Raw genomic sequence first — 1048569 nt, 5'->3', positions numbered from 1 at the left:
TTAGCGTGGCCAATCCACCTAACCTGCACATCTTTGGGTCGTGGGGGTGAATCCTACGCAGACATGCGGAGAATGTGCAAACTCCACACAGACAGTGACCCAGGGCAGGGATTCGGACCCGGGTCCTCAGCACTGCAGTCCCGGTGCTAACCACTGCGCCACATGCCGCCCTCAGTAATTATTTTTATGAGGGAATTCGATTAGAAGAGGACAAATGGCAGGATTATGGGCAAAGAGAAGGGGAGTGAGATTAATTGGATCACTCTTTCAAAGTGTCGTGATAAGCACAATATCTGAATAGCCTACTTCTGTATCATTCCATTTCGGGTTGCCAGCTGTAATTACATGTAATCCTGGAAGTTTTATCACATGACTTGCCCACATCCCCCCAGCTATTATTTGGCCAGCATATCCGTCCTTATGACGCATGGCCTTTGACACAAATGAGAATGCAACAAGATTCATTACCCAATTGGACGATACTTGAATATCAGCCAAACAGCCGATGTTTTCCCCATTCTTAATGTTCCGGTAAAGAGAAATGTTCAAAGAAGGTGACAAACGAAACAATAATTTTTAGTCCCATGTTGATTTTTCTCCCGAGTATCACACAGGAGTGTCCTGGAGATTGATCTTCAATTCCTGGTGATTCCAGCCACTCATGCAGGTTTGGGAACCCTAGAAACTCTCCAATTGAAAGGACAAATAATGTAAAACAGAGGTTAGGGAATGGAAGAGTAGAGAGGGTGGAGACCGAGGGAGGGAGAAATAATATTAGGGGAGAGAAAGAGCTCCATAGGATCCCTACCGTGCAGAAGGAAGCCATTCGGCCCATCGAGTCTGCATTCACACTCTGAAAGAGCACTCTACCTAGGCCTACTCCCCAACCCTATCTCTGTAACCACACCTAACCTGCACATCTTTGGACACTGAGGGGCAATTTAGCACAGCCAATCCATCTAACCTGGACATCTTTGGACTGTGGGAGGAAACCTGAGCATCTGAAGAAAACCCATGCAGACATGGGGAGAACATGCAAACTCCTGACAGACAGTCATCCAAGGCTGGATTGAACCCTGGTCCCTGGCACTGTGAGGCAGCAGTGGTAATCTAATCACTGTGTCACTGTGCTACCCGAGCCCCAGGGACAAAGAGAGAGAGAGAGGTTTTCACTATTTACTGGTTTTAGTAAAATTTACAACAGGTGAACTGGATCCAGCTGAAGTTGGCTGAAAAGTATTGGTGCCAACCCAGCAACTGGGAGTCCCATCTGGACTTCTGATAATTCCAGTAGAATTGCACAGCATCACCAGTAGAATCCAGCTGAGGTCAGTTCAAAACCAGTTCCTGCCAGTTCAGACAAGTACAATCTTGAACTGGTCTTTCCTTCTGGGAAATGGTTTGCATCACAACCTGTTTCTCTGTGTTCATCAGGGTTCGTTCAAAGCTCAGGATTTCTTTTAGGTTTCTCCCCCCTGGATTCTTCATCTTTCTGCTGTGTTCTGGCACTTACCTCATATTTCAAATGTAAAATAAGTTAAAAGATCTGTCTTCTGTTAGGATACAGGACCAGGCCCCAACATTTGTTAGGATACTGGACGAGAGCTCCAAACATTTTTTATTTATTTCTAAAACTGAGAGGAAAGGATACTTCACTCCAGGAGCAATGATTCTGACCAATAGGTATTTTAAAACAAACTTTAATTTAAACCCAGAATTAACCACATTGACATAAAATAAATAGATTTACAATTATCAGTTAAACAATTCTTAAATAAAATGAAACACTTGAACTTACTATCTACACCTGCCACTAATTCCAATTAAGCAACCCAATACAGTTCAAATCCCACTTATAAATAAAGTTAACAAAACAGGTTACTCACTTAGTTGTATAGAGACTTTTGGGAGAGAGATCCTTTCAAGAGCAGATCCAGTACACCTCTGTCTTGTCAGACTCAAATCCTACAGCAACAGCAAAACCACAGACAGACCTGGCTCCTCCCATTAATCACCTGTATCTCCATGGCCTGCTTAGATAGGAATAAATACAATGCTGCTTAAATTATCTACACTCCAGGGAATCTCCAGCAATCAAACATGATTCCATTAGCCCTTTCTCTAAAACCAAGCAATTGGTTCGAATGAATTACTACCTCGCCTTTAACGACTCTTTAATTACAGCTGTAGCAGACATACTGCCTTGATGTATTTTAAACCAGTGTTTTTAATAACATTACTGCCACAAATGTAATATATAACAATTTCTACATTCATCACACTTCCTTTGGTTTGTTTCTGTCTTTCTGGTTCTGGTATTTTGTTGGCATCAGTAAAGCAATTAAAACTTGAATTAGCTTTGTTTCAAAACAAATGTATCCATTGTTTTCTTCAATTAGCTTTCATTGGCTGTCACAATTAACATAGAATCATTTGTTACATTGATGCATTTGGGACTCTTCATAACTTGAGGTGCTAGTGGAATTCTTGACATTAATAGTTTACCTGTAAATAAACACTACTGTGCTTATTTTTCCATGTTCAACTAAAACCTTTGAAAACTGCCTAAAGCAGACACATTAAGCATGCAGTTAAACCTGATCCACCGCTTCTATATTCTTACCTTTCCTCAGCTCATCTACAGCTTAAACAATTCAACATGCCTTTGGCTTCTTTAATAACAAGAATTTTTCATGGTTTATCTTTCTTGACAAAGATAATCCAATAAAGGTGTCATTGGCATTTCCTTGTTGCCTTTGTTCAATAGATGGAGCTTGGTAAAATCCAGGGACAGTGCCAGTCCAGTGCAGCTAGCTGGCAATTAATGAGCTGGATTTGCACCAGTAAGAAAAGTGTAGACTCAGAAATCCAGGGAAACAGAGTCTTGGGAGATGAGGTTGAAACCCTGGGAGGTGTGCAGTTGCAGAGAAACCTCACACTTTTCCACATTGTTTTTAATCTGCCACTACTTTGTCCACTCTCCTAACCTGTCCAAGTCCTTCTGCAGCCTTCCTGCTTCCTCAATTGGACCTGTCCCTCTATATATCTTTGTATCATCTGAAAACGTAGCAACTGTGCCCTCAGTTCCTTCTTCCAGATCATTAATGTATATCATGAATAATTGTGGTCCCAACCCTGACCCCTGTGCAACACCACTAGTCACTCGCTACCATCTTGAAAAAGACTCTTTTATTCTCACTGTCTGCCTTCTGTCAGTCAGCCAATCCTCTTTCCATGCCAGTACCTTGCCCCGAACACCATGAGTTCTTATCTTATTTAGTAACCTCCTGTACGGCACATTATCAAAGGCCCTCTGGAAATCCAAACAGATCATGTCTGCAAGTTCTCTTTGTCTAACTTCCTTGCTACCTCCTCAAATAATTGGAACAGATTTGTCAGGCATGTCGTCCCCTTGACGAAGCCGTGCTGACTCAGCCCTATTATATCATGCACTTCCAAGTTACCTGCAATCTCTTCCTTAATAACGGACTCTAACTTTTTCCAATGACCAAAGTTAGGCTAACCGGCCTATAACTTCCCGTCTTCTGCCTCCCCCCCCCCTTTTTAAACAGGGGTTTAATCAACATTAGCCATTTTCCAGTCCTCTGGGACTCTCCCTGACTCCGGTGATTCCTGAAAGTTCACCACCAATGCCTCCACAATCTCCTCAGCTATCTCGTTCAGAATCCTGGGTGTAGTCCATCCTTTCCTGGTGATTTATCCACCTTCAGACCTTTTCAGCTTCCCAGCACCTTCTCCTTAAGTGATGGCCACTAAACTCACTTCTGACCCCTGACTCTCAAGACGTTCTGGTATGCCACTGGTGTCTTCCACCGTGAAGACTGATTTAAAGTACCTATTCAGTTTCTCTGCCATTACTTCTCCAGCCTCATTTTCCAGTGGTTCAATATACATTATTGCCTCTCTCTTACCTTTTACATATTTAAAAAAAACTCTTGCAATCTTCTTTTATATTACTAGATAGCTGATACTCATACTTCATCTCCCCTCTTATTACATTTTTAGTTGCTCTCTGCTTGTTTTTAAAGACTTTCCAATCCTGTGGCTTCCCACTAATCCTCACCACATTGTATGCTTTTTCTTTTGTTTTATGCTGTCCTTGAGTTCCCTTGTCAGCCATGGATGCCTTGTCCTCCCCTTAGCATATTTCCTCCTCCTTGGGATGAATTTCTGTTGTGCCTTCCGAATAACTCCCAAAAGCTCCTGCCATTGCTATTCCACTGCCTTCCCTGCGAGACTCCCCTTCCAATCAATTCTAGCCAACTCCTCCTTCATGTCTTTTTAGTTACCTTTACTCATTTGTAATACTGTTATATCTGACTCTAGTTTCTCTCTCTCAAACTGCAGGGTGAATTCTACCATCTTATTGCCCCCTAAGGGTTCCTTCACCTTAAATTCCCTAATCAACCTTGCCTCATTACACACCATCAAATCACGAATTGCCTATTCCTTAGTGGATGACACCACAAGCTGCTCCAAAAAATCATCTCGTAGACATTCCACAAATTACAGGCGGCACAGTGGTGCAGTGGCTAGCACTGCTGCCTCACGGGGCTGAGGACCAGAGTTCAAACCCAACCCCAGGTCACTGTCCATGTGGAGTTTTCACATTCTCTCCGTGTCTACGTCGGACTCATCCCCATAACCCAAAGATGTGCAGGGTAGGTGGATTGGCCATATTAAATCGCCTTTTAATTGGGGAAAAAAAAGAATTGTATGCTTTAAATTTATTTTAAAAATACATTTCACAAATTCCTTTTCTTGGGATCCACTACCAACCTGATTTTCCCAGTCCACCTGTATATTGAAGTCCCCCATGATTATTGTAATATTACCTTTCTGATGTGCCTTTTCTGTCTCCTGATTTATTTTCTGCCCCACAACCTGATGTCTGATAGGGGCCTGTGCTTTTTCGGAGGTGCTTTTTAACCCTGGTAAGTGACTGGTAAGTAGTTTTTCTTTTCATTGTCTAATTTATTTATTTTTATTTTGAAATTGTAGTTGTATAAGTTTACCTAAGGTTTAAGACATGGCAGGAGATCCCAGACCCGTGTCATGCTCCTCGTGTGCGATGTGGGAGCTCAGGGACACGTCCACTGTCCCTGGCTCCTTCACATGCAAGAAGTGTGTTCAGTTGCAGCTCTTGTTAGACCGCTTGACGGCTCTGGAGCTGCGGATGGACTCACTTTGGAGCATCCGCGATGCTGAGGAGGTCGTGGATAGCACGTTTAGCGAGTTGGTCACACCGCAGGTGAAGCTTACTGAGGGAGATAGAAAATGGGTGACAAAAGGCAGAGCAAGAGTAGGAAGGCAGTGCAGGTGTCCCCTGCGGTCATCTCCCTGCAAAACAGATACCGCTTTGGATACTGTTGAGGGAGATGGCTCACAAGGGGAAGGCAGCAGCAGCCAGGTTCATGGCACCGTGGCTGGCTCTGCTGCACAGCAGGGCAGGAAGAAAAATGGCAGGGCTATAGTGATACGGGACTCGATCGTAAGGGGAATAGAAAGGCGGTTCTGTGGACGCAATCGAGACTCCAGGATGGTATGTTGCCTCCCTGGTGCAAGGGTCAAGGATGTCTCGGAGCGGCTGCAGGACATTCTGGGGGGGGGGGGGGGGGAGGGTGAACAGCCAGCTGTCGTGGTGCACATAGGCACCAACGATATAGGTAAAAAAACGGGATGAGGTCCTACAAGCGGTATTCAGGGAGTTAGGAGATAAACTAAAAAGTAGGACCTCAAAGGTAGTAATCTCAGGATTGCTACCAGTGCCACGAGCTGGTAAGAGTAGGAATGTCAGGATAGATAGGATGAATGCGTGGCTCGAGAGATGGTGCAAGAGGGAGGGATTCAAATTCCTGGGGCATTGGGACCGGTTCTGGAGGAGGTGGGACCAGTACAAACCGGACGGTCTGCACCTGGGCAGGACTGGAACCGATGTCCTGGGGGGGGTGTTTTCTAGAGCTGTTGGGGAGGGTTTAAACTAATGTGGCAGGGGGATGGGAACCGATGCAGGAAGTTGGAAGGTAGTAAAACAGGGACAGAAGCAAAAGGAAGTAAGGGGAAAAGTGCAAGGCAGAGAAGACATAGTCAAAAATCTAAAAGGGCGACAGTACAAGGTACAGTGACTGAGGGGAGCTCAGTGAATAGGCGCAGTAATACTAAAAGGAATAAAACTGGAGATGTTAAGATTCAAAACAGAGGTAAATAAACCAACATGAGTGTACTTTACCTGAATGCTCGTAATATTCGGAATAAAGTAAATGAGTTGATGGCACAAATCATCGTAAATGACTATGATTTAGTGGCCATTACTGAAACATGGTTAAAGGATGGTCACGACTGGGAGTTAAATATCCGAGGGTATCAAACTATTCGGAAGGACAGAGTGGATGGTAAGGGAGGTGGTGTTGCTCTGTTATTTAAGGATGACATCCGGGCAATAGTAAGGGATGACATCGGTGCTATGGAGGATAAGGTTGAATCCATTTGGGTGGAAATCAGGAATAGTAAGGCGAAAAAGTCACTGATCGGAGTAGTCTATCGGCCACCAAATTCTAACGTTATGGTGGGGCAGGCAATAAACAAAGAAATAACTGATGCATGTAGAAATGGTACAGCAGTTATCATGGGGGATTTTAATCTACATGTCGATTGGTTTAACCAGGTCGGTCAAGGCAACCTTGAGGAGGAGTTTATAGAATGTATCCGCGATAGTTTCCTAGAACAGTATGTAATGGAACCTACGAGGGAACAAGCGGTCCTAGATCTTGTCCTGTATAATGAGACAGGATTGATTCATGATCTCATAGTTAGGGATCCTCTCGGAAGGAGCGATCACAATATGGTGGAATTTAAAATACAGATGGAGGGTGAGAAAGTAAAATCAAATACTAGTGTTTTGTGTTTAAACAAAGGAGATTACAATGGGATGAGAGAAGAACTAGCTAAGGTAGACTGGGAGTAAAGACTTTATGGTGGAACAATTGAGGAACAGTGGAGAACCTTCCAAGCGATTTTTCACAGTGCTCAGCAAAGGTTTATACCAACAAAAAGGAAGGACGGTAGAAAGTGGGAAAATCGACCGTGGATATCTAAGGAAATAAGGGAGAGTATCAAATTGAAGGAAAAAGCATATAAAGTGGCAAAGATTGGTGGGAGACTAGAGGACTGGGAAATCTTTAGGGGGCAACAGAAAGCTACTAAAAAAGCTATAAAGAAGAGTAAGATAGAGTATGAGAGTAAACTTGCTCAGAATATAAAAACAGACAGTAAAAGCTTTTACAAATATATAAAACAAAAAAGAGTGGCTAAGGTAAATATTGGTCCTTTAGAGGATGAGAAGGGAGTTTTAATAATGGGAGATGAGGAAATGGCTGAGGAACTGAACAGGTTTTTTGGGTCGGTCTTCACAGTGGAAGACACAAATAAAATGCCAGCGACTGATAGAAATGAGGCTATGGCAGGTGAGGACCTTGAGAGGATTGTTATCACTAAGGAGGTAGTGATGGGCAGCTAATGGGGCGAAAGATAGACAAGTCTCCTGGCCCTGATGGGATGCATCCCAGAGTACTAAAAGAAATGGCTATGGAAATTGCAGATGCACTAATGATGATTTACCAAAATTCACTAGACTCTGAGGTGGTCCCGGTGGATTGGAAATTAGCAAATGTGACACCACTGTTTAAAAAAGGAGGTAGGCAGAGAGCAGGAAATTATAGGCCAGTGAGTTTAACTTCGGTAGTAGGGAAGATGCTGGAATCTATCATCAAGGTAGAAATAGCGAGGCATCTGGATAGAAATTGTCCCATTGGGCAGACGCAGCATGGGTTCATAAAGGGCAGGCCATGCCTAACTAATTTAGTGGAATTTTTTGAGGACATTACCAGTACAGTAGATAACGGGGAGCCAATGGATGTGGTATATCTGGATTTCCAGAAAGCCTTTGACAAGGTGCCACACAAAAGGTTGCTGCATAAGATAAAGATGCATGGCATTAAGGGTAAAGTAGTAGTATGGATAGAGGATTGGTTAATTAATAGAAAGCAAAGAGTGGGGATTAATGGGTGTTTCTCTGGTTGGCAATCAGTAGCTAGTGGTGTCCCTCAGGGATCCGTGTTGGGCCCACAATTGTTCACAATTTACATAGATGATTTGGAGTTGGGGACCAAGGGCAATGTGTCCAAGTTTGCAGATGACACTAAGATGAGTGGTAAAGCGAAAAGTGCAGAGGATACTGGAAGTCTGCAGAGGGATTTGGATAGGTTAAGTGAATGGGCTAGGGTCTGGCAGATGGAATACAATGTTGACAAATGTGAGGTTATCCATTTTAGTAGGAATAAAAGCAAACGGGATTATTATTTAAACGATAAAATATTAAAGCATGCCGCTGTGCAGAGAGACCTGGGTGTGCTAGTGCATGAGTCATAGAAAGTTGGTTTACAGGTGCAACAGGTGATTAAGAAGGCAAATGGAATTTTGTCCTTCATTGCTAGAGGGATGGAGTTTAAGACTAGGGAGGTTATGTTGCAATTGTATAAGGTGTTAGTGAGGCCACACCTGGAGTATTGTATTCAGTTTTGGTCTCCTTACTTGAGAAAGGACATACTGGCACTGGAGGGTGTGCAGAGGAGATTCACTAGGTTAATCCCAGAGCTGAAGGGGTTGGATTATGAGGAGAGGTTGAGTAGACTGGGACTGTACTCATTGGAATTTAGAAGGATGAGGGGGGATCTTATAGAAACATTAAAAATTATGAAGGGAATAGATAGGATAGATGCGGGCAGGTTGTTTCCACTGGCAGGTGAAAGCAGAACTAGGGGACATAGCCTCAAAATAAGGGGAAGTACATAGAACATAGAATGATACAGCGCAGTACAGGCCCTTCGGCCCTCGATGTTGCACCGACATGGAAAAAAACTAAAGGCCATCTAACCTACACTATGCCCTTATCATCCATATGCTTATCCAATAAACTTTTAAATGCCCTCAATGTTGGCGAGTTCACTACTGTTGCAGGTAGGGCATTCCACGGCCTCACCACTCTTTGCGTAAAAAACCCACCTCTGACCTCTGTCCTATATCTATTACCCCTCAACTTAAGGCTATGTCCCCTCGTGCTAGCCACCTCCATCCGCGGGGGAAGGCTCTTGCTGTCCACCCTATCTAACCCTCTGATCATTTTGTATGCCTCTATTAAGTCACCTCTTAACCTTCTTCTCTCTAACGAAAACAACCTCAAGTCCATCAGCCTTTCCTCATAAGATTTTCCCTCCATACCAGGCAACATCCTGGTAAATCTCCTCTGCACCCGTTCCAAAGCTTCCACGTCCTTCCTATAATGAGGCGACCAGAACTGTACGCAATACTCCAAATGCGGCCGTATTAGATTTTTGTACAACTGCAACATGACCTCATGGCTCCGGAACTCAATCCCTCTACCAATAAAGGCCAACACACCATAGGCCTTCTTCACAACCCTATCAACCTGGGTGGCAACTTTCAGGGACCTATGTACATGGACACCGAGATCCCTCTGCTCATCCACACTACCAAGAATTTTACCATCAGCCAAATATTCCGCATTCCTGTTATTCTTTCCAAAGTGAATCACCTCACACTTCTCCACATTAAACTCCATTTGCCACCTCTCAGCCCAGCCCAGCTCTGCAGCTTATCTATGTCCCTCTGTAACCTGCAACATCCTTCCGCACTGTCTACAACTCCACCGACTTTAGTGTCGTCTGCAAATTTACTCAAAGTAGATTTAGGACTGAGTTTAGGAGGAACTTCTTCACCCAAAGGGTTGTGAATCTATGGAATTCCTTGCCCAGTGAAGCAGTTGAGGCTCCTTCGTTGCATGTTTTTAAGGTAAAGATAGATAGTTTTTTGAAGAATAAAGGTATTAAGGGTTATGGTGTTCGGGCCGGAAAGTGGAGCTCAGTCCACAAAAGATCAGCCATGATCTCATTGAATGGCGGAGCAGGCTCGAGGGGCCAGATGGCCTACTCCTGCTCCTAGTTCTTATGTTCTTATAACTCCCATCAGGGTCCTTTTCCCTTTGCGATTCTTCACCTCTACCCACACAGATTTATTTCCTCGGGTGGATGTAGCTGTTACAAGGGGGCATAACTATAAGGTTCAGGGTGGGAGATATAGGAGGGATGTCCGAGGTAGGTTCTTTACTCAGAGAGTGGTTTGGGTGTGGAATGGACTGCCTGGTGTGATAGTGGAGTCAGTCACTTTAGGAACTTTCAAGCGGTTATTGGATAGTCACATGGAGCACACCAGAATGACAGGGAGTGGGAGAGCTTGATCTTGGTTTCGGACAATGCTCGGGACATCATCAAGGGCCCAAGGGCCTGTTCTGTGCTGTACTGTTCTATGTTCTATGTACACCTTCCGACCCAATATCGCTTCTTGCTATTGATTTAATTTAATTTCTTACTAACAAGGCAACCTCACCCTCTCTGCCCATCTGAATATACTTTTGATAAGACACATATCCTTGGATATTTAGATCCCAGCCCTGATCCCCTTGCAACCACGTCTCTGTGATGCTCACATCATGCCTGTCAATTTCAACGTGTGCTACAATCTCATATACTTTGTTTCATATATTGCCTGCATTTAGGTACAACATCCGCAGTCCTGCAATGTCACCACCTCCCCCCCCCCCCCCCCCCCCCCCCCCCGTCCTTCTCATAGTTGTCCCCTTACTGCTGTGCCTGAAAGTTAGATTCCTGCCACTTTCCATACTCTATGTTCTATTACTTGTTTGGAAACTTTACCAACCTCTCCTAAGCCCTCCCCACTTTAACTAGTTCAAAGTCCTCATCAGTAACCTGCACTCCTACTTTCTCCTTTAACTTTGATTTTCTAATTTTCCGTACAGTTGAACCCTCTCCCCCACTATTTAGTTTAAAGCCCTATCTACAGAGTTGGAGCAGGTTTAATGAAATTCAGAGGCTTGATCTTCAAATATGAAATGTTTCAAGTTCTTTGTGAGGGAGACAACGTTCAATGAGATTGGTTGACTTACAGTGCTTACTTATGTCTGGGTGAGTTGCTGAGGAATCCACAGGATTTGTCTTGATCCCATTTTCTATATATTGTACAGTGTAGTGTGTTGAACCAGTTTGCCTGTTAATTCACATGTACCTCATATTAACCCTGAATATTAGAGTATGGGATAGATACTGCAAACTGTTTTTATCTCTCTTACCTTGTATAGTAAAGGTGAATTTGTTTGTTTAAAACCTGTGGAATCTTGTGGCTTTATTTTCTTACCAAGTGTCTTGAATCTCAAACTTCGTCTACTTTAAACATACAATTATTGGTCCCTAATCAGATCGTACCAAAAACCTGGGGGCTTGGTCTAGAATCATAAGAATTTCAGGAATATGGGACGATAACAAGATTAACAGTGAACTTGAGATGAAAATAAAATACTTAACCAGTAACAGGATTAGAGGAGTCTAGAGAAATTGGGATGTAAATAGCTATATCAGAAACATTGTTAGCCAGATGATAGGGCAAAACAAATGGTAATGTCTAAAGACAAGGAATTTGGACAATAGAAATTGTCAGTAGAATCTACAGAGGGGAATATCAAAGGGATTGAAACAGTTTAACTGTTGCTGTCCTCATTGGAGAGGGAGGATAGTTTCCATCCAACAGCCCCAAAGGCCAGTTCCATCTGTAATTCAAGTCATGGAGGCCTGTTCTAGTGACCATCTAAAGCCACAGCAGATTGCAGACACTCTCCCCTAAAAGGTGCAGTTTCGTGCCTTCACTGATATAGCGAGAGATTTGTCCCAGATTTGGTCATCGAAGTGGTATTGTGTGGTAACTATGAACTAGATTTAATCTGTACAATTACTAAACTTGGATGTTGTTTGAAAAAAGGGGTTCTTCAGTGAGTTCGGGGAACATGAGTATATTTTGGGAATAACAGGTAACTTTAGATAAAATTGTGTGTTTAGTTATTCCTGTACTTAATTGTCATAGTGTATATTAATAATTTGTTGTGTGTTTTTTCTTTCTTTTTAATTTAATAAATACTCTTTATTAATTGTTCACATAATGACTGGACTGGTTCCTCACTGGGTTGTATATTATGAAATGAAATGAAATGAATGAAAATCACTTATTGTCACAAGTAGGCTTCAATGAAGTTACTGTGAAAAGCCCTGAGTCGCCACATTCCGGTGCCTGTTCGGGGAGTTCCTCACATTATTCCAAAATAATATACACCACTAAGGACTAGTGTTTCATGTTACTTTCGGGGTTTTGAGACACTCTCCTAGGTAACATCAGTGGGGTTCTTTTATTAAAATTTTTTTTCCAATTATGGGGCAATTTAGCGTGGCCAATCCACCTAACCTGCACATCTTTGGGTTGTGGGGTGAAACCCACGGAGACACGGGGTGAATGTGCAAACTCCACACGGACAGTGACCCAGGGCCTGGATTCGAACTCGGAACCCTCAGCACCGGAGTCCCAGTGCTAACCACTGCGCCGCATGACGCCCTCATCAGTGGGGTTCTTAACAGAAATTTGGGACTCTTGGCCAGGAATTTAATAAGCATAATTCCTTTTGGGTGGAAGGGATTTGTGAATTTTTAAACAGAACAAGAGTGAGGAATCATGGAACCAAGTGAGAACACGTTATTTAAAATAAGGAGACTATATTGCTGCTCTTGCTCTAGCCCACCTTATTTGCAAGTAGACAATACAACCTTAGCAAATTTTAAAGTTAACTTAATGAAATTAGCAGAGAAATTGGAATTAGGGTTATCTACATGGGCTAAGAAAGCTGGAGTAGTTGAAAGTTGAGCAACCCATTTGAATATACAAGCGGTATGTGATAGATGGAATACTTTGAGAAGTGGAGAAATTGATAAGCTAAAATTCAATTACAAAGAGAAACAGAAATAAAGAAATCAGATAGGCGAAAAAGAGTGATATTTCGAAACGGAATTGGAAATGTGCAAGTTAACAATGGTGGAAGGAAAAAAAGAGATAACATCAAATTGAAAGGCAGCGAGTTTCAGCTGGGGCCAGATTGCTGACTGAGGAAGAAAGTAATCCTAGACGTGAACCTAGTGGGGGCAATTTGTAGCTTTGTACAGGCACTTCCAAAATTTGCTGAAAGGGTGCCGAGGCATTTTTAATGCTTTTGAGAAAATTGCTAAACAGATCAAATGGTCACAAGATCTTTGGACATTGCTCTTACAAAGTAAACATGTTCGTCGGGCTAATGAAGTCTATGTGCCTTTGTCAGAGGAAAGATGGGGAATATGACATGGTGAAGAGAGTTATACTGAGTGCTTATGAGTTAGTACCAAAGGCTTACAGACAAAAGTTTCAAAATATAAGAAGACAGTCTGGACAGACTGATCTTTGAATTTGAAACGGTTAAATCAAGTAATTTAAATAGAAAATAGCAGAAACCTATGAAGCCCTTAGAGAAATAATTCTGTTGAAAGAATTTAAAGACTCGTTACCTCCAATGATGAGTACTCATGTGGAGGAACAAAGCGTTAAATGTGCAAGACACTAGGTGGAGTTTACTCATATGAGTTCATAGGTCAAAGTCTTTTTTCAACATTCTTTTACATTTGCGAAAGATATAAAATGGGAAAGTGTGAGACAGGACAGTCAAACAACAGATGGTTAAAAATGGCTCAACATTTCAAGGGGATTTCACCAAAAATAAAACAGAAAGTGCTGAGGAGATAAGAGGCATGAGGAAAGTTTGATGCTTTTAGTGTAATAAACTGGGTCACACCAAGTCAGTATGGTGGGAATTATATGGAAAGCCAGTTGGGATTACAAATCTTAAAATGGGAAAAGTGAAATCAGAGGCTGGAGAACAGTTAAAGCAGGAAGATTTTGTACAGCAAGTAAAGAAGCAAACAATAGGAAGACAAATATGTGCCCAATGGTACAGGGATAGAATGACTAGCATGTGGCTGATGTGTTTAAGATTTTGTGTGCAACGGTCAAGGATTTCCATGTGGACAGAGTAGAATGGGGAAGGTAATAAAATCATAAGAGATACAGGCGCAAGTCAATCCCGAATGTTGTGGATATTTGTTGCCCACAAGGGATAGTGAAGGAAGAGGTTCTGATCAGCAGCATTCATGATGAAAAAATAAAAATTCCTTTGCTAAAAATAAAATTAAGGAGTAGTTGAAGACCAGCGAAGTGGATGTAGGAATGGAAGGAACATTGTGCATTGCAGGGATTCACTTCATTCTTGGGACTGATATGGCAGAGTCACAGATAGTATTGATGCCCACTTTGGTTGAACAGCTGATAGAAAACCCAGACACAGTGAAATTATGAATAGACCCTCTGAAGTTTTTTCCTGATTGTGCAGTGATGAGATCACAGGTCCATCAGATGAGACAAAAGGGGGAGGAATTGAAAACACAGATTGGGACAGATGAGATCAGATGATCTGATATGATCTTTGGCCAGCTGAATCAAGATAAAACAGTCAAAAGGAAAGAGACAGATGCGTTTACTTCAAATAGATTGAAGGAATTCTAACAGGGCAATTTCAACTTCAAATAAATCTATCAGATAGCACAAGCAGGGAATGAAAGCCATGGCTCATAAGAAAGCACAAGCTTGTAGTTTAATGGCAGGGGAACCAGATAAGCAGGTGGTTTGATAATAATGAACAAGGAGAAGACGAAGGGTTATATTCGGACAGGGACTTCCCTAAAATTAATTTGGGTAATAAGGAAATCATAGAATCCCTGCAGTGCAGAGGAGGCCTCCAGCCCAACAAGTTTGCAGCGACCCTCTGAAAGAACATTCCACCCAAACCCACTTCCCTGCCCTATCCCAGTAATCCCTTAACCTAAACTACACATCCCTGGACACTAAGGGACATTTTAGCATGACCAATCAATCCACCTAACCTGCACATCTTTGGACTATGGGAGGAAACGCACACAGACAAGAGGAACATGTGCAAACCCCACACAGAGTCACCCAAGGCCAGAATTGAACCTGAGTTTTTGGCGCTGTGAGGCAGTAGTGCAAACCATTGTGCCAACCTGCCTTCCTAAGTCCTGAAAAATGTAAACAACTGGTTAAGAGCTGGAACAAAGAGTAAGAGTTGCATGTTCTACTTGTGTCTGCATGGGTTTTCTCCGGGTGCTCAGTTCCCTCACAGGCCAAAGATGTACAGATTAGGTCAATTGGCCATGCTAAATTGCTCCTTAGTGTCCATGGATGTGCAGGTTAGATTATAGGGAACTTAGGTAGAGTGCGGAGGTCAGTGCAAACTTGATGGGCCTAATGGGCTACTTCTACACTGTAGGGATTCTATGATTTTATAAATGTATTTGTGAGGATAAATTAGGTAGAACAAAGATAGCAATGCATAACGTAAATGTGGGTGACATAGTTCTGTTAAAACAACATCTAATTAGGTTATATAGTGTTAGGATATTTTGTGAGGGCCACGAAGAATCCAGCACGAGTTGAAGGATAGAAAGAAATAACATTTATTTACAATAACATATATATATATATATATATATATATATATATACAGCAGCAGCAACTTGCTGCTCATGCTCCTCTAGCTGGTTCCAAACTGGCCAGCTTTATTTATACAGGGAACCTGCTAATGATTTCTCCGCCTCCCTCATTGGGGAAGCTAATACTCCCAATGGATTGTGGGATTGCCATTAGTCCCCCGCCAATGGTAAGCAGGCAGGTTATAACATCCCTCCCCCCCCCAAAGTCCAAGGAATCCACTGAAGACCCTGGCGAAGGAGGGCGTCGGACTCATTTTGCCGCAGGCCGAACACTATTTGCACGAGGCGCTGAATCGGGCGGCGTGTAACGAGATGGAGAACGGCGCTTCCGTGATGAACGCGTAATGGTTGTACATCCATGGCCCGTGGGCATGAGGATTCCCCCTCTGAGGTGTCTTGTGTCTCCATCTCGGAGTCGGAGTCCGCTGCCTCCGTCATCTTGGCGTCTCTATCTCCACGCAGTTCTGTCACGACCTGCGCAGGCTTTGAGTGCGGCACCAGAGGAAGATTGTGAGGAATACTTCCCATTGTGTCTGGTCTCTGTGGCTGTAGAAATGAGCTCCGGGAGCGGGAATCTTTGGAAGGGATGGTCTTCTAGACCGAACATGGTCTACATGCTTGCGCTGGAGATGACCCTGGGCTTGCACCTGGTAAGAGATAGGGCCCGTTTGGCGAAAAATTATGCCAGGGACCCACTGGGCACCACCAGCAAAATTCCAAATGAACACTGGGTCACCTGGCGCAAACTGCCGAATCGGCCGATGCCGAGAAAAACCATGTCCCTGCCGTTCTTGTGTGCGCCGTACCTTTGCCCCAATGTCCGGGAAAACCATGCTAAGGCGGGTGCGAAGTCTCAAGCCCATTAGGAGTTCCGCGGGAGATACCCCAGTCACCACATGGGGGTGATCCTATATGAAAGCAAAAAACGAGCCAGTCTCGTGTCCATCGACCCGGAAGACTGCTTCTTTAGGCCTTGTTTGAATGTCTGCACTGCACGCTCCACCAACCCATTTGAAGCTGGGTGGTATGGGGCAGTGCGGATATGGCGTATGCCGTTCATCTTTATGAACCTTGCAAACTCCTCACTTGTGAACGGAGTGCCGTTGTCCGTGACCAGCATCTCGGGGAGATTATGCGTACTGAAAGACAAACGCATCTTCTCGATTGTTGCACAGGACGTTGTGCCTACCATCTTATGCACCTCTAACCATTTAGACTGGACATCGATTAATAGAAGGAACATGGATCCTTGAAAAGGGCCGGCGAAATCCACAGGCAAGCGCACCCACTGCCGACCTGGCCGTTTCCAGTGATGTAGATGCGCGGCCGGCGGAAGCTTCTGGTGCTCTTTGCAAATGGAGCAGTTTTGGGCCACCTTCTCAATGTCGGTGCCGAGGCCTGGCCACCAGACATAACTCCGGGCCAATATTTTCATTTTGGTCACACCTGGATGCCCATTGTGCAAGTCTCTCATTATCAGCTCCTGTCCTTTTTCCGGGACAATCACACGCGTCCCCCACAAAAGGATGCTGTCTTCCACACTGAATTCGGACAGCTTGGAGGAAATGCCCGCAACTCGCCTGGGAGCTGTCTATGCTGCCCTCCATACAGGACTATGTGCCGAACCTTTGACAGGACTGGCTCCGTCTGGGTCCACTCCCGGATCTGTGATGCCGTGACAGGCAAGGTGTCCATAAAATTTAGTGTTGCAACCACCTCACCAGTCATGGGGGTCGACATGGGGCTGGTCGATAAAAGCAATCGGCTCAGTGCGTCGGCATTCCCTATCTGGGTTCCTGGTTTGTGCTCCAGAGAATACTCGTATGCAGCGAGCAACAAAGCCCAGCGCTGGATCCGTGTGGAAGCAATGGACGGTATTGGCTTATCTTCTTGGAAAAGTCCCAGCAGAGGCTTATGATCAGTCACGATAATGAACTGGCGGCCATACACATACTGGTGGAAGCGTTTCACCGCAAAGACCATCGCCAGGCCCTCCTTCTTGATCTGCCTGTACTTCTTTTCCGCTGCAGTCAATGTGTGGGAGGCGAAATCTATCGGCCGCTCGGCCCCGTTCTCCATCTTGTGGGACAGGACGGCCCGAATACCATACGGGGTGCATCACATGTGACGAGCAAAGGCTTTCCAGGATCATAGTGGGTTAGTAACCCAGACAACGACAATTGTTTTCCCCCCCGGAAAGCGGTTTCTTGCAGCTGACCCCAAACCCAGGTGTGATTCTTCTTTAGCAGAAGGTGCCAGATTGGGGAGGAATGTCCCGTAATAGTTTACGAGGCTGAGTAAAGAACGAAGATGCAAAGTGTCAGTCGGGGCGGGGGCCTGTTGAATTGCGCGCACCTTCTCTGCAACGGGGTGCAAACCTTCGCGGTCCACCTGATAACCTAGGTAGACTACTTCCTTCGCCTGAAAGATGCACTTTGTGTGATGTAAACGGACTACGGCCGCCGGAAAGTGTCTAACGACAGCTTCCAAATTTTCCAAATGTTACTGCTCCGATGTCCCTGTAATCAAAACGTCGTCTAAGTAGACAGCGACACGCGGTAAACCTCTCAAAATGCCCTCCATGACGCATTGAAAAATAGCGCAGGCAGAGGATACCCCAAAGGGCAACCGTGTATATTCATACAGGCCCCGGTGTGTATTAATCGTTACATATGGCCGAGAGGCAGGGTCCAGCTCCAACTGTAGGTAGGCGTGACTCATATCTAATTTTATGAACGAGAGTCCGCCTGCAAGCTTCGCGTAGAGATCCTCTGTGCGAAGAGGCATTGGATATCGGTCAAGCCGTGAAGCCGTATTCACTGTAAGCTTATAGTCGCCGCACAAGCGAACTGTGGCATCTGGCTTCATTACAGGTACAATGGGTGCTGCCCAGTCAGCGAAACGGATGGGCCTGATAATACCCAAAGTCTCCAAATGAGTGAGCTCCCCTTCTACCTTCTCGAGCAAGGCGTAAGGCACCGGGCGCGCCTGGAAATAGCGCGGCGTGGCTCCTGGTTCGACTTGGATACGGGCTACATCCCCTTTTATTTTCCCCAAACCGGGTTGGAATACATCTGGGTATCGTCCTAGCACCTCAGTCAACCCTCCAGAAACTGTTTGGAGGATGTGCTGCCACTGCAGCTGCAAATGGCGCAACCAGTCCCGACCCAACAGGCTGGGCCCATGGCCGCGCACCACGATAAGTGGGAAACGCCCCTCCTAGCGTCCATAAACAACAGGGGACATCGTAGTTCCTGCAATGTCCAATGGTTCCCCCGTATAGGTGGCCAACCTGGCCTGTGTGTCGGTTAATGTAAGGGTCTGTATACCCTGCTTGATGCGGTCGAATGTCCTCTGGGCGATCATGGAGACCGCTGCGCCAGTGTCCAACTCCATCTCAAGCGGGTGACCATTGACCCGTACTGTGACCTTAATGGGTGCCACACGGGGAGCTGCCACACGGGGAGCTGCCACACAATGCAGCTGCAGGCAGTCGTCCTCCGTCTCCACGTCCTTGGGGGTAGTCGCCGCAGGTTCATCCAAATGGAAGGTATGGCCCCTGGGCTGGCCCCAGTTTCAGTCAGAACGACGGCGCATCTGGCGCACCCAGGACCGGCATCCGCGACGGGATCGGCGCCTACAAGTCTAACACAGACATGGCTCCTCATCCATTGGTTCTGGAGAAGGCTCCCTTCGGAGAGGAATGTCCGACGACCACTGGCGTAGATCCGGACGTCGCCTCACCCAAGGTACCGCAGGGGTACAGGGGGACGCTTTTGGACGGAAGGGGTTGCGCCCCAAGGCATGCACCTCCATTCCCTGTAGCTCCTGCACTCCTCGTTCTGCGCTCTCTCAGGATAATACTATTTGAATGGCCTGTTGAAAAGTCAATGTTGGCTCAGCTAACAATTTTCTCTGGGTGCCGCATTGTTAATACCGCAAACCAAACGGTCGCGTAACATTGCTGACAAGGTCTCACCATAGTCACAGTACTCCGCAATCCTGCGTAGCCTGGATAGAAAGCCGGCAAGGGATTCTCCTGGGGTCCTCTCAGCGGTATTAAACCGGTAACGTTGGACTATCGTGGATGGGGTTGGGTTAAAATTTTGGCCCACTAAATTCACAAGTTCATCAAACGTTTTGGTGCCTGGTGTAGCTGGATACGAAAGGCTCCTAATCACCCCAAACGTATGTGGGCTGCAGGTGAGCAATATGACCATCTGGCGCTCGTTTTCGGTGATGTTGTTTGCCGGGAAATAGTAACGCATCCGTTGTGCATACTGGTTCCAGCTTTCCAGCGCAGCATCTGCTGCTGACCTTTTGATTTTACCGTTCTGCCAGGAGATCTAGGAATGGTTGCCATCTCCTGAAAAACCCCTGCACTGACTCCTTTAGGGCAAATTTCACCTTCTCCAAATAATGAACCCCGCCATATCGTTGACCCAGGCCTCCACGCTTCGGGGCCTCGCATCCTTCCACTGAAGAAGAATCCTCAGCCGGGCTACTAGGGACACAAAGGCCAGAACACCGGCCTCTTTCGCCTCCTGCACTCCCATCTCCACTGCAACCCTAAATATTGCGAGTCCCCAGCCCGGATTGACCCTGGATCCTACCACCCTCAATACCGTCTTTGCTACACCCTTCCAAAATTCCCCGAGGGCTGGGCATGCCCAGAACATATGGGCATGATTTGCTGGGCCGCCAGAGCACCTAATACACCTGTCCTCACTCCCAAAGAACCGGCTCATCCTTGTCCAGGTCAGATGAGCCCTATGCAGCACCTTGAACTGTATGAGGCTAAGCCTCGCACAAGAAGAGGAGGAGTTCACCCTTTCCAGGGCATCCGCCCACGTCCCCTCCTCAATCTCCTCACCCAGCTCCTCCTCCCATTTACCTTTCAGCTCCTCTTTATTCAGATTTTTCAACAACAAATTTTATCCCAACAAAGAAAACAAAAAGAAAAAACAGAAACCCCGCCCCCCAATACAAAGCAATAAATTAACAACAAGAAAGAGTAATAAACATAGAACTGTAAGAACAAACTCCCATAACCGAACCAAAGTGCCCCCCCCCCCCCCCCCCAGGTTGCTGCTGAAATTGACCACCCTCTAACACTCCGCCAGGAAATCAAGAAAGGGCTGTCACCGCCAAAAGAACCCTTGCACCGACCCCCTCAGGGCAAACTTGACCCTCTCCAGTTTAATGAACCCAGCCATGTCACTAATCCAGGATTCCGTGCTCGGGGGCCTCGCGTCCCTCCACTGTAAAAGGATCCTGCTCCGGGCTACTAGGGACGCAAAGGTCAGGATCTCTGTGCAGATCTTTTGAGAGAGAACCTTTCAGGAGCAACCTGATTTTCCTTCTGTCTTGTTGGGCTCAAACTCTATGGCGAAACTGTGAAAACCACAGACAGACCTGGTTCCTCCCATTAATTACATAATCTGTATCCCATTAAGATGTCTCAGATTTTGTTTCAGGACTTCCGGTTACGGTGATGCAGAGCTAAGCCGCACGTTCGGTAGCTCCCGCTATTTTTGGTCTTTTGGGCTCTTTTAAGGGCCCGTAGCAGTACTGGTTGGACTTTTCCCCGTGTGGGAACACCTCCTCTAAGATTTTCTACCGGTGGATGGCCTGGACCAGGGACGGAGCAGTCAAAAAATCGGCTTTGGAGCAGAGAAAGGTGCGAGGCAGGAAAGGCAAGATGGCGGCGGGTGGGGAAGCAGCAGCGTGGCAGCAGTGGGCGCGGGAGCAGCAGGAGCTGCTTCAGCGTTCCTTCAGGGAGCTGAAGGCAGAGATCCTGGAACCGCTTAAGGCCTCCCTGGACAAGCTCATGGTGACCCAGACGGCTCAGGGTGCGGAGATCCGAGAGCTTCGGCAAAAGGCCTCGGAGAGCGAGGACGAACTCCTGGGCCTGGCAGTGAAGGTAGAGTTGCACGAGGCGCTCCACAAGAAGTGGTCAGCGAGGATGGAGGAGATGGAGAACTGCGCCCGTCGGAAGAACCTGCAGATTCTAGGCCTCCTAGAGGGGCTGGAAGGTTTGGATTTGGGGGCCTATGTGGCTATGATGCTGAACACGCTAATGGGTGTGAGGTCGTTCCAGGGACCCTTGGAGCTGGAGGGTGCCCATCGGGTGCTGCTGCGGAAACCCAAGCCAAACGAGCCGCCTCTGTTTTCACCGCTTCGTCGACCGTGAGTGTGTGCTGAGATGGGCGAAGAAGGAGAGGAGTAGTAAGTGGGAGAATGCGGAGATTAGGATCTACCAGGACTGGAGTGCGGAGGTGGCAAAGAGAAGGGCTGGTTTTAATTGGACGAAGGCAGTGCTCCACAAGAAGGGGGTCAAGTTTGGCCTGTTACAGCCGGCACGCCTCTGGGTCACTTATAAGGACCGCCAGCTCTACTTTGACTCTCCAGAGGAGGCCTGGGCTTTCGTCCAGGCAGAGAAGCTGGACTTGAACTGAGGACTGGGGGCTGGGGAACGGTGTACACAACCCGGAGCCTCTATCCTCCTTGGTATCCTTTAGCTTTTATCGGTTCTATTTGATGATGTCTTTTTGCTGTTCTGCTTTTTCGCTTTTTGGGACTGTTATCTGTTTACTTGGGCATTTTGTCACGTCTGTTTTTTTGTTTTTTTCTCACTGGTTGAGAGTTTGGGAGTGGTTCGCGGTCCTTTTGGGTCATGTGCCCATCTTTTCCCGCGTGTTGGGTCAGGGGGGCGGGGCTCGGGATGGCTTCTCTCCCGCGCTGGAGGAGCAATGGGCGGGGCCGGCACTGGGGGGGAGGGCACGGTGGTTGTGTTGAACTGGGGAGGGTCATTGGGGTGGCGGGAGCAGCAGGAGTCGGCTGCCTTACGGAAGTACAATGGAAGGGGTTACGCAGCTAGGGGGACCCTAGCTTGGGGGGAGGGGAGGTTTGGGGGGGGAATAGGGGGGGTACCGGGTTGCTGCTGGAATGGCTGAGAAGGAGCTGGAGCATGTAGAGGGGATCGGGATGGGGGTCTGTCGCTGTGGGGAACGGGCTGAGCGGGGGGCGCCGGCACGTGGCGGACTGAGGAAGGGTAATGGCTAGTCGACGGGGGAGGGGGGCAGGTAGCCCCCCTGATCCGACTGATAACCTGGAATGTGAGGGGCCTGAATGGGCCGGTCAAACGGGCCCGCGTGTTTGCGCACCTGAAGGGGCTGAAGGCGGGTGTGGCCATGCTTCAGGAGACGCACCTGAAGGTGGCGGACCAGGTTAGATTGAGGAAGGGATGGGTAGGCCAAGTGTTTCATTCGGGGCTGGATGCAAAAAATCGGGGGTTGGCGATCCTGGTGGGGAAGAGGGTGTCGTTTGAGGCGTTGAATGTGGTGGTAGACAGTGGCGGGAGGTATATGATGGTGAGCGGCAAGCTGCAGGGGGAGCGGGTGGTGCTAATCAATGTATACGCCCTGAATTGGGACGATGCAGGTTTCATGTGGCGTATGTTGGGCCGGATTCCAGATTTGGAGGCAGGGGGTCTGATAATGGGGGGGGGGTTTCAACACGCGCTGGATCCGCCACTGGATCGATCCAGATCCAGGACGGGTAGGAGGCCAGCGGCGGCTAAGGTGTTGAGGGGGTTTATGGACCAGATGGGAGGGGTGGCTCCATGGAGGTTTGCGAGGCCGAGGGCCAGGGAATTTTCATACTTCTCCCATGTGCATAAGGCCTATTCCCGTATTGATTTTTTTCATTGAGTAGGGCGCTGATTGCGAGGGTGGAGGATGCTGCGTATTTGGCAATAGCCATTTCTGACCATGCCCCGCAGTGGGTGGACCTTGGGTTGGGGGAGGAGAGAGACCAGCGCCCGCTTTGGCGCTTGGAGGTGGGGCTGCTGGCGGACGAGGAGGTGGGCGGGTGGGTTCGAGGATGTATCGAGAGATACCGCGGGGATAGGGGGGGGGGGGGTGCTGCCCAACCTCTGTGGGTATTATTGGGCTGCCAACGCAGCAATGGTGCGTAAGTGGGTAATGGACGGGGAGGGGGCAGCATGGAAGAGGATGGAGATGGAGTCCTGTGTGGGCACGAGCCTGGAGGCGCTGGTAACGGCGCCGCTGCTGCTCCCTCCAACGAGGTATACCACGAGCCCGGTGGTAGCGGGTACCCTCAAAATTTGGGGGCAATGGAGATGGCACAGGGGGGAGGTGGGGGCCTCGATGGGGTCCCCGATATGGGGGAACCACTGTTTTTTCCCGGGGAGAATTGATGGCGGATTCCTGAGTTGGCACAGGGCAGGGGTTAGGAGGTTGAGGGACCTGTTTGTAAACGGGAAGTTTGCGAGCCTGGGTGAGCTGGAAGGGAAGTTCGGGCTCCCCCCGGGGAACACCTTTAGGTACATGCAGGTGAGGACGTTTGTCAGGCGGCAGGTGGCGGAGTTCCCTCTGCTGCCGCCACATGGGGTTCAGGACAGAGTGCTCTCGGGGGGTGTGGGTTGGAGAGGGGAGGATCTCAGCAACGGACCAAGTGATGCAGGAGGTAGACGAGGCCTCGGTGGAGGAGCTGAAGGGTAAATGGGAGGAGGAGCTGGGTGAGGAGATTGGGGAGGAGACATGGGCGGACGCCCTAGGGAGGGTGAACTCCTCCTCTTCTTGTGCCTCATACAGTTTAAGGTGCTGCATAGGGCTCACATGACCGGGACAAGGATGAGCCGGTTTTTTTGTTTTGGGCTGAAGCGACATGTATATATGTTCTTTGCTAATGACGGGCTTTAATTTATTGCTTCTTTTTTGTATACATGGGGGGGATTTGTTCTTTCTGTTCTTAGTATTTTCTGTTGTTGATATTTTGTGCAAATTTGAATAAAAATTATTTTTTTAAAAAAGTGTTTCAGATTCCAAAATCTGCAGTAATTTGCTTTTATCTAAGATGTCCCATGACCTACTTAGCTAGGAATAAATACCACGGTAGCACAGCGGTTAGCATTTTGCTTCACAGCGACAGGGTCCCAGGTTCGATTCCCAGCTTGGGTCATTGTCTGTGTGGAGTCTGCACGTTCTCCCTGTGCCTGCGTGGGTTTCTTCTGGGTGCTCCGATTTCTTCCCACAAGTCCCGAAAGACGTGCTGTTAGGTAATTTGGACATTCTGAATGTGGTGACTAGGGGCTTTTCACAATAATTTCATTGCAGTGTTAATGTAAGCCTACTTGTGAGAATAAAAGATTATTATTATTATAAATTATCTACACCCCAGGGAACCTCCTTTCTATAAACAATATTCTATTAGCCATCTCTCTGCAAACAAGTAAATTATTAGAATCAATTATTTCCTCACTTTTACAATTCCTTAATCACAGCTTTACCAGACATAATGCCTGTATGTATTCTAAACTGGGGGTTTTAATAACATTACTACAACAAATATATATGTATTTAAAATTCAGAGTATCCAATTCTCACAGCACCAGGGACCCAGTTTTGATTTTGACCTCAGATGACCCTGTGGAGTTTACACATATTCTCCATGTCTGCATGGGTTTCCCCAGCTTCCTTCCACAGTCTAAAGATGTGCAGGTTAGGTGGATTGGCAATGCTAAATTATCCCTTGTGTCCAAAGATTAGATGAGGTTGCGTGGATAGCTTGGAGAATTGGGCCTAGGTCAGGTGCTGTTTCAGAGGGTCAGTACAGATGTGATGGACCGAATGGCCTCCTACTGCACTGTCTGGATTCTATGATAACTGCCTAACGTTTCTGGAAGAATTTTGAGATCGGAACACCAGGTTATTCCGATGGAACCTCATGCTACAACCAATTAATTTAAAAACCATTCATGCGACTGGAAGAGAGAACTCACTCCCTAACAACACAGTGGGTGTACCTACACCACATGGATTGTAGTGGCTCAAGAAGGCAGCGCACCACCACCTTCTCAAGCGCAATTAGGGATGGGCAATAAATGTTGGCCAAGTCAGCGACGCCCACATCCCATGAATTAAAAAAATCCAATAATACAATAAAATACAAAAAACATGAGCACCACCAGAGCATTCTAGAAATTATATCACTCAACACCTGGTGCAGCCGAATGAAAAATGGTGCAGCCTCTTTCAAATCAAGCACATATCAAAGAAAACACGAGAGGAATTCCCAAGTCAGCAACCCATATGAAACTCAGTCATCTGCGATATCCTATCCTATTCACTGCAGAACCTTCTTAGAGCAGAGTAAGAAGTCTTACAACACCAGGTTAAAGTCCAACAGGTTTGTTTCAAACACGAGCTTTCGGAGCACGGCTCCTTCTTCAGGTGAGCCGTGCTCCGAAAGCTCGTGTTTGAAACAAACCTGTTGGACTTTAACCTGGTGTTGTAAGACTTCTTACTGTGCTCACCCCAGTCCAACGCCGGCATCTCCACATCATTCTTAGAGCAGAACAGTCTTGGCAGTCACTTATTCATTCACCGTAACCTTACCAAGTACTCCAGATGGTGGACGTCCTCACCTGAAGAACAAACAAGATGGAAATGTAGTAATCTTGCAAGGCCTAGAGGAAAGAGAGAAGGGAATGGGATTGACTGGATTGTTCTACAGAGAACCAGCAGGGAACTAACTGGATGAATGGCCTCTTTCTGTGCCATAATTACATTATGAGATCAGCAAAGAACCAAATTGCAAAGCCAATTAATATAAAACAGAAAGTGCTGGAAATACTCAGCATAAAGTAAAAGCCCATGGAATTGGAGGAAGTGTGTTAGCATGAATTGAAAACTGTCTGTCATACAGAAAACAGAGAGTTGGAATAAATGGATCCTTTTCAGAGTGGTAGTGGAGTACCGCAGGGATCAGCTCTTATCCTGCAATTTACATTAATGACTTGGAGAAAGGAACAGAATGTAAGGTTTCCAAATTTGCCAATGATACGGAAATAGGTGGAAGGGCATGTTATGATGAGGATATAGTAACTCGGCAACGGGATATAGATTGGGTGACTGAGCAAAAATCTGGCAAATGGAGTTGTATGTGGGAAGTGTGAGGTCATGCACTTTGGTAGGAGGAATCAAAAGGCAGATTATTATCTAAATGGAGACAGACTGCAGGTGAGTGAAGTGAAGAGGGAACTGAAGTGTTGGCTAGTGTAGACTTGAGATGAACAGACACTCCCAACACTGATGAAGGTTCAACTCAATTTTATTAACTAACGTCTAACTAACACACGATGTCTGCGGGTCTAAATGATGCTAACTTAAACTAGAGACCTAAGCCTTGTCCGAACCAGTTGATTCTCTCAGCACGTGTTGTGAGCCTGTGCTGGGCTGGATGAGTTCTTGTTACACTCAGAGGCAGCACCCAGAATGAGCGGGAACCGTGGTACCCTCTGCCTTTATAGTGTGTGTATTCTAACTGGTGATTGGCTGCGGTATTTGTGCATGTTGATTGGTCCCTGTGTGTGTCCATCAGTGTGTGTCTGCACCATGATATACTGGTGTATATTATGACAGGAACTAGGTGTCCTAGTGCATTAATCACAAAAAGCTAGCAGGCAGGTCCAAAGAGTAGTTAAAAAGGCAGGCGGCATTTTGACCTTCATTGCAAAGGGATTGGAATTTAAAAATTGGGGAGGTTATGTTGCAAATGTACAGGGTGTTGGTGAGGTTTCATCTAGAATACGGCGTACAGTTTTGGTCCTCTTATCTAAAAAAGGATATCGTGACATTGGAGGCAGTCCAAAGGAGATTCACTTGGCTAGTTCCTGGGATGAGAGTGTTGATCTATCAGGAGAGACTAAATAGTCTAGGTCTGTATTCCTTGGAGTTTAGAAGAGTGGCACGGTAGCACAGTGGTTAGCACTGCGGCCTCACAGCGCCAGGGACCCAGGTTCAATTCCGACCTTGGGTGATTGTCTATGTGGAGTTTGCACTTTATGTGTGTCTGTGTGGGTTTCCTCCGAGTGCAGGGTAGGTGGATTGGCCAGGCTAAATTGTCCCTTAGTGTCCAAAAGGTTAGTTGGGGTTATGCGAATAGTGAAGGGGCCTAGGTAGGTGTGGTAATATGCCTGTAGATAATATTACATGTCCTCCCCCCAGCAGATGGTGTCAGATATAAGTCAGGTGACATCCGGCTATGGGCAGAAGGTTGTAAGACGTACATGAGGTCAGTTGCACATAAGGATAGTTCCAGGAGAGTTTAATGTAACTCTTTGATAACTTGGTCTGTATCTGAGTGTTAACTTACTACGTGTACATTAATAAATCCTAGTTCTGGCTAAGTCACCAGCAGTTCTGTTGATTCATTGTTAGACAAGATCACAGAACTCATGGTACCAGAGTGCAGAAGATTTGAGGGTAACTTCGGAAGAGTCAAAGTAAAATTTGGCTGAAGAACTAACCTGGTGAACTGCGACCATTGATGACTCAATGCAGTAAAAGACACTGAAGTTCGAGATGGAAGGTATAAAGGCACTCCGCCAGTTTCAGATATCGGGTAACGTAGATGAAAACTGACGTGTCCTCAAACAGTAGTTTAAGCTCTATGTATCGGCCCTTAGCCTGCAGGCACAGCCTGATGAAAGGTGAATTGCGTTGCCACTCATGGTGGCGGGTCCACAAGCAATTGAAATATATAATACTTTGGCTTTCGACAATGAGGAGGAGAGCAAGAGATACGATGAAGTCATTGGGTATTTTGATCAACACTGCTCCCCCGCAAAAGAATGAGACATTCAAGAGATACATGTTCCGTGCACGTGCCCGGAAACCTGCCGAATCTTTCAACGGTTTTGTCACTGACTTGAGGCTGAAGGCCCAGTCCTGTAATTTCAGTATCCTGAAATCTTCTATGCTCCAAAACCAAATTATGTTTGGTATATCAAATGATAAGCTATATGAGAGGTTGCCATGGGAAGATTTGGTACAGGAACAAGCAATAAAGATTTGTCATGCAAGTGGTTAGCTGCACAGCAAATCAGCACATTCAGCTCGAAGCATTTTGGCGGCAACATGGAGGAAGACGCCAGCGCCATTAGCACTATGATGCACATCATAAAGAAACATGGTCTCAATGCGGGTGGCCATTTTAAGCGGCCAACAGGAGCCAGCAGCTTGTGTCAGAAATGTGGCGATCGATATGATCTGCCGCATTGTCCGGCCTTTGGAAAAGTTTGTTCCAGGTGCGGCCGTGTTGGTCATTTCTCAAAACCGTTTTTTCTCATCCGACAGTGGAATAAATCAGATCAGTTGATGCAGTGGATGAGATGTCTCCGTACGACCAGTTCTTCATCGATCTCATCGCAACCAAGGACCAGAAGAGTCCGACCCATAAAGATGAAGATATAATCTCAAAAAATAATGACATTAGTGCAGACAAACCTGAAGCCATCAAAACCAGGTAGAAAACGTTAGTGTTTTTAAACGACTCATTGGTACAATGCAACCTCGACATATGAACGAGAGCCAACCTCCTCAGTTGGTCTGCTTTGCAGAGGCTGGGTGTGCAGCCAAAGTCGTTGATCGGCCGGGACTACCGGTACACTACGGTCCGAAAAAGAGGGAGACTTTCAGTGAAAGTGAACTTGAGCTTTGCGTGCACGACACAACGTACATGTTACCGTTTTATATTGTGGATATGAAAATTGAGTCCATTGTAGGAGCGGATGCATGTGAATCTCTGAATTTAGTTTTTTTAAAAGGGCAATTTAGCGTGGCCAATTCACCTACCCTGCACATCTTTGGGTTGAGGGGGTGAGACCCACACAGACACGGGGGCGGAATATGCAAACTCCACATGGACAGTGACACGGGGCCAGGATTGGTGCCATGAGGCAGCAGTGCTAACCATGTCGTCCTTTCCCTGAACTTAGTTGAGCGACTGTATGTCCCAGAAGACGGGTGCCAGCCGAATACTACAAACCCCTACAAGTTGTGATAGTGCAGTCATTTGATAAGGATTCAGCAGAAACCCAGGTGGAGGACGACAAATCAGACAAAGAGGCTAAAGAGCGTTCCAGACTTCTAGTTAACAGTCTTCAAAAAGGTGTATGTACTCAGTGGCATGATAAAGGAGCATGATGAGCCCATATTAAAGCATCTACATGATGTGAATGTTAAATGTTCAGAGCATGAAAAGCCGAGGAGCTTCACTCTGGAGTTTAAGTTCGAGACGAATGAGTATTTTACAAATGAGGTGATTACGTAAGTATACCATATGGAGTTGCGGCCTCACAAGCTTGAATCTTAATTCCCTGACGAGGTAGAAATCATGGGGTGCACAGACTGTAAGATTGACTGGAAGGAGGGCAAAAACGTCACATTGAAAGCAATGAAAACTATTCCTCATGAAGTTCCACAGCATGGACTGTTGAACAAGAGTTTGGCAGCAAAACTCGATACTGACTTTGAAATTGGCTGCCTTCTGCGCGAATGCATATTTTCGTGTGCAATATTGTATTTTACAGGAGACATCATTGCAGACAAGGCTGAATCCAATGATGAATACTACGGAGATATATATGGTGACTTCGAAGATGATGCGGAACGCAAATATGTGGAAGGTGAGCCAGATGAAGACGACTGTGAAATGTTCATAAATCTATTTTGCAGAAACAATGGCGAGCTTGATGAAGAGGCCTGAGAAGCGCTGCACCGGTGATTTGGCGGGAATGCCGAGGTGGTCACAAGGGATGCCCAGACCGCACAGGACACCGAGAAGCGGGAAAGGTCTGAGATGGTGCACTCCAAAATAAAATGTGATATCGCAGTAGCTGATATCTCGGAGGAACAGCTCTTCCACAAGCCAGTCACAGACGATATCGTACCGATCTTGGAGAAGGTTGCTCCAGAGGCACTTGATGAATCGTTTCAGGCCTCTGAAGTGGTTCCAATAGTCGACTCCCGGATCCTCGAGGCTATTCCACCGGAAGATGGAGGAGCTGATGACAATATCACTATGTAGCTCGTTGGATCACACATATATACTAGAGCAGGACCATCACCTGGATCGTCATACCAGAGAACATTTGTATCGTCATTTCCAGTGAGGAGGAGCCATTAATCGTTGTTCCAACAAGCCAAGAAGGGACAGCACCTGATGTTATAGTGACTTCCATCCAAGCACCAGAGAGCGAGGCTTTCCAACTTCCAGATGAGGGCGCAGATTGGGCATGGCTACACAATCCCATGGAGACACGCTGGCATCACAGGTCCCAACTGAGGATCCGCACACTTCCATGCACAGGATACAGACCAGCACTAAAACAGGGGTTGCCAAACCCAGACATAAAAAGGGAAGAATTTTTCAGATGATCATTAAAACAAAAAAGAGGAAGAGGCGAAGAATGGGAGAGCTAGCACATCCCAGTAACAAAAATAAAAGAGATGTTGATGTTGCGATTTCACAAGCCAGAGACAGAAGAAACAGAGAACATACAACGAAGCAGCAAAGAGCATCGTAGGAAGAAACAGAAAAAGAAGAAGCTGGTGAAGCACATAAGGCCATGAAGGAGACATGCTTTCAAAAGGCACAGTGTTCAAAGGATATGAAGCAAGAGACCGACCACAAACCAGTCTTTGAAAAGGCTGGAAATAGCCCAAGTGATCACGGGGGTGATCCTGTGAGGGAGGCACAATGAGCTGTGGGAAAGGGACAGATACTGACCAGGCATATTATGTTTATGGACACCCTAGTTAAATCTGTTTATAGTGTTTATACATGTTAAAAATGTATAAAGTGGACTTCCGGTTGCGGTGATGCGGAGCTAAGCCGCACGTTCGGCAGCTCCCGCTATTAAAGGACTTTCGGGCCTATTTCAGGGCCCCAAACGGCGCTGTTTCGACGATTCCCGGTGGGGGAAGGTGTTTGGAGGAACATTCCCCGAAATGTATGGTGCTTACCGGAGTGGGACAAAGGAAAAGGCTGCAGCAGCTCCCCAGGAAAAGCGGGGGAAGGAGGACAAAATGGCGGCCGGCGGAGCACCCGAGAACTGGTGGAAGTGGGGGCAGGAGCAGCAAGCTGCTCTTCTGCGCTGTTTTGCAGAGCTGAAGGCTGAGTTGCTGGACTCCCTGAATGCGACTACCAACAAGCTGCTTGAGACCCAGACAGCCCAGGGGGTGGCCATTCAGGAGTTGCAGCGGCAGGCCGATGAGCGGGAGGAGGAGGCTGTGGTCCTCGTGGGGAAAGTGGAGTTGCACGAGGCACTTCACAAAAAGTGGCAAGACCGCTTGGAGGAGCTGGATGTTCGCACGAGGCGAAAGAATTTGAGGATCCTGGGCCTGGCGGAGGGGCTGGAGGGGTTGGATCTTCCGTCTTATGTGACCACGATGTTGAGCTCGTTGATGGGAGCGGGGTCCTTCCATTTGCCCCTGGAGCTTGAGGGAGCCCGCAGAGTGCTGGCCAGGAGGCCTAAGGCAAATGAGCCCCCGAGGGCGGTGCTGGTGCGGTTCCATCGATTCAGCGACCGGGAGTGTGTGCTGCGCTGGGCCAAGAAAGAGAGGAGCAGCAAGTGGGAGAATTCGGTAGTGCAAATCTACCAGGACTGGAGTGCGGAGGTGGCTAAGCGGCGGGCCGGGTTTAACCAGACGAAGGCAGTGCTGCATGCCAAGCAGGTCAAATTTGGAATGCTGTAGCCTGCGCGTCTGTGGGTGACATATAAGGACCGGCACCACTACTTCGAGTCCCCGGAGGAGGCGTGGGCCTTTGTACAGGCGGAGAAGCTGGACTCGAACTAGGGTCTGGGGGCTGTGGGGTCCGGTGCACTATGGTCGTTGCTGTTTTTGCTGTTGCTGTTTTTGTAATTTTGACATGTGTTTTCTAGGCTGGTTTTTTGCTCTGTTTCCGGGTGGGTCTGTTGGGTATGGTTTTGGGTTATGTGGGGAATGTTGGGGGTTTGTTTTTTTATTTTCTCTTCTGCACAGGGCTGGGGGATGGGGTGGAGCTGGAAGTTGGGGAGCTGCGTCAGAAGGCTGGGGTGGGGCAGTGTGAAAGCGTGGGCTTTCCTCTGGTTTCCCGCACTGCGACCCGGGGGGGGGCGGAGCTGGCGGTGGGGGCGTGGCCTCTACTGTTTTTTCCCGCGCTGAAGCGGTGCCAAGGAGGTGTGGCAGGAGGGGGGATGACCCCATGTCGGGAGGGGCCGGGTTTTGGCGGGAGTTGCCGGGGTCAGCAGAAGTCAGCTGACTCACGGAAGTACCATGGAGGGTGCGTCGCGGCTAGGAGGGGTCCTAGCCTGGAAAGGGGGGGGGATACCGGGTTGCTGCTGGAATGGCCAGGTAGGAGCTGGTGTGGGCCGGGGGGGGGTAGAGGGGAGGCGGTATCGTCATGGGGGACGGGTCGGGCAGGGTGTGCTGTCCTGGGGCAAGCAGTTGATGAGCTATGGCTAGTCGGCGGGGGAGGGGGGCGGGGTGCCCTCTGATCCGGCTGATCACCTGGAACGTGAGGGGGCTGAATGGGCCCGTTAAGAGAGCTAGGGTATTTTCTCATTTGAAGGGGCTGAAGGCGGACGTGGCTATGCTCCAGGAGACCCACTTGAAGGTGGCGGACCAGGTTCGTCTGAGGAAGGGGTGGGTGGGGCAGGTTTTCCATTCAGGATTAGACGCGAAGAACCGGGGGGTGGCAATTCTGGTGGGGAAGAGGGTGGCGTTCGAGGTGGTGTCGGACAAGGAGGGCAGATATATTATGGTGAAGGGTAGGCTGCAGGGAGAGAAGGTGGTGCTGGTTAATGTGTATGCCCCGAATTGGGATGAGGCTTTATGAGGTGCATGTTGGGCCGCATTCCGGACCTGGAGGCAGGGGGCCTGATCATGGGGGGAGACTTTAACACAGTGCTGGATCCCGCACTGGACCGGTCCAGTTCAAGGATGGGTAGGAGGCCGGCGGCGGCCAAGGTGCTGAGGGGGTTTATGGACCAGATGGGAGGGGTGGATCCCTGGAGGTTTGGGAGGCCGAGGGCGCGGGAGTATTCCTTTTTCTCCCATGTACATAGGGTTTACTCCCGAATAGATTTTTTCGTCCTGAGCAGGGGATTGATCCCGAAGGTGCAGGATGCCGAGTATTCGGCCATAGCAATTTCAGACCATGCTCCGCACTGGGTCGATCTGGAGATGGGGGAGGCGCGGGACCAGCGCCCGCTGTGGCGCCTGGATGTGGGGATGCTGACTGATGAGGAGGTGTGTAGGAGTGTCCGGGGAAGTATTGAGGGGTATCTTGAGACCAACGACATGGGGGAGTTCCGGGTGGGGATGGTCTGGGAGGCTCTGAAAGCAGTGATCCGGGGGGAGCTGATTTCCATCCGGGCCCATAGGGAAAGGAGGGAGGGGAGGGAGAGGGAGAGACTGGTGGGGGAGCTCCTGGACATGGATAGGAGGTACGCGGAGGCCCCGGAGGAGGGGTTGCTGGGGGAACGGCGTAGTTTGCAGGCCAAGTTCGACTTGTTGACCACCAGAAAGGCGGAGACACAGTGGAGGAGGGCGCAAGGCGCGGTATATGAGTATGGGGAGAAGGCGAGCAGGATGTTGGCGCATCAGCTCCGTAGGCGAGATGCGGCTAGGGAAATTGGTGGAGTGACGGATAAGGGTGGGAATGTGGTGCAGAAGGGGGCAGAGGTGAACGGGGTCTTTAGGGACTTCTACGAGGAACTGTACTGGTCGGAGCCACCGGTGGGTGGGGTGGGGGGGGGGGATGGAGAGCTTCATGAACAGGCTACGTTTCCCAAAGGTGCAAGAGGAGCTGGTGGAGGGGCTGGGGGCGTCGATAGAGTTGGAGGAGCTAGTTAGGGGGATTGGTCAAATGCAGTCTGGGAAGCCGCCGGGGCCGGATGGGTTCCCGGTGGAATTTTATAAAAAGTATGCGGATCTGGTGGGCCCCCTGTTGGTGCGAGCCTTCAATGAGGCATGGGGGGGGGGGGGGGGCTTTTCCCCCGACGATGTCACGGGCGCTGATCTCTCTGATCCTGAAGCGGGATAAGGACCCCTTGCAGTGTGGATCATACAAGCCAATCTCGCTCCTCAATGTTGACGCTAAGTTGCTGGCGAAGATCCTGGCCACTAGGATAGAGGACTGTGTGCCAGGGGTGATACACGAGGATCAGACAGGATTTGTCAAGGGAAGACAGCTCAACACGAATGTGCGGAGATTGTTAAATGTTATTATGATGCCGGCGGTAGAGGGGGAGGCGGAGATAGTGGTGGCGCTGGATGCAGAGAAGGCGTTTGATAGAGTTGAGTGGGGGTACCTGTGAGAGGTGCTGGAGCGGTTCGGATTCGGGGAGGGGTTCATCAAATGGGTGAGGTTGCTCTATGAGGCCCCGATGGCGAGTGTAGTTACCAATGGAAGGAGATCAGAGTACTTCAGGCTCCACCGTGGGACCAGGCAGGGGTGCCCCCGTCCCCCTTGCTCTTTGCATTGGCGATAGAACCTTTGGCTTTGGCGCTGAGGGAGTTGGGGAGGTGGAGGGGCCTGGTGCGGGGTGGGGAAGAACATAGGGTATCGCTGTATGCGGACGACCTGCTGTTGTATGTGGCGGACCCAGAGGGGGGAATGCCGGGGGTGATGGAGCTGTTGGCTGAGTTTGGGAGCTTCTCGGGCTATAAGTTAAATCTAGGCAAGAGTGAGGTATTTGTGATACACCCGGGTGATCAGGAGGAGGGAATTGGGAGGCTCCCGTTTAAGAGGGCAGTGAAGAGTTTCAGATACCTGGGGGTGCAGGTGGCCAGGAGTTGGGGGACTCTCCATAAGCTTAATTTTACCAGGCTTGTGGAGCAGATGGAGGAGGAATTCAAAAGGTGGGACATGGTGCCGCTATCGCTGGCGGGTAGAATGCAGTCCGTCAAAATGACGGTTCTCCCGAGGTTCTTGTTCCTCTTTCAGTGTTTGCCCATCTTTATCCCTAGGGCCTTTTTTAGGAGGGTGACTAGCAGCATCATGAGCTTTGTTTGGGCGCATGGGACCCCGAGGGTGAAGAGGGTCTTCTTGGAGCGGGATAGAGATGGTGGGGAGTTGGCGTTACCCAATCTCTCGGGGTATTATTGGGCGGCCAATGTGTCGATGGTGTGCAGGTGGGTGATGGAGGGGGAGGGGGCAGCATGGAAATGGTTGGAGATGGCGTCCTGTGGAGGCACAAGCCTGGGGGCCCTGGTAACGGCGCCGTGGCAGCTCCCTCCTACGAGGTATACTACGAGTCCGGTAGTGGCGGCTACCCTCAAGATTTGGGGGCAGTGGAGGCAACATGGGGGGGAAGTGGGGGGCTCGATGGAGGCTCTGTTAAGGGGGAACCATTGGTTCGTCCCGAGGAACATTGATGGGGGGTTCCAGGGTTGGCACGGAGCGGGCATCAGACAGCTGAGGGACCTGTTCATTGATGGGAGGTTTGCGAGCCTGGGGGAGTTGGAGGAGAAATTTGGGCTCCCCCCGGGGAACATGTTCAGGTAATCTGCAGGTAAAGGCGTTTGCTAGGTGGCAGGTGGAGGGATTCCCTTTGCTTCACGCGAGGGGGGTGAGTGACAGGGTGCTTTCGGGGGTCTGGGTCGGAGATGGGAAGATATCTGATATCTACAAGGTAATGCAGGAGGTGGAGGAGGCATCAGTAGAGGAGCTAAAGGCTAAGTGGGAGGGGAAACTGGGGGAACAGATCGAAGATGGGACATGGGCTGATGCCCTGGAGAGGGTTTACTCTTCCTCCTCATGTGTGCGGCTTAGCCTCATCCAATTCAAGGTGCTACACCGGGCCCACATGTCCGGGTCTAGGATGAGTAGGTTCTTTGGGGGCGAAGACAGGTGTGTCAGGTGTTCGGGGAGTCCAGCGAACCATGCCCATATGTTCTGGGCAAAGGGGGGGGAGAGAAGGAGGGGGGAGAAAAGGAGGGGGGGAGAAAAGGGGGAAGGGAAAGGGGGGAGAAAAGGGGGAGAGGGGGAAAGGGGGGGAAGGGGGAAAGGGGGGGGAGGGGGAAAGGGGGGAGAAAAGGGAGGGGGAAAGGGGGGAGAAAGGGGGGAAGGGGAGGGGAAGGGGGGAAGGGAAGGGGGGACATTGACTATGTTTGCTTATTTAATTTTAATTTAATTTATTTTTAAGTTCTCTTGTTTACTGGGTTTGGGGGGTTGGGGGGTGTGATACATGCGTTGATACGGTCTTGGGGGTGTTACAGTTATTATGGTGTTTTAATATTGCTTTTCATTGTTTGTTATATTTTCTGTAAAAAATTCCAATAAAAATTATTTTAAAAAAAAAATTGTATAAAGTAAAGATAGTAAGCCTGTTTGTACACAAACATCAATACCTCCTAAGGAAAGGGTGATAAGCCTGGAGATTATATTACATGTTCTCAGCAGTGTGAACTCCCACCAGCAGGTTGCCATGTACTCAGCAGTGTGACCTCCCACCAGCAGGTGGCGTCGGATAGAAGTCCGGCTACGGACAGAAGGTTGCAAGGTGTACATGAGGACATTTGCACATGAGGGTAGTTCCAGGAGAGGCTGATGAAACTCTATGATAACTTGGTCTGCATCTGAGCATTACCTTACCACATGTTATTAATAAATCCTAGGTCTGGCTAAGTCACCAGCAGTTCTGTAGATTAATTGCTGGAGAAGATCACGGAATACAACAGTAGGATGCTCTTTCGGAGACTCGGTGCAGACTTGATGGGCTGAATGACCTCCTTCTGCACTGTAGGAATTCTATTGTTTTATCATGAGTGAGGGGTGACCTTATTCGAACATATTAGATCCTGACGGGGCTTGACAGGGTAGATGGTGAGATATTTTCACTGGCGAGAGTCTTGAAAAGGGGATATAGCTACAAGATAAAGAGCCAATCATTTAAAACTGAGGTACATAAAAAGTTCTTCTCGTGTAGGGTGGTGAATCTCTGGAGTTTCCTGCCCCGGTGGTGGAGGCTGAATCATTAGGAGTATTTAAAGTGGAGGTGGATAATTTGACAGATCAAGCAATGGGGAAATTACCCCAAAATATGAGTTGAGACCAGCATAGGTCAGCCATGATCATATTGAATGGTGGGGCAGACTTGAAGGGCCTGGTGGCCTACTTCTACTTCTATTTATTGTGTTCTTTTGTGTTCGGCATCTGTGGATTAAAAAACCGAGATCATGTTTCAAGTCTAACAATATGATTTAGGCACTAATGTAATTATTGCTGGATTTGTTGCTGATGTTTCAACAAATATAGTTTCACAAAACCACAAACCAACTGTGGATTGTTAACATTTTCCTTGTCCGGGGCCATTCAGTGCCTCTATCCACAATTACCAACAGTAACTGCGCCTGCCTAATACTGGCAATTCCCAGCGTTTCTCAAGAATAACTTTGCACACGCGCAGCTGCCAGAGCAGCGTTTAGGACACGCGCATGTGCGCTATCACATTCTGACAGGACTGTTAGGGGCGGGGCCTGAGGTACATATGCCACGTCTCTTCACGTGCATCGTCCTGTTCCTGGCCCCTCCTCTTCGGACCTTCCTTGCTCCCACACCCCTTCCGAGAAACTACCCATCTCCAGACCCAGCCTTTCTCCTGACGCCGCCCATGCCGGTCCTGTCCTCTCCAGGTATCGCCCATCCTGGACCCCGCCCATCTCTCCAGACCCCGCCCATCTCCCAGGCCACGCTCCCTCAGCCCTGTACCCTTTATAGCCACCCTTTGTACAGGCCCCGCACTCCCTATGACCCCGCCCCTGTCAGTTCCCACCCCTATTCTCAGACCCCGCCCTTTTGCAGCCCCCTTCTCCGAGGTATAATTCCTTGGCTTCGCCTGCCGAGGTTCCAAAACGTGCTCTCAGACCCCACCCCATTCTCTCAGATCCCGCCCCTCTCTAGACCCCGCCCCACTCAGACCCCGCCCCACTCTCCCAGACCCCGCCCCTCTCTCAGACCCCGCCTCACTCTCTCAGACCCCGCCCCACTCTCAGACCCCGCCCCTCTCCCACGGACAGCGCCCAGTCAGACCCCGCCCCACTCCCTCAGACCGCCCACGAAGGCCCCAACCCACTCAGACCCCGCCTCACTCTCTCAGACCCCGCCCCACTCTCAGACCCCGCCCCACTCCCACAGACAGCGCCCACTCAGACCCCGCCCCACTCCCTCAGACCGCCCACGAAGGCCCAACCCACTCAGACCCCGCCCCACTCCCTCAGACCGCCCACTAAGGCCCCAACCCACTCAGACCCCGCCCCACTCCCTCAGACCGCCCACTAAGTCCCCAACCCACTCAGACCCCGCCTCACTCTCAGACCCCGCCTCACTCTCAGACCCCGCCCCACTCGCACAGACAGCGCCCACTCAGACCCCGCCCCACTCCCTCAGACCGCCCACTAAGGCCCCAACCCACTCAGACCCCGCCCCACTCGCACAGACAGCGCCCACTCAGACCCCGCCCCACTCCCTCAGACCGCCCACTAAGGCCCCAACCCACTCAGACCCCGCCCCACTCGCTCAGACCGCCCACTAAGGCCCCAACCCACTCAGACCCCGCCTCACCCTATAGGACCCCGCCCTACTTACTCAGACCACGCCCTTCTCAGACCCCGCCCCACATTCAGACCCCGCCCCAGTCTCAGGACCCGGCACACTCAGACCCGCCCATTTCCAAACCCCGCCCCGCTCACCTACACCCCACTCTGCCGGAGCGCGCCCCCTCACTCAGACCCCGCCCACCCACAGACCCCGCCCCCTCAGCCGGCCCCCGTTCCAGTCTCGTTCTGGTTTGCTGTCGGTTGTGTGAGGGGCCGGAGTGGGACCGGATCCGGCGTCAAGCGGCAGGTAGGCGGCTTCACCCCTTCCCCCCCTGTCCTACCTCACCGGGAGCTGAGCCCGGACTCCCACTGGCTTTAAGGCGGCGGTGGGGAGCCTCCAGTCGGGGATCCCCGGCCTCTCTCGGTCTCCGCCCCCCCCCCCCCCCCCCCCCCCCGGGCTGTCGGCTGGAAGCGGCAGTTAATGTGAATACGATCGAGAGCCGAGGGGAAAACAGCGGCCACAATAAGAACATGATTCAAAATATTATGATGAATATTTACAACAATCAATGTAGCATTATTTGTAACTATCACTCATTAAAAAAAACTGCTTAATCTATAACATCAGCGATATTAATGATCAATAATCTGGACATCAATGATCAATGAAGTGAACCTTTTTGTTTCAAACGATTTGAAGGGTCACAAACTGACCGCTGCCAAACCCCACGGGGGACAATGGGAATGACCCCCCCACCCCCAGTTATTTATTTGCCCCCGGGGTTTATTGGGACGGGGAAATATTGCCAGGTAGTATTGCTGTGTGCTTGTGAATCCCTCAGTGGCTCTCCACACAGCGGATTCCAGCTGTTGCCTTCCTATGAGGGAGTTTGCAATTTGAGGAAAGATTTTTAGAAAATCGAATGCAAGAAAAATAAGCGTCAAGGTTAAAGAAAAGGCATATGTTGCCCAAAGAACTACTTTGTTCGGTGTGTTGAAGGGGTTGTTTAAATTGGTTCTTGGGATTAGGGTACGTAGAGTAAGAACAATGATCATGATGTTTATGTGTCTTATATCGGTTTAATTCTAATAATTGAGAGTTTTGGCATAAGAATAATATAGAAATTCCCACATCTAAGGATTTCTGGAGAAGCCAGAATTTGCATTGCAGCTTTTCAATTGCTAATGAATGAAGCACCACTGTTAATGGATTTATAGGGATGAAATGTCATAATCTTAATTTAATATTTGGTGAGTATTATTTTTATTGCTTTTTTTCAACATTATCTGCCTATGATTTAGAATGCATATTTTAACTGGGTGAATGGTGAAATGGAGTTTCACATGACCCAGAATTAGCATGTGGTACATATGTTCCAAATAAACGGTTTCACATAGCCAAACTTTACTGACTACCAAACTCATGAAGTTTAAAAAAAATTTGTATGGGTTTAGAGGTTTTTGTAGTATAAATGAAAATATATTGTGGACACTGCATGCAGAAAGCATCCATATTGTTGGGAGGTTTGTACAGGCAGTAAACTCTTTCCACAGTCAGCCAAAGTTGTAAAAAACAAAATTTAATATCATTTTTGGGAAATCATGCAAAGGTTAAAAATATGCATTGTGTCAAATTGTGATTCATCCTAGTTATGTTGTATGTAGCTGCTAATTGTGCTGACAGGAATTGATCTATCATCTGGGATTTGTTCAAGCAGTGCCGTTTGTACCTGGAGTTTAATAGATAGAAGCCTCTTGTTGTCTGTTAGTTAAGGGTCCAGGAATATCCCAGTTGGGTGCTGTCAGAGAGGGGATTTTATTATTTGCAAATGTGTTTTTATTCACTGATTGTGTGATGATTGAAGCTCTGCTTTGGGGGAATTAGTTGTTACTGAAATCGGGCCTAAGAGTTTCATTAGTGTCCATTGTAGGTCATGGTTTTAAGGAAATAGCTTGAATAAATAGGAGTTATATTTACACTGAGTACCTTTTTTTGATAACTGCTTTACTTGTTGGCTCAAAGATCTGAAATGAAATCCTTGTTTTGTACAAGGATGCATTAAATCACATTCCGTTCACATCAATCTAATTGTAACGAGAGAATCACCAACAGTGGCTTATCTTCCCACTTCTGCACTGTAACCTTGCCTCTGATTTCTTATCTGCATGCTGCCCCTTGGTGACACCATCTTGAAACACAATTACAGTTTTCACATTTGCGCTGATGACACTCAGCTCTGCCTCACCACCACCTCTCTTAACACCCTCCTCCGAAAACTGTTAGTTTGCTGATCTGACATCTGGTAATATTGGAAAGACTGGAGTCAAACCCTGCGCCAGTTCCATCCCTCTCCTTGTCTGAAGCTATGCTGTGATCCAGCCTGTTCAAAGAAGACTTTGTATCATGTTTGAGATGAGTTTTCAACAATTTATCCACACAATCACTCAGGCCGTCTATTTCACCTCCATGGTACTTCTACACTCTTACCTCAACTATTTAGCTGTGGAAACCCTCATCCATGCGTTCATTACCTCTAAGGTAGACTATTCAAATGCATTCTTGGCTGGCCTTCCATATTCTATCTGTAAACCTCAGGCCATTTAAAACAATGCTGACAATGCCCTGACTCACATCAAATGTCATTCACCCATCTGCCGTGTCCATTCGCTCCTGGTTAAACAAAGTGTCAATTTTAAAATTTTCATCCTTGTTTTCAACTTGCTCCATGACCCTGCCACACCCAACTTCTAATTTCCAGTCTCACAATCCTCAAATAGCTGTGCTCCTCTAATCCTGACCTCTCTTACATTCCCAATTATAACTGCTCCACCATTGGTGGCTGTGCCTGGCCTAAAGCACTGGAATGCCCTCACTACACCTCTAACTCACTTCCTCCTTTAAGATAACTCTGTAAGATCTACCTCTTTAACCATGCTTTTGGTCAGTCATCTCATCTAATGTCTCCTTGTGTGGGCTGGTCATATTTTGTTTCATAATGCTCTTGTGAATTGATGTGGGTTGCTGTATAAGTATAAGTTGTTGTCATATTGTCTCTGTTATGCATGAAGTGATTTCATTGGGGTGTACTTCAGATGTGCACCTATCAGTTTCTACACTCAATCCATGTATACAATGTAAAACATAAATTGCAAAATACCAGACAAGGGCTGGTTGGGCAAAATTGTAATCAGAAATCTGGTTTTGACTATGCAACGAGATGTAAATTTCACTCACCTATCTTTATTGGCTTTACATCCTGACGGCACTAATATGTAAAGCAATGCTGAGAACATTTCTTCATGCTACACTGAGTACCGGTTTGTAATGCCATAAACCTTCAATCCCTATATTCTTCAGTTTATCTTTAACTCTTGTACTGTGCTATCCTGCACTCTGGGTATTAAAAAGAAAAGCAAAGCATTGTTTAACCAGACTGTACACTGTATGCAACACATGAGCTGCAGCCAGAATTGATTTTAAACCAGTAATGTCAATTCTTCTGATAATAAAACAACACATTTAGTTCAAGAAGTCTTTCATATACATAGACATACAATTTACAGTACATCCCCCACCTCCACCCTAGCCTCTTGATTAAATTACTATTTTGTAATCTCATGCAAGATGTTTAGCTTTCTTTGAAAGTATGAGAAATATTTTATTCTCCTACAAGTTTTGTTGGGCCAGAGCACTGAATGATATTTAAAAATATAAATTTAAAGTTCCCAATTTTGTTTTCCAATTAAGGGGCAATTTAGTGTGGCCAATCCACCTACTCCGCACATCTTTGGGCTGTGGGGGTGAGACACGGGGAGTCATTGGGAGAATGTCTGTGTGGAGTTTGCACAGTGACCCTGGGCCAAAATCGAATCGGGTCCTTAGTGGCATGAGGCAGCAATGCTAACCATTGTGCCACCATGTCTCCCCCAGTGCGCTGAATGATTGACAGTGACATTTAGATTTATTGCCACGTGCAGCGAGGTACATTGAAATGCATTCTTCCATATACAGTCGAGGCAGATCGCTCTATACATAAAAACATAAAGCATACTATTAATACACAATGTAAATGCATAAACATAGACATTGGGTGATGCATATGGATTGTATATCTCCTAACAGTGCAGAAAATGTATTCTGTAATTTAATGTTGTGGCGTTGAGAAACAAAAGTCACCTGTGTGTCCCCACAGCAAAGGAGCAAAGATTTGTAACTTGGAGTGGAGGGTCTGGAACCCTTGATTTCAGAATGCAGTATGGTAATGCTCTGTATTCCCTGTTAATTCACCAACTGTCCTGCGATGACTATCTAATGGCTTTCACTTATACCAAACTTTTGTATCATAAACAGGATGATTTATATCATGGGAAAGTTAGATGGAAGGTGTAATAGAGCAAACATTGAGTTCTGAGGCAGAAGGGTTGAGGAAGAAAGCTTGAGAAGGCGTTGTAATCTCTGTTGGTTCTAAAGAAGCACATGTGTGAACAGAAGGCCAGAGGTGCTGAGACAGCCAGGAAAAAATCAGGCTGTGGAAAAGATCAGGTCAGCAACAATGTTGCTGTTGCTAATTTCTGGCTCCTTCAGTGGCAAAATCACAACCACAGAAACATGGGACCAACGTGAAGGAGCAGGGTTTGGTGTAGAGATGTCTGCAGTCAGCTCATCAATCTCAGTCTCCCAGAATGTGAAATGCAACAATAGCAATTTTAAAGAGGCCATTAAAAACTTTGGGTGCTGTTGTTGAGCATGAAAATAAATGTAGTAAAGTCTGACAAGTCACAGTCTAATGTAGGGATTTCTGTATTTAGAGTTGGGAGGATGACCGCTGTGTAAATTGTGTAATACATCGAGAAACCAGGAGAGAACTCTGGTTTTTACAGAGTTAAGTCAAGTACAATAATTTCCTTTGGCTTCTCTTAAATATTTAAAGTTTTTATCCTGAGGTACATCTCAAGTGCTCTTTCCTGTTGGGGTGTGTCAGTGTTCCTTCCTGTTGAGGTGTGCGTAGTGTTCTGTAATGTTGGCGTGTGTGTCGGTGGTTCTGTACTGTTGGGGTGTGTGTCAGTGTTCTGTAATTAAAAAAATTTTTTTTTTTTAGAGTACTCAATTTATTTTTTCCAATTGAGGAGCAATTTAGTGTGGCCAATCCACCTATCCTGCACATCTTTGGGTTGTGGGGGTGAAACCCACGCAAGCACTGGGAGAATGTGCAAACTCCACACACACAGTGACCCAGGGCCGGGATCGAACCTGGGACTTCGGCGGTGTGAGGCAACCGTGCCAATCAGTGTTCTGTCATGTTGGGGTGTGTGTCGGTATTCTGTCATGTTGGTGTGTGTGTCAGTGTTCTGTAATGTGTGTGTGTCGGTATTCTGTCATGTTGGTGTGTGTGTCAGTGTTCTGTAATGTTGGGGTATGTGTCGGCGTTCTGTAATGTTGGGGTATGTGTCGGTGTTCTGTAATGTGTGTGTGTTGGTATTCTGTCATGTTGGTGTGTGTGTCGGTATTCTGTCATGTTGGTGTGTGTGTTGGTATTCTGTCATGTTGGTGTGTGTGTCGGTGTTCTGTAATGTTGGGGTGTGTGTCTGTGTTCTGTAATGTTGGGGTGTGTGTCGGTGTTCTGTAATGTTGGGGTGTGTCGGTGTTCTGTAATGTTGGGGTGTGTCGGTGTTCTGTAATGTTGGGGTGTGTCGGTGTTCTGTCATGTTGGGGTGTGTGTCTGTGTTCTGTAATGTTGGGGTGTGTCGGTGTTCTGTAATGTGTGTGTGTCGGTATTCTGTCATGTCGGGGTGTGTGTCGGTGTTCTGTCATGTCGGGGTGTGTGTCGGTGTTCTGTCATGTCGGGGTGTGTGTGTCGGTGTTCTGTCATGTCGGGGTGTGTGTGTCAGTGTTCTGTCATTTTTTAATGTATTTTATTACAAACATGTATCAAAGAGGTTACAGTGAATAAACACCCTGGGAAACATAGTTCCCAACAGCCAACCATACAGTTTGTGCAGATTTTTCCCCTTTGCAATCCCCCCTCCCTCACAACCAACAGCCCCTCAATCTCGGTCACAAGCATCCTCAACCTTTCCTCAACCCCCCCCCCCCCGAAGAGCCCCTTGACTCATCCTTTATCTTGTCTAATCGCAGGAAGTTGTACAGGTCACCCAACCACGCTGCTACCCGGTGTTCTGTAATGTTGAGGTGTGTGTCAGTGTTCTGTCATGTTGGGGTGTGTGTCAGTGTTCTGTCATGTTGGGGTGTGTGTCGGTGTTCTGTAATGTTGGGGTGTGTGTCAGTGTTCTGTCATGTTGGGGTGTGTGTCGGTTTTCTGTCATGTTGGGGTGTGTGTCGGTGTTCTGTCATGTTGGGGTGTGTGTCGGTGTTCTGTAATGTTGGGGTGTGTCGGTGTTTTGTAATGTGTGTGTGTCGGTGTTCTGTAATATTGGTGTGTGTGTGTCGGTGTTCTGTAATGTTGGTGTGTGTGTGTCAGTACTCTGTAATGTTGGTGTGTGTATCGGTGTTCTCTAATGTTGGTGTGTATGTCGGTGTTCTGTAATATTGGTGTGTGTGTGTCGGTGTTCTGTAATGTTGGTGTGTGTGTGTCGGTGTTCTGTAATGTTGGTGTGTGTGTCGGTGTTCTGTAATGTTGGTGTGTGTGTGTCTCAGTACTCTGTAATGTTGGTGTGTGTATCGGTGTTCTCTAATGTTTGTGTCGGTGTTCTGTCATGTCGGGGTGTGTGTGTCGGTGTTCTGTCATGTCGGGGTGTGTGTGTCGGTGTTCTGTCATGTCGGGGTGTGTGTGTCGGTGTTCTGTCATGTCGGGGTGTGTGTGTCAGTGTTCTGTCATGTCGGGGTGTGTGTGTCCGTGTTCTGTCATGTCGGGGTGTGTGTGTCAGTGTTCTGTCATGTCGGGGTGTGTGTGTCAGTGATCTGTCATGTCGGGGTGTGTGTGTCAGTGTTCTGTCATGTCGGGGTGTGTGTGTCAGTGTTCTGTCATTTTTTAATGTATTTTGTTACAAACATGTATCAAAAGAGGTTACAGTGAATAAACACCCTGGGAAACATAGTTCCCAACAATCAACCATACAGTTTGTGCAGATTTTTCCCCCTTTGCAATCCCCCCTCCCTCACAACGAACAGCCCCTCAATCCCGGTCACAAGCATCCTCAACCTTTCCTCAACCCCCCCCCGAAGAGCCCCTTGACTCATCCTTTATCTTGTCTAATCGCAGGAAGTTGTACAGGTCACCCAACCACGCTGCTACCCCGGTGTTCTGTAATGTTGAGGTGTGTGTCAGTGTTCTGTAATGTTGGGGTGTGTGTCGGTGTTCTGTCATGTTGGGGTGTGTGTCGGTGTTCTGTAATGTTGGGGTGTGTGTCGGTGTTCTGTAATGTTGGGGTGTGTGTCGGTGTTCTGTCATGTTGGGGTGTGTCAGTGTTCTGTAATGTTGGGGTGTGTCAGTGTTCTGTCATGTTGGGGTGTGTCGGTGTTCTGTAATGTTGGGGTGTGTCAGTGTTCTGTAATGTTGGGGTGTGTCAGTGTTCTGTCATGTTGGGGTGTGTGTCGGTGTTCTGTAATGTTGGGGTGTGTGTCGGTGTTCTGTAATGTTGGGGTGTGTCGGCGGTCTGTCATGTTGGGGTGTGTGTCAGTGTTCTGTAATGTTGGGGTGTGTGTCGGTGTTCTGTAATGTTGGGGTGTGTCGGTGTTCTGTAATGTTGGGGTGTGTGTCGGTGTTCTGTAATGTGGTGTGTCAGTGTTCTGTAATGTTGGGGTGCGTATCGGTGTTCTGTAATGTTGGGGTATGTGTCGGTGTTCTGTAATGTTGGGGTGCATGTCGGTGTCCTGTAATGTTGGGGTGTGTGTCGGTGTTCTGTAATGTTGGGGTGCGAGTCGGTGTTCTGTAATGCCGTACGTGTCAGGATTCTTGTATTTGCGGGGTGCCTGTCGGAGTTCTGTCCTGTACATAGTGAAAACCTCAATAGTAATATGGTGACCTCGCTGCTGAAGCCCCTTCTCAGTACTTGCCCGTTTGACAAAATTTTAATTGTTATCAGAAATATGCTAGCTCTTGTAGTGAGAGCAATGGAAACTAACAGAGCCTCAAATCATAATCCACAATCTTGGTTATACTGTATACATTGTTGCAATAAGCTTTGCTCCCAAGTTGTAAATTTTAGAAACATCGATATAGGAAATAGGAGGAAGAGGAGAATATTTGGGTTTCGAGTCTGCTCCTCCATTCATTATGATCATGGCTGATCATCCAACTCAGTAACCTGTCCCGGCTTTCTCCCCATATCTTTTGATCCTTTTAGCCTTAAATGCGATATCTATCTCCTTCATGAAAATTTTTTGGCCTCAACTACTTTCTGTGGTAATGAATTCCACAGCTCACCACTTTCTGGGTGAAGAAATTTCTCCTCATCTCTGTCCTAAACCCTGTAACCTTAGTCTGTGACCACTGGTTCTGGATTCCTCCACCATCAGGAACATCCTTCCTGCATGTACCCTGTCTAGTCCTGTTAGAATTTTTTAGGTTTTTATGAGATGCCCCAGTCATTATTCTAAACTCCAGCTAATATAATCCTAACCGACTCAAATCTCTCCATATATGTCAGTCCCACCATCACAGGAATCAGTCTGGTAAACCTTCTCTGCACTCCCTCCATAACAAGAACATTCTTCTTCAAATAAGGAGACCAAAACTCCATATAATACTCCATGTGTGACCTCACCATTGCCCTGTATACCTGCAGCAACACATCCCTGCTTCTGTAGAATCCTCTCACTATGAAGACCAACATAACATTTCACTTCTTTACCACCTGCTGCACCTGCATGCTTGCCTTCAGCGACCGTTGTGCGAGGACACTAAGGTCTCGTTGCACATTCCCCCCCACTCAAATCATTCAGGTAATAATCTATCTTCCTGGTTTTGCAACCAAAGTAGATAACCTCACATTTATCCACATTATACTGCATCTGCCATTCATTTGTTCACTTGTCCAAAACACACCAAAGAATCTCTGCATCCTCCTCACAGCTCATCCTCCCACACAGCTTTGTGTCATCTGCAATTTGGAGATATTATTTTCAGTTTCCTCATCTAAATTATTAACATACATTGTGAATAGCTGGGGCCTAGCACTGCTCCCTGCGGTACCCCACTGGTCACTCTGTCTGCTATTTGGATAAAAATCCATTTATGTCTACTCTTTTTTGATTTGTCAAACATGATTTCCCTTTCGTAAACCCATGCTGAGTCTCTCTAATCCTGCCACTGTTTACCAAGTGCACTGCTATGAAATCTTTTTAAAAAAAATAATTTTTATTAAAGTTTTCCCAAAATATCAACAACAGAATGGAAAAAGAAACCCAGAGAATTAAATACAAAACAAAACAGAACACCCTAGCACCCTCCCCCCCCCTGTACATAAATAATAAATGAACACCCGTCCCGGTTGCTGCTGACCATTATCTACCGTTCTGCCAGGAAGTCTAGAAACGATTGCCACCGCCTAAAAAACTTCCCATCCACAAACAGGTCTCCCAGCCTTCTTATCCCTGCCCTGTGCCACCCCGTAAACCCTCCATCCATTCTCCCCGGGACAAACCGGTGGTTCCCTCGTATCGGGGTCCACACCGAGGCCCCCACTTCCCCTGTGCCGCCTCCATTGCCCCCAAATTCTGAGGGTAGCCGCCACCACCGGGCTCGTGGTGTACCTCGTTGGAGGGAGTGGCAGCGGCGCCGTTGCCAGAGCCTCCAGACTCGTACCCCCACAAGACGACGCCTCCAGCCTCTTCCATGCCGCCCCCACCCCCTCCATCACCCACTTGCGCACCATCACCGCATTAGCGGCCCAGTAGTACCCACAGAGGTTGGGCAGCGCCAGCCCCACCCCATCCCTGCTCCGCTCCAAGAACACCCTTCTCACTCTCGGAGTCCCTCGCGCCCACACAAACCCCGTGATGCTCCTGTTGACCCGCCGAAAGAAGGCCTTCGAGATAAGAATGCGGAGGCACTGGAACAGGAACAAAAACCTTGGGAGCACCGTCATCCTGACTGAGTGCATCCTACCAGCCAGGGACAGCGACAACGCATCCCACCTCTTAAACTACTCCTCCATCTGCTCCACCAACCTCGTGAAATTAAGTCTATGCAGGGCCCCCCAGCTCCTGGCCACCTGGACCCCCCAAGTATCTGAAGCTCCTATCCGCCCTTTTTAGTGGGAGCTCGCCAATCCCCCTCCCCTGGTCCCCTGGGTGAACCACGAACAGCTCGCTCTTCCCCCATGTTGAGCTTGTACCCTGAGAAATCCTTGAACTCCCTGAGAATCCTCATTACCTCTGGCATTCCCCCCACTGGGTCCGCCACATATAGCAGCAAGTCGTCCTCATAGAGCGACATCTTATGCTCCTCCCCACCCTGCATCAGCCCCCTCCATTTCCTCGACTCCCTCAGTGCCATAGCCAGGGGTTCAATCGCCAATGCAAAGAGCAGGGGGGACAAGGGGCACCCCTGCCTCGTCCCATGATGCAGCCGAAAGTACTCAGACCTCCTCTTGTTTGTGGCCACACTTGCCATCGGGGTCTTGTACAACAGCCTAACCCACCTGACGAACCCCTCCCCAAACCCGAACCTCTTCAGCACCTCCCACAAGTACCCCCACTCTACCCTATCGAAGGCCTTCTCAGCGTCCATCGCCGCCACTCTCTCAGCCTTCCCCTCCCTCGCCTGCATCATAATAAAGTTCAGAAGCCTCTGCACATTCGCGTTCAACTGCCTCCCCTTCACAAATCCCGTCTGGTCCTCGTGGATGACCTGCGGCACACAATCCTCAATTCTCATGGCTAAGACCTTCGCCAGCCCCTTGGCATCTACATTTAACAGCGAGATTGGCCTGTAAGACCCACACTGCAGGGGATCTTGTGTCCCGCTTCAAGATCAAGGAGATTAGTGCCCGGGACATTGTCGGGGGCAAAACCCCCCCCATCCCTTGCCTCATTGAAGGTCCTAACCAGCAACGGGCCCAACAGGTCCACATATTTTTTGTAAAACTCGACCGGGAAACCGTCAGGCCCCGGCGCCTTTCCCGCTTGCATGTTCCCTATCCCTTTGACCAGCTCCTCCAGCACAATCGGGGCCCCTAATCCCACCACCAGTCCCTCCTCCACCTTCGGGAACCTCAGTTGGTCCAGAAAGCGGCCCATCCCTCCCTCCTTCACCGGGGGCTCGGACCGATACAGTTCCTCATAAAATTCCCAAAAGACCCCATTGATGCCAACTCCACTTCGCACCACAGTCCCTCCCCTATTCTTAACTCCCCCGATCTCCCTAGCTGCGTCCCGCTTCCGAAGCTGATGCGCCAGCATCCGGTTTGCCTTTTCCCCGTATTCATAAATCGCCCCCTGGGCCTTCCTCCACTGGGCCTCCGCCTTCCTGGTGGTCAACAGGTCGGATTTGACCTGGAGGCTGCGCCTGTCCTTCAACAGTCCCTCCGGCACCTCCGTGTATCTCCTGTCTACCCTCACCATCTCCCCCATCAGCCTCTCCCTCTGTTCACTCTTCTCCTTGTGGGCCCTAATGGAGATCAGTTCTCCCCGAACCACCGCCTTCAGCGCCTCCCAGACCGTCCCCACTCGAACCTCCCCGTTATCGTTGGCCTCCAGGTATCGGTCTATGCTTCCTCGGACCCGCTCGCTCACCTCCTCATCCGCCAACAGCCCCACCTCCAAGCGCCACAACGGGCGCTGGTCCCTCTCCTCCCCAGCTCTTAGTCTACCCAATGCGGGGCGTGATCCGAAATGGCGATCCCTGAGTACTCGGTATCCTCTACTCTCGCAATCAGCGCCCTACTCATGACAAAGAAGTCGATCCGGGAATAGGCCTTATGAACGTGCGAGATCGGGCAGCACGGTGGCCTAGTGGTTAGCACAACAGCTGCCTCATGGCGCTGAGGTCCCAGGTTCGATCCCGGCTCTGGGTCACTGTCCGTGTGGAGTTTGCACATTCTCCCCGTGTCTGCGTGGGTTTCGCCCCCACAACCCAAAAAATGTGCAGAGTAGGTGGATTGGCCGCACTAAATTGCCCCTTTATTGGAAAAAATAATTGGGTAATCTAAATTTTTTTTAAAAAATGAACGTGCGAGAAGAATGAAAATTCCCTAGCCCCCGGCCTTGCAAATTTCCAAGGGTCCACCCCTCCCACATGGTCCATGAACCCCCTCAGCACTTTAGCCGTCCCCGGCCTCCTACCCGTCCTAGACCTGGAGCGATCCTGTGCCGGATCTAACACCGTGTTAAAATCCCCCCATTATTAGGCCCCCCACTTCCAAGTCCGGGATCCGACCCAACATATGCCGCATAAAGCCTGCATCGTCCCAGTTCGGGGTGTACACATTGACCAGCACCACCCTGTCCCCTTGCAGCTTACCACTCACCATTACGTACCTACCGCCATTGTCTGTCACAATGCACGATGCCTCGAACGACACCCTCTTTCCCACCAAGATCGCCACCCCCCTGATTTTTGGCATCCAGCCCTGAATGGAACACCTGGCTTACCCACCCCTTCCTCAATCTTACCTGGTCCGCCACCTTCAGGTATGTCTCCTGGAGCATTGCCACATCCGCCTTCAGCCCGTTCAGGTGCGCGAGCACCCAGGCCCGTTTAATCGGCCCATTCAGTCCCCTTATGATCCAGGTTATCAGCCGGATCAGGGGACTGCCTGCGCCCCTCCCCCATCGGCCAGCCACGCGCCCACTCCCCACGCCCGCTATGAAATCTTTTATAATGGACTCGAGCATTTTCCCCACTCCTGACATCAGAGTGACTGGTCTATCATTCCCTGCTTTTTTTTCTCTACCTCCCTTTTTAAATAGTGGAGTTACATTAGCTACCCTCCAATCTGTAGGAACTGTTCCAGAATGTATAGAAGATGACCACCAATGCATCCACTTTCTCTATGACTGTTTAAGTATTCTGGGATTTAGATTATCAGGCCCTGGTAATTTCTCAGCATTCAATACCATCAATATCCCCCAACACCATTTTCCTATTAATATTGATCTCCTTCAGTTCCTCCCTCTCACTAACCCCGTGTTCCCCAACATTTCTACTTTATTTGTGTTATCCTTTGTGAAGACAGAATCAAAGTATGTATTTAGTTGGTCAGTCATTTTTGTTCTCCATTATAAATTCCCGTTTCTGATTGTAAATTTTGTCTACAACAGTCTGTCATCACATACATAGAACATAGAACAGTACAGCACAGAACAGGCCCTTCGGCCCTCGATGTTGTGCCGAGCAATGATCACCCTACACAAACCCACGTATCCACCCTATACCCACAACCCAACAACTCCCCTCCTTAACCTTACTATTAGGACACTACGGGCAATTTAGCATGGCCAATCCACCTAACCCGCACATCTTTGGACTGTGGGAGGAAACCGGAGCACCCGGAGGAAACCCACGCACACACGGGGAGGACGTGCAGACTCCGCACAGACAGTGACCCAGCCGGGAATCGAACCTGGGACCCTGGAGCTGTGAAGCATTTATGCTAACCACCATGCTACCGTGCTGCCCCATACCTATGGAAGTTTTTGCAGTCCATTTTTATGTTTCCTGCAAGCTTACTCTTGTACTCTATTTTCCCCTTCTTAATCAGTGCCTTTGTCTTCCTTTGCTGAATTCTAAACTGCTGTCAACTCTCAGGCCTGTTGTTTATTCTGGTCAATTTGTATGCCTCTTGGATCTAATACTATCTCTTAATTTCCCTTGTAAGCTATGGTTTGGCCACCTTGCCCATTTTATTTTTACGCCAGACAGGAATGAACAATTGTTGCAGTTCACCCATGTGTCTTTGAATGTTTGCCATTGCCTATCCACCATCATCCCTTTAAGTAACGTTCCTCAATCCACCATTGCCAACTCGTGCTTCATACTGTTGTAGTTTCCTTTAATTAGTTTCAGGACCCTAGTCTCAGAATCAACTACATCACGCTCCATCTTGATGAAGTATTCTATCATATTATTGTCGTTCATCCCCAAGGGGTGTGGCGCAACTAGATCACTAATTATTCCTTTCTTATTACACAACACCCAGTCTAGAATAGTCATAGCACCACCCCATTTACATTCCAGGAATACCTCTTCTACGGTATTGGTACTAATTTGAATTGCCCAATCTATATGCAGATTAAAGTCACACATAATTACAGATGTTTTTTTTATCACGTGTGTCTAATTTTCTGTTTAATGCCAGTTGCAACATCACCACTACATTTTGGAAGTTTATATACAACCCCCACTAATGTTATTTACCCCTTGGTGTTTCTCAATTCAACCCACACAGATTCCACATCATCAGAGCTAACATCGTTCCTCGCTAATGTGTTAATTCCCTCTTTTACCAGCACTGCAACCCCACACCTTTTCCTTTTTGTCTGTCCTTCCTAAATACTGAATACTCCTGGCAGTTCAGTTCCCATCCCTGGTCACCCTACAGCCATGTCTTTTTAATCCTGACTATATCATATCCGTTTACATCTATTTGTGCAATTAATTAATTCACTTTATTGCAAATACTCTGCGCATTAAGGCACAAAGCCGTACACTTGTATTTTTAACATTACAGGCTAGATTCTCTGATTAGCGGTGCCAAAATCGCGTTTAGCGATCTGCCGGAGAATCCATTTTTACATTGGAATCGGGGGGGGGGGGTGCTGTTTTTCTGATGCTTCGCCCCTTCAAAAACGGTGGACTGGAAGAGTACGCCGCATGCTGTCGGGACAGACTCAGGACGTCACCTGAAGCCCTCCCCATATGCTCCGAGTCCCCGATGGCGTGGGGCGCGTGTCCGCTCACTTTTCGGGGACCTCGCGTGGCGGCTGTGGACTGTGTGAGCGGGCGAACCACTGGCAGGGGGAGCTTCGGCGGGGGACTGTTGGGGGGTGGTCCTGGGATGGCGAGGGCAGTTACAGGGGGGCAGTTTTTGACAGGCTGAGTCCGCGCGTGGCCGGCGCCATGTTGTATGGCGCGGTCGCTGCAGGACGTTCCGTGTGCATGCACGGCCACGGACCCGGCCATTCTGTGTCCATATCAGCAGGTAAAGCCTTTACATGACGTGGCTGCTCGCCCCCAGTGGGCGGAGCATTGGTGCAGGGGCGGCTCCGACTTTTTGGCCGCAAGACCAGACAGATCCTGCGGACATGGCCGCAGAATCTGAGAATCCAGCCCTACTTGTCCCGTTCCCCGTATTTTTCCATTGCGGTCCTGTTTAATTACGGCCCTTGATTTCTCTGCCTATCACTTTTCTTTCTCCCTTTTATGGCTTTTGTTCTTGTTTTTGTTTCCACCTCCTCTGACATCTTGCACAGGTTCCCATCTCCCTGCCATTTTAGTTTAAACCCTCCCCAACCCCTTCAGCAAATACTCCCCCTCGGACATCTATCCTGGTCCTGCCCATGTGTAACCCATCCAGTTTGTACTGGCCCCACATCCCCCAGAACTGATCCTAATGTCTCCGGACTCTGCACAGGGAATTGTCTGACAGCTCCTTTTAAATTAATTAAAAAACATTTTTTAGGGTACCCAATTGTTTTTTTTCCAATTTTTAAAAACATTTAGAGTACCCAATTCACTTTTCAAATTAAGGGGAAATTTAGCATGGCCAATCCACCTACCCGGCACATCTTTGGGTTGTGAGGGTGAAACCCTCGCAGACACGGGGAGAATGTGCAAACTCCACACAGACAGTGACCCGGGGCCAGAATCTCCTCAGCGGTGTAAGCAGCAGTACTAACCACTGTGCCGCACTGACTTTAGGATTATTGCCGTTTTAAGTACCTAAAGCAGCGATGATATGAAGCTGCTGTGGATGTCAACATTAGTATCTTTAAAAACATGTTCCGAGTTTGATATCCAGATAGAAAGCAAATGGGCCATGGTAGAGGAGGGGAGAGTAGAGGTCTGAATATGGTTGTGCTCTTCACATGTTTCTGGGCAAGTAATCCTGGTTGCGAGTTCAAATCCCACAGGGGCAGTTTTGTCAATTTGAAATCAGTTTGGAAAAAGATCTGGAAATAAAAAGCTGATATCAGTAAAAGTGACCACAGAGCTGTTGGGTTGACATAAACACCGAACTGGTTCACTAATGTCTTCACCTGATCCTACCTGCATATGACTCTAGTCCCATACCAACTCTTGACTGAGCTTATAAACCGTTGAATAAAATTGCTGCAATATTGCAGTGTTTCAGGAATTGTGAAAGAATTGCATATATATCATACCTTTCACAACCTCAGGATGTCCCACACACCTTACAGCCAATACAGTACTTTATGAAGTGTGATCACTGTTGCACTGCAGGAAATGTGGCAACTAGCTTTCACACAGCAAGATCCCACAAGCAGCAATGATAATGATCAGATCATCTAACTCAATTATGTTGATTGAGGGATAAATATTGGACAGAAGATTAGTGTTTCCCCTGCTCTTTTCGAAATCGTGCCCATGGGATCTTGAGTGGGTGTCTGAGAGGACAGGGTCTTAGTTTAGAACATCTCAACCAAAAGAAAGTACCTAATACAGTCGGAATGGCAGCCTTGATATTTTTGTTCAACTAGAGACTTTAGAACATAGAACAGTACAGCACAGAACAGGCCCTTCGGCCCTCAATGTTGTGCCGAGCCATGATCACCCTACTCAAACCCACATATCCACCCTATACCCGTAACCCAACAACCCCCCCCCTTAACCTTACTTTTATTAGGATACTACGGGCAATTTAGCATGGCCAATCCACCTAACCCGCACATCTTTGGACTGTGGGAGGAAACCGGAGCACCCGGAGGAAACCCACGCACACAGGGGGAGGACGTGCAGACTCCACACAGACAGTGACCCAGCCGGGAATTGAACCTGGGACCCTGGAGCTGTGAAGCATTTATGCTAACCACCATGCTACCCTGCTGCCCCTTTGTAGATCATTGATGCCCAGTCCTCAGAATGAATGAAAAACAAAAGAAAATCTTGTGTTGTCTAGATTTCTATTGATGTTTATTGTCCAAAACTAGCCTCTTGTAAAACTCACTTGCTTTGCTCCACTGAAAGCAGCCAGGAGGCCATTAGCCCCACACCCTGCAAATCCCTTCCTGAAGCCCTCTCTGCCTCTTTTCTCTTTCCTCCCTAAAGATCTATCTGGTTAACCAAGTGTCACCACCCTCCCTGACATTATCTCCTTTTGCTCTTCATCCATGTTTCTCTAATTTAGTTTCTATCTGTCCAATATTTATCCCTTGGGTCTGCCCGGTGGCACAGAGGTTAGCACTGCTGCCTACAGTGCCAGGGACCTGGGTCTGATTCCGAACTTGGGTCACTGTCTGTGTGGAGTTTGCACTTTCTCCCTGTATATGTGTGGGTTTCTTCCAGGTGCTCCGGTTTTCTTCCACAGTTCAAAGATGTGCAGGTTAGGTGGATTGGCTGTGCTAAATTGCCCCTTAGTGTCCAAAGGGTTAGGTGGGTTTGCTGCTTGTTGGGATCGGGTGGGATTGTGGCCCTGAGTGGGGTGCTCTTTCCAGGGGTTGGTACAGACTCGATGGGCCCCTTCTGCACTGTAAATTCTATGATCTATGAAACACCAGGTGATGAGTTTTGAAATTTTAAAAAATAAATTTAGAGTAACCAATTATTTTTTTTTACAATTAAGGGGCAGTTTAACATGGCCAATCCACCTATCCTTCGTATCTTTGGGTCGTGGGGGTGAAACCCATGCAAACACAGGGAGAATGTGCAAACTCTACATGGACAATGAACTGGGGCCACGATCAAACCTGGGTCCTCAGCAGATGAGTTTTGAAGTTAAAGGCACTAATTAAATGCAGTTTATAGTTTCAAGTCTTTCGTAATTGATTTTCTTGAATGTGTTTCATTGTGAGTTGATGCGAGTTTGATCAATCCGTCGAGTTTTCAGATACAGAATGAACAGGACTCCAGCTGGGGCCCAGCTTTGCTTAGATCGATAGACCTGCTCATTTTACTCCAAATGATGACCTTCTAAATAATAATAAAATATTTATTATTATTTATTTTACACATTTTACTAAAAATGGATGACCTTCTGCACTGTAACTAACCTATGGTTCCCCACTTAGGTTTAATTAAGGATGTTCAAAATGCAAGTGGAATTTCTCACTGTGGGGCTGAATGACACAGGCTCAGCGAGCTCTGTTCCTGTGAGGGGAGGAAGGGGAGAACACAATCTGTCAGGGAGTGAAAAAGTTAGTTCAACCTTCTGAATGGTTAAAGGTAACTGCTCAAGCTCCGAAATGAAGAATAACTGAGGACAAATGAAACAATCCCAGCATATCACACTTTTCAGGATTGTGAAAAAGTTTGATTTATTGCAATTCTCCCTTTCCCCATCTTTTTTCCACCCATTTCCCCTGAAGATGGTTGAATTTGCTGGAGCTGGATTTGCTGTATTGCTCTGTTACCTTGTCAAAACATTTTTTGTGTGAGACAATGTAGCAACTTTTCCCAGAAGATGGTTGAATTTGCTGGTGTTGGATTTGCTGAGTGTTGTACTGTTACCTTGCCAAAACATTTTTTGTGTGAGACAGTGTAGCAACTGTCAGCAATGATGGGCTGTGCGAGGCATGCTTGGCTGTATGAATATGTAAGAGGGTTGAACATTTAGCTACTGGTATATGATGTATCTGGTACACAACTGTAATGATGCTCTTAATTATTAGAGAACAAATAAACTTGCATTTACTTTGGATCACTTACATTCTCAGGACATTCCACAGTCAAGAAACATTTGAAGTGTAATACGATACTTCTTGTTGTTGCAATTCCTGTAAGAGGAGCAGTACTGCAGGCTTGGATTAGGAATGCTGTGATTAAACAGCCCTGGATAAAATCCAGGCTATAGTTTCCATGTTTATCTTGTGCTATTTTAAAAATCCTTTCATGTTTTATTGTTTCAGTCCATACAATCATTACACAATACAGGTACACACAATGTTGACACACATAATACAACTGGGCCAGATTTGCTGCAGGAATGAGTGACTCTAATAATGTCTTGGTGTTCTTCCACACTTCGGATTTAATTTTTTGTTGGTTGCTGAAAGTACGAGTTTATATTGTCACAGTGAGAGTAACAGGGCACCAGGGATCTGAGTGAACAGGACGCGCAACTGTGTCTTTCCTTAACCAAACAGTGAAATCAACTCAGGCCGTGAAGGAGTGAGTAAATTCAATGGACAAGTTCACTTTTGCCAATGAACTTAAGTTGGTGTTCTCAGCATCTTGAGGCTTCCATCAATGGGAACAGTTTCTCTTTACTGAGATCAGGGACAGCACACTGCTGCCTCGCGGCGCCGAGGACCCGGGCTCGATCCCTGCGCTGGGTCACTCACTGTCCATGTGGAATTTGCACATTCTCCCCGTGTCTGCGTGGGTCTCGCCCCCACAACCAAAGATGTACAGGGTAGGTGGATTGGCTACGCTAAAAATTAACAAAAAATAAATTTCAGAGATCTCTTCACCGCTCCAGCAACAATGAATAAAAAATGAAGAATAATCCTTTAAGTAGTAATGTTCTCTCTGAGCTCAGCAGCTATGCAGCAACCTGCAAGTTCCCACATAGATTGAACTTAAGTCGGCCAATTTAAGTCATTTTGCATGCATGATTGTGTAAAAAAAAGTTTAAAAGTCCTACGCACACTGGCTATGGACCAAGTGCTTGAAAAATGGGATTAGAATAGTTAGGTGCTTAATGGACAGCACAGATACGATGAGCTGAAGGGTCTCTTTCTATGCTGCAAAACTATGATTCTAAGTGTGTGTATAGACAGTGTAAAGCAAAAAGAATCAAGGGGATGTTGGTGGTGAGTATCCCTTTAAATAGTGCTTGAAATCAACATCAACAGTGGTTCCTTCCTATTAGCTGGCCACTGTTCATGAATGCTAACGGGCACTTCAATAGGCCATCAGCTCCTTAATGTGCCATTGAGCAGCCAGTCTTGTGTTGGATTCAACCCCTTTATCAAGGTGGCATCTTGTGTTGAATGTTAAAGCAGTGTTTCAGCCTAAGACCCTAATCCAGTGTTCTTCAAACGTTTTTTCCGGGGATCCATTTTTACCGACCTGCGCGGCCCACGCCGGCCGACCTGCGCGGCCCACGCCGGCCGACCTGCGCGGCCCACGCCGGCCGACCTGCGCGGCCCACGCCGGCCGACCTGCGCGGCCCACGCCGGCCGACCTGCGCGGCCCACGCTGGCCGACCTGCGCGGCCCACGCCGGCCGACCTGCGCGGCCCACGCCGGCCGACCTGCGCGACCCACTATTTTCTCTTACCTTGTTTGCTGCTGATAAAAATGGAGGAAATAGTTTTGGGTCCCTTTGGCCCTCGTACACGCTCCTCCAATGGAACCTGTTGGATGAAGGTGAAGCCTTCCGGTGTCAGAATGTATGGAGTCTCCATCTGTCCAAAGTTCTGCATTTTTTTCCTGTAAAATCTTATCAAATTAACCCCCCCCCCCGAACTTGTAAAAACAAAATGAATAAAATAAATGAACAAAATGAATAACCCCCCCCCCGAACTTGTAAAACAAAAAGCTGCGACCGTTAAAACAAAATAGCGACAGCACTGCACATAGTTTTGCGCATGCGCGCCAATGTTCGTGCGTGCACGCGCAACGGGGCTGAATTTTCTTTTTCATGTTTGCGGCCATTTTAAAGGCCACTTGCAGCCGGCGTTATTAAAAGCCAGCTGCTGCGCGGGGATTTGCGTGATTGGGAACGCCGCGAAGGACGGCTCCTCGACCCTCCCGACACCCGCTCGCGACCCACCCCTGGATCGCACGCCCGAATTTGAAGAATACTGCCCTAATCTGACTGACTCAGAGGATTTTTGCCGCCTGAAAGCAATGCTGAAAGTCGACCCATTACAGAATCGGAGAATTGTTACAGGGCAGAAGAAGGTTATTTATCCCACCGTGTCTGTACCGGCTCTCTGAATGAACAATTCCCCTAGTGCCATTCTCCTGCCTTTCTCCCCATAACCTTGGACGTTTTCTTTTCAGAAACAGTCAAAGTCCCTTTTGAATGTTTTCATTAAACCTGCCTCCACCACAGCCTCAGACAGCACATTCTAAATCCTAACTATTCTCTGCAAGAAAAGGTTTCCCCTCGTGTCGTTATTGATTTCTTTCCAATTTACTTCAATCTATGCCCCCTCGTTCTCGATCCTTTCACGAGTGGAAACAGTTTCTCCCTATCTAAAGCAGCATGGTAGCACAGTGGTTAGCATGGTTGCTTCACAGCGCCAGGGTCCCAGGTTCGATTCTTAGCTTGGGTCACTGACTGTGCGGAACTACACGTTCTCCCCTTGTCTGCGTGGGTTTTCTCTTGGTGCTCCGGTTTTCTCCCACAGTCCAAACATGTGCAGGTTAGGTGGACGGCCATGCTAAATTGCCCTTTGTGTCACAAAAAGAGGTTAGGTGGGGTTACTGGGTTCCGTGGATAGGGTGGTGGTGTGCGGCTTAAGTGGGGTGCTCTTCCCAAGGGCCGGTGCAGACTCAATGGGTCGAATGGCCTCCTTCTGCACTGTAAATTCTATATTCTATGTACTTTGTCCAGACCTCATGATTTTGAATACCTCTATCAAGTTTCTCCTCAGTCTTTTTTCCAAGGAAACTCCAACAAGTTAGTTAAACATGATTTTCCGTCAAGAAATCCACACTGGCTTTCTTCAATCAACCCTTATTCGTCTGTGTGACTACAGCATTAATTTTGTCCGGATTATTGTTTCTAGAAGTTTCCAGGCCACCCAACTGACTGGCATTTAGTTGCTGGGATTACCATTGCACCTTTTCTGAACAATCTCTCCAACTTGAATATATTCACTGCCCCGGCCTCCACTGCACTCTGGGGAAGATAATTCCAAAGACAAACAGTCTGAGAGAAGAAATTCCCGCTCATCTCCGTCTTAAATGGGAGACCCTTTATCGTGACTTGTAGACCCAACATGAAAGAAAAATCCTTTCAATGTCTACCCTGTCAGCCCACAGAATCAATAAAATCATCTGATTCTTCTAAACACTGATGAGTGCTGGCCCAAGCACTTAGGAAATTAAAACAGCCCTCAAGGACAGTGATTGAATTTGTTTTTGCAGGATGCGTGATGTCAGCTAAAATGGGCAATCAGGAGTTTAGGGAAGAATTGAAAATTTACACAATCACTTTTTGTAAATTCATTGAAGTAAACAAAATTTGTTTCTGCTAAATATTTCACAAGTAGAATTTTGATGTTGCATCCATTTGTAACCACAATTACTACCTTTCCTGTAACTGATTCAATTTGAAGGTGGAGTCATAAGGGAAGTACTTGTGGCTTTTGGCTGAGATATCTTTGTTTTAACTCTCAATGCTGAATGATGGGTGTGCACTTGAAAGTTCAATACTCTAAATGCTCGCGGAGCTTTTCAAATCTGGTTCAATATTTCATTATCTAGTTCTAGAGCTTCTAACGGTGCTGGTTACTACTGCTCAGCTTAGATTGGGACATGCAACCCAGGGCCTGACTGACTTCTCTGTTGGATATATAAAATCCCATGGCACTTTTCAAAGAAGAGCAAGTATTTTTGCCAACACTTAATCACTAGCATCTTGGAAATAAAGCAAATTACCAAGTGTCTTGTTCTGTTTGTGGGGCCTCGCTTTGAGCAAATTCTCTGCCACGACAACATCGCAATGAATATATTTCAAAAGCTCATCATTTTCTGTGAAGCATTTTGAGTTCATGAAAAATTCAAGTTCATTCTTTGCTATGGGTGAGACATGTTTAAGCAGGTGGAGAACAACGCTGGTCACTGCAAACATGGTAAACCATTAAAGAAAGGAGTGAAAGCCTTAGGTTCTGCCTCGTTGAGAAATGTGGGTGTTCAGAGATTCTGCATTCATGATGGGGACAAGGTAACATGGTGATGATATCACTGAACTAGTAATTCGGCAACTCAGCCTAATGCTTTGGGGACATGGGTTCAAATTCTACCATGGCAGCTGGTGGTATTTAAATTCAATTAATACGTTTTCAATTGAAAGCAAGTCTCAGTAATAATGACCATGAAAATGTCATCAATTATTGTCGATGATAGCCATGATGTGGAGATGCCGGCGTTGGACTGGGTGAGCACAGTAAGAAGTCTTGCAACACCAGGTTAAAGTCCAACAGGTTTGTTTCAAACAGTAGCTTTTGGAGCACTGCTCCTTCCTCAGGAACTGAGGTCAATTATTGTAGGCACCCATTTGGATGCATTGTCCTTCAGGGAAGGAAATCTTCCATCCTTAGCTAGGTATGGCCTCTATGTGACTCCAGATCCACACAATGTGATTGATTCTTGAAATGGCCTAGCAAGCCACTCCTGGCAAGAGCAATTGGGGGTGGCAAACAGCCACTGATGGAATAAAAAAAAATGAAAGGACAATTAAAACCAGAGAACCTGAACTTGCTTGTTTCTTTCAGAATTAAATGATTGCTGTGGAATCTAACTTCCCTGCTGTATCTGTGTTTTAAAAAATGTTTTTAGATTGTAGCTTCTCTATAATTTCTTCCTCTATTACAATGATATTTTTACTTTAAGCTTGAGAATTCATTAACTGATTCTAATTTTCACCATGCCCCTTCTCTTATCTATGTGTGGGCCATCATTGACCCAAAATTGAACTGAACCAGCCATATAAACATTGCAGCTCCAAGAGCAAGTCAGAGGCTGGGAATTCTGCAGAGTAATTCACCCCCTGACTCTCCAAAGCCTAACCACTACCTGCAAGACACAGGTGAGGAGTGTGATGGAATGTTCAAACTTTTGACTTGTGACTGGTGGACACTCGCTGCAGGATTCATAGCCTTTGACCTGTTCTTGTAGCCACAGTATTTATATGGCTGGTTCAATTCGGTTTTTGGTCAATGGTAACCTCCAGAATGTTGTTGGTGGGAGATTCAGCGATGGTAATGCCATTGGAGGTCAAGGCGCAATGATTGGATTCTCTCATTGGAGATGGTGATTACCTGGCACTTGTGTGGTGTGATTATTACTTTCCACTTGTCAGCCCAAGCCTGAATATTGTCCAAGTCTTGCTGCATTTGGACATGGACTGCTTCAGTATCTGAGGAGTCGTGAATAGTGCGAAACATTGTGCAATCATCAGCGAACATCCCCATTCTGACCATATGATGGAAGGAAGGTCATTGACAAAGCAGCTGGAGATGGTTTGGCGCAGGAGACTATCCTGAGGAACTCCTGGAACTGAGAGGATTGACCTCCAACCACCACAACCAACTTCCTTTATGCTAGATATGACTCCAATCAGCAGAGGGTTTTCCCCCTGATTAAAAAATTCTCTGACTCTTCCTTTCCTCAATTGTTTTTCTTTTGTAGTGGGTTTTGCATTGATCTCAACTACGGATTCCTATAATTTTCTGAATTATCAGTACTTTCCACTTGTAAATGCTTATTTTCCATGTTTTGTCCCCTGCGATGAACCCACTTTCTGCTCCAGGACTTTTGAAATGTCCTATTTCCTCAAACTAGATTGTCTTTCGGAACTCATCATACCTGCCTTGTTCATTGTGCATCTGCTTTAGCGCCTTGCCTTGAACTGATAACAGTATCCTCATCTTCTGAGCCGCCCCATTCATCAAATTATATTCCACCATTTATCTCGCTTCACAACATGATTCTACCACCAAACTAATTTGCCTAAACTCACCCCATTCGTTCTCTGGTGCAACTGCCTATTTCAAAAACCCTTGCTCATTTTCCAATGTTCAATACCTTTTGCACTGGCACCTTTTCATGGAATTGCAACAATGTATTAGCACTCATATCTTCCTACACCAGTGTCTAGGGCCCCAGATGTTTTCTTCTGTGAGTGATAACAGTTTACTTATAATTCAACTCTGTTATATGTCTTCATTGCTGTTGATGTATATTCCTGCAAGTTGTCATTAATGTCACTCATTGCTTTGGTCCTCTCTCTCATTCTCTCAATCACCTCTTTGTTTGGTCTCTTAAATTGCTCAAGATCCAATTCAATTTAACCTTCAGGCACTGTATCTCCTTTCTCTTAGGCACTCAGTTGCCCTGTTCTGTGAACATTGGATTCAGAAGCTTCAAACATTTTATATGCTCCATATGGACTAGATCTTTGCGGGTGCTTATTGTCATATAGTTCTACTGTACCCACCCACTTCCAAATATTTAATATATCATCTCTTCAAAGTTGCTCCTTTTTCCTTGATTAATGGCTTTCGGTTATTGAGATTACTCCAGTCGGCCTGTCCAAGTTTGTGTCCTTCCTCATCATGGGAAGTATAACTGGAAGTAAAGTTGATCAGAACTTCCTCAGCACCTACTGACTTTGCAAAAATTACAGATCACCTCACCGTCTATCCTTTTGTCTTTCGAGGTATCCTGGGGGGAGGGATGGAGGGTTCTTCATTCTTCTGAGTGAATTTATTGATTTTCAGCCCATCTGGCTTGTCTAAAATGTGCTTTTTCAGAATCCCAGTAACTCCCTCTGCACTTCAGGTCCCATCAAAGGATCTATCCCATCTCCCCATTGCCATGCTGGTCGTTTTGGAGCCAGTTAGACTCGAGAACTATCTTTTACTTTCTCATTGAGGACATTCAGTTGAACCTTTGGAAAATGCCTTTCCTGAACATCCTGAAAGCACACTGAATAAATAATTTGTGCCTGGCACAGTGTTTCATTGCTAAATGAAGATGCTTTTAGTGTTAACAATCTTAAAGTGCTCAAGAGTCTTGGGCTGATTTATGTAGATAGCTGCATTTGGAGAATTGTCATGCAATGACCCTGAAATTGTTTCCTGATTTCATTAATTGTGGCATTTTCCACTTTCACACTTAGTAGCATTGATTTACTGGATATGTGAAATGGAGAAAAGGAAAGATTTGCATCAGACATCTCAAAATGATTTACATTCAGTTAAGTCACTGTTGTAATGTAGGAAACCTGGCAGCCAATTGATGCACATCAAGCTCCCACACATAGCAATTTCATAATGATCAGCCACTACGTAATTTGTGATGTTGGCTGAGGGATAAATATTGGCCTATCACAGGGATAGGTTTCCTGCTCTTCTTCATAACCGTGCCATGCGATCTTTTATATCTACCCGGCGGGGCCATACTGGGTCTCGGTTCAACAACATATCCAAAAGGCAGCACCTCTGATAGTGGCAGCACTCCCTCAATACTGACAGTGTGATAGCGCGGCACTCCCTCAGTACTGACTCCCCTGACAGTGCAGCACTCCCTCAGCAGTGAGGGTACAGCACTCCCTCTGTACTGATAGTGTGACAGTGCGGCACTCCCTCAGTACTGACGTCTGACAGTGCGGCACCCTCTCAATACTGACCCTCTCAATACTGACCCTCGGACAGGCGGCACTCCCTCTGTACTGACCCTTTAACAGTGCGGCACTCCCTCCGTACTGACCCTCTGACAGTGCAGCACTCCCTCAGTGCTCACCCTCTGACAGTGCAGCATTCCCTCAATGCTGACCCTCTGACAGTGCAGCATTCCCTCAGTGCTGACCCTCTGACAGTGCAGCATTCCCTCAGTGCTGACCCTCTGACAGTGCAGCATTCCCTCAGTGCTGACCCTCTGACAGTGCAGCACTCCCTCAGTGCTGACCCTCTGACAGTGCAGCACTCCCTCAGTGCTGACCCTCTGACAGTGCAGCACTCCCTCAGTACTGATCCTCCGACAGTGCAGCCCTCCCTCACTGTTGACCTTCGGTCAGTGCAGCACTCACAGCATTGACCATCTGGCAGTGCAGCCCTCCCTCAGTGCTGACCCTCCGACAGTGCAGCATTCTCTCAGTATTTTTTAAAATATAGATTTAGAGTACCCAATTCATTTTTTCCAATTAAGGGTCAATTTAGCATGGCCAATCCACCTACCCTGCACATCTTTGGTTGTGGGGGTGAAACCCACGCAGACACGGAGAGAATGTGAAAACTCCACACGGACAGTGAGCCAGAGCCGGGATTGAACCTGGGACCTCGGCTCCATGAGGCAGCAATGCTACCACTGCGCTACTGTGCTGCCCTAGCATTCCCTCAGTACTGACCATCTGACAGTGCAGCACTCCCTCAGTGCTGACCCTCTGACAGTGCCGCACTCCCTCAGTACTGACTCTCTGACAGTGCAGCACTCCCTCAGTACTGACCCTCTGACAGTGCAGCACTCCCAGTGCTGACCGTCTGACAGTGCAGCACTCCCTCAGTGCTGACCATCTGACAGTGCAGCACTCCCTCAGTGCTGACCCTCTGACAGTGCCGCACTCCCTCAGTACTGACTCTCTGACAGTGCAGCACTCCCTCAGTGCTGACCCTCTGACAGTGCCGCACTCCCTCAGTACTGACTCTCTGACAGTGCAGCACTCCCTCAGTGCTGACCCTCCGTCAGTGCAGCATTCACTCTCTCCTGCCCCTCTGGCAGTGCAGCACTATATGAAGACTGCACTGAAGTGTCAGTCTGGGTTGAATGTGGGAAAAATATTTTGGAAGCATCCTGCAAGTGGAGCAAGAGTAAGTGGAGAATATAAGAGGAAGTTCAAATAAATGTGACGTGGAAGAGAACAAGGAGTGAAAGGCCTTTGAGGGAAATTGTGTGTGTACATGTCTTTCAACGTCCCCTCAACCCTGTTTCATCTGGTTTGCGTTTGAAAAATGGAATGGGACCATATTTGGGGGACAGAGTGCTGGAATCTTAGTGACTGAGTGTATTGGAATCGACAAAGGAGAAAGGAATTTTTTGAACAAGGAGAGAGATCGAGATCCTGTGTTGAGTGAAGGGATGCGCTATTTGAAAGCTAAGGAACGGCGTTTCACTTGCAACTGAGTGGTGATGAAGGAAGGGAAAGTATGTCATGAACTGTAATATATTTACAGTTTGCAGAAATTACCTTTCAGTAATCATGATATATGTATCAAGATAATCAGCCCAGCCTCTTGTGCCATTCCACACTTGTTGCTAGAGTTCTTATTTGTAGCAAGTTTAATATTGCTCTCCCAATATTGTACAGTGCCAATCAAAGGAAGCTTAGTTTTTTTTTAAAAGAACTTTCGAGTAAGTCAAGTCTCTGCAATGTGTACTTTCCCACTGTGGGGAGTTAAGAGAATCTTAGCACAGGGGAACACATGGTTTGAGATTGGAATGCCCATCATCCTCATACAGGTAATCCCCGATGCTCTTTCCCTTGTGCTTCCGTACACTGGAGTGCAAGAATAAAATCCCAAGAACTAAATTTACCCATATTTTCTGGGACAATTTTTATTTTTGCCTTGATAACATTTAAAAAAAATTGTCTTTGTGCAAATTGTAGAAATATTATTGCCTGTGAGAATCTACATTTTTTAATCTGGTACATTTGCTGCTCTATTTTTTAATTCCTGCTTCTGTTTCCTGTTTCATGTTCATTGACCATGTTTTAGCTTTCTGTACTTCCTCTAGCTTCTTCTGACTCAAAGACTTGCGGTATTTTTTTCGCAAAAATATTTGACAAAGTTTAATTTGCAACTTAAGGTGCTAATGTTACTAGACAGTTTTGGATGACTTGATGTGAAGTAGGCATTAGGTTGAGGAATTTCGAACCTCATTTGCTGCCAAAATTGATGTTGAAATATGACCAATTTTGCAAATATGTCTTGTATTCAGAATGTAATTGAAACCGTCATCTTTAAGTTAGATTTTAATCTATGATGCTATGAAATGTTGTCACCAATTTCACATTAAATACAATAAAATATTTTTAAAAAACAATTAGCTAGGAATTAAGGTGTCGGTACTTCATTGGCTGAAAGTTAATGCCATTTATTGTATAAATACTAAATGCCCAGAGTGAGATTGTATTAAATCTAGAATTGTCTTCCAAAAAATTCAGTGGAATACATTTCTGGATCTAACACTGATGATCGTTTATTGAATTTCCTTCATACTTTCAAATGTGACTGTTTGAAATGATTTCAGGGTTCTAATTTCATTCCACCCGCCATAAGGTCATCTGAAAGTCTGTCTATGTTTATCTATGGGCGGCCTGGTAGCTCAGTGGTTAGCACTGTTGTTTCACAGCGCCAGGGTCCCAGGTTCGATTCCCGGCTTGGGTCATTGTCTGTGTGGAGTCTGCACGTTCTCCCTGTGCCTGAGTGGATTTCCTCCGGGTGCTCTGCTTTTCTCCCACAAGTCCCAAAAAATATGCTGTTAGGTAATTTGGGCATTCTGAATTCTCCCTCTGTGTACCCGAACAGGTGCCAGAATGTGGCTTTTCACAGTAACTTCATTGCAGTGTTTGGCTACTTGTGACAATGAAGATTATTATTAACTGGCAACAAGTCTGCCCTTTCATGCCCTGTGCTCACAGACCTACACTGGCTCCCAGCCAAACAATGATTTGATTTTAAAATTCTCATATTTGTTTTTGAATCTCTATGTGCTCGTGTCTCACTATTTCTGTAATCTTCTCCATACCTACAACCCTCCCAAGAATATCAGTGCTCCTCTAATTTTGGCCTCTTGTGCATTCCCAATCATAATTGCACCACCATTGGTGGCCGTCCTTTCAGTTGCCTAGGCCCCAAGCTCTAGAATTCCCATTTGTTCCTCTCTGGCTCTCTACCGTGCTCTATTCACTTCTTGAAAGCTTCCTCCTTAACCACATTTTGGACATTTCTTGCCTGGGATCAAGCCTGGGATCTTGGCGCCGTGAGGCAGCAGGGCTAATCCACTGCACCACTGTGCTGCCCTGTCCTTTTCACAATTTACTCTCCCACCTGTCTTTGTGTCATCAGAAAATTAAACATCCAAATATTTGGTCCCTTTATCCAAGTGATTGTACATGGATTACAAATAGTTGAGGCCCCAGTACTGATCCCTGTGGCACTCATTAGAAACAGCTTGCCAAGCTAAAAATGACCCATTTATTCTTTATTCTGTTTCCTAATCCGCACATTTGAAATAAGAGCAGAAATAGGCCATTTGGCCCCTTGAGCTTGCTCTGCCATTCAATAAGATCACGGCTGTTTGTGTACTTAATTCAACATTTCCCATCTACCCCCCATGACCTTTGATTCCCTTGCCTGACAAGAATCTATCTTCTCTGCCGTAAAAATATTCAATGATACTGCTTCCACCGCCATCTGAGGCAGTGAGTTCAAAAGTCTCTCAACCTTCTGGGAGAAAAAATTCTGCTCAACTTGGTGCTATGAGGGTGAGTATTAATTTTAAAACAGTGTCTACCAGTTCTGGACTCGCCTACAAGAGGAAACATCCTTTCCATGTCCACATTGTCAAGACCGTTCAGGATCTTATATACTTCAATTAAGTCACCCCTCATACTTCTAAATTCCTGTGGAAACAAACCCAGTCTGTCCAACTTTTCCTCATAAGACAACCGCTCATTTCGGATATCAACAGGCTCCAATGTGTTTGTATCCTTCCTTAAATAAGGAGACCAAAACTGCACACAGTATTCAAGATGCAGTCTCACCAATGCCCTGTAGAGCTGAAGCATAACGTCCTGATGTTCAATTCCTCTCGTAATAAATTATAACATTCCATTAGCCTTTTGAAAAAATGTATTTTTATTCCGAAAAGATTTTCATTATAACAAAGTAACAACAATACAGCCAACCCCAATAAAACTACACTCATCCAAATCCCAGTCCATACCCCCCTTCAGCCGTCCATAAATAAAGCAAAACTTTAACAAAAAGACAAACTCCCTCCAACAGCCGCCAATAACCAGTTCCCTGAAAAAAGAGATAAAAGGCTGTCACCTTGAGTAGAACCCTTCCACTGATCCCCCCATGGTATACCTGATCTTCTCAAGGTACAAAAATTCCATCAGATCCCCCTACAAGGCCGAGGTCTTAAGTGACAATGGGGACCTCCACCCAAGCAGAACTTGCCTCTGGGCTATTAACGAGGTGAAGGCTATTAACCCGTCCAAACGGGCGAACCCATCTTCTTTCCCGTCTGCAGCATCGATGAATCCGATACTGCAAAAAATGGCCACCAATGGGCCTGGCTCCAACTGAATAACCAAAATCCCCAACATAGAGTCAAAAAAGGAGACCCAGAAGCTTACAAGCTTGGGGCAAGACCAAAACATGTATGCATGATTTACTGGCCCCCTGAGCACTGCTCATACCTATCCTCCACCTCTGAGAAGAATCAGTCCATATGCATCCTGGTCAGGTATGCCCCGTTACACCACCTTGAACTGGATCAAGCCTAACTAGCACATGAGGAGGTGAAGTTGACCATTTCCCCTTCGCCTCTTCCAACAAAGCCTGCACCATCAACAACATCTGCCATAAATATCTGAAATCTTCCTCTCCCCTAACTCAGCCAAGGACAGGACCCTGTCCAAGAACGGGGGCAACAGTGCCAGGGGTAATGAAAAAAGCTCCTTACGCAGCAAGTCAAGAACCTGCAAGTAACTGAATATGTTCCCTGTTGGGAGCTGAAACTTCTCTTTTAAAAAAAAACCTCCAAACCGATGAACCCACCTTCAAAAATTATGTCCCTGAAACTGTCCAATTCCTCCCTCTCCGTGCCCTGAATGATGAATCTAAGCCAGATGGCACAAACCTATGGTTCCTGCAAATCGGAGCCAACAGCGGCATGAAGCCTACAGGGGTCGCTGAGAGCAGCCCGGCTTCACCATCAGGTCCACAAAGTGTCGGGCATGATCCAAGTTAACATTACCAGGTCAAGAACAGCCTGAATCTGGTTGGCCCTGGAACAGCTGCTCTAAGAAATAGTCCTATAAACACTTTGTGAATGAATCTTCCAAGCTATCTTTGCCAAACTGATTTGTCCAAACTGTATATAGATTAAAATTACCCATCATTATTGCAGAACATTTCTTACAAACTCCCATTATTTCTTCCTAGAAACTCGTCCTACAGTGCAGGTACTTTTAGGAGGTCTGTAAACTACTCCCACAAGTGACTTCCTACAGATGCCATTTTTTATCATTACTCAAACTAATGCTACACCTTCAACTTTAGAGTTAAGGCCATCTTTCACTATTGCCCCAATGCCACATTAATTAACAGAGCTCACCCACAATATTTTCATGTCCTTCTGGGTTATCATGTACCCTTGAACGTTCAAGTCCTACCCTTAGTTATTCAGCAACCAAATCTCTGTAGTGGCCATCAAGTGATGCATATTTATTTCTATTTGAGCTGACAATTCTTCCATTTTTTTTACAAATGTTACGTGCATTCAGATGCAGAGCTTTAATTCTGTCTTTCTACCACTTCTGTAAACTCTAGGCCTTGTCTGCTGGTACGATTTGCCAATTCTGTCCCTTCCTGCCGCACGCTGGTTATCATGACTCATGTCACTACGTTGTACGATTTCCTTGCCCTTTCATTTGCAACATCACCTATCACTTGATCTCTCTCCCCACTGTTCAGTTTAAATGCCTCAATGCTGTCCTATTTATACAACTTGCCGTAACACCGGTCAGCAATGGTATAACTCCCACTTTCCCGAGTAATGGTGCCAGTGCCCCATGAATTGAAACTCATTTCTCCAACACCCCTGACAATACTGTTCCCGATTACCACTACATTCCTATTAACTCCCTCAACTTGAATGGCTTCCTGCAGCTTGATGCTGTGTGTGTGTTATCAGTTCACTCAACTACCATGGAACTCCTGCTCTCATTCATGCAAGCTGCAAGAACGTAAAATCAGCAAGGGCTGAAACTCCTCCACTTCTGGCTTCTTGATCCCCATACCTCCCTCATTTTCAGTCACACCCTCCTTTCCCTGACCAAATGTGAAGATGCTAGCCTAACCTGTGTGACAGCCTTCTGGAACAAAGTGTCCAGGTAACCTCCCCCTCCCTTTGGCGCGGGGGGGGGGGGGGGGGGGGGGCGCGGTGCTTTGGGTTGTTTGTTACTATTTTGTTGTTATGTATAAAATAAAATGGAAAATGTTGAATAAAAATACATTTTTCGAAAAAACTTTCCACCTCTCTCTGATGCATCACTGTGACCAAAGCTTGTCCTCCAGCTCATTAACTCTGAGCCAATGTTTCTTGAGCCTCAGAAACTTCAGCTCCCAGTTACTGCAACCCATCACTTGCCTGCTATCAATTTTGCATTTTAATTAATTGTTTATTGTTTATTTATTTTTAATTACTAAATTAATGCTGCTTCTCACCAACCTCTTATTTCACTAATTTAAACCTTTTTTAAAAATACAACTAATCACTTATAAGACAGCTAATTGAGGGTTATTTGAAAAAAAAACGTTTAATTTTTTTCTAATTTTCATAAGTTACTCACCAGCCAATAAACTTGCAACTTTCCTGTAATATTACTGTTAGAGTTATTTTCCTTACTTTTTTCAAAGCCAGCGCGCGGTGACTTCCAGCTACTGTTTTATAATCACTCATGTGAAGCATCTTCGGATGTTTCATAAATGTGCTTTCAAATATCAGTTGTTCAGTTTGTTTCAAATGCAGGAAATTGTTGGAAAACCACGCACAGAATACAATATCCAGCATCTGGAAGGAAATCACATTATTTTGTGTTGAGTGAAATCAAGATTCCTGTAGGTGTTCTGGTGATGCCCCTCTCCCATTTTGGGGAAAAAAAGGGAAGTGAGAGAAGAGATTGTTGTCGGGATTGTGCAGTCACATACTTGCACGTCATTCAGGGTCAAACTTTCAAAAATTGTGGTCAATAAGGAGAAGGCTCTGTTTTGTGTTGAACACTGCTGCATTCCTTTTGAAATCCTGTGGAGATTCCCAAGGCTCTGGTGCAGATGAACTTTTAGATATCATTTTCATCATTCATTTCTGAGTGGAACAACCTGAAGCAATGTGGTTGGAACCTTCATTCATTGCAAAGACAATTTAGCAGAAGTAATGCAGTTACAAATTTACAGACTTCCTGAATGTCGGGTCTCCATATGTAGAGAGCTGTGAACATTTCAATCTGTGCTTTATTTCCACTGCTAACGTGCTGAGCCCCTCCTGGACTCAGCCTTTCAGATAAATTACATTTTTAATTGCCCTTATCTTGATTACAATATTTGTCTTCACATTTATAACCAACAATAATTGTGGTTAAGATTAGTTACAGTTCTGATGGTGCTTCGGGGGTAATAGGGGAAGACCAAACGGGATTTGTGAAGAGACCTCATCTGATGTCCAATATTAGACGGCTCCTAAATGTGATAATGGTGTCAGCAGAGGGGCGCGAGGTCGAGGTGGTGGTGGCCATGGATGCAGAAAAAGACTTTGAAGGGGTACAATGGAAGTACCTGTGGGGTGTCCTGAGAAGGTTTGGGTTCGGTCAGGGATTCGTGGACTGTGTCTGGCTGCTATATCAGGCACTGGTGGCGAATGTAAGGACCAACTGGGTTCGATCAGAGTATTTTAGTCTGTGAAGGGGGACGAGGCAGGGGTGTCCACTCTCCCCACTACTGTTTGCACTGGCCATAGAGCCTTTGGGAATGGCACTTAGATCACCAAACATTTGGCGGGTGATAGGGAGGGGGGTTGGAGCATAGGGTCTTGCGCTATGTGGACGATTTGTTTTGTTACATAACAGACCCATTGGAGGGAATTGCAGGAATTATGGGGATATTGGAGGAATTTGGTCGGTTCTTGGGTTACAAATTAAATATGAGCAAGTGCGAGGTCTTCGTGATTCAGGTTAGGGGGCAGGAGAGGAGACCGAGGGAGATGCTGTTTAAAGTGGTGGGAAGGAGTTTTAGGTACCTGGGGATTCAGGTGGCAAGGGACTGGGGTCAGCTTGCTAAGTTAAATCTGGGCAGGGCGATAGGGAACTTCCACAAGTGGAACATGCTCCCGCTGTCATTGGTGGGGAGTGTACAGACTGTGAAGATGACAATCCTCCCGGGATTGCTGTTCGTATTTCAGTGTCTCCCAATCTTCATCCCTAAAGCATTTTTCAGGAAGCTGAACACTGAGAGTTTTATATGGACTGGGAAAGTTCCGTGGGTGAAGAAGGTCCTTCTGGAACCGGGGAGTGGGGAGGGGGGCTTGGCCCACCCGAACTTTATTCATTATTATTGGGCGGATAATATATCGATGGTTAGGAAGTGGGGAGGGGTCGGTGTGGGAGCGAGTGGAGGCAGCATCTTGTAAGAGCACGAGTCTGGAGGCTCTGTTAATGGCGCCCCTGCCGTTCTCGCCAGCCCGGTACTCCACAAGCCCAGTGGTAGTGGCAGCTCTGAGAGTGTGGGGGCAATGGAGGCAACACATGGGACTGGAGGAGGCGTCAGTGTGGTCACCGATCTGTGATAACCACCAGTTTGCTCCGGGGGGGCTGGATGGGGGCTTTAGGAGGTGGCAGCGTGCATGGATTGAGAGATTTGGGGATCTCTTCATTTTAAAAAGAATATATTTTTATTCTCCTTTTTCACATTTTCTCTCGAATTTACACCCACCAACAATAAACAATAATCAGTAACATATATGTCAATCCCCATATCAATAACAACGATCCAATCCTCCTACCAAACCCCAAACATTAGCCTGCATGTTCACACAAACAAATGGCAAAAAGGAATCCGGAATCACCCATAGTCACCATTAACACACACAGCCCCCCTCCCCACAACCCTCCCACCCACCCGCCCCAACTAATGTTCGATGTTATCCAGTCCTTGAAAGTTCAAAATGAAGAATGCCAATGAATTGTAGAACTCCTCCATCCTTCCTCTCAGTTCAAACTTAACCTTCTGAAGAGTCAAGAATTCCAGCAGGTCCCCCCGCCGCACCAGGGCACAGGGTGGAGAGGTTGATCTCCATCCTAGCAGGATCAGCCTTCGGGCGATCAACGAGGCGAAGGCGACACCATCTGCCTCCGCACCCGTTTCCAACCCTGGCTGGCCTGACACCCCGAATACGGCCTCCTGAGGGCCCGGGTCCAGTCTTACGTGCACCAAAGAGCCGAGATGATAACTGTGCCGCGACTACTTTGGAGATTACCCTTAAAAACCTCCTTCCAGTAATCCTCCAGCCTTTGGACAGGACCAGAACATATGAATGTGATTCGCCCCCCCCCCCCCCCCCCCCCCAAACAACGTTCACACGCATCTTCTACCCCAACAAAGAATCGGCTCATCCTCGCCCTCGCGAGGTGTGCTCTGTATACCACCTTCAGCTGTATCAGCCCCAACCTCGCGCACGTGGTGGAGGTGTTCACTCTGGAGCACCTCACATCAGAACCCCTCCTCCATACCCTCTCCCAACTCTTCCTCCCACTTTGCTTTGATCCCTTCCAGTGGTGCCTTCTCCTCTTTCAAAATAACTCTGTAAACTGCCGATACTACCCCCTTCTCCAGTCCCCCTTCTCCAGTCCCCCTTCTCCAGTCCCCCTTCTCCAGTCCCCCTGTCACCAGCACCTTCTCCAGCAATGTGGAGGCCGGCTCCACTGGGAAGCTCTGTATCTCCTTTCTGGCAAAATCTCGAACCTGCATGTATCTAAACATTTCCCTGCTCCAGCCCATACTTTACTTCCAGCTCCTTCAATTGTGCAAACCGACCCCCAAGAAACAAATCTTTTAGTGCCTTAATCCCCTTCTCCTCCCATTTCTGGAAATTTCCATCCCACTTCTCTGGCTCAAATCTGTGGTTCCCCCGAATCGGCATTTCCCTTGACCCTGCCCCCAACCCGAAGTGTTGGCGAAACTGCCTCCAAATTCTCAATGAAGCTATTATTATTGGACACACTGAGTATTTCCCCGGGGCTATCGGGAGCGGTGCTGTTGCTAGCGCCTTCAATCCTGACCCCCTGCACAAAGCTGATCTCTTTATTGAAGAGGGTTTCCGGAGCCTGGAGGAGCTAGAGGAGGAGTTTGAGTTGCCGAGTGGGAACGGGTTCGGTACCTGCAGGTATGGGGCTTTGCCCGGAGGCAGATTCCGTGCTTTCCTCGCCTCCCCCTAAGGGGACTACAGGATAAGGTGATGTCAAAAATAGGGTTGGGGAGGGTCTCGGAACTATATAAGGAATTGATGGACTGGGAAAGGGTCCCAATCGGGGAGGTGAAGAGGAAGTGGGAGGACGAGGTGGGGGGGGGGGGGGGGGGGGGGGGGGAGTTGGAAGTCGGACTATGGGAAAAGGCCTTGAGGGGAGTCAATTCATCCTCGCCGTGTGTCAGGCTTAGCCTGATCCAGTTCAAGGTAATCCATAGGGCTCATATGACTGTGGCCCGGATGAGTAGGTTTTTCGAGGAGGTGGAGGACAGATGTGGGCGGGCATGTCTGAAGCGGAGGGGATTTTGGCAGGGATTATCAGATGTCATGTCAGAGGACCTGGAAGGGAGGGTGACTCCGAGTCCAGAGATGGCAACATTTGGAGTGTCGGAAGATCCGGGTTGGGGGGGGGGGGAAGGAAGATAGGCCGATGTTTTGGCCTTTGCCTCCCTGGTGGCCGGAGACGGATTTTGCTGGAATGGAGGGACTCGGAGCCTCCAAAGTCAGGAGTGTGGGATAGTGACATGGCGGGGTTTCTCAGACTAGAAAAGTTAACGTTCCCCTTAAGGGGTTCAAATCAGGGGTTCGCTCAGAGGTGGCAGCCGTTCATCGATTTCTTTAAGGAAAACTAACAGGCAGCAGAAGGGGGTGGGGGGGGGGGGGCGAGACATGGTAGTGAAGAATACGGATAGGGAATCTAATATATGGGTAGTCAGGAGGTAGGGCGGGGGGGAAGTTGGGTATGTTACTGTGAGGTTGTTGCGTGTGTCGGACTGCTCGGTTGTTTAGAGTGTTAAAATGTTCAAATTACAAATGCTTCAATAAAATGTTTTCTAAAAAAAAATTAAGCTTGGGAGGAGGTGGCAGTATGTAGGAGGAGGTCGTGCAATAGGTAACTCCCGCCAGGATACTTGATTTGTTTACCCTTTTTGCCCACTTTCCCGGTTTTTTGGCAGACAATCTCTTCCTATAAGAAAGTAAGGAGGCCCTGGAGGAGAAGTATGTCAAAAAAGACCACAATTAAGAAGTTAGTGGCTGGAAATCCTTCACCTGACTAGGGAGGCTTTGTGTCGAGCCTCAGCAGGGAAGGTGGCAGCGGCAGATCAGGCAGTCGGCGCGGTCCCAATCACAGCAGATACGCTAACAGGGGTACTGGCCATTGAATTCAAAAAACAGATTGAGAAGCATTTCAAGAGGCAATGCAGGGCGATGCTCGACACTCTGCATAAGTCAGATTGAGGAGACGCTGGGTCCTGTTCGCGAGAAGTTGGAGAGGACTTTGGAGGCTGTAAAGAAACATGGCGAGGTGTTCAAAGGGGTGGAGGAGGCTTTGTCGCGGCACAGTGACCAAATCGCCTCAATGGTGGAGCAAAAAAAAAAATCAAGAATCTGAGGATGAAGGTAGATGACCTGGGGAATCGGTTGACAAGACAAAACCTCAGGGTCGTTGGGGTACAGGAGGGCTTGAATCCAACGGCCGGGCGAGCGAGCTACCAAAGGCGATGATAGCCAGATTCCACAGCTTCCATGAGAAGAAGCGGTTCCTGAAGTGGGCCAAGGAGACTTGTGCCCCAAGATGGGAAGGAAGCCATGTTAGACCATATCAGGATCTCCGTGCAAAGTTGGTGAAGAAGCAGGCGGTCTTTAATAAGGCCAAAGCGGCGTTTTTAAAGGGTGCGGTGAGGTTTGGAATGAGGTACCCAGCGAGGATGAGTGTTATTTTCGGTTGCTATTACTTTGATACTTTGGAGGAGACAGAAGCGTTTGTTACAGAGCACGGACTGGGGTCGAGTTAAACGGGCTCTGTGTGGACTTGTTATGTTTGTTTAAGAGAAGGGGATTTGGGGTAGTTTGTATTCTTAATTTTGTAGGTATTTGTTATATTGTTTTTTTGGGTTGGGATGGGGTTGTTTTGTACAGGTTGTACAGTGGTGGCTGATGACTCCCATCTTATTTGCGTTGGCGATTGAGCCCTTATCCAAAATGTTGAGGGCTTCAGGTAAGTGGAAGGGGATAAAGAGGGGTGGAGTGGAGCACAGACTATCCCGATATACTGATGATTTGTTGCTTCATGTCACGTACCCGGTCCCCACTATGGGTGATATAATGGAACTATTGAGCAGCTTTGGTTCATTTTCGGGCTCCGGTTAGCCAACTTTGAGGTGTTGGAGAGGGGTCCCAACTTGGGGTGTTGCTTTTTAGCTTGGCCAGCTCTAGCTACAGGTATTTGTGAGTCCGGTTGGGCCATGTTTCGGCACAGTTGCATAAATTGAATTTCACAATTTGGTGGACAAGGTTAAGTCCGATCTGCAAAAGTGGAACAACATTCCTCTGACCCTGGTGGCAAAGTCCAATCTATCAAAATGAATATTCTTATTAGGTGTTTGTTTTTATTTCAGTGTCTTCCCATTTTCGTCCCTGAAGCTTTTTTTTGGGGGAGGGTCAATAGGTTGATTTAATCTTTTATTTTGACGGGTAAGACTCGGAGGATCCGTAGAGTGGTTCTTCAAAGGGATTGCCAAATTTGCTTTATTATAATTGGGCAGCCAATGCTGAGAAGGTGCTGGGGTGCTGCAGTGACACAGATTCTGTATGGGGGCAGATAGAGGCATGTCATATAAGGGGTCTAGCCTGGGTGAAGCTTCCCTTCCGTTTTCTCCAACCAGGTACTCCTCGAACCTGGTGGTTGTAGCTACTTTTACGATATGTGGACAATTCAGGCAGCGTTTTAAGCTTGGAGCTGTGTTGAAGCTGGCCCCTATCTGTGCCAATCATTTATTGAAGTTGTTGAGATTGGATGCAACATTTGGGGTTTGGGAAGGGAAGGGGCTGAAGAGATTTGGGGATCTGTTTCTAGAGGGTTGGTTTGCCAGCTTGGAGGAATTGACGGCAAAGTTTGAGTTTGTTTGGGGGGGGGGGGGGAAGACAAATTTGTTCAGGTACTTCCAGATAAGAAATTTAGTGCTTTCCCAACATTTCCTGAGACACCGTGGGCATCTCTGTTGGAAAGGATACTTTCACTGGCATGATCAGAAGTGGGGAGCACATCTGGTATTTACGGGTGAATTATATCTGAGGATTCTGGTTTCGTGGATGGAGTGAAGGCGAAGTGGAAGAGGGAGCTGGGACCTATAGTAGATGATGAGGTGGGAAGTGAGGCCCTTCGCAGGGTGAACACCACGTCTTCATGTGCGAGGTTTGGCTGATCCAGCTTAAGGTGGCGCACCTGACAAAAACTCGATTGAGTGTTTTTTCCCCCTGAGGTACAAGACAGGTGCGAACGGTGTTTCAGCCAATCACACACACATGTTCTGATCTTGCGCCAAATTGGCAAGCTTTTGGGTCTCCCATGTTGATGATTCTGAATATTGAGTTGGAGCCTTGTACTTTGGCGGCCATTTTTGGGGTGTCGGACTCGCCAGGCTGCAAGTAGGAGTGAAGGCAGATGACCTTGCCTTCTCCTCGTTTATTGCCAGGAGGCAGGTTTGGCTGGAATGGAGGTTCTCTTCTCCGCCTAGCGCCTGGGTTTGGTTCGGGGACCCGAGAAGGTCAAATACACCGTCAGGGGTTGGTTAAGTGTTCTATCGGAGGTGACAGCCATTCATTTCCTACTTTAAGGAATTAATCAGACAGTTGCTGCGTAGGTGGTGTGTGGCGGGGGGGGGGGGGGGGGGGGGGGTCCTACGGTTGTTTTGTTTGCTTGGTTGGTTGTCGTTTTGTATCTTGGTGGATGGGTGGATATGGTTGTTTGGGGTTTATGTGAAGTGGGTATTATCTACTATGGGAAATTTGGCTTTTGATGTTAAATGTATTGTAAAAATAGGAAATCTTTAATGAAAACACTTTTTTAAAAAAAAACTTTTTAAAAAACTTGTTAAACTTGAAAATCTACCCTTGAGTACCTGCTGATACATCAGTGCCAGTTATATATGCCATGATGTGGAGATGCCAGAGTTGGACTGGGGTTAGCACAGTAAGAAGTCTTACAAAACTAGGTTAAGGTCCAACAGGTTTGTTTCAAATCACTAGCTTTCGGAGCACTGCTGAGGAAGGAGCAGTGTTGTAAGACTTCTTACTGAGTTATATATGCAGTGTTCCATCAGGTATTACACCGTTCATTTTAATACTACAATATGACAGAGTAGCTTTGAATTCTCTTTTGAATGTTTTGATTTGACTTTTAAAATCTATTTTCAAAGAAAATGTCAGATTATCCAAACTGAATGTTACAAAGCATGCACTGTGTTTAGGTAGAAGGATGCTTTGTTTATTCTTTCATTGGATGTGGGCTTCGCTGGCTAGTCCAGCATTTATTGCTCATCCCTAATTGCTCTTGAGAAGATGGTAATGAGCTGCCTTGGCAGCAGTCCCTGTGATGTACACAGTGCTAGGGAGTTCTAGGAGTTTGACCCAGTGACAGTTTAGGAACAGCAATATATTTCCAAGTCAGGATAGTGAGTGGCTTGGAGGGGAACCTCCAGGTGGTGCTGTTCCTATGTGTCTGCTGCCCTTGCCCTTCTGGGTGTTTGGAAGGTGCTGCCTAAGGAGCGTTGGTGAGTTGCTGCAGTGCATCTTGTAGATGGTACACACTGCTGCTACTGTGGGCCAGTGGTGGAGGGACTGAATGTTTAAATTTAAAGCAGGGCTGCTTTATCCTAGATGGTATGATGGGGTGAGTTAAAAAGGGATGGGTTGAGCCTCATTTGGAGGGTGAACACTGGCATAGTTGCTCAATGGCCAGTTTCTTTGTTGTAAATACTGGAATATTCTGCTGTTGGATTTTTTTCTCCCATGGGGGTGTCAGTGATACCTTATCACGGTTAAAAATGTTCTATCTTAACTAATTTGAGAAGTTCTAATCTACAAAATAAAATGGTAATGCTCCATTGTGGACATGCAATGCTGTTGTCCAGTATATTTTAAGGTGAGTGATGCCTGTGAAGGTTCAGGCTCTCTCTGGGCTACAGCACTGACTCGAATTACACTGATTCACTCTGGGGTACAGTGATTCATGCTGGGTTACAGGGCTGGCTCGAATTACACTGATTCACTCAGGGCTCGCTTGAGATACACTGATTCACTCTGGGATGCACTGGCTCTTGCTGGGTTACAGCGGCTTGCTCGGTTACACCAATTCATTCTGAGATAGAGAAGGATTTGCTCTGGGTTACAGGGGTTGACTCGCCCTGACAGGTGCTGACACTGGGTTGTAAAGTCTATAAGGAGTTGTGTTGGAGCTGCATTCTTCGATGTCCTGCCTGTCAACAGTGATATATCGCAATACAGTGCACAATTGTAGAATTCACTGTGTTGTCTCAGGATTTTAATTTAAATATAAAATTAGATTAGAAATTTGGTGGAAATATGGTGGCATGTAGCATGGAATGTTCAAATATCAGTTTAGAATGGAATTATAATCTTAGAATGATTTAGATTTTTATCTGGAGCTTTCCGTTGCCGACATGGAAAAAAACATTTTCAGAATTACTTTGATGAAAAATTAAGTCAATTTTCTTTTGTAACCCAGGGTTGTAAGTTACAGATGCTAGCGTGCCATTTGGGTTCTGGCTCTAATTCGGTGACTGTTCATGTCGGAACAGTCGAGCTGACGTTGAAGGGATGTGATTCTGATTCTGTCCATCTGTTTAATATTTCTTACAGGTATGAAAAATGAGTGTTGGACGCAAAAGGACGAAGCTGGTGGGAATTTTGATGATGGTAAACTTCTTCATTTATATAGTTGTAGAGATTTCACGGAGTGGCCACCAAGACACAAACTCTAGCAAAAAGATGATCATTTCTAACAGTGTATTTTGGAAGCCGCTTGTTCATATTAAACCGTACTGGAATCGAGAACAGCACAAACTCGACGAATTGTACAACCCTATTACTGCTGCTCTGCACAACAGAACCGTGATGGAGAACTTGAACATTACAACTATGTATACATGTGAACCTAACGCTCAGTTAAAGGATGAAATCAGTAATTTTGATTCTTTGCCGGACCGTTTCAAGGATTTTCTAACCTACCTGCGATGTAGGAGCTATCCCTTAATAATTGACCAACCAACCAAATGCCAGAATAAACCTGTACTGCTACTGGCTATAAAATCACTGGAATCTCACTTTGATAGAAGGCAGGCCATACGTCAGTCATGGGGGAATGAAGGAACTATAGGGAATAAGACAGTTGCTAGGATCTTTTTACTTGGGAAGTCATCTCCAGCAGATGATTTTCCTAACCTCTCAAATATGCTGAAGTTTGAGAGTAATCAGCACCGAGATATTCTTTTGTGGGATTACAGAGACACATTCTTTAATCTAACTTTGAAAGAAGTGTTGTTTCTGGAGTGGGTCAGTAAATCATGTTCTGATATTCAATACATTTTTAAAGGCGATGATGATGTCTTTGTAAACACAGTACAGATTATAGAATACTTGAACACGCTGGACAAGGACAAAGCCAAAGATCTGTTTATTGGTGATGTTATTACAAATGCAGGACCTCATCGAGAGAAGAAACTGAAATACTATGTTCCAGAGAGTATATTTGAAGGGGTGTATCCTCCCTATGCTGGTGGAGGTGGATTTCTTTATTCTGGATACTTGGCAAAGAGACTCCATAATGTATCATACCAAGTAGCACTCTATCCAATTGATGATGTGTATACTGGGATGTGCCTTAGAAAACTTGGCCTCGCTCCAGAAAAACACAAAGGTTTCAGGACTTTTGATATACTACAAAAAGATAGACATGTTACCTGTGCATATAAAAACTTAATATTAGTCCACAGCAGAAATCCTCAAGAAATGATAAGAATCTGGAGCAGGCTGCAGGATCCTAAACTGAAATGTTGATCTAAAATACAGGAAGAGGAAAAAGGTTAAGAGAATTGAGGCCCATTACCATTGGATGTAAAGGGTTGTCTTATTTTGCACACTTATTGATGTTACGATGCTAATAGGCTGTGTGAAGGTGTGTGTCCAAATCTGCCACCATGAACAAATCTGAAATCTGGGAGAAGCATAATAGGTCCAAAGGAATCTAAAATGCCCAGGAGGATTTGTTGAAGAGAATGCATCAATTCTGTTGGTCACTTATTTTTGTTCATCCTACTGAATTTGCAGAATGATTTCATGGACTCTGCAATTTGAACTCTGCCTCTGATGTAACAATCTTTCAAAAAGTCTAATTTCTATTCTCAATCAAAGGAAATCCTGGGCGATGATTATGGACAAAATTTTAAAAACGCTCTGGTGATAACGGCAACAGAGGAGGTCATTCAGAATGTTTAAGGGCAATAAGGTTACCAGTTGTTACCCTGTACAGTTAGCAGTGAGAACGATGCTGTCTCTTTAAATCATGTGTACACTGATAATTTGAGCTTCACTGTCAATCGTGTTTGATTATGTCGTGTTTGATTATGTTGTACTGTACATCATGAAGGGCGATATTTCATGTCTTCAGAGAAGAATGTAAATGGATTTTGTTTAATAAATCTAATTTCTGAATGGAAAGTTGATGCTATTTAAATTTTAAAGTGGGTGTCTTATGTAAATCCAGAGATTTTTTAAAAATTCTGGCATATACCAGATTATTTCCAATCTATTAAAGGTTGCTGAACATTCTCCAATATCTGTAAGCATGTGTGCTTCAAGTGTTTTATGTGAAAGAGTGTCTGCTGTTTAATTTATTCAGATCAAAACACCAAATTGTTTTTAAGATGGACAATGTATTATTTTGTCTGTAAAGTTCTTAAGTGTGACTTGTCTGTAAATAAACCTGATCAATATCATCCTTGGCATGATTCAAAATGTAACAAAATTCTCCAGTATGTACTTTTAAAATTTTCATGAGAGGGTTAGATAGCTCTTAACTGTACATAAAATGGGATATATGACTATTATTTGATGGCTGCATATGTATCATAGAGTCATAGAATCTTGAAGGTCCACAGCAGAGAAAAGACCCTTTTGCCCATTGTTTGCACCAATCAAAAATAACCACCTAACTATTCTAGTCTCATTTTCCAGCACTCCCACCACCCTCTGGGTGAAAATGTTGTTCCTCACATCCCCTCTAAACCTGCCACTTACCTTAAATCTATGTCCCCTGGTCATTGACCCCTCCACCAAGGGGAAAAAAATATTCCTGTTTATTCTATCTATGCCCTCATAATTTTATACATCTCATTCATGTCCCCCCTCAGTCTCCTCTGCTCCAAGGAAAACAACCAGTCTATCCAATATCTCTTCATAACTAACACTCTCCAGCCCTGGCAACATCCTGGTAAATCTCCTCTGCACCCTTTCCAGTGCTATCACATCCCACCTATAATGTGGATTCCAGAACTGCACACAATACTCTAGCTGTGGCCTAACCAATGTTTTTTATACAGTTCCAGCATAACCTCCCTGCTCTTAAACTCTATGCCTCGGCTAATAAAGGCAAGTATACCATATGCTTTCTTAACTACTGTTTCTACCTGTCCTGCTACCTTAAGGGACAGTGTACATGCGCATCAAGGTCCCCCTGATCCTTAGTGCTTCCCAGGGTCCTGCTGTTTATCATGTATTCTCTTGCCTTGTTTGTCCTACCCAAGTGCATCACCTCACACTTATCTGGGTTGAATTCCATTTGCTACTGAGCAGCTCATCTATATCCCCCTGTAATCGAAAGCTATGCTACTCACAATTTACCATCTACCAATTTTCATATCATCCACGAACTTACCGATCAATCCTCCTACATTCATGTCTAAATCACTAATGTAAACCATAAACAGCAAGGGCCCCAATACTGATCCCTGCAGACCCTGCTGAACATCAGCTTCTAGTCAGAAAAACGACCGTCGCCCTCTGCTTCCTGCCACGCAGCCAATTCTGGATCCTATTTCCTTGGATCCCATGGGCTCTTAGCCTTCAGTCTCCCATGTGGGACCTTATCAAAGCCTTGCTAGACCAAGTAGACTGCGCCAAATGCATTTCCCTCATTGATACACCTTTGAAAAATTCAGTCAAGTTGGTCAGACTTAACCTTCCCTTAATAAAATCATGCTGACTCCTAATTGATCCCAGCATCTCTAAATGCAGATTAATTTGGTGTCTCAGAATTGCTTCCAATAGTTTCCCCAGCACTGAGGTTAGATTGACTGGCCTGTAGATTCCTGGTTTATCTCTTCCTCCCTCCTTGAATAATGGTACCACATTGGCTATCCTCCAGTCCTCCGGCACCTCTCCTATGGCCAGAGATGAATTGAAAATTATTGCCAACGTCGCTGCTTTTTTCGTCCTTGCCTTACAAAGCTGCCTGGGATACATTTTATCCAGCACTGGAGATTTGACTACTTTTAAGCATGATAGAGCACTAAGAACCTCCTCTGTCTATGTTGATTTATTTCATTTTATCACAGTCCTTCTCCCTGATTTCACTAGTGAACACCGACAAAAAGTGGAACCCGACCTACGTCCTCCAGCTCCACAGACAAATTACCACTGTTGTCCTTAATGGGCCCTCCTCTTTCCCGAGTTATCCTTTTACCCTTAATATACTTGTAAAACGACGTAGAATTTTCCTTTATTTTACCTGCCAGTATCCTTTCACGTCCCCTTTTTTCTCTCCTAATTTCCTTTCTAAGTTCCCTTTTGCACATTCTATATGCTTCTGCTGTTTTGAGCCCTTGATATCCGCCTAAAGCCTCCCTTTTCCTGCTTATCCAATGCTGTATATCCCTTGATATCCAGGGTTCACTGGATTTGTTGGTCCCCCACTTTTTCTTGATTGGAATGTGTTGGCTCTGTACTCCCTGTACTTTTGAATGTGTCCCACTGTTCTGTCACAGATTTACCTAAAAGTGTGATCTCCCAGTCCATCTTGGCCAAACCATATCCGATCTTTTTAAAATCGGCCTTTCCCCAGTTTAGAACATTCTTTATCCATAACTATCTTGAATCTAATGGGGTTATGATCACTGTCTGCAAAATGGTTCCCCACTGATACTTCAACCACTTTCCCAGCTTTGTTATCTAAAGTTAAGCCCAGGACCACCCCCTCTCTTGTAGGACCTTCTGCGTATTGGCTTAAAACGTTTTCCTAGATGCATTTTAAGAATTCTGCTCCTTCTAAACCTTTTACACTATGACTACCCCAGTTAATGTTGGGGAAGTTGAAATCCCCAACTATTACTTTTACTCTTCTCTGAAATTTGCTGCGTATCTGCATTTCTATTTCTCTCAGACTGTTGGAGGGCATGTAGAGTATTCTCAGCAATGTAACTACTCCTTTTTGGTTTTTAATTTGGTTTTTAATGGCTTCATTTGAAGAGCCTTCTAAGATGTTGTCCCTCTTTACTGCTGTAATTTATTCCCTGAGCAAAATTGCAACCGCTCTCCTCCTCTTTTACCTCCTTCCTTGTCTTGCCTGAAGATCCTACATCCTGGAATATTGAGCTGCCAATCCTGCCTATTTTTCAACCATGTCTCAGTGGCATCAATAAAATCAATTGATAAGTTGGACTTTCTTCAAACAAGTCCATGATAGCAAAATTTATCATGTCCATTAATATTGCCATGAAAATACCTAATCTAACTTTCCACTAAAAAAAATTATTGTACTTTATCTCTTGCTGTGTGATTTGCTGGACCCATCTGTGTGGCATGTTATTACAAAAATGTTGCCCCCCCGCCCCCCCCCCCACTCCTGGGTTTTTCTCTCGGTATTTTATGTTTGGCTTGGGCAGATGTTGGTTATGAATATTTTGGGTGGGGAGAGGGGAAAAGTGCAAAAGAAATGATTAATTTTAAGATGCGTCATTTTTAATATGAAAATATATTTGAAGTTGTTAAACTTTTTAATGGGAATGTTGACCATTTAAAGAAATATGCAATTTCTAATTTCCATGAGTTGTAACATCGATATTCAATTTAAATCATTGATTTGCATCTCAAACATCACTCATTATGTACTGTGTATGTGTATATACATGTATTTTGCAAGAATAGACTTTAAAATGAATTGTATTTGTGTAATCTCATTGTATTCTGTATTTTACAGTCTGAAGTCAATTGCAGCATTTTAGTTCAAATTTGATTGTTCGACTGACAGGTGCCAATGTTTTGTGAACACTTAAATGCTTAGTTTAAAATGTACCAGTCCGTCTTTCATAGCACAGAACTGTATGTCATGTAAGGAAAAACATCACCACTTCTGCCTTTATAATAATCCACTTGCACTGAATCTATATAAAGAATTAATCACACCATGCAAAACAGAATGCACCCAATTGAAGGTAATCTGATTTTTTTTTTAGCAGTACCAGAGAGCCAGGAATAGAGTTAATCATAGCTGAGGGCAGTCCTGGGCTTTTGTAGGACAGTTACTGAGGTTTGGAAAAAAACTGGGTTGGCTAGCTGGAATTTAGCAGCATGAGGTTTACCTGGTACTAAGACAACAATGTATGTACTGCTTGGCTTTGTGCATCAGGGTGATGATGGCCATGTACCCAAAGTCCTTCTGTACGGTGAACTGGTTACTGGGTCAAGAGTTCCTGAGCATCCATTTCTCTGCTACGAGGATACCTGCAAGTGAGATATGAAAATGATGATATTGATAAGAGACAGTTGCTGACAGCCATGACCTCTGGAGGCTGGTTGTTTGGGAGGACATTGGAAGAGGTGAGCAGAAATGAAAATCTCCACTGACTGACAAGAGGCCTAGAGAAAACAGAGGCCAGTGAATCGTGCACCTTCTCAGCCACTGTCTACCACTGCAGTGAATGCGGCAGAGATTGTCATGGCAGAGTGGGGCATCAGGTGATGCTTGGCACAGAGTTGACCACCACGGTGTAAACCATCAATCATGAGACAAGGCTGAAGACTGAGTGGTCCTTTAATCTGGTTGAAAAGATTAATTTATGAGGACGGGTTGCACAGTCTAGGTTTGTACTCCCTCAAAATTAGACTGACTATAATTGAGCCTAAGGTTAAGATTGTTAAAGAATATGATGAGGTGGATAAAGTGAAACTATTTCCTCTGGTGGGAGAGTCCAAAACAAGGGGCAGCACCTTATCTTGAGAGTTAGACCATTCAGGGGTGATGTCAGGAAGCACTTCACATATTTGCTTGCTCCAACTTTAGAATAATTGGCTGGAACATGAAAGATTTTTTTATTCACCTCAAGTATTCTACCTCCTAGATCGCTTTGCTCTGGCCCTTCAGTAAAAGCATCCCACTTTTTGTTGGATTAGAGTGGTTCTAAATGCTCACTTAATCAAGGCTGACACACTATTGCAGTCCTGAGGGAACACTACACTGTAAGAGAAGCCGAGGACCTGCCTTTGCTTGGCTAGACATAGAAGATCCCATGGCACTAATTTGAAGAAGAGCAGAGCAGTTATGCTGTTGTCCGGCCAATATTTATCCCTCAATCAACAACACAAAAACATGATTATCTGATTATCATATAGTTATTTGTGGGAGTTTGTGCATATTGGCTGTTGAATTTCCTACAACAGCGACAACATTTCAGAAGTACTTCATTGTACAGCATTGTAAAATGCCTGGTGATCATGAAAAATGCTATATAAATGCACGTCTTTTACAATGAGAGAAACCTGCCTAATTATTTTGTTTCAAGAATTTGTGGAGTCAATTCTCAAAAAATCAAAGAAGAATCCAAGCCAAAGAATGAAAGTCTTATTCAGAGGGTAAGAAATACTATTGGAATGTTATAGCACAAGTAAATATTTAGTTGAGAGAATCAGACCTCATAAACATAAGAAACTGAGCCTAGAGATGCCACTGCCCTGAGACAGATACTGTTGATGGACCTGAATTGGTAACCACAACACCAGTGATAACAAGTTTGTAGTCCAAGATTGAGGAAACATTGAGAAATGCAGCAGGTATTTGCCACCTGCAGTGTCTCAACCACAAGGTTCCAATACGATCAAAGCTTGAAGATGATTCTGTGAGGCTGCATCATCTGCTCAATCCAAAGGTTGAAGCCTGGGGTTGCGTGAGAGAGGTATGGAACCCAAGTTCTTCACCGAGGATGGTGGGTAGTTGCTTCATGAGAGACTGAAAAAGGCAAGTAAGGGGGAGGGTGTGCATGGCATCCTAAACTTTGCTGGGTTAATGATAGCAGTAGCAGGTGTCACCTGCCCTTGGGATAGGGCTGCTGCCAAGGTAGGGAGGGAAGGGGAGTTGGCTTTTAACCATCAGTGGATGTGTCCGATTCGTGATATCAGCCAATAGTCAGCACTCCTAGGCCAGGTAGTGAGGAATTGGATTGTATGGTACCCTTGAGAAGAACAGATTTAGGTGATATTTAAGAGGATAGTCAAACCTATTTTTGAAAAATCCTATTGATCTGCCAGGTTTTCTCCACCTTTCACATTAAACTTGATTTTTTTTGGTGCTGTTACATGTGCTAAATGAGTAAAACAGTCTTGTAGAATCCTCCTTTGTGTGTGCTTTAGTTAGCTGCCCGGCCTTTAGAGCCACTGATACAAAGTATGAATGCATTGCCAAAAAGAATGCAAAGAGATTCTCAAGGTGGGTTTCACTCCACGTACACACATGGTAAGGTTTCTGTTGCCTTCAATCAATCAATGGGCATTTACAAGGTGTCACATTTTGCTTTCATTTCATGGTTATGATGATCTTATATTGCTCAGGAAATCCCCCAAAATTTCCATTATCATTAGAACAGATGTGTGGAATGTAGCACAGACTGAAGGTGCATACTGAACTGAAACTTAAGGTTCTACAGTTGCCATGGGACAGAATTTAAACTAAGATCTAAAAATATGCCCTTCAGTTGAATTGTTCTTAGAATTCCTAGAAATTGACGTAGGTCAGTTAAGGAGAAATATTTGTTCTTCAGTTGGAAAATAATACATTTTCCTTCTCAAAGGTGGGAGGGGTGGTTACTCATTGACCAAGATTAATCACATTTATCAGAAACAAACAGTTTGATAGAACTTAATTGAAGTGAAATTTAATTTCATTAATCACTTATCAGAATCAAAACAGTTTGATAAAACTTAATTGCTGTAATATCAGAATGTGGGGAAGTGTCTGAAAGAAGCTGACAGAAATGATGCCGCCCATCTCACAATACACATCACCAGTCACTCCATGCACTGGAATCAGGATATTTCGACCGACATATTGCTTGATATTGAAATCTCTCAACCCCTACCTCAACCGTCAAGGCCATTCCATCAGTCTATTCAACCACTTTCTGGGACAGCCTCCGTTAACTTTTAACAAGAATCAGTTAATACGTTTTACCCATTCTGCTGCTGCTCTTTCACCAAAACACCAAAGTATTTCCTTAACCTTCACTATCCTTTTCCTGCATATGTTTTTGAGGTAAGAGATAAGACTCTTGCTTGATATTGAAATCTCTCAACCCCTACACCAACCGCGGTTCGGTTTCAAGTTCCCACAATGTGCTGGCATTCCTTTGCGATCTGAAGAGTCAGGTAGCTGCCTGAACTGACCTGTGTAATGATTGCTCACAAACTCTGGATCACTAAATGAGATGGAGGAAGAGTTTAAGGAATCCAAGATGAGCTGAAGTTCTGTCCATTTCAAACTCCATTTGAAACTTACATTCTGAAGGGAGGTTCCTCTCTGATTTTGCCCTTTTGGACTATTTGTCTGACTGATTTACACAGTTACTTCAGACCCCAAGCAAATTTGGCGCCTTGTCTATTTCACAGTGTCAGTCAAAGTGATTGAGCTCCATTCCAACATTGCACTTTCCACAGTCAGCTGTAGATTGGTGGAAAGCACACCTGTGCGATAATGTTGTGGATTTACTTGTCACTGTCACCCCAGAGACATGAGTACAAAGTTCCAGGCCAACATTCCAATACAATACTGAGGGGATGCTGCACTCTCAAAGATGCCTTCTTTCGAATGAGACATTAGACCATCCTTTGCTAAAACTCTAATCTGTGCTTTCATCAATTTCAGCAGGGATTTCTCCAGTACATTTCCTGATGGCCCCTCCTCCACTCTTCCCAAAGTCCACTTAACCAGAACTGTTCCAGTGAAGTTCAACATAAGCTTGAGGAATAGCACCTCATATTTCAATTAGGCACTTTACAGCCTTCTGGACTCAACATTGAGATCGACCATTTCAGACCATAAGCTCTGCTCCATTTGGTTCCTTTTCTTTGCATGTTTTTTTTCTTTCAAGCAGCGGTGCCTGCTCTAGGCAAAGGTTTTGTTTCTTTTCTTGCCCCATCAGCATTTCCTTTGACTCTAACTCTTCTGTTGTTCAATCTCTCCCACCTTCTAGCCTAGCACAGACCTTTATCATCGTCCCACCCACACCTTTCTCAAAACTATTGTCTCGAACGTTTCCTAGTTCTGATAAAAATTCAGAGACCTGAAATGTTAACTCTTTTTCTCTCTTCACAGATGCTGATTGACCTGAGTATTTCCATGCATTTTCTATTTTTAAACAGGAGCTCAGTTGCTTGTGAACCCTTTCACACATAGGGTGCAATCTAATGGCCACGCTGCACCGTAAAAGCAGCTCACTGCAGCGCAGCTTGGCCGATGAAAGCCGGGCGACCCCGCTCCCAGGATCTACCCGGCCTGCCGTGCCTCATGAGATCCAACACGATCTCGCGAGACGTTGCGATGTAATCCCACCTATTGTGGGTGGGATCACTCTTTTGCAAATCTGCATATTAGAGCTAGGCAGCTAGCCTCACTCTAAAGTGCAGATTCCCGAGGAACCTGAGGCTTTTGGATTCATCCCCTTCGCCTCAGAAACCTCGGGTGTGTGCCATTCAGCACTGCTTTCTACAAACAGGGACTGGACAGAATGGCACTCGTGGGGGTCTCCCAGGTGATTGGTGGTCCCCACCTGCATGCCCTTTGGTTGTTGGGGGGGAGGGGGGGCGGACCCACGCATGGTGCGTTCGGGTGTGGGGGGAAGGTCGGGGATTGTTTCAGGGGCATTGGAGATGGGGTGTCATTTTAAAATAGCGGTCCCAAAATCTCGTTACACTGGGTCCAGAAGCACTGTACAAAATGGGGCTATGTGCAGCCTCGGCCATGCATTCCCCGTTCAGACACCGTATACACTGCGAGTCACATTGAATAGCCATTTGTTTCTCTGCACTGTGAGCGATGGGAAACACATGCTCGGGGACTCTGCTCCCTTTGTCTGATAGACTATATGCCCTTTGTCCATGCCAGACTTGTCTTCAAATATCTCAATGTTCTAACCGAACCCTAACCCAAGTCGTTATCTCCAGTCACGTAATCCAGGCCTCACCTGTTGCCCTCTGACACAGTGAATTCACTTCATGTTGAGCACAATCCTTGTTGGAACTATTTCTCCAATTGATTTGACAACCTCCATCTCCTATTTCAAAATCCAATTAAAAGTTTATCTCTTGACAGTTGCTTTAGAAGATAAAAAACATTAGATTACTTCTAGATTCCTGGTTATGACACAAAAGTAAACTAAAGATCAAGTAATTTTAGTCTTCCCATATGTTTAAGAAGTGTATATTTGGATCTTTTGGAAAAACATCTGTTTCACTGCCTGAGGGACCATGAGAAAGCAATGTGAGTATCACATGCCTGAAGTCAGAAACCTCATCATTGCTGACATGTAAACTGGCCTATTTCTCAGATTTAGCTTGTTTTTCCAAAGACTGCAAATTGAAATGCTCCACCCAAAAACATGGCGAGTTCAGCTGAGTCAAAAATAGTCTCATTCAAATCCTTTACTAGATTCTGAAATGACTGGATACATGGTTCCAATTTAAACTTCAGTTTTAAGTTAGTGGAGGTACCTTGCAAACAAGATATCTGTGACTTAAATAGGAAACAAACTATAATGTTTTTTAAATCTTGAAATAAACAATCTTAATTTCTAAAGCTTCTAAGATATTTTGGGCTTAATAGGGGCATAGAGTACAAGAGCAAGGAGGTTATGCTGAATTTACAAACTGGTTACAACTCAGCTGGAGTTCTGGGTGCCATACTATAGGAAGGATGTGAACGTGTTGGAAAAGCACAAGAATGCCATAGAGATCAGAAACTTCTGATATGAGGTTGGATTGGAGCAGGTGGGATTGTCCTCGGAAAGAAGAAGGCTAAGAGGAGATTTGATAGAAATACTCAAAATCATGAGGGGCTGGACAGGTAGATAGGGAGAAACTCACTCATAAAAAGGATCAAGAACAAGAGGGCCCAGATTTAAAGTGATTTGCAAAGGAAGCAAATGTGATGTGATAGAAAAAACTTTTTCACATGGGTGGTTGGGGTCTGGAATGCACTGTCTGGAAGTGTGGTGGAGGCAGATTCAAACAAGATTTTCAATTCACCATCATAACAAGTGTGTTCAAAGGACGGCATTTGACTTGTCAGTGAGAATGATGGTTAAATATCTTCAGCTACCCAATGCTCAAGTTTCAGAAAACATGAACACCTTAGACGAAGTACAGTATCTTGTATGTCTATTTTGTTCTAATCTGTAAATCCGCACCAACACGAGGGCAGACTGTTAATCCAACAAAGGTTTTTAGTTAGAACTAAAATTGTGAATTTGTTGTTGAATTCAATTTTATTTTACATTGATAACAGTTTGCTGTGGCCTTGTTCAGGGCGAGTCAGTTTTTAACCCTGGCTGGTTACGTGTAACTGCCGATGCCAAGGCCACTGATTTACAATGACTCAATAAATTAAATTCCGTTTTTAACCAAGTGGTATGCTGGGGTTTTTACTGGTGCTTTATCGATTAAACGAACAACTGCTTTTTATTCTGTAGAAGCCGTAAATCCTTGATATGGATTTTTTAAAAATTCCAGTTTCCATAATATCTAAAAATTAGTGCTAAACCTCAAATGCTAACGTGTCAACAAGACTCTGCTTTCCTTATTTGTTAGCTCATTTCTATCCATGGTCGTAGAGCCTTGTCTGGAATGTGGAGCAGCCCAATGGCTTCAATATCAGAGGGGCAGGAAAAGAAACAAAGAAAATCTGAAGGGATTAAAGGACAATTTTTTCCAAGATTAAGGTACTGTAAATTGTTGTGGCAGCTTTCCATGTGCGTGCGTGCATAGCAGATTGCACCATGCATTATTGGTCTGCTGACTGCAACCCTGTAAAGATGACTCTCCACTGATTAATTCTGAGTGTATACCTGATGATATTTTACTGTGTGCCTCACTGCTCACCATGTCAGAGAAAACTTGGCATCCTATCATTGGACTGTTTCAGAAGAACCATGCAGCATAACAATGAGGAGAAGATACATAACATGCTGCTGACTCACTTCAGGACATTTAGCTCCATTAAATATCCTGAGCGAGGTTCTCTAATCCTGCGGCAGAGTGTCCATGCCGTTGTAAACACTGTCGCATTTTGCAACGGCGTGAACGGGCTGCTGCCAGGACTAATTCTGGCCCCTACAGGGGGCCAACACGGCACTGGAGCGGTTCACGCCGCTCCAGCTGCTGATCCCGCCACGAACTGTGCGCCGGGGGATCCACGCATGCGCAGTGGTGCCGGCACCAACGCACGCATGTGCAGTGGCATCCTTCAACGCCCCGGCCCCGATGCAACATGGCTACAGGGGCTGGCGCGTAGGAAAGGAGGCCCCCAGCCAGAGAGGCCGGCCCGCCGATCGGTGGGCCGCGATCGTGGGGATTCGCCAGCCCGACCCAGGGCTGGGAGAATCCCGCCCCCTATATAAATGCAAGTTCCTAGAATAGAATCATAAAATACCCACAGTGAAGAAGGAGGACATTCGGCCCATCGAGTGCACCAATCCTCTGAAAGAGCTCCCGTACCAGGCCCACTTCCCCACCCTATGCCCCAAACCCCACCTAACCTTTGGACACTAAGGGGCATCTTAACATGGCCAAGCAAGGGCAGCACGGTGGCCTAGTGGTTAGCACAACCGCCTCACGGCGCTGAGGTCCCAGGTTCGATCCCGGCTCTGGGTCACTGTCCGTGTGGAGTTTGCACATTCTCCCCGTGTCTGCGTGGGTTTCGCCCCCACAACCCAAAAATGTGCAGAGTAGGTGGATTGGCCATGCTAAATTGCCCCTTAATTGGAAAAAATTATTGGCTAATCTAAATTTATAAAAAAAAACATGGCCAAGCCACCGAACTTGCACATCTTTGGACTGTGGGAGGAAATTGAAGCACCCGGAAGAAACCCACGCAGTCAAGGGGGAATGTACAGATGCCTCACGGAGGCTGCAATTGATCCCGAGTCGCTGGTGTTGTGAGGCAACAGTGCTAACCACCCATGGCTGGAATTGAACCTGGGTTCATGGCGCTGTGGTGCAACAGTGCGAATCACTGTGCTGCCAAGCTGTTGTTGATTAAAACCAGACTTTTGGTTGGATTGAAGTAACCCAAAATGGAACTCTGAACCATGGTCAATTAGGAATGTGCAATAAATGCGGACCGTAAATGCATAAAAATTGCTTCAATTAATTACACACTTAGACTAGTCATTCACAAGAAATAATGTGAGAGTGGAGTTGTACTGACGATAGCTCAGGTATCTATGACTGATGATATGAGCTCCTAACTATGGACCAGCTACCCTGAAGCCAGTTCCTGCCTTAAGGCTATTGATAATGCTATAACTGGGTGGCAGGGGAGAATGTGGAGAGACCATACAACAAACCTCAGTTTCTAATCCATGGTGATCAAGCTTGATGGACCTTGTATGTTTAATCCTCGCAGGAAAGATGCAATATTCAAGATATAGGGAAACAAAGGAACCTGCATGATTGACGAGATTTTGAATAAATTCGCTATTGTGGATGGGCCTCCTCCTCAGTACCTGCTCAATCCTGTCTGAGTACAAACCTTCAGGAGAGGGGGATTTAAAAAACTAACAGCAGCAATATCCAGTAAAATAAATACTGGATTGTTGATGTTTTATGTCATGTTGAAATACTGTACAAAGGTCGTATTCTATTTAAAAGCACTCCATGCTGCATGGTTGAAGTAAAGAAAGGACACACCTCACTTCATAATTTGCATGTGCTAAAACTGCCATTAGGGGTTACTCTAATGCTATAGTTAAATTACAGTCGTGTACAGATGTTGTGAGCCACAGGTCCGTTGGAAAAATAAATTTGAGCTGAACTAGTGAATTGACCTCTGCCTTGAATTGGAACCGGCAGTTGGTATTTCCTTGCTGCTGTAGTAAGAGGCTGCCATCTTATGGAACACTTCACTCACATCAACAAGGATTAGCTTCAGTCTTTCCTCCACTCCCTTGTGTACCTTACGAACAACCATATTTATATTTCTAATGTTTGCTGGAAACGTCTCCCTGGTGTTTTGTACAAAATATTTATTTTAAATTGATTAAACATATTATGTGGACCTTCAAGATTACCTTTTTGCAGCAAGCAAGATCTCATGAAGGGTAGTGAGATGAATAACCAGTTAGTCTTATTTAATGGTGTTTGAAGGAAGAATGCCAGTCAGGAAACTAGACATTTTAAACTTTGCAACCTGTTGATTTATTTCTAAGTTCATAATAAAACATGAAGAGTTACATTTTTCAGTTACATTTACAAAATTACAAGTGTTTTTTTTGTGAAATGGAAAATTTTATACTGGGAAATAAAAGGGGCGCGATCCAATGACCGTGCTGCGCCTGAAAAGCAGCATGGCCGATAAAAGCCAGGACGACCCCGCTCCCAGGATCTACCCGGCTCTCAATGCCTCGCGGGATCCCAGGGGATCGGAGGTTCCAAGCTGCATGCCCTTTGGCACCCTGCAGCAGCAGACTGGCACTGCCAGCTGGTGGGGGCAGTGGCAGGGTGCCAGGTTGGCACTGCCAATGTGCCAAGCTGGCATTTTTAAAGCAGATGTGTGATTAGGTCACGGAGTGCCTGCATGGATGTTGGGGGGATGTGGAGGAGATGGTGGTCGTGCGCCCCCCCCAGGTGCTTTCGGTCTGGGTGGGGAGGGGAGTTTGGGGATCGCTTTGGGGATCTCTCACTACACAGGAGTTCTGGCGAATAGAGCTCCCCAGTGTACAAATGGGGCTATGAGCGACCGCAGCAGCGCGCTCACTACTGAGGCTCCTTATACAACGCGAGTAGACACTGCGAGTGCCGGAAATACGGGGCTAAACCCGCCCACTATGGGACTTTGTTCCCATTTAGTTGAATCCAGCCCAAGCTGTGTTTCTCACTCTCTTCCTAATTGTGAAAATGTGAAAGTACCAAGAGCTGAATTCTGGTCCATGTTCCTCACCTTTTTCTCCTCTTCAATTTCACCTTCCACCCACCTTTTCCTTTTGTGCCTCTTTCCTGTAGTTATGTTCTTGGTCAAGATCAATATGTTTTTTAGACAAAATACAAAATCTCAGTTATTTCCTGAAAGAATGAAACCACACGTTCATGGTTTAAATAAAATAATTTTTAAAGCTATATTTTTTACAGTGGGATTGTCCTAAAAGAAGAGATTGAGGATATGGGGCCTCTATTCGCTAGAGTTTAGAAAAGTGAGAAGTAATTTCATTGAAACGTTCAAAATTCTTTACAGAGCTCGACAGGGTAAATGTGGAAGGATGTGGGGGAGGGCGGGATCTGGGGGGAGCAGAGGGGTCTAGAACCAGAGGACAAAACCTCAGAATAAGGGGCAGCTCATTTAGGACTGAGGCAAGGAAGAATGTCTTCCCTCAGAGAGTGGCGAATGTGATGTTCTCAGTTTTCTTTGTAAGGATGGCTTGCCACCCCAGTGCTCGGCGGGAGGGTCGAGGACCCTTGGCTGGGGATGGTGGGCCTTTGGTTAGAACAGGGTAGCCATGGGAGGGGGTGCTAGGGGGGCATCCGGGGGGTAACCGCTTGGGCACCACCATGTCAACCCCTGGATCGTGTTTACCCATTTCAGGGGCAACACTTGGCTTACCCGTCTGCCCTAATGACCACCCATAACCCCCACCAACTGCCAAGGCCCCTGGCTATGCAGCTGAAGGCGATTGCTAATAGGGAATTGGCAATCCTGTTTAAATGAGCACTTCACACAACCCAAGTGGATTCTCGTGGGTGGGCGGGCCATGTAGCATGTGGGGGTTATTGCCTCGCATCCCAATCAGACCGTGATGCCTGGACAGTGTACCTGAACACTGCGGGGGGCAACACCACACGTGCTGCAGCCAACACTTGAACGCCCGGGGGGAAAGGACATAGCTCTGGGGACTTGTCTACGGCCGGAATGTGGATGAGTGCCACAGGGACGGTCCAGGTTATGTTACGAGCGGGTGTCCGGGGTACAGGGTCTGGGGTGCAGTGGGCTGAGTGTTCCGGGCATGGGGGAGGAGGAGGGCAATCGATGGGGGAATGGAGGGTCCCGGAGTGGGAGCCACTGCTGTTTGTCAGTCCAACACCCTCTCCCAATGCTTTACAGATATTGAACGCTATGGCAGCAATGTTGCACGCGCAGATTGCCCTAGTGATGCTGGCGCTATGCTATGCGGCCAGACAATTGAGAAGGTGGAAGCAGCAGCACCATCAGCAGATGCTCGAGGCGGTGGCCCATGTGCCTGACCCCGTGGACTTGGCACCACATGGAGGGGGTGGACACCTGCTCCCGGTGGCCATCAAGGTCACTGCAGCTCTGAATCTTTATGCCTCGGGATCCTTCCAGGGCTCAAGCAGGGACCTGTGTGGCATTTGCAGGCCACAGCCTATAGGTGCATCTGATAGGTCACGGGTTTGCCCGGGCTGTAAACTACATCAACGTTGACATGGACCAAGCCCAAGAAGATGCCCAGGCAGCAGGTTTCTCTGCCATGGCCGGGCTGCCTCAGGTCTAGGAGGTCACATATGCCATGCAAGTTGGCCTGTGCTCAACGGTCCATCTGGGGATGCCCTACATTAACAGAAAGGGTTCCACTGCATCAACATACAGCTTGTGTGCGACCACCACATGAAGATCATGCAGGTGTGTGCAGGCTTCCCAGGGAGTGCCCACGACAGCTACATCCTGGGGCAGTTGGTCATCCCCGGCCTCTTCGGGAAGCACCCCAGGATGGGCAGCTGGCTCTTGGGGGATAAGGGATGTCCACTGAGGACCTGGCTAATGCTGCCAGTACGGAGGCCGGTGACCAAAGTGGAGACCCGGTACAGCGAGGCCCATGTGGCCCCCCGGGCTGTGATTGAGCAGCGCATCGGACTCCTCAAACTGCGGTTCTGATGCTTCGACTGCTATGGAGGTGCACTGCAGTACAACCCCCCGGAGGGCCGAATGCTTTGTGGTGGTCTGCTTTATCCTCTACAACCTGACACAGCAGCATGGCGACATGCTGGAGGTTGGTGATCAGTAACAGGTGGCCCCCTCCGAGAAGGAGGGGGAGGCTGAGGCAGAGGAGGGGGACAAGGATGATGAGGAGATGCCGGACTAGCAGAGGCTGGAGAACAAGGCCGGAGGCTGCAGGTGTGTGGCAGCGGTGAGGGACCAGCAATCCCAGAGGGCCAGGTAGGCCCTCGTACTCGCCCGATTCACTTAGGACGTGGTCTGGTCCATTATCACAACATTACCCACCCACCACCCCTATCTCCCACCCTCCCAGGGTCTGTGTCACATCACTCCAGGGTACGGGGACTGTGTTGGCAACGTCAACGGGTCACTGTTGAGGACAAGGTGGGGGAAGGCCTGGAGAGATGGGCCAAGGGTTTGGAGGCCGGCCCCCATTGCGGAAGATGCCATCAAACTGTTTTTGCATAAGGGTATTTAATAGAACATAGAACAGTACAGCAGAGAACAGGCCCTTCGGCCCTCGATGTTGTGCCGAGCAATGATCACCCTACTCAAACCCACGTATCCACCCTATACCCACAACCCAACAACTCCCCCCCCCTTAACCTTACTATTAGGACACTACGGGCAATTTAGCATGGCCAATCCACCTAACCCGCACATCTTTGGACTGTGGGAGGAAACCGGAGCACCCGGAGGAAACCCACGCACACACGGGGAGGACGTGCAGACTCCACACAGACAGTGACCCAGCCGGGAATCGAACCTGGGACCCTGGAGCTGTGAAGCATTTATGCTAACCACCATGCTACCGTGCTGCCCCTAATGTTTAATACAATTCCCCATTCTCCCAATGGTACCCCCCCCCCCCCACCCCCCCACCCCCCCCACCCACCCACCCACCCCTCCACCCCCTACCACTGCGGTCGCCTCCCTAGCACTGTTGACCTCGGTGCCAAGCATTGCCGGTGGCATCTCCAGCGCCCGTAGCCGCTGGGACTGCTCCAAGCGGCTATAGATCTGCCGGGTGATGCAGACATCTCCCTCTGAATGTCCCGGCCACTCCCTGACGTCTCCATCAGTTCTGGGTAACTCTGTTCCACGGGCTCAGCATCAGCCTGGGACCCAGCTGGGTCCCTGGATCCAGCAGACCTCCAACTGCTGTCTCGCCTGGAGGTTCCTGCCACCCCAGATGTACATCAGCAGCAGTGTGGTGCTCACCAGATTGTGCCCCAGACGCCCGACCACTAACATTTCCCACCGAGGTGTGTGTATCTGCGCTGGTGAAGGGTGGGATGACAGATGTGCTGCGACTATTATGGTGGCATCCTCGGAGTTCTCTTCCGAGGTGTTCTCCTCGGAGTCAGGAGAGGGTGCCGCCCGGAATGGGCCGGCGCCGTCAGTCAGCTGGAGAACCTATGGGATAATGGACATGTGGTCAGTGGGAGGGATGGGTCCGTCAGTCAGTAAGGCAAAACAAGTCACATTTGATAGGTCCGCCACGTGGAGCCCGGTGATTCCTCACCTCTGCGGCGTCCGCCAGCCTCCGCAAGGGTGACCGCTCTGTCCTCTGCCACACCGGACTCCTCCAGGGCACGCTCCTCAAAGGTAGTGAGGATTCTGATGTCTGGCACCCCACCGCCAGTCTGGACCCTCTCCCGGCAATTATGGGTGAGCTTTTCCTGAGGAGACACAGAGAGGGCATCGCGCAGCAATTCCTGTTCGTTACAGCACTTAGAAATCTTTCTGGAGAATCGTGCCATAAATTATTTGATTACCAACACTAAGGGCATTCAAATGGTCATTGGATAGACATATGGACAATAAGGGAATAGTGTAGATGGGCTCTAGAGTGGTTTCACAGGTCGGCGCAACATCGAGGGCCGAAGGGCCTGTACTGCGCTGTAATGTTCTATGTTCTATATCGCGTGGTGAATGTATTACAGCAACCATTCACCACTGTATTACATTACTGATGTGACCATCAATTCACTCGAGACACGATAGGAAGTAAACTGTGGCTTTAATAGATTTACAACTGAGCCTGCCTGCGACCAGAAGAACTGAGGGCAGACTCACAAGGCTGCAGCAATTTATACTTCCGGTAGTGGGAGGGGCCATGGGTGGAGCCATGGGCGGAGCCGAGGGTGGAGCCCTTTACAAGCTCCTCATCTGCCCCTGTGTTCACAGAGCAACGGCTCACAGACAGAGCCCTCAAGAACACAATGCTAGACAGTGTGAACGCAATACTATACAGTGTGAATTACATGATGTACATTCACCACAATTACATTGCATTGTACTATGTTGATGACCCTGTGGGCTCCACCCATGGACCATTGTACCACATTACACTGCACTGTATCATGTTGGCGCCCTTGTGGGCTCCGCCTGTGGCTCCGCCCCCTCAGGGGAGGTATATAGATCTGCTGCCCTGCAGGCAGCTCTCAGTGCAGAGCAGTCGCAGGCAGGCACAGTTCCAGCTGATTAAAACCACTGTTCACTTCAACTCTCCGTCTCATGTGAATTGATGGTCGCATCATATAGTCGTTCCTTTTTTCCTATCCTCACTTTCCTCAAAACGCAGCACTGACTTTCCCCTCATGCCAATACATTCCAGTTAATAAATTAAGCCATGACATCAATAATTTATTTGATGCTTTGCAAACATGTACATAATTATTAGAGGCCAAAATTCCACAGTTTAATTATATTTCCAGAATAGCGCACGTCTGCATCCTACTCAACGTTCCAAATCTATTATTAAACATGCCATTTTTGGAAGAATGCACATGCTATTTTTGCAGCATTGCTTTCTCTGTTTTTCAGTCCAAATTCTTGGGGCGCTTTTAACTTGTTTACGATTATAACAATCTTATACGGTTATAACAATCATGAGAAAACGAATGACAAAATTAGATTGTCAGGTCTGACCAATCTTTGTCTCCACTAATTTTACCTTTAGGAGCTCCAGGGAAAGGAGATTACCTCATTCTGCAACGTGGATCTTTTTGTAAGATTCCACCACCCAAGAAAATGTCAACTGATCTCATTCTCTGCCTTACATTAGTTGGCAACAATACCTCACAATTTCTACAACAGCACACGAGCCAGGATCCAGAGGAGTTTGACACATGTGGTTGCATCTTTCAGTTTAAAGGCAGAAAGAAGTAGGAATCAGCTGGTCACAAGCCATCCATCAACTTTAACAGCAACACTGAAACATAGAAAATACGAGCAGGAGACCATTCAGCCCTTCGAGCCAGCTCCGCCATTTGTTATGATCATGGCTGATCATCCAACACAAGAGCCTGTTCCTGCTTTCTCTCCATATCCTTTGATCCCTTCAGCTCCAAATGCTATATTTAACTCCTTTTTGAAAACATACAGGTCATGATCCACCGGCCATGTTGTGAACTCGCTTGAGTGAGGTGCGGCCAGTGAATACCATGAGAGCCCTCTCGCGGACTTCCTGGAGATTTTCATGACTCATGACCAAGTCCCGCGAGGTGTCGGAGTCAGGTTCCCGCGGGACCAAACGGTGCTTACCCAGTATCCTCCGTCCTCCCAGTGAGGCTGCAGCCAGGCACCATTCAGCACTGGTCCACACAAACATGGACCAGGCGGAAAGGCAGCCTGGGGTCTCCCGGACCACCCTGGGTGGTCAGGGTCTGCAGGTGATTCCCTGGCCCTCCCTCTGAAATGTGGGCATCTTGGCACTGCCCACCTGGCACCTTGGCACTGCCACCCTGGCACTGCTAAGCTGGCAGGAACACTGCCTGAGTGTCAGGGTGGGAGGCAGTGCAAGGATGCCCGGGTGCCAGGGTGGCACTGCCAAGGGTCAGTGGCCGAGGACAGCCATGCCCATGAAACAAAGGTGGTGGGGGTGTTTGAAGGTGGGGGGGGGGGGGGGGGGGGGGGGAGTCCAGGGCAGATAAGTAGGGGCTTCCAGGAGGTTGGGGTAGGTGACGAGTGGGGTCCTGGATGGGAGGAGGTGCTGTAAGGGGGCTTGAGGGAGTCTGAAGAGGGAGGCCCCGAGGGACCCCATAGTGGGGTGTCCTCACTTTGGGATTGTAGGGGAGTGCCCATGTGTGTGAAGGGTGACATTGCCCATGGGGGTGCAGGGAGGGGGGGGGGGGGGCTGTGGGGGGCCCCACAATCTCCCTTAGAGATCAGGGCACCCTTTCAAAATGGCAGCCTGATCTCTGAGTTCAGCTCCTCAGTGCTAAAAAACAAATTATAAGTGTGGCTTAAACCGGTGAGAAACTCCCCAGGGCCCAAAAAAATGACTAAGTGTCATTGAATAGCGGTGGGGAACTCGCCGGCAGAGTCTGCGGGAAACTCCCTGAAAAACATGCCACAAATAAACTTCAAAATTTTTCCTAAGAGTCGCACCCACAATGTTTTGGCCTCAACTACTTTCTGTGGTAATGAATTCCACAGCTCACTACTCTCTGGGTGAAGACATTTCTCCTCATCTGTCTTAAATAGTTTACCCTGTATCCTCAGTCCGTGACCCCTGGTTCTGGACACCCCCACCATCAGGAACATCCTTCATTAACCCTGTCAAGTCCTGGTCGAATTTTATAGATTTCTATGAGATCCCCCAGTCATTATTCTGAACTCCAATGAATGTAATCCGAACCAATTTGTTCTCTCCTCATATGACAGTCCCGCCATCACAGGAATCAGTCTGGTAAACCTGCCCTGTACTCCCTCCATAACAAGAACATCCTTCCTCCAATAAGGGGAGCAAAACTACACACAATACTCCAGGTGTGACCTCACCATGGCCCTGTATAGCTGCAGCAAGACATCCCTGCTTCTGTAGAATCCTCTCACTGTGAAGACCAATATAACATTTCACTTCTTTACCTACCACCTGCTGCACTTGCATTCTTGCCTTAGCGACCTGTCTACAAGGACACCCAGGCCTTGTTGCACATGCCCCTCTCTCAATCATTCAGGTAATAATCTCTATTACTGTTTTTGCTACCAAAGTGGATAACGTCGCATCCATCCACATTATACTGCATCTGCCATTCATTTGCCCACTCACTCAACTTGTCCAAATCATACCGAAGCATAGAACATAGAACAGTACAGCACAGTACAGGCCCCTCAGCCCACGATGTTGTGCCAACCATTTATCCTAATCCAAGATCAACCTAACCTACACTCCTTCAATTTACTGCTGTCCATGTGCTTGTCCAAGAGTTGCTTAAATGTTCCTAATAGGATCCCAAAGAAGGTCCTGCAAAAAACAAAATCTAGGGGGGGGGGCTAGCCCTCCCAAACCTACAATTCTACCACTGGGCGGCGACGGCCGAGGGAATAAGGGGATAGATCAAGGAGCCAGAAGCCGAGTGGGTGCGCGCGGAAGAGGCCTCCTGCATCTCTGCATCCTCCTCACAGTTCACCCTCCCACCCAGCTTTGTGTTATCTTCAAATGTGGTGATATTACATTTAGATCCCTCATCTAAATCATTAATATATACTGTGAATAGCTGGGGTCCAGCACGGATCCCTCTGTCAGTCAATCACTTTGTTGGTCAGTTACTCCATTGGTTAGTTACTCTGTTGGTCAATTACTGTAGTGGTCAGTTCCTCTGTCGGTCAGTTACTCTGTCAGTTACTCTGTTTGGTCAGTCATTTTTTCAGTCAGTTATTCCATCAGTCAGTTACACCAGGCATTGTCAAACTCAGGGGCGCGATCCGCGGGCGGGTCGCGGGCGGGTGTCGGGAGGGTTGCGGAGCCGTCCGTTGCAGCGTTCCTGATCACGCAAATCTGTGCACAACAGCCGCAGCAGCCGGCTGTTAAAAACGCCGGCTGCAAGCGGCCTTCAAAATGGCCGTAAACATGTAAAAAAATGCGGCCGCACTGTGCATGCATGCCAGATCATCGGTGTGCATGCGGGCCAAAGGTCGGGCACGCATGCGCAGTGCGGCCGCTTTTTTTTTTAGGGTCGCAGCTTTTTGTTTTACAAGTTCGGCCGGGGTTTATACATTTTATTTATTTATTTTATTCATTTAATTTTAAAAAAAATTAATTTTATTCATTTTATTTTTATTTTTTTACAAGTTCTGGGGGAGTTTATTTGATAAAATTTTACCGGAAAAAAAATGCAGAACTTTGGACAGATGGAGACTCCATACTTTCCGACACCGGAAGGCTTCACCTTCATCCAACAGGTTCCATTGGAGGAGCGTGTACGAGGGCCAAAGGGACCCAAAACCATTTCCTCCATTTTTGGCAGCAGCAAAAAAGGTAAGAGAAAATGGTGGGTCGCGCAGGTCTGCCGGTGTGGGTCGTGAAGGTCGGCCGGCGTGGGTCGCAAAGGTTGGCCGGGTTGGGTCCCGAAGGTTGGCCGGTTGGTCAAAATGGGACCCGGAAAAAAAGTTTGAAGAACACTGAGTTACACTGTTGGTCAATCACTCTTATGGTCAATTCCTCTGTCGGTCAGTTACTCTGTTGGTCAGTTACTCTGTCAGTCAATCACTTTGTTGGTCAGTTACTTTGTTGGTCAGTTACTTTGTGGGTTAGTTACTCTGTAGGCCAGTTATTCTTTCGGTCAGTTACTCTGTCAGTCAATCACTTTGTTGGTCAGTTACTCTGTCGATCAGTTACTCTGTTGGTCAATCACTTTTTAGGTCAGTTACTCTGTTGGTCAGTTACTCTGTTGGTCAATTAATCTGTCGGTCAGTTACTCTGTTGGTCAATTAATCTGTCGGTCAGTTACTCTGTTGGCCAATCACTGTTTCGGTCAGTTACTCTGTTGGTCAGTTACTCTGTCGGTCAGTTACTCTGTTGGTCAGTTACTCTGTCGGACAGTTACTCCCTCAGTAGGTTACTCTGTTGGTCAGTTACTCTGTCGGTCAGTTACTCTGTCAATAAGTTACTCTGCCGGTCAGTTACTGCTGGTCAGTTACTCTGTCAATCAGTTTCTCTGTCGATCAGTTATCTACTGGTCAGTTACTCCCTCAGTAGGTTACTCTGCCAGTCAGTTACTCTGTCGGTTAGTTACTCTCTTGGTCAGTTATTCTGTCAGCCAGTTACTCTGTAGGCCAGTTACTCTGTTGGTCAGTTACTCTGTCAGTCAATCACTTTGTCGGTCAGTTATTCTGTTGTTCAGTTACTCTGTCGGTCAGTTACTTTGTCAGTCAATTATTCTAGCGGTCAGTTCCTCTGTCGGTCAGTTAGTCAGTCGGTCAGTTACTCTCTAGGTCAGTTACTCTGTTAGTCAGTTACTCTGTCGGTCAGTTACACTGTTGGTCAATCAATTTATTGGTTAGTTACTCTGTTGGTCAGTTATTCTGTCAGTCAGTTACTCTGTTGGCCAATCACTTTTTCGGTCAGTTACTCTTGTTGGACAGTTACTCTTGTTGGTCAGTTAATCTGCTGGTCAGTTACTCTGTCAGTTAGTTATTCTTTTGGTCAGTTACTCTGTCAATCATTTACTCTGTCGGTCAATAAATTTATTGGTCGAGGGGAAGATTTCGGCAATATACCAGGTGGTGCAGGAGGAGGAGGAGGCCTCGGTGGAGGAGCTGAAAGGTAAGTGGGAGGAGGAGCTAGGGGAGGTGATCGAGCAGGGGACTTGGGCAGATGCCCTAGGGAGAGTCAACTCTTCCTCTTCATGTGCGAGGCTCAGCCTCATACAGTTCAAGGTGCTGCACAGGGCACACATGACCGGGACAAGGATGAGCTGGTTTTTTGGGGGTGAGGACAGGTGTGTTAGGTGCTCAGGGAGCCCAGCAAACCACACCCATATGTTCTGGGCATGCCCAGCGCTGGAGGAATTCTGGAAGGGCGTAGCGAGGACAGTGTCGAGGATGGTAGGGTCCAGGGTCAAACCGGGCTGGGGGTTCGCAATATTTGGGGTTGCAGGAGGCGCAAGAGGCCGGTATTCTGGCCTTTGCGTTCCTGGTAGCCCGGCTGTGGATTCTTCTTCAGTGGAAGGATGCGAGGTCCCCAAACGTTGAGGCCTGGATCAATGACATGGTGGGGTTTATCAAATTGGAAAGGGTGAAATTTGCTTTGAGGGGTTTTTCAAGCGGTGGCAACCGTTCCTAGACTTCCTGACAGAACGGTAGACAACGATCAGTGGCAGTAGCAACCCGGGGAGGGGGGGGGAGAGGGTTTTATTTCAGTTTAGTTTCTATATATTGAGTTTCCTTTACATTTTTTGCATTTTGTACTTTATATTTTTGTTGTTGATATTTTGTGAAAACTTTAATAAAAATTATTTTAAAATTTTTTAAAAATTTATTGGTCGACTTCCGGTGGCGTTCATGGAGTAGGAGGTCACTTATTTGGTAACCCTAGGATGTTGATTGTGGGATTCAATGATGGTAATGCCATTGAATGTCGAGGCAATGATGAGATCCTCTCGTGTAGGAGATGGTCATTGCCTGGCACTTGTGTGGCGCGAATGTAACTTGCCACTTGTGAGCCCAAGTCTGGATATTGTCCAGGTCTTGCTGCATTTGGACATGGACTGAAGAGTCGCGAAAGGTGCTAAAAATTGTGCAGTCATCCGCAAACATCCCCACTTCTGATCTTATGATGGAAGGAAGGCATGCGTTCGAGAAACTCAGGCCTGGAGCTCAATGGGGCAGCACGGTGGCAGAATGGGTTAGCCCTGTTGCCTCACGGCACTGAGGTCCCAGGTTCGATCCCGGCTCTGGGTCACTGTCCGTGTGCAGTTTTCACATTCTCCCCGTGTTTGCGTGGGTTTCACCCCCACAACCCAAAGATGTGCAGGTTAGGTGGATTGGCCACGTTAAATTGCCCCTTAATTGGAAAAAATGAATTGGATACTCTAAATTTATATTTTAAAAAAAGGACTGGAGCTCAACAGCTGGGATTTGGAACACCGGGGCAAGGCTAGCAACCTATACGGGGGGAACCCCTAGCTATAGCAGGCACGTCAACAACCCCAATTACTTATAGGCAGAAGCCTGTTAAGCTGCCATTAATAGTAGTACAGAGCCCCGGACCAAGTCTGCTGAGCCGTGATTGGCTACAAAGCCTCCGGCAGGACTGGCAACAGATCTTCCGGATGGGCACCGAGGTCTTTGGGAAGTATTCAGAAGTCTTCCAGCAGGGACTGGGAAAAATTAGGGGGCCGTGGCCAAGAAAAATGTAGCCCCTGAAGCCTAGCTAAAATACTCAGGACCCGCCTGGTCCATTATACGTTGCTGGCACAAGTTGGGAACAAACTCAGCTGATTGGAAGGCCTAGGCATCATCCGGCTGGTACGATTTACCGATTGGGAAGCGCCGAATTGTCCCAGTACTAAAACCTGACTGACAAAACCATACATCCGTGTGGAGAGTACAAGTTGACCGTAAACAAGGCTTCCCAACTGGACAGATACCCAATGCTGCTGATAGAAGTTAGCTGGGTGTCATTCCTTTACAAGCGATGATATTCGGTCAAATGCTGCTTTGATGTCAAGGACAGTCACCCTCTTCGCACCTCTGGCATTCGGCTCTTTTGTCCATGTTTGAACCAAGGCTGTAATGAGATCAGGAGCTGAGTGACCCTGGCAGAACCCAAACTGAATGTCCATGAGCAGGTTATTGCTGAGTAAGTGCCGCTTGACAGCACTGTTCATGACTCCTTCCACCACTTTGCTGATGATGGAAAGAAGATTGATAGGGTGATAATAAGCTGGATAGGGTTTTCCTATTTTTTCTGTACAGGACACACCTGGGCAATTTTCCACATTGCCGGGACGATGCTAGTGTTGTAGCTGTACTGGAACAGCTTAGTTAGGGGTACAGCTAGTTTTGGAGAACAAGCCTTCAGTACTATTGCCAGAATATTTTTTTTTTAAAAGTTTTTTATTTAACACAAATTTGTAACAGTTACAGAGAGAAAAATGGCCCTGTGCAAAGAGCCTTAACATAGTGAAAACGAACAGTGGGAAAGAATAAACATGTTAATAAGTGTTGAAGCCAAAGATCCTTCCATAAGGCACTTTCCCTGCCAGCTCTGTTTGCCCATGCCACACGTGTTCAACTAAACTAACGTGGCCCTAACCCTCCCCCCCCCCCCCCCCCCCCCCCCCCCCCCACCCACCCCGCCCCCCCCTGCCCCCCAAGGCCTGACCTGCCAGGTCAGCCCTGCGCTTGGCCCTAGCCCGCCCCGCCCCACCTCCGATCTCCCTGGTGCCCCCTGACCTACGCTAGCCACACTGACCCCTGCCCTTGTCGCCTACCTGTCTCCTGTCCCAGCGCTCAGGCCCTCCCCCCACACGCCAGGGACCCATTAACCTAATTGTATCCCACCGTGCCCTTTCAAGTCCCGTGACCAGCCCCTAGCCCATCCCCCTATCAGAGGCCCCGATCTCTCGCCAAAAGGTACCTAGCACAGGCCCCCCCCCCCCCCCCCCCCCCATTGCAATCCCCCCAAAAGACCCTAAACAGTGCGCCCTCCAGCCCCCACTCTCTGTCCAGGCTGAAAACAATCTTGGATAAAACATTACAGTACAGGATAGTTTAACAAATCGCCGCCACACAAAAGGTCTGAGAGCCCAAAGTCCTTTAGTTCCAGTCCAGCTTCTTCTTTTAGTAAAAGTCCTAATCAGAGCAATTTTGAGTTAACAGGCCGCCGCCACTTTACAGCACTGAAAGAACTAAGTGCCCATTAGTTCAAGTCCAGCTTCTTGTCTTTAATAAAGGTCCAAACCTGTTCTGGTGTCTCAAAATAGTAGTGGAGTTCCTCAAACGTAACCCAAAGCGTTGCAGGATATAGCATTCCAAACCTCACCTCCTTTTTGTAGAGGGCTGCCTTTACCTTGATGAATCCTGCACGCCTCTTGGCCAGCTCCGTTCCCAAGTCCTGGTAAATGCGCACCTCGCAGTTCTCCCATCTGCTGCTCCTCTCTGCCTTGGCCCATCGCAGCACATGTTCCCTGTCAGCAAGCCGGTGAAAGCGGACCACCAAGGCCCTCGGTCGGTTGCCCGTCCTGGGCTTCCTTGCGGGGGCTCTATGTGCCCCATCCAACTCCAGGGGTTGAGGGAAGGCCTCCGGTCCCATCAGCGCCTCAAGCATACCCGTCACGTATGCGCCCACATCTGACCCCTCGCAGCCCTCGGGGAGGCCAACGATTCGTAAATTCTGCCTCCTGGCTCTGTTCCCCAGCTCTTCAAGCTGCTCCTGCATCCTCCTCTGACGGGCGTCCAGCTCCTCCACCTCGTGCTCCAGCTCCGTTATCATGCCCGCCTGGCTGGAGAGCTTTGCCTCGACCTCCCTGAGCGCCTTCCCTTGGACCGTCTGTGTCTCGACCATTCCGTCCATCACCGCTCTCATCGGGTCCAGCGTGTCCCTCCTCAGCTCGGCGAAGCAGTTCTTGAAGAACTCCATCTGCTCCTCCCTTGGCCAGTGAGCCTCCGCTCCCCGGTCCCCGCCATCCGCCATGCTTGGCCGCCCGGCCTGGGGTTCCCGCTGCTCCCGCTTCGATCCTTGGCGCACCACTCGACCACTTCTGGTCCAGCTGCCCATACCCCGGAAAGGAAGCCTCTTCCCTATCGTCTCCTCCACCGATTCAGGCTGCCAGGTCCCAAAAAAGTCCGTTGACAAAGGTCCGTTTGCCCATCTCGGGCGGGAGCGATCCAACCTGCGACCTGCCTCCTCGAGGGCGCCACCGGAAGTTCCTATTGCCAGAATATTGTCAGGGCCCAAAGCCTTTGCAGTATGAGTGAATTGTATTGGCTGAAGACTGACATCTGTGATGCTGGGGACCTCCGGAGGAGACTGAGATGGATCATCTGCTCAGCACTTCTGGCTGAAGATTGTTGAGAATGCAGTGAATCTGTCGTCAGTCACTCTGTGGGTCAGTCACTCTGTGGGTCAGTCACTCTGTGGGTCAATCACTCCGTGGGTCAGTCACTCTGTGGGTCAGTCACTCTGTGGGTCAGTCACTCTGTGGGTCAATCACTCTGTGGGTCAATCACTCTGTGGGTCAGTCACTCTGTGGGTCAGTCACTCTGTGGGTCAATCACTCTGTGGGTCAGTCACTCTGTGGGTCAATCACTCTGTGGGTCAGTCACTCTGTGGGTCAGTCACTCTGTGGGTCAGTCACTCTGTGGGTCAATCACTCTGTGGGTCAGTCACTCTGTGGGTCAGTCACTCTGTGGGTCAATCACTCTGTGGGTCAGTCACTCTGTGGGTCAGTCACTCTGTCGGTCAGTCACTCTGTGGGTCAGCCACTCTGTGGGCCAGTCACTCTGTGGGTCAGTCACTCTGTGGGTCAGTCACTCTGTGGGTCAGTCACTCTGTGGGCCAGTCACTCTGTGGGTCAATCACTCTGTGGGTCAGTCACTCTGTGGGTCAGTCACTCTGTGGGTCAGTCACTCCGTGGGTCAGTCACTCCGTGGGCCAGTCACTCCGTGGGTCAGTCACTCTGTGGGTCAATCACTCTGTGGGTCAGTCACTCTGTGGGTCAGTCACTCTGTGGGTCAGCCACTCTGTGGGCCAGTCACTCTGTGGGTCAATCACTCTGTGGGCCAGTCACTCTGTGGGCCAGTCACTCTGTGGGCCAGTCACTCTGTCAGTCAGCCACTCTGCTGGACAGGGAGTAACTGTGGAGGGAAGTGAATGTTTATAACTTTACAGTGTAAAATTGAATCAGTTTTTAATGAAGGTTTACGTCTAGGAAAGTGACATGTCTGTTCTCACCACATGTAGCGACCTGCTGTTATGATGGACAAAAGGATTAATGTTATTCTTTTATTTGATCATCTTTTTAATATACTTTGTGATTTGTGTTTTATTGGTTGAACAGTTTGATCTTTTAGTTAAAAAGGGAGCTTTGGATCCTGTTTGGGCTGATCACTCTGGGCAACGTAGGAGGTTTCCAAATTATCTGTCTGGCCTCTTGCAGCACCCCCTGTTAAACAATAGGTTAATATTCTCATCTGGATTGGTTCCTGCTGACTGACCTCATCTATCAATGAGATCAATTATTTTATTGGAAAGCTATTAAGTAAGCCAATGTTAATTGCCCACCTGTGTCTAGCTCTTGGAGTAAAGTCTTATGTTTGGTTTCTCAAAGTGCTAGGATGAGCTGTTTGGTTCTTTTAAAGTTTAAGATGCTACTTGTGTTGTTTGTTATTTTTCACACAATTGCAGTTGATCCAGGAGTTGTTTGGACGGATGGTGTGGAAGGAACAAAAAATGAGAAAGTGAGTGTGGGGCATTGGAATTTTCTTTAAAAGCCTCGTGTTTTTTGTGTGTATGGAAAAAAAAAATGAAGTCTGAGACTTTTGACAGAAGGTATACATTTGTTTTCATCTAATCCTTACTGTGCAGAAGGAGGCCATTTGGCCCATTGAGTCTCCACCAACCCTTGAGGATTTTATAGAGTTATTTTGAGATTCTGTGTGCAATTCTGTTTCTTGAGCTTTGCCTTTGAATATCATGATGATTCAAAGATTTTGTTAATTGCTGGTTTTACTCTGTTTTCCATCTTTGAAAAAATTCCAAACAAAGTTATTCCTATTTAGAAATTTTAAAGAAGAAAACAAAATTGAAGACATGTTTTCATAAATATCCTCTGCCTTTCCCATTGTGTTAATTCCTTCACAACATCAGCTAACTGATATCCAGCTGTTAAAAATCACTTAAATGTGTGCTTCTCTAATATGTGTACAGTTTTATATAATCGGGTTGTAGTGAGCAAAGGCAGTAATAATGACTCTTGCCACTTGCCATTCGATTTGCCTCGCTTACCATTCGATTTGCCTCAACATTGATCTAAAATTGATCAACTCTATTTCCAGTTTGGAAGTGTTGATGAAATCTTGTGATTAATTAAAATATGGTGTCCATGTTTCCACCAGTGCATCAATGTTTGGGTGCAGTGAAAAGATCAATATTTAACCAGATTAAATCAAATCCGTGGTCTATTTGTTGTAAACTCTAGCCATTGACTTTCAAATATAGTTCAATCATGTTTGTTCAGAGCTGGTTACTTTTTTAAAAATGGATTCAATTGTCTTGTATAGCTGAGCAGTAAAGTTGCATTATCCTTGTGTTGAACCTAGTTTAGGCTATGCAATGCAGGATCTGGTTCAAGTGCCTGCTCTCTTCTGGTTCCATTTTATTTATCTAGTCCTAGCCGGAGTATCAGTTGTAACAGCTTTTCCTGCTTTGACCTCTGAGGATCTATCCTTTGCTCTTTCCATTCCTTACCTGCATTCTGCCACTTGTGGATATTATCCAAAGGCACAGTATTAGTTTCCTCAACACCCAGCATTATCTAACTATCATCTCTATTGTTGTGTGACTGCTTGAGTGGCATTCAGTTCTGGATGAGCAGAAATTATCTCCAGTTAAATATTGGGAAGACTGAAACCATTGTTTTTGGCCCATGCTCCAAACTCCACCTGTCTCCCTGGCAACCGCTGAAAGCGGTAACCTTTGTTCCAAGACTGGCTATTTCCACCTTGTCACCTTCACCTTGTCACAGCACATCTGCATCTGAACCCCTCGTCCATGTTGACTATTCTAACACAACTGACCAGCCTCCTACCTTCCACCCTTCTTGAACTTGATGCCATCCCGAACTGCTGCTAGAGTTCTGGCTTTCACAAGTCTCATTCGTCCATCACGCTTGGCTTGCTGACCGACATCGACTCCTGATTAAGCAATGCCATTCACCATGTTCCGGTTAATCTCCTCCAGCCCTACAAGATTTCTGCAATTGTCTAATTCTAGCTTCTCGAGCATCCCTATTTTTATCGCTCCACCATGGGTGACTTTGCCTTCAATTCCCTGGGTCCTAAAGGCGAGATTAGATTTAGATTCATTGTCTCGTGCACTGAGGCACAGTGAAAAGTATTGTTCTGTGTACAGTCCAGGCAGATTGTTCCATGCATGAAAAACATAGAACATATGATAAATACACAATGTAAATACAAAGACATCGGGTGAAGTTTACGGTGTATACAACAGTAGACTGGAATCGCTCCCCTCACCTCCCTATCTCCCTTTTTAAAAATGCTGCTTTTACAACTTGCCTCTGGTCACCGTCTTGAGGTCCCCTTCTATGGGAGGTGGGTGGAGGGGAGTGCCGAGAGAATGCTCTGCTGACGGACAACACACCAATTTCACTTTAGTTAAACAGTGCATTCTTTAATATTTGAAAGGAGGGAATATTGATAGTTTGGAATGACCTGATACTAATCAGCAATCTGATTTAAATATTCTAAACGGTATGAATTGGTTTGGAATCATCTAGGCCTGAAGTAGACAGTGTTGTTGAAAATTCTTCTGACATCATTCTGACGCCAGAATAAAATGGTGACATTTGGGTTGGGTAAGGTGGGATTTCCTTGAACTGCATCTGTGACTGTTGATTAATTGAACTAACTGTGATCGTCCGTTCTGGTGGACAGTATCTACCTGGAAGCAACAGCATGTTTTTATAATGTAGCAACGGCTGTACTGAAATGTATTCTTGGGACCATTAACTTGAACAGTAGAGATGTCTATGCTGAAACTGCTGAGGACATAAAATTTAAAAAATAGCACCAGCTGATTTCTGGTACAACTCTATTCTTGGTGTCTTTTAAAATGCTAATTTTGAAACCTGTTTTTTTTTTAAAGAAAAATTTGAATGATCAAACTGAAACATCAAGGCGGGGTAAGATTTCATTCAAATTTAGTTTTGAATAACCTCCCTGTTGGTGTTCGTTTTCTCCACAGGTGTTTAAAAAATAAAGTTGTTTCCTTCATTTCCGAGTCTTGCCAACAAAATTACAATGAAATCTTTAAAGGCATTCTTTTGAGCTGTAAATTATATTTTTAAGTGTTGCAGCAACCATCATCGATTGTAATAAGGCTTAATCTTTGGAACAAAAATCTGCGAATGTATTTGAATGTTCTTTATCCAGCTGAGTGGCAAGGCCCATTTATTTTCCAGCAGGTTTACAATTTGCAGAATTCCAACACACTACATAATCTGAAACTAATTTTCTGCTGCACTGTTCTCATTGGCCCGATAGAATCACAGAATTGTTACGGTGCAAAAGAAGGCCCATCGTGTCTGCACTGGATTGGTTTAAAATTCTCCAAACAGAATTTTATTGTTGTTCACTGAACCAATATTTGTTTTAGTAATGGCTGCAATTTGTGTGTGTTTCCTTTATCAGTCATCAGTTTGTCTTTTATGTTGTTTTTTAATTGGGAGAAAGAACGGGTGGATGGTTGCAGTTGATATTGTCCTGTGGGAACCTCCTGAAAATGTATTGTTGGTACAGTTCAGTGATGCTGCTAGCTGGATGCTTCTGGTGGTCAGAGTAACTTGACGACATTCGTGTGACTTGGGTGATATTCAAGGATCCTGATTGTCTGGAAGAGGTTCATTGCCTTTTCTGAGAATTTGGGGCCTAGGAAACATGGAACAAATTATTTATTGGCTTGCATCCACATTCCCAAGTTGGTTTCTATTTACTGCTTTTGTGTCATTGACTGAGCTGTGTGGGTTTTTGGCTGTCTTACTACATTACTATTCCAAATGACATGTCTCCAAATGCTTGTGGAGACGACTGCACTTCCTTCAGAACGGGAGTGATGGCTGCATTCGCTTTGCTAATTGTGGCTACATGTAGGGTGTAGACCCAATAAACACCTGTCTAGGATTTAGTCCTACCTTCAGGTCCATCGTTCATTTTCAAACCCTGGGTCGCAGACGTGTGTCGGTACGCAGGGCCATGTCACAGCATTCCTGATATGGGAAGAAGCGCTCAAAGCCACAACTGGCTTTTAAAAATTCTGACCACAACCAGCTTTCCGAATGCCAGCCGTTCTGCACATGCGTGCCCCCTCAGCATTGCGCAGGCCAGAACCCAGTGGGGTAGAATGCCTCCTCCCGATTGTCAGCATGCTGACGCAGGAGCAGATTTATTATTTTTTGAGTTTTCCTGCCTGGAGTGGTGGCAGAGAGCAGGTCACGCACCCTGTACGCTGATGTCACGTGTTCTGGGTGTGAGAGCGATTCCTTCATTTTGCAGCTGTCAGCAGTGTTGGTGTGAGCTTCAGGGCCTCTGATGAACAACCCATGAAGAAGAAGCTCAAAACAGAAACAAGCAGCTTAAAGATGATTTCCTGAGGTATGGGTTAATTGTGCCACTGCAAATCAGGATGCAAAAGGTCATGTGTGCAACATGTAAGGAAGCACTGGCAAATGGCAGTTTAAAGCCTTGAAAGATAGTTGACGACTAAGCATGGTGAGTTTGAGGACAAACCTCTTGACTTTTTTTTTTCAATGGATGCAGTGAGATCTTGCATCATCAGCTGAAGTCATTATCAGAAATGTAACATTGAATAACAAAGCGAGTGACATCATGAGGACCAAGAAGGCTCACACTGTCACATTAGAGGTAAGTGAAAATGGTGGGTCACAAAGGATGGCTGGTTGATAAAAATGGGTCACGGGCAAAAAAGTTTGGGAAAAGCACTATTTACATGACCTATCTGGAATTCTATGTTGTAACTGTTATTTGGAAGCAAACCTGGAGCAAGAGGTATATTCTCCATGGCAATGTACAGTTTAACCACTTGTTCAACTCTACATGGAATTGGAAGCTCAGCCACTTCTGTATATTATGCCCCTTGGCAAACCTTGTGTCATGGGGTTAGATTGGCTAGGGACCAATGATGTTTAAAGTAAATTTTGAGATTCAAGATGCTTACTAAGTGAATAAAGTCACAAGACTCCATGGGTTTTGAACAAAAGTAAACTTTGTAATTTTAGAAAGATTAAACAATTTGCAATATCTATCTTGTACTCTAACATTCATGGTACGTAGGAGGTCTATGGAATTACCAGGCGAAATAAGGTTTGACATGTACAGATGCAACCAAACCAGAATCCATGGATTTCTCAACAACCCACCCAGACACACTTGTGACATTGTGAGCCAACCCAATATCATATCTCCACATTTGAGGATCTCGTCTTAGAATTCTCTCTCTCAAATTTGTTCCCACTCAGATAGCTTCAACAATGACTCGCCTTGTGCAGCACGGTAGCATGGTGGTTAGCATAAATGCTTCACAGCTCCAGGGTCCCAGGTTCGATTCCCGGCTGGGTCACTGTCTGTGCAGAGTCTGCACGTCCTCCCCCTGTGTGCGCGGGTTTCCTCCGGGTGCTCCGGTTTCCTCCCACAGTCCAAAGATGTGCGGGTTAGGTGGATTGGTCATGCTAAATTGCCCGTAGTGTCCTAAAAAGTAAGGTTAAGGGGGGGGTTGTTGGGTTACGGGTATAGGGTGGATACGTGGGTTTGAGTAGGGTGATCATTGCTCGGCACAACATCGAGGGCCGAAGGGCCTGTTCTGTGCTGTACTGTTCTATGTTGTCGGGTTTCAATGTCTTCTTCTGAAATCCTTTTCCCCAGATCGTCCGAGTACACTTGAGCTTCACCTCCCAAGTACAATCTCAGATCTTTGGCCATGACAAGCAGAACACCACTTCTCCGAAGTTTTACCTTTGCCTCCACAAGACTGGAGCATGGAGTCACCAACCTGTGGCTGCCCTCTCTAATCATCCACATCTCTTTTGCCCACTTCACTTAAAATCTCCTCCTCCCTGCAGCTATCTGAAATTTAGAGTCTATTTCTCTGCTCTTTTCCTTTAACTGGACTTATTGGGATCAATGGCTGTCCCCTACAGGCTATCCCTTGCCTATTTTGAGATGACCCCCCCCAAATATCCTGATCCATGGGATACCTACTAAACAATGGTTCTCTATATACAGTCATCTGACCTACCTTTTTTGCGCTGTTCTGCTTTCTTGCCCAAGGCTGGTCCTGGGCCTGAAGAAGTTTAAAAAGTACTGCGACTGTGTGGGAGCCCCGAGGTTCTTCAGGAACTGGAATTTCTGATAGCTTAAACTAAGGTAACTGGGCTTCAGCACCACGATCTATTGCTGTTGAAAAGCAGATTGTGTGACCAGAAGTTTCCAACACCTAAGCAATGTTTTATGTTGGGTTATGCTATGGGCAGCACAGCACAGTGGTGGGCACAGTCGCTTCACAGCTCCAGGGTCCCAGATTCGATTCCCAGCTTGGGTCACTGTCTGTGTGGAGTCTGCACATCCTCCCCGTGTGTGCTTCCATTTAGAAATTGTGCTGGAAAACACTTTAGATTGAGATTAAAGATTAATTTTCGAACCTTAAAGGATGAAGAATGGTTTAATGAGCTTTGTCTGTTGGAGTAGCACTGCTCCATCTTGGTTTGCTGGGCTCATAGATTCTGAAGTACATAGCCTGGGGGAGGGGGAGAGGGGCATTAGACCCTGAATAAACTCATTCAAAGTTAACCTGTGGCTTAGCTTCACTGGCTAATTTGTGATGACTTGAGTTTTTTTGTGTTGCTAATGAAAATGTTAAATTAGAAAATAAATAAATGTCCTATTATCTCTAGACTAGTTCAGAAGGTATTAACATTTGACTGTTGCAGTTTGATTAACTTGAGCTACCTCTGCACAGCTACAGAAAATAGACATTCGTTCTCTTGTAGCCACTGATCAAAGTGCATTTGCTATGCTGCAGAAATCATTAGTGTAGGCAGTGTACTATGTTTGAAATCTAAATAATCTTCCGTTCTTTTACCTCTCTTCCCAAATGTGCAGATGGTTTATTGACTGCTGGAAATGTTCAGGGTGACCCAGAATGTGGGAAAACATGTGAATTCTGGAGCACAAGATTTCATCTTGACCCACAAATCAAATGAGTGGTGCAAAGCTGAAGATGTTTCCAATTCCTATTCCGATTCTTCACCTTGACTATTTTATGCTTTTGAAGAGCTGTCACATGATGGAGAAAACTGAGCTCCTCTCTCTCAATTACCCCAGAACTTCGCCAAAGAATGCGTGTCTGGTTTAATTGAACTATTACAGTTGGTAAATAGAAGCAGGTTGAGGTGAAAATCTGCATTTTCATCACAAAGAACCGGATGAAAATATCATTAGTAAGGCACCTATGGAAATTAGTCATGTGATATGAACGTCAATAAATAAATGTTGTGTGATACAAGCTTACTTCGCTGTTTTGAAACTTAGGCACGCAATCATATTTTTCTTTCAAAGATTAATCCTAAACACTCCAACCAAAATTTTCTCCTCCCAAATATTGCATGCATGATAAAATATCCCTTGATCCTGCACCTGTCTTTTTTAAAAGCTCCATGACTCATCATATTACGGAAGTCAGCAACATGGCTAAAATAAACTGTCACAATAATACGAAACTGACTTAGTGACATCTACCTACGACTTCAGGACACCAGAAACACATTGAACTGTTTGAAGAAGGCCTGGTTTTAAAAATAATTACAGGAAAAGACACTGATCAAAAAATGTCTGCCGCGATCTGATGCTGCAAAGTTGACCATCTCTGGAAAGTCTATATGAACTGCACTGCATGGAATTTCACATCTGGGAGTGTCAAGATCCACTTGAAACAAGAACACTTCTGAAAAGAAGGCATTAAAACATGCAAATTGCAGGACTTTGATCAGATACTCATCAGACTTTCAGAACCCTTGTGGAGGGCAAAATGGCCTAAAATCTTGTTGATTTAGATCACAATTTGGGGTTAACTTGGGGGCAGAATTCTGTCTGGGATTCTATCAAAGTGGGGAGGGCAAAAGGGAAAGAGAGGAGGGCGGTTGGGCAATGTTTCCCACAGGAAACCACACCATATCTTCCTGCCCCGACCTCCTTAATTATGCATTGAGGGGTTTGGCACCATACTTGGTGGTGGGATGGGCTTGATTGCATACACACAGCCCCCTCCCCCCTCCAATTTGGGTGCCATATTCAAATGGTGCCCGACTGACCCACCATTTGGATCTCCAGAACCATGCTGAAGCTGCAAGATGGATCTCCTCAATGACACTGAAGCTGGATGAACAGCATGATGGATGCTTGCCATGCCCCAGCCACTGGGGTGGGGGGGGGGGGGGGGGGGGGGGGGGTGGGGGGTGGGTAGAGTAGAGAGAGCAAGGGGAGGAGGAAAAAAGAGAGAGGGTTTTGGGTTGGGCCTTAACTTGTATCTCAGGATGCAAATCAATTTAAATCTGGCCATCAGAGTCTCCTGATTCACCATGGTGGGCACCAGCGGAAGACCCCACTGGAAATTCACACCATTCTAAAACCAAGGTTTCCTGCCAAATGTCCACCTGCCATTGAAGCCACTGGTGGGGGACATGGAGAATTCTTCAACAGTGACTGCAGGCAGTAGCTTTTTTTAAATTAAAACAGCCTGCAAGATTGATGCACTATTAATTACGACGAGACGAGAGTAGAGAGTAATCGAGGCTTTATTGCGCAGAGATGTGGAGCCTCCTGCAGCTGCTGCCGAAATGGCTGCAGCTCAGAGAGCCCACACATTTATACTCCGCCTACTGGGCGGAGCCAGCAGGCAGGGATCTACCCCCGTACCTGTAGTATAGGGGCCTTACCGTAATCCCCTCATATGCAGTATACACAATACAACAGTGGTGACTACCACATTCACCCCCTGTTAAAAACGAGTCCAGCAGGGGTGGTGGAAAACTATTTACAGACGGGTTAAGAAAATGTACAGGTTGTTTAAAAATTAAGAGTCTACAGATTTAGACTGTGGGCGCCTTGATCCGTCGTTGCGAGAGCCGCAGATATGGTGTTGATTCAGGTGTCGGCTCGGTCGTCGGTGACTCCGGGAGAGTGCCGGCCTCATCTTCAGCCATGGGTGGGAGCAAGAGGAGGGTGGATTGCCCTGGAACGGGGGCTGTGGTGGGGTGTGCTGGGGGGAGGGAGGGTGGTGCCGGGGCAGAGGGTGCGGTGTGTGGGGACCCAGCTGGTTGCGGAGGGATACTGTGTCTTGGCGGCCATCGGGGTACACTATGTAGGCGTACTGCGGGTTCGCATGGAGTAGCTGTACCCTCTCAACCAACGGGTCCGCCTTGTGGAGCCGCACGTGCTTGCGGAGGAGAACCGGCCCTGGAGCTGCCAGCCACGTTGGAAGCAAAACCCCAGAGGTGGACTTCCTAGGGAAGGCAAAGAGACGTTCATTGGGGTTTCGTGTCACAGTGCACAGGGGCGACCGAATGGAGTGAAGGGCATCGGGGAAGACCTCCTGCCAGCGGGAGGCCGGGAAATTTCTGGACCGTAGGGCCAGCTGGATGGCCTTCCAGACCGTCCCATTCTCCCGCTCCCCTGGGGTTGTAGCTGGTCATCCTGCTCGAGGCAATGCCCCTGTTGAGCAGGTACTGATGCAGCTCATCGCTCATAAATAAGGATCCTTGGCCGCTGTGGACGTAGGCGGGGAAACCGAACAGAGCGAAGATGGTGTTGAGGGCATTGATTACGCTGGCAGACGTCATGTCGGGGCATGGGATGGCGAAGGGGAATCTCGAGTACTCATCGACCACATTGAGAAAGAAGTGTTGTGGTCGGTGGAGGGGTGGAGCCCTTTGAAGTCCACGCTGAGGCGTTTAAAGGAGCGGGAGGCCTTCACCAGGCGCGCACGTTCTGGCCGGTAGAAGTGCGGTTTACACTCCGCACAGACCTGGCAGTCTCTGGTGATAGCCCTGACTTTCTCGATGGAGTAGGGCAGATTGCGGGCCTTTATGAAGACCCCTGGGTGACAGAGATCGTCGTGCAGGGTGCGGAGTCGGTCCACTTGTGCGCTGGCAAATGAACCTCTGGATAGGGCATCGGGGCGCACGTTGAGCTTACCGGGGCGATACAAAATCTCGTAAATGTAGGTGGAGAGCTTGATTTTCCTCCAAGATTTAATCATTTTTGATCTTACCCCGCTGTGTGTTGTTAAACATGAAGGCAACCGACCGTTGGTCAGTGAAGAGAGTGGATCTCCTGCCGGCCAGGTAATGCCGCACAGCTTCTATGATAGCTTGGGCCTCCTTTTTCACAGAGGAGTGCCGGATTTCGGAGGCACGGAGTGTGCGGGAAAAGAATGCCACAGGCCTGCCTGGTTGAGGGTGGTGGCCAGAGCGACGTCTGATGCATCGCTCTCGACTTAGAAGAGTAGCGTCTCGTTGACCGCATGCATCGTGGCCTAGGCAATGTCGGCCTTGATACAGTTGAAGGCCTGGTGAGCCTCGGCCGTTAGTGGAAACACGATGGAGTGAATGAGTGGGCGGGTCTTGTCCGCATAGTTAGGGACCCACTGGGCGTAGTACGAGAAGAACCCCAGGCATCGTTTGAGGGCCTTGGGGCAGTGGGGGAGGGGGAGTTCCATGAGGGGGCGCATGCGATCGGGGTCGGACTCTAGAACTCTGTTCTGGACCACATAGCCGAGGATGGCTAATCGGTCCGTGCTGAACACTCACTTCTCCTTGTTGTAGGTTAGGTTGAGGAGTTTGGCGGTGTGGAGAAATTTGGAAAGGTTAGCGTCGTGGTCCTGCTGGTCGTGGCCGCAGATGGTGACGTTATCCAGGTACGGGAAAGCGGCCCGCAGTCCATACCAGCCAACCATTCGATCCATCTCCCGTTGGAAGACCGAGACCCCATTGGTGATGCCTAAGGGAACCCTAAGGAAATGGTAAAGGCGGCCGTGAGCTTCAAACGCAGTGTATGGGCGGTCCACCTTTCGAATGGGGAGCTGGTGGTAGGCAGATTTCAGGTCCACTGTCGAGAAGACCCGGTACTGTGCAATCTGATTGACCATATCAGATATGCGAGGGAGGGGGTACGCGTCAAGCTGCGTGTACCGATTGATGGTCTGACTCTAGTCAACGACCATCCGGTTTTTCTCCCCAGTTTTCACCACTACCACTTGGGCTCTCCAGGGGCTGTTGCTGGCCTCGATAATACCTTCCTGCAGCAGCCGCTGGACTTCAGACCTGATGAAGGTCCTGTCCTGGGCACTGTACCGTCTACTGCTGGTGGTGACGGGTTTGCAATCCGTGGTGAAGTTCGCAAACCGGGATGGTGGGTCGACCTTAAGGGTTGTGAGGCCGCATACAGTAAGGGGTGGTACGGGACCGCCAAATTTCAAGGTCAGGCTCTGGAGGTTGCACTGGAAGTTCAGGCTGAGTAGCAAGGCAGCGCAGAGGTTGGGGAGGACGTAGAGGCGGAAGCCGCTGAACTCTGCGCCCTGGATGGTGAGGGTGGTGGTGCAGTACCCCCGGATCGCCACGGAGTGGGATCCGGAGGCCAGGGAGATTCTCTGGTTGGTGGGGTGGACCGTGAGGAGCAGCGCCTTACCGTATCGGGGTGGATGAAGCTCTGCTCCAGGTGTCCAGAAGGCAGGAAACCATCTGCCTGTCAACCTTCACTGTCGTCAACGAGGTTGTGCGGTCGTATCTGGTCAATCGTGATGGAGGCCAGACGTGGTTGGTCGGCGGCTGTTGCAGGCGATGAGCGGCCCGATGAGGTGTCCGATAACCAGGGGTCCTGAGACAGGGAAGATGGCGGCGCCCACGGGCCGCACATGTGGGTCGAGCAAGATGGTGGCGCCACGGGCAGCACATGGGAGGGGGGGGGGGAAGAGACAACAGCGGCGACTGAGCAGGCCTGGCACACAGCAGCAAAATGTCCTTTCTTACCGCAGGCCTTGCAGAGCGCGCTCCGTGCCGGGCAGCGTTGTCGGGGGTGTTTTGACTGTCCGCAGAAGTAGCACTTGGATCCCCTGGGGTTGCGTGGCTGCCGTGCGGCGCAGGCCTGGGGTTGGCTGGGGGAGGTCGCTGATGGGGTGTTCGCTGGCAGGGTCCACGATGTCCAGGAGGCGTGGGCTGCGTGGTCGGGGGCTATGTCTATATATTGCGTGAGGCGACTGTGAGCGAGAGCGCTAGTTTCTTGGTCGCCGCGAGGTCGAGGGTAGCCCCTTCTAAGAGTCGCTGGCGGATGTAGGCCGACCCTATGCCTGTAACGAACGCATCCCTAAGTAGCAGATCTGAGTGTTCAGCGGCCGAAATGGCCTGGCAATCGCAGTCTCTCACTAGGAGTTGTAGGGCATGCCAGAAATCTTCCACAGACTCACCGGGGAGTTGATGCCGCGTGGACAGGTAGTGCCTGGCGTAGATTTTGTTCGTCATCTGCGTGTAGTTCTCCTTCAGTAGCGCCATGGCCTCCGCGTATGTCGGCGCATCCCGGATGAGGGGTAAGATGTCTGAGCTCAGCCACATGTAAAGGATCTGGAGCTTCTGTGCCTCTGAGGGTGGGTCAGTCGCAGATCTGATGTATGCCTCAAAGCAAGCTAGCCAATGTGCGAAGGCCGACTTGGCGTTGTCTGCTTGAGGGTGCAGCTGTAGGCGATCAGGCTTGATGCGGAGATCCATCGTTTGAAAATCTCTGCGTAATAAATTGATGCACTATCAATTACGACTAGACGAGAGTAGAGCGTAATTGAGGCTTTATTACGCAGAGATGTGGAGCCTCCCGCAGCTGCTGCCGAAATAGCTGCAGCTCGGAGAACCCACACATTTATACTCCGCCTACTGGGCAGAGCCTGCAGGCAGGGATCTACCCCCGTACCTGTAGTATAGGGGCCTTCCCGTAATACCCTTGTATGCAGTATATACAATACAACAGTGGTGACTACCACAAAGACCATTTCAGTCCTTGCATTTATTGCACAATATTAAAGCTGCTGCTGAAAGATGTATATTAGATAGTTTTGTCTATTTGTAATTGTTCTCTAGGCATTCAAATTTGCCTAAAGAAGATGTAAATTTGAATATTGTCAAGGAAACAACAACTTAATACTGTGTAAAATGAAAAGTGCTGATTGGTTGACAGGCGCATGTGATAGAGGTGTTGCCATGGAGAATGTGCCAGTTGATAGTGACAATGTTAACTGCCAAACTTTGTTTAAAAATGTAAAGCAAGCAGCTTGACTTGGGTCAAGGCATTGCCCTGAGAAATTTTGTTTAACTGAAATAGGTGTAACATGTGCTTTCTGTCTACAAAGAGCAGGACCCTGTGTATTCATGTAGATAATTTCCGGTGTACACAAATTCCAACACTGATTAATCCATAAATTTACTGTAGTACAATATACAATGATTCTGGTCCTAGAGTTAGTTATTCATTCTAATTTTGGAGGGGCCAGTTTTGATGCTCTTTATATTGTGCTGGGCAAATGAATGTTCAGTATATTTGCTTACAGAAGAAATTGTTTTACACCTTGTAACTGGAAATATTTTACAGCCAATTTAAGTTCACTACTAATCTAAAGCCTGAATGTTTAAATACAGTTGGAGCAAAGCTGGCTCCAATGCAATAGCTTGTTCAGCTAGTATGTAATTTTCATAAACAAAACTTTGCTGCTTAATCACCATACTTGTGGAGTCATTCCAAGGAATTGTGACTTAGAACCATTGTGTGTTTCCCTTCTCCCTTTGCAGATGCAGAGGTCATTTGTGAATTATCTGATCCACCAAAAATCTATCCTGGAGGTAAGACCTTTTATTGAAGATGAGGTTCAGTGCAAGTCTCCAGAAATTACCAATAAAATGTATGTAGTTAGTGTCCATTTATTTCTGAATTTGGATGTTAGGAGTTGAATTGGCAGGTAATTGAATTAAATTCAGTAAATATAGTTACTGGTGGGCTAACATGTTAAAATAGGAAATCATAGATTGTCATAAAAACACAAATGGTTTCCTCATCCCTCCCTGCTTGGGACCTGTTGCTTCAATTCCACAATGTCTAACTGGTAATACCATCTGAAAATACCCCTCTATCTTTTATAATAATAATCTTTATTGTCACAAGTAAGCTTGATTCAAGAAGCAAACACCGCAATGAAGTTACTGTGAAAATTCCTAGTCGCCACATTCCTGCGCCGGTTCAGGAACACTGAGAATTCAGAATGTCCAATTCACCAAACAAGCACGTCTTTCGGGACTTGTGGGAGGAAACTGGAGTGCCCGGAAGACACCCCCACGCAGACACAAGGCGAACATGCAGACTCCGCACAGACAGTGACTTAAGCTGGGAATTGAACCTGGGACCCTGGCGCTTTGAAGCAACAGTGCTAACCTAACCACTGTGCTATCATGCTGCCACAGCTTCAGGGCTCCTGGGTGTGGTCACATCCAATAGGCAGCTCTTCAAAAATGGGCGGGAAAGCTAATGAACCCAATTTTTGTTTAAAGTAAAATCTGGGTATCTCGATCCTGGGGATTTGTAGAAATTGAAAATCCAGTGATATTGTAAAATGGGGCACCTTGGAAAACCTAAAGATGGGCACAATGAGAGTGAAGTTGCTGTTGAGCTGTGTTGCTTGTTTTGCCTTGGTGATGTGGAAGCTAATTTTAGACCAGGAACCATTTTTCTTGCCCAAATGTCACATCCATTTGAGAATGTGGGTGGTTGGTTTCCCATCACTCGGTTATATTAGACGGGATGCTGAGGCTATGGAATTAGAAATTCTTAAGATGCTCCCAGTGATGGGCTATAGTTCTGAAGGGAAATTAGTGAATCTGGGGCTCGAGTCATTAGACTAAAAGAAGGTAAGATGTTTAATAGAAATTGGAGTTGTTTTGATGCTGTTCGGTTGGAGTATTTCCACCAGTTAATAACTGGGGGCATTTGGGGGTGCTGTTTTTTTTTTGATAATCTGGTCGATTGTTGAGGGAAGCCCTGTCCTGGAAACAGGATCCATAATAATTTTAAAAAGGTAAGTTGATAAATATTTTGGAAGGAGTGTACTGACAGAATGACTGGGGAGAAAAAGAAAGTAGTTTGCTGTTTCAGGGTTGGCACTGGCTAAATGGTTTCCTATCAGATTTTGGTTCTGTTCCTTCACTTTTAAAATGCCAAAACTTCAAATGTACTTATATTTCCACAGGTTACTTATTTGAAATTTCTATTGGAGTGAAGTTTGAAGGTGGCAGTTTCAAGAAATTTGAAGGAATAGAGAAAAGAATTGCACGATCAATTGAAACTCTGGTGAGTCACTGACTACCTTCCTTTGAGTTGAGAGTTCAGTGAAAATTTAATTTAAAAACCTTTCTTTCTCTCCCAGATTAAACACCAGCTTTCAACATTTTCTCCTTCGCTTAAGAAGTTACTCCTTCGTGGAGTTCAGAGGTAAATTCCAAATTGTTTCCATATAATTGCTTGAAGTGTTTTGGGGGGGAGGGTGAAACTGTGTCCAGAGATTGTGAAGGGTGCTATACAAATGAAAGTCTTTACTGAGTAGCTAGGGTTCTAGCAAGGCTGTAAGTGTCATCAGATGCTGGTTCAAATTAAATTTCTCTCTTCTGATGGGGGTTTTATGATTTTGGAGTTGACAATTTAGTACAAACTGATTTGCATGTGTAAATTTTCATAAAGCAATTTGCAGCATGGGACATTGAACGACAGTCAATATTTAAAATGTGTTCTTGGTGAATACAAAGGCAGGTGTGTTATTCACCCTGCAGTGTTGTGTCTCAGTTTACCTTTGGTTCAAGGTCCCATTTTAAAAAGATGTTGAGGATGGGGTGGCGTTTCCCACTGAATTGAGCATTTTATGCTTGTCATTTGAACATGAATATTTAGAATATCAAATTAATCCTAATTCCATATACTCTACACCACATAATATCAACTTCAATTTGGTGGACTGAGCCAGAGATTACCTGTTGGAAGTGTTAAACTTTATTCCATTCTTTTTTTAAAAGATGAGCTTATTTCCTGTAATTCTTTTCTTATCCTTCACCCTCAGGATCGATGCCCCAGGTCTGCTCCTTATCTATTGGCTTTATTTCCAGGCTAGTGGAGAGGACATCTATATTCCACTTGAGTCTCAGATAAACCAACTATTGAAAAAGAATGTAGCTAATCTAAGACATGGAAAAGCCATATTGTTTTCAAAATCAGTTGAAGGTAAACTTGCTAGTATATGGGAAAAAACATTTATTTTTAAACCTCTGAAATATGGTTGATATTAATAATGTTTTACCGAAGGTGAGCTCCTAATTGATTTGAATTTCTAAGAGGTTGTTGACCACTTGAATCATTCTACTTATTTTGCAGATGTGGATGAGTGTTCCTCTGGGCTTTCAGTGTGTGGCCCTAAAGCCAATTGTTTCAATGCCTTTGGTTTCTATTCTTGTCAATGTACAGAGGGATTTGAAGACCATTCTCTCAATGCTTCAGGCACCAACTGTGTCGAGAATGTAAAATCAGGTATTTATGAATTGATGGATATGTGCAAGAATTAAAATGAGTTCCAGCTTGAGCTCGTTTAGCTTAAACACGAGCAAATTATTTCACTACTTGAAGCCAAATTTCATACAATTAATTGAAGACTACTTAACTATTGGTGTCCATGTTTCCCCATTAATTTGCATGGCAGTTTGAGCAGTATTTGTTTGTGAATCCCCAATGGAACCTTACAGGAGCCTGTTAATTGTTCCAAGTTCCCATTGTATTTTGTTTTCAAAGGCATTTTGATGTAGTTTAAATTATTTGCCCATAACAAATCTCCTCCAGTTTTAATTCTGAACAGTTGTAGAAACCTTTTTAAAGGCAGAATGTGTGCAAAGTGATGAGAATATTTATTATATTGGAAATCCTCTGGCAGGAAATTGAGAAGTCCATTCAAGAGGTTTTCCTGCAACAAGATACTTGTCCCCGACCATAAATATTTCAATTCTGGCTTCATCATAATCCTGAGAATTAGATCTGCCTTTCCAACTATTAGTTGGGGTTTAAAAGTTGCATCTTTGTCATTGATTGGCTTCAGGATGACTAACTTTTGTACTGTATCAAATATAAATTTTCCTGATTTTATTTGACGAAGTGATTCTTTGTGCCCTGTTCTGAATATTGGTTTAAAGCTGCAGAATTTTCTGCTTTGCTCGGGAATGCCACATTCTCTCTCATACAGTTGATCATCATTTCAGCAATGATATTGTCATGGAATTGTCTCTGAATCTGCAATTGTGCTATCACAACTGTCAAATCACACTTTACAACACAGGAAACGATCTTCATTTATTTTTATACCAGTTGTCCCTCTTATTCAAAGGGGAAGGTAGTAGAATTAAAATTTGTAGTTTGGATGTGATTACTATATTGAAACAGTGTGCCTTGAAAATCATTGTAGATATTTTTCTTCTTACAGAACCTGGCTTGGGGTCTTCACTTGGTTTTCATAAAATCCTAGCTGCTATTATCCTGTGTGTAGTTTTGATCCTGATAATAATCTTAACACTCCTTTTTGTGATGAATAAAAGACAAAATAAGAGAGACGTTGCTTGTATACAAAATTCAGATAGTTCACAGCAAGATGTCGACCTTCACTTACTTCGAGAAGCAATAAAGAGGAAATGATCATTCATTTTTACATCTTGTGAAAGCAAAAATAATTAATTTGAGCTACTTGAATATATGACTATTCAGCAATTTAATCACGAGTTCAACAGTATGCCAAAACTATTGACTGTGGTGATTTCATGTTTAGAATACAATGGGTTCGGATGGGAGAGTAATTGTCTCACTCATTGCTTTACTTTTTCTAACTTGAATATCTGCAGCATTTGAATTAAGGCTTGCAATGATAAGATTCTATATATGACAGTGGCATTTTAAATTGACATTCCTTTACATTGTAACAATCTGTTAAATATTTCAGTAGAAGTGACGGCTGATTTCATTGCTTGCATGCTCACCTACCCCAAAACACTACTTAACCACTGTATTTGCATCTTTATCAGCATTTTGTTCTTCAAATCTGATGCCCTACAGGGCATAATGAGAATTTTTGGGAGTTGGGGATTAATTGGGGGCTGTTGCTAGTATCCAGTGTTTGGGTGACTTGATGCAAGTAATGATCGGAGCTGGTCAAGGTCTGACCTAGCTGGTGAAGAACAGTGAGCAATCGGGAGAATAATATGTTGGTTCAACCTTTCAAATAAAATGTAGTCTTTACTTCACATTAAACTATTTGAAGCCATTTTCTTTCAAAGGTAGGAAATAAAGTTAGAATCATTATAAAAAATCTGTAAATTTAAATATACTGATCCATGTGATAATTTGAGACTTTGCAAGGCTATTTATATGTTCAAGGGTCCACTATCATTGGGTCCTCTTTACAAAGGTGAAGATCTCTAAATAAAGGAGATGTTTGTAATGTATTGTGTGTGGAAGTATTCCATTTATTCTGTCCTTGGCAAAGAGTTAATATTTCTGCGCTGAGTATATTTCCTGGGTTATGTGCAAATAGCACACATGTGGTAATTCCTCCTAAATGTTCATTTAAAATGCAGCCTCTGAAAGTGAAAATAAATGATGGTTCCTTTAAAATACTTGTGTGTTTTTCCTTTTAATTTATATGAGCCACGGCACCAAGTATTGTACCTGCAGGAAAAATGTTTTCCATTTTTACTTGATTATTCAAGTTCTGTAGAAAATGTATGTATTCATTAAAATAACTTATAATAATAATCTTTATTGTCACAAGTAGGCTTACATTAACACTGCAATGAAGTTACTGTGAAAACCCCTAGTTGCCATAGTCCCTCGCCTGTTTGGGTACACCGAAGGAGAATTCAGAATGTCCAAATTATCTAACAGCATGTCTTTCAGGACTTGTGGGAGGAAACCGGAGCATCCGGAGGAAACCCACGCAGACACAGGGAGAACGTGCCGACTCTGCACAGACAGTGACCCAAGCCGGGAATCGAACGTGGGACCCTGGAGCTGTGAAGCAGCCGTGCTACCCACTGCCTGTTCTGCCCACATTTGGAAATGAAAAGGCAATGGGTGGGATTCTCTGCCCTGCTGCACCAGTTTTCAGGTGTGCCACACCCCTGCCGGCAATGGGATTTCCCCATCCCGCCAGCCGGCCAATGGGGTTCCCCATTATGGATAGCCCCACGCCATTGGGAAATCTCTGGGTGTGGATGCACTGCCAGCACAATGGAGATTCCTGACAGCGGAGAATCCAGCCGATTGAATCTAAGCTTCTGTTGAACAAAGGCCTTGGATGAGAGATTCCCAAACAATGACGGTCATTTTGGTGGGAAAACTGGTGAGAATGCTGCTGGTTGCTCTGGCACGAAACCCATCACCATTCGCCCACAGTTGGTCATTTTATTGGAGCTTGGGGAGATTCTCACTGAATTCTCCCACACCTATATTCTTTCTGGACTGTGGAGCTGAAGACGTTGGTGAGCTCGGTCACGCGCTCCAGATCTCAAAAGACGTTGAAGGCCCCATCCCCCACAAACCAGCACTGATTCGCACTGGCCTCTGGTGGGGCCAGTGAATCCCAGGGGACTCCAGCCTCTAATCGGTTGCATATATTTAAATGCAAGTCTGGTTTACTCCCTGACCCAGATCGCGCTGGATGGGAGTATTACGCACACGCACACGCACACACACACTACCCAATCCCTGGGCTGCATGCGCCGGACTATCTAACAGTGTTGTTGTTTATGTTTCCCCCCACCTGCCCAGGAGAAGCTGCGCACAATCCCCGGGAGTGGGAGAAGACTAAGAGGGTCCACCAGACCTGCGGCCCCTCACCGTGCCCAAGCAGAGGACACTGGATGTGGTCGGCAGCCCTGAGGAAAGGGAGGTCGCCGACGCTGAGGTCGTTGTCAGGTGTGCAAGTGAGAACCCCTGCTTATTTGCGGATTCTCATGACACATTTGTGGACCCTCACTCCTCACCACCCCCCTCTCCATTCCGGAGACCCCCGACCCTAGCCAGAGCCATTGGCCCCCAGACAGCCGAGCAGCCCGAACACCAGCCCTCTGCCCGAGACTCGAGAGACCCCGGAGCTCGGGCCGGAGGAGAACACTGACTTCTCGTCACAGCTGTCTACTACACCCTCCACCATCCCAGAGACCATCACCTCAGTTGTCACATTAGTGAAGAGGCTCTTGGGACACTATTTTGTGCTCACCATACATCGCATCCGGTACATAAGGTGGAGGTAGGAGCAGAGAAGGGGCCGGACGGAAGGAGGGCAGCTCGGCCCCAGGAGCCAGCTGCCACCCAGATGGGTCACAGGCTCCTGGAACATCCAGTCCCACCCACAGTGGAGACGCATGCAGAGACCCAGGGACTACGGGAGGGGATGATGGCTGGCTTCCAGCACCTGCAGGAGCAGGGGGTGGTGCCGGTTATACGTGCCACCCAAGCCAACACCGCATGGGTGATGTCCGCGGTGGAGGCAATGGGGGTGACTGTGTCGGATATGGGTCAGCGTGTGCAAGGCCTGAGGCATTGTGCAGGTGGAGTCTGAGGCCCAGGACAGGACTGCTCTCTCACAGGCAGCCATGTCCCAGAGCCACCTGGATATCGCAGTTGCACACCTCAACGTGGCCCAGTCACAGCAGGCCATGGCTGAGAGCGTCGGCGGCATTGCCCAGGCACTGGCCGGCGTGGCACAGACTCAGACTATTGGCCTACCCCACCGCCTGTCTACCACCCACCCCATCCTGTCATTCTTTCAGTAAAATAAATGAATTTTTGTTTGAAAACATGAGGTCAATGTTAGAAATGGTCAATGAAAGGTTTTCTGTTCAACTTGTGTATCTGGCAGAGTTCTCACAGGCCTGACTCACTCCGAAGCTGTCTATTAATTAAGCTGAACTGATCTGCATTTGGGCCCAAGCAGATTTTTATCAATAAGTTAAGTTATCTGCAAAACAAAATCTGATTCTCCAAATTGTCATTTGCTGGGAAGTTTGTCTCTGCTTTTTGAAATTTGACTTGGTTAAGCTTCAGCCACCTCGTGTGAAATTCCTGAGGTTATATTCATATTACCTGGCCCTTTTTTTGATTGTTTAAAATATCAGGATTCTAGGGTTAATTTAGTCCGCTGTTCTTATCCTTACTCTAGATATTTTTTAAGGAGATGATTTCTTCAGCCATGCCTGTGGTTAAGTTGGGCATCATTCCTCTGTCCTGTGATGATTCTCTTGCACTAAACTGGATTCAGCAACTGTTTAACTTCAATGGAATTTTTAATTGATTTTCTGGGGGTGGGCATTGCTGGTAAGGCCAAAATTCATTGATTATCTACTCTGGCCTTGAGGGTGGTGGTGAGCTAATGTTGCCTTGAACTATTGCAGTCTGTGATGTAGGAGCACCAACAAGTGCTGTTAGCAAGGGAGGGCCAGGACCCAGCGACCATGAAAGAATGTGTGGTGATATGCATCACTGTATATGCACAAGGGGTTAATGTAAATACACTATGACTAAGTAACCACTAGAGGGAGCACCAGAGACGTCATGACACACACACATACAGCCAATGGGTTATTAGAACAGGACACAGCCAATGGGTAATCAGGACACCCAGAGGTGGCATTACTACAAGGGGGCACTTCACAACCCATATAAAAGGACAGGGCACACATGCTCTGTCTCTTTCCATAGGCAACACTTGGAGAATGGGACGGGGGCAGATCAGAAGTATCACACCCACCACGTGGCTTAGAGCAGACTGGCTAGTTAGACTGAGTTACCTCAACAAGATTAGCAGGAGAGTCGAACTCATAGAGAACTGTGCTAATCGTTCAATAAATCACATTGAACCTACTTCAAAGTCTGGAGTATCTTTTGGTCAAAGCTGCATCGAGTTGCAGCCTATGTTATCCCAGAGTACATAACACAACAGAATGGTGATATCATTCCAAGCCAGGATGGTGTGTGGCCAGGAGGGGAAATTCCAGCTGGTGGTGTTCCTCTGTATCTGCTGCCCTTGTCCTTCTAGGTGACAAGAGGTTTTGGGTTTGGAAGTTATTGTTGAAAGTGCCTTGGTGAGTTGCTTCAGTGCAACTTGCAGATGGTACACACTGCTGCCACTGTATGTCAGTGGTGGAAGGAGTGAATGTCTAGATTGAGCAGCTTGGTGTTTTTGGAGCTGCACTCATCCAGGCAAGAGGGGAATATTTCATCTCTCAATATTTCATCTTGTGCCTTGTAGATGATGGACAGTCGGGAAGAGTTAGTTGCCACAGGGTTCCCAGCCTCTGACCTGGTTAAACTTGCTGAAGATGGTTTTAACCATTTTCTACAGGAAGGATCGAAAACTAATATTTTTCCTTTCAAATCATTAAAAATTAATATTGTTTTCTTTTGAAAAGGGTCCTGGATAAAAGTATATAAAGAGGAATAAAGTGATAAATGTTGTCTTTCATTTTGTTGGAATGTCTGAACAATGAATAATACCCCTCACAGGTCTTGCACAACCCTTTCCTCTCTTTCTGAGCAGGAGGATGACATTAATAGACTGCCACTGCTGAGATTCATGCTCCCTAAATTCTGTTCACCCAGCACCATCTACTCATTGTCACTACATTACCTGTATATAACTCCCAGTCCAATTATGTGTTAATTTCTGATAATTTTTGTTTTGAATCTCTTCATAGCCTCACACCATCCTATCTTTGTAATTTCCTCCAGTCCCACAATTCTTGGATCTTCATTTACCCAACTCTGGCCTCTTCTGAATTTCCCCACTCCCTTCAAAGGTTGGTCAGTTATCTTTGCTCAGTAGCAATTTATGTCTGATTACGTCCCTATGAAGCATCATAAAATATTTTTAGAAGTGATATATATGAATGCAGATTGATTAATTTTGGCCTGTGTGCTTGTTTAGAAAGTTAAATTAAACTTGCGTTTCCTCTTTACCTGGATTATGCAAATTTTTTTAAAATCTGCAATTCATTAGCGATGGAAAACGTTCACTTCCCGTGATGTGCTCTCTAGGTTGGAATCTGAAACAGAGACCCTTGCTTAATCCCCTCTCCTTGTGCACCCCTCAATTGTTGGATCCTGTAGAATCCGATCTGGATTAGTGTAGTCGTTGGGGGGGATGAAACAGTGCATCCTCCAAGTTGTATATAAATCTGGAAAATGCACTTTATAAAAAAAATGTCTCATTCCATTTTAGTTACGTTGATATTTGGGATCAATGAGAAATTATTTTTCTCTTTGTATCTAATTCATTCTTTTTCCAATTAAGGGGTAATTTAGCATGGCCAAACCACCTGCCCTGCGCATCTTTGAAGTTGTGAGGGTGAGACCCATGCAGAGGCTGGGAGAATGTGCAAAATCCACATGGACAGTGACCCAGGACCTCGGCACTGTGAGGCAGCAGTGCTAACCACTGCACCACCCTGCCGCCCTAGAAAAACGAGTTCCCCGGTTTTAACAATGTTTCACCATTTGAGATTCTCAGTTTGAATTTTGTGAAAATATAGCTACATTTTTCCGCACCTGATACCATTTTGTTACTATATTAATGTAATTTCACTCAAATCTTTAGGTCTTTTTGGGAAAATGACAAACGGTTAAGATAGTGTTGAAAGAGCACAGGGATCTTTATTCTACGTTTTTCTATTTTCTAACCTTACAAAGCTGTTCTCTTGTTGATTGTATAAAACATTGGAAAATATTAAATTCCCTTGTAGTGTTACTGTTGAATTTGAATGTACCCATTTAAAAAAAAAAACAATTTTAATTTCTCATTTCAGAAATGGAGGGTCTTTTATCTGGAATTATTTTTTCAGTGAGCAGTTGTCACGTGACCATCAGAGGAAGTTCTGGTGAATTTTTTTCTCCTGCTTACCCCAACACCTATTATAAGTATATCTGGTGTAACTGGACCATTTCAGCAGTTCAACGGAAATGGATTGAGCTACAAATACATGGATTTATATCACAGGAGGATTGTAACCAGAATCGGGATAAAATTATCATCCAAGAGTCTGCACATGTGATCAGGCATGTGCTACAAGCCTGTCTCAACAAAACATGTCATGATATTGTTGTTCGTGCTTCGACACTGTACTTAATGTTCTTTTCTCAGGGAAATTTAAACAACTCTACTAGGCATTTCCATGTAAAGTATCAGGTGTATGAGGACAGCCAAGCTCCAGCTGAGACCGTACTGAGGTCACCTGCTTTCAAAAAATTTCAGTGCCATCCAACAGACAGTGTTGATACAGAGACTGTGGTTAATCAAACGCTGCACGGAGTTCAGTCCAAGAATTTGTTACATAGTGAAGCAACCAAACCCATTTTACAGGGTTACAGGAGAGAACAGAGTGAATCTAATTCTCTAGTTTTTACCCAATTGACAACCAGAACGAGCACCATGCACCAATCTGCTGCAGGAAGTGAAGACCTTTCCAATTCTGAGCACTCCAGAGTGCAAATACCTGCTAAACCCCATGTATCCAGCTTTGCAGGTATCCATCTGTGGAACATTCTATTCATACAACCACCGACCAGGTCCTATCAACCACCTCTATTTACCACTGTGGAGTTTACGAGACTATTTGGTCCCTTGAGGCCTTTAGTCCCTCGGCCTGATTTTCCAGATTTTTCATCTCTGAAATCAAACATAGATCCACAAATGTGCTTGGCTACTCCTGAATGTTTAAAGTCTCAAATGGAAGATAATGGGGACGTTCCAAGCACTGAAGGTATTCCAGAACAGTCAAGGTTTGAAAGAAATCTGGCTACTTGCCAGTGGCAAATCGGCAGCTATTCAGCAACTTCAGGTTTCTGGTTTTCTACAACCGCTTTTCGGGTGCAAGAAATCCCCGCACCACTTTCCATCCAAACTGACTTTCTCCGAAAACAGCAAGTTGAAAACTATTCCCCACACACAGTTGAACAGGGCTCTGCTTGTCGTCTAATTGCTGAATCTCAATCACAGATAGTCTACAAATCTGTAGCCCTTATTGAATCTGACCAAATGGAGTTTGGAGGGAGTTCTGCACATTCAGTCAGATTGACAGGCCTGTTAAAATTATTTGACTCTACTGAGGGGAGGAGGGAAATGCAAAGCATCAGCATCTTCTCCTTGAATGGGCTTTCCGGTTGGATAACCATTTGTGGCATAGCTGGAGATTATGAATGTGAAGATTTTGAGCATATAAAGACCCAACCATTAATGACCTCATTGCCATATGGATACATGCAGAGTAAAAGTAAACCCCATGTTCTATATGAGCCTGAAGGCCCAATGCAACCTGCCAATGATGAAATGAAAGAATCTGCCCTAAACTATTCTGACAGTTTTGATGTAATGTCAACACTGTTACTAACCCCTTCATTGAACAGTTACTTGTGGATGAAAATGAAAAGCCAGAATTCTTACACTGCTGAGGGCTTTACTCAAACATCAATTTATCAAACCCTTGAACCAGAACCACAACTGATTGTACCAACCCACGTTGACATGTCTTCAAAAGCAAATTCCAACATGATGACCATAAGCAAGTTCCTGATTTATGAAGTGGAATGGCAGACACCAAGTCTATGGATGTTCATGAGTTTTAACCCATCTCTTGATGCAGCCCAGCGTAGTGATGATGCTACAACAAATTTGATTGATGGGCCCCTCCTTCTTGATACTGAATATCCAATGGAGCCATCCGCAGGTTCACCGACTCTGACATGGACAACATTGGGACCAAAACCGCATGATGATATTGGTGAGTGTTTCCTTTAACAACAATGTAATTATTTGTTAACTTTTCAAATTCTAATGAGTCTGGTTTTTATTTAATGCTGTTTTGATAGGACCTTGAGATAGTTTAGAATGAACACTGGTCTAATCTGGATCTAACTAGACTGCACTATAAAAGTAGTAATTGTGTACAGCCTAATTCGAGCCAACACTCTGACATCTGAAATAAAAGCAGGAAATGCTCAAATCAAGAAGTATCTGTGGAAAGAGAAGCAAAAGTGATGTTTAAGGTCATAGTGATTCTTCATTAGGTCGAGTTTCCGGATTTTGCTTTTTTTGCTGACAGTTGACCCATGTTATTGTCAACTAAAACATTCCTAACCTCTTATAATAACCAGATCACTCTCCCTTGAAAAAGTTGTACAATATCTATTTCTTATCCCCCTTGTATTTTGTAAATTTGGACAATATCCTGGTAAGTGCTTTGTAATCGGCTTGTTGGCAAATTGAAGGTTCAACAACATCTCGTATAGATTCAATGGCCTCTTTCTTTTCAAAAGTAATTCTAAAAGAAACTACTTTATATCAAAGCATGACTTATGAGAAGACGTTTGGCAAATTTTATGTTTCGATGTGGAACTATGTATAATTTTCAACCCAAATGTATCCTTTTGGCTTTTGTGGCAATGACTTGCCTTTGTTTATGCTCTAAAGTTTTTGAAATGACTTGACAGTTGTTCCTTTGAATTTATACTTCAATTTGCCCTGATATCGATTAATATTCAGTCAACATTGTATTTATCTGAAATGATAGAAGTATATCAATCGAGGATAAAATGTAAAATTAGGCTTTGATCAATATTAAAACCTTTTTGCTTTCATTTCAAGTTTTGTACAAATGGTTTCTTGATTAGTATGCCTTGGGTGCCAAGAGTGACAAATGTCTGGTCACATTAGGTTTAGTTTTGTTATGCTAAAGTATAATGATTCAACCACTAAACCAATCCTGAACAAAGAACTTAGAGAGACCTACAAATGAAGTTAGTCCATTAAAGTTCATTATTTAGTAGACTTTGGTCTCTAGATTTACTGGCCGTGATTCACCGATATCGCTGCCAAGTGTTGACGCTGGCGGCAAAACCAGCGCGAGCGACACCAGCGTCAACGGGCCTCCAGGCCCAGTAATTTTCCTCTTCGGTGGCTAGAACGGCGTCTGAGTGCTGTGCGCTGCTCTGGCACCGAAGGCCAGCGCAGGTCCACGCATGCGCGCCACGGCCGTCTCGTGCCAGTGCATGCACATGGTTACCGTCTCCACGCCGGCCCCCGCGCAACATGGTGGAGCCCTACAGGGGCCTGGCACGGAGGAACATAGGCCACCCCCCGGCATAAGTGCACCCGCCAATTGGTAGCCCCTGATCGCAGGCCTGGCAACCGTGGGGGCCACCCCTGGAGTCAGCGTCTCCCCCCCCCCCCCCCCCCCCCCCAAAACCAGGACGGCCCCCACAGCCAGAATGCCAAGGTCCCGTTTCAATGACCCCTGACCAACCTGGTATTGGAGTGGCGTGGTGGGATTTTCGTTCTCCCTCTCTTCTCCCTCTCTTCTCCCTCTCTTCTCCCTCTCTTCTCCCTCTCTTCTCCCTCTCTTCTCCCTCTCTTCTCCCTCTCTTCTCCCTCTCTTCCCCCTCTCTTCCCCCTCTCTTCCCCCTCTCTTCCCCCTCTCTTCCCCCTCTCTTCCCCCTCTCTTCCCCCCCTCTTCCCCCCCTCTTCCCCCCCTCTTCCCCCCCTCTTCCCCCCCCTCTTCCCCCCCTCTTCCCCCCCTCTTCCCCCCCTCTTCCCCCCCTCTTCCCCCCCTCTTCCCCCCCTCTTCCCCCCTCTTCCCCCCTCTTCTCCCCCTCTCTCTCCCCCTCTTCCCCCCCTCTTCTCCCCTCTTCTCCCCCTCTTCTCCCCTCTTCTCCCCCTCTTCTCCCCCTCTTCTCCCCCTCTTCTCCCCCTCTTCTCCCCCTCTTCTCCCCCTCTTCTCCCCCTCTTCTCCCCCTCTTCTCCCCCTCTTCTCCCCTCTTCTCCCCCTCTTCTCCCCCTCTTCTCCCCCTCTTCTCCCCCTCTTCTCCCCCTCTTCTCCCCCTCTTCTCCCCCTCTTCTCCCCCTCTTCTCCCCCTCTTCTCCCCCTCTTCTCCCCCTCTTCTCCCCCTCTTCTCCCCCTCTTCTCCCCCTCTTCTCCTCCCCCCCCCCCCCCCCCCCCCCCCCCCAAAGCGCAGGCTCTGAGAATGCCGGCCACCGTGTTTTGAATCATTAGGTTTGGTGAACTTGCATAAAGACTGAGATAAGAAAGCAATTACCAAATAGGAAGACCATCCATGTAGGGTTAAAAGTGTTAATTTTTTTCTTCCCTTGTACATGCTTTAAATTTTTAAACACTAATGTTCTTAATAAAAATGCAGGTCATTTATTGGCGGTGTCTGCTGTAATGAAATTGGTAAATGTTGTCTACAAGAACTTTCAGTATCTGGAAAAGAAAGTTCTACAATCAGTGAAGGCCCTGGTAAGAGTTGAAACACACTTTCTATTGCTACCCAGATTTCTCTCTCTCTCTCTCTCTCTCTCTCAACTGTGGGATTAGGGAGAAAATAAAAATGTTCTTATAATTTTATGTAAATCATATATTTTGCTTTCATTAAACAGATAATGGACAATCTGGCATCATTTTCTCCTCCTCTTAAGAAAATCCTCATAGGAGATGCTAAAAGGTAAAAAAAATATTGTTTTTTTTCATTGTGACCAGAAATCTACGATGAGCGAGACTAAGTAATGGAGAGAAGGGAACCTGCAGAGGCATACTTCAAATGGAACAAGACTGAGTGCATGCCGATGTTGCCTTCTTTACAGCTTAAATGTGAACATATTTTTAAACAGTCCAACCAAATTTGTCTTTGCAGGAACAGTGGGTGAGATTCTCTCAGCCTGGGGCCGGGCCGGAGAATCGGCGCAAATCGGGCCACGCGCCCCGACGCCGGAACATGATTCTCCACAGATCGGAGAATTGGAGCGGCGCTGGTCGGCGCGGCGCTGGTCGAGCGGCCCCCAGCCGATTCCCGGCCCAGGATGGACCAAGTGGCCGTAACAAAAAATGGCCGGCACCGTCCATGTGTTGTCTTATCCAGCGGGACCTGTGTGGAAGGGTCCAGGGGCCTGGGGGAGGGGAGGGTCCAACCCTGGGGGGAGTCTGACCCCGGAGGTGGGGAGGGGGGGATCCCCCGCTGTGGCCTGGCCCGTGATCGGGGCCCACCGATCGGCGGGCCGGCCTCTCGGGCTGGGGACCTCCTTTCTTCCACGAGGGTCGCTCCAGTGCCATGCTGGCCCCCTGTAGGGGCCAGAATTGCTGATCCTGAGGCCGTGTTGACACCATCAAAGCCTCGGGATCAGAGAATCCCGCCCGTGTTTCAGTTTTTGAATGAAAGTAATGAATTGGCATTGAGGTCTGACCTTTTTAAATCTCTCTTTGGACAGATTTAGAAACAACTCCAGTTGCTAAGCCCTTCCGCTATGGTTAGAACGCCCGTTGTGCTGGGTATTTCTCCGAATTAGCGCGGAAAAAGGCTGTCCTGACTCATTTTCCAAATAGCGTCCCCAACGGGAACACGAATTGCACACAACTTAGTCTCCCAAATGGAGAATCCTGCCCCTTTTACCAAATCCGGCTTCTGGCGAGGAATAAAATATTCTTGTTGAGTAGAATATCAATGATATGTCAGCTAATGATTTTGTACATGAGCCTCCATTTGTAAAACCCATTTGCTCTAGGACCTTGATAGCTCAGTCGGTAGCGCATCAGACTATACAGAGGAAAAGTATGGCAGCCAACTTAATGGCACCACAGGTGGATCTGCTGCGCAAGAGTGGAGGGGGAAGAATGGAAGGGTTATAGTGGTAGGGGATTCAATTATTAGGGGAAGATGGGTGCTACTGTGGCCGTCAACGTGACTCTAGGATGGTGTATTCCCTCCTGGTACCAGGGTCTGGGATGTCACTGAATGTATGCAGGGCATCCTGAGGGGGAAGACTGAAAAGACAGTGGTACGTGTTGGTGCCAATGACATTGGTAGAAAGAGGGATGAGGTCTTGCATCAGGAATTCAGTGAGCTAGGCTGTAGACTAAAAAGCAGGGCCTCTCCAGTTATAATCTCTGGATTACTCCCAGTGTCACGCTCTAGCAAGTATAGAAATAGGAGATTGGAAACAGATGAATGCGTGGCTGAAGAGTTGGTGCAGGAGGGAGGGTTTTGGATTCCTGGACCGGTGGGACCTTAATGCCCAGAGTATTACAGGTAAAACAGATGAGTTGAGGGCAGGGGTTGACACGTGGAATTATGATATAGTAGACATCACGGAGATGTGGTTGAGAGCGGGGCAGGATTGGCAACTTAACATCCCGGGATACAGAATCTTCAGGAGGGACAGGGAAGGAGGCAAAAGAGGGGGGGGGGGCATTGCACTATTGGTTAAGGAGTTAATTACTGCAGTAAGGGGAGATGATATCTTGGGGGGTGGCGTTAAATGAAGCTTTGTGGCTAGAGTTTAGGAATAAAAAAGCGACAGCCACATTACAAGGTGTTTATTATCAACCCCCAGATAGTCAGCAGGAAATTGAGGAGCAAATGTGTGCGCAATTTGCAGAAGTGTGTAAAAATGATAATAGTGTAATTATAGTGGGTGATTTCAACTTTCCCAACATTAACTGGGATAGTCATTAAGAGCTTAGATGGAACAGAGTTTGTAAAATGTGTACAAGAGAGCTTAACATGTGGAGGGTCCAACAAGGGATGGTGCAGTGCTGGACCTAATTCTAGGGAATGAAGCCGGAAAGATGGTTGATGTGATTGTGGGGGGAGCATTTTAGTAACAGCGACCACAACATGGTGCAATCGTGTTGCAATACAAGTTTGTTATGGACAAGGAAATAGACAAATTGCAAAAAAAGGTCTTGGATTGGGCGAGAGCAGACTTTAGTAAAATAAGGCAGGATCTGACCACGGTAAATCTAATCCAATTGGTGCTAATGTATAAAAGCAAATTACTGCGGATGCTGGAATCTGAAACCAAAGAGAAAATGCTGGAAAATCTCAGCAGGTCTGGCAGCATCTGTAGGGAGAGAAAAGAGCTAACGTTTCAAGTCCATTTTGATAAAGAGTCATTGACTCTAAACATTAGCTCTTTTCTCTCCTGACAGATGCTGCCATATCTGCTGAGATTTTCCAGCATTTTCTCTTTCGTTGGTGCGAATGTAGAGTCCCCACCGAGCCTTTCCTGCTTCCTGTCTGGAAATGCTGCTGATCAGATATTGCCTGCCCCTGATCTGGTATAGCCTGTTGCTGTGTATTCTTACCTTTCACAAAAGTAAGTGATGCTCAATGTTGTAGACTCATCCATTATTAAAACAATTAAAGCAGTGATTGAGGGTCATGAAATTCAACTCTGGTGTAGTTTAAATATATTTTTTAAAATTCCATAAGTGCATTGGTCAAACTCCGTAAATCATTGGCTTACGGTATCTGTCAAAAAACATTCCGATTTTCTGGTCCCCCGGTGGTGGCAATGACCTACACTTCCTGCACTGGCAGGATCTGGCTCCCCCGGTGGTGGCAATGACCTACACTCCCCGCACTGGCAGGATCTGGCTCCCCCCGGTGGTGGCAGAGCTACACTCCCCGCACTGGCAGGATCTGGTTCCCCCCGGTGGTGGCAATGACCTACACTCCCCACACTGGCAGGATCTGGTCCCCCCGGAGGTGGCAATGACCTACACTCCCCGCACTGGCAGGATCTGGTCCCCCGGTGGTGGCAACGACCTACACTCCTCGCACTGGCAGGATCTGGTCCCCCGGTGGTGGCAACGACCTACACTCCTCGCACTGGCAGGATCTGGTCCCCCGGTGGTGGCAAAGCTACACTCCCCACACTGGCAGGATCTGGTCCCCCCCCGACCCCGGTGGTGGCAGAGCTACACTCCCCGCACTGGCAGGATCTGGTCCCCCCCGGTGGTGGCAACGACCTACACCCCCCGCACTGGCAGGATCTGGTCCCCCGGTGGTGGCAGAGCTACACTCCCCGCACTGGCAGGATCTGGTTCCCCCCCAGGTGGTGGCAATGACCTACACTCCCCACACTGGCAGGATCTGGTTCCTCGGTGGTGGCAAAGCTACACTCCCCACACTGGCAGGATCTGGTCCCCCCCCGACCCCGGTGGTGGCAGAGCTACACTCCCCGCACTGGCAGGATCTGGTTCCCCCCCGGTGGTGGCAACGACCTACACCCCCCGCACTGGCAGGATCTGGTCCCCCGGTGGTGGCAATGACCTACACTCCCCGCACTGGCAGGATCTGGTTCCCCCCGGTGGTGGCAGAGCTTCACTCCCCGCACTGGCAGGATCTGGTTCCTCGGTGGTGGCAATGACCTACACTCCCCGCACTGGCAGGATCTGGCCCCCCCCCTGGTGGTGGCAATGATCTACACTCCCCACACTGGCAGGATCTGGTCCCCCGCCCCCCCCCCCCCCCCCCCCCCCCACCCACCCCGGTGATGGCAGAGTTACACTCCCTGCACTGGCAGGATCTGGTTCCTCGGTGGTGGCAATGACCTACACTCCCCACACTGGCAGGATCTGGTCCCCCCCCCCCCCCCCCCCCCCCCCCCCCCCACCCACCCCGGTGATGGCAGAGTTACACTCCCTGCACTGGCAGGATCTGGTTCCTCGGTGGTGGCAATGACCTACACTCCCCGCACTGGCAGGATCTGGTTCCCCCCCCCCCCCCCCCCCCCTGGTGGTGGCAATGGCTACACTCCCCGCACTGGCAGGATCTGGTGCCTCGGTGGTGGCAATGAGCAACACTCCCCACCTCCCCACACTGGCAGGATCTGGTCCCCCGGTGGTGGCAATGACCTACACTCCCCGCACTGGCAGGACCTGGTTCCCCCCGGTGGTGGCAATGGCCACACTCCCCGCACTGGCAGGATCTGGTTCCCCCCGGTGGTGGCAATGACCTACACTCCCCACACTGGCAGGATCTGGTTCCCCCGGTGGTGGCAGAGCTACACTCCCCACACTGGCAGGATCTGGTTCCCCCCGGTGGTGGCAATGACCTACACTCCCCGCACTGGCAGGATCTGGTTCCCCCCGGTGGTGGCAATGACCTACACTCCCCACACTGGCAGGATCTGGTCCCCCCCCCCCCCCCCCCCCCCTGGTGGTGGCAATGACCTACACTCCCCACACTGGCAGGATCTGGTCCCCCCGGTGATGGCAATGACCTACACTCCTCGCACTGGCAGGATCTGGTCCCCCGGTGGTGGCAAAGCTACACTCCCCACACTGGCAGGATCTGGTCCCCCCCCACCCCGGTGGTGGCAGAGCTACACTCCCCGCACTGGCAGGATCTGGTCCCCCCCGGTGGTGGCAATGACCTACACCCCCCGCACTGGCAGGATCTGGTCCCCCGGTGGTGGCAGAGCTACACCCCCCGCACTGGCAGGATCTGGTTCCCCCCCAGGTGGTGGCAGAGCTACACTCCCCGCACTGGCAGGATCTGGTTCCCCCCCAGGTGGTGGCAGAGCTACACTCCCCGCACTGGCAGGATCTGGTTCCCCCCCAGGTGGTGGCAGAGCTACACTCCCCGCACTGGCAGGATCTGGTCCCCCCGGTGGTGGCAACGACCTACACTCCCCGCACTGGCAGGATCTGGTTCCCCCCGGTGGTGGCAGAGCTTCACTCCCCGCACTGGCAGGATCTGGTTCCTCGGTGGTGGCAATGACCTACACTCCCCACACTGGCAGGATCTGGTCCCCCCGGTGGTGGCAGAGCTTCACTCCCCGCACTGGCAGGATCTGGTTCCTCGGTGGTGGCAATGACCTACACTCCCCGCACTGGCAGGATCTGGCCCCCCCCCTGGTGGTGGCAATGATCTACACTCCCCACACTGGCAGGATCTGGTCCCCCCCCCCCCCCCCCCCCCCCCCCCCCCCCCACCCACCCCGGTGATGGCAGAGTTACACTCCCTGCACTGGCAGGATCTGGTTCCTCGGTGGTGGCAATGACCTACACTCCCCACACTGGCAGGATCTGGTTTCCCCCCCCCCCCCTGGTGGTGGCAATGGCTACACTCCCCGCACTGGCAGGATCTGGTTCCCCCCGGTGGTGGCAATGACCTACACTCCCCGCACTGGCAGGATCTGGTTCCCCCGGTGGTGGCAGAGCTACACTCCCCACACTGGCAGGATCTGGTTCCCCCCGGTGGTGGCAATGACCTACACTCCCCACACTGGCAGGATCTGGTCTCCCCCCCCCACCCACCCCGGTGATGGCAGAGCTTCACTCCCCGCACTGGCAGGATCTGGTCCCCCGGTGGTGGCAACGACCTACACCCCCCGCACTGGCAGGATCTGGTTCCTCGGTGGTGGCAATGACCTACACTCCCCGCACTGGCAGGATCTGGTTCCTCGGTGGTGGCAATGACCTACACTCCCCACACTGGCAGGATCTGGTCCCCCCCCCCCCCCCCCCCCCCCCCCGGTGGTGGCAATGACCTACACTCCCGCACTGGCAGGATCTGGTCCCCCCCCCCCCCCCCCCCTGGTGGTGGCAATGAGCTACACTCCCCGCACTGGCAGGATCTGGTCCCCCAGTGGTGGCAATGACCTACACTCCCGCACTGGCAGGATCTGGTTCCCCCCGGTGGTGGCAATGACCTACACTCCCGCACTGGCAGGATCTGGTTCCCCCCCGGTGGTGGCAATGACCTACACTCCCCACACTGGCAGGATCTGGTCCTCCCCCCCCCCCCCCACCCACCCCGGTGATGGCAGAGCTTCACTCCCCGCACTGGCAGGATCTGGTTCCTCGGTGGTGGCAATGACCTACACTCCCCGCACTGGCAGGATCTGGCCCCCCCCCTGGTGGTGGCAATGATCTACACTCCCCACACTGGCAGGATCTGGTCCCCCCCCCACCCACCCCGGTGATGGCAGAGTTACACTCCCTGCACTGGCAGGATCTGGTTCCTCGGTGGTGGCAATGACCTACACTCCCCGCACTGGCAGGATCTGGTTTTCTTCCCCCCCCCCCCCCCCCCCCCCCCCCCCCCGGTGGTGGCAATGGCTACACTCCCCGCACTGGCAGGATCTGGTGCCTCGGTGGTGGCAATGAGCAACACTCCCCACACTGGCAGGATCTGGTTCCCCCCCGGTGGTGGCAATGACCTACACTCCCCACACTGGCAGGACCTGGTTCCCCCCGGTGGTGGCAATGGCCACACTCCCCGCACTGGCAGGATCTGGTTCCCCCCGGTGGTGGCAATGACCTACACTCCCCACACTGGCAGGATCTGGTTCCCCCGGTGGTGGCAGAGCTACACTCCCCACACTGGCAGGATCTGGTTCCCCCCCGGTGGTGGCAATGACCTACACTCCCCACACTGGCAGGATCTGGTTCCCCCCGGTGGTGGCAATGACCTACACTCCCCACACTGGCAGGATCTGGCTCCCCCGGTGGTGGCAGTGACCTACACTCCCGCACTGGCAGGATCTGGTTCCTCGGTGGTGGCAATGACCTACACTCCCGCACTGGCAGGATCTGGGCCCCCCCCCCTGGTGGTGGCAATGACCTACACTCCCGCACTGGCAGGATCTGGTTCCTCGGTGGTGGCAGTGACCTACACTCCCCGCACTGGCAGGATCTGGTTCCTCGGTGGTGGCAATGACCTACACTCCCCACACTGGCAGGATCTGGTGTTCCCCCCCCCCCCCCCCCCCCCCCCTCCCGGTGGTGGCAATGACCTACACTCCCGCACTGGCAGGATCTGGTTTCTCCCCCCCCCCCCCCGGTGGTGGCAATGAGCTACACTCCCCACACTGGCAGGATCTGGTTCCCCCCAGTGGTGGCAATGACCTACACTCCCCGAACTGGCAGGATCTTGTTCCCCCCGGTGGTGGCAACGACCTACACTCCCTGCACTGGCAGGATCTGGTCCCCCGGTGGTGGCAGAGCTACATCCCCACACTGGCAGGATCTGGTACCCCCGGTGGTGGCAATGACCTACACTCCCCACACTGGCAGGATCTGGTTCCCCCCGGTGGTGGCAATGGCCTACACTCCCCACACTGGCAGGATCTGGTTCCCCCGGTGGTGGCAATGACCTGCACTCCCCACACTGGCAGGATCTGGTTCCCCCCCCGGTGGTGGCAATGACCTACACTCCCCGAACTGGCAGCACCTGGTCCCCCGGTGGTGGCAATGGCCACACTCCTTGTGCCAGTGGCGACCAGTTGCGAGTCTCCTCTGGCAGGAGTACTTGGTCTCTAGAATGGAGAATCCAGCCCCTGATGTTGCCAGTCAGCAGCAGGAGGAAGCTGCCAGTAATGCAAATACTGACAGGTTGAGAGGTCCTCGTAGCTCAGGGAGACCTCCAATTGCTGCTGGTTAAGTGAGTGAGTGTACTTTTACCATGTAGCCTAATTACCAGGGTTACTCACTCTTGCTTTCTCGATTACCAACATCAATATGCAACAGTCATTTAAAAACTGCTCTTCAAAGAAATTGGTTCACTTCCAGACAATTGCCCCACATCTTATCTATTCAGGATTAGCCTAAATAGGTCCATTTGGGCTGCATCCTGTAGTAATAATTTCAGTAGACCTGGAATCTAGAAGATTATTTATGCACAAAGCAGGCACGATATTCCATTGTATCCTGCAGCTGGAATGGAAGTGCAGATGTGAATTACTTGAACTAAAAGCATAAATATATGAAGTGATTTCCATAAAGCTGAGAACAAAACTAAGTTATACATCAAGGGATAGGCACTGATGACCTCCATCAGTCAATGAAGCCATCGCAACCACATTGATGGGTCTTAAAGTATTAACTTAGTATGTGACCAGGTTTATCATTTCACCAGCCATGTGAAGATAATTTGCAGTTTGTATAGTAACTGTTCCTTGTTGCAGGATCAATTCTTCAGGTCTTGCCTTTGAATATCAGCTGTACTTTGGTCAGAATGGAGAGAACATCTACCACACTCTGCAGATTCAGATGAATAAGTTGTTGAATAAGTTGTTGAACAATCGGTGACTCTCCTGAGAAATGGAGAAGTCTATTTGGTTTCAATTTCAGTCCAAGGTATTTTAAGTATTTCTATTTCTATGTTTAAATGTTGAATGGTTAAAAGGATTCCTCTTGAAATGTTATGAAGTGATGCACTAATGTATTACTTTGCATTGTGAAATCTATTTCTGCTTCCGAGTCAAAAGGGTCAAATCCTGCTATACCCGGTAAAGGCCTCAAATGTGACCCTTGGTCGATATAAATTTAATAGGCACTCTCTAAGTCTCACTGAAATTCAGATTTTTCACCATGTACTTTTACAAAGTGAAGGAATTTGTTTTCTGTTTTAAAATCATTACTTTTGTCTTCTCTTTTATTTTTATGCCGCATTATTTGAAAACGCTGATGCAGCTTTTTAAAGTTGTTTTCAAATTGCCACAAACAATACACCTAATCAGAAGGATTGAGACGGCCAAATGTCAGAGCACTATGTCATACTTGTACCAAGACTGGGATTGAGTGGTATGGGTGTACAGCTCACTTCTACCTGGGTTAGTATCACTGACTATGGATATAACACCGTCTACGATTTGTTATGATCATTGAACATATTGCCTGGAGAGCATAGTCCAATGAAATCCCCCTGGTAGGAAGTAGGAAGATGACAGTTTAGAGTAAAAATGATTAACCATTTTTCAGTCCTTTTCAGATGAATCGTGGTGAAGATCTGAGACATAGTGGCGTAAAAAATAAAACTCATCCTGTCGAAGTGACATTGCAATGTGATTTCTGAAATGTCAGTCATGTTTTTGAATCCACGTGACTCAGAAATTGGATCAACTCCAATAAATACAGCACAACATTGCTTATTGGGAAAATCTAGTTGAAGGCTACAGTTGATGAACCCAGCCATGTAAATAAGTTTGTAACATTATCAATAGGAATTCATTGAATGTATTTCAAACTAGTAAGGTTTGCATACTCCTGCCATTTGTAGATACAAGAAGCAATTGCTCACTTTGCTTCATATCAGTGTTAATGTTTAGACAGTGACACTAAATAAAACCAAGCAACTTCCAAGCCTCCAGCCTGTACTATCTCGAAGGACAAGGGACACCGCCATCTGCAAGTTCCCCTCCAAGCCACTTGTCATCGCCTGCTGAGAAAATGGTGGAGGCTCCTGCTGCATGTGTGGCTGCTCTACTCGCTGCTGAGATGCTGACACCCTTGGGCCCCACCAGGATGTGGGAGCGGAGCTGGCCAGAGGTGTTCTACTCTAGATGGCAGCAGTTCATTCCGTTCTTTAGGGTGTTGGTCACCGTCCACATGTTTTTTTTTGCGGGGGAGGTGTGTTCTGGTTACGATGTTTGCTTTTTTGGGGGTGGGGTTAGGAGGGAGAATAAGTTTGGAATTGTATTTTGCTCTGTGTTTTGGTTTTACTGGGTAGAATGAGAAATTTTCTCTCTATGTATAACCCACTAAAAAAATATTCATTGGTAAAATAATTTTGTAATGTCACCACTGATCATAGAATCCCGACAGTGCAGAAGGAGGCCATTCGGCCCATCGAGTCTGCACTGACCTTTCGAAAGACCACCCTGCCCTAGGCCCAATCCCTCGCCCTTTTACTGCAACCCCACCTTAAGGGACAATTTAGCATGGCCAATCCACCTAACCTGCACATCTTTGGACTAATTGTGATTTTGATGTGAATGTTTTATTAAGTCCAGGTACAGCATCTCCCAAAATTGGCAACTCTGGGACAGAGGCTATGCTGGATTTTGGGCAGGGGGTTGTTTGGGCCATGGATGGTTTGGCTCAAGTCTGGTTGGTTGGGGTAAAGGGTTGGTCAGAGTGTGGGAATAGACTGGTGCACAGGCAGTGATAACTAGTCAGATGCCAAACCACACCATGCGGCGCCTAGCTGAATTGTCCAAGTAAGTTATTTTACAGTATTAAAATTGATGCATGGCGCATTCTAAAAATTTTGAGCTTTTGGATGACTCACATTTTTTGCCAGATTTAAGACACTACACTAAAACCGTGTGGGTGGCAGCCTCCTTGCATCTCGTGATGATGGTTTACACAGTGGTGGTCATCTATGTATTAAGCATTGTCTGATGTGATTCAGGAGCCCCCACTCTTAATGGGGGGGGTTCTACTGCATTTGTTGCAGAGCAAGACAATGGGCTTTGAAAGCGCACAGTTCGCTGGCTTCTGTTTTCTCTGAGCCTCTTCTCGGTCAACAGAGCTTTCTGTTTCTGCTCATCTCGTACCCTCCCAGTCAGCCTCCAGCGGTCACAGCCATCAGCAACTGTCTCCAGGGACCTGGGTTCGATTCTGACTTTGGGTAACTGTCTGTGTTTGCACTTTCTCCCGGTGTCTGTGTGGATTTCCTCCCGGGTGCTCCGGTTTCCTCCCAAAGATGTGCAGGTTAGGTGGATTCGCCACGCTGAATTGCCCCTTGGGGTGGGAGATTGGGCCTAGGTAGGATGTTCTTTCGAAGTGTCGGGCAGATTCAATGGGTCGAATGGCCTCTCTGCGCTGTCGGGATTCTATGATTGTAGATTTTTCAGTTCTGAAACCACTGGGATTCAGGGTAGCTGTGATTCAGCCAGGATCTGCAGTCTGATCAGAGTAACATGGCCAAATACTTAATGATGTCCAGAGCTTCCTTGGTGACTGTTCTCCCTGGAAGTCAACTCATCTTTCCAACTGTTGCAGTCGATGATGGCATTCCCTGCCTTTGATTTCAATGGGGCTGTTTTATTTGCTGATGGACCTGTTGCCTTTTTGATCCCTTCATTCCCTGTGTTGAGAGCATCTGGATAGTTTGGCAGATATATACCCAGTAGCCACTGAGCAGTATGTTGGACGTTACTTTGTGCAGCTCCTACTGTATTCGCTTTATCTCTCTTGTAATTAATGTGAGGCAAGTGCTTGGCTTCAATGACCATCACAGTGATATTGGCATCATTGGTGTGACCTCTGTGTTTAAATTCCAAGAGAACGCTTTTTAATCAATGTTAAAATTAGCTTTTTTTGGGGAGTGGTTTAAACATGGTGAAATACTCCTGCTTCTCTCTGCCACTGTTATCTCCCTATTATTTGCAAATCCTCAGTATTTTTACTCTTGCAGATGTTGACGAGTGTAAATCTGAAATTGGAGCATGTGGCAAGGTAGCAAAATGTCTTAATACTATTGGCTCATATTTCTGCCAGTGTGAAAATGGACTTGAGAATCGTTCAATGAGAAACAGTCAAGCTTGTATTGATCCAGTGGAATTAGGTAAGTATATACTATTTATTCTGTTCTAAGATTTAAAATGCATCTTGCCATTGTACTTAAATAACAACGCTATAAAAATGCAAGGTTTTTTTGGATTTTTGCACAAATTAATAAGTGCAGATGGCACATGATGGATTGTGGTCGGAATGTCCACCGGCATCTCCTGAAAATAAAATATTTAACTTTGAAAGGTAGTTTGAGGCTAGTAATGGCACATTCTACTCCATCCAAGCAATCCCTTTCCTTCGTTTGCCTAGCTCAGAAAAGAATTCACAGGAGCAAGATTGTGCCTAATGTAATAATAATAATCGTTATTGCCACAAGTAGGCTTACATTAACACTGCAAAGAAGTTACTGTGAAAATCCCCCAGTTGCCACACTCCGCCTGTTCAGGTACACACCGGGAGAATTCAGAATGTCCAATTCACATAACAAGTGTTGCCTTTTTTACCTACTGTAAATATGGCAATCAATGAGATTGCCTTCTTTCTTTGGATATCGATATTATATTGCTCAGAGTCACCAGGTATCAAATGATATCCCCACAAGGTTCAACTGGATATTGATTAAAGAGCCAAACACCAATTAGTTAGTTCAAGATTGAGGGTACTTTATTTACACACAATTATCTTCAAACATAAACGCTACTAGTTAAACTACACCTATCAACTATGACAACCTGTGCTTAACTCCAGGCACACAGCTTAGGTCAGATGAACCGTGGCCGTGTCGAATCTGGGTCTATCGGGTCTGTAGAAGTAACTGCTGCTCAGCTGGGCTCATCCGTCTGGTAGTGGGTGTTGAACTTGAACTTGCTTCTGGTGGTGCCGCAATTGGAAGTAGACGTTGCCGGAGCGCCCAGGTCCAAGAGAGGCCGTACACATGGTGGTCTCTCTCTTTAACCTTGGGGGTTTTCGCGCTCTCTTGGGCGGTCCTTCAGTTTGGACCCTATTAATTGGGTAATTCTTGATCGCTGTACAATTTGAACCAAAAAAGGGGTGGGTGCCTTGATGGCCGGGCGGTCCTAAGGGGTTGTTGACCCCTTTAATTAGAATTGTGTGTGTGACTGTGCCTGAAGCAGTTTGAATTTCTGTGGTCCTACCTCTGCTGATTCCAATGCCCAGGACCATCTGGTCTTGCCTGCAATACCCTTTCTCTCTGGCAACCCATCCCAATTCAATTGGTAAACCTTATCTGCTTATTTTTCTCCAATAATTGGAGGAAAGAATAAACTGAAGAGAGATTCATGAGGACATTTACAATTTAGAAAGTTTACAGAAAAGGAACACTTTTCAAACTGTTAAATTGTAGAAAATATTACAATTAATCTTTAGCTTTAATGTAGAGAATACTGGAATTCTGATAGCTAGGACCCTTTTAGATACATCACACTCAATAGCTCTAAATATTCTCAACAAAAAGTAACTAATGTTTGGTCACGTACCTATCCTCTTGGATAAGAAAAATTGTTTCTTTTTAAATTTTAAGTATCTTACTCTATAGTAACATGAAGCAATGCAGAATCAAACTGTTTTTGGATGAAGTGGATTTAGAGGGATTTTTTTTCTCCTTCCAGATTCTGGCTTTTGGTCTTCATTTGGCTTACAGGAAATCCTGATTGGTTCTGCTATATGTGCATTCCTGCTCATAGCAATAATATTGACTCTTTGCTTTGTGCTGTTTAAAAGATCACATAAAAAGTACTTCAGAACTTGTGACTCGAATTCAGGTGGCTTCGGTGGCTTCTCTGTAAGAACTCTATCATCATCAGAAGAAGAAGAATCTGAAAGTGAGGAATTGCTGTTCATTAAACCTCGCAAGAGTTCCAGCTATGTATCATTCACAAAATTTCAGCCAATACCCGAAGAACCAAATGAACGAGAAATTCATTCCGAGGAGAGGAGTAAGTTTCCTGCAGTGAAAATCCGGCCTGCTATAGAAATGATTCATTTATGAATGGCCAGAGTCCAATTTGGAAAGAATAATTGGCCCATGATGCTGTATTGCCATTTATTTTTTAGTTGATGAATTTGTTTTGTTACACTCTTCCCAATAATTCTGCAGAATGACATTAATTGAAAATGTAAATAACAATAAAAATGTTTTAGACATCATGTTTGAACACTATCCACGATAAATCATGTTGGACATTTTAAGTACTTTCCATTCTTAGATGGCGAGAATGCCCAGGGCATTGTTCTTTTTAAAGGTTTCCTGCTTCTCTTACCCCACTCCCCCCACCCTCCCAACCCCCAATTGTAAACACCACTTATTCGACAACATTGGTTATGGTTAATATAGAACATTTGCTGTGACATTAAAAATGTGTGGCTGCAGAAAAGATTCATGCAATCACAGTCATTCCCACTTTTCTGTAATCTCCTTCGAACCCTTCCTGTGCCTCCCTGAAGGTGCAGCTCCTCAATGTTGGCGGAGTTAAAACTCTAATTTCCCTCCTCGGGCCTTGTATATTAGAATTTTCTTAGTTATCTCATATTGGTTGTGGTTCAGAACAGGTACTAATGAAACAACCACTGGATGAATGTAAATTTCTCTCTTTTTCCAGAATGATTTTGATCGGCAGCTCCAAAGTGCATTCACCTGCTTGTCCATGTTGCATTTGATGGTGTTTTGTCATTAGTACATGTTCTATAGTGCAATAAGAAATTCTAGCACTCTTAATTAGTGAAGATATTTGCTGTCATTATTTTATTGTAAAAACTAATATAATTTCAAAAATTATATTCATGGGATATAGACATTGCTGCCTAGAGTAACATTTAGTGCCCTTGAGAAGGTGGTGGTGAGCTGCTGCCTCGAACCGCTGCAGTCATTTAGTGTAGGTACATCAACAGTGCAATTAGGAAAGGAGTTTCAGGATTTTGACCCAGTACCGTTAAGGAACAGAGATAGATTTCCAAATCCGGATGCTGTGTGGCTTGGAGGCGAACTTGCAGATTGTTGTGTTCCCATGAACCTGCTGCCCTAGACCTATGTAGTAGAGACCATGGATTTGGAAAGTGCTGTCAAACCAACCTTTGGTGAGTTGCTGCAGTACACATGGCTTTTACTTTACGTCAGTGGTGGAGGGACTGAATGTTTAAAGCGGTGGATAGTGTGCCAGTCAAGCAGGCTGCATTGTCCTGATGTTGTTGAGCTTCCTTCATCCAGGCAAATGGAGTATGCCATCACATTCCTGACCTGTTCCTTGTAGATGGTTAACAGGCTTTGTCTCAGAGCACTGGAGAAGTAATAGCAACATGCCTTCACCAGATCCTCCAAATCTGGTGGCAAGAAAGGTGTTCCAACAGCAGCACCCTCCCCTTTTATTTTCTTCATTTTTACAGGATGTGGGCATCACTGGTTAGGCCAACCCATCCATATTTGACCTTTAGAAGGTGGTGATTTGCCGCCTTAAACTGCTGCAGCCCCTGAGGTGTAGGTACTCCCACTGTGCTGTTAGGGAGGGAGTTCCTGGATTTTGATACAGTGACAGTGAAGGAACGGCCACTATATTTCCAAGTCAGGGTGGTGAGTGACTGGGAGGGGAATCTGCAGGTGGTGGGGTTCCCGGGTATCTGCTGGCCTTGTCCTTCTAGATGGTCGTGGTCTTGGGTTTAGAAGGTGCTGTCTAAGGAGCCTTGGTGAGTTACCGTACATTTAGTGATGGTACACACGGCTGCCACTGTTCGTTGGTGGTGGAGGGATTGAATGTTTGTGGAAGGAGTAGCAATCAAGCGGGTTGCTTTATCCTCCATAGTTTTAAAAAAAATAAATTGCGTCCAATTATTTTTTTTTCCCAATTAAGGGGCAATTTAGCATGGCCAATTCCCCTACCCTGCACATACTTTTGGGTTGTGGGGGTGAGACTGTTGTGCAAATGTTACACAGACAGTGGCCCGGGGCTGGGATTGAACCCGGGTCCTCGCTGCTGTGAGACCACTGTGCCACTGTGCTGCCCCCATTTGTCCTGGAGAGTGAGTGTTATTGGAGCTGCACTCAATGCAAGTGGAGACCCTTTTTATACTCTTGACTTGTGCCTTGTAGGTGGTGGACAGGCTTTGGGGAGTCAGCAGGTGAGTTACTTGCTGTAGGATTCCGAGCCTTTGATCGGCTCTGGTAGCCAATATGTCCAACATCAAATAAAAGCAAAATACTGCAGATACTGGTAATCTGAAATAAAAACAGAAAATGCTGTATAAACCTAGCAGATCTGGCAGCATCTGTGGAGAGAGAAACGGTTAACATTTTGAGTGCAATGTGACTCTTCTACAGAACAGTGGGTAGAAGTGTCATGAAATATGTAGTTCGAAGGCAGGGAGGAAGTCGGGCAGTATAAAGGACTGAGAGGTCAGAGCAAAGAAAAGATTGAGGAAGATGTCATTAGATTAATGGTGGCATTAAGGACTGAAGAATGCTAATTGTGGCAAAAGGTAAGATAGCAGAATGTGTTAATAGGAGTGTTATGTAAACCAATCTGTGCAGCATCACATGATTACACGGTGACATCATCAGAGACCCTGGGAGATTTTCTCTCCTTCACCTTAGACTGTGAGCAAGCAACACCTCCAAATAAAGTCTGACTAGTGGCAATCTTTTCATCCTTAATTTCTAGTGCAAAGAAGAACAAAACAAAAACTATAATGTGTGGTGATGTGCATCACTGTAAATACACAAGGAGTTAATGTAAATACATGTAGACTAGCTAGACACTAGAGACATGACAGACACTCAACCAATAGAACAGTTAGATAGGACACGACCATTGGGCATTCATGATACACACAAGAGGTGACATGACTACAGGAGGGCATTACACCAACCCATATATAAAGGACACCACACACATGATCTGTCTCTTTTCAGTGGAGACAGTCAGTGAGTAGAGACACAGGGTTGATTCAATATCACACCCACCACGTGGATTGTAGCAGACTGGCTTGTCAGTCTGAGTAGCTATAGAAGGATTAACAGTAGAGGCGAATCCCAGTAGGAGAATTGTAAATAGTTTAATAAACGTGTTAAAGTTATCTCCACGTCTGAACCTTCTTTTGTCAGGTGCACCACAAGGAAGCCGCTTATGCTACGCCTAGAGTATAACAAAACATAATGAGGAGAGCAAAGGAATGTGCTGAATCTGCTGTGAAATGCATAGGCCAGACCAAGGAATGGAAGTTAGGATCCTGTACAGAAAGGGAATAGAGAGATGAGAAGAAAAGAAAGTGTTTTTTTTTAATAGGTTAAATATTTAAGGAATAAAATTCACACTTGTAAAAGTAAATATTCAGGCCCCAGAAGTTGTTTGGCAATTATTAAAACTATCATGTCATTAAAAGTTCACTTGCACTTGAATAAGAAAAAGAAAATTACAGCACAGGAACAGGCCCTTCGGCCCTCCCAGCCTGCGCTGATTGAGATCCTTTATCTAAACCTGTTGCCTATTTTCCAAGGATCTACTTCCCTCTGTTCCCCGCCCATTCATATCTTTGTCCAGATGCATCTTAAATGATGCTATCGTGCCAGCCTCTACCACCTCTGCTGGCAAAGTGTTCCAGGCACCCACCACCCTCTGTGTAAAAAAAAAAAAAAACTTTCCACGCACATCTCCCTTAAACCTCCCCCCCTCTCACCTTGAAATCGTGACCCCTTGTAATTGACACCCCCACTCTTGGAAAAAGCTTGTTGCTATCCAAAATAGGATCAACCCAAATCCTTCAGTGGGAAAAGACCGGGTAAGTTCTGCAACTTCCTGCCCCTGCATCAACTACAATGCTGAAACTATTGATGAAATACTATTCGTGAAGCTGTGGTAGCGTGGCCCCTTTAATAGACGAGCACAAAACTGGCATGTGGGCGCACGAGAACCCTGACCAATGAGGAAAAAGCATGGGGCTCGTGGAGTGGGGTCCTAGCCAGAGTGGACCCTGGAGCCAGACAGTTTAGTGACTCTGCCTGTGTATAGTTTAGCTTTACTTGTCACTATAAACCTCACTCCGAGCCACCACAGAAGCATGGGGAGGAGCAAAATAACTTCCTGATTTCAGTGTTTAACTACGCATGTGTGGACACCAGGAGTTGCTGTCTGATTTATGCTATAATCTTTAGCCCGGTTGCAAAATCTGGTCTCAAATTCTGCTGCTGAGGTGACCTGTCCCCACCAGAAGAGAGCAGCATTCTCCATACTAGCAGATTGGCTGCTCTTATCTCACAGGCAAGTTTTCTGCTTTCCCAGGAATGCATCAGACGCATGGCTTCCATCGGGATTCACAATGACAGTTATGTAGAGTCAGAGGGAAGATAGGACACGCCCTCTTTTTATGCTACTCACTACCATGATTTAAATATGCAGTGTGAACTTTTAGGGTAAATTTTTATTAAACATTTTAAAGTAATTTTAATACAAGACGTACAACAACACTTACAATTAAATAGTAAAAGCCCCCCCCCCCCCCCCCTCTTCCCTTACAATAGTAAAACTTAGCTGATACAAAGATCTACAGAGGGACAGGTAATATTGAGGAAGCAAGGGGGCTGCAGAAGGATTTGGACAAGCTAGGAGACTGGGCAATGAAGTGGCAAATGAAATACAATGTGGAAAAGTGTGAGGTTATGCACTTTGGAAGGAGGAATTTAGGCACACTGTTTTCTAAATGGGGAAATGCTTCGGAAAGCAGAAGCACAGAGACGGGAATCTTTGTTCACGATTCTCTTAAGGTTAATGTGCAGGTTCAGTCGGCAGTTGAAAAGGCAAATGCAATGTTAGCATTTATGTCGAGAGGGCTGGGATACAAGATCAGGGATGTACCTCTGAGGCTGTACAAGACTCTGGTCAGACCCCATTTGGAGTATTGTGAGCAGTTTTGGGCCCCTTATCGAAGTAAGGATGTGCTGGCCTTGGAAGGGGTCCAGAGGAGGTACACAAGAATGATCCATGGAATGAAGAATTTGTTGTATGAGGAATGTTTGAGGACTCTGGGTCTGTACGCGTTGGCGTTTAGAAGGATGAGAGGGGATCTTATTGAAACTTACAAGATACTGCGAGGCCAGGATAGAGTGGACGTGGAGAGGATGTTTCTACTCGTAGGAAAAACTAGAACCAGAGGACACCATCTCAGACTAAAGGGACGATCCTTTAAAATGGAGATGAAGAGGAATTTCTTCAGCCAGAGGGTGGTGAATCTGTGGAACTCTTGCCGCAGAAGGCTGTGGAGGCCAAATCACTGAGTGTCTTTGAGACAGAGATAGATAGGTTCTTGATTAATAAGGGGATCAAGGAGAATGGGGATGAGAAAATATCAGCCATGATTGAATGGCGGAGCAGATTCGATGGGCCACGTGGCCTAATTCTGCTCCTATGTCATATGGTCTTATGGTCTTGGCTACTAAGTCCCCCTCACCCAATGTTCCTCTTCTACCCCCACCCCGTCCTAACAGCTTACAGTGACCAACTCTTTAAATACAATATAAATGGTCGCCATCTGTAGAAATACCCTTCCACTGACCCTCTCACGGTTGATGCGACCATCCATTCACGCGAGACAGAGAGTTGAAGTAAACTGTGGCTTTAGTCGACTAGAACAGTGCCTGCCTGCGACTGCTCTGCTAGTGAGAGCTGCCTACATGGCAGCTGCTCTTTATACCTCCCCTCAAGGGGGCGGAGCCCACAAGGGCACCAACATGATGCATTCCGTGTAGTACAGTACAATGGTCCATAGGTGGAGCCCACATGGGCAACAGCGTGATACAATGTGATAGTGGTGAATGGTTGGTACAATACATTCACCACAACAGTAAACCTAACCTTCTTGAGGTGTAAATACTCCAAGTCACCCAGCCATGCTGAGGTGCTTGACGGCGTATCGTGCTCCAGCCCATGAGGAACCGCCTCCTTGCCCCCAGTGAGGCGAAGACCAGGGCATCTATCCCCACATAGAACATAGAAAAATACAGCACAGAACAGGCCCTTCGGCCCATGATGTTGTGCCGAACTTCTGTCCCAGATTAAGAATAAATTAATCTACACCCCATCATTCTACTGTAATCCATGTACCTATCCAATAGCTGCTTGAAGGTTCCTAATGTTTCCGACTCAACTACTTCCACAGGCAGTGCATTCCATGCCCCCACTACTCTCTGGGTAAAGAACCTATCTCTGACACCCCCCTGTATCTTCCACCATTCACGTTAAATTTATGTCCCCTTGTAATGGTTTTTTCCAGCCGGGGAAAACGTCTCTGACTGTCTACTCTATTCCCCTGATCATCTTATAAACTTTTATCAAGTCGCCCCTCATCCTTCTCCGTTCTAATGAGAAAAGGCCTAGCACCCTCAACCTTTCCTCATAGGACCTACTCTCTATTCCAGGCAACATCCTGGTAAATTTCCTTTGCACCTTTTCCAAAGCTTCCATATCTTTCCTAAAATGAGGCGACTAGAACTGCAAATAGTACTTCAAATGTGGCCTTACCAAGGTTTTGTACAGCTGCATCATCACCTCAAGGCTCTTAAATTCAATCCCTCTGCTAATGAACGCCAGCACACCATAGGCCTTCTTCACAGCTCTATCCACTTGAGTGGCAACTTTCAAAAATCTATGAACATAGACCCCAAGATCTCTCTGCTCCTCCACATTGCCAAGAACCCTACTGTTAACCCTGTATTCCGCATTCATATTTGTCCTTCCAAAATGGACAACCTCACACTTTTCAGGATTAAATGCCATCTGCCACGTCTTCTCAGCCCAGCTCTGCATCATATCTATGTCTCTTTGCAGCTGACAACAGCCCTCCTCACTATCCACAACTCCACCAATCTTCGTATCGTCTGTAAATTTACTAACCCACCCTTCAATTCCCTCATCCAAGTCATTAATGAAAATCAAAAACAGCGGAGGACCCAGAACTGATCCCTGCAGTACGCCACTGGTAACTGGGCTCCAGGCTGAATATTTGCCATCCACCACCACTCTCTGACTTCTATCGGTTAGCCAGTTCGTTATCCAACTGGCCAAATTTCCCACTATCCCATGCCTCCTTACTTTCTGCATAAGCCTACCATGGGGAACCTTATCAAATGCCTTACTAAAATCCATGTACACCACATCCACTGCTTTACCTTCATCCATGTGCTTGGTCACCTCCTCAAAGAATTCAATAAGACTTGTGAGGCAAGACCTACCCCTCTCAAATCTGTGCTGACTATCCCTAATCAAGCAGTGTCTTTCCAGATGCTCGGAAATCCTATCCCTCCGTACCCTTTCCATTACTTTGCCTACCACCGAAGTAAGACTAACTGGCCAGGGTTATCCCTGTTCCTTTTTTGAACAGGGGCATGACATTCGCCACTCTCCAATCCCCTGGTACCACCCCTGTTGATGGTGAGGATGAAAAGATCATTGCCAACGGCTCTGCAATTTCATCTCTTGGTTCACATAGAATCCTTGGATATATCCCGTCAGGCCCGGGGGACTTGTCTATCCTCAAGTTTTTCAAAATGCCCAACATTTCTTCCTTCCTAACAAGTACCTCCTCGAGCTAACCAGTCTGTTTCACACTGTCATCTCCAACAATATGGCCCCTCTCATTTGTAAATACTGAAGAAAAGTACTCGTTCAAGACCTCTCCTATCTCTTCAGACTCGATACACAATCTCCCGCTACTGTCCTTGATCGGACCCACCCTCGCTCTAGTCATTCTCATATTTCTCACATATTTGTAAAAGGTCTTGGGGTTTTCCTTGTTTCTACCTGTCAAAGATTTTTCATGCCCTCTCTTAGCTCTTCTAATCCCTTTCTTCAGTTCCCTTCTGACTATATCTTGTATCCCTTCAGTGCCCTGTCTGAACCTTGTTTCCTCAGCCTTACATAAGTATCCTTCTTCCTCTAACAAGACATTCAACCTCTTGTCAACCATGGTTCCCTCACTTGACCATCTCTTCCCTGCCCGACAGGGATGTGCATATCAAGGACACGTAGTATCTGTTCCTTGAACAAGTTCCACATTTCAATTGTGTCCTTCCCTGACAGCCTATGTTCCCAATTTATGCACTTCAGTTCTTGTCTGACAGCATCGTATTTACCCTTCCCCCAATTATAAACCTTGCCTGTTGCACGCACCTATCCCTCTCCATTACTAAAGTGAAAGTCAAAGAATTGTGGTGACTATCTCCAAAATGCTCCCCCACTAACAAATCTATCACTTTCCCTGTTCATTACCTTTTTATAAATATAATTTTTATTGGAAATTTTTACAGAAAATATAAAACATAATGACAAACAATGAAATGCAACAATAACCCATAATAACTGTAACATCCCCAGACCGTATCGACGCATGTATCACATCCCCCCCCCCCCAACCCCAATGAACAACAAAAGAATTTAAAAATAAATTAAAATTAAATAAACAAACATAATCATCGTCCCCCCCCCCCCCCCCCCCCCCCCCTCCGGGTTGCTGCTGCTACTGCCCCAGTACCCTATCGTTGAGCCAGAAAGTCGAGGAAAGGTTGCCACCGCCTAAAGAACCCTTGTACTGACCCTCTTAGGGCGAATTTGACCTTCTCTAGCTTAATGAAACCCACCATGTCATTGATCCAAGTCTCCACGCTTGGGGCCTCACATCCTTCCATTGTAGCAAGATCCTTCGCCGGGCTACTAGGGACGCAAAGGCCAGCACACCGGCCTCTTTCGCCTCCTGCACTCCCGGCTCCACCCCAACCCCAAAGATCGCGAGTCCCCATCCTGGCTTGACCCTGGATCCCACCACCCTCGACACCGTCCTCGCCACCCCCTTCCAGAACTCCTCCAGTGCCGGGCATGCCCAGAACATATGGGCATGGTTCGCTGGACTCCCCGAGCACCTGACACACCTGTCTTCACCCCCAAAGAACCTACTCATCCTCGTCCCAGTCATGTGGGCCCGGTGCAGCACCTTGAATTGGATGAGGCTAAGCCGCGCACACGAGGAGGAAGAATTAACCCTCTCCAGGGCATCAGCCCATGTCCCGTCTTCGATCTATTCCCCCAGTTCCCCCTCCCACTTAGCTTTCAGCTCCTCTACTGATGCCTCCTCCGCCTCCTGCATAACCTTGTAGATATCAGATATCTTCCCCTCTCCGACCCAGACCCCCGAAAGCACCCTGTCGCTCACCCCCCTCGCAGGAAGCGAAGGGAATCCCTCCACCTGCCGCCTAGCAAATGCCTTTACCTGCAGATACCTGAACATGTTCCCCAGGGGGAGCCCAAATTTCTCCTCCAACTCCCCCAGGCTCGCAAACCTCCCATCAATAAACAGGTCCCTCAGCTGTCTGATGCCCGCTCTGTGCCAACCCTGAAATCACCCATCAATGTTCCCCGGGAAGAACCTATGGTTCCCCCTTAACGGAGCCTCCATCGAGCCCCCCACTTCTCCCCTATGTCGCCTCCACTGCCCCCAAATCTTCAGGGTAGCCACCACCACCAGATTCATGGTATACCTCATAGGAGGGAGTGGCCACGGCGCCGTTACCAGGGCCCCCAGGCTTGTATCTCCACAGGACGCCCTCTCCATCCGTTTCCATGCTGCCCCCTCCCCCTCCATTACCCACTTGCGCACCATCGACACATTGGCCGCCCAATAGTACCCCGAGAGATTGGGTAACGCCAGCCCCCCCCCCCCCCCCCCCCCCCCCCATCTCTACCCCGCTCCAAGAAGACCCTCTTCACCCTCGGGGTCCCATGGGTCCAAACAAAGCTCATGATGCTGCTAGTCACCCTTCTAAAAAAGGCCCTAGGGATAAAGATGGGCAAACACTGAAAAAGGAACAAGAACCTCGGGAGAACCGTCATTTTGACGGACTGCACTCTACCCGCCAACGATAGCGGCACCATGTCCCACCTTTTAAATTCCTCCTCCATCTGCTCCACCAGCCTGGTAAAATTAAGCTTATGGAGAGTCCCCCAACTCCTGGCCACCTGCACCCCCAGGTATCTGAAACTCTTCACTGCCCTCTTAAATGGGAGTCTCCCAATTCCCTCCTCCTGATCACCCGGGTGTACTACAAATACCTCGCTCTTGCCTAAATTTAACTTATAGCCCGAGAAGCTCCCAAATTCCGCTAACAGCTCCATCACCCCCGGCATTCCCCCTTCTGGATCCGCCACATACAACAGCAGGTCGTCCGCATACAGCGATACACGATGTTCCTCCCCACCCCGCACCAGACCCCTCCATCTCCCTGACTCCCTCAACGCCATAGCCAGAGGTTCAATCGCCAGTGCAAAGAGCAAGGGGGACTGGGGGCACCCCTGCCTGGTCCCACGGTAGAGCCTAAAGTACTCCGATCTCCTTCCATTGGTAACTACACTTGCCATCGGAGCCGCGTAGAGCAGCCTCACCCATTTGATGAATCCCTCCCCGAATCCGAACCGCTCCAGCACCTCCCACAGGTACCCCCACTCAACTCTATCAAACGCTTTCTCCGCATCCAGCGCCACCACTATCTCCGCCTCCCCCTCCACTGCCGGCATCATAATAACATTTAACAATCTCCGCACATTCGTGTTGAGCTGCCGTCCCTTGACAAATCCTGTCTGATCCTCGTGTATCACCCCTGGCACACAGTCCTCTATCCTGGTGGCTAGGATCTTCGCCAGCAACTTAGCGTCAACATTGAGGAGCGAGATAGGCCTGTATGATCCACACTGCAAGGGGTCCTTATCCCGCTTCAGGATCAGAGAGATCAGTGCTTGCGACATCGTCGGGGGCAAAGCCCCCCTCCCATGCCTCATTGAAGGCTCACACCAACAGGGGGCCCACCAGATCCGCATACTTTTTATAAAATTCCACCGGGAACCCATCCGGCCCCGGCGCCTTACCTGACTGCATTTGTCCAATCCCCCTGATTAGCTCCTCCAACTCTATCGGCACCCCCAGCCCCTCTACCAGCTCCTCTTGAACCCTTGGGAAACATAGCCTGTTCATGAAGCTCTCCATCCCCCCTCTCCCCATCGGCGGTTCTGACCGGTACAGTTCCTCGTAGAAGTCCCTAAAGACCCCATTTACTTCTGTCCCCTTCTGCACTACATTCCCACCCCTATCCGTCACTCCACCAATTTCCCTAGCCGCATCTCGCCTGCGGAGCTGATGCGCCAACATCCTGCTCGCCTTCTCCCCATACTCATATACCGCGCCCTGCGCCCTCCTCCACTGTGTCTCCGCCTTTCTGTTGGTCAACAAGTCAGATTTGGCCTGCAAACTACGCCGTTCCCCCAGCAACCCCTCCTCCGGTGCCTCTGCGTATCTCCTGTCCACATCCAGGAGCTCCCCCACCAGTCTCTCCCTCTCCTTCCTCTTCCTCCTTTCCCTATGGGCCCGGATGGAGATCAGCTGCTTTCAAAGCCTCCCAGACCATCCCCACCCGGACCTCCCCCGTGTCGTTGGTATCAAGATACCCCTCAATACTTCCCCGGACCCTCCTACACACCACCTCATCAGCCAGCATCCCCACATCCAGGCGCCAGAGCGGGCGCTGGTCCCGCGCCTCCCCCATCTCCAGATCAACCCAGTGCGGAGCATGGTCTGAAATCGCTATGGCCGAATACTCTGCATCCTGCACCTTCGGGATCAATCCCCTGCTCAGGATGAAACAATCTATTCAGGAGTAAACCCTATGGACATGGGAGAAAAAGGAATACTCCCGCGCCCTCGGCCTCCCAAACCTCCAGGGATCCACCCCTCCCATCTGGTCCATAAACCCCCTCAGCACTTTGGCCGCTGCCGGCCTCCTACCCGTCCTTGAACTGGACCGGTCCAGTGGGGGATCCAGCACTGTGTTAAAGTCTCCCCCCATGATCAGGCCCCCTGCCTCCAGGTCTGGAAACGGCCCAACAAGCGCCTCATGAAGCCGGCATCATCCCAATTCGGGGCATATACATTAACCAGCACCACCTTCTCTCCCTGCAGCCTACCCGTCACCATAATATATCTGCCCTCCTTGTCCGACACCACCTCAGCCGCCTCAAACGCCACCCTCTTCCCCACCAGAATCGCCACCCCCACCCGGTTCTTCGCGGCCAATCCTGAGTGAAAAACCTGCCCCACCCACCCCTTCCTCAGAAGAACCTGGTCCGCCACCTTCAAGTGGGTCTCCTGGAGCATAGCCACGTCCGCCTTCAGCCCCTTCAGATGAGAAAATACCCTAGTTCTCTTAACCGGCCCATTCAGCCCCCTCACGTTCCAGGTAATCAGCCGGATCAGAGGGCAACCCGCCCCTCTCCCCCGCTGGCTAGCCATAGCTTATCGACTGCTCGCCCCAGGCCAGCTCGCCCCGCCTGACCCGTTCCCCATGGCGATAACGCCTCTCCTCTACCCCCCCGGCCCACACCAGCTCCTTCCTGGCCATTCCAGCAGCAACCCGGTATTCCCCCCCCCCCCCCCCCCCCCCCCAGGCTAGGACCCCTCCTAGCCGCGGCGCACCCTCCATGGTACTTCCGTGAGTCAGCTGACTTCTGCTGACCCGGCAGCTCCCGCCAAAACCCATCCCCTCCCGGCATGGGGTCATCCCCCTCTTGCCACACCTCCTTGGCACCCGCTTCAGCGCGGGAAAGAAAACCAGTAGAGGCCACGCCCCCACCTCCAGCTCCGCCCCCCCTGCCCCTCAGCGCGGGAAACCAGAGGAAAGCCCGCGCTTTCACACTGCCACACCCCACCCTTCTGACGCAGCTCCTCAAAATACAGTTTCACCCCAACCCCCAGCCCCGTACAGAAGAGAACATATAAAGCACATACCCCCAACGTTCCCCACATACCCCACACCCATACCCAACAGACAGACACCCATACCCGGAAACAGAGCAAAAAGAAAATCAGCATAAAAGAAACATGTGTCAAAATTGAAGAACAGCAACAGCGAAAACAGCAACGGCCATAGTGTGTCCCCAGACCCTAGTTCGAGTCCAGCTTCTCCGCCTGTACAAAGGCCCACGCCTCCTCCGGGGGCTCGAAGTAGTGGTGCCGGTCCTTATATGTCACCCACAGACGCGCAGGCTGCAGCATTCCAAATCTGACCTGCATGGCATGCAGCACTGCCTTCGTCCGGTTGAACCTGGCCTCCCGCTTAGCCACCTCTGCACTCCAGTCCTGGTAGATTTGCACTACCGAATTCTCCCACTTGCTGCTCCTCTCTTTCTTGGCCCAGCGCAGCACACAATCCCGGTCGCTGAATCGATGGAACCGCACCAGCACCGCCCGCGGGGGTTCATTTGCCTTAGGCTTCCTGGCCAGCACTCTGTGAGCTCCCTCAAGCTCCAGGGGCAAATGGAAGGACCCCGCTCCCATCAACGAGCTCAATATCGTGGTCATGTCTGACGGGAGATCCCACCCCTCCAGCCCCTCCGCCAGGCCCAGGATCCTCAAATTCTTTCACCTCGTGCGAACGTCCAGCTCCTCCAAGCGGTCTTGCCACTTTTTGTGAAGTGCCTCGTGCAACTCCACTTTCCTCACGAGGACCACGGCCTCCTCCTCCCGCTCAGCGGCCTGCTGCTGCAACTCCTGAGTGGACACCTCCTGGGCCGCCTGGGTCCCAAGCAGCCTGTTGGTAGTCGCATTCAGGGAGTCCAGCAACTCAGCCTTCAGCTCCGCAAAACAGCGCAGAAGAGAGGCTTGCTGCTCCTGCGCCCACTTCCACCAGTCCTCGGGTGTTCCGCCTGCCGCCATTTTGTCCTTCTTCCCCTGCTTTTCTTGGAGCTGCTGCAGCTTTTTCCTTTGCCCCACTCCGGGTGAGCACCATAAATTATGGGGAATGCTCCTCTAGACACCTTCCCCCACCGGGATTCGTCGAGACAGCGCCGTTTGGGGCCCTCAAATCGGCCCAAAAGTCCTTAAATAGCGGGAGCTGCGGTGCGGCTTAGCTGTTCAGGGTTGCTGACACTGTCTCAAAATAATGACCTCCAGAAGTCCGGCAGCTTTAATCGCGACCAGAACGTGTGCATGATGCGCCGGGCCCCCAGACACCGATTGCATCTATCTTCCACCCCGACTCATTGTAGCCTTCGTAAGGTGTACTTGGAACACCACTTTCAGCTGGATGAGACTCAGCCTTGCACAGCATGAGGTTGAGTTCACCCTCCTCATTGCCTCAGTCCAACCCTCCTCATTGCCTCAGTCCAGACCTCCTCCTCCAAGAGTGAACCCAGCTCCTCCATCCACTTTACCTTCACACCCTCAACTGAGCCCGTCTCCTCCCCCACCATCGGCTGATATATAGCCTACATGGTGGCCACTTCCGAACCAGAGCAGGATAAGATCCTCTCGTGCGAGGTTGAAGGCTGCTTCACTGGAAAGGCTGAAAAGTATTTTCTAAACCAGTTGCGCATCTGAAGATACCTGAACCATAAGACCGTAAGACATAGGAGCAGAATTAGGCCATTCGGTCCATCGAGTCTGCTCCGCCATTTAATCATGGCTGATATTTTCTCATCCCCATTCTCCTGCCTTCTCCCCATAACCTCCTGATCCCCATATTAATCAAGAATCTATCTCTGTCTTATAGACACTCTGAATTGGCTCCATAGCCTTCGGTGGCAAAGAGTTCCACAGATTCACCACCCTCTGGCTGAAGAAATTCCTATTCATCTCTGTTTTAAAGGATCGTCCCTTCAGTCTGAGATTGTGTCCTCTGCTTCTAGTTTTTCCTACAAGCGGAAACATCCTCTTCACGTCCACTCTATCCAGGCCTCGCAGTATCCTGTATGTTTCAATACAATCCATCCTCATCCTTCTAAACACCAACAAGTACAGACCCACAGTCCTCAAATGTTCCTCATACGACAAGCTCTTAATTCCAGGGATCATTCTTGTGAACCTCCTCTGGACCCATCAGCATCTGAGAGCCCATAATTTTCTTTCAGTTCTCCTAACCTGACGAAGGTCGACTAACAAATCTCCCACTTTCTCTAAACCTTTTTCCTTCCATTCCCTAAATGTTACATCCGACCTAGTAGGTTCGAATAACGGATTTGCACAGATGGGGGTCAGCCTCGAGGCAGCCCTCAAGTTAAAATGATGGTGGTATTCCCTCCAAATTTTTAACATGGCTACTACTACCAAGTTAGACGGTGTTTCTTTGTACCACTGGTAACAGAGCTGATACCAGCGTTGCTCGGCTCGCTCCCCTCACAGACTCTGCTTCTACCTGAACTCAAAACTCATCCAAATCTCTGAACCTCTTCTGCACCTTTACAGCATTAGCCACCCAATAATAGTGTTGAAAGTTTGGCAAGACCAAGCCCTCTAATTGTATCTCCCTCTGGAGCAACATCCTCAGGCTCCTACCCACACAAATAAACCCAGTCACCAGACGTCAATCTCTCTGATAAAAGCCTTGGGTAAGAATATCGGAAGGCACTGGAATAAGAATATAAATCTTGGCAGGATGTCCCCACCAGCTCCAAACCGGCCCGACCCGGCCAGCCAGGGAAAATGGGAGACTGTCCCATCTTTACAAGTCCGCTTTGACCTTTGCCACCCGATCAGTATAATTCAACCTCCGGGACTTCCGGTGGAGCGTGCGAGCAGAGCGGTCGCACTGGAGAGGGGCTCCCGCCGGTCTGCGGCATTCCGCCGTTTTCCAGGGGTTTCCCTGTGGTTTCGCTTGTCGGGATTTCTTCAGCCATTGGGGCCTGAGGGACGGGTGCCAGGTTGGGCAGGTTTGGAGTCGGTGGGGACCCCCGTGACTGGAGGAGCAGGGGCATCGAGCCCAAAGCAAGCGGCAGGGGAGGAGCGTGGCACGAGGCGAGGCCTGAATCCAGCGTGAATGTAGAGGGGGAGCAGGGCATTGAAGTCTGGTCCCAGGAGTAGAGATGTTTTGAACTTTGATTTTTGGAATTTTTTTAAATTAAAAATTATTTTTTTTAATTCTTGAAATTTATTTTTTAATGTAATTTTTCAAGTTTTAAATTTTTACATTTATTTTATTATTTTAATATTTATCTCGAGATTGAAGGAAGAAGAAGAAAAATATTAAGTGGTTGAGGGGTGCCAAAAACAGCTGTGAAGAAGGGAGGAAACGCCAAAGGAGAGGACCAGTTAAAGCACTGACAAGATGGCGAAGGCCGGACCACGTGGTGGGGTGGCACTACTTGCAGAAAGGATGACCGAGGTGATGGCTGTGGAGCTGGAGAAGCAGTTTGCGAGGCACATGGAGGCGCTGAGGAAGGAGATGGCGGTCACACTGAGATCATTGGTGGAGGAGGCAATCACCCCAGTGAGGGTGGATGTGGCAAAGACATCGGCCAAGGTGAGAACAGGGTGAAAAGATGAAGGAAGTGGAGGAGGCCATGTCGCAGCACAGCGACCAGCTCACCTCGATGGGAGACGAACGACAGAGGATGGTGGAGGTCAACAGAGGACTCCGAGCAAAGCTCGAGGACTTGGAGGACCGCTCGAGGTGGCAAAACCTGTGAATTGTGGGCTTACCTGAAGGGGCAAAGGGCTCAAAGCCAACTGAGTACTTTGCTAAGAGGCTGGCGCAGTTGATGGGGGAGGGTGAAGACCCCTCCCAGTATGAACTGGACCCAGTTCATCGGTCGTTAAGGGTGTTGAAGGGTGGGTTTGATTCCTGAGTCTCTCTGGTCTGTTGTTGCAAAGGTGGGTCTTCCCTCCTTTCTGGTTAGTTCTTTCGGATCGTCAAGGCCACCTCCCACGATGAGCCTTCGCTGTCGATGTGCCCCAGGTATTTTATTTTTATCCCCTTTTTCTTCGTGCCTTTTGCCACTTCCCCATGCCTCCTGCAAATGAGCACCCAATGGACCGATTGACAAACTATTGCCAGGACACCTCGTGCCCATTTTCGATAGTGTGGCCTGCACGTACCCCCTTACCAAATAGGGTCCAATTATCTCGAGTGATTGACAGAGCATGGCCTGTCTGAGTTCTGTATATTAGAACTTAAATTTATTTAGTTATTTGTTAATAAATTTAGAGTATCCAATTTTTTTTCCAATAATTTAGTGTGGCCAATTCACTTACCCTCCACATATTTGGGTTCATTTCTTTTAAGAAAATATTTTATTGAGGCATTTATAATTTAAACATTTTTTTACATCAAATTTCAGCACAAACACAATATAACCAACACCCACCTCGAGCACAAAGGCCGTCCAACATGGCTTATACAAACAGTGCCACCTTTCACAACCACTCCTCCATTGGTTCTCCTGCCTTTACTCGTCTCTCCCATGCCTCCTCCCTCCCCCCCCCCCCCTCCCCCTCTTTGGGTTCATAGAATTTACAGTGCAGAAGGAGGCCATCCAGTCCATCGAGTCTGCGCCGGCTCTTGGAAGAGCACCCCAATAAAGCCCACACCTCCACCCTATCCCTGAAACCCCGTCTAATCTTTTTGGACACAAAGGGCAATTTTAAAAAACCCTCTTTGTTCACATTTGCCATATTTACAACAACAGCAATTAACAATAACAACAAATACAATGGCAGTCCCTTAGCCAACAATCCCCTCATCCCACCCATTGCTGCCTTTTTTTACCTGCTAGAAATATGTCAATCCATAAGGTTGCCCCTCTTTGGATAATGATATTATATTGCTCAGAGTCGCCAGGTATCAATGATACCACCACAAGGTTCAACCAGATATTGATCAAAGAGCCAAATACCAGTTAGTTAGTTCAAGATAAATGGTACTTTATTTACACATACAATTATCATGCAAAATAAACTACACCTATCAACTATGACAACCTGTACTTAACTTCAGGCACCCGGCTTAGGTCAGAGAAACAGTGGCCTTTGCTCGAGTTTGGATCTATCGGGTCTGGAGAAGTAACTGCTGCTCAGTTGGGCTCATCTGTCTGGTAGCGGGCGTTGAACTTGAACTTGCTTCTGGTGGTGCTGTACTTGGAGGTGGGCGTTGCCGGTGTGCCAGGTCCAAGAGAGATCGAACGCATGGCAGTCTTTCTCTTTATCCTTGGGGAGTTTCACGCTCTTTTGGGTGGTCCTTCGGTTTGGACCCCATTAATTGGGTAGTTCTTGATCACTGTATTCGATTTGAGCCAATAAAGGGGCGGGTGCCTTGATGGCTGGGCGGTCCTAAGCGGTTGATGACCCTGTTGTTTATGTTTTCTGAGTACAGTGAGTGGCACTGAAATGTCTGCGATTGTATCGGTTATTCAAGTATCAGTCTTTTGTAGACTTCCGGTGACGGCGGACAGGAGGCAGCCGCACAACGGAGGGCTCCCGCTCGGGAACGGCATTTTCGGGGCTTTAAGCCCTTTCCCAGGCTCCACGGATGCATAAAAAGCAGGCAGAAGGCATGTAGAAGCCACACAGGAGGCACGGCAGAAGAGGATGTCCAGGATCAGCAAGAAGACGGCCATTAAATAGACAGCTGAGGGTGCGTTGGGGAGTGGAGAGGTCACCACGGGGTCACCTAGGAAAAAGGAGCACCAGGAGAGGCCGCATTGCCTGCGGCTGAAGAAATAACCAAGGTGATGGCTGCAGAATTGGAAAGGCAGTTTACAAAACACTTGAAGGCGATGAGGAAGGAGATGAGGGAGGTTTTGAGTGTGCTGGTGGAGGAGACGATTTCCCCGGTGGCGACGGCGGTGGCAGGTGCAGTGGCAGAGGTGCGGGCGCAAGGTGAGGCACTGAAGGAAATGGAGGAGACATTATTGCAGCACGGTGATCAACTTACCTCGATGGGGAAGGAGATGCGGAAGCTGATGGAGATTAACAAGGATCTACGAGGGAAAATGGAAGACCTGGAAAACAGATCCAGACGACAGAATTTGAGGACTATGGGGCTGCCCGAAGGAGTTGAATGGCCGAGGCCGACTGAGTATTTTGCCGCTATGCTGGCGAAACTATTGGGGGAGGGGGAGGATCCCTCCTGGTATGAACTGGATCACGCTCATCGGTCGTGGAGGCCTGTACCAAAGGCAAGTGAGCCGCCAAGGATAGTGACTCTGTGCTTCCGTAGGTACAGTGTGAAAGAGAAGGTCCTGTGCTGGGCCAAGCAGAAGCGAGTGGTGCAGTGGGCTGGAGCTGGTATACGTGTATACCAGGACTTTACAGTGGAGCTGGCGAGGAGGCGGGCTGCTTTCAACCGGGTGAAGAGGGTACTGTACATTAGCAAGGTGCAGTGCGGCATTGTATACACAGCGAAGCTGAGGGTGACTTACAAGCTCAAGGACTTTTATTTTGGAACGGCGGAAGCAGCGGAGGAGTTTGCGAAGGCAGAAGGACTGTGGCAGAACTGAGAAATTGAGAAATGGCCATGTGCCGATGTAACCTCATGACTGTATTTTCTTCTTCTTTGTTTCACTGCTTGCGGGTGTATGGGCTAAAGGAGCCAATGTTGTATATATTTGGGCAAGGGAAGTGATGGGACTTTCACTCAAAGTGAGGGCTCTTTGGGGTGTAGGTGGATATTGGGGGTGTGTGTGCTAAAAGTGGATTTCTGGGCTTTCCTGGGGCCGGGCAAGGGGAAAGGGACCCGGGCGGGGACCTCCGTGCTGGCCTGTTTAAACCGGCCAGTGAGCGGGAGTGAGTTGGGGGGAGGGGCTGCGGCCATCGGAGCCTGGCAGAACAGGGTCCGAGTGGTCTAGCCGGGGTGGAAAGTTGGGGGGAAGGAACCAAGGTTGGGTGAAGGAGTTTTACATGAGGCAGTGGATGGGAGGAGGGGGGGGGGGGGTTTACCACTCTTGGGTATCATGTATGGTACTCTTTCAGAGGTTGGACGACATTGAGTGTGTTGGGGGGGGGGGGGGGGGGGGGGAAGAGAGCGGAGTGGACTCTATGGTGAACATGGGCGGTCCTGGACTCCTTTTTTCTTCTTTTCCTTTGTTTTTTGTTTCCACCGTGGGACAGTTTGTTTTATTGGATGCATATATTGACAGGTGGGCCGTTGTTTGGGATGGTGGGAGGATAGGATCGTTGTTATTGTTAAGGGGATTGACTTTGTATTTGTTACCATTTACTGTTTGGGGGTGGGGTGGGAATTTTGGAGGAAAATTGAGAATAAAAACATTGATACTTTTTTTTATCAGTCTTTTGTCTGACGGAGATGGGCCATCAAAATGCTAATCGGTTGGGGGTTTCGATACCGCCTGGATTCTTCTCTCACAAATATACATTCAGGCTCTGAGCCTGCCTGAACCTTACATTGTCCATTTTTCCCATTATGCTTTGTGACGGTCCATGTTTCTTATTGTAAGTGGCCATCCCAGATGGCTACACCATCCTCAAACAGGTCCAAACATTTCGAATACAAAACACCAACGAAAAAAAATCATCATCGATTTATACATTCCCAACAACCCCCACTAATGTTCAATGTCATCCAATTCATGAAACTGCATGATAAACAAGGCCTATGAGTTGTAGAACCCTTCCATCCTTTCTCTCAACTCAAACTTTACTTTCTTGAGCGTTAAGATCTCCAGCAGGTTCCCCCATCACGCTGAGGCACAGGGTGGAGAAGCCGACCTCCACCCCAACAGAATCTGCCTTCAGGCAATCAGTGAGGCAAAGACTAAGACGTCTGCCTCCGCACCCGCTTCCAACCAGACATCTCGAATATGATTTCTAGGGGACCTGATTCGAGTCTCACGTGCACCACCTTTGCAATTACCCTGAAGACCTCCCACCAATACCCCTCCAGCTTTGGGCAGGACCAAAACATAGGAACGTGATTTGCGGGGCACCCCACAGCATTCACAAACATCCTCCACCCCCTCAAAAAGTGGGCTCATCCTTGCCCTTGTGAGGTGCACCCTATACACCACCCTCAACTGTATCAGCCCCAACCTCGTGCATTCACCCTCCGGAGCACCTCACACCTCAACCCCTCCTCCATGACCTCCAACTCCTCCTCCCACTTTTCCTTAATCCCATCCAGTGATATCTTATCATCTCCCGGAATAACCCCATAAATCGCCGACATCACCCCTTTCTCCAATCCCCGGCCGTCAATATGTCTTCCAACAGTGTGGGGGCCGGTGCAATCGGGTAGTTCTGTACTTCCCTTCTGGCAAAATTTCTGATCTGCAAATACCTAAATATCTCCCCCTGCCCCAACCCACATCCCCCCCCCCCCCCCCCCCCCAGCTCCACCAACTTCTCAAACAGGCCTCCCAGAAACAAATCCTTTAATACCCCTCTCCTCCCATCTCTGGAAATTCCCATCCCACCTCCCTAGTTCAAATCTATGATTCCCTCGAATCGGCATTTCCCTTGACCCCGCCCACAACCTAAAATGCTGACGCAACTGCCTCCAGATCTTTAGCGTCGCCACTACCACCCTGAGTATTTCCCTGGGGCCAGCGGGAGCGGCGCCGTTGCCAACGCCCTCAACCTCGACCCCCTGCATAGATTCTCCTCCATTCCAACCCACTGGGATTTCCTCCCCTCTAACCCAGCCCAACACCTTCTCAGCATTCGCCGCCCAGTAATAATACATTAATTTGGGAGACCCACCCCCCCCCCCCGCCTGCTGTCCTCTCTGCAACAGCACCTTCTTAATCCTAGCCATCTTAACCCCCCCCCCTAATAAACGAGGTAATCATCTTTTCTACTTCCTTAAAAAAACATCTTTGATAAAAAGATCGGCAGGCACTGAAAAATGAACAAAAACCGCAGCAATACATTCATCTTAATTGCCTGCACTCGACCTACCAGCAATAGAGGAAGACCTTCCCTTCTTGCCGAATCCTCTTTCATCCTCCCCACAAAGAGCAATTGAGCATGGCCAATCCACCTAACCGGCACATTATTGAACTGTGGGAGGAAACCGGAGCACCTGGAGGAAACCCACAGAGACACGGGGAGAACGCGCAGACTCCGCACAGACAGTGACCCAAGCTGAGAATTGAACCTGGGACTTGGAGCTGTGAAGCAACAATGCTAATCCCTGTGCCAGTTGTAGGGGTGACACCCATGCAGACACAGAGGAATGTGCAAACTCCACATGGGCAGTGACCCAGGGTCGAGATTGAACCCGGATCCTTGGCCCTGTGAGGCAACAGTGCTAGCCACTGCACCACAGTGCCACCTGTATATTCAAACCTGGCAAAGTCCAAATTCCCAGCGGGCCATTTGCTGGAGCTGACTGTAGTTTCATTTGAAGTGTTCAATTCTTTAATTTAGGATATCCAATATCATTCAGGCTCAAAACTCGGTCACCACAAGACTTTGCTACATTTATACTCCATCACCTCTTGCAGTAGATTCAGAACTCCAGGACTAACAGGTCAGATTTGCAGATAAAAATTTGGAAGATAAGGGAGGGAAGCTACTGATATTGCAAAACATTGAATTTGAATCAACAAAGAAGTTACAGAATACTTTGCATGAACTGTGGGTGTGTTGGGTATCAAATGAACAGTAATAGTGATCAACGTGTGAAGTATTACTGAAAATAAAACTACCCTGCTATGTTCTCCACAAATGTTGAAATGGTTCAGGATGATATTGAAAGACATGGTTCAAAGTTCAAGTAGCATCAAATGTGACTATCAGGGAATCTCCGCAGATACAGAAAAGTAAAGAAGGAGAACATATCTACAATGCCTGGAGGTGAGACCAGAGCTGGAGCCATATTAAATGCAACCAGCAGTTCAGGAGAAAGGCTTTTACCCGGAGAATGGTGAGCATGCCGAACTCCTCACCTCATTCATTCTTGGGATGTTGCTGACCAGGCATTAGTTGTCCATCCTAAATTGATCTAGGCCTAAACAGCCATTCAGCTCGGGCGGAGAATCCCGCAGCAGGGCAAAATCGGGATTAGCGTCAAGTGGCAAATCGGTTGTGAATATCTGTGCCCTCTCCACTGGCCATAGTGTATTTTCCGACGCCCCAGCCGGGCTTCCCATCCCGACCCGGCAGGACCATACAAACAGCTCATTAGAGTTATTGTGCATGTCATTGACAGGCAGGACACACCATTCACCTGCCAGGTGGGAAGTTCTCACATCCACCTCCCCCCCCCCTCCCAGAGTCCCACTGATGTGAATTGGTGCAAGTCCTCAGGAGCATGGACCTGGCAGCTTGCAGTCCATGGGGTGGCAAGGTGGTAAGTACCCTCCCAACAATTACTGCCAGGGTGCTGACGGGTTCTTCATGGGAGGTGAGGGTCCCTCATGGGAGGTTAGGGTCAGGGAGGCTTGTGCTGGGCTGGAGGGGCTCAGGTCAGAGATTCTCCCTGAGATGGGGCTCCTTTGGCTGGATTTCACACATTCAATTTCATTCCATTTTCAAGTTTTGACGGCAAAGTGCTGGGCTAGGAGGCTGAACGCCTTGAACTGGATTATATACATTGAAATTCACACTCCATTGCCAGCTAAAAGCATTGTGATTGACAGCTTAGTGGAACTTCAAAGCGATGAATCAGATGATTTATTTTTATAGCTCTGCAGGGATCTGTAAATCAGGGTAGTAGCTTTTTCTCTAACTGCAATTTTTAAATCAGTCTGCCTCTTTGTTCTCGAGGGAAGAACAGATGTGGGACTGCCCCTTCGCTTTCTATGAAGCACCTCAATACTTCAAAAGATAATTAAATTAACGGTGTGAAAACCACTTTGAAGGTATAACATTCACCTCATTTTAACAAAAGACCCTGCTCCCATGCCCACATGTCTGTTCTTGGCCTGCTGCAATGTTCCAGTGAAGCGCAATGCAAACTGGAGGAACAACATCTCATCCGGTTAGGCAAGCTACAGCCTTCCGGCCTGACCATCGAATTCAACAACTTCAGATGATTAGCTCTACCCCACCTCGACCCATTTGTTTTCATTTCATTTTAACTGTCTTTTACCATTTCTTTCTTTCTTAATATACATTTAATTCCCCCCCCCCCAATCTTATCCACATTTTCTGCACCTTTCTCCTCTTTGCTTCCCCCTTCCCCTCCCCCCACACCTACAGTTCATCCTCTGATGTTAGTTTCCCTGCTGTTTGACCTTTCACATCTTTTGTTCTCTCTGGGGACTGCCATTTCCCTTGGTTTCTGTGGCCATTAGCACCCGGTTTCCCTTGGTTTCTGTGGCTATGACTCATCTTTCATTCTCACTCCACAGTATAAATATTTCCCACTTTTTATGTCTGTTAGCTTTGACAAAGAGTCATCGGACTCGAAACGTTAGCTCTTTTCTCTCCCTACAGATGCTGCCAGACTTGCTGAGATTTTCCAGCATTTTCCCTTTCGTTTCAGATTCCAGCATCCGCAGTAATTTGCTTTTCTATATTTACCTCCATCTCACAGACCTTTAAACTTGGCACATTGACAAAATTTTTTAAGGGTTTAGGGATACAGATGAGCATATTAGGGCACATTAGGGCAGCACGGTAGCACAAGTGGATAGCACTGTGGCTTCACAGCACCAGGGTCCCAGGTTCGATTCCCCGCTGGGTCACTGTCTGTGAGGAGTCTGCACGTTCTCCCCGTGTGTGCGTGGGTTTCCTCCGGGTGCTCCGGTTTCCTCCCACAGTCCAAAGATGTGCAGGTTAGGTGGATTAGCCATGCTAAATTGCCCTTAGTGTACAAAAAGATTAGGAGGGGTTATTGGGTTATGGGGATAGGGTGGAAGTAAGGGCTTAATGTGGGTCGGTGCAGACTCGCTGGACCAAATGGCCTCCTTCTGCACTGTATGTTCTATATTTGTGGTTTATTATGCGAAAACTAACTGTTACACACTGACTAATGGTTTAATAGGTGCAAAGGCTGCAGATGGGGAAAGCAGCTACAGGAACCCATCCTAGGAAAGATACTCTTTCCTCCTCCCCCCACCTCCCATGAAGGACCCTCTCCACACCCTGGTGGCAATTGTTGGGATGTACTTACCACCTTACCACCCCTTGGAGTATAATGTGCTAGGTTGGCATTGTCATGGAGTGGTGCCTGAAGGAGGGGGGGGGGGGGGGGGAGATGAGAGGGGGAACCTGAGAAGGGAGGGGATCTGGGGGGTGGGGTGGTGAGGGGGGCTGAATGGGGGCCTGGGTAGTCCTGAGGCAGGGACTTTCCAGCGATTAGGGTGGGGTGGTGCCCTGCCTGTGTTCTGGGGTTGGAGTGGGGGCGGGGATCTACTGCAGCAGCTAATGGAGATAGGGGCGTCCTTTAGTAAAGGCAGTCCGATATCAGAAGTGCAGGACCTGTTAGAGAGATTAGGTCACGCTTCCCTGAGTTGCAGTGCAGACTCCAACGTGCCATAGAATCCGTGGCAGGAAAACCCAGTAAATGCCCTGGGATGGCACGTCAGGGGTGCTCCTCGTGCCAGCAGGAACCAGTCCTGATTCTCCACTGGCGGAAGCACTGAGTCTCCAGAGTGGAGAATCCCAGCCTTCATTTCAGAGGGCATTTAAGAGTCAGCCACATGTAGGCCAGCCCAGGTAAGGGCGGCAAATTTATTTCCCAAAAAAGACATTAGTTAACCAGATGTATTTTTTTTACAACAATCAATATCTCTTATGGTCACCATTCCAGAATCATTATTTGAATTGAAATTCCACCAGCTGCTGTGATTTGAACCCTTATTTCCAGAATATTTAACCTGGGCCTCCGCATTACTAGTTCAGTAACATTACCACAACACCATCATGTCCTCCAAGCATTGGGATGAATGGTATATGTCATAATATACACCAGTATATCATGGTGCAGACACACACTGATGGACACATACAGGGACCAATCAACATATACAAATACCGCAGCCAATCACCAGTTAGAATACACACACTATAAAGGCAGAGGGTACCACGGTTCCCGCTCATTCTGAGTGCTGCCTCTAACAAGAATTCATCCAGCCCAGCACGGACTCACACCACGTGCTGAGAGAATCAACTGGTTCGGACAAGGCTTAGGTCTCTAGTTTAAGTTAACATCATTTAGACCCACAGTCATCGTGTGTTAGTTAGTTAGATATAGTTAATAAAATTGAGTTGAACCTTCATCAGTCTTGGAAGTGTCTGTTCATCTCTCAAGTCTACACTAGCCAACACTTCAGTATAGATATATTCGATTGGATTAGCTTATTGTCACGTGTACCTAGGTACAGGGGAAAGTATTATTCTGCGAGCAGCTCAAACAGATCATTTAGTACATGAAAATAAAATAAAATAAAATACATAATAGGGCAACACAAGGTACACAATGTAAATACATAGACACAGGCATCGGGTGAAACATACAGGAGTGTAGTATTAATCAGGTCAGTCCATAAGAGAGTCGTTTAGGAGTCTGGTAACAGTGGGGAAGAAGATGTTTTTGAATCTGTTCATGTTCTCAGACTTTTGTATCTCCTGTCCGATGGAAGAAGTTAGAAGAGTGACTAAGCCGGGTGGGAGGGGTCTTTGATTATGCTGCCCGCTTCCCCCCGGCAGAGGGAGGTGTAGATGGAGTCAATGGATGGGAGGCAGGTTCGTGTGATGGACTGGGCGGTATTCACGACTCTCTGAAGTTCCTTGCGGTCCTGGGCCGAGCAGTTGCCATACCAGGATGTGATGCAGCCAGATAGGATGCTTTCTATGGTGCATCTGTAAAAACTGGTGACAGTCAATGTGGACATGCCGAATTTCCTTAGTTTCCTGAGGAAGTATAGGCGCTGTTGTGCTTGCTTGGTGGTAGCGTCGATGTGAGTGGACCAGGACAGGTTTTTGGAGATGTGCACCCTTAAGAATTTGAAGCTGTTAACAACTCCCCCTTGGCCCCGTTGATGCAGACAGGGGTGCGTATGATACTTTGCTTCCTGAAGTCAATGACCAGCTCTTTAGTTTTGCTGGCATTGAGGGATATATTGTTGTCACTGCACCACTCCACTAGGTTCTCCATCTCCCTCCTGTATTCCGACTCGTCGTTATTCGAGATCAAACCCACCATAGTCGTGTCGTCAGCAAACTTGTAGATGAAGTTGGAACCAAATTTTGCCACGCAGTCGTGTGTGTACAGGGAGTAGAGTAGGGGGCTAAGTACGCAACCTTGCGGGGCCCCAGTATTGAGGACTATTGTGGAGGAGGTGTTGTTGTTTATTCTTACTGACTGTGGTCTGTGGGTCAGAAAGTCGAGGATCCAGTTGCAGAGTGAGGAGCCAAGTCCTAGGTTTTGGAGCTTTGATATGAGCTTGGCTGGGATTATGGGAATTGAGATAGGCAAATGTGAGAAAGGAATGAAATGTGATGCTGATGGGGTGAGATGGAGAGAGGCTGTGAGGATGCAGGAGTAGAGCACAAACACCACGGAACAATTGGGCCAAATGGCCTGTTCTTTGGGTAGAGATGTGTGTAAACATTCTCATGTTAAATTTTGAGATCGCAGCAGATTATTTTGAATAGTTAATTAGAGAATTCAGTCTCTGCTTTTTTAAGACCACTCCCCTAATGTGCTATGATTACTTTGTCAATCTGAAATACTTCCAAGTTAAACAACAGGGAGCTGGGAAACCAGCCAATCTAGTTCCATCTGTGAAAGGAAAGTTTTCGGTTTAATATCAGGAAATGATAATCATTACTTGGAGCAGATCTCTGAGAAATAATTTCTGGAATAATTTCACAAACAGCTGGATGGTGTAATGATGGAACTGTAGATTCTTTCTGGAAAGATTAGAAGGAAATGCTGCTTTAATCTGTCTATCTCGTGGAATATTTTAATCTCACTTTACAAACAAATATTAAAGTCAAAACCATTAAAAGCTGCTGCTTTAGCTCTGAAAGCTGAAGACAATGTTTGATACACCAAAATTCATTGGTGAAATAATTGCTGGTCAGTTGGCTAGGTGGCAAGAGTGTAGTGCAGAATAATACCAACAACACCAGTTATTAACTGACCTTACCCCATTGTGATATTAGCAATTCTCAGTTAACAAGGAAGGAGAGTGTGTTTGCTTACAGATCAAATGGTGTCTGTGTGGTAGTATGACTAGGGAGATCATATTACCTTAGAACCAAGCTGCCATTGGTACAGCAGACTCGCTGCCCATTGGCTCAGGCAAGTCATGTGCCTCTCTGCCAATTGGCTGTGGCTAGTCATGTGACTCCCCACCAATTGGCTGAGAGGTTGGTAGCTCCGTCTACAAGGCGGGGTATAAGAACTCGTACCGGCTGGCAGTCAGTCTTTCTCTGTACGACCACTGCTGGGCACACATCTAGCGTATTAAAGCCTGTTGTTTGGAACCTCTCTACGACTCGAGTCCAATTCATGGTGCATCAGTCTGCAACACACTTGTGCCCTGGGGACACACTGCTGGGTACTTGAGGAGGATAGTAATAAACTTCAAGAAGACACAGGCAAGCTGATGGAATGGATGAACATGTGTCAAGTAAAATGTAATGCAGAGAAATGATACAAGTTGATTGGAAGTGTGAAGAGTCATAGAATCATAGAATTTACAGTGCAGAAGGAGGCCATTTGGCCCATCGAGCCTGCACTGACCCTTGGAAAGAGCACTAAGCCCTCACCTCCACCCTATCCCCGTAACCCAGTAACCCCACCTAACCATTTTGGACACCAAGGGCAATTTATCATGGCCAATCCACCTAACCTGCACATCTTTGGACTTGAGGAAGGAAACCGGAGCACCCGGGGGAAACCCACGCAGACACGGGGAGAACGTGCAGACTCTGCGCAGATAGTGACCCAAGCCGGGAATCGAACCTGTGAAGCAGCAATGCTAACCACTGTGCTACTTAAGGGGGAGTGCAGGAACAGAGGGATCTGGGTGTGTGTATATGCATAAATTATTGAAGGAGGCATGACAGGTTGAGAAAGTGGATAAAAAGGTATTGGGGATCCTGAACGTTAAAGATACAAAAGCAAGGATGTTATGATGAACCTGTATAAAACTCTGGTTTCGCCTCACTGGAGTATTGGGTCCAGTTCTGGCGTCACACTTTCTGGGGAGGATGTAGGCAAAATGAACAAGAATGGTTCCGGGGGTGAGGAACATCAGTTACATAGATAGATTAGACAAGTTGGGGCTGTTCTCCTGAGAGAAAGTTTGAGATTTATATTCAAACTTATAGGAATCTATATAGTGCAGGGCGTGATTCAATGGAAAAACATGTGTGTCATTTTGGCTGCGTTTGGCGAAGTGTTTCTCTATCGCCGCAGTGGTGAGATCGAGGCCCGATTCAATGGCACTTAGAGCCAAAAACGAGTCCTAGCAAGATTCTCGCCATTACTGGCTCCCGCGTCGTCTGATTAGTCAGACTCACACCTCAGCTACTTGCGGCTAACAAGAGGGAGCTGCTTTTAAACACTGCCTCGCCACTCACTCCCAGTCAACACACAAGCATGGCAGTGCACAGACCTGTTCCTTGCTTTGGCGATGCTGATCTCACAAGGCTTCTTGATGCTGTGTATGAGAGGCAGGCCACCCTGTTCCCCCGAAGGTGTTTTAGGACCAGCAGCAGGGTCAGCCATGCCGCCTGGGAGGCAGTGGCAGCAGCTGTCATTGTGGGCAGGAGGACCATCGTCCAATGTAGGAAGAAGACCAAAGACCTTTACCGAGCTGCAAAGCTAAGTCACCACTTCTCTCTTGGCATCAGTTCTGCCTGCCACCCCTCAAATTTCCAAACCCCCCCCCCCCCTCCCCACCCAACAAATCACTGGCTGACACCTCATCCTCTCCATATCCAATCTTTGTGTTTATGCTTCAGAACCCCCTGGCGCTTGCCAGCACAACTCCTTCAGGTCCAGGTGCGGTGCCCACATGCAACCTGCTATTGACCTTCTGACCCATCAAGCGTGCGATTTACAAGCCCTGTCTTTGTCCCTGCAGGAGACGATAACCCATAATAAGCGGGAAAGGGCCAAGACAGGTGGTGGGATGCTCAAGATCTGAGTCCTCAGCTCTTATGAGGAACAGGCTCTGGATATCGCCAGATTGACCGAGGAGAGAGCAGTCACCGATAGCGAGGGTGGCCTGCACTACAGAGATTTTTTTTAAAAATATTTTTTATTGAAATTTTTACAAAATATAAACAACTCAGCTCTATTCACAAAATAACCACGGTAACACCCCAAGAACAATTCCCACCCAACTTCAAAAGCAACTACAAACAAAATCCCAAAAGAACACCCAACAACAAAAGGGAAAGAGATAACACCCGCCACATCCCACAGACCCATGTACACAGTTCTCCCTCCCCCCGATCCAAACCCCCCCCCCCCCCCCCCCCCCCCCCCGGGTTGCTGCTGCTGCCGGCCTATTTCCCTACCGTTCCGCCAGGAAGTCCAGGAAAGGCTGCCACCGCCTAAAGAACCCTTGTACTGATCCCCTCAGGGCAAATTTCACCTTCTCCAATTTGATGAACCCCGCCATATCAGAGATCCAGGCCTCCACGCTTGGGGGCCTCGCATCCTTCCACTGAAGAAGAATCCTCCGCCAGGCTACTAGGGACGCAAAGGCCAGGACACCGGCCTCTTTTGCCTCCTGTACTCCTGGCTCCACTGCAACCCCAAAGATTGCGAGTCCCCAGCCTGGCTTGACCCTGGATCCCACCACCCTCGACACTGTCCTTGCTACCCCCTTCCAAAACTCCCCCAGCGCTGGGCACGCCCAAAACATATGGGTGTGGTTCGCTGGGCTCCTCGAGCACCTAGCACACCTGTCCTCGCCCCCGAAAAACCTACTCATCCTCGTCCCAGTCATGTGGGCCCTATGCAGCACCTTGAACTGTATGAGGCTAAGCCTCGCACAGGAAGAGGAGGAATTCACTCTCTCCAGGGCATCCGCCCATGTCCCCTCCTCAATCTCCTCACCCAGCTCCTCTTCCCATTTACCCTTCAGTTCCTCCACCGAGGCCTCGTCTACCTCCTGCATCACCCGGTATATGTCCGAAATCCTCCCTCCTCCAACCCACACCCCCGAGAGCAACCGATCCCGCACCCCTCGTGGGGGCAGCATGGGGAACCCCTCCACCTGCTGCCTGGCAAACGCCCTCACCTGCATGTACCTAAAAATGTTCCCCGGGGGGAGCCAAAACTTCCCCTCTAACTCCCCCAAGCTCGCGAACCTCCCCTCCACAAACAGGTCCCTCAACCTCCTAACCCCTGCCCTGTGCCAGCCCAGGAATCCGCCATCAATGCTCCCTGGGACAAACCGATGGTTCCCCCGTATCGGGGCCTCCATCGAGCCCCCCACTTCTCCCCTGTGCCGTCTCCATTGCCCCCAAATTTTGAGGGTAGCCGCCACCATCGGGCTCGTGGTATACCTTGTTGGAGGGAGCGGCAACGGCGCCGTTACCAGCGCCTCCAGGCTCGTGCCCACACATGACGCCGCCTCCATCCTCTTCCATGCTGCCCCTTCCTTGTCCATTACCCACTTACGCACCATCGCTGTGTTGGCAGCCCAATAGTACCCACAGAGGTTGGGCAATGCCAGCCCCCCCCCCCCCCCATCTCTGCCTCGTTCCAGGAACACTCTTCTCACTCTCGGAGTCCCATGCGCCCACACAAATCCCGTGATACTCCTGTTGACCCTCCTAAAAAAGGCCTTCGGGATAAGGATGGGGAGGCACTGGAACAGGAACAAAAACCTCGGGAGCACCGTCATCTTAACGGACTGCACCCTCCCCGCCAGTGACAGCGGTAACATATCCCACCTCTTAAACTCCTCCTCCATCTGCTCCACCAACCTTGTGAGGTTGAGCTTGTGCAGGGCCCCCCAGCCCCCAGCCACCTGGACCCCTAGGTACCTGAAGCTCTTCCCTGCCTGCTTCAATGGGAGCCTACCAATCCCCTCCTCTTGATCCCCCGGATGCACCACAAACAACTCACTCTTGCCCAGGTTCAACTTATACCCCGAGAAACCCCCGAATTCACTAAGAATCCTCATCACCTCCGGCATCCCCCCCACCGGGTCCGCCACATACAGCAACAGGTCGTCCGCATACAGCGACACTCGATGCTCCTCCCTACCCCGCACCAGGCCCCTCCAGTTCCCTGACTCCCTCAATGCCATGGCCAGGGGCTCAATCGCCAACGCGAAGAACCAGGGAGACAGGGGGCACCCCTGTCTCGTCCCCCGGTACAGCCGAAAGTACTCCGACCTCCTCCTGTTTGTGGCTACACTCGCCATCGGGGCCTCGTAGAGCAGCCTCACCCACCGGATAAACCCCTCCCCAAACCTCTCCAACACCTCCCACAAATACTCCCACTCAACCCTATCAAAGGCCTTCTCCGCATCCAATGCCACCACTATCTCCGCCTCCCCTTCCATGGCCGGCATCATAATGACATTGAGGAGCCTTCGCACGTTCGTATTCAACTGCCTTCCCTTCACAAACCCCGTCTGGTCCTCATGAATGACCCCGGGCACGCAATCCTCTATTCTAGTGGCCAGGATCTTTGCCAGCAGCTTAGCGTCGGCGTTCAGCAGCGAAATCGGCCTATATGACCCGCACTGCAGAGGGTCCTTGTCCCGCTTCAGGATCAAGGAAATCAGCGCCCGTGACATAGTTGGGGGCAAAGCCCCCCCCCCCCCCCCCCCCCCCCCCCCCCCCCCCCTCCCTTGCCTCGTTAAAGGTCCGGACCAACAGGGGGCTAAACAGGTCCAAATACCTTTTATAAAATTCCGCCGGAAACCCGTCCGGCCCCGGCGCCTTCCCCGACTGCATGCTCCCTATCCCTTTGACCACCTCATCCAGCTTGATCGGCGCCCCCAGTCCCTCCACCTGCTCCTCCTCCACCCTCTGGAATCGCAGCTTGTCCAAGAAGCGCCCCATTCCACCCCCCTCCACTGGGGGCTCCGACCGGTACAGTTCCCCATAGAAGTCTCTGAAGACCCCATTAACATCTACTCCCCTCCGCACCACCTTCCCAGCTCTATCCGTCACTCCCCCAATCTCCCTGGCCGCATCACGCTTTCGGAGCTGCTGTGCCAGCATCCTGCTCTCCTTCTCCCCGTATTCATACACCGACCCCTGTGCTTTCCTCCACTCAGCTTCTGCCTTTCTGGTAGTCAATAGGTCGAATCTGGCCTGAAGGCTACACCTCTCCTCCAGCAATCCGTCCTCTGGAGCCTCCACGTATCTCCTATCCACCCGCACCATCTCCCCTATCAGTCTCTCCCTCTCCCTCTGCTCCCCCCTCTCCCTGTGGGTTCGGATGGAGATCAATTCCCCCCTCATCACCGCCTTCAATGCCTCCCAGACCGTCCCCACTCGGACCTCCCCGTTGTCATTGGCCTCAAGGTACCTCTTGATACACCCCCGAACCCTCTCGGCCACCTCCTCATCTGCCAGCAGCCCTACCTCCAAGTGCCAGAGCGGACATTGGTCCCTCTCTTCCCCCAGCCCGAGGTCCACCCAGTTGCACTACAGAGATGAGGATCCACTGTAGCTTCACCCAGATGACCTGTCTGAAGTGAGTTGTTAATACCAGACAAAATGACCCTTCCCTCTTACTGACCAAATGTCCATTGTGTTGCAGGATCTCCATCTAGAGTTGTCGTCCATTCCCCCCCACCTCCGTGCCATCCAAGAGACCACCTTGGAAGAGAGCTCTGAGGATACGGCCATCAAGGTATCACTGCCACCCCCCCCCCCCCCCCACCTTACACCAGCGCAGAGACACACACATCTCAGTGGGCAACATTAGTGGACAGAGGTCTGGGGCACATTCTGGGGAGCACCACATAGTTGCTGATGCACATCAGGTGGAGGGATGCAGGCCTGCTGGATTCCAGGACTCAGCTAGGTCCCAGTCAGATGTCGGGCCTTTCTTTGTGCCTAGCGGCTGGGTGCTCGCCAGTTGGGGCCCTTCCTGCTTCTGTGCACTGGGGGTTGAGGGGCCCCTCTGGGTGCTAGTGAGGAGTATGGATGTTCTCTCTCTGTCTCTCTCCTCAACCGTGTTTTGCCTGTCCTTTACAGGTGGACTCTGCTGATTTCAGGCACCTCTCCACCAGCGTGGAGCTGTTGCTGGAGCCGGGGGAGTGTGGGGAAGGGGGGCATGCACTGTCTTGAGTGCTGACAGCTTTGTCTTGTATTTAATTGTTTGTTTGGTTTCTTGTGGTTGCTCTGTATTTTGTCTTGTGGTTTTATTTGTAAAGGGAGTTCTCTCTCCCTCTTTCTCTTTCTATTCCGCCATGCCCCATATCTGTCTGTTCTTTTCTGGTGGTCTGTGCTGCTCGTTTGGATGCCTTTCCACTGATGTGGGGCTGATTGAGGAGGGGTGGGGGATAGAGGTGGCCGTATGCTGACTTTGTAGCTGGTGGTTTGTTTAAAGTAACTGTTTTGGGTTGAATTGTGCCCCCTCTTGTGAGGGGAACGGGTGTTGTCTCTCTCTCACTCACATAATGCCCTACACAGGTGTGGCCTTTTCTGGAGGTCTGTGCTGCTTGTCGGGCACCTTTCTGCAATGTGGGTCTGCCATTGGGGCCAGGGGTGGTGATGGGCGTGTGCTGGATTGAGAGCTCATGGGTTTTTTTTTCGGTGTCTTGCAAAAGCTTTTAGCATATTACTGATTTTATTGACTATTTTTAGCATGTTGCTGATTCTTTTGTATCCTTGAGTTGTCAATAATGGTAAATATTGGTAGGGGGGGAAGCAAATGCTATACAGCTATGTCCCTGTAGGGGGTTTTAACACAGGAGAGATTAAATGGTAAATAACTTCCAGCATTTTCTGTTTTTACTTACGATTCCCTTTATCCACAGTCATTTGCTTTTGGAAATAATCATGTTTGTTTATTTGGACATGAAACAGAACAATGTGATATCAGGATGCCAGCTGCATTTTTCTCTCTTTCCCCTCTCTTTCTTTCTTTTCCCTCTCTCTTGCTCTTTTTCTCTCCCTGTAGATCACTCTGGCAATTTCTATTTTGAGCAGAACTTGTGTATCTGACATTTAATGTAAATGTTCATCAATAAGACAGATAGATGGATTGTGCTTTTGAAATCTAGATGTCTAACTGGGTCAAAGCCACTTAATCCACCCACACAAGTAGGAATACTGAACCCAGATATTAAAGTGTCAGCAAAGTGATGAAGCCACCCACAGCATCCAGGAGAAGGTAGAGATTTACACAATAATAACTACCCTGGAGGGAGCTACAGGCATATAATTTAATTGCAGCAGTACATGAAGACCAAGAGACCTCCATGTCGGAATTACAATCTCTGACTCACTCCCAGGCATGCATTTTATTTTCCTATATAGATTTTTGCAAACAAGTTATTCTCTTTATTGTTGTGGGCTGTAGAGCTGAGGCAGTCAGGTTAAAGGAAAGGTAAATATGATATTGCACCTGAAGGTGTACGGTATCACAAGACAGCTACTAGAATATTAACAAGTTTGTTTTTCTCAACTGATCACACAAGTGTGATAAAATAATGCTTGTGTTCCAGAAATTATACAAGGAAGTCTTTGTATGTTGCAATTCCAGCTTCATAAATGATAGGACTGCATTTGTATTCTCGAAGATCCATGGTACAAACATTAAGATGATTATTTCTAATCAGAAACTCACCACATTAAATTCAATGGAGATATTGTTCAGACGATTAACAATTCATGATGACGGCTAAAGTCAAGAGTGAATAGGATTTCAGAGGCACCGAAGGAGAATTTGTATCCCAGATCTTTCTAACAGATCGAGATGATCTATATGCATTGTGATAATACATAAAACTTTCTTCTCAACTTAGAACATTCCAGCTGATTCCCTCGGATCCGAGCATGTGGAAAGGACAAAGTGGACAGACGGCACTTTAGAAAGCACTCATTCTGTTTCTCTGTGGGTATCACAATTTCTGTTGCCAGGCAACACGGTTCATTTTGAACTAAACTGAAGGAGGAGGGCAAATATTTAAAGATGTGGATGTGAAAATAAACTGAAGGAGTGGCTGCAATTCCTAACATGCTGTTCACAAAGCAGAACTATAGTTTTGCACAAACATGCCAGGGTTGGAACAATGAACACTGGAGAACATGGCAATTTTCTCATACAATGCTTAGTTATTGCAATGTATAATTGTGCCTCACTGTTAACCACTGACACTACAATATAATAGAAAATTCGAGAACAGCAACATTGTCGCTTTCACATAAATAAAGGGAGAAATGTAGTGATTTTGCGATAATCAGATGTAAATCATATTCAGAAGTAATGATCTATTATTACACAAAGCAATTGTTGCTTATACCGTGTATGTACTGTAAGTATAATTGTTATGAAGTATATTTATAACAGTGTACCTTTTTACTTATTTTTCAAATTCATGGGATTAATGACTGATCATGATTGTAATTTTATACTCACTTGATATCTGTTGGTGAGGTTTGCAGGTATTTTGTGATAGGGGTATTGTTCAGTATATACATTGTAACTCAAGGTAGAGATATTGTAATTATCAGCTATGAAAATTACAGTGTTGCAACAATAAAACCAGCTCTAATTTTTGGATTTCGTGTGAGATTAGCAGCCTTTTCAATTCCCATACTTGTTGACTCATAATTTATTCGTTAACATCATGGAATCATAGAAGGAGGTTGCTATATTACTCTTTGGTAATATATTGTTACTCTTTGCTTTGAATGGTCCGATGGTGTGATTCTCAAGAAATCACCAATCTTCAACTTAAAGCAAAACAGATTTAATGAATAACGAATTGATTAATATTGAGTTCGCACACTCTTACAGAACTCTAACTAGTGATCAAGTAATTCAGAATAAAGTATTAACTATTTTAACTATACGTGCGAACTATGCTATTATCTATCTCCCTAACACTCTGCTGTTTAGTCACTCCTGGTTCGAAGAGACCCAAGATCCTTTGAGTTCACATATTTATACAGGAATCTAGTGCTGCCATTTGATGGTTGTCTTGCACTATGATGTAGTCATTAACCCTTTATATGTTTCTATATATACATATCACTACAGAGTCATTCATTCCCTCATCTCCTTGCTGCCTCTTAGGAACAGTAGAGCGGGTTTGATTGTTGCAACATTGTAATGTACCTGCCTGATAATTACAATGTCTCTACCATGAGTTTGGAACAGCAGTCATGTTTAGCCCAGCATCCTAATTTTAGGTCTGTATTTTCTCATCTCAATGACCTGTCCATGTCCCTTATAAAATTATCTATGGATCAGCTTTCACCATATGTTTTAGTCGAGTGTCACAAGTCCAACAACTCAGAGTGTAAAGATGTTTCCTCATCTCCCCACTACACTTTTTGCCAATGATTGGAGTGAAGATTTGACCAAGAGTGCTGGGATTTGTATGAGTGAAGGTATCTTAATCTCATTCTAAATGTCTCATATTGTTTGTATTTAACATTTAACATACATCGGAAATTGAGAAGGTCAAATTCGCCCTGAGGGGATCGGTGCAAGGGTTCTTTAAATGGTGGCAACCTTTCCTCGACTTTCTGGCTCAACGATAGGGTACTGGGACAGTAGCAGCAGCAACCTGGGGGGGGGGGGGGGGGACGTTGATTATGTTTGCTTATTTTATTTAAATTTGATTTATTTAATTTTAATTTATGGTTAAGTTCTCTTGTTGGGGGGGTGGGGGAGTGTGATACATGTGATGTTACGGTTTGGGGGGAATTGTGGGTGTTATGGGGCTGTTAGTTGCATATTACTGCTTGTTGCTATACTTGTTGTTATATTTTTATATTTTCTGTAAAAAATTCCAATAAAAATTATTTTAAAAAAAACATACAGCGGAAATTTACTGTTTAAATTCTAAATTTCAACCAGGGAAGCTCTCCACTGGAGAGCAGTTGAAAATAGGTAACAAAGGAAACCAGCTTAAACTGTTTTTTCTATAGCTGGGACTCAACTAACCCTTTAATTTCAGATGTTGCAAGTGCTGGGAGTTGGGTGAGTGAGGGAGTTAGGTGAAGAGAGGAAGGAAGTGCCCCTTTGCTTTTCTAACTTTTTCACCCTGCAGGAATTGGTTTCACTACTCCAGGGGAAGAAGCTAGCTCTTTAATCAGTATCTGCTCAAGTAATTAAGATCTATTCTACACCTAAGGTTTAAAATAGTATAGAAACTGGTGATAAAGTAAATAAAATATTTAAGAAAGGAAAATAATTAATTGAATAAAATAATTAAGTTGTTAATTAAAATGTATTAAGGATGCCAGGACAGCTGATGCAGCATGGGTGGGCGGAAGAGGGGGGACCCCTAGGGACCTCATGGCGGGGTGTCCTCACTTGGGGAGTGTGGGGTAGTGTCCATGTGTGTGGCGGGTGACATTGCCCTTGGGTGGGGGTGTGGGGTACCCACAATCTCATTTAGAGATTGGGACACCCTTTCAAAATGGCGGCCTGATCTCTGAGTTCAGCTCCCCAGTGCTAAAAAAATTCTAAGTGTGGGCTAAACCTGTGAGAAACTCCCTACGGCCCAAAAAAGTGACTAAGTGTCATTGAATGGTTATGGGGAACTCGCCAGCAGAGTCTGCGGGAAACTCCCTGAAAAACCGCCACAAATTAACTTAGAAATTTTTGGGGAGAATCGCGCCCATTAAAACTGATAGTAAGAGTTCCTATAGTCTCTGTGGCAAGAAGCGAGCGAAGGCTGTGTTACCTGCCCAGTGCCAGGGTTTGGGACATCTGCTCAGGGCTGGAGAGGAACATGCATTGGGAGGGGGAGGGGGGGGGGTGTCCAATGATCGGGCTCCATGTAGGTAACAATGACAGAGGCAGGAGGTTCTGCATAGTCTGTATGAAGAGCTAGGCACCAAATTACGAAGTAGAGCCACAAAAGGTAATCATTTCTAGATTATTACCTGAACCACGTGCAAATTGGCATGGGTCAAATGAGATTGGAGAAATGAATGCACAGCTGGAAGACTGGTGTGGGAGATGTAGGACATTTAAAAAGATATTTCAGAATAGACACATCCTAATGAGAGAAAAAAATTCCAAAGGGAGGATGCGTCATCCGTCGTTATGTAAAAGAGTTAAAGACCATATTAAACTTAAAGAAATAGCATGGGCGGGATTCTCCATTTCTGAGTCTAAGTGTTGACGCTGGGCAGGATTCGTGGTCTTTCAAGACAGCAAAACTGGCGCCTCACCCGGACTGATTCAGCGACTGTGGAGGGGCTAGCACGTGGAACACAATTGATTCCCATGAGAAATGGTGCAGGATTCGCCGGGTCCGTGATTGATACTCAGGAGGCAGACCGGCTGCAACCGGATATACACACTTCACTCCCCACACACCATCCCAGCCAACAAGATGGCACTAATTGTCTTGGAGCGCCCCCAAACAGCTGATGGGTCAGCTGGGGCCAGAGGACACCCAGGGGGTATGGCCTGGGAGGGACACCTATACGACCCTTGGCCCTAAGTTCACAGTGGGCTGTTAGCGGTGTGAGCAGCTGCATGGCTGCCTTGTTGGCTGTGGCAATGGTGCTCCATCTCCATCCAACCCGATTCCGCAGCCCACCTCCTGGCTGTCCCCACTACTCCCCCCATCCCTGGCAGAAGCCCCTCCCCCCAAGTTAACCTCGTAGTCAGGAACTCAGCCCATCAGAGGCGGAGCTTCATGGAGGTCCTGGCGAATACTGGGTCAGGCCCACTAATGATATCCAACGGTGTTTACTGTACATGCATTCGGGAATGCATTGACGCTGCTTTTGAGGTGACGGAGATTGTGATTTGGTGTCAAATTGTCGCCCACCGTTACTTTGGCGTTTTGACCTGTTCTCCGCCCAATTACGTGATTTCGGCGTCAGCCAACAGAGAATCCCGCCCCGTATATTTGGGCAGAATGTAAAGAACATCAAAAAATTACAAAAAGATTAATAAGAAGGGAAAAATTAAAGCATGAGAGAAAGCTGGCTAGAAAGATAAAGATGGATGATAAGAGTTTCTGTAGAGATTTAAAATAGTTAAAAAAGTAAGTGTTGGTCCTATAAACATTGAATCTGGGGAGTTAATAATCGTAAATAAGGGGCAGCACGGTGGCACAATGGTTAGCATTGCTGCGTCATGGTGCTGAGGTCCCAGGTTTGATCCCAGCTCTGGGTCACTGTCTGTGTGGAGTTTGCACATTCTCTCCGTGTTTGCGTGGGTTTCTCCCCCACAACCTAAAGATGTGCAGGGTAGGTGGATTGGAAAAAATGAATTGGGTACTCTACATTTTTTTTTTAAATAATGGAAAATAAGGAGATTGTAGATGAATTGAACAGGTATTTTGTATTGGCCTTCACTGTAGAGGTTACAAAGAATATCCCAGAAATAGCTGTAATCAAGACAAGGGAGGGAGGACTGCAGGAAAATTATAATCACCAGGGAAGTGGTACTGAGCAAATTGTTGAAGCTTTGGACTAACCAGTCCCCGGGTCCTAATGGACTTCATCCCAGGGTCTTAAAAAAAGTGGGGAGTGGGATAGTTGATTTAAATTTTCTAAAATTCACTAGATTCAGGGACAGTTCCATAGATTGGAAAATAGAAAATATAACTCATTTATACAAAAAGGGAGGGAGACAGAAATCAATAAACTACAAGCCAGCTACTTAAAATCTGTCATAGGGGAAATGTTAGAAGCTATTATTAACGACATTATATCAGGACACTTGGATAAGCTCAAGGTGACCAGGCAGAGTCAACATGGTTTTGTGAAAGAGAAATCATGTCTCACAAATTTATTGGAACTCTTTGAAGAAGTGACATGTTCTGTGGATAAAGGGGAACCAGAAGATGTACTGTACTTAGATTTCATGAAGGCATTTGGTACAGTGCCATATCAAAGGTTATGGCTGCTTCCAGTGAAGGGGATGTGCTGAATAGTTGCACATTAGGTGGCTCTCCTCCTACGAACCCGAAAATAGGCTCCCCAAATTAGCCTGCTAAAATAGGGAAAAAAGTATCCCCTCACCCTATCTAACAATAACGCAACAGAAGCTGCCAAGCAATAGTAACTCCAAAGGCCATAAGGAGACAAATAAATGGAAGAAACCAGGAGAAACAAATTGTCGAGATGGCAGATGCACGAAGCCACGGCCACGCCAGTACGAGAAGGACCAGCAAACCGCACCCGGGGCTCCCCCTCACCAGAGGGCAAATGGAGGAAGTTCCTTTCCAGGGCGCTAAGAGAGCTCAGGGAAGAAATAAAGACCGATATTCAAGCTACAATCAAGGTAGCGATCGCGACGGCCCTGGCAACCATGCAAGTGGCCCTGGACAATGCAGAGAGGCAACTGGAGGCCCAGAGGAACACCATCAAAGAATTAGAAAAAGCTTCCACAGGCCAGAGTGACCAGATCGCCGCCCTGGAGACGGAAATAGTCAGACACTGCGAAGTCTGAAGGGGAAAATAGAGGACCAGGAGAACCGGTCAAGGTGCCAAAACCTTAGGTAAGTGGGGTCTGTCGGAAGGGATCGAAGGCAGAGACCCCACTGACTATGTGAACCAGATGCTGGGAACCTGGTGGGAAGGGACAACTTCCCTCACCCGCCAGAAATAGATAGAGCCTAACCAGTCGCTCCGCTCGAAACCCAAGGCCGGAGACCAGCCGAGGGCGAAAATTAGCAAGATTCACCAGTACCAAGACCGGGAAAGAATCCTGCGCTGGGCTAGGCAGACAAGGACCTGCAATTGGGAAGGGCACCAGATCATGTTTTACCAGGACATGGGGCAGGCCTGGCCAAGCGCCGGGCTGAGTTCAACAGGGCGAAGGCGGCCCTGTACGAAAGCAAAGTAAAATTTGGGATGCTGTACCCGGCTAAACTCTGGGTCACATTCCAGGGCAGGGAGCTTTTCTTCACGAGCTCTGCGGACGCAGACAAATTGATGCTCGATCAATGACTCCAGAAGCGAGATTGGACGACAATTGAAGGCTTTATTGTACTAGATGTTTCCCCCAGCAGCGCACACCCACACCATACCTCCCACACCAATGGTCTTACGGCATTGTCCAGGGTACCGTAATACCCCTAATACCGACTACCACACAAATTTATCCAGGAAAAAGGACTGGGAAAGCCGCAGCAAAGACATTGATGAGAAGATCACCCGAAGGGACACTTTGTGCAGGACCGCACTGCCTCGCTCTGAATACGGGAACTGAAGCATAGGAAGGAAGGGGCACATGACACATTGAGGAGGATGGCAGGAGGGAAAATCAGATAGCGAGCAATGGGTAGACATATAGCCGATCCCTGGAAGGGGCCACCACACTAGCGGGAAAGTTAGCATCAGAGGTACAAGTGAGACAGGAACTGCGGCACATCTCCCGCAAGGGAGAGTGCACCTAGCAACGGAGGGGTACACAACACCAATCGGGGGACAGCTAAAGCGGTAAACGTGGTAGGGGAGTAAGGAGGGGGGGGCAGTAACAGGAGAGGGGGGGCAAGGGGGGGAAGAATCATAGGGTAACATAGGGACAAGAATGGTAAGGACATTAGACTGGCTACAACAGGCCACACGTGGTAACTTAGAACACAAAGGCACCGCAAGCAACTACTTTAGAGGGTCCCCAAACAAAGGGCAACCCGGGAGTGCAGAAGCTCACCAATATGGCATAGACACAGTGGGCGGCCATGTTGCATGGCCCCTGGACAAAGGGGAACCCCGAAGTGCAGGGGCCCAACCTCATGGCGAGAATGGTGACTGTGGCCATTTTGGATGCAGCCCCAACAAAGGGAGACCCCGGAGTGCAGGGGCGCGTCTAACAGGTAAGTATGGGTGATCCCGCAGGAGCGGGGGGACAACCCCCCCCCCTGTCAGGATGATCACCTGGAACATCAGGGGGCTCAACAGCCCAGTGAAAAGATCTTTGCCCACCTGAAAAGTATGAAAGCTGACTTAATCTCCCTCCAAGAGATGTACCTAAGAGAGAAGGACCAACTGCGTGTAAGGAAGGGCTGGGTGGAACAGACCTACTATTCCCACTAAGGGAGAAGAGCTGGGGATGGGGGAGGGGTAGCCATACTCTTAAGACCCAAATAACAAAAGTTACTTGGCAAGACGAAGAGGTAATACCCCCAGATTGGTTCCCCTCCCCGGAGGGACTTACTAGGAAATATTCACTCTTCTCCAGGTTCAGTTTGTATCCCGAAAAGGAGCCAAAGTTCCTGAGTAGCTTCATTATTTCATCCATAGAAGAGACTGGGTCCGTAATGCACAGAAACAGGTCTTCGGCATATAGGGAAACTTTCTGTTCCCCCCCTCCCACTGTTCTATCCCCCTCCATTTATCCAACGATCTCAGTGCTATTGCTGATGGTTCATTCGCCAACGCAAACAGGAGTGGTGATGAAGGACATCCCTGCCTAGTACCTTTACTCAATGAAAAATACCTCAAGCTCGAAGTGTTGGTGCGTACAATAGCCGTAGGGGCCTTATAGAGCAGCAGCCAAATCCATGAAACAAACCTCTGCCCAAGACAGAAGTTTCCCAAAGCCTCAAAAAGGTATTCCCACTCCACCCTGTCGAATGTCTTATCTGAGACCATAAACACAATCACTTCTGGGGAACCGGAGAGGGGGAAAAGGGCAACATTCAATGACCACCATATATTAGTCTTTAGTTGCTGACCCTTAATGAAGCCTGTCTAGTTGTCCGCTATTACCTCCAGGACACATGGCTCCAATTGCAGCGCCAACACCTGATCTAGTTGTTTGGTGTCAATGTTCAAGAGAGAAATGGGTCTCAATGAACCACACTGTGGGGTTTTTGTCCTTTTCAAAATAAGACATATTGATGCCTGTGAGAGTGTGAGCGGTAAGGAACCCCATGACAAGGAGTCATTAGCCATGTCCACTACCAATGGCGTTAACTGGCTCACAGAGAACCCATCAGGACCCCGGGGGCATTACCTGGTTGCATCAATCCAATGCTCTTCAGTACTTTGTCCAGACTCACTGGAGCCCCCAACTCCTCCTGTCTCTCTTTTCACCACCAGAAAGGTTAACTGATCTAAAAATGGCGAAATGGCCGAACTATTCTCCAGGGGTCAACCTCAATAGAGGTTCCTGTAAAAAGTCTCAAAAGCCGCATTGACTTCACTCAGGGTGGAAACCAAATTGCTGCCCGAGTTTTTAATTTGCATAATTTCTCGGGAAGCTGCCTGCCGTCTCAGCTGGTGGACTAAAACACGGCTGGCCTTCTCCCAGGGAAAAAAACCTCGAGCACCCGCGCTGGCTCACCACCTTCCCTGTGGACAACAGACTAACTGCGTTTGCTGCTTTTTCCTGTTCACAAGCAACTGCGGGGTAGGATCAGACAATATTAGCGATCCGTCTCAAGGAGCGCATCCACCAGTCGCTGCCGCTCCACCCTCACTGCCCTATTTAAATGTGCCTTCTAGGAAATTACCTCCCCCCTTACAACTGGCTTCAGGGCTTCCCACAGTGTGGAGGGACTCATTTCCTTTGAATCTAATATATTCCTCGAAGGTCATGGACATGAGCTCACAAAGCACCCTGTCCTCCAACAGTGCTACATCCAGCCCCCACAGCAGGCGCTGACTAGAATCTGTCCCCAAGACCACGACATTTGGAACATGGTCCAAGATTACCATCGCCAAATATTCTGCTCTCCACATCCAGGGTAGAAGGGACCAACCCAATAAGAAGAAGTCAATCCTGGAATAGACTTTATGTACATGGGAAAGGAAAAGAGTACTCCTTATCTCCTGGGTGCATAAACTGCCACCCACCCCCCACCTTGCCCCCCCCCCCCCCAATCTGTTCCTCAAAGGCCAGTACTACCTTTGCCACCCGTAGGATCCAAAGCACAATCAAAGTCTCCTCCAAAAGCCAGTTGGTGCATGTCCAGGTCAAGGATGGAAGCCAACATTCTTCTCATGAATTTGGATTAATTTCATTTAACAATACCGCTGACATACCCGCCAAAGACGCACTGATCATCATGAATCTGCCGTTGGGATCTGCCATGGTCCCAGTTGCCAAAAATGGGCCTATTTACTAACTAAAATCGCTGCACCTTGGGGCCCATCCATCAAAGCCCGAATAAAACATTTGGTTCACCCACCCCTTCCGCAGTCTCATCTGGCCCTTTACCCACAAATGGGTATCATGCAAAAGCACCACATCAACATATCGATTCCTCAGGTGACCAAATCCCTTGGCCTTTTTACCGGGTCATCCAAACCCCTTACGTTCCAGATGACCCACCAGATTGGGGGCCTACCATCCCCCTCATCCCTTTTTTCTTCTTTTAAAAAAATAAATTTAGAGTACCCAATTAATTTTTTACAATTAAGGGGCAATTTAGCATGGCCAATCCACCTATCCAGCACATCTTTGGGTTGTGGGGTCAAAACCCATGCAAATATGGGGAGAATGTGCAAACTCCACACGGACAGACACCCAGAGCTGGGATCGAACCAATGACCTTGGTGCCGTGAGGCAGCAATGCTAACCACCATGCCACAGTGCTGCCCTCCTCATCCCTTTCTTATATCCTTAAAAGATTGAACACACTCTATTTTCAGGGATTTTACAATGTCTGATGTATCCAAATCTACCTCTTCTCTTTAGCATCTGCAGAAGCTTTTATGAACATGCTATATGTGTGTTGATGCCCTTTTTTTGAAATGCCCAAACACATTTTGTCAAGATCGCTCAGGGGCAGGTAATAGTTTGGCAGCACCTGTTTCTCCAGTGAAAAAGGAACAGGGGTTGGAAACAGGTGCCGGTACACTGGCCTATTAATGATCAAACAAACTGAAAGATTAACCAGAACTATTTAAAAATGATACCAGCAAATAAATAGTTGTGAGACTGGGACAACATACAAAAGTCATTTGAGGGTTAGTAAAAGAAAGTGTAAGGACAAAAGGTCAATGAGACAGTAATCACGAGCAAGAAAACACAAAGGTTGTTAAAGACCAGGAACTGGATTCTCTGTTTTTGGGATTGTGTCCCCACACTGTTGTAAAAACGATGGACTTTCACACCAGAACAACTGACATGAAAGGGCCACATATTCCTGGCCCTGCAGGGGGCTAGCAGGGACCCGGCGTAAAACTAGCAGAACTTGCTGCAGATACGGGCCCTCGCACTTCCGGGTTGGAGGCCACGCATGCGCACGATGGCGGCCTCCAGCGGCCGTGCTGTGCTCCATGGCGGACTCAGACCGCGGAGCCGGGCATTAAAAATAGACACCCCGATCGCCCGCACGTCCGACCCTGGCGGCCTGCCCAAACATTGCCCGACTGCGTATAAGCCCCCCCGCCCTCCGATCGGCCCACCCCCGACCAGGGCGGCCGCGGACTGAGTCTGCAGTCGCCACACAAGTATCCCGATCGGCAAGACCATGTTAGATCCACGCCGTCGGGACTTCGGCCGGTCAGGAGCGCGGCGGACCTCCAGCAATGGCTGCAGGTAGGGGATATGTGACGTGGCGAACTCGGATGCCCAGTCAAGGTTGCTTTCGGGGCCCGGAGAATCTGGGAACCGGCACCAGTCCCGATTTCCCGCGCCGAAATGGATTCTCCGCCCCAGCGCTGGCAGCAATTTTGGCGTCAGGGTGGGGAGAATCTAGCCCCAGAGAGCCAAACTTTTAAAAAATAAATTTACAGTATCCAATTATTTTTTTTCCAATTATGGGTCAATTTAGCGTGGCCAATCCACCTAACCCACACATCTTTTGGGTTGTGGGGGTGAAACCCACGCAGACACATGGAGAATGTGCAAACTTCACACGGACAGTGACCCGGGGCCGGATCCTCAGCGCCGTAGGCAGCAGTGCTAACCACTGTGCCATTGTGCTGTCCCAGATCCAAACGTTAATGGATTTCTTGGAGTGGGTGGGTGATCTCTTGGAACAGGTGATTGGTTTCCTGTTCTGGGTGGTTGATCCCCCAAGCACTGCTGCCAGAGACCTGGGAGAAACATTTGTTAACAGTGTAAAATACTGAGCTGCCTGAAGAGTTTCAATTGTTTCGGAAAATTGCTCCTGTTGTTTTGTTGCATGTCCAGGATTAATCTTCAACCTCTTCTATTGACATTGGACACTGGGACTGAGACTGTTTCTCTCACTGTTGTAAGAGTCCGCGTTCCTCTCTATTTTGAGGACAGGGGCCGACAGGTGAGTATTTTTTTAAACAACTGCCCTATTCTCTTAAAAAGGGGAGGGCTGGAGGTAATGTCTGGTTCCATTCAAGACACATTTGGTAGTACTGGGGCTAGAATGATTCTCACACAGACAGGACATAGAATTATAGATTCATAGAATTTATAGTACAGAAGGAAGCCATTTGGCCCATCAAGTCTGCACCGGCCCTTGGAATTAGCACCCCACTTAAGGCTACACCCATAACCCAGAAACCCCACCTAATCTTTTTGGGCACGAAGGGCAATTTAGCATGGCCAATCCACTTAGCCTGCACATGTTTGGACTGTGGGAAGAAACCGGAGCACCCGGAGGAAACCCATGCAGACATGGGGAGAACGTGCAGACTCCGCACAGACAATGACCCAAGCTGGGAATCGAATCTGGGACCTTGGAGCCATGAAACAACTGTGCTAACCACTGTGCTACCTTGCTGCCCTTGACATGATGAAGAACCACCAATTTCTGCTTTGAGCTGTTGTAATGATGCTGTCTGTGCGATCAGTCCACTTCTCCCAACTTCATTACAGGAGATTTCTCTGTATGGCTCCAGACCTGAGGTATAATGGGCAGTTGCTACTCTCAGAACAGCTATTCCTGCCCAAAGTGCTCGCATGTATATACACTTTAAACAGCAACTTAGTAATTAACAATAATGATATTACAATTTGCTATTTGCCTGATTTAACCGATTTAAATGCGGGCGGTTTATGTGGTGCGATTGTAGTTGTATACTGCAATTCTAGGTGTAGGATTGTGCACATAAACCCCATTTTGTAAAACAAAGACCACAGCATTGAGGTTTCTGGTTAGAAATTTAAAGCTGTAACAGTCAAGAATCAAACTGTCAAAAAAGGCCAAATAGGTTACGGCCTGATGTGTAATGACTTCTTGTCACTTCTGATGGAACCATCAATTCACCAGACACGTGTTTCCGATATAAATCTAGGCTTTAATCGACTTACTTCAGAGCCAGCCTGTTACGCGTTGGTGAACTCGAAGTGAACTCAGGCTGACTCTGGACAAGTATATTTATATAGCTGCACTAGGGGGAGGAGTCGTGGGCGGAGCCAAGGGTGGAGCCCAGTACAAGTTCCTGAGTGCTCCCAGCGCTACTCCCCCTAGTGGTAGGATGGCGCTACTGCGCTTACAACGACAGTGTGAATTAACATATATTCATCTATATATTACATTCACCACAACTTCAAAATCTTTATTTCCAGATTTAGCAAAGGATAAAGTTGAAAAGTGGACAAACTATGGTAAACTTTTCACTGAAGATTGGTTAGAGTACTCTCTTTGCTCACTGTGCATATCTGGTGCTGGATTCTCCAATTTTGAGACTAAGTGCAGACACCGGCGTGGTGTTTTACGACGGCAAAAATGGCACAACAGCATTTAGATTCACCAAATCTAAATGGGGGAGCACCATCGCCACATGGACGCAACCGGTTCCAAGCAAACTGGCGGCGGATTCGTCAGGTCCATGATTGCCGCACGTGAGACACACACTCCGCAGCCGCACTTCAACGGTCCATCCCCCCGCACACACCGCCCCAGCCAACAATATGGTTGGAAGGAGAGCAGCGCCATGGTTCAGGGACACTGAGCTGGTCACCCTCCTGGACACCGTGGAGGAGAGAAGGATGATCCTGTACCCTGGTCCGGGAGGAAGGCCACCAGATGCTGCCATTCGCCGTGCCTGGGCGCAGGTGGCAGATGCGGTCAGTACCATGGCCAACTTCATTCGGACCGTCATCCAGTGCAGGAAGAAACTGTCTGACCTCAGGGCGGCCAAGGTGAGTCGGCAGCGTCATCCCCCGGCACCAAGCCCCCCCCCCCCCCCCCCCCACACACACGCCCCCCCATGGACGACCGAACCCCACCCTGCCCCACATGCCAGCACCCATGCCAGCTGGCTGGGTGCCCTGGCCTCTGATGTTATCCTCGACCCAACCCCTGGACTACATGCATCGGAATGTCTAACACTGTCAAAGAACAAAGAAAAGAACAGCACAGGAACAGGCCCTTCGGCCCTCCAAGTCTGTGACGACCACGTTACCCATCTAAACTAAAATCTTCTGCACCTCCTGGATCCGTATCCCTCTATTCCCACCCTATTCATGTATTTGTCAAGATGCCCCTTAAATGTCACTATCGTCCCTGCTTCCACCACCCCCTCCGGCAGCGAGTTCCAGGCACCCACTACCCTCTGTGTAAAAAACTTGCTTCGTACATCTCCTCTAAACCTTGCCCCTCGGCACCTTAAACCTATGCCCCCTAGTAATTGACCCCTCTACCCTGGGAAAAAGCCTCTGACTATCCAAAAAGCCTTTGACTATCCATGAGTCCAATATCCTCTGTCATTGTTTGTGTTTGCCCCCCCCCCCAGGAGAAAGCTGCATACACCCCCCCCCCCCCAGGAGAAAGCTGCATACACCCCCCCCCCCCCCAGGAGAAAGCTGCATACACCCCCCCCCCCACCCCCAAGGAGAAAGCTGCATACACCCCCCCAGGAGAAAGCTGCATACAATCACCGGGAGTGGGAGAAGACTGGAGGGGGCCCAACAGACCTGCAGCCCCTCACCATGCCCGAGCAGAGGGCACTGGATGTGGTCGGCAGCCCGGAGGAAAGGGATGTCGCTGGCACGGAGGTAGGCGGCGGGCAAGCAAGTGAGAGCCTGAGTTGCGGATCCCCATGAGACATGTGTGGGCACACCCCCCTCACCCCCCTAGACCCACACCAATCATCCCCTTCCCACCCCCCTCACCCTTCACCTCCTTCACCCCCCTCACCCCCCTAGACCCACACCAATCATCCCCCTCCCACCCCCCTCAGCCTCCCACCCTTCACCTCCTTCACCCACCTCACCCCACATGCCACAGCCCCCCACACCCCCATAACCCCTCACCCCCTTCACCCGTACCCTCCCCCCAACCCCCCCTGGCCCGCTGTCTAACCAATACGTGTTATCTTGTGTCTTACAGGGCCTGTCGGAGATGGGGCCGGTCCATCCGGGACCCCCCGCCCCCAGCCAGTGCCAGAGCCAGTGCCCCCCAGACAGCCGAGCACTGACGGAGAGAGCAGCCCGAACACCAGCCCTCTGCCCGAGGCTCAGGAGACCCCGGAGCTCGGGTCGGAGGAGGACACGGACCTTCCGTCACAGCTGTCTCCTACACCCTCCACCATCTCGGTTGGGCACATTAGTGAAAAGGCTTCTGGGACACTATCTGGTGCGCACCACACATCGCATCCGGTACAGCAGGTGGAGGTAGGAGCAGCCGAGGGGCCGGACGGAAAGAGGGCAGGCCGGTCCCAGGAACCAGCTGCCGTCCAGACGAGTCCCGGGCTCATGTCCTGGGCATCCAGTCCCAGCCACAGTGGGGATGCAGTCAGAGACCCAGGGACTAGAGGAGGGGATTACGGCCGGCTTCCAGCACCTGCAGGCGCAGGTGGCAGAGTCCATCCGCGTGCAGGTGCAGGCGGTGGTGCTGGTCACCCAGGCCGACACCGCATGTATGGCGTCCGTGTTGGAGGCAATGGGGGCGACGGTGTTGGATATGGATCGGCATATCCATGGCCTGGGGTATTCTGTGCAGGTGGGGGCTGAGGCCCAGGACAGGGCTGCCCTCTCACAGGCAGCCATGTGCCCGAGCCACCTGGACATCACAGCGACGCTTCTCAGCGTAGCCCAGTCACAGCGGGCCATGGGTGAGAACATCGGCGGCATTGCCCAGTCGCTGGCCAGCGTGGCGCAGACACTGAGCAAGGTGGCCCAGTCCCAGATAGAGGTGGCCCAGGTCCAGAGGGACATGACCCAATCACACGCTGATGTGGTGCAGTCTAACACGGAGATGGTCCACTCCCTGTGCTCCATGGCCGTGAACATGCAGACCCTGGTAAAGACCAGAGCGGGCCGCTAGGACTGGCAGTGGCAGGTGGCGGGGGTGCCTCAGGCGATAGCTCCATTCGCACCTTCGCTCAATGGAGTGGCCAAGGGGCCACAGGGCACACTGAGGAGGAGGTGCTGGGGCCTGTGCCGGTGACTCCCACAGAGGAGGTGCTGGAACAACACAGTACCTCGGACTACCCCCCCCCCCCCCCCCCCTGTGCCTGGTGCATCTGTGCATCTGGTGGCCAGTGGGCCAAACAAGGTGGCACCACGCCACCCGGGATGCCCGAGCAGCAGCCGGGCCAATCCAGACTGGGTCGCCCCAGGAGACATGCGCCAATGGAGACCCTTGTAGTAGGGCAGGAGTGACAGCAGGCCGCCTTCACTCCTGCTGTACCATCTGGGGAACCACCTAGGCATAGTGTTAGGGCCCGTAAGGCCAGAAAGTTAGACACCAGTTAAGTTGTCCAGGATGCAGAGCACAGTTGAGTATCCAACAAGGCGATCAAGGCGACGCTGCGGTTTGAAATCGTCGGGCCTGACAGAGCATCCCTGCTCGGTGCTCGAGCCTGCAAGCTGGTTCAGCGCGTCCACACCATGTCATCATCACCGGCGACGGCCTCGCCTGATGGAAACTTGCAAGCCGACATAGATGACATTATCACGCAGTACCACAGCGTATTCGATGGAATGGGCACGCTCCCGTACCAATATAAAACCCTGCTCAAACTGAATGCCACCCCTGTAATTCATGCACCACGCCAGGTGCCGGCACCCCTCAAGGATCGTCTGAAGAAGCAATTACAGGACCTCCAAGACCAGGGCATCATATCGAAGGTCACAGAGCCAACAGACTGGGTCAGCTCCATGGTCTGCGTAAATAAGCCGTCAGGGGAGCTTCGCATTTGCATTGACCCGAAGGATCTAAACTGCAACATCATGCGGGAGCGTTACCCGATCCCGAAACGTGAAGAGTTGACCAGTGAGATGGTTCATGCCAAATTCTTTACTAAGCTGGACACCTCCAAGGGTGTTTGGCAAATACAGCTGGATGCGTCCAGTTGCAAGCTGTGCACGTTCAACACCCCGTTCGGTCGATACTGCTACAACCGGATGCTTTTTGGCAACATATCGAAGTATTTCACCGCATCATGGAGCAGATGATGGAGGGCATCGAGGGGGTGTGAGTATACGTTAACGACATAATTATCTGGTCCACAACGCCCCAGGAACACATCGCTCACCTCAAGCAGGTATTCCAGAGAATCCATGAACATGGTCTCCAGCCCAACAGGGCCAAGTGCTCATTTGGTCAATCGGATATCAAATTCCTAGTGACCACATTTCGTAGCAGGGCGTGCGGCCAAATGCCGACAAGGCCGCGGCGATCAACGCCATGAAGGCCCCGGAGGACAAGAAGGCGGTCCTCCACTTCCTCGGGATGGTCAACTTTTGGGAAATTCATTCCTAATATGGCATCCCACAACACGGCCCTCCGCCATCTCGTCAAGAAGTCGACGGAATTCCAGTGGCTGCCCACGCATGAAGAGGAATGGTGTGAGCTGAAAGCAAAGCTCACCACAGCCCCGGTTCTAGCGTTCTTCGACCCAGCCAAGGAAACCAAGATATCAACTGATGCAAGCCAGGACGGCATTGGGGCGATGCTCCTTCTGCGGGATGACTCCTCGTCCAGGGCTCCAGTGGCGTATGCCTCCAGGGCCATGACGCCCACTGAGCAACGGTACGCTCAGATTGAGAAGGAATGTCTATGGTGCGAAGGGGGGCAGACATCAATGGGGTCTTCAGGGACTTTTACGGAGAATTGTATCGGTCTGAACCCCCAGCGGAGGGGGAGGGGAATGGGGCGCTTCTTGGACTGGCTGAGATTCCCGAAGGTGGAGGAGGGGCAGGTGGAGGGACTGGGGGCGCCGACTGAGCTGGAGGAGCTGGTCAAAAGGATAGGGAGCATGCAGTCGGGGAAGGCGCCGGGGCCGGATGGGTTCCCCGTCGGATTCTATAAAATGTATGCAGACCTGCTGGGCCCCCTGTTGGTTAGGACCTTTAATGAGGCAAGTGGGGGGGGGGGGGGGGGGGGGTTGCCCCCGACTATGTCCCGGGCGCTGATTTCCTTGATCCTTAAGCGGGACAAGGACCCCCTGCAGTGTGGATCATACAGGCCGATCTCGCTGTTAAATGTAGACACCAAGCTGTTGGCGAAGATCTTGGCCACAAGGATAGAGGACTGTGTGCCGTGGGTCATCCACGAGGACCAGACGGGGTTCGTGAAGGGAAGGCAGCTGAACACCAACATACGGAGGCTCTTGAATGTCATTATGATGCCGGCGGTAGCGGGGGAAGCGGAGAGTGGTGAAGCTAGATGCGGAGAAGGCTTTTGATAGGGTTGAGTGGGGGTACTTGTGGGAGGTGCTGGAAAGGTTCGGGTTTGGGGAGGGGTTTGTCAGATGGGTGACGTTGTTATATGAGGTCCCGTAGGCGAGCGTGGCCACGAATAGGAGGAGATCGGATTACTTTCGGTTATACCGAGGGACGAGACAGAGGTGTCCCTTGTCCCCCTTGCTCTTTGCGTTGGCGATCGAAGTCCTGGCCATGGCGTTGAGGGAGTCGAGGAACTGGAGGGGACTGGTGCGGGGTGGGGAGGAGCACCGAGTGTCGCTTTATGCGGATGACTTATTGCTATATGTGGCGGACCCAGTGGGGGGAATGCCGGAGGTGATGGATATTCTCAGGGTATAAGCTCAACCTGGGTAAGAGCGAGCTGTTCGTCGTGCACCCGGGGGACCAGGAGGAGGGAATTGGTAGGCTCCCACTAAAAAGGGCGGAGAGGAGCTTTAGGTACCTGGGAGTCCAGGTGGCCAGGAGCTGGGGGGCCCTACACAAACTTAACCTTACAAGGCTGGTGGAGCAAATAGAGGAGGAGTTTAAAAGATGGGACATGTTGCCGCTGTCGCTGGCGGGCAGGGTGCAGTCAGTCAAGATGACGGTGCTCCCGAGGTTTTTGTTCCTGTTCCAGTGCCTCCCCATCCTTATCCCGAAGGCCTTTTTTAGGAGGGTCAACAGGAGCATTACGGGATTTGTATGGGCGCATGGGACTCCGAGGGTGAGAAGGGTGTTTTTGGAACGGGGCAGGGATGGGGGGCTGGCGCTGCCCCACCTCTGTGGGTACTATTGGGCTGCCAACGCAGCGATGGTGCGTAAGTGGGTAATGGACTGGGAAGGGGCAGCATGGAAGAGGATGGAGATGGCGTCCTGTGTGGACACGAGTTTGGAGGCGCTTGTAACGGCGCCGTTGCCGCTCCCTCCAACGAGGTATACCACGAGCCCGGTGGTGGCGGCTACCGTCAAAATTTGGGGGCAATGGAGACGGCACAGGGGGAGGTGGGGGTCTCGATGGGGTCCCCGATACGGGGGAACCACCGGTTTGTTCCAGGGAGTTCCTGAGTTGGCACAGGGCAGGTGTTAGGAGGTTGAGGGACCTGTTTGTAGGTGGGAAGTTTGCGAGCCTAGGTGAGTTAGAGGAGAATTTTGGGCTCCCCCCGGGGAACATTTTTAGGTATATGCAGGTAAGGGCGTTTGCCAGGCGGCAGGTGGTGGGGTTCCTTCTGTTGCCCCCACGTGGGGTCCAGGACAGGGTGCTTTTGGGGGTGTGGGTTGGAGGGGGGAGGATTTCGGACATATACCAAGTGATGCAGGAGGTAGACGAGGCCTCGGTGGAGGAGCTGAAGGGTAAATGGGAAGAGGAGCTGGGTGAGGAGATTGAGGAGGGGATGTGGGCGGATGCTCTGGAAAGAGTGAATTCCTCCTCTTCCTGTGCGAGGCTTAGCCTCATACAGTTCAAGGTGCTACATAGAGCTCATATGACCGGGATGAGGATGAGTAGGTTCTTTGGGGGCGAAGACAGGTGTACTAGGTGCTCGGGGAGCCCAGCGAACCATGCCCATACGTTCTGGGCATGCCCAGCGCTGGGGGAATTTTGGAAGGGGGTAGCAAGCACGGTGTCGATGGTGGTAGGATCCAGGGTCAAGTCAGGCTGGGGACTCGCGATATTTGGGGTTGCAGTGGAGCCGGGAGTGCAGAAGGCGAAAGAAGCCGGTGTTCTTGCCTTTGCGTCACTAGTAGCCCGGTGGAGGATTCTTCTTCAGTGGAAGGATGCGAGGCCCCCAAGTGTGGGCCCCACATCTCAGGAAGGACATACTGGCACTGGAGCGTGTCCAGCGGAGATTCACACGGATGATCCCTGGAATGGCGGGTCTAACATATGATGAACGGCTGAGGATCCTGGGATTGTATTCATTGGAGTTTAGAAGGTTAAGGGGAGATCTAATAGAAACTTACAAGACAATACATGGCTTAGAAAGGGTGGATGCAAAGAAACTGTTTCCGTTAGGCGAGGAGACGAGGACCCGTGGGCACAGCCTTAGAATTAGAGGGGGTAAATTCAGAACAGAAATGCGGAGACATTTCTTCAGCCAGAGAGTGGTGGGCCTGTGGAATTCATTGCCGCAGAGTGCAGTGGAGGCCGGGACGCTAAATGGCTTCAAGGCAGAGATAGATAAATTCTTGATGTCGCGAGGAATTAAGGGCTACGGGGAGAATGCTGGTAGGTGGAGTTGAAATGCCCATCAGCCATGATTGAATGGCGGAGTGGACTCGATGGGCCGAATGGCCTTACTTCCACTCCTATGTCTTATGGTCTTATGGTCTTATGGTGGAGGCCTGGATCAACGATATGGCGGGGTTCATCAAATTGGAGAGGGTGAAATTTGCCCTGAGGGGATCAGTACAGGGGTTTTTCAGGCGGTGGCAGCCTTTCCTGGATTTCCTGGCAGAACGGTAGGGGGGAAAAAAAATGCCAGCAGCAGCAGCCCGGGGGGGGGGGGGGGGGGGGGGGGTGGTCGTTTCGGTGGGTTGGGTTGAAGGGACGTGTACATGTGTTCTTTGGTTATGACGGGTGTTAATCTCTTTCTTCTTTTTTTATTTGACGGGGGGGGGGGGGGTTTGTTCTTTGTTGTTTTTCTTAATTGTTAATATTTTTGTTTTTTGTTAATATTTTCTGGTATTTATATTTTGTGAAAATCTGAATAAAACATTTTTTTTTTAAACAGAGAAGGAGTGTCTGGGCCTCCTGACAAGGATAGTCAAGTTTCACGACTATGTTTATGGCCTGCCAAAATTCACAGTAGAAACGGACCACAGGCCTCTAGTCCACATAATCCAGAAGGATTTAAATGACATGACACCTCGGTTACAGCGAATTCTTCTTAAGCTACGCCGCTACGACTTCGAACTTGTCTACACACCAGGCAAAGAGCTGATCGTTGCAGATGCCCATTCCACGTCCATTACCACACCGTGTGAACAAAGTGACTTCATTAGCCACATAGAAGCGCAAGTGCAGTTGTGTGCCACCAACCTTCCGGCCTCTGACGAACGGGTGGTCCAAATTCGTGAGGAAACGGCCAAGGATCCTCTGCTGCAGTGTGTGATGCAGCACCTTACCCATGGCTGGCAGAAGGGACAATGTCCCCAGTTCTATAACGTAAAAGACGCCCAGACGTTGGTGGAAGGCATCCTTCTGACACTCGACAGGATCGTAGTTCCTCAGAGCATGTGGGCTATGGTGCTGGGCCAACTCCATGAGGGTCACCTTGGGGTCGAGAAATGCAGACGCAGAGCTCGGGAGGCGGTCTATTGGCTGGGCATCAGCCAGGACATTGCCAACACAGTCCTCAACCGCCCTACCTGTCAGAAGTTTCAGCCAGCTCAACCCAAAGAAACATTGCAGCAGCATGAGATTGTGACCTCTCCGTGGTCCAAAGTAGGTAGAGACCTTTTCCATGCCAAGGGGCGTGACTACGTACTCCTGGTCGACTACTTCTGCAGTTACCCAGACGTGGTGAAACGGTCCGACCTCACGTCGGAGGCGGTAATCAAAGCCTGCAAAGAAACGTTTGCCAGGCACGGGATACCGCTCACGGTAATGAGCGACAACGGTTCTTGCTTTTATAGCCAGGAATGGTCTGATTTTGCACAGTCCTACAACTTCTGTCACGTAACCTCCAGTCCCCACTACCTGCAGTCAAACGGGAAGGCCGAGAAAGGGGTCTATATTGTAAAGCGGTTGCTGTGCAAAGCTGCAGACTCAGGCTCCGTCTTCAACCTGGCAATGCTGGCAGACAGGGAAACCCCACTGTCCACTGGATTGTCTCCAGCTCAGAATCGCACTCTGAGGACCACCGTTCCAGCCATCCATGTTCCAGACCTTGACCACTTCACGGTCTTACAGAAAATGCAGCAGTTGCGGGCCCAACAGAAAATCACATACGATGCTCATGCCGCAGATCTAACCGAGCTGGCCCCCAATGATCATGTTCGTGTCCAGTTGCCTGAGGGCAGCTGGTCAGCCACAGCTGTTGTGATCAAACAAGTGGCCCCAAGATCGTTCCTTGTCCGCATGGCTGATGGCTCCCTGCTACGGCGCAACAGATGGGCGTTGCGAAGAGTTCCACGCCCGCTACCTGACCGACGTGCCCCACCGCCTACGATGCTTCCTCCGGACGTACCCTACCACGAGGCCACCGACCTACCACCGATACTGCCGGCCCACGCGACCACCGCGATGGCAGCGATCCCACCTATCCAAGTGCAGGCGGCTCCTGATCCACGTCTGTGGCGATCGAAAATAATTCGTCGGCCACCACAAAGACTAAATATATAGACTGAACTCTTATACATTTTGTGACTTCATCGATTTAACCTCTGTAAATATTGTTTTGTTTGCCATATATCTGCACTATCGACACCTTCCTATGTATATACGTTCATCTAGATACCTTTCGTATATAGTCAGGCATATATATACACTCACACACCCTAGTATTTATTTATCTAAACAAAAAGGGGGGGAGACGTGTTAGACGTCTGCTTCTAGCTTTCCTGCATCAAGTACAGTCCACATCGAACCAGCCTGCCTAACAGGTTGGACTGGGGGGAGATTGGGAATATGGGGGGTAGATTGAGAAGGAGAGGGGAGGGGAGACTGGAAAGTAACGAGGTGGAGAGACTGGGAAGGGGGGAAAAGGTTGGACTGGAGGGGAGGGGGCAGGTTGGGCTGGAGTAGGAGGGTGGGTTGGACTGGAGGGGAGGGGGGTCAGACTTTGAGGAGGCCGGTGGGATGGAGGGGTGTAGTTTGGGAAGAGGGGGGGGGGAACCAGGAAAGGCTGGGAGCATCGGATTGGAGGGGGGCAGTGGGTGGGGGCTGGATCGCACTGGAGGTGGGGGCAGGTCAGACCAGTGGTGTTGGACTGGTGGAGGTGGGGAGGGTTGGACAGGAGGGAGAGGAGTCAGTACGGGAGTGGGATTGGGGGGGGGGGGGGGGGGGGATCGGGAGCGATGGGTCAAAACCTCAATAAGCACAAAAGGAGAAAAGGGATAGAAAGACATGTTGATGGGATTAGGTAAAGAGGGTGGGAGGTGGCTCGGGTGGAGCATAAACCCCAGCAGAGACCAGTTGACCTCACTGGTCTGTTTCTGTGCTGTAAATACTTAATAAAATGAAATTTTGTAACTAAAGTCAGCAAATGTTACATTACATTCGCTGTAATCTGCACAGACAAGACGCTTGCTGCAAAGTTAAACTTCACAGAGAGAGGGAGATGTGAGAGAGAGAGAAAGAGACAGGAGACATTGAGTTGAGAATTAGAAAATATGTGGAAAACAGAAAAGCTGGGGGCAGCATTCAATAGTATCAATATATTTAAAGCTGCCTCAAAACCCTTGGAGATCAATTCATGACACAATTACCTGTTTCCAAATATTTCAAGTTTCTAAACACCCGGTTTTACTACATTATCTATGACTTTGGGTGATACATTATCAATTACCTCAAAGACGAAAGGAGTGGAATAATCGAGGCTTTATTGAGCAAAGATGTTGTGCCTCCTGTAGCTGCTACCAGAATGGCTGCAGCCCCGGCGAGCACACACATTTATACACCGTCCACTGGGCGGAGCCAGCAGGCAGGGATTTACCCATGTACCTCTAGTATACGTGTCTTACCGTAATACATATAATACTGCTAGTGGTGACTACCACATTCACCCCCTGTTAAAAAAGAGTCCGGCAGGGGTGGTAGAAAAAAATTACAAGTTAAGTCTGTCGGGGGCCCAGACCCTCCTCTGCAATCGCATCAGTCCCGGTGGTGATGTGGGCGCTGCGCTGACTTGGTCACCTGTGACTCCGGGAGCGTGTTGTCCTCGTCTTCGTCACCCCTGAGTGGAGCCAGCGGGAGGACGGATCCTCCTGGGGCGTGGGCTACGGTAAGGTGCGCTGGGGGGAACGTGAGTGGCGTAGGAGGGGAATGAGGCAACCGGGGGGGGGGGGGGAGCGGTGTCAGGTCGGGGGCCGTGGGTGGGGATCCAGCGGGTGCCAGGTACCGGAGGGAGACTGTGTCCTGGTGCCCGTCGGGGTGTGCCACCTAGGCATACTGCGGGTTCGCATGTAGGAGGTGGACACAAAGGGTCGGCTTATGGGTCCGCACATGCTTGCTAAAGTGGACGGGTCCAGGAACTGTCAGCCATGTTGGGAGCAAGACCCCGGAGATGGACTTCCTGGGGAAAGCAAAGAGATGTTCGTGCGGGATCCTGTTTGTCGCGGTGCAGAGGAGCGATTGGATGGAGTGGAGCGCTTCGGGGAGGACCTCCTGCCAGCGGGAGACCGGGAGATTTTAAGACCGCAGGGCCAGCAGGACGGCCTTCCAGACTGTCCCGTTCTCCCTCTCTACCTGCCCGTTTCCCCGGGGGTTGTAGCTGGTCATCCTGCTTGAGGCAATGCCCCTGTTGAGCAGGAACTGACGCAGCTCCTCGCTCATAAAAGAGGATCCCCGATCGCTGTGGATGTAGGTGGGGAATCCGAACAGTGTGAAGATGCTGTGGAGGGCTTTAATGACCGTGGCAGAAGTCATATCGGGGTATGGGATGGCGAAAAGGAACCGGGAGTACTCATCGACCACATTCAGAAAGTACGTGTTGCAGTCGGTGGAGGGGAGGGGCCCTTTGGAGTCCATGCTGAGGCGCTCAAAGGGGCGGGAGGCCTTCACCAGGTGCACTCGATCGGGCCGGTAGAAGTGCGGCTTGCACTCCGCGCAGACCTGGCAGTCTCTGGTGACTGTCCTGACCTCCTCAATGGAGTAGGGCAGGTTGCGGGCCTTGATGAAATGGAAGAACCGGGTGACCCCCAGGTGGCAGAGGTCATCGTGGAGAGCCCGGAGTCAGTATACTTGAGCGCTGGCACATGTATCATGCGATAGGGCATCTGGGGGCTCGTTGAGCTTCCCCGGGCGATGCAAAATCTCGTAAATTATAGGCCGAGAGCTCGATCCTCCACCTCAAGATCTTATCATTTTTGATCTTGCCCCGCTGTGTGTTATTGAACATGAAGGCAACCGACTGTTGGTCAGTGAGGAGAGTGAATCTCCTGCTGGCCAGGTAATGCCTCCAATGCCACACAGCTTCCACAATGGCTTGGGCCTCCTTTTCAACAGATGAGTGCCGAATTTTGGAGGCATAGAGGGTGCGGGAAAAGAAGGCCACGGGCCTGCCCGCCTGGTTGAGGGCGGCGGCCAGAGCTATGTCCGATGCATCGCTCTCGACATGGAAGGGGAGGGACTCGCGACTGCATGCATCGTGGCCTTGGTGATGTCCGCCTTGATGCAGTTGAAGGCCTGGCGGGCCTCAGCCGTCAGGGGAAAAACTGTGGACTGAATGAGTGGGCGGGCCTTGTCCGCATAGTTAGGGACCCACTGGGCATTGCAGGAGAAAAACCCCAGACATCGATTCAGGGCCTTGGGGGAGTTCCATGAGGGGTGCATGCGGTTGTGGTCGGGCCCTAGAACTCCATTTTCCACGACATAGCTAAGGATGGCTAAGCAGTTGGTCCGGAACACGCATTTCTCCTTATTGTACGTGAGGTTAAGGAGTTTGGCGGTCTGGAGGAATTTTAGGAGGTTAGCGTTGTGGTACTGCTGATCGTGGCCGCAGATGGTGACATTATCTAGGTACGGGAAGGTGGCCCGCAGTCCGCACCAGTCAACCATTCGGTCCATCTCACGTTGGAAGACCAAGACCCCATTAGTGACGCCGAAGGAACCCTAAGGAAGTGATAGAGGTGGCCATCTGCTTCGAATGTAGTGTATTGGCAGTCCTCCGGGCGGATGGGGAGCTGGTGGTAGGTGGACTTTAGGTCCACTGTGGAAAAGACCCGATACCATGCAAAGTCAGATATGCGTGGGAGGTGGTACGTGTCGAGCTACATGTACCGATTGATGGTCTGACTGTAATCAATGACCATCCTGTGCTTCTCCCCAGTCTTTACTACTACCACTTGGGCTCTCCATGGTCTGTTGCTGGCCTCAATGACCCCTTCCCATAGAAGCCGTTGGACCTCCGACCTGATGAAGGTCCTGTCCTGGGCACTGTACCGTCTGCTCCTGGTGGCGACGGGTTTGCAATCCGGGGTGAGGTTCGCAAGCAAGGAAGATGGATCGACTTAAGGGTCGTGAGGCCGCATACGGTGAGGGGGGTAGGGGTCCGCCGAATTTTAAGGTTAAGCTTTGGAGGTGGCACTGGAGGTAAAGGCTGAGTAACAGGGCAGCGCAGAGGTGGGGGAGGACGTAGAGTCGGAAGTTGCTAAACTCTACGCCTTGGACGGTGAGGGTCACGATGCAGTACTCCCGGATTTCCACGGAATGGGATCCGGAGGCCAGAGAGATCGTCTGGGTGATGGGGTGTACCGCAAGGGAGCAGCGCCTTACCATAGTGGGGTAGATGAAACTCTCTGTGCTCTCGGAGTAAAAAAGGCAGGACGTCTCGTGCCCATCGATCTTCACCGTCGTCGTTGCGAGGTTGCAGGGCCGGGACTGGTCCAAGGTGATCGAGGCGAGCTGCGGAAGATGCTGGGAGGTCCCGGGCTGGTCAGCGGTGGTGGAGGCAGCGCCAGGTGATGAACGGCCAGACGAGCAGCGGTCGTGAGGCGCCGTCCAAAATGGCACCGAAGATGGCGGCACCCACGGGGCACACATGGCAGGCGGCATCAAAGATGGCAGCGCCCACAGGCTGCACGTGGCTTGTGGCATCAAAGATGGTGGCACCCATGGGCCGCACGTGGCTTGCGAGGAGGAAACTGACGGCGCCTCTGGGTCGCACGTGGGGGGTGCAGGAACGCTGGGCCTGGAAATAGTGGCGGCTGCCGGGCCTGGCAAACACAAACAAAGTGTCCCTTCTTTCCGCATCCGTTGCAGGTCGCGCTCCGCGCCAGGCAGCGCTGCCGGAGTGTTTGTTCTGCCCGCAAAAATAGCACTTGGGCACCCCAGAGTTGGCTAGCTGCTGTGCGGCACAGGCTTGCGGTGAGCTAGAGTCGGCAGCTGGTGGGGCCCACGATGCCCATGAGGGTGCCGAGCGTTCGGGGGCGTACGACTGGACGTTACAGGAGGGCACTGTTAATGAGTTTGTGAGCTGCCTAGTTCCCGCAAGATCAAGCATACCCCCTTCCAATAGGCGCTGGCGGACGTACGCAGACCTCATGCCCATAACGAAGGCGTCTCGGATTAAACGTTCTGTGTGTTGGACTGCCGAAACTGCCTGGCAGTCACAGTTCCTCCCCAGGATGTGCAGGGCATTCCAGAAATCGTCCAGGGACTCACCGGGGAGTTGCTGTCTCGTGGACAGGAGGTGTCTGGCGTATAGTTGATTGACTGGCCGAACATAGTATCCCTTTAGGAGCTCTATCGCGTCAGAGTAAGTGGGCGCATCCCGGATGAGAGGCAAAATGTCAGGGCTCACCTGTGAATAAAGGACTTGAAGCTTCTGCACGTCCAGGGTTCCTCAGCGGATGTTCGGAGGTAGCTTTCGAAGCAGGCTAGCCAGTGGTCAAAAGCGGACGTAGCGTTGGCTGCTTGAGGGCTCAGCTGCAGGCGATCAGGCTTGATGCAAAGCTCCATTGTTTTAAAAATCTTTGCTCAATAAATTGATGCACTATCAATTACCACAAAGACGAGAGTCGTGAATAATCGAGGCTTTATTGAGCAAAGATGCGGTGCCTCCTGTAGCTGCTACCAGAATGGCTGCAGCCCCGGCGAGCACACACATTTATACGCCACCTATTGGGTGGAGCCAGCAAACAGGGATTTACCCATGTACCTCTAGTATACATGTCTTACCGTAATACATATAATACTGCTCGTGGTGACTACCACATTGGGATATTGAAATAACATATTCTTGCTTAAGTGTCAGTTCCTGTTGTGTTTAGGATATACCTCACCCCCACCCCCCGCCCCGAATGGCCTCATCAATTTATTCAAATATTTATCAGCCATTTTGAAATATTCTTTACTACGAACAAATTTAACACTTACTTCTTTTTCAGTCTTAAATTTGTTATCATCTTAAATTTTCCATTGTATCTGGGCTACCACAGATGCTCTGAGACAAGTGTGAATGAAGCTATCAAAATGTAAGAATTACATAATTGAAAAGTTAAAAATGAGTGCATGACAGGAACATTGTAATCAGCGATTCTTATTTAAGCAGAGGTGACTAAACTCAGTTGACTGTGAATTGAGCATCATTAACACATTCTAGATATATCTGAATATTACAAATTACTCTATTGCATTAAAAACATTGCACAGATAGAGGCAGAAACACCTATTCGTGTTGCTTTCCATAACATTTCACAGCTAAACGTAGAATGTTCCTTTTATATGTAAGTTATAATAAATATGTATGCTGCAGACTTCCTAATGTGGCAGCTGCTCTCTGCAGTTGCTTGGAATGATCTCGAAGCACCAGAGTTTTGCAGTGTTGTAATTTTTGCTTTTGGTAAAAAAAACACGCCACAGTTGCAAGATAATGTCTACAGATCACCCTGCAGCAGAGAGAACAGCATCTCATGTAAATTGGAGGCAGCAAAGAATGTCTCTTTTGATGTGGTCAGGTACATACGGAGAGTAGTGCAATGATGGTTATGATAATACCCATTCAATAGGAGCAGGTGACCTCAAATTCATTGTCACGGCACCTTTGACAAGAAACTCCAAAATTCACAAAGTCTACCACCTGGAACAAAAACCGCAGGTGCATAGGAACAGCACTACCTGCAAGCAGCTCTCCGAGCCCCACACTATTCTGAGTAGAAGCTGTCATTATTCTTTCATTGTCACTGGGTCAAAACCCTGGAACTCTCTAACTAACAGCACTAAAGTTGTATCTTCACCACGTGGACTGCAGCTGTTCAGGAAGTTGGCTCAATACCATCCTCTCAAGAGTAATTCAGGGTGGCAATAATGAAATGAAATGAAATTCGCTTATTGTCACGAGTAGGCTTCAATGAAGTTACTGTGAAAAGCCCCTAGTCACCACATTCCGGCGCCTGTCCGGGGAGGCTGGTACGGGAATCAAACCGTGCTACTGGCCTGCCTTGGTCTGCTTTAAAAGCCAGCGATTTAGCCCAGTGAGCTAAACCAGCCCCTAATGCTGGCCTTGTCAGCAACGTCCATGAACAAATAACCAAAAAGAGATTGAGCCCCAAACAATTCTATTTGGGGCTCCTTGGTGGCACGGTCTACTGAATATTGCCTTGACTTTTAGGACAGTTAATCGCCCTCTCCCTTTCTATTTAACACTTGCATCAATGTCCAGATCAAGGTTGTGTTGAGGTAAAAGGCTAAGTGATTCTGGTGGATTCTTTTTCACTAACAGCACTGCAGGCATACCAACACCAGATGGACTGTGGTGGTTCAAGAAGGTGGCTCATCATCATGTTCCATCAACCAACCCCTGGCCTCGAAGATTGGATTCCTTGTGCTCCATCCAATCTAATGCATCCAACCTTCAAATCAAGAGTACCAAAACATGGCAGCCAATTTTTTAACTCAATCGGGAACTCGCCTCCCAAACCCACAAACACACCTTGCCCAAGAGAAAGAAAAACGAAACGTGCACTGTTATGTTCTGCTGCTTCAGATAACACAGGCTGCTACTTGATGCAGTCTTAACTAAAGGACGCTCCAGACTCTGAAATGAGTTCAACGTGTTTATTGAACTATTAACACAGTTCTCAAATGAGTTTGACTCTCTGCTAATCAACTGTAGTAACTCAGTCTAACTGTACCAGCTTGCTCTAAGCCATGTGCTGGGGTGTGATGCTGCTGATCAACCCTGTCTAACTCTGTCTGTCTGTGGAAAGAGGCAGGGTGTGAGTGCCTCATCCCTTTTATAGTGTTTATGTCATGCCCCCTTGTGGTGATGCCACCTCTGAGTGTCCCAACTGCTCATTGGTTGTGTCCTATCCTGAGTGTTCATTGGTTTCATGTTTGCATATCATGACATCTCCCCCTTTTTTTCTTCTTTTTTTTTGTAGCTATATATACATGTGAATATGTCTGTCTAATGTGACTGACTGAGGAATACAGAACAGAAAAAACAAAACAAATGCTCATAATTCCAGTCTCTGAGGCTTGCGTCTGATCCTCGTCAACCGCCGGAGAGATGGTGGACGGGATGACGGTGTCTTGACAGGCGAGTGGGAGGCACGACTGGTGGCCTCGTGGTTCGAGGTATCTGGAGGTGGCAATTCGACATGTGGAAATGGAGGGGAAAGTGGTTGTGGGCAAGCAACTTTTCGCAGTGCCCTTCAATTCCTGCGCACAATGGAGCCATCAGCCATACGTGTGACATAGTATCTGGGCGCGGCCTGTCGAACAACGACAGCCGGAGCAGACCACCCACCATCCGGTATCTTGATCCTGACTGTGTCTGCTGGGGATATCACATCCAGATCAGTGGCATGTGCGTCATAGCCCTGCTTCTGGCTGTCGCGAAGCTGCTGCATCTTCTGCAGCACCGGGAGGTGATCAAGGTTGGGCAGGTGTATGGCTGGAAGCATCGTCCGCAGGTCCCTGTTCATCAGCAGTTGAGCTGGAGACATACCAGTGGACAAGGGAGTCGCCCAGTATGCAAGTAGTGCAAGGTGTATGTCAGAAGCAGAGTCCGAGGCCTTGTGGATGAGCTGCTTAATGATGTGCACCCCTTTTTTGACTTTGCCATTGGACTGCGGAAAGTGCGGACTGGAGGTGACATGCCTGAAACAGTAGCTCTTGGCAAACGTGGACAATTCTCGACTGTGGAAGCACGGGCCATTGTCGCTCATGACGGTGTTCATGATGCCATGCCGTGAGAATGTCTCTTTACGCTTTGATGATGGTCCGTGAGGTGAGGTCTGGCAGCTTCAGCACCTCAGGATAGTTCGAAAAGTAATCGATAATTAAGATTTAGTCGCGACCATTCGCGTGGAATAAGTCAATGCCAACCTTGGACCACGGAGCGGTCTCTAGGTCATGTGGTTGGAGCGTCTCCTTGCTCTGCGCTGGTTGGAACCTCTGACAGGTTTCGCAGTTCAGGACCATGTCCGTGATGTCCTGGTTGATGCCGGGCCAGAGACAGTTTGCCGGGACCTGTGTCTGCACTTTTCTACGCCCAGGTGTACATCATGAATCTGCCACAGCACCATGCTCTGGAGACGTAGTGGGATGACTATCCTGTCCAGCTTGAGCAGAATGCCGTCGATCAGCGTCAGGTCGTCCTTGACATTGTAGAATTGAGGGCATTGCCCTTTCTGCCAGCCATTGCTGAGGTTGTGGATGACTCGCTGCAACAGGGGGTCTCTGGCTGTCTCTTCTTGGATAAGAACGATCTTCTCATCTGTTGCCGGGAGGTTTGCTTGCAGACAGTTGTACCTGCAATTCAATGTGCTGGATGATCTCCAGTGGTTCACTGGGTGAGGTGACGGAGCGGGACAATGCATCGGCAATGATGAGCTCCTTGCCAGGTATGTACACCAAATTGAAATCATACCTCCGGAGTTTGAGCAGAATTCTCTGCAAAAGAGGTGTCAAATCATTCAGGTCCTTTTGGATGATGTGGACCAGAGGCCTATGATCTGTCTCAACAGTAAATGTTGGCAAGCCGTAGACATTTGAGGATGCAGGTGAGAAGACCTAAACACTCCATCTCAGTCTGCGCATATCTGGGGCGCGATTCTCTGACCCCCACGCCGGGTGGGAGAATCGCAGGGGTGCCGGGCGATTCACGCCACGCCACCCTGGCACCCGCACGCAATTTTCCCACCCCCCCCAAAACGGCGTGTCGCGTTTTGCGACAGGCCGCTCGGAGAATCGCCGCTCCGGTCAAGCGGCGATTCTCCGGCCCGGATGGGCTAGGCGGCCTGCCTAATACGACTGGTTCACGCCGGCGCCAACCACACCTGGTCGCTGCCGGCGTGAACAGCGCGCGACCGCTGAGTGGGGGGGCTTGTGGGGGGCGGAGGGAGGATCGAGCACCGGGGGGTGCTCAGGAGGGGTCTGGCCCGCGATCGGTGCCCACCGATCGTCGGGCCGGCGTCTCTGAAAGACGCACTCTTTTCCCTCCGCCGCCCGGCAAGATCAATCCTCCATGTCTTGCGGGGCAGTGGAGGCGAGGACGGCAACTGCGCATGCGCGGGTTGGCGCCGGCCAACCTGCACATGCGCGGGTGACGTCATTTAGGCGCCGCCGGTCGTGTCGTTCAGGCGGCGCCACTTTGACGTGGGCGTCAAGGCCCGGCGCGAGATTGATGCGCCGCCGCTCCTAGCCCCCTGGGGGTGGGAGAATAGCCTCTGACGCCGGAGTGAAACACTCCGGTTTTCACTCCAGCGTCGGCACTTTGTCTCCCTTTGGGAGAATCGCGCCCCAGGTCTCAGTGGGTGTCATTGCCCGTGACGCGCATGCTACTGCTACCCAGGATGACGTGTCTTTGAAGGAACACCGCCCCAATGCCATCCTGACTTGCATCTGTGGATATCTTGGTCCCTCGGTCTGGGTCAAAGAGTACAAGGACGGGAGCAGTGGTGAGCTTGGCTTTCAGCTCCAGCCACTCTGGTGCTCCGCCTTCCACTCAAAGGCGGTTGATTGTTTTCACCAGGTTGCGTAGGGCTGTGGTGTGTGTGGCCAAATTTGGGATGAACTTGCCAAGGAAATTGACCATTCCCAGGAAGCGCAGTACTGCCTTCTTGTCCTCGGGGTCTTTCATTGCCTCAATGGCTTTAATTTTGTCTGTGTCCGGACGCACACCATGTTGCGAAATCTGATCGCCCAGGAACTTCAGCGTGGATGTCCCAAAACAGCACTTGGACCTGTTTAGCTTGAGACCATGTTCATGTATGCGTCAGAATACTTTCTTGAGTCGCGACACATAATCTGGTTATGGACCAGATTATGATATCGTCAACGTAGACACAAACCCCTTCTATTCCCTCCATCATCTGTTCCATGGCGTGGTGGAAAATCTCTGATGCCGAGATGACGCCAAATGGCATTCGGTTGGAGCAGAATCTGCCAAAAGGCGTGTTGAAGGTGCAGAACCTTCTGCTGGATTCTTCAAGTTGGATTTGCCAAAATCCTTGGGATGCATCCAATTTTGTGAAGAAGCGCCGTGTGCCATCTCACTCGTGATTTCTTCCTTCTTCGGGATGGGGTAATGTTCCCGCATAATGTTTTTGTTTAGATCCTTGAGCTCGATGCAAATCTGTAGGTCCCCCGAAGGCTTCTTTACGCACACCATTGAGCTGACCCAGTCGGTTGGTTCAGTGACCTTGGAGATGATGCCTTTTTGTTGTAGACATGTGAGCTCTGCCTTCAGGCGCTCTCTAAGTGGAGCAGGGACATGTCGTGGTGCATGGACCACTGGCTTGGCATCAGGCTGCAGTGGAATCTTGTACTCGTACGGCAGCGTGCCCATCCGCTAAATACATCTGGGTATTGGGTTAGGATGTCGTTGATGCTGGCCTGAAGATCCGAATGGGACGGCGTCATGGTGTGGACCCTTTGAATGAGGTTCAGTTGCTTGCAGGCGTGCTAACCTAGCAGGGACGCCCTGTCTGGTTTAATAATCTCGAAGTGTAAGCTTTCTTTTCTGTGTCAGCTGGACACCTGCAGATGGCAGGACCCCAGTGCCTTGATTGCGTTTCCATTGTAGTCCAGGAGTTTGCAGGCAGCTGGAAGGATTGTGGGGGCCTTATTGATTCTCTTGAAGTCCACCTGCGAAATCAGGTTGGCGGAGGCACCTGTGTCCAGTTTGAACTGGATGGGGCAGTGGTTAACCTTCATCACTGCATGCCATTCGTCCTCGCAATCCACGGCCAGGATTGATTGGACTCGCGATGTGTCTGGTGTGGCGTATTCGCACTTTGTAATAATGCCCACTCCGTACGTGTTGCCCAGGTATTCATTATCTGGATCTATCGCATTGCCTGGATCAGAGTCATGCATTCGGTGTTGCACACATTTGATGCGCCGCTCTCGGAGTTGGGAGCGCTGGCTCCTGACTGGTGCTGCAGATCTGCACAGGGCTGCAGAGTGGTTTGGCTTCCCACAGTTTAAACAGCGCTTGCCTTTTGCAGGGAGTTTGTTTTAAAATGGGCGGTGCCGCAAAAACGGAACTGCTCCCATGCTCAGATCATGTGGCCCCGATTGTATAAACTTGTTAGGCCATGCACCCGGAAAGAAAATGGTTTACAATCTGCAACTGTCAATCAGTGGAGGTTGCCATTTTTGTTTTAATTTAAGGTGCCGCAGTTCGCACACATAATGACGTCGGTGTCATGACGCTCAATGCGTCGTTGCACATGCGCGGTGCGGATCTTGGACGTCTGTAGCTGCGCAGTGCGGCTTTTGGCCGCTTCATGTTCCCAATCGAATTGTGCATGCGTCGGACCCCGGGAAGAGCGCCCAAAATGGCCGCTTTCGTCAATGTGGAGGCGCTGCATCCGGGATATGGCCTGAACATTCTCCACCTCGTGGGAGGCTTGTTTTTCACTTTCTGCCATTTTGTACTGTGAATAGCATTTTTAGCGTGCTCATGCACAGTACACGTTTCAATCGCGACTGGCAGGATCATGTGCTTGATTTTCAACAATTGCTCTTGCAGAGGATCAGAGTGAACTCCAAAAATGATTTGGTCTCTGATCATAGAGTCAGTATATCACCGAAGTTGCAGGATTGCGCTAGCAGTCTAAGGTTAGTTAGATATAAGTTGAAGGATTCGTCTTTACCTTCTGCTTGAAGATGTAGCGTCGAAGATTTCGTTGGTGTCCAACTCGCAGTGGTGAAAGGAGTTGAAGATTTCTATTGCATAGTCACCTGCAGTGGTGAGTAGAAGAGCTATCCTCTGATCATCAGTCACGCCATTGAGGTTGGATGCTTCCACATATAGTTGAAATTTCTGCTTGAATGATCGCCAGTTGGCACTAAGATTGCCGGTGTTCCTGAGCTGATGAGGAGCTTGAATCTTGTCCATTGTGCCTGTATTCAGTAGCTGGTTGTCACGGATCTTGCTGAGTTGAACTAAATAGACTGAACAGTCAGTCCTGGTATCATGTTGTGTTATGCTGCTTCGGATAACACAGGCTGCTACTTGATGCAGTCTTAACTAAAGGATGCTCCAGACTCTGAAATGAGCTCAACGTGTTGATTGAACTATTAACACAGTTCTCAAATGTGTTTGACTCTCTGCTAATCTAACTGTAGTAACTCAGTCTAACTGTACCAGCTTGCTCTAAGCCATGTGCTGGGGTGTGATGCTGCTGATCAACCCTGTCTAACTCTCGAGATGTCTCTGTGGAAAGAGGCAAGGTTTGAGTGCCTCATCCCTTTTATAGTGTTTATGTCATGCCTCCTTGTGGTGATGCCACCTCTGAGTGTCCTGACTGCCCATTGGTTGCGTCCTATTCTGAGTGTTCATTGGTTGCATGTTTGCATATCATGACATGCACCAAGATAAATTGGGATTAAAAGATGTTTAGAGCCAGAGCTTGCAAAAACGTAACTGCTCCCATGCTCAGATCATGTGGCCCCGATTGTATAAACTTGTTAGGCCATGCACCCGGAAAGAAAATGGTTTACAATCGGCAACTGTCAATCAGTGGAGGTTGCCATTTTTGTTTTAATTTAAGTCATGAGATGGGAAGCAGTTTTTATTTTTAGATGCCCTAGCACGTGTCACCAGACATTTAGTGTTCTAATTACTGGAAAAACTGACCTAGACATTTTGTAGAATATGTGCCACTGAGGATAGTGACTGTCCTGCTATCTACAGTAACATAACCACACCACAGAATGATCTGAAGTCAGTTATTAACTGCCGGCCAGAATATAAACTCGCTCCCTGTCCCAGTTCAAGAGTAAGGCATGATGATGAATGCAGTCCCAGATAAAGCTGTTTGTTCAGTGCATGTACAAATCTCAGTTGCAGAATTGTTTTACTGTATGGAACATCAGTGGATGTCATCGCGCCCGAGTGCTGAGACATGCTCTGGCAATGATTATCCCAAACCACTTTGTCCTGGCATGTAGATCAGATGAATGACACAGTACTGTTTTATTTTTGTTGTCAGAGTTAGCTGCCAGCTGAAGCTAACTGTAGACACACAGCCATTCCAGAATAGAATTGAGACGGGAGAAATCCCAGTGAACTGCTTAGAGAAAAGCTAATTTCTCAGCAAATGAAAGAATGGCCAATATACATTTAGGATGAAAACCTCACGCTTGTACATCAAATTAATTTAAACTATCACTTGGGTCAGCTGATAAATGCAACTTACCAGCCTTGGCTGGAATAACCAAGTGCATAGGGTCAGAATCAATGCTAGTAGATGGGGCGGCATGGTGGCACAGTGGTTAGCACTGCTGCCTCACAACTCCAGGGTCCCAGGTTCAATTCCGGCCTTGGGTGACTGTCTGTGTGGAGTTTGTACTTTCTCCATGTGTCTGGCGTGGATTTCCTCCGGGTGCTCCGGTTTCCTCCCACAGTCCAAAGATGTGCAGGTTAGGTGGATTGGCCATGATAAAAATGCCCCTGTGTCCAAAAAGGTTAGGTGGGGTTACTGAGTTATGGGGATTGGGTGGGCTTAAGTGGGTTGCTCTTTCCAAGGGCCGGTGCAGACTTGATGGGCTGAATGGCCTCCTTCTGACTGTAAATTCTATGATTCTATAAGATGTTTTAAAAGTGAGAAATTAATTTTTCGCTGAATTAAAACAGCTGTTTTGATAGAGGGCGTGAAATAATAATTCCCATGGCCCAGATGCTTTTTAGTGGGGTTAGGGAAACACACAAAAGAATAGAAAGTATCAGACCCAAAAGCAAGTGGAGACAGAACAAATGTACTGGAAGTGGAGGGGTAGCTGGATGCTTTGATGTTGCATTAAATCAATGAGTTTATTTGTTCACTTGCTGTCAGTGAGTGAAACACTTCAGCTATTCCTGGAATAAAAGTCGAATAGTTCAAGAGTTAAAGTGTAAAACATGGGTTAGCCCTGCAGCCTCACGACGCCGAGGTCCCAGGTTCAATCCCGGCTCTGGGTCCCTGTCTGTGAGGAGTTTGCACATTCTCCCCGTGTTTGCGTGGGTTTCGCCCCCACAACCCAAAAATGTGCAGGCTAGTTGGATTGGCCACACTAAATTGCCCCTTAATGTTTTGAAAAAAATGAATTGGGTACACTAAATTTATTTAAAAAAATATATATTTTATTTTTAAAGTGTAAAACAAATATTCTCAAACCAGTTAATAATTGCGCTTTGTTTCATTTGTGAGATTGCTGTTCACTTTCAGGACATACCATTTCATCATATGTTTACATCTGGAACACTACAGATGTTATTTATCTTTGCAGACTTAAGACATACTTAACATTTTTAAACTTATGGAATAAGACTCTGCTAAATAGATTTTATTCTTATGTAATGTAGTGAAGGTCAGGTCACAATAAAGTTTACAAATGTACACAATAATAAATTGATTTAAATTACATTACACTCTGCAAAAATATCTAGGTTAGGATTAATTAATCTGTAATTAATTTGTGGGGACATCTTGAGTAACTGTGACTACTTTCTTCCAGGCATGACCTCTTCATCAGATCAAAGACTGCTATGTTTCATCTCTTGAAACTGCATGACTATAATTGTAAACAGGGGCCTCTGATGGGTCTCTGCAGTCTACAGCCATCAGTTTGAAATGACGGAATCTTTTTAAACATTTTGAATTCCCATTCTCTCACCTTTCATTATCTACGTTCATGAACTCCCTCCATGAACACCTCTCCTCCTTTAAGACTCCACTTAAAACTTATATCAAAAATAAGCATCACAACATCCATCAAAAAAAACCCAGAAAGCCTTCATATAATTAGAAAAATAACATGTGTGTGGTTATTTCAAAGTCCAATTGTAACATTTATTTTCACTGTTTAATGCTGCAGCAAGATTATGCAATGATGCCATCAGCAAACTTCTCAAATGACATATGTTTACAGGAATTGATTGAAGTTTGCGCTATGATATCTCCCACGTTACTTAGAAATATGTTGATAGACATTACAAAGAGTTCTAGAACTAACAAAATTGTGGTAAGACTTTCTAACATCTTCAGTGGATCCTATTGGATTTGACTTTGATTTGATTTATTGTCAATTCTACTGAGGTACAGTGAAACGTATTTCTGTGTACAGTCCAGACAGATTGTTCCATACAAGAAAAAACATAGGACATACATAAATACACAATGTAACGGTAGCACAGTGGGTAGCACTGTTGCTTCACATCTCCAGGGCCCCAGGTTCGATTCCCGGCTTAGGTCACTGTCTGTGTGGAGTCTGCACGTTCTCCTTGTGTCTGCATGGGTTTCCTCCGGGTGCTCCGGTTTCCACCCACAATTCCCGAAAGACATGGGGCGCGATTCTCCCAAAACGGGTTTTACGGCAGCGCGCCCCTTCCCGACCGGGGACCGATTCTGGTCCCCGGTCGGGGCTAGCAGCCCGACGCCGTAAGCTCCGGCAAGACGGGCTTAACGAAAATCGTTAAGCCCGCTTGCCGGAGTTAGCGCCGGCTGACGCGTCATATGACGTCAGCCGCGCATGCGCAGTTTGGAAGACTCCAACCCGCGCATGCGCGGGTGACGTCATCGCGTTTTTGCGCGAAACCCGCGCATGCGCGGGCCGGGTTGCCCCTCAGCCGCCCCGCGAATGGATACTGCGGGGCGGCGAAAGGACAAGTAGTGCGCGGGCATCGGGCCCGCTGCCCGCGATCGGTGCCCACCGATCGCGGGCCCATGGCACCCTTGGCACGGCCGTGGTACGGCCGTGCCAATCGGTGCCATGGTTATTAATAGCGAGTTAGTCACGCCGTTTTTACGAACGGCAAGACCAGGTGTGTTTGCCGTTCGTAAAAACGGCGTAAAGGGCTGGGACTTCGGCCCATCTAACAGCTGAGAATCGCTGCCGGCCGTAAAAAAACGGCGGCAGCGATTCGGGTCGGGACTTCGGCGGGGGGGGGGGAGAATAGCGGGAGGGCGGAAAAAATGTCGGGAAGGCCCTCCCGCTATTCTCCCACCCGTCGTGGGGGGCGGAGAATTTCGCCCATGCTGTTAGGTGATTTGGACATTCTGAATTCTCCCTCAGTGTACCTGAACAGGCGCTGGAGTTTGGCGACTAGGTGCTTTTCACAGTAACTTCATTGCAGTGTTAATGTATGCTGACTTGTGACAATAAAGATTATTATATTATATATAAATACATAGGCACAGGCATCAGGTGAGCATAAGGACTGTAGTACTGCTCAGTAGAGAAGATTTTTAAAAAAATGTTGAGTACCCAATTCTTTTTTTTCCCCAATTAAGGGGCAATTTAGCTTGGCCAACCCACCTACCCTGCACATCTTTTTGGGATGTGGGACTGAACCCACGCAGACCTGGGAGAATGTGCAAATTCCAGACAGAGAGTGACTCGGGGCAGGGATCGAACCCAGGTCCTCGGTGCCTTGAGGCAGCAGTGCTAACCACTGCACCACCGTGCTGCCCCCTACTCAGTAGAGAAGATGTGAGGAGGGATCAGCTAAGTCCATGAGAGGGTCATTCGGGCGTCTGATAACAGCGGGGAAAACGCTGTTTTTGAACCTGATCTCAGACTTTTGTATCTCCTGCCCGATGGAAGAAGTTGGAAGAGAGAATAACCCAGGTGGGAAAGGTCTTTGATTATGCTGCCCGCTTTTCCAAGGCAGCAGGAGGTGTAGACAGGGTCAATGGATATGAGGCAGGCTCACGTGATGGACAGGGCTGTGTTCACAACTTTCAGTAGTTTCTTACGGTCTTTGGCTGAGTAATTGCCAGACCAGGCTGTGATGCAGCCAGATAGGATGCTTTCTATGGTGCATCTGTAAAAATTGGTAAGAGTCAATGTGGACATGCCGAATTTCCTTAGTTTCCAGAGGATGTATAGGCGCTGTTGTGCTTTCTTGGTCATAGTGTCGACATGGAAACTTGGTCATAGTGTCGACATGGACTACTGAAACAGCTAAGATATGTACTGTATTGAAAACTCTTTATCCGGAGGTTTAAATCCAAACATATCCAGAGATTAGAACCATATTGCTAGAGTTGTGAGATGCATCAATTAATTCTTAGCTTGGTGCTAGGAAGGTAAACGTGGTCACTATTGGAATATCTTTGCATGATTACGGTATCAAGGTGACAGGAAAATCCATGAGCAGGAACTGAATTGAGAGTAGAAAATGTTTTTCTCATCTAAATTATATTGTTGCACGATGCCTGGACTTGCAAAATCCTACCAACTGTCCTGGTTTGAGGCAATTCACGCCTCTTTAACCGGGGATTACCCCTATCTCTGGATCTGTAAAGATTTGATTACCCGCGAATGCTCGCATTCCAAGCATTGTCTGGCATCTCTGAATTTGTCTATATAAATGTTTCTGGAACATACCTCTCCATTCACCTGAGGAAGGAGCAGTGCTCCGAAAGCTCGTGTTTGAAACAAACCTGTTGGACTTCAGCCTGTTGTTGTAAGTACTGAGCCCTGAATGAATTCAATGGCTACACCCTGTGGCTCACAATAACTAAAATCTAATGGGACGTGGTGGTAGTGATGGAGGGTGGAACTGCAGGATTGTAGGATAGGATTGCAGGATCTGGGCATTACAAACAAGAGATCTTAATTGATCAGTGATGGCAGTTCAGAAGTTTCAAATGTGTTGTGAGTACTGAACTTTACAAGATGGCTATGGTTTGAAATGTAATCCAAAGTAAAACCGAGAGTTTCAGGTAAATACTTCAGCTCAGAAACATGCCCGAGCGATTTGGTTGTCAGAGGGAGAGAAACGGAAACAGAAACCCATTGATGTAGGAGAACAGTTTTAACCTCTTTTCACAGTATCTCACAGGGAAAGGATGTGGTGAACGTATTGCTACTACAATTCACCACTGTATTGTGTTGTATTATGTTGATGTCCTTGTGGGCTCTGCCTGTGGCTCCGCCCCCTCGGGGTAGGTATATAAACCTGTAAGCCTGTAGGCGGTACTCAGTACAGAGCAGTCGCAGGCAGGCACAGATCTAGCGTATTAAAACCACTGTTCAAAGGACAGCTGCTGTTTGAAACACAGAAATAAAAAGCATACTGCTGTGGAAGAGCAGGAAGGAACTGTTTTTGTGTTAAGGATGGAACAGGATGCAATTGAGTGTATTGTTTCTGTTCTAAGTAAAGGGAACAGAGCAAACGGGGCTCTTGAAGACTGAAAGGACGGAGAGTCGCCAAGTTGTGCCCTGCTGGCGGTAATCATATTTGGGAAAACTCAGGCTCAGTGGAACGATTGTCGAAGGACACTGGAAGTTTTGACAAGACCAAGCAAGGCCAGGGGAAGTGGACCTCTGTTGGTAAGAAGGGAGTTAGTATGGGACTTTTCTTGTAACATTAGGTATCGGCCAGAAGTGTGGAGTTGCATGAAAATGTTTAAGATATATTTCGGCCGTGTTAGTCACCGAATGCGAAAGTTACCTTTTTCTTTACTTTGATGCACTAGTTGCCTGTTAATTATGCTGACTTTAATCTATTACAGTAAAAGTCTGAAAAAGTGAAATGTTGTCCCATTGGTTTATTTCCAATGGTCATTTTGAAAACCTTTCTCTTTTTAAAAGTTATTTGTTCTCCACAGGGATCATAACAGATTTTTATGGGGAACTTTACTTGATTATCTGCTGCTGCGCTCCACAATGGGCTCAAGATTGGAGAGAATGTAAAATGAGATAAAAGGATTGAAAAAGACGTGTTCCTGTAATGAATATTTCTTCTTGTTCACTGACCCATATGTAATTGCAACGCAGAGAATAAATCATTTCACATTTGGAATTTGAATGTTTTGCAAGTCGTTGTCTAATTCTTATTTATCTTATGCTGAATATTAATATCTCCACTGAATTCTACTCCAATATCCAAATTTTCCGACTTTGAAGATGATTAATTGAATAGTGTAATTCATAGTTTCAGGTTTGGTGAAGCAATATTGCACATTTAACACATTCAGTGGTTGTGTGGAGAGTAAACACCGACATGGACTAGTCTGGTTCATGCTGTAACTTCCATGTATTTTTAATGATTCACCCATTCATCATATCACCACTGAAAGCAAGGGCCCATACCTATCATTGATAATCAAAGGTTTTATTACAAAAGGTGTTTATTTAATGAGTTTATTTTAAAGTCTAGTGGCAGAATTCTCTATTCCTAAGTGTCGACACCGGAGCAGGATTCATGGACTTCTACAACAGCAAAACTGGCGGCGCACTTGGACCGATTGAACGACCATTGAGGAGCTAGCACCGGTACAATGTGGAACACGTTCAATTCCAATGGAAAATGGTGTCGGATTCGCCGGAGTCGGGATTGACACTCAAGAGGCTGTCAAGCTGCAGCCGCATATTAGCACCACTCCCCACACACACTCATCCCAGCAAACAAGGTGGCACTGATTGTGCAGGAGTGCGCCCATCCCATTGATGGGTGGACTGGGGCCAGAGGGCACCTAATGGGGTGGCCTGGGGGGGACACCTATATGACCCGTGGCCCTATGTTCACAGTGGGCTGTTAGTAGCATGCGCAGCTGCATGCCTGCTTTTCCGGCTGTGGCAATGGTGTTCCATGCCCACCCGTCCTCCCTGACCCCACAGCCCACCTCCTGGCCACCCCCTGCTACTCCCCCCGGCCCTGGCCAGCGGCACAACTGTCAGCAAATTATGCCGATGTTGCACAATTTCCGTACCTCCTCTCCCTCCCTCATTAGCCACGGCTTTTTAAAAGCATAAGTGAACTTCGGGAATTCCTCCCAGTGGAGTCGGAGAATGGCGGAGGTCCCAGAGAATACCGGGTCAGGCCTGTAAATGATATGCCAAGGGTGTTTACTGTACATCAGTGACACGCATTGATGCTGTTGTCAAGGCACCGTAGAATTGTAATTTGGCATGAAACCGGCGGCCGCCCAATTGCGTTTCCTGATTTTGACGTCGGCAGCCGGAGAATCCCGCCCACAATGTTTTAGCTTTCCCTTGAATGCTGCAATAATGAAGCAACTTGCTCTGTCTGCAACTTACTGATTTAACACACTCCCACACATGCTTCTCTGTGCCTTGACTTTTTAAAGACTTGCTGAATTATCATTAAAATGGGCATTGAGCAGCAATGCAATAAAGGTGTAGCACATCTGAATAAAAGGTGCTGATGAGATTTACAGTGATGGGAACAATTGCAGCTATAGTTCAGTTCAGTTTCAATGCCATACCAGTACTGCGAAAAGGAAAATGTTTCAAGCACTAAGTGTTGGTATCGAGCTTTCCCTGGCCAGTTAGTGCTGCGAGGCTAAGCCACTTACAATCAACAACTTCTATTTATGTAGCACCTTCAATGTAACAAAATATCCCAAGGTGAACTATGAGGACAGTATAAAAGAAAATATGACTCTGAGCCACATAAGGAGATATTAAGACAGGTGACCAAAGACTTGGCCATAAAGCTAGGTTGTAAGGAGCCCCGAAAAGAAGGGAAGTGTGTTAGAGAGACATTAGGAAGATAATTCAAGCGTGGAGTGCAACTGAAGGGATGGCCATTAATGAAGGAGTGATTAAAATCAGGGATGCTCAAGAGGCCAAAATTAGAGGAGCACAGATATTTTGGAAGCTTGTGGGGCGGAAGAAGATTACAGAGACAGGGAGAGGTGGGGCCATGAGGGAGCAAGGATGAGAATTTTAAAATCGAGATTCTGCGTAACCAGGAATAATAATAATAATCCTTATTAGTGTCACAAGTAGGAATGTCATGTTAATGTCCCAACAAGTCGGCATGGTGCTGCCTCACGGCACTGAGGACTCGGGTTCAATCCCGGCCCCGGGTCACTGTCCGTGTGGAGTTTGCACATTCTCCCCATGTCTGAGTGGGTCTCACCCCCACAACCCAAAGATGTGCAGGATAGGGTGGATTGGTCACGGTAAATTGCCTCTTAATTGGAAAAAAATAATTGGGTCTTCTAAATTTATTTTAAAATAATTAATTTCCCATCAAACAGTCGGCAGACATTCAATGCTGTCAATCTGGCTCATCTTTGAAACCGGACTCGCAAAGAAAAATCCTGGCCAATATTTAACTCCTTCCTGAAAACATACAGGGCTTGATTTAATGGAAATGAAAGAATCCTGTGTCAAGCGCAGTGCGGGTGTTAGATCGCGCCCACTATTTTCTGTAGTGGTGAATTCCACAGGCTTGCAACTCTCTGGGTGAAGACATTGCTCCTCATCTCAGCCCCAATCATATCCTCAGACTGTGACCCGTGGTTCTGGACACCCTTACCATCGGGAAATTTCTTCCTGCATCTACCCTGTCTAGTCCTGTTCGAGTTTTATAGGTTTCTATGAGATCCCCCCTCATTATTCTGAACTCCAGCAAATATAATCTTAACTGACTCAATCTCATATGTCAGTCCTGCCATCACAGGAATTAGCCTGGTAAACCTTCGCTGCACTCTCTCGAGAGCAAGAACATCCTCTCTCAGATAAGGAGACCAAAATTGCACACAATATTCCAGGTGTGGTCTCACCAAGGCCCTGTATAATTGCAGCAAGATATCGCTGCGCCTGTATTCAAATTCTCTCGGTATGAAGGCCAACATACCATTTGCCTTCTTTACTGTCTGCTGCATCTGTATACTTAATTTCAGCAACTGGTATACAAGGACACCCATATCTCGTTGCACATTTCCCTCTCGGGGAGGTGATGGCGTAGAGGTATTGTCACTGGGCTGGTGTTCCAGAGACCCAGGGTAATGGACTGGGGTTCAAATCCCGCCATGGCAGATGGAGGAAATTGAATCCAATAAATATCTGGAATTAAAAGCTTAATGATGGCCATGAAACCATTGTCGAGTGTTGTAAAATACTAGCTGGTTCACTAATGTCCTTTACGAGAAGAAATCTGTCATAAGAATATAAGAACGAGGAGTAGGCCATCTGCCCCCTGGAGCCTACACCGCCATTCATGGCTGATATTTTTGTGGACTCAGTTCCACTTACCCGCCCGCTCACCATAACCCTTAATTCCTTTACCGTTCAAAAATCTATCTATATTTGCTGTAAAAACATTCAAAGAGGTAGTCTCAACTGCTTCACTGGGCAAGGAATTTCACAGATTTACAACCCTTTAGGTGAAGATTTTCCTCCTCAACCCAGTCCTAAATCTGCTCCCCCTTATTTTGAAGCTATGCCCCCTTGTTCTAGTTTCACCCGCCAGTGAAAACAACCGCCCTGCTCTATCTTATCTTTTCAGTTCATAATTTAATATGTTTTTAGTAAAATCCCTCCTCATTCTTCTGAATTCAATGAGTGTAGCCCCAGTCTTCTCATAAACCCAATCCTCTCAATTTTAGAATCAACCAAGTGAATCTCCTCTGTACAGTTTCTTGAGAGTTGTTGGAGCTGCACTCATCCAGGAATGTGGAGAGTATTACATTACACTCCTGACTTGTGCCTTATAGATGGTGGACAGGTTTTGGGGGGGGGGGGGGGGGGGGGGGGGGGGGGGTCAGGAGGTGAGTTACTCTCTGTAGGATTCCTAGCCTTTGGTCTGCCCTGGGAGCTACAGTTTAATATGGCTAGTCCAATTCAGTTTCTGATCAATGGTAACCCCAGGATGTTGATTGTGGGGGATTCAGCAATGGTGCTGCCATTGAATGTCAAGGGGTGGTGGTTATAATAATAATAATCTTTCTGGTCACAAGTAGGCTTACATTAACACTGCAATGAAATTACTATGAAAAACCCCTAGTTGCCACATTCCGGCACCTGTTCGGGTACACTGAGGAAGAATTCAGAATGTCCAATGTCTTTTGGGACGAAACCAGAGCACCCGGAGGAAACCCACGCAGATACAGGGAGAACGTGCAGACTCCACACAGATAGTGACCCAAGCCGGAATCGAATCTGGGACCCTGGAACTGTGAAGCAGCAGTGCTAACCACTGTGCTATTGTGCCACCTGGAAAAGTTAGATCCTCTCTTGTAGGAGATGGTCATTGTCTGGCACTTTTTTGGCGCAAATGTAAAGTTAAAAAGCTTGCGATTATGGACTGTGCATTTAAATGTGACATAATTGTTAATGGAATAAACTAATAAAATTGAGAGCTCAGAGAATTTAATAAGTCAAAACAGATAATTTTCCATTTTGGAAAGTTTATTTCTAATATTGTTTCTATTGTTGGGAAAACTTCTTCAAAGTAACACCGCTAGAGTCTTAGAGAAAAGTGGCAAAGATTAATCTATAAGGGCCCTAAGTCATGAAGAAAAAAATTCTGCAGATTGAAAACAGGAAAAAGATGATTCAGACCCTCAAACCAATCAGAGCAGGGAATTATGTCAACTGAGATTGCAGAACTGGAGGAAATGAGTACAGGAATTAGACTCCTCAAGTGAGGAAAAACATTAACAGGAATTGTACTGTTGTGGATCTGCGGAAGGACCCTATTAAAAGCAGTCAGCTTTGTTAATTAATTCTTTTCCAAAGAGGAGATGGAAAAGTTTTGTTTAAGAAGGCAGTTGAAGTGATCAGTCATTTAATCAGCCAGTTAGTAGTTAAAATAAACAGATAGAAACATGTAAAGAGACATGTTGGGTGAATTGAAAAGTAGGAAAGTTCTTAGATACCTACATTGAAAGTTGGCTCGACCGCACTTTGAAAGTAATGTGTGCAGTTCTGGCCGCCACTTTATAAAAAGGATATAGAGGTCCAAGAGAGGGTGTACAGAAGGTTTACAAGGATGATACCTGGAATGTGTGGGTGTACCTTTTAGGAAAGAATTGACAGGCTGGGTCTCCTCTCTTGAAAAAATGGCTGAGGGGATGACCTTAGAGAATTTAAAAAATGTATTAAATGTTTTGATACAGTGGCTGTATCCTCTTCTGGGAAAGATCATAACTAGAGGTCATCAAAATAAGATAGTCACCATGAAATCCAACAGGGAATTGAAAAGATCATAAAAAATAGGAATGGAGTGGGCTGTTCGACCCCTCGAGTCTACTTGACCATTCAATAGGATCGTGGCTGATCTGACATTCCTCATGTCCACTTTCCTGCCCTTTCCCTGTAACCCTCAATCCCCTTACTGATCAAGAATCTATTTGTCTCAGCATTAAATGTACACAAGGACTCTGCCCCCCACAGCTCTCTGTGGTTAAGAGTTCCAAAGACTCACAATCCTCTGAGAGAAAAAGTTCCTCCTCGTCTCCGTCTTAAATTGGCGCCCCTTTATTAGCTGGTCCTGTTGCAGGTTACAGAGGGACATAGATAAGCTGCAGAGCTGGGCTGAGAGGTGGCAAATGGAGTTTAATGTGGAGAAGTGTGAGGTGATTCACTTTGGAAAGAATAACAGGAATGCGGAATATTTGGCTAATGGTAAAATTCTTGGTAGTGTGGATGAGCAGAGGGATCTCGGTGTCCATGTACATAGATCCCTGAAAGTTGCCACCCAGGTTGATAGGGTTGTGAAGAAGGCCTATGGTGTGTTGGCCTTTATTGGTAGAGGGATTGAGTTCCGGAGCCATGAGGTCATGTTGCAGTTGTACAAAACTCTAGTACGGCCGCATTTGGAGTATTGCGTACAGTTCTGGTCGCCTCATTATAGGAAGGACGTGGAAGCTTTGGAACGGGTGCAGAGGAGATTCACCAGGATGTTGCCTGGTATGGAGGGAAAATCTTATGAGGAAAGGCTGATGAACTTGAGGTTGTTTTCGTTAGAGAGAAGAAGGTTAAGAGGTGACTTAATAGAGGCATACAAAATGATCAGAGGGTTAGATAGGGTGGACAGCGAGAGCCTTCTCCCGTGGATGGAGGTGGCTAGCACGAGGGGACATAGCCTTAAATTGAGGGGTAATAGATATAAGACAGAGGTCAGAGGTGGGTTTTTTACGCAAAGAGTGGTGAGGCCGTGGAATGCCCTACCTACAACAGTAGTGAACTCGCCAACATTGAGGGCATTTAAAAGTTTATTGGATAAGCATATGGATGATAAGGGCATAATGTAGGTTAGATGGCCTTTAGTTTTTTTTCCATGTCGGTGCAACATCGAGGGCCGAAGGGCCTGTACTGCGCTGTATCGTTCTATGTTCTATGTTCTAGACTCTCCCATGAGGGGAAATATCCTCAGCTTTTACCCTATTCAATGAGATCGCCTCTCATTCTTCTAAATTCCAATGAGTCGGGTCCAACCTGTTTAACCTTTGCTCATAAAACAATCCCTGCATAACGGGGATCATCCTAGTGAACTTACTCTGAACCTCTTTATTCAAGGAGTGGTGAGAATGTGGAACTCAATGGGCAGAATTCTACCAAAATTTGCCAAAGTGTCAGTTCTGGTGAGAAAACTGGTGGGAATCCTGCCAGAGCCCTCTTTGTGAAATCTCATGGAATGCTGAGCCTCTTTAACCATCTTTTTTTTAACCACGCAAATCACACCACGCTTGTGGCAACCTCCCGCTGATTCACTCACCCCGGAGTGACTTAATTTTTGTAATCAATGGGGAGCTCCACATAAACGTCTCCCAGCACTTGTTCCAGATCCAATTGAGGGGATGGCTGCCAGGAAGCCAGCACCATGTTTCTCAGGGAACCCTGACCAGATCCCTGGACAGTGTGTAGCAAAGGCAGGAGGCCCTCTATCCCTATCCACGAGCACATAGAGGTCCATCCAGCAATGTGACCACCATCGCCTGGGAGGCAGTGGCAGTGCTTGCCATTGCCAACTCACTGCAGAAGAGGACAGGGCAGCAGTGTCACAAAAAGATGAATGACCTCCTTCATGCAGCCACGGTCAGCCACCTTCAGTCTATCGCTGCACCACCCCATCACACACCCCTCGCACTTCCAAGGTGATCTCTTATCCAGCCACCTCGCAGGTTGTCAACACCTGTCACAAGTTCCCCCCCCCCACCCCCCCAACCCCCCACCTCCAATCCCCGGTATCTAATCTGCTCCCCACATCCCTGCTCCCACTCAAGCCCCAAACATGCCACATCTCATCACTATCTGACCTGGCAGGACTTCCGCCTACACTCTCCCCATCTGCCTCATTGCAGGACACGCGCGAGCACAACAGGCATGAGCGGGCACAGCTACCTGGAGTCATGCTCAAGCTCAGGTGCCTCACTCCCTTTGAGGAAAGTGCCCTTGAGCTGGCTGGGGAGGAGCAAGACTACACCTGTGTCAAGGGCGAAATGGGAGCTGCAGACAAAAGTGAGAATCCTCAGGACACACTTGAGTCATTCCTCAAGCTTCATGTGAGTATACATTGTCCCATCATTTATCCCCCGTGATGCTCTGAGCCATCTCTCTTCCCTTGGAGGGCAATCAGTTGAGCAGCCAGGACCATCCTCATGCCCCTTGGTGATCACAGACACGAGCAGCTCCGAGGGAGATTTCTCAGACACCACTGTAGAAGAGCCGTCAGATCTGTCACCCGCTCCTTCCACCAGCGCAGATACTCACACCTCAGTGGGATACAAGGGAAAGTTACACTAAAAATCCGGTTCAATTCCGGCCTTGGGTGACTGTCTGTGTGGAGTTTGTACGTTCTCCCGTGTCTGTGTGGGGTTCCTCCGGGTGCTCCGGTTTCCTTGCTCCGCCCAAAGATGTGCAGGTGAGGTGGATTGGCCATGCTAAATTGCCCCTTAGTGTCCAAACGTTAGGTGGGATTACAAAGATAGGGTGGGGGAGTGGCTTAGGTAGGGTTCTCTTTCAGAGGTCGGTGCATACTCGATAGGCTGAATGTGCACTGTAGGGATTCTATGATTCTAAGTAGTAGGCAGGCTTCTGGGTCACTCACTGGTGAGCACCTCATAATCGAAGATCCACACCAGGCAGAGGAAGGAACATCCCAGGGAATTGGCACTCAGAGGACTGCCGATGCCCAGGGTTCTGCTGAGTCCCTGGCCGTGGCCCTCCCAGAGCTACTGGAACTGCAAAGGCAGAGTTGTGAGTATCAGGGAAGGATGGTGGCATCTCTCCTCGGACTGCAAGGCTGACTGGAAGAGTCGCATCACCTTCTGTCCGAGGAGATGATGCTGTCACTCTAATGCAACGAGGCCAACATTACGAGGATGGCATCCACAGTAGAGACAGAGGGTAACCCGTGGGGGAGGAGGAAGAGAGACCTTGGGCCTGGCTTTCCTCAGGGTGCTCCAGTTTCCTCCCACAGTCTAAAGATGTGCAGGTTAGGTGAATTGCTCATGATCATTTCCCCTTAGTGTCCAGGGATGTGCAGGTTAGGTTACAGGGATAGGGCGGGGTAGACAGGGGAATGGATTTGGGTACAGTGCTCTTTCGGAGGGTTGGTGCAGTCTCAATGGACTGAATTGCTTCCTTCTGCACTGTAGAGATTCTATGATTCTATGAATGTAGAAGGAGCGCTGTGCAAATGTGCCATAAAGGGTGAGAGGGCCAAGGAGGTGCATGAGGATGATGAACAATAGAAAGCAGAGGGAAGACTTAGGGGAGTGAAGTTGGACTCTGACAAGGCTGGATGAAAAGCTCAAAAACAAGGGGATCAAAGGGATACCACCTTGTTTATTGGAAGGGGATGCATGCAGACTCCAGAATATGGGGTGGGGGCTTCTTATTGCAGCACATTATAGATGATTTGCACCTGCACTCAAAATTCAGAGCTGAAGTTGTTTGGGAGGCTCACTTTTGTCCTTAGTCCTCTGTGGAAATGGGAACTATGTCAAGCTTCCTGTTTTAGTTCAGGAGCTTGCAGGCAGGAATCACAGAGTACAGAGATTATTCCTACGAAATAGATAGCAGTCGCAAATGACAGACAGTCGAGGGCTATGTGGACCCTCACGGTCAGAAGTCAGAGGGAGGAGACAGTTCAGAAGAGCATCATACAGGCAGCAGGAGCAAGCATTGGGAGTATGGTGCACCTCTGCTACATGAGAGGGGGAAAGGGCTGTGTGCTTCAAAGCAAAACTGCACAGCTGTGTGTGCAGGGCTGTCATACTAACAATGTCTCGGAGCTTGGTGGGCTCCGTACTGGGCTGCAGAGGGTATGGTGATGGTTACTGGGGCATCTACAGTCTGGAGATAGGGACTATAATACCAGCGGAGAGGGTGTGGAGGTGGTGGGGATGTGAAGCTTTCGGGGTGGGGGGTGTTGATTAACCTCTGTACATATTAGAACATAGGAACAGAAGTAGGCCTTTCAGCCCCTTGAGCCTTTCCCGTCATTTAATGAGATAATGGCTGGTCTGTGGCCCAACTCCATATAGTCATAGAGCCATAGATATTTACAGCATATGAAACAGTCCCTTCGGCCCAGCTTGTCCATGCCGCCCAGTTTCTATCACTAAGCTAGTCCACTTTCCTGCATTTAGCCCTTATCCCTCTGTATCCATTCTGCCCATGTAACTGTCTAACTGCTGATTAAAGGAAAAAATTGTACCCACCTCTACCACTGCCTCTGGCAGCTCATTCCAGATGCTCACCACCCTCTGTGTGAAGATATTTACTTCTGGTCTTTTGTGTCTCTTCCCTCTCACCTTAAACCTATGCCCTCTAGTTCTAGACTCCTCTATCTTTGGGAAAATATGCCAACTATCTACCTTATCTATGCTCCTCATTATTTTATAGACCTCTATAAGATCACCCCTAATTAAATGAAATGAAATGAAAATCGCTTACTGTCACATATAGGCTTCAAATGAAGTTACTGTGAAAAGCCCCTAGTCGCCACATTCTGGCGCCTGTTCGGGGAGGCTGTTACGGGCTTCCTATGCTCCAGGGAAAAAAGTCCCAGCCTCACCTTAGGACTCAGAACATCAAGTCCTGGTAGCATCCTCCTAAATCTCTTCTAACTCTTCTAACTCTTTCTAGTTTAATAATTTCCTTCCTATAATTGGGTGACCAGGACTGAACACAGTATTCCATGTGTAGTCTTACAACTTCAACAAGACGTCCCAACTCCTGCATTCAATATTCTGACCAATAAAACCTAGCATGCTGAATGTCTTCTTCGCCACCCTGTCCACCTGTAACTCCACCTTCAAGGAGCTATGAACCTGTACTCCAGTCTGAAAAACAATCCTCCACAATCTTCGGTCGCCAAGCCAATTTTGTATCCAATTGGCTACCTCACCCTGGATTCCGTGAGATTGATCCTTTTGCAACAACCTACCATGCAGTACCTTGTAAAAGGCCTTGCTAAAGTCCAAGTAGACAACAATGCCCTCATCTATCTTCTTTGTTGCCCCTTCAAAAAACTCAATCAAATTCGTGAGACATGACTTTCCCCTCAAAAAACCCTTAACTTTCTCTAATTAGCCTTTGCCTGTCTAAATGCCGATAGATTCTGTCCCTCAGAATACGTTCTAACAACTTACCCAGTACAGAAGTAAGGCTCACTGGTCTGTAGTTCCCAGGCTTATCCCTACAGCAATTCTTCAACAAGGGGACATTTGTTACCCTCCAATCTTCAGGCACCTCTCCTGTGGCTGTCGATGATTCAAATATCTCAGCTAGGGCACGGCAATTTCCTCCCTAGCCTCCCACAACGTCCTAGGATACATTTCATCAGGTCCTGAGGATTTACCTATCTTGATGTGCTTTAATATCTTTATTAAGGAGGTCCAGCACCTCTTTCTCTGTAATATATACACTCCTCAAGACATCACTTTTGATTTCCCCGATTTCCCTAACATTCGTGCCTTTCCCTACAGTAAATACTGACGAGAAATATTCATTTAGGACCTCCCGGTCCCTTGTGGACCCACACATAGATGACCTTGTTTATCCTTAAGAGGCCCTACCCTCTCCCTAGTCACTGTTTTGCCCTTTATGTATCTGTAAAGCTCTTTGGATTTTCCTTTGCCTTATCTGCCAAGACAATCTCATGTCCCCTTTTTGCCCTCCTGATTTCTCTCTTAACTCTACTCCTCCAAGCCCTATACTCTTCAAGGGATCCACTTGATCCCAGCTGCCTGTGGTGATCTACCACTGTATATATGTGTGTGCTTGCTTTAGGGGATGTATGACAGTACCTGTATTACAGGTTTTCCGCTAAGCCCCTGCCGGCTAGCTCCGCCCACAGGGGGTAGTATAAATATTCATAAGTTTCCCTGAGATGCCATTCTACAGCTGCAGCCGAAGGAATAGCATCTCACTGTAATAAAGCCTCTCTTGTACCGTATCGAGTCTTTTGTGTGCAATTGTTAGTGCCACAGGCGCCATGCCAGCCGGGGCCGAAAGGACTTCGCCGGCCGGCGTAAGTCCGCGCATGTGCCGGAGCATCAGTGGCTGCTGACGTCATCCCGGTGCATGCGCAGGGGAGGGGGTCTCTTCCGCCTCTGCCATTGTGAAGACCATGGCGAAGGCGGAAGAAAAAGAGTGCTCCCACGGCATAGGCCCGCCCCCGATCAGTGGGCCCCGATCGCAGACCAGGCCACCATGGGGGCACCCCCTGGGGTCAGATTGCCCCGCCCCCCCCCCGCCCCCCCACCCCAGGACCCCGGCGCCCCCTCGCGCCGCCAATCCCGCCGGTCAGGTAGGTGTTTTGATTCCCGCCGGCGGGAGACGCTTGTCAGCGGCGGGACTTCGGCCCATCGTGGACCGGAAAATCGCCGCGGGGGGCCCGCCGACCAGCGCGGCACGATTCCCACCCCCGCCGAATCTCGGGTGGCGGAGAATTCGGGACACGGCGGGGGTGGGATTGACACCGGCCCCAGGCAATTCTCCGACCCGGTGGGAGGTCTAGAATCCCGCCCCAGGTTATCAAACTGTCAGAAGCCTCACGAGGACCATGGGGAACCTTCATTGATCTCCCTGTGGGACCTGTGGAGTATGGGCTCCCCAGGTAGGGGGTGGAGGCCTACCACCTGAGGCCCATTATGAGCAGAAGTTAAAAGCAGGCCCATAATAGAGCCTGGTGAGAGAATTCTTCCCACCTCGGATTACACTGGGAATGAGATGCTGTGTTATGCGGACCCTTTAAATACTTGTAAATAAATCTGTCTTATGTTTATCGTTAGCCTTCTCTTTTATACAAATCTAAGAGCTGCCTTCAATGCTGCTTAAAATGGTCATCTACATACTTGAGGGCCATACTTAAGCATTTATATGTGTGAACTCTCTTGTCATCACTGAAACAATATCTATTTTGTTGGTATTTAGTGTGGATTCAATATCTCTAAACTCAAACCCACATCACGTTGCGTTTCACATTTCAACATTCTTTAAAAGTTTAAGATATTTAAGAAAAATGTAGAACAAGAATGTGTCTGTAATGCAGACATTAGGCTGGCTTAATTTATAGCTGATTGTTGTGTTCTTTCATCACATTTGGTTAAGTACACTGATCCCTGAAAGGATAGGTGCACCTTCATCTAATCAGTAATTCTTCTACCTTTCAGCAATAGGAAATGTACAACTGGGAAGGTATGTGACAATCTAAGGTCATCTACTTGCAAATGAGAGAAGGAGTCAGTGGCTGTGGGTGGGATGGGCTCAGCTCAGCTCAGTGTCTCTTCACTCCTCTGAAGGATTTAGTAAAGCTTTGAAGCTTTCCCTCATAGCTTACTCATCACACAGTTTGAACAGTGTAGAGCCTGCAGAATAAATTTGAAAAATTAAAAATACTCAACTTAAAAGAGCTATATCAAATTTTGCATCTAAAATTCCAGAAGTGCCCCAGTCTCTCAAATTAAGTATTTGAGAGTCTGAGGTGTGTCATAATGATATTGAGAACCATTGGATAGAAGAGATTGAATTAATATTTACATCATTAAATATTTACTTGTTCCACTTTTGATCTTTTTTTAAACACTCTGATTTATCGGAAAGATGTATTTTTAAGATTTCTGACTTTCAAGCCACATAATCCTTTGGTCACGATAGCAATTCAAAGAATTATAGGTCACAAATATTTCCAGACTTCTGGTGGCAGCCATAGAGTGAGTGGTTGCCCATTTGGTGGCTCCCGCTCAAGGTGGATTGTGGATTGTGTTGGTCCGACCCCAAACGTATGGGGGTCATTTTTGAGAGCAAAAAGTGTGTGTGTGCCCAGGGAAGGTAATACTCCTCTGGTGAGGCTGGTGTATGGATCAGCGGATGAGAAGTGCCACGAGAGAGGGCAGCTGGAGCAAGAACTTTTCGAGGTGCACCACAGGTGAAGATGGCGGAGAGCAAGGGGGCAGCACTGTCTGTCCAGCGCTCGATGAAGTAGCTGGTGGAGTTTTTGAACGAAAAATTCCAGCAGACCTGCCTAAGGTGGTGGAGCTGCTCAGAGCTGCGATTGAGAGATGGAACCGAGGTTGAAGGCTCAGGATCTGGTGATTCAGATGGTGGAGGTGGCGGTGGGGGAGCGTGAGGAGCGGGTGGCCTCGTGTGGAGGTGGATGATCGTGGCCAGCCTGAAGAGGCTGAGAAATGAGAGGACCTGGAGAACCGCTCCAGGAGGCAGAACCTGAGAATCATCGAGATACCTGAGGGCATCGAGGTAGTGGAGGCTGCCAAGTATGTGGCGAGCATGTTGGAGAAGTTGATGGGGGAACAAGAAACAAAGAACAAAGAAAATTACAGCACAGGAACAGGCCCTTCGGCCCTCCCAGCCTGTGCCGATCCAGATCCTTTGTCTAAACTGTCGCCTATTTTCCAAGGATCTACTTCCCTCTGTTCCCGCCCGTTCATATACCTGTCTAGATGCATCTTAAAATGATGCTATCGTGCCCGCCTCTACCACCTCCGTTGGCAAAGCGTTCCAGGCACCCACCATCCTCTGCGTAAAAAAACATCCACGCACATCTCCTTTAAACTTTCCCCCTCTCACCTTGAAAACGTGACCCCTTGTAATTGACACCCCCAATCTTGGAAAAAGCTTGTTGCTATCCACCCTGTCCATATCTCTCATAATTTTGTAGACCTCAATCAGACCTCCGTCTTTCCAATGAAAACAATCCTAATCTACTCAACCTTTCTTCATAGCTAGCACGCTCCATACCGGGCAACATCCTGGTGAACCTCCTCTGCACCCTCTCTTAAGCATCCACATCCTTCTGGGAATGTGGCAACCAGAACTGCATGCAGTATTCCAAATGTGGCCTAACCAACGTCCTATACAACTGTAACATGACCTGCTGACTCTTGTATTCAAAATCCCGTCCGATGAAGGCAAGCATGCTGTGTGCCTTCTTGACCACATCGACCTGCGTTGCCACCTTCAGGGTACAATGGACCTGAACTCCCAGATCTCTCTGTACATCAATGTTCCTCAGGACTCTTCCATTGACCGTATAGTCCGCTCTTGAATTGGATCTTCCAAAATGCATCATCTCGCATTTGCCTGGATTGAACTCCATCTGTCATTTCTCTGCCCAACTCTCCAATCTATCTATATTTTGCTGTATTCTCTGACAGTCCACCTCACTATCTGCAACTCCACCAATCTTAGTATCATCTGCAAACTTGCTAATCAGACCACCTATACCTTCGTCCAGATCATTTATGTATATCACAAACAACAGTGGTCCAAGCACGGATCCTTGTGGAACACCATGAGTCACCTTTCTCCATTTTGAGACACACCCTTCCACCACTACTCTCTGTCTCCTGTTGCCCAGCCAGTTCTTTATCCATCTAGCTAGTACACCCTGAACCCCATGTGACATCACTTTTTCCATCAACCTGCCATGGGAAACTTTATCAAACGCCTTACTGAAGTCCATGTATATGACATCTACAGCCCTTCTCTCATCAATTAACTTTGTCACTTCCTCAAAGAATTCTATTAAGTTTGTAAGACATGACCTTCCCTGCACAAAACCATGCTGCCTATCACTGATAAGTCTATTTTCTTCCAAATGTGAATAGATCCTATCCCTCAGTATCTTCTCCAACAGTTTGCCTACCACTGACGTCAGGCTCACAGGTCTGTAATTCCCTGGATTATCCCTGCTACCCTGCTTAAACAAAGGGACATTAGCAATTCTCCAGTCCTCTGGGACTTCACCCGTGCTCAAGGATGCTGCAAAGGAGGGGGCCTTTGATCTGCCCCTCATGGTGGTTCGGGCACAGAGTGCTAAGGAGGAGGGCGGAGATGGTGGTGTGGTGCATTGATTCTTGGACAAGGAAAAGATCTTGAAATGGGGAAGGCAGATCAGGAAATGCTCCTGGGAAGGGAGTGAGCTGCGGGCCTACCAGGACCTGGATGTGAAGTTGGCGAAGAGGCAGGCCGGGTTCAACCGAATAAAGGCTGACCTCTTTAAGAAGGGGTGAAGTTTAGCTGCCCACTTGTGGGTGACGCATCAGAAACAGAAGTTTTATTTTGACTCGTCAGAGGAGGTGATGGACTTTATGAGGGATCATAGACTGGGAGAAGTGCGAGGATATTGAACTTTGGAGAGGAGCTTTGTGTTCATTGTAAAGTGTATGGGGTGGACAGTTTGGGGTGGGTTTCAACAGGGGAGTGATGGTGAGTGTGCCTTTTTATTTTCTTTGTTGGCGGTTGGGAGGATTGGGGGAGGGATTGGCTGGAGGGGTGAGAGGAAGTCAGAGGCCTTGGGTGGGGACCACCATGCTAACTGGGCAGGCTAGTTAATGGGAGCGAAGTGGGGGGTTGCCAGGAGTAAGGCGTTGGGGGGGGAGGGGCGGTGAATGGGGTTGGTTCTTTGTTTAGGATTGGGGGAGGGGAAGGGGAGTGTTGTTGACATGGGAGTGGTTGGTGAAGCGCTGTCAGGAAGGGAGCGATGGCGGCGGATATCCAGGGGGGGCCTGGAGGGGTGCGCGATGGGGCCAGGGGCTGGCTCAAAAAGGGGTTTGACTAATTGGCAGGGGTGGGGGGTGGGGAGCCCACTGACCAGGCTGGTCATGTGAGAGGGCTAAGTGGGCCGTCTAAACGGTCACATGTGTTCACGCATTAGAGGAGTCTGAAGGCAGACGTCGTGTTTTTACAGGAGACAAACTTGAAGTTGGGGGATCGGCTAAGGCTGAGGAAGGGATGGGGGTGTGGCAGGCGTTCCACTTGGGGCTGGATATGAAGACGAGGGGAGTGGCAATATTGGTTAATAAGAGGGTGGCGTTTGAGGTGGGGAGCATTGTGACCGACCCAGAAGGTAGATATGCGATGGCCAGTGAGAAGCTGGAGGGGATGTCGGTAGTCCTGGTAAACGTTTATGCCCTGAATTGGGACGACGTGTAATTTTGAGGCAAGTGTTGGGGGTGATTCCGGACGTGGACACCCATTGGTCGATTATGGGGGTGATTTTAGTACGGTCCTGGACTCGGGTCTGGACTGGTCGGGTCCTTAGTCATTGAGGGTATCGGCAGCGGATAGGGAGCTGAGTGGGTTCACGGGAGATTTGGGAGGCCAAGGGCTAAGGAGTTTTCATACTTCTCCCATGTGCACTGGGTGTATTCCCGGATTGACATTTTTGTGATGGACAAGGTGCTGCTGATGGGGGTGGCCGACTTGGAGTATTCAACAGTTGTGATCTCTGACCATGCGCTGCATTGGGTGGATTCACGGGTGGGTCAGGAGGAGGCCCAATGGCTGTAATGGAGGTTAGATGTGGGGCTGTTGGTGGATGAGGGGTTGTGCGAGTGGGTGCGGGCTGCCATTCGGGCTTTGTGGAGTTGAATGATTCGGGAGAGGTCACAGCCACTGTGGGAGACACTCAAGGAGAGAGAACCCCCCTCCCCCCCTATATTGTCGCAGGCTTCCATTTCCCTGATTTTAAAGAAGGATAAGGACCTAGAGCAGTGTTGGCCATACCGCCCGATATCGTTATTGAATGTCGATGCCAAGCTATTGGCGAAGGTGCTTGCATCGCAGATTGAGGACTGCATGCCGGGTGTGATAGGGGAAGGCGGGGTGTGGCAGGGTGTTGGTGTCAGGGAGGGTTGTAGTTGTTTATTGGGTTGATGTATTTATCTTCTGATATTCTGTGTATACTTGTTAAATACCTTGAATACAAGTATTAAAAAATATATATCTTTCCATTGCTAAATCCTGAGAGCAGATATTCTGTAGCTTGGTAGCTATTCTCTGAAGTTAAATAAAAATCGCTTATTGTCACAAGTAGGCTTCAATGAAGTTACTGTGTGATGGAACCATCAATTCACCAGACACGTGTTTCCGATATGAATATAGGCTTTAATCTACTTACTACAGGGCCAGCCTGTTACCCGTTGATGAACTCTCGGTGAACTGCAGGCTGACTCTGGACAAGGGTATTTATACAGCAGCACAAGGGGGAGGAGTCATGGGCGGAGCCATGGGTGGAGCCCTGTACAAGCTCCTGAGCATTCCCAGAGCTACTCCATCTAGTGGTAGGATAATGCTACTGCGCTTACAAAGATACAGTGTGAATTACCATGTTACATTCACCACACTGTGAAAAGCCCCTAGTCGCCACTCCGGCGCCTGTTCGGGGAGGCTAGTATGGGAATTGAACCGTGCTGCTGGCCTGCCTTGGTCTGCTTTAAAAGCCAATGATTTAGCCCAGTGTGCTAAACCAGCCCTAGAGGCTGCATCTTTGAAAAAGTTCAATCATCACTGTACATTGTCATCTCTGCTTTATCATTGATCTCCCCACTTCCAAACTGTTGCTTTGCTCTGACATCAAGCCTCACAATTTTAAATCATAGAATCCCTACAGTGCAGAAGGAGATCATTTGCCCATCGAGTCTGCACTGACCCACTGAAAGAGCACCCTACTTAGGCTCACTTTCCCGTCCTATCCACATAACCCCACCTAACCTGCACATCTTCGGACACTAATGGCAATTTATCATGGCCAATCCACCTAACCTGCAGATCTTTGGACTGTGGGAGGAAACCGGAGCACCCGGAGGAAATCCACGCAGACACGGATAGAACGTGCAAACTCCACACAGACTGCCACCCAAAGTTGGAACTGAACCACCCTGCCACCCATTTCTAGCTAGCTTTCTCTCATACTCTAATTCGCCCTCCTGGGGCTGGTTTAGCTCACAAGGCTAAATCGCTGGCTTATAAAGCAGACCAAGCAGGCCAGCAGCATGGTTCGATTCCCGTACCAGCCTCCCCGGACAGGCGCCGGAATGTGGCAACTAGGGGCTTTTCACAGTAACTTCATTGAAGCCTACTCGTGACAATAAGCGATTTTCATTTCATTATTAATTTATTTTCAGAGATTCCTCATCACAATGCTCATTAAAAATGGCAACATGAATAATTTATAATGCAAATTGCTGACTGATGATTTTTTGTTACTAGATGTGTTTATAGTCTCCTCAATACCAAAGTGCATATTAATAATGGAACAATTTCTTATTCATCCCAAACTGTGCCTTACTCATAATAACAATTAGCTGAATGCTGGAAAAATGCAATGAACTGGATTGTCATTTAAAGTACGACGCACAAAGAACTCTCTTTCCCTTTGTAAGTTATATTTTGTGTTTTCTGCATGACTATATGGAAGTGACAGGGTAGAGAGATGTGTGGATTTGAATCCCCCCAATCCCCAGCAGAAGCTTGGTACAGTTAAACAACACCACGCCAATTACCTGTTCCGCAGGGATTTTAACACCTCTGATTGTGGCAGTGGATGCATTACTCACCTAGGGGACATCCTCATTGGACAATCCTCTCATCCCAGGAACCAGTGCAGTGGACCTCTGTTGCACTCTCTCTAATATCCTTCCTTGTGTATGGAGACCAAAACTGTATACAAAACTCTCGGTGTGGTCCGAGCAATGCCCTGTATGGCTACTGCTCTCTTGCTGAGTACAGTTTCAATCTATTGGATAAGTAGGGGTATTTTCCGAGCTAACCGCAACTCAAAGAAGTCCCACTGCTGAGTCACAAGATTTTGATTCAAGCTCAAATTTACTTTGAACTGATACCTGGGTTATCATATGAGGGAAGGTTGGACAGGCTGGGCCTATAGCCATTGGAGTTTAGACGAATGAGAGGTAATATTACTGAGATCCTGAGGAGTCTTGACAGGGTGGATGCTAAGAGGACGTTTCCTCTTCACGGAGACTAGAACTAGAGGACACAATATAAAATGGAGATTATGAAAACCTTTTCTCTTGAGGTCATGAATCTTTGGAACTCTCTTTCCAAGAAAGCAGTCTTCTCTGAATGTTGTTAAGGAAGAAGTAGATAGATTCTTGACTAACACGGGAGTCAAAGATTAATGGGGGGGGGGGGGGGGGGGGGTAGGTGGTAAAGTGGAGATGAGGCTACAATCAATTCCAGCCATGTTCTTATTCAAAGATGGAGCAGGCTGAATGGCCTACTGCTCCTGATTTGTATGTCTCATACTGTAGGTTAACATTTCAGTGTAATACTGAGGGAGTGCTCAGTGGAACTGCTGTGTTACACAGAAGCCAGATGCCCACAAAATATTTTATACATAATTTGAAGAAGGGAGTCCACCCACAGCCAATACCTTCAACTAGATTGTCTTCTGTTACAATCTCAGTCGATGTTATAACTGGATGGGAAGATCCCAGAATGGAATTCTGATTCAAAAGATCGTAACTTTTACTTTTATTAAATCAAATATGGAGGAACAGAGTCACAAGGCCATTCATTAGTTTTAACAACAACAGAAATGAAACATGGAAAAATTAAAATATAATACAATACTTGTTTACTCCCCCCTTAGTTTAACAATTCCACACAGATTTTAAGATTAATGCGGATTACAAAATACATTTCAAGCTACAATGGTCTCATTGACACACGTCTCTTTTTAAGGCAAACTAATTGGCTGTGATCAAGGACACGTTCAGCTCTGAAACCAAGTTAGTATCTGTGAATTTATCCTCAGAATTCCCCCAGAGGATAGTCATATCAGAGTTTCTAAATCCAACTTCCAAAATATGCTCTAAAACTGTCTCTCCTAATCAGGTTTTCCATTAATGGTTTGCATTTTGAAATCTACTCCATGTTTTCAAAAGGACATCTTTGAACAGAGCTTCTGCTCCATGTCTTGCAGTGAATCCACTCCAGGTTTTACACTCACCTTTTTAGGATTTCCTTGTCTTAAATGCATTTACACAGACAAATTCCAATATCCAGCCACTGATTGCTCCACAATTATTTCAATAAATGTCTCACAAACTGTAGTAAGAGCTCACAAACCTCAGAATCATTTCAGATATTTTTCTGACTTTCTATGAGCCAGCTCTGTGACTTGAAATGAACAGTACCCTGTTCTGCTTCCAGTTCTTTGTTGTTCCTTTAACTTCAGGCTCCCTGGAAATTCCTCTTCATTTCTCTAGTTTTGCTAAGTAGCTAGACCTTTCAGTTTCTGGTACTGGCTTTCTTAACCATTACTCCATTGTGTGGCTTTTCTTCTAGCAAAGCTGAGAGAAATGTTCCCTCTCCAGCTGCCGGTCACCAAGATATGACGCTTCCAGCTAAAACTAAACAATAACAAAAGCTTATTTTCTTATAAGGGCCTCTCGTTGCTAAGCAACTACATTTATTCTTCACACCGCAGCTCTCTCTTTCACAATAGAATCCCAGTTGGAATTGAAACCAACCCCCACACATACAAATACCTTTGCCCACCCGAAATCTAACTATATGATCGTTCCAGGCACAGAAACATTAAATTAAACCCACTTAAAACTATACCTTATTTCTCATGTTTACCACTACAAATATAAATCCCTTAAAACTATCTTTGTTTACCTAACACTTCATTCATTAATTTGCTGTTTGTGGGAACTAGTCATGTACAGATGTGATGCTGTGTATACCTGTAGCGCAATAATGACTATATTTAATTAATTATTAATTATAAAGCATTTTCAGACACCACAAGGAAGTAAAAGGTACTATATAACTGCAGGTCTTTACTGAGAAAGGTGTATGTATTTGCAATGTATTAACAATCAAAATGTAATGTGCATGTGTTAATTTGTATACACATCTATCCAGTGGTGTACCAATTTAAATGAAGGAAAATACCAACACAAAACTAATTAAATGAACAGTAGTGAGATATGGGATCTTTCCAAAGCAGCGTTATGCAATCTTGTTAAAGTGATTATATTCACTGTGTCTAATTATTTACAACTAAGTGTATGTCGTAATACCAGAAAACGGAATGAAATGAAAATCACTTATTGTCACAAGTAGGCTTCAATGAAGTTACTGTGAAAAGCCCCTAGTCACCACATTCCGGCACCTGTTCGGGGAGGCTGGTACAGGAATTGAACCGTGCTGCTGGCCTGCCATGGTCTACTTTAAAAGCCAGCGATTTAGCCCAGTGTGCTAAACCAGCCCCTAATGCTAATAGATTGGTCTTTCGCAACCTTAGTAACCTTGAACATGCAGGCACCAACTTTTCTTTAAGGCATTTATCTTGCTCATGAATTGTTAACAAACAAAACCAGAGAGAGAAAGGGGAAACCTTGTCTTGACCATCCTCAGAGACCTTACAGTAATTTCAGATTTCTCTCTGCGACACCACAAGTTTTTGCATTTGTGGAATTTACAGCACAGAACAGGAACCTCCTCCTATCTTACTTCATCTCACCATATCAACATATCCTTTTATTCCTTTCCCCCTCATGTGTTTATCCAGCTTCCCCTTAAATATATCTATACCATTCACCTCAACAACCCCCTTTAGGAGCAAGTTCCATTTTATCACTGCTCTCTGGTTAAAGGAGTTCCTCCTGAATTCTGACTGGATTTATTTATTTTTATATAAATTTAGTGTACCCAATTGATTTTTTTCCAATTAAGGGGCAATTTAGCGTGGCCAATTGACCTACCCTGCACATTCTTTGGGTTGTGGGGGCGAAACCCACGCAAACACGGGGAGAATGTGCAAACTCCACACGGACAGTGACCCAGAGCCGGAATCGAACCTGGGACCTCGGCGCCGTGAGGCAATAATGCTAACCACTGTGCCACCGTGTTGCCCCTGACTGGATTTATTAATGACAATCTGATATTCATGGTCCTCAGATCTGGTCTGTCGCCATAAATGGAAACATCTCCCCATCTACCCGTTCTATCAAAACTTGTTAATAATAGGTTAATGGAGTATTCCCCGTTCTCTCTCTACCTATTCCTCCTGCCCTATCACCATCCTTCTACATCTCCCTTAATATCTTTCCCTTATTTTATTATTCTTTCATGGGATGTGGGAATCGCTGGCTAGGTCAGCATTAACTGCCCATCCCTAATTGCCCTCCAGGCGGTGATGAGCTGCCTTCTTGAACTATTGCAGTCCATAAAGTGTAGGTACACCCACAGTGCTGTTAAGGAGGGAGTTCTAGGATATTGACCAATGGCAGTGAAGGAACGGCTGATATGTTTCCACGTCATATTGGTCTGTGGCTTGGAGGGGAACCTGCAGGTGGTTGTGTTCCCATACATCTGCTGCACTCGTCCATCTATATGATAGTGGATGTGGGTTTTGAAGGCGCTATTGAAAGAGTCATAGTGAATTCCTGCAGTGCATCTTGTAGATGGTACACACGGCTGACAATGCGTTAGTTTGTGGATTGGGTGCCAATCAAGCAGGCTGCTTTGTCTTGGATGGTGTGGAGCTTCTTGAGTGTTGTCGGAGTTGCAATCATCCAGGCAAGTGGAGAGTATACCATTACACTCCTTACTTGTGCCTTGGAGATGGTGGACAGGCTTTGGGGAGTCAGGAGATGAGTTACTCACCGCAGGATTCCAAGCCTCTGACCTGTTCTTGTGTTCACAGTATTTATATGGCTCGTCCAGTTCAGTTTCTGGTCAATGGTAATCCCCAGGATGTTGATGTTAATAATCTTTATTGTCACAAGTAGGCTTACATTAACACTGCAATAAAGTTACTGTGAAAAGCCCCTAGTCGCCAGATACAGGGGGATTCAGTGAAGGTCATGCCATTGAATGCAATGGCGCACAGTATCCACAGAATAAATATTTCCTACTTTCTCTCTCTTATAGCTTTGACAAAGGATCATCTGGACTCAAAATGTTAGCTCTTTTCTCTCCCTACAGATCCTGCCAGACCTGCTGAGATTTTCCAGCATTTTCTCTTTGGAATGTCAAGGGGCAATGGTTTGATTCTCGCTTATTGGAGAAGGTCATTGCCTGGTACATGTGTTACTTGCAACTTGACAGCCCAAGCCTGGATATTGTCCAGGTCTTGCTGCATTTGGACATGGACTGAATCAGCATCTGAGGAGTCATGAATGGTTAGCAACAGAACTAATATCAGCAGAGAAAAAGTATTGAGGAAATTTAAGGAATAAAATCTGGCAAATCATTGGAACCTGATGACCTACACCTTAGTGTTCTAAAAGAGATAGCTGCAGACATACTGGATGTGTGAGCTATGGTTTTCCCAAACTCTTCAGATTTGGGAACGGTCTCGTCAGATTGGAAGTTGTCATCTATCAGTTCAAGCCTGAATGTTGTTCAGGTCTTGCTGCATATATATGGGCATAGGCTGTTTCAGTATCTGAAGAGTTGCAAATGGTGTTGAACATTGTGCAAACATCTTCATTTCTCACATTTTAATGGAGGGAAGGTCATTTTTAAAATAGCTGAAATGGTTGGACCCAGGGCACTGTCCTGGGGAACTCCTGCAGTGATATCCTGTGACTGAAATAATTTGCCTCCAACAACTAGAACCATCCTTTAGGTATGACTCCAACCAGTAGAGAGTTTCCCCCCAATGCCCATTGACTCTAGTTTTGCTTGGGCCCCTTGATGCCACACTTGGTCATATGGTACCTTGACGTCAAGGGTAATCACTATCACCTCAACTCTGTTCAGCTCTTTAGTCTATGTTTGAACCAAGGCAGTAATGAGGGCAGGAACTGAGTGGCCCTCGTACAACCCACATTGAGTATCGGTCAACAGGTTACTGCTGTGTAAACGCTGCTTGATAGCACTATCGACGACCCCTTCTTTCACTTTTCTGATGGCCGAGTGTAGACTGATGGGGATCTAATTGGTCAGGTTGGATTTAAGACCATAAGACCATAAGACATAGGAGTGGAAGTAAGGCCATTCGGCCCATCGAGTCCACTCCGCCATTCAATCATGGCTGATGGGCATTTCAACTCCACCTACCAGCATTCTCCCCGTAGCCCTTAATTCCTCGCGACATCAAGAATTTATCTATCTCTGCCTTGAAGCCATTTAGCGTCCCGGCCTCCACTGCACTCCGCGGCAATGAATTCCACAGGCCCACCACTCTCTGGCTGAAGAAATGTCTCCGCATTTCTGTTCTGAATTTACCCCCTCTAATTCTAAGGCTGTGCCCACGGGTCCTCGTCTCCTCGCCTAACGGAAACAGTTTCTTTGCATCCACCCTTTCTAAGCCATGTATTGTCTTGTAAGTTTCTATTAGATCTCCCCTTAACCTTCTAAACTCCAATGAATACAATCCCAGGATCCTCAGCCGTTCATCATATGTTAGACCCGCCATTCCAGGGATCATCCGTGTGAATCTCCGCTGGACACGCTCCAGTGCCAGTATGTCCTTCCTGAGATGTGGGGCCCAAAACTGGACACAGTACTCCAAATGGGGCCTAACCAGAGCCTTATAAAGGCTCAGTAGCACATCGCTGCTTTTATATTCCAACCCTCTTGAGATAAACGACAACATTGCATTCGCTTTCTTAATCACAGATTCAACCTGCATGTTTACCTTTAGGGAATCCTCGACTAGCACTCCCAGATCCCTTTGTACTTTGGCATTATGAATTTTCTCACCGTTTAGAAAGTAGTCTATGCTTGGATTCTTTTTTCCAAAGTGCAAGACCTCACATTTTCTCACGTTGAATTGCATCAGCCATTTCCTGCACCACTCTCCCAAACTGTCTAGATCCTTCTGCAGCCTCCCCACTTCCTCAGCACTACCTGCCTGACCACCTAACTTTGTATCATCGGCAAACTTCGCTAGAATGCCCCCAGTCCCTTCATCCAGATCATTAATATATATGGTGAACAGCTGCGGCCCCAACACTGAACCCTGTGGGACACCGCTGGTCACCGGCTGCCATTCTGAAAAAGAACCTTTTATCCCAACTCTCTGCCTTCTGTCAGACAGCCAATCCTCAACCCATGCCAGTAGCTCACCTCGAACACCATGGGCCCTCACCTTACTCAGCAGCCTCCTGTGTGGCACCTTATCAAAGGCCTTTTGGAAATCCAGATAGACCACATCCACTGGGTTTCCCTGGTCTAACCTACTTGTCACCTCCTCAAAGAATTCTAACAGGTTCGTCAGGCACGACCTCCCCTTACTAAATCCATGTTGACTTGTTCTAATCCGACCCTGCTCTTCCAAGAATTTAGAAATCTCATCCTTAACGATCGATTCTAGAATTTTACCAACAACCGAGGTTAGTCTTGCTTTTTGTGGATGGGGCACATCTGGGCAGTTTTTCACTTAGCTGGATAGATGGCAGTATTGCAGATGTACTGGAACAGCTTGGCTAAGGGAACAGCTAGCTCTGGAGCAAAGATCTTCAAAACAGTAGCTCGAATATTGTCAGAGACCATGGCCGTTGCAATATTCAGTGCTTTCAGTCATTTCTTGATATCACATGGAATAAATTGAATTGAATGAAGCCTGGCATCTGAGATGCTGGACACCACTGGAGGATGCCAAAATGGATCATCCACTCGGCATTTCTGGCTGAAGATTGTTGTGATTGCTTCAGCCTTGTCCTTTGCACTGATGTGCTAGAATCTCCAATCATTGATAGGGATATATGTGGAGCCTCCTCCTCCAAGTGAGTTGTTTAATTGTTCACTACGATTGGATTTGGCAGGACTGCAGAGTCTAGATCTGATCTGTTGATTGTGGGGTCACAGAGTTCTGTCTAGTGTTTGCTGTTTATGCTCCTTGACATGCAAGTAGTCCTGTGTTGTAGTTTCACCAGGTTAATGCTGAATTTTTACGCATGCCTGGTACTGATGGCATTCCCTCCTGCACCCTTCATTGAATGGGGGTTGATCTCCTGGCTTGATGTTAATGGTAGAGTGGGGGATATGCCAGGCCATGTGGTTACAGGTAGTTCTGACAAGAAGTCATCCAGACTGATTAGCACTGTGGCTTCACAGCGCCAGGGTCCCAGGTTCGATTCCCTGCTGGGTCACTGTCTGTGTGGAGTCTGCATGTTCTCTCTGCATGGGTTTCCTCCGGATGCTCCGGTTTCCTTCTACTGTCCAAAGACGTGCAGGTTAGGTGTATTGGCCATGATAAATTGCCCTTAGTGACCAAAAAAGGTTAGAACGGGTTATTGGGATATGGTGGAAGTGAGGGCTTAAGTGGGTCAATGCAGACCCAATGGGCCGAATGGCCTCCTTCTGCACAGAATGTGCATAGTGTACTCGAAACATCAACTCCATTCTCTCTCCACAGATGCTGTCAGACAATGAGATTGTTCAGCATTTTCTGTTTTTGTTTTTAGATTCCAGCATCCACAGTAATTTCCTTCTATTTAGTTTACAGATTGTGGTTGAGTACAATTCTGCTGCTGATGTCCCACATTGCCTTATGGATGCCCAGCCCAGAGTTTCTAGATCTGTTTGAAATCGATCCTATTTAACACAGTCCTCATACGACACATGATGGAGGGATCCTCAATGTGAAGACAGGGTTTTGTCTTCACAAAACAATCACTCGCAGAAGCATCTGCGGCAGGCAGATTAGTGAGGATGAGCTCAAGTGTTCTCCCCTCATCTATGTCCCTGCTCCCTTTCTCAATTCTTCTGCCTCTAACGTGACAACCGGAAGTGTACAGAAGTCCCACCCTTTCCGCTGATTGACGTGTTCTCTTCCGGTGATCGCCAATGGGCTGCGGGCGCTGATTGTTGTGGGCGGGGTGTGTTGCCGAGCGACCGCCAGCAGGTTAGGCTGAGAGAGGCAGCAGGTTGGTTTGAGAGCGCTCCGCGCCGCCCCCTCCGCCTTCCCGTCCGTCACTCAGTCTGCGGCCGCCGTCCCGGTCCCAATAGCCAGTCCCGGCTTCCACTCCCGGCCCGGGCTGTGTTGTGAGGATGGAGGCGGCTCCGAGCGTTGTGCCCGGGGACTGAGGCCGCGCTGATTCACTGAGTACCGGCCCGGGGGGAGGTGGGCTTCATCAGCCGCATTGAACCCAGGGTAGTCGGTGGGAGCAGCAGCCCGGGCCCGGGGCCTCGGATCAGGAGGAGTGTTAAAGAGAAAGAGCCCCTGTGAGGGGGAGGTGAGTGAGGAGGAAGGCGGCGCTGTTTTGGGGGGTGGGGGGGAAGAGGGTGTCTGGTTTGGGGGGTGGGAGAGGGGGGGGTCTGTTTTGGGAAGGGGACAGGGAGGGATCTGTTTTGGGAATGGGACAGGGAGGTATCTGTTTTTGGAAGGGGACAGAGAGGGATCTGTTTTGGGAAGGGGAGAGGGAGGGATCTGTTTTGGGAAGGGGAGAGGAGGGATCTGTTTTGGGAAGGGGAGAGGGAGGGATCTGTTTTGGGAAGAGGAGAGGGAGGGATCTGTTTTGGGAAGGGGACAGGGAGGGATCTGTTTTGGGAAGGGGAGAGGTGGGATCTGTTTTGGGAAGGGAGACAGGGAGGGATCTGTTTTGGGAAGGGAGACAGGGAGGGATCTGTTTTGGGAATGGGACAGGGAGGGATCTGTTTTGGGAAGGGGACAGGGAGGGATCTGTTTTGGGAAGGGAGACAGTGAGGTCGGTTTTGGGGGGTGGGGGAGAGCTGGTTCTGTTTTGGAGGGTGGGGAGAGTTGGGTCTGTTTTGGGAGGTGGGGGTAACGGGGTCTGTTTTGGGAAGGGGGGATCTGTTTTGGGATATGGGGAGAGGGGATCTGTTTTTGGGAGGTGAGGAAGAAGGGGATCCTTTTGGGGGAGCAGGAGAGGGGTATTTGTTTTGGGGAAAGGGGATCTGTTTTGCGGGGAAGGGGAAGAGGGGGGTCTGTTTTGGATGTGGGAGAAAGGGGGCTTGTTTTTAGGAGAGGGTGGTCTGTTTTTGAGGGTGGGGAGAGGGAGCCTGTTTTTGGAGGTGGGGAGAGGGTAAAGAGTTCCTACTTTGGGGAGGGGGAGCGAGGGGGCCTTTTTGGGGAGAGAGGGGGCTGCTTTGAGGAGAGGGGGAAGAGTTTCTGCATTTGGGGTGAGGGGGAGTTTCTCTATTTGGGGCGATGGGTGTCTGTGGGGCTGTCAGTTTGTGAGCGAAATGTCTTGCAGGTTTTGTGCAGTGATAAAGGGGTTTATTTACATGTGTTATGTTGGCCTTGTGTTAATGTATGAGTTATGTTAACCATGGTCTAATTATGTTTTCTTTCTTTAATAATGTGTTAATTGTAATCCTTTGTTGTGTAATCTACTCTAGCGGTTAGGTGCATATATAAAAAATAAAAAGTTAGTGGATGAGTTTTTTAAAAAAAAGTAATAATGCACGTTGTTTTGCAGAGAAACCTGTTAGCGTAACCGACTTGATGAAACCCAGACATTTCTCAATATATATTATGCAGAAATGTTTAGATTTAATTTCTTAATGTAGAAAGTTGACGATAAATAACACATGCCCACATCCTGAGATTGAACTGTCCCAAGTTGCATTTAGAAAGTATAAAAGGAACATAGTTTTTAATGATCGGTTTAGGGTGGCACACACTGCTGCCTTACAGTGCCAGGGACCCAGGTTCCATTCCGACCTTGGGTGACTCTGTGTGGAGTTTGCAGGTTATCTCCGTGTCTGCATGGATTTCCTCCAGATGCTATGGTTTCCTTCCACAGTCCAAAGGTGTGCAGGTTAAGTGGGGTTATGGGGGCAGGTTGGGGGTGTGGGCCTGGGTAGAGTGCTCCTTCAGAGGGAAGGTGCAGACTCGATGAGCCAAATGACGGCTTCCTGCACCGTAGGGATTCTATGTTTAAATATTTTGGATAAGTTTTTCTGTTAGCTTCTTTTGTTGTTTGCCAGTATTTTTTGCCAGCAGAATAGCTATATGTAAATTATCCTGGTTGCATTTTTATTTAAACCGCTATCCATACCTCTGTTTCCAGGCCTGATGATTCAACATCATTTAATCCCAGAGGAATGAATTGACAGCTACTTCCTGCCACAGTCATGCAGGTTACCGGAGTGCTTTACAATCCACATTGGAATGTGTCATCCTATTTGTGATTTTTCTCTTAAATGAACAACGAGAAAGAAATGTTATCACTCGTAAAGGATCTACTCTCGTGGTTCTGATTTACAGACTTGGAAAATCTCAGTTGTGTTTGATACCTGAACTCATCTGCCCCAAAACAAATTCTAATAATCATGGCTTCAGTTTGGAAACGACTGCAACGTGTTGGGAAGCATGCATCCAAGTTCCAGTTTGTGGCTTCATACCAAGAATTAATGGTAGAGTGCACAAAGAAATGGTAAGTATAATAAATTTATTGTTGTATTCGATTGTAAGTGGTACTGTTGGCGTACTGCCATCCCATTCCTGCCACTAACGATGTGATTTATTCTTTGCGAAAACAAGCTCACACGATGGGAATTGGGCGGGGCTGAGAAACCTCCGATGTTCAGCGTCACTTTTATTTTATTCAAATTGTAAATAGGGTTCATATTATTAATAGATTGGCAACGTTCATCTTCCAGCTTTAGGAATGCTCTGGATTTGATTTTCTTTTGTGATCAGGTTTCTAGATAAGGTTTTTACTGATAGATAATGGAATTGGACTTTTCAGCTCACAGATTGTCATTTATTTGGCATTCTATATTGGCACCACCATTGTCATTTATCACTAATATATACTGCACCTTGAAACTCCTTGTGTCATTATCTGAGGAGTCAACATCTTTTTGTAGTCATTTATTTGCCATACTATATTAGCAACACCATTGTCATTTATCACAAATATATACTGCACCTTGATTCTTCTTGTGCCATTATCTGAGGAGTCAACATCTTTTTGTACTATCAGTCACCCGAGATCGAGGACAAGATTAATACCAAGACCAATGATACAATAATGAAATGCAGAATTAATGGAACGTGGGTGATTTTGCCGTAGTGCATAGTTCAGGCAGCGTTCACGGCATATTTTAAAAGTGAGCAACCATTTGAAATAGAGGAACATATAGGATCATTGGGAGAGAGCTAGGGGTAAGTTTTGTTTTACAGTAGCAAAGGATTGCAAATATCTGCAGCTCTGTAACAGTTGGAGAGACAATATTGTGTTTAATGTTATTCAATTTCCTCCATCTCATTAATGTACTACACATTCTTTTTGAAGGTCATTTTGCTCTTTGTAGAACAGCCAGTGGCCTCTCCAGGGGCTAGACATCTTATCTAGCTACTAGCAATTTGAAAAAGAGGATAGATAAGTCCGGTAGACATGTTGATGAGTAAACCATAACATGCTGCACAAAGTAGTAAAGAGCACATTAAACAGGCTCTACGTTGATTTAAAATCAGGAGTTCAAATGAGATCAGCAGATGATGGGAAAACTGGGGGAATTCAAAATGTACTGTGCTCACCTCAGTAGCTGGGAAGCATGTTTACCACTGAGGGAATGTTTCTGGCCAACTCCTTCAGGTCTGTGGCAGGTCCAGACCTGGATTTGTGGGTGAGTGCATGCCTGAGCTGTTGCAAGTGTGTGGATCAATTGATTAATCAACTGTTAATAGCAAGAGTAAAAGAAATGACCACTGCTGAGTGGAAATGTGGGTAAATTGGTGGAAGTCATGTTGTGTTCGGACAGATTATCAATGTTTCACTGTACCACCACATTGTGAGAGCTTATTAAAACATTTCCTGTATTATAATGGTTTCAATGAATGTTCCAGTGTTCTGGAATAATGACACTAACCTGATTAAGACGCACGTGTGTCTCATACGTTAATCTGGTCCACTCTGTGACGTCAAGTCTGGAACTTCTGTTACAGCCATATTTATATTGAGTGTTGGAATTAAGAAAATTGAAAGTAAATATATAATGATCCTTGGCTTATTTAAAAATACTTTGTAGGTACAATATTTAGTGCAGTTTTAAATCACTATTGCTCAAGAAAACTTGCACTGAGAAGGATAGCATGTTTTATAATGTACTTGTTCATTTATTTGTATACTTTCAGATTAATATTAAGATTAAATCCAGAACAGAAACATTTAAAGGAAATGGTTTCCCAAATGCTTTGCACTGTATTGTCACTGTATCTAGGTATGTGTCTGTCATTGGAAAAAGGTTATTGCTGCTTTTGGCATATTCAGATCCCAGATGACATAGGCAGCTTTGGGGTCAGTCTAGCTCACTTGCCTAGAAACTACTCAGCCTAAGACCACAAGAATCTTCAGAGAGTCCTGAACACCGCCCAGTCCATCACACGATCCTGCCTCCCATCCATTGACTCCATCTACACCTCCCACTGCCTGGGGAAAACAGGAAGCATAATGAAAGACCCTTCCCACCCGGCTTACTCACCTTTCCAACTTCTTCCATCAGGCAGGAGATACAAAGGTCTGAGAACATGCACAAACAGATTCAAAATCAGCTTCTTCCCCGTTGTTACCAGACTCCTAAACGGCCCACTTATGGACTGATCTGATTAATACTACACTCCTGTATGTTCACCCAATGCCTGTGTCTATGTATTTACATTGTGTACCTTGTGTTGTCTTATTGCGAATTTTCTTTTCATGTACTAAATGATCTGTTTGAGCTGCACACAGAAAAATACCTTTCACTGTATCTTTGTACACGTGACAATAAACAAATACAACGCAATCCAACAGTAAACCGCTTGAATGTTATTTTTATAGTTTAAATGGAACATTTCCATACTACTGTGCTCAACTGTTTATTGTACTTCATAGTGTACGGGTATATGCTCACTGAAAGCTGATTTGTGATGCAGAGCAAGGCCAGCAGTGTGGGTTCAATCCACATACTAGCTGAGGCTCTCCATGAAGGCTCACTTTCCTAAGGTGTGGTGATCCTCGGGTTAAATCACCACCGGTCAGTACTTCCCCCTCAAAGGGCAAAGCAGCCTATGGCCACCTGCGACTATGGCAACTTTATCTACTTTTTACCTTATTCAGATCCCATAGTGAACGGAGGCACAGATTAATACAAGACTAACTTTAATTGGTTAAATGTTTGTGTGCTCTCTTTTATTCTAATAGGTCCATGGGAGCAATAATATTATTTTGAATGTGAGCATATACCCGTACACTATGAAGTACAATAAACAGTTGTGCACAGTAGTATGGAAATGTTCCATTTAAACTATAAAAATGACATTCAAGCGGTTTACTATTGGATTGGGTTGTATTTGTTTATTGTCACGTGTACAGAGATACAGTGAAAGGTATTTTTCTGTGTGCAGCTCAAACAGATCATTTAGTACATGAAAAGGAAATTCGCAATAAGACAACACAAGGTACACAATGTAAATACATAGACACAGGCATCGGGTGAACATATAGGAATGTAGTATTAATCAGATCAATCCATAAGAGGGTCGTTTAGGAGTCTGGTAACAACGGGGAAGAAGCTGATTTTGAATCTGTTTGTGCATGTTCTCAGACTTTTGTATCTCCTGCCTGATGGAAGAAGTTGGAAGGGTGGGTAAGCCGGGTGGGAAGGGTCTTTGATTATGCTGCCCGCTTTCCCCAGGTAGTGGGAGGTGTAGATGGAGTCAATGGATGGGAGGCAGGATCGTGTGATGGACTGGGCGGTGTTCATGACTCTGAAGATTCTTGTGTTCTTAGGCTGAGTAGTTGCCATACCAAGCTGTGATGCAGTCGGAGAGGATGCTTTCTATGGTGCACCTGTAAAAGTTGGTAAGAGTCAATGTGGACATGCCAAGTTTCCTGAGGAAGTATAGGCGCTGTTGTGCTTTCTTGGTCGTAGCGTCGACGTGGGAGGACCAGGTCAGATTTTTGGTGATGTGCGTATGATACTTTGCTTCCTGAAGTCAATGACCAGCACTTTGGTTTTGCTGACATTGAGGGAAAGATTGTTGTCGTTACACCACTCCACTAGGTTCTCTATATCCCTCCTGTATTCTGATTCGTCGTTGTTTGAGACCCGACCCACTACAGTTGTGTCGTCAGCAAACTTATAGATGAAGTTGGAGCCAAATTGTGTCATGCAGTTGTGTGTGTACAGGGAGTATGGTAGGGGGCTGAGTACGGAGCCTTGCAGGGCCCTGATATTGAGGACTATCGTGGAGGAGGTGTTGTTGTTTATTCTTACTAATTGTGGTCTAAGGGTCAGAAAGCCGAGGATCCAGTTGCAGAGGGAGGAGCCAAGGCCTAGGTTTTGGAGCTTTGATATGAGCTTGGCTGGGATTATGGTGTTGAAGGCGGGGCTGTAGTCAATAAATAATGAAAATGAAAATCGCTTATTGTCACAAGTAGGCTTCAATGAAGTTACTGTGAAAAGCCCCTAGTCGCCACATTCCGGCGCCTGTTCGGGGAGGCTAGTACGGGAATTGAACCGAGCTGCTGGCCTGCCTTGGTCTGCTTTAAAAGCCAGCGATTTAGCCCAGTGTGCTAAACCAGCCCCGTTGTAGGAGTCCTTGTTGTCGAGATGCTCCAGGGATGAGTGTAGGGCCAGGGAGATGGCATCAGCTGTGGACAGGTTGTGGCAGTATGTGAATTGCAGTGGAACAAGGCATTCTGGGAGTATGGAGTTGATGTGCCTCATGACCAACCTCTCGATGCATAATGATAGATGTCAGTGCCACCGATGTCTAGTCATCTTAATATCAAGAGTGAAAGTCTTAAATTTGATCTTGGCCTTCTATCCTTGCATTATATTTTTGAAAATTTCTTCTGGAGATTTTTATTGTACTCATTGGAAAGTTTTGCTGTCCAGATCCATATCATACCCTCAAAACATTTCACATCAGAATGCTAATTTACAAGTTAAAATTAGTCCTGTTGACTGGAAGAGAAGTATTTACTGATAAATAGTTACAAAGAATAGCAAATCCCCTCACGATTACAAGATATTTGACCTGATCAGGCAAGTCCAATATGTTTAATAATGAAAGCAAAGTTAAATGAATGTGTAACAGCCATCTACATTCTAGAGATGAGAGCTTTAAAATTACTTCAAGATGTTTTCTTTTAAAACACACAGATTTTCATGAAATTATTTTGATCAATATCTGTCAATTCACTTCATATGAATGTGGAGCAATGTTCTCTGTTTAAAAATAAGCAACAAATTATTCTGCAGTTGATTACCAGGAACATACATGGGAATGAAGATGCCACCATGAATAAAGATGAGGCAGTTTGCAGAGTAATATTCAGCCAGTACTAAATTGTATAACCAGTGAGCACTTCAGTTTAGCAGCCTGAAATAAGAGCCATGTATATCTTTTTGAATGTTTGAGACACTCTGCTGAGTAGACATCATATGGAAGGTCAAAATACAAATTGACTTATCTACTATAATAGTGTGGAATTATATTTGAGGAAAATATGTGTAGACATTTTAGTTGAAACAATTGTTTAAGATTTGAGATTGTTTTATAATGAGAATAGTATATGAAATGCAGTGAGGTTTACTGCCTCTTACAGCTGGAGACTTTGGTCCCCCTCACTTTGTCATTAACATGCTAACTGTTAATGACATTATTTGCAAGCACCAGGCTAGCTTCTATATGTACGAACGCCCAATTATACTTCAAACTTCACTGCCTTCACCACTGATTTGCAATAATATTTCATCTGCCATGTGTCCACCTATTCCACTGTTTGCCTGTCATAGCATCATAGACTTTACAGTGCAGAAGGAGGCCATTTGGCCCATTGAGTCTGCACAGGCTGTTGGAAAGAGCACCCAACTTAAGCCCACATCTCTACCATATCCCGTTAACCCAACTTAACCTTTTTTTTGGACACTAAGGGCAATTTATCATGGCCAATCCACCTTACCTGCACATCTTTGGACTATGGGAGGAAACCGGAGCACCCGGAGGAAACCCACGTAGACACGGGAAGAACATGCAGACTCCGCATAGACAGTGACCCAAGCCAGGAATCGAACCTGGGACCCTGGACCGCAGAGCAACGGTGCTAAGCACTGTGCTACCATGCCATGCTGTCCTCTTCAAAGTATATTACCATATTCCTTTGTTTTCACTTTACTATATGCATTTTGAAATTGTGTCCTATGCCCCCAACTCCATTTAGATGGATCAAAAATACAAGTGGTCCTAGTGCTGGGAAACTCCATCTTCAGCTGCTTCATCAATGACCTCCCTTCCGTCATAAGGTCAGAAGTGGGGATGTTTGCACAATGACTGCACAATGTTCAACACCATTCGTGACTCCTCAGATAATGGAGCAGTCCATTACAAAATGCAGCAAGACCTGGATAGTATCCAGGCTTGGGCTGACAAGTGGCAAGTTACATTCTTGCCACACAAGTGCCAGGCAATGACCATCTCCTACAAGAGAGGATCTAACCATCGCCCCATGACATTCAATGGCATTGCCATCACTGATTCATCATCCTGGGGGTTACCACTGATCAGAAACTGAACTGGACTAGCCATATTAATACTTTGGTTACCAGGGCAGGTCAAAGGCTAGGAATCTTATGGCGAGTACTCACCTCCACCATTTACAAAACACAAGTCAAGAGTGTAATGGAATACTCTCCACATGCTTGGAAGAGTGCAGCTCCAACAACACTCGAAGCCTGGTACCATCCAGGACAAAGCTTGATTGCTACCTCTTCACAAACATTCAAACCCTCCACCACTGAAGAAAAGTGGCAACCGTGTGTACCAGCTACAAGATGCACTGCAGTAACTCACCAAGTTTCCTTAGACAGCACCTTCCAAACCCACGACCACTACCATCTAGAAGGACAATATACCTGGGAACCCCAGCACCTGGAGGTTCCCCTGCAAGTCACTCACCACCTTAACTTGGAAATATAACACTTTCTAAAAGCCTTTGACATAAAGTGCCCCATAATATACTAATGAATAAGGTTAGAGACTGTGGAACCGGGGAACAAGTAGCAGAATGAATTGCTAGCTGACTTCAAGACAGAAAGCAGACTGGGAGTAAAGAGTAGTTATTCAGACCGACAGAAAGTGGGAAGTGGTGTTCCACAAGGATAAGTGCTGGGATCACTGCTGTTTACAAGTTACATTAAGAATTTGGGTTTGAATCAAAATCGCAATTTCAAAACTTGCGGACGACAACAAATTTTGGGGGGGGGGGGGAAGATGGTCAATATTGAGGAGGACTGCAACAAATTACAGGCGAACATTAAGTTTGCAGAATGGGTAAATAATTGACAAATGAAGTTCATATAAATATGTGGTGGTACATTTTGATGGGGAGGTCAGTTATTACTTGAAGTGATGGGGTAAAGGAATTAAGGGGTCTTGGAGTAAAATGTACCAATCACCAAAAGTTGCACCACAACAGGTTACATGGAATAAAACAGAAAAAAGTGTACTAGGCTTTATTTCTAGAAGGATAGAATTGAAAAGAGGGACCATTATGCTAAACCTGTATCAAACCACACTTTTTGGACTGCATACAGTTAAGTTCACTATTATACAAAGGATGTGGAGGCAATGGATGACACCAGAAATGCGTGATATATATTTTTTAGAAATGTGGACTTGGCTTGTACTGGGCAGAGGCCAAGGACATAATTTCCTAATTGGCCCAAGAGTTCTGGCACTGATAGTGGCAGGGTGAAGGGCCACGTGTGCTCCATATTCTGCGGTCTTTTGACAGCTGCAGGGATCGGGCCGTGCACCTGCATGACGCAAAATCAATGATCATGGAATCCAGTTTTGGCGCCATAACAAGGGGAGTCCCAGGACAGCGAGGGAGACCACTGGTAGGAATCGTCAGGGAGTGAAACCACGGAGGCTGGAGAAGAGGCTCCAATCTGTAAAAATGCTGCAGTTCGCAGGCTTCAGATAGGGAGGGCACAGCAAAAGTGCTGGAGAGTTGAAAAGATGGAAGGTTGGTTACTCCATGCTGCGGACCGTTGAGTCAAAGGTAGCTCCTTTAGAGCAGTGGTGGTCTGCTTAGTGTAGCTGAAGAGCTGGAGTAGTGTCCGTGAAGTAGGTGCAGGAGTGCAGCATCAGCGAGCCAGTGGAATATAGTCTCAGGAGAAGAGCAGTCATTGAGGCAGGCGAGGGAGTGACTTTTGGAGCGAATTCAGAGGCTAGATTTTCGAAACCCTTAGGAGGGGAGACTTTGTTTTGATGAGGTTGTGTAACACCGGGCATTGACATTAGGGTGGGTTACTGGGATCTGTCCTGGTCATTTATGGTTCATTGTGTGTTTAACCACAATTTGCTTGTAATTTCATATTCATCTTGTTAATTCTGACAGTTGCGTGTAAGATAGGCATTATAAATTGTGTTACTTTTCTAACTTTGTATTGTATAGGCTGTTTATTTAAAACAGTGGAATTTTGTGACTTTATTCTGAGTAAGTACTTGGGATTCCAAACTTTGCCTACTTTCAAAAATAAGTTACTGGTCCTTAACAAGATTGTAGCATCATATCAGGTAAGGATTGATAGGCTGTGTATTTTTCTTGGTGGGGGCTTGGGGGAGCTGGGGGAATCAAAGGAGTAACCTTATAGAAGTCTTTGAAATTCTGAAAGGTTTTGATAGACTGAATACAGAGACAATGGTTCCTCTTGAGGGGATGAACATAACTAAAAGCCATCAATATAAGATAGTCACCAAGAATTCCAGTAGGGAATTCAGAAGGAGCAACTTACCCAAAGAGTGATGAGAATGGGGAACTCACTACAGTATCACAGGGAATGGTTGAAGTGAATGGAATGGGTGCATCTAAGTGGAAGCTGGAAAAGGGATATGAGGGAGAGGGAATAGAGGATTACAGTGGTAGACTTGGATGAGGAAAAATGGGAGATGGCTCGATTGGCACATAAACACTGACATAAACTGGTTTGGCCGAAATGGCCTTTTTCTGTACCGTATGCTATGTGATCCAATGAAATGACGTGATCCCAAGCCAGGTACAGTCCCAAACGCAGAAAAGCAGCAGCAGCAGCAGCAGCTCAAGGTGCATGGCTACTAAGACCGGATTGATATTACTCAAACTCATTTAATAAAAACCTTTTATAGGCAGGATGTTAGCCAGGAAGATTGACTAGTTTTGCATTTATGTATATCATTTAAATAGTGAATCTTCCTGGGCACCATAGCACATGAGAAGTCAAGACTTTGGGTAGAATTGGGTTAGAGCGCCTGGAGATTTACCTGGACTTATTTTAAAGTCATAGATCCTGGCTATTTTTATATTTCTATTATTTCCTATCTTGGCATTTATAATAGAAAGTACCTGAGTAAATGTGACACCCAGTAATTAGACCATCTTGCCAGTGGTTACTCTATATTACCCCATGGGGAGGGTATAATTATAGTGACAGGTCTACAGAGCAAGATATCATTATAACTGTGAGGATAGGAATTTATAAGGGAATAGGTGATGGGAAGTTTTAAGATACCTAATGATATTTCTCAGCCAGAGTTAGGTGAAGCTGCCACGATTACCATTTTTGAAATTGAAATGCTTTATCCCAAATGTTTAGTATGGTTGTACAGTATTAATAGTTTATAGGAAGTACTCGAGACCTTTTGTTCCCAAAAGTGGTTGAGTTTTCATTGAAATTAATGGAAATTTCTTCCTTCTTAACTAGAAATGTTTGAAAGTACAATACTAAAGTTTTTGTGTTTCTCCTATTGAGAGTTGAATTGTAACTTAGCTTACAGCAAGTTTCTTAAAACCTATGCAGGAAATTGTGCTCTGTTTTAAAAACTCCATTCATATTTGTATTAAGTCAGAAATATGTATAACCCTATTAATATGAATGATTTATTCTAAATATATTAATAATATTCAGCTGGGAAAAAACTCAATTTCTCATGAGTTAATTAAAAAAATATATATATTTTTTATTTTCCCAAATTTACACCCACCAATAAACAATAATCAGTACCGAATGTAATGTCAATCCTCATATCAATAACAATGATCCCATCCTCCCACCAAACCCCAGACATTGGCCCGCGTGTTAACACAAACAAATGACAAAAAGGAATGAGGAATCGCCCATAGTCACCATTAACACACACAGTCCCTCTCCCACCAACACCCCCCCCCCCCCCCCCCCCCCCCATCCTTCCCATCAGTTCAAATTTGACCTTTTCAAGCATCAAGAATTCCAGCAGGTCCCCCCGCCACGCCAGGGCACAAGGTGGGGAGGTTGATCTACACCCTAACAGGATCCGCCTTCGGGCGATCAACGAGGCGAAGGCTACACCATCTGCCTCCGCGCCCGTTTCCAACCCCGGCTAATCTGACACCCCGAATATGGCCTCCCGAGGGCCCGGGTCCAGTTTCACGTGCGCCACTTTAGAGATTACCCTAAACACCTCCTTCCAGTAATCTTCCAGGTTTGGACAGGATCAAAACATATGAATGTGATTTGCGGGTCCCCCCTGCAACGTTCGCACACATCTTCAACCCCCTCAAAGAGCCAGCCATCCTCGTCCTTGTAAGGTGCGCTCTATACACCACCTTCAGCTGTATCAGCCCCGACCTTGCACACGAGGTGGAGGCGTTTACACTCCCCCATGACTTAATTAGATACATGTTGTTATATCATGAGTTATAGTGAGGAGGGTCTTGTGAATTATGAACTAGAATCCTAATCTTGCATTGCTTTGAGGGGAGAACTGGCTATGGTTAATTGGGTAAGTAGACTAATAGGTGTGGTAAAAGAAACAATTCAACATGGTCAACAAAAATACATTGATTTGAAAAATAAAACCCCCTCATGAAAGACCCATCTGTAGTTCACTCAGGAAATTAAGGATCATATTAGATTAAAAGGTGACACTTGCAATATTGCAAAAAAAAGTGAGGATTGGGAGTGTTTTAGAAATCAGCAGAGGGCCACCAAAAGATTGATTAAAAAGCAAACCCATATGAGGGTTTTTGTATCTGCAAGAAGGGGGAGTCCACACCGATTTGAATGAAGCAATAATTTATACCAAAAGTCCTGGATACACGACACTTGGTGCTGCTCAATCAAATGAGAGACCGGCTGACTTTTTACCGGAAGTGCTCAAATCGCCCTGTCCTCTTGGTGGAGAAGCACATATTCCCCCAAGGATTCAGGGAATACGGAATCCCTGACGCCGTCAGTACAATATTGATACAGGTTATGACATCCCATCCCATCCCCACCCATAAGTCTAAAGGACCCTCCACTGGCTATAGATGCGGGGGAGGATGAGAAACAGAAGGAGAGGAGAATTGATGGACTCACTATGGCTCCGGTGGAACGGCATGTGCCCGGTGCACCTGGTCCGATGGCGATATCGTGCTGGGGAACGGTGCTTTCTATTGGAGTGCCGCAGTAAGACAGTGACAGGAGGCAATTGTGCAGCAGAGTCTCCCTCTGAGGCTGAGGATGGCTGCGTGCCCATTTCGGAATCGGAAGAGGGCATGTCCCGCGGATGCATAGCAAGACCGTGGCATCAGAGGCCTGTTGGACTACTGGACCGGATGCACGTGGGCAGGGAGCTCATCAGGAACAGGACCAATAGGGGGCCTGCATGACCGAAGGTGATCCAAATGGCGCCGGCCTTGCTGGTTGCCAACCTGAACCCAGTAGGAGACCGGACCAGTCGAGTGGAGAACCGCCCCCGAGAGCCAGAGGGCACCAATGGTAAAATTCTGGACAAAGGCGACGTCTCCTGGAGAACATCATCGGGGTGGACGTCCCTGCTGAGCTTGAGCCGGGCATACCTTTGCCCGATATCTGGTACAATAAACTCAGGCAGCTACGGAGCCGCCGGCCCATGAGCAACTCTGCCGTGGCCACACCCATCACTGCGTGTGGCGTGGTTCGATAGGCGAACAAAAACCAAGCTGTTTTGTGTCCATTGAGCTTGACTTTCAGGATGCCATGTGTGTTGAAAAAGGCGCAGTTTGTCGACAGTCGTGCGAGAGGTGATCGTTGTCACTCCGGTGGACCTCCAACCACTTCAAATGAGCATCCACCAGTAGAAGAAACATGAAACCCATGAAGAGACCAGCGAAGTCAGCATGAACCGGGGCAGTATGGCCATTCCCAGGGATGAAGTGGTGTGGTGGCAGGGAGCGTCTGCTGCTCCTGGCAGATGGGGCATTGCTGAGCCACCATCTTGATGTCACAATCGAGCCCTGGCCACCAAACGTAGCTTCTCACCAACATCTTCATTTTAGACACTCCTGCGTGCCAGTTATGTGGGTCCTTCAGTGAGGCCCTGGCCTTTTGCTGGGATCACAACCTGCGTGCCCCACAGGAGAATACTGTCCTCCACTGAGCTCAGACATCCTGGAGGAGAAAGTTAGTCGGGCAACTGTTGATGCTGCCCACCCTCAACCAAGATTAAGTGCTATATTTGGCGAGGATGGGCCCATCTGGGTCCATTCACGGATGCGGGACCCAGTGACAGGCAGGGTGTCCATGAAGTTCAATATGGCCATGAGGGGGAGGTGAGGCCTCCGTTGGTAGGGGCAAGTGGCTCGGCACGTCTGCATCTGCTGTGTTGGTCCTTGGCTGATGGTTAAAAGAGTTACTTGTATGCAGCCAGTAGTAGTGCTCAGTGCTGGATGCGCACCGATGGAATGGCGGGATTGCTTTGTCCTCACAAGAGGCTTATGATCCATAATTATATTAAATTGACGGGCGTATACATACTGGTGAAATTTCCTAGTTTACCAGGCTGAGAAACGAATGGAGCTTCATCACAGCGGGGGTCAACTGAATGGCACGTACCCTTTCTGCCACTGGATGCAATTCGTTGCGGTCCATCCGGTACCATAAGCAGACTACCTCTTTGGCATGGAACACGCACTTTGCCCGACACAGGCGGACACCAAACTCCACTCCAAAAGTCATTGCAGCACTGCCTCGGAGAAGGCTGTCCGGAACCTGACAAGCCTGGGGCAGGCCCAGAACATGTGGACCTGGGCGGCTTGGCCTCCCAGGCTCTGTTCACCTTTGTCCTCAACCTCCGGGAAGAACCTGCTCATTCGGGTTCTGGTCAGGTACGCTCTGTGTACCACGTTCAGCCACATGAGGCTTAGCATTGCGCATGAGGAGGTGGAGTTAGACCTGCTCAATGCTTTGTTCCAGAGTTCCTGTCCTATTTCTATTCCTAGCTCATAAGAACATAAGAACTAGGAGCAGAAGTAGACCGTCCGGCCCTTTGAGCCTGCTCCGCCATTCTATAAGATCATGGCTGATCTATTCGTGGTCTCAGAACCACTTACCCGCATTCTTGCCATATCCCGTAATTCCTTTATTTTTCAAAAAAAATCTACCCTATCTTTAAATATATTCAATGAAGTAGCGTCTACTACTCCTTTCGGTAGGGAATTCCATACTTTAACCACCCTCTGAGTGAAGAAGTTCCTCCTTGATTCAGTCCTAAATCTGCTCCCCCTAATCTTGAGGCTATGTCCTCTTGTCCTACTTTCACCTACCAGTGGAAACATCCTTTCTACTTCTATCTTATCCATTCCCTTCAAAATTTTATATGTTTCTATTAGATCCCCCCTCAACCTTCTGAATTCCAGTGAATATAATCACAATCTATTCAGCCTCTCCTCATACGATAACCCCCTCAACTCCGGAATCAGCCTAGTGAACCTCCTCTGCACCCTCTCTAGTGCTAGCACATCCTTTCTCAAGTGTGGAGACCAAAACTGCACGCAGTACTCCAGGTGTGGCCTCACCTGGCTTTTCAAGGTAACTTCAAGCCACAGTAAGGGGCTTTTCACAGTAACTTCATTGAAGCCTACTCGTGACAATAAGCGATTTTCATTTTTTTTCATTTCACCAACTGCAACATTACCTCTCCGCTTTTAAACTCAATCCCCTTCGCAATGAAGAACAAAATTCCATTTGCCTTCCTAATTACTTGTTGCACCTGCAGACCAACCTTCTGTGACTCATGCACAAGTACACCCAGGTCTCTCTGCATAGCTGCAGCTTTTTACCATTTTCACCATTTAAGTAATAATCCGTTCTATTGTTACTCCTACCAAAATGCACGACTTCACACTTATTGACATTATACTCCATCTGCCAGACCGTGGCCCACTCACTCAATGTGTCAATGTTCCTCTGTAAGGTTTTACAGTTCTCAGTACACTTTGCTCTGCCACACACCTTCGTGTCATCTGCAAACTTGGATACCTTACACGTAGTTCCCAACTCCAAATCGTCTATATAAATTGTAAATAATTGTGGTACCAATACCGATCCCTGAGGCACACCACTCTTCACTGATTGCCAGCCAGAATAGCACTCATTTATTCCCACTCTTTGTTTCCTGTTAGACAACCAATCCTCTATCCATGCTAGTACTCTACCCTTAACACCATGCATCCTTATCTTATGCAGCAGCCTCTTGTGCGGTACCTTGTCAAAGGCCTTTTGGAAATCTATGTACACCACATCCACTGGGTCCCCTTTGTCTACCTTGCTCGAAATGTCTTCATAGAATTCCAAGAGCTTCGTCAAGCATGAACTGCTCTTCATGAATCCATGCTGCGTCCGTTCAATGGGACAATTTCTATCGAGGTGCCCTCCTATCTCTTTCTTGATAATAGACTCAAGCATCTTCCCCACGACAGAGGTTAAGCTAACTGGTCTATAATTCCCTATATTTTGTCTACTTCCCTTTTAAAACAGTGGCGTCACATTTGCTGTTTATCAATCCTCTGGGACTGACCCAGTGTTCAGCGAATTTTGGAAAATTACCGCCAGTGCATCTGCTATTACTCCAGCCATCTCTTTCAGTACCCTGGGATGCATTCCATCAGGGCCAGGAGACTTATCTATCCTGAGCTCCATTAGCTTGCCCAACACTTGCTCTTTTGTGATAGTAATGGTTTCCAGGTCCTCACCTACCTTCTTTCGGTCAATTGCTGGCATGTTATTAGTGTCCTCCACTGTGAAGACCGATACAAAATATTTTTTCAATGCCTCCGCCATTTCATCATATCCCATAACTAAATGACCACTCTCATCCGCTAACGGACCAATGTTTACTTTAGCCACTCTTTTTAGTTTTATATAATTATAAAAACTTTTGCTATCTGTCCTTATATTCTGTGCCAGTTTTTTTTCGTGTTCTATCTTACTTTTCTTTATGGCTTTTTTCATGAATTTCTGCTGACCTTTAAAGTTTTCCCAATCTTCTAGTTTCCCGCTGATCTTGGCCACTTTGTAAGCCTTCTCTTTCAATTTGACAGCCTCATGTATCTCCTTAGACACCCATGGTAGATTACCTCTTTTCTTACAATTCTTCCTTCTCACTGGAATATACTTTTGTTGAGCACTATGAAAGATTTCTTTGAAAGTACTCCACTGCTCCTCAACTGTCCTACCATAAAATATTTGTTTCCAGTCTACTTTAGCGAGGTCCTTCCTCATTCTATCGTAGTCCCCATTGTTCAAGCATAGGACCCTGGTATTGGATTCTATCATCACACTCTCCATCTGTATACTAAATTCAACCATTCTGTGATCACTCCTCCCAAGAGGATCCCTAACGATGAGGTCATTAATTATTCCTGCCTCATTACACAGGACCAGATCTAGGATAGCTTGCTCTCTCGTCGGTTCCATTACATATTGTTCCAGAAAACTATTCCGGATACATTCAACGAACTCCTCTTCAAGGAAACCCTGACCGAGCTGATTTGACCAATCTATATGCAGATTAAAATCTCCCATGATAACTGCTATACCCTTTTCACAGGCATTAGTTATCTCTTCATTTACTGCCCGTCCCAGTGCGATGCTATTATTTGGTGGCCTATAGACTATGCCTATCAGTGTCTTTTTCTTCTTAGAATTTCTAATTTCTACCCAAATGGATTCCACCTCATTCTCCATAGAACCTATATCATCCCTCAATGCCACCCTGATGTTGTCCTTGATTATTAGTGCTGCTCCACCTCCCTTACATACCTGTCTATCCCTCCGAAACGTCTGGTACCCCTGGATATTTAACTCCCAGTCGTGACCATCCTGCAACCATGTCTCCGTAATGGCTATCAAGTCATATTCATTCCCGATGATTTGTGCCGTTAATTCACCAACTTTGTTACGAATGCTACGAGCATTCAGGTAAAGTGCCTTAATGCTGACTTTCTTATTATTAGAGAAATTGTACATCATGAGATGTCCTAAGTTATCCTTCCTTTTTGCTTCATTCCTAGTCTGCCTTGCACTTAAACCCACCTGCACACATGCTAACCTGCTGCTTATCCTTCCATTTAACTCCCTACTCCCTGTTGCTTTTCCTTTCCCTTCCCCCCGACTCAGAAGTTTAAAGTCCTACTGTCCTACTCATCCTCCCATTGTTCTTATGTCTCGTCTAGTGGGGAGTGCATTCTTTCTAATAGTCACCCGTACAGGTCCCCACAGTTTCCCATTCCCAGACTGTCCGTGTCCAGTATCTCCTCTAACATTGTGCTTCTCATGGTCCGTGGGTAAGCTGTCACCTCCTTGCAGAGAAACTTTTTGACCTGTAGATGTCGGAGTTCATTTCCGCTTGGTAGTTCCAGTCTCTCCATCAGTTCCTCTAGGGTTACTAGTCTGTCCTCAGTGTAAATGTCTCTCATCATCAATGTCCCCCTGTCCTGTCTCCACCGCTTAAAGATGGCCACAAGCATGGCTGGTGTGAACCAATGGTTGCCGCTGGTGGGGCCCATGATAAATATTTTGGTCAGAACGAAGTGTGGCCTCATCTGGTTCCAAGTTCTCAGGGTAGCTACGACCACTGGGCTTGTTGAGTGTTTTGTTGCCATGGCGAGAGCCCGGAGGGACGTTCTGTACAGGAGGTCTCCTTCAACCTCACCCATTCCATGTCTGGCTCCTTCACCCATCCCCTCACTCATTTTGCCGTGGCTGCCCAGTGATAGTATTGTAGGTTCGTGAGGGCCAGGCCTCCCCATGTTTCTTCTTCCTTGTAGGACTTTAAGGGGGATTCTTGGATTCTTCCTCCCGTCCCCACACACAAACGGCATAATCATCTTGTCTATTGAGTTGAAAGAGGCCTTGAGGGTGCAGATTGATATGGACCTGAACAGGAAGAAGAACCTGGGCAGTACGTTTATCTTGGTCATCTGTACCCTCCCCGTCAGGGGGAGCGGGAGTGTGTCCCATCTCTGTAGGTCCTTTTTTGTTTCCTCTGACAGGCTGGTCAGGTTCCACTTGTGGATCCGTGTCCTGTCATGGGCATTCTACATCCTCGGGTAGCGGAATTTGTTTTGGGCGTGTGAAATGGTAGTCCCTCCAGATCTGCCCCTCCCCCTCTGGGGTTCACCGGGAATATTTTGCTTTTGCCCAGGTTGAGTTTGTAGCCCAAGAAGACTGCAAACTCTCCCAGGAACTTCATGATTCCTTTCATGCTGTTTTGTGAGTCCGAGATGTAGAGGAGCAGGTCATCCGCATAAAGCAAGACTCTGTGCTTTCTGCCTCCTCTTCGGATTCCCTTCCAGCTTCCTGCCGCTCTCGGGGTGATTGCCAGCAGCTTGATTGCCGGGGTGAGCAAGAGTGGGGACAGTGGGCATCCCTGCCTTGTGCCTCTGTGCAGCTGGAAGTATTCAGAGTTGGTGGTGTTGGTCCAAACGCTCGCCTTGGGGGTGTTGTACAGGAGTTTGCCCCATGAGGTGAGCCCTGTCCCTTGCCCAAACCGCTCTAGTACCTCAATGAGGTATTTCCATCGACTCTGTCAAAGGCCTTTCCTGCGTCCAGGGAGACAATCACCTCTGGTGTTCTGAGTGTATTGTTACTCTCTTCCCACTCAGAAGCATTTCACTATTCTTCATCTTCTTGTATTCCATCTGATCTTTCCCATTCATCCTAGACTTCTCTTGACAGACATCCATTAAATGCGCCTAAATCTTTGATTCTTCCTACTTTGCCCGCATTCCTCTTGGGACTGCAATTCTTTCTGCAAATAATTCAGTCTCTGGCATTTCTGCTCTGATCTTCCTTGACTAAGGCTTTCCCACATCTGTGATCATTAAGGCTCTAACTATAGTATCTACATTTCCTGTGTCACTCACTTCCACCCACTTCTTATAGCAATGACAACATTTTCACCATCCTCACCATTCATCAAACGTTTCTTCATATCCTCCAGTTCTTGTTCAACAATCAATAAGGTGCTCTTGCTATCAAGCATATCTTTCTCTTCCCCCAATCTATTCTCTGGAAGCACTCTTCTCAGGAATACCCTTGTTTTCTGATATCACCATTTCTGCTTTGTCTTTCTCTGTTAACTTCCCATGTAATCACAGCAACATGTCTCAGTTATCTCTTCTCGTGCCATTGTCCAGGATTGCAACACTTAGGCGAGACAATGATTTATTTGTTCTTTCTCCAATCTACTCTATTCTCTGCACACAACACAATCTCCTCGACACTGGGGAGACCAAATGTTGGCGAGTGACTGTTTTGCCAAACATTCCAACTCTGGTCTTCAAGCATGATCATGAATTCCCTTTAGCTTACACGTCTAACTTGCCCTCCCATTCTGACCTTTCAGTTTTCACCTCCTGCTCTGTTCCACCCAAAGAAAATATCAGGAAAAGTTCACCTTTCACCTTGGCAGCTCTCTGACTTAACCAGTTTCAAACTACCACAGTCTACCTCTCTCCTGCTTATTTATTCTAAGGACCTTTTATTTTGAAGCTGTTTACCCGTATCTTTTTTTATTTTTTGTCTTTTTCTTCACTTCCCAACTCGGATGCTTTTACCACCCTATTTACTTCTCTGCCGTTTCACAAATTGTGGTGTAAATCAGATTTTTTTTAACCCGTTTCAAATTTTGGAATAACCTGTGTACAAATTGTCACGCCACCTTTATGAAAGGAGTCAGGATACATAACTGAAATGTCTACCTGTTCTTCTTCAACCTCTCACCTTTATCTTGTTTGCGATTGCAACAGTATCTGTTCTGGCTTCCAGTCCTGATGAGCCAACATTCAAAAGATAAACTAACCTTTACTCTTAAGGTGCTGGATGATTTGTGTCTTTCCAGTATTTTCTGTTTCTACTTAATTGAAATAAAAAATGAAAATCTCTTATTGTCACAAGTCGGCTTCAAACGAAGTTACTGTGAAAAGCCCCTAGTCGCCACATTCCGGCGCCTGTTTGGGGAGGCTGGTACGGGAATTGAACCGTGCTGCTGGCCTCCCTTGGTCTGCTTTCAAAGCCAGTGATTTAGCCCTGTGCTAAACCAGCCCCATGCTAAACCAGCCGCTTCCAACCATTCCAACCATTGCAGTTTTTAAAAGGGCTTGCCATTCCTCAATCGATCTAGTTAGAGTGTCCCAATTTCGCAACAGTTTTGGCAAAGCTAGTAGAAGTCAAAGAGAAGACTGATTTCATTGCAAAACACTTCAGTGTTGGCAAAACCATTTCCAGAGTATAATGATCTTTTCCAGCTGTTGATATGAAGTTTAGGTGCCTCCATTCATTCCACTGTGCCAAATATGGTTGTGCAACAGCAATGGATCAAAGAATGATCAACCTTCAAACAAGAATATAATTGTATTTTAAAACAAAAATACATGATCATTATTCCAAGTCATTGTTAGAATATGTGGCTAGCTTTTGAAACCTTTATTTTCAAGTCTATTTTAAATTTGGTCTCATACTTTAACTAATGTTTTACACATGTAACATGCAATAGTTGTTTAAATTTTTAAAATTCCAATTGTAATTTTCTTCCAAATACTCTTTCAATTGAGGCTAATTCCACTCAAGCCACAGTATGAGAAGTATTTTGTGTAAAATTGAAGATTATTGCAGTAAATTGTTTGGACATTTTCCCACACCATTAAACAGATCACAGGATATTGGCTCAAATCGTGAAATGTAACTGTATGCTGTCTAGACAGTGAAGATTCAGGGTGGAGGGAGACTTTGCTGCTGGAGGAGAGAGAAATAAGGGTGTGCTGCTAACCGAAAGAAAAAGCTGAAACTAGCAAAGGAAATGAAACAAAATGGAGGGGGTTAATATTTAGGGTCATGGGAAGCACTTCTGAGGTTCGTCCTTTTACTTCAATGGAGGATTATCCCTCGCCATGGTTTTACAGGACCGTCAACCATGTCTGCCATATTTCCCGAAATTCTGCTCTCATTCCTTCCCCTCCCTCAGAATAATAGGGTTTCCCTTGTCCTTCCATCCCACACATTATTTCCATGACCTTGAGCATGGTGCCACTACCAAACAAGTCTTTCTCTCCCCTCCCCTCCCAGTATTCTGAAGGGACCATTCCCTCCATGACACCCTGGTCCATTCCTCAGTCACACTATCCCTTCCCACAGCACCTTTCTATGCAAACACAGGGGATGTAACACCTGCCCTTTTACCTCCTCTTTCCCCACCTTCTTGGTGAAGCAACAATTTATTTATACTTTCAACCTAGTCTGCTATATTCACAGCTCACAATGTGGTCTCCTGTACATTGGGAAGATCAAAAGCAGATTAGGTGGCTATTTTGTGAAATGCCTCCGTTCAGCTGCAAGCATGATCCTGAACTTCCATTTGCCTGTCATTTTAATTCCTCACCTTGCTCTCATGCTGACATCTCTGTCCTTGGCCTGTTGCAATGTTTCAGTGAAGCTCCATGTAGCTTTGAGGAACACCACCTCACTTTTGATTAGACACTTTTCAGCCTTCTGGACACAACACTGAGTTCAGTAATTTCAGACCATAAACTCCGTCCGTCTCCCCATCTCCCACTTGAGTTGTCTTCGGAAGCTTCTGATGATCAAATAGCAGGACCAAATAGCAGGCACTCATCCAAGCTGGCTAGCTGGGAACCAGTGATGGGTGAATGGGAATCGGTGAGAGTAAGGACAAAAGCAACAGAATTTTGGATCTATGGAGGGTGGAGCAAGAAGGGCAAGCCAGGAGTGTGTTATAATAATCAAATCTAGAGAGAACAAAAGCATGACTTGAGGGTTTTAGCAGTAAATGAGCTGAGATAGGAGCACACTTGAGCGATGTTATGCAGGTGGAAGTAGGTAGTTTTAGTATATGAAGGTGGAAGCTTATCTCTGAATCGGATGACACCAAGGTTGCAAATAATCCGATTTAGCCTCAGATAGTTACTAGAGGGAGCCATGGCATTGGTAGAGTTGGGGGGGGGGAAGGGGGAGAGTTTACATTGGAGATCGAAGGCAAAGTCTTCGATCTTCCCAATGTTTAATTGGAGAACATTTTTGCTCACTCAGTTCTAGATGTCTGACAAGTTCGTGATAGTGCAGGGACTAAAAGATGGTGGTGAAATGCAGCTGGCTGTTATCACACTGTGTGGAAACTCATGCTGTTTTTGGATGGTGTTGCTGGAGGGGCATAGGAGGGAGCCTGGTGTTGCCAAAGGGAGATAGGAGACACCAGAAATTATGTTGAAAATTCTAGTAAATACATTTTTCCAGATAATTCCACAATTAGTTTTGACCTGAACTATAAAGTCTGGTAGTTTGATGTCACCACTCTTCAGAGTGAAGAGGAGTGGCTGGTTTAGCTCACTAGGCTAAATCGCTGGCTTTTAAAGCAAACCAAGCAGGCCAGCAGCATGGTTCGATTCCCGTACCAGCCTCCCCGGACAGGCGCCGGAATGTGGCGACTAGGTGCTTTTCACAGTAACTTCATTGAAGCCTACTCGTGACAATGTGATTTTCATTTCATTTTTTCAATCACATGGTTCTCAGACTGAACAACGTGAAACTGAAGTTGAGAAATAGTTAACATTTCATATCTATCATCAGGGTAAAGCTACTGTCTTGAAGTATTAACTCTGCTTCTCTCTTAATAGATGCTCCCTGACCTGAGCGTTTCCACCAAATTTCCAGCATCTGTAGTAGATTTAGATATACTGTCATGTGTACCGAGGTACAGTGAAAAGTATTGTTCTGCGTCCAGTCTGGGCAGATGATATGAAAAAATGAAAATTGCTTATTGTCACGAGTAGGCTTCAATGAAGTTACTGTGAAAAGCCCCTAGTCGCCACATTCCGCCGCCTGTCCGGGGAGGCTGTTACGGGAATTGAACCGTGCTGCTGGCCTGCTTGGTCTGCTTTAAAAGTCAGCGATTTAGCCCAGTGAGCTAAACCAGATTGTTCTGTACATGAAAAACATGAATCTGTTAGTGTGTGTTCTCTTCTGCCGATGGAAGAAAGAATTACCCAGGTGGGAGGGGTCTTTGATTATGCTGCTCACTTTCCCTAGGCAGCGGGAGTATTTTGTTTGCAGAATATAGAGTTGTAAGTTATCACCGAAACTGCAGTCAATTTAAAGGAACTGACTTTTTTCACTGAACCTGAGCAACTGTAAAGTGATTGGCGCAAAGTAATATTTGTCACCCTCACTGCTCCTACACTGTCACTCTGAGAGAAATCATTGGGCTTGATTTTCTTTACTGATTGAATTTTACTTGAATTCCTAGCTTTTTAAATAATGTGGTGGTGACTCAGCCTTTACATAGAACATAGAACAGTACAGCACAGAACAGGCCCATCGGCCCTCGATGTTGTGCCGAGCAATGATCACCCTACTCAAACCCACGTACCCACTCTATACCCGTAACCCAACAATCTCTCCCCCCCCAACCTTACTTTTTTAGGACACTACTTTGGTGCAAAACTTTGTCAAATATTTTCTGGGTATTTCATTGTGGAGTTTTCACACTCCAATGGGGTATGACTTCCTCAAGAAAGTCTAATTGGTAAGTCAGGGATCTCCCCCCTTCTGAGTGTGCTGGCCATTACTAAGCTATTGTATGTGTAAACCGCATGTTTATTTCCAATAATTCCTTAATTCTACTAGTTATTCATGTAATATCAATGGATCTTGCATCAGTTATTACTGAAATAGATGGGCATACTCAGATTTTTCACCTGTTTTGAATGAGGATTATGTTGGCTTTTTCCAATCCAGCAGAATTCTCCATTGCTCTGTATTGTGAGATTAGGTAGGCAAGTCAGGGCCTTTCATGTGTCGCTGCAGACCCAATGGGCCAAAGGGCCTCTTCTGCACTGTGATTTTCATTGACCATCAGCAGTTTGTAAATCGCAGTCTGCATCTTACTCAATACCGTTGGAATAAATACTGTCCACCCCAGGGACTTGATTGCTTGGTACCATTTGAGGATCTTTCTCATTGACACTAATTTGACGTCACTGAGCTTGCAGGGTATGCTGTGGTGCTGTCTTTAGTAATCGTTTGTGTGCGCTAACTAGTTCATGTCCATACTCCTTTTCAACTGCATCTTTACTTTTGTGACTCATGCTTCTTTCCTGATGGACCTCTTGCAGTGAAGGTTTATTGCAGAACTGGAAATCAGATGTAGGAGAAGCCTCGGGGTGGCATGAGCTGAAGGTTGGTGACTGGCAGCAATTGGTCCTGGGGTTAAGAAGCAATGACAGTAGCTGGGCCTGGACTCATGGGAAAGGACACAGGAGTGAAACTTCACCAGATCACTCAGAACTCAACAGTGGGGAAATGGTTCTAAGACCATGGATTAGAGTGGTTGAAGGAGCAGCTATCTCTGAAGTTCTGTGCAGCTTTAGCAGACATTCAATACCTGAATGTATTTAGAGAGTCGTTACTGATTCTGGGATTTGTTTACTGTGTTTGTTGTAGAAGCAATTTTAAGTACATAGATATTTGGAAATTTCAAAAATATTTTTGACATTTTCAAAAATTGTCAGATTTTTTGGCAAGCTTTAAAAGCTAATTTCAAAAACAATGTACTTTTGAAGTTTACTGGCCAGGACTATTATCAGTGACTCATGCTTTGTCAAAAGTAATTTGATTGTCTTGCTACTTTCATCACCAACATCAATCTATAACTTGCAGAATAAGAAAGTAGAATGAGATAACTGCCCACATTAGAAGTAGTGGCGAGGGAGCTGTCCAGAACCTGGATCGTTTCAGTTAATGTTCTATTCTCTGTTTGTTCAAATTAATGCTGTTTGGCTCTAATTAAACCAAAATGTAACATTAGTCTGATTATTTGAATAAAACTAGAGAAGTATATTTAGTAGATTTTCCCCATTGGCTACTACTGTTTTTGATGTATTTGAATGACTTGAACTTGGAGATGGAGCACAATTTCAAAGTTTGCAGATGACATGAAACTGAACTGTAGTAGCCAGTACGGATCGTAACCTAGTTCAGGTCATAGGCAGACTGGTGAAATGGACAGACAAGTGGCAGATAACATTCAATACAGGGAAGTGTAGGAAGAATGAGGAGAGGTATTATAAACAAAATGGTATAATTTATAGGAGGTGTGGGACCGGCGAGACCTGGGGTTTTATATGTACATAACGCTTTGATGTTCCAGCATTCATTGTGAAAGCGGTTAAAGAATACGGAATCCCTGACTTTATAAATAGAGATATATAGTACAAAAACAAGAAACTGATCCCAATCCTATATAAAAGTTGGTTATACCTTAGCAGGAGTATTTGTTTTTAATTTAAAGTACCCAATTTATTTTTTCCAATTAAGGGGCAATTCAGTGTGGCCAATCCACCTACTCTGCACATCTTTGGGTTGTGGGGGCCAAACCCATTCATGTGGAAGCATTGGAAAGGGTACAGAGGAGATTTACCAGGATGTTGCCTGGTGTGGAGGGAAGATCTTATGAGGAAAAGCTGAGGGACTTCAGGCTGTTTTGTTAGAGAGAAGAAGGTTAAGAGGTGACTTAATTGAGGCATACAAGATGATCAGAGGATTTGATAGGGTGGACAGTGAGAGCCTCTTTCCTCGGATGGTGATGGCTCGAACGAGGGGACATAGCTTTAAATTGAGGGGAGATAGCTATAGGACAGATGTCAGAGGTAGGTTCTTTACTCGGAGAGTAGTAAGGGCGTGGAATGCCCTGCCTGCAACAGTAGTGGACTCGCCAACATTAAGGGCATTTAAATGGTCATTGGATAAACATATGGATATTAAGGGAATAGTATAGATGGGCTTTAGAGTGGTTTCACAGGTCGGCACAACATCGAGGGCCGAAGGGCCTGTACTGCGCTGTAATGTTCTGTGTTCTAATATGCAAACTCCACACGGACAATGACCCAGGGCTGGGATCGAACCTTGGACCTCAGCAGTGAGGCAGCAGTGCTGCCCTCCTTAGCAGGAGTATTATGGCAAATTATGGGCACCGCACTTTAGTAAGCGTCTCAAGAGGGTGCAGATGAGATTTACGAGAATGGTACCAAAAATGAGAGACTTCTGTCACGTGGGGACTAAATAAGCAAGGCCTGTTAATGGGAAATTTAATAGAGGTGCTCAACAGTTTTGCTGAGTAAATAAGGAGTAACTGTTTCCAATGGCAGATGGGTCGATAACCAAAGGACACAGATGTTTGCCAAAAGAACCAGCGGTAACTTGAACATTTTTGATACATGTTGGGCGGTATTCTCCGCTCCCGATAAAAATCGGGATGGCCGTCGTGAAATCGGCCGAGGTTCACGACGGCCTCGGGGCCTGCTCCCCGCACCTAATTCACCCCCACCCGGGGGGCTAGGAGCGGGCCTCCGTCTTTCCCGGCCGCAATCTCGTCACGCCGGAAATGAAGTGCAAAGCGACGCATTTGTGAGGTCATCCGCGCATGCGCGGGTTGCCGGTTCCAACCCCCGCATGCGCGGATGACTTCCTTGCGCAGACGGCGCGAACCGTGCATGCGCGGTGGCCGTCTGTCTCCTCAGCCGCCCAGAAAGTCGTGGCGGCTTGATCTTGCCGGGCGGCGGAGGGGAAAGAGTGCGTCCGTTTTGGACGCTGGCCCGACGATCGGTGGGCACCGATCGCGGGCCTGTCCCCTCCCGAGCACAGTCGTGGTGCTCCTGTGCCAATCGGGCCCCGAGATGCTCCAAACGGGCATCTGGCGCCCGTTTCACGAATGCAGCGACCAGGTGTGGTTGCTGGCGTGTTGAAACAGGCGTGAAGGTGATGGAAGCAAATTCAGTACTAATTTTCTGTATAGAATTGGCTAAATACTTGTAATGAAAAAAAAGCTGGGAAACGGGACTAATTGATTAGAACTGGCATAGATATGAGGGGCTGAATGGCAACTTTCAGTGCTATGCAAATCTGATTCAATGAAATGGTAGCTTTTCACTTAAATCATCTATTTAAAATTTATATTGTAATATTTTACTTGAATTTGTAAGAATTTGCAGTAATTTTGTATGGCAGTTTTTGGAATTTTACCAGAAAATTTGATAAACTGCTGTATGAATGATTAACAACCAGGGCCTGGAGCTTCTGCCTGATTGTGCAGTTTTTAAGGGTGCAATTTAGCTGACATCAGCATCGCAAAAGGTAGCAGAATTTTCTGTAGTTTCTGCAATCTTTTGTGCTAATTGTAAAAACATGCCTTGGGAAGCAGGCGCTGGCCACCATATTGGCCAAGCCTCCATTGTGAGTAGGCCACCATTTAGATTTTCTGCTAATTGTGTACTTTGCAGACCTTCAAAGAGACTTTAAAAATGAAGTTTGTTCTTTTGGATAGAAGATACTAAAAGGTATATTTCAAAATGTTTAAATGTGCTTTTTGTTTTAATTTCCAAAAACTGCCAAATGTATTCTAATATAGGTTAAGGGGGGGTTGTTGGGTTACGGGTATAGGGTGGATACTTGGGTTTGAGTAGGGTGATCATTGCTCGGCACAACATTGAGGGCCGAAGGGCCTGTTCTGTGCTGTACTGTTCTATGTTCTATAACTACCGTATATACTCGCGTAACATGCGACTTTTGAGCACCTAATTTGAAGCCTAAATTTCGGGGGTCGCATGATACACGAGGTACAAAAATCGCAGGTGTGAAATGCTGGCCAAGATAAGTCACATAGCATCCAGCTGGCTTTACTAGCGTTGTTCAGCCACTTGCCGTTTCCATTCATAAAAACATGGATGGAAACGTCAAGTGGCTGAACATCTTCCCATCAGAATACTACTCTTCAGATTTTGACCACAGCATTCTGATGGGAAGATGTTCAGCCACTTGACATTTCCATTCATGTTTTTATGAATGGAAACGGCAAGTGGCTGAACAACGCTAGTAAAGTCAGCTGGAAAGCTATTCGAATCGCGAACAGCTTTCACAGCAGAATCAACTCTTCCCATCTTCCCATCAGAATACTACTGATTGTGACCACAGCATTCTGATGGGAAGATGTTCAGTCACTTGACGTTTCCATTCATGTTTTTATGAATGGAAACGGCAAGTGGCTGAACAACGCTAGTAAAGCCAGCTGGAAAGCTGTTCGAATCGCGAACAGCTTTCACAGCAGAATCAACTCTGCAGAAACCACACACAATGATACCATTTGGAAGTTTTAGTTTCCAAAATTAATTTCCAAAAAAGTCACTCGCATGATACATGAGGTATACCATAAAAGCATGTTTTTGGGCCGAAAATATAGGGGTCGCATGATACGCGAGATCGAAAGTTACGCGAGTATATACGGTAAATTAGTTTAACATTTTTTGAAATGGAATACTCTCCACTTGCCTTGATGAGTGCAACACAAACAACACTCGAGAAGCTTGTCACCATCCAGGACAAAGCAGCCCCCTTGATTGATATCCCTTCCACGAGCGTTCACTCCCTCCATCACTGATGAACAGTGACAGCAGTATGTATCATCTACAAGATGCACTGCAGCAACTCATCATGGCTTCTTTGACAGCACCTTCCAAACCTAGAACCTAGTCTCTAGAAGGACGAGTACAGCAGATGCTTGGGATCGCCACCACCTGCAGGTTCCCTTCCAAGGTACATCCTGACTTGGAACTATGTCGCCATTCCTTCACTGTCGCTGGGTCAACTTCCTCAAAATCCTTTCCTGACAGCACTGTGGGTGTACCTGCACCACATAGCCTGCAGCAGTTCATGAAGGTGGTTCATCATCACCTGAAGGGCAATTAGGGATGGGCAGTAAATGGTGACCTTTCCAGTGACACCCACACCTCATAAAAGAAAAAGAAAATTGGATTATTCAGATGGTGGATTGAAGTGGATTAAAACATTTTTTTGTGATAAACCTATTTTAAGTAGTTTTTAAACTTCACATTACCACTTATAATATGTGAAGAATTTTTTTAATAAACAAAAATTGGGGGCAGCACAGTTGTGCAGTGGGTTAGCCCTTTTGCCTCACGGCGCCGAGGTCCCAGGTTCAGTCCGGGCTCTGGGTTACTGTCCGTGTGGAGTTTGCACATTCTCCCCGTGTTTGCGTGGGTTTCGCCCCCACAACCCAAAGATGTGCAGGTAGGTGGATTGGCCACGCTAAATTGCCCCTTAATTGGAAAAAACAATGAATTGGTTACTCTAAATTTATTTTAAAAAATAAACAAAAATTGGAATTTAAGTGAATAACATGAGAATTGAGAATGGGGTCGACAATTTGGCCCTTAGGGCATGCTCCATCATTTAGTAAGGTCATGGCCTAATTTCTATCTCATCTCCACCGTCTCACATTATTCCAATAGCCCTGATGTTATGGCCACTATTTGCTGAAGGAAGCCCTACTTTCAAGTTGCTTACTAGTCACCCTTCCTCATTCGGGTCTTGCTGTATGCAGGCAGCCATCCAGACCAAATCTATACAGTTGTTTTGCAAAATAATTGTTAAAAAAAGTTTACAGACACTTCAAAAATATTATTCAGGTAAAACTTGTGTTTTCTTTAAGTAAAGAATAGTCTTTTGTGTGGAATCAACTGTAACAACAATCTGCCGCTTTTATTGGTTTAAAATTCTTAAAGATCAGGAAGTGTATTTAGTTAGGAAAGAGACAACACGGGCAGTGTCAGTACCCATCTTGTTAAACTGATTTTGAAAGCAAGACAAAAGCCTTTTAACACTTGAGACTTTTGTTCCTTGTTAGGAAATAGAAACATCCTAATTATTAACATCTGTGAGAGGGTGAATACGAAACATACGCAGAAGGACCTACAGCGCGTGAATTCCAGGAACCAATTAGCAAGCACAAAACTTACTGTTTGGAATGATTCCAAAATTATAGACAAGTACAAGAAACTTATTGCTATCCATTTATCTGGGCTCTGTTGTCATTTATAAATCCTTCAAACATGACTCCTGCTATTTATGCAGCCCTTGGAAATTCAAAATTGAATTCCACCATAAAGCTTGTTGCCAGATGTTACTTTAATCTTTAATATATTTTGCTATATGTGTACATATCACAAACCTTTTGTTGCCTTTCAAAAATGACAGCTGTAATTTTTACTTCTCTACCATTGAAGCTACATGAGTGGCTCGGTAGTTCAGATAAGGACAAGACCCCAGATCAGTGTGTATTGAATTTGCCAATCTCAGTAGGCATGGAGGTAAAAGTTTATCTGGGTTGGAGGGGTGGGGTGGGGAAATCATCCCAGATTCCGGTTTCAGATTATTGTCGAGTGGCCCCTGCTAAAATTGCATATGTGCTACTAACTGCCTGCTGAAGATTGCTGGTCTTGCTTGAGTCAATGAGCTTGTCAATGTTCACATGAAAATTCCTGATTCACAAATTTATATTTTAACAAGGCGGCAATATCTTTGGGAGAAAGTGAGACAGAAAATTGAGGGAAAAAAAGAAGGGCGAATTATTTGTTTGCTTTTAATGTCATTTTTATTTTGTCTTCACCAGAGGTATTAATATCTTGTGATCCTTGCAGTTACCCTGTGGTTAAAGTAAGACAATTTAATGTTTGTTTGTCCCACTTTATCACAATTGATTAGATCAATTAATAGAAAATTAATTTGTTGCTACTTGAGTAGAATCCTGGCTATAGCTATAATCTTACAGTTGTCTAGTTCTTGTACACCTTGTATGAAATCTGATAGATTTGAATACAAAGAACAAAGAAACGTACAGCGCAGGAACTGGCCCTTTGGCCCTCCAAGCCTGTGCTGACCGTGCTGCACGTCTAACCTAAAACCTACACTTCTGGGATCTGTATCCCTCTATTCCCATCATATTTATGTATTTGTCGAGGCGCTCCTTTAAAGGTCACTTTCGTACCTGCTTCCACCACCGCCTCCGGCAGTGAGTTCCAGGCACCCACTACCCTCTGTGTATAAAAAAAACTTTCCTTGCACATCTCCCCTAAACTTTGGCCCTTGCACCTTAAACATATGTCCCCTCGTAATTGACTCATCCACCCTGGGAAAAAGCTTCTGACTATCCACTCTGTCCATACCCCTCATAATTTTGTAGACTTCTATCAGGTCGCTCCTCAACTTCCGTCGTTCCAGTGAGAACAAACCAAGTTTATCCAAGCTCTCCTCTTAGCTAATGCCCTCAGTACCAGGCAACAACCTGGTAAACCTCTTCTGTACCCTCTCCAAGGCCTCTACATCCTTCTGGTAGTGTGGCGACCAGAATTGAACACTATATTCCAAGTGTGGCCTAACCAAGGTTCTATACAGCTGTAACATGACTTGCCAATTTTAATATTCAGTGCCCTGGCTGATGAAGGCAAACATGCCGTATGCCTTCTTGACTATCTTCTCCACCTGCGTTGTCATTTTCAATGACCTGTGGACCTGTACACCCAGATCCCTCTGCCTGCCAATACTCTGCTATTTACTGTATATTTCCTACCTGCATTAGACCTTCCAAAATGCATTACTCCTCATTTCTCCAGATTAAAGTCCATCTGCCGTCTCTCCGCCCAAGTCCCCAACCGATCTAAATCCTGCTGTATCCTCTGACACTCCTCATCAATATCCGCAATTCCACCAACCTTTGTGTTGTCTGCAAACTTGCTGATCAGACCAGTTACATTTTCCTGTAAATCATTTATATATACTACAAACAGCAAAGGTCCCAGCACTAATCCCTGTGGAACACTACTAGTCACAGCCCTGCATTCAGAAAAGCATTCTTCACTACTATCCTCTGTCTTCTATGACCAAGCCAGTTCTGTATCCATTTGCCAGCTCACCTCTGATCCCGTGTGACTTAATCTTCTGTACCAATCTGCCATGAGCGACCTTGTCAAAGGACTTATTGAGGTCCATGTAGACAATATCCACTGCCCTTCCTTCATCAATCACCTTCGCCACTTCCTCAAAAACTCGATCAAGTTAGTGAGACACAGCCTCCCCTTCACAAAACCATGCTGCTTCGCGCTAATACATCCATTTACTTCCAAATGGGAGTATCATAGAATCATAGCATTTACAGTGCTGAAGGAGGCCATTTGGCCCATCGAGTCTGCACTGGCCCTTGGAAAGAGTATCCTACTTAAGCCCACACCTCCACCCTATCCCAGTGTAAATCCTGTCTCGAAGAATCCTCTTCAATAATTTCCCTACCACTGACGTAAGGCTCACTGGCCTGTAATTTCCTGGATTATCCTTGCTACCCTTCTTAAACGAAGGAACAGCATTAGATATTCTCCAGTCCTCTGAGATCTCACCTGTAGCCAGTGAGGATACCAAAGATTTCTGTCAAGGCTCCAGCAATTTCCTCCCTTGCCTCCTCAGTATTCTGAGGTAGATCCCATCAAGCCCTGAGGACTTATCTACCTTAATGTTTTTCAAGACGCCCAACACCACCTTTTTGATCTCAATGTGACCCAGACTATCTACACACCCTTCCCCAGACCCATCATCCACCAAGTCCATCTTTTAGGGTGAATACTGATGCAAAGTATTCATTTAGTACCTCACCCATTTCCTCTGGTTTCATGCATAGATTCCCTCCTCTGTCTTTGAGTGGGCCAACCCTTTCCCTGGCTACCCTCTTGCTCTTTCTATTTGTGTAAAAGTCGTGGGATTTTCCTTAATTCTGTTTGTCAATGACTTTTTGTAAACCCTTTTAGCCCTTCCGACTCCTTGCTTAAGTTCCTTCCTACTTTCCTTACATTCCTCGTGGTCTTCTAGCCCTTACAAATGCTTCCTTTTTCTTTTGGGCTAGACTCACAAAATCCTTTGTTATCCAAGGTTCCCTAAACTTGCCATACTTATCTTTCTTCCTCACAGGAACATGCCGGTCCTGAATTCCTCTCACTTGACATTTGAAAGCCTCTCACATGCCTAATGTTGATTTACCTTCAAACATCAGCCCCCAATCTAGATTCTTCAGTTTTGGCTGAAATATTGTTATAATTAGCCTTCCCCTAATTTAGTATCTTCACCTGAGGATTACTCTTATCTTTATCCAACAGTATCGTAAAACTTACTGAATTATGGTCACTGTTCCCAAAATGCTCCCCTACTGAAACTTCGACCACCTGGCCGGTCCCATTCCCCAATACCAGGTCCAGTACAGCCCCTTCTCTAGTTGGACTATCTACATATTGTTTTAAGAAGCCCTCTTGGATGCTCCTTATAAACTCTGCCCCATCCAAGCCCCTAGCACTAAGTGATTCCCAGTCAATATAGGGGAAGCTAAAATCACCCACCACAACAATCCTGTTGCTTTTACACCTTTCCAAAATCTGCCTCTATATCTGCTCCTCTATCTCCTGCTGGCTGTTGGGAGGCCTGTAGTAAACCCCCAACATTGTGACTGAACCCTTCCTATTCCTGAGGTCTACCCATATTGCCTCGCTGCATGAGCTCTCTGAGGTGTCCTCTCACAGTACAACTGTGATATTCTCCTTCACCAGTAGTTCATTTCCCCCACCCCTTTTACATCCTCCTCTATCCCATCTGAAACATTTAGCTGCCAATCCTGTCCCTAACTCAACCAAACCTCTGTAATGGCAACAACATGATAGTTCCAAGTACTAATCTAAGTCCTTAAGTTCATCTGCCTTGCCTGTTATACTTCTCGCATTGAAACAAATACACATCAGACCACCTGTCCCGCTATGTTTTGCAACATCCCCCGCCTGCTCTTCCTCTGAGTCAGTACGAAAGTAAGCTTGCAGGGAACAAAAAGACTGACACTAAGAGTTTCTATAGATATGTGAAGAGATTGGTAAAGTCAAATGCAGGCCCCCTACAGACAGAAACAGGGGAATGCATAATAAGGGACAAAGAAATGGCTGAACAATTGAATACATACTTTGGCTCTGTTTACACAAAAAAGGACACAAATCAGATACCAGAAATGTTGGAGAATGAAAGGTTTAGTGAGAGGTAAGAACTGAGGGAGATCAATATTAGTAGAGAAATGGTGCTGGGAAAATTGATGGGATTGAAGATGGATAAATCCCCAGGGCCTGATAATCTGCATCCCAGAATGCTTAAGGAGGTGGCTCTGGATATAGTGGATGCATTGGTAGTCATCTTCTGGGATTCTATAGACTCTGGAACAGTCCCTGCAGATTGGAGGATAGTTAATGTCACTTCAATATTCAAAAAGGGGGTAGAGAGAAAACAGGGAATTATAAACCAGCAAGCCTAACATTGGTAGTGGGGAAAATTCTTGAATCCATGATCAAAAACTTTATAGTGGAACATTTAGAGAGCTGTGGCAGGTTCAGTCAGTCAGCATGGATTTATGAAGGGAAAATCATGCATGACAAATCTATTCGAATTCTTCTCTGAGGAAGGATGTTCTTGCTCTCGCGGGAGTGCAGCGAAGGTTTACCAGACTGATTCCAGGGATGGCAGGACTGTCATATGAGGAGAGATTTAGGTTAGGATTGTTCTAGCTGGAGTTCAGAAGAATGAAGGGGGATCTCATAGAGACTTATAAAATTCCACCAGGACAAACAGGGTAGATGCAGGGAAGATGTTCCCGGTGGTGGGTGTGTCCAGAACCAGGAGTCACAGTCTGAGGATTCAGGGTAAACCATTTCGGACAGAGATTAGGAGACATTTCTTCATCCAAAGAGTGGTGAGCCTGTGGAATTCATTACCACAGGAAGTAGTCGATGCAAAAACATTGAATATATTCAAGAGGCGGCTGGATATAGCACTTGGGGAGAATGGGATCAAAGGCTATGGGGAGAAAGCAGGATTAGGTTACTGAGTTGGATGATCAGCCATGATCGTGATAAATGGCGGAGCAGGCTCGAAGGGCCAAAAGGCCTTCTCCTGCTCCTACCTTCTACGTATCTATGTACTTATTACTGGGCCTATTCTCTAGTTCCCCCTCAGTTATTTCACCTTCTGACCTCTTGCTCCGGTCCCTCCTTGAAGAGGTCCCAAGTGCCCCAGAAGAGATCCCAGTGGTCCAGGTATCTGAAACCCTCCCCCATACCAGCTGTTGCATCACACAATGTTTGTATCAGAATTGAGTGGAGTGCCTTGACCTCTCCCTTGAGCAAACTTGCAACGGACTACTTGATCCATTGCAACAATCAAGGGGCTAACTGCCCTACTCCTCCTTATTCTTATGTTTGTATAATATATCATAGTACAGGAAGGATGAATGGTAAGGCTGCACTCACTCAGGTGGCAACATTGCTTCTTTAGGTAACTGCTTTTGCCTTCCCGGTCAGCACTGTTTGTGTTTCTGAGCACATAGGCACAAGCCATAGTGTAGTTTGTGCCTCATTTCTCTTGAACAGAAAGACAAAGCTTGCTTGATATTGATTTTCAGACTCATAAAGGGATCCTTCAGAGCTGGAGCAACCTCAGCACATTATTCATAGAGACAATATGCCAGCTACATCAATGGCGGATATATAGAGGAAATACAGAAACTAAACTGGACCAGCCATATAAATGCCATGCCTGCAAAAGCATGTCAGAAGCTGGGAATTATGCGGCAAACAACTCACCTCCTGACTCCCCTTAGCCTGTCCACCATCTACAAGGCATAAGTCAGGAGTTTGATGGGGCAGCATAGTGGCATATGTTAAGTAATGGGTTAAGAGACATTGCAATTAGTTGTCTCATTTATGTTAAGTGTTCAATGATTGTCTCATTTATGTTAAGTGTTCAAGGATTGACACTGATATGTAAAGGGGCTTCAGGTGGGCTCTGGAGCTGGTGATGATCTGTAGAGTTCAGTACAGAGTGCGTTTGAACCATTAAAGGTGTGTTGGTGAAAAAGGAGCTGAACTCTTGCCTCTTCATACCACAGCATCTAGTAAATGTTAACAGCATAGCGATTAGCACTGCTGCCTCACAGTACCAGGGACCCGGGCTTGATTCCAAACTTGGGTGACTGTGTGGAGTTTGCATGTTCTCCCCGTTTCTGCGTGGGTTTTCTCTGGATGCTCCAGTTTCCTCCCACAGTCCAAAGAAGTGTAGGCAAGGTGTATTGGCCATGTTAAATTGACCTTTAGTGTCATTATCAATGCCTGGATTATGGGGATAGGGCAAGGTAGTGGGCCTGGGTAGAGTGCTCTTTCACAGGTTTATGCAGACATGATGGGTCGAATGGCCTCCATCTGCACTGTAGGGATTCCATGGATTATTCTATGGAATACTCTCCACTTGCTTGGATGAGTGCTGCTCCAGCAATTGAGAGGCCTGACACCTGTTCACATACAGGATGAAGCTGTCTGCTTGTTGGGCACCCCATTTGCTGCCTTCAACATTCACTCCCTCCACCACTGATATACAGAGGCAGCAGTGCCTATCATCTATGTGAAGCACTGCAGCACTCAGCAAGGATCTTTTAACAGCACCTTCCTGCCAGTGATCTCTATCTTGAAGGACAAGGGCAGCACCAACTGCAAGTTCCCTTCCAAGTCACACACCATTCTGACTTGAAAATATATTGCCATTCCTTCACTGTCGCCAGGTCAAAATCCTGGAATTCCCTGCCCAACAGCACAGTGGGTGTACCTACACCACATGGAATGCAGCGGTTCAAGAGTGGGGATTCATGGGTGTTTCTCTGGTTGACAATCAGTAGCTAGTAGTGTCCCTCAGGGATCAGTGTTGGGCCCACAATTGTTCACAATTTACATAGATGATTTGGAGTTGGGGACCAAGAGCAATGTGCCCAAGTTTGCAGATGCCACTAAGATGAGTGGTAAAGCGAAAAGTACAGAGGATACTGGAAATCTGCAGAGGGATTTGGATAGGTTAAGTGAATGGGCTAGGGTCTGGCAGATGGAATACAATGTTGACAAATGTGAGGTTATCCATTTTTGTAGGAATAACAGCAAATGGGATTATTATTTAAATGATAAAATATTAAAACATGCTGCTGTGCAGAGAGACCTGGGCGTGCTAGTGCATGAGTCACAAAAAGTTGGTTTACAGGTGCAACAGGTGATTAAGAAGGCAAATGGAATTTTGTCCTTCATTGCTAGAGGGATGGAGTTTAAGACTAGGGAGGTTATGCTGCAATTGTATAAGGTGTTAGTGAGGCCACATCTGGAGTATTGTGTTCAGTTTTGGTCTCCTTACTTGAGAAAGGACGTACTAGCACTGGAGGGTGTGCAGAGGAGATTCACTAGGTTAATCCCAGAGCTGAAGGGGTTGGATTACGAGGAGAAGTTGAGTAGACTGGGACTGTACTCGTTGGAATTTAGAAGGATGACGGGGGATCTTATAGAAACATATAAAATTATGAAGGCAATAGATAGGATAGATGCGGGCAGGTTGTTTCCACTGGCGGGTGAAAGCAGAACTAGGGGGCATAGCCTCAAAATAAGGGGAAATAGATTTAGGACTGGGTTTAGGAGGAGCTTCTTCACCCAAAGGGTTGTGAATCTATGGAATTCCTTGCCCAGTGAAGCAGTTGAAGCTCCTTCATTAAATATTTTTAAGGTAAAGATTGATAGTTTTTTGAAGAATAAAGGGATTAAGGGTTATGGTGTTCGGGCCGGAAAGTGGAGCTGAGTCCACAAAAGATCAGCTATGATCTCATTGAATGGCGGAGCAGGCTCGAGGGGCCAGATGGCCTACTCCTGCTCCTAATTCTTATGTTCTTATGTAAGAGGGTGGCTCACCACCACCTTCTCGAGGGCAATTGGGGTTGGACAATAACTGCTGGTCTCACCAGCAAAGTCCACACCCTGTGGAAAAAGTACATTTTTAAAAATAGTTTGCAGACCTATTGAAATTTCTATATCCAGTTACTGACTTGAAAAGGAAGGCTTCACAGCATCACAGAATTTATATGACACAGGAGGAAGATATTCGACCCATTGTGACTTACATTCTCTAAGGCCTTTTGTAACTTCAGGATGTCCCAAAGTACTGTACAGCCAATGAAGTTCTTTTGATGTCACTCTTGCAATGTAGGAAATGTGGTCGTCAATTTGGCACGTAGTAAGGCTCCACAAGCAGCAATTGAGTGGATATTTGTCTTTTTTTGTTGATTGAGGGTTAAATACAGACCAGGACTCTGGGAAGAATTCCCCAGCGCTTCCAAAAAATAAACTGGTGTAGGATTTTCATATCCACTAATTAATTCACAGTCTGAATCTCATCTAACTGCAACCTCTGAAGATAATTAACTGAGCCAGAAAATGTCTTGACCAAGGCAAGGATACAAATAATTAGGTACGGTGCAGTTGTATGAAGTATTTATTATTTTCTGTTATAAGGGAAGCTTACAAAGCTGCTAACAACTGTGAAACTATGTTTTGCTACTGCTGTTTTTTCTAAGAATCAGTCTCGTTTGATATTTGAAGCCTAAAAATAGGCCTAATGTCGTGTTAGTTTATTATTTTCCGAATGCCAGGAATCCCGTCGAGACACTGGATAGAATCAGTAGATGATGTCATCCAAAGATATGTTCTCTGTTAATTAAACTACTGTAGCTGGCTAAGGTATCCAGATACCTGGGTAAGAGAGAACACTGGTAAGGAAGCAGAGGTTTCACCTATAAGCGTAGCCTGAAACACTAAGCAATTAAAAAGGGTAAAATAACTCCAGAATGAGCAGTCATATTGAGTAAGCCAGCGTAGATTAAAACCTGTAGAATGGGTCTGCCGAGGAATTAAGTTTGAGAGCCAGAATCCTGGCCCAGTCCAATCAGTGCCTCTAGCTCACTCACTGTTAGGAAGAATTGCTATAGCTGGTTCCAAATTAGAACTGTTGAAGAAAACAATTCTTCACAATGTTTTGAAATACTTGATGAAACTAGTTTCAAATGCGCAGAACTTTGTGTGGTATGATAACCATGCCCAGTGTTCTGCCCAGACATGTCTTTGACTTTGAGGCTTCATATTTTGCAAAGGTTGGGGATGCCACATAGAGTGCTAATGCGTGGTATTTCACCCACGTGGGACAATATTTGATATGGACAGAGAGGAGATCAAAAGTTTAATCCCTATAACATTTTGCAGCAAGTGTTTTTAAGAATTCTCTTGATGGCCTGTATCGACCTGTATATGTTTTTATTTTATTCTATTGTTTTTTAAAAAAACTTTTTATTGGCATTTCTCATATTTATAAACAATTGTATATATACATCACATTTTTCTTACCCGCACTAATGGGCAGCACGGTAGCATTGTGGATAGCACAATCGCTTTACAGCTCCAGGGTCCCAGGTTCGATTCCGGCTTGGGTCACTGTCTGTGCGGAGTCTGCACATCCTCCCCGTGTGTGCGTGGGTTTCCTCCGGGTGCTCTGGTTTCCTCCCACAGTCCAAAGATGTGCAGGTTAGGTGGATTGGCCGTGGTAAATTGCCCTTAGTGTCCAAAATTGCCCTTAGTGTCCAAAATTGCCCTTAGTGTTGTGTGGGGTTACTGGGTTATGGGGATAGGGTGGAGGTGTTAACCTTGGGTAGGGTGCTCTTTCCAGGAGCCGGTGCAGACTCGATGGGCTGAATGGCCTCCTTCTGCACTGTAAATTCTATGTAATTCTATGTAATTTACTTTATTGTACAGAGAGGTTTATTTTGTCTTTCTTTTAATTGGCCCTATATACATTGCGTTGCCCTCTGAGTCGGTCTATGGCCCCTCTCCCCTCTGTATATGTTTTTTATAATTCTTGTTGACGGGTAGAAAGCGACACCAACTTATATTTGTTTTGCATCTGTATCAGAAATACATCCCAAGGCATTTCATAAAGAATTTTTAAAAATGACAATAGGAGATATTAAAAGTGAAAATGATTCATTTTAAGAGTCTTGAAGGAAGTACGGTTAATGGAGCTGCAAAGGGAGTTGATGGTGATGTTTAGGATGGTTGAATGCATAGCTACCAATGGTGAGGTGATGGTGTGTAGGACTTCATGTGGCATACCAGCAGCAGAGGGTTGGATGAGATGGAAAACCTGCCATTGGATCAATGGAATAACCAAGACTAGAGATTACAAAGGCAGAATCAGGCTTTCAACAGCAGATTAAGTGAGAAGGTGATTTTTATGATGGAGTGGATATGGGTTTGGTGCTAAATAGAGCGCCGTACAGTGACTGGAAAGAGGTAAGATGTTTTTAGTGGAGACTAAAAACAATGGTTTATCTTACCAGTGTTTATCTGAAGGAAATTGTAGCTCATTCTAGACTGGATGTGACAGAGTTGAAAGTTGTGATGGAGACATCAAAGAAATTGGAGCACATATGGAAACTGAGCTAATATTTATTGAAGTCATCACCAAAGGGCAACATGGAGATGGGAACGAGAAGGGAAGTATTGATGGATCCTTGGGATTCCTGAGGTGATGAAGGGTAGCTGTTAGAAGTGCTCTGGCGGATCGCTTCTCGGCCTTTTGGCTAAGATGAGCGTGAGGTCAGGTGTAATGCCTGAACTGATATGTCTCTCTTGTGGGGACCATGAATTGGATTCAATTTGAATTGTATTTTGGAGCAGGCAAGGAGCTGGATTAGGGGTTTGCCCCTGTCCACACTCTGAGCTCTGGCTTTGTAACTCTGATAAAGTAATTTAAAAAAAGAAGTGCTGCGGCAGGTACGTTTAGAACCAAATGAAGTCCACTGAACAGGGTGACAAGAAAATGTATTAGAGGAGGATGCCAACCAAATCAAAGTCTGCAGAAAGGATTGGAATAGATAATGTACCGCAGTCACTGGAACAGAAAATTGTTCATGATTTTGTTCTGACTGTTCTGCTGCTTTGGGCTGTGCAGAAACCTGTCTGTAAAGATTCAAATGGATTTTTGGAAGCCATCGGCACAAATCCAGCAAGCAACATGTACTCGGGCAGTGGAAAGGAAAGGTAGTATTTTAGATGGGATAGTATTGTGGACCATCAATAAATTGCTATGTTCCTGTAAATATACAGTTATTATCTTTTAAAATGATCCCTGCAGAGTCCTAGCTGAACAATAGGGAAATGTTATAGTGAAACAATGGCCATAGACTTAGCTTTCTGAATGGCTTAAGCCTGTTGAACAAAGCACACCAGTGTAGTCTTTAGTTGATCCGGGGGATGGGGGGGAGGGGGGGGAGCATTTTCTTTCTCCTGTTCTTAATTTCATTATTTGATGTCCCTGCTGTTTAAAGCTCAGGGCATGGTGCCTGTGAAAGATTGTCTGATGAATGCTCTTCAACCAGGGAGAAGAATTTGTTTGGTTGCTCTGAGTAGAAAAAAATTCAAATAATGTACTTACTGTTCAGTTACAAATGGCGAATAGGGAAAATTCCTGCCCTTTCCCCACCCCCAGAGTTCCTCAACAATTATTGTGTTTTTCTAAAACCAGACTGTCATTTGTGATACTTGAATATTTTTCTCAAACATTTTTGAAAAGCTGCAAATCAAACACGCTATTTTAGACTCTACGTTTTGAAAAGTTGGGAATTCATAAAACTGGAATAGACCATTCTGCTATTACCGTCTGGTTCTTCCCAGCGTCTAGGAAATAACAAAGCCTGCAATACTCTTATACCGACCCCTCTAAACAAACTTTGTTGAATTTGCTGTTACAGCTGGTTCACATAGTACCTTGTGTGACAGTCTTTTCCAGAGTAGGGGCCAATGTGGCAATGTGCGTGTGGAGTCAGAAGACGTAGTTCAGATTTTAAATGAGTACTTTGCATCTATGTTCATTATGGAGAAGGATGATGTAGGTATAGAAAACAGGTAGGGGGGACTGTAATATAATTGAATAGATTAGCAATCAGAGGGTGGAGGTATTAACAGTTTTAGAGGACTTAAAAGTGGATAAATCCCCAAGCCTAGATGAGATGTATCCTAGGTTGCTGTGGGAGGCAAGGGAGAAGAGTGCAGAGGCTCTGGCAATTTTCAAATCTTCTCTGGTCACAAGAGAGGTGCCATAGGTCTGAAGGACAGCTAACGTGGTACCATTATTCAAGAAGGCTGGTCGGGATAAATCAGGAAATTACGGGCCAATGAGTCTAATTCAGTGGTAGGGAATGTTGCTCGTTGTGTTCTCTCTTTAATTGGCTCTGTTTGTGGCGGTTAATATGGTCGCCTTCCTTAATTCTAATTATGTTTGCTCAAGAGTCGCCAGGTATCTTTCCGATACCGCCACAAGGTTCAAAACCGAATACTGATCAAAGACTCGATACACCAATTAGTAAGTTCAAAATCAATGCTCATTTATTTACACACACTGTCAATTATACTCATGCACAGACTCTACTAACTAAACTATCACTACTACTAAAGCCTATACTTAGCTTCGGGCGCCCACTCAGTCAGAGGAACAATGGCCGTAGTCCGGTTCTGAGGCTGCTGGGGTCGAGCTGGTACGTAATAGTAGCTAGGAGCGTCTATCTCGTAGCCTGCGTTGATTTTGGACTTACTTGTTCTGGTGCAGCTGCTAGGCAGGCCTCTCGTCACTGAGAGCCAAGGCCAAGAAGAATGATTCTCTCTTGGCGGCTTCTTCTTATACTCCAAGGGGGGCTTCGCCTTGAACTTGGTCCCAATTAATTGGACCATATCCTGATCATTGGTATCGATTTCCTCCAATAAAGGGGCGGCTGCCCTGCTTGCTGGGTGGGCCCTAGGTGGCCATTGGCCTGCTTTGTTCTAGTCTCCTCTGGCGCCGGGGTATCTGCTTTAGTATCGTTGTCCCTGGAGATGGCTCATTAGTATGCTAATGGTTTTGCAGTATCGGTCTTGTCTGGGAGCTACAAACTCCAATCAACAGACAAACCTTGAACCTGCTTGCTTTCTCAGCATTGTCCATTTTTCCCTTTATTCTCTGCAAGTGTCCATTTTGTAATCGGGACGTGGCCACCCCAGGTGGCTACAGGAAACTATTGGAACAAATTCTGAGGGACAGAATTAATCTCTACTTGGGAGGCAATGATTGATCAATGATAATCAGTGTGGATTTGTCAAAGGGAGACCATATCTTACAAATTTGATTGAATTTTATGAGGCGGTGACTAGGTGTGTAAATGAGGGCAGTGTAGTTGATGTAGTCTATATGGACTTCAGTAAGGCTTTTGACAAGGTTTCACATGGGAGACTGGTCAAGAAGGTAAGAGCCCAGGGGATCCAGGGTAATTTGGTAAATTGGATCCAAAGTTGGCTTGGTGGCAGAGGGTGATGGTTAAGGTAGTTTTTGTGACTGGAAGCCTGTGTCCAGTGGTGATCTGCAAGGTTCGGTGCTGGGTTGCTCGCTGTTTGTAGTGTGCATTAACAATCTGCATGTGAATGTAGGAGATACTATCAGTAACTTCACAGATGACATGCAAATTGGTGGTGTGGTAAATCGTGAGGAGGAAAGCTTTGGATTACAGTAGATCATAGAATTATAGAATTTACAGTGCAGAAGGAGGCTATTTGGCCCATCGAGTCTGCACCGCCTCCATCCTATCCCCGTAATCCAGTAACCCCACCTAATCTTTTTGGACACTAAGGGCAATTTAGCATGACCAATCCATCTAACCTGCACATCTTTGGACTGTGGGAGGAAACCGGAGCACCCGGAGGAAATTCACACGTACACGGGGAGAACGTGCAGACTCTGCACAGACAGTGACCCAAGCCGGGAATCAAACCTGGGACCCTGGAACTGTGAAGCAACTGTGCTACCGTTTAGCCCAGATGGGCTGGTTAGATGGGCAGAACAGTGGCAAAGGAATACACAATGAATGGTAGGACTCTGGGAGGTACAGAGGACCTCCCAGAGTGGGACCTTGGGGTCCACAGATCCCTGAAGACAGCGGGACAGGCAGATAAGGTGGTTAAGAAGGCATATGGGATACTTGCCTTTATTGGTCGAGGCATAGAATGTGAGAGCAGGAAAATTATGATGGAGCTGGATAAAATGCTCATTAGGCCACAGCTGGCGTACTGTGTGCAGTTGTGGTCACCACACTATAGAAAGTAAGTGATTGCACTAGAAAAAGTCAGAGAAGATTCACCCGGGTGTGGCCTGGGCTGGAGCAGTTCAGCTATCAAGAGAGACTGGATAGGCTGGGGTTGTTTTCCTTGGAGCAAGATTGTTTTAACCTCTGTGTGAAGTTACTGTTTTGTCATAGATCCTGTGACTATTAAACATGTGGTTTATCATGCCTATAACCGTTAGCATGCTGTATACTTCAGCATACTTCTGCGCCTTCCACTAACTCACAAAAACATTCTCAGCTTCAACTCTCCTCTTAACTTGGGTACCTAAACTCAGTTCTCAATTTAATAAACAATTGCAATTTTCTATCGGAGAAAGTTATTAGTATATCCTGAAAACTGGAAACCCTGGTAGTAGTCAATCCAGCACCTTCAATTGCTCCGCTAGTAAATTCTACCTAGCGTGCTGCAGCTCCGATTAAAAACAGAAAATTCTGGAAATAGTCCGTGGGTCTTGCTGGATCCGTGGATAGAGAAACAGAATTAATGTTTTCTGGTTTGTGACCTTACATCGGGTGGGTGAAAGCACAGACGGCCATTGAGTCTATATTGGCTCTCTGTAGAGAAATCCAGCCAGTTCCATTTTCCCACTCTATCCCATTACCCTGCAAGTTTATTTTCCTCAAATGCCATCCAATTTCCTTTTGAAATAATTGATTGTCTCTGGCTCCACCACATTCTGGCAGCAAATTCCAGGTCATTACTACTTCCTTTCTCACATCTGCCTTGTACCTCTTGCCTAATACCTGTGTCCCATAATCCTGTGTCAAGGGGAACAGCTTTTGTCTACCTTATCTACACCTCATTATCTAAACCTGTCATCCTGTACATTTCTTTCTAAAAAAATATTTTCATTGGTATTTTAAATAACAGCTACAGAGTAAACCAGAAAAGAAGAGAAACATAAACTGGGGTTCACTTATATGGGCAGCACGGTAGCACAGTGGTTAGCACTGTTGCTTCACAGTGCCAGGATCCTAGGTTCAATTCCGGCTTGGGTCACTGTCTGTGTTGGATCTGCAAGTTCTCCCCTGTGTCTGCGTGGGTTTCCTCCGGGTGCTCCGGTTTCCTCCCACATGTCCCGAAAGATGTGTTGATAGGTAATTTGGACAATATGAATTCTCCCTGTGTACCCGAACAGATGCCGGAATGTGGCGATGAGGGGATTTTCACAGTAACGCCATTGCATTGTTAATGTAAGCCTACTTGTGACGCTAATAAAGATTATTATTATTATTAAAGTATGGTACAATGACATAGGTTTTAACTGCCAACCTCGGTCCCCTCCTTGACACCATAGCCATGAGTGGGGCTCTAACGCTGGATAGTATTTACATTTGAACAACAATGTTCGATTTTCAGAACAGTCTGTTGGGTTTCATGAGGGTCCCTGCGCTTAGCGGTAGAAGTCGTTTCTCGTTTCCCCCTTCTGTATCCTCGTCTGTTTGGGGTCTCCCATCTTGTACATTTCTATCAAATAACCATTCCATTTCCTTTGCTCCAACGAGAACAACCCCAGCTTCTTCATCCTAACCTTGTAGCTAAAATTCTTCATCCCTGGAATCATTCTAGTAAATCTTCCCTGCACCCTCTCAAGGGTCCTCTTGCATCCTCCCTAAACGACCAGAGCCCTAGTTGGATATTGCATAGAATGAATGGCTTTTTAACTAATCGTTTCCTCAGACATGTTGATAGTATTGGAAAAATTGTATTGCAGTAGTTTTTGTTTATCTGTTACAGGTGTTTGAAGGTTAATTGCATTCGTTGGCATGCCTTTCAGCTCCTCGTGATAACATACAAAGTAAAGTAATGTATCTTAAGATCTTATGATCATGGCATTTTTTGAAAGAAAGGCTGTCTTGTAATAAATCTACTTGCAGCTAGTTTCCAAGTTCCAAGTATTATGCTGCATGTTCTTAACACCCTTCCTTTGCTTAAGGAAATAATTGAAAGCTCAATTAAAAATAATCTTGGGGGTAATTTTCTTTTTTGTCCTTGATTTCTTTTGTAATGAAGTCGTTAACCATATGTTCAGAACTTACTTAAGTCTGAATGTGGGTAAAATAGGAGCAACTGTCCTGTTGCATTTTTACTGCCATTAAAACCTTTTTAATGTGCTCTAGAGGGCTAACTTGGTGGTGCTTATGCTTAAATGTTAAGTTCATATCCTCAGAAAAATACAAGATAAATACTTATCAAGACCAAAGGAGGCATTAAGTGCCAAGAATTGTTTGACATCTTCTTGATATTGTGCCAGTAGATTAAATCAAGACATTGCCATAAGAGTGAAAATTGTTACTTTGTTTGACTGACGGACAGGTTTAAAGAAAAACTTGATTTTTTAAAAATCATTTACATACCATAATTCCTGTAGACTGGTGAACAAAAACCAAAGTCACAACAGTGGAGCTGGTAACTGTAGTTGGACCTATTCCTGGAGATTCAGTCACATGACATTTTCTGTGATCTGCAAATGCTATTGTATAACTTTCTTGTCATCAACATTACATTCCGATCATTACAGATTTCTCATACAAGTTTATCAGGGTTGGAAAATCTGTGTAGAACAGTTTAGTGCTATGCTTTCATCAGTGCTGGCTTCTACCAAGATATGAACTGCCATATAAGTTACTATCCTAGTGCTGCTAAATACTGAACCTTGAATTACTTTAAAATTATTGTAATGCTTAACAGCTGCCTGTTCTCATAAGACATAATTTACTTATGCTGATCCAATATATTTCTTAAATCTGGTTTTCCAGACGTTAAAAAGTGCAAAAGCAATATGCTGCAGGTGCTGGAATTCTGAAATAAAAATAAAACATCCTAATTGGTTCACAATAAATCAGGCAACTCGTGTCCTTAACCCTTTCATTGCTAGGCTCACCGGAGTAGATTCTGAGCTAAATTTTGTAAGGTAAGAGTTTTTCTTTTTTCTTCTTCTCGCAATTACTTGAGGGTAGCCAGCTAGATTTAATATTAAAAAAACACCCTGTAGTAACCAGAAGACACATTAAATATTTGGGGGCCTATTCGTGAAAGCAGCAGCAGTAATTTTTTATTAAGGGTCTTCGTATTTAGTTTTTTAATCTAACAACCAAAAGAGGAAGAGAGATGTCAATTGGCAGGGCCGTGTGCTACTCCTGCATGATGTGGGGCCTCATGGACACTTCAAGTGTCCCTGAGGACTACATCTGTGGAAAGTGCATTCAGTTGCAAAGCTCACCGAACTCATGGATCGGGTAGAGCAGCTGCTGGAAGCACTGAGGAGCACACAATTAGCTGAAATTGTTCTAGATAAAAGCTCCAGAGATGTGGTCACACCCAACAGGAAGATGGATGGGTGCTCGTCTGACTGGGTAGGCAGAGAGTGCAGGAATCCTCTATGGCTGTTCCCCCATCTAACAAGTATGCATTTTGGATACTGATTAGGGGAGAAGGTCCATCAGGGGACAGCAGCAGCAGTGGCCAGAGCGAAAGCACCAAGACCTGCTGCACAGACCGGGGGGGGGGGGGGGGGGGGGGGGGCACGGACGAGGGCGAGTACAAAGCATCCTAAAACGGGAGGGAGATCAGACCGAAGTCATTGTCCACATTGGCACGAATGACATAGGTAGAAAGAGTAGCAAGGCCCTGCAATGGCAATTTAGGGAATTAAGTAGAAGATTAAAAAGCAGGACTTCTAGGGTAATAATCTCGGGATTACTCCCCGTGCTATGTGCTAGCGAGGGAGCAGCAGGGAGATAGTGCAGTTGAACACGTGGCTAAAGAACTGGTGCAGGGGGGAGGACTTCAGTTTTTTGGATCACTGGGATGTCTTCCAGGGAAGGTGGGGCCTGTACAAGAAGGACGGGTTACACCTGAACTGTAGGGGCACTAATATCCTGGCTGGAGGTTTGCTAGTATGGCTCGGGTGGGTTTAAACTAATTTGGCAGGGGGTTATATAGCATAGAGAAGTATAGCACAGTACAGAACAGTAAGCCAGCAAGTGTAGAGACTGGGAATGAGCATGTTACCAGGGCCAGGCTGGCTAAGAGGAAGGGCAGGCTGGGGGAGGTCGAACTCAGTGGGCCTAGAGGTCTAGAGTGACCTCTGCTTCAATCTGCTTCAATGAACGGATGTATAACAGATAAAACAGATGAACTTAGAGCCTTGATTCACGTGCAGAACATGGATGTGGTTGCTGAAATGGAGACTTGGTTAAAAAAGGGACAGGAGTGGCTGCTGATTACTCCAGGATATAGTTTTTTAGGCGAGACAGGGAACATAGAACATACAGTTCAGAAGGACTCCATTCGGCCCATCGAGTCTGCACCGACCCACTTAAGCCCTCGCTTCCACCCTATCCCCGTAACCCAATAACACTTCCTAACCTTTTTTTTGGTCACTAAGGGCAATTTATCATGGCCAATCCACCTAACAAGCATGAGTTTGGACTGTGGGAGGAAACCGGAGCACCCGGAGGAAACCCAAGCAGACATGGGGAGAACATGCACAGACAGTGACCCAGTGGGGAATCAAACCTGGGACCCTGGCGCGGTGAAGCCACAGTGCTAATCACTTGTGCTACCGTGCTGCCCAAAAGGAAGGTAAAAGAGGTGGGGGAGTTGCAATACTGGTTAGATAACATATAACAGCTGTACAGAGGGAGGACACCGTGGAAGAATCAAGTAACGAGGTACTGTGTGTAGAACTCAGAAACAGGAAGGGGGCAGTCATTATGATGGGGGTGTACTGCAGACCTCCCAACAGCCCACGGGATGTTGAAGTACAGATATGTAAGCAGATGTAGAAATAATAGGGTTGTGTGGGAGACTTTAATTTTCCTCATATTGACTGAAAATCCCTTGGGGTTAGGGGTCTGGATGTGAAGGAATTTGTTAAGTGAATCCGAGAAGGTTTTCTGGAACAATATGCAGATAGTCCGACTGGAGAAGGAGCTATACTGGACTTTATACTAGGGAACAAGCCTGGCCAGGTCATCAACGTTGCAGTGGGTGAACATGTGGCAAACAGTGATCACAATTCCGTAAGCTTTTGGATACTCATGGAAGCCAGGATTCGAACCTGGGAATCTGGCACTGTGAAGCGACAGTGCTAACCACTGTGCTACCAGCCACCGAGCAGGCGCCGGAGTGTGGCGACTAGGGGCTTTTCACAGTAACTTCATTGCAGTGTTAATGTAAGCCTACTTGTGACAATAATAAAGATTATTATTATTAAAAGGATGACTGTTGTCTTCTGGTTAAGGTGCTAAATTGGGGGAAGGCTAACTGCAACCAGATTAGGCAGGATTTGGAGGTTGTTGTTTGGGAGAAGCTGTTTGAGGGTAAATCCACATTTGGCACGTGGGAGTCTTTTCGGGAGAAGTTCACTGGCGTGCAGGACAGGCATGTGCCGGTAAAAAGGAAGGACCAGAAAGGCAGGATTCAGGAACCATGGATGACCAGGGAAATTGAGAATATTCTCAAAAAGAAAAAAGATGCATATGTGAGGTACAGGCAACCAAAAACAGATGAACACTTTTGAAGGAAAGTAGAAAAGAGCTCAAGCAGGTAGTTAGGAGGGCAAAAAGAGGTCACAAAATGTCCTTGGCGGGCAGGATTAAGGAGAATCCAAGGTATTTTATGTGTATATTAGGAACAAGAGGGTACCTAGAGAAAGAGTTGGTCCACTCAAGGACAAAGGAGGGAAATTATGTGTAGAACCAGAGGAAGTAGGTGAAATCCTTAATGAGTATTTTGCATCGGTATTCACAAGGGAGAGGGACACGTTGATTGGTGGTGCCTCAGAGGGATGTGTAAACACTTTAAAATAGGTTGTTATTACGAGGGAGGAAGTGTTAGAAGTACTGTATTAAAAAGCATTAAGGTAGACGAATCCCCAGAGCCAGGTGTTATCTATCCCAGATTACTGAGGGAAACAAGAGATGAAATCGCTGGGCCTCTAGTAGAAATCTTTGTGTCCTCGTTGGCCACAGGTGAGATCCCAGAGGATTGGAGGATAGCCAATGTTGTACCTTTTTTTAAGAAGGGTTGCAAGGATAATCTAGGTAATATAGGCCAATGAGCTTGACGTCAGTGATAGTGAAATTGTTGGAAAAGTTTCTCAGAGATGGAATCTATGCACATTTGGAATTGAATGGTCTTATTAGCGACAGGCAGCATGGTTTTGTGCAAGGAGGTCATGACTCACTCATTTAATTGAGTTTTCTGAGGAGGTGACAAAACTGATTGACGAGGGAAGGGCTATGGATGTTGTCTACATGGACTTTAGTAAAGCATTTGATAAGGTTCCTCATGGCAGGCTGGTGCAAAAGATTAAATCACATGGGGTCGGGGTGAACTAGCTAGATGGATTCAGAACTGGCTCGACCATAGAAGACAGAGGGTAACAGTGGAATGGCGGACAGAAACTAGTGGCGTTCCGCAGGGATCAGTACTGGGACGGACCTCTGCTCTGTGTAATATATATACATAGTATACATAGAATATACAGTGCAGAAGGAGGCAATTCGGCCCATCGAGTCTGCACCAACCCAGTTAAATATAAATGACTTGGAAGAAAGCGTAGCGGGTCTGATTAGCGAGTTTGTGGATGATACTAAGATTGCAGAAGTTGTGGATAGTGATGTAGATTGTCAGAGAATACAACAGGATATAGATAGGCTGCAAAATTGGGCAGAGAAATGGCGGATGGAATTTAATGATGCATTTTGGTAGATCAAATTCAGTTGGGAGTGATAAAATAAATGGCAGAACCATCTGGAGCATAGAGACACCGAGATCTGGACGTGCAGGTCCACAGCACATGTGGAAATGGTGGTAAAGAATGCTTGCCTTCATAGGACGGGGCATTGAGTATAAAAATTGGCAAGTCATGTTGCAGTTGTATAGAACCTTAGTTAGGCCACACTTGGAGTATAGTGTTCAATTCTGGTCACTGCCAGAAGGATGTGGAGGCTTTAGAGAGTGTGCAGAAGAGATTTACCAGGAGGTTGCCTGGTATAAGAACATAAGAACTAGGAGCAGGAGTAGGCCATCTGGCCCCTCGAGCCTGCTCCACCATTCAATGAGATCATGGCTGATCTTTTGTGGACTCGGCTCCACTTTCTGGCCCGAACACCATAACCCTTAATCCCTTTATTCTTCAAAAAACTATCAATCTTTACCTTAAAAACATTTAATGAAGGAGCCTCAACTGCTTCACTGGGCAAGGAATTCCATAGATTCACAACCCTTTGGGTGAAGAAGTTCCTCCTAAACTCAGTCCTAAATCTACTTCCCCTTATTTTGAGGCAATGCCCCCTAGTTCTGCTTTCACCCGCCAGTGGAAACAACCTGCCCGCATCTATCCTATCTATTCCCTTCATAATTTTATATGTTTCTATAAGATCCCCACTCATCCTTCTAAATTCCAAAGAGTACAGTCCCAGTCTACTCAACCTCTCCTCGTAATCCAACCCCTTCAGCTCTGGGATTAATCTAGTGAATCTCCTCTGCACACCCTCCAGTGCCAGTACGTCCTTTCTCAAGTAAGGAGACCAAAACTGAACACAATACTCCAGATGTGGCCTCACTAACACCTTATACAATTGCTGCATAACTTCCCTAGTCTTAAACTCCATCCCTCTAGCAATGAAGGACAAAATTCCATTTGCGTTCTTAATCACCTGTTGCACCTGTAAACCAACTTTCTGTGACTCATGCACTAGCACACCCAGGTCTCTTTGCACAGCAGCATGTTTTAATATTTTATCATTTAAATAATAATCCCGTTTGCTGTTATTCCTACCAAAATTGATAACCTCACATTTGTCAACATTGTATTCCATCTGCTAGACCCTAGCCTATTCACTTAACCTATCCAAATCCCTCTGCAGACTTCCAGTATCCTCTGCACTTTTTGCTTTACCACTCATCTTAGTGTCATCTGCAAACTTGGACACATTGCCCATGGTCCCCAACTCCAAATCATCTATGTAAATTGTGAACAATTGTGGGCCCAACACAGATCCCTGAGGGACACCACTAGCTACTGATTGCCAACCAGAGAAACACCCATTAATCCCCACTCTTTGCTTTCTATTAATTAACCAATCCTCTATCCATGCTACTACTTTACCCTTAATGCATTAGCTATGAGGAGAGGTATCGAGTATAAAAGCTTGAAAATTATGTTACAGTTACATAGAACGTTGGTTAGGCAACATTTGGAATACTGTGTCCAATTCTGGTCACCACATTGCCAGAAGGATGTGGAGGCTTTGGAGAGAGTGCAGAAAAGGTTTACCAGGATGTTGCCTGGTGTACAAAGAATAAAGAAAAGTACAGCACAGGAACAGGCCCTTCGGCCCTCCAAGCCTGTGCCGACCATGCTGCCCGTCTAAACTAAAATCTTCTACACTTCCAGGGTCCGTATCCCTCTATTCCCATCCTATTCATGTATTTGTCAAGATGCCCCTTAAACGTCACTATCGTCCCTGCTTCCACCACCTCCTCCGGCAGCGAGTTCCAGGCACTCACTACCCTCTGTGTTAAAAAAAAACTTGCCTCGTACATCTCCTCTAAACCTTGCCCCTCGCACCTTAAACCTATGCCCCCTAGTAATTGACCCCTCTACCCTGGGAAAAAGTCTCTGGCTATCCACTCTGTCTATGCCTCTCATAATTTTGTAGACCTCTATGAGGTCTCCCCTCAACCTCTTTCGTTTCAGTGAGAACAAACCAAGTTTATTCAACCTCCCTTCATAGCTAATGCCCTCTATACCAGGCAACCTCCTGGTAAATCTCTTCTGCACACTCTCTAAAGCCTCTACATCCTTCTGGTAGTGTGGCGACCAGAATTGAACACTATACTTCAAGTGTGGCCTAACTAAGGTTCTATACAGCTGCAACATGACTTGCCAATTTTTATACTCAATGCCCCGGCCAATGAAGGCAAGCATGCCGTATGCCTTCTTGACTACCTTCTCCACCTGTGTTGCCCCTTTCAGTGATCTGTACACCAAGATCTCTCTGACTGTCAATAATCGTGAGGGTTCTACCATTCACTGTATATTCCCTACCTGTATTCGACCTTCCAAAATACATCACCTCACATTTGTCTGAATTAAACTCCATCTGCGATCTCCTCGCCCAAGTCTCCAAACGATCTAAATCCTGCTGTATCCTCTGACAGTCCTCATCGCTATCCGCAATTCCACCAAACTTTGTGTCGTCTGCAAACTCACAAATCAGACCAGTTACATTTTCCTCCAAATCATTTATATATACTACGAACAGCAAAGGTCCCAGCACTGATCCCTGCGGAACACCACGAGTCACAACGCTTCAATCAGAAAAGCACCCTTCCATTGCTACTCTCTGCCTTCTATGACCTAGTAAGAAGTCTTACAACACCAGGTTAAAGTCCAACAGGTTTGTTTCAAACACGAGCTTTCGGAGCGCAGCTCCTACCTCAGGTGCGCTCCGAAAGCTCGTGTTTGAAACAAACCTGTTGGACTTTAACCTGGTGTTGTAAGACTTCTTACTGTGCTCACCCCAGTCCAACGCCGGCATCTCCACATCATGGCTTCTATGACCTAGCCAGTTCTGTATCCATCTCGCCAGCTCACCTCTGATCCCGTGTGACTTCACCTTTTGTACTAGTCTGCCATGAGGGACTTTGTCAGAGGCCTTACTGAAGTCCATATAGACAACATCCACTGCCCTACCTGCATCAATCATCTTTGTGACCTCCTTGAAAAACTCTATCAAGTTAGTGAGACACAAACTCCACTTCACAAACCCGTGCTGCCTCTCGCTAATACGTCCACTTGCATCCAAATGGGAGTAGATCCTGTCTCGAAGAATTCTCTCCAGTAATTACCCTACCACTAACGTAAGGCTCACTGGCCTGTAGTTCCCTGGATTATCCTTGCTACCCTTCTTAAACAAAGGAACAACATTGGCTATTCTCCAGTCCTCCGGGACATCACCTGAAGACAGTGAGGATCCAAAGATTTCTGTCAAGGCCTAAGCAATTTCCTCTCTTGCCACCTTCAGTATTCTGGGGTAGATCCCATCAGGCCCTGGGGACTTACCCACCTTAATATTTTTCAAGACGCCCAACTTCTCTTCTTTTTGGATCTCAATGTGACCCAGGCTATCTACACGCCCTTCTCCAGACTCAACATCCACCAATTTCTTCTCTTTGGTGAATACTGATGAAAAGTATTCATTTAGTACTTCTCCCATTTCCTCTGGCTCCACACTAAATTCTCCCCCTGTCCTTCAGTGGCCAACTCTTTCCCTGGCTACCCTCTTGCTTTTTATGTACGTGTGAAAAGCCTTGGGATTTTCCTTAACCCTATTTGCCAATTTTTGGGACCCCTTTAGCCCTCCTGACTCCTTGCTTGAGTTCCTTCCTATTTTCCTTATATTCCACACAGGCTTTGTCTTTCCCAGCCTTCTAGCCCTGACAAATGCCTCATTTTTCTTTTTGATGAGGCCTACAATATCTCTTGTTATCCAAGGTTCCTGAAATTTGCCATATTTATCCTTCTTCCTCACAGGAACATGCCGGTCCTGAATTCCTTTCAACTGACATTTGAAAGCCTCCCACATGTCAGATGTTGATTTACCCTCAAACATCCGCCCCCAATCTAGGTTCTTCAGTTCCCACCTAATATTTTTATAATTAGCCTTCCCCCAATTTAGCACATTCACCCTAGGACCACTCTTATCCTTGCCCACCAGCACTTTAAAACTTACTGAATTGTGGTCACTGTTCCCAAAATGCTTCCCTACTGAAACTTCTACCACCTGGCCGGGCTCATTCCCCAATACCAGGTCCAGTACAGCCCCTTCCCTAGTTGGACGATCGACATATTGTTTTAAGAAGCCCTCCTGGATGCTCCTTACAAACTCTGCCCCGTCCAAGCCCCTAGCACTAAGTGTGTCCCAGTCAATATTGGGGAAGTTCAAGTCTCCCATCACGACAACCCTGTTGCTTTTACTCCTTTCCAAAATCAGTCTACTTATCTGCTCCTCTATCTCCCGCTGGCTGTTGGGAGGCCTGTAGTAAACCCCCAACATTGTGACTGCACCCTTCTTATTCCTGATCTCTACCCATATAGCCTCGCTGCCCTATGAGATGTCCACCTGCAGTACAGCTATGATATTCTCCCTAACCAGCAGCGCAACTCCTCCACAACCTTTTACATCCCCCTCTATCCCGTCTGAAACATCTAAATCCTGGAATGTTTAGATGCCAATCCTGTCCTTCCCTCAACCAGGTCTCTGTAATAGCAACAACAACATAAGACAAGTAATCTTAAGTTTAAATTCCAAATCATCCGAGTATTGAGGGGATCAGTTCTGCTTCGTCAAGTTGAGTTGTCCAGTGCCTTCATAAACAAAGTCCTTCTCACTCAATCCATTGAGCATAATTGAGTGGAAACTTTGTGGCAGGGTACATTCTGGTAATGCCGTGGTCTCCTAAAGTTTGCAATTCTTGTTTCCTCAAACATGGGTTCTGTTCTCACCAGTCCTGCACTGGATCGTTAACCTAAATGCATTTCTTTTCTTCAGCTTAACATAGCAACACCTGTGGTGGGTGTACATCCCCCAAATCCTTCGGTCTGACTGCCTCAGAGTATGTAAATCTGCAGCAGTAAGGCCAACTGTCTTTTGATTTGTGTGCCAGTGTTAAAACTCACACCCGATTTTGAATAAGCTGTGATCTGGGACCCCATATCAACCAGGTCACGTGCTTATTCCTGGGCAGAGTTCAGCATAACTTCACTCCATTCCCCCTGCCTCCCCCCTTTATTCTGCTTCATCTTAAATTGTAAGAGACAGTTAAAAAAAATTGCGGCCCGTAACTCCCAATCTCTGGGGCGTTGTTGAGCTGCCCCCACCCGAAGTACCCACAGTTAAGAACCCAGCGGATGGTAAATGCTAGGGTATTCCAAATCCCAGAGGGGAAACTTGGAATGCCAGTTCCTAAATGTATATTTTGCAATTTGGTATACTGTGAGGAAGGATATGAAGACCATCAGTGAGGAATGTTCCAATCTTAGAAAAATTAAACAAAATAAATGTTTATTAAACAGTAAAACAGACAACAAGAAAGGCAGCAAAAAACATTCACTTAACTACAGTAATGTTGATACACATTGCATTTAAGTTGACCCAGTTCCAAATCTCTCTACTTTTCTAACTTCAGACCAGATGTAGGAGCAGAAGTAGGCCATTCGGCTCATTGAGTCTGCTCCGACATTCAGTTAGATCATGATTGATCTGATATGTGGTGATCCTCAACTCCACTTTTCTGCTGGATCCCCATAATCCTTGATTCCCTTGCTGATTAAATATCTGTTTATCTCGGCTTTGAACACACTTAATGACCCAGCCTCTGCAGGTTTCTGCAGTAAAGAATTCCACAGATTCACTACCTTTTGAGAGAAGAAATTCCTCCTCGTCTCTGTCTTAAATGGGGGTCCCCTTACTCTGCCCTCTGATCCTAGACTTTCCCACTAGAGGAAAGGAAACACTCGGCATCTACCCTGTCAAGCCCATTGGGAATCCTAGATCTCTCACCTCTCATTCTTTGAAATTTCAATGTGTTCAGGTCCATCCTACTCAACCTCTCCTCCATACTCAGAATCAACCTAGTGAACCTTTTCTTGACTGCCTCCAATGCTGCTATATCTTTCCTGAGAAAAGGGGACCAAAATCACTCCAAATAGCATCCCATAGGATTTAAACTATAAGCACAATCCAGCAATGGTTATCATACTTGGCACCTATGTCTCTTGTGGGGTTGCTTCTGGCTTAGAATAGAGACAAAATAGCTGTTCAGACACACCTTCCCCAGGCACGCTGGTTTGGAGTAAACACGGCTTCCGTTTGTGTGTGGCTGTGATCTTGGACCAACTCTGTGTAGGATGAAATCTGCCTTTCATATACTGCTTTTTCTTTTGACCTTTTCTTATTTGAACTACCGGTCTTCAAGGTCCTTCTGAATGATATTTCTTACATAAGCACTTTTGAATATAAATGTGAAATTCGCCTTTGTCTTCTCTTTTGAAGTTTTACTATCTTTACTTTAACTCTTGAAAGTCACGAGGATGTGAGGTTAGGTGGATTGGCCATGCTAAACTGTCCCCTAATGTCCAAGGATGTGCAGGTTATGGGGATGGAGTTGCCTTCCTAACCAATTGTTAGGAAGTTGGAATGAGATGAAAAGTAAAGAATAGGATGAAAAAGAAACTGATAGGGTTTAGCTGCACTGAGGACTTCTGAGATGCAAATTAGCCTGGTAGCAGATACTTTAAGCAAAGAAGAGACGGCAGTCTACGAGCGTATAGGTGAACTGCGACAATTGTTCATCCTGTCTGGCACAAAAATAAAACGGGAAAGATGGCCAAACCATAGCTTACAAGGGAAATTATGGGTAGTATTACATACATAGGTACATAGAAGATAGGAGCTGGAGGAGGCCTTTTGGCCCTTCGAGCCTGCTCTGCCATTTATCACGATCATGGCTGATCATCCAACTCAATAACCTCATCCTGCTTTCTTCCCATAGCCTTTGATCCCATTCTCCCCAAGTGCTATAACCAGCCGCCTCTTGAATATATTCAATGTTTTAGCATCAACTACTTCCTGTGGTAATGAATTCCACAGGCTCACCACTCTTTGGATGAAGAATTGTCTCCTCATCTCTGTCCGAAATGGTTTACCCTGAATCCTCAGGCTGTGGCCCCTGGTTCTGGGCACACTGACCATTGGGAACGTCTTCCCTGCATCTACCCTGTCTAGTCCTGGTAGAATTTTATAAGTCTCTATGCGATCCCCCCTCATTTTTATGAACTCCAGCGAGAACAATGCTAACTTAGTCAATCTCTCCTCATATGACAGTCCTGCCATCCCTGGAATCAGTCTGGTAAACCTTCGCTGCACTCCCTCAAGAGCAAGAACATCCTTCCTCAGAGAAGGAGAACAAAACTGCACACAATATTCTAGGTGTGGCCTCACTAAGGCCCTGTATAATTGCAGCAACACATCCCTGCTTCTGTACTCTAAACCTCTCGCAATGAAGGCCAACATACCATTAGCCTTCTTTACCGCCTGCTGCACCTGCATGCTTACCTTCAGTGACTGGTGCACAAGGACACCCAGGTCCCGCTGCACACTCCCCTCTCCCAATTTGCAACTATTTGGATAGTAATCTGCCTTCCTGTTTTTGCTTCCAAAGTGAATAACCTTGCACTTATCCAAATTTTACTGCATCTGCCATTGATTTGCCCACTCACCCAACTTGTCCAGACTAGGCTGTAGGATCTCTACATCTACGTCACAGTTCACCCTCCCACCCAACTTGGTATCATCTGCAAACTTTGAGATGTTACATTTTGTTCCCTTATCCAAATCATTAACATATATTGTGAATAGCTGGGGTCCCAGCACCGACCCCTGTGCCGCCCCACTAATTACTACCTGCCAATTTGAAAAGTACCCATTAATTCCTACTCTTTGTTTCCTCTCTGCCAGCCAGTTTTCTATGAACCTCAATTCACTTCCCCCAAACCGATGCGCTTTAATTTTGTGCAATAATCTCTTATGCGGGACTTTGTCAAGGAATTGATTAACATGTAAAACCAAAGTACATGTGTTTGGGGGAAGTTTATTGAGATGGATAGAAAACAGGCAGACAGGAAACAAAGAGTAGGAATAAATGGTTCCTTTTCCAAATGGCAGGGAGTGACTTGTGGGATACTGCAGGGATCAGTAATAGGAATCCAGCTATTTACAATATATATTAATGATGTAGATGTGGGGACAATATGTAATATCTCCAAATATTTAGATGACACAAAGCAGGGTGGGCGGGTGAGCTGTGAGGACGATGCAGATATCCTTCAGTGTGTTTGGGACAAGTTGAGTGAGTGGGAAAATGCATGGCAGATGGATAAATAAGGTTGTCCACTTTGGTAGCAAAAACAGGATAACAGATTATTACTGAATGGCTATAGATTGAGAGGGGGTGATGTGTAATGAGACCTGGGTGTCCTTTTACACCAGTCATTGAAAGTAAGCATGCAGGTGTGACGGGCGACAAAAAATAAATCATGCTGTTATCGATGACATGCTTCGGAAGATTTTGGGAGATCGACCAAACTGCACGCTAAATTCAGCTTTAGCCTGGGCGGTACATGCAAAGAATTCATTGCAGATGGTTGGGGGCTGTAGTCCTTATCAATTAGCGTTTGGTAGAAATCCTAAAATTCCCTCCATTTTGGATGACCAGCCTCCAGCTTGGGAAGGGACTACAATTAGCTCAGGTTTTGCTGAACATTTAAACGCATTACATAGCAGTAGAAAAGCTTTTTTGGAAGCAGAAGTCTCTGAAAGAATTCGCAGAGCTTTAAGACATAATGTACGGCCATCAGATGCCGTTTTTCAACAAGGAGAAATGGTATACTATAAGAGAGACAATTCTAATGAATGGAAAGGCCCAGGGAAGATCATAGGCATAGACGGCAAAACATTTATTTTGCAACATGGTAATCAAACTGTTAGGGTACATTCATCAAGGATAATGGGTACCGATTACAAATTTTCAAATTTAGACAGAGCAGACAGACAAGACGAGGAACCAGAGTCATCTGGTACGCATGTGTTACAGAACTATGAGGACCAGTTAACTGATGTAGACAGGGTTTCTGTAGAGGAACACGACACTTCTGATAAATTAGATCAGGCCATTTTTCCGAAAGGGCAACTGCCAAAGGTTGGTACAAAAGTGACATACTTGCCTGAAGGGTCTAGTCAATGGAAGGATGCAACTGTTATTAGTAGAGCAGGGAAGGCCACTGGAAAGTATAAACATTGGTTGAATGTACAGCATTCAGGGGAGGAAGTTAAGACAATGGATTGGGAAAACGAAGTTAAAAAATGGAGGGCACAGAAACGCAGTGCTAGTTCAGATAGTACATTGGATAGTGAACAGGTTCACAGGAAAAGGTCGAGAAAGGAAAGGACATCCCGCTACAGAAGAGAAAGATCAAGCAGTAGCAGTACAGAACGAGATACCAGGCAGGAAAGGGGACGTAGTTTATCAAGATCTCGGAACAGGAGTAAGACTACAAATACTAATAGAAGTAGAAGCCCACATGCACGTGAGATTTTGGTGGCTTCAAATAAATTAGATGAAAAAGTTATCAAAGATGCTAAACAGCAAGAATTGCATAGTTGGAGTGAATTTGGGGTATACACGGAAAAACCGGATAGGGGACAAACAGCTCTATCCCACAGATGGATTTGGACAGAAAAGGTTCTTCCAGATGGAACTTATAAGGCAAAGGCCAGGCTTGTGGCAAGGGGATTTGAAGAAAACTTAGAAGATCAGGACTTAAGGGTAGATTCGCCTACAGCAGGAAAGGTTATTTTAAAGATCTTCTTGGCTCTATTAGCCACAAAGGAATGGGACTGCAAATCTATAGATATAAAGGCTGCCTTTTTGCAGGGGCATCAGCTCCAGAGAGACATTTTTCTCCGTCCTCCTAAAGAAGCAGCTAACACAGAAGGGGTACTGTGGAAGTTGAACAAATGTGTATATGGATTAAATGATGCATCTAGAGTGTGGTACTTTTCGGTGAGGTCAGTCTTGTTAAAGTTAGGCTGTTGCCAGTTGAAAGCAGATCCTGCAATGTTTTACTGGCACTATAAAGGAAATCTTGCTGGCATCTTCATGATGCATGTCGATGATTTTTTCTGGGGTAGGACTAGTGATTTTGAAGCTATTGTAATCTCTGGTTTGAGGAAAGAATTCAGGGTTGGAAGTCAGGCTTCCGATGCATTTAAATATATTGGTTTGGAAATCGGACAGACTCAGTTAGGGGCAACTTTACGTCAGCAATCTTACTTGGAAAGCATCAGTCCAATAGCAATTAGTCGTGGCCGGGTTTCACAAAAAGACGCAATGGTTTCGAAGATAGAAAAAGAGCAACTGCGAAGTTTAATTGGGCAACTGAACTGGTTAGGAAGACAGACTAGACCGGACGTGAGTTTTGATGTTTTAGAGTTGAGTACAAAGGTGAATGATCCCAAAGTGGAAGACATAATAAGAGCAAATAAAGTGTTGGCCAAACTAAAAATGCAGGAGTGTGTTTTGAAGTTCCCTGTTTTAGATTATCCTAGGCATTTGAAACTCATAGTTTATAGTGATGCGTCCTATGCAAATTTATGTGATGGCGTTTCAAGCGCAGGAGGTTTTATAATTTTTCTTTTGGGGAACAATGGAAAATGTTGCCCTCTTGTGTGGGAAACAAAGAAAATAAGGAGAGTGGTCAAAAGCACTTTGGCTGCTGAGACATTAAGCTTAGTGGAAGCGGTGGATATGGCCTTTTATATAAGTCAGATATTGACAGAAAATTTGGGATTAGAGGATTTAGGTAATATACCTATTGACTGTCACATTGACAATAAATCTCTGTGGGAAAATGTGCACTCTACAAAAAGTGTCAATGAAAACAGGTTACAGATAGACATCGCAAGTTTAAAACAGATGTTGAACAGAGGGGAAATAACAAAAATTAAATGGGTTGACAGTAGCTATCAACTGTCAGACTGTTTCACGAAAAGAGGGGCTAGTTCACAGAAACTTTTAGATATCGTGAATGAAGGGCGTCTGTTTCTGTGAATGTTTTTTTTTCTTCTACTTAAAAAAAAAGGGGGGAATCAGGTGTGTGTTTTAGTTTCTTGAAATTTTAGTTTCTTGAAATTGTTTTTACCTAATTGGTTTTTTTTCTCCAAGGAAGGGGAGACTGTTAAGTAATGGGTTAAGAGACATTGCAATTAGTTGTCTCATTTATGTTAAGTGTTTAATGATTGTCTCATTTATGTTAAGTGTTCAATGATTGACACTGATATGTAAAGGGGCTTCAGGTGGACTCTGGAGCTTGTGATGATCTGTAGAGTTCTGTGCAGAGTGAGTTTGAACCATTAAAGGTGTGTTGGTGAAAAAGGAGCTGAACTCTTGCCTCTTCATACCACAGCATCTAGTAAATGTTAACAGTGGTGCTGAAATTATTTTCTGAATTTGGCTTATCGCATTGAAACTAATGGGATGTTGTTTTGGGGAAATTGTATTCTGAGTTTAGGAAAGTAGATTGATTTAGATTGGGGGGTAATTTAAATATACTGTCTGGGTAACCATTATTGGAGTCAATTGTCAATGTTGTTCTTTATTGTTGCCTTTGTGTGTTTCAAAGAATAGTAAACATTTTGTTATCTGAATAATTTACAACAAGACTGACCCCTTTCATCCCCGGGTTTTGTCTCTTTTCTCACCTGTTTTCTAAATCTCAAAAATAAATAGTTAAGAACCGGAATTCAAAGTTTCCCTTCTGGAATTTAGGATGTCCTTACATTGAACACAGCAGGGTTCATAACACAATTCCCATTTAAAAAGAGTTTGCTTTCTTTTAAGCCTACACTCACCAGATGATTACCAATGATTAGATTCCTTCATTTTAATTTTATCAGAACTTTTTGACACCACATTTGGATTGTCTGGGAAGTTTATGCTTCTATTGGGTAATGCCTTTCATTGGAAACCATCTGATACTCTAATTAAAAATCAAAATCTTCAGATGGTACCAACATTTAAAAATATATATTTTGTGGGATCCGGGTTTCTCTGGATCGGTCACTATTTATTGCCCATCCTTAATTCCCCTTGAGAGGTGGTAGTGAGCAGCCTTCTTGAATTGCTGATGTCCATGTGATGTGTGTACATCCACAGTGCTGTTGGGGTGTGAGTTTTGGGATTCTGACTTGGCGGCAGTGAATGAATGACTATATAGTTCCAAGTCAGGATGGTGAGTGACTTGCTCCAGGTAATGCTGTTCCCATGCACCAGCTGTCCTTGGAGTTGTAGGTGGTAGTGGTTGTAAGTTTGGAAGGTGCAGCCTAAGGAGTATTGGTGAGTTCCTGCAGTGTATCTTGCAGATGGTACACACTGCTGCCACTATGCGTTGGTGATGGAGGGAGCAATTGTTTGTGGATGAGTTGCCAACAGGTGGGCTGCTTTGTCCTGAAAGATTTTGAACTTGAGTGTTGTTGGAGTTGCACTCATCCAGGCAAGTGGAGAGAATCCCATTACACTCCTGAGTTGTATCTTGCTAGATGGTGGACAGACATTGGGATCCAGAACCATCTTTCTTTGTACTAGGTATAACCTCAACCACTGGAAAGTCCCCCCCCCCCCCCCCCCCCCCCCCCCCCCCCCCCCCCGATTCCCATTGACTCCAGTTTTGCTAGGGCTCCTAGGGCTGTTGAATGCTATCCTGATGAAAAGGGCCGTCAATCTCGTCTCACCTCACCTCTGGGGTCAAACTGTTTTGTCCATGTTTGAACCAAGGCTATGATGAGGTCAGAAGCTGAGTGACCCTGGCAGAACTCAAATGAAGTGCCAGTGAAAAGGTTATTGCTCAGCCAGTGCTGCTTGGCAGCACTGTTGAGGACCCCTTTCATCATTGACTAATGACTGAGAGTAGACCGATGGAGCAATAATTGGCTGGGATGGATTTGTCCTGTACTGGATGTACGTGGGCAATTTTCCACATTGCTGGTTAAACGCATGTGTTATACCTATACTAGAACAGCTTAGCTTGGAACGCGGCAAGTTCTGGAGCACAAGTCTGCAATACTATTGCCGGGATATTGTCAGGGCCCATAGCCATGGCAAATTCCAGTGGTGTCTGCTGTTTCTTGATATCAAATTTGCTATGGGCCAGGGGTTTATACAAAAGAATATCATGGAGTTCACCTGACCCACAACTGTTTATAGATTTTAGTTATGAGGAGCAGGTGTTATTCAACAAGAGGCCTTAAGCACTTTAAATCAAAAAACAAAGTTTATTCTATAATTTCAGTTAACATTTCTATAAACACACACAGTAAGCATTTTGAGCAACTACAAACATAAATACCCCACACAGCTACTGTTCTCTCTATATATAACGTTTAATAACTTCCTTTTCAACTGTTGCAATTTGATAACAATATCCAATAAACTAGAAGAACTGTTTTACCAAAACAGTAGGTTTGAATTCTTTCCAGAAAACACATCACTTTTAAATTATCAAGTGATCTGGACACTTTTTTATCATGCAGAGAGACGAGAGAAGCCTTCTTTGACTGAATCCAGCTTCCAAATGTGTAAACCAAAAGTAAAACTCAGAGCCACAGCCAGCTCCCAGCTCAAAACGAAAGTAAAAGCCAGAGCCACAGCCTAGCTCCACCCACACAATGACATCACTGAAGCCATTTGATAAACACACATTTCTTAAAGGGACACTGCCATGACACATGGAATTAATTGAATTTGCTGAAGACTGGCATTTGTGATGCTGGGGCCCTCTGGAGGAGGCCGCGATGGCTCATCCACTTGATTGTTACAAATTCTTCAGCCTTGTCTTTTGCACTGATCTGCTGGGCTCTCTCTTCACTGAGGAGAAGATGTTTGTATAACTTCCTCCTCCAGAGACTTGTTTAATTGTCCACCATTCACGACCTGATGCGGCAGGACTGCAGTGCTTCAATCTGATCCACAAGTCCTGAAAGACGTGCTATTAGGTAATTTTGACATTCTGGGTTCTCTCTATCTGTACCCGGACAGGCACTGGAATGTGGCAACTAGGGGCTTTTCACAATAACTTCATTGAAGCCTACTTCAATCGAAACATAGGGCAGTTTGGGTTTATAACTGAGGGAAGGGTAATTACAATGCGATTAGGCAAGAATTGGGGAGCATAAGACGGAAACAGGAACTGTCCGGGATAGGCACAATTGAGATGTGGAGCTTGTTCAAAGAGCAAATGCTGCGTGTCTTTGATATGTATGTCCCTGTCAGGCAGGGAGGAAATGGTCGAGTGAGGGAACCTTGGTTTACAAAAGAGGTTGAATGTCTTGTCAAGAGGAAGAAGGGGGCTTATGTAAGGATGAGAAAACAAGGTTCAGTTAGGGCACTTTAGGGATACAAGATAGATAGGAAGGAGCTCAAGAAAGGACTTAGGAGAGCTAGGAAGGTGCATGAGAAGTCCTTGGTGGGTAGGATCAAGGAAACCCCAAAGTTTTTTACACTTGTGTGAGGAATAAAAGAATGACCAAGGTGAAGTTAGGGCAGGTCAAGGACAGTAGTACATGGAGTCTGAAGATATAGGAGAGGCCTTAAATGTTGTTGAGGAGGATAGTGCGATACAGGCTGGTAGGCTGGAGGAGGTAGATATTCGGAAGGAAGATGTGTTAGAAATTTTGAGAAGCCTGAGGATAGATAAGTCCCCTGGGTCTGATGGGATATATCCTAGGATTCTTTGGGGAGGCGAGGGGATTGCAGAGCCTTTGGCTTTGATCTTTGTGACCTCACTGTCTACAGGAATAGTGCCAGAAGACTGGAGAGAGGCAAAAGTTGTCCCCTTGTTCAAGAAAGGGAATAGTTATAACCCTGGGAATTATAGGCCGGTTAGTCTCACTTTGGTCATGGGTAAATTATTGGAAAGGGTCCTGAGGCATAGGATTTATGATCATTTGGAAAGATACAGCTTAATCCAGGATAGCCAGCACAGATTTGTGAGGGGTAAGTCTTGCCTCTCAAGTTTGATTGTATTCTTTGAGGAGGTAACTAAGTGTGTAGATGAAGGTAGAGCAGTTGATGTCGTAATCATGGATTTTAGTAAGGTGTTTGATAAGGTGCCCCATTGTTGGCTCATGCAGAAAGTAAGGAGGCATGGCATAGAGGGAAATTTGACTGATTGGATCAGTGACTGGCTATCACATAGAAGACAAAGGGTGGTGATAGATAGTAAATTTTCATCCTGGAGCCCAGTCACCAGTGGTGTACCACAGGGATCAGTGCTGGGTCCTCTGCTATTTGTGATTTTTATCAATGACTTGGCTGATGGAGTTGAAGGTTGGGTTAGTAAATTTGCTGATGACACCAAGATTGGTGTAGCAGTGGATAATGTGGAGGTCTGTTGTAGGCTGCAAAGAGACATTGATAGGATGCAGAGCTGGGCTGAAAAGTGGCAGATGGTGTTTAACAGATGGAGTGTGAGGTGATTCATTTTGGTAGGACAAATTTGAATGTGGATTACAGGGTCAACGGCAGGGTACTGAAGAATGTGGAGGAGCAGACAGATCTCGGAGTTCATGTCCACAGATCTCTGAAAGTTGCCACCCAAGTGGATAGAGCCGTGAAGAAAGCCTATAGTGTTTTAGCATTTATTAACAGGGGAAAGAGCCGTGAGGTTATGCTGCAACTGTACAAGACCTTGGTTAGACCACATTTGGAGTATTGTGTGCAGTTCTGGTCACCTCATTATAGGAAGGATGTGGAAGCATTGGAAAGAGTGCAAAGGAGATTTACCAGGATGCTGCCTGGATTGGAGGGTAGGTCTTATGAGGAAAGGTTGAGGGAGCTAGGGCTTTCTTATTGGAGCGAAGGAGGAAGAGGATGAGAGGTGACTTAATTGAGGTGTATAAGATGATGAGAGGGATAGATAGAGTGGACGTTCAGCAACTTTTTCCTCGGGTGGGTGTAGCTGTTGCAAGGGGGCATAACTATAAGGTTCATGGTGGAAGATATAGGAGGGATGTCAGAGGTAGGTCCTTTACTCAGAGTGGTTGGGGTGTGGAACGCACTTCCAGCTATGGTAGTGGAGTCGGACACTTTAGGAACTTTCAAGCAGTTATTGGATAGACATATGGAGTGCACTAGAATGTTTGGGAGTAGGTTGATTTGATTTTAGTTTCAGACTGGTTCGGCACACCATCATAGGCCGAAGGGCCTGTACTGTGCTGTACAGTTCTATGTTCTATATTCTATGTACTTGTGACAATAAAGGTTAATAATAATAATCGTTTATTGTCCAAGTAGGACAATGAAGTTACTGTGAAAAGACCCTAGTTGCCACATTCCGGCGCCTGTTCGGTGAGGCCAATACGGGAATTGAACCTAAAGTGCTGGCGTTGTTCTGCATTATATGCCAGCTGTTTAGCCCACTGTGCTAAACCAGCCCCATATTCTCATCCTCATCCTTATCCTCCTCATCCTCATTAGTCCTGGCTTCACCAGGGTGGCCCCTAAGTTTTAGGTATGCTTGGCTTGCTCTCTTGCACTCTTCTTTACAGAAGGATTGATCCTTTGGTTTGATGGTAATGGTAGATTGGGGATATGCTGAGCAATGAGGTTACAGATTGTGGTTGAGTACAATTCTGCTGCTGCTGATGGCCCTTATCCCATTTAGCATGATTGGAGTGCCACAAAACATTATGGACGGTAGCCTCAATGTGAAGACAGAATTTTGTCCTCACAAGGTGGTCACTCTGGTGAGGTTGAGGTCCAGTATGTTTTTACCTCCTGTTGGTTCTGTCACTACTACTGCAGACTCAGTCCAGCAGCTATGTCCTTTAGGAATTGGCCAGCTCAATCAGCAGTGGTGCTACTGTGATGGACATTGATGGACTCCCCTTGATCACATTTTGCACCCTTTCCAGCCTCTGCTTCCTCCAAGTGAGATTCAACATGGAGGAATACTGACTGATCAGTTGAGGGGTGCCAGTACATGGTACTCAGGGGTTTTCCTTGCCTGTGTTTGATCAGACGCATGAGAATTCATGGGTTCTGGAGTCAATGTTGAGGACTCCAAAAGCAACTCCCCTCCTGAATGTATACCTCTGTGCCACCATCTCTGTTGGGCCTATTGTGTTTGTGGGACAGGACATACTCTGGGAGGGTGGTGATGACGTCAGGGAGATTGTCTGTGAGGAAGGATTCCATGAGTATGACTGTTAGGCTGTGTTGCTCTGTTTATTTGCTATAAATATGGCAGTCAATATGGTCGCCTTCCTTAATCCTAATTATGTTTACACTTAGAGTCGCCAGGTATCTCTCGATACCACCACAAGGTTCAAACCCGAATACTGATCAAAGAGCCAATACACCAGTTAGTTCAAAGTCAATACTATTTATTTACACACACAGTAAGATCTACTCATGTACAAAGTATTACAAACTAAACTATCTCTAATGCTAACGCCTATACTTAACTTCGGGTGCCCACTCAGTCAGAGGGACAATGGCCGTTGTTCAGATCTGAGGTCATTGTGTTCGAAGAGGTACAGGAGAACAGCTAAGGTCGTCCGTCTGGTAGCGAGCGTTGACCTTGAACTTCTTTGCTTCTGGTGCAGCTGGTGGACGGGTCTCTCCGCTTTGAGGGCCAAGTGCAAGAGAGCGATTCTCTCGTGGGGGTTCCTTCTTATACCTGGAGGGGCTTTGTGCGCTTTTAGGTGGGCCTTAAACTTGGGCCCAATTAATTGGGCCGTTTCCCGATCACTGTTATCGATCTTGACCAATAAAGGGGTGGGTGCCCTGATGGCTGGGCGCGTCTTAGGTGGCCGTTGGCCTTGCTTTGTTTGTGTCTTTCTGGCGCCGGGATGTCTGCAATAGTATCGGTTACTTGAGTGTCATTCCTTTGTTCCCGGACATGGGCCATCAATATGCTAATCAACCTATAGTTTCAATTCTGTCTGGGAGCTGTTTCCCCAAATATACATTCAGGCACTGTGCCTGCTTGCTTTCTAGCATTGTCCACTGTTCCCTATATTCTTTGTGAGCGTCCATTTTGTATTCTGGAAGTGGCCATCCCAGATGGCTGCAGCTGTTACTTGGCTCATCTGTGAGACAGCTATTCCAACTTTGACACGAGCCCCAGATGTTAGGCGCAGGTTAGGTGGGGGTTATGGGGATAGGGTGGGGGAGTGGGCCTAGCTGGGTTTGCCAGTGTTTTTGCTGCGGTGTTGATTCCAGGTGGTTTATGGACTTTCTAGAGGTTTGATACAACTGAGTAGTTTGCTAGGCCACTTCAGAGGGCATTTAAGAGTCAACTACATTGATCACTGACTACCATCCCCCACTGATCGATCACACATACGATTCCCAGTCACATCTGCCAGTTGTGATTGTCACTCTACCAAAGATCGAGGTCAATTGTTGTATAAAGCCTACTGGTCATAGCATTACTTGTTTAAAAAATGATTAGCGTATACATAGAAACAAATATACAAAATAGAAACAGGAGGAAGTCAGGAAACAGGAGAGGCGGAAAGCAAGAGAAGGGGGTGGGGGGAGTTGACGGGGGGGGGAAGAGTGGAGAGAAAGTACCACAGTGCAAGCAAACATAGGGATAAGGATAGTAAGGGCATTAGGCTGGCAACTTGGAACACAAAGGCACTGCAAGCAACCACTTTGGAGGGTCCCTGAACAAAAGGAAACCCCAGGGTGTGCAGAAGCTCACCCAGATGGCGTACACACCGTTAGCAGCCATGTTGAATGGTCCCTGAACAAAGGGAAATCCTGGAGCGCAGGGACCTGGCCATGGGCAGAACGGTGACCCTGCCAATTTTGGATGGTCCCCTAACAAAGGGAAACCCCAGAGTGCAGGAGCGCGTCCACCGAGTAAGTATAGTCACCTGGAACGTCAGGGACTTAACGACCCACCTGGCCCATCCAGAGTCTTCACCCACTTGGAAAGTATGAAAGCCGACACAGTCTTCCTCCAAGAGACGCACCTGAGGGAAAAGGACCAACTGCGGGTCAGGAAGGGCTGGGTGGGAGGAACGAAGGGTCAGGAAGAGGCATGGAGCCCAACCATGCCCAACACATAACCAAATACACGGCATCACGCCAACCCAACAGGAACAAGATAAAAGAACTAATGAGGGAAGAGGGCATACCAGGTGCTAGAAGGGGAGGGGGATCAGGGAGAAAAGGGAGAAGAGAGGGAGGCAGGGGACCCAACTATAACGAAACATCTACTGGAAAGCGTAAAACATGAAGATGTACCCGTTGTAAACCAATGTTAATAACAGAAGATGACCGATGTGTATATATATTTTTTGTTTTTGATGCATGTTTTCTTTAATTTAAAGTACCCAATTCAATTTTTTTCCAATTAAGGGGCAATTTAATGTGGCCAATTCACCTACACAGCACATCTTTAGGTTGTGGGGGTGAGACCCACACAGACACGGTGAGGAGAATTTGCAAACTCCCCATGGGCAGTGACCCGGGGCCAGGACTGCACCCGGGTCCTTGGCACCGAGAGGCAGCAGTGCTAATTTGATGCACATTCATGCTTAACTTTATGCTGTATAATATGAAAAATCCTTTGTAAAAACATTTGTATAAAAAAAATCTGTCAAACATGACTTCCCTTTTGTAAATCCATGCTGACTTTGTGTGACTATGCCCTGATTTCCAAAAGCCGTGCTATGAAATCCTTGATAATGTTCTCTAGCCCGTAGCAATTTCCGTATTATCGATGTTGGACTCACTGGTCTATAATTCACTGTTTTCTCTCTAGTTCCTGTTTTGAATAGCGGGCTGAGATTAGCTACCCTCCAATCTGAAAGAACCATTTCAGAGTCCCAAAGAATTTTGGAAATTGACTAACAATGGATCTTCTATTTCTACGGCCACTTCCTTGAGTACTCTGAGATGAAGATTACCAGGCCCTTGAGATTTATCCGACTTCAATCCCATTAATTTCTCTAAAACCATTTCTTTACTAATTCTGATTTCCTTCAGCTCCTCACTCAAAATTTTGTTTCTCAGAACTTCTAGTACATTATTCATGTCTTCCTTTGTGAAGCAAAGTATGAATTTAGTTCCTCAGCCCTTTCTTTGTTCCCTGTTATGAATTCTCCTGTTTCTGACTATAAGGGGCCTACATTTGTTTTTGTCAACCTTTTTCTCTTTGCATACAGAAACTTTCACAGTTAGTTTTTATGTTCCCCGTGAACTTACTTTCATATTGTATTTTCCCCATAATCGATCCCTTGGTCCACCTTTGCTGAATTTTAAACTGTTCCCAATTCTCAGGTCTATTGCTTTTTCTTGCAATGTGTACACTTCTTCTTTGAATCTAATGCTCCCTTACTTTCCTTGTAAGCCATGGTTTGGCCACAGTTCCCTTTCTGCTCTTGCGCCAGCAGGCTTTTCTTAAGATTTATTTTATGTAATCGGGGTAATCTTTCTAAAGCAGAAAAGAAGAGAATTTTCCTCTTCAAAATCAGAACCTTCATGATTCAAGCACCACATAAATGGTTTTAAGCCTTTACCAGTCAACCGATATTCAGCGCCCCAGACAACTACTGTCCTGTTTTAGCTCCTCCTGAGGTCATCTGCAGCAGCACAAGATCTGCAGTGTAGTCCCGTGGAATCTTTTACATCCACATGTGAGGCAGAGCCTCTATTTCACATTGTATCTGGAAAACAGCATTTCTAACAAGGTAGCTTCCCTGGGCTGGTAGCTGAGATGTGGAGGCGAATCCACAACCATCCAATGTAGAGACAAGAGCGTTACCCACTGAGTCATGACTAACACAGAGGAAATACTACAGAAATGTAGGCTTAATAGCCTCTAATCTTAAAGATAATCTTGCAGGGAAAGACAAATTGTGCTAAGACATGGTTGGGAAAGATGAATCCAAAACATTGCTATAAATTTAAACTGAAAGGGTACGGCAAAGGGATACAGGTTTAAACTTGAGAAGGCTGCTTTTAGTACTGATATCAAGAATTTAACAGTGCAAGATATTTGGGGGTGAGGGGGGGCGGGGGGGGGGGGGGGGGGGGGGGCAGCATGCCAGTAGAAGACAAAGGCAGAGGATTTCCGTAAAGGTTGGAGGATTTTCCTTCGGTAGCTGTTGTGAATTAATCCAAGCGGGATTGTTCTGTGCCTGGTTTAATCCGGTAAATGCGTGAGTTTTGCTGTGGGTGAGGATCGACGCCCAGGCAGAAAGAAAGATGATGGGTTTTCTTCAAACCCTATTGTCTCTCAACACGTTTTGAATGGGTGAGTAAACTCTCCAACCTGGTGTTTGGCTTCCTAAAAGCCCCCTCCAACAAGAGGATGGAGAGAGTGTGTGTGTCTGTGGAGGGTTTGCAGGGTGGAAGCCTGTGCCAGCTTCTCTACAGAAATGGGGACTGAGTCTCTTGGTCGGATCCTGAAAAGCTACGCAATTTAAGGTTAGTTGGCGGCATGTGATGCAGTGGTTAGCATTGGGATTGCGGCACTGAGGACCCGGGTTCGAATCCCGGCCCTGGGTCACTGTCCGTATGGAGCTTGCACATTCTCCCCTTGTCTGCATGGGTTTCAACCCACAACCCAAAGATGTGCAGGTTAGGTGGATTGGCCACGCTAAAATTGCCCCTTAATTGGGAAAAAAACATAATTGGGTATTCTAAATTTTAAAAAAAAATTAAGGTTAGTTGATTGAAAGTTGATTACTCGGTTTCAGTCGTGTCCGTGTGATGGTTTTAAATTACAGCTAACCGTCTGGCTTCTGTTGGGGTGTCTGTTAGGACACCAGCCCACTCTGCTTCTCACTCCTGGACCATGCATTCTCTTGTATCTTCCGTCACAAAAAAATATTTTTGTGGCACTCTCTGTTCGCCATCCTGCTGATCCTACCAGGTATTTCGGATGCTTGGGTTAATTTCGGGATACATTGCAATCACCTGCCCGTGACCCACTCATGGGTCGCGACGCCCACTTTGAAAAAGCCTGTTCTATGGCACCCGTGGCTCTAATACTGAAGTCTAGGACATGTTTGACTGAATTAACCTCAAAGATATACGAGTTAATGTTCCAACTTGTTTTGATGAAGTTCCATGTTCAAAGATGGGAGGAAGAATAAGTGCCAGATTCTCTCCCTGTGCCTCTTATTTGCCCACCCCTAAGTATTCATGAACTGCTTCTGTGTGGCTGTAATGTTAGCATATGTATCTCTCTTGAGACTGACTCTTCCAGTGAAGCTACATGTTCAAACGTGTTCCAGTAATCTTCGCCTTTCAAAATATTTATATCCTTGTCGGTACAAGAAATCTCAGTTGAAGCTGAAGCAAGATTTGATGAAGGCCATGCTGAAAATCATTTCCTTGGCAATCTCTTTTTTTTACATTGCTGTTCATGAGCGAGTGCTACCTCTTTATTTGTTCTTGGTCTGATGACTTTGTATTTCTAGTTACAGATTTTCTTAGGCACTCCCTTAGGACTGGGGATGAGTTTCTTCCACTTCAGGGTTGTGGGTCTTGAGCTGACTAAAATGCTAGATCCGTGCCCTGCAGGTAGGGCAGGCGTGTTTGATAAGGCGGCTGGCTGGGATGATCGGAGTTTGGTCTGCTCCTTCCGCTGTTTGTGCCTGACCTCCACCTGGATCTCTTGGAGATGTTTGAAATAGTTGGCACCTTCACGGATGTGTCTTCTCCAGTTTGTGTGGCCTCAAGCAAGAGATTGTCATGAAACCGGGGTGATATTACATGTTTTAAAGGGGGGCTTTGAGGACACTCCTCAAATGCTTCCTCTACTCTCCTGGTAAGCATTTGCCGTGATGGAGCTGACTAGAGAGCTTGCACTGCAAGTCTTGTGTCACGCATGCGGATGATGTAGCCCAGCCAACATAGCTGATTAACCATATCCGGTGCCTCGATACTGGGGATGTTGGCTTGAGAGAGGATACTGATATCGGAGTGCTGATTCCGCCATTGAATTTGTGGGATTTTACGGAGGCATCATTGGTGATATTTCTCCAGGGATTTAAGGTTTCAAGTGTAGATACAATGACTGCACTTGATCGCCTCATCTCATAATATCGATTGGTAAGCCCAAATGGATAATTGGATCTCTTTGAGAGAAAGAAGGATTTCTTTCTCTCAAAGTCGGCTGAATCATCTTCAAAGTTGTAGTTCAGAGGAGTACAAGTGATACACTAACAAGTTTAAATTTCGAGCATTAACGTGAACTTGGGTAGATTTTCAGAACCCGGTACTGTATAGTATCATTCAGCTATGTATGAACTGGGTAAACTATGGTACTTAATTTCTTATTTGTGACAGCAGATAACACCTAACACCTAAAAACCATGTTATAGCTTCAGTGACTGATATGGTTGTCCGACTGTCAGTTCTCCTGAGATTAGAAGATTTTACACACATTCCTAGCTTTTTTTTTTAGATTCCCAGAATCTTGGATAAACTAGAAATGAAGGGGCAGTTAATCTGATTGCTCCATGTTGACCTCCGAGAAAGTGGTTTTCCAAAATTATTGCATAAATTATTGCTAATCTTGCTGCCTTGCAGACTAGATCTTATTTCAAATATTAGGAGTGTCTTTACATTACCTCATAGAGGTACTGGAGCGGTTCGGGCTTGGAACAGGGTTCACCGCTTGGGTAAAGCTCCTGTACAACGCTCCCATGGCGAGTGTACAGACCAACAATACCAACTCCCAATACTTCCAGCTGCACAGGGGCACCAGACAAGGATGCCCACTGTCCCCGCTGCTGTTCGCACTAGCAATTGAACCGCTAGCAATCGCGCTCAGGGCAGCAAAAAATTGGAGGGGGGTCCGAAGGGGAGGTAGAGAGCACAGAGTCTCACTCTATGCGGATGATCTGCTCCTCTATATCTCGGACCCACAAAGCAGCATGGACGGAATCATCGCGCTCCTGAAAGAGTTTGGAGCCTTCTCGGGCTACAAACTCAACATGAGCAAAAGTGAGATCTTCCCAGTACACCCGCAAGGGGGGCGGGGGGGGGGGGGGGGGGGGGGGGGGGGGGGGGGGGGGGCAGTACTAAAGGGGCTGCCGTTCAAACAAGCCCGACATAAATTCCGCTACCTGGGGATCCAAATAGCCCATGACTGGAAAGGGATCCACAAATGGAACCTCACCAGCCTGACGGAGGAAGTTAAAAAGGACCTGCAAAGATGGAACACACTCCCGCTCTCCTTCGCGGGGAGAGTTCAGACGATCAAAATGAACGTACTGCCCAGGTTCCTCTTCCTGTTTAGATCCATTCCGATCTACATCCCCAAGGCCTTTTTCAAAGCGCTGGACAAACTCATCATGGCATTCGTATGGGGGGGTAAAAATGCTAGGATCCCAAAGAAGGTCTTACAAAAAACAAAAACCAGGGGAGGGTTAGCCCTCCCGAATCTACAATTCTACCACTGGGCAGCAACAGCCGAGCGAGTAAGGGGATGGATCCAGGAGCCAGAAGCTGAGTGGGTGCGTGCGGAGGAGGCCTCCTGCATGGGAACCTCCCTCCGGGCCCTCGCCACGGCAGCACTCCCATCCCCACCCAAAAAACACTCCAGCAGCCCAGTGGTGACAGCCACCCTCCAATCCTGGAACCAACTGCGGCAGCAACTTGGCCTGACCAAAATGTCGAACAGGGCTCCCATCTGCAACAACCATAGGTTCACACCAGCACTGACTGACGCCACCTTCAAAAGGTGGAGGCAGGACGGGGGGACACTGACAGTCAGGGACCTATACACGGACGACAGGATCGCAACACTGGACGAACTGACAGAGGAAATTTCAGCTAGCTGGGGGGAACGAGCTACGGTACCTGCAGCTCAAAAACTTCCTACGAAAGGAGACAAGGACGTACCCACAACCGCCACGACAGACACTACTGGAAGACCTACTGGACGCAAGTATCCTAGAGAAAGGGAACTGTAGTGACATGTATGACCGACTGGTAGATAGGGACGACACCGTACTGGACGCAACAAGGAGGAAATGGGAGGACGACCTGGGGATGGAGATAGGGTGGGGACTCTGGAGCGAAGCACTGCATAGGGTCAACTCCACCTCCACGTGCGCAAGGCTCAGCCTGACGCAACTAAAAGTGGTACATAGAGCCCACTTAACAAGAACCCGTATGAGTAGGTTCTTCCCGGAGGTGGAAGACAGATGTGAACGGTGCCAAAGAGGCCCGGCCAACCACGCCCACATGTTCTGGTCTTGCCCCAGACTCGTGGAGTACTGGACAGCCTTCTTCGAGGTTATGTCCAAAGTGGTGGGAGTGAGGGCGGAGCCATGCCCGATAGTGGCGGTCTTCGGGGTTTCAGAACAGCCAGATCTATTCCTGGGGAGGAGGGCGGACGCCCTTGCCTTTGCCTCCCTGATCGCCCGCCGTAGAATCCTGTTTGGCTGGCGGTCAGCAGCACCGCCCAGAGCTGCGGACTGGCTGTCCGACCTCTCGGAATCTCTCCAAATGGAGAAAATCAAATTTGCCATCCGAGGGTCGGACGACGGCTTCCACAGAACGTGGGAGCCATTCATGCAACTGTTCCGGGACCTATTTGTGGCCAATGTACAAGAGGAAGAATAGTCGGGGGAAGGTAGCGGGAGGGGGGGGGGGGGCTACAGGTTCGTTACGGGGGTTCGATGGCTAGCTAAGGCCCAAAACCAAACTAAATAAACATGTTGGGGGGGGGGGGGGGGGGGGGGGGGGCGCAGTTACTACTACGAAGATGCTTATCTGTAGATATGTATGTTAATTTTTGCGTGTTTTTTTTTTTCTCTCCTAACAATTTGTAATTTGTTCAATATAAAATATGAAAACTGAATAAAAACATTTATAAAAAAAAAAGGAGTGTCTTTACACTAGGAATCTGCCGTTTGTTTGGTGAAATAGCCCGTGAAAAATGGGAGTCGAATGCCCCAATATCATGCTTTAAATACAAGGACCACCGTTAGCCTGAACATATTCCTGCAATATGTAACAGATTCTTCAACTTTAAGAATGATGATACCCCAAAAGATAGGTAATTAATCTAATTTTGACAAGACCCAGATATCTTGCAAGCTGAAGTGTTTCATTTAAGATTTCTGTTAAATGAGTTAGTTAACATAAGCAGCCTTTCAACACATATGCTGATGATTGTCCACATCTGTATCTAACACCAGCAGTGATGTGATGGGCCAAGTGTTGTGTTTCTGTGCTGTACCACCCTATGATCCTGTTTCTGCATATGCACAAGACATGTCAACACATTGTTCATGCCAACATTCCTTCATGTAGTAGGAAAGTGCCACGTTGAATCTTTGTCATGAAGGCATCATTGTTATTTTGTGGACAGGCTACAATATTATTTCACAATTTGGGTATAATCAAAGGTGAAGGAAAGTAGGGGTAGTAGTTCTGTTCAAAGCAATTGCTTTCTGTGGATGAAAATTAAGTCCTAACTTAAATTTCTGTAATTTTCTTTAATAATAAGGGAGAATACTTTGAAATTTAAGTAATGACATTTTCTTTCCAAATGATATTAACTGGAGGAATGTGTTGAAAAGCTGAATGTCATTGCACAGAAATATTTGATCATAGTCAGAATTTTAAAGCACAGAAAGACACCCTTTGGCTCATCCTGTCTACACTGGCCATCAAGCTCCAGTTGATTCTAATCCCATTTTCCAGCACTTGGTCCGTAGCCTTGTATGCTATGGCATTTAAGTGCTCGTCTAAATGCTACTTAAATGTTGTGAGGGTTCCCACCTCCACCACCCTTTCAGGCAGTGAGTTTCAGATTCCTGCCACCCTCTGGGTGAAAAAGTTTTTCCTCAAATCCCCTCTAATTCTCCTGCCCATTACCGTAAATCTATGGCCCCTGCCTACTCCTCAACTAAGGGGAAAAGTTGCTTCCAATCTACCCTATCTATGCCCCTCATAATTTTATACACCTCAATCATGTTCCCCCTCCGCCTTCTCTGCTCGAAGGAAAACAGCCCCAGCCTATCCAGTCTCTCTTGATAGCTGAAATGCTTTGGCCCAGGAAACATCCTGGTGAATCTCCTCTGCACCATTTCTAGTGCAATCACATCTTTCCTATAATATGGCGACCAGAACTGCACACAGTACTCCAGCTGTGACCTAATGTGCATTTTATACAATTCTGTCACAACGTCCCTGCTCATATATTCTATTGGCCATGGCTAATAAAGGCAATGAAGGCAGCTGTGCCATCTTAACCACCTTATCTATGTGTCCTGCTGTCTTAAGGGATCTTTCGACATGCACCCCAAGGTCCCTCTGGTGCTCTGTACTTCCTAGCATCCTGCAGTTCATTGTGTGCTTCCTTGCCTTGTTAACCCTCCCAAGATTAATTAACTCATACTTTTCAGGAGAAATTCCATTTGCCACTGTTCTGCCCATCTGACCAACCCATTTTAACTACCCTGTAATCCAAGGCTTTCCTCCTCGCTTTTTACTGCACCACCAATTTTTGTGTCACCTGCCAATTGAGTCCGAAGATGTGCAGGTTAGATGGATTGGCCATGATAAAATTGACCTGCAGGTGGGGTTACAGGGGGAGGGAGTGGGCCTATTTAGGGTGCTGTTTCATTGGGTCAGTGCAGATTTGATGGGCCGAATGGCCTCCTTCTGCATCGTAGGGATTCTATGGTTCGAAGTCTCTTTTTTTTTATCAACACAAGTGCCACCAAAGAGTCATTCCACTTCTTAGTTTATTCTAGTTTACATAATATTATTGGGGGGTCGGTTTGCTCAGTATCCATGACGTGGAACGATGCCAACAGCGTGGATTCAATTCCCGTAACCGTCTGAGGTTACTCATGAAGGCCTCACCGTGCCCCTCACCTGAGGTGTGGTGGCCCTCGGGTTAAATCACCACCGGTCATCTCCCTCCCAAATCTTTCCAAGACCACCATCAAATAACTCCACTTTACCCCATCAAACGCCTTCTCAGCATCCAGTGCCACCACCACTTCCATCCCCTTCTCATCCGTCGGTGACATGATTACATTTAACAACTCTCTAACATTCGAGAGCAGCTGTCTTTCCTTTACGAACCCTGTCTGATTCTCTCCTGTCACCTTCGGGATGCACCTCTCCAAACTTGCTGCCAGCACTTTTGCCAGTATCTTGGCATCCACATTTAATAGAGATATGGGCCTAAATGACCCACACTCCACCGGGTCCTTGTCCTTTTTTAACAGCAGGGAAATTGAAGCCTGTCCCAACATCTGCGGCAAAACCCCCCTACCTATCGCCTCCTCAAACATTCCGTCATGGTACAGAAGAGTTTACTGCTTTAATGATCAGGAACCCAACTCACCTTTAGCACAAGGGGAAGTGCGATGACAGCCAGCCCAGACTTGTATAAAAAAAAGACAACTGTTGACTGCATGTTAAGTAGTGAACTTCGGACAAGTCCAGAATTCACTGTGGACTACAGGCCATTATTCTACCAAATAGCCCAAATCCAAAAAGCACAAGTGATCTTTATGGAGAATGAGGGGCTCTCTGGAGCCTGTCTGGTTAATTCTTTATCATCTGCACATAATCACTGAATTATCAACAACGTCCGTTTAAAATTCTGAACCTCTGTTACAATCAAATGAGGAGTGGGGAAAAAAGCATTTCACCCTTCCTCACCTGGTCATAATACTTGTAACAGCCAAGCTTATAATACATACCAGGAATTGTCATCATTGTTTTCAAATATGTCTATAACCTTGCCCCGTCCTACCTCTGTAACCTCCTCCGGCCCCACAACTGACCCAGATACCTGCCCTCTAATTCTGGCCACTTGTGCCTCTTTGATTTTAATCGCTCCACCATTGGTGGCCTTTTCTTCAGATGTCTAGGACCTAAGCTCTGTAATTCCCTCCTTACACCTCTCCAGCTCTACCTCACTCCTTTCAGACACTTGTTGAAACCTACCCCAGAACCAAGCTTTACATGGCTCAATATCATAATTTGTTTTCTAATACACATATGAAGTACTTTGTGATGTTTCTTATATTAAAAATGCTATACAAATGTAAGTTATGTTGTTGGAATGGTTGCAATAACTCACCATATCCATTCATTAGGTTTTGATTAAAAATAGTGCTGCCAATACTCCTGTTTACCCGTGGCACTCTGCTTAATATGAGACCATGAGCTTAAATGGGAAAGCCCCCCAAAAATGGGTCAGAGATCAAAATATGTGATTAACCTGTCCCTGCTGATTGAAATGCGGGCAGTATGCCATCCTTGTACTGTTTTATTTCATTGAGTCACTACTAATTGTGCTTTCAATGGCTGTCTGCATCAGAGGGGTGAAAATCTTAACTGCCTAGGTGCAGGGGCTGAGAGTCATGCAGGTCGTGTGTCTGTCCTGGGACACAGTGAGCAAAGGTAGAACTGGATGAGGCACTGAGCGGTGTAGGGAGACCTCCACCCAAGCAGAATTCACCTCCTGCCCATCAACGAAGCAAAGAGGAGGACATCCACCTTCACCCCAGACTAGGCCACCGGCGAATCTGGCATCCCAAATATGGCCACCAGTGAACATGGGTCCAGGTCTACACAGAGTATCTCCGATATGGTGTTACAGAAAGAGGTCCAGAAGCCTATCAGCTTGGGACAAGACCAGAACATATGTTCATGGCTAGCTGGCCCACTAGAACAACGCTCACACTTATCCTCAACCCCAGGGAAAAAACAGCTCATCCTAGCCCTGGTCAATTGCATCCTATATAAAACCTTGAATTGAATCAGACTCAGCTGAGCACATGAAGACGTGGAGTTGAACCTGTGAAGGGCCTCACTACACACCTCACCATTAAGATTGGGATCCAATTCACCCTTCCAGTTCACCCTCACACCATTCAATGGAGCAGAATCCGTTGAAAGGATATGGCCGTGTATATCTGAAATAGATCTCCCGTCAAGCCCAGCCAGAGACAGACTCTTCTTCAGCAGGGAAAAGGATGGTACCAAGGGAAAGGAGAAAAATGCTTTGTGTGAAAAGACTAGAAGCAGCAAGTTGGAATTTTTCAGCCAACTCCTTAAGACTAGCAAACCTCCCCTTCACGAACACATCCACAAACTTCTCCAGACCCTTCCCCTCCTAAGACTTAAATGTCGAGTCCAAACCAGCTGGTAGGAAAAGGTGATCATTACAAATGAGGGCCAGTCAAGACAGGGAGAAGAGCTTGAAATGCTGCCTAAACTATTTCCAAATTCTCAAGGAGGAAACCACCACTGGATTCGATGAAAATCTAACAAGGGAAAAAAGCAAGTGCAGTAATTATTGCATGAACACTAAAGGTAGTAAAGGAGCTCACTTCTCTTTGGATCTGGGATCACTAAACCACAAGCCCAATAGTAAAACAACAAATTGGGGAGGGTCAAACCTCCCGACTGCATGTCTCTTTGGAGCAATGCACCATGGATTCTGGGAGTCTTACCCGCACAAATAAAGGAAGATAGCAATTTGTTGACCGTCCTAAAAAAAGACTGAGGGAAGAAAATGGGGAGACCCTGAAATAGGAAGAAAAATCTCAGGAGCTCATTCATTTTAATAATCTGAACCGTAACTGCCAAGGATAGGGGCAGATTGTTCTACCTCTGCAAGTCCGTTTTAATACTGCTAACCAGACTAGCGTAGTTTAATTTATGAAGTGCGACCCAGTTGTGGCACCTCCCCATTCCCAGATAACTAAAGCTAGTCTTGGCCAGGCAAAAAGGTAATGTCCCCAGTTGGGCCCTCCTCCCAGGGGGTTGACCGGGAATTGGTCACTCTTGTCCAAGTTGTACTCAGAAAAGGAGTCAAAAATGAAAAACAACCTCATTATCGTCCATGGAGGGTCTGGGTCCGTAATATAAAGAAGTAGGTCATCCGCATAAAGTGACACCCCTCCCTGATTTATTTGCAGAAAGTGAAAGCCAAGTTCTGCACGCATGAGTGCAGCCTCAAACAGGACCTTGGATTCATGCCTCACTACATTTAACCCCCCACCATCTGGCCGAGGCTTGCAAAATCCTACCAATGAGAAAAATATCAGCCATGATTGAATGGCAGAGCAGACTCGATGGGCCGAGTGGCCTAATTCTGCTCCTATGTCTTATGGTCTTAACTGTCCTGGCTTGAGACAATTCACACCTCTTTAACCTGTGATTATCCCTCTCTCTAGTCGCACCGCCTGGACTTGTAAAAACTTACCAAAGTATCATCTCACATCATTGGCTTTGTCTATATATGTGTTTGTGTAACCTACCTCTTCATTCATCTGATGAAAGAGCTACGCTCCAAAAGCTAGTGATTCCAAATAAACCTGTTTGACTTTAACCTAGTGTTGTCAGACTTCTTACTGATTTATCCCCCTCCACTTAACAGAGGACCTCAGTGCTATTGCAAACGGCTCTATTCCAAAGCAAACCAAAGTGGGGACAGCCCTGCCTCGTGCCCCTGTTCAACAGAAATGTTGAGGGCATTCATATGAAAATTTGCAGTGTGGGCCTTATACAGTAGTTGAATCTAAGAAATAGATTTGTGGCGAAAACCAACCTCCCAAGAATCTCCAATAAGTATTCCCACTCCACTCTGTCAAATGCTTTTTTGGCATCAAGAGAAACAATCATCTCCAGCTCGGGCACCGAGGAGGGGACAAGGATAAAATTTAACAGGCGACTTATATTGGCCGACAATTGTCAAAGCTTCACAAAGCCCATCTGATCTTCCGGGATTATATTTGGGAGACAAGGCTCCAGCCGAAGTGCCCGCACTTTGGCAAGTACCTTGACTTCTGCGTTCAAAAGTGAAATAGGACTCTGTCGGGTCTTTATCCTTCTTGAGAATTAAAGAGATAGAGGCCTACGTGAGGGTAAAGGACACTGATCCCCAGACTAAGGAATCATTAAACATATCCAGAATTAAAGGTACGAACTGCTCCAAGAACCTCTTACAATTCAATCGAAAGCCATCCAGACCAGGGCGTTGCCAGATTGCATCAATCCAATACTTTTTAAAATTTCATGATGCAACGGGTACTCCAACTCACTGCTCCTCGCCACCTCAACAGTTTGAATGGGTAGTCCACCCAGAAGGTCAGTCGTGACCGATCCATCCGCAAGAGCGTCTGATCTGTAAAGATCGCGGAAAAAAACTTCAAAAGCTGCATTAACCCAAAGAGGGGTGGTAATGAGGCTAATGGTTGATGTGTGTATCTGTGTGATCTCCCGGGAGGCCGCCTGCCGTTTAAGCTGGCCAGCCAAAGACAAACTGGCCTTCTCTCCATCTTCGTGAAACGTGCCCATTGAGTGTCGCAATTGGTTTGCCCTGCTGGATGATAACAAAGTGTGATTGCAGTTTTTTCCTACTTGCTAACAACTCCGGAGTAGAATCAAGTCCAGTAGAATCCAAGAATGGGGTGCACCAGCCTCACTGTCCTCACCAAAAGCGCTTTGTACAAAATAATTTTCCCCCCGAAGGACCACCTTTAGTGGCCTCTCACAATTTGGAATGTGAGATTGCCTCGTCCTGTTACATTTTATATAGTCCTTTATGGCAGTGGACATGCGCTCACAACATTTCTTATGTGCGAATTGTTGTATCCAACCTCCATGGTGGATGTTGGGTGGGGACAGACTCCAGCACAAAATCAACAAAGTGCGGGTCATGGTTCGAACTAACAATCGCTCAGTACTCAGCTGCCACCATTGAGGGGAGGAGAGGCCTATCACCAACAAAAAGTCAAACCGCAAAAATACCTGATGAATTGCAAAAAGAAGGAAAAGTCTTTTGCACTTGGGTGCAAGAAATCCCAAGGATCTACTCCCCCATTCTGCATCATGAAAGACAGGATGGCACGGTGGCGCAGTGGTTAGCACTACAGCCTCACGGCGCCGAGGTCCCAGGTTCGATCCCTGCTCTGGGTCACTGTCCGTGTGGAGTTTGCACATTCTCCCCGTGTTTGCATGGATTTCGCCCCCACAACCCAAAGACGTGCAGGGAGGTGGATTGACCACGCTAAATTGCCCCTTAATTGGAAAAATTAATTGGTACTCTAAATTTATTTTAAAAAAGAAAGACAACAAAGCCCTGACTACCCCCAATGGAGCAAAAGATTTGGGCTTGGAGCATCTAATCTAGGGTCCAAGACACAGTTCAGCTCTCCACCCAAAATGATGCGAGTCCAAATCTGGGACGGAGGCCAGCAGGGTATTAATAAAGTTCATATTGCCCCAGTTTGGTGCGTAAATGTTAACCATAACAACCAGGGTTTTCACCGGAGTGTATTTACCGTTGGGGTCGACATCTTAGAGGCAGAGAACTGAACCCATTGATGTATTAGAATCACCCTACCCCTGATCCTGACATAAAAAATGAAAGACCTGCCCTACCCACCCCTTGTGCAGCCTAGTTTGGTCTCTGACCTGCAAGTGGGTCACTTGCAAAACTACCACATTGGAGTAAACTCTTACGGTGAGCAAATGTCCTCAACCTTTTCACTGGCCCATTCAAATTCTGAACGTTCCAGATGATGAAGCGAATCATATCCACCCTCATAGAATCATAGAATTTACAGTGCAGAAGGAGGCCACACTACACCAACCCTATGGAAAGAGCACCCTACCCAAGCCCACACCTCCCCACCCAACCATTGGGCACTACGGGGCAATTTGACGTGACCAATCCACCTATCCCGCACGTCTTTGGACTGTGGGAGGAAACCGGAGCACCCGGAGGGAACCCACGTAGACACGGCTCTCAATCTGGAGTCAGCCATTTCCGCCAAGTGAGATTACCCAAGGGAGCCTTAAAAGGTACAGAGAACAAATCCACCCAAGAAAAACCTATATTCACTACCAGCAAACTATCCCGCCTCTCTTCCCCACGTCATTGCCCTTGAATACAACCACATCCAAGTACAAATAGGTATGAGGCAAACAAAAGCAACTAAAATCTACACCTAACAAACTCAAACAAAGCAAGAACTCATTATCTAAAAAACTACTATAATGCTGCAGGGATTCCTTCAAAACCGCTCCCATGAGCTAACTCTTAACTTTGCAGTGAGGCTCCCGACTGGAGATCAAGAATAATAGTTATAAACAACCTTGCACTCCAAAAGGAGGCTATATATTGTCATAACAAACAGAACCCCACATAGTGCATACCCCAAATATGAACAAGAACTACAAGAATTCAACCCTAACAAGAACATAAAAAACAAGAACAAGCTTAAAACCGCAACAATGTAACAATTCAACCTGCTCATTGACAGAATCGAAAACTCAATTACACCGTGCCCAACATATGTTTTTTGATGAAAGAGTCCACGTGAAAGAAATAGTCTTTTCCCTCCAAAGTTACTCTGAGCCGAGCTAGGTAGACTAAACCAAACCGGTCTCCACTCATGGTCTATCTGTTCTGCGTACTTGCAGCTGTTAGCTGGCTATGCATTAAAGCTCTGACTTAGATGGAAACTGCTGCAATTCATGGCTGAAATATTGATGTGTGCATTGAGGTGTCAGTTTTGTCTTTAATGATACCAGTAGAATTCAAACAATGGGAGTTAATACATTGAATGCTTCAAAATAGGCGGTGTTAAGGATGCATTGCAACTTTTTGTCTTTAAATTTGACTAATTTGATCCTGGAGTGATCTCTTCTAGTGTTCTAAGAAGTCAGTTGTCTGGTCTCAATTATCATTAATTTGATTTACAGTGATCCAGATACATTGACATGACTGTGCAGAGGTGCAACTAAGGTAACTAACTGGTCAAGCAGCACATTGAGTTCTCTATTTTAAATGTTACCGTTACTTTTCCTTTAGGCATGTATAATACGGAGTAGGTTGACAAAGTAAAATACATTCAATGAAATTTATGCCTATCTGCATCTGTACAGAACTATGTTCCCATTTACATTAAAGATGCTTTGAGATGCTGTTTTCAGTCGAGTTTAGTAGCATTAGTTTATCCCCAGTGGAATTTTGTTTTGATTTCAGTTAACTGGTCTGTGGGCTTATCCTATTTCGTTTAAAATAAAAATTCCAGAAGGCCGGTAAAAATATAGATGCTAGGTCAATCACCCTGAAAGTCAATCTTAGCAGTCAAACGATTTAACAAGTGATAGATAATTCATAGTTTTCAGATATCCGCAGGCGAAACATTGATTATCCTGAGACTAGTGAATTTTGTCGAGCACAGTGGCTTTAATGAAGGTATTGCAAACTGAGGGAAGAACTTGAATTAAAAAACAGATGACTAAAATCCCAATGGGCAGCGAGTCCGCGCACTCACACACACCTTATATCACACATTGAGAGTTGGGTTTGACATGGTTAGACAAAGATTAGGACTTTTTACTTTGAAAGGTTTTGCCTCCCATCATGTATCACTGATGAATCATCAGCAGACAATGAGCCAACCATCTACTTTTAAGCACACATGAATAACTGGATGAATATATTCAAAACATTTTGAGAGCTGGAATTGCTGTCAGCTAAAGTAATTGAGGAACAATATAGATGTGGTTGTGTGGGGAAAATATGACAAATTAGTTGAGTTATTCAGCTTCACATTAGCTATCTCACACACTGGTCATCAAACCTTGTGACTGGTATACTCACATCATCTAGGTTGAAGATGAGAACCGGCTCAGTTGAAGGATGATGTACGGCAAATTCATGAAGGGGTTCAGAGTACATTGGGACAAGAGAGTGACAAAGATGGCTAGCGGCGATCAGGGAAATTGACAATATTTATCATTAGCAACCTAATCAATCTCAATTTAATAGGCTGTGGCTATTTGGATCGGTAGGAATGAAACCATTGAACTGACAGAGCTGGAGGAGGAGTGGCCCAGTCAGATGAAAGATTGAGGAGGCCGGGGAGAGGGCTGTTGCTTGATGGTCACAGTGACTAATGAGAGCTGTTTCAATACTCTGAAGAGCAGAAGCTGATGTAAACTTTATTATAATATTGCACTACAGTACACATGGAGTTATTTGAATGCAAATCACCACTCCTTGCAAAAATGTGTACTTTGGGATGTCAAAATTGAGGCCAATGAGAACGTGTACGGTCTCAATTCTGGCAACGCAACCCTAGAAGCAAATGCTACTGTACTATTTGTATGTATAACTTGGATACACTGTAGTGAAGGGGTTTGGCAACCTTAATGATAACATTTAAAAGAGGGGTCAAAAATGCACTATCTGAAGAGCTAAAATGCTGTTACTCAAATGTCAACGATGAGCACAAATGAGACAGATGCATTTTAACAACATTTTAAAGGTTTTTACAAAAAAGTTATTATTTGAAAAATTCTTTTAAGTGCAGTATTAATAAAAGTCTTTTAAAAATGGAACCTGGAATTGATTCCGATTGAGATAGATTCATTCAAGTAAGTTTAGGTACTGTGTTCTATGTTCTCTGCATGCCCCATCTAGATTTTTCTCAAACCCAGTGATGGTCTCGTCTCTTAGGATTTGGAAACAGATTAGACAGCATTTCAAGCTCCTTTTCCTGTCTTCACTCGCCCTGATTGCAATGTATATTGGTCGACAATTGTTGGCCTTTCACAAAGCCTGTTTGATCCTCTGAGATTATATTTGGGAGGCAAGGCTCCAACCGGGGTTGGAGTAGCTTGATGTCCACATTCAAAAGTGAGATAGGATGGTACGAGCCACACTCTTTCAGTCTTTGTCCCTCTTAAGAAGCAGGGAAATAGAGGCTTGAGTGGGGGTCGGAGGCAGAAACCCCAAGATAAAGAATCATTGAACACGTCCAGCAATAAAGGTACAAGGCGCTCCAAGAACTTCTTGTAAAATTCAATTTGAAAGCCATATGGACAGGGGCCTTGCCAGACTTCTTCATCCCAATATATTTTAAATTCTAGTCGGGGCGTAATAGGTAGTCCAACTCACTGCTCCTATCCACCTCAACCGTTGGGATGGGCAGACTGTCCAGAAAGTCGAACTTGGCCGATTTATCTACAGGGGGCTCTGATCTATAAAGATCGTGATAAAAGGATTTAAAGGCTGCACTAACCTGTGAAGGGAATTGAGTATCTGAATGATCGCCTTTTATCACAATCTTTATCGATCAGAGCCCTGTTGACAGAGCGATAAACCAAATTACATAGTCCACAACTTGTGCCTTTTCACAAGAGTCTGCATCTTCCGGCAGATTGAGAAAATAGTCATTCTCCTCAGGTGACTCTAAGGCGAGCTGGATAGGCCATCCTGAACCTGACTGCACTCTTGTACAGAGTGGTCTTCGCTCCATTAAACACAGCTCTATTTTTCACAACTCCTTATACAGCCTAATAGAGCGTCCTTCACAGAACCCTCTCTTTTTATCTTTAAAACTGTTGAATCTTACAATCATTGCACACGGTGGATCTTCAGAATGAGGGTTTGATCAAAGGGAGCAATGGGCCTGATCTAATTCAGCTGGGGATGCGAATTCCACCCTTGTGCACCATTTTGAGGAACATGGCCGAGAACTATTCTGCGGGGGTATGGCCCAATCCGGATGTCCTGCCTCCTGACCTGTTTTCCAGGTCGTTCAGCTTGGCTCTTAGTAATTTATTAGTTTCAGCCACCGAAGTCATATCGACTCCAGGCTGATAATTTGATCACTGTGGTCCAATAAAGCCACCTTCATACTTTTTATCGGAGCCCCACGGACCTCAATGGTCTCACAAGTTTTTCCCAGAGTCACTGAATGGGGCCCAGGTCTCTCTGATCTTTTAAGATCCTCTGACACAATTTTTCGGTGCTTCTCAAACTCTTTAGTCAAGATTCTAGTGAGAACCTAGCTGAGCAGAGTGGACGGAGAAAGAGAAACCAACTCCACCATTTTACCTCCCTTTGAGCCCTGAGATGCTTCAGGGAACACCTGACCAGGGTGCGTATGACTGGGTTCTTCTCGGAGGTGGATATCTTGCTCAAGAATATGTGGGAAAACCAATTTCATACCAGGCATCTGTGTGGAAGACTGAATATTCCACTAATATGAATCTTCAGATATAGATTAGTTACTGAGGATTGTCCAGATTTGATGCACGATAGTGTGATAGCCAGAATTATATAGTTTTCCGTTTTAAAATAATTGAGATGCTTAAGCATAGTTAGATGGTTGTCTTCTGGAACCAACTAAGTTAATATGACCATTTGGCCCTTGTCACCAAATTGGTCTTTACCCTACTTCTCTGGTACCATCTCCATTCCGAAATATTTCATCTCATCCACCCAGCTCATCTTTCCTTCCAAACCATATTATCCACAGTTCTTCCCAAACCCCAGCCTGTGGTTCTTAGCAGCCTTCCTACCTCCGCCCTGAAAGGAACAAGTGTTTATTATGATCATTTCAGCTTCCCATCTGAACTCCCTTTGCTCTTTCTTTGATTTCACTGCTCTTCTGTCCCCAACCCCCCCTTACCCTATTTAACTCTACACCCTTCTATTTCCCACTCTCCACCCAGCTTTGAAACCAGTTACAATTGCAGTTTTAAGTTTGCCAACTGCCTAGCATTTGGTCCTCCACTTATGACAATACTTCTACAGCTGTTGATCTGCTCAGTACAGTCTCACCTCCCCCTTTTTATATCTGAATTCCCTGCAAAAGCTTTTATTCTCTTTCTCAGGTTGGTCTGCCCTCTGATATGGCCACCATCTTCACATTAAGTCTAAGGTGTGTTCACACTTGAGCATTTCTGTGGAACCACAGGCTTAGCTGTCCAGAGTGCCACCAGATTGGCTGTTCGGGACACCACCGGACGGGCTGCCCGGAACACCACCGGACGGGCTGCCCGGAACACCACCGGACGGGCTGCCCGGAACACCACCGGACGGGCTGCCCGGAACACCACCGGACGGGCTGCCCGGAACACCACCGGACGGGCTGCCCGGAACACCACCGGACGGGCTGCCCGGAACACCACCGGACGGGCTGCCCGGAACACCACCGGACGGGCTGCCCGGAACACCACCGGACGGGCTGCCCGGAACACCACCGGACGGGCTGCCCGGAACACCACCGGACGGGCTGCCCGGAACACCACCGGACGGGCTGCCCGGAACACCACCGGACGGGCTGCCCGGAACACCACCGGACGGGCTGCCCGGAACACCACCGGACGGGCTGCCCGGAACACCACCGGACGGGCTGCCCGGAACACCACCGGACGGGCTGCCCGGAACACCACCGGACGGGCTGCCCGGAACACCACCGGACGGGCTGCCCGGAACACCACCGGACGGGCTGCCCGGAACACCACCGGACCGGCTGCCCGGAACACCACCGGACCAGCTGCCCGGAACACCACCGGATTCCCCATCTAGCTAACGAAATGATATCAAGCACTGTTGGACCGAATTCATCCACTCCTCCAGGATCACCATAGAGCGCAAAGAGAACCCCTGGTTTATTTACACTGCTGTTTGTCTCCTTAAACCCCTTCTCCCTATCCCTTCCACCTTGGGTGACTGTCTATGTAAGGTTTGCACTTTCTCCCCGTGTCTGCATGGGTTTCCTCTGGGTGCTCCAGTTTACTCCCACAGTCCAAAGATATGCATGTTAAGTTGATTGGCCATGCTAAATTGTCTCTTTGTGTCCAAAAAGTTAGGTGGGTTTACTGGGTTATGGGGATAGGGTGGAGGCGGGGGCATAAGTAGGGTGCTTTTTCCAAGGGCCAGTGTAGATTCGATGGGCCATATGGCCTCCTTCTGCACGGTAAATTCGATGATTCTGTGATTATCATGCTATTTGGTATGGACTTCCCAAAGAATCTGGGATCAGGTTCCATAGATATGCTGACGACACAATACTATTTCTCCATTACTTCTCTGGACCTCTGATAATATTGGTTATCTGTTTGTGTCCAGTCTTGGATGAACACAATTTTTCCAGTTGAACTTTGGGGCTTGGCCCTTGGGCGACCAGCTGACTCCATATTTTCTCTACCACAAACGCTGCTTCCACCTCAGCCCAGGTGTTGCCTCAGTACCTTTATCACTTCTGGTCTCAAACCATTCCAATCTCTCCTGGGCTGTCCAGAACACCACCGGATGGGCTGTCCGGAACACCACCGGATGGGCTGCCCGGAACACCACCGGATGGGCTGCCCGGAACACCACCGGATGGGCTGCCCGGAACACCACCGGATGGGCTGCCCGGAACACCACCGGATGGGTTGTCCGGAACACCACCGGATGGGCTGCCCGGAACACCACCGGATGGGCTGCCCGGAACACCACCGGATGGGCTGCCCGGAACACCACCGGATGGGCTGCCCGGAACACCACCGGATGGGTTGTCCGGAACACCACCGGATGGGCTGCCCGGAACACCACCGGATGGGCTGCCCGGAACACCACCGGATGGGTTGCCCGGAACACCACCGGATGGGCTGCCCGGAACAACACCGGATGGGCTGTCCGGAACACCACCGGATGGGCTGCCCGGAACACCACCGGATGGGTTGCCCGGAACACCACCGGATGGGCTGCCCGGAACACCACCGGATGGGCTGCCCGGAACACCACCGGATGGGCTGCCCGGAACACCACCGGATGGGCTGCCCGGAACACCACCGGATGGGTTGCCCGGAACACCACCGGATGGGCTGCCCGGAACACCACCGGATGGGCTGCCCGGAACACCACCGGATGGGCTGCCCGGAACACCACCGGATGGGTTGTCCGGAACACCACCGGATGGGCTGCCCGGAACACCACCGGATGGGCTGCCCGGAACACCACCGGATGGGCTGCCCGGAACACCACCGGATGGGCTGTCCGGAACAACACCGGATGGGCTGTCCGGAACAACACCGAATGAAGCCCCAAACTCCAAACCATGGCTAGCTGTAATCCTCAATTTACACATTCCCTAATGTTCATATCCTGCCTTCAAGAACGGCTTATCCTTTGCTCCTGTTCCTGTTAACCTACATTGGCTCCTGTCCCTCTAACAATCCAATTTGAACTTTCATCCTTGTGTTCAAATCCCTTCATAGCCTTGCCTCTTTATGTAATCTCCTTGCAGTCGCTCAACAACAACCCTTGTCCACCAAACCCTTCTGACTTTGGCCACTTATATACCCATACCTTTTTGCCCAATTTGGCAGCTGTGCCGTCAACTGTTTCTGGAATCCACTCCTCCTGCTTCAAGACTGTCCTCCATCCCCTTTGATCAAGGTTTCATAATGCATCTATTTTATCTCATTACATTCCTATCAAGCATCTTGGGGATATTTTTCTATATTTAAAGTGCTATTTTGATGCAAATTGGCGATTGTGTCTTTTCATGTTCTTCAATCAATATGCTATTTGAAACTTTAGTTTAAAATTTGTTAAGGTTGTGAACCTCATTGAAAAGGAGGTAAGTAGTTTGCAAATAGTCAGTCGGTGTATTCTGTGAAATAATTGGTGAGCTAATTCTTTTTTGTTTCTCATTCATTTTATTAGGCAACCAGACAAACTTGTAGTGGTTTGGACAAGACGAAGCAGGCGGAAATCTTCCAAGGTTTGCATAAAACCTCTGCAGGCGGAAGTGTCATGAATCCTCGAATCAGTTTGTATTTATTAAGCAGCTTAATAATGAGTTTTGTAATGAAAATAAAACTGACATCTGGGAAGGGATTTTTAGTTAATTACATTTGTACTTTACAGCCTGAGAACAGATTAGAAGAGAGAGAGAGCGCGCTTGCGGATGATGTCTGACCAATTTACTGAAGTGCTTTTTGGGACTACAGATCTGATGGATAACAGGCTGATTTAGGAGATGTACATCTTTGAGAGAGATAGACGACTATTAGACTGAATTTTTGAATCTGTGTTGGTAGATCAAAGAGGTCAGGGATGCAAGGTGATTTCAGAGTGGAAAACTGGTTGTTGGTGGTGCCCTCACAGGCTTGATCTTTGAGCTGTTTTCTTTATCATTTTCTAAATTACTTAGAAGATGGAGTATTGGCCAAAAGGGCGGCATGGTAGCACAGTGGTTACCACTGTTTTTTAAAATAAATTTAGTGGACCCAATTCAGTTTTTCCAATTAAGGGGCAATTTAACGTGGCCAATCCACTTACACTGCACATCTTTGGGTTGTGGGGGCGAAAACCACGCAAACACGGGAAGAATGTGCAAACTCCACACAGACAGTGAGCCAGAGCCGGGATCGAACCTGGGACCTCAGGACCGTGAGGCAGCAGGGCTAAGCCCATGGTTAGCACTGTTGCTTCACAGCACCAGGGTCCCAGGTTTGATTCCCAGCTTGGGTCACTGTCTGTGTGGAGTCTGCACGTTCTCCCCGTGTCTGCGTGGGTTTCCTCCTGGTGCTCCAGTTTCCCCTCACAGCTCCCAAGAGACGTGCTGTTAGGTAATTTGGACATTCTGAATTCTCCCTTAGTATACCCGAACAGGAGACAGAATGTGGCGACTAGGGGATTTTCGCAGTAACCTCATTGCAGTGTTAACCCATGGGCAGTAAGGTAGCATAGTGGTTAGCGCTGTGGCTTCTCAGCGCCAAGGTCCCAGGATCGATTCCTGGCTGGGTCAATGTGCAGAGTCTGCACATTCTCCCCGTGTCCGTGTGGATTTCCTCCGGGTGCTCCTGTTTCCTCCCACTAGTCCCGAAATCCGTGCTGTTAGGTAATTTGGAAATTCTGAATTCTCCCTCCGTGTACCCGAACAGGTGCCGGAATTTGGCAACTCGGGGCTTTTCACAGTAACTTCATTGCAGTGTTAATGTAAGCCTACTTGGGGGCAGCACAGTGGCGCAGTGTATAGCAATGGTGCCGAGATCCCAGGTTCGTTCCCGGCTCTGGGTCACTGTCCGTGCGGTGTTAGCACATTCTCCCCGTGTTTGCGTGGGTTTCGCCTCCACAACCCAAAGATGTGCAGGGTAGGTGGATTGACGATACTAAATTGCCCCTTAATTGGAAAAAAATTAATTGGGTACTCTAAATTTATTTTTAAAAAAGTAAGCCTATTTGTGACAATAATAAAGATTTCAAAAATTAAGTATCTAGGTTTGGTGATGTTGGCAAATTAGATCTTGAGGATTTGGTTCAGAGCAGTGGCAGATGGAGTTGAACCTAAATAAGTATAATGCAATGGTATTAGGGGGAAAGAGCAAGATTATTTTGGATATACAGTTCAGAACAGGCCATTCAGCCCAGCCAATCCATGCTATGTTTATGCTTCATTTGAACCACCTTCCATCTTTCCTCATTTAAATCTATCATTGTAATCTTCTATTCCTTTCTCCCTCTAATACTTGTCTAACTTACCCTTAAATTTTGGGTGCCGTGACATTGCAGTGGTTAGCACTGCTGCCTCATGGCGCTGAGGACCCAGGTTCAATCCCGGCCCCGGGTCACTGTCCGTATGGATGTTGCACATTCTCCCCGTGTGTGGGTGGGTCTTGCCCCACAATCCAAAGATGTGCAGGGTGGGTAAATTGGCCATTAATTGGGAAAAAATTTAATTGGGTACTCTAATTTTTTTTTAAACTTCCCCTTAAATACATCTATACCAGGGTTTCCCAAGCTTTTCCAGCAACGGAATCCTTTTGACCGTACGAGTATTAAAGGAACCCCTGAGAAACATTCTCCTTGTGTTGAAGAGTCAAATTGCAAAACAAATGATTGTTTTTGTGCAGTAAGTAAAAACATACAAGAAGCTAATTTATAAGGGTAGCACGGCGGTGCAGTGCTTAGCACAGGGACTGCAGCGCTGATGACCCAGGTTCGAATTCCGGCCCTGGGTCACTGTCCGTGTGGAATTTCCACATTCTCCCCATGTCTGCGTGGGTTTCACCTCCACAACCCAAAGATGTGCACGTTAAGTGGTTTGGCCACGCTAAATTGCCCCTTAATTGGAAAAAAAAATAATTGGGTACTCTAAATTTTTTTTTTTAAAGCTAATTTATAGTCGTTTCTATTTCTTATTTGTATATGTTCATTGTAATTAAAATGGTCTTACATTTTTGTCATTTAAAAAAATATATATCTTTATTCAAAGAATGATACACGTCACAACATACAAACAATCATAACAAAATAAACAGAATACAATTGTCCAAATTTGAGACTTCTTTCTCTTATTTCCATTAAACCCCCCCCCCCTCACCACCCGCTGTTTATTTAGGGACACGAGATAGGGCTGCCCGTTATCCCCACTTCTGTTCACATTCACAATAGTACCTCTTAGAGTGAATAGAGAACATAGAGTTTTGCTACATGAGGACAATTTATTATCTATATCAAACCCATTGAAATGAATGGATAAGATTATGAATATATTGAAAAAAATGGAACCTTCTACAAATTGAATACAACGAAAAGTGAAATATTTCGAATAAATTCCCTGGGGAGAGAAACAGATTTAAGTACCCTTCCATTTAAACTAACCAAGAATAAATTCCAATACTTAGGAATTCAGGTGGCTCATGACCGGACCACCATATATATAAATGAAATCTGACAGTCCTGGTGGAAGGGGTAAAAGGAGATTTAAAAAGGTGGAATACCCTTCTATTTTCATTAACTGGGCGGGTTCAAGCGATCAAAATGAAAGTCCTGCCAACATTTTTAGCTGCGTTTCAATCCCTCCTGATATTTCTAACTAAGACATTTTTCTATAAAATGGATTTAATAATTTCGGATTTTATATAGGCTAATAAAATTCCACAAATGCGCCGGGTGTTTTTACGAGGTAATCGGCAGGTGGGAAGGTTATTATTGGGCGGCTCGGATAGAGATTTGGCAATGGTGAAAAGAGGAAGAATAGGACACACTCTCTCACTCTCGCGCTCACTCACCGCTGGGAGCCCGGTTTGGGAGCCCCTGATTTATACAGTTGACTTAAGCCACCCCCTGTGATAGCAAGTTCCACATTGCCATCACTCTGGAGAAAGACATTTCTTCCAAATTCTCTCTGATATCTTGATCACTATCTTATGTTTATAACTTTTTCTCCACAATAGGAGACATTCTCTCTATATCCACTCTGAAATGTTTACATCGTTTTTAAAAAAAAAACATTTCATTGAGGCATTTGTGATCCCCCCCCCCCCCCCCCCCCCCATTTATCGTTTCTGCTAACAGTTTAATTTTCCCCGAATAAATCAATAAACGGCTGCCACCTCCAGACAAACCCTAAAGTTGATCCTCTCAGGGAAAGCTTGATTTTTTTTCAAGCCTGCGAAACCCAGCCATGTCACTAACCCAAACCCCCGAGTTCTGGGCTCCGAGTCCCTCCACGCCAATAAGATACGTCTCCGGGCTACCAAGGAGGCAAAGGACAAAACGTCAGCCTCTCTCTCCCCTGGACTCCCGGGTCTTCTGACACTCCAAAAATCGCCACCTCTGGACTCTGCGCCGCCCTCGTTTTTAGACCGTGGACATGATATCCGCAAATCCCTGCCAGAATCTCCTAAGCTTCGGACATGCCCAAAACATGTGGACATGATTTGCGGGCCCTCCCGCACACCGCTGACATCTGTCCTCCACTCCTGCTCATTCGGGCCACTGTCATGTGTGCCTGGTGAACCACTTTAAATTGTATCAGACTGAGTCTGGCACATGGTGAGGACATGTTGACTCTACTCAGAGCATCCTCCCACAGACCTTCCTCTAGTTCCTTTCCCAACTCATCTTCCCACTTACGCTTTACCTCCCCTATCTGGGTTCCTTCCCACTTCATGAGCTCTTTATAAATTTCCAAGACCTTCTCCTCCCCCACTCCAGTTTTCCACACTATCTTGTCCTGTATCCCCTGAGGCGGTAGAAGCGGAAAGGTCGAAATCTGCCTCTGTACAAAGTCCCTTACCTGCAGATAGCGAACCCATTCACTCTTGGCAGTTCAAACTCCTCTTCAAAGTCCTCCAAATATGGTAAGCCCTCCCCCTCCCCGCTCCAGCACCTTCCTTACTCGCAGGGTTTCACCCGCCCATACGAACCCAGAGTTGACCGCTTTTAAAAAGGCTTTGGAGATAAAAATAGGGAGACACTTGAAAATAAACAAAAATCTCAGGAGAACTGTCAGAATCTCAGAAAAATGATTCATACAAACCAGAAGAAAAGAAGTATAATAAAAGTTAAAAAACATAACTGCTCGCTCCCAAATTCAATGCCCACCATCTCCTGCCAGTCCCTTGTCCCTGATAAAGTTCATCGTCTCTTCTGGCAATCCAAAATAAAGTTCCTGGTCCTCATATGTGACCCACAAACATGCAGGGTACAACATGCCAAACTTCACCCCCTTCTTAAAGAGGGCCAATTTTGCCTTATTGAAACTCGCCCTTCTTTTGGCCAGCTTCGCACCCAAGTCTTGGTAGACCCGCAGTTCATTGCCTTCCCATATGCAGCACCTCGTCTGCCTGGCCCACCTCAAGATCTGTTCCTTGTCCAGGAGCCCACCGCCTCCCCCACCTTCTGGATCTTTCCAGGCCTGGCCCTGGGCTTCTAACCTCTGATCCATGTGATCAATCCCCGCCTTTATCGGATCCACCACCTTGGCCAGGTCCTCCAGATATTCCTTCCTCTGCTGAGCAAATTTCTCATGGAGAAAGGCCACAAGTTGATCCGTTGACCACTGGGCCGGCAGTTTCAGTCCATGACCCTCCGCCATATTCCCCTGTGTCTTAGGCTCCACATCAGTTTTCGACGAATGCTCTCTTCTTTTTAGACCACTTGTGATCCACAAATCCATACACTGGTGGGAAACTCTCTTCTACCTCACCAGCACCTTGTATTATCATTCAGATCCATCGAAAATCGGAGGGAAGGGTCTGAAAAGTTCACCACGAGTGGGAGCCACCAAATGTTTGACCACTCACACCCTGGCTGCCATCGGAAGTTCCCATGTTATTCTTTTGACCTCTTCTGTCAACCCTATTTTCAAGAGAGATGAAATTTGGCCTGTCGATCTTTTCCAAATGCCCACACATTTCTGGTACCATCCTTGTCAATTGTAAATTATTGAACTGTTTCAGCATGTCTATGGCTTTTCTGTACGACTGATTTTGTCTTCAATTTGCAATATTGTTTTATGTATTGATTACATATTGGGAAGCTTATAAATTGCTCAGCATTTTTGCTTTCTGTTACCTCTTGAAGGCTCATAGCTGGCAACCAGGAATTAAGAATCCATATCGAGGAGTTGTAGTATGGCCTGTCCCTGAAAACATTGAAATCACTGTGACACTTTTCAAGGTACAGTAACTTCTAAAATGACTCTGTTGTAACAGCTTTCTGCATTGAAAATTGCTCATTAGCTATACTTGGACTTTATTTTTAAAAAAGCTTGTACCTCAGGCTTAACAAAATATCACTAAAATGTTAAAACTGTAGCTGAAATAAACATTACTGCCTCATGCTCACAGCTGGTGCCGTTCTGCAAAATAAAATAAAGCTTCAAATCGCCCACATCACTGCCATTTATTGTCCTTCCATAATGCTATTAGCTGCTGATGAAATAAAACCTTAAATTGAATAAATCCACTGAACAATGCCCCCCCCCCCTCCCCCCACCTCTACTACGATGGATATGTAAATAACAGTTGCTATGTGCTTTGTGGACATAACACATTTTGAGTACGAGGTGCTGTGCATAATTACTGCTTTGAACTTACAGTCTGACTTCCTGTAGGAAAAGCCTTGTCATTCCTAATTGTACTATTGCAGAAATACTTATCTGATCTCTTGTGGGAAACAATTTTAATGCATTAGTAAATTCAACATATGCTGACCCTGCTCATTGGCAGTCCTAATTTGCAATGCTTTATCAGGTTTCCATACCTAGTTGATAAAAGTGCAGGCATAACTGTATTTTGTTACAAGTTTAAACTCACTGAGGGGGCACCTCATCAAGGTTCGCAAAATTATGAGAGATGTAGATAGGAAGAGGCTTTTCCCCTTAGTAGAGGGGTTAATAAGCAGGTGCCATAGAGAGAGGGGATTTGAGGAAAAAGGTTTTCACCCAGAGGGTGGTGAGAATCTGGAACTCACTGCCTGAAAGGGTGGAAGACATGGGAACCCTCACAATATATCAGAAGCATCTAGATGAGCTCTTGAAACACCATAGTATACAAGGCTACAGGATTAGAATAGATAGGTGTTTGATGGTTGGCTCAAGACACGATGAGCTGAAGGGCCTCTTTCAGTGCTGGAAAACACCCTGTGACTTATTGAATAAAATTGTTAATTGGACTGATTGAATGAATAAAATGTTAATTAATTGAGGTACTCAAATAGCACGTATAAACCTCAAGTGAAAGACAAAATCATTTGTTTTTTGAATTATTAAATTGGTCTTGTACTCATTATTAATAATATACTTCAACCCTGTACCATAAAAACAAAACACTAATAGAAGATAACCAAATGCACTGTGGTTTCATTAATAGTTTCATTAATTTCATTAATAAAATGTGATCACTTTGATTCTCTGTGATGAGAGAATTATTCATCAGTTCTGAAGTGGAATTGTGAAGATGTTAAAATCTTTAAGTGAGAAACCTATACCTCTGTCTAACATAACTGTTCCATAAATTCTCCTTATGCTTTCTGGTCCATTGATTTTGTCATGGGTGAGGCGTTGGGCACTGTCCAAAATACATAATGTGGTTGATGCAAGGTGATCTCTGCAGATTAATTGACGAGTAATTGACCATAAAAGTTTATATTATGTAGATTAATCCCCAGTTAGAAATAAATTACAAATGTATTTGTTGTCCTACATTAGTCTTGGCCATTTCCACTCCTGCACTTAGAAATGCAAAGTACTCTCAGTGGATTTCTAATCCGTCCGTAGCCATTTGCTGTTTTGTTTGATCAGTGTTTTTCTTGTCTTTCTATAAAAGAAAGCCAAGCTTATATGGAACAGAAAGTTACTTACAAAATGTTGGACATTGTTTTACTAGAATTATAGTAAATGTGAATAGGTGTAATTAAAAAATGTTTTTATACTTTTCAGGATCCACATGCTGAGGAATTTGAAGACAAGGAATGGACTTTTGTAATAGAAAATGTGAGTTTGGTATTATTGTTTAAGCATTGTTTAGGTAGGATCTGTAAATGAAACATATAATTTACAAAACCATTGCCTGACGAGTAACACAAAGATAAGGTAGCTTCATTGTCTTTACTCTTTGAAAATTTTCTGTAACCTGTTCCAGATAATTTGCTACTAACCTCAGAACTGCAGTATAAAGTCAAGCGGCATTGTGTATGTGAAAAATATCGAATGGATGGTAGCACTTTGGTTAGTTGTTACAGCTCAACCCTGTGTGGAGTTTGTGATCCTGCCTGATTAAAGTGACAGAGAACCTGAGAGAAAATCAAATAAAGGTGAAATGCTTTCTTATTGAGAGAACAGAGAATTAAATTTGTTCTTGCCACCCACAGACTGGATTATAGAGAAGCATTAGCAGGGGCTAATTTATGCTGTTGAGCTTTGAACATTGGAATAATTCAATTGAAAAGGACAAGAATGGTCAAATAAAAATTGAGATGATTGAATATGTGATAGGAAAGTAACTGCACTCGTTACTTAGCAGTTGGTAATATAAAAAATTCATTGGCGGAAAGTAAGAATTGTATTTAGTGCTTTTCATGACCACGGGACAAAATTCTTTCATCCAATGAAATATTTTTGTAGTGCAGTCACCATTGTAATGTAGAAAATGCCAACAACTTTGTACACAGGATGCAATAAGAGGCAATGTGATCATGACTAGATCATCTGTTTTTGTGATGCTGGATGAGAGATAGATAACTCTCACTGCTCGTCTTCAAGATAACTCACTGCTCATCTTCAAAATAATGTAATTGGTTTTTTTGCATCCACCCCAGCAGGCAATGGAGCCTTGGGTTAAAGTCTCATCTGAGAGCTGCCACCTCTGATAGTGCAACACACCCTCAGCACAGAGATTCTCTAACAGTTGAGAGTTTCTTTTGGTGATTAAAAATGTAATTCTTAGATTCCACTCATAGACAGGAGTTTTACCAGCAAGTAGCTGAACCTTGTGAAGCAGCAAGGTTCCACTCTCAATCTTTCTATTTCTGCTCAGTTAGGTGATCCCACTTTGCCTGAACACTATGTAATTGGAAAGGGGAAATTCAACCAGCATTCCCATTCCTGAAAAAGACGGAAGAGCCAGAATTGGACATGGATTTTGGGACAGAGATAACTAAAACTCACAGTGGTGATGGGGAATATATTGATGTCTTTGAGAGAATTGGTGAGAGAGAATGAGACAGAGACAGAGATTGGACATGTAATCACTGATGAATGTGAGCAGGGACTTGGGTTGGCACCGCAGGCTTCAGAAACTTCAAGGCAGAGTGTTGGAACAATTGGTTTAACTGTTTGTCAGCTTGCACTGGCTCAAAATTCCAGCGAGCTGTGGCATTTGGGCTTGGCGATGAAATGAGAATTGTGAACATTAGAGAATGAGACAATGAGCAACAGAGATCCTGATAGCAGTTTGAAAATAATTGGAAGTAACAATTCTGATTCCACCTGGACCGTCACGTCTGAGCCAGAAATCCTGCCGCGCCATCGGGGGAATTCAGTTTCTTGACTGAAATGGAGATTCCTTGGCAGTCCACCCAGCACTTCTCCATCTGTTTAGATGGTCTCATCACGGCATTGTAAACATTAATTTGCTACTTTATTCTCATATTTAAGATCCTGAAGAAGCAGAGGTTTGTTACACAGCATATCAAACAGGAGCTAGGTGCCAAATATTTTTATTACTTTATTATTATTTTTCCATCAATTTTCTTCCCCCTCAAAGGTGTAGACTGCTCTGAATTTTTCAGGTAGACTGTGAATTTGTTTATTTGAAAACAGACTCTGCTTCAGTACTTTGGTGTTGTCATGCACACAGTATGTGTTCCAGAGGAAAGTGGAAGCGAGCAAGGGAGAAAAATTTAAATGTTCATGTTCTTATTGCCACATTTCTGCCTGTGAAAATAATATTCATTGCCTAAAGCTCTTTTCTAACTATAAACATTTTGACTGTGTGATTCTGTATGCGCAATCTACTTTCTAAACTTTGTGCATGTGTAAGTATTTGCATAGCCTGCTGGAGAACTAAATGTTTTTTGCAATTAGATATGAGTGTGCAACCTTTTCTAAAGAATATTAAAGATGAGCCTGAGACACCAGAATCTGAGGACCATTGAAATGTGAGGATTTTGTAGCACTGAAGACAGTTACAGATGAGAAGTAGAATGCCATGGGGTGGATTTAAACAATAGAGGAAACTGCAAATTGCCTGCTATGTTTCCTACATCACAGCAGTGACTACTGTAGTGGCGGCAAGCAATGGTTGGGGGTTGGAGGGGGGCTGTGGTGGGGAGAAGAGAGAGGGACCCGGGTTCAATTCTGACCTTGGGTTACTGTCTGTGTGGGCTTGCTCCGGTTTCCTCCCACAGTCCAAAGATGTGCAGGTTAGGTGGATTGGCCGTACTAAATTGCCCCTTAGGGTGGGTTTGCAGGAATAGGGCGGGGTTTGCGCCTGTGTAGGGTGGTCTTTCAAAGGCCCGGTGCAGACGCGATAGGCTGAAGGGCCTCCTTCTGCCCCGTAGGGATTCTATAAATCTCAAAAGTACTTGATTGGTGTATAACATTTTACGATACCTTGAGATTGTGAAAGGCATTATAGAAATGCATGCTTTTCCTGTCTGTCCAAATAGGACGGTACGGTTGCACAGTGGTTAGCAGTGTTGCTTCACCATGCCAGGGTTCCAGGTTCGATTCCCGGCTTGGGTCACTGTCTGTGTGGAGACTACATGTTCTCAGTGTGTCTGTGAGTTTCCTTCAGGTGCTCCGGTTTCCTCCCACAAGCCCCGAAAGACTAGGTAATTTAGACATTCTGAATTCTCCCTCTGTGTACCCATGTATGGTGACTCGGGGCTTTTCACAGTAACTTCATTGCAGTGTTAATGCAAACCTACTTGTGACAATAATAAAGATTATTATTATTTTAAAAAATGATTAAATGGTTGAAGACGTGTCTTGATAATGTTCCTTTGTCTTGCTTATTTTTAAACGGTGACAGTGTTTTTTCCCTGCTGGGCTCCCCCAAAACCACCACCACCACTGATTTTGTTAATTTAAAAGAAGAATGTGTGGACTCTGGGAGGAATTGTTATTGGATATTGGTCTTACAACATGTTTACACTGCCACACCATGGTTTGATGGTGTTATTGCACGCAGCTCTCACACCGAGATAAATCTGGATACTGTATTAGGCTGAAACTTTCAAGGAGTGGCAATGACTGGCAGATTGCCACTACACTCCACAGAGCTGCAAATTTCTGGCCCAAACTTGTGAACCAGGCCTAATCAGAAATATGGAGTATATCTCTTCTGAGAGCCTTTCTTTGTTTGGTAGGATCACTGGGGTAGCTAAGCGACACCCCCTTTTTTCAGCACTTGCTGCTGTATTTTACCTCATCTCAGTTTTAAATGGGCGACCTCTTATTTTTTAAAAATAAATTTAGAGTACCCAATTCATTTTTTCCAATTAAGGGGCAATTTAGCATGGCCAATCCACCTACAGTGCGCATCTTTGGGTTGTGGGGGCGAAACCCACGCAAACACGGGGAGAATGTGCAAACTTCACACGGACAGTGACCCAGAGCCGGGATCAAACCTGGGACCTCGGCGCCGTGAGGCAGCAGGGCCAACCCACTGTGCCACCGTGCTGCGGACCTCTTATTTTTAAATAGTGACTCCTAGTTTTAGATTCTCCCACAAGGGGATACACCTTCTCTACATCCACCCTGTCAATACTCCGATTGTACCTTTACAACTATGCTTTCTATCATGAACCGTTCTGCCGATTGAGTATGCTTTTTGCATCTCTCCATTAAATGCAAACAGTTATTGCTATACATTGTTTAAGCTATCCTCTTCACACAAGCTTTGTCCTACGCGAGGGCAGTTATGGACCTCGGTTCAACAGCACGTATAGCGTGTGAACATGCAGAAAGGAAAGAACATAAGAACATAAGAACTAGGAGCAGGAGTAGGCCATCTGGCCCCTCGAGCCTGCTCCGCCATTCAATTAGATCATGGCTGATCTTTTGTGGACTCAGCTCCACTTTCCGGCCCGAACACCATAACCCTTAATCCCTTTATTCTTCAAAAAACTATCTATCTTTACCTTAAAAACATGTAATGAAGGAGCCTCAACTGCTTCACTGGGCAAGGAATTCCATAGATTCACAACCCTTTGGGTGAAGAAGTTCCTCCTAAACTCAGTCCTAAATCTACTTCCCCTTATTTTGAGGCTATGCCCCCTAATTCTGCTGTCACCCGCCAGTGGAAACAACCTGCCCGCATCTATCCTATCTATTCCCTTCATAATTTTAAATGTTTCTATAAGATCCCCCCTCATCCTTCTAAATTCCAACGAGTACAGTCCCAGTCTACTCAACCTCTCCTCATAATCCAACCCCTTCAGCTCTGGGATTAACCTAGTGAATCTCCTCTGCACACCCTCCAGCGCCAGTACGTCCTTTCTCAGGTAAGGAGACCAAAACTGAACACAATACTCCAGGTGTGGCCGCACTAACACCTTATATAATTGCAACATACCCTCCCTAGTCTTAAACTCCATCCCTCTAGCAATGAAGGACAAAATTCCATTTGCCTTCTTAATCACCTGTTGCACTTGTAAACCAACCTTCTGTGACTCATGCACTAGCACACCCAAGTCTCTCTGAACAGCGGCATGCTTTAATATTTTATCGTTTAAATAATAATCCCGTTTGCTGTTATTCCTACCAAAATGGATAACCTCACATTTGTCAACATTTTGTATTCCATCTGCCAGACCCGAGCCCATTCACTTAACCTATCCAAATCCCTCTGCAGACTTCCAGTATCCTCTGCACTTTTCGCTTTACCACTCATCTTAGTGTCATCTGCAAACTTGGACACATTGCCCTTGGTCCCCAACTCCAAATCATCAATGTAAATTGTGAACAATTGTGGGCCCAACACGGATCCCTGAGGGACACCACTAGCTACTGATTGCCAACCAGAGAAACACCCATTTATCCAACTCTTTGCTTTCTATTAATTAACCAATCCTCTATCCATGCTACTACTTTACCCTTAATGCCATGCATCTTTATCTTATGCAGCAACCTTTTGTGTGGCACCTCGTCAAAGGCTTTCTAGAAATCCAGATATACCACATCCATCGGCTCCCCGTTATCTACTGCACTGGTAATGTCCTCAAAAAATTCCACTAAATTAGTTAGGCATGACCTGCCTTTTACGAACCCATGCTGCGTCTGCCCAATGGGACAATTTCTATCCAGATGCCTCGCAATTTCTTCCTTGATGATAGATTCCAGCATCTTCCCTATTACCGAAGTTAAACTCACTGGCCTATAATTTCCTGCTTTCTGCCTACCTCCTTTTTTAAACAGTGGCGTCACGTTTGCTAATTTCCAAACCACCGGGACCACCCCAGAGTCTAGTGAATTTCGGTAAATTATCACTAGTGCATCTGCAATTTCCCTAGCCATCTCTTTTAGCACTCTGGGATGCATTCCATCAGGGCCAGGAGACTTGTCTACCTTTAGCCCCATTAGCTTGCCCATCACTCCCTCCTTAGTGATAACAATCCTCTCAAGGTCCTCACCTGTCATAGCCTCATTTCTATCAGTCGCTGGCATGTTATTTGTGTCTTCCACTGTGAAGACCGACCCAAAAAACCTGTTCAGTTCCTCAGCCATTTCCTCATTTCCCATTATTAAAACTCCCTTCTCATCCTCTAAAGGACCAATATTTACCTTAGCCACTCTTTTTTGTCTTATATATTTGTAAAATCTTTTACTGTCTGTTTTTATATTCTGAGCAAGTTTACTCTCATACTCTATCTTACTCTTCTTTATAGCTTTTTTAGTAGCTTTCTGTTGCCCCCTAAAGATTTCCCAGTCCTCTAATCTCCCAGCAATCTTTGCCACTTTATATGCTTTTTCCTTCAATTTGATACTCTCCCTTATTTCCTTAGATATCCACGGTCGATTTTCCCTCTTTCTTCAGTCCTTCCTTTTTGTTGGTATAAACCTTTGCTGAACACTGTGGAAAATCGCTTGGAAGGTTCTCCACTGTTCCTCAACTGTTCCACCATAAAGTCTTAGCTCCCAGTCTACCTTAGCTAGTTCTTCTCTCATCCCCTTGTAATCTCCTTTGTTTAAACACAAAACACTAGTATTTGATTTTACTTTCTCACCCTCCATCTGTATTTTAAATTCCACCATATTGTGATCGCTCCTTCCGAGAGGATCCCTAACTATGAGATCATGAATCAATCCTGTCTCATTACACAGGACAAGATCTAGGACCGCTTGTTCCCTCGTAGGTTCCATTACATACTGTTCTAGGAAACTATCGCGGATACATTCTATAAACTCCTCCTCACGGTTGCCTTGACCGACCTGGTTAAACCAATCGACATGTAGATTAAAATCCCCCATGATAACTGCTGTACCATTTCTACATGCATCAGTTATTTCTTTGTTTATTGCCTGCCCCACCATCTCGTTACTGTTTGGTGGCCGATAGACTACTCCTATCAGTGACTTTTTCGCCTTACTATTCCTGATTTCCACCCAAATGGATTCAACCTTATCCTCCATAGCACCGATGTCATCCCTTACTATTGCCCGGATGTCATCCTTAAATAACAGAGCAACACCACCTCCCTTACCATCCACTCTGTCCTTCCGAATAGTTTGATACCCTCGGATATTTAACTCCCAGTCGTGACCATCCTTTAACCATGTTTCAGTAATGGCCACTAAATCATAGTCATTTACGATGATTTGTGCCACCAACTCATTTACTTTATTCCGAATACTACGAGCATTCAGGTAAAGTACACTTATGTTGGTTTTTTTACCTCTGTTTTGAATCTTAACATCTCCAGTTTTATTCCTTTTGTTATTACTGGGCCTATTCACTGTGCTCCCCTCAGTCACTGTACCTTGTACTGTCGCCCTTATGGATTTCTGATTATGTCTTCTCTGCCTTGCACTTTTCCCCTTACTTCCTTTTGTTTCTGTCCCTGTTTTACTACCTTCCAACTTCCAGCATTGGTTCCCATCCCCCACCACATTAGTTTAAACCCTCCCCAACAGCTCTAGAAAACACCCCCCCTAGGACATCGGTTCCAGTCCTGCCCAAGTGCAGACCGTCCGGTTTGTACTGGTCCCACCTCCCCCAGAACCGGTCCCAATGCCCCAGGAATTTGAATCCCTCCCTCTTGCACCATCTCTCGAGCCACGCATTCATCCTATCTATCCTGACATTCCTACTCTGACTAGCTCGTGGCACTGGTAGCAATCCTGAGATTACTACCTTTGAGGTCCTACTTTTTAGTTTAACTCCTAACTCCCTGAATTCCGCTTGTAGGACCTCATCCCGTTTTTTACCTATATCGTTGGTGCCTGATGTGCACCACGACAGCTGGCTGTTCACCCTCCCCCCCCAGAATGTCCTGCAGCCGCTCCGAGACATCCTTGACCCTTGCACCAGGGAGGCAACATACCATCCTGGAGTCTCGATTGCGTCCACAGAACCACCTTTCTATTCCTCTTACGATCGAGTCCCCTATCACTATAGCCCTGCCATTTTTCTTCCTGCCCTGCTGTGCAGCAGAGCCAGCCACGGTGCCATGAACCTGGCTGCTGCTGCCTTCTCCTGGTGAGCCATCTCCCTCAACAGTATCCAAAGCGGTATATCTGTTTTTCAGGGAGATGACCGCAGGGGACACCTGCACTGCCTTCCTACTCTTGCTCTTTCTTTTGGTCACCCATTTTCTATCTCCCTCAGTAACCTTCACCTGCGGTGTGACCAACTCGCTAAACGTGCTATCCACGACCTCCTCAGCATCGCGGATGCTCCAAAGTGAGTCCATCCGCAGCTCCAGAGCCGTCAAGCGGTCTAACAAGAGCTGCAACTGAACACACTTCTTGCACGTGAAGGAGCCAGGGACAGTGGACGTGTCCCTGAGCTCCCACATCGCACACGAGGAGCATGACACGGGCCTGGGATCTCCTGCCATGTCTTAAACCCTTGGTAAACTTAAACAACTAGAATTTCAAAATAAAAATAAATAAATTAGACAATGAAAAGAAAAAGAGAGACTACTTACCAGTCACTTACCAGGGTTAAAAAGCACCTCCTCACACTCTGCACCGATTTACCTCACTGCACCAAATTACCAAGTTTCAATCTCCCACTCTGTATGAGTCTCACTCCGGATGTGTCTCCTGGAAAAGTGCTCGCTTACTGTGTGCGCTCTCTGTCTGTCTTTTATACAGACCTCAGCTAACCGATGACTCAAAAAACAACCTTAACTTCAAAGAGAATAATACAATGTGCCCCTAAACAGGCCTCAACAGGCCTCAGGTGATTGACAGATAACTGCCTCTCAGCAATTAGGGTGGGGGCAGCTTCAACCAATCAGACAAAGCATAGGGGATAAGTCATTTCTGAGACAAATTCTGAGAAAATGACATTAAAGGTTGGTGGAAGCTGCTAAATCTGTGTCTTGGATAAGACCTTTGTGACGTAGCTCACGGCTCTATTACTGAAGGATATTTGTTGGTGCTGCAAATTCTAAAGCTTGATGTGTGAAGTAAAACGTGTATTCCACATTATTCCACATTTGTTACATCTAAGCTTACTTGTCCTCAAGTCCTTCAGGATAGCAAAACATCTCTTCTGTTCTAGCAGCTGGTGTATTCTGCATTCCAGGGAGCTCGGGATTATCCAAAGGATTTAGCTACAATTGTCATCTCTAACTTCCTCCACCCCGACACTACATTCTTCATCTTATGCCCTGAACCAAGGCCAAACCTCTAGCTTTGTAGGTAGTCCCATTGCTCCGGAATTCTCTCCCTACCATCTCTTCTGTATCCTGTTTCTCTACTTGGTGTCCGTATTTTAAATTACACCCCTCTGAAGCATCTTGGGATAGTTTCCTGTCTTAAGGGTTCTATGAGATGGCACAGTGGTTAGCACTGCTATCTCACAGTGTCAGGGACCCGGGTTCAATTCTGGCGTTTGGTGACTGTCTGTGTGGAGTTTGCATTTTGTCACCGTGTCTACTTGGGTTTCCTCCGGGTGCTCCGGTTTCCTCCCACAGTCCAAAGGTATGCAGGTTAGGTGGATTGGCCATGCTAAATTCCCCCTTATTGTCCTGGCATGTGCAGGTTAGGTGGGGTTAAAGGGTTACAGGCATAGGGTGGGGAAGTGGGCCTAGGTAGAGTGCTCTTTCAGGGGGTTGGTGCAAACTCGCTGAGCCGAATGGCTTCCTTCTGCCATGTAGGGATTCTATGTATCTGCAATTTGTTCATGTCGTAGGATTTGTCATCACAAATATACGGACCTGTTTATAAAAGGCAGGGTTAGCCATTAAAATCAATGGGGTGGCCATGTTGGTATGACAGAAGGACTAGAAAGAATTGGCACAATGAGACTAAGATGTAGGAGCAGAAGTAGACCAGTCTGGCAATGTGGGAATGAAGATTTTGCAAACCATCTTTCAATTGTCCTGCTGTGCAACAATTAAGCAAGTGTAGGCATTTCTGGGCATGCTATGCTACGACTAGAATTTCGTAATTTACAGAAATACCGGATTTCAGCAAGTGGAATGGTCAATGAGCACTTCCTGTTCAATAGCTGAAGGAAGAATTGAACACCAACCTGACCTGAGTATCCTAGAGGAGTTTGGAGTTTGCACTTTTGCTGCTGATGTGTTTATTGGTGCCATGCTGACTGGAGAGACACACTACATTGCAAGAAATAGGATATTCATTGATCAAAAATAATCTCTACAGGTTATTCGAGACTTGAGCTCACACTTTTGTAGTATGTATTTCAGACAATATTCTGATCATGATTATGTTCATAGAATCATAGAATTTATATGGCTGAATTCCATTTGCAACAAAAATGTGTACTGAATAGGCATTTTAAATGATCACCATACGCAACAAGGAAGCAACATATAGTAATGCAAATGGTTTATCCGATTTAGTTCACAAGGGTGCCCCATAAAGTCGCCTCAGTGTCAATATTTGTCTGAAAATTCTGACTTCAAATTGTAAGTTTAAAAATAGGCATGAGTTTCCTTTCAGTGTCTCTTCAGCATTCCTGTCTGTGCAATCTAATTTGCAGTTTAGTTAGTGTGTGAAGAAAGGCAAAATTCCAGTCCTTCATCTCCAGTGTTCAAGAGGAAATTAAAATTGATGTGTATGCATTTATCTGCCCAAAACTGAGAAGTAAAGTTTCATAAGTGTTGTAAAGTTTTACTCTTATGACAACTTTTGAGCAAATCACTCATCACAAAGCCATGTATTAGTCCAGTCACCAGGTAAGTGGTTAGATTTTACTTTGCCACTTATAACTTCAAATTAATTTCACAGATGATTGGTTCTCACGTTCTTCCTGGCCTTCAAAAGATGAATGCGGCTGACATTCTGTTATCTTCATTCATTCTTTCGCTCAGCTTGAAGAAATTGCCTTTCGGGGTGGGGTTCCTGAATTAACGAGCAACATTAAAACAACTGAAGCCTAGCCATTTGGTGAAGAAGCCATCGATTCCACTGAAAGTTGTTTTGTGGTTTACTCTTGTCTGACGAGCTGGTTCTCCCAACAAGGTGCCACTTCATGACACAGGAGCTGGTTTAGCTCACTGGGCTAAATCGCTGGCTTTTAAAGCAGACCAAGCAGGCCAGCAGCATGGTTCGATTCCCGTACCAGCCTCCCCGGACAGGCGCCGGAATGTGGCGACTTGGGGCTTTTCACAGTAACTTCATTGAAGCCTACTCGTGACAATAAGCGATTTCCATTTCCATTTGTTTCCTGCAGAGTTCCTCCCCTTGATTCCTGAGTCCAGCAATTTTCTTTTTCTTTTTATTGACTTGTAGACAGCACACCCAGGGACAGATCCCATTTTGACAGAAATATAAGCTGAGAGGAATTCCCTAATTGGTGCCTTATAAATCTTTAAATAAAGATGACAAAATAGGGGAATCTTGGGTAGGGCAGGAGGAACTGGGAATAGAGAAGTGTTAGTTCTGAATTAGTTCATCATTTTAGAATTGAGTCTTTAATCAGCTTTCAGTTGTGTCATTGAATTACTTATTTTGAATAGGAAATGTTTGACTGTTTTCATATAGGTAGGTAATTTAGGCCCTGCCCAATCTCATTCTAAAATATTTGAAGATCTGACATGTGGCCAACCTTTGGTTTATGTTGTCTTTTGGCCACTTGGGGGCAGCATTTAATTAGTATTGTACAGTATAATTACAGGATTCAAAGTCTCTAGACCAAAATCAGCAAGTTACCTGGGTCGTTGGGTGGCTACTCAATGCAGAGATGAAATTAATGCAGCAATGAAACTAAGCTTTCTTGAGCCTGCATCAAAGAATAAATGGGGAAAAAAAATAAGAATAAGCTATTGTGCCATGGGGAGATGATGAAATTTAAGATCCACACACATAATCTCTGGTTGAACCTCAGAAATGTTAATCCCTAGGTAGAATTATTTGAGCTGTAGATTGTATTTTATCTTAGCAATGGCAATATATCCAAAAATGCCTATCTGTGCATGATATTTATTACTGAAGCTTAGGATAGGTTAAATAAAAATGCTTCAAGAAACATTTGATAATTATTTGAAAATTCCAAGGAAGCTTTGCTTTGAAAAATTGTCAACTAGCTACCTACAATATTGTCTGTGATTGCTTATTATGGAACTGTCAAGGTGATTTGAGGTGATTAGGTTCTAAGCTGTCAACTGCTTTCAATTATTCCATCATCCCTTTCAGCAGAAAAGCTCAATGTTTTAAATGGGGCTGACTGTTGATACTTAAATAGTTTCCACATTGGAAATTCATTTTTACAAATAGTATTCAGTTTATTTGTCATTGCTAAATACATATTAGCCAGATATCTGGTAGTTATTTGTGTGCTAGGTGCAGTTTGGCTTTGAGTTTCCAGCATTAGGATGTGTAGTTATAAAAGCAGCTAAAGGACTTGGTGCAGCATGTGGCGGAATGGTTGCCCATGAGGTGGCACCCAATGGAGATGGTTGTTTAAACACTTTTTGCCCGACCTACGATTGAAATTTGGAATGAAACTAGTTGATATCGATGAATTGAGTGTCCCACAGTAAGGGAATGCTTAATTGGTACAGAACTAGGCAACAGAAGAAGAAAGAAACCGCTTCAAAAGTGGAAGCTTCGAGTGCTTTTGTGGAGAAGAAAATGGTGGAGGGGAATGCAGTGTGAAGAGCCACCCCATTAACCGTTGAAATCTTAGCTGTGCAACTGCCAAAACATCACCGAGAGGTCTTGGGAGACCACGAGAAGGCGATCGGGGTGGCGATTTCCATTCGAGGGGCCCTGGCTAAGGTCAACGCGATGGCGAAGCAGCAGGGTGCGAAGCTGCAGGAGGTGGGGTTGTTCTGCCGAGGCAGAGCAACCAGATCACATCTCTGGAGGTGGCGGTGGCAAGGGTGATGGCAGACAACAAGAGTTTGAGGGTTCAGGTGGACATCCTGGAAAATCAGTCGAGAAGGTAGAATCTAAGAGTGGTTGGGTTGCTGGAGGGCCCGAACCCAACAAAGTTTATCGCACAGTTGTTCTGGAAGGAGGTGGGGTAAGGGGAAATGGCGGCCCCTCCTGAACTGGATTGATCCCACAGGTTGTTCAGGCAGAAACCCCGTGCTGGTCAGCCACCTCATGGCGAGTCCATAGCTACCATTATAAAGAAAGAGTTTTGTGGTGGGCGAAGGAGCATCGGAATAGCAGGTGGGAAGGCCACGAGGTGAGAATCTACCAGGATGTTGGAGTGGAGCTGACCAGGAGGCGTGTAGCTTTCAATAAGGCCAAGGCAGCACTGTACCGTAACAAAGTTCAGTTTGGCGTGGTTTACCCCGTACCTCCGGGTGACCTACAAAAATAAGGTCCGGTACTTCGAAGCTCCAGAGGCAGTGATCATCCAAGGAACTGGACTGGAGTTGAAATAATTGTAGTGTAGTTTGTGTGGGTGGAAGAATGTTTGTGAAAAGATGGGTGGGGTTGTTTGGGTTTTCTGTCTATTTATTTTATTATCAATGGTTGATGGGGTGTTGATGGGGCTGTTTTGTAACTTCAAATTGAATTGTATTCTGGGGGTTGGTGGGAATTGGTGTTGCTTACTGTTCATGTTGCTTTTATTTGGAATTAATAAAGTTGGTTTTGGGTGGTGGTTTGGATTGGTGTTTCGGAATTATGAATAGAAACATAGAAAATAGGAGCAGGAGGAGGCCATTTGGCCCTTTGAACCTGCTCTGCAATTCATTATGATCGTGGCTGATCATTCAATTTAATAGTCTAATCCCGCTTTCCCCCCATATCCTTTGATCCACTTTGCCCCAAGTGCTGTATCTAATTGCTTCTTGAAAACAGACAATGTTCTGGCCCCAACTGCTTTCTGTAGTAATAAATTCCACAGGCTCACCACTCTGGGTGAAGACATTTATCCTCATCTCTGTCCTAAATGGTCTACCCCGTATCCTCGGACGGTGACCCCTGGCTCTGGACACCACCACCATCAGGAACATCCTTCCTGCATCTGTTAAAATTTTATAGGTTTCTATGAGATCCCCCCTCATTCTTCTGAACTCCAGCGAATACAGTCCTAACCAACTCAAACTATCTTATGTCAGTCTCACCTACCCTGAGGAATCGGTCTGATAAACCTTCTTTTCACTCCCTCTATAGCAAGAACATCCTTCCTCAGATAAGGTTCTCTGTGTGGGACCATCCCGCTAGCTGGAATAGTTAGACAACGGAAGTGAAGGGATGGGGTTATCTGCAGCTCGTATGGTGGGGGGTTTATTACATATGAAATTGCAGGTTTTGGTTATGGGGGGGAGGTGCTATATGGGGGTGTGGTTGTTTGGGTGTGGAGTTGGTGGGTGGGGGGGGGAGGGGGGGATTAGTCTTCTGATGGTACTGGGGACTTTTGTAGTTAGCACTGTTGCTTCATAGTGCCAGAGTCCCAGGTTCGATTCCCTGCTGGCAGCGATCCTGATTAATCAGGAGGTAGCCTTTTGGGCAGTGAAGATTTTGATGGATCTGAATGGGAGGTGCATGGTGGTTAGTGGGTTGTCAGTGGATGGACCGTTGGTGCTGGTCAATGTATATGTCCCAAATTGGCACGGCGCAGCTTTTATTAATAAGTTGTTGTCTTTGGATTTGCAGCAGTTAATCATAGGGGACTTTAACTGCGTATTGGATCCCCGACTGGATAAGTTGAGGCCTAAGGCGTTGAAGCCTTTTGGGATGGCAAAGGCACTGTTGGCCTTTATGAAGCAGATTGGGGGGAGCAGACCGTTGGAGATTTTTACACTCAGGGGAGAAGAATTTTTCATTCTTCTGGCAAGTTCACCAGGTGTTCCAGCATTGATTTTTTTTTGTGGTAGGTAGGTCACTGCTGCCGGGGGTAGTGGGGTCGGTGTACTCGGCCATAATGATTTCTCACCCATGCTCTGCATTATATGGGTGTGATGGTTGTGTCCGGTCCCACCCAGCGCCCCCAATGGAGGTTTAATATATCGCTACTGGCAGGTAAGGGGTTCTGTGAGAAGGTCCAGTTGTTGCCATTGAGGAGATCTGAGATTGAATAGAAGTGAGGAGATTTCACCTTCCTCATTGTGGGAGGAGTTGAAGGTCTTTGTGCGAGGGGAGATCATTCCTTTTAAGGCACACAAGAAGAAGAGTGAAAGGGTGGAGAGGCAAGAGGCCAAGGTTGGTGGATGTCATCTTGGAGGTGGACTGACAATATTTGGTCAATCAGACACCAAAGTTACTTGCTAGTAGGAAGAAGCTACAGTTGGAGTTTGGGCTGCTGTCACCGGATAGGGTGGTGCATCTGCCGCGACGTTCGAGGGCAGCTTTTAATGAACATGGGGAAAAAGGCTAATCGCTTGTTGCCGCATCAGTTGAAACGACAAGTGGCCTCTCAGGAAATTGTGAGGGTTAGGGATACGGGGGCTAGAGTGCTCTCTGACCCGGCCAAGGTTAATGAGGCGTTTGAGGTATTTTATCAAAACCTTTGAGTGGGAGCCGCTGGAGCATGGATTCCCAATGTTAAGGTGTTTTGACAGTTTGGGTATTCCGGAGGTGGAACAGGGGAAAAAGGAGGAACTGGTGGTTTTTCTGACTTTGAAGGAGATTTTGGAGGATATGGGTTTGATGCAGTCGGGCAAGGCTGGGTTCCCAGCTGAATTTTATAAGACGTTTGCTGGATGGCTGGCCCCAGTGCTGCTTGAGATGTTTGAGGATTCTAATGGCTCAGCAGATGTTGCCAGTCATATTGGCACAGATCTCCTTGAATGTAAAGAAGGATAACGATCCGATGGAGTGTGGATCCTACCGCCCTATTTCATTATTGAATGCAAATGCAAAGTTGTTGGAGATGTTCTTGGCTAAACACATGGAACCCTGCCTCCCAGAGGCCATATCTGAGGAGCAGACTGGGTTGGTTAAGGGAAGACCGTTGTCAGCCAATGTTCGGATGTTGCTTGATGTTATTTTTCCCGCCTCTCCAACTCCTGAGTCGGAGGTGATTATCGCATTGGATGCGGAAAGGGCATTTGATTGGGGGGTGTGGGGCTATTTGTTTGAGATCTTCTGGAGGTTTGGCTTTGGGCCTAGATTTATATCTTGGATTCTGCTCCTATAGAAGGCTCCCACTGTGAGCGTCCGTACAAACGTTTAAATTCGATATCCTTCTGACTAAGGAGAGGCGTGAGACAGGGGTGTCTACTGTCCCCGCTGTTGTTTGTCTTGGCAATTGAGCCTCTGTCCATAGCATTGATGTCATGGGCAGCACGGTAGTAGAGTGGTTAGCACTGTTGCTTCACAGCGCCAGGGTCCCAGGTTCGATACCCGGCTTGGGCCACTGTCCAAAAGGCTACCTTCTGATTAATCAGTCTTCGTATTCTCTCTGGGCTGGATTCTCCAAAAATGGAGCTATGTCGCAACGCCGGCTTAAAAACACAGGCGTTGCACTCCCGAGTTTCCTGGAAAAAAAACCCAACTCGATTCACTTACTTTCAGGGGTTGGCAGGGACCTGGAGTGCTTCACACAACTTTGGCTGTGGATATGGGCCCCCGCACTTCCGGTTCCGAATCCGTGCATGCACAAGGCGGCGGCCTCCAGTGGCCACGCCGAGCGCCATGGCAGACTCGGAATGTGGACCAACACAAACAAACTAGGCCCCCCCCCCCCCCGATCAGACGCGCGCCCGAGGATCCGTCCGGCCTAATTGCTGCCCCGGCCGCCCATAAGGCCCCTCCCCGGTGCTCAATCCCATCCGCCCCCCACTACGGCGGCCGTGGACTGAGTCCGTAGCCGCCACGCGAGAATCCTGACCGGCTGTACCATGTTAGTTCCACGCGTCAGGAACTCGGCCAGTCAGGAGCGGAGTATCACTGGGCAGGGGCCTCTGGCAATGGCTCCCCAGCCGCGCGGCGTAATTTGCGGACACGCGATTATTCGAGGTCCGGAGTATCGCCGGAGCGGTGCCGGGCCCGATTCTGTCGGGAACTTCGATTCTCCGCCCCCGCGCCAAACGCGATTTTGGCGTGTGGCTGCGGAGAATCCAGCCCTCTGTGGCTGCATGGGTTTCTTCTGGATGCTCCGGTTTCCTCCCACAAGTCCTGAAAGACGTGCTGTTAGGTGAATTGGACATTTTAAATTCTCCCTCTGTGACCCAAACAGGCCCGGAATGTGGCGACTAGGGGCCTTTCACAGTAACTTCATTGCAGAGTTAATGTAAGTCTACTTGTGACAATAAAGATTATCATTATTATCTACGAAGTGGGGGGGATAGAGAGAGGGGGGTGGAAACATGGGGTATCTCTGTATGCGGCTGATCTGTTGCTGTATGTGTCTGACCCTGTCCTCCAGAGGACATAATGAAGCTGCTTGAGAGATGTGACTCCTTCCCAGGCATAAATTGAACTTGGGTAAAAATGAATGTTTTCCGGTGAATCTTCTAGGGCGGGCAGCTGGGAAAGTTGCCTTTTCGCTTGGCCAGGTCCAGCTTTGTTGTCTGGAAGTCTGGGTGGCCCATGATTGGACCTCGCTACAGAAGTTACATTTCAGGGACCTGGTTAAAGCAGTGAAGGCTGACTTACAGAAGTGGGATAGCCTCCTGCTGACTTAGGTTCAGTTGGTCAAAATGAATATCCTCCCAAGATTTCTATTTTTTGTTTCAGTGCCTTCCAGTTTTCTTTCTGAAATCTATCTTTGCGAGAGTCAACAAGAGATGATCTTGACATTTATTTGGTGAGCAGGACTCCATGGGTCCGTAGGGTTTTTTTTTATATAAAGGGATCGGCCCTAGCATTGCTCAACCTGTTATTCTGCTATTGGGCGGTGAATATTGAAAAGGTGCGGGGGTGGTATAGGAGGATGAGTCCATGTGGGGGTGGATGGAGGAGAATGACTGTAAGGGCACCAGTTTGAGAGCATTGGTCACGACATCCTTCCGTTTTGCTCAATGAAATGGACTGCCAACCCGGTGGTGGTGGCTACCTTGAGAATATGGGGACAGTTTAGGTGGCATTGGGTGTTACGTTGGTGTTGGCCCCAGTTTGTATCAACCTTTTTTTGTGCTGGCGATTTTGGATTAATTCTCTGGGGTTTGAAGGGACAAGGGGTTAGAGTGGTTTGGTGATTTGTTTGTGGATGGGAAGTTCAGTGGTTTTGAGGAGTGGCTGGAGAAGTACAAGCTTCCGAGAGTTAACCTGCGCAAGCAGGCCGCTTCATTCCCTTTGACACCCCCACCCCTCAGATGGACAGAGTTCTCTCAGCGGTTGATATAGGTGAGGGGTGTTAAGAGATTTATAGTCGGCTGGTGTCGAAGGAGCACATTCCGTTGGACGAAATTAAAAGGAAATGGGAGGAGGATTGGGTCAGGTTTTTGAGAGGCATGTGTGGAGTGAAGCTCCATATAGAGTCAACTTTACCTCCTCATGCACCAAGGTCTGCCTGAATCAATTTAAGGTGGTGCATAGGGCACATCTGATTAGGGTACAAATCTACCCTCCACAAACAAATCCCAAAACACCTCTCCCCTCGCGTTCCCAAACCCTGTATTTGAATCCATCCCCACTGGAATAAATCTATGGTTCCCACATATTGGTGCCCACAGCAACATTCCCTCCAGCTGAAATGTTGCCTAAACTGGTTCCAAACTCTTAACAAGCCTCCAACTGCCAGACTCATACAATACTTGGCCGGTGAGAACAACCGTGGAGCCATCACCAGTGCCCTCGGACCCTATACAGGAAGCTTTCTCCAACCGTCCCAAAACCAACACTCCCTCTACGACCAATTTACGAACCGTCTCGACATTTGCCACCCAATAATAGTTTATCAAATTCGCAAGGCCACCCTCCCTTCACCACCTGTCCCTGTGCAAAAAGCCTGTCCCGATCAAAGGGCAAAATCATCCCAGTTACCTTCTCAGAAATGGATTTAGGTAGGAAAATCGTGAAATTCTGGAAAATGAATAAGAACTTGGGAAAGATAAGGGGTGGGATTCTCTGATCCCGAGGCTAAGTGATGATGCCATTGGAAAAGCCGTTGCGTTTCCTGACGGCGTCAACACGGCCCCAGGATCAGCAATTCTGGCCCCTATAGGGAGCCAGAATTTCACACCGCTCCAGCTGCTGATCCGGCCGTGGAATGGGTGCCGGTGGATGCACGCATGTGCAGTGAGTTCGGCGCGAACCCGCGCATGCGCAGTCCCGCTGGCACAATTTCCGCGCATGCGTGGTGTCTCCCTTGTTCGCGCCAGCCCTGACCCAACATAGCGCAGGAGTACAGGGGCCGGCGTGGAATAAGGGAGGCCAGGACACAGAGAGGCTGGCCCGCCGATTGGTGGCTACCCACCCGACGCCACCCGACCCTTTCAACGTGGAGGTCCCGCCGGCTCAGAGCAGGTTAGAATGGCGCCGGTGGGACTCGTTTTTAAAAAAAAACGGCTGCTCGGCCCATTGAGGCCGGAGAATCACGAGGGGGGGGGGGGGGGGGGCGGAGGGGCGGAGGGTTGCGTAAAGGGGGGGGGGGAGGGGCGGAGTGCTGCGTAAAGGGGGGGGAGGGCTGCGTAAAGCGGCCCCGACCAGCGCCGCGCCGACCACAGAGATTCTGCGGAGAATCGCGTCGGGGCGGCGTGGTGCAATTCACGCGGCCCCCCCCCCCAGTCGATTCTCCGACCTGGCGTGGAGTCGGAGAATCCCACCCAGTCAACGATAGTGGGAGAACATCTTGCTTTTTCAAATCACCCTCCAATGCGGACAGCACCTCCCTGGGCCAACGAGTCTTGGAACATTTGAGGGCTGATATGTCCTTGAGCACATAATCTGGGCTTTTATTTGAGTGCAATACTAAGGGAGTGTCACACTGTTGGTGGTGCGCTCTTTTTCAATGACACATCATCTTGACAGCTTGGACACACTGGCGCATGCTTAGCTACTATAGTTATGTATGTGTTTTATGTTTTCATCACACATAGTGCATCTATATAGCCAAAGGGAGAAGGGCATTTTACACGGTACAGAAGTCTGCATTTGTCCTGATTTGTAATCATAAATATTTGTTTCATTTTATCCAACATAATCCATTGTAGTGATAAATGAACCTAAGGCATGTGAACATTGTATTCGATGCATTGAGCTGGAATACAAATTTGTAAGTTATCTCTTCTATAGAGGTCTGCCTGCAGTGCAGGGGCGTCTATTAGTGCTCAGCCGTTTCGATGGAATTTACCTGCACCTGGATTTAAATTGAATGCCTCCTGGTTACTGTTATCATACAGTATTGAGGTTCACATGGCTGTTAATACCATTCTTTAGGAGTGTGTCCAGCCATTAGAGTTTCATATTTGCTTGGCATTCATGTCAAGCTGTCTATGTTAAAGGCACATTTATACACATTTATTATGTTAAAGGCACATTTATACACATTTATAATGTGTATAAATGTGAGGTTATCCACTTTGGCAGCAAGAATAGGAAGGCAGATTATTATTTGAATAGGTGGGAATTGAGAGGTAGATACTCAGCGAGACTTTGGTGTGCTCGTGCATCAGTCGCTGAAAGTAAGTTGAAGGTACAGCAGGCAATAAAGAAGCAAATGGTATTTTGGGCAAATTCAACTTGTGCAGCAAAGCCCAGTTATGAACCATCTGTCTTCCCAAATTCCTGAAATTCGACCTAACCAGTTGAAATAGCAACTTCTCCTGGCCGTTTCCCTGTGCCTGGGAGCTCACCGGTAACACCTCACTTTTCCCACGTTAAGTCTGTACCTGGAAAAAGAGCCAAACTTACTCAACACCTCCATAATCTCAGACATACTGGAGATCGGGTCTGTCACACATAACAAGTCGTCTGCATATGAGGACATTCGGTGCTCCATACCTGTCTATACCCCTCCACTCTGTTGATGACCTTACCGCGATCACCAGTGGTTTACTCGACAATGCAAAAAGCAACAGAGAAAGTGGACACCCCAGCCTTGTACCCCTGTGCAAACGAAAATACCCCAAACTTATTGTTTTATTGTGAATACTAGCCGTGGTGGCCCTATACAACAGCCTAATCCAGGCAATGACCAGGGTCCAAACCCAAACCGCCCAATACCTCGAAGAGACTCCCATTCAACCCGATCAAACCCTTTCTCCACATTCATGGAAATTATTACCTCCGGTTATGGACCCGACGGGGGCAACATCGCTACGTTCAATAACGTCCTTGTATTGGCCGACAGTTGTCGGCCCTTCACAAACCCTGACTAATCCTCAGCTATCACCCCTGGTAAACAGACCTCCAAGCGGGTTGCCAGCACCTTAGCCAGTAACTTTGCATAAGCATTTAATAGTGATATAGGCCGATAAGACCCACTCTCCTCTGGATCCTTATCCTTTTTCAAGATTAGAGAGATCGAAGCTTGTGCCAATGTAGGTGGCAGCTCTGCCCGGGCTAACGAGACATTGAACATTTGAGGGCTGGTACATACTTGAGCACATAATCTGGACTGTTATTTGAGTGCAACAGTGAGTGTCACATTGTTGGTGGTGCACTCTTTTTCAATGATAGATCGTCTTGACAGCTTGGATACACTGGCGCATGCTTAGCTACTATAGTTATGTATGTGTTTTATGTTTTCATGACACATAGTGCATCTATATAGCCAAAGGGAGAAGGGTATTTTACACGGTACAGAAGTCTGCATTTGTCCTGATTTGTAATCATAAATGTTGGTTTCATTTCATCCAACATAATCCATTGTAGTGATAAATGAACCTAAGGCATGTGAACTTTGTATTCGATGCATTGAGCTGGAATACAAATTTGTAAGTTATCTCTTCTATAGAGGTCTGCCTGCAGTGCAAGGGGAGTCTATTAGTGTTCAGCCGTTTCAATGGAATTTACCTAAACTTGGGTTTTGTTTATTGTCACATGTACCAAGGTACAGTGAAAAGTATTTTTCTGCGAGAAGCTCAAACAGATCATTAAGTACATGAAAAGAAAAGGAAATAAAAGAAAATACATAATAGGGCAACAAAAGGTACACAATGCAACTACATAACACCGGCATCGGGTGAAGCATACAGGGATGTAGTGTTAATGAGGTCAGTCCATAAGAGGGTCGTTTATGAGTCTGGTAACAGCGGGGAAGAAGCTGTTTTTGAGTCTGGTCGTGCATGTTCTCAGACTTTTGTATCTCCTGCCTGATGGAAGAAGTTGGAAGGGTGAGTAAGCCGGGTGGGAGGGGTCTTTGATTATGCTGCCCGCTTTCCCCAGGCAGCGGGAGGTGTATATGGAGTCAATGGAAGGGAGGCAGGTTCGTGTGATGGACTGGGCTATGTTCACGCCTCTGAAGTTTCTTGCAGTCTTGGGCCGAGCAGTTGCAACACCAGGCTGTGATGCAGCCCGATAGGATGCTTTCTATGGTGCATCTGTTAAAGTTGGTAAGAGTTAATGTGGACATGCCAAATTTCCTTAGTTTCCTGAGGAAGTATAGGCGCTGTTGTGCTTTCTTGGTGGTAGCGTCAACGTGGGTGGACCAGGGCAGATTTTTGGAAATGTGTACCCCAAGGAATTTGAAACTGCTAACCATCTCCACCTCGGCCCCGTTGATGCTGACAGGGGCGTGTACAGTACTTTGCTTTCTGAAGTCAATGACCAGCTCTTTAGTTTTGCTGGCATTGAGGGATGGATTCTTGTCGCTGCACCACTCCACTAGGTTCTCTATCTCCCTCCTGTATTCTGACTCGTCGTTATTCGAGATGTGGCCCACTCTAGTCGTATCGTCAGCAAACCTGTAGATGGAGTTGGAACCAAATTTTGCCACGTAATTGTGTGTGTACAGGGAGTATAGTGGGGGCTAAGTATGCAGGGCCCCAGTATTGAGGACTATTGTGGAGGAGGTGATGTTGTTTATTCTTACTGATTGTGGTATGTGGATTAGAAAGTCGAGGATCCAGTTGCAGAGTGAGGAGCCAAATTTTAGGTTTTGGAGCTTTGATATGAGCTTGGCTGGGATTATGGTGTTAAAGGAGGAGCTGTAGTCAATAAATAGGAGTCTGATGTACGAGTCCTTGTTGTCGAGATGCTCTAGGGTTGAATGTAGGGTCAGGGAGATGGCGTCTGCTGTGGACCTGTTGCGGTGGTATGCGAATTGCAGTGGAACAAGGCATTCTGGGAGTATGGAGGTGATGCGCTTCATGACCAACCTCTCGAAGCACTTCATTACGACTGGAGTCAGGGCCACCGGACAGTAGTCATTGAGGCACATTGCCTGGTTCTTCTTTGTCACCGGTATGATGGTGGTCTTCTTGAAGCAGGTGGGGACCTGGGAGTAGAGTAGGGACAGGTTAAAGGTGTCCACGAACACATCTGCCAGCTGGCCCGCGCAGACCCGTGTGCACGACCAGGGATCCCATCCGGACCCGTCGCTTTCCACTTTCAGGAATCTGACTTTGGAAGCTATGATGGTGGGTATTGGTGTGTTATGGGCCGCTGGGGCACTCGACAGTGGACACCTGGGTTTGAATTGAGTAATAATAATCTTTATTAGTGTCACAAGTAGGCTTACATTAACACTGTAATGGAGTTACTGTGAAAAGCCCCTAGTCGCCACACTATTGCGCCTGTTTGGGTACACAGAGGGAGAATTCAGAATTACCAATTCACCTAACAAGCACCTCTTTTGGGACTGTTGTGAGAGAACTCTTAAAAAGCGAGTGTTCAATCAAGGAGAGTGAGTGCTAACCAGAAGCTGCACCACCAACAAGAAATAGATACCTGTGATCCTCGCAAGACAGGTCTAATATCATTCATCGTGCAGATTATGAAAGAGTTTGGCGACGTCGTGCTGGTCAGCTGCTAGCTTCAGAAAGTGAAATCGCGGAAACTTCTCGAGACGTATTTCCCTTGGAGAATCTGGACAAACGATATTTCGGAATAGAGGCCCGAGGCAGAGCCAAGTTCAGATTTTGTTTGAGGACTTTCTAATACCTAAAGAGACAGACACTGGAGTAACTTCCCAGGAAGTACCACCTACTGAAGAAAGAAATGACATCTCAAGGTTCAAGTAGCCAGGTTCCAGAATGTCAAATGCAATCTAAAAGTAATAGACGTCCACCTGAGGGACTGCCTCATTGAGTTGTAATTATGTGCACAGAGATAATGTATAAGTGAGTCTGTTGTAAAAACGTTAAGCAGTTGTCATTGCAATAAAGAATGGGGAGGGGTGTTATACATCAGAATAACATCCCTGCTGGTGAAGAGTCACGTAATTTGTCATGATGCCAGCAGAGTATTTCCTCGGGCTTCAGTTCTCCACCTTAGATTGTATATGCAACATCCCTAATAAACCTTTCATCATGTTTGTAAGAATCCAGTGTGTGGACGCCTCCATACCTTTTCTCTTTGTGGCAAACTCAAAGATATAATAATTCATCTCCCCAAATTTCAGAATCTTTCCAGTGAATCATAGGTTGGAATTTTAGCATCCTCCCAATCTACAATGATTTCCTTTGTCTTTCATTTCTTTTATCAAGTTTGTCCTGGATAGGTTTGCCACACCACATAATCAGACACGATGAGTACTGCCTAAACAGTACTGTGACGCAAAATACTTGATCTTTAATTGTACTTGAACTCCGGTGGTGGAACCTAGTGAATCTTCAATCACCTCAGAATTCTCCAGGAGTTGTAGGTTGTTCTTGGGCTCCGCTAGTTGATTTACTGCCCCCAATTGAATTTATGTTTTGTCAGTCATGCTCTACCAAATAAAGTAGGAAAGTTTCCATGGACAACATGAGGAGGCAACTCCGCCGCTGCCTGTCCATTTACTTCTACTTTTGCCATAATGCTTCCTTTTAATGGTACAACATCTTCTGTGTATGTCCTTAGGATCACAATTGACGGATTTTAATCAACTTTTGATTATAAATTGTTTCAATATTAATGATACATAAGACCATAAGATATAGGTTCAGAATTAGGCCATTCGACCCTTTGGGTCTTCTCCGCCATTTGACCATGGCTGATCTGATCCTCATCCCTATTCTCCTGCTTTCGCCCCAGAACCCCATATCCCATTATGAATCAAGAACACCAGATTTGTGCTCGAGGTGCTGTTTCCTATAGGGCTACAGACCAAGAGCTGGAAAGTGGAATTAGATAGAATAGCTCTTTTATTAGAATGTAAGAACTAGGAGCAGGAGTAGGAGTAGGCAATTTAGCCCCTCGAGCCTGCTCCATCATTCAATGTGATCATGGCTGTTCTCATCATGGCTTCAACTCCACCGTCTTGCCCGTACAGCCGCATCCGTATCCACTTCCATCTTAATTTGATGCTCATCAAGTTTTGGGAATGTCCAGAAAAGTTGTTGATCAGCCTGCACCGACGAGATGCCTAGTTTCAGCTCCTGCAGTTGCTCGAGTATGTCACATTCTGAGTTTGAACTTTGTCTACTAATTTATTTATACTAATTTAGACGCGACTAGTCTGTTTAGATATTTTTCCTTGCACATCCTTGGTTTGGGTGAAGTTTTCTGAGCCCAACATACCTTGGTAATATGGCACTTTTTGCTACAGTTCTTTGTACTTGTTTTCTCTGCTCCAGCATTCCCCTGCTAAGTGTCTGCCTGTGCACATTGGTGACAAGGTTGTCCCCTTGCAGCCTTCTTTCTTCTGGCACCCATTTTGTGAACCTTCACTCCACTCCCTACCTATGAAACTTCTTTCGTTGCTGTCTCCATAGATGTGGCAATTTCCACAGCAGCTTTGAGAGTTAAATCGTTTACAGCAAGCAGCTTCCTCTGAATAGTGCGGAGTCCACAAACCAGACTATCATGAAGAGTGTCATCAGGTGTTGCACCAAGCTCACAGTATTTTGCTTATCACCTTAAAGTCGCTACGAATTGTAAAATGCTTTCACCGTCTTCCTGAATATGGTGGTGGAACCAAAATCTTTCTGCATTTAACAATCGTCTAGCTGAGAAATGCTCTTCTAAAATCTTAATTCATTCGATATCGGACTATTCTCCTAGTTTTGCTGGATGAATCGAGTTTTGTAGTAGCCTAAAAGTTTTACACCCTAGCAAACTGAGAAATATTGCAACCTTTAGGTCCTCCGGTGTTTGATTAGCTGTGAGATATAATTGGAATATTTCCTCGTATAAGTTCCAAGTCTCTCAGTCTTCATCAAATGCATCCATGGTGTCTGTTTTTATCTTCTGAACTCCAGCAAGTACAATCCGAACCGACTCAATCTCTCCTCATATGTTAGTCCTGCCATCCCAGGAATCAGTCTGGTAAACCTTTGCTGCACTCCCTCTATACCAAGAACATCCTTCCTCAGATATGGAATTCAAAACTGCCCACAATATTCCAGGTGTGGTCTCACAAAGGCCCTGTATAATTGCAGCAAGACATCCCTGCTCCTGTACTCAAATCTCTCACTATGAAGGCCACTATACCATTAATTTGAGTTGAGGGGAAGGATGGAAGGGTTCCACAATTCATGGGCTTTGTTTATTTTGCACTTTCAATACTTGGATGACATCGAACATTAGGGGAGGGTTCGGGTGATGGGGGGAGGGGGGTTTGGGGTGGGGTGGGGAGGAGGATTGGACTATGTATGCTGTTGGTGACTATGTATGGGTGGATGGTGGATTCCTGAATCCTTTTCTTTGATGTTTATCTCTGAAATGTTGAGGGTTGTTTGGGGGGGGGGGGAGAAATTGTTGGCCAGGGGATTGACATTGTATTTGTTACCGTTGATTGTTTGGTGGGTGTAAATTTGTTTGAACATGTGAAAAAGGAGCAGAATAAAAATATTTATTTTTTTAAAAACGTACATATCTGTCCTCCTACAACCGTGGCAGAAACACCTGTATCGCCCTCCATATTTAATGGATGGCCGTTAACAATCAGGACAATTTTGATGGGGGGCTTAACTTCACGATATTGAGCTTATAAACTTATGACTTCACTTCCGGGTTTTTCACAAGCTTATTCACTGAAGTTGCCGATTATTCTTTTGGGAACTAGGTGTAGTTTGTCTGACTCTGCATCTGGCTTGTATATGGCTTTTTCTACTGCATCTAAAGCAAATGAACTCTTTACATTTGCCTCTGTCTTGGGGATCGACTCCCCCACAATGGAAATAAGCCTCTAGACCTGTGACTGACACTCATTCTTCCTTTTCCCAGACTCCGCTGCACCCTCACTATGGGTACTTTGAGCGGCTGCCATTTTCCACCATAACTGATTTACCTCTCTTTGCATGCCTTGCTTGAGCCAACTCAACCACTTTGTCTGAGGATATTCTGATTTCTGCCAGCAACCTCTTCCTGAATATTCACATTATTGATACTGCTGGAAGATCTAGGGTGCTGTCAGAGATAGTTTCTTTACCCAGAGAGTAGTGGGGGCATGGAATGCACTGCTTGTGGAAGTAGTTGAGTCGGAAACATTAGGGACCTTCAAGCGGCTATTGGATAGGTACATGGATTACAGTAGAATGATGGGGTGTAGATTAATTTGTTCTTAATCTAAAAGTTCGGCACAACATCGTGGGCCGAAGGGCCTGTTCTGTGCTGTATTTTCTATGTTCTATTAGCCATCTTTACTGCCTGCTGCACCTGGATGCTTACCTTCAATGACTGGTGTACGACGGCACCCAGGTTGTGGTGCACATTCTCCTCTCCTAATTTATGGCTGTTCAGATAATAATTTGCCTTCCTGTTTTTTCCACCAAAGTGGATAACCTCACATTTATCCAAATTATATAACCTCGCATTTATCCAAATTATACTGCATCTGCCATTCATTTCCCCACTTAACTTGTCCAAATAATACTGAAGGGTCTCTGCATCCTCCTTGCCCTCCCACCAGCTTTGTGTCACCTGAGAATTTGGAGATATTACATTTAGTTACCTCATCTAAATCATGAATATATATTGTGAATAGCTACAATCCCAGCACAGATCCTTGCGGTACCCCACTAGACAGTGTCTGCCATTTGGAAAAAGACCCATTTATTCCCACTCTTTGTTTTCTCTCTGCGAAAATGTTTTCTATCCATCTCAGTACACTATCCCCAATCCCATGAGCTTTAATTTTACATGCTAATCTATTATGTGGGAATTTGTCGAAAGCTTTCTGAAAGTCCAAATAAACACATCCACTGGCTCCCCATCATCAACTCTATAGTTGCATCCTCGAAGAATTGCAGTAGAATTGTTAAGCATGGTTTCCCTTCCATAAATCCATGCTGACTCTGTCCGATGCTGCCACTGTGCTCTGCTATTAAAGCTTTGATCATGGATTCTAGAATTTTCCCCACTACCAATGTCAGGCTTACTGGCCTATAATTCCCTGTTTTCTTTCTACCTCCATTTTTAAATAGTGGTGTTACATTAGCTACCCTCCAAACTGTAGCAACTGTTCCAGAGTCTATAGAATCTTGGAAGATGATCACCAATGCATCCATTATTTCTTGGGCACTTCCTTAAGTACTCTGAGATCTAGACTATCAGGCTTTGGGGCCTCCTATCCATCAATGTCCTCTGCCATCTTCCTATCTCCTTCAGTTCCTCCCTCTCACTAAACCCTGTGTTTCCCCAACACTTCTGGTATGTTACTTGTGTGCTCCTTTGTGAACAAGGAACCAAAGTATGTATTTAGTTGGTCAGCTATTTCTTTGTTCCCCATTATAAATTCCCCTGTTTCTGACTGTAAGGGACCTACATTTGTCTTCACCAATCTTTTTCTGTTCACATCCCTATAGAAATATTTACAGTCAGATTTTGTAAAAACCTTCAGCATTGGTGGCTTGTGTGTGTGAGTCCAGTCCCGAGAATCTTCTCTGCTCTTGATGCTGTCGCCACCTATTTTACAGACAATGTTTTTTTTGTTCAGCAATTCTGTTTTTTTGGCTTAATCCTCATCACCAGTTTTCTCTTTATTGTATCTTGGGTTTGCCGCAGAGAGAAAAAATACAGAGGCACCCACACTCTGCGTTCTTACAAACCCAATGAAAGGTTTTATTAGGAACATTGCTCAATTTAAGATGGAGTACTGAAGGGGCGGCATGGGGGCGCAGTGGTTAGCACTGCTGTTTCACGGTGCTGAGGACCTGGGTTTGATACCGGCCCTGGGTCACTGTCCGTGTGGAGTTTGCACATTCTCCCCGTGTTTGCGTGGGTCTCACCCCCAGATGTGTAGGGTAGGTGGATTGGTCACGCTAAATTGCCCCTTAATTGGAAATTTTCTTTTTAAAAATGGAGTACCGAAGCCCACAATCACTCACTGCTGACATTACTGCAAATCACATGACACTTTACCAGCAGGGATGGATCCTCTGATACATAACAAATTGATGCAAATGCAGCACGGTGGCGCAGTGGTTAGCATTGCTGCCTCACGGCGCCACGGTCCCAGGTTCGATCCCGGCTCTGGGTCACTGTCCGTGTGGAGTTTGCACATTCCCCCCGTGTTTGCGTGGGTTTTGCCCCCACAACCCAAAGATGTGCAGGGTAGGTGGATTGGCCACGCTAAATTGCCCCTTAAATTGGAAAGAAAATGAATTTGGTACTCTAAATTTACAATAAAAGAAAGCAAATTGATGCAACCTCCTTTCAGTTTTTACAACTGTTATCTGGACCTCACCTCAATTGAGGAGTTTAAGGTCTCCTATCTATCGATTTAAAGGAAATTGGATGCGGGCAGTCTCATTTTGTGGGGGCCACAATATCAAATCATCCATAACCTATTGCATTAGGAATGTTACTCAACGATCTGATGAATAGCCTTTGTCCAGACTGGAAGAAATTACATTATTGCTCTTCGATTGGGCCTGAATCTTTAGTAGGCATCTTGGTTTATTCTGCTTGTTATTGACACTGAGAAAAGTATTTAATTTCCCTGCACTAATATTTATTTTATAATGAGCACAGACACTTGCTTCCCAAGCTTCAAAAAAGGATTTTTTCACCTCTTATTATAGAAAGCCAGTGTAAGCAACAAATAAAATGTTACCCAAACACCAAATAAATGAGTAACTTTTCAAAAACTATTTGTACTCTTGTTTTTGGTAGGTCTGAATCTGGACTAATGAAATGCAATCTCTATTTTGGATAACTTCTGGGCTAAATCGCTGGCTTTTAAAGCAGACCAAGGCAGGCCAGCAGCACGGTTCAATTCCCGTACCAGCCTCCCCGAACAGGCGCCGGAATGTGGCGACTAGGGGCTTTTCACAGTAACTTCATTTGAAGCCTACTTGTGACAATAAGCAATTTTCATTTCATTTCATTTCATTCACTTTAAAATAAGGCTGGGGGGGTGGCACGATGGTGCAGTGGTTAGCACTGCTGCATCAAGGCGCTGAACACCCAGGTTCGATCCCGGCCCCGAGTCACTGTCCGTGTGGAGTTTGCACATTCTCCCTGTGTCTGGATGGGTCTCACCCCCACAACACAAAAAGCTGTGCATGGTAGGTGGATTTGTCACGCTAAATTGCCGACTTAATTGGAAAGAAAAAAATAATTGGGTGCCCTAAATTTATAAAAAAAACAAAATAAGGCTGAAATTTGAGTAAAGTTGGGACAATTTACACAGACATTAAGCTTTGACCTAAGAGGATGAAAAAGATCTATTAGTTTTCACCCTGGCAAAAAGCCAGTGCAGTAAATGTTTAAGTGGTTTTTTTACCCTTGTGAATTATCGTGATGGAGGAGTTCCACGGAATGGGATTGCAAATCTCCAGGTAGTTCATTTGTACGTGGAGCACCCAAGATTCTAAACTATAAATGATGGAAAAAGCTAAAATTGCCAGTTGATAATCAGTGGGATAAAAACAGTCCCATGACTGGATTTTATTAACGCATTAAATATTTGCTACAAGATATTTTGTTTTACTGAGTAAAACGTGTCTTCAGCTTCTTCCAAGTACAAACTATTTGATCACTATATGCAAATTACATTATATTTTCAGGATGTTGCGGAAAGTCACTCAGCCCAATGTTATTTTATTTCAATAGTCAAGTTTGACAACATCTACCGTCTACAAATTAAAATCCTCCAAGTGTTATATTGAATAAATTAGATGTGGTGAGGGCTGTGCTCTTTCAGTAATATGGCTTGTGCAATTGCCAGTGTTAATGTATGCAGCCCACAGTTTCCTGCCAGCTTTGTGGCCTCAATAGGTATTGAAGAGTAGGGCTTGTGGTGGCACAGTCTGCTGGGCTGGTGGATTCCTATTGAGTCTACATCGGCAGCTGGGAATAACCATTCTTTCATTCTTGCAAAGAAGTGTGTTTGAAGCTGGGTGTTTCCACTTGATGACACTGCTTTCCAGCCAGCCTTAATTGGAAGTGGAATCTGATGTAGTTATGCTATGATTCTTTTTGTTAAAACTGTATCAGAATTTTAATTAGTACATATTATATTTATATAGTGTAGGCCACAGAATCATAGAGTCATACAGCACAGAAAAGGCCCTTCAGCCTATTGCATCTGCGTTGGTCAAAAACAACCACCGAACCATTCTAATCCCATTTCCCAGCACTTGCCCATAGCCTTGTATGCCTTGGGATCGCAAGTGCACATTTAAATACTTCTTAAATGTTATGAGGGTCAATGCCTCCAACACCCTTTCAGGTGTCCCAAATTCCCACCACCCCCTGGGTAAAAAAAACTTTCCCTCCCATCCCCTCTGAACCTGCTGCCCCAAACTTTAAATCTATGCTCCCTGGTCATTGATCCCTCCATCAAGGGGAAACATTTCTTCCTGTCTACTCTATCTATGCCCCTCATAATTTTATACATCTCAATCATGTCCCCCTCAGCCTCCTCTGCTCCAAGGAAAATAATCCAAATCTATCTTCTACCTCTATCTCTCTTCTATCTCTATCTCTCTTCATAACTAAAACTTTCCAGCCCAGGCAAAATCCTAGTAAATCTCCTCTGTACCTGTTCCTCTTATAATGTGGATTCCAAAACTGTGCATAATATTCTAGCTGTGGCCTAACCAACATTTTATACAGTTCCAGCATAACCTCTCTGCTCTTAAACTGTACGCTTCAGCTAATAAAGAGGCAAGCATACCATATGCCTTCTTAACCACTATATCCACCTGCTCTGCTACCTTAAGGGACCATTGTACATGCACACCAAGGTCCTTGGTGCTTCCCAGGGTCCTGTTGTTCATTACATATTCCCTTTCATTAAGGTAGGTTAATACAATGCAGCTATTAATTTAAAATAGAGTGATAAAGTGGTGCTTTTTTAAAAAAAAAATCCTGAGTATCTTTCTAATAGTACATGTACTTGCTAGTGAGGCTCCAACCATGTACATATGTTCTGGTCCTGCCTGAAGTTGAAAACATTTTGAGGGATGTTTTTCAGCACCATTTCGGCGATTTTGCACTTGGATTTGGAGACAAGTCCCATGGGAGCCATATTTGGGGTGTCGGACTTGCCGGAGCTGCAGAAGGAGCTCTGGCAGATATTTTAGCCTTCTCCTTGCTGATTGCTCGCAGGTGGGTCCTGTCGGGGTGTGAAGGTCAGCCTCTCCGCCCAGTGCCATAGTATGGCTTGTGGACCTGATGGAGTTCCTGTATTGGAGAAGGTTAAGTTTACCTTGAGGTGGGAGATTGAGGAGTTTCTCTGTTTATTCTTCATTGTAAAGAGTTGGTTACGTCAGCTGCTTGGGAGGGGGTTGGGAGGTGGAGGGGGGGGGGGGGGGGGGGTTGAGGGGGGCGGTTGAGGGGGGCTATTCTTTGAATTATTTGGGTGTTGGTTAGTTGAGGGGGGGGGGGGTGTTCTGTTGTTCTTGTTTTGCATTGTTTTGTTTCATGTATAAAATGTTAAAAATAAAATTAAAAATTTTTTTTAAGTACTGCTGGTGAAGCTATAGAAGTCAAAGGATCAGCAAGACTTGCTGTTGCAGGGCAACTCTGATCTTGATCAGGAGCCAGCAACTACTGGACTACAAGTTTTCAATTGTTATTAGGAATGATTTTACTGTCTATAATGGATGGATAGTGGAAAAAAATTAAAATGCTGGAAATACTCAGCCAGTCAACCAGTATTTCCAGCATTTCCTGTTTTTATTTCAGATTTCCAGTGCCTGCAGTATTTTGCTTTTGTAATAGTGAGATTTTCTGTCTGATTCAGTTCAAACACTTGTACTTATTAAAACGATAAATTGGAAGCCGGTGTTGATCATGTTGCAGAATGCTTTGTGGCACATACTTGCAATTAAAGGGGGGGGGTGACTTCAAAGTTGTTGCATAATTAAAGGTTCACATGACAAACGACAACATTCAAACCCGTTTATATTTGTCATCTGAACTCTTGAGATTAAATTGCAATCCTCATAATTGAATTCTCTTCGGGGTCAAGGTGGTTTCAAGAGTACAAAACTTGCCAACTCTTTTGTGTCTGGTTTTAAGAATTTCAGGGCACTGTCGAAGATTGACCCGCAGTTTGGGACACTAATGCAACCTGGGATGCAGTGCTGTCAGTGGGAATAGAGCTTTTTGTCACTTTACTCCAAATAATTTTTCAAACTAATACCCTAATGAGTAGAAAAACAAAATACTGTGGTGCTAGATATCCAAAATAAAAGTGGAAAGTGCTGCAAACATTCAGCAGGTCAGGCAGCATCTGTGGAGTCCGAAGCAGTTAACATTCCAGGCCTGTTGACTTCCTGTGGCAGCCATGGAGTGAGTGGTCGCATATTTAGCAGCTCCTGCTCATGGTGGTCTTTTTGTGGCCTTTACGCTGGTTTGTAGGAACTTTGTAGGAAAAAGTTGCAGAAGTGAGAGTAGAAGAGAGTGACCCCCAGCTTATGGAGCTGCGGTCCAGAAGTGCCCGGAAAAAAAGCAAGCCAGTTGGTTGAGGTGAGTGAAGAGCGGACAATGCAGAGGTGGTGGATGGGCAGGGTCTGGCCCTGCCAGCTCAGTGGTCGATGGACCAGTTGGTGAGCTTCCTGAATGGGAAGTTCACTCAACAGCGGAAGCAAAGTTCGGAGGACCTGGCCCAGACGATGGACTCGATCAAGGCGGTGGTTGACCGCGTGGAGACAAGACTGGCAGCCCAGGAACAGGCGATCTAGAGGTTGGAGGAGCTGGCGGGGGAGCATGAGGAACAGTCCACCTCGATGGCAGCAGAGATTGGGCTGATGCGTAACCAGCAGAAGCGACTGCTGGAGAAAGTGGACAACCTGGAGAACCGTTCTCGGAGGGAGAACATCCGGTTCGTGGGTCTGCCGGAGGGAATCGAAGGGCCGGATGCGGGTGCATATGTTGGGAAGATGATGGAGAAGTTGCTTGGGGAAGGTGCGTTTGACCAGCCGTTGGAGGTGGATCAGGCCCACAGGGCACTGATGCGCAAACCCCAGGGGCGATGGTGGTATGATTGCATCGGTTCCTGGACAAGGAAGGCATCATGAGGTATGCCAGGCAGACGAGGTGATGCACTTGGGAAGGAGTCGAGATTCGGGTGTATCAAGACTTGGGAGCTGAGCTCCCGAAGAGGGGGTCAAGCTTCAGTAAGATGGCCCTGTACATGAAGGGTGTTAAGTTTGGTTTACTGTACCTGGCTCGCCTATGGGTGACCTATGGGGGTCGGGAGTTGTACTTTGGCTTGGCGGAGGAGGCAGTGGATTTCATGAAGGAGAATGGACTGGCAGGGGAAGGAGACCTTGAACTTTGATTGAGGAGATCTGAACTATTCTGTGAAAAACTTTGGGTTTTTGTTGTTTGGGTTTCTTTCATTTTTCCCATTTTCTCGGTTCTGTTTGGGGTTAGACCGGTTTACAGTGCTTTGTTAAAGGGTGAGGGGTGGGTCTCTGTGTTCAGACCGTGGGAGGGATTGTTTGTTTTTACTTCTTGCCTTTGTTTTGACTTTTTGCAGTAAGCGCGGGCGGATGGGAATCAGTGGGGGTAGGATGCTAGGCGCCAGGGCCTGTTAGGGTTAGGCGGGCTAGTTCACGGAAGCAAAGTGAGCTGAAGATCGATGGGGGAGGGGGGGGCAGATTATACTGTTTTTTTTCATCAGACAACTTTTATTTGCTAATATTTAGGGAGGTGCTACGAAGAAAACATTACTAAACCTCCTTCTGTGCGGGGGAAAGAAACCCGCCAAAAATTGCTGAGTTTTCCCAGAAAATTGCGGATTATACTGTTGACGGGGAGGGGACTTTCAAAGTGGAGGAGGAGGAGGAGGATTGATGACGGTAGTTGCCCCAGGGCAGGCCAGGGGCGGTGCGGGACATGGGCTGCAGACTGGCCTAGGAGAGGTTATGGTTGATCGGCAGGAGAGGGGGGCGGGGTGCCCCCAACCAGGCTGGTCATGTGGAACGTTCGGGGACTTAATGGGCCGGTCAAAATGGGCCCCGTGTGTTTGCGCACTTGAGGCAACTGAAGGCGGACATGGCTATGTTGCAGGAGACACATTTGAAGGTGGGGGTTCAGATTAGGTTAAGGAAGGGATGGGTTGGACAGGTGTTCCATTCGGGGTTAGACTTTAAAATGAGGAGAGTGGAGATCTTGGTTAATAAGCGGGTGGCATTCCATGTGGGGAATACAGACGCGGACCCGGGGGGTAGATACGTTATGGTTAGTGGGAAGCTGGAGGGAATGGCCGTGGTATTAGAGCAGAACATTCGGTGCAGAAGGAGGCCATTCGGCCCATCGAGTCTGCATTGACTCACTTAAGACCTAATTTCCACCCTATCGCCATAACCCAATAACTCCTCCTAACCCTTTTGGACAAGGGCAATTTAACATGGCCAATCCACCTAACCTGCACGTCTTTGGAATGTGGAAGGGAACCTGAGCACCATGCAGTCACAGGGAGAACGGTAAATATATATGTCCTGAACTGGGATGATGTTGAGTTTGTTAGATGAGTACTGGGGAAGATCCCGGACCTAGATTCATATTGACTGATTATGGGGGCAGATTTCAATACGGTCCTGGATCAAAGGCTGGACCAGTCGTGTTCTAGGCCTGGGAAGGTATCAGCTATTGCAAAGGAGCTCCGGAGGTTCATGAAGCACATGGAGTGGGGGTTGATCCGTGGAAGTTTGGGAGACCGAGGAGTAAGGAGTTTTCGTTCTACTCCCATGTGCACAAGGTGTATTCCCGGGTAGACTTTTTCATTATGGACAAGACGCTGCGAGCTGAGGTGGTGGCTGCTTAATATTCAGCAATGATGGCGTCAGACAACGCCCTGCACTGGGTGGACTTGCAAGTCAGCAAAGTGAAAGCTCAGTGCTCGCAATGGAGTTTGGATGTGGGGCTGTTAGCGGAGGAGGAGGTGTGTGAGCGGGTGAGAGAGAGGCCATTCGGAGATATATAAGAATCAATGACACAGGTGAGGTTTCGGCAGGGGTGGTTTGGGATGTATTGAAGGTGGTTATTAGAGGCAAATTCATCTCAATCCGGGCCTATAAGGAGAAGGCTGAGAGGACTGAGTTGGACAGATTGATAGGTGAAATTTTACAGGTGGACAGGAGGTACGCAGAGTCTCCGGATGACGGGCTTTTGAAGGAGACTGCAGCTGGAATTTGGGCTCCTGTCCACAGGTAAGGCGGATGGACAGCTGAGGAGGGTAAAGGGGGCGATGTATGAGTATGGGGAAAAATGCAGCAGGATGGTGGCGGACCAGCTGAGAAAACAGGAAATTGGGAAAGTGAGGGATACGGGGGGGGGGGGGGGGGGGGGGGGGGGGGGGGGTGGTGGAGGTGATTCTGGATCTGGCGGGAGTGAATGATGTGTTTCGGGAGTTTTATAATCATTTGTATAAATCGGAACCTCCAGCCGGGGAGGAGGGTATGAAGCGATTTCTGGGGGGCTGGAGTTTCCGAGGATAGATGAGTTGGTGGAGGTTTTGGGAGCCCCAATTGTGCTTGGGGAGTTTATAGACCGGTTGGGGGCGATGCAATCAGGTAAAGCCCTGGGACCAGACGGATACCCGGTTGAGTTTATAAAAGGTTTTCCGGGCTGTTGAGGCTGCTCCTGGTAAAGGCTTTTAATGAGTCAAAGGAGCTGGGATAGCTCCCTCCAACGTTATCGCAGGCATTGAACATTTGGCGGGGGATAGTGAGAGGGGGGTGGAACATAGGGTCTCTCTCGATTTGCTCCTTTATAGAACAGACCCATTGGGGGGGAATTGCAGGAATTATGGGGATACGGGAGGAATTTGGTCAGTTCTCAGGTTACAGACTGAATATGGGCAAGTGTGAGGGGGGTGGGGGTGTTGGTTGGGGGGTTTGGGTCAGTGACATGGCAGGGTTTCTTAGGTTGGAGAAAATTAAGTTCACCTTAAGGGGTTCATTACAGGGGTTCGCTCGGAGGTGGCAGCCATTCATCGACTTCTTCAAGGAGAATGAACCATCGGAGGGAGGGGGGCATGGAAGTTATAAATAAGAGCAGGGAATCTAATGTATGGGTAGTTAGGGCTGGCGGGAATGGGGTATGTTATTGTGGGTTTTTTGCGCGTGTTGGATCTCTCTTACTTAAAATGTTAAAATTATAAATGCCTCAATAAAATATTTTCCAAAAAAAAAACATTTCAGGCCTGTTAACTCTTCTTCTTTTCACAGGAGTTGCCAGACCTGCTGAGTTTTTCCAACATTTTCTGTTTCGATATCCTAATTACTACTACTAGCAGATGCATTGATGAATAGCTAGATGTCAAATTTGAAATTCTTTAGTTGGTTTAGCCTCCTCATCAGCCTGGTGTAGGGAAGTGAGCCCGTCACTGAAGCACAGGCGATTATATGCACCATTATTTACACTTTGCTGCAGTTGCACAAGGGTGAGTCAGTGTGTTCCCAATGGAAGAGGTTGTTGCAGGAGGGTCCGACTCCAATCCAAAACCTGTTCAGTTTGACCCATTCGCCACGCGGAATGTCAAAGTCTGGGACGTGATATCGAGAAACGGCTGAAGGCACTAGATACTGCAAAGGCTATGGGACCTGGCAATATTCCGGCAATACTAATGGAAGACTTGTACCGCAGAACTTGCCGTGCCCCGAGCCAAACTGTTCCAGTACAGCTACAAAACTGACATTTACCTGGCAATGTGGAAACTTGTCCAGGTATGTCCTGTACACAAAAAGCAGAGCAGAAATTGACCAGGTTGAATTTGTCTTATCCATCTACTTTCAATCATCAGTAAAGCGATGGAAGGGGTCATCAACAGTGCTCTCAAGTGGTACTTACTTTGCAATAATCTGCTCGCTGATGCTCAGTTTGGGTTCTGCTAGGGTCACTCAGCTTCTGACCTCATTACAGCTTTGGTCCAAACATGGACAAAACAGCTGAACTCCAGAGGTGAGGTGAGAGTGACTGCACGTGACATCAGGGCAACATTTGGTCGAGTATGGCATTAGGGAGCCCTTGCAAAACTGAAGTCAACAGGAATCAGGGGGAAAAAAATCTCCATTGGTTGGAGCCATACCTAGCACAAAGGAAGATAGTTGTGGCTGTTGGAGGTCAGTCATCTCAGTCCCGGGACATCACTGCAGGAGTTCCTCAGGGTAGTGTCCTAGTCCCAACAGTCTTCAGCTGCTTCATTACTGACCTTCCTTCCATCATAAGGTCAGATGCGGGGATGTTCGCTGATGATTCAGCACCATTTGTGGCTCCTCAGACGCGGAAGCAGTCCATGTGCAAATGCAGCAAGACCTTGACAATATTCAGGCTTGGGCTGACAAGTGGCATGTAACATTGGTGCCACACAAATGCCAGGCAATTCTCTCAATAAGAGAGAATCAAACCATCACCCCTTGATATTCAATGTCATTACCATCACTGAATTCTCCACTATCAACAACATCCTGAGGGTTGCCATTGGCCAGAAACTGAACTGGACGAGCCATATAAATACTGTGGCTATACGAGCGGTCAGAGGCTACGAATCCTGAAACGAATAACTCGCCTCCTGACTTCTCAAAGCCTGTCCACCATCTACAAAGCACAAGTCAGGAGTGTGATGGAATACTCTCCACTTGCATGGATGAGTGCAGCTCCAATAACACTCAATAAACTTGACACCTTGATTGCTGTTTCTTCACTGTCGCTCAGTCAAAATCCTGGAACTCCTTCCCTAACAGCACTGTGGGTGCATCTACACCTCAGGGACTGCAGTTCAGGAAGGCAGCTCACCACCACTTTCTCAAGGGCAATTAGAGATTGGCAGCAAATGCCTGCCTGCCAGCGAAGCTCACATCTCGTAAAAAATGAATTAAAAACATTCAATGAATTACTATTAGTTACTGGTGGAGTGAAAGTTTTGCTCATCTCTGGTTTCCTCTTTCTAATTGGTTCTCTATCCCTCGGTTCCCTCTCTTCATCTACTAATAGCTCGCCTCCTGGTTCCCGGAACTTCTCACATAGCTGCTAGCAGAAAACCATGAGCAAAATACTGAACTACATAGAATCTGACCATTATACATATGGTAAATGCAGTAATAAGTACAGGTTTCAGGGCAGCACGGTGACCTAGTGGTTGGTACAGCTGCCTCACGGCGCTGAGGTCCCAGGTTTGATCCCGGCTCTGGGTCACTGTCCGTGTGGAGTTTGCACATTCTCCCCGTGTTTGCGTGGGTTTCGCCCCCACAACCCAAAGATGTGCAGAGTAGATGGATTGGCCACACTAAATTGCCCCTTAATTAGAAAAAATAATTGGGTAATCTAAATTTTTTTTTAAAAAGGTTTCATGTGATCAAACCTTCACCTGGGCTGGTAACCCCGACCATCAATCCCTCCCAGACAGATTTCTGTGATAACGCTTTCAGTTTTGCCTTCGTAGAAGGTTATTTTATTAGTTTATAATATTATTGCAGTTTCACATAAATAAACTCTAGTTCATTGTAGAGAGACTTGATTGTATTGATCTGAAGTGACTCGAGCTGAACCTGCAGAAATGTTGCCAAATTGTATTTTTACATTCCTGGACTGGTATTTTCTCATAACTGGCTGCCAGAGCGCGGTATGAAATGCGTTTGGGTAGTTTGAACCAGTTCCTCATGAGCATTGACCTATAACATGAGCTACTAATGCCATTAAATTAACAATTGGGTCCAGAAAAGTCTACAGGATGGTTCGTGAGGCTGGTGAAAAATTAACCCTTTGTGCACTGGGAATGCAGCCTGAAAAATATTTATTGTAGAAAGAGCTTTTCTAGTCATGTAACCATGCTATGCCTGATTAATTGTGCCTGATACAGCCACTAGTTGTCTAAAATTGAAAAACTCTTCTTGCATTGAAATCACCAAACACAAAAAAAATCAAATCCTTTCCCATTTTGGATAAATTCACTTTAAACTTTGTGTGCTTCTGGTATGTTTCATATTCATTGCAAGTATTTACTATTGTCAGTATTTTCAATTCTTTGTTGTTAAAAGTAATCATTTTGTTTTCAAAATTCAGCCATATTGATTGAGGTAAAACAGAATGAGTTTGTCATAATATGGTAGAGGATTGGGATTAAAATTACTACACTTAGAGTTCTTTGTTCTTTATAAGTGGTATGTATGTTACTTTCACAGGTCAATTAATATGATTAATTAAAATGTAACAGATGTAGCTGAATAAGCTATTTTGGAGGACTACAGAATGTATTTCCAGTACTGTGAGGTAGGCCAACTGTCATTGTTAACACCTAAAACAGTAGCTGCCTTTGTGCACCAGTTGACAGTGCAGATGGCAAAAATGGTTCTGTAGTTTAACTCGACTGGCTTTAACCTCTACTCCTGGATAATCCAACCTAGTACAGTGAATTCAGGGTGGTCCCACTGGCCAAGTTTAGTTCTAATAGGCTTATGGCTGATAATCCAAGGCACTGTGGATCACATGTGAAGTCTGCTGACCTCATTCTTTCATGAAATAAGGTTGTGCTGAATGAACTTTGACATTGCATGTTCTAAAGTTACGGGGCAATAGATTTTAATATTTTGGGGATGCTAGCAAAGAAGTAATTTTGTCTTCACGGTCAGAAAGACAAGTTAGGATTTGAGTTTCTATGGTACTCTGCTTCATATTCACAAAATTAGATTTATGTTGCAAGAATAAAAATGAAATAACTTTTGCTTTGCATTTTTTAAAGAATTTAGCCATAATAAAAGGGCATGAATTTATTTGAACTAAATATCTGCTGAAATTTCCATCTAAGACTAACTAAAAGGGCATGTTAGTGAATTATTGAAGCAGCAAAATGCTTAAATTTTCATTATCTTGAAGTCTTAAAAACCCCCCATTATTGATTGTTTTATTGATCATTGTCTGGATTTCTGCCAGACCTCTTCAGAAGATGAAGACTGAACAAACCACGTGCGCTCTTTCCATTCCATATGAACTTGGACCAATTCCTTAATAATGTGTGGTACCTTCTGCTTGTTCTCATCCCTGAGACTATACCGGTGGAGTCACTTTGACATCGTATGCAACTAGGACAATGGGCTTGTCGTCTGTCTTCATTTTTCCTCATTTCTGCAGCCGTTGATGCCATTAACTTTACCATAGTCCTCTAACTTAGCTCCCATTTGAGTTGTCTTCAACTTTGAGGTGAAACCGCCACCACATTTTTTTTTCAGATTAGGTGAGCTTGCTCCCAAACCCTATAACATGGATAAAGTTCCACTTTTGAAGGTGGTATGAAATGGGTGGTAGCAGATCAGGCACCTGATCCATTATATACCTCACCCAGTTTCCCATTCCATTGGCTTCAATTATATTGACACACTGTGTTCCCTCACTATTGTACTGAAATGTAAGCCTTGAATATGTATTGGAGTCTAAGAGTGGGGCTTGAACCCACCATTTTTTGACCTGGATGCAAACTTGCTATCAACTGATCCAAGCCCATAATGTCCGCAATTTAATCTGAGCTACCTGCTCTTCGGGTGGAGGCTTCAGAGCAGGTTCGATGTTTTCTCCTCTTTTAGGAATCAAAAGATATTTGGCTCAAAGAATCATAAGTGGAGACAAGAAAACATAAAAGTGCAAAATAGGCACTTTGCTTTGAACTAAAGCATTAATAGGTTGTATAGAATTTGACTTTTTGTTCTAACAGAATGTAACGTCAAGTGACATTATATTAAAATCTAAAATTGTGAATACCGTACTTTCCGGACTATAAAGCGCACCTGACTATAAGCCGCACCCACTGATTTTGAAATTTTTTTTTATTTTGAACATAAATAAGCCGCACACGTATATAAGCCGCAGGTGCTTACCGGTACATTGAAACAAATGAGCTTTACACAGGCTTTAACGAAATACGGCTTGTAACAAAAATAAAAAATTAGCGGTAAAGAATAGCCTACCAAGAAAGTCACTGTGGAGCGAAATCAATCCGATTAAGCTCTTAAGATTAACATAGAATCATCAGTTTGAAACATTAAAAATAAATAAATCATGTGTAAAAAGAAGTATTTTATTACTGATCGTAATCAAGATATCACCAACCCAGGTGATCAGAGTCACTATCCTCCTCTTGTGCACTGAAACCACTGAAGTCATCTCCTTCAGTGTCAGAGTTGAATAGCCTCAGAATTGCTTCATCCGATGTTGGATTGTTTTCATTGTCGCTCTCATCACTTTCATCCGGAGGCAAATTTCCCGCTGAGCTCATGCTGCCCTCTTCAACACGCAGCAATCCAGCTTTTCGAAACCTGTTGATGATAGTGGATTTTTTAACAATGCTCCACGCTGTCAGGACCCACTGGCAGACTTGACCATAAGTTGCTCTTCGCATGCGGCCCGTTTTAGTGAAGGATTTCTCCCCACTTGTCATCCAAGCCTCCCACTGAACACGAAGCGCCACCTTAAATGCACGATTTAAACTGATGTCGAGTGGCTGTAAATACTTTGTTGTGCCCCCAGGAATCACAGCTGGAATTGAGTTTGTCCTCTTGATGGCTTCTTTCACAGAATCTGTTATGTGGGCCCTCATGCTGTCCAAAACGAGCAATGCCTTGTTCCTGTGAAAGAATCCTCCCGGTCGCTTGCCGTAGCACTCCGTATGCCATTCATGCATTAGGCTTTCCGTCATCCATCCTTTCTTGTTGACTTTCACAACAATTCCTGTAGGGAATTTTTCTTTTGGTATCGTCGTGCGTTTAAAAATCACCATCGGTGGAAGCTTTTCTCCCGATGCCGTGCAACTCAGAACACAGGTGAAGTGCGTTTTTTCATGCCCAGTTGTTTTCAGCATGACGGATGATTCACCTTTCCTGTTGACAGTCCGAGTGAGAGGTAGGTCAAATGTCAGAGGAACCTCATCCATATTTATGATATTGTGTGGGCCAATGGAATGCTCTGCTATCATTGCATCAGTGAATTTGCGGAAGTTTGAAATTTTTTCCTCGTAGTCGGGAGGGAGCTGCTGACACAAACTCGTCCGTACCCTGATGGACAGGCCTTTACGTCTCATAAATCTGAGACACCACGATGGTCCACCTCTAAAATTCTCAAACTTCATTGCGGTGGCGATTGTTTTGGCTTTCAGTCGGATCTGTACAGTTGAAACACCTCGGCCGTCTGCTCTCTGCATGTTGACCCAGTCTTCGAGCTCATTTTCTAGTTCGGGCCATCTGCTTTTCTTCCCTCTGAAAGCTTTAGTTGTCTTTTTGCACTGAGTCAATTTCTCACGCTGCTGTTTCCAACGTCTTATCATCGACTCATTAAGACCAAGCTCTAGTGCAGCAGCTCTATTTCCTTTCCCAACAGCCAGATCGATCGCCCTCAACTTGAAAGCTGCATCATATGCATTTCTCCGTGTCTTTGCCATGATGAGGGTGACAAAATGACTACCGTAATCAGAATGATGGGATGTTTGAGCGCGCTCGATTTAATCTAAACAGTAAACTAAAAAGTTACATTGTTTTACCTTGACCCGTTACGCAATTTCATTGGTTTAGTGAAAAGAAAGCGGGAAAAATCCATAAATAAGCCGCGTCGTTGTATAAGCCGCGAGGTTCGAAACGTGTGAAATAAGTCGCGGCTTATAGTCCGGAAAGTACGGTAGTGTCTTCACTTGCATTCCTACAGATACAACACATTGTTGCTGACATTTCTTTAGTATCGTGTGTTGGATACTAAGAAACTGCACTAATTTCCCATATTTTATTCCAGTGCTCCAAACTAATGGAATGCCTTGAAATGAAATTCTAGCTCTGACCAATATAATTAATTTGAATTCAATTCAGTTGTGATGCTTGTATTATATTTCACAAGTATTGTGTCATGGCATCTGGTTTAAATTTCCATAATGATCCATAGAGGTGATTAAAGGGATCTAATTTACCCCTAATTTTGTGAATAGTTGGTATGTGTTCTTTTCTCTTTTACAATCTGCACATACAAATTAGGAATCATGACCCCAAAAGGGAAAAATCACCTGGGGGCACTGTTGCTTCAAGAAATTCATGTTATGTTGCTATTCTTTCCAAGTTCATAATTTCATACATTGTAAAGCCTTGTCTTGAATTGCAGCCTTATTTCTTTCTCTTAGTCGTGTTATCAGTACTTTCCAGAAACGGGAGGAATTACATGACTGAAATTAAATGAATTTTTCAATTTGTAGGGATATCAGAGAGTGAGTTTGTCTCCAGCTCTTCTCTTCGAGCATGTCTGAACTTTGAACTTGCTATCTTCACTTTTTGATTCTGTCTTCTATCTACTATTCACACACCGACAAGGTAGTTAGGAGTTTTAAAAAGTTAGCGCAAATATGGTCCAAATCGTCATCGAAAAATAATGGTGAGTTCCCGAAATGCACTGTTTTTCATCCATAAACCAACCCAGCACGTTCAGGGGAAGAAGAGGTATGTTGTGAGTTGCCAGTCTTCATAACTCATTGATGGATTTATGCCGCTCCACTGTTTGCCGCAGTACACCCTCAATCTCCCCATTCTTTTTTTTAAGTACTTGCTGGATTTGCATTTTAATTGTCCATTAAATTCACTGCAAGAAGTTAGGGCTTGTACTTAAGAATATAAGTACCTTTAGGGGCAGCACGGTGGCCTAGTGGTTAGCACAACCGCCTCACGGCGCTGAGGTCCCAGGTTCGATCCCGGCTCTGGGTCACTGTCCGTGTGGAGTTTGCACATTCTCCCCGTGTCTGCGTGGGTTTCGCCCCCACAACCCAAAAAATGTGCGGAGTAGGTGGATTGGCCACGCTAAATTGCCCCTTAATTGGAAAAAATAATTGGGTAATCTAAATTTATTTAAAAAAAAGAAAAAAAAAGAATATAAGTACCTTTTAACAACATGATAATTTGTTTAAAATGCAAAAAAATGCATGAGAGCAGCACCTCCTGCAAGTTCCAATCAATCTCCCTGGCTTGGAAAGAGCCATTTGAGTTGCTGAGTATCATTTCTGCAAGTAGTAAATTCTTAGATTTAAAATTTCACATTTTTAATCTTTCTTCCTTTTCCCTTAATCAAATCTTTCTTTCCCTCCCTTTCTGTATCTAATTCACCTTCCTTCAGTTACTGTATTTGTTTCTCAATCCTTAAATCTCATTGGTTAAGAAAAAGGACAGCAGCAAAAAATGCATGAGAGCAGCACCTCCTGCAAGTTCACCTTCAAGTCACACCCCATCATGAATTACAGCTATTAACGCTGTTCTTTCACTGTTGTTGGGTCAGAATTCTGGAATTCCCTCCCTAACTAACAGGACATACACCGCATGGACTGCAGTAATTCAAAAAGGCAGCTCATCACTGTCTCAAGGGTGATTAGAGATGGGCAATAAAGAACAAAAAATAATACAGCACAGGAACAGGCCCTTTGGCCCTCCAAGCCTGCGCCAACCATGGTTCCTGCCTAGACTAAAACCGGCTGCACTTACGGAGTCCTTATCCTTCCATTCCCACCCTATTCATATATTTGCCTCGATGCCCCTTAAATGCTGCTGTCGTACCTGCTCCCGCCACCTCCCCAGGCAGAGTGTTCCATATGTTTACCACTGTCTGTGTAAATAAACTTGCCTCGCTCATCAGTTCTAAACTTTTTCCACGCACTTTAAACCTATGTACCCTCGTACTTGACTCTCCTACCCTATGAAAGAGCATCTGACTATCCACTCTGTCCATGCCACTCATAAGCTTGTAGACCTCTATCAGGTTGACTCTCCACCTCCGTCGTTCCAATGAGAACAAACCGAGTTTATCTAACCTCCCCACGTAGCTAATGCCCTCCATACCAGGCAACATCCTAGTAAACTGCTTCTGTACCCTCTCCAAAGCATCCACATCCTTCTGGTAGTGTGACGACCAGAATTGTACACAATAAGTGCTGGTCTTGCCAGTGACGCTCACATGCTGTGAATGAATCAATAAAAAGAATGTCACAGGACACTCGAAGGGCTGTTAAGTTCTACAGCTGTTCCTTTTTTTTAATGTTAGTTTCTTAGCCAAAATCTAAGATCAGGAAATTGGTTCTCATCGTGTCTGATTTTGTGGGAAAAATATGAGTTGATAGGAACCAATCTCTGTCAGCAATCAACTGCAGTCATTTAGTCCCCCACCACTACCCCAGTCGTGTATTGGCTGCCCCTTCAGGACAGCAGGATTTATTTGGTGATTTATTTTCCAATTATGCTGACTATTAATGTCTTGAGCCTGGTCTGTCCTTTTATCAAAGAGTTTCTTCAAACCATAAATTCAACAAGCACAATAAGAAGCCTGCTATGCCTAAAGCACCGTGAGGCATTTTGTGTGGTTTAAAAAATTGTTCATGTTACCATGCACAAATCCTAAAAATATATTTTCTGCTCTTATTCCCTGTGATTTGGAACCAAAATTGTATAACAGATTTTTTTTTAAATCTGAAGGAATAGGAAACTGATTTGTGAAAGTTTTGACATCCATTGCTTTGTGAAATTTAGTCTTGGCCTCTGTGAATCAGTACTACTACTTTATCTTGCTCTTTTTAACCATATAAAAGCACCTGCAAAGGTGCTCTTTATTTATTTGGCATTTTTCTCACCTGATGAAATTACAACCTTCAAAACTGCAGAGGTCAAGGTTAGCAAAGAAAGTGTGCATTCCCAGGCAGAACCCATTGTTGAAGTGGGCAGTATTCATAGTTGAGATTTAATACAGCTTTACCAGGTGTGAGAATGCCTTTGATCTACAATTTAGCTTCATAATAGGGTGTGCATACCGATTCATTCACAGGCTATTAAATTGGCCAATTGCATGAGTTTTGTCATTTACATCTAAGCATTAATTTGTCACTAGCTTGGCTTTGATAGTGAAACTCCTGGAACTAGGTGCCTTTTCTGTGAAGTAGAATAGTCAATTGGAATCTCTATCTTTAGTAGTTATCTGTGATAAGAATTTTACGTTCTTGTGGTGTAGCTATATACAGTCTATGTATATAGTTTTTAAATCAAATTTAGTCTGTATTAATTTATTAATTTTCTGAAATGACATGACAACTAAGAATCTTTTTTAAAGAGTAAGGGTAATTCTATCGTATTGACACCAGTACCTATTTTACAGCAGAGTTTTAAGTATCTTGCCCATACCAAGCAAAGTGTCACAGTGCCTGCTCACCTAAACCCACAAACAAGGGTCTTTTCAGGGTGACGGGTACAATTTAAGTCAATAAAGGGCCAATTGATCTGTTTAAAAACAATAATACATTCAAAAATCTAAAGGTGTTCACAGATCAGCTGAAACCTTTTAAAACTATGTACTTCAACATTGAAATGAAGGCTTCATTGCAATTTATTACTTTGCAGTGTGATGCCCAAGCACTGAGATTCTTTACTTGCCAACATGTGTCATTTCCCTGGGATAAACAGTTTTGTGCCCCAGTTTTACATTAATGCAATATGAAAACTACCAAATGACTCACCCATTATTTTTTTTCTATTGTATTTGAAAATTTGTTCACAATATATTCATTGCACTGAAGATATCTAGTTAATTACCATGAGTCTGTTGAATTAAATGAAGTAGAATGAATGCTTTATTAATCATCCATACAAAACGTGTGCATAAAATTGACTTTAAACAAAAACAAGATATAGTGACAATCTTTGCTATGAGATGTAATGAGTGTTGTTTAAAGATTGGAGGCAGCATCCAACCGTTTTCGCTCCAGCTGCTGATAGTGAGCTACTTAACTGTATTGACAGTAACAGCATAATGATAGCAGTATTGTAATAAATTGCTGGGCCTTTATTGTACAGTACTTATTTCATTTTACAGGTTTTTCAGATCCTTGGGCATTAATCTCATTCATTGATTGACAGTGGCAGCAAGGGAAAAGAGCACCTTTATTGTTTGTACCTATCAAATCTGTTAAACCTAATTCTGCTGAGAGTATTTGCATATTCTTAAGTATTTTTTCTGAGTGGGTCTAAATCCTTCTTGAGTGTTTGATGCATTTTCAAATTCATTCTTAAGGTATCTACATGCACTATTAGTTCTGTATAATGCAGCCAGGCATAATCTCTGAGATAAGGCTGGTCTTGAACAAGACTTTCTATGAAGGATGGCATGTTACATTTCTGACTTGCTCTGCTCAGCTCCTATATCGACAGAAATGTCAAGTACTGTACAGCAGAATGTCTGAAATATATTCCTACTAGCAGTGGACATCAATAAAGGCAAACGGTAGTTTCCAGGATGTTAATTATGTGCTAATAGTCTAATATTGTGCTTTATGTAGTTTTATATTCATTCCACCCTTTAAGATTAATATTTTATCAAGACTTGTGCTACTGCATTATTTTTCACTAATGGATGCATATATAAATATATTTACTGTATCTCTAAAAATCCCAATGTTGGGACAGCTTTTGTGGTTTTGTCAATTGGCAAAGTAATTGAATCAAACTATTGCATAATTTCTGTTTAATACTTCCGTTGCCTCTTAAATAATTGTATTTTTGGTATTATGATTTATGTCTGCACAAAGAAGATTTCCAGTTGGTGTGATTGTGTCACCTATTTAATGTTTCGGGCATTTTTAAATGGAATTGTTTGTGATGTACTTGATTTTATGCTGATCACAAAAGATTGTGCTCAAATGGTGCAAAATGTTTTCAGTTGGTGAATTTGTAAGAAAACAGTTCCGTTTCATGGGCGTTGATGGAAGGAAAATGAGCAAAGATCAATTCTCTTAAAATTGGACGACTGATCCACAATTTCTATACTCCGCCTCGACCACAGATTCCAAGTAAAATATACTGTATGCAGACATTGGTGCTGTTTCATTATTGGCAGCATTTAATCAGTTAAAGAGTTTTGCATTGCATTTAAAGTGCAGCCAGACCAGACGATACTGAATAAGTTGTTAACTTGACCGACTAGATCAGGAAGGAAATATATTTGAAAAATGTAAATAGGATATAATAATTCACCTGCGTTTGTTTTCAAAATGTTGCTGTTCTGTGGATTTGACAAGTCTAGATTTTTCAATGGAGTGTATTGGCAGGAATGGTGCTTAATATACTCTAGTTATACCTGTGTGTTAAATCCAGCGAAGCAGATTTTATTCACTGATATTTTCTTTCCTGTTTCCTAGGAGTCACCTTCTGGCCGTAGGAAAGCTCTTGCCACCAGTAGCATTAACATGAAGCAATACGCAAGCCCCATGCCTACACAAACTGATGTAAAACTGAAATTCAAGCCTTTGTCTAAAAAAATTGTTGCTGCCACCCTGCAGTTTTCCTTATCTTGCATTTTCCTGAGAGAAGGCAAAGCCACGTAAGTTTCTTTGAACTTGAACTGAACAACGTTTCGCAGTGGCTGCAGTGGCATTTTGACCTCCGTGCTTTCTGTATACTGTGTCAGATGGCAATAAGAGGGCATGACAGTATTTTTGAGTTTGCTAGCTGTGAATTTTAAAGGCCCTTGGCGAAAAATATATGGTTTTCTTGTTTCCTTGAGTTGAAGCAACATTAAAAATATTCCGTGGCACTTTTTATTTACAGACAAATGAAAATTAAGCCAATTAGCATCTCCGTAGCAAATAAATACAAAGTATAAAATGCCACCTTTAAGTGGCTGGAGCAGGGAGAAATGTTTAGATACATGCAGGTTCGGGATTTTGCCAGGAAGGAGATATCGAGCTTCCCGGAGGGACAGGCCTCCACATTGCTGGAGGAGGTGCTGACGATGAGTGGACTGGAGAAGGGGGTAGTGTACGGAGCTATTTTGGAAGAGGATAAGGCACCACTGGAAGAAATCAAAGCAAAGTGGGAGGAAGAGTTGGGAGAGGATATGGAGGAGGGGCCCTGGTGTGAGGTGCTCCGGAGAGTAAATGCCTCCACCTCATGTACGAGGTTGTGGCTGATACAGCTGAAGGTGGTATATAGAGCACACCTCACGAGGGCGAGGATGAACCGATTCTTTGAAGGAGTAGAAGATGTGTGTGAGCTTTGCGGGGAGGGGAGGGGGGGGGGGGGGGGGGGCGCTAATCACGTTCATATGTTTTGGTCCTTTCCAAAGCTAGAGGAGTACTGGAAGGAGGTTTTTAGGGTAATTTCCAAGGTGGTGCACGTGAAACTGGACCCGGGTCCCCAGGAGGCCATATTTGGGGTGTCGGACCAGCCAGGGTTGGAAATGGGTGCGGAGGCAGATATCGCAGCCTTCGCCTCGTTGATCGCCCGAAGGCGGATCCTGCTAGGATGGAGAGCAGCCTCTCCACCCTGTGCCCTGGCGTGGCGGGGGGACCTGTTGGAATACTTGACCCTTGAGGTTAAGTTTGAACTGAGGGGAAGCTCGGAGGGGTTCTACAAGTCATTATTTATTATGCACTTTCAAGAACTGGATAACATCAAACATTAGTTGGGGGGGGTGGGTGGGAGGGTTGGGGGGGGGGGGAGGGGGGCTGTGTATATTAAGGATGACTATGGGTAATCCCTGATTCCTTTTTGTCATTTATTTATGTAAACATGCGGGCTGATGTTTGGGGGTTGGTGGGAGGATGGGATCGTTGTTATTGTTATGGGGATTGACATATCTGTTGCTGATTATTGTTTATTGTTGGTGGATGTAAATATGGGAGAAAATGTGAAAAAGGAGGAGAATAAAAATAGTTATTAAAAAAAGCCACCTCAAGACCATTTCTGTGAATATAATTTAAAATTAGATATTAGTATGCACAATGTTTCCTTTTTTTATGAAGTCAAAAGCATCTCCAAACTCTAAGAAATTATTGAATATTTTGGATAAATGGATCATATTTGTATAAAGATGGTGCAAATATATAAAACTGATGTATGAAATTTGGATTAATGCGTTATAATAACAATTAACTTGCGATGAAAGCTTTGGTTCTAGTATTCTTGTTTATCAAACTACATATGTATCACCTGCTTGTTGGATCAAGGAACCATTTTTATTTCCAAATTCTTTCTATTAGTTTTTAAAAAAATTAATCAAACTGAATTTCATTTGCTAACGATGCAAGTTGTTAGTTTCAGTATTTTTTCTCGAGATTTTCAAGTTTGGGAAAGATAGAAATAAAGGAAGCATTTTTCTTCACTAAAGTATGGGTAACTGTTTAAAGCTTTATCAGTGACTGTTTTTATTCTTTTATGTTGAGCCAAATATTTCTGTTCCTACTATGTAATTTTTCTCCATCCCTTCACTATGCCCCACCAAATCCCCGGCACCTCTGATTTTCTCCAATCTCTACCCCTTCTGTCCTGAAGGAAGTGATTCATACTTAATAGTGAAGACAGTGTAGGGAGTGACTCTCTGCAGATGTTAAAGCTGAATCTAATTTCCGCTTCATCCAGCAGCTATGACCCTCACTGGGAAGTTTGTGTACGGATGTCTGGCAAGTGAAGAGGCTTCCTCAGCTGTTCTCTATCATATTTGTTTTCATTCCTCTTTGTACCCTGTTGCCCACAACCACATTGGAGTATTATTAGGCATCTTTTTCAAATCAGTACTCGTGTTCTGGCATGTTTTCGTTATAAAGCTTTTTATCTCCTGAGCTTCTTGCCCCTGCTATTGAATGGCTTCCCTGACTTTATACTTTGCATTGGTTATATTCAGGTTTTTGGTGCATTTTCTACTGACCAATTATTTTTTTTTTAAACCTATCTTTCCCCCCTCTAGTGGTTCCCAAAACCTTGTGGTGTTTAATACTCTCTGCAATGGAATTGATTACATTTCTCTGACATTTGGTTGCATGAGCAGTGAACTGCCTCACAGAAAAATATCAGCGAGAAAACACACTGTTTCTTCCTTCTGCTCTCGGTGCATTCTGTTAATTGGCTAACTATTAATGACATATGATATGCGGTAGATTATCAAATAGATTCAACATTTCTAAAGTTGGCTGAGATTTCAAGATCAAATAACGTGTTTTGCTTTCAAAATTTTATTCCAATCTAACCTTGAGTCAGCAGTATCTTTTGAAATATTGCTTCATCTTAAAATCAAATTAATATACATAATGTGCTTTCTGACTAAAATAGCATGATGTCACAGTATCTACTGAAATAAGACCATGGGTCAATTGTTATTTTTTATTTTGTTACGATTCCTGGCCTGGTCACCGTCAATGTGGTGGAGATCCAGTTCATGACCGTTAATGTTTGTTTAAAGTAGGTGAAGTTTAAGTTTCAAGTCACTTGTTCAGTGAATAAGGCCACAGGATTCCACTGATTTTGAACAAGCAAAAATAAACTTTACTATCCAAGCTCAGAAAGATAAACAATTTATAAATTTGCCTTATGCTGTAGCATTCAGGATAAACAGTTCCATGGATTTCTTAACCCAGACATCTTGACACATTAAGAAGTCTTACAACACCAGGTTAAAGTCCAACAGGTTTGTTTCAAACACTAGCTTTCGGAGCACTGCTCCTACCTCTTCATTCACCTGAGGAAGGAGCAGTGCTCCGAAAGCTCGTGTTTGAAACAAACCTGTTGGACTTTAACCTGGTGTTGTAAGACTTCTTACTGTGCTCACCCCAGTCCAACGCCGGCATCTCCACATCATGGCTACTCTTGACACATTGTGAGCTGACCAATCTCACTGAAACTTTGCCTTTCCAACGAGGACTTCTAACCTCCACATTTGAAGGCCTTGCCTTGGAATTCTTTCCAAACATAGCTCCCACTCGGCTGGCATGAACAAAGGCCCACCTCACAGGGTTTCAATCTCACCTCCCGAGATTCCGTCTCCCTGGATTCTTGGGTACGCGCAACACTAGCTTGCAAGCACGTTTTCAGATCTATGGTCGTGCCAAGCAGAACACCACTGCTCCAAAGGGGATAACTTTGCCTCAATGGCCCTCTTTACCTAATGTCTGCTTCCCACAGCCCATTCTCTATCTTTTTTTACCTGAATTGAACAGGGACCTCTGATTGGCATACTTCCCCCTGAAATTGAGTGCCTCAACAAGAGCTGCTTATTGACCTTTGATCTGATCTGGTGACCTAAATCAATTCTGCAAGAGGGTTCCGCCTCGTCACTCGGCAGGAACCAATGTAACAAACTTTGGAACATTCTGTACCTTAAATGTTACGACCTCTACAGTCTGCTAACTTAGCACCCAGGGACACAATGAATCGAGTTTGCTGTTGGCCATGGTGTTCGATTTCTGTTGCAAACAACTCTACTAAAATGAGGGAAGAATATTCAGAAATAAAAGGGAAATATTGTGATTTTAATGTATACCTGCACAGAATCATTTTTTAAATAAACAGTTTATTGAGGTAATTTCGGTATAGTAACAAGAACAAAATAAACAATATACGTGAAACCATGAACATAGTGCAAAAGCCATTTACTTCCCGTACAGGTCCCACCCTTATTAACCCCCTACTCTAATCTAAACTACTACCCCCTCTCCCCCCACCCCCCGGCTGACGGTTAATTTCCCGCAAAGAAATCAACGAACGGTTGCCACCTCCAGGTGAACCCTTGATTTTCTCCAGACAGAGAAAGCTAGCCATGTCCGATAGCCAGATCTCCGACTTCGGGGGCTTTGAGTCCCTCCAAGCTAATAGTATCCGTCTCCGGACTACCAGGGAAGCAAAGGCCAGAACGTCTGCCTCTTTCTCCTCCTGGATTCCCGGGTCTTCTGACACCCCAAAAATCGCCACCTCTGGACTCAGCGCCACCCTTTTTTTAACACCATAGACATGACGTCTGCAAACCCCTGCCAGAATCCCCTAAGCTTCGGGCATGCCCAGAACATGTGGACCTGGTTCACCGATCCTCCCGCACATTTTGCGCACTTGTCCTCCACCCCAAAGAATCTGCTCATCCGGGCCACTGTCATGTGAGCCCGGTGAACAACCTTAAATTGTATCAGGCTGAGCCCGGCACATGTTGCGGACGTGTTGACTCTACTCAACGCGTCTGTCCATAGACCATCCTCTATCTCACCTCCCAGCTCCTCCTCCCACTTGCGCTTCAGCTCCTCGGTCTGCGCCTCCTCCGACCCCATAAGCTCCTTATAAATGTCCGAGACACTCCCTTCTCCTACCCACCCTCTGGAAACTACCCTGTCCTGTATCCCTTAGCGGTAGGAGCGGGAAGGTTGACACCTGTTTACGAAGGAAGTCCCGCACCCGCAGATACCTGAATTTGTTTCCCCTCACCAACCCAAACTATTCCTCCATCACCCTCATACTCGGACAGCTCCCCTCTATGAACATATCCCCCATCCTCTCAATCCCCGCTCTCCGCCAGAACCGGAACCCCCCGTCCATACTCCCCGGGGAAAACCGGTGATTATCACAGATTGGGACCTAGACCGATGCTCCCTCTGCTTCCACATGCCGCCCCCACTGGCCCCAAACTCTCAGGGCCACCACCACCACTGGACTGGTGGAGTACCATGCCAGCGGGAGTGGTAGAGGTGCAGTTACCAACGCCCCCAAACTGGTGCCCTTACATGAAGTTGCCTCCATGTGCACCGCAGAATAAAGGACCGCGGAATAAAGATGGGGAGACACTGAAATACAAATAGGAATCTCGGGAGGACCGTCATCTTCACAGTTTGTACCCTCCCAGCCAGAGACAACGGAAGCGCGTCCCATCCCCGAAAATCGTCCTTCATTTGGTCCACCAGCCGGGCCAGATTCAATTTATGCAGCCGTTCCCATTCACGCGCCACTTGGATGCCTAGGTACCTAAAACTTCCTTCTACTAACCTAAATGGCAGCTCTCCCTGTCGCCTCTCCTGCCCCCTCGCCTGGACCACAAACATCTCACTCTTTCCCATATTAAGCTTATACCCCGAAAACCGGCCAAATTCCCCGAGAGTCCTCATGATTTCTTTCATCCCCTCTACTGGGTCTGAAACGTACAGAAGCAAGTCATCCGCATAGAGCGAAACCCTGTGCTCCCCCCAGTCCTCTCCAGCCCCTCGAGCTCTCAGAGCAATTGCCAATGGCTCTACAGCCAGCGCAAACAGTGGGGAGAGGGGGGCATCCCTGTCTCGTCCGATGGTGCAGTCTAAAATAGTCCGATGTTGTCCTATTCGTCTGTACACCTGCCACAGGAGCCTGATAAAGTAACCTGACACAGCCAATAAAGCCCTGCCCGAATCCGAACCGTCCCAGTATCTCCCACAGATAGTCCCATTCTACCCGATCAAAAGCCTTTTCTGCATCCATTGCGATCACGACCTCCACCTCCCTACCGGGGGCATCATGATCACATTTAATAGCCTTCTGACATTGGCCACCAACTGCCTGCCCTTAACAAACCCCATCTGGTCCTCCCCAATAATGTCGAGAACACAATCCTCGATCCTGGAGGACAAGATTTTGGCCAGCAACTTGGCATCTACATTCAACAGGGAGATCGGCCTGTGGGACCCACACAGCTGCGAGTTCTTGTCCCGCTTAAGAATCAGCGAAATCGTTGCCCGTGACATTGTCGGGGCCAACACCACTCTTTCCCTTGAAAATCCTCAACAACACCGGCCCCATTATACCCGAGAACGTTTTATAAAACTCCTCTGGGTACCCGTCCAGACCCGTGGCCTTACCCGCCTGCATGGCCTTCAAGCCCTCCACTGTCTCGTCCAGCCCAATTGGGGCCCCCAGCCCTTCTACCCACTCCCCACCCACCTTTGGGAAATTCAGCCCCTCCAAGAAGTGCCTCACCCCTCCGGCCCCGTAGGGGGTTCCGACCTGTACAGCTGCTGTAGAAGTCCCTAAATGCCTGATTCACCCCTACTGAATCACCAACCAGGTTCTCATCTCCGTCCTTTACTTTCCCTATCTCCCTAGTTGCCTCCCTCTTCCAAAGCTGCTGTGCAAGCATTCTGCTGGCCTTCTCTCCATGCTCATAGATCGCCCCCTCGCCTTTCTCAGCTGCTCCACCGCCCTCCCTGTGGTCAGCAAGCTAAACTCCGCCTGTAACCTCTGCTGTTCCCTTAAAAGCCCTGCCTCTGGGGTCTCCACATGCCTCCTATCAATCTGTAATATCTCCTTTACCAGTTGGTCCGTCCTCGCCCTGTCCACCTTCTCCCTATGGACCCGGATCGAGATCATCTCCCCCCTGACCACCGCCTTCAGTGCTTCCCACACCACCGCTGCTGAAATTTCCCCCGCGTCATTGACCTGCAGGTAGCACTGAATACATTTCCTCAGCCGCTCGCACACCCCTTCGTCAGCTAAAAGTCCCACATCTAACCTGCAGTGCGGGCGCTGGTTACTATATTTACTAACCTGCCCCCCTCCATCAGCTCCATGAACTCTCTTAGTTCCTTTGCCATTGCTGGCACCCTGCCCGTTTTTGAGCTTGACCGGTCCAAGCCAGCGTCCATAACTGTGTTGAAGTCCCCTCCCATGACCAACCTGTGCGAGTCCAGGTCTGGTATCTTCCCCAGCATAGAACATAGAACAGTACAGCACAGAACAGGCCCTTCGGCCCTCGATGTTGTGCCGAGCAATGATCACCCTACTTAAACCCACGTAACCCGTATACCCGTAACCAAACAATCCCCCCATTAACCTTACACTATGGGCAATTTAGCATGGCCAATCCACCTAACCCGCACATCTTTGGACTGTGGGATCCTATTTATAAACTCCACATCGTCCCAATTTGGCGCATACACATTTACTAATACCACCTGCACCCTCTCTAGTTTCCCTCTGACCATAATGTACCAACCTCCCACGTCCAAGACTATTCTACACGCCTCAAACACCACCCGCTTATTGATCAGGATCGCGACCCCTTGAGTCTTTGAATCTAGTCCCGAGTGAAAGACCTGACTGACCCAGCCTTTCCTCAGTCTAAAGCACACAATTTTTTAATGGGTTGGTGTGTTGAACAGTGTGATGAATGTGCAGTGCAGCTGGTATGCTGCTAGTCCAGATGGTTTAGTACTAGGAAATGGATCATTGAATGTCCTGCGTAAATTTGGCATATTTGTTCTTTTGATATTTCGGTAATTTCAAAAGAGCAAAATGACATATTTAAGGGAGAGATCACAAATGGGTATATATTACCAGTTACAGGTAACCTTCAGGGTTAAGTGTTTTTGTTAACTTGATTTCCAGACATCTAATTGATATTGCCAACAAATAGGATATTCGCAATCTGTTGTTTTCAGAAGCTATGTCTTTTGCTTTTACTTAAAAGCACACTAGTGGTTACTACTGAAGACAATACCCATGAAACAATTAACTTGATTTTTTTTAGCCTTTTACCTTTTTGCCACCTGTAATTAACCTTTTTAAACAATTCTGTAAATAGAATCATAGAATCCCTACAGTGCAGAAAGATGCCATTCAGCCCATCGAGTCTACACCAACCCTGGGTGCTCCCACCCAGGCCCACTCTCCTGCCCCATCCCTGCAACCCCACCCAACCTACACATCTTTGGACATTAAGGAGCAATTTAGCATGGCCAATCCACCTAACCTACACATCTTTGGACATTAAGGAGCAATTTAGCATGGCCAATCCACCTAACCTGCACATCTTTGGACTGTGGGAGGAAACCAGAGAACCTGGAGGTAAACCACAAAAACACTGGGAGAACATGCGAACTCCACAGTCACCCAAGGCTGGAATTGGACCTGGGTCCCTGGTGCTGAGAAGCAGCAGTGCTAACAACTGAGCCACGGAGCTGCCCTACTGTGTACAACTACTGTGTGCAACTACTGTGTACAAATAGTTGTTTGATGTGGAGATGCCGGCGTTGGACTGGGGTGAGCACAGTAAGAAGTCTTACAACACCAGGTTAAAGTCCAACAGGTTTATTGTTTGAAACAAACCTGTTGGACTTTAACCTGGTGTTGTAAGACTTCTTACTGTACAAATAGTTGTTTGGTAGTGCAAAGTTGAGTATTGCTTAAAGAAAGACGGTTTGTCAAAGCTTTTCATCTTGCATTCAGCAGGACAAGCGTAAGAATACCAATGGCTGGGGAAACAACTTTATTTTAAAAAATTTAGAGTACCCAATTCATTTTTTCCAATTAAGGGGCACTTTAGCGTGCCCAGTCCACCTACCCTGCACATCTTTGGATTGTGGGGCGAAACCCACGCAAACATGGGTAGAATGTGCAAACTCCACATTGATAGTGGTGCTAACCACTGCCACCGTGCTGCCCAAGCAACGACTTTATATTCTGAGAAGAGAGTGCTGATTGGTTGGCAAGTGGACTCTGATTGGTTAAAAGCAAATTACTGCGGATGCTGGAATCTGAAACTAAAAGAGAAAGTGCCGGAAAATCTCAGCAGGTTTGGCAACATCTGTCAAGCTTTGACAAAGGGTCAGCTGGACTCGAAACGTTAGCTCTTTGCTCTCCCTACAGATGCTGCCAGACCTGCTGAGATTTTCCAGCAGCTTCTCTTTTGGACTCTTGATTGGTGATGGCCTTAATGGTGGCCATTGTACCAGTTAATGGTGACTGACAGTTCACTGGCAAACATTGTTTGAAACTTTAAACCAGGTAGCTTCACTCTGATTGAATCGTAGAATCATAGCATTTACAGTTCAGAAGGAAGCCATTCAGCCCATTGCGTCTGCACCAACTCTTAGAAAGAGCTACATAAACCCATGTCTCCACTCTTTCCCCTGAACCCGGTAACTCCACCTAACCTTTTGGACACTAAGGGGGAAATTTAGCGTGGCCAATCAACCAACCTGCACATGCTTTGGATTGTGGGAGGAAACTGGAGCACCTGGAGGAAACCCACGCAGACATGGGGAGAAAGTGCAAACTCCACACAGACGGGGCAAGGCATTTTCTTGAAGAATGAACTAGCGAATGCCAGTCATTTATTTTGTTCAGCTGAAAGGGGCGCAATGTGTTTCCCATCTTTCAGTTAAACAAAATAAGGAATGCCATTCACTGGTTCATTCCTCAGGGCAGTGCCTTGACCAATCAGAGTGAAGCTGTCTCATTCAAATGTTTAAATAATACTTGGGTGGAAGTTAACTGTCAGTTACTATCAACTGGTACATTCTCTATGGCAACACCTCTACCAATCAGAGTACACTTGCCAACCAATCAGCACACTCTCCTCATGGAGTACAACGTTGTTATTTCCTCTGACATTGGTATTCTTGTGATTCTCCTGATGAGTACAAGATGGGCTTTGACAAAATGTCTTTTTTCAGCAATACTCCACTTGCTTATGATGTCTATTTTGAACACATTTCAGAACCCCTTAAACTATTATTTCAGTGGCATTCAGCAGAAATCCATGGATCTGTTTTTGTTCGCATTTTCCGTGATTTTGTAGTCATCAAGGTGAGGAATGCTATCACCATACTTAGTTCCATCAACTTGGCTGCCTTCTAGTCTGCCCATCCATGTAACTTTATAACAGTGCAACATTTTTAATTTCCCACACCTGCATCTTGGTGGTTTTGGGTGAGACACCATTTGTACGTAGAACCATGAGGAACATACCCAGCTATTCAAGAGACCTCATCCACAAATTAAATTTGGTAATGAAAGGATTGAAATTACTATTTGCACAGACATCAAGGCAGGACAATGAATAAATCATCCCATAGATTTTTTTTTTCCTTCATAAAGCCCCTAGCTTTCTTTGTGGGATATGTCCAGGCTGTGTACAATCACATCACAGGTTATCTGACATCTTTCTGAAAAACTGACATTTGTTTCATTATTTACCAGTATCGTCCTTCCATTGTTGAGGGGTATGCTTTGAATATGTTAAATCGGTCAGCTGGCAGGAGAACAAACTTTCCGTCATATATCGTTCCTTCACAGAGAAAGCACTTTTCAATTTTAAATGAGCCGAATGCCAGTGTTAGGCAGTAACATTGCAGTAGAATATTTTACTTGAGCTTTTTCTCTCCTCAAGGATTTTACTTCCTTGCTATTGTCGAGTTCCATGAGCTTCGAACCCAGCACCATGCACAAGTTCATGTGTGGGCTTTGACAGACCACCATCACAGTCAAAACCAATCCTATTCCTCTTTGCAGGCGAGATCTATGATTATTGGGTTGTAATTTGGAATGGGAATTCTGCTTGTTTTTCCCCATCTAATGAATGGACAGTGAGCTCAATTGAGGGTACCATGCTACTGTCTTGATTGAGCTGTGGTGCTTAACTTATCTCAGTCATGAAACTTGGGAAACACTTGGTCTGTATGTTGCTGCCAGTTATTGGACAAATTTCCAACATATTGGGGGAACATCAGCAATAGAGTTGATTCCATAACTGCCATATTGCTTTAAAAATATAAAACTCGAAGCAAGTAGCAACACCAACACCAGATCCATTCGTGTATTGCCCTCTCTGTATTGGACATAATTAATGTAAGGGTTTTTCCGGCACCCAAATGTATATGTGCCTCCCCAGTTCTCTTTCCCCCCCCCCCGCCCCCCCAAAACCGGTGCCTACTTATGTGTTAAAAATAATATTGCCAACTGTACAAAGTTGCTGTTGTTGAGCTAATGCATAATACCCTATCAGTTTTTTCTTTGTGTTTTATTCTCTTCTATATATATATATATATATACATACATATGCTTTATTCTGTGTACATAACTGTAAATATACTTTGTTCAAAAACCCAATAAAAAACATTTATAAAAAAAGGATATAAAACTCAAACATTCAACAAGCCTTCTGAATTATGTGTTTTAGGTTTTTGACCAGTTATTTTTCTGATGAACAGGGATGAGGATATGCAAAGCCTGGCTAGTCTGATGAGTATGAAACAAGCTGATATTGGAAACTTGGATGACTTTGAGGAAGAAAATGAGGAAGATGAAGAAAACCGAGTGAATCAAGAGGAAAAGTCAGCAAAAATAACAGGTTTGATATATTTGCTACCAATCTCTGAAAAACATATCTAAAGGTAAACTTGTGCATTTAAAAATTGCGTGCAAAAATAATTTACTACTGTCACTTTTTCATGTTCTTGTTGCCATTCATCCTTTTACTCTTTTAATGCACTATTTCTCTTCCAGTTCTGTTCTTTTTAAGATGTTTAATTGTTATTTCTATCATTATTAATATGTGTTTGAAGACACCCTTGGAGGGAAAGATGTATACTGGTGCACAGAGATCACATTGCTCATCATGATTCCTAAGATATTTTATTGACGTGGAACACGCACTAAAGTTTGTTCATCTTTTTTTATACAGTATGAAGACTTTCCTTAGTTATGTGTTTTCTTTGCTTCTTTGTGCTTCTTTTCGTCTGAGAATGTTCTGATAGATAGTAATAAATTGTTGACTGTTTATATTCCACATGGTCAGGTTAAAAATTAGATATAATTTATTTTACTGATTTTAGGGCACGATCTTGCAGCCTCATTACACTCGCGCTCAAGCCTAACAAGGCTGGTGAATAGCGGGAGAGGCCAAAAACAGGAACCGTGTCAAATGCCAAACAGTTTGCAATGGAACCGGCCTGTTTCTGTGGGCAAATTCAGAATCTCGCTGTAGCATGGCAAGAAACCTATTATTACCACTTCAGCCCAATTTCCATACAATTAACGAGAGCCACCGTCATCTAACGGCCTTCTGCCATTCGCCAGCCTCCCCAGCAAGTGGTCACAAGTCATTTAACTGTGGGATTTGTAGCTACTATTTAAACATTTTGTGTCTTATGAACAAATGAACGCCACATTTATTTTTTTCAAAAACGTCATAAATTATGTTGAAACTGTCATTCAATTAATGACCTGTTTTATTATTTTCAAAATTGATACTGTAGTAACAGTAGAGTACAGTACATCAGCTTCATGTCGCTGACTTACACTATATTTGTATTTCTTTGGCATTAGAGTGAGACAGTAGCCATCACTCTGCTTTGAAAATGTACTTGGTGATCTGTTTCATTTTGTAACTTGACCAGTTTTCAACAGCAGGACATTGTGATCTTGACATTAACTTGGTGATAAGATTAATCTGAAGTGGTACATCTTGGTACTTGAATAATAATTTAAAAGGGATTTAAATAGTCGATTGTTATATAAATTTGCTCTGCTACGGTAAGTTCATTCATCAAGAAACAATTTTGCCAACTAGCCCAGGATTTAGCTAAGAAGCTAGCTTTCCAGCTGAACAGCCAACAAATGGAAGACATAAAAATGTTCATCGGAAGGTTTGTGATGCTCAGTCTGTTGGACGGGCTGCAGTGCAATTCTCTACATAATGTTTGAATTTAAGTGCGTAAATGCTGATTAACATCCTGTACATTGCATTTTCTTTGTATTTCATTATGCGTAACATTTCATGATAAACATGATTACGTTTGTAGAATAATTCTAAATAAAACAAAGCAAATTGTATGGAGTTTTTATGGATCATTGAATGTAAATGAATAGTAAAGCTGCCATATAATCTTGCACAAGGTAATATTGAATACCTCTAACAATTTATGTACTAACGTAATTAGCTAAGGCATTTCTAATTCACAATACTCTATGAAGTGTGTAATTCAGCATTTCTCTAATGCTGTGTAACAATCAGTAGGAATTTTAAAAATGTTTTGCAGTGTTTGCTTGTGTTTGCAATTTGCATAGAATGACCTGTTAAAAGAAAAAAAAATGATATTGCAGCACCAATTGGATGTTGTCATTTTTGACCAGTCCCTGCCTTTGGGAATTATTTGGATATAAGAGGAGGAAATTCAAAGTAAATTCACGCTGCCAGAGATTGTCATCTAGTCAAACTAACATTAGCTCTGCCTTCTCATGAAAATAGGTTGTTGTTACCTCGGATTATTTTTTAATTTTCATATTTGTCTCATTTGGCACTCTGTGATAATAATTTCCTTAACTTCACAATGGTTCACTGTGCATATCTCAGAATTTTATAAATAACTAATTCAACATGGGATTGAATAATCATTGAGGGAAGTTCTGACAATGTGTCAGTTTTGATGGCCAAAATTATGATGGAGCGAATGGAAACCATTCCTCACTTCGGATTAAGGCTCTGAAAAAAATCAGACGAGAAGCATTCTACTGAAAAGTTTTCATATTTTGTTAAATACCTCTTTTGATTCTTTTTTTTAATTTAAAGTACCCAATTTGTTCTCTTTCTCTCTCCCCCCCCCCCCCCCCCCCCCCCCCCCCCCCCCCCCAATTAAGAGGCAATTTAGCTTGGCCAATCCACCTGCCCTGTACATCTTGGGTTATGGGGTGACACGGGGAGAATGTGCAAACTCCATTTGGACAGTGACCCGGGGCCGGGATCGAACCTGGGTCCTTGGTGTCGTGAGGTAGTAGTGCTAACCACTGCACCACCGTGTCGTCCCTTCTTTTGATTCTGACATTTCCACAGCTTGAAAATAATGTAACATGAAGGTAAAAATATAACTCCAAAACCATTGACCTCTCTTTGACATCTTATTCAAAAATCCTTTCTTTGTCTCTGAATCTGGCTGTTTGTGGGTCCTTTGACAGGATGGGAGTGGGGAGGAGGAGCAGTAGTGGAGGTAGTGAGGTGACCAATCAGAGCTTTGTGAAACTGCTTCCTGCGGGGGCCTTGCCATTTCCTGCGGGGGCCTTGCCAATTCCAGAACTTCCTTAAATATTGACCCATAACTTCCGGGTTCCCCACCGTCACATTTAGGGGGTACCCCTATGATGCATTGGGAATCCCTCTTGGTTGTTCCCATGTAAGGGTTTACCCAGTAATTTCCTCTGACAGTTGCACTGTGCTGAGAACAATTCGACAAAGCGATTTAAATTGCTAACTTCAGATGGTTCTGCCAGTTTTGCCCTGAGTTACTCTGAAAGAGGCAGACGGGGGGAAAAACTTCAGACTCTTGAGTAACTATTAAACAACCAGACCCGCATGGGACGCCCCCACTCGCCTGATCATCCCTGAGGGGACCCACCACACCACACCAACACTTGATCTGACCCCCTGACCTGACCCAGTGCAAGCCAGCCCGACTCCACCCTCCTCTGTCCTGGACCGACTCCCCCCCCACTCTCCTTGTCTCCCACCCCCCCACTCTCCTGTCTTCTCCCCATAACCCCTGATCCCCTTATTAATCAAGAACCTATCTATCTCTGTCTTAAAGACACTCAGTGATTTGGCCTCCACAGCCTTCTGCTGCTAAGAGTTCCACAGATTCACCACCTACTGGCTGAAGAAAATCCTCATCTCTATTTTGAAGGATCGTCCCTTAGTCTGAGATTGTGTCCTCAGGTTCTAGTCTCTTCTACAAGTGACATCCTCTCCATGTCTACTCTATCCAGGCCTCGTAGTATCCTGTAAGTTTTAATGAAATCCTCCCTCATCCTTCTAACCTAAAACAAGTAGAGACCCAGAGTCCTCAACCGTTCCTCGTACGACAAGCTTTTTATTCCAGGTGTAATTCTTGTGACTCTCCTTTGGACCCTTTCCAAGGCCAGCACATCCTTCCTTAGATACGGAGCCCAAAACTGCTCACAACACTCCAAATTGGGTCTGACCAGACCTTATACAGCCTCAGAATTACATCCCTGGTCTTGTACTCCAACCCTCTCGACATGAATGCCAACATTGCATTTGCCTTCCTAACTGCTGACTGAACCTGCACATTAACCTGAAGAGAATCTTGAACAAGGACTCCCAAGTCTCTTTGTGCTTCTGATTTGCTAAGCATTTCCCCATTTAGCAAATAGTCTATGCCTCCATTCCTCCTTACAAAGCGCATATTCCACACACTTTTCCACATTGTTTTTCATCTGCCACTTTGCCCACTCTCCTAGCCTGTCCTAGTCCTTCTGCAGCCCCCTGCTTCCTCAATACTACCTGTCTCTCTATAGATCTTTGTATCATCTGCGAACTTAGCAAAAGTGCCTTCAGTTCCTTCTTCCAAATCGTTAATGTATATTGTGAAAAGTTATGGTCCCTTTAAACCACCCCTTTTACAGCAGCTACTACTATAAAAATGGAGACTGGCGCCCCAGCTACTCCACAATGATCCTGCTGGGGCTGCACTTTGCTGCTCCTGTCTCACCCAACCTGAGTGAGGAAGTTTGGGCAAGACGAGGGCTTCGGAACCCCCTGGAGAATAAGTCTGGTGAGAGTGGCAATCTGCCGGATATTGCCACTCTGCGGAAGTTATGTACTATAGACACCAATACTGCACAAGCTACACCAGATGTGGTCTCACAATGTGCAGCATATCTGAAGCATAACCTCGCTACTTTTGTGTTCAATTCCTCTCGCACTAACCGATGACATTCTCAGAACTTTCCTAATTACTTGCTGCACCTGCAAACTACCCATTTGGGATTCATCCACTAAGAAACCCAGACCCCTCTGCATCTCAGAACTTGCAATCTCTCACCATTAGGTAATAAGCTTTTTTTATTCCTCGTGCCAAAATGAACAATTTCACATTTGTCACATCTTTGTCCATTCCTTTAACCTACCTATATCCCTTTGTCGCCTCCTTATGTCCTCTTTACAATTATCTTTCCTACTTATCTTTGTATTGTCAGTAAATTTTGAAATCATATGTTCAGTCCCTTCATCCAAGTAATTTATATAAATTGTGAAAAAATTGAGGCCTAGCACTTGGCCCCTCTATTACACCTTGAACTTGTTACATTTTGCCAACCAGAAAATTGCCCATTCATGTTTCTAAGAGCTAGCTAACCTCTATCCATGCCAATATGTTACCCCCTACACTATGAACTTTTAATTTTTGCAGTAATCTTTGATCACCAACACCGCCACCCCCCCTCATCGTCATGTCCACTCCTGACTGGAATACCTGCCCTACCCATCCTTTCCTCAACCTTGTCTGGTCCCCAATCTTTAAATGGCATCTCTTGTTAAAAGGCCACATCTGCCTTCAGACTCCTCAGGTGTGCAAACACACGTGACCGTTCAACTGGCAGCCTGGTTGGGGGTATCCCTGCCACCCTACCTGCCGATCAGCCATTTCCCTTTTTGGGCCCGTCCTCGACCGTATCACGTGACCCTCAGATGTCCACTGCCATCACTCCTTTTCCAACTGCCACAGAACAACACACCCTTGTCAGCAACCTCGCCCTCCCCCCCCCAAAACAAAACAACAGCCCCATCTCCTTCCCCTGCACCTACCACCTGATCGCCCCCCATTGTGCTCCCTTTAACTAGCCCGCCCAGAAGCATGGCAGCCCCACCCAATGCCTCCAAACCTCATACCCCCCCACATTTCTCTCTTCCCCCGCCCCCCACACACACTTCCCCAAGAAACAAAGGAACAGAAAAAGGCGTTCTCACCCTTGATGCTCCCCAAACACCCGCCACTAAACCCACCAAAACATTTCAAGGGAGATAAAGTTTTCCAAAAACAGCAACAAACTTACGATCCTCAAAAGTTCAATGTCCTCCTTTTCCTGCCTGTCCATTGTCCCAAAATAATATTCTCAATTCTGGAAAGGCACCCAGAGGCGGGCCAGGTAGAGCACACCAAATCTCACCCCCTTCTTGAAGAGGGCAACCTTGACCTGGTTAAACCTGGCCCTCCTCTTCGCCAGGTCTGCACCCAGGTCTAGTTACACCCACAGCTCGTTTCGTTCCCAGGTGCACCTCCTCGTCTGCCTTGACCATCGAAGAATCTTCTCTTTGTTCAAGTAGCAGTGCAACTGCGCCACCATCGCCCTTAGCGGCTTGCCCGCTTACAACTCCTCATCAGTGCCCTGTGCTGTGTGCTCGGTCGACCTCCAGGAGCTGGTCGAAGGCCTCCCCCAATAGCTTCTCCAACGTTTTGGCCACATATGTGCTAGCTTCCACACCTTCGATGCCTTTGGGTATCCCCACGATCCTCAAGTTTTGCCATCTGGAGCAGTTCTCCAGGTCGTCAATCTTCTCCTTCAGCCTCTTTTGGATCTCCTACATCACCCCCATCTCGATCACCAGTGAGATGAGCTGCTCCTTGTTCTCCCCCACTACCTCCTCCACTTTCTGGATTGCCTGGCCCTGGGACTCCAGCCTCTGCTCCACACGCTCAATACCTGCTTTGAGCAGTTCCACCACCTTGGCGAGATCCTCTAGGGCATCCCTCCTCTGCTAACTGAACTTATCATTTAAAAAGTCCACCAGCTGCTCTGTTGAACACTGGCGGGCAGAACAGGCCCTTTGTCCCTCCGCCATCTCAACCTCGAAGACTCTCCTGCTCCAACAGTTCCCTTCTTCTCGACCTTAGATCATGGATCCATCCATCAGCCACACCAGAGGAGTTACCCCTTCTCTTGGCACTCCTACACTTCTTTCCATCCAAACATTTCACCCCTCAAATGGGGAAAGGACTGAAAAATTCCACCTTGAGCGGGAGCTACCAAATGTGTGACCGCTCACTCCATGGCCGCCACCAGAAGTCCTGTCCTGTCATTCTTAAGGCATTTTAATTAACTACTTAATTATTTTATTAAATTATTTACTTTCTTTTCTGCGTTTTATTAACCATGCCACCAGTTCCTTACTGTTTTAAATCTTAGGAATAGAATACCGTAACCACTTATCACGCAGCTAATTTCTTCCTCTGTAGTAACGTAAGAACCAATTCCTGTAAGGTGGAAAAGTTAGAAAAAGCACCTCCTGTTTCTCTTCCTGTTTAGATCCACACTGATCTTCATCCCCAAGGCTGTCTTCCAAAATGTAAACAGTTTAATCATGGCGTTTGTGTGGGGGGATAAGAATCCGAGCGTTCCCAAACCTACACTGCAAAGGAGGAAAATCAAATGTGGCCTGGTGTTACCAAACCTGCAGTACTACCACTGGGCAGCAACGGCAGAAAGAGTGAGGGGATGGGTAAATGAGCCCAACTCAGAGTGGGTGTGGATGGAGGAGGCCTCGTGCAAGGGGACGACCCTCCAGGCCTTGGCTACAGTAGCACTCCCATCCCCAACAGCAAAATACACATCAAGCCCAGTGGTAACGGCTACGCTGAAAACGTGGGCCCAATTAAGACAGCACTTCGGGCTGCCTAGGATATCCCCCATGGCTCCCATATTCGGCAACCACAAATTCCCCCCAGCCGTGCTAGACACTATCTTTAGGAAATGGAGATGGGACGGGGGCATACTGACAGTCAGGGACTTTTAAGTAGGACAAAGACTGGCGACACTGGACGACATGATGGAGGAATGGGAACTGCCGGCCGTTCAGGAAATGAGACACCTGCAAATAAAGCACTTTCTCCGCAAAGAGACACTAGGGTACCCCTGGAGATGACACTACTAGAGGACCTGATAAATACAGACAGTAAAGAAGGGGGACTCTGTGGGAAAATGTATGAACAGCTACTGGACAGAGCCTGAACACCACTGGACGAGACCAGATGGAAATGGGAGGATGGACTGGGGACAGAAGGAGGGTGGGGACAGAAGGAGGGTAGGTACTCTGGAGCGCGGCACTGAGCCGGGCCAACTCCACCTCCTCCAGCGCAAGGCTCAGCCTCATGTAGTTCAATGTGGTGCACAGAGCACACCTGACCAGAACCCGAATGAGCAGATTCTTCCTGGAGGTGAAGGATAAATGCGAACGGTGGTGCCAGAGGGGCCCGGCCAACCACATAAGACCATAAGACATAGGAGTGGAAGTAAGGCCATTCGGCCCATCGAGTCCACTCCGCCATTCAATCATGGCTGATGGGCATTTCAACTCCACCTACCAGCATTCTCCCCGTAGCCCTTAATTCCTCGCGACATCAAGAATTTATCTATCTCTGCCTTGAAGCCATTTAGCGTCCCGGCCTCCACTGCACTCCGCGGCAATGAATTCCACAGGCCCACCACTCTCTGGCTGAAGAAATGTCTCCGCATTTCTGTTCTGAATTTACCCCCTCTAATTCTAAGGCTGTGCCCACGGGTCCTTGTCTCCTCGCCTAACGGAAACAGTTTCTTTGCGTTCACCCTTTCTAAGCCATGTATTATCTTGTAAGTTTCTATTAGATCTCCCCTTAACCTTCTAAACTCCATTGAATACAATCCCAGGATCCTCAGCCGTTCATCATATGTTAGACCCGCCATTCCAGGGATCATCCGTGTGAATCTCCGCTGGACACGCTCCAGTGCCAGTATGTCCTTCCTGAGATGTGGGGCCCAAAACTGGACACAGTACTCCAAATGGGGCCTAACCAGAGCCTTATAAAGGCTCAGTAGCACATCGCTGCTTTTATATTCCAACCCTCTTGAGATAAATGACAACATTGCATTCGCTTTCTTAATCACAGATTCAACCTGCATGTTTACCTTTAGGGAATCCTCGACTAGCACTCCCAGATCCCTTTGTACTTTGGCATTATGAATTTTCTCACCGTTTAGAAAGTAGTCTATGCTTGGATTCTTTTTTCCAAAGTGCAAGACCTCACATTTTCTCACGTTGAATTGCATCAGCCATTTCCTGCACCACTCTCCCAAACTCTCTAGATCCTTCTGCAGCCTCCCCACTTCCTCAGCACTACCTGCCTGACCACCTAACTTCGTATCATCGGCAAACTTCGCTAGAATGCCTCCAGTCCCTTCATCCAGATCATTAATATATATGGTGAACAGCTGTGGCCCCAACACTGAACCCTGTGGGACACCGCTGGTCACCGGCTGCCATTCCGAAAAAGAACCTTTTATCCCAACTCTCTGCCTTCTGTCAGACAGCCAATCCTCAACCCATGCCAGTAGCTCACCTCGAACACCATGGGCCCTCACCTTACTCAGCAACCTCCTGTGTGGCACCTTATCAAAGGCCTTTTGGAAATCCAGATAGACCACATCCACTGGGTTTCCCTGGTCTAATCTACTTGTCACCTCCTCAAAGAATTCTAACAGGTTCGTCAGGCACGACCTCCCCTTACTAAATCCATGTTGACTTGTTCTAATCCGACCCTGCTCTTCCAAGAATTTAGAAATCTCATCCTTAACGATCGATTCTAGAATTTTACCAACAACCGAGGTTAGGCTAATTGGCCTATAATTTTCCATCTTTTGTCTTGATCCTTTCTTGAACAAGGGGGTTACAACAGCTTATCTTCCAATCGTCCGGGACTTTCCCTGACTCCAGTGATTTTTGAAAGATCTCAACCAACGCTTCCGCTATTTCTTCAGCCACCTCTCTCAGAACTCTAGGGTGTAGCCCATCGGGGCCAGGAGATTTGTCAATTTTAAGACCTTTTAGCTTTTTTAGCACCATCTCTTTTGTAATGGCAACCATACTCAACTCAGCCCCCTGACCCTCTATAATTTTTGGGATATTACTCATGTCTTCCACTGTGAAGACAGAGGCAAAGTACTTATTAAGTTCTCCAGCCATTTCCTCGTCTCCCATCACTAGCCTTCCGGAATCAGTTTGAATTGGCCCAATGTCTACTTTGGCCTGTCGTTTGTTTCTTATGTATTGAAAGAAACTTTTACTATCATTTCTTATATTACTGGCTAGCCTGCCTTCATATTTGATCCTCTCCTTCCTTATTTGTCTCTTTGTTAACCTCTGTTTGTTTTTGTAGCCTTCCCAATCTTCTGATTTCCCAGTGCTTTTGGCCACTTTATAGGATCTCTCTTTTTCTTTGATACATTTCCTGACCTCCTTTGTCAGCCATGGCTGTCTAATCCCTCCCCGGATAATCTTTCTTTTCTTGGGGATGAACCTCTGTACAGTGTCCTCAATTATGCATACAAACTCCTGCCATTTTTGCTCTGCTGACTTCCCCACTAGGGTCTGCTTCCAGTCGATTTTTGCCAGTTCCTCTCTCATGCCCTCGTAATTACCTTTATTTAACTGTAACACCATTACATCCGATTTTGCCTTCTCTCTTTCAAACTGCAGACTGAACTCAACCATATTATGATCGCTGCTTCGTAAGTGTTCCCTTACTTTAAGATCTTTTATAAAGTCTGGTTCATTACATAGCACTAGGTCCAGAATAGCCTGCTCCCTTGTGGGCTCCATGACAAGCTGTTCCAAAAAGCCATCTTGTAAGCATTCCATGAATTCCTTTTCTTTGGATCCACTGGCTATGTTATTTACCCAATCCACCTGCATATTGAAGTCCCCCATGATCACCGTGACCTTGCCTTTCTGACATGCCTTTTCTATTTCCCGGTACATGTTGCGCCCCTGGTCCTGACCACTGTTAGGAGGTCTGTATATAACTCCCATTATGGTTTTTTTGCCTTTGTGGTTCCTCAATTCTACCCACACAGACTCCACATCATCCGACCCTATGTCGTTTAGTGCCACACCCACATGTTCTGGGCTTGTCCCTAACTTGCTGGCTTCTGGACAGCCTTCTCCGAGGCAATGTCCAAGGTTGTGGGGGTGAGGGTGAAGCCATGCACAAACGTGGCAACCTTCGGGTTATCGGAGCTGCCAGAGCTACACATGACGCCCTAGCTTTCGCTTCCCCAGTCGCACACCGAAGAATCTTGCTCGGCTGGCAATCGGCAGCACCACCCACAGCTGCAGAGTAGCTTCCTGACCTCTTGAAATTTCTCCACCTGGAGAAGATTAAGTATGCCATCCGAGGTTCGGAGGAAGGCTTCCTAGACGCATGGGGGGCAGTTTTTTGGCCTGTTCCAGAACCTGTTCGAGGCCAGCAACAAAGAATAGAAAGGGGAATGGGAAAGTTAGAAAGAAAAGGGCGAGGAGAAAGAAAAAGAAAGATGGGGGGGGGGAGGAGAATCATTGGAACGTGCAACCTGGGGGGGGGAGGGAGGGGGAGAGATGAAAAAGGGCTGGAGTGACATAAAAGGGATAACACAGGAGGGAGGGGCCAACCCCCATCACCAGCCACAGGGGAAACACAGCCGAAGCTGACAGGGGAAGAAAAGAAAGAGGGGGGATGGGGAGAGGAAGGAGGGGGAAACCCCCCTCCCCTCCAAACCCGACCAGGGGGAGGCACAAAGGGGGGGTGGGTAGGAGGGGGGCAAGTAAGGGCAGGCTGGGGGGGGGGGGGGGGGGGGAGAACCACACGCCGAGCTAGATTGTATATAGGAGAACTTAAGGGATGGAAAAGAGAAATCTTTCTGTATTGTACAGTGAATGAACACGGCCAGCAATGTACATAATTAATTATAATTTTTGAAAATGACAATAAAAAGATTTTTTTAAAAAAAAAGAAAAAGCACCTCTTTCCCCTCTTCCCTTACTCACTCACTTAACCCCCAGCACTGGATTCTCTCTTTCCATTCCTCAGGTGGTGATTACTGCCTCTGGGTTCTCTTTTGACCCATCTTCAAACTGTTGTTTATTGCCTCCAGGTCCTTTCCCTCGCTCTTCACCGGCCTTGCCATTGCCAGCAGGGATCAAAACCTTGACTGAATCTTATTCCTTTGCCAAAAACACTCAGGTCAATATTGCCCCAAAAGATGACCGATTGATTTCAGGTGACACAGCATAAATAGGACGGTGATCTAAGAATCTGTCTGTTCCACAAGGCTAATTTCTCTGGCATGCAGATCATTTATTCATGAAACTATCTTTGAATATATAAATTCTACACCGAAGTGACTAGGAATAAAGAAATTACCTGCCCTAACTGTTCCATTGATACGAGTTCATGCAGAGATTATCTATATGTTTCTGATCCTAACAATGTCACAGTGCAAAGTGGAGACCGGATACCACCTATCTGAGGACGAGGCCAATGAGATCAGACTTCAGAACAAATCTTTAATCCAGCCACTTGGCTGATTGATGGATTGATATTCATAGATTTCATAGAATTTACAGTGCAGAAGGAGGCCATTCGGCCCATCGAGTCTGCACCGGCTCTTAGAAAGAGCACCCTACCCAAACCCATATCTCCACCCTATCCCCATAACCCAGTAACCCCACCCAACACTAAGGGCAATTTTGGACACTAAGGACAATTTATCATGGCCAATCCACCTAACCCGCACATCTTTGGACTGTGGGAGGAAACCGGAGCACCCGGAGGAAACCCACGCACACACGGGGAGAACGTGCAGACTCCACACAGACAGTGACCCAAGCCGGGATTCGAACCTGGGACCCTGGAGCTGTGAAGCATTTATGCTATCTACTATGCTACCGTGCTGCCCTATTGATTGATATTTATTGTCACGTGTACCAAAGTACAGTGAAAAGTATTTTTCTGCGACCAAGGGAACGCACACAGTATGTACGTAGTAGGCAAATGAATAATCGACAGAATACATTGACAAATGGTACATCGACAAATAGTGATTGATTGAGGTGCGGAACAAGGGCTTAAACAAAGCAAATACATGAGCAAGGGCAGCATGGTCTTTCCAAGAGGCTTTTGGTGCGGGAGCGGGACTCAAACCCAATTATCATATCGTTGCAGCACGGTAGCATAGTGGATAGCACAATTGCTTCACAGCTCCAGGGTCCCAGGTTCGATTCCCGGCTTGGGTCACTGTCTGTGCGGAGTTTGCACGTTCTCCCCATGTGTGCGTGCGTTTCCTCCGGGTGCTCCGGTTTCCTCCCACAGTCCAAAGATGTGCAGGTTAGGTGGATTGGCCATGATAAATTGCCCTTGGTGTCCAAAATTGCCCTTCGTGTTGGGTGGGACTACTGGGTTATGGGGATAGGGTGGGGGTGTGGGCTTGGGTAGGGTGCTCTTTCCAAGAGACGTTGCAGACTCGATGGGCCGAATGGCCTCCTTCTGCACTGTAAATTCTATGATTCTATGAAATATTCACAACATGTTCCCTTCACGGTCACAAGACCCGTCTGCACCAAAATAGACTAGCATCAATAGCAGAGTTACATTATACCCATCACTTCAAAGAAAAACAGCAGAGGAAAACAAAACCACAAGAGCACCAGTACTAGGAGGGAGTTACATTACATTGGTACCCCACAACACAATTCAACCCCTATCATGGCCCAGGCAGAACAGACAACCATCCAATGACTACAATACTACAAAGAGAGGCTGGTTACTACACGTACCAGACTCCACCTACCCGGTAAAACAACCAAAGGGGGAGTCCCCTTTTGAGAGAAAAGACTAACTCGACCTAAAAGAAGAGTCCGATAAACCCAGTCTTCATCAGGGTAACGTACAGTCTTCCTGGGCCCGAAAAGGATTAAAGCACTGACGCTCAAAAACAAAATGAAAAGTAGAAGATAAAAAAAACTAAACTGATTTGCTCCAAATGGAGGGAAGGGGGAGGGGGGGGGGGGGGGGGGGGGGAAGAGGGGGGGGGGGGAGAGAGAGGGGGGGGCTCCTTCCTGGAACATAGCGACGGCAAACTAACTTGTCTAACCCCAACCTTCCACCCCTCACCCCACTAAACTTCCTTTATACATTTTACAAAGACTGCACAAATCCCAAATTCAACATTTTGATATTAACTTGTTAAATCAGTATAACCAATGATTCAGGCCATCCTGCCCACATTATTCACGTCCCTGCAAAAAGGAAAAAATTGACGCCATCAAGCAGACAGCAAAATGATCAACAAGGAGCAATGTCCAGGCTAACAACTGAGATGCCGGGCAGATCTCGGGATAAAGACTCCACTGGCAAAATTCCAGGTTGAGGCAGGATCACGATCATTGCGCACTCCTCAGGATCTCTCAAGGATTCCAGTGATCAAAACAAGACTACCACCATGCCATCTCACCAGAGGCATTGACTCGACCAACTCAGTCATCTCCAGCCCCTCACAGTCAACATCTGGAACAGGACAACAGGACCAGTGGTTCGAAGGCCAAACTGACCCCAGGCCTCAAAGACCAGATTAAATATGCTCCATTGAATTCAGGTGGGCTCCCACTAGGAACCGTGCTCTATCCACTGCAGCAAACCCCTTGCGTGCCTCCATAAGTGTACCCCGGAACTCTTGGAACTGGGCCCTAATGACCTGTACCGTAGAGCCAAGACTTTCAACAAAAACAGTATCTTTGTTGGCAGCCATCATCTGTCGATGCACACGGCACAGATAGGGTGGGAGCTCACTCAATAGTAACTGCACCACTAAAGGCAGGGGCCTACCCTGAGTCCTTCCAGCCGCCAAGAACAAGCAAGGATTTAAACGTTCTAACGTGGCTTTATCATGCAGAAATATCGGCCAACAATTCTCGGGACATAGTGCAAACTAATAGACCAAGAAAGGACAAGTACAAAATGTGCACAAGGATGAAAAGATGGATTAAAAGATGAGCAGAGCCGGAGCTCACAAAAACACAGCCACTCCCTGTTTTGGTCCACTAATAATAGAATCATTCAAATCGTAGATATTAAAAGTTGGCAGATGTTCTTTTTTAAAAACAGTTAGGCCCTTGCTTATACCTTTCTGCTTTTTTGGTCTTAATGTTTTCAGGGACTTTTTGTGACTGTTTGCCCCACAGAAACACATGGAATTGCTAAGCCCATCAGACTTAAATTTGTAAATGCAAGTAGATTTTAACAAGTTAACCTGTTGCGTGAGGCCATTTTTAATGATAAACTTCTCTACATTTCTCCAGTGGTAGAGGCTGAGGCAGCATTGAGGGGGGGGGTGTAACTGGCATTGTTCAGTTGTCAGCAATAGCGTGTCCACAAAGTCTCATTTGACCAGTTCAAATTTCCTCATCTCTTGGAGTTGCATTTGGAGTCATTATTTCCCCTAATCTTTCTCTGCAGACTAATGAGCCTCTAGATTGGGAGGCAATGATATTTCTTTTTGATGGTGCCTTATGCAGCAACATGGATCACAAGACCTGATGTCTGCCTGCCTGTAAATGCATGTGATGTTAGAAATGGGATTGAAAGAGTTAAAGATGGTGGTTTGTTGAACTGCTGAGACCATAAGATGTCACACTGGCGTGTGTGTGTGTGTGGGGGGGGGGGGGGGGGGGGGGGGGGGGGGGGGTGATGGTAAGAACTATACAAGGGTGAGTGAGACATGAGGGTAAGATTAGATGTTTTCCTATTGAGGGTGCTGTATGATATACGGTTGTTTTTTGAAGGTTAATGAAATGCTGAAATCATGCTTGATTTACACTTGGAGAGATGGGAAGAAACCCTGTACCATGTTTCCTTGGAAAATGAAATGGGTTATGTAGATCTATAACAGGCTAGGTTATATATGATTGGTGGGTGGAACGGGTGCGATGAACCAGACTTTTTCTTGTACTTTTAACTATATCCATAGTGAATGTCTACAGGGGTAACATCGGTTTTATTTTATAAAGTATTGTGAGATTACATTTGGAATACTGTGACCTTTTGTGGCATAATATTTCCAGAGATTTCAGTGCTTCCTGGCATCGTGGTTTCAATCAGAAAATGAGCTTTGGGTCTGCATCTGAGGCGCACCGTTCTTCAAGGAAAGCAATATTGGGCTATGAAATATAGCCTTAATTGATCTATGCAGGAATCTCTTCGAGAAATATGTTTCCCCATATTATTAACAAGAGAAAGAGGTGGCATCCTTTTTGGTGCAGGCTGCACTTTTACAGAATGGATTAAACTCCATCTAAAAGCCAAATAACAACTGAATTCTTGTAGATAGATATAGATAACAGGACAGCATTGCAACGACCAAGTATATCATTCCATTACTATGGATGTATTGTGATTTCAGCTGGCCATCTCTCAGAGTGGTTATCTGTGAAACCATTATAAATGTGCCAACCAAAGATATCCCATAAATTCAATGCATAGTCATTAAACAGTGTTAAAGATTAGGATGGAACTTTTACATCTGGGACCTCGGTTTGAATCTGAAGGGATGAAAATCTCTCCTTTCTACTAGCAGTTAAGAGTCCAACAATGACCTGAATTGAGATGCTTACAAAGTTCCTACTTTCAGCATTCTCGTTTTGCAAGCCACAAACAAGGTATCTCAAAAGGATCTCAGGGAAGTGACACCTTGGCAAGCTCGTACACTTGCAGGCTCTGGTTTCAGTACAGCATCGCAGAGGTCTGGATGCAGGCCTTCTTTTCATCATGTTAGCACAATTGCTTCACAGCTCCCGAGTTCCAGGTTCGATCCCCGGCTTGGGTGACTGTCTGTGCGGAGTCTGCACGTTATCCCAGTGTCTGCGTGGGTTTCCTCCGGGTGCTCTGGTTTCCTCCCACAGTCCAAAGATGTGCGGGTTAGGTGGATTGGCCGTGCTAAATTGCTCTTAGTGTCCAAAAAGGTTAAGTGGGGTTACTGGGATAGGGTGGAGGCGTGGGTTTGAGTAGGTCGCTCTTTCCAAGGACCGGTGCAGACTCGATGGGCCGAATGGCCTCCTTCTGCACTGTAAATTCTATGATTCTATGTTGTGTTTAATATGGTGAGGAACAGAGAAAATACAGGTGGTTTGTTTGCAAATGCTTTCAAAGAATTAGCAACATGTATAAAATGAAAACAAAGCTGCTCAAGCAATGTGGTCTCAACCTTGTATAATGACAGAAACCAACGGAGTTTAGAGACACTTTGAAATTAAATGGTAACATCTGGCCGTATGAGTAAGATGGGATAATCTTATTTCCTGCGGCCATGTGAAAGTGGAGGTCACACGCTAGGTGGCGCTTGCTAGAGTCTCTGGTTTTTGAACTTTTATACGTGTCTCGGGTAGGTTTTGGATGAGTTGGTGTGGGAAGTCGCAAGGAGGTTGGGGAATGTCAAAGTGCTCGAAGAAAGGGCCTGGAAAGAAGGGGGCGAGCGAAATTCCGCCGGCGAGTATTGCTGAGTCCCACAGGAAGAAAGATGGGGGGGGGGGGGGGGGGGGGGGGGGGGGGGGGGGGGTTGCTGATTGTTGCTCCCCTCACGCTTGAAACTCTGACCGATGTGGTGTCGGTGGAGTTTGGAAGGCTGTTTTCCAAACATTTGGAGGTGCTTTGGAGGGAGATGACTGCTTCGCTTAAAGAATGGGTGGAGGAAGCGATTGCCCTGGTAAAGGCGGTAGTGATTAAGACGTTGAGATGCGGGAGCAGTGAGAAAAGTTGAAGGGAATGGAGGAGACACTGTCACAGCACAGTGACCAGTTCACCTCGATGGCTGAGGAGCTGTGGAGGGTGGCAGAGGTCAACAAAGGGCTCAGAGCCAAGGTGGAGAACCTGGAGATCGAGATGGCAGTCCACTGTGAGGCGAGCTACTGCCTGACCCATTCCCTGCCTCTCAGAGCAGGATTAGGCTGTTGAGTTGGACGATCGGCCTTGATCCTGACGGATGGCAGAGCTGGCTCGAAGGACCGAATGCCTTCTCCTGCTCCTATTTTCTATATTTCTATGTTGAGAAGGCAAAATCTGAGGATCCTGGATCTGGTGGAGGATCCAAGGCAGACCGAGTACTTGCAAAATTGTTTGTTGAGTTGATGGGGAGGGGGAATCGATTCTGGGTGAGATATTTGCAAGAGGAAGTAGATGAGGGGATTCTGGGGGGGTGGGGAAGGGGGTCAGCGGTAACAAGAGTATGGGAGGGCCCTGGGGTAATGCTGATGGTGGATTGGAGGGGTGGGGGTGAGAGACCCTCTGTCAGATTAGTGACATGGAATGAGAGGGGGCTAGGGGGACGGTGAAGAGAGCGAGAGTTTTTGCGCATTTGAAAAGTTTAAAAGTCGATGTGGTGATGCTTCAGAGATTTATCCGAGAGTGAAGGACCAGATAAGGCTTAGAAAAGGCTGGGTGAGCCAGGTGTTTCATTTGGGGTTTGATAGTAGGGCTCGGGTGGTGGCAATTTTGATGGGTTGGTGGATAAATGGGTGAGGTTCCAGGTGGAGAAGGTGGTGGCAGATCAGGAGGGCAGATAGGTGATTGTAATGGGTGGGTTGGAGGGGAGGTTGGCGTCATTGATGAGCGTATATGCCCCCAATTGGGATGCAAACGCTGGCTGCCATTCTAGATGTATATACGCATGAGTTGATAGTGGGGGAAGGGTTCTGAACACCGTGCTGTAGCCAAGGGTAGACAGGTACCAGCTGCGCTCACTAACCCCCATCCCGGGGGGGGGGGGGGTAATTAGCCAGGTTCATTTTTTTTTAAATATCATTTTTATTGGAATTTTTTACAGAAAACATAAAGCGTAACGACAAACAATGAAATGCAACAAAATAACCCATAACTGTATCACCCCCAGACCGTATTGACGCATGTATCCCATCCCCCACCCCCCCAACCCCAATGAACAACAGAAGAACTTAAAAATAAATTTAAATTAAATACACAAACATAGTCATCGTCCGCCCCCCCCCCCCCCCCCCCCCCCCACCTTTTCCCTTCCCCTTTCCCCCCAACCCCCCCGGGTTGCTGCTGCTACTGTCCCCGTACCCTATCGTTGAGCCAGAAAGTCGAGAAAAGGTTGCCACCGCCTAAAGAACCCTTGTACCGACCCTCTCAGGGCGAATTTGATCTTCTCTAGCTTAATGAAACCCGCCATGTCATTGATCCAGGTCTCCACGCTTGGGGGCCTCGCATCCTTCCATTGTAGCAAGATCCTTCGCCGGGCTACTAGGGACGCAAAGGCCAGCACACCGGCCTCTTTTGCCTCCTGCACTCCTGGCTCCACCCCAACCCCAAAAATCACGAGTCCCCATCCTGGCTTGACCCTGGATCCCACCACCCTCGACACCGTCCTCGCCACCCCCTTCCAGAACTCCTCCAGTGCCGGTCATGCCCAGACCATATGGGCATGGTTCGCTGGACACCCCGAGCACCTGACACACCTGTCTTCACCCCCAAAGAACCTACTCATCCTCGTCCCAGTCATGTGGGCCCGGTGCAGCACCTTGAATTGGATGAGGCTAAGCCGCGCACACGAGGAGGAAGAATTAACCCTCTCCAGGGCATCAGCCCATGTCCCGTCTTCGATCTGTTCCCCCAGTTCCCCCTCCCACTTAGCTTTCAGCTCCTCTACTGACGCCTCCTCCGCCTCCTGCATAACCTTGTAGATATCAGATATCTTCCCCTCTCCGACCCAGACCCCCGAAAGCACCCTGTCGCTCACCCCCCTCGCGGGAAGCGAAGGGAATCCCTCCACCTGCCGTCTAGCAAATGCCTTTACCTGCAGATACCTGAACATGTTCCCCGGGGGGAGCCCAAATTTCTCCTCCAACTCCCCCAGGCTCGCAAACCTCCCATCAATAAACAGGTCCCTCAGCTGTCTGATGCCCGCTCTGTACCAACCCTGAAATCCCCCATCAGTGTTCCCCGGGACGAACCTATGGTTCCCCCTTAACGGAGCCTCCATCGAGCCCCCCACTTCTTCCCTATGTCGCCTCCACTGCCCCCAAATCTTGAGGGTAGCCGCCACCACCGGACTCGTGGTATACCTCGTAGGAGGGAGCGGCCACGGCACCGTTACCAGGGCCCCCAGGCTTGTATCTCCACAGGACGCCCTCTCCATCCGTTTCCATGCTGCCGCCTCCCCCTCCATTACCCACTTGCGACCATCGACACATTGGCCGCCCAATAATACCCCGAGAGATTGGGTAACGCCAGCCCCCCCCATCTCTACCCCGCTCCAAGAAGACCCTCTTCACCCTCGGGGTCCCATGCGCCCAAACAAAGCTCATGATGCTGCTAGTCACCCTTCTAAAAAAGGCCCTAGGGATAAAGATGGGCAAACACTGAAAAAGGAACAAGAACCTCGGGAGAACTGTCATTTTGACGGACTGCACTCTACCCGCCAACGATAGCGGCAACGTGTCCCACCTTTTAAATTCCTCCTCCATCTGTTCCACCAGCCTGGTAAAATTAAGCTTATGGAGAGTCCCCCAACTCCTGGCCACCTGCACCCCCAGGTATCTGAAACTCTTCACTGCCCTCTTAAACGGGAGTCTCCCAATTCCCTCCTCCTGATCACCCGGGTGTACTACAAATACCTCACTCTTGCCTAAATTTAACTTATAGCCCGAGAAGCCCCCAAATTCCGCTAACAGCTCCATCACCACCGGCATTCCCCCTTCTGGATCCGCCACATACAACAGCAGATCGTCCGCATACAGCGATACACGATGTTCCTCCCCACCCCGCACCAGACCCCTCCATCCCCCTGACTCCCTCAACGCCATAGCCAAAGGTTCAATCGCCAGTGCAAAGAGCAAGGGGGACAGGGGGCACCCCTGCCTGGTCCCACGGTAGAGCCTAAAGTACTCCGATCTCCTTCCATTGGTAACTACACTTGCCATCGGAGCCGCGTAGAGCAGCCTCACCCATTTGATGAATCCCTCCCCGAATCCGAACCGCTCCAGCACCTCCCACAGGTACCCCCACTCAACTCTATCAAACGCTTTCTCCGCATCCAGCGCCACCACTATCTCCGCCTCCCCCTCCACTGCCGGCATCATAATAACATTTAGCAGTCTCCGCACATTCGTGTTGAGCTGCCGTCCCTTGACAAATCCTGTCTGATCCTCGTGTATCACCCCTGGCACACAGTCCTCTATCCTGGTGGCCAGGATCTTCGCCAGCAACTTAGCGTCAACATTGAGGAGCGAGATAGGCCTGTATGATCCACACTGCAAGGGGTCCTTATCCCGCTTTAGGATCAGAGAGATCAGTGCCCGCGACATCGTCGGGGGCAAAGCCCCCCCCTCCCATGCCACATTGAAGGCTCGCACCAACAGGGGGCCCACCAGATCCGCATACTTTTTATAAAATTCCACCGGGAACCCGTCCGGCCCCGGCGCCTTACCTGACTGCATTTGTCCAATCCCCCTGACTAGCTCCTCCAACTCTATCGGCGCCCCCAGCCCCTCTACCAGCTCCTCTTGAACCCTTGGGAAGCATAGCCTGTTCATGAAGTTCATCCCCCCTCTCCCCATCGGAGGTTCTGACCGGTACAGTTCCTCGTAGAAGTCCCTAAAGACCCCATTTACTTCTGTCCCCTTCTGCACTACATTCCCACCCCTATCCGTCACTCCACCAATTTCCCTAGCCGCATCTCGCCTGCGGAGCTGATGTGCCAACATCCTGCTCGCCTTCTCCCCATACTCATATACCGTGCCCTGCGACCTCCTCCACTGTGTCTCCGCCTTTCTGATGGTCAACAAGTCAAATTTGGCCTGCAAACTACGCCGTTCCCCCAGCAACCCCTACTCCGGTGCCTCCGGGTACCTCCTGTCCACATCCAGGAGCTCCCCCACCAGTCTCTCCGTCTCCTTCCTCTCCCTCCTTTCCCTATGGGCCCGGATGGAGATCAGCTCCCCCCGGATCACTGCTTTCAGAGCCTCCCAGACCATCCCCACCCGGACCTCCCCCGTGTCGTTGGTATCAAGATACCCCTCAATACTTCCTCCTACACACCTCCTCATCAGCCAGCAGCCCCACATCCAGGCGCCAGAGCGGGCGCTGGTCCCGCGCCTCCCCCATCTCCAGATCAACCCAGTGCGGAGCATGGTCTGAAATTGCTATGGCCGAATACTCTGCATCCTGCACCTTCGGGATCAATCCCCTGCTCAGGATGAAAAAATCTATTTGGGATTAGACCCTATGGACATGAGAGAAAAAGGAATACTCCCGCGCTCTCGGCCTCCCAAACCTCCAGGGATCCACCCCTCCCATCTGGTCCATAAACCCCCTCAGTACTTTGGCCGCCGCTGGTCTACTACCCGTCCTTGAACTGGACCGGTCCAGTGGGGAATCCAGCACTGTGTTAAAGTCTCCCCCCATGATCAGGCCCCCTGCCTCCAGGTCCGGAATGCGGCCCAACAAGCGCCTCATGAAGCCGGCATCATCCCAATTCGGGGCATATACATTAACCAGCACCACCTTCTCTCCCTGCAGCCTACCCTTCACCATAATATATCTGCCCTCCTTGTCCGACACCACCTCAGCCGCCTCGAACGCCACCCTCTTCCCGATCAGAATCGCCACCCCCCGGTTCTTCGCGTCCAATCATGAGTGAAAAGCCTGCCCCACCCACCCCTTCCTCAGACGAACCTTGTCCGCCACCTTCAAGTGGGTCTCCTGGAGCATAGCCACGTCCGCCTTCAGCCCCTTCAGATGAGAAATTACCCTAGTTCTCTTAACCGGCCCATTCAGCCCCCTCACGTTCCAGGTAATCAGCCGGATCAGAGGGCAAGCTGCCCCTCTCCCCCGCCGGCTAGCCATAGCTTATCGACTGCTCGCCCCAGGCCAGCTCGCCCCGCCTTACCCGTTCCCCATGGCGATAACGCCTCTCCTCTACCCCCCCGGCCCACGCCAGCTCCTTCCTGGCCATTCCAGCAGCAACCCAGTATCCCCCCCCCACCCCCCCAGGCTAGGACCCCTCCTAGCCACGACGCACCCTCCATGGTACTTCCGTGAGTCAGCTGACTTCTGCTGACCCGGCAGCTCCTGCCAAAACCCATCTCCTCCCGGCATGGGGTCATCCCCCTCTTGCCACACCTCCTTGGCACCGCTTCAGCGCGGGAAAGAAAACCAGTAGAGGCCACGCCCCCACCTCCAGCTCCGCCCCCCCCTGCCCCGCAGCGCGGACAACCAGAGGAAAGCCCGCGCTTTCACACTGCCACACCCCACCCTTCCGACGCAGCTCCTCAAAATCCAGTTTCACCCCAATCCCCAGCTCCGTACTGAAGAGAACATATAAAGCACATACCACCAATGTTCCCCACATACCCCACACCCATACCCAACAGACAAACCCACCCGGAAACAGAGCAAAAAGAAAACCAGCATAAAAAAAACACGTGTCAAAATTGAAGAACAGCAACAGCAAAAACAGCAACGGCCATAGTGTGTCCCCAGACCCTAGTTCGAGTCCAGCTTCTCCGCCTGTACAAAGGCCCACGCCTCCTCCGGGGACTCGAAGTAATGGTGCCGGTCCTTATATGTCACCCACAGACGCGCAGGCTGCAGCATTCCAAATCTGACCTGCTTGGCATGCAGCACCGCCTTCGTCCGGTTGAACCCGGCCCGCCGCTTTGCCACCTCCGCACTCCAGTCCTGGTAGATTCGCGCTACCGAATTCTCCCACTTGCTGCTCCTCTCTTTCTTGGCCAAGCGCAGCACACACTCCCGGTCACTAAATCGATGGAACCGCACCAGCACCGCCCGCGGGGGTTCATTTGCCTTAGGCCTCCTGGCCAGCACTCTGTGAGCTCCCTCAAGCTCCAGGGGCAAATGGAAGGACCCCGCTCCCATCAACGAGCTCAACATCGTGGTCACGTACGACAGGAGATCCGACCCTTCCAGCCCCTCCGCCAGGCTCAGGATCCTCAAATTCTTTCGCCTCGTGCGAACGTCCAGCTCCTCCAAGCGGTCTTGCCATTTTTTGTGAAGTGCCTCGTGCAACTCCACTTTCCCCACGAGGACCACGGCCTCCTCCTCCCGCTCAGCGGCCTGCTGCTGCAACTCCCGAATGGACACCTCCTGAGCCCCAAGCAGCTTTTTGGTAGTCGCATTCAGGGAGTCCAGCAACTCAGCCTTCAGCTCCGCAAAACAGCGCAGAAGAGAGGCCTGCTGCTCCTGCGCCCACTTCCGCCATTTTGTCCTTCTTCCCTCGCTTTTCTTGGGGAGCTGCTGCAGCTTTTTCCTTTGCCCTACTCCGGGTGAGCACCATAAATTATGGGGAATGCTCCTCTAGATACCTTCCCCCACCAGGATTCGGCGAGACAGCGCCGTTTGAGGCCCTCAAATCGGCCCAAAAGTCCTTAAGTAGAGGGAGCTGCGGTGCAGCTTAGCCGCAGCTACAAAGCCGATTTTCTGACCGCTCCACTCCTAGTCCAGGCCATCCACCGGTGGAGAATCTGAGAAGGAGTGTTCCCACACGGTGAAAAGTCCAAACAGCACCACTACGAGCCCTTAAAAGAGCCCCAAAGTCCGAAAATAGTGGGAGCCACTGAACGTGCGGCTTAGCTCCGCATCACCGCTACCGGAAGTCCGTCCCCGTTTCTTCAATGGCCTTGGTGAGATCTCTTCACAGTTCTTCCCTCTGCTGCTAGAATTCAGCTTTCATAAAGGCCCTCAGGTCAGCTTGAGACCTATAAGTTGGCCCTTCCCCCACTTGCATGCTTGCAGAGGCTTTCGTTTGCTGCTGTTCAGACAAATCTTGCACTGTTTCTGAGGGTCTGATAACCAAGAAACATCCTATTCCTGCGGGGAAAATACTCCTTGAACCTTCACCCGCGCCTTTTCATCGAAATTCCAACCCGTGCTGCCCAAAAAAGAGCTCTTTTCTGCAACCTTAGGCAGGAGCTGCCTCTGTGTGCACACTCACTGCATGATGCACACCGGAAGTCTCAATTAGCCAGGTTGATGAGGGAGATGGAAGGGTTGACTCATGGCGATTTCGACACCCGAGAGTATTCATTTTCCACCCCGGTACACAAGGTGTTTTCCAGGATTCTGTGGAAAAGGCGGTGTTGACAGGGCAGGGTATTCGGCAATTGCGATTTTGGATCATGGATGTGGTATTGGAGAAAAGGGGCAGCCCAGAAGCCAGGGTGGAGGAAGGATGTGGGGTTTTTGGCAGATCAGAGCTTCTGTGACAAGATGGGGAAGGTGATTAAGGAGTATGTGGGGTTAAATTAGCATGGGGTAGATCTCACCATCAGTGGTTTGGGGGGATCTGAAGGCGGTGGTGAGGTGGGAGGTGATCTTGTTGAAGGCTGAGGTGGATAGGGAGGAGGGGGATGAATGGCAATGGTTCATAGAAGAGATTTTGGAGATGAGTGGAAGGTACGTGGGGGACTCGGACCCTGGGCTCCTGGCAAAGAGGAAGGAGTTGCAGGCAAGCTTCATAGAATCGTAGAATTTACAGTGCAGAATGAGGCCATTCGGTCCATCTGGTCTGCACCGGCCTTTTGAAAGAGCAGCACACTTAAGCCCACATCCTTTCCCCGTAACCCGGTAACTCCACCTAACCTTTTGGACAGTAAGAAGTCTTACAACACCTGATGAAGAAGCTACGCTCCGAAAGCTAGTGATTCCAAACAAACCTTTTGGACTTTAACCTGATGTTGTAAGACTTCTTACTGTGCCCACCCTAATCCAAAGCCGGCATCGCCACATCATAACCTTTTGGACACTAAGGGGCAATTTAGCATGGATAATCTACCTAACCTGCACATCTTTGGACTATGGGAGGAAACCGGAGCACCTGGAGGAAACCCACGCAGACACGGGGAGAAAGTACAAACCCCATACAGACAGTCACCCGAGGCTGGATTTGAACCCGGGACCCTGGAGCTGTGAGTCAGCAGTGCTAGCCACTGTACCACCGTGACGCCAAGGTTTGATCTATTATCCATGGGAAATATGGTGCGTCAGTTGGGAAAGACGAGGGGGTCTGTCTATGAGCATGGGAGAAGGCAGGGAGTATGTTGGCAGGTCAGCTCCAGAGGGAGACCGCAGCGAGGGAGATAGTCTGGATGCGAGACAAGACGGAATGGAGGGGGGGGAGGAGGCTGGCAAAGATGCTGCCATTAATGTTGGAGGGTCTTCCGAGGGTGATTGGGGAGAATCAGACGGGGTTCATAAAGGGCTGGCAGTTGTCATCGAATGTGAGGAGGCTGTTGAATGTGGTGCTTTCTCCGGCTGAGGGAAGTGAGATGGAGATGGTGGTGGCATTAGATACGGAGAAGTTGCCCCGGACTGGGCAAGCCACCATAAGTCCAATTTCACTAGCATGGTGGGCTGGGTGATGTCCGGCTTGTTGAGGTGGGACAATCTTCCTCTGTTGATGGTAGCCTGGGTACAGGCAGTAAAAATGAAGATTTTATCGCGATTCTTGATTCTGTTTCAGTGCCCGCCCGCCTTTTTGCCCAAGGTATTTTTTAGAGGGTTGGGACAGTCTGATCCCCTTGTTTGTCTGTGTGGGGGAAGGTGGTGAGGATAATGAAGGTGATACTGCAAAGGGGATGGCAAGGGGGGTGGCTATGCCTCCCGAACTTGAAGTATTACTTGGGCAGCAGAGAAAGTTCAGGGATGGGGCTTTGCGGGTGAGAATGGAAATGGAGGCAGGCTCATGGAGGGGGGTCGGGATTGCGGGTGCTAACAACGGTACCACTCCCGATGGCCCAGTGGAGTCCAGTGGTGGCGGAGATCCACGCTGAAGATCTGAAGGCAGTTTTGGCAGCATTTTAGGGTGGGGGCAGTGTTTGGGGGCATGCCGATTAGGGGGAATCTTTGATTTGAGCCGGCGAGGATGGATGGCAGTTTCTGGAGATGGGAAGAGAAGGGGATTTAGGAGATGAAGGATCTGTTTCTGGGAGGACGGTTTGTGAGCTTGGAGGAGCTGAGCGAGAAGTTTAGGTTGGCGTGGGTGAAAGTTTCAGGTATATGCAGGTGCAGGACTTTGCGAGGAAGGTCTTCCCAATAGCACCTTCCCCCTTGTTGTTGTAGGTGGTGCTCTCAGCGGACGGGGGGACATCTTGGCGATTTAGAGGAGGATTTTGGAGGATGATGGGGTGTCCATGCAGGGGGTTAAGCCAAAGTGGGAGGGAGAGCTGGGTGTGGCGCTGAAGGAGGGATTGTGGTGCTGTGGAGGGTAACTGGCTCAACGTCGTCTGCGAGGCTGGGGTTCATACAGCTGAAGGTAGCGTAAAGGGCGCACCTTACAAAGTCTAGGATGAGCCGGCTGTTCGAGGGGATTGGAGGATGTCTGTGAGCAATGTGGGAGAAGCTCTACCAGCCATATACATATGTTTTGGGCCTGCCCAAAGCTAGAAAGGTTTGGAGGATGGCTTTCAGCAGCTTTTCCGGGGTTCTGAATGTGGATGTGGAGCCCAGTCCCCTAGAAGTCATATTTGCATTGTCAGACCAGCCGGAGCTGCAGGTGGGTGCGGGGGCAGATGTCTTTGTCTTCGCCTCACTAATTGCTCGCAGGCGGGTCTTGTTGGGGTGGAGGTCAGCTGTGACCTGTGCCTCGGTGTGGCTGGGGACTTACTGGAATTTTTTCGCAAGTCTGTTGGATGGCACCCTATCAAACACCTTTTGGAAGTAGATGTGCAACCCATTAACAACATTGCCATTGTCACTCCTCTCTGTTACCTTTTCAATAAAACTACAGCAAGGTAGTTAAAGGAGATTTCCCCTCAAGAAATCCAAGCTAACTTTCCTTAATTATCCCACATTTGTCCTCGTAACTATTAACTTTGTTGCAAACTATTATTTCTAGAGGTTTCCCCACAACTGAAGTTAAACTTTTTTAAAATATAAATTTAGAGGACCCAATCTGTTTTTTCCAATTAAGGGGCAATTTAATGTGGCTAATCCACCTAACCTGCACATCTTTGGGTTGTGGGGGCGAAACCCACACAAACACGGGGAGAATGTGCAAACTGCACACGGACAGTGACCCAGAGCCGGGATTGAACCTCGGTGTCGTGAGGCAGCAGGGCTAACGCACTGCACCACCATGCTGCCCCAACTGAAGTTGAACTGACTGGCCTGTGGTTGCTGTGCATATACTTGTGCCCTTTTTTGAACAAGAATGTAGCTTTTACAATTCTCCAGTCCTCTGACACCAACCCCGAGTCTAAGGAAGACTGAACAATTATGGCCAGTGTCTGCAATTTCCACTCTCATTTCCCTCAGCATCCTTGGGTGCAATTTATCTAATCCTGGTGTCTTATCAAATCTAAGTACAGATAAGCTATTGAAAACCACCTCTATTTCAAATTAAAACCCGTTCGTGTCTGAATTACCATGGCCAGCACACTCTTCCTTGATAAAGAAGACGCAAAATATGTATTTAACACCTCAGGGACCCTTGACCCTCTCTGCCCTTGACACCAGTACTATCCCAGTCTATATTTGGATAATTAAAGTTCCCCATTTTAAGTACGCTATGATTTTTGCACCTCTGTAATATTCGTCTTGCAATGTTCCCATAACATTAAACAGCATTACCAACCTTCAATACTCTAGCATCAACATTTTGGAGGTGTTGTTGACCTCCTATGGCTACAAGAGTGGATCAGGTGCTGGGAATTCTGCAGTGAGTAATTCACCTCTTGGAGTCCCCAAAACCTGTCTACCATCTTCAAGGCAGAAGTCAGGTGTGTGATGGAATACTTCCTGCTTGCCTGAATGAATGCAGCTCCAACAACACGCAAGAAGCTATATAATGGCCTATTACTCCTAATTCATAAGTTTATATGTCTGTAAAACAGCCCATTTGATCAACACCCATTGACTACCATAAACATTCTCCACCGCTGGTACATAGTGCAATAATGTGCATCATTTTTGTACTACAGAAACTCACCAACCTTCTCCAATAGAACCTTTCAAAATCGCAAAGAGCAAAGGCTCAAGCACATGGGAACTCTACAACTCTGTAGGTGACACATACCATCTTAACTTGGAAATATATTACTACAGTATTCCTTTACTGTGGCTGTGTTAAAATCCTGAAACTCCCTCCCGAACAGCATTCTGGGTGTATCCACACCATTTGAGCTGCAGTGGTTCAGGAAGGCAACACATGCTGACCTTGCCAGTAATGCCCACATATAATGAGATCAGATTTTGATGCCAGCTTGTTAGATAACTCCAAAGTAAAAACTCAATAGAAACCACTTGATTGTAATTTGGAGATGATGCCAGGAATTGAGCATTTGGGGCTTTGGACAAGGTCAGGAACTCGATGGAAGACTGTGGATGCATCCTTCAGAACAACGACAGTGCAACAATTTTGAAGATTACAGTTTCTTTGGTTTTATTAAAATGCACTGTCTTCTGCATTACTGTATCAAATGTCAATAATGGCGTAACATTGTATTTTCTTGAAGATTGAAAAGCTAATCCTCACGCTAATGCTTTAATAAATGTAAGAATCGTATAAAACTATTACAGACATGTAATCCTCAAGTTTAATGTTTTTAGCCTCATCTGCTTTCAATGTGGTAATGCTGAAACACAACTAACAGCTTTAATCATAATCACATAAGTAGAAGACAACTCTGGCAACTGTATTTGGAAGTAGGCAAAATAACAAAGTCTCTGGTTCATTTTTCATGTAACTGTGGGGAAAAATGCTCACCAACTGTACAATTTGAAAAACATAAAACTCCTGTGGGAATTGCAAATGAGGAATAACTTGAATCTGATAAGAAATGTCTTTCGGGATTTTGCCTCTGTTGCTTGTTGCAGAAATTCCTGACCTCCTTATTATTTCAACTGGCTTCTGTTTACAGAGATAGTAAACCAGTTGAATGCTCTGAGCAGCTTAGATGAAGAACAAGATGACTGCCTAAAACAAGCAAATAAGCCTGCAGCTAAATCAACCAGTTCTTCTGAAGGTCTACAAGCTTTCTTCCTTTCTCTCTCTTGCTCTGCTTCTGTGCTGTAGTTGGTGAGCTGTAATGTTCTGTCACTTCAACCATCCTGTCTTTGCCTATGTTATTTTCTTGCATCTGCTGATATGCTATTTTGTAATTTTGAGCAATAGCATGCGTTATACTTTTTTGTTTACTGTCTGTGGACAGCAGTATCTGTATAAAATACTCTTTCCTATACCTTCTTGTGATAGAGTGCTGCATGTGGGATTTTATTCTACATTGGTATAAATGGTATATCTTTAATTTGAAGTACATCTTATTGTCATAATCAAAAAGTACAGTTTCTTGAACAACCTGTTTTTCTTTGTTACAGTTTACATATCATGGATAGGTTAGCCAATTGCAATTGATCACATTAGTCAATTGGGATTGATCGCAGGAAAACCTATCACTTTGACCTTTTCATGTGAAATCATATGATATTCTCCTACCAGCACTGTAAAATATTTATATATGTGTCAGGTTTTTAAGTTTTGCATTGAATTGCCTTTTCATTTCAGGCAAGCGCACATGCTACCTTCAGTGCCTCATACTTGAGTGCGACTTCGCTGCATGTGCCCTGATTTCCACAGACTAAAGCACAAGGAGATTTCTACAGCTGCCTTATGTCACGTTTTCCTGCTGCTGAGAATTTTGCTGTTTCTTTTGTTTCTTTTCTCCCTCTTCTTCATTTATTGCTTCACCGTGGAGCTTTTTCAAAGTGTGCGTGGCTTGGCTGGCAACAAAAATGTCTGACCTCTGAATTGGACTTTGCATAACAAATCTGTGATTGGGAATTCTGAATGATCATGAATATGATTCAGCATCCTAATATGTCACGTTTTATTGACACTTCAGTACATATGCTACTGAACCAGACTGAGATAAAGAAATAATTGATACCATCAGAGTTGAAACATATGTGGTCCTTGGTGAAAACTAAGTGTGGTCAAGCTCTAGGACTTGAAGCAAGTTTAAATAAAGGGAGAAAGAAACAGCATTTCCCTTTCCAAACCTTGCGCCCCCGTTCACCCCACTCCAAATCATTTGCTTAATCAGCAGAGTTACATATGGACTACACCACATATTAGTTCCGGACTGAGCAGCAGTTTCAACCATATTGATGCAGGTACTGACTGTAGACTGAAAGGTCATTGACCTGAAAGGTAACTCTGTTTCTTTCCACACATGCTGTCTGACCTGCTGAGGTTTTCTGGCATTTTTGTTCTTATGGACTGCAGTCAATGTAGATGAGCTCTCCCATGCCATCAATTGATAATTCAGTTCTATATTCAGTAACATTGGAAAAAGCAAATATGGAAATGGCATCATTGCTGTTTGAGTCTTTGTTCCGTCAATAGATCAGTACATGCTTCTGATGGAAATAAAATTGTAAACCCGCTAAATTATGATGCAGGGCCTCAAGAATGTAGTAATTAAAATCTTGTGCTTAAATTTGTGCATGTATTTTCAAAAATATGTCAATGCCTTGTGTAGGGTCTTGAAGAGATCCATTAATATTAAACCACAATGGGGGCAGCACGGTGGCACAGTGGTTAGCGTTGTTGCCTACGGCGATGAGGACCCGGGTTCGAATCCCGGCCCTGGGTCACTGTCCGTGTGGAGTTTGCACATTCTCCCCGTGTCTGCGTGGGTTTCGCCCCACAATTCAAAAGATGTGCAGGGTAGGTGGATTGGCCACGCTAAATTGCCCCTTAATTGGAAAAAAATAATTGGGTACACTAAATTAAAAAAAAAAATTAAACCACAATGTGAGTATTTCATGTTAAGAAACGACTAGCAGAAGAAACTGGATCTTTTATATTGGAATGGATGATTAAGAGGACATTTGATTGTTACTCAAAAGTATGAAGGGTTTAGGCAAGATAAAAAAGTGGAAAAAATGAATTGGTACTAATTGGAAAGATGCAATTTTTAAAAAGTGTATTTAATAACGTTTTACATTTTGACAAAGAACACATCAAACCACCAGAATGATGCAGCACAGCAAGCAAAGAAAAAAGCTCATCAGACATGAATATTGGGGGAGGGCGGTTGGAGAACAGCAGTATAACGAGCTCGATACAATCATTAAATATAACTTGATGCCTTTATAAGCCCAACCAGAGAACAAGGAGAAACAGGATAAAACCATGAAGACTTGGTAAAATGGTGCACACCTTTCCATGCGGCAATTACTCACAATTGTGACATGAATTCCGGATAAATGTTTTGTGCCATGTTCGGGCGTGCACCAATATCTATCTCCCTCAACTCCAGAGGCACCAGTGACACACTGCAACCTCTTATCCTCAGATACTAGACCCATCTGCATCCACACAGGAACCATATACACCCTTAAAATAAGGAAACATACAACAGAACTACATGAGAACCGCAGATCTAAAAGGCTGTTACATAAATATCATACAACACAACATAAACCCAGTCTCGAACCCAGAATCATTCATGCATTTATACAGAGAGGGCCAGCAGCAACGTGTTTGGAATATAATCAGTGCTGTCAACACCTCCCAAGAAAATCATAAAAGGAAGAAGAACTAGAACTACTAGGAGTGGTTTACAGGGTAACAAAGGATCAGGACCTCGCCATAGGCACGCATCCATCACCCATTAATGAAGAAGAGTACAAGCTGCTCATTCAAATAAGAAAGCGTCCCAATTATTAGGGGAGCAACAGGATATTAACTAAAGTACAGGACTCGGCTCACCCCAGGCCCCACTGCACAGAAGAAGCAAAACTCAACCTTTCAAGGTTTCCCTAATAAGTGCTTTTGAGAAGAGACATCCCAAAATCCAAGGGGGCCAACCACAGCACTGTACCTGACCTAGCCCAGCACATTCTGACACACCGGAATCATTCGCCAAGACCTCCAGCACCCTAAAACCTGCACCCAAGACAATCTGTACCTCACCAGCCACACTCAGGGAAGTGCATCACCCCCATTAACATTAAAAAAGGTTATGCCAGGCACATCTGGGGAGACCCCATCACTGAATAGAAAAAGAATCGTCATTTTACATAACTCAATGTAGCTTTTACTAGAATGGGATAACAGGTGACTTTCGCCCTCGTGCTCACACCTCGCACACCCAGAAAAGTCAGTGACAAATAATCAACAACGTAATCACCCAAGGGAGTAAAGTCCAGGATTATTGAAGAACTGCAGGATAATAACAGCATCCTTGTTGATCTGAAAGGCCAAAGCTTTGACAGGACCAGCGAACCCTCGTTGTGAGGGGTTGGAGGTGACCAAGCCCCCCCACCACCTGTTGTTGGAACAGGAAAATGCATTCCTCGACCAGAAGACATGATTTTTTTTCAAAGGGAAGTGGATAAATATTTGAATAAAGTAAAGGAATGAGCAGTGAGACTAAAGTAGTTCATTCTAACTGGCACAGACACTATGAGCCACGTGGTCTTATTTGGTACTGATTTTATGAAATGCCACATTCTGTGCTAGTTTACTTAACTTTTCCATCATTACCCCAGATTGTCAGAATGTGCTGGGCTAGGTCAGGTGCAGTGCTGTGGTTGGTATCCTGCTGACAATCACAGTTATCTTGTTCGCCTGTTTTTCCAGTGTTTTCCTTCAGAATAAAATCCAAAACATTCTCCTGGAGAAATAGGATATTCACAGGGTGAAGTTCAGTTGCGGCTGTTACATTGTGGCTGACCTGTCTCGTGCATTATTATTTCTCCCTTTGGATTAGAATTCATGATTGGGCAAGCTCTAGGCTGGCAGCTTCTGACACCATTACCAATCTGTTGCCATGTCACCTGGCTAAAATTAAGAACATAAGCAAGCCAATCCTGCTCCACATGTTCCAACTGGTGTGGCTAGAGACCGTCACTAAAGTATATTAGTAATGGTGATGGTCAATCTCAGATATGCCATCAATCAAGATGGAGAACGCAGAATGAATTAACTATGGCTTTAATTGACTTACAACAGAACTGGCAGTGTGCCCCAGAATGAGGCTGTGTGAAAGTTCGGCAGCTTATATACCCAGGCCCTAGAGGGAGGAGCTATGGGCAGAGCCAAAACCGTACAACATGTAATATAGTGGCAATACTGTACAACATGTAATACTGTGGCAGCACAATACAACTCAGTGGTTTCACCACAATCTCACTAACTCCCTGCTGATTTTCAGAGTTCCTAAAACTGACAGATTAGGGTGATCTTGAAGAATCCAATTACCCTGATGCACTTCGGGTGATCCAAGACTATTTTGTTCCAGAAACCATGTAAGCTCTGGTATTTTTTAATTGAATTAGATGATTGACTATTGATTGGGCCAAACTAAAGCTTCAAAGTCTGTGCTTTTGAGTTTGGCAGATGATTGAAAACTATGGTTGGTATACAGTCCTTGCTCACCTCAAGCTTGCATTGTTTCCAACCCACTTGGCTGGGAGAAAGGTTTCCTTCCTATCCTGTTCCTGAGGATCTTACATTGACCAAGCACGGTGAGTTCCAATCCCACTGGTGCTCAGTACATATCTATAACACAATGGGATAATGTGCAGATGCTGAGGTTGTAGCAGTTTTTGGCTTGGGATACAACAATGTTGTATTAAGTGTTTAACTTTGATTGCGCTCAGAGGTATAGAATTCACAATTAATGTGCTTTCACCGCTCTGGGTTCAATTCCGGCCTCGGGTGACTGTCTGTGTGGAGTTTGCACTTTCTCCCCTTGTCTGAGTTGGTTTCCACCGTGTGCTCCAGTTTCTTCCCACAGTCCAAAGTGTGCAGGTTAGGTGGATTGGTCATGCTAAATTGTCCCTTAATGTCCAAGAGGTTAGGTGGGGTTACTGAGTTACGGGGATAGGGTGGAGGCGTGGATTTAAGTATGAATAAACATCTGGAACAGGATTGCAGATTTTGAGCATCGGTGGTATTTTGCTTTTGTTGAAGTTTTGATAGTGTGAAGATCTAACCTTCCAGTTTCTGATGCTGTTGGGCAGGCATAGGAGTGTTATACAAAGATAAGTAACTACCGGAGATTGAATAAACTGTGAACATAGACTGGAGTTTTGCTTGATTACCACTGGGGTTTAGGGAGTAGTCTTCCATAACTTTACCTCTGATGGGGTGGAATAGATTCTTTGAATATTCTATGGAATATTTTGCACCCTTTCTAGAGTAGGGAACTTTGATGGGCCAAATATTTACTTGTGGCATTCTTTCTTAATGCTTTGAGACCAGCTGGTTTTACACAGAAACCATTTGTTTAATTTATTCCATCAGCACATCGAATAACTTTGGAATATTACGATTCTTGTTTTCTATGTTTATTAAAGGTGGAATGGTGCACAATATTTTCTCCTCCAAAGCTGATCTTTTATGATTTCCTCTGAAACTGTTGGGTCCTGTGGATTCCATGGTGTAGTGGGAATTACAGACACCTATGCTTTGCTCTGATTTCTGCTAAGGCACTTTTAGTTCTTGGCTTTGATTGTTGAGTTCCCCTGCTCTATATGGCACTCACCTCTGAAAATGATCTACTGTTTATATTGTGAATTATTATTGTGAATAGTGTCAGAAATTCATATGACCAAAGATGTTATTGTATTTCTTTAGAATATTGATGTGGTGGTGAAAATATGGACGTCTGTGACTTTATGGACAGAAATCCGCTCTTCCCTATGGAAATGAGAAATCAAACTCACAAAGCCACTGCTTCTGTATTAGCTCAACACAATCCCCGGTCAAGATTTGCCACACGGGCTTTTCTGCACAAGACAAACTTGCAGGATAACTGCATTGTATTGTCTTATTTTGACTTGAATTTTCGTGCTGAGGTAGCTAATATACTCAACCCACAAATCTTTTGGGTTTTTTTTGGGACTGTAATGCAACTCCAATGCGTCCACAAACCTCCATGACTTGTGGATTATAATGAATGAAGAAAAAAAGCAGTAGTTATTCTTCAATGGAGCAGATTCTCCACTGTGCATGCTAGCTTTCTTACCTTTCTGCTGCTGATTACGAAATATTTTATTTGTCACGGTGCTGATTGTAATAGCTACCACAACTAAACTATGCCATTGTAAACAGGCATGTCTGGTGGTGAGAGAATTCTGACTAGACACTGTGTGGTTCAGTTTGGTGCAGAAGGTCACATGGCCCTGATTCAAGAGCCTCGTAAAAAGGAAGGTGCCTCTGATTCGAGGTTGACTATGGGATGTTGCTATAATATAGTTGTTTGAAAATGTTTGACTGAAAGACCAAAAGGATAAGACATTTCATGGTTTTAAAAAACTGACCTGATAATTTTCATATTAAGTTTCTGGTATTGTGATTGTGCAGGGTTTGAATCATTTCTACCAAAGATACAAGTGTATCTCTTATTATACTGGTCCAGTATCTACAGAGTCCTAATTGAATGAATTACATAAAAATGTAATTGAAGATAAGAAGGTCAATGCTGGCATTTACAGTGAAATGTTTATTTATTGTACTGTTGAATTTATTTTCTGGAGAATTATCCCCATTGTTTATCTTGCCATGTAACACATTCCTGCCTCCAAGAAACAAGTCACTTGCTCCCAGATGCTTTGTCCATACCAGCCCTCGAGCTATCAGTTATGCCACATTCTAGAATCCTTGCCTTGCCTCTGCTCATCACCTACCTGCATAATGCAGCTTTTAAAAGCTGTGTGTGAGCAGAGTGCAAAACTGGAAACGCTCTCTCCTATTTTGTCACTGCTCCAAAACTCAGTGTCACAGTTCCACCCATCTACTTAGTTAAATTTAAAATGTGTAGTGGATTCCATTTTGAATTAACTTGCATGAGACCAAATTATTATTTTTTAATTGATGCTTTACATTGATCTCTGTTCATCACAGTTTCACACATAAGAATAAACACTTCTTTGTTTTGCCATCAGAAAACCACATGCGAAAATGGTGGAATGAAATTATATAATATCTTTTGCAGAACTTATAAATAAACTCAACTTTTTGGAAGAGGAGGAGGAACCCCCTATCACAAGACTCGACCCATTTAGTGAGCTCGAAACTCATGGATCAAATCCATTTGGAGACCTAGATGATGATGCTGATAGAGAAGGTAGAAGATTTTATTTCACTGTAGCATGTGCAGGAGAGAAATATCTGAATAAAATAGTGCATTTTTAAGTAAAGCTGTTTCTTGCTGCCACTTGAAATTTTTATTGTAAAACCCTGCTTTGGTGCCACACTGAAACTTGGCAGTCCCAATCAAAGGTTATCAGGTGTGTGAAAACTCAACGATGGACAGAACTTATGAATTCCATTTGATGATAAAATCAATGATATGACTGGTGCTGAACAGCAGTGCTCAGAAACAAAAAATAATAGTATTAACTTTGTGCTTTTGGTAGTTTATAAAAAAAAACCTTTCTGAATACCTCAAATTGTTTTACTTCATGACCATAATATAATTAACTTCAAAGCTTTGTGGTACCTCTGTCTTAATTATATGTGATCTAAGACATAAGGCCACAAAAGTAGTAATGTTGGCTATTTAGCATTGTTTATTGTTTCAGTAATGTTTTAGAATCCATGCAATCATTCTCATCTCTCTTTTGACACGGTAGCAATTTAACGTGACGTACTCCTATTTGAATTAGTAATTCAACTAACTCAGTAGTTATCAAACCACGTTTCTCTGCCATCTTCCCTCCTATCTCCTCCAAGCTAATCTTGTCCATGAAATTCACTTCTCACTCTCAACTCTATTCCCACGGACCGCACAACACCCTTCATGACATCCACACTAGCTGATACTACAAATGGTGACTTCTCCATGGATACTGTCCCACTCCTTTTCAAATGACGCCCCTCTTTAAAAACCCAACTTTCACCCCTATGTGCTTGCAAACTATTGCCCCATCTCCAATCTCTCTTTCAACTCCAGTGTCCTTGAATTTGTTATCACCTCCCTAATCTGTGTCTATTTTTTCACTAATGTGTTTCCACCCCTACCATACCACTGAAACTATGCTTATTTGAAATCGGAAATGACATAGTCAGATAATCACTCCAGTGCACCAGATCCGTAAATCCTCGGAACCTCACTGCAGCCTTTGACATAGTTCACTACACCATCCTCTTCCATTAATTGTTATGACCAGGATAGGAAGAGTGTGCAGTTTTGACTGTGCTAATCCACAGGTTGCACCATAAGTGTAAATATTTAATTCACTTACCAAATAGCCAATTGTTTACTTTTGCTATTGAGAAACTTAGAATAAAACAGATTTTAACTAAGCTTCTTCAATAAACTCGATGTTTAATTTATTATGAAACAAAACTCTTAGCAAGTTGCAAGTACTGGTTAGCATACAATTTGTAATCTGGAAGTAAAACTATATAACCCTTTAAATCCTCATACACACACACCAAATGCACACAAAGGACAAAACAAATAAGGTTTCTGCAGAGGTTGGCCTTTTATAGAATGAAACACCTTCTGACCAATAGGAAAATTGTATGAAAAAAGATGAAGTTTTTTCATCGGTTTACCCCGGGGAGTATAGACGGGGGGTTCCGGTCACGGTTCATAGAGGGGAGCTTTCAGAGTATGAGGGAATTGGAGGAAAAGTTTGGTTGGCGAGGGGAAACAAATTCAAGTATCTGCTGGTGCGGGACATCCTTTATAAACAGGTGTAAACCTTCCCGCTCCTAAGGGGGATTCAGGACAGGGTAGTTTCCAGAGGGTGAGTAGGAGAAGGGAGTGTCTCGGACATTTATAAGGAGCTTATGGGTCGGAGGAGACGCAGACCGAGGAGCTGAAGCGCAAGTGGGAGGAGGAGCTGGGAGGTGAGATAGAGGATGGTCTATGGTCTCAACAGATGTGTTGAGTAGAGTCAACACGTCAGCAACATGTGCCGGGCTCAGCCTGATACAATTTAAGGTTGTTCACCGGGCTCACATGACAGTGGCCCGGATGAGCAGATTCTTTTGGGTGGAGGACAGGTGCACAAAATCTGTGAGAGGACCGGCGAACCATGTCCACATGTTTTGGACATGTCCAAAGCTTAGGGGATTTTGGCAGGGGTTTGAGGACGTCATGTCCACGGTGTTAAAAACAAGGGTGGCGATGAGTCCAAAGGTGGCGATTTTCGGGGTGTCAGAAGACCCGGGAAGCCAGGAGGAGAAAGAGGCAGATATTCTGGCTTTTGCTTCCCTGGTAGCCTGGAGATGGATACTATTAGCTTGGAGGGACTCAAAGCCCCCAATGACGGAGACCTGTCTATTGGACATGGCTAGCTTTCTCTGTTTGGAGAAAATCAAATTCCCCTTGAGAGGGTCACTATTAGGGTTCGCCCGGAGGTGGCAACCGTTCGTTGACTTCTTTGCGGAAAATTAATTTAATTGCTAACAGATGGATTGGGGGGGGGGGGGGGGGGAGTAGTTTAGATTAGAGTAGGGGGTCTATAAGGGATGGACCTGTATGAGAGGTAAATGGCTTTTGCATATGTTTATGGTTTCATGTATATTGTTTATTTGGTTGTTGTTACTATACCAAAAATACATCAATAAAATGTTTATTAAAAAAAGTTTCTAAATAAAGATGAGTTGCACTTGGCTGCGGATTTTTAGCTAGATACTGATAACTGCACTGAAATTCAAGGAAGGCTGGGAGAGAGCCAGTTGGGAAACCTTGTCCTTTCGGATTATTCCCAAAATTGGGTCCAAAACACAAGTTCAAAACAGAAACACCCATCAGTCAGGTGACTTCCAGTAAATTATTAGGGTCTCTTCCTCTGAAAGAGTAGTTTTTTTCTCCAGCAATTAAAGTTCAAGTAAACCAATCTTACCACCTTGGGTGCCTTGCTGGACATTCAACTGAAGTCATGTGACTTCTTGTAAAAGGCAGCTTGCTTGTAGTCCAAAATCAACTTGTAACCTTGGCCGGGATTCTCCCCTACCCGGCGGGGCGGGGGGTCCCGGCGTGTCGGAGTGGCGTGAACCACTCCGGTGTCGGGCCGCCCCAAAGGTGCGGAATTCTCCGCATTTTTAGGGGCCAAGCCCTCACATTGAGGGGCTAGGCCCGTGCCAGAGTGGTTTCCACTCCGCCTGCTGGCGTTAACGGCCTTTGGCACCATGCCAGCCGGGGCCGAAAGGACTTCGCCAGCCGGCGTAAGTCCGCGCATGCGCAGGGGAGGGGGTCTCTTCCGCCTCCGCCATGGTGAAGACCATGGTGGGGGCGGAAGAAAAAGAGTGCCCCCACAGCACAGGCCCGCCCGCTGATCGGTGGGCCCCGATCACGGGCCAGGCCACTGTGGGGGCATCCCCCAGGGTCAGATCGCCCCGCGCCCCCCGCTTCCCAGGACCCCGGACCCCGCCCGTGCCGCCAATCCTGCCGGTAAGAGAGGTGGTTTAAACCACGCCGGCGGTAAAGGCCTGTCAGTCGCGGGACTTTGGCCCATCGCGGGCCGGAGAATCGGCGCCGCGGCCCGCCGACCGGAGCGGCGCGATTCCTGCCCCTGCCGAATCTCGAGGGGGGGAGGGCGGAACATTCAGGACACGGCGGGGGCGGGATTGACGCCAGCCCCGGGCGATTCACCAGGGATTAGCACATTGGGCCAAATCGCTGGCTTTTAAAGCAGGCCAGCAGCACGGTTCGATTCCCATACCAGCCTCCCCGAACAGGCGCCGGAATGTGGCGACTAGGGGCTTTTCACAGTAACTTCACTGAAGCCTACTTGTGACAATAAGCGATTTTCATTTTCATTTCATTTCTCCGACCCCCCAATTCCGCCCCCCCCTTTTTTGTTTAAAAACTAGGTCCGTTTCCAAGGAAGTGTCCAAATAATTCAATGTCCTTCCATTTCAAAAAATATCTTGTTATTTGAGATATGTATTCATAACACAACTCACATTTGTCCAACTGAGGTAAACCGTCACCTGTTTTCAATTCTACCTATATAGCTGTAGCCAGATAATCACCTGCAATAGATAATCTTCCTGTCCCTTTACTGTTACATCTGTAATCTCTTAGAATCTTTCAATGGGCCCTGCCTTTCTCATCTACATGCAATTGTTCGGTGACCTAATTGGAAGACATGATGTCAGGTTCAAAATGCATCCTGAGGGCAGCACGGTGGCGCAGTGGTTAGCATTGCTGCCTACGGCACTGAGGACCCGGGTTCGAATCCCGGCTCTGGGTCACTGTCCGTGAGGAGTTTGCACATTCTCCCCGTGTCTGCGTGGGCTTCACCCCCACAACCTAAAAGATGTGCAGGATAGGTGGATTGGCCACGCTAAATTGCCCCTTAATTGGAAAAAATAATTGGGTACTCTAAAATTTAAAAAAAAAATGCATCCTGGAACCACTGAACTCCACACCAGCATCAGCACCTTTCTCGACCCGTCATTGTGCTTCTGTCAATGGAACGCCATAATCTTCTTGATGCTTTCTCATTCAGCATCTCTACCCCTGATTCCCCTACCTTCTATCACCACACCCTACGTTCACGTCCCCTTAAATGCCAGGCTTAGCACCTCCCTCTGTTTGCTCTCACTACTCCCTCTGTCTAGATCATGTACTGACTTCCTGTACTCAATTCCATTCCTCCCAATCCTATTGGACACTATTGCATCTCTAGTTCTCTCAAACACTACTGCGATAAAGTAGAATATTTTTGTCGCCGGTCCCTCTGTACTCTAAATTTAAGATTACCAAACCTCCAAATAATTACAATCTTTAGTGTCACAAGTAGGTTTACATTAACACCGCAATGAAGTTACTGTGAAAGTCCCTTGGTCGCCACACTCCAGCGCCTGTTCAGGTACACTGAGAGAGAATTCAGAATGTCCAATTCACCTCACAGCACGTCATTCAGGACATGTGGGAGGAAACTGGAGCACCCGGAGGAAACCCACGCAGACACGTGGAGAACGTGCAGTCTCCACACAGACGGTGACCCAAGCTGGAATTGAACCTGGGAACCTGGAGTTGTGAGGCAACCGTGCGACCCACTGTGCTACCGTGTTGCTAAATTTGCAGGAAGTCCAGAATTGACTAGTAATTTCCTGGCACTGGTGACTTCCCTGTTAACCCATGGGGAAAGTTTATGCCTGAGTTTTCAATCCTACCCTTCACCAACTTCATTTTTTTTTTAAACTTGATTCTTTCATGGGATGTGGGTGCTGCTGGTTGTTGCCCATCCCTAATTGTCCTTAAACGAAGTGGTTTGCTAGATTATTTTAGAGGAAAGTTAAGAGTCGATCACATTGCTGTCGGTCTGGAGTTGCATGTAGGCCAGACCAGGTAAGGATGGTAGATTTTGGGTCTTCCGGTCACTGTGATGTGCTGAGCAATCGTACATCAGGTGGCTCTCCTGCAGAATAAAATCAAATAGGCACTTATAGTCGAATTTAGCCCGAACATTCGGACTTATTTCACCCACACTTATGAAAGGGTGAGAACCGCAGCGGCCGGTTAGCTCAGATGGCTAGAGCGTGGTGCTAATAACGCCAAGGTCGCGTGTTCAATCCCCGTACTCGCCAACGGAACATGAAAGGGTGAGAATAGGTACAACATACCAACAAATGAGAGCGCGAGAGGCTGCAGAGAAGGCAGGAGTGGAGGAAAAGATCAAGAGCAGCGGGTGAACGAGTTGTCTGCCCCACGAGGCGAGGGGTCCCAAGCCACCCCGGAGAGAGGGAAACTGACGACCTGAACAACAACAACAACAACAAACCCACCCCCCACAAAACCGCCTGGAGATGGATGGAAGACATTCATGATGAAGGAACTGACGGCGATGAGAGAGGCGATATAAGTGGAGATCCAGGTGGCAGAGGCACTGGTCGTCATGCAGATGGCGATAGACAGAATGGGGAAGAAACTGGAAGCTCGGAAGACCACTCTAAAGCTGGAAAAGGCGTTGACGGACCAGAGCGACAGGATTGTTGTTCTGGAGGCTGAAATAAAAAGGTTGGTTGCAACCCAGGGCAGCCTGATCGTGAGCCTGCCAGAGGGGATTGAGGGCAGGGTGACGGACTATGTGGCCCAGATGATGGGCAACCTAGTCGGGAGGGACAACTTTCCGTAGCCGAGATCAACAGGGCACACAGATCACTCTGGCCAAAACCCAAGGCAGTAGGGGGCAGTCCTGGCAAAACGCAGGGCCGAGTTCAACTAGGTGAAATCAGCCCTGTACAAAAGCGGAGTGAAATTTGGAATGCTATTCCTCGCCAGGCTCTGGGTCACGTTCCAACCCAAAGAACATTGTTTGAACACCCGGCAGAGGCGGATGAGTTCGTACAGGCGACCGGCCTGGACAATGGATTGACAGGGTAGCAGGGGGAAAAGGGAAATACAACGGTAAGAAAGGGATGGGTTTCAGATTGGCTTAAGCAGATATGGCGCAGGTTGAGGGAACAGCATCTTCGTAGAGTCCCTAAACAAAGGGGAACCCGGCATTCAGGGACGCACCCATGTGGCGTACACACAGTTGAAGGCCATGTTGGGTGGTCCCTGGACAAAGGGAAGCCTTGGAGCGCAAGGAGCCTGGCCTCATGGTGAGAATGCTGACCATGACGATTTTGGACGGTCTCTTAACAAAGGTAAACCCCGGAGTGCAGGGGCGCATCCACCAGGTAGTATGGTTGATCCCACTGGAAGGGGGGGACAAAACCCCCCACCAGGATTATCACCGAGAACGTCAGGGGACTTAACGGTCCAGTGGAAAGATCCAGAGTCTTTGCCTACTTGAGACGATTGCAAACCGACATAGTCTTCCTTCAAGAGATGCATCTGAGGGAGAAGGACCGACTGGGGGTCAGGAAGGGCTGGGTGGGGCAGATGTACCACTCATGTTGCGGGATGAAGGCCTGGGTGTAGCTCTCTTGATTAGCAAGAGGCCAGTGTTTATGGCGACAAGGATGGTTGGTTATGGACCCGGGGGATGGTATGTCATGGTCGGCGGTGCCATAGACTGGGCACCGGTAGCCCTGGTAAACCTATACGTGCCCAACTGGGATGACTCGGATTTCATAAAAAAGACCATGGCGGAAATTCCTGACATCAACACACACTGACTGATCATGGTGGGGTGACTTTAACGGATTTCATAAAAAAGACCATGGCGGAAATTCCTGACATCGACACACACTGTCTGATCATGGTGGGGTGACTTTAACTGTCATCTCTGCCCACGCTCCACATTACATGAATATGAGGTTGGACAAGGGCCTGGCCAGAATGGGGAAGTCTCCCTTTCCGTGTTCTGGGAGGCAGTGATTAGGAGAGAGATTATAGCCTACAAGGCTCGTAGAGCCAGGGAAGAGAGGGCGGGGAGTCAACAACTGATTGACACCATCCTGGAGGTCGACAGAAGATATGCCAAGGCCCCGCCTGCAGAGTTTCTGGTGAAGAGGAAAAACCTACAAATGGACTTTAATCTGCTATTCACCAGGAAGGCATTGCACCAACTCTGCCAGACACGGGGGACACAGAAAGAAGGCTAGCCGCTGTTGGCTCACCAGCTGAGAAAACAGGCAGCCACGAGGGAGACAGCCCAGGTAAAAGACTTGTCCAAGGTTGCAAGGCGGACTGGTAACCGAGCCAAAAAAGGCCAACCAAGCATTTGAAGCCTTCTACCGAGGACTGGACACCTCAAAGCACCCCGATAGAGATGTGGAGATGAAACAGTTTCTCGACGGACTGGATATACCAGTTGTGGGGGTGATCGACAGAGGGAGCTGGAAGCACCAATAGGATTGGGTGAAGCCATGGACAGTATCAACTCCATGCAGGGAAGGCGCCGGGATCCGATGGGTTTCCGGGGGACATCTGTACAAAATCCGCACCAGATCTTGCCCCACACCAACAAGAAATGTTCGCAGACTAGCTAGCAAGGGACACTGCCTCCTAATCTAACACAGGCCACCATGTCGCTGATACCCAAAAAAGTCAAACACCCAATGAAATCTGGAAAATCCGAAATAGACCTATTTCGCTGCTTAACGTAGATGAGAAAATATTCACGAAAGCCCTGGCCAAGAGACTGGAGAACTGTGTACCAGAAGTGGTCACAGAGGACCACGTGGGCTCTGTCAAGGATAGACAGCTCATTGCGAACATCAGATGCTTTCTGAATGTGATATTGACCTCATCGGGGAGAGAACACCAGAGGTGATAGTCTCCATGGACGCAGAAAAGGCCTGCAACAGAGTCGAATGAAAGTACCTCATAGACGTATTGGAGCGGTTTGGGCTAGGGCCAGGGTTCACCGCGTGGATGAAACTCCTGTACAATGCCCCCAAGGTGAACGTTCGGACCAAGACTACCAGCTCTGAATACTTCCAGGTGCACAGAGGCACAAGGTTGGGATGTCAACTGTCCCCACTCCTGTTCGCCTTGGCAATTTTTAAATCTTTATTATTGTCACAAGTAGGCTTGCATTAACACTGCAATGAAGTTACTGTGAAAATCCCCTAGTTGCCACACTCCGGCGCCTGTTTGACTACACAGAGGGAGAATTTAGAATGTCCAATTCACCTAACAAGCATGTCTTTGGGAATTGTGGGAGGAAACCGGAGCACCTGGAAACTCACGCAAACATGGGGAAAACGTGCAGACACAGACAGTGACCCAAACCGGGAATCGAACCTGGGACCCTGGCATTGTGAAGCAATAGTGCTAACCACTGTCCTAAATTTGAACTCGAGAGGCTGAAAGGCTATCTGAAGAGGAGGCAGATAGCACAGAGTCTCACTCTATGTGGATATCCTGCTCCTCTACATCTCGGACCCGCAGAATGGCTTGAAAGAAATCATGAAGCTCCTGGAAGAGTTTGGGGCCTTCTCGGGCTACAAACTCAACCTGGGCAAAAGTGAGGTATTCCCGGTGAACCCGAACGGGAAAGGGACAGAGCTGGAGGGCCTTACCATTTAATCTAGCCCAAAACAAATTCCGCGACCTGGGGATTCAGATAGCCCATGATTGGTGATGGGTCCACAAGTGGAATCTGACCAGTCTAGCAGAGGAAGTTAAAAAGAATCTGCAGAGATGGGATTCACTCCCGCTTTCCCTGGCAGGGAGGGTGCAGATGATCAAATTGAGCGTACTGCCAAGGTTCCTTTTCCTGTGTAGATGCATATCGATCTTCATCCACAAGGCCTTTTTCCAAATAATAGATAAAATGATTATGGTGTTCGTTTTGAGGGGGTGTGGGGGGCGGAGAGAGAGAGAAGAATCCAAGAACCCCCAAGACAACACTGTCGAGGAGAAGAAGCATGGGCAGCCTTGCCCTTCCGAACTTGTAATACTATCACAGGGCAGCCACAACCGAGATGGTGAAGGGATGGTAAGGGAACTGAGCAAGGAATGGGCGAGGGTGGGGGAATCCTCTTGCACAGGAACGGGGACGCTAGCGATTAGGGACTTCTACATGGTGGACAGACTTGCAACCTTGGATGAGCTGACGGAGAGACTGGAGCCACCGAACGGACAGGAGCTTCGCCATTTACAAATTAAACTTTTTCCACAATGAGATGCCGAGGTACCCTAGGGCTGGAGGAACGGCTAGACGCGGGAAGTATGGAGAAAGGAACTGTGGGGACATATATATGGACAACTTTTAGAAAGGGCGTGAACACCACCAGATGGAACAAGACAGAAATGGGAAGACAAACTGGGGACGGAAGCAGGGTGGGGACTCTGGAGCAAACCACTGAGTAGGGCGAACTCCACCTCCTCCTGTGCAAGGCTCAACCTCATGTTCTGAGTGGGCCTGCCCCAGACTTGTTGGGTTCTGGACAGCCTTCTTCGCGGCAATGTCCAAGGTTGTGGGGGTGGAGGTGGAGCTGTGCCCGAGAGTAGCAGTCATTGGCGTTTCGGGCCAGTCATATCTTCATATGGGGAAGAAGACTGACACTCTGTTATTTGCTTCCCTGATCATCCGCCGGAGAATCCTGCTCAGCTGGCAATCAACAGCACCACCCACAGCTGCAGACTTGCTAGCAGACCTGTCGGAATTTCTCCATCTGAAGAAGATCAATACGCTATCTGAGGGTCGGACGACGGCTTCCACAAAGCTTGGGGGCCATTCATCAGCCTATTCCAAGGTCTGTTCAAAGCCAGTAACGGATAGGAAGGGAGGGAATGGGGAGAGCAATACGAGAGAACAGGACCATACAAAGCAGACCGGAACAAAGAGGGTGGGGGGGGGGTGCAGCAAGGGAGGAACCAAGGGAAATACCAGACGGGTTTATCGGGAAAGAGCGAGGAGAGGGCCTGAGGGTGCCCCCCTCCCCCCACAAAGCCAAAGGGACAACAACAACAAAATCAAGGTGAAAGATAGACTGTAACATCTACGGCGGAAGAAAGAGCCTAAGACGGAGCCTGAATAACAGAAAATGGGAAGGGGGGGGGGGGGGGGGGGGGGGGGGGTGGAATGGTGGGGAGAGGGAGTGCCGAAGAAAGAAAAACATGTAAACTGTAAATAATAATTGTCTCAATCACCTGTATAGTGTACAAATGTAAGATTCAATACAAATATTGAACAGAAAAAGGATGGTAGATTTCCTTTTCTGAAGGACAGTAGTGAACCTAATGGATTTTTACAACATAACTGTAATTGTCACCATTAAAGAGACTAGCTTTATATTCTAGTTTTATTAATTGATCGTAAACTCCATCAGGAATGCATGCCCCCAGGGCATTAGTCTGGACTTCTGGATTCCTATTCCAATCCTCAGCGCTGTGAAGAAGCAGTGCTAACCACTATGCCACCCTGCCACCCTTGGCGCATCATCCTTTACCTGTGTAGTAATGCAAACTACTGTTGCCTGTTGCAAAAGAAGAGATCTAAAATACCTACTGAAATCAATCACTTAATTTCAACCTCAGCAATGCACAGAATGATAGAAGGATAAGGTGATGAATGGAAAAGGCATTCTTCAGTTCCAGCCACACACACACTCCCTATACCAGTAACCATTCCTTTCTGCAAATTGCACTGGCAAAATTCTTCTCAGCCTCTGCCTAACCACTGGAGCAGGGTGTAAACTGTATTCCAGTTCCATATTTCCCATTACATATGTATTTTGTCATCTACATTGAACAAAGTTTTTGAAAATGCCACTGCTTTCCACTGGTTTCTTTGCATGTTGTACGAGGAAGTATCATGGGCTCCTGTCATGTGATCGAGTGTCACATGATCAAACCTTCCGGAATGGGACGAATCAGAGCTGCAACTCTACTAGCATCACATAGCTTAAATAAGGTTCTTCATACCACTCTCACAAAAGCATACTTGGAAATGGTCTTGTGTCTCTTGCAAAAGCATGTAGTGACCTATAGTGATCTAGCATTTAAAAGCATTCAACGTTTATTGGCCAGGCAACTAATGAGTATCACAGTCTATTCAGGGCAACATTAGCTTACAGTCCTTGTAACCTATCCCACCATCATTTTCAAACATTTGTATATGTAAATAGCCTTCCATTCTGCAAGTATTTGCCTCAGACTTGCAAGTTGCTTCTAGTTGACGGAGCTCGTAGTTGATCAGTGTGAGAAACACAAGGCTCAACATTCTGATATTTTGGCCAGATGATCGGATGTCAAGGCAAAATGCAAAGTTCAAACAACATTGCTTTTGTCTAGTGTCTTTAATCTAGAAACTTGCATCTCAAGCCAACACACTGAAGTGTAACCAGATAAAACTCAACACTAGACCAAAGGAGGATGTATCAGGAGGGGACCAAAGGTACAAGATGTGCATAATTTCTAATATTACTACAACGGGTAGGGCTTAGAGTGCTACTACTGTAGCTCAGCTGGTAGCACTCCTGTCTTTGAATCAGCAGGTTATGGGTTCAAGTCCCACTCCAGTCATGAGCACTCCCTCAGGTGACAGTAAAAGATCCCATGACACTATTTCAAAGACGAGAAGGGGTATTCTGGCCAGTATTTACCCCTTAATCCACTTCACAAAAAACAGATTAGTTGGCAGTTATTAATTACATCACTGTTTGTGGACCTTTACTGCATTTCCCCCATTGCAACAGTGACTACATTTCACAAATAATTCATCTGATGTTAAAGCACTCTGAGATATCCTGAGGTTGTGAATGGCGCTACATAAAGGCAGATCCTTTTAACTCTGCTTTCAGGAAGAATCTGCCATCTATTGCTTTAAACGTTTCTATTGAAAGTCTCTATTGAAAAGCCTGTAAAGAGAAAAAGCCATTCAAAAGCACTGTGCAGCTAGTCACTCTGTTTAACGTCACCCCATTACTAAGCTGACTACTACAGTATAATCTATTTTATTTACTGCTACTGTAAAGCCGTAAAGAAACCTATTTGGTAATTTTCTTGGGTGCAAAAGTGGTGCAAGCTTAAGTTATGCTCTTTATTGATTAGGGGTATTTTCTGGGAATCCAAAGCCAATAAATGGGTCTATTGTTCATGCAGGACTTGCCACCACAGATTACTTTGTACACAACGTCATGCTTTGACTCGGGGAGTCCCATTGCTTGTTGGCAACTGCTGACTTTTGTTAGGTGCACAAAAGGCATTTTGTAAGACCTTGAATCAAAACTGCTCAGTGCTCCCGCACCCTGCAACCCTCCCGCACCATGGCATCCTTCCTGCAGCCCAGTGGCATCCAGCAATAAAGCTTTAATTGATATTTAGGACCATGATTTACAATCTTGTTGCAATATGTGCCTGAAAGCATTCACTTATGCAATACTCTTTACTGAACATCATAATATTGCTGTATATCAGTTTCCCAGATAATATACACACTTTGTAACCTGAAATAGAATCAAAAGCAGAAACATTTGACATCACTGGTCCATTGGAAGTCGGTCTTTATTTGTGATCTAAAACCCTTCTGCAGGAGACATTAATAGAATATTTGCTCACTGTTCATCATTAATCCTGCAATCACCTGCTCGTGTGTCTGTTACAGATAGTGTTGTGTATATGGTGGGCACTTCTCTCCGGTGAGCCTTTTTCCTGGATCCCAATTTTTGAATACTTACCATGGCAACTCTTATATTGCTGAATGGCCGTGACAATGAAATTTGCTTGTGGTGAGTCACAAGTGACATTTTCTGTGATTAACCGTGGAGTATGTTCCCTCCTCATCCTTCTTGAACTTTCTGCTTGCAATAGACCATGAGCAGCACTTCCAACCCCATACCTGTGTAACATTACTCACCTCAGCTCACCTGTTGCTGAAACCCTCATCTATACTTTGTTGACTTGACTATTTCAGTGCCCTCCTGACAAGCCTACCCGGTTTCGAGCTTCCATGCTTTGGAGCTCATCTCAAAATTTTGCTGCCCATTTTCTTTTTTTTTAAAATAATTTTTATTAGAATTTTTTACAGAAAATATAAAAATATAACAAGTATAGCAACAAGCAGTAATATGCAACTAACAGCCCCATAACACCCACAATTCCCCCTAAACCGTAACATCACATGTATCATACTCCCCCCCCCCCCCCCCAACAAGAGAACTTAACCATAAATTAAAATTAAATAAATCAAATTTAAATAAAATAAGCAAACATAATCAACCCCCCCCCCCCCCCCCCCCCCCCCCGGCCTCTTTCGCCTCCTGCACTCCCGGCTCTACCCCAACCCCAAAGATCGCGAGTCCCCATCCTGGCTTGACCCTGGATCCCACCACCCTTGACACTGTCCTCGCCACCCCCTTCCAGAACTCCTCCAATGCCGGGCATGCCCAGAAATATGGGCATGGTTCGCTGGACTCCCCGAGCACCTGACACACCTATCTTCACCCCCAAAGAACCTACTCATCCTCGTCCCAGTCATGTGGGCCCTATGCAGCACCTTGAATTGAATGAGGCTAAGCCGCGCACATGAGGAGGAAGGATTTACCCTCTCCAGGGCATCAGCCCATGTCCCGTCTTCGATCTGTTCCCCCAGTTCCCTCTCCCACTCCGTTTTCAGCTCCTCTACTGACGCCTCTTCCACCTCCTGCATAAGCTTGTAGATATCAGATATCTTCCCCTCCCCGACCCAGACCCCCGAGAGCACCCTGTCACTCACCCCCCTCACGGGGAGCACAGGGAATCCCTCCACCTGCCGTCTAGCAAATGCCTTTACCTGCAGATATCTAAACATGTTTCCCGGCGGGAGCCCAAATTTCTCCTCCAACTCCCCCAGGCTTGCAAACCTTCCGTCGATAAACAGGTCCCTCAGCTGTCTAATGCCTGCTCTATACCATCCCTGAAATCCCCCATCCATGTTCCCCGGGACGAACCTATGGTTCCGCCTTAACGGAGCCTCCATCGAGCCCCCCACTTCTCCCCTATGTTGCCTCCACTGCCCCCAAATCCTGAGGGCAGCCGCCACCACCGGACTTGTGGTATACCTCGTGGGAGGGAGCGGCCACGGCGCCGTTACAGGGCCCCCAGGCTTGTATCCCCACAGGAGGCTCTCCATCCATTTCCATGCTGCCCCCTCCCCCTCCATCACCCACTTACGCACCATCAACACGTTGGCCGCCCAGTAGTACCCTGAGAGGTTGGGCAATGCCAGCCCCCCCCCCATCTCTACTCCGCTCCAAGAAGACCCTCTTCACCCTCGTGGTGCCATGCGCCCAAACAAATCCCATGATGTTGCTGGTCACCCTTTTAAAAAAGGCCCTAGGGATAAAGATGGCCAAGCACTGGAAGAGGAACAAGAACCTCGGGAGAACCGTCATTTTGACGGATTGCACTCTGCCCGCCAGCGATAGCGGCACCATGTCCCACCTTTTAAATTCCTCCTCCATCTGTTCCACTAGTCTGGTGAAGTTAAGCTTATGAAGAGCCCCCCAACTCCTGGCCACCTGCACCCCCAGGTACCTGAAACTCTTCACTCCCCTCCTGAAGGGGAGCCTCCCAATTCCCTCCTCCTGATCTCCCGGGTGCACTACAAATACCTCGCTCTTTCCTTTTTTTTTTAAATTTAGAGTACCCAATTAATTTTTCCAATTAAGGGGCAATTTAGCGTGTTCAATCCACCTACCTTGCACATCTTTGGGTTGTGGGGGCGAAACCCACGCAAACACGGGGAGAATGTGCAAACTCCACACGGACAGTGACCCAGAGCCGGGATCGAACCTGGGACCTCAGCGCCGTGAGACTGCAGTGCTAACCCACTGAGCCACCGTGCTGCCCCTCCTCGCTCTTTCCTAAGTTTAGCTTACAGCCCGAGAAGCCCCCATATTCCGCTAACAGCTCCATCACCCCCGGCATTCCCCCCCTCTGGGTCCGCCACATATAACAGCAGGTCGTCCGCATACAGCGATACCTGGTGATACAGCGCACCAGACTCCTCCATTTCCCTGACTCCCTCAACGCCATGGCCAGCGGTTCAATCGCCAGTGCAAAGAGCAGGGGGGACAGGGGACATCCCTGCCTGGTCCCACGATAGAACCTAAAGTACTCCGATCTCCTTCCATTCGTGACTACACTCGCCATCGGCGCCGCGTAAAGCAGCCTCACCCATTTGATAAATCCCTCTCCAGCACCTCCCACAGGTACCCCCACTCAACTCTATCAAACGCTTTCTCTGCATCCAGCGCCACCACTATCTCCACCTCCCCCTCCACTGCCAGCATCATGATAACATTGAGCAGTCTCCGCACATTCGTGTTGAGCTGCCGCCCCTTGACAAATCCTGTCTGATCTTCATGAATTACCTCTGGCACACAATCCTCTATCCTGCTAGCCAGGATCTTCACCAGCAACTTAGCGTCTACGTTAAGGAGCGAGATAGGCCTATATGATCCGCACTGCAAGGGGTCCTTATCCCGTTTTAGGATCAAAGAGATCAGTGCCCGCGACATCGTCGGGGGCAAAGCCCCCCCCCCTCCCACGCCTCATTGAAAGTTCGCACCAGCAGGGGACCCACCAGGTCCGCATATTTTTTGTAAAATTCTGCCGGGAACCCGTCCAGCCCCGGGGCCTTACCTGACTGCATTTGCCCGATCCCCCTGACTAGCTCCTCCAACTCTATCGGCGCCCCCAGCCCCTCTACCAGCCTCTCTTGAACCCTTGGGAAACATAGCCTGTTCGTGAAGCTCTCCATCCCCTCTCTCCCCCTCGGAGGTTCCGACCGGTACAATCCCTCGTAAAAGTCCCTAAAGACCCCGTTTACTTCTGTCCCCTTCTGCACTACATTTCCACCCCCATCCTTCACTCCCCCAATTTCCCTAGCCGCATCTCGCCGACGGAGCTGATGCGCCAACATCCTGCTCGACTTCTCTCCATACTCATATACCGCGCCCTGCGCCCTCCTCCACTGTGTCTCCGCCTTTCTGGTGGTCAACAAGTCAAAATTGGCCTGCAACCTGCGCCGTTCTCCCAGTAACCCTTCCTCAGGTGCCTCCGCATATCTCCTGTCCACCTCCAGAAGCTCTCCCACCAGTCTCTCCCTCTCCTTCCTCTCCCTCCTTTCCCTATGGGCCCGGATGGAGATCAGCTCCCCCCGGATCACTGCTTTCAGAGCCTCCCAGACCATCTCCACCTGGACCTCCCCCGTATCATTGGTATCCAGATACCCCTCAATGCTTCTCCGAACCCTCTTACACACCTCCTCCTCCGCCAGCATCCCCACATCCAGGCGCCAAATCGGGCGCTGGTCCCGCGCCTCTCCCATCTCCAGATCAACCCAGTGTGGGGCATGGTCCGAAATCGCTATGGCCGAGTACTCGGCATCCTGCACCCTCGGAATCAATCCCCTACTCAGGACAAAAAAGTCTACCCGGGAATAAACCCTATGGACGTGAGAGAAAAAGGAATACTCCCGCGCTCTCGGTCTCCCAAACCTCCAGGGATCCACCTCTCCCATCTGGTCCATGTATCCCCTCAGCACTTTGGCCGCCGCCGGTCTCCTACCCGTCCTTGAACTGGACCGGTCCAGTGTGGGATCCAGCACTGTGTTAAAATCTCCCCCCATGATCAGGCCCCCTGCCTGCAGGTCCGGGATGCGGCCCAACAATCGCCTCATGAAGCCAGCATCATCCCAATTTGGGGCATATATGTTCACCAGCACCACCTTCTCTCCCTGCAGCCTACCCCTCACCATGATATATCTGCCCTCCTTGTCCGACACCACCTCAGCCGCCTCAAACGCCACCCTCTTCCCCACTAGAATCGCCACCCCCCCGGTCCTTCGTGTCCAATCCTGAATGATAAACCTGCACCACCCACCCCTTCCTCAGACGGACCTGGTCCGCCACCTTCAGGTGGGTCTCCTGGAGAATAGCCACGTCTGCCTTCAACCCCCTTAGATGGGAGAACACCCTGGTTCTCTTAACCGGCCCGTTCAGCTCCCTCACATTCCAGGTAATCAGCCTGATCAGAGGGCAACCCGCCCCCCTCCCCCGCCGACTAGCCATAGCTTGGCAGATGTTCGCCCCAGGCCAGCACACCCCGCTCGACCCGTTCCCCATGGCGATAGCGCCTCTCCTCTTCCCCCCTGGCCCCCATCGTCTCCTTCCTAGTCGTTCCAGCAGCAACCCGGTACCCCCCCGGGACCTGTGTTGGCTGATCTACACAGGCTGCCTATCTTCTGCCCCTCAAATTTCACTTCCCTTATACTGAAAACCCTCCATGGCCTTGTTCTTCCCATCGCTTAAGTGTCTACAACCCTCTAAGTACTATTTGTCCTACAATTTTAGCTTCAGATTTTCTCCATTCCTGTGGCATCCCACCTTCACCTGTCTGTTTCCAAAGTCTGGAATTCCCCCCCTGAAATCTCTCACCCTCTGTTTTTTAACATCCCCCCTTTTTGACCCAGCTCCTCTTGTCTGCCCTAATTTATCCGACTTTGGCTTGGTGCCAATTTTCATCAGATTTACTCTCCTATGAAGCATCTTGGTTTTTATATATTTGTCCATGAGGTGTGGGCGTTGCTGGCCAGGTCAGAATTTACTGCCTGTTCCACATTCCCTTGAGAAGGTGGTGGTGAGCTGCTGCCTTGAACCGCTGCAGTCAGTGGTGTAGGTACATCCACAGTGCAGTTAGGGAGGAAGGTCCAGTATTCTGACCCAGCGACAGTGAAGGAACGGTGATAAAGTTCCAAGTCCGTAGTGTGCAATGTGGAAGTGGCGATATCCCCATGCGCCAGGGTATGGTTTTGTACATCAAAGGTGCTATTTAGATGCAAGTACTTGTACGGTCGGTCTCCTCATTTAAGAAAGGATATCAATGCAGTGGAAGCAGTTGAGAGAAGGTTTACTAGACTAATACAAGGAATGGTCGGGTTGTCTTATCAGTAAATGTTGAACGGGCTTGACTTGTGTCCACTTGTGTCCGCTGAAGAGTAAGAGTGACCAGAAGAATAAGAGTGTGCAGCACAGTAGCATAGTGGTTAGCAGAGTTGCTTCATAGCGCCAGGGTCCCAGGTTCAATTCCCAGCTGGGTCACTGTCTGCGGAGTCTGTACGTTCTCCCCATGTGTGCGTAGGTTTCCTCCGGGTGCTCCGGTTTCCTCCCACAGTCCAAAAATGTGCGGGTTAGGTGGATTGGCCATGCTAAATTGCCCTTAGTGTCCAAAAGGTTAAGTGGAGGTTACTGGGTTATCGGGATGGGCTTGAGTAGGGTGCTCTTTGTAAGGGCCGGCGCAGACTCGATGGGCCGAAAGGCCTGCTTCTGCACTGTATATTCTCTGATATCTGACTGAATCATATAAGATCCTGAGAGGCAGTGACAGGCTGGAAGAATCTAGAAAGAGGGGTCACTGCTTAAAAATAAGAGCTGCCCATTTAAGACACTGATAAGGAGAGATTTTCTCAGAGGGTTGAGTGTATCTGGAACTCTCTTCCTCAAAAAGCAATGGAAGCAGAATCTTTGAATGTTATTAAAGTAGGGATGAATACATTCTTTAAGGGGGTGAAAGGTCACCAGGGTAGGTGGGGATGTGATGTTGAAGTTGCAAGAGATCAACCGTCATCTTATTGAATGGCGGAGCAGGCTCAAGGGACTGAATGACCACCTCCTCCTAATTTATATGTTCGGAGGCATATGGTGCAATTTCAGGCAACTTGCCACCAGATGGAGCTCTGGTAAGCATTTCCTCATTCATCAAAGCCCATTATTTTCTGGTTTTTTTACCATCTTTAATTTAGCCAAATTTCTTCAAACTCTATTTTTGGAGAAGCCAGATACTACCTGTGGCTGATGTCACAGCTTACCTATATTCACCTGTCCTGCTTCTCTTTCAGTTTATCAATGGACCGTTGAACCTAGCGCTTGGTTTTATCTGCCCGATGCCATGAATATTATCATTTCACGCCCCTCTCATTTATCGCCCTCCAGCATTCATGCCCTCATTAGTTGTGGTCAGATTTTGAGAATCACATCCCTGCTTCTGGTCAGTAACCAGACTTCCGCCGCCTCATCCAACATCCTGATTTCCTAATACAAACTACAATCCATACACACTCCAACTCTCTTATTGCTTCTTACTCACTACTGAACTTTGAAGCATCGACTGATTACAGCAGATGGAGGCCATTTAGCCTGTTGTGCCTATGCTGGCCCTTTGAAAGAGTAATTCACTTAGTGGCACTCCATTGCCCTTTTTCCATAGTGCTGCAATTTTTTCTTTATCATGCAATGATCCAATTCCCCTTTGAAAGCCTCAGTTAATCCTGTCCCCACCACACCCTCAGGCAGCACATTGCCGATCCCAACCACTCACTTCATGCTACGTTTTCCTCGTGTCCCCCATTGCTTCATTTACCAATTAGTTTAAATCTGTGTCCCCGGTTCTTGATCCTTCCACCGATTGCAACAGCTTCTCCTTATCTAATCTTCCCAGACCCCTAATGTTTTTGAATACCTGTATCAAATTTCCTCTCAACCTTCTCTTCTTCATCTTTTGTGCATCCTCTCTAATGCCTTCTCGTCCTTCCTAAAGTGTGGTGCTCCGAACTGGACACAATACTCCAGTTGAGGTCACGCTTGTATTTTAACTTCCAAACCTGTAACTGTTACCATGAACAAGGGTAGCTGACGGTTGGGAACGACGCCACCTCCACGTTGCACACTACTGACTTGGAACTGCATCACTGTTCCTTCACCGTAGCTGGGTCAGAATACTAAATCTTCCTCCCTAACAGCGCTGCGGATGTATCTACAGTAGTTCAAGAAGGTGGCTCACATAGGGGCGGCGCAGTGGTAGCACTGCAATCTCACGGCGCCGAGGTCCCAGGTTCGATCCCGGCTCTGGGTCACTGTCCGTATGGAGTTTGCACATTCTCCCCGTGCTTGCGTGGGTTTTGCCCCCACAACCCAAAGATATGCAGGGTAGGTGGATTGAACGCGCTAAATTGCCCCTTAATTGAAAAAAATGAATTGGGTACTCTAAATTTATTTTTTAAAAAGTGACTCGCACCACCTTCTCGGGGGAACTTAGGAACGGGCAATAAATTCTGAGGTAGCCAACAACGTCCACATCTCATGAACAAATATATAAAACTCAAATCTTTTACAAGCAGTAAAAGTAGTTTTAGTATCAAGTATTGTAGTATACAAATATAATATAATATACAAATATGTAGTTTTAACTCTGAAGTTATAGATTCCAAGAGCTTTGGTTTCATCTCAATAATCATAAATAGGCACTTAGTTTGCTTTATTTAAGGCACCATGAAAAGTAAACCGGGTCTGCTAAAATTGAATCATTTACCCTATCTTGTAGAAGATAAAATAACACCATTGACTGTATGTAGGCTACACCATAACAGATCTGTTATAAATATACTAGAAATCTTGTGTATATCCTGCAAGTGGCATAATTGCATCCCGTAATATCTTCCAATGACAGTGCCATGGGACTGTCCCTTTAAGAAAGGTTTGTCTTCTCAAATGGCTGTGGTGATGTCATTGTGTGGGTGGAGCTGGGCTGTGGTTCTGGCTTTTACTTTTGTTTTTGAGCTGGGAGCTGTTTGTGGCCCTTGAGTTTTACTTTCGGTTTAGACATTTGGAAGCTGCATTCAGACAAAGGAGGTTTATTTTAACCTATCTCTCTCTCTCTATGTTAAATGGTGTCCAGATCACTTGATAATTTAAAAGTGATTCCGGTTTTCTGTAAAGAATTCAAACCTATTGTGTTGTTAAAAGGGTTTGTCTGGTATTGGATGTTGTTATCAAGTTGAAACAGCATAAAGGGAAGTTATTAAGAGTTATATAAATATAGAGTGCTAAAGACAGCACAGCATAGTGGTTAGCACAGTTGCTTCATAGCTCCAGGGTCCCAGATTCGATTCCCGGCTGGGTCACTGTCTGTGTGGAGTCTGCACGTTCTCCCCGTGTCTGCGTGGGTTTCCTCCGGGTGCTCCGGTTTCCTCCCACAGTCCAAAGATGTGCGGGTTAGGTGGATTGGCCGTGCTAAATTGCCCGTAGTGTAAGGTTAATGGGGGGGATTGTTGGGTTATACGGGTTACGTTTAAGCAGGGTGATCATTGCTCGGCACAACATCGAGGGCCGAAGGGCCTGTACTGTTCTAAGTTCTAAGTCTAAGTAGGGTGCTCTTTGTAAGTGCCGGTGGAGACGCGATGGGCCGAATGGCCTCCTTCTGCATTGTAAATTCTATGACTCAATGACTGTGGGGTATTTATGTTTGTAGTTGATTTTTAAAATGCTTACTGTGTGTGTTTATAAAATGTTAACTGAATTCGTAGAATAAACTTTGTTTTTGATTTAAAGTGCTTAAGGCCTCTGTTGAATACCACCCTTGAACGGCCCTTATGCTCCTCATAACCAAAACCTATAAAAAGTTATAGGTCAGGTGAACTCCATGATATACTTTGGGGTTCTCTAAACGCTGGCCCATAACAATAGCTTGTGGATTTTACTCTTATTGTGATATAAACATATTTACGTTGTCTCACTGTGAACAAAACTTAAACTTTGAGATAAACGTGAATTGAAAACTAATATAACTGATACGGTGCTGGTGGTTCATTCAGCTGCAGCATGTTACACATAGATCGTTTCATTTATGTAGCTGTGGTATGAGTGTAAAACATTTAATAAACATAAGAAATAGGAGCAGGAGAAAACCAGGTGGCCTCTCTAGCCTGCTCTGCCATTGAATGTGATAATAGCTGATCTTCTACCTCATCTCCAGTCTTCGCTTACTCCCCAAATCCCTTGATTCCTGAGAGATCAGAAATCTGCCTATGCCGGCTTTAAATATATTCAACGATGGAACATCTACAACCCTCAAGGGCGAGGAACTGCGAAGATTCACAACCCGCTGAGTGAAGAAATTTATCCTCGTGAATCCGAAATGATCTGCCCCTTATTCTGAGGCAATGCCGTGTATTATTTTGCTGCAGTGTGTAAAAAAAACTCTACTTGTCTTAGTGTTCATTTTAAATGTATATTTTTTTGTTTGCAAGCAATGCTGTGAGAGGTTGTTCGTCTTGCAGAAAATCCCAATTGGGTCCTGGAAAAATTGAGCCAATCAATAAATGAATTGCCTATGAGGATATTGCTCACATGTTTTGAAATTGGGCATGTGCGTCACTATCTCAGACTCTCCCTTTTTACAACGAATGGGCAGCATGGAGCATAGTGGTTAGCACTGTGGCTTCACCGCTCCAGGGTCCCAGGTTCGATTCCCGGCATAGGTCACTTTCTGTGCGGAGTCTGCACGTTCTCGTGGCATGTGGCGCAGTGGTTAGCACTGGGACTGCGGCGCTGAGGACCCGGATTCGAATCCTGGCCCTGGGTCCCTGTCTGTGTGGAGTTTGCACATTCTCCCCATGTCTGCATGGGTTTCACCCCCACAACCCAAAGATGTGCAGGTTAGGTGGATTGACCACACTAAATTGCCTCCTAATTGGAAAAAATAATTGGGTACTCTAAATTTATTTTTAAAAGACTCTGCACGTTCTCCCTGTGTCTACGTGGGTTTCCTCCGGGTGCTCCAGTTTCCTCCCATAGTCCATAGATGTGCAGGTTAGGTGGATTGGCCATGCTAAATTGCCCATAATGTCCAAAAAGATTAGGAGGGGTTACAGGGATAGGGTGGAAGTGTGGGCTCAAGTGGGATGGTCTTTCCAAGGGTCGGTGCAGACTCGATGGGCCAAATGGCCTCCTTATGTATTGTAAATTCTATGTTCTATGCCTCCAACCCAATCAGTAAGCCATAGGTGAGCCCCAAAGTGCTATAATTTAAAAAAAAAAAATTTTGAGTACCCAATTATTTTTTTTCCAATTAAGGGGCAATTTAGCATGGCTAATCCACCTAACCTGCACATCTTTGGGTTGTGGGGGTGAAACCCACGCAGACATGGGGAGAATGTGCAAACTCCATACGGACAGTGACCCAGGGCTGGGATTCGAACCCAGAGCATCTCAGCTACTCCCACTGCCCCATCTTTATCCCATAGCACTGCAGTTGGTTGTCTTCAGGGAGTGATGCAATTCCTTTTTGAAAGCGAGTAATGCACCTGTCTCCTCCACACTTGCAGGTAGTTCATTCCAGATCCTAACTGCTCGCTGTGTAAAAGTTTTCCTCCTGTCACGTTGATAGTTTAAAAAATTGTTTGAAAGTAATTTTGTTTAAATTCTGTAACCATTTCATGAGTTGTGGGAATTTGTTGTGCTGCTTAGATAAAGGATCTGGATCGGCGCAGGCTGGGAGGGCTGAAGAGCCTGTTCCTGTGCTGTAATTTTCTTTGTTCTTTGTTCTTTTGTTACATTTTTCATATTAACTGTTTTGCTTCAAACTTAAATCTCCCATAACTTCATTTCCAGATAGAAACATTGGAACAACAAAAGCCACAAAACCAGAAGAGTCCTTCTATGATAACGACCCTAATAATCCTTTCAATGACCCGTATGAGAATTCGCTCAATCCATTTGATGTAAGTGACCCTCAAGTTGACAAGATTGTTCAACATAGAAAAGAAGAGACAGAACCACCAAAACCAACAAAGAGACATAATGTCAAACCCGTGGACATGAGCAAGTACCTCTACGCTGAAACAACCAAAACAGAGGAGGAGGAATTAGATGAGTATGTTATTGAAACACTCCAACATTAAATTTGAATCGTCTTTGTATACCTAATAGCAGACAGGTTCGCATCTTAAAAACTTACGGGTGACATCCTATGGATACACTTAAACATTCAGTGATGCCGAAAAAGATCATTACCTGTTTGTTCGCCTATGTAAGCTGAGTTTAATAGGTATTAAAAATCATATAGTCAGAGCATCCAATTTCATGCACCTTAGTTTAGTCAATTAAGTTTCCAGTACGTTTCTTCTATAAAATGCATCAAAGGAGACGGTTGCATGAATAAATACTGCAGTTTAGACCATAAAAGATATCCATTTATTTATTTCCATTTTACCCCATGTTTGGGCTCTTCATAGTTTTCTTCTGCTTAGTTGGGAATAGGCAAGCTGCAGATTTCATTAACGCCAGTGCTAATTTGGCTCAGTCATTGGAAATACTTTTTCCAAACGATACTTCTGTATTGTGAAACATTGCATTTAGTATGTCAACAGATAATTAATCAAACTCTTCAGGAGTGTGTTAAGCAACTTTGAGAAATAAATTGGACATGATGGGGATTAGGATGTTAGGCTTGGGACCATTGTGTGTCTAATTTAGATACCAGCATTAACGGTCTTTAAAAATTATCCATTCTTCCTGAGCAGTTTTTTCAGTTTTTGGACAGATTTTGGACTTGAGTGAATGCTGAAACATGAGATGAAGGAAATAGTCCTGCCCCATAGGACTACATCTCCTGGTGTCCAAGATATTGGAAAGCAGCCCCCCTAACCATCCCTAAACCCTTTTTAAATTGAAAAAGAAGTGGATTAAGTTTGTAAGGAAGAATGTGGGCAGGATTATTTGGGCATCGATGACACCATTTGACTTTTTCACCTTCCACATTACTATTCATTGTTTTTACAAAATTATAATGATTTATTTTCCTGATTTCACTATATATTTCACTGAGGTAGGTGTGGGACTTTTGCTTTTAGTTTAAGATATTACCAGTATTAAAAATGTTAGGAAGAAAGAAAGAGGAAATTCAGAGATTAGATCACATAAACCTGTAGATTATAGAAGGAAGCTGTGAGATGAGAATTTGGAAGATTTTGGGTCCTTGGGAAGATTAAGGCTTGAATGTTTGTACAGACGGAACCCTTAATCCAGAAGTAACGCAGCCAAGCCCAGTCCAAAACCTGGTGTGCAGATTACACCTACTAGGAGCATGTCTGAGCCTTGTGGAGTTTTTTTGGTTAGTCGGGGTACCCTTTTTGAGAGGTAAGATACACTTTTGGATATGCTCTTAGGACAACTTTTGGACTTGTAAAGCGCTCTTGGGGAGAGGTAAGGTGCCCCTTGGGTAGAGGTAACCGTTGATTGTTAAAAGTAGTCATGATTGTTTGTAAAAAGTGCATGAACCCATTGGAACAGTCAAGTTGTCAAGCAATATCAGGATGCTAGAACTACCAGGTTAGCAAAGAACTTTGTCAAAGCTGTCAAGGAATTGTCAAAGATCATTGGAACAATCAAAGCTGTCAAGGGATTGTTTTAAAAATCAGTGCCTATTATTTCACTCTGTTGACATAATCCTGAGAATTATTATTTTTGGATTTGTGCTGTATGACTGATTTTACAACCTAATATCATTAGATTACGTCAAAGTGTTTCAATGTATTGCATGTTTTTTTTGTTTAATCAACAAGAGCTTTTTAAAAATAATGACATCATTAATATACACAACTTTATTTTACATCGGCATGGCTTCTGAGATTGCCCATGATGGGTACCTTGGTGAGTTGGTATGGATGGGGCATGGCTGCGAGGGTGTGAGGGCTGTTTATTGTTTTTAATTTTTTTCCAACAACTTCAACAGTGTCGGAGCACAAAGACAGGCCTTCCACCCAGCCCACCTCGGCACCTGGCATTCTCTGTATTTGTTGAGGTGGCGATGGGCCCCCCAGGTCCAAAGGTCTGCTTTGAGGGCCTCCTTTTCCTGGATCGGGTTTTTCGAAACCAGGAAATGTTCCATCTCTGCTTTTCCAACCTGGGAGCGAAAATATAGACCTAAGTTAGATTCTCTCCAACCCACCTTGCACTGAAACCTTTTAATCTGTTAGTTTGAGTCTGTGGAATGTGGCCTAAAAATAGTGTCAAGTGCAGTTGGTGTTTTCTAAAATTCCACAACATATCTGAATTCTGCTGTATCGCTGCTTGGTGCATGAAAAATTACTTACGTTATTCGTTCATTTCTTTAGCATTTCTTTTTATGCTTTATAATTCTGGCTGTTAATTTTATTATTTTATATTTGGTGTTAAAAAATTAAGTTATTAACAAACAGGTCACTGTTCGTATGGAGTTTGCACATTCTCCCCGTGTTTGTATGGGTTTCTCCCCCACAACCCAAAGATGTGGAGACTAGGTGGATTGGCCACGCTAAATTGCCCCTTAATTAGAAAAAAATAATTGGGTACTCTAAATTTATTTTTAAAAAGTTATTAACAAACAGTCAAATATTGCACTGCTAAGTTGAATATCAAATTTTGTGTTTACAAAGAGCAGTGGTTTTGGAACAGTTTTACTTTTAATATCTTCACCTTTTTAGTTCTAAAGTTTAAACTGGCAGTGAATGGAATATTCCTCAGAGACTCTTTCTGTCAGCAGGTTAAATTTGGTCCTGTCATCCTCATCTTTCATTCGGGTATCTTGGTCTTATTGGAAGTTCATGAATGACAGATACATCTGGAAGGCAAGCTTCAAGACTGACATGTGATGTGCACTGAAAGTGCCTAGTTGTTTGTTTCCTTGTCAAGTGCTTTACCACAGAAAAATAGAGGTCGATCAAGTATAAGACACAAGAGCAGGCTAATTGCCCAATTGTGTATTTTATATCTAGAGGATCATCTTGCTTTCCTACTGATAGTAGATAGAAAGTTTCCCTTTTTCCCCCCCCAAGTCCATTCCATGGTGAATTTTCTTTTGCAGGAAGAGCTTTATACCATCCTGAAAAGTTTAATGTTAGGTTGAACTTGTCATTGGTTTTCTACCTGCCCGATGACAAAACTATAAAATGATGATGATTTTTATTAGCTTCACTATTTACTTTTGTAAATGTGCAACAAAAAAGATGAACAAGTAAACCTATCTTGAATATTTGAAGACAGATACCATTTTCTGAATTAACATAAGATTGTGTCTTGTTTCAAAACTATGCAAGCGACTGTATTAATAAGAGCATAAACTTTCACTTTTTCTACCATGATTAGAAATGTTACTTTAATTCAGTATTAAATTAGATTATATATTTTTCATCTGAAACTGTATGTAAATGGCATATATTCTCAAGAGAGTGACTGCAAGCCACTTAATATCTGAATGTGGACCTTAAGATAAGAGTTTAACATTCATTTAAATGTTTAGTAAGATGTACCGAACAGGATTATCGTTTAACCTTGAAAAGCTTGTCACAACGGATGTGCCATGAAATTCCTGTTTATTCAGCAGGTAGAAGGTTATAAAATGCAATACAAATACTGTGTATTATTCCTGGAATATTTTGAAAATGTACTTGTGTATTTAAGTACACAGAAGAAAAATACATTTTAAGAAGAAAGTTGTCAAAAAAGATATATTAAAACATTCTGTTTAAATAGATCTAATCCATTCTACGAGCCGAAGGCTGGACATTCTACAAGATATCAAACCACATTAGCTTCAGTACAACAGCCAGAATCAGACAAAAGGACAAAGAGGAAGGCTCCATCACCTCCGCTACCTGACAATACATCCACACCAAAGACAGAGACTGTAAAGGTGTACATCAAACCAGCTGTTGTGACTGATCTATCTTCATCACCAAAGGTTTGGTTTAATAGTAAATTTTGTATTATATTTGTCAAATTACTTCAGTTTTAACCAGGTATTCAGGTAAAAATTGACATTTCATCAGAATGTTTTTAAGTTACACAGTCCTGTGATTTGCGGAATTTTATTGGTCTGTAAAGTAGTGGATTATTTGGCTGTAAATGTTTTACAAATGTGATTATTTGTACAAATGTTATAATGGACGTTTTAAAAAACTTCAGCTTCACTGTAAGAATCTCAAAAGTGATTTTTGGTTTTATCTTTTAAAATTGTCATTTTGGAAGTTTGAATCTCAGTTCTGAGCTGCAAGAGTCACAAATTGCATTCAGGCTTTTATCCATATGTTTCTTCGTAAATATATCCATTGTGGGCAATGCTTACATTTTCTATTGCATCTATATAAGATTATATCTTATTGATAGTTCATTACAAATGACAAGATAATGAGTCTCTATTAATGCTGAGCAGTAATTTCCAGATGAGACCCCATTGGAAATTATAGAACTGTTCACCCTTAATCCATTTGTCCCTAACTAGGGAGGCAGTTACAAAGACACCTGAATAGCAACTTGGCATTGACTCCTCTTATTTTTTGAATTGTACGGCTATGATCCCACTTGGTTTTGCAACTGGACGGAAAGATCCCATAATGGAACCCTGACTCAAAAGACTTTGAGTGCGATTTAACAGAAATGTTTACGTGCCACTTGTGGAAGTTTTTGCTGGGAGTTTCCTGCCTGCTCTGTCGGCAAGTTTTCCACCGTTAGCTAACCACACTTGGTCACGTTTTTGGGCATTGGGGAGTTTCTCCCCGGTCAAACCCATACTTTGAATTAATTTCATCACTGGGAGCAGAACCTGCTAGCCAGACCAGCTCCTCTGAGATCAGGCCACCATTTTGAAAGGGTGCCCCGATCTCCAAGTGAAGGTTGTGGGTCACTGAGGGCCCCCCTTTCCAGGCCTTAAACCCCCCCTAAACCTTCCACAGGCTCCTGCTTACCTGCCCTACACCCCACCATACCTCCCTCCATTCTCCTTTTATGGGCATTGATCCCCCAGGCCCTGATCCTTGGCAGTGCCACCCTGGCAATGCTCCTACTTGCTTTGCAGTGCCATCTGGGCACCTTGGCAGTGCCAGACTGGCAATGCCAAGGTGTCCGCCTTCTAGAGGGAGGGTCAGAAGACCACCGTGCCTACACCTGACCACTTAGGGGGCTCCGATGGCCCAGGCGACCAGTGCCTAACAGTGGCTGGCTGGGGAAGCCTTGTGGAGGCCGTTAGATGCTGGGAGCTTGGTAGATGCTAGGTGAACATGCCTAGGTGGGTTTAAACCCTACTTAGGCGTGCAAGTCTTGGTCACACCCATATAGAGCAAGAGCTTGATCGTGACACTTCGCGAGGTCTGTATAAATCTCGAAAAGTGTATTGGCTGCTGGGAAGCCCGCAGGAGGCCTCTGTCGGCATCTACCAGCCACACAGGCATGACGCAGCCGGTCGATCGCACCCTGTAAATATGTAAATATGACCTTTTTTATAACATGAGGAGGAACAGAGTCACAGGACTGCTAATTAACTTAAACAGCAAGAATTATTATTCAACTTGAAAAAATTTGGATTATGGTATCCTTTATCTCCCCTTAACTTAACAACTACACAAAGTGTTACGACATCCTGGGCTAATGTGCTGTCAATTCCTGCCCCACTTGGGACCCAAAGTCACAACAGAAATGAATTAACCAATAATTCTTAGAAAAATACCCAAAGTCTTCGGTTCTTGCTGCCCAGTAATTACAATCACCAAGTTGTAAGCTTAATCACAATTGCTGTTTAGTTTTAAAAAATATATTTTTATCGTGCAATTGTATATACATTAATTAAACACAAACCAACACAAGAGTAATTGCTGCGAACTATAATGAAGGTGGCAAATACAACAGGTTAACTATTATATCATTCTAATTCCCTGTTTTACATACACACACACACACACTCACAAGACAGACAAACACAGCGGGAAAGAAAGGAGGTAAAAAAAATAAGTGAAAGAGTAGAAATCTTTGCTTCAGATGCATGTTTCCAGCACCTTACTCCTGTTTAAACTTTGCTTTCAGTTTGAGGTGTTTCCTGTAAACTCATTCAGGCCTCTGCAGTTTCAGGAAGACAGCATTTACAGTATTTCTGGAGAGAGAGTTTTCCTGTAGATGCATTCATTCAGGTCCTCTGAGGCTTCAGGAATACGACACACGCAGCCTTTATGGAGAGGGAGAAAAAGCAGGTCCTTGTCTTTGTGTTCAGGAGTCACACTGAAATCCCATGGGACTTGAAAATCATTCCACTGGGATAGGAACCAATCACCCCATGCTACTGGGCAGAATACAGCTTTTTGGGCCAATTCATTGCCCCCCACCCAATCAATCAAACCAAGTCCCACCTCTCTCTCTGCTGCTGGCAAATCTGAAACTCCTGTTCAAACTACCAGAGTGTTCTTTCCTGTAGCTTCTTAATTCCTCATTCACTCTGCTGCTTGACTTAAAGATACATGTCCATTAATCACCCATGGATCAAAAATGATAACGGCAAAATGAAAGAAAGGGAAAATAAGGGAAGAAGCAGGAGGACCCTTGCAACAGATTTTAAGATTAACAAAAATTGAAAAGTACATCTTAAACTAAAGTGGTCTTTTTAACACAAAGATCCTTTTAAACACACAAGGTGACTGGGGTAAGGCACACTCCTCTCTGAGCCAAAGTGAATATCTGTGGATTTCTCCTCAAACTCCCCCCAGATGATTCTTATAACGTGAGCCACCTTGACTCATTGAATGCTGGCTTTCACACAAGTGATTTCAAATTCCAGTTTCAAAAGTCACACATTTAATTCTTCATTAAATTATGCTTTCCCTCTGCCTCTTCAAGGCTTCATTTTCAGGTTTTACACTTCTCCCTTCAGCTTCCCTTTCTCTTAAAGATTTTTACATAAACTCTAAGGTCCAGCCACCGATTTCCACAACTATTTCAAATAATGGCCGGGATTCTCCCCTACCCGGCGGGGCGGGGGGTCCCGGCGTAGCGGAGTGGCGCCAACCACTCCGGCGTCGGGCCTCCCCAAAGGTGCGCAATTCTCCGCACCTTTAGGGGCCAAGCCCTCACATTGAGGGGCTAGGCCCGTGCCGGAGCGGTTGGCACCACACCGAAAGGCCTTTGCCGGTTCGCGCATGCGCCGGTGCGGCAGCTGCCGCTGACGTCACCAGCGGCGCATGCACGCTGGGGGATTCTCTTCCGCCTCCGCCATGGTGGAGGCCGTGGCGGCGGCGGAAGAAAAATAGTGTCCCCACGGCACTCACCCGCCCGCTGATCGGTGGGCCCCGATCGCGTCGCCGATCCCCCCGCCACCAGAGGTGGTTCAAATCACGGCGGCGGGAGAGGCCTCCCAGCGGCGGAACTTCGGCCCATCGCGGGCCGGAGAATCGTTTGCAGGGGGCTCGCCGATCGGTGGGGCGTGATTCCCGCCCCCGCCAATTCCCGGGTGGCGGAGAATTTCTGCCGGGGCGGGATTTTTGGCGGCCCCGGGCGATTCTCCGACCCTGCGGGGGGTCGGAGAATTTTGCCCAATGTCTCCCAAACTGTAGTAATTAGCACTACTGCAAATATCTTTCTGGCCTCTCATGATCGCATACCTTTTCAACACTGTGACTTTGCTGAACAGTAATTCATAGAATCCCTACAGTGCAGAAGGAGGCCATTCAGTCCATCGAGCTTCCACCGACCCTCCAAACCTAGGCCCGCTCCCTCGCCCTATCCCCATAACCCTAAGCATTGATCATGGCTAATAAACCTAACCTGCACATCTTTGGACACTAAGGGGAAATTTAGCATAGTCAATGTACCTAATCCGCAGATTTTTGGACTATAATCTGTTCCAGTTCCCAGTTTCATCTGTTCCATTAATTCCAGACTTCTTGAAAACTTCTCTTCATTGCTGGGATTAAGGCAAAATGGGAGGAGGAGCTAGCGGGTGTAGTGTGAGGCCTAATGGAGGTGAATGACACGTCGTCATGTGCGAGGTTCGGGCTCAGACAACTGAAGGTGATGCATCGGGCACACTTAACAAGGGCAAAGATGAGTCGGGTGCTTGAGGGGGTAGAAGATAAGTGCGAGTGGTGTGGGAGGGGCCCAGCGAATCACTTACATGTGTTCTGGGAATGTCCTAAGCTAGCAAATCCTTTGGGGCTCTTTCTGCAACACCATGTCTGCGACCTTAGGCAAGGTTCCCTAGAGGCCATGTTCGGGATGTCAGAGCTGCTGGAGTTGCAGGTTGGAGCGGGGTCAGATGTTTTAGCCTTCGCCTCCCTGATTGCTCATAGGCGGGTTCTGGTGGAGTGGAGGTCAGGTTCTCCACCAAGTGCTTCGGTGTGGCTGGGGGCCCTCCTGGAATTTATGTAGTTGGAGAAAGTTAATTACACGCTGAGGGGGTCGATTGGGAGGTTTGATACAAGATGGCAACTATTTGTTATGTATTTTAAAGAGCTGGTCACTGTCAGCTGTTGGGTGGGGAGGGGGGTGGTAGAGGGTTTGGGAGGTTGTTCTTGTTTTTGTATTTGTATATAAATTTTAAAATGTTCAAGAAAAATATTTACAAAAAAAAACAAGAGTCTGTAGTGTGCCAATGATTATTGGGGTTACTGGGCGACAGTCAGTTCAGGAACACGAGCATAGTGGTTATGTTATTGGACCAGTAATCTAGGAACCTGGTCTAATTATGTGGAAATGCAAGTTCAAATCTCACAGCAGCAGCTGGGTAATTTAAAAACAGTTAAATGAAAAAAAATCTAGATAAAATGTTCCTATCCATAATGATGACCATGTAACTAATGGATTGAGGTTCACAAATGCCCTTTAGGGGGAGGAAACCTGTCATACTCACCCAGTCTAGGCCGTATGTAATTCCAAACTCGCAGCACTGTGGTTGACTCTTAACTGCCCACTGAAATGGTTGAACAAACTATTTTTGCCTCAAAATATTTAAGCAGTCATATCTTCAGTAACATGTTCTTAATTTAAATCCTCCAAGTTGTCAAGGAGGTGGCTCACCATCACCTTGAGGGAATTAAGGAGGTGCAATATATGCTGGCCTGGCTGGTGATGACTTTCTTCTCCCTCACCTGTAATCACTAAAAGCAGATCTGATTTAGTTCCACCAGATATGATGCATTATAGACAGAACTGACTGAATGTAAACAAATGCACCTCAATCAAACCACAAAGGCTATTCTTAAAGATTTGATTCTGATTGCATTTAAAGGTAGTTTCTTAATCTTGTGTTTGCTGAAACAGTTTTGTTTGATTTATTTTTTTTATCTGTTTGGTATAGTTGGAGGATTTAAATTAAGAACATGTTACTGAAGATATGACTGCTTAAATATTTTGAGGCAAAAATAGTGGACCATGAAAACCAAATTGAATTCCAAATTTCAACCTGTTTTTGTTTAGGCTTTTGCCCAGATTACGAATGTATTAGCTGAGACAAAACTGGTAATGTGTCAATTTGTGCATTGCTTGTGTCCAGGTTAAAGAAGGTGATATTAATATCAAAGTGAGGTTTAAAATAGTCTGCACTTTTATCTTTATGACTATCTATGTAGAAATTGCCTTATTTATACTAGTAATTATCAGAAGTATATAAAGTTCAGAGTGAGGAAAAGACCCATCGGGCCCATTCCATCCAGCACTTGTTTGCCCTGTCACCACTACTGTTTGATCTTAACTTTTTTTTTCTCAATTAAGGGGCAATTTAGCATGACCAATCCACTTAACCTGCACATCTTTTGGGTTGGGTTATAATGATGTGGAGATGCCGGCGTTGGACTGGGGTGAGCACAGTAAGAAGTCTTACAACAGCAGGTTAAAGTCCAACAGGTTTGTTTCGAAACACTAGCTTTCGGAGCACTGCTCCTTCCTCAGGTGAATCTGAGGAACCTGAGGAAGGAGCTGTGCCCCGAAAGCTAGTGATTTGAAACCTAACTTTAATGAACACCAAGTTCCCTTTTCTGCTTTCTGTGGAAAATTCAAACAATGCTATGAATATCAGTATAGCCTTTGATCGCTCCAACAAATAGTAGTCTAAGGGGCAGCAGGGTAGCATGGTGGTTAGCATAAATGCTTCACAGCTCCAGGGTCCCAGGTTCGATTCCCGGCTGGGTCACTGTCTGTGTGGAGTCTGTACGTCCTCCCCCTATGTGCGTGGGTTTCCTCCGGGTGCTCCGGTTTCCTCCCACAGTCCAAAGATGTGCGGGTTAGGTGGATTGGCCATGCTAAATTGTCCGTAGTGTCCTAATAAAAGTAAGGTTAAGGGGTGGGGGTGTTGTTGGGTTACGGATATAGGGTGGATACGTGGGTTTGAGTAGGGTGATCATGGCTCGGCACAACATTGAGGGCTGAAGGGCCTGTTCTGTGCTGTACTGTTCTATGTTCTATGTTCTAATTCCATTTTAAAGGTACCAATTCACCCTAAATTAACTCCCTTTTCTTGGAGACTGCTTCACATGTCCTTTGTCCTAACAATTTTCCTACCTATTTGGATACAGACAATGCACTGCATGTTTAAACCAGTGGCTGAATAAATAACTGTGACCCCATGTGATATTAAGCCATATCGACCAGGGAGATCGTTAGCTGGCATGATGATGGCGTGGGGCCAACTTGTACCCCTGCCCAGGAAATCATAGCATCTACAATTCTGGAAAAGTTGTAGTTGAGTGTAGGTTTCAGAAAACAGTCCGATTGATTGAAGTTGATGTCACACAATTTTTAAAAAATCATCATGGGATGTAGGCATCACCTGCTAGGCCAGCATTTATTGCCCATTTCAAAATGTCCTTGAGAAGGCAGTGGTGAGCTGCCTTCTTGAACCACTGAAGTCCATATGGTGCAGATACACCCACAGTGCTGTGAGAGAGGGAGTTCCAGGATTTTGACCTGCCACTAGTGAAGGAACAGCAATATGGTTCCAAGACAGAATGGTGGGGATCTTTGGATGTGGTGGTGTTCTCATTGCATCTGCTGCTCTTGTCCTTCCTGGGGCAGTTGCGAGTTTGGAAGGTGCTGTTGAAGGAGCCTTGACAAGTTGCTGGAGTGCATTTTGTAGATGATACACACTGCTGCCCCGGGACGGGTTTAGCTCATTTGGCTGGTTTGTGATGCAGAGTGAGGCCAGCAGCGTGGGTTAAATCCCTGTACCAGCTGAGGTTATTCATGAAGGCCCCCACCTTTTCAGCCTTGCCCCTTGCCTGAGATGTGGTGATCCTCAGGTTAAATCACGACCAGTGAGCTCTTCCCCTCAAAGGGGAAAACAGTCTATGGTCATCTGGCATTATGGTGACTTTACCTTACCTTACACACTACTGCCACTATGTGTCTGTGGTTGAGGGAGTGAATATTAAAGGTGGTGGATAGAGTGTCGATCAAGTGGACTGCTTCATCCTGGATGGTGTCGAGCTACTTGAGTTTTGTTGGAGCTGTACTCATCCAGGCAAGTAGAGAGTATTCCATCACACTCCTGACATGTGTCGTGTAGATGGTGGTCAGGCTTTAAGGAGTCAGTGGTGAGTTACTTAAGAGTATTAACACGTGTACATAGAGTCTGTAAGAAAACCAGTCAGGACCATTACATTTCTCCTGCTTTGTATGACCAGCATTCTAGTTGTGTGAAGTTTCACTGGCCGACTATCTACATTGTAATGTTTTCAGCTGTGTTCAACAATACTATTTTCCGAGTTTACTCCACTTTTTGCATTCATGATGACCTTTGCATTGATAACGTAAATCGGATTACAACAGGCATTTTCAACAATGGGGAGAGCAACCATTGTAACTGACTTTGAACGTGGAAATTTGTTTGATGCCTAACTGCCTGGAGGCAATGCTGTCAATGTGCCTGAAGTGACGAGGAAGATTGAAACAACCATTTAAAATACTAAATGCATTAAAGAAAATAGCACATCATACAAACTGATGGAGGGAGGCACGATGTGGTGTGAAGAACAGGCATGCATCCTTAATAACTGTCCACAAAATCATCAATCGGTCTTAGGGAGTCTGGTTTGTATTTATGTAGCTTGAAACATTTATTGTGAGATGATTCATGAATTGTTGTGAATATTCTTTTTTTTAAATATTAATTTAGAGTACCCAATTATTTTTTCCAATTAAGGGGCAATTTAGCGTGGCCAATCCACCTAACCTGCACATCTTTGGGTTATGGGGGCGAAACCCACGCAGACACGGGGAGAATGTGCAAACTCCACACGGACAATGACCCAGGGCCGGGATTCGAACCCGGGTCCTCAGCGCCGTAGGCAGCAATGCTAACCACTGTGCCACCGTACTGCCCGTGAATATTCTTAAGTAGCTAATTCATGGCATTGCTCTTGGGAAGTCTCCCTTTTACTTTAAAAAAAAATAAATTTGGAGTACCCAATTCATTTTTTCTATTAAGGGGCAATTTAGCGTGTTCAATCCATCTACCCTGCACATCTTTGTGTTGTGGAGGCGAAACCCACGCAAACACGGGGAGAATGTGCAAACTCCACACGGACTGTGACAAGTCTCCCTTTTACAGGCATCAAATCTTTTTGTGCTCTACTGATTCTGGTCACCCTCTTTGGTTTTTTGCTTTTTGTATTGCCCTCTTCTCCTTTGCCTCTCTGTAGGAGCAGAAATGCTGTAGATCACAAACAGAATGGGGTTGGATGGGAATGAATAAGGCCAGAGGGGAGATATTAAAATTCAAATCTGAAAGGGGTGCAGGGAAGCAGCTGGTCTTTAGGAGGAGCTGCACACTTTCTTTTGGTTACAGTCGATTTTCTTTGAGCTTAGAATCTGGGGAACAGAGAATCTTGTCACTGAAGATATTAACGCTGAGATTCTGAAAGTAAAATTGGAGTAATGTGATGAGCATCACGATTGGAAAACGTGTTCAAAGGTGTCTCATGGAAATGTGGCCTTGTGCTCCATCTCTTCAAAACTGTAAGTTGTAGACATCATAGAACATAGAACATTACAGCGCAGTACAGGCCCTTCGGCCCTCGATGTTGCGCCGTCCTGTGAAACCCCTCTAAAGTCCCTCTACACTTATCGTCCATATGCCTATCCAATGACCATTTGAATGTGTTTAGTGTTGGCGAGTCCACTACTGTTACAGGCAGGGCATTCCACGCCCTTACTACTCTCTGAGTCAATAACCTATCTCTGACATCTCTCCTATATCTATCTCCTCTCAATTTAAAGCTATATCCCCTCGTGCTGGACATCACCATCCGAGGAAAAAGGCTGTCAATGTCCACCCTATATAATCCTCTGATCATCTTGTATGCCTCAATTAAGTCACCTCTTAACCTTCTTCTCTCTAACGAAAACAGCCTCAAGTCCTTCAGCCTTTCCTCATAAGATCTTCCCTCCATACCAGACAACATTCTTGTAAATCTCCTCTGTACCCTTTCCAATGCTTCCACATTCTTCCGATAATGTGGCGACCAGAACTGCACACAATACTCCAAATGCGGCCGCACCAGAGTTTTGTACAACTGCAACATGACCTCATGGCTCCGAAACTCAATTCCTCTACCAATAAAAGCAAAAACACCGTACGCCTTCTTAACAACCTTCTCAACCTGGGTGGCAACTTTCAGGGATCTATGGACATGGACACCGAGATCTCTCTGCTCGTCCACACTGCCAAGAATCTTACCATTAGCCCAGTACTCCTGTTATTCCTTCCAAAATGAATCACTTCACACTTTTCTGCATTAAACTCCATTTGCCACCTGTCAGCCCAGCTCTGCAGCTTATCTATGTACCTCTAACTTGTAACATCCTTCTGCACTGTCCACAACTCCACCGACTTTAGTGTCATCTGCAAATTTACTCATCCATCCTTCTATGCCCTCCTCCAGGTCATTTATAAAAATGACAAACAGCAGCGTCCCCAAAACAGATCATTGTGGTACACCACTACTAACTGGACACCAGTCAGAACATTTCCCATCAACCACCACCCTTTGTCTTCTATCAGCTAGCCAGTTTCTGATCCAAACTGCTAAATCACCCTGAATCCCATGCCTCTGTATTTTCTGCAATAGCCTACTGTGGGGAACCTTATCAAATGCTTTACTGAAATCCATATACACCACATCAACTGCTTTACCCTCATTCACCTGTTTGGTCACCTTCTCGAAGAACTCAATGAGGTTTGTGAGGCACGACCCACCCTTCACAAAACCATGTTGACTATCTCTAATCAAATTATTCCTTTCCAGATGATTATACATCCTATCTCTTATAAACCTTTCCAAGACTTTTCCCACGACAGAAGTAAGGCTCACTGGTCTATAGTTACCGGGGTTATCTCTACTCCCCTTTTTGAACAAGGGGACAACATTTGCTATCCTCCAGTCTTCTGGCACTATTCCTGCAGACAAAGATGACTTAAAGATCAAAGCCAAAGGCTTAGCAATCTCCTCCCTAGCTTCCCAGAGAATCCTAGGATAAATCCCATCCGGTCCAGGGGACTTATCTATTTTCACACTTTCCAGAATCGCTAACACCTCCTCCTTATGAACCTCAAGCCCTTCTAGTCTAGTAGCCTGTATCTCAGTATTCTCCTCGACAACTTTGTCTTTTTCCTGTCTGAATACAGACGAAAAATACTCATTTAGCACCTCTCCTATCTCCTCGGACTCCACGCACAACTTCCCACTACTGTCCTTGACTGGCCCTACTCTCTTAGTCATTCTTTTATTCCTGACATATCTATAGAAAGCTTTAGGGTTATCCTTGATCCTACCTGCCAAAGACTTCTCATGTTCTCGCCTGGCTCTTCTTAGCTCTCTCTTTAGAGCCTTCCTAGCTAACTTGTAACTCTCAAGCGCCCTAACTGAACCATCACGTCTCATCTTTATATAAGCCTCCTTCTTCCTCTCGACAAGTGTTTCAACTGCTTTAGTAACCCATGGTTCCCTCGCTCGACCACTTCCTCCCTGCCTAACGGGTACATACTTATCAAGGACACGCAGTAGCTGTTTCTTGAACATGCTCCACATTTCCATTGTGCCCATCCCCTGCAGTTTCCCTCTCCAGCCAATGCATCCTAAGTCCTGCCTCATCGCATCATAATTGCCTTTTCCCCAGCTATCGAGTACCTTGGCATAGGTAGTCAGCCATCCAGCTTCCACACCGAACCAGCCTGTAGGTGGATGGAGATGAGTTGGAGAGGGTGAACTCTGTAAGCAGCTGCACATCATGAAACTGAGAGGAGCATGCCTGTCTCCACAGAAACACGTAAAAGTATTTCATAGGCTGTAAAATCTTCCAAGACGCTAATTTTTCACCTGAAGAAGGAACCAGTTTCTTCCATAATAAAAGCAAAAGAGTACTCAGCATGTCTGGCAGCCTGTGGAGAATGAATGAGTTAACATTTTAGGTCGATGATGACTTCTGGTGGTGGCTATGAGATGAACAGTCGCACACTAGGTGGCTCCCACTTGGGGATTTCGTTTTTTGCCCTTATCCTGTTAACAAGTGTCTTTTGGGAAGAAAAGTGTTGTAGCTTGAGAGTTTCAGTCCACCCCTCCGGTGTGCGATATCTGGAGGTTATAACATGAGCAATAAGTCGAACAAAGGGTCTTCATCTGACTCCGAAGTCCCTCAGGCCTCAGAGGTGGAGAAAATGGCAGAAGTCTCTGTGGCATTGTTGCCCTCTCGATGGTCAACAGAGAACGTCCTAACCTGAGGTTCAGAAAAGAGGGACATGTGGTCTCCAAGGACATGTTGAAGGCAATTGGGAAGGTGGAGGAGATGCTTGTGGATCACAGCGACCGCATTGCCTCTTTGGAGGCGGAGGTGGGATTGTTGGCGGTTGGGCAGAAGGTACTGAAGGCCAAGGTCAATGACCTGGAGAATTGCTCCAGCCGCCAGAATTTGAGAATTGTTGGGCTGCCAGCTGGCCTAGAACGTATGAGTGCCACAGATTATGTGGTAAAGGTGTTTGGAAGGTTGGTGGGGGAGAGGATCTTGGTGAACTCTCCTGAAGTGTGCTGGGCCCACTAGTCATTGAGGCGGAAGCCCAGGTCTGGGAAGCCACCTCGGGCGATTATTGTCCAAGGACGGGTTCTAATGTGGGTGAAAGATACTCGAGAGTACTGGTGGGAGAGTCATGCCATCACAATTTATCGGGACCCCGGGGCAGATCAGGCAAAAAAGTGAACTGGATTCAACAAGGCCAAGGTGGCACTCTACAGGAACAAATTGTGTTTTGCTGTGGTTGCCCAGCTCGTCTCCGGGTCACTTTTGGAGAGAGGGACAACTATTTTGGCGCTCTGGGGAAGGCGAATGACTTTGAAAAGAAGCATGGACCGAGGGAGTTTTGAGGATGAAGTTTTTGGTTGCACTTGGGTTCTGGGTGTTTCTTTTCTTTGTAGGGAAGATTGGAAGGGGAGTTATGAAGGGGTGGTATTTGGGTGAATTTGGGGATGTTTCCTGTGCTGTTGAAGTGTGTTGGGTGTAGCTGGGTGTGGATTGAGGTTTTTCTCCCTATAGTGTTTGACATTAAAGTCGGATATGAGTAGGGGGGATGTTTTGCAGAGCCATTGTGTGTATGACTTTGATTTTTCTCCAGGTGGGGGTCATCCTGCTGGCAGTTATGTTAGTCAATGGGAGTGGAGTGAAGGAAGAGTACTATGGCTGGTTACCTGGGGGAGGAATTTCCTTTCTTCCTTTTTGTTTGTTAAGGTAAAGTGCCTAGGTTTGCTGTGTTTTATTTGTTTGGGATCGGTGTGGTGGGGGGGGTGCCTATTGAACTTTGGTAGGTGGCTGATTTGGTGCTCAGGTGAGAGTGCGGCTGGGAGTGGGGGTAGATGGGTGGGTTGCTGACGATGAAAATTCCTTTGTTTAGGTGCTGGTTTGATGTGGGTGACAGTTGGGCCTGGAGATGATGCTGGTCGGGGCCCTGTCAGGCTTGGGTGTGGGGAGATATGATCATAGTAGAGGGGAGAGCCCAGAGGTCCTCTGATCAGGTTGGTCGCATGGAATGTGAGTGGGTTAAATAGACCAGTTTAAAGGTCCTGGGTATTTGCCCATTTGAAAAGTTTGAAGGCTGATGTGGTTTTCTTGCAGGAGACCCAACTGTGAGTTAGGGACCAGACAAGGCTGCGGACAAAGTGAGTGGGACAAGTGTTCCACTCAAGTTTTGATGCTCGGACATGGGGAGCTGCAGTGTTGAATACAGGAGGGAGATACGTGATAATGAGTGGAGTGTTCGTGGCGCTCAGTGATATTAGTAAATATGTAAGAGCCAAATTGGGTTTTGCATGTGCATTGGGTCTACTCCTGTATTGATTTCTTTGTAGTGGGGAAGTCGTTACACCCCGAGGTTGTGGGGGCGGGGTATTCGGCGATTGTAATATCTGACCACACTCCACATTATGTGGATATGTGTATTGAGACGTGCCATTCTTAAGTGACCCTCATGGAGGTTGGACATGGGGTTGCTAGCTGACAAGTAGTTTTGTGAGAAGGTAGCTTCTGCTAATGTGGAATTTAATAAGAATGAGGGGGTGTCTCACCTTCCACGTTCTGGGAAGAGCTGAAGGTGGTCATCGGCGGTGAGAAAAATTATATTAAGTCTCATAGAGATGAGCCTGGTGGGGGGAGTGGCAGAGCTTGGTGGATTCCATCCTTGGGTTGGACTGTCACTACTCAGCTGCCCTAACGGTGCAGCTGTTAGCGGAGAGAAAGTAGCTTCAAATACAAATGAGTTAGTGTCAACGGGGAAGACAGTGAGCCAACTTTGTCGTGCGAGAGGGACGTTTTCTGAGTATGGGGCCGAAGGCCAGTTATTTATTGGCTCACCAGCAGTGATGGCAGGCAGCTTTTCGGGAGATAGTACAGATTAAGCACTCGGGTGGAGGGTTGGCCTGATCAGAGAGAGGATCAGTGGGGTGTTTGTAGCCTTTTACCGGGGTTTATACAAGTCTGAGCCTCCGGAGGAGAATTCGATGATGGTGCAGTTTTTGGATAGATTGGCCTTCCCGATGGTGGAAGGGGAAAGATGACAGGAATTGGAGGTGCCGCTGGGGCAGGAGAAATTGCAAACTGTATTTGTGCAATGCACTGAAGGAAGGCACCGGGCCTGGATGGATTCCCTGTGGAATTTTATATACAACTTGCGGCTCTGCTGGTGTCACATATGTTGGATATGCTCAATGACTCACTGTCCATGGGGGTGTTGCTGACCACACTCGAGCAGCTTCGATCTCTTTGATCATGAAAAAGGACAAAGATCTTATGGAGTGTGTGTCATGTAGGCCCATTAGAGTAACTACATGGACCAGGTCAGCTGTAAGTTTCAAACTGTCCACTGAGCCAAGACTGCCCGTGGCCTGACAATATAAACCTGAAAGAGGAAATTCCTAATCTTCAAATGTCCGTCACAGAGTGATTCAGCCATTCATGTGAGTTGCACTTTTCAATGTCTCAGCTTTCTGTCAAAATTACGACACTAAGCAAAGGCATATCCTTTCAACTCTTGTAAACAACACCTGAAAATTCAGCAACAAATGCAGCAAACAATATACCTCATGATTTAATTGAAACAGATAGCCTTTAATCAATATTGAATGGAGGCAATCTCTCATACTTGCCTCAAAGACTTGGCATTTACTATCCAGGCTGGTCTGTTGACAGTGGGAGCTTACTATTGTCCTGAGATTTGTTAGTTTGCATATACAAAGAATGTTGTAGCCAATTTATCTAGAACTAAGCTGATCTGTTTTTCTTTCAAAACTGACCCCTTACGTACTAATTATTGTGATATTAAAAAAGCTGAAAAAATCAGCACAGGTGATACTTAATTTTATTGGAGGGAAGGGGTGGCATAAGGCACAGTGGTTAGCACTGGGACTACAGCACTGAGGACCCGGGTTCGAATCCCGGCCCTGGGTCACTGTCCATGTGGAGTTTGCCCATTCTACCCGTGTCTGCGTGGGTTTCACCCCCACAAGGGTTAGGTGGATTGGCCATGCTAAATTGCCCCTGAAATGGAAAATAAAAATAATTGGCTACTCTAATTTTTAAAAAAAATTATTGCAGGCCCCCAGTAATCAATGTGGATTTACGATCCTACTGGATATGCCACTATCAGTAAGAAGGAAGCTGGGACTTGCGGTGGCGGCCATGGAGTGAGCAGTCGCACAAAGGGCAGCTCCGGCTCAAAGGTTGGGCAGTTTATACTCATAGTGGCCAGTTTATACTCATGGTGGGGTAGCTCTGGCAGGAAAGTGGTACAGAATGTGCAGAGGGAGTGGTTCTCCCCAAGATTGACATGTGTACTGGCTACCAGACCCGGCATAAAATAGTTAAACATCTGGCTAAGGAATTGGAGGGGACCTGTGGCGCAGCAACAATTGCAAAAATGGCAGAGGAAGAAGGGTCATCGCCAGTAGGAAAGGCTCAGATGGAACAGGTAAGGCATTCATCAAAGATGAATTTCGCAGGGCAGCAGGTGGCGCAGTGGGTTAGCCCTGCTACACTTCTGTAGAGAAGTGCCTTGAGGCACAAGGGGCAAAGATACGAGAGGTGGAGTCGATGGTGTACGAGCAGAGCGACTGGATTGAGGTCGAGGTGGGATCCTGGGGGAAGCCGTTGAGGGTGAAGGTGGAGGAGCAGAAGGTGTGGGCAGCATGGTAGCATAGTGGCTAGCACTATGGCTTCACAGCGCCAGGGTTGTGGGTTCGATTCCCGGCTTGGGTCACTGTCTGTGCAGAGTCAGCACGTTCTCTCCGTGTCTGCGTGGGTTTCCTCCCGCAGGTCCCGAAAGACGTGCTGTTAGGTAATTTGGCCATTCTGAATTCTCCTTCCGTGTACCCAAACAGGTTCCAGAATGTGGAGAGGGAGAAAAGGGACTTTTCACAGTAATTTCATTGCAGTGTTAATGTAAACCTACTTGTGACAATAAAAATTATTATCATTGTACCCTATTGGAGCAACTGCTGCTCCTGTATGAGTCGAGGAGGGTAGGATTGGGGACATATTTAGGTCATTGGGGGCATATATAGGTGGGGGGAGGGATGGTGCAAGTGGTGAGGATCAAGAGCAAATAGGAGGAAGAATTGGGGGGAAATAGGTTGGGGACTGTGGTGCAAGGCACTGTATAGGGTGAAGACAGCCTCCTCTTGTGCGAGGATGAGATTAATTCAGTTCAAGTGGACATGCGGTACTTATGACCGAGGCAAGGATGACTGGATTGTTACAAGGGATGGCCAATGAGTGCGAGAACTGTGGGCGAGAGTCGGCGTATCATGCATACATGGTTTGGGGTTGCAAGAAGCTGGAGAGATACTGGGAAGCGGTATTTTAGACATTATCTAAAATTGTGGGGGAGAGGTCAGGCCAGACCCAATGGTGGCGATCTTTTGGGTATCGGAAATGCCAGAGCTTCTGGAAGAGAAAGGGGCAGATGTCATAGCCTTTGCGTCTCTAATTGCCTGGTGAAGAATCTTGCTGATAAGGAGGCCAGAAGCGCTGCCAGAAGGACGGCACGGTGGCGCAGTGGTTAGCATTCAGGCTGCCGAGGTCTCAGGTTCGATCCTGGCTCTGGGTCACTGTCCGTGTGGAGTTTGCTCATTCTCCCAATGTTTGCATGAGTTTCACCCCCACAACCCAAAGATGTGCAGGGCAGGTGGATTGGCCATGCTAAATTGCCCTTTGAGTGGAAAAAATGAATTGGGCACTCTAAATTTATATTTTTAAAAAAGAAGCGCCGCCGGGGCTGGCGACCTGGCTGGGGCACCTGTATGACTTTCTCAGGTTGGAAATGATTGAATTTGAGTTGAAGGGATTGGCGGAGGGATTCGACACAATGTGGGGGCTGTTCATGACAGTGTTTGAGGAACTGTTCCTCATGGGGGATGGGGAGGGGGAGGGTAGGGGGGAGAAATTTACAAACTGTACTGTGAGGTTGTGGAGTGTGTTGCTGTATATGTTGCTTTTTTTTACACATGTTTGGTATAAAATACATTTTTTTTTAAAGTAAGAGGGAATGTAAAGTAAATGACTAATTCATGCATTTTATAAACCACCGTATATATTGTTTTTTTAATATAAATTTAGAGCACCAAATTCATTTTTTTCCAATTAAGGGGCAATTTAGCGTGGTCAATCCACCTACCCTGCACATCTTTGGGTTGTGGGGGCGAAACCCACGCAAACACGGGGAGAACGTGCAAACTCCACATGGACAGTGACCCAAAGCCGGGATCGAACCTGGGCGTTGTATATATATATATATTCCTAGGGCACCTAAAGCATTTTGAAGCAAATGAATTATTTTAGAAGTGCATTCAAATGTGCATGAAGAGACCCCAGGAAAGCAATGAATTAAATGGCCAGATGTTTGGTAGTGTTCTTTAGGAAGAACTCCACAGGAGCTCCAGTGCCTCTCCTCAAACAGTGCTGTCCACCTGAGCAGACAGACAAAGCCTATGTTTAACTTCTCATCTGAAATATGGACCTCTTCGCTGGCTACCACCCTGAAGTATGAGCCAAGAGTGATTTGAACCCGACTCCCAGACAAAAAAGCCGGCACTAATTATTTATTAATCATTAATAGATTTTCTTAGCACAGCACAGATTTCCCTCTCATGTCAGGAAACTGTCAAATGTCGAAATATGCTTGCAAAGATTGTCACCTAGTATCAAAAAGACTGCAGATTTGTGAATATAGTATTTATTTTAAAGATAATTTTGTTAGCATCTCATAGAATTTTTCAGAAATTCTGATTTATTTGATTTTCCTAAAAAAAAATAGAATGCAAATAAAATCATTTTTTTTGGAGTAAAAGCTTCACCTGATATTAACTGTAATTACTCATCCAAATTGCTCCCTTATAAAACACATTAATATAATTACTTGGTGTTTTGAATAGTGGACTGATTTAAGATGCTGTGATTGCAGATTTGAATTCTACAAATGAATAATACTCAAATATGCCAATGCATGAACTGAGCTCGATGGACCTCTGTTCACTGTTTCTGTTTTTTCATCCTATTCTCTTTTCTAATCGAGTCAGCTGAAAGAGCAGATGAAAGTGTCAGTCTTTGAAAAGGCAAAATGATGATCTGCAATCCACAAGAAAATAGTGAAAACTGTAATACTGCCACACTGCTGTAACTTTTAGTGTGTTGATAGGAGAAACTCCTTTTGTTCGTTATTCTTAGTGGTAACGATTCTGAGGGCATGTTATCTTTGTTTTGAAATGGAATTAAATTTGAGGCTTATATGGGCCCCATAATAACACTGCTTTTGGCTGATGTTGACTCTTGGTGACTTCCTATCTAAGGATCAGAAACAGGGGGGCTATGAGTACAGGTTTGTACTCTGAGTACACAGAACCTGTAGTACTGATTAAGTGGTTGATAATTGGTTTATTGACTATCGCCGTGGCACAAATGCTGAATTGTAATGACAGTACAAATAAAACAAGTAAACATAATTCATAACATAGTTACAGACAATGTAAAACAAAAATAAAATAATTTTAAAGTTGCACACTTATAAACATGAAAGCATACAAATAATTACAATACGTTGCAAAATGCAGGTCACCTTAAATAAGAATGGAAGGGCACCCTACAATTTTGTATTAAATTATTGGTCATATGTTGTCAGGTTGAGATCATTAAATTCTCAATTATGTACATAAGTTTGTGACAATAACAAGCAAGCTTTAACTCCTGCAGATTCAATAGTAAAATTTTAACGTGGTCGACATGTATAGGAGTACAATGCCTTTTAATAATCTTTGTCTTATAATTTATGTTCTAATGCAGTAAACTAATGAACATTATCTAGCCATGCCAGATAACTGTTCTCTATATTGCGCAAACATGAGATGAACCTGTGTGGATTTCTCAGTACTCGGACTGAGGGTTCTTGAACATGTCAATGGAGTTCCATCTGGCAAATATCTGACTGACCAGCAAAGATCCAGTCTGGATCAGAAGGACTTTCTTCTGAATGCAAATATAATCCACTTTTGTTGCCCAGGGTCCTATTATTTTATTTGGAAATAATTTGCAAATTGATTCTGTAACCCAGCTGGTTCTACCTTCTTGCACCCTTTCTCCTGATCATATGGAGTTATAATTAGAATTGCATTTGTTCGGCACTTCTGGTGACGGCGGGCGGGAGGCAGCCGCACACTGGAGGGCTCCCGCTGAGGAATAGGAATTTCGGAGTTTTAATGCCCGGTCAACGGAGGCTGAAAAGGTTAAGAAGGCACAGGGAGGAGAAATGTCCTATTTTGGGAGAAAAACAGCTGTGAAAAAGGGGGTTAACGAAGTCCGCCGGGGAGTGAAAAAGTCAGCACAGGAACTGTAAGGAAAGTGGAGGCTGGAGCACCAGGGGAGGCCGCATTGCTCACAGCGGAAGAAATGACCAAGGTGATGGCTGTGGAACTTGAAATACAGTTCACAAAACACATGGAAGCGATGAAGAAGAAGATGGGGGCGGTATTGAAAGTGCTGGTGGAGGAGGCAATTGCCCCGGTGAAGGTGGTGGTATCAAGCGCAGCAGCGGAGGTGCAGGAACAAGGTGAGACACTGAAGGAAGTGAAAGAGGCATTATCACAGCACAGTGATCAACTCACCTCAATGGGGAAGGAGTTGCGGAGGGTGATAGAGACCAACAAGGGTTTGCGAGCCAAAATGGAAGACCTGAAAAACAGATCCAGACGACAGAATCTGAGGATTGTGGGTCTGCCCGAAGAGGTGGAAGGCCCTAGGCCGACGGAGTATTTTGCCACGATGTTGGCGAAGCTCTTCCCTCTCGATACAAACTGGATCGGGCTCATCGGTCGTGGAGGCCTATATCAAAGGTGAGTGAGCCGCCAAGAGTAGTAACTCTGTATTTCCGTAGGTATAGCGTGAAGGAGAAAGTCCTGTGCTGGGCAAAACAGAAGCGTGTAATGCAGTGGGCTGGAGCTGGTATACGTATATACCAGGACTTTACGGTGGAGCTGCAATCCAAGAACTTTTATTTTGCGACGGTGGAATCAGCGGAGGAGTCTGTGAAGGCAGAAGGACTGTGGTAGAATTGAGAAATGGTCGTGTTCCGATGTAGCCTCATGGAACTTTATTTTTTCATTGCGAGTTGGTGTATGTACTAAATGAGTCGACGCTGTATATATTCGGACAAGGGAAGAGATGGGACTTTCATTTGCAATGATGGTTCTTTGGGGCTTGGGTGTGTATGTGGAGGGTTGTGTGCTAAAGGAGATTTTGTGGTTTTCCTGGGACCGGGCAAGGGGGAAGGAGACCCGGGCGGGGGCCTCCACGTTGGCCAGTTTAAGTTGGCCAGTGAACGGGAGTGAGGTGGGGGGAGGGGGTCCGGCCATCGGAGCCTGGTAGAACAGGTTTTGGTGAGTCTAGCCGGGGTGAAAAGTTGGGGGAAGGAACCGAGGTTGGGGGGAGGAGTTTACAAGAGGAAGTGGAGGGGAGTAGGCTGGGAGAGGGGGTGTCTATAATTCACGGGTGCCATTCACGGTACTCTTTCACGGATTGGATGGCATTGAATATTAATGGGGGGGAAGGTTGGAGGGTGGACTATATATGCCAATGGTGACCAGGGACGATTCCTGATTCCTTTTTCTTATTTCCTTTTTCTTTCCACCGTGGGAGGGTTTGTTTTATTTGATGCTTATATTGTCAGATGAGCCGTTGTTTGGGGATGGTGGCAGGATGGGATCGTTGTTGTTGATAAGGGGATTGACATTGTATTCCTTACCTTTTACTGTTTGTTGGTGGGGTGTAAATTCTGAAGAAAATGTGCAAATGGAGAATAAAAATATTTATTAAAAAAAAGTTTGTTCAACCTGCAGTGGGGCAGCAGGGTTGGTCTTCCATTTGAAACTGCAACAAACGTATTTTTGTTGTATAGTTAGTGGATTGTTGGTTATATAGCAATATTGTCTACTTATTTATTCTACCTTTATTGGTCCTCTGTTTTTTATGAAGTTTATTGTGATGGTGGTGTATTACTGTGATAAATGTGATTGTAAAATGTACTCCTGAAAAACAGAAGATAACTTGTAGATATAAATTTTAAAAGGAAAAGAAAATGAACACTAAAATTACTTATCTGCGTGCTGCATGGAAGGGAAGACTGCAATTCAAATGTTACCTTAAATTGAAAAATGTACTGAAGCTTTTGACAGGTCGTCACCGAGTGATAGTGAAAGAGTTAAATAAGGCTGCCCTCTTCACGACAAAGATAGCTTCTTATAGGTCAGAGTGTTCAATAGGGCTTGTGTTCATCCAGAAATATGAATGAATCATTCTAAAATACGGAAATAAAACTTGTAAAGATGCTGGTGACGGTTGGTGTGTTTTTCATTGGTCATTAAGATTATATCCAGTTGTCATTACGTTGAAGAATTGTTTTAATTAAAATTATATAAATATTCTCAGAGCCCATGAGGATATTTGTATTTTACTGTGAAGGCAAAATATTGTTCTTTGTTGTGCAGCTATAGGCTTGGTACAAAATTCTTGCATTTTTAAGTGGTTAAAATTTACTTTGTCCTGTCGTCATTACCTGTAGTGGTTTTGAATGACACAGCAGAAAGATTTGGTAACATTAGCTTAATCTGAGCTTATCCTGTCCCTAAAACACAGGTGTGTGGGCTTAAACCCAATTGAGGGTTTTCCTCTGTAATACCGAAAAACAGATAAATATTGTTCTTGCGGTTGGGATTCACTAATAGTATGGTTCATCTTACCGTTTATATATGATAAAGATTTTTCTCAAGGCCATTATAGTGCGTATTTATTTTAGAATTATTTTTTGCTCATGAAATAGTTTTTAAATTTCCTGTCATGTCATCATAGTAATGAGAAAAATCCTAGTTTATAATTTAGTTTACATGAAAATATCCATAGTTCCAGACATTAACAATATCTTGCTCTTATTAGGTGCAGGAAATAAGTTCTATTTTGGTTTGACAAAGTCTGTTAGGCCACGTTGTTACAATATTAACAGCAAGCATTGTTTCACAGTATGCTTGGAGTTATACTGAGCTTTGCTGTTGTAATTTGACATAATCTGAATCCCATGTTCCAAAGCTGCCCTGCTAATAATTATTTCCATTCTTTTTCACCGTTCTCAATTTTAACGTTGGTTGCCTTTAATTGAAATTGGGCTTGGAAAGTCATTTTATAAATGGAAGCCAGTTACTCCGTCATATCAGATTCAAGTCATATGATCTGCACCTTATGCCCTACCTAAACTATCATAGAATCACCATTGTTCTTGAACTTTCTCCCCATCCCACCCTAGAATCTAGAGCTTTAACCTTAAAAAATATTGTCATACCTTTTATTACATGAAATTTTACCCAGTTTCCTTCCGTTGGACTGCACCTGTTGGTTTTAAAACTGATCTAAAATTTGCATGCGCCTCTTAAACATTGGATATTTATTGCTAGAGTTTGACAGCTGAATAATGGACTGCCATAATACACCTAATGGTTTGGCTCTCCCAGTGGCTCTGTTGATAAAGATATTGACCAGTTAAATTGAGCTTTATAGATTAGAAAGCCTAGCTGACCTCCGATAAGGAGGGCTGGAAGTGTTAAATTGGCTCTGTACCAATGGATTGATTCCTCAAGTCCTGGCACTCCTTGCTGCTGTGAGGTTGTTAATGGAAATTGCACATGTGTGTGCTCACTGGGTGAATAATGCCCTCAGTGATGTCCACATGTAACAGTCATCTGTACTCTGCTGCAGCCCACATATGAGCATTGGTTTCAGCAAACCCAGTCCTATTGTCTGGTGTCCATAGACTTCGCGAGCTTGATTTTCAATTCAGTATTGGGAACCTGACACCAGATCACTTGTGATTCCCAAACCCGTGCCACATTGGCGCAATCCCTAATTGGGCTGGCGGTGAGCTCTGCACTTGATTAGTGGCTATGAGTGCTGCATGGAGATGGGAACTGCCTGCTGAGACAATCATCCTCAAAGACAGAGGGCAGCCATGACACAACTTTGCAGAACAGAGGCGGCAGGACATGACAGGGTCCGTAGTCTCACTGCACAGAGGAGTGGCCAAACAGCTAACTAAAAGGTACTGTATCTGATGTGGAACAAAAGCCCCCAGTGGCAAAAGTTTTTGCCCTTTAAAAGAATTACATAATTGCTCCCTGCTTTGAACCTGACAACTGTGCTCTAATGTATATTAGACTATTCAGGTTTGGCGATTTGCAAATTGACAATCACCTTCTGGCTCTCCTTGGTCCATTAACAAGCTTCACTTAGAGCTTAACAGGCTGTTAATTGGAGGCTAATGGATTCCTGGCTTCCCTGCCCTACCCTCGCTTTGAAAATAACAGTGCGTCCCAGAGGCTTAGGAAACTGACATGCCATTGGGAGCGCTATTTTCAAAGCACAATTAGAAGTTGTGCAATTGAATACCCCATTCATAGAGTCATTACAACACCAAAGTCAGCCATTTGGCCCATTCAGTTAATGCCAGTTCTCTAGAGCACTCTACATGTAAGTACTTCCAGCAGGAATCACTAAATAGCAACTGTACCATCTCTACTATCATCTTGGCTGAGACCATGTACTAAGTTTAACTCAAATTATATCATATTGAACATGAGACTGGTGTCTTCTGTATGTCTCAACCATTCGCCTAAAAGACAAAAACAAAATAATTGATCCATCGGCAAAGTCTTGAGGCTAGATTTCACATTTTTAATGGGGCGAATGCCTGCTTGTGTTGCTGCCCTGTTGCTAAATGGTAAAGATCAAATTACCACTAGCTTCCAACTGTGTCTTTCACTGCTGCTGTAAAAGAGCTACCAGTAACTACAACTTGCATTTATATAGCACCTTTCATATAGTAAAATGTCCCATTCAAAGGAGAAAAATAGTGCTGCTGCTACTTTACACTTTGAGAAGAGCACACTGAGCAGGAATGAAGTAACCATGTCCCAAGCCCCAACATCAAGTGGATTGTTGTAGTGTACGTTAACTATAATAAGTGAGCGTTCAGTACATACAAGTAGATGGATGGTCCCTTGAGCAGATATAAAGGAACACTTACTCACACAAGAGTAGAGGGGAGTAATGTGACTGTACACCTGTAATATTTCAATCTGTGAATAAACCTATTCCAAGTAAAGATTGGCTCTGGTTTCTTCCTTCACCAACTGACTATCAGGAGTGTAACTACCTGATGTGGCCTTGATCCTAAAGACTAGAAAGGTTCTCGGCTTGCGTTTCTGGTCTCTGGGAGGTTAGCCAAGTAATTTACAGTGACAAACATTTTTGGGAGTTGTCCTGCTGGATAGAAATGGAGACATTTGAGTAAATCATTTGAAAATGTCCTTTGGGGCAACACGGTGGCGCAGTGGTTAGCCGTGTTGCAGTCTCACGGCGCCGAGGTCCCAGGTTCGTTCCCGGCTCTGGGTCACTGTCCGTGTGGAGTTTGCACATTCTCCCCGTGTTTGCGTGGGTTTCGCCCCCACAACCCAAAGATATGCAAGGTAGGTGGATTGAACACGCTAAATTGCCCCTTAATTGTAAAAAATGAATTGGGTACTCTAAATTTATTTAAAAAAAGAAAATGTCCTTTGTATTCCTGATTATTTTTCTGTACATGAGCATGAAATACTAAATACAGAATATATTTTCAAAGCCTTTGATGAAGAAATTAGGGCATTTGAACACAGGTGTAGCTTTATGGTCTGTTTCTATTCCAGAATTACCTCAAGGAGCAGTTTTGCTAACAGTCTCGAGCACTTGTGTGCTGAGTGAGCTACTCTGTATATATATTTTTTTTAAGAGAAAGTGGTACAACAGGAACAGCATAGCTTATAATTTGTACCTTGTTTTTGTATCTGAGCTGATTGGAGATTGTTTGTGCAAAATTGCAAATGAGAAATGATTTATAATCTGTACAAGAAACCAGAATATGGTCATCTCCAATTCATTTGGAGGTTAGAGGTTTTGTTTTGGGTACAAATGACGAAAGGGTGAAAAATGTTTCCAGTCGAGCTCATTTGAATTTTGTTGAACATGAAATCTGCCACGAACCAGTGCAATATGGCGTATTTAAAAATGATATTTCAATAAATATTGCTTTCAAAATATTTTAATATATTAGAGTATTATCTTGTAGTTTAAAAAAATAAATTTAGAGTACCCAATTAATTTTTTTCCAATTAAGGGGCAATTTAGCTTCGCCAATCCACCTAGCCTGCACATCTTTGGGTTGTGGGGGTGAGACCCATTCAGACATGGGGAGAATGTGCAAACTCCACAGGGACAGTGACCCAGAGCCGGGATCATAAGGCAGCAATGCTACCCACTGCGCCACCTATCCTGTTGGAGTTTGACTAATACCACTGAAAATGCATTTATCACAAAAACTTTGTATCATCGTATCAATCCATCACATAAGACCATAAGATATAGGAGAAAAGTTTGATCATTCGGGTCTGCTCCGCCATTCGATCATGTAACCCCTAATCCTCTTATTACTCACATGTGAGTAACCTGATTTTAAATTGTGTTTAAGAACGATACAGAACCATTTGCTGATTACATTGGGGTACAGTAGTTACTTTCTTAGTAATTTAAAATGTGTGTTCAATTCTGTTCCTTGTCCAGGAACCGGTGCCCTCGATCCTGGCCCTGGGTCACTGTCCGTGTGGAGTTAGCACATTCTCCTCGTGTCTGCGTGGGTCTCGTTCTCACAATCCAAGATGTGCAGGGTAGGTGGATTGGCCAAGCTAAATTGCCCCTTAATTGGGAAAAAATAATTGGATACTTTTAAATTAAAAAAAAAGAAAAGTTACAGCACAGACGGAGGCCTTTTGATCCATCTTGAGCAAGCCAGCCCGAGGGCATCCAGGTGCCCTTTTTAATTCCTCTCTTGGACTGGCCCAAAACCTTACAGTGCTTACAGTACTTAAGGTGCAGATCCAGGTAATTTGGAAAAAGAGTTTAGAGTCTCTGCATCCACCACCAACTCCGTCAGCAAATTCCAGACTCCCACTGTCTCTGTGTAAAAAATGTTCTTCCTCATGTCCCCTCTACACTTTCTGACACTTGCCTTGAATTTATGTCCCCTGGTTCTAGAATTCTCCACCAAGAGAAACCGTTTTATCCTGTCCACTCTATCTCTCCCCTCATAGGTTTGTGCACTTCAATTAAGTCATCCCTCAGCCTTCTTTGTTCCAAAAAAAAATACCAACATATCCAATTTCTCCTCATAGCTACACTTCTCTAGCCTTGGCAACATTCTTGTAAACCTCTTCTGCACTCTTTCCAGAGCAATTATGTCCTTCCTGTAATGTGGTGACCTGAATTGCACACAATATTCCAGTTGTGGCCTCACCAGTGTTTTATACAATTCCAACATTATATCCTTACTTTTATATTTTATGCTTCTGCAAATGAAGGAGAGCATTCCATATGCTTTCTTTACAACCTTGTCTACTTGAACTGCTACCTTTAGGGACTTGTGTACTTGTGCGCCAAGATCACTCACTTCATCCACCCCTCTTTGTATATTTCCATTTATTGTGTATTCCCTCCAACTGTTTGACCTCCCTAAGTGCATGACCTCACACTTCTCTGTGTTAAATTCCACCTGCCACTTTATCGCCCGCTCCACCAATCCATCTATATCATTTTTAAGATCATAGCTATCTAATAATAATAGTAATCTTTATTATTGTGACAAGTAGGCTTACATCAATGCTGCAATGACGTTACTGTGAAAATCCCCTGGTCGCCACACTCCGCCGCCTATTCGGGTACACACCAGGAGAATTCAGAATGTCTAATTCACCTAACAAGCACTTCTTTCGGGACCTGTTGTTTCCTGTTACTAAGCCAATTTTTTATACAGTTTGACACTTTGCCCTGTATCCCAAGGGCGTTTACTTTTTTAAAAAATTTAGAGTAGCCAATTATTTTATTTATTTATTTTTTGTTCAATTTAGGGGCAATTTAGCATGGCCAATCCACCTATCCTGCACATCTTTTGGGTTGTGGGGGGCGAAACCCATGCAGACACAGGGAGAATGTGCAAAATCCACACAGTGACCCAAGGCCAGGATTCGAACCCAGGTCCTCAGCGCCGTAGGCAGCAATGCTGACCACTGTGCTGCCCGGCTTTTACTTTCTTTAACCAATCTGCCATATGGTACTTTATCAAAGGCCTTGCTAACATCCATGTACACAACATCCACTGCATTTACCTTCATCAGTCCTTCTTATCACTTCCTCAAATAATTCAATCAAATGTGTGATGCATTTTTTTATTTTTATTTTTAATTTTTATAAATTTAGAGTACCCAATCATTTTTCCAATTAAGGGGCAATTTAGCGTGGCCAATCCACCTAGCTTGCACGTTTTTGGGTTGTGGGGGCGAAACCCACGCAGACACGGGGAGAATGTGCAAACTCCACACGGACAGTGACCCAGAGCCGGGATCGAACCTGGGACCTCAGCGCCGTGAGGCGGTTGTGCTAACCATTAGGCCACCGTGCTGCCCCAAATTTGTGATGCATGATCTTCCTTTAACAAATCCATGCTGACTATCCCTAACTAATCAATGCCTTTCTATGTGACAGTTAATCCTATCTCTCAGGATTGATTCCACTAATTTTCCCACCACCGACACGAGAACTGACCTATAATTGTTTGGCATATCCTTTGATCCCTTTTTAAACAATGGAACCATGTTTGCATATTCCCAGTACCTCCCCTGTATCTAGTAAGGATTGGAAAATTATCCTCAGAGCATTTGCTATCTCCTTCCTGACCTCCTTCAGTAGCCTCGGAAACAATCCACCTGGCCCTGGATTATCAACTTTCAAAGATTCCAACCCCTCGAGTACTTTCTATCTCATTATGATTATCCCGTTCAGTATCTCTTAGTGTTCCGCCTGGACTACTGGTTCTGATGCAAAAGATCATGGAAACTCCAGCATAAAAGATTGTACAGTACCAGGTATGCCAGTTTGGGTGAATTGAGCAAGAGAAACCAACACAGAATATTGTAAGTTTAGGTTAGCACTGGAAAATACAAGGAGTAATCCACTTTAAAAATTATGAACTGGGGAAAGGGCCATTTCAGTGGGGTAGAATAGATCTGGCCCAGGTAAATTGGAATTGAGGACTGGCAGACAACACTAGGTTTTAAAGAAGAGATAGTTTGGGCAGTCAAGGTACTTTCTCACATGGGAGAAATGTAGGGCAAAGAAAGATAGAGTTTCTGGAAAATGAAAAAGGTGGATAGTAAGATAAAGCAGATAAAAGTGCATAGTACAGACGTTAGGTAAATAATAGACAGCTCCTGTCATGCATGAGACTCCATCTCCGATGGGGAGAAGTTACTGTTGAAGCTACCAGTCAAAAGAATGGTGCAATTTTGTGTATCCAATAAGTCCATGTAATACATCTAGTATGTGGGTGAAGAAAGGCAGCATGTTTTCCATTTTGTGTGCTGGTTTCTCATTTTCAGCCCACATTGCTGGCTTGCAGCAATGCGAGAAAAGAGAGGCAAATGTGTAAGAATCTCTCTGTCAGTCCACATCTTCTTTATTGACAGGCGTGCTTCTTCATGGCAGCACTCTGAGGAGGTTTCCTCCCACCAAACACGCAGAGTGTGGGCCCACTGGTATGTGAAAATGCCCTGATACTCATGAACCAAATACCCAGCTGCTATGGACAAAGAGCTCCATTGCTTGTTCAATGCCTTGGGAGAGTTGAAGTTTGAGAGTAAACCCTGACAAAAAAAATCAGAAATGGAGCTCAAAGGTGGGTGAACTGATGTGTAAATATGTCTTCTTTTCAGCAACCCCTGCAATCAACCTGATGCCAAATGTAGTGCATTGCATTCCTTTGGACTCAGCCAGGGAGGTCGAGAGGGATCTTGATGTTTGGGCAGCCTAAAGTCTCCATAGGTTTTGCCCAGCTTGTGCCCTGGAGAGGACACTCCAGTTTCCCTGCAGACCTTTGACACAACATTGGAACAGCAGCTAAGAGTAATAAACCTAACTCGATTGGTGGGAGAACAAGTGCTCCAGGCTGTCACCAATGGTGGGAGCAACCATCGTGTCCCACTGGTCCACCACTGCCCACCTCAAGTCAGGCAGACACTGGCTGGTAAGGTACTGACCCGCCAAGATCCATCTTCAGTGAATGCTTGGAGCTTTGGGCCTGAGCTCAACAAGTGGACAGAATCCATTGTACCAGACAAACAAACAAAGAAGATGCCAACTCTTGTACTGGAAAGCTGAAACATCCGTACCATATACTGTACATAAGATTGATAGATGACTTGGAGATCGTTGATAACTGTTATAACCTGCCAGATTATTATTGGCTGGAGACCATCGGCAAGCCCGCAATCTTTTGTGAGTGTGAGCTCCCCCAATAAGGAGGGCGGATAAATCATTAGCAGAGTCACCTGAATAAATAGAACTTGGCCAGTCTGGAACCAGCTAGAGGAGAGAGCAGTGGTGGAGTACTGCTGTTGTATCTATGTAATTGTAAATAAAGTTATTTATTTTCGATTCTACAAACTCGTGCTGGATTCTTTGTGGCCCTCACAAAAATAACATAGCAAGGTAGCTGTTATCAGCAAGGAACTTGATAGGCTGAACATCGACACAGCTCCCTACAATAGATCAGACAACATACAATAAACCAGTCAACATAGAATCCCTACAAGAGACCAGACTTGCCAAGAGTGGATCACTGAAAGAAAACCATTACACCTTCATTGAGCAGGGGAAGAGTTCAGAAGAAACATGTGAGCAAGGTGTAGACTTTGCTGTATTTTTGGTGATGGAACCTCACCCTCCACAAATGGTTCAGACCCTGTTCTCTACATCCACCGCTCAAATCAAACAGGGCCAGTTAACCTCATAAGTACCTGTGCTCCAATTCTGTACTCCACTTCAGAGGCGAAAGACCGGTTGTTTGAGGAACTTGACGCTTCTTTCAGCAGAACCCCTAAATAAGAATATCTTTTACCTACTAGGGATTGCAATCCAAGAGTGCATGTTGACAATGAAGTCTCAGACATCATGGTCTAGGAAAGAAAACTGAGAACAGAAAGAGACTATTTGCTGCTCCAAGCTTTGTATAACAAACACCACCTTTCAGAACAAACCATGCCACAAGGTATACTGGAGCCATCACATTCAAGATCAGGGCATTGATCAGCTGGGTCTGATCATTACCAGACATGACTCAGCACACAGAGCTACCACAACGCTGACTGTTATATAGGTGAATGAGCACTAGAGCGAGGATGCAATCCTTGTAAGTGTTTTCATTCAAAGCAGAAATACCATCTCCATATCAACGTCAGCCACGCTGCCTATCCAGCTAAAACCAACAATTCCTTCACTCCATTGAACAGGTGCTCTCTCCCACACATCAGAAGCGAAATGGAACGCATTTTGAGACACCATCTACAATGCTGACTGGTTTGTGGCGAGCATCAATGTGACAGAACCTGTCATTGAAGCCAAGCAGCCACTCTCATTAAGAGAAGGGAGAGATCCAAGTGAGAAGGTTCTGAATACATGAAGAGTTGCTAAAAATAAAGTCATGCCAATGACTACTGGTTACATCTCTGCCAAAATCGCCCCATGCCCTCTGACACGAGGAATGTTGGGTGAATGTATGAAGGGATCGAAAAGGCAACATTGCGATCAGCAAAGAAAACTGCCCCATTGAAAACCATGGCAGGGAATGTCATCATCGACACAGTGGTTAAAGCACTGCTGCCTCACAGCACCAGGGACCCAAGTTCAATACCGGCTTGGGTGACTGTTTGTGTGGATTTGCACATTTCCCCCCCTGTATGTGTGGGTTTCCTCCGGGTGCTCCGGTTTCCTCCCACAGCGCAAAGATGTGCAGGTTAGGTGGATTGACCATGCTAAATTACGCCTTAGTGTCTCAGGATTATGTGGGGTTACGGGGATAGGGCAGAGGATTGGGCCTGGGTAGGGTGCTCGTTCAAAGGGTCAGTGCAGACTTGATGGGCCGAATGGCATCCTGCACTGTAGGGATTCTATGACTGCAACAAGCAGTTGGAAAGATGGATGGAACACAACTTGGAGTTGTACTCCAGAGAGAACGCAGTCACCGAGGAAGCTCTAGACACCATGGAAAAGCTGCCTGTCGTGGCAAAACAGAGCTATTGACTTGCCATTGGCAAAGTTCCAGGTGCTGATGTTATACCATCTGAACTCACCAAGCACAGGAAACTGGCACTCCAGCATCTGCACAAAATTCTGTCTCTACTGGAGGGAGGGTGCAGTGCTCCAGGGCACAAAGACTGTGACCCTGTGCAAGCACACAGCTAATCACAGAAATAGCAACAACTATTGAGGAATCACCCTGCTGAGCATTGTGGGAAACGTATTTGGCCATGTTGCTCTTGTCAGACTGCAGATCCTGACTGAACCACATCCACCCTGAATCCCTCTGTGGTTTCAGAACTGGAAAATCTACAATTGACATCTCCTCAGTTCAGCAGCTGCAAGAGAAATGCTGTGAACAAAGGACCCCATGATATATTGCCTTCAATCTCACAAAGGCATTTGACCATGTGAGCCGAGGCGATGTATTTAAGCTGCTACAGAAAATTGCCTGTCCACTGAAGCTGCTCAGTGTGATCTCCTCTTTCCATGAAGACCTGATGGGTTGCATCCTTGGATATTAAAGGAAATAGCTGCAGAGAAAATGCATGCCCTGGTAGTAATCTTCCAAGAATCCTCAAATTCTGGGAAAGTCCGATAGGATTGTAAAACTGCCAACTGCCCTTATTCAAAAAAGGAGGGAGACAAAAATCAGATAACTACAGGCCAGTTACCTTAACATCTGTTATTGGAAAAATCTTTACAGTCCATTATATATATATATTTTTTATAAATTTAGAGTACCTAATTCATTTTTTCCAATTAAAGGGCAATTTAGTGTGGCCAATCCACCTACCCTGCACATCTTTGGGTTGTGGGGGCGAAACCCACGCAAACACGGGGAGAATGTGCAAACTCTACACGGACAGTGACCCAGATCCGGGATCAAACCTTGGACCTCGGCACCATGTGGCAGCAATGCTAACCACTGCGCCACCATGCTCCCCTAGAGTCCATTATAAATGATGAACTAGCAGGCCATTTAGAAACACATAATATAATTGAGCAGAGTCAGCATGGCTTCATGAAGGGGAAATCATGCCTGACAAATTTATTAGAATACTTTGAGGTGGTAATGAGCAAGATAGATGAAGTGGATGTAAGATGTAAAATACTTGGATTTCCGTTTGATAAGGCGCTGCACAAAAAGCTACTTAATAAGATAAGAGCCCATGGTTTTGGGGGTAGTGCATTGGCATGGATGGAGAATTGGCTAACTAATAGAAGAATATTAATGAAAAGGCTCAAGGAGCTGGGGTCCGGGAGTCAGAGAATGAAAACCTATTTAGTGACTCTGCCAGTGTATAGTTTACCGTTACTTGTTACCAATTGGGATAAGAGTTGGGATAAAAGGGGACTTTTTAGCATGGCAACCTGTAACTACTGGAGTGCCACAGGGATCAGTCCTGGGACCACAATTATTTACAATATAAATTAATCACTTGGATGAGGAAAGTAAATGTACTATTACCAAGTTTTTTTTTAAAAAAATGTTTATATTTTAGAGCACCCGATTATTTTTTCCAATTAAGGGGCAATTTAGTGTGGCCAATCCACCTACTCTGCACATTTTTGGGTTGTGGGGGCGAAACCCAAGCAAGCACGGGGAGAATGTGCAAACACCACACGGACAGTGACCCAGAGCCGGGATCGAACCTGGGACCTCAGCACCGTGAGGCAGCTGTGCTAACCACTAGGCCACCGTGCTGCCCCTACTATTACCAAGTTTACAAATGACATAAAAATAGGTGGGATGGCAAATGGTGAGGATGACGAAGCGTCTACAGAGGGATATAGACGGGTTAGGTGAGTGGACAAAAACTTGGCAGATGGAATATAATGTGAAATAATGCACTTTAGTAGGAAGAATAAAGGAGTGTAATATTATTTAAATGGAGAAAGATTGCAGAAAACTGCAGCACCAAGGAATTTGGGTGTCCTTGTGCATAAATCATAAAAGTATGTTCAGCAGGTTACAGGGAATGTTGGCCTTTATTTCAAAGGGAATGGAGTATGAAAATAAGGAAGTCTTGCTAAAACTATACAAGGCACTAGTTAGACCACACCTGGAATACTGTGAACAGTTTTGGTCCCCTTATCTAAGAAATGATACACTGTCATTGGAGGCAGTCCAGAGAAGGTTCACTAGGTTGATCCCAGGTATTGAGGTATTTTCTTATGAAGAGAGGTTGAGTAGGTTGGGCCTGTAGTAGAATGAAAGGCGACCTTATTGCGACATATGGGATTCTTGGGGGGTTTGACAGATGAGATGCTAAGAGATTGTTTCCCCTTGTGGGAGAGTCTAGGACCAGAGGGCATAATCTCGGAGTAAGGGGTCGTCCATTTAAGGCAGAGATTATCATAGAATTTACAGTGCAGAAGGAGGCCACTCGGCCTATTGAGTCAGCACCGGCTCTTGGAAAGAGCACCCCACCCAAGGTCAACACCTCCACCCCATCCCCATAACCCAGCAACCCCACCCAATAGGGAAATAAGGGCGGAAATTATTCCTTTTAATCATCAGCTATGAAAGGGAAATTTTGGACACTAAGGGCAATTTATCATGGCCAATCCACCTAACCTGCACATCTTTGGACTGTGGGAGGAAACCGGAGCATCCGGAGGAAACCCACGCCCACACGGGGAGGATGTGCAGACTCCTCACAGACAGTGACCCAAGCCGGAATCGAACCTGTGACCCTGGAGCTGTGAAGCAATTGTGCTATCCACAATCCTACCGTGTTGCCCTGAGGAGAAATGTCTTCTCTCAGAAGGTAGTGAATCTGTGGAATTTTTTACTGCAGAGGACTGAAGAGGGCTGGGCCATTAAGTATGTTCAATGCTGAGATAGACAGATTTTTAATCAAGGGTTATGGCGACAAGGCGAGAAAATGGAGTTGAGGATTATCATACCACACCAGTCATAATCTCAATGAATGGTGGAGCAGACTCGATGGGCTGAATGGCCTACTTCTCCTCCGTCTTATGGTAAGAACAGCTATGACCGGGCAACTTCAGGACCCTTTGAGATCTGCAGTGGGGTCAGATAAGGCTGTGTTTTGGCCCTGATACTCTGGCATATTCTTCTTGTTGCTGCTATCATTCACCCTCAGGTCATCTGCAGAGAATGTCTACTTGCATACCAGAATTGATGGACAACTGTTCAACCTTGCTCACCTGAGATCCAAGACAAAGGTGCGTGCGCTAATTCCTCATCAGAGAGTTGCTCTATATTGATGATGCCGCACTAATATTCCACGCTGAGGAGCACCTGGAACAGTAAACGGACAGATTCTCTCATCTGTAAAGAGTTTGCTTTCACCATCAGCATCAGGAAGACAAATGTCATGACTCAGGATGTTGCCATACTGACATTTATCAGCATTCACAATGTTATACAATCACCAATCTGATGCTGCAACCAAAATATGCATTTCAAAAGTGTGGAACAACGGCAACCTGACAGCACAGCAAACTGTGAGACTACCAAATATATGCTAGGCAATTAGGAAGAGGTAGTAAATGCTGGTTTTGCCAGTGATGCCCCCATCCTATGAATGAATAAAAGCAGAAACGGCTGAACAGGTTCAACCTTGGTTGTCTCAGATGTCTCCTCTGCACCTGTTGGCAGGATATGGTCACCAGCTCAGAGACCTCGAGCATGTGAATTCCATCAGCATACGCTCATTGTTAAACCAATGGTTTCTGTGCAGGCTCAGTCACATTCATTGGATGGATGACAGCCGTATGCCCAAAGACCACCTGTACTGAGTCACAACCTCCTGGGCATCCATATTTCCACTGCAAGGATACCTGCAAGTGAGATATGAAAATGACGATATTGACATTGACAACAGGGAAACACTCACTAATGGCCATGACCTCTGGAGGCTGACTGTTTGGAAGGGCATTGGAAGAGACAAGCAGAAATGTAAATCTCAGCGGGCTGAGGAGAGGCCCAGAGAAAACAGAGGCCAGTGAATCATGCTAACATTCTCAAACATCCTCTGCATTGAATGTGGCAGAGACTGTCATGTCAGAGTGGGTCTCTTGAGCCACACCAGACGATGTTTAACAGAGTTAATGATTGTAAAAAAAATTTAGAGTACCCAATTATTTCTTTCCAATTAAGGGGCAATTTAGCTTGGCCAATCCATCCACCTTGCACATCTTTGGGTTGTGGAGGTGAAACCCACGCAGACACGGGAGGAATGTGCAAACTCCACATGGACAGTGACCCAGGGCCGGGATCGAACCCAGGTCCTCTGCACCATAGACAACAGTGCTGCCACCGTGCCACCCTTAATAGTTTTTAAAAATAAATTTAGAGTACCCAACTAATTTTTTCCAATTAAGGTGCAATTTAGCATGGCCAATCCACCTAACGTGTGCACCTTTGGGTTGTGGGGATAAACCCCACGCAAACACAGGGAGAATGTGCAAACTCCGCACGGACAGTAACCCAGAGCCGGAATCGAACCTGGGACCTCGGCGCTGTGTGACAGCAATGTTAACCACTGAGCCACCGTGCTGCCCCGCCCTTAATAGAGTTAATGATGATGGCACAATCCATCATTTTACAAGAACAGAAAGCTGCCGCCATTAAATTAGAATATAAAAGGTTCAGAGGGGAATTTAAAAAACAAATAAGAGAAACAAAGACTATGAAAAGATACTGGCAGCTAACATATTGAATGACGCCTTTATCTTTAAAAAATTGTTTGTGGTATTCGAGATCAAGATGCATCATATAATGCTGCATTTATCTTGCAACTGTGCCACTGAATTCAGTCCCAATTCCATAAGTAGTGCTGTTTAAGTAGATGGTGCAGCTGGGGTGACAAGTCTGTCCTGAAGGAATGGTTTTTGTTTCTATATATTACTATTAACTGCACTGTCATTTGAAGCAGATGCCATCATGTTTTCTGGGTGCTGTAGCAACTTGTTGATGTAGCCTGCTCATATAACCTACCAATGCTATTTTGCTCACTAGTTTGCTGCCAGTCAGTGAATTAAAAGGTACACACAAACATTTGTGTCTCAGCTTGTAAATGTAGTCCAACTACTGTGGAGTAAAATGCTGAATCTATAGCACCTGGATAGGATTTTCAAGCATGTATTATGAAGCTATTTCTTGAAGAGGTTCTGCAGTGTAACTGATTCACTTGTATTAATGGTTTTCTACTGCCTGCTACTTAGGTTGACTCATTTCTGGGAGCGAGTCAGAGTGAGGCTATGTTGTTTACTGCATTAAATTTTCTAACTGGTATCCTTAGCCCTGGCGGAAATCAGAGTGAATTCCCGTGAATGTTTCAACATAAAAACGGTATCTCTGGGAGTGTGTTAATATTTGCATCAGGTTTCCAGGATTATGCCAGTGTTTGAAAGGGGGTCTCCAGTCTTGCATTAGTATTCCCCAGGGCCCATGGCAGTGTGCCAGTATTTGCAGTGAGTCCAGATACAGAAAGTTTTGATACTAACAAAGCAGGAGTGCAGTATCAACATTGTAAAAACACTTCCATTACCCTGTTATTTCAGGCCAAGCAATATAAAAATTATTTAGATTCAAAAGACATGGATTATATTGCAATATGTTGTTTGCTAACAGATTAGATGCTGCAGTTCAGTTTGTTCTATTAGCTCTAATGAAATCTAGATATCTTCTTGGTCTCGGAGCATATTCTGTCTAGTGCTTAATACAGGTGTCAGTTCGTAGAATTGTTCTTTCGATTTATCTTTTGCAATAGATTGTATTTGTCTTCAGTATTTGTCTTCTTCAGTATTTGTCTTCTTCAGTGTTCAGTGAGTTTGTGCAGTTAATAGCTGAACTATACAAATGAGAAATGCCTGTGGCTTGATCCCTGATCTATGCTGAGTTAGTTGATTTCAGCTGGGACAAGAAATGAGAATTCCTCTCTGCAATTAGGGGATAATGCAAGAGAAATGGGGCAAGATTCCTACTCCTGATCCTTCTTTGGTGGCCCTTGCTTTGAAGGGTTTTTGTGTGGCAGTCAGTTCAGGGCAGGATCAAACGTGACCGTGATAGCCTGTCAATGCCTGCACTTGAAGAATGGCCACTGGACAGGGTGGCTGGTGCCCATGGAATTGAACTCCAATAAAGAGTAGGCGCTTTCGGGTCAAGAAGGAAAGAAGAATTAAACAATGGAAAAAGTTGATTTTAGCTGTATGTGAATTTATGTAAGCAGAGTAAAACAGGTTTGTGATGGTCACTAACAAGAATTAATTGTTGAGGTTTGTTAGTAACCAGAACTATTCAAAATATATTATTGAAGAAGCAGTTCTCTAGTGTGAGAGTGGTGAAACTAGTATTCATATAACACATTATTGCTGTAATCATTTTTATTATGGTATATGAGAAAACAGAATCACAAGCCATAAGAACACAATTATTCCTTTTAATCATCAGGAAAATATGGAATCTATTTGGAAGTAATAGTAATATTAGAAGCTGTGCAATGTTCCTACTTAATATTTCCATTTCTCGCCACGTGTTTGCATGGGTTTCACCCCCACAACCCAAAGATGTGCAGGCTAGGTGGATTGACCACGCTAAATTGCCCCTTAATTTAAAAAAAATGAATTGGATACTCTAAATTTATTATTTTTTAAAATTCCATTTCTGCCAGAGGTCTCTGGAAGTCTATTTTAATACTTGTGATGTTACTATAATTGCAATAAATTAAGAGTAAAATACCTAAATGAAGCCAGCCAGTTAAAAATGATTTGTGTTTCTACTTGTGACCTTGATCATGAGATTTTTTAGCAATACTCAGGAGATGTACACAATATCCGATGCCTTGGTTGTTCTGGCCTTATCCTATGTTGCTGGATACTAAAATAGAAATAAAATAGCACTCTGAGGACAAATTAATATTTACATTCCAATAGTATAATTTTAGAATCTGATCAACGTTTTTATGATCATAGCTATAAATGTGTTATTGACATTTAAACTTTCCTGTCCAAACACACTATAATTTATTTTCATGAAAACATTGATCTCCAAAACAAATTTAGGTTTCTAAAGGCAATCAAGCCTAACAAATGTGATTTAATATTCTGTCTGTTAAAGCTGTTTGTTGGCAGAAATGTAACTTATCAACAGGATGTTCCTGAGTTACTTAACGTGAATGAATTGCACCACATGAACTCTTGCATTAACACCACCACAAAATCTTACAATAGCTTCATTGGATTGGATTTGGATTGGATTTGTTTACTGTCACGGGTACCGAGGTACAGTGGAAAGTATTGTTCTGCGGACAGTTCAGACAGATCATTCCATATATGAAAAATAAACATAGGGAATACATAAATAAACAGTGTAAATACATAGGCACAGGCATCGGGTGAAGCATACAGGAGTGCAGTACTACTCAGGATGGCACGGTACCACAGTGGTTAGCACTGTTGCTTCACAGCTCCAGGGTCCCAGGTTCAATTCTCGGCTTGGGTCACTGTCTGTGCAGAGTCTGCACGTTCTCACTGTGTCTGCGTGGGTTTCCTCTGAGTGCTCCAGTTTCTTCCCACAAGTCCCGAAAGATGTGCTGTTAGGTGAATTGGACATTCTGAATTCTCCCTCAGTGTACCCGAACAGACGCGTGGCGTCTAGAGGCTTTTCACAGTAATTTCATTGCAGTGTGAATGTAAGCCTACTTGTGACAATAAAGATTATTATATTATTAAACTCAGTAGAGCAGATGTGTGAAGAGATCAGATCAGTCTTTAAGAGGGTCGTTTAGGAGTCTGGTAACTGCGGGAAAGAAGCTGTTTTTGAACCCGTTAGTGCGTGTTCTCAGACTTTTGTATCTCCTGCCCGATGGAAGAAGTTGGAAGAGTGAATAACCCAGGTGGGTGGAGTCTTTGATTATGCTGCCCACTTTCCCCAAGCAGCGGGAGGTGTAGACAGAGTCACTGGATGGGTTGCAGGTTTGTGTGATGGACTGTGCTGTATTCACGACTCTGAAGTTTCTTACAGTTTTGTGCCGAGCACTTGCCATACTAAGCTATGGTTCAGCCAGATAGGATGCTTTCTATGGTGCATCTGTAAAAGTTAGTAAGAGTCAATGTGGACATGCCAAATTTACTTAGTTTCCTGAGGAAGTATAGGCGCTGTTGTGCTTTCTTGGTTGTAGCGTCGATGTGGGTGGACCAGGACAGATTGTTGGTGATGTGCACGCCTTGGAATTTGAAGCTGTCAACCATCTCCACCTCGGTGCCTTTGATGCAGAGAGGGGTGTGTATGATACTTTGCTTCCTGAAGTCAATGACCAGCTCCTTAGTTTTGCTGAGATTGAGGGAGATATTGTTGTCGTTACATCACTCCACTAGGTTCTCCATCTCTCTGCTGTACTCTGACTCATCGTTGTTCGAGAGCCGACTAACTACAATTGTGTCATCAGCAAACTTGGAAATGGAGTTGGAGCCAAATTTTTCCACACAATTGTGTGTGTATCGGGAATATGCACTTATGTCATTACTTTCAGAATCAGAAATAGTTGAAGATGTGCAAGTTATTAGAGTCCTTGTTCCTAATGTAACACAGTTTTGTTACAGTCTTCTCACTTGTGATAGTATTTTTGAAAATCTTCGTTTTAGCTGTGTAATTCATGTCTGTACTGTTGTACTGGCTGGTACTGGGTGGAGACAACATGGCTCATAGTTGTTGACTAGTGTAAGAATGTGGCAAGAATTTAAATTTCATCTGAAATTTTAGCCCAATGAAAAAGGGATGGAATATTACCACTTGAACAGAGGCTTTTAAAATGTATAATTTCAGAGTAAATTTTATTGGGTTTTTTTAACAAACAATTTTATTGAGATATTTTAGGCATATATATAAAGTGACATTGTACAGTGCAAAAAAAGAGAAGTTGACACAAATTAAACATAGTGCAGAACACGTACGGACCTGCCTCAATATCCCCCTACTCTACTCTACTCTACCCCCACCTTCTGCTGACGCTTACTCCTCTGCGAAGAAGTCAATAAATGGCTGTCACCTTCGGGCGAACTCTAGTAGCGAACCTCTCAAGACGAACTTGACTTTCTCTAGGCCAAGAAAGCTCGCCATGTCCGATAGCCATACCTCAGCCCTCGGGGTGTAAATTTTATTGTTAATTACTGAAAGTTGTTCATTTGAAAGTTTACTGTTATAACTAACATTGAGATTTTAAGAAGTGAGGATCTTGGGTATAGTAACTTTTGGTATTTTTCCATCGAGAGATCAATACTGATTTATGGAGAGAACTGAAGAGTTAATGATGCAGGTGTGGAGCCTTTGTCAGAACTGGGAAATGTTGCAGAGTAACAGCATTTAAAAAGAAACAGAACAAACAGAAGAACATAAGAGGTAGGAGCAGGAGAAGACCACTCGGCTTGTCAAGCCTGCTCTGCCATTCAGTACCATCATGGCTGATCTTGGGCTTGAACTTTGGTTTCTTGCCCACTCCCCATAGCCCTCAATTTCCCGGGAGAACAAATATCTCTATTTCCACCTTAAATATATCCAACAATGAAGCATCCACCACCCTGCGGGGTAGATAATTCCAAATATTTACTCCTCTTTGAGTGAAGAAATGTCGCAGTCCTAAATGATCAACCCATTATCCTGAGACTGTGTCCCCTTCTCCATGTCCCAGCCAGAGGGAAACAACATCTCCAGAGAATAAAGATCCCGTTAACTCAGCCTCTCATTAGGGTGGCATATGGCATAGTGGTTAGCACTGCTACCTACGGCGCTGAGGACTCTGGTTCGAATCTCGGCCTTGGGTCACTGTCCGTGTGGAATTTGCACGTTCTCCCTGTGTCTTCGTGGGTCTCGCCCCCACAACCTCAAAATATACAGGGTAGGTGGACTGGCCATGCTAAGTTTCCCCTTAATTGGAAAAAAGTAATAATAATTGGGTACTCTAAATTTTTTTTTTTTAAACTCAGCCTCTCATCATTGGACAACCCTGTTATCTCAGGGACCAATTTACTGAACCCTTGTTCTACCGCTTCCAATAATATAGAGATAAAAATTACACATAGTATTTCATGTGCTGTCTCACCAAAGCTCCATACAATTCTAGCAAGACTTCTTTTGTTCTTGTATCACCCTACAATGAAGACCAACATAACATTTGCTTCCTAATTGCTTACTGCACTTGCATGTTAATGTTTTGTGTTCTTCGTACAATCATATGGGCAGCACAGTAGCATTGTGGTTAGCACAGTTGCTTCACAGCTCCAGGTTCGATTCCCGGCTGGGTCACTGTCTGTGCAGAGTCTGCACGTTTTCCCTGTGTCTTTGTAGGTTTCCTCCGGGTGCTCTGGTTTCCTCCCAAAGTCCAAAGATGTGCAGGTTAGGTGGATTGGCCATGATAAATTGCTTAGTGTCCAAAAAATGTTAAGTGGGGGTTACTGGGCTACGGGGATAGGGTAGATACGTGGGCTTCAGTAGGGTGCTCTTTGTAAGGACTGGTGTAGACTCAATGGGTCAAAAGGCCTCCTGCACTGCAAATTCTATGATATCCAAGTCTTTCTGAACAGTTACAATTTACAACCAAGTTGGACAAACCAAGCAAATACGCCAACAAGGAGTGGAATTACTGAGCAGAAAATAGGAATTGGCTGAAATGAAGCAACATGAGGCACTAGCAGATGTAATGAGAAAACTTAAAAAACATTGACATGACATGGCTATGTGAATACCTGAGATGATGGTGGGGGAGACTTGATGCAAGTAAAAATAGAAGCTTAAACTAACTAAGCAGGCATTTGGAAGAAAAAAATCATGTTTACAGAGTTTAGTAGTTTCATCACATGCAATTCTGCAGGCGATGTTTTATCCCAAATGTCAGCTTGTTCTTCAATGCCCTCCACCCCTTCCTGAAATAGTGGATAGGGGAATTGAAGTGGAAAATAAGAGCACAGACCGAATGCAGGCATTTGGTTTCCCCAATGTAGAGGTGACTGTAAACTGGGCCAGAAATAATGTACTAAATTAGAGGGAACCACACATAAGTTACTGTCTTCATACGTTTGAGGCTTTTGGACAGTAATGTGAGCAGAGATGAATGGGCAGGTGTTGGAACTCCTGCACTCTCATGGGGAAAGACATCTGGTGATGAAAAGTGAACCATGGCGTTGTTATATGAAGAAGAGTCCCTTTGGAAAATGGGAAGGAGCAGAAGGGAACATTTTGGAAGTGACAAAAATGGGGGAAGATGGTCTTGTTAGAGGCAGAGTTAGGGGCGGGAGTGAAAGGTAAGGACAAAGCAGACCTCTACTAGAATAATAAAGGGGCAAAAGCACTGAAGATGGGATGTGCTCTGTCAAGGTTCCTGTTTAATAATAATAATCTTAATAATCTTTATTGTCACAAGTAGACTTACATTAACACTGCAATGAAGCACAGCTGCCTCACGGCGCTGAGGTCCCAGGTTCGATCCCAGCTCTGGGTCACTGTCCGTGTGGAGTTTGCACATTCTCCCCGTGTTTGCGTGGGTTTCGCCCCCACAACCCAAAAATGTGCAGAGTAGGTGGATTGGCCACGCTAAATTGCCCCTTAATTGGAAAAAATAATTGGGTACTCTAAATTAATTTTTTTAAAATATTTTTTTTTTAAACGCTGCAGTGAAGTTACTGTGAAAAGCCCCTGGTCGCCACATTCTGGTGCCTATTTGGGTATACTGAGGGAGAATTCAAAATGTCCAATTCACTTAACTAGCATGTCTTTCGGGACTTGAGGGAGGAAACCCACGCAGACACTGGGAGAACATGCAGACTCCGCACAGACAGTGACCCAAACCGGGAATCGAACCCAGGTCTTAACCACTGTCCTACCATGCCGCCCCTCACAAAAGTAGAGAGAAATCCTTGGCTGAGGAAAAAGTGCATTTTATAAGTGTGGAGCGAGCTGACCTGCACATTTGCAGCATTGTCTATATTTTTTCCTGGCGTGCAATAGCTGCAGTTTATTTTATTTGGCATTACAAGCAACAACGACTTGCATTTATACAGCCTTTAGTGTTCAGGATGCTTTGCAGCAATAACTATAACAACATTTCATACCAAGCCACATGAAGAGATTTTGGGAAGGGAGAGAGAGTTGGAGAGACTTCGAGGGAATTCCAGGACTTCGGAACCAGGCAACACGCGGCAGGTCTGACTATGTTAGATTGATTAAAATTGGGGATAACACAAGTTGCCAAAATTGGATGAGTGCAGAGATCTCCGAGGCTGGTAGAACTGGAGGAGGTTGCAAAGATGGGGAGGGGTGAGTCTTTAGAGGGATTTAAAATAAGCATTTCTATTGCATTATTATTTGTTTATGTTTTAAAAAGAACAGGCACCCATAATTTTGCTGACAAAGAGCCCTTTATGCATTAAAAACAGAACTATCTATAGCATTAGGTGGAATGCTGCTTCAGAGAGCCAGTGCAGACTTAATGGGCCAAATGGCCTCCTTCTGCACTGTAAAGATTCTCTGATAGCACTTGATTGTTTTCAGGAATGTATTCCCCTTATTAATTGAGTATTTAAAATGCTTAACAGAATATGTACTGCAACAAAAACATGGAGCAAACGTGCAGCTCAGTGAATTAGCATTGTTTATTTTAGTAATTAGAGATGTACTGTTTACAAAAGCTGAACAATTAATAGCCGTTCTCAGTTTATATACTCTGTCTTGTCTGACATTAATGAAAAAGTACCTGTCTAAAAGTGCTTCAGTGCAGGTAATATGATCGTCAGACATGCAACTAGTTCATTATGAAGAAATATGGGTTGACACCCAGGAAGGTAAACCTGTAGTAGCACTTGTTGGCCATATGAGGGGGTTTTATGTCCAAAAGAACTAAATCAGTTGGACTCTTAACCCATCTGACTTTAAAACTACACTGCCACAAATCATAAATGAAAAATATATCCTTACAAAAGATGTTGCATTTTAAGGCAGCACGGTGGCGCAGTGATTAGCACTGCTGCCTCACGGTGCCGAGGTCCCAGGTTCGATCCTGGCTCTGGGTCACTGTCTGTGTGGAGTTTGTACATTCTCCCCGTGTTTTCATGGGTTTCGCCCCCACAGATGTGCAGGGTAGGTGGATTGGCCATGCTAAATTGCCCCTTAATTGGGAAAAAAATAATTGGGCACTCTAAATTTTTTTTAAAAGATGGTGCATTTCTGTTGTCAATTATTGTCAACCATTGATAAAAGACTATTATTTAAAAGTTAAAGTATTCTGGTTACCTGACCGTTGCATCTATTTGTCAAATATTATAATGCAACCATGTTTGGATTTAGCCAGAAGCTAACCAAATAAGATTGAAAGGAGAATTGAGCTTTCTGATATTACAAATCGATTTACTGACCACTAGCTATATCTGCCAAGGATTACAACCTAATAATCATATTCTAATACTGAACCTTAATCGCAGCATTCCTTCGTTAAATTGAAACATTTTCTGTTTTATGTAATGCTTTCTGATCATAGTGCACTGTTTACCTTGTCCTCTGTTCTTGAATCACTTGTACCAGATTTCTTCCATGTGAATTGTGCTTTCTGATTAAACTCCCAAAATTTTTGAAAAATAATTACAATTTAAAACGGCCTTGAAAATGGAAAATGAAAATTTGCCATGAAACCCAAATGATAAACAGGAGAAAAAATAAACTACAAGTTCCATTATCTTCAAAGTGGATGAGCAGCATTCAAAATTAGTCCTAGGAATTTATTTTGCTCATATTTTAATTTTATTTTTTCAACTTCATTAGAATGATAATAGAAACTGGCTTAGTGCACTTAGTTCCTATCAAATTGGGCGATATTTATTTCTTAGGCACCATCACAAAGGGGCAGCACTGTGGCATAGTGGTTAGCACTGCTGCCTCATGGCATCGAGGTCCCAGGTTTGATCCTAGCTCTGGGTCACTGTCCGTGTGGAGTTTGCACATTCTCCCAGTGTCTGTGTGGGTTTCGCCCCAAAACCCAAAGATGTGCAGGGTAGGTAGATTGGCCACGCTAAATTGCCTTAATTGGAAAAAATGAATTGGGTACTCTAAATCCCAATGAGCAGCAATAAGGACATTTCAGTCAGTAATGGTTTCAGAAGCAATTCTATTGCAAGTGATTTGTTCATTGGACAATGATTTTCTCAACATTTGAAATGCATTTTTGTCATAGATATTTTTTGAATTCAAAATATTGGAGACATAGGACTCCTGTTAATGACATACAGCCTTACCCAAAATGATTTTTTTCCTTAAATATGGCTGGAAATGCTGTTAAATAGAATGTTTTTAACAAAACGATGTAGGCATAAGATCAGGTATTTTGTTCTTCTGTTTGAGCTTTAAACTCTGAAGTTTTAATTGAGGACAGAAAAAATAATTTTCAAATCTGGAATATATATTTTAAAGTAGAAGTGCTGAACTGTTTTTAATTAAAATACTGAAAATGCCCAACATTTTTTAAATGTTGTGTGTAATTTTGATAATTACCTCTTATCTGTATGGTACCTTATTTAGTGCACATATGTAAAGTTTAATAGAATAAGCTGTATAACTGCAGTAGTATATTCTGACATTGTAGACAATATGTATTTTGCTACCTTAGAGAATTGTGGCTAGATTGTTCAAAACCAGATAGAAAATATATGCATGGGTAAATCTTCAGTACGTTATCTTTGTATTATGGAGTTTATATTCATGTGAAAAAGGTTACAAAATACACCGACTGTATTATAGGCAACAGGAGCTGATGTAGGAAAGGCCTTGAACCTTGAAATGCAATGATAGTGCATCACCGAGTATAGCTTTGGCTTGCTTTTGTATACATACCTAGGGACCTGTACTGATAGTTTACTTTAGAGATCATTGCCAGCAGCTAGGATTTATATATGATTCCTGTCTAAATCTGTCAAACTGAATTCGGTAAAATTGAAGCAGACATGGAAGATTCTAATCATCTGTTTAGATCAATTAGTCATAATTTTCATAACTTTGTTATTCCTTTCTTTCCTTTCTCCTTAGCCAAGCCCAATCCCAAGTCCAGTTCTGGGGAAAAAGCCAAATGCTACTCAGTCACTGCTTGCCTGGTGCAAAGAAGTGACAAGGAACTACAGAGGAGTGAAAATCACCAATTTCACCACGTCATGGAGAAATGGATTGGCTTTCTGTGCGATTCTGAATCACTTCCGGTCAGACTTAATGTAAGTAATGAAAGTATCTCTCACTAGTATGAAACACCTCACTTGTGTACCATTGGTTTACAGCACTCCTGGTGTGAAATTCAACTTTGCCAGAGGGGGCATAACAGGCAGAAGCAGATTGTCCTCCTGTTATACAACTCAACTAATTGAGGTTGGACCAAATTTGGGTTTCACCCCCACCAAAGTGTTGGCTCCAGTGAGAAAACTGGCGAGAATCCTGCTGATGCTGACAGCGGGAATACTCACTGAATATGGACCCTCTTTAACATAGTTTTTTTTCCCCAGTTGATTCACACTGCGCAAGTGGCCTCGATTCACTGCCTGATCCGCTCACCCCAGGAAAATTTAAACTCTGCAATCGGTTCCTTTTAAAAACCTCCCCAGCACTTGTTCCAAGTCCAGTCCAGGGGCGGGGTAGATAATTTGCTCCTCACATCCCCGTTTCCACTCGCATCCTACGGATCCCAGACTTCACCATCTGACCTGGCAGAACACCCGCCTACACTACTCATCAGCCTTGTTGCAAAACAGATTCGAGCATGACAGGAGTGAGTGTGCACAGCCTACCAGAGTCATGCTTGAGCTGAGGTTCCCCGTGAGGAGAGAGCCCTTGATCTGGCAGGCGAGGTGCAGAACCACAGCTGTGCAGAGGACGAAGTGGGGGCAGAAGGAAAAAGTGAGAACTATCAAGACATGCAGCCATGATGCAAACCTCATGCGAGTTAACTTTCTCCTGTCATTTACCCCCTGTGATGCACTAATGCGGATGGGATTAATGAGTAGGAAGATTTCTGGGCCTCTGACTGAGCTCAGCCCCTGGCCGATGACGTGTTTTGGATTTGGTCATCCCAGAGCTGCTGGAACTGCAGAGGCAAAGTCACAAGCATCAGAAACTGGAGGAGTCCCCATCGCCTTCTCTCCGAGCAGGTGGAGCTGCCACTCCAATGTAACAAGGCCAAAACTACGAGGATGGCATTGACAGTGGAGACTTTGTTGCAGGATGTACACTCCATGGCAGGGGATGCCTGCGCCATTGTTCAACTCATGAGCCCCATGGCATACGTGTCCCATGAGCCCCTCATACATAAGGTGAAGACAAACATCAGGACGCCTGACCTCGGAGGGGCAGAAGTACCTGAGATTTGTCATCCAGCATCTTTGAACTCCATGGTAAGCCCTTTCATTGGCAGATGGTTGAGTGTTCTGTCAGGCAGGAATCTGACATATCGCTTAGGATGAGAGGAGCATTGCTTTGTCCTCAATGCAAGTCATCATAATTCTCTTGCAAAGTCCGGCCAATTACTTTAGCTCCCTACACATGAATGTAGGAACCATCACAAGGATCTCCCGCAGGCACCACATTATTGAATTGATGTCAGACCCTATGGTGGGTGAGCACTTCACTCCCTAGGTTTGGTTGTCCTAGGGAGGTTCTTCTAATTCTCCTCCAATCTCTTCCCGATCAAAGATCTGGCGCTCCTCCATCTCCTCCTGATCCAGCTGCTCATTTTGCTGCAGTGCCTGGTTATGCAGAGCGGAGCAGACGCCCACTGAGTCCTGTAGTGGAGGGCTCTCCCGACCATTCTAGGCACTGGAACCGCATCTTGAGCAATCCAGTTGCCTGGTTGACCAGTGCGCGCATTGACACATGAGTCTAGCTGCAGCAAGTGTGTGTGGCCTCTGCACTGGTGTCATCCACCACCTCCTGAGGGGGTACTCTTTGTTCTTGAGGAGCCATCCCTCCAGCTGCTGCTCTCATTCAAATACGGCTGGGATCTCTGAGCATTTCAAGATGTAACTATCATGGACGCTCCCCAGGAAACAGGTACACACCTCTACGAAGTGCATCGCATGGTCATAGACAAGCTGGATATTTAGGGAGCGGTATCCCTTGTGGTTCATAAATGGTGCCCCATGCCACCATGGAGACTGCAGAGCCACGTAGGTGCAGTCAATGACGCCCTGCAGCTGAGGCATACCTGCTTTGTTGGCGAAGCCCAATGGCCCCTTGCATCCTGGCTCACCTGGTCCCGGTCCAAGTTAATGTACATGTGGGCCCTCGTAAATAGCACATCTCAGACCTCCCTTATGCACTTGTGTACGGCTGACTGGGAGATGCTGCACAGGTAGCCCGTGCTGCCCTGAAACAAGCCACTGGCATAGAGGTTCGGAGCAACAGTAACTTTAAGGGCCACATGCAATGGGTGAGATCCCATTCCATGTGAAGCAAACTCTTAGATCATCTGGCACAGGTGGTCCCCGGGACAGACGCAGACAACTCCGGCACTGACATCTGGAAGTAGGAAGTTTGACGTTGGAATACCCTTCTCCAGGATTGTTTTCTCCTAGGCTGTGCCATCTATGGTCCTGCTCCTGGAAATCAACGGGATGCTATGAGTGCCTCTCCACTTCTCTGCAGGGCGCTGGTCCTGGCCGTATGCAGTGGCATGTCGATGTCGCTGCTACAGGTCGATCACATTCAATAGAATAGCCAACTTTACTGGCTCCATGATTCTTCAAGATCATAAACTGAAAGGAAGAGACCATCAAAGTGAGCGATGACCCTGACCCTCAGCCTTCTTAACATCTGGGACATCCACCATGCCCTGACCCTATTTGAGCACCTTTCCACTAAGCCTCACTCACTTCCCAACACATGACCCTCTCAACTCCACCTGACTGAAGCGCTTCATCACTTGAGAGTCTCAGCGGTCCAGAACCCCCCCCCCCTGACAGTTTAGTGCAGTCAATGGGTCAGCTTTCTAACCTCATGGGGGGCCTAGACAATGCGCCCCATCATCGCCTTGAATGAGGTGATTGATGAGAGACTTCACCATAACACCTTGCACTGAGGGCCACATCTATGACACCTCTCTGTTATGTAGGCATGTGTATGAGCCTTGGGGTTCCTTCAGCTATTTTGATTTACATAAATAACCAAGTAAACTAAATCAGATGAACAGTTGGACAAATTAGAGGGACAGTTTCTTAAAGGAAAACTGCCATAAACAAAATGTGAATCACAAATTAGACTTAAAACATGAAACCAAAATGTGATTAATGGGTTCAAAAATTAGGTTCCAATCAGTATGCTGACTTAATTCGCTAAATGATTTTCTTTTTAAATTTTTTTTTTAAGAGTACCCAATTATTTTTCCAGTTAAGGGGCAATTTAGCATGGCCAACCCCCCCCCCCCCCCCCCTCCCCTTTCCCTACTGTTGGTACAGAGGCGAGTGTATCTGGTCTCTGCAGCGCAAAGTTTAGTGCTCGCACCATTTGTTTTTTGTAGAAATGTGTTGTGAACTCTTTTAATAATCAGAGTATCCAAACCCCCCCCGTACATTGGTACTGAGGGGAGGGTACCCTGTTTCTCCAACACAAAATTAGTGTTTGTAATGTTGGTCTTAAATATGTTTTTTATTGTTTTAATAAAAAGATATGCCAATTCACCTACCCTGCACACCTTTTTGGGTTGTGGGGGGTGACACCCACGCAGACATGGGGAGAATGTACAAATCCATTAATTCGCACAATTGACTCATCAAGCAAGGGTCAGGGAGCTGATCCGGCAACTGGTTTCCCCTCGTGGCAGGCGAGGCACACCTGATTTGTGTGAAGGTTGCAATTAGCAAGTCAACTTCTTCCTTGGAGGGCACTCTCATTCCCCAGCTCACTAGGGCTGAGGATTAAACAAGCCTTCCAACTTGAACAGCCAGCCACCGAGAAACTAACGTCTGACAGCCTGGTCTCCATAACCAGTAAGAAGTCTTACAACACCAGGTTAAAGTCCAACAGGTTTGTTTCAAACACGAGCTTTCGGAGCACGGCTCCTTCTTCAGGTGATTCACCTGAAGAAGGAGCCGTGCTCCGAAAGCTCGTGTTTGAAACAAACCTGTTGGACTTTAACCTGGTGTTGTAAGACTTCTTACTGTGCTCACCCAGTCCAACGCCGGCATCTCCACTCCATAACCAGTGGCCATGAATCTTCCACACAGCTTGTGCTCTCTGGCTTCACCGTTCAGCCTGAAATGGCGGTGGTGGGGAGTTTGCGAGGGTTTGGGGGTGGGGTGGGGGGGGGGGGGGGGGGGGGGGGGGGGGGGGGGGAGTTTGCGAGAGTTGGGGGGGGGGAGTTTGCGAGGGTTGGGGGGGGGGAGTTTGCGAGGGTTGGGGGGGGAGAGTTTGCGAGGGTTGGGGGGGGGAGTTTGCGAGGGTTGGGGGGGGGAGTTTGCGAGGGTTGGGGGGGGGGGAGTTTGCGAGGGTTGGGGGGGGAGTTTGCGAGGGTTGGGGGGGGAGTTTGCGAGGGTTTGGGGGGGGGAGTTTGCGAGGGTTGGGGGGGGGGGTTTGCGAGGGTTGGGGGGGGGAGTTTGCGAGGGTTGGGGGGGGGAGTTTGCGAGGGTTGGGGGGGGAGTTTGCGAGGGTTGGGGGGGGAGTTTGCGAGGGTTGGGGGGGGGGGTTTGCGAGGGTTGGGGGGGGAGTTTGCGAGGGTTGGAGGGGAGGGAGTTTGCGAGGGTTGGAGGGGAGGGAGTTTGCGAGGGTTGGGGGGAGGGAGTTTGCGAGGGTTGGGGGGAGGGAGTTTGCGAGGGTTGGGGGGGGGGAGTTTGCGAGGTTTGGGGGGGAGTTTGCGAGGGTTGAGGGGGAGTTTGCGAGGGTTGGGGGGGGAGTTTGCGAGGGTTGGGGGGGAGTTTGCGAGGGTTGGGGGGGGAGTTTGCGAGGGTTGGGGGGGAGTTTGCGAGGGTTGAGGGGGAGTTTGCGAGGGTTGGGGGGGGAGTTTGCGAGGGTTGGGGGGGAGTTTGCGAGGGTTGGGGGAGGGAGTTTGCGAGGGTTGGGGGGAGTTTGCGAGGGTTGGGGGGGGGGGAGTTTGCGAGGGTTGGGGGGAGAGTTTGCGAGGGTTGGGGGGAGAGTTTGCGAGGGTTGGGGGTAGTTTGCGAGGGTTGGGGGGAGGGAGTTTGCGAGGGTTGGGGGGAGGGAGTTTGCGAGGGTTGGGGGGAGGGAGTTTGCGAGGGTTGGGGGGGAGGGAGTTTGCGAGGGTTGGGGGGGAGTTTGCGAGGGTTGGGGGGGGAGTTTGCGAGGGTTGGGGGGGAGTTTGCGAGGGTTGGGGGGGAGTTTGCGAGGGTTGGGGGAGGGAGTTTGCAAGGGTTGGGGGGAGGGAGTTTGCGAGGGTTGGGGGGAGGGAGTTTGCGAGGGTTGGGGGGGAGTTTGCGAGGGTTGGGGGGGAGTTTGCGAGTGTTGGGGGGAGTTTGTGAGGGTTGGGGGGGGAGTTTGCGAGGGGTGGGGGCGAGGGAGTTTGCGAGGGTTGGGGGCGAGGGAGTTTGCGAGGGTTGGGGGCGAGGGAGTTTGCGAGGGTTGGGGGGGGAGTTTGCGAGGGTTGGGGGGGGAGTTTGCGAGGGTTGGGGGGGTAGTTTGCGAGGGTTGGGGGGGTAGTTTGCGAGGGTTGGGGGGTGTTTGCGAGGGTTGGGGGGGAGTTTGCGAGGGTTGGGGGGGAGTTTGCGAGGGTTGGGGGGGAGAGTTTGCGAGGGTTGGGGGGAGTTTGCGAGGGTTGGGGGGGGGGAGTTGGGGAGGGGTGTTCGGGGGTATTAATTCTCACTGCAATCATCCACCCCCTGCGTAAGGGTCTTAAGGCCTCAAGAAGCTGGGAAACACCCCTTGTCAAAGTCCCTCACTCTGCCCATTCAGCCTCAAGAACCTTACAGTCGCCCCTTGTGCTGACGCTGCGAATTGATCTGCTCCATTCCACTTTCCAGCTGCCACTCGGGAGGGCCAACCCTCAGCGGCGATATCACCACAAGCCCAGCAAGGACACAGGAAGCGCTGCCTGTAAACCAGCCGCCAGACCCCTTGACATCTAGAGGCTTACAGCCACGAAGGGCTGTTAAGGCCTGCGAGCGACACCGCCCTCCAAATGCCGAGATGAACCCCCCAGCCCTGAGTTGAACCTATCTGGGTCCCCCGCATTCTCTCTGCTACCCTTCTGCGACTGGCATGCTGGAGGGTGATGGCGACCTGAGCACTCATCTCGAATATCGCCTTCGGAGGTGAAGTTGCCAGGTTCACATTTCTATACAGCTGTTGTAAATTGCTGTCGACCAATGGATATTCACTGAGTGGGGAACACCCAGAGGGGAGGCTCATTAATACTATAATGTATTGAAATTAGGTTCCTGGCCTTCCGTGGTGGATTTGTCATCACGCCACTGGCGAGGGGCTGGAAAATGGAAATCGCGGTCTCGCCAGGGAGAATCGCATTTCCGACTGTTGCTGCATTTTCCGCCCGCATAGCCGTTCTCACTGACAGCTAACGCAGTCTCAAAACCTCCCCCGTGTCTCTTCTCCCTTCCTCCTCCCCGTAAAATGATTGCCCTTTTACTGAAGGGAGAGAAGCCCTGTCTTATATTTTTTTTAAAGAAATTTAGAATACCCAATTCTTTTTTATTTCCAAATGGAGAAGCAATTTAGCGTGGCCAATCCACCTACCCTGCACATGGTTTGGGTTGTGGGGGCGAAACCCACACAAACATGGGGAGAATGTTCAAACTCCACACGGACAGTGACCCAGAGCCAGGATCGAACCTGTGCTCTCTGCGCCATGAGACAGCAGTGCTAACCCACTGCGCCACCATGCCGCCCTGAGGGAGAGAAGCCCTGTCATTCAAACTTATTTTTTCTCATTTGTATTACTAAAACAACATTGGATAGTCTTCAGAAAATTTACAAATAAAATGTTGGCACTGAAATGAATAAGACACACAAGCTTTACCCTCTGCGCTGACAGCAAAGGATTACTGCATGTTAAATGTGTTTAAAAAGGCTAGCCTCTGGTTTTCGTCTCTTCACTTCACTGCTAGATGGAAATGCTTTGGGGAAAAACTGTGATTTTGTGGTTAGTTTTATTTTCCACTCTGCTTGTTTTGTTGATTGCTTTACAATGGAATCACCACTTGCTATATAATGTCATTATTGTTATGAATATTTTCATGTTGTATACGTTGCTTCATTTAAAGTGAGCACTAAATATCCTCTGCTTTCTTGTCCTCTCCTCTCTTTCCCCCACCCCCCGCCAACACCCTCGCCCCAGTGACTACAAATCTCTGAATCCTCAGGATATTAAAGAAAACAACAAAAAGGTAAGAACCGCCACAGAAAATGACATGTCTGCAATTTTGGTTTCACCAGTGCTCTTTTAGTAATCCCTGGAAGGTGAGGTTGTTTTGTAAGGTTATAATTGCTGCTCGCAGAAGGTAATCTCCCCTGCAGTTTTATCTGATGCATTATCGACTCCTGTTTGCATTGGTCACAAACGTTTTAAATCTTCTGGAAGAAAGTCTCTGTAATACAGATATACCTTGCTGTGGCTTTCATCCATGTATTATGGAGCAGATTTTTTTTAAAGGTGAGGAAGAGTTTTAACAGAAACCTTCATCTGTTCATTCCATTGCCGATTTCTATAAATTTTATTCGTGCCTTGAGTCATTAATATATAACTGAGTTTTGAGAGCTGTCTTAAACGGATTTTACCCTTTGTGCAGCTCATTTCTTCGTTCTGCTTTGGCCTCTTGTTTGAGAGCCACATTAAGCATCTTGGTTGCTTCCTGCAGGTTTATTTCCTGTCTTCTCACAGTTCTGACTGATAACCCCTACTGCCCTTGTTTGGAATGAATGCAAAATGGAGAACAATGCCTGCGTATAGTAACCATGCAAATGCATAAAGTTTCTGACATTTCCTCCTCCTAACCAATTAACACAACAACTCAAAATGAATGAATGCTTTCTTTGAGGCCAGAGTCTTTCTCCCTCCTCCCCATTTACCAGTTAAAATGAAGTTGCAGGTGATCGTTGCAAGGGCAGTAAAGGTTAAATTGAAGGAATGACTCTGTTATGTGATGGGCAATGCCAGGTCAGATCATAACCTCAGTGCTTCAGTTCATTGAAATTTAGAAGCAAATATATTTTAAAATAATGACTCAAACAGATACATATCAATTACAAAATAAATTGTGTTTCATAAATCTTAATAGCAGTTTCTCACAACCAGTTATTAAAACCACATGAATGTACTGGCAATCTGATTTCTGCCTGATATGTTAGTGCATTGTGTATTGAGAAATATTTAGAGTTTTGCCAGTGGTGCTGTTGTTGTTGATGGACAGCATTGATGTCTGTCAATCAACCTGTCATTGCTATATTAGAGCATTAGTTTTGCAGAGGAGAATGTAAAGCTATTGTGTCCATTCTTTCATGATTTTCAGGAATTAGGGGCATGGAAACAATTCAAATAAATAATGCAAATTGAAACAGACAACTCTTATTACATTGCTAAATATTTATGTTGACCCTCAGTGATTAAAATTCCATTTTGTTCCCTGAACATATACAAGTTTACTATGTAGCACATCATAAATTAGAGGACAAAAATGTGAACACTTGTAGTTTTCACTGCCTTTAGTAAGTTGTTTTTTTTCCCCACTCAGAATTTAAATATGGCCTTGACTTTTAATATGATATTTGGATTATTTATTTCCATTATTTTTTTAATGTTGAAAAATTTCAATTAATTTATTGCTCTGCTTTTCCCCCCAAAGAATGTTATCCTAAAGAGGAATTTCCCCACCTGACACATTGGGTGGTGAGAATAAAAAACATACATGCAGCTATTATATTACAAAATACACCAGTTGAGAAAGCAGTATGGATAATATGAATATTAGTTCTGGTTTTACCTAGAAAAGTGGTCTTAAAAGTTGAAGAAAATTATTCCATTGAAACCAGTTTACTCTATGTACCAAGAACTCCTTCACTCCATACTCAACCACCTGATAAATAAATTATCAGAATGTGATTGCTACTATAAGAGTTATAGAATCATAAATGGTTACACCACAGAAGAAGGCTATTCATTCTGTCATGTTCATGCCAGCTCTCTGCAAGAGCATCTCAGCGAGTCCCACCTCCTATCATTTCCTTGTATCCTTGAATTTCTTTCTCTTCAGATACTGATCCAATTCCCCTTTGAAAACTATGATTGAATATATCTCCACCATGCTGTCAGGTAGTGCATTCCAGATCCCTAACCATTTGCTGCTTGGGAAAGTTTTTCTTCACATAGGCTTTGGTTCGTTTGTCATTCACTTTATATCGGCCTAACCTCTCCTTTTTTTAGAGTACCCAATTATTTTTTCCCCCCCCCAATTAAGGGGCAATTTAGCATGGCCGATCCACCTAAGGTGCACATCTTTGGGTTGTGGGGGTGAAACACACGCAGACACGGGGAGAATGTGCAAACTCCACACAGACACAGTAACCCAGGGCATGGATTTGATCCTGGGTCCTCAGTGCTGTAGTCCAGTGCCATCCACTGCGCCACATGCAGCCCCTAATCTTTCCTTTTACTACCTTTTGGATTTTCTTTTATGTTAGCTGCCAGCCTCTTTTCACACACCCTTTGCTTCTTTTATTTATTTTTTCACTTCCCTTCTAACTTTTTATATTCAACCTTGCAAATATGAAGATTGCATAAATTTAGAATCTAATGCTTTAAGTTTCACTGCTTGCTTAATTGTGAATCATCAAATTACTGGAAAGATGGGGGCGGGACGTGGCACAGTGGTTAGCATTGCTGCCTATGGCGCTGAGGACCCGGGTTCGAATCCCGGCCCTGGGTCACTGTCCGTATGGAGTTTGCACATTCTCCCCGTGTCTGCGTGGGTTTCACCTCCACAACCCAAAAATGTGCAGCGTAGGTGGATTGGCCACGTTAAATTGCCCTTAATTGGAAAAAAAATAATTGGGTACTCTAAATTTTGAAAAAAAAAATTACTGGAAAGATTCTTGGAAGCAAAATGTCAGTGCATCATATAGCTTACAGATGATCCAATTGTTGCAAAATATTGTACGTGTAGTATTACCTTTGAATTCATTAGTTTTGTTTTGATTAGTATTATAATTTTTTGAATATTTAATTGGGCCAAGGGTTTGGGTTGTCCACAGGTAAGGGCTAGCAGAAGATATTCTGTCATAATCTAATAATAATAATAAGCGCTTATTGTCACAATAGGCTTCAATGAAGTTATTGTGAAAAGCCCCTAGTCGCCACATTCCTGCGCCTGTTTGGGGAGGCCGGTACGGGAATTGAACCCGCGCTGCTGGCCTTGTTCTGCATTACAAACCAGCTGTTTAGCCCACTGTGCTAAACCACTTGGGGGAAATAAATCTGTTAACATTTTCATAATTAAGCAAAAAGACTGGACAATTAAGCAGAAGTGAACAAGCTATTAAAGCTAATAGCTACAAACCTTGTGATCACAAAATCGTGACCAGCCACTTTTGAGATGAACCAGAATCATTTTTGTAGCATCCAGGTTCGAAACTGCCAACTGCAAAGCCAAGATTGACCTCAGTAGTATCTAGATTATATTCATCACTAGACCAGTTAATCCAAGTTTTTTTATTAATTAGACTTGAGTTGAAAGATTTTGAAAGAAAAGAAAACGAATGTGTTAGCACAAATCTGTCTTGGGCTGTAACTGGTTATAGTATAGTAAATTATTGGGAATGCCAATAGTTATGATAGGTATGTTCAAAACATTTACAGGGTTATGGAAGTGATTGCAAAATAATCTAATTTAAATTGTTCAGCAGACTGCGTATGAGAGCAAAATGCAGATAATCTGGTAAATTTGACTTTCTGTCATTCACTGATTTTTTTTTTTAATTCACCCCGCTACTACTTCTCATTTCAGTTGCGTTTTAGCTACTGGAAGAGTAATTTGGGTGCAGCTCACGAGTCACTCAACTGGGCTACTTTCCATTCCCTCAGCTTCTCTACTCTAGGATTGCCATGTAGCCACCTGTACTGAATCTGTTCACGATCCTTTGGCATTCCATTTGACTGATGATAGTGTGGAAATGCTGAACTCTCCAATCATTTACAAAGCACTGATTCTTCACGTGAACTGAGGCCGGTTGTCACTCATCATGATGTAAGGAATGCCATAAACAACTGGTGCGCTTTCAGGCATTCTGCAATCTCACTGGTGGTCATTGGTGTCAACATGTCTAACATGTAGTCAATGGTGATGAGATAGTCAGTTACAAAGACTGTACCTTATGAAACACTGCAAACCTCTTCTGATATTTAGAGGGTTACCAGCCCAAGCTTTTGACTTTTTTCAGCTGAAAAGCATGTATTTTGTTTAGTGTCTTCTATTTGGAACTGCACAGCTTCTTTGTTCCCATTGGATTGCGGCTCTCAGTTTAGTATTCTCTCTTGGAGTAGGCGTTCTGTCCTAGCCTTAACTTTATATTTGATGGCTTCACTTTTGGGTCATCATCTTGAGAAACTCCACACAAATCTGCGAAGTTCATGATGTAGCGTGTAGCATCAGTATCTGACACTTGATGCTCTCCTTCTACAGTCATCATTCCAATAGTTACAAACTGTTGTTTCTCTTGAGACTTGAGGGTGCCAATCTATTTTATTTAAATTATTTGTTGTGGCTAGGCCAGTGTTTAGAAGTGTTTAACCTGTTCTACGGTGTCAAGTGATTTGTCAGGTTCATCACCCGACACCTCCCCACCATCTTTATTGACTTGCTTTTCTTCTTTCCAGCAAAATATCTGTGTTCAAAATAATTCAGCTTCCTGCAGCCAGAGTACTGCTTTCCCCAAACTGGATGTGATTCCTTTTCTTTTGTGTAATGTTCTCCATAATATTTACATCCAGTACTCTGGCCTTGATCTTTCAAGGCCATTCTGCAAATAGTTCCTCCTCTCCATTGTTTCGTGCTTGGGAGACCTGAATTGCCTTTCAGCAGAGTGTAAAGCCTCACCAGTTCTCCCACCATTCCTGCTCCTCGATGGAGGTCTTGGTGTGGTAAACCTTGTAGCACTCTTTCTCCACCACTAATAACAGAGTTGCTACTCTTATTAGTTCAGGTTTCTTGATTACCTCTATGGCAATTTCATAGTTTTACCATTGAAACGGTAAGAATTTCCAATTTTTTTTCAAATCTGACTTCATTTCCATAGGATAAGTACTGGAATAGTGAAAACCATGCTTTTATTTTTAATTTAGAGGACCCAATTCTATTTTCTTCCCAATTAAGGAGCAATTTAGCATGGCCAATCCACCTAGCCTGCACATCTTTGGGTTGTGGGGTGAGACTCACACAGACATGGAGAGAATGTGCAAACTCCACATGGACAGTGACTTGGGGTGGGATCAAACCCAGGTCCTCAGCGGAAGTCAAAACCATGCTGACTAATCCATTTGTATTGTACAAAGTTGCTGACTGAAGTTTTAATGATTCTCTGTTGGCTATCTTGCAGCTATTAAAAATCCAACAAATGTCAAGTGGTGGATAAAATGGCTTCTGCACCCCGTGCCTTTATGCACCAAGGATTTATTTATAAATGTTTTTTTATTGAGTTTTCATATTTTATATATGACAAATTACAAGTTATTAGAGAGAGAGAAAAAAAAAGGAAAACACAAAAATTTAACATGAATATTTACAGGTAAGCATCTTCATTACAATACTTGTGGCCGCCCCCTTTAGCCAGCATACATATTTTACTTTCCCCAATATGGCCGAGGCACATGTTTATAGGCATTTATTTATAGTTTGGTTTTGGGCCTTGGCTTGCCATCAAACCCCCATACCGAGCCCGTAGCCCCCCCCCCCCCCCCCCCCCCCCCCCCCCCCCCCCAACCGGCTACCTTCCCCCGATTCCCGTCCATTTTCCCCTGGTTCTTGGCCACCCGACTATTCTTCCTCATGTACGTTGGCCACAAACAGGTCCCGGAACAGTTGCATGAATGGCTCCCACGTTCTATGGAAGCCGTCGTCCGACCCTCGGATGGCGAATTTGATTTTCTCCATTTGGAGAGATTCCGAGAGGTCGGACAGCCAGTCAGCAGCTCTGGGTGGTGCTGCTGACCGCCAGCCAAACAGGATTCTACGGCGGGCAATCAGGGAGGCAAAGGCAAGGGCGTCCGCCCTCCTCCCCAGGAATAGATCTGGCTGGTCTGAAGACCGCCACTATCGGGCATGGCTCCACCCTCACCCCCACCACTTTGGGCATAGCCTCGAAGAAGGCTGTCCAGTACTCCACAAGTCTGGGGCAAGACCAGAACATGTGGGCGTGGTTGGCCGGGCCTCTTTGGCACCGCTCACATTTGTCCTCCACCTCCGGGAAGAACCTACTCATACGGTTTCTCGTTAAGTGGGCTCTATGTACCACTTTTAGTTGCGTCAGGCTGAGCCTTGCGCACGTGGAGGTGGAGTTGACCCTATGCAGTGCTTCGCTCCAGAGTCCCCACCCTATCTCCATCCCCAGGTCGTCCTCCCATTTCCTTCTTGTTGCGTCCAGTACGGTGTCGTCCCTATCTACCAGTCGGTCATACATGTCACTACAGTTCCCTTTCTCTAGGATACTTGCGTCCAGTAGGTCTTCCAATAGTGTCTGTCGTGGCGGTTGTGGGTACGTCCTTGTCTCCTTTCGTAGGAAGTTTTTGAGCTGCAGGTACCGTAGCTCGTTCCCCCCAGCTAGCTGAAATTTCTCTGTCAGTTCGTCCAGTGTTGCGATCCTGTCGTCCGTGTATAGGTCCCTGACTGTCAGTGTCCCCCCGTCCTGCCTCCACCTTTTGAAGGTGGCGTCGGTCAGTGCTGGTTTGAACCTATGGTTGTTGCAGATGGGAGCCTTGTCCGACATTTTGTACAGGCCAAATTGCTTCCGCAGTTGGTTCCAGGATTGGAGGGTGGCTGTCACCACTGGGCTGGTGGAGTGTTTTTTGGGTGGGGATGGGAGTGCTGCCGTGGCGAGGGCCCGGAGGGAGGTTCCCATGCAGGAGGCCTCCTCCGCACGCACCCACTCGGCTTCTAGCTCCTGGATCCATCCCCTTACTCGCTCGGCTGTTGCCGCCCAGTGGTAGAATTGTAGATTCGGGAGGGCTAGCCCCCCCCTGGATTTTGTTTTTTTTGTATGACCTTCTTTGGGATCCTAGCATTTTTACCCCCCCATACGAACGCCATGATATGTTTGTCCAGCGCTTTGAAAAAGGCCTTGGGGATGTAGTTTATGCACCAAGGATGATATCAGGGATCACATGGCTATGCTAAGCCTATGGCCACATTGTAAAAAGACATTCCCACAAACACAAACCGTAGATATCAATTTAAAAATGCCGTGCAAAAATTGCCATGGACCACAGCTAATGCTCTGCTATTTTATTATATACAAAGTCAAAACCATGATGTGTTTTGATAAACTGCTCCTTCTCTCCACATTACTTAGTTCTATCAAAGACCTTTGTTACGATCCTGGATGAGAACCCAACTATTTGCAATTTGTAAACATGTTACTGCACCACAGGAGTGATAACACTGACCCAGAGGTATATATTATGTTAAAACAAATTTTCATCACATAATAAACCACATTAAAACAGAGAAATAGCCTTACAGTTCAAAGTTACCACAGTTCTTAAGTGAAAGAAGAAACTAACTTCCTAAACCGGCCACTATATTCCAATTAAGCACACCACAATATAGTTCAAATACCACTCATGAATACAGTTAACAACCAGGTTTTTTTACTTGCTTTTCTCAGTACAGGATCTTTGGAGAGAGAACCTTTCGGAACCAAAACTGTAACATCTCTGTTCAGATTAAAATCCTAGGAAGAATTACATTTTTCAGACAGACCTGGCTCCTCCCATTAACTAGATCATCTGTCTGTGTGGGTCTCACCCCCACAACCCAAAAAGATGTGCAGGGTAGGTGAATCGGCCTCGCTAAATTAACCTTTTATTGGAAAATAAAGAATTTAGTATGCTAAATTTATTTTTTTAAACTACATCATCTGTACTCAAAGCATGAGGCATTCTTTTGACACTTCTTACAAGATGTCCATTGACCAAACACACTACCCCTCAAATTATCTACACCCCAGGGATCATAGAATCATAGAATTTACAGTGCAGAAGGAGGCCATTCTGCCCATTGAGTCTGCACTGGTCCTTGGAAAAAGCATCCTACTTAAGACCATGCCTACACGCTATTCCCGTAACCCAGCAGCACCACCCAACCTTTTGGACACTAAGGGGCAATTTAGCATGGCCAATCCACTTAACCGGCACATCTTTGGACTGTGGAAGAAAACCAGAGCAGCCGGAGAAAAACCACGCAGACACGGGGAGAAAGTGCAAACTCCACATAGACAGTCATCCAAGGGCAGAATTGGACCTGGGACCCTGGAGCTGTGAGGCAGCAGTGCTAACCATTATGCCACCGTGCTGCCCTTCAATCATAAACAGCACTTCATTAGATAGCTATCTGTAAACAAGTAAATGGTTCTCAAGATCCATAGAACAATTACCTCATTTTTATGACACCTTAATCACTGCTCTAGCTGTCATACTGTCTCTATACATCTTAGCCCAGGTTTTAATAACATTGCTGCAAAATATTTTAAATATGACTGTCTTCCATTCATCACACCATTTTAGCACAATATTTAAAGCACTTATTTAATATGATCCCAACGAAAAGGACAAACATTTAGTACAGCAGCAAAAGGTATGATTCCAAATGGTTTGCTTTGGAGCTGCACATATCCACATAATGGTTATGCTACAGATCGATTAGGTTTCTAATCTCCATTCCAGTCAGCCCAACATCTCCAAGTAGCTAACATAATCTTTCTTAGTTGCTTAATTTCCCATTCAATGAGCCACATAAGGAGATATTAGTGCAGATAACCAAACACTTGGTCAAAGAGGTGGGTTTTAAGAAGTGACTTAAAGGAGGAAAGTGAGGTAGAAGGAATTCCAGAATTTCTAGCCTATACAGTTGAAGGTCCAGTCATTAATGCTGGAGTGATTAAAATTGGATGCACTCGGGTTGCCTGAATTTGAGGAGTGCAGAGAGTTATAGGGCTGGAGGAGATCAGAGATTGGGAGGGATAGGGCCATGGTGGGATTGAAAGCAAGGATGATAATTTTAACATCAAGGCATTTCTTAGCTGGGAGCCAGTGTAGGTCAGTGAGTAAACGGGTGGTGGGTGAATGGGCTTTAGTGCAAATGAGGAGATATGAGCATTTTGGATGATCTCAAGTTCAGGATTGTTTTTCGTGGAACAGCGGAGCCTGAGAGGTGACTTAATCCAGAATTACAGAATTGTTATGGTGCAGGAGGCCATTTGGCCCATCATGTTGCTCCGGCTTCCAAATGAGCTTTGACTTTGTGCCCTTTCCCTGCACGTTGTTTGTATTCAAATTGTCATCTAGTACCATCCTGAATCCCTGGATTGAACTTGTCTCCACTACACTTCCAGGCAGTGAATTCCAGACCCAAACTACTCATTGTGTGAAAAACCTTTTTTCTTCACATCACATTTGCTTCCTTTGCATCTGTGCCATCTCGTTATTGATCCTTTTACGAGCAGGAACAGTTTCTCCCGATTTGCTCTGTCCATCCCCTCATGATTTTGAATTGAGGTGTACAAGATTATGAGGGACCTAGAATGAGCAGACAGGAAAGACATGTTTCCCCCAGCAGAAAGGTAGTTTACCAGGGGGCACAGCTTTAAGGTAATTGGTAGAAAGATTGTTGGGGGAATGAGGAAAAAGCTTCTTCAGCTAAATGGTGACTGGTGACTGAAATTCGCTGCCTGTTTTGGTGTTCGAGGCAGAAACCATTGACTAATCAGCATGGTTAGCACAGTGGTTAGCACAGTTGCTTCACAGCTCCAGAATTCCAGGATCGATTCCTGCTTGGGTCACTGACTGTGCGGAGTCTGCACGTTCTCCCTGTGTCTGCGTGGGTTTCCTCCGGGTGCTCCGGTTTCCTCCCACAGTCGAAAGATGTGCAAGTTAGGTGGATTGGCCATGCTAAATTGCCCTTTGTGTCCAAAAAGGTTAGGTTGTGTTACGGGGATAAAGGGGATAGGGTGGAGGTGTAGGGTTGAAGTGGGCTGCTCTTTCCGAGGGCCATTGCAGACTTGATGGGCTGAATGGCTTTCTTCTGCACTGTAAATTCTCTGATTCTATGATTCTAATTTAAAAGGAACCGAGATCTGCACCTGAAGTGCTGTAACCTGCAAGACCAGGTGCTGGAAGGTGGGATTAGAATGGGCGGCTAGTTTGTATTCTTTTTTGGCCAGGTTTTGTGTATGGTTTACAGAGGATAGAATGTGGGAGGCTGTCTGAGAGTCCCTCGCAATGGTTAATTCTGGAAGTAGCAAAAGGCCTGGGTGAGGGTTTCAGTCGCAGAAAAACTGAGGCAGGGTGAAGTTAAGATGCGACAGTGATGGAATTCCAGATCGTCCGAGTTGTTAAACTGCTTTTATTTTTCAGGCAGTGTAGCTGCTTAATCAAATCTCAGCTCCGCCACTCAAAGTTCAAGCAGCACCTTTTGAATAAGAATGGTAACAAACTAGGAAACCTTGTCCTGATTGGAGGCCTAAATACACTTGCAAAAAGTCTGCCCAAGAATGAAGGAGAGAGGCGTAGGCTCGGTGGGATTGTCCATCAGTCAGCATTCCAACAGGCCTCGTGTCCTTTTGTCCTTTTTTTTCCTTGTGTTTACAGTAAGTGGGGAAGACTGTCCACCCACCTTCTTTCCTACTGTGGAATTCACTAATAGGCCTGTCAGCCAAACTGGCTGCTTCCCTCCCAAGTGTATATTGTCAGCTGCACGACACCCCTCCCCCGCAATATACTCAAGAGTGTACCATCTTGAGGGGATAGCCTGCCAGTAGCCAGAAACAAGATAACAAATTACTTATTGTCCTATCCATTGTGCTAAACAGGATGGACAGTTGGTTCATTAACACATCAATTCCCTCTTTGTCACAATGGCTGCAGCATACGGCTATGAGAACCAACCTATGTGAACTTACTTTAATTTTAAAATATTACACTTCAACATAACTCATTCTAAAATTCTTTCTATGGAAAAATGTTTGTTGTTTTTTAAAAATGTTACACCTCTGTACCTTGCTTCGCCTCTGACAATCTTCAAAGGTTGCATCAAATCCTACATTTCCCCCCCTCTCCTGATTTGGTGCCATCAGACTTTTAAATTTATCAAACTAAATTAAATTGCCTATCATTTAGTCTGCTCATTCTACATTGAGATTCCATACATGGAAGTGAAAGGAATTGAGCAACACACCTCATGGATACAAAGGAAGATTTAAATAGCAACGCCTACAGTGAATTGGGAAGCAGTGAAGTCGAATTGGGTGGAACATAGAGGAAAGCTGGGGCACTTTGTAATTATACTGTGACCAGTTTATATGACGAGTTTATGTTTTAAATATCAACATAGGAATTTAGGGAGAAAGTGTGTACAGAGGGGATTTTAAAAAACAGATATATAGGTACATATTAAAACTGTTTATTAAGCAGACTATATAGGACAATATAGGGTGCGATTAGGGCAGCACGGTGGCGCAGTGGTTAGCACTGCTGTCTCACGGCGCCACGGTCCCAGGTTTGATCCCGGCTCTGGGTCACTGTTCGTGTGGAGTTCGCGCATTCTCCCCGTGTTTGCATGGGTTTCACCCCCACAACCCAAAGATGTGCAGGGTAGGTGGATTGGACACGCTAAATTGCCCCTTAATTGGAAAAAATGAATTGGGCACTCTAAATGTATATTTAAAAAAAATATAGGGCGCGATTTGACAGGAACATTTCTAAGTGTCATTTTGAGTGTGATTAGCAGCGTATTTCTCAGTGCCGTGTTGCAGAGATCGTGGCCCGTATTTAACAGCATTTTGTGCCGGAAATGAGCCCGCACGACGTTCTAGCCATTATTAGCTGATTCGCCGTCTGATTTGCGCCGTAGCTGCTCACTAACGGAGGAGGAGCTCCACAGTCTGCCCGAGCAAACACTCCTGCATCCTCAGCCCAGTAGTAGGCCCGCCAAAATCCTCCTTCGCCACACTCCAGGTAAAAGAGACCGAAGGGCAACCACCTTCTTTCTTCCCTCCCTCCATCCAGAAAGCAGCAAGTCAGCCAACGGGAAGAGGCATCAGCAAGCAGAAAAGGCAGCAGCAAACAAACTCTCAGCTACAGCAGCCTCCAGACATTTGCAAGTCAGCAAACAAACTCTCAGCTACAGCAGCCTCCAAGCATCTGCACCACCAGCAGGAGCAAGCACAATCTGCAGCTGGGAAGTGCTCTCACAACTAACAAGGCCAATTCCTTATCAGCAATAGCCTTCAGCTGTGAATCTTGAGTACTAAACGACACCCGCATGATTTCTCACATGCCGGCTAATTCGCGGGAGGCCATTGCATTTGTCTTCAATCTCGTTAACGAGATTGAAATTAATGCAAGTTGGAATTAATGACATGCTTGCCATATTTTGGCAAGGTCTGGAACTCACCATTGGGAGCGGCCCGGTAGATGGCAAACTGAATCAAATGATTTCGGCCTTTCCCGCCATTTAACTGATGGGCTCAGATCCACACTGGGAGCAGCGCGGTGGTTAAATTGCACCCATAATTGCTCATTGAACCCTTCAGAAACTTTAAGTGATCCAAAACTCTGCTGCCCTTATCATAACCTAACCAAGTTCCATTCAGCCATCATCTCAATGCTTGCTGACCTCCACTGATCTACCGGCATCTCCATTTTAAGATTCTGATCCTCTTGTTCAAATCCCTCCATGACCTCATGCCTACCTATTTCTGTAATCTCTTACAGCCCTACAACTCTGTGAGGTATTTGTGTCCTTTCATGTATGTGCTCTTGAGCTACTAGGCTTTTCCTTCACCCTATCTTTACCAGCTATGCCTCCAGCCATCTGAGGCCCTTACTCCTGGACCTTATTTAGCTTGCTGTCAGTTTTTGGCTGATTGCACTTCAGTGAATAGGCCATTTTACCAATAAACAAATTTAATAACCATTCACGATGTGAATTTCTGCATAAATGTCATTGCTTTGCATAAGCAAAATACTGCAGATGCTGGAAATCTGAAATGGGGCGAAAATGCTGGAAGTAGTCATCAGGTCAGGCAACATCAGTGCATGGGAATTCTATTGTCTCTTTCACCTTGTTCACCTTCATTGTTTTCTGCTTCCCTTCTCATGCTCGTCTGCCCTACTATTACACATTTTCCCTTGCACCACCCTCACTTTTTGCCACCTAGTCTCTCTCGTCTTTCACACTGACAGGCCTTCCCTTTTGTTCTTTCACGCTCCTCACTCTCTGTCTTTGTTTACTCAAGAACTATTACATTTCCTACATTTTCCAGTTTTCGTGAAAGATCTCTGATCTTAAACATTAACTGCTTCAATCTTCACAGATGCTGCCTGACCTATTGTCTTTTCAGCATTTTCTGTTTTATTTCCTTGTTTCACATTGTTTTTTCCATTTGTGTCTGTACACTTCAAATATATATACCGACCCAGAACTGCTGTCGCTTGTAAGTGTTAAATTCTGCGCATACATTGCAGGGATTATTTGACATTTTGGATGCCTGACACTGAACTTCATTCATTGGAAATTTAGTATGCAGTCCCATGGTTCTCTGCTTTCATGGAAGTAAAATTAAAATTCTCAGTCAGCAAACACAGTTTAAACCTGGTAGCGCACATCTGTAGTAGCGTGCTTTGTCGTTGACGTTTTTTGGATGCTTTCCTCAATTACTATCAATTGTCATGGGTTCTGAAGAGTCACATTGAACTCGAAACGTTAACTCTGCTTTTCTCTCCACAGATGCTGCCAGACCTGCTGAGTATTTGCATCGCTTCCTATTTTATATTTCCAGCATCCACAGTATTTTGTTTTTACATCAGTGATCATTTACTGGATTTCCTACCTATTTATCTGTGTAAATTGATAAGTTCAAATCTTTTGCGGGGTACACAATTAACTCTTTTACCACAAAATAGAGAATTAAATTTAAAAATTGGTGAACTTTTTTTTTTTTTTAAATTTAGAGTACCCAATTATTATTTTTTCTAATTCAGGGACAATTTAACGTGGTCAATCCACCTAACCTGCAGATCTTTGGGTTGTGGGGGTGAAACCCACGCAGACATGGGGATAGTGTGAAAACTCCACACGGACAGGACCCAGGGCCGGGATTCGAACCCGGGTCCTCCGCGCCACAGTCCCAGTGCTAACCACTGCGCCACATGCCGCCCCTCTGAACTTTATTTTTAACCGCACTCACAGCTTTGTAAATATCTTGGACATAATTTTATGAGCTTGGTTTATGATTTGGGCTGATTGTAATGGAGTGCATGCTTTTTTTCAAGCTCCTAACCTAACTGACCTGATGTCCTAGTGTTTCAGTCAAAAAAAAATGATATGAGCTATCATGTCAAACTGATGCATGTGCCTTGGAATGCAATATCTAATGACCATGTTGTGTCTTTCCAGTATTACTGATAGTAGTTTTAAAGTAAGCTTTATTTCGGTGTATTTTCAGGAATGTATCGGTTAATCTGGGTATGCTTCGTTTTCATTATCTTGCTGAATTTTCCATCAACACAAATCACTGCAATTACATGCACAGTATGAGAGAGAGGGTTGATCAACTGTGATAAGGCTCAGCATGGATTAGTACTGTATAGTGGTTCTGTATATCCCATTTCTTATCACAAAACACATCCTTGACATTCTCTTATCAATACTAACTCATAGTTGTTATTTCATATTGTCTTATTTCCTAAACTCTGATAAACAATCTTAATGTTGATTGCATAAGGGTGCTGATGTTATAAGCATGTCAAAGTACTACTATTTTCATATCCTGTTACGTTTCTGCTTGTAAATGCAATTATAATCATGTTGTTGTTACTCTACAATAGGTTTTTCACAACGTATATTGCTGAGTTTCATTAAAGTTTCACATCCTTCACTTCTATTATCAAGTAAAACAAAGAATCATAGTTTGCATTTGAAAAGAGGGAAGTACAGTATTTGTACATTTTTAAAAATAAATTTAGATTACCCAATTATTTTTTCCAATTAAGGGGCAATTTAGCGTGGCCAATCCACCTACTTCTGCACATTTTTGGGTTGTGGGGGCGAAACCCACGCAGACACGGGGAGAATGTGCAAACTCCACACGGACAGTGACCCAGAGCCGGGATCGAACCTGGGACCTCAGCGCCGTGAGGCGGTTGTGCTAACCACTAGGCCACCGTGCTGCCCTTATTTGTACATATTTTACTAATTGTGTACTTTTTCTCTCTTGTCCAATAATCATGTGAACATAAAATTAACTTTGGAAAATCATTGAATCGTAGAATTTACATTGCAGAAGGAGGCCATTCGGCCCAACGAGTCCGCACTGGCCCTTGGAAAGAGTACCGTATTTAACCCCACACCTCCACCCTAACCCCGTAACCCCACCTAACCTTTTTGGACACTGAGGGCAATTTAACATGGCCAATCCACCTGCACGTCTTTGGACTGTGGGAGGAAACCGGAGGACCTGCAGGAAACCCACACAGACACACGGAGAACGTGCAGACTCCGCACAGACAGTGACCCAAGTGACAGTGAAAATGTTATTTATGATGAGCTCCTTTTACTTGTTAGTGAGAACTTTTTTCAGAAAGACATTCATCTCCAATCACCATGAAATTTCATTTTTTTTAAACTTGTAACCAATTATTTTTTTCCCCAATTAAGGGGCAATTTAGCATGGCCAATCCACCTATTCTGCAGGCCTTTGGATTGTGGGGGTGACACGCGGAGAATGTGCAAACTCTACAAGAACAGTGACCCGGGGGCCGGGATTGAATCCGGGTCCAAGGCGCTGTCAGACTAACCACTGCACTTAGCCCTGCTGCCTCACAGCGTCGATGTCCCAGGTTCGATCCCGGCTCTGGGTCACTGTCCGTGTGGAGTTTGCACATTCTCCCCGTGTTTGTGTGGGTTTTGCCCCCACAACCCAAAGATGTGCAGGGTAGGTGGATTGAAGATGCCAAATTGCCCCTTAACTGGAGAAAAATGAATTGGGTACACTAATTGAAAAAAAAAGACTAACCACTGCACCACCATCCGGTCCCACCAATGAAATTTCAAACATTTGTAATGTTGTTTTCTAACCAATTTTACCCCTGGACTGTTACACATTATGACTGCGTTTTTGACCTCCCTTCAGCCTCTGACATGGTGCGACTGCACCATCATCATCCTTAAACACCCTACTGTTTTCCAGCTAAATAGGATGTTCCATACAAGCTTCGAGTCTTAACCCTCCAATCATAGTCAAAACATATTCAATGGCTTCTCTTCCTGACCCAGTTCCATTTCAATGGAGAACTCTAAGAATCTCTCCTTGACTCCTCTTATTCATCTGCATTCTGTCCCATGGCAACATCATCCACAGTCATAATGATTTTGGATAGCATTCAACCCTCTCTCTAATACTTCACTTAACTCCTCCTGTATCTGCATGATGTCAGACAAAATGTCCAACATCCAGTCTTGGATGGTCTACATTTCCAGGAATGTCCTGCTGCAATTATAGCAGACCTTAGTGAGACTACACCTGGAATATTGTATGCAGTTTTGGTCTCCTTATCTGAGGAAGGATGTTCTTGCTATAGAGGAAGTACAGCGAAGATTTGCTGGACTGATTCCTGGGATGGTGACACTGACGTATGAGGAGAGATTGAGTCGGTTAGGAGATTTTGCTGAAGTTTAGAAGAATGAAGGACAATCTCCTGGAAACCTATAACATTTGTGGGCAGCACGGTAGCATAGTGGTTATCACAGTAGCGTCACAGCTCCAGGGTGCCAGGTTTGATTCCCGGCTTGGGTCACTGTCTGTGTGGAGTCTGAATGTTCTCCCCATGTCTGCGTGGGTTTCCTCCGGGTGCTCCGGTTTCCTCGCACAGTCCAAAGGTGTGCAGGTTAGGTGGATTTGCCATGATAAATTGCCCTTAATGTCCAAAAAGATTAAGTGGGGGTTACGGGGTTAGGGTAGATACATGGGCTTGAGTAGGGTGCTCTTTGTAAGGGCCAGTACAGACTCAATGGGCCGAATGGCCTCCTGCACTGTAAATTCTATGATTCTAACAGGACTAGAAAGGGTGTTCCAGATGGTGGTTATATCCAGAACCAGGGGTCACAGTCTGGGGATATGGGATAACCATTTAGGACTGAGACGAGGAGAAATTTATTCATCCATTGAGTGGAGAGCTTGTGGAAAGCAATTCAGGCCGCTGTTTAAGAAGGAAGAGAGGCAGAAGATGGGAAATTATAGGCTGGTTAGCCAGTCATTGGTAAGATTTTAGAATCCATTATTAAAGATGAGATTGCGGAGTACTTGGAAGTGCATGATAAAATAGGACTGAGTCAGCAAGGTTTTGTCAAAGGGTGATCATGTCTGACAAATCTGTTAAGAGTTCTTTGAAGAAGTAACAAAGAAGTTAGACAAAGGAGAACCAGTAGATGTGATTTATTTAGATTTCCAGAAGGTCTTTGACAAGGTACCGCATAGGAGACTGTGAAATAAGTTGTGCCCATGGTATTAAGGGTAAGATACTGGCATGGATAGAGGATTGACTGACTGGTAGAAGGCAGAGAGTGGGGATAAACGGGTATTTTCAGGGTGGCAGCCGGTGACGAGTGGTGTGCCTCAGGGGTCTGTGCTGGGACCACAACTTTTCACAATATACATTAATGATCTGGAAGAAGGAATTGAAGGCACTGCTGCGAAGTTTGCAGATGATATAAAGATCTATAGAGGGACAGGTAGTATTGAGGAAGCAAGGGGGCTGCAGAAGGATTTGGACCGGCTAGGAGACTGGGCAATGAAGTGGCAGATGAAATACAATGCGGAAAAGTGTGAAGTTATGCACTTTGGAAGGAGGAATGGAGGCATAGACTATTTTCTAAATGGGGAAATGCTTAGGAAATCAGAAGCACAAAGGGACTTGAGAGTCTTTCTTCAAGATTGATGTGCAGGTTCAGTTAGCCATGATCATGATGAATGGCGGAGATGGCCCGGGGCCGAATGGCCAACTCCTCCTATTTTCTATGTTTCTATGTAAAACATTAGGGGAAAACTGATGCCACCATCATTATTCCCCTCCCCCCTAATTAATAGGAAGGAATTCTGCCTGTGTAGCATGCGTGTAATATCAAAAGTAACATTTTTAGCCTTGTAAGGATATTACTGTTCCAATATCCAATTGTAATTTCAGTACGCAGAAAGATGCCGAAGTTCTCACCTTTTAATTTATTTCTATATGTATATGTGTATATTTTTGTGTATACATTTGTGTCTATATAATTGTGGGATTTTGGGTGGCACAGTGGTTAGCATTGCTGCCTACGGCGCTGAGGACCCGGGTTCGAATCCCGGCCCTGGGTCACTGTCCGTGAGGAGTTTGCACATTCTCCCCGTGTCTGCGTGGGTTTTGCCCCCACAACCCAAAGATGTGCAGGATAGGTGGATTGGCTACGCTAAATTGCCCCTTAATTGGAAAAAATAATTGGGTACTCTAAATTTATTTTAAAAAAATAATTGTGGGATTTGCCCCAGTGTGACTAGGTGAAAATAAAATGATTTAACAAAGTTTACAATCGCACTAACCTAGCTTGTGTCCCTGTAGATCTCTGTCAGAATATCCAAGATATTTGAACCAAATTCAGTGTATGTTAGTAAATGGAACGTTTACTTTTGAGTTATGCTGTAGAATTCACACTGAAAGCTTTAAAAGAAATGTTTAAATAACTGGAGGCTCCAAATAGCAGTTTTCTTCCCAGAACAATTAAAACTTGTCTGTGTCAATAAATGTCCCAACTACTAGTTTTTCACAAACCATACTCTTTTGTATAAGTTTATTTATATCTAATTCATATATTTATATTACTATTTCAATTGCATAAAGGCATTGAGTCTAAAAATTGTAATAACTAATTGCTGCTATTTTTTACAGGCTTATGATGGCTTTGCAAGCTTGGGAATATCACGATTATTGGAACCTGCAGACATGGTTTTATTGGCCATTCCAGATAAACTATCTGTTATGACCTATCTTTATCAGATAAGGGCACATTTCAGTGGGGAAGAATTGAATGTGGTCCAAATCGAAGAAAACAGCAGTAAAAGTAAATACAAAGTTGGCAACTTTGAAACTGACACAAACAGCTCCATTGATCAGGAGCAATTTTATGCAGAGATAAATGATGTTAAACATGAGACAACAGCACAGCAGCCGAGTAGTGTATTACTTGATGGTTCATCTCAGGAAGACTGTGTAGTCACCAGTGACAATATTAGTGAGTCACAAACTGAGCATCAGACTCATGATAACCTTCTAAATATAAGTACAACAATACCTTCCTCACGGAGGACTAAAAGTGATTCAGACTCACAAAAATATGATCTGATCAAATGGAATATTTCTAAAGGTCCTGTATTGGAGGATTCCAGCAAAAGTGAAAGCACAGAGCCTGAACCACTTCAAGCACAAGTACCGCCATCATTAAACAAAAAAAAAACTGCTGAAAGTAGACATTTTAGATTTGACTGACTCATCAGATGTCAGTAATCAAGAAGAATATAAATCACCTACACTCGAAGATACTGTAACAGAAAGACATAAGAGTTCAGAGAATGCTAGCAACAGTGCTGAGCATGAGAGGCTTCAGTATTCAGACACCGTAGAGAGCAGAGGTCCAGGGACCGGCTCCCCTGTTCGAAAATCTGCCACATCTCCAGTCCATAAATTAGGGTTCTCTTACAACAGAGATGCAGATCTCATCAAGAAGAAACGTGCAACATTGCGTTACTCAGAATCTGAATTATCAAAAAATGTCAGTCCAAGTTTGAATCATTCGTGTCAACTGAACAGAAGTGTAGAGGTAAGGATGTTACGTATTTTTTTCTTGCCTGTGTTATGTTCATTATTCTCAAAATTTCACTTATTAACTTTTTATTTTATGAAAATAAGTTAATTCATTGTTTTTATCTTGTTTGGGGTTTAGCTCAACTCTTCCCAACAGCCAAGAGAAATCTCTGAAGAAAAGGTGAGTGAATGACTGTAATATATGAGTATTCACTTGCTCAGGATTTGCATTTAACTTATTTTAAATGTTAAAATTTTTCAATGGATGTTAGGGTAGCCCTATAGTCTGCCACTATAGTTAGCTCACTGAGCTAAATCGCTGGCTTTTAAAGCAGACCAAGCAGGCCAGCAGCACGGTTCGATTCCCGTACCAGCCTCCCCGGACAGGCGCCGGAATGTGGCGACTAGGGGCTTTTCACAGTAACTTCGTTGAAGCCTACTCGTGACAATAAGCGATTTTCATTTCATTCACATTGGAGTTCTTTTCTCTTTACATCATCAGTCAAATGCCAAAAAAGCTCAGTTGTAAAAATTCAGGAGTCTGCACTGTGTAAATGATCGTGAAAGGATCCAATCCTTGAACCAGCAAATTGGATGTAGGGAGACAGGAGTTGGGGATAAAGAGAATCCGGAGCATGTAAATATCAGCATTCATACTAGCTCGAGTCTGAGGCAAAATGTATTCTTTTAATCTCAGGGATGCAGCTGTTGATATCTGAAATTGCTCCTTGAGAGGAGGAGCTGTCTGCAGCAGCTGACTTAAAGGATCCTTGATGGTTTTCCAGGATTCCCAGTAGCACTGCCGCTTTGTGTCAAGTCCTGCAATTTCAACAAAGCTGGCCAAGTAGCCAGCCAATCTTGGTTGGGCCAAACAGGATGAATTCATTGCACAGCTATATGGGATCAGTTTAGCTTGTTTATTAAACCTATTGCAGAATCAGCAGATTTTATACCCACTCCCAATAAAGAATAGTGAAACTTCTCAACAATGTTCCTAGAGTCTGATCACCTAACATTTAGGATTATCTTTGGGAAACATGTGTGCTATATTATCAATTGGCAGATCTACCTTTACCTGCCACCAAGTGGGGCCACCAAAGAAAACACATCAAACTCAGGTTACATTTGTCTCTCCCGCTGAGAACATTTTACAGGATTCAGATGCAGGTGAAAAATAATATTGCGAGATAAAGCTGGACTACCTTGCTACCTCTGCTCTTCTGTGATTGACCTTTGGCTGTGTAGTCAGTAATGAAGCTGTGCATGATGACAGGAATTGCTTTAGGAACCACCCAAGAAGACATAATGGGACTTGTCCTCCTTTTTCCCCAAATAAGCACCTCACCAAGTCCAAATCTTTAAACCTGTTTTTTTTTAAAAACTCTCCACTGAGTTTAGGCATCAACATCAGTCCTGGAAGTGTCCAGCACCTGATTTTCTGTATAGACCCAAACTGATGTCAGGACCCATTTTGTAAATTTTCAGTTAGATATCCACCGCAGGCCAGTTAACAGTGAATACAAATTCAAATGTCCTTTCTTTCAGTAATTCTGTGTTGAACAATTAGTCATTTATTTTTGGAGTACCTCATTTCTTTTTACCCAAGATATGTTTAGCCTCTGTTTCAGATTACTCTCGTAAGCAAGCTTTATCTCTCTCTGTGCCTGAGGGGGAGAGTTTTTATTTGCCTATGTACCAGAACCTAGGAAAATACCATGCCCAGGGAACACTTCAGCTGCTGGTTTTATATGATCTATTTTTGAAAAGGAGCAGGTATATAATACACTTAGACTTGAATTGGGCTTTAGTTACCAAATAAGTTTGTTAAAACCCAGAACAAGTGAATAGTAGTAATAATACAATATATAGCTTTGCAGCATTTCTTGAGCTTCACTGTCTCTTCGTGCAATGCAAGCTTCTAAGTAAGCTGTCAAATTATGATACAAGTATTTTTTTTACATAAATTTGGTTACTGTATAACAACCACTATCTTCCCTGACTCTATTCAAAGGCTCAACACAGAGATCTGTTTTTGAGAAAAACATTTGATTAATTACTAACATTATGAAGAGTTTAAACATCTGATAAATTCACAAAGAGCTGCTGGGTTGACCCTACCCTCAGAAAACTGCCTTACAGCAACCACTGCTCTGGCAATAATTATATCATGATGAGGGAAAGCTTTACCATCCTGAGTGAAGCTGGCTTTTAACCTCTTATTTACCATGATGAAATTCAAGATGCTTGTACCATGTTAAATCTTTAGAAAAAAGTGCTTAATTTTTGTTAATCATACTGTTGAGTTTCTACTCTCTAATCACATATCAAGAAGAGCACGGTGGCACAGTAGTTAGCACTGTTGCTTCACAGCGCCAAGGTCCCAGGTTCGATTCCCGGCTTGGATCAGTGTGTGTGGAGTCTGCACATTCTCCCCGTGTCTGTGTGGGTTTCCTCCGGGCGCTCTGGTTTCCTCCCACAAGTCCGGAAAGACGTCCTGTTAGGTAATTTGGACATTCTGAATTCTCCCTCAGTGTACCCGAATAGGCGCTGGAGTGTGGCGACTAGGGGATTTTCACAGTAACTTCATTGCAGTGTTAATGTAAGCCTACTTGTGACAATAATAATAAAGATTATTAAGTGTCCTTATGTGAGAAGTAGCCATAATCTTGCATTAACAAACGGAAATTAAACTGCATCTGACAAGGCTGTATAACATCAGTTCAGTGGGTACTCATTTTCACCTGGAGAGACAACCTCGCAATGGAGAAATGCACAATCAAAAGCAAGAGATATAATGCCAGGCACTCTGCAACGGTGTTCTAGAGCTTGGCCAGGAGATCTTACAGAAGGTACAAGTTATCCTTAAAGGCATAGCACTTAAAGACCTGCTCAAAGAGAGGCAAATTAAATGCTGACTAATGTTTGCTCTGACATTCGACATATAATGCATTTTTTGTCTGTTTAGCTTTTGCTTACAAAGCTTTAAATGGCTGGTCTAGTAATGAAGCAGCTATGATGTTGAGCATTGAACACGCTAGTTGCTGTTGGAGTCCATCTGCTTCGCAGCACCTACAACACATTAACTTGTGCGTCTTTGCATCCAATTTTATTACTTGGATACTTGTTTTAAGAACATAAGAACATAAGAACTAGGAGCAGGAGTAGGCCATCTGGCCCCTCGAGCCTGCTCCGCCATTCAATTAGATCATGGCTGATCTTTTGTGGACTCAGCTCCACTTTCCGGCCCGAACACCATAACCCTTAATCCCTTTATTCTTCAAAAAACTATCTATCTTTACCTTAAAAACATGTAATGAAGGAGCCTCAACTGCTTCACTGGGCAAGGAATTCCATAGATTCACAACCCTTTGGGTGAAGAAGTTCCTCCTAAACTCAGTCCTAAATCTACTTCCCCTTATTTTGAGGCTATGTCCCCTAGTTCTGCTGTCACCCGCCAGTGGAAACAACCTGCCCGCATCTATCCTATCTATTCCCTTCATAATTTTAAATGTTTCTATAAGATCCCCCCTCATCCTTCTATATTCCAACGAGTACAGTCCCAGTCTACTCAACCTCTCCTCATAATCCAACCCCTTCAGCTCTGGGATTAACCTAGTGAATCTCCTCTGCACACCCTCCAGCGCCAGTACGTCCTTTCTCAAGTAAGGAGACCAAAACTGAACACAATACTCCAGGTGTGGCCGCACTAACACCTTATACAATTGCAACATAACCTCCCTAGTCTTAAACTCCATCCCTCTAGCAATGAAGGACAAAATTCCATTTGCTTTCTTAATCACCTGTTGCACCTGTAAACCAACTTTCTGTGACTCATGCACTAGCACACCCAAGTCTCTCTGAACAGCGGCATGCTTTAATATTTTATCGTTTAAATAATAATCCCGTTTGCTGTTATTCCTACCAAAATGGATAACCTCACATTTGTCAACATTGTATTCCATCTGCCAGACCCGAGCCCATTCACTTAACCTATCCAAATCCCTCTGCAGACTTCCAGTATCCTCTGCACTTTTCGCTTTACCACTCATCTTAGTGTCATCTGCAAACTTGGACACATTGCCCTTGGTCCCCAACTCCAAATCATCAATGTAAATTGTGAACAATTGTGGGCCCAACACGGATCCCTGAGGGACACCACTAGCTACTGATTGCCAACCAGAGAAACACCCATTTATCCCAACTCTTTGCTTTCTATTAATTAACCAATCCTCTATCCATGCTACTACTTTACCCTTAATGCCATGCATCTTTATCTTATGCAGCAACCTTTTGTGTGGCACCTTGTCAAAGGCTTTCTGGAAATCCAGATATACCACATCCATCGGCTCCCCGTTATCTACTGCACTGGTAATGTCCTCAAAAGGACAATTAATCTGTAGATTAAACCCCAAAATATCTATTCTGGGGTTTTAAGAAAAAAAATGAACAGCGTGATGTTACCTACATTTGGGGACTTTGCATAAAATGTGGACAAAGCCTTCTTTCTGACTGAATAAATTGTAAAGCAATATTTATTTCTAGTGTACCCCTTTTTACTACTGACTTGCCATATGGAGAAATTATTCTGAGCTGAGAATTCCCTTCAAAATGACTGAGAGGGTTCTTGACAAAGTCCATCAGAATTCTTGTACTATACCCCTCACCCCCTCTATCCCCTCCCAAAACATTCTCCCTTGTCCTCACTTTTCTTTATATTCATTTACAGGGTGTGGGTGCCACTGGCCAGGCCAGCATTTATTGGCCATCGCTGATTGCCCTTGAGAACGTTCTTCTTGAACATCTGTAGTCCCTGTGGTATAGGTGTCGCTCAGTACTGTTAGAGAGGGAATTTGACCTAACGCCAATAAAGGAACAGTGGTGTATTTTGAACTCAGGGTGGTGAGTAGCTAGAAGGGGAACCCCCAGGTGTTGGTGTTCCGATGTATCTGCTGCCCTTGCCCGTGTAGATTGAAGTGGTCGTATGTTTGGAAATTACTGCTTTAGGAGCCTTGGTGAGTTTCTGCAATGCATCTTGTAGATGGTACACACTGCTGCCACTGTTTATTGGGAGTGAATATTTGTGGAAGGGGTGCCAGTCGAGCCAGCTGATTTGTCCTGGATGGTGTCGTGGTTAGCACTGCTGCCTCACAGCACCAGGGACCCGAGTTCAATTCCGGCCTTGGATGACTGTGTGAAGTTTGCATGTTCTCACCATGTCTTGTGGGTTTCCTCCGGGTACTCCAGTCTCCTCCCACAGTCCAAAGATGTGATGGTTGGGTGGGGTTACGGGGATGAGGAGTGCATCTAGGCGGGGTAGCTCTTTCAGAGGGCCGGTACAGACAAGATGCGCCGAATAACCTCCTCCTTCACTAGGGATTGTATTGTTCTATGGATTTAGGAGGTGTTACTCGCAGCTGGATTCCTAGCCTCTGACCCGCTCTTGTAGCCGCAGTATCCATTTGGCTAGTCTACTTCAGTTTCTGGTCAGTGGTAAGTCCCCAGGATGTTTTTTTAAAATAAATTTAGAATACCCAATTCATTTTTTTCAATTAAGGGGCAATTTAGCATGGTCAATGCACCGAACCTGCACATCTTTGGGTTGTGGGGGCGAAACCCACGCAAACACGGGGAGAATGTGCAAACTCCACATGGACCCAGATCCGGGATCAAACCTGGGACCTCGGCGCCGTGAGGCACCAGTGCTAACCACTGAGCAACCGTGCTGCCGGGAGGATGTTGTTATGAAGGATTCAGTGATGGGAATGGCATTGAATGTCAAGGAGCGATGGTTAGATTCTCTTTTATTGGAGATGGTCATTACCTAGTACTTTGTTACTTGCTACTTGTCATCCTAAGCTTGAATATTGTCCAGGTCTTGCTGCATTTGGAACTGTTCTACTCTTTCTATCATGAAAACGATATAGAAATACGGGGAAATGCAAAATGATTTACTGGAATGAACCCAGAACTGAGGGGATGATACCTTTCAGACAGGTTTTGGCAGGCTAAGGATTTTTTTTCACTAGAAAAAAGAAGGGGCTGAAAGCACTCCTAATGCTCAGGCTTACTATTATTCCTTGCCACATTATAAACCTCTTCTTATAATCTTATACTATCCTTTTTTAAAAATAAATTTAGTGTACCCAATTCATTTTTTTTTCCAATTAGGGGCAATTTACCATGTTCAATCCACCTACCCTGCACATCTTTTGGTTGTGGGGGCGAAACCCATGCAAACATGGGGAGAATGTACAAACTCCACACGGACAGTAACCCGGAGCTGGGATCGAACCTGGGACCTTGGCGCCGTGAGGCAGCAGGGCTAACCCACTGTGCCACTGTGCTGCCCCAATCTTATACTATCCTTAACTTTCTGTGTAAACCACGGATGGGTCTTTGCTGAGCTTTTGTTTTTCAATGCAATGTATTTTTGTTGAACATAAATTCTTTAATTGTTTCCTACCATTAATTTATTGCCAAATATTTTAGTCCATTTTCCCAATCAACCTAGATCAGCTCTCCCCTCATATCTCTGTCATTTGCTTTGTTAAAGTTTACGGTGCCTGTTTGGTTGGGATGGGAGCATATCGCTTTCACAGTGGCACAGTTGTTAGCGACTGTGTGTGTGTGTGTGTGTGTGTGTGTGTGTGTAGTTTGTACATACTCCCCATGTCTGCGTGGGTTTCCTCCGGGCGCTCTGACTTCCTCCCACAGTCCAAAGCTGTGCAGTTTAGAACATACAGTGCAGAAGGAGGCCATTCGGCCCATCGAGTCTGCACCGACCCACTCAAGCCCTCACTACCACCCTGTCTCCGTAACCCAATAATCCCTCTTAACCCTTTTGGACACTAAGGGCAATTTAGCGTGGCCAATCCACCTAACCTGCACATCTTTGGTCTGTGGGAGGAAACCAGAGCACCCGGAGGAAACACACGCAGACACGGGGAAAATGTGCAGACTCCGCACAGACAGTGACCCAGCGGGGAATCGAACCTGGGACCCTGGCGCTGTGAAGCCACAGTGCTATCCACTTGTGCTACCGTGTCGCCCTTGGGTGGATTGGCCATGCTAAATTGTCTCTTAGTGTCCAAAGGTAACAGTGTTGCAGGAATGTGGCGAGGGAGTGGACAGAAGAATATAAGAACTAGGAGCAGGAGTAGGCCATCTGGCCCCTCAAGCCTGCTCCACCATTCAATGAGATGATGGCTGATCTTTTGTGGACTCAGCTCCACTTTCCAGCCCAAACACCATAACCCTTAATTCCTTTATTCTTCAAAAAACTATCTATCTTTATCTTTATCTTATATTATCTTAAAAACATTCAATGAAGGAGCCTCTATTGCTTCACTGGGCAAGGAATTCCATAGATTCACAACCCTTTGGGTGAAGAAATTCCTCCTAAACTCAGTCCTAAATCTACTTCTCCTTATTTCGAGGCTATGCCCGCTAGTTCTGCTTTAACCCGCCATTGGAAACAACCTGCCCGCATCTATCCTATCTATTCCCTTCATAATTTTATATGTTTCTATAAGATCCCCCCTCATCCTTCTAAATTCCAAAGAGTACAGTCCCAGTCTACTCAACCTCTCCTTGTAATCCAACCCTTTCAGTTCTGGGATTAACCTAGTGAATCTCCTCTGCACACCCTCCAGTGCCAGTACGTCCTTTCTCAAGTAAAGTAGACCAAAACTGAACACAATACTCCAGGTGTGGCCTCACTAACACCTTATACAATTGCAGCATAACCTTCCTAGTCTTAAACTCCATCCCTCTAGCAATGAAGGACAAAATTCCATTCGCCTTCTTAATCACCTGTTGCACCTGTAAACCAACTTTTTGCGACTCATGCACTAGCACACCCAGGTCTCTCTGCACAGCAGCATGCTTTAATATTTTATCATTTAAATAATAATCCCGTTTGCTGTTATTCCAACCAAAATGGATAACCTCACATTTGTCAACATTATATTCCATCTGCCAGACCCTAGCCCATTCACTTAACCTATCCAAATCCCTCTGCAGACTTCCAGTATCCTCTGTACTTTTCGCTTTACCACTCAAACTTAGTGGTAAACACTGCAAACTTGGACATATTGCCCTTGGTCCCCAACTTCAAATCATCTATGTAAATTGTGAACAATTGTGGGCACAACACTGATCCCTGAGGGACACCACTAGCTACTGATTGCCAACCAGAGAAACATCCATTAATCCCCACTCTTTACTTTCTATTAATTAACCAATCCTCTATCCATGCTACTATTTTACCCTTAATACCATGCATCTTTATCTTATGCATCAACCTTTTGTGTGGCACCTCGTCAAAGGCTTTCTGGAAATCCAGATATACCATATCCATTGGCTCCCCGTTATCTACCGCACTGGTAATGTCCTCAAAAAATTCCACCAAATTAGTTAGACACGACCTGCCCTTTATGAACCCATGCTGCGTCTGCCCAATGGAACAATTTCTATCCAGATGCCTCGCTATTTCTTCCTTGATGATAAATTCCAGCATCTTCCCTACTACTGAAGTTAAGCTCACTGGCCTATAATTACCCGCTCTCTGCGTACCTCCTTTTTTAAATAGTGGTGTCACGTTTGCTAATTTCCAATCCACTGGGACCACCCCAGAGTCTAGTGAATTTTGATAAATTATCACTAGTGCATTTGCAATTTGCAATTTCCCTAGCCATCTCTTTTAGCACTCTGGGATGCATTCCATCAGGGCCAGGAGACTTGTCTACCTTTAGCCCCATTAGCTTGCCCATCACTACCTCATTAGTGATAAGACCTAGGTAGGTTGCTCTTGCGGAGAGTTGGTGCAGACTCGATGGACCGAATGGTCTCCTAATCCAGAGGGATTCTATGAAACTTAATATGGAATTCAATTGTATTATGATCACTTTTTCCCCAGTGGATACTATGAGGTTACTAATTAACCCTGCCTCATTGCACAATAGTAAATCTAAAATAGTTTCACACCTAGTCGGTTCCAAAACCTATTGCTCCAGGAAACTGTCATGAAAGTGTTCGATAAAGTCATCTTCCAGATCTTCCAATTTGATTGGTCCAGTCCATATGAATATTAAAGTCCCCCACAATTATTATATTGTCTGTGTTACAAGTTCACAAGTTGAAAAGTAACACTTAAATTCTGCAGAACAGAGCACTGTGGACACTGCAGGTTATTGAAAGGTTATTAAAGCCATTGGGAATATGCAACATAGATTCACCAGGGTGAAGCCAGGAATTGGAATTGATGATTATGGGATACATGATGTAAAGCGATTATTTCCAGTGAGCAAAGGAAGAACATAAGAACATAAGAACCAGGAGCAGGAGTAGGCCATCTGGCCCCTCGAGCCTGCTCCGCCATTCAATTAGATCATGGCTGATCTTTTGTGGACTCAGCTCCACTTTCCGGCCCGAACACCATAACCCTTAAATCCCTTTATTCTTCAAAAAACTATCTATCTTTACCTTAAAAAAATGTAATGAAGGAGCCTCAACTGCTTCACTGGGCAAGGAATTCCATAGATTCACAACCCTTTGGGTGAAGAAGTTCCTCCTTATCTCAGTCCTAAATCTACTTCCCCTTATTTTGAGGCTATGTCCCCTAGTTCTGCTGTCACCCGCCAGTGGAAACAACCTGCCCGCATCTATCCTATCTATTCCCTTCATAATTTTAAATGTTTCTATAAGATCCCCTCTCATCCTTCTAAATTCCAACGAGTACAGTCCCAGTCTACTCAACCTCTCCTCATAATCCAACCCCTTCAGCTCTGTGATTAACCTAGTGAATCTCCTCTGCACACCCTCCAGCGCCAGTACGTCCTTTCTCAAGTAAGGAGACCAAAACTGAACACAATACTCCAGGTGTGGCCGCACTAACACCTTATACAATTGCAACATAACCTCCCTAGTCTTAAACTCCATCCCTCTAGCAATGAAGGACAAAATTCCATTTGCCTTCTTAATCACTTGTAAACCAACCTTCTGTGACTCGTGCACTAGCACACCCAAGTCTCTCTGAACAGCGGCATGCTTTAATATTTTATCGTTTAAATAATAATCCCGTTTGTACCGAGGTACAGTGAAATGTATTGTTCTGCGTACAGTCCAGACAGATCGTTCATGCATGAAAAACGTAGGAGATATGATAAATACACAGTGTAAATACATATAGACAGACATTGGGTGAAGCATGCGGTGTGGTAGTACTGCTCAGTAGAGAAGATGTGTGGAGAGATCAGTTCAGTCCATCAGAGGGTCATTCAGGAGTCTGGTAACAGCGGGGAAGAAGCAGTTTTTGAACCTGTTCTCAGACTTTTGTATTTCCTGCCCAATGGAAGAGGTTAGAAGAGAGAATAACTCGGTGGGAGGGGTCTTTAATTATGCTGTCCGCTTTCCCAAGGCAGGGGGAGGTGTAGATAGAGTCAATGGGAGGCGGTTTTGCGTGATGGACTGGACTGTGTTCACAACTCTGTAGTTTCTTATGGTTTTAGGTAGTGAGGACATTTGAGGAAGGCACCAGATATTGATATAGATGCCTGTAGTGCCCCTAACTGATACAAGACTGGTATCACTTTGCCCATTCTACAGGTAGATTAATTTTCTTGGCGACGCGCAGCATTTTTATTAGGCACTTATACGTTTTAAGTGTATAGAACTAATGTGGGTAGGTGGTATTAAGATCAGCCATGATCTAATTAAATGGCAGCATAGTTTGGAGAGCTGAATGACCTGTTTTTGGTCCTGTGTTCACTAATGAAGAATGCTATCCTGTTTTCCCCACGTCATTTTAAATTGCACAAGTTACTTTGTTTCGCAGTTGCTTCTCTGCAATGTCAGTCCCCTTTCCACACCACATCTGTACACTAGCCACCAAGAGGCAGCATTTTAAATCCTGCTGAAGAATGACAATTCTTGCACTATTTCTCCCCCAAACCCCAGCACCAATCCCTATTGCTGTCCAGTAAGACTCTTATTCAAATCCAAATGATCCCATTTGGAATTTAGATGAGGATCTATAGTGCACATCGGATGGTAACAATGTCCATCTGGCCTTCCGCTGGCCCTAGACCTGTACTGCAGATAACCAAAGGTGTGTTGCTTTTCTTGAATACTTTATTCAAACTTTTGATGTTATTAAAATGGCACGTTTTATAGATGTATAGGAACAGAATGGAATGTGATTTTGTTATTTCCCAGTAAAGAAGATTTGCTTAATGGATTTTGAATGTGAAAATATGGAAACATTTGCTGAATTGAGGTCTGTTTTCCTTCTCAGTGCATAGTTGTGGAATCTGTATTATTGCTAGGCGATTATTTTGAATCGATGTATCTCTTTACTGAAATGTCTTCCACAGACTGGTATTAGTAGTCTTTTTTAACAAAATGGAAACATTAATTCTGATCTGTTGATTTTCTGTGTGGGTCTCGCCCCCACAACCCAAAAATATGCAGGGCAGGTGGATTGTCCACACTAAATTGCCCCTTAATTGGATAAAAATTGGGTATTCTAAATTTTTTTTAAAAAGTGATCTGTTGATTTAATGCAGGCACAATTTTGCAACTGAGCTAAAACAGTGATTGAAATTATCTGGGAAATCTGTCCAACATTGTAAAATAGTTTCCAATATTTCTTGCTATTTATAATATAATTTCCTCATAATAATAATAATGTCAGCAATAGACAGAAAGGAATATTGCTTACTGATTGTAAAATGAGAAGATTTTAATGGATTTTATATTTGTGCTTTTCTTTTAAAAGAGGATAGTAACAAGACAGGAAGAACTGAAAGAGCGAGCGAGACTTCTTCTGGAACAGGCGAGGAGAGACGCAGCTTTAAAAGCAGGAAATAAACAGTCAATCGCCCAATCAATAACACCAAGTCGCAACAAGCATTTGAGTGAGGTAATAGTCTTAAATTGTATTCACTGGGACACAGTTTGTAGTCCAATCAGACCCCTTATGACATTACTTCCTCTAGGATATGCTGTTTCATAACGACAGGAGCATTAAACGTGGAATATACAGTGTATTGTTATATAATCGGCGCAGTTTTATTGTGGTATTGCAGGCAGTTAGAGGATTATGGTGTTTTAGATCAGGAGTGTTATATTAGGTCACATTATGCTGCTAATGGGAAGCATGTGTGTAACCTAGCCTGTTCCTTCACTGCAAGATTTCTTCAAGGCAATAAACAACATGATCTTGAATTGAAGTTGAATACTAAGGGCTAAGGTCCGTTGTTGGAAAGCTGTTTTTGGTCGAGTGAAAATTATCACCTTTTTTTGACTACTTGAATTATTAAATTAATATTTGGAACTGTGCCAAAATACTCAAAGTTGAACACATCATCTAATAGATCTCCTGTGGTGTTACCCCCGTTAAGTACATGCCACTTTAAGCTGTGAACGGTATAAGATATTTTGAGGTCTATGTAGTTTTGATGATTGAATAAAGGAGTTTTGCTTTCATTACAAAATGTTATGGGAGCATTTGTAATAACTGTGGAGTGAACTTATAAAGAAGGTAGCATCTTTCGCAACTTCAAGACATCCCAAAGCACTTCACAGACAATGAAATACATTTGAAACGTAATCACTGTTGTAATTAAACAAAATACTTGAGATTCAGGGGGATGTTAAAGCAGAGCAAACCAAATTATATCTTAGACAACCAGAGAAGAAAATTGCCCTCATTGAGAGCCAAATCCATTATTACGCCCAGATTCCTTTAAACTTCATCTTTCATTCTTTCCATGCTATTCATAATATATTTGTTCCAAGCATTTTCCTGGCATTTAACTGTATCAAATTTCATCTACCACTCATTATCCCAATTGCACGTTTTATCTAATTACTATTTTAGGTCCCTGGGTGCTTTATTTGTTTCAACAGCCAATTCCTCTAATTAGTATCATCTGCAAACATGACCAGTTTACATTAGGATGCCTTGTCTTAAATTGTTGATGTAGATCAGAAACATGAGGGGCCCCAGCACTAAATCCTGGGGCACTCCATTCAGTATTAATGCTCTCAGCCCCTGGCTCTCCCATCACCTGACACCCCCTGCTGCTTTCTTTCATTCAATCAATTCCTTTCCTTGAAATTAAACTGCTTTTGGTGTCAGAAGCAGTGTTTCATTAGTGACCATATAATCACCGTCATGCAGTGGTGATAATATTAGCAGATCTCCTGTGACATTGCTCACAGTAAGTGGGAAGAGATAGTGTTTTGCACAATGTAGTATTCTGCTGCAATAGTGAATCCCTTCAAGGCTGCAAAGTCCAAGTGCTGCTAAACAAACACTGGGTGGCTTCATTACTATTTAGGTTGCAGATCATAACTCTGGGTAATTGACCATGCCAATCCTGTCATTTAAAAAAAAAAGGCAGCAACTATTCTGATTCCAATATACTCTGTTTCTGGAAAGATAATGTAGCAATGGTCTTTATTTTAATTTACTTTTAAGTGTGTCACAGAAATTTGAGTGTAGCATTTGAATTACACTCCCTACAAAATGTGCAATTGCAACAGTTTTATTGTATTACCAGCGGATCTTACTGGATATAAAATTGTAGAATAGTTTCAGCACAAAAGGAGGCCACTCGGCCCATCCAATTGTTTGTGTCAGTTCTCTGCAAGAGCACCTCAGCTGGTCCCACTTCCCCAACTTTTCCCAGCAGCCCTTCAATTTTCCTTTCTTCAGATAATTATCTAATCAGATAATTAAGTCCCGAAAGACGTGCGACGTGCTGTTAGGTGAATTAGACATTCTGAATTCTCCCTCTGTACTCGAACAGGCGCCGGACTGTGGCAACTAGGGGCTTTTCACAGTAACTTCATTGCAGTGTTAATGTAAGCCTACTTGTGACACGAATAAAGATTATTATTAATACCCATTTGAAAGCCTGGTTTGCTTCAGTCTCCACCACACTGTCATATGGGAGTACCTTTAAGAAATGGTTGTTTATAAATGGGTGTGTATATAAGTATCTGTAGTGAGAGTACCTTTAAGAAATGGGTGTTTACTACTGCAGTGATGTCAGAGTGGGTGGAGCTGGGCTGTCTGTCAGCTTTTTACTTTCGTTTTTGAGCAGGCTGCAGGGTGTGTTTTCGTTTTGTTTTCAGTGTTGGAGCTGAAGCCAGAGCAAGCAGTTGTACTGCTGTTCTCTCTGCCATCAAAAGACTATCTCTTGATCACTTGGTGAATTCAGAATTATAAATGCTCTCAGTAGTGAATGTAAACCTAACGTGCTTCTGTTGAAATGTGTTTTAAGTCTTATGGATGTTAAAAGGAAAGCTGAAAGGATTACTTAGTGTTGTATTCTTTGGGGGTTGTATTTGAATTGATGGTTGCTAAGATGTTCACTGTAGGTTAACTTGAGTTCATAGAATAAACATTGTTTTGCTTTTAAAAAATACTTTTCCATTTCTGCTGTGCCACACCTGTAGAGTGGGCCGTGTGCTCCCTATTCCACAATCTATTAAAAGTTGTGGGTCAGGTGAACTCCATGCTACACTTTGGGGTTCTCTAAACACTGGCCCATAACAACACTCTCAAGTAGTGCACTCCAGATCCCAGTCATTCGCTGTGAAAATGTTTATCCTCATGTTGCCGCTGGTTCGCAACCCTGTGCCGGAGGGAACAATTTTTCCCTATCTGTCCAGACTCATGATTTAGAACACCTGTATCAAATCTCCTCTTAACCTTCTCTTCTCTAAGGAGAAGAACCCAAGCTTCTCCAATTTACCCTCGCAATTGAATTTCCTCACCCCTGGAACCATTCTTGTAAATCTTTTGTACTACTCCTCCAGAGCTTTGACATATTTTATGTGCTCTGTGCTTCTATTTTATTTTAAATTTAGAGTACCCAATTATTTGGGTACTCCACACGGACAGTGACCCAGAGCCGGGATTGAACCTGGGACCTCAGCGCCGTGAGGCAGCTGAGCTAACCACTAGGCCACCGTGCTGCCCGTGTGCTTCTATTTATTAAATCCATAAGTTTTATTAATCACTCAAGCTGTCCTGCCACCTTCAATAATTTGTGCACGTATAGTCCTGGGTCCATCTGCTCCCGCATACCTTTATCACTCAGCCAATTTTGTATCCATTCACTGTCCCTTTTATTCTATGAACTTTAACTTTGCCCAGGTGCTTGTAATGTAGCTCTTTGTCACATGCCATTTAGAAGTCCACGTACACTTGGGTTTGGAGGATGCATTGGTGTGGGCACCGATCTGTGACAACCATAGGTTTAAGCCGGAGGTGCTGGGTGCGAGGTTTCAGGGATTGCGGCAGGCAGGGATTGAGCGATTTTGGCGATCTGTTTATAGGGGGCACATTTGCGAAGCCGGAAGAAGAATACGAGTTGCCCAGGTCTGGGATTAAATAGGTACCGTCCTTTCCTGGGCTGCCACCCATGGGGTTGCAGGATAAGATACTGTCGAAGGAGGAGTTAAGGGAGGGGAAGGTGTCCGAGGTCTACAAGGGGTCGGTGGATTGGGAGGGGGCCCTGGTGGGGACATAAAGCGTTCGTGGGAGGCGGAGCTGGAAGGGGAGGTGGGGGCCGGGGTGTGGGCTGAGGATCTGCGGAGAATGAATGCGGCCTTGGCGTATGCGAGGCTAAGCCTCGTTCAGTTTAAAGTAATTCACCAGGCATATGTGACAGTAACACGGATGAGCAGGTTTTTTGAGGGATAGAGGATAGGTGTGGATGGTGCGTATGGAGGTCCGCGAATCACATCCACATCTTTTGTGCATGTTCAAAACTTAAGGGGTTCTGGCTTGCTGACGTAAAGACCGAGGTTCTGGGGTGAAGATGCCCCCGAGTCCAGAGGTAACGCTATTTGGGGTGTTGTAAGACCCGGGAGTCCAGGGGGTGAGAGGGGCCGATGTCTTCGCCTTTGCCTCCCTGATAGCCTGATGGAGGGACTCAGACTCACCGAAAGCGGGGATGTGGTTGAGTGACCTGGCAGAATTACTGAGGTTGGAGAAGGTCAAGTTCACCCTGAGGAGGGGGTCAGTTGATGGGTTCACTCTGAGGTGGAAGCCGTTTATTGACTTATTTAAGGAGGATTGAGGGGTCAGCAAAGAGGGGTAAGGGGGTTAAAATGAGTACGGCAGGATGGGGAAGGGGGTAGTATTGGGAGAGCAGGGGGTTGTGGGTGTTGGTTATATTTTTTTAAATTTAGAGTACCCAATTATTTTTTTCAAATTAAGGGGCAGTTTGGCATGCCCAGTCCACCTAACCACATCTTTTGAGTTGTGGAGGTGAGACCCACACAGACACGGGGAGAATGTGCAAACTCCACACAGACAGTGACCTGGGGCCGGGATTGAACCTGGGCTATTAGTGCTGCAGAAAGCAGTGCTAACCACTGCGCCTCTGTGTCGCCCGGGTGGTAATTATTTATAACATTGTATGATTATTCTTTTTTTGCTTGTTTCTACGAAAATGCCTGAATAAAATATATTTTTTTTAAATGAAGTCTACGTACTTAAGAGCAACCACATTACTCTCATTAATTCTCCCTATTACTTCATCAAAAAAAAATCAATCAGTTTCCCCTTTAGAAATCTGTGTTGGCTTTCCTTAATTAATCCACCCTTACCCAATTGACTAATTTTGTCCCAATTTACTTTGCTAAAAGCTTTCCCACACCCAGATTAAACTGCCTGGCTTGTCGTTGCTGGTTTCTCCTGACCTTTTTTGAACAAGTGTGTAATATTTCCAATTTCCCCAGGTATCTGGAACCAGCCTGTAAGAAGTGTTGGATGATGATGACCAATGCCACTGTAATTTCCTCTCTTACTTCCCTTAGTAAGCTCAGTGTCTGGGGTGGCACAGTGGTTAGCACTGGGTTGACCCGGGTTCAATTCCTGCCTGAGTGACTGTCTATGTGGAGTCTGCACTTTCTCCTTGTGTGTGCGTGGGTTTCTTCCGGGTGCTCCAGTTTCTTCCCACAGTCCAAAGATGTGCAGGGTCGGTGGATTGGCCATGTTAAATTATCCCTTCGTGTCCAAAAGATTATCTAGAGTTACGGGGACGGGGTGGAGATGTGGGCCTCGGTAGGGTGCTCTTCCCAACGGTCTGTGCAGATTTGATGGGTCGAACGGCCTCCATCTGCATTGTAGGGATGCTGTGATTCATTTAGTCTGGTCCTAGTGTCTTATCAATTTTAAGTACAACCAGCTTTCTAATATTACTTCTTTATCAATTTATATTTATTGTTTTACTTCCTCCTCTTTCGCTATGGCTTTAGTAGCATCTTCATCCTTTTTAAAAAAATTTAGAATATCCAATCATTTTTTTCCAATTAAGTAGCAATTTAGCGTGGCCAATCCACCTACCCTGCACATCTTTGGGTTGTGGGGGCAAAACCCACGCAAACACGGGGAGAACGTGCAAACTCCACATGGACAGTGACCCAGAGCCGGGAGCATCTTCATCCTTGGTACAGACAGATGGAAAGTACTCAGTTAGTACTGAAGCTATGCCCTCTGCCTTCATGTGTAAACCTTTTTGGTTCCAATCAGCCCCTTTTACTCAGTGATTTGGAGAATGGGTTTCTTTACTACATTGAGTGTTATGTCATTTAAAGCACTCTGCCACTGGTGGGTGCTGACATATGCTGATGAATATGACAAATTTATTTTTTGTCATGTTCTGGATTCTTTGTTTTTCTGAACAGAATGTAAACATGCTTTTTACTTTTAACCAGGAAACTTTTCTCAGAAAATGTAGCATTTTTGGGGTGTGCACTGGAGGGGAGGGGGTTGTTGAAATGCTTGCAGATTGTACATTCTGTAAACCCCAGTCTTCATGTGAATCAAGATTTCTGAAATTTATTTCATAATAAGGTTGCAATAACTTTTCTGTGCTTAAAAAAATACATGGTTTATCCTATTAGTTTTTTTATATCAAAGAAGCAGCTACCTCAGTAGTTGCAGACTTTTGTATGCAGCTGGAATAGCCAAGCTTGTGTTTACCGGTTCTCTGTTCAATACCAGGCTAACTATTAGTCATCAAACTAACTAAAATTTGCTTCAGAGAATATAATTTAGCTTCACTCCTTTGCTGGTAGGGGGATCTTGTCTGATGTCCAGTTTTTGTAGAGCTGCAATTTCCAGTTGTGGGAAGTCTGAAGCCATCATCTTAGCCCCCCCCCCCCCCCACCCCCGCTCTGCAAAATAAGCCCTGGATTCTTGCATCAATTCCTTCTCTGTTCCCCATTTATCTACGGGAAATAATTGAAAAACAATCATTTCTATTACTTTCTTAAAATTCCATTTCCCTGAAACTTGGGACTACGAGTTTGACTGCACAGTTTTCATTCATTTGGTCACTTACTGTCCTTCCAAGGTCCCGTTTACGGTGGGCAGGAAGCACACAATAATTTCCAACTAGAAGTTTGTGATCTGAAGTATTGGTTAAGGAATAAACGTCGGGGTCAATTAAAAGCAGAATATTTTATTCAAATAAGGCTGTTGCACTGCTTGCAATATTGGAATGTCCAGGTGCTGAATTCACACAGCACAAATGGTAGTCTACTGGCAGAAGGTTCCCTCACCAGGAATGTTTAAAAGAATTGTTGTTAATTACTCATTTCAATGTGCTGATTAACTTGGTGTTGTGTTGTGTGGTTTTACCATTCTGGAATGTTCACTTTGTTGAAACGATGAGATTTTACACATTCTTGGCTGATTCTCGTTGTTTGACTGCAGCCTTGGGTGGTGTGGCACGACTGGCTAGAGTGGGGAGGGTACTTCATAAGTGGCCATATCCTCAGAGGGTCTCCATGAATAATTATTATCAATTTTACTTGATACACCATCTTTGTGTGACCATGCATACCTGGTATTTTACTTTAACAAGGCCTGCACACTGCCTTCCAGGCTGCTGCATGGCCAATTGCAACTTAGTACTCCATCTCCTTAACCACTCGGCCACCTCATCCATGGTCAATCGCAACTTAGAGAGAACGTGGCTTAGCCAGTCAGGCAGCATCTGTGGAGAGACAGAGACATGTCTTTCACAAACAAACATTTTATATTAATATTCTTTTGAAATTAAAATGATCGTGCAGCACAAATGTTATGTGCTGCTTATGTCAACAGTGATGGGCCCTGTTGCATGTGTGTACAATTCTGGGCAATTTAATTGTCAGCCACCTCCGGGCGAACCCTAACATTGACCCTCTCAAGGCAAACTTGATTTTCTCCAGACAGAGAAAGCTAGCCATGTCAGATAACCAGGTTTCCGACTTCGGGGGCTTTTGAAAAAGCTCCACGCTACCAGGAAAGCGAAGGCCAGAACGTCTGCCTCTTTCTCCTCCTGGATTCCGGGATCTTCCGACACCCCGAAAATCGCCACCTCTGGACTCAGTGCCACCCTTGTTTCTAACACCGTGGACATGACATTTCCAAACCCCTGCCAGAATCCCCTAAGCTTTGGACATGACCAGAACATGTGGACATGGTTCGCTGGCCCACCCGCACACCTTGCACACCTGTCTTCTACACCAAAGAATCTGCTCATCCGGGCCACTGTCATGTAAATATATCCCCCATCCGCTCAATCCCTGCCCTCTGCCGTCTCCGAAATCCCCCATCCATCCTTCCCGGGGCAAACCGGTGATTATTACAGATTGGAGACCAGAGGCGGGACTCTCCCCTACCCGGCGGGGCGGGGGCTCCCGGTGTAGCGGAGTGGCGCCAACCACTCCGGCGTCGGGCCTCCCCAAAGGTGCGGAATTCTCCGCACCTTTTGGGGCCAAGCCCTCACATTGAGGGGCTAGGCCCGTGCCGGAGCGGTTGGCACCACACCGACTGGCACCCAAACCGGCTCCAGCGGCCTTTGACGCCCGCCGCCCAGCACCGGGGCTGGCCGAAAGGCCTTCTGCTTAGAGCTGCCGCTGACGTCACCACCGGCACATGCGCATTGGGGGATTCTCTTCCGCCTCTGCCATGGTGGAGGCCATGGCGGCGGCGGAAGAAAAAGAGTGCCCCCACAGCACTGGCCCGCTGGCCGATTGGTGGGCCCCGATCGCGGGCCTGGCCACCGTGGGGGCACCTCCCGGGGTCCGATCGCCCCACGCCCCCCCCCCCCCCCCATTCCCGTGCTGCCTAGATTCCTAGGTATCGAAAGCTTCCCCCACTATAAACGGCAGTTCCCCCAGTCACCTCTCCTGTCCCCTTGCCTGGACCACAAACATCTCGCGTTTCCCCATATTTAGTTTATACACTGAAAACTGGCCAAATTCTCCCAGAACTCTCATGATTTCTTCCATCCCCTCTGCTGGGTCCGATGCATACTGGAGCAGGTCGTCTGCTTAGAGCGAGACTCTGTGTTCCACTCTCCACTGGACCAGTGCCTTCCAGCCCCTCGGGACTCTCAGCGCAATTGCTAGCGGCTCTACGGCTAACGCGAACAACAGTGGGGAGAGGGGGGATCCCTGTCTCGTCCCCTGATGCAGCCTTAAAATAGTCCGATGTTCTCCTATTCGTCCGTACGCTCGCCACAGGAGCCTGATACAGCAACCTGACCCAGTCAATAAAGCCCCGCCCAAATCTGAACCATCCCAGTACCTCCCACAGATATTCCCATTCTACTCAATCAAAAGCCTTCTCTGCGTCCATTGCCACCACTACCTCCACCTCCCTACCTTCTGGGGGCATCATGATCACGTTTAACAATCTTATATTGGCCACCAACTGCCTTCCCTTAACAAACCCCGTCTGGTCCTCCCCAATAACGTTCGGCGCACAGTCCTCAATCCTAGAGGACAAAATTTTAGCCAGCAGTTTGGCGTCACATTCAATAGGGATATCGGCCTGTAGGACCCACACAGCTCCGGGCACTTGTCCTGCTTCAAGATCAGCAAAATCATAGCCTCTGACATCATCGGGGGAAGCACCCCACGCTCCCTTGCCTCATTGAATACCCTCATCAACAGCGGCCCCAATATCCCAGAGAATGTTTTATAGAACTCCACTTGGTACCAGTCCGGCTCCGGGGTCTTACCAGACTGCATGGTCTTCAGACCTTCCACTGTCTCTTCCATCCCAATCAGGGGCCCCAGCCATTCTACCAGCTCCCCGTCCACCTTCGGGAAATTCAGCCCCCCTAGAAAGTGCCTCATCCCCTCCAGCCCAGCTGGGGGTTCCAACCCATAGAGCCTACAATAAAACCCCTTAAACGCCTTACTCACCTCTGCTGAGTCTCCAACCAGGCTCCCCTCCCCATTCCTTACTTTCCCTATCTCCCTGGCTGCCTCCCTCTTTCTAAGCTGCTGTGCAGGCATTCTGCTTGCCTTCTCTCCATGCTCATAAATCACCCCCCTCGCCTTTCTCTGCTGCTCTACCACCCTCCCAGTGGTTAACAAGCCGAACTCCGCCTGTAGCCTCTGCTGTTCCCTTAAAAGTCCTGCCTCTGGGGTCTCCGCACACCTCCTGTCGACCTGTGATATCTCCTTTACCAGTCGGTCCATCTCTGCCCTGACTGCCTTCTCCCTGTGGGCCCATATTGAGATCAGCTCCCCTCTAACCACTGCCTTCAATGCCTCCCAGATCACCGCTGCCGAAATTTCCCCCGTGTCGTTGACTTCCAGGTATTTCTGAATACATTTCCTCAGCTGCCAGCACACCACCTCGTCCCATGTCTAACCTCCAGTGCGGGCGCTGGTTGCTGTCTTTACTAACCTGTAGGTCAACCCAGTGCGGGGCCTGGTCTGAGATTGTGATCGCCGAGTATCCAGTGTCCACCACTCCCGTCAGTAGAGCCCTGCTCAGAATAAAGAAATCAATCCAGGAGTACACTTTATGCACGTGTGAGGAGAAGGAGAACTCCTTCACTCTCAGCTGCCCAAATCTCCATGGATCCACACACACCCCCCCCCCCCCCCCCCCCCCCCCCCCCCCCTCAATCCTCTCCATGACCTTTTTAGTTCCTTTGCCACAGCTGGCACCCTGCCCGTTTTGAGCTTGACCGGTCTAAACCAGGGTCAATAACTGTGTTAAAGTCCCCTCCCATGACCAATTTATGCGAATCCAGCTCCGGTATCTTCCCTAGCATTAACTTTATAAACTCCCACATTGTGCCAATTTGGCGCATACACATTTACTAATACCACCTGAACCCCCTCCAGTTTCCCACTGACCCTAATGTACCAGCCCCCCACATCCATAACTATTCTTCCCGCCTCAAACACCACTCGCTTGTTGATCAGAATCGCGACCCCTCTAGTGTTCGAGTCCAGTCCCGAGTGAAAAACCTGTCCGACCCATCCCTTCCTTAATCTAATCTGGTCAGTTACTCTAAGGTGCGTCTCCTGTAGCATTACCAAATCCGCCTTCAGTCCTCTCAGATGCGCGAACATGCGTGCCCTCTTGACTGGCCCATTTAGTTCTCGTACATTCCAGGTGATCAGCCTAGTTGGGAGGCTCATCCCCCCCCCCCCTTCGCTGACCAGCCATCCCCTCTCTTGGGCCAGTCTCCAGCCCACGCCTCCACCGGCCTGCCCCCAGGCAGCCTCCGCCCCAACCTCCTCTCTGTCCATCAACAAACGTCCCTCCCTCGTCAGCAGAACATCCCTCCCCCCGTAGCAGCACAATGTAAATCAATCCCTTCGATAAGCCTAACATCTGCTCACCCCGCACTGCGCTTCTGTGAGCTAGTCCGCCCAGCTACCTTGGTGGCCCCCGTCCCTGGCGCCAGACATTCGCCCACCTATTGTCGTTCTCTCTTCCCCCCCCCCCCCACACATATTCAAACGAGAGACAACCCCAACACAATTGCCCGACAAAAAAAACCCACTAAACAAAGAAAAGATCAGGCAAATAATCCAGCATCTAACAAACGCACCTCCATCCCCCAACAGTGCAAATATAAACTTTAACTCACTCAGCTCTGCAGCTGGCCCCAAGTCGATTCAGAAGGCATTACAAATAATGTCCACAAAACGAAAAACTAGAAACTTTTTTAAACATGAACGTTGCAGCAAGGTTCAAAGTTCTCAGTCCACTACCTGTCCTGTCCTTTTCACGAAGTCCAGCGCTTCCTCAGGTGACTGAAATAAAAATGTTGCTCCTCGTACGTGACCCAGAGACGGGCCAGATACAGCAGCCCAAACTTCACCTTTTTCTTAAAAAGGGGTGACCTTATCTGGTTGAACCCCGCTCTTCTGGCCACCATCACGCTCAGGTCCTGATAGATCCGCAGGATACTGTTTTCCCATTTACAGCTCTGTGTCTGCTTGGCCCACTGTAAAATATGCTCCTTGTCCAAATACCTGTGGAAGCTCACCACCATTGCCCTCAGGTGGGGGGGGGGGGGGTCTCTCCCATTCGTGGCTTCCTTGCGAGCGCTCTGTGAGCCCTGTCCACCTCCAAGGGTCGGGGGAGTGCCCCATCCCCCAGCAGCTTCTTGAACATGCCCGCTATGTATGCCTCAGCGTCCGCTCCTTCGGGCCCCTCTGGGAGCCCAACGATTCTTAAGTTCTGTCGGCGGGACCTATTCTCTAGGTCCTCCACCTTCTCCAGTAGCCTTTTCTGCTGGTCACTCAGCAGCCCCACTTCCAACTCCACCGCTGTTTGATGTTCCTCCTGGTCAGCCAGCGCCTTCTCTACTTTCTGAATCGCCTGATCTTTTTCATCCAATCTAAGCTCCAGCCGCGCAATTGACTCTTTAATTGGGGCCAAGCAGTCCTGCTTCTGTCTGGCGAAGCCCTTCTGGATAACTTGCATCAGCTGCTCCATTGACCGCTGGGTCGACAAGCCAGAGCTCCGGTTATCCGCCATGCTTTCTCCCACTGCAGCTTCAGCCCAAGCCTTCTCTGTTCGTCTATTTCTGCCTTTACGAGCACTTCATGGGGCTGGTTTAGCACAGTGGGCTAAAACAGCTGGCTTGTAATGCCGAACAAGACCAACAGCGCGGGTTCAATTCCCATTCCAGCCTCCCCGAACAGGCGCCGGAATGTGGCGACTAGGGGCTTTTCACAGTAACTTCATTGAAGCTTACTTATGACAATAAGTGATTATTATTATTATTATTATTATAGTCCGCCTCTCCATGCAGTGATGTGGGAATCCAGTACACAATTGCCTCTATATCGATTTTCCAGTTCAAGTACGGTACAAAACCGGGGGAAAAGGTCCAAAAGTCCGAGCCCAGCGGAAGCCACCAAATGTGCGACTTACTCCTTTATAACCGCCACCGGAAGTCCTTTGGACTGAGTCTTGATAGTGGATGACAGCAGTATATTGAACTTAGTCCTGTCCTTGCTCTGTATCAATTCATGTGCATTTCCTTCATTGAATGCTGATTCAAAGCAGTGATCCTGCCAAATTTTCCAAGCCTAATCCAGGTACTGAGGCCAATTGCAAAACCTTTGTTGTAACTCAGCACAGACTGGGCTTCAAGCTGAACCTTGTTTCCTGGTCTGATACTCGCATAATAATTGAGCTGGGCCGCCTGGAAGAAGGAACGGAAATTCTCAAATTTTTCAGTACCTCCATAATGAAATCATAAAAATAATGTGTAAAATTTGTGCAACGTATCAGTAAAATAGATATAAAACAGTAAAAATAAGAATAGGAACTGTTTGTACTGACAACATTTGATGCATTATCAGATTGGCAAATTTGGGTTTTTTTTGCCACATAAATGTGAAACGGCTGCTATGATATTTGGCAACCAGAAAGTGGTCAAAAGTGGCAATAAACCTACACTAGCAAAACTGTGGTTCAAAACACAAATGAAAACCGAAGGCAGTGTGAAGTGGCATTTCCTTTTACCTGCGAGTTTAACTATAATTTCATTCTTTTTGAAAGGTATGTTTGGTTAATCTTGGCTTTTATGCAAGACTGCATGCAGTCTTTGATATGCATTATTTGAAGATTACAGTTAAAAAGTATGATTAAAGTGTTCTGCTTCCTTGTGTTATGAATTCAGAACCTTGTGATATAAATTCAGAATCAGAATTTTTATCTCCAGCTTCATTTTTCTTACATAAATGAAACCTATTCTATTTCAGACACACAGGCTGTTTGGTGGGTGATAATGTTAAACGGTATTGTTGAAGTATAGTTGATATTCCAAGAGGAGGGTTGTGCCATATAGTAAAATTGACAAGGGCATATTATAGATAGAGGGCATGAAAGCATTACAGTGAATTGGAAAAAATGCATTTTTTTTCTGACAGTGATTTAACAATGCCATCAAGAATAAGGACAAATAAATATTTGTAATAGTTGCATTAGCATTTAGGTGTGTGGGTGAAATATAGGTAATAAATGGGTATAGAAAGCAAACTGCAATTTTACAGATTACAAACCAGGATTGATTCTAATAAAATACAACACAGAAGTTTTTAACTCATGGGCAGTTTTTAAATCCTTTAATAGTCACACGTAACTTAATCCATAAATTAATTAATGCATAAGTAAATGCACCACAGAGTTTTCCGTCGTATAGTTTAAAGCTCCGGACTTTTTTATTTTATTTCCCCTTATAGTATTCTGTTGACTTGCAAATAAATACACCGGGGAATTGTATCTGCATGTGATATGTGCCCATAGCTTTAACCCAATGTTTTCATCTACTTCTTTATAATCATTTTTGCTGTTAAGACTATTCCTTGGGAACCTATGCTTAGAAAGGTCTGTACAGGCCAACAACTTTGATGCAGCACTAATACTTGGTCCAGGTACCTACCTGGGTGATTATTCCATCTTCCTTAGGGTAATTAAGTTAAATCTGAATATTAATTGTAAAGGCTTCAATGGCTGGGAAATGGCACCAATGTTTAGGAGACAAATAGGAGGGTCGAGAAGACAAGGGAGAAGAAAGGAAAGAGCCGAATGGGAAGGAGCAATGGAAGAGAACAGGAGTTGAGAGGAAAGGGAATACAGATCAGTGGGAACATGAGAATAAATTCAAGTGGGATGCTATATCGAAACCATAGCTGTGGCGTTACAGTAAAAGGGTAACCACTGAGGAACTACAACAAGTAAGGAGGTGAAGGAAATGAACAGCCAGCAGGTGGACTGGACTCCGAAATGCAACCAGTTGGGAGAAGAGAGAATCTTAGTTAGTGGTGGGAAGTTTTCCCATAAACAACATGCATGCATACTATTTCCTGGGATTCAGGTGCAACCTTCTTCCTCAACCTATTATTGCCCAGTCATCAGAAACTGCACGTGTCTGGAGAAGCTAATGCAATATCTGCAATGCAAATCGACAAAATTGCTTTACTAATGTGGTGAATGTGATTCACACTATATATAGTTGCCAATATCACTCCATGTATATATGTTCGTTATCTACCCGTTGTAAGATCAATGCTGTATATAGTTGCCAATATAACTGCCACTTCTGTGGACAAAGCCGGCACCCGCGGCAGCACTGCTCAGCCCGATCTGCGACTTGCAGCAGCTGCGGGAAGAAAGGCCACTATGCTAAAGTGTGCCTCGGCAGAAGGGCCCCAGCCCTCAACACCCCAACAGTCCAAAATCATCGCCTCCAGCACCAGCAGGCCCGCGGGGCCCGAAACGCTGCGGCCTAATCTCAGGCTCCGGCCCCTCCCGCCACATGTGATCCATGGGGGCCACCATCTTGGCAAACCTCCACCATGCGGCCGGCCACGTGCGATTCATGGGGGCTGCCATCTTGGACGCCATCTTCATCACCACCCTCCACATGCGATCCACGGGCCCTAGCTGCATCCCCAGACTCAAACAGCTCATCGGAGGAGTACGACCTCCCCGGGCAGTCACCACATGGCCCGCAACTCAGCGCAGTGTTCCTGCATCAAGCTCGCCAGAACGCAGCGGCATCTACTCGACAGGACGCCCGGTCGGTAGAATTCGACTCCCCCGGGCACCCACCACGCGGCCCGCAACTCAACACGGTCACCCTCGACCAATCTCGCCCCAAGCATCTGAGAAATTCGATGACGGAGGTCCAGATCAACGGGTACAGCACGTCGTGCCTCTTCGACTCCGGGAGCACAGAGAGCTTCATACACCCAGAGCTGGTAAGACGCTGTTCCCTCCCTATTTATCCCGTCAACCAAACTATCACCCTCGCTTCGGGCTCCCATTCCATCCAAATCCAAGGCCGCACTACAGCAACGCTAACTATTCGAGGCGCTAGCTATTCCAAATTTAAACTGTATGTCTTGCCCGACCTCTGCGCGCCACTCCTCTTAGGCTTGGATTTCCAATGTAACCTCAAGAGTCTCACCCTCAGCTTCGGCGGGCCCCTGCCCCCACTCACTATCTGCAGCCTCGCCACGCTGCGCATCGCCCCCCCCCCCTCCTCTCTTCGCCAACCTCACCCCGGATTGCAAACCGGTAGCCACCCGCAGCAGGCGGTACAGCCTGCAGGATAGGGTATTTATCAGAACGGAGGTCCGAAGGCTGCTCGGTGAGGGGATCATAGAGGCCAGTAACAGTCCCTGGAGAGCTCAGGTGGTGGTCATCAAGGCCGGGGGGAAATTCCGCATGGTCGTCGATTATAGCCAGACCATCAATCGCTTTACGGTCCTAGACGCGTATCCCCTCCCCAGAATCGCAGACATGGTTAATCAGATCGCCCAATATTGGGTATTTTCCACGGTGGATCTGAAGTCTGCATACCACCAGCTCCCAATCCGCCCAGAGGACCGCCACTACACGGCATTCGAGGCCGATGGCCGCCTCTTCCATTTCCTCCGGGTTCCCTTCGGCGTCACTAACGGGGTTTCGGTGTTCCAACGAGCAATGGACCGAATGGTAGACCAGTACAGGCTGCAGGCCACATTTCCATATCTGGATAATGTTACCATCTGCGGCCATGACCAGCAGGACCACGACGCCAACCTCCACCGTTTTCTCCAGACGGCCCAAACATTAAACCTTACATATAACAAGGAGAAATGCGTGTTCCGCACAAACAAACTAGCCATCCTCGACTACGTCGTGGAGAACGGAGTCCTGGCCCCAGACCCGGACCGCATGCTTAGAACACCTCTTAGGACACCCCCTCCCCCATGGCCCCAAGGCCCTCAAACGGTGCTTGGGGCTATTTTCGTACTACGCCCAGTGGGTCCCCCAATATGCAGACAAAGCCCGCCCAGTCTTCAAGGCCACACTATTTCCCCTGTCTGCTGAGGCGCGACATCGCCAAAGCAGCCATGCGGGCGGTGGATTAATCCACTCCCTTTCAGGTTGAGAGCGACGCCTCAGAGGTAACGCTAGCAGCCACTTTAAACCAAGCAGGGCGGCCCGTTGCATTTTTCTCCCGTACCCTATCCGCTTCAGAACTCCGACACTCCTCAGTCGAGATGGAAGCATAAGCCATTGTGGAGGCTATCCGACACTGGAGGCACTACCTCGCAGGTAGGAGGTTCATCCTCATTACCGACCAACGGTCGGTCGCCTTCATGTTCGAGAACTCGCAAAGGGGCAAAATGAAAAATGACAAAATTCTTTGGTGGAGGATTGAACTCTCCACCTACAATTACGATATCAAATATCGACCGGGGAAGCTCAACGAGCCCTCGGATGCCCTATCCCGCGGGACATGCGCCAGCGCGCAAATCAGCTGCCTAAAAGCCATCCACGATGACCTCTGCCACCCAGGGGTCACCCGGCTCGCCCACTACATCAGAGCCCGAAACCTGCCTTTCTCCAACGAGGAGGTAAAAGCGGTCACCAGGGACTGCCCGATCTGTGCGGAGTGCAAATCGCACTTCTATAGACCAGACAGGGCCCACCTGGTCAAGGCTTCTAGGCCCTTTGAACGCCTTGCGATCGATTTCAAAGGGCCACTCCCCTCCACTAACAAAAACATTTACTTCCTTAACATTATTGACGAGTTCTACCGATTCCCCTTCGCCATCCCATGCCCCGATATGACCTCCCACACAGTCATTAGGGCCCTGCATAGTGTCTTCACCCTGTTCGATTTCCACAGCTACGTGCACAGCGACCGGGTTGCGTCCTTTATGAGCGACGAGCTGCGTCAGTACCTGCTCGACAAGGGCATCGCCTCGAGCAGGACTACCAGTTACAACCCCAGGGGGAATGGACAGGTGGAGAGGGAGAACGCGACAGTCTGGAAGACTGTCCTACTGACCCTCAGGTCCAGAAAGCTCCAAGTTTCCCAATGGCAGGAAGTCCTCCCTGATGCGCTCCACGCAATTAGACCCCTCCTGTGTACAGCTACCAACCAAACCCCTCACGAGCGGTTCTTCATTTTTTCCAGGGGCACTACCACAGGGGTCTCACTTCCGGCGTGGCTGAGGACGCCAGGCCCGGTTCTCCTAAGGAAGCACGTCAGGGCGCACAAAACCGACCCTATTGTTAAAAAGGTGCGCCTGCTTCATTCCAACCCACAGTACGCATTTGTTGAGTTCCCAGGACACAGTATCCCTCCGGGACCTGGCACCCGCTGGATCCAGCCCCCCATCTACCCCCACCGAGGAATTCCTTTCCCCGTTCCCTATGCGGCCGCCCCCTTGCGCCCCCGATTCTGCGAGCTCACCCCACCAGTCCCAAGCGCCAGCACCAGCCCGCCCCCGCGCCCCCAGTCTCCATTCGACCAGGAGGTGTATGAGGCTCGGACAAGACTCGCCCCGGAGCCGGCAACCGTACCCCAGACCTCGACGCCCGCCCAGCCACCGCAAGAGTCTGCAACCCCGGTGCTCCGCAGATCAAAACGAACAATTTGTCCACCGGACAGACTGACTCTTTGAGCCATCACCCCCACCGGACTTGATTTTTTTAACAGGGGGTGAATGTGGTGAATGTGATTCACACTATATATAGTTGCCAATATTACTCCATGTATATATGTTCGTTATCTACCCGTTGTAAGATCAATGCTGTATATAGTTGCCAATATAACTGTGTATATTTGTTCACTATCCACCATTGTAAGTGCAGATGCACTATCCGACCACTAGGGGGAGTCGCTCTGGGAGTACGCGAGAGTTTGTACTGGGCTCCTCCCTTGGCTCTGCCCAGGACTCCTCCCCCTGGGACCGATGTATAAAGATTAGTGCCTTAGAGCCAGCCTGCAGTTCATCTGGAGTTCATCGACGAATAGGCTGGCTCTGTTTTAAGTGTATTAAAGCCTCTGTTCAGATCCAACTACACGTGTTCGCTGAATTGATGGTTCCATCAACTAATATTTCATCTGTCACATAAGATTAGAATTGCCAGGCAGTACCACATAGGAAAAGGAACAAACACCTTACTTAAATAAGGACACCAATAGCCCTGAAATGCACAGGGGTCTGTCTCTGATTAAAGAGCTCCCAACTATGTTTCCTGTGGTCTGAGAAAGGGGAATAGATTGAGGGAAATTGTCATGAAGATAGGTGAACAGGTAAAGATAGAGTGTGTCTTGGGATTCAGTTTGTGAGGCGCAGACAGAGAGATCCCGTGGGAAGTGACCATGTACAGATGTTACGTGGCCAGCTGAAAATATAACGAAATAAAACAGCATTTAACAATTGGGACCAATTAATGACTAATTAATATCCAGTTAGGAATTGCATTAGGGGTTATGTGGATTTGTATATATGGTGATTACCTCACCGGATGTAATGAATAATTAGCTGTTAGGGTAATTTGAAATGAGTATGGGTGGGAAAGGGAGAAGAGGTTGATGTGTGTCTGGTCTTACTGACCAGAATGAAACAGAAGAGATGTGCGTACCGATTCTGTGGAAGTTTACTTCAGGGCAAGTCTTCCAGTCCTGCCCACTGCAGGAATCATCGCAGGTGAGACGGAAAATCTGATGGACCATTCGAAAGGTCCGTTGACCTTGGGCTGGCATATCTGGTGTTGAGGAGGCAGTGCCGTAAAATCCTATCCTTTGTTACTGTTGTAGATTGTGAGCACTTTGCGGAATAAGCTCCCTTTTTATGGCCATGAAGATGGTCTGTGAAAGGGACTGCAGTTAACGGGCTGAATGGCCTTTACTTGAACAACGTTTCTTCAGTTAAAATATTAGACAATAAAATCCATCCAAAAGTCAAAAAGGAGTTGTAGGAGAAAGTCTCCAGATGCAACGATTCAAACATTCCTCCGACAATTGTTCAAAATTTATTTAAATATTTACTCTTTTTTGAACAAACAATAGATTCTTTATTGAAAACAAAAATTCAACTTTTAAAATGTCAGCTGAAAATCTACCTTTGTAATGATGTCTGAATTTTACATTGTCTGCTAAATAGCATCATTCCTAGCTCAGTCATTAATGCCACCCTATCCAGAATATTTCAGGAAGGTAAATTAGCAACTTCTATGATGGTTTTAAAGAGATAAATTTACAAACGGAATTGAACACTTGTTAAAGCCATTGTGTTCATGAGTTAACTTGAACTGTGTAATTGTTTAAGTGAGGTGAAGATCTCCAAGAATTATGGATAGCAGCTCTAATAGTTTATGGTTTTAAAAATTTGATTGAAGTATTGAACTAATGAAAAGGTTTTATCTCCTAGTTTTCTATTGCCTAATGCCTGCTAGTGGCACTATTAAGCCAATAAGACTTTTATTTCTCAAACGAGATAACTCAAGTGCCTTTGATAACAGTTAATATTAATTATTCTGTACATTCCTCCGTCAGTGTTGATGGGTGGTCTTCAGAATCGATTGATACTTTCATCCAGAGTACTGTAATGGCTAGCCTCCAGCAGTGAGCAAATTGGTAATTAATGAACAATCACTGGTATTGTAAACTGCATCCCGTTAATTTTCCCTTTGAGTTTTAGGAATTGTCATCTTCATTAGGATGCCATCAGTAACATTGCCGCATCTCGCAATGGCCCCTTGGCATGAAACCACATCGGCAGGATTTCTCACCCATTAGCAGATCAGAGAAGCAATTTCACAGTGTTTGGCCTGGGTAATTAAAGTACCAAGCACTGGGTAGAGTTGGGAATTCATGCTCAATTCCAGAAATACCAGGTGAGCTTCCTTGTGTTCAGTGGGACGTTATGATTAGTTTAATTGGGCTTTGTTTGATTTTAGCCGCCGAGACAATTTGTGCCATGGCAATCCAGTGACTTTTCATTTCTGTGTCTGTGACCTGTGCTGACATGAACTAGTACAAAACAATACTTTAAAGTAGAAACTCTGCTCTTTAGTCACAATGCATGTCATTGCTGCTGGCAACAGAATGAAGTAAAAGCATAGAGATGTATAGAAAATAGAGTGAGCGCAGTTAAGTGTGAGGAGTCACATGCTCCTTCAATAACTTTAGCTTTTTTTTTTGCTTGTTACCTTCCAGTGGTTGCCTATTAAAATGACATCGTTTGGAGGGGCATTTAGGCCTAACCATTGGGGTGTTTCAAGCGGTCTTGTCAGTTGATGTTCTTGAATTGACTTGAACTGAGATCAAAGCATTTTTCAAAATGGAAAATCAAAGAAAGACAGCTCCTTCAATTGCACCACAAGGGCTAATCAAACTTTTTGCACAATGTCCATCTTTATTCTCTGCTTTTGTCATTGTTTAACTGTTGTACAGTATAAACTTTAGAAAATTAAACTGATTGCAATTGCCAATAGAAAATGCCGACGTGCTAGAACATGTGAAACCCTGTAATTTCTAACTATTTCCGATTGAAACCTTGTTTGAACTGTGTACTAATTAATTTAACAAGATGGTTCACAAAACCCTTTTAGCTGTAAAATCATACAGTGGCATATTATAATTGGGTTTTATTGGATTTGGTTGAAAAACATAGTTAACAAATAATGCAAAATTGTCTAAAATTGTTTCAAATAATTGTGTGTTAACCCCAGTAGATGAAAGTTTGAAAACGCAAGAAGGTAATGGAAGTAATTATTGAGCTAAAGTTTATTGACAACAATATAAGATGTAAATAACATTTGAAAATCGTACATACTGAGAACCTGGGACGTTATTGTAGAAATCAAATGTAGACACTTGAGAGGATTTTGCTCCTGATCTGGGACCATAAAATTAGATGTAATTTCTCTCCTCCCTCTCCCAGTTACCCATATGCAACTGAAGGTGTATGCAGGGCTTGGGATTTTAGATGAGACCTCTCTTAATCCCATTCTCCCTCACTGTTAATGTAGGCGAAGACAAAATGGAATGAGAGATAGAGATAGTATAAAATATGTTTTGGGCTGATCGGTTGGATATGTAACCACATCTCCCTCTTAAACCCTTCAACTGCCAACAGTTTTACATCTGAGATAATAAAACCTTCACCTGCATTCATCCTCCTTTATAGATTTGCTGCACTGCAGCACCATGACATTACCTCCTCCAGAATACAAGATTCCTACTGAAAAGCCGAAGTAATGTTAGAATCATGGATAATAAATCAACCCCCATCTGAGGAACATGGAAGAGTCAGATTGCTGGTCAGAAAGCCCCTCCCCAATCTACTTGTAGTGATGTTCTCACCTTTCAATAAATTCTCAATGTAAGAATGTATAAACAAAATGCCACATACTGCTGCAGGTGATTGCAATGAAATTCAAATCAACATTCAAAAGGCTCAAAGGAGAACTCTTGCATTCCGATTATTCAGGCCAGGTCTCAGGTTCAATCACTGATCTATCCTGAGGTGGTGGATATCAGTTGGGACATAATTTGCAATGCTGTCCTTACTACCAGTGGGAATGGGCAGGAAATTTGGTCTAGTTTGCCACTTGTAACTACAATCAATTGACTTGTGTTTGAAGTGCACATGCGTGGGCAGTGAGCAAGGTAGGACCTGGCTCAGCTGTAACTTTTATATTTAGGTCAGATAATATCTGGGTTCCAAGGCACATCATGAATGCGTCGGAAATGTTTGTCATGTGCTTGTATGGCTGCACCTCAGTGAGGGAACACTTTTAAGAAAAATAGAAAATTGAAAACAAAAAGTGTTCAATTGACACTATATTATTAACCAGAATGGTAGCACAGTAGTTAGCACTGTTGCTTCACAGCTCCAGGGTCCCAGGTTCGATTCCCGCTTGGGTCACTGTCTGTGCAGAGTCTGCACGTTTTCTGCGTGGGTTTCCGCCGGGTGCGCTGGTTTCCTCACACAAGTCCCAAAAGACGTTCTATTACGTTATTTGGATATTCTCAATTCTCCCTCAGTGTACCCGAACAGGCGCCGGAATGTGGCGACTAGGGGCTTTTCACAGTAACTTCACTGCACTGTTAATGTAAGCCTACTTGTGACAAGAAAGATTATTATTATTATAAATGGCTATTCAATAGCTGTTGTATAAATGCAATATCTTGTATTAAAAAAATAGTGCTGTAATTTCTTTAAACCTGTGCCCAGATTTCTCAATTGAGCTTTGTTTTAAAACCTACAAGTCACTAACTGGTTTATTTAAGGTATGTTTCCTTTTACATTCGTTTTGCTTTGTGAACTTATTCAAGGTGCTTGAAAATAAAACATACCAAAGGAAACAGATTTGATTACAGCAAACTGAAGCTTATAGACACATTTTACTTTTTAATTTGGTATTTGAACAGGGCAGAAAAATATTGCAGTTCACAATGGGTTTATGTGCTTTGATTTTTCAGTATAGGCAAAAAAGTAGACCTCTACTATTTTTCATTACAATTTCAGTAATTTGTGTACAAGACGTACTTCTTGTTGAGATTATTTCAAAATATCTTTCAGTTTTCCAGTATCCTTAATGATGTGATCCTTCAAAAATTATTCTTGCACTTTTCTGCAGATGTTGGTTTTGGGTATTCTGGAAGAAAGGTGAACAATTATTTCTATTTTTGTGCTTCTAAGATCTCTGCTCCTGTATGTATTGGTGGTTATTTTGAAACCAAATGAATGATTTTTGTCACTGTTTTACTATAATGTAAAGATACAAATTATTTTCCCACTAACATAATCAATTCAAAACTGAAAATGGACTCAAACTGCTAGGGAAGAAAATCTGCTATTTCACGTCGTGAAATCTTGAAATGGCAGCTAAAGCCAGAAGCCAGACAACTAACAATCCATAATAACATTTTTTTCCTCCTGTAAAATGCTTTCTGAACTATTTGACAAGATTTGGCATTGCTGAGGGCACAAACTGTAGCCTTCAAGCCATTTCTTCCTATCAATTTCATTATCACCTGCCTCTGAGTCTCCAATATCATCTGTAAGCACATGCAGAATCATAATTATGCCATGTACAAGTTCTTTGATAACATGTACAGTTTTCTTCTTAATTCTTTATCAAATGCATTGATCGTGGCATGTGTGCATTGATCCAGGTCCGCCATCTGGCTGTGTGTGATAAGCACAGTGGCATCTTTGCATTTCCACTGTCATTCATCGTGGTACAATTTGGCTGTAGGGAGTAGTGGCTGGGATTAGCCCTGTTCTGCTACTTACTTGCATTTTAAGTTGACACCTCTACAGCAGCTCAGACCACATTACAAACTGAAACACATACACGAGACTTAGTGATGTGACACTTCTCAATAAGCTTACTCCACTAGCTACTCAACAATCTGTAATTGGATTTGTAGGAATAACAGCAAAAGATTTCCTAAGAATTGCAAGGGACAGAAGGTGAAGTTTTCTCATTATAAGCAGAGGTTGGGTAGAGATCATAGGCGATTGTTATTTTCCATTACGAAAAGTCTTGCAGCTGTTTACAGTGAGTCTTTAAAAATCAGAAGAAACCAGTGGCGTGCATTCGTAGCCTCAAACTCTGTTTGCATGTTTATGGCCTTAAATCCTCCTTGCGTGAGCGTGTTTAGTATTTAGAATACGTTTTGTTTTACTGCCTTCTGAACATGTTGCACATTTCTAGCTTCAAGCCTATAGAAGGGCAGGGACCTACAAGCCCTGATACATTTTACTGAGATAGATGCATTTATATAGGGATAGGAAAAGCTAAACTGTTTCTTTGCATTGAATAATCAATCTGTCATGACAAATCTATCTCCTTCTGCATGAGTAGATGCCAATTTGACTATTTTCTTTCAGGATCGCACTGTGCTTTAAGCAGGGTCTGTGTGCATGACTGGCAGTGCATTCATAGGGGCAGATCTGAGGGGCCAGGGAGCGTTCAGCTTCTCTCTGCCTACAAAAGAGCAGCCAGACAAACAGCAAGAGGCCTTGGATGCAGCACAAGGTGTTTGCTGCACACTCACTCAGCCATTCATTTATTTCCTTTGTCATAGGGATTTTTTCACTGAGAAATTATATTTTCCACAAGCTTCGGGTGCAGAGAAAAGAGGAAAGGATTAGCTTATCGGATGGATCATCTTACATTGGTCTGAATTCCTTCCATGACTTATAATTGGTGAATTCAGCATTTCTAAATCAGAGCGAACACAGTCATAGAATATGGCCAGTTAAAATGGCAGTTCTGACATTATTATTGATGATATGAGAAGTCAATTTATGGTGTAATGTTGGGCAGCCTGAGAAAGATTTCTTTTTTTAAATTGACTTTTTAAAACTTGTGTATTTTGTTGCATTTGATGTTACTGTTTTTAGAAATGTGTTCTTTATTTCTTGGAGAAGGCAAACCCATATTTGAGCTGTTCCCCTGAGAAATGAGCAGGTGGGGCCTCTAGCAAGGCCGTCTGCTTGCATTTCGAATCAGCAAAAAGTTTGAAATGGTTTAGGGAGAGCAGACAACTGTTTTTTTTTTCAGTTTCATCCCAAATCCTATTTATGCAGACAACAGTGGGTCCATCTGAAAGTTTAAAAAAAAAACTAGCCAAATGTTTAAAAACCTTGTAATTTTATTTTTTGCTTTCATTGTATATTCTATAACAAGTGAACAAGTGAATAGGCTACATTTCAGTAATCCTTGCCTCTGGCCACGCACAGAATTCTCTTTCTCCTGAATGGTTAATAACAGTGCAATGCTTCCTGTCAAGTGATGAAAAGGGTGATGATTTTTTTTCCCCGTAACTAGATGGTGTAATCATTGTAAACGTGCGCTGCTGCTTTTTTCAAAAAAATGTTATGGGCTGAGGTGAGTCACTGAGAGCTTTTATTATTGGTGCTGTGAAAGTATATTAGGAACAAATGTCCCTCCCTTTTTAATGTTTTAGTTAATAAAATCAAAGCAGAGTTTTAAACTCAGATTTGAAGTTAGGCCTCTATTAAATTTCTAAGAGTTTTATGGCATGTTTTGGCGAGTAATTATCCTGGCAGCTACATGGACAGCTTCTCACATCCTGATTCACCTTCACTAATCCATAGCGTCATTTTTGGCTGAAGTAATGTCAGTCATTGCCATTTGCGGCAAGTACAAAAAAGACCCCCTCCTGACAGGCATTTTTATTTGCTTCTTATGATCCAAAGACTGTTGAAAGAACAATTGGATAAAGTTGGGATTTAAAGAAGCATGCTTTTCTTCTTTCAGTGAAATGCAAGTTGAGGCCTTTTTTTTTAAAACAGCAGAATCTGCTAAGGCGATTGTTGTTCAGCTGGAAGCAACTACTGATCATTTTAATTACTTGCAGTGAGAAAGATAAAATTAAAAGTAGCTGCAATGAAGCAGTAAAGGGTAGCACTGAACTGTGAAATAAAGAAATTCTGAGAATGAATTCATTTTTATAAGGGTTCAATAAGGAATTTAAACATTTGATTGTAAAATCATTTATTGATTGGCTAATATCAAACTTTGGCAGATTTTTGCTGTTTGTATTGATATTTGATTAAAATTTGTAGAGACTATATATTTTGTAAATAAGGTTTACAAGATAAACTGAGTTTATAGATTCTGAACAAGCGGCAGCACGGTGGCGCAGTGGGTTAGCCCTGCAGCCTCACGGCGCCGAGGTCCCAGGTTCGATCCTGACTCTCGGTTACTGTCCGTGTGGAGTTTGCACATTCTCCCCGTGCTTGCGTGGGTTTCACCCCCACCCAAAGATGTGCAGGCTCGGTAGATTGGCCACGCTAAATTGCCCCTTAATTGGAAAAAATGAATCAGGTACTCAAAATAGATTCTGAACAAGTGTATTCTGTTCCATGCAATATAAACTTTGTGTATCTAGAGGGAAGTTGGGAGGCGAGAAAGCAAATAACATTGTCTTGCAAACCCCCAGGAGAGCTTTGGGGTCAAACAAAATTGTGTCTGTAATGTTAGGATATTAGCGAAAAGTAAATGGAGGCAATCTGATAGGGAAACAGATTTCTGTCAGTCAGACTCATGACATTGTGTTGTGTCCATATAGTTTGTTTACTATGGGTCTTCTGATTGTAACCTGTCTGTGCTGCTATTAATACTTCTTGATGTTGACGGATTGAAGTGCATCACACCTCTGAATTGATGTTTATGAAGAGCAAATCATTGGGCTACATCATTGAGTCCTTCATTTACCTTTTTCCATTTAGCTTAAAACAATACTGAGTAAATGATTGTAAACAGTTTACATTGACATTGAAAATAGACTAGACTCTTGTTTCTGTGCAGGTAAATAACATTTTAATCCTTTGACTCTATAGGCAGAATTTACAAGAAGAGGGAGGTGGGGGGGTGGGGGGCACGGTGGAGGTGTTCACCTGAACTGCAGGTTTGCGGAGACCCCTCAGACCGAGTATGTACAGCTGATTCTTCCAACCCTCTACCAGAATTACTGTGGAAGATTGGGAGAATCTACAAGGATCTCTTAAACTGCCATTGTACCAATAATTGTGTATGGATGTGCATTATTAAAAAAATGATAGAATAACTAGACGTAATAGCAGACAATAGTAGAAATATTCAGCAGATCAGGCAGAATCTGTGTAAAGACAATGGTTACTTTGCACATCTCTCTCCACAGATGATGCTTGACCTGCTGAGTATTCCCATCATTTCCTATTTATATTTCAGATTTCTAGCATCTAGCTTCTTGCCTCTTTGTATCACCGAAACTCAAGGTGTCAGCTCCTGATCTGACTCCAAGTACACATGAAGCTAATGGATCTGAGACAATGGGGTAGATTTTCACCTTCACCTGTGTGGTAATCTGTTGGTTAGAATTTCAAATTCTTTGCGGATTCCACCTCGCTTTCAGTTCTGCAAAGAACTTGCAATCCACCCCACAAAATTATCACTCAGTGGTTGAAGACAAAAGATTATCCCAATATTAACACAAAGTGTTTTATTTTATTTATTTATTTTTTTAAATTTAGAGTACCCAATTCATTTTTTTCCAATTAAGGGGCAATTTAGTGTGGCCAATCCACCTACCCTGTGGGCAGCATGGTGGCACAGTGGTTAGCATTGTCGCCTACGGCGCTGAGGACCCGGGTTCGAATCCCGGCCCTGGGTCACTGTCCGTGTGGAGTTTGCACATTCTCCCCGTGTCTGCGTGGGTTTCACCCCCACAACCCAAAAGATGTGCAGGGTAGGTGGATTGGCCACGCTAAATTGCCCCTTAATTGGAAAAAATAATTGGATACTCTAAATTTTATTTAAAAAAAAAAAAATCCATCTACCCTGCACATCTTTGGATTATAGGGGCGAAACCCACGCAAACACGGGGAGAATGTGCAAACTCCACACAGTGACCCAGGGCCGGGATCGAACCTGGGACCTCAGCGCCGTGAACATGAAGTGTTTTATGACCTGGTCTTTGCACCAGATGTCAAAACATTCCAGCCCTGTGTGTAGTCCTTAGTGTATTTTAAACTTTAGTATGGAATATTTTGCTATGTTAAAGGCACTATATAAATACAGGTTGAAATGAGAGAAATAGCGCTCCTAACAGCGCATTCACAACTAAAATTAGCCAGCCAGTACTCACACAGTCACTTTGCTTCTAAGTTAGAGATAAACTACACCCTAAAAAACAAATGGGTGTGGAATTTTTAGGATTGGAGTATGGTTCTTGAAAAAATTTGAGGGAAAGCCTTGGCTCCAATTCAAATTTCTTTGTTGTCTGTAGTTTCCATAATTTGACTTTTGAATACCCTGGAGTCATTAGTATCTCCAGAGGGCCCTCTTTATCCACACTCCACTTGCAACAGACTGTCATTCGACAATATGCTAGTGTGTTACACCCCTCCGCCCCGCCTTTCTTGCTTCTTGCCCTTGAATTTTCCTTTCAGCCTTCCATAAATGACACTTTTGTTATCGTAATTGCTCGGTGCACTGGTTTACCATTGTTCGAATGGGGAAGACCCAGTAGAACAATCTCTCCTATCAAGATGTTGGATCCACCAAATTCTTACTTTGACAGTAGTGATTGCCTCATCCTTGCAGCCCCTTCTAACTGCAGTGCATAACTGTGGCAATACTGTATTCACAATTCCATTGTGACTGATTCAAATTTCCTTGCTCACCCATTTATAGAGGACATGCTTAGTGAGCATCCACATACACCAGGCAAAACCGGAACACCAAACAGTTCTCCAATGGATTAATGACGATGTAATAATTTTAAACTGAGGCTGAGTATGCATTTAACGAACTGCATGGATGCTTGGCAGTCTGACTTCCTCTATGCAAACTTAATGGGCGGGATTCTCCCAGCCCCGCGCTGGGCTGGAGAATCCCCGCAACCGCGCCACGCCACCCCGACGCCTGCACACGATTCTCCGTGCGTTTGGCGCGGCGCCGGTTGCAGGCTGCTCTACGTGGCCGGGCAGCCAATTCTCCGGCACGGATGGGCCGAGCGGCCGCTCTAAAAGGCAGAGTCCCGCCGCCGCCGTCCACACCTGGTCGCAGCCGGGGAACTCTGCAAGCAGGGTCGGGGGGTGGCCTGTGGGGGGGGGTGGGGGGAAGGGGGCTCTGACCCGGGGGGGGGGGGGGGGGGGGGGCTCCGATGGGGACTGGCCCGCGATGGGGCCCACCGATCGGCGGGCCGGCCTCTTGCTCCCCAGGCCTATTTTCTTATGCGTCGGCCCCTGAACTCCCGCGCCATGCTGCGTCGGGGCCGGCACGTTGAGGGAGGCCACTGCGCATGCGCGGGTTGGCGTGGCGCACAGTTCTCACCGGGATGGGAGGCTGGAGTGGCGTGGACCGCTCCAGCACCGTGCTGGCCCCCTGTAGGGGCCAGAATCGATACTCCCAGCGGCCCGTTCACGCTGTCGTGAAACGCAACGGTGTTTCCGACGGCGTGGACACTCTGCCGCCGAATGGGAGAATCCCGCCCAATGAATAGGACAAATATGCTTTTTCACATCAATATCTTTGTGCTTATTGAACATCATTGTACATTCTACATCATTGGTTCTATAGTTTGTACTCATTTAGCATGTTTTAAGTAGGTCAGCAATGAGAGTAACATTATGGCTGCCAAGGGACCAGCAATGCTGTCTGAATGTAAGCAGTTGCCCAAGGTGCAAATCTGTGTTACAACACTGCATTATGACAGTTCTGAATTCATGTTTGTTCGTTAAAAACAGAGAAAAGATAACAGCAGACATGTATTCTCATCAGAAACAGGAGGGAAGGCAAGGATTAAGATGCCATGTCTAAGCAATAATCAACAGACTTATACAGCTGGAAAAGGTAAACAACGCTCACTTGCTATGGGAAGACCTCGGGCAGGATTCTCCCATTTGGCGGCAGAGTGTCCACGCCATCGGAAACACCGTCGCGTTTCACGACGGCGTGAATGGGCCGCTGGGAGTACCGGTTCTGGCCCCTACAGGGGGCCAGCATGGCGCTGGAGAGATTCTGCCTCTTTATTGCGGCCGCTCGGCCCATCCGGGCCGGAGAATCAGCGGCCCGGCCGTGTAGAGCGGCTCACGACTGGTGCTGCGCCAAATGCGCCGGTGCCAATTCTCCGCTCCGTGGAGAATCGCGGGGCGGCATGGCGCGGTTGTGGGGATTCTCCAGCCCAGCTGGAGAATCTCGCTTCTTTTCAGCTGGTTGCATAGATTGAAACTGAGGAACAACATATGCTGCAAAATTGCTCACAGCAAAACAAGGACTTTCTACAGCTAATGGCTGCTGGCAATGGATATTATGCTTTTGACTTTAAATGACTAAATATTTAAAAACATTTTCAGCTTCGATTAAATTAGATGGCGTTTCTGCTGTGTAGGGCATCTCTCATTCAAGACAGACCATCTCATTGGCAGAAAAAGCTACTCATCAGCAATGTTCTGCTCCAATGTCTTGTGGAAAAATCAGCCACTGTTTCACACTTACCAGTTACAGAAAGTTATATTCGAGATGCTTGGATAATTGGCAACATACTTATACAGTATGGGATAGAAACCGAAGGGCCAGAAAGATCACTTTGCTTCATGAGAATGTTGCTAGGTAACCAGAAGTAACAGCTTGAACACTTAGCAGTTGTACATACTGGATCAAGGTACAATCTGTGGTTTTAGGTGTTGGAAGGATCAAATGTTGTCATTACAGAGGTACCTCTGGGACAAGCATCAGCTGATAAGATTGTCAGTTAGGGGAGCTATGTTGAACTTAATTTTTCCCCTCATTTTTCAAATATTTAAATGCAGGATTGTGGCAAGATAACTCTCAAGAAGTGACAATTTTTTAAAAATGTATTTTATTCCAAACTATTCACAGTTACAAAACATAAACTTTCCAGGTAACATCACTCAATTTTGCAGTTTGTACAAGTTTCCCCCCCTTCACCCCCATTCCAATGACGAACAGCTCCTCGAACATGGCCACAAATAGCCCCCATCTTACCTTGAAGCCCTCCGCTGGACCCCTCAGTTCATATTTGATTCTTTTTTTCCCCAAACGGAGAAGTCATATAAATCTCCGAGCCAGGCTGCCAATCCCGTCGGCGTTGCCGACCGCCACTCCAATAAGATCCTTCGCTGGGCAACCAGAGAGGTGAAGGCCACAACATCAGCCTCCCTTTCCTCTATCAGCTCCGGCTTCTCCAATATCCCGAATATCGCCGCCATAGGGTCCTGCCCGGCCTCCTCCCCCACAATCATTGTTAGTGTTACGAACACTCCCGCCTAGTATCTCCCCAACTTCTCACAGTCCATGAACATACGTGCATGGTATGCTGGCCCCCACCCACGCTTCTCACACTCATCTACCACCCCCCTCCTCACCCGAGTCATGTGCACCCTGTGTACCACCGTAAACTGTATCAGGCTCATCCTCGCATACGAGGAGATCGAGTTTACCCTGCATAGTGCCTTGCTCCACACTCCCCAATTTATCTCCCCCGCCACCCCCCCCAGCTCCCTGTCCCACCTCGTTAATCTTCAACACCTGCTCCCCCCCCGTACTCCCAACCATCCATATATGTCTCCGATCCTGCCCTCCCCCGTCCACGTCCGGGAGCAGAACTGCTCCAGTAGGGCATATTTCAGCAACTTGGGGAACTCTTTCCAGACCTTCTGTGCAAAGTCCCTTGCCTGTAGATATCTAAACTCACTTCCTCTTGGGAGCTCTACCCCCTACTTCAGCTCCTCTATGCTTGTCAGTTAGCGGAGCTATGTTGAACCTCGTTTTCCTTCCCTAATTTTTCAAATATTTAACTGCAATTGTGGCAAGGTAAATCTTAAAACCGTGATGATCCAGATACGAATCACTTGCCCTCACCAGCCCCACTTCTTGTACATACCATCCCAGACCCCCCCGGCTCAAATCCATGGTTCTCTCACAGCAGCATTAACGCCGACATCCCCTCTATCATCCCAGGACAGGCTTTAATCAACTAGAACAGTGCCTGCCTGCGACTGGTCTGTTAGTGTGAGCCATCTACAGAGCGACTGCTCTTTATACATCCCCTTGGGGGGTGGAGCCAGGGGCGGAGCCCACACAGGCCCCAGCATGCTACATTATAGGTAATACCATACAGTGGTCCATAGGTGGAGCCCACATGGGCAACAGCGTAATACAGATAATCACATGGTGAATTGTTACAGCAATACATTCACCACACCGATCGAATGCCTTCTCCACATCTATGGACACCACTACCTCCGGTACCCGCCCTCTCGATGAAGTCATAATCACATTTAACAGCCACCTTAGATTACTGGAGAGTTGCCTGCGCTTTATGTAACCTGTTTGGTCCTCCGCAACCACCCCCTGGGACACATCCTTCCATCCTCCCTCTCACCAGCTTAGCCAGCATTTTCATGTCCACGTTTAACAGTGATAGGAGCCTCGAATCTACCTCCATCTTGGCCTCTGCGCCCATCCCGATCAAAGCCGAACCTCCAGTCAACGGGGCGCATGGTCCGAAATTACTCTGGCCCCTCCGTCCCGACCAGCACCTCCCGGCTCACCATGAAAAAATTAATTCTGGAGAATGCTCTATATAAATGCGAAAAGGAATACTCCCTCCCCTGGATTCTTAAAACGCCATAGGTCCATCATGCTCACCTTTTCCATGAACCCTCCCAGCTCCTTTGCCATCTGTAGCCTTCCCATTGACCTGGGGCTTGACCTGTTCGCCCTCAGCTCCAGCTCACAAGTCTCCTCCCATAATGAACTGATGTGTGGCCAAATTGGGATCGGTGCCAACAGCCCCCTCACAAACCCCACATCATCCCAATTCGGTGCATATACATTCACCAACACCACTGGTGTCCCCTCCAATACCCCACTCACCATCACATATCTCCCACCCGGGTCCCTCACTGCCTTTGCACTCACAAACCTCATCTTTTTGCTCATCAAATTGGCCACCCCTGCGACTTTGCGTCAAACCCCAAGTGAAATACCTGACCCACCCATCCCTTTCTCAACCTAGCCTGGTCCTTCATGAGGAGGTGTGTCTCCTGCAGAAAGACCCTCCCCACCTTCAGACTCCTGAGGTGCACAAAGACCCGAGATCTTTTCACCGGCCCATTGAACCCTCGCACGTTCCACATTATAAGCCTTACCAGAGGCTGCTGCCCCCATTCCCCTCTACCATCCGCCATCCTCTCCTTTTGGTTCTGCCCCTTTAGTTTCACCCTGCACCGGGTCCATCCAGGATGGCCCCCTTCTCTACGCCACTTCTCCAACCCTACCAGTTCGCATCTCTCTCCCTACCCTTCCCCCCCCCTCGGCCATCTCTCGCAGCCATCTCCCTCACCTCACTTCCGTTCACCAGCATTTCCTTCCAGTTTGGCAACTCCTGCCCAAAGACTCCTCCTACTAACCCTCACCCCTCCCCCCACCCTCTCCTCTTTGTTCTGTGCAGAAGGCTCCCTGCGAACCTCCCCCTCCTCCAGCCAAACAAAGACACATCCCAAACCACAGGTCGCCTTCTCTGAAAAGAGAAGAAAAACACTGCCACAGGCAGCAGGAGTGGGGACGGGGACGACTGTCCCCTTACAAAGGTTTCACCCCTGCTACACATAGCCGACCCAACAAAAATCCTCCACCTATGAGAAGAAAAAAAGCGCCCTCCATCCTCCCCACTCCATCCACATCTTCTGTACTCCAAAGTGCCAGTTCTCCCCCAGTTTGTACTCTTTAATGAAGTCATTGATTGCTTCTGGGATTCCAAAGTAATATTCCCAGCCTTCATAAGTCACCCACAGTTTTGCCAGGTGGAGCACCCCGAATCTGATCTGGCATCGGTAAAGCACCCCTTTGACCCTGCTAAATCCAGCACGTTGTTTTGCCAGTTCAGTTCCAATGTCCTGGTATATTTGGACCTTGTTCCCCTACCATTCACAGTTCTGTTTCTCTCTGACCCACTGCAGGATCTTCTCTTTTTCCACAAACATCTGGAGTCTTACAATCACCGCCTGCGGCGGCTCCACTGTTCTTGGCTTCTGCCTTCGAGACCTGTGCGCTCTGTCCACCTCTGGGTCCCTTGTCCAGCACCCCCTCTGCCACCAGCCCTGCCGACAATCTCGAGATACACCTCGTGGCTCTCGTGCCTTCCACTCCTTCAGGCAGGATGACGATGCGCAGGTTGTGCCTCCTCAACCTATAATCTTGCTCTTCCAGCTTTGCTCTCAGCATCTTGCAAAGGCCTCCTAAGAGCTCCGCCTCCAATGCCATCACCCTCTCCATCTCTGGGATCTGCGACCCCTGAGCCTCCAGACACTTTTCGACCCTTTCCATCGACCCATTCAGGGGTGCCACAATCCCTTCAAAAGGTCCACATGCGTCTCTTTCCTTTGTTGATGGAACTCTTCTCTGATGAAAGCCATCAACTGTTTCATCTGGGGCTTTCCAACCTGTACCAGCCCTTCCCCCTCCGCCATCCTTCCAATAACTGCTGCGCATGGTACAATGGTTAGCATTGCTGCCTACGGCGCTGAGGACCTGGGTTCGAATCCCGGCCCTGGGTCACCGTCCGTGTGGAGTTTGCACCTTCTCCCCGTGTCTGCGTGGGTTTCCCCCCACAACCCAAAGATGTGCAGGGTAGGTGGATTGGCCACGCTAAATTGCCCCTTAATTGGAAAAAATAATTGGCTACTCTAAATTTATAAAAAATAACTGCTGCGCCACAGGTCTCTTCCAACTCATTTGCCAGGTCTTTCACCTTCTGCCGGGTTTGGTAACCAGCAAACATGTCACACCTTGGGGGAACCTCTCCAACCTTCAGCTACGCTTTTCCATCAAAATCTCTCCCATTTTGGGGGAAAAAGACCTTGTTTCTATATCTTCGAGCAGGAGCTGCCCTATGTGCGACCACTCACACCATGGCCGCCACCGGAAGTCATCCAAAACAGTGATAATTAACAGATTCAGAACAGGTGATTTCACTTTGGAGAAACCTGTTAAAAACAGAGGGTAGAAGGCAAACTTGCCTTACAGAAATAATTTTATGGTGTACTCATTTTGGTATGTTCTGTGGCTCAGCGGGTAGAACAGGACTTGAGCACAAATTCAAGACGAACCCTCCAGGACATTAATTATTTTTTTAAATATAAATTTAGAGTACCCAATTCATTTTCTCCCAATTAAGGGGCAATTTAATTCTCCCACGTATTATAGCCAATATTCATCTCTCAATCAACAATGAAAAATCTGATTATCTGGTCAGTATCGCATTGTTGTTTGTGGGAGCTGGCTATGTCGCTGCCATGTTTCCCACATTATGACAGTTATTACACTATTTATTCTATCAAAACCTCTCATCCTGAAAACCTCAATTATGCCACCTTCTAACCTCTGTTCCAAGGAGAACAGCCTCAACTTTCTGAAGTTCCACATTACTGAAGTCCCTCATCCCTGGTAATATCCTGTTAAACAACCTCTACCCCTCCTATGGCCTTTACATCTTTCCTTCTTTCAAATAAATTTAGTGTACCCAATTCATTTTTTCCAATTAAGGGGCAATTTAGCGTGGCCAATCCACCTACCCTGCACATTGTTTGGGTTGTGGGGGTGAAACCCACACAAACACGAGGAGAATGTGCAAACTCCACATGGACAGTGACCCAGAGCCGGGATCGAACCTGCGACTTCGGCGCTGTGAGGCAGCAGGGCTGAAACACTGCGCCAGCGTACTGCCTGGCCTTTACATCCCTAAAATGTGCAGCCCAAAATTGTCAACAATACTCCAGCTGAGACCTAACCAGTGATTAATAAACTTCTAATATAATATCAGGTTTATAAATAAAGGAATACAATATTAAAGCGAAGTCCAAATATACTAATTAGTACTGCTGCCTCACAGCGCCAGGGACCCAAGTTCGATTCCGGCCTTGGGTGACTGTGAGATGTTTGCACGTTCTCACCGTGTCTGTGTGGGTTTCCTCCTACATTCTAAAGATGTGCAAGTTAAGTGGATTGGCTATGCTAAATTGCCCTTTTGTGTTCAAAGATGTGCAGGTTAAGGGATAGGGCGGGCGAGTGGGCCGAGGTAGAGTACTCTTTCAGAGGATTGGTACAGACCCGATGGGTTGAAGGACCTCCTTCTGCACTGCAGGAATTCTATGGATTCTTCTATGGATTCTAAAAGTTTTTTTGGAATTTTAGTAGCTCCAACTGGCTATGGTAGACTCAATAATCCGATATCTGAACCACGAGGGCAATGTTGATTATTCACTAGCCAGCGTGGCTAACCGGATGGAGTACACCTGTTCATGGGAGCTGGGACTTTTCACCTGTGTTTCCAATAACCCTGCAAGCTAATGTTTAATGATAGTGGGTGGACCAGAGGAAGCTTATCAGTGCTTTGTACTTCAAGAGCCTGAGGTCTTTGCTCTAGCATTCTCCCTCTCAGCTCTCTGAATAGGCAAGTGGATGTCTGCAAAGAAGCAAGCAGAAACTCTTTAGTGCAGATTTTTTTAGTGGCTTAAAATTTAACTCCCCTTAATCCATTTGTTGAATTATGTAAGCATTTTCATCATTTCTATAATAGTCAGGCAGCATTATAAGACACCTCCAGGATGTGCTTGGCAATAGAAATCCAGTACATAATGTTAAGTTTCACTTCCTGAGCAATCACTTCAAGAAATATTTTTTACCGTGTAGCCTAAGGCTGTCGGTACTCTGGAAACTATGCAAAATTGCAGACAGAGCTGCAGGTAAGGGGACCCAGAGGGCTGGAATTCTGGAGTGTCAGCATGTTCAATTGTCTGACCGGTTTGAACTTCTTTCAGCTTGTTTAACTGACCATGGCACTGCGATACAGGAAGGCATTCAAGTGTGGGTTGGGTGGGCAGTAAATAGGATGTAGTGATAGTAGGGGACAGTAAAGTGAGGGGGACTGACACTGTTCTCTGCGGCAATGGGAGAGAGAGTTCAGAAGGGTAAGTCCGGTTCCAGAGTTCGAGAGATTTGCTCAGGGCTGGAGAGGTTGTGGTCCAACAACATAGGACAAGGAAGGAGGTTCTACATAGTCAGAATGAGGAGCTGGGGACTAAACTAAGAAACTGAACCTCAAAGGTAAGAATTTCTGGATTATTACCTGAGCCTAGTGCAAATTGGCACAGCGAAAATAAGATTAGAGAAATGAATGCGTGGCTGAAAGACTGGTGTGGGAGAAATGGGCTCCGGTCTGTGGGGCACTCGCACCAGTACTGGGGAAAGTGGGGGCTGCACATTAGGATATTCTATACCTTAGCTGTTCTGGAACCAGTGTTCTAACAAGCTACATAACTAGGAATGTTATGCGGGCAAGCAAGCGATCCAATTTTAAAAGATGTGGCAAGCAAAGAGTAGGGATTGGGCAAGAGAGAAGGTTATTAATACAGGATATGATAAACAGAAATGACAGGAAGGGATTTAGAGTACAAACATCATAAAATAACAAAACTAAAAGTTCTGCATCTAAATGTGTGTAACATTTGAAACAAAATACATCAACTAATAGCACAAATATCTATCAGATTTGGCTTACTTATTGCTAAGACAGAGACATGGCTGCAGCATTACATAGATTGGGACCTGAATAGTGAAGTGTACATGACATTTAGGAAGGGCAGGAAATGAAGAAAACTTAATTAATGATGGTATTTGTACATTAACAAGAGATAACTCAAGTTCTGGAAATCAAGATCTAGAAGTTTGAGTTGAGATGAGAAACGATAAAGGCAGTGGGAGTGGTGGACAGGCCCACTAATTGTAACTACATGATAGGACAGGAATAATGGAGAGATAGTGGGAGCTTGTCAGAAAGGCACGATGATAATCATGGGGGTTTTAATCTACATATAGATTGGAAAAATCAGATGGGGCAAAGGTAGCCTAGATGAGTTCATTGAATGTTTTCAAAATACTTTATTTGCACAGCACGTTCTGGAACTAGGCAGAGAGCAGGGTATACTAGACCTGGTATTGTGCGATGAGATAGGAATAATTGATAACCCAACAGTGAAAGGAACCCTTAGGTAGCAACAATAGTAATATGTTTGAATTTTGCATTCAGTTTGAGCGAGAGAAGAGCGGTCCAAGACTAGTATTTTAAACTTAAATAAACACAATTATGAGGGCATGAAAGCAAAGCTTGGTAAAGTAAACTTGCAAATGAGATTAAGGGTTAGGTTATTAGAGATGCAGTGGCTGACATTTAAAGGGATATTTCAGAATACACAGAATAAATGCATTCCATCGAGAATGGAAAATTCAGGGGGAGGACCCACTATCCGTGGTTAACTAAAAATGTTAAAGGTAGTTTTAAACTTAAAGAAAAGCCACTAAGATGGGTGACAGGTCAAAAGACTGGATAGAATATAAAGAACAACAAATAAATCAGAGTCGGGGAGAAAGCTAGCTAGAAATATAAAGATGGTTAGTAAGAGTTTCTATAGATTAAACAGGAGTTAACAAAGTGAGCACTGGTCCTGTAGAAAGTGAGCCTGGGAAATTAAAAAATGATTTTTATTCTCCTTTTCACATTTTCTCCCAAACTTACACCCAACAATAAACATAAACAAATGACCAAAAGGAATCAGGAATCACCCATAGTCACCATTATTACATACAGTCCCCCTCCCTCCAACACTCCCAGCCTCCCCCCCCCCTCTAATGTTCGATGTAATCTACTTCTCAAAGTGCATAATGAATAACGCCCATGAGTTGTAGAACCCCTCCATCCTTTCACTCAGTTCAACTTAACCTTCTCAAGAGTCAAGAATTGCAACAGGTCCCCCTGCCACGCCAGCACACAGGGTGGAGAGGTTGATCTCCACCCTAACAGGATCCGCCTTCGGGCGATCAACGAGGCGAAGACTACAACATCTGCCTCCGCACCCGTTTGCAATCCCGGCTGGTCCGATACCCCGAATATGGACTCCCGAGGACCGGGTCCAGTTTCACGTGCACCACTTTAGAGATTTCCCTAAAAACCTCCTTACAGTAACCCTCCAGCTTTGGGCAGGACCAAAACATATGAGCGTGGTTTGCGCGCCCCCCCCCCCCCCCCCCCCCGGGCAACGTTCTCACACATCTTCTACCCCCTCAAAGAGCCGGCTCATCCTCGCCCTTGTAAGGTAGTGCTCTTTATACCGCCTTCAGCTGTATCAGCCCCAACCTCACACACATGGTGGAGGCGTTCACCATCCGGAGCACCTCACACCAGATCCCCTCCTCCATATCCTCTCCTAACCCTTCCTCCCACTTTACCTTGATCCCTTCCTGCGGATCCTTCTCTTCCAAAATAGCCCTGTAAACCGCCGATACTACCCCCTTCTCCAGTCCCCCTGGTGTCAGCACCTCCTCCAGCAATGTGGAGGCTGGCTCTACTGGGAAACTCTGTATCTCCTTTCTGGCAAAGTCTTGAACCTGCATGTATCTAAATATTACCTGCATGTATCTAAATATTGTGAGCCTGGGGAATTAATTATGGAAAATAAGGAGATGGCAGAATAATTGAACAGGTATTTTGCATAGATCTTCACTATACAGAATACAAGTAACATCCCAGCAATAGCTGTAAATCTGGAATCTGAAGGGATGAAGGGATTCAGGAAAATTATAATCACCAGGGAAGTGATGCTGAGCAAATTGTTGGGGCTACGGACTGACAATTCCCTAGGTCCTGGTGGACTTCATCCTAGGGCGTTAAAATAAATGGCTAGTGAGGTAGTTGATGCGTTGGTTTTAATTTTCTAAACTTTCCTAGATTTGGGGAAGGTTACATTAGATTGGAAAATACCGGGGCGGCATGTGGCGCAGTGGTTAGCACTGGGACTTCAGCACTGAGGACCCGGGTTTGAATCCCGGCCCTGGGTCACTGTCCGTGTGGAGTTTGCACATTCTCCCCATATCTGCGTAGGTTTCGCCCCCACAACCCAAAGATGTGCAGATTAGGTGGATTGGCCGCACTAAATTGCCCCTTAATTGGAAAAAAACAATAATTGGGTATTCTAAATTTAAAATAAAGATTGGAAAATACCAAATTTTTATTCAAAAAGGGTGGAAGCAGAAAGTAGTTAGCTTAACATATGTCATAGGGAAAATGTTTGAAAATGTTATTAAAGATGTTATAGCAGGGCAGCACGGTGGCGCAGTGGTTAGCACTGGGGGCTCACCGCGCTGAGGTCCCAGGTTCGATCCCGGCTCTGGGTCACTGTCCGTGTGGAGTTTGCACATTCTCCCCGTGTTTGCGTGGGTTTCGCCCCCATAACCCAAAGATGTGCAGGCTAGGTGGATTGGCCACGCTAAATTGCCCCTTAATTGGAAAAAATTAATTGGGTACTCTTAAATTTTTTAAAAATGTTATAGCAGGGCACTTATTAAAATTCGAGGCAATCAGCCAGAGTCAACATAATGTTGTGAGAGAGAAATCGTGTAAACAAACCAATTTAAAAAAAAATAAATTTAGATTACCCAATTATTTTTTCCAATTAAAGCGTGGCCAATCCACCTACTCTGCACATTTTTGGGTTGTGGGGGCGAAACCCACGCAGACACGGGGAGAATGTGCAAACTCCACACGGACAGCGACCCAGAGCCGGGATCGAAACCTGGGACCTCAGCGCCGTGAGGCGGTTGTGCTAACCACAAGGCCACCGTCCTGCCCTCAAACAAACCAATTTAACGGAATTCTTTGAAGGAGTCACGTGCTGAGAATAAAGTGATGTACTGTACTTAGATTTTCAGGAGGCATTTGATAAGGTGCCACATGAATGGTTATTGTGGAAAATAAAAGCTCACTGTGTAGGGGGTAACATATTAGCATGGATAGAAGGTTGGCTGGCTAACAGGAAACAGTTGATATAAATGGGTCTTTTTCTGGTTAGCAGGATGGTTAGCACTGGGATTACAGTGCTAAGGACCCAGGCTCAATCCTGGCCCCAAGTCACTATCCGTTTGGAGTTTGTACATTCTCCCCGTGGCTGCGCAGGTCTCATCCCCACAACCCAAAGATGTGCAGGGTGGGTGGATTGGCCACACTAAATTGCCCTATAATTGGAAAAAAAAATTGGGTACTCTAAATTTATTTTTTTTAAGTCTTTACTTTTTAAGGCAGAGCTAGATAGATTCTTGATTAATAAGGGAGTGAAAGGTTATCAGGGGGTCATCAGGAATGTGGGCTTGCGGTAACAATCAGACCAGCCATGATCTTATTGAATGGGGGAGCAGGCCTGAGAGGTCGAGTGGCCTCCTTCTCTTAAATTGTATGTTTGTATGTAACTTTTGATTTGCTGACATTGTCACTGTTGCGATTGGGGAGTTATCTAAAGAACATGTGGATCTTGACTTGTCCATTGGAAATGTTGTTATTTACTTCACGCTATTGTAGAAGCTATTAACAATTGTGTTGTAATATAAAGGGGCAGTTAACTGTGAATTGGAATCTGGACTTTTCCTTTAAAACACTTCTGATTATGGCAACTAACTGGCACTCAATATGCAAACACATCTAAACCTTTTTACACCTAGCTTGGGTGTGAATTGCCTTATCATTATTTTCATGAATACTGTACCATACAAAATGCCCTGACCAGGAGTTAATCCTTTAATCCCTTTACACCTGTTTTTACAACAGCGGCCTCTCATTCTTGATTCTTTATTTTATCGTATAATACATCTGCCTGGTCTCATTTGCTTTGATTTCCTTTTATTAGTTGCATTGATGCCCTTTCTTCAGTTTTTTAATTGTACATTACCTGCTGCATATCTAAAACTTGTTGAGGTGATTTTAAGCAGGCAAGCAAATTGAAACAAAGTATTCCATTACTGGCATTAAAAAGTGATGGAACCGGATTTCCATTTCAGCACTTTTGCAAAGCGGACAACACTTTCTCTCACTTGTAATTTAAGGTAGTGTTTGGGCCCAGAGATGATTTTCTGTTTCTCATAACTCTGAGTTAAAGCACTGTGTTCAATATTGGCTATTCCTACTTTATATATATTTTTATTGAATTTCCACTAGGCCACCGTGCTGCCCTCGAATTTTAACATTTTTACAACTATCACAACAAAGCAAAGATAAAACCCACAAAGTCATCAATCTAATACCCAAAAGTACAAATAGAAACAAAAGAAAATTCACAAGCACCCCAGAACTAAGGACATTACACTTATAACCCACAATGCAATCCAACTCCCAAACTGGCCGAGGGCAGATTAGACCATGAGACATAGGAGCAGAATTAGGCCACTTGGCCCATCAAGTCTGCTCCGCCATTCAATCACAGCTGATATTTCTCTCACCTCCATTCTCCTGCCTTTTCTCCATAACCCTGATCCCCTTATTAGTCAAGAACCTATCTATCTCAGTCTTAAAGACACTCACTGATTTGGCCTCCACAACCTTCTGCGGCAAAGAGTTCAACAGATTCACCACCCTTTGGCTGAAGAAACTCCTCCTCATCTCAGTTTTAAAGGATCGTCCCTTTCATCTGAGATTATGCCCTCTGTATCTAGTTTTTCCTACTATTCCTAAGGATGGAAACATCCTCTCCACGTCCACTCTATCCAGGCCTCGCAGTATCCTGTAAGTTTCAATAAGATCCCCCTCATCCTCCTAAATTCCAATGAGTACAGACCCAGAGTCCTCAACCATTCCTCATACGACAAGCTCGTCATTCCAGGGATCATTCTTGTGAACCTCCTCTGGACCCTTTCCAAGGCCAGCTATTCCTTCCTTAGATATGGGGTCCAAAACTGCTCACAGTACTCCAAATGGGGTCTGACCAGAGCCTTATACAGCCTCAGAAGTACATCTCTGCTCTTGTACTCTAGCCCTCTCGACATGAATGTCTTCCTAACTGCTGACTGAACCTGCACATTAACCTTAAGAGAATCTTGAACAAGGACTCCCAAGTCCCTTTGTGCTTCTGATTTCCTATGCATTTCCCCATTTAGAATATAGTCTATGCTTCCATTCCTTCTTCCAAAGTGCATAACCTCACACTCTTCCACATTGTATTCCATCTGCCAATTCTTGGCCCACTCTCCTAGCCTGTCCAAGTCCTTCTGCAGCCCCCCTGCTTCCTCAATACTACCTGTCCCTGACATATCTTGAAATGAAATGAAATGAAAATCACTTATTGTCACGAGTAGGCTTACGAGTAAGTTACTGTGAAAAGCCCCAGTCGCCACATTCCGACGCCTGTCCGGGGAGGCTGGTACGGGAATTGAACTGTGCTGCTGGCCTGCCTGGTCTGCTTTAACAGCCAGCGATTTAGCCCAGTGTGCTAAACCAGCCCCTAGTTTTGTTCCACACGGACAGTGACCCAGAGCCGGGATCGAACCTGGGACCTCGGTGCCGTGAGGCTGCAGGGCTAACCCACTGCGCCACCGTGCTGCCCTTTGATCAGGAATATGAGATCAAGGCTATGTTTTTCCTTTCTTGACTTTATGGTGTGCCCTTAACGTTGTCAGAGCTGGGATGAATTAATTCAATTATAGATGAGCAATGAAACCTGAGATTTTCTGATGTTTGGCTACCATGCAGTATACAAGTTCATAACATAGGAGCAGAATTAAGCCTTTCAGCCCATCGAGTCTGCTCTGCCATTCTATCATAGCTGAGATGTTCCTCATCTGCTGCCTACAATGCGACAGCCAAAGAGCTGGGTTGCAAAATCAGCCAGAGCATCTCCTCCCCGGTACGCTTAACCTAGGAGCAGGAGTAGGCAATTTAGCCTCCTGAGCCTAACACCTTCAATGTGATCATGGCTGATCCCATCCTGGCTCAACTCCACTGTTCTGCCTGTTCTCTATTACCCTTCAACCCATTACCAATTTAAAATCTGTCTAACTCCTCCTTAAATTTACTCACTGTCCCTGCATCCACCACACTCTGGAGTAGTGAATTCCACAGATTCACAACCCATTGGCAGAAGTAGTTTCTACTCAAACTTGTTTTAAATTTGCTACCTTATTCCAAGATTTTGACCTCTCTTTTTAGATTGCCCCACAAGAGGAAGCATCAGCTCCATATCTACTTTATCCATACCATTTACCATTTTGTATACCTCAATTGGATCGCCGCTCATTCTTCTAAACTTTAAGCCTAAACTGTTCAACCTCTCCTCATACGACAAACCCCTCATCTTTAGAATCAATCCAGTGAATCTCCTCTGAACTGCTTCCAGTGCCACTACACCTTTCCTCAAATAAGTGGACCAAAACAGAGCAGCACGGTGGCCTAGTGGTTAGCACAGCTGCCTCACAGCGCTGAAGTCCCAGGTTCGATCCCGGCTCTGGGTCACTGTCCGTGTGGAGTTTGCACATTCTCCCCGTGCCTGCGTGGGTTTCGCCCCCACAACTCAAAACAAAATGTGCAAAGTAGGTGGATTGGCCACGCTAAATTGCCCCTTAATTGGAAAAAATAATTGGGTAATCTAAATTTATTTTTTTTTAAATAAGAGGACCAAAACTGTTCACAATACTCCAGGGTGCAGTCTTACCAAGGCAACAACACATCCTTATCTTTATACTCAATTCCTTTTGCTATAAATGCCAACATTCCATTTGCTTTCTCATACACGGGGACACCCAGATCCCTCTGCATTGGAGCGCCCCAGAGTCTCTCCCCATTTATTTATTTTAATAAATTTAGAGTGCCCAATTCATTTTTTCCAATTAAGGGGCAATTTAGCGTGGCCAATCTACCTAGCCTGCACATCTTTGGGTTGTGGGGGCGAGACCCACGCAGACACGGGGAGAATGTGCAAACTCCACATTGCCAGTGACCCAGAGCCGGGATGGAACCTGGGACCTCGGCGCCATGAGGCAGCAGTGCTAATCACTGCGCCACCGTGCTGCCCATTTATATTTGTTTTAATGTTAGATTTCCCTACTCTTCTATAATTCCTTGGTGCATAAAGACATTCACCTGTTCTGTCTCTCGCTTTTATTTTCTGGTAACTATCCACCACATTGCTTTTTAAAAAAAATTTAGAGAACCCAAATTTTTTTTGCCAATCTTAGGGGCAATTTAGCGTGGCCAATCCACCTAACCTGCACATCTTTGGGTTGTGGGAGTGAAACCCACGCAGCCATGGGGAGAATGTGCAAACTCCACACGGACAGTGACCCAGGGATTCGAACCAGGGTTCCTCAGCCCCGCAGTCCCAGTGCTATCCACTGCGCCACATGTCGCCCTTCCAGCTCAGAGTTCATGAGCTGGAGTCCGAGCCTCAGACACGGCGACACATCCAGGAGAAGTAACTGCACACTGTGTTCCAGGAGGCAGTCACACCCCTTAGAATAGCTAACTTAATTTCGGCCAGTGGTCAGGGACAGGAGGGTGTGTCTGCACGTGAGGCAGGTAGAGGGATTCAGGAGGTAGGGTTGCAGGAGCCTCAGCCTTTATCCCTGTGCAACAGGTTTGAGTTGCTCCGTCTGTGAACGGGAATGGAGACTGCAGGGAGGATGAGCAAACTGACCATAGCACCGTGGTAGAGGGAGCCATTCATGCCAGGTGCTCTTTGCTGCCTTCCTGCTAGCCCCCAGCACAATGGGGAATTGGTGGCCGTTTTGCGCCAGTTTTCCCCACTGTTCCCACACCGGCGTGGGGGACATAGTCTCCAAATCGGAGAATGTTTACCAATAATCTTAATTCCCTTAATTATTTTGTTTTCCGAAAGCAGCTCACCATCTGAAGGGCAATTAGGGTTGGGCAATAAATGCTGTCCTTGTCAGTGACGCCCACATCCGATGAATGAATTTTAAAAATAATCTCAACAACTGAATCAGTTGTTAGTGATCGTTTCAATACTGATGCAAAAAACTGCAAACCAGTCCATATCAATCAGATCTACTTTTGAAGATTTTTCTTCATGTTTCCCTAATTTATATGGACAGGGGATCAGTTAACTAACAGGAAACAGGATAAATGGTCAGATTACAGATTGGCACTAACTAGTGAAATGATACATAGGTCAGTGCTAGAGCCTCAACTATTTAAAATCAATATTAATGACTTGGAAGAAGGGAGAGAGTAGTGTAGCCAAATTTACCGATGATACAAAAATAAGTGGGAAAGTAAGTTGTGAGGAGGATACAAAGAGCCTGAGATGGATTAAGTAGAAAAATGTCAGGTTATCCACTTTAGGAAGAGTAGAAAAGCGGTATATTGCACAAATGGAGAGAGACTAAAGAATGCTGCATTACAGAGGGATCTGAATATACCTTTAATGAACCACAATGTTAGCCTGCAGGTACAAGTAAATAGGAAGGCAAATCAAATGTTGGCCTTTATTGCAAGGGGAATAGTGCCTAAAAGTAGGGAAAGCTTGCTGGAACTATACAAGGTGTTGGGGAGACCACACTTCAAGTACTGTGTATTGTTTTGATCTAATTTAAGAAAGGATATACATGCATTGGAGGCAGTTCGCTAGGCTGATTCCTGAGATAAAGGGGTTTTCTTATGAGGTACGGTTGGTCCTATACTCATTGGAGTTTAGAAGAATGAAAAGTAAACGTATTGGGGAAGAAAAAGATGCGAAGGAAGCTTGACTGGATAAATACTGAGAGGATGTTTCAGGAGTGCAGTTTCAAAATAAGGGGTTCTCCCATTTAAGATGGCGATGAGGAGGAATTTCTTCAGAGGGCCATTATTCTTTGGAAGTCCCTACTTAGTGAGCAATGGAGGATGTAATTGAATGCATTTAAGGTTGAGTTAAGTATATTTTTGAACTAAAGGGGAGTCAAAGGTTATGGGGAACAAGCAGGAGAGTGGATATAAGGCCCTAGATCAGACATGATCTCATTGAATGGCTGAGCAGGCTCAAAGGACCAAATGGCCTACTATTGCTGTTATGCTATGCTCCTATTTTACAACCTCTCGTTTACATATGAACAGATTACTTGATCAAATTTCTTAATTCATGTCGTGCATCCCATCTACTATAAACATTCACTCCCTCCACCACAGACATACTGTGCCTGTAGTGAATGCCATCTACAAAATGCATTCCATAACGATTTTGAGGTTTGTGTGATGAATGCAGGATTTTAGATATATTTGGCGATTCAAGGGTTAAAAGCCTGGATTAGTGCGTTTGACTGCAGTAATTGTGTTTTAAAAGAATCTTGTTTCGCAAGACCAGAAAGCTTTAAGGAGCCAAGCCGCAATTGACCATTATAAAAACCTGGTCTAAGGCACTTGTTTGACGAGGGGGAGTCCCTGGGGTATTAATGTGTTTTCAGCTTGGGGAGATGATGCCATTGCTGGGTGGAGCTAAGGCATTCAGACGTTTTGAGAGAATGTTTGAGTAGAGTTCTGATCTGACTAACACTGAGACCACAAGTAAAGTATTTTGCTCTCACAGGATAGTTAAAAAAGATTAATAGTATTTAATTCAGTGCGAACTTGTCAGAGGACAAGGGGGAAGCTAAAACAAACAAGTTGAAACATCTTTTTGAAGACATCCAGCCAGAGTCTGCAGGGGTTCGAACAGGAGCCAAATCTGTTCTGGAAATAAGTATTACTCTGTGCCATTGGAATGTAGGATGGATGGAGAGCTGTATTTTTCTTCTTGTTGTTTAATTGGGAATAGAGATAGTAATTAAGGGATAATTGTAAGTTATGTTTGGGTGTGATAAAATGTTTAATATAGTGTTAATAAAGTTCTGTTTTAAAATACCAATTTCTTATTTCTTTCCGCAGTCACTCATGGAGCAAAGTATTCTTTCAGCACAGTCTTACAAAATAATTTTTATTTAAAAATTTTGAATTTATACAACAACATCAAACCATACTAAAATACCAACAATAACAATAATGACAACAATCATGAACCTTCGCCCCTCCTCAATGAACAACCCAACATATTAACAACAACTTAAATTAACACAATGTTAAGTTACATAACCGTAGCGAGAAAAAAAAATAGAAACTATAGTAAGGAACAGCCCCCCCCCCCCCCCCCCCCCCCCCCCCCCCCGGGTTGCTGCTGCTATTGACCAAGATACCTACCTTTGAGCCAGGAAGTCCAGAAAAGGCTGCCACCGTTTATAGAACCCTTGTACTGATCCTCTCAGGGCAAATTTGACCCTTTCCAACTTTATAAATCCCGCCATGTCATTGACCCAGGTCTCCACACTTGGGGGCCTCGCATCCTTCCACTGCAGCAAGATCCTCCGCCGGGCTACTAGGGACGCAAAGGCCAGAACACCGGCCTCTTTCGCCTCCTGCACTCCCGGCTCCCCCGCAACTCCGAAAATCGCGAGTCCCCACCCTGGTTTGACCCTGGATCCAACCACCCTCGACACCGTCCCCACCACCCCCTTCCAGAATTCTTCCAGTGCTGGGCATGCCCAGAACATATGGGCATGATTCGCTGGACTCCCCGAACATCTGGTGCACCTGTCCTCACCCCCAAAGAACCTACTCATCCTAGCCCCGGACATGTGGGCCTGGTGCAGCACCTTGAATTGGATGAGACTAAGCCTCGCACATGAAGAGGAAGAGTTGACTCTCTCCAAGGCATCCGCCCAAGTTCCGTCCTCTATCTGCTCCCCAAGTTCCCCCTCCCATTTAGCCTTCAGCTCCTCCACTGACGACTCCTCCACCTCCTGCATTACCTTATAGATGTCAGACACCTTCCCCTCTCTGACCCACACCCCCGAAAACACTCTGTCCATCGTCCCCCGCGAGGGCAGCAAAGGGAATCCCTCTACCTGTCGCCTAGCAAACGCCTTTACCTGCAAGTATCTGAACGTGTTCCCTTGGGGGAGCCCAAATTTATCTTCCAGTTCCCCCAGGCCCGCAAACCTCCCGCCAATAAACAGGTCCCTCAATTTACTGATGCCCACCCTTTGCCACCCCCTAAATCCCCCATCCTTGTTCCCCGGGATGAACCGATGATTGCCACCCAATGGAGCCTCCATCGAGCCCCCTGTTTCCCCCCTATGCAGTCTCCACTGTCCCCAGATTCTTAGGGTCGCCGCCACCACCGGGCTCGTGGTAGACCTCTTAGGGGAGAGCGGCAACGACGCTGTTACCATGGCACCCAGGCTCGTACCTCTACATGACGCCATCTCCATTCTTTTCCACGCCGCCCCTCCCCCCTCCATCACCCATTTATACACCATTGACACATTGGCCGCCCAATAGTACCCCAAAAGGTTGGGCAGCGCCAGCCCGCCTCTATCCCTCCCTCGCTCCAGGAAAACCCTCTTCACTCTCGGAGTCCCATGTGCCCACACAAAGCTCAAGATACTGCTAGTCACTCTCCTAAAGAAGGCCCTGGGGATGAAGATGGGCAGGCACTGAAAGAGGAACAAGAACCTCGGAAGCACCGTCATTTTGACGGACTGCATCCTCCCCGCCAACGACAATGGCAGCATGTCCTACCTCTTGAACTCCTCCTCCATCTGATCTACAAGCCTGGTGAAATTATGTTTGTGAAGAGTCCCCCAGTCCCTGGCCACCTGCACCCCCAGGTACCTAAAACTCTCCCCTGCCTGTCTAAATTTAGTTTATAACCTGAAAAGGTCCCAAACTCAGCTAGCAGCTCCATCACCCCCGGCATCCCTCCCACCGGGTCCGCCACGTACAGTAACAGGTCATCGGCATACAACGACACCCTATGTTCCTCCCCACCCCGGACCAAATCCCTCCACCTCCCTGAATCCCTCAACGCCATCGCCAACGGCTCGATTGCCAATGCAAACAACAAGGGGGACAGGGGGCAACCCTGCCTGGTCCCTCGGTAAAGCCGGAAGTACTCCGACCTCCTCCCATTCGTGGCCACACATGGCATCGGGGCCTCACATAGCAGCCTTACCCATCTAATGAACACTTCACCAAATCCAAACCTCCCCAACACCTCCCATAAGTACCCCCACTCCACTCTATTGAAGGCCTTCTCTGCATCAAGCGCCACCACTATCTCAGCCTCCCCCTCAATCGCCAGCATCATGATGACATTCAACAATCTCCGCACATTCGTGTTCAGCTGCCTTCCCTTCACAAACCCTGTCTGGTCCTCGTGTACAACCCCTGGCACACAGTCCTCTATCCTGGTGGCCAGGATTTTTGCCAGCACCTTGGCATCTACGTTGAGGAGAGATATGGGCCTGAATGAACCACACTGCTGGGGGTCCTTGTCCCTCTTTAAGATTAACGAGATCAGTGCCCGCAACATCGTCGGGGGCAAAGTCCCCCCTTCCCACGCTTCATTAAGTGGCCGCACCAGCAAGGGGCCCACTAGGTCCACAAATTTTTTATAAAATTCCACCGGGAACCCATCCGGCCCCGGCGCCTTCCCTGACTGCATCTGCCTGATCCCCTTAACTAGCTCCTCCAGCTCAATCGGCGCCCCCAACCCCTCCACCTACTCCTCCTGCAACTTTGGGAAAGATAGCCCGTCGAGAAACCTCTCCATTCCCCTCCTCTCCACCGTTGGCTCCGACCGGTACAGTCCCCCGTAAAAGTCCTTGAAGACCTCATTCACCTCTACCCCTTTCCGCACCACATTCCCACTCTTGTCTCTCACTCCAGCAATTTCCTTAGCCGCATCCCACTTGCGGAGCTGATGAGCCAGCATCCTACTCGCCTTTTCACCATGTTCGTACACTGCCCCTTGTGCCTTCCTCCACTGTGCCTCCGCCTTTCTAGTGGTCAGCAAATCAAATTTAGCCTGCAGGCTGCGCCTCTCCCCCAACAGTCCCTCATCTGGTGCCTCTGCGTACCTCCTGTCTACCTCCAGCATCTTCCCCACCAGTCTATCCCTCTCACTCCTCTCGCTCCTCTCCCTGTGTGCCCGGATGGATATTAGCTCCCCAGGAATCACTTCCTTCAGGGCTTCCCAGACCACCCCCACCTGAACCTCCCCCGTATCAGTCGCCTCGAGGTACCCCTCAATACTTGCCCGGACCCTCCTACACACCTCCTCCTCCGCCAACAACCCCACATCCAACCGCCCCAACGGGCGCTGGTCCCGCACCTCCCCCATCTCCAACTCTATCCAATGCGGAGCGTGGTCGGAGATTGCAATGGCCGAATACTTGGCCTCCTCCACTCTCGGAATCAGTCCCCTACTCACCACAAAGAAGTCTATCCGAGAGTAGACCTTATGTACCTGGGAGAAGAAAGAGTACTCCCGTGCCCTCAGCCTCACAAACCTCCATGGATCCACCCCACCCATCTGGTCCATAAACCCTCTCAGTACCTTGGCCGCCGCCGACCTCCTACCCTTCCAAGAGCTGGACCAGCACAGTCTTACACGATAAACTAAAATATTGGGGTTTTGGTCCGGTATCCTAACCACTTTTGGGGGGAGGGGGGGGGGTCTCATCTGGGATCGTAGTATTCGTGAGGATTGGTAGTGTTGGTAAGTCATCTGGATTGGGCACCAGGTTTTATGAGGTGCGAGAGAATCAAGAGCTTTAAAGAACACTGGGAGTGTGGTTTGGGATTTGGAAGCATAGAGAAAACCAGTCATGGATTTTTGGAGCATGTGAAGTAGTTACTATGAACTTGATCGAAATGGGAGAGAGATTCTGAGGACCAGTAGCATGGAGTGCAGCACAGAAATGGGACCAAGGTCATAGAGGGAGTGGTGATGTTGAGAGGGGGTGACTAGGTGCAGCTGACAGAAATGTGATCATTGGGATTTTCTTGGAGGTGGGTGGACACTGAGAATACAGACTTATAGAATTTTACCAGGCAAATAGAGGCCGTTGAGCCAATCACACATTGTAAGAAAGAACTAGCTAATAAATTTCTTACAAGTGAGGAGACAGGAATTCAATCTTTACTTGGTTTTAGCTTTATTCACAAAGTGAAAAGTTACAAATGTCCAGCTCCTAACTCGGAATCCCACCACTCATTTCTTTAAATGTCTTTTTATGTTTCATGAAATTCATTTGCGGGATGTGGGCATCGCTGGATAGGCCAGCATTTATTGTACATCCCTAGTTTCCCTTAAAAAGATGGTGGTGTAAGGGTCCTGGTTCCCTGTTTATTCCCTTATTTCTCCTTTTTTTGTGCCATTGCATTTTGATCATGGATGATTTATGGCATATTTCTTTAAGACAACCTGTATCTTTAGTTCAAGCAGAGGATTTCAGCCGCAGGAACGATCACTGTGTTAGTCTGTGCTGGTTCAAACCAGAGCTGTAGACTGTCCGGCATCAATGACAGAGATTGACTGGGACTCGGTTTCATTGATTTGGCTGATGGTCAATGAATTGGCCCAAAAGGCTGTGTTCTGCCTGGTAACAGTGGTAATTGGATCTGATCCCACTGGAATGTTTTCGGAGTCACAAGGCTCCCAGTTTGGTTTGAGTTCTGATTCTGGCAGCCTGATAGTGGGATCTAACTAACGCCCTCCAAAAAGATCCAACAATTCTGTTCAGAAGGCCACTGTGGGTGCTGGCTTTCTCTCCAGCAAGTCTGGGTGCCATTCTCTTGAGACTGAAGAGCCCTGAAGTCAAACCACAAGCTAAAAGCAAAGTTTGGTGTGAAATAGAATGTCTTTACTGAAAAATAGAAGCCTGAATGCGAACCTCAAGCTGAAGGCTGTTTCAATGCAAATAAAGTGCCTCTCCAGTAAGCCTGCTGCCTGTGAGGACTACATTTTTCCAAACTACTGGGACCCTGAATGAATGAATCTACAAAGAAGGTCATTACTGGCTGCAAGCCAGAGACTTTAACCAGCAAGCGTGCTATGAAGAAAGTTTGCTAAAGAGCCACCATCTTTTGACCTTAACCGTTATTACTTTTTGACGCCCCCCCCCTCTCTGTTTGCCTGTCTTATGTGTATGGGTAGAGTGTGGGACAGTTAAAGTAGGTATTAGTATTAGCCATACCCAACACTTCTCCCATCACCCATGGCACCTTCCCATGCAATCGCAGAAGGCGTAACACCTGTCCCTTTACCTCTTCCATGCTTAACATCCGAGGCCCAAAACATTCATTCCAGGTTAAGCAGCGTTTCACTTTCACCTCTTTCAATTTGGTCTATTGCATTCGCTGCTCCCAATGTGGTCGCCTCTATATCGGAGAGATCAAACGCAGACTGGGTGATACCTTTGCTGAGCACCTTCGGTCTGCGCGCATTCAGGACCCTGACCTTCCCATTGGTTGCCATTTTAACACAAGACCCTGCTCCCATGCCCACATGTCTGTCCTTGGCTTGCTGCAGTGTTCTAGTGAAACTCAGCGCAAACTGGAGGAACAACATCTCATCAAACTCAGCGCAAACTGGAGGAACAACATCTCATCTTCCGGTTAAGCACACTACAGCCTTCCAGTCTCAACATCGAATTCAACAACATCAGATGAACAGCTCCACCTCACCTCGACCCATTTGTTTTCATCCCATTTCATTTTAACTGTCTTTTACCTTTTATTTATTTCATGTCATTCTGTATATATATTACCCTCCACTCTCTCCCATCCATGTCCTCCCTCCCCCCACATCTACATCTGTCACAGTTTACCCTCTGATTTTAGTTTCTCTGTTGTTTGGCCTTTCACACCTTTTATTCTCTCTGGGGACTGTCATTAGCACTATTTCTCCTTGGTTTCTATGGCTGTGACTTATCTTTCATTCCCTCACCTCACAGTATGAATCTCTCCCACTTTCTATGTCTTTTAGCTTTGACAAAGGGTCATTTAGACTCGAAACGTTAGCTCTTTTCTCTCCTTACAGATGCTGCCAGACCTGCTGAGATTTTCCAACATTTTCTCTTTTAGTTTTATAGTTTTAGTTTTACAGTAGGTATTAGCTTGTTGTTATCTGGTTGTATTTATTGCATATTTCATGATACTTAGTACAAATAAACAGTAATCATGTTTAAACTTACAAACCTGGTGACTAACTATTGGACAGCCAAGGGCCAAAGACTTTGGGTATTTTTATGTTTTTTTAAATTTCGAGTATCCAATTTTTTTTTCCAATTAAGGGGCAATTTAGCATGGCCAATCCACCTAACCTGCACATCTTTGGGTTGTGGGGGTGAAACACAGGCAAACACGGGGAGAATGTGCAAACTCCACACGGACAGTGACCTGGGGCCAGGATTCGAACCCGGGTCCTCAGTGCCATAGGCAACAATGCTAACCACTGTGCCACCATGCTGCCTCTTTGGGTATTTTTATAAGAATTATTGGTTAATTCACTTGTGTTGTGACTCCTGGGTGAATGGGACTGGAACTGACCATGCACTTTCCAAGAGTGTCATAACAGTAGTGAGGGCAGCACAGTGGCGCAGTGGTTAGCATTGCTGCCTCACGGCGCTGAGGTGCCAGGTTCAATCCCGACCCTGGGTCACTGTCTGTGTGGAGTCTGCACATTCTCCTGTGTTTGGGTGGGTTTCACCCCCACAACCCAAAGATGTGCAGGGTAGGTGGATTGTCCATTCTAAAGTGCCCCTTAATTGGAAAAAATGAATTGGGTACTCTAAATTTATTTTTAAAAACATTACAAAAAACAGTGGTGAGCTGCCTTCTTGAACTGATGCAGTCCGTGGAATGTATATGCACCCACAGTGCTGTTAGGGTGGGAGTTCAGGATTTTGACCCAGTGACAGTGAAGGAATGGCAATATATTTCTATGTCAGGATGGTGAGTGACTTTGAGGGGAACCGTCAGGTGGTGGTGTTCCCAGGTGTCTGCTGCCATTGTCCATCTCGGTGGTCATGGGTTTGGAAGGTGCTGCCTGAGGAACTTCAGTGAGTTCCTGCAGTGAATCTTGTAGACGGTACACAGGTGTTTCTCCATTTGGACATGGACTGATTCAGTATCGGAGGAGTCATTAATGGTGCTGAACATTGTGCAGTCATCAGTGAAAATCCCCGCTTCTGACCTTACGATGAAAGGAAGGTCATTAATGAAGTATCTGAAGATGGTTGGGCTTCGGATATTACCTGAGGAACTCCTGCAGTGATCTCCTGGAGCTGAGGTGATTGACCTCCAACCACCACAAATATCTTCCTTCGGCCAGGTATGACTCCACCAGCGAAGAGTTTTCCCCCTGATTCCCATTGACTCCAGTTTTTCTAGGGCTCTTTGATGCCATACTAGGTCAAATGCTGCCTTGATGTTGAGGGCAGTCATTCTCTTCTCACCTCAGCTCTGACATTCAGCTCTTTTGTCCATGTTTGAACCAAGGCTGTAATGAGGTCAGGAGCTGAGTGACCCTGGCGGAACCTAATGAAGCGTCAGTGAGCATGTTATTGCCGAGTAAGTGCAGCTTGATAGCACTGTTGATGACCCCATCCATCACTTTACTGATGATCGAGAGTAGACTGATGGGCCGATAATTGACCTGGTTGGATTTGTCCTGTTTCTTGTGTACAGGACATACGTGGATAATTTTCCACAATGCCAGGTAGATGTATTGTAGCTATACAGAAACAGTTTGGCTAGTTTGGCTTCATTGAGGAGGGAATATTCGCGGAGCTTCCTCCTCCAGTGGGTTGTTTAATGTCCACCACCATTGATGGTTGAATGTAACAGGACTGCAGAGCTTAGATCTGACCTGTTGGTTGTGGAATCTCTTGGCTCTGTCCATTGCTTGCTTCTTATGATGTTTGACAAACAAGTTGTCCTGTATTGTAGCTTCACTAGGTTGACAACTAATTTTTAGGTATACCTCGTGTTGCTCCTAGCATGCCCTCCTGCACTTTTCATTGATCCCCTGGCTTGGTGGTAATGGGAGAGAGGAGGATATGTCTGGCCATGAAGTTACAGATTGTGGTTGAGTATAACTGCTGGTGTTGATGGCTCACAGTGCCTCTTGGATGCCCAGTTTTGAGTTGCTAGATCTGTTCGAAATCTATCCCATTTAGCACTGTGGTAGTGCCACACCCGGAGTACCAACCACCCAGAGTACATTCTGTGCTCCTGTCACCTTCTCTGCTTCATACAAGTGGTGTTCAACATGGAGGATTTATCAGCTAAAGGTAGCCGCTTTGTGGGAATCAGCAGGAGGTTTCCTTGCCTATGTTTGACCTGGTGCTATGAGACTTTATATGGCCCAGAGTCGATATTGAGGACTCCCTGAGCAACTCCCTCCTGACTGCATACACTGTGCCACCACCTCTGCTGGGTCCACCCTGCAGGTGGGACAGAATACACCCAGGGTTGGTGATAGTGATTTCTGGGACTTTATCTGTGAGGGCAGTGTTCCTTGAGTTTGACGATGTCAAGCTGTTGCTTTACTAGTCTGTGAGACAGCTCTCCCTATTTTGGCACAAGGTGCCAGATGTTAGTAAGGAGGTCTTTGCAGGGTCTACAATGCTGGGTTTGCATTTCCGGTGCCGAGGTCAATGCTGGGTGATCTGTTCGGCTTTGTTCCTTTTGCTTGTTTTTTTTGTAGCGTTTTGATACAACTAAGTGGTTTGCTAGGCCATTTCAGAGGGCATTTCAGAGTCAACCATATTGCTGTGGCTCAGGAGTCACACGTGGGCCAGACCAGGTCAGGATGGCAGGTTTCCTTCCTTAAAGGGTAATAGTGAACCAGATGAATTTTTACACCAATTGACAATGTTTTCACGGTCATCATTAGACTTGTAAATCCAGGTTTTCTTTAATTCAATTTAAGTTCTACCATCTGCTGTGGGATTCGAACCGAGGTCCCCAGAGTATGCCCTGTCTCTGCATTATTGGGTCTAGCGACAATGCCACTGCACTTCCCTATGTGTTTAAGTCATCATCCAATGAGTGCTCACACTTAGCTTAACTTAAACTATAAACAGATTCCCTTTATCTTAATTTAAATTAAAAATTTAAATAATATTTGCAGTGTTTCAAAACAAATTTCAAAATAGTATTTAAAAAAAAATTGAAGGAAATAAGACTTCTCTTTCTCCATAAAATATTACATTACAAGACACCCCTCCTCCAGGACCCCAAATAATCTCTTGGCACAATTAATCCTTGTTGTGAAACAATGAGATAATTTATGACTTGCACAAACTCATTTGACTTTGAAGATTTCCTTTTCTCCAAATATTTGTATCAAGCTAGCAGGGTCAATTGTTAATTGTTTTTAACTTAGATTTTTTTCAAAATCTATGTAACATTCAATAGGAAAGCTGTTTTCAGTATACCCTTTGCACAGAATTTCCCCTAAAATATTTGACAAATATAATTCCATATTAATTGCTTCCACAAGGCCCAGTGTATGCACAGCTACAATACATGTAATGATGCAGTGGCCGAGTGGAAATGTCACTGGGCTTATAATGAAGAGCCCTGGGCTAATGCTCTGGGGACATGGGTTCAAATCCCACCAATTAACCATGCTGCCAGTCCATGGAACTCACTTCTTGACCATCATCTTGAATATTTAACCAAAATTTAAACTTGCCATTAGTTTTTCCTGCAAGTCGGATGGCAGTCACATCCCTCCATTCACTGAACCTTTCTGGAGACCCCACTTTAGGCCCCTGGCCTTTGGATGTCCTGTGCATCATGATCACTCAACCTACCACCTGGCCCCTGTTCTATTGAATTCTATACCTTAGGAATGTCATTGCAAAACACACAAGTGTATGAGGTGCAGGATATCTCATTGCCATTTATCAGCTGCTCGGATTCCGAGGACCTTTCCATTCCTTGTGGCCCCCTCTTTTGTTGAATACCATATCCCAAGAATTAAAGTCTATTACAGAGGGTCTTGTACGATGACTTTGAGCTCTCCAAATATTCTCTGAGACCTCCTCTTTAGTGAAAGCTCTTTTCCCTACATTTAAAGCAGTCAAATATGCAGAAAAAACTAAAGTAATAATTCAGGATATAATGTTGGCCTACTTGCCTCTAAGTCAGAGAATCAGCAGTTCAAGAATTTGAACACAATCTCTAAGCTGAAACTTCAGTGCAGTACTTGGATAACTTTGCAATTTCAGTGGTGCTTCCTTTCAGAAACGTAAAACTTAAGGGTCCATCTGTTCCCTGAAATGGCTGTAAAATGACTCGTAGCACTGTTGGAAAAAGAGTTCTCATGGTTTTCTGGCTAACATTCATTCCTCGAGCAGAAGCACAAATGAAATTTAATTGTTCATTTACCTCATTACTGTTTGTGAGAGCTTGTTGTGCACAAATTAGTTGCCATTATCTACTCGATTACAGCAGCAACAACAATGCAAACATATTTCATTGTCTGTGAAGCACTTGGTATGATCTGAGGTTGTAAGTTCTGTATAAATGCAAATACATCCATTCTTTCTGTACAATATTTATTATTTCCTACGCATCCTCTTGTTTCAAACCAGTGCAACTTTTAACATTTTCAGATTTTCTGATAGTCCTCTTGCTATTATCGTATTGAAAGAATGTTTATTTAAATTATGTTTTGCCTCTGCAGCTCTGCTTATTTCTAGGTCTCTCTTTGCCCTTATGATCAACCTTTTGACATGTTTCTGCATGTTGCTGTTTTCATCCCAGTGAACCTTCTCAGCTTTCTACCATCAAGATTTGTAAAGGTCGTTTATCCTTTTTACATCTCTTTTAATTTGCTTGTTAATCCATTTAGGGTCGTGTGTGTTTGCTCTGAGCCTCCTGATCGTAAATTTACATTGAGCCTGCATATTTAGCAGTAATCCTTTTAAAATTATGCCAGTAGTCTTCTACTAAAATTTGACTAATATTCTCCTCCCTTTCGTGTGCTTTAGTTCTTCCCTCATTTCTGTGAATTTCATCTTATTTAAGTTACGCACCTACCTATTTAAGTTACGACCCTCTCATGGATTGACCTCATTAACACTACACCCCTGTATGCTACACCCGATGCCGGTGTTATCTAGTTAGATTGTGTACCCTGTGTTGCACTATTATGTATTTTCTTTTATATCCTTTTCTTTTGATGTGCTTAATGATCCGTTGAGCAGCTCGCAGAAAACTACTTTTCACTGTACCTTGGTACACGTGACAATAAACAAATCCAATCCAACCTCCTGGACTTTGGATCTGCGATTCAGATATGCCATGATGAACTCTGTACTTCTATGCTTGCTATTCCCATTCCTGTTTGTGTTGCTTGGCCATGTGTGAAGGCGAGGTAAAGATGAACACTGCCCCTCTGGCTTCCTGTAACTCTTTAGTTCTAAAGCAGCCGTACTAATCCCTGTGGCACTCCACTAGTTACAGGTTGCATCCTCGTTACCAACTTTGCTTGATAGAAATTGACCATAAGATATAGGAGCAGAAGTAAGTCATTCGGCCCAACAAGTCTGCTCTGCTATCCAATGAGGTCATGATTGATCTGATGTGATAATCCTCAACTCCACTTTCCCACCTTATCCCCATAACCGTTGATTCCATTACTTTTTTAAAAATATATAATTTTTAAATTTAGAGTACCCAATTCATTTTCTCCAATTAAGGGGCAATTTAGCGTGGCCAGTCCACCTACCCTGCACACCTTTGGGTTGTGGGGCGAAACCCACGCAGACACGGGGAGAATGCCGGGATTGAACTTGGGACCTCGGCGCGGTGAGGCAGCAGTGCTAACCACTGTGCCACCGTGCTGCCCTTTGATTCCCTTACTGATTAAAAATGTGTCGATCTCAGCATTGAACATACTTAACGACCCTGCCTCTTCAGTTCTCCGCGGTAAAGAATTCCACAGATTCACTACCCTCTGAGAGAAGAAATTCCTCCTCATCTCGGTCTTAAACGGGCAATCGCTTACTCTGAGATTATGCCCTCTGGTCCTTCCACAAGGGGAGACAATCTCTCAGCATCTACCTTGTCAAGCCCACTGAGAATCCTGTGCGTCTCAATAAGGTTGCCTCTCATACTTCTAATCTCCAATGAGCACAGGCCCAACCTATTCAACCTCTCCTCATAAGAAAATGCCTCCATACCTGGGATCAACCTAGTGAACCTTCTCTGGACTGCCTCCAATGACAGTATATTTTTCCTTACATAAGAGGACCAGAACTGTTCACAGTATTCCAGGTGTGGTCTCACTAGTGTCCTGCATAGTTTTAGCGAATCTTTCCTATTTTTATACTCCATTCCCTTTGAAATAAAGGCCAACATTCCATTTGTTTTCTCAATTACCTGCTGAACTTGCATGCTAGCTTTTTGTGATTTATGTACAAGGTTTTTGTTATTTTTGTCCACTCCCCTAATCTGTCTTTATCTCTCTGGAGACTCTTTGTCATCCTCACCATTTGCCTTGTCACCTATTTTGGTGTCTTCACAAACTTGGTGATACGTTCACTTCCCTCGTCCAAGTCTTTAATTTTTTCAACATAAATTTAGAGTACCTAATTATTTTTTTTCCAATTAAGGGGCAATTTAGTGTGCCAATCCATCTTGTGGTGGTGAGACCCACGCAGACACAGGGCGAATGTGCAAACTCCACACGGCCATTGACCTGGAGCTAAGATCGAACCCGATTCCTCAGCGCCATGAGGCAGCAGTGCTAACTACTGCGCCACCTTGCTGCCCATCCAAGTCATTAATATATATTGCAAATAATTGTGGCCCCAACACTGATCCCTGTGGTACTCCACTAGTTACAAGTTGCCATCTTGAAAATATTCCCAGTTAGCCAGTCCATTAAATAAACCTTTCTTTTCTCAATATCCTATCTTTTATAGAGCAAACTGCATCTCTTTCAATTGTTTTCACACAGCATTCATTCTTTATGCCTCCCTCGCCCGCTCAGCTTCCCTCGCCCATTCACTCATGGACCGATGTGGCATGGCAGGAAGCAGAACTGCTGAAAGCTGTGGGCTATGCTTTCCAATGACGAGTGTGTAAAAAAGGTAGCCCACAGTCTTCCGTGATTGAATGTTTCTATCTTCTCCCTCAGCCCTTTCTCCTCAGTTCATATCCCTCTCCCCATCACCCTTTTCTCCTAATGTCTATCCCAAATTTTTCTTTGCCTTTCACACCACATTCTTTCATCCCTCTTGCTTTGCTGCCTCTCCATGTCCACCACCTTTTCTTCCCTGCTGCCCCACCCCCCTCCTCCTCCCACCAGTCTGATCACCTGGTGATTAACCTGGTGTTGTAAGACTTCTTATTGTACCCAGTCTGATCACAACAATGGGATCATTTGCATTGTAATATTCTAGTCATAACTTTCAAAAATTGCTTTAAAACATTAACATTTTGTGGGTGAGATCTGGAATGGACACAAGGTCGCTGAAATGAGCAGCAGGACATTACCCCTGGCCTGTTGTAGGGGGTAGCCAGGGCCCCAAGCAGTATGGGGCAAAGGGGAATGAGTACATGCTGATTTTGGCTGGCAACTTGAACCTTGAGCAGGAATCTTGAGCAGGGCAGAGGTGAAGGGTAACTAAGAGGTTGACTCCGAGGCCTTAAAGAAACAAGTTTAGGTGAACCTAGTCTGACACTGACTACACTTACTTGAAAGGGAAAATATAATTCAAATAAAATGTGCTTGCAGCAACACCGAAGTATGAACTTAGGAAGCAGCTCAGATGTTCCCCTTTCTCCTCTGCCATGTCCAAGACTCAAGTTGCCAGCCAATATCAGCATGTACTCGCTCTCCTTTGCCCTACACTGCTTGGGGCCCTGGCTCACCCACAAAGTTTTAAAGCAAGTTCATTTACTTTGTTATGAATGCAGCGCACATTCTGATACAGAGCCTTTAGTTTTGTCATCTTGTTATCTTTGTATCAGCTAGACTTGATTGTTGGTGTATTCTTAGGTTTTTTTCTCTCTGTCTCTTGTCATTCTCTAGCCTTCATTTCCCATGTTACTATTTTGCACTCCTGCCTTGACTGTACATCGTGATTTACTACATCTACCCAAACTTGGTCCTTTATAAACATATGGTGTTTTAGTTGATCGATATTTTCAGTAGCATATCCAAATCTGCTTACTCGGGTACATAGCAGTAGCACCGAGCAGAACTACAAATAGTTCTTTATAATCAGAGGATTGTATTGTGAGGAAATATTAGAGGAACAGATATTCCAGTCACCGAATTATGTGACTGAGAGGGGCCCTTGTAGATGTGCAAGTGGTAAATATGGAGCCATACTTGCAAATTAAATTGGATAAAGGCAGGATTTAAACTAGCAAAAGCAAATTTAAGGCTAATGTTGGGAATTTTCTTCATGGAGAAATAAACACATGGAGTTTTCATGTAGTGCAGCAGAGTCAAAAAACTTTGAACCATTTCAGCAAAGTTGAATGCTACGTTGTAGAAGAAAGGAGGAGGCATGTGGCATTTTTCAGGATAGATGAACTGAGGTGGACTAAAATGCACTTCTTTATGTTCCCACTAGGATCTGATCCAATAATTTATACAGTTTAAGAGTCAATATTGTTCATTTGCTGAAGTGCAATTTCTTTGGTTGGCTAAATGAGAAATTAAATATTCTCTACATCATGAAGAAATGGGTGCATGGTGACAACAGTGGTTAATACTGCTGCCTGACTGACTGTGTGGAGTTTGTACGTTCTCCCCGTGTCTGTGCGTTTTTTCTGCGGGTTCTCCAGTTTCCTCCCACACTCCAGATATGTACAGGTTAGGTGTCCAAAGGCTAGGTGGGATTATGGGGTTAGCGCAGGGTATTGGACCTAGGTAGTGTGCTCTTTCGGGGGTCAGTGCAGACTCGATGATCCGAATGGCCTCCTTCTGCACTGTCGGGATTCTATGATTCTAAGAAATAACTAATATATTTAAATTTATGATTCTGTTTTTATGATAGAAATATATTTATAGCTCGACTGTAAACTCATCCCAGATTGTTAAGCAAATCATTGAAGTCTTTTATTGAGAAACAAACTTAATCTTTTTGCCTTATAAATATGTATTTATTCACTGGAGACCTTTACACCAAAGGCAGTCTCAAAGCTACAGCCTAGAATAATGGAACATTGTGCAGTGTACACACATACGACTTTAAAGACATTCTATTGAGAATAATAAATATATGAAGTGCTTGAAATATGCTACATGTCAACCAGCACACGTAAAGAGGAAAACCAAGCCATCATTTTGGCTTCAATCAGATCTTTCCTCGGAGCTATGTTCTAAGGAACGGTCATAAACTGTAAGGTGAGGGCAGCATGGTGGCTCAGTGGGTTAGCCCTGTAGCCTCACGGCGCCGAGGTCCCAGGTTCGATCCTGGCTCTGGGTCACTGTCCGTGTGGAGTTTGCACATTCTCCCCGTGTTTGCGTGGGTTTCTCCCCCACAACCCAAAGATGTGCAGGGTAGGTGGACTGGCCACGCTAAATTGCCCCCTAATTGAAAAAAATGAATTGGGTACTCTAAATTTAAAAAAAAAATAAACTGTAAGGTGAATAGTTCAAACATTTTCCAGTTTAGTTCAGATTTCCAACATTTGTAGAGGTTTTTTGCTCTTAATTAAAGATTAAAATTTTTGCTACTCCACATTCAAGAATTTAGATTTAAAAACCAAAGTGAGGTAATTTTATCAAATCTGTCTAATCTATCAGTTGAGTGAGTGTTAAAGGAAATAGCATCATTTAAAATTAATACAAAAGGGGTATTCGTTAATGTGTGTCTCCGGATCACTCCCTTGGAGGTTTAGACACACACCAATCCTTGACTCCGCTTTTCAATTGCAATGTTGTCGTACAAAAATCTGAATAGGAAAGGACAACAAATGGTAAGTTAAAACTTTTTGAAAATCAATGTTGTCACTTTTAATACTTGGATATGTGTAAAATGCTTTATATATGTTCTATTTTACCCCACAATTACACAATTCAGTTTGGCTTGGTCTAAATATTAATGGCAAGTGTAATTGGTCTACAATGAGGCACATATTGGTTTTCTAATATACTAATATTTGATATTACAAGTCTAAATTATGCCACTGTGCTGAAAGATTAAATGAAGAGCATGTCCCCACAGAGGATCAGTCAACTCCACATCCTCTTGGGCACATTGTAGAGTTGTTTCAAGAGTGCTATTGTTGGTGTGAACACATTATCTGCCTTATCATCTGTTACAGGATTGCATGCAATGATAAAATAATTCTGGATTGACTAGTTGGTTAAAGTAAATTGTGGGCAAGTCTTTTGCATAACTGTAGCAAACTGAAGAGTATGTTCCCAGTGTAATTAAATAGCCATGCAGTGGGTGGATGCTGAGTGTTGTCAGTTTGCCTCTATTCTAAAATATATATGGGATTAGGGAGTTTTGATTTGTAATTTTAAGTGTGATATTTTTATTTTGTCTCAATTTTGAACAATTTGGATCATAAAGTAGAATATATCTAGCTATCCCACAGGAAGAATTGTTGATGTGCTGTCTGAAACATCATGCTTGCTATCATGATGATCAATTTTGGAATGAAATTGCGTTTTTGTCAATTACTGTGATGGCAGCTATTCAATATCTTCCAGCACCAAGATGAAGAGCGACGTCGCCAGTTGAGAGAGAGAGCTCGTCAGCTAATTGCAGAAGCTCGATCTGGCGTTAAGATGTCTGATCTTCCGAGCTACAATGAACTGACCACAGAAAAGTTCAGAGAAAAATCAAAGGCAGCTGGAGGTTAGTGAAATTTGACATGGGGAACTTCTTACTTGGTTACCAGTATTTTAATTGTAAAATAATGTACTCTTTAATAAAACATCAGTGCAATCATTGCTCGCCAGCATGGAAGTCCAACCAATAAATGAATTGACACATTGGTCCCGATATTAGCCGGGGGATTGAAGGGGAGCACAGAGAAAACTCAGCAAGGTCAGGATCTAAAGGCCCTGCCTTTAATGTTTGGGATCTTAAATAACTTGGAGACTTCTGCCTAACAGCCTGGCCAACAGGCAGCATCTGGGATTTATGTCAGGACATCACAGGCAGGGTCCCGTGGGAACCAGTAGGTATTTGGCCATGATTATGGGGAGTGGAGTGTGAATAATGTTCCAGCAATTAAGTGGCCGTCTAGCCGTAATGGGAGAGGGTGTGGCGGAGGAGAGTGGCTAGGCCTGCTTGTAATCAGGACAGAGGGGGTAATCTGCCCAGTCTGCACATGGTGTTCCATGGGCCAATCCAAAATTGGACCTCATGTTAAATGCTAGCTGCTAGAAATTGGTTGTGCCTCCACAAGAATTGAATTTTCAGCTGCTTGCCTCGCCAGTAGCATTCTTAAATCCAGGGAGAAATGGCAGGAGGGACAACCAAGTGCGCCACCATACAGCTTGGGGCACATGGGACAACCATTGTTTGGTGGTAGCTGCTTGTTGGGCCACGTTTACATCTCCAGCATAACATGAATGTATGCGTGGGTTTCCTCCGGGTGCTCCGGTTTCCTCCCACAGTCCAAAGATGTGCGCGTTAGGTGGATTGGCCATGCTAAATTGCCCGTAGTGTCCTAATAAAAGTAAGGTTAAGGGGGGGGGTTGTTGGGTTACGGGTATAGGGTGTATACGTGGGTTTGAGTAGGGTGATCATGGCTCGGCACAACATCGAGGGCCGAAGGGCCTGTTCTGTGCTGTACTGTTCTATGTTCTATGTTCTATGAATCTGCTGTGCTCAGGATGGTGTGCAACTCCCTGGTCAGTCTGTGACTCCCATATCCGTGGACAATTCATTCACTTGACACTGTAATTTACATTAAAACTGCAACTATTCAATCGCTAGAACAGCTTTGATACTGTAATAAATCTGACTACTTAAATAAACAAATGATTTTAGTAAAAAAAATTCAATACCTTAATGTTGTTTGCCTCACACATTTCCTTCCAGTTCTCTCTGCTCTGTTTTAATTGTTTTATTTTAATTTTGCTTATTTGAAAATTAATTCTCAAATCTTTTTAACGAGACTATTTCACTAACAAGCTCTTTTCAAATTTATATCGTAATTACTTTTGCCCCATCTTTTTATTTTTATGTTGGGCATTGAACATGGGGCTGCAAGGGACAAGTATAAAATTCACAAGCTTTGAAAAAAACTAGCAACAGAGGAAACTCTTCCCCGATAGCCGATTCCGAAAGTTCTCGAAGAGAAAAACATTGTTGGGTTGCCCCAACAAAAGGGAGCTAACTAGCTTTCTGTTTAGTAAAGATTTTGAAGGTTGTGGAGAGATCAGAAACATTTCCTGATTTAACCCTCCACCTCCCCACATGGATAACATAAGAACTCAGAGCAGGAGTAGGCCATCTGGCCCTTCGAGCCTGCTCCGCCATTCAGTGAGATCATGGCTGATCTTTTGTGGACTCAGCTCCACTTTTCCGCCCAAACACCATAACCCTTTATTCTTCAAAAAACTATCTTATCTTTATCTTGAAAACATTTAATGAAGGAGCCTCAACTGCTTCACTGGGCAAGGAATTCCAGAGATTCACAACACTTTGGGTGGAGAATTTCCTCCTAAACTGAGTCCTAAATCTACTTCCCTGACAGCACGGTGGCACAGTGGGTTAGCCCTGCTGCCTCACGGCGCCGAGGTACGAGGTTCGATCCCGGCTCTGGGTCACTATATGTGTGGAGTTTGCACATTCTTCCCGTATTTGCGTGGGTTTTGCCCTCACAACCCAAAGATGTGCAGTGTAGGTGGATTGGCCATGCAAAATTGCCCCTTAATTGGAAAAAATGAATTGGGTACTCTAAATTTTTTTTAAAAAATCTTCTTCCCTTATTTTGAGGCTTTGCCCCCTAGTTCTGCTTTCACCCGCCAGTGGAAACAACCTGCCTGCATCTATCCTATCTATTCCCTTCATACTTTTATATGTTTCTATAAGATCCCCCCTCATCCTTCTAAATTCCAACGAGTACAGTCCCAGTCTACTCAACCTCTCCTCGTAATCCAACCCCTTCAACTCTGGGATTAATTTAGTGAATCTCCTCTGCACACCCTCCAATGCCAGTACATCCTTTCTCAGGTAAGGAGACCAAAACTGAACACAGTACTCCAGGTGTGGCCTCACTAACACCGTATACAGTTGCTGCACAACCTCCCTAGTCTTAAACTCCATCCCTCTAGCAATGAAGGACAAAATTCCATTCACCTTCTTAATCACCTGTTGCTCCTGTAAACCAACATTTTTTGACTCGTGCAGTAGGACGCCCAGGTCCCTCTGCATAGCAGCATGCTTTAATATTTTATCATTTAAATAATAATCTCTTTTGCTGTTATTCCTACCAAAATGGATAGAAAGGGGGAGAAATTAACGTGGAGAGGATAGGACTAACTAAATTATTTCAGGAAATCCTGACATCATAAGGCTCTGAAAAACAAATATGTTATCTTTCTTTATTTCATCTCATCAATACACTGTTCCATGCAATGTAGCAGCTGAAGAGTGTATATAGCAACGCTGTTTGTTTTTATTTATTCTTTGATGGAATGTTAAATTTGTTGCTAATCCCTAATTTCCCTTGAGAAGGTGGTGGTGAGCTGCCTTCTTGTACCGCTGCTGTCCCTGAGGTGTAGGTACACTCACAGTGCTTTTAGGGAGGGAGTCCAGGATTTTGACCCAGCGACAGTGAAGGAACAGATAGTTCCAAGTCAAGATGGTGTGGCTTGGAGAAGAAATTGGAAATGGTGATTTTCAATTCAACTGCTGCCCTTGCTCTTTTAGATGGTGGACGTTGTGGGTTTGGATGGTTTGAGTTGCAATTCTGTTACCCAATCTCACTCTGTTTAAACTAAACATGTCCGACCAACTGCTGCAGGCCAGATTGTGACTCCCCTAAAGCCAGTTTTGATGATGCCATTCGAACAGGTAAGTGGAGTGGAAGGTTTGGCAAGGAGCTGCTCCTCCAATCACAGTTTGCTCTCGAGTTTGCTGCAGCAGATGTGAGAGAGAAACAAACTGTGTTTGGACAAGAGTGAACACCGGCTGAGGAGTGGGAGAGGTATTCTTGGGGGCGGTGGGAGGTGCAATGCTTGAGGGATGGGGCCAGAGAGCCGAGCAGAGTGGGGGGGTACAATTGCAGGACCAGGCGCTGGGGGTTCAGGGTCGGATATAAAACTGCTAGGGCCCTGTAGTGGAGATATTGGTTGCCTGGCTTTGGGCTGAGAGGTCAAACCCGGTGTGTGTGTGTGTGTGTGTGTGTGTGTGTGTATATACGCACAGTGGGGGTGAGTGAGTTAATGCCGTGAGACTGGGAGTGAGTCTGGCAGTACCCTCGGAACCTCTCACATTCTGATTATTTTTATTAATTGCTCTTTTTTAACGTAACATTTTATTGCAATGACATTGCTTTACTTTTGCTCAACAGTCTATTGTTTCTTAATACCCAACTTTTTTATGAAATTCGGTTTGATGTGCTGCCAAACCTTATTTTTCCAATATTTGCTCATCAGCCCCTTGAGTAAGAAAAAATGGATCTATGCACCACCCGCCACCAAGTGAAAAAGATGGTCATGCCTGGTTTATATTATCCCATAATGGGGTCTCAGATAGCTGGCAGCAACTACAAGACAGGCCTACTAGATTCTATTTTGCCCACTGGCCTTTTTTCTCAAATGGTTCTCCCGATTGCTGTCAGATTTCCTTTCGACCAATGAATGGGTGGCTTGCATTTCTGGAAGTAATGTGATCAACATCCTGGTAACATTGCACATCAGAGCACCCAGTAATTGTCCCGTGGCATCACCAGGTGTTAATGTCTGATTCTCATACTACATGTATCTACACTGACCGGACTGTCACAGCCAATCAGCACTTGTTTACAATATTAGAAGCCACAGACCAGCCAGTTTTCAGAGAGATTGGCTGAACAATTAGTACATGCAGGAAAGCAAAGCACTTAGGTCTTTCCCCTGAGAGTTTTCACCTGAGAGCTGACTTGAAGTATATGTGTGCTTTAAGCATGCATAAGACTTTGCTCACTTAACTTCCAACTGCTGCTGATGTTTCTAATTAGAGAAAAGGGATGAGGGCAGTATATGCTCATTGCTAATATTAACATTCTTAAAACAATAAGTTCACCGTGTCTCCACTTTATCAAACTTTAAAGGTGGATTTTGTATATGCCTGCGTACGTTTCTGCTGGTATCCTCAAGTTTTTCATTGTACCGCACATGTAATGTTGTGCAAACACCAATCATGCATGTAATGTCAGTCTTTATAGGTCTTCTGAAGTAAATTTAAGACTAAAACACTAACGATTTTCATTGTAACACAGTCTCACACTTTTACATAGATGGAAATATTCATTAATGACAAATGGTATGTTCAATGATGCAATGTATTATGATTGCTTTTGCTGATTTTCTTCTTCCTACAGATGATACTGTTGGGGTAGATATTAATGAGGAAGGCGCTGAGTGCTCTATTTTGGGAGGTGGAGAGGAACATACTAACATTGAAACTGACCTTGATTCTTTTGGTAATTCTGATTATGCTGTTTGTGCTGCATAAAATGCAATTTTTGGTGCTTGCATGAGCTTTCCCTGTCTGTCATTTCTGTTTGTGATGCACATATACATAGAGACTGAAACTTGGAGTTTTTATACCAATACCTTGAAACAAATACTATATTACAAAATGTATATACATTTTATATACATCATATCTGTATTTCTGGCTGCTGTGGCCCTAGAATTGACATTTATTGCCCATGCTGATACAAGCTCACCACAAGTAGAAAATGTTTTTTTTAATTCATTTTTTGATAGGATGTGGGTGTCGCTGGTTAGGCCAGCAATTATTGCCCATCCCCAGCTCCCCTTCAGAAGCTGGTGGTGAGTTGCCTTCTTGCCTTATAGATAGTGGACAGGCCTGGGGGGGTGGTAAGGTCAGGAGATAAGTTATCGGGCCGGGATTGAACCCGGGTCCTGACATCTCCACTTCAGACCTTATGATGGAAGGGAGGTCATTGATGAAGCAGCTGAAGATGTTTGGACCTAGTGCACTACCCTGAGGAACTCCTGCAGTGATGTCCTGGAGCTGAGATGATTGACTTCCAACCATGAGATAGTTATGACTCCAACCAGTGAAGAGTTTCCCTATTGATTCCAGCTTTGCTGGGCTCCTTGATGCCACACTCGGTCAAATGCTGCCTTGATGTCAAGGGCAGTCACTCTGACCTCACCTCTGGAATTTAGCTCTTTTGTCCATGTCTGAAGCAAGGCTGTAATGGGATCAGGAGCTGAGTGACCCTGGTGGAACCCAAACTGAACGTCCATGAGCAGGTTATTGCTGAGTAAGTGCCACTTGGCAGCACTGTTGATGACTCCTTCCATCACTTTGTGATGATGGAACGTAGACTGATAGGGTGATAGTTAGCTAGATTGGATATGTCCTGTTTGTTGTGCAGAGGACACACCTGGGTAATTTTCACATTGCCAGGTGAATGTCACTGTTACATCTGTGCTGGAACAGCTTGGCTGGGGTGCAGCAAGTTTTGAGCGCAAGTCTTCAGTACTATTTCCGGGATATTGTCAGGTCTCATAGACGTTGCAGTATCCAGTGCCTTCAGCCGTTTCTTAATGTCACATGGAGTGAATTGTATTGGCTGAAGACTGACACCTCTGATGCTGGAGACCTCCAGAGGAGACCGAGGTGGATCATCCACTCAGCACTTCTGGCTGAAGATTGGTGCGAATGCCTCAATCTTATCTTTTGCACAGATGTGCTGGGCTCCTCCGTCATTGAGGATAGGGTTATTTATGGAGCCTCCTCCTTCAGTGAGTTGTTTAATTGTCCACCACCATTCACAGCTAGATGTGGCAGGACTGCCGAGCTTAGATCTGATGCGTTCGTTGTGGAATCGTTTAGCTCTGACTAATATTTGCTGCTTATGCTGTTTGGCGCACAAGTAATCCTGTGTTGTAACCTCACCAGGTTAACACCTCATTTTTAGATATGCCTTGTGTTGCTCCTGGCATGCTCTCCTGCACTCTTCACTGAACCGGGGTTGATCCCTGGCTTGGTGGTAATGGTAGAGTGGGGATATACTGGACCATGAGGTTGTACATTATGGTTGAGTACAATCCTGTTGCTGATGGCCCACAGCACTTTATGGAGGCCCAGTCTTGAGTTGCTAGATCTGTTAAAAGTCTATGTTGCACAATGATAGTGCCACACAACACAATGGAGGTTATCTTCAATGTGAAGACGGGACTGTGTCTCCACAAGGACTGTGCAGTGGTCAATTCTATCGCTACTGTCTAGGACAGATGCATCTGCAGCAGGTAGGTTGGTGAGGATGAGGTCAAGTATGTTTTTTGCTCTTGTTTGTTCTCTAACAACCTACTACAGTCCCAGTCTTGCAGCTATGTCCTTTAGGACCTGGCCAGCTTGGTCTATGGTGGTACTACTGAGCCACTGTCATGACACCTCTTGGGGTCCAGAGTCGATGTTGAGGACTCCTAGGGAAACTCCCTCTCGACTATACGTCTCTGCGCTGCCATCTCTTCTGGGTCTGTCCTGCCGGTGAGAAAGGACATACCCAGGAATGGTGATAGTGGTGTCTGGGACATGATAAGGTATGAGTCTGTGAGAATGGCTATGTCAGGCTATTGCTAGTCTGTGAGACAGCTTGCCCAACTTTGGCACAAGCCCCCAGATGTTAGTACGGAGGACTTTGCAGAGTCGTTGTCGTTTCTGGTTCCGAGGTCGATGCCGGGTGGTCCGTCCGGTTTCATTCCTTTTTTGTGTTTCCGTAGCGGATGAATACAACTGAGTGGCTTGCTCTGCATTTAAGAGTCAACCACATTGCTGTGGTCTGGAGTCTCATGTAGGCCAGATCAAGTAAGGATGGCAGATTTCCTTCAAAAAAAAGGACACCAGTGAAACAGGTGGATTTTTACAACAATGGACAATGGTTTTATAGCCATCAATAAACTTTTAATTCCAGATATTTTTATTGAGTTTAAATTCCACCATCTGCCGTGGTGGAATTTGAACCCAGGTCCCCAGATCATTACCCTGAGTCGCTGGATTACTAGTCCAGTGACAATACCACTACCCCACTGCTTCACCTTAAATAATGTTGTGGAATTTATTCAATACATACTTGTTTTCACCAGAAAACTACTTCATTATAATAGCTTGTGATACAGCATATTATTTCTTTAACATTTTCTATTAACTTTCCTTTCCTGAAAGTGAGGCACAGTTCCATAGATCCTGCAGCTCTACTGTACATTATTCAAACAACCATTCCTCATGTGGCATTGAGTGTTGACAAATGACTTGATTATGGGAATATTGTAGCGAAGCTCATCTTTTAATTTTTTTAATTAAAAAAAGAGTATCAATTCTATTTTTCCAATTAAGGGGCAATTTAGCCCGGCCAATTCACCTACACTGTCCATGTTTCGAGTTGTGGGGGTGAGACTCACACAGACACGGGGAGAATGTGCAAACTCCGCATGGACAGTGACCTGCAGCCGGGATCGAACCTGAGTCCTTAGTGCCGTGAGACAGCAGTGCTAACCACTGCGCCACCGTGCCAACCTGCTTCTAGATATTTATATGCATACACAGTAGTCACTGGTGAAGCATAGCTTGGTCCCCACACCAAATTCCAGGGACAGTAAGGGCAATTAAACCAACTATTACCGTTAATATAGTCCAGGAGAAACTTGGAATCAAGTCTGATACTCTTGGCACAGTATCATATTGCATGAAATATTCACCTTTTTGTCTATCAAAAGAGCCAAGCTGCAGTAAATTATAGTACAATTCTCGTCAAATAATTGGTAAATCTTGTTATCTCTGTTCACAGCACCTCTCACTTACAAAATCTTTCTAGTTTAATTATTCCAAGTTTGGTTTGGATTAGTTTTTTTGTACATAAAAATGTCTGTCTGCTCACACTTGCTGCAGTTGTAACATTTTTCACTAACAACATTCTTATTTATTACCCTGAGCTGTTCTGAGTTCCTTGCTAAGTCTCTTCCAGGTGGAACTAATCTATTGATGGTGCTTGCTTCTCGTTGGCAGAGTTTATTGAGTTTATCATTTGTAGCCATGGTCCTTCCAGCCATGGCTATCCAATGGGCAATAGGTGTGATCTGTGACATTGTAGAATTATGGAAAAACTGGGAGCTTCTAGGGAAGTCCAGGCTTGCATAAACTGATGACGGGAGCAGCTATTGAGTTTTCCATTGGCAAATTGGGAAGGGACGCTGGAAATGCGTGGACACTGATTTTCTTTTCATCTGTCTCCTGCAGCTCAATTGCCAGCAAAATACATGACATCCCTCTTCAGTGTGACTAACTGCCAGGACAAATAATAAGCTGTAAAACCTTTGCAGCATGCCACTATCATGCCAAATCCCAGAATCCATCTCCTAAGAAAATCTGCACAGGATTTAATTGTGACCTGAGGCTGTTACTCTCGTTGCAGTTGGGTTGGGGCAATGCAGGCGTGGATTTATGAAATAGTTTTGCCATGGTGAACCTGTACTACTTAAGACAAATATAGGTTTCCCGGCAGCACGGTGGCGCAGTGGATAGCACTGCAGCCTCACAGCGCCAAGGTCCCAGGTTCGATCCCAGCTCTGGATCACTGTCCGTGTGGAGTTTGCACATTCTCCCCGTGTCTGCATGGGTTCCGTCCCCACAATCCAAAGGTATGCAGGGTAGTGGATTGGCCACGCAATTGCCCCTTTATTGGAAAAACTTAATTGGACACTCTAAATTTTTTTTCAAAAATATAGGTTTCCTCAATCACTGTGGCACTATTAGCAACACTATTTTACACAGTACTCTCTTTACAGCTGGAAAATAAAACTAATTCACTCCCCTCCCTCTGGTTATTTATATAGTTATGTATACTTCCTTCCTCATTCTCGCTGCTTTTTTTCTGCTCACACTTGTTTACCAATCTCGTTTATGGTTACCACTCGTTAGCAAGCTATCTGGGACCTGTATCTTTCCTCCTCGTTTATCCGCTAATCTTTTTCTGCTCCCCATCATCCTGTCTCCACGATTGATTTGCTTCTGATACCCCATCATCAAATTCTCCGAAACCCAGTCTTTCTCTTCCTTTCCCCTGTAATAATTAATTCATTTCAACTACTCAACTGAAACTCTCAAACCTTCACTTTCTGCTGTTCACATACCAACACAACCCCATCCCAGCTGCAATAAGGGTGGCTGCCTAATTTAAATGGAAATCAGGGGCCTTAAGTGAACTGTGTATTACTTGGTAAATGCAGAAGCTCAGTGTTATCACTGTTTCTACCTGTCTGTACTATAGGTTTAAGATAATTATTCTGCCTGAGAAAATTTTACTTCTAAAAGCTGGCAAAAAAATTGCATAAATAGGATCTGATTGTGTTATGGATGGTTGAATAGTGTAACATTCTGTTACTCTGCATATTGCATATAATTGCCTATTAAAATCTATTTCTTCATGCACTATAGATGTATCATTGTATGGTTCTTCATTTTCAGCTTTAACTGAGTTTTCAAATTATTAGTAAACAGCTTTTACTTATTTTGACTAGAGATGTGTGTGAGCACACTTTTAATTTGTTTTTAAACATGATAATCACATTTTTAGAGATAAAATATGGAAAGTATATTTGAAATGTAGCTCGTCCGAAACATTACAGTCATGAGTTAATGGCTGGATTTTCCACTGAATTGCTGCCCATGGGCTGATTTCAGGCTGTAAACAGAGTAAATTGTATTCTTAAAAGTTACCACTCAACCCACCAAGAAATACCACATCAATAATCATCTTTTTTTTTAAAAAAACCTGGTGCTTTTATGACCTGCCTAAACTGCCATATTTTAATTGTGTCAAGGGACCGTGTCTACCCTTTCCCTGCAATATATCAGTGGTTTAAGAGTATTAGATAGTTCTGTCAGAGAGCTAGTACAGGTACAATGGACTGAATGGTTTCCTTCCATGATGCATCATTCTATGATACTAGTTTAGCAACAGTCTCTGATTTTCATCAGGTCGACACATCAATGGAAGGAAAATCCAAACCAGTGAGTTTTATGTTTTGTTTTGTCTGAATGTGAAAACTTTCGGTTTCTGAGAAAGGCGAGTTATTCCTAAACTGCTGATGTATGTGACTTTGTATTTACTGTTTTTGTGGCTTTAAATAAGTTTTTTGCTCTATTGCTAGCATGAATTTTGAAATCGCACCTGTTTTTTAAAGAATCTATCCTTTTGTACAGTATTTAATCCCAATTTCCTTCTCAATTGTTAATTTAGGAAGACAAAATAGCTCATCAGTTGACATGAAGCTTAAGAAACTCATAGAGGCTCAACCACAGGTGGCAAATTCTCTCTCTGCTGTTCAGAAAGTCTCAGCTGACAATGCAGAACAAGAAGAACTCAAGGTTAGTTAAAGGAACTACATTCTGAAGTGCCTATGAGGCTGGTTTTATTGTAATATGAAAAATGAACACATCTGACATTGGGTGCTCCGAAAAACTGGACTGGTTATGCTGTTACATTTCTCAAGTGTTCAGCAAAAACCTGCGGTCGAAGGCTGGATTTATCATTACAAGGAATTCATGAGGGGGACTGGGTGGCAAGTTAGGTTAAATGCTGAAATTGGGTTCAAATCTGGCCCAGATCAGTGGGGTGACAGATGTCTTCGTCCACCATCTGTGTTGACTGTAAGGGTCCTTCATGAAATTGTGTTAGACAAACCGTGTTAAGTAACTAATGGACCCAATCCTCTTAATGACCTCATCCTACCTTAAATGACCATAATTCAAACTAAATTACTCTAGCTACACCAAGTGGCATTCTCAAAGAGACTGAGGGATAGCTGGCTTGGAAACTGGGAATCATAGAATCATAGAAGTTACAATGCAGAAGGAGACCATTCGGCCCATTGAGCCTGCACCGGCCCTTGGAAAGAGCACCCTACTTAAGCCCACACCTACACCATATCCCTGTAACCCAGTAACCCCACCTAACCTTTTTGTTTTGGACACTAAGGACAATTTAGAATGGCCAATCCACCTAACCTGCGCATCTTTGAACTGTGGGAGGAAACAGGAGCACCCGGAGGAAACCCACACACACACACGGGGAAAACGTGCAGACTCCACACACACACAGTGACCCAAGGCAGGAATTGAACCTGCGACCCTGGAGCTGTGAAGCAACTGTGCTAACCACTATGCTACCGTGCTGCCCACACTGATGCAGTTGGCATCATTCTGAGACTAGAATCGAGGCAGAGAAGCAACAAATCAGGATGATCCCAGAATGCTTGACATTGATACTGAGATCTTCAGCAGAAGATGTTCCATTAACATCCTTCACCTTATGAGCACAAATGTTCATCATTAAAAAAATGCTATTTTGGACAGAAGGGACAGAAATGTTACTATACTGTGAGAAGGAGGAACAAAATGGCTGTTCTTCCCCTGTGTACACACTGGCAAAAGGCAATATGCCTTCTCTGCTGGAAGAAAAAGTAAGTAGAATGTTGTGTTAGTTTTGAGGTCCAGCTGTATCTTTGCCTAGAATTTGAATTGTGTCTAAAGCATGCTGCAAATCTGATGAGACTGGCAGCAGGAGCACAGCAAAATTGATATATTGACCGCGTTATGATTACAGTCATCACTAAACTAGATAATCTTGTCATTATCACATTGGTGTTTTAGGGATCTTGCTGTGCACCAGTTGACTGCTGAGTGTCCTACATTACAACAGTGACTATACTTTTTAAATAATAATATTTAATTGGCCGTGATGCACTTTGGGATGTCACTGGTTGTGCAAGTCTCTCTCCCTCTCTCTATTTCTTTTTTTCTTTCTCTCTCTCTTTCTAATGCTGTGAGGAGCAATGAATTGGGTTGGCATGGACATCAGCAACTGGCCTGGGGTGTCTGGATTCACTGGACAGGAGGGAATCTAGATTGGGGTGAGAACTGGCCCAAATATATCCAAACATACCTCATCCATGGCCATAAGAATGCTCCTCCCAGCTATACATTAGGTAAGTTTAAAAACAACTTTCAGGGGCGGAACGGTGGTGCAGTGGTTAGCACTGCTGCCTCACGGCGTTGAGGACCTGGGTTCGATCCCGGCCCTGGGTCACTGACCGTGTGTAGTTTTCACATTCTCTCCGTTACTGCGTATGTCTCACCCCGACAACCCAAAGGTGTGGTGGGTAGGTGGATTGGCCACCTAAATTGCTACTTAATTGGAAAAATAAAGAATTGGGTACTCTAAATTTAAAAACAAACTTTCAACTTTTGGTGGCAGCCTCCAGTGATTTCTTTAAGAACCGTTGGTTTAGCTGTTGTTTGTCTGAATAAACTTCAACGTGCACTGTACATCCAGTGCGGAATGATTACGCGCATCATGTGCTGTATTGGGTTCTGCAGCACTAATTCTTTGTCATAAAAGCAGGACTGGGCAATCGAGTTCCTCAGCCACTTAGTGAAAAGAAGTCTATTTGAGTTTTACGAGTGACAGATTCCTTACTTTACAACTGTGGACTGCAGGTTCAATCCCTGGAGCTGAAACCACTCTCATCTACCTGTCATAGTTTTTACAACTGTTCTGCTGGTTGGAGTTCCTCATAAAAGTGAATCATTCTACCCAGCGGGAATTAAAAGTTAGCTCTGCCTGCTCACCTTACTAGAATTCTCAATGGTCAGTTGTATAGGAGTGAGATTTGCTTCAGCTGTGAACTAAATGGGGCAATTGATTTTCCTGGCATCTCGGCTGAAGATGTTTGTGTGACATAGGGAAGCTTGGACAGGCAGAGAAAAATGAGGAAACTGGAAAACCGATCTTCGAGGACTGAGGCAGCCTTTCATTTTTTAAAAATAAATTTAGAGTACCCAATTCATTTTTTCCAATTAAGGGGCAATTTAGCGTGGCCAATCCACCTACCCTGCACATCTTTGGGTTGTGGGGGTGAAACCCACGCAAACACGGGGAGAATGTGCAAACTCCACACGGACAGTGACCCAGAGCCGGAATCCAACCTGGGACCTCGGCGCCGTGAGGCAGAAGGGCTAACCCACTGAGCCACCATGCTGCCCCAGGCAGCCTTTCATAACCAAAATGAAGGCAGTGAAATATCCTTCTGTAGTCTTTCTCCTGCTGCCCTATCAGGTGCAGCTCCTTCTGACAGCCTACAGCTTCCCTTGACAAGTTCCTTGTATTCTCTTCCTGAGCAGCAACTGTCTGTTGCACTAATCCCTTTGCCCAGCTATCATCCTGCAGGTTTACCCCTCTTTCCCTTCTCCATACCATCTACTTCTCCCAGTGTCAATCCATAACTATGCTGGCAGATTGCCAGTCACTGCCTGCTCTGTATTGTCCACGAGAAACATTTGCTTCTTTGTGACTATGCCCATTACTGTCATTGTGATGCCGACAGAAGCTTGACTTCCAAATTGTGATTTCTTCTCCTCGTGATTCCTGAGACTCCAACTGTAGTTTCCATCATTTAACCTACTCCTACCCCTCGACAGTCACCAGGGGAGTTCTGCTAATCAATTGTCCAATATTTATACCTTGCCCAACTAAAAAGGGTTAATTAGTTACCACCTTATTGTTTGTCTGTGGGATCTTGCTATGCATACATTGACATTCTATTTCCCTACAACAGGGATTATATTTCAAACCTCAGCACTCTAGATGTCCTAAAGAAAGGAACTACATAAAGTTCATTCATACTGCTCCAAGGTTATCCTGTTTGGCAAGGATGAAATTGTTCTCTCTCGTCCCTGAAGAACAGCGTTTTCAAACCACATGTACCTCAAATACCTTATTTCTTTCCAATTAAGGGGCAATTTAGCATGACCAATCCACCTACCGTGCATTTCTTTGGGTTGTGGGAGTGAGACCCACGCAGACACGGGAGAATGTGCAAACTCCACACGGACAGTGACCCGGGGCCGACATCGAACCCCGCTCCGCGGCGTAGTGAGGCAACTGTGCTAACCACTGTGCCACTCTATATCAATTACTTAGACAGTAAAATTATCAAGAAGGGTTTATGGATCTAATTCTGTTCAAGATTGAAACCATCCATGCAGCTACTTCTGTTGCTACCTTTTAATTATATTTTTCCTGTTCCCAGTTGACCTTTACCTTTCTGCTGCTTTGTTCCCATCTCCCACCACCCAGATGTATCCAAGCATAACTTTTCCATGGCATCTATTTCCTACTTCCTTAATATTTCTGCTTTAACTATTCAATGCCCCCATCCCCTTAAAAACACCATGGTTAAGCAGGGACAGAGGGGGGCTGGTGCTGCCGAATCTATGTGGCTATTATTGGGCAGCTAATGTGGCGATGATCTGTAAGTGGGTAATGGAGGGAGAGGGGGGCGGCGTGGAAGAGGCTAGAGGTGACGTCTTGTGTGGGTACGTGTTTGGGGGCGCTGGTGACAGCCCGTTGCCGCTCCCGCCGACAAGTTACACTATGAGTCCGGTGGTGGCGGCGACTCTGAATATCTGGGGGCAGTGGAGGCGACATAGGGGCGAGGTGGGGGCCTCGGTCTGGTCCCCGATACGAGAGAACCACAGGTTAATTCCGGGTAGGATAGATGGGGGGTTTCTGATCTGGCATCGGGCAGGGATTAAAAGAATGAGGGACCTATTCATCGATGGGACTTTTGCGAACCTAGGGGCGCTAGAGGAGAAATTTGGGTTACCTCCCGGGATTGCTTTTAGGTACATGCCAGTGAGGGCGTTTGTGAGACGGCAGGTGAGGGAATTTCCGCTGCTCCCAGCATGAAGGATTCAGGACAGGGTGATTTTGGGCATATGGGTTGGAGAAGGCAAGGTCTCGGCGATCTATCAGGAACTGCAGGAAGTGGAGGAGGCCTTGGTGAAGGAGTTAAAGGGCAAGTGGGAGGAGGAGCTCGGGGAGGTGCTGGATGAGGATCTGTGGGCTGATGCCCTGAGTAGGGTTAATTCCTCCTCCTCTTGCGCCAGGCTCAGCCTAATACAGTTCAAAGTTGTTCATAGGGTGCATATTACGGGGGCGTGGATGAGTAGGTTTTTTGGGGTGGAGGACAGGTGTGGGAGGTGCTCGGGGAGCCCAGCAAATCATGGCCATATGTTCTGGGAGGGGCCTGGCACGGGAGGGGCTTTGCGAGGACTATGTCCAAAGTGGTAAACACCCGCGTCAAGCCGAGCTGGGGGGTAGCATTATTCGGGGTATTGACGAGCCGGGAGTGCAGGAGCCGAAAGAGGCTGGTGTTCTGGCCTTTGTGCCCCTGGTAGCCCGGCGGAGGATCCTACTAATATGGAGGGATGCGAAGCCCCCAAGCGTGGGAGCTTGAATTAACGATATGGCAGGGTTCATCAAGCTGGAAAGGATAAAGTTTGCCTTGCGAGGGTCTGTGCAGGAGTTCTCCAGGCGGTGGCAACCGTTCCTAGACTTTCTCGCGGAGCGTTAGGTGGAGGTCAACAGCAGCAGCAGCCCGGGGGGGAACAGGGGGGGAGGGGAAGGGGGGGCAGTTGTTTTTCTTTTTTGTTTAGATTCAAGTTGGGCGTTTTCCTTACTGGCCTGTTTATCTCTTAAATGGGGGTCATTGTATTTTGTTGGAAATCCCATTTATAATTTTTGCTTGTTTTGTGCTTTATTCCCTTTTCTGTTTGGAGTGTTTTGTTGAAAATCGTTGAAAATTTGAATAAATATATTTTAAATAAAACACCATGATTAATACTCCCACCTCCTAAACATCAACATCTTGCCTCCCCAATTACTATATCCATGACCTTCATTTTGTCAATAGAATCATCAAGCATATCAGCTCCTCCCAACATTGTTCACTGGTTCAAAAACCCTGCTATGAGTCCAATGAGTCCCGCTTATGCTCTGCCCAGAGTTAGAGAGACTGCCAAAGTCACAAATGACATCCGCAGTGACTGAAAGTGATATTATTGGCTGTTGATGTTCCAGTGACTGAGATATGTTTTTACTTCTGTTGTCTTCAATCTTTTCTGTTCCATAACATATTTCATCACCGCTCTGTTGTCCAGCTCCATGGGCCTGTTTTTGAGTGGTTTCTGTTCTTCATAGAATCTATAGAATCCCAACAGTGCAGAAGGAGGCCATTTAGCCCATTGAGTCTGCACCGACCCTCTGAAAGAGCACGCTACCTCGGCCCACATCCCCGCTCTATCCCCGTAACCCCACCTAACCTGTACATCTTTGGACACTTAGGGCAATTTATCAAGGCCAATCCACCTAACCTGCACATCTTTGGACTGTGGGAGGAAACCGGAGCACCCGGAGGAAACCCACGCAGACACGGGGAGAATGTGCAAAATCCACACAAGGCCAGTATTGAATCTGGGTACTGTGAGGTAACAGTGCTAACCACTGTGCTACCGTGCCCCACTGTCCCACCATTCTTTAGTGGTTCCATTCCTGCCTATCCGAACAGACACAGCTATGGTTTCTCTTTCTACTCTCATCGGCAATGTCATCTTTAGAGCCTAAGGATCGATCCATATCCCTCCTTATCTTTGTTCACATGGTGGCATGATCTGAAGCTTCATTTTGCATGTGTTCCAGATACTGGTAACACCCAACTTAACCTCTTCGCCACTTCCTTTAACCTATCACAAATATTAGATGAGTCACAACTTCCTAAACTGTGAGGAGGATAGTGATAAAACTTCAAGAGGTCGAACATACAGAAGCTGGTGAATTGCACAGACAGGTGGCAGGTGAAACATAATGCGAAGAGATGTGAAGGGGGGGGGGGGGGGGGGGGGGGGGGGAGGAGTGTGTGAGAAATCCACAGAAACCTGGTTGAGTAGCATCCACCATTTGGTCAGCTTATTATGATTTCAGTTGATATAACTGGACGGGAAGATCCCAGAATGGAACCCTGTCTCAAAAGACCGCAACTTTTACCTTTTTTTTTAGAAAACATGGAGGAACAGAGTCAGAGGACTGCTAATTAGTTTTAACAACAAGGAAAAGTACAGTTCTTAAATATGAAAAGTTTGATTATGATATAATACTCATTTACTCCCTCTTTAGCTTCACAAATATTCACTGATTTTAAGATGAAGACAGGTTACGAAGTACATCTTAGTCAATGGTCTCACTAACACCATCCCTTTAGAAACACAGGCTGGCTGTGGTCAGACATTTTCCACTCTGAACAAACGGTGGATCCTACTTAACCAAGTTTCTGTGTATTTCTCACACACTTCTCCCCCCAGGTGATTGTCACATGAGCTTTCCCCAAACTCCACTCCCAAAAGGACACGGTTTAAAATCTTCCATACAATACTTTCCATCTGCTGATTGCATTAAAAATCTATTCCAGGTTTTCTACCTGTACTGTCAAAGAAAGCTTCCGCTCTACTTAAAAAAAAAAAAATTTAGAGTACCCAGTTATTTTTTCCAATTAAGGGGCAATTTAGCATGGCCAATCCACCTTTCCTGCACATCTTTTGGGTTGTGGGGGTGAAACCCATGCAGACACGGGGAGAATGTGCAAACTCCTCACGGACAGTGAGCCAGAGTCGGGATCCGCTCTACGCTTTAACAAGAAATCCAGTACCAGATTTTCTACCTCTCATGTTTCCTTTATCTTAAATTTTTTTTTTACACAAATTCGGGAATCCAGCCACTGATTTCCATAATTATTTCAACTCACATTCCACAGGCTGTAGTAAAATCTCACAACCTGAAAATTACTTCAGATGTATTACTGGCGTCTCCACCTTCTTCTCAGCTCGGTCTGTCTTTACTGAACAGTTCTCTGTTCTAGCAAGTTTAACCTCAAGAGTTGTTGGAAACTTCTTTTCATTTCTCTAGTTTCCTTAACTTGCTGTTCTTTAAGTTTTCTGGCATCTGTTTTCTTAACTATTAATCCATAGTATGGCTTTTCTTCTAGCAAAACTGAGAGAGATGTTCCCTCTTTAGCCTTCCAAACCAACTGCTTCTAGCAGAGCTGTGAGAGCTGCCTTCGCTCTCATCACCATTTTCCAACTGCTATAAATCCAACTAAATCCGAACTCAAAAACCTTCATACGCTAAAGGAACTCCAATTGCTGAGCAACGACTTTTACTTCTCCAAACATTTATTTACTTTTCACAGGGTAACTTTCCCAGAATCCCCTCAACTCCTTGTAGCAAAAAGCTTTGCATTTTCACCACTGTTTAGATGTAGAAAAGCTTCCTAAATCCCCTGTTGGATTTGTTAGTGACTATATTTAACGCCTCAGAAGAAGAAATATTTTCTTTACAACAAAAAAGAAAGACTTGCGTTTATATCACACCTTTCATGACCACCGAATATCTCAAAGCATTTTGCAGCCAGTTAAGTATTTTTTGAAGTGTAGTCACTGTTGTAATGTAGGAAATGTAACAGGCAATGTGTGCACAATAGGCTCACACACACAGCAATGTAATCATTTTTTAAAAACTTTAAAAAAAAATTTAGAGTACCCAATTATTTTTTCCAATTAAGGGGCAATTTAGCATGGCCAATCCGCCTACCCTGCACATTTTTTGGGTTGTGGGGGTGAAACCCACGCAAACACGGGGAGAATGGGCAAACTCCACACGGACAGTGACCCAGGGCCAGGATTCGAACCCAGGTCCTCAGCACCGTAGGCAGCAATGCTAAACACTGTGCCACCGTGCTGCCTCAGCAATGTAATCATGATTGTGATAATCTGTTATTGTGATGTTGATAAAAGGATAGACATTGGCCAGGACACTGCGTATAACTCCCCTGCTCTCCTTTGGAATAATGCCATGCGATATTACATGTCCACCTGAGTGGACAGACTGGGCCATGTCTCATCCAAAGAACAAAAATGCAGCAATCCCTCAGTACAACACTGGAGAGTCAGCCTTGATTTTTGTGCTTAAGTTCTGAAGTGGGTTTTGAACCTGGAACCTTGTGACTCAGAGACAACATGCTACCCAGTGGGGCATGGCTGACACAGCAACACAAGGAAAATACTGAAGATACCAGAAATCTGGCACAGTGGTTAGCACTGCTGCCTCACAGCTCCTGGGTACCGGGTTCAATTCTGACCACCTCGGGTGACTGTGAAAAAAGTTTGCACTTTCTCCCTGGGTCTGCGTGGGTTTCCTCTGGGTGCTCCAGTTTCCTCCCACGAGTCCAAAGGTGTGCAGGTTAGGTGGATTGACCATGCTAAATTGTCCCTTAGTGTCCAAAAGTTTAGGTATGGTTACTGGGTTGCGGGGATGCGGTGGAGGCATGGGCTTAAGTAGGGTACAAGGGTCTGTGCAGTCTCAATGGGCCGAATGGCCTCCTCCTCCACTGTAAATTCTATGATTTCTATGACTTCTATGGTTTCAATGGAAACAGAAAATGCAGGAAAGATTCAGCTGATCACAGTAGCATATGTGGAGTGAGAAACATTTTGGGCTGATGACCTTTCGACAGAACTTTTAAAACCTAGAAATGTAATAGATTTTGAGCAAATGAAAAGGGGTTGGGTGAAAGGAGAACAAAAGGGAAGATTTTGATCAGATGGAAGACAGGAGCGATAAATGACAAAAGGGTTGATGGTGCGAGGTCAAAACGAGTGGTAATGGGCAAGCAAAGAAACAAAAGATGTGTCTAGAGGAGATGTGGAGTGACAGAATGAGGAACAACTGGCATTCAAAAGGAACAACGTGTAAAACGAGAAACAATTCAAAGTCTGCAAAGAGAAAGGAACTAAAATGAGGGAAGAAATTATGGTCTGAAACTGTTCAACTCAAATGTGGAGGCCAGAAGACTATAAAGTGCTTAATCGAAAGATGCAAGGTAATATTCCTTGACCTCCTGTTGAGCTTCATTGGAAAACTTCAGTAGGCAGAGGGCATCGTGAGAGGAAGGTGGAGAATTAAAATGACAGACAGTTGGAAGCTCGGGATCATATTTGTGGACTGAACACAAGAAGTAGGAGCAGGACAGCACGGTGGCACAGTGGGTTAGCCCTGCTGCCTCACAGCGCCGAGGTCCCAGGTTCAAACCCGGCTCTGGGCCACTGTCCGTGTGGAGTTTGTACATTCTCCCCGTGTCTGCGTGGGTTTCATCCCCACAACCCAAAGATGTGCAGGCTAGGTGGATTGGCCACACTAAATTGCCCCTTAATTGGAAAAAATTAATTGGGTACTCTTAAATGTATTAAAAAAATAGGAGTACACTATATGGCCCTTAAACCTCCTCACCCATTCAATACAATCATGGCAAGTCTTGGCTTCAACCCTACTTCCCTGCCCATTCCCCATATTTATTAATTCCCAGAGAGATCACAGATAGAACATAGAACATAGAACAGTACAGCACAGAACAGGCCCTTCGGCCCTCAATGTTGTGCCGAGCCATGATCACCCTACTCAAACCCACGTATCCACCCTATACCCGTAACCCAACAACCCCCCCCCTTAACCTTACTTTTATTAGGACACTACGGGCAATTTAGCATGACCAATCCACCTAACCCGCACATCTTTGGACTGTGGGAGGAAACCGGAGCACCCGGAGGAAACCCACGCACACAGGGGGAGGACGTGTAGACTCCACACAGACAGTGACCCAGCCGGGAATCGAACCTGGGACCCTGGAGCTGTGAAGCATTTATGCTAACCACCATGCTACCCTGCTGCCCCAGATAGATCTGTCTATCCCAGCCTTAATTGTATATAATGTTGGAGCATCTACAACCCTCTGGGGCAAATAATTCGCAAACCTTTTAAATGAAGGAATTTCCCCTCATCTCAGTCCTAAATGATCGGCCCCTTATCCTGACACAGTGCCCCTGTGTTTTAGATTCGCTGACCAGCAGAAACCATCTCTTTGCGTCTACCTTTTCCATCCCCTTCAGAACCTTGTTCATTTCAATGAAATCACCTCTCGTCTTCCTAAACTCAAGAAAAACATCAACTCAGTTTGCTCAGCAAATATTAGGACAACCCCCTCATCCCAGGGACCAACCTACTGAACCTTCACTGTACCAACTGCAATGCAAGCATCTATTTTATTTAATATGAGACCAAAACTGCACACAGTATTCCAGATGTGGTCTCATTAAAACTCTGTACAACTCTGGCAAGACACTTACAATACCCTTACCATAAAGGCCAGTATGGCATTTGCCTTTTTCATTGCTTGCTGTACCTGTATCTTTGCTTTTAGCATTCCTTGCACAAGCACAACCAAGTCTCTTTGAACATCCATACTTACAAATTTCTCATCTTTTAAAAAAAAATACAGGTTTTATTATTTTGATTAAAGTGAATAACTTCACGCATCCCTACATTATAATCCATCTGCCACCTTGTTGCCCCTTCATTTATCATGTCTATATCTCTTTGCAGCTTTTCTGTGTCCTCCCACAGCTTAACTTCCCACCCAGCTTTGTATCATCAACAAACTTGGATACATTACCCTCTCTCTCTTCACCCAAGTCATTAATAAAATCTTCACCTGTCATTAATAAAATATTGTAAATAGCTGATGCCCCAGCACTGACCCATGTGATATTTGACTATTCACTCCCTGCCAACTTGAAAAAGTCCCATTTATGCGCATTCTCTGCTTCCTATCTGTTAACCAATCCTCTATCCATTCTAATATATTACCTCCAACTACTTGTGCACTGTTGTGATTGTCCAATCAGTTGTTGGGAAAGAATTGAAATCTATTATTTTAATTTTTTTTTATCACAGCCTTAGAATTACAAAGCCAATGCGCAGAGTGGACAGGTCAACCCTTAATCCATCTCACTGCTTGCTCCAAAAAGCAATTCAAATTGAAACCAATTCATGATCTCCACAAGAGAGTCATACAAGATCTAAGCCAACAAGAAAAAATATTGCCCCTCATCTTGGTCTTGATCTGGTGCTTTACCTTAGCTAAAAGGCCAAGATGCGATTGAAATGTATTCTTAATGAAGTGTTAGTCTAACTGGCCTGTAGTTCACTGCTTTCTCTCTCCCTCCTTTCTTGAAAAGCAGAGTAATATTTGAAAGGTGATCTGCAATTGATAATCCAATCTGCGTTTCGACTTTCCAATACAGGGCAGACTGCATTGTGAGAACGAATACAGTAGTCTTAAATTGAAAGCAGTGCATGTTAATTGCAGTTTCATTTGAAAGTGAAGCCTGGGACAGTGGGGCGAGAGAAGATAAAAGGGCAGGTGTTACACCTCCTGTACTTACAAGGAAATGTGCTGTGGGAAGGGGCAAGGGTGATTGGTGATTGAAGAGTAGATGATGGTGTCGTGGAGGGAACGGTCCACCCTGGAGGAGGGGAGGAAGATGCATTTAGTGGTGCATCACCTCCTATTCTTTATGTAAATGTTATCAAACTCCTTCATAATTTTAAAGACCTCTATCAGGTCACCGCTAAGCCTTCTCTTTTCCACAGAAAAAAGCAGCCCAACTTATTCACTCTTTTCTGATGGGTCTGAGAACCGAATGTAAAAAAAATAGTTTTAAAACTTAACTACTGTGATTTGGAGATACTGGTGTCCTGGACAAGGCTGACAAGCCATCTAAATATTCCAGCCACCAATTTTCTACTGACAATTCTGAAGTATTTGTTCTCCGTATGTAAAGTCACTGCAGGTTCGTATCAGTTCCATGTGAAAGTACAGATATCCCCTGTTAAAAGCAGAGTGATTTTTCGATTTAGTCTAGTTTGGAAATTAGGGAGCTCACCGGAACAGCACATCCTCCATTTTTATTTTAATGCACTTACTGTGCATACTCGACCTGTTTTTTAAACAGTACCTCCTCCCTGCTGACCCCTTGTAGCTTACTGCTATGCTCTCTGTCTCTCTCTCTCTCCCCCTCACTCGCTTAAGCTCTCTGCTTCCCTATTCCTCCTGACCCTGCTTCTTCTTTTCTCTTCCTCAGTTCAGTGGCACTTCCCTCTCCCTCGCTCCTTAACTCATCGCCTCCTTCTCCCTCGCTCCCTCTCGCTCGCTGCTTCCCTCTCGCTCGCTGCTTCCCTCTCTCTCGCTGCTTCCCTCTCTCTCGCTACTTCCCTCTCACTCGCTGCTTCCCTCTCACTCGCTGCTTCCCTCTCACTCGCTGCTTCCCTCTCGCTCGCTGCTTCCCTCTCTCTCGCTCCCTCTCCATCTCGCCAGCTCTCCCTCGATCCCTCTATCCCTCTCCCTCGATCCCTCTCCCTCGATCCCTCTCCCTCGATCCCTCTCCCTCGATTCCTCTCCCTCGCTTCCACTCCCTCACTCCCACTCCCTCTCCCTCGCTCCCTCTCACGCGCCGCTTCCCTCTAGCTTCACAGCTCACAGCCGTTGTTAATAAGGAATTGGCATTGTTAGATATGTGAACACAGCTCTCAAGTGCATTCTCATGGGTGCACATGCCATCTCTCAGGTGAGTGTTATTGCCCAGCATTCCAATCAAACTCTGAGGCCTGGACACTTTGCCTGAATCCTGGGGACGTCAACACACAGAGGCAACAATCGAGAACCCAAGAGCAGGGCTTCAGCACTGGGGATACCCTCAAAACCAAAGGATTTGTGTGGACCAGGGGAGGGTACCTGAGCACAGTCTTCCGAGTGTTCCCGGCAGTGGTCTGGGGTCCAAAGGCTCCTGCTGTGGCCATGGGTGAATGTGAAGAGTGGATGCTCCAGCACAACTGGCTCAGTGGGTGGCAGCCTGAGAGAATGGGGGACACGTAAGGGTGGGGGAACGCTCGGCGGATGTGACGGTCCCGGGGTGGAAGCCCTAAATGATTGTCGGTCTTCCTCCTTCTCCAATTCCTTACAGATACCACAATGAATGGTGTTGAAGCAGCGAGTGAGAGGGAAGCAGTGAATGAGAGGGAGCGAGAGAGGTTGTTGACCCCGCAATGGCAGCACAGGCAGCCAGGCACTGGAGAAGGCAGCCAGGCACTGGAGAAGGCAGCAACAGCATCACCGTAGGCTGGAGGTGGCACCCCGCATGCAGGGGGCCGGCGTACACCCTGCAGACCTGGCCGCCCACCCAGGCCGTGGAGAGACCCAGAGGGGGGCAGCAGCGACGGCCCAAGGTATACAGGCGTCATTCGTCATACGAGGAGATGATGGAAAGCAGAAGCCTCCATCTCAACAAGAAGATGGTGTGACATCTGTGCCATGTCCTCGCGGACGTGGCATCCCGTGGAGGAGGACACCCGCTCCTGATGGTCGCGAAGGTAACCGCAGCCCGTGACGGTCACCCCAAGCATTTATGTAATGGGTTCATTCCAAGGCTCGAGCAGAGTTGTGCTGCATTTTCAAAGCTACAACCCACAAGTGCATCTGTTGGGTCATGGATGCCCCGTATGCCCAGGCAACAGACAATTTTAACTTTCAGTTGAACCAAGCCAATGAAGATGACCAGGCAGCAGGATTCTCTGCCATCACCAGGATGCCGCAGGTCCAGGGGATAACAGATGACATGCACGTCTCTTTGCGCTTGCCGGGGCATCAGTGAGTGCTCTTCATTAACAGGAAGGGGTTCCAATTCCTGAATATTCACCTTCTCTACGACCACCACGTCTGAATCATACACATGTGTGCACGCTCCCCAGGAAGTGTGCATGGCAGCTACATCCTGGGACACTTGGAGAACCCTGGCATCTTCGAGAACCAGCCCAGGATGACTGGTTGGCTCTTGGGGGATAATGGGTACCTCCTGAGGTCCCGGCTGGTGATGCTGGAGCCCGAGGCAGAGACCCAATATAACGAGGCCCATGCTGTCATTGAGCGGTGCATCGGACTGCTCAAAATGCAGTTCCAATGCCTGGACAGCTCTGGTAATGCACTGCAGTCCTCCACCCAGAAGGTCTCCCAATTTCTTTTTTTTTAAATTCAGGGTACTCAATAATTTTTTTACAATTAAGGGGCAATTTAACGTGACCAATCCACCTACCCTGCACATCTTTGAATTGTGGGGGTGAAACCCACGTAAACATAGTGAAAATGTGTAAACTCCACACGGAGAGTGACCCAGAGCCAGGATTGAACCTGGGACTTTGGCGCCGTGAGGCAGCAATGCTAACCACGGTGCCACCGTGCTGCCCTAGTCTCCCAATTTCTGGTGGTTTGCTGTGCTCTCCCCAACCTGCAGAGTAGCGGGGCAATGTGCTGGAAGAGGAGGGACATGCGGCATCGTCTGAGGAGGATGGGGAGATGCTGGAGGACGAACCTGGGGAGGACCTGCGGGAGCAGCTGGGGTTGGAAGACGGGCGGCAGCGAGGGTCCAGCATGCCTGGAGGGCCAGGAAGGGCCTCATCCTCACCCCCTTCTCATAAGACAAGGCTTTGTCCGTCAGCTTATCCCTTTCTTTCCCACCCCCCCCCCCAGCAAGTCACCCCCTCCCTCCCCCATTGACCACACCCACTCCCCTCTCTCCCACCCATACAGAATCATAGAATAACTACAATACAAAAGGAGGCCATTCAGCCCATCGAGTCTGCACCGACAATCTGAAAGAGCACCCTACCCAGGCCCATCCTCCTGCCCTATCCCTGTAACCCCACCCCACCTTACCTTTGGACACTGGGGCAATCCCCACCCCCCCCAATCCTTGACTACCCTGTTCCACCTTCCCAGAGTCTGTGTAACATCACTCCAGGGTGATGGGCCTTTGTTGGCACTGTCAGCTGGTCACTATACAAGGCAGGAGAGTGCTGATAACCCGCTGTGAGGTAAGCTCTGGTGCTCCTCAGTCAATGCCAAAGTCTAACTCCTGTCTTTCTGCTGAGAGCACGCCCACACCCATCACCTGCAGGGGTCTGCATCCGGGGCTCTTGCCCTAGGACCACTGTGCCCGGGGGAAAGGGTGGGGGGAGCGGAGGGCAGATGGGGGTGGGGGTGCAGGAAGGCCCATTGTGATGTGACAGTGTGTTGCGTGGGTTTTGCCCCCATAACCCGAAGATGTGCAGGTTAGGTGGCTTTGCCATGCTGAATTGCCCCTTAATTGAAAACAATGAATTTAGTACTCTAAAAATTTTTTTTAAAATTAATTTAAAAAAAAGAATACTGTGACAGAGGCTGCACGTTTGTCAAGTGTAACATGTTTTAATAGTGAGCATTTGAAACCTCAATTTTCCGTCACCATTGGTGTCCCCCAACCTCACGATGCACCCAATGCCTGCTTAGTGATCCTCAATTATCTCCATCTTCTGTCTCTGCTGCTATGTCTAAGTGTAACCCCAGGATGCATATCAGAAGTGGGGACAGCCTGCTGCTTGTCTTGCGGCCTTTCATGCACTTGGTGGACATCTGGGCGGCCTGGAGCTGGAGGAATCTGGCTGGCTTACTTGTGTCACTGGCATTGCTGTGAGGCCCTGCGCTGCCCACTGACTTTCAGACATGCCGGTGTCAGGAGGGGGGATTCGACTGCGGTGGAGGTCGTCACCGTCTCAATGGTGGCAGGCACCGGGTCAGTCTCCAGTGCTCCCTCTTCCCAGACGGTGCCCTTAGGGCCCGGGGGGGGTCTCCATTATATGGGGGGACAGCTGGAATGAACTCCAGAGGCCTCTGTGTCATCTGCCTCTGCCGGTCCTGGCGCTTCCCCATTGTCTGCACCATGGTGTTGACGCCCTCAGCGATGCTCCTCAGTGACTGGGGCAGGCTCTGGGGAGCCTCAGAAATCTTCACCTGCGTCTGGGGCACATCCCTCAGCGACTGGGACATGCTCTGGAGAGCCTTGGCAATGTCCGCCTACATCTGGGACACATCCCTCAGTGACTGGGACATGACACGAGGCCCTCAGCCATGGTCGTCACAAAGTGAGCCAAGCCTTGGACACCACCACTAATGATGCTGACCTCATGCTGCTGGCTTTCCACTGCGGACGCCACCCTAGCAGTGTTGGCCTCTGTGCCATGCATTATCAGCGCCATTTTCGGCGCCCGCAGCTTTTTGGACTCCTTCAATCGGCTATGCACTCTCCGGAGTATCGCTGGCATCTCCTCCTGAATATCATGGCTGTATCATAGCATCTTCATCAGCTCTGGGATAACCTTGCCCAGAGGCTCAACATTTGACTCAGCTGAGACCTGGGATCCAGCTGACCTCCAACTGCTGACTCCCTTGGATGTTCCAGGCTCCACCTAATATGCATCAGCATCTGTGTGGTGCTCACAAGATAGTGCACCCAAAGGCCTGTCCACTAATGTTGCCCACCGAGGTGTGTGGAGGGTGGGATTGAAAGCCGTGGCGTCTCAATGGTGGTCTCCTTGGAGCTCTCCTCCAAGGTGATGTCTTGGGTGGAGCATTTCCCCCTTCTTCGTGGGTATCTGGCAGGCTCGAATCTGCATGCGGGACTGCCAGTTCTGCCGTGAAGCTTTTGCCGGGTTTTTTCCGGCAGTAAGTGCCGTTTGATGTGGGCCGCGATCTTGCTGGCTCAGCCATCAAGCAGCACCCGGGAAGTCGCACCCAATATGACACTTGGAATGTTTTCCACTAAATCGGGCCCCTTATCTTACTTTGTTTACTAAATTGCCTTATTTCACTTTGACTTGATTTGACTTTACTTCCCTATTGCTAATGTTCCTTGCTGAAATTCAAGGAGCTACTTCTTCATAAATGATCCGTTTTCAGTTACAGCTATTTAAACACAATTTGTAATTGCAGCTTCTCACAAACCAATGAATTGCTGGTTTTCCTGGGATGTCACTCCTAGGTTGTTTTTCAAACTCTGCTCCCTGCTCCTGCAGAGGTGTCGCTTGCAGGTCCGGCTGTCTCCACTCCTGGCAGGACCTGGAAATCCTGATCTAAGAATACTAAACTCGGATAGCTGTAAAGCCGTGATTCAAACATTTATCAATATGCTTGGTATTGCTATAGTTGCAGTTTTAAAACTTATTTTACGGGGACAGCACGGTGGCGCAGTGGTTAGCACTGCTGCCTCACGGCGCCGAGGTCCCAGGTTCGATCCCGACTCTGGGTCGCTGTCCATGTGGAGTTTGCACATTCTCTCCGTGTTTGCGTGGGTTTCACCCCCACAACCCAAAGATGTGCAGGGTAGGTGGATTGGCCACACTAAATTGCCCTTTAATTGGAAAAAAATAATTGGGCACTCTAAAATTTAAAAAAAACTTATTTTACAGCTGTGTTGCATATAAATGGATTAAATAAATTCAGTTTTATACTTGATCAGTGGCAGCAGTTAATTATCTGATGACAAAATGTTTACTTTTGGAACGTATTATGAACACAGCATAATATTAATCAGAATGGCAATAGAGAAGTTTGATCCATGGTTCCAGGCTATTTTTGATCTGGTAATGTGTAATGAGGCAGGTTTGGTAAAGAATTTCAGAATAAAAGATCCCCTAGGAAACAGTGACCATAACATGGTAGAATTTAGCATTCATTTTGAGAGTGAGAAACCAGGGGCAGAAACTAAGCTTAAATAAGGGTAATTATAAAGGAGTGAGGGCAGAGTTGGCTGGAGTTGATTGGGAATGGAGTTTAGTAGAAAAGATGATTGATCAGCAATGGCAGATGTTTATGAAAATAGCTCATGACTGACAGCAATAAGAAGACTATACTTTTAGGAATGACTGACAGCAATGATATATCCCAGTGAGGAAGAAGGATTCTAGAAATGGGATAAATCAACCATGATGCATTGGTGGTCATCTTCCGGGATTCTATAGACTCTGGAACAGTCCCTGCACATTGGGGGGTGGCTAATGTCACTCCAATATTCAAAAAGGGAGGTAGAGATAAAACAGAGAATTATAGACTAATAAGTCTAATGTCGGTGGTGGGGAAAATTCTTGAATCCATTATCAAGGGCTTCATAGCGTAATATTTAGAAACTGTGGCAGGATCAGTCAGAGTCACCATGGATTTATGAAGGGGAAATCATGCTTGACAAAACTGTTGGAATTCTTTGAAGATGTAACTACTACAGTTGACAAGGGGGAGCCAGTCGATGTGGTTTATTTGGACTTTCAGAAGGCGTTTGACAAAGTCCCGCTTAAGAGATTATTGTACAAGATTAAAACGCTTGGGATCGTGGGAAGTGTATTGAAGTGGATAAAAAACTGGTTGGCAGAGTGGAAACAAAGAGTGGGTCTTTTTCAAATTGGCAGTAACTAATGGGACCCCAGCTATTCACAATATATATTCATGATTTGGATGAGGGAACAAAATTTAACATCTCAAAGTTCACAGATGATACCAAGTTGGGTGGAAGGGTGAACTGTGAGAAGGATGATCAGGACAGGTTGGGCGAGTGGGCAAATCAATGGCAGATGCAATGTAATTTGGATAAGTATGAGGTTATTCACTTTGGAAGTAAAAGCAAGAACACAGATTACTACCTGAACGGTTGTAAATTGGGAGAGGGGAATGTGCAGTGGGACCTGGGTGTCCTTGTGCACCAGTCACTGAAGGTAAGATGCAGCTGCTGCAGGCGGTAAAGAAGGTTAATGGTATGTTGGCCTTCATTGCGAGAGGTTTTGAGTACAGGAGCAGGGATGTGTTGCTGCAATTATACTGGGCCTTGGTGAGGCCACACCTAGAATAGTGTGTGCAGTTTTGGTCTCCTTTTCTTGAGGAAGGATGTTCTTGCTCTTGAGGGAGTGCGGCGAAGGTTTACCAGACTGATTCCAGGGATGGCAGGACTGTCATATGAGGGCAGATCGACTAGGTTAGGATTGTCTCGCTGGAGTTCAGAAGAATGAGGGGGGATCTCATGGAGACTTATAAAATTCTCACAGGACTAGACAGAGTCGATGTAGGGAAGATGATCCCGATGGTGGGTGTGTCCAGAACCAGGGGTCACAGTTGGAGGATTCAGGGTAAACCATTTCAGACAGAGATAAGGAGGCATTTCTTCACACAAAGAGTAGTGAGCCTGTGGAATTCATTACCACATGAAGTAGTTGATGCTAAAAGATTGAATATATTCAAGAGGCGGCTGTATCTAGCACTTGGGACAAATAGGAGAAAGCAGGATTAGGCTGTTGAGTTGAATGGTCAGCCATGATCATGATAAATGAATTAATTGGAAAAAATGAATTGGGTACTCTATTATTATTATTTTATTTTTTTTTAAATTTAGAGTATTTATTTTTTCCAATTTAGCGTGGCCAATCCACCTACCCTGCACATCTTTGGGTAGTGGGGGCGAAACCCACGCAAACACGGGGAGAATGTGCAAACTCCACACAGACAGTGACCCAGAGCCGGGATCGAACCTGGGACCTCGGCGCCGTGAGGCTGCAGGGCCAGCCCACTGTGCCACCGTGCTGCCTTTATTTTATTTTAAAAATAAATGTAATAATCTTTATTGTCAGGGGCAGCACGGTGGTGCAGTGGTTAGCACTGCGGACTCATGGCGCCGAGGTCCCAGGTTCAATCCCGGCTCTGGGTCACTGCCCGTGTGGAGTTTGCACATTCTCCCCATGTTTGCATGGGTTTCGCCCCCACAACCCAAAGATGTGCAGGGTAGGTGAATCGGCCACTCTAAAATTGCCCCTTAATTGGAAATAATGAATTGGGTACTCTATTTTTAAAAAAATTAATCTTTATTGTCACAAGTAGGCTTACATTAACACTGCAATGCAGTTACTGTGAAAAGCCCCTAGCCGCCACATTCCAGCGCCAGTTTGGGTAGACAGAGGGAGAATTCAGAATGTCCAAATTGCCTAACAGCACGTCTTTCGGGACTTGTGGGAGGAAACTGGAGCACCCGGAGGAAACCCACGCAGACACAGGGAGAACATGCAGACTCCACATAGACAGTGACCCAAGCCGGGAATTGAGCCTGGGACCATGGACCCATTGTGTTGGGGTAGTATATTAGCATGGATAGAGAATTGGCAACTAATAGAAGACAGAGTTGGGCTAAGGGGGCATATTCAAGATGGCACTTTAATTAGTGGAGAGTCACAGGGAACAGTGCTGGAGCCACAATTATTCACAATATATATTAATGACTTGGACAAGGGAAGTAAATGTACTATTGCCAAGTTTGCAGTTGATTCAAAAATAGGTGGGAAGGCAAGTGGTGAGGATGACGCAGAGTCTATAGAGGGATATACACATGTTAAGTGAGTGGGCTTAAACCTGGCTGATGGGATATAATGTATGGGGAAATGTGAATTTATGCACTTTGGTAAGAAGAATAAAGGAACTGAATATTATTTCAATGGAGAAAGATGCAGAAAGCTGCAGCACAGAAGGATTTGGGGGTCCCTGTACATAAATCACAAAAAGCTAGCATGCAAATTCAGCAGGTCATAGGGAAGTCAAATGAAATGTCAGCCGAGGAAATGGAGTATAAGAATAAAGAAGTCTTGCTGAAACTTTATACGGCACTGGTTGGTCCACACCTGGAATAGTGTGAACAGTTTTGGTCCCCTTATCTAAGGAAAGATATACTGTCATTGGAGGCAGTCCAGAGGAGATCCGGGTATGAAGGGATTTTCTTTTTAATGAGGTGTGTTGAATAGGTTGGGCCTGTACTCATTGGAGTTTTTTTTCTTTTTTTTAATATAAATTTAGAGTACCCAATTATTTTTTCCAATTAAGGGGCAATTTAGCATGTTCAATCCACCTAACCTGCACATCTTTTGGGTTGTGGGGGTGAAACCCACGCAAACACGGGGAGAACGTGCAAACTCCACACAGACAGTGACCCAGGGCCGGGATTCGAACCCGGGTCCTCAGCGCCGTAGGCAGCAATGCTAATCACTGTGCCACCGTGCTGCCCCTCATTGGAGTTTTGAAGAATGAGAAGCGACCTTATTATGACATATAAGATCCTTGGGGGCTTGACAGGGTAAATGCTGAGAGGTTGTTTCCCCTTGGGGGAGAGTGTAGCACCAGAGGGCATAATCTCTGAGTAAGGGTCGCCAATTTAAGACAGAGATGAGGAGCAATTTCTTTTCTTGAGCGTATTGAATCTATGGAATTCTTTACCGCAGAGGACTGTCGAGGCTGTTTCATTAAGTATGTTCAAGGCTGAGATAGACAGATTTTTAATTGGTTTGGGAATCAAGGGTTATGGGGATAAAGGAGGAAACTGCAGTTGAGGATCATCATATAGCAGATCAGTCATGATCTCATTGAATGGTGGCACAGAGACGATGGGCCAAATGGCCTACTTCTGCTTCTACATCTCATGGTTTTGTGGTTCGATGTGTCCATGATTGAAGCAAATAACTTTCTAGGTGTTTACAAATGTAAATGATAAAAGAATAGCCTTTGTTGTTATTTTTTAAAAACTTGGTACCAAGGATGAAGTGAAAACATCAGACTGCTCTAAAGTTTGGGTGGAGCTGGGGGCGGCACAGTAGCGCAGTGGTTAGAACTGCTGCCTCACAGGGCTGTGGACCTGGGTCAAATCCCGGCCCCGGGTCACTGTCCGTGTGGAGTTTGCACCTTCTAGGCAGCATGGTGGCGCAGTGGTAGAACTGTAGCCTCACGGCGCCGAGGTCCCAGGTTCGATCCCAGCTCTGGGTCACTGTCCGTGTGGAGTTGGCACATTCTCCCCGTGTGTGTGGGTTTTGCTTCCACAACACGAAGATGTGCAGGGTAAGTGAATTGGCCACGCTAAATTGCCCCTTAATTGGAAAAATGAATTGAGTACTCTAAATTATTTTTTTTTAAAAGAGTTTACACATTCTCCCCGTGTCCACAGGGGTCTCACCCCCACGAACCCAAAGATGTGTAACGTAGGTAAATTGGCCACGCTAAATTTCCCCTTAATTGGAATAAAAATTAATTGGGTATTCTTAATTTTTTTTCAAATGTTTGTGTGAAGCTTATGCGGTTTCCACTATTTATGTAAATTTAATTTTGCATATTGCTTAACATAAGAACTGCATGGAGTAAAATGATCAAACCATTTTGCAGCAATCTAACTTAAGAATTTTCAGAGTACATTGTTTGTTTATAGTTTTAGCTTTGAAACAAATTTACTTGTCTAACTTTACAGCCACCTGCAATATCTTTAGGGATGGCCAATGCTGACTGAGAGGATTTCTTACCGCAGGAGGGTCTTTGAAGTTCAGAAACAGTGACTTTCATTGCTTTCCTTTACGCCAGCGATGAAAGTGAGGTAGTAGCAGAAGTCTTGTATTTGCTTTAAACAAAGAGGAGCTCAGATCAAGTCTGATTTTTCATTCAATTTAGCTTTTCGCAATGGATTTAATGCAATATGAAGCTGGCTTGAGGAAAACACAATGGATTGGCAAGCTAACTGAATTAACCCAGCTTAGAGGAATAAATTTGTAAAGTGGCAGAAGTCCCTTGCCATAAAAAGGTTTCCCAAAATGGGATTTGCCAGCTAATCACACTGATATTTTTACACCTTACTGGGTGTAGAATGATCTGTATTTGTTCACGAATGCCAGGCTTTAGTAACACGTTATGGGAGAAATGAATTTTATTAGATTTAACGATGCTGTAAGTGAGTTTGAAAAGCCTCTCTGTATTTGTGTTTTGTTGTTATTTGAGTTTTCAGGGGGAAAAAGTAGAATCCAGTTTGCCAGTAATTAGACTTTGACTTTATGGCTCATATTTCTACATCTATTTACGACAGTATTACTTACCCCAGATTTTGTTACTGTTTGTATCTTGAGTTGTAATATTTTGGCACAAGCTGTTGTAAAGTTGAGAAAAGCTGATCTGAATTATTGCATTTGCATTTATGTAAGAAAGAAGCAGGTAAGTGCAATCTTTTTGTTACATTATCTATGCCTAACAAAATTTATTTTCTGTGTAATACCAACCAGTCTTAATTCTTCTTTTTCTAGATGAGCTTCGGTTGGATAGTTTTTTTAGGTAAAAAAATATAGTCCCAAAGCAGTTTTGCTCACAAGGAGCAATTGACTGCAGATTCAATACGTTTGTAATGCAGTTTAGATATTTGTAAATGAGGCATTCTGTGATTGTAGGAGAGGGTAAACTGTTACCTTCTCTTGAGAATTCTGTATCCCACACCTCCTTAAGGCAAGAGAATAGGCCGTTAGAGGACCCACTCATTACTGATTGTCTTAATGCAGAGGCAGGGCACAGCCTTGGTAGCATTTGATAACCAGTTTCAACATTCAGTAGGCTAAGCTATTAGTCATGCATCTCAGCCTTTTTCTATTTACTTTCAAAACACTTAGAAATAATGCAAGATTAGCAGCAGAAAGCAATATTTTTGGGTACAACATATCCTGGTATCTGCTATTTCCACACACCATAGTTGTTGGGTCCTCTGGGAACATCTTGTTTTGACAAATGCTGCACTGAATTCAGATGCATAAATATTGGAGCCCTTGGAAAAGGAAGCTGAAAATTAGGTTATTTAAGTTTTTATAAATCAAACAAAGATTTAAACAATCACATTGAAGTCGACAAATTCTCTTTCTTTGTCGACATTCTTTCCCAGTACCCTTTAACCTTTGGCTTGCTATGGGTTGCTTCAATTGTCACAATATTAGATACTAGTTCTTGTTGGAGAAGTGCAAGAAACTAGTGGGTAAGTTGGTAATTTCCTCTTCAGTTTTGTAGCAAGCTAGTATAAGGGAACAAAGCAATTACTTTTGATGTTAGTATTGGACAGGTCCTTAACGCCTTGTTTAAATATATTGTGTGCAAAGACAAGATGATTTTCTTTTGTTCTCTATTTGATGTTTGTAAATATATAGGAATTAAACTTATATTGAAATTGAATATAAATTTAAACAAATGTTGAATAATGATAGAAGAAAATTGTTAATTCCTGGCAGAATGAAATGGAAGATCGTGCGGAGCATTTGCGTATAGACATTGACCGTTTGCGAAGTCCTGTGGTGTTCAATAAAGATTCAGCTGTGAGACGAACCCATCTTCAGTCGTTTAGTCAGTATGTGGAAAGCAGACCAGGTGAGAAAGTCACAAGATAAGAATGTTAAAATGCTATATAGCATTAATTCTTTCTAGCTGTCAGAGAAGCTTTTTAACAAGACTGAAATTAACCTCCTCTACACAAATCATCTCCTGTGCTCAAGGTGGAATTGATAATTTTAACCAATTTCTGAACATCTTGCTTTTTTTCTTTAAAAAAAGAGATTAAAAGGCAGAGATCAATACAAGAAGATGCAAAGAAAGGAAATGAGGAAAGAACGGAAATATGTGAAACAACTCTGAGAAAGCCATCAGAAGATGAAGTACTTAGTGTATGTTTAATTTTTCTCTGGTTTGGTGATTGCTGATTATTTCTTGGCCATATAAAGAAATGCTGTCTTTATTGGTTAAAAAATGAGATGTTCGGTTTTCAGATGTCAATCTCGCACATTTTCAATGCAAATCGAAAGGGGTGCACCACTGAATTAGTCTGCAGTGTAGTGATAATTGTCAGATAAAAGATGATTTTTTTTTTTCAGACTTGCACAGCCTCAACATCCTTGAGACATTTCCATCAGGGCACTTCCCATAAAGAGATTCCAATATTGATCTACCAGGAGGATTTTAATTATTACAAAAGTAGATACTGCAAGCTTCATTTGGAAGGAAAAGTCACAGGAGACCTGCTAGAATTTCCCAGACAGCCCATTTTGTTGGCATGGGTTAATGGGTGTTCAACCTTTCCATTATACAGATCAGCCATGAATTACCAGCTGAATGATGTTTGCATTAATATAATATATATGATAATTTTTTCACTTAATTAATGGAGAAGTTCAGCACAGTGGCAAAATGGGCTGATCATCTGTAAAATTGATTTGTGAGGGAAAAATTGATGGACAGGGAGGAGGAAACCTATTGACGGACAGATGCCAAAAAAAATCAGGAAAAGGATGGATAATGTATTATCTTAATTCGGGTCTTTTTTCCCCCAAAATCTTACCGTGTTCATTCTGGTACATAAAATCCAAAATAACCCCATAGGCGAGATCAGCAGACATTTACAATAAGAGAAAGCATTTTTTAAATATGTGTTTCTGCAGCTGAAGAAAAATTCGTACTCACATTTAACTTTCTTTTTCTTGGGGTGTCTTGTCGGCTGCACTTGAGGCAAAATCTGTAAGCACCAAAATATCTTATGCGGTATTCCCTAAATTAAGGAAAGCGTATCTTTTAATAATTGTATTATATATTTTGTTTAATGTAGTGATATTTTTCTTGTCAACAGAAAGGGTTCAAAGACACCAGTCAGTATGTTGTCGGAGAATTGGCAGCATTGGAGAATGAGCAGAAGCAAATTGACACGCGGGCCGCAGTGGTGGAGAAGCATCTTCGCTATCTCATGGACACAGGTACGGTGCCCAATTACACTGTAAACAGTTTTGGCAAATTGAGTGTTCACAAACTCTTATAGAGTTTGAAAGTGTGAATCTTTGAAGCCTGAATGTTCAGCAAACTGCCTTGAAAATGAAAGGCTGTGAGTCGCAGCCACCTCTCTGGGCACTGGTGATAAGAGTGCCTTCATGGGAAGTGATAACTCACCCTGATACTGTGTGAGCCAGCACTATTGAACAGTGTGTGCATCCATGCAGAGCTGGAATACATATCCGTGCCTCATTGATATGCTGCAGCAAAATGTGAGATCTCTACTGTTCTACTGATTCAGAGGAAAACAGTTGGCCTGCTGAAGCCAAGCAAGTACTGCATGAAACCATATACGGTGCAAATGGAAGGTTGTGTTGACTAAACAACAATAATTTGAGTGCTGTTATAGATATTCAACAATTATTTTTCACGAGTACATCGGAAGAATCCCACGTTATTTTCAGTTTCCTTTACAATAATAGTATGACAACACAACGCTCTGATACACAAGTGTATTACTACATTCGCAAGTTGTATACTGTAGATACTAGATTAAGATAGTGGTTTTAAAAATACATGCCATGGTTTTAGACATAATCAAACAACACAACAGAACCTAGCTAAATTCTAGTACAGCTCTTTATCTGGTTAAACATTACTGAAACAGTTAGGTCTGTAAATGCTCACTGCGGAAATCAAAAATGTCAAGATGGAGAGAAGGAATCATATCCATACAGGCAGACAGAAATGTGTCCCACCATATTTGGTGAAGAGAAACAAAATGTCATTCGCACATACCTGAAGAAAGCATTAGGCCATTTGCATAAGCAAATAAGTCTAACTACTGCTTCAGGTCCACTCTCTGACATTGGTGCTGGCTGTCAGGTCAAACTATCACAGGCTATATTCAGGGAAACCATCTCTATGATTGCCTGTAATAAACAAAGCAAGTGGTTTCCCTGAGTGCAAAACCAGAAGGAACAGGGGTGATCCACTTGACCGCACATTACAGAAACTGATCACTGATATTTCTTGCCCCACACTTCTAGCCAGCCTCCTCTCCCATACACCCATCGCTTTCTCCAATACAATCAACTCCAAGCCCAGTGCCTCGTTCTTCCTCTCCCCTATATGCCACAATTTCCTTTGGGCTTCACTGAGGGGCTATTGTACTGGCTGCATTACAATGAGATCCAAGCGGCAATATCTGGGGATCTTCGGATCTCACCCTGCCGGCTCAGGATATTCACCAACCCTGCCCCATGCACTCAAAAGTGGCTGTTCCTGAATTTCTGTTCTTTAAGCACTTTGTGAAACATAAGGGGTTTCTCCGTTAACCGACGCCAAAATCGGGAAAGGTAATTGGGCGGAGAGTCGATTCTGAAGTGGAAATCGCAGCAGGCGCTGATTTGACGCCAAATCGCAATACTCCAGCACCTCAACAGCAGCATCAATGCATTCCAGAATGCACTTACAGTAGACCCCGGTTGCATATCATTAGCGGGCCCGACCCGTATTCTCCAGGCCTCCGCGAATCTCCGCCTCCGATGGGCCGAGATCCCGACGGCGCGGTTCACTTGTGCTTTTACAAATCGTGAAACCGGCGTCGTGGCTGCTGAGGGAGAGAGAGGGGGTACAGAAGATGTCCAACATCGCCATAGTTTGCTGGCAGTTGTGCCGCTGCCCGGGGGCTTCTGCCAGGGCTGGGGGAAGTAGTGAGGGGTGGTCAGGAGGTGGGCTGTGGGGTCCGGGTGGATGGGCATGGAACACCATTGCCGCAGCCAGGAAAGCAGCCACGCAGATGCGCAAACTGCTAACAGCCCACTTTGAACCTAGGGCTATGGGTTATATAGGTGTCCCCTCTGGCCCCAGCCGACCCATCAACTGCATGGGTGCGCAACCAGTGCCATCGTTGTGGCTGGGATAAGTGTGTGTCGGGAGTGTAATGTATATGTGCGGCTGCAGCTTGTCAGCCTCCCAAGTGTCGATCAAGGACCCAGCGAATCCTGCACCTTTCTCGTTGGAATCAATTGTGCTCCACGTGGCACCAATGCTAGCCCCTCAACGGTAGCGGAACCGGTACAGGTGCGGTGCCGGTTTTTCTGTCATAAAAGTCCATGGATTCTGCATTGGTGTCAACAGTTACTTTCAGAAACCCGCCTAATATCTTTACAGGTGGGAGACTTTTCAAGATTGTTTCCACAGGCGAGTTTTACGTTATGATCCCTGGGTTGTGTTCTTTTGTAACTAGATGTTGGGGAGCAGATTGTAAAGAATGTGAGGGCTACTTGCTTGAGTGACTGTTGACCCTGAACGTAAATGAATACCTGAGGCAAAACCATAAATTGTGACAGAGTCCAAATCAAAGAAAAGAGAGTGAGTTTGTTATTTTCCTACATCAGTTTATGCTTTTTTATTATGCTTAGTAAATAACTCATGAAGTCCAAGCATTAGTATCAATATTGATCTACAAGAAAATAAATTACCAGTAGCTTATTGTAGTTTATTTTTTATGTTGTCAATATTATTACAATCCCAGACCCCAACAGTGGCTAGGAACTGGACAGAAACCCTAACATTTGAGTTTATTATAAGACTGCAGAAAGAATGATTTGCTCCAGGAGTGATTGCGGGGAAAAATAGGGCTTTGAGATTTCTTTTTTTAAAATTTTGAGTGCCTATTTATTTTTCCAATTAAGAAGCAATTTAGCGTGGCCCAATCCACCTAACCTGCACATCTTTGGGTTGCAGGGGTGAAACCCACGCAGACACTGGGAGAATGTGCAAACTCCGCACGGACAATGACCCGGGGCTGGGATCGAACCTGGGTCCTCAGTGCCGTAGGCAGCAATGCTAACCACTGTGCCACCGTGCCACCTGGCTTTGGTATTTCTAAAACAAAACTTTATCATGAATACAATATTAAACTTTTAACTTTACACCATAAAAGAACAGCTTTCAATTATCCCTTAACACAACTATACAATTTCCCATTAAACAACAAGAAAATAAACATGCAGCTCTTAATCCATCTTAAAATTAGTAGGGCATAGAGTAATAATTGATTCATAAAACAGATTTGGTTCTGGTTGGAGCCCCTTCAGATTCTGGCTGAATATCTTCAAATGGCTGCTTCAACTAAGTTGTTTCAGCCTCTTCCTTGACTTCAGCCAAGACTGCTCTGCTTTGAAATATGATTACTCTTTTTTTTTTAACTATCCTACCTGGAAAGAATTGTGGACTCCGAGTCCGGAAGATAAGAACTCAATTCCTCCCTTTCTCAAAGTTTCTCCAAACACTCTGCATTTCTGAGTTCCACCCAGCAATGACCTCCTCATCCCAAGCTGTAAAACACCTTGGGCAGGTTTCTCCGTCCCACCACGTCAGATTTTTGGTTCAGCACGCCGTTGGGATTCTCCGTTTTGCCGGCTGGTCAATGGGGTTTGGGAAACATCGTCGGAAACCCCCGGGCTGCCGGCAAAACAGAGATCCAGGCCATTATCTCTGTGGGCTGCAAAAACACATTAACTCCCCAGAGACCAGCCAGTAGGGGCTGATTTAGCGCAGGTGGGCTAAACAGCTGGCTTATAAAGCAGAACAAGGCCAGCAGCGTGGATTCAATTCCCGTACCAGCCTCCCCAAACAGGCACCGGAATGTGGCGACTCGGGGCTTTTCTCAGTAACTTCATTTGAAACCTACTTGTGACAATAAGCGATTTTCATTTCTTTCATCTTCGGTCCACATTCTTCTGGTCAATTCCATCTGCTATTTACTAGAAGCAAAGCAAAATCAGGTTTAAAAAGATGACCACTGCAACCAAACATACTACACTCTCTCAAGCTTTTAACTCTTAACTTGTTCCAATGTTTAGAAGCCAATATTCCTAAAATCCTCCAATCACCACAATATAAATAAGAATATTTTCCCTTAGAACGAACACCCAGAATTTTATGAATCTGCATTTATCTTTGAAGACATTTTTTTTAATAAATGTTTTTTTATTGGGTTTTTGAACATGGTATAATTACCATTATGTACACAGGCTAAGAAATATATATATATGTATATATATATATATACACATATATAGAAGAGATGGGCACACCCAAACATACCAAAGAGAAGAAAATAGCACATAGTAAAAAAAAATACAATAAAAAATGGTAGGGTCTTGTGCACCAGCTCGACAGTGGCAGCTCTGTACATCTGGCAAAATTATTTACAGCACGTAAGTAGGCGACTGTTTGTGGGGGGGGGAGCAAATATACATTTGGGTGCCGGGGAGATAATTACAGTGTGCGATACTTGGCTGTGTTTCGTGTTGTTGTCGCCTGCTTCTCCCGGGCGGATCTCGCTGTCGTCTCGCGCTCTCCTCCGCTTCTGCTGCTCCTCCCATCCTCCGTCTTTATTTTCCTCGTTCCCCACTCCTGGAGATGTCATGCACGTTTTGTATCCCGTGCCTTCCTTCCGGCTCCCATTTCCCTGCCCCCCCCCACCTCGCTGGTTCTCCTCTCTTGTTCCCCCCCCCCCGTGGTTCACCTTTCTTTCCTCAGGTTTAGCTGTCCCCTCCCTCCCGGTCTATCTCTCCCTTTCATGCCTTGGCTACTTTCCTCTGATTCTTGACTACTTTCCCCTGATTCTTGGCTACCTGGCTATTCATCCTCTTGTTCGTTGGCTACAAACAGGTCCCAGAACAGTCGCAGGAATGGCTCCCATGTTCTGTAGAAGCCGTCGTCTGACCCTCGGATGGCGAATTTGATTTTCTCCATTTGGAGAGATTCCGAGAGGTCGGACAGCCAGTCTGCAGCTCTGGGAGGTGCTGCTGACCACCAGCCAAACAGGATTTTGTGGCAGACGATCAGGGAGGCAAAGGCAAGGGCGTCCGCCATCCTCCCCAGGAATAGATCTGGCAGGTCCGAGACCCCGAAGACCGCCACTTTCGGGCATGGCTCCACCCTCACCCCCACCACTTTGGACATTGCCTCAAAGAAGGCTGTCCAGTACTCCACAAGTCTGGGGCAAGACCAGAACATGTGGGCGTGGTTGGCCGGGCCTACTTGGCACCGTTCACATCTATCCTCCACCTCTGGGAAGAACCTACTCATACGGGTTCTTGTTAAGTGGGCTCTATGTACCACTTTTAGCTGCGTCAGCTGAGCCTTGCGCACATGGCGGTGGAGTTGACCCTTTGCAGTGCTTCGCTTCAGAGTCCCCACCCTATCTCAATCCCCAGGTCATCCTCCCATTTCTTTCTTGTTGCGTCCAGTACGGTGTCGGCCCTTTCTATCAGTCGGTCATACATGTCACTACAGTTTCCTTTGTCTAGTATGCTTGCGTCCAGTAGTTCTTCCAGTAGTGTCTGTCGTGGCGGTTGTGGGTACATCTTTGTCTCCTTTCGTAGGAAGTTTTTAAGCTGCAGATACCTTAGCTCGTTCCCCTGGCTAGCTGAAATTTCTCTGTCAGTTCATTCAGTGTTGCGATCCTGCCGTCCCTGTATAGGTCCCTGACTGTCGGTGTCCCTCCGTCCTGCCCCCACCTTTTGAAGGTGGCGTCAGTCAGTGCTGGTGTGAACCTATGGTTGTTGCAGATGGGAGCTTTGTCCGACATTTTGGTCAGGCCAAGTTGCTGCCGCAGTTGGTTCCAGGATTGGAGGGTGGCTATCACCACCGGGCTGCTGGAGTGTTTTTTGGGTGGGGATGGGAGTGCTGCCGTGGCGAGGGCCCGGAAGGAGGTCCCCACACAGGAGGCCTCCTCCGCGCGCACCCACTCGGCCTCTGGCTCCTTGATCCATCCCCTTATCGCTCGGCCGTCGCTGCCCAGTGGCAGAATTGTAGGTTTGGGAGGGCTAGCCCCCCACTGGATTTTGTTTTTTGTAGAACCTTCTTTGGGATCCTAGCATTCCCCCCTCCACCCCATACGAACGTCATGATTAGTTTGTCCAGCACTTTGAAAAAGGCCTTGGGGATGTAGATCGGAATGGATCTAAACAGGAAGAGGAATCTGGGCAGTGCGTTCATTTTGATCGTCTGGACTCTCCCCACGAGGGAGAGTGGGAGTGTGTTCCATCTTTGCAGGTCCTTTTTTACTTCCTCCGTCAGACTGGTGAGGTTCCATTTGTGGATCCCTTTCCAGTCATGGGCTATTTGGATCCCCAGGTAGCGGAATTTGTGTTGGGCTTGTTTAAACGGCAGCCCCTTTAGTGCTGCCCCCCCCCCCCCCCCCCCCCCCCACTTGCGGGTGTACTGGGAAGATCTCGCTTTTGCTCATGTTGAGTTTGTAGCCCGAGAAGGCTCCAAACTCTTTCAGGAGCGCAATGATTCCGTCCATGCTGCTCTGTGGGTCCGAAATGTAGAGGAGCAGGTCATCTGCATAGAGTGAGACTCTGTGCTCTCTGCCTCCCCTTCGGATCCCCCTCCAGCTTTTTGCTGCTCTGGGCGCGATTGCTAGTGGTTCGATCGCTAGGGCGAACAGCAGCGGGGACAGTGGGCATCCTTGTCTGGTGCCCCTGTGCAGTTGGAAGTATTGGGAGTTGGTATTGTTGGTCCGTAAGCTCGCCATGGGAGCGTTGTATAGGAGCTTTACCCAGGATGTGAACCCTGTTCCAAGCCCGAACCGCTCCAGTACCTCTGAGGTATTTCCATTCGACTCTGTCGAAGGCCTTTTCTGCGTCTTGGGAGACGATCACCTCTTGTGTTCTCTCCCCGGAAGGAGTCATTATCACGTTCAGCAGGCGCCTGATGTTCGAGGTAAACTGTCTACCTTTGACGAAGCCCGTCTGGTCCTCTGTGACCACCTCAGGTACACAGACTTCTAGCCTTTTGACTAGGATTTTGGCCAGTATTTTGGCGTCTGCGATCAGCAGTGAGATGGGTCTGTATGACCCACATTCCGTTGGGTCTTTGTCTTTCTTAGGTATCAGTGAGATTGAGGCCTGTGCTAGCATGGTTGGCAGTGTGCCCCTAGCTAGCGAGTCTGTGAACATCTCCCGCAGGTGCGGGGCCAGCGCCGTCGCGAATCTTTTGTAGAAGTCTGCCGGGAATCCGTCCGGTCCCGGCGCCTTCCCCGCCTGCATGGAGCTAATGCTCTCCATGATCTCTCCCAGTGCTAGTGGTGCTTCCAGGCCCCGTTTTCTGCCCTTCCCCACGACTAGAATGTCCAGTCAATCAAGGAACCGTTTCATCCCAGACTCTTCCCCCCCCCCCCCCCCCCCCCCCCCCCCCCCCCCCCCTTGGGGGCTCTGAGGTGTACAGCTCTTGGTAGAAGGCCTTGAAGGGTTTGTTAATCTTTTCTGGTTCTGTTTCTAACGTGCCTCTGGTACCACTGATTTGTGCAATTTCTCTGGTGGCTGCCTGCTTTCTCAGCTGGTGTGCCAACAGGCGGCTGACTTTGTCTCCGTGTTCGTACAGGGCCCCACGCACCTGGCGGAGTTGGTGCACTGCTTTCCTGGTGGAGAGCAGGTCAAAGTTCCTTTGTAGCTATTTCCTCTCCTCCAGGAGCTCTACGGTCGGGGCCTCGGGGTATTTACGGTCTACCTTCAGTATGGAGTCGACCAGCTGCTGCCTAGCCACGCTTTCCTCCCTATCTCTTTGCGCTTTGAAAGCGATGTTTTCCCCTCTTAGTACGGCCTTTAGCGCTTCCCAGAACGTGGAGGGTGAGACCTCCCTGTTCTGGTTGTTCTCCGTGTACTCTGCTATGGCCCGCGCTATCCTTTCGTTGAAGGCCTTGTCAGCTAGTAAGGCACCGTCCAACCTCCATGTGGGGCATTGGGCCCTGCCCGTCTCTAGCCGCGCGTCCATGTAATGTGGAGCATGGTCTGATATCACAATTGCGGAGTATTCCACTTTGTCTATCCCTGGAAGCACCGTTTTCCCCACCACAAAGAAGTCAATTCTGGTGTATACGTTGTGTACTGGGGAGAAGAAGGAGAATTCCTTCTCCCCGGGTGGGCGAACCTCCAGGGGTCCATCGCTCCCATCTGCTCCATAAAGTGACTGAGTTCCCTTGTCATGCTTGAGGTTTTCCCCGTTTTGGGATTTGATCTGTCTGTCTTTGGATCCTGTACACAGTTGAAGTCTCCCCCCCCCATGATTATTCGATGCGTCGCTATGTTTGGGATTTCTGCCATGGTCTTCTTGATTAAGCTCGTGTTGTCCCAGTTGGGTATGTACATGTTGACTAGTACCACCTTGGGTGTGTACATGTTGACTAGTACCACCGGTACCCCATCCAGGGCCCTGTTGACCATGACGTACCGTCCCCCCGGGTCCATAACCGTCTTTGTCGCCCTAAACATCGTCCTCTTGCCGATCAATATCGCCACCCCCCTGGCCCTTGTCCCATAGCAGGAATGGTAGGTTTGTCTCACCCAGCCCTTTCTTACCCGCAGTCGGTCCTACTGTCTCAGGTGTTTTGAAGACATTTTGGTGGTAGTTCCAAAAGTATAATATTTGCTTGCAATCATAAAATTAATATTTAGCTTAACAATATCATGAGTGAAGTGCAATATCCTGCACAGGACTTGTGGGATGGAAATGCTAGTCTTCCCCGTGCTTCTTGTGGAGTACGGAGCGGCTCCCCCGCTAGGGGCAGAGTACCTCAATTACCTAATGTATATAAGGTCAGCCAATAAGACACCAACCAGAGAGGAACCCGGTAGGGATCTACCGGGTAATGTATATATCATTTGTGTGAATAAAACTTTGTTCTTATTTTACTCAGCGTGGATTCCCCATGTCCTTATTAAATTAAAAATAATCCAATTTTTAAACAAGCCCTGCTTGATATGCAGCATTTTACAGGCCAATGTAACACCACGAAATAGATAGCTTGCTCGTGCAGCTTCTTGTTGCTACTTCTCCTTCTTATAAAAAAAACTTGTTTTGTATTCTTACTGAATGGAGTAGAGCATTTAGAAGGAACATATAAAGGGTATGCTATTGCTCTTGTTTTGTATTCTTACTGAATGGAGTAGAACATTTAGAAGGAACATACAAAGGATGTGCTATTGCTACCTCAGTTCCACCCAGCGCTAAACTGGAAGTGATCCGAGGAACTCCCATGTGAATGCTTCGTATCAAAGCTGTATAGTTTCCACACTAATATTTGCCACCAGCGAGGTACAAGACAACTGCCACCTGTAACTGTTGTATTAATATTACAATTGTGCCAAATTACAAATTCAAAATATTAAAACTAATTGTATTTCTGTGTAGTCAACTAAATAGAATTTTTTTTTTAAATTTAGAGTACCCAATTATTTTTTTCCCCCCCAATTAAGGGGCAATTTAGCGTGGCCAATCCACCTAACCTGCACATCTTTTTGGGTTGTGGGGGTGAAACCCATGCCGACACAGAGAGAATGTGCAAACTCCACACGGACAGTGACCCAGGGCCGAGATTCGAACCCGGGTCCTCAGCGCAGCAGTCCTATGCTAACCACTGTGTCACCTTGCTGTCCTACTAAATAGAATTTTGAGTAACTGAGCATGTATTGAGTCTGACGATTTAAATAATTTACTGTGAAATTATAGTACCGAGTTGCAGAAAATATGTTTAATTTAAAATATACTGCTCCTTTAAACATGGTCAACCTATTTTTGTTGCTACAGGCTATGTTGCATTACATTTAGTGATGCCTAATTCAGTTACAGTTGAATTGTTAGTGTTTTCATGATCGTTTCAATGTCACAAGCCTCAGGAACTTTTATGTGACTATCTCGACCTCTGTTACAGAGAAATAACACTGAGATAGTTAGAAATCTCTCACCAATCATTTCTGCCGTTTGTTTCTTAATTACTGGCAGGGTGGTGCTATGATTACACCAACTCCATGTTTTGGCCAGGCATTCTTCCTACTCCAAAAAGACTTTGGATGCAGTTGCTGGCATTCCCAGTTCTACAATAGCACTAACCTAATTGCCTCCACACCGATGCACTGCAAAATCGGCTGCTGATGAAAAGAATTTTGAAAAATGTGTTCATGGTCCATCGCAAAATAGCTTCATTTCTGTGGGTTCTGCCAATAAGGCGGATCTGCACTGCAAATGAATGTCCTGTGTGAAAGATGTGTGTATTTTAAAAGTTAAATGGATCTTTTGGTGGTTCCTGGAATTGAAGAGAATTCTGCTCATGCGATGCATGCAAAAAAACCTGATAGCATCCTCAAAAATTTGTAGAATTAACAAAATTAGATAGCTAGAGAAAACCAGATTAAAGAGCAAAATATACACAGTTTGTATTCAAATTTAAGTTGTCAGTCGTACGTTTTTTAATTTTACTTAGCGACAAATATTGTTTTAAATCTAGCGGTATGTTCAGAAATGAGTTCTGTAAGTGTATGCAGTTCTTGACATTTTTCATTACAGTGTCCCTCAATGAATTGAAAGTAATTGGGGTGGTTAATTTATTTACATGGAGCAGTTCACAGTGACTTAAATAATAGAGATAATTGAACAAGAATTGTCAAGTGTGTAGTGATATCAGACATATTACAGAAGGGAATGTGCATAAAACTTCATTTCTATGCAGCCATTGTTTATGGTAATTAAGTACACAGATTTATCCCTTGGTTGCCTTCCAAGCTTATGGCAACTGCTATTGTTGTGTTCCATTAATATGTAATCAGAAAATAGTTTAATTTTCTAATCTGCAGTTTGAGAATTCACTTTATAACAACTCTTAATTACTGCAATGCTCTAATAATGCTCATGGTTATGAAAATTTAACCAATAACGTAAGCAAAAACAGCTGCAGGGATTATCATTCCAGAGGTGGTACTTCCTTAATGAACATGTTATTCCTTCACCAGAGGGAGCTCAGTGTCCTTCAGACTCTCGCTCAGATCTTACACTCACACATACTTGTTTTATTCTGCAAAAAAATATATTTTTTGAGGAAAATATTAACTTGAAGATGAATATATGATTTATTGATTTGTTAACCCTTGCCCACAGATTGAGTAAACCTTGTAAATAAAATATCATAAGTATATCTGTTTTCTACAAGTCTTCAGCTGTAATCCAGGGGAGTCTACCCACCCCATCTCAGCTCCCAGAGGAGTAGCTCGAGGTGACTATCTTCAGGTAATAGTCTTCTGTCAGCAACTACAGTTGCTGGATTTTGTTCACATTCACGTTTTAGAAAATCTCACTTCTAGTACTGCATGTGTTTTAGTCTTCAAACCCCAGTTTTTTGTTTTGCTTTTTTGAGCTTAATCCAATTTTATTCTTTTGCTTTTTTTTTCTAAATATTTGCATTATAATAGACATATTTAAAAACTTGAACATCCAAACCTTTAACTAGAAAAAGGTATTTCCTGCAACTGATTATATACCAGGAGCAATCCAATGATATCAGCTGGAACATCATGTTGCCCTGAACACCTCATTAAACCTCTGTGGAAAATCTCCAATATTTTCAAAATCTAAATTGGCAGTTGTAGCAGATTACAGGTTGATCACACAAATCCTTTGTTTCTCACAGTCTCATTTCAAAAACTTATGATCAAAACTCAGGAGGGGGCGAGGTACCTGGGTTTGATACATTGGGATCCACCCTTTGACTTTAAAGTATGAGGAAACCCACTCCTAGCCTAATCTAGGAGACCACACAAGGTAAACAAAGAATATTTTGGATATTAACTTTTGAAGCCATACCCTGCATTCTACTATGGTGTGCCTAAACCAAGCCATATAATTATGAAATCTTTAAACAACTATCTCTTTGAGATTCCACATTGAAGGTGAAAGAGTAGGTGTTTTAAACTTGGTTTTTAGCTTTTTAAGTTAACGAGCAAATGACAGATTCAGATTTAGTAAGTTGCTGGCAGCCAAATGCATACTCCAAGAACCCTGCTTCAGCACCATAAATTATGGGTATTTTACACCTCAATTTCTGGAAACCCTGGCCTCGGCCTCAAACAAAGCTGTCTGAGAGAATATGCTGTAGGCAAGTCAAGTGATGGCATTTTATTACTGTGCTTAATATTTTTGTGTTTTTCATAAATAATGTACCATCATTAGATGGTTAAACACCAAAATTGCTAACAATGACAAGTGCAGCTGTATTTTTTGTGTGAATTTGTATTAATTTAACTATCTTTACTGTCTGTTTGGTTCAGGTAGGCAAGGCTGACAGTAAACCAAACAGTAATATGTTTGTTACAATATTTGCTTTGGCATGGTTACCTTTGGCCAAATAACCAACTCATTCATTAAACCAGTTACTGATGTGAGGCCAATAATCACATCGTTATTAACTACTTTTGCATGCTTTTTCATGTGAATATGTAGTTAGGCAGAATCCTACTCCATTTCCCAACTTTTTTTTTTCTTTTTTGGTGTTTATAAATTTAGAGTACCCAATTATTTTTTCCAATTAAGGGGCAATTTAGCGTAGCCAATCCACCTATCCTGCACATGTTGGGTTGTGGGGGTGAAACCCACACAGACACGGGGAGAATGTGCAAACTTCTCACGGATAGTGACCCAGGGCCGGGATTCAAACTCGGGTCCTCAGCGCCGTAGGCAGCAATGCTAACCACCGTGCCGCCCCATTTCCCAACTTTACTCCACTCATCCTTCCAGGGGGACACACAATTTTGACAAATTTACTGGAGTATATATGAAGTCTTTTTAAAAAACAAAAGGAAGACTGCTCTTCTTTCTTTGCCATAGTCGTTCTTCACGTTATGTTGTCCAGATGTTATATTGTCCAACATGTACTGTATTTCCCAGCCTCCTCTCAGTCGAGGTTGTATCTAGAGTTGCAAGCAAGAGAAATAAGGAGATTTATATATATATGCAACTGTTTGTAAATGCATTTTATGAATTATTGCCTGGCACTTATGGACTCAAGTCAGATTTATAAATACATTTCAATGTATATTTACAAATTATCTCAAACTTTGCAAATACATTGATCAAGGTAGCTTTTAATATTTATTGGTGCAATGATTTTGAAAATGGCAGTTTTAAATAAGCTGACCATTTTGACACTTAATTCTTCAATTATTCAAGCATTAAAATTTATATATCTTGTTTACTATTCCTATTCATTAAGATCTTGGATGACTTGAAATTTTTGTTTTTCTCATAACCCAAGGAAACACTCATTCTCATCCTAGTCTGACTGAAGATTTAAACCAAAGTACGTGAGGTGCATAAAAATGTTCCCTGCTTAGAAATACAAACAGCATAGACAGGCTCTAAGTATATTATCAGGCAAGTTCTTTCAGAAACGTATTGCTAAAGAAGCTTAACATTAATTATTGTAACTTTGGGAAGATTACATCCACACTAGCCTTGTAAGAAGCAGCATACACTTCTTGACCTCAAATGCTACAGCTTTAAGACATAAGAATGGCATTTTACCAACTTTAATGGGATAACCAGTATAATCTTTCAGCAGTAAGGGAAGAAAAAGTGTTCTGAACATAATACCCTCTGAGTTCTGTTGGAAGCTGCAGTGATGTCTGTGGTGATCATGCTGCATTTGTCTGCATTTTTGCATTTTAAAAAATTTTCAACAAAATTCTGCTTTTTAAAAAAAAAACACATTTTTCAGTTTAGCTCTGGCTTGGCAGCTATAGACACTGTCTTGAAACAGGATCTGCCTTAAGCTTTCTGTAGATACCATTTTTTTCACTCTTGGCCAGATTCATTACAGTAGGCTGTAGCAATGAAGTTGTGTTTGCCAAATATCATACCTTCGGAAACCCAAGATTTATTGCTATTTCAGAGCGAGCCTCCCCTGTCACAATCCACAAGAGAGGAAAAAGGCCTTGTTACTATCACACATGGTATCTTTAGGCTGGATTGTCAAACACTATTTCACTAGCTCTGGAGGTCTTCACTCTGGTAGGATTTGTGGTATCAATTAAGTCTTCCTATGCACTATCATGCCGAGCATTAAACTATTTAATATATCATTAAAATTTAGTGTTTTTCCCCAACTTTAATTTGTGGGATATCAATTTAGATTCATATTTTTAAAATAAAATATCAGATCACTATCGACAATTCAACGCAGTTTTCAAAATATGCTACAGTGTCAAAATATATGTGTGCATGTTTGTATTCTAGTGCCATGCCTTTCAACTGTAATGTTCATTCTGACAATATTTTCTGACTAAGGATGAAAGGTGCGCAAAATTGAGTTTAACACTGTTCGAATTCTGAATCAAGTTAAATAATGTAAGAAGGAAAAGTCATCCCATCCCCCAAATGTGTAGCCATCTTAGACATGGTGTCAGGCTTCAAGCATTCTTTAACAATCAGATGAAAAGGGATTTTAGAAGATTAGTGGAAGGGATGCTGAAGGCATTGTCATCAAATTTAGAGATGCACGGCATCTACTAAGTTTTCAGAGTGATTTTAACATAATACTTAAAAGAAAGTTTATTCTAATTCTCAAAAATTCTCAGGCATGCAAACTGCTGCTATGAAGGTGTCCTTATTATAAAGGAAATATTTTAATGAATCAGTATTTTTAATTGTTACACCGTGAGTAAGCAATTGTATGTGCCATGTTGTGCCAGCATGTGATCTACCAGATTAACATTCTCAAGAGAAGGTTTCCTAGATCAAAACAGTTTGCTTTGCTTGCAGTTCTTTTACCATACTGCCATGAATTTCATTTAGCGAATAGTATAATTTAGAAATTTCTCGTTTATGAAAACTTACCACTGTGAAGAGATTGAAAGTTTGAAAGGGCAAATAATGTCAAAATCAGATATACTAGTATTTGTAATCATGTTAGACACTGGTTGATTTTCCCACAGTATTACGGACAAAATAGTGAACATAATCCACTGTTATCCCCTAGATGTTGATATTTTAGATTCTTTCTCTACCAATTTATTTTTTTCTTAATCTTCTGTTTTGGCCCAAAACTCTGTTTACTTTTGTTCTCAATGATGATCCTTTAATGATTCTTTTAGGTTAAATGCTGCAAGATTACAATATTTATTGTTTAACAACATGTCTTGCTATTAAGGGCTAGATACATACTTTTTGATTTTAATCTTTTTATTAAACCAAAGAAGACTTTATTTTCGGTGCTGGAAGGAGCAATCTTCAAAGGTTACGGTTGAAATGACTGCTACCGAGATAGGGACAATAAGAGTGCATGGTTTGAGGAATGGTTATCAGAGTAAGTACTGCAAAGATGAGTTTAAATGGGAAACAAGAGTGAGCCAACAAAATGGATTTGAGTGTGTGAAGCAGAAAGACTGGGATTTTTGCTTGGAATTAGTGGCAAGAATGGAAGTTGGGATGTTGCTGAAATCTAAGTTCTCGTACAGTGAAATGGCTTCTGGAATTTACAATTTGGCAACTTGGCTCTCTTGCATCAATATAGCAATGTATTTGTGCTCTTTGTGCCTGTTTCTGACAGGAGCTTAAGGCTCATGAAGAAGGAATATTCTTTTTTTAAATTGAACCTGTGAAAATGGATAAGACCAGCAATAACTTTGTTATTTTCCAGTAATTGTGGATTATCACATAGTAAAGAAAGAACTTGACGTTGCTATTTTTTTAAATCACAGAGTTGTCACAGTCATTAAGCTTTCAGTATGTCTGACACCTTGCATTGACTATATGGAATAAGTTGATTGTTAGTATTCTCCATGACGCCTCCCACTACCAAAAAGGTTTGAAATGGTTTAACCTCAAACTCTGCAATACACTTTAGAGGAAAAGTACACAGGAGAGATTTCAAGACTGCAATTTAATCTCAAGTGTTCAGGTGACTGCTTTCTCAGCTCTTGCAATTTTGAGGTTATCTAAACACCTTGATGAGATTACTGCCTTATAATCATTCTATATATCCATTATTTTGCATGTAATTCGTTTGTAAGATGCAACTCATCATGCACTTAACCTAATAGATAATTATTCATTTGTTGTATTATACAATTTAAGATTTTTTGTCATTGGCATTTTTAATGTATCTAGTCAAATATTAACCATACCAAAATCGGAATATAATAGTGGCCAGTGTGCTTGCAGCATTTAGGTAAAAACTTGTACAGTTGCAAAGCTGGAGATGGTACTTGCTGCTTCTAAATTGGCCTTTTGGTGATTTTTTTTTTTGTTCCCCTAAAAAATTATCACTTAATTCTGTATACTTAGCAAGTCGAAAGAGGGAATGTTGCTGCTTACACGCAACTGCATGGCAATTTTTAATTCCGCCAAAAAGACTGTTCTAATGTGGATCTTGAGCTTTGCTACCCCTTCCTTTTTCAGATGCAAATACTGACTAGCAGAACTCTGTTTCAATGCAGATGTTTGAAACATTTCCTGGGTAATATAATGCTTGGTAAATTTGTTACACTACAGATCCTGGAGAGGTAGCAGTCAATAGCTAATGGGAGAGGTGGGGAAAATTATGCAAAGAAAATTGGGACTGTCAACAGACATTGGCATTTCTTTTGTGGAAACCTCTCCTGGTGTTTTCTGACTTGAGACCAGTAGTGTTTGCTGAAGTTGTAACTCAGTGAGTATCAAAGGGTACATTTAATTTTACTTTGAGATTTGGAACCTGTGGAAACATGAAAGTGACAGTTTTGAATACTTACCACCAAGTCTTCACATTATTATTTTAGTCTCATTTATCGAAAGGTTGTTAAAATTCAATCAAGAAAATTGAAATTCTTAGCATCATTAAGTTTACCTTTTGTGGCTTATCAGTGATTCCTTTGAATTAAATTACAATGATCCACTTTGACTAATCTAATAACATAGCCCTCATCTTTTGTTAAAATGTTTTCCAAATGGTACATGAGACGAGCGAATTGTTGTAACCATACGCTATAAGATTCCAGCAATTTTTCTGTGAAGTAACATTTACAGAATGTTTAAAATATGCACTTTGTGACTCACTGTCACAAGGGCTAACAGAAACTTTGTAGTATTGAATTGTAACTATATGCAAATCTATTTACATGGGAATAAGGGTTTCAAGTCCTTAAAATGGCAAGTAAGTTGAAGACAAGGGCCAACAAATAAATGAAAATTTGCCTAAATCCATCAAATAATAGAGGTAGTGTTAGGGCTATCCATGGTACTGAGCTAAACAGGAGGATTACTCCTGGGTTTTGCATCAGTTGTTTTCAGCTGGGTGGCCCCACTTGTCAAGACCCCGTTTACAGGAGAACATTCACATGGCACAGCAAGAAAAGAAGTGCATTTTAATGCCATCAAAGCTCAAAAATCATTCATTAATTTATTCCTACTCCTTGATTGTTGATCATTTCTGAAACATCTGGCCCCTTAAGTCTATAGAGTCCAAGTGCAAGTAGAACAAGAGCATGCACCTTAACGTAACTGGTCTGAGCTGTAACGATGTATAACACTCAGGATATCTATTTCCATACTTTCTTAGGTGGCCGCTACTAAATTTAATAACCTGTTGCGGCTTTCAATTTCTGAGCTGAGATGTTATTGAGAGAGTGATGAGTTTTATTTAGTTTTCAATAACTTGGGTACAGTAACATTTGAGAACAAGTGACGTTTCGAATGCTGGCAGCCTAGCAAAGATGAAAATCCTTTTAAACAGCTTGTGAAATGTAACTTTGAAACGGCTCTTTGAGAATGAGCAGATTATGGCTTGCCTGGTGACTCCTTCCAGCTCCCTGGGCAATGAGCTGTTGACATTCTTGCAGGTCATCATCCAAGACAGGAGGGCAACTGCAGGGATTTAGCAGATAAATTCATCCAACAAGACCTTTATTCATTTCACTACTATTTTGAAAGGTTTTTTTGCATGATAGCAGCATCAGTAATGTCATTTTGTTTATCAAAAGAAGCCCCATTTGAGATTTGAATGGTCAGCACAGCAACTCCTCATTGTTGTTCTTTATGGCTGTCTGGTTATTGAATGCATACAGTTTAGATTAAAACACTCATTTATGTTCTTGAAAAATGTTATGGAATTTAAAGAATGTTTTGTTTCTTAAAATTGCTCCAGTCAAAGGATGATTGAGGGTGAAATCAATATATAATAGATTTGATCAATACTTTTGCTATTTGGCAATCTTCTGTTTCTCTTAAAGATTTTCAATTTACAAAAAGAAAATCAGAATTGTTTGCCATTTAAAATAGGCTTTAATGCAGATGCCGCTGTAAACAGAAACTTGTTTAAAGTTTAACAGAGAAGAGACACCCATAGACTGTTCAGGAAAAGCTTCCCATAATGCAGTGTGTAAACCAGAGCTAACAAACACCCTGCTGGGTTGAAAACCCCAAAAGACAAAGACACAATGAAATAGAGAGCTTACCACCGGCAGCTTTCAAAACGGCAAACTAGGCAAACTATACATCTCGGCCGCTCCAATTTTGTCAGAATGCTAATGAGCCAGCTCTGATCTTTACTCGGCTTCCCGTGTTTTCTACATCTTCAAGGACCACATGGCGCTAGCAAAATAAAGACAACTAAATGAGAATTTCGAACACTTTTTGTGTTCAGTCCTAGTGCTTTTCAGTTGACTTGCTCATTGAATATTCTGAACTAAAAAGGCTGCAACAGGGGGTTTAGCTATGAACTTTTTAACTGGGTAAAATTTATACAAAAGTAAATTAGTGTGACAGCGAAAATATGAGAAAAATTTCTGATTAATTTCCACTTCATAATATCAATGACATCTTTGGTTCCACTTATAGTTCTCCTACAAGGGAAGCTGATAAAGAGTGAATGAAGCTTGTGTTCTTCACAGTGAATGTTTAGTGGTTTTTTAATAGCAATGTACTATATAAAGGCACCAGGAAGTACTCCGCATTAGCAATTGAGATCAGTAGTTAATAGGATGATGTCTTTTAGCTTTTGTCACAAGATTATTAGGAAGGATGGGTTTTCTGTCTCATCATTCCATGCTTTTAAGGGCCTGTTGAACATAAGTGCTAAAATACAGGTTTCTCAGCACTGTTTTCTGTGTATAGTAAAAGCCTTTTACAGTTTTACCAGGTGATTTTGTCATTGATCTCTCATCTGCTTCTCTTGCTGTATTAATTACTTGAAGGGTTCTGCTTTTCATAAGACCCTTGATGATGTACCTAGATACAAAGTAGAAGCAGGCCTCAGCATTCACCATTACTTGTCAACATTTGTATAATGACATTAGACTTTTATCAGTTTTATTCTCTCTTTGTTTGACTATTAGGCGATCAAATGTTAATGTTCAGTAAACTGTAATTGGATTGAAATTATTATTCTGCAGTAATATAACATATATAGTGATATAACATGATTTGATTGGGGTAATGTTTTGATGTTACTGGTAAAAGGCAGTAATTTTTCACATACTCACAAGTTTTCAGATTCTTTTCACAACTGGTAACTGGAAAGAAAGGAGAAATAAATAAAAGTGTTTGCCATGTTTTCTTTCAACTTTACGATTTAATTGCTCGACTCAGCAGCAGCAAAATAATTACACATTGTAATTTTATTGTCATACCATTTCCTTTGTTTTGCTTTCAATTTTACTTTTATTGGTAGTTTTCAACACAATTCACTGAAAGATAATAGGCAATATATCAAAGAGATTGTTGTTAGTACCATGGCAACAATAGTGCTGAAGTACCAAGTAGACAGTATTACATATCGGAGAGAAACAAGTTGGGCAGCTGCATTCAAAGTACTGAGGTCAGAATAATTTCAGGTTTTGTCCAGATTATCTTTTAAGAGTGTTTGAATAAATAGAAGCATGGGACCATCTGATTCCGTATTCTAGTAATCATTCCTGTTCACTCAGTGAGATGTTTTTCCAAGGTAAGCAAAATTGTTAATATTCGTACAAGTACACTGAGCTTTCCTGTTGTTGACTGAAACATCATTGATAGCACAAGATTCTTGTTCCATTTTTCTTATGGTAAATCTCCATCTGAAAAAGAGCGACAAAAAGAGATTTATAACACTTGACAACATGTGAGGTGAAATTAAATTAGCACTGTTTCTAAATCTCTCATAGCCAAGATTTATTTGTTCTAGCTGATGTTATTAGCTGAATCCCTCCATATGCAAAGGGAAATGGTATTTGCTGAGGGGAATTGCATACTCATTGTAATAGATATTGTAAAATAAAAATGTAGCTGGCTGTAGTTAGTTTTCTGTTTCTATGATACACATTTTGAGGGGCTTAAGTAAAGAATCTTGGAAGTTATCTGGATTTTATTTCCACACATTGCATGTCTACCCAAGGAAAATTAAACCAGCAAAAATATGTTATGCTCGTTTTTTTTGTTTTTTTAAACGCCAACAGTACTAGTTTTAAACAACAAAAGCAGTGTGCTTTCATATCTAATCTTGAGATTAGGTATTGTGACAGAAGCTAAACTGCCTTTTTATGGTGCCAGAATACAACCTTTTTTCTCCCTAACAAGACTGGTCTACCACCATAGCCCACTCAACGTAATTAAATCAATCCTTTGTAGTTGCCATTTTCTCCTCTAGTGACAGTGCTAGATCTGATTATATGCTTCATGCATATTCAAAGTGTGATGCTGACAGCTCTTTAATGAGCTCTTACTTAATCAGTAGGAACAATGTCCATCTTGTTCTTTTTTCCCTTAGACATTAGAGGTAGAAACAATCGAGCAGAAATGAAACATAAGGCATTCATCTACAAAATATTGTTCTTTTAAAAGTATATAAGCCAGCTAAGTTCCATTCTGCTCCATAAAATACTGATCGACAAATTGGATTAATATTATTGGATTAAATAGCAAATGGTTAGAGATGAAATGAGAAGCCCTTGTTTTGATCAGACATTAATAATTTGTGTAATTTGATAAATCTGTCTAGGTCTTCAATTGGAGTTATTAATAACAGGATTAATTTATCTCTGGTGTTAGTTACTTTTTGTAAGCCTTTTTATTTTGAAACAAAGTCTTAAATGAGTATATCAATTTCTAAACTGAAAAATAATTAATTATTTTTGAAAAGGATCCTGCATGATTGTTTTGGTAAATTTTATTTTGATACATCTTTGCACAAACAACTTTCCATCAGTATTATATAAAAAGAGCAATTTTAAAAATGCCTTGTAATGGATTCAGAGCAGTTTCTGTTTTTATACATGTTAATTTGAAACTATAAATCTGCAGTATTCAAAATGACAAGTCTTTTTAACTCAACCACTATTGTTTCTTCTGAGATGTTTCTTCTGTTTTTGCTCCGAGGGATTTGTATCTATTGTGACCATTATATAACTGGTATAGGTTTGCCTTGCCTGCATATGGCTACAGTTGCTGCTGGGTAGATGTAACATGTGTATTTAACTTCTCTGCAGTCTCTTATGTAAAAGAAAAATATATATATATTGCATCAGATGGGAGTATGAAGCTTGTTTTTAAAATGAAATTGCACTGTTGAGAAGAGAGGCTTCAGACAATGATGTATTAATTTTAGCTACAGGCTTCTTAATGCATTTGTTCAAAAAAGTAAAAATCAATGAGTTTGTACAAAGTGCTGCAGATTTAGAAAACATTCTCACTAGCATAACTATACATTATTCCCGTTATGGTGTGTATACTTGGACAGAAATTCAAAACTAAAGCAGAAAAATCAGTTGGGATGTAATTTCTTACTTGATAAAAGGCTCGTTTAACTTCCAAAATTCATAGCTGGTTTTGCTTTGAAGAATATGTTTGAGATATTTGATTGTTATGGCCAACACAAACTAAAAGGGTGTGATTAACAAATCTAATTGTTGCAAAGTGTAACTTGCCCAGCATAACACATCTGATGGGATTAGTATTAATGTTTAATCTAATTTATTTATTTCTGCCTGTGGCAATCATATGCAGGGCCTAATCTGTAAATTTTGTAGTTTAAAATGAGCTGCTTTATTGACAATTGATATCATTACGTCTATGGTTTACTTCAGAAGTAAATTATCTGCATTTTTTAACGAACAGAATATTCAGCTAGTACATAAATGATATTTGAAGCAGAATGCCACAATGAAAGTATTAATTAGCTAATGGTACTGAATTCTCTCAGGTAAAACATTTATTTAGCATTTGAAAAGTAAATCAATTTAAAATTGATTATTTTCTGTTGTCTCTTTGCTACCTAGCTTTCTTAGCAGAAACCATTTGGAAGTTATTATAGAGAAGAGAGACGTAGTTACCTTTTTCCTGCAGTGTTACAGCCATTTTGTTACAGCTCCTCTATTCTATAGCTGTGACTATAATGAGGAGTTAGTCATGTAAAATAGGAAAGATAGTTATAAGTGCATTTGAGTTCTGAATTCCAACATGACCTTTCACCATTAACCAACTACTGGGAGAAAACCCTGCATTATTGTAGCAGATCTCAATTATCTTTTTAAAAACAGCAAATTTTGAAATTTATGTCAGTGGAGATGTCCTTGCTCATCATCTTATGAGTCTAAGTTTCAATTTTATAAAAATTCTTTCGAATGGCAGTCGGGTAACGAGCTGCTGCCGAGATTTAGAAGATTGTCTTTTCACCAGTAAGATCATGGATTTGAATTCAGCACAGACTGATTGAATGGAAATGCCTTCTCTTTGCTGAGGCCAAGGTGAAATTTCTTTGGGCAGTCTGAAAAGGACAGAGTCCAATAGAACAAAATTGCTCTCTCAGTTCAACACAAAATGGCAGTCTCAAAATGCATTTACACTGCAAACTTAAAGTTGGTGCATGGTTGTTTCTAGCTCGCAGTGATGATAAACCTGTGTGGTGTAAGTGGAAGAGTTACAGCCTGATCTGATTTGGGGGAAAAACAGAGCAAGAACTCCCTCTTTATTGGAATCTTATACTGCTCCTCTCCTGAGTCAAGTCAATTATGGGCAAAGCTGCTTTGTGCCAACACTGCAGTTTTAGGTAAATATTCTCTACGTGGAGGTGGGGAAAGGTTTTGCTTTTACCTTGCCTAAATTTTGGTAATGAAACCAAGTAATGAAAATGGATAAATGTTCTATATTTTGACCAGAATAAATGGTGAAAAAATAAGTCGTGGCCTCTTTTATTAGGGGTGCAATTGACCGAGTCATGATGCAGCTGGTAGGCATCTATGCTGATGCATGTCAGCATCCATTTTACTGTTTGTGGGCTGGAAAAATTAAATGTTATGTCGTGGAGTAGTAGCAAATTTGTTTAATCCTTGAGTGGTAAGAAAGTGTTATCTTATCTGAGAAATGCATCAGGTGAAGTTCAAAAATTCTATTTTATACAAGTCTAGCATCTACATGGGATTAGCAAAGCATAATTCAAAGAGCAGGAGACGGTGTCACTAAATCATCTGAGTTACAGAAGGATTGTAAAATTTACTGTGACATCAGTGGGGAACTTTACTGATTCCAAGATATGATTAATCATGGATTCCAGATGTGCAGCAGTATCTTGTACGGGCAGAGATTAAAATCAACCAAAAAGAGGAATATTAATTGCTTTCTCTTTAATGAGTTTCCTGCTGCGAGTCTACTTGCATTGAGTCAAGATTAACTATTTAATTTGCTTTATTTGGCCCATTTACCTGTGCATTTTGAAAATTAAATTTGGATAATGTTCCATGTGCAATGTGTTGTACTCGTGTTGGACATCGACATCCAGAATTTGAGTTGCTGTTTAGTGAATTTGCCTTATTTATATTTCCAGGTGTCTTTTGTCACTTTCTCCTTTATTTCTAATTTACCTAATCCTCTGTCTGATTGATTGGTAAAAGCTGCATGGGATGTTAACTCTTTCTCTCTCTGTAGGTGCTGTCAGACACACTGGGTATTTCCAGCATTCTCTGTTTTTATTTCCGATTTCCAATATTACACCATTTTGCATTTATGAAGTGTTCAGAATTATTATGGCACAGAAGAAGGCCATTTGGCCCATTGTGTCCTCACCGGCTCTCCAAATGACCATCATGACCATCATGACATAGTGCCATTCCCCTGCCTTATTCTCTACCCATACATATATTTTCTATTAAAATAACCACCTAATGCCCTCTGGAATACCTCGATTAAACCTACCTTCACCACACTTCCAGGCAGTGCATTTCAGACCCAAATCCCTCGCTGTGTCAAAAGGTTTTTCCTCTCATTACGTTTGCATCTTTACAAATCACTTTAAATCAGTGCCCTCTCCTTTTTTTAAATTTTTTTATTTTAGAGTACCTAATTATTTTTTTTCCAATTTAGCATGGCCAATCCACCTAAACTGCACATCTTTGGGTTGTGGGGGTGAAACCCACACGGAGAATGTGCAAACTCCATCCGGACAGTGACCCAGGGCCGGGATTCGAACCCAGGTCCTCAGCGCTGTAGACAGCCGTGCTAACCACTGTGCCACATACTGCCCTCTCCTTCTTGATCCTTTTACAAGTGGAAACAGTTTCTCCCTACTTACTCTGTCCAGCCCCTTCATGATGTTAAACACCCCAATAATCAACTCTCAGCCTTCTCTCCAAGGAGAACAGTCTCAGCCTATCCTCGTATCTGATGTTTCTCATCCCTGGAACCATTCTTTTTATTTTTTGTTACATTTCCAATTAAGGGGCAATTTAGTGTGGCCAATCCACCTACCCTGCACATCTTTTGGTGAGTGTGAGACCCACACAGACACGGGGAGAACGTGCAAACTCCAGACGGACAGCGACCCGGGTTGAACCCGGGTCCTCGGCGCCATGACACAGCAGTGCTCACCACTGTGCTCATCCCTGAACCCATTCATGTAAACCTCTTCTGCACTCTCTCCAATGTATTCACATCTTCCAGTTCTGGCACTCAAAACTGTACATAATATTCCAATTGTGGTCCAGCTAGTGACTTGTTGAAGTTCAGCATAACCTCCGTGTTCCTGCAATCTATGCCCCTATTAATAAACCCCAGAATACTATATCCTTTATTAACTGCTCTCTCCAAGTGTCCTGGTACCTTCTATGTTGTATGTACATATAAACCCAGGTCCCTCTGATCCTGCTCCCTGTAAGATTTTACCCCTTATTTTATATTGTCCTTCCATGATCTTCCTACCAAAATGCATCACCTCACATTTCTCTGCATTGAACTTCATCTGCTACCAATCTGCCCACTCCATCTACTTGTCTGTGTCTTTTTGCAGTTCTACACAGTACTCTTCACAGTTTACAATATTTCCGAGTTTTGTGTCATCCGCAAACTTTGCAATTGTTCTCTGCACACCAAGATCTAGATTTAATATATATCAGGAAAAATTAGGGTTCCAATACTAATCCCTGGGAAACATCACTACAAACCTACCCCCAGCCTGAAAAATATCCAGTGACTATTACTCTCGGCTTCCTATTATGGAGACTATTTTGTGTTCATGACATATATTTTTAATTAGTAAGGGAATCAAAGGTTATGGGGACAAGGCGGGAAAGTGGAGTTGAGGATTATTACATCAGATCAGTCACCATTTCATTGAATGGTGGCGTAGTATGAATGGACCGAATAGCCTACTTCTCCTACATCTTATGGCACTACTGTCCGTTTTATTCTACAAGCTATAACTTTTCTCACAAGTCAGTTGTGTGGCACTGTAAGGAGGAAAATATTCACCAAAGACATATTTGCCTAGTTTCTCCTATCTAATACTTTACTGGTACAACTGCATTGGCCCTCAGTGCCCCTAGGTTGTAAAAGAGATAATTAACCAGCAATTGCAAGATACATAACAATTCAGGCTTTCTTAATAAGGGCATAAGAGTACAAATCTGGGAAGTTATGTTGAACTTAAATAAGACACTAGTTTGACCTCAGCTGGAGTATGACAAACAGCTCTGGGAGATACACTTGAGAAAAGATGTGAAGGCATTGGAGAGAATGCAAAAAAGCTTCACAAGAATGTTTCCAGGACTGAGGAACTTGATTGATATTGATTGATATTTATATGTTTTTTGAAAATCTTTTTATTGGGGTTTCTCATATTTATAAACAGTTGTTACTTATATACATTACATTTTTCTTGATGTGGAGATGCCGGCGTTAGACTGGGGTGAGCACAGTAAGAAGTCTTACAACAACAGGTTAAAGTCCAACAGGTTTGTTTCAAACACGAGCTTTCGGATCACTGCTCCTTCCTCTTCATTCACTTGAGGAAGGAGTAGTGCTCCGAAAGCTAGTGTTTGAAACAAACATGTTGGACTTTAACCTGGTGTTGTAAGGAAGCGAAAGCAAGGGCGTGGGCCCCCTTCCCCATGTGTAGCTCTGGCTGCTCCGATACCCCGAAGATTGCCACTATTGGGCATGGCTTCACCCTCACCCCCACAACCTCGGACATTGCCTCGGAGAAGGCTGTCCAGAACCCAGCAAGCTTGGGGCAAGCCCAAAACATGTGGGTGTGGTTGGCTGGGCCCCTCTGGCACTGTTCACATTTGTCCTCCACCTCCAGGAAGTACCTGCTCATTCGGGTTCTGGTCAGGTGCGCTGTGTGCACCACTTTCAGTTGCATTAGGCTTAGCCTTGCGCAGGGGGAGGTGGAGCTCACCCTGCTCAGTGCTTCGCTCCAGAGCCCCCATCCCACCTCTGTCCCCAGTTCGTCCTCCCATTTGTGTCTGGTCCCGTCAGTGGTGTTCGGGCTCTGTCCAGTAGCTGTCTGTATATTTTCCCACATAGCCCCCCCTTCTCGCTGCTTGTGCCTATCAGGTCCTCTAGTAGTGTGCTTTCTGGGGCCCCGGGGTACCCTACTGTCTCTTTGCGGAGGAAGTGCTTTATTTGGAGGTGTCTCAATTCCTGTCCTCTTGCTAGTTTCCACTTCCTCGTCAGTCCGTCCAGTGTCACCAGTCTGCGCCCTACGTAGAAGCCCCCGTCCCGCCTCCATCTTTTGAAGGTGGTATCTAGTATGGCTGGGGGGAATCTGTGATTGCAGCAGATGGGGGCCATGGGAGACATTTTGGTTATCCCGAAGTGCTGTCTCAACTGGGTCCACGTTCTCAGCGTGGCCGCTACCACTGGGCTCGTTGTGTACCTTGTTGAGGAGGATGGGAGTGCTGCTGTGGCCAGGCCCCGGAGGGTTGTTCCTTTACAGGACGCCTCCTCCATTTGTACCCAATCTGTGTCGGGTTTTTGTACCCATCCCCTCACTCTTTCTGCCGTTGCTGCCCAGTGGTAGTATTGTAGGATCGGTAGAGCCAGGCCCCCTCTGACTTTCCCTCTTTGCAGTGTCGGCTTGGGAATTCTCAGGTTCTTGCCCCTCCACACAAAGGCCATAATTAGCCTGTCTATGTTTTGGAAAAAGGCCTTGGGGGTGAAGCTCGGGATGGATCTAAACAGGAAGAGGAACCTTGGCAGTACGTTCACCTTGATCATCTGCACTCTTCCCGCCAGGGAGAGTGAGAGTGAGCCCCATCGTTGAAGGTCTTTTCTTACTTCCTCCACCAGGCTGGTCAGATTCCACTTGTGGATCTGTGTCCAGTCTCTGGCTATTTGGATCCCCAGGTAAAGGAATCTGTTCTGGGCCATTTTGAACGGGAGCTCCTTCAGCTCTGTCCCTCCCCCTTTTGGGTTCACTGGGAATGTCTCGCTTTTGCCCAGGTTAAGTTTGTAGCACGAGAAGGTTCCAAACTCTTTCAGTATTTGCAGTATTTGCCTTCAGTCCCTCCTGTGGCTTTGAGACGATCACCTCTGGTGTTCTCTCCCGGGGGGGGGGGGGGGGGGGGGGGGGGGGGGCATTATCACATTCAGCAGCCGCCTGATGTTCGCTGTGAGCTGCCTACCCTTGACAAAGCCCGTTTGGTCCTCTGCGACCACCTCTGGTACGCAGCCCTCCAACCTTTTGGCCAGGACCTTTGTGAGAATTTTCGCATCCACGTTCAGCAGTGAAATGGGTCTGTATGATCCACATTCCGTCAGGTCTTTATCTTTTTTGGGTATCAGAGAAATTGTGGCCTGCGCTAGAATGGGGGGGGGGGGGGGGGGGGGGGGGGGTAGGGTGCCCCCTGCCAGTGAGTTCGCAAACATGTCCCTTAGGTGTGGTGCCTTCCCCGCCTGCATGGAGCTGATGCTCTCCATGATTTCTCCCAGGTCTATTGGTGCTTCCAGCTCCCCCCGTCTGTCTTCCCCCACCACTGGTAGTTCCAGTCTGATTAGGAACTGTTTGATTCCCGCATCCCCGTCAGGGGGCTTGGAGGTGTACAGTCCCCAGTAGGAGGTCTCAAATGCCCGATTGACCTCCTTTGCTCTGTTACCAATCTGCCTTTGCTATCCTTAACCTGCGCTATTTCCCTCGTGGCTGCCTGCTTTCTCAGCTGATGAGCCACTGGGGGCCAGCCTTGTCTCCGTGTTCGTAGAAGGTCTCCCATGTCTGGCGGAGTTGGTACACTGCTTTCCCAGTGGATAGCGGGTTAATGTCCATTTGCAGCTTTTTCCTCTCTGCCAGCAGCTCTACGGTCGGGGCCTCGGAGTACTTTCTATCAACTTCCAGAATGGAGTCCACTAGCTGTTGCCTGGCCACCCTCTCGTCCCTATCTCTAATTGCCTTGTGAGCTATGGTCTCTCCTCAGATCACAGCCTTCAATGCCTCCCAAAACGTGGAGGGTGAGACCTCCCCGTTTTGGTTGTTACTAGCGTAATCACCTAAGGCCTGCGATATTTTTTGGCAGAAAGGCCTGTCGGCCAGGAGGTCAGTGTCCAGCTTCCATGTGGGGCGCTGGGCCCAGCCTGTCTCCAACCTCGCATCCATATAATGTGGAGCATGGTCGGAGATAACGATCACGGAGTAGTCCGTTCCCGTGATCCCTGGAAGCACCGATTTCCCCACTGCAAAGAAGTCGATACAGGTGTATACCTTGTACACCTGCGAAAAGAACGAGAACTTTTCTCCCGGGTGCAGGAACCTTCATGGGTCCACCGCTCCTATCTGTTCCATGAAGGCGCCTAGCTCCCAAGCCATGCCAGACGTTTTCCCCGTTCTGGGGTTTGATCGGTCGGTCAGTGAGTCCAGCTCGCAGTTAAAGTCGCCCCCCCATAATCAATTTCCGGCATGGTCTTCTTTATGAATTCTGAGTCGCCCCAGTTGGGAGCATATACATTTACCAGTACGACAGGTGCCCCTTCCAGGACACCGCTGACCATGATGTACCTTCCCCCTGGGTCCATAACTGTCTTGGTTCCCGTAAACCTCGTCCTTTTGCTAATTAATATTGCTACCCCCCCTAGCCCTCATCCCGTAGCACGAGTGGTATGTCAGTCCCACCCAGCCCTTCCTTACCAGCAGTCGGTCCTTCACCCTCGGGTGCGTCTCTTGTGGGTAGATTATGTCTGTTTTTAGGCTTCTTAGGTGGGCGAACGCTCTGGATCTTTTCACTGGGCCCTTGAGCCCCCTTACATTCCAGGTAACAATCCTGGTGGGGGGTTTCTGATCCCCCGGTCCTGTGGGATCTCCCATACTTACCTGGTGGACGTGCCCCTGCACTCCGGGGTTTCCCTTTGCTTGGGGGCCGTCCAAAATGGCCAGGGTCACCGCTCTCTCCATGGGGACAGGACCCAGCGCTCAGGGGTTTCCCTTTGCCCAGGGGGCACCCAATGCGGCCGTATGTACGCCACACGGGTGCGCCCCTGTGCTCCGGGGTCTCCCTCCACCCTGATGCCCTCTCGGGTGGCTGTTTACGGCATCCTCTTGGTTCCTCGCCCTGCTCCATGCCCGCCGAGGCCTGTATTTGTACTGCTTCACTATCTCGCCCTTCTCTTTGCTTCTCTTTTGTTCCGTGTTCTCCCCCAGACTCCTCTCCCCCCCACCTAGCCCCTGTACCTTTGTCCTTCCCCCCCCCCCCCCCCCCCCGCGTTCTCACTTTCCCCCCCCCCCCCCCCCTCCACTCCTTGTGCCAGGTGCTCCCCCTCCCCTGAGAGGGGCGCCGCGGCCCTCCTTCCATCCTGCCCTCCCGTGCTGGCCCTCCTCACTTGTACGGTGGCCCTCCTCTCAGTATTCGCCCAGTTCTGGCCCTGTTTAACCTTTCTCCTACTGGCCCTTGTCTTGCCCTCCTGTTTGCTTTCCTCACCCTCATTTCCCTCGCTCCCCCCCCCCCCCCCCCCATTGCATTCAGAGAGGCGACAAGCGCTGAGACAAGACAGCACAGTGCCGTGCAAGGCATAACACACATGTGCCCAGTTCATGAGTCCATTGTCCTGTCCTCCGCTCTTTGTTCTGGTTTTCCCTTCCCTTACCGTCCCCGTGTCTTTCATTGCGGTTGTGTGTGCTCCTCCCCCAGTTTGTTCGCTCTAACGAACTCATCAGCCGCCTCTGGGTTGTTAAAATACAGCTCTTTCCCCTCAAATGTTACCCAGTGTTTGGCCGGAAATAACATCCCAAATTTTACCTTGCTTTTGTGCAGTGCTGATTTCGCCTCGTTGAATTCAGCCCTTTATTTGGCCAGGTCCGCCCCAATGTCCTGATACCCCCTTATGGTCTTCCCTTCCCACGTGCTCTGTTTCATTTGCCGGGCCCATTTTAGGATTCTCTCCCGGTCTTGGAACCGGTGCAGCTTTGCAATAATCACTCTGGGCTGGTCCCTGGCTTTGGGCTTGGGTCGGAGCGACCTGTGCCCCCTGTCTATTTCCAGTGGGGTTGGGAATAGCTCCTTTCCCACTAGCTTGCCCATCATTTGGGTGATGTAGCCTGTTGGGACTCTGCCTTCCCCCGTTCCTCTGCATTCGCTGGGTCTGTCTTGGGCTTCGGGTTTCTTTTTCATTGTGGGGGGGGGGGGTTGGTTATCTTCCTCCCTTCCGTCCTTTCTCTCTTTCCTTGTTACTTTATTTATTTATTTACTTTTATTTCTCCCCTTCTCTTTTTTTCCCCCTTCTCATTGAGTCAGGATGGTTTGGGAGAGGAGTTTCCTGGTGCAGACAGGAGTCCCTCTTTGTCTCGCTGCTCCGATTGATTGATATTTATTGTCACATGTACCAAAGTACAGTGAAAAGTATTTTTCTGCAGCCAAGGGAACGTACACAGTACGTTCATAGTAGACAAAAGAATAATCGACAGAGTACATTGGCAATGGCACATCAACAAATAGCGATTGAGGGCTTTCCGACCTTGAAGACGTTAGAGGAGGAGTTTGATTTGCCGGGTGAGAATGGGTTTTGGTACCTTCAAGTGCGGGTCTTTGTACGGAGGCAAGTTCCAAGCTTTCCAAGCCTCCCCCTGAGGGGACTACAGGATAAAGTGCTGTCAAAAACAGGGGTTGGAGGTGGGAGAGTTTCAGAGATATACAGGGAATTGATAGAATGGGAAGGGGCCCCTATCAGAGAGGTGAAGAGGAGCTAGGAGGGGAGCTGGAAACTGAACTGTGGGAAAAAGCCATGAAAAAGGTAAATGCATCCTCGTCCTGTCCTAGTCGTAGCTTGATTCAGTTCAAGGTAGTCCACAGGGTCCGCGTAACGGTAGCCCAGATGAGCAGGTTCTTCGAGGAGGTGGAAGATAGATCTGGACGGTGTGGGGATAGTCCAGCCAACCATGTTCATATGTTTTGGGCATGTCCAAAACAGAATTCTGGCAGGGATTTGTGGATGTTATGTCAGAAGTCCTGGAAGGTAGGGGAATTCCGAGTCCAGAATTGGCAATATTTGGGGTGTCGGAGGATCCGGGGGCAAAGTGGGGGAGGGAGGCCGATATCCTGACCTTCACCGCCCTGGTGGCCCGGAGACGGTCTTGCTGAGATGGAGGGACTCGGAGCTCCCGAAGTGAGGAGGGTTGGTAAGCGATATGGTAGGGTTTCTCAGTCTGGAGAAAATCAAGTTCGCTCAGAGGATCAATGCAGGGATTCGCCTGAAGTTGGCAGCCGTTCATCGATTTCTTCAAGAAGAGTTGAACGTCAGCAGGAAGGAGGGAAAGGGAAAAGGGGTGGGGAGGAAAACAGGAGGCATGGCGATGTTAGATGGCAGTATTAGGCAAGGACAGGGAACTTAGTATACGGGTAATTGGGGACAGGGCGGGAGAAGTGGGGGACGTAGTTTATTGTTTGTTCTTCTAATAACCAATGTATTTCATCATCATATATGTGAAGTAACAGCTAAATATCAAAGAGCACCAAAATTAGGAGCAGGAGTAGGCCATTCGGCCCCTTGAACCCGCTCCACCATTTAATAAAGTGTTTTTTGTGCATCGGCCCACGCGGTTGTTTTAGAAATGTCAATATGTTAAATTGTGAAAATTACAAATGCTTCAATAAAATATTTTCTAAAAAAAAAACAAATAGTGATTGGTTACAGTGCGAAACAAGGGCCAAACAAGAGCAGCTTGGGGCGTCGTGAATAGTGTTCTTACAGGGATCAGATAAGTCCAAGGGAGAGTTGTTGAAGAGTCTGGTAGCTGTGGGGAAGAAGCTGTTCCTTCAGTTATGAAGAAAGCTTGAAGAAGTTGGGACTGTTTTTCTTGGAGCAGAGAAGACAGAGGAGATTTGATAGAAGTGTTCAAAATCATGAGGGGTCTGGACCGAGTGGATTGGGAGAAACTTTCCTCTCGTGAAAGGATCGAGAACGAGAGGACACAAAGTAATTGGCAAAAGAAGCAAAGGCAATATGAGGCAAAACTTGTTGGGTTGTTCCTGATTTTAAGGCCTTTGGATAATGTTGTTCCTCTATTTTTCAGGAAACAATAAAGAGGCAGAAGAAGCTATGATGCAGGAGTGGTTCGTGTTGGTGAATAAGAAAAATGCATTGATACGACGACAGAACCAACTTTCGCTTCTGTAAGTGCAAAGATAAGCAAACTAATGACCAATGTATTTCATCATCGTATATGTGAAGTAACAGCTAAATATCAAAGAGCACCAAAATTAGGAGCAGGAGTAGGCCATTCGGCCCCTTGAACCCGCTCCACCATTTAATAAGGTCATGGCTAATCTGATTGTGGTCACAACACCACTTGATTGTCTTTTTTATTCTTTCATTGGATGTGGACATCACTGGTAAGGCTAATTTTTGTTGCCCATCCCTATTTGCCCTTGAACTGAGTGACTTGCTCGGCCATTTCATAGGGCAGTTAAGAGTCAACCACATTGCTGTAGGTCTGGAGTCACATGTATATCAAACCAGGTAAGGATGTCAGATTGGTTGGATTGGATTTGTTTATTGTCACTTGTACCGAGGTACAGTGAAAAGTATTTTTCTGCGAACAGCTCAACAGATCATTAAGTACATGAAAAGAAAAGGAACGTAATAGTGCAACACAGGGTACACAATGTAACTACATAACACCGGCATCGGATGAAGTATACAGGGGTGTAGTGTTAATGAGGTCAGTTTAGGAGTCTGATAACAGCGGGGAAAAAGCTGTTTTTGAACCTGATACCTGATAGTGCGTGTTCTCAGACTTCTGTATCTCCTGCCCGATGGAAGAAGTTGAAGATTTCCTTCCCTAAAAGACATTAGTGAAACAACAATCCATAGAACCATAGAATCCTTACAGTACAGAAGGAGGCCATTTGGCCACCAGGTCTACACCGACTCTCTGAAAGAGAAATCTACCAGGCCCACACCCCACCCTATCCACGTAACCCTACCGAACCTACATTTTAAAAAAAGAATTTAGAGTACCCAATTAACTTTTTCCAATTAAGGGACAATTTAGCGTGGCCAATCCACCTAGCCTGCACATCTTTGGGTTGTGGGGGCGAAACCGATGCAAACACGGTGAGAATGTACAAACTCCACACAAACAGTGACCCAGGGCCGGGATCGAACCTGGGACCTCGGCGCCATGAGACAGCAGTGCTAACCACTGCGCCTCCATGCTGCCCTAACCTACACATCTTTGGACAGTAGGGGCCATTTAGCGTGGCCAACCCATCTAACCTGCACATCTTTGGACTTTGGGAGGAAACCAGAGCACCTGGAGGAAGCCTATGCGTAAACGGGGAGAATGTGCAAACTCCACACAGACGGTCACCCAAGGCCGGAATTGTGAGGCAGCAGTGCCGCCCCATCATCAATCGGTGATCATTGTCATGGTCACCATTACTGAGACAAGCTTTCAATTCCAGATTTATTGATTGCATTCAAATTCCACCAGCTGCTTTGGGCCAGAGATTGCCCTGGGCCTCTAAATTACTAGTCTAATGACATTACCACTATACTACCATCTTCCCTCTCACAGCCCTCAACACCTTTGCCGATCAGAAATATATCTAACTCAGCCTTGAATACATTGTAGCCATCCTCCATTGCTCTTTGGGGAAGAGAGTGCTACAGAATAAAACTCAGAGAAAAAATTATTTTCCTCTCGGTCTTAAATGAGGGCCCATAATTATCAAACTGTGTCACCTGGTTCTAGACTCCCCCACAAGAGAAAACGTCTTCTGAGCATCCATCCTGTCAAACCCCTTTGGGATCTTTTGTGTTTCAATAAGATCATTTCTCTTTTTTTCTAAGCTCTAATAGGTGTTAGCCCACCCTGCTCAACCTTTCCTCGTGAAAAAACCCCTTCATCCCAGGAATCAGTCAAGTGAACCTTTTCTGAACAGCTCCTAATGCAGTTATGTCCTTTCTTAAATAAGAAGACCAAGGGTGAGACTTTTACACCACGTTGCTCCCGCCACCGATCTCGTTGCGCCGGGTGTCCGCGAGCAGGTCACCCGTCCCGTGGAACCCAGTGCGATCTGAATCACACCCTCACTGGGCATGATCCAGATAATCATATTTAAATGAGCTATTCGGCTCATCTCAATATGTGCGGCTTATTTAAGGCTACATTCTCCCGGTGCCCGGAAGTCACTAGCCGCACCAGTGTGGCCTCACCCAGGTGCCAATTAGTATGTGATGGCCAGTCCAGGGGTCTCGGAGGCCAATGGAGCCCCCCAGGCGGTCGGGGACAGGGCACGGCACTGCTTCTGGAAACCGGGCAGGTTGACAGTGCCAGATTGGCACTGCCAAGGAGTCAGGGCAATGCCAGGTTGACAGCCAAAGGGCATGCCCATAAAAGGCGGGGTATGAAGGGGCATCATGAAGGTTGGGGGGAAGGGGCATCACGGTGACGCAAGTGGTTTGCACGAATGCTTCACGGCGCCGAAGTCCCAGGTTCGATCCCGGCTCTGGGTCACCGTCCGTGTGGAGTTTGCACATTCTCCCCATGTTTGCGTGGGCTTCGCACCCACAACCCAAAGAATGTGCAGGATAGATGGATTGGCCACGCTAAATTACCCCTTAATTGGAAAAATGAATAGGATATTCTAAATTTACAAATAAAAATGAAGGTTGGGGGGATGAAGGGAGGGAACTGAAAGGTGGGGCCCTGAAGATGGGGGGGCCATCAGCGACCCCATAATGGGGTATGCTCACTTGGTTGGGGGGGGGGGAGGGGGAATTTCCCAATATCCACAGATAGATGGGTGTGGAGGCTCACCCTCATGGTTGGATGGTGGGGGGAGGTAACTTTTATTGATGGGGAAGAGGCTGCCGCTCGGGTTGAGGGTTGGAGTGTTGTCCATGTCAGAAGGAGGTCACATTTTCCGTGGGTGGGGGTGTATGGGGGGCCCTCAACCTCACCTTGAGATCATGGCACCCCGATCTCTGAGGAGCCGGTCTGGCCGGCAAGTTTAGTTCCCCCACTGCAGAAAAAAATTCTATATGTGGGATTGACCGGTGAGAAACTCTTGAGCCCCCCAAAAAATGACTAAATGTGGGTTAATACAGGTCTGGATCTCACCCGAAACACCCCACCAAATTTGCCCAAAATGACACTTCGGCATTTTTTGGGTGAATTACATCCCAAAACTGTACACAGTATTCCAGATACAATATCACTTCAAATCCTTGTACTTGCAATTATTTAATTTCAGGCACTACCCCTGGACCCTCACTTCTCGCTCTCAAAACAAATGTGAAATCCTATCATGTTAAGATCACCAATGTCTAGAGGCTCCTTTACTATGAGGTCACTCGATATTCCTGTCTCATTGCACTCTGCCGGATCTAAAATAGCCTGCTCCCTGGTTGGCACTAGAATATATTGTTCAAAAAAAATTGTCCTGAATACAGTCTATGAATTCTTCTTCCAGGCTACTTTTCCCAGTCTCATTTGACCAATCTACATGTAGATTAATATCACCCATGATTATTATTTATCTTACAAACCATATTATTTCTTGCTGTATATTTTGTCTTACAGTGTGACTCCTGTTAGGCAACCTATAATCTACTACCACAAGTGACTTCTTACTTTTGCTATTTCTTACCTCTACCCAAACTGATTCTGCATCTTGGTTTTCTATACTATGGTCATCTCTCAATACTGTACTAATGAGCTACCCCACCATTTTTTCCTAGCTTCCTTTCCATCCAAAATATCAAATACCCTTGAATATTTAGGTTCCAACCCTTCTGTCCTTTTACCACTCTTGCGACCTCTGGTCTCATCTACTGGTGTACTCTTAAGTTCATTTGCTCTGTCCCTTCCTATTCATTTACTTTATTACTCAAACTTTACTTTCCTTTGTTGTTAAAGATCACTTCATCAGAATGATTTTATGAAATCCAGAAATAATGTTTATTGACTAGAAAAGTTAAATAATGTACAAAATAAATCTTGGATGAAGTATTATACAGATTAATGGTGGCACGGTAGCACAGTGGTTAGCACTGTGGCTTCACAGCTCCAGGGTCCCAGGTTTGATACCCGGCTTGGGACACTGTCTGCGCGGAGTCTGCACGTTCTCCCCGTGTCTGCGTGGATTTCCTCCGGGTGCTCTGGTTTCCTCCCATAGTCCAAATATGTGCTGGTTAGGTGGATTGGCCATGATAAATTGCCCTTATGTTCAAAAAAGGTTAGGCGGGGTTACTGGGTTACGGTGGAGGTGTGGGCTTTGATAGGGTGCTCTTTACAAGAGCCGGTGCAGACTCGATGGGCCGAATGGCCTCCTTCTGCGCAGTAAATTCTATGATCCTATGAAATTCTATGACACCTTTTATAAAAGCAAAATACTACAGAATCTGGAGATGAAATAAAAATAGAAAGTGCAGGCAAAATTCAGCAAGTCTGGCAGCATCTGTGGAGAGCGTAACAGATTTGAAGAATTGATACTGGCAGACCTACAGCACTTTATTTTATTGCTTGACACCTTTGCTGTTCTCTTCCATGTCTTGCTGGTGTAGATTGTGGTTGGCACTACTGTGGACATGTTAGACTGCAGCTTTGTGACCATGTTCATGGTGTTGGGTTCTCAGACCGTGTGTAGACGCTGGAAGACCGATTCTGCTTTGCCAATTCTTGTGAGGGTGCCAATCTCTTAATCACCGTCCCTGGAGATGTTTCTCCCTACGTAGGGGAAGTGATGAACGTCCTTGATGTTCGATTGCCCAAAGGTGATAGAGAACCTTGTTGCCATCCAACCGGCATTGTCTTGATCTTCTCATAGCTGAGGAGTAGACCAATCAGAGCAGTTACTTGCAAAGTGTGCTTACGGTTATGGGCAATGGATTAGTTAGAATCATAGAATAGAACCATAGAATCCCTACAGTGCAGAAGGAGGCCATTCAGCCCATCGAGTCTGCACCGACCCGCTGAAAGCGCACCCTACCTAGACCTACTCCCCTGCCCTATCCCTGCAACCCTGTAACTCCATATATCCTGCACATCTTTGGAGATTAAAAGGCAATTTAGCATGGCCAATCCACCTAACCTGCACTTGGGAGGAACTATGGGAGGAAACAGGAGCACATGGAGGAAGCCCATGTAGACACTGGGAGAAAGTGCAAACTCCACTCAGTCACCCAAGGCCGGAATTGAACTTGGTCCCTAGCGCTGTGAGGCAGCAGAGCTAACCACTGTGACACCAATGAAGGTGGCGACCATGAAAAACAAATATAATGGGGATAAAGGGGGAATGTGCGATTTTTTTTCAGAGCAATTATGATGTCTGTATCCTAATGGGTACACCTGAGTTGAGGTGATAATTGTGAAGGACTTTTTTTTTTTTTTTTATTTTTTTTTTATAAATTTAGATTACCCAATTATTTTTTCCAATTAAGGGGCAATTTAGCGTGGCCAATTCACCTACTCTGCACATTTTTGGGTTGTGGGGGCGAAACCCACGCAGACACGGGGAGAATGTGCAAACTCCACACGGACAGTGACCCAGAGCCGGGATCGAACCTGGGACCTCAGCGCCGTGAGGCGGTTGTGCTAACCACTAGGCCACCGTGCTGCCCTAATTGTGAAGGACTTGATGTGTCTTTCTTTCCCAGGAGGAAAAGATGAAAGTGGAAGGTTTGCAGAAGCATAGGGTTAAGTTGGAGAAAAGAAATCTGAAAAATATTGGGGGGGTGTCGATAACTAAGACCCTATGTAATGCGATCTTAAGGCAGACCATTTGTGTGTTTGTATTGATAGGAGGGGAGATATTTTAATTTTAAAATTTCCATTTATAGCAAACATAATAACAGAAACGATGTTACATAAGGCAATATTAAACAAACATAACCAGCCATATATATCCCACACAAAAATAAAACAATCTTTCACCAACAATAAAAACAACCCCCCCCCCCCCCACCCCCATTAACAACTGATGGTAATTAATTCTTTAAAGTAGGAATTGAATGGCTGCCTCCTCAGATAGAAACACTAACCAACCCCCTTGACAGTGTACTTGACCTTCTCCAGATGCATAATTTCATGAGGTCACCCAATCAGACTGAGGCACTGGACAGAGTAGCAGACCTCCATCCCAGCAGAACTCTCCTCTGGGCTGTCAGCGAGAACACCCGCCTTCAACCCCATCTGCAGGCCCAGCAAGTCTTATACTACAAAAATGGCCACCAAAGGACAAGACTCCAGATCAACGTTGAGAATCACTGGCATTGTGCTAAAAAAAAGGTTACCATCTTGGAACACGACCAAAACATATGGGTGTGATTAGCTGGCCCGAGGGAGCACCGCTCACACCTGTCCTCCACTCCCGAAAATAAACTACTCAACTTGGCCTTAGTTACGTGGGCCCTATGTACCACCTTGAGCTTAATTAGGCTGAGTCGTGTACAGGTCGTGGAGATTACCCTGCGAAGGGCCTCAGACCACACGTCCTCATCTAAAGTCGGTTCCAGTTTCTCCTCCCATTTTGCACGTACCTCATCCAGTGGGGCTGCCTCAGTAGACAGGATCCTGCCCATAGACACCCGAGATGCTCCCCTCTGTTAGTGTTAGGGTACTTTTCAATAAAGTTGGTTGCGGAGCCAAGGGAATTGCAGGAAAAATGTCGGACCAAATTACGTATTTGGAGGTAACGGACGAGTCCACCACTGAAACTTCGCCAATAACTCCTCCAAAGTACCAAACCTCCAAACTCCACAACAAATCCCCAAAACTCTCAAAGCCCCTGCCCTCCCATGCCTTGAATGTGGCATCCAGACTCGACGATACAAATAGGTGGTTGTCACAAATAGGGGCCAGCAATGACATGGAGCCAAATTTATAATGCTACCTAAATTGCCACCATATCCTTAAAGTGGACATGGCCACCAGGTTCAAAGCGCATCTCATTGGAGAGAAGGGAAGCGAGGTTGTTGCCAAAGCCCTTAAACTAGAGCCCCTACAAGAGCTTGTCCCCATATGGAGCTCCCCCCCCACCCCCCCCCAATCCACTCCAGTACCTTTATGTTGGCCATTCAAAAATAAAAGAGCAAGTTCGGTAACGCTAGACCCCCCCCTTCTCCATCCGACTGCCCGTCCCTCTGAAGGAATGCCCTATGAATTCTTGGGGTGTTCCCAGCCCAAATGAAGGAGACCACTAACTTAATCCTAACAACAACAAAAATCTAGGAAGAAAAATAGGGAGACATCGGAAAAGAAATAAAGGTGGCATGGTGGCGCAGTGGTTAGCAAGGGACCAGGTTCGATACTGGCTCCGGGTCACTGTCCATATGATGTTTTCACATTCTCCCCGTGTCTGTTGGGCCTCATCCCCACAAACCAAAGATCTACAGGGCAGGTGGATTGGTCACGCTAAATTGCCCCTTAATTTGAATTTTTTAATACATTTTTTAAAAGGAAAAGGAATAAAAATATTGGGAAGAGGGCAGCATGGTGGTGCAGTGGTTAGCATTGCTGACTCACGGTGCCGAGGTCCCAGGTCAATCCTGGCTCTGGGTTACTGTCCGTGAGGAGTTTGCACATTCTCCGTGTTTGCGTGGGTTTCACACCCACAACCCAAAGATGTGTAGGGTAAGTGGTTTGGTCACGCTAATTGCCCCTTAATCGGAAAAATTGAATTGGTACTCTAAATTTTCAAAAGAAAAAAATATATTGGGAGGATATCATTTTTATAGTCTGGACCCTGCCCGTCAAGGACAGAGGGCAGTTATCCCACTTCCGCAAGTTGGATCTCACCCTGCTCATCAGACCAGCATTAATCTATGGATTGATGGCTAATCATGGGCCACCCGGATACCCAGATAACAAAAGGCTAATATACCCCCAGATTGGCTTCCTTTCCTGGAGGATTAACCCGGAAAATATTCACTCTTCTCCATGTTCAGTTGTCCCCCAAGAAGGAGTCGAACCTACTGAGTAGTTTCATTATTTCATCCATAGAGAAGACTAGATCCATAATATACAAAAGCAGATCATTGGCATACAAGGACACCCTATGTTCCCCACCCCCACCCCCCATGTACTCGAAGATTTCAGCACTATGCCAAATAGGAGTGGCGCCTAAGGACATCCCCACCTAGTACCTCTACTCGATAAAATACCCCAAGCTCAAAGCATGGGTTTATACATTAGCTTTAGGGGCCCTGTACAGCAGCCCAAGGCCAAATTTTTCAAGGACCTCAAAAACGTACTCCCACTCTACCCTATTGAATGCTTCTCAATTCCCTCAGTCTTTTCTAAAGGGTGAAAATTGCTATCCTCAAATTAGCCTTTGTTATCAAGGGATTTGGGGGGCGAGCGGGATTGTGGAGTTGAGGCAAAGATAGCCGTGATCATATTGAATGGTGGTGCAGGCTCTAGGGGCCATATGGTGTACTCCTATTTCTTATATTCTGATGTTGATCATTTTCTATGTTCTGATTTAGTGCATTTTTGCCACTATGGTTCTTAGCATTGGAATCCTGTTAGGAGGTTTATTGCCCTTTTATGTACAGCTGGAAATCTCCTCATGACCATTTTGGTGAACTTTGCCTTGGACACCTTTAACTCTTTTAACAAGGTTTCTTGCTCATAACACCTGAACAAGAGACCAACACACAGCCTTCCACAAGGCTGCATTCATAACTATCAAATTTCTCCACACAGCTTTATTTGCTGAACTACCCTCCATCTTTTTTCCATTCTCTCAGGGTTCCCAGGATTCTCTTACGCTGTTCCTTCTTCATATCAGTAACCTTTCATTTATCATACACTCCTTTGTTGAATCACCTCCCCACCTTTGTTGCTGAAGATTCCTCCAAGAAATGCATTTACATGATGCAGTTACTGAACAGTTATTTTCCCTGTAGCAACTCTTAACTCATTCGATTTTAGGATGAAGATTATTACTGTCCCCTATATTGAGGGTGCTGACTTCATAGCTCATATTGCTGAACAAAGTTAAAATGCTTGTCAGCTGATGCTCCTTTCAACTTTCCTCATTTTTATTTCCAAACTGAACTTTTAATCCTCTATTTATCGAGACCTTTCCTTATTGAGTCTCATTCTATTATCTCCCACTGGAACTAGTTTTTCCCAGGACCGGAGATAGGTGGGTTTCTCCTCAGTCTTTCAAACCTCCTCAAATTCTAAACATTTAAAAACCCTGACTTTGCAATGTCTAATCACGGCTACTGGATTTACTTGGTTTCTTCTCAACAAACAATCTCCCCCACCTCAAGCCAAGAATAATCCAAATGTACCGAGTCAAGTCTCTTTTTGCCCTCTTTCCAAATAGCCACTTAACATTTTATGGATTTAAATGATATAGTATATGATTTTCAGCTCACTATTTTTAGACTCCCCATAACTAGAACACTATTAACGAAGGTCTGTGTATCAATTGTTTGGAGTAGATTAAAGGTTTGAGAAAAGACAATAGTCAGTTCCAGTAATCAATTAATCTTAAAGGTTGCTTTTAGTGAGTAATGATTTGTTAATTACCGTATTGATGAACTTTTTTGACTTGCCTAGGGAAAAAGAACATGATCTTGAGAGACGCTTTGAGTTGCTAAATAGAGAATTACGAGCTATGCTTGCCATTGAAGGTAAGTGATGATTGGGTCTTTCAAAAATTATTGACATTTACTTTCAATATTTTGGTTAATTGCTCATAAACTGCCCAAGAGAATGTTCATTATTGCAAACACAGTATCTGACTTTAAGAAAAGCTGTGTGCACTATATTTAGAAATTAGAACTCATACAAATGTTGTTAAAATTGTAATATCACGATCTTTGAATAACTGTAAAATTCTAGGTATTCATATGGACATTAACGATTACTTTTACCTTCTCAATATTCTAAATTTGCAATAATGTGCGGGTGAAAAATGCATTGGGAAATCTTGGAAATTATTTTCTTTCTCAAGTAAATACCACCTGGTATTGACTGAGGCTTTGGCTGCAACGTAAAACAATTGCAATCAATGCCAATTAATTTTACCGTTATGTATTGACCTTGTTAGCCTTTGACTGGGCACAATTATGTCTTTCTTCACCTGATAAGATGGCTGGGCCATTATAAATCAATTCTAATTTATTTCACAGATTCTGCCGCTGGCATATATTTAGACTGGAATTGGTTCATTTCTCTGTTTCATTATCCATTTCGTCAGCTAATAATGTGTTGTTACGAAGAGTTAATTCATAGAACAATATTTTTTTTGTAAGCCCAACAGGATCCATTTTTTTGTGTGTTGGGGGAGCGTAAATCACAGAAGGTCCATTTTCACAGAACAGAATGATCAGAAACTGGTGTAAGTTCCCCTGCCCCCAAATAAATCACATGAACAATTGATTGGTCAGTGTTCAACCTGTTGAATGGTTTATTGGAAGAACAATTCACCCGTCATTCTAACTGTTAAATCTGTGCAAGAAATAGTGTTGCAGACATAGTATAGAAATACAAAATGTTAGAGAAGTGAGCATGGATTACTATCGATTTGTCAAATGCATCTTTTCCCCTTTGATGTAATTTGTACGGGAACAAGGGAACAAAAAGTACAAGTAAAGCTTCACTGTTGCTGCAAATTTGCATCTGTTGTGAATTTACAGCCGATTCAGCTCAGAGCATCCAGAATAAACAATTAGGGGTTATTTTCTGTAATCGTAGATAAGAGTAAAATTATTTCTCTCTCTCTCTCTCTCTCTGTTTCCCCCCCCCCCCCCCCTATTTCTGGACTGAAATTCAGAGATTAACATCGGGGTGCGATAAACAACATGATCCACATCTCTGTCTGGATTTAGCCTAGAAAAACTGATGGTGCATGCATTGGCACATAATTTATTACCTCCTAAGGGATAACAATTCAAATCACCCTGCCTCAAGCTGCATAATCAAAATGACAATGATATTTTAGAGCATGTATTTTGCTAAACTTTTTAGTTTAACCAAAAGAATCAAAGGCATTTTGAAATAATTTCTTGAACAAATGGAAGCAAAATTAATTGTTTTCCTCAGTGCTGAATATTCAAAGCAGCAAAACACTACAGATTATTTTAGAGTCATGAATATATCATCTTGGTTAGTGTTTACATAGAGAGAGATAAATAAGGTTCATAGTGGCAAATATGTAATTACCAGTTTTCCCGGTTTCAGTCCCAGGGGTTTTCCAGCCCCGCAGTAACCATTGATGTCATGACAGTGAAAAAGAGTTGTGCAGTCAGTGGTCCTATTCATATCAGTGTTTTCCAGACAGGTAATGCTGATTTCTTAGTCTGTTGATGACAGAGTAGAGTAGACAGTAAACTGTGCAAGACTCATTGAGAGTATGTGAAGGCAGTTTATCAAACACTTCTTGACCTATTAATGTCAGTCGCATCTGAGCACTTTTTTTGTGCAGATACTGACCATTGTGTTGATTATGTGTGGACAGTTTCTCCTTGACCACTTCACAAAGCAGTTATATGGATGTTCAGTAATCTCTGAAAGGTCAGTATTCAACATGTGCTACAGCAATCGAGATACTGTGTTGGAAACTTGGACAGCACATGCTGAAATATGCATTGCCATTCAGCCTGCGAACTGTGATGAGGTCAATAGGCCTATCAAACAAAGGAAGGTGTAGATAGAATAAGGTTAAATGTGATACCCAATCACTTTTAGAAAATTAGATCCAATTGCAAAAGGCATTACTGCAAGGGATGCATTTGATTTGGAGTATGGTCTCATTGTTCTGTGAGGACCTACAGTTGAAATTTCTATTTGTATCATATTAGTTTTGAAAGAAACTACTATGTATGTACTGTTGACATTCAAGCTCATACTTTTCTATAACCATATAAAACATTTAACTGGAGCTAACTAAACTTCATTCAATATATGAAAGATCGAGCCAATTTGCTAAGAGATTTGCACATCTTATTTCACCTTTTTCTTTATTTCTCATTTTACAATCTGGTTAAGTACTTGAGTTTGTCTGAAAAATATACTTGAAATATCCAGAGTTAAGAAAGGTAGACTTTTCCCCCATATATTGTATATGACTGAGTCTTTGATAGGACACGTTAGATCTCTGCAGTTCCACCTACATGCACTCATTTCAATACAATTTTCTATCAACAATTAATTGTTTGATTTTCCCCTCATAGTTTTAAAGGCAACGCAGGCCATGATGTGGTCAGTGAATGCATATGAAGTAATTGTATGTTTTTAATTCAACTGTTTAATGTAAATCAGAAAGTAATGAATTTGTATAAAGATCCCCATGCGCAAGCTTGTAGGCGTTTTAATTGTTGCTTAGCTTTTGATGGTAGCATTTATTTTATTGCAAGTTTAGTATCTGGCCAGGATTTTTATTGTGCCTGGATTAAAATAAAAATTAAACATTGTATATGTTCTGATCTGAAGTGTTTTAACACAAAAAATGAGCGTGGTGTTGGGAGGATATTTGAAAGCTGCCACAATTGGAAAGGTAATATTATCTGCATAATTATATCAGAGCAGTGTCGAATGTATGTTTTGCAGATTTGGACATCAATAAATACCTGTCATTGGTCTTGAGTACCTGCTCATGTTTTGTTTATACATGGCCTAAGGATAGTCTTTAAAACATTCTGTTTTTTATTGTTAACCCACGAAATGGATCTTACTCTGGATTTTGCACTGCTTTATTCACTCTCAGTTTGTAGTTTGAAGTGCAAGCTCTTCTAAAAGGATTTATGCATAGGTTCACTATTTTTGTAGTTACGGTTTATATGATAAGCTTTTTTTATATTTAAAATCAATATGTAATCCTGTGAAGGAGCTTATCCCCCTAAAACCCCATTTGTAAATCTATTTTAGCTTTGTTGCACGGTGCAGCCACAGTATTCCAGAGATTGATTAGGTCCAGCAGTAGAATCCTATCAAATGGACGCTCTGATGATGCTGCACACTTTTTCTGGAACGCTAGTTGACTGGGACTGAAGATAAGACCAGATTGCAATCCCCAGTGCACCGTTCACAACAAAATGTTAATTTTCAGAAATTTACAGCCTAATTCATTGAAACAACAATTTTCTAAAGTACAGCATCCATATGTTTGTACTTTTAACATAAAGTAATTTATAGGGAATCACTGATTTTTATTCTACAATATTTTAGTTTTAATTAGTGTTTTCATTTATCAATTAAAAAGCAACTTTAAAGCGATTATTTTAATAAATACATTGTGTGAATTGATTTCCTTTGAGAAAATAACATAGTTTGTATCTGTTTTTCTGTGTTAGGCATTTATTTTTTCTGTTTAAATTAGAGTTTAAAGTTTTAATTTCCTAGGAACTATGCTACTAGGGATGTCATTTTTATTTAAGTATGATTTCATTTTGGAGAACAATAAATTGTATGCATGAGACCAGATGTTCCTATCCAATTATACAAGTACTAAAATGTGAATTTTGAATATTTGAAATATACTTTAAGGTACAATAACTGGCTGAAAGGGTGGGTGACGAAGGTGAGAGATGCCAGGAGAGAATAATGGGGATAGAGGAAGTGTTTAGTCACGATGGTCCAGTGATCCAGGTGGGGAACAGTGATGAACCATCTGTGTTTCAACTTTCATTTTACTATTACTTGATGTTTGATCTCAAATATGCATTGTACAGGGCAGCACGGTGGCACAGTGGTTAGCATTGCTATCTACGGCGCTGAGGACCTGGGTTCGAATCCCGGCCCTGGGTCACTGTCTGTGAGGAGTTTGCACATTCTCCCCGTGTCTGCGTGGGTTTCGCCCCCATAACCCAAAGATGTGCAGGCTAGGTGGATTGGCCACGCTAAATTGCCACTTAATTGGAAAAAATGAATTGGGTACACTAAATTTATTTTTAAAAATAAAAAAAATATGCATTGTACCTTGCTGACAAAATGTGAATATGAAATCATGTCCATGAACTTAATCAAACTGGAAATTTTAAGAACCAAAAGCTGTGACTCAGTAATATTGAATGGTTCAGTAAACGCGTAGATTTACAGAGGTTACATGAAACTGGAATACCAGTGGATCACGCTGTTTAAACAAAAACTCTGCAGTGTCATGCTTGTTAGTATGGTAGCACAAAGAAATTGGAGCATAGTAACCACAGACCTTTGATTATGGGCACATAGTGTAGCAGAGATGTAGCAAGTGGAGAGGCTTCAACCATTCCCAGCGGGTAATAATTGCTGTGGTCAGTCTCGCCTGTTAATTTGTTCCCTCCCCTATTAAGAAGGTTTTTTTTAACCCTTCATCTAACTATTTTGACAAAGTACGTTTAAAATATGAATGGGTTTAATACTGTTTCTTTTCTGTTAACTTCAACCAAAATTCAATTTGCAATGAATTATGTAATCAGGTTTCCATACCCTTGCAGTTTAGTCAAGAAAGGTACTGGTGAAACGGGACTAAAAGCTAACAAATCCTCGACCTGGTGGCCTATATCTGAAGGTTTTAAGCAGGGGTAGTAGATGTGTGGATTTGATATTCTGAGATTCTCTGTCTAGATTTTAGAATGGTCCCAGTTTTTAAATGCATATCAATCGGTGTTCATTGATTTCAGGTGGTGAGTCACTTCCTTTGTTGCCTGGAGTGCATAATATTTAATACGTGGCTCTGTAAATAAAGGCTTGAAAGTGAATGAAGACCTGGCTCCAGTTCTATCCTCCACTTCCTGGCAATCTAAGTTTTTGACAGATGTAGATTAGAACAGCGTTTTTCAAACTTTTTGCTCCCGGGATCCAATTTTGCCAAATGTCCATCCTTCAGGACCCACACTGACCAACCTCTGCAACACACGTCACGTTTGTTTACCTTTAATGTTTGGTCCTCACAATCTCACTCCAATCAGGTTCACAGGAGCAGACTTCCGGTGACAGGGATGTGCTAAGCAGACGTACAAAAGCTGACTCGCCTCCTATGAATTCAAAATTAGGCACTTTTAGTCAAAAATAGCTTGCCAGAATCAGGAAAACAATCATCCCCTCACCCTCTCCAATCAAAATTCAAAGAGCGATGCCAAACAATAGCAACTTGTTATGGGCCAGGGTTTAGAGAACCCCAAAGTGTATCATGGAGTTCACCTGGATTTGGTTCGTCACTTTGAGTTAGAATCATTAAAACCTCCTCCTTTTCCTCTCTCTCCCTTTCAAAGTACCTTTTAAGCATATTCACATGACACACTTGGTGAGTTTTCCTTCTATCTTGTGTTTTACCACATAATTCACCTCCACTTAATTTCCTTTCAATTTGATACGGTCCACAAAACCTTGCTTTTAAAGGTTCACCTACCACTGGTAACAACACCAAAACTTTATCTCCACTGGCAAAACTACGAACTTTGGATTTCTTGTCACATTTTGTGCAACTTTTAAATGTTGTCTAGCCAGTTCACCTGCTCTATTTAATCGTTCCCTGAAATTTGTCACGTAATCCAATAATGTAATTTCCAATTTCTCACTCACCAATTTTTCCTTAATCAATTTAAGTGGTCCTCTTACCTCATAACCAAAGATTAGTTCAAAAGGACTAAATTTGGTTGACTCATTAGGTGCATCCCTAATTGCAAACAGTATGAATGGAATTCCTTTATCCCAATCCTCTGGATAATCTTGAAAATAAGCCCTCAACATTGTCTTTAATGTCCGATGCCACCTTTCTAATGCTCCCTGCAATTCTGGATGGTACTGAGTTGATTTAAATTGTTTTATTCCTAAGATATCCATAACTTCTTTGAATAACCTTGAGGTAAAATTTGATCCTTGATCTGATTGTATTTCTGTGGGTAGTCCATATCGAGTAAAGAATTTAAGTAACTCCTCCACAATCTTTTTAGCTGTAATATTACACACTGGATGGCCTCTGGAAACCTAGTAGACACATCCATTATAGTCAAAAGATATTGATTCCCGCTTTTTGGTTTAGGAAGCAGTCCTTGGCAATCAATTAGGACCCCTTGTAAAAGGTTCCTCAAATGCTGGAATGGGTATTAAGGGTGCTGGTTTTATCACTGCTTGAGGTTTCCTATCACTTGACATGTGTGACATGATTGACACCATTCAACTACATATTTATGTACTCCAGGCCAATAAAAAATGTTTTTGGATTTTAGCTTGAGTTTTCCTCATCCCCAAATGACCTCCCACTGGTACCTCATGTGTAACTCGCAACACCTCCTTTCTATACCCTACCGGCAATACTACTTGATGAAATTCTGCCCACTTTTCATCAGCCTGCATATGCAAAGGTCTCCATTTTCTCATCAACACATCACTTTTACGGTGATAACACTCTGGAATACACCCAGATTCCTCTTCCATATATGCTTTCTGATACATCCGTTTTATTTCTACATCTTTCTGTTGTACCTACGCCATTTTTCCTGAACTAAAAATATCCGCCTCATCCTTCACCTGTTCTTGCTCTTTTTCAACCATCTGATCAAAAATTGTTTCTGATAATTGTACTTCAATCTCATCTTCACTCTTTGATTTCTCCTCTTGTCTTAACCTGTGACTTTGCGACCTTGTCACTACACAATCCGGAAAAATCCCAGGATATTTGTCCTTCAACACTTTAGTTGTCTGATTTTCCACTGGCTATCAAACACAATGGGCATCACTCCCACCTGCGATCCAGATATATCATTACCCAAGATAAACTGTATTCCTGGACAAGATAGTTTCTACATTACTCCTACTACCACTTCACCACTATTCACTGGACTTTCCAACCTTACCTTATATAATGGAATGCTACTCCTCTCACCCTGAATTCCACATATTACCACCTTTACTGGCAACATTCTTCCCAAACTATATAACTCCTCATCTCTTACCATTAAACATTGACTAGCTCCTGTATTTCTTTAAATTGTGACTTCTTTACCTGCTCCTCCTGATACATATGAGTAAACTTTACCCACACAAGTAAATTATTTAAAGAGATCTGGCACCTTCTTATCAATCACGTCTTGATCAAGCTGTACAATCTTTTGCACCTCCTTCACTTCACTTGGGCTTTCCTTTACCACTTTAACAAACCCTACTGTCTTATCCTGTTTTACCACATCAGCCTTCCCAGTGCTTTTATTCAACCACAAACACTGTGACTTTACATGGCCTATTTTATTACAGTGAAAACATTTGAAACTTTTCATTTCTTTTCCACCCTCCTGGATTTCTTTTTTAATCTGAGGTACACTCTCCTTATTATCTCCCATCAGATCACCTTTACCTTTACCACTTGAGTATTTCTCATGTCCCCAGTTTCTATCCCTCACCGGCTGAAACTGATGTCGGAAACCAAGCTTTGATTTCTGAACTGATTCATAATAATCTACAATTTCTGCTGCTAACCTCACAGTTTTAACTCTCTGCTCTTCCACATGAGTTCTCACTACATCAGGAATTGAATTTTTAAACTCCTGCAAAAGTATAATTTCTCTGAGAGCTTCATACGTTTGGTCTATTTTCAAAGCCCATATCCACCTACCAAAATTACTCTGAGCCTTTCAAACTCCATGTACATTTGACCAAATTGTTTCCTTAAATTTCTAAACCTTGTGTGTAAGCTTCAGGCACTCGTTCATATGCACCTAAGATGGATTTTTTCACCTCCTCATACATCCCAGTTACCTCTTCCGGTAGTGATGCAAACACTTCACCAGCCATACCTATCAGCTTTGTTTGAATCAGTAATACACACATATCCTGTGGCCATTTCATTTGTTTAGCTACCTTCTCAAATGAAATGAAAAAGGCTCTACCTCCTTCTCATCAAACCGTGGCAATGCTTGGGCATATTTAAATAGATCCCCACCAAGCCTTTGACTTTGACGTTCGATCTCACTGTCCTTGTCACTATCAACCAACTGTACGGTTCCTTTTACGTCTGCCAATTTTAACTGACTGTCATGTTTCATGGCCATTTTCTGAAGTTCAAACTCTCTCTATCTTTTTCCCTGATCTGTATCTCCCTTTGTCTTTCTTTTTGTTCTGCTAGGGCTATTCTTTCTGTTTTCCTTTCTTCTATCTCTTTTCCCCCTCTCTCTCTCTCTTTCTCTTTCCTCTCTCTCTCTTTCGTATTTAAGCTGCTTTAATTCTTTCTCATGTTCCATTTGTTTAATTTGTAACTGAAGTTTTGCAATTTCCAATGAGTCAAACTGTATCTCAGGCAACTTTAAATGCTTAGCCACTGCCATAATTACCTCATCTTTTCGCATTTTGTCAGGAAATGTTAACTGCAATGTTTTTGCCAAATCTAACAGTCTGCTTTTAGTCTCTGTCCGTAAGGTACTGCATGTGACCGTCTCCACCCCCAAAAACTTCAGAGCCTCTAAAAGAGCCATTGTCTACAACACACTCCCTAGTTAAACTAAAATACCACACCTGAAAAGCAACCACAATTTGCTCACCCCTCACTGTCTTTAAGTTCACTAAGCCAAATAATAGATAGACTTTTATCCCGGACGAGCCCCCAATTTGTAAAGGGCCAGGGTTTAGAGAACCCCAAAGTGTACCATGGAGTTCACCTGACCCACAACTTTTAATAGACTGTGGTATGGGGAGCACACAACCCATTCTACAGGTGTGGTGGAGCAGAAATGGAAAAGTATTTTTTAAAGCAAAACAATGTTTATTCTATGAACTCAAATTAACCATTTTAAAACATACAGTGAACATCTTAGCAACTATCAATTCAAATACAACCCCCAAGGAATACAACACTAAGTAATCCTTTAAGCTTTCCTATCAACATCCATAAGACTTAAAACACCTTTTACCAGAAGCACATCAGGTTAAAGTCGCTACTGTTATTAGTTTTAAATCACCAGGATCGATTTACAGTCTTTAGATTACAGAGAGAGTGTCTAATACACCTTCTGGCTGTGACTGCAGCTATCCAGCTCTGAAAACGAAACTAAAACACACCCTGCACAAACAGCCTAAAACGAAAGTAAAAAGCTGACAGACAGCCCAGCTCCACCCACTCTCGGACATCACTGCAGTAATAAACACCCATTTCTTAAAGATACTCTTACAGAAGATCAAAAATATAGCTGCAAAGGAAGAACCCAAAAGTAGGGTCAAAAGGTTCCAGGGCAGAACAAAGGAATATACACACCGACCACACCCTATACGCCCCCCCCCCCCCCACCCCAGATGAAAACGTGTACATATGTTTGGTAAATTAGAGTTGGACTATCATTGTGTCTTATATATCTGTTACCTTATGGCCGTGCTCTTCACAATGTACTCCATACACACTGATGTAAAATAACGAAAAGCCAATAAAAACATTTTTTTAAATAAAAACATGTTTTTAAAGGGTCACAAAAAGGAGAGGGCATATATCAAGTGCAGAGTTTAGCCAGTAGCTTTGTGTCGTCTTTATCTTTGTGAAAACGGAAAATCCATCCTCGCACATGTAGGTCATCGTGAAGGGCAATAACAATACAATGCTTGTTTTACTCAGCACTGGATACTCCTGGGAGATGCGACTCCAGAATGCTGACAGCCGCATGGGCTTTTGGGGTGTTTTTAATGTGCTGTCACAGGTCAGGTGCAGCAGCGTAGTCTTTTCATTTGGAGTCAGCAGTAAGATAATAACTGGCTCTCGGGTCTCAACCTCAAAAGACTTTTTTCACACACCACTTCTCTTGCAAAATCAGGACCTTCTCCTCCCATTAACCAGTACTTCCCTGCATATAACACAAATGGACTTTGCTTCGGCACAATTGACAATTCCATATCTGAAGAAATCATCTTTATGCTGCTTATATTGCTTTGTGCCGGAGTTAAGTTTCTTCTTTGTAGTCTGTTAAGCTGAGGCCCTGGAGCTTTGTACAGAGCTAACACGAGCACTGCTCGATCCTGTCCTGGACTCTCCTGAGCAGCTCTCTCCAGCAGATTCAGATGTGAGATGCTGGCCAGTAGGTACACTGCCTATTTGTGTCGCTGGCCATCGCTTCCTTGTAACAAAATCTACACAGTCCTCTTGCCTTGCTTGCCAGCAGCTCAAAAAGTGAAGAAGATCTCCTTCATAATTTGCCAACAAAAGCACGTACTTAGAGAGTACTTGACGTCAAGTGTACGTGCAGGGTCCCTAACCTGCACACTGCTGCCTCTTATCGGAAAACTGCACAAAGCCTCATTTTGTTCTCCTATAAAAGCCGGCAGCAGCTGCTATTCTCAATTTAAATGATGGTAGCACCCGATAGGCTCATCTCCCATGATTGGAATTAAAGTTCCAAGATCTGCCATGGTGGGATTTGAACACGAGTCCCCAAAGCATCACCCGAGGATGGATTATTTATCCAGTGACAATGCACTATGCCACTACCTTCCCTCCACTTTCCTGTCCTATCCCTCTATTTCTTTTGTGTCCAAGAATCTATTGAGTTCTGTTCTGAATATTGGTTTTATGGGATGAGAATGCCACATCCCCAACTTCCCTTGAGAAGCTGGTGGTGGTGAGCTGCCTTCTTCAACCACTGCCGTCCATGTGGTGTAGGTACATCCTGAATATACTCAATGACTGATTATCCACAGAACTAGGGAGGGAGTTTGAAGCAAAATAATTCTAAACTCAGCTCATTATGGGAGAAGGGGGAAATGTTTAAATGGTACACTCTCTTGATGAATCTTGAGTGTGCTGCGCTACGCGGGGATCTGTAGAAAATAGGCGTTAGAGAAGAATGGTATGACCAATGATGATAAACATCTAAAGTAGAATGAAAACCCTTCAAACCCAGTGACAGGCATTGTGGTGCATATGTATAAGCTGTGACAATCCTCATGGAAACCAATAACTTTGAAAATAAATTAAACTCTACGAAACCAATAGAAAGAAAACCAAAGGACAAAATTTCACATTTTTTGTAAAACTTTTACTGTAACAAGCCAACTAAAATCAACATTATTCAAACATTGGACAATCGCAACAGGTCTGACAGCATCTATGGAGAGAAAATGGAGCTAATGTTCAAGTCTGGATGACTCTTTGCCAAAGATTGTCCAGTATTTTCTGTTTTTGTTTCAGATTCCAGGATCCGCGGTAATTTGCTTTCGTTATTCAAACATTAATTATTGGGTGAAGGATATTTTAAATAAAAAAGTAAATTTCACTTCATATAGTTGACGGATCATAGATAGTTAAACATAGCTACAAACACTGACATTACTTCCTGCACAGGTGTGGCACGATATGTAATCTCAGTCTTTCCAACTAGGCCTCTGGTAGGTAGGTAAGATTTTCCACACCTTTCAGCCCTTGAATCGCATTCACCAGAAGCCATATTCCATCTAAAGTCTACAGACATGGTTACCACTGATCTCTACTCATTAGGGTCAGCATATTCCTGATGGCAGAGTCCCCAGAGACTCCCTTCTACGTATGCTTTGAATAGTCTGGTGAGCTCTGGTAGCACTGAAACAGCAGCAATGGGTCTTGTCTACAATATGTTGCCCTTTCTGGCTTCAGCTCTCCATTCTTTCTAGCTGTAGAGCACAAACAGTAACAGTCTCTGCTCTATTCGCGGAGACGCGTTTCAACACCAGAATCTCAAGACTGTGAAACAGAAAACTGTTCCATTCTGAGAGAACCTTGCTTGTGTCTTTTCATTAATTCCTTGTATTCTGAACTGCCAAACAAAACACACAGGTTGACCCAACCCCACTGCAATTAAGTCACAATTTACAGTTTGCTGTTCATCACTATGATCATGGCAACCTCGGGTCGTATGGGCATTTCTTGGAACCTAATGATTTCATAATCAGGAAACCAATTAACTCTCTTTCAGGATATTCTCAGTTCATCCTGGTCTTATAGAAGACATCATGTTAAAAGAATAAACATATTTTTTTCTTACCCAAAGCACATGGGTCACCGCAAAGCAGTGTAGATTTAACACCAGTAGAACTAGAATTATAAATGCTGAATGAGAATTGGGGGAATGAGAATTGACATTGCAAGATTCAAGTTTCTCACTATTTGAAACCACTTGAAAAGCTTTTAAATGATTTAAGGACCTTGGGTTCATCTTGCCCAAATGAGTTATGGTGGCTTATTAAATGACAGCATTGAAATTCCTACAGTCTGCTTTGATTATTGAGAAACTTAAAGATATGCTTCAACAACGTCTTCACCCTCTCTTGTTATGTAGGGTATATTTTCTTATACGCATCAGTTGGACATTCATCAGGTACATGATACTTAAGGGACACTGTGTCTAAGAGGTGGCAGATACCCCTTTTTTACATGGGCTGTAGGAACTTCATCTACAGCCAGTCTCTCAGCTATTTGGCTGGGCCCTGCACTTTCAAAATGGTGGAAGTGTAGAAAAAAGCAATTAGCAGGCCCCAACCCTTACTTTAACCCATTCCCCCAAGAGATATCATCTTCAGATTGGCCCTGCAACCTCCCACAGAGCTGTTTGGGCGACAGCAATCTACCAGCAGGCTGTTCTTTTAGGGTGCTGGATCATCAGATTGTGAATACGAATTTGGAGATTCTTTGAAAAAGAATAAGCATTCATTTTCAAAGCATCTACAGATACAAAAGCTGGTCCTGCTAAATGTCAAACCCATTTACATTTCCTGGGTAAGCCCCATGGAAATCGATATGCCTCTTCAAATTTTCTCCAATCATATAATATGATCTCTCCTTGTTTTAATATATAACTTATACTGAAACTAGTTTGCTGCAACTTGCTGTCTGTAATGAAGAGATTCACGACTCCCACAGTAGATTCCAGTGAACCTTTACAGTAGTTAATCTATGATTATAACTGTTGTACCAACTGGTTGCAACATTGTGACCTTTGATGTCTATCTTGGTATTTATTATAGAATAATGTAATAGTGATTTCAATTTGAGTATTGAGTAATTTCATGGAACTAATATCACTGAAATACCAATTTAATGTGCACTCTGCAGTGAAGTGTGTTTCTGGCAGCCCAAAAATAGGCTTGTTGCTAAAGATTGCAAAGATCATCTGGCACATTATTCTTGGAAAGTCACAGGTAAGTGGAGATACGTGGATGGATAACTCTTTTAAGGTGTCCCTCGTCCATGTCCTCTGCTCACCCCTTCCCTAAAACATTGCTGCCACATCAGGAATAGCACTTTCTGATGGTATGCCAAAGAATCAAACTACTGACATTAACTTGCAAAGTATTCAGTATTATTGGAAAAAGTACTGTGACATTTCAACGTATTCAATATTATTGGAAAAAGCACTGTGACATATCAGTTCCATTTAGGGTTGTTTGTTTTATTAAAATTCAATTTAAATAAGAAAGTTGGAGAAGTGGATAGATTGAGAGATTACCCTATTTCACAGACAGCATTGAATAAAGACAACTTGACAACGATTAATCACTTCAAATCTTACCAGAAAAATCACATCAGAGTAAAATCGTAAGCGTTAAAATATAGTTAAAAAGGGCAGCACGGTGGCCTAGTGGTTAGCACAACCGCCTCACGGCGCTGAGGTCCCAGGTTCGATCCCGGCTCTGGGTCACTGTCCGTGTGGAGTTTGCACATTCTCCCCGTGTCTGCGTGGGTTTCGCCCCCACAACCCAAAAATGTGCAGAGTAGGTGGATTGGCCACGCTAAATTGCCCCTTAATTGGAAAAAATAATTGGCTAATCTAAATTTATAAAAAAAAAATAAAAAAAAATAAAAAAATATAGTTAAAACTGTATGTAGAAAGGGTAGCATGGTGGTGCAGGGGTTAGCACTGCTGCCTCACAGCGCTGAGTTCGATCCCAGCCCTGGGTTACTGTCCGTGTGGAGTTTGCACATTCTCCCTGTGTTTGCATGGGTTTCACCCCAAACCCAATTATGTGCAGGGTAGGTGGATTGGAAACGCCAAAATTCTCCCTTAATTGGGTAAAAAAAAGAATTGGGCACTTTTTTTATAATTAAAAATTTAAAGTGTAGGGAGAGAGCAAAAATGGGGAAGATTCATTACTTGCACTTTGGTTCTTTGAACCTCTATTAATTAAATGTTCAAACCCCTGTCCTTGTTACAACCTTGCAAAACCTCTGCACCAATCAAATGTATATTTTCAAACCTGGAAAAGAGAATGCTTCAAGTACTCTAAATAGAATACTGTCTAAATGTTGTTTGAACTCGGACACTGAATGCAGAATCATTTCCAAAAGTTAAATATTTTATCGATATTTCATGTTGCTTTCCTTCCCAGTACCTCCATCTTCCTCGCTGCAAGCCTTGTGCTAATATCCTCTTTTCCTTGAGGTTAATTCCCACAAAGCCCCTAAACTGAGCTGAACCTCTATTTTGCACATATTTCTAATTTAAGTACATTTAATTCTGACAAGTTGCTGAACTTGGAATATTTTCTCCGGCATAAATTTTTTTACATGTTTTGCTTCGAATTCTTTTGGAACTATGGAAATAAATGCCTGAAGAATTAAATGATGAAGAGATTTCAGTTAATTTTTAAATTTTTTATTAACCAAATTAATTTAGAATATTATGGTCATAAATATATCTGATCATTGTGTAAGCTCACTTGATGTATTTTGATATGATGACCCCAGTTCAATCAGCTCAAAGGGCAATAATACATTGAAGACAGACATTTTCAATTTGTGCTACCCAATCTCATAAATAAAACATATTTCATAAAACTCCTAATTACGTTTGAGGAAAATAACACATACAGTGCAGCCTGCTGGAGACTCTCAGTATTGGGTCCTCAAGCTAGAATAGAGTCGCTTCACTGCGTGTGCTAAGTTCCAGTCCATCTAGCTGAGAAATCTTTTCTGCTGGTTGAGCTCTGGAGTTTGCATTCAAAACTGGGAAAAATGTCAATCCATGATCAACACAGTGTGAGTCACCTGCTGACACCATCACATACGTCAGCTTGAGCAGCTGGCTTCTGGCTGGGAGATATGACGTAACAGGTCTCCAGTAGATATCTTGTGACTGTTAAAATGTGGAATTTGTCCCCAAATGTACACGGGATAAAGCAATATTAATTCACAAGCTTTGTAGATGGCTATGCAGCTTGCTTTAATCGTAATTTCAACCTTGAGGTACTCTTCCCGTTCAAATCGCCTGTCTGATAAAACTTTATGAATGACAATAATTTTAGGGGCAGCACGGTGGCGCAGTGGTTAGCCCTGTTGCCTCACGGCGCCGAGGTCCCAGGTTCGATCCCGGCTCTGGGTCACTGTCCGTGTGGAGTTTGCATATTCTCCCCGTGTTTGCGTGGGTTTCGCCCCCACAACACAAAGATGTGCAGGCTAGGTGGATTGGCCATGTTAAATTGCCCCTTAATTGGAAAAAATGAACTGGGTACTCTAAATTTATTTTTTAAAAATGAATGACAATAATTTCATATTCTTTAAGTATATTTTCTTTTTTCAGATGTTGGGGGACAGTTCCACAAAGTCTTTTTGTGCCTATCAGTATTTAATGTATAGTAACCCTAGACAATCAGGCCTATCGAATCAGTTGGAAGAACAATGGAATATTAAACCGAGTCGAATGATAAATCCTAGTATCCCCTTCTCATCCCGAGTTCACTATTGCTGCCCCCCCCCCCCCCCCCCCCCAACTAAGTGGATTTTGGTCACCTTGTCCATGCCCAGTGCACATAATCACTGGTGAGGAGGTGGCACCTGGTGTGCTGCTATTTTGACCACCTTCTTTCTACTATCTCCAACTGTCATGATAAAGTTGGTAGTGGGCCTTGTAATAATAATAATAATCGCTTATTGTCACACGTAGGCTTCAATGAAGTTACTGTGAAAAGCCCCTAGTAACAGCAACAGTAAAGCTCCTTTTTATCAATGCATGGAGGAGAAGGCCTGGTATTGGGCAAAGTAGCCATGATTCAGTGGTAACACTTAGAAGCTTGTGGATTCAATTCCCATTTCAGGAACATGAACACGTACATTGGGCTAACACTTCAGTGCAGTACTGAGGGAGTGGTGGTGTGTCAGAGGTAAAACATAGAAAGTGCTGAACAATCTAAGCAGGTCTGACAGCATCTGTGGAGAGAGAGAAAGAACTGAGCTAATTTTTGGAGGTGCCGTCGTTCAAATGGGACATTGAACTGAATGAACCCTTGTCTGCTCTTTCATGGCACTACTCTGGGGCAGTGGAGGTCTGTCTCCCTGGTGTCCTGACCAGTATTTATCCAGCAACACCTGCCTATTATCATATTGCCGTTAGTGGGAGCTTTCTGTACAGAGATTGGGTACATTAGCAGTGCACACCACATCTTCAAAGAAAAGTGCTGAATTGGTTGTAAACTGCTTTGAGACATCCTGAGTTTGCGAAAGACACTGTACAAATGTTTCTTCCTCTTCCTTACTGGCTGTTCACCACTAACCATTTTAGATTTCAGTGGTACGGTGAAAGTCTTTTTGCTCTTGTCACAGGGAGGGCCTCTTTGCCTGTTTAAACCCTCCGGTCTCTTCAGGTACCGCAGCAACAGTTTCACCGCTGCGCCAGCAGAATTCCCTTCTTTGTCAGTGTTCAGCTGAGAAACCATCTTGTATAATAGATCGCAACCCAGTAAAAATGGATTAGGGTTGTAACCAGATCACAGTACGCTAAATTATAGGCAGTCTGGCTCTAGAGTGTCAGCAAGCAATTCCTCCTTTTGGAACATTACAACCAAAGTTGACAGATGTTTACACATCTATTATTTCCAGTAGCATAACTCAGTCTTACACATTGGAGTTATTCATCAGGGCTGATAGTTGGGTAGCATGGTGGCGCTGATGTTCCAGGTTCGATCCCGGCTCTGGGTCACTGTCCGTGTGGAGTTTGCACATTCTCCCCGTGTCTGCATGGGTTTCGCCCCCACAACCCAAAGATGTGCAGGGTAGGCTAATGGCAAGATTCTTGGTAGTGTAGATGAACAAAGAGATCTCGGCATCCAGGTACATAAATCCCTGAAAGTTGCCACCCAGGTTAATAAGGCTGTTAAGAAGGCATATGGTGTGCTAGCCTTTATCAGTAGGAGGATTGAGTTTCGGAGCCACAAGGTCATGCTGCAGCTGTACATAACTCTGGTGCGGCCGCTCCTGGAGTACTGCGTGCAGCTCTGGTCACCACATTATAGGAAGGATGTGGAAGCTTTGGAAAGGGTTCAGAGGAGATTTACTAGGATGTTGCCTGGTATGGAGGGAAAGTCTTACGAGGAAAGGCTCAGGGACTTGAGGTTGTTTTCGTTAGAGATGAGAAGGCTGAGAGGTGACTTAATAGAGACATATAAGATAGTCAGAGGGTTAGATAGGGTGGACAGTGAGAGTCTTTTTCCTCGGATGGTGATGACCAACACGAGGAGACATAGCTTTAAATTGAGGGGTGGTATATATAGGACAAATGTCAGAGGCAGTTTCTTTACTCAGAGTAGTAGGGGTGTGGAACGCCCTGCCTGCAACAGTAGTAGACTCGCCAACTTTAAGGGCATTTAAGTGGTCACTGGATAGACATATGGATGAAAATGGAATAGTGTAGGTCAGATAGGCTTCAGATGGTTTCACAGGTCGGCGCAACATCGAGGGCCGAAGGGCCCGTACTGCGCTGTAATGTTCTATGTAGGTGGATTGGCCACGCTAAATTGCCCCTTAATTGAAAAAAATTGGGTACTCTAAATTTATTTTTAAAAAGGACTGATAGTTACAGCTTTATATGTTTGGATTAATTTGCTCATACAAACCTTTCTTACCAAATATATGCTTGATACAATAAGTTATCATTTGCAAATGATTTTATTTTTGACCTGGCCTTATTCTTTCTTAAATTTTGGGTACCCAATTTTGTTTTTTATTCAATTGAGGGGCAGTTTAGTGTGGCCTATCTATCCACCTATCCTGCACATCTTTGGGTTGTGGGGGTGAGACCCATGCAGACACGGGGAGAATATGCAAACTGTTAAGTGTCGATCACATAGACCAGACCAGGTAAGGGCAGCAGATTTCCTTCCAGTGAATGAGAGTTGTTATGCCAGTAGTTCTATGGTCGCTGGTACTATTCCAGGTTTATGAACTGAATTCTCAATTACCTCAGCTGCCATTGTGGGAATTGAACCCGCGGTCTTCGTTAATTCAGGCCTCTGGATGACTGGTCCATGTTGCAGTCTTTCATTTACCCATACATTTTCAAGTGTCGGAAATTTGTAAATGAAACAACATGGGCAAGATACTGCCCGACTTCATTCTTAATGATGCTGGCACGATATATGTAAATTGTGAACATGTAAATGCAGTCTAAAACATCATGCCTCAAGGAGCCCCGGCACGTTCAGAGCTGCCGAGCCTGTTTGTTGTCTTCAGTGAATTTTGCATGGGGCGGGTGTGGGGGTTGCGGTTTGCATTCTTGTGTGGCTTATGAAGATTCACATGGTAACGGTTGATGGGTATTGTTGGGATTTATCTGAATGCAACAGCCGTGTGAGTTTAACGTGAAAGGCCAGGGCGGTGGGGGCTAAATCCGAGTAGATTGCACACTCTGTTTGGGAAGTAGAGAGGGGGTTTGTTTCGTTACTTTTGTGGCTTCGGATATTAAAGCCGGTGTCCGATTTCCCCTGACTATAGTCTCTATCAGCAACTACTCGCCCTTTTTCATTGTTTACTTTCCTAATGAGCTGGGCGGAGCTGGTGACCTGCTGATTGACAGATACAGACTCCAGCCCCAGAGCTTCACTCCTCGAAACCTCCCTCCTGCACACACACACATCTGTGAACAATTCAACAACGCTCCTTGCACATATTTCAACAAAGGACGAAGTCTTAAAACGCATCCATTTACATTTTCTGGATTAAAATGGAACCATTGTAATGATTTTTTAAAAAACGATATGCAATATTCCTTCTTTTCTTTTAACTTGGATTTTATTTAACTCGCAAGAACTTTCCTCTCGTTGCTAGTTTTCTATTTCGCCTGAAGTAGATTTAGCCTCTGTTCACATTTATTTAAAGTAAGAAGTCTTACAACACCAGGTTAAAGTCCAACATGTTTGTTTCAAACACTAGTTTTCGGAGCACTGCTCCTTCCTCAGGTGAATGAAGAGTATGTTCATTCCATTTGCCTGAGGAAGGAGCAGTGCTCCGAAAGCTAGTGTTTGAAACAAACATGTTGGACTTTAACCTGGTGTTGTAAGACTTCTTACTGTGCTCACCCCAGTCCAACGCCGGCCTCTCCACATCATTTATTGAAAGCGTTACCTTACACCAATCTTAAAAATTACCCAAAACCATTTTGAACTTTTTCCAAATAAAATGCTTGCTCCAGACGAACTGAAATCCGAGTTTCTGGAGTTTGAGTAACTGAACCCAACAAGGCAGCTACATCACAACGTCGTTCATTGCTGGTGGGTAAGGGATGGTGAATCTGCAGAGTGCTCTTCATATTTCATGTTTTTCCTGAAAGCAGTTGTAGAGTACAGATGTAGAAGACAGATTGAATCCTGGTCAATGATGCACTCTGGAGTACTGGAGCAACTTCCTTGTTTGGAGAATTGCTAACGAGACATAAATGTATTTTATATCAGAAATAAACGACTGCACTTTCTGCAGACATGTCAAATGAAGGGGAACAACGGGAAACCGGGACTGCATCGTGGGCGCCAAACCCCGAATAAAGTCAAAATGTGCAGTGCATCCCTCGCTGCCTGCAACCTGTAGCTAGAGAGGGCCAGAGACATGCCGTGTCTGAAATGCGTTGTAAGGAAGGGTTTTGTTCTGTATGACCAGCAAACTCGCCAAATAACCAATTGGATTAGAACATCTGAATTTTATGAAATATCCCAGTTCTAAACATCTACAGGTGGTTGCTAAAGTATGTTTGGTGCTTCGCACAGTTTAATTTCCAAATCGCACTAACCTTGCAGGTTCAGCACTCTCCATTTACAAATCCAGTTTATCTTTCGGAGTTTGGGGCAATGCAGATATTTAAACAACAAGTTAGTCTCGGCAAAGATGGGCAGTAATTGTACTTTCTCTATTGTTTTCAGACTGGCAGAAAACCGAAGCACAGAAAAAACGTGAACAGCTCCTGCTGGATGAACTCGTTATTCTGGTTAACAAACGAGACGCACTTGTCCGCGATCTGGACGCACAAGAAAAACAGTAAATTATAGGATTATACAGAAAGTGGTCACGGGAAAAACAGTTACTGTATTACACAGGGAGGTCACAGGGAAAGCTGTGAATTATTGGATTACACAGGAAGAGGTCACCGGAATACCAGTCACTATTACACAGGAAGAGATGAGGTTTGAGTGACTGCCCTGGACATCAAGGCAGCATTTGACCAAGTATGGCATCAAGGAGCCCTAGCTAAACTGGAGTCAATAGGAATGGGGGGGAACTCTCCGCTGGTTACCTGACACAAAGGAAGATGGTTGTGGCTGTTGGAGGTCAGTCATCTCAGTCCCGGGACATCACTGCAGCAGTTCCTCAGGGGAGTGTTCCAGGCCCAACCATCTTCACCCGCTTCATCAATGAACTTCCTTCCAACATAATGTCAGAAGTGGGGATGTTTGCTGATGACTGCACAATGTTCAGCACCATTCGCAACTCCAAATGCAGCAAGACCTGGACAATATCCAGATTTGGGCTGACAAGTGGCAAGTTACATTTGCGCCGCACAAGTGCCAGGCAATGACCATCTTGTACAAGAAAGGATCTGACCATCGGTCCTTGACATTCAATGGCATTGCCATCACTGAGACCCCTCACTGTCAACATCCTGCGGGTTACCAGAAACTTAATTGGACTAGCCATATAAATACTGTGGCTACAAGAGCAGAGCAGAGGATAGGAATCCTGTGGCGAGTAGCCTACCTCCTGACTCCCCAAAGCCTGCCCACCATCCACAAGGCAGGTTAGGAGTGTGATGGAATACTCCCCACTTGCCTGGATGAGTGCAGCTCCAGTAACCATCTAGGAGAAAGCTGCCCACTTGATTGGCATCTCTTCCACAAACATTCAAACCCTCCACCACCAACGAACAATAACAGCCATGTGTACCATCTACAAGATGCACTGCAGGAACTTGGGCAGCACGGTAGCATTGTGGATAGCACAATTGCTTCACAGCTCCAGGGTCGTAGGTTCGATTCCGGCTTGGGTCACTGTCTGTGCGGAGTCTGCACATCCTCCCCATGTGTGCGTGGGTTTCCTCCAGGTGTTCCGGTTTCCTCCCACAGTCCAAAGGTGTGCAGGTTAGGTGGATTGGCCTTGATAAATTGCCCTTAGTGTCCAAAATTGCCCTTAGTGTTGGGTGGGGTTACTGGGTTATGGGGATAGGGTGGAGGTGTTGACCTTGGGTAGGGTGCTCTTTCCAAGAGCCGGTGCAGACTCGATGGGCCGAATGGCCTCCTTCTGCACTGTAAATTCTATGAACTCACCAAGGTTCCATCGGCAGGATATTCCAAACCCATAATCACTACTATCTAGAAGGGCAAGGGCAGCAGATACCTGGGGAACCCCACCATCTGGAGTTTCGCCTCCAAGTCACTCACCGCCCTGACTTGGAAATATATTGGCAGTTCCTTCACTGTCATTGGGACACAATCCTGGATCGATCTCCCTAACAGCAGAGTGGGTGTACCTACACCTCAGGGACTGCAGCGGCTCAAGAAGGCAGCTCACCACCACCTTTTGAAGGGTAATTATGGATCGGCAATAAATGATGGCCTAGCCAGGGCTGCCCACATCCCGTAAAAATATATTTTTAAAAAGTAACAGGGAAAACGGTTACTGTATTGCACAGGAAGAGTTCACAGGAAGAAGAGTAAATTATAGGATTACATAGGAAGAGGTTGCAGGAAAACTAGTTACTGACTCACACAGGAAGAGATAACATAGTTACTGTATTAGACGGGAGTAGGTAACCGAAAAAACAGTAAGTTGCAGTATTACACAGGAAGCGGTAACTACTTCCATTTCAATGTTGACTTAAAATTGCTCTCATTGTTTGACTTTATTATTTACTGATCCAATCTGGTCAAATCTTATAATTTCTTACTTTTCAATTCTGGTTTGCTGGTGATAAAATTCTTGAATGTAATAATCAAATGTACCATCCCTCCTGTCTAATCAGATATACCATCCCCCCTGCCTTATCAGATATACCACCCCTCCTGTCTAATCAGATATACCATCCCTCCTATTAATCAGATATACCATCCCTCCTGTCTAATCAAATATACCATCTCTCCCAGCTGCCTAATCATATATACCATCTCTTCTTCCAATCAGATATACCATCTCTTCTTCCAATCAGATATAACACCCCTCCTGTCTAATCAGATATACCATCCACCCTGCCTTATCAGATATACCATCCCTCCTGTCTAATCAGATATACCACCCCTCCTGTCTAATCAGATATACCATCCCTCCTACTAAACAGATATACCATCCCTCCTGTCTAATCAGATATACCATCCCTCCTGTCTAATCAGATATACCATCCCGCCTGTCTAATCAGATATACCATCCCTCCTACTAAACAGATATACCATCCCTCCTGTCTAATCAGATATACCATCCCTCCTGTCTAATCAGATATACCATCCCTCCTGTCTAATCAAATATACCATCCACCTTGCCTTATCAGATATACCATCCCTCCTGTCTAAACAGATATACCACCCCTCCTGTCTAATCAGATATACACCCCTCCTGTCTAATCAAATATACCATCCACCCTGCCTTATCAGATATACCATCCACCTTGCCTAATCAGATATACCATTCTTCGTACCTAATCAGATATACCATCCCTCCCTGCTGTCTAATCAGATATACCATCTCTTCTTCCAATCAGATATACCATCTCTTCTTCCAATCAGATATACCACCCCTCCTGTCTAATCAGATATACCATCCCTCCTGTCTAATCAGATATACCATCCCTCCTGTCTAATCAGATATACCATCCCCCCTGCCTTATCAGATATACCATCCACCCTGCCTTATCAGATATACCATCCCCCCCTGCCTTATCAGATATACCATCCACCCTGCCTTATCAGATATACCATCCCTCCTGTCTAATCAAATATACCATCCACCCTGCCTTATCAGATATACCATCCCTCCTGTCTAATCAAATATACCATCCACCCTGCCTTATCAGATATACCATCCCCCCTGCCTTATCAGATATACCATCCACCTTGCCTTATCAGATATACCATCCCTCCTGTCTAATCAGATATACCACCCCTCCTGTCTAATCAGATATACCATCCCTCCTGTCTAATCAGATATATCATCCCTCCCTGCTGTCTAATCAGATATACCATCTCTTCTTCCAATCAGATATACCATCCCTCCTGTCTAATCAGATATACCATCCCGCCTGTCTAATCAGATATACCACCCCTCCTGTCTAATCAGATATACCACCCCTCCTGTCTAATCAGATATACCATCCCTCCTGTCTAATCAGATATACCATTCCCCCCCTGCCTTATCAGATATACCATCCCTCCTGTCTAATCAGATATACCACCCCTCCTGTCTAATCAAATATACCATCCTTCCTGTCTAATCAGATATACCATCCCTCCTGTCTAATCAGATATACCATCCCTCCTGTCTAATCAGATATACCATCCCTCCTGTCTAATCAGATATACCATCCCCCCTGCCTTATCAGATATACCATCCACCCTGCCTTATCAGATATACCATCCCCCCCTGCCTTATCAGATATACCATCCACCCTGCCTTATCAGATATACCATCCCTCCTGTCTAATCAAATATACCATCCACCCTGCCTTATCAGATATACCATCCCTCCTGTCTAATCAAATATACCATCCACCTTGCCTTATCAGATATACCATCCCCCCTGCCTTATCAGATATACCATCCACCTTGCCTTATCAGATATACCATCCCTCCTGTCTAATCAGATATACCACCCCTCCTGTCTAATCAGATATACCATCCCTCCTGTCTAATCAGATATATCATCCCTCCCTGCTGTCTAATCAGATATACCATCTCTTCTTCCAATCAGATATACCATCCCTCCTGTCTAATCAGATATACCATCCCGCCTGTCTAATCAGATATACCACCCCTCCTGTCTAATCAGATATACCACCCCTCCTGTCTAATCAGATATACCATCCCTCCTGTCTAATCAGATATACCATTCCCCCCCTGCCTTATCAGATATACCATCCCTCCTGTCTAATCAGATATACCACCCCTCCTGTCTAATCAAATATACCATCCTTCCTGTCTAATCAGATATACCATCCCTCCTGTCTAATCAGATATACCATCCCCCCCTGCCTTATCAGATATACCATCCCCCCCGCCTTATCAGATATACCACCCCTCCTGTCTAATCAGATATACCATCCCCTCGCCTTATCAGATATACCATCCACCCTGCCTTATCAGATATACCATCCCTCCTGTCTAATCAGATATACCATCCCTCCTGTCTAATCAGATATACCATCCCCCCTGTCTAATCAGATATACTGCCATTCCTGTCTAATCAGATATACCATCCACCCTGCCTTATCAGATATACCATCCCTCCTGTCTAATCAGATATACCATCCCTCCTGTCTAATCAGATATACCATCCACCCTGCCTTATCAGATATGCCATCCCTCCTGTCTAATCAGATATACCATCCCTCCTGTCTAATCAGATACACTATCCCCCCTGTCTAATCAGATATACTGCCCCTCCTGCCTAATCAGATATACCATCCACCTTGCCTTATCAGATATACCATCCCCCCCTGTCTAATCAAATATCCCACCCCTCCTGTCTAATCAGATATACCATCCCTCCTGTCTAATCAGATATACCATCCCCCCTGTCTAATCAGATATACTGCCCCTCCTGTCTAATCAGATATACCATCCACCCTGCCTTATCAGATATACCATCCCTCCTGTCTAATCAGATATACCATCCCTCCTACCTAATCAGATATACCATCCCTCCTGCCTAATCAGATATACCATTCCTCCTACCTAATCAGATATACCATCCCTACCTGCTGTCTAATCAGATATACCATTCTCCTGCCTAATCAGATATACCATTCTCCTGCCTAATCAGATATACCATCCCTCCTGTCTAATCAGATATACCATTCTCCTGCCTAATCAGATATACCATCCACCTTGCCTTATCAGATATACCATCCCCCCTGCCTTATCAGATATACCATCCACCTTGCCTTATCAGATATACCATCCCTCCTGTCTAATCAGATATACCATCCCACCTGCCTTATCAGATATACCATCCCTACCTGCTGTCTAATCAGATATACCATCCCTCCTGCCTAATCAGATATACCATCCCTCCTGTCTAATCAGATATACCATCCCACCTGCCTAATCAGATATACCATCCCACCTGCCTTATCAGATATACCATCCCACCTGCCTTATCAGATATACCATCCCTACCTGCTGTCTAATCAGATATACCATCCCTCCTGTCTAATCAGATATACCATTCTCCTGCCTAATCAGATATACTACACCTCCTGTCTAATCAGATATACCATTCTCCTGCCTAATCAGATATACTGCCCCTCCTGTCTAATCAGATATATCACCCCTCCTGTCTAATCAGATATACCATCCCTCCTGTCTAATCAGATATACCACCCCTCCTGTCTAATCAGATATACCACCCCTCCTGTCTAATCAGATATACCATCCCTCCTGCCTCAGGTCATGAGTTTACCAATTTGCCCATGTGTTTCTGTTTATAGAGCAGAAGAGGAAGATGAACATTTAGAACGAACTCTGGAGCAAAACAAAGGGAAAATTGTCAAGAAAGAAGATAAATGTGTACTTCAGTGAGGAGCACAGTGATGCCGTCGCATATAGAAAACCATTGTCATTTTGATAAAACATTTGCGATGGCATTTGAATTATATAATGTTATATGTAGGTTGTAAACTGTTGTAATGTTTTATGTTGACAGCATTTAATCATCCCGACGCCTCACAGCCGTGTATGTGGCTGCATTTCATTGTTTTTATGAAATTGTATTTTGTAAAAAAAAAGCTGTGTGTAATTGTTTCATTTGTATCAGTGACATTTAATCTTTATCCCTTATATTTTGGGGAAATTCTTACTTCTATACTGAGGGGAGTGGGTGGAGAACACCAAATTGTTGCAAATGCAGCAGGATTGTTATAATTGTTCCCTATTAATCCTGGCTTTAGTTTTCATGTTACTTACAATTGGACTGATCTGCTTCAAATTGTTTTTTGATCAGTTTTCAAATACTGGAGCCGGGAAGAGGGGTCGGAAACCCGTCATTATTCTCCATGTGGACTGTAGTTTCAAACTAAATCATGTCATACAGAATTATATTCAAACAGAGACAGAATCTGCAGGATTACATTTGAAATTGAACAAATTGATCGCCGGGTTCAATTTTTCCCGGAAAGATTGATGGACTGTAATTTCCATTAGTTGTAAAAAGTGAAGCAGCGTTTTGAAAAATCTATAAAGTTCGGAATGTTTAAGCTTGCTATTGCTGCATTTCAAATCTTTGTTTTATTTTCGTTGAGTATTTGAATACTTCATTTGTGCTAGATCGTCAATTGACATGTTTTTTAAAAATATATAAATAATAAGCTTCGACAGAGCGGCCGTGTTGTAAATGATGTTCTCTGAAGTTAGTTTTAGTTTGAAATCTTGAAAGGGCTGATAACTGCACCAGTTGGTGATCGTGACTCTGGTGTTTTATGGCTGTTTATTTATTACCCGAACAGCGCAATCTGATTGTTTGAGCTACAGGTATTCTGCTTGAAACGACTTTGTTTGGATTTGTGTTTCGAAAGCAAATGAATTCTGTAGGAGCTCAGAATCATATTCAGTGCATTTTTCTGCATACATCTGAAGTCAGGTGCAGCTGCTGTCTGTGGAAGGAACATTTCTGTTTATTTATTCCAGGGTCATCTATGCATCTTGAATAAAACGTGAACTTTTAAGTGTTTCATGTGGAAAACGATTGTTATTGCTGTTTTGCCCTGCTCGCACCGGCTTGTGTATACATCATGTGTTTAAAGGGTTTTTTGTTTGCTCCGAATTTGTTACCAACGAAACAGCTTCTCCGGGTTTCCTCTCCAGCACAGCTGGTTAACTTTATTGGGACGCACTTCACTTTAAATGGGAGCCATTTAATGCGATCCTGAATTGTTCTTCATTTCAACCAATAAAGTTTTAGCAACATCAGCAATTACATTCTGGTTGGTAAAGGTCAAGGTTTCGATTTAATTATAAACAAATGCAATCTGTCTGAAATGCCGGCAGATAAAACTGAAAACCCGCTGCTTGTAACCTGTAATCTCTGGCGGCAAAGTAAGAGCAGCAGCTCGTTGTTAACTCTTTCAGGATCACCTCACTTTCAGGAATTGGTGAGGGTCAGCAGCCCAAATCTGACACACTTGATCAAAAATAAAACCGGAATCTAGTTTTCCAGCAGTACTTGAAGGGCTAGATTTAGGGACCTGTTATTTTCGTATCTTCCAACAATATATCCCACAGATTATTATTGTACAAGTAAAGGAATTCACCAACATTCACAGAGGGTTTAGATTAATGCTTTTTAACATCGGGAACAATCGAACAGGGGTTTTAATCAGCGTATTAATGCGGCGCCAAAACGTTATTTTTATTAATAAACTAACCAACGTGATTTGGGTGGATTTAAATGATCTACGGCGTTTGGTTGGTGGCTGATTTTTGTATTAAAGATGAGGAGCTGGATTATTCCCATCCTCGGAGCCTGCGAATGGGAATCAAGTGATTGAGTAAACGTGCGCCAGGACCAGAATTAAACTTTAAACTTCTTTGTTTTTCGGACAAGATCCGAAACTGACATTTCTGTTTGGAGACCCATTGCACAAAGTGAAGGTTAATGGGATAAAAAACATTTCCCATCGTGGCCAGCTGCACGTCGTTCATGGCGTGTGCACATTTCGAATTGTTACAATTTCCCTCCGCGTTTAATGGACACGAAATTATTGTGATGTTTGACTCTGAAACTATTCTCACGTGAGGTCGGCGGAAATTGCAGCAACACTTGGGTTAAACCGTCAAAAGCAGCCAGGATGGCCGGGTCCGAAGCCTCGAAACATCAGAAAGGTTTCAAAATCTTTTATGCTGAACCCCTCATCTGTGCAACACCCCATAAACCTCAGCTAGGAAGGCCCAGAGTTTTGAGGCAGTGTCACATACTCCACACCTCCTCAGGGTAATGTTGATGGTATATATTTTTAATTTAGGCCATTCATTCCTCGGAGGGAGATTAGGGCGAGGAAAACAATTTTCCCAATCCCCATCTGCTTACATGGAGACTTTTGCAAAAAGTTCCAATAGAAGCTTGACAAATTATACCAGCAACATGAAGGCTCGTCACAGACACTTGCTCCAAAATTAAATGGTAAAAATAAGGTCTGTCGGCCGCCGTCCGCTCCAATACTTTGAAATGAATTCGTTGACGTGTTCTCTCGGTTTGTGCCATTTAGTTTTACAGGAAATGCGCCCATCGCTGGCGCTCATATATCCAAACACAGGTTTGGGGACACACTCCTGTTTTAATCCACGCAAAAGCAGACTTTTGGCCACTGAACGCAAACTAAATAAGCCGCACACTTTTTGTTGGCACCCTTTAGTACCATTGTCTGGAACAGAAATCTAAAGTAAATGTGATCTTCAAAGGGGCGGCCACTCTTCCAATCTCAAGGTTTCGTATAAAATAAGTTATGAACCAAAACATTTTATTGTGCCAAAATAATTGTATATTAATGAAACTGCGATATCAGAGATATGATAACAATGATCACCCCTGCCACATAATAATCGGATAGGCGCAATTAATTCAAGCATTCTAATTGCTTCTAATGGTATCGTTAAATGGTGTAAATAATGCAGCAGCGAAAAAATGCTAGATCTTGTAACATCGCCATTCCGTCCGCATTATTAAAACATACTTGCAGTTAATGTAGTCATCTCAGTTCTCACCTGTTAGCTCCTGGACGGACATAGTAATACGCAGACTCTACAAACACTCTCAAAACAGCTAACATAAAGCTCAGATGCGCAGTTTTAAAAACTTTTCCACCCTTTCACCTGCTGAATAAAGAGTTGATGAAGGGGTTTAGTGGCGATCGAGACTGGAGCAGTCTCTTGTGAATTATTACATCTGGGCTCTTTGAAGTGTTTAAATGTGGCTCTAGGTGTTGATCAGTCGGATTCCAATCCCCTTTTCACGGAGGCAGTTACACAATCCTTGATATGATTTCCTTCCCCGTGTAAAGCAAATTAAACCAAGTGTGGCCGTTACAATCTGCTGGGGAATGTATCCTGGAAGCAGCTCGCCTTGCCGCTCCACTGCTGCATTATCCCCAATTTTATTTATTTTTGTCTATGTGGAATGAGTTTGATTCGCAATTCTGCGACACTCCTCTGCCTTTAACCTTTGAAAGAGCCACCGAGACAAAACTTTTTTTTTCTCTCGCCTGCCCCAGTGCAGGGTTTTAGTCTTGGCTTTAAGAAAATTCGCCTGCAAATTCGGATTATACAATACTCTTATTACAAAGGTTAGTGCTACTTGATACCTTTAATACTTTACACAGGCTTGATCAGCGCATCTTAACAGAAGCTTCACACAATACAAACAACCAGTAAATCCCTGGGATTGTTGTGGAGGTACACACGATTGTGCTTCACCGGCCAAATTAGCAATATGTTTTGTTTGCTTAATGCGAGTTTAAAACCAGGATTTTAAAAAAAATGTGCATTATTTTTTCAAACGGCGCAGTGCAGTGGTCTGATGATTCTCGTAGTCATGTAAATTTCGTTTTTGTAGATTAGAAAATGATTAAAACGTTAGTTTCCGCACATATAGAAAAGATACCCTTGTTATCAATAACTATAACAATCGATGCATAATTATATTCCAACAATAGCATAACAACCCAAAACTGTGCAGTCTGTATGCATAATGAATCGACAATCATCATGAGAGTTGTCACATTTTTTTTCCCGACGGGGTTAGCATATTTTTTTTTACGTTTAGCAAATACAAATGTTAATCCCGAACAATTTCTAATTATTTCGAACGGTTGGCTGCATCTTGCTCGTGGTAACGAGATGTTATTATCATGGAAATTGTCTGTCTCGGCGTAAAATTATCTTCCTTGAACTTCTCGAACACAACGGGGTAAAAAACACAAACAACAAAAAAAAACTTCTTGAAAAGTATTATTTGGCGAGTTGGGGCTGAATTGACCCGCCGGTTCTTTTGTTGGGGAAGGTGCTCGTGTCGATGACTTTAGTGAACTATAAGGAAAGTCTTGTGAGATCTCCCTTTGATGAGCTGCAGCGTATAGTAAAAAATGTAATTTCGTCGTCTGGCTGTCGGTTTCTTTGAACATTAGATCGCTTTCAGTTCCCGCCTCAATTAGAATGAGTTGATTTTCTCTGAGCAACAATAGATTGACCAAAGCCTTATTAACGTTTTCAGAGGAACTCCCCGAACCTTTCAAAAACAGTTAAGGAAACACTATGCCCTCTCCATGATATTCTGTTACCGTATTTTATTTGTTCACTAAATAAAAGTGACGCTTGAAAAGTGGTTTCTTTGATAACAAGCGGCCGACAGGACTTGTCTTAATTCATTTATTTTCCGCGACGGCGTATTCCCTCCCCTCCCTTCGAGATTTCGATTAAAAGGCAGCCCCCCATTAAACTTTACGCTGACTATTCCGAAATGTAATTCTAAGTGGGGATTAGGCCGTCATCAATATTCATGAGAAGGTACAATTTCAAACAAAAACATCTCCACATATTTCTCGGGGTAATTATTTTGCAAGAATCGAACTTCGCCAGAAGAAAAACCTAACCAGAACCTGATATATAGTAGGTCCCTCCCGCCGCAGGAAATGTCCGTACCTTTAAAGAGAGACAATCCTTTAATTTGGGGCTAACATTGGTTTAAAGTTTAGCATATTGTCTGCAGAAACATTTAAAGGACAGGGAGGATGGGTCTACAATGATGCTGATGTTTGGATGGACATTTGTTTGATTTCATGTATTGTCAGTTATGAAACTTAGAACGAAAATTATGTCTACAACACACACATAACTGTATAAACGCCTTTAACTTCACCCAGGCCAATATCTATATATTGTACAATTATTCTAAACATTTGAGCAGATGGTGGCAGTTACATTGATGTGGGATGACAGGGAATGTATTTTCCTGAATGTTTTCAGAACTTTTTCAACAATCTGCTGCTTTTCGTGCCTAGATTCCCATAACAATAATTACCTGGAGTAATTAACTACTGTCCAGTCATATATAATGAACAACTTTGCTATGCAGAAATTGCTAGTTTAGTGCATTTCCAACTGGGAGGCTGTGTTGGTGACCAATTTCAAGTGACCTTTTTACCAAGCCTTGGGAGGAGTGTATTACGCCTCTGGGAAAGTAGTGCGCCGGCGTCACCGGGCGACGGGCTGTCAATCATGGGCAGAGGCCTCGGCCATTGGGCGGCGGCGGCCCTGCGTCAGGCGGTTCCGCCAGACTGGCGCTCACATAGAGAAGGCTGCGCCGGAGCGCGGTGATCAATCTCCAGTCCCAGAGACAGCGAGTCAGGTACTAACTCAACACTCCCAAACTTTCTTTCTTACTTTCACTCGTAACTCATTCTAGCCGCGTCACGCTTCACTTCATCAACTACTCTCAGGCGTTCCCCAGTTTCTAACTTTGCCACTTGTGTGATTTTTTTTGGGAGGGGGGACGGGGGGTTATTCTGTCCATCTAACCCAGCCTAACCCTGTGTCATGTTGTGTTGCAGAATAGACCAGTGGCTGCTACCTTCATTCACTGAATATATTTGTGTTCAGCCGAATAACCAAACATCGCAGGTGAGTGTGAGTCTCGTATTTACTTATGTAAATTGTCTCGGGACAGTAAATTGTTAAAACTGTAAACAGTTTTTAAGAAGAGCTAGTTCGTAAAATGTGACCCGTTTTTAAATGAAGGGCAAATTTGCTAAAGTGCGGCTGTTTACGCGATTAGTCTTTGAATGATTTTTCTTATGCTGTTTATATTTATATTTGCGTTGGTAAATATTTTTATAGCTGCCCTAACTGCTTCCAAAGTGTTTAATTTGCTTAATTTTTCTCACGGAAATTTACAATTGTAGCGTCCAAGGGTCGAATGAAAAGCCTTGAATCCACTCAGCGGCTAATTGAAGAGGCGTGTTTTCGGTTTTTGTTCATTTATTTTGCTGATAAGGTTTCCCTTTAAATTGTCTCCCCCGAGGTCTAATCTAAATTGTAATTGACTTAATTTGCACACAGCTATCGCCTTTTAAATGAGCGCCCGGTTTTATCTGGGTCCCGTGGAGGTGAAAATTTGGTTTGGGGAACTGTTGATTGAGAATAGTTGCAATTTTAGCTGTTGGTTAATTTTCTCTGCAAGTGCTCTGATGTTATCGTTACTGTTTTAAGTGTATATTCCATTAAAATGTCTACATTAAATATTCAAATTGATCTAATTGTTTTAATTGGAAGCTGTTTTTTTTGGGAGGAAGAAGGAGCTTGAAGTTTACAACTCTTTCATAAACCAGTTTTACGATCTGGATGTTGACAAAAATGTAATTTTCTGAAACCAGTATAGTCACAGGATTAGTTAACCAAACCAACATCCCTTTAGAGGATATTTTCAATTTTTTTCTTTCCCCGAGTCTAATGTAGATTGTATTCGAAAGTCGGTCACCTTTTTATAAATGAGTTTGAAGGCGTTGAGCTAAAATGTATTTCGGGACTGGTTTCAATTTCCAGTTTTTGTTATTAGCCAAGTCACCAATACGGCACCGTTCATCTAATTAAAAGGTACGGGAAATTTGGTGCATTGATTCAAAAGACGTCTTGGGACGGAAGAAGTTTTTTTTTTAAATACGAGATTCTGTGCAGAAAGAAGATTAAAATCCCTCCACCGAGTGTCTGTAATTAAGGAACGTGCGCCTGTAGAATTATCTCATTAGTTCATCAGGACACCAACAATAACGAATTCTTAATCACATGAATGATTCCTTTAATCGCCAGACAGAACGCCGGCTTCAATTGTGGAGAACATTCGGTCTCAAAAGTTTTATAGTGAAGTGTGTTGGCGGCTGCAATGTTGGAGCAAAGCTCTCTCTTAATTACCCCAATAAATGAGGTAGATTTTAAAAAGATGGGGCATTGGGGCAGAGCTCGGATGATCTAAATTGGGAGTTTTGCCTCCTGTGTTTAAAAGGCAGAACGATTTTGGGGTCGAGTGTTTGCTCCAACACTTTAACTTTGGAACATTTTAAATATTTACCTGAATACAACGGTGTCTCTAATCCAAGAAACAACACTTTCTCGGCCCACCTGCTGCTCCAGAATTTTAGTAAAATTTGATGTTTTGTTAATCTCATTCCTGCGGAAAATGAATAAAGAGAATGAGTTTCCCGAAACGATCCCACCATTTTGAATTCGTTGATCTTGATACTTTAAGAGTCTTAATGTGCAAGGGTAATGGACAATGTGCAGGGGTAATGGACAGTGTGGAGTGTAATGGGCAGTGTGCAGGGTAGTGGACAGTGTACATAGGTAATGGGTAACGGGCAATGGACAGTGTGGAGTGGAATTGGCAGTGTTGGGGTAATGGGCAATGGAGTGTAATGGGCAATGGAGTGATTACAGGGTAATGGGCAGTGTGCAGGGTGGAGTGTAATGGGCAGATTGCAGGGTAATGGACAGTGTGGAGTGCAATGGACAGGGTAATGGATAAAGGACAGTGGAGTGTAATGGGCATTCCCCTGATGGTCATCACTTCAGACTTTAGGGCAAACCCTTAATTTTCCATTTGTGGATATTTTCCTGAATGTCAATTTCAAAAGTTACTTATTTCTGTGGTAAATGTGCATTGAGATTAATATTTGGGCCTGTTTATTTATGTTTGGTTTCCTCTTGTTCTCTAATGAAACCACAAACTGAAATGTAGCCCCTGTGCCCCGGACAGGACAGTAAGTGACTGCCCTTCAACACTCCAATGCAGCAAATTATACAAAATCTTCAGCCCTCTCTAGCCGTTCCATATTAAAGGTATTTTCTTCTCCCTCTTCAGGAATACTCCAGCTGACCGGCAGCAGAATTGGGAGCAATCCGAACGGCAAGCCGAAACTAATTTCAAAGTTTTGAAGATTTGGAGACCAAATCGTCCAGTTTTTAGCATGATGTCATACCTCAAACAGCCTCCCTACGGCATGAACGGCCTGAGTTTGACCACTCCAGCCATGGACCTGCTGCACCATTCGGTCGGATACCCGGGTAAGGAAGGGCCACTTAAACATTCAACCGCGCGGTGTAACACTGTCAAACTTGGGAGGATTTAATTGTAAAATTTAGATTCGAGTGCAATTTGCCGGGGATGTCGATAGGTCAGTTTCCAATTCTGTTTTTGGCGAGATGATATTGGCTGGAGGGAATGGAAGTTCTGGAGATTAAACTACTTTCTCCCCAATTGTAGCAACTCCGAGGAAGCAGCGGCGAGAACGCACCACATTTACCCGCTCACAACTCGATGTGCTCGAGTCACTTTTTGCAAAAACTCGATACCCTGATATATTTATGAGGGAGGAAGTGGCTTTAAAGATTAATCTACCCGAGTCCAGAGTACAGGTAAGCTCGATGTGAAGCGGTCATTTATGTCTGACTGTTGTAACAACAGTAGAGGAAACTGGAACCACCTTGAAACCGCGCCACAACTTACCAGTGAACTTTCACAAGTTGGTTTAAATGTACAAAATCGGTCTCTGATTGTACTGCTTACCCCGGGATCTGGGCTTGAGGCGAGTATTTTTGAAATGAGTGTCTCGCGGGAAGCGTTTTTTTTAAATAACTAAATTTATGTAGCAAATTGGCGGATATGAAGCATCTCACTTGTAATATATTTCAAATGAGCACACGGTACTGGGAGTTGTTTAAGGTATTTAAAACCATAAACCGTGGCGATATCTCCGATTGTGGATGATTTGTGAAATATTTTCATCCAAGATTTGGTCAGATGCCCTCTTTAAACTGCTGAAGCCAATGGAGGTTGGTCTGTTTGCTAAACACCCATTCTGCAGGTGTAATTGATGGTTTATCACCAAAAAAAACCCCAACTTTCTAAAAATACTTTGAACGGTGGGTTTGCAACCTCTCAATATGATTTTCGGATCATTAAACCATCAATTAACACCGTCTCCACTTTGAATCTTGGCTTCTCCCAATGTTCCGGTCACTCTTAAACTAAATATATTTTTCTGTAACATTCCCACCAGCCACTATTAGAACGGGAGATTTTGAAGTTTAAATAGTTTAATTCAACTGACTAAATTGTTGATGCAACTGACTAAATTGTTGATGCAAACAAGTGAATCGAATTTCTAACCACGGAGTGAATTATTATTAAGCTTTTTCCACCCGAAGATTAATTTTCCGTGGCTTGAGGAATTTGTATTCCGACAATTACACATCCGAATGTGTGCAGTGGAGTTTTCCAGAAACTCCAGTAGGATCAATGGGATTGGAAATGACACTCTGAATAATGTTTAAATTCGCACCAAGCTGCAGCCAGTACTTGGGGCGATGCACACTTGTGTATATTGAGGGATTAGCAAATGGTGAGGATTGTTTTCCCCGGGCTAAGCAGTTTAAATTTATAATTATAAAATGAACTATCTTGGAAAACCGACCATAAGATTTGGTGAGAAATCAAAGGGCCGAGTGTTAACGGGAGATGGGTCAGTCTAGTTTATTTTACATTTCTCTAATCTCGGGACGTGGCGCCAACGTTGTTTAGGAAGAGTTTGGGTTATTTGTGTCAAACTGAACATTTAATCTCCCAGTTATTGGAAAGGGAAGGCTGCCTATGAAGGGGTAAATTGACATGTTTGAGTGGTGCATTCCCCGCTCCAGGAATAATGTCATTCTGTCCCCGCTCCTCTCTCCTCCTCTCCAGGTTTGGTTTAAAAATCGCCGCGCCAAATGCCGACAGCAGCAGCAGAACGGAGGCAGCGCCAAATCCCGGCCAACCAAGAAGAAATCGTCCCCGACCCGGGAGAGCAGTGGCTCGGAGAGCAGTGGTCAGTTCACCCCGCCCGCCGTCTCCACTTCCAGCAGCGGCCACACCAGCAACAGTAACGCGGCTGCCTCTGTCCTCAGCACCCCCGCGTCTATCTGGAGCCCAGCGTCCATCTCCCCGGGGGCCGCAGTGGGGGAGCCTCTGGCGGCCAGTGCTTCGTGTATGCAGCGCTGTTCCTCATCCAGCACTTCCAGCGCCTACCCCATGGCTTATGGTCAAAGCAGCGGCTACAGCCAGGGCTACCCGCCTTCCTCCTCTTACTTTAGCGGCGTGGATTGCACCTCCTACTTGGCACCCATGCATTCACATCACCCTCATCACCCTCACCACCAGCTTTCTGCCCACGGCGCCGCCCTCAGCCCCATGAGCAGCTCATCTATGTCTGGGCATCACATCAGTCAAAGTGCTGCCCACCATCACCATCCTCACCAGGGCTACACTGGAGCAGGATTAGCCTTTAATTCAGCCGATTGTCTGGATTACAAAGAGCCAACCTCCTCCTGGAAACTCAACTTCAACACAACGGACTGTTTGGATTACAAAGATCAGACTCCCTCCTGGAAATTTCAAGTTTTATGAACACGATTTAATGCGCCAGATTTAAGTGTTTTAACCATTAACTTGTCTCCAAACCCATTTTTAAGAACTTGATGCTTTCTGATTTGACGGAAGTCGGTGTCTGAAAGTTACACGTTGTTGACTGGTTTATTTCCTCCAATCTTGTAGGTGTTTGACAATCAACATGGTATCTGTTTTTAATTGAACATTTGAGTGTAGCTGTTTGCATTTGTCAAGTAGACAGAACCAATCTCATTGTCATACCCTAGGATGCAACATTACTGTACAAGAAGCGGATCAACTTTCCAATAAAATGTATTGAACTAAATGTACGGGAGATTTACTGTACTTAAATCTATGGTGATTTCCTTTCATTAATACTAGTCTGATCTGTGGCTGCATAACAACGTTATTTTTGTCCAATATATATTAATATATAGGGTATATATTGATATATAGGTGTGTGTGTATATATATGGAGTGTATATATGGTGTGTGTATATTGATATATATGGGGTGTATATATTGATATATATTGGTCAGGCGCACTGACCTTCTATTTTTTTTTTAGCTAGCTAACTGAATTCGACCAAATTCTCCTTGGGAGTGGGGAGTGGAAACAAAATGAATTCAACCCGGATTAATTTTCTTTTGCCAAGTGAGTGCGGTAAAGCCACGTTTCAGGTGAATGTTGTTGCAATGACATCTGGAGGTAGTTGGGTCTAACCCCGGAAGCCTATTGTGTAGATAGTATTGTAGTGGAAACCCCACATTCACGTGGGGCGAGGGAAATTGCACATTTGTGTAAATTATGGTCACGCTGAATTTTGTCGCTACATGAAATTATTTTGCGGATTCGATCTTTACTCCTCAGGAGTAAAAAAAAAACACTGTTGAAAGTATTTAAGGCACGGCCATTATACATATGCCGTTATATATAATTAAATGACATTACAGAGAACCCCGTGTCTGCTTGCTCTTTCACCGATGGTTAAATTTTGATAGTCCCAAACGTTTGAATTTGTACTTTCCAAATTGCAAGGTTTGGGGAGCAAAGCCCTGTTGCTGACTGTCAATTAACACCCCCTCCTCCTCTCCTCCTCCTCCTTTTCTCTCTCTCTCTCTCCTTTCTCTCCCTCTCTCGGTGATATTATCCAATTTTTGCATTTTTAAATATACGCCGTGCTATCTGTCGCGTCTCCAAGTAGCAAAGCAGAATTAAAATCCATCCATTTAATCGCGGCTGGATTGTAAAACATACAGTTTGGATTAAATTTGTGCGACTTGAATGATCCAGTCATTCATTTTAGGAATTTACAAATATTTGCTTTGGGCTTTTCTCCGTTCTGACGAAGATATTTTTAATAGCGAATTTTTTTTTGGCACCTTGGAAGAAGCCTCTGGTTGGAGTTTAAATCCATTACGCCCCCTCCCTCTCCTCGTTCTCTTGATTTAAAGCAAAATGCAAGTTTATTCTTGAACTGTCTCTAATATCCAAACATTGCGGATTTCTAACGCTTGAATTTAAGGACACGCTTTTTAAAAGAAAGTTGATGGTCTATCACTGGGAGTGCTCAGAAATGAAAGGCAGAACATATTTATACACTAATTGAATCATTTTCTAATGATGTGTGAAGGCGGGAAAATGGCACTAAATTGGAGAGCTGATACAGACGTGATGGGCCGAAAGGCCGCCTGCTGTAACCATCATGTGAACATAAAAATTTGGCTGCATTTTTACCCGCCATATTAACACTTCCTCAACACGGATTGTGGGTGAGTCATATGGTGACCTGCAAAGTTCATTGATAATAGGCGGAATATGAGACTAAATTTGGGTAAGTGATTCCCCCCCCCCCCCCCCCCCCCCCTCCCAATCTTACGATTTAATTCGGGGCTCCCGCAAGGTTATTACAGCTATTGATGAGGCATGATGTCGTTTCCCGAGCTATCCAAGTCTCCTGCCTGGAGTAATACATTGGAGGAAGTATTGCAAATTTCTTTAAATACAATCTCACCACCTTGAATGTTATTGGGGATGTTGTTCTGTGCCAAGTTTCCCTGTTTCCTCTTATAAAAGTCCCATATTTTCATTTAAACTGATGGGTGATTCTGAAAAGTCTTTTAGAAAATTAAATTCTAGATAGAGCTGATGGAATAGGGAGCAGAGGAACAATCCACTACAAGCAAATATTTCACTCATTACCATTTTTCTGAATGGTCTTTTGGCAATGCGTTGTGTGGAATTGCAAAATATCTGATCAGTTTGTTTCTGATGTGTTCATATGTTTGTATAAATTATCCTCGCTAATTTTTATACGACAGTATGGTTTCTCCTGTCTAGTAATTGGAGCAATAATTTGTTTTGATCAAATAATGTCCAAGTTCTGAAAGTGACATTGAATATCTAAAGTGTGATTATGCTTCATTGAATATGTCTGCATCTGTAGTGTAATAGATTTTGAGTAAATGTTTTAAGTCCTTTCTTTTTCACTCCCCTCTAGCATTTCTGTGCATCGTCCAATCTGTAATAGGATGAAGAGAACTTTTAAATCTACCACTGCAGCCTCAAACAAGGTAACTGCAAATACCGAGCGAGTTATGTTGATGGCTGAACTTGAGTAAGGCAGTTTTTTGAACATTAGGATTTAAAGAATAAATGAAATAAACAAACCATTTTCAGACTTTAAAATTTTAAGGTTAATTTTGAAAGAAATTTCAAGCTTCCCAGAGAACTACCTTTTACCCATGTTCTGTCATTTATATAGTGAAATATCCCAAGGTATTTCTATATTAGCATCATAAGCCATGTCACTGAGCTCCCCAAGAAGATATTACATTAGAGGACCAAACATTCGGGTAGGTTTTTAAGAAGCGATGTGTGATGGAAATTTGGGTGTTTGGGACTTCGGTAACTGGAGGTACAACCACCAATGGTGCAGTTAGAAGTCTGGGATACTTGAGGTTAGAAATCTTGGGAGGATTGATGGGCTGGAGGATAACGAGATGGGGTGAAGGCATGGAGGCACGTGAAAACAAACATGACAATTTTAAAATCAAGATGTTGCTTGACTGGGACCAATGTAGGTCAGTGAGTAGAGGGGTGACGGAAACATGACACTTCTGCACGTTGAGACCCAGACACCTGGAATCAAATGTTTTTTTTAATTTAGAGTGCCCAATTCCATTTTTCCAATTTAGCGTGGCCAATCCACCTACCCTTCACATCTTTGGGTTGTGGGGGCGAAACCCACGCAAACACGGGGAGAATGTGCAAACTCCACACAGACTGTGACCCTGGGACCTCGGTGCTGTGAGGCAGCAGCACTAACCACTGCGCCACCGTGCTGCCCTCCTGGGATCAAATGTGACATCCAAGTTTCAAACCAGAGTGGCTTAATCTCAATCTATTGTCAGGAAGGGAGATGGAGTCAATGGCTAGAGAAGGAAGTTTGGAGTGGGGGTTGAACCATATGTTCGGTCTTCCCAATTTATTTGGAAATATTTTGCTGCTCTTCCAGTACTGGATGGCAGATACGGCCTGATAATTTAACAACAAATGGTTGTCCAGTGAGCTATTATCATCGGCTTGCATGTGAAAACTGACACTGTCCTCCGGAAATAGGAGGGACCAAGGATGGATTCTTGGGGAACACTGAGACAATGGCGCAGGAGCATGAAGAGAAGTCACTGTAAAAAGTGATTCTCCAGTTATGATTAGGTGAGACTGGAACCAGGTGAGAGTCCCTACCAGTAGGACAGCAGTGATGAGGTGTTGGAGATGGCTGGTGTGGTTAACTTTAATGCTGCAGGCAGATTGAAATGAAGAGGGAATGTTCGCTGTTGTCACATAAATTGGTTATTTGTGACTTTGGATTGTTTTGGTACTGTTACGGGTGGAAACCTGATTGGAAGAATTCTAGAATAAAGTTCAGAAATTTGGGGACAGATTTGGGAGGTAACATGTTCAAGGACTTTGAAAAGGAAAGGGAGATTGGATATGGGGCAGTAGTTTGCAAGGGCAATCGGGTCAATGGTTAGCTTTTGAGAAGAGGTGAGTAGGTGATGGGTTTAAATGAAAGAGGACTATCACTTATAATATCAGCTAACATCAATATTGGATTAACTTTATTCAGAAACGTAATCTGGGACAGGGATCATTTAATTCTGAGATTTGTCAAAATATGTTTTTACTTTTTTTTGGGTTTTGAAGCGCTCGAATTTTAGAACCTTGTAACTTTCTTGTTTTCATTTTAATTGTCACCTAAGTAATTCGTAAGTCTAAAGTTAAAAGTTCGCTCAGTAGAGTTTGCACATTCTCCCCATGTCTGCGTGGGATTCGCACCCACAACCTAAAGATGTGCATGATAGGTGGATTGGCCACTCTAAATTACCCCTTAATTGGAGAAAATGAATTGGGTACTCTAAATTTATATTTAAAAAAAAAAGCTGGCTCAGTTATTCTCATGTGGGTATTGGCTTTGCTTCGGGGCTAAAAAACATATATTTTGCCTAATGTTGCGCTACAGAGGTTATGCTGCACAGAATGTGTGAAGTGCCAAACCTCTCTAATGCTCAGACATTGTGTAATCTTCAGGACAGATACCAGTTTGGTCTAACAATGAATTTGTAATTCCTGAGAAAATCTGGAATCAAAATATTTAACTAGTCGATACCTGAAACAATTGCAATGTTATCGGCTTGGAGACTCATTTTGATCAGGGTGCAGTGCAGTTTCACCTATCATTTGATTTCACATAGAATGAGAGCTTGCTTTCATGAAAAGTATTGGAATGAAGCCTCCAGGGTGATTTTGTTCCTGTCACTTGGTCACTCTGTCTGATGTACCCGGAGGCAAAGCATTTATCTGAATTGTAGTTCACTATTCAAAACTTTCTTTAAAAGACAGCTAAATACTGCATACAAACAAACCTTATGTCCATGTATAGGACCAAGCAAGTACCAGTTTTGTTTCCAATATTATGATTACTTTGCAACTGGTCACATGAACTAGTTGGAATGAAGAATTTGTGGTTCTTGTCTATGCAATTAGGTACACATTGTCAACCATGAACAATTCTAATTTGAGAGTCATGGCACAGGAGTCCAGGTGATTGAGACTGAACCCCTGCTGGAAATATACATATAGTCATCGAGGTCAAACTTGGTTGATTTATAAAACATTCTCTTACATCCACCATATCTGGGATAGTTGTTATCCAAACAATCACTTGATTGCAATATATGGATTTGTAATTAGTAATATTGGATTGTGTTTTTCTCTTTGCTGAAAATGTTTCTTTTGGTGTTTTTTCTTTACTTGCCTAATAAATGCACGTCAAGTCTAAAGTAAATTCAACTAATCCCTTTTAAACCGTATGACTGTTGTATCATTGTAGGATGGGATAGTTCAGTCTACAGTAATCAGATGCAGCAATATCAATTCTTAGTTGATCTGTGTAATGAGTGCTTGAATAATGTGGAAAGGCATCTATCCCGTAATATTAAATAAGAACTGAATGTTTGGAGAGGCAATTTCTGTCCCAACTATTCAGTCCTTGCAGAATAATCTAATTTTTTTTCATTTAGAAGGGAGGTGAGATGAATCCTAAAGGAAGTGAATGATGTGCTTCCTTGAATGGGTCACTCCAGGTGGTTGTGCTACAAATATGTGTTGTACTCTGAATGCACACCACTATTATTCGCAAAAGAGAATTTCATGTTGCAGCCAGCCCACACAGCATCCTGCCCCGAGGAAGGGAGGGATAAAATGCAGCCATTACTGCTCTTTATACCACACCTAATTCATGAGTATCAACGGAGGAAAAGCTAGGAACACTTTTTAAAAAAAATATATATATATTTTCCTTTTGGTTCTGTCAGCAATAACACCATGTATCTGAAAATCCTAAACTGAACAGGCAGTGGATCGGTTCCCAGGTTGATTGTCAATGGTAATAGAATGAGTTTAAATTGACCTGACTCTCTCTCATCAGGTTACCCACTCCCTGGTTAGATGAAAAACTAGTTTTGTGAGGAATGGCTGCCATGGACCAGCAATCTTACTGCTCCATTGTGTAACATTAAATGCAAGAATATGCTGCTTCATTGTATTACCTACCTTAAAATACAAATGTTTGTTTTATCAGCTTGGGAAATAAGTCCACAGTATATCAGTGTAAACACCTCTCATTGGCCTTCCTTTGCATGCTTCCACTAGGTGTTGTTACTATAAACAAACACCAGGTAAATTGATCTCCTAGAAGAGCATTCCTTTGTGTTTAGTAGAACTCTCATGAATTTTTGCTGTTCCACAAACCTTCATTGGCTGCTTGCCACAAAGTGGAAAACAAATAAGTAATTGGTCGAAGCTTCATATTCATCAGTTGGAACTTGAACTGCATAAATGCAATCTATAAATTCTGCAGCAATATTTTACATCAGCACAGAACTGTACCACGTAAAGAATTCAATTCTAATCTTTAAAAAATGTAAACATTAGTCTGGCAGTGAATCAAAGCATTAAATACCTTATTCAGGTGCAGAAATCTGATGGCCAACAAAAATAATTACCTTAATTTGTTAGGGCTGTAAATGTTTCTCTGCTCCATTGCTTCAACAGAACGTTTTTCTATATTAAAGTTTATACACTAATTAATCTGCCTTTCTGCCCTGAAGGGGCCAGAAAGGAGTGATTTTTTTTACTGCAATAAGTGGTTGCTGATAGCTTTTCTTTGTCTTGATTTTAACTGGTTTGTTTAAATTAAGATAACTCCATTTGTGACAAGAATATGAAAATATCAAGTGTTCAGAAATAATTGGTCCTTTAAACATTAAAATTAATTTCTTTCACCTCTTCCCAAACTAAATATTAAGGCTGCTAAATTAAAAAATTAAACTCTGGGTATTTCTGCCGTGCTTGTGCAGTAATTAGTTTGAAAGTTAATGTTTTTTGTGCTGCTTTGCATTTTAAAAAATAAATTGAGTACCCAATTATTTTTGTCCAATTAAGGGGCAATTTAGTGGCCAATCCACCCAACCTGCACATCTTTGGGTTGTGGGGGTGAGACTCACGCAGACACTTGAGTCTGCGTGCAAACTTCACAGTGACCTGGGGCCAGGATCGAACCTGGATCCTCAGCGCCACAGACAGCTGTGCCACCGTGCAGCCCCTTGCATTTGATGATCCGGAACACCTTGTACCTTATTCTCTTGTCTCTCCCCACACCCCCGCCTCCTAGCCACTAACTGCTGTTTTTCTTTTTTGAATTTCTGTTTTAATTATTTTTTTCTCCCCTCATTATAATCATAGTAAGTTAGAGGAGGACACTATTTGTAAACAGGTGGTCTCGTGGAGCCCAGCCAGCAAGCATATGCATTGTCCTGTAATGTGGTTGGCTCAGTTGTGTACAGGTCATCATCCAATCAGAATTCAACAGTTTGGTTTGATTTGTCCTGTTGATCATGGTTGAGTTTGCTACAAAAATGCTTTGTTTATCCTCTGCTTCCATGGCTGATTCCCATTCCTCATTGCTATCCAGTGAACCATTGTCGTTTTCCAGTGCGAACCCCCCCTCCCAATTGTGTGCATCAAGTTTGAACAGGTGATAACTGTAGTCACAAGCTTGCCAATACTTGCTTTAAGTTTCATGTGAGGGAAGGTGACTTGGCCAGTGCCCAGGAATAGAACCAGTCCTTATGATTCAACCTCTTGAGTCATGCAAGGAAGTGGGAGAGTTGCAAATCTTCAAGTGAATATTTAAATATGTAAACATTCATGGACATTTGGATACAATGACCCGTGGTGAACATGTCTGGGTGTAGCCAGTATCCATGTGGATAGAATGTATATCTAATTTAACTACAAAACCGTCATTATTCCGTTTAATGTACATCAAGGCGTCTACATTACACTGTTGATTCATTTATTTCTAAGGTGTTTTGAAGAAACTGAAATTAGGAGAAAGTTCGAGGGTTGTGAATCTGGAGTTTCCTGCCTCAGATCAGAGGGCGCTCCTTCAGTATATTCCAGACAGGACAAGAGATTTTTGGATACTGAAGATATAGAGATATAGAGAAATACAGCACAGAACAGGCCCTTCGGCCCACGATGTTGCGCCGAACTTTTGTCCTAGGTTAATCATAGAATTTTGGACAATTTTTCATGGCCAATCCACCCAACCTGCACATCTTTGGACTGTGGGAGGAAACCGGAGTACCCGGAGGAAACCCACGCAGTGACGGGGAGGATGTGCAGACTCCACACAGACAGTGACCCAAGTCGAAATCGAACTTGGGACCCTGGAGCTGTGAAGCAATTGTGCTATCCACAATGCTACCGTGCTGCCCTTAAGAAGTTAACCTACACTCCCTTATTCTACCCTAATCCAAGTACCTATCCAATAGCCGCTTGAAGGTCCATAAATTTTCCGACTCAACTACTACCACAGGCAGTGCATTCCATGCCCCCACTACTCTCTGGGTAAAGAACCTACCTCTGACATCCCCTCTATATCTTCCACCATTTATCTTAAATTTATGTCCCCTTGTAATGGTGTGTTCCACCCGGGGAAAAAGTCTCTGACTGTCTACTCTATCTATTCCCCTGATCATCTTATAAACCTCTATCAAGTCGCCCCTCATCCTTCTCCGTTCTAATGAGAAAAGGCCTAGCACCCTCAACCTTTCCTCGTATGACCTACTATCCATTCCAGGCAACATCCTGGTAAATCTCCTTTGCACCTTTTCCAAAGCTTCCACATCCTTCCTAAAATGAGGTGACCAGAACTGCACACAGTACTCCAAATGGTCAGAAAGGTGGAGCTGGAATGGAAGATCAGACACTGTCTTGTTGAATGATAGAAAAGGCTTGAAAGACCAAAGGCCTGTTCAAACTCAACTTTTCTTTTTTTAATAATATAATTTTTATTGGAATTTTTTACAGAAAATATAAAACGTAACGACAAACAATGAAATGCAACAAAATAACCCATAATAACTAACGCCCCCAGACCATATCGACGCATGTATCCCATCCCCCACCCCCCCCCCCCCAACCCCAATGAACAACAGAAGAACTTAAAAATAAATTTAAATTAAATAAACAAACATAGTCATCGTCCACCCCCTCACACCTTTTCCCTCCCCCCCCCGGGTTGCTGCTGTTACTGTCCCCGTACCCTATAGTTGAGCCAGAAAGTCGAGAAAAGGTTGCCACCGTCTAAAGAAACCTTGTACCGACCCTCTCGGGGCGAATTTGATCTTCTCTAGCTTAATGAAACCCGCCATGTCATTGATCCAGGTCTCCACGCTTGGGGGCCTCGCATCCTTCCATTGTAGCAAGATCCTTCGCCGGGCTACTAGGGACGCAAAGGCCAGCACACCGGCCTCTTTCGCCTCCTGCACTCCCGGCTCCACCCCAACCCCAAAAATCGAGTCCCCATCCTGGCTTGACACTGGATCCCACCGTCCTCGCCACCCCCTTCCAGAACTGCTCCAGTGCCGGGCATGCCCAGGAACTCAACTTTTCTTATGCAACTCAAACATAAAGCTGGAGGAACAACATTAGACTTGACATGTTCATTAGTTTCACTTAAATCTCTGCTCTCTTTTGCCTGGTTTTTAGATGGAAGTTATTGATACATAGTGTAAGAACATTAGTAGCCCCTTTAGACTGCTCCACCATTCAATAAGATGAGGGCTGATCTGATTGTGGCCTCAACTCTACTTTCTTGCCCACCCCCCACCCAAATAACCTTGTCAATTAATGAGAAATCTGTTTAACTCCACCATGAACATATTTAATTTTCCTGCCATCACTGCTCCAGTAGACAGGTTCCAAACATTAACCTCCCGAGAAGATATTTTCCCTCATCCTCCATTTTAAACAAAAGACCCCTTAAACTGTCAAATGCCCCTAGTTCTAGATCCGTGCTATGAGGGGAGACCTTTCAGCATGCATCTATTCAGTGACCCCTCATTCCCACATAATGTGTTTAGGCTTGACCTTTCCTCAGACAAGCCCTTCATCCCAGTAACTAACCTAGTGAGCTTTCTCGGAACTGCTTCCAATGCAAGCACATTCCTCGAGTAAGGAGATTAAATCTGTGCAGTATGCTTCCGAGACAATCTCACCAACGCCCTTGTAGCAAGACTTGCCTCTTTTATACTCCATTCCCCTTGCAATAAAGGCCAAGGTGATATTGTTTATTTGTTCTTTGCCTATCCCATTATCTCCTTTTTGTCTTGCATTATCAAATGACTTGTCTCTCCTGTCCCAACCTGCCTATCAGACATTTCTCCCTGCCATTTTTTCCAGTTTTGTCATTGTTTCTCTCTTCCACAGATACTGCCTGACCTGAGTATTTCCAGCATTCTCCATATTAATTTGCAGTTATATAGCACCGTCCTAGTGTATTTTGCAAACACATTGAATAGAAATCCATGCAAGCCAGAGGAGATGCTGTAGGTGGAGTGACCAAAGCTCAAGCAAGGAGGAGAGGCACTGGGATTTGGGGAGTGAATTCCACTATTGACCCTGATTAATGCAATGAGTGACAATGTGTCCCTCCAAATGTGGACTCTTGTGAATCTGTTACCCAATGCTCTGAGGTTGATTGGGCCTGCAAAAGATGGAAATGTTCAAAAATGAGAATTTTACAGTTTAGGCATGATCAGCGAGTGAAGGAGCTTAAACTGGGGAGCTGTGAAAGCCATGTAGGTTGGGGCCATGTTATATACTGAGTTATGTTTACATTTGAAATTGTTATAAAATCACAAATGCCTTAATAAAATGTTTTTATAAAAAAATGAAAATTAAGTTTGAAAATGCCAATTGAGGACAGCGAGTGATTACTTGGGTGATGGGTAAGTTGGACGTCATGTGAGGAGATTTTGGATCAGTTGGAAGTGGAAGATGGTGGACTGCACAGCCAATATTGGAATATTTGAGATTGGCGGTATACGGGTCAGGCAGAATCTATGCAAGAGGGAACCAGTTTGGATGTGTGATCTTCAACATAACTCTTATCTTTAGTTCTGACAAAGCAGAACTAAAGTTTCATAATGTGACTTTCCTGTACAATGTTGCCTAACCTGTGTATTTTCAAAGAGCCAGATTCCTCCATACTGAGCCAGATTGCTCAATACTAAACCAGAGTTTACATTTTAATTTCGCATGTAATGGGATATAAATATATAATTTACCAATTTCATTTAATGAATTTTATATATTTACATGTTTTTTGTTGCCGGAATCCTACAAAGCATGTTTGTGAGTTTTATGTGACATAGTTGATACCAAGCATATTGGCATGGTTCTAGGAAGTCCTGATTTGGGGTCAGCTGTCAAGATTGACTGATGCTGTCTGTTACATCTCCACTTTAATATGGAGACCTTTGTTGCAACTCAGGGTTGTATTTAGTGGTGTGAAAAGGACTAATGAAACTTGCCCAATGGCTTAGTCAGTTTGAACACCTACCCCTCAAGGGTGGAAATCAATACCTGGCCACTAAAGTGGCTACATTACTATGTCCCGCTTTATTTTTTTGAATTTTGCTGACTTTGCATACCATATCTTCATTGGGCTTCCAAAATTGTAATACAGCTTTGAGGAGTGTTTGGACCTTGGGGTGTGCCTTACCATTGCCAACAGGCAAACCTGAGACAAAACACCTGTTTTCAGACATATATTCAGTGATACCATGTGCACACCCTTCTGACCTCTGATTAGTGTCTCTCAAACATTTTTTTTTCAAAGCTCAGTCCACCCAGAGGACCTTTTTTGAGTTGACCAGTATTTATTAGTTTGACTCCTTTTGGCCTTTTTAAAAGTTATATTTTCTTTGCAATTTTCTGAACAACAGAAATGATGAGCAGGGCAGCAAAGCTGTTGGGAATACTTCTAAGTATGCCTGCTTTTGATTTCTTTCATTCAGGCACTGGTTTATCCTGAATAAATTGTATTTATTACATGGACTTCTGTTAATTTGCATACTCTGGTTCTATTTTCATAACTGCAGATTTATTTTCATTTATTCTTAATATAAACATGCTCACATTGTTTATTGTTGATAAGGTTTTATAAACGTTCAGCATAAATTCCCTGCTTTTGTACTCTGCTTCAATTTATGAAGCTTAAGATCCCCTATGCTTTGCTAATCACTCCATAATATCCTGCCACCTTAGCTTGATGCATTCCCAGCTCCCTCTGTTCCTGTACTGTGCCATTAGGTCTGCAATGCCTCCTCCCACTCCCAAAATGCATCATATAAATTTAATTTGTTAGGAATCCATAGAATCCCTACAGTGCAGAAGGAGGCGATTCAGCCCATTGAGTCTGTACTGACCCTCAGAAGAGCTCTCTACCTAGGGCAGCATGGTGCAGTGGTTAGCACTGCTGCCTCATGGTGCCGAGGTCCCAGGTTCAATCCCAGCTCTGGGTCACTATCCATGTTGAGTTTGCACATTCTCCCAGTGTTTGCATGGGTTTCATCCCCACAACTCAAAAGATGTGCAGGGTAGGTGGATTGGCTATGTTAAATTGCCCCTTAATTGGAAAAAATAAATTGCGTACTCTAAATTGATTAAAAAAAAAACAGCACTCTCTACCTAGGCCCACTCCCCTGCCCTTTTTTCCCCTAACCCTGTGCCTTGATCGTGTCCAATCCACCTAATCTGGACATCTTTGAACTGTGGGAGGAAATGGGAACACCTGGTGGAAACCAACACAGACGTTGGGAACGCGCAAAGTCCACACAGGCATCCAAAGCTGGAATTGAACCCAGGTCTCTGTTGCTGTGAGGTAGCAGTGCTAACGACTGTGCCACATTCTTACCAACCCACCCTGGTCAGCCAAATAATCAACCTCCCATGAGTATGTCCCATATCTTGGCAACCACTTATCTCAAATTATTGTTCATTGGATTGGACAAGCAGTCAGATGGGAGTTGAGTTTATACGTGTCTTTAGCATGAATCTGAAAGTGCAGCCCATTTCAGTAGGTAACATCAGCAAGGGCAGCATGAACGTGATGAACCTTAAACTCTTAATTTGAGGCACCATTGCTGGTTGTGGTCTGGTTATGATTAGTTTGGTAAGGGTAGTGCCAAGCAAGAACATGATCTACAAAACCTGTTAAAAATAAGATTGAAAGTTAACCATTTGTGATATCTAAAGAGGACCAGCATGCTAATATTAAGCTTAACTTACAAAATCTAAGGTCATTCAAACATTTAAATTCTATTTGCTACCAGAAATGATCTAAACACAGATTCTGATTAACAAAATAAGTGTCGAGGACAGCATGTGGCACAGTGGTTAGCACTGCTGCCTACGGTGCTGAGGACCCGGCCGTGGGTCACTGTCTGTGTGGAGTTTGCATATTCTCCCCGTGCCTGCCTTTGTTTCACCCCCATAACCCAAAGATGTGCAGTATAGGTCGATTGGCCATGCTAAATTGCCCCTTGTAAAAAAAAAAAAAAAAAAATTTTTAATTGTCCACAGCAATCTTTTAATTTAAAGGGATCAAAATGCATGTGCTGTAGCTGTTGATAATGCATCTTTGGATTTAAAAAAAATTCAGGTTCAGTTTTCCTGTCTCAATATGAAAATGTTCCACAATTTTCTGTCATCTCTTTACTTTTACATGGACTTCAAGGAAATATGGCTCTTCTGTCTCTAATTTCATTCATCTTTGCAGATGTTAACTTTTCAATGGTCTACTAGCTTACCTGTCCAAGTTTCTCTTCAGACTTTTGGTATAAAAGTGCACATAGTTCATCACTGGAGCGCTGACAATCTTTATTTGGACTCATCTCCACTGTTTATTTTTCAGTAGTGTCATGTGCCAACCATACTTGAGTGATCCTGGTGTAGCAATCACTGATTTGGTTTTACACTTGTTTTCTTGTTGCCTTTGAATGGCAGCTGTGTATCACTCTGCCATCTACATCTCCTAGAATTTTTGTTTCTGTACATATTGCCTCGCCTCCACCACCACCAACTTTTTTTTGTCATCTCATCTCCTTTTCCTACCCTAATACAGAATTCCTATTGTTTTGCTTTCACTCTTCCTACATTTTAAGTAAATGAATATCATTTAACTTTTTCTAATTCCGATAACTTTTTCTCTCTAGCTACAGATGCTGCCTGATCTTCTGACATTTCCAATTTTTTAGTGTTTATTTCTGATTTCCAGCACCTGCAGTATTCCATGCTGCTTGTCTTTTGTACTGCTTTGTTCTGATTGTCGTTCAAGAAACATGAGTATTTTGAAACTCTTGAAATTGTTCAGTGATTCCCACTGGAATAATTTTGTTTTGAAGTTTACTTTTCAGGGGCAAGATTCAACTACTACTAGCTAACCATCTGATCCTATATTCAGGCAAATTACCAACCACTAGTTCTATTCCATGCACACTACAGCTCAGCTTTCTGTTTCCCTAACTGTTGCCAACAATCACTTGACAACCACATTCCTCAAGTCCTGTCTTAGTTTGAACTTGGTGCATTTTATAATTGTTACCTTTTATGTTCCTGTGTCCTGTCGGGTTTGTATGTACAATAAGATTTCTGGTTAATTGATTATAGATCTTTAGTTTTTTTTCTAAGCTGCCATGTCTCAAGTGTTTGATTAATCACGGCACACATTTAAAAATAAAAAACTGCACTTACTGATGACATTGGCATCCAGGAAATGTACCTTGACACTGATTACAACATGCATAATGACTTCTTCCCAAATTGTTTACCCAGAAGGGGTTTTTGGGGGGGGAAAGAGAGGCTGCAAAGAATGAAAAATCTACTTTAACTTTACTGATGCCTAAGAGAAAATACAATTTTGGTACCATTTTTTCTGCAAAATGTTTCAATATAAGTATCACAACTAGGCTTACATTAACACCAATGAAGTTTCTATACAATGGCGCCTGTTTGGGTACACGGAGGAAGAATTCAGAATGTCCAATTCTCCTAACTCAGGGGTGGGCAAACTTTTCCGTGCAAGGGCCACATTCAGAAATTCACAATTCACAAAGGGCCGCATAGTATATTAAGTAAAATAATTACTTCACCCGGTTATGATTCTGGGCGCCTCATATAGAACATAGAACAGTACAGCACAGAACAGGCCCTTCGGCCCTCGACGTTGTGCCGAGCAATGATCACCCTACTCAAGTCAACGCATCCACCCTATACCAGTAAGTAACCCAACAGCCCCCCCCCCCGATTAACCTTAAAAAAAATTAAAAAAAAAAAAAAAAAATTAAAAAAAATTTTTTTTTTTTTTAATGACTTGGTGGGCCGCAGAAATACCTTTGGTGGGCCGCATGCGGCCCGCGGGCCGTAGTTTGCCCACCCCTGTCCTAACTACATCTTTTGGGACTTGTAGGAGGAAACCGGTGCACCCACAGGAAACCCACGCAGACACAGGGAGAATGTGCAGACTCCGCAGAGTGACCCACGCTGGAAATCAAACCTGGGTTCCTGGTGTTGTGAAGCAGCAGTGCTAACCATTACTACCAGGCCACCCATAATAGAGGCCTCTGGCTCTACAATGTTTGCTATTTTTCTGTGATCTTGAGTAATCTTTTACTATGCCTGATTTTAAACATGCACTGTAATGCTTAAACCTGGTTGCATCTTAATTTCCTGAAGAAAAACTTTGTCTTGAGTTTCAAAATCTTGTTTCCTCCTCTCTCTTCCCTTTCTTTCTCTTCCACCAACCCCACCTGGCTTGTAGGCCTGCTCTACCCAAGTTTTGAGTTTTGAACCCTAATCTTTCCAAGGACTGCCAACCTTCACAATACCTGTCTTCTCTCTGCTTTATCTGTCACTAAACCCTCATCCATTACTTTACCACCTCCTGACAAAGTGCTGTTTTGTTTTCCAGTGTAGAGTGTGGGGAGGTAGTACCATAGTGGTAATGTCACTGAAATGATAAATCGAGGGGCTCTGGGGATACTGGTGCAACCAACCATGACAGCTGGTGGAGTTTAAATTAAATTAATAAATCTGGAATTGAAAGCTAGTTTAAGGAAACAATGGTTGATTGTTGTAAAATCATAGTTCATTTAATGTCCTTTAGCGAAGGAAATCTGCCATCCTCACCTGGTCTGGCCAGACTCCAGACCTACAGCACAATGTGATTGACTCTTAAATGCCTTCTGAAATGGTTGAGTGAGACACTTGGTTCAAGGGCAATTAGGGGTGGGCAACAAATGCTGGCCTTGGACAATGATGCCCACATCCCAGGAAAGAGAAATATTCTGATGCCAGTATCCTGCACAAATGTCTCCAAACTCTGAAATGACCTTTTGAGGCAACAGAAGATGACATTTGTTTTCCTGGATGCGGTTTGATATTCTGGGCACAAAGAGCTTCAGTGTTGTTAGGTATTTTTTTATTTTTCTTATGCAATACATTCCAACAAGATCATTTACCTTTACCTTGTAAAGTCTCAGAAGCTGCTTAGTAGCTGACATTAAAAGCCAACATTGGGACATAGTGCTAATCAGAAATCATTGATCTCCTTTATTTCTCGACATCACCCTTGTCCCACTAAAGTGGCACAGTGCCATTTTGACTTGAACTAACATATTTGCACGTGAAATATCTTTAGGGTGGATGTGGCTCCAAGGTGATACTTGGCAATGGAAGCTCAGAATGCTTCAGCAACCACATTGCAGAGTCCTGGCCACTGTTAGTGAGCAATCAGCCAGCCTAATGGCTCTGGAGGGGTGTATCTGTCATTAGTGGTTGTGGAGCCAGATAACTCTGCATGCCATTGTCCTAATGAGTATGATAGTCCTTCCCTGAGCCCTGCCTGTACTTTTGAGGGCAAACTGTGCAGTTTTAACAGGTTAAACCTCAGCAGTATAGCTGTACAGTAAACCAAATCTCACCAGTAGCATGCCCACCTCCCCAGCTGAATGTAATTGGTTTAAGCTTCCTTCAGACAATCCCATGAGCTGACATATTTGTATCAATACTGGCTCAGTTAGTAAATTCCACTGAGCAACATGGGTCAAGAAAAGTTAATGGTTTGCTCTCTGCTCTATGTGGATTTAGCACATCTTTAGTGCGGATGGCAGTGGGTCAGTATGATTGTCAATCCCTGAACGGGGGCGGGGGAGAGAGAGAATTGGTTTAGGGTCCTTTATTGCTCGCCACAGCTGCAAGGACCCTACTCAGCAATATCCTTCTGCACATTCTGTACATCTACGTATATGTTCATTTTTGTCAGAACACATTGAGCTACATATTCAAAACATTATAACTTCAATATATATTGTGTATGTTCCAGCGTTTGTAATTTTTACTTAACATGGTATGCTATTTTAATATTTCATGTGCTTTATAGTACAGTACATTAAAATCCATTATTTAATCCTTACAAGACAGTATAACAACCTTTTATATGAAGACTTGACGTCATATAATAGTACAGTGACTATCATCAAAACATGAAACAAATTTGATAACATCACATACCCTAGAATACTAACAGTCAGAATTTCTGAAATAGCTGATTCCCATAGTGAGGCTGCTCGCTGGAGCCCTGTGTGTATTTTATGATAGTTTCTAAATTACTTCCCGTTGTTTAGATATTTGTAATAGCAGGGTCTAGATGAATGCAAGAATATTGAGAAATGAAGTAATCTTGATCTTATGTAGATTTTTTAGCATCAATTTATGCATTCTAAACTCAAATCCTCTTAACGTACAAAGCCAAGAAAAATGCTATGCATGAAGGATTATACACTACTGATTGATGCTAGATTAATCCCTCATACAGGTCATCATCAGTTTTGACAGAAGCCATGAGTGAAATGGGCAAAAGCAGTTCTCCCAGCTAAAATGTGTGTTCTGTGTATAAAGTCAAAGTAAAGTACTGCCACAAACTGTCTACTGTCAAAACGCAGCAAGAATTTTACTACTGTAGAGAAAGGGTAGCTTCTCAATGTGACCCAAATCACAAACCAAAGAACAGTGGTTGGACTTCCTAGTTCCTAAACACACTGCTTAAATAAAGATTATAGACAAACAAAAGATACATGGCTATAATGAAGAGATACAAATTTCTTCACATTTAAAGTAACAATTAACTACAATTGGTTTATTATCACAACCACTGAGGTCAGAAACCAGGAGTGTTTACTATTTTTTTGATTACGTGGAACTAAATATTACAAATAATTATTCTTCGGCGGTTACAGGGAGAAGTTGCTGAACAAAATCAGAAGTAATTTAACTGCAGCAACAATTTCTCACCTACCTAATACAAGATTACGTAAGGAATATATAAAATTTTAAAAAGTGTTTAGAACTGGCCTATTTGCCATCAAAATACCTTTTCAGGAGAGTATTAATGGAATGATTAGACCAGCCCTTGCATACTGATTGAACATAAATGAGGATAAAGTAATTAAAAGCAATGCATTTTATCTACTGTGCCATTTATAGGCCACCAATAAAAGTCACTACTAATATCAATATACAATTGCTTTTCACACTAGGCCGAAGTGCACCACTTTCAGAGTGCTGTTCCTTTCCAGTTCCTGCAGAGGAAGAACACATTTTTTAATAAGCATGAAAATTGCAAAAACTATTTTAAATTAATCAGTAATTATCATTTCATAATATTCACATGAAGTGCCTAAACAATCCACACTGCTCATCTGAATTTAATAAAGATGGCTGCATGGATTCAAATGTTTTTTTTTCCAATTAAGGGGCAATTTAGAGCGGCCAATCGACCTAACCTGCACATCTTTAGGTTGTGGGGGTGAAACCTACGCAGACACGGGGAGAATGTGCAAACTCCACACGGATAGTGACCCAGGGCCCAGATTCGAACCCGGGTCCTCAGCGCCGTTGTCCCAGTGCTAACCACTGTGCCACATGCCACCCTCAAATGTTTGTTCTAAGATATTTAAGGGCCGCACGGTTGCACAGTGGTTAGCACAGCTGCCTCACGGCGCCAAGGACCCGGGTTCGACCCTGGCCCCGGGTCACTCTGCGTGGAGTTTGCACATTCTCCCCGTGTCTGTGTAGGTCTCACTCCCACAACCCAAAAAGATGTGCAGGGTAGGTGGATTGGCCATGCTAAATTGCCCCTTAATTGGAAAAAAAAATAATTGGGTACTCTAAATTTATTTTAAATAAACTAAGATATTTAGGGTGGAGTTTGACTGTAGCTATCGGTCTTACAACCAGTAATGCAATAACAGAATTATACTTAGCGCTGGAATGGTGCATTTGTAATCCCGGACACATTTGAAGAGCTCTATTCCCCTATGGTGAATTTTCAGGATTAGGAGTAGCCATTTGCTTACAAAGTGAGATCCATTTTTAAAACATAGTTTCACATTAGCCTGGAGTTACACTGAAGTCAGTGGGATCTTAAACCTATGTAAGATGACCTATGGGAGGAGTTCAGTTTTGAGTTCAGTGTGTCTGGGAGACAGATCAGGAATTAATTGAATTACACTGCCACTGACATGAAAGTGATGGAATGATTGCAGTCTATAAATGTACCATGCACTTTTGTTTCTGAAGGAGATTTAAAACTTTAGAAACAAGCCTTCAGTTCAACAATGTCAGTACAGGTTATTCTGCAACTTGCTATTTTTCCATAACATAGATTTCAAATGTAAACATAAAAGAGCTAAAATGAAATGCATTTTAGACATTTCTTTCAACAAATACATATTGGTAACCATGTAGCTGGCCAAAATCTGCCTTTAACTCAAAATAAAATATTCAACTGACTATTAGTTTGGATATAAACAAATAATTACAGTTTAAGAATATGGGAGCAATAGTAACCTATTCAACCTTTTTGAGTAGATAGGTGGATGAAGCAGAAAAAGATTAGTTCTAGAGAGACACCACATTTAAACATTAAATGGACAGAACTATGCAATACAAGTTACATAAAACATACAGTGCAAAAGGCCATTCGGCCCATCGAGTCTGCACCGACCCATTTAAGCCCTCACTTCCACCCTATCCCCATAACCGAATAACCCCTTCTAACCTTTTTGGATTCTAAGGCCAATTTATCATGGCCAATCCACCTAACCTGCACGTATTTGGACTGTGGGAGGAAACCAGAGCACCCGGAGGAAACCCACGCAGACACGGGGAGAATGTGCAGACTCCGCACAGACAGTGACCCAGCAGGGAACTGAACCTGGGACCCTGGCGCTGTGAAGCCATAGTGCTAGCCACGTGTGCTACCATGAGCGAATTAAATTATGTATCCTACTGGGATCTATATATGATTGGTTTCTATTGGTGAGAAATCTGAAAACATTGTTAAAAATATAGGCGGTTCAGATAAATGATGGCCCTAAGTGGAGAAGATAAGACTGCGGCATCTTTAGCCAGAAGTGCTGAGTGGATGATCCAGGCTTGGACTGACAAGTGGCAAGTAACATTCGCACCACACAAGTGCCAGGCAATGACCATCTCCAAAAAGAGAGGATCTAACCATCGTGCCATGACATTTAATGGCATTGTCATCAGTGCATCCATCACAGGGCAGCACGGTGGCACAGTGGTTAGCATTGCTGCCTCACGGTGCTGAGGTCCCAGGTTCGATCCCGGCTCTGGGTAAGTGTGGAGTTTGCACATTCTCCCTGTGTTTGGGTGGGTTTCGTCCCCACAGCCCAAAGATGTGCAGGGTAGCATGGATTGGCCACGCTAAATTGCCCCTTAATTTGAAAAAACTAATTGGGTACTCTAAATTTAAAAAAAAATTATTGCATCCATCACTATCAACATTCTGGGGGTTACCATTGACCAACGACTGAACTGGACTAATCATATAACTACTGTGGCTACAAGAGCAGGTCAAGGCTAGGAATCCTGCAGTGAGTAACTCGTCTCCTAACTCCCCAAAATCTGTCCACAATCTAAACAGCACAAACCAGCAGTGTGATGGGATATTCTCCATTTGCCTGTTTGAGTTCAGTTCCAATAACACTCAAAAAGCTTGACACCATCCAGGATAAAGCAACCTCCTTGATTGGCATCCCTTCCACCACCGATACACAGTAGCAGCAATATGTACCATTTTCAAGATGCACTGCAGGGACTCACCAAGGTTCCTTAGACAGCACCTTCCAAATCCACGAGCACTACCATCTAGAAGGGCAATGGCAGGAGATGCATGTGAATAGCATCACCTGGAAGTTCCCCTTCAAGTCATTCACCATCCTGACTTGGAAATATATCGGCGTTCCTTCATGGTCATTGGTGAAAATTCTGGAACACTCTCTAACAGCACTGTGGGTGTACCCACACCACATGGACTGTAGCGGTTCAAGGCGGCAGCTCACTACCACCTTCAGAAGGGCAACTAACAATGGGCAATTAATGCTGGCTTAGCCAGCAACGCCCACATCCTGTGGATGGATTTGAAACAAACTGATGCCAATGGTGGCCACGGAAATATTCCAATTGCACTCAGTAAACAGAAAAGATTCACCTTTCCACATGGAACAAGAGACAGTTTTATCTCATTCAGGTGCTGATGGACCTGTAATTATTTTCACTTTGTGTGTTTTTATGTTAAATTATTTTCACACATATGTACAAAAGAAAAAGAACATACCTGTGGTTCTCCTTCTCCATCAAAAGAATTCCCTTAAAATATACAAGATAATGTATTTGTTTTGATACAGCAATATTTTGACATTCATAAATTAGTGGTTACAACATTTAAAACAATATACATTAGTTTTAATAAATCAAAGAACAGTACAGGGCAGGAACTGGTCCTTCACCTCTCCAAGCCTGCGCTGATCACGATGCCTGTCTAAACCTTAAAAAAAAAATTTAGAGCACCCAGTTCATTTTTTCCAATTAAGGGGCAATTTAGCGTGGCCAATCCATCTACACTGCACATATTTGGATTGTGGGGGCGAAACCCACGCAAACATGGGGAGAATGTGCAAACTCCACACGGACAGTGACCCAGAGCCAGGATCGGACCTGGGACCTCGGCGCCACGAGGCAGAAGTGCTAACCACTGTGCAACCATGATGCCTGTCTAAACTAAAACTTCTTACACTTCCTGGGTCCATATCCCTCCATTCCCATCCTATTCATGTACCTATCAAGATGCCTCTTAAACGTCGCTATCACATCTCCTTCCACCACCTCCCCCAGCAGCACATTCCAGGCATCCACTCCCCTCTGTGTAAAAAAAAACTTGCTTCGCACATTTCCTCTAACCTTTCCCCTTCATACCTTAAATCTATGTTCCCCCTAGTAATTGACTTTTCCACTCTGGGAAAAAGCGCCTGACTATCCACTATGTCCATGCCACTCATAATTTTGTAAACCTGTATTGGGTCGCCCCTCAACCTCTGTCGTTCCAGTCAAAATAATCTGAGTTTATCCAACCTCTCCTCATAACTAATACCCTTCAGGCAAGGCAACATCCTGGTAAACCTCTTCTGTACCCTCTCCAAAGCCACATCCTTCTGGAGTGCGGTGACCAGAATTGTATGCAATATTTCAACGTAGGCCTAACCTAGGTTCTGTACAGCTGCAGCATGACATGTCAATTTTTATACTCAATGCCCCGCCCGATGAAGGGAAGCATGCCATATGCCTTCTTGACCACCTTCTCCACATGCGTTGCCACTTTCAGTGATCGGTGGACTTGCATGTCCAGATCTCTCTGCCTGTCAAAACACCTAAGGCTAATACTAACAGTGTTAACAGCCTATGCTTAAATTGCATGGACTGAAAACCTCAAGGTTATTGTGGTGTTATCACTAAAATACCAGTGATATGATTCACTGGAGTGTAAAATTATATTTCTTAGTTTTAAAATAAAATTACAATGAATTAAAAGCCCAGAGAACGTTCAAAAATATTTAAGTTCTAAGTTGTTAAATGCTTTGGTAAAGATATTACCATCATCGTGTGAGTATTTCTAAAGAGTTTACAGAGTTTACTGAACAGTGAAATTTCAAAGTTCTCACTTTTTTGCTTCTTTCAAATATCTACTTGAAAAGCCTTCAGGCTTGAAACATGTTTGTTTACTAATCTTTTGTTGTACATTTTTATATCAGTCAACATCTCTCACCTGCTTGGGTCCAGGCAAAAGGGTCATCTGTCAAGGCTGTGGTATAGGCATTGAACCCAAATTCACTCTCCATGTCACTGGTCTTGTTATGGCATGAAGACCTGAATAGGGGAGAATCAGAAAACAGCACTGAAGTCAGCCTTATTTATTTACATCAGCTGAAGTATATAGCTGTCTGAATAATTCACCATTCCAAAACTGTGCTCCTTTTCATCTGAAGACTTTCTGTTTATATTTTTTAGAATTTTAGAACAGTACAGCACAGAACAGGCCCTTCAGCCCTCGATGTTGTGCCGAGCAATGATCACCCTACTCAAACTCACGTATCTACCCTATACCCGTAACCCAACAACTCCCCCTTAACCTTACTTTTTAGGACACTACGGGCAATTTAGCATGGCCAATCCACCTAACCCCGCACATCTTTGGACTGTGGGAGGAAACCGGAGCACCCGGAGGAAACCCACGCACACACGGGGAGGACGTGCAGACTCCACACAGACAGTGACCCAGCCGGGAATCGAACCTGGGACCCTGGAGCTGTGAAGCATTGATGCTAACCACTATGCTACCATGCTGCCCCTATATTAGGCACGGATTTAAAAAGTCTGTTACCCTTGCGATTATTCAATGGACGTCCAGTTACTATTTAGTCTTGGATTCTCATCTTTCAAGCAGCTATAGGTTTTGTCAAAAAATAATGGTTTGAGGTTTTATTTATTACAATCTAATAAATGAATGAATTGTTTATAATTTTTTTTAAATAAAGCATTAACCAGACACTGGAAGGTCCCCAAGTGCATTACCTCACACTTTCTGGGTTCAGTGCCATTTGCCATTGCTCTGCCCACCTGACTAGTCCATTGATATCATCCTGCAGTCGATTGCTATGCTCCTCAATATTTTTTGATCTCGATTGTAAAGAGGTTGTGAAATTAGAAAATGCAAGAAAGCAATGTCCCATTGTTAATATTCGTCTCTCAGACTATATAGGTTTCATTATAATTTTCCTTCGTTGGGCGGCATGGTGGCACAGTGGTTAGCACTGCTGCCTATGATGCTGAGGACCCGGGTTCGTTCCCGGCCCCGGGTCAGTGTCTGTGTGGCGTTTGCATATTCTCCCCGTGTCTGCGTGGGTTTCACCCCCCACACCCCAAGATGTGCAGGTTAGGTGGATTGGCCATGCTAAATTGCCCCTTAATTGGAAAAAAAAACCTCTAAATCATTAAAAAATATAGGAAAAAAAATAATTTTCCTTCGGTCAACAAATTGTCAATGGTTTAAAATCCTAGACATGGGTGAATTCTTTGCTGAAATGACATTCATTGGTTACACTTTAATGAAGAGATGTTTTCGTATTAGATGCATCTGTTTATTCAACAGCAGTCTCCAGTAGTTTTACAGCTGTATGGAGTGCATTCAACAACTTCACCAGAAAACATGAAATAAACACTGGAAAACCAAAAATCTGAAAAAAATATAGGGCGGGATTCTCCCATCGGGTGCCTATGTGTCGACGCCGGCGTAAAAACGGGAGTGTTTTACGCCGGCGTCAGCCCAAGCCGCTCCAGCTCCCGATCCCGGCATGAAACCGGCGCCGCGGGGTCTGCGCATGCGCAGTTGGGCCGGCAGCAACTAGCGTATGCGCCTTCTTCCCCGTGCCGGCCCCGGCGCCAAATGGCGCAGGCTACAGGAGTCGGTGGGGAGGAAAGGAGGCCTCCAGCTAGAGAGGCCGGCTCGCCAATCGGTGGGCACCAATCGCGGGCCAGGCCACTACGGAGGCCTCCCCCTGGGGTTGGACCTCCCTGAATTGCGTCCTGTCACCGGAGCAGTGTGGCGCGATTAGTGTGGCGCCGTGCCGATTTTCCGACCCGGCGGAGGGTTGGAGTATTCCGTCCCCTGTTTGTGAACATGACCCTGAAATTCAAGCATCACAGGAATTAATCCCCACACCCTTATATTTATTTGTTTTTAAATTTAGTGTACCCAATTCATTTTCTCCAATTAAGGGGCAATTTAGCATGGCCAATCCACCTACCTTGCACATCTTTGGGTCATGGGGGCGAAACCCACGTAAACACAGGGAGAATGTGCAAACTCCACACGGATAGTGACCCAGAGCCGGGGTCGAACCTGGAACCTTGGCGCCGTGAGGCTGCTGGGCTAACCCACTGCGCCACCGTGCAGCCCATCCCCACACCTAACTGGAACTGAAGTGACTCCTTAAAGGAGATGGGAAACAAATAGTGGTTGGAATCAGGGAGGGTAGAGACTGTCTCTTTAATGACTGCCTTAGGCCTCATGTGGAACCTGGTTTTCCTGAACAGGGCTTGTACTGCAAAGGGCCTCAAACGGCACTTGGACATCATTTGAATATTCATTCTTTGAGGTGTGGGTCCTGGGTGCCTCTTTTTTTCCACAATGAAGATAATGGGCAGGTTTTCTATTGGGCTGTTTGTTTCCATGAAGTGTGTGCTGCCTGGTGGAATTTCTGGGCATAAGTATCTGATAATCACGTCTTCACAAATTTCAGAAATTTCTCCAACTTACTTAGATGATCAAATGTAAATGAACATATTTAGCATTAGTATTTAGCAACAGAAACAGTCTAGTAATGGATAACTTTCAAAATGTATTTAAAAGCTGAAGGCTTGTTACATCACGTTCCCACCTGCATAAACAGAAATTTTGAACACTTAGTTCTGCAACTTCTACGTCCTGCTGTTCCTGATAGAAAAATTAAACATTTTTCCACACCTTAACCTTGTTGTCGTATTTGACTTACTTTGAAGTAGTATGTGTTGATGTCCTTTCTGTGTTTGTGACTGTAATGAATAACTGGATTTTAACCTGATATGAAGCTTTGTTTTAACTGGCTGCCCTCTGACAAATGATAAAGATTGGGTAGGAATAAATGCTGTTTTTATTGTTATCTTCAGTCTTTCTGTAAAGTGAAGCTTAGGAAATGCTGCTGTGATTTTTTCTCTTTTAGATTGCAAAGTGATTGTGCTCTTCATCAGCTTTCCCTCAACCAAATAAAGCTTCAATAATGCTGCTGCTCCATCACCATAAGCTTTATTGGCTAGGCAGAAGAGACAATGAAACTTCATCTGAAACCAGATTAGTCTGGGGAAAAATGGAGAGCTTGTTTTCTTCTCAGCCCCATTATCTTTGCTGTAGCATCTTGATCAGCTTTCTATGGTACTATTACTAATACTGCCCAGGGTTGTAAACTGCTTTTTTGGCAGTCCAATTGCTCTAACCCTCTTACTTTATGTTTTAAACCAGCTTAAGCTTGTCCATCCTCTCTTTCAATGTGTCCTTTTAAATTGACTGAATTTGGTAGGATGGGAATAGATAGATACATCAGAAAGCTGCACTTGCCAGAGTTTCACTACTTTTCCAGTCAACCTTCTGAAAGCTTCCCTTTTTGTAAAGCGATTTAAATGCATGCATAAGCTACAAGTTTGCAAGACATTGTAGTTTCAGGACATGATACATAAGAAATGCTATCATTATGCAGAAATTCTACATCTATCAGATTTATTTAGATGATAAGTAATTCTATTTAGTCATGCCAAATAAATCTTTAGGGTTAAAACCCTGGACTGGAGCCCTTTCAGTTCCTAGCTAGCTACAAAGTGCCTCTTAGAAAGTGGAGCATCTTCATCCATACCCTGGGACTTGGTTGGTTTGATCTAGAAGAAGATATGTTCTGTTTGAGATGTGCATTTCCTATTGACTGATAACTAACATAAGGATAAACTGCCTTTGTGGATTAAACAAGTACATCTGTGCAGTACTGGGGGCTTAAAGGAGGAATGTTTATGGGCATTCCTTTTTGTTCAGTCTCCGTTGATCATCTAAAAATATATTCACGATGTCCAGTAACTTGCCACATCAGAGATGCAACATTAGGACATTATCTCCAGACCATTGCAATGATGCCACAGACAAAGAGAAAGCCAGTGAATAGAGTTATTGAGGACTAAAACTAAAGAAAAAGGAACTTACTAAGTACATGGACATCAAACGGAATATACAAAGGTGAGAAATGAGGCCAAAATTAATTAGGAAGTCAAAGAGAAGCTACTAAATTAAATCATCAAGGAATAGGGAAAGAAATGATAAAGCAACATAAAAAGCAAAAGAAAAATCATGATCGAGATAGAGGTAGCTAAAGGTAAATATGGTAAACTTACAGGTAAAGACAAAGAAAATGGCACAAATATCAAATACTGGTCTGGATTCTCCATTTGGGAGACTACGTTCCCACGCTGGCGTGGAAACGGTGGTGTTTTACACCAGGAAAACTGGAGCAAAGCACATGCGCACGGCGGAGGCTTGCAGCGGCCGCGCTGTGCTTCATGGTGGACGCAGCCCGCGGACCCAGACCGCAAAAATAGTCCCCCCTTCGGCCGCTCACGCGCCCCGGACCGCCCCCCACAGTGCCCCCAGCCCAATTGAAGCCTCCCCCGCAGATCGGCCCTCCCCCGACTGTGGCACTGCTGGACTGAGTCCGCAGCCACCACGCTAAGTTCATGACGGGTGAGACCACATGTGTCCCATGCTGTTGGGTACTTGGCCAGTCGGGGATGGAGCATCGCAGGCCTGGATACAGCATGCGGCGTACACCTCGACAACACCGCTTTTCAGAGGGCGGAGCATTGTGAAAGTGATTTTGGCATCATCGGGGATTCTCCGTCCCCTAGCCGAATGCGATTTCGGCATTGGTATCAGAAAGCCAGCCCAATTCTTTTACCCTGGTATTCATTAGTGAATTACGTTGGGCAAAACCTTCAGACAAAGAGATCAAAAAGAATATAAAGACATTAAAGATGGAAATAGGGCAGATAAATGATAAATTAATAGATAAACTAGAGAGAATAAAACCTCAGATCGAGATGGATTTTTCTGTGTACATTAAAATATGTTAGCGAAGAGATAGTGGAGATACTATATAAATTCATCATAAAGGGAATGGAGCCAGAGGACTGGTGAAGAGGTAGTATAATCTTTTTTATTCTTTCACAGGATGTGGGCAATACTGGCTTGACCAGCATTTGTACCCAACGCCAACTGCCATCAGGAAGATGGTGGTGAGCTGCCTTCTTGAACTGCTGTGATCCATGAGGTGTAGGTATACCCACAGTGCTGCTAGGAATGGAGTTGCAGAATTTAGACCCAGTGACAGTGAAGGAACGGAGATATAGAACATTATGTGACTTGGAGGGGAACTTGCAGATGGTAGTGTTCCTATGTGTCTGTTGTCCTGGTCATTCTGGGTGGTAGAGGCCGAGGGTTTGGAAGGTGCTGTTGAAGGAGGCTTTAGGAGTTGCTGCAGTGCACTGCAGCACTGTGTGTCAGTGGTAGAAAAAATGAATATTTAAGGTGGTGAATGGGGTGCCAATTAAGTGGGGTTGATTTGCCCTGGATGGTATTATGAATAGGAGGGTGGGTTAACTTAAACAGAAATAATGGGCTGGATTTTCCTTTCTGAAGTCTAAGTGCTGACACCGGGACTGAATCAGTGGTGTTCTACGATCCTGATATTGGCACAGGTACCTGAGCAACTCAGGACATGCAAATTGGCCAGCAGAGGTGCTATGTGGAATTAGTGCAACTCCAACTGACGACAGAGTCGGAGTCGCTGCTGTCGGGATTGGCACTGGATAGCCTGACAAGCTGGACCTGCATATAAGCACTCCACTCCCCACACACTCTTATTCTAACCAAGAAGGTGGCACCATGAAGAGCTGCCCTGAGGTTCACCGACGCAGAGCTCGAGGCATTGCTGGTTGCTGTGGAGGAGAGGCAGGACACTCTGTTCCCTGGAGCGGGAAGAAGGCTGCCATCCGTGGATGTCAACCGGCCTGGAGCAGGTGGAAGAGGCCGTGAGTGCCATGGCCTCTACCACTAGGACTGAGCAGCAGTGCAAGAAGAAGGTGCAGAGCCTCCTCAGAGCGCCCCTGGCACCACTCCTGACACACCCCTCTCCACCCAATCCAATGTGGCTCCGACCAGGTGGATGGGCAGCGATGGGCGAGGATGGGCAGCCCCCAGGCCAGATCTGGCACCACCCTACACGCACACACCTTCGCCCCCCCACCCCATACCACCCTCATAGGGCAACCGAACCCCGCCTGTCGGCAGCCCCCTCGCACTCCAACCTGCACCACATGCCAATACCCATAACGCCCAACATGGCCGGCTGCCCCACACGCAGGCCACCAACTGCAGACCCCCTGTGCTGTCCACGTCCAAGTCTCTCAACACTGCACATTATCGGCCTTCCCAGGAGAAGGCAGCCCACAATCGGCGGGAGCAAGAAAAGACCGGAAGGGGCTCATCGGACCTGCAGCCCCTCACCGTGGCAGAGTAGAGGGTGTTGAACCTGGTTGGTGGGGTGGCAGAGCGGGTAGTCACCGAGCCACAGGTCAGCATGGGACAGCCAGGTGAATCCCTATGGCATGTGAGACAACCCTCCCCCCCACACCACACCCACCTGCGGTCAACCATGCGTCTTGTCTTTTGTTTTGCATGGCCACCACCAGTTGGTGCCCCCACTCCTAACTGCAACCCTGCGATTTACCGGGCTACGGCGTGGCCGTCCAGGGTTCCTCGCACCCAGCCACAACCAGGCGACACCCCAGAGCACACGTCCGGGGACGACACCGACTTTGCGTCACTGCTGTCACCTGCACCCTCCACCACCCCAGAGACATTCATCTTGACTGGGCATTTTAGTGCAGAGGCTCCTGGGGCACTATCTGGTGTGCACCACACACATGCAAGTGGAGGCACGAACCCTCGAGGAGGTGGACACTCGGCCTGGCCCCAGGGTCTAGCTGTCGTGCAAGTCTTCTGCTTCTGGAAACGGTGGGCCCATCAATGTTGGAGTTGCAGACACAGAGCCGTGGACTACATGAAGGGGTGTCAGCAATCATTCAGCGCCTGCAGGTGCAGTTGGATGAGTCCAACAACTTGCAGCACCAGGAGGCGATGCCGACAATGCGTGCTACTCAGGCCAACACTGAACAGGTGGCGTCCGCAGTGGAAACCTTGGGTGCGAATATATCGGCCATGGGTCAGAATGTCGAAAGTGTGCGGCGGAGGCTGAGGCACAGGACCTGGTGGCCGTGCCACAGGCAGTCATGTACCAGGGCCACATGTAGAGCGCAGCTGAGTCACAACGGGACATGGCTACAAATGCTGAGAACAGTGGCTGGGCACTGGCTGACCTGAGCCAGTCAGAGTGAGGTGGCATGGTCCCAGAGGGACGTGGCATGGTCCCAGAGGGATTAGGCACAGTCCTCGAGGGATGTGACCCAGTCCCTGTGCTCGATGGCCAATCCTCCACCTCCTCTTCCAGCATGTTGCCCCTCTGCTGCGTGATGTTATGCAGGACGCAGCAGGCCACCATGATGTGGGAGACCCTCTCGGGGTGTACTGGAGGATGTTCCAGAGCGGTCAAGGCACCTGAACAGTGCCTTCAGAACGCTGATGCACCGCTCGATCACATCCTGGTCACTGCGTGGTCATCGTTGTAGCGGGTTTCTGCGTCACCAGGCATGGCCGCAGGGAGCACCTTGAATGACGGGTGCGCCAGGATGAAGGCACGCTGCTTGGGTGTCGGGTACAGGCATGCACAATGTGCATGCGGTGATCACACACCAACTGCACGTTGAGGGATTGGAATCCCTTCCTACAGATGAAGGGCAACCACTCATGCTCTGCTGCCTACAGGGGGGCAAGTGTCCCATCAATCACCCCCTGGACCTGGGGCATGCTGGCGATGGCAGCGAAACCCGCTGCCCGGGCAACCTGGCGGGCTCCAGGCCCCACACCGAAGGTGATATAATGCTCACCCGGGCATACAGGGCACCGGTCACAGCACGGATATACCTGTGCACACATGACTGAGAGATCCCTGATAGGATTCCGCTCGGCACCTTGCGGACCCCGTTGCAAAGAAGTTAAGGATGACCGTCACCTTGATGGCCACTGGGAGTGGGTACTCCCCCCCCCCCCCCCCCCTATGCCCCCACAGTGCCAGATGGGTCATTACTTGGCTCAGGTGTTGTTGGCGTCTTCCTTGCTACCACAGCCCATGGCTCAGGTTCAATGGTTAGCCAGAGTCTTTGGCGGCACGCCCGGTCTGGCAGGTCCTCGAAGGACAGACGCTGTTGGCATACATGAGACCTGATATGTTGCCTCCATCCCACTTCCTCCTCAGCTTGCTGGACAGCCAGCCCTCTCCGTCATCACCAATCCGCCCCAGCGCCTCTGGGGCAGGCTCCTGTTCTGCAGGATCCTCCATGAGCAGCTCCTGCTTGTACAGCCCGAGGGCATCCGCCAGGGCTGCGGTGGCAAGGAAGATGCCAACAACACCTGGCTCTAATCCAAAATCCATTTGCATGCCCAGCCAGGTCCAACGGGCTGTGTGGTGGCCCTGACCTGCATTGCAGCCCCTGCCCCCGCATATCCCAGCACCTCCAACCACTCCCTCCTTCCAGTCCTAGCCCTACCCCGGATGTTGCCCCTGATGCCTTGCTTCTCACACTACGCCCCTGGCCCCACCTGTCAGCATTAGGTTTAGTGGCCCCTGTCCTGCGCCTTCCTGTGTGGTCTGACCTGGGTGCACCACTTGGGCCAGCTGGCAGACGCCTCCTCCCAGGCCAGAGGCACGGCTGGCACCGTTACGCCTTTGGGTACTCTGCCTACCTCCTCTCACACCCTCAGTAGCCACGGCACCCAGTTCCCGATTTTATACACCACAAGTGAACCACACCAGCATCACTTCTGCCTGGTGGAGGTGAAGCATCGCGGGAGGCCGGGTCAGGCCCGTTCTAAGGACCGTTCCTGTACAATTTACATGTGCAGGGAACGCAATAATGCCACTGTCGAGGCACTGGAGCATGGCATTCCGTTGGGTGCCCGGCACCAGCCTCAAATTTCAGCTGACACGCGGTTCTCCATCCGATCGCGTTTCACGATTCCGCTGTGGCTGGACGGAGATTCCCGCTCAATATCTCCTCTCACCACTAGTCTGTAAACGGAGAGGTAGTTTGATTTGTTTCCCTCTTTAGAAGTGAATGCACATTTCTCAACCCTTTTGGTACAATCCGAACAAAAATCGAGGGAGGATTAACTTTTTAAAAATAAATTTATAGTACCCAATTATTTTTTTCCCAATTAAGGGGCAATTTGGCTTGGCCAGTCCACCTACCCTGCATATCTTTGGGTTGTGGGGGTGAAATCCACGCAAACACGGGGAGAATGTGCAAACTCCACACGGACAGTGTCCCAGAGGCGGGATTGAACCCGGGTCCTCAGCGCTGTAGGCAGCAGTGCTAATCGCTGAGATAGGATAAACTTAATTGCACACACTCAAAGCATGAAAGAAGAGTCACAATGTTACCTCCACGCTCAGTAAAGAGAGAGATAGAGAAAAGAATGATGTACAGCACAGAGACCACAGAAAAAGGACATACTGTTTCACTTGAGTTCCAGAGTCCAGAACCCAATGAGTTATTCCTTCGCAGAGGTTAGACGGTTGAAAACCGATGCTGCAGAATTCACTCTTCTTGTGATGTTATCTTCACACAATTAGATAGGCACACAGAGATGAATCAGTCGTGTAGGTGAACAGAAGCAGTGTAGATGGGGCGAGGTGTCCCATCTGGGCAGAGCTTCCCTTTTGTAGGCTGCCAGTTAGACAGTAAACAGCAGACTGATCTATGCAGTTCAGTGAGGCAATATTACTTGTTCCACAAGCTAGAGGCCCATGACACATTACCTCCTTACTCTCTAACCCGAGCCTGTGTGGGTCTCACCCCCACAACCCAAAGATGTGCACGGTAGGAGGACTGGCCACGCTGAATTGCCTCATAATTCGAAAAAAAAAAGAATTGGGTACTTTAAATTTATTTAAACAAAAAGGAAAAAACATACCTCAACAATTAGGAATTAAAAGGAGGTTGGGGTGACCTTTGTCTTAGCAGACAGCTTAGTGGCCAACTTGGGTGATTAAATGCAGATGGTCTTTGTATAGTTCTCTTTTAATTTGGGCTGTACAGTCCACAGGTGATTGTTCGTAACTCCTCAAAGTTAATGAGGTCCGAGTTTTCCAAAATTGCCAGCAAGCTTCTTTTGTTCAGGGGTCACAGGCAGACATCCACTTGAAAGATCTTTCTTCCGTTTTAAAATTCCAGAAATACCAATGAGCTTATCTATCTGTATTTTATAAAAATATACAATACGAGGTCTTGGTCCGTCACAATGATGATGAAGTTCTTGAGTGTTGTCGGAGCTTCACTTATCCAGGCAAATTGAGAGTATTTCATTACATCCCTGACTTATGCCAATACACAGGCTCGGGTATTGTTGAGGCAACTAACCGTGTTCGGAACCCAGATAATCCTTTGTCAAAGGCCGGTTAGAGAGGAAGGAGGTAATGTGTCATGGGCCTCTAGCTTGTGGAACAAGTAATATTGCCTCACTGAACTGCATAGATCAGTCTGCTGTTTACTGTCTAACTGACAGCCTACAAAAGAGAAGCTCTGCCCAGATGGGACACCTCGCCCCATCTACACTGCTTCTGTTCAGCTACACGACTGATTCATCTCTGTGTGCCTATCTAATTGTGTGAAGATAACATCACAAGAAGAGTGAATTCTGCAGCATCGGTTTTCAACCGACTAACCTCTGCGAAGGAATAACTCATTGGGTTCTGGACTCTGGAACTCACGTGAAGCAATATGTCCTTTTTCTGTGGTCTCTGTGCTATAAATCATTCTTTTCTCTATCTCTCTCTTTACTGAGTGTGGAGGTAACATTGTGACTCTTCTTTAATGCTTTGAGTGTGTGCAATTAAGTTTATCCTATCTCAGCGATTAGCACTGCTGCCTACAGCGCTGAGGACCCGGGTTCAATCCCGCCTCTGGGTCACTGTCCGTGGAGATGGAGAACATAGAACAGTACAGCACAGAACAAGCCCTTCGGCCCTCGATGTTGTGCCGAGCATTGTCTGAAACCAAGATCAAGCTATCCCACTCCCTGTCATTCTGGTGTGCTCCATGTGCCTATCCAATAACCGCTTGAAAGTTCCTCAAGTGTCTAACTCCACTATCACAGCAGGCAGTCCATTCCACACCCTAACCACTCTCTGAGTAAAGAACCTACCTCGGACATCCCTCCTATATCTCCCACCCTGAATCTTATAGTTATGCCCCCTTGTAACAGCTACATCCACCCAAGGAAATAGTCTCTGAACGTCCACTCTATCTATCCCTCTCATCATCTTATAAACCTCTATTAAGTCGCCTCTCATCCTCCTCCACTCCAAAGGGAAAAGCCCTAGCTCCCTCAACCTTTCCTCATAAGACCTACCCTGCAAATCAGGCAGCATCCTGGTAAATCTCCTCTGCACCCTTTCCAATGCTTCCACATTCTTCCTATAATGAGGTGACCAGAACTGCACATAATACTCCAAATGTGATCTCACCAGGATTATATATAGTTGCAGCATAACCCCGCGGCTCTTAAGCCCCCTGTTAATAAACGCTAACACACTATAAGCCTTCTTCACGGCTCTATCCACTTGAGTGGCAACCTTCAGAGATCTGTGGACATGAACCCCAAGATCTCTCTGTTCCTCCACATTCCTCAGAACCCTGCTGTTGACCCTGTAATCCGCATTCAAATTTTTTCTACCAAAATGAATCACCTCGCACTTATCAGGGTTAAACTCCATCTGCCATTTCTCGGCCCAGCTCTACGTCCTATCAATGTCTCTTTGCAGCCTACAACAGCCCTCCACCTCATCCATTACTCCACCAATCTTGGTATCATCAGCAAATTTACTGACCCACCCTTCAGCCCCCTCCTCCAAGTCATTGATAAAAATCACAAATAGCAGAGGACCCAGCACTGATCCCTGTGGTACACCGCTGGTAACTGGTCTCCAGTCTGAAAATTTTCCATCCACCACCACCCTCTGTCTTCTATGTGATTGCCAGTTACTTATACAATTGGCCAAATTTCCCTCTATCCCACACCTCCTTACTTTCTTCATGAGCCGACCATGGGGAACCTTATCAAACGCCTTACTAAAATCCACGTATACGACATCAACTGCGCTACCTTCATCTACACACTTGGTTACCTCCTCAAAGAATTCAATCAAATTTGTGAGGCAAGACTTACCCTTCACGAATCCATGTTGACTATCTCGGATTAAGCTGCATCTTTCCAAATGATCATAAATCCTATCCTTCAGGATCTTTTCCATTAACTTACCGACCACCGAAATAAGACTGACTGGCCTATAATTACCAGGGTCATTCCTATTCCCTTTCTTGAACAGAGGAACAACATTCGCCATTCCCCAGTCTTCTGGCACTATCCCCGTGGACAGTGAGGACCCAAAGATCAAAGCCAAAGGCTCTGCAATCTCATCCCTTGCCTCCCAAAGAATCCTTGGATATATCCCATCTGGCCCAGGGGACTTGTCGACCCTCAGGTTTTTCAAAACTGCTAATACATCCTTCCTCAGAACATCTACCTCCTCCAGCCTACGCGCCTGTCTTACACTTTCAACCTCAAAAACATGGCCCCTCTCCTTGGTGAACACTGAAGAAAAATATTCATTCAACGCCTCTCCTATCTCTTCTGACTCCATGCACAAGTTCCCACTATTGTCCTTGACCGGCCCTACCCTCACCCTGGTCATTCTTTTATTTCTCACAGAAGAGTAAAACGCCTTGGGGTTTTCCTTGATCCGACCCGCCAAGGACTTCTCATGCCCCTTCCTAGCTCTCCTAAGCCCTTTTTGAGCTCATTCCTTGTTACCTTGTAACCCTCAAGCAACCCAACTGAACCTTGTTTTCTCATCCTTACATACTCTTCCTTTTTCCTCTTGACAAGACATTCAACCTCTTTTGTGAACTATGGTTCCCTCACACGGTCATTTCCTCCCTGCCTGACAGGGACATACCTATCAAGGACACGCAGTATTTGTTCCTTGAACAAGCTCCACTTTTCATTTGTGCCTTTCCCTGACAGTTTCTGTTCCCATCTTATGCTCCCTAATTCTTGCCTAATCACATCATAATTACCCCTCCCCCAATTATAAACCTTGCCCTGCCGTATGGCCCTATCCCTCTCCATTGCAATAGTGAAAGACACCGAATTGTGGTCACTATCTCCAAAGTGCTCTCCCACAAACAAATCTAACACTTAGCCCGGTTCATTACCCAGTATCAAATCCGATGTGGCCCCCCCTCTTGTCGGCCTATCCACATATTGTGTCAGGAAACCCTCCTGCACACAGTGTACAAAAACTGCCCCATCCGAACTGTTAGAGATTCCAATCAATATTTGGAAATATAAAGTCACCCATGACAACTACCCTGAGACCTCCACACCTATCCATAATCTGTTTTGCAATTTCTTCCTCCACATCTCTTATTACTATTTGGGGCCTGTAGAAAAGTCCTAACAATGTGACCGCTCCTTTCCTATTTCTAACTTCGGCCCATATTACCTCAGTAGGCAGATCCCCCTCGAACTGCATTTCTGCAGCCGTTATTCTATCCTTGATTAACAATGCTACTCCTCCACCTCTTTTACCACCTTCCCTACTCTTACTGAAACATCTATACCCCGGAACTTCCAACAACCAATCCTGTCCCTGTTCTAACCATGTGTCCGTAATGGCCACAACATCATAGTCCCAAGTACCAATCCACGCTCTAAGTTCACCTACCTTATTCCGGATGCCCCTTGCATTGAAGTAGACACACTTCAACCCACCTTCCTGCCTGCCGGTACACTCCTGCGACCTTGATACCCTCCTCAGTACCTCACTACTCTCAACACTGGCTTCTGGATCACAGCTTGTTTTCCCAGCCCGGAGACAAATCAGTTTAAACCCCCTCCGAAGAGCCGGAGCAAATTTCCCTCCCAGGATATTGGTGCCCCTCTGGTTCAAGTGCAAACCATCCTGTCTGTACAGGTCCCACCTTCACCAGAAATGTGCTCTGGGGAAGGGTAAGTTTTGGGCAAGTGAATTACTTGCCATAGCATTCCCAGTCTCTGATTTTATAGACAGTATTTATATGACTGATCTAGTTGAGCTTCTGATCGATGGAAAATTCCACAATGTTGATAATTAACCCAACAATATATTGATAACAACAATCCCATTCTCCCACCAAACCCCCAAACAGCAGCCTGCATGTTAACATAAACAAATAACAAAGGGGAAACAGTAATCACCCATAGTCATCATTAACATATACAGTCCCCCCTCCCCCCTCAAGCCTCCCAAACCCCCCTCCAATGTTCGATGTAATCCAATTCTTGAAAGTGAACGCATTAGCTACCCATAAGAAACTATTCTTTAATCCTGATTCTGTTTTATAATGCTATTTTCCAATTATGAATAGGGTAGTTGGAAACTCTGATGAAACCTCAGCAAAGCACCTGCAACTCACCTTTGTGTATCACTGGTAGAAGTGTATTGGAACAATAGTAAGTGATTCTACAACAGGGTTTTCCAAAGTGTGGGTCATGACACGTGGGTGCGACATGGTCGGGTGTCAGGAGGGTCACAGAGCAATCAGTCACAGCGACCTGTAGTGGTCCTGATCACGGGAGAAGCACCCAACTGCCACGACTGCCATTTTTATTGAGAATGGTGGCCACTGCCACCTTTAAATGTGAACGAAATTAGACTGCGTGCAGTGAGTAGGCCACGTACCCTGTACGTACATTTGATGTCAAGTGCCTTCTATATGTATGAGCTTCTGTTGCCAAATCACAGAGAGATTTTTCCCTTTTCTAGCTGCTGGCAAGCAAGGCAAGAGGACTGCGAAGATTAATTGTTTTGTTATAAGAAAGAGACGGCCAGAAACACAAATAGGCAGAATATCTACTGGCCCGGATCTTACTTCTGAATCTGCTGGTGAGAGCTGCCCAGGAGAGTCCAGGCAGGACAGAGCAGTGCTAGTGTTAGCTCTGTACAAAGCTCCAAGGCTTCTGGTTAACAGCCTACAAAGAAGAAACTTAACTCGGAACAAAGCTGTATAAAGATGATTTCTTGAGGTATTGTTTAGTCAACTGCGCCAATGCAAAGCCCATGTGTATTATATGCAAGGAAGTACTGGCAAATGAGAGAGGTTTCAGAATTTGAAGGAAAAGTAGTGGTTGAAAAAGTAATTTTGAGATTGAGACCCTGGAGTCAGTTATTAACTTCCAGCTGGCTCTGAATGAAAAGTCTACACTGCTGTACCCGAGCTGTGACAGCACGTTAAAAACACGCCAAAAGCCCATGAGGCTGTCAGCATTCTGGAATAGCATCTCCTATGAGTATCCAGTGCTGAATAAAACACGCATTTTATTGTCATTGCCCTTCACCATGAGTTACATGTGCGAGGTTGGATTTTTCATTCTCATAATTACAAAGATGGCATAAAGGAACTAACTGAACTCTGCACCTGTCCTCCTTTGAACCTAATTGGAGTGATATTGTGAGGACCAAGCAGGCTCCCCATTCGCATTCAAGGTAGACAAACATAGGAACTAGGAGCAGAAGTAGGCAATTCAGTCCTTCAAGCTTGATCCGCCATTCCATCAGATCATGGCTGATCTCTTCCTGTTCCTCATATCTCTTTAACCTGTTTTTTATCAGAAATATATCTTTCTCCCTCTTGAAACCATTCAATGATTCGCACTCCACCGCACTATGGGGCAGCGAGTTCCACAAATTCACAACCCTCTGCGAGAAGTAGTGCCTCCTCATCTCAGTTTTAAATCTACCGCCTCTCAACCTACATCTTGTTCTCAATTGCCCCACAAGGTGGAACATTTGGTTGACGTTTACTTTATCAATCCCTTTTAGTATTTTATATACCTCGATCAGATCCCCTCTCATCCTTCTAAACTACAGCGAGTATAAGCCCAAACTGTTTAATCTCTCCTCGTATGTCAACCCCTTCATCCCCGGAATCAATTTGGTGAACCTCCTCTGAACGGCTTCCAATGCCACCACATCCTTCCTCAAATAAGGAGACCAAAACCGGACACCATAGTCCAGATGTGGTCTCACCAACACCCTATACAATTGCATCAATACTTCTCTATTTTTATACTCCAGTCCTTTTGCAACAAATGCTAACATTCCATTTGCCTTTCTGATTACATTTTGTACCTGCATACAGACTTTCTGTGATTCGTGAACAAAGGTGTTCATCCCTCTGCCCAGACTCATTTTGAAAATAATTTGCCTGACTATTTTTTCGGACAAAATGGATAACCTTACACTTATCCCACACTTATCCCATTAAACTGCATCTGCCAAATTTTGGCCTAAGCTCCTAGCCTATCTATATCCGTCTGTAAACTCTGTATCTCCTCTTCACTCCCTGCTTTCCCACCTATTTTAGTATCAACTGCAAATTTTGCTATGTTACACTCTGTTCCTCTTGCAGATCATTTATATAGATTGTAAACAGTTGAGCTCTGAGGACTGAACCCTGCGGCACCCCTGCTAGTTACAGTTCGCCAGCCAGAGAAGGACCCGACCCTCTGCTTTCTGTCAGTCAGCCAATCCTCAATCCAATTTAGTATTCTACCCCCAACCCCCTGCAATGTCACCTTCTGGATCAATCTTTTATGCAATACCTTGTCAAACGCTTTTTGGAAGTCTAGATATACCATATCCACAGGTTCTCCATTTCTACCTTGCTGGTTACATCCTCAAAGAACTCAAGCAAGTTTGTCAAGCATGACTTATTCTTCATAAAATCATGCTGACAATGGTGGATTGAGCTTTGATTTCCAAATGTTCAGTCATCTCCTCCTTAGGCAGCACGTTAGCATTGTGGATAGCACAATGGCTTCACAGCTCCAGGGTCCCAGGTTCGATTCCGGCTTGGGTCACTGTCTGTGCGGAGTCTGCACATCCTTCCAGTGTGTGCGTGGGTTTCCTCCGGGTGCTCCGGTTTCCTCCCACAGTCCAAAGATGTGCAGGTTAGATGGATTGGCCATGATAAATTGCCCTTAGTGTTCAAAATTGCCCTTAGTGTTGGGTGGGGTTACTGGGCTATTGGGATAGGGAGAGGTGTTGACCTTGGGTAGGGTGTTCTTTCCAAGAGCCAGTGCAGACTCGATGGGCCGAATGGCCTCCTTCTGCACTGTAAATTCTATGATATCTATGATAATGATTGATTCCAGCAACTTCCCCACCACAGTTCAAGCTAACCGGTCTGTAGTTTCCTACTTTTTGCCCCTCCCATTTTGAATAAGGGGGTACATTAGCATATTTCCAACACACCAAGGCCTTTCCAGAATCCAGGGAATTTTGAAATATCATAACCAATGCCATCCGCTAACTCTGCTGCCACCTCCTTTGATACCAATGGGTGCAGGCCATCAAATTCCAGAGACTCAACTGCCTTTAGTTCCATTAGTTTATTCCATATCTTCTCCCTAGTGATGGTTAGTTCCTAGGTTCCTCTGAATTAACTGCAGTTCTTAGAAATTTTTTATTATTCTTTATTTATGAAGACAGAGACAAAATATTGGATCAGTGCATCCAACATCTCCCCCCTCCCCGCCCCTGCCGATCAGTCATACCCCTTCATTAGTCGACTCCTCCCAGTCTGAATTTTCCAGGCCCACACCAAGATGTCCGCCGCTATCACTCCTTAACCAACTGCGCCACACCAACCACACCCATGTCAGTATCCCTTCCCCCATCCCTCTTCCCCATAACCAAACCATCCCCCCCGCCAATCCCCCAGTCCCTACTCCTGACAACCCCCTTTCACTCCTGTTAACCAGCCGAACCAGCTGGCATGGTGGCCCCCCCATCCGGGGACTCTGGACTACCCCTCATCCCCCAATCTGCCCCTCACCACCCTTCCCTCCAAACAACAAACATACAATGAAAAATAAAAGGCACACAAACCCCGCTCCTCCTGTCGCAACTATTGCCATTCCATCCACCCTGTTACACACAACTCCATTCCAAAGTTCAATGTCCTCATACTCCTCTCAGTCCATAGTCTCTCCTCTCAGTCCATAGTCTCTCCTCTCAGTCCATAGTCTCTCCTCTCAGTCCATAGTCTCTCATAAAGTCCTTCGCCTCCTCCGGTGAGTCAAAATAAAACTTTTGCTTCTGGTGCGTAACCCACAAGCGAGCGAGGTATAGAACCCCAAACATCACTCCATTCTTGTAGAGGGCAGCCTTGTTCCGGTTATAATCAGCCCTCGGCTTGACTAACTCCGCTCCACGGTCCTGGTATATCTGCAGCTCGCTTTCCTCCCAAGTGCACTTCTTGGTCTGCCTCGGCCACATCAAGATCTTCCCCTTGTCAAGGAAACGATGCAGACTCATCACCATCGCCCTCCGTGGCTTCCCCACCCGCTGTCTTCTTCTCAGCATCCTGTGCGCTCAGTCTGCCTAGAGAGGACGGTTAAAGGCCCCTCCCCCGCATGCTCGCCACATACTTGGCAGCCTCCGTAGCATCAATTCCTTCAGGTGCCCCCACGATCCGCTTCTCCCTCAATCTTTTCAGGCTGCTTGACACCACCCCTATCTCCGCTTCTAGCAAGGTCAATGGATCTTCACGCTCCCCCACTGAGTCCTTTTGGATTGTCAGGCTCTCTGTCTCCAAACGCCGGATTGGTACCCTAAGCAGCTCCAACACCTTAGCCAACTCCGCCCAGGCCTCCTTCCTCTGCTGCTGGAACTTGCTGTTGAGGAATTCCGCCAGCTGCTCCGTAGACCACTGAACAGACAGCACTGCACCCTGCTCTCCACCATCTTCTCCTGTGTCGCGCCACAAAAACTTTCTTGCTCAAGATCTGTACCTCTTTTGGTGCACTTCCTGTCCAATGAGCCATAAAGCAGTCCCACCAGAGGAGTTTTACACTCCCTCAGTGCTCATGCATCTCCTGCCATCCACCACCACACAATTCGGGTGGGGTTTTATCAGTCCATCCCCACCTCGAGTGGGAGCCACCAAATGTGTTTGGTACTCACTCCATGGCCACCACCGGAAGTCCTACTTAAGAGTACACTTGATGTATGGTGAACAGTTCTGGCCTCCATTTCATAAATTGGATATAGAGGCACTGGAGAAGATGCAATAATGATTTATTAGAATGATATCAAAATCATGTGAGGTAAGACTTCTTACTGTGCCCACCCCAGTCCAACGCCGGCAGCTCCACATCATTGTGAAGTGACCATCCATTGTTGCAACAGCCTGATCATCACTGATTTCAATGGAAGTGAAAAGCGGGCTGCTTGGTGACTTGTACCAATACCAATGCTAATTTTAGGCCCGGATGAAATTTCTCCTTCAGGTGCTGGCAGACCTGTAGCATGTGTCTAGTACTTTGCACTTTCAATACAGGTTCTCAGGATTGCCTCTACAGAAGGGATTGCTATTTAAAATTTACCGCTACATGTCTGGAACCAATACGGTGATGTCCAAGCCAGGTATTAATCAACCTCTGCATTTCTTTTTCTTTTTAAAAAATAAATTTAGAGTACCCAATTTTTTTTTCCAATTAAGGGGCAATTTAGCATGGCCAATCCACCTAGCCTGCACATCTTTGGGTTGTGGGGGTGAAACCCACGCAAACACGGAGAGAACATGCAAACTCCACATGGACAGTGACCCAGAGCTGGGATCGAACATGGGACCTCGGCGCCGTGAGGCAGCAGTGCTAACCCACTGTGCCACCGTGCTGCCCTAACCTCTGCATTTCTGAACAATTGATTGAACCTTGTATAAAAAACCCTCTCATCTACATTTTAGGCAGGGCGTTGAGCGAAAAGGATCTAAAATATTTTTCAATATTGGCCTCAGGAAGATCTTGTGTGACAGGTACAGAAAGGAAACAGCTTAATTGGTGTAGTGTTAAACTAAACTACCTATTCTTCATTCTAAATTTAAATGTGTCTAGTTCATGGGCAACTTATCATACACAATGTTAACACAAAATCATCCTGAAATGCAGCTTTTTAATTTGAATCTGTTTTAACTGTATAGTGGCTATTTGACACATTAAGAATAAAAACCTGGGACTTCTGGTAATGGCGGACGGGAGGCAGCCACACACTGGAGGGCTCCCGTTCGGGAATGGAATTTTCGGGGTCTTAACGCCTGGTCGCAGGGGCAACGGAGGCTGCAAAAGCAGTAAGAAGTCACAGTGAGGAGAGATGTCCAAGTTGGGGGAAAAAACGGCCGTGAAAAAAGTGGTTAATGGAAGTCTGCCGGGGAGTGGAAAGGTGAGCGCTGGGACTGCAAGGAAAGGGAGGCTGGGACACCAGAGGAGGCCGCATTGCCCAGGGCAAAACAAAAGACTAAGGTGATGGCCTTGGAACTTGAAAAACAGTTCACAAAGCACATGGAAGCAATGAAGAAGAAGATGGGGGCGGTATTGAAAGTGCTGATGAAGGAGGCGATTGCCCCGGTGAGGACGGCGGTATTGAGCGCAGCGGCGGAGGTACGGGAGCAAGGTGAGACACTGAAGGAAGTGGAAGAGGCATTATCACAGCACAGTGATCAACTCACCTCGATGGGGAAGGAGCTGCGGAGGGTGATAGAGACCAACAAGGGTTTGCGAGCCAAAATGGAAGACCTGGAAAACAGATCCAGCCGGCAGAATCTGAGAATCATGGGTTAGCCCAAAGGGGTGGATGGCCCGAGGCCGACGGAGTATTTTGCCACGATGTTGGCGGAGCTATTGGGGGATGGGTATACGAACTGAATCAGGCTCATAGGTTGTGGAGGCCTATACTAAAGGCGAGTGAGCTGCCAAGAGTTGTAACTGTGTTTTTCCGTAGGTACAGTGTGAAAAAGAAGGTCCTGTGCTGGGCAAAGCAGAAGGGGGAGATGCAGTGGGCTGGAGCTGGTATACATATATACCAGGACTTTATGGTGGAGCTGGCGAGGAGGCGGGCAGCCTTCAGCCGGGTGAAGAAGGCACTGCACATCAGCAAGGTGCAGTGTGGCATAGTATATCCAGCAAAGTTGAGGGTGACCTACAAATCCAAGGACTTTTATTTTGGGATGGCGGAAGTGGCGGAGTGGTTTGCGAAGGCAGAAGGACAGTGGCAGAATTGAGAATTGGGTCTGAGAGCTTGTCTTGAACCGATGTAGCCTCATGTAACTTTATTTTCTCACTGCGTATTGGTGTATGTACTAAATGAGTCGACGCTGTATATTTGGACAAGGGAGGAGTTGGGACTTTCATTTGCAATGACAGTTCTTTGGGGCTTGGGTGGGTATGCTGGGGTTATGTGCTAAAGGGGATTTCTTGGTTTTTCCTGGGACCGGGCAAGGGAAAGGAGACTCGGGCCAGGGCCTCCACGCTGGCTGGTTTAACTTTTTTTTAAATAAATTTAGATTACCCAATTATTTTTTCCAATTAAGGGGCTTTTTAGCATGGCCAATCCACCTACTCTGCACATTTTTGGGTTGTGGGGGCGAAACCCACGCAGACACGGGGAGAATGTGCAAACTCCACACGGACAGTGACCCAGAGCCGGGATCAAACCTGGGACCTCAGCGCCGTGAGGCGGTTGTGCTAACCACTAGGCCACCGTGCTGCCCTTGGCTGGTTTAACTTGACCAGTGAACGAGAGTGAGGTTGGGGGAGGGGCTGTGGCCATCGGAGCCTGGTCGAACAGGTTTCGGTGAGTCTAGCTGGGATGAAATGATGGGGGAAGGAACCGAGATTGGGGAGAGGAGTTTACAAGAGGAAGTGGAGAGGAGGAGTCTGGGAGGGAGGGTGGGGGTGTCTACAATTCACAGTACTCCTTCGGAGATTGGACGGCATTGAATATTGGGGGGGGGGGGGGGGGGGGTGGACTATATATGTAAATGGTGACCATAGACGATTCCTGATTCCTTTTTCTTTTTTTTTCCCTTGGGAGGTTTTGTTTTATTTGATGCTTATATTGTCAGGTTATTTGGGGGGTGATGGGAGGATGGGATCGTTGTTGTTGATAAGGGGATTGTCATTGTATTCGTTACCGTTTACTGTTTGTTGGTGGGGTGTAAATCTTGAAGAAAAGATGAAAATGGAGAATAAAAATATTTTAAAAAAAGAATAGAAACCTGGTCAATTTGACTGAGCATTTTTGTGTTGTAAAGGTATTTTTCTGAACTGATTATGGTGGGTGTTTAGAGCAGCCCAAATGCTCAAAAGACTTTTGATTTTTTTTTCACCATGTTTGACGCAGGGATAGGAGGTGAAGTTTGTGTTATGTGCTGGCCTCCTATGCATTCTTCTCTTTTCGTCCTGTGGGCTACAAACAGCAACAATGGCAATATTAATTTGGAGTCTGAAGTGCAATGCAAATTCACATCCTGGGAGGGTGGGCAGGGGAGGGGGAGTTGAATCTGGGACACAACTCAGGGCTACAAGACGAGTTTAACAAAGCTGATAATTCAGGAAAAAAAGGCAGATTAAATCTATTTTGGACAAGGAATGAATGTAAAACGTAAAGAAAAGCAGGTGTCAAGAATGGTCCATGGTGGAGTGCTGTTGAATAATTGAAGTTAAAAGGGATTAACGAGTATTAACAGGCATGGCACTGAATATACTCTTGTTAAACTGGGAAATGGACGCAAAGGGATATGCCAGAGCATAAACATGCCGTTTAGTCTGGAAGGGCAATTGTAAAAAAAAAAATCATTCTTGAGTGGGTGTCACTGGTTGGACCAGCAATTACTGCCCTTACCTGATTGTCCTAGAGAACGTTCATGAGGTGTAGGTACACCCACTGTGTTATTAGGGATGGAGTTCCAGGATTTTGACCCAATGACAGTGAAGGAACGGTGATATATGTCCAAGTCAGGATGGTGAGTGACTTGGAGGGGAACTTCCAGGTGGTGATGCTCCCACGTGTCTGCTGCCCTTGTCCTTCTTGATAGTAGTGGTTGTGGGTTTGGAAGGTGCTATCCATGTTCCTGCAGTGCATCTTGTAGATGGTATACACGGCTGCCACTGTGTATCGGTGGTTGAGGGAGTGAATGTTTGTGGATGGGGTGTCAATCAAGTGGGCTGCTTTGTTCTGGATGTTGTTGAGCTTCTTGAGTGTTGTTGGACTGCACTCATCCAGGCAAGTGGGGAGTATTCCATTACACTCCTGACTTGTGTCTTGTAGGTGATGGACAGGCTTTGGGAAGTGAGGTGGTGAGTTAGTCACTGCAGGATTCCCAGCCGCTGACCTATTCTGGTAGCCACAGTATTTATATGGATGGTCTAGTTCAATTTCTGGTCAATAGTAACACCCCCAGGATGTTGATAATAGCGGTTTCAGTGATGGTAATGCCATTCATCATCAAAACAGATGTCAAGATTTTCCAATCAACAAGAGCACCCACCAAGAGAGAACAGCGAGAGAGATGGAGAGAGACGCGCTCAAGTCAATGATCTACTGCCACCGTTACCAGGCAACAAGCAACATCTTCACTGTAGGATAGCAAGTCATCTGCAAACCCACAGCCAACACTGACATCCCATTTCTGCCTAGCCATCCGCAAGAAAGAATCATCCTTAACACAAAGAAGTACCCACAGAGATAGACAAGACAAAGATAGGAATATTCTGTGCACTCCACAAATAAATCAGTATACACCAAGATGCACTGGACAAGCTGTAATTTTCGATCTCATTTAACTTTTAAAAAACTTAAAAATGAGTGGATGGTTTGGCATCACTTCAGATAGTGTAATCAGGTTTCTCACCTGCTATAAGGGTTGTTCTGTGCACCAAACTGCAATGAATGGTTGCTGTTGCTGCCTGATCCTGAAGAAGGATTTCTGCCCATTATTCTTTCAGCATTAAATGATACAGTGGGGGGTTCTGCACTTTCTCCTGACAAAGTAGCTCGTCCCTGAAAGCACTCCAGAGTTTCTGTGAATAACAGGAGAAAGAGAAAAAAGTTGTAAGATTAATTTAAAGCACAAATATAATCAGAATGCACTGGAAATATTCAGCAGGTCAGGCAGCATCTGTGAAGAGAGAAACAGAGTCGGCATTTCAGGCTGATGGAAAAAATTGAAGGATAATGATAATAAGCTTTATTATTGTCAGAAGTAGGCTTACATTAACACTGCAATGAAGTCACTGTGAAAAGGATGTATTTGATTTTAAGCAAGTACAGAGAGAGGCAGAGAAAGATGAGCAGAGGGTAATGCAAAAGGGCAGGTCTGTGAGGGAAGGCAAGAGAGTGTAAAAGACAAACCGGAATATAGTGCTAGGCAAAAGCTGTGGATAACAGAACAGGTAAGAGAACATAAAGGTGGATCTAGATGAACTGCATCATAACCAGCATTAACTGTCAAATAAATAGAGAAGGGCACATTGTGAGCAATGAATACAGAAATTTAAGGCATACTTGGGGATGTAGCTAGATAAAGATAACTAGATTAAACAAAGCACATAGTGATATTTTGAAAGCTGCTGATAATAACCCAAATAAAAACGCTTTCTAACTAAAGCAACACATGGTGATTTCAAATAAATTGATTTTACTTTGAGAATGTTAATAAGTAATTAAGACAATAAATAGACTCCACGGACAATGGGCTGGATTCTCTGCAGCCCGACGGCGTAATCGCGGCCGGCGCCAGGGTGGAGAATCCAGTTTGATGCCGTAATCGGGCCCGGTGCCGGTCTGGCGATTCTCCGGGCACCGAAAATTGGTGTCACCGTGGAGTACGCCGCATCAACAGGGGCCCATTGCCAGAGGCCCACTCATCAATCCTCCGCTCCCGACCGGCCGAGTTCCTGACGTTGTGGAAACTAACCATCTATTCCCAGTCGGGATGCTCAAGTGGCGGCTGCAGACTCAGTCCGTGGCCACCCTGGTCGGTGGTGGGCAGATCAGAGACCTTATAGGCGGCCGGGGATTAAATGTGTGGGGGTTGAGGCTCGGGCACGTGGCCGATCGGGGAGTCTCTTTTCTCTGTATGGCTCTGCGGTCCGAGTCCGCCATGGAGCATGGTGTGGCCACTGGAGGTTGCCGCTGTGCGCATGCGCAGCCTCTGACCCGGATGTGCGGGGGCCGTATCTGCAGTAAAAGCTGCGAGAATTCATTTAACTTTTTTCAAGGAATTTTGGGAGTAAAACTCCACCTTTTTTACGCCGGCGTGGGGTCATAGTCTCATTTTGGGAGAATCCAGCCCAATGTCTTAATTCCTCACATCAATTTTTCTGACAGCTTAAAACATAAATAAACCAATCAGACTTTCCCTTATTGCATCTTTAGTCAAAAATGAACATTTTTATTTACCATGAGTTTTTTGAGAAGTTCTTTAAAATACAGAAATAATAGTTACTACAGATTTAAGTGTATATCAAAAGTTAATAATTTTCAAGTCTTGAAACTAAGTAAAAAATACTTATGTTCCCACATTTACTGCATTAATACCCCTGAACAGAAATAGCTGTAAATATTTGTTCAGTATACTCTTTTCATATTTCATCTGGTCTAGAGTCCAAATGCATTGTGTGAGATGTGTTGTATAATTTCTATTATGTCTACAAGCTGTTGAATTATAGCAGGTATTGATATTTTGCAGTCACTAGCCTGACTCTGAACCACACAAATCAGGAAAGACCCAGGTTCAATCTGCACTACTAGTTACCACGGTCAGGCCAGGTAAGGAAGGGAAAATTTAGTAGGGTTCCTGCCTAGATTGCCGTTTAGTGACCCTCTGCCTTGCTAGGTGTACATTTAGAATTGGCAAATCACTGCAAACACCCAGCTGCAATACCCCCATATTAAAATAGTTTGTTGACACTCAATCCCTATGATTAACACATGAAGAGTGAACATTTACATGTAGTGCTGTTGCATCACAGATGCCCATGCAAACTAGCCCTGCAATGAAATGAAAATGAAAATCGCTTATTGTCACGAGTAGGCTTCAATGAAGTTACTGTGAAAAGCCTCTAGTCGCCACATTCCGGCGCCTGTCTGGGGAGGCTGCAAGGAGTATATGCTGTCAGAAAAAGAGGTGGGGAGAAAATTAGTCATGTACATGATGTACAACTCATCCAAAGTCCAGGTTTGAATTGAACCAAGATTAACAGGATTAAGGTTTCCTACAAGTTTTAAGAATCCTTTCTGAAATGTGGTCTCAATTTTGTAACGGGCAGTCTCAACTCCGGGATAAGATAGCATGGATGGATAATACAAAACTGCGCTGTCATTTTGGAATGTAATTCAAAGGCAGAATATAGGGAGCATGCATCTTGTGGGCCTATATTTGACTTGGGAATGCTCAGTTTTGATGCCAAAAGTAGAAAATATTTCATTTCCCATCTTGATGAGCACAGAAACAGATTAAAGGAATACATGACCAGATCATAAGTTTACTTTGTTTCGTCAACCTGCTTCAGTAAGGAAATATATAAGGAACAGTTTAGATTTTAGAATGGCTAAGTAATGTTTCATCACTGAACTATTTTACTAAACTCTCTTGCAGTTTTGACAGGTACTTACAATAACAGCCATGCAAATACGTGAATTAAATAGTTTAAAAATAAAAATGTCATCCTTGACTGCACACCTAAAGTGCAAATTTACATACACCACAATGCCTACGTAAAGACTTCTGTCAATGTCAACACTCCACTATTTGTTTGGAATGTGCTACATAATACATAAATCCAACAGCAGTACAAGTAGTCAATTCAGGATATATTGCTGGAGGCTCACATTTTATATGAAGCAAATCAGACTTGTTTGACTTTGATCTTTGTTTTACAGTAGTCTATGTCACTGTTCAAGTACAATTAAGGCTCCTGTACTGACGGTATTCAATCAACAAAAGGGACACAGAATCTGACGGGGCCAAGTTGTTTGTCAAGGTTTGAGAAAATCCAATGAAGTGCTGTGTTCTAGATACAGCTTTAACTTTCCATTTTAATCATCCATTTCATTTCCTGATGTGCCACTGGGCAGAAAAGAATAAATAGGGTCACAGCACTCAGCAGAATCCGAGTCAATCCTGTTTCAAACAGAACATTGTGCAATGTCCCTCCGAGCTTCCTCACTTTCATCATCACGAAGAGCTCCATCCAGTGACCAGTCTGAGAACCAGCAAACTCTCACATAGGGTGCGGTAAGTAATTTGTAACGGGTTTTGCTGGAGGTTTCCCGTCGGATCTGCCGGCGAGTTCCCCACGCTATCTAACAACAATTAAGTCATCTCCCACACACATGGGCATTGCCCCATACCTTCCCAAGTGAGGACACTGCACTATGGGGTCCCTGGGGGAGGGGCCCTCTTCAGAGCCCCCCACATCACCTTCCTGGAACTCCACTTGTCACCCCCCCTCCTAGAGGCCCCTTCTTACCTGCCCTGCATCCCCATCCTTCATACCCCTCTCCACCCTCCTTTTATGGGCATGGTCCCCTTTTGATGCTTGCCAGTGCCGCCCTGGTGCCCTTGCACTGCCACCTGGGCACCATGGCAGTGCCAGGGTGGCAGTGCCAAGGTGCCCACATTCAAGGGGGAAGGCCAGGGGGCCGCCATTTCTGTGGACCAGTACTGAATGGTGCTGGTTGCAGCCTCTCTGGGAAGGCCGGTAAATCCCGGGTGGCTGGTAGATACCAGGTAAGTTTGCCTACGTAGGTTCAAATCCTACTTAGATGCGCTCTGTTTGGTCTTGTCCATTTTGGGTGGGATTCTGATTCCGATGCCTCGCAAGATCTGGGTAGATCTTGCAAGGCATAAAGACTGCCAGGAAGCCCGTGGGAGGCCTCCCTCGGCAACGCTGCATACACACTAAAGTGCAACGCTGCCGGTAGATCGTGCCCATAGAGGGGGAATGATCAATTTTGAGATTCAATATTTTACCAACTGGGTGTCGAGAAGTTTTTTTCAATTTTGTTTTAAGGGGCAATTTAGCGTGGCCAGTCTACCTACCCTACATATCTTGGGGTTGTGGGAAACCCACGCAGACAGGGGGGGGGGGGGGGGGGGGGGGGGGGGATGTGCAAACTCCACATGGACAGCGACCCAGGGCTGGGATCGAACCTGGGTCTTCTGCACCATGAGGCAGCAGTGTTAACCACTGCGCTACCGTGCCACCCGATTTTTTTTCAATTCGGAGGAATATTATATTACTACAGACAGATTATGCACAATGGTTTTGACGTCTAAATGGCTCATAACACATTTTTGAAAGGAATCCAGTAGATGGATTAGAGAGCAAAGCTTAGTTAAAGTGAAACAGCATGTAGGCGATGCTGAAAATGCATTTTTCTGTTTTGTTAGATGTAAAGGGTTGAGGGGTGTGTGGCCTAAGACAAGGGTGAAGGGAGAGCTATGAAAGGAGGGGTGGAAGAGAAGAGCAAGGAGTCGCGATAGCACAGAGAGGTGCAAGGACGTGAATGATGAAGCTGAACATTTGAAGGCAGAGGGAAGGGAAGCTGGACTATGGCAAGACTACATGAAGAGCTCACAAACAAGGTGGTCAAAGGGATACCACATCGTTCACTGAAATGGGATGCTCAAAGATTCCCAAAGAGGTGGGTAGAGACCCAAGTGGGCTAAGGGTACCTTATAGGAGATGGGCTCAGGCTGAGGGTGGTTGAGTCAAGGAACAGACTTCTTTTCGAGGCTGCTAGCCTTTTCCCTTTGGGATGCTGACATCTTGGAGACATCATATGAGTGTGCTGGACTGGTGTTTAAATATGGTGCCGGGATCTTTGAACCTGTCAGCCGAGAGCAGGCAGACAGATCAGCTTCCAGCTTGTCAGGAGAGCCAGAGGGGAACTTCCTTGTGTATAATTCAGCTTCTGAGTGCTGCATCTGGCGCAAGATCCCGCTAGACAGGTCGGCAGGACAGGTACCACTGGAGCTGCCCGCAACCGCACTTAATCTCAAAATGTGAGAATTCCCCCAATAGGAAACAGTCAAACATCAGGTAATTCTGATTCAATCAGGTTAATTGCATATATATTTGTAAATGCAACTCCACATCTTCCCAAAGGTAGAAAAAGGATTACTCCATATCTTGATGGAGAAATGAACCCCCTGATGTAATATTACACTGTAAATGTAAATGCCGCCATAGTCCCAGAGGACCATAGGCTGCTCTTCCCTTTGAGAGCTGACTGGTGGTGATTTAACCTGAGGGTCACCACACCTCAGGCAAGGCACAAATGAACCCGCACGGTTGGCGTTGCTCTGCATCATGAACCAGCCATCCAGCCAACTGAGCTAATCGATCAAGTGGTGGAAAGCTGATGAATGTCTGATGTGGGCTTGCCACTGGATCACGTAGCTTGGTGGCTCTGATGCCGGGAGATCCACATCAACTTATCCCTATGAAAGGAAAGGTGTCATATTTAGAAATCTCTGTTTAAAATGTGAAATTCTGCATGCACTCTTTCGGAAGGAGAACTGCAACTAAACAGACATTTAGCGTTGCCAGGTGTATGAACATCACAACAGAAACATTTTGAAGGTGCAGGCAGTAAAAATATTCACCTTTGTAAAAGTTTAGTCTGTGGCATCAAGAGATTAATATGATTTCAGAGATGTCATAATCCACCCTGCGCACCACGCATGGTTCAGAGAAAGCTTGTCATGCGGCCTCATCTAGGCCTTTTGGGTACGCAGAGAGATTCTATTTCGCAAAAACCAACATGAATTAACAAGACAGCTTGGAGGTCACCATGGAGGTGAGCAGTTGTCACGTCCATCCCAGGAACTGGGTCCAGTGTTGAAGAAAGATATATGACTTCTTCCGCACTGCAACATTGAGTTTGAGTTTCACACTGTTGAGAAGGGGATAAAAGACAGACAGGAAATTTAGGCGTTGATTACTTAAGTTTAGGATGGGCATTGAAGTGTAAATTGTTCCCCCTCACCAGCTTCTATAGTTGCATAGGCTGTATATTTGCATGTCACTGGAATCTGTATCTTGCTCCGAGCCTTATCCTGATTTCCTGAGAGTGAGAGAATTGGAAGGACAGCTGGGCAAGCTGGCATCTCCTGGGACCAGTGGGCAGTCAGGCTTTACCGGAGAGTTATCAGGAACTCCGTTTACCCATTATCTCTGGTTACAGTTGCAGTCTGCTGTACCCACAATTGCTGTAGCCGTTAGTCATCATTCCATTGATTGTTTTATTTATTTTTTAAAATTTAGAGTACCCAATTCATTTTTTCTAATGAAGGGGCAATTTTAGCATGGCCAATCCATCTAGACCGCACGGGCTGGATTCTCCACCCCACTGTGCCACATTTCTGCCTCGACCCGCTGACGGATTCTCCGTTACGCCGGCCAGTCAATGGGGTTTCCCATTGTGAGGCAGTCCCACGCCGTCTGGAAACCCCCGGGCGTTGGCAAAACGGAGCATCCCATCAGTGGAGAATCCCGCCCCACATCTTTTTTTATTTTTTTTATTTTATTTATTTATTTATTTTTTCTTATAAATTTAGATTACCCAATTATTTTTTCCAATTAAGGGGCAATTTAGCGTGGCCAATCCACCTACTCTGCACATTTTGTTTTTGGGTTGTGGGGGCGAAACCCCGCAGACACGGAGAGAATGTGCAAACTCCACACGGACAGTGATCCAGAGCCGGGATCGAACCTGGGACCTCAGCGCCGTGAGGCGGTTGTGCTAACCACTAGGCCACCGTGCTGCCCCCGCCCCACATCTTTGGGTTGTGGGGACGAAACCCACACAAACACGGGGAGAATGTGCAAACTCCACACGGACAGTGACCCAGAGCCGGGATTGAACCTGGGACCTTGGCGCCGTGATGCAGCAATGCTAACCACTGCGCCACCGTGTTGCCCAAGTTTTTATTTTTTTGGAATGATTTTATTCCAAACATATTAAAAAATACAAAACACAAATTAATAACATTGTCAACATCCCCCAGTGATTGTTTTTATGCTTCATTTGCAGGTTTGACTGCTGCAGAGTTGTGACCAGTCCCCATGTGTTCCACCTGTCACCTCCTCAGAGGAAAACAGTCGGGATGTTACATTTGTCCCCTGTACCTGGCACCAGCACAGATACACTCTGTGGGGAGCGGATCGTGTGTCGGGGTGTGGTCTCAGTCTGGTGAGTACCTCACAGCCATGTAGCCTATATCATTTGATGGTTCTTCTGAGGCACTCTGCAGGTTTTGTCAGGACCTTCCCAGTGACACAAACTCCTCCAGCAGCAGTGGCCATAGGGGACTCTCCTACATTGTTGCAGGAGATCATTATATGCCCTGGCCCATTCAAGCCAAAGGCTGCCAGAGGGCACCCACCACAGTCATCAAAGACCACGGGGCAGAGGAAGCAGTAGTCTGCTCCTTTCACATTTATAGATGTTGGGGATTAATTTCAATGCAGCACATGAAAAAATTCACTTTCACACAGTAAAGTAGCACTGGTGTTAATATTATGTTAAGGAAGATGTGTTAATGTCCCATTAAAATATTTTGGGATTTATTCAGTGTGTGCTTTCTCATGAGGGTCTCATGATGTTTCCCCTTCAGTGATGCATGATGTTTAATGTCCTGTGTTTAAGGGATACTGGCTGCTTGCTTGAAGATTGAGATGTGGATGGCTGTGAGATGAAAAGCATTGAGAGTTCTTAGATTCAACAATATGTGTCATCCATGGAAAAAGGTTGTTTATGTTATCTTGCTTAATGATGACGAGGTGGTTGGAAGTAGGTCAGTAAATGGTGGTCTCTTATCTCCTCTCATTAAGTTTCAGGGCACGGACATAGGCAGCAGCTCGCTGATGTGGATCGCCTTTCATGTTATTCTCTATCTCCCTATCCTCCTAGTCAGATGAGGCATCTGCTCCTCTTCTTCCTAAGGGCTGATGCTTTCAACCCCTCTGCATGGTGATGTTATGCAGTGCACAGTTCACAGCAATTATCCATGACGCCTTTTCTGGGTTATACTGGAGAGCACCCCCAGAACAATTGAGGCAGTGGAAGCGTATCTTCAGCAGATGATGGGTTACTCTATGATGTTCTTTGTTGTGCCGTGACTGGCACTGAACCCCTCTTCTGCTTCATTCCGAGGGTCTCTGATGGGTGGCATGAGCAATGCGTGGTGTTTGCCTATGATCCAACCCCTTGAATTGTGGCCTTGGTAAAAACAAGTGCAGCGCCTGCAAGTGTCAAATCATGTAAGCATCATGGCTCCTTGCGGGATAGTGAGTGCATACCTCCATGATTCACTTCATAGACACGGAGGGAATAGAATAATTTTCTGTTAATAAACACTGTTGGCTGCTCAGATCATGCCTTGATGGTATAAGGGTGCAGTGGGCTGGTTTAGCTCACTGGGCTAAATCGTTGGCTTTGAAAGCAGACCAAGGCAGGCTAGCAGCATGGTTCAATTCCCGTACCAGCCTCCCCGAACAGGTTCCGGAATATGGCGACTAGGGGCTTTTCACAGTAACTTCATTGAAGCCTACTCGTGACAATAAGCGATTTTCATTTCATTTCATTTCTCTTACACCTTGAACAGACAGAAAATCTGCAATGGCTGTCAATCCATTGCCTTCTAACCTGTTGCTCTCCTCCATCAGGAATCTTTTGAATTCTCCAGCCATCTTGTACAGTCCATTTGTCACCTCCTTCATGCAATGGTGAGTGGCTGCTTGGAAGATGTCACAATGTCACCTGTAGACCTTTGGAAAGAACTAATTGTACAGAAGTCAAGAGCTATAGTAGCCTTCAATGCCACTGGCATAGGGTGCCTACCATATCCCAGTGGACACAGGTTGTCCTGCACTATGGCGCATACTTCTATGATGGTCTCCCTGGAAAGGTGCAATCTCTTTGGGCACTGTCTCACTGACATTTGCAGATATGTCATCTTAAAGCTGTTTTGCCAGGATCTTCCCAGTGACCCAAACTCCTCTGGCAGCAGTGGCGCAATGAATAGCATCCCTGCCTCTGAGCCAGAGGTCCCACCCCAGGTCTTGATGGCCAAGGAAGTTGTGTTCATCGTGCTGCCAAACAGGTTGAGTGTCAATCTGCAAATCCTTCCAAACACGCCAAAAGCTGGTGGTAAGAGGGGAGACCCCTGGTCAGCCATGCTTGATGTGGAGTGTCGCTCCTCATGCTATCAGCCTCTGGTGACAGACCCGCGACCTGTTCCAGGAATTACCAGTTATGAAAACAGACGAAAATCTGCCTTAGTGCAGGAAGAGAATTGGAACTAAAATCCTGGTCATGTAATTCACTGATGCACCAGGGACCTCCATCTGCCTCGCTGCCTGGCCTCCTTTCATTATGCTTGTTCTTATTGATGGGCCACTTGCACTGATTCCTGTGCAATATGGTGTTCTTGTGTAATGCTGATCCTCTTCATGCAAGGATGAAGGAGTACAGGTTGAATGGCCGCCATTGTCAACACCCTTTGCCTTTCATTCAATGGGATTGACAGCCATTGCAGGCTTTCGACATTTAAAATTGCCTGCCTCTTAGGGACTCAGATATGTAATGCCACTTTAATGAGAGGTCCCTCTGTCCCAAGGCACTTGAATTGATTGAATTTTGCATTCAGTTTGAGGGAGAAATTAGTGGGTTTAAGACGAATGCATTAAATTTAAATAAAGGCAATTATAAAAGTATGAAAATAGAGCCGGTTAAAGTTAACTGAGAAATTAGGTTAAGGGATAGGACAGTAGAGATGCAGTGGAAGATATTTAAGGAGCTATTTCATAACACTCAGCATAGACACATTCCAGTGAAAACTGAATACTCTAGGGGAGGAATGCACCATTTATAGCTAACTAAGGAAGTTACGGGTAGTATTATATGAATTAGAAGCAGTAGGTCACTTGGCCCCTTAAGCCTGCTCGATCATTCAATAAGATCATGGCTAATCTTTTTTTTAAAATGTTTTTATTCTCCATTTTCACATTTTCCTCCAAAATTCCCACCCCACCCCCAAACAGTAAACGGTAACAAATACAAAGTCAATCCCCTTAACAATAACAACGATCCCATCCTCCCACCACCCCAAACAACGGCCCACCTGTCAATATATGCATCCAATAAAACAAACTGTCCCACGGTGGAAACAAAAAAACAAAGGAGAAAAAAGAAAGGAGTCCGGGACCGCCCATGGTCACCCTAGAGTCCACTCCTTTCTCTTCCCCCCCCCCACCCCTGGTCACCCTAGAATCCACTCCTCTTCCCCCCCCCCAACACCCCTGGTCACCCTAGAATCCACTCCTCTTCCCCCCCCCCCCAGCCCCTGGTCACCCTAGAATCCACTCCCCCTGCCCCCCCCCCGCACACTCAACGCCGTCCAACCTCCGAAAGAGTACCGTATGTGATACCCAAGAGTTGTAAACCCCCCCTCCCCTCCAACTCCTTCCGCCCACTACCTCTTGTAAAACTCCTTCCCCCAACCTCGGTTCCTTCCACCCAACTTTCCACTCTGGCTAGATCACTCGGACCCTGTTCTGCCAGGCTCCGATGGCAGCAGCCCCTCCCCCCACCTCACTCTCATTCACTGGCCAGTTTAAACCGGCCAGCGCGGTGGCCCCCGCCCGGGTCCCTTTCCCCCTTGCCCGGCCCAAGGAAAGTCCAGAAATCCCCTTTTAGCACGCACACCCCACATATCCACCTACACCCCAAAGAGCCCTCGCTTCGAGTGTAAATCCCATCACTTCCCTTGTCCAACTATATACACCATTGGCTCCTTTAGCCCATACACCCGGACGCAGAGAAACAAAAAAAAGAAGAGACAAAAAAGAAGAAAATACAGTCCTGAGGTTACATCGGCACATGGCCATTTCTCAATTCTGCCACAGTCCTTCTGCCTTAGCAAACTCCTCCGCTGCTTCCGCCGTTCCAAAATAAAAGTCCTTGAGCTTATAAGTCACCCTCAGCTTCGCTGGGTATACAATGCCGCACTGCACCTTGTACAGTACAGTACCCTCTTCACTCGGTTGAAAGCAGCCCGCCTCCTCGCCAGCTCCACCATAAAGTCCTGGTATACACATATACCAGCTCCAGCCCACTGCACCACTCACTTCTGCTTGGCCCAGCACAGGACCTTCTCTTTCACACAGTACCTATGGAAGCACAAAGTCACTACTCTTGGTGACTCACCCGCCTTTGGTAAAGGCCTCCCCGACCGATGAGCCCGATCCAGTTCATATCAGGAGGGATCCTCCCCCTCCCCCAATAGTTTCGCCAGCATAGCTGCAAAATATTCCGTCGGACTCGGCCCTTCTACTCCTTTGAGCAGCCCCACAATCCTCAAATTCTGTCGCCTGGACCTGTTTTCCAGGTCTTCCAAATTTCCTCGCAGATCCTTGTTCACCTCCATCGCCTTCCGCATCTCCTTCCCCATCGAGGTAAGTTGATCACCGTGCTGCGCCACCGTATCCTCCACCACCTTCAGCGCCTCCCCTTGCTCCCGCACCTCCGCCACTGCACTCGCCACCGCCGTCGTCACCGGAGAAATCGCCTCCTCCACCAGCACACTCAAAACCTCCCTCATCTCCTGCCTCATTGCCTCCAGGTGTTTTGTAAACTGCCTTTCGAATTCTGCAGCCATTACTTTAGTTATTTCTTCGGCCTTCCGCAATGCGGCCTCCCCTGGTGCTCCAGCCACCTTTTTCCCTGGTGACCCCTCCACTCCCCAACGGGCCCTCAGCTGTTCTTTTACCAGTCGTTTTCTTGCTGATCCTGGACATCTTCTGCTGTGCCTCCTCTGTGCCTTCTCCCTGCCTGTGACGCCTCCGTGGACCCTGGGACCGGGCTTAAAGCTCCGAAAATACTGTTCCCGATCGGGAGCCCTCCGTTGCGCCAAGATCATGGCTAATCTGATTGTAACTTCAACTCCGCATTTCCTCCTACTCCCTATAACTTGTCATCCTTTGCTTATCAAGAATCTATCTAGCTCTTCCTTAAAAAACAGTCAAAGACTTGCTTCCACCGCCATTTGAGAAAGAGATTCAAAGACTCACCATCCTCTGAAAGAACACAATTCTCCTCATCTGTCTTAAATGGGTGACATTTATTTGTAAACAGTGAGCCCTCGTTCTAGATTCTTCCACAAAAGGAAATATCCTCTCCACATCCACCTTATCAAGACCCCTTATATGTTAACATTTTCCATAGAATAGAATCCATAGAATCCCCACAGTGCAGAAGGAGGCCATTTGGCCCATTGAGTCTGAACTCAACCTTTCGAAAGAGCACTCTACCTAGACCCACTCCCCCACCCTATCTCGTAACCTTGCGCATTGATCATGACCAATCCACCTAATGTGCACAACATTGGACACCAAGGGCAATTTATCATGGCCAAGTGGGCAGCACGGTGGCACAGTGACTTAGCACTGTGGCCTCATGGCGCCGAGGTCCCAGGTTCGATCCCGGCTCTGGGCCACTGTCTGTGTGGAGTTTGCACATTCCCCCCGTGTTTGCGTGGGTTTCGCCCTCACAACCCAAAGATGTGCAGGGTAGGTGGATTGGCCATGCTAAATTGCCCATTAATTGGAAAAAATGAATTGGGTACTCTAAATTTAAAACATTCTAATGCATTTACATCCTTCCTTAAATAAGGTGACCAAGACTGTACACAGTACTCCTTGAAACAAAGAAGGCTGAGGGGTGACTTGATTGAGGTGCACAAAATTATGAAGGGAAGAGATAGAGTGGATAAAATTGTTTCCTTGGTGGAGAATTCTAGAACCAGGGAACATAGATTAAAGATAAGTGGCAGAAGAGGTAGATGGGACATGAGGAAGAATTATTTTACATGGAGGGTAGTGGGTGTCTGGGATTCATTGCCCGAATTTGGTGGTGGAGGCAGAGACTCTAAACTCTTAAGTACCTGGATCTGAACTTGAAGTTCGGTAAGCTACAGGGCTATGGGCTGGGTGCAGCAAGGTGGGTTTAGAAAGTGCCCCTGGGTGTCCTCAGGCTGGCATGGACAAGATGGGCTGAGTGGCCTCCTTTTGTGCTTTAACTTTTCTATGGCTCTATGTGATCTCACCAAAGCCCTGTACAACTGAAGCATAACCTCCTTACTTTTATACTCAATTCCCCTCACAATAAATTATAACATTCTAATAACTTTCCTAATCACTTGCTGTTCTTGGGTACTAACCTTTTGTGATTCATGCACTAAGACACCCAGATCTCTCGGCATCTCAGAGCTGTACAATCTTTCACCATTTGGATAAGTTTCTTATTATTCTTCCTGCCAAAATAGACAAATTCACATTTTCACTCATTATTCTCCATTTGCTAGGTCTTTGCCCACTCACTTGGTCTATCCATATCCTCTTGTAGTCTCTTTACGTCCTCTTTAAACTTACTTTCCTACCTATCTTTGTGGCATTAACAAATTTAGTAACCATTCTTTCGGCCCAGTCATCCAAGTCATTTATTTAAACTGTAAGCAGTTGAACTCCCAACACTGATCCCTGTGGCACACCGCTTGTTACATCTCGTCAAACATCTTGCCATTTCTCCAGCTGGTAGTCATGGCATCCATCACCTCCAAAAGACTTCACCTAATGTTTGAGGTTAGTGACTTATCAGTAGAACTGGAAAAAAGTTCAATATGTGACAGGTTAAATGCAAGCAGAGAGGTGGGGAAAGGGGGAGGGGAGGATAGTGTAAAAGGGAAGGTATGTAATAGGGTGGAAGATTAACTGACAAACGGATGATGGTGCAAGCAAAAGTGGGTGGTAATGCGACAAGTATACAGACAAGTGATGACCTTCGAGAAGAAGTGTAAATGGTAAATGGGAAAGCAGAATCACTACCAACAGCGGTCATCCAAAATGAACAAGCAGAGTATATATTTTTAATGGAAGAGATAGAGGCACAATTTTTATCCATGGAGTGTTTCTGTAGCCTCTTCTTTTTTAATAACTTCAAATTCTAAGTTCTATCCTTAGGAAACCCGATAGATATGAGGTCAAATTTGGTTAATTGGAAACTACCGCCCACCAACAGTTCAGCAACAGCTTGCACTGTCTCCTTACACTATTAAGGATAATCAATTCAAAAATTATGCTAATTAGATCTACTTTGAATGAGCAGTTAGGTGAATACAAAATAGATGGATTCTAATAACTCAAGTTCAGTGGATGCCACTTAGACAGTCATAGGAAACAGACACCAAAACTTTCTCTGGTTAAACATTGAGGTAGAAAGTAAGCATACAGCAGAAATAAAGTCTGTCCTTTGTGAAGTTCCAACCATCATTTTTGTCACAACTGGATTTCTATATTGCCTCAGAAGAATTGAAAATTTCTATTCTCAGTACATTTCCAGATCCAGATGAGTAGGCAAGCTTGCTGGGGTTATTTTATAAAAGCCCACCAAATTGGCTCAGTCACAAATATTGACAGGTTGAAAATGCACAAATTTTAAAGTTAATCTGTAATTAAATCCTTCCTTGAATGAACCACGAGACTGGAATTCAAATACTGATTTTCAGTTGGAAGTCAATCAATAGGCTATTACCGAAGGGGAAATGCTGGAAAATCTCAGCAAGTCTGGCAGCATCTGTAGAGAGAGAAAAGAGCTAACGTTTCGAGTCCGATGACTCTTTGCCAAAGCTTTGTCAAAGAGTCATCGGACTTGAAACGTTAGCTCTTTTCTCTCCATTCAGATGCTGCCAGACTTGCTGAGATTTTTCAGCATTTTCCCTTTCGTTTCAGATTCCAGCATCCGCAGTAATTTGCTTTTATTATTTTAATAGGCTATTACCTTTCTTATCAATCCTTAAATTCTTATTCCTAATGTAAAACCTCTCACATTTTGGGGACATCTGCGAAATGATGTAATTTTAATCTCAGAACATAAAACCCAGGAAGGAAAATGTAACTTTTCTTGTTTAAAATTCTAATATACCAAAAGCATATAAACTTAAGTGATACACAGTGATAGGTGTATACAGTATGCATAACTAGAGTATTATGACTAGAGGGATATGATGAGATGAGTGGTGTGTTTAAGGACAATTGTAAGAAATGTCCTCAGCAGAACAAAAATAGAATGCTTCCAGTAACGGGGATACGCTGAGAAGTCGTACAACTCAACACAAGTGGCTCTCCTCCTACGAACCCGAAGATAGGCTCTTTCACCGAAATAGGCCGCTAATATGAAGGAAACAAAATCCCCGCACTTCAACCAACATCAGCTTGAAGGGGGATGCCGAACAACAACTACTCCAGAGGCCACATGGAAACAAGAAGTGGAAAAGCAAATGGCTGATCTGGCAGAAGCACAAGGTGGCAAAACAGGACATCGCGAGAAGGACCAACCTGCTACACAAAGAGCAAACACCAGCCCCCCCCCCCCCCCCCCAAGCAGGGGGTGGGTGGAGGATGTTTCTCTCCAGGGAACTGAGAGAACACAGAGAGGATATGAAAACCAACATCCAGACTGCAGTTGGGGTGGCGACCGCAGAAGCGCTGGCGACCATGCAGGTAGCCCTAGACAAGACGGAGCAGCGATTGGAAGCCCAAGAAAGCACCATAAAGGATCTAGAGAAGGCCTCAACAGACCAGAGCGACCAGACCGTCGCCCTGGAAAAAAAAAGTCAAGGTTGGTCATGACGCAGTGGAGTCTGAGGGGAGAGATTGACCAAGTAAATCGATCGAGGCGCCAAAACCTCTGAATTGTAGGCCTGCCGGTGGGGATCGAAGGTAGGAACCCCAGGCTCTGTGGCCCAAATGCTGGGCAATCTGGTGGGAAGGGATAGCTTCCCCAAGCCACCAGAAATAAACAGAGCCTACCGGTCGCTTCCTCCAAAACCCAAAGCCGGAGAACAGCCGAGGGTAATAATTGTTAAAATACCAAGACTGAGAAAGAATCCTGCGCTGGGCAAGGCAAACAAAGAACTGTAACTGGGAAGGTCACCGGATCAGGATCTACCAGGACATTGGGGTTGACCTGGCCAAGCGCCGGGCAGAGTTCAACAGGGCGAAAGCAGCCCTGTACAAGAAAAGCATAAAATTTAGGGTGTTGTACCAAGCCAAACTCTGGGTCACATTACAAGGCAGGGGGCACTTCTTCACGACCCCCGAGGACGTAGACAGATTTGTCCTGGAGAACGGGTTGGAGAAATGGCAGCAGAGGCAGTGGTGAAGAGCATCTGAAAAGACTTTATTTATTTATTAACTAAATGTTAACCAACTTGATTATCACTTTGCGCGGGACTGCATTGCCTCATTCAGGGAGCGAGAGGCGAAATAGAGGAAAGAAAGACCGAAGGCAGCAGAGCGCAGAAATGGGTGAGGAGAACGGCGGGCAGGGAGCACAGAGAATGGCCGCTGGGAGGATACATATCCAACCCTGGGAGAGCGCCCACCTCACTAGCGGGGAAGCTAGCACCGGGAAGCGTGAAGGAAAGAGACGACGTAGCGCATGGTCTGCAAAGGAGAGAGTGCCTGGCGGGCTGGGGGGGGGGGGGGGGGGGGGGGTGTGATGATGGTAGGCATCAGCAACAGGGAGACAACTTGGGGAAGCAACAGAGGAAAGGAAACAGGAGAATGGTGGGACAGCTCCAGAGAGGGGAAAGGAAATACCATAGGGGGAACATAGGAACAAAGATAACAAGGGCATTAGGCTGACTGCAACAGGCCACACGTGGCAACTTGGAACACAAAGGCACTACTAGCAACCACTTTGGAGGGCCCCTGAACGAAAGGGAAACCCCAGAGTGCAGGGGCCCACCCACATGGTGTACACACAGTTGGCGCCATGTTGGGTGCCCCTGGACAAAGGGAAAACCCGGAGTGCTGGCACAAGACTCAATCTCGCTGATAACCAAGAAAGACAAAGACCCAATAGAATTCGGGGCGGCAGATCTATTTTGCTGCTAAACATGGACTCAAAAATATTGGCCAAAATTCTAGCCAAGAGATTGGAGGACTGCGTACCAGAGTTGGTGGCAGAAGACCAAACAGGCATTGTCAAGGGAAGACAGCTAACATAGAACATCAGGCTGAATGTGATCATGACCCCCATCCAGGGAGAGAACACCTGAGGTAATCATCTCCCTGGATGCAGAAAAGGTATTCAACAAAATCGAGTGGAAGTACCTCAGAGGTACTGGAGCGGTTCAGACTTGGAGCAGGATTCACCGCCTGGGTGAAACTCCTGTACATCGCTCCTACAGCAAGCGTACGGACTAAGACCACCAGCTCTAAGTACTTCCAGCTGCACAAAGGCACAAGGCAGGGATGCCCATTGTCCCTGCTGCTGTTCGCCCTAGCGATCGAGCCACTGGCGATCGCGCTCAAGGTGACAAAGAATTGTAAGGGGATCCAGAGCAAATGACCTGCTCCTCTACATCTCGGATGCACAAAGCAGCATGGAAAGAATCATGGCTCGCTTGAAAGAGTTTGGAGCCTTCTTGAGCTACAAGCTGAAGCTGGGCAAAAGTGAGGTCCTCTCGGTGAACCCTCAAGGGGGAGAGACAGAGCTGGAGTGACTGCCATTTAAGCAGGCCCGGCCCAAATTCCACTACCTGGGGATCCAAATCGCTCATGACTGGACCGAGATCCACAAATGGAACCTGACCAGTCTGGTGAAGGAAGTAAAAAAGGGCCTACAGAGATGGCAGGGAGAGTGCAGTCGATCAAGATGAACATACTGCCCATGTTCCTCTTCCTGTTCAGGTCTATACCGATCTACATCCCCAAGGCCTTCTTCAACTTATTCGAAAAACTGATCATGGCGTTTGTGTGGCTGGGGAAGAATGCAAGGATCCCAAAAAGGGTGCTGCAGAGAATGAGAGCCATGGGGTGATTAGCACTCCCAAACCTGCAATATTAACACTGGGCAGCAACTGCAGAGAGGGTAGGGGGGTGATGAAAGAGCCAGAAGCGAGTGGGTGCGTGTGGAGGACTCCTGTAGGGGGACCTCACCACTGAACAAATACTCAACAAGCCCAGTGGTGATAGCAATACTCCTTTTGTGGAACCAACAGCGACAGCACTTCGGACTAACCAAAATGTCCGTTAAGGCCCCCATCTGCAATGACCACAGGTTCGTGCCAGCCATAATGGGCGCCACCTTCAAAAGGTGAAACTGAGTCCTTTGCGAAGTTCATAACATTCAGCACCAGAGATATAGTGAATACATAGTAAGGGCTGTGATTAGAAGGAATGGGGTCAGAGTGGTGCAAAGGTGTGTAGGGTCCTGGTTGGGGGAACCTTTAAAAAAAAATTTGTGAGAATGTGAACTGCTTTAAAAAAAAGGAGTAGAAATATCTTTACTTCCAATTTCTTTTGGTGGATAAATGATGAAAAGAATTAATGAAGACATGGATCTTTCTGGAGCAGTCTAGAAATCCCTCAATTTATGAAACTTCAGAAATAAAATCTTAATCCCTAATAGAGTATTGACTAGCAATGTAAACAATTCTGACATAATATGCAGAGACAAAATTGTCTAACAGTCATAAAACATATTACAAAAATGAACAGCTGGAAATACAAATGCATCAATATCAGAATCATGAACTCTCCACAGCATGTTTAATCTGAAGGAATGAATAACCACATGTAAAACTTTCATAAAGTCTTGCTTGAGGCTTATTAGTTCTGTACTCTTATCCTTGTGTTCTACTCTTACAACAGAAGTTAAATAACATGTTTACATGCATATTATCAATGCCTTTCAGCATTTTTACACCCATGATCGTGACCTTCTCAAGCTTCTATAATGAAAACAAGTTTTAATGAATTGTGTGTGACTTTTCTCAAAAAATTAAGAAGCTCCCAAGCCCTAGCATTGCAGCTGTCACTCTTTTCAGAGCTTCCAAACATCCAACCAGGTGAGTAAATGCTTTTCTCCACAACTGTAGTAGTATTTATGAATAGTTTTCAGAACCGCTACTGAAGATAGTTGATTCTAAATGGTTGTCTCAAAACAAATGGGTTAATCAAAAGTACAGTGATTAGAGCCAATTTTATCAGGTTGATAATGGGAGGTTAATGAGCAGAGTGCATCCATTTCATTACATTTATTGACAGGGTAAGACCCCAGTCTTTTGGAGGCCAGGGCTTTATTTATATGCCAATGTAAACTGCGCCCTTATGAGCTTCAGTCAAATCCTTTATGCGGCGGGAATGAATTGAAATCAGCCCTAACTCAATATCAGAACTGCCATTACTGAATTTAAAGATTGGCTACATTTTGAATTATAACCAAACAGTCAGGCAAATAAATAACCCAGCAGGTGCTCTAAAAACAGAGCACTGCAGCCATGACCAGATATCGCACTATACAGTAGCTGGAGTAGTGGGCAGTACAGGTAGACAGAGGGCATAGGACGTTCATAACTCACAGAATTTATTACTCTAGGCAGTAGATACACTGCAATAGTGTTAGCCATTCTGCATGATCAAATCAAGCAGTTTAATGGTCTGCAGAGAGACCGTGTCTGGTGCCTGCCTCTTGCTTTAAGAAGCCTTGCCGGGGCAATGTGGCACATTCACTGCACTGGCAGTGGAAGTGACAGACATTATTGTCCTCAACGTTTATGTCACTTTCTCATCTCAGCACCCTCAGTGACGACAGGAAATAACGGCTCATCCAAAATTTAGTTTAAATAAGCAGGATGACAGTTGGGGCTGTGGAGGGGTTGCGAGAGGTGCTGGAAAGGGAGACAGTGTAGCAATGGAATTGTCCAAGAATAATGCAAGCAAGGGTAAAAATTGTAGATGAAGAGTTGGAGGGAGTTATGAGTAAATACTCTGGTAGTATAGGGAGTGAAAGGAAGCCATCGATAGAGATATTCTGACTATGATTGAATAGCTATGAGTCAAGCCAAACCTAGTTGAGCAATAGTGAAAAGATGTTGGAGGAGTTTGGTCTAAAATCTCACTGAAGAAGCACCAGCTTCTGACACTGCAGTGAGCCAATTTGTAATGGACACAAAATGTCTTCTTAGTCCTTATTGTTGCTACAGCACTGGGCTTCCATGGCTTCAGGAACCCACCAAGAATATGCAAAGAGGAAAATTTGACTTGTTCTTGAAGGAATTACATTGACATAGGTGTTAAAACAGGTGGCACGGCGGTTAGCACTGCTGCCTCACAGCACCAGGACTTGGGTTTGATTCCAAACTCGGGTGAGCGTCTGCGTGGAGTTTGTACATTCTCCCCGTGTCTGCGTGGGTTTCCTCTGGGTGCTTCCCCCCACAGTCCAAAATTGTGCAGGTTAGACAGAACAACCATGATAAATTGGCCCTTAGGGTGGCGTTGCAGGAATAGGGCAGGGATTGGGCCTAGGTGGGATGGTCGTTTGAAGGGTCAGGGCAGACACGATGGACCGAATGGCCTCCTTTTGCACTGTAGGTATTCTGTGATTCTATGACTGGTGGAAGTGGAGTTCCAGTGCTATTTTGGTACTAAATTCATCACAAGGAAAAGTCTAGGCCTGTACATGGTACTATATTTTATGTATTCAGAAAACTAATCTTATGCGCTGAAGCAGTTTGATCTTCCACTACATGCAAAATTATTGATGTTTAAATAATTTTTGTACGCATATTTATATATATCCCTGAGCTTGGAAAACCCAGGTTGGAACACTTACAAGCAAATGCAAAGTGGTTTTTGAAGTGAGCCAATGAGCAATCATTGGTATAATTTGAAAACCACATCTGAAGTCCAGTGAAAACAGGTAATTTCATATTGCTTGGAGATTTGTAGTAGTTTAGCTTCAGCCAAAAGCATTAAGTCATATTCAAAAAGGGTCAGGGTAATCCACTGGACCTCTTGGATAACCTCTTAAATTTATTGTGGAGTCTTATTCATATTAGTAGAAAGCAGACTCCATCATAGCATAATAAGTTATCTATTTGGGAATGGGGCTGTATCCAGGAACAGAGGCATTTATACACAGAATATCTTGTGACCGACTATGTACTTAAAGTCCATTGACTGCAAGTCACACGATATAGATAACAGACCCAGAGAATATCAGCAGCATAACTAAGGCAATCGCAATCTCAGCCAATATTGATACTTGGTCTTCACTGTGATTGTGAATTACTAGTCCTTAAGCACAGCAAAGGCAAGGGTTCCTTGCTGAAATGTAGAAGGGAAAACTGGCAGGAGTTGTAGCTCAGAGTACTTTGGCCATCTCCCAAGAAGGACAAGTCCCCACATCCATTGTTCATGATTTGTACTTGGAAGACTAGAAAGTAGGATATTAAAGTTTTTGAGCAGGGCAATAATAAAGTCAGTAACATCTGCCTGTACAAGGAAAGCATGCATGCAAATAATAAGAAATAAACAATAAGAGCAGCCAACAATGCACAGCTCCAAAAAACAGTGAAGTGAAATATCAGTAAAAGCTTAGGCATTACTATTTCTTGGCTGCTAGGTAACTTCATGCTGAACAGCAACATTTTCTTGTTGCAATTGTAAAACATTCATTCCAGTCTGACTGGTAACAATAAGAGCAGCCAACAATGCACAGCTTCAAAAAACAGTGAAGTGAAATATCAGTAAAAGCTTAGGCATTACTATTTCTTGGCTGCTAGGTAACTTCATGCTGAACAGCAACATTTTCTTGTTGCAATTGTAAAACATTCATTCCAGTCTGACTGGTAACTAGATTATAATGCTTGTCAAAAATACTCTATTATGACAGTTATTATTGAGATAGGGGAGCCTTTGAGGCAATGTCCAGAAACAAAAATTATCCTATCATCTTAAAGGTAAAAGGCAGCATAGACACATGTGGAGCCACCTGTATCCCTCAAGGCTTCTCTGTAGCTAGATTCTTCAAAGATCTGAAAACTAGAACACTTCAAACAGATTTCAGTCAACATAGCAATAAGGCATATATGCAAGGTACAAGTCTGTGCAATGATGGTGAACGGCCCATATATATTATAGACAAATTGAGTCAACATTTGATTTGGCCAATTTTAAAAAATGATTTCTATATTTTAAATTGCAGCACAAAAATTACAGCAATTATTGCACAATTTTCAGTCTGAGTCAAGAATAAGTTCTATCAAGTGTGTACTTGTGATGCTTACAAGTTTGCCTTCCAAAAATGTTTCCAATTAATGTCTCCTCTTTAGGTTCCAGCATTTCCACTCCACCTCAGACTGAGACAGCAGGAAACCGGTCTCTACAGATCAACAGAAAGCTGCCCATGACCAAGTGAGGAGGAAACTGGTTTCCACAGACCAGAAGAGCAACATGTCTTTGTTTAACCCCTGCCGATTGATCACTGGATGAGACAGAAGAGCCAGGGAGACTCACCCTCTCGGGGTTTCCCCTTGCTGACTGTGGGAAAGCATTTATTTCTGCACAAAGGCTTCACAACATTTTGAACATGTGGAAATAGACTACATTCTACTATTCCAAGGTACAGTTGTACTAACATGTTAAAGAAATTACACTAATGAAAGGGTTACCATTTCAGTTCTTGGAGAAGGCTCGAATACAATTTGGTCTCTTCAAATTTTCTTTAAATTTTAAGGCCAAATGTTGTCAGGAATCTTTAACTTGCAAGCAAGATGTTCTTGACACTTCTCAACATTTTAATAACTCACTATTGTCACAGCACAATATACCCCAAACAAGGTGAATAAAATGATTAGGGTTTCTTTACTTTGCATGTGATCTAACAAGCAGAATAAGGAAGAGAATGTTTGGAAACTGTAATACAGATAGAGAAGGTAGGTTTTTGTGCTAATTGTAGCATTGAAGGTTTAGTGACACAAACAATAGCAGCTTGAGGCAGGGAAGCTTAATGTTTACTTTCTTCATGTATACCTGTCTCACTGGGTATTAGGAAAAATAGAAAAGTATGAACTGGAGTCCAAGTTCTGAAAATTAACAGGAAATACCTAGAGGCAACAAAGATAAAAGAGAAGGTACATTACAAACATGACTTAAACGTATAGCATGAAAACATGATTGATAGATCAGAACTCCTATTTCAGGGAGTTACTAAGGGGACGGTAGACAGTGTACTCTCTAGTATAGAAGTTAGTAACTGTCCTTCAGTTCCTGGAGTCCCATTGTTGTAGAAACAGACACTTCAACAGAATGGAAACTTTTTTGCTCGTAGGCATTTAGCTGGATAGCGTGCCATCAGTGCAGCAATCTAAAGATGCCAATTTAATTAAAACAGCTTTAAGTGCATTGCCTTTATCAGTTAATGAGAGCTTACTGGAGTAAATGGGTATGTTTAGCTACAAAAATCTAAAAGGTGTAAAGTACCTTTTGACATACTGTACAATCAGATATGAGTCAAAAGGCAACTTAAGAAAGACAATCGACAAACTGAACACTTTGACTGAGATGATAAAGGCAGTACAAGAAGTGCTTAGCAGGTTGAAAACTTCATCACAGGAAGGTGAAAATAAATCAGAGACATTGTGCAAGTAAGTGACAAACTCTCTGTAGTGGTCCGTCCAGAGTGGAATTCTAGAAAGGTCAGCAAGCGGGGTGAAGCCTTCCTGGCCACAAACGATGAATGATAAAAGTAGTTATGAAAGGAAAGAAACATTGAGTGTCATGTTCAACGAGAGAGATAGAGAGAGAAAAGATGGATTCCATAAAGGTAGAATAAGCCTCATTCTTTAAAGGGGATTTTTATGTTGATACTATGAGTTCAGACCAGTGTTTTTCAACCTTTTTTGCCTGGGACCCATTTTTACCAACTGCCCATTCTTTGGGGCCCCATTCATCTGACTGTCACGACCCACCAGTTTCGCTTACCTTTAATGTGACACCTGAGCCTGCTTGGTCATCACGATCTCACTTGTTTTGTCATTCAATGTTACATTTCTGCTAAGGACTTCAGCTGATGATATATGTTCTCACAGCATCCGTTGAAAAAAATCAAGAGGTTTGACCTCAAACTTGCCAACTGTCTTCAATTGCCTTTGAAGTTTTGAGGGTTTTAATCTTTCATTTGTCAGTACTTCCCTGCATATAACACACATGGACTTTGCATCCTGATTTGCATTAGTACAATTAATAAACGCATACCTCGAAAACTTCTTTATGTTGCTTTGTTATTGTTTTCAGCTTCTTCTTAATGGATTGTTCACCAGTGGTCCTGGAGCTCACACCAGCAGTGCTGGCATCTACAAAATGGAGGAATCTCTCTCACGTCCGGAGCACATGACATCATGTAAGGGGCATGTGACCTCCCTGCGGCCGACTTTCAAAAAGAATCTACTCCTGGGTTAGGTGCTGACGTCAGGAGAAGTCTGTCTGCCTTGCTGGGCTCTGGGTCCGCGCAGTGCTGAGAGCAGGCATGCACGGGACAGCCAGCATTCCAAAAGCCACAATCGCAGGAAGAAGTACACGCCGGCATTTTTAAAAGCTCGTCACAGCCGTTGTGCACTTCTTCCTGCGATCGGGAATGGTGCGACCGATGGCCCCGCGACCTTCCCAACATCTGCCCGCGACCCACCTGCGAGTCGCGATCCTGAGTTTGAAAATGACTGGCTTAGACAACACACCAAATTACAGTGGTTCAATATCAGGCCTATTAAGAGGTGCATTGAATATCTTCAAAATGTTCATAAAGGTGACATTCACTTCTGCAGTTATTGCCATACTTTGTCCAGTTTCATTTTGAATGCAGCAATGTTTCAGTATTTTATTGTCAACGATATTAAAACAATGAATTGAGCTTGCATTCTTAGCTGAATGTGCTAATATCTTGATTGCCAAACATGCCACAGGACTAGTGAGATGAGTTGCATGGCTGCACTTCACGAAATTATACAATTTAATTTTATAATGTCTATTATTTTTGGCTTACAGCATTATCAACACCATGCTGAAAGTGAAGTGACTCTTTACATTGTGTGGTAATAATGCCACATGTACAGACAAGTTGATTTTTAAAAAGCTTTAGTCAAAACAAGTATAGCCAAGGTTTTGTGATATGAATGACAGTGAAGGCTGAAGCATTTGTAACAATTTTCAGCCAAATGTGCTGAGTGGATGATCCATCTTAGTCTTTTCCCGAGGTCCCCAGTATCACAGACTTCAGCCAATTCAATTCACGCCATGTGATATCAAGAAATGGCTAAAGGCACTGGATACTGCAAAGGCTTTGGGCTCAAACATTCTGGCAATAGTACTGAAGACTTGTGCTCCAGAACCTGCCACGCCCCTAGTCAAGCTGTTCCAGTACAGCTACAACTCTGGCACCTACCCAACAAAAAGCAGGACAAATCCAACATGGCAAATTACCGCCCCAACATTCTACTCTCAATCATCAGCAATGTGATGGAAGAGGTTGCCAGCGGTGCTCTCAAGTGACACTTGGCAAAAACCTGCTCACTGATACTCCGTTTGGGTTCCGCCAGGGTCACTCAGCTTCTGACCTCATTATAACCTTGGTCCAAACATGGACAAAAGATCTGAACTCAAGTAGAGGTATGAGTAATTGCCTTTGACATCAAGACGGCATTTGACCGAGTGTGGCATCAAGGAGTCAGAGTCAAACTGAAGTCAATGGAAATTAGAGGGAAACTACTCCATTAGATGGAATCATAGGTAGTACCAAGGAAGATGGTTGTGGTTGTTGGAGGTCAATTATCTCAATCCCAGGACATCACAGTAAGTGTTCCTCAGGGTAGTGTCCTGGTCCCAACCATCTTCAGCTGCTTCACAAATGACCTTCCCTCCATCATAAAGTCAGAAGTGGGGATGTCCGCTTATGATTGGATATGTACATCACCATTCGAAACTTCTCAGATACTGGAGCAGCCCATTGTTTGAAATTTAATGCCTTGACTAATCAGAGTCAAGCTGCGTGATTTAACTTTCAAACAATGCTTGTCAGTTAACTGTCAGTCACCATCAACTGATGCATCCTCCATGGCAAAAACTCTACCACTTAGGGTCCACTTGTCAACCAATTTGCGCACTCTTCGCCTACAATATAAAGTTGTTGTTTCCTCTTGTGTATTGTGGAGAACTGATGCTAGGAAACATGGAGAGTTAAAAACTAACTGAGCTTTATTTGTAAGGTGTATTCACTACACCGCTTCTTTACTCTGGGAGTTCCCCACGCTAGCAACCTATGACATCACATCCAGGGACGACATGCATATATTATTACACAGTGCTTACTACAGCTACTAAGACTCAATATAAATAGATGACATTTCCTCTCCCTTTAAATTGAACTTCCCCCAAAATTTCAAACACGTGAAACCTGAACAATAATTAAATAACAATAATCAATAAATCAGACGATTTGGAGGTCATCACTCTCGGAACAGTTGATCCGGTGGATCGGTTCTCCCCACCAACAGCTGGCCCGCATGAATCCTCCAGGTGACATCAACTTTAGTTTGGATAGTATACAAGAGTCCAGTCAGGGTAAGGGTTGTGGCAGGAACCCATTTTCCTCCTGTGGCCAACACTCCTTGTCCTTGGTGGAAGACATGTTTTGCTTTACTTATCCGCCGTTTATCTGTCCTAATTGCTTCTGTTGAACGATTTGTTTTGTTTTCGGAGGTTCCAACAAGTAGTTGTCCCTTCATCATTAATAAAGCAGGAGATATTTTATTTGTTGAATGAGTGGCATTCTTATATATCAGTAGGAATTGATCAGTGAACCTTGTTCTCTGGTTGCTCTCAATGTGCATCGCATGGTCTGAACAAAATGTTCTACTAGTTCGTTCATAGCAGGATGGCATGGTGCAAAACTTCTTTTTTCTTTTTCTAAAATAAATTCAGAGTACCCAATTATTTTTTTCCAATTAAGGGGCAATTTCGCGTGGTCAATCCACCTAACCAGCACATCTTTGAGTTTTTGGGGTGATACACACGCAGACACGGGGAGAATGTGCAAACTCCACACAGACAGTGACCCAGAACCGGGATCGAACCTGGGTCCTCGGCGCTGTAGACAGCAATGCAAACCACTGGGCCACCGTGCCGCCCCTTGTATGGTACAAATCTAATATGTTGGATAAGATTCTCTTTCAAGAAACATCCGAGTTCTTGGGAGACAAATTGAGGTCAGTTATTGATTATTAATAATAATCTTTATTATTGTATAAGGCTTACATTAACTATGCAATAGTTACTGTGAAAATCCCCGAGTCGCCATACTCCGGCACCTGTTCAGGTACTCTGAGGGAGAATTCAGAATGTCCAATTCACCTAACAGCACATCTTTTGAGACTTGTGGGAGGAAACAGGAGCACCCGGAGGAAACCCACCCAGACACGGGGCGAACGTACAGACTCTGCACAGACAGTGACCCAAACCGGGAATCGAACCTGGGACCCTGGTGCTGTGAAGCAACAGTGCTAACTATTGTGCTACCGTGTCGCCAGCTGCCAGTTAGTCAGAGAATCCAAACCTTCTAAAGACTTCTCCTAGCCTTGCAATCACCTTTGCTGATGCAGTTTACTTCATTATGGCAACTTCTGGCCACTCTGAATGAACACTGACCATTACTAAGAACATATTTCCTTCAAAACGTCCTGCAAAGTTGACATGTGCCCATTGCCAAGCTTCTTCCAGCCACTTCCAAGGATTCAGCTGTGCTAACAGTGGCAGGTTTCGTACATGCACAGATGAAGAAAACATTCCAGCTTTCTCTTTAATCCAGTCCGCCAGAAATAACTCCTCGTTATTCCTTTCATGTGCACAATTTCCCAATGGCCCTTGTGCAATATGTTTAACACTCATCTTCTCAATGTGGTGGAATGATCATTCTAGAGCCCCCAAATTAAACATGCCGACTGTATAGACAGCTCCAATCTTCTAGTGGAGTACACTTTCAAGTCAGGGTTTAGTTCTGAGGTCTTGCCTCGGAGTACCATATCCATTTTATCGGAGTGTATCAGGTCGTTCTGAGTGTACTACTTCATTTGGCCTGAAGTGATGGGTATACTGCCTACTTGTTCAAAATAGAAGATACTTTTTCTCGAGTAGTTTGACGAACTACTTGGTAGTGGTAATCGTGAATGTCCATCTGCATTACAATGGATACTTGATTGTCGGTGTTTGATAGTATAAGTGTAGTATAAGCAGTCCAAAGCAATGCGCATCTCTGCATTCTACTTGCTGCAAGTGACGGAATTCCTGCGTGCGGTCCAAAAATTGTAGTCAATGGACGATGGTCTATCAGCAGTGTGAACTTTCTTCTGTACAGGAATTGGTGGAATTTCTTTAATCCAAAGGTATTCCCTAAGGCAGGGGTGGGCAAACTTTTCCGTGCAAGGGCCACATTCAGAAATTCACAATTCACAAAGGGCCGCATAGTATATTAAGTAAAATAATTACTTCACCCGGTTATGATTCTGGGCGCCTCATATAGAACAGTACAGCACAGAACAGGCCCTTCGGCCCTCGAAGTTGTGCCGAGCAATGATCACCCTACTCAAGTCAACGTATCCACCCTATACCAGTAAGTAACCCAACAGCCCCCCACCATTAACCTTAAAAAAAAATTAAAAAAAAAAAAAAAAAAATTTTTTTTTTTTTTTAATGACTTGGTGGGCCGCAGAAATACCTTTGGCGGGCCGCATGCGGCCCGCGGGCCGTAGTTTGCCCACCCCTGCCCTAAGGCTTCCCTTTTGATTTATGCACTTTACCTGCCGAAGCCAATCTGTAAACCAACTCTTTTTTCCTCGTCCTGTTCCTTTTGTGTTCCCCCCGCTTGCTGTCTGTCTTCCTGTGCTAGCTATCCCTGCTAGTGTTGTGACCCCCTTCCCGGGGTTGGTCTGGCTCCGAACTTACGCCTGCTGGCTGTTCGCTTCCTCTGCGTATACCCTTACCTGCATTCCCCTGCCCTTGCTCTTTCCTGTGGCCCGGTCTTTTTGATCAGAATGAGGCAGCACAGTCTCAAGCAAACATATTAACTGTCCAATGAGTCTCTATTTCTTTAGCAATCGTCCTCTGATCAGCCTTCATCTTTGCCTTGTCTGCCCCTTGTCCAGGCCATTGGTCCATACAAAATTATTTACCTCTGTGCCTCGGTTTTAAAATAGTGTTCTTTGTTCTGGTACGTGATCCAGAGCCTGACTGGGAACAGAATACCCAGGCTGAGGCTCGGGTCGTTGGTCTCCCTCTCTCCTCGGTGACCGGTGCCCCTTCGCCTCATGGGTCCGGCAGCTTGTCCGCCTGCTGCTCGTGGCCCTTTCCGCCACTTCTGCCGTCTCTTTGACCCCCTCAAGCTCTCATTCACTGGCATTTTTGTGAGGTCGCTTTCTTCTCACTGTTGAGGTTAATTTGCTTCGAATTTTCGGGGGAAACCAACCCCGGGAAGGGGGTCACAACACTAGCAGGGATAGCTAGCACAGGAAGACAGACATTAAGGGAGGGGTGGGGGAAGAACACAAAAGGAACAGGATGGGAAAAAAAGAGTTGGTTTACAGATTGGCTTCGGCATGTAAAGTGCAGACTGAGGAGACAAGATGCCCCGCAAGCAGCCATCTTGGAGGATTCCTAAACAAAGGGAGACGCCGGAATGCAGGAGCGTGCACATGTGGCATAATACAGTTGGCGGCCATGTTGGGAGCGCCCTGGACAAATGGAAACCCCGGAGCGCAGGGGCCTGACCTCATGGTGAGAATGGTGATTGTGGCCATTTTGGACGGCCCCCGAACAAAGGGAAACCTCGGAGTGCAGGGGCACATCCACCAGGTAAGTATGGTTGATCCCCAAAACTTCTGGTGGCGGCTATGAAGGAGTACATTGCACATTTGGTGGCTCCCGCTCAGGTCGGACTTTTGGACCTTTTCTCCTCGATTTTCTACCGGACTTGATTTGAAAAATTGATGACAGAAGCAATTGTGAACTGAATTCCCACATCGGTGCATGGAGAGGAGGACTAGAAGTGATTGTAAAGGCAGAAACAGAAAGACAGAGAAGGCTTGGCCTGAAGCTGCAGCGGGAGATAGCATGGCGGAGGACCGGACCTCTGGCTTGACAACCCAGCGGTCAACGGAGCAGCTGATGCAAGTTATTCAGGAAGGCTTCACTAAGCAGAAACTGCTTGGATGCGATAAAAGAGTCAATTGAGCGGCTGGAGCTAGGTTGGATGCCCAATATTGGGCGATCCAGAAGGTAGAGAAGGCACTGGCTGAGCATGAGGAACATCAAACTGCAGTGGATTTGGAGGTGGGATGCTGAGAGACCAGCAGAAGAAGCTCCTGGAGAGGGTGGAGGACCTAGAGAATAGGTCCCGTCGGCAGAACTTGAGAATCGTTGGGCTCCCAGAGGGGTCTGAAGGAGCAGACGCTGGGGCATACATCACGGCCATGTTTGAGAAACTGCTGGGGGATGGGGCATTCTCCCAACCCTTGGAGGTGGACAGAGCTCACATAGTACTCGCGAGGAAGCCGCAAATGAGAGACCCCCCCCCCCACCGAGGCAATGGTGGTGCGATTCCACAGGTACTTGGATAAGTAGCGCATTCTACAGTGGGCAAAGCAGACATGGAGCCGTAAATGGGACAACAGTATCCTGCCTATCTACCAAGACCCGAGTGCGGAGGTGGCCAGGAGAAGAGCGGGCTTTAATCAGATCAGGTCGATCCTTTTCAAGAAAAACATGAAGTTCAGACTGTTGTATCCGGCCTGTCTCTGGGTCACGTACAAGGAACAGCACTTTTACTTTGAGTCGCCTGAGGACGCACTGAACTTCGCGAAAAGGAAAGGACTGGTGGTGGAAAGGAAAGGACTTTTGAACTTTGCTGCAACGTTCATGTTTTTAAAAAAAAGTTTCTCGTTTTTTGTTTTGTGGAAGCTGTCTGTAATGCCTTCTGTATTGATTTGGGACCAGTGGCAGAGCTGAGTGAGTTAAGATTTACATTTTCACTGTTGGGGATGGAGGTGTGCTTGTCTAGATTTTGGATCTCTTACTTGATCTTTGTTAGCGTTTTTTTTTCTTCCTTTTTTTCTGTCGGGCAATTGTGTTGGGATTGTTTGTTATTGGAATATGTTGTATTATGAGCGGGGTGAGTGGGGAGGGAACAATAGGTGGGAGACTTTCCGGCACCAGGGTTGGGGGCCACCAAGTTAGCTGGGCGGGCTAGCTCACGGAAGTGTAGTGGGGGGGTGTGCATATGTTAGGTTTGTTAAAGGGGTTGAGTTACATTGTGTTGTTACTGTGTGGGGGAGAAAATGCTCTGCTGAAGATGGAGAGACTGGTGCTAAGGGACAGAGAGGAGGCTGGGGGCGGAAGCTGCCTGGGGACTGGCCGGTGGAGGCGCGGAGCACAGGCTGGAGGTTGGCACCAAAAAGGGGATGGCTGATCGACGAAGGGTGGGGGGAGGGGGGCGGGGGCAATGAGCCGCCCAACTAGACTGATCAACTGGAATGTTCAAGGGCTAAATGGGCTGGTCAAGAGAACACGTGTGTTCACGCATCTGAGGGAACTGAAGGCGGAGGTGGTAATGTTGCAGGAGATGCACCTTACAGTAGCTGACCAGATTAGATTGAGGAAAGGCTGGGTCAGTCAGGTCTTTCACTCAGGACTAGATTCAAAGACTAGACAGGTCGCAATCCTGATCAATAAGCAGGTGGTGTTTGAGGTGGGTAGAATAGTCTTGGATGTGGGAGGTCGGTACATTATGGTCAGTGGGAAACTGGAGGAGATGCAGGTGTTATTAGTAAATGAGTATGCTCCAAATTGGGATCATGTGGAGTTCATAAAGAGGATGCTGGGGAAGATACCGGACCTGGACTCGCACAAGTTGGTCATGGGAGGGGACTTTAACACAGTTATTGATCCTGGCTTAGACCGGTCAAGCTCGAAAACGGGCAGGGTGCCAGCAATGGCAAAGGAACTAAAAGGGTTTATGGAGTAGATGGGGGATGCATCCATGGAGATTTGGGCAGCCGAGGGTGAAGGAGTTCTCCTTCTACTCACACATGCATAAAGTGTACTCCCGGATCGATTTCTTTATTCTGAGCAGGGCTTTACTGACAGGGGTGGTGGACACGGGGTACTCGGCGATCACAATCTCACACCATGCTCCACACTGGGTTGACCTGCAGGTTGGTAAAGACAGTAACCAGCGCCCGCACTGGAGGTTGGATGTGGGACTTTTAGCTGACGAAAGGGTGTGCGAGCGGCTGAGGAAATGTATTCAGAACTACCTGCAGGTCAACAACACGGGGGAAAGTTCTGTAGCGGTAGTTTGGGAAGCATTGAAGGCGGTGGTTAGAGGGGAGCTGATCTCGATACGGGCCTACAGGGAGAAGGAAGACAGGGCAGAGATGGACCGACTGGTAAAGGAGATACTACAGATCGATAGGAGGTAGGGCTTTTAAGAGAACGGCGGAGGCTACAGGCGGAGTTCGGATTGTTAACTACAGGGAGGGCGGTGGAGCAGCTGAGAAAGGCGAGGGGGCGATCTACGAGCATGGAGAGAAGGCCAGCAGAATGCTTGCACAGCAGCCTAGAAAGAGGGAGGCAGCCAGGGAGATAAGGAAAGTAAATGATGTAGATGGGAACCAGGTTGGAGATTCAGCAGGGGTGAATAAGACGTTTAGGGATTTTTACAGTAGGCTGTATGTGTCGAAACCCCAGCTGGGCTGGAGGGGATGAGGCACCTCTTAGGGGAGCTGTTGAATGTGGACGCCAAACTGTTGGCCAAAATGTTGTCCTCCGGGATTGAGGATTGTGTTCCAGACATTATTGGGGAGGACCAGATGGGGTTTGTTAAGGGTAGGCAGTTGGTGGCCAATATAAGAAGGCTATTAAAGGTGATCATGATGCTCCTGGACGGTAGGGAGGTGGAGGTAGTGGTCGCAATGGACGCAGAGAAGGCTTTTGATCAAGTAGAATGGGGATATCTGTGGGAGATACTGGGACGGTTTGGATTTGGGCGGGGCTTTATTGACTGGGTCAGGTTGCTGTATCAGGCTCCTGTAGCAAGTGTACAGACGATTAGGACAACATCGGACTACTTTAGACTGCATGGACGAGACAGGGATGTCCCCTCTCCCCACTGTTGTTCGCGCTAGCTATAGAGCCACTGGCAATTGCTAATTGCTCTGAGAGCATCAACGGGCTGGAGGGGGCTGGTGGGGGGGAAGGGGGGAAACAGTGGTTGGAGCACAGAATCTCGTTTTATGCAGACGACCTGCTTCTGTATGTATTGGACCCATTAGAGGGGATGGAAGAAATCATGAGGATTCTAGGGGAATTTGGCCGGTTTTCAGGGTTTAAGCTAAATATGGGGAAAAGTGAGATGTTTGCGGTCAAGGCGAGGGGAGAGGAGATTGGGGGAGCTGCCGTTTAGATTACTAGGGGGAAGCTTTCGGTATCTAGGCATCCAATTGGCGCGGGAATGGGACCGGCTGCATAAATGGGACCTGGCCCGACTAGTAGACCAAATGAAGGACGATTTTCGGAGATGGGACGTGCTTCCGTTGTCACTGACTGGGTGGGTGTAAACGGTGAAGATCATGGTCCTCCCGAGATTTCTGTTTGTATTTCAGTGTCTCCCCATTTTTATTCTGTGGTCCTTTTTTAAACCGGTCAACAAAATGCTCACTGGCTTTTTGTTTGGGCGGGCAAGACCCCGCAAGTAAGGAAGGTAATGAGCGGAGTCGGGAGAGGGTGGGCTGGCGCTGCCAAATTTTAGTAACTATTTCTGGGCGGCGAATGTAGCCATGATAAGGAAGTGGGTGATGGAGGGAGGGTCGACATGGGAGGGTATGGAGGCAGCTTTATGCAAGGGCACCAGTCTAGGGGCATTGGTAACTGTGCCTCTGCCGTTTCCGCCGGCACGGTACTCCACCAGCCCCATGGTGGTGGTGGCCCTGAGAATCTGGGGGGGTTCCAGATATGGCAGAGAGCAGGGATTGAGAGGATGGGGGATATGTTTATAGAGGGGGGCTTTCCGAGTATGAGGGCGCTGGAGGGGAAGTTTGGGTTGGCAAGGGGAAACAAATTCAGGTACCTGCAGGTGCGGGACTTCCTATGTAGACAGATGTCAACCTTCCCACTCCTACCGTCAAGGGGGATTCAGGACAGGGTAGTTTCCAGAGGGTGGGTGGGAGAGGGGAGTGTCTCTGACATTTACAAGGAACTTATGGGGTCAGAGGAGATGCAGACCGAGGAGCTGAAGCTGAAAGGAGGAGCTGTGAGGAGAGATAAGAGGATGGTCTATGGGCGGACGCGTTGAGTGGAGTCAACGCGTCCACAACATGTGCCAGCCTCAGCCTGATACAATTCAAGGTCGTTCATTGGGCTTGCATAAGTGACCCGGATGAACAGATTTTTTGGGATGGAAGACAAGTGTGCAAGTGGGCAGGAGGACCAGAGAACCATGTGCACATATTCTGGCATGACCGAAGCTTAGGGGATTTTGGCAGGGGTTTGCAGATTTCATGTCCACGGTGTTAAAAACAAGGGTGGCACAGAGTCCAGAGGTGGCGATTTTCGGGGTGTCGGAAGATTCGGGAATCCAGGAGGAGAAAGAGGCAGACGTTCTAACCTTTGCTTCCCTGGTCGCCCGGAGATGGATACTATTTGCTTGGAGGGACTCAAAGCCCCCGAAGTCGGAGACCTGGCTATCGGACATCGCGAGCTTTCTCTGTTTGGAGAAAATCAAGTTCGCCTTGAGAGAGTCAATGTTAGGGTTCACCCGAAGGTGGCACCGTTCGTCGACTTCTTTGTGGAAAATTAATCGTCAGCAGAAGGGGAGGGGGGGGGTTAGTTTAGTTTAGAGTAGGGGGTGAATAAAGGTGGGACCTGTAAGGGAGGGAGACATCTTCTGCACTATGTTTTTAGATTCACATCGTTTATTTTGTTGTTGTAATACCAAAAATACCTCAATAAAATGTTTATTTAAAAAAAGAAGTATGGTTGATCCCACAGGAAAGGGGTGACAAAAAACTCCCACCAGAATTATCACCTGGAACGTCAGGGGCTTAACAGCCCGGTGAAAAGATCCAGATTCTTCGCCCACTTAAGAAGTTTGAAAGCCGACACAGTCTTCCTGCAGGAGACGTGCCTGAGGGAGAAGAACCAACTGCGGGGAAGAAAGGGCTGGTTGGGACAGACATCACTCATCTTACAGGACGAGGGCTAGCTGTAAGGATTAGTAAAAGGATGATGCTTATAGCAACAAGGACGGTTATGGACCAAGGGGGTGGTATGTTATGATCAGCGGTGTCCTGGACGGGGCACCGATAGTTCTGGTAAATGTACATGTGCCCAACTGGGACAACACAAGCTTCGTTAAAAAAGACCATGGTGGAAATCCCCGACATTGATACACACTGACATATCATGGGGGGTAACATCAACTGTGCATAGGACCTACTGATGGACCGAACAAGCCCCAGATCGGGGAAACGGACAGGCATGGCTAGGCAACTGGGAGCATTCTTGGAGCAGACAGGCGGTGGACCATGGTTGTTCTTACACCTTAGTGAGACAGAATTCTCGCTATTTTCACCGGTGCACAAAGCATACTCAAGGATTACATTTTTTGCAGTGGGAAAATCAGTGCTTCCAGAAATTGTAAGGGCGGAATACTCGCGATAGTTATCTCCGACCACACTCCACATTACATAGATGTGAGGTTGGACATGGCCCTCTTGGCCGAGAAGACCTGCTGCCAGAAAACATCAGAGGCCATAGGTGAGTACGTTACTAATAACCAGAATGAGGAAGTCTCACTTTCCACGTTCTGGCAGGCACTGAGGGCTGTGATTAGGGGAGAGATTATGGCCTCAAGGCGTATGGAGACAGGGAAGAAGGGAGGCCAGGCAACAACTGATCGACTTCATTTTGGAGGTCGACAGAAAGTACTCCGAGGCTCTGACCGTAGAGCTTCTGGCGGAGAGGAAAAAGGTACAAATGGACTTTAACCTGCTATCCACCTGGAAAGCAGTGCACGAACGTGGGACCTTCCATGAACACTGAGAAAAGGCTGGCCGCCTACTAGCTCGCCAGCTGAGAAAGCAGGCAGCCATGAGAGATAGCCCAGGTGAAAAATAGCAGTGGTAGACTGGTAACTGAGCAAAAAGAGGTCAACCGAGCATTTCAGATTTTCTACCGAGGACTGTACACCTCTGAAACCCCCTGATGGGGACGTGGAGATGAAACGGTCCCTCAGTGGACTGGACATGCCAGTCATGGGGGACGATAGGCAGGGTGAACTGGAAGCACCAATAGATCACTGAGAGCATCAGTTCCATGCGCCTATAGAAGGCGCCGACATCTATAAAGAAATCGCACCAGCCCTGTCCCCATACCTGCGGGATGTATTTGCAGACTCGCTAGCGATGGGTACTTTGCTTTCAACGCTAACACAGGTCATGATATCGCTGATACCCAAAAAAGACAAAGACCCGACGGAATGTGGATCATAAAGACCCATTTCGCAGCTCAACGTAGACGTGAAGATACCAAGAGACTGGAGAACTGCATTCCGGTGGTGGTTGCAGAGGACAAGACGGGCTTTGATAAGGGTAGACAACTAACTGCAAACACCAGGTGGCTGCTGAATGTAATAATGACCCCATCCGGGGAGAGAACACAGAGGTGATCGTCTCCCCGGACACTGAAAAGGCCTTTGACAGAGTCAAATGGCAGTAGCTCTTTGAGGAACTGGAGCGGTTTGGGCTCGGAACGGGGGTCACCGCTTGGGTGAAACTCTTGTACAGCCAGCAAGACGAGCATTCGGACCAACACCACCTGCTCTGAATATTTCCAGCTTCACAGAAGTGCAAGGCAGGGATGCCCACTGTCCCCGTTCCTGTTTGCCCTGACAATTGAACCCCTGGCAATCGCTCTACCAGGCGTGAAAACCTGGAAAGGAATCCAAAGAGGAGACAGAGAGCACACAGTTTCACTCTATGCAGATGACCTGCTCCTCTATGTCTCGGACCCACAGAACGACCTGAAAGCAATCATGCAGCTCCCGGAAGAGTTCGGAGCCTTCTCGGGCTACAGTATCAACCTGGGCAAGAGCAAGGCATTCCCAGTGAACCTGAACGGGGGAGGGACAGAGCAAGAGGGATTAGCCCCAAACAAATTCTGCTACCTGGGGATCCAGATAGCCCATGACTGGATACAGATGCACAAGTGGATAAAGTTAAAAAGGACCTACAGAGATGGGATGCACTCCCTCTCTCCCTGGTGGGGAGGGTGCAGATGAGCAAGGTGAATGTACTGCCAAGGTTTCTCTTCTTGTCTAGATGCATACCGATCTTCATCCCCAAGGCCTTTTTCCACGAGATAGACAAAATGATCATGACATTTGTGTGTATGTGTGTGTGGGTGCGGGGGGCAAGAACCCAAGGATCCCTAAATCGACACTGCAAAGGAGGAAAAATATGTGCAGTCTGGCCCGATCAAACCTACAATACTACCACTGGGTAGCCACAGCCGAGAGGGTGAGGGGATGGATATGAGAACACAACATGGAATGGGTGCGGCAAGGAGTCCTCTTGCAAGGGAATGACCCTCCGGGCCCTCGCCACAGCAGTGCTCCCATCCTCCTCTCCCGACAAAATACACATCCTGTACAGTGGTAGTAGCCACATTGAAGACATGGAACCAAATTAGGCAACACCTCAGTCTAACTGAGATGTCCCCATGGCCCCCATCTGCGGCAACCACAAATTTGATGATTTGATTTAATTTATTGTCACATGTACCGAAGTACAGTGAAAAGTATTTTTCTGCGGCCAAGGGAACGTACACAGTATGTACGCAGTAGACAAAAGAATAACCATGATGTGGAGATGCCAGCGTTGGACTGGGGTGAGCACAGTAAGAAGTCTTACACCAGGTTAAAGTCCAACAGGTTTGTTTCGAATCACTTGCTTTCGGAGCACTGCTCCTTCCTCAGGTGAATGAAAAGGTAGGTTCCAGAAACATAAACATATATATATAGACAAAGTCGAAGATGCAAGACAATGCTTTAAATGCGAGCATTTGCAGGTAATTAAGTCTTTACAGATCCAGAAATAGAGGTAACCCCAGGTTAAAGAGGTGTGAATTGTCTCAAGCCAGGACAGTTGGTAAGATTTTGCAAGCCCAGGCCAAATGGTAGCGAATGAATGTAATGCGACATGAATCCAAGGTCCAGGTTGAGGCCGTACTCATGTGCACGGAACTTGGCTATAGGTTTCTGCTCGGCGATTTTGGGTTGTCGCGCATCCTGAAGACCGCCTTGGAGAACGCTTACTCAGAGATCAAAGGCTGAATGCCCTTGACTGCTGAAGTGTTCCCCGACTAGACGGGAACATTCCTGCCTGGCGATTGTTGCGCGATGTCCGTTCATCCGTTGTTGCAGCGCCTGCATGGTCTCGCCAATGTACCATGCTTTGGGGCATCCTTTCCTGCAGCGTATGAGGCAGACAACGTTGGCCGATTCACATCAGTATGTACCGCGTACCTGGTGGGTGATGTTCTTACGTGTAATGGTGGTACCCATGTCGATGATCTGGCACCTCTTGCAGATATTTCCCTGGCAGGGTTGTGTGGTGTCGTGGTCGCTGTTCTGAGGGTTTGCTAATTTGCTGCAAACAATGGTTTGTTTGAGGTTGCGCAGTTGTTTGAAGGCAAGTTGTGGGGATGACCTTGGCAAGATGTTCATCCTCATTGCTGATGTGTTGAAGGCTGCGAAGAAGATGTCGTAGTTTCTCCGCCCCAGGAAAGTACTGGACGACGAAGGGTACACTGTCAGTTGTGTCCCATGTTTGTCTTCTGAGCAGGTCGGTGCGGTTTTTTGCACCCATGGACCAGTTGAACCAGGAACATTCCTCGTCACAATGGACGTTTCGGCACACTACACCAGCATCCCCCATGATGACGGCATTGCTGCAACAGCCTCAGTACTCAACACCAACAACTGTCAATCTCCAGATGCAATTCTGCAACTCATCCGCTTCATTCTGGATCACAACGTCTTCACCTTCAACAACAAGTTCTTCATCCAGATGCATGGAACAGCCATGGGGACTACATTCACACCTCAATATGCCAACATCTTCATTCACAAGTTTGAACAAGACCTCCTCACCGTACAAGACCTTCAACGGGCGTTATACACCAGATACATCGATGACATTTTTTTCCTTTGGACCCACGGCAAAGAATCACTGAAACAACTACATGATGACATCAATAAGTTCCATCCCACCATCAGACTCACCATTGACTACTCTCCAAAATCAGTTGCATTCTTGGACACGCTCATCTCCATCAAGGACGGTCACCTCAGCACTTCGCTTTACCGCAAGCCCACGGATAACCTCACTATGCTCCACTGCTCCAGCTTCCATCCTAAACACATTAAAGAATCCCCTATGGACAAGCCCTCCGTATACACAGGATCTGCTCAGATAGGGAGGAGCGTAACAGACATCTACAAACGCTGAAAGATGCCCTCGTACGAACGGGATATGGCACTCGACTCATCGATCAACAGTTCCAATGCGCCACAGCAAAAAACCGCACCGGCCTCCTCAGAAGACAAAAACCGACAGAGTACCCTTCGCCGTCCAGTACTTCCCCGCAGCGGAGAAATTACGACATCTCCTTCGCAGCCTTCAGTACATCATCAGTGAAGATGAACATCTTGCCAAGGTCAACCCCACACCCCCACTACTTGCCTTCAAACAGCCGCGGAACCTCAACACAGCATTTTAACAACAACGCAAATTAACACAATATTAAGTTACATACTAGAAACTACAATAAGGAACACCCCCTCCCCAGGTTGCTGCTGCTATTGACCAAGATACCTATCTTTGAGCCAGGAAGTCCAGGAAAGGCTGCCATCGTTTATAGAACCCTTGTATTGATCCTCTCAGGGCAAATTTGACCTTTTCCAATTTTATAAATCCCGCCATGTCACTGATCCAGGTCTCCACACTTGGGGGCCTCGCATCCTTCCACTGTAGCAAGATCCTTCGTCGGGCTACTAGGGATGCAAAGGCCAGAACACCGGCCTCTTTCGCCTCCTGCACTCCCGGCTCTACCGCAACTCCAAAAAACGCGAGTCCCCACCCTGGTTTGACCCTGGATCCAACCACCCTTGACACCGTCCCCGCCACCCCCTTCCAGAATTCTTCCAGTGCTGGGCATGCCCAGAACATATGGGCGTGGTTCGCTGGACTCCCCGAACATCTGGTGCACCTGTCCTCACCCCCAAATCACCTTAAATTAGATGAGACTAAGCTTCGCACATGAGGAGGAAGAGTTGACTCTCTCCAAGGCATCCGCCCAAGTTCCGTCCTCTATCTGCTCCCCGAGTTCCTCCTCCCATTTAGCCTTCAGCTCCTCCACTGACGACTCCTCCACCTCCTGCATTACCTTATAGATGTCAGACACCTTCCCCTCTCCGACCCACACCCCCGAAAGCACTCTGTCCATCGTCCCCCGCGAGGGCAGCAAAGGGAATCCCTCTACCTGTCGCCTAGCAAACGCCTTTACCTGCAAGTATCTGAACATGTTCCCTTGGGGGCGCCCAAATTTATCTTCCAGTTCCCCCAGGCCCGCAAACCTCCCGCCAATAAACAGGTCCCTCAATTTACTGATGCCCACCCTCTGCCACCCCCTGAATCCCCCATCCCTGTTCCCTGGGATGAACCGATGATTGCCACCCAATGGAGCCTCCATCGAGCCCCCTGTTTCCCCCCGATGCCGTCTCCACTGTCCCCAGATTCTTAGGGTCGCCGCCACCACCCGGCTCGTGGTAAACCTCTTAGGGGGGAGCAGCAACGGCGCCGTTACCATGGCACCCAGGCTCGTACCTCTACATGACGCCATCTCCATTCTTTTCCACGCCGCCCCTCCCCCCTCCATCACCCATTTACGTACCATTGACACATTGGCCGCCCAATAGTACTCCAGGAGGTTGGGCAGCGCCAGCCCGCCTCTATTCCTCCCTCGCTCCAGGAACACCTTCTTCACTCTCGGAGTCCCATGTGCCCACACAAAGCTCAAAATACTGCTAGTCACTCTCCTAAAGAAGGCCCTGGGGATAAAGATGGGCAGGCACTGAAAGAGGAACAAGAACCTCGGAAGCACCGTCATTTTGACGGACTGCACCCTCCCCGCCAACGACAATGGCAGCATGTCCCACCTCTTGAACTCCTCCTCCATCTGATCTACAAGTCTGGTGAAATTATGTTTGTGAAGACATAAATGCAAAGGCCAGTCCCTGGCCACCTGCACCCCCAGGTACCTAAAGCTCTCCCCTGCCCGCCTAAGCGGGAGCCTACCAATTCCTTCCTCCTGGTCTCCAGGGTGCACCACAAACACCTCACTCTTGCCTAAATTTAGTTTATAACCTGAAAAGGTCCCAAACTCAGCTAGCAGCTCCATCACCCCCGGCATCCCTCCCACCGGGTCCGCCACATACAGTAACAGGTCATCGGCATACAACGACACCCTATGTTCCTCCCCACCTCGTACCAAACCTCTCCACCTCTCTGAATCCCTCAACGCCATCGCCAGCGGCTCGATTGCCAGTGCAAACAACAAGGGGGACAGGGGGCAACCCTGCCTGGTCCCTCGGTAAAGCCGGAAGTACTCCGACCTCCTCCCATTCGTGGCCACGCACGCCATCGGGGCCTCATATAGTAGCCTTACCCATCTAATGAACCCTTCACCAAATCCAAACCTCCCCAACACCTCCCATAAATACCCCCACTCCACTCTATTGAAGGCCTTCTCCGCATCCAGCGCCACCACTATCTCTGCCTCCCCCTCAATCGCCGGCATCATGATGACATTCAACAATCTCCGCACATTCGTGTTCAGCTGCCTTCCCTTCACAAAACCTGTCTGGTCCTCGTGCAAAACGCCTGGCACACAGTCCTCTATCCTGGTGGCCAGGATTTTTGCCAGCACCTTGGCATCTACGTTGAGGAGAGATATGGGCCTGTATGAACCACACTGCTGGGGGTCCTTGTCCCTCTTTAAGATGAACGAGATCAGCGCCCGCGACATCGTCGGGGGCAAAGTCCCCCCTTTCCACGCTTCATTAAGTGTCCGCATCAGCAAGGGGCCCACTAGGTCCACAAACTTTTTATAAAATTCCACCGGGAACCCAGCCGGCCCCGGTGCCTTCCCTGACTGCATCTGCCTGATCCCCTTAACTAGCTCCTCCAGCTCAATCGGCGCACCCAACCCCTCCACCTGCTCCTCCTGCACCTTCGGGAAAGAAAGCCCGTCGAGGAACCTCTCCATTCCCCTCTTCTCCCCCGTTGGCTCCGACCGGTACAGTTGCCCGTAAAAGTCCTTGAAGACCTCATTCACCTCTACCCCCTTCCGCACCACATTCCCACTCTTGTCTCTCACTCCAGCAATTTCCTTAGCCACATCCCGCTTGCGGAGCTGATGAGCCAGCATCCTACTCGCCTTTTCACCAAGTTCGTACACTGCCCCTTGTGCCTTCCTCCACTGTGCCTCCACCTTTCTAGTGGTCAGCAAATCAAATTTAGCCTGTAGGCTGCGCCTCTCTCCCAACAGTCCCTACTCTGGTGCCTTCGCGTACCTCCTGTCTACCTCCAGCATCTTCCCCACCAGTCTATCCCTCTCACTCCCCTCGCTCCTCTCCCTGTGTGCCCGGATGGATATCAGCTCCCCACGAATCACTTCCTTCAGGGCTTCCCAGACCACCCCCACCTGAACCTCCCCCGTATCATTCACCTCGAGGTACCCCTCAATACTTGCCCGGACCCTCCTACACACCTCCTCCTCCGCCAACAACCCCACATCCAACAGCCACAACGGGCGCTGGTCCCGCACCTCCCCCATCTCCAACTCTATCCAATGCGGAGCGTGGTCGGAGATTGCAATGGGCGAACACCCGGCCTCCTCCACTCTCGGAATCAGTCCCCTACTCACCACGAAGAAGTCTATCCGAGAGTAGACCCTATGTACGTGGGAGAAGAAAGAGTACTCGCGTGCCCTCGGCCTCACAAACCTCCATGGATCCACCCCACCCATCTGGTCCATAAACCCTCTCAGTACCTTGGCCACCGCCGGCCTCCTACCGGTCCTAGAGCTGGACCGATCCAGTGAAGGATCCAACACCGTATTGAAGTCCCCCCCCATGATCAGACCTCCCGCTTCCAGATCCGGGACCCGTCCCAACATACGCCTCATAAAGCCCGCATCATCCCAATTTGGGGCATACACACTAGCAAGTACCACCTTCTCTCTTTGTAGCCTGCCCCTAACCATAACATACCTCCCCCCTTATCCGCCACCACCTCCGATGCCTCAAACGACACATTTTTCCCCACCAGAATCGCCACTCCCCGGTTCTTCACATCCATCCCAGAGTGGAAAACCTGCCCCACCCATCCCTTCCTCAGACGGACCTGGCCGGCCCATTCAATCCTCTCGCATTCCAGGTGACCAACCGAATCACAGGGCGTCCCACCCCCCCTCCCCCGTCAACTAGCCATAGCCCGTCGACTGCCCGCCCCAGGCCAGCACCCCCTGCCCGACCCAGTCCCCACAGCGACAACACCTCACCTCTGTCCCCCCATCCCCCACCACCTCCTTCCCTTTCCCCCCCAGGCTAGGAACTCTCCTAGCCGCGAATCGTCCTCCATTGTACTTCCGTGGGTCAGCTAACTTCTGCTGACCCCGGAAACTCCCACCAATAACCCGACCCCTCCCAAAGTGGGATCATCTCCCAATCTATCCCTCCTCCAGGCACCGCTCCAGCGCGGGGAAGAACCAGTTAAGGCCCCGCCTCCCCCTGTCATCGTCTCCGCCCCGCAGCGCGGGAAACCAGAGGAAAGCCCGCGCTTTCGCACTGCCCCACCACACCCTTCTGACACAGCTCCCAAATACCAGCCCCACTCCATACCCCCAACCCGACATAGAATACAACAAACCCCCCCCCAACCCTCCCCGCAAGATACAAAACTCAAACAATGCCCCACAGCAAAAAAAAACATAACAGAACAACACCCCCATAAATAACCATATCAAAATTGCAAAAGTACAAAAAAAAGAGAACACAGCAACAGCAGAAACCAGCAATAAAGCATTAAAACCGACCCCGCAACCCCCAACCCCTAGTTCAAGTCCAGTTTCTCCGTCTGCACTAAGGCCCACGCCTCCTCCGGGGAATCAAAATAATAATGCCGGTCCGAATAAGTTACCCACAGGCGCGCGGGCTGCAACATTCCGAACTTTATCTTTTTCCTGTAAAGCACCTCTTTCGTCCGATTAAATACGGACCGCCGCTTAGCCACCTCCGCACTCCAATCCTGGTAGATCCGTACTACCCCATTCTCCCAATTGCTGCTCTTCACCTTCTTGGCCCAGCGCAGCACACACTCCCGATCACTGAACCGGTGGAACCTCACCAGCACCGCACGCGGGGGTTCATTCTCCTTAGGCCTCCTGGCCAGTACTCTGTGTGCTCCCTCCAGCTCCAAGGGCAGATGGAAAGACCCGGCCCCCACTAGAGAGTTTAGCATCGTAGCCACGTAGGTTGTCAGGTCCGACCCCTTCACAAGGCCCAGGATCCGCAGATTTTTACGCCTCATGCGGTGATCAAGCTCCTCGAAGCGTTCCTGCCACTTCTTGTGGAGTGCCTCGTGTCCCTCCACCTTACTCACAAGGATACCGGCCTCTTCCTCTCGTTCAGTGGCCTGCGTCTGCAACTCCTTGATGGCAGCACCCTGGGTCGTCTGAATCTCCGACAGCCTTCTGTTCGTTTCCTGCAGAGAGCTCAGTACCTCAGCCTTGAAGTCTGCAAAACAGTGCAGGAGAGCAGCTTGCTGCTCCTGGGCCCACTGCTTCCACTCCTCTGGAGCTCCGCCGGCTGCCATCTTGGATTCCTTCCCCCGTTTTTTCTGGGGAGCTGCTGCCGTTTTTTCCCCTTTTCCACTCCGAGTTCGAGTCACGGATTGCGGGGAAAGTCGATCAGCACACCTTCTCCCACCGGGAGACGTCGAGAAATTTCCGTTTTGGGCTCTAAAAAGAGCCGAAAGGTGCGTTTAAAACGGGAGCTCCCAAATGTGTGGCTTCCTACGTCATCGCCGCCACCGGAAGTCCCTTCGGAAGGTACTGTTACTACCGCATGCCGTTCGGCATTGCTTTAGGCTCTGAAATCTTTCACAGGATCATGGAACAGATGCTGGGGGCATTGAGGGTGTGCTGTAATCATATGATCCACGACCCCAGAGGAACACATATCTCGTCTCCAACAAGTCTTTCGACGCATCCATGCAAACGGCCTCAAGTTGAACAAGGCCAAGTGCTCCTTTAGCATGTCATCAATCAAGTTTTTGGGTGATCAAATATCCCAGCAGGGCGTGCAACCGGACTCGGACAAAGTCAAGGCCATCAACACCATGAAGACCCCGGAAGACAAAAAGGCGATACTCTGCTTCCTGGGTATGGTTAACTTCTTGGGGAAGTTCATTCCCAACCTCGCATCACACACCACGGCTCTCAGGCATCTGGTGAAGAAGGCTTCCAGTGGCTACCCACATATCAAGCAGAGTGGCTCGAGTTAAAGGCAAAGCTCACCACTGCTCCGGTACTCGCGTTTTCTGACCTGGAGAGGGTGACAAAAATCTCCATGGACGCCAGCCAGGACAGCATCAGTGCGGTGCTCCTCCAGAAGGATGTCTCCTCGTCCTGGGTACCAGTGGCCTATGTGTCAAGGGCCATGATTCTCACTGAGCAGAGATATGCTCAGATAGAGAAAGGATGCCTGGGCCTCCTAACCGGCATTGTAAAGTTCCATGACTACGTCTATGGTCTACCAACCTTCACAGTAGAGACTGACCACAGACCCTTAAGTCCATATCATTCATAAGGACTTGAATGACATGACGCCCAGGCTTCAGCGCAATCTCCTTCGTCTCCACAGGTATGATTTCAAGTTGGTATACACACCGGGCAAGGAGCTAATCATTGCGGATGCCTTGTCGTGCGCCATTACCTCGCCCTGTGAACAGGTCGACTTAATCCGCCAGATTGAGGCACAGGTGCAGCTGTGTGCCAGCAACCTCCCGGCTTCAGATGAAAGTGTGGTCAACATTCGAGAAGAGACTGCCAAGGACCCTCTTCTGCAGCAGGTCATGCATCACCTTGCAAATGGTTGGCAGAAAGGGCAATGCCCTCAGTTCTTTAATGTTAAGGAAGACCTGACAGTCGTCAAGGGGATCCTCCTCAAGCTGGATTGTATTGTTATTCCTCGCAGCCTCCAGAGCTTAATGCTCAAACAGATCCACGAGGGACACCTCGGTGTCGGAAAATGCAGGCGCAGGGTTCGGCAGGCTGTCTATTGGCCTGGAATCAACTAGGACATATCCAACATGGTCCTCAATTGTGTGACCCGACAGCGTTTCCAGCCTGCTCAGCCCAAAGAAACACTCCAGCAACATGAGATCGTGACCTCTCCGTGGTCTAAGGTGGGAATCAACCTTTTTCATCGATTACTTCTAGAGTTACCCGGAAGTGGTGAAACTGTCCGACCTCACATCCAGGACAGCCATCAAGGCCTGCAAGGAGACATTTGCCAGGCATGATATTCCGCTCACTGTCATGAGTGACAATGGTCCCTGCTTCCACAGCCAAGAGTGGTCCAACTTCGCCAGGCTGTACCAATTCAAGCCTTCACGGTCCAGGGGAGGGTTTTTAAAAACTATAAGCTCTTCGTCCTTCCCCACCTCTGCACGGCAGCACTCCTGGGGTTAGATTTCCAGTGCAACCTCCAGAGCTTAACATTCAAATTCGGCGGCCCTATGCCCCCCTTACTGTCTGCAGCCTCGCGTCCCTCAAGGTCAATCCCCCATCCTTGTTTGCAAACCTCACCCCAGATTGCGAACCTGTCGCCACTAGGAGCAGATGGTACAGTGCCCAGGACCAGACCTTCACCAGGTCCGAAATCCAAAGGCTTCTGAAGGAGGGGGTTATCGAGGCTAGCAACAGCCCCTGGCGAGCACAAGTGCTGGTGGTTAAGACCGGGGAGAAAAATCGGATGGTCATTGACTACAGTCAGACCATCAACAGGTTTACGCAGCTGGACGCGTATCCTCCCCCACGTATCTCCGACCTGGTTAACAGGATCGCGCAGTACTATGTTTTTTCCATGGTGGACCTTAAGTCCGCCTACCACCAGCTCCCCATCCGCGCGAGTGACCGAAAGTACACTGCGTTCAAAGCGGATGGGCGACTCTACCACTTTTTAAGGGTTCCTTTCGGTGTCACGAATGGGGTCTCGGACTTCCAAAGGGAGATGGACCAAATGGTAGACCAACACGGTTTACGGGCAACCTTCCCGTATCTCGACAATGTCACCATCTGCGGCCACGACCAGCAGGACCACGACGCCAACCTCCGCAAATTCCTCCGTACCGCAAAACTCCATAACCTGACCTACAATAAGGATAAGCGCGTGTTTAGTACCGACCGTCTAGCCATCCTCGGCTACGTAGTGCGTAACGGATTGATAGGCCCCGACCCCGAACGCATGCACCCCCTGATGGAGCTCCCCCTCCCCCACTCCCTCAAAGCCCTCAAGCGCTGTTTGGGCTTCTTTTCATATTACGCACAGTGGGTCCCCAATTACGCAGACAAAGCCTGTCCCCTCATCCAGTCCACCACGTCCCCCCTGTCGATGGAGGCCCACCAGGCCTTTAGCCGCATCAAAGCAGACATTGCAAAGGCCACGATGCGCGCTATCGACGAGTCCCTCCCCTTTCAGGTCGAGAGCGACGCGTCTGATGTTGCTCTGGCGGCCACCCTCAACCAAGCGGGCAGACCCGTGGCCTTCTTCTTCCGGACCCTCCACGCTTCCGAAATCCGACATTCCTCGGTCGAGAAGGAAGCACAGGTCATAGTTGAAGCTGTGCGATATTGGAGGCACTATCTGGCCAGCAGGAGGTTTACCCTCCTCACAGACCAACGGTCAATAGCTTTCATGTTTGATAATGTACAGAGGGGCAAGATAAAGAACGGTAAAATCTTGCGCTGGAGGATCGAGTTGTCCATGTACAACTACGACATCTTGTATCATCCTGGGAAGCTAAACGAGCCTCCTGATGCCCTGTCCCACGGCACCTGTGCCAAAGCACAAGTGGACCGCCTTCAAACCCTCCACGCGGACCTCTGCCACCCGGGGGTCACTCGCTTTTTCCATTTCATAAAGACCCGCAACCTGCCCTATTCCATCGGAGGAGGTCAGGACAGTCACTAGGGACTGCCACATCTGCGCGGAGTGCAAGCCGCACTTCTACCGCCCTGAACGAGCAAATCTGATAAAGGCTTCCCGCCCCTTTGAACGTCTCAGCATGGACTTCAAGGGTCTCCTCCCCTCCAACAACCGCAACACGTACTTCCTCAACGTGATTGACGAGTACTCCCGTTTCCCTTTCGCCATCCCCTGCCCCGACATGACCACAACGACCATTATCAAAGCCCTGCATACCATCTTCTCCCTGTTCGGTTACCCCGCTTACATTCATAGCGATAGGGGGTCCTCCTTTATGAGCGGCGAGCTGCGTCAATTCCTGCTCAGCAGGGGCATCGCCTCCAGCAGGATGACCAGTTACAACCCCTGGGGTAATGGGCAGGTCGAGAGGGAGAACGGTACGGTCTGGAAGACCTCCTGCTGGCCCTACGGTCCAGAAATCTCCCAGTCTCCCACTGGCAAGAGGTCCTCCCAGACGCCCTCCACTCAATCTGGTCACTTCTCTGTACCGCCACTAACCAAACGCCTCACGAACATCTTCTTGTTTTTCCCAGGAAGTCTTGCTCAGGGACCCCGCTCCCGACCTGGCTGGCTACCCCCGGGCCCATTCTGCTCCGGAAACATGTGCGGGTGCACAAGTCGGACCGGTTGGTCGAAAGAGTCAAGCTACTCCACGCGAATCCGCAATACGCGTATGTGGAGTATCCCGACGGCCAACAGGACACGGTCTCCCTCCGGGACCTGGCACCCGCCGGATCTCGGCCACACCCCCCAGCACCAGCCACCCCCCCCCCCCCCCCCCCCCCCCCCCCGACATCCACTGCCCCGAGCAACGACGCACCCACAGCTCAGCGGACAGGGACCCCCTCCCCCAGCCTGGCCCCCGCTAGCTCCAGCTAGGGATACGGACACAGAAACAAGATCACCGCTCCCTGAGTCACGGACAACCACCGCCCCGACGTCACCGGCACCACTACGCAGGTCAAGCAGGACATCGAAGGCGCCCACTCGACTGATTGAATCTACGTGACCTACGGGTGGACTTCTGGCTGCGGCTGGACTCGTGATTTTTTGTTCTTTAACTGTTCACCCAGTTTCCCCCCCCCCCCCCCCCCCCTTGTTATGTACACTGATCATTGTTCTTTTCGCCTCTTCCATATTAGTTACGGGTCAGTGGGCAGCCATCGATGCAATGACACGGCCTCAACATCCCTAGTCATACTACCAGTCTCACGTACTCACGGGACACCAACCCCCCCTCATGCCCATTTTTTCCACCCCCCCCGGTTTCCTCTTCACAAGGGGTGAATGTGGTAGTATGACTAGGGGTATTACGGTACCTCAGAGGTGAGCTGCCATTGGTGCAGAGGACTCGCTGCCCATTGGCCCGGGTAAGTCATGTGCCTCTCAGCCTATTGGCTGAGAGGTAGGTAGCTCCGCCTACAGGGCGGGATATAAGAACCCGTGTTCCCCGGCAGTTGGCCATTTCTTCTGTACGTCTGCTGCCGGGCACACATCTTGTGCCATTAAAGTCTTTTGTTAGATCACATCTTCGCCTCGTGTCCAATTGATGGTGCATCACTCACTTTTCCAGCTGTTGTTATGCCTTCTCCGGACACCTCGCTCCACAAGGCCACCGATCTGGCTGCAATCCCGCCTGTCTAGGCTCCGTCATCCCCACCTCCATCTCTCAGGCGGTCGACAAGGATCTGACGCCAGCCCCAGAGATTGGACTTGTAGACATTTATTTTCTACATATTGTTCTGTATCTGCACGCTTGACACCTTCCATTTACATATGCATTCACTCGCCATTTGCTGTAAATAGTTATATCTGTATATATGTCGTATATGCTCTAAGCAACCGACAATTTTGTTTTTAAAAAGGGGGATGTCATAATATGCACTCATGCACATAACGAGATAAAGACAGGCAGTGACAGACACCCAGGTTAGCCAACCAACACACAGGACAGAACACAACCAATTACCAGACAGAAAACTAGAGAGGGGGGCTTCCTACTATAAAACACACAAGGCATCTCTGCCTCTTTCCACTGGTGACAAGTGTAGTGACAGTCAGGGTATATATATCATTTAGCACCTTCTACACGTGGCTCAGAGCTAGTCTGGTCTAGTTAGTTAGAGTTAGCACACTTAGAGTAGTAGAGTGTCAACCCACAGCAAGCTGTGTGCATTGTTACAGAAGTTAAATAAATCTTATTGAACCAACGTCCAAGTTTGGTGTCTGCTTTCCAATACAACTGCATCCAGTTGCAGTCCGTGTTACCCCAGGGTGAATAACACGACAGCCAAGTTCTTTTATAGGAAATTGCTTAACTTGAAAACATAGTTACCGTATTAAAAGTTCTGTCTGTTTCTTCCCATGGCATCCACAAATGTGTCTTCATTTACAATACCTTAAATCCTCCAGGCAAAGCATAAATATCAAATTACTACTTGATTAAACATGCAGGCAAACCTCTGCAAGAGCACTCTCTGCAAGCACATCAGTACAGCACGTCTTTAATGTCAAACCATGTCACATGCAACTGCTTAGAATTTGTTTTACGGCTCCCTCTTGATAACAAGGTGTTATGCATGTGCTCTTAAACCTAATCTTATGATTTGTCTAAGTGCTGCTTGAGTGGGAGGTTTATGCATCTGAGAAACTCTCAGGATTGAGGTAGCCCTGGTCTTCCCAGAGTGCAAAAGTAGACAGGCCCTGCATGCTTTCTAACATGAATAAAACCTTTTAAAAAAAATATTTTTATTTGCTTTTTAACATCAAGTCCTGCAATATCACACTGATTTCCTGCCTCACAATTTTTGATGTTTGCCATACCAGAGATTATGTTAACACACGGATGCTGGGTATATGTACAGAGACATACTTCTAGCTATGTTTAAACCTGATCCGAAAATATTTTTTTAAAAATGAATTTAGAGTATCTAATTATTTTTTTCTTTTTTTATAAATTTAGAGTACCCAATTATTTTTTTCCCAATTAAGGGGCAATTTAGCATGGCCAATCCACCTAACCTGCACGTCTTTGGGTTGTGGGGGTGAAACCCACGCAGACACGGGGAGATTGTGCAAACTCCACACAGACAGTGACCCAGGGCTGGGATTCGAACCGGGTCCTCAGCGCCATAGGCAGCAGTGCTAACCACTGCGCCACCGTGCTGCCTTGATCTGAAAATATAAGCACAGATGCGAATACCAACATGAAAAATGGGCTTACTGTTCATTCTGAAAAATTAGGAGAATTTAAAAGGGGTTTATTTCCTATTCTCAAGATATCGTGGCTGCATAAAAGTCTTTCCAGATTTTCTTCTTCCTTGTATATTTTGAAAATGTATTTTTTCTTTTGCATATTATTTCAATTTTGCGTTGATCTCTCTCACTGCCATCCTGGAGCAATGCGAATGCACTGCAAACCATAAGTCATAAAGGTAGGTTTTAAGGAGAGTCTTACAGAAGGAGAGAGAGAGAGAGAGAGAGAGAGAAGTGTAGGGAGGGCTTTCTGGAACTTAGGGCCTATGCAGCTGAAGACAGTTGCCAATGATGGAGTGATGAAACTGAGGAAAGCCCAAGAGGCCAAAATTGGAGGAGTGCAGATATCTCAGAGGGTTGTATGTTTGAAAGACATTGCAGGGTAGGACAAGGAGTGATTTGAAAACACAAATGAGAATCGAGGCATTGAGGCCAACACAAGTCAGTGAGCACAGGGGCGATGGGTAAAGATGGCAGCGATGTTAAAAAGACAGATCAACGGGAAGCATGAGAGAAAACAATATGTGGGTGGGTAGAATGATCATGCAGGGCTGGGAAGGTGAATTAGGTTTGATTGTACTAATGGGCGGTGGATTTTGATTTCTTGAATGGAAACACCTTTTAGTGATACAGAAGAGGCCAAGGCAAAAACTTCAAGAGTTGGGCAGAGTTTGTGATTCTCCGTTTCGGAGTCAAAGTGGTCATATTGGGAAAAGTTGTGGTTGGGATGGGGAAGTGGCAGTGTGGAACAGTACTGAACATTGTCACAAAGGTCTGGATTTTTACAATAACAGATAACCTCTTCCTCTTGCAAAATAGGTGGAACAGGCCCAAATCTGGATGTCCTGCCTGTGAACACGGCACCTACCATTTTCACAGGGGCGGGCATGTGCATTTTGCAGGGCGGCTCCCCACAGAAATCAGCAAAATGTGATTTTGGTGTGACAGATGTCTGAAACCCAACATACGCAGATTAGACGTGGTAGGAGCAGATCTGATCTTTGTAGATTCGTTTGGATAGCCAGGGTACTCAATTGGAGAGGTGATGAACCTCTTTGGATGTGGTTCCAGGACATCCTAAGGTGCACTTTGGAATTGCTAAAAGCTGGCATAAAGTGCGTAAAAGTGCCTGAACTCATAGAAACTGTGACGCTTATTGGAAATGTCAAAAACAGCCGTCAATAGCGTCAAATTGAATTATCAAAGGCAGCTGTCATGAGATGTAAAACGCCTGCACTTTAAAAAATGTTTGCTATTTTACTCTGTTGATATAAGCCTTTAGGACTGCCATTACTAGATTGGTGCTGCATGACTGATTTTACAACCTTCCAATATCACAGTAGGGTGCCTGTTATTTCACAGTTTGATTAATGGCTCAAAATGGTTATGGACTCTTCGAAGTGGGGCTATGAATTTCAACGCCTGTTTTTAATAACAATAATATTTATTGTCACAAGTGGGCTTACATTAACACTGCAACGAAGTCATGGTGAAAAATTCCTAGCCGCCATAGTCTGACCGAAGCCTGTTTAAAAGGGATTATGCAATTTAATAAAATGTTTGTTGTTATAAGGAATAACGGAGTTGAAGGAATGTAAATGTCGTAAAGGGGTTTTTATGAATGAGCGTGTTTTGTAAAATTAAAGTATGCAATAAACACTTGGAACTTTGGAGACACGGGGAGAATGTGCAAACTCCACATGGACAGGATCGAACCTGGGACCTCGGCGCTGTGAGTCTGCAGGGCTAACCCACTGCGCCGCCATGCTGGCCCACTTGGAACTTTATTTTGTTTAATTTCAGCGTGTGTCCCGAGGTCTGCCCATGATAGATACTAGGTGAGTCGGCATGGGCAATGGGTGGGTGGCATGGGTTAAAATAGGTAGGTACAGTGCAGCACGGTGGCGCAGTGGTTAGCACTGCTGCCTCACGGCGCCGAGGTCCCAGGTTCGGTCCCGGCTCTGGGTCACTGTGGAGTTTGCACATTTTCCCCGTGTCTGCGTGGGTCTCACCCCCACAACCCAAAGATGTGCCGGGTAGGTAGATTGGCCACGCTAAATTGCCCCTTAATTGGAAAAAATGAATTGGGTACTCTAAATTTTTAAAACAGTAGATGCTAAGTTGGCATAGGAGCTATAGAAGGCCATGGATGTGGGGTCATGGAGTGTACGAAGGCCACCTGGTGGACAAAGGGGCATGGATGGTGTAAGGGGGCATGAGTTGGCATGGATGGGGCATGGGATGTGCAGGGGTATCAAGGACTGTTTTATGTTTTTCTCGATTTAAACAAAAATGCGATATAGTGTTGATGTGTCAAAGCAGGCCTTCTGCCCAGCCTGTCTCCACAGCCAGCAGTCTCTACAGTCATTCTGGGGTTGCCTGATCCAACCTGCAGTTGAAGGGGGTAGCATAATGTTTCCAAGAGCTGTAAAGTTAGGGAATATTCTTGGTATTTCTGCCAGGAAGGTTTTTTAAAAAAATAATAATTACCTGCATTCAATTGCCACTGACAGCTCCTCCCCAGCCTCACTCAGCACTGCCAAATTTCTGCAAGTGGACCTAAAGTTGTTTATTTGGTCCCCTAGATTATAGAAGGGTCTTAAGCCTGGAAGATTCCATCCTCACTTTGAGGGACTGACGATGGCTAATCAGTTTTAGGAAGTCAGCAGTAAATACGACCCCAATTTCAGATTGGATGATTTTTGCAAGCCATTTGGCGCAGGATGTTGATCCAAAAACTGGCCTCATTGAAAGCTTAACCCTGATAAATTATGTTCAATTTCTATCCCTATCTGTTATGATAAATGTAAATAGTCGGTACGTCAATAGAAATGTCATCAGATGCTTTTATAGAACTTACTCATGCTCCTTCTTCCAGAAAAATATATTTCAATTTCATGGTAGTAGATTGGTCTTAGAAAGAATTTAATTTCAGTGCCTGCTGTCAGCGGCGTGCAGAGGGGGGGGCCGACGGTGCGCTGGCCCCGGGCAGCCGTTGGATGGGGGCAGCAGTGCGCCTGCGCACCGCGGTCGGCCGGTGCGCGCCTGCGCACCGCGGTCGGCCGGAGCGCGCCTGCGCACCGCGGTCGGCCGGAGCGCGCCTGCGCACCGCGGTCGGCCGGAGCGCGCCTGCGCACCGCGGTCGGCCGGAGCGCGCCTGCGCACCGCAGTCGGGTGGAGCTTTGCACTCGGCGGCTGGAGAGGGAACAGAAAGGGCGCGAATTCTCCAGAATCGACGGCAATGCCACCATGGGTGAGTTTTATTTATTCTTTATCTTTATATTTTGATCTATTTTAAAACTCTTCTCTGCACCCTCTCTGTAGCTGTCAACTTACTAAACTGTCGTGCCCAGAATTTGACATTTGGGCCAGGGGCACCCATTTGGGACAGAACCAGTATTTTATAAAGATTCATCATGGCCTCTTAACTTTTGCCCTCTTACCCTTTATACTTAAAGCCCAGGGCCCTATAAATGGGAGATTCTCAGAGACTTGACTGCAAGCTGCTGGAGCTCGGATCTTGAACAGAGCTTTTATATCTGGATTTGGGGACCCTTTATGCACTGGCATAGTGCAAAAACAGGCCCCACATGACCAGGGTTTTGTGAAGAAGAAGGGATCTGGAAATGTGTTGACTGTGAAAATTATATTTGTGGAAATTGGGTGAAGTAGTTTGATGAGACTTGGTGCTAAAGCTTTAGAGAAATGAAGATGGAATTTGATTTGAAGAAGTTCAACGTTTTGAAGGATATTGTGGCTGAAATGAAAGCGATACGTGCTGAATGAGCTGACCGAAATGTGTGAGATATGTCTTTGTATCTGCTATATGTGTAATTTATCGGTCATATTATTGCAATTTTCCTGTTAATTTATGTTTAATTTACGTTGATTTTGGTCAATTTCTATTGATTGCTAATATAAAAGTGAAGTCTTGTATATTGGTCTTAGTTGGGTTGTTTGTAGTTTGTTTCCACAAGGGTCATAACAGTATTTCCATGACGTTGCTGGTCTTATCCTTCTCCATGGGGGTTGCAGAGGAGGGAGGCACAACTTTCGAGACATAACATCTCACCCATTGCTGCAAAGCAAAATGACTGAAGAAGAGAACAATATCCCTAGAATCCCAGCGCTAAGGGGAAATTGACTAACTCTTACAGCGCAATTTAACCTCAGGCAGCCGTCCTATGCCTTAAAGATGACCTAGAGGCAGCTTGGGGCCTGTCGTGAAGGTGAGTGAGTGCCTTTAAATTTGCTTACCTTTCACCGGGAGCAGGGTTTGAGGGAATATCAGGTAAGCTCTTCGTTTCTTTTTCTTCTTCTTGTTTTTTTTTAAATCTAGAGGTGATGTCAGGGAAGGCAGTACAATGCTCCTCCTGCAGAATGTTTGAGGTGAGGGACGCCGTCAGTGTCCCTGCTGATTTCATCTGTGGGAAGTGCACCCAACTCCAGCTCCTCAAAAACCGTGTTAGGGACCTGGAGCTTGAGCTGGATGAACTTCGGATCATTCGGGAGGCAGAGGGGGCCATAGATAGGAGATTCAGGGAAGTAGTTACACCAAAGACTGGAGATAGATGGGTAACTGTAAGAGGGACTGGGAAGAAGCAGTCAGTGCAGGGACCCCCTGCGGTCGTTCCCCTGAGTAACAAGTATACCGTTTTGGATACTTGTGGGGGGGACGACTTACCAGGGGTAAGCCATGGGGTACGGGCCTCTGGCACGGAGTCTGTCCCTGTTGCTCAGAAGGGAAGGGGGGAAAGGAGTAGAACATTAGTAATTGGGGACTCAATAGTCAGGGGCACAGATAGGAGATTTTGTGGGAGCGAGAGAGACTCACGTTTGGTATGTTGCCTCCCAGGTGCAAGGGTACGTGATGTCTCGGATCGTGTTTTCCGGGTCCTTAAGGGGGAGGGGGAGCAGCCCCAAGTCGTAGTCCACTTTGGCACTAACGACATAGGTAGGAAAGGGGACAAGGATATCAGGTAGGCCTTTAGGGAGCTAGGATGGAAGCTCAGAGCGAGAACAAACAGAGTTGTTATCTCTGGGTTGTTGCCCGTGCCACGTGATAGTGAGATAAGGAATAGGGAGAGAGAGCAATTAAACACGTGGCTACAGGGATGGTGCAGGCGGGAGGGATTCAGATTTCTGGATAACTGGGGCTCTTTCTGGGGAAGGTGGGACCTCTATAGACAGGATGGTCTACATCTGAACCTGAGGGGCACCAATATCCTGGGGGGGAGATTTGTTAGTGCTCTTTGGGGGGGGTTTAAACTAATTCAGCAGGGGCATGGGAACCTGGATTGTAGTTTTGGGGTACGGGAGATTGAGAGTATAGAGGTCAGGAGCACAGATTTGACTTCGCAGGAGGGTGCCAGTGTTCAGGTAGGTGGTTTGAAGTGTGTCTACTTCAATGCCAGGAGTATACGAAATAAGGTAGGCGAACTGGCAGCATGGGCTGGTACCTGGGACTTCGATGTTGTGGCCATTTCAGAGACATGGATAGAGCAGGGACAAGAATGGTTGTTGCAGGTTCCGGGGTTTAGGTGTTTTAGTAAGGTCAGAGAAGGGGGCAAAAGAGGGGGAGGTGTGGCGCTGCTTGTCAAGGACAGTATTACAGTGGCGGAAAGGATGCTAGATGGGGACTCTTCTTCCGAGGTAATATGGGCTGAGGTTAGAAACAGGAAAGGAGAGGTCACCCTGTTGGGAGTTTTCTATAGGCCACCTAATAGTTCTAGGGATGTAGAGGAAAGGATGGCGAAGATGATTCTGGAAAAGAGCGAAAGTAACAGGGTAGTTGTTATGGGAGACTTTAACTTTCCAAATATTGACTGGAAAAGATATAGTTCGAGTACATTAGATGGGTCGTTCTTTGTACAATGTGTGCAGGAGGGTTTCCTGACACAATATGCTGACAGGCCAACAAGAGGCGAGGCCACATTGGATTTGGTTTTGGGTAATGAACCAGGCCAGGTGTTAGATCTGGAGGTAGGTGAGCACTTTGGAAACAGTGACCACAATTCGGTGACCTTTACGTTAGTGATGGAGAGGGATAAGTATACCCCGCAGGGCAAGAGTTATAGCTGGGGGAAGGGCAATTATGATGCCATTAGACATGACTTAGGATGTGTAGGTTGGAGAAGTAGGCTGCAAGGGTTGGGCACACTGGATATGTGGAGCTTGTTCAAGGAACAGCTGTTGCATGTTCTTGATAAGTACGTACCAGTCAGGCAGGGAGGAAGGGGTTGAGCGAGGGAACCGTGGTTTACCAAATAAGTGGAATCTCTTGTTAAGAGGAAGAAGGAGGCCTATGTGAAGATGAGGCGTGAAGTTTCAGTTGGGGCGCTTGATACTTACAAGGAAGCGAGGAAGGATCTAAAGAGAGAGCTAAGACGAGCAAGGAGGGGACATGAGAAGTCTTTGGCAGGTAGGATCAAGGAAAACCCAAAAGCTTTCTATAGGTATGTCAGGAATAAAAGAATGACTAGGGTAAGAGTAGGGCCAGTCAAGGACAGTGGTGGGAAGTTGTGTGTGGAGGCTGAGGAGATAAGCGAGATACTAAATGAATACTTTTCGTCAGTATTCACTCAGGAAAAAGATAATATTGTGGAGGAGAATGCTGAGACCCAGGCTATTAGAATAGATGGCATTGAGGTGCGTAGGGAAGAAGTGTTGGCAATTCTGGACAAGGTGAAAATAGATAAGTCCCCGGGGCCTGATGGGATTTATCTTAGGATTCTCTGGGAAGCCAGGGAAGAGATTGCTGAGCCTTTGGCTTTGATTTTTAGGTCATCATTGGCTACAGGAATAGTGCCAGAGGACTGGAGGATAGCAAATGTGGTCCCTTTGTTCAAGAAGGGGAGTAGAGATAACCCCGGTAACTAGGCCGGTGAGCCTAACGTCTGTGGTGGGTAAAGTCTTGGAGAGGATTATAAAAGATACAATTTATAATCATCTAGATAGGAATAATATGATTAGGGATAGTCAGCATGGTTTTGTGAAGGGTAGGTCATGCCTCACAAACCTTATCGAGTTCTTTGAGAAGGTGACTGAACAGGTAGACGAGGGTAGAGCAGTTGATGTGGTGTATATGGATTTCAGTAAAGCGTTTGATAAGGTTCCCCACGGTCGGCTATTGCAGAAAATACGGAGGCTGGGGATTGAGGGTGATTTAGAGATGTGGATCAGAAATTGGCTCGTTGAAAGAAGACAGAGAGTGGTAGTTGATGGGAAATGTTCAGAATGGAGTTCAGTTACGAGTGGCGTACCACAAGGATCTGTTCTGGGGCCGTTGCTGTTTGTCATTTTTATAAATGACCTAGAGGAGGGCGCAGAAGGATGGGTGAGTAAATTTGCAGACGACACTAAAGTCGGTGGAGTTGTAGACAGTGCGGAAGGATGTTGCAGGTTACAGAGGGACATAGATAAGCTGCAGAGCTGGGCTGAGAGGTGGCAAATGGAGTTTAATGTGGAGAAGTGTGAGGTGATTCACTTTGGAAAGAATAACAGGAATGCGGAATATTTGGCTAATGGTAAAATTCTTGGTAGTGTGGATGAGCAGAGGGATCTCGGTGTCCATGTACATAGATCCCTGAAAGTTGCCACCCAGGTTGATAGGGTTGTGAAGAAGGCCTATGGTGTGTTGGCCTTTATTGGTAGAGGGATTGAGTTCCGGAGCCATGAGGTCATGTTGCAGTTGCACAAAACTCTAGTACGGCCGCATTTGGAGTATTGCGCACAGTTCTGGTCGCCTCATTATAAGAAGGACGTGGAAGCTTTGGAACGGGTGCAGAGGAGATTTACCAGGATGTTGCCTGGTATGGAGGGAAAATCTTATGAGGAAAGGCTGATGGACTTGAGGTTGTTTTCGTTAGAGAGAAGAAGGTTAAGAGGTGACTTAATAGAGGCATACAAAATGATCAGAGGGTTAGATAGGGTGGACAGCGAGAGCCTTCTCCCACGGATGGAGGTGGCTAGCACGAGGGGACATAGCCTTAAATTGAGGGGTAATAGATATAGGACAGAGGTCAGAGGTGGGTTTTTTACGCAAAGAGTGGTGAGGCCGTGGAATGCCCTACCTGCAACAGTAGTGAACTCGCCAACATTGAGGGCATTTAAAAGTTTATTGGATAAGCATATGGATGATAAGGGCATAGTGTAGGTTAGATGGCCTTTAGTTTTTTTCCATGTCGGTGCAACATCGAGGGCCGAAGGGCCTGTACTGCGCTGTATCGTTCTATGTTCTAAAGATAAAGAGGTCAGTGAATAGCTCTAGAACGGGTGCAACTATGTTTTCTATAGGTTTTTTGGTGATATTTAATGAAATATTTACGTGGGGCTTTGGGGCAGATAATCAAGATTTGCCCCGGGCATCACCAGACCTCTGCACGCCATTGCCTGCTGTTCAGTTGAATTGAGAAATGCGTTTTATCTAGCTGTTGCACCATCCGGTGCTCTTTACTCTGCTGAATTTTTGGCTCAGTGCCATTAAGTACCAAATCTGATGGAGAACAACCAGCTATTGAGGGAAACAACAGGAACAATAGTGACTATTTTTCCTTTGGCTCCAAAGTGAAGCCAAAACTTTCAGCGGAAATGTTTTCTTATTTTTGTTTTAAGCTTGTTTAGGCCCATTTCTGGCTATTCACTTTGACCTGGGTTGGTGCCATCAATTACCATGACAATCAGTGGGAGTAAGGAGCATTACAATGATGCCAATGCCAAAAACCAAGGTGCTCACTGAGCAGTGAATTCCAGAATTGGAGCAGCAATTGTGCTGCCCGGATCACTGGGGAACCATAAAAAAGTGATCATGTGCTTCATGATTCATGTGAGAAACAATCAGCATGCAGGAGACCAACCTACCCATCATATCTGTCCTTGCTAACCAGAATTGGCCCCTTCCCCAATGCCATAAATTTAAAATTCTTGCCCTTGAGTTTTAGTCACTTCACGTCCAATACCTACTTTATCAACACAATATCCTATGGGTCTACATTACCCCTAATATGAATGCTTCATTGATTTGAATTGGCATTCTGTGCATCTCCCTCCATTTGCTCCATTGTTTACTGGAAGCACTCCAAAGCATTGCAATGGACCCATTGGGAGAACAAGTTGCCTGTTTGCCAGTGGCCTCCAGCAGTCCTATTAAGAGCAGCTAATTAGGCTGCTCTGGGCCCAGTTCAGCCTAGCTATTGCCAAGTTTACCATTCAATTCTGAAAACAGGCCGTTGGCATCCCTTTAACATATTCATGGAACCTAATGCTCATTTCAGCTGATTGCTCCAGGCGCAAGATTGTTAGCTGCCATGTTGGAGTGATAGAGCGCAAGGAAGTTGCAGTTGGAAAATGGTCCACCTACCTCCAATTTTCATCCAAAAATAGGAAAAACAAAGTCCAATTCCTGCTGCCTGTGATCACCTTTTGTGGTGTCTACTCTTAAGTAAACATCTGCCTGGTTTCACTGAAAGCCCTTTCATTTTTGTTTATAAATTTAGAGTACCCAATTCATTTTTTCCAATTAAGGGGCAATTTAGCGTGGCCAATCCTCCTAGACTGCACATTTTTTTTGGGTTGTGGGGGCGAAACCCACGCAAACACGGGGAGAATGTGCAAACTCCACATGGACAGTGACCCAGAGCCGGGATCACACCTGGGACCTCAGCGCCATGAGGCCGCAGTGCTGACCCACTGCGCCACCATGCTGGTAGCCCTTTCATGATACTTCGTTGAAATGTTACATTGTTGAAGATACCATCTACTGACTGTGATGCAAAATGAAAACCTCTTTAACATTGGTGCATTACAAATATTATGTGGTCTCTCCAGAATAGGAGAGTTTGTCCTGTGTCCTGGCCAACATTGTTTCCTCAACCAATATCACCAAATTAGATTATCTGTCCATTCAGTTGGCATTTGGAGGTTCTTACTGTTCATCAACTGACAAGTTTCACCAGCTAATACGAATTTTTGTAAATAAAAATGTTTCTACCTTTATTTTTAAGATGGTTTTCTGTCTTTCAGTTGAAACCATCCAAGAAATTGACTTCTCACAGCCATGAACAAAGCATTATCATCTATTTTTGAATTGTCATTGCACTAGTTTGGAAGACTTGACAATAAGTAAATGCTCACGCCAGCAGGGGATTTGACCAGTAATGACCATTAAACAGGATGGTGATTGTCATGGATAGATGCTGCCAATATTCAGCAATGATCTCTGATGGTTTGTAAAAAGAGTTTGGAGATGAAAAGAGGCTGTGGTCTTTAGAATCTGGTAATGATCAAACATTTAAAAAAAAATTTAGAGTACCCAATTTGTTTTTTCCAATTAAGGGGCAATTTAGCATGGCCAATCCACCTACCCTGCACATCTTTGGGTTGTTGGGGTGAGACTTACGCAGACACATGGAGAATGTGCAAACTCCACACGGACAGTGACCTGGGGCCGGGATCGAAGCCGGGTCCTCGGCGCCGTGAGGAAGCAAGACTAATCTACTGTGCCACCGTGCTGCCCTGTAATGATCAAACATGATGGGCGGGTTTCTCGGTCCGCGGCACGCTGTCGGGATTCTCAGTTTCGCCGGCTGGTCAATGGGGTTTCCCATTGTGGGGCAGCCCCACACCATCGTGAAACCCCCGGGCTGCCGGCCAAACGGAGAATCCCGACGGCAGAGAATTCAGCCCGACTTTTATGCATATAGAATCATAGAATCTCTACAGTACAGAAGGAGGCCATTCGGCCAATCGAGTCTCACCGACCCTCCGAAAGACCATCCTAACTAGTCCATTCCCCTCACCCTATGCCCACAACCCCACCTAACTTAGTGGTTTTCTTCTATTTTGAGGATGGGTGCGTAGAGTAAAAGCTTTCAATTTGGCAGTTCCTAGGAGGAAAAATAGTCAAGATAACATTTTCTCACATTTTATTTCTAAGATAGAGAAGGAAATCTCAGTGGGGGGGGGGGGCAACCCAACTCAACCCTAGCCTGGCAGCCCTCGCCCATTGCGCCCAGAATACTACCCAGGGCCGGTTTTAAGCCTATTTGACCAATTTCATCAAATTGGGCCCCGCACCTTAAGGGGGCCCCGCGCCAGCGGCGACAGAGTTACCGTTTGAAGCCTTTTCTGTATTCTAAGAGGAACTATAGGGTAGTTTTTACTTTTGGGGAACGCACCGCATTACCGTCGACAAATCCTTCAGCCCTGCGCCGCCAAATCCTTCCACCCGGGTAAGTAAGTTTCAAAATTTTAGTATATCAAGCATTTAATGTTTTTTTTGGTTAAAGACGAGCATACTACACGAAATATAAACATACATAAATTTTTACTTTTGTAGAGTAGGGGCCCCGCCATCACTTTTCTAATTGGGCCCGCAATTCCTAGCACCGGCCCTGATACTACCCCCCACTGATTCCCCTCCCCCTGCTCAAACACTATCCCAGTGCAAACCACAACACCAACATTTAAAAACTAAAACTAAAGCAAAGAGCAACCACCCATCCCCCACAAAAGTACACAGGACAATGGCCCCCAATGCTCCAAAGGTCAATTTCCTTCTTCTCCTGCCAGTCCATTGCCCTCAAAAACTCCACGACTTCCTCTGGCGTCCCAAAATAAAATTCACAACCATTGTAGATCACCCAGAGGCGAGCAGAGTACAGCATCCTAAATTTCACCCCCTTCTTTTTTTTTTTTTTTTATAAATTTAGATTAGCCAATTATTTTTTCCAATTAAGGGGCAATTTAGCGCGGCCAATCCACCTACTCTGCACATTTTTGGGTTGTGGGGGCGAAACCCACGCAGACACGGGGAGAACGTGCAAACTCCACACGGACAGTGACCCAGAGCCGGGATCGAACCTGGGACCTCAGCGCCGTGAGGCGGTTATGCTAACCACCAGGCCACCGTGCTGCCCTCTTTCACCCCCTTCTTAAAGAGCGCAGCTTTCACCTTGTTGAACCTTGCTGTCCTCTTGGCCAGCTCCACACCCAGGTCCTGGTACACTCTGAAGGTCCCAGGTACATCGTCTCATCTGCCTGGCCCACCTCAGGTTCCGCTCCTTGTCTAAAAACCGATGCAGCCGCACCACCATTGCCCTCGGCTGCTCAATATCCTGCGGCTTCCTCATCAGCGCATGGTCCATCTCCAGGGGCCATTCAAAGGCCCCCTCTCCCAACAACTTCTGGAACATCCTGGCCATGTATGAGCCCGGATCCGCTCCCTCGCTGCCCTCCGGCAGCCTCACGATCCTCAGGTTCTGTCTCAGGGACTGGTTCTCCAAATCCTCCACCTTCTCCTGTAGCCGCCTCTGAATATCCTGCACCACCCCCATCTCGGCTGCTATGAACTGAGCTGCTACCTACAATATCTTCTGACAGAACCTATCAAGGCATGAAAGGACATACAAACAACGATGGACCAAGTCCAAGGATGTGCAGGTTAGGTGAATTGGCCATGATCAATGTGCAAGGTTACAGGGATAGGGTGGGGTAGTGGGTCTAGTTAGGGTGCTCTTTCAGAGGGTCAGTGCAGATTCAATGGGCTGAATGGCCTCTTTCTGCATTGTAGGGATTCTATGAATGGTTAAAGACATTCTGGTCTGTCATGCACCATTGCTACACCTTGTGTAGTACAATATATACACTCTTCACCCCACCGAAAATCATGCATCCTCTTAAGGAGAGAAGACAGAAGAAGCGGCAGCTCCTTGAATAGGACTGAGAGGTAAGGAGACAGATCCCATTACAAGAGGTAATTTCTGGTTCTGCTGGGATTGCGACGTGGCTTCTTGAAAATATTTTACAGCTTCCAACTAACATACATGTTTTCCATCACAATGATTTTATTGATTTCCAGAGTACAATAATATCAAATACTCTGACTAGGATGGTAAAGCAGTGCTGCTTAAAATTAAGTACTATGAAAACATTTATGGACTTTCACAATGCATATTTGTGTTACAGCTATAAAATACAACTTGAATTTAGATAAATCTTTTTGAAGAGTCTTCAAGTCAGTTAATTGCCAATTCTAATCAATTCTTCTGGAGCTACATTAGAGGTATTTTAAATGCGATTGATCTAAATAAAAATGCCTGATCGTTAAGGAAGAATTAACAATTAGCTCTTACCAACTTCAACTGTGATTGATTCCGCATCAATCTCATTAGCTTTCTTCTTAGCCACTTCAGCCATTGCCAGCTCACCCTTATCCAAAGCCACATAATAGATGTCCTTTAGAATGCAAAAGGAAAAAGTGAGATCAGTAATCTCAAAGGCTATTTACTATACTTGGTTTTAATTCACACAGGCAAAATGGATTTGAAAACTGTACTTTTCTAAAATAATGCAAACTTAGGAAGACAGGTTCAGTAAAATCTTATGTGACATTACTATCATATCCTAATTACCCTTGAGAAGGTGCTGGTGAACCAATTGGAGGGTATTCCATCATGAGACTTTTTAAATTCCAGATTTTTATTGAATACAAATTTTTGACATGGTGGGATTTGAACTCAGGGCCGGGAGTGTTGCCTTCCACCATCTTCCCAAACATCTCCGCAAAATACTCTGTTGGAGTTGGGCCTCTATGCCCTCTCGTAGCCCCACAATTCGGATATTTTGTCACCTGAAACGATTCTCCAAATCGTTCACTTTGGCCGTCAGCGTTTTATTCGCATTTCCATCAGAGACATCTCCACTTCCAGAGAGGTAATCTGGTCACTATGCCTCGAAAGGGCCACCTCCAAGACTTCTAAATGGCTCCATGTGCTTTTACCATTTTGTCGGTCCTCTCCAATGCCAAACGAATGGAAGCCAAGGCCTCTTCCATCAATTCATGGAGATCCCCTGATACAACCCGCCAGTGTTTGTCAAATTCTGTCGCCAAGGTGCTGCATCTCAGCCGTTAGTGGAGTTGTCGGAATCACAGAGGCTGCCTCTGCCATCTTTTCCACTGAGAACAAAAAAGACCATTCTAGGCAGGAATCAGGAATAACCCCGCTATCTTAACAGCACTCTTTTTTTCCCCGGCCCCTTTTGGGGAACGCACCACCGAGGCCACACTTTGACGCATATCCTGCACCGAGGAAGAGCTGCCACAAGTGGAGCTCCTCAGTGCAGGAAGAGATCGGGGGGCCCGATCTCTCGACCTCCGAACACTCCAGACTCACCTGTTGGGGCATCCTCGAGTCCCCCCACAGTGCACCACCAGGCCTGATCCCCGGCACAGACAAAATGCCATCCTGGCACCTTGTCACTGTCAGCCTGGAATCCTGGAAGTGTCCCTGCCAGCCTAGCAGAGCAATATGGGCACACTTGCAGTGCCAGGATGGCACCTGTGGCACTGCCAGGGTGCCAGGCTGGCCAGAGGCCAACCACCCAGAGGCCTCTGATCGCCTGGCAGTCCCCCCTCCTTCCCAAGTGCCGTTCTGCCAGGTCCCCGCTTGTGGGGACCAGTACTAATTGGCGCTCAGCTGGTGCCTCATCGGCGAGGCCGATAGATGCTGGGTGGCCATTCGATCCGGCGTCAGCACAGCTAAGTGCGTTTTTAAACTCACTTAACCGTGTGAGACTGGGTCCTGCCCATTGTGGGGGGGATCCAAAGAATGACATCTCACGAGATTTGGGTAGTCCTGGAATCCTGGAAGTGCCCCGCCAGCCTAGCAGAGCAATATGGGCACACTTGCAGTGCCAGGATGGCACCTAGGTGGCACTGCCAGGGTGCCAGGGCGTCAGGCATAACAGCTGTCAGGAATCCTAGGGGAGTTGTGCGAGGCTGGTGTTGATACATTTGAAGATGGTGCACAGGGCGCACCTGACGAGGTTGAAGATGAGTCGGTTGTTTGAAGGGGCGGAGGACATTTGTGAGCAGTGTGGGAGGTGGCCGGCCAACCATGTATATATGTTTTGGTCGTGCCTGACATTGAGGAGGTTCTGGGACTCCTTCTTCAGCACCATGTCGCCGATCTTGCAAATGGCCATATTTGGGGTGTTGGACATGCCGTAGCTGCAGTCAGAGGTGGGGGCAGATGTGTTAGCCTTCGCCTCACTGGTGGCTAGGAGGGGGGTCCTGTTGGGCTGGAGGTCAGCTTCTCCACCCTGTGTCTCGGCGTGGTTGGGGGACTTGATGGAGTTGCTGTGTTTGGAGAAAATTAAGTTCATCTTGAGGGAAGGAAGTGTTTCATAAGAGATGGCGCTTGCTTATTTCTCACTTTAAGGAAGTGGCTTCCATCAGCTATTAGAGGTGGGGTGGATTTAGTTTCTGGTTTATGGGTGTTGGTTGGTGGGGGGTTGCCTTTTTTATTTTTGTTTCCTTTGCCTGAAGTTTAGGTATAAAATGTTGAAAATTTAATAAAGATTTTAAAAAAAAGAATCCTGAGGGAGGCCTCTCCTGGGGTCTGGTGGCAACATCCCATCCCGATTCCGGAGGGGGACAGCCAGTAAATTGCACCCAATATTTCTTATCCACTCCCTAAAGAGGGACAGCTACAACCACCTTAGATAACTGAAGGCTTATGCCACTCGAATAAATTATAAAATCTTCTGCAGGTACTTTCCAAACAAGAAAACTGAAGTACAGACTCAAAGGCTTTGACACTTAACCCTTTATTTTGGTCCTCCCATTTAATTAGCTACAGAAGTAAAATTAACCTGCGCCGAAAATCTTGTGTGCAACCCAGCATGTGCTCCTTGTTTCCAGAGATCTTGCACCACAATGCCACAGTGAGGTTGGATGGACAAAGCTGATAGCACTTTCTTAAGTCTCACAGCATGGATCTTCTGTGCTAAAGCTTTGATTGTATATAAAAGCATGAAAAGAAAAAAGCTGTGTTTGGCAGGGGGGAGGGTAATCTGTGTAAGTGTCTGCTGTTACATAACAAAGACATTCTATAGGCTTTTCTGTAATTCTAGAAAAATGTTACTGTTAATTCTACAATGTTATAAAGTTCTCCTGGGTATCTCAAGGAAATAACTGGTTCAAAGAGAATACGGAGCAATCTTTGACAATTGTTCTGTGGCTATTTTTACAACCATCATTCAACAAAGTATAAAGTACTTCTGTCATTGTAACTACCTGCTCTCAAAGCTGTCCTGATGGCTTCTCACTTGGAAAGTAAGCCAGCTTGCTGTTGGTGTTGCAACACCAACACCTTGCTGTAATTTGAACGTTTGTTTTCCACCGTAATTGCTATTTGTTTTTGTTGATTTATTTATTGCCACTTTTCTCTCCAGGAGTTCTCTTGTATCACCTGCTTTTAAATTAAATAGATGGGCTAGAGATCTACTGCTTAGCACCTATCATGTCATCTTAAACCTAGCCACTAGTAGGCATGAAAGATTCAGCCTATGTCATTTATGGTTTAATTGGACCTCCTGGGCTGTGAGAAGGTCTTAAATTTTATTTTAAATGACATGGTGGAAATTAGCAACTTGCTGTGTGGATAAAAATAGGTATGAAGCTGCAGTACAATACATTACTGGCCTCCCATTCCATATGGGCTACATTATGTCATAATAAAAATGTATTTTAGTTCGGCACTTTCCCACATGCCAAAATCAAGACAGCAAAGATGAGGTTAGATAGGCAGTTGAAGGAAAGCGCTGGAAGATAACGGGGACAGGGCAGGTACATGAATTAAGACAAGTGTGAACAATAAACACTAATGTTTGCCCAAATGGGCTGTTGTCTCTATGTTGTGGGTTCTTTGTAAATTCTGTAATAGAAAGGGGTTGACTGATAGTCAGGTCAAAGATCTGATTTTCTGAATCTTAGCCATAACTCAAGGCCTGATTACTTTCAATACGGATGCTATCCCAAAGAAATAGGAGCTTCATTATTCTATCTAAATTCAAATGAAGGCACATTTATTTTTTGTGTCATAAAACTGTGTAAAGAAGCTGCACTTTACAAGAGGAGCTGTTAACACGTTTTATCACATGGTGCAAGCCAACCTCCATCCGTACCACCACAGGCATTGCATTGCCAATAGTTGTCAAGGTTACTATGTCTTTCATTGTTTATGCCTTGGAACCCACCCACCCCCGCCTCCACTCCCCCCAGCCCGAACTTGAGTTGGTCAGCAGGGCACAGATATGAAATAGGCATACAGTACACTGTTCAGAAGACAAACCCAGCTCATTCCCCAGTTCATGGACAACCAGCAATTTGGAAATGTTTTTCAATTTTGCCAGGTGACAAGAGTCTAGAGGAGAATTGCTGGCCGCTTTGTGTAATAATCTGGGGCTAGTTTAGCACAGTGGACTAAACAGCTGGCTTGTAATGCAGAACAAGGCCAGCAACGTGGGTTCAATTCCCGTACCGGCCTCCCCGAACAGCCACCGGAATGTGGCGACTAGCGGCTTTTCGGAGTAACTTCATTGAAGCCTACTTGTGACAATAAGCGATTATTATTATTAATAGTAGTATTAATAACCCACAGTCTACTTGAACTATAAAGGTGTCCCTTCCCTACAATTACAGTTAATTTGTGACACAGAGCAATGTAGTTTAAGATTGTGATTCCCATGAATAGTTGGGGTGCTTTTGAGGCAAACAATGAGGCTCGTTATTGAGTCTGCCAAAGGAATACCATATAACCAAAGCTACCTTTTACAGTCATGGTTCATGGATCTCACCCAACTGAAAATACAAGTGAAGCACCGATACAGTGCAATGATTATCGGCAGAAGGATTATAGCAGAACAAAAACCTTTAACCATAGTGCTTTTCAGGGACATTATCAGACAAAAGTACACACCAATCCAAAAACAGAGATATTAAGAGGGTGAACACAGTTTAGACAGTGATGTATTTTAAGTAGGGCATAAAACATGAGGGAGGAGAGAAGGCAAAAAGATTTAGGATGAACAAAGGCCTAGATGGCTAAAATGGAAAAAAAAGGCAATAACAATAATGAGCTCAGATCCAGAGTGGCATCCAAAACGTGCTTGCAAATAAGACAGATTAAATTTAGGTTACATAGGCTTGGCAGACATTAGGAGGTATGTGCTGGATTTATGCAGAGGATATAATATAAGGTATTGACTTGTAGACAGTGTGGAACCAATGACCTGGTTCAGAGGCCATTGTGGTGAAAGGGTGCATCCAGGAGCTGTATGACATGCAGAGTATCTGCAACTGCATTGCTGAAGGCTGTCCAGTGGAGAGGGTTGAGAAGGAGTGGGGATTTGACAATCAACTAGATTAATTCAGTGGAAGCATGGTATGGCGCCTCATGTTAGCAATGGCCTCTTGTGTTGACAATGTACACCAGCACAAATGTATGCCAGCAGGGTGGCTTGAAATGTGAGATCAGTTTTGAAGATGAAGCTAGTCTGAGAGCAGCAGTGCGTAGATGAGCACACAAAATCAGGTGCTTAAGTGGTGGTGCAGTCGTACTGTCACAGCAATAGTAATCCACATAGACCCAGTGCACTGCTCTGGAGACCTGAGCCGGGATTCTCCGATCCCACACCGGGGCGGAGAATCGCCCGGGGGGTGGGTGCAAGAATCGGCGAAAGCGGCTGATCACATGGAACGTGAGGGGGCTGAATGGGCCAGTCAAGAGGGCTCGCATGTTCGCGCATTTGAGGAGGTTGAAGGCAGACACGTGAGAGTGCTACAAGAGACACACCTGAGGGTAATCGATCAGACGAGACTGAGGAAGGGGTGGGTCGGGCAGGTATATCACTCGGGGCTAGACTCTAAAACTAGGGGGGTTGTGATCCTGATGAATAAGCGGGTGTCACTTGAGGTAGGGAATATAGTGGCGGACTCAGGGGGTAGGTATACCTTGGTGAGTGGGAAGCTGGAGGGGATGCCGGTGGTATTAGCGAATATCTACGTACCAAATTAGGACAACGTGGGGTTTATGAGGCAGGTGTTAGGGAAGATCCCAGACCTGGACTCGCATATGGGGGGGGAGACTTCAATACAGTTACTGATCAGACGTTGGATCGGTCAAGTTCAAGGACAGGGAGGGTGCCTGCCGTGGCGAAGGAACTAAAGGGGTTTATGGAACAGATGGAGGGGGGGGGGGGGGGGGGGGTGTAGACCCATGGAGGTTCGGACGGCCAAGAGCGAAGGAGTTTTCTTTTTTTTCCCCACGTGCACAAAGTGTACTCCCAGATTGATTTTTTCATTTTAAACAGGGCTTTATTGGTGGGGGTGGTAGATGCCGAGTATTCGGCAATTGTTGTGGCGGATCATGCCCCATACTGGTGGGTCTATGGGTGAGCAAGGAGGGGGGTCAGCAACCGCAATGGAGATTGGATGTAAGACTGTTAGCAGATGAGGGGGGGTGTGGGCAGGTGAGGGAGGCCATCCAGAATTATTTGGAGATAAATGATATGGGGGAAGTTTCATCAGCAATGGTATGGGAAGCGCTGAAGGCAGTGATTAGGGGGGAGCTAATTTCGAAACGGGCCCATAGGTAGAAGATGGAGCAGGTAGAGATGGATAGGCTGGTGAGGGAAATACTCCAGATGCATAGAAGGTATTCTGAAGCCCCGGAGGTGGGGTTATTGAAGGAGTGGCAGAAGCTGCGGATCGAGTTTGGTCTGCTATCCACAGGAAAGGCGGTGGGACATTTGAGGAAGGCGAGGGGGGTGGTATACGAGGATGGTGAGAAGGCCAGTAGGATGCTAGCACATCAGCTAAGGAAGAGGGAGGTGGCCTGGGACATAGGAAGAGTGAAGGGCAGGAAGAGTGAAGGACAGAGGGGGGAAACATTGTATTGGACCCAGCAGGGGTGAATGGGGTGTTTAAGGAGTTTTACAGTCGGCTATATGAGTCCGAACCCCCAGCTGGGATGATGGGGACAAGGCAGTGTTTGGAAGGGTTGCAATTTCCGAAGATGGAGGAAGGGTTGGTAGAGGGGTTGGGAGCCCCAATCGAGATTGCAGAAGTAGGAGAGGGATTGGAGGTCATCCAGTCGTGCAAGGCACCGGGACAGGACAGCTACCCTGTAGAATTCTACAAGAAGTTCTCTGGGATGCTGGGCCCGCTGTGAGTGAAGGCATTTAATGAGGCGAGGGAGCGAGGTGTCCTTCCCCCAACAATGTCTATATCGTTGATCCTGAAGCGGGAGAATGACCCCCAGAGCAATGTGGGCCATACAGACCAATCTCCCTACTGAATGTTGATGCCAAATTGCTGGCCACAATTTTTCTTTTTTATAAATTTAGTGTACTCAATTCATTTTTTTCAATTTAGCGTGGCCAATCCACCTAGCCTGCACATCTTTGGATTGTGTGGGGCGAAAGCCACGCAAACACGGGGAGAATATGCAAACTCCAAACGAACAGTGACCCAGAGCCGGGATTGCACCTGGGACCTCGCCGCCATGAGGCTGCAATGCTAACCCACTGCACCACCGTGCTAGCCACAATTTTGACCTCAAGAATAGAGGACTGTATTCTGGAAGTGATAGGGGAAGACCAAACGTGGTTTGTTAAAGGCAGGCAGCTAACAGCCAATGTTAGAAGGCTCCTAAATGTGATCATGATATTCTCCGAGGGGAGGGAGAGGTAGCTTTTGGCGTGGAAAAGTCTTGATCCGGGTGGAATAGAATTATCTGTGGGAGGTCATGGGACGGTTTGGGTTTGGGCATGGCTTTATTGACTGGGTTTGGTTGCTATACCAGGCATCGATGCCGAGTGAGCGGACGAATCGGCTGAGTTCGGACTACTTTAAATTGCACCGAGGGGCAAGGCAAGAATGTCCTCTCTCCCCACTGTTGATTGACTTGGCCATAGAGCCATTGGCGATGGCGCTGAGAGCTTCAAAGGACTGAAAGCGGCTAGTCCGGGGGGGTGGGGGAAACACAGGATCTCATTATATGCAGACAATCTACTCCTATACATTTTTGACCCGTTAGGGGGGATGGGGGCGATTGTGCGGATCTTGGGGAATTTGGCCGGTTCTCGGGTTATAAATTGAACATGGATAAAAGTGAGGTTTTTGTGATCCAGGCGAGGGGGCAGGAGAGGAGACAGGGGGAGCCGCTGTTCAGAGTGGTGGGTGAGAGTTTCCGTTATTTGGGAATTCAGGTAGCGCGGGGATGGGAGCAGTTACATAAATTAATTTTGACCCGGCTAGTTGAACAAATGAAGGAGGACTTTCGGAGGTGGTACATGCTCCCATTGTCACTGGCGGGGAGGGTACAGACCCTAAAAATTACAGTCCTCCCGAGGTTTCCGTTTGTTTTCCAGTGACTCCCTATTTTCATACCAAAGGCCTTTTTTTAAGCGGGTGAAGAGATTTCATAGAATTTACAGTGCAGAAGGAGGCCATTCAGCCCATCGAGTCTGCACCGGCTCTTGGAAAGAGCACCCTACCCAAGCGCATACCTCCACCCTATCCCCATAACCCAGTAACCCCACCTAACACTAAGGGCAATTTGGACCCTAAGGGCAATTTATCATGGCCAATTCACCTAACCTGCACATCTTTGGACTGTGGGAGAAAACTGGAGCACCCGGGAGGCGGCATCATACAAGGACACAAGTTTGGGGACATTGGTAACGGCTCCTTTGCCGTTCTCGCCGGCCTGGTACACCACAAGCCCGGTGTTGTGGCGGCTCGGAGAGTCTGGGGGCAGTGGCAGAAGCATATGGGTGAAGGGAGCGTAGGTGTGGGCTCCAATTTGTGGTAATCACCAGTTTGTCCCGGGAGGCTAGATGGGGATTTCAGAGGTTGCAGAGAGCAGAGATCGAGAGGCTGGGGGATCTATTAAGGCAGCACGGTAGCATTGTGGATAGCACAATTGCTTCACAGCTCCAGGGTCCCAGGTTCGATTCCGGCTTGGGTTACTCTTTGTGCGGAGTCTGCACATCCTTCCCGTGTGTGTTCTGGTCAGGTGCACCATGTGCACCACCTTTAGTCACATTAGGCTCAGCCCTGCAAATGTGGAGGTGAAGTTTGCTCTGTGCAGTGCTTCGATCCAGAATCGTCCCCCTATCTGGAGGAGTGCAGTTGTGGCTCGCTCCATCTCACTCTGCATCCTTGTCGTCGCCCCGTCCTTTCTTTTCAGGCTCTTACTGACCTGACCCTGCCGTCTTTTCCGCCCCTAGAATTGTTTGCAGGCATTTTCCAGAAGCTGTGGCGATCTTGAAGGAGGATGCGTTTTTTTTCCCCTACCAAATTAGTAGCCTATTTCTGGGCTGTAAGTGCCAAATTCCATCTTCCAGGAAAAGAGCCACTTTCCTTGCATCCGCTCAGTACATCCCCGTCATTAGAAGTCTACGAGGCAGGAATGCCCATTGTCTCTGTTCCTGTTTGCATTGCCAATAGAACCACTTGCTTTAGTGCTGAAATCTTCCAGTAGGTGGAGGGGGATAAGTTGGGGAGGGATGGAACATCGGGTGTCCTTATACGCAGATGACCTGCTTCTTAATATTACGAACCCAGTAGTATCCACTTTGGATGAGATAATGAAGCTGCTTGGGTGTTTTAGCTCCTTCTCTGGGTACAAGTTGAATTTGGATGAGCAACTATTTCCCGGTTAACTCCTCGGGGAGGGGAGCATTTCTGGGGATGTTACCTTTTCGCCATGCCAGATCTAGCTTTCGTATCTGGGAATCCAGGTGATCCACGATTGGGCCTTGCTTCATAAATTGAATTATACTAGCCGGTTAATTAATGTCAAATCTGACTTACAGAGGCGGGACAACCTTCCCCTGTCCTTGGCTGGCAGGGTTCAAACCATTAAAATGAATGTGTCCCCGGGATTTTTATTTATTTTTCAATGTCTCCCCACTTTTCGCCCCAAGTCCTTACTTGTCAAAGTTAATAAATTAGTGTCCTCAATTATTAGGACAGGTAAGACCCCAAATATCTGTAGGGTGTTCCTACAGATTTACCCAATTTATTATTTTACTTTTTGGCAGCGCATATTCAGAAGGTAGTGTAGTGGTTCAATGACCGGGATTCCATATGGGGGCAAATGGAGGAGAGTTCCTGTAAGAGTTCTCGCATTAGTGCAATAGTAACCGCTTTGCTGGCATTCTCTCTGGTAAGATTTCCTTAAAACTGGTAGTGGAGGGCAGCATGGTGGCGGGGCAGCATGGTGGCGCAGTGGGTTAGCACTGCGGCCTCACGGCGCTGAGGTCCCAGGTTCGAATCCCGGCCCTGGGTCACTGTCCGTGTGGAGTTTGCACATTCTCCCCGTGTTTGCGTGGGTTTCGCCCCCACAACCCAAAGATGTGCAGGGTAGGTGGATTCTAAATTGCCCCTTAATTGGAAAAATGATTGGGTACACTAAATTTATATAAAAAAAAACAAAAAACTGGTAGTAGTGTCTAACCTGAGAATCTGGAAGCAGTTCAGACAACATTTTAAACTTAGTTCCATGTCTTTGCTGGCCCCCATTTGCAATAATCACCCTTTTTGCCAATGGGTTTGGACTTGACATTTAGGTCACGGGAGGGGAAGGATTTGGAGAGCTTTGAGGCCAGTTCGTGGAGGGAAAGTTGCTAGCTTGAAGGAGCGTCGGAGAAATTTCAGTTCCTTGGTTCCAGTCTGTTCAGATACTTTCAGATTCGTGATTTTTCAAAGGCTTTTCTGTCTTTACCCTTGGCACTACCCTCCTCCCTGTTGAAGGAGTGGAGGACAGATTGAGCATTGTTCTCGGGGGCCGGATAACCGTACTCTTAAGTTCTGGTCTTGTCTCAAGTTAATAAGCTTTTGAGTCTCTTTTTTCAACACCATTTCAGAGACACCAAATGTCGATTTGGAGCCATGTCCGCTGGTGGCCATTTTTGGGGGGGGTCAGACTCACTGGTGCTCCAGATGAGGATGATGGCGGATGACCTCACCTTTGCCTCGTTAATAGCCCGGAAGCAAGTTCTGCTTGGATGGAGGAACTCTACTCCGCCCAGTGTCTCAGCTTGGTTGCATGACCTCATGCTTTTCTTACATTTGGAGAAGGTTAAGTACGCCATCAGGGGACCGGGAGAAGGGCTCTATCCAAGATGGCAATAATTTCCTTTTTTAAAGAGCTAGTCACCGTCAGTTGTTAAGGGGGTCAGTTTAGTTTTTTTTGGGGCGGGGGGGGAAATAAATTTGTGCTTTTGTTTGTCTGTCGTGTCTTTGATATTGCAACTGGTTTAATTGTTTTATATTGTTTTGTTTATAATAAAAAAAATTTCAAAAACACATCGACAAAAAAATCAAAAGGATACAGTAAAATTATTGACCATAATGGCTGGGTAGATGCAAGTGTCGTTTGGCTGACACTGATATGCTTTAAAAAGCACAAAAGTTGCCAATAGCACTAGATCTGGAACTAGCAGATGAGAGAGAAATTTATAGGTAACGACTCACCATGAAGAGGTCTCGTGAACCTATATCTACAGCCAGCAGAAAAGCCTTTTCAAACCTTTGGTACCTGTTAAAATAGAGCAAATTACTAGAAATGCTAACTAAGCAGAATTTCATCAACTCGAGAGAGAGAGAGAGAGAGAGAGAGAGTTATCACAAATTAAAATTTCATAACACAGTGAAATACAGGATAATTTAATATTTAAAATAAATGTAACTCGTGTAACCACAGTGGTTCTCTCAAGATGCCCTTTTGATACGGTAGCAGGAAGATATCCTAGAGGTGCTGGAGGTTGAAGGAATAGATACTAAGCGATAAAAATGCCAACTTGTATGTCAACCTGGGTGTCTGCAAGTGACTATATCATACAGCTAACACAGAACAATCATGCAGCTATGTTATTTTACAAAGACTTGTGATTTTATGGTATTGGTAGACACATATATGGCAAGATTTTACTGAATGATGCAGTGTACACTACTGAAGTAGGGATATGCAATGAAAATGCTGTTACTTTATAGTGCTGAATTTCTGCCACAAGTTAGGAAACAAGAGCTAGGTCTGTTTTCAGTTCGGAAAACTGCTTCTGGTGGGAAACGGACTAAAGTTCAGATTTTCGCAAGGGTGAGCCCTTACTTGGTATAGAGATAGGTCTCCTGTCCACTTAGAGCTAGTGGGGACAGAAATGAGATGAGCCAGATGAAGTGTGGAATTCATTTAGATGCCCTATGCAGCTATCATTAAGGACATTGGTTGTCCAGATGAAGAGATCTGTGGTTTTGAGCCAAAACCTTCATCTACACCAGAGGGAAGCAAGATGGCACGGGGAAACAGAAGACTTGCACTCAGGGCAGGGTAGACACTTGACCATCAATGTCAGCATGGATCTAATGTTGGAGGCCATCAGGGAGAGTGTGGAAGAAGGAGACCACCTCATTGTGAAGCAACACACTTCTCTATTCAGCATCACCTCCCTGCCTTCAATTTCTCTTCCTCTTTTACCTCCTGCTCTACACTCAGTGAACCAGGACCCGAGTCCTCACACTTCACACCTCTTTGGAGCACCATGTTGTGGAATACAGCAGATCACTCCAATGATTGAGATTTTTTAAGGAGGTATTTGAGGGCACCACCTAACCAGTTCAGACATCAGAATCGCATTTCAGAAGCCAGACGGCCTACTCAATGGTTGTCCTGTTGAGCAGGTGGCACTTGTTGTATTGCTTATGTGCCTCTGTCTTGGGTTATCGTAGAGGGGACAGTAGCCACCTCCAAGGGATTTAGTCCCTTAGATTCCATCCATGCACTTTGGGGGTTGGAGTGAAGATCTGAGGCAGCTTGGTCTGTGCACATTGAAGAAGTAGCAGGGTACACATGGAGGAAGTTCTTGTTGTTGTAGACCAGTTTGATGATGAGGGAGTGGAGTCTCACTGGTCAGTTGCTGGATGATTTGATGGACACATGGGCCTAATCAATGATGCCCTGGACTTGGAAAAACCCAGAAATGGAGGTGGAACACGAAGGCCTCTCATTCTAGATTTCCCCACAAGAGGAAGGATCACACTACATCTACTTTGTCAATACATTTTATCATCTTATATACCTCAATTAGATCTCCTCTCATTTTTCTAAACTCGAGAGAGGCCTAAACTGCTCGATCATTCTTCATAAGACAAATCTCATCTCTGGAATCAATCTAGTGAACCTCCGCTAAACTGCCTCCAGTGCAACTACATCCCTCCTCACATGAGGGACCCCAACTGCACATTGTACTCAGATGTGGTCTCACCAATGCATTGTACAGTTGCAGCAAGACTTCCCTACATTTATTCTCCATTCCTTTAATTACAAAAAGTCCAAATTCCATTTGCCTGTCTTATTACCTGCTGTACCTGCATCTTAGTTTTCTGCAATTTATTCACAACGACACCATAGATCCCTCTGCACTGAAGCACTCTGAAGTTTCTCTCTAGTTAGATAATAAGTTGCCTTTCCATATTTCTAGTACCCAATTCTTTTTTTTCCCAATTAAGGAGCAATAAGCGTGGCCAATCCACTTACCCTGAACATCTTTGGGTTGTGGGCGTGAGAACCACACACAGGGAGAACGTGCAAAATCCACACAGACAGTGACCCAGGGCCAAGATCAAACCCGGGTCCTCAGCGCGTGAGGCAGCAGTGCTAATCACTGTGTCACCACGCCGCCATAACCCTTCCATATCTCTATGGAGAAACTCACACTTACCCAAGTTAAACTCCATCTGTCAAATTTTGGCCCACTCACCCAACCTATCTATATCCATTTGAAAATTTCTTATTTCCTCATTACGACTTACTGTCCAACCTATTTTAGTGTCATCTGTAAATTTGGCTACAGTGCATTCTATCCGTACATCCAAGTCATTAATATATATTGTAAATGACTTCATATTAAGGGTGTTTCCCTTCATCGCCACTGGGCCCAAAGTCTGACAGTCGTGCTTGAATTGCCAGCTGGAGAGCGTCTTCTGGGTAGGTGCCATTCAATTGCCCTTGGCAGCCTTGACCTCTGTTCTTTTGCCTCAGTGATGCCAGGAAGTGGTGTGGTGGGGTGGGGGAGAGCAGACTCCATTAGAAGCATAGATGCTGTGCCCATTCTGACAACTGTGCAGTGCCAAGAGGATCCCTTTATCAAGTACCCAGTCTCCTTTTGCCTCGCTGACCCTCTTATTGGGCTGGGATAATGCCCTGGGTGAGCCATGACTGGCTCGGCCCTCTGTATTCGCCTGCCTTCACATAAATGGTTTCTGATGGCATAGGCAAACTGTTCGCCATTTAAAAAAATCAGAAGCCCAACTTGTTCTAAGCTGCAGACAAGTTTTTAAACTATCCTAATTGGCCTGAATTGGAAAGTGAGTGAGATTCCAGTTCCACCCTCCCTTGCAATGCTCATTGTTGCCAGCACCAGTATCAATAATTGACACTCTGCCTAGCATTATTATTTTCAGGGCCTCACCACTGCCCCACACTACCCTGCTTGTATCCCATCCACTATTCCCTTCTTTGGGGAGCCCCAAAGATTCAGCTCATGGTGTTTTCACAGTTGAACAGCAAAAGTGGAATATGCTGATAGCATCACTTTATGCCACACAATCTTGGGCTATTTTTCAAACAGTTAATATTGTACGCTTTAAGCCTTCTGCTGCATCTGTTCCCAAGACCTGCAGGCGGTGTACCTAACATTGAGCTTGATTACCAACAGCTACTTAGATAGTATGATACAGTGCTGTCCTTTAGGCAGGATGTCATGAAGGGCAAACCTCCTTTCACATACCTCATGTAGTTGTCCATTGTCATCAGTCAAACATGTGCTGTAATACTCCCAAAGAATGTCATGTACTTCCACATTACTCTTCCTGTCTCATTTATCCCTGTTCACTGTCCTATCTAAAACAAACAATACCTATACAGCTGAAGTATTATTTCCCCACCTTTACCTCAAAGACTTCAAATTCCTTTAACTGGGCTAGCTGACCAGACTTCCAGCTTCCCCATTAGGTTCTGGCCCTTCACAAGGTCAAACTGCACAGTCAACTATGAATAATTATTCAAATAGGTTGACAGGAGGGAGGAAATTTAGGGCCAGTTCATTCATGCACCACAGGCGTGCTTTGCTCTAGTATTGTTGGCACAAAAGCTTCAATTGCACAGGAGTGGAGAATATGCAATCATCATAAATGAAATAAACAAACTGGGGGGGGGGGAATGAACGTAATTCACAAGTTTAACCAGGAGTTTCTAAATTGGTAATTAATGAATTCGTATGCACAAACTTTAACACATCATCAAAATGGAACAATTATAAAATAAGATTCTGAGCAGATCTGTTCCCTGTATGAACACTATTCACAATGCCAGAGGCTGCACTTGCTCATGCATTTGCTTTGTTTGGCCCTTGTTCCGCACTGTAACCAATCACTATTTATTGATGTGTCTTTTGTCAATGTACTCTGTCGATTATTCCTTTGTCTACTATGTATGTATTATGTACGTTCCCTTAGCCGCAGAAAAATACTTTTCACTGTACTTCGGTACATGTAACAATAAATATCAATCAATCAATATAAATCAAACTGAAACATTTTAACACTTAACATTAAGGTGTGTTAAGTGATCTTCAACTTTACCCACATTAGAAAAGGTGAAATCTGTTCTTGTAGTTCAACTTACTCTCTGTAACTTACAGTATCTATGAAAATAGCAATACAGGAAACAAGTACAGACAGTGATATTATTATTCACCTCAGCAGATGGTGAAAAAAACGCCTGGCATATCGACTGATCGGGTCCCTGTATTCTAACACTGTTGTATCAGTCAAGGGTCTTGTAGGGACATAAAATGTTCCTAAACTTGCTTCAAGGTGCGCTGCAGGATTAAAGTACGATTTTAAAAAGAAACTGCAATAAAACCAACAAAATCACAGCAGTAATATTGTGCTTAAAAATGTATTATAGCCCATAGATACCTTCCTTGGTGACTTATTTCATACATCTTCGACAAGATTTACAATATAGAAACCAAAGATTCACTTAAATTTTGTACCAACTACATTGTTACCTCGAAAAGATAGCTAAAAGTGATCCTCATGGTGCAACGCCAGTAGTCTTTACTATCTCATCATCACAGTGGCATGGACTCCACCTCCCCATTGCCCAACTGCCATTTTTCAGGCTCTTACTCTCCCCGAATTCAAACCAACCCTCCCCTCACCCCGCTAAAGATTCCTCAACTCTTCCCTCAATTGTTCAGACGTGCCGGTCGGTCTGACACTCTACAATGCTGAGGGTGACAGAAGCAGGAAATATAAATTCCGATCTCCTGGGCCGTAAGCAGCAATAGTCTGGAGACCCAGATTCTAATATGGGAGGGTTAGTCAACCCTACTCAGTCCCACAGCTTGAATGAAGTCAACAGTTCAGGGTTATGGTGGACAGGAATTTCATTTGTGAAAATGTCAGTTGAACAATGACAATGGGGGCGGAGTCCATGTCTATCCCCATTGCAGGCCTGACTTTTGCCAGCTCCCAGTCTTCCCCCTGGTCTTCAATCCCTACGCGCTGAGCCCCTCAACACCCCTTGCTCGCTTTCTGCCTCCCCCAATCCCTGCACCCAAGAGCTATGTGTGGCCATAATGGTGACATCCCATCTCCAGTAGCCTGTTAAGCAACAATAGGGCACCAGCCTTCTACTGGTGTAAGGACGCGTGTTCACTCCAGGCCCAACAACGCCTCAATTTTAAAATTCTGATCCTTGTGTTCAAATCCATTACCTTATTCCTCTCTATTGTTTTAAACTGTTCCGAACTTGCAATCCCAGAGAATCTGTGCACCCCCTGACTTCCATTGCTCCACCAGTGGTGGCTATGCCTTTAACCATCAAGGCTCCAAGCTCTGAAATTCCTTCTCTAAATCATTCTGCTCTTCCAGTTTTCTATCCTCTTCAAGACACTCCTTAAGATCTCTCTTTCTGACTAAGCTTATGGTCACCTAGCTTATGATCACCTATTCTAATATCACCTTGTCTGGCTCTGTCAATTTTTAGTTTGTTAACGCTCCTATGAAATGCTTCAGAAAATTTTACTACATTAAAAGCAATTTATAAATATAACTTGTTATTATTGTAGCTGAGTTCATGTTACATGAACCTATAGGTATGGAGGAGCTTCAAGACTACATTTTTAAAATTCAATTTAGAGTACCCAATTCTTTTTTTTCCAATTAAGGGGCAATTTAGCGTGGCCAATCCACCTAACCAGCACATCTTTGGGTTGTGGGGGTGAAACCCACGCAGACATGGGGAGAATGTGCAAACTCCACACGGACAGTGACTCAGGGCTGGGGCCTCAGCGCCGTAGTCCCAGTGCTAACCACTGCGCCACCGTGCTGCCCGCTTCACGACTACATTATAAGAATTAAGGGAGCTCTATTCAACATTGACTAATGCCTTACAGCATGCAAAGAGAAAGTGAAGAATCACACAACTGGAGAATTCTGGAGTGAATTCTATTCTGTGCATATCTTACATTCTCTTTCTGGCGTAAGCTTCCGTTTAAGGAGATGATCCACAATGGCAATGAGGCAAGCGTAGCACTGTGAGCCCACAGTGTTCCAATTCATGCCGCACAAGATATTAATAGCCTCATCAATTTGTTCATAACGAAGATATTGGCGAATGATTTCAGTGGGACCCAGCTGTCCTCTCACTATGGCACCTGTCATGGGAAGAAAATGCACATCTGAGAATTTACAGGACAAATCTGATTTCTTAAAAAAAGCCTCAGTCTGATGCTAATTTGATGTAAACCACTGAACTAAACACCAAGTCAGTCACATAGTCTCCTAACAACTGTGTCAGAAACAAAAGAGGTTAATTATTTAGGACTCGATTAATGGTGAGAATTCATTTGATCTTCGTAACGAGGAGTGATTAATCATTACATTGCTTAACCTTGTAACTATGGCAGACGAGCAGGAATCACTGTCACTTGTGGTCTTGTGACTTGTAACAATGCAATATTGTTAGGGAAAAATAAGTTGTCATTACATTTTTGGAATGTTTAAGGCAATCAGGTACCAAGAATCGCAAAAAGTGAGAGACGTTAATTGTAGCTGTCAATACTCTTCCATCTGGGTGCTTGACCTCTTGTGGGTGGTGAGCTTCCAAATGACCTACACAGGAGAATGAAGTGACAGACAACTCATTGCCTAATTGATTTAAGAATAGTGCTCAGGGAAGCAGTCCAATTAAAATTACAAGCTGGCAATTAGCAGCTAGAACTCTAAATCCCCTCTCACAGCCTGCTGGCAATGAAAATAAAATGAAAATGTGCTTGCAATATGGAGTAAAATCTGCAGATTTCTGTGAAGCAAACCACTGTTGGGAGCAAATAAACTATGTGGGTGCCGAGAGACAGCATTATGCCTCACAGGTAACCAGGTGATTTATCATTTTTCTAATGGGCAGCATCGAGAGTGAATCAAACATGCAACTGTAATTAATGGAGTGCTTTGGAACACAATACAGCTGCTCCAGACTGCCTTTGGCAAGGCAGAAATGGAACACTGTGATAAAAAAGTTAACTTCTTCAAATTGAGTTTAAAAGAAGAATTGAAAGTTGGCAGTGCAGCAAATGTACAGGCCTGTAACATCCATGCTCACTTTGAGTTCACAGGGGCAAATCATACTGGCAGCACCAAAAGTCGATAGGATCTCGATGGAAGGATTAATCCGTATCATGACATCTTGACGCTTGTGTGAGCTCATGATGCTTGCACGCAAAATTACTTTGTTAATTGTGGAGCTATTAAAAATGTTTTAACATTATTCTCAGGAGGGACAACAAATATGGAATAATTTTAGACTTGATGATTATTTTTCCCTCCCCAGCCCTGCTCGGATTTGCCCCCAGGGGTCTGAATTGCTGGTCTGAACTTGCAGATGGGGTGTTATATTACTACATGCTGTGGATTCAATTATTGAATCTGTAGATGAATTCAATCTGACATCACCCTATTTACATGTTAAGGGACGAATTTTCACTCCAGAGCTGAGAAATTTCCTGATTTTACACACTTGACTCAGGACCGAAAATTCAGCCATTAATCGGCAAACAGACAGATGGCAAATTGAATTGATCGACAGACTCAAATATCCCCACGCCTCAAACGTAAATCAGGAAAAGGAGGACAAATCCAACTCGGACAATTACCATTCCATCAATCTATTCTACCAGCAAAGTGATGGAAGGTGTCATTGGCAGTGGTCCCAAATGGCACCTACTCTGCCATCACCTATGCACTGACCTCAGTCTGGGTTCTGCCAGGGCCACTGAGCTCCTGACCTCATAACATCCTTGGTCCAAACATGGACTTGAGCAGAACTTGAGAAAGTGAGAGTGACTGCCTTTGATAGCAAGGCTGCACTTGACCAAGCATAGCATCAAGGAACTCGAGCAAAACTAGAGTTAATGTGAATCTGAGGGAATACTCTCCATTGGGTGGAGTTATACCAAACATAAAGGAAGATGGTTGCGGTTGTTGGAGGTCAATCATCTCAGTTTAAGGACATCACTACAGGAGTTCCTCAGGGTAGTGGCCTAGGCCCAACCATCTTCAGCAGCTTCATCAATGACTCCCTGACGGCATGGTGGTGCATTGGTTAGCACTGCTGCCTCACAACACTGAGGAACTCAGTTCAATCCCAGCCCTGGATCACTGGCCGTGTGGTTTGCACATTCTCCCTGTGTTTGCGTGGATCTCATCCCCACAACCCAAAGATGTGCAAAGTAGGTGAATTGGCCACGCTAAATTGCTCCTTAATTAGGAAAAAAAAATAGATTTGGATACATTTAAATTTTTTAAAAATCAATGACCTTCCCTCCATTAACCATCCAGACTTGGGAACTATATCACCATTCCTTCACTGTCACTGGGTCAAAATCTTGGAATCCCCTCCCTAACAGCACTCCAGGTGTACATACACCATATAGACTGCCGCGGTTCAAGAAGGCAGCTCACCACCATCTTCTAAAGGGCAATTTGGAATGGCCAATAAATGCTCGTCTATAACTACATCCCTGGAATGAATTTAAAAAACGGTCAGAAGTGGGGATGCTTGCTGATGATTGCACAATGTCCATCACCAGCTGTGATTCCTCAGATGCTAAAGCACTCTGTGTCCATATGCAACAAGACCAGGACAACATTCAAGCTTGGGGTGATATGTAGCAAGTAATATCGATGCCACACAAGTGTCAGGCAATGATCATCTCCAACAAGACAGAACCTAACCATCTCCCACAGATATTCAATGACATTACCATCGCTGAATTCCCCACTATCAACATTGATCAGAAATCTAACTGGACCAGCCAGATAAATACCGTGGCTGCAAGAGGCTGGGAATTCTGTGGTGAATAAGTCATCTCCTGACTCTCGATTGTCTACGAGGCACAAGCAGGAGTGTAATGGAATACTTCCCATTTGCCTGGATGAGTACAGCTGCAACAACACTCAAGAAGCACGACACCATCCAGCAGCCCCCTTAATTGGCATCAAATGAACCCGCTCAACATTCGCTCCCTCTACCATCGGCAGACAATGGGAGAACTATATACCATCTACAAGGTGCTCTGTAGCAACTTTGCAACGTTCCTTTGACAGGATCTTCCAAACCCACAATGATTGCCACCTAGAAGGAGAAGAGCAGCAGATACATGGGAACATCACCACCTGCAAGTTTCCCGCCAATTGCACACCATCCTGACTTGAAACGATATTGCCATTCCTTCACTGTTGCTGGGTCAAAATCCTGGAGCTTCCTCTCTAACAGCACTGTGGTTGTATCTATATCATATTGGCTGCAGGGGTTAAGTAGGTGGCTGACCACCACCTTCTCAAGGGCAAATAGGGATGGACAGTTCATGCTGGTCTAGCCAGTGACACCCACATCCCATGAAATAATACAAAAAACAATTTGATTGGCTGCTTATCCTGCTGGCTGACACCATTGTTGCTGATGCCTGGCGATCCCTTTGACTTGGTGCCAGATTCAAACTGATAGCAGTAGAGAGAAAATCCACACCAGATATTGTTAGATTCATGTGGGCAGCTTTCTACGAGGTCAGCAATGAGTGTTGTTGCATGGCCCTGACTGTGCTCACTGTGCGCATGTATACTTTACAATGTAAAGTCGGACAAGCCAGTTAATTGAGGATATGGTATGGCTCACAGATGTGACTTTTAATCAAAAAAATATATAAACTGAGGAATTTAAATGATTTACACTTTAAAAAAAAAAGAAAATACAAAGGACAGAACAAATGTACCGAGTAGAGGTGGAGAGCTTACCTTGTTTCAAACAAAGTACTCCAACAGGCCCTTTTTCAAATCTCAGAAACATGAGATCATGCACATCATGGCTGTTGTTGCTTGGAGAAATTGCCCGGGGAACTGTCCACTGAATCTGAGCCAACCTGCTTGTTATAGCAAAATGTTGGCTGAGTTGAACTTTGGTCACAGGTTTTATGTCCTCCGCTAACACCTGCATCTTCATCGGTGACAGCGCCATGTCGTAACACTGAACTTCACCTTGGCAGCTGCTCACCATAATTAATGCACCATCAGGATGCCATGCTATCAAAGAAGGCATCAGATCAGCTTGTGCTAGTAAAGTTACTTTGCGATGAGCATCGTATAAGATCAGTGAAGAATCCTCACAACCTAACACAAGCTTGTCTTCTACAATATTTCTACTGCAGCAAGTGGCTTTGGACCTCAATGGGATGCTAATGACTGCCACGCGTTGCAATTTATTCCGAGCACACTCATAAATGCAGCTATCTGCCATTGGCTCTTTGTCTGGCGCAATAAAACATTCTACTGTATGGACCTGATTGGGCTGATTAATACTGAAACCAGCATCAAGTGGATCACCTTCTGTGCGAATGAAGCTTAAAATCTGAAAAGGAAAAGAAACAGTGCACAAATTAAATAAAGTGAATCATTGATATAACACTGAACAGTTGCTATATTGTTCCTACTTATACATTCAGAAATCAGAAGACAATTCATAGGAAAATACTGTAGAGATACCAATAATAGGGTTTTCCTGATATCAGCAGGAAAGCCATGGGGTAGAATTTCCAACCAGCTGCTGATCCTGCTGGTACAGAACCATATTTTCAAGGAGGATTTTCAGTCCTGCCTCGGAGTGGACCCACTGCTGGAGGCAAAGATTTGCAACAGCGCTTCAAAGGTTGAAGCCAGCTGCTTGACCAGACATGGGAGCCATACTTGAGAATCAAAAAATAATCATAGAAAGAGGAATATTATTGGAGAGCTAAAGGGGGGGATGGGGGTTGGTTGGAGAATGGGAATGGTATGGCCGGCATGGTAGCACAGTGGTTAGCACAGTTGCTTCACAGCTCCAGGATCCCAGGTTCGATTCCTGGCTTGGGTCACTGTCTGTGCGGAATCTGCACGTTCCCCCTGTGCCTGCGTGGTTTTCCTCTGGGTGCTCCGGTTTCCTCCCACAGTCCAAAGATGTGTAGGTTAGGTGGATTAGCCATGCTAAATTGCCCTTAGTGTCCAAAAAGGCTGGGTGGGTTACTGGGTTACGGGGATAGGGTGCTCTTTCCAAGGGCTGGTGCAGACTCGATGGATCGAATGGCCTCCTTCTGCACTGTAAATTCTATGAGAAATTCTATGGATTCTCAGAAGCTCTGATGGAGATAATGCTGACAGGCTCTAGTGGGCAGAGGGTCATTTTCTGGGCTGTTTGGTGGGTGGTGGCACTAATGATGCCACTAATTCTACAATTTCACATTGCTATTCTGTGTCAGAAACATTGAATGCTGCTGAAAGCATGACTCACCTCCACACCTTTAGTGCAAAAGAAAAAATGAATGACTAACAGTAGGCATACAAGACCCACCTCTCTCATAGGTACATCACCTCTTGCACCATTCCATCGTTATTTTTGCTACACGATTTAAGTGACAGGAGAAGAGATAACTGCATTGTCTACAGCGGATAGTATGCTTGCACAGAAATATATGCAAATATGTTGACAAGATGCTATAAATTATTTTATTGAATGCTCATCTTTTGTATTCTTTGCAAAGGAAAGGCATGTATCTGTCCCATCGTCGGGTGAGGAATAGTTCCTTCAGATCTCTCAATAAGCATGAAGAAAAAATTCTGCAACTTCTGAGCAGACTTAATGGAGAGATGGAAAAGTTGGAGAACTTTCAGGCTCAAGCTGGTCATGGGATGAGCTGCATACAGAACTGTCAGCTTTTGCTCACTGCAAGAAATCTCATACTGAAAGGCCTGAAACGTTGTCATTACTCAGTCACATCTTATTCTTAAGTCAGAAAGCACTTTCCTAAAATTAATGCTTGTTTTGTCACTCAAGTGTTGAACACTACAAAAAGGAAGCATCTGACAGGCAGCCTGGCACTTTACAGAGGGATCCTTCCTCCAGCAGATTCATTAACTTTGTCATGATACACCATACTTATTCAAGCACCAATCCACACTGGGGCAAGGCGGCCACTTAAACAGAGAGCATATCACTGGGTCAATCATGCTACAGGTATGAGCAGCATTCACTGTCTGCATAGTTTGGGAATTAAATCTCTTCCTGTTGATGAAGTTAACAGGGTGATTTCACCCTGCCCTTTAGGAATCCAGCCATGGCTAAAAGAAAAGGTTCTCTCTCTTAGTCCATACAGATCTGATTGCATTCAGAAGCAACCCGAACATGGCAGTCATGACATGTTTTATGTGATGATTTTTTAAAAATGTATTTACGAGATGTGGGTGTTGCGGGCTAGGCCAGCATTCATTACCCATCCCTAGTTGCCTTTGAGAAGGTGGTGGTGAGCTGCCTTCTTGAACCGCTGCCATCCACGTGGTATAAGTACATCCACAGTGATGTAAGGGAGTGAATTCCAGGGTTTCGACCCAGCAAGTGAAGAAAAGACTCATATACTTCCACCTCTTGATAATGAGTGACTTGGAAGCGAACTTCCAGGTGGTAGTGTCCCCAGGTTTCTGCTCCTCTTGTCCTTCTAGATGGTAGTGGTTCTGGGTTTGGAACATGGTGTGTTGGTCTCCTTATCCGAGGAAGGGTGTTCTTCCTACAGAAGGTGTGTAGCAAAGATTTACCAGACCAATACCTGGGATGGCAGGCCTGACATAAAAGGAGCAATTGAGTCAGTTACGATTATATTTGCTGGGGTTTAGATGAATGAGGGAGGATTGAGGATGGCACAGTGGTTAGCACTGCTGCCTCACAGTGCCAAGAACCCGGGTTCAATTCCAGCCTTGGGTGACTGTGTGGTGTTTGTACTTTCTCCACATGTCTGTGTAGGTTTCCTCCGGGTGCTCTGGTTTCTTCCCACAGTCCAATGATGTGCAGGTTAGGTGGATTGCCCATAATAAAATTGCCCCTTAATGTCCAAGGATGCGCAGTTTTGATGGATTGGCCCTGATCAGTGCACAGGGTGTGTGTGTGGGGGGGGGGGGGGGGGGGGGGGGGGTGTCCTCTTTCAGAGTATCAGTGCCGACTCGGTGGGCTGAATGGCCGCCTCCTGCATAAAATGTTTCTATGGATAATGTTCCTTAGGCAGGAACATAGAAAATAGGAGCAGCAGTTGGCCATTCGACCCTTTGAGCCTGCTCCGCCATTCATTGTAATCATGGCTGATCATCCAACTCATTAACCTGTTCCCATCTGGATATTTTTTGATGCGGGAGGGGAGGTGGATAGATTCTGGCATACGGGCCTGATAACTACATGGCAATGTATTCAAATAAGGTTCCAGACGTTCAACACCATTGTCAGGAGGAATGGACAATCACGTCATGCGTTTACACAGTCGTAAAACTTTCAAGAAGGCAGCTCACCACCACCATATGTCAATCCAAACCCCCCCCCCCACACATCAAAAAACATCCATTCACACTTGCGTGACAGCAGAACAGCGTGAAGCTTGACTGGTCTCTGAAGACATGTACCTGGTGAACAGACGTCCCAGAGAGCACAGCACCGCTTATGGGATGGAGGGTCATATCCAGGTAGTATCCTGGAACCTCCCCATGGCAACCCCAGATAACCCTTGGTACTGCCCGGTCACCACCACCTTTTGAAGGATAACTGGGGATGGCCAATAAATGCTGGCCTAACCAGCGATGCCAACATCCTGTAAATTAATTTTTAAAAAAATCTTGCTTTGCACTTTGCACAATATTCTCCGGTCCCATTGTCGAACCTGCCCAATGTGAATGGGAGCAGATCGTCCCAGACAACATGTGCCTCAGGTGGCCACTTACTATTATGTACCTGCATCCCTTTAGATGCTCCCTTCATTCTCTGTCAGCAGGCCTAAAAAGTAAAGGTTTTATTGAAAGTATTAAAATTAGGCTAACACAAGAGGTTCCTGTGGGGACAACAGTTTTTATAAATCAGGCAGTACCAGATACTGCTGTGTCCAGATACAGACCTGAAAATCTACACCAATATTAAATATAGATATTGGCCCCCTTGGATCCTTTGACCTTTTTGCTAATTAACTTTCTACAAATAACGTTAGCTATTAACAACCGCAAGCAGGACTTAATCTTCAGAGGTTGAGAAACACAGAATCTGCCCGGTGGTGGTGGCTACCCTCAAAATTTGGGGGCAATGGAGGCGGCACAGGGGGGAGGTGGGGGCCTCGATGGGATCCCCGATACGGGGGAACCACCGGTTTGTTCCGGGGAGAATTGATGGCGGGTTCCTGAGTTGGCACAGGGCAGGTATCAGGAGGTTGGGGGACCTGTTTATAGACGGGAAATTTGCGAGCCTGGGTGAGCTGGAGAGGAAGTTCGGGCTCCCCCCAGGAAACGCCTTTCGGTACATGCAGGTGAGGGCGTTTGTCAGGCGGCAGGTGGCGGGGTTCCCTCGGCAGCTGCCGTGTGGGGTCCAGGACAGGGTGCTCTCGGGGGTGTGGGTTGAGGAGGGGAGGATCTCGTCGGCGTACCAAGTGATGCAGAAGATGGACGAGGCCTCGGTTGAGGAGTTGAAGGGTAAATGGGAGGAGGAGCTGGGTGAGGAGATTGAGGAGGGGACGTGGGCGGACGCCCTGGGGAGGGTGAACTCCTCCTCTTCTTGTGCGAGGCTTGGCCTCATACAGTTTAAGGTGCTGCACAGGGCTCACATGACCGGGACAAGGATGAGCCGGTTCCTTGGGAGTGAGGACAGGTGTATTAGGTGCTCTGGGAGCCCAGCAAATCATGCCCATATGTTCTGGGCATGTCCAGCATTGGGGGAATTTTGGAAGGGCGTGGCAGGGACGTTGTCGAGGGTGGTAGGATCCAGGGTCAATCCGGGCTGGGGGCTCGCAGTATTTGGTGTTGCGGAGGAGCCGGGAGTGCAGGAGGCGAAAGATGCCGGTGTTCTGGCCTTTGCGTCCCTGGTAGCCCGGCGGAGGATTCTTCTTCAGTGGAAGGACGCAAGGCTCCCAAGCGTGGAGGCCTGGGTCAACGACATGGCAGGGTTTCTCAAGCTAGAGAAGGTGAAATTTGCCGAAGGGGATCAGTGCAGGGGTTTTTCAGGAGGTGGCAGCCATTCCTGGACTTCCTGGCAGAACGATAGAAACAGGCCAGCAGCAGCAGCAACCTGGGGAGGGGGATGTTTTGTTGTTTTGTACTAAAGGGATGGGCATAGTTGTTCTGTGCCAATGTCGGGCATTAATTAATTTCCTCTTCTGTGTATATGCGGGGTGGGGGGGGGTTTCTGTCCTGTCTATTGAAGGGACGGGCAGATGTTTTGGGGGAATGATGGGTGTTAGTTTATCTCTTCCGCTGTGTATGCGCGGGGGGAGGGACTGTTCTTTCTGTTCTTTGTAAAAAAAAAAAATTCTGTCTTTTTGTTGTTGATATTATGCAAAAATTTGAATAAAAATTATTTTTAAAAAAAAGAGAGAAACACAGAATCTGAAACAACTCTCGAGTTGTTCCAGCTTTTTAAAGCCAATTTTTGCCTGGTCTTAAAATGTAAAAGTAGCTACATAAAAACAGGTATTGATTAATCCATTTACCTATAAGCTTGGACCTCCAATTTACTGATAAGTATAATTCCATCCCTCTTTCTCTTAAACAAAGGCAATGGAAAAAGAATCAATGACCATTATTGAGCAGATAAGAATGGAAACAATTGGGGTAAAACAAAGTGCATATCGCAAAGCAAGTGCTGGTTGAAGATGCGATGAAAGTCTGCAGCCTCAATAAGGACCAGGGCAAAATTATTTAAAAGAACAGCTATGGGTTGTCACAGTTTCTGAATCACAGTCATTCAAAGAAAACACAATGTGATTATCTTCCTGCAATGAGAAATTCCCATTAATATATTTTTAAAAGTTAATATCAAGTAAAATCAAAGTGCAATATTTATGAAACAGTATATGTATTTCAATTTTACTCGTCTTTTGCATAGGCACCCAAGAAGGTCCATGAAAATCGCATGAGAAAATAATAGTTTCAAACGGTACATTCGGAGTAGAAAATTGGCTTAACTTGCAGATTGAAAATGCAACAAAGAAAACATACAAGTCAGTTTGCTATGATTGAAGTCTTTGGCTCACTGAAGAAAAATTGAGAATCAATTTATTTCAGGGTGTGTTAACCAAAGTAGCTGGTTTGATTTCACACCGTGGCACACATAATCACAATTATTACCTTAATTAGATATGAACAGAAAATCCATTTCATACCGTTTTTGAAAAATCTTGTCATAAAATATTACATCACATCTGGGTTATGATTACAACTTTACCTAGTATTGGTTCCAAGCATAATATAAAATAATTAAATAATGAACAGTTAGCACTGCTGCCTCACAGCGCCAGGGACAATTCCGGCCTTGGGTGGAGTTTGCACGTTCTCTCCATGTCTGCTTGGGTTTCCTTCAGGTGCTCCATTTCCTCCCACAATCCAAAGATGTGCAGGTGAGGTGGATTGGCCATGCTATAATGCCCCTTAATGTCCAAGGATGTGTAGGTTAGTTAGGGTTACAGGGATAGGGCGGGGGAGTGGGCCTGGGCGTCGGTGCAGACCTGATGGGCTGAATGGCTTCCTTCTGAACTGCAGGAATTCTATGGTTGTAATTGTAAAGCCATGATTTGGGAATGGAAGCAGACTCTGCCTGGTTCAGTTCCCAATGATGCCCATATCAATTGGGTAAATAACCCCTGTCTGGTTGCAAGGTTCCAAAAAGGCTTGTCATCTGGGCAATACAACAGTCAGGAAACAGAATGTGCATCTGACCCTCATTTATCGAGACGTCTGTCAGGCAGTCAAAGTAGGGAATAAAATATTTCCAAAATGTGATCCATACAAACTCAGAAATATAAAGGGAAAACATAGCGTGTAATATAAACTTGCTCATTTCACTGTAATCGTAGTTTAGAAATTATTTTACCTCAGGTTTGCCATTTGTGCAGCTTAACACCACCATATTAGCTCGGTCACTTTCGCTGGCTATTGGAGACCAAGGCCAGGCATCTCCATTAGTTATTTTCCACCAGCAAATCACCATATTCTGCTTATAGTTCATGGCCAAATGGCGTTCGACTCTCCTTCCTGTAGGTCCCGGTAAATCAATGTAAGAAATCTACACAAACAGAATTAGAATGTTAAAATTGCCTGGATTCGTATTAAATACTGTGCATTGTAACATTGTTTCAACTGATCATCTCCTTTTACTTAAATTACCTAACCCAGAAAAATAGGTGACTTTTAATGTGTAAAGCGAACCTGAAATCTGCATAGTTAAGGTACTGAGTTGGCCAATATTCTGGTGTTGCAATATAGTGACAGAATTAGTAGTACATTTAAAATTCAAATTTTCATTCTCTCCAGTCCCTCTGTAAAAAGGTTGCCAGCACAACACTTCAAATACAAACACTATCATCTACATGTCATTTGAGAAATTGTGCTGTAACCTACCTAAGGAATTAATAGAGTTTGATAGCAAGAAAAAAAATACCATTTTGCTATTTCTGGTCAGCAATAATCAAACCATTTTCTGAGGATTAGCCATACAGCTAAGCCCACTGGACCAGGCACTCATGAAGGGCAGGGGTTCCCCTTATCAGGGAAATGCTTCTGGAGCCAGTTTCACTATGGGATAGATTGCTTTTATATTCCTGGCTGGGAAGCAACAAAGGATCCCAGTAATGCGATAATGCCAGAGTGCACATGGTGTTAAGAACCCGTTCCATTTATGTATTGTAGTTAGCAAATAATCACGCTCATCCAAATTGTGATCTCACCACTTGTCTCAGGCCATTATAACAGGGTTAACGCTGAAAATCCTTTGCTGCATTTATGCAGTTAAACGAGGTCTGTATTTGCAGTCATAATATTATTGCTCTCAGGCGCATTGAATGAACATCAAAAAGGTTCTACAAATTGTAGTAAAACTTTTGATGCTGTCCACCTACCCAGAATTTTCAAAGCTTTTAACTCATCATACTGTGTTAGCTATCTAAACCATTCCACTGTTCATTTCTTACACAGATTTTATCCCAATTGCTTGAATTTTCTTGGCACAATAAATGTTCAATGAGCTTTTCACCTATCAGACAGAGGGAGGATTAGCATGATTGCATCTCCACACATTGCCAATTAGTCAAGACCAATAATACATTGACGCTTGCTTGTTTAAAAAAAATGGAGATTTAATTATTAAAAGTGTAAGAAAGTAATTATATCAAGACAACTTTGAAAGGGTTGTCCTGCAAAGCTCTTAACAAGCTTACTAAAATACTCAGTTTTAATCTTTATTCAAATTCCTAACGAGCTGGAGTATCAAAACCAGATTTTAATACATAATATGAACAAAATACAAGTAATTCCAAATCTTTTTTATTATTCATTCATGGGATGTTTATTACCCACCCTAAATTGCCCTTCTACAACCACCTTCTTCAACTCCAGCAATTCCAGAAGCCAGATCACCACAACCTGTTCAGGACAATTGGAGATGGATAATAAATACTGGCCTTGCTGGCAATGCGCACATCCCAGAAACAATTTTTTAAAACTCTCTCCATCCTTGGACTGCCTCAGATTTGTCATTCTGCTGGTCCAACACCTAGCATTGGTCAAGCAGGAATTTCTTCTAATTATATTGAGAAGTCCACAGTCATTTACTTCAGTCCTTGCCGCAGACTCAGTTCCCTGCCCACCGTCACTCACCAAGACTCAAATCCATACTGTTGGTATAAACTTTCTGCTTTGGTATCATGCTGGGATATGAATTAATGCCTGCTTTCTGCTTTGGCAGCGTATGATGGGATACTTGGCGATATGAATTAATGCTTGCTTTTGAGTTGCCACGAACGGTGATTTCTGCTGAGACAGTGAACTTTGGACTAAGAGTGACTCTAACAGAAGTATCCTCCAAAGACAATGGGTCAGTGATGACCAGTGCTCCACGGACTGCAGGAGCTGTTATTCTAAGCTGTAAAAACAGCTGCGAGAGTAAGGGGGGGGGCCTCTAGCTCCGGCATCCAGGGCTGGCAACTCATTACCTTATGACTGGCAACTCATGACCTTATGTAATCACACGCACAACATATTGATTGGACGAATGTAAACTACTGTGTAAAGAATTGCTAACTATATATGGAATGAACTGTGATACTAAGAGAATTGATTGGCTATATGTAAATGAGAATGCAAATCAATTCTGCTTTTGAAAGTGTATATTAACCCTGTTTAAGCCACAGCTCAGAGAGAAAGTGTGCCAACAGGAGTGTGGGGTCTAAGGACCTTTCTCCCAGAGCTCTGCAAAAATAAATTGCTTTTTTTGCTCACATTAAGGTCTACTTGTGAATATCGTCACCAAACAAATGGCGTCACAAACAGGATGCCGCATAGCTGGCCGCCACTCGAGCCGGTGAAACAGACAAGTAGTCAAACTTTTGCTCAGCAAAAATTTGAGTCACAGGGCGAGATGGACGAAAGGCGAAGCGGTATCCACGAACCAGGTATTGAGACCACGTGAGTAAGGGACTCAGTTTAATTCTGTGTGTTTTCCGTTATTAAATGTATTATGATAATCAGCTGCTTGAGGACCCATACTGAGCCCAAATTAAGAGGGTGATAGTGCCCCACGTAAAGGCCAGAGTTAGTTGGGAATCCGAGATGCACAATAGTTGGGAATCCGAGATGCACAGACTGTCGAGTGTTAACAGTCATGGGATTTATTCATGTACTGAGACATAGTGACAAGCCAGGACCACCACTCCAAGTGATGATGGTAAAGCCTCTGAACACAGTCGCCTAGGGAACCAGAGACGCAGTTGATATACGACACTGTTAACAAATCATGGAAAAGAGAGGTAAAAAGCCGCTCATTTGGGGTCCCTCAGGATCACTGAGTCTGGCATTTGGACAAGAACGAAAGGACCTAATACAGAAAATGATCAAATATTGGTGGGATCCGACGTAGCGCCCTTAGCACAAAGAAACTGGTTGGATAAACAGATGCAAGACACGACCAAAAAGGTGGGGGTCATCTTAATTCACCAGTTTGTAACAAGTATAAATTATGCACAGGCAACAACAAAACAAAGTACTGATCTTTAAAGCGATTCCCGCCGAAAAAATCCACCCCATATTCCTCCGCCCCCCCCCCCCCCCCCACACTTTGAGGACGAAGGATGAAGGACAAATGGCCGAAATTAAATGCGCCCCCCCGTCCAACTTTATGCTAATATCGCACATGGTAGATACAAAGCCTTCACAACACTAGAGAAACAGGATATTTTTAAAGATTTAGGCACCCTTAACCCCCGTAGTAAATACACTGTCAGATGGATGTACCATTAAGAAATGGGTGTTTATCAAATAGCTGCAGTGATGTCAGTGTGTGGGTGGAGCTGGGCTGTCTGTCTCTTACTTTTGTTTTGAGCTGGGAGCTGCAGTGTGTCTTAATTTCACTTTCAGTTGGAGAGCTGCAGTCAAACCAAGCAAATGTGAATCGATCTCTCTCTCTCTCGAAATAATGTCTCCAAATCATTTGATGATTTCAAAGTAATACCTGTTTCTGTAGAGAATTTAAACCTGCTATCTTTATTTAAGAAGGGTTTAACTTATGAATGTTGCTAGGAAAGGTATTAAGGGTTACCTACAGAGTACTGTATCTGTGGGGTTACGCGTGTTGGTAGTTGATAAACTGTTTACTGTGTGTTTATAAAATGTTAACTGGATTCATAGAATAAACATTGTTTTTATTTTTAAATACTTATAGTTCTCTGTTACATCACATCTGTAAAATGGGCCCTTGTGTTCCCCATAACCAAAATCTATTAAAAGCTGTGGGTCAGTTGAACTCCATGATATACTTTGGAGTTTTCTAAACCCTGGCCCATAACAAATTGGGAGCTTGTCTGGGATAAAAGTCTATCTTTCGTGTTTGGGTTGGCTTAGCGAACTTAAAGACAGTGAGCAGTGAGCATATTTGTGTTTACTTTTCAGGTGTGGTATTCCAGTTTACATAGGGAATGTGTTGTGGACAATTGTTCTTTCAGAGACTCTAAAGATTTTGGAGGTGGAGAAGGTCACACGCAGTACCTTACGAACAGAGACTAACAAATGGCTTTTAGATTTGGCAAAGACATTGCAATTAACGTTACCTGACAGCATACGAAAAGACGAGGCACGTACGATGGAAGCTGAGCATTTAAAATTGCCTGAGATAGGGCAGCACGGTGGCGCAGTGGGTTAGCACTGCAGCCTCACGGCGTTGAGGTCCCAGGTTCGATCCTGTCTCTGTGTCACTGTCAGTGTGGAGTTTGCATATTCTCCCCGTGTTTGCGTGGGTTTCACCCCCACAACCCAAAAAGATGTGCAGGGTAGGTGGATTGGCCACGCTAAATTGCCCCTTAATTGGACAAAAATTAATTGGGTATTCTCAATTTATATTTTTTTAAAAGTTGCCCGAGATACAGTCTGGCGCATTAGAACTGGTAAAAATTCAGGTACAGATTAAACAACTGGAACACGAGAAAGAATTAAAGCAGCTTGAATACGCAATGACGGACAAAAGAAAAAGAGAGAGAAAGAGACAGAGAGGAAAAAGAAAAAGTGAGCGTAAAAGATAGACAGGAAATAGAAAGAGATAGAGAGGAAAGGGAAAAAGAGAGTTTGAACTTCAGAAAATGGCCATGAAACATGACAGTCAGTTAAAATTGGCGGATGTAAAGGGAAATGTACAGTTTCAGGATATTGATGAGGATAATGAGCCTGAGCGTCCTAGTCGAAGGCTTGGTGGGGATCTATTTAAATATGTCAACGCATTGCCAAGGTTTGATGAGAAGGAAGTAGAAGCCTTTTTCATTTCATTTGAGAAGGTGGCTAAACAAATAAAGGCTCTGATAACCAATGTTCTTGTGTTGGAGAATCACAAGGCACTCTGTGATCAGATTGAACTAAACATCTGACTTTAAAGAGAAATGCCGAGACGTAGAGAAATGGATGGATCGTGCAGAGACCTTCTTGTCCAGAAAGACTGTCAATCAAGGAGGATTCCAGTTGGAGGAAGAAGAACTAAAATTAACTATGTTATTATTAAATGTTTGCGTGTTTTGTTGAAAAAGAAATGTATATTCACTGTCCCTATTTTTTAAAGGAAAGTGAAAAGGTGAAAAATGAAACCATTTTGAAGTTGATGGTTTATTTTTTTGATATAAACCATATAAAGATACTTTAGTTCAATCTGATCACAGAGACCCTTGTAATTCTCCAACACAGGAGCATTGGTTATTACAGTCTTTAGACAGTCAAATGCCTGTTGCCACTCCACTGTTCATTTAAATTTGCTACGCTCCTTTAGCAAGTCCGTCAGTGGCGCAACCACACTGCTGTAGTTCGGCACAAATTTCTGGTAAAATCCACTCATGTCAAGAAATCGCATTATTTCCCTTCGTGTCGAGGTATTGGAAACTCCCCAATAACTTTTATTTTCACATCCCGTGGGACCATTCGACCCTGTCCAATTGTATGGCCAAGGAAAGTGACTTGGGCTTTTCTAAATTCACTTTTGGCTAGGTTTACCACCAAACCCGCCTCCTGAAACGATCGAATAACTCCATCAGATGCTTCAAATGGTCTTTCCATGTCTGGCTAAAAATTACCAGATTGTTGATGTATACTGCACAATTGGGTAATCCTGAAACTACTTTGTTTGTGAACCGTTGAAATGTGGCTGGGGGTTTTTCATGCCAAATGGCATAAGTTTGAATTGGTATATACCATCTGGAGTCACAAAAGCTGAAATCTACGTCACCTATTCGGATAAAGGTACCTGCCAGTAACTCTTAAGTAAATCCAGTTTGGAAATAAAAGCGGAAGTCCCACTTTCTCAATGCAATCCTCCAAGCGTGGGATAGGATAAGAGTCCGTTCTTGCAACTGCATTAACCTTTCTATAGTCCACACAGAACCGTTGGGTACCGTCCGGTTTTGGTACTATCGCTATGGGTGAGCTCCATTGCCTGCAACCCCCTTCAGTTTTTAAGCATACTTTCAATTTCCTTGTTAACCTGTGCCAATTTTAGAGGGTTAAGTCTATATGGATGTTGTTTAATTGGAACAGCATTTCCCACATCTACATCATGTATAGGCATTTTAATACTTCCCAACTTATCTCCACAAACTTCCCCATGTGATATCAATAACTCTTTCAGATAAGTTTGTTTTTCCTCTGGAAGGTAACAACACTTTTTCCCAATTTTTAAGAACATTCGCATTTTCAAATTTAACTTGAGGAATGTCAAATTCGAAGTCATCTGGATTTGGTTCTTCACTTTGAGTTAGAATCATTAAAACATCCTCCTTTTGCTCTCCTTCCCTTTCAAAGTACCTTTTTTTTTTAAAATTTAGATTAGCCAATTATTTTTTCCAATTAAGGGGCAATTTTGCGTGGCCAATCCACCTACTCTGCACATTTTTGGGTTGTGGGGGCGAAACCCACGCAAACACGGGGAGAATGTGCAAACTCCACACGGACAGTGACCCAGAGCCGGGTCAAAGTACCTTTTAAGCATATTCACATGACACACTTGGTGAGATTTCTTTCCATCTGACGTTCTTATTAAATAATTCACCTCACTTAATTTACTATCAATCTGATAAGGTCCACAAAACCTTGCTTTTGAAGGTTCCCCTACCACTGGTAATAATACTAAAAATTTATCTCCATTGGCAAAACTACAAACTTTTGCTTTCTTGTCCTCTACCCGTTTCATCGCATATTGTGCAACCTTTAAATGTCGTCTAGCCAATTCCCCTGCTCTTAATCGTTCCCTAAAATTTGACACGTAATCCAATAATACAAGTTCCGACTGCTCATTCGCCAATTTTTCCTTAATCAATTTAAGTAGTCGTCTTACCTCACGACCAAAAATTAGTTCAAAAGGACTGAATTTGGTTGACTCATGGAGGTGCATCCCGAATTGCAAACAGTACGAATGGAATTCCTTTATCTCAATCCTCTGGATAATCTTTACAATAAGTCCTCAACATTGTCCTTAATTTCTGCTGCCACCTTTCTATGCTCCCTGCGTTTCTGGATGGTATGCAGTTGATTTAAATTGTTTTATTCCTAAGCTATCCATAACTTTTTTGAATAACCTTGAGGTAAAATTTGATCCTTGATCTGATTGTATTTCTATGGGCAATCCATATCCAGTAAAGAATTTAAGTAACTCCTCCACAATCTTTCTAGCTGTAATATTGCATACTGGAATGGCCTCTGGAAAACTAGTATACATATCCATTATAGTCAAAAGATATTGATTCTCACTTTTCGTTTTAGGACGCGGTCCTACGCAATCAATTCAGACCCTTGTAAAAGGTTCCTCCAATGCTGGAATGGGTATTAAGGGCTCTGGTTTTATCATTGCTTGAGGTTTCCCCATCACTTGACATGTGTGACATGATCAACAAAATTTTACTACATCTTTATGTAGATCAGGCCAATGAAAATATTTTTGTATTTTAGCTTGAGTTTTCCTTACTCCCAAATGACCTCCCACTGGTACCTCATCTGCTACTCGCAACACCTCCTTTCTATACCCTACCGACACTACTACTTGATGAACTTCTGCCCACTTTTCATCTGCCTGCATATGTAAAGGTCTCCATTTCCTCGTATTCTGGGAGGTAATGTTTTTTCAAAAAATAAATTTAGAGTATCCAATTCATTTTTTCCAATTAAGGGGCAATTTAGCGTGTCCAATCCACCTACCTTGCACATCTTTGGGTTGTGGGGATGAAACGCATGCAAACACGGGGAGAATGTGCAAACTCCACAAGGACAGTGACCCAGAGCCGGGATCGATCCTGGGACCTCGGCGCCGTGAGACTGCAGTGCTAACCACTGCGCCACTGTGCTGCCCTTCTGTCAGGTAATGTTATTGCCAAATCTAAAAGCCTGTTTTTAGTCTCTGTTCGTAAGGTGTGACCGTCTTCACTCCCAAAAACTTCAGAGCCTCTGAAAGAGCCATTGTCCACAACACACTCCCTACTTAAACTGGAATACCACACCTGAAAAGCACCCACAATATGCTCACCCCTCACTGTCTTTAAGTTCACTAAGCCAATCCAATAGATAGACTTTTATCCCCTCGAGCCCCCAATTTGTTATGGACCAGGGTTGAGAGAGGCCCAAAGTGTATCATGGAGTTCACCTGATCCACAGCTTTTAATAGATTGTGGTTATGGGGAGCACACGGACCTACTTTACAGCTGTGATGCAGAGATCTACAGTACTTTTAAATTAAAACAATGTTTATTTATGAAACCAGTTAACATTTTATAAACCCACAGTAAACACCTTAAAAACTATCAACACCAATAAATTCCCCAAAGAATACAGTACTCTATAAATAACTCTTAATCTTTCCTTGCAACATCCAGAAGACAAAAAAAAAATACTTTTTAACAGAAAGACATCAGGTTTAACTTCTCTATAGAAACAGGTATTATTTTTAAATCACCAAGGGATCTAGAGACAGTCTTTAGATTGCAGAGAGAGAGAGACTAATACACCTTCTTGCTGTGACTACAGCTATCCAGCTCTCAAAACAAAACTAAAAACACACCCTATGTTGCAGATAGCCTCAAAGCGAAAGTAAAAGCAGATACACCCACACTGACATCTTTGCTAAACACCAATTTCTTAAAGGTGCATCCACTACAGCTATTTTATAACCGCCCATTTCTTAAAGGTACTCTCACTTGACAGTATCCCATTGAGCCAGAGGAACGACAAGCAGTGCAAGAAAATTGTTCGGGATCTGGAGAAAGGGGGAATAGTTAGGCGGACCAAGAGTATTACAAATTGACCAGTTTGGACTGTAATTAAACCAGATAAAAACTTCTGCCTGACCATTAATTACACAGAATTGAACAAAGTGACCCCTAAACTACACCCCATAGTAGCAGGCCTGACTACCATTCTCAACGACTTAAAACTCTGAAATAAAATATTCACAGTTTTGGACATAACTAATGGATTCTGGTCCATACCATTGGATCCAGGGTCCCAGAATAAATCTGTCCTCACAGTGGGGGAAAAAACAGTATAAATGGGCAAGACTACCCCAGGGGTTTCACAACAGCCCAGCCATATGCCATCAAACTCGCTGTTGGAAAAGGTGGATTTAAGCGGGTACCGCTGTACAGTCCTGCAGTATGTAGATGACCTGCTGATCGCCTCAGAAAATGAGCCCGGACACACCGCAGCGATGACCGAGGTCCTCCAGGCCTTAGAAGAGGGAGGACTTCAGATAAACCCCAAAAAGGCCCAGATAGGACGTAAGACCGTCATTTATCTCAGGCAACAAATATCCCAGGGAACCCGAACTATGCCCCAGGACCAATGCGCGGCGATACAGGAGACGCCTCGCTCGACCTCGGTCCGCGGAATTCACAAGGTCTTGGGACTGTTTAATTACAGTCAGAATTTCATTCCTCACTTTGCGGCCATGGCTGAACCAATCCAAAGTTTGGTTGTGGGGGGGGGGGGGGGGGGGGGGGGGGGGTGCGGAATCCTTGGACCGGAACAGGAAGAAGCATACGGTAAGTTATGGCCTCGGTCTACCAGACCCAAGGAAGCAGTTCCATATACATTGCGGAACGAAGGCGGGTTTTATGCAGCAGTGGTAACGCAAGCTCATGGGGATAGGCGAAGGCCGGTCGCACACTATTCAACAAAATGGTCACCGTAGCAGCTGGGTTATGCCGTTGCGTAGCAGTCTTAGGTTGCGCAGCCTGGGCAGTCAGGGTTAGTGAACCTACAGTAATGACCGGGGATATTGTCTTGCACACCAAACATACAGTTGTGGAAATGTTAAATAACAGTAAGCTCAGATCAGTTTCAAAACCTACACCAGTAACACTGGGAAACAGTTTTAATCCCTAAAGACAGGTCAGTGGTGATCATAAGAGACGCCAGGGAAAACCCCACAGAAAGGATCATATACACAGGAGAACCCCATATATGCTCTGAAGTAGATGAGGAAGTGGGTGGCATGCTGGTAGAAAAAGGCCCTCTAGAGACCCCAGATTTCACCCTATATGTAGATGGATCAAGAAAGTATATCAACGAGGCACCACGAACTGGGTGGACGGTCGTAGATGAAGAATTGAGGACTGCACTCTTGGAAAGGTTGGACGGTTCACTGTCAGCACAGGTGGCTGAATTGGTAGCTTTAACCAAGGCTCTTAGCCATAGGCAAAAGGGTGAATACATATACGGATAGTAGGTATGCCTTCGGGGTCGTGCGCGATTACATGACGGCATGGGACAGGAGGGGATTCGTTACCTCTGGGGGAACAGGATAAAACATCAAAAGTGTATAGAAGCCTTATTGGAAGCCGCGAGGTTACCAAGACAGGTTGCAGTAATAAAGATTAAAGCCCACCAGAAGGGAGAAACATCCCACCAAGACGTAACGAGGCAGCAGACAGGGCGGCTTGACCACCACATTCCCGTTATGAGCACCCAAATAGTGGAAATCAATATTGAACACATTGACACACCAAGGGAAGAAAACGTGGAATGGGATAGAAAAGGGGGAAAGCCAGATGAGAAACGATTTGGAGGAAAGATGGGAAGGTAATTGCCCTTGCTTGCATTAGGCAGACCCTTCTTGAAGCACATCATGGTTTGGACCATGTAGGAAGGAAGGTTATGACACACCTAATTGGTAAAGAAAGTTGGTGGCCAGGCCTGGATGTGATATAGCCAAACACTGCCAAAGATGCATCACATGCGCACAACATAATCCCGGACACCCTGTCAAAATCTGAATGGCACACCAGCCGAGACCTAGGGGCCCTTTGGAAAATCTTCAAATTGACTTTACCGGACCACTATCCCAAAGCAGGGGGAAGCCATATTGTCTAGTCATCATCGACCAATTTACCCGATGGCTAGAGGCGTACCAGCGGGGATAATAACCGCGGGGTGGGGGAGGGGGGGAGAGACATAGGCCCAATAAAAGATTGGATGGGCAGAAAATATATATTTGAGCTCAACCAATTGAAGGAAATGCGCCATCAAACACAAACTAGACAAGAAACAAAGGATAAAAATCTAGAATTGATGGCGTTACCCAATATTCCACCGCTGGTTCAAAGATAATGGTGAAGGTCCTACCTGAAAAAACAGGGTTTGCTCCCCGGTGGACAGGACCTCACCAAGTCCTGATCAGTGGAGACACTTGTGCATTCGGGGAATGGGGCGATGGAAGCATTGGATCCAGTTGAAACTATACCAAGAGTAAATAACGATTTTATGTCTTACCAGGAACGTGCCCTTTACCCGACGAAGATCAACACAACTACCAGCCATGATGTACAAACTTATTCTAGAAATACTGTGTATCAAGTTGTATACAAAATATACCTACAGAAATTGCCAAAAACCCGAGTTGCATGTGAATACGTACCTATATATGTCCTATGTGTATGCGAAAGATGTGAAAACCTCACAGTGCTGGGTATGCGCGCACATCCCGGCCCATTCTATAGGAGGCATTCTGTTGAGACCCATCCCCTTTAATATGTCCGAAATGGCTGAGTGGTGGGTGGATAGAGATAGGACATCAGAAGTTACACAATGTCAGCCGTTTCCCAAAGACAATATGTTTATCAAGAGAAACACAATGGAAGTCTGGGAGTCCGCAGGGTACGACATGAATGAGTTCAGAGGATTGTTTTTGCCTAACTACAGTATTAGCCATGAACCTCCAACACTCTTCCTGACAAATACCCCAGGAAAAGGAAAACCCAATGGGACACTGGATAGTCAGTAACGTCACTCAGGGGTGGAATGCGGGAAACAGTAAATGCTACCATTCATTGCTCCTTACAAACTCACCTGCCTTATCAAGCAGCAAGGGAACAATAGTAAATATTGCATGTATAAATAAAACCAGCCCAGAAAAGGGTAACTTCAAAACTACTTGGGTCGGTAATTAGATAGGAATACTGGGATATGTCACTCCGTTCATTTATCACATAAATAGTCTCAGTCAACACACAAATGCACCCAAAAGGCAGCGGAGGGCCATAACAGAGACCACTAGGTTCTTCAGTATATTGCTCCACCCGTAGGGGTAGGAATCGCCATACGGGAAGTACGAAAGGTAGCTAAAATTCTCGAACAAATCAGGAATGACACCGCAGAAGCCCTGACCGAAATAAATGCTGAGATGGTGGCTGTAAGAACAGTGACATTGCAAAATAGACTGGCCCTGGACTACCTACTTGCAAAGGGAGGTGGGACTTGTGCCCTGATTGGGTCTGAATGCTGGACGTACGTCCCTGACAGGTCAGAAAATAATACAAACTTAGCAGACCACATTCAAAAGGAAGTCAAGAAATTGTATGAGTCCATATGTACCTTCACCCTGCCGCCTTCATATTGGGTCATTGTGGTCATCTGGATTCATGAACATCCTCCAGGACCAAAAGGAGGGATTGTTGGTGTAAAAGGTCTGCTTTGGTAACACGCTGGGATATGAATTAATGCCTGCTTTCTGCTTTGGCAGTGTATGATGGGATACTTGACGATATGAATTAATGCTTGCTTTTAAGTTGCTATGAATGGTGATTTCTGCTGAGACAGTGAACTTTGGACTAACAGTGACTTTAACAGATGTATCCGCGAAAGACAATGGGTCAGTGATGACCAATGCTCCGCGGACTGCAGAAGCTGTTATTCTAAGCATCAAAACAGCTGAGAGAGGAAGGGAGGGCCTCTAGTTCCGGCATCTAGGACTGGCAATTCATGACCTTATGATTGGCAACCTTATGTAATCACGCGCGCAACATATTGATTGGACGAATGTGAACTGTGTAAAGAATTGCTAACTATATATGGAATAAACTGCGATACTAAGAGAATTGATTGGCTATATGTAAATGAGAATGCAAACTAATTCTGCTTTTGAAAGTGTATACTAACCCAGTTTCAGCCGCAGCTCAGTGAGAAAGTGTGCCGCCAAGACCTTGGGGTCGAAGGACCTTTCTCCCAGAGCTCTGCAACAATAAATTGCTTCTTTTGCTCACGTTAAGGCCAACGTGTGATTATTTTCACCCAACAATACTAATGCACCAAGTCCTGGTCATCCATCCTGATCTATGTTGAATCCCTTGATGGCCTCACCTGTCCCCATCTCTGTAAACCCCTCCAACCCTACCAAGATCTCCATGCTCCTTACTACAGGCCATCCAACAGCCACCGGTAGATAGAGGAGCAGATAGGTAGACAGATTTTAGAAAGGAGTAAAAGCAACCGGGTTGTTGTGATGGGAGACTTTAACTTACCCAATATTTACTGGGACTCACTTAGTGCTAGGGGCTTGGATGGGGCAGAGTTTGTAAGGAGCACCCAGGAGGGCTTCTTAAAACAATATGTAGATAGTCCAACTAGGGAAGGGGCTGTACTGGCCTGGTATTGGGGAATGAGCCCGGCCAGGTAGTAGAAGTTTCAGTAGGGGAGCATTTCGGGAACAGTGACCACAATTTGGTAAGTTTTAAAGTGCTGATGGACAAGGATAAGAATGGTCCTAGGGTGAATGTGCTAAATTGGGGGAAGGCTAATTGAAACAATATTAGGTGGGAACTGAAGAACCTAGATTGGGGGTGGATGTTTGAGGGTAAATCAACATCTATCATGTGGGATGCTTTCAAATGTCAGTTGAAAGGAATTCAGGACCGGCATGTTCCTGTGAGGAAGAAGGATAAATACGGCAAATGTCGGGAACCTTGGATAACCTGTACCAGCCTCCCCGGACAGATGCCGGAATGTGGCGACTAGGGGCTTTTCACAGTAACTTCATTGAAGCCTACTCGTGACAATAAGCGATTTTCATTTCATTTTCATTTCATAACGAGAGATATTGTAGGCCTCGTCAAAAAGAAAAAGGAGGCATTTGTCAGGGCTAGACGGTTGGGAACCGACGAAGCCTGTGTGGAATATAAAGTGGGAACGAACTTAAGCAAGGACAGGAGGGCTAAAAGGGGTCACAAAAAGACATTGGCAAATAGGGTTAAGGAAAATCCCAAGGCTTTTTACACGTACATAAAAAGCAAGAGGGTAGCCAGGGAAAGGGTTGGCCCATTGAAGGACAGGGGAGGGAATCTATGTGTGGAGCCAGAGAAAATGGGCGAGGTACTAAATGAATACTGTGCATCAGTATTCACCAAAGAGAAGGAATTAGTGGATGTTAAGTCTGGAGAAGGGTTTGCAGATAGCCTGGATCACATTGACATCCAAAAAGACGAGGTTTTGGGCGTCTTGAAAAATATTAAGGTAGATAAGTCCCCAGGCCCTGATGGGATCTACCCCAGAATACTGAAGGAAGTAAGTGGGGAAATTCCTGAGGCCTTGACAGAAATCTTTGGATCCTTCTGTCTTCAGGTGATGTCCCGGAGGACTGGAGAATAGCCAATGTTGTTCCCTTGTTTAAGAAGGGTAGCAAGGATAATCCAGGGAACTACATGCCGGTGAGCCTTATGTCAGTGGTAGGGAAATTACTGGAGAGAATTCTTCGAGACAGGATCTATTCCCATTTGGAAGCAAGTGGACATATTAGCGAGAGGCAGCATGGTTTTGTGAAGGGGAGGTCGTGTCTCGCTAACTTGATTGAGTTTTTCAAGGAGGTCACAAAAAAGATTGATGCAGATAGGGCAGTGGATGTTGTCTATATGGTCTTCAGTAAGGCCTTTGACAAGGTCCCTCATTGGAGACTGGTACATAAGGTGAAGTCACACGGGATCAGAGGTGAGCTGGCAAGATGGATACAGAACTGGCTAGGTCATAGAAGGCAGAGAGTAGCAATGGAAGGGTGCTTTTCTGATTGGAGAGCTGTGACTAGTGGTATCCCGCAGAGTTTAGTGCTGGGACCTTTGCTGTTCGTAGTATATATAAATGATTTGGAGGAAAATGTAACTGGTCTGATGAGTAAGTTTGCGGACAATACAAAGGTTGGTGGAATTGCTGATAGCGATGAGGACTGTCAGAGGATACAGCAGGATTTAGATCGTCTGGAGACTTGGGCAGAGAGATGGCAGATGGAGTTTAATCCAGAGAAATGTGAGGTATTGCATTTTGGAAGGTCTAATACAGGTAGGGAATATACAGTGAATTGTAGAACCCTCAAGAGTATTGACAGTCAGAGAGATCTAGGTGTACAGGTCCACAGGTCACTGAAAGGGGCAACACAAGTGGAGAAGGTAGTCAAGAAGGCATAAGGCCGCTGCTGTTCGCACTAGCAATTGAACCGCTAGCAATCGCGCTCAGGGCAGCAAAAAATTGGAGGGGGATCCGAAGGGGAGGTAGAGAGCACAGAGTCTCACTCTATGCGGATGATCTGCTCCTCTATATCTCGGACCCACAAAGCAGCATGGACGGAATCATCGCGCTCCTGAAAGAGTTTGGAGCCTTCTCGGGCTACAAACTCAACATGAGCAAAAGTGAGATCTTCCCAGTACACGCGCAAGGGGGGGGGGGGGGGCAGCACTAAAGGGGCTGCCGTTCAAACAAGCCCGACATAAATTCCGCTACCTGGGGATCCAAATAGCCCATGACTGGAAAGGGATCCACAAATGGAACCTCACCAGCCTGACGGAGGAAGTTAAAAAGGACCTGCAAAGATGGAACACACTCCCGCTCTCCCTCGCGGGGAGAGTTCAGACGATCAAAATGAACGTACTGCCCAGGTTCCTCTTCCTGTTTAGATCCATTCCGATCTACATCCCCAAGGCCTTTTTCAAAGCGCTGGACAAGCTCATCATGGCGTTCGTATGGGGGGGGTAAAAATGCTAGGATCCCAAAGAAGGTCTTACAAAAAACAAAAACCAGGGGAGGGTTAGCCCTCCCGAATCTACAATTCTACCACTGGGCAGCAACAGCCGAGCGAGTAAGGGGATGGATCCAGGAGCCAGAAGCTGAGTGGGTGCGTGCGGAGGAGGCCTCCTGCATGGGAACCTCCCTCCGGGCCCTCGCCACGGCAGCACTCCCATCCCCACCCAAAAAACACTCCAGCAGCCCAGTGGTGACAGCCACCCTCCAATCCTGGAACCAACTGCGGCAGCAACTTGGCCTGACCAAAATGTCGAACAGGGCTCCCATCTGCAACAACCATAGGTTCAAACCAGCACTGACCGACGCCACCTTCAAAAGGTGGAGGCAGGACGGGGGGACACTGACAGTCAGGGACCTATACACGGACGACAGGATCGCAACACTGGACGAACTGACAGAGAAATTTCAGCTAGCTGGGGGGAACGAGCTACGGTACCTGCAGCTCAAAAACTTCCTACGAAAGGAGACAAGGACGTACCCACAACCGCCACGACAGACACTACTGGAAGACCTACTGGACGCAAGTATCCTAGAGAAAGGGAACTGTAGTGACATGTATGACCGACTGGTAGATAGGGACGACACCGTACTGGACGCAACAAGGAGGAAATGGGAGGACGACCTGGGGATGGAGATCGGGTGGGGACTCTGGAGCGAAGCACTGCATAGGGTCAACTCCACCTCCACGTGCGCAAGGCTCAGCCTGACGCAACTAAAAGTGGTACATAGAGCGCACTTAACAAGAACCCGTATGAGTAGGTTCTTCCCGGAGGTGGAAGACAGATGTGAACGGTGCCAAAGAGGCCCGGCCAACCACGCCCACATGTTCTGGTCTTGCCCCAGACTCGTGGAGTACTGGACAGCCTTCTTCGAGGTTATGTCCAAAGTGGTGGGAGTGAGGGTGGAGCCATGCCCGATAGTGGCGGTCTTCGGGGTTTCAGAACAGCCAGATCTATTCCTGGGGAGGAGGGCAGACGCCCTTGCCTTTGCCTCCCTGATCGCCCGCCGTAGAATCCTGTTTGGCTGGCGGTCAGCAGCACCGCCCAGAGCTGCGGACTGGCTGTCCGACCTCTCGGAATCTCTCCAAATGGAGAAAATCAAATTTGCCATCCGAGGGTCGGACGACGGCTTCCACAGAACGTGGGAGCCATTCATGCAACTGTTCCGGGACCTATTTGTGGCCAATGTACAAGAGGAAGAATAGTCGGGGGAAGGTAGCGGGAGGGGGGGGGGCTACAGGTTCGTTACGGGGGTTCGATGGCTAGCTAAGGCCCAAAACCAAACTAAATAAACATGTTGAGGGGGGGGGGGGGGGGGGGGCGCAGTTACTACTACGAAGATGCTTACCTGTAAATATGTATGTTAATTTTTGCGTGTTTGTTTTTTTTCTTTTTTCTTTCTCCTAACAATTTGTAATTTGTTCAATATAAAATATGAAAACTGAATAAAAACATTTATAAAAAAAGAAGGCATACGGCATGCTTGCCTTTTTTGGCAGGGGTATTGAGTATCAAAATTGGCATGTCATATTGCAGCTGTATAGAACCTTAGTTAGGACACACTTGGAGTATAGTGTTCAATTCTGGTCGCCACTCTAACCAGAAGGATGTGGAGGCTTTAGAGAGGGTGCAGAAGAGATTTACCTGGATGTTGCCTGGTATGGAGGGCATTAGCTACGAGGAGAGGTTGAATAAACTCAGTTTGTTCTCACTGGAACAACAGAGGTTGAGGGGCGGCCTGATAGAGGTCTACAAAATTATGAGGGGCATAGACAGGGTGGATACTCAGACTTTTTCCCAGGGTAGAGGGGTCAATTACTAGGGGGCATAGGTTTAAGGTGCGAGGGGCAGGAGGAGATGTACGAGGCAAGTTTTTTTTTTTTACACAGAGGGTAGTGGGTGCTGGAGCTCGCTGCCGTAGGAGGTGGTAGAAGCAGGGACGATAGTGACGTTTAAGGGGCATCTTGACAAATATATGAATAGGATGGGAATAGAGGGATATGGACCCCGGAAGTGTAGAAGGTTTTAATTTAGACAGGCAGCATGGTCAGCGCAGGCTTGGCGGCTGAAGAGCCTGTTCCTGTGCTGTACTTTTCTTTGTTCTTTGTTCTTGTTGCTATGTATTGCTTTCCCAAAACACTGGCCCTTATTCTACTATCTAACCTTTCCACCACTATTAGTACTTTTTTTAGTTTTTAACACTCCCTCTATCTTCTGACGATGATATATTTGTCAAATCTCTCCTGAGCTCGAACCTATCTCTGACCTATTTTGCTCCACCTGCTCCACTCTATCTTCAACAGTTTAAAACCCATCACATTTCTACCTCTCTTCAGCTCTGAAAAGGACTCTGGTGGACTTGAAACTTTAACTGTTTCTCTCTCCACAGATGGGGCCTGCTGAATGTTTCCAGCATTTTCTGATTTTAATTCAGATTTCCAGAATCCACTTTTATTTTTGTAATTGCAGTGTGGTGGGGCACAAACTAGATGTAGAACCCAGATCTGTCTGTTACTCACTCTAAGCACACGGAGCAAGAAGTTCTTAATAATATTCCTGAATTGGAGGAATGCAGTGATCGCTGAAGTTTGTAGCCTGGAATGCTTCAAGCAATGTTTTTTAAAAACTTGAAACCAGACAAGCTATCCCTCATGATTTATAACAGTGCCATCTTCAGGTATTTATTCTCAGTTCTTTAGAAAGGAGGCAGCTGAAATACCCTGTTTGACTTCTATTAATTCATCAGAATAGGTTTAACATGACACATATAAACTGATCAAAACCGAAACAACAAACCATACTATTGGACTAGAAGAGTATTTGTAACACATTATAGTATTCAATATGAAGAGAATAAATCTATAATACTCTAATTATTAAATGGTATCAATACGGCAATATACCCAAGCACAACTAAAATGTAAATTTTCAGCAAAAACACACCACAGGCAAATTCCAGAATGCAGAAAGGAAATATTGCTGATGGATTATAAATTAATTCAAAGAATAAGCACTGCATTTAATATAATCTTACTGTTGCCTCTTGGTCTCACAGTAATAGAGGTCGAAGGAACATTACTGGATGCTGGAACCCATGCTACCGCCTGCTGCTGTACCCCCCTAGTAATGTACACCACAGTGAATCTCAGGAGAGGGGTCTCAACTGTGGAAATCTATTAATTATGGAAATTTTACATCGACATTGTCATCCCTTGGTATTAATGTAAACGTTTCACCGTACTGCTTAAAGATACATATTTATCTTTCTGCTACTTTAACAGAAGCATCACACATTTAAAATATTGCTGTTAAAATAGCAGATAAGAGAATTGTAAGTAATGAGGGAATTTAATGGGGCCCTCGGGAGCAGCTTGGAAGGTGAGCGGGGAGCTAGTAAAATGGTGAGAAGATAGCGGATGGAGTGGCCGTCACCTTCCTGATGCCATGGAATTTTATTAGTGACGGGAAGGTGGAGGACAGCCTTCCTGCCCAGAGGCCAACTGTGGCCCTTCAGTGGCCAATCCATTCCCACCACTGCTGGCACTGTTGTGATTGAGCCTCACCAAGCACCGTGCCACTCTGCAGGTGCTGCTTGATCGGTTCCAGAAACCCCCAACCCCATTACCTCCAACTGCAGGTGGCCTCCATGCTGCTTCTTCTGGCTGCATGCAGCCACAGCAGTAGCCATTGTTTCCAGTGGTGATGCTGGGATCAAAGAACCTCCAATCCTCTGAATGGCTCGAGACAGGATCAGGACCAGAGCTTTGACAATGTGGTAAACCATTGTATTATATTGTACTTACTGTTCTTACTGTTTGTTACATGTCTGGGTTTGTCCCTGCTGGCTGTGCCTGTGGTTCCGCCCCTCGTGCTCAAGTATAAAGGTGGCTAACCTCCAGCCCTGCCCTCATTCTGGGACCGGCTGCCAGCAGGTATCTTTTAGCTGATTAAAGCCACAGTTTACTCTTCCAACTTTTGTCTGTCGTCATTGATGGTATATCAGACAACAGTTCATTAGCTGCTTAATTTCCACAGAATCGGATTGGTGCTCCCCGAAATGGTCAAAGTAGGATTGCCTTGGTTATCCAGGCACATCTGACAAAACTCAGCCAATGTGTTGACCCAGAAACAGTAGAAGAGGGGAAGGGGGGCTTACCGAAGAGGAACAACATGTGAACTGTTACCGTCTCATCTTCTTTCATGTCAGTGTAAAAATGCAAACTTTAATAAAATATTTTTTTTACATGATTAAAAACTTAATGTTGAACTGTTAAGTATACTTTACGAAAATAGCATGTACAACTACATATTCAAATAAAATTACCATTACTATGTGCACTTGACTGAGAGGTTGTGCAGAATTAAACTGAGCTTACAGTTAGTTACCTCTCCTGAGTAGTTCTCCTTCATGTAAAAATCTCGTTGGAAAATTAACAACAGATTTTTCTTTCAACTATACCCGACTTTTAGATAGATGAGCTTTCCAGCAGAAATAAGCAAGTAACAATTAGAAGCAAGAATGCCTTGGTTTCTGAGCCCTGGGCCACAAGACCAACTGTAATATTCATTCTTGTCACCCCGGCTGAGCTGAACAACTTGGGAAAAATTAGGGAATGCAGAACCGATATGAGTATGACTGAATAATAACAAGTTGCATTTATATAGTGTTACGAAACCCAGCTGATGTTATGTGCGCGTGCTCCAATCTGAAACACTAGTTCTGCATGCTGTATTTTCTTTTGGATATTAGCGCGAAGCAACTACGGAAACAATAAGAATTCAAACCTCTCCTTAATTAAACAACAATAAAAGTATTTATTAAAGTAGAAAGGGCTTAGCAGGTCGTAGATAGCACGTTCAGTGAGGTGGCCACAACGCAGGTGAGGATTGAACAGGCAGAAAGGACATGGGTGACAACCAGGCAGAGTAGTGCAGGAGTCCTCTGTGACCATCCCCCTTTCTAACAGATGTACCATTTTGGATACTGTTGGGAATGACTATGTAGGGAAAACAGTGGCAGTCTACTTCACTGCACCATGGGTGTGTCTGCTGCACAAGACGGGAGGAGGAAGTATGTCAGGGCTATAGTGGAAGGGATTCAATGGTAAGGATTTGGATTTACTGTCACATGTACCGAGGTACAGTGAAAAGTATTGTTCTGCGTTCAGTCCAGACAGATCGTTCCATACATGAAAAAAAAACATAGGACATATGATAGATACACAATGCAAATACATAGATACACACATCAGGTGAAGCATATAGAGTGTAGTACTACTCAGTAGAGAAGATGTGTGGAGAGATCAGTTCAGTCCATAAGAGGGTCAGTCAGGAGTCTGGTAACAGCGGGCAGAAGCGATTTTGTGATGGATTGAGCTGTGTTCTCGACTCTCTGTAGTTTCTTATGGTCTTGGGCCGAGCAGTTGCCATACCAGGCTGTGATGCAGTCAGATAGGATGCTTTCTATGGTGCACCTATAAATATTGGTAAGATTCAATATGGACATGACAAATTCCCTTAAGTTTCCTGAGGAAGTATAGGCGCTGTTATGCTTTATTAGTCGTAGCATCAACATGGGTGGACCATGAGAGATTATTGGTGATGTGCGCACATAGGAATTTGAAGCTGTCAACCATCTCCATCTCGGCACCACTGATGCAGGCCAGGTGTGTGTGTGTGTGTGTGTGTGTGTACACTATATATCGCTTCCTGAAGTCAATGATCAGCTCCTTAGTTTTTCTGCCATTGAGGGAGAGATTGTTGTCATTACACCACGTCACTAAGTTCTCTATCTCCCTCCGTACTCTAGCACATCATTGTTCGAGATCCAACCCACTACAGTTGTGTTATCAGCAGGCCTGTAGATGGAGTTGGAGCCACATTTTGCCACACAGTCGTGTGTATAGGGAGTACAATAGGGAGATAGGTATGCGACCTTGTGGAGCCCCGGTACTGGGGACTATTGTGGAGGAGGTGTCGTTGTTTATTCTTACTGATTGTGGCCTATGAGTCAGGAAGTTCAGTTGCAGAGGGAGGAGCCAAGTCCTTGGTTTTGGAGTTTAGAAATGAGATTGGCTGTAATTATGGTGTTGAAGGTGGAGTTGTAGTCAATGAATAGGAGTCTGATGTAGAAGTCCTTGTTGTCAAGATGCTCCAGGGATCTGTGAAGGGCCAGGGAGACGGTGTCTGCTGTGGACCGGGTGTGGAATTGCAGTGGATCAAGGCATTCTGGGAGTATGGAGTTGATGTGTCTCATGACCAACCTCTCGAAGCACTTCATAAATGATAGATGTCAAGGCCACCAGATGATAGTCATCGAGGCACCGGTATGGGGGTGGTCTTCTTGAAGCATGTGGGGACCTCGGAACAGAGTAGTGAACAGTTTCCGAGTGCACGACCAGGGACTCCGTCCCTTTCCGAGGGTTCACTTTCAAGAAGGCCGATCTGACTTCGGAAGCTATGACAGTACGAATGTTTGTGTCCGAGACGGCTGGGGCAGTTAACAACGGTTTCTTGGTTGCCTGCTCAAAACGAGCATAGAATGGATTGAGTTAATCGGGGAGGGGTGCACTGCTGCCGAAGATTCTACTCAGCTTTGCTTTGTGGCTTATTTTGTTGTTTAAGCCTTGCCACAACCACAAGAGTCCGTGTTGTTAGTCTGCGACTCTAGCTTAATCTGGTATTGTCTCTTGGCATCCCCAATAGCTTTGCGGAGGTTGTACCTAGATTTCTTGTATAGGTCAGTGTCGCCTCTCGAACACCTGAGACCTGGCCTTCAGTAGGGAGTGAATCCCCGATTAAACCATGGTTTCCAGTTGGGGAACGTATATACTACCTTCTTTTTAAAAAAAATATAGAAAATAAATTTAGAGTACCCAATTCTTTTTTTTCCAATTAAGGGGCAATTATGACCAATCCACTTATCCAGCACATCTTTGGGTTGTGGGGGTGAGACCCATGCAGACATGGGGAGAATGTACAAACTCCACATGGACAGTGACCCGGGGCCGGGATCGACTCAGAGTCCTCAGTGTCGTGAGGCAGCATATTAACCACTGCACCACCATGCCGCCCTCCGTGCGTACTATCTTTTTTGACATGCAATCGTCTCTACACTTGCTGATGACAATCTGGCAGTGGTGGCATACTCGTTTAGATTGGCCGCTGAGTTCTGAATATGGACCAGTCTACTGACTCCAAGCAGTTGCATAGGAGCTCTTCTGTAGACTCAGACCAGCATTGCACGACCTTCTTAACTGGATTCTCCTGCTTAAGTTTCTGCTTGGGAACAGGCAGGCATTTCTGTGGCCGCAAAAGAGACTCCAGGGTGGTATGTTGCCGCCCTGTGCCAGGGTCAAGAATGTCACTGAATGGCTGCAGGCATACTGAAGGAGGAGGGCAAATAAACAGATATTGTGGTATATACTGGTACCAATGATAGAGACAGAAAACAAGATGAGGTCCTGAAAGCAGAATTTAGGGAGCTAGGAAGTAGATTAAAAAACAGGATTCAGAAGGTAGTAACTCTGGATTATTTCCAGTCTCATGTGATAGTGAGTACAGAAATAGGAGGTTAGTCCAGATGAATGTGTGGCTGGAGAGATGGGAGATGGTGCAGGAGGGAGAGCTTTAGATTTCTGGGGTTTTGGGACCATTTTTAGGGACAGTGCCTACGTGGCACACCCCGACGGGCACCAAGACACAGTCTCCCTCCGGGACCTGGCATCCGCTGGGTCCCCAACCACGACCCCTGACCTGGCACCGCTTCCCCCCTCCCCCGGTTGCCTCATTCACCCCAGCGCCACTCACCCTCCCTCCAGCGAACCTCACTGTAGCCCCCACCCCAGCGCGATCCGTCCTCCCACTGGATCCACTCAGGGGTGACGAAGATGAGGACAACACACTCCCGGAGTCGCAGGTGACCATGTCAGCGCCCACATCACCACCAGGACTGAGGCAATTACGGGGGAGGGTCAAAGCCCCCCGACAGGCTTAATTTGTAATGTTTTTGTCACCCACCCCCGCCGGACTTATTTTTTTAAAACAGGGGATGAATGTGGTAAACACCACTAGTGATATGTTGTATGTATTACGGCACTGCCTGTATATTACAGGTACGGCGGTAAATCCCTGCCTACTGGCTCCGCCCAGCAGGCGGCGTATAAAAGTGTATGCTCTCCTGCGCTGCTTCCATTCTGGTCTCAGCTGCGGGAAGCACAACATCTTGTGCAATAAAGCCTGGATTGTTTCACCATTCTCGTCTCGTGGTAATTGAAGGTACATCAAGGAGATTTACCAAGATGTTGCCTGGGCTGGGGAGTGTTAGTAATGAAGAGAGATTGGATAGACTTGGATTGTTTTCCTTGGAGCAGAGAGGACTGAAGGGGGACATGATTGAGATGTAGAAAATTATGAGGGGCCTATGTTTGTTTGCATTTGGAGAAGGCTGCCTGGAGTTCAGTCTGGGAACACGCAGGAACAAACTCAAAAACAGTTTCTTCCCCGCTGTTACCAGACTCCTAAAGACCCTCTTATGGGCTGACCTGATTAACACTACACCCCTGTATGCTTCACCCAATGCCGGTGTTATGTCATTACATTGTGTACCTTATGTTGCCCTATTATGTATTTTCTTTTCATGTACTTAAATGATCTTGCAGAAAAATACTTTTCACTGTACCTCGGTACAGATGACAATAAACAAAATCCAAATCCAAAGAAGTCTTTGTTTGGGAGGGGGAGGGGAACGTCAACAGGGAGCCTTCCGCCTTGAGCTGAGGCGGGGTGTGGTAGGTCATTGGTAAGTGCCTTTGGGCTGCTGCGCTAGCAGGTTACGCTGGTGAATGGAAGTGAGGTAGTGGGGGAGAAGGCCGAGGGGTGGCCGGGAGAGGGGAGGGAGGAGGGGGGGGGAAGAAGGGGGGAAAGGGGGGGGGTTATTGCGCTATGGCAGGGGGTGAGAGATGACATGGTGATGAGTGGAGAAAGGGGCCATCTGGGGTGGGCTAGGTATAGGGCGGAATTAAAGGGGCAGGAATTAAGAGGGGAAGGTGACAGACGGTAGAGGGGATTGGAGGCATAAGCCTCCGGTAACGCTGGTTTCGTAGAACGTCCGGGGACTGAATGGGCCGGTTAAAAGGTCGCGAGTGTTCACCCAACTCAGGAGCTTGAAAGCGGGGTTGGCCTTTCTACGGGAGACGCACCTCCGTGTGAAGGACCAGGTTAGGTTAAGGAAGGGGTGGGTCAGGCAGGTTTTTCACTCAGGGTTTGATTCGAAATTGAGGGTAGTGGCGATTTTAATGAGCAAAAAAAAATGGGATTTACGAGTGCGAAGGAGGTGAGGGATCCGGTTGGGAGATATGCGATTGTGAGTGGGGCATTGGAAGGGGCACCGGTGGTGTTGGTAAATGTGTATGCCCCAAATTGGGATGATGTGGGTTTCATGAGAGGTTGTTGGCAGCAATCTCGGACTTGGCCACGTACCATTTGATCATGGGAGGAGATTTTAACTGTGTCCTCGAGCCAAGGGTGAATAGGTCGAACCCCGGGTCGACGGGTAGGGTAAAAATGGCAAGGGAACTGGTGGGGAATGAAATGAAAATCACTTGTCACGAGTAGGCTTCAATGAAGTTACTGTGAAAAGCCCCTAGTCGCCACATTCCGGCTCCTGTCCGGGGAGGCTGGTACAGGAATCGAACCGTGCCGCTGGCCTGCTTGGTCTGCTTTAAAAGCCAGCAATTTAGCCCAGTGAGCTAAACCAGCCCCAGTGATGGGGAGAGGATGGGTATGGTGGATCCATGGTGCTTTCAGAACCTGGGGGGAGTTTGACTCGAAGTTATGGAGGTTTTTCTGATAAGGTGCGGGCTGCAATCAGAATGGGGAGGTGTCGGTAGCCATTTTTTGGGAGGCACTGAAGGCAGTGGCCCAGGGGGAAATTATTTTGTTTAAGGCCTAGTGTGGATAGGGAAAGGAACATGACCGCCTCGTGAGGAAGATAGTGGAGGTGGACAGGGAATATTCGAGGGTGCCCACCGTGGAGGGATTGGGGAAGAGGAAAACGATGCAGGGGCAGTTTGACAAGCTGACAACAGGGAGGGCAGAAGGGCAACTGCGTAGGGCAAGAAGGGTGCAATATGAGTATGAGGAGAAGGCGAGCCGCATGCAGGCGCACCAGCTGCGGAGGCAGAATGCATCCAGGGAAATATTGAAGATACGGACTGAGGCTAGGGATGTGGTGTCAGAGCCGGAGAAGATAAATGAGCCATTTAGGGATTACTACCAGCGACTTCATGAGGCAGACCCGGGGGGAGAGGAGGGGTAAATGGGGCGGTTTCTGGATGAGCTGGAATTTCCCCAGGTGGAGGAAGCAAAGAGGCAGGCAGGCATTGGAGGAGCCCCTGGGCTGAGGGAGGTGCTGGACAGTATCAGGAGCATGAAGTCGGGGAAGGTCCCTGGATTGGATGGGTACCCGGCAGAATTTTTAAATAAATATTTTTATTCTCCTCCTTTTTCATATGTTTTGCCAAATTTACACCCACTAACAATAAACAATAATCAGTAACGAATGCAATGTCAATCGCCATATCGATAACAACAATCCCATCCTCCCACCAAACCCCCAAACAGCAGCCCGCATTTTAACATAAACAAATAACAAAAAGGAATCAGGAGTCACCCATAGTCATCATTAACACATACAGTCCCCCTCCCCCCAACCCTCCCAAACCCCCCCCTAATGTTCGATGTAATCCAATTCTCGAAAGTGCATAATGAATAATGCCCATGAATTGTAGAACACCTCCATCCTTCCCCTCAGTTCAAATTTGACCTTCTCATGAGTCAAGAATTCCAGCAGGTCCCCCCGCCACGCCAGGGCACAGGGTGGAGAGGTTGATCTCCATCCCAACAGGATCTGCCTTCAGGCAATCAACGAGGTGAAACATCTGCCTCCATGCCCGTTTCCAACCCCGGCTGGTCCAACACCCCGAATATGGCCTGCCGAGGGCCCGGGTCCTGTTTCACGTGCACCACTTTACACATTACCCTAAAAAGCTCCTTCCTGTAATCCTCCAGCTTTGGAGAGGACCAAAACATATCAACGTGGTTGGGGGGGGGGCCTCCCCCGCAACGTTCACACACATCTTCTACCATCTCAAAGAGCAGGCTCATCCTCGCCCTTGTGGAGTGTGCTCTATATACCACCTTCAGCTCTATCAGCCCCAACCTCGCACATGAGATGGAGGCGTTCACCCTCCGGAGCACCTCACACTAGAACCCCTCCTCCATCCCCACTCCCAACTCTTCCTCCCACTTTGCCTTGCTCCAGCGGTGCCTTCTCATCTTCCAAAATAGCCCCGTAAACTGCCGACACTACCCCCTTCTCCAATCCCTCTGTCGACAGCACCTCCTCCAGCAATATGGAGGCCGGCTCTACCGGGAAGCTTTGTATTTCCTTTCTGGCAAAGTCTCGAACCTGCATGCATCTAAATATTTCCCCCTGCTCCAGCCCATACTTCGCTCCCAGCTCAGTCCTGCAAACCAACCCCCAAGAAACAAATCTTTTAGTGTCCCAATTCCTTTCTCCTCCAATCTCTGAAAATTTCCATCCCACTTCCCTGGCGCAAATCTATGGTTCCCCCGAATCGGCATTTCCCTTGACCCTGCCCCCAACCTAAAGTGCTGGCAAAACTGCCTCCAAATTCTCAATGAAGCTATTACTACCGGACTCACTGAGTATCTCCCCTGGGCCGTCGGGAGCTGCGCTGTTCTCAGCACCTTCAATCCCGACCCTTACACAAACTCTCCTCCATTCTAACCCACTGGGTGTCAATCCCTCTAACCCAGCTCCGTACCTTCTCCACATTCGCCACCCAGCAATAAAACAACAGGTTCGGAAGACCCAAACCCCCTGCCTGTCTTCATCTCTGTAGTAGCAGCTTTCTAATTCTACCCGGCGGAATTTTATAAAGGAATCTGCGACGGACTTGGCACTTCGGACGGGATTCTGCCTTCTGGGAACGAAGTCCCAACGCCGGTGGGAAAACCGGCGCCAACCACTCCAGCATCAACAGCGCTGGAAAGTGAGGAATTCTCCGAACTTTCGGGGGCTAGGTGGACGCCGGAGGGGTTGGCGCCGCTCCAGCCGGCGCCGATGGGCAGGGTCGGGTTCGCGCATGTGCGGAACGGACGGCATATTTCCGCGCACGTGCAGACCGGCTGGTGTGTTTCCGCGCATGCGGGGGGGGTTCTCTTCTCCGCGCCTACCTGAGGGCAATATGGCAGAGCCCTACAGGGGCCCGGCGCAGAGAACAGAGGTGCCCCCACGGAACAAGCCCGCGTGCAGACCGGCAGGCCCCGATCGTGGGCCAGGCACACTTACCTGCCAGGTCCCGCCGTGCACAAGGTGTATAATTCACGCCGGCGGGACTGGCCAAATCTGGACAGCCGCTCGGCCCATCGGGGCCCAGAGAATCGCCAGTGGGGGGGGGGGGGGGCTGTCAACGGCCCCCAACCGGCATGGCGGGAATCCCGAAAACGGAGGCGGAGAATAGGGTAGCCGGCGGTGTGGCGGGATTCGCGCCTCCCCCCGGGAATTCTCTGACCCGCCAGGGGGGGGTCGGAGAATCCCGGCCCACATCTGTTGGGGGCGTTTAATGAAGCACTGGAGAAGACGGAGTTGGCGGGGACGATGACGCAGGCAGTAATGACACTAATCCCGATAAAGGGGAAGGACCTGGTGGAATGTGGGTCGTATAGGCCCATATCACTACTGAACACGGAAATGAAAGTATTGGCTGAGTTACTGGCGGGGAGGATGGAAGAGTGTGTTCCGGGGGTGGTGGCGGAAGATCAAACAGGTTTCATGAAGGGCAGGCAGCTTGCGAGTAATATTAAGGCGGCTGTTGAATGTGGTGTTGAAGCCGTTGGGGACTCTGGTACCAGAGGTGGTGGTGTCCATGGACGTGGAGAAGGCATTTGATCGGGTGGAGTGGTGGTGCTTGTTCAAGGTTCTGGGAAGGTTTGGGTTTGGGCCAAGATTTGTGGCGTGGGTGCGGTTGCTGTATGTGGCACCAAGAGCGAGGGTGAGGACAAATGATATGAGCTCACAAAGCTTTGACTTACACAGGAGTATGAGGCAGGGCTTCCCGCTGCGGTTTGCGCGCCGGGGGGGGGGGGGGGGATGGTATTTTCAAGGGCCTTCGCCTCTCTGATTGCACCGTGGAGAATTTTGCTGGAGTGGCGGTCGGCATCGCCACCAGGGGTAGCGGCTTGGTTGGGTGGCCTGTACGACTTCCTGCGATTAGAGAAGATAAAGTACGAGTTAAGGGGCTCTTCAGGGGGGTTTGAAGAGAGGTAGAAAGGTAGGGAATGTTTTGATACACGTTTGTAATAAAATACATTTTTTTAAAAACAAGTCTTGTGACTATTAATTTTGTCCCAAATTATTGTTTCCAGAAGCTTCCCCGCCATTGAATATAAATTAAACCTTTATTGCAGATTGTCTCTGCTTATACAATGTCGCTAAACTAGGTTCAAATGGCAAAAGAGCTAACAGCTCTTACATTATTTTAGAGTATAATACTCTGGCAGGACACACTCCCAGTGATTTCCACGCATGGCCAATCTGTCTGATGGTATATAAAGGATAAATTAATTAAGTCAATACAGGTAAAATTCTTCAGAATAGCTACACATACCTTAAGATCAGAAGAGGAAAGCTTTTCAATTCTTCTGTCGACCTCTGGGGAATTTTGTTTCTTTGTAAATTGGACAAAGCAAAGTTTGCCTGTCTCCAGAAAAGCTATGATCATAAAATTGTCTGCAAGTACAGCTAAACAAAACCAAAAATAATTAAAACCATGAAACTCAATTATTTTCCATATTCTTGCTCTTCCACAGTCTGACTCATTTAAAATCTGGTTCCAGGGCGGCATGTGGCACAGTGGTTAGCACTGGGACTACGGCACTGAGGACCCGTGTTCGAAGCCCGGCCCTGGGTCATTGTTCGTGGGAGTTTGCACATTCTCCCAGTGTCTGCGTGGGTTTCACTTCCAGAACCCAAAGATGTGCAGGTTAGGTGGATTGGCGATGCTAAATTGCCCCTTAATTGGAAAAAAATAATTGGGTACTCTAAATTTCTAAAAAAAAAAATCTGATTCCAAAGTTCATAACTTTATCAACTTTAGAAACACCGGCGGTTGTATGGCACGGTGGCGCAGTGGTTAGCATTGCTGCCTCACAACCCAGGTTCGATCCCAGCCCCGAATCACTATCCATGTGCAGTTTGCACATTCTCCCTGTGCCTTCGTGGGTCTTACCTCTACAATCCAAAGATGTGCAAGGTAGGTAGATTGACCATATCTTTTTATTAAAACAGTAAAAAAATATATACAAGGCAAGGCCAAATGGTACAAACACTAATTTTGTGTTGGACAAACAGGGTACCCTCCACTCAGTACCAATGTATGGGGAGAGGGGGTGGATACTCTGATTATTAAAACAGTTCACAACACAGTTGTACAAAAAACAAATGGTACAAGCACTAAACTTTGCGTTGGAGAAACCAGATACCCTCACCTCTGTACCAACAGAAGGGAAAGGAAGGGGGTGGTGGGGAGAAAGGGGAAAGGAGGGTGGTGGGGAGGGAGGGAGGGAGTCAGGGTTTTGGTGGAGGCGGGGGGGGGGGGGCAATAGGGCACTACCTGAACTATCTATGAAGGCAGAAAAATAAAAGAACCTTCAATTATGATGTGCCAGATTCCGGGAGTCCCCCAGAGGGGGTTGAGAGGCGACACAGTGTCAGGCACGAGTGAGCACCGCACCCCGCTACAGAGCGCCTCATGTGCACCCTGCACTGGGCGGCTGACAACCTTTGGACAGTCACCCTCCGGCCCGAATCTTCTATCACACTGAGTGCGGCGGGCGACATGGGCCCACCAACCAACCCTTAATCCCGATTGGCCATGCTAAACTGCCCCTTAATTGGAAAAAATGAATTGGCTACTCTAAATTTCATTTTAAAACAAAGAAACACTGGCAGTCAGTTTGCTGGCAATGTAGCGATAGCCCAGACTAGTGAATAGACAGTTGAATGCATGCCAAGAGAAGCTAGCCTTCTCTACCACTTGGTAAATAATGTTAGCACAGCTGACATCTATCATCATATTATCACCATTAGAGTTCTGTGTACTGTGCCGTCAAACGTCGGGATTAGCAACCAAGCTGCAGCAAAAAAATCATTTATTACAGAAGTGGCATGGCTCAAACATTACTCAATATCAACTGCTGGAAAAATATTATCCATAACCTAAATCTGCTTGGTTAACATTTACAAAGTGACCTACAACACTTATATTCGAGAGGGAAAAATGCAAATTTTGCCTGAGTTGATAAATTCCCTCCCAGGAAAACCTTCTTCTTTACACTTTATCTATCACTGATTTAAAACGGCACACGATTAATGTACATGAGCATTTTGAAAAGAAAGTGACAAAGGCCTTCAGTGATGTGGGGACCAGAGAAGCTGATATTGTTCTCCTTAAAACAGAGAAAATTATGGATAAATTCAATGAAATGTTCAAGATTGTATGGGGTTTTGATAAAGCAGATCAGGAGAAACCTAATAGTGGCAGGAAGGCCAGTAACTACAAAACATAGATTTAAAATAATTGGCAAAGAGTTTTTGAAGAGGTTTTTATAAACACAAAGTTATTATTCGGAATGCGCTACCGAAAATGGGCAGTAGAAGCAGGTTCACAAACAATTTTCTAAAGGGAATTGGACAAATACTTGAAAAGGAACAGGTGTGGATTTATGGAAAAAGAAAGGAAAAAGGGACTATTAATATAGTTCTTCCAAATAGGCAGGATGGCCTCTTTCGGTGCTTATGATTTTTTTGGAAAAATGTGTAAAAGATCTTTAGCCTAAACAGTTTGCAGCTGAAGAAAAAGTAATCACCACCAACCATTCCTCCCACCACCGATGCCCACCTCTTCCCACCAGCTGAGTGATAAACAGTCCTCAAAATTGAAGCAACTCACACTCCATTTCCCCCCCCCCCCATGGCACCCTCCCACTTCAAGAGGCCTGCACATCAATTTTCAACCAGGACTCATCTGCCCACCACAGAGGAAAAAGCATGCTGAAAAATCTCACTACTACCCACCTTCAGATTTAAAAAAGACATCACCAGCATAGTCCCCAAGGCAACATTTGACCCCTTCTCCTCCTCTACCCGGCTCACTCTTTTCCCTATGCTTTAACCCTCCTTCTTCCCACTCCCCTTTTCCCCACTCTAACTTTTTTTCCTCACTGCTCTTCATTTCCCTCCCAATCCTCATCACCATCCATTCTGTAATAAATCCATGGAGGCAGAAGTCCCTTCACCAGAATTCCTTTTATTTGCAAAACCAACAGAAGAACAACCAGGTGCATTCAGCTTGCTGTCTACACTGGGAGTGCAGAGGATCTGACACTCCCTGTTATATACAGAAAAAGGGGATCCCTGATTGGGCCACTAATCAAGGAACTCTTATGCCAATTGGCCAATCTCGAAGGCCTGGCCAAGTCATTACACCCCTCCCCTCCAAAGTCCGAGGAGCTCCTGTGGTCCTCGTGACTCACTGGTCTCCTGCTTCATTTCTGTGCGAGTCCAGATCTTCCACTAGGTGCCCATCTTTTTCGATGAGAGTTCCTGAGGGGCAGTTCATCCTCTTCCTCCGGCGGCAGAGCCGCGGCGCCATCCATGGTGTCCATATCCGAGTCTAATGTCTTCACCCGTGGTGCCGGAGGGGCGTGAATAGTTTGTCGGGTAAGACTCTCCACGGTCCTCAGTATGCTTGCTGGTCAGAGGCAGCTCCAGGGAGGAAATAAATCTGAGGCCCACACCTGGTCCAGGTTCTTTTTTACTACACGTATCTCATACAACACAGGTCCGGTCCTGGCCTTGTCCGGTCCTGCTACTCATGTGGGTCATTGGCATAATTTTTGACCCATACCTTTTCACCCACGTTGTACTGCCTTTCTCGACGAGTGTTGTCGTGGCCCCTGCAATGGACCTCTTGGTGTCATTCATCCACCTAAATGGAGGAATAATAGACTCAGCCTGGTTCAGTGTTGTCTGCCCATGAGTAGCTCCGCCGGGGCTATTCCCGTTGTGGCGTGTGGTTGTCCTACAGTCGAATAGCCAGCATGACAGTTTAGTCTCTACTGATGCTGCTAACTGTTTTTTCAACACGACTTTGAGGGTCTGGATGGCTCTCTCTGCCAACCCATTTGATGCCGGGTGGTATGGTGCCATCCTTATGAGCCGAATACCATTTGACTTCATGAATTATGTGAACTCCTGGCTGGTGAAAACCAATCCATTATCTGAAACTAACACCTCCGGGATACCATGCATTGCAAACGTGGTGTGAAGTTTTTCGATGGTTGTTGCTGTGTTTGCTGGGTTCATTTTGTAGACATCCAGCCATTTGGAATGGGAATCTACTGTTACAAAAAACATTGAACCCATAAAACGAGCCTGCAAAATCGGCATGAAGTCGCGACCATGGTCTACCTATCCAATTCCATGGGTGCAGCAGGATTGCCTTCTGCCCTTGTTCGCATTCTTGGCACTGACCTATCGATGCCACTATGTCTGTGTACAGGCCCGGCCACCAGACATAGCTCCTGGCCAGAATCTTAATTTTTGAGACTCCAGGGTGCCCAGTTCAGCCAGAATGGCTCGACGGCCTTGACTTGGAACTATTACTCGAGCTCCCCATAGCAGTATCCCGTCTTCCAGTGATCTGCTCACTTCTGCTCCAGTAGGGGGTGGAATTCCACCTGGTCTTTCCATCTCCCCCGTTAGCACCATGAGTTTTATTTTTGCTAAAACCGGGTCCCTTTGTGTCCACAAAAAAATGTTTTGTGCGGCCACTGGAAGAGTGTCCAGGAAATGTAGTGTCATCACCGTTTCTTCTATTCTGGGTACCAATGGCGGGGTGTTCGGTAATGGCAGCCTGCTTAGTGATTCGGCATTTGCCACCCGAGTTCCTGTTCGATGCTCCAGTTGATATTGGTACGCCGCCATTAGCAGGACCCAGCGTTGGACTCGGATGAAGCTATTAGTGGCACCGCTTTGTCTTCTTTCAGCAAGCCAAGCAACGGCTTGTGGTCTGTGAGTACTGGTGAAATTTCTTCACCGCGAAGATCACAGCCAGTCCTTCTTTTGCAATTTGGGCATACTTTCGTTCTGCTGCTGCTAACGTCCTGGAAGGAAACGCTACAGGCCGTTCCTGTCCATTTTGCCCTCTGTCTGCTAGAACTGTCCCAGCGCAATATGGAGACGCGTTGCAAGTGTGCACCAACTCTTTCCTGGGATCGTAGTGTGCCAAGGCGTTCTCTGAGGAAAGCTGTTGTTTTATCTTCTTGAAAGCCCTGTCTTGGCGGGCGGACCACTCCCAGGCTTGCCCCTTTTTTAGTAATTGGTGTAGGGGGTGCAGGATGGAAGCTCTGTTCTGTATCAACTTTCCGTAGTGTCACCAGTCCTAAAAAATATCTTAATCTCTGGATTGTGGTGGGGGCTGGGGCATCTTTAATCACCCTTACCCGATCCTCCAAAGGGTGTAGCACTGACTTGTCAATCTTGCACCCCAGATAAGTTACTTGAGGTGCTAGAAAAACACATTTCTCCCCCTTTAGGCGCAGGCCTGTTGCTGAAAACCTCTTAAGGGCTTCCTCCAGGTTTTGCAGGTGTTCTGCCCTTGTTTTTCCCTTAATGAGGACGTCTTCTAGGTAAATTGCGACCTGTGGTAACCCTTGTAAAGTATTATCCATTGTCCTCTGGAATATTGCACAGGCTGATGATACCCCTGAAGGGTAATCTTATGTACTGAAAAAGGCCCTTCAGGGTGTTTATCGTTGAGAATATTTTGCGGCTCTTCGTCCATCTTCAGCTGTAGATATGCATGGCTCATATCCAGCTTTGAGAATACGAGTCCTCCAGCCAGCTTTGCATACAATTCCTCAATGCGGGGAATTGGGTATTTGTCCAGTTGAGAGTAGCGATTAATCGTTTATTTGAAATCGCCACAAAGGTGGACCAAGCCATCCGGATTAAGGATAGGCTCCACGGGTTCCGCCCATTCTGCAAACTGGACCGGTTTTATTATTCCTTCCCGTTCCAATCTTTGGATTTCCGTATCGACCGTCAGCGTTAACGCAAAGGGTACTGGTCGGGCTTTGTAGAATTTTGGGATTGCCTCTGGATCTATGTGTAGTGTTGTCTTTGCCTTCTTTATTGTTTCGAGCCCTTCTCGGAAAGCCTCTGGGTATCTGCACAGGAGTTCACTCAGGCGACCATGTTCCAGCTGGAAAATGTTTACCCAATCCAGCTGGCTCTCTTTTAGCCAGTTTCGTCCCAATAAGCTTGGTCCCGCACCTTTCACTACCATTAAAGGCAGCCTAACCAGTTGCTCTCCATAAGCCACAGGTACATGAGCTGTGTCCAACAGTCTCAGTGGTTCCTCTGTGTATGTCCTTAGTTTTGCCGAGGTCCTAGTTAGGGATAAAGGTTGGAGTCCAGTGCGAATTTTATTAAATACTATTTCGCCTATCACTGATACGGCTGCTCCCGTGTCGATTTCCATTAATGTGGGACATCCATTCAACCTTGTGGTTAATTTAATGGGTTTTGATTGAACCATTGCTACACAATTTAGTTGTTCCTCGTCGGAGATAGGTAAGGCTTCTAGGGTGTGCATTCTCCTGTACCCCAGCCTATGTGTCCTTCTCCAAGATGTTGGTTTGGGTTTCTATTTCTCCTCTCTGGCTCCGATCTCTGGCAACAACTACAATACCTTGCCAGGCGAAAAGTTGCAGGGGCTGTCGTCTGTCTGGTCATAATTTTCCCTTGCTTGGGAGCAGTTCTGCGAGTGGGCCTGGGTTCCTTAGTATCCGAGTCGTTCTTGAGGGTGGCTACGCAGTTGCCTATTCCCCAGCGTTAGTCCCTTAACTAAGTTCTACTGGTGTGGCGTCTACCTCCATCAGAGTACCCTGTAATTCATGTGCTCCGCTCGCCGCTTTTTCGAAGGACCATGCCAGCTGCAATGCTTGTTTTCAATCCAGCTCGGCCTCTGCTAGCAGATGTTTTTGTATTGCTAAATTATTTATTCCGCACACCAATCAGTCTCGGAGCATATCATTTAGCGTCAGGCCAAATTTGCAGATCTCAGCTAATTGACTTAATCTTGTTAAAAAGTTAGTGACTGCCTCCCCAGTGTCTCGGAATGCTGAGTAAAACCGATACCTTTACAGGATCAGAGATGGCTTTGGGTCATAGTACTCTTTTACGAAGTCCGTCAATTCCTGGAAAGTTTTCATGCCCGATGCCTCCGGAAAGTGAGACTGCGCATAATGGCAAAAGCTGCCGGCCCACACAGGGTCAGCAGAATGACCTGTTGCTTTTCATCCTGAACTATATCATTTGCACTAAAGAAGCACTTGGGCCCAGCCTTCCACTGCAGGGTCAAAAGAATCCAACTTCCCAAATAAAGGCATATTGTCTATCAGTAGCTTACCCTCAATATGTGGCAGCGACCAATGAGCAGGTTCCTTTGGGTTCTTCAGTTTTCCTCACCGCCACTGTAATAAATCCATGGAGGCAGAAGTCCCTTCACCAGAATTCCTTTTATTTACAAAACCAACAGAAGAACAACCAGGTGCATTCAGTTTGCTGTCTGCACTGGGACTGCAGAGGATCTGACACTACCTGTTCTATACAGAGAAAGGGGTTTCCTGATTGGGCCACTAATCAGGGAACTCGTATTCTAATTGGCCAAACTCAAAGGCTTGGCCTAAGTCATTATACATTCTTATAATTTTCTTCTTCAGGCTTTTCCTTATTTCCACATAGCATCCCTCCCTCGTCACTCTCTCTCCTCGGTTCCTCCTCCACTCTTCCTTTCATCATTCTCCGTTACTTACTGCTATCCCCTCCTTCTCGTTTGCCTTTTCCTACTTCCTCTCTCCCACTTCCCCTCTATCTCCTTCACTTGCCAGCCTGATCCCCTCCCTACTTCTCTCCTATTCTCCAACCCACTTTTCACCCATCTCCCTGATCCCATTATGCTTCCTTTTCCCCTAAACTCTCCCTTCACACTTCTCTATCCACCATTTCCTTTTCTTCCTCTTCTTCCTCCCTCTGCATCCTTCCTTGCTCACTCCTCACCTCACCTTCTGTCCTTCTTTCCGCTCTCTGATCCCCTGCCCTTTTGCTGTCAGTCCTCCATGCCCTCCTCTGCCCTTTCTCCTCCCCTCAAACCCATCAGCCTGTTGCTCCTCTTCTTCCTTTCCCTTGCATCATCAGTACTTTGGTTTTAATTTTTACGTTCTGATATTAGTCTTTTATGCAGTATTTGTACATGAATAAAATAATCTATAGGTATTGTAAAATAGTTCTTCACAACTAAATTTCAATTTTTCTTGCAAACTATCTTTTCATATTTAATGGCACACTTTGTTTAAATAAACAAATACTTAAATTTGAGATTGCAGGATACATATTTAAAGTTGCTAAAAATTCAAAATTGCCATGATATTTTAGCAAAACGTTTCCCCAAAAAGCAGTAGCTGTTAAATCGGATTTTAAATAGTCCCTGACATTACATAAAATATTAGATTAAGTGAAAAAGTATTGGTATTATGTTTACAGTATCCAAATACTGATTTAAAGACACCATTGTGATCCAGAATCTGCCATTATTGATGTGACCACGAGTAGCTTTGATGAAGAAAGGTGAAACTTTTAGAAATTGACTTAATATGCGTTAAAAAAAATACTATCTGGAGAGCTCTTTATACAAAGCATATTAATAATTTATAACTGAAAGGTTGTCACTGTGACAGTACATGCAGTTACTTGTTGCTTTTACAAGTCCCGAGTGAGAGTAATTAGTAAGTCTGTTGCCACATCATTTTTCATCTGTCACTGTTAATTTACACATTTGATTTTCATGTGGATAAAATTACCATCATTGATGGTGTCAGAGATGAGCCTCCCCACTAAGGTCCTGTCGATCATGGCTTTCTCCAGATGTGGCCCAGAGAGGCTTAATGACACCAATGCACCTGAACCAAAGAAAAGCTGAAATAGACAGGACATGATGTTAAGTGTAATCTTTGAAGCACAATGTTACACAATGCCTTCTCTGTAACCACCAAAGCACCATTAAATATTTTCAAAGTTGGGTTTGCATGTTTATCACAGTTAGTTTTACGCTACGATATGAAGCTGAGTGTTCAACATCTGGGATTCCTTTTTCAAATTTGGGTAATGAAATAGAGCAAAAGTCATGATAATTTGTAGTCCTTAGAATCATAGAATGATACAGCTGTTATCATACCAGTGATACACTATGAAAAAAGGCTGTAAAAGTTTCAATACAAACACTAGAAAATGTGGCAGGCAGGAGGTTTGGGTCTTCCGAACCTGATGTATTATTACTGGGCGGCGAATGTGGAGAAGGTACGGAGCTGGGTTAGAGGGGGTTGACTCCCAATGGGTCAGAATGGAGGAGAGTTTGTGAACAGCGCCGCTCCCGACGGTCCCAGTGAAATACTCAGGGAGTCCGGTGGTAATAGCTCGTTGAAAATTTGGAGGCAGTTTTGCTAGCACTTCGGGTTGGGGGGAACCATGGATTTGAGCCAGGAAAGTGGGATGACAATTTTCGGAGATGGGAGGAGAAAGGAATTAGGACACTAAAAGATTTGTTTCTTGGGGGTCAGTTTGCAGGATTGAAGGAGCTGGAAGCAGGTTCGAGATTTGCCAGAAAGGAGATACAGAGCTTCCCAATGGAGCCGGCTTCCACATTGCTGGAGGAGGTGCTGATGCCAGGGGGACTGGAGAAGGGGGTAGTAACGGCGGTTTACAGGACTATTTTGGAATAGGAGAAGGCGCCGCTGGAAGGGATCAAGGCAAAGTGGGAGGAAGAGTTGGGAGAGGGTATGGAGGAGGGGTTCTGGTGTGAAGTGCTCCGGAGGGTGAATGCCTCCACCTCGTGTGCGAGGTTGGGGCTGATACAGCTGAAGGTGGCATATACAGCACACCTTACAAGGGTGAGGTGATAGATGATGTATGTGAACGCTGCGTGGGGTGCCCCGCAAATCACGTTCATATGTTTTGGTCCTGTCCAAAGCTAGAGGATTATTGGAAGGAGGTTTTTAGGGTAATCTTTAAAGTGGTGCAGGTGAAACTGGACCCGGGCCTTTGGGAGGCCATATTCTGGGTGGGACCAGCCGGGTTGGAAACGGGTGCGGAGGCAGATGTTGTAGCCTTTGCCTCATTGATCGCCCGAAGGCGGATCCTGTTAGGTTGGAGATCAACCTCTCCACCCTGTGCCCTGGCGTGGCGGGGGAACCTGCTGGAGCTCTCGACTCTTGAGAATGTCAAATTTGAACTGAGGGGAAGGGTGGAGGGGTTCTACAATTCATGGGCATTATTCGCTATGCACTTTCGAGAATTGGATGACATCGAACATTAAGAGGGGGTGCTGGTAGGGTTGGGGGGGGGGAAAGAGGGGGACTGTATGTGTTAATGGTGACTATGGGTGATTCCTGATTCCATTTTGTCATTTGTTTATGTTAACATGTGGGCCAATGTCTGGGGTTTGGTGAGAGGATGGGATCATTGTTATTGAAATGGGAATTGACATTACATTCATTACTGATTATTGTTTCTTGTTGAGTATAAATTTGGGAGAAAATATGTGAAAAAGGAGAATAAAATACTTTTTAAAAAACACCAGTTAATGAGTCAAATTGTACTGTTCCTTCATCCACCTCCAGGGTTTCAATCTCTCCTTCCAATGTTCATTTCCCTTGACCCCTATGTACATTCAAGGTTCACCTTCTCCAGCTCACTCTCAGATATTCTGCCATGCCAAACAGAATGCCACTTCTCTAAAGGCCCAGGGTAAGAAGTTAACAACTTTCAGCTACCTCTTCAGATATTCTGGCTTTTCTCAAGCCCACTTTGCTCCAAATTTACTCCACCAATGTCCTGGCTCTTTAATTCGGAGTCTTTTCCTTTGCTCCTTTCTTTCAACTTCACGTAACAGGACCTGATTCAGATTACTATCCTTGTCCTTTAATTAGACTGTCGTCTTGGGAGCGCCAATGACAACTCCCTGAGTTGGGACCTTCTTTTTCCTTCCCCCTTTCATGCACAATTCATTGGGGAACCTTAGAAACCATAGCAAGGTTACAGTGCAAAAGAGGCCATACGTCTGTGCTGGCCAGAAAGAGAAAAATAAATTAGCTGCTCATTTTAATCTCACTTTTCAACACCTGGTCTGTAGCCTTGCAGGTTACAGCACTGCAGACGCAGATTCAGGTACCTTTTAAATGAGTTGAGCACTTCAGCCTTAACCACCAACTGATGTCCAATGCCCTCTGGGTGAAAAAGCTTTCCTCAAGTCCCTCTTAATCTTTCTTCCTTTTGTGATGAATGTAGGAATTTCAGATACATTATATTGTATGTATTTGGTGCATTAAGGGTTAAAAGCCTGGGATAGTATGCGACTGCTGCAGTGGCGTTTTTAAAAATCCTGGTTTGCAAGGCAGCCAGGCTTTGTGGCTATAAGGGATAAATAAAGCATTCTATAAGGTTGGGCTCATGAAGTTTTGTTCATAGAAAGAGGGTTCCCGACTTCCGGTAGCGGCCATGTCCGAATAGGTCGCGTACACGGCAGATCCCGCCGAGATCGGAGATTCGGGCCCTTTAACGGAGCGGTAGCGGCACTTTGGTGGTGATTCCCGGCGTGGCAAAGGGTGCTGGAGAGGTTACCCTCACTGCTACATGGAGGGAACCAGGAGTGGGGCCGTCAAGAGAGCGATTGCGGGGAAACGAGCGGAGCGGGTCCGGGAAGACAAAATGGCGGCCGGCGCGGACCAAGTAGCGTGGGCCCAGTGGTCGAGAGAGCAGCAAGAGTTTCTGAGAAGCTGCTTCACAGAGCTGAAGACGGAGATGCTGGCCCCTATGAAGGCCTCCATGGAAAAGATGGTGGAGACTCAGAAGGTGCAGGAGAAGGCAATCAAAGAGGTGGAGAGGAAGATATCTGACAGTGAGGATGAGATCCTGGGCCTGGCAGTCAGAGTGGAGGCGCACGAGGCCCTGCACAAGAAATGGCAGGAGAGACTGGATGACCTCGAATATAGGTCTAGGAGTCACAACCTGCGGATTCTGGGCCTCCCTGAAGGTGAGGAGGGGGCGGACGCGAGCACGAATGGGACTGCAATGCTGGGCGCGGGGACCTTCCCGCGGCCCTTGGAACTGGACGGGGCGAGGAAGCCTAGAGCGCGCGAACCACCGAGGACGATGGTGATAAGGTTCCACCGCTTCACAGACAGGGAGCGTGTCTTGCGGTGGGCAAAGAAGGAGCAGAGCAGTAAGTGGGAGAACTGCGAGATTCACATATACCAGGACCTGGGAGCTGAACTGGTTAAGAGGCGTGCGGGATTTAATCAAAGAACAAAGAATCGGGTTAAGGCGGTCCTCCACAGCAAAAGGGAGATGTTCGGGCTGCTGCATCCAGCGAGGCTTTGGGCAACGTAACAGGACAGGCACCATTACTTTGATACGCCGGACGAGGCATGGACATTTATTAAGCATGAAAAGCTGGACTCGAACTAAGGGGCAGGTGCACATGGGAGAAGCTCTTTGGTGGGGATGTGTAACCGGGTGTTGGCCTGATGTAAGGTTGGTAGTAGAATAAGTTGTTCGTTTTCTTTTTCTGTTTTATTTTCCTCAGGGGGCGGGTAACGCCCGGGCTGTGTTTCTCGTTGCATGGGAAGAATCTGGATGGTCCTTGCCCTCTTACCCTATGGGGGAGGGGAGTTGGGGGCCCAAAGGAGGAGACAATAGTAAGATTGAGGATAGAGGCGGGAGCGGCCGGGGTCAGCATGGGTCAGCTGACTTACGGAAGCGTAATGGGGGGGGAAATCAGTGCTAAGCGGGTGCTGAGCACGGGGGGTTGGGGGGGGAATGGGGCGCTGCATTGCTGACTGAAAGGGAGCCAACTGTTGGGGATGGATGGAGAGTTGGATTGGGGGTCCTCCGACGGGCGGGCTGGAGCGAGCGGGGGGCGCGGGCACGTGGCTGGCCGAAAAAGGGAGATGGCTAGTCAGCGGGGGGTCAACCCCCCGTCCAGGCTGATCACATGGAACGTGACGGTCTGAACGTGCCAGTCAAGAGAGCCCGCGTGTTCTCGCGTTTAAAGGGATTAAAGGCCGACGTGGCCATGCTACAGAAGACGCACTTAAAACTCGCTGATCAAACAAGGTTGAGGAAGGGATGGGTGGGCCAGGTGTTCCACTCGGGGCTGGACTCTGAGACCAGAGGGGTGGCAATTCTGGTTAGTAAACAGGTGGCATTTGAGGCAGGGAGTATTGTGGCAGACAAGGGGGAAGGTACATTATGGTGAGTGGCAAGCTGCAGGGGGCCCGGGTGGTGTTAGTGAACGTCTATGCCCCGAACTGGGATGACGTGGAATTCATGAGGCTGGAGTCACGTAATTTAGGAATTCTCCTTTTTCTCCCACATTCACAAAGTGTACTCGCGGATTGACTTTTTTGTGTTGAGCAGGGCGTTAATCCCAAGGGTGGTGGGGGTTGAGTATTCGGCCATTGTGGTCTCGGACCATGCCCCGCACTGGATGGAATTGCGACTGGGGGCGGAGCAAGGGCAGCGCCCTCTCTGGAGACTGGATGTGGGGCTGCTAGCGGATGAAGAGGTGTGCGGGCGGATAAGGAGGAGCATCCAAAACTGTGACAACAAATGACACAGGGGTGGTAACAGCAACAATGGTTTGGGAGGCTATGAAGGCGGTTATCAGAGGGGAGTTAATTTTTATTAGGTCCCAGGGTTATGGGAGAGGTGTTTTCAGAACCCCAAAATGTTTCATGGAGTTCAACCAACCCCCACCTTTAATGGATTGTTGCTTTTGAAGCACACGGCTTGCTCCCCAGGTGTAGTATTACAATTATGGACACATGGTTTTTAAAACAAAACAATGTTTATTCCATGAACTCAAATTAACCTTTTAAATAAACATTGGATCTCTTAACACCCCTTACTCAAAGATAACCCCGAAAATAATACACTACACAATCCTGCAAACTGTTCCTTTACACATCCAAAAGACTTAATAAATCCTTCAAACAGAAACACGTTAGATTTATATTCAATACTGAGACCTTTTTACAATTCCGATTTCACCAAAGGACTAAGAGATAGTCCTTCATGGCAGAGATCACCAGCAATGCAGCTCACAGCCACACCCAAGCTTTCTTCAAACTGAAACTAAAACCCAGAACTAACCTCAAAATGGCTGAACTGAGCTCAGCTCCACCCACTCTCTTAAAGGTACATTGCTTAAACATCCATTTCTTAAAGGTACTCTCACATGACACCAGAGAGAGAAGAGGGAGAGGGAGGAGAGGGAGAGGCTGATGGAAGAGATACTTAGAGTAGACAGGAAGTACGCGGAGACCCCCCCCCCCCCCCCCGAGGAGGGGCTGCTAAAGGAGCACTGGAGATTGCAGGGGGAGTTTGATTTTCTGACCACTGGGAAGGCAGAGGCACAGCTGAGGAAGGTGAAAGGGGCAGTTTACAAATATTAGGAGAAAGCAAGTAGGATGCTGGCGCACCAACTTCGCAGGAGAGAGGTGGCCAGGGGGATCGGGGGAGTGAAAGATAAGGAAGGTAACATGGTCTTGGGCTCAGGGAAGATCAACAAAGTCTTCAAGGAGTTTTATTGTAAACTGTACGAGTCAGAGCCCCCGGGGAGAGGGAAATGGATGAAGCAATTTATGGATCAATTGAGGTTCCCAAGGGTGGACGAAGATCTGGTGGAGGGACTGGGGGCCCCGATTGAGTTGGAGGAGATAGTTAAGGGCGTAGAAAGTCTGCAGTCGGGCAAGGCCCCGGGTCCGGACGGCTTCCCTGCAGAATTTTATAAGAAAACCTCGGAGCTACTGAGCCCACTCCTGCTAAGAACCTTTAATGAGGCAAAGGAGAGAGGAACCCTCCCCCCGAAGATGTCGCAGGCTTTGATCTCGCTCATTTTGAAGAGGGAGAAGGATCCGCTTCAATGTGGGTCCTACAGACCAATATCGCTCCTGAATCTGGATGCCAAACCGCTGGCTAAAATTTTGGCTACCAGAATAGAGGACTGCGTTCCGGGAATAATTGATGAGGATCAGACGGGTTTCGTCAAGGGCAGGCAATTGAACACAAATGTGAGGCGGCTCCTGAATATTATCATGATACCCTCAGAAGGAGGGGACTGCAATGGATGCAGAGAAAGCCTTTGACAGGGTGGAATGGGATACCTGTGGGAAGCATTAGGTAGGATTGGATTCGGTGAGGGATTCATAGGGTGGGTCAAACTACTGTAGCAGGCCCCCGTAGCAAGTGTATCCACGAACCGGCTGAGGTCGGAGTATTTTAGGCTGCACCGAGAGACGAGGCAGCGGTGCCCCCTATCCCTGCTACTATTTGCCCTGGCAATTGAGCAGTTGGCCATAGCGCTGAGGACTTCAAAGAACTGGAGGGGGCTGGTCCGGGGGGCCGGGGCACCGTGTTTCCCTCTATGCAGCTGACCTGCTATTGTATATTTCGGACACGCTATGGGGGAGATCATGCGGATCCGAAGGGACATTGGGAGCTTCTCAGGGTACAAGTTGAACGTGGGGAAAAGTGAGCTGTTTGAAATCCACGCTAGGGGTCAGGAGGAGAGACTGGGGGTGCTCCCGCTCAAGATGATGGAGAGAAGCTTTCGTTACCTAGGTATACAGTTGGCTAGGGACTGGGATGCCTTACACAGGCTCAATCTATCTCGGCTTGTAGAGCAGATGGAGGGAGACTTTAAAAGGTGGGACATGCTCCCACTTTCCCTGGCGGGAGGGGTGCAGACCGTGAAGATGATGGTCCTCCCCATATTCCTGTTCGTTTTCCAGTGCCTTCCCATCTTCATCTCCAAATCCTTCTTCAAGCGGGTGAGCTACTATTGGGCGGCTAATGTGGCCATGATTAGGAAATGGGTAATGGAGGAGGGGTCGGCGTGGGGGCGGCTAGAGGCGGCGTCATGCAAAGGCACCAGCCTAGGGGCACTAGTAACGGCACCGCTGCCGTTCTGGCCGGCACGATACACCACAAGCCCGGTGGTGACGGCAGTATTGAGCGTCTGGGGTCAGTGGAGAAGGCACAGGAAGGAGGAGGGAGCCTCAGTTTGGACACGAAAGATAGACGGGGGGTTTCAAAGCTGGCATAGGGCAGGCATTAGAAGGATGGTAGACCTGTTTATAGATGGGACTTTCCCTAGCTTGAAGGCGCTGGAGGAGAAATTCAGCCTTCCCCCGGGAAATGCCTTCAAATACCTCCAAGTCCGCGACTTTCTCAAAAAACAGGTGGGGACATTTCCGTTGCTACCCCCTCGAAGGATACAGGACAGGATTGTGTCTGGCATCTGGGTAGGAGAGGGGAAGGTGTCGGACATATACCAGGAGCTGCAGGAGGCGGAGGAAGCCTCAGTGGAGGAACTGAAGGGCAAGTGGGAGGAGAAGCTGGGTAAGGAGCTAGATGAGGGCCTGTGGGCTGATGCCCTGGGCAGGGTAAATTCCTCCTCATGTGCCAGGCTCAGCTTAATTCAGTTTAAGGTGGTACACCGAGCTTACATGACGACGGCGAGAATGAGCAAGTTCTTTGGGGTGGAGGACAGCTGTGCGAGATGTTCAGGGAGTCCAGCGAACCATGTTCATATGTTCTGGGCATGCCCGGCGCTTAAAGAATTCTGGCAGGGCTTTGCAAGGGCTATGTCCAGGATTTTAGACATGCGGGTGAAGCCGAGTCCAGTAATAGCGATCTTTGGGGTGTCAGAGGATCCAGGAGTGCAGGAAGCGAAAGAGGCCGAGGTTTTAGCCTTTGCCTCCCTGGTAGTCCGGAGACAGATCTTGTTAATGTGGAGAGACTCAAAACCCCCGAGTGTGGAGACCTGGGTTAGTGAGCTTGCTGAGTTTCTCAGCCTGGAGCGAATAAAGTTTGCCTTGAGGGGGTCCTTGCTGGGGTTCTCCCGGTGGTGGTAACCTTTCCTTGACTTTCTAGGAGAGCGGTAAATTATGCCATTATCTCCCCCACAACTGCCCTGGATTCCTAACATACAGTAAAAGGTTGTCTGCATATAGGGACGCCCTGTGCTCACTCCACCCCTCACAATTCCATTCCATTTTTTGGAGGCCCTCAAAAAGCAATCACCAATGGTTTGATTGCCAATGTAAACAACAGCAGGGACATAGGCATCCCTGTCTCGTCCCTCTGTGCAGACTGAACAACCCCAAATCCATGTTGTTCATTTGAACACTAGCAGCCGGTGCTTCATATAACAGCCGGACCCACGATGCAAACCCAGGACCAATCCCAAACCGCTCCAGAACAGAGAACAAGTAGCTCTATTCGACCCTAACAAACGCCTCTTCAGCGTCCAAAGACACAATAATCTTTGCTTCTGGTCCCATCATCGTTGGAAGAATGACATTAAATAGCCGCCTCATGTTGGATGACAGTTTTCTGCCCCTCACAAACCCAGTGAGGTCCCCCCCCCACCACCCCCACTACCTCTGGGAGGCAGGGCTCCAATCTCAACGCTAAAAGTTTCGCATCCACATTAAGCAAAGAGATTGCGGGGTCCTCGTCCTTCCAAAGGAGGGAAATGGATGCCTGCCTCAATGTCTCTGGAAGGGAACCCTGCGCCAATGAGTCATTAACAGGCCCAGCACCAATGGGGCCAGCTGGTCCACAAACTTCTTCCAACATTCTACCGTGAACCCATCAGGCTCCAGCGTCTTCCCCACCTGCACCTTATCCAGAGTTCTGCGGACTTCCAATCCCATCGGCACACCCAATGTCTCCCACAACTCATCCTCCACATGAGGAAACTCCAAGCCCTCCAAAAACTCAACCAGCTCCAGCTCATCCTCTGAGAGCTCTATAAAGACCTTCATTAATTTTCTCTGGGGTAACGACCAAATCACCTCCAGAATCACGTACCTGCACAATCTCCCTGGCAGCCTCTTGCTGCCTTAACTAATGCGTGAACAGTTGGCTAGCCTTCTTCCCATGAATATACCATTCCCTTTAAGCAGCTCCGTTGTTGCACCAGCAGGCCTGTGGACAGTAGGTCAAACCACATTTGCAGCTTCTTCCTGCACGCCAAGAGCTCTGGCGTTGGACCACTCACATACTCCCTTATCCACATCCAGAATTTCATCCACAACCTCCTGTTCTCCCTATCCATATATGACTTGTACGAGATGATTTGCCCCCTTAATCACCAGCTTTGATGCCTCCCACACCATGGAAGATGAGACCATCCCATTCTCATTCCATTCAATGTAGTTCTTTACGCTCCCGAAAACTTCGCACATAACCTGAGGTCCAATAACAGACCCACATCCAGACTCCAACCCGCGCATTGCGCTTGACCTTCTCCAACTTTAAATCCACCAGATGTGGTGCGTGGTCTGAAATAACCAACACCGAGTACTCCACACTCTTCACCCCAGGTAGCAAAGTCTTACCCATCAGAAACAAAATCGATAAGCAAATACACCTTATGTTCCGGCAAATAGAATGAAAACTCCTTTCCCCCGGGTGCATAAACCACCTTAGATCCGCCACTCCTGTCTCTACCATAAATGCTGTTACCACCTTCACTATCCCCGAAGGGACCAGTGACATGGGCCTGGAGTGGTCCAACTTTGGATCCAAAATGCAATCGAAATCCACCCCCCCTAGAATCAGCTGGTGTATGTCCAGATCCGGAATAGCAACCAACAACCATCTCATAAACTTGACATTGTCCCAATTCAGGACATATATATTCACCATCAACACAACCCTTCCCTCCAACCTGCCCGTGACCATCACATACCGACCCCAGAATCAGCCATGACCACAACCGCTTGAAAACGGACCCTCCTGCTAAGCAGAACTGCCAACCCCCATGCCCTGCTGTCAAACCTCGAGTAAAAAAACATGACACCCAGGCTTTCGGCAACCCGCACCCGCTGGTAAGTTTCCTGTCAGAACACTACATCGGCCCACATCCCTTTTAAACAGGAAAAAACACTTGCTCACTTCACAGGCCCCCAGGCCCTGCACATCCAGGTGACCAATCTCTTTTTTTAATATAAATTTGGAGTGCCCAATTCATTTTTTCCAATTAAGGGGCAATTTAACATGGCCAATCCACCTACCCTGCACATCTTTGGGTTGTGGGGGTGAGACCCACGCAAACACGGAGAGAATGTGCAAACTCCACATGGACAGTGACCCAGAGCTGGCATCGAACCTTGGACCTCGGCGCCACAGTGACCAATCTCATCCCCCACTCCCTCGAGCCAGCCATTTGCTCTCTAGTGCAATATCCCTACCCAAATGGGTCCCAGGCCCATCTGGGATGGCCACCAGCCCCACCCACAGGGCAAGATGAAGAAGAGTCCCTGGTCACTGTCAGTTCACCCCCTCTCCCCCCTTGGTCCCCTACTCCCCTCCAGGCCCTCAGACTACCTGGTGCCACCGCCCTCCCCCTCATCCACACAAACACCAAACTATAGCTAGACCCATTGCACTCCTCCCAACCTAGTCCAACAGACCACTGCCTCTGTTCTCCCCACTCCATTCCTGTTTGCTAGCCTCCCCTCTCCCCATCCCTAGCAAGGTGGATCCTTAACATAGCCCCTCAAACAACAGCCAATACATCCCTTCTCCCCCAACTGTACCCAAACCCCAACAAGATCAACAAACCTCTCTCCCCTCCAAGAGAAAAAATAACCAAAGGAACACATACAAATCTCATTTTACAACCACCCCCTTCCCCCAGCAGAGCAAAAGTAAAATTGTGGTAAAATCCGCAACATATCTATATCATACAAACACCTTCACACACCGAGTCCAAAATAGCTGTCCCAAATTCTTCTCTTGGATGTAGGCCTCCGCTTGCTCCGGAGTGTCAAAAAAGTGATAATTCAAATCTATTGTAACCCATAAACACACCCTTGTTATAAAACACTGCCTTCGCCCTAAAGAAGGCCGCACCCCTTCACCAATTCAGTCCCATTATCTTGATATATTCGGCCCAGCCAATATTCCGAATTTTTTTCGCCCACTGCAAGACCCTCTCCTTCCTTTGATAATTATGGAAGTGAATTATCACTGCCCGTGGTGGCTCATTCGGTCTTGGCTTTTGCCTGAGCGCCCAATGTGCTCTGTCCAATTCCAGAGGGCCGAATACTTTGTCCCCTCCCACCAGCCGAGAAAACATTTTGGAGAAATGCTGGGTCGGCTTCAAGCCCTCCGCTCTCTCTTGCAGCCCCACCAACCTGAGGTTTAACCTCCATGACCTATTCTCGAGGTCCTCCACTTTAAGTCTCAGGCCTTTATTGCTTTCCACCACCATCAGTAACTCTGCCTCCACCATGGCAAACCGATCCTCGTACCTCAACAAGACCTCCTCCACCCCTTTTAGCGCTTTGCCTTGTGCCTTCACCATGTTTGAAGTACACACCAACTGGTCATGGATTGGGCCCAAAGCCTCTTCAATAGTGACTTTAAAAGATTCCTTAATTTCCTGGCCCTGCCTCTCAAACTGCCTGCCCATTTGTTTGCTGAACTTTTCAAGCTCCATTACCACCGCCAATGTGTCTGATGTAATGGACGCGGTGGCCATCTTCCCTCCTTCACCTTCCTTCAACAGGTTTCTCTCCTGAGCCTTTTTAATACGGAGCTTCTTTGTCAACGATTTCAACATACCCCGTCATTTGCAAGGGTAGACATCGACCATTATCCTTTGTTTCCTGTTACTAAGCCAACTTTTTATCCAGTTTGCCACTCACCCTGTATTCCATGGGCTTTACTTTCTTGACCAATCTGCCATGTTGTTTCCTGTCACTGAGCTAATTTTGGATCTAACCTAGCACCTTCTCCTGTATCCTCATGAAGACTTACTTTTCTGACCAATCTGCCTTGGGTAATTTTGTCAAGTGCCTTATTGAAATCCAAGTAGACAATATCCACTACACTACCCTCATCTGTCCTCCTCGTTACTTCCTTAAAAATTCTATTGTTAGCAAGACATGATCTTCCTTTAACAAAACCATGCTGACTATCCATGCTTTTCTAAGTGACAGATTATCCCGTCTCTCAGAATTATATCCAGTAACTTGCCCACCTTAGCTGCTTTTGATGTGGTGAGGGGCCATCGCTCATACCAAGTTTGTTTATAAACTTTGTGATTGGCATCAAAGCAGTGTAATGGAGATGCATTCAAGTAATGAAGGGAAAGATCAATAAACAATGCACCAAACAGCTGTCTCTGGAGTAATTAAACTGTTAATCACTTACTAATGCAAAGTATTGCCATGTGAAATTGAATGGAAGATCTGCATTTCAAAGACTGTCAATGGATATCAAGCCCTTTGAAGTGTACTGGGCTTTTGAGGAAGCCGCTGACACTTACAATAGCTGCTGCTTTAAACACTTTTCTCTGAGGCAGCAGATGTTAAGAAAGGGTAAGTAAAAATGTTGTGATTTTTCACCCTACAGCTTGAACTCTTCAGCTTTCAGGCAGGGGTCTCTGTTAGGGGGAGGGGAGGGGGCTTCTCTGTTAGGACAGGGTCTCTGCTAGGAACATAGGAATTAGGAGTAGAAGTAGGCAATTCAGCCCTTCGAGCCTGCTCCCCCATTCAATCAAATCATGGCTGTTCTCTTCCTGGACTCAAATCCACCTCCCTATCTGTTCCCCATATCTCTTTAACCCTTTTGTTAAAATCAGAAATATATCTAACTCCTTCTTGAAACATTCAATGATTCCACCGCACTATAGGGCAACGAGTTCTAATTCACCACCCTCTGCGAGAAGTAGTTCCTCCTCATCTCAGTTTTTAATCTACCTCCTCCCAACCGATATCTGCCACCTCTCATTCTAGATTGCCCCACAAGGGGGAACATTTGGTCAACGTTTACTTTATCAGTCCCTTTTGGTATCATATACCTGGATCAGATACCCTCGCATCCTTCTAAACTCCAGCGAGTATAAGCCCAAACTGTTTAATCTCCCTCACACGGCATTTCATCCCTGGAATCAATCTGGTGAACCTCATCAGAACTGCCTTCAATGCCACCACATCCTTCCTCTAATAAGGAGACCAAAACTGGACAGAATACTCCAGATGTGATCTCACCAACACCCAAACAATTGGGGTTGTTGGGGGAGGGGGGAATTAGTCTCTGCTGGAGGGGGTCGGTCTCAGCTGGAGGACGGAAGGGGGTCTATTGCAGTGTTTTTCAAGCTTTCTTTCCGGGGTTTACCATGTTTACCAACCGGTCAACCTTCGGGACCCAACCCGGCCAACCATCGTGACCCACGCCGGCCGACCTTCGCGGCCCACGCCGGCCAACCTTTGCAGCCCAACATTTTCTCTTATCTAGTTTGTTGCTGACAAAAATGGAGGGAATGGTTTTGGGTCCCTTTGGTCCCAATGGTCCCGTGGGCCCCCTGAACTTGGAAAAAAAAGGCTGCAACCATATAAGAAAAATGCAGCCGCACTGCGCATGCGTGTCCGATCATCGGTGCGCGTGCGCATTGTTTTGTGCATGCGCACCCATGATCGGATATGCATGCGCAGTGCGGCCGAATTTCTTTTTATCTGTTCCTGGCCATTTTGAAGGCCATTCGCAGCTGGCATTATTAAAAGCCAGCTGTTGCACGCGGATTTGCGCGATTGGGAGCGCCGCAACAGACGGTTCCGCGACCCTCCCGATTCCCGTCCGCAACCCACCCGCAGGTCGCGCCCCGAGTTTGACAATGCCTGGTCTATCGCAACGGGACAGGGTCTGCCTCTGTTGGAGGGGAGGGGTCTCTGCTGGGGGGGGGGAAAAACGGTCCCTGCTGTGGTGGCGGGAGAGGCAGTCCCTATTGGAGGGGGCAGTCTTTACGGGGGGGGGGGGTCACTGCTGGGGGAGGGGGTCTCTGCTGGAGTGTTGGTCTCTGCTGGGGGCAGGGTCTGACCTTCGTGACTCACGCCGGCTGACCTTTGCGGCCTCTGGTGGAGGGGAGGGGTCTCCGCTAGGTGGGGGAGGGGGTTGTCCCTGCTGTGGGAGTGGGTGGGGGGGGGGGGGGAGAAGAGAAGAGGAGAGGCGGTCCCTGTTGGAGGGGGCAGTCTTGACAGGGGGTCTCTGCTGGAGAGGGGTCTCTCCTGGGGTGGTGGTCTTTGCTGGGGGAGGGGTCTGACAGGGTGCTGAGGGGGACATGATTTGCATTTTGGACATCTTCTGATGAATGGTGGGGGGCCACCTCTGTTACGCACTGAACCCCTTGGCCCATCATGGGGTATTCTCCCACCGACGCAGGACATGTAGCTTGCTACCACTGCCGACAGTCAACAGAAGCATCGGAACGGGATCAACACCCTTTCTTTTCTGGATTTCACTGGGCACACAAGCTGTCCCAAATTGGGAAATCCTAGATTGAAGAGTTCACATGGAACCCACTGCTCAATGCTTCATTACAATGGAACCCTCAGAGGCAAATGCCCTGGAGCCTCAAAACTGGTCTAAACTAATTTTGCCCTACTGAACTTACATTTAGTAGCCTGAGGTTTATAATCCACCACCTACTCTGATTTTACATCCATAGTATGGTCCAAAAAGTTAACACCAATTTTTAGTTATTTTTAGTGCTAATGTTCCACTTTATAATCATGTAAATTCAGAAAAATATTTATGCTCAAGAATGACATACACCAAAGTAACGTATTACTCCAGAATTGGTAAAAGATTACAATTTTTCTGGTCGTCATAACTCAACTGAGTGCATTTTTTATAACTTTAAGTCTCGGGTGAACAAAATGTATTTTTGAGGATTTGTTCAAAAGTCAACTTGCACTTTCTGAAACTAACATCCATTTCAATTGTTCTTGTAGAATCCAGGGAATGATCTTAGAATGAAACTTCAACTTAAATTAATGTTATTTTTTTTAATGCATATCTAAATACTTGGATACCTTTGTAAAAAGAAGTGTTGTCTACTGTCTTTATAAATGATTTTGACAGTTTAGCTGATATGAAGTATAAAAGGCACTATTATGTATGCTATATTATTTGTAACTGCAAAGCTAAACCTGGAAAGGTTCAATTAAATTAAATTAACGACTCAAGATAATCAGTGAAGTATATACCTGACAAAAGTTCTTGCTCTTCCATTTGCTCAGCACACAACGGCTGCACTGCAGTAGTTCCTGAAGGACAAAAACACAGATGGCTATGTCAGATGCATACATTGTCACCAATGGTTAAAGTGTTTCTGATTTCCAATCAGAAGAGATTAGCATCCTTCGAAAACAAAGATGCAACTGTTTGAGAACATGCCACTGCACTAGAGCCTGGTTGTGATCTTTGTGCAGGTTGATCCTTTACAAAAATTAAAGTTGCTGAAAGATGAATAAAGAAGCACAATTGTTTACTGCCAACTTTGTAACCAGGAAGCTACCTCAAACTCCTTGAGGGTGTCTCGAAGTTTATCTGGGCGTCTATTCTTGGGAGCCCACATGTATTCACGAGCTGACAAAAAACAAATGTGAACAGATTTTTTATTATAATGAGAATTATACCACACAATTTATCCAATTAATTCCATTATTATATACATAATATTTAATCAGAACTCTCGAGTCATCCAGGATTTAAGAACACCAGTAAAAAATTATCAAATGAAATCAGTAAATAAAAACAAAATCTGTAACCAGAGGATAAACTGGCAAAAAAAATCCAGGGAAATAAGAAATTTTTTCTTTGAACACAGTGAATCATGATCTGGAATGCACTGATTAAAAGGATGTTTGAAAGCTGATTCAATAGCAATTTTCTGAAGTAAATTGTATGCTACTTGGAGAAAAATCTTTCGAGTGATGGACAAAGCTGGGGACTGAAAACAAGGGCTGGCAGAGGAACAATGAACTGAATGGCCTCCTTCTGCACGGTGTGATTCTATGAATCAATGCTCAAATAATCTGGAAATGTATAATTTACCGAAGTACAATATACTAAAAAATTATTTTTAGCTGTAATGCAGTGTATAAGCAGGGCAGAATTCGGAGGCCAGGCTTTCCATTTTTATTGGAAATTATAAAGCTTAAGAAATGTCTATTCTTATTCACAATTAAGAATAACCAAATTTGGGGAATGTATGGTTTGGAAACATGGGAATAGAAATTGGCTCACACCCATATCACGTATTGCTCCCAGTTCAGTGCACACTGCCTTCACCGAAGAAACTGGTGGCAGGACCATGCTAAATTAGATGGCCAGCCTCGTCTGTTTCTTATCAGCGAGTCTCAGGCACCAGTTGGGGTTCCAGTTGCACATTCTCACTATTCCTTTGGCAAAGAAGTTTCTCCCGAATTCCTTATTGGATTTATGAGTGACTATCATCACTTACTAGCGAAGTTCACGTTTGGTGCAGTTATATGTTAAATTTTGCTAATTGGAATGAATGAACGCACTCATGGGATGTCTCAAAACTATTAAATACTATTCAATGCTATTTATTATTTGTTAGTCATTTATTTAAAAAGTGTTTGCTTCCATTCTTGAAAATAAATCATTAAGATAGCCACATCTTCTACCTGTAGATTGTTTGCTTTCTATTTGATTCAGGAGAATATTTAGGCAGAAGGGCCTAGTAAAGATATGACTTGCATATTTAATATGACATCTTCTTTAAGACGATATTCTATTTCCAAGGGGAATGGGAAGATTAGACGACTAGCATTTGGTGTACTTTTTGTCAGCACTTTGCTTTTTTCCAAGGTGCTCGCTCTACTGAAGAAAGGGTTGTTAAAACTATGTAGAGGAAATACGTTCATGCTTGCGAGAAATTATGGAAGAACATTTACATCAATTATTATGATCTTAAATGACATTCAGTCATCTACCACATTACTCACCCTCTATCATATGCTGCTTCTCTTCTAGGTAACAGCAGTCTGATGGTGACACTAAATGGATTTAAGATGAGAGAAATGAAAATATACAAATTATTTTAATGATGGCACAGGTTAACACAAAAAATTAGTTCAAACAGTGAGTTGTTAGAATGTTACATTACTATGAATCTCAAATGCAGAATAGAAGCAAAGTCTGTGTAGGGCCAGTACCACACTTGACAAAAAGGCACTGAAATTTAACTTTGAGAGTGTGTTAGAGGCGTCGTAATGAGTTGATTACTCGCTAAACACATCACTTAATTCACTGTGCATTTTGCACTTTCAGCAAAGTTGAATTTTATCCCCAAAAGGTGTTCACACAGACGTCCACTTTAACCTGGTCTAGAATAAGAAACAATCTTAAATAGAAGGGCATGTTCTTCATTATTCAGCAAGTAATGACAAAAGACTACTTTTCTGCATTCCTATCAGTTGGATTCCGACGCCCTCTGCTGGAATTCTGGTGTTTAACTATGGAACCTAGTATTTAACTATTAGATTATTCACATTTTTAGCAAAGTAACATGTATATCAATATGAATTTGTGCCTACCTGCCTCTCTCTTATCGTAGTATTGGTAGGTGCCAACATCTGTATCTGTTGTATGATATAAAACAGAAAATAAGTTAAATTTAAAAGTTGCCAAAACATTATTTTGATATTAAAAGGTCAAGAATCTTAGATGCTTCGGTTTGTATATAATAAAAATAGTACAGTGCATACTGTCATTAATCTGCCTGGAGACATCAGTACACAGTATTCAAAGAGCCTCAATTCTTGGGAACCTATATATGCCAAAACATAGTGATAATGGGAATTTCGCAATAATGTAAATATATCCCCAATAAGACCCTCTACAGGCCTAACTTAAAATATCTGGGGCTAGATTCTCTGGCTCCCCAGCCATGTGTTTCTCAGCGGCTTGCCATTCGCTGGTGCAGAATTCTCCCGCCGCTTGTCAATGGGATTTCCCATGAAAGCCACCCTACATCGCCGGGAAACCCGCGGGTGGGGATGCACTGCCGGTGGGAACAGGGAATCCCAGCGGGCAGAGAATTCCAGTTCTAATGTGTAGAAATTGGATTCAACACCCTGGAACACAATTTAGCTTGAATATCTAAATTACTATATATAATTTTTTTTTAAATATCTCAAATTTTGTAAAGTTATACAACCTTTGGTAAATGGGACAGTTTCTTAACTCAGCATTTGCTTTGTTAAAACTTTTCATAATTTTTCTTTTCTGTTTTTTTTCTGTAAAGCCTGAAATAATTTCCAATCTGATTGTTGTATCCTGCTGTAATTCCAGAACAGCAACCAATGAAATTCTTAATGCAATGAAGTGACAACTTTCTCAAGTTGAAGATATCTTAAAAGTAGTTTAAAGGTGAGTTTTATTGACTAGAAGATCCTAAATTTAATTCCTAGTTGTGCTAACTTAACTGATCTCACCAAAGTAACAGAAGCATATTGCTACTGACATCAATACCCTTAGTGGAAGGGGAAATCTGTCCCTGTACCCACTCTTAATTACTATTCAAGTAATTCCCATTGAAAAGTGTATGTGGGGACTAGACTGGGCTCAGTCATGCATCTTCTCTGCTGCGTACCTGAAGTCCAGGTACAGCTGTATGGATATCACTGTTGGATATCGTTTGGTCTCATGAAAAATGCCATATGGTTGAGATGCTGGACTATACTTTACTAAGAGTCAGTGACTTTTGGGAGATCTCCACATTGAGAAAGTGAAAAAGGGAGCATAGCTGCAAACTAAATAATATTTGCTATTATATACATGCTGGATATAGATGCAGATTCAAAATGGTATAACAATCCAGAAAAAATGATATAAGATTCATTAGTTTTACATTTTCTGTTAGATACAGCAGTAAAGCTTTTCTTTTAAACAGAATTTTCTAAACATCCTTTAACAATTTGCAGGTCTTGGGGGGAACTTCCGGTGACGGTGGGCGGGAGGCAGCCGCGCGTTGGAGGGCACCCCGTTCGGGAACGGCATTGTCGGGGATTGACGCCCGGTCCTAGGGGCAGTGAAGGCGGTGAAGGCCAGGAGAAAGCAGGGATATGTCGAGGACCAGCAAAAAAACAGCTGTGAAAACAGCTGATAGTCCGTCAGGGAATAGAAAGGTCATCGCAGGGTCACCAAGGAAAATGGAGGCTGGAGCACCAGGTGAGGCCGCATTGCTTACGGCTGAAGAAATGACTAAGGTGATGGCTGTGGAATTCGAAAGGCAGTTTACAAAATACATGGAGACAATGAGGAAGGAGATGAGGGAGGTTTTGAGTGTGCTGGTGGAGGAGGCGATTTCCCCGGTGATGACGGTGGTTGGGCGAGCGCAGTGGCGGACGTGCGGAAGCAAGGGGAGGCGCTGAAGGAAGTGGAGGAGACATTATTGCAGCACGGTGATCAACTTACCTCGATAGGGAAGGAGATGTGGAAGGTGATAGAGATTAAACAAGGATCTACGAGGGAAAATGGAAGACCTGGAAAACAGATCCAGGAGACAGAATTTGAGGATTGTGGGGCTGCCCGAAGGAGTTGAAGGGCCGAGGCCGACTGAGTATTTTGCTGCGATGCTGGTGAAACTATTGGGGGAGGGGGAGGATCCCTCCCGATATGAATTGGATCGGGCTCATCGGTCGTGGAGGCCTGTACCAAAGGCGAGTGAGCTGCCAAGGGTAGTGACTCTGTGCTTCCGTAGGTACAGTGTGAAAGAGAAGGTCCTGTGCTGGGCCAAGCAGAAGCGGGTGGTGCAGTGGGCTGGAGCTGGTATGCGTGTATACCAGGACTTTACAGTGGAGCTGGCGAGGAGGCGGGCTGCTTTCAACCGGGTGAAGTGGGCACTGTACATTAGCAAGGTGCAGTGCGGCATTGTATATCCAGCGAAGCTGAGGGTGACTTACAAGCTCAAGGGATTTGTATTTTGGAACGGCGGAAGCAGCAGAGGAGTTTGCGAAGGCAGAAGGACTGTGACAGAACTGAAAAATTGAGAAATGGCCATGTGTCGATGTAACCTCATGACTGTATTTTCTTCTTTTTGTTTTGTTTTACTGCGTGTTGGTGTATTATAGGCTAAAGGAGCCAATGTTGTATATATTTGGACAAGGTACGTGCTGGGCCTGTCACTCGAAGTGAGGGCTCTTTGGGGTGTAAGTGGATATGCAGGGTTTGTGTGCTAAAAGGGGATTTCTGGGCTTTCCTAGGGCCGGGCAAGGGGGAAAGGGACCCGGGAGGGGGCCTCCACGCGGCCGGTTTAAACTGGCCAGTGAATGGGAGTGAGGTGGGGGGAGGGGCTGCGGCCATCGGAGCCTGGCAGAACAGGGTCCGAGGGGGTCTAGCCGGGGTGGAAAGTTGGGGGGAAGGAACCAAGGTTAGGGGCAGGAGTTTTACAAGAGGCAGTGGACGGGAGGACTTGGGGGGAGGGGGGGTTTTACAACTCTTGGGTATCATGTACGGCACTGTTTCAGAGGTTGGGCGGCGTTAAGTGTGTATGGGGGGGGGGTAGTGGACTCTATGGCAGGGGTGGGCAAACTACGACCCACCAAAGGTCTTTATGCGGCCCACCAAGTCATTAAAAAAAAAAATTTAAAACAAATTTTTTTTTTTTTTTAAAAGGCTAATGGGGGGGGGGGGGGGGGGGGGGGGGCTGTTGGGTTACTTACTGGTATAGGGTGGATACGTTGACTTGAGTAGGGTGATCATTGCTCGGCACAACATAGAGGGCCGAAGGGCCTGTTCTGTGCTGTTCTGTTCTATGTTCTATATGAGGCGCCCAGAATCATAACCGGGTGAAGTAATTATTTTACTTAATATACTATGCGGCCCTTTAAAATTGTGAATTTCTGAATGTGGCCCTTGCACGGAAAAGTTTGCCCACCCCTGCTCTATGGTGACCACGGGCGGTCCCGGACTCCCTTTTTCTTCTTTGTTTTTTGTTTCCACCGTGGGAGGGTTTGCTTTATTGGATGCATATATTGACAGTGGGCTGTTGTTTGGGGTGGTGGGAGGATGGGATCGTTGTTATTGTTAAGGGGATTGATTTTGTCTTTGTTACCGTTTACTGTCTATGGGTGGGGTGTAAATTTTAAAGGAAAATGTGAAAATGGAGAATAAAAACATTTTTAAAAAACAATTTGCAGGTCTTGGTTCACATTACACCTATAGCGAAGCCAACGGGTGGTATTCTCCGCTAAGGCCAAAAGTCACGGATGCCGTCGTGAACTCGGCCGTGGTTCACGACGGCCTCGGGGCCCGCTCCCCGCACCTAATTCACCCCCACCCGGGGGGGCTAGGAGCGGGCCCCCGTCATTCCCGGCCGCGACCTCGGCCGCCAGAAATGACGCGCGAACGGCGCTTTTCATGATGTCATCCACGCATGCTCGGGTTGCTGGTTCCAACCCGCGCATGCGCGGATGTCATCACCGCGCAGACGGCATGAACCAGAGCATGCGCGATGCCGTCTTTCTCCACCGCTGCCCGGCAAGACGTGGCGGCTTGATCTTGCCGAGCGGCGGAGGGGAAAGAGTGCGTCCGTTTTGGACGCTGGCCCGACGATCGGTGGGCACCGATCGCGGGCCTGTCCCCTCCGGAGCACAGTTGCAGTGCTCCCGTCCAAATCGGGCCCCTAGATGCCCCAAACGGGCATCTGGCGCCCGTTTCATGAATGCAGCGACCAGGTGTGGTTGCTGCCGTAGTGAAACGGGCGTGAAGGGCCAGCCGCTCGGCCCATCGGGCTTGGAGAATCGCCAGTCGGCGTGAAAAACGGCGAGCGGCGATTTTTCCGAGGGGGGGGGGGGGGGGGGGAGAATCGCGGGGGCGCCAGGCGGGGCGTAAAAAATGTCGGGAGGCCCTCCCGCGATTCTCCCAGGTCCCAGGCCGCGTGGGGAGCGGAGAATTCCGCCCCATAATTCTGCTGACTAGTTGTTCAACAAACATAAATCAACATTTAGTTTCCTTAATGTGAAAGTGGTGAAAATTAAGAAATGCAATTTACATCTCAATTTTTGCTACTTTATTATAATCTATCAAAAGATAAATTCAATTTAAATGAACACAAAATAGGTGGCATAACTAACGATATCACCATTCAACACATAATACAGCAGAAGAACATAGGCATGAAAACTCTGATGGCAGGAATAAAACCATTTAAAATCAAAAGTTTGAAAAACAAGGCAGAGTTCAATTACCCTTTACTTGTAAAGTATTCTTCATAGACCACAGGTGCAGCTCGGTCAGGCAAAAAGACATCTGATGGCAGATGGAACTCAGCTCTGTCAAAGTAAGAAACAACCTAATGTGTGAAAACTAATTAGCCTCCATTAAGTATAAAATTAAACATCTCTCCAAGTGGAATTGCAAAATGGTTCCTCATTAACCATATTTTAAGATAAAAATGTGTCAATAACCTAGGGACAAGCACACATTAGCACATTAGCCTTCCTCCCCATTAGCTGAAAAAAAATCAGGAAAGGAACAGCAGTTTCCTTTCCCTCACAGGGCTCGCTGCTATGTAGCTGAGTCTACTGGGGAACCCCAGAAGGCAGCGCTGTTTGAGAAACCCATTAACCAATGACTCAAATTCCTTGTGCTATATTTTGTAATACTTTGCATTAGGGAGAAACTGCAAGTTGTCAGTTTTACAGTTGAATTTCTTAATAATGCATTTGCTACCCATTTTAAAAAGATTTTAAAAATTCTCCTTTTTCACATTTTCTCCCAAATTTATACCCACCAACAATAAACAATAATCAGTAACGAATACAATGTCAATCCCCATATCAACAACAACAATCCCACCCTCCCACCAAACCCCCAAACAGCAGCCCGCATGTTAACATAAACAAATAATAAAGGGGAAACAGGAATCATCCATAGTCATCATTAACATATACAGTCCCCCCTCAAGCCTCCCAAACCCCCCTCCAATGTTCGATGTAATCCAATTCTTGAAAGTGAATGCATTAGCTACCCATAAGAAACTATTCTTTAATCCTGATTCTGTTTTATAATGCTATTTTCCAATTATGAATAGGGTAGTTGGAAACTCTGATGAAACCTCAGCAAAGCACCTGCAACTCACCTTTGTGTATCACTGGTAGAAGTGTATTGGAACAATAGTAAGTGGTTCTACAACAGGGTTTTCCAAAGTGTGGGTCATGACACGTGGGTGCGACATGGTCGGGTGTCAGGAGGGTCACAGAGCAATCAGTCACAGCAACCCGTAGTGGTCCTGATCACGGGAGAAGCACCCAACAGCCACAACTGCCATTTTTATTGAGAATGGTGGCCACTGCCACCTTTAAACAAGAACGAAATTAGACTGTGTGCAGTCTTCTGTCCATAAGCAGCAGCAGTGAGTAGGCCACGTACCCTGTACGTACATTTGATATCAAGTGCCTTCGATATGTATGATCTTTTGTTGCCAAATCACGGAGAGATTTTTCCCTTTTCTAGCTGCTGGCAAGCAAGGCAAGAGGACTGTGAAGATTAATTGTTTTGTTATAAGAAAGAGATAACCAGAAACACAAATAGGCAGAATATCTACTGGCCCGGATCTTACTTCTGAATCTGCTGGTGAGAGCTGCCCAGGAGAGTCCAGGCAGGACAGAGCAGTGCTAGTGTTAGCTCTGCACAAAGCTCCAAGGCTTCTGGTTAACAGCCTACAAAGAAGAAACATAACTCTGAACAAAGCTGTATAAAGATGATTTCTTGAGGTATTGTTTAGTCAACTGCGCCAATGCAAAGCCCATGTGTATTATATGCAAGGAAGTACTGGCAAATGAGAGAGGTTTCAGAATTTGAAGGAAAAGTAGTGGTTGAAAAAGTAATTTTGAGGTTGAGACCTTGGAGTCAGTTATTAACTTCCAGCTGGCTCTGAATGAAAAGTCTACACTGCTGTACCCGAGCTGTGACAGCACGTTAAAAACACGCCAAAAGCCCATGAGGCTGTCAGCATTCTGGAATAGCATCTCCTATGAGTATCCAGTGCTGAATAAAACACGCATTTTATTGTCATTGCCCTTCACCATGAGCTACATGTGCGAGGTTGGATTTTTCTTTTGCATAAATACAAAGATGGCCCAAAGGAACTAACTGAACTCTGCACCTGTCCTCCTTTGAACCTAATTGGAGTGATATTGTGAGGACCAAGCAAGCTCCCCTTTCGCATTCAAGGTAGGCAAACATAGGAACATAAGAATTAGGAGCAGAAGTAGGCAATTCAGTCCTTCAAGCTTGATCTGCCATTCCATCAGATCATGGCTGATCTCTTCCTGTTCCTCATATCTCTTTAATCTGTTTTTTTATCAGAAATATATCGTTCTCCCTCTTGAAACTATTCAATGATTCGCACTCCACAGCACTATGGGGCAGCGAGTTCCACAAATTCACAACCCTCTGCGAGAAGTAGTGCCTCCTCATCTCAGTTTTAAATCTACCGCCTCTCAACCTACATCTTGTTCTCAATTGCCCCACAAGGTGGAACATTTGGTTGACGTTTACTTTATCAATCCCTTTTAGTATTTTATATACCTCGATCAGATCCCCTCTCATCCTTCTAAACTACAGCGAGTATAAGCCCAAACTGTTTAATCTCTCCTCGTATGTCAACCCCCTCATCCCCGGAATCAATTTGGTGAACCTCCTCTGAACGGCTTCCAATGCCACCACATCCTTCCTCAAATAAGGAGACCAAAACCGGACACCATAGTCCAGATGTGGTCTCACCAACACCCTATACAATTGCATCAATACTTCTCTATTTTTATACTCCAGTCCTTTTGCAACAAATGCTAACATTCCATTTGCCTTTCTGATTACATTTTGTACCTGCATACAGACTTTCTGTGATTCGTGAACAAAGGCGTTCATCCCTCTGCCCAGACTCATTTTGAAAATAATTTGCCTGACTATTTTTTCGGACAAAATGGATAACCTTACACTTATCCCATTAAACTGCATCTGCCAAATTTTGGCCTAAGCTCCTAGCCTATCTATATCCGTCTGTAAACTCTGTATCTCCTCTTCACTCCCTGCTTTCCCACCTATTTTAGTATCAACTGCAAATTTTGCTATGTTACACTCTGTTCCTCTTGCAGATCATTTATATAGATTGTAAACAGTTGAGCTCTGAGGACTGAACCCTGCGGCACCCCTGCTAGTTACAGTTCGCCAGCCAGAGAAGGACCCGACCCTCTGCTTTCTGTCAGTCAGCCAATCCTCAATCCAATTTAGTATTCTACCCCCAACCCCCTGCAATCTCACCTTCTGGATCAATCTTTTATGCGATACCTTGTCAAACGCTTTTTGGAAGTCTAGATATACCATATCCACAGGTTCTCCATTTCTACCTTGCTGGTTACATCCTCAAAGAACTCAAGCAAGTTTGTCAAGCATGACTTATTCTTCATAAAATCATGCTGACAATGGTGGATTGAGCTTTGATTTCCAAATGTTCAGTCATCTCCTCCTTAGGCAGCACGGTAGCATTGTGGATAGCACAATGGCTTCACAGCTCCAGGGTCCCAGGTTCGATTCCGGCTTGAGTCACTGTCTGTGCAGAGTCTGCACATCCTCCCAGTGTGTGCTTGGGTTTCCTCCGGGTGCTCCGGTTTCCTCCCACAGTCCAAAGATGTGCAGGTTAGGTGGATTGGCCATGATAAATTGCCCTTAGTGTTGGGTGGGGTTACTGGGTTATTGGGATAGGGGGAGGTGTTGACCTTGGGTAGGGTGCTCTTTCCAAGAGCCAGTGCAGACTCGATGGGCCGAATGGCCTCCTTCTGCACTGTAAATTCTATGATATCTATGATAATGATTGATTCCAGCAACTTCCCCACCACAGTTCAAGCTAACCGGTCTGTAGTTTCCTACTTTTTGCCCCTCTCCCATTTTGAATAAGGGGCTTACATTAGCATATTTCCAACCCACCAAGGCCTTTCCAGAATCCAGGGAATTTTGAAATATCATAACCAATGCCATCCACTTACTCTGCTGCCACCTCCTTTGATACCAATGGGCGCAGGCCATCAAATTCCAGAGACTCAACTGCCTTTAGTTCCATTAGTTTATTCCATATCTTCTCCCTAGTGATGGTTAGTTCCTAGGTTCCTCTGTATTAACTGCAGTTCTTAGGACATTTTTATTATTCTTTATTTATGAAGACAGAGACAAAATATTGGTTCAGTGCATCCAACATCTCTTGGTGCCCCATTATTACCTCACCAGTATCGTCCTTTAAAGGGCCAACATTTACTTTAGCTATTTTCTTCCTCTTTATATATTTATAGAAGCACTTGATATCAGTGTTTATGTTTTCTGCTCGTTTCCTTTCGTAGTTCATCTTAGCCTTTTTGATTCTATTTTTATTAGCTTTTTGCTGACCCCTAAAGTTCTCCCAACCTCCAGATTACCACTAGCTTTTGCACACGTAGTGTGTGTCGCGAAGATAGGCCGACATGGGTCACGAAGGTCAGCTGGGATGTGACCCGAAGATCAGACGGTTGACACACGTGGGTCCCAGAAATAAAAATTTGAAAAACACGGTTCTACAACGTAGTAGCAGATATGTTCTGTTTTCAATCTTCCAGCCAGTTAGTTGTGCTGTTATGAAGCAAAAACACCAGCATGGACCAGTGGGGCTGAATCGCCCGTTTCTGTGCTGCATATTCCATGTAATTTGATATGATAAATGTCAGCCAGTAAAACTCTGCTCTTTTGTAAATAGTGCCATGGGAGCTTTTATGCCTACCTACTTAATATCGTCTGGTTAAAACATTTGTTAGAATTCCTGGGAGTGCTTTTTATTGTACTGATGAATCAATTTAAAATAAACGGGTTAGCGACCATTTTAACAAAAGCGTCACCTCCACAGAAATAGTTTGCATTTATTGGAACTAATCCAGAACTAGACTTAGTCATTAAAAGAAATTACAGTGTCATAAACATAAAATTACATTGGTTTTTACAATTCTTCACTGTAAGCTAGATAGTATTGATTCAATCCTCAAATGTTCTACGCTGTAAATTTCAACTAATGCATTTTAAATTGGTACATGCTTTTTGAGAATATGACAGTGAAAAGGTACATAAAATCTACATAAATCAGAAAGTAAAGCAAATATGTTTTCCAACTTTTGACTTGGGTCAAAAACTTTGGAACGGAGTATAAAATCACCTGGATTTGCCACACAATAACAGATTGGAAAGCTGTCGTGCTATGGTCCTAATTTGACATCCTCTGCCAGGCAGAAAGACTTTGATGTCAAGTTATTTTTTTTTTAAATCAGCAAACAAGGATCTGGGATGATAGCCTTTTAGAACACTTAAGAAGATCAGGTCAGTTATCCTCATATCCTGTTAAAATTAACTTTTCAGAACTCTTAATTCCTGCTTAAATCTCTTTTCTCCTGATACTATCAATGACTTTCAAGTTTAATAATGACTGACAAGGATGATGTTATCAGGATTTGATTGGAATGACTTTTGCTGTTTTTATGAAATGGGGAAGTAATTGAAAAGTGGAAACATAACAGATTATGTTGCAATAATCCACTCTTTTGAACACCTATCCAGACCATTCTCGCCCTCCTTGCTTAAAGAACAGGTGATACTTCAGCTAGAACTATAATATATATAATATATGCCATTATTGCCTCAGACTATATTTGCGATCAGCTGACATGAAGAATGGCTGATGTGCCAGGCGTCAAGTTCTACCTGTTGTCCGCACAATCCAGGGACAGATCCTTGGCTGTCACACGGCCTGCACAATAACGGCTGACAGGTTTTGGGACCAAGTAAACATTTCTCCAGCTGAGGAAAAATATCCTGGAGGAGCAGCAGCACAGCTATTCAAAATTATAACAATTTTCCTCGAGGAGAGAAAGGAACATCATGTCACTTTTATTCTCTAAAATCATTGCAGTATTTTTGTAAGAGGAAAGTTATAAACTAGTCAATTTGTCTGTCTCAGTATAAAATCCTATAACGATGTGTACATGTGTGACATTTAACAAAAAAGATCACACCACTCATCAATATGGACATCAAATTCTTGACATTCAGATCAATATTTCCGTGCTTATGGTTATTTTACAAGAATTTTGTTTGAAAGTTATAAATCTTTGAGATATTTTTCTATTCTAACCTTTCTGTATGAACAATGAATACAAATAAAATCATCTCAGTTTGGCAGACTTCTCTTCTTCTTGGAGCTCAAGAGTTAGAATTAGGTAAAGTATTAAAAGGAGTACATTGTTGGATTAATGAGAAAATTCATTATTTCCAGAGCTTTTCTAGGTAGAACCATCACTTCCATTTATTTTTTCACTTGGTGTTATCTAGGCAACGTATGTGCAGATAATAGAATAGAAACATAAACACCTAACATGTATCTCTTCAGCTGCACCAACAATAGCTGAATCATTTTTCTAACACTACCAAGAATAATTAACTGTTAAACTTACCTTAACTTTCATTACATCAAACCAGGTACTGGCTCACTCAGTCATCCACCCTAAATCTATAATTTTGGCAACGTTTATTGATAACAATAGAAAGAAATCAAGCAAATCTTGCTGACTCTGCAATACCACAAATAAAATATAGTGACAATTATGGAATTTGGATTAAGACAGGAAATAAGAAGTTAGATGATAGGATTAGTAAAAGAACAGAATTGCATTCATTTGGCACTGAATAAAGATGATGAAAATACCAAGAATAATAGGAATATATATGTGTATAATGAAAAGGAAAATATATAAACTTAAAAAAATAAAAGGCATGATGCAAACTGCAGAAGAATTTGGCTGCATTACAGTAATTTAGACACGATCACCCCAAGACACTTTTATGAACTACTGTAAATGTTATCAGACTCCTGAAAATTTGGATAGGAGTCCTGAAGTCTGACAATTATCCATTCAGGGGAAATGCAATTAGTTTATTGTACACCTGAAACAACCTCTGTTCTCCTGAGAGAGAATGAATCCCCATCAGATTTTTTGACAAGCTGTCAACCACATGCAAGAAACCCCACACCCAACTTATTACTGCAGTATGCTTATTATCTTTCTTGGCATTTAAATTCATGTGCTAACTTGCTTACAGCTTATAATAAATTAAACCCTGCATACAAGTGTTCTCCCAATCCAGAATTTAAAAAAACAACAAAATCTCTTAACAGAAGTTTAAACAAAAATCTTTATCCTACTGACGGAGATTTCTTTGCAATTCTAGCACATCTCAGAGACTAAACTGACCTTAATGAAATAGCCATATGCATATCACTTTTAGCAATGAAAAGTCATTTGGTATGAAACTATATTTAAATATTATTTCAATGAACATTTATAACAAGCTCAATGGAGTGGCTTGAAACTGACAAGTGGGGTCCAGAACTGCCCACGGCTGGATACTAAGCTCAGGAATGACTTCAGACCAGCAAACACCATACTACACCACCTCGACTTTCTGTTTGGCCTGAGTTAGACTTGTGCGCTCATTTTAAATGGATGCAAGGCAATTTGAGCAATATGGTTTCACATATCAAGCCAATGTCTGGTGGCTGTCATCAAAGAGATTGAGATGTTGGGTTGGGTAAAAAAAAGGTGAAAGCAGATTAAAGGAAGCAATCCTACTATTATACATAGCATTGAACTGGTCCTACCTAGAGCACTAGTGAGTAGATTTGGAACCCAGACTACAAAAAGGATGTAACGGAGTTGGGAGAGCTAGAAGAAAGTGGTAAAGGGGGGGTGGTGAATAACGCATATGGAGACAAACTCAATGATCTGGAAGTCTTCTCATTGTAAAAATTATAGGCTATGATTGAGGCATTTAAAATAATAAAGCTCAGAAATGTAGATTAATTCAGGCTACTTTTATTGTCAAAAGATAACTGAGCAATGGGAGATTAGTTTAAGCCAAGATGAAATCATTTCAGGCAGGGTATAAGTGAGCATCCAGTTCCAAAAAAGGGTCACACTGGACTCGAAACATTAACTCTGTTTTTCTCTACCCAGTGGAGGTGGAAGAAATGCAGATAGGGATAGGGAAGATGCAGGCGGGTAAGGCACTGGGGCCAGATCGTTTTCCTGTGGAATTTTATAAAAGGTTTAAGGGACGGCACAGAGGTTAGTACTGCTGCCTCACAGCTTCAGGGACCCGGGTTCAATTCCACCCTCGGATGACTGTCTGTGTAGAGTTTGTACTTTCTCCCCATGTCTGCGTGCGTTTCCTCCAGGTGCTCCGGTTTCCTCCCACAGTCCAAAGATGTGCAGCTTAGGACAATTGGCCATGCTAAATTGACCTTGGTGTTAATTTTTTTTAAAAAGGTTAGGTGGGGTTACTGGATTATGGGGATAGGGTTGAGGTGTGGGCTTAAGTAGGGTGCTCTTTTCAAGGGCCGGTGCAGACATGATAGGCCAAATTGCCTTCTTCTGCACTATAAATTCTATGATTCCATAAGTTAGCATTGTTGTTGGTGGAAATGTTTGAGAATGCAATGGTTAGGGGGCCTTGCCGAAAATGATGGGTCAGGCATCCATTTCGCTATTGCTTAAAAAGGATAAGGATCAGGGGGAGGGTGGGTCATATAGGCCCATATCTCTGTTGAATATGGATCCCAGGATACTGTCGAAAGTGTTGGCATTGAGGTTGGAGGAGTGCTTTATGATAGGGGAGGATCAGACGGTGTTTGTTAACGGTAGGTAGTTGTCGTCGAATGTACAGCAACTACCAAATGTGGTGCTTTCTCTGGCTGAAGGGAGTTGGACATGGTGGCAGCATTGTATATGGAGAAGTGGAGCAATCTGTGTGAAGCAATCTGTTTGCAGTGTTGCTGAAGTTTGGGGTTGGGCCTAAGTTTGTGGCATGGGTGAAATTGTTGTATAAGGATCCGACGGTGTGTGCCAACGAATGACACAAATTCAGGGTACTTTCCGCTGCATTGGGGAACTAGGCAGGGATGCCCCTTCTATTTGCGATGCCAATAGAGCCTTGGCATTGCGCGGAGGTGCTTGGATTTATGGAAGGGGATAGTAATAATCTTTATTAGTGTCACAAGTAGGCTTACATTAACACTGCAATGAAGTTACTGTGAAAATCCCCGAGTCGCCACACTCTGACGCCTGTTCGGGTAAACTGGAGGGAGAATTCAGAATGTCCAATTCACCTAACAAGCACATCTTTCGGAACTTGTGGGAGGAACCGGAGCACCCGGAGGAAACCCACGCAGACACAGGGAGAACTTGCAGACTCCGCACAGATAGTGACCCAAGCTGGGAATTGAACCCGGGTCCCTGGTGCTGTGAAGCAACAGTGCTAACCAATGTGATGCTGTGCAGCCCATTGAGGGTGGGGTGGAGCATTGGGTGTCTCTGTATGTGGATGATCTGCTGTTATATATTTCAGACCCGACCTCATCGATGGGGGACATAATGGGTCTGCTTAAGAGATTTGCGGCGCTTTCGGGATACAAGTTGAATTTGCAGAAAAGTGAGTATTTTGTGGTGTCTTCTTCAGGGGTGGGGGTAGAGGATACTTGTGAACCCTGTGGGAGGGGCCCGGCTAATCATGTGCACATGTCTGGTCCTGCCTGAAATTGGAGACATTTTGGGGGTCGTTTTTCAGCATCATGTTGGCGATCCTGCATGTGGATTTGGAGCCGAGTCCCCTGGGGGCCATATTCAGAGTTTATTGTATTTGGGAGTGTAATGTTTCTGTTTTGCTTTGTTAAATGTTAAAATGCGTAAAATTCGAATGAAATACTTCAAAATTAACTGTGTTTTCTCTCCACACATGCTTTCAGGGGGGGTCAGATATCCAGCATCCGGACCATTTCGCTTTTATAGCATTGAGGGGTCGGTTGGTTACTGAAACGGATTACTAGGAGAGAGGCATCAAGGTAAAATTGAACGAGTGCCTTAAAGAAAAATACATCATCAGCAAAAAACTGCTTAATTACAGGAATTGGACAAGATATTCCTGTTTCCTCCACTCTCAAGTGTCAGCAGTCAATCAGGGCCAAGGCCAGAATAAAAGCTACCGTGACTGTCTATCAGTTCTGTACCTTTCCTAACTATTAACCATTTAGAGTTCGGTTTTAAGTGATGGAAAGCTATGAATCAAATCATTTGGAGCAACAGCAAAAAAAAAAATCACATTTGGATAGAAATTTATATTATTGCGGTTAATGTATGGATGTTTAACAAGCTGACAAAACACCCTTCATCTGGTTTAATGAAGGTATTAACCAGATTCCTAATGGGTAAATAGAGTATTAGCGAATACCTAGCAGTGGATTCCTCTCAGCTATAATGGGTAGCCTTAGGACAGAGAGAAGTAAATAAAAGATGCAGAAAAGGAGACACACTATATTGCAGCAGCGTGCAATACAGAGTGGGAGATTGGAGTCCCATTCCACTGAGATCCCAATCAGCCACAATACAATGGCAGAACAAAGACATGTACTTTTCAATAGGGAAGGAAGAGAATTTGTGATGATAACAATTTGGAAGGATAGTCATCACTTAATTACAGTTGCATTTTTCCTAAAATCTTGAAACAGCAACATCAGCAAGGACCATGGCTCAAGCAGAAAAATAAAGGGAACATTCATCAATTCCATTGCCCAAGATTAAATTAAACACAAAACTACAAAGACAGCAGACAAATGGAAGCATCATCACTTGAAAGTTCCCATTGAAGCCACACACCATCCTGACTTAGAACTATAGAATTCCTATAGCGCAGAAGAAAGCCATTTGGCCAATCGAGTCTGCACCAACCTTCCGAAAGAGCGCCCTATCAAGGCTCACTCCCCCCGCCCAATTCCTGTAACCCCACCTAACATGCCTTGGACTTGTAAATACATCACCATTCCTTTCCTGTCACTAGGTGAAAATCCTGGAGCTCTCTTCCTCATAGCACAGGAGGTGTACCTACACCACATGGACTGCAGCGGTTCAAAGAAAAGACTAGAGGTGGTATGAAAGAAAAATATATGAGAAGGAGCTTAGAAAATGTAGGGCAGAATGCATGCACCCGGGTGGGCTAAACAGGGGCAGAGTGGGACTTCCACCTCTCACTGGGAAGAAAGTCTTGCCCATGGGTACTGCCAGAAAATTTGATTGCTTGGCAGATCCATCAGTCACTGCAGCATGAAGAGTGCATTAGTGGACGTTGGCAGGACTTTAACAAGGAAGTAGGAGGTGGCCCATGATCCCTGGAAACAAATTAAGTCCCAGGTCTTGGGCAGGGAGGGCTTGGGCAGATTCGGGAGAGGGGCGGTGAGGCGGGGATGGTGGGTTTAAAGCAGCGGGTGGATAGGAAGAAATGGGGAAGTGGGTGCAGATGGAGTTAAGGCTATATTGGCAGTAACAAAGTGATGAGACCATCAATTCACAAGACACGTGACTGGAAGTGAACAGTGGTTTTAATAGTCTTACAACTGAGCCTGCCTGCAACAAGATGAACTGGCAGCAGGCTCACAACTGCAGATCTTTATACTTCTGCTTAGTGGGAGGAGCCATGGGTGGAGCCCAGTACAAACTCCTCATCTCCCCCTAGGGACAGAGCCGCGCAACTGCTCGTATACCAAGCTTACAAAGACACAACACATATAATATAACACAGTTTGAATTACTAGGATTATGATTCACCACATTCACCCCCTGTAAAAAAATCAAGTCCAGCGGGGGTGATGGGTCTACAAATTGAGCCGGTCCGGCGGCCGAGTCGTCCTCTGTGATCGGCGGAGCACCGGGGTTGCAGCCTCTTCTGGTGGCTGGGTGGTGGCGTCCGGTGAGGGTACGATAGCGGCCTCCGGGGGTGATTCGGTCCAAGCTTCGTACCCGACTGGTGACGAGGCGCGCCAGAAAACCATAGGCGCAGAGCACGGGCAGTGAACCTGTAGGCGTGGGGACGCAGGGGGGGTTGGGTGGGGTGTAGTGTGAGGGGTACCTCGGCGGTAGTAGTGTTGGAGTTGGATCCTGCAGGCGCCAGGTCCCGGAGGGAAACAGTGTCCTGGCAGCCATCAGGGTATTCGAGTGGAGTAGGAGCACTCTCTCAATGAGTGGGTCAGTTTTGTGTGCCCGGACGTGCTTCCGGAGGAGAACCGGGCCTGGTGTCTTCAACCATGCTAGGAGCGAAACCCCCGTGGTAGTGCCCCTGGAAAAAACAAATAGCCGCTCGTGAGGGGTCTGGTTGTTGGCAGTACATAGGAGGGACCTAATAGCATGGAGCGCGTTGGGGAGGACCTCCTGCCAATGGGAGGTCGGGAGCTTCCTGGACCGGAGGGTCAGTAGGACTGTCTTCCAGACCGTCGCGTTCTCCCTCTCCACCTGCCCGTTCCCCCTGGGGTTGTAGCTGGTAGTCCTGCTCGAGGCGATGCCCTTGTCGAGCAGGTACTGATGCAGCTCGTCGCTCATAAAGGACGAACCCCTGTCGCTGTGTACGTAGCTGGGGAAACCAAACAGTGTGAAGATGCTATGTAGGGCTCTGATGACTGTGTGGGAGGTCATATCGGGGCACGGGATAGCAAATGGGAAGCAGGAGAACTCTTCGATAACATTTAGGAAGTACACATTCCGATTGGTCGAGGGGAGTGGCCCTTCGAAATCGATGCTCAGGCGTTCAAAGGGCCGGGAGGCCTTTACCAGGTGGGCCCTGTCTGGTCTATAGAAGTGCGGTTTGCACTCCGCACAGATCGGGCAATCCCTAGTGATGGCTTTTACCTCCTCGGTGGAGAAAGGCAGATTTCGGGCTTTGATGTAGTGCGCGAGCCGGGTGGCAGAGGTCATTGTGGATAGCTTTCAGGCGGTCGTCTTGCGCGCTGGTGCAAGAGCCATGGGACAGGGCATCTGGGGGCTCATTGAGCTTCCCCGGTTGGTACATAATATCGTACTTGTAGGTGGAGGAGAGTTCGATCCTCCACCGTAGGATCTTATCGTTTTTAATTTTGCCCCTTTGTGAGTTGTCAAACATAAAGGCTACTGATCTTTGGTCGGTGTCGAGGGTGAACCTCCTACCTGCGAGGTAGTGCCTCCAGTGACGTATAGCTTCCACGATGGCTTGTGCTTCCTTTTCGACTGAGGAGTGTCGAAGTTCCGAAGCAGAGGAGGTTCGGGAGAAAAAGGCGACTGGTCTCCCTGCCTGATTTAGTGTGGCTGCGAGAGCGACCTCTGAGGCATCGCTCTCTAGCTGAAAAGGGACAGATTCATCCACCGCCCGCAAGGCCGCTTTGGCGATGTCCTCCTTGATGCAGGTGAAGGCCTGGCGAGCCTCAGCTGATAGAGGAAAGAGTGTAGCCTTAAATAGTGGGCGGGCTTTGTCCGCATACTGAGGGACTCACTGGGCATAATACGAGAAAAATCCCAGGCACCTTTTGAGAGCCCTGGGACAATGAGGGAGAGGGAGTTGTAAGCGTACGGTCCGGGTCGGGGCCCAGGACTCCGTTTTCCACGACATAGCTGAGGATGGCTAGCGTGGTCGTGCGGAAAACGCATTTCTCCGTGTTATACGCGAGGTTGAGTTTCTTTTTTTTTTATAAATTTAGATTACCCAATTATTTTTTCTATTAAGGGGCAATTTAGCATGGCCAATCCACCTACTCTGCACATTTTTGGGTTGTGGGGGCGAAACCCACGCAGACACGGGGAGAATGTGCAAACTCCACACGGACAGTGACCCAGAGCCGGGATCGAACCTGGGACCTCAGCGCCGTGAGGCGGTTGTGCTAACCACTAGGCCACCGTGCTGCCCTGAGGTTGAGTTTCTGGGCAGTCTGAAGAAATCGATTGAGGTTAGCGTCGTGGTCCTGCTGATCATGGCCGCAGATGGTGACGTTGTCCAAGTACGGAAACAGGGCCCGCATCCCCTACTGGTCCACCATTCGGGACCCCATTCGTGACGCCAAAGGGAACCCGGAGGAAGTAGAAGAGGCGGCCGTCGGCCTCGAACGCCGTGTAGTGGCAGTCCTCCAGGCGGATTGGGAGCTGATGGTATGCAGACTTCAGATACACCGTGGAGAAGATGCGATAATGGCCGATCTGATTCACCATGTCTGCAATCCTGGGGAGGGGGTACGCATCGAGGAGCGTGAACCGATTAATGGTCTGGCTATAGTCCACTACCATTCGGAATTTTTCCCCGGTCTTGACGACCACCACCCGAGCTCTCCAGGGGCTATTACTGGCCTCTATGATCCCCTCACGTAGAAGCCTATGGACCTCGGTTCTGATAAACACCCTGTCCTACAGGCTGTATCACCTGCTGCGAGTGGCTACGGGTTTGCAGTCCGGAGTGAGATTGGCAAAGAGTGGAGGGGGGTCGATTTTTAGAGTCGCTAGACTGCAGATAATGAGTGGGGGCAGGGGCCCGCTGAAGCCGAGGGTTAGGCTTTTGAGGTTGCACTGGAAGTTGAGTCCCAGTAAGAGTGGGGCGCAGAGTTCGGGGAGAACGTACAGCTGGAAGTTCGAGTAGCTAGCGCCCTGAATCGTTAGGGTCGCGACGGTGCGCCCTTGGAGGTGAACAGAGTGTGAGCCCGAAGCGAGGGAGATAGTTTGCCGTGCAGGGAAGATAGGGAGCGAACAGCGTCTTACCAGATCTGGGTGTACAAAGCTCTCGGTGCTCCCGGAGTCAAAGAGGCATGGTGTCCTGTACCCGTTGATTTTAACGGTCATCATAGAGTTGTGGAGGTGTTTCGGACGCGACTGGTCCAACATGATCGCGCTGAGTTGCGGGTAGTCGGCGGCTCCATCAGCTGTGCTGGAGTGGGCCCGTGATGACTGCCCACTGAGGTCGTAGTCTTCAAGGTGAGTTTCAGAGTTTGAAGAGGATGGATCCCAAGATGGCCGCCCCCGTGGATCACACGTGGCGGGCGGCGACGAAGATGGCGCCCAAGATGGCGGTCCCCATGAGTCGCACGTGGCCGGCCACGTGGAGGGGGGTTGCCAAGATGGCGGCCCCCATGAGTCGCACGTGTCGGGTGGGGACGGAGTCGGAGTACAGGCCGCAGCATTTCGGGGCCTGCGGGCCTGTGAGTTTTGGAAACGAGTTGTGGGGCTACCCACAGAAATGGCACACTGGGGCTGCGTAATGGGTGGGTGGCCGCGCAGCGCAGGCCTGGGGCAGTCGCTGGTCGGGGGCCCAGGATGGGGTCGCTTGGTCCGCGGGGAACGAAGTGAGGCTGCGGAACGAGACCTCCATGGTGGTAGCCAATTCTACAGTGTCCTCCAAGTTCTGGGCCCCTTTTTCAAGTAACCGCTGGCGCACATAGTTTGACCTGAGCCCTGCCACGTACACATCTCGGAAAGCGAGCTCCATATGCGGTTCGGCTGATACAGCTTGATAATTACAGTCCCGAGCTAAGGCTTTAAAATCGCGCAGGAATTCATCCAACGACTCCACGGGGCGCTGGCGGCGGGTCGTAAAAATGTGGCGCGCGTAGACCTCGTTGATTGGCCTCACGTACATTCGATCTAGCATGGCCAGGGCCGCCGTATACGAGGTAGTACTGTTAAGTTGAGTAGAGATACGGTGGCTCACCCTTGCATGCAGTAGGCTGAGTTTCTGCTCCTCTGTAGTTTCTGATGTGCTTTATTCAGCCAGGTAGGCCTTGAAACATCTGAGCCAGTGTTGAAAGATTTATTTAGCCTCTGCAGCCTGCGGGTCAAGTTCTAGTCGATCAGGTTTGAGGGCTGATTCCATAGCCGTTTTCTTCAAGTTTCCTAAGACTATTAAATTGATGAGACTATCAATTCACAAGACACGTGATTGGAAGTGAACAGTGGTTTTTAATAGTCTTACAACTGAGCCTGCCTGCGACGAGATGAACTGGCAGCAGGCTCACAATTGCAGATCTTTATACTTCCGGTTAGTGGGCGGGGCCGTGGGAGGAGCCATGGGCGGAGCCAAGAGTGGAGCCCAGTATAAACTCCTCATCTCCTCCTAGGGGCAGAGCCGCGCAACTGCTCGTACACCGAGCTTACAAAGACACAACACATATAATATAACACAGTGTGAATTACTAGGATTATAATTCACCACACAAAGTCAAAGAAATGGTCTGAGATAACATTTCAATTAAAAGATTTTGAGAGCAAAATAGTAATGAGAGACAGTGAGGTTAAATGGAACATAGTTTATGTGAAGGGTGAGACGGAGTGATGATAGGAGTGCAAAATAAATTGGAAGAGAGCTGGGAGTGTTTAAGTGTGGGTCAAATTACATACTTGGTATATGGGAAGAAAGAAGGAATTGCATCTTAGTGAGGAAGTCAACTTGGAGCTTGTGAAGGAACACCATTAATTGAAATTGCAATGTATAATGAATAAAGTGATTATTGATAGGTTTGATCTTTTCTCACCCGTCTTAATTATTTTATCACTTGAAGATGTCTACATTTGAAGGCACTCTGTAAATGTGTAAAATGTCTTGTTTCATTACCTTATTTGATAAATTGAATGAAGTGTGAAGCTTTTGTGGTGTAACCTTTAATTACTTCATATGTACACTGACATTGTGTTCTGCAAAATGCTAATCTCCTCCAGGACGTTGGAAAGACCCTTTGGCAAAGAACTTCAAGGCAACTATAACTTTAACTGTCACAGGTAGAGCTCTCAAGTTAAATGAAACTGTACCTGCAGCTATAGAAACAAACTCACTGATTTCAGCCACTGATTCCCTCCTCGACCCACCCTATTTCACATTTTTTTAAAAATGTGTTCATGAGATGTTGGTTTCACTGGTTGGGCCAGTATTTATTGCCCAATCCTAAATGCCCTCGAGAAGGTGGTGGTGTGAGCTGCCTTCTTGAACCGCTTGAACATACGGCACTTGAAACACAGCAACAATATGGATTCTAGAGTGATATAACCTTTCATTTGGAAATTAAAATTAATATTGGCTGAACAATTCAAACTGGCAGCTATTTGGACAAAAATCCAGATTTCTGTGGGCTGCAGGAAGAGGCAAATTCATCAACATTTGTAATATTCCATCAACTGAGATTAGCCACAAGTAAACAACTTATTAATTTAGTTTGTTATTCAGTAAAAGTAATAGCTTTTACCATAATTTAAGAAACAATGTATTATTAGCTACGGTTAATCTCCTGGTGTCTCACACAAGCATTCAAGATCAAGTGTTGTCTTCAGATTAGTCCCCAAATTAAAGTCAGATATTCTGTCCTTAGTTGTTATATTAGTTATAAATTCTTATATACACACATAAAATGGAATTACGTAATTCAAATTATTTGACGATTCCCTTTTTCAGCAGAAACAATGATGGAATTATCGTAAATAGCTTCATTTGCTCGGAAAGAATTTTTTTATTTTTTAAAAAATTGGGCATGTTAATTAAAATACCGATATGACATGAAAGCAGCGAGTAATATTGTAAAAAAGAATAGTGAGATGTTCAATATGACACAAAAATTAACCCCAGGAGAAAGGCTGCATTTGTAGTGAAAGATCTACATTTAATAAGGACTTCTAAAGTTGTTATGGATACACTGTTTGAAAGACAACTGCTGACAAGCAGAAAAAAGGGCAGGATTATGAACATCAAGATGAATGAATTTAAGTGAACATTATTCACAAAAATGGCAAGCATCATGTGTACAGTATGTCAATCACTGACAACATTAGTGAAGTCCAACACTCAATGTACAACTGATACTCCAGGCAAATGCAATACTCTGCAAAAACAGTCAAAACAAGGTGGATGGGAAAAGTTAAAGCTTAATAGGATACAGGCCCTGCATAACAAAGGTCAGGGTGGGTGTGAAAAGTTGAAAAGTTCATATCGAATGATAGAAAGGGCCTTGAGGGCCAAAAAGGAAATGCAAGAACAAGGTGAAAAAGATGAAGTTTCAGCAACAGAGTTGAAAGGAAAATATTTTAGTGTCAAATTTCTACATATGGCAGTCAAAAATCAATTGGATTTCTAGTACAGTTGAATTTATAAAGAAATTAAAACACTAACATTGTACAAAGCAGTGCCTGTTATTAAAACAAGTTCCTACTTTGTTGCATCAGGTTAACTTCATTCAAACTTGCCAGTACCAGCATAACAATTTGGTGTTCTTCTGCTGATTAATAATGTCAGCTGCAGGCACATGTTGATTTGCAAAAAAGCTTCAATTTTTAAAATTAACTTGATTGCTGTTGAAAAGACAATGAAATGAGTATCTGCTCACTTGGTGCCATTCCAGCTGTAAGTTGCAGAGGAACATCAAGGGCAGAGAGCAAACAACAGTAAATATTGTTTCTAGGTTCACTTCGTAACGTTTTCTATCAGAAATTCCTATGTCTATATTTACAATGTAAAATTTTCATATAAACTAGTCATGCTGTAATTATACCTTCCTACCATGGACTTCACCATCCAAGCTCTTCGACCATTGGTCATATGCCCGCCTAATTTTACTACAAGTAGTAATTTGAAATCAACATATTAGTATTTATCACTTTAAAATAGGAAAGAATTACAGAAGCAAGCCATGGTCCAATTATCTAACATTCTCTAACCCCACCTGATCTAGACAACGCTTGTTATTGACTCTATACAGGATGCATGAAAACAACTTGCCAAATACACTTCATCAGCATTTCCTTCCCTTACCATGTTTTCTGCTCTTGACCTTAGTGGTGGTAATGTGTGATCATCACCTCCAAGTCACACACAAATGCAGCAAGACCTGGACAATATCCAGGCTTGGGCTGACAAGTGGCAAGTAACTTTCGCACCACACAAGCACCAGGCAATGACCGTCTCCAATAAGAGAGAATCAAACTCTTGTCCCTTGACATTCAATGGCATTACCATCACTGAATTCCCTCACTATCCCATAAAATATTTTTAAAAACACTACCTTTACTTGGCAATACATCACCATTACTTCCTACTTGCATCAAAATCCTGGAATTCCTGGCCCAACAATATTGTGGGAGCACTATTACTACAAAGTTAACAGCAGTTTAAGGAGAAAGGGCAACAAAGGATGGCAAATAAACATGGGGCGCGATTCTCCGGACTCACGACGGTTCGGAGAATAGCGGGCGTCGGAAATTTTTACGGCGACGCTGTTCCGACGCCCTCCCGCTATTCTCCGAACCCCGCAAAATGTCGGAGTCGCGTTTCCCGACAAACGCCTCCTTCCCGCCCCTGACACGACCAGAATCGCCACTGATAGCCCCCCCCGCTATTCACCGGCCCGGATGGGCCGAAGTCCCGACGTCATGGCGCCCTGTTTGGACGTCGTGAAACACACCTGCTTTTTAAATTCGTCAACCAGTCGGCCTGGCTGACGACTGCTTGGAGGAGGTCAGGGCACCACTCTGCGCACCGCTCAGCGCACCGCTCGAGTCTGGCCACAACGGGGAAGGCATCCCTGGGAACGGGAGGGGGTCCAGAGCGGGGGCAGTGGGGGGGAGACGGGGGAGGCAGTGGGGGAGACGGGGGAGGCAGTGGGGGAGACGGAGGGGGCAGTGGGGGAGACGGAGGGGGCAGTGGGGGAGACGGGGGAGGCAGTGGGGGGCGACGGAGGGGGGGGGGGTTAGGTAGAGAGTGAGCCGTCCAACCCCGTAACAAAATGTCTGCCAGCATGCCATGGTGTGCCGGTGACGAGGACACGGCCGCTGGTTCCCCTGTGGCTTCCGGCCACAGGCCACTGACGCACCCGTGAGGAGGCCATAGTTTACTGGCCGTTGGATGCAGAAAGTGACCAGGGGTTAGGCTGACCGCGTGTCAGCAGCGCGACCAGGCCACCGGGACACACTGGTATCCCATGGCTGGCGGCTGCCGAGGTGTCGACTAACGTCCGTCTAACATGTCCCGTTTCTCTGCCTCCCACCACCCTTCTGTAGGTTAGTACGATGCATGGGAACAGAACGGCTATGTTCTGCGCAGTAGTTGGGGCCGCTCTACTGGATTTGGAGATGCAGCAGCATCCACACCCACAACCCGCAGTGGCTGCAGGGCCAGCTGCAGCAGCAGAGGGAAGGGCCGAGGAGTTGCCAGTCGTCGAGCAGCATGGGGGGGGGGGGGGAGGAGGAGGAGGAGGAGGAGGAGGAGGAAGAGGAAGAGGAGAGAGTGAGGGTGCAGCCACGGCGTCAGAGGCGACGACCAAAGCCGAGGGTGTACCGTGTCCGGGTCTCTTTCCTAACAATGCCGGACATCACCTGCAGGAGGAGACTCCGGCTGAGTAGGCAGACGGTGATACATATCTGCGAACTCCTGTCGCACCTCGCCCCACGTGGAACGGGGGGAGGACACGCGATCCCGGTAGCCATCAAGGTGACGGTCGCTCTGAACCTCTATGCTACCGGCTCCTTCCAGTCTCCGAGCGGGGACGTCTCTGGGATCTCCCAGTCATCGGTGCACAGGTGCATCCGGGATGTGACCGACGCCCTCTATGCCATCGCCGATCGCTACATCACCTTTCCCGAGGACCAAGCAAGTCAAGACTCACGAGCCCGTGGATTTGCCAGTGTGGCCGGGATAACGAGGGTTCAGGGGTCAATCGACTGTGTTCACGTCCCCATGCGCCCGCCTGCTGTGGACAAGGAAGTGTTCACAAACAGGAGGGGGACATACTCCATTAATGTCCAGGTGGTATGCGACCCCCACATGAGGTTCATGAACGTCTGTGCAAGGTTCCCAGGGAGTGTGCATGACTCCTACATACTAGCGCAGTCGTTCATCCCTGCGATGTTTGAGGGACGTCCCCCCCGGCTGAGGGGCTGGTTGCTAGGTGACAGGGGTTATCCGCTGAGGTCTTGGCTGATGACGCCTATACGGAGGCCTCAGACCAATGCGGAAACACGATACAACGGGGCCCATGCAGCAACCAGGGGTGTGGTGGAGCGCTGCCTTGGCCTCCTGAAGATGAGATTCAGGTGCCTGGACCGCTCCGGAGGGGCCCTGCAGTACCAGGCCGACAGGGTCGCTCGCATTGTAGTGGTCTGCTGTGCGCTGCACAACATGGCGATGCAGAGGGGAGATGACCTGTTGCAGGAGGTGGAGGGAGAAGCTAGTGGCAGTGGTGCCAGCACAGAGGAGGAGGAGGAGGAGGAGGAGGACGCTGGCGGAGTGGCGGGCGCAGCACGCAGACACGACCCAGGTGCTGGTGATGTCCAGGAGGCGGCACGACGGACCCGGCAAGGACGGCGGGCACGCGACGCCCTGGTGGCAGCACGGTTCACGCATCGTATGTGACGTCCCCGATGAACACCAAACCACCACCTGCATCGCTAGTCATGCAGAGGGTCACCACACAACTGCCACCACCACAACCCCCCCCCCCCCCCCCCCTCAGTGTACACTGCTCCACTTCGACATGACGCTTATCACTGGGTACAGACGGAATGGCACAACATTGATGGCTGTGTCAGCGGGTGTGATCAGTGCCATGTGGAATGATGACAGCCCGCTCTGCGAAGAGTTGTGAGCTCAGAATCGTTAGAGAGAGTCTGACCCATGGCAATAGCTGAACCATCCACCTTGGTGGCCGCTGAGTTCGTCACTGACACTCCATCACGTGTCCGCGTGGGCTAGCTGTGGGAGGGGGGTAGGGGCATGGACTGCACACCCGGCAGCGAGGTTTCACCACCCGTCACCCCCAGCGACACTCGGTCACCATCACGATTCCTGTGGCTGTGGAACAATCACACGGTATTACAAGTAAGGTGGAACAGTGCGTTTAATATTAACAATTATTTACAGGTGCCCTAGCCCCTACAACTAAACTGTGCCCTTCACCCGTGCCAGCTTACTCAGTGTCTATCTTAGTTGCCTTACGGGCCCTACCACTACTTCTAAGTGACTCCCCAGATGATACAGCAGGAGTGGAGGAGGATTGCTGCGACTCGCCCCCCTCGACTCGTTTCTCCTTGGCTATGCGTTTCCTGGGGCGACCCGGCCTTGATGGGCCAGGCTGCTCTGCGAGTGTCTCGGGTGACATTGTGCCACCCTGCTCTGCCTGCTGCCCACCCGATGCACCAGGGATGGGACGGGGGGAGGCCGAGAATTCCGGGACGTCCCGTGATGGAGTTAATGGGACGGGCCCCGAAACCTCCTCCTCCCTCGGGGAGCCCGGTGGCCCCCGGGCCTCACTTTGGGACAGAGGTGCGAGCGGGGAGGTTCCCCGTCGCACCACCGACACCTGGCGCTGCCAGTCCTGGAGGCCTGCAACGGTATCCACCAGGATCTGAAGGTTTGCAGAGACGGAGTCCAGGGAGTTAGACATTCCCGCCAGGGACTGTGCGATCTCAACCTGTGTGTGCACGACACCATCCAGCACATGTGTCAGGCGGTTGATGGTCTCCGCGACCGACTGCTGCGACTGTGCTATCGACTGCTGGGACTGTGCCATGGCCCGCAGGGCGCCGGCAATGTCGGTTTGGCTCTGGCACATTGCTGCCTGTGAGAGGGCAACCCTGTCCAGGGCCGAGGATGACGCGTGCATATTAACCCCAACGTCTTGCATAACCTGACCCATTGCCTCCACCGCGGATGCCACCCGTGCGGTGTCGGACTGGGTCTCTGCCATGAGCGGCACCACTCCCTGCTCTTGGACGCGGTTCGACTCCTCTAACAGCGTCTGCAGAGCCAGGAAGGCTGCCCTCCTCCCTCCATTGTTTCCCTGGGTTTCCTGAGGCATCGGCTGTGCGGGTGGGTTGAGAAACTCCAGGAACTCATGAAAACGTCTGGGAGCCAGCTGCATCCTGGGCCTGGTCTGGCCTCCGCGAGTCCGGGCCCTCTGTTGCTCCGACCTCCACCTGCTGTACCTGCTCAGCTGTGATGTGCCAACCAGACTGTGCCCCAGGAGACTCATTACTAAATAGGCCCGCCGGGGTGTGTGTCTCTGGGATGATGGATGTGGTGGGAGAAAGCAGTGCCGCAAGCCCGACGCTCTCAATGTTTAGGGCCTCGTCCATGGTGTGGGGCTGCTCAGCGACAGGAGGGTTGCCCCAGGCCATTTCTGGTGGTGGTGGTGGACTTCGAACCCTCTGTGCGTCCTGGTCCGCAGATTGGGTTGGGGCGGATAGGGCTGCCCGCTGATCGGGCACCCTCTGTTGTGAGGCCCCGGGTGAGGTGGCGGCAGATTCCTGTCTCCGTCTGGAGGCAGACGGCCCTGGTCGTTCGGCATCACGTCCTAGGGAAGAGAATGAGACGGGTTATTTCGATTTGCTCGGCAGGCCGCTGGACGGTCCCAGTGGGCAGGGTGTGTGAAGGGACAGAGGATGGGGGAGGTGTCCCAGTGGGCAGGGTTTGTGAAGGGACAGAGGATGGGGGAGGGGTGAGTGTTTGTCAGAGAGGGTTGTCTCACTTGCTGCAGTTCCGCCAACCTCGCATTGCGCGATATCGCGGGTGGCAGACCCCCCAACAAGGTCCAGTGCCCTCTGTTCAAAGGTGCTGAGGGGGTGCATGTTGGGCGAACCCCCTCCAGTCTTGTGCCGCTCACGGTGGTTATGAGCGGCCTTGGCCTGTTGGGGGAGGGAACATAGGTAGATCATTACAAAACGGTAGGTATCAGCAGTCCGTTCAGATACTGGCACAGTTTGGGGGGGGCAAGTTGTCATCAGACGATTGCATCTCTCCTCGGGGCCAGAGCGCTGGGTCTGTGACAACTTTGTGAACCACCCTCAAATAACTCTGCCCCAATCCCTCTCCCCCCCACCCGGGCAGTTAAGGGGGAGGGATGGTTGTGACTAGGGGGCACCCTCATGGCACTTACCCTGGCAGACCTGGTGAGGTCGTGTAGCTTCTTCCTACATTGCTCTGCTGAGCGAGGGGTCTGCCCCACAGCACTGACGGCAGCAGCCACGTCACGCCAGGCCTGGCGTACCGTGCTGGCAGGTTGGCGATGCCCTCTCCGCGGGCGGATGATGCCCCTCCTCTGCTCCACGGCATCGAGCAGCGCCTCGACGTCTGCATCTACAAAGCGAGGAGCAGCTCTCCTCGGCTCCGACATCCTGCCCGACAGATTCTGTGGTCGCCCGCGCCTTTTTACGGCGTCGGATGGCGTCACATGGGCGGGTTCGTGTCGTCGTCGTGTTCCGTCGTCATCACGCACGTAATTGACGCGGCCGCGCTACTAGCCCATTTCCAGGAAGTGAATCCGTCGGGAAATGAAGCCTTCGCGACCGTCGTAAAACGGTCCCGATTTTTACGACGGTTTTGCGACTTTCCGCGGGTGCGGAGAATTTCGCCCATGATATCACACAATTCCAAACCAAATAAAAATAATTTGCCGTTCTTAGTCGCACCAGAAATCCTGGATTTGGCCTTGATATTTTTATTCAGAGGTGTGGATCAGTTTTGCCGATTTAAAAATCTGTTATTTATCTCTTCTAACTTGGGTCTTTAAACCATAGGTGTGAAGGGTAGCCCATGTCTCCCACCAATTAAAGAATAAGTCATTGATTTTTTGGGACCTTCAAATAATGTAGGCAGCAACATCAGACTACAGTACTGCATAACAAACGTCATTAGGGATGTTCCCTGGATAATGGCTTTTATGTGGAAGATCAAATTTCACTGATTGGAAACTATCTGCACTTTTTATGGGGTGATAACCCTTTCTGTTAATGCAGTGATTTTCAAAGTGGGGGTCGCGACCCGCAGATGGGTCAGCTGATGGTCTAGAATGGGTCACCAAAAGGATCCCCAAATATTGCCTGACCATGTTTACCATTTTCTTTCTCAGTAAATTTTCACTGCATTACAGTGTATGACTGCGCGAGGCTGATGTCGAAGCCGGTTCCATGGACTTCCTTGTCTCTCTGCGCCAGAGTGTAATTGGGCAGCTTGCAGTCAGAGACCTGTAAAATTCTCTTTGGGTGGCATATCCTGCCATTGTGTTCAGCGTCAGGATCTGTATTATTTCTTGAGTTCAGTGTGGTATTATTTTTTGAATTCAGTGTGTCACTAACAAACTCCGTGCATCTTTTATCATTCTCGCAGTTAAACTGGACGTACAGCCTCCTCCAGCCCTACAAGCCCCTATGTCCATTCCTTCCAATTCCGAATTGTCTCTCCACACCGGGGCTCTTGTTCTTCAAGGATGCTTCTTTTTTTCCCATCACATCCCCCTCTGCTATCCACCCCCTCTTCCCAGGCACTCGCCCCCAAGCATCCGTCTCTGCCGTATGGCTACATAGACTCCCATCAGCCGAATCAGTTCCTCTACAGCAAGCACTTTTGCATCTATCTTTATCGGGGTTTGAATTGTTCACCAAAGATGGCATTAAGCTGCCGACTAAACTACACTCATGTAGACAGGAGCCGGTAAAATGTTGCACGTGTATGGAATGGAATGTGTCTGCACGTTGCATATTGGTCAGCTGCGCTGTGCCCAGCATTGTTTTTTTTTAAAGTATGTTTTCAGTTTGTTATATAATTACCTGGGAAACAGTACTGGCAGGCGTCCAGTGACATTCTATCTGACCGTGTTTTTTGTTCAACAGTTAGTGCTCCTGTTTCTGAAGTTGAAGTTTTCAGTTTACTTTCCTATCCGAGTTCGTGTTAGGTTTTGAATGCGTGAAGATGACATTATTAAAACACTGCAATATTGAGTCTATTAATCTTTCAAGTGCTTGCCCGCAATTTTCCAAATGCTAACAACAGGTGTGAAGAAATAAAATAATCAAATAACACACCCTTTAGCAATGTGTGAGGGTGGAGCTGCCGTTTAAGGTGAAACAGCAGGTCAATTTACAAATTTACATTCAATAATACAGAAGCGCCAACAATGAGTATGGCTTTTTAAAAGTAAGCATGGAGAATCTTTTGTGAATGTGGCGTGGGTCACGAGAGTCAGCCATTCTGTAAATGTGGGTCGTTTGAAAAAAGTTTGTAAAACACTGAAAATGGACACATTCAGGGTCATATGTACAGCCAAATAGAGTAATTCCTGGGGAGCCTGGGTGGTGGGAAAAGTTCTGATCCTCTCTTGTTGGTGTCTCCATCCAGAAAAAAATGACTTTTTTTTTCTCCAAATTGGCAAACGTGGCACATTAGTCACATATTTTCTGTAGATATGAACTGTAGACTGGCTTAGCTGGGTAGACTGGAAGGATCCTAATGCTTATAAACCTAATGGCACTGTATCATTCACAGATATGGAAGGAGCCTTGAAATCAACCCAGAACAAATGGTATAATTTCTCGTACTACGGTGAAGGTAGTAAAGATTGGTCCGTTCAGACATTCTTTTTATTTCGAAAATATTTCATTGAAGCATTTATCATTTTAACAATTTTTTTTTTTAAATTTAGAGTACCCAATTCATTTTTTCCTATTAAGGGGCAATTTAGCGTGGCCAATCCACCTACTCTGCACATGTTTGGGTTGTGGGGGCGAAACCCATGCAAACACAATAACTTTAATAATTTAAACATCAAATTTCAACAAAAACACAATAACTAACAAATCCCCCCCGGGCACAAACCCCACCCAACATGGCTTACATAAACAATGCCACCTTCCCCAGCCACCCCTCCGTTGATTCTCCTATTCTTACTCATCTCTCTCCATGCCTCTCCTTTCCCCCACCTGACAGCTTAATTTTCCTCGAAGATGTCAATGAACGGCTGCCACCTCCGAGCAAACCCCTGCAACGACCCCTCAAGACAAATTTAATTTTTTCGACTCGAAGAAACCCTCCATGTCACTAACCGATACCCCCGACTTTGAGGGTTCAGAGTCCTTTCACCCGTAAGATCCGTCTCCGGGCCACCAGGGAGGCAAAGGCCAGGACGTCGGCATCTCTCACCCAGTGGGACCCCGGGTCTTCTGACAACCGATGATCGCCAGCTTTGGACTCGGAACCACCCTCATTTTTAAGACCTCTGACATGGGATCAGAACACACCTGCCAAAAACCCCTTAGCCTCGGACATGCCCAAAACATATGGACATGGCTCGCAGGCTGCCCCGCCTATCCTCCACCTCCCCAAAGAACCTGCTCATCCAGACCACATTCATTTGTGCCCTGATACCTTAAACTGTATCAGGCTGAGCCTGGTGCATGACGAGGGTGCATTAACTGTCCTCAGTTAACCCCAAACCCAAACAACGAGACCAGCCCACCATCCCTTAACAAATGGCAAAGAACAAACCTGAAGTGGAAAACAAAGAAATAGCCCCAAACATAAGTTAACCACAACAGCACAGCATCTCCACCAAAGTTCAAAGTCCACCTTCTCCTCGTCTATTCAGACATTCCGACTTTTCAAAAAGATGTAAAAACACCGTGGAAAAGGTGGAAAGATATTAAAGACAAAGTGGATAAATAGACATTGTCAAAGCCTCTGCTTTAACACCAGTCATTTACCTTTAAGAGTTACATCAAGGTGAAGCAGGTCCACTTTATCTGGGTGGCGTTTAAAAATTGAGACAAAATTGCTTTTCAAAAGAATGGTCTAAACAAAGTTTCAGTATTTTTCAATATTAAATTTCTCCTTAGTTACTCCAAATTAATATAATTGTTGATATCAACTCACATGTGAGCAATAAAAAAATATTTTCTTTATTTATAAATTTGGAGTACCCAATTCTTTTTTTCCCAATTAACGGGCAATTTAGCATGGCCAATTCACCTAACCTAACTTTTTAGGTTGTGGGGGTGAGACCCACGCAGACTGGGGGAGAATGTGCAAACTCCACATGGACAGTGACCTGGGGTCGGAATCGAACCCAGCAGTGCTGACCACTGCCCCATCGTGCCGCCCCCAGCAATAAATAATCTGACAATACTCTCAAAAAACAGCACTGGTGTCGTGACCTTTTGAACCAATCTATTCTTCAAATCTATTTTTCTACATAATTGCTTTATTCCGAAGTGTTTTGTCAGTTTTCCACCGATAATATTAGAGTAAGCTCAGAAAACAGTTGGGACTAAATACCCCAAGATGTCACGCAACCACTGTCCTGCTTTTTCCACACTAGTAATTATAGCTTTGATTCAGGCCTAAATTGATAAATTACATGCAGAAATTAGGACAATTCTAGTGATTTGGTGCTCCAAGTTAAACATTGCAAGCTCTGCAAATTTTGAGCTTGAATCCAACACCATAGAATATGAGCTATTGAGTCAGGTTCCTTAAACTTGAAAGCACAAAGAAAGGCTCTCTTAATTTCCAAGGTGCCAAATGTAAGACTTGGAAGCTAAGGCAGAAGGTGCAAGGTGTACACATAAAATCTGATGCAAGCTGAGTAAATTTTCAGATGTTTACACACACGCCCTTCAATGATCACTTGATGCTTTTATTTTGAAATGACAGTAACACTGATGCAATCATCAGCATGCAGGTACAATCTGGAAGGCTCAGTGCACATCTTATTTTGGGCTTAAGGCCTCATCTTAACATTGCCAGAATCCTGCAGCACTGGACCACCAGAGCCACCTTATCCATGCAGACTGGACTAATGTAGGCTTGCTGCCAAGCCACATTGGCTCACAGGCGATAGCTGGGTAGGGCAGAGGGTGGAGGGTCAAGAACAAACCCCACGTCGACAGAATGTTGGCACAATGGTTCCTCCTGGCCTACATGAAGGCAAGTTTAAAAAACACTCGTCTCTTGATTGAGGCTCCAATGGACTCTTTAAAGGATAAACACCACATGGACAGCAGTAGTTTCAAAAAGGCGGCTCACCACCACCATCTCAAGGGCAATTAGGGGTGGGCAATAAATGCTGGCCCTGACTGCGACACCCACATACCATGAACTTTGCAAAATTGGATGCTTTTGTCCTGTTTTAATACTGAGAAACAATGTAATCCAATTGTGCCTCCGTTCGTCATAAGTATCTAAACCATTAAATAACTGAAAGAATAATTAACTACTTTAGTGGGTGTGTTAGAGACCATATTAGACTATTATATACTTTACCTCCATTTATTTATTGATGCAAGCAAAGAAAATTGCTTGATAATTGTAGAAGGGTGTGGAGGCCAAATCACTGAGTGTCTTTAAGACAGAGATAGATAGGTTCTTGATTAATAAGAGGATCAGGGGTTATGGGGAGAAGGCAGGAGAATGGGGACGAGAAAAATATCAGCCATGATTGAATGGCGGAGCAGACTCGATGGGCCGAGTGGACTAATTCTGCTCCTATGTCTTATGTTTCCACATTATTCATTAAGAAAAATTGACTTGGGAGACCAAATAGCATTTTTTGCCTTTGAATAAAACATTTTTCATACATCACAGTAATAAGATAACGGAGGAAATTGCAAAGGACAAAAGTCATTTCAGGAGGTGGTGTTGCAACATTGAGATCCCATGTCACCTAATTTCACCATGTGGAATGGCAGCAAAGAGTATCAAGCTGGCAACTGCAGGGAAAGGAATTGAAACTTTAAGGCAGCTGCTTTCCATCTCAGGAGGTCTGAACTAAAATTAACAGTCAAATGGAACATCAAAACTCCATTATGCCTGGGAACCAAATACAGGAGACATGAGAAATAACCATTATCGGTCGTCGAGGATGGAGATAATTTAATACAACTCTTAAATCTGAACATGGGTGATAATTCACTTCTAGAATAATGAGCTGTAAAAATAATGAAAACGTAATGGATTCTGCAACATGGGAACTGAAACAATAAGTACCCAAGCACTGTAGGGATTCTATAATCCTATGTACTCTCTATCCGTTCCTGCCACAGTCTGTTTATCATTTCCCATATTAGTACCTTGCTCTCTTGCCTTGTGGTAAATCAAAGAGTCGATACATCTTGCCAAATTTGATCTCTTGTTCCCACTATTTAGTTTAAAATTTTCTTTATTTCTCTAGTTATGCAGCTCATTAGAACACTTGTCCCAGCACAGTTCAGGTGTAAGCCATCCCAGTGGTACCTAACCCATTACTTTCCCCATTACTGGTGCCAATGCCTCACGAACAAGAACCCACTTATTACACCAGTCTTTGAGCCACCTATCCATCTCTCAAACTTTATTTTACCTATGCTAATTTGCACGTGACTCAGATAATATTCCAGAGATTATTATCTTTGAGCTTCAGTTTCTTAATTCGGTGCCTAGCTCCTCAGGCTAACTATGCAGAAACCCACGCAGACACGGGGAGAACGTGCAAACTCCACACAAACAGTGACACAAGCTGGGAATCAAACCTGGGACCCTGGAGCTGTGAAGCAACTGTGCTAACCACTGTGCCTCTCCGTTCTTTCTTTTTAATAAATTTAAAGTACCCAATTCTTTTTTTCTCCCAATTAAGGGTCAATTTAGCGTCGCCAATCCACCTACCCTGCACATCCCGGCCCCGGGTCAATGTTCGTGTAGAGTTTGCACATTCTCTCCGTGTCTGCGTGGGTCTCACCCCCACAACCCAAAGATGCGCAGGTTAGGTGGATTGGCTGTGCTAAATTGCCCCTTAATTGGAAAAAATGAAGTGAGTACTCCAATTTTTTTTAAAATCCTGTCATCTAAAGCTTTCCTCCTTGCTATTTACGCAACCACCAATTTTTGTGTCGTCTGCGAACTTCCTGATCATACACCCCACATTCACATCTAGATCATTAATATACACTACAAACAGCAAGGGACCCAGCACTAGGGTAGCATGGTGGTTAGCATAAATGCTTCACAGCTCCAGGGTCCCAGGTTCGATTCCCGGCTGGGTCACTGTCTGTGTGGAGTCTGCACGTCCTCCCCGTGTGCGTGGGTTTCCTCCGGGTGCTCCGGTTTCCTCCCACAGTCCAAAGATGTGCGGGTTAGGTGGATTGGCCATGCTAAATTGCCCGTAGTGTCCTAATAAAAGTAAGGTTAAGGGGGATGTTGTTGGGTTACGGGTATAGGGTGGATACGTGGGTTTGAGTAGGGTGATCATGGCTCGGCACAACATTGAGGGCCAAAGGGCCTGTTCTGTGCTGTACTGTTCTATGTTCTATTCCCTGCAGTACACTATTGGACACAGGTTTCGAGTCACAAAAACAACCATCTACCATCAACCTCTGCCTCATGCCACTAAGCCAATTTTGGAGCCAATGTGTCAAATTTGCCCTGGATCCCATGGGCTCTTACTTTCTTGATTAGTCTCCCATGTGAGACCATGTCAAAAGCCTTACTGTAGTCCACGTAGACGATATCAACTACACTGCCCTCATCTCCACACCGAGACACCTCCTCGGAAAATTCAATCAAATTTGTTAGACATAGCCTACCTCTGACAAAGCCATGCGGACTATCCTTGATTAATCCTTGTCTCTCCAAGCGGAGATTAATTCTGTCCCTCAGACATTTTTCCAATAATTTCCCCATCACTGAAGTTAGACTCACTGGCCTGTAATTACTTTTTTTTTCCTACTTCGCTTCTTTACTACTGATACCATACGAGCTGTCCTCCAGTCCTTTTGACACCTCTCCTGTGGCCAGAGGGGATTTGAAAATTAGCGTCAGAGCCCCTTCAATCTCCTCCCCTGCCTCACACAGCAGCCGAGGATACATCTTACCTGAGCCTGGGGATTTATCCAATTTTAAGCCCGTTAAAATCACCAACACGCCTACCTTTCAATGCTAATCTGTTCAATTATATCAAGTCCCTTCGCTGTTTTCTAGACCTATATCGTCCTTCTCCATAGTGAACACAGATGCAAAATACTCATTTAATACCTCACCTATGTCTTTCGGCCCCACACTCAGGTTGCCACTTTGGTCCCTAATGGGCTCTACACTTTCCCTGGTTACCCTCTTGCCCTTAATATACTTATAAAAAGTAGGACAGCACGGTGGCGCAGTGGGTAGCACTGCTGCCTCACAGCGCCGAAGTCCCAGGTTCGATCGCGGCTCTGGGTCACTGTCAGTGTGGAGTTTGCACACTCCCCTCGTGTTTGCGTGGGTTTTGCCCCCACAACCCAAAGATGTGCAGGGTATGTGGATTGGCCATGCTAAATTGCCCCTTAATTGGAAAAATGAATCGGGTACACTAAATTTTTTTTAAATACTCACAAAATACCTTGGAATTTCCCTTTATTTTGCCCTCCAGTGTTTTTTCATGCCCCTTCCTCACTCTCCTAATTTAAGTACTTTTAAGTACCCCTCTGCACTTTCTATATTCCTTGAGAGCATCCACCGTTTTGAGCTCCCTGAATCTGACAGAAGCCTCCTTTTTTCCCCCTTATCCAATTCTATAAATCCCTTGATAGCCAGGGTTCTGTGGAGTTGTTAGCCCAACCCTGACAGTTGGCATTGTACTCTGTCCATTTCCTTTTTGAATGACTCCCACTGCTGTTGTGGATCTTCCTAGAAATTAACACAGTAGTGAGAAAGGATATTAGCTCTGAAAATGTGGAATCTGTATGGCGAGAGTCGAGAAATACCAAGGGACAAAAAACATTAGTGGGTATCATATATAGACCCACAAACTGCAGTGGTGAGGTTGGGAATACCATTAAACAAGAAATTAGAGATGCATGTAATAAGGGAATATCAGTGATCATGAGTGATTTTAATCTTCATATAGATTGGGCAAATCAAATTAGCCACAACGCCATAGAGCAGGAATTCCTGGAGTGTATACGAGATGGTTTTCTTGACCAATATGTGGAGGAACCAACTAGAGAGAAGACCATCTTAGACTGGGTACTGTGTAATGAAAAGGGAATCATTGCGAATCTGGCTGTACGAGACCCCTTGGGGATGAGCGACCATAACATGATAGAATTTTTTTATCAAGGTGGAGAGTGAAGTGGTTGATTTAGAGGCTAGGGTGCTTAACTTAATAAAAGGAACGATGAGGATATGAGGCGTGAGTTGGCCTGGATAGATTGGGGAGAGTTACTTAAAGGGATGACAGAGGATAGACAATGGCAAACATTCAAGGAATGCATGGAGGAACTACAACAACTGTTCATTCCTGTCTGGCACAAAAGCAAAGGGGGTAAAAGGGCCAATCCATGGCTTACAAAGGAAATTAGAAATAGGATCCGATACAAAGAAGAAGCATACAGATTGGCCAAGAAAAGTAATAGGTCTGAGGATTGGGAGCAGTTTAGAATTCAGCAAAGAAGGACAAAGGGATTGATTAACAAGGGGAAAGTACAGTACGAAAGGAAGCTTGCAGGGAACATCAAGACTGACACTAAGAGTTTCTAATGATATGAGAAGAGAAAAAGAGATTGGGAAAGAGAAATGTAGGCCCCTACAGACAGAAACAGGAGAATGCATAATAAGGGACAAAGAAATGGCTGAGCAATTGAATACATACTTTAGTTCAGTCTTCACAAATGAGGACACAAATCAGATAGCAGAAATATTGGTCTTTGATTCTTCCCCCTTATCGTGGTGCAGGGTGATGGTCCCAACCTGTTGGGCCGGGATTGGCTACACCATTTACAACTCGACTGGCAACGTATCCTCAAGGTCAAAACAGGCGATTTACATGCGGTGTTGCAGAAATTCCCTGACGTTTTCAGGCCCGGTCTTGGGAAAATAAAAGGGGTGATAGCGAAAGCTCATGTGAATCCACAGACACAGCCTCATTTTTTCATGCTCGACCAGTCCCCTATGAAACTGTGGGCAAGGTCGAAGCAGAGCTTTAGTGGTTAGAAAGCCTTGGGATCATTAAGTCAGTCCATTTTACCAACAAGGCGACGCCGGTGGTAACGGCTATGAAACTGGACTGCATTAGCCGCCTCTACAGCGATTATAAATTAACCGTAAATACGGCTTCTTGTTTGGACCGCGACCTGCTCCCTTGCATCGAAGATCTATATGCCACACTGGCAGGTGGCTCCACTTAACAAAATTGTATATGAATGATGCTCACCTGCAGATCAAACTGCACAAGGCGTCGCAAAAATATGTACGATCAACGCCAGGGCATTTAGGAGTATACCTGACTTCCTTTCGGCTCGTGCCAACTTTCAACGAGTCATGGAGGGTATTTTGCGAGTTCTCCCACGCGTTGTTGAACATCTTGACTGTGTGTTAATTACGGGAGTGACAGAGACGGGAACACCTCAAAAATCCTGAGGCAGTTTTGCAGCGGTTGCCAGAATATGGAGTCTGCCTGCATAAAGTAAAGTGCGTCTTCATTGCGAAGGAGGTGGTATATTTAGACTATTGGATGAACCAGGAGACCTACACCCAGTTACCGACAAACTACAGGCAATAACAATAGCCCCTGCACCGCGTGATGTTACAGAGCGTTGCTCCTTCTTGGGCCCGATAAATTATGGCCAATTTATACTGAATTTGGCTAAAATTCCTGACAATCCTCTGCAGAAAAAAAACCCTGGGTTTGAGGCGCTGACCAGGAGACTGCATTTCGTTTGGTGATACGAACGCTAGTTTCATCCAAAGTCCTCACTCATTTTGATGCCACAAAACTCCTTTATTTGACGCGTGATGCATTGCCGTATGGAATTGGTGCCATCCTTTCTCATTGTATGGGTTACGGCCAGGACTGCCCAATAGCTTTTGCTTCCAGGACATAAACAGCACATAAACCTCTATCTAATTCCATGGAGGAAAGGTCTGGTGGTTGTCTTGGAGTTAAACGCTTCCATCAATACATTTACGGCCACCATTTTTTCATCATATCGGATCATAAGCCGCTGCTTGGCCTGTTTCATGAGGATAAGGCGTTACCACTAATTGCGCAGGCCGGATCCCGAGGCGGGCACTACTATTAGTTGCATACCAATACTCATTCAAACATTGTCCAGGCACGCCAATTGCAATTGCAAATGCCGAAGCGTTAAGTCGACTCGCGTTGCCAGTTGTCTCGGTGGATCCGTTCACGACCGACTAGATTGTGGCAGTCGTAAATTTCATGGACACCTCGTCAGTGACAGCTATTTGCATCTGTGATTGGACGCAATACAATCCGGATTAATTTAGGTGCAACATTTGGTTTTATCCAGGGGACCACACCGACAGCTTTCAGTGGAGTTGCCGGCTTTTCCGACCAAGATGTCGGTAACTGACCATGAAGACGGTGTCCTCCAGTGGGGCAGAAGAGTCATCGTACCTGCAAAAGGCCTACCTTTCGTTTTGAAAGACCTGCATGTTGCTCATCTCATCCAGGAAGTTTCCAAAATGAACTTGCTGGCCAGGAGTAAAATCTGGTGGCCCAACGCTGCCGTTTGTGTCAGGTCCATGAGAAGCTTCTGACAGCAGCGTCTTTGCACCCATGAGAGGGGCCCGGATGTCCCTGGGCCCACGTTCACACAGGTTTCACAGGCTGCTCTTGGGCTCCATCTTCTTTATTTGGTGGATGCACACTCAAAGTGACTTGAGGTCCACAAAATTACACCTATCACCTCTCGTGCAACCATTGAGCAGCTACGCACATCCTTTAATGACCCACAGATTACCGGAGGTGCTTGTTATGGACAATGGGGCCTCATTTACTGCCGAAGAGTCCCCTGCCTTCATAAAAGGCGAATGGCATCTGCCATGTTCGCACAGCGCCTTATCTGGTGTCGAATGGATTGATGGAACCTGCAGTGAAGGGAGAGTTGAAGAAACAAACCACAGGTTTGATAGATATCAGGCTGGCACACTTCCACTTCTCATATAGGACGACTGATGCGGTTACTAGGTTGGCCCAGCCGAAATGTTGATGGGTTGCCAACACCACACTCAGTTGAGTTTACTGCTACCCGATGTAGGCGTAATGGTGTGCTGCACACAGGATCTTCAAGGGAGTTGCCCGAATAGGCATAGTCTTCTGACCAGACGGTCAGTGTTCGTAACTTTAGTGAAAATCCACTTTGGTTTCCTAGGAGTGTTGTTCACCAAACTGGTCCCGTTTCCTACTAGATCAGTGTTAGAGGTCAGTTAATGAAACGTCACCTCAACCACCTTTGTGTCTAGCAGTCTTCCACTCCAGAGGTTCCTTGGGGAAAATCTACCACACTCCAGCCTGCCTCTCGGACAGCTCCTCGGGGGCACTCATCCTGGTTTTGTTGGTTGCTCCTCAATCTGCACTACGTTGTTTTGTTCTCAAGATACCCAAATGCCTGGGCTGGATTCTCCGCCCCGCCATATTTCTGCCCCGACCAGCTGGTAGGATTCTCCATTACGCCGGCCGGTCAATGGGGTTTCCCATTGTGGGGCAGCCCCATGCCGTTGGGAAATCCCCGGGCTCCGGCAAAACGGAGAATCACGCCGGCGGAGAATCCCACCCCCCCCCCCATGTCTGCTCGTCTGATTCCGACATGGAGACACAAGCCTCTGGGGTCCCTGACTTGGACACTGTCATTGATCCACCTTCGGAGGGTTCTCCACCTCTGCGGTCCGGCCGCCAGCGTCATTCTCCGGCTCGCTGTACTCCGGCTGATCCGGTCCCACCAACAGCCAACGATGTACCAAGACTAAAGCATCTGCGTCGCCCGGTGGTGCTCCGCCGGTTGCTTCTGAGACTTCCTCATCAGTGTTTTTAATTTCTTTGCTTCCATTCACTCGTCTTCATCATCCTCATCGTTCCCTTTGGGGTCTTCAGACTTTGGGAGGGAGGGGTGTAATAACCTACGCGGAGCTAGCTTGATTGTTTTCCCCTTGTGTCTCGAGGAATATGAGCTCCCCCGCTAACTACGGGGCTAATACCATTGTATACAAGGTTGGCCAGACAGGAACAGACTGACAGAGAGGGGCCCCGGTAAAGTCTGACCGTGCTCCTTTGTACATAGTACTGTTATAAATAAGCGCCTTCTTTGTGTTATTCGTCTGACTCCTTTTCACCTTTATTAAAGGGGTGAAATGTTATCAGGGGCATGTGGGAATGTGGAGTTAAAGTTGTAAGCAGGTCAGCCAGGATCTTATTGAATGATGGAGCAGGCTCGAGGGGCCGAGTGGCCTTACTCCTGCTCCTAATTTGTATTTTTGTATGCCCTGAACATTCGCACGGCCATAATACTGCACAGCAATTACATCACAGCAGGTTACATTTTATTCAGAAAATTGCAGGTTACACTTTCTTGTCAGTCATTAAACGTCCCGCAGTAAAACAGAGGCTATACTTCAAAAGTACTTCACTCACTATGAATGCCCTGTGGTTATGAAAGGCACTATATAAATGAAAGTCTTTCTTTCATTAGCAATTCGCCATTTTCCAAAAAAATCCCAACAGTTTCATAAATAGAACAATTTTAACAAATCTTACCACAGTTGTGATCTGCTGTGATGGTATATTGCAGCTTTTTTTAGTCCAATTTATTTTAAAATCCTATTTTTGCTGCACCCAACTGAGAGGACAACTGAGCAAGCAGGAACTGGATAACAGACTGTAATAATTATGATCAAGATGATCCAGTTTCTGATTTCCTCTGTTAAATTTTTCTCTCCTTATCTCTGTTTAGCACTCCATCAGCCAGCCTGACTGTAATAGTGAAGTCATATATGGGAAATTGCAGGAGCAAACCCATGCCCCTGTATTCTACATCACAACACTCCAGTACACCAAAATATTGAATCATCTATAAAACGCTATCTCAGGAGTACCCTGCTCATTCAATACTATGTCAAGGGAGTTCTAATGACTTAATTTGGACACAATTTTCAACAAATTGCAATTTCCACAACCTGTTAACCAGGATCCTTCGTTGCTGACTTGACAGTGAGAATGCTGCCCTCCTCTGGCTACTTCTCACAGACACTTGCCGAATTCTGGAGCAAAAAATTATCCTCATGGCTTAAACGACAGGAAATAAGTTCCAGCACACAATCAGGTTTGCGCAAGTTCCTGAGATCAGATCTTTAAAACTTCACAGGATTACTTAAACTCACAATGGACTTTTAACTCCTAACTCAAAAGTCAGAATGTGGCTTCATAAACATTTTGTTCATTTGATGAAAGCAAGATTTAAGAATAGATGTAACGTTCTCGAAATCACATTCTAAAACCTCAGAAAGTTGGGTAAACTGATTCTATGATTCACTGACCACGGGGGGAATTGTGAATAAGGTGGGTACAAGTTGGTGAATCGCTGCAATGTTCAAGCACAGCTTCGACTGGAATCACATTGATTAGTTTTAATCTGGACATTCCATTCTTCCCAGATATAAAGCAAACATCAACTTAATTCCTGCTTTGAATTAAGTATCTATCCCCACTATACAGGCAACATAGCACAAGTTGTAGTCCGTAAACTGCTTTCCTCCTTGTCTTTCAGATACTAGTCTGCATTCATTTGTCAATCAACACAATACAACTTGACATTATCCAAACTAAATGAAAAGGAAATGTCTGAACCGGCTGTATGAAGAAACTGAAAATACTAAAGGTTATGTGCCTTGCAGTTTTAGTTTTACTCTTGTTGCCTTAAGGATTTGGGGAATTAATCTTCTTTCTTGTAAAAAGTGATAGGTAGCGCAAATAGAAGACAAAGCATATAATTTTCTTTGCATAAGAGTTTGGTCAGGCCTCATTTGAAATAATGTGTCCAGTTTTGATCTCCTCACACGGCAAACAATATTGAGGCTTCGGAAAGAGTATTAAGCAGGAGTTTTTAAAAAGCCAGCAGCATATTCTGCTATTAACACCTACTCTGCTTTGTTGCTTTAATACTCATAGAATTATAGAATAAACAGTGCAGAAGGATTGGCCCATCAAGTCTGCACCAGCCCCTGGAAAGAGCACCCCACTCAAGCCCACACCTCCACCCGATCCCCGTAACCCAGTCCAACCTTTTTGGACACTAAGGGCAATTTAGCATGGCCAATCCACCTAACCTGCATATCCTCCCATTCCCACCCCTTTTGGCGCATGACAACTTTGGTATTTAATCTCACTTGGTCCTCTCACCTATTCCTGACCTTACCTTCAACTGCATAAAACATAGGTGGGATTCTCCAGCCTCCCAGCTGCATGTTTCTCAATGGCGGGAGGTGGCGTGTTGTTCGATGCCGACGGAATTCTCTGCTGCCGCTGCTGACAATGGGAATTCCCACTGACTCCACCCCAGCAGGAGACACACGGGCAGGGGTACACTACCAGCATGACCAGAGAATCTCACCGCCAGCGAACAGCTAGAGAATTCCGGCCCATTTTTCTACCTTCCTTCAGCTACAAAGAAGTCACATTTGACTCGAAACGAGAACGGTTTCTCTTTGCACAGATGCTGCCAGACCTATTGAGCTTTTCTAGCACATTCTGTTCCCTCCTATTATATTCCAACCCCTTGCAATTAATGCCAACATCCCATTTACCTTACTAATCGCTTGTTATGGCTGCATACTAACTTTTGTGATTCATGTACCAGAACACCTAGATCCCTCTGTGCTGTTGAGTTCTGCAATCTCTCGACATTTAAAATATACTAGGTAGGATCCTTCATTAGCCAACGGCGAAATCATAGAACATAGAACGATACAGCGCAGTACAGGCCCTTCGGCCCTCGATGTTGCACCGACATGGAAAAAATCTAAAGGCCATCTAACCTACACTATGCCCTTATCATCCATATGCTTATCCAATAAATTTTTTAATGCCCTCAATGTTGGCGTGTTCACTACTGTTGCAGGTAGGGCATTCCACGGCCTCACCACTCTTTGCGTAAAAAACCCACCTTTGACCTCTGTCCTATATCTATTACCCCTCAATTTAAGACTATGTCCCCTCGTGCTAGCCACCTCCATCCGCGGGAGAAGGCTCTCGCTGTCCACCCTATCTAACCCTCTGATCATTTTGTATGCCTCTATTAAGTCACCTCTTAACCTTCTTCTCTCTAACGAAAACAACCTCAAGTCCATCAGCCTTTCCTCATAAGATTTTCCCTCCATACCAGCCAACATCCTGGTAAATCTCCTCTGCACCCGTTCCAAAGCTTCCATGTCCTTCCTATAATGAGGCGACCAGAACTGTACGCAATACTCCAAATGCGGCCGTACTAGAGTTTTGTACAACTGCAACATGACCTCATGGCTCCGGAACTCAATCCCTCTACCAATAAAGGCCAACACACCATAGGCCTTCTTCACAACCCTATCAACCTGGGTGGCAACTTTCAGGGATCTATGTACATGGACACCGAGATCCCTCTGCTCATCCACACTACCAAGAATTTTACCATTAGCCAAATATTCCGCATTTCTGTTATTCTTTCCAAAGTGAATCACCTCACACTTCTCCACATTAAACTCCATTTGCCACCTCTCAGCCCAGCTCTGCAGCTTATCTATGTCCCTCTGTAACCTGCAACATCCTTCCGCACTGTCTATAACTCCACCGACTTTAGTGTCGTCTGCAAATTTACTCACCCATCCTTCTGCGCCCTCCTCTAGGTCATTTATAAAAATGACAAACAGCAACGGCCCCAGAACAGATCCTTGTGGTACGCCACTCGTAACTGAACTCCATTCTGAACATTTCCCATCAACTACCACTCTCTGTCTTCTTTCAACTAGCCAATTTCTGATCCACATTTCTAAATCACCCTCAATCCCCAGCCTCCGTATTTTCTGCAATAGATGACCGTGGGGAACCTTATCAAACGCTTTACTGAAATCCATATACACCACATCAACTGCTCTACCCTCGTCTACCTGTTCAGTCACCTTCTCAAAGAACTCGATAAGGTTTGTGAGGCATGACCTACCCTTCACAAAACCATGCTGACTGTCCCTAATCATATTATTCCTATCTAGATGATTATAAATCGTATCTTTTATAATCCTCTCCAAGACCTTACCCACCACAGACGTTAGGCTCACCGGCCTAAGTATACATGAATAAGTATGAATAATGAATAAGTATACATGAATCAGTATACATGAATGTACGGAGAATCGGTTCCAATGCAGAAGTCGTGCAGGCGCTGGTTTGATGCCAAATCGCAATTCTCCATCACATCGACAGCGGCATCAAAGCGTTCCGGAACACAAGTACAGTAAACACCATTTGCTTTTAAAAATCGTGAAACCGGCGTCGTGGCTGATGGAGAGAGAGGAGATTGGACACAGAGAGGAGTGACTGTGGGCTGCTGGGCCGAACACTGGCCAGGCTGGTTGAGGTTGGAGGGGGGCCCGGGAGGAAACAAGCGGAGTGGCCAGGATGACCCCCACGGGACTGGGGCAGTGTCCAGTCCTGGACTGCCATTTCCGCAGCCTGCAAGGCACCCATCTTACTGCACACCCCACTTCAGTAAGACATTTGATAAGGTTTCCCATGGTAGGCTCATTCAGAAAGTCAGGGGGCATGGGATACAGGGAAATTTGGCTGTCTGGATACAGAATTGGCTGGCCGAAAGACAGCGAGTGGTAGTGGATGGGAAGTATTCCGCCTAGAAGTCGGTGACCAGTTGTGTCCCACATGGATCTGTTCTGGGACCTCTGCTCTTTGTGGTTTTTATAAATGACTTGGATGAGGAAGTGGAAGGGTGGGTTAGTAGGTTTGCTGATGACACAAAGGTTTGCGGAGTTGTAGATAGTGTCGAGAGCTGTTGCAAGTTACAACAGGACATTGACAGGATGCAGAGCTGGGCTGAGAAGTGGCAGGTGGAGTTCAACCTAGATAAATGTGAAATGATTCATTTTGGAAGGTCGAATTTGAATGCTGAATACAGGGTAAAAGGCAGGGTTCTCGGAAGTGTTGAGGAACAGAAGGATCTTGGGGTCCACGTACATAGATCTTTCAAAGTTGCCACCCAGGTTGATAGGGTTGTTAAGAAGGCGTATGGTGTGTTGGCTTTCATTAACAGGGGGATTGAGTTTAAGAGCCGTGAGGTTTTGCTGCAGCTTTATAAAACCCTGGTTAGATTACACTTGGAATATTGTGTCCAGTTCTGGTCACCTCATTATAGGAAGGATGTGGATGCTTTGGTGAGGGTGCAGAGAAGATTTACCAGGCTGCTGCCTGGAATGGAGGGCATGTCTTATGAAGAAAGTTTGCGGGAGCTAGGGCTTTTCTCACTGGAGCGAAGAAGGAAGAGAGGTGACGAGACATCCGGTGTGCACCATGGAGTGAGTGGTCACACAGAGGCAGCTCCTGCCCAAGGTTACAGAAAAGAACTCTTTTTTAAGCAACACGGGTTGGAATTTTGATGAAAAGGCGTAGGTGAATGTTGGAGGAGTACTTTCCCCCAGGAATGGTATGTTTCTTGGTTATCAGACCCTCAGAAACAGTGCAAGATTTGGCTGAAGCAGCAGCAGACAAAAGCCTCTGCAAGCATGCAGGCGGGGGAAGGGCCAGCTTAGAGGCCTCAAGCTGACTTGAGGGCCTTTATGAAAGCTGAATTCTAGCAGCAGAGGGAAGAACTGGGAAAAGATCTCACCAAGGCCGTTGAAGAAACGGGGACAGACTTCCGGTTGCGGTGGTGCGGAGCTAAGCCGCACATTCGGTGGCTCCCGCTATTTTCGGACTTTAGGGCTCTTTTAAGGGGCCGTAGTGGTGCTGTTTGGACTTTTCCCCGTGTGGGAACACTCCTTCTCAGATTCTCCACCGGTGGGTGGCCTGGACTAGGAGTGGAGCGGTCAGAAAATCGGCTTTGGAGCAGAAAAAGGTGCGAGGCAGGAAAGGCAAGATGGTGGCGGGCGGGGAAGCAGCAGCGTGGCAGCAGTGGGCGCGGGAGCAGCAGGAGCTGCTTCAGCGCTCCTTTAAGGAGCTGAAGGCAGAGATTCTGGAGCCGTTTAAGGCCTCCCTGGACAAGCTCATGGCGACCCAGGGTGTGGAGATCCGAGAGCTTCGACAAAAGGCCTCGGAGAGCGAGGATGAACTTCTGGGCCTGGCGGTGAAGGTTGAGTCGCACGAGGCGCTCCATAAGAAGTGGTCAGTGAGGCTGGAGGAGATGGAGATCGGGGCCCGTCAGAAGAACCTGCGGATTCTGGGCCACCCAGAGGGGCTGGAAGGTTCGGATTTGGGGGCCTATGTGGCTATGATGCTGAACACGCTAATGGGTGCGAGGTCGTTCCAGGGACCCTTATAGCTGGAGGATGCCCATCGGGTGCTGCTGAGGAAACCCAGGCCAAATGAGCCGCCTCGGGCGGTGCTGGTCCGTTTCCACCGCTTCGTCGACCGCGAGTGTGCGCTGCGTTAGGCGAAGGAGAGGAGTAGCAAGTGGGAGAATACGGTGATCAGGATCTACCAGGACTGGAGTACGGAAGTGGCGAAGAGAACATAAGAACATAAGAACTAGGAGCAGGAGTAGGCCATCTGGCCCCTCGAGCCTGCTCCGCCATTCAATGAGATCATGGCTGATCTTTTGTGGACTCAGCTCCACTTTCCGGCCCGAACACCATAACCCTTAATCCCTTTATTCTTCAAAAAACTATCTATCTTTACCTTAAAAACATGTAATGAAGGAGCCTCAACTGCTTCACACAACCCTTTGGGTGAAGAAGTTCCTCCTAAACTCAGTCCTAAATCTACTTCCCCTTATTTTGAGGCTATGTCCCCTAGTTCTGCTTTCACCCGCCAGTGAAAACAACCTGCCCGCATCTATCCTATCTATTCCCTTCATAATTTTAAATGTTTCTATAAGATCCCCCCTCATCCTTCTAAATTCCAATGAGTACAGTCCCAGTCTACTCAACCTCTCCTCATAATCCAACCCCTTCAGCTCTGGGATTAACCTAGTGAATCTCCTCTGCACACCCTCCAGTGCCAGTACGTCCTTTCTCAAGCAAGGACACCAAAACTGAACACAATACTCCAGGTGTAGCCTCACTAACACCTTATACAATTGCAACATAACCTCCCTAGTCTTAAACTCCATCCCTCTAGCAATGAAGGACAAAATTCCATTTGCCTTCTTAATCACCTGTTGCACCTGTAAACCAACCTTCTGTGACTCATGCACTAGCACACCCAAGTCTCTCTGCACAGCAGCATGCTTTAATATTTTATTGTTTAAATAATAATCCCGTTTGCTGTTATTCCTACCAAAATGGATAACCTCACATTTGTCAACATTGTATTCCATCTGCCAGACCCTAGCCCATTCACTTAACCTATCCAAATCCCTCTGCAGACTTCCAGTATCCTCTGCACTTTTCGCTTTACCACTCATCTTAGTGTCATCTGCAAACTTGGACACATTGCCCTTTGTCCCCAACTCCAAATCATCTATGTAAATTGTGAACAATTGTGGGCCCAACACGGATCCCTGAGGGACACCACTAGCTACTGATTTCCAACCAGAGAAACACCCATTAATTCCCACTCTTTGCTTTCTATTAATTAACCAATCCTCTATCCATGCTACTACTTTACCCTTAATGCCATGCATCTTTATCTTATGCAGCAACCTATTGTGTGGCACCTTGTCAAAGGCTTTCTGGAAATCCAGATATACCACATCCATCGGCTCCCCGTTATCTACTGCACTGGTAATGTCCTCAAAAAATTCCACTAAATTAGTTAGGCATGACCTGCCCTTTATGAACCCATGCTGTGTCTGCCCAATAGGACAATTTCTATCCAGATGCCTCACTATTTCTTCCTTGATGATAGATTCCAGCATCTTCCCTACTACCGAAGTTAAGCTCACTGGCCTATAATTTCCTGCTTTCTGCCTACCTCCTTTTTTAAACAGTGGTGTCATGTTTGCTAATTTCCAATCCACTGGGACCACCCCAGAGTCTAGTGAATTTCGGTAAATTATCACTAGTGCATCTGCAATTTCCCTAGCCATCTCTTTTAGCACTCTGGGATGCATTCCATCAGGGCCAGGAGACTTGTCTACCTTTAGCCCCATTAGCTTGCCCATCACTACCTCCTTAGTGATAACAATCCTCTCAAGGTCCTCACCTGTCATAGCCTCATTTCTATCAGTCACTGCCATGTTATTTGTGTCTTCCACTGTGAAGACCGACCCAAAAAACCTGTTCAGTTCCTCAGCCATTTCCTCATTATTAAAACTCCCTTCTCATCCTCTAAAGGACCAATATTTACCTTAGCCACTCTTTAGGGGCTAAGTTTTAACCGGACAAAGGGCTGGTTTTAACCGGACGAAGGCAGTGCTCCACAAGAAAGGGGTCAAGTTTGGCCTGCTACTGCCGGCACGCCTGTGGGTCACTTATAAAGACGGCCAGCTATATTTCGACTTCCCGGAGGAAGCTTGGTCTTTTGTCCAGGCAGAGAAGCTGGACTTGAACTGAGGACTGGGGGCTGGGGAACGTTGTCCACAGCCCGGAGGTTTGTCCTCCTTGGTATCCTTTTGTTTTATCGGTTCTGTTGGATGATGTTTTTGCCGTTCTGCTTTTTTTTACTTTTTGGGACTGTTATCTGTTTACTTGGGTGTTTGTTTTGTTTGGATTTTTATTTTCCTTCACCGGTTGGGTGCGGTTCGCGGTCCTGTTGGGTCATGTGCCCGCCTTTTCCCGCGTTTTGGGTCGGGGGGGGGGTTTGGGAGGGAAGCACGGGCTTTTTTTCCCGCGCTAGAGGAGTAGTGGGTGGGACCGTCACTAGGGAGGGTCTTTGGGGTGGCGGGAGCAGCTGGGGTCAGCAGGAGTCAGCTGGTTTACGGAAGTACAATAGAAGGGGTTACGCAGCTAGGGGGGCCCTAGCTTGGGGGGGGGGGGGGGGGGGGTACCGGGTTGCTGCTGAAGTGGCAAAGGAGCTGGCGCAGGTAGAGGGGGTCGGGATGGGTGTTTGCCGCTGTGGGGAACTGAGCGGGGGGGGGGGGGGGCGCGGGCACGTGGCGGATTACGGAAGGGTGATGGCTAGTCGACGGGGAAGGGGGGTAGGTGGTCCCCTGATCTGGCTGCTCACCTGGAATGTGAGGGGACTGAATGGCCCGGTTAAATCGGCCCGCGTGTTCGCCCACCTGAAGGGGCTGAAGGCGGATGTGGCCATGCTTCAGGAGACGCACCTGAAGGTGGCGGATCAGGTTCGATGGAGGAAGGGATGGGTAGGCCAGATATTTCATTTGGGGCTGGATGCCCCAAATGAATCGGGAGGTGGCGATCCTGGTGGGGAAGAGGGTGCCGTTCGAGGCGTCGAATGTGGTGGCAGACAGTGGCGGGAGGTATCTAATGGTGAGTGGCAAGCTGCAAGGGGAGCAGATGGTACTGGTCAATGTATACGCCCTGAATTGGAACGATGCAGGTTTCATGCAGCGCATGTTGGCCCGGATTCCAGATATGGAGGTGGGAGGCCTGATAATGGGGGGGGGGGGGGGATTTCAACACGGTGCTGGATCCGCCACTGGATCGATCCAGATCCAGGACGGGTAGGAGGCCTGCGGCGGATAAGGTGTTGAGGGGTTTTATGGACCAGATGGGAGGGGTGAACCCATCGAGGTTTGCGAGGGCCAGGGAATTTTCATACTTCTCCCGTGTGCATAAGGCTTACTCCCAGATTGATTTTTTCGTTCCGAGTAGGGCCACACTCGGAAGCGCCGCTGAGATTTCCAGGTGGCTCTGAGACAAAGTTGCCTGTGAAGCAGCACCCTATCTCAGGCCTCCACCAACGCCTGCACAGAATGCCCCAGGCCTTGGACATGCTGACCCAAAGCCAAAACCGTCGTCCCCAATGCCTCAATCGCAGGCGTCACCCTTGTGGTGTTGGCCTGGGTGATAAGCATTGTCGGCAGCACCTCCTGTTGCTGCAAGCGGTTGGACCCCTCCAACTGCACCTCTGGACAGCAGCTAGTTCCTGGGGTCGGCTGCCCTCCGACCGTCCGCCCCCTCAGGTTTTCCGACCTCGATCTGCTGTACCAGGTCAACTGTGTGGTGCTCACCAGATAGTGTCCCAGGAGCCTCTTCACTGAAGTGCCCAAACAGGGTGAGTATCTCGGGGATAGTGGTGGGTGTTGGAGGCAGCTGTGTCATCCTACGACCCGAACTCCGGGATCTCCTCAGTCTCGGGCGGAGGGCTGGTGTCCAGCAGCTTTCCATCTCAGTGTCAGCTCTTATCTCGTGTGGCACCTTATCAAATGTTACCTTATGTTACTGAGAACCGTCTAGCCAGCCAGCCAGCCTTATTGCCTGGGATGTAGAGAGGTAAATTAGTCATTCAGGATGGGATTTATCAATTTCAGTTTGCCAATTCTCCATTCTAGTGAGTGCACATGTTTAGCTAGTTAAACTCAGGCAGTACTACATGCATTATTGGCACATGTGTCAATCTATGTCAAACCTGTATGAAATAAAATAAGGTGGGACTTCCGGTGGCGGCATATAGGGAGGAAGTGACACGTTGGGTAGCTCCTGCTCGAGGCTTGATTTTTTAGAATTTAATGCCCGGTCCCAGGGGCAATCTTTCGCCATATAAGTGCTGGAAAACATAAGAAAGGACAGGGATGTTGAAAAACCAAAAGAAAGCTGCCATGAAGAAGGAGGCGAGTGAAGGTTCATTGTCAAGTGAAAGGGTCAGCTCGGCAACTGGAAAGATGGCAGAGGCTGGGCCGCTGGGTGGGGCCGCACTGTTCATGGCAGAAAAGGTGATTGAGGTGATGGCTTTGGAACTCGAGAAACAGTTTGCAAAGCACATGGAGGTGATGAGAAAGGAGATGATGGCAGCGCTGAAGGTGCTGGTGGAGGAGGCGATTGCCCTGGTGAAGGTGGCGGTGAGGACTTCTGCTGAGATGCGGGTGCAGGGTGAAAAAATTAAGGGAGTAGAGGACGCCATGTCGCAACACAGCAATCAGCTCACCTCGATGGGTGAGGAGCTGTAGAGGGTGGTCGGGGCCAACAAAGGTCTGCTAGCCAAGTTGGAGGACCTGCAAAACAGATCTGAGCAACATAATTTGAGGATCGTAGGCCTGCCCAAAGGGGTGGAAGGGCCCGTGGCCGACTGAGTACTTTGCTAAGATGTTGGTGGAGCTTTTGGGAGAGGAAAAAGATCCCTCCTGGTTTGAACTGGATTGGGCTCATTGGTCATTGAGGCCCAAACCAAAAGCCCAAACCAAAGGCCCAAACCAAAGGCCTATGAGCCGCCAAGAGCGGTGATTATTTGTTTCCACAGGTACCACGTGAAGGAGAAGGTCCTGAGTTGAGCGACGCAGAAGCAGGAGGTGCAGTGGGCTGGAGCTGGTACACATATTTACCAGGACTTAACCGTGGAGTTGGCGAGGAGGCGGGCGGCCTTCGGCCGAGTGAAGACGGCACTGGATAACAATGGTAAACAGTTGGGCGGAGTGTACCCAGCGAATTTGAGGGTGACCTACAACTCCAAAGAATTTTATTTCAAGACAGTGGAAGCGACGGAGTGATTTGTGAAGATAGAAGGACTGGTGCAGTAGTGAGAAATGGGACTGAGGATTGGTTTTGGACCGAGGGTAGGGGGGGAATGGAAGATTGTATATAATTCTATTTTTTATTTCATATTGTTATATGTGTTAAATGAGGTGAATTTGCCTATTTGGATAAGGTAAGAGTGGTGATTTTTGTAACAATGGTTATCTGGGATTTATTGGTTTGCACTGGGTTTGTTTGTTTGAAGGGTCTTTTTTTGTTTCCTGGGACCGGGTAAGGGGGGGGGGGGGAGGAGGATTGGAGTCTGGTCAGAGGCCTCCACACTAGCAAGCTTAAGCCGGCTAGTGAATGGAGGTGTGGTGGGAGGAGGGGTTGCAGCCATTGCAGCCAGTTTGAACATGTTTCAATGGGCCTAGGAGGTGTGAAAGGGGAGTAAGGGGGGGCTGATAAACAGGGGAGGTGTTTTCGAGAGGAAGTGGAAGGGGGGATTCTGGGAGGCAGTGGGGGCTGCCAGAGTTATGATGATGGCAGATGGGGGGAGGGGCAGTGGCGAGGAAGAGACCACTGGTCAGCTTAGTTACGTGGAACTTGAGGGGTTGGGAGCAGTGAAGAGGGTGAGGTTGTTTGCGCACCTAAAAAGCTCAAAGGCCGATGTGGTTATACTACAGGAGACTCATTTGAAGGTGAGGGATCAGGTGAGGCTCAGGAAGGGTTGGGTAAGCCAAGTATTTCACTCGGGGTTCAACTGCAGGGCGTGGGGCGTAGCAATTTTGGTCAGTAAGAGAGTGAGGTTCTAGATGGAGAAGGTGATGGCAGACCAGGGGGGGCAGCTATATGATAGAGGCAGGGGTGTTGGAGGGGAGGCCGGTGGTTTTGGCGAGTGTGTATGGCCCGAACTGGGATGATGCAGGGTTTGTGAGAAAGGTGTTTGGGGCTTTTCCGGACTTGGACTCGCACGAGCTAATAGTGGAAGGGGACAGGAACTTGGTGCAAGAGCCACAGTTGGATAGGTCACAGACGCACTCGCTTGACCAATCCGGGGGGGGGGGGGAGGTTGGGAGAATGGGAAGGCGCTGACTGGGCTTATGGGGATGGGCGGGGTTAGGGGATCAGAGTATTCGGCGATAGCAATTTCCGATCACATTTCAGATCACATTGGGGGGTGGACATGGTCTTGGAGAAGGGGACAGTGCAGAGACCAGGATGGAGAACGTACATGGGGTTGTTGGGGGAACCGAAGTTTTCATGAGAAGATCAGGAGGGTGATTGAGGAACACGTGGGAAGTATCGCTAGCAGTGGTATGGGTAGCCCTGAAGGCGGTGGTGAAGGGGGAGGCGACATTGTTTAAGGCCAAGGTTGATAATGAGGAGATCATTTTGGGTGGAAACGCTGAAATATGTGATGTTTGAGCTGGACAGGAGGTACGTGGGGGATGGAGATTCAGCACTTTTGGACAGAAGGATGGAGCTACAGGCTAGCTTTGATCGGTTAACCATGGGGAAGGCAATGCGCCAACTGAGGCGAGCGAGTGGAGCGATTGGAGTATGGGGAGGGAGAAGGCAAGCCAACTTCAGAGGGAAGTGGTGGCGAGGGAAATTGTCCAGGTGCAGGACAGGACAGGGAAACTGGCGGTGGCCCCAGACCAGATTAATAAGGTGTTCAAGGAGTTATGAAAATTTGTATAGGTCGGGACCACCGGGGGAGGATCAGAGGATGCGGGAGTTCCGGACAGATTGAAGTACAACAAAACAAACGAGACTCCAGGATAGAATGTTGCCTCCCTAGTGCTAGAGTCAAGGGTGCCTCGGAGCGGGTACAGGACATTCTGGAGGGGGAGGGTGAACAGCCAGTGGTCGTGGTACACATCGGTACAAACGACATAGGTAAAAAAAGGGATGAGGTCCTAAAAGCAGAATACAGGGAACTAGGAAGCAAGTTAAGAAATCGGACCTCGAAGGTAGACATCTCAGGATTACTACTGGTGCCACATGATAGTCAGAGTAGAAATGACAGGATATATAGGATGAATATGTGGCTGAAGGGATGGTGTCGGGGGAAGGGTTTCAGATTCCTGGGACATTGAGACCGGTTTTGGGGGAGGTGGGACCTTGTACAAACTGGACAGGTTACACCTGGGCAGGACTGGAACTGATGTCCTTGGGGGGCTATTTGGGGAGTGTTTAAATTAATGTGGCAGGGGGATGGGAACCGATGCATGAAGTCGGAATGTAGTAAAACAGGGACAGAAACAAAAGGCAGTAAGGGAGAAAGTAGAAGGCAGAGAAGTCATAGTCAAAAATCAAAAAGGGTGATATACAAGGTACAGTGACTGAGGGGAGGTCAGTGAATAGGCCCAGTAATATTAAAAAGAATAAAAAGGGAAGTAAAAACATAAATGGAAAGCGACGTGGCAGGTTGTTACATAAAGATATGGGTTCAATGTCAAGGAAAATTAGGAGACAAGTTAAGAGAAAAAATAACTTAGGAGAGGTTACTGATCAAGGTGTTAAGATTCAAAACAGAAGTATAAAAGCAACCCAAGTGTACTTTACCTGAATGCCCGTAGTATTCAGAATAAGGTAAATGAGTTGATGGCACAAATCATCGTGAATGACTATGATTTAGTGGTCATTACTGAAACATGGTTAAAGGATGGTCACAACGAGGAGTTAAATATCCAAGGGCATCAAACTATTTGGAAGGACAGTGTGGGTGGTAAGGGAGGTGGTGTGGCTCTGTTATTTAAGGATGACATCCAGGCAATAGCAAGGGATGACATTGGTGCTATGGGGGATAAAGTTGAATCCATTTGGGTGGAAATCAGGAATAGTAAGGCGAAAAAGTGACTGATAGGAGTAGTCTATAGGACACCAAATAGTAACATTATGGTGGGGCAGGCAATAAACAAAGAAATAACTGATGCATGTAGAAATGGTACAGCAGTTATCATAGGGTATTTTAATCTACATGTCGATTGGTTTAACCAGGTCGGTCAAGACAGCCTTGAGGAGGGGTTTATAGAATGCATCCGCGATAGTTTCCTAGAACAGTATGTAATGGAACCTACGAGGGAACAAGCGGTCCTAGATCTGGTCCTGTGTAATGAGACAGGATTGATTAATGATCTCATAGTTAGGGATCCTCTCGAAAGGAGCGATCACAATATGGTGGAATTTAAAATACAGATGGAGGGCGAGAAGGCAAAATCAAACACTAGTGTTTTGTGCTTAAACAAAGGAGATTACAATGGGATGAGAGAAGAGTTCGCTAAGGTAGACTGGGAGCAAAGACTTTATGGTGAAACAGTTGAGGAACAGTAGAGAACCTTCCAAGCGATTTTTCACAGCGCTCAGCAAAGGTTTACACCAACAAAAAGGAAGGATGGTAGAAAGAGGGAAAATCGACCGTGCATATCTAAGGAAATAAGGGAGAGTATCAAATTGAAGGAAAAAGCATACAAAGTGGCAAAGATTAGTGGGAGACTAGAGGACTGGGAAATCTTTAGGGGGCAACAGAAAGCTACTACAAAAGCTACAAAGAAGAGTAAAATAGATAGAGTAAACTTGTTCAGAATATAAAAAGATAGTAAAAGTTTCTACAAATATATCAAACAAAAAAAAGAGTGGCTAAGGTAGATATTTGTCCTTTAGAGGATGAGAAGGGAGATTTAATAATGAGAGATGAGGAAATGGCTGAGAAACTGAACAGGTTTTTTGGGTCGGTCTTCACAGTGGAAGACACAAATAACAAGCCAGTGACTGCTGGAAATGAGGCTATGACAGGTGAGGAACTTGAGATGATTGTTATCACTAAGGAGGTAGTAGTGATGGGCAAGCTAATGGGGCTATAGGTAGACAAGTCTCCTGGTCCTGATGGAATGCATCCCAGAGTGCTAAAAGAGATGGCTAGGGAAATTGCAAATGCACTGGTGATAATTTACCAAAATGCACTAGACTCTGAGGTAGTCCCGGTGGATTGGAAATTAGCAAACGTGATACCACTGTTTAAAAAAGGAGGTAGGCAGAAAACGGGTAATTATAGGCCAGTTAGCTTAACTTCGGTAGCAGGGAAGATGCTGGAATCTATTATCAAGGAAGAAATAGCGAGGCATCTGGTTGGAAATTGTCCCATTGGGCAGACACAGCATGGGTTCATAAAGGGCAGGTCGTGCCTAATTAATTTAGTGGAATATTTTGAGGACATTACCAGTGCGGTAGATAAAGGGGAGCCAATGGATGTGGTATATCTGGATTTCCAGAAAGCTTTTGACAAGGTGCCACACAAAATGTTGCTGCATAAGATAAAGATGCATGGTATTAGAGTAAAGTAGTAGCATGGATAGAGGATTGGTTAATTAATAGAAAGCAAAGAGTGGGGATTAATGGGTGTTTCTCTGGTTGGCAATCAGTAGCTAGTGGTGTCCCTCAGGGATCTGTGTTGGCCCACAATTGTTCACAATTTACATAGATGATTTGGAGTTGGGGGACCAAGTGCAACGTGTCAAAGTTTGCAGATGACACCAAGATGAGTGTTAAAGCAAGAAGTGCAGAGGATACTGGAAATCTGCAGAGGGATTTGGATAGGTTAAGTGAATGTGCTAGGGTCTGGCAGATGGAATACAATGTTGACAAATGTGAGGTTATCCATTTTGATAGGAATGGCAGCAAAAGGGATTATTATTTAAATGATAAAATATTAAAACATAGGGCAGCACGGTGGCCTAGTGGTTAGCACAACCGCCTCACGGCGCTGAGGTCCCAGGTTCGATCCCGGCTCTGGGTCACTGTCCGTGTGGAGTTTGCACATTCTCCCCGTGTCTGCGTGGGTTTCACCCCCACAACCCAAAAATGTAAAGAGTAGGTGGATTGGCCATGCTAAATTGCTCCTTAATTGGAAAAAATAATTGGGTAATCTAAATTTATAAAAAAAAATATTAAAACATGCTGCTGTGCAGAGAGACATGGGTGTGCTTGTGCATGAGTCGCAATAAATTGGTTTACAGGTGCAACAGGTGATTAAGAAGGCAAATGGAGTTTTGTCCTTCATTTCTAGAGGGATGGAGTTTAAGATCAGGGAGGTTATGCTGCAATTGTATAAGGTGTTAGTGAGGCCACACCTGGAGTATTGTGTTCAGTTTTGGTCTCCTCACCCGAGAAAGGACGTACTGGCACTGGAGGGTGTGCAGAGGAGATTCACAAGGTTAATCCCAGAGCTGAAGGGGTTGGATTACGAGGAGAGGTTGAGTAGACTGGGACTGTACTCGTTGGGATCTTATAGAAACATATAAAATTATGAAGGGAATAGATAGGATAGATGTGGGCAGGTTGTTTCCACTGGCGGGTGAAAGCAGAACTAGGGGGCATAGCCTCAAAATAAGGGGAAGTAGATTTAGGACTGAGCATAGGAGGAATTCTTCACCCAAAGGGTTGTGAATCTATGGAATTCCTTACCCAGTGAAGCTCCTTCATAAAATGTTTTTAAGATAAAGATAGATAGTTTTTTGAAGAATAAAGGGATTAAGCGTTATGGTGTTCGGGCCGGAAAGTGGAGCGGAGTCCACAAAAGATCAGCCATGATCTCATCGAATGACGGAGCAGACTCAAGGGGCCAGATGGCCTACTCCTGCTCCTAATTCTTATGTTTTTATGTAAATAGTAATTACATTTTATTATATTTTATTTATTATTATGGCTTTATATACACATACCAGATATTCAATAACCACACTTAAATGTTTTTAGCAACATCATGTGCCATATAAAAAAAGATTTGGCCTAAAACATCAAGTACTACATAATCTTTAAATCCTTTGGTTATTTTTCATCACCACATTTTGCTACATTTTCTTAGCAGATTAGATACTTCATCAAATTGACTCTATTCTGCCCTGTAGCCAATTGTTGGGAAGGAATTTACTTACTGGTGTCCCTCCCCACACTTTGAAATTCAATTTATTTACTAGTTTTGCAATATTTCAATACATCTTTAATACATTTCTATTCAACTCTAGTGCATACAAAATGTGTTGGTACAGTTCAGGATTTCCAGCATTTCCGGTTTATTAATGTACCTGTTCAATCTTTTACGAAAGATAGAAATTAAATCCTGTATTCTGCTTGCTTCACAAGCATCAGGAAAATAATTATTTTGTTTAGCTCTATGGTAACATATGCAGTACAGAATTCACAGAGGCTCAATGGCTATATTTTATAACCGTTAATAGTTAAATGTCCAGAACACCCACTGTATGTTCAGCTTTGTAATTCTGAGCATTTATAATGAGTGTTTTCAAAAGCCAAAGAAAAGAAAAGGTCCAGTAAATATCTGTCAGTTTTTGATTTTCATACAGATTTTATTTTTACTGGAATGAAAACAAATGGATAAAGTCGGATGCAGCAGAATTGCTTTTGGATTTCCTTGCATGATCACAGAGATATCACAGTCCTTTATAAACCCAAGTCAAATTATCTTTTAGTGTTGGTTAGAATATTTCTTCTAAATAATGGATCACAGTTGCCTGTTCACCAGACATAACAGTCAGAGACATTAGGCAGCAAGTAGGAAAATGTAAAATTGCCTGCTACATATCGCCAATGTAAAATAAAATTGTTGGTGATTTTTCTATTATATCTAAAAGAAACACTCTGCACTATGATGTATATTGCTAGTTGAGGTTTTGTTTATTAACTGCTTGAGTATCAATGTAATAAACTGCAGGTTAAGCCTAATCTGCACCAATTTCAATCAATAAGACTCTGAATAATTGTTCTCCAGTATTAGTGAATACTGCTCAAGTTGTGTCACTAGATTTGAATATACCCTCTTGTAGCAAGCACTGTAAACTGAAGTGAACTAACTAATTTTTATCTAGCTGCTTGCAATGATAAGATTTTCAACTTATTTCCTTAAAACTTGAATTAATTGTCCTTCGATCTTTAGTTAATGGTTATAATTGCATTGAAACAGAGACTTCCTGAAGGGAATGTGCTGAGTGGGTGCACGAAAGGTGGCTCTCCTTCTAGGAAATCGAATTCAGGCAATTTTATCCAAAATAGCCCGGCAGAATTAAGGAAAAAAAGCATCCCTTCACCACCCACTTAAACCTACACAAGAAGTTATTTGCAAATGCCAAACAACAGCTGCACCAGAGGCTGCAAGGAAACGAGAGGCAACAGGAGCCTGGAGAAACTGGTAAGCGAGACAGCAGACTCAGAAGGCGAGGAAGCCCCGGCAGCACATGAAAGAGAGGGGCAACAAGCCGTGGAAGAAACTCCCCCCTCGCCGGAGGGCGGCTGGAGGAAGTTCCTCACCAGAGAGCTAAAGGAACTCAAGGAGGAGACAAGGCTGGGAATCCAGGATGCGGTCAAGGTGGCGGTTACAGAAGCACTGGCTGCCATACAGGTGGCCCTCAACAAGTGAGGGGAGCACAATCGCAGGATCAGAAAAGGCATCCATGGACCTGACCGACAGTATCATCGCCCTAGAGGGAGAAATAGCAAGGTTGGTGGCGACCCAGGAAAACCTTAAAGGGAAGGTGGAAGACCAAGAGAACTGATCGTGGCGCCAGAACCTCAGACTAGTGGGACGGCTGGTGGCAACTGAAGACAACAACCCCACGGACTACGTGGCCCAGATACTGCGAAACCTGGTGGGAAGAGACAGCTTCCCCAGCCCGCCAGAGATAGACAGGGCACACAGGTCTCTCCGGCCAAAGCCCAAAGCTGGGGAACAGCCGAGGGCAATAATCGCAAAGATGCACTGGTACCAAGACCGGGAGAGAATCCAGAGATGGGCCAGGCAGACGAGAGCCTGCAACTGGGAAGGACACCAGATACCAATGTATCAGGATTGCCAAGCGCCAGGCCAATTTCGACAGAGCGAAGGCGGCCCTATTCAAAAGTGTGGTGAAATTTAAGATATTTTTCCCAGCCAAGCTATGGGAAATCTTCCAGTTTGTCCAAAAGAATGGGCTGTGAAAACAGCAACAGAAAGAGGTGAAGACGTCACCCTGACAAACGGAGACTGAAAGATATTTCACGCGGGTCTGTACCACCTCACTCCCAAACTGAAAGCACAGAAAGGGAGGGGATGAGGGTAGAGGGGCGCAGGAAAAAGAGAGAAAAAGGAAGAGGGGGAGGGAAGAAAAACAACGGGCAAAGGAAAGGCTCAGACCAACCACATTAACGGGAAAGCTAAGACCAAGAGGCATGAATGGGGGTGGGGAGTGGGGGCTATGGTGCATCTCCAACCGGGGAGAGAGCGTCTGGCGATGGGGGAAGGGGTATACATCACAAGAGGGGGGATAAGCAGAGGGGTGAGGGAAGGGGAAGGTGCAGAGCCATTGTGAGAACAAAGGGACCGGGGGGGGGGGGGGGATCTCTAGGCTGGCTACAACAGGCCACATATGGCAAAGGGAACAAGATGGCACCACAAGCAGCCACGTTGAAGGTTCTCAATCAACGGGAAACCCCGGAGTGCAGGGGCTCATCCACATGGCCTATACATAGTTGGCTGCCATGTTGGGTTGCCCCTGGACAGAGGGAAACCCTGGAGCGCAGGGACCCTACCTCATGGTGAATACAGTGGCTGAGGCCATTTTGGATGGAGCCCTAACAAAGGGAAACCATGGAGTGCAGGGGTGCATCCACAAGTTAAGTATGGCCGATCCCACAGGAGGAGGGTTGACAAAAACCCACATCAGGATAGCTACCCGAAATGTCAGGGGACTTAACTGCCCAATGATGAGATCCAGAGTCTTCGCCAACCTGAAAAGTATAAAAGCCAACATAGTCTTTCTCCAAGAGATGCACCTGAGGAAGAAGGACCGACTGAGGGTAAGAATGGGCTGGGTGGGATAGACCTATCATTCTTGCTATGAGACGAGAACTAGGGAGATAGCCATACTCCTCAATAATAGGACGGTGTTTACGGTGACGAGGACGGTTACAGACCGAGGGGGAGGGTACGTTATGGTCAGCGGTGTCCTGGACGGGGCAGCAATGGTCCTTGTTAACGTGGAGGCTCCCAACGGGGACTACACGGAGATTATAAAGCCCCCTGACATTGACATGTAGCGACTCATTATGGGGTGGGGGGGACAAACTGTGTACAGGATTCATGGACAGACAGGTTGAACCCCAAAACAGGGAAGACCTCCAGCAGGTTAGACCTCCAGCATGGTGAAATAACATTTATGGAGCAGATGGGGTCAGTGGACCCATGGAGGCTCATGCATCCGGAGGAGGAGTTCTCCTTCTTTTCCCAAGTACATAAGGTATATACCCCCATTAACGCCTTTGTAGTGAGGAAAGCAGTGCTGCCAGGGATAGTAAGAGTGGAATACTCCACGATATTGTCTCGATGCGGATGACCTGCTCCTCTATGTCGCAGACCCACAAAGCAGCATGGAAGGGATCATGGTGCTCTTGAAAGAGTTTGGAGCCTTCTCGGGCCACAAACTTAACCTGAGCAAAAGTGAAATCTTCACGATGAACCTGCAAGGGGCTGGTTTAGCTCACCGAGCTAAATCGCTGGCTTTTAAAGCAGGCCAGCAGCACGGTTCGATTCCCATACCAGCCTCCCCGGACAGGCGCCGGAATGTGGCGACAAGGGGCTTTTCACAGTAACTTCATTGAAGCCTACTCGTGACAATAAGTGATTTTCATTCATTTTTTCATTTTCAAGTGAAAGGGCAGAGCTGGAGGGACTGACATTTAAACAAGCCCAAAACAAAATCACCCACGAACTCACACGGAGCCACAAATGGAATTTGGCTAGTCAGGTGGAGGATGTTAAAAAAGGCCCTGCAGAGGTGGGACACACTCCCACTCCTCCCGGCAGTGAGGATGCAGACAATCAAGATAAACCGATTGCCCAGGTTCCTCTTCCTGTTCAGGTTCATACCGATCTACATCCCCAAGGTCTTTTTTAACACAGTAGACATAATGATTATTGCGTTTGTGTGGAGATGGAAGAATCCAAGGATCTCCAAAAAAGTATGGCAAAGAACAAGAAACGTGGGGGGCCTGGTCCACCCAAACCTGCAATATTACCACTGGGCAGCCACAACTGAACGAGTGAGGGGATGGGGAACGGAACCAGAATATGAATGGATAAAAATGGAGGAGAGTTCCTGCTCAGGGAAGTCCCTCTGGGCCCTGGCCACAGCAGCGCTCCCATCCCCATCGAGCAAGCACTCTGCAAGACCGGTGGCAGTGGCCACACTCTGTACGTAGAACCAATTAAGACAACGCTTTGGTCTGACCGAAATGTCCACTGTGGCCCCCATCGACAACAATCACAGGTTCTCTCCAGCCAAAATGGAAGCCACTTTCTAAAGGTGGAGACAGGACAGCGAGACACTGACAGTTAGTGCCCTCCACATCAACAACAGACTGGCAACGCTAGAAAGAAGAACTGATGGAGACGCTCAAACTGTCATGGGGGAACGAGTTACAACATTTGCAAGTCTAAAACTTCCTCTGTAGGGAAACAAGGACATACTCATGGGTGCCGGGATAATCACTATTAGAAGAACTTTTAGACGCGGACAACTTAGAAGGGGGAAACTGCGGGTACTTGTATGGGTGACTGTTGGGAAAAGCACGCTTCCAACTTGACAAAACAAGAAAAAAAATGGAAGAGCTAGCTTTGACAAAGAGTCATCCAAACTCGAAACGTTAGCGCTCTTTTCTCGCCACAGATGCTGTCAAACTAGCAGGAGGGCAGGAAGAAAAATGGCAGGGCTATAGTGATAGGGGACTAAATCATAGAATCATAGAATGTACATTGCAGAAGGAGGCCATTCGGCCCATCTAGTCTGCACCGGCCCTTGGAAAGAGCACCCCACTTAAGCCCATGCCTCCACCCTATCCCCGTAACCCAGTAACCCCACCCAACCTTTTTTGGACACTGTTGGAAATTTATCATGGGTAATCCACCTAACCTGCACGTCATAAAGGGAATAGACAGGAGGTTCTGCGGACACAATCGAGACTCCAGGATGGTATGTTGCCTCCCTGGTGCAAGGGTCAAGGATATCTCGGAGAAGTTGCAGGACATTCTGGAGGGGGAAAGAGTGAACAGCCAGCTGTTGTGGTGCATAAAGGCACCAACGATATAGGTAAAAAATGGGATGAGGTCCTACAAGCTCAATTCACGGAGTTAGGAGTTAAACTAAAAAGTAGGACCTCAAAGATAGTAATCTCAGGATTGCTACCAGCGCCACGAGCTAGTCAGAGTTGGAATGTCAGGATAGATAGGATAAATGCGTGGCTCGAGAGATGGTGCAAGAGGGAGGGATTCAAATTCCTGGGGCATTGGAACCGGTTCTGGGGGATGTGGGACCAGTACAAACCAGATGGTCTGCACCTGGGCAGGTTTGGAACCGATGTCCTGGGGTGGTGTTTGCTAGTGCCGTTAGGGAGGGTTTAAACTAATGTGGCAGGGGGGTGGGAACCAATGCAGGATGTAGGAGGGAAGGAAAACGGGGACAGAAACAAAAGGCAGGAAGGGGAAAGTGTAAGGCAGAGAAGTCATAGTCAAAAATCAAAAAGGGTCATAGTACAGGGTACAGTGACCGAGGAGAGCTCAGGGAATAGGCCAAGTGATACTAAAAGGAATAAAACGGGAAGTAAAAACATAAATGGAAAGCGGCGCAGCAAGTTGTTACATGAAGATATGGGTTCAACGATAAGGAAAGTTAGGAGAAAAGTTAAAAGGAAAAATAACTTAGGTGAGGTTACTGATAGAGGTGTTAAGATTCAAAATGGAGGTATAAAAGCCAACATAAACATATCTGAATGCTTGTACTATTCAGAATAAGGTAAATGAGTTGATGGCGCAAATGATCGTGAATGACTATGATTTAGTGGCCATTACTGAAACATGGTTAAAGGATGTTCACGACGAGGAGTTAAATATCCAAGGGTATCAAACTATTCGGAAGGACAGTGTGGATGGTAAGGGAGGTGGTGTAGCTTTGTTATTTAAGGATGACATCCAGGCAGTAGTGAGGGATGACATCGGTGCTATGGAGTATAAGGTTGAATCCATTTGGGTAGAAATCAGGAAGAGTAATGCGAAAAAGCCACTGATAGGAGTAGTCTATAGGACACCAAATACTAACATCACGGTGGAGCGAGCAATAAACAAAGAAATAACTGAAGCATGTAGAAATGGTACAGCAGTTATCATGGGGGATTTTAATCTACATGTCAATTGGTTTAACCAGGTCAGTCAAGGCAGCCTTGAGGAGGAGTTTACAGAATGTATCCACGATAGTTTCCTGGAACAATATGTAATGGAATCTACGAGGGAACAGGCTGTCCTAGATCTGGTCCTGTGTAATGAGACAGGATTGATTAATGATCTCATAGTTAGGGATCCTTTCGAAGTACCGATCATAATTTGGCGAATTGAAAATACAGATGGAGGGTGAGAAGGTAAAATCACTAGTGTTTTGTGCTTAAACAAAAGATATTACAATGGGATGAAAGAAGAGCTAGCTAAGGTAGACTGGGAGCAAAGACTTCATGGTGAAACAGTTGAGGAACAGTGGAGAACCTTCCAAGCATTTTTTCACAGTGCTCAGCAAAAGTTTATACCAACAAAAAGGAAGAATGGTAGAAAGAGGGAAAATCGACTATGGATATCTAAGGAAATAAGGGAGAGTATCAAATTGAAGGAAAAAGCATACAAAGTGGCACAGATTAGTGGGAGACTAGAGGATTGGGAAATGTTTAGGGGGCAGCAGAAACCTAACAAAAAAACTATAAAGAGTAAGATAGATTATGAGAGTAAACTTGTTCAGAATATAAAAACAGATAGTAAAAGTTTCTACAAATATATCAAACAAAAAAGAGTGGCTAAGGTAAATATTGGTCCTTTAGAGGATGAGAAGGGAGATTTAATAATGGGAGATGAGGAAATGGCTGAGGAACTGAACAGGTTTTTTGGGTCGGTCTTCACAGTGGAAGGCACAAATAACATGGCAGTGACTGATAGTAATGAGGCTATGACAGGTGAGGACCTTGAGATGATTTTTTATCACTAAGGAGGTAGTGGGCAAGTTAATGGGGCTAAAGGTAGACAAGTCTCCTGGCCCTGATGGAATGCATCCCAGAGTGCTAAAAGAGATGGCTAGGGAAATTGCAAATGCACTCGTGATAATTTACCAAAATTCACTAGACTCTGGGGTGGTCCCGGCGGATTGGAAATTAGCAAACGTGACACCACCTTTTAAAGAAGGAGGTAGCCAGAAAGTGGGTAATTATAGGCCAGTTAGCTTAACTTCGGTAGTAGGGAAGATGCTGGAATCTATCAAGAAAGAAATAGCGAGGCATCTGGATGGAAATTGTCCCATTGGACAGGTGCAGCATGGGTTCATGCAGACGACACTAGGATAAGTGGTAAAGCAAAAAGTGCAGAGGATACTGGAAGGCTGCAGAGGGATTTGGATAGTTTAAGTGAATGAGCTAGGGTCTGGCAGATGGATTACAATGGTGGCAAATGTGAGATTATCCATTTTGGTAGGAATAACAGCAAAAGGGATTATTATTTAAATGATAAAATATTAAAACATGTCGCTCTGCAGAGGGAACTGGGTGTCCTAGTGCATGAGCCGCAAAAAGTTGGTTATCTCCTCAAATAATTGTAACAAATTTGTCAGAAATAACCACCCCTTGATGAAGCCATGCTGACTCAGTCCTATTTTATCATGCATTTCCAAGTACTCCGCGATCTCATCCTTAATAATGGACTCTAAAATCTTACCAATGACCGAAGTCAGGCTAACCGGCCTATAATTTCCCCTCTTTTGCCCCTGTCCTTTCTAACAGTGCTGTTACATCACCCAATTCCAGACCACTGGGACCCTCCCTGCCTCCAGTGATTCCTAAAAGATCACCAACAATGCCTCCACAATCTCCTCAGCTATCTCTTTTGGATGTAGTCCATTTGGTCCCGGTGATTTATCCACCTTCAGACCTTTCAATTTCCCCAGAACCTTCTCCTTAGTGATGGCCACTACACTCGCCTCTGACTCTCCTGGAGCTCTAGCATGCCACTGGTGTCTTCTACCATAACCCCACCTAACCTTATTTTTGGACACCAAGGTCATTTTATCATTGCCAATCCACCTAACCTGCACAACTTTGGACTGTGGGAGAAAATCGGAGCACCTGGAGGAAACCCACACTGACACGGGGAGAACGTGCAGACTCCGCCCAGACAGTGACACTAGCCAAAATCGAACCTGGGACCCTGGAACTGTGAAGCAACAATGCTAACTACTGTGCTATATATGTTCTTGCAACAAATAATCAAATAAAAAATGTTGTCCTTTAATAATTAAAAATGTACATCTTCATTGCAGTTGCAAAGTCAAGGATTTGCTACAATCATCAGCCACAAGTGCTGAGTGATGGTCCATCTTGGCTTCCTCCGGAGGTCCCCATCATCACAGATGTCAGTCTTCAGCCAGTTCGATTTACTCTACATGATATCAAGGAACACCTGAAGGCACTGGATACTGCAATGACAATGGGCCCTGACAACATTCTGGCAATAGTATTTGTGTTTCAGAACTTGCCACAAAATTACTCAAGCTGTTCCAATACAGCTACAACACTGGCATCTCACAGGCAATGTGGAAAATTGCCAAGGTGAGTCTCTATACACAAAAAGGACAAATCCTGCTAGCAATGTCCACATCCCATGAAAGGATAAATAAGAAAATATCATCAGTAAAGTGATGGAAAGTACAATCAGCAAGGCTATCAAGAGGCACGTACTCAGCAATAATCTGCTCACTGTGCTGCAGTTTGGGTCCACCAGAGTCCCTCAGCTCCTGACCTCAATACAGCCTTGGTTCAAATATGGACAAAAGAGCTGAAATACAGAGGTGAGGCGAGAGTGACGGCAATTGATATCAAGAAACACTGGCAAAACTGAAAAATGGAAACTCTAATATAAAGCACAGTAAAAGAGTCAGAGGTGACGGGGTAGATTTTTCACTTTGGGTACACTTACAAGGTCAGAAGTGTGGATGTTTGCTGATGATTGCACAATGTTCAGTACCATTTGTGACTCCTCAGAAACTGTAGATGTCCATGTCCGAATTGCCCCTTAATTGGAAAATATTAATTGGGTAGTCTAAATTTATTTTTTAAAAGTCTCTATCTTAGAATGATGGAATGATACAGCACAGGAGGGGGTCATTCAGGTCACCTGTGCTGGCTCTTTGAAAGAGCTATCTATTGCCTTCCCACCCTGGAGCCCTCAATTTCTCTCCCCTTCAAGTTTTTATCCAACTCTCCATTTGAAAGTTTTTTTCATTCATTATTCATGGGATGTGTGCAGCACTAGCTGCATTTATTATCCATCCAATGCCAGGGCACTTAAGAGTCAATCACATTGCTGTCTGTCTGGAGTTACTTGCAGGTCAGGCCAACTAAGAAAGGCAGATTTTTTTCCCCAGTCTAGCTGACATCAGTGAATCAGTTATTACTGAGTCTACTCAGGGCAGCGTGGTGGTTTCCACTGCTGCCTACGGGGCTGAGGGCCTCAGTTCGATGTTGGCCCCGAGACACTGTCTGTGTGGAGTTTGCACATTCACCTGTGACTGTGTGGGTTTCACCCCCACTAACCAAAGATGTGCAGAGTAGGTGGATTGGCCTCGCTAGATTGCCCCTTAATTGGAAAAAAAATATTTGGTACTCTAATTTTTAAAAAAATATTGAATCTGCTCCCTTTCAGCTGGGGAATTCCAAATTAGTTTCTTAAAAATAAATTTAGAGTATCCAATTCTTTTTTCCCCCAATTAAGGGGCAATTTAGTGTTGCCAGTTCATCGACCCTGCACATCTTTGGGTTGTGGGGGTGAGACCCATACAACATGGGGAGATCATGGGGTCGTGATCGAACCCGCGTCCTCAGTGCTAACCACTGGGCCACCATGCCACCTGGAATTGTAAATGCAAACAATTTGCTGCACAAAACACTTTCTCCCTCTCATCCCCACTGGTTCTTTTCAATCTGTCTCCCTGTGTTTTTCTGTCAATGGGAATATCTCCTCCTCTCTTTAACACTGCCAGACCTGCTGAGTGTTTGCGCCATTTTCTGTTGACATCACTTTACCTGCCAGAGTATCTTGTCCGCCGCTCACCGTCTCCGAGCAACAAGCCCAGGCCGCTTATTGGTGCACGCAATCGCTTCCGGTGATGGACCGGAAATACATCCTTCTACCGGTTCTCGATCACTCCGCCAGTTATATAAAAAAGGACGTCATTGAAAACAACAGTAACCACCCGGGAAGCATAAATGTACAATTTTAACATATGGAACAAATTATAGACATAATAAAGTGAACGTTAACTCTTTTCACCGCCTTCTGGTAAGGGATTGGACGCGTTGAGCGGCGACGCTATTTGCTCTCCAGTTGCGGATATGCGCTGGGCGGAGGGGCGCAGGGTGTGAGGCGGCTACCCAGTGCTTGCCGGGGGTTGTGGTCCCATTGGTAAGCGAGTCCCGGATATCGGCACGGTTCAGCCGGAATGGGAAACTACAACCCCCAGAGTGCGCCGCGCAGACCAGACGGCCGGTGACGTGGTGGACGGAGCCACGTGACTGTCACCCAGCATTTGGCGGTCGAGGAGAAGCAGCGGTGTAGAGGTGACCCTGTAGGAAAATGGTCAGTATTTCAATCAGTGCTTTAATATATACCTTAGAATGGTTAATGTTTCAATCACTGCTTTAATATATACCTTAGAATGGTCAATGTTTCAATCACTGCTTTAATTTATACTTTAGAATGGTCAGTGTTTCAATCACTGCTTTAATTTATACTTTAGAATGGTCAGTGTTTCAATCACTGCTTTAATTTATACTTTAGAATGGTCAATGTTTCAATCATTGTTTTAATGGTCAGTGTTTAATCATTCCTTTAATATGCACCTTAGAATGGTCAGTGTTTCAATCATTCCTTTAATATGCACCTTAGAATGGTCAGTGTTTCAATCACTGCTTTAATTTATACTTTAGAACGGCCAGTGTTTAAATCACTGCTTTAATATACACCTTAGAATGGTCAGTGTTTCAATCACTGTTTTAATATGCACCTCGGACTATTCACCGGCTAGGGATAACTAACTACAATTCACAGGCTAGGGATAACTGACCACAATTCACTGGCTAGGGATAACTGACCCCAATTCACCAGCTAGGGATAACTGACACAATTCACCAGCAAGGGATAACTGACCACAATTCACCAACTAGAGATGACTGACCACAATTCACCAACTAGAGATGACTGACCACAATTCACCAACTAGGGATAACTAGATGTCACTGATGAGCTAGGATTAAGTAACTGCCTGTTCAGAGAAGTTAATGATGAACTGTGGATTCTGAAGAAAACAGCATATCAATCTTGTTTGCTTTGCAGATAGAGCAAGACAAGGTCAATTTTTACATTTAGGCCATGCAACTGGTAAATTATTTTTAAAAGCTAGACTGAAACCATAGAACCATGACAAGGCTAGATAAATGTGGCTATTTCTGATTGTACCTATAGCTTCCCTTTCAAGGGAAGTCTCTTCCTCGCAGTTTCAAATGTGTGGTCGAGGTTGCCGTAACGACCTTGAGAATTGTTCCTTTCATTCAGCCAGTCTGATTTTTTGACAGAATTTATTTCAATTGCTGCCATGATATTTTAAAAGAACATTGAGGGCCCAATGTTGTAATCATAACTGTCTATAATTTACAGAAATAATCTCAGTTCAGAATCTGAAAGCTCATTGCATTTATTTCCAGACAATTGAAAACCTAAGAGGGGCAGTGAATTTACAGTGGCAGTTCCTAACCAATAGAATTAGTTGTTTGAACTGTGAGTGATGTTAATGCACTGCATGTGAAAATAGGAAGTGGTCACGACTCAATGAGTGGTTTTGGAAGAGCTAAGATGGAAATTGTAGCTATCACAGCCTCAGTTGACTCATTGGGCTGAATTTTGCCACACGGTTCAGGAACTTGATGCTGGGATCATTTGTAAATTGTGAACCTGCTTGAAGCAGTAGCCTGCCTTCTAGTTGAGAAATAGACTGACCAGGAGATGAGCCAGAAAAACCAGGGACTCTTTCTTTGAGAGCTATGGAGATGTTCAACAATAATCTCATTTATCCAGTTCTTATATAATTCCTGTAACAGATGGAGAGAGAAAGGCCTCCAATAGGTGATATCAGAAGGATATTGCATAGGATATATAGCACAGAAACAGACCATTTGACCCATATGGTGCTTGAGCTTCCTACCAACTCTCAACATAACCTTTTAATTTCTCCCTCGTGTGTTTATCTCCTTTCTCTTGCATTGTTTTGATACTCTTAATCTCATCCACTCCCTGTGGTAGTGAGTTCCACATTCTCATTGCACTCTGGGTAAGCATATTCTCTTGGATTTCATGGTCTATCACATTGACGGCCTTTAGTTATGCATGAGAAGGAACATTCTCTCCATTCTACGAAAATATTTCATAATGTTAAAATGCGCTGTGAGGTCACCTCCCCTCCTTTTTATTAAGAGAGAAAGGAGCCAGCCTGCCACTTCTTATACAGTATATGCATTTGTGGTATCATTCTTTTACATCTGTTTTTGCGCCATTTTCTGTACCTCTGTATCCCTTTTATAAAATGACAGCTTGAAGTGCACATAGTACTCTGCAGTCTAACCCAAGGTTTGATTCACTTTTAACATAGCGTCTCTACTTTTCAGTTCTATCCATCCAAAGTAATCTGAGTGTTTGATTTGATTTTTTAAAAAGTAAACTGATTAATCTGTGAAAGTCCTTATTTATTGGTGTATTCATACTCCCAAATTTCTTTTGTTACTTTACCTCATTTAGATTCTCATTTTCCAAGTCATATATTGCCTCCTTAAATGTAGTAACTCATAATTATGTTAAGATTCATTTCCTAATTGTCCACCCAAACCTAAGAGATTGTACTTTTGATTCCAACATCTAAATTGTACAAATTGTGCAAAACAGTGGTTCCAGGACTAATCCTCATGATGTCCCCCTTTCTACCACCTGCCATTCTGAAGATATGCCCTAATGTAGCATAATTAAGGGAATAGAAGTTAACTCCAATTTCTGTACATTAAGCTGTGGGAGTAAGACAAGGGAATACATTTCATGCATTTGTACAGTAATCGCAGGATTGATGTCAGAAACAGTTCTTTGAATGATCAACACATGAAATAGATTTGCAGATTAGTGTGCAGGTGGTAAAAGTACTGGAACCGCTTTAAGAAACAGATAACTAGGAGGTGTGTGGGCGGCACATTGGCGTGGTGGTTGGCACGGTGCTGAGGACCCGGGTTCGAGCCTGGCCCGGGTCACTGTCCATATGGAGTATACACATTCTCCCCGTGTCTGCATGTGTCTCACTCTCTCAACCCCAAAAGCTGTGCAGGGTAGGCAAATTGGCCACGCTAAATTGCCCTTAATTGGGGGGAAAAAATTAGATACTCTAAATTTATTTTCAAAAATTAGAGGACTGTGTACAGTTTAGTTTGGATGAGCTGTAAATACATTGGGCATGTGGGATTGGAGCAAATAGCAAGGATACAAATGCTTTCATGCTCCACTAAACAAATACGCAGTTAGTTCCCACCACAGGTTAAAAAAAAACTGGTTAGTACCGGTCTGGTCCATAGCTAGGTAAATGAGATTTTGAAATGTAACTCGAGCTTTGAAGCTTTCAACAAATAAAGAATCTCAAAGTATTTAAGCCGTGGTAAATATCACAGGCATGAAATATATGAAGTTCACCCAACATTGAACATTAAATTTGTATAAAGAAATTTGTTTTTGTAGAGTCTCCATCAGGAAAATCCTGATCAGTATATTTTTAAATAAAAAAACGTTTCAATGTCAAGTACAACCTTCAGCACCATATCAATGGCTTTCTGTTGAATTTTCCTTTCAAAATAGAATACTCTGTACTTAAGCAAGGAACTAGGCTGGATAATTTGTCTATTCTGTGTCAAGGAGTGTCCATCTACTTTTGTCAATGGAAATGTCACTCAAACCAAGCCTCCTCAAATAGCATTAACACAGCTTTATGAGGAATCACTGAATATTAACTGATTGGAGGAATTGGTTGATTTGTTCAAATGACATGAATGGGATTGTAGAGTGTTATAATATTTTCCAGTGCCAAAGGTTCTTCTGTTCTTTGAGATCTAACTGATCTGATGTTGAAACGGTTTGCAAGTAATGTGATTTCGCGTAATATGACCTCTCCCTGTGAAATGGCCTTGGATGATTTTTCTACTGTAAAATTCTATAAAAAGACACATTGTTATGTGGGTACTGCAAAAACCAATTGTTTCCTTGGTTACAAGAATGTGATCCTGAACCAGTTCCAATTTTATATTTCCATTTCTACCAATGATAATGTTGTATTCCGTTCCAGAAATAATGAATGTTTTCCATAAAAGTGATTTCACGAGAGACTGTGTGTAGTGGCACAGATTAAATACCAATTATCTTAAAGCAAATTAATTAAATATCTGCTTTAGCTTCAATCCTCTTCTGTTGCTGACCAGACAGAAATCAATACCAATTCAGCTTTACACACTGATACCCAAGGGTTTAATTATTCAAGGATATTTTTTTCTTGCAGAAGTTTAGTTTTTTATTTAAATGTTCCTGAACCTTTCAAAGTGCTTGTAGAAAATGTTAAACCTATAATCCTTCAGCATGGTGTATTTATTTATTATGGATTTGTTTATAATGAATGCTGTGTGTTGGACGAACCCTTAATTTACTAGAACATAAAGGAAAGGATTCTTCCTCTTGTGGAAAAATCTATAATAAGGGGTCGCCCATTTAAGCCAGATAAGAAATGTTTTGTGAGGATCATGAGTACTGGAACTCTCTTCCTCAAAAGGCAGTGGAAGCAGAGACTTTATATTTTGGGGAAGTGAAAGATTATTGGGGGGTTGGCTGGAATGGTTGCGGTTACAAAATAGATCAGCCATGATCTTATTGAACGGCAAAGCACGCACGGCAAAGCATGCTCGAGGGGCCCAGTGGCGGCCTCCTGCTCATAATTTATATGTTCGCTTGTGACCTACAGGAAGGGTGAGCTTTGAAAAATAATGGGCGGGATTCTCCGTACTGCCGTACCAGTTTTCCGGTATGCCGCCGGCAGCGGAATTCTCCACCCTGACAGCCAACCAATGGGGGCAGCCCCGCGACGTCGGGAAATCCCCAGGTGTGGGTGCGCTGCCGGCGTATCAGAGAATCGCGACAGCGAAGAATACAGCCCAATGTGTATTTGTTACAATATTCTTCTTCCCTTTTGATTTCTCTTCCAGGCAGAACCCATTAAAGTTCTCGTGACTGGTGCTGCTGGTCAGATTGCCTATTCTCTTCTCTACAACATTGCAAAGGGCGATGTTTTTGGAAAAGACCAGGTAATGTTTGTTGTTATTAAAAATCAACTGATTGAACAGTTACAGTTTTTTCCTTTGCTTTTTCAAGACATTGGAGTATTGCAATAACAGCATTATGTTTATATATTTTAAAAAACAATGCTTGGTAACAGGAGAGAAAAAGAAAATAAATGGAACTCTTTAGAATCCAGTCCTTGACAAAACTATATATTTTAAAAAGTCAGATAGGAGGGGCAGCACGGTGGCGCAGTGAGTAGCACTGTTGTTTCAAGGTGCCGAGGTCCCAAGTTCGGTCCCAGCTCTGGTTCACTCCGTGTGGAGTTTACACATTCTCCCCGTGTTTGTATGGGTCTCACCCCCTCAACCCAAAGATGTGTAGGGTAGGTGGATTGACCACACAAAATTGCCCCTTAATTGGAAAAAGTGAATTGAGTACTCTAAATTTAAAACAAAAAAGTCTGAAAGTAATCTTAATTAGTATCACAAGTAGGCTTACATTACCACTGCAATGAAGTTACTGTGAAAATTCCCTTGTTGTCGCACTCCGGCGTCTATGGAGGTTCAGAGAGGAAGAATTCAGAATGTCCAATTCACTTAACAAGCATGTCTTTCAGGACTGTGGGAGGAAACCGGATCACCCGGAGGAAATTCACACAGACACTGGGAGAACATGCAGACTCGGCACAGACAGTGACCCAATCCGGGAATCGAACCCGGGTCCCTGGTGCTGTGAAGCAACAGTGCTAACCACTGTGCTACCATGCTGCCCATTCTGCAAATGGATCTACTGCTGAAATTACATTCTTCAGCTGACTACTTTCTCACCAGGAAAAGTTGTCATTTTCTCCTTTATAGAAAGTCAGAACAATAAACTTGTTTGAATCTCCTGTTTACCATGGGCAGTGTGTTAAGTTAGCCGTACATTATTGTGACTAGCTGGACAATGTTGAACAGATAGGCATATTTCATGCTGGTAGCCATAGGTATGAGTTGGGAAGAACTTTACCTATCCCGCTGTGAAATAGTGTCTTATCTGAGAGGATTCATTTTGGAACAAGATGGTGAATTTGTGTGGATATTATGAATCCTAATTTAAAACTAATGAAGGAATATTGTCTCAAAGCAAAATGCTTAATTCTGCTAAAGTGTCATTGGATGACTAAGTGAAAGCATCGTGTTGTGTGTAGTACAATACTAAATTATGTTTATTTAATGTAATTTCCAAAGCACCTCTTTCTTGTGCTGCTTGATATTACACCAATGATGCCCGTGCTCGATGGTGTCGTGATGGAAATCCGGGATTGTGCTCTTCCACTGGTCCAGGGTAAGTCGGCTAAATGTGGGCATTAGATGTTAATTTAAAACTAAAAAGTCTTATTTGTTCTTTTGTTTTCTACTTTAAAGAACTGGATTGACTTTTAAGTACAGTACCTTGTATATTTTGTTAAATCTCCCTTTGTGTTGGAAATAAAATCAATCTCCACTGCCAATTGCGAGTTTGTTAAACAAAGTCAGTCAGAGCTACAATTTAAACTCCTAATTCTGCAGTCGGACTTCCAATCCGCTGGTTGTGGATCTATTCAACTACTTTTATATGTAATTTTGTTGGAACAGCTTCTGTGCAATGATTGTGTTCCATATTTATGAATCTTTAACACAGAGTCAAATATTCAATCTGTTCAGTGCCCATTGCATCATTAGCGTTTCACAACCATTGATTAGAAAGTAGATTTGATGCGCAACTCTCATTGGTTTAGCTGTTGAGCATAAGTAAATAACAATGGCCTGTTTTCTTGCGGCATTGCAAATCTGGAATTGCTGATTGAGAGAAAAAACCTTGTGTACAAGCTTAGATAAAGATTGCAACTTATCAGCTGCCTTCTGATCTACATAATAAAATGTGGATTGCAGATTGAATCAAAGCTGTGGGTTTTCCTCTGGGAGACTTTTTCTCTTTTCTCCTCACACAAAGGTGCTAACGTGTGTTGGGGTCTGGTTGCATGAATAAATATTCTCCATTTCTGATTCTTACTGGAAGTCTTGATAGCCTAGTTGTCAGGAAGGTGTTTTGGACACGTATGGTCTTGTTATATCTTCACATCCCACAGACACACTTTGAAGCAGATGTCACTGGAAGGCAGTCAGGAATGGAAACTATGGACCATGTTTCTTTGCTCTAGCTCATGCGCCCTCAGGCCAGTTGTGGCTGTTGCTGATGCCCTTGTTCAAATCAAACCAACACATGAATTAAACTTGGAAATTCTGCTCCAGATACCTTAATATCACATAAAGACCATGGTTGTCCATGTCATCATCAGTGGAGATACTTGGAGCCTTTTTAAAGCTGAGCAACAAGAGCTGATGAGTTTCATCCATACCTCCTGAAAGGAGAAACAATATTGTTGGAAACAGTCGAATGTGGAACCTTCTCTAATCCTCACTTCAAAGCCAAGTCTCTTGACTGACTTTAACCTGTTGGCTCTTGGCCTTGGCAATTCTAGAAATGTCAGAGCTCCTTTCTGTAAGAGAAACAGAAACCTTAAGCTGCTCTTCCTCAGCAGTGACTGCTCGCAGTCAAAAGAACCATAGATTCCCTAAAGTGCAGAAGGAGGCCATTCAACCCATCAAGTCTGCAACAACCCTCTGAAAGAGCGCCCTATCTCGGCCCACTCACCCGCCTTATCCCCATAACCCCACAACCTCACCTAACCTGCACACCGTTGTACACTAAGGGGCAATTTAGCACGGCCAATCCACCTAACCTGAAATTTGGACTGGGAGGAAACCGGAGCACCCGGAGGAAACCCATGCAGATGAGGAGAAAGTGTAAACTCCACACAGATAGGAACCCTGGTCCCTGGCACTGTGAGGCAGTAGTGCTAACCACCGTGCCACCCATCCACCAAGAAGAAACCTTATTGACAAAATCCAGGTCACTTCAAATTATCTACTAATATAAAAGTAAAACACTGGGGATGCTGGAAATCTAAAATAGAAACAGAAGATGCTGCAAAATCTCAGCAGATGTGGCAGCATCTGTGAAACTCTGAAGAAGAGTCATATAGACTCGAAACGTTACCTCTGCTTCTTTTGCCACAGATGCTGCCAGACCTGCTGAGTTTATCTGACATTTTACTTTTTACACCAAATTATCTACTCCGACCTATTATTAGATATGGAGAGGGAAATTAGAATTGTCTCCCTTCTCAAAAGTAAGCCTTCATCTGTTACAGTTCAGAAGCTAGGTAGGGGAGTTGATGTTGATTTTGTTTAAAGATAGTTATTAGATTACTCTTAACTTATGCCTGTTCCTATCTGGAGGTAGTTGCGCCAGCATTTTAGGTTGGGGGCGGGGTCAAGGGAAATGCCGACTCGAGGGAATCATAGATTCGACCCGAAAGGTGGGATGGGAATTTTTGGAGATGTACGGAGAGGGCTGTTAGGATATTAAAGGATTTGTCTGGGAGGCTGGTTTGCGAAGTTTGAGGAGCTGGAGGAGAAATATGGGTTGGAGCAGGGGAGATGTTTTGGTATATAGAGGTCCGAAATTTTGCCAGGAAGGAGGTACAGAGCTTTCCGATGGCGTAGGCTCCCACTCTGTTGGAAGAGATACTGACGACAGCGGGAATGGAGAAGGGGTGTTGTTGGTGATTTTATGGGGTGATTCTGGGAGATGATAAGGTATCGCTAGAAGGGCAGTAGCACTGCAGCCTCACGAGGCCGAGGTCCCAGGTTCGATCCCGGCTCTGGGCCACTGTCCGTGTGGACATTCTCCCCTTCTTTGCGTGGGTTTCGCCCCCACAACCCAAAGATGTGCAGGATAGGTGGATTGGCCACGCTAAATTACCCCTTAATTGGAAATGAAACTGAATTGGGTACTCTAAATATCGCTAAAAGGGATTAAGGCAAAGTGGGAGGAAAAGTTGGGGGAGGATATTGAGGAGGGGTCATGGTGTGAGGTGCTCCGGGGGGGTGAATGCATCAAATTTGTGCACGAGGTTGGGGCTGATACAGTTGAAGGTGGTGTATAGAGCGCACCTCACGGGCGAGGATGAGCCGACTTTTTAAAAAATATATTTTTATTCTCCTTTTTCACATTTTCTGCCAAATTTGCACCCAACAAAAATAAACAATAAGCAATTGTGCTTATGACAATATAATGTCAATCCCCATATCAACAACAACAATCCCATCCTCCCACCAACAACCCCCAAACAACTGCCCGCATTTTAACATAAACAGACAACAAAAAGGAATCGGGAATCACCCATAGTCACCATTAACACATAGTCCCCCACCCCACAACCCTCCACACCCACCCCTCCTCCACCCTCGCCAACTAATATTCAATGTTATCCAATTCTTGAAAGTGCATAATGAATAACACCCATGAATTGTAGAACCCCCTCCATCCTTCCCCTCAGTTCAAACTTAACCTGCTCAAGAGTCAAGAATTCCAACTGGTCCCCCCGCCACGCCAGGGCACAGGGTGGAGAGGTTGCTCTCCAATCCATCAGGATCCGCCTTCGAGCGATCAACGAGGCGAAGGCTATAACATCTGCCTCCGCACCCGTTTCCAACCCCAGCTGATCCGACACCCCGAATATAGCCGCCCGAGGGCCCGGGTCCAGTTTCACATGCACAACTTTGGAGATTACCCTAAAAACCTCCTTCCAGTTATCCTCCAGCTTTGGACAGGACCAAAACATATGAGCGTGATTTGCGCCCCCACCCCCGGCAATGTTCACACACATCTACCCCCTCAAAGAGCCGTCTCATCCTCACCCTTGTAAGGTGCGCTCTATACACCACCTTCAGCTGTATCAGGCTTTCACTCTCCGGAGCACCTCTCACCAGAACCCCTCCTCCATACCTTCTTCCCACTTTGCTTTGATCCCTTCCAGTGGTGCCTTCTCCACTTCCAAAATAGCCCCGTAAACCACCGACACTACCCCCTTCTCCAGTCCCCCTGTCGTCAGCACTTCCTCCAGCAATATGGAGGCCAGCTCTACCGGGAAGCTCTGTATCTCCTTCCAGGCAAAATCTCGAACCTGGATATATCTAAACATTTCCCCCTGCTCCTGCCCTTACTGAGCCGACTTTTTGATGGGGTGGAGGATGTTTGTGAACGGCATGGTATCGGATCAGCCAGGGTTGGAAGCAGGTGCGGAGGCAGATGTCTTCGCCTCGCTGATTGCCCGAAGGTGAATTCTGTTGGAGTGGACGTCATCTTCTCCACCCTGTGCCTCGGCATGGCGGGGGTCTGCTGGAGCTCTTAACGCTCGAGACGGTGAAATTTGGGTTGAGGGGGAGGATGCAAGGGCTCTACAACTCATCATGCATGTGGGATAAGGGGATTGTTGGCTGGGGGATTACCATTGTATTTGTTGTTATTGTTGATATCTGTTGTAAATTTTGATGTAAATGTGAAAAGGGAGAATAAAAATATTTATGAAACAAAACTTATGCCTGTTCCTTGCAGAGGTCATTGCAACTGACAAAGAAGATGTAGCTTTCAAGGACATTGATGTTGCGATTCTTGTGGGCTCAATGCCAAGACGGGAGGGCATGGAAAGGAAAGACCTACTCCAAGCGAACTCCAAGATATTCAAATCCCAGGGAAACGCTTTAGACAGACTTGCCAAGAAGACGGTCAAGGTAACAAAAACTTAGATTTGGTTTTAAGTGCCATCATCTTCCATGTAGAACTTGAAGCCACTTAATTGATTGGGACTGGTAAATTTGCTCAGCACTTTTTTGTAATCTTTCCAAATTCAAGGGAGATTCCTAAGGAACAACAAGTGGTAAAATAAACAATCCTGTTGAACAAAAAAATTGTTGAATTTATGCACAGATCTAGTGGATGAACATTGGAAAGTAGAAAGCAAGTGCTGGAAATACTCAACAGGTCAGGGAGCATCTGAAGAGAGAAGCAAAGTTAACGTTTCGGCTCAGTGACTTCATCAGAAACATCAAGTCATCGATTTGAAACACTGTTTTTCTCTCTAGTTCAGAACCATTCGGGATAATTGGTTCTGTCATTGACTGACGCAATTTGATGTTGATCTGTAACATTACTAAGCTTGACTGTAGGAATTAAGAACATCGAGGGAGGTGGTGACGTAGTGGTGATATCACTTAGACTAGTAATCCATAGCCCCAGACAAATGCTGTGTGGATATGGGTTAAAATCCCAGCATGGCAGCTGGTGGAATTTATATTCAATTAATCTAGAATATTTTTTAATAACTAGTTGGTAGCCATAGAGGACTACAGCACAGAAAACTGCCCTTTGGCCCATCGCATCTGTGCCAGTCAAAAACAACCACAGAAGCATTCTAATCCCATTTTCCAGGACTTGGTCCATAACCTTCTTTGCCTTGGCATTGCAAGTACACATCTAAATAATTCTGAAATGTTCTGAGGGTCTCTGCCTCCACCACTCTTTCTTTCAGGCAGTGAGTTCCAGACTCCCGCCATCCTCTGGGTGAAAAAGTGTTTCCTCACATTCCCTCTAAACCTCCTGCCCCTTACCTTAAATCTATGCCCCCTGGACATTGACCCCCTCCACCAAGGGGAAAGTTTCTTCCTGTCTACTCTTTCCATGTCCCTCATAATTTTATACATCTCAATCATGTCCCCCCTCAGTCGTCTCTGCTCCAAGGAAAGAAAACCCAGTCTCTCTTCATAACTAAAACCCTGCAGCCCAGGCAACATCCTGGTAAATGTCTTCTGCACCCTTTCCAGTGCTATCACACCCCTCCTATAATGTGGATTCCAGAACTGCACACAATACTGCAGCTGTGGCCTAACCAACATTTTATACAGTTCCAGCATGATCTCGCTGCTCTTAAACTATGCCTCGGCTATTAAAGGCAAGTAGTAACCATTAAATCATTGTCAATTGTTGTAAAAACCCACCTGTTTCACTATTGTCCTTTAGGAAAGAAATCTGCCACCTTTACCTGGTCAGCCTATATGTGACTCCAGATCCACAGTAATGTGGTTTACTCTTAATTACCCCCGAGGTGGTCCGGCAAGCCACTCTGTTGTATCAAACCGCAAAAAAGAATGAAACCAGACAGATCAGCCAGCATTGACCTAGATAGGCACTGGAAAAGACAGCAGCAAGCTCAGCCCGTCAAAACTGCAGAGTTATTCTTACTAACATCTGGGAGCTTGTGCCAAAAACAGGAGAGCTGTCTCCGAGACTAGTCAAGCAACAGCCTGACAGTCATTCTCAGGGAATCATATCTTACAGACAATGTCCCTGACATCAACATCCCTGGGTATGTTCTGTTACACAGCAGGACATAGCCAGCTGAGGTGGTGGAGCAGTGGGATTACAGTCGGGAGATAGTTGCCCTGGGAGTCCTCAACATTGACTCTGGACGTCATGAAGCCTCATGGCATCAGGTCAAACATGGGTTTTGTAAGGGCCACGAAGAATCCAGCACGAGTTTTCAGGATACAAAGAAATAACATTTATTTACAGTAACATATATACACACACAACAGCAGCAGCAAATTCCCTTGCTGCTCACTCCTCTCTCTCTGCTGATTCCAAACTGGCCAGCTCTATTTATGCAGGGAGTCTGCTAATGATTTCTCCGCCCCCTCATTGGGGAAGCTCCTCCTCCCATAGGATTGTGGGATTGTCATTGGCCCCTAGCCAGTGGTAAGCAGGCAGGTTATAACTGTACATCCACGACCGGGGTCCGAGGATTCCCCCTCTGAGGTATCTTGTGTCTCCAGCTCAGAGTCTGCTGCCTCATCATCTCGCGTCTCTATCTCCACGCGGTTCTGTCAAGACTGCGCAGGCTTTGAGTGAGGTCACCAGAGGAAGATTGTGAGGAATACTTTCCATTGTGTCTGATCTCTGTGGTGTAGAAATGAGCTCCGGGGCGGGAATCTTTGGAAGGGATAGTCTTCCTGGACCGAACGTGGTCTACATGTTTTGCACTGGAGACGGACCCTGGGCTTGCACCTGGTAAGAGATAGGGCCGTTTTCAGTTTTGGAAGGGGGTAGCAAAGACCGTGTCGAGAGTGGTGGGATCCAGGGTCCGCGCCAGGCTGGGGACTCGCAATTTTTGGGGTTGCAGTGGAAGCCGGGAGTGCAGGAGGCGATAGAGGCCGGTGTTCTGGCCTTTGCGTCCCTAGTAGCCCGGCGGAGGATCTTGCTCCAATGGAAGGATGCGAACGGTAGGGAAATAGGCCGACAGCAGCAGCAACCCGGGGGGAGGGAGAAAAGGATTGGGGGGAGGGAGAACTGTGCACATGGGTTGGCGGAGGGTGCTACCTCTCTTTTTTTCTCTTGTGTTTTTCTCTTCTTTCTTTTTCTTTCTTTTTGTTCTTTCCTTTTGTTTGAAGTTGCTCTCGAAGCTGGGGGGGGGGGGGTACTGTTCATGGGGTGTTACCGCGGTTGTATGTTAATAGAATTAAGTATTTTGTAAAAATTTCAATAAAAATTATTTTTTTTTAAAAAAGAGAGATAGGGCCCGTTTGGCGAAAGATTACGCCAGGGACCCACTGGGCACCACCAGCAAAATTCCGAACGAACACTGGGTCACCGGGTGCAAACTGCTGAATCGGCTGATGGCGAGAAAAACCATGTCCCTGCCGTTCCATTCACCTGAAGAAGGAGCCGTGCTCCGAAAGCTCGTGTTTGAAACAAACCTGTTGGACTTTAACCTGGTGTTGTAAGACTTCTTACTGTGCTCACCCCAGTCCAACGCCGGCATCTCCACATCATGCCTGCCGTTCTTGTGTGAGGTGTACTTTTGCGCCAATGTCCGGGGAAACCATGCCAAGGCGGGTGCAAAGTCTCTGGCCCATTAGGAATTCTGCGGGAGCTACCCCAGTCACCGCATGGGGGTGGTCCTATATGAAAACAAAAAATGAGCCAGTCTCGTGTCCATCGACCCGGAAGACTGCTTCTTCTCTTCTTTTTTTTTCTTTTCTTTTTTTTTTTAAATTTAGAGTAGCCAATTATTTTTTCCAATTAAGGGGCAATTTAGCGTGGCCAATCCACCTACCCTGCACATCTTTGGGTTGTGGGGGTGAAACCCACGCAGACACGGGGAGAACGTGCAAACTCCACACGGACTGTGACCCAGGGCCGGGATTCAAACCCGGGTCCTCAGCGCCGTAGGCAGCAATGCTAACCACTGTACCACCGTGCTGCCCTTCTTTTCTTTTTTTTAAATAAATTTAGTGTATCCAATTAATTTTTTTCTAATTAAGGGGCAATTTAGCGTGGCCAATCCACCTACCCTGCACATCTTTTAGGTTGTGGGGGTGAAACCCACGCAAACACGGGGAGAATGTGCAAACTCCACACGGACAGTGACCCAGAGCCGGGATCGAACCTGGGACCTCAGCGCCGTGAGGCAACAGGGCTAACCCACTGCGCCACCGTGCTGCCCGAAGACTGCTTATTGAGGCCTCGTTTGAATGTCTGCATTGCGCGCTCCGCCAACCCATTTGAAGCTGGGTGGTATGGGGCAGTGCGGATATGGCGTATGCTATTCATCTTCATGAACCTCGCAAACTCCTCACTTGTGAACGGAGTGCTGTTGTCCGTGACCAGCACCTCGGGGAGATCATGTGTACTGAAAGACAACGCATCTTCTTGATTGTTGCGCAGGACGTTGTGCCTACCATCTTATGCACCTCTAGCCATTTAGACTGGCTGTCTATTAATAGAAAGAACATGGATCCTTGAAAAGGGCCGGCAAAATCTGCATGCAAGCGCGCCCAAGGCTGCCCTGGCCATTCCAAGTGATATAGGGGTGTGGCCGGCGGAAGCTTCTGATGCTCCTGGCAAATGGAGCAGTTTTGGGCGACCTTCTCAATGTCGGTGTCGAGGCCTGACCACCAGACATAACTCTGGGCCAACATTTTCATTTTGGTCACACCTGGATGCCCATTGTGCAAGTCTCTCAGTATCAGCTCCTGTCCTTTTTCCGGGACAATCACACACGTCCCCCACAAAAGGATGCTGTCTTCCACACTGAATTCGGACAGCTTGGAGGAAAATGCCCGCAACTCGCCTGGGAGCTGTCTATGCTGCCCACCATTGACAGGACTGGCTCCGTCTGGGTCCACTCACAGATTTGTGATGCCGTGACAGGCAAGGTGTCCATAAAATTTAGGGTTGCAACCACCTCACCGGTCGTGGGGTCCAGAGAATACTCGTATGCAGCGAGCAACAAAGCCCAGCGCTGGATCCGTGCGGAAGCAATCGGTGGTATTGGCTTATCCTCTCTGAAAAGTCCCAGCAGAGACTTATGATCAGTCACGATAGTGAAGTGGCGGCCATGCACGTACTGGTGGAAACGTTTCCCTCCTTCTCGATCTGCGCGTACTTTTTTTCCGCTGCAGTCAATGTGCGGGAACAAAAGCTATCAGCCGCTCGGCCCCATTCTCCATCTTGTGGGACAGGACGGCCCCAATACCATACGGGGATGCATCACATGTGACGAGCAAAGGCTTTCCAGGATCATAGTGGGTTAGTAACCCAGACGACGACAATTGTTGTTTTACCCGCCGGAAAGCGGTTTCTTGCAGCTGACCCCAAACCCAGGTGTGATTCTTCTTTAGCAGAAGGTGCAACGGGGCCAGCATAGTTGCCAGATTGGGGAGGAACTTTCTGTAATAGTTTACAAGAGCGAGAAACGAACGAAGATGCAAAGTGTCAGTCGGGGCGGGGGCCTGTCGAATGGCGCGCACCTTCTCTGCGATGGGGTGCAAACCTTCGCAGTCCACCCGATAACCCAGGTAGACTACTTCCTTCGCCTGAAAGACGCACTTTGTGCGACGTAAACAGACTCCAGCCTCCAAAAAGCGTCTAAGGACAGCCTCCAAATTTTCCGAATGTTTCTGCTCTGACGTCCCTGTGATCAAAACATCATCTAAGTAAGATAGCGACACGCGGTAAACCTCTCAAAATGCCCTCCATACCGCGTTGAAAAATAGCGCAGGCAGAGGATACTCCAAAGGGCAAACGTGTATATTCATACAGGCCCCGGTGTGTATTAATCGTTACATATGGCCGGGAGGCAGGGTCCAGCTCCAACTGTAGGTAGGCGTGACTTGTATCTAATTTTGTGAATGAGAGTCCGCCTGCAGGCTTCGCGTAGAGATCCTCTATGCGAGGCATTGGGTATCGAACTGTGGCATCTGGCTTAATTACAGGTACAATTGGTGCTGCCCAGTCAGCGAAACGGACGGGCCTGATAATACCCAAGGACTCCAAACGAGTGAGCTCCCCTTCTACCTTCTCGAGCAAGGCGTAAGGCACCAGGCGTGCCCGGAAATAGCGCGGCGTGGCTCCTGGTTCGACTTGGATACGGGCTACGGCCCCTTTTATTTTTCCCAAACCGGGCTGGAATACATCTGGGTATCGTCCTAGCACCTCAGTCAACCCTCCAGAAACTGTTTGGAGGATGTGCTGCCACTGAAACCGCAAATGGCGCAACCAGTCCCGACCCAACAGGCTGGGCCCATGGCCGCGCACCACGATAAGTGGGAAACGCCCCTCCTGGCGTCCATAAACATCAGTGTCATCGTAGTTCCTGCAACGTCCAATGGTTCCCCCGTGTAGGTGGCCAACCTGGCTTGTATGTTGTTTAACGTAAGTGTCTATATACCCTGCTTGATGCGGTCAAATGTCCTCCGGGCGATCACGGAGACCGCTGCGCCAGTGTCCAACTCCATCTCAAGCGGGTGACCATTGACCCGTACTGTCACTTTAATGGAGGCCACACGGGGAGCTGCCACACAATGCAGCTGCAGGCAGTCGTCCTCCTTCTCCACGTCCTCGGGGGTAGTCGCCGCAGGTTCATCCAAATGAAAGGTACGGCCCCTGGACTGGCCCCAGTTTCGGTCGGAACAACGGTGCCTCTAGCGCCCCCAGGACCGGGGTCGGCGCCTACAAGTCTGACACGGACATGGCTCCTCGTCCATTGGTTCTGGAGAAGGCTCCCTTCGGGGAGGAATGTCCCAACGGCCACTGGCATCGATCTGGACGTCGCCTCGTCCAAGGTACCGCAGGGGTGCAGGGGGATGCTTTCGGACGGAAGGGGTTGCACCCCAAGGCATGCACCTCCATTCCCTGTAGCTCCTGCACTCCTCGTCCTGCGCTCTCTCGGGATAATACTATTTGAATGGCCTGCTGAAAAGTCAATGTTGGCTCGGCTAACAACTTTCTCTGGGTGGCCGCATTGTTAATACCGCAAACCAAACGGTCGCGTAACATTTCTGACAAGGTCTCACTATAGTCACAGTACTCCGCAATCCTGCGTAGCCTGGATAGAAAGTCGGCAAGGGATTCTCCTGGGGTCCTCTCAGTGATATTAAACCGGTAACGTTGAACTATCGTGGATGGGGTTGGGTTAAAATGTTGTCCCACTAAGTTCCCAAGTTCATCAAACGTTTTGGTGTCCGGCGCAGCTGGGTACGTAAGGCTCCTAATCACCCCAAACGTACGTGGGCTGCAGGCGGTGAGCAATATGACCACCTGGCGCTCGTTTTCAGTGATGTTGTTTGCCCGGAAATAGTAACGCATCCGTTGTGCATACTGGTTCCAGCTTTCCAGCGCAGCATCAAAAACATCCAAACGTCCATACAGAGGCATGCTGTAATAGAAAACGACTTCCAACCTGTGTCCAACAAAAATCCAGGGAGGTGGCTTCAGCAGTGTAGACAGCTATTCACTTTAACCCTCGTCGCCAGTTTTGTGAGGGCCACGAAGAATCCAGCACGTGTTTTCAGGATACAAAGAAATAACATTTATTTACAATAACATATACCGTATATACTCGCGTAACATGCGACCTTTGAAGACCTAAATTTTGACCTGAATTTGGGGGGTCGCATGATACGCGAGATACAGAATTTCGGATGTGAAGTACTGGTCAAGATTAGGCTGTTAAGCAGACCGTATCCATTAACGGAAAGTCAAATGGACATTATTATGGACATAATGAAATATAAAACAGGAATACATATGTAGGTTATTAACAAACTTTAATAAAACTTTAATAAAAAAACTATTAAAACAAACTTTTGCAGGTTAACTAAAATCCGTCAAATTCGCTTTCATTGCTATCAGTGTCATCATCAAATAAAGCTTGGAATTCTTCTTCATCGAGGCAGTCGTCATACTGATCATCTTCCAGGTCTTCAATATTTTCATCCTCTTCTCCTGCATCTTCGAATAAAGCATCATCTTCACTTCCATCCAAAGCATTTGCTATTCCACATTTTTAAAATGCTTTAACAATTAAATCTCCATCTATCTCAGCCCATGCTTCTTTTACCCACAGACACAGTAGAGGCAAATCCGGAGCCTTCATATTCCCTCCCTTCGTAAATGATTTCTCTCCTTCCATCATCCAGTCATTCCATTTCTTTCTTATATTGTCTTTAAATGGCTTATTAATGGATACGTCAAGTGGCTGAACGACGTTAGTCAAGCCAGCTGGAACGATTGCTATATCGGTGTTTGATTCGCGAACAGCTTTCACAACAGAATCCACGCGATGTGACCTAAACATATCCCACACAAGTAAACTTTTTGGGCGTCGTAAACCACCTGCTCTTGATTCCCAAACTCTCTTCAGCCAAATCTTGCAACCATTATCGTTCATCCAACCTTTTTCATGGACATGGACAACGATACCATTTGGAAATTTTACTTTGGGCATTAATTTCAGTTTAAAAATAACCATTGGAGGAAGTTTCGTCCCATCTGCCATACACGTTAGTACAACCGTAAAATGTGTCTTTTCATGCCCTGTAGTTTTGATAAAAATACTTTTTTCACAGATTTATTAACGGTTGAGTTTGATGGCATATCAAAATTCACGGGTGTTTCATCCATGTTTCCAATGCACGATAACTGATAGCTGTTAGCTTTGCGATGTTTGATTACAAATGTTTGAAAACTAGTCACTTTTTCTTCTAATTCTTTTGGGAGTCTCTGTGCAATTTTTGTTTTTCTTCTTAACGCAAAGTCATGTCTTTTCATGAACCGCGTACACCATCCAGGACTTGCAGTAAACTCACGAATGCCCATGTTTCTTGCTTCTCGCAAAGCATAAAGTCTAATTTTAGATCGAGTTATAATATAACCATTTTCCCGATTTTCGGACACCCACTTTGAGACGTTATCTTCTAATTGCGGCCAATGACATTTCGACCCGCAATTAGCGGATTTATAGGAAGGACTTTCCATCAATTTCTCTTTCTGTTTTCTCCAGTTGCGGACACGGCTTTCTCCGACACCAAACAGCTTTGCAGCTTTAACGTTGTTGCTGTGTTCCGCTTCGGCAACGACTTGCAGCTTCAATTTGGCAGTATATTTCTTGGCAGATCTTTTCTCCATAGTGGCTAATGGTAGAATGTATTCGACCGTTATGTGTTACGCGTTAGTTAACTGCTTATTACCGTGATTAGAAACCGCAAAACAGCTGGTTGTTTACGGCGGTTGTTAACGGCGTAATTTGGTATCTCATTTGGTGTCTCAAAAAAGTGACTCGCATGATACATGAGGTATAGCATAAAATCATGTTTTGGGGTCTAAAATTTAGGGGTCGCATGATACGCGAGATTGCATGATACGCGAGTATATACGGTATATATACAACAGCAGCAGCAACTTCCCTTGCTGCTCACTCCTCTCTCTGCTGGTTCCAAACTGGCCAGCTCTATTTAGGCAGGGAGTCTGCTAATGATTTCTCCGCCCCCCTCATTGGGGAAGCTCATACTCCCACAGGATTGTGGGATTGTCATTTGTCCCCAGCCAGTGGTAAGCAGGCAGGTTATAACAATGGGTAAGGGAACCTCATAGTGCCTCTTTCTCTTTTCTCTCTCTTTTCTCTCTCTCTCTCTCTCTCTCTCTCTCTCTCTCTCTCTCTCTCTCTCTCTCTCTCTCTCTCTCTCTCTCTTTTTCCCCCCCCCAACACCTCTCTCAAAACCTTTCAGCAAGGGTGCAGAATTTACTCTGGCTGGGGGACTTCCACGTCCTTCTCCAAGAGTGGCACCACTACTGACTAAGCTGGTCAAATCCTAAAGTACTTGACTGCAAGACTGGGTCTGGAGCAAGTAGTGTGGGAACCAACAAGGAAACACATAACTGTCCTCTTCCTCACGGATCACCTGTTGCAGATGCATCTGTCGATGACAGTATCAGTAGGAGTGACCACTCTACAGTTCTTATGCAGACATCCCGTTTTCACATTGGAACCAAAACTTTGCAGTTGTTTATAGGTAATGGGCTCAACAAAATACATTGTAAACAATTTAAAAATCCATCCCTGCAAATATATTTGACCTAATATGTGATATTTAAATTTCACGTTTGACCTGGCGTGACTAGATGTTTGCTTGCTGCCATTATTATTGGATTCTCTCAACTACAGTTGTAACAAACCAAATTATTTCTTGCAGGTTCTTGTAGTGGGAAACCCCGCAAATACCAACTGTTTGACTGCACTGAAGTGTGCTCCCTCGATTCCAAAAGAGAACTTCTCTTGCCTGACTCGTTTGGATCATAACCGAGCAAAGGCTCAGGTATTTATAGAAGTTGCTTTTAAGGAGGTGTGGCGCATCGGCCGGAGGTGGGCCCAAGAAAGGGGATGGCTGACCGGCGGGTGGATACTTTGACCCCAACTAGGCTGGTCACTTGGAATGTCCGGGGGGCCAAATGGGCCGGTAAAGAGGGCATGTGTGTTTGCGCACCGGAGGGGACTGAAGGCGGACGTGGTGATGCTGCAGGAGACGCATCTTAAAGTAGTGGAATAGGTCAGGTTGAGGAAAGGTTGGGTTAGTCAGGTTTTCCACTCGGTGCTGGATTGAAAGACAAGAGGGACTGCGATTCTGATTAACAAGCGGGTGGCATTTGAGGTGGGGAGGATAGTCTCAGATGTGGGAGGTCGATATGTCATGGTTAGTGGCAGGGATGACGGTAGTGCTGGTCAACGTATGCACGCCAAATTGGGACGATGGGGATTTTATAAAGAGGGTGCTGGGGAAAATTCCGGACCTGGATTCGCACAGGCTGATTATGGGTGGGGATTTCAACATGGTTATTGATCCAGCCCTGGACCGGTCTTGCTCGAGAGCAGCCAAGGTGCCAGCAATGGCAAAGGAGCTGAAAGGGTATATGGGGCAGGGGGGGGCCTGGAATCATGGAGATTTAGGCAGCCGAGAGCCAAGGAATTTTCTTTTTTCTCCCACGTACACACGGTGTACTCCCGGATAGATTTCTTTGTGGGTAGAGCCCTGTTGGGGTGGTGGACACGGGGTATTCGGCAATTACGATCTCGGACCATGCTCCGCACTAGGTGGACCTGCAGGTCAGTATGGATAGCAAGCAGCACCCGCAATGGAGATTGGATTTGGGTCTATTGGTGGACAAAGCGGTGTGCGAGAGGCTAAGGAAGTGCATGCTGAACTACCTGCAGGTAAACCATACGGGGGAGGTCTCCGCAGCGGTGGTCTGGGAAACACTGAAGGCAGTGGTGAGAGGAGAGCTGATCTCGATCAGGGTTCACAGGGACAAGGATGGATAGGGCAGAAACAGACCGACTAGTAAAAGAGATTCTACGAGTTCATAGAGGCTATGCGGAGGCTCCAGAGGCAGGGCTTTTAAGGGAACGCCAGAGGCTGCAGGCGGAATTTGGTTGGTTAAACACCAAGAGGACAGTGGAACAGCTCAGAAAGGCAAAGGGAGCGATTTATGAGCATGGTGAGAAAAAATGAAAATCGCTTATTGTCACAAGTCTGCTTCAAATGAAGTTACTGTGAAAAGTCCCGAGCCGTCACATTCCGGCGCAGGATGCTTGCACAGCAGTTCAGAAAGACGGAGGGAGCTAGGGAAATAGGGAAAGTTGTTGACTGGGATGGGAATTTAGTTGGGGACTCTGCAGGGGTGAGCAAGACCTTTCGGGACTTTTATAACAGGTTGGAACCCCCTGCGGGGCCGGAGGGGATGATGCACTTTTTGGATGGGCTGACTTTCCCGAAGGTGGATGGGGAGCTGGTAGAAGGACTGGGGGCCCCGATTGGGCTGGAGGAGATAGTGGAGGATTTGAAGGTCATGCAATCGGGTAAGGCCCCGGGGCTAGATGGGTACCCAGTTGAGTTCTATAAAATGTTCTCAGGAATATTGGGGTCGGTGCTGATGGTCTTTAACGAGGCCAAGGAACGGGGGGCTCTGCCCCAGACGATGTCACAGGCCATGATCTCACGCATTCTGAAAAGGGACAAGGACCTGGAGCTGTGTGGTTCTTATAGGCCGATTTCCTTGCTGAATGTCGATGCCAAAATTCTGGCCTCTAGGATTGAGGACTGTGTACCGGACGTTATAGGGGAGGACCAGAAAGGGTTCGTCAAGGGTAGGCAGCTGGTGGCCAATTTAAGAAGGCTGCTAAACATGATTATGATGCCCCCGGAGGGTAGGGAAGTTGAAGTGGTGGTTGCGATGGACGTAGAAAAAGCCTTCGACCGGGTCGAGTGGGATTACTTATGGGAGGTGCTGGAAGGGGCTTTGTTGACTGGGTTAGGTTTCTGTACCGGTTGCTAGTGTACGGACAAACGGGACTACTTCGGACTATTTCTGGCCACACTGGAGGATGAGACGGGGATGTGCCACCTCCCCACTGTTGTTGCGCTGGCCACAGAGTCGCTGGCAATTGCTCTGAGGGCCTCAAGGAGCTGGAAGGGGTTGGTCCAGGGCCGGAGGTGGGGGGTCGAGCACAGAGTCTCGCTGTATGCAGATGACTTACTGTTGCATGTTTCAGACCCAATGGAGGGGATGGAGGAAATTATGGGAATCTTGGGGGAATTAGGCCGGTTTTCGGGATATAAGCTTAATATGGGGAAGAGCGTGCTGTTTGTGGTTCAGGCGAGAGGTCAGGAGAGGCGACTGGGGGAACTGCCGTTCAGAGTGGTAGGGGACAGTTTCAGGTACTTGGGTATCCAGGTGGCGAGGGATTAGGACAGACTACATAAATTGAACTTGGCCCGGCTGGTGGACCAGATGAAGGAGGATTTCCAGAGATGGGATGCGCTCCCATTGTCTCTGGTGGGTAGGGTGCAGTCGGTAAAAATGACGGTCCTCCCGAGGTTCCTATTCATTTTCCAGTGCCTCCCAATCTTCAACCCGCAGTCCCTTTTTTGTAAAATATTTTTATTCTCCATTTTCACATTTTCGGCAGAATTTACACCCCACCAACAAGCAGTAAACGGTAACAAATACAAAGTCAATTTCCTTATCAACAACAACGATCCCATCCTCCCACCACCCCAAACAATGGCCCACCTAACAATATAAGCATCAAATTAAACCCTCCCACGGTGGGACAAACAAAGGAAAAAAAAAAGGAATTACATTGTCACCATTGACTGATAAGAGTCCACCAACCCCTCTCCCCAACATTCAATGCCATCCAATCCCCGAAAGAGTACCGTAAATGACACCCATGAATTGCAAACCCCCCCCCCCCCCCCCCACCCCCTCCATGATTCCTCCCCTCCACTTCCTCATACAAAACTCCTCTCCCCAACCTCTGTTCCTTTCCCCCCCCCCCCCCCCCCCAACTTTCCACCCTGGCTAGACTCATCAGAACCTGTTCTACCAGGCTCCGATGGCCGAAGCCCCTCCTCCCACCTCACTCCCGTTCACTGGCCGGCTTAAACCGGACAGCGTGGAGGCACCCGCCCGGGTCTCCTTCCCCCTTGCCCGGTCCCAGGAAAACCAAGAAATCCCCTTTAGCACACAACTCCAGCATACACACCCAAGCCCCAAAGAACCATCATTGCAAGCGAAAGTCCCATCTCTTCCCTTGTCCAAATATATACTATGTCGGCTCATTTAGCACATACACCCGCCGCAGTGAAAAACTACAGTTACATGAGGCTACATCGGTACATGACCATTTCTCAATTCAGCCACAGTCCTTCTGCCTTCGCAAACTCCTCCGCTGCTTCCGGCGTCCCAAAATAAAAAAAGTCCTTGGATTTGTCGGTCACCTCAACTTAGCTGGGTATACAATGCCAGTGTTCTTCAAACTTTTTTTCCGGGGGCCCATTTTTACCAACCGGCCAACCTTCGCGACCCACGCCGGCCGATCTTCGCGACCCACCATTTTCTCTTACCTTGTTTGCTGCTCACAAAAATGGAGGAAATGGTTTTGGGTCCCTTTAGCCCTCGTACACGCACCTCCAATGGAACCTGTTGGATCAAGGTGAAGCCTTCAGGTGTCGGAAAGTATGGAGTCTCCATCTGTCCAAAGTTCTGAATATTTTTCCTGTAAAATTTTATGAAATAAACCCCCCCGCCCCCCACTTTGTTTAAAAAAAATGAGTGAAAAAAATGAATAAACCCCCCCCCCCCCCGAACTTGTAAACAAAATGAATAAAATAAATATAAAAAATGAATAAAGCCCCCGAACTCGTAAAAAAAATAAAATGAATAAAATAAATGAAAAAAATAAAAATTTAATGAATAAAATAAATGAATAAAAACCACTACAGAACTTGTAAAACAAAAAGCTGCAACCGTTTAAAAAAAATTGCGGCCGCACTGTGCATGCATGCCCGATTATTGTCTGCACCGATCATAGTGCGTGCACGTGCAATGCGGGCAAAAATTTTTTAACATGTTTGCAGCCGGCGTTATGAAAAGCTGGCTGCTGCATGGGGATTTGCGCGATCGGGATCGCCGCGGACAACGGCTCTGCGGCCCTCCCGACACCCGCCCATGGGTTGCGCCCCCGACTTTGAAGAACACTGCACTATGCCGTACTGCACCTTACTGATGTACAGTGCCTTCTTCAACCGGCTGAAGGCAGCCTGCCTTCTCGCCAGCTCCACCGTAAAGTCCTGGTATATGCATATACCAGCTCCAGTCCACTGCACCACCCGCTTCTGCTTTGCCCAGCATAGGGCCTTCTCCTTCACACTGTACCTACAAAAACACAGAGTCACTACTGTTGGCAGCTCACTCTCCTTTAGAACAGGCCTCCACGACCGATGAGCCTGATCCAGTTCATATCGGGAGGGATCATCCCCCTCCCCCAATAACTTCGCCAACATCGTGGCAAAATACTCAGTCAGACTCGGGGCTTCCACTCCTTCGGGAAGACCGACAATCCTCAGATTCTGTCGCCTGGATCTGTTTTCCAAGTCGTCCAGTTTGGCTCGCAGATCCTTGTTGGTCTCTATCACCCTCCGCAGCTCTTACCCCATTGAGGTGAGTTGATCACTGCTGCAATAATGTCTCTTCCACTTCCTTCAGTGTCTCACCGTGCTCCTGCACCTCCGCTATTGCGCTCAATACCGCCGCCCTAACCGGGGCAGTCGCCTCCTCCACCATCACTTTCAATACCGCCCGCATCTCCTTCCTCATTGCCTCCATGTGTTTTGCAAACTGCCTTTTGAGTTCCTCAGCCATCATCTTAGTCGTTTCTTCGGCCGTGGGCAATGCGGCCTCCCCTGGTGCCCCAGCCTCCATTTTTCTTGCCATCCCCGTGGTGGCCTTTCGACGGACTTTCAGCTGCTTTTTTCACATCTGTTTTTTAACTTACTTTCGACATTTCCCTTCACTCTGCCTTCTCCCTGCTTTTGCCACCTCTGTTGCCCCTGGGACCAGGCGTTAAACCCCGAAACTGCCGTTCCCGAACGGGAGCCCTCCAATGTGCGGCTACCTCCTGCCCGCCGTCACCGGAAGTCCAATCCGCGGTCCTTTTTTAAGCGGATTAATAAGATTCTTGTGGGCTTTGTGTGGGGGGCCAAGCCCCTGCGAGTGAAGAAGGCAATGCTCGAGCGGAGTCGGGAGTGTGGAGGTCTGGCGCTGCCAAATTTCAGTAATTACTACTGGGCAGCTAACGTAGCCTTGGTGAGGAGGTGGCTGGTGGGGAGTGAGCCGGCTTGAGTGTGCATGGAGGCGGCGTCTTGTAAGGGCATAAGCTTGGGGCATTGGTAACGGCGCCCCTGCCGTTCCCATCGGCGCGGTACTCCACCAGTCCTGTGGTGGTGGCGGCCGTGAGAGTCTGGGGGCAGTGGAGGAGACATGTGGGAGCAGAGGGGGAGTCAGTGTGGTCCCCCATCTATGGTAACCACCGGTTTGCCCCAGGGAGGATGGACGGGGGTTCCCAATTTGGCGGAGAGCGGGTATTGAGAGGATGGGGGAACCTGTTCTTGGAAGGAAGCTTCCCGAGTAGGAGGGCGCTGGAGGAGAAGTTTGCATTGGCTGGGGGAAATTGCTATTTACAGGTACAGGACTTTCTGCGGAAGCAGGTGCCAACCTTCCCACTCCTGCCGCTAAGGGGGATTCAGGATAGGGTGGTCTCAAGAGGATGGATAGGAGAGCGGAGCATCTCTGACATATATAAAGAGCTTTTAGGTTCGGAGGAGACGCAGACCGAGGAGCTGAAGTGAAAATGGGAGGAGGAGCTGGGGAGAGGGATAGAGGAGGGCCTCTGGGAGGACATGTTAGGAAGGGACAATGCTACCACAACATGTGCCAGGCTTAGTCTGATCCAATTTAAGGTTGTTCACCGGGCTCACATGACAGTGGCCCGAATGAGCAGGTTCTTTGGGGTGGAGGATAGGTGTGCGAAGTGTGTGTGTGTGTGGACGATTTTTGGGGGATCGCAGGACCCGGGAATCCAGGAGGAGAGAGATGCAGATGTTCTGGCCTTTGCTTCCCTGGTAGCCCGGAAGCGCATATTACGAGCATGGAGGGACTCCAAGCCCCCAAAATTGGAGACTGGCTTTCAGACATGGCAGGCTTCCTCTGCCTGGAGAAAATTAACTTTGCCATGAGAGGGTCTCTGCTGTGGAGGTGGCAACCATTCGTCAACTTCCTCGCAGAGAACTAAACGTCGGGGGGGGGGGGGGGGGGGAAAGAGTGTCTTTGTTCTACAACATGCCAAAGTTCAGTTTTCAAAAGTCCTGATCTCCAGAATTGTCTCTGCTGTTTTCGACAATGGCAAAAACACACGTCTTTAATTATGTGGTTTATTGTGGTCATGTGTAAAATTGATATTTGTATTTGAATTTTGAATGTTTAATTGTCCAATGTCTAATTAATGATTTAAATGGAAGTATTACTGGGGTCGTCGGCAAGTTTCCAAAAATGTGGGCAGATTGTAAATTTAGATCAAATCAATAGTCTGATACTGTAAAAGGTTGCAACATATTTTATCCTCTCCTGTTTATTCAAGTAAATTCTGTTTTTCTTTAACTGAGTGTATTACAAATTAAACCTTATCTTTTAGATTGCGTACAAATTGAGCGTGTCTTCTAATGATGTAAAGAATGTTATCATCTGGGGAAATCATTCTTCTACTCAATATCCAGATGTTAGCCATGCTACCGTAAATGTTAAAGAAAGGAAGATGAATGTCATTGATGCTGTTAAAGATGATAACTGGCTGAAGGGTGAATTCATCACCGTAAGTAACTTCATAACTGATCCTTATTTGCATTTATAAGGAATACCAATAAATACTATCGCTATTAGAGAGAGAACAGAATTGGTATTAGTTCTTTCTAAGTTCAGTTTTCTTTGTATCTGTTAAAATATATATGTGCTTGCAAAACTGATAATGCTGTGAATTTTAAGTTGGTTATGATATTGATTTCTTATTGGATTATACTGCATTAGTTTGATCCTGCCACGCCTTCCCCAAGGTGACCATTCTTACATTTGATAGTAAGTAAGCAGCCAATCAGTACGTAGGTCACAGCAACTGAAACCCACACAAATCTCCGCCAAGTGTCACTCAGGTGAAAATAAAGCACCCTACCTGCCGCAGGTAACTCAAACTGAGGTCTAAATTGGCTGTCTTCCTACTCTGTAGATCAATCACTTTGGGCAAACTTGCCGTTGAGAACCCAAAATAATGGTTTAAATTATAAAATCCTACAGTACAATATTCATAGAATTTGCAGTGCATAATGAAGCCATTAGGCCCATCGAGTTTGCACTGGCCCTTGGAAAGAGCACCCCACTTAAGCCCATGCCTCTACCCTATCTATCCCCGTAACCCCCTCCTAATCTTTTTGGACAATTTATCATGGCCATTCCACCTAACCTATACATCTTTGGACTGTGGGAGGAAACTGGAGCACCCAGAGGAAACCCACGCAGACACGGGGAGAACGTGCAGACTCTGCACATGCAGTGACCCAAGCCGGGAATAGAACCTTGGACCCTCGAGGTGTGAAGCAACTGTGCTAACCACTGTGCTACCGTGCTGCCTTCTGCTGTGTTTTTGAGAAGTCCATGGTTAATTTCAGTCACTGGTCCAGATTGAGATGTTCAGGGTTATTTAAAGGTTCAACCCCTTTATAGCCCAATTGCAAGCTTTTTATTTGATATTTTTAATATTGTGTTTGGAAAAATATACAACCATGCTTTTATGATCAGTGGCATAAAAATATACATTTGATTGCAACGGCAGTATGATGTGGATGCTGGAATGTATGATGTGGATCCTGGAAACCTGAAACAACATCAAATAATGCTGGAAATATTCAGTAGGCCAGGAACCATCCGCAGAGAGAAACAAAACCAATACCTCATGTCAGGTAATGTTCTGCTGACGGATCACCGCAACCAGAAATGTCACCTCTGTTTCTCTCCACCGATACTGCCTGCCATACTGAGTATTTCCATCATTTCCTGTTTTTGTTCCATTTTGATTCCTCTGACTTGGTTTGTGTGTGAAACAGTTGAAATGAAAGAGAGGAATTCAGTTTTGTGGTTGGGTTCTAAACACATGCAGAATACCAGAAACCATGTGTTCTCTTAGGCAAAGATTGTTAAAATATAATTGGCAGGAACCCTGTAAATTTATCGAACAGTGCCAACAAAGCGTTTGCTTTTCTTCTGAATCAGATTCAGGGTCTCAACAGAATTGGTATCTGTTCTGTCTGTTGAATGACATACACATAAATGTAGTCTGTGTGGAGAAAGAAGGACAGTTGTAAAGCAGCTAAATGTGTCCTTCTGTTCAAAAGCATTTGGTGGCGCAAACTTTGTATTTTGGTTGTAAATAGAACACCAGATGGTTTTAATCCAACATCTTGATGTTGCATTTACACAATTTGTTGCCTTTGTGCATTTTTTAAACCAAATTCAGCAAATGTCACATCATGCGACTAGATTGTGTCATTATTCATGATACCGATTATGATTTTTAAAAAATACATTTGTGTCATTGGCTCCAACAGAAGTGAACTTCCTTAGGCGGCACTGTGGTTAGCACTGCTGCCTCAACGCCAAGGTCCCAGGCGATCCTGACTCTGGGTCACTGGCCGTGTGGAGTTTGCACATTCTCCCCGTGTTTGCGTGGGCTTTACCCCCACAACCTAAAGATGTGCAGGGTAGGTGGATTGGCCACATTAATTGCCCTACAATTGGAAAAAAATGAATTGGGTACTCTAAATTTATTTTTTAAAAATAAAAATTTAAAAAGAAATGAACTTCCTTAATTTGTATTTGAAAAAATACAGTTCACAAATGTGTTGTTAAATTATTTCCTCGAGTGTGCTTGTTTTCAATCGATAATATTTTAAAATATATTTGTCTGTTTCTAGCTAGTTCTTTTATCTCTTGTGTACAGACTTGGATGTTTTTAATTTTGTGTGGATGGCACTGTGGGACGTGATTCCAGAGGCATTGCTGATACACCAGTGAAACAAACAATGTCTTTAGGAAAGAAGGTTGAGAAAAGGACAGTAACCACCATTTACCCCCTGATGATGGTGCTGATGCAAACGACCGGCTACGATGTAAGCAACTTGGTAAACTCTGATCATTTTGAAGCATTACTGATGAGCCTGCTCCTTTTTCTCTATCGACAGATTGTGCAGAATCGTGGTGCTGCAGTGCTTAAGGCACGGAAACTCTCTAGTGCAATGTCAGCTGCCAAGGCTATTTCTGATCACATGAGGGACATCTGGTTTGGCACTCCTGAGGTATGTTAACTAACTATTTGAACTGGGCTACCTTTACACAACTTTTTCTTTGCTGTGAATTATCAGAGCATATGCCATCCACTTAAAATGTTTTATGTTTTGCTTCCTGTAAGATATATTTTCTGGTTCAATCGACACTAGCATGTTCATTTTCCAATTTGCACCTTTCTGGATAGGTATCAAGCTGGCTGTCTACAGATGTCCTTTAGAAATTAATTTAATGTTTTCTGATATGAATTGATTAAGGGTCCTGTTTTTCATTCTCCTTAACGCTCCCTTTTGACTCAAAATGTCTTGCACTCAAGATGCCAACATTTGAGGTCTAGTAGTGTTAAAACATTCACCCTTGAGGGCAGCACGGTAGCACAGTGGTTAACACTGCTGCCTCACGGCGCCACGGATTCACATTCGATCCCGGCTCTGGTTCACTGTCCTTGTGGAGTTTGCACATTCTCCCCTTGTTTGCATGGGTTTCGGCTAACAACCCAAAGATGTGCAGGATAGGTGGATTGACCAGGCTAAACTGCCTCATTAATTGAAAAAAATGAATTAGGTGCTCTAAATTTATTTTTTTAAATGTTAAAAAAAACATTGACCCTTGAGTTCCACACGCATACTCTGTCAACTACTTTATTCATGGCATGTAGGCATCACTGGCTGGGGTCGCATAGACCAGGTAAGGGCAGCAGGATTTCCTTCCCTGAAGGATATTAGTGAACCAAGTGGGTTTTTACAATAATCGACAATGGTCATCATTAGACTCTTAGTTCTAGATTTTATTGGATTCAGATTTCATCAATTGCTGCCGTGGGATTCAAACCCATTGCCCCTGTTCTCTGAATTATTAGTCCAGTGATAATTCCATTCCATCGCGGCCAGTGCTGGACATGATATCTCATTGTTAACATAGAACATAGAACATAGGACACTACAGCGCAGTACGGGCCCTTCGGCCCTCGATGTTGCGCCGACCTGTGAAACCATCTGAAGCCTATCTGACCTACACTATTCCATTTTCATCCATATGTCTATCCAGTGACCACTTAAATGCCCTTAAAGTTGGCGAGTCTACTACTGTTGCAGGCAGGGCGTTCCACACCCCTACTACTCTCTGAGTAAAGAAACTGCCTCTGACATCTGTCCTATATCTATCACCCCCTCAATTTAAAGCTATGTCCCCTCGTGTTGGTCATCACCATCCGAGGAAAAAGACTCTCACTGTCCACCCTATCTAACCCTCTGACTATCTTATATGTCTCTATTAAGTCACCTCTCAGCCTTCTCCTCTCTAACGAAAACAACCTCAATTCCCTGAGCCTTTCCTCGTAAGACCTCCCTCCATACCAGGCAACATCCTAGTAAATCTCCTCTGAACCCTTTCCAAAGCTTTCCACATCCTTCCTATAATGTGGTGACCAGAACTGCACGCAGTACTCCAGGTGTGGCCGCCACCAGAGTTATGTACAGCTGCAGCATGACCCTGTGGTTCCGAAACTCAATCCCCTGCTATTAAAGGCTAGCACACCATATGCCTTCTTAACAGCCCTATTACCTGGGTGGCAACTTTCAAGGATTTATGTACCTGTGATGCCGAGATCTCTCTGTTCGTCTACACTACCAAGAATCTTGCCATTAGCCCAGTACTCTGCATTCCTGTTACTCCTTCCAAAGTGAACCACCTCACACTTTTCCGCATTAAACTCCATCTGCCACCTCTCAGCCAGCTCTGCAGCTTATCTATGTCCCTCTGTATCCTATAACATCCTTCAGCACTATCCCCAAACTCCACCGACCTTCGTGTCATCTGCAAATTTACTAACCCATCCTTCTACACCCTCTTCCAGGTCATTTATAAAAATGACAAACAGCAGTGGCCCCAAAACAGATCTTGCGGTACACACTAGTAAATGAACTCCAGGATGAACCTTTGCCATCAACCACCACCCTCTGTCTTCTTTCAGCTAGCCAATTACTGATCCAAACCGCTAAATCACCTTCAATTCCATACTTCCTTATTTTCTGCGGGTTAATTGCGGGTTTTTCCCCCCACACCTATTAGTTACAGTTGTGCAAGCTGATAAGGCATCTGGGGTCTCTGAACAACAGAATCAAATTAAATTTATGGATAGAGAAAGAAAGTGAATAATGCAGAAGGAAATCAGGTGAATTAATTGATTTTGTAATAGAAAGATAAATAAAGAGAGGGAAAGAAAGATTGGATTAAGACTAAGGAAAATAAGGGCAAGCAACATAACATTTGTAAAAACCTTGAGAGACAATTTGCTCCCTGCAGGAGTGAGACTCTATTTCAATTGTTCCCCTTTTGGATCTCAAGGTTGCAGAAATGTGAAGCCTGTCATTAAAAGGCTCCTTAGAAGGGCGGCATGTGACGCAGTGGTTAGCATTGGGACTGCGGTGCTGAGGACCTGGTTCGAATCCTGGCCCTGAGCCACTGTCTGTGTGGAGTTTGCACATTCTCCCGTGTCTGCGTGGGTTTCACCCCACAACCCAAAGATGTGCAGGTTAGGTGGATTGGTCACGCTAAATTGCTCCGAAAATTTGGGCGGGGGGAGAAATAATTGGGTACTCTAAATTTTTTTTTTTTTTAAAGCTCCTTCAGCAGCTCTGGCTCCTGACGTGAGTTTAATTTGTATTTACAGCAGCAATCCAGTAATTTCTTGAATCCCTTTTTGCAAGGTTGAACAAGAGGAGTGGAAGCAATTATCAACATTTTGTTTGGAGATTCACAATCTGAGAAGCACATCCATCTCATGAAACAAACATTGAAGCTTTTACCTACTAATAGCACCAATGTTATTTAATTCACCAGTAACTCTTCTGGCCTATTCTGACAATGGTATCTGCACTCACACATAACAAACGCACACTTTTGTTTCTAAATTATTTTAATTTATTATATTGACATCACAAAAGTGGACCTGGATTTTTTAAATTCTCAACGTTGGTGTATTTTTTAAAATAGTTTGAGTACCCAATTCATTTTCTCCAATTAAAGGGCAATTTAGCGTGGCCAATCCACCTAGCCTGCACATCTTTTGGGTTGTGGGAGCGAAACCCACGCAGACACGGGGGGGGAAATGTGCAAACTCCACACGGACAGTGACCCAGAGCCGGGGTCCAACCTGGGACCTCGGTGCCGTGAGGCCGCAGTGCTGCCTAACTTTGGTGTATTTTTAAGCACCCGTTACAATATAAAACTTGATTGTTGCCTTTCAAATGTTTCATGGTGTCTGTTCAGATATATACCGGAGCTTGTCTTTTGTAACACACGTTGCTAATTAAGTCAGACGTTTTGTTGAGTTTGATTGTTCTAGCCAAGAACTTTCTGAATAAAACTATACTTGACACGGGTAGTAAACACTGATCACTTCTTTCTTTTTGTTCAGGGTGAATGGGTATCAATGGGAGTGATTTCGGATGGAAACCCATACAATATCCCCAATGACCTGATATATTCCTTCCCGGTTCAAATCAAGGTAAATGTTGCTGCCCTTGAATTATCTCAGTTCAACTATGGTATTTATCATTTCTTCTAATTACTTTATTATGAAATCCATAACTGCAGATGTTAGAGATACTTTTGGGAAATGCATTTTAATTATTTCTTGAAATGGGCTGTATGCCAGGTGTGCAATAATTGTTTGCCTTTGTTCCAGAATAAAATTTGGAATATTGTTGAATGTCTGAAAATCAGTGACTTCTCCTGTGACATGATGAAAACTACTGCCAAAGAGCTCCAGGAGGAGGAAAGAAACAGCTTCTGAATTTCTGTCGGGAGTTTGAGAATCATTGCCTAACCTAAATGCTAATCACTGTTGTGTATGTTCAGTGACTGTGGTAAAATGAATTGAGCTGTTTGGTTCGATTATCGCTCTAAAAATCTTGCATAAGGAATCTTAAGCTGCACTGTAACAGTTAATATTCAGTGAGTCCATATTATTGTCCAATATAGAGACGGCATAAAAATAATAAAACTAATACCTATAACCTCATGTTCTGTTTGTTTTGATTTCCTTGAGCAGTTTTGCATCCATATCTCATTGTATTCTGGTTTAAAATATAAGAGACCTGGATTACTACAGAAAGAAAACATTTTAATACCTAAATCTCTCTTTCTTGCATGTTATTTCACTCATTACAAGCTTGGTTCAAAAATGGACAAAACAGCTGAGCACCAGAAGTGAGGTGAGAGTAACTGCCTTTGATGTCAGGACAGCATTTGACTGAGTGTGGTATCGAACCTTAGCTGTAGTCCATAGAAATCAGGCAGGTGTGCTCTGC

The 1048569-nt window shown here is 45.7% G+C and overlaps 6 protein-coding genes and 1 non-coding gene across 13 annotated transcripts; 6 read left to right on the top strand and 1 right to left on the bottom strand.

Annotated features, from left to right (window-relative positions):
• Positions 1-39176: 39176 nt before the first annotated feature.
• Positions 39177-83836, top strand: LOC119971779 (N-acetyllactosaminide beta-1,3-N-acetylglucosaminyltransferase 2-like). Its single transcript, XM_038807889.1, has 2 exons — positions 39177-39281; positions 81702-83836. The coding sequence occupies exon 2, from the start codon at positions 81711-81713 to the stop codon at positions 82896-82898; it is 1188 nt and encodes a 395-aa protein (XP_038663817.1). The 5' UTR covers positions 39177-39281; positions 81702-81710; the 3' UTR covers positions 82899-83836.
• A 27980-nt stretch (positions 83837-111816) lies between these two features.
• zgc:66455 (uncharacterized protein LOC393502 homolog) lies at positions 111817-154224 on the top strand. Of its 2 annotated transcripts, none has more exons than XM_038807877.1 (13): positions 111817-112515; positions 114941-114977; positions 125691-125741; positions 127139-127239; positions 127316-127380; positions 128000-128160; positions 128311-128463; positions 135774-137744; positions 140158-140258; positions 140399-140463; positions 148712-148883; positions 151948-152097; positions 153786-154224. In XM_038807877.1, the coding sequence occupies exons 1-11, from the start codon at positions 112393-112395 to the stop codon at positions 148833-148835; spliced, it is 2952 nt and encodes a 983-aa protein (XP_038663805.1). In that variant the 5' UTR covers positions 111817-112392; the 3' UTR covers positions 148836-148883; positions 151948-152097; positions 153786-154224. The 2 variants fall into 2 exon arrangements, with proteins under 2 accessions (XP_038663805.1, XP_038663798.1); XM_038807870.1 differs by having other exon boundaries at positions 153674-154224.
• Positions 154225-258375: 104151 nt separating this feature from the next.
• Positions 258376-739997, top strand: ehbp1 (EH domain binding protein 1). Its single transcript, XM_038807817.1, is given in 27 exon segments — positions 258376-258690; positions 260491-260856; positions 351782-351839; positions 357434-357529; positions 359292-359345; positions 408508-408689; positions 420079-420218; positions 449388-449492; positions 456477-456608; positions 480281-480542; positions 484181-484388; positions 530715-530893; positions 537967-538015; positions 556810-557364; positions 557366-557737; positions 557861-557902; positions 569498-569641; positions 633739-633886; positions 638571-638672; positions 644469-644596; positions 668919-669054; positions 669238-669347; positions 670304-670427; positions 703001-703100; positions 712508-712581; positions 732995-733109; positions 738760-739997. Coding segments are annotated over 26 exon segments (3810 nt in total). The 5' UTR covers positions 258376-258690; positions 260491-260752; the 3' UTR covers positions 738851-739997.
• Positions 461964-462037, top strand: trnai-aau. Its single transcript has one exon. It is a non-coding gene; the product is annotated as a tRNA-Ile (tRNA).
• A 1132-nt stretch (positions 739998-741129) lies between the features above and the next one.
• otx1 (orthodenticle homeobox 1) lies at positions 741130-750057 on the top strand. Of its 4 annotated transcripts, none has more exons than XM_038807851.1 (5): positions 741130-741148; positions 744868-744937; positions 747171-747373; positions 747573-747724; positions 749049-750057. In XM_038807851.1, exons 3-5 carry the CDS (start codon positions 747277-747279, stop codon positions 749748-749750), a joined length of 951 nt encoding a protein of 316 aa, XP_038663779.1. In that variant the 5' UTR covers positions 741130-741148; positions 744868-744937; positions 747171-747276; the 3' UTR covers positions 749751-750057. The 4 variants fall into 4 exon arrangements, with proteins under 4 accessions (XP_038663779.1, XP_038663770.1, XP_038663760.1 ...); XM_038807842.1 differs by lacking the exon at positions 741130-741148 and adding an exon at positions 742433-742605; XM_038807832.1 differs by lacking the exon at positions 741130-741148 and adding an exon at positions 744562-744665.
• A 16055-nt stretch (positions 750058-766112) lies between these two features.
• Positions 766113-1014248, bottom strand: LOC119971744 (WD repeat containing planar cell polarity effector). 3 transcript variants are annotated; one of them, XM_038807780.1, is made up of 19 exons: positions 1013947-1014248; positions 996752-996889; positions 949887-949970; positions 945231-945275; positions 944640-944690; positions 943184-943254; positions 942873-942932; positions 927612-927726; positions 919295-919428; positions 889631-889822; positions 882514-883123; positions 878688-878876; positions 876908-877031; positions 872629-872692; positions 861434-861536; positions 796612-796780; positions 772835-772935; positions 771350-771381; positions 766113-768287 (listed from the first exon to the last, which is right to left on the bottom strand). In XM_038807780.1, exons 3-19 carry the CDS (start codon positions 949945-949947, stop codon positions 768237-768239), a joined length of 2172 nt encoding a protein of 723 aa, XP_038663708.1. In that variant the 5' UTR covers positions 949948-949970; positions 996752-996889; positions 1013947-1014248; the 3' UTR covers positions 766113-768236. The 3 variants fall into 3 exon arrangements, with proteins under 3 accessions (XP_038663708.1, XP_038663698.1, XP_038663718.1); XM_038807770.1 differs by lacking the exon at positions 996752-996889 and having other exon boundaries at positions 1013947-1014247; XM_038807790.1 differs by lacking the exons at positions 996752-996889; positions 1013947-1014248 and adding an exon at positions 955414-955561.
• Positions 1014249-1014339: 91 nt separating this feature from the next.
• Positions 1014340-1048280, top strand: mdh1ab (malate dehydrogenase 1Ab, NAD (soluble)). Its single transcript, XM_038807804.1, is given in 10 exon segments — positions 1014340-1014499; positions 1019194-1019292; positions 1020499-1020595; positions 1024754-1024929; positions 1034725-1034847; positions 1041561-1041737; positions 1044154-1044267; positions 1047675-1047764; positions 1047945-1048034; positions 1048036-1048280. Coding segments are annotated over 10 exon segments (1005 nt in total). The 5' UTR covers positions 1014340-1014496; the 3' UTR covers positions 1048072-1048280.
• Positions 1048281-1048569: the final 289 nt, after the last annotated feature.

Source organism: Scyliorhinus canicula, chromosome 1, assembly GCF_902713615.1.
Source record: "Scyliorhinus canicula chromosome 1, sScyCan1.1, whole genome shotgun sequence".
Taxonomy (NCBI): Eukaryota; Metazoa; Chordata; class Chondrichthyes; order Carcharhiniformes; family Scyliorhinidae; genus Scyliorhinus; species Scyliorhinus canicula.
The sequence above is the reverse complement of the archived record's forward strand: the minus strand, read 5'-3'. Positions and strand labels throughout refer to the sequence as shown.

What these genes read in the sequence shown, in the direction of transcription:
- LOC119971779 (XM_038807889.1), top strand. Translation starts at nt 81,711, where the DNA reads ATGAGTGTTGGACGCAAAAGGACGAAGCTGGTGGGAATTTTGATGATG.
- otx1 (XM_038807851.1), top strand. Translation starts at nt 747,277, where the DNA reads ATGATGTCATACCTCAAACAGCCTCCCTACGGCATGAACGGCCTGAGT. An exon ending in CCATTCGGTCGGATACCCGG is followed by an intron (nt 747,374 to 747,572) that starts GTAAGGAAGGGC and finishes CCCCAATTGTAG; the next exon opens with CAACTCCGAGGAAGCAGCGG. An exon ending in TACCCGAGTCCAGAGTACAG is followed by an intron (nt 747,725 to 749,048) that starts GTAAGCTCGATG and finishes CCTCCTCTCCAG; the next exon opens with GTTTGGTTTAAAAATCGCCG.
- zgc:66455 (XM_038807877.1), top strand. Translation starts at nt 112,393, where the DNA reads ATGAGCTGTTTGGTTCTTTTAAAGTTTAAGATGCTACTTGTGTTGTTT. An exon ending in ACCAAAAATCTATCCTGGAG is followed by an intron (nt 125,742 to 127,138) that starts GTAAGACCTTTT and finishes ATATTTCCACAG; the next exon opens with GTTACTTATTTGAAATTTCT. An exon ending in CTCCTTCGTGGAGTTCAGAG is followed by an intron (nt 127,381 to 127,999) that starts GTAAATTCCAAA and finishes CTTCACCCTCAG; the next exon opens with GATCGATGCCCCAGGTCTGC.
- LOC119971744 (XM_038807780.1), bottom strand. Translation starts at nt 949,947, where the DNA reads ATGTCTTTTTGCCTGACCGAGCTGCACCTGTGGTCTATGAAGAATACT. An exon ending in CTCTGACACCATCAATGATG is followed by an intron (nt 919,429 to 927,611) that starts GTAATTTTATCC and finishes GGTTTTGTTTAG; the next exon opens with CTGTACTTGCAGACAATTTT. An exon ending in GCACAAATGGCAAACCTGAG is followed by an intron (nt 883,124 to 889,630) that starts GTAAAATAATTT and finishes TTTCCTTTTCAG; the next exon opens with ATTTTAAGCTTCATTCGCAC.